This window comes from Colletes latitarsis, chromosome 5 (genome assembly GCF_051014445.1).
Source record: "Colletes latitarsis isolate SP2378_abdomen chromosome 5, iyColLati1, whole genome shotgun sequence".
Classification (NCBI taxonomy): Eukaryota; Metazoa; Arthropoda; class Insecta; order Hymenoptera; family Colletidae; genus Colletes; species Colletes latitarsis.
The window spans coordinates 27,222,923-28,299,853 of record NC_135138.1 but is presented as its reverse complement, the minus strand read 5'-3'; the positions used below and the strand labels follow the sequence as shown (position 1 = coordinate 28,299,853).

The 1,076,931-nt window shown below is 37.2% G+C and overlaps 23 protein-coding genes and 4 non-coding genes across 102 annotated transcripts; 18 read left to right on the top strand and 9 right to left on the bottom strand.

Annotated features, from left to right (window-relative positions):
• Positions 1 to 13,901: 13,901 nt before the first annotated feature.
• Positions 13,902 to 18,403, top strand: Nachralpha2 (nicotinic acetylcholine receptor alpha2). Of its 5 annotated transcripts, XM_076765580.1 has the most exons (10): positions 13,902 to 14,124; positions 14,682 to 14,908; positions 15,003 to 15,047; positions 15,114 to 15,223; positions 15,884 to 16,064; positions 16,360 to 17,053; positions 17,156 to 17,176; positions 17,314 to 17,522; positions 17,600 to 17,841; positions 17,911 to 18,403. In XM_076765580.1, the coding sequence occupies exons 2-9, from the start codon at positions 14,729 to 14,731 to the stop codon at positions 17,804 to 17,806; spliced, it is 1,647 nt and encodes a 548-aa protein (XP_076621695.1). In that variant the 5' UTR covers positions 13,902 to 14,124; positions 14,682 to 14,728; the 3' UTR covers positions 17,807 to 17,841; positions 17,911 to 18,403. The 5 variants fall into 5 exon arrangements, with proteins under 5 accessions (XP_076621695.1, XP_076621696.1, XP_076621694.1 ...); XM_076765581.1 differs by lacking the exon at positions 17,156 to 17,176; XM_076765579.1 differs by lacking the exon at positions 17,156 to 17,176 and having other exon boundaries at positions 15,003 to 15,223; positions 17,600 to 17,780.
• Positions 18,404 to 18,863: 460 nt separating this feature from the next.
• LOC143342094 (lipopolysaccharide-induced tumor necrosis factor-alpha factor) lies at positions 18,864 to 31,236 on the bottom strand. Its single transcript, XM_076765582.1, has 4 exons — positions 30,995 to 31,236; positions 28,907 to 29,074; positions 27,878 to 28,139; positions 18,864 to 25,480 (listed from the first exon to the last, which is right to left on the bottom strand). Exons 2-4 carry the CDS (start codon positions 29,067 to 29,069, stop codon positions 25,378 to 25,380), a joined length of 528 nt encoding a protein of 175 aa, XP_076621697.1. The 5' UTR covers positions 29,070 to 29,074; positions 30,995 to 31,236; the 3' UTR covers positions 18,864 to 25,377.
• A 1,167-nt stretch (positions 31,237 to 32,403) lies between these two features.
• Cos (kinesin-like protein costa) lies at positions 32,404 to 35,277 on the top strand. The gene has a single exon (XM_076765360.1). It carries the CDS (start codon positions 32,676 to 32,678, stop codon positions 34,845 to 34,847), a length of 2,172 nt encoding a protein of 723 aa, XP_076621475.1. The 5' UTR covers positions 32,404 to 32,675; the 3' UTR covers positions 34,848 to 35,277.
• A 640-nt stretch (positions 35,278 to 35,917) lies between these two features.
• Trnal-caa (transfer RNA leucine (anticodon CAA)) lies at positions 35,918 to 36,038 on the top strand. Its single transcript has 2 exons — positions 35,918 to 35,955; positions 35,994 to 36,038. It is a non-coding gene; the product is annotated as a tRNA-Leu (tRNA).
• Positions 36,039 to 36,724: 686 nt separating this feature from the next.
• On the top strand, positions 36,725 to 36,797 carry Trnav-cac (transfer RNA valine (anticodon CAC)). Its single transcript has one exon. It is a non-coding gene; the product is annotated as a tRNA-Val (tRNA).
• A 302-nt stretch (positions 36,798 to 37,099) lies between these two features.
• Trnal-caa (transfer RNA leucine (anticodon CAA)) lies at positions 37,100 to 37,222 on the top strand. Its single transcript has 2 exons — positions 37,100 to 37,137; positions 37,178 to 37,222. It is a non-coding gene; the product is annotated as a tRNA-Leu (tRNA).
• Positions 37,223 to 37,655: 433 nt separating this feature from the next.
• Positions 37,656 to 37,727, top strand: Trnae-cuc (transfer RNA glutamic acid (anticodon CUC)). Its single transcript has one exon. It is a non-coding gene; the product is annotated as a tRNA-Glu (tRNA).
• A 4,693-nt stretch (positions 37,728 to 42,420) lies between these two features.
• LOC143342032 (odorant receptor 82a-like) lies at positions 42,421 to 44,178 on the top strand. The gene is made up of 6 exons (XM_076765513.1): positions 42,421 to 42,622; positions 42,760 to 43,088; positions 43,211 to 43,429; positions 43,491 to 43,595; positions 43,671 to 43,829; positions 44,050 to 44,178. The coding sequence occupies exons 1-6, from the start codon at positions 42,421 to 42,423 to the stop codon at positions 44,110 to 44,112; spliced, it is 1,077 nt and encodes a 358-aa protein (XP_076621628.1). The 3' UTR covers positions 44,113 to 44,178.
• Positions 44,179 to 56,351: 12,173 nt separating this feature from the next.
• On the top strand, positions 56,352 to 265,126 carry LOC143341964 (uncharacterized). Its single transcript, XM_076765411.1, has 11 exons — positions 56,352 to 57,442; positions 106,059 to 106,185; positions 106,747 to 106,917; positions 122,048 to 122,161; positions 122,419 to 122,552; positions 123,077 to 123,227; positions 123,315 to 123,646; positions 123,713 to 123,931; positions 124,142 to 124,244; positions 124,381 to 127,642; positions 265,083 to 265,126. Exons 2-10 carry the CDS (start codon positions 106,074 to 106,076, stop codon positions 126,921 to 126,923), a joined length of 3,879 nt encoding a protein of 1,292 aa, XP_076621526.1. The 5' UTR covers positions 56,352 to 57,442; positions 106,059 to 106,073; the 3' UTR covers positions 126,924 to 127,642; positions 265,083 to 265,126.
• LOC143341836 (uncharacterized) lies at positions 134,223 to 144,697 on the top strand. 4 transcript variants are annotated; one of them, XM_076765119.1, is made up of 8 exons: positions 134,223 to 134,602; positions 135,784 to 135,998; positions 136,523 to 136,943; positions 136,980 to 139,995; positions 140,359 to 140,423; positions 140,763 to 141,468; positions 142,885 to 143,002; positions 143,324 to 144,697. In XM_076765119.1, the coding sequence occupies exons 1-8, from the start codon at positions 134,523 to 134,525 to the stop codon at positions 143,533 to 143,535; spliced, it is 4,833 nt and encodes a 1,610-aa protein (XP_076621234.1). In that variant the 5' UTR covers positions 134,223 to 134,522; the 3' UTR covers positions 143,536 to 144,697. The 4 variants fall into 4 exon arrangements, with proteins under 4 accessions (XP_076621234.1, XP_076621232.1, XP_076621233.1 ...); XM_076765117.1 differs by having other exon boundaries at positions 136,523 to 139,995; positions 140,766 to 141,468; XM_076765118.1 differs by having other exon boundaries at positions 136,523 to 139,995; positions 143,327 to 144,697.
• On the bottom strand, positions 145,675 to 446,101 carry Rho-5 (rhomboid-5). 4 transcript variants are annotated; one of them, XM_076765407.1, is made up of 16 exons: positions 444,210 to 446,101; positions 408,434 to 408,670; positions 307,378 to 310,221; positions 192,599 to 192,937; positions 191,115 to 191,301; positions 189,250 to 189,339; positions 165,620 to 165,933; positions 163,345 to 163,431; positions 162,867 to 163,058; positions 158,825 to 159,008; positions 158,432 to 158,668; positions 158,257 to 158,283; positions 157,470 to 157,660; positions 156,439 to 156,735; positions 156,189 to 156,342; positions 145,675 to 154,293 (listed from the first exon to the last, which is right to left on the bottom strand). In XM_076765407.1, the coding sequence occupies exons 3-16, from the start codon at positions 310,188 to 310,190 to the stop codon at positions 153,862 to 153,864; spliced, it is 5,544 nt and encodes a 1,847-aa protein (XP_076621522.1). In that variant the 5' UTR covers positions 310,191 to 310,221; positions 408,434 to 408,670; positions 444,210 to 446,101; the 3' UTR covers positions 145,675 to 153,861. The 4 variants fall into 4 exon arrangements, with proteins under 4 accessions (XP_076621522.1, XP_076621524.1, XP_076621525.1 ...); XM_076765409.1 differs by having other exon boundaries at positions 156,439 to 156,732; XM_076765410.1 differs by lacking the exon at positions 158,257 to 158,283.
• Positions 446,102 to 449,252: 3,151 nt separating this feature from the next.
• Positions 449,253 to 453,651, top strand: LOC143341606 (facilitated trehalose transporter Tret1). Of its 2 annotated transcripts, none has more exons than XM_076764553.1 (5): positions 449,253 to 449,473; positions 450,092 to 450,267; positions 451,742 to 451,938; positions 452,421 to 452,727; positions 452,850 to 453,651. In XM_076764553.1, the coding sequence occupies exons 1-5, from the start codon at positions 449,454 to 449,456 to the stop codon at positions 453,473 to 453,475; spliced, it is 1,326 nt and encodes a 441-aa protein (XP_076620668.1). In that variant the 5' UTR covers positions 449,253 to 449,453; the 3' UTR covers positions 453,476 to 453,651. The 2 variants fall into 2 exon arrangements, with proteins under 2 accessions (XP_076620668.1, XP_076620667.1); XM_076764552.1 differs by having other exon boundaries at positions 450,088 to 450,267.
• Positions 453,652 to 454,475: 824 nt separating this feature from the next.
• On the top strand, positions 454,476 to 458,252 carry LOC143342031 (odorant receptor Or2). The gene is made up of 5 exons (XM_076765512.1): positions 454,476 to 454,695; positions 456,928 to 457,237; positions 457,318 to 457,587; positions 457,774 to 458,137; positions 458,196 to 458,252. Exons 1-5 carry the CDS (start codon positions 454,476 to 454,478, stop codon positions 458,250 to 458,252), a joined length of 1,221 nt encoding a protein of 406 aa, XP_076621627.1.
• A 481-nt stretch (positions 458,253 to 458,733) lies between these two features.
• On the top strand, positions 458,734 to 461,433 carry LOC143341607 (putative 3-methyladenine DNA glycosylase). Of its 3 annotated transcripts, XM_076764555.1 has the most exons (6): positions 458,734 to 458,802; positions 458,864 to 458,978; positions 459,183 to 459,375; positions 459,447 to 459,656; positions 459,751 to 459,960; positions 460,725 to 461,433. In XM_076764555.1, the coding sequence occupies exons 2-6, from the start codon at positions 458,901 to 458,903 to the stop codon at positions 461,114 to 461,116; spliced, it is 1,083 nt and encodes a 360-aa protein (XP_076620670.1). In that variant the 5' UTR covers positions 458,734 to 458,802; positions 458,864 to 458,900; the 3' UTR covers positions 461,117 to 461,433. The 3 variants fall into 3 exon arrangements, with proteins under 3 accessions (XP_076620670.1, XP_076620669.1, XP_076620671.1); XM_076764554.1 differs by having other exon boundaries at positions 458,766 to 458,978; XM_076764556.1 differs by having other exon boundaries at positions 458,766 to 458,978; positions 460,718 to 460,859.
• Positions 461,295 to 467,282, bottom strand: Dor (vacuolar protein sorting-associated protein 18 dor). 3 transcript variants are annotated; one of them, XM_076764549.1, is made up of 19 exons: positions 466,911 to 467,282; positions 466,725 to 466,836; positions 466,216 to 466,399; positions 465,979 to 466,136; positions 465,732 to 465,908; positions 465,194 to 465,383; positions 465,000 to 465,121; positions 464,707 to 464,922; positions 464,502 to 464,618; positions 464,050 to 464,162; positions 463,863 to 463,974; positions 463,603 to 463,785; positions 463,207 to 463,524; positions 462,994 to 463,129; positions 462,693 to 462,914; positions 462,474 to 462,625; positions 462,292 to 462,389; positions 461,919 to 462,230; positions 461,295 to 461,494 (listed from the first exon to the last, which is right to left on the bottom strand). In XM_076764549.1, exons 2-19 carry the CDS (start codon positions 466,803 to 466,805, stop codon positions 461,431 to 461,433), a joined length of 2,955 nt encoding a protein of 984 aa, XP_076620664.1. In that variant the 5' UTR covers positions 466,806 to 466,836; positions 466,911 to 467,282; the 3' UTR covers positions 461,295 to 461,430. The 3 variants fall into 3 exon arrangements, with proteins under 3 accessions (XP_076620664.1, XP_076620665.1, XP_076620663.1); XM_076764548.1 differs by having other exon boundaries at positions 461,296 to 461,494; positions 466,917 to 467,282; XM_076764550.1 differs by lacking the exon at positions 466,911 to 467,282 and having other exon boundaries at positions 466,725 to 466,904.
• A 142-nt stretch (positions 467,283 to 467,424) lies between these two features.
• LOC143341609 (bolA-like protein DDB_G0274169) lies at positions 467,425 to 469,055 on the top strand. Its single transcript, XM_076764557.1, has 4 exons — positions 467,425 to 467,610; positions 468,084 to 468,331; positions 468,726 to 468,794; positions 468,873 to 469,055. The coding sequence occupies exons 1-4, from the start codon at positions 467,580 to 467,582 to the stop codon at positions 468,948 to 468,950; spliced, it is 426 nt and encodes a 141-aa protein (XP_076620672.1). The 5' UTR covers positions 467,425 to 467,579; the 3' UTR covers positions 468,951 to 469,055.
• Positions 469,011 to 473,075, bottom strand: Ash2 (set1/Ash2 histone methyltransferase complex subunit ASH2). Its single transcript, XM_076764551.1, has 11 exons — positions 472,814 to 473,075; positions 472,492 to 472,644; positions 472,231 to 472,409; positions 471,967 to 472,139; positions 471,466 to 471,640; positions 470,332 to 470,540; positions 470,052 to 470,229; positions 469,780 to 469,924; positions 469,561 to 469,696; positions 469,237 to 469,488; positions 469,011 to 469,147 (listed from the first exon to the last, which is right to left on the bottom strand). The coding sequence occupies exons 1-11, from the start codon at positions 472,834 to 472,836 to the stop codon at positions 469,043 to 469,045; spliced, it is 1,728 nt and encodes a 575-aa protein (XP_076620666.1). The 5' UTR covers positions 472,837 to 473,075; the 3' UTR covers positions 469,011 to 469,042.
• A 2,134-nt stretch (positions 473,076 to 475,209) lies between these two features.
• Positions 475,210 to 596,772, top strand: Slo (calcium-activated potassium channel slo). Of its 50 annotated transcripts, XM_076764772.1 has the most exons (29): positions 475,222 to 475,446; positions 475,765 to 476,920; positions 512,244 to 512,305; positions 512,838 to 512,934; positions 513,185 to 513,448; positions 514,063 to 514,230; positions 541,733 to 541,824; positions 547,483 to 547,593; positions 550,342 to 550,447; positions 552,749 to 552,901; positions 554,970 to 555,125; positions 561,942 to 562,054; positions 568,204 to 568,359; positions 569,672 to 569,748; positions 572,136 to 572,204; positions 575,268 to 575,318; positions 577,655 to 577,675; positions 579,885 to 579,953; positions 582,732 to 582,764; positions 583,568 to 583,700; positions 584,097 to 584,156; positions 585,856 to 586,252; positions 586,409 to 586,592; positions 586,721 to 586,816; positions 586,889 to 587,025; positions 589,272 to 589,384; positions 589,467 to 589,622; positions 590,060 to 590,153; positions 590,247 to 596,772. In XM_076764772.1, exons 2-29 carry the CDS (start codon positions 476,618 to 476,620, stop codon positions 590,325 to 590,327), a joined length of 3,552 nt encoding a protein of 1,183 aa, XP_076620887.1. In that variant the 5' UTR covers positions 475,222 to 475,446; positions 475,765 to 476,617; the 3' UTR covers positions 590,328 to 596,772. The 50 variants fall into 50 exon arrangements, with proteins under 50 accessions (XP_076620852.1, XP_076620894.1, XP_076620855.1 ...); XM_076764737.1 differs by lacking the exons at positions 561,942 to 562,054; positions 572,136 to 572,204 and adding an exon at positions 555,518 to 555,648 and having other exon boundaries at positions 475,210 to 475,329; positions 586,709 to 586,816; positions 589,467 to 589,628; XM_076764779.1 differs by lacking the exons at positions 541,733 to 541,824; positions 572,136 to 572,204 and adding an exon at positions 525,305 to 525,396 and having other exon boundaries at positions 475,212 to 475,446.
• A 648-nt stretch (positions 596,773 to 597,420) lies between these two features.
• Positions 597,421 to 601,844, bottom strand: LOC143341703 (uncharacterized). The gene is made up of 2 exons (XM_076764783.1): positions 600,757 to 601,844; positions 597,421 to 598,424 (listed from the first exon to the last, which is right to left on the bottom strand). Exons 1-2 carry the CDS (start codon positions 601,605 to 601,607, stop codon positions 598,016 to 598,018), a joined length of 1,260 nt encoding a protein of 419 aa, XP_076620898.1. The 5' UTR covers positions 601,608 to 601,844; the 3' UTR covers positions 597,421 to 598,015.
• A 185-nt stretch (positions 601,845 to 602,029) lies between these two features.
• LOC143341704 (lipid storage droplets surface-binding protein 1-like) lies at positions 602,030 to 615,148 on the top strand. Of its 4 annotated transcripts, none has more exons than XM_076764786.1 (11): positions 602,030 to 602,321; positions 605,251 to 605,428; positions 606,640 to 606,973; positions 609,814 to 609,956; positions 610,075 to 610,260; positions 610,472 to 610,664; positions 610,856 to 611,025; positions 611,712 to 611,969; positions 612,059 to 612,157; positions 612,682 to 612,799; positions 615,032 to 615,148. In XM_076764786.1, the coding sequence occupies exons 4-11, from the start codon at positions 609,828 to 609,830 to the stop codon at positions 615,046 to 615,048; spliced, it is 1,170 nt and encodes a 389-aa protein (XP_076620901.1). In that variant the 5' UTR covers positions 602,030 to 602,321; positions 605,251 to 605,428; positions 606,640 to 606,973; positions 609,814 to 609,827; the 3' UTR covers positions 615,049 to 615,148. The 4 variants fall into 4 exon arrangements, with proteins under 4 accessions (XP_076620901.1, XP_076620900.1, XP_076620903.1 ...); XM_076764785.1 differs by having other exon boundaries at positions 605,183 to 605,428; XM_076764788.1 differs by lacking the exon at positions 615,032 to 615,148 and adding an exon at positions 612,865 to 613,142 and having other exon boundaries at positions 605,183 to 605,428.
• A 9-nt stretch (positions 615,149 to 615,157) lies between these two features.
• LOC143341708 (lipid storage droplets surface-binding protein 2-like) lies at positions 615,158 to 617,789 on the top strand. 3 transcript variants are annotated; one of them, XM_076764796.1, is made up of 5 exons: positions 615,205 to 615,285; positions 615,391 to 615,417; positions 616,286 to 616,637; positions 616,827 to 617,073; positions 617,150 to 617,789. In XM_076764796.1, the coding sequence occupies exons 3-5, from the start codon at positions 616,326 to 616,328 to the stop codon at positions 617,401 to 617,403; spliced, it is 813 nt and encodes a 270-aa protein (XP_076620911.1). In that variant the 5' UTR covers positions 615,205 to 615,285; positions 615,391 to 615,417; positions 616,286 to 616,325; the 3' UTR covers positions 617,404 to 617,789. The 3 variants fall into 3 exon arrangements, with proteins under 3 accessions (XP_076620910.1, XP_076620911.1, XP_076620912.1); XM_076764795.1 differs by lacking the exon at positions 615,391 to 615,417 and having other exon boundaries at positions 615,158 to 615,285; XM_076764797.1 differs by lacking the exon at positions 615,205 to 615,285 and having other exon boundaries at positions 615,411 to 615,429.
• Positions 617,790 to 619,187: 1,398 nt separating this feature from the next.
• LOC143341707 (lipid storage droplets surface-binding protein 2-like) lies at positions 619,188 to 622,061 on the top strand. Its single transcript, XM_076764793.1, has 4 exons — positions 619,188 to 619,315; positions 620,459 to 620,805; positions 621,323 to 621,572; positions 621,645 to 622,061. Exons 2-4 carry the CDS (start codon positions 620,464 to 620,466, stop codon positions 621,890 to 621,892), a joined length of 840 nt encoding a protein of 279 aa, XP_076620908.1. The 5' UTR covers positions 619,188 to 619,315; positions 620,459 to 620,463; the 3' UTR covers positions 621,893 to 622,061.
• Positions 622,062 to 622,228: 167 nt separating this feature from the next.
• On the top strand, positions 622,229 to 624,664 carry LOC143341706 (lipid storage droplets surface-binding protein 2-like). 4 transcript variants are annotated; one of them, XM_076764792.1, is made up of 5 exons: positions 622,229 to 622,869; positions 622,951 to 623,119; positions 623,424 to 623,750; positions 623,848 to 624,136; positions 624,223 to 624,664. In XM_076764792.1, exons 3-5 carry the CDS (start codon positions 623,448 to 623,450, stop codon positions 624,501 to 624,503), a joined length of 873 nt encoding a protein of 290 aa, XP_076620907.1. In that variant the 5' UTR covers positions 622,229 to 622,869; positions 622,951 to 623,119; positions 623,424 to 623,447; the 3' UTR covers positions 624,504 to 624,664. The 4 variants fall into 4 exon arrangements, with proteins under 4 accessions (XP_076620907.1, XP_076620906.1, XP_076620904.1 ...); XM_076764791.1 differs by having other exon boundaries at positions 622,229 to 622,898; XM_076764789.1 differs by having other exon boundaries at positions 622,229 to 623,119; positions 623,383 to 623,750.
• A 2,074-nt stretch (positions 624,665 to 626,738) lies between these two features.
• On the bottom strand, positions 626,739 to 627,626 carry LOC143342030 (general transcription factor II-I repeat domain-containing protein 2-like). Its single transcript, XM_076765511.1, has one exon. The coding sequence runs from the start codon at positions 627,624 to 627,626 to the stop codon at positions 626,739 to 626,741; it is 888 nt and encodes a 295-aa protein (XP_076621626.1).
• A 216-nt stretch (positions 627,627 to 627,842) lies between these two features.
• Positions 627,843 to 628,148, bottom strand: LOC143342029 (general transcription factor II-I repeat domain-containing protein 2-like). The gene has a single exon (XM_076765510.1). The coding sequence runs from the start codon at positions 628,146 to 628,148 to the stop codon at positions 627,843 to 627,845; it is 306 nt and encodes a 101-aa protein (XP_076621625.1).
• An 11,159-nt stretch (positions 628,149 to 639,307) lies between these two features.
• On the bottom strand, positions 639,308 to 1,031,922 carry LOC143341766 (uncharacterized). Of its 4 annotated transcripts, XR_013079675.1 has the most exons (16): positions 1,029,852 to 1,031,922; positions 707,398 to 707,586; positions 705,914 to 706,074; positions 698,607 to 698,653; positions 679,383 to 679,522; positions 665,930 to 666,091; positions 665,382 to 665,438; positions 660,606 to 660,672; positions 657,379 to 657,544; positions 656,782 to 657,010; positions 651,471 to 651,569; positions 647,731 to 648,069; positions 647,128 to 647,343; positions 645,710 to 645,860; positions 642,087 to 642,998; positions 639,308 to 641,976 (listed from the first exon to the last, which is right to left on the bottom strand). XR_013079675.1 is itself a non-coding variant. In XM_076764924.1 (15 exons), exons 1-15 carry the CDS (start codon positions 1,030,347 to 1,030,349, stop codon positions 642,265 to 642,267), a joined length of 3,255 nt encoding a protein of 1,084 aa, XP_076621039.1. In that variant the 5' UTR covers positions 1,030,350 to 1,031,922; the 3' UTR covers positions 639,308 to 642,264. The 4 variants fall into 4 exon arrangements, 3 of the variants coding, with proteins under 3 accessions (XP_076621039.1, XP_076621040.1, XP_076621041.1); XM_076764924.1 differs by having other exon boundaries at positions 639,308 to 642,998; XM_076764925.1 differs by having other exon boundaries at positions 639,308 to 642,998; positions 679,401 to 679,522.
• Positions 1,031,923 to 1,040,490: 8,568 nt separating this feature from the next.
• LOC143342027 (uncharacterized) lies at positions 1,040,491 to 1,041,736 on the bottom strand. The gene is made up of 2 exons (XM_076765508.1): positions 1,041,722 to 1,041,736; positions 1,040,491 to 1,041,477 (listed from the first exon to the last, which is right to left on the bottom strand). Exons 1-2 carry the CDS (start codon positions 1,041,734 to 1,041,736, stop codon positions 1,040,491 to 1,040,493), a joined length of 1,002 nt encoding a protein of 333 aa, XP_076621623.1.
• Between the last annotated feature and the right edge of the window lie 35,195 nt (positions 1,041,737 to 1,076,931).

Here is a 1,076,931-nt window from a genome sequence, read left to right as displayed (position 1 = left end):
ATGATATAAACTGAATCCCGGATGAAATCTGAGGAACCTACAATTTTAAACATAACAGAAGAAATGTTATGGTTTATGAGTATACTCAAGTAATTAAAAAAAATTTAATGCGAAATGTAATTAATATAGGTATTCGAGGAACATTTAAATTCTATCACGATACGAAACTCGAAGCCTGGATTGTGCAGGAATACCTGCTTTATCATTGTCCAAAAGTATTACATCCGCTTCCACAATCTCCAGACTTAAATCCCGTCGAGAATTTATGGGATAATTTGAATCGCAGTATACGAATGACACCGATACATTTGAAAGAAGTACTTAAAACGAGATTAAAAGACGGATGGGTGCGAGTAAGTCCAGAATAACTAAAGAAATTACTTTCAATATGCTTAAACGATCGAAATGTGTAATAAAGAAGTTAAAAATTATGTTATTAAATATTACAAATACTCCTAGAAAAAAATGCACATTTTTCTTCCTCGTGGAATACCTCCAGAACAACGACAGATATTGAAAATAGTTTACACAAAGATCGTACCTTTTCTTTCGCTATAAAACTCTGCCAGAAACTTCATCGAAAGAAACAACTTGAAAGGTATGAATTCTTCGACAATTACATGGTTCAGTTGAAAATATAGAAGTAGATATAACTTTTATTTGAAGTTTTCCTTATTTCAGTATCTTATTTTCCTTATAGTATCTTTCGTCATTTCTAGAAGCGTTCCACGAGACAGAGAAACCTACATTTTTGTCAAGAAATACATTCACCTCAGAAAACATATTATGACATCCAGCGTCAAAATCAAACATGTCCTACGGTAAAAATATTTGTATGACAATTTGAAGTTTCGATTTTGTGACGTGACACAATATTACAGAGGGTAATGATCATCACGATTTTATTTTACGCTTCCGAGAATTTGACGAAAAAAATAATATGAATAAAAATGATTGAAACTTCAACATTCGTACGATGCATATAACGAGTCGATACGGGTAATCAAAAAATATTTTTAATTAACTTTTCCGTGCGGTGTGTGATTTCTTTTCAAAACGTAAAGTATTAATTTTAATAGTTTTGTAAATAAAAAAACTTCTTTTTAAATGAAACGAATGTTCGTAATTTATATTTAATAGATTTAATTTTTAACATCGCACACTGAAAACAAATTTTATTTTATTATTTGTACCACGCTAAATATAATTGTTTCCAACTAACATCAACGGCGAGAGGGCGCCAGAGATAAATAAATACTTAGAACTGGGCCAAGAGTCAAAAAGTTGATATTCGCTGTTCTACACAATATTTCATTCGTTGATTGTTCGGGACTTGCATTTTTTTAAATACGAGTGTGTCGTGTGCTCGATATATCCATCATCCAAGATATTAAGCGTTTAAAACAAAGTTTAAAATAAAAACAAAACATTGTCTACTGTTTGTTTAAATTCCAAAAACGAAGCAAACGAGCTGTTGAATGATAACAGAGTATTTCCCGCTTATACAATTTAAAGCGAATTTTTACAGACAACGGATTTTGTTTATTCAGCACTAGCGATCCATCGACTCGCATGGCCGCAGGCGAGAGCCATCCTCGTCGCGCGGGAGATTGAGTTTCATCCACCACGGAAGATAAAAAGTTTTATATTCATCATTAGATTTTATTGAGATTGAGATTGTTACCGTGGATTGACGAAGTTTATTAGATGATTTCATACACGACCACTGTTTGGAAGCAAAAAAAGCTGGAATCCACGCTTTTACCATTTCCATTGTGACGCCACCCTGTGCTCTTTGTTAATTTAAAATTTAATTACAATAGCAACCGACTGCCAATATTTTTATATTGACAATATACAGATCTTGCAAGCAGTCCTTTTAAGTTCATTAATACATAAAATCAATGATTGTTTTTTTCCCCAGACGTAATACGATATATTAATTTCTACGAAAGCAATGAAGGATTTATACGAAAGACCGTCAATGTTTAAAATATCGTTTCCAAAATGTTATGCTAACAAAGAATTCACAAAATAGGGAAACGATTTCCCCCAGCATTCCCAAAGGGGAGAACCCTCAAAATAACATTGACATTTTAGCAGCTTGTTTCGAAATGGGACACCCTGTGTGGCACCGTTCATCCAGTGGCCTACTTACACGAATAAATTCGTTTTGAATATTGATTCCACATTGCAGTGGTCGCGGGTCCCGTGCACCACTGTCGGATAATAGAACCGCGACTGTTTACGAATTCGCCCCTCAGCACACGGCAGACGTATTTGTGACCACTAACGAGCGCGCGAATACATCGCATCCTCTCTCATTTAATTTGCAACGTATAAGTTTGCAATACACCGTGCGCCAAGGCAATCGTATCCCAGTTGTCGCGTACGCATTAATTCGACCCCGACGTCGACTAATTCCCATTCGGATTAATTAAAAGGTCTTAGCGCACGAAGCATACGGCTTAAGGTAAGTTTGCAACGATCAGTATCTTCCGAGTTAGGCGCGCGAGTTAATCCACAGGGTGGGAACCGTTATTCGCGGCACCACCGTAAAGAGCTATAATCGATCCAACAAGACGAGTTTGTTAAGATAAACAAAACATTCGCGCGACATTCGCGCAATTAGAGCTCTTACAGCGGAATCCCATTTGTATGGACCCAACGGGGGACGAGTAGTTCATATAACCGGGCAGTTTCACATAATAAGAGTTCATCGATTATCCCTGCTATTTCTAACTTTTGAATCACTGATTCTAAAACTCTTGTTCGGACGTTAGTTTCCGTTTAATTGCACGTTATTGTGAAAATTACAAGTGCGACACTTTTCTATACTTTTTTTCGGCAATTTCATAATGCTCGACGCATGACAATATCATTTTCTCAGTATATTCTATAATATACTGAGATATTAATAAAATTGAATATTGAATACAGTCGTTCGTTCATAATTTTTTCACCAGTACAAATTATTCCATTTTCTCGAAAACAATAAATTCGCAATGCTGTATTTCATTAATATATTCAGAACGAGCAAAATGATGATTCGAACCCCCCAATTTTAACCAAAAGTGTTCGATTCGACGTGGATTGACCCCCCGAGACGAACAAGCCGCGGGACATATAATAAGAATTTGTTGCAATGATGAGTTGTTTTCAAAAGAAGTGTGAAAATGCGCGAGCGGTTGCACGTTACTACGAGTTGTCAACTTTATTTATCCCGTAAGGTATTGCCACGAATTACGCGGCATCTCACGTATTTACTCGCTGTTGGTTGTCTACATTCTGGAAGTGCAAACGAGAAAGAAGGTAACAGAATTATTCCGGGTGAAGGATAAATTTGTTATTCCGCGATATACATTCCAACACGGCGGTCGGATTTAAGAAGCAGCTGTGTCGCCCGTCCCGTTACTTCGTTCTTACCTAGTTATTCGATATTATTCCCAACGCGGATACGAACCTCTTACCGTTTCCTTCCTCTCTCTGTAATGATGTTTCCCCGAGCTTGAATTCTTTCCAGCCCTTGCCCCCTCCGATTGCCAACTTTGTTTTCCATCGAGCCTACCCGATCTCGTGGGACCGAACATCTTGCATCAACGTTGCTGAAAGATCAGAACTCGGTCGAGTGATGTCGTTCTGACTGACAGGCTGAGGCAACCCTCGCGGGAACCTCGAAAGACAGAGAGAAACCTTCAGCTGTTGTTAAAGGCACCTTTGAAGCGTAACGCCTTCGACTAACAAGCCGCAAAGTTAGTACAAACCGAGTTCGCCATGAAGAAACAGGCGAATGCTCCTAAAATGTACGTTATCGCTGCATATTATTATGGGTAGTTCGAGACAAGGTTCCAGATTGTTTGAATAGATAATCAACTTTTTTGGTAATTGCATTGTCTAAACCCTCAAGGAGTCATAAGTTGGACACTCGAAGAGAAGATTCCATTTAACTGTTCCAGAACTTATTCATAATTCCGGTATAAAAGGATTTTTTTTTAACTAATAATTCAACGAAAAGATTATAAAATCATGCAGTGACTTTACATATAAAAATAAATTAAAAATGCAAAATACTTCGTTTTCGGGAAAATCAATTTTGAAAATTCATCGGGAACGCCTGCAATAGACTGCCGCACAAGTGGAAATAGTGAGTAATGGATAAATGCGCCAGCCAAATCATATTCAATTGCACGCGTACCCGATAAATTTTCGAATTCGATTATCACCAAAACAAAATATTACACGAGCAAATTTTATTGTACATTTTTTTACGTATTTTCGCATGTAAAATCACCACGTGTCCGATTATATCACTTGGCCCACTCCACCCTGTATATCTTTACCCAAACATCCTTGAGTTATGTAAATTCAATAGTCCTTCCAAACCATTCAGATGTACATATAATTTATTTCACTTAAGCCACCATCAAACTACCTGCAATATGCAAACCTATATCGATCGCGTGCATAAATCGGGGAGTACCATTAATATATCCATTGCCTTTTTCCAGCCCTTTTCCGCTCTTCACCGATACGATCTCATTGCTTTGCGACGTAATTGTATCATAGTATTAACACACTTTTTATCTTATTGTAAATTATAGAGCATTATAGCTGAGATAGCATAATATAAATAATAGCACCTAAAATCTTGCGTGGAATAATAATCTTGCCAAAAGCATTGAGAGAAAGAGGATTAAGAGACGCGATATTTCTATCAAAGAAGCATGACACTGGCAATACATAAAACAGAAATAACTGCAGATAGGGTACATTAAGCATTTAATCTTCACGAAGCAGAAAACAAGAGGAAGAAAGAAACTAGCAGATATAAAATATTGACAAACTCGCTAGAAAAACCTCTGCATGGCAGACACTGTGACGATCTTAACCACCAACACACAGATAGAAATACATGGAACGAATGGTTTAAAAATACTCACTACGGAGTATTCGATAAAAAATCAGAAACAATCCAACGTGTAACAGGAGTATGCATGACAATAACTACAATAGAGTACAAATACAGGCATGACAGTTGCTGTACAATGACTAGTATTGTATGTCAACAGTTAGCAGTAGCGTGTAAATTAATTACAGAATAGAACCCGTATTAGAAATACAAACCAGAGAGAGTGGCACAGAATTGACAGCTGCATACTCTACTGCGACAGAACGATACTAACAGAGAGAACAATGACACATAATGGACCAGATATCTTATCGTGTGGCAAAGTAAATAAGACGGTACACATAATTGATATTGCAGTAACATCCATAATGTACTAACAGCAATATCAGAGGAACGTCGAAAGCATATAGATTTAACAAAGGAAATAAAAAAGAGCTAAAAGACAAGGGGCTAAAAAAATTAATTAAAGAGAATAAATCTAGATAGGACCCATGAATTTTAACGAGGCTGAAAAAATAAGTTCTATGACAAATTGTAGGCCTGTTAGTTTCCAATTGCCTAAAAACAAAGTTTTTAATCTTAAATTTAGGATTCTCCCTCCTATTAAAAAATATACAATCCCATAATGAACTAAGACTTTTGCAATTAAATATTACGTTATTAAAAGGTAATGCTTGTATGATATTCGTTAAATTTGAACACACTTTGGTCTGTCCTTGAAAGCTCAACGATAGCACGTGTATAGATTGTCTTCCAATCTATCTATAAATTCTATAAATTCGAAAGCGACGTACAGTTTACAACCAAGAGATGTTGGACTAGATTCGGTGATCTGAGACCGTGTGTAACTTCTGTGCACACGTGTAGAAAGAGCTGTAAGAGCAAACAGGGAGGAAACGCGAGCGGGGTAAAGCGGGCGATCGGTTCTCCGCGAAGTCGTATCTTCCGTTCCGCATGAGCCAGTGGATGGGAAAACGAATACCCTCGAAATTGGAAGGAAGTAACGTTTCTCGATCGACGATGCCGCCGGAAGCTACCCTCCTCTACGCTACCCTCGTTCGGTATTCGGTTACGCGGAGGCGCGTCGTCGTGCCGCATCAGTTCCTAAGATTGCGGTTAAAGGTGAGGCCTAGAGCGGGTCTGCTGGCGTCGTGAAACTGCAACGAGCACGATACGTACAATAAAGTTTGAAACGACTGGCTCACGTTATAGGGACGTCTTAGAAAATGGCAACAACAGTTGGCTCGCTTCGACCGCGTTGCACACTCTAGCTCGTACGAATACGAGTTCCTCGAGGATCCCAGAGCTCCGTTATCCGCCGCGATGGGAATAATACGCGGCTGGACGTTCATGGAAATTTATGTCGGTTTTTCTCCGCCGCAGAACCTGAAGGGAAAGAGACACGCGTATCGCGCAACGGATATAAGCATATTCGTCCCGAGTCGTTTAATCTTTATTCTCATATACACGGGTGTACCCGTACGAACGTTGTATTCTGACAATGCGTGTACGGAGAGGTCAAGTATTAGTTACTGGGAAAACATACTCAGTTACAAGCTTCTCATCAAGAGAATTTATTGCGTTGCAATGTTGAAACGGATGAGAGATTCATTTCCACTCGACACGATCATTCTCAAACCACAGTTAATCCTTTGCTTTACAATACCGCGACAGAATAGTGATCTATATTGTTAGGTAATGTCTTCACCCACCATTAGCCGCGATACTCGTGAAATCGTCGTTGTGTCAGATTGCCTTTTGCACACACGAGGTACAGAATAAACGTTGCTCGCAATGCTTTTTCCCCTCGTATCTCATTATGACTCTTACGATCCAATTAACTGTATTGTTATACCTGGAAACTGCTACAACGATTCTATACATTTTCAAGTAATGGAAAATAATATTTCCAGAATGATTTGAAACTTTTTAATTTTGTCGAAAAATTTCAGCACCTACTCCCCGTTGATATTTCTTAAAAATTCGTTTTTGATTTTTAGTAATTTTGTTTGACGCCCTATAGAAAAGTTGTCTAATACTTTTTTGTAGGTACCCATGAGCACTACTCCAGAAAAAAGTTTCATTAAAATATATTCACTATTGTAGGAGCTGTGGTTGTTTGAAAATTGGACCATATTTATGGAGTTTTTTTCATTTTACGGGGTCAAGGAACAACTTTTTTAATATTGTTAGAATTTCTACATATTCTCTATCAAAATACGCGTTGTTTGCCTTTTTAAACATTAAAATCGGTCAATCCGTTCAGGAGTTATGATGTTTTAAAGATACGGACAAAATTTCAGGGGAACATATCAATGTTTGCTCAGACATTATATTTTCGGTCAGGAATTTTTTTCTCAAAACTGAAGAGGATTTCGAGGGTATGTCTATTAACCAAAAATGCTTGTAATTGGTCCCTGCAACTAAAAATAATTTTTCCAGAGTGATTTGAAGCTTTTCAATTTCGCCGAAAAATGTAAGCACCTACCCCCTGTCGATTTTTCTTAAAAATTCGTTTTTGATTTCTAGTAATTTTGTTTGACGCCCTACAGAAAAGTTGTCTAATACTTTTTTGTAGGTACCCATGAGCTCTACTTCAGAAAAAAGTTTCATTGAAATATATTCACTATTATAGGAGTTATGGCTGTTTGAAAATTGGACGATTTTTATGGGGTTTTCCTCATTTTGCGGGGTCAAGGATCAACTTTTCCGATATTTTTGCGATTTGTACATATTCTCCATAAAAATACGCGTAGTTTGCTTTTTTAAACATTAAAATCGTCCAATCCGTTCAAAAGTTATGATGTTTTAAAGATTCGCATGAAAATTCGGGCAGAGATTTCTGGCCAGAAATTATGTTTTCGATAAGGAATTTTTTTCTCGAAACTGAGCAGGATTTCGAGGGTATATCTATTGACCAAAAATGATTGTAATTGACTCCTGCAACCAAAAATAATTTTTTTAGGACAATTTGGAATTTTTTAATTTTTCCGAAAAACTTCAGCACCTGCTCGAATTTTTTTCTAGAAAGTGCGTAGGATTTCAGGGGTACGTCTATTCACCAAAAATGCTTATAATTGACCCCCGCAACCAAAAATAATTTTTTCAAAATGATTTGAAATTGTGTAACTTAATTTTTTAATAAGTTTTTAACGAAGTCTCGATCAAGAAATTGATATTCTTAATTTTCGACTTATTTTGGCCTGTAGAATCTCACCTTAAAATTTTTCCCAAGGTTGGCCGAACACCCTGTATACAGACTATTCCGCACTTTAGCAGTGTGTTCTACAAGTAAAACTAAGACTAAAATGTTATATAACAAATAATCCATAAATGCTTTGTTAAGAAATTATAACAAAAATGTGAACTGTAAAACTCGAGTGAGATTCAGAAATGGACCTATAAGTTTTATTAAGGCCCCGGGGCTCTATCTACGACCCAACGCTATTCGAATACTCGAGGACTAAGATTTGCGACGAAACAGTCGAGTGGGTAGCGAACGGTATAAGTCCTTCGTTATCAAGTTCGCCAAGACGAACTTTTCGCTGAGGAGCGATCGTGTATTCTTTTCCGGCGGCCGCGTAGCAGAATTCCAAAGGGAATTAACCCAGCGAACGAACGTCGCAAATTGGAACGATGCTGAGAAGGTCCATGGCGGGCGGAGCGAGGCTGAAAATTACAAGAACGAACGTCGTTTCTTGAGCAATGCGGGCTAACAATTCCAGCGACGAAGCAGCAACTGGTTCAAACTAACTTTCCGCGCGAGGTAGGGACGGCGGGGGAATTAAAAGTGTTATCGTAACGTTAACGCGGACTACTGGGTGTAGAATGATCAGCCGTGCATGAGGCGTGACGACGGTGCACCTTCTGAGCGGTGCTCGAGTATGCATACTGGGTGTCCCGAACGGGGTCGCCATAATTTACAGAGCGCGCACAAACACTCGTTTAAACACGCCTTGACCATTATCTCGGGGTTTCAGCGCAACGACGAAAGCAGAAAGGTGGAGAAAGCGAAAGGGTGCAAGAAAGAGGAGAGAGAGAAGAGGAACCACGGGACGGCCGACTGTTCACAGTACGACGGGAGGATCCAACTAGAAACTATAATGGGATTTCAGCTTATCTCGCGGCCCTGGGAGTTCCCGTGCTCGAGCACGCGAGAACAAGCAGGGCGGAGGGCAAGAAACATAAGGGGTGTTCGATGCGTGAGACCACATTAATTACCGCTACGTCCCAAGAACCAACCACTTTCGAGGTATATCCCGATCCTAACCACCCTTCGACTACCCCTTGCTTTCCGGGAATATATTCACAATGCGCCTGTTACTCCTCCTCGTTGCTCTTCTTCCTCCACCATTCGCCATTCCTCCTACCTTCTGTTTCCTCCTTCTTCCGTGCACACCCCTAAAATTCGTCTTCGTTCCACCGGCAACGCGCTTTGCTCTTCCAGCAGAAATTTCAAACGCGCTTCCATGCTCAAGAAACACCGCTCGAAACGAAATTCCAGAAGCACTTTCCGATTAATAATTCAAGCGATGGCGTAGATATACGCGACGGCTCCCTTTGACCCGTTTTTATCTGTAATACCCCGGCCGGAACGCAGTCTTGAAACAAAACCGATCGTTCTCGTTGCAAACTTTGAATACGTTTTCACGACGCTCTTGCAATTAACAAAATCGACAGAGAGAATTCGAACGAGTTGTTAAAGAAACGTGACGGTATAGATGCGATTGCAACTTTAAATCAAGATAAAACGCAAACTATTTGAGATATTTCGCCATTGGAAGTTCTCGCCTGAGAAGCATCATCGCAGAATATTCTTATTCTATCCTACAACAGTTGTACGAAAATACGAGGCATAAAACGTAAAATATTTTGCAGCGCCTTCAGCTAAGGCCTCCCCCCCCCCCTTTCGGACGCGTGTACACAAATACAGCGAGCTTTTAACCAGATGCATATTTCACGGGAAAACGGTACCGCGGCGAACTGTTTTTCAAAGAATACTTATTAGTCTTGTCACGAGCTTTTCGTTACGACAAATATCTCGAACAATTCAAAAAATTTTAATAACCACCCTTGGCGCGACCAGCCACAAATTCTTTTAAACATTACTTTTAATTTATTTGATAAATTTAAACGTTGAAATCGAGGAAACGCGATAGAAATCCAAAAAGTTTAAGAAGTTTCTAACAAAGATGACCTCCCTCGACACGAACTCGTAGCAATTCCAAGTAAGACAGAAGATCAAAGCAGTTCTACGTGCAGTTATTAAATCAGTTCTAGTCAAGAGTCAAGGCAGAGGCAACTCATCAAGAACTTTACCCAAGACGACTCAGTGCGTTCTTTAAGTTGCAGCTCTACAAACTTTCCCAGCTGTTAGGAAACACTGTATTAATAACTGTTAAAATTCTTATTCTTCGACGTTACAACGCCAACTTTTCCCACCCTTTGACAGTCTTCGGGTGAAATCCCCATCGGGCGCGGGCCACTCCCTCGAGGATCTTTTTTAAGTCGCTCCGGCTATAGGTGCGCATAGAATGTTCGGTCGGTGGCCTTAAATCGTCCTCGGTTTTCTTCTCTTTTACTTGCGCCCGGGCGAATACCATGCCGCTGAACGAAAAATATAACGTCGTAAATTTCGCCATGGTTTACTGGCCCGGGATCTTGGCATTAACACTTCGAGTAGCTAAGCAAGGGCGGAGAACGAGGCAGAAAGAGCACCGGGGAGGCGCAGAGAGGAGACCTGCATTTCAATGCACCTTGGTGCAGAACATATTCCTCGACACAACCAGATGCACCCCTCCCGCCTACGCCCCTGCACATGCAGCGTGCCTCTGTGAGCTTGCACGATACGATCGTGAGGGCGAGTACACTGTCGTGCACACACACGTAAGCACGCGCGGCTTCCAGAGGGAAGCTACTCTTTCGCGCTGGAAAGTGGCACTGCGGCCTTCCTCCAGGGGCTTCGTGACGAAGAAACCCGGAAAAACAGACGCGTTTATCATCGAGCTCCGCGAGCGCATCGGGATGAGCCCAGCCGGGGAGATATAAGCCCAAGAAAACGGCTAGCATGTAAGGATAAAGTGCTCTAATGTACGGACGTGTAACGGCTCGTTTCCGTCGCCGAGAAAAATGGTATTGGTCCGTGGACGGTGCTGGCTGTGTTAACGAATTCCCGTAAACATGCGAACACGAACGCGTGCAAACGCTCGGTGCGTATAAAAGCTGTATCCTTCCGAGGAGGACCCACTACGGGGGATGAAAGTAGCATGGAAGTAGAATTGAAAATGTATAGTGCTTATTCGAATATTTAGAGCATAATAATTCGCAACACTTGAACGTATTTGAACGATTCCTCTCCGGGAACTTAGAATATATAGATTTTCTTTGAGTCACATGAGAAGAAAAATTCTAATTTTATTAAGAAGAATGTCTGATCATACGCTTCTAGTAGATACCCATGCATTCGTAGAATTTTTAGACTAACCTTCTCCGAATGTGGTGTAAAATTATCGTGGTCCAATAAATTTGTATATACATTAGTAAAATTTGTTAAAATATTTCCCTTTCGTTAATTGTTGATCACCTGACGCTGCAATCACAGTATGTTTTAACTACTCACTATCTATTCCATTTAGTAGATGTGTCTTTTATAATGTGTTAGCGTACGTATCGGAAAATGCAAGACAAATAGTATTTCAATCGTGTCCACCAATATTCCTGTTCGATCGAACTACAAATTAGTATATGAATACTTTATCGTACATAAAATTATTTATACTGCAGAATTAATTCTCGTTGAACGACCGCGATTCTCTCGCCCCATTTTCTAAATACCGATTAAAAAGCTTATGGTTCTCTGCGATGAAACATCGAATATTTTAGCGACACTATAATTTTCGTAGACGGGAGATCTCGTTAATATTTGAAAATAAAAAAAAGAAATACTTGATGGCAACTTATAACACGCCTCAACTATTAGTATACACGTACACCCCTATGAAGAGAAGAGGGCAGTTACCCCTATCCTCTGAGCACGAAAGTGGTTCCCCAACGCGTTTAGTAGTGCTTCGCAACGACGAAACCCGGAAAAATAATCCCGTTTATCATCACGCGCGGAGTCTAACGACCTACAGCACGGAATTACCCTAAAAATAAACATTTGGAACTAATTGGATAAGTGACGCTGAAATTGGATGGTGAGTGTTAATTGAATTTAAATCTAATTTCTGAATAAGGATCCAAGATACGAAATATATTACTCTGTTCAACCTTCTTCAACGTTAATTTCGATTAATTATCATTTGGTCGATATTAAGTGTCAGTAATTCTGAAAATTCGTCAATAAAAAGGACAAATGAATTATTTATGAAATAATTTTAAAATCAACAATTTTGAAACAAGTTTCAACAAAATCCTACGTGTTACTCCAAAAGGATCCTTATTCGGGAATTAGGTTTTATTCGATCAATGCTTACTCAGCAGCCAATTTTAATTTCAGTGAAAATTAAATTAAAATGTAATTACGCGAAAACATTTTCATGCCACTGCAGACCGCTTTTGTATTTGAAACCCTGTCTCCTTCGAATCGAACCATTTAATCCTTTGAAAGGATTGATAATATTCTAAATCTGAATTATTACGTCGTAAAAAATAATTATTACAATCTAATATACCCTTCCAATGATTTTATTATTGAACGTTTCAATTAATTTAATTTACAAGCAACAATATGTAGAGTTATTTTTCTTTCGAATCCTGATTTTCGAAATAACTGACGTTGAAAATTCAGCAGATATGCACACGATTGAAGTATGACTTATCTAACATGTCCGTACATTATTCGATACTTCAACTTGCATTGGGTATTTATATATTACCATGAAAGTGAACAAACAGTGAATATATACAATTATTGATGTCTGTCTACTTTGACTAACGTGATTAGTGAATGTGTATTTTGATGTTTTCAATTTACATTCACTAGTGAAAGTGTACGTTCATTGTTGATCGTTAATTAATGCTTAATTGGATTATTCATTCACGTATATATTCAGCGTAACAATTACCAATTATAATTTCAATATCACGACACGTATCAATTAAAATAGTGAATATTTATGGAGCCAATTCAGACCGTTAAGATAAAAAATTAATTCTGAATTGGTTTTTATTGAAAAGTGATACAGTGAGGTCCACGTGTAAAAACAATGATGCTTTGTGTTCACCGAAGGTGTAAAGAGAAATATTCCATAATATTGACAATCGAAAGTAAGCTAAACAGAACAATCACAATATCCTCTTCTACCCCTACAATATAGAATGATCCTAATAGAAAACACACACCAAAACTTCCAGCGATCAATTTCTAACGACTACTCATTAGAAGTAACTAAACGATTCTGACCGAAAATTATATCTTCCATACAAATTTCATGCAAATTATTTTTATATCCTAATTTATAATTCATCTAACATCAACTTTCTTTATATACAGTATTTGTAGTCCTCGTAGTTAAAAATATGTTCGTAAACTTTATTTCAAAACGTCAACGTGCAAATCAATGTAGAACTGTCTAAAGAATGAGAATCTCGGGCAGTTCTGTGAGAGTTTAACGAGAACATCGTCATTTTCTTTAATGGTTATTGGCACGAGAGGTAACGATTGATGATATTAATTTCTTATCCGATTTATTTGTCGATTCAGCCGGCTGAACAGGGTGAAAACAGTCGAAAAAGGTGCGCGAGGTTTAAAAAATTGAGCCTGGTCCAGGACTGAGGGCAGCCCGCTGAAAAGGGCGTAGGAACCACCGAAGAGGTGGAGAGTTCGCGAGGAATCATCCTCTTCCATCGTCGGTGTTCAACGAACAGAGACTGCGCCATAAAGGCCCGTTCACAACGCGCATACACCCACGGCTGGCTCGGTGCATGCGCAATAGTGTATTGATCCCGCAGAATCTGAGATGCACGTAACATCATCCAGTGGTCCATTGGCCGTACACAATGTCATTTCTGTTCTGCGCTCTCCCGGCGTTTCGCGAGCGAGACGAGACGCGCGAGTAATGCGAGTCGACGCATCGATTCCTCGTCGCGTTCACGATCGGTCGACGTGCCGCGGAGCCTCGAACGGATCGCGATAGATTATGCTATCCCTGGGAGAACACAGGATCAGATTCATTAGGAAGCGTGCTCCAAGCCCGAAGAGAACCAAATCGCAAGTACGTAATAATCCTTCCACTCGGTTGTAAACATTAGTGCGTAGCGAACCGTACATGCCTCGAACATCTCTAGCCTCGCGAGGGGGTGGAAAATTGAAAACAATTACGATTCCTCGGAGAGCATTACTAAAAATCACAATTCGCGCGGAACAAGACGTCCGAAATGCAAGCAATCGATTCGACGCTCAGTGGGAATACATTAAAATTTCATCGCGGGACGGAAACGATGCGATCGGTTGCACGACGCCGGGGCAGAACATTTACAGACAGCCGAACCGCGATCGGAGAATCTCGAGTACGCGTAGCCTCGACCGGGGACATCAGCCCTCCAAGCATATGTGGGAGAAACTAAATTTAATAACCACTCGTTTCGATCAAATATTAATATAGACTGGCGGCAGTTAACGCAACAGGTCCGTAATTCCGCGACTAGCAACAGCTTGCGGTGTTTAGTTAAAGCGTCGCAGCACAAACAGAAAATCTAGTTTATACCTCCGGCGAGCTACGCTCAAAGTATCGCGATCAATCGTAATCGTTCACTTTTTTGCAACGAACAGGATGCATCGAACGGACTCGTGAATAACTAGACTAAGTTCGCCCAGAAATGATACTGCAAGTGATCGTGTTGATCCTCTTGGCGGGGATATGCCACGGTAATCCCGACGCAAAAAGACTGTACGACGATCTGTTGTCGAATTACAATCGACTGATTCGTCCCGTTTCCAACAACACGGACACCGTCATTGTTAAACTAGGACTTCGTCTTTCTCAACTCATAGATCTAGTATGTTTTCTTTTTCTTTTACACGCTCTATGTAATCGAAAAATAAATTGTTTATTGGGATGCGACAGTAACGAAGCAACGTGATCGTTTTCAGAATTTGAAGGATCAAATCCTCACGACGAACGTTTGGTTGGAACACGTAAGTCTTGAGTATATTAGATATCCTCTCGAGAACGATGACTTAACGATTACGAACTTTGCACAGGAATGGCAGGATCATAAGTTTCAGTGGGACCCAGCTGAATACGGAGGTGTCACTGAACTGTATGTGCCTAGCGAGCACATATGGCTTCCCGACATTGTCCTTTACAACAAGTAAGTGACCCCGACGCGAACAGCGATTTCACACTTTGCGTTTCATCGATCGTTGTCCCCGAAATGTTTGCGACGGTGAATGGAAAGTATCGTGCAATTAAAATCTGAACTCGTCTTCTTTCATGCTCAGAAATTGATATCTATTAATAACTCGAGAATAGTACGGACTTCCATCTGGTTTTCAGAATAACATTTAACATTTTATTCGTGTCGACGTGCCAACCTAAGTGGAAGGCACTCTTCAGGATAAATTCGTATCGTATTTTAGAAATAATCTAAGATATATTGCAAAAATATACCTTTTGCAATTATGTATACAAATGTATACAATGTGTTTACTCACAAATGCACCAATATTTTAGGTGATTGTACATACCAAAATAAAACAAACATCAAGAATAATAGAATTACGTTTAAGGTTTTGTTAGAGAAAATAAAGAAAAAGTATATTTAACTTCAAGATTTATTTAAAATATTTTATAAGGAATATTTTTGTTATATTTATCCTGAAGAGAACCTTCAAGTTAGATCGAGATATCTTCGAATCGAATGTAACGTTAAATACTCCTCTGATAATTAAAAAATCTATACTATTTCCGAGTTATTTATAATTGTGAAATTAAAATTGTCAAACTACTGGCAATGTTATTCTATTTTCAGTGCCGACGGAGAATACGGAGTGACTACAATGACAAAAGCAATTCTGCATTACACCGGAAAAGTTCTTTGGACACCTCCTGCGATTTTCAAGTCGTCGTGCGAAATAGACGTTAGATACTTCCCCTTCGATCAACAAACCTGCTTCATGAAATTCGGCTCGTGGACCTACGACGGTTTTCAGGTAGAAACAATACATCTTTCCAAATATTTCCAGTCGTAAATCCATTATCCTATCAAAACTACTGTTTATACTATGTTTCTAAGCCGTAGAACTTCGATTATTGCAAGAAATCGAGACTGAAAGTTGAAGGGATGAAATCCACTCCCACTTTATTATTTGACCCTCCTCAAAAAAAATTTACGCAATCAAACGCTAGTTTACAAATGAATCTGATATTCTGATTCGACATTCGCGAATAAAATTTACCAAACTTGTTCTCTGGTCTAAACTGAAAATTTTTAATTATTGTGTTCAGATCGATTTGAAGCATATTAATCAAAACATGGGAGACAAAGTGGAGGTTGGCATCGATCTCCGCGAGTATTACCCCAGCGTAGAGTGGGACATTCTGGGTGTACCGGCGGAACAACACAAGAAATTCTACCCCTGTTGCGTGGAGCCCTATCCCGACATCTTCTTCAACATCACGTTACGCCGCAAAACGTTGTTCTACACGGTGAACCTGATTGTACCGTGCGTGAGCATCTCGTACTTATCGGTGCTGGCTTTTTACCTGCCCGCCGACTCCGGCGAGAAGATTGCTCTTTGCATTAACATTCTGCTGTCGCAGACGATGTTTTTCCTCCTAATATCCGAGATTATACCATCCACGTCGCTAGCGTTGCCATTACTGGGCATGTACTTGCTGTTTACGATGGCACTGGTCGGTGTGTCCGTAGTAGTAACGATTATCATACTAAACGTACACTATCGGAAACCGAGCACCCATAAAATGGCGCCGTGGGTCAGAAAGATCTTCATAAGAAAATTACCAAAGCTGCTGTTCATGAGGGTACCTGATGATCTTCTGAACGATCTCGCCGCGCACAAGATACACGGAAGAGGCAAATCCGGCAAAAAGAACAAATTCAATGCAGCCGTTACAGCCGCTATGCAATCTTTCCCGATAGTATCTTCGCCGGACTCTGCTCGGCATCAGCGGATCGGTGGTACGTATTTACGGCCGTCTTACAAGCATCATGCGATAGATTAATCGAGATCTTGTGGTGGGCTTTGCGTAGAGGACGATAGAAAAGATTGCTATTTTTCAGATCGTTATCCTTGTACTCCTGGTAAGTGTACGCTTTCGAAAACTTCGATATCAATGCACGATTAGTGTTCACAGATTAGATGGATGTTAGCACGTTAAGTGGATCCTGTCTTCCAAATAGAAGATTTGACATAAAATGTAAGAATTAATTGTTTCCAGGATGCAACGGCTTGCATACAACGACCGCGCATAACAGATTCTTGGGTGGCATAGGCGGTTACAACGGACTGCCTACAGTGTTGTCCGGTTTAGATGAATCCTTGAGCGACGTCACTCCGAAAAAGAAATATCCCTTCGAGCTCGAGAAAGCTTTGCACAACGTGATGTTCATTCAGCACCACATACAACGGCAAGACGAATTCAATGCCGTAAGTATCGTCGTCTTGAACGATAATAGTTTCCTGAACCATTTTGGGATTTCCAATTAATCGTCATTGTACTATAGGAGGATCAAGACTGGGGTTTCGTGGCGATGGTCCTGGACCGACTTTTCCTCTGGATCTTCTCAATAGCGTCCATTGTCGGCACTTTGACCATTCTTGGCGAGGCTCCGGCACTTTATGACGACACCAAACCCATCGACATGGAGTACTCTTCTGTCGCTCAACAACAATTTCTCCCTCATGGTGACTTGTTAGAAACTCTTGTGTAGAACAGTTAGTGAAAGTAAGGGACGAGGAAACCGAGGTACTGATTCGTCGTCTTCTTCTACTTAGCCGTTATTTTTGTTTCTGAACTTTATATTATTCTTTATAGAGAGAAATGCAGACCCTTGAAGTGTATCAACACCTCCGGCTTCTTCGTCTTTTTGTCACACAACGTATACAATGCTCGATAACGTCTCGTAATTAAAAAAAAAACAAAATACACATATATTTCATTTGTACTTATCACTATAGTATGTGCACACGACGAACAAAGTGCTCTTGAATAACGTTAAATCTGTTATCGTACCGTTAATGAGAACGTTGCAATATTAATTGTAGATGTTTTGTAACGTCGATTAACGTAGCAGACACGAACGGGATTTAATTGACCCGTCGTCGTCTAACCGTGTGTAGCGAAACTCGTCCTCTGCTCGAGTAAACATCTTCCCGAAGAGCAATCGAGAATATTGTTATGTAGTGTACGGAATTTTTCAACTATTAAAATATAAACCAAACTTTTTCAATACGAACGAAGTATATACTCGGATCTGTTCGATATCTTGTATGTCTATAAAAATAAAATAAACGACAATTACGAAGCACTTTATTGTTGATCCATGATTTTTCGACTTCTCTTCGATAATTTGTCAATACCGAAATAGCAATAACATTTTGTGCACCTGTATAAAAAGTAATCACCTATACTGCAATTTCGTCACACTTCCACCACGATGTAATACGATCAACTATGAAATATACCATTGTACATGTACCTCTCGTAAAATTCAGCCTCCATTTATACAGACCTGAACGCACTTTAAAACGAAGGTATAGTTTATTATGTCCAACACGTAGAAGAAAAATATTATACATCTAATGCACATACGAACGTATAATACCTACGTTATACGCGCAACGACAACACAAAATTAGTAAAAACCGATTTAAACAAATTTCATACTAAAATCTTATAATATAAACCTCGACTGAAAGTATATATATAATATATGTAAGGTACACAAATGCATGTCTTCGACGTGTGAATGATTGAACAACACATGATTCGTTACAACCAAAAATGTTTCGCCGAATATATTAATATTAATAAAGGTTTAAAACATATCCACAAAACCAATTTTCTTTGTTCAGATCCTCTTTACATAATTGACTTTTTACGAGTCTTTACTTTCTAATCAGTATAAATAAATTAAACGGAATATCGTTATCGTTCGAGACACGAAAACAAAAACATGCAAGGTCCATATATATTTCGCACAAAAATATCATCTTTTACGAGACAATTTACGGCATTACAATATGTAGGGATACGTTCCACCGAATGTCCACGGAAGCACCAATAAACGTGCGCGTCCTCGTGCACCAAGTCTCGTGGAAAGAAAACAGAATTCCTACGTTACGTAGACTCAAACAATTCAATCTTTGCGAGCGACTAATCGCTATTTCGTGTTACAAAAATAAAAATACGCGAACACTGTTGCAAACAGGAAGTGGTGCAGCTTTCATTCTGTACACGCTCTTTTGGTTCATCCTTCTTTTTATCGTTCTTCCTAAACGGAAATTTATCGGAAGAAGCACGGAAACGACTTCTGGGGCCCTTTAACGCGTTCAGTGTCCCTTGACCCGCGCCCGTGTCAAGCTAACTTTGACTCATAATAGATCTTTCTAGGGTTAATATACCGTAGATACTAAAGGGTACACTTAGTTCAAGCCGCATCTATGGTAACATGGACAAAATCATTTAAACCGAATGTACCCCTCACAGGCATTATTCTCAGCTGCCAATGATACATTGTCAGCGTCGAAATGTTCAGATAGAGCTACACAGTACCTGGTCACTATGCGTCGTCGCTAGTATCTCTTCTAATGACACTGACAGCAATGTCCGCCACTCTTTACATACGCAATTATAGCAGAGTCAACGAAAGAATAGATCCTTTCGTTCCCTATATTTGTGATACTGTATTCGAACATCAAACAATTCCACGGTCGTTAATTATAGTATCCAAATTCTCATTAATACTGCTACTATTATTACTACCGCTTGTAAATATTAATGAACTCAATACACACGGTTCATTTTGTCGAGATCAAGTCGATTCTTTCGTTGACTGCATTATAAATGCATACACTCACAAGTGACGCTAAAACCCAGAAACGATCATTCGATTATTCAACGCGTTGACTGTCACGTTAAATTTGCGCGAGAGAACCACCAGGTCACGGTTTTCTAACAGCAGCACACGTATTTACTTGAAACGATCGACTACATTCGGTCATACTACTCGCAACCGACGTCTTCGAGTCCAAAAGCATGCAAATGCAAAATGACAATGTCGGATTATGTTTCGAAAGTCTAGAATCTATTACATCTGTAATACTTTATTACTTTTATACAGTATTTGTATACATATTTAGTGGCTCCGCTTCTGATCGGGTAAGTAAAACCGTAACCCAGAAATGGGTGATGGGGCAGTCAACGTGTCAAAAGGTTCTCGATAATTCGTACTTATCATTTTTATTATTATTATTATATTAGCCCTCCCTCACACTCCGGCAAAAATAGGGACTAACGTCACGATACGATACGAGCATAACCCATATTCGGATGACGTTGCTCCCTGTGGAAGTCAAGCGTCACCCATATTCGAGTGACATGGCAGTCAACGTGTTAGGCCTGTTTTAGACGGCATCGTCAACATAAAATCTCTCCCACACTCGTATGAAAACAGTAAACTCGCGAATCTCGCGCAACTCTACTGCAATTAGTCGTACAATTCCATCTGAAACAGACCCTAAGGCTACACAAAATGGAGGGCTTATCTCCAACATCCGCGTCACACCACACCATAACCCAAACCTAATTGTCACGACGAAGTTCCATTTACAGTCGCTAGTAAAATATAGTACATCTTCCAACGGAAGACATTTACATGGAATGGCAAACTAAACGCTAGAACGAAAACGTGTGTCTACGTCGAAATCATACAACGGTAACTGTGGTCCAAACACCAATCCCTAGCTACCAAGCATAGTGGCTGAGAGCCCTTACTAAAGCTATGTTTCACGCGAATCAACCAAAAACGCAAACGATCACGTTTTTGTATCCTTCGTATTTCAGGAAAATCAATTGTTCCAAAGAGAGATGACAGATATAAACCTCGTCGCAACAGGTCTCTTTCCTTTCTTCCAGGATAAAATCTTCCTATGACTACGAAATACGATAAATGCATGTGAGAACACTGCTCTTCTTAAATTCAACGCTCGAAAGTATCCTTATGATACCATCTCATTCTATCTGTAAAACGTACGCACACACACCGAGAGACAAACAGACACACGAACACACCCGCACGCGATCATCTAATTCGAATCAAATATGGAATCAGTAAACATCGTAACCATCACTCATTATATAATATTGCCTCTTTTCTTACACTCGTATCGGCACTGTCAAATTTCATGACGATTGCTCGAGCTGAAGGAACATAAACAGTGTAATATCCCTAACGCAGGTTGGTGAAAGAAGCGAGGCAATACTGTATGTTGTATCATTAGTATCATCACGCAAGGAATAAGCGTCATATACAATCGTACCTCGTATTTGCGTCTAATTGGTTCCTGAGTAGCGGACGTAAGTAAAAACAACGATTTGACGTATGTCAAAGGTAAGTGTATATATAGATCTACTCGTATATAGCGTATGTATATTCATAAACGAAAACTTATATAGTATCTCACAAACTCTGCCCATTTAAATATGATTAAAACTGTTGATGATATCAAAAAATCTTCGAGACAAAAATTAAATGACTTTGAGGGGTAATCTATTATAATTATCTATTCTATTATAATTATTTATTTAGTAAATAATTCGTGATCCATGAATTGAATCACACTTGTGGTATTTGGAAATACCATCATTATTTTCACTCCTGTATCAATATCTAATAATAATATTTTAAATTGTACGTGTTGAGATTCAGATAATATTTAACTTGTAGTCGGACAGAAATTGAACACGTCGGATAGGAATGTACAAAATAAAACAAACGCCGATCGCGTTGTTATTAACAACTAGATTTATCGGGAAACCCCCGATGGCAAGGACGTAAATCGAGGTACGACTGTAACAATGTTTCTCATACAATTTACGACAACTTCATAAAGATGTCTTTTAACACCATGACGACCAATCTCATATCCGTGCGAGTCCACAACGTCGGATCATCATTTAGCGCAAGCCTAATAGTGTAATCCACTCTCGTATTTATTTCGGTTTGTAAAGCGCGGAATCGACCAGTCCTTAAATTCGCACTGAAATTTATGATAGGAAAAAGCCGGCTAAGCAAAGACGCGGCAAGGAGAGGTTTATGGCAGGGCAAAAATTCGCCGACATCGTGTACGGTCAGAATTTCCGCCCATTCGCAATTTAACACTAAACCTACCGGCACTTCATGTATACCCATTCCTACCATGACCGGTCAGATGACCAGTCTTTCTTTTTCTCTTTTACGAGGCAACGTACTTCTAATTTTTGCATTATATGTATAGAAAGTTGCGTTTTGATGTTTACTAGTAAGATATCCTTCTCTTTTATATTAAAAAATATTTCAATTTTCATCGAATAGAAGATAAAACACCCTTGAAAACGAATTTTGTTCCAAGTCGATACCGTAGTTAGTTCTAGAGAAAACAACTATTTAAGAAAAAGTGCTGGCTAGTAATTACGCAAACATCCTGTATTTAAATTCATTTTCAATTAAAGGAACAATTTATAATAAAGTTTTATCCCACATCAGTCGTATGATCAATAGGAATTTCTTAAACTTCTTTAAACATATAACGTCAAAGTAAATGTCAAAATAAACATGGAAGACAGCATAAATTATAGTAGGTGATACGGTCATCAGATAGAGGATAAAATGCCCTTTAAAATGAGCGTTTGTACGAGTCGATAGCTTTATTAGTTCCGGAGATATAGCGATTTTAGTTTCAAGTCGATGCGGTGGCTAGTTACGGAGATATAAGAGTTCAAAGTTTGTTTACATTTCGTTGCGCTCGCGCGAGTTCATTGATCAATGCGTAGTAAATTCTTGGAAATACTACGCCCCGAACTAGGTCACGACAGTCACGTACGCGGGGTAGGTCAGCACTACGCACGTGCGACAAGGAGGTCCGACTCCGCTAGACGAAGACAGAGATAGTCGAATTAAAAAAATTACCATTTACATAAATTGCGATATCTTCGAAACGGAAAGTCGGATCGACAAAAACCAAAAGCCATTTTAAAGGGGAGGCTTTGCCGCTTCTAACAATGCCTCAATAATTAATAAAATACTAATAATTTCGGAACTGCACGCGCCTAAAGTTTAACTATTTTTAATACGCGTTAATAGCGAGAGACAGCGGAATTTAAAAAATTACCTTTTACATAAATTACGATATCTCGAAAACGGAAAGTCGGATCGACAAAAACCAAAAACCATTTTAAAGGGGAGGCTTTGCCGCTTCTAGCAATGCCTCAATAATTAATAAAACATTAATAGTTTCGGAACTGTACGCGCCTAAAGTTTAACTATTTTTAATACGCGTTGATAGTCTATTCTAAGACAGTGGAAACTGATACATCGGAAGTTAACCAGAATTTGGTACCAAATTTTGTCCAGTTCAAATATAAATCAACCGGTCAGATGACCGGTCGTGATAGGCAAGACAGACTACATATTTTTCTCAGAAAACAAACAATAAGAATAGAAGTGAATATTATACAATTTTGAAACTGGTCATTTAACTGGTCGCGGTAGATTTAGTGTTAATGAAAGTTACGAAATTCCACTAATGACCAGGCAACCAGGGAAAACCTAACGTCTTCTTTAATACCAAACAACGAAGGAACGTCTACTTGATTCTAGTCCGCCACCAGCATCAATTCTCAAATCTCACATCACCGCGCTAGAACATTGTCACTTTCTCGTTGATCACACAGCATCGTGTATATATCTCTAGCATTACGTCCGTGTAAATAAATATCTAAAGGCAACTCAATCCCTCACAAAACCCTCTTATACTCCATCCGGAATATTAGTTTGTTTCCGGAAGACGCGAGCCCGACGTTGAATGACAATTATATTCATCAAAAACCGCAACGCGGTTCACACATTAACCCTTAGACGATCATTACAAACCCCATCCTCATTACTTCGCTAGTAATTCACTGATTTAATTGGAATTAATATTTGCCATTTTTGGTATTCCTCTATTCCTGGGATCCAAACTAAGATAATGTAAACTACCAAACACGTAACCCACTAGAGTAAAGATAATCAATCTTGAAACATTATGCTATATACTTTGTGAGATGCTTTAACTGCATTTTAAACCACAGTGAATAAGAATAATTAAATCTATTTGTAACAAAGTATTGAAAAGTACAATAAGCCAACAGTATTCCTGGTTCATCAGAACCAAAAGAAAAAATAATCAAATGAGCAACTTGTCATTGATGTCACTCTAAAATTTGTGCGAAATGTTTGTAAAGAACATTAAAAAATGATGTTCTCGAGTTGATTGTGTGTAATAAATAACACTTTACATAACTCGTAAATTTTAATCTCAGTACTCTTTTCATCTTTTCAATATTTTTATATTATTGTCTATGTTAATTGTTTTATGTTATAATCAACGCTTTAAGAGAACATTTATATACTAAATTTGATAAAGAAGTCATCTTACGTAGAAGTAGCAATTTTCTACGGAATTAAATACGAAGACCCGGATAAAAATGAAATAATTTAGGCCTTTAATAAACTAAGCAAATAATGTTTTCAATTACTAATTTCTGGAAACACGTTAAAAAATTTTTATCCCGAACTGTTTTTTAATATATATTGTCTAGTAAGTAATATTGATTAATCATCTGACCAATAAACATATTGATGTATTTACCAAAAAGACTCTTCTTTTTTTAATGCCTCCAACGCGTACTTTATAAATAAATTGCGTGATCGACTAAGGGTTAAATTGTAAATTTGTTCTATTTATTGCGTTGATTTATCCTTCTAGTTAGACTGCCCCGAGTTTGTCAGTCTTCGAAAGTGTTTTGACTCTTGCGAGTTCCATGCCAAATTTTGTGCAGGTACAGTTCTCAATTTCATGTAAATACAAAATTCCAAAGCGCATTCTAGCAAAACTATCTAACAATACTGAGGATTATACATATACGCTGATTCGGTTTCAAATACGAGTGGCGATACCGACTGAAAAACAAAATAACGACGACAAACGGATACGGATAGTGGTGACGATAACGTTCCGGAAAATTTATTATCCAGCAATGATATCTAAATAACCAACGAGCAGTTTGGAAATCTTGGCCAACGAAAGTGGACGGCGCCGGGCGTAGACCTTTGTCCTCCAAAAACGCATGACCATCAGTGTTAACTTAATACGCGACAAGCAAGGAAATATCGGATACTCTCAGTAACGTTACAACACTGTGCCTGATTACATAGAAGACCATAAACAATATACAAACAACCCGAGTGCCGGAATAGATTCAACCCTTCCACGTACCGATGTAACATTTACAATTCGGGCAAAAGTGGTTGACGCTCATGAAGCTGCTCATGCAATACGGTAGACACGAGCAAAGGCAACACCTGAAATTAAAACGCCATTGGTCAGAAAAATCTCTTCGTTGAAACTAATAACGTACCACGCACAAACACAGAGCGACATTCTTGGAAGCCAGGAAAACAACACAGAATCTTGTCAAAGCTGCTTGAATTATTTGTTATATTTGGATCAGAATCAACTGGTCGCTCAAGGCCACTGAACAGGTATTCTTACTATGCCAATGATTTTCAAATTTAATAGAAATGGCTCTCTTTGAAAAAGAGAAAGCTCTTGGGTCAGAATTTTATAGATAAAAATTATTTGTTACATTTTCTTCAATTAATTCAAAATTAATATGCATATAAATGATATCTACACCGTGTATTGTGTTACAAATATGCAAACATTGTCTTTCAGAGGGCCACATCGACGTGGAGTGATCGCAAAATGTGTCTCTGACCTGCCCCACAGTTGGGGAAGTGGCCTTGAATGGTCAATTGAGTTTCATCCGACTATAACGGACATAGGTATTATGATCAGCCATGCTTTGAGAGAAATTGGGTCAGAGCGGAACAAGGACTGGAAGAAATCAATAAACGCATAAAGAATAAACCAATATGCAACCCTAGGGAGGAATTAGGTGTTTGACCTCAGTGAAGCTCTATATTAACTAATTACGGGTCAAAAACATTTAAACTGCTTCACAGTTATCTAATGAACCATCATCAAGCCAAAATGCTAAACATATCACTAAACTACATTACGCAAGGTATGCGTCTACTAATTTCTATTCTGAAATAATTATACCTCTGTAGAAAAATAAATGATAAACTATTTCCATACCCTTCGTAAAATATAATTCATTATTTAATTCCACGCAAAGAATTAGTAGTTTTACGTCCTTTGTTTACGATGTGACGATAAAAAATTTATTACACGGAGAACGAAATTGTACTATGATTGTGAACATTTATTACTACGTGACAGTTAGTAAAATGAAGGAGAAATAATGAATAATGAAACCACAAACCTGATGTGCATTATCATTCAAACGCATGCTTCGATTTTTCTTCTTGTACCTACATTTGTTTCATTGAAAATGTTATTCTCGCATATTAAGAAGACATTATTTATATATAAAATAAAATTGCATATTGTAAATATTCTTGAGAGAAACACCGAAATTTTACAAATTGCTATTTCTTTAAGAAACACGACAGTTGTAGACATTATCATATTTTATAAATACATCTCACTTAACGAACTAATCTACTTGTTTTGACTTCGATACTGTTGCGTAGACAACTGACGTCAACTTTTTCTTTATCAAGATACAATTTACACCAATAAACATTCATTTCTCTGAAGAAATTTACGGTGAAATATAACAGATTTCTCTGGGATAAAATCTCTAAGTCCAAATGAAATTATAATTTTCATCTTACTCAGCTTTTAACTACTCTATTCACAAGTTAACTCTAATAACAAATTAAGTAATGTCTGCTTAATATGCAAGAGTAATGTTTTCAGCAAAACGTTCATGTATGTGCAAAAAAAATTTGACTTATTTTAAAGATCAATGAATAATTCAAATTTTTAAACATACACTGTAGATTAATATAGTAAACAAGCAATGTAAAATTTCAACAAAAATAAAAACAGAAATTCGACACATAAGTTCGTTAACTCCTTCGCCCATATTTCGCTTTTTAAGATCAATATTTTACTCTTATACACAAACACACCGAATTATTTCAAATTATTTAACATTGAATTCAAGTTCCTGCTGTTGCACGTTTGGCAGACACGTGTTGTGCTAAATTTAACAAATTGCGAGTAAACGATTGAAACTACTGCATAGAAATTTCGGAAATGCATTAACGTTTTCATAGAAATGATGAATGCTAATGTGGTGAACTATAGAAATTTATTAAAAGCAATAAAAACTAATTGCTACACTGATTGCGACGTGCGATGTATTGCTACATCGTACGATATAGGAAAAAACTATTCTTCTCTGAATATGCATAAATGCATTTTACACTCTATGCAAAAACTTGAGGTTTGTTTTTACAGTTTGTATATGCAATCCAGCCTCTGTTCTGACACAGATCTTCTTGTAACAGGTTTTACCTCATCTTTTTTCGAGTTTGCAAACGTACTTTCGAAGACAAACCATAATTTAATTTGAAATACTCTCTAAGAAAGTAGATGATAGTTTTAAAAAATTTGTCACGTAAAAAAAATACGAAATAATGTTGTTTTCTACTGTTTTCAAAGATATGAAATTTAATATGTTACATTTAACATGTCGTGAGCGAAAGAGTTAACAGAAAAGGACCCACTCCTGTGATAGTCCAGGTAAGCGGATGCGGATTAAAACGGAAATAAATCGAAAGCACAGGATTAAGCAAATATTAAAAGAATAAAATTGTATTCACCCAAGTAAGCAGAGAATGATGCAGCAGATGTGGGCGGTTGGCTGATGGTCCGATATCGTGGAAGTTTTAATGCTGGTGCGACACGTCGGACACGTCATTTTTATAGGGTTCGGGCTCAGCGCGTAAGTCATAGGCTGCTGGATAATCCGAACTTCTGTTGTCCGCGGGAAGTTTGGATTTGCATTATGCGGCGTCTGTTGTTGTGTCGGTGGCTCGCCGGGTCCTGAATAATTCGGCGGGAACGTCGCCGTGGGCACAGAATCTGAAATTTCAAGTAAACAGATTCACTCGAGCATACCTTAAAGAAACAGTATTTCTTTTTTCTCGGGTCAAAAATAGATTATATTTACGGTTTCTTTCTTAAGAAATTACGAGAAAATGTATTAATCTATAATTTTTACTCGTACACTTGTTTATCTTCAAGGAACGATTACATGAAAAATGAATTGATACTTAAAAAGTCATAATATATAATATAATAAATCATAATTAATTATGTAAAATGAAATTAAATACATTACTTATATGGCAAAGATAAAAAAAAGTAATTTGATTTTATTTTGGTCCTTGAGCAGTACAGATATCCATTTAATAGAAGAGATAAATTAATATGATATCTAACACACTTTTTATCTAAAGAAATCCAGAGTTGTGCAACTTGTTCGAACATTGCAATTAGTTTCTGCAAGGGTCAAATGGCACTTTGATACATCGATATCAGTAAACATTGCTTTGTATTTTCTATATATCAATATCAATGCATCGTTTGACCCAAGAGTTTAGCTGCAACGCTCGCAAAACTATGAAATTTCTAAAAGAACGGCACTCACACCCGGAGCCTCGAATCCTGAAAACCTCAAATATCTTGTACATATCATATTAATCTTATCTCCTAAGAGGATCTTCTAAATAGGCCGAAACATATAACATTAAAATAAACGAATGGTGCTCCAAACTTTTGAGCGTTACTGTTTACAAATAAGAACATGCCTAGTTAAGAATTAAAAACAATATAAAAACCATACTTACAGGGAAATGGCATTGCAGATGGTCCTACTGGATATGGTGGAATATTTGGTTGAGGTGGTGGGCTTGCTATGTTTCCTACAGCTTCTTCATACGATGGTGGAGCTGTGGGCGGGGGTATTGTAGGTTGCGAGCTCCCGCTCGCGAATCCTATATTTTTTTCCATGTTTCCTAACAGAACATTTGAAAAAAATATATATATAACTTTTAATAAACACTATATATATTACGTTTCATATAACAAGTAGGAAATTAGCAAGTATTGCAAAAAGATATTTCTATATGAAATATTTAAATCGGTCGAAAGGATATCTAACTTGAGTCCACAGCGTCAATTATTAGGTCGGCTCGATGTTCGCGGATGCACACGCGTTCGAACACAAAACGCCACGGGCAAATGGACGCGAAAGTGTTCGTGTGCGAATAGAAAGTTGTACGAATGTTAAGTAACAGAGGCGAATGATGTGCGTTAGTTAACAAACAGCTAGGAAGTTTGGAGAATGGAATGTATTCGTCTGTACATTGTTCCATCGTACTGTTACGGACCCAGTTCCTAATCACTTAAGAGCGACTCTTTTTTTAATGTGAAAATAAAAAAATTAACCAAACACAACAAAATTGTTTGATATTAAGTAAATCCGTAACTTTAATCGAGAACTTTACCATTGTTTTCTATTGAACAATCATATTCAAATAAACTGTAATATTAAAAAAAATTGTTTTTCCAAATACCCTGTGAATAGAACATTGATACTCAATGAGTTAAATTGTGACCCTGTTTCAAATACGGATTGCATTGCTCGAACGTGTCAATGGATCCCGATAAGCACAACGATATAAATAATGTTGATTTAATCTACACGTGCATGAACTGCACCAAGTCTCAACTTTTAACAATATCACGTCTTACGTAATGTTCGTTACAACGAATCGAGTGAACCGATAATAATACAGTCAGACCACCGACGTCGACTGCCGAATGAATTGTTTTTATGTACAGAGCTTCTATTTGAATGATGCTAACTCGAAAGTAAATAATAAATTAGGAAAAATTAATTACAACTGGTGAAACGAAATTTTTCGTACAAACGTTCGACCGTAATCAAAACTGAACGCTCCGAGGTAGTTAATGAATTCCCAACATGATTCACACATGAGAAAGCGGCTTTGAGCGATCGGTATACTAATTTTAATCCGACTATAACAACTGGTATCACCACATGACGCATACTTTTAAATTTCGAGAAGAAAATAAGTGTACTTTAAAATTTCGACTTCGATTTATTAAAAAATAAAATATTAATTGTCCTGAACGTTAATTTGGCAATCATTATTTTAGAATCTGAATATCACTGTTACAATGATATTGCGAATTTTATTAAATTCGAATTTACTTAAACGAATTTCATTAAATGAAAGACTCCTTAACATATAATAAATATAGAACACAAATCCGCATAATACAACGTAGACCAACTTTGACGATCGCAGTAGATTTTCTGAGAAGAAGTAACGTGTAACAAGAACAAGGAAAAAAGATCAACATAACGTCATACTAATGAAAAAAGGCAACAGATTACTCTTACTGTACGATATTCGTATATATCTTCTGAGAAAAATATTTCGCTTGTTATGCAAGATTTTTATAACCATTACGTATATTTATAAGGAATATTACATAGAAATTTGTAATATGTTAAACAAATATTAGAAACTATTTCAAAATAAAAAAATATATTGAGATCGATTGGCAACTATTGAACACTAATCAACCTACAAACGTATCTTTACAAGAAATATTTGTTTTCTTTTACGATTGAAGTGTTTGCCCAATAAACTATTTATATAATCATTCATTTTAAGAGCTAGACCACGGAGAAAAACCTATTTATTTGTTTTTTAAGTACGTCGTAAAAAATATGATATGACGTAAAAATTTGCGCATCAATGTAACTCGTTTTCAGAATTGCGACTAGGCTACTTTAATAAAAATTTCAAACGTACTCCAACCATATTATTATACTTATTAGAGATAACAAAACATATTTTTGAAAATAAAATTACAGAAACGCAATCCATCAAAACACTTACCTCAATTATGATACTGTGAATTCGGGACGAAGTAGACTTCTCCAGGAAAATAGAGGTTATAATTGAAAACCACAAGATGCTAACGAGTAATATCCGTCGTGAGAATATTGTTACACATAACTCATCGTACGATAGTCGATTACCTTATAACATCATGTTATGATTTCGATAACACGTATTTAAAGTAGAAACGAAGAAAAACACAAGACACCAATAACGTTCGTGTTATCACGGATAAAACTATTAACGCTCTTACAATGCTACCAACACAATATCACAGCAATCGCCATAGCATTCCGCAAGCAAACTGAACAAAATGGCGCCAAGTTTACAGATCAAGTGAGACCTCTATATTTTCGAAATAACTTTGTTTGAAATATCATTTCAAAGTATATTATTTTACACTAATTACTTTTAAGAAACAGTAAATATCAACTCTATTCGACTTTGAACTCTGAACGACTCGTTCTTAGTCTACAAATTCACAATTAAGTCTCTAGGTAGCTTCTAATAATGAAACCAGGGTTTCTTCCGAAGTTCATAGTAATGATCAAAATAGTGAAATCCTTTGACACAGAATTGTAGAGAAAGTAATTCTTCTACTTCCTTCCACATTTTATTTTTAAAACTACCTCTAATATCTGTATACAGTAAATACTTTACTCGTAATGATTACTAACGCCACCTGCCAACAATATTTTAACTAATGGCGACTTCTGTGCAATTCATCTATGCTTGTACCCCTTGGTTTATGCTAATTGGTAGTAACTTTCTCCTCGCGCGATACGAATTTAAGTCATCCAGTGAACGTCGTGTACAATATTAGCAATATAAATTTATTGTGCTCAGTGATGCCATGTGATTTCCAAATATGTGTAAATGTGTATAGCAAGAGAAATGAAGATACAATTATTTTCATGAGTAAGGTAATACATTCATTCTATATACCAATATCTACGTAGTAAAGATTATACTAATTCGTAACACCTTAGACCGTTAATGATGAATTAATTGATCATTAAAAAATCAGAACATGTTACATATACTATTTAAATCGATAAATAATAAGGAACACATCGATATTAGTATTGTTGGACTGTTTCATTGTTACTATTAATGGCGCGTTAACATTTTAAACTGCACGCCAATAGGAGTTAAGAACAACTTTCACACCCCTCCATACTTGTTACGTACAATAAATATGCATACCATAAGTTGACAATGATTTTTTATAAATATGTCTACCCCATTATTTGGCAAATACGAAACTTTTTTTAGTTTACCCAAAATTAGGACCCAAAATTTTAACAACCATAATACTGATTATGCACATAGCTATTTTCGGACGCGCATGCGTAAAAATTCTATCACATCTGGGTATACTAGTTACAAGTAAATTAGAACAGAGCTTGGGCTCTTCCACTAAAAAGTGTGGTTATTCTGTTTTTGAATTTTACTTTCTAAAGTGTTGTAACCTGGTATAAAAATATATATTTAATATATTTTTAACATTATACGTATACGTATACGTATACATAAACACTGCAAAACATACCTTTGTAGAAATTGTAGAAACTAATATATCTAGGACATGGGAAACAAAATTCAAGTTCTAACTTGATAGAAATGCATTGTGAGATCTGCTTATTACAGAATAGAGAAGGCAGTTTAAATTAATAAAATGCTAAGGCATAAATTTGCTCACAAAATGAAAAACAAAGTAGGTTTAATTAACTCATCAAGTTCAGAAAGCGAATTATCTGAGATTATTGACATAGAGGATGAACAAATGGAAGAAGAAGAAGAAGTCAATGAAGAAGATGAAGTAAATGAAGAATTTGATGAAGAAGAAGAGGAAGATGAGGAGGATGATGATAGTGACACAAGTTCAAAGAATGAAGAAACTTTAGAATTTTTAGAAAAATTAAATGATCATATGAATATATTTAAAATAGAAACAGATAAATTAATTCAATTTCAAGAAGATAAAGAAGAGCATTTTAGGAAAACAAATATCAATTGCATTATGTCAACAGTTGAATCAACAAATATTAATAATAGCGATGTCCTAGCTAAACCTGTACCACTTAGAAATCCAAACTCTAGAAGAAATTCAATGCTTCCTGGGTCAGAAATGTGTAATGAAATATTAGCATTTAATGATAGTCTTAAACCTAACTGTGATCAAATTTTGAGTAACGAAACCTCAAATTTTGTCACTACAAATACTCTAGATAATTGTGAACCTGAAACAATTATTACTAAAACTCTTACTACTCATAATGATAATTCACCAGATTTATTAATTGATGTTCTGGATACAGAGAAAGTACCAGAACCCATAAAGGAATTAAAAACTTTGATATTGAACAATGAAGCAAAGCAATCAGAAGTAAAGAAAATTCAGTTGGATTTAGATGGAGCTCGTAAAAATATAAAAGAGCTTGAAACAACTATGAAAATTAAAATGCGTATATCAACAGACATACCAAAGAATATTAATTTACTTGGAGTAGTGATAAATAAGTCTCGTCGCAAGCAAAGTGAATTAGTGAAAAAATGTACTTGTGTAAAAACTCAATTATCTCCAAGAAACTTACTTCCAAAACATGAGACTGTTCATGAGGAAAAGGAAGATGTGTACAAGGACAAGGTAATTCATTATCAGCAAAGGTTAAAAAATATTGAGATGATAAAGGGTATTGCTCATGATTCCTTGCAAAAACAACGCAGAATTACTCACTCTTTAATTGACACTAACAAGCAGATGAAGAATTTAAAAGAACAGTTGAAAAAAGAGGAGAAACGTAAAGAACAATTAGAAGAAGAACTTGCAGAAGATCAGAAGAAGATCCATGAACTTAAAAGAAAATATAATTTAACTGCTCCTAAATTAAAAGAATTGCAATCAGAAAACAAAAGTGGAAAAGGTAATAATAAATCAAAAACTGATCACCCTGACAAAGAAAAAAATTTATTAGATGTTAGTGCAAGAATATTACATCTTGACCATGTTTTAAAAGAAAAATCCATAGATTTGGAAAGAACAGCAGATATTGATGAAAAAGAAGCTTTGAGGCATGAAATTCAAAATTTAAGACGTATCAGAGATTGCTTGATAGATGAAAAATGTGATTTGGATGAGAAATTTCAGAAGGAAAAAACTTTGTCTACGGTAGAAGAACGAAAATTATTAGAATGTGGAGAAACTATTGAAGCTATTGATGCCATGATAGAACATAAAAATGAAATGATTTGTGGGAGAAAAGGTTTTGATGAAAATCAATCACAACGCGAGAAAGGAGAGAGAATGTTAATGGAGAGGTTAGCAAAATTATCAGAAGGTGAAATGAAAACATTATTCTATAAATATTTTCTAAAAGTAATAGATTTGAAAGAAAGTTCAAAAACCCTAGAAATTCAAACTGCAGAATTAGAGAGTGTTATAGAGACACAAAAACGGCAAATACAAGCTTTAACTAATGCATTGAAACAATCCAAGCTGGAAACTGAGAAAAAAGTTATTTTTGTGATAAGAGAATATGAACAGAAATTACAAGCCATGTATAGACACTTTGCAGAGGAAACAAGTAGCTCTGGACATGAAACAGCAGATACGGATTCTGAACTTGTCAAATACAAATGTGAGAATGAAATACTGAGAAAGCAATTAGCAGAAGTTAAAGCTTACACAAAAAGCTTAAAACCTCCATGCACAATTACTTCGGGCGGCATACAAAGAACAACACCATCGATGATACAAGGTCCTTTAAGTCCGACAACTAAAGTGACTAAGGAACGGAATAAACTGATAATACAAAAAACTACTGATCGTGATAAAAGAAAGAAGTGAAATTTTCCAAAATATATGTCCAGTTTTTCTCTTTAATTAACATTACGTCACTCTCTACAATGTTGTAATAGACTACTTTAATGTTGGTAGTTACATCTCATAATTCCTAGTGTAAAAACATGAACAACCTTAAACAATTTATATGAGCCAATAATATGTCGTAATATTGTATTAGTCTTTAATATATTGGGCCCTCGTTATATGTATATATGTATTTCATGTCGTAATTGATAGAATAATTTATGCAATTTTATAAAATGTAATATATGTTAATAGGTAACATATTTTTGGCACATTCCTGGCATCATTTTTTATTTCAATACATATATGCGAAAGTAATCAAAAGGGCCGATAGGAATAATATTCTTAATACGTAGTAATGACAAATAAATACTCAATTTTTTAAATAAAATATAGGTTATAATACTCATTAACCTCTATTATCCTTACCATTTTTTTAAGTATAGCACAGATTTCTCCATGTGTTTTAATTTATTTGGGGTTTGAGAAATATAATTTACTTATTTCTATTGTAAAAGTTCATCTAAATGTAAACTAATATGTTACAAATTATGACTTAATGTTTTACGTAAGAAAAGCTTTTAATTTTTCTGATAATGCACTATATTGCATTACTATCTTTTCATAGTTAGTTGTACAGAGTTATTAGAATTATCTTTTCATAGAGAGTTAATTATTCATAAAATTCCGAAAGATCGATCAAGCAGTAGTGTAGTGGTTATCTCAGTTCGATCCCGGACGAAAACATTTTTATTTTTCATTACACTTTTAAACCATATTAACACAATATATTTATTTTATTTAAATATCGTTTAATGAATATTCAAACTGTATCTTTTAAATTATCTTTTGAATATACCTATATTTAGTAACAGTATATTTTAATTTATGAAATTTTCAATTCATATATACATACATAATTTATTTACTATCTATTACGTGTTATAATAGAGTTTATGGAAAACATTGAATTATATGTACTGAAATTTATTATATCGCTAAATTATTATGTAATATGTCATGTACATTATGAGAAGTTGTCATCAAGTGTCAGGATGGCCGAGCGGTCTAAGGCGCCAGACTCAAGGTTTAACCTTCTTAGTTTTCGTACTAAGTTTCTGGGCTTTCTGGTCCTCTCTGAGGGCGTGGGTTCGAATCCCACTTCTGACAAATAATTTTTGTTATTTGTTAAAAAAATAATTTTGTGTAAATCTTTTTTATAAAAGTTAATTTATCGCTCAAAGCCTACTATAAACCGTTGTACATTGATAGAGTTAGCGTTCCAAGTTCGATTCCCAATACACAGTACTTTTTTTTGTTGTAAATCAGGTATGTATTAAATTATCTATTTTTAAAGATTATAAAAATATATTAATATTGTAGACTATTTTTATTAAGCTTTAATGATTGATTCATACGATATAATTCAATATTATAATGCTTATTTCATATTAGTTTCTGCTGTATTAATGTGTATATTCTAAATTTTATATCACATAATATAATGTAACAAACTAATATGTTTCAGATTATGACATAATGTTTCATGTGAGAAAAGCTTTTAATTTTTTTGATAATGTACTATATTACATTAGTACCTTTCCATAGTTGTTATTTAGTTGTGAGAAAGAATTTCTGAATTTATAGCATGTTGAGAGTTGATTATCCATAAAATTCCAAAAGCGGTCAAGCAAAGTCGAATACAATATTCTATTATATTTAGAATCCAAAGCAGTAAAATATTTCATAGTACACGTCTATTTTTTTATGTAGTGAGCAAGACCAATTCTACAAAAAAACACATGTATAATATTCTTAACTGTATCTATAGAACATTTATAAAAATTTATAATATAGTTTCCGTAGTGTAGTGGTTATCACGTGTGCTTCACACGCACAAGGTCCCCGGTTCGATCCCGGGCGGAAACATCTTTTTTTTTCATTGAACTTGTCAACCATATTAACACAGTATATTTATTTTATTCGAATATCGTTTAATGAATATTCAAACTGTTCCTTTAAATTTATCTTTTGAATATACCTGTATTTAATAACAGTATATTTTAATTTATGAAATTTTCAATCCATATATACATATATAATTTATTTACTATCTATTACGTGTTATAATAAAGTTTATGGAAAACATTGAATTATATGTAGTGAAATTTATTATATCGCTAAATTATTGTATACTATGTCATGTATATTATGAGAAGTTGTCATCAAATGTCAGGATGGCCGAGCGGTCTAAGGCGCCAGACTCAAGGTTTTTAACCTTCTTAGTTTTCATACTAAGTTTCTGGGCTTTCTGGTCCTCTCTGAGGGCGTGGGTTCGAATCCCACTTCTGACAAATAATTTTTGTTATTTGTTAAAAATATAATTTTGTGTAAATGTTTTTTATAAAAGTTAATTTTTCAATCAAAGTCTACTATAAACCGTTGTCCGTTGATAGAGTTAGCGTCCCAAGTTCGATTCCCAATACTGAGTATTTTTTTTTTGTTGTAAATCATGTATGTATTACATTATCTATATTTAAAGATTGTAAAAATATGTTAATATTGTAGATTATTTTTCATTTGCCATTTTATTTAGCTTTAATGATCGATTCATACGATATAATACAATATTATAATGTTTATTTCATATTAGTTTCTGTTATATTAATGTGTATATTGTGAATATTATATCACATAATATAATGTAAAATTATTATTATATTTTAGAATTTTGAGATGATATTACAAATATATGTACTCGGTATAATGCAAATGCATCATCGAAAATCCGGTATGGTCTAGTGGCTAGGATACTTGGCTCTCACCCAAGAGGCTCGGGTTCGATTCCCGGTACCGGAAATCTTTTTTTTATTATTTTATCGTATTTTCTTAAGGATGTATTAAGTTTTTTGCAAATTTCTCGACGGGTTTTCGTAACAATAAAACTGTTTTATTGTAAATATTTCGTCGTGCATCTGTAAAGGGATAAAAACTTAATTTAAAACATTTTGTTGAGTATACACGGTATTATAAGACAGGGTTTAAGACTATAACAACGTTATTATTCTGATACACCACATTTGAAAGACATTGAATATGACGTTTAGAACTAACAAAATATTTTATTGCATGAATCATCACAGACGAGGTATACGAGTAGACCTTTCACGAACCTACTGCCCTTCCTAACTCGATCTCTATAGGAGAACGGATTTAGTAACTAATTCTTAAATGCCCAAACATTAAAAGGGATAAAAAAGAGAAATTTCCCCCCTTAAGCAGTATAATTTTCTCTAGTATCTTAAAGAACAGTTTTAAATTCGCAGCCATTAGCTCGGTGTTATCCACGATGAAGAAGTTCTTCTTCGTGGGTAACACCGATTACCAGATCTCACCACGAGGAGGTTGCTGCGAGTGGAGACCCGAAGGGAGATAGATGGAATCCAAGTTCCATCGATCTCCCTTTTACATCCTTAGAAACTAGATTAGTCATGCCAAGTAATTATTTTGTTTAAAAAGGGATGAAGCTAAATTGTTGGAGACGCGACGCGACGCGATGCTGAACCGTGCAGCAGATCGAATCAACACTACCCTTGGTAGATTGATTTCTATTTCTAGAAATCGATTTATCATTGGCAGGCGACTAGATCTTTCGGACAAACTGGACGGCCGATCACATGTTTCGTTCGACGAAACAGTGGTGACCGAAGCAAGAAACAAGAGAACGAGTCGAGAGAAGCTACTTGTTAAATAATTACTTGGCAATATTGGGAGACGCATACAATAGGGACTTAAAATTAACGTCGAAGTTCAAGTCTAGTCAAGTTGAATCTAAAATTCGGACGATAGAAGGAAACAAAGTTCCTTGATTTAGTTGTACCAAGCAATTATGTGGTTAAAAAGAGGGATGAAGCTAAATCGTGGGATACGCGACGCGACGCGACGCTCAACCATGCAGCGGATCCGAGGATCGAACCTACTGCCCTTGCTAACTCGATCTCAACAAGAAAACAGATAACTGCAACCCCGAATCGAGGTCTCCATTTCTCCAACGCAACCCGCCGGGAGCCCGAAGGACCCGACTTAGGCTGTCTGACAAAGAGAGAGTACCTGAGACGAGGTCGACTTCCGCTGGAAGGTATGCGTTTCCGCAGAATACGGAAACTCCACACCTTCCAGCGAAGTGCCGGTTTCCCTCAATCAAGCTTACCAAGGGAAGGCGATTAGATCTTTCGGACCAGATACACGGCCGATCACATGTTTCAATCGATGAAACAGTGGTGACCGAAGCTAGGAACGAAGGAACGAGCGAGAGAGAATCTACTTGTTTAATAATTGCTTGGTAGGACGCGGAAATATGTACAATAAAGAAATCTTCGGCGTTAATTTTAAAGTTCGAAGCTTAAGTCTAATGTATTTGGAATTATATGTCCCTCGGCGGATGAATCCCTCGGCGGATGAGTGTCTTGGTGGATGAATCCCTCGGCGGTTGTGGTGTCTTCCCTTGAAACAAAAACTAATACTTGTATTAGTATCATATTAAGGAAAATTTAATAAACCCTAACTAATCCATCTGTGACTCGACAAATGGAGAAATAATTTGTTCAGCTGATGTATCGAACAAGCTAAGAAATTCTGAAATATTCCTACACAGAATAAATGTTACTCGATGGGTAGACCTACCTAAAGAAATGTACAAAATTTACACCTGATAAGGAAGTGAAAATATTAATAAATTAAACAATGCCAGTCAAAATATATTAAATACGCTCAGTCCAAACGACAGAACAATTTCACAAATAAGGTCAAAATAAAAATTCGGATTAATTGATAGACGATGCTTGTGAACTTAGCTGACCAGTAAAAATATTCTACGAAATTAGGAATATCTTACCAAGTCAGATTCAACTAATACCACAAGTAGTGAAATCGACAAAGCAATTTCGCAAACAAAATCGAGATAAAAATTCAGATTAATCGACAAAGACAGATACGAGTTCAGGAAAGAATTGGAAACAGAAACAGTAAACGATTGGAGGAAATACCTCATAGAGAATCATTTTCGTTCAGAGTCCTATATGGTCAACGTAACGCAACAATTGCCGAAATAATAGAAGAACCAGTTAATAGAATATCTCATTGTATGTTGAAATGGTGGAAATATTCACAGTAACGAAACGAAAACCGATAAATTCAACAAACCCAATTTTTCATCAAACGGTAGTCAAAAATGAACGAGCAAGCTTCAAATCAGAAAAATAAGAGAGAGAGAGGGGATATTTAAGCAAGACTCACCACTGGTCAACAACTGGTCACTATTGGTCATCGTATGCTCACCACAGGTCAGCTGGTCAGCACTGGTCAGCACTGGTCAGCACTGGTCAGCACTGGTCAGCACTGGTCAGCAGTGGTCAGCAGTGGTCAGTACTGGTCCCCCTGGTCAGCCTAGGATGATCCCGGGATACCCACCAAGCCAGCAGGTCCGCCACCCTCGGACTCCCCCGAGAGAGTGAGACATACAAGTCTCCACATGAGCCGCTAATGTAGTGATGGAGGAGTGGGGAGAGCACAGCATGTATCAGCCATCTTAACCCGTCCGGTGGACAAATTATTTCATGAAAAATTATTATTTACACATACTGATGAGTCCTTTCATTATTCATATACCACATATTGTTAAGAATTGTTTAAACTATTGCGTTGGAATGTTAAACAATGCTAAGTTTTATTTATAATTGTTTAATTCACACCATCGTCAAGTAGGTACTCTGTATGGAATTCACATGCAGCGATTGATATTCTCGTAAAAAATTATTTCAATATTCGTCAAGATTTCGTATCGCACAAATCAATGATTAATAGCATTACCATCGCGAAATCGCGTTTTACGGGCAAAAAGACAGATTTCTCTTGCATCGCGAACATCACTCAGGGGTCAATCTTTCTAGTTCCTCGCGGTACGTGGACCTCCGCAAGGCCGAGTCCAACATATTGGAAGGTAGCATCCTCTCGAACGAAAGTGCATATCGCTATCAACGTGTATTATGACGTGATACATGACGCGGGCCACGATAACAATCGTACCTAAGACTCCTTATCGATGCTGTTCATCTGTGAGATTACCCTAGGTGGAAATCGCAATTGTAAAAGAAATACAATAAATATTCCCAGCTACCGTTTTTCTTTTGATGCTATACGAAACACACACAAGGTATACGAATAGATCTTTCACCTTATGGACTTTGATGACCCAATCTAATTGCCATTCCGAGTTATTTTTTAAATAAATGATGTATTACAATTTAAAATAAAAAATAGAGGATTTGCGGTGTACTTATTAATGAGGTACATCCTTACGTATTTTAATAATCTTGAAATCTTTAAATAATCTTAATCGATTGGTTACTCCAATGAAATTAATCGATTGATGCTCAACTCTGAACCGTACAGCTTTCATTCCGTTAAAAAATACTAAAATTTCTGTAATTTCATTTTCCGTCTCACTTCCTATTGTGTTTATTTCTAAATCTGTTGGTAGCGTTGCGAGTGACACGGAAATGGTAATGGGGCTCTAGAGCCCCAGAAAAATACATTGGGTGAAAGGTCTACTTGTATACCTTGTCTGTGGTGGTGTCATCCAAATCGATAGCAGCAAATAGAATGACCAATCATCCGTATCGGAAATACAAACAGTGGCCATGCCATAAATCACTCAAACGTTGCATTTTCTATACGTCAATGTAACGGGTAATCATTTGCTACTACGAAGCAGCTGTTTCACTTACAACTCGAAACAATCGCTTTGGTACGTGTTCCTTTAGACAGTGCCTATTTTTCGCATAAATGTGTAATAAGCCCTACCTTCGTCGTCTATTGGTATGCAATTATTGTCACTTTTATCGACATTCGCGGAAGTGACCAAGGGACCAAACACGTGCAACATGGCTAGGTCTATAATTTTGAAAGACGATCGTGCCATCATATCCGTTTATCCGTAATTTTCTGGATAGGCACCGTCGAAGACTGAATGAAAATAACCCCTGATAACGCGACAAGATTGTGTTAAAGTATACACTATGACGCGAATCACACTCACACGATACCAGGAGACAGCATACTTTCGACAAAGGTCGTTTTATTCTTCAACTCCTAGGAAGACGCGTTACCAATGGCTTCAGTGTCAGACCACGAGTGCATAAAACCATTTCGAAAACTTATAAGTTATCAGATTAATTACTTAAAGTGAGAGTCGTGCAGCTATAAGTAATTGAATAATGTGTGATCGGTGTAAACTTGTTAATTAACATTAGAATAATAAATAAAAATCGTTTTCCTTTCGTTTGTATTGCAAAAATGATCAAAATTTTTTCCCAGATACAAATTTCCACTAACGCTTTTATTCTTAAAAACCTTTTTTTATTTCATTCTGGTGGTTATTAAATATTACCTAACTGTGTCGTACAGGTACAGTGGTCTCTGGAAAATTGATCCAAAATGTTCACTGTTTCTGCGATGCTCGTATTTCGGTTACAAAATGTCGATGCTGTTGACGATGTACGTCTTCACGATCACTCTCTTCGCAGACATCTACTTGAACATAGACAATATGTCGATCGCTACCGACGATGGTTGCGTTTTTGCAGGAATTGTTGTTGTGATTTTTAAAATTATGAATTACCAAATCTATCAAAAAAAAATAGCAGAATTGACTTCGAATGCGTTAAAATGTGCCAACGATATCAGCGAATTTTCTAGTGAGTAGAGCAAATCTATCTAAAATATAACTTTTAACTCTCTCGGTCCTGGAATTTACGTGTAGTTTTTTTCGGATTTCGTCGACTAATCGTTTCTTTTCTCTTAATTCAATTTAATATACTACCTTGCTTTCTAGACATTGAACACATCAGAGGCATTGCCAAAAAGTATTACATACGTAACAATGTGATTTTTCGAGGGTTCTCCGTATTAGGATTTTTTTTGGCAATCGCTCTTTTACTTTTCTCACCGATGGAAACTGGTTTACCAATCAGAGCGAAATATCCCGTCAACACAACAATATCACCCTGGCGCGAAATTGGTATCGCAGTAGATACAGTTACCATTTCTGTTGGTTTGTTGGCGATAGTTGCAATGGATGCTATGACCAGTTTAGTATGTAGTTTAATCATTATGCAATTCGACATTTTGTACGTGAATTTCGAGAACTGTAAAAGACGAACGGTGAGCAACGTAACTGGCGAAGACAGTCTGCTTACTCTCAAACGTTATAATTTTTACAATTTCGTACATTTTAAACATTTTATACGTCACAATATTGGGAATACATGTATTTTTCATCGCAGACCGACATAGTTAGCAACGAACGTAATTATGATGACGTCGGGTATGCTAAAAAGAAAGCGGACTATGATTTCGTACGTAGATACAAGACGTGCCTTCGGTTCCATCAGCGATTGGTCACTATGGCCAACGATTACAATAAGACCTACAGCTCGAGCATGTTCGTTCAGATGCTTTCGAGCACCTCGATTATTTGTCTGACTGGATTCCAAGCCGTCGTGGTAAGACATAATGGTCGAGTACGTTGATCAGTTCCTGATCGATTCGTATCGTTCGGAACAGGTCGGAGGGCAGAACTCAGACATTATAAAGTTTGGGATGTACCTAAGTGCCGCTTTATCTCAGCTCTTGTACATCTGCTGGATAGGAAATGAGCTGAGCTTTTCAGTAAGGCATTAAGTAACGATTCGACGATTGTTTTTCCGGAAAACGACGGATTCTAACTCGTAATTCATCGTTCAGAGTTCCATGCTGGATAGAAGTCAATGGCTCTCAGACTGGCATCACGAGCATTTGCCAGACATCATGCTATTGTTTTCGTTAGCCACGATGTTTACAAGACAGTCAATGCAACTGAAGGCTGGAGCATTTTATATATTATCTTTGGAAACGTTTATCGCGGTACGCGAACGTTAATGAAATATACACTATTGTTTTTACATTTTTAATTTTCTATTCTTTCTTGTCTCAAATCTGTGCTCGAAAGGCAAACTATGTTAAATCTAAATTTCAGAAATTTAATATCTTAAATAGCGATGAAAAGTATAATATTGGTTAAGTAATATAACTTTTTTATTCTAGTATCTACAGAATTGTACTGGGTTTGTTATATTTGTTGCAGATTATAAGAAGATCCTATTCAATCTTCACGTTGTTGAACAATATGCATTTAGAGGATCTTTGATGACGTGACAATATGTTCATCAGAGATGAGCAAAATTTTCTCCAATATCGTACAGACGAACACAAGGTACTACACGAACTTTCATTTTAAAAAGCGTAATTCAATGACAAGTGACTTGTTTTTTTTCGTTTGGTTCTGCGAAACGATGTTTTATGCGAATTTTACATTCCAGACAAACGAGATTTTGAACGATAAATATATTAATATCGCATCAATATTACATAATTATTAAAATAAACGTAGCAAATATATTTTAATAAAAATAAAATAAAAGTTTGACTTAAAGGAGGCTGTTCAATTCTTTTCTTCGATTTAACTCATGACGATATCTTAAGTTAGGAGATTCATTTTTAGTGATTTCTAATTCTATAATAGTATAACTGTACATATTCTCGTCAATATTATAGTGGAGGATTGTACCTTCCAATCATGAAAATAAGTAGAAATAGAGATATAACATGAAATTATTCTCAGTTAAGTATTGAATGACACAAGCAGTTTTTTATTTCACAGTCTATTAACAATCAAGGGATAAACACACTTTATGGGAATCATAAATAAATCGGTGACAAAAATGAGCAAAGAATGCAGTACCCTACTGTGAAAATTTGATACTTCGTCTAGGGATATTTGTGGATTCATCAGTAGGGCTAATCTAGCAAATCTTGCCTTAGACACGATTCGATATAGCGATTGATTAGCTACACTACACAGACTAGCTTATCCAAACCGTGAGAAACAATTTTAGTACATCGTCATCTAGTGGTCTTAGAGACTTTGTCAAAGATTAAAGTCAATGAAATATCATATATCAAAATAATTTAATTTTCAATTGAAAATTTTTAATCGAGACTCTGTAGGAGCCAACAATATCACTATTGCCAACAGGAGGATAAAATCACTGTTAATGGTAGAGTCGTTACTTTGATTTAATTTATCATTTTATAAAACACACGTCAATTACAATTATTTTATATTTGAAGTGTAAGATTTTAAGGGATAGTTGAAATACGTAAGAAAAATGGACTCGATATTTAATAGTGGGGGTGAAAGGGCGCAGACAGATTTAGCTAGAATTTGCAGATTAGAGAATTGGTATGCAAAGATAAATTGGAGAAGAGAGAATTAAGCAAGTAAATAGGAGATTTTGAAATACCTTCTGAACCAAGCAGCAAAGACGAAGGAATCCATCTTTGCCGCATATTTAGCTAGCCGGAACCTTGGGACAGATGAGTTATACGTTCGAACTTACGAGACCAGTAGCATACCAGAAGAGACAAATTTTGGATACGTTGAAGAAGAGAGGATAGTCGTGAAGAACGACAGGCGTCATAAACTACATCGCAATAGTCGGACAAGAAAACCATCAAAGATTGAGGAAGTAAGAGTTTAGAGTGGGTTGATAAAACGCTACAAGTTGGTATACCGCTGGTCTCGAGATACATTAATATCGTGAACAGTTAGTGTAGGTAAATGTGGTGTGACCATGTGATATAGAAGCGTTATTGTATGGAGGAGTCCTAAGGTGACTTAATGCGTTTGCAAAACATCAAGAATCTAAGTATTAGAGTACGGACCTCACTATGTAGCAAGTGGGTTACACGGAATATTACGCATCAGTTTGAATGAAACTACATAATCTGATTTTTTAACTTTTTAAGCAAAGCATACATACTCCTAGAATTATACAGTTCGTACAGAACTACAATTTTCTTCAAGAATTGGAAATCTTCAAATATTGGAGGATAATTTCTACGAGAAAAGGGAACGAAAATTAGTTGGATAGTCCTCTCAAACGTACGATGTAACGCCAATGTCAACGTTATCGTGGCGTCAGTTTATGTAAACACATACCTTTGAAGTTTTTATTTAAATAAGAATTTTGTCCATCTCTATATGGGCGTCTATAAGCGCCGAGTTTCCGCCGAGTTTCCGCACATGTCACGCGCCAAGACGAATCTTACCGCCAAGAGGGTTAATTTGCTTCGCGACAAGACCGGTTGAATATTTTGCGGCATTCGCAGAGAAATAATTGACTCACGCCTCTTTGACCGTAAGCAGGAATAGAAATAATATTTTCGAAAGATTCGTACTCGTTAACCCGGCCACGGCAACCTGTTCCTTCGTCATGCTTACGGTAACCCCCTCTAGCTTCAGGCTGACAACCTTGCAAATTATGGTCGGAATATTCTTCGCCATGCACACTAGACATTTACCGATTCGTTCAGTGTGTACGCGGTAATATGTGTCTAATAATAATTGAGAACCTGTAATTTTCACTTTATTAGACAGAATTGCAGGGACCGTTTCGAAAAGTCGCAGGAAAGATGTCGCTCAACGATCAGGGCAACAGCACAGTTTGTTAATCTTACATTTGTATCGTGTCTCAAGGAACTGGGTAAACTCGAACACGAGGTTCGTGAAAAAACATTTCCTCTGTGGAACTGAAACCTGCCCTGATCCACAAATGGGCCATTATTTCATAGATTTCTGTACATTCCCATTTATGAGAATTTTTAGCCTTTAGTTTTGTATAAAAATGTCAAGTATTATATATTACAAAATTAAAAAAACTCGAATATTCAGACATACTTTCCCAATTTATGTGTTTACTAGAAATAATGAAATCTTCGTCGGATTATTGAAAAACCGTTTATCATCTCATATGGATAAAACATGAACTAAAAGAATACCGTTATTCAATTTGTTAGTTTCTTCACTAAAATTCGTGTTGCAAAACTCTGTTGCCAATCAAGCAGATGCGCGAAAGACGTTGCGCGACGGATCAGCGCACACAAATTATTAATCAAGCTTCAGTTCGTATGTTGTGTCACGTCACAACATAGTGACGTGAATTACGAGATTCCATGTTCCATATGCTACGATCAAAAGCTTTATCTACCACGGTGGCAGTGGCGTACCCAAAACTTTAGCAACAAAGTGTCTTTTTAATTAAATTTATATCGTCTTAACCCGAAATTTGACTTCTCAGGAGAGACTGTTTCATTTTATTTAACCCAATAACGAAAGAGGTTGTGCACCACTGGTATACCGGTTGAATCGGTTAATTAATCGCGACTGAATACGCGCAAATTAAGAGCTGATCGTCGTATTGCTAATTTACGATTAGGTGTAAACGGTGCACCGTTTATTGGTTAAGTGCTTCGAAGATTGCAGCTGTTCGTTAACGTCCCGTGCAGATAATCGCGCAATGACGAGCGAATTTCGAGCGGTAGAATGATTAAAAAGCGATCTAGTTTTACAACCTACTGGCTGAAGTACGCAAGTATTCTTGTACAAAACACAGATTCTCGCGGTTCGTCCTTTCATGTTCAATCTTGTGCGTTCATCCAAGAGGTACGATGATTATCTCTGTCACGGTTTATGGCGTTGCGTTTGTTTTGATCAGAGTTCGAAGTTATTCGAATAATTCGAATAAATTTTTATTTAGATTATTATTTAAATACAACGTTTTTATTCGGATAATCGTTATTCGTTATGTGCATGGTTTATCTGTAATGAATAAAACTTGCCTAACTCTGTTCACAGCTATTTTTTTACGATGGCGAGGAACCCCGAGCAAAGCATTGGTTCGTTTCGAAAGGAAACAATTTCTCAATGACAATGTTTCTCGAGATTGCAACATTTCCCATAAGAGCAACCCAGATACTCGGAACGGTCGCGATAAAAGGGACATCATGTATGTATTATATTGGTCATCAGCCTCTTCGGTCAGTATCTAATTATCTTCCATTAACACGCTACCTAAAACGGTATTACGTGTTACGGTATGAATAGAAACCGGAACGAAATAGTTCCTGTATCTTGATTGGTCAATGCCTGAAAAAAAGTTATGATACTTATGTATCTTTAAATTGAAAGTCATAGACTATCGTTCAAAAGTTTGGGTATATCTACCATACCTCCATTTCACAAACGATTACTACCTATGAAACCAAATGTCTGGTTATTTTTTAGTGTATGTATTTCTATAAAGCAACTTGTTTATCACGAAGATGTTTTTTTGTTACCAGGTGTAAACAATAATATTTTTTAATTGTCACGAAAAATGCTCAAACTTATTTATGATGTAACTGTGTCGCGAATTACGTTCCTCACACAGTGATTTTTATTTATAAATTAACCCTTTGACTACGGTCAATTTTTACGCAAGCACAACAGGTTGAACGCTCATAGGCGTTTATACTCATAGGCTCATAGATCGAGCGCCTATAGATGCTTTTAGTACTCAAAGGGTTAAGATGTAGCATTTTTTAGACTCTGAAGATTTAATTTCAAGCCTGAAATCGAAAACGTTTCATCGCTCGTTAAGGCCATCAGAATCATGTATTATTATAATTATTATTATTATTATTAGCAGTAGTATAGGTTCATAATTCAACTCTATTCAACAATGTGAGACGATAAACCGAAGTGCCCATTCCTCAACCTTCTGGCTAATTAGAGTTACCTGCCTACCCATGGTACATCCTTGTCTCAAAACGAGCATCGTCTCCTACACTGCACATAGAGCATAAACTGGTCGTCGTCCTAAGGCAAATCCAAATCCGTGTCGTTGCGATATTAACGCACAGCAGCGACCGATGAGGCTTAACACGAACCAGTCACTCATAATTATCTACCTTGTTGCGCGTCGAGGGGGGCAGTTCCGTTTCGCGATAAAGAGAAAAGGAACGAAACCGACGTCTTTGTCCTGACACTTGCTTCCTAGACAGATGGTCGCTTTACCACATGTTACCTAACTGTAGACCTCCTTTAAGTACCACTTTTGTCCGTTGGTATCGTTCGTCGTTTCGCAAATCCTCGAGTTGAAACTTCGACGTCGGCGAGTCTTCTCGTTACCCGCGTCTTCTCCAGGCGAGACGCACTAATCATCCGAGCGCGCGTTTAAATCGAATTTCTCGATTCGCGATTAATCTTCACAGTCTACATTTTATCGTTTACTTCCATCCACCGACTATACAGGGTGTTCGGCCACCCCTGGGGAAAATTTTAATGGGGGATTCTAGAGGCCAAAATAAGACGAAAATCAAGAATACCAATTTGTTGATAAAGGCTTTGTTAAACAATTATTAACGTTTAAAGTTCCAATCGTACTGAATTTTTTTCTCGAAAATGCGCAAGATTTCGGGGGTAGGTCTATTTACCAAAAATGATTGTAATTGACCCCCGCAACCGAAAATAATTTTTTCAGAATTAATTAAAAATTTTTTTTTTCGTCGAAAAATTTAAGCACCTACCCCCTGTCGATTTTTCTTAAAAATTACTTTTTCATTTTTAGTAATGTTGTTTGACACCCTACAGAAAAGTTGTCTAATACTTTTTTGTAGGTACCCACGAGCTCTACTTTAGAAAAAAGTTTCATTGAAATATATTCACAATTGTAGGAGTTATGACTGTTTGAAAATTGGACCATTTTTATGGGGTTTTTCTCATTTTGCGAGGTCAGGGACCAACTTTTCGAATATTTTTGCGATTTGTACATATTCTCCACCAAAATACGCGTAGTTTGCTTTTTTAAACATTGAAATCGTTCAATCCGTTCAGAAGTTATGACGTTTTAAAGATTCGCATGAAAATTCGGGCAGACATTTCTGGCCAGAAATTATATTTTCGGTAAGGAATTTTTTTCTCGAAACTGAGTAGGATTTCGGGGGTATGTCTGTTGACCAAAAATGCTTACAATTGACCCCTGCAACTAAAAATAATTTTTCAAAGACGATTCGAAAGTCTTTTTTTTCACCCAAAACTTTCAGCACTTACTCGAATTTTTTTCTCGAAAGTGGGTAGGATTTCGGGGGTATGTCTATTCACCAAAAATGATTGTAATTATCTCCCGCAACCGAAAATAATTTTTCCAGAACGATTTGAAATTTTTTAATTTAATTGTTAATAACTTTTTAACGAAGCCTCCATCAACAAATTGGTATTCTTGATTTTTGTCTTATTTTGGCCTTTAGAATCCTCTATTAAAATTTTTCCCAGAGGTGGCCGAACACCCTGTATATCACCCTTCTGTTGACTTCTCCAATTTCATCGTTTGTTAATCCTGCAGTACTGTGTAGATTTTCAAGGCGCATTAGACAATTCAGAATTTGTACCGTATTATTTGGTTTTCTCTGTTTTTTAGACATTGGTATTAAGTTGAGGTGTTTAATTGAGTAAAACTGATCTCTCGAGAGAGGGGGCTACCATGTCCAGAGTCCCATAAATTTTACGAAACGATATTTACAAAAGCACAATTTGCACAGTCGATAAATAATTAGTAGAAAATGAGTTTTTCGCGTGTTTTGGGCGATCTTGCCTCGTCGAGTGACCTGCGCAAGGTCAAATACATCCTTCCCCGTCTTTCTGCTGATTACCGTCGGTCCTTGCGGGGAGCCGAAACCGGAAAAACTGGAGTGGCGATTCGTTATCGGAAATCTCGGTTGCGCGAACTCTGCTCCTCGTTTGTCAAAGTCTGCCTCGCGGTTGAATTCACGACGGGCCGTGCAGGCCCCTGGCGAAAATTTTTGTCCCCGCATACGGCGGGACAGATTCCCGGAAACGCGGTAAAAATTTAAATAACGAATTTATCAATATTTCGAGTATAACCGTAATCGAACGAGAGAAACAAAAAATGTATCTTTCGCAAAGCTTTTTGTTTATTTTTGTCGTTGCGCGTAAAATCGAGAAATTATTCACGAGCAAATAAATTAAATTAACAAATTATCATGAATATTATTAATTCTTAAGTTACTATTCGATAACTCATCCGGAAATCATTATTTGCTGAATCGTGATATAAATTAGAAATTAAGAAATTAATGCGACACTACTCTGGACCGAGGGACAGTCTTTTAGGGCGAGGTAGAAATTTAACAAGTTACGGAGAGAGTTGAGCGAGGAAAGGAGATTAATTGGCCCGATGAAATGAGTTTTTAGGCCGCTAAGACTGCTTCTGAGCGTCGTCTCGTCTTCGAAATTTTATTCCAAAAATTAATAAACCTGCCTCTGGCACGGTGGGTGTTCCGAGGTTGGTCACTCGTATTTCGACCGAAATTTCATTCATGATAAACGACGATGATGTTAACTGTTCGATAAACCGCGGATACACGCGATTTGAAAAAATTGGAGTGAATCAGTTGCATGCAAGTAATAAAAATATATGTCACGCCCTGCAGGGAAGAGGTTTATCAGGTAGTTTCTCGACAGACGTTCCCATTGACATTATTTCGTCGCATGCAACTACACGCGGGAAACACTTGCTACATGTAGTAATGTGAGGAAGTTTAAAAATTTAACAGGTAATTTAATTAAGATTTTTGCGAATTTCTGTACTTCATTTATTTTATGAATGTGGCAAGGAACCAAGGCGATATACCTATAAATTATCATTTTAGACTCCTTACTAATATTCCGGGTGGCCAGCCGAATATATGCATCGCAGCTGATTACACGTGTAAAAACGGCATCTTCAACTGCAAGGCTGATGCCTGCTCCAATCTGAGCGTGTAATCTGCCCGAGAATGTCCTAAAAGTTTCGCTCTTCGCGTAAAGTGCGCGCAAAAAATGATCGAGGGAAACGCAATTCTGGCTGTTGCGGTTTATTTTTGTAAGTAACATGATGCCCGATAATAATTATTTTCATAACTTACTGCCCCGATACATCGATTCGCGAAGGAATTATTCGCGCGGATCGTTTGCGAAATTATTGGCCAACCAGATCGACGGTCTTTAAATTTCGAAACTTGTAACCGACGAAAGAACCTAATTATATTATCCAATTTCTGTCCTTTTGCCATATTTTAATTTGCACACCAGAGTCCGCGAGTATTTTCTTTACGTCTTCGTTATTGCTATACGTATACATATGAAGTTGTACCAAGGCTGAGTATTACCGACATAAATTTTTATTCAAATAAAATTTGTATTTTATTCGGTATTTTCGATGCTCTTTTTCCGTAACTGATATTATTTTAGCAAAAATGTATTTGACAATTAGATTATTTCTGCAATTGTTATTTTATTTGGAATTTAAGTATTTATTATTTTGTTGCATCAGGAAAATCATGATGTTTTCTTATAAGGTACATACATAATGTTCATTCGTGAGAAGAAGGCTATTCACATTCTGATTCCCTTTCCATCGAACGCGTTCTTGCAATTGGTCGAAGAGTTCCGCGAATAGTAAACTAGGGTGGGGATGGAAACACTCGTAAGTCTTCTTCTCGCGGATGGACAGTAGATATTCCGGCATCTGGATCTATTTTTTTGCGCAATGTTGAGTTCATTCAGTTTGCACACGACGACCGTAACGTGATTACCATCATACATCTAACATTGTAGAAATGGTTAGTTGTCATTAATAATTATGATAAATTATCTAATGATGACAATGCAGACGACCCAAGTAGTGGGTTTAATACAAAAACTATTCATTCGTTATTTCGTAAAAATGTCGAAAGTTCTAAGGAAAAACAAAATTGCATATACTTACCCTCACAAATTTATTTATACGCAAGATTGAAACTTTGCAATGAACAAAGTTGCAAATATTACTGAATATTCGTTTAAGCGAATTACGGTCGAAGTAAATAAATTATTCCATTGAGCAAAGTGCTGTCTCGTCCAGAATCATGGAAGAACGTCCTAGTTGTCACCAACATGTTTTTTACCCCCAGGTTTCATATTTACAGCGGCACTTCAACACGCTCTATCATATCCGGGAACACGCATAAATCATCAGAGGGACGCCGTATATTTCAATCGGTTTAAATTCATTCGCAACGATCGACGAAGGACGCGCCTGCTATGTAACCTGCTATTAAAAAATTTATCGTCGACGATACTTTATTGGACTCTTCATTGGCCCTTACGAAATTATAGTAGTTACTCACGCACATTAAACGTTTTATGCGGTCCTCGGTGTCGCGTGAAAAACTTCTTGTTAAAATGTTTCGTTAGTCGATCGCCCCATAAAATTACCAATTAACAAGCTACCCTCGCCTTATCTCTACCATCCGTTCGAAATCTTATCTGTTCTCCGCCTTTGTTAACATTTCCTGCCGCGAGCGAAAATAACAAGCTGCACGAGATCATAATCGTTGATTTACGGACGGATCGGTCGATTCGTCGCCTCGATCCATACATTATACGGAGAGTTGCGAGGATCGGCTTAAAATATATAATGTTGCATTTATTATTTGACACTGACTCGTATGTACGCAAAATTACAATTACTTAACAATTTTTATTTGTTCGGTATATCATTCTATAATTGAAATTTTTATTTATCGCGTAACGGATGAACACCTGTTTATCCCCTATTCGTTATTCATCGCTTTTAACCAGATAAGAATTTTCTCGTTTCCGTCGCCAATAAACAGCTTTTCCGTAGGGAAAATAAAACACGTTTAACGATTACTACCCAACAAAGGTAACTCAACAAACCATTCGAATACGCCTCGAGCATTTCGCTATATTTCTTCCAGCGTTTATACAGAATTCTTCGTCACCGTTTGACCCGTACGGTTAAATGTTATTTACACTTTCTTCGCCATTTCGGTGAACACTACTCGCTTGCGGCGCTGTGCAATTGCCGAGCAACAGCGTTATCCGCGACTATTACGTCTCGTGAAAGAAAGAACCGCTCGTAGTTATCGAGTCGTTGCGTCGATAAAACGCTTAATAAAATTTCATTCTTTGGCCACTTTGGGACTCGACGCATAAAACTCAATGCGCCGTCGTGGCTCGTCGATAGTTTCGCGGAATTCGTCTCCACGGTGAACTGGCGAAATGTAAAACGATGTTCCGCGTAGTTTGTTCGCGGCTCGATCTCGATTATGATAGGCTTTGATAATCCGCGAACTAGAAACCGAGCCTGGCTGCGTGCTCGAGCGGGCATGTGGTCGCCCGTGAACGACGACCGTCGCCGATCGTGAAAAGCGTCACGACGCTACGCTCCCAACCGCGCGAGAGTTGGCCCCGTTTTCAGACTTCTCTTTATTAAGTTCGAATTACCGCATTGACAGAGTGCAATAGTAGGACTGATACGATACGTATAGACTATATCCAAACAATTCGATACCAAAGTATACTTAATTCGAAATTAAATTGCGTCTCTCTTGTGCATAGATAGACGGAGAAGCATAAAAGTATATCCAAATTGTGAAATACCATTTAACTTTTTCTCACGACGTTTTTATCTACCAGTTACATACCTTGTGTACCACAAGCTTTATATAGCGTTTTACATATTGCCTGTGTAGACGGACTAATATATTAAAGATTGTCCCATTAACAAGCATGAGACCACATCATTTTCATAAAACGACGTTTGCTTGAAGAAATTGCAGAAACGAGCAAAGTTCTCCGCGAACTATTCAAACGGTTAAAGCGATGTGCTAGGCAGTTTTATTTCGTTTGTAGGACGAATGCTCGTGGCCGCGAGGACAAGTCGCATCCGTTAGCCGCGCGCGAAGAAACGGAAGTAAGAATGCGAGAACAGTAGCGTCGCGGTTTAATAATTTCTGGTACATACGTACGCATGAAACTTATTAATGATCGAAAGCCTATATGGATACGGTAACGGGTATCTGATCAATGAACGCTGTCTCACGTGCTTAATGTTATGTGTTCAGTGGTTTGTGACAAGTGCTATGTATACAATTTTTGCGAAAAGTGGGTGTATCATGTATCTGATGCTTGTCTCTATTTGTCAATGACAGAATTGTCCGCGCTGTGCATCGATGGAGGCATTTAAGTATTCGGAAAATGTGGGTTCCGTTTTGTACAGTGAATATTAATATTCAAATACTATAGTATTTTAACCATTTATACATCTAATCAGAATTAATTTAATATAATTCTATATATTAAGTTTTTTGTTTAGCCATGTATAATGTCGAAAAGTCCACAAATTAGAAGAGGTTAATTACCTCGATCAGTAGAAAGATGAAAGGTGGAGAAACTAACTTTTCAAATCAAGAAGCTTGGGTCTCAGCGGTAAATAACGAGCAACCTTGACATTGCTAGTAGCATAAAAACGATCGATGCTTGATCTGTATTGAGAAGCTCTTCTCCTAAATCGATCAACGTAAAAACAATATCATCGTGCCGGCCGATGTTGTCTTTTGAAACAGGAATAGGATCGACAGTGGAGTTTCAATCACCGTCGACAGCACAACGGAGAACTATAGATCGATACGACGAATCGTGAGATTCTCGGATCGGTTGCAGTTCTTTTAGGGAAGAAAGTCGATAAAAATCGAGGACCGATTAGGAACGCGTACAGATCGGAAAACAATAGTGCAGTAGTCGAGACGGATACCGTTTCGACGAGTGATGATGAACGGCGGAAGAGCGAGGAGACGATGAACGGACAAGAGGATGATAGAACCGACGAAGAAGATGGGTATTGTGTCGGAGAACGTGCAGACGATGGAGAAGCTGTAGAAGAGAACTTGAGAAAGAGAGACGTTCCACTATTGACACGGTAACAGTAGCCGGAGATGGATACAATTTTTATTTTGATAAAATACATATATCAAATAACGCATAGCAGTTAAAAAACTTTTAATCCATCAATTGTTTGATGAAAATTATGCTACGCGTTACAAAATTAAATTATCTTTAAAAAGCAAGTGCTTTTAATTGGTTCGCATTAATTTGATCACGTATACAATGGTACGAAGGTGCTGATTAGATGACTCTTCGTAGAATGTATGAAATCGTTAGAGTTTCCCAAATGTCGTTGGAGATGACATTAACGTTCGACTATAAATTGTAAATCCTTCGAGATCTACCTCGATCGGTGGTCCTTAACTACCGTGCGTGTAACTGTCAACAATATGTTTTACAAGAGATTAAAAGCATAGTTTAGGGGAAGATTATCACATTATAATTAAAATTAATAAGACACTCAAGCTTGATATTCGTTTACGATTATGTTCAATATTGGGAAGTATGTGTTTTCTCTTTGTATACGTTATAGAGAATAATAATTTAATTTTTAAAGTTCTCAAAAATTTCTAAATAATTTATTAAATGCTTCTAATTCAGTAGAAGGGATTTAATAATATAATTACAAGTCTGAAAAACTTCTGACCTTAGGTGTATCAGTTGCATTTCCGTTGAAATAAGTAAACAAGGTTATGAGAAATAGAAGATGAAATAAGACTAATTTCCAAGACTTTCAAAGATTTTACGTTTCGAATCATGTACCAAGTAGTTCGAATTTTCGTATTCCTAAGAAACGTGGGATTCGAAGTTGAGACTCGAATGCCCATCGCTGGTCCCAGCCCTAGTTCGAACCGTGTTAGATTCCGTCACTGGTTGGCGCCATCTAGCACCACGAGCGATCGAAAGAGAAAGAGGTTCCCGTGGGGATCGCGACGCAGGATCTGAAGAGGGACGAGGAATCACGAGGGAAAGACCGGTACCGCGTGGAAAGGAGACGGAGCAAAGCTCGTCGTAGCTCGGCTTGCGCTCTCGGGCACAAACTACCCGACCACCAGCCAGCACGGATCCCGAAACCCTACCTGGCGTTGTGTCTTTCGTTTCGTGGAACGTGTACCACCTCGCGCCGCAGGATCTCCACGCGACCAGCCCCGGATCCCATCTTTGCTTGCTCTTTCTTCTCGCCACGAGAGAACGAGACTTCGGGCCTCCGACACGCGACCAGGCCATCCTTGGCCAGAATATTAATCAGCGATCTCTATAAACGGGCAACCGTCTTTATTTTGCTCGAATTTCCTCCTGCTGATTTATGCGCGATCATGAACATCGATGAACGAACCCCGACATCGAGGTCGAAGCTCCGCGAGAACGGTGCCCGCTCGACACAGTTTCGCCAGGACATTTAGAATACCTTGATTTGGTCGCCAATCCGGTTGTCGTACCCGGTTAGCAATTACTTAAATTCGTCGTCGACATGTGGAGTTGCATCCTGCCACACGAGCTCCCGTGAGATTGGGACGTCGAGAGGGAGAAACGGTCCTCCATGAAGAATCGTATCGATCGCGATCAAGGTTGAAAGGGAGTCGTGGGATCGACGAACCTTTTTTCGCGCGAAACGAACGCAGTTGTTGGGGTGAACAGTGGTGAATGGTGTGCCGAAATAGTCGGGATAAGAAAATCCTGAGTGACACGTGGCCCGAAGCCCGCGAAATGAAGAGGACACATTGAACGCCGGCAGACTAGCTCTTCCGAACGGCTGACAGACACGGTGCGCACGTGTCGCGAAGATCATCGATCGCCAGTCTCTGTAGATCTTTGTGACTGATGGGGGTTACCGCATGGCTCGTCCAATCCGGTTGAAATTTAACAGGTGAGTCCTTAAAACAATTTTAATCGTTTGTCAGAGATCAAAATATGGGAAATATTTCTTACTGAGTTCGTGTTTCTACGAGTAAAATACAACGTGCCCTAACGATCGTAGGAGAACCAGAAAACAGATGGTTCTTTATACAGAAATTAATTTTTTGTTATCGAGACTAGTAACTTTGAAAATCTGCTAGAGGATGAGTACGTTTTTAGCATAGTTTTGTATGCAGTCACATGGCAATTATTCTTGTTTTTCATTGAATTTATCGTTTATATAACAAATAAATATTTATTCAACCATCTACGTTGTTTGCATAAACTATTATCGAAATATGTGTTATTAGTTTTTTCTCGTGACTTTGCTAGTATTGATATCAATTAAAAATTCTGGTATAAAGTAGTTTAGAAGGTGTTCTAAATTTTATTGTTACATCTTGGGTTAGAAAAAATAAAATAAAAATTTGTAATAACTCTTCTGTTCATTTTCCTTTCGTCTGTTTTGAAATACACGACAGTTTTCTATGGGGGAAGACAAAAGGAAACTAAAGAACTATCTTCTAATTAATTTTGAGTTTACAACAGATTGAACGTATAAATAAAAAAAACTTAGTCGATCCTAGTTGGTTTGTACTACAAAACTCCAACATTTTAGGAAAAGATCTATAAGAAATGTCTTATAGTAGAATAAAAGACAAACTCAAATATTGTTCATCAAATATCCGAAGCTGTAGCCAATGAATCTCTTCGCGTCTCTTCGTCATCCATCTTTTTGAGACATTTTATATTTCCGATTGTAAAGAACGCAAAGGACGCGTAATAACATTTCTCAGTTTCGTCCGTGCGAAAGTTAACGAATTATTAGATCGTAGGCTTTTAGACGTTTTCTCACGTCAAACACCTGCGCGGTAGTAATTGAGTCTGTTCAAATCACACTTCCTCGCGACGTTAGTGCTTCTGCCAATTAACATTTGACAGCACCCATGCTACCAAAATCATACGAGCGATTATTGTTCCTTAATCGACAGGCAGTCATCGATCACTGTCCGAAAGATCGTCGAACTTTTGCACCGATTGAACGACAAGATTTCAATCTCACTTTCCATGTGGATAATAAAACTTTCTACAGCGGGTTTACAACATATTGTAGGAATATATGCTTGAAACATTACATTGGGGTTTCTTATAATTATTTGCTGTTTCATTTTCTTTTCAAATTAGTAAAGTTTACTATCTCTGACACTGATATATAATTAGTACATTTTTAAACAGCTTGAAGAGACTAGATAAGCAATGATACTTGTTGCTCCTAAAATGTGCAAAATCTTTAGGAATTTCTCTCAACGAAACGTGACGATTAATTTTTGGCAAATGCGTGAAATGGAATTTGCCAGACGATCGTAGACGTAGTGATGTATCATCATATAAATTCCAAGTTTCGGGTGAACCGAGAAAAAAGCAGAACTTTAAATGTTCCTTCCGCTCGGGAAGATAATTTTACATTAAACTCGTATCGGGCAGGACGATCGACAGTCGGAGGTAGCCTCGATCGAAATCATTTGCATCTGTTACGACTGTTTGACCAATAGGACGTCGCGGCGGCATCCGATCTAGCAAAGTGACTGCCTCCTATATCATATCTACACGTAATAAAATGAGCTACGAATTTCTAATCCTGTTATCTAATCCGAGAAGTACCTATAAAAGTTTACTGTTTCTTGGCACAAAACTAGCTTCTTATAAGCTCCGGATGCTTCGGAGGAATTAAAAGGGGCGTTGAAAGGTCCGACGAAATCCCTCGAAAATCTTTCAAGAACGATCGTCGTTCGTTTGCATCTAGGCGTGGAAAATCGAACTGCGATTAGAGATGGGTGCTTAAATCTGTATTTTACAAAGAAAATCTAATAAACGTTCACACCGTTAAAATTAGAATCAATTCGAATGTTATTCGGTATTACAGGGTATCGAAAAACTTAATGGATTTTGAAAGTCTTGATCGATTTCTATTTAAATCCTAATTCTACCGAAATCACATACCAAGCTTTGAATACCAGTAGGATCAGTAAGTAATTTTATATACTAATAACATTTTATGTATTATTTATTACGTAAATTTACTTACAGATTCTGCATATACTTAAACTTGATATGTGCCTCAAAATTACATTCCGATAGGATTAGGGTTAATGTCATTTAAAATAAATTGTCAATTAAAATAAGCAAGTTCATCAAATCAATCAAAAAGGTTAAATTTAAGTATCAATCAACTTTTCTTAGCGTGGTGTTATACGAGAAAGTTTCTTAAGAACTTACCAGCAGAATAAACATTCTATATGATTACAAAGAGTTACAAATCATATTTGATCTTAGTTGTACTCTTTTAGTGAATATTACTTAGATTAAAATTTAAAAATATATTACAAAAATTGAAGATATTTTGGTATGCTTAATACATATGTTAATTTTTACTAACAATTTATCATTAATAACGTTACAACGAAAACCGATCGAGATCTTAAATAAATTTCTAAAGAGCCCAAATCGTCGATCAAGATGAAATTTTGAGGGGCTGGAGGGGGAGGGGAGCAAAATTCAATGTGTTGTTTTAATTGATGTCTTGGAAACTATAAAAGAACCATTATTGAAATTTGGTATTTAAGTTTTACTACCTCCTTCTCTTTTCCCTAAAAATTTCACCTTAATCGGCAATTTAGGCTCGTTGGAACAACAACCGAGACTTTCGAGAGTCATGAAGATCTTCGGATATCGAGTAACGACCGAAGAAATTCGAATTTGACGTCACAGATTGGAAGCGATTCGGTTAGCTCAGTGGCTACCACTACTTCCGCGATACGATCTACACGGTGACTTACAGAAACGACCTTGCAAGGCCACCGTGGTAGCCGACTCGGCACACACACCCACTTTACACCCGTGAAATAAAACCAGAGAGACGTCGCGAGCGTGCTAGACGCCGCCTGCGGATCTCGCCTAGGTAGCTCTCCCCTTCATCCGCTAGACGGGTTCTGGAATACGCGTTCATTCAAGCTGCCACGCCTCTCCACGATGCTCCAGTTCCCATCCTCTCCTGTTCGTCTTTTTCTTTCGTTCAGATCCTCTGTAATTCGTCCATCAAATTAGATAAGAGGCTGCCAAAAAACTGAATTAGGGTAATTATTTTTTCTCTGAAAACTGCAATGTATTTTAACATATAAATTTTTTCACACATTTATTCACCTTTGAAGAAGATATACATACGTTTTAATTAACAAAAGAACGTAATATTGAAAAAATTTCCAAACCAGAACTTAAACCATGTCTACACTTCCATTAATCCCTCGCTACACCTGTTTTATTGCTCCGAAATAAATAATTCAAAAGTACGCTAAAAATGCTTATTACTATTAAGAGTAGCAAGTCGAAACATAAAAGACATACAATAAAATCATCTTCGATCAAAGTTTTATTATCCACGATGGCTAATGGTATATCTAATGAACACGTTTAGCTCTTGAAATTATTTAGTCATTTCGTAAGGTGTTGATTATGTTTGTAACTACAAGCTGGGAACAAGTAAATTCTTAAGAACTCATAAAGTCGATGAACATAACAATTTTTATGTTCCATCATCTCCTTCGATCTTTCTAGCTGTATCGAGTACCCTCGAGCACACTACGAACTAACGATTCGAGTTAGTGATGTAACCAATTCAACGATATGCTCATTAATATCGATACGTATCAATTCCCAAACATTTCGTACAGGTATCGAATTAAATAGACATTAAACGCGTATCGAAATGAGAGTTACTATTAACAAGACATAGTTGTTGACGTTCCTCGTAATATACAGGGCGTTCGGCCACCCCTGGAAAAAATTTCAACGAAAGATTTTAAAGGCTAAAATAAGACGAAAATCAGTAATATCAATTTCTTGATTGAGGCTTCGTTAACAAGTTATTAAAAAATTAAATTAAAAAATTTCAAATCGTTCTAAAAAAATCATTTTCGGTTGTAGGGATCAATTATAATCATTTTTGGTGAATACATATACCCCCGAATTCCTACGCGTTTTACATAAAAAAATTCATGGCCGAAAATATAATTTCTGACTAGAAATGTCTCTCGGAAATTTCGTCCGTATTTTTAAAACATCATAACTTCTGAACGGATTGAACGATTTTAATGTTTAAAAAAGCAAACAACGCGTATTTTAATGGAGAATATGTAGAAATTCTAAAAATATTGGAAAAGCTGTTCGTTAACCCTGTAAAATGAGAAAATCCCCATAAGAATGGTCCAATATTCAAACGGCCATAACTCCTACAATAGTGAATATATTTCAATGAAACTTTTTTCTGAAGTGGAGCTTATGGATACCTACAGAAAAGTATTAGACAAGTTTTCCGTAGGGCATCGAATAAAATTACTAAAAATGAAAAACGAATTTTTAAGAAAAATCGACAGGGGGTAGGTGCTTAAATTTTTCGACGAAAAAAAAAATTTCAAATCGTTCTATAAAAATTATTTTTGGTTGCGGGGGTCAATTACAAGCATTTTTGGTCAATAGACATACTTCCAAATTCCTACTCAATTTCGAGAAAAAATTCCTTATCGAAAATATAATTTTTGGCTAGAAATGTCTCCCGGAAATTTCGTCCAGATCTTTAAAACATCATAACTTCTGAACGGATTGGACGATTTTAATGTTTAAAAAAGCAAACAACGCATATTTTAATGGAGAATATGTAGAAATTCTAAAAATATTGGAAAAGTTGTTTCTTGACCCCGTAAAATGACAAAACCCCCATAAAAATGGTCCAATTTTCAAACGGCCATAACTCCTACAATAGTGAATATATTTCAATGAAACTTTTTTCTGAAGTAGTGCTCATGGGCATCTACAAAAAAGTATTAAACAAAATTTCCGTAGGATGTCAAACAAATTTATTGAAAATGGAAAACAAATTTTTAGGAAAAATCGACAGGGGGTAGGTGCCTAAATTTTTCGGCGAAAAAAAAAAATTTCAAATCGTTCTAAAAAAATTATTTTTGGTTGCGGGGGTCAATCACAATCATTTTTAGTGAATATACATACCCCCAAAATCCTACGTACTTTTGAGAAAAAAATTCTTTACCGAAAACACTGTGTGGCCGGAAATGTTTCTATAACTTTCTAACGAAGCCTCAATCAACAAATTAGTATCCTTGATTTTCGTCTTATTTTGGCCTCTAGAATCTCCCGTTAGAACACCCTGTAGATGGAAATCTCAGGTATCAGTAATTTCATAGTTGGCCATTGAAAACATAACTTTGAGGGAATTTTTATCCGGATAATAATTAGTTTTTGTCTTTCCATCGACCCTAGCTTTCATGTAATAGCCGAGGTGAAACAAAACATATAAGAGCCGTTGTATTATACGATCTGACAGCGGCGAAACGGTCGCGGTTACAGGAGTCGATTACGACGTTCGTTCTTACGCGCGCGATTACGGGGCCGTGCTGCAATCAGACGTCGTTTATGTCGCCCTAGGCTTCGCGGATAGTCATTTTAATTATCGCCGGGAACAGATGGTCGTTGCTGTAAAACGCGTTCGCGGCAACGAACGTTTCGGAGTCTCGTCAGCGTCGGGGCACAAAGCGCCAGCGACGTTTACAGCTTCCTCGCGCAATTTCTCGAGCTTCCATATGGTGAGACTCGAGCGACCAACGCGTCTCCTATAGCACGTGGTTGGCGGCTTTTCAATGTCTCGAGTTCCTCGTATTGTCGCTACTGAATATCACGCGGAAGTCCATCGTCGATTACCTCTTGTGCTCGTTGTCGAAACGAAACAGCGAATCGCATCTGACGAGCCTGATCTCTCATTCTAGCAGCAGTTTCAGTTCAAGCCTCTATCGCGCGCCATATGGTCACCCCGGGATTTAGAATCGATCCTTGACTAATTTACGTCTCGCCGTTGTGTAATAATGCATCTGGATGTAACGGATCCCGTTGACTCTGTACGTGGACGCAGCTGGTGGTCAGCTACCGCTTGGTATCTATGCATCTGCATGTATCTGCATGTATGTATCGTACCTGGTGCCACAAATGATACATCGGTGTACAGGGTAATAGGAAATTATATGTCACAATCGTTATAGAGAGATTATACACCTTGGAAAAAGGATTAAAGAAGGTTGTCACAAAATTGACCTTGACCAGTTTTCTTTCAAGGTCAAAATTTTGTACGACTGCATCCAATTCTACTGATTGAACGGAACAAAGTCGCAAAAGGCTTTTGCAAATTTATTCTAATATACTGTAATTGTTAACGAAGTGTTTACTTTTCCCTGACGTGAATTATTATTTAGATGGTATCTGTCCATCGGTTATTTCATGGTCAGTTTCTCATCCAACAATGTATAGTTCAAACTGAGAACTGGTTTCTTTTAAACGATACATCGCCTCATTAATCTTTCATCAGGAGTCACTGTTGGACGTTTACGAATACACAGCTAATAATAATAATTTGTCACGGAGAATATTTATTAATCGTGCCATTGAACCGAGGAAGTGCTAAAATATTTTGAATACCAGTTATTAGTCGCGTTCGAAGCTCGAAATTAGAATACGGGACCCACAAGAGCTCTCGTTGCCGTGGATCAATGAAACAAAATCGATCGCTGAAAGAAATAAAGTTTCTAATATCTTTCTTAATAACTTTTGTTACTAGCATACATGTTTATCAAATACAAAATTGCAAAAAGCTTTTACTCCGAGGCACGCCTCCACGTTTACAGCGAGCCAGTAGCTTACGAGACATTAAATCATTTCTTCTTCTGTATTCTCGTCGCGTATTATACAAATCTCATAAATCTAATTTTTTTCATTTTTAACGCATTCAGTATATTCATAACGCAGAAACATCTTAAAATTAATTGGAAAATATGACACTTCTACACTCTATAAATCGATGCTATTAATTGAAAAAAGTTAATTGGTTATTAGGAGGAAGAATTATTATATCTGTTCGATCGACCGCACGATGTGTGGTCCTCTATAGGAAGTCTCCTAACTAATCGATTGGAAAATTATTCAACATTCACCGAATAAAAATTGAAAGGAAATAGAAAGCAAAAATAATGTCCAAATTGTACTGGCCTAATTTGTGCAATCAAGTTCCGTTTTACGTAACTAGACCACCGCGAAGATTTTGCTATATATAATAATAATATTTTAATATTAAGCTTACAAGTTTCTTCTACGAGAGTGGTCTCGTAGGAAAACAAGAAACAGTTATAAATGCTGCTAAAAATTATACGCGAAGATTAACTGTGAATAGAAGGTAGGTTCAACGCTACAATCTTTTAAACATTTAATTAAAAAACATCAATTCCAGTTTTAATTTACTGACAGTATTTATGCAACAGCCCAATAATATGCATAATGTGCGTCGTCTAGACACCATTTCTGAGTCTAGACAAACTTCTTTAAGCGTTGATTTACGACAAGAGATCGAGTATCGTGATCGATGACACACGAAAATATCGTTTAGCCAATAATTCAATTAACCGATGCCCATAAACTGTACATTACGTTTATCATTTCTTCGCTTGTTTCTATTTCTTTTTTCATCGTGCTTCTCCATTTTGTCGACTATTTATTAACTATACTCGTTTAAAAGAGTCGAACTTAACGGTTCGACTTATTTTCGTTTCTTCCGGATACGCGTGGTTTTTGTCAATTTTTTTCAACGAAGAAAGGACCACTCACGGTTTGCTCCATTCATCGGTTATTTATTCGTCGTGCATGGCTTCTCGAAACGTCGACCACGCGGCAAGCTTCGACATTACATTATTTACGACACGGAGAGAAAAAATCTGACAGCTCAGTCTTAATTTACGAACGCGGTTCCGTCGTTTGTTCGAGTCGCGTGTAATTCGTTTGGCTGCACTTTGTTACGCGAGACCAAAACACGCCGCGACATTAGGCTAATTATGTCCAATGGTGGTATTCTACTTCGGTACAGATTGAAACGGTTCACTCTGTAGACAATTCCCCTTTATTACTACAATTTTTGTCACTAGAAAAAGATATGTCGAGCAGTTAACTTTAAAATCGTCAAAAGAAAACTTGAGATGAACAAAACGGGATCTCGATCAAGGATTAGATACGAATCAGACTCACGTTTTTTCTGTTTGCCATCGAACAGTAATTAGTGACCACCGTTGGAAGTATTGTTGTATGTAAGAGTTCAGTAACGTTTTCCTCCGTAAATCGAAGTCCCAACGTGACTGGAACCGATTACAGAGAAAAGAAAGCAGGCGCAGACTGCAGTTCGACTATAATAGAGGAAGCGTTAACCATCGCACGTAACTCGGCTATTATGTAAATCGAGCATAGCAATGATGATGTAACGCTTTCGTTAATTTTTTATTCTCGTCGACCATCCAAAACGCTTGTTTACGTCGATCGAGGCAACCTGTAGCAGTTCCAGGCAAACGAGGCGTTTCCGGTTCGAAGTGAAAAGTACGATAGAATGTTTAGCGATCTAATAGTTCCTTTCTACGTCGAGGCATAGCCGATGGCTAAGATATCGGGTACACTTTCACTCGAATAGAGAGTGTTATAATACGCTCGTTAAGAAAATACCGTAATTTCGCGCGTGTTCTAATTACAGCACGTTCGATGGTGACTTACCGCAATTTAATAACACCTTTCGAAAGTAAAAGCACGTCCAAGATATCGTTGCAACGTTCCCATCCGGCTTCTTAAAGCTTCTGTTTGCAATTATCTGTTGGATGACCAGTTTTCTTTTCTTCGTAAATACCATGCTTGTTCGACTCGTAAATTCGCCCAAATAGCTATCTTCGAAAAACGTTTTACGCGTTACTGTTCGGGTTTTTTTTCAAGTTTTAACGTTTCTCTAGAAACAGGAGTTTATTTTTCGACAAGAACGACGTTTGATTCATTCTTTGATCGTTGTTAAGATTCGATGGATATGTTGTTTGCACGTGTCTCGTTATGTTCTCCAATTTCATTGTGTCGTTCGCTTAAAACCAGCCACTCCGTTAGCAGCGAACAATAAAGTGTCCCACGATTTTCTCGTCAATGGTGGGAAAAGGATTCCACTAGGAAAGTTCACTGGACCGTCGACTACAGCCAACCTTGACGTCTCATTAATAATGCAATCGGAATTCACCTCGCGAGGGACGAGCGAATTTGCACCTTGTTTCTCATCGTAGTCGTTATTTCCTGAAATTTCACGGGAATCAAACAGGAGATCGGATCTTCTTAGATCACTGTTGCTAGGAAATGAAATCTCTCAGTTCAATTTTACAGGACTCTCGTCTTTGATTAGATTAGAAGTCTAATACACTCGACTACTTTGGAACTTCGAAAATAATAAATTAATTCACTTTATTTCGGTTGAAACGATTCATCTACTTTTGTTAAGAATTGCGGAAAAGATTATATTATATATAAAATTTATTAGGATTATAGATTAGGATTAAATTGTTTAAAACTTTGCTCGAAACGATTCATCTACTTTTGCTGAAATATGCAGAGATTATTCTGCTGTTTACAAAGTAACAGATTCGATTGCAAATATTGGATGGCGGCTGTCCGACTAATTAAATAGTCGTCAATAATGCATGAGATTTTCCATTAATCAGCCAGTCAATCAATTTTATGAATGACCATCGAGATTAAGTAAAATTAACGCGACGCCTCGGGTGGAACGTATGTCATTCACGCGTCCATTTACCCGTATCCCGCATCGCAGATCTCGATAATGCAATCGCGTTTCGTGAAGGAGAGCAGGCAAAATCACACCATTTGAGATATTTTAGTTTATATTCCCTACTTGATACTAATTTGTACGCAAATTAATACTGGAAATTGTAGCCAAATCTTTAAGGTGTCTGTTTTATATACTAAACCTTTTACCAAGAGCTAATTAATTCGGTATACGCCTTTTTATAAGATAGCGTAGAAGATACAATTTAAGCAACCGGTTCCTTATATTGCACTTCCTTTAGAAGCGACGAATTTATGTTTGCAAATAATACCAAATACAGTTAATAAGAGAAACTATTTTATTAAAGCATCGTATGTGTCACAAGATTAACATTTTCTTTGTTCCTTAAAGTCTTGATAAAGACGTAAACTAATGGTCGAAACGTTTATAAAAATAAACTGTGCTTGATTATACTACAATTAACTGTACTTAAAAAAAAAAATATCATTTGAATTTATCTTTTATTCATTATTCGAAATTTTTATCTAGATAAGAATTTTGTTCACCTCTGACGTCGTTTTATATTTTCTTCAACGGGTCGATGTTTAGTTTTCTAGAAATCGTTAACTTTGGAAATTAACTCGATCATAGATTTTCGCCGAAACGTTAGCTTTGTGATTAATGGTGCGCTCGATGGAAGATATCGATGATCCCCGAACGATTTATCACTCGAAAGAAAAGGAAATTGATTTATCTGATCGATTGCGGTGTGCGTCGGGGATTAGCTAACTATCTAACAATATCGCGTAATTAGTCGAAGGTTTCGAATCTCGAGCTCCGAGAGCATCTATCATCGTCGTCGAGTTCGCTTTGCACGCTCAAGACTGGTGCAAGCGTAACGTGAAATAATGTGTTGAACTCGCAACGTTTCCTTAACAGGAGTAACAGGTTCAGGTGTAGAAATATCCAACATGCTACACGTAACCCCCGGGGACAGGAAAGTTCAAGCGCGACGCACACGCTCTGTAATTCTTCTTCGCTCGCTGCATATTAATTTAGTAGCTTAATTGATACCGTTATCTCCTGCAGCGCGTCGTTAGAAATTGTTACGCTTCAATCCCACTGGATAGAATAACTGCAGCAACAGTTAGCTACTAACGAACTGTGTTCGATGAAATGCTTATATTTGACATTTCGAATTGTTCTTCGTCCGTCTAAATAGATAAAATTTCTTTTTATTCATTTGTTTTAAATTTCAACTAGCTGTTAGAATAACTACAGCACTGACTTTTCTCTCTTTTCACGAATTATATATCTCGGGTGCAGAAATTCTATTTCTTTTTAAGGGTTGGGCCACCTAAGAAGTCCCATAGTATTCGTGCATCAAGCGTTCTCGTATCGCGAAAAAATCAGAATGCTCGGATTTTCAGTCGTATGTTTCATGACGTGTGTAATATATTCCGCGAAGTATGCGCAAACGAGCTTCTTCCGCGTTACGAACACCACGATATGCTTTTGCTGGTGTTTTTTTTATTTATTTATTAGACGCTAGCCAACACTACTTTTTCTGGGATACAAGAAAATTTTGATGTTGAATCGTTTGAAACCGAAACAAATAAAACTATTTGCACGAATTTAATAGATAATTTAATTCTTTTTAATTTTACATGTGTCTATTGTGGAACGATCATCCCCTCTTCACTCTTTCCTTCAAGTATTGTAAATACTTAAAATGTACATTTATTATTCATTTTACGTAAAATGTTTTTGACTATGCATTCACACACACAAATAATTAATCCATTTAAGTATTTCAAATATTAGTAAACAAACTATAAATAAATTGTAATGCTAAACAAGCCTCCTGAAGCCTCCACTGTTTCCAAAGAAGCTCTTCCGATCCGCTATCGTTGTTCCGTGCAGATCCTTTCGTTTTCTAGTTAACGTACGCGAACGCTTATCCTGGCTATAATAACGCATAAATTTCCATGTAGAGCACCGACGGAAACGGAAAGTGCGCGCTCGTTCGCTCCGTTCATCAGTCCAGAGTATCATAAGCTACATTTCCTCCATCCGCCCCCGCGTATTTTAATTTGAATTTATGCGACTTTTCCAGATCAGTGTGGCAGAAAGAATGGAAATCAGTTTTAGTTTCATTAACATAGAATCCGTTTTCAGAAGGAAGAGAGGATCAACTTCCCACGTAACTCATAGAAAGAATCAGGAACGTTCTATTGTGTTTGTCGAGGTTTTGACAGGTTCCGAAGTTTCATTTCTACTTTCAGGAAGCACGATAGATCTCTGTTTCGGTCCCGTATTTGAGGAATATGATCTTGACAGAAATTGTACAAAATTATCGAAGAATTGGAACAAATAGTTTTACTTTGAACAAGAAAAGTAAACAAACTGTAACTCTACTGTAAATTCCAGTATGTGTACTCTCAGTTTCATTACAATTTCTATATCTTTCATTTTTATAGTAAAACTACTAATTCTTTGATAACTTAGTAGAATTTTTGTTAATATTTTTCTGCGTTTAATAGCGAAGATGACTGAAACTCTGAATCGAAATGCCTTTAATAACATTATGTTTTACTTGTACAAGGTTAGCAAGCTGTCTTGGTTATAAATTATTCTAGTGGCGTTGTTTATATTATTCTGTTTCACAGCTAGCGTTCTCAACGCTAATTTTGTGTAACTTCCAAACAGTAGTGCTATCGGTTCTTAGTTCACGCGATACGAAATAATGGCGTAACCTTCTTAAAAATTCTCATCGTTAAGTTTGAATTTCATTCAGAGGCATTCTCCTCGGCTTCCTAGGTGTACGTTTCGTTCACACGGTGAAGAAATGTACTCTCGAACGGAGCATGGAGCGAGGAATGGCATAAAATGACGTGGTCGTCACGCCGTGATGATCAATACGAACGTTTCTATCCGCGGCTTAAGCAGCTTCCTGGAGATTGTTCTGCCCATACATACACGCCAGGAACGCGTTGGCGTATGTACGGACGATCCACGTAATTGCCAGCCATAACTATACGCACGGTTGTGTTGTTATTTAGTGAGTGACAGCTCAAGCACACCGCAGTCTCATTATCGCGATCGTTTAAGTGATGGGTGCCTCGGTTAATTGGTCTGATCGACTGAATTCCGACGAAGAAATCGAATTTCAAGAGCTCTGTATCGCCTGCCAACTGCTTCTTCAGGCTATCAGATCTCGTATTTTTCTTTATTTATTATTAACTTCATTTATGCACTCAAATCGAAATTCTCAGTCTTATTTTTGCATGAGAAACGATACATTGAAATATTTTGAATACGCCCGCTGAGTCAAGGTTTCTCAAACTATGTATGTGCAAAATGTGAACAACTTTTCAATTAATTTTCTTGTTAATCGTCAAGGACGATTTGAATTTGATTAATATATGCTCTATCCAATATGAGTTTATTTTATTTTTGGACAAACATTTATTTCGTTACGCTATATGTATTGAATCTCGATATTATGTGAATAGTTAACGGAAGAATAAATTTTGATTTTGTAATTTACTTTATCGGAGACGAGACGAAACGAAAGGGAAACGGAGAGAGTATCAGAGCATCTCTATCGTTAAAAAGTAGACTGCTGTAAACATTCATTAAGTAAAATAACGCAAAATGGGGTCCGTTTTGCAGCGTAACAAAGTTTTAATCACGATTTTAATAAGCAGCATAAGAAGCGCGGTCGTTGCAAACGCGTATTCCGGTGAATGAAACGCGCGCGAAAAGGAAACGTCATGGTTCGTATAGGCAGAATATAAATATTAATTAATGAACCATTATTATAACAAGTAGGTAGCTCTCGTCGCGCCTCGATAACTTTCATGGAAAGAACTGTTCCTTGACGTTTGCCGAGTCTACTTGAACGCGACTATTTACAAACTTTTGTTATTAAGTAAAGTCATGCTTCTACGTATAATAAATAACGCTATTTTAATTAGGAAATTCTTCTCTTCGTGATGTTAATTTTACACTCTAGATTTTGATTCGTCTTCAAGATAACTGTCTTCTGTTCGAGTCTGTCTAGTTTTCGACATTTGTGTACGTTCGAACAATCAGTAGCTGCAACGAATATGTAGCTTACGTTAGAATTAGCGTTAGCCTTTCCACGAGCAACAATGCCGACGTAAAATGAATCAGCGCGTACAAAAGGCTGGTAATTGAAAACTGAAGGCAACGCGTGTTAAAATCGTTGCTTCTCGGAAAATTGTTTGTACGAGGAACAAAAGAGAAGCGGTGTATTCTCGACTGAAAAACTCGAGTGTCTGCGAATGCACACGCGATTCGTATGCTTGCTCATGTACAAGCGGAAGTGCTATCAACAATTAACTCAATCGCTTATTATCGTTCATCGACACAATGTTTTTATATCCAGTGTTCTTAATTAATTAGACGCTTTTTAATATCAATAACTAAAGAACAAAAAATGTGATTCATTTCGAATTATTAATTTGTGTTTGCGTACAAAAAGGAAATCAATTAATCGTATTTTAGAAAGGTTCGATGAGTATTATTTGAAAATATCACATTACGAATCTCGATATTGCAGAAATTATGACAGTTTTCGCTAAATCGTGTTACTATGTTTACGAAAAATGTACGGTTGGTTGGTTAAGTATTAAAGTCAGATTTACATTGGTTTCTAGTTTTTCACTTTCTTTTCTGGTAAACAGAGTCAGTCACGTGGATGCATGAAATATTAAAAGCATCATTCACAGGAAACGTGTTTCCTCTTGGTATAGTGGAAGTATGTGCACTCCAAGAACTATTAATTGCTCAAGCTTCTGCGTGGAGGTAATTCCATATCAGTGTGCATAACGTTCTACGGTAATAATACTAATCGTTCGAAGTAGCCTTATCTTTCCAGTGGTGCACATAGAATTAACGAAACATATTCTACCTGGATAGCGATTTCTATTATTAACTACAAGATCATTTATTCAATTTAATAATAAGAGTTTTCGACCTTTGTGCGGGCTCAATACAAATTTATAACTCATAAAACGTAGCCAGATGTTTGGAGACCCGCAAACTTGCACATAGAAATTTTTAATATTTATCTAAGTTTGTAATTCGTTCTAACAGAGTTCCACGTCGACGAATTTTGGCTTGTGTCCGATTAATTCCGCTCGCAGAAACGAGTTCCAGCGTCTTCTTCGAATTTTTGGGCCACTGAATAATGCATGTACGTCTAGCAGACGGGTAAATAACGACGTAACATTATCGTAAGTGTGTAAAGTCGATAAGGGCTTGAAATATTATAGATGCAAATGCGAGCGGTAGTAGATCGTACAAAATTGCCTGTCGACGGTCTTTGTTATATTTTTTTCCTCGTCAAGAGCCACTATAGTTATTGTTTCGATTGTGTGAACAGCCTAACGGTTCCGTTTGTTCTGTGAAACCTGTGTGTGGTACGTACATCTCTTGTTAATACGAAGGTGTTAACACTTCAACAATCGGAGACGTAAATCTTATCGTCTTTGGCTTTCGCCTCGTAAACAGTCGCGTATAATGTTGAAATCTGATATACCTGTACAGGAATACATGTATGTAAGCCCATTTTGTCGTAGCTCTTAGCTAAACTTGTTTGTTTTATCATGTCTCTTTACTTGATTTGTTCATACAACTTTTCCCCAAGGTTACATTCATCTTTTCTCATCGTTTCTGGTTTGTCGTGTCCATTAAATCGAAACATGGCTGACAAATCGCTTCTTGGTAGAGCATTATTTAAATAGCTGTGTACAATCTAATCTAAACAAAAACTTGGAATAGTTATTTGGGTCTTGTTTAGAAAGCTTAACATAACACAGTAATTCTGTCGTCTAAATTTTCTTGAGAATTTCAACTTTGAAATCACTTTGAATTCGTGTGAATGATATAACACTGGTATATAGTATATTTTAGATTATTAAGTATGAAATAACGTTCTCATAAAATAATTGTGAGCCTTTGAAAAAGCGAAATTCCTCTCCCACCAACCCAATACAAATGTATTAATACGTTCGGCAGATCCTCCTAATTAAGTATCGTGACTCGACGCTCGATATTCATGATCGGATAAAAAAAACATAAAATAAACAGTAAACTTTATCGAGGCATCGAGAATAGAAGGTTCTCGTAATCAACGAGATACAGCGCGAATCTTTTTGCAGTCTTTAAAATTAACATGCGTCAGAGGACAATCAATGTTCCGTTAAATTCCTAACAATAAGAGAATCTTGATAATAATGTGCTCGAAACCAACAACGTTTCTTACGATCCGAAACAACCGGTCCACCGGGTCCATCGAGTTGGTGCTCCGAAACCAGAGAACGATCGAAAGCTCGTAAAAAAAGTCGTCTCCGCCATTTAAAGACGCCATAGAAACTCGTGAGATTTCATTCGTGTGACTATTTGTTTCGAGCATAAAATACTAGAGCCCTTTTCTACATTTACTTTTCGTTTTTGAAACGATCTTATTCTTAAATCACACCTTTTCATATCTTGCTTCTATAAAATGCGATGTTTCTCGCATTTATATTCCCTTTTCGAGGAATGACACGTGCATATTTTCTTTTTTTGTTCTTTGGCGCGGCGAATAAAGTCGTTAAATTAAAAAAAAATTAAATTCCGGCGAGTGTGGAATGTTAATTAAAAATAAACAAAAAAATACAACGCCGCGAGGGTAGCGGGCGTGTCTTTGTCGCGATAACGCGAGTTCTTCCTTCAAATTGAAGCGTCAACGCTATCCGCGTGGCTGCTCGCAATAAAAATTAAGGCAGCCGTTAAACGACACCATGCTCTCTCAGGGGTCCGAATTTACGATTATTGGCGTCCACGGGCCCATTAATCGCCGATGGAGAGATTCGGTGCGCCCTTGCGTCTTCGTTTCGCTTCTCTTCGATCGCGAACGTTGATAAATTCGTCGACAACAGGGCTCCTGTAAATGTTTTAAATGATTTGCGACACACTGCACGGTGTTGCATAATTGGAGGTTAAGAAATTAATTTTTACATAATATAATTTGAAATAATTGAATGTAAACAGGTTGATTATTCTGGTATTCAAGCAACTCATATATTCCCCTATCTAACATGACGAACGAATAAACTTTTATTGAGGCATTTTCTTAAACAAATCAGGGCTTCTTATAATTTTATATATTTACTTTGTTATAATAGAAACAAAACTAAATTGTTCATGCTTCCCTTAGATTAAAAATTGTATCATTTGATAGAGAACCAGTCTGCTTTATAATTAATATTTTCCCTCCGTTGGAACATAACGATGAATTGGAAAACAATAATAGCAGTTATAGGGGAACCAGAAACTCATAGATTTTAAATTTTCTATTAAACTTATCGGTAAGAGAAAAGAACGAACACGTTTCGTGTACAAATAATTAAGTTGTACAACAAGAAAACCTAGCGTCGCCGTATTTTTGTTACTCGTAAATTACGAGAAGGTGACAGAACCAACAGCGACGAGCAATCACTCATTCGTTTACTTTCATTGTCGTGAAAAGAAGCTGTTGGAGGTGCATTTTTGCGCAAACCGTTCCCGTGACTCGAGGCGAAATGTTTTTACAAACGTCTGCGCGGACCTGTTCAGCCCCGGAGGGCCATCCCTCGTAAACGATCCAACAGCTTTTTATCGTCGTTCCCGTGTCGCGAGCCTCAACGGAATATCCTTTTACGCTCGGGGAAATTCGTCGAAGCTGTTAGGTATCCGTGGCTGAAATTACTTCCTTCGGGCCTTGTACAAATTTGCACGCGGTTCGCGGAATTGAAAACCCACGGGCAACCCTTGAAAAGAGAAAACCACCAACGATTTCATTCGAAACTCGATTATTGAACCAATACACGATTCTATTCTATTATAAAAATTTTAACCAACGGAAATACATCGATTTCGTTTTATTTTTTTATTGCCATCAAATGATTAAATTTGAATTCGAATAAAGGGACATCGAAATATTGGTTCGTACAAAGTATCATCACGTTCGACGAACCTGCATGTTAATAGCAAATAAATTACTAGGAGGAAGCTCATTCCTAGGTTGGGTTTTGGCACACGCGATAGAAACGTTCGTTTCTCACTTAGCCAGATCGATGAACCAGCGCGAAAAGATAGAAATGACAAGAATTATAGGCACGATTCGCGATTTCCTCGCGCTACTTTCCCACGACCACCTGCGACGGATAGATTACGAAAAAGTCCAGCGCCGGTTCTAACTCAACCGAGAGCTTTTCCTCGACCTCTGACTCGTGCGTTTCGAGAAGTAAATAGAACAAATTTAAATATTTCTCGAATTAAAGTCGTCACTGATAACGAAAGGGTCGATAACGATGCACTCAATTTAGCAAAGAAAACACCCCCATACATAATAAATAATGGGCATTGTTTTACAGCTGTGCAAATGACGAAAATGAAGATGTGTAATGCTTGATAATATAGAATAACGGGAAATGAGCATTGAACTTTGAAATGTGCGGTTCGGAAAGAACGACAAAACTTTCACAGGACCTGATACTTTAGCCGTTGGCCTCGGTGCCCTTTTCTAAGCGATACTGACGATAACCGGTCGCATCTGTTGCAAATTCGCCGTACGGTGCATACTAACCGTTCGAGTGGCCGATGCATCGTGAATAACCTAAGTTAGTGGTTCTCAAAGTGTAGTCATCGGACTCCTCGAAGCCCTCGAACGCATAAATAGGATTCCACGAGCTCCCAAAAACAGTAAACAATTACATATTACTTCTTATAGAATGACAAATAATCTTCCATTTGAATTCCACTATTTTGTCGCATTCGATAAACACTCACGAATAATTTGTTTCTAATTAGCCATATTGAATGAATACAAAAATACAAACATTGATGTCTGTTGCTCAAAATGTAGATACTTTATATTTAAAAACTTTTGTGGATACTTTATATTTAAAGAAACCACTAGACTATTTATTGCTATGAGAATCATATCGTCTCCTTGGACGTTCGAGTCGTATTTACGATTCTAGATACAGGCAAGCAACGCGTTATTAAAGTAATTTTGCTTCAGGCGGTGTGTCATAAGTGTTCCTTCAATTAGGTAGATAAAGTTTGAGAAACGCTGGCTTACGTGATAATACCCTGCAACCGCGAGTACGCGTTAACCTCGTCCTCGGGACATCCAGGTTGCCCGATCGAAGAATTCCTGGTCCCTCGGACCGAGGATAGGAGGAAAGTCTCCAGAGTCGTGGGCATGAATCAGCTAGGACGAAACTGTCCTCGTGTACGCGCGTGGATGAGGTCTGTAGGAATCAGAACAGGTGTGCAACGTCACCGAGGACGTTCTTTGACCGGTGATCGCACGAATTGCCTCCCTCGTTTCCCCCTGGTCTTTTTCTCCTGCTACACAGACCTGTTACGTTAGACGATTAAGTATGATTACGCATCCCAGATAATTGATCTGTCGGTTGTCGAACTATTTTTTGAGGAAGACACGATATACGAGGCGTTACCCAACAAGTGCCTATCAAGGTTTTTATCTGTCAAGTTAACGATTTATTGTTTTATTGTGTCTTGAATCAAGAAAACAACAAACAACTGTTTCTGAAAAAATTAATCTATATTGCACAATATATGTATCTAATTTTCATTCTGATTCAATTCACTGTTCATAGAAAAAAAGTCCTCAATTATCGAAATACTGCTTCCTGAACATTCTTTTTGTCACTTTAAAAATGTTCCTAGTTTTTTAGCGTTTATTCCAGCATTTCTTGCTTTCCAACTCGCAACAGGAGAAACCTCAACTTTACGCTACTTCACGGTGATATAAACTTTGAGAGAAGGTGGGATTCTATTTGCGCGATCATCGAGGCGAGATTTATTCGTTTACCGAGTTCGCGTTTCATTGGAAAATTTATGAGAGAAAATGCACGGAATATTTATCGAGCATGGTCGACGCAACATTGCGATCGCTTTTATAATTTTACCCTCGACCGTGACTTTCACGTCCTACAGTTTCCAGTTAGTGGTATCGCTCGAGAATAGTCGGACAGAATAGAAAGCGATTCGACTGCGTTAATCCTCGCGTGTGTACAACAAATGTGAAATGGTTACTTCATAACGACGACCTTTGGTACTTCCTGTCGATAATTTTCAGAGGTAATCTTCGTCATAGTGACCTCATTTATAGAAAATGCAATTCACCAAACAACCGTCGTCTGATTGAATCATTGAAATTGAATTATTTCATTTTGTTATTAATTTATTTTCCATTCCACTTTACTTTCTTCAGAATGAATAAAGTTATACATTAAATTACAATTTTTATTTAAGAAAACTTTTATAGGTAGGTTTTCAATGATATCAAAGATTTTTTTACTGGAATAACCATAACTTCGATGCTTTAAATTGTCAGTCAAACATATAATAAATCACAGTGAATTACGAAAAGCATAAAAATAATTTGCAATCCTCGCTAATTTTAACTCGAATGATTTATTTGCAAGGACATTTCTTCACAGTTAGAGGGTAGGAATACCATATAGAGTCTGGTTATGCAAAACGCGAACGGGTCATTTTGCAGTTACAAGTGCCAACTTGCATAACCAAGAATCTTGAACATCCACTATACGTAGTAACAGGTCTTCAGCGACGAATGCCATTGATCCTGAAAAATGACGAGCTTTATACTAAAACTTAAAGCAACATTTCAAACATATTCAAGTTTTGGCACAATATCTATTTGTTTCAAATTTGTATATACTGTTGATGCTGGTATGTTTAAAACTGAGTTTGTTTGTTTTCTACTGGATTACAAATGTTATCCTCGTCAATTTTAGAATATCGAAAGGCAGGAACTTATGGGATGACTTAGTATATGAGACTAAATTATTTTATCCAGAATTACCCTACGTAGCCTTTTAAAGGAGCAACGTTTCTCCGTCGTTGACTTGCGTCTCCTTCGATATCGGTTTCCCACGCGAAGTAACATCGGAAATGTTTCGATGCCGGTCCGTGAATAGTCGTGCAAATATTTCTCGGTTCGAGTATCGTGCAGAACTAGCAGCTATGGTTCCTGCTCGGGGCCCTTCTTCAATCCTGTCCTTTCGCATTGCCTCGTCAAGACGCACAGGAGCGTCGTTCTTCCTACTCGCTAGAACGACTTCGATTCTTCCGTCTCCTGGAGTGCTGAGATAAACGAGGGTATTCAGGATGAATCTATTCGCAGGATTATACTCGTAAATGCTCGAGTAAAATTCAGCGAAACTTCCGTTCGAGAATTACATTACACTTCTCGGTTCCATCGAATACACTTAAGGGGGTGAATGTATTTTTTCTTCCATCAGAATTTTTCAATGAGAAATTTTTAATTCTTGGATGACACATAAGAGGGCAGAATCATGAAGAAGAAATAAAATTACAATTTTTGGTTAGAGATTTCAGCCATTGAACGCATGAAAATTTGATGCGATAACGTTGTTTTCGCACCTCGCGTCGTTTCGCGACAAACAATCACCGCGAAACGAAACTTAATGTCCCTGACGCCTGTTCGCTAACAGGAAAGTCATCGACTTGGTTCGATAAAACGTTGGAACGTTACCAACGAAGAGGAAATAACAACCTCGTCGTCGGTCACGGGCATTAAAGGTAATTTTAATGGCCTTAATAATCTTCGGAAGATCTTCGAATTGAACGTTCGTTCCGGCTCTTGTGAAAATAGTCGATTGCTCGATCGACTGGATAGAATCGTAAAAAAAACACGTCGATGGCAGTCCATAAATCTTACGGCTCGTAAAAGTCCGCAGCGGTACGTCTCAATCGGTGATTCGATGGTAGTCGATCGCTGGCACGATGGAATTCGGCGAAAAAAGTGAAATCGAATGGAACGAGAAACGAACGATCGTAAGAAACTCGCGAGCCACCTGTCTGCGTGACGCAAGGAGAAAAATATTGTTCGTAGGAAGAGGAAACGTGTTTGCGAGCAGTCGAAAACGGGAAATAGGCGTAAAATCCTTCGTTTGATCGCACCGAATACGATTGCCATGGACGGTGATGAAAAATTATGACCACGAGGGGATTCTGACGAAATAAAGAAATAGGTAGCAGTCATTAACACGAAGGTAACTTTCGTCCGTCGATCGCTAATAATTGAGACGTTGAAACGTCTCCGTTAGGGCAATGTACCCTTCTTTGGCAACTTGTTTGCCATTAAATGGCCCATAATATTCGTCATTACATTTTGTGACACGAAAAGTTATCATTGAGTCGAGTGAAATATAGGTATACGTATTGGAAAGTTGTTTCGAAATGATTCACGCGAAAGTAAAATATTGTTTATCCTACGTGATATTTAAAAGGAGTAAAATCTGAAAATGAGAATGTAAAAGAACTGTATGTCTGTCGTTAATAAAGAAAGAGACTTTTTTGGAATTGACAAAATTATTGTCACAGAAAACGATCCACGTGATTTTTCCATTCATCGTGGCAACGTTTTCAAACACACAGTTTTTATTTTGCAGATTCATAACCGGTCCCGTTAATCGTTCCTTTTTATAGCCCGGGCGCGAGATGATTTCGCATAATGATATCTGACCATTCACACGTACCGTCGAATGGATTTCAACACTTTCGAGTATAAAAGGAACCACGTTCGTTCGAGGCGAAAACAAACTCTTCGGAAGAGTATGTAGAACAACGAACGCGTAGGAACCTCGAACTATCCATTTGCATGACGCAAGATCAATCGAGAAGTCGAATGAAATCCGTTTACCAGATGTCCGTGAATTTCACAGTCGATCTATAAATTAAAGTGATCCAACGTAGAAAGGGGCCGCGTGTTGTAATTACGAAGCTTTTAACCGATTAGACAAATATAGTAGAGTTCCTATTATTTGGAATGTCCAAATAACCGGCATATTTACCCCGACTATTCTTCGGTAAATGTTACGGATTATATTGCATAAACAAAGAAGTCATAGCCGCATGCATCGTAAAAGCATAAGAATGTTATATATTTTATTTTTTATTAAGAAATTGTATTATTTCATTAGCTATCGTTGTGTTTATTATGAATCAAAAACAAATTTTTAAGAAAAATTGACAGGGGGTAGGTGCCTCAATTTTTCAGTGAAAAAAAAAATTTCAAATCGTTCTAAAAAAATTATTTTTAGCTAAGGGGGTTAATCATAAACATTTTTGGTCATTAGACATACTCCCGAATTCCTACTCAGTTTCGAGAAAAAAATTCCTTACCGAAAATATAATTTCTAGCTAGAAATATCTCCCGGAAATTTCGTCCATATCTTTAAAACATCATAACTTCTGAACGGTTTGGACGATTTTAATGTTCAAATAAGCAAACAACGCGTATTTTAGTGGAGAATATGTAGAAATTCTAAAAATAATGGAGAAGCTGTTCGTTAATCCCGTAAAATGAGAAAAACCTTATAAAAATGGTCCAATATTCAAACGGCCATAACTCCTGCAATAGTGAATATATTTCAATGAAACTTTTTTCTGAAGTAGTGCTTACGGGCACCTACAAAAAAGTATTAGACAACTTTTCTGTAGGGCGGCGAAAAAAATTATTAAAAATGAAAAACGAATTTTTAAGAAAAATCGACAGGGGGTAGGTGCCTCAATTTTTCAGTGAAAAAAAAAAATTTTAAATCGTTTTAAAAAAATTATTTTTAGCTAAGGGGGTCAATTACAAGCATTTTTGGTGAATAGACATACCCCCGAAATCCTACCCACTTTCCCGAAAAAAATTGGAGTATGTGAAGAAATTTTTCAACGAAAAGGAATTTTTTCAAATTGTCCTGAAAAAATTATTTTCAGTTGCGGGGGCCAATTACAAATAGTTTTCGTGAATAGACATACCCCTGAAATCCGACGCACTTTCAAGAAAAAAATTCTTTACCGAACATATAATATGTAGCCAGAAATGTTTCTATAGTTTCAGTTTCTGTGTCACTTCCTTTTGTGTTCATTTCTGTAACCTGTTGGGTATGTTGCGAGTTACACGAAAATGATAATGGGGCTCTAAAGCCCCAGAAAAATGAGCTGAAAGAATACATTGACCCATATACCGCGTCTCTGATTATATTCCTAGGTATTGTTCAATTATCCGGCATTGCCCCAGTTCCGATTATGCTGGATAATCGAAATTTTACTGTAATAGTAATTTATTAATAGTTTAAAAGATTCTTTAGATACATAAGATATTAGGTTAACGCATATGAAATGTTGTTTTTTTTCTATTTGATGAACAAAGTCGTTAAATAAAAATTAAAAAAAATATATGATCAGCCTTAAATTTTAGTTTGGGGCGAGGATTTAAAGTGACCTTAGAAGTTAGATATTTAGAAATCGACCAGTACGTAGGATTTGGAAAGATTCGGTGAAAACAGTACATGTTGCACTAATGTGAAAGTATATTAAAGTAATCTGTAGAGTCAGAGAAGCGAAAAAACGTTATACACGGTCCAACCAGTCTTTGTTCGAAGTAAAAAGCGATTTAACGTGATCTTCGTTGTCCGACTTGATTCAATTAAGCCAACTAGACCGGGGGACTATAACTGGAACTCGCGACGATAGTTGTTGAACAATGTTTTTCCACGACTGCAGACACATTTTTCAGCCGCATCTAACAGGAAATATCACCTTCAACGGATCTCTAAGATCGCGTGTGCGAATGTCGCACGTGCTAGGCTCATTTGCTACAACTGGCTCGTTAACAGTCTCGTTCCTCTTGGAAGTTCCTTGGAAATCTCGGTGAACGCGTCGAGTTTCTTCCGTCATGTTAACACATTAACTTCCATTTCATTCTTCCATATCAGGAGGTGTCCATAACATTTTTTAAATTACAGTATGAGTGATAGATATTAGTTAGTTCGATGGTTGCTATTTTACGAAACAAATTGTCTTTAATTATTTTTTTTTATGTCGTAAAGGTGGTGTAGTAATTTAAGATCGATACTGTCCCGATAGAAGCATTTCCTGTATTAATCGATTTAATTAATTTAATTAAAGCCTACCTCTCGTCACCAGAAATTCTTCTTTGGTGTTCAAATGATTGACCGACCACTTTCTTGTCCACCACCGGCGACAAGAGACCTCCTCACTTTCCGATTCCATTTTATCGGTGAAACGTTCGATTCACATTTCTGGTAGCCTTAATGTACAACAGAAGGTCGGAGTATCTGAATTCGTTACGTTTCGACTGTGATCTTCCCGACATGAGACTAGATAAGGAAATGGGATCTTAAATGGCGGCCGTTTCTCTAAATCTGTCAGAGTAAGTGCGAGACTCGGCTTCTCTAAAACAGGGGAGAACACGGTGCATGAACCAAGACACGTTAAACCTTAATGGACTCGATCGATTTTGCTTGAATAACTTAGAAAGTCCCGTTTCGCGGATGTGGCACGTCCATCGTCCACTTTTCACGGTTATTTCGATCCTGTAGACATTTATTCGTCACGATCGCTGAATTTATGTAAAAATGATCGAAATGTACGCGTTTCTCAAATGTGTCCAGACCAGGTTTTGGTAAAATTCCAGAGGCGTTTAGCATTCTTTCGATTCGAAAGAAAAAAACGACCTAGGAGGAATCACTTGCGCCATCGAAATTTCGGTGTCTGGGCGTCGCTGCTTCAGATTTAATCTTCGAAACAGTGGTGCATCTAATGCAACGCAGGCAACAGATCGTCGATAAGTATAATAGGTGACTTTTTGTGCTCTCTATCGTCTACTCCGCCTTCCTCTCAGTGGAAAAAAATAGACCGTTTCAGATCTTGAACGGATAAAACGGTTCCTGTGCGGCGAAATAATGAGTTTCTCGCCTCCCAAAAGAGTTTAAAGAGACGGTTGTAAATTTCGAGCAGAAGAAACGGTTGCCGCTAGATTCCAAATTCTCAAATGGACAAGCGGTCGAAAAGATAACGTAATTGAAGCGATATTTAAATTTCGGAGAGGTCACTTTTAACTTCTAGAGCAAGGGTCGGCAACCTGTAGCTCTTTAACTATATCATTGTGGCTCTTGGCCTTTCGTGTTGATGTAATATCTGTAGTTCTTTGTTTTATTTTTGTTTATCTGTAATAGAAAATAAATTTCTTCTCAATCTTAGTAAAAGAGGAAGAATTAATTACTTCCAATGAGGCACATCATCGACGTATATGTATAAATTCGTTACCGCTTCTAAAGTAATTAATTATCGAAGGAAGCAACACGCTCTGCCAGAGGTTAGTTATTAAGACATAGGAATCAACGATTATCTTGTATCTGACGCGATGGAATTCTGGTGGATATTAAATGTGGCTGAAATTAACGAATCAATAGCGGACGAGGAGCAAAATAAGACGAAACGCGACGCGATTGCTTCGTAACTTAGTAAACAGTCTCATATCTCCGCGAAGTTGATCGTTCCTTAATTATGCAAAATACACAAGATACGACATGGAAACTGGTTTGTTGTGCGATGGTGTTGTGTTATCTCGGTTGCGATTGGGGAAATTTACGAACGAAGCAATTACAACTCGGACGTGCAAAAGCAATCTTCTTTTATTGACAGTAATAACGCTAATCCTATCGAACTTGCAATAAATGTGCTTAAGTTGGACACCTCAAACAAGTATAAAGTGCAAAAATACAGAATGACACCAACTAATGACACAACTTTTCTTGATAAAAATAAAGAACAACAGTGTTTCAGTTTGTAGGCATGTAGTATATTACTTCAAGCTAATGTTTATCTAGCATTCGTTGTATCTAGCGAATTCTGAACCTATTCTGTAGAACTTAATAGTGTGTACCATCTTCTTATCCCAGGAGTGCAGAATATAGTTGAGTAAATATTGGCAAATCTAACATTGTTTAGAGGAATCTGCTTCGTTTGCACGTGGATGTGAACCAGAATAGTCGCGAGATTAGCGTGCACTTGATTGAGACAGGTGACAGGTGTTCCGTTCTTGGCATTGAACTCCAATCGCTCGACTCAGTGAACGAAACCAGAGTCGATGACTCCTCGTAATAGAAAGGTAGGTAAGTACAGATGATAATCACCATGAATTTATGAAACACACGTTCCCGAGCGTGACTCGTGCGATTCTTGATTAAATAGAATGTGCCGCACACGAATCGCGGTGCGCTTCGTGTCGCGTGCACGTGGGATCCGCTGCCAAAGGAAAGTAGTTTCCTTACGCTAGATACAGTATCTTCCCCCAACACTGATTCACTCCGAAGTAAACAGCCAGCGTTACTGGAATTGCACCGTACGACGGTTGGTAAAAGTTAAAAATCCTTCTTTGAACAGTTGTAGACGCTTGTAAATCCTTTCCGAGGTGTGAAGTTGTCGAAGAAGTTTGTTTGGTGAGAGGGGGCGTGCAAAATAGCGTGCAAGATATCTATGTTCAATATTTATATGCGGATGTAAATGAGTCACTAGAGAAAGGATTGAAGGAAAGGATGGTGACAGGAGGCAAAAAGCTATGACAACGGTAATAAGATTTTAAGAAAAAAAAAAATAACGATTGCAAATAATTTTAAAAGACCAATAAAGACGATTTTACCAACTTATTATTTGATAGACAGAGCAAAGAGGAGATACAAATATTGGTTTCTTACTAGCAAGCGAGGAATAAAAAAGTGCAATAGCTGACAAATGAATGGTAACTTCGAAGGCACGCGATCCCTCGCGTCAGTTTTTGCTGTATCAGTCAAGATTTCTCGATACCTGTGATTCACTTCTTCTTCGTGACTCGCGTCATGTGCTGTCAGCGGCATCGTTCGCCGCCCTTTTGATGAATACAGATAGCTGATACCGTAAGAACATCGAATCCCGCGACTTCTTCCAGCCGTTATTTGCAATTCCTTTGCCGCTGCGTTCCACAAAAGCTGCTTAGTCAAAGTCGATACCTTGAGAGAAAGCTGACGAAAGGGGGAGTGAGAGGAACAGAAAGGAGGAAAAGATAGACAAACGCGACGGAGGGAAAAACGAACGATCCAACCAGACGAACTTTATCGTCGTCGCTGAAGAACACGTTTGGACTTCTACGTGCCTGTCAGCGAACAAACAAATGCATGAAACCATCTTGCGCAGCGTAAAATGTTCATACTCTTACCTTCTGTGCTCTAAGTTTAAACAAACATCCCCTAGTATTTCGATTCGATAACGTTTACTTATTCACGTTTGTACGTTTGTCTCTTGAGTTAAAAATGCTTTGCAAAATATCTGAAGAAAGTTACATTTTCACAATTTTTCTGCAAATTTTTATTCTTTCTTGAACAATCATAACGCTAGGTATTATGTTCGATTGACTATTTCAGTCGAGAATGCGTGAGGGTTTGCGGCTTTCAATGGGAGTAAGAGTGATTTCAATATACACGCGCTGAAGACACGAACGCCCAATGAGGTGATGAATTTCTACACCACACATGTTTCGATTGCACTTCAGAAAATCGAAATTACAGCAAAGAAAAAATGATTGTTATTTTAACACTGACGTGGACACATGTTTGTTTTCCTTAAATAGCGAATATAGATCGTACCAAATACTAATATAAACAGGTTTTCATCATAGCAAAACTCGAAGTACACATAGGAAATATGACTTTCTACAATTTTAATAATCAGTTTATCAATACTTTGTATTCAACGTTAGTAATGTTCTTTTTTTTTCTACGTAAGTTATAACGGCAGATCGATCTATGAAAGTACTTTACTTCCAACACTCGACAAGTTCCCACAAAAAAACAAGAGTTTATCTTTTATTCATTATTCGCAATTTTTCATTACTTTCGCGCATTATTTCTACGAGAATGGTTATGAAACGTTATAACAAGGAAGACTAAAATTGCGAACAAATATTCCTAATTAAATTTCCCTGTGATATAACGCGTTAAAATTATCGATACATATAATGTTACGAGTCACTATCGCTTTAAATTCTTCTTTGTTGCAAATAAAATAATTCGTCCCTGAAAAGGAAAAAGCAGGCGGGCGATTCGCTCGCTCAAAGACATAGATAGTCACGTAAAAGTCTATGAGCTTGGGGGAGATTCTAGGCGGTACCTAACCGGGACTATGGCATATCTGTGGGTGAGCTGAGTGACTGCAGGTGATAAATCTGTGTCTCCGCCTTTCCCTTCGTTTTTTCAACAATAGACACGGGATGCGCTTCGGAATTGCATAGCTTTACGCTATGGCGAGTCGGAATAGTGCACGGAGCTGTGAACTTAACAGGGGCGGTCTGTCGAAACAAAGACTTCGAGGAAGTCCCGAGGAATTATAAATCTCTTATAGAGACGCATTTGTAATTTCCGCGGGTGTGAACGTTCGCGAAGAGCTTCGTCGTAGGTGGACCCCGACGCTGGGAGACTAATTTATGGTCTCCGCAAACGCATTGTTCGCCGGTAGGTGGAACACGGAATTTTTCACGCAATCGCGGACAGAACCACGGTGGAAATTATGGGAACTGTTCGTTCGTAATCTCCATAATGTACAATTATTTCGTTTCTTTAATTATCGACTCTTGAAAATGAAAGACTTATTAACCTTGGTATCAGACGAATGATTTATGTTTAACTATCCTTGCTACGGGTATTATTTACTTATTTATTTAATGTCTTTATTGCGTAATTCAACAGCATTATGTCGGTTATATAAATGCTGTTACAAAATTAACCTGACAAAATTTCACTATGAAATTTGAACCGAATTGTATGTATTTGACATTTGTAACGATAAAATGATATATAAATACAAGTTTGTAAATACTTGGTAAATCACAGTTATTATGAGTTGATCATTAGTCTAATGACTGCAGCATACGAATTACCCGTCAAGGATAACGTTGAAGCGTCCAAGTTATTAATTGCTATTACTCAGAGGGGGTAGTGGAATGTAAACAGTCATAATTAGACACTGAATAATGTTAAGAATAGATAGCGTTAATTAATTTTAAGATCTTGATCAAAGACTTCATTTCGAACACTTTCTATAACAAATGATTTTCAAAGATTCTAATTCAGGAAGAGAATTTTGTCGGGCATATGTTTGCATAACATTTCGTATCGTTACAAGAAATAGACAATATTATTAATAATTATTTGACATTTTTGGGGAAATGTACCGAATTTAGTCAGTATAATCTTTGAAGTTTGCGGTAATGGAAGCATGACAATCTTGATAAGAAAACGGCCGTTGAAACGAACGTCGTTCCGTTGCAAATACATTCGTTTCCCTTAACAATTGAATCATATCACGTTTCATGAAGAGTTCCGTACCGCAACCACCGCACGGAATCGGCGTATCTCGTTTCCATCAAGGAAACGTTTTCAACACGCACGTACACGCAAACAGAATTAGCTGTTTAACAAATAAAGGTCGAATTTTTCTCGAGAATCGTGGCCAATGTCGCTTCGTACAAAGAATTCCAAATTCTCGACAGCTTTCTTTGCTCTTCGTACTTTCTACTTTAAGAATTTGACGAGCAAAAAGCAGAATGTCGGTTTAAAAAATCTCATAATGGATTCTAATTTACGAACGTAACTGGCAAGGAGAAGTTTGCATGTATAAAACATGACCAGAGATAACGTTGTTTAAGCACATAACTATCCCACGGGGTTTATTCGCGCCAGTAATGCAACCCCATAGACCTTGAGGGATCCCATGGTGCTCGTACGACGTGCTCGAGCAACTTGAGATGCGGTTGGTAACATCGAACGCAACCATCGAGCTACCGTGTTACAACGGAATGCGCTGATCCTGATCTACCTGGTTCATCATCGAACAGTATTACAGCACGCGTGTACGTAGGCAGCGTGTATGTTCTCTCAGCGCGTTTATGATACCATGGAATCTTTGTAAACGATGATTCAACCGCCAGGCGCTGCCTATTCGACCGAGATAATAGTCGGTTAAAGGCAATTCCTAATCTTTGGAGTGCCAACACGATTTACGTGCTTTCACATGATCAACCGTGAGAATTTACTAAGATTATTTCATTTCTATGTTTTGAAACGTACTTGAACGAATCTACCGTCATGAGTTTGATTTGTGAAGGTGGTTCGGGTGGTCCAGAATTAATTTAACCCTTAGATCAATGTTTTTCAACAAATAATGCTTTCAAACGTTTAAGAAATACTTCGTACGTAGTTAAAAGTTCGTTTAAACGAAGTCCATACATTTTCCGTAAAAAATTCATAAATACTCCGCTCGTTTTGGGCCACTAAAAGTGGCATAACCTCTTACTCCGCATGGTTTCCAGATTCAGGTATTTTATGATTTTACCCAACCAGTTTACAAGACCAGTTGCAGGGATAAACGGAACTACCGCGACACACAAAAGATCGATTTTTATCCGAGGATACCCGTTATTCGAGGGCGGTCATTTTATTCTTAACCAATCATGGCCAGTGACCATTTTCCTTCCCAGATCGAAAACGATTCAAACTAACCAATCCGCGTGTCCCGTGGCAGCAGCATGCCCATCCCCCAGTTGAAGTTGAAATAAGATACATTTTTTGTCGTCGATGAGCAATGGGAAATTAATTAATCTGCCTTACCCCTTTCCACTGACACAAAGAACAATTATGGTCGTTCCTTGAAATTTTCCATTTAGTAATTCTAAGAATGGACGACTTCATTCTCCCCAAACAGCGAAAATGGCAATGATTATTCAAAATGGAAGTTAAAAGCGTCTCCGCCAATTGCAACTCGATCGTAAAAGACCGTATCGCGACGACCAATAACGTGTTTCTTCGAGTTGTGCCAACGATACAGCGATGCTATAGCATTGAACTAATTTACGACTCTTCGCCATTAAGTCGTAACTCGTATGATGGAGTTTGATGAACCCCGGGAATTCTTATTTTCGTTATAATTCGGGAAATGCCCACTCTTACGGTTCGATCTTCGATTTAGGGAAAGCACCACCGAGAGTTTCAATTTTCTTTAAACGTGCTCGTTCATCATGTACCAGAGTACAAAGAAGCAGTTAAAAACTGGAGATTGAAGCGATATTTATTCAATGAAACAATGTTTCACCCATGTCGACGCAGCAACGATTTCCTCGAAGGCAACGTTTCCAACGAAAGCATTTCCTTATCGATGCTGTTTCATGGACAGGGCAATAATTATCATATAAATTCCAGCAGGTTCGATCACCCGAGAAACACGCGTAACTGTTCCGCCTTCACGTTGACATTTCGTCCATTATTAGTACCGTTCAATGTCGAACAGACGTTTCTTAAGATTAGCGTCGTAAAGAACTCCCCAAATCGTAATTATATACGGAGTTAGGTCCTGAGAACTACTTATGGGAGACAGTTGGCTAATCATACTTAGATTAAACCAGATTTTTCGATTTTGAAAACATTGTGAAACGGTTAAGTGTGTACTTTGTCGCTCGAAATGAGCTCTGGGATTTAATGATACAGTGTCTTTCGCGATCGCCCATCGATATTCGCGTCTACAATTATTCATCTCCTTTTCAATTTTCTCGCATGTTTATTACAAACAAATTTCGCGAGTGCGTCGCGCTGCATAAACGCCACTTAATTTTATTTATCGTCGTCCACGGTAACTCGAAGATCGTCTTATTTATTACATACTTTCCTCGTCCGTTATTTGTCTCACGCTATTTACTTTAATCGCATCCGTTCGTTCTACTAATTACACGGTTCGCTTATAGTTTCCACGTACGAATTAATTCGAAACTCGGCGAAGTCTGTGACGAAAACCAAAGGGACTCGATTAAAATTAATAACCGATAATCACACGACGTGCCCCCATCACGGACCGATTACCTGCAATTCGCTCGACCGAGCTGTTTGTTTCGCGCGCAATGGAGACTCAAGTACTCGTTCGTGGGTCCTTTAATCTCGATAATTACACATCTCGTTTGCCGTGATGAATTCGTTCTTTTTTCTATACCTTATTGCGCGTAATTCACTTTTGAATTTATACCGAATTCAACATAGTTTATACTGAATGAAACTTTAAAATAATTCTTGTCTATTTTTACATGCTGTAATTTGTCGTTTATTACGCATTTTTATGTGCATATCCAAACCATAAGATTTACATATGTAATAGAACCCATACTCTTCAAGGTTGATGACTGCTATTCCAGAGACAGTAATAAAAAAATCATATATTCAGTGGCAATTATAAAGCAATATTTCCGTCTTTAATTTTCGTCGCTTGTCGAAGGAATTTACGACAATGTTCGCGCCTGATCTTCCGTCTTTTAAAGACGAAACAAGTCACGTCATCGAGCCAAACGCCTGTTAGATTAAATTAAAGCAAATCCAAATGAAGTTATATCAGTCGATTTTATATCTTCTTCTTTCGTAAACGGTCATATGCTTTAAATAAACCTACAAATATAGACATTTCTACAGTCGAAATGTTCAAGGCTTTCTCAATGCTGGTTTTTACAGTTGATTCTACTATCGTAGCTTTGGATGATACCGATCTATTATATAAATATTGCCTCGAATTAAATAACAGAAAGTTCGAAGTAGTCTAAATTTACTTTATTTTGAGGCCAGTTTCATTAATTGCTCTTATCTTAAACACGTTTTGTAGGCGTGAATACCTCAGGTATCGATCAACCTATCACGATAATGTCGACAGCGAAACGCGTGGGACATTTGAGGTTTTCGTACGATTTCACGAGGAAACGAGTCCGATCTTCGTAATTATACACAGCTTGTTATCTGGCCACGTCGTCTTCTCTCGCGTCCCGTGACGTTATTACCGCGTACGAAAACGACGGCGAGCGCGTTCCTTGCATCGCGGGAGCACTTAATCCGAGATTTGCATAAAGAGCCCGTCGTCCAGTTTTCGTGGATCGCTTACGGGTCACTGGCATTTACCCTTTGAAATTCCCTAACCGCCAAAAGAATCTCGATGTCGTTTTTCGTCGGTTTTTACTGCGCTCCTCGCGAACGCGACCGCGATTTTAATGAAAGCCATTCGCGCAAAATTGCACCTCCCGCCGCGTGAACGTCGCTACTTGGGGAGTTTCGCTGTCAGTATCAATTTGCTTCTGTATACGGCGTTTCCTCGGGCATCCACGGTAGAATTGTTCGAATCGAAAAAACCTAGCAAAGAAACTCCGTGAATGATAGCAAATAGCTGGACGTGCGGTGCATCTAAACGCAATCCTTCTCTTCTTGAAAGATTTTCTGATTCTTCTGTCATTAACCATTATCGTACGGCGTAATTTGACATCGTATGTATCATAGTCAGTCGATGGATCGCGGCATGTGTCAACGTTTGTTATAAATTATGATGTTGGCGGTTGTGGTCATAAATGGAAAGAAAAAGAATGAAATGTCCAGCGATTTTAGCGAAGAAGACCGATGCTCGTAATTTGTATCGCGTGCAACATTGTACCGTGAATTTATTGCTTATATTTTTTAAATTGTCGCGATTCCATCATCCTACCGAAGCACGTTGAAATCGGAATGGAACAGATTAGGTCTTTCCCTTGTATGGTTTATAATTAAATCCCTTCGGATCTTCTGTGCTGGTAGTCGATTCTTCTTCCCTTCCACCTAATCTATCTTCCTTTATTATCTCGCTTGATTCAAGTTTTCTTGCGTTGCTACTTGGGAAGTTTAAGCATTTCACGGCGTTTCCTCGTTCATCTTCGGTGGAATAATTTGAATTGAATCGCGAGGCGATAAAACTTGATGGACGATAGCGGACAGTTAGATGGATGATGCCTTTAAGCGCAATTTGTCTATTTCTGAAATATTTGATGATACATCTGTAGTTAATGGTTATTTTATTGATTTTTCAGCACCTACTGCTGCTTCTTCCGAGCACATCGATACCTCTTGGTGATCTTCTCAATATCTGCAACGACGTGAAATTTGTTTATGACTCTGTACTGTCTTCTTTTTTCTCTTGACTAGTTACTTCGCAACATTAACTTCTTCTTCAAACTTTCCTTTGTGGTAGTTCTCGATCCTTCCTTTCTCCAACGTCGCCTAGTTTCCTTCAGTATCTCGATGCAACACACCTTACATCGTTACTTGAGAATCTACACGGTATACACCACAATTCAGTCGAGTTTCGTTAATAATAATGCAAGTCGAATTGACGAAACAAACGAACAAACACTAAACTAAATGTATTTATCAAATTTTTACAGGAGAAAGAACAGTTTTAATTTTTAGAGCGTCACCGTAAGATTGTCATCGTGTTGTCAGTCGCTCGTAACACGAAAAATTTTCAAAGAGCAAAGGGTTAAACGTTTCACGACCAGTATCCATTTGCTGCTATACACGACGTTTCCTCGTTCTTACTCGGTGAAATTATTTGAATTGAATCACGTGACAAAAAAAAAACAACTTGATGGACGATAGTGAACAGTTAGATGGATAATGGTTCTGAACACGGTTAATCGTGCGATCTCTTCCCAGTCGTAGCAAATTTCTGGCCGTTGGAATTCGAAAACGAAGGTAGGAAAGTGCATTGGTAATTCAGAAATAACACGACTATATAAATCGGTCCGCGTTGCCAACAAAGGAGAGATTTCGATGCCACGGCTACCGGATCGACAAGTTGCTTGTCGTTTATATTTACAACTCTTGCGAGGGACATTGACGTTCGCCATTGGTAATAGCAAGTCGACGAGTTTCCATCCGCAACGAAAGAATCAACAGTGGGATACGAACCCGACACGCTGCGTGTGTATGCAGTATATCCTGTGCAAATGAACGCGAAGGCGACGGTTATGCGGGATTGATGATCGGTTACACAACGCGCGGTACACGTGATTTCAGCGTAAGTCACGATTAATGTGATCGATGCTCGAGAGGTCGTACTTTTACGCGAATCGTTTACCCTTGGTTCATTGGCCCTTTCTTGCGCTATTGAACTTTCGCTGTTAATCTTGAGTTGCAATTGAAATCGATTTAGACCGTAACTCGGCGGCGTCGTTGTTATCATCCATCGGTGTAACTCATGGTGTCACCCTTATGGGCATTCTATCAAATTATGCAGAATCTCTAACAGTATTCTTTAATAATTTTTAATCATTTAGAATATTGAACTACGCGTTTTCGTTTACTAGCCATTTAACACTCGAAGGCAGACAGTCGGAATTTTACTGAGAATTGGATATATTTTAGTCTTCAACAATATAAAAACGTATCTCCAAAGATTTCTAAACATTTAAAAAATTGCTGGTTTCACAACTCTTCGTATTATAGTGTTAAAATATAGTATTTCCACTTCGCTTTAGCGAGAAACGGTCACCTTACTAGAAAAATCATCGACTTTCGCTCGGTCCAAATGAAACTACGGCCATTTTCCCTTCAGCAGCCTGCTAGTTTGCACAAGCATGTAAATCCTGGTAACTTCGCGAGAAAAAATGGTCGTTCAAACTTTACGATATTAGAACGAGGAAGCAGAAGGCAGGGTTTTACGATCGAGCACGTTGCTTGAAATCGGAAGTTCGAAAAACGAAACCAGCTTTGGTCAATATTCAATATTTGATAGCAAATACCTGCCGACAGTATTTTCTCTTTCAACGCTACAGAACTTTCTAGAAGTTGCATGGAGAGTGTTAGTTAAATTTCAAGAATGTTTTCTGTTCATGGATCTCAATCTTTGTAACGTAGTTATGCTCAATTTGAATTCTTCGAGAATCTTGTGTCGCGTAATATAAATATTGTGGAAGTCGTTTAACACAGTGGTGCGTTATATAGATGCAAAATAATGCACCAGGGCGCCATTGCAAGCAGAATGAATCGTTGTTGCATCCAAGTTCATTGCCTCCAATTCCTGTCCAGCGATTGGACCACCTTTACGACTGGTAAATATTATGTTTCGAGTCATTTACATAATTATTGATATTTATTGGCTAATAAAAACGCGAATGGCCGGTCAAAGCGTGTGTTTTTCGCCAGTATGTATACATATACTGTGCGGATCGAACCGCAACGAAATTCATGATTAATTTGAGATCTTATGAAATGTACGTGATCAAAGATAATACGATATCATGAAATATTAATTTTCATGGAAGTATCTGAATCGAGGAGCCTCTTCTTGTTCCGTACGATATTGTGAAATATTCTGTGATGAAAGTGTTCGGTCGAAAACGAAAATGTGCTCCTCGATAAAGGCTAATCAACCCAGAATCCAGAATCAAATGGAATAAGCGCAACTTGTTAGTTAACGGCCACTTTCTACGGACAAACACGGTGAAATCAGATCAGATAGACTGCGTTTCGTGTTCGTTGAAAAATAGTTCGTCCTAAATCTTCATAAACGAAGCGAACCCGCCGTGTCTAGGTAATTCGAGCATCATGTCAGGAAAGCTATAACAGTAAATACGTTGCTCATCCCGTGTCACGACCTTACCTAGTCGAAGCATTTCCGTTTGACTTTATTAGGTCAGATCCTTCTTCGTCTCATCAGACTCAATACGCTCCAAACTCGTTCAGCTAGACTTCAAATGAAGAGGTTACACGCTATGATTGTCACAGTTTGCACTATCGTTCACTTTTTAACCCCTCAAGTACGACGCAACTTTCAATCTGAAGCGATACGATAGAGTTTGACATTTCAATTTTAGTATTTTTTTAAGGAATTTCGTCGAAGATATCTCCTACATGGTATTTAGATGATAAAATTTAATTTTTAAACATAAAAATATATGGACAAATGTCGAAGGACGTCGTATTTGAAAGGTTGGGAACCAAGAACTGACATCTTATTAATTAATTTTCTAACGAGCTAACAAATTACTAGCTTGGATTATAGAACGACAATTATCAGAATAGATTCTCACGTTTAAATTAACCGAGATCCATCTAACACGGTGTTACGTGACTATTGGCTCGTGAGATTTGTTACGCCCCTCTTGCATGGTCATTCGAAATAACGAGACATAGATAACGGAACAATAATTCTACAAGAAATTCTTTCGTGTCCTTATTCTGGGCGTCCATAACTTATGTTATCTGGTTTTTTATACAAAAAATAAAAGAATAGTGGAATGTTGAGTGTCGAATTAGATATCGATCGGTAAGGTGTTTCATCAATATCATGTTTTTTGCTTGGGCTAATATTAGCCCAATTATAAAGAGGTATCTTTAATGTGTTCCTGGGACGTTCTAATTGTTTTTTGGCTAATATATTTCCGTTCCTGCGTTTCAAATCATTCTTTTTCTGGAAGTGTCAGGTATCGATAGATTTTTTATCGATATTTTATAAACTATAGCACATGATTTAATAAAATAACATTCCACTTTCTGAATTCAATCGATCGTAATTCACGGAATTGCGTTAAACGCCGTTAAATTCTCTCAATTAAGTTGAAAAAAATTAAGATTTTTATCGACGGACAAGACCGTCCATTGGAAGTTATTGGTACCTAACGAGAAAAAAAACTTGTTAATATTCGTCACTGCTATCATCAAGCGTATCCGATTTACAAATTTCTTCTTAATTTCGATGTAAATCACCGCTCGTTTTAGTAGAAACTCGAGAATTCTAAAAATAGAAATTCCTAACATAACGAACTTTATAGTATTTTCTGTAACGTTATACTTATATGCATAAGACGAGGTTGATAATACTAATAATAATAACAATAGCAGTGCTAGTAACAACGAGATTCCCTTGACCACATTTATGGTTAATTTTGACTCATTTTGGTCCATACGCTTAGTTACGAAATTCCTTAAAAAAATAAAATGTTTAACGGTACTTGCTTATTCCGCTATGAATATTCACCGTTATTACGCATACAAGAATTGTTTGGAAACAATGGTTTTAGGGGCAACACGAGTCACGTAATTTCATAGCATTACTTAACACGGCGATCGAGACGTAATTGCGATCAACGCGTTGGTTGCAAAGGTTAACGGTCTAAAGATTAAAGAATTCCTGCGAAACGATCCTTTAATAACGTTGTAATGCACGCTAGTTTGGAAGGACTATTAATACATGTCCATGAAGAAAATATTCACCAGAATGACCAGTCCTCGAACCGTACTTTGTGAAATAGAGACGCTGGCGTTGCATGCGGGTAGATGAATGAGGAAGATGTTTCACGATAGATTAAGTGTCCATGTATTCAAATTTTCATAATCGTTGGCAATCTTCGCGACACCAGAGTTATGATTGTTTCAAACTCGGAATGCAACTGTCATTGACAAAGCACAGTCTCGCGAGCAAATTTTATCGTACGCTATTCGGAAACGGTACACGCGCACAACGAATCCCGTTATTTGAATTTTAGAGAAAATATTAATATCCAATGGAATAGTAAAAGCGAGACGTCTTATAGAATTAATATTGTACCATTTTTAAATAGAGAATATAAAAGAAGTCATGTAATAGAAAGGACGATATCATCGACGAATTACGTTGCGTGTTACGATACGGTTCGATTTCGAAAACTTACACTCATGGATTTGTGACGGTTCGTCTCTTATTAAAGGGATCGACGCGGAATAGGGACACGTATCTTCTGTGACGAGAATCGATCGTTGGCTCTATCGAACGTGATCAATTTCCTATTGGTTCTGGACATCTAGCAATCTGAAGAACGTTTAGATCAGACATGCCTAATGGTGGATTTAGACAAAATTGCGTATTTGATGTAATGACAGATGTTGATTTATTTAACATTCTTTGCCTCCTTCATTCCTTATTATCAAGTCTTAATAGATCACTTACAATTTATTTACCTTTTTCGACAGTATCGCGTCATCCTTAACAATTCTATTATCTTTTATAGAACGCATAATCAAATCGAATGTTAGAATTCACGTGTAACGTGTCCTTAGTAAGGAATCCGCCATTACCGTGAAAGAGCTGCGGTGGATCGTTGACTAAGGTGGAAGCAGCTACCCAGGAACTATAAAATTATATGTAAAATGATAAATTAATCGTAATACGGTTGTTTCGGCCCTTCGATAGTCAAAAATGACAGTTTTATCGCCGTTAATTCTCTTGCTGCCAAATCGCCTCTCTTGTTTCTCGTAAATTCTGTTGCAACTATCTATCGTGTTGGATCGAAAATAAATTAAACTCTTCATGGGCGTCAGTCGCCCGAGTGTTCAACCGTGTGTGCTCATCTTGTGCCGTTAAATTCTCTTTACGATATCAGACTCGGTTGAAAAACGTCAGTAGGATGGAGATGGATCTCTTTCATGTACCACTATTGCGCAGTCTTGCACAGTAGCTTGCCAAATGGTCCTGCGATTCCATCCACCGGAAATGATCTCGTTTGCGATTCTATCTGCCACCGCAGTGGTCCTTAATCTTTCTTTTTCACGGACATCATTTTTTTACGCAGCCTACTGGAGTTCATGATCCCTCTCTATGTAACGTTTCTCAGAATAATGTTATTAAATATTAGTTAAATCAATATTGAATATCTTGTTTGGATGTAACTCACCAAACAGGATGAAAACTTGTATCACACTTTTCGAATTAAAAATTTATGAGTGCATTTGTTATCGCTTAATTCGTCATATTACACGCCTATGTTATATATCGATAATCTACAAACTTATATCGTCGTCCTAATAATTTAAACGAAGCTAACAAAGCACTTGAAATCGATGCAAATCGTAAAACCATAAGAAACGATCCTGATAGTTTGATGGAGAAAGATACCAATCGTTTAGAAAGCATCAACTTCGACGGGAAAATTACAGCAAACAGATATATTTCATGGAGAACCGGTACCAATTAATCAACTATGTCTTCGAGCGCGCCAAATCACGGTTGTTTGAAAATAATTAGAGCAATCGACAAGTCTACATGCAAAGATCCTTCACCTCAATCGAGAGCGATTCAATTTCGATAAGAAGATCGATGAATCATCCGAGTAAGTGAACTCTCGGTACACAGATAATTTGACGTAAATTGTTTTATCTGTTTTGTTTTTGCTGCAATCGCCGATGTAGAATGAATACGTTAATTAACTAATACGATTAGGAAGACTCCGCAAGATGAATATACATGTTGATTGAACTATATTGATGGTGAACATTAATAACAAGTTTCATAAATATATACTCTCGATCGGAAGATTAAAGTCTTTATGCAACACCATTTAGCGATTTCTCATTCTCGTACTACCTATAGCCGATTATATAAAGTGTAATCTTCCTAGATGATATATAGAACATAGGTTTTCTTAATGAAGCCTTTGCGTTGGGTCGATCGACAGGTGCTAGACGAAGGCATGAAACGTGCTATGAAGAATTCGTTAGTCCACTGTGTACTTTGTGCGTTCTCAGCCCCTGAATCGATTATTCATTTTGATCTTGATTTAAGACCGTGACGCGTAGAATCCTAATACCGTTTTTTCTCGAGATTTATTATACCTACAATCTTTCAGCTTTTACGGGGAACAGTTCCCAGTGTCAAATTCAAAGGTTATTGTAATATAACAAGTTCTTCTACGATTCAGTTAGGATGTTATTAAACCAGAGTGGCCCCAAACACGTGACGAATCGGAGATCGTACGAAACAGTGAGTCGGCTGATCCGAAAACGGAGACAAATCCCGTATTGCCAAGCGATTCGTGACGACGATGCAATCTTCCCGTGTTGTATCCACCTTGACACAGAACGCGACATTCCGCTTGGCAATCGGTCACGTACGATCTCGTGCTGTGATCTGCTCTTCATCCGCGCTCATCTGCGACCTGCTCGCTTTGCATAATCTCGAATTATAAGCCGGAAATGTTGCACGCTGCCAGCGAACATGGCCGATTATCATCGGGTGGACAAGTGTCCGCGAAAATGCAGGCTAATTGCACGGATTCCGGTTCCACCGTTGTCGGACCATGGACCATTAACATCGAGACCGCTCGATTGCGGTTCTCCGTTTAGCAATCAGACGGCGTAGCGATAATCTCGTAAGGAATTATTACTTACTATAATTCCTAGCTTCCTGACCAGTGTACAAAACGTCTCATTCTGCGTGGTGCTTTACGAGGCGTGTCCAGGAAGGAAGAAAGTTCTGATTGATTATTAAAAAAGGTCAGAAGTATATTACCAAAATATTTTGTGTCTATTACATTCTACAACTATCATTCGTTGTCTGTAATTTTCATTACTCGGTTATTTCATCTACTGAAATCTAAATTGCGGTTATTGTGTTATTCAAATTCAGTAATTACAAAGTTGTCGAAAAGGTACGATTTGGACAACTGTATTTAATCCCTTAATAAATAGCTAGATTTTTAATAAGTACGCGGTGTGTCTAAATTTGTGCAGGTTTTATAATGCATTGATTCCCGTTGTATAAATGCATAGTGGTTAATAACGTGTATTCGCAAACGGGACGGTTTCTCGCGAATACGTTCATCGCCTATGCGGCTACGCGAAGCATTGAAATCTCCACGTTGCTAGAGCATTATACGCATCGATTACGGAAACTGGGACAAGCTGTAAAAGATTGATAGAGGAAAAAGTTGAAGTCCGCTTGAATATTTCTTGCTTACATTACGATATGAAATTACCCCAACAAGCGTTCAAACGTTCTATTATAAACGTATAAACATTTTATTACTCTCTTCCTTACATTTTTAAATTGTGTTTTTATTTTTATATCAAAAGTCGAATCTGTTTTAATCGAACAAGGCGGTCAAGGCGTGAGATTTTGCGTGCTGAACTATTTTTCTCTATACATTTCCGTTATGCATTGCGCCACAATTTGAGTTTTACGACCTAGTATCTTATTCTCTGGGAAATATTTTAAACTGCATCGTAGCTGAAGCGGGACATCGTTCGATAGAGAGGGTAGCGTGAATTCCAAGGCATTCCGATATCGTTGACCATTCACGATGTTATCAGCGAAGAAATATGGACCAATAGTACATGTATCAAGGATTCCACACCACGCACCAACATTAAATTTTAGTCGACCGTATTTTTTTTAATGCGAAGATTTAAATCAATCTTTTATGATGTTCGAAGGAGTTTCAACTACTCTCGACGTTAAATACCGATTATATTGGTAGACCTTGTAATTAGTTTCAAAAAATGGAAACAAATGTCCTTTCACTGTCATAAACTGTTCGAACAAACTTGCAATTTTAATTGCGTTACCTTCAAAGTTGCGTTCGAATAATTTCGCGGAGTGGTCCGGAAATTTTTGTTAACAACCATCTTGTCTGAGTTGTACATACGCGATGAAGTTTGTGCATATAATTTATGGTCCGAAAAACGCCTCCAACGTTGCGCTACATTCATCATGCGTATCCGTGACTACGCTCGCCGCGAAGGATCGTATGGAATTTCAAGGAATCTGGCAAAACGGTCAGCAAGTCAGAATAACTCGAATTTAAACCACATAAATCATTATTAAGCGTTTCGTGTTCTCTTTTTAATATCTTAGCGCGTTATCGAGGACTTTGCACTGTTAACGAGCTAGCAAAAATCTCGATATCTCGTAGTCTTACGACCGTAAATGTTTTTTTACTCGTTGCGTCGTATCCATTTCTAGAAATTATAATATGGCTAAATAATAACCTACTGGATTGTGTGCTATTTAATCGCACAACCGGTTCGCCACTTCATCTCGTGAATCACACGTCTCGTTGAAACTGACGTACGCGCCCCACTCTGACGGAGGTGCAACGTGTCGTAAATAATCGTTTCGCCCGAAATCTTGAAAAGTATAATTTGTGTACAGAAGCAAACTACATGTAGAAGTCGACGGGGCATACATTAAAACGTCCACTTTTAATTTACTTTTCTTTCTAACAAGATTTTTTGTTCCAGTGAAAGATATCAACTTATTTTTTGATGTTAGAATTAATTCCACGAAGAACTGTCTTCTGATACATCAAATTTACACCGAGTAATCAATTTCGTCTTGTTGGTGTTGTCAAATGTTCAACGATAGTACAATACATAGGTATAATTCCAAAATTAGAAGTAAATTTGTGAGGGTATACATTTTTGTAATTTTATTTCACCGTCAGAATTTTTCTCAGTTTGTCTCCATCAGGATATTCTCGAAGTCGTATTCAGAACCGAGTCATCGATGCAAATAGCGAATTAAAATTGAATAAAGTAATTTTTGTACACTCACTGCTAATAGTCTTGTCTTTTACATCGGCCCGGGCATAAATTTTTATTAGATAGACGACTTTTCTCAACGACGGTGTAGTTTTAACGCGCGTCATTCGACACCAGGATTTGTCCAATGCCTATCAACGTATTATGCAAACTACTTTTTGATAAGCAGAACGCAATCCGTCGATCGTAAATTATTACACTGTCGCGCGAAATAATGCACTGGGAATCAGCTGGTGCAAATCCCGCTAAACGCGTGGCGTATATCATTATAATAGCTTTCTCGTTGACAATTCGTACTTCGAAGCACGCTGAACCTCGTACCTACTATAATCATAAAGTGGCAGCAACTTTTCCCTACTGGTATTCAATAAAATCTGAGAACGGGAATAAAATGTGACGGGTTACTTACCAGCTACCGAAGCTCGCGAGTTTGCCGTCGATTATGCGTTTCTTCGAAGCCAAAGGCGATCGTCGGATCGCGAACGTCAGAGGAGCCCGTAGAACAGACCTGAATGGAATCGTAAAGAACGTAGAATCGAGTTGTAAATTTCGACAGATACGCAACGAAGGGCCAGAAGGCAATGGTAGATACACGTACGGCGAGCCACGCAAAGGAAACTTCAATCCTGAGAGTAATTAAAAGAAGGAAAGCTGAGTAATCGATACAAGGAATGGCGCGCGTTTCTTCATGCGAACGCGAAGCATCCGGAAGTATCCCTTTCTCGAAGCGTGCCGCGAATTACTGGACATATTTGATAAGTGAAGAGGCAAAGCTGTTATTTGAATATGGTTTGTTCGAAGAATCTCACGATTTACCTACTTTTCGATAGAAAATAAAGTTTATTGATGTTTCAATTGATTCATCAATTTTGGAATTAGTATAGATTAGTGAAGGGATGCAATCGATGGATAGAGTAGCGTTCTATCATGACTGTTCTTAGGTAAATGTCATGGATTATGTTACATAAACAAAGAAGTCACAGCCACATGCATCCAGCAGTGACGTCGACATTAAACAATTGACAGATAAAGCGTAAGAATTTTATATATTTTATTTTTTACTAACAAATTGTATTAATATATTACCTATGGTTGTGTTTATTAAGAATCAAAAACGAATTTTTAAGAAAAATCGACAGGAAGTAGGTGTCTATATTTTTCGTTGAAAAAAAAATTTCAAATCGTTCTAAAAAAAATATTTTCGGTTGTGGGGGTCAATTACAATCATTTTTGGTGAATAGACATACTTCCGAATTCCTACTCAGTTTCGAGAAAAAAATTCCTTACCGAAAATATAATTTCTGGCCAGAAATGTCTGCCCGAATTTTCATCCGAATCTTTAAAACGTCATAACTTCTGAACGGATTGAACGATTTCAATGTTTAAAAAAGCAAACTACGCGTATTTTGGTGGAGAATATGTACAAATTGCAAAAATATTCGAAAAGTTGGTCCCTGACCTCGCAAAATGAGAAAAACCGCATAAAAATGGTCCAATTTTCAAACAGCCATAATTCCTACAATAGTGAATATATTTCAATGAAACTTTTTTCTGAAGTAGAGCTCATGTGTACCTACAAAAAAGTATTAGACAAAATTTCCGTAGGATGTCAAACAAATTTATTAAAAATGGAAAACGAATTTTTAAGAAAAATCGACAAGGGGTAGGTGCCTCAATTTTTCGACGAAAAAAAAAATTTCAAATCATACTAAAAAAATTATTTTTAACTAAGGGGGTCAATTACAAGTATTTTTGGTGACTAGACACACCCCCGAAATCCTACCCACTTTTCAGAAAAAAGTTCGTCATTGAAAATTCAATGTTTGTAATATAACGTAATGTTGCAAGTGACACGAAAATGGCAACGGGGCTTTAGATCCCCAGAAGAGTGGACATTAGATGTAAGGTCTACTCGTATATATATCTCGTCTGTGATGATATTCCTCGTGTTTATCACTTGATATCTAAGTATAGTCCAATTATCTATATTTGATATTCCGGCATTGACTCAATTCCAAGTATGCAGGGATAATCGGACCTTTACTATATTGCAACAGGTTTTGAAATATACCGCATCCCAGGTGCATTTTTACACATAACCTTTGTCAAGGAACTTCTCGCCGGACGAGAAATGCATTTTCCACAGTCACGAAGAAAATCATTGCAACGTTCTAAGCGCTGTCCCGTTGGACTACGAAGCAGCAAGAAAAGACGAGTTTCGGTAAATCTCGATGATGGCATTCTCGCCGCCTCTTCTTACGCTTCTTCATACTCCTCGATGGTCAGCTTATCTCACGCGTGCCATCGGCTCGATTGTGCATAACGCTGACGCGCGGCTCGCGACATACATCGAACGTTGTAATTTATGTCTGCAAGCAGTGGTGCCTCTTTGATTCTAATATTTTGTCGGTGATAGAAAAATTGTATATATTTTATTCTGTATCTTGTATGTAACTAGCTGTTACCCAGGTTGTTTGTGAAACCTATAGTTTAGAATTTATCGGGGTGGACAGTAGATTTTGAGTTATCCCCAAAACAATCAAAAAGACGAAGTTTTAAAAATGTGTATGTCTAAGTCGGAATAGCCTAAGAATTTTTAGAACTTTGTAGGTATATTTTGATGATATTACTTCTTATTAGTTGGCCCTTTTGAGAAAAAGTTTGACGACCCCTGGGTAACGCGCCACTGGTTGCTCGAAACGCGCCTCCACGCGTCCCTAGTTTGCAAAGAACACGCGGTCGCGGAGATATGATTCCACCTTGTAAAAGGAATCTTCGTGGTTGTTTTTTCGACTGCGGAAGTAACATGCATCGCAGGCCACGCTGCCGTGCACTGTAATTTTCGCGGCATACGTCCGTGAAGTCTCGATTACGCGTGAATTTTAGTTCCGAGCGCGCGATGACCTAATCGAATTACTCGGTTGCTATTTTATTTTATTTCTATTTAACGACTTTATTCGCATACTTAAAAAACGAAATAACATGGTGAATAATTTATAATTGAATAATAACAACACCGTTAACCGTACCTTCTTCGTGCAAGCATCAATTACCCGCGAATACATAAATCGGAACAAATAAAAATCTTAGTCGGTCAGTTAGAGATCTCAGATTGCTTCCATAAATTTAATTTTGTTTGCCAAGCATGACTTGTCCCCTCTTCAATCTTCGTCTGTTCCACCTTTGCTTGCCTTCGAACCAAAACTATCTTCACCATCAACGCAACCGACACTAAACGGGTTATAAATGATAGCAGGTAATTGTTTATCGTTCAGAATCGCTGACAGCAATGATTTTTAATGCTACAGAAATATTTCATGCGAGTTTTAGCAAGGTAAACGTGTTTCTAAAGAGACGGAGACAGTTATGTTTCGCGAAGTCGGTGCCCAATAGAACAAACTTAAAACTTTTAATACTGATTAATTACTGCTATTGGTTCTAGTGAGTGGAGTCGTCTACGCCCGATCTGCTTCCACCTTCTAATTACAACAATTTCACGGTTGTGCCTCCAAAGTCGTATAAAAATCGATAAGTTAACGTTGCCAAAGTAACTGAGTAATAGAAATCGTAGATAAACAAATTTAGAGACAATATTACGTTTTGTACGCAACATTTTAAATATTCAAATACAATTGATACAATTTTGTTAAATATAGCTTATAAAAATGTTACAACGCAGTTTTATTCTATGAATTTATTGCAGAATAATTTGAAGTGATTTTACGTAGACGTTACCATTATTATAATAGTTAATGTTTTTCTAAAAATTATCATGATTTCAAACTTGTACCACTACAATGTTTCCTACTACTTTAGGAAACCGGTTGGTTAAGTTTTACGTTTCCACTGTCTTATTTAAGAAACTTATAACGAATTAATTTGTTCTTACTAAAAGGTTTACCGTGTAATAATAAGTCTGTTGAGTGTCAAGGTAAAATTTTCAATATTAATTTGCGTACAAATTAGTACCAAATAGAGGATGTAAGATATATTATCTTAAGTGGGAACGATTTTGGCAACTGTCCCCTGATTATGCGAATTATACTGAATTAAACGATCTTTGCACTTTCGATTACATGTTAATCGCAATTTATGTGTTTTAAATTATTCAGACAAGCGAAGTAGAAGATAAGCGAAATCAAAGGCGTTTCAGAAGAATATATACAGTAAAACGATAAATAGAACATAAATTGAAACATGTATGTGTCTATAATATTACAAGTTCTACGCTAATACTGTTCACACTTTAAAACATATGTCCATCACACCTACAAAATTTACTAATCTCTAGATTGGGACACTTAAGAGAATATTGTACTTTAAAACACATATTTTTAAGCTCCTATTGATAATTTTTTGGTACGTAATAATACAACTTCTTTGCATTACATTTTACATAACATGTATTTGTATATCTCAAGAAACAAAAATTTATTATACAAAAAGTGCATCTCTATATCCAAATATAGTATACCTTTGAACTTAAAGTATCAAATCCTAAATCGAATATACAATTTCTTAATTTTTTAAGAATTAATATGCATAATAATTCTTTTACGAACACTTTGATTTTCATTTCTATTTGGTGAATAAATTCGTTAAAGAAAAGCAACAAGTAGAAGTGAATTATCGCAACGAATATGTTTCTCTATTAATTAACTTAATCGACGTTTCACCGAGGCACGGTAACACCATTGTGTTAAATAGGAGAGAAACGGTCGATTTATTCGCGACAGTACAGGACAACAGACCTCTTTGTCATTCTCGTTGGACGAGCGCCATGAAAAGTTACAGTAATTCCCTGCACTTTGTTTCAGAATGCTGTGGGGAAGATGCGTCTTCTAGTTCTCGTCCTGGCAGGCTGCTTGAACGTTCTCGAAATTACTCGTTGTCAAGAGCTTTCGGTCATCAGGCACTCCGATGGAGATATTTTCACCCTGGAAGGTAAGCGGTGGCGAGGAGGAACGATTATAAATCTCTCGAGAGCGTCGTTGTCGTCGTTTCTTGGCCGCTCTTTCAACGGTTAAATCATCGGTACGCGAACGGTCGAGCTTCGAGATTCGTAACTCGTTCAAAAAGTGCCTCTATTTCCTCTACCGGGGAACGAAACTGCGAATCGCGCGATCGTGACTCGCGATTTCGAGAGAAATCACGCACGGGACTCGACGCGGAAAAAGAAAAGTCGAGGATTTCGCGCGTGGCCGTCGAGCACAAAGGCCGACTAGAAAAACGCTCACGGCTGATTAACCATGAAATTGCGATGCAACGGTTTGACAGCTGTATTTCACCTGGCCAGATTATACGTGCCGTTTTCCTCAGTACGTGAATTCTCTCGTCTTTAAAGTTCACGTTCGGAACGTCTCTGTCTCGCATTCGCGTCTGTACAGTTACTCGCGCCATCCTGAGTCGATGGAAATAAGGGAGGCTTCTGAGATTGTAAAATAAATTGTATCGCCGTTTAATGGAGGGTTAATATTGAAAATTTTTCCGAAAATAAATCTTCAGGTTCCTGCATGGAAGCTTGTACGGTGCTTAGCAGCGGGACAGCCAGCCCTTACACGCGTAGTCCTTCGACGGCAGGGCTCGTTCATCCCAACACCACCTGTACTTGCCAGTGCAACTACGGCCTGCCTACCTTCCGAGAGGATCTTCATATCTGCGTGAATGATATTCACGGTAGGCCTTTTTAATATTCTCATCGTGCACAGTCGCTTTCTATTAAAGATAATCGAAACGAACGTCCAGGGACTTTTTTTCAATTTAAAGCAATCGAATCGAACACGTACACGCACGTTCGTACCTTTTCCTGTTACAAATGATTATATTGAAAATTCAGGATTTTCTCTGATCAAATCATAATCAAGTTATTTGCTCGCTCGTTGCGATGAAATTCTGTTACTTAATCGAGACTCCACTACCGAAGCAGGGTTTCTACGGTGTTCCAAGCCTCTCTTTGCAAATGATTTTTGAAGAAGACCTTGCAAGAACAATCGAAATTCAAGCGTATCGATGGTGTACATCGGTACAGTAAGTACATCGTCGATCCCCCATCCGCACGATTATATTTGAGAATCGAGTTTGTAACGGTACAGTGTACGTGTACGTTTTATGACTGTCCGCTTCTCTTGTGATCATCCGAATCGGATTTTAACAATCCTTCGATACTACTTCGATGACGAATCTTCTAATTTTTAACCTACCCAGCGATGCGTGACCTACTTTACTCTAGCAGAATCCGAAATGGAATACACTTCGATTCCTAATACTTTCGTTTCACTGACCATTAATATTTTGTAAATTATTCTTCGAATTAAATTCGAAAACCTTGCTTCTGGATTCACATAATACTTAACATGATACATTCTTGATATATTGAATAAATATTATTCCATTCATAAATTTGATTAGTTTTTGGCCACCGCCTAAGAGTGAACCAGATTATTGCAGTGTATGTGTACGAAATAAGGCACTGTTTTATCGAAAAAGTATTAGTTTTCTTGTGTTTCAACTTTTTTCTTAATTATAATTCAATTACTTTACATCATACCTTGCTGTTAACCAGTAGCACCTTCCAGCACGATGCACGAAATGCATGCATTATTCCACGTATATCATTAGCTTGAACCTTCACCTCGCCAGTAGCTAATGTTGCGATGTACAAGTAGAAACGCTGATGAGACTTCAACGCAATGGTCCACGGCGAATATTTTATCGACGAAATTACGCAGATAAATACGAAAGTTGCGTCTGGTGTCTGCATTTCTGCAAAGTTATCGCGGAAAATATAAACGTTAATATGCGACACATGGTTCTTAAATGTGCAAGTGGTAAATGCAAATCAAGAGGAACTTACGTAGTTCCTACTTGTGATTGTGTTATTCAGGAATCTTTTGTTTTTTAAGCTTCAAAGACTCCCGCGGTTTTGTTTTTTTAGTATAATATTCTCGGTGGAACACAAAAATTTCAAGAATCATGGCTTGAAATAGGGATTAAAACCGATCACGTCCGAAAGTCAGTTGGGAATAGTAGTAAAAGAAATATTAGAGTTGATCAATAAAATATTTGAAAGGTTTACAGTAGAATACCCCTTTTAGACTTTGTTGACACGAATCTGTCGAGGATCTGCTGTAACGAACCTTGTTTTCTTGCAAGATCCTCAACTTCGAATAGAAATTTCGAGCGAGACCCATCATCCGTCGTCGCAACTTTTCTTTCCGTTTCGAACTCTGCTCCTCATGCTGTCGCTGTGTTTTCCGTTCTTTCGCGAGTAAGCCAGCGGTTACGCGCACGTACCGTTTTCAATCGAACCGCGTCATCGGAAATGATTGCTCCAGCTGTTGAAGCAAATCGTCCTCGTGCCGCACGTTTCTAAGCGACTTCGCCACAGCGAGAGCATGGACGTTGCATGCTTTATAATCCGCGCAGACTTGATTTAGTACGCGCCAGGCGCTACACCTCGGGGTCTATTCATCACGACACGAAACAGTGAATCCGATTAGACAACCGTTCTGTCTCCTAAATTTGCCAATTAAACATCGTAATTGATTGGCAAACGTTTCGAAATGATTAATAACAGATGGAGACCGAGACGAGGACCAAGAAAACTGTACTGAAAAATGTTGGAACATTATTTCGATTAATCAACACGTACGAATTTAAGTAGTCTTATTACTGTGCATGAAGTAACTATTACTAATTTACGAGATAGAAAAGTTTCGATGTTTGCAACTAGTCAAGGTAGTCTTGTCCCTTAACTTGCAACAAAATATTATACCCATATTTTATAGAAAATCCCCTTTCGAAAATTTAGAATGAAAAGTGTTTGTAAGGTTGCAGCTTACAACCCGATAACATAGCTGTAAATTGCCGATTACTGGCGTTTCGCGCGGATTTGCATTGCTTGGTCTCCGAGTAACGAGTGATAAATAGGCGAAGGCATGAAATATATTCACTCTGCCACTGGGTGAGGATTCTGTGACCTTTCTTGACCGTTGCACCGACGCTCCTCATCGATCTCGAATTTCTAGGATCAAGAGAATCGCGAAAACACGTCGAGAAACCGCTGCGCTGGACGGTGCGTAGGCGATCGGAGACTTCGATGCACGAACAAGATACGAACGCGCGAGAAAAACAGCAATACGGCTCGGTGATACGCTGCATTCGATCGAATTCTTGATATCTTAGCTGGAAAGATCGATTGTAAAATTCACTCTAAATTATTAGGTTTTATAATAACATTCCTTAACTTTATTTTGTAAAAATTAAGTTCGTGCCTGACGATCTGATATTTTTTAATTTCTATCAGTCAAGAATTATTGCCAAGAGATCTGTAAGTAACAGTACAGGTAGTATAAAAATTCGAAACTCTTTCTGCGTTAATCACCGAGGGAAGGTTTTCATTATCTCGTCAGAAATCATAAAGGTTAGCGGCTTGGAGAAGTCTTTAACTTTCCATTTTAAAACTTCGATTCCTTTATCTCTCCGCCGTTTAAGGATTCTCTTCTCACTCGTACTGTCAGAATATTCCTCGCCTTGCACGATGATTCGTAAGGTTGCTTCGCAAAAGAGTTGCACAACCAGCCTCGCGTTCGTCAGACACATGCGTCGTCTGTTTTCCATTACTCATCGTTGCAGCCATGTTCGATCTCCAGATAAACGCGAATCGCATGGTGCCGATACTGAACCATTCAAACCCGGAGACGATCCCCATTCACCACATGTTCCTGCATCGCTCTGACCTCAACTGATGACCTTCAAGCCTCAGAAAATCATCTCGAGTCATTAGCATTCGCGTTCCCGCGTCTCCCACGTGGTTTGCTCCTTTCGTTACGACACACGAATCTCTCAATTCTGAACATCCTGCTCGTAACCGTAAACCTTGTCGCCTTTTAACGGCAATAAATATTCGCGTACGCGTTTAATCGCGCCATTGTGAGCCCCGAGCGAACGAGCATGTAATTTTCTTCGACGCTATCCGAAAGCAAAGCCATGTTACCAGGGCGCAGACGGACACCGGTAAAAATACAAATTAACAGTGGCCAACGGGTCACAGTATTTTAATATTATTGTAATACGTTAACACTTTTAGAACTGGAATTTAATTTTTTCTTCAACTAAATTACGAATTTTATCCTCGTCCTGTTTCCCACCATTTGCAACTCTGAGCGCAGCCTTGCGATCGCTCCTTACTCGTCGCATCTTCCTGACATTAATTGGCTCGTAGCTGTGTCTCTTCGACAACTCGACAGCCAGAAGAAGCGTTCTAGCTCGTGGAAAGCTTCGTTACCCATCCCAGATCTAGTTGAAGCATAATATAAATAATAGTAATCATTAATAGGAATTAAAGATATATATGGTTGGATGTATTGTTGCATCCAGTGAAAAAGCGAATATTCCGTTTCAAGTTTCGATTACTACGGAATGTACTTAATTAAGTAAACCGTTTAATATTTACGTTGCTAACGTACACTTTGAAGGGAATTGCTCGATGCTTGATAATCTGTAAATCGTGATTCAGCGATCGCAAGCTATGAATAATAATGGAATGCCTTCGTGATTTCTGACCGCCACGAGATCCGTGCATGCTTCGCGGCGTCTATTAAGGTTTGCCTTGTAATATCAGAATGATCGAGGATTACAACCCCTGCAATGATTAGTGATCGTTGCACGTTCATATCAGGATCTGAAATCAATGATTCTATCACGGAACTGACCGGAGTATAGTGACCGATAAATCGATTTGAAAATATTTAAGTCGAACGCGGTCGCGAGATTCAACAGTCCATCAGCTAAACTTGTAAGCGTGGGTCAGAAATAACCCGCCATTCGATTGTTAAAAATATAACATGTGCGTAATTTAATAGCAATACCACGGATGATGGTTATTTACAAAGTACAGTTTCGTTCGCATGAGAAAAGTATATACAGGAACATTATTACTAGTCGTGATATCCTACGATCTTACAGAACCCTTCGTGCATTCATATATCGCTTTATATTTGATGCACACCGTGGCGAAAGGATTAATATTCCATAACCAAGCGCTGTAATTTCCTTGCTGCACCATAGATACTGTTCTCCATCGTAATTTCTACCTTAATACGTTATTTTATTTATGCCTGGCAATGAGTTATTCCACAAACGAATTCTCTGTATGAAATTCACAGACAATTATACATACTAACGCCACTTCGAAGAGTCCTTTAGCTTTCTCAAATATCTTATGACAGACGAATGTTATATGTCGCTATAAATTCGTAAAATGTTCAACGCTTTAAAGTCATTCTTAGAAAATCAGACGGCATTAAAAATATAAAACGTGTTGCCATCGTCACTTTAATTCTGATTTATCGGTGAGCAAGAAAAAAAGATCATATCAATTATATTGAGTTTTAATATATTGTTGCAACAATTTGCTCACGATCAGAGTCATCGATTGTGCATTCCACTTCTTTGGTATGCAACTTTCATGGGCGCGAACTGTGTGCACGACACGGCATCGCTTAACAACGAGGGATTCTCACAATACCGATCGAAATCATGATTGCCTTCGACTTGCACCCGAGGATGCACTTAAACGTTCTATAATTTACAACCAACCATTCGATACGTACTACCACATTTGCATACATTATCAGCGCATGTATAAGCATAATAATAATAATTTTTGATGCAACTAAGGAAAGACTTTATTCCAAATTGGTTAAAATTTGTGATAATCAAGAGATACAAACTATTTGTCACATCTTCTTACTTTACGAATAGTAATAGCGAAGAGTCCCGTTGTAGATGGCTCGTTTAAACTCACTTACAATTCTTTTCTAGTATTCATTACCCTTCTAGTTATTAACTTTCCATAATTAGATACTGGTTCACTTTGCGGAGGATACGTCCGTTACAAGAATGGCATTCTTTTGGTTACCGCAACCACAGAACTTTGTAACTGGCTGTAAATAACAACGTAAAGTTTTCTTTGGGAATAATTGCATCGTTTACTCAGACAGAGTACCTGTGTTTATCCTTTATGCGGAATTATGGAAGTATAAACTTAAAACTTCATAACTGTCTCCGTATGCATGACCAGTAGTGTGCTCACGGTTCCCAGTCTACGAGTTCATCCTAAAAGGTCATAGAGATTCCACCTCGTAACTTCGTCTCGCCTTATTTCCAGACTCTTACGAACCACTGCAGTAATGATGCAATCGCGCAATCCTAAGCGTATACCTTACAATTTCGTGAATGTGTAATCTCGTTCCTAACAATTCTCTTGGAACACCTGGGAAGTAAGGCAGTTTTTTCAAAGCAATTTATCTTGTCAAAAATTTTTGAGAGGTCACATGCAGAGAAAAAATGGATAGAAGACATTTATAAATTCGATCACATTTTATTGGGTCAGCTAGAAAAATATATATCTAACTCAGAACAATATATACGTATTTACACCTATTTTAATAAGTATTTTTCCTACTTTGTGTACTTCTTGAATTGAGAAATTGCGAATCAGTTAATTCCAATCAAATCCGTTTTTCACATCATTCTCGATAAAAATGATCGACGAATTAAATTCCCTTGTCCTATTTCTAATATAATTGTTAACTCTTCTAAGCACGAACATCGACTAGGTAGCTTACGTTCAGTGTAACAAGGGGAAATCACATTTTTATAATAGTGTATTACTGAATTTTCTAAGCTTGAAGTGCAGCTGCTTGCGTGCACAAAGCTTCATTCCCAGTCGTTCCGTTACTGCTTCCATTGAGCAATTATCATTCAAACGATCCTTTTAACTCCAGCAAACCGCTGCCTTTTACTCGGCACCGGGATCAACGTATCTCCTTAATGAAAATTCAGATTCGAATTGTCAAGAATGTTAAGCAAGTCCCATTGTTCCCAGCGTTACAACCGTGACCTTAATCTTCTTGAGACCTATAAACCTTGCTTCGAACAGCCAGTATCATCCGATCATGCACGCAATTCCGATATTAATTACAACTTGCACGTGCGCGCATTAGTCATATCAATGGCGCCGCGGAAAAATTGTTTGTTCTATGCTCGGGCTGCAATCTTCGTTTGCTATTAATATGCACGTACAACCGGGATCTCTTCTATTTATTACTTCACTTGACACAGTTCCATTGCAACCGAAAGATGATCGAGAAAAATCTCGAAAGACAACATTTCAGAAAATCATTAATTATTTTAAAAAAATTACTTTTTTCCCGTCATAAAGTGTCACGAAGTAAGAATACAATCTATTAGCGGAACTGTTAGGTGCAGGAATTCGAACCCGGTGTCGAAGAATTTCAAATAATTCAGTGTGCCTGTGTAACAAAAATCAGATCGTTATCTGAAAACATGAAAAATTATGAGCGAAATCCGGGCATAAATTAGTAGAGGCTGAGACAGGAGATTAAAAAGGATCGAGCTAACGCGATCGTTTCTTGTAATTGGATAACTTCAGGCCGGGAGGCGACGTTTTCGCATGCCGCATAATTAAGAACTGTGCAAGACTCAACTGTACTTTTTATTTATATCGACCGACGCGTATGTAAATTAAAACGAAAGACGGAAACCACTCGATGATATTGTATGTCCTAAGAGACGACGTGAAATTCCTCTGCACATTTAGGTATCACAAAATTACTGACACGTTTCAGAGCGAAGTTTTCTTTTTTGTTATTTCCCGTTTCAGTACATATACACGACCAAATAGGGAGAGAGCTCGATCATAAAAAATACGAACTATCGTTTACAGTTTGGAACGATGGAGCTAGGACGATCGCGAAACTGTCTTCTCACTTTCGTCAGACAGTCACAGTGAAACGGAGCTTTCGGTTTAGCTCCTGTAGATCGACCGACTATCCCGCGGCTTTTTCTCATTAAAGGAGCCCACTGAACAACACGATTTACGGTAATCGACGGTGGAGGGCAATTAACGCCGGCAGCTCTCCTCGCGGTGTCCCCATTTACTCGTAGGAGTACGCTGCTACTTGTGCGCCTTCTACGATCGACCGTCGGATAACGACTCGTTGATTAACGATCGGCGAGTTCTCGACCTCTAGAAAACGAGTCAACGGGGACGATCCCCGCGCCGATGAACCCTGACCTTCGTCGAACAACGATGAATCCTCGAAACCGAGCGTGCCTCTCTGCTCCGTGATAGATAATGTCGCTACGAAACAGGAATCGTGAAATTATGGCCAACCGGGACTGATAAGCGCCGATACTCCGCGGCGGGAAACGCTTTGCCACGTACTAAGTCGCTGAACGGTTCATAGTTTATTCGCCGCGAACTCCTCGAACCTTTTAACGCGATCCGAAGGGTTGGCTAACAACCATAAGCATAAGGGAAGATTCGTCCAAACATTACGATGTAAAAATCGTGGGTTCGCTTGCTTGAAATTTCGATAAAAAAAGCAGAAAGAAATTTTTGTCCGTTTCAAACTTTTTGTAATAGTTTTCTTATTCGACTTTAAACGCGTTTATTTTCAAAATATTAACTCTTAGGTGGACCCTCAATCTCAACTGAATTATTTTACTTACTGTTGATTTTTATCAGGTAAATAGAAATCAACTTTAAAGCATTTTAAAAATAATGAACTAAGGGAGGATTACACAAATTTTCAAATAATTACATTGACATATATTAAACAATTATTAGTTAAACTTACAGACAATTCACTTAAATGTAAGAAAATGAGATAATTTGCTTATCGTGTAAACACCAGGTTCGACGACGTCGCCAATGGGATCCAACGAGCCGGGAAGATCATTTTGCAAAAATGGTAAATAAATTGCGGCTGTTAGTCCATTTGGCGTCCCGTGAGGATCGCTATCAGGCCCGTCGTGTTTGCTCTATTGAATTTGCGCGACCGCAAACCGTTTTAGTAACAGTTCCCACGGCGAAGCACACGGTTATCGCGCTGAAAAAGACCGCGAGATACGAAACGCGCTTGCTCGCGGAATCTTGACGCAATGAAGATCCGTTTGTCGTAAGAGGACAGAGGGACACGAGGATGGAATGAGATATTATTACTTGCGGTACTTTTGATCAGCGGAACCGCGTGTTTGGTTGGCCTACGGGTGTTCGGTGCAGCTGTATCCCGCGAATCGATTATTTATCGGTCGCAGGAGGGACACGACCGGCCTTGGAACCAGCAGGAGACAACGTCTGACACGACCGCTTGACCCTGGCCACTTCGTGCCGCACACCGGTCCTCCACCTCGGGTTCAGCGTTTTCTTTTCTTTTTTCCAATTGCTTACAAGCTCGCGAGCCGGGATGCTGAAAAAGGACACGTGCTTATTAATGCACCTGTTTAAAGCGTGTCTCTAGTTCCCTTTGAGCAACGATCGGCGTAAACACTGACGTTACCCTAACCGTAAATTAACCCGTCGATTGTGAAAAAGAGATTATATGCTCAACCGCGAACGAAGCTAGAGATCAAGGATTCAGCTGGATCGTTCGGAAGCACTCGTCGTCTAGCCTCTCGAGAGGCATCGTTGTCGATCAGAGATACGTTTCTCGTTGCGTGGAGATAAATCAGTCGCGTTCGAGTATCGAAGAATCTGTCGCTCCAAACTTGGCAAATGCGTACAATGCCGAGGAATCGAGAAACGTGCCTTGCAGTTCGAAGTTTCGATGTTACGCCGGCGATGGTGATCCTTTCGGGCACTTTATCTTCCTAGTTTCTGGACACACGAAGGAAATACAGAGTGTCGCAGCTGGGAAAACTGTTTGGCCGAGTCAGATGTAAGCGTTATTTTTTATTCTTCGTTATTACAATCTTCGTCCGTTTATTTGGTAGCTTCTCGATTACGAAAAAATGAGTTTCTTTCGATGAAAAGAACGTTTGAACGAACTCCATTGGTACTGATACATGGTCTATGAAAGATCAAAAATACCGACTTTTTTTTATTGCACTTTCTTACGGTTTAAAATTACAGAAATTGTATCTGTACAAATTTATAGTGGAGTTTAAAGAAGTTGAGGAAATTTTAAGAAAGTGTCTGATAGAATTGCGGTCGACGACAATGCGTGCTGTGCAATTGATTATGAAACACTGTGTCTAATGTATGCCTAACCTTAATGTGGTTTCAGTGTGACAATGAGTTTCGTTATTCGAGAAGATAGGGAAAAGATTACTCTCTTATCTGGATTTTAGTTTTAGTATTTTTCATGATTATATAAACGTTGTTTTTGTTGATTTTGTGTCCAAAAAATGGCTTCCACGTGTTATGATGCAGCCTGTATAAAGAACATCGCGGTGATGATAACTCGGGAGTAGAAAAAGACTCGCCCATGACGACGACGTGACTAATGTCTCGGGAAGGTTCAAAGTGACGGAGCCTGAGGATACTTTAACGCTATAATCCGACAGCTGAGGTGCAGTTAACGCGCTTGGACACATGTGCAAGCTGTCCGTTCACTCTGTGTGACGTTGCATAAAATCAACGGGGTTCCTCGGAACGATAAACTAAGCGAGAGTGTAAATAGGGCTATTCGTGTCGACTTTAGCCACTGTTTCTTGTCGCTACCGAAACGCGACTAAATTGGAGTCGCTAGAGTTCCTCGAACACTGTATTCTAGAATTTATTTATACGTATCACCCTTAGGTAGCATAAATGAATGTGTGAAAATTAAATACATTATCCTGGAAAGCTACATTGAATCAAAGTTAAGTGCTTCCCTTGCTGAGCGTTTTTCCGATTCCTTTTACGAGTTCCCCTGGTCGATTGTCAGTTTTCAAAAACGAGGAAAAAATATCTGGGAAGTCAGGAGTCTCGTGATGCTAAACCACACCGGAGTCCACACGATCGCAAATCGCGTCGGAAAGGGTACCGGTTCCTTAACGAGAGAGCGCAATAGGATAATACTTGCCCGTTTATCAAGATTTAAATGTTTGATGTTCCTACTAAACCTGCGTATGCTCACTGGAATGTCTGAAAATGGATAAAACGTGTTATAACGGAAAATGCCGTTCATCGATGAATTTTTAAAGGACCTTAATCACTGCCGCCATTTTCGAAAAATGCTCTAAGTATCCCCATTAAGCCTAGAATAATTGTAACGTATCGCAGCGCTTAATCGATATCGAAAATCTGCGCGTCGACGAAGCGCGCCGTTTTATTGCAAATTAAAAACGATGTAAATTTCCGGAGAAGTTCAGAGAAGAAGAAACGTGTAATCGAAGAAAAGAAAAGACGCGTCGTCGGTTCTAAATTTGAAACGGGATTCTTTAACGGCCTATAAAACTTCGGGAGTTCATCAGATGATTTTCGTTGCCCAATAAATCGATAAGTTTTCGAATATTTGCCGAAGAGAGGACTTGTCACGTGCGTCCATCTTAATGGGCATATATCACGTTTAATTGTGCAACGTCGAATATTAAGATTATCTAATATCGAATTTATGCAACGAGTTAAAGTCATCCGTTCGAATAAGATTAAAGCAATTGGCGAAGGAACGACCAGCGAGTTCCAAGGCAAATGTCTGAAGAAGCACGTGGAAATTTACTCGATAATCACGTTGATAAATAAAAATCTTAGATTTGTTCGTAAAACAGCTTTTGTCCGTGGTTTCAAATTAAATTGTTATTGACTCAATTGTGATATAATACAATGCTATCTAGACGGTTTTTTTATATTTGATATGCAATTTGATTTTCGAAAAGGTATACAGGGTGTTCGGCCACCCCTGGGAAAAATTTTAATGAGGGATTCTAGAGGCCAAAATAAGACAAAAATCAAGAATACCAATTTGTTAATGAAGGCTTCGTTAAACAGTTATTAACGTTTAAAGTTCCGCCCGTACTGAATTTTTTTCTCGAAAATGTGCAAGATTTCGGGGGTATGTCTATTGACCAAAAATGATTGTAATTGACCCCCGCAACCGAAAATAATTTTTCCAAAACGATTTGAAATTTTTTTTTTCCGTCGAAAAATTTCACACTTTCTCGAATTTTTTTCTAGAAAGTGGGTAGAATTTCGGGGGTATGTCTATTGACCAAAAATGATTGTAATTGACCCCCGCAACCGAAAATAATTTTTCCAAAACGATTTGAAATTTTTTTTTCCGTCGAAAAATTTCACACTTTCTCGAATTTTTTTCTAGAAAGTGGGTAGAATTTCGGGGGTATCTCTATTCACCAAAAATGATTGTAATTGACCCCCGCAACCGAAAATAATTTTTTAAGAACGATTTGAAACTTTTCATTTTCGCCGAAAAATTTAAGTACCTACCCCTTGTCGATTTTTCTTAAAAATTCCTTTTTCACTTTTAGTAATGTTGTTTGACACCCTACAGAAAAGTTGTCTAATACTTTTTTGTAGGTACCCATGAGCTCTACTTCAGAAAAAAGTTTCATTGGAATATATTCACAATTGTAGGAGTTATGGCTGTTTGAAAATTGAACCATTTTTATGGGATTTTTCTCATTTTGTGAGGTCAAGGACCAATTTTTCGAATATTTTTGCGATTTGAACATATTCTCCACCAAAATACGCGTAGTTTGCTTTTTTAAACATTAAAATCGTCCAATCCGTTCAGAAGTTATGACGTTTTAAAGATTCGCATGAAAATTCGGGCAGATATTTTTGGCTAGAAATTATATTTTCGGTAAGGAATTTTTTTCTCGAAACTGAGTAGGATTTCGGGGTTATGTCTGTTGACCAAAAATGCTTGCAATTGACCCCTACAACTAAAAATAATTTTTCCAAGACGATTCGAAAGTCTTTTTTTTCACCCAAAACTTTCAGCACTTACTCGAATTTTTTTCTCGAAAGTGGGTAGGATTTCGGAAGTATGTCTATTGACCAAAAATGATTGTAATTGACCCCCGCAATCGAAAATAATTTTTCCAGAACGATTTGGAATTTTTTAATTCTGTCGAAAAATTTGTCTATTTACTGGAATTTTTTTCTCGAAAGTGCGTAGGATTTCGGAGGTTTGTGTATTCACCAAAAATGATTGTAATTGATCCCCGCAACCAAAAATAATTTTTTCAGAACGATTTGGAATTTTTTAATTTTTGAATTTAATTGTTAATAACTTTTTAACGAAGCCTCCATCAATAAATTGGTATTCTTGATTTTCGTCTTATTTTGGCCTCTAGAATTCTCTATTAAAATTTTTCCCAGGGGTAGCCGAACACCCTGTATATGTCCATAAAACGATTAATTTGGTAAGACTGGTAGCTCTAAAGGAAAATATTCCATTTTATTCAGAATGCATTCCTTCAACGGCGATTCAACGATTTGCACGGTCAAATGGTTGTTCTATTGTGTATCCTTTTATGGAATGCCTTGGGGAATACTCGTCACAGCCTTTTGGATACCTGGAATGTTATTATAGCTCTTGCCTTTTATAGTTTATCCGCTTTGTTCCCGAGTTATACCAAAAACTATTGAAATACTTATGTATTTAGAGTTGTAACGCTTGTTTCGCTCTTTTATTAGAAAACATGAAATACAATCAAAGTCGCGAAGTACATAAGAAATGAGACATTAATATCGTAAAAAATAAGATTATAAATGAAAGAAATTGATACCTGGGCCTAAAAAGATTCATAGACCACATATTGTTAGACTTAAACGTTGGTGCAGCGAAAATTGAAATTCAGTTAACTGCAACGTGACATTTATCCCTTTCCCATGGTTCCGTCGGGTACACTGTCCAATGTACCGCAAATCATGTACGACTACCATATCCAGCGACTCCAGCAACAAGATACCATAGGAGGAGACACTCGACAAACAGAATCCTTACGAACTTAGCCAATTGGCCTGGTCACGTTTAGTAGGGCATCATTGTTCCTCGCGGAGAAAGCTCATGGGGAGAGTCTCGTACATCTTTCGACTTTCTTAAGATACGCGCCTTCGCACGAAACGACACACGGATACCAAAAGAGAAAATGCCATTGAATTGATTTGCACGTTTACCAATTCAAGGCGAAGACACCCTGATCGTACAGTTTCGCTTGACCCCGACGCTAATTACTTGATCCACCATGTCGTAAAAGCGTGTTGTATGCCACGAATAGAATTTGAATACGTCACGTTTGTTACTCTATGTTTTTTGCTTTTAAGCAATCAAATTGTGCATTGAGAAGCAGATATGATCGAGCAGCAGGCGAAACAAATCAAGCTTACTTTTTCTTAACTTTGACTGTTTGTCGGTAATTTTTACTTGTATTCGTCGCAAACGTTTATTGGATATTAAATAAACTGACATATTAATTTACCAACTGGACGTGCCTGTTAAAGTCACGCGATGAGTGAAACCATTAGGAACACGAGCCGCGATTTACCTTTTCTGATCGTGATTCCAACGCACGGACAAGCGGTATTCACTAAAGGAGTTTCTTGTTGGGATACCTAATCGACCGCAGACACCTCGTTAGGTCTAACCGAATGTACTTTCGCGTAAATTCTCTTTCGTCGCGAAGAATGTCTGGTATGAAACGAATGTGTTAAACTCGATGTAATTTTTAATGTATTATGATGTAGTTAAAATCAAAAATCGAGATAACCGTCTTTACGATTACTATCTTCGATTTAATTAACGAATAACTTTTTGTTAATGTAATGATTCTCTTTTGAAAAATTTTTTGGGTAACTGTTATTTTTCGTTCCTACGTATAAACAATAGTGGTACCATTTGTTAAAAGAGGCTGGTATTCTTGTCAATAAAGCCTTACAAAGACTTCCCAAATATGTAGGATTTACATTCTTGAAGATGTTATTTATGTAGAAATTTTTAACTTCGTTAAATCTTCGTGAACAAAATTAAGAACGGTTGGTAAGAAATTGCTACACACGCTCGTTTGTATTCCAATCATGCAATCTTTGCGCAGCAGCAGGGTATTCTGGAACCCATTGAGGTCGTACATATTTGCAAAGAACAGATTTATTATAACGACGCAAGAGATAAACACGTCATTTCTGATAATACGTCCGACATATGGTGTCCTACTTTCGCGAGGAGAAAAATTCAAATGTTGAATCTTATTGTCTGTCACCCTTATCCAACCCCCGAACATAGGATGCCTCGGCAATACTCGAAACGAATAAAAATATATTCACTATGAAGAGAAAAAAAAATGATCTTACTTATTTAGCCGTCGTCGACCGTACTATTAACATTTTTATGACCGACTTCTCCCTCCCTTCGATTGGTCAGTGACTGTTAATTAAGAATTAAACGACTCTGTTTTGCAATAATCTCTCGATATCACGCGGGGAATTCTCGAACGAGGAATTGACATTCCATAATTCCGGGATATCTTCATAATTGAGAAACAGAAGTGGTCCACAGTGGTTCACAGCAGGAGGAAACTCTAATTTTTTCAACGTTAAGAATATAATTTTTTTTATTATAATTTCACGATAATTTGAATACTAAAATCAGTAAAGAATTTTATATAAATTCCTTACTTACGAGACAAACATAACACAAAATTTATAATGATGATGGATATTTACTATTTTCTTGAATTCTAACTTCAGATTCTTAAATACAATCGTTATTCTTGAAATTGAAACATGGTACATTTTGTAACAAGAAAATGTATCGTTGGGTATACAATTGAAATTGTTTAATTGTTAAAATAATCGGCTTCCAAACTTTGTTATTATACTTCTGCAAGGTTTTGGACACTCACTAAAAAAAGCAATGCTTCAGGGAAGATCTTAAAACTTCATTTACAATTCACTTTGTTGAACCTGAATTTGTAATCGAGATTCAGTGTCTAATTAAGAACCAAAGGTTTTACTTCAGAGCGTAATAAATAATTTCTTTGTGTGCTTTTCTAGAGTGCAACGTCGCGGGTTTCGTCAGCAGCACTGGTCAAGTGGAGAGAGTGCCATACGTGTTTCTGCCCCAACGTGGCCAGATAATCTACCCCCACGCAGAGATTCAATTCGAAGGTGAGTTCGTTCGTAAATACCAAATATTAATTAGGTCTCAAACTTATAATAAGAGCCCTTACGGATTAAACGCACATAACTCGAGCAACAAATTCGAAAACATCAATTTCTCGACTAAACAATTCAGCGTAAACGATTCTTTATCTCTCCGTTCTATCATCGGCTCAATTTACGCGATCATCAACGTTAACGTCTTCCTTATGCCATGCAATATCTCCTATTATCGGCTGACCAATCTTTCTGTACGATGAACGAAGGTGTAACGACCCCGGTTTGCGGAATTGCTGGCGCTCAGCAATTAGGTCGAACGGGATGGTTGGAACTGAGGAATCTCTCGGACACCGAGCCACCCTTCAGGCTGTTTCGAGACGAGGGCAGAACATTCCTGCAGGTTGGTATAAAATAAATAGCTCGTTATAACGCTCGACGGTATAAAATAAGTCGTTACCCCGTCAGGACAGTTATGAAGTCATAATTAAACGCATTTGCTGCTGCAAAGCCGACCTCGAACAATAATCCGATTAACCCCTTGCGATTCGAGGCATTAAATGGTGTTTCGTCCCAGCAGGTCCATGCACAATTCGTCTAGTTGCACTTGTAACCTACGACTTGTGTCTATTTCTTGTATTACAATAACGAGATCACAATTTACAGTAATATGTTATACCATATTTGTTATTTAAAATTAGTCACTTTATGATATTTTTATTATCACTCACAAAAAATGTAAATGTACGACTAAAATGTAGCCAAATAAACTACAAAAAGGAATCACAACGTTAGACGTATAGCATTCGGTTTAAAAAAATTCATAAAAAATTTATAAAAATGACCCCTTACTTAAATTAATTCTATTAAATTCTAAACCCTTGTCGTCGCTGTTAATCATCGTTAACAAATTGTTTCTGGGTCCAGTGGATCGGTGAAGCGGGTCTGAAAGAAGCAGCCGAGGGTCGCGTGGTGACAGCCAAGCTAGTCTGCAGGGACGCGTCGTCGAAATCGAAGTTTCCCAGCGTGTTTACGCCGTGCGTGGCTTTCAGGGTGGCTGGCTCGCCCTCGAGAAGCAGTGAGTAATCAGCAGTGGCCCAAGAGGCTTATTATTCCTGTCGTTCCATCGTCCATAGATTCCTAAAGCTTCATTGTTTCTGCCCAGACGTTCGAGAAGTGACGTTTTCTTCAACGACGCAACTCTCTCAAGGGCTCTCCACCACGGAGTACACGGCCATCGGTCTATCATCTGTAATCCTGGCCCTGATATACGTTGCAAGTGTGTCCCTGTATCTTCACAGCAAGAAGGCCAGACGAAAAATTATCGAAGAGCCGGAATTGAACCTAACGCCTGGCCGTGAAGTCAGTGGATTAGTGAAAAACAATCCGTTGCTCGCTGCTTCGAGGCACTTCGAGAGCGACACCACCAGCGGCCTGACGGAAAGCGACCTTGGCGACGAACTTCCGGCCAGTGATGGCGAACAGGGCTTCGAGAACGTACGTTCCTTCTCTCGAATTTGAACGATTTTATTAAAACGTGCAATGACTATGCGTTCTCATCAGGTAACGTCGGCTGTCATCCACCCTCACTGTGTCTATTTGGAACAGTCCGAGCTCTGTTTCGGCTCTGGGTCGCTCTTAGGCGAAAGAATACCGGAGGAGGATGTACGTGTCGTGGAAACCGCTGAAAATCCCCATCAACAAGATATTCCTGTTCTACCCGGGGCCCAGAGAAGAAAATTATACTTCAATCCTGCTTATTTCGATAGGCAATTGTTGCTGGTAAGTTAACAACTCTCCATTTAAAAAAATAGAACTTTGAATTGAAATAAAATAGAAACTGCAGAAGGTAATCTAATGCTCGTTGTTTTGTTATTTAGTCTTACTGGAAAACTCTGTACTATAAACCTAAGCATGATAAATAAATTCACTTTGTACGACATAAATTTGGATAATTCCTAGATAATTAAGGACAGCCCGGTATTTTTCTAGGCTCCCCCTCCAGCAGCCATCGAGTTCCTTCTCAAGATACGGGAGGTTATCTCTATTGCCAAGCACAAAATGGCCGCGAAGAAATTCGTTCCTACCCTTATCGGTAAATAGAACAAAAAAACAGGCTGCTCAAGTCATGACTATATAAAATAAGAAAATTATCTAATCCAAAAAGTGGAAATGAAATTTATTTTAAAAGTGTTAAGAATAAAGTTTTATAAATTCTGTCAACGATCCAGGTATTCCGGAAGAGAACAACTCGGATCGATGCGATTCTGCAAGCAAGAATCAACAACGATCGTCGTCGGGTTCGGTTCAAGGTTCGATCGCAAAGTCACGGAAGTCTCAGCGATGCACAGGATGCCCCGGTTGCACCGATTCCTTCAAAAGCACATCCATGCTTTCGGAAACCGATCAACCGAGTCCAGGTGAAAGTAAGGTGAGAGCGTGGTTGGAGGACGTCAGAACGCCGGATCGTCGTTGGCGAGACACAGAAGAGACTCGGAAGAGGTTTCAAGAGAACACCAGTACCTTCGCCAAAAATCTAGAGTACCTGAAGGAGCTGGCTAAGCGAGACTTCGACCTGGAAATAAGGAGCTTGAAAGGAATGGGTCTGCATTCGTGGAAAGACAATCTATCGAGGACCTTTCAGCACGTCGCGAAGAGCGAAATCCTAGCAACCGACGATCGAAACAGCATCTCCAGACGTTCCACCAAGTCTATGTTCGAGGAAACGAATCACTACAGTGAACAAAATAACGACGCGACGACTGGTCCCAGCGGCGACGACGCCATAAACGCTAAGGTGAGAAAGGCTATAGAGAACTCGTTCATCGAGCAGATGGAGGAGAACGCTGCTGTAACGGAGACGTCAGAAACACTGAACGGCGAGAATATTGCATCGACTGAGATCGAAAACAACAAAGAAGTGGAAAAGACAGAGCCCGACGAGAACTCGTCGCGAAAATCAGCGAAGAAATCAAACGATGTTTTGACTTCGACGAAGAAGGAGCTGCCGGACATGATCAACGAGCTTCCCAACGCGAAGAATACGGCGAAACGTATCATGGACGCTGTGATCCGCGAGATGGTCGGCACGAAGGTACTGGAACAGCAGTCGAAATCAGGGAACATGACGGACTACGAGGTGGACAGTTTGGAGCGTGCGAAGTGTAGTCGAAAGTCGTCGATGTCACCGGAATCTACCGACCAGTCGAGCCCAGCTTTGTCCACCGCGTTGCCCATGGACGAGGAACTGACGATGCAGAACGCGGTAATCAACACCAGGACAGGTGAGATGACGATCTCGAAGCTGAACGAGGACGTGCTCGAAAGGAACTATTACAACAGTCTGCCCGAGCTGATCTCGTCGCAGAGGTCTGAAAGCTACTCGCTGGTGAGTGAGGTGTACGTGAACGACGGCTACGACAGTCCAGCCTGCAGCGACGACTCTGGTCCAGAGATCCAATACGAGCCAGAAAATCCTGGACACCTGACCATCAAGGTCCAGGATTCACCGGAGAACTATGTAAAACAAGACGAGTCCGAGTACGAACCGGACACGTTGGACAGAAAACCGATGAAGCTGAAGATCAACGACGACGTGAACTATGAGAAGGAGGTGCCCGACGAGATCTACGTGGATTCTCTCGAGAGGCCTGCTCAGATACTCCTGAAGAGCAAGGGCAGCTTTCGCGATCAGACCACCGCGAGGAACGAAGAAGCTTGTTTGCAGCGCGGTTACGGCAGCCTTCGCGAGATCTACGAGGCCAGATTGAAATCAGCTAAAGATTTCAACATGACAGACAGCACCAACTCGTTGAACGTGGAGGACACCATGTCTTGGAAGATGTGCAAATACCTGACGCCCGACACTAGGCAGGCCAAGAGACAACGACAGCCCAACAATCAGCCGGACGTGGTCCCGATGCCGCCCACGGAGGAGATCTATCAGCACCCGAAGCCCCCACGGCGCGTCAAGGACGCGAAACCGTCAACGAACGTGTCTCTGTCAAAAAACGGCTGGGACAGGAGTCCTGCCGAAGCGGGTGACCCTACGACCAGCAACGGTGCTCCTGTCCCCAGTGACTATTTCAACGTAGGGACCACTGATCCATGCCCCTGCATGTCGCAATTCTGCTGCGAACGGTCGACGACAACCTGCAGACACCAACTAGGAAAGTGGAAGGCGTGTCCCGGAGATTCTGGTAACTGCAAACAGCGATTGTCGACGTGTTGGAACGAGACTAGTCGGGAGGATAAGAGGAGGCTTCTGTGTCGATGTCGTCTTCGAGAAGTTCGTTCGGAGAATTCGGAGAGAAGAGACGACGGAAGGCGATCGACCAAGCTGTCGAAAAGCTGCGAGTCGACGAGCAATTGCGGCGACCATCAGCCTCAGGCAAAGGTGGAGGACAGCGGCTATCTGAGCAGCACGGACAGCAACGGGTCGCGCAAACGACTGCTAGGTCACGAAGTGAGCAGCGTCTCAGAAACGGACGAGACCGAGTCCGTATGTGACGGAGCCAGCGAGAGCGGCGCCGAGAGCGTGGGAACCGACAGCGTGTTCTTTGGCAACTTTCGCAGGCTGTCGGAATTCGCCAGCTTCCCGAAGAGCATAGATTCGGGGGTCGAGATCGCCGGGAGGAACGCGTACCTTCAGTCGTTTGTCGCCAGGAACGAGAACGGAGCCTCGGAGAGGATGAACTTCAGCACCAGCGACAGCGAGACCGAGAGTTTCATCACTGTTCTTCCGCCGCGTGGAACTATCAGGGAGCCAGTTTAATATTGTTACGTTATTCGAAATTCAGCGAGAGACACACTTTACTGAGTCGCTGAACGGTTCATAGTTTATTCGTCATGAACTCGTTCGAACGCGATTCGAAGGGTTGGTTAACGACCGTTAGCGGGGGAAGATTCGTGCAAGTGTTACGACGTAGAAGTCGTGGTACATTTGCTTGAAATTTCGACGAGAAAAGTAGAAACAAATTGCTCCTCGATTTTATGTTATAAAATAAGTTTAATCTTGAATCAATTACGTTGAAAGAACGGAAGTTCTTTCTGTATAAATTTGGGATGCAAAAATTGTCTTGTTTCTTTTTAACACTAAATCTACCGATACTTTTATACCCATTTTTATTATGACCGGCTGTCTAGTAATTATGCAAACATCATGTATACAAATTTAAATTCATTTTCAATTAAATAAACAATTTACAATCCAGTTTTATCGCACATCAGTCGTATGATCAATAGGAATTGCTGAAACTTCTTTGGGTGGACAGTGTCAAAGTAAATGTTAAAATAAATATAGAAGGCAGCATAATTTAGAATAGTTATTGCATTCATCGGATAGAGGATGAAATACCCTTTAAAATGAGCGTTTGTACGAGTCGATAGCTTTATTAGTTCCGGAGATATAGCGATTTTAGTTTCAAGTCGATGCGGTGGCTAGTTTCGTAGATATAAGGGTCCGAAGCGTTTGTTTACTACGGCCTTGTCAAGGTCGTTGACCACACGTGACTCGCACATTACGTCACTCGGTCACTCGGTTAGTAGACACGACGCGTTAGACGAAGACAGCGATAGTCAAATTAAGAAAAATTACCTTTTACATAAATTACGATATCTCGTAAATGAAAAGTCGGATCGACAAAAACAAAAAACCATTTTAAAGAAGAAGCTTTGCCGCTGCCAACGGTGGCTCAATAATTAATAAAACTCTGGTAGTTTCGGAACTGCACGCGTTTAAAGTTTTACTATTTTTAATACGCGTGAATAAGCTATTATACGCGAGCCGGACAGTGAGACAGTCGAATTAAGAAAAATACCTTTTTACATAAATTACGATATCTTGAAAACGGAAAGTCGGATCGACATAAACCAAAAGCCATTTTAAAAAGGAAGCTTTGCCGCTTCTACCAATGTCTCAATTATTTATAAAATACTAGTAGTTTCCAAACTGCACGCGCCTAAAGTTTTACTATTTTTAATATGCATTCTTAGACTATTCTAAGATAGTGGACACTGAAGATTCTCTCCTTTCATCTTTGCTACATATTTCCTATTTACATTGAAAGCTGGTCAGAATTTAATTCCAAATTTTGTCCTGTTTTCTACAAAATGATATAAATCGTTCAACCGGTCAAATGATCGGTCATGGTAGGTTTAGTGTTGAAGGAAATTTTCATATCAAAAAGTTTGAAAACCACTGGTTTAAATCGAGAGCATGCGATAATATTTGTTTCATTACGTCAGACATTTCAAATCCTGTCTAATCAAACGAATGCGGCCAGTAAATTAATGTAATCTAAATAATTTAGATTTAGTTTAGTCATTTAAATTTCAAACGCACACGCGTTTAGAAGTTCGTCAAGCGGGTAAATGTATAACTACAGTTGTTTAAACAATAATCTTGAGGCTACAACTAGCAATAGAATTAAAATTTTATTGTTTGAAGTAACCGATTGGCACAAGAATTTAGATATAATTACAGTAACATTCTTGTTATATTTATACTATTTATATTATTAATTTATATTATTAATTTCTGATAATAAATAAATATGTTAGCGTAGATTATTTTGAATCTTAATGTAACTAATGATTGCAAATTATCGAAATTTAATATATTTATAATAATATATAATACGAAAACATCTACGATCGTAAATGTAGAGCAGTATTTATTTAATAATTTCTAAACAATTTTATGTAAACATTTAGGTAATGAAAATTATGACCGACACTGCTTGAAAATTGCCATCGTAGGATTTACTCGTAGCTTAATTATAAAGTGGCCGGACGTGCAATATTATCTCGTAAAGTATATTATTTTGTTAATAAGAAAACCAGTATCCTATTTAATGTATTTTGCAAATACTACGACTGCGTCAATTATAATTTTATTTACTAGTCGATACGATAATAATTTCCTATCAAAACACCAGAGACATACTATATTAAATAACAACTGAGAAATATATCATATTAACGCGCATAAAGTATAATATAAATAAAGTTCTAATATACGTGTATTTTTATAAAAATTCCAATTCCAACGAGAACTTGAAAATTGAAAATGATTAACATACTTATTATTGTTGATTATTATGTTAATTATCTTACATAGTTTCTGCAAATATACATATAATAAAAAGTACTTTAATTTCGTATATATCTAAAACGTTGCATTAATTATCAATTTCTGACAAACGAAAAATACTTCATATTCCGTTGTAATTTATTTATTAAACCGTAAATTAATTTTTTCTCCGTTATCGATCTAATTCATTCTTGTTTTTGTTATTGCAAAAAATGATAAACTTTATTTAACGATAGCATGCATTATAAATGAATTAACTGCGCCTGTTACTAAAATTTATATGCATTTTTTATTTATACACTTTATGATAATTTATAGCGTAATATATCTTAATATATTATTTCGTTATTGTGTTAATTTATTATAGTTTTATATACAGTCACGCGAGAGCAAAGGATGAGAATTAAATTGTTGAAAATATTTGACAGAGGATAATAGCAATTGTTACTTTAAAATCTGAACGTTTTAATAATCTTCGCATATTTTGTAATAAAATAACGTCTTTTTATACCGGAAGCGCACGCTTCAACGTACCTGCCAAATGTACATACAAAATAGATTTTAATATATTGAATTTTTATAACGTATACTTAGGATGTAATATTACTGTTGTACTTTATACAGCATTCGCTACAGTGATGCACATGTATTTATAAATAAACGTTGGAAATAAAGGTTTACAAATGTACACGCAGTAGCCGCGTAGATATCAAATTGATTACTCTTCATCATTTCATTGACTAAAAACTTGCTTATATAGAATAGACTATGCATTTTATGGAAGCTGGTATCACAGACGAGGTATACGAGTAGACCTATCACCTAATGTATTTTTTCGGCCCGATTCCCTGAGGCTCTAGAGCCCCATTACCATTTCCGTGTCACTCGCAACGTTATCAACAGATTTAGAAATGAACACAAGAGGAAATGAGACAGAAAATGAAATTACAGAAATTCTATTATTTTTTAACAGAATGAAAGCTGTACGGTCCATAATTGTATCTGTAACAGAAATAAATTGTACATAATACAGTTAACTACAATTTATCCCTCTCTTCTGCAATATAGAAAAGATTTTATATTGTATATTTAATTTTTATTTTGATTTTAATTTCAAGCTTTAGCCTTTGGGTAACTATGTGGGACAAACAAAACACGCACGCTGTTGCTAGGGGTCGTGTCTCAGAGATGCCAAAAAAGCAACGAAGGTGCTCTCTCACACTATGTCAGATTACACGTACGTGAGCTCGTGGAGTATCGAAAACTCGACAAAGGCAAAATGACGCTTGCCCTCTTTCTCGATTCTCCGAAGTTGCCCAAAGTAAGTTCGGACCGTCTCGTGGGAGTCGAGAGAGAAAGGCTCACACTTCCCTTCTCGCTCTTGAACAACTAATATCCGACCTCCCGTCAACAGGTCTCCACTGGCCTCTGCTGACCGCTGCTGACCATTCCTGGAATTTCTGACAACGTATAACGATTACTACTGACGTCTGCCAACCTCCGCTGGCCTCTGCTGACCACTCCTGTTACTTCTGACAACGTATAACGATTACGACTGGCTACTGTTAGCCTCTCCCAGCCTCTGCTGGCCTCTGCTGACCACCGCTTATATTTCTGATAACGTATAACGATTACTACTGACTTTGCCTGCCTTCGTTGGACTCTGCTGACCGCTACTGACCACTCCTGTCACTTCTGACAACGTATAACGATTACAACTTGCTACTGTCTGCCCCTGCTGGACTCTGCTTGCCACTGCTTGCCACTGCTAGCCTCTGCTGACCACAGCTGACCACCCCTGATGCTTCCGACAACCTATAACGATTACTACTTGTTACTGCTTGCCTCTGCTGGACTCTACTTGCCTCTGTATGCCTCTGCTGGACACCGTTGGCCACCGTTGGCCTCTGCTGACCGCTGCTGACCACTGCTGACCACTGCTGACCACCGCTTATATTTCTGGCAACGTACAACGATTACTACTGGCTACTGCCACCCTCTGCTGACCACTGCCAACGTCTCCCGACGTCAGCTGACCATCGCTGACCACTGCTGACCGTTGCTGACAAATTGTGACATGATGTAATATAATATAATATCTTTATATGTATTAAAGTTTTGTATTATGTAAATCTATGGCAATAAATGATATAATTTTCAAGAATTCTATGTATTCTCATCATTTTTTACCCCTCTTCCCCTCTCCAAATTTCCCGCCGTCATTTCTAAGAATTTCTAAAAATTCTCGGATCCCTGAAACTTACTGGCGTCCCTGAAACTTCTCGGAATCCCTGAAATTTCCAAGAAGTTTCAGGCAGCGGCAAAATTTCTCGCGGCCGGAATTTTTCGGCAAAAATTACGTAATATTACGTAACATTATGTAATATTACATAATATTACGTAATAGCTCTTCAAAATTTCTCGCAGCCGGAATTTTTCGGCAAAAATTACATAATATTACGTAACATTATGTAATATTACGTAATATTGCGTAATAGCTCTTCAAAATTTCTCCGGCCGGAATTTCTCGGCAAAAATTATGTAATGTTACGTAATATTACGTAATTTGAAATCGCGGGAAATTTAAGATCTTTCCGAGGGACTTAGAAAATTTTAAAAGATTCGGAGTGTCTTATAACTAAGGGAATGATTTCGATAGGAAAAGAAAGGTAAAAATGATGAGAACACGTAGAATTCTTTGAAATTATATCATTTATTGCCATAGATTTACATTATACAACACTTTAATACATATAAACTTATTATATTATATTACATCGTGTCACAATTTGTCAGCAACGGTCAGTAGTGGTCAGCGATGGTCAGCTGATGTCGGGAAATGTTGACAGAGGTCAGCTGAGGGTGGCAGGGGGTGGCAGTAGCCAGTAGTAATCGTTATACGTTGCCAGAAATATAAACGGTGATCAGCAGTGGTCAGCAGTGGTCAGCAGAGGCCAGCTTAGGCCAGCTTAGGCCAGCTTAGGCCAGCTAAGGCCAGGGGACGCTGGTAGAGGTTAACAGAGGAAGGCAGGAGTCGTAGTAATCGTACGTTGCCAGAAATATAAGCGGTGGTCAGCAGTAGTAGCAAGCAGAGATCACCAGGGGCGAATAGTAGCAAGTAGTAATCGTTATATATTGTCAGAAGCATCAGAGGTGGTCAGCAGCGGTCAGCAGAGACGAGCAGAGACATGCAGAGGCAAGCAGAGATCAGCAGGGGCGAACAGTAGCATGTAGTAATTGTTATACAATGTCAGAAGCATCAGGGGTGGTCAGCAGTGTTCAGCAGAGGCCAGCAAAGGTATGCACAGGCAAGCAGAAACCTGCAAAGGCAAGCAGAGACTTGTAGGGGCATGCAGTAGTAAGTATTAATCGTTATACATTATCAGAAATACCTGCTGTGGTCAGTAGCGTTCGGCAGAGGCCAGGAAAGTTCAGCAGAGACAAGTACACGCTGACAGAGATCAGCAAAGACCAACGGCGGTTAGCAGAAGTCAGTAGTAATCGTTATAGGTTGTCAGAGATATAAACGATGGTCAGCAGAGTCCAGCAGAGGCAAGCAGTAATCAGGAGCAGTCAGTAACAGTCGCTGTATGGTGTAAAAAGTTGTCGGGATTTCTGTACTTTTGTCAGCACTGGTCATCAGAGGTCATCAGAGGCAAATAGAAACCAGGAGTAATTTGCAGAGTTCAGTAATGAACTCTAGGAAAGGCAAGTAAAAATACCTGGGCAGTCGAGATTCCGAATCGTATGCCGTAGACGGGAGGTCGGATTTCAGTTGTTGAGAGCGAGAAGGCAAATGTGAGCCTTTCTCTCTCGACTCCCACGAGGCGGTCCGAAATTACTTCGGGCAGCTTTGGGATAATCGAGAAAGAGGGCATGTGTCAAGGTGGTTGTGCATTGTGTGTGTAAGTGGAGGGGTAGTTTCCTTTGGCCATAGGCTTGTCGTCTGATAAAACTGCACTGCCAACTCACATGTATTTACGCACCCACTACAGCTTTCTGCCCATCAATACTAATTCAGTGAATTGTTTCTCAACTGACCGCTATTCATGAGAAGAGGCCGCTAAAATCAGCTCCGAATTTTCAGGTCGGTATGGCAGTCAGATTTGGCCGCAAAAGTCCATAAAGTGATTGGTCTACTCGTATACCTCGTCTGTGCTATCACACGAGCTGAAATACCAACCCGGTAAAAAAGTAGACCCTTATAGAGGTCCATTCATTATTCATATGTCACATATTGTTAGTAATCGTTCAAACTATCGCATTGTAATGTTAAACAATGCTAAGTTTTATTTATAATGGACTCTGCTGACCACTGCTGACCTTTGTTGGCAACTTCTGACATGATATATACATATGTATTAAAGCTTTGTATAATGTAAATCTATGGCAATAAATGATGTAATTTCAAAGAATTCTATGTGTTCTCATCATTTTTACCTTTCTTTTCCTCTCCCCCATTATTCCCTTAGCTGTAAGGTACATGCCACCTCTTCGCAAGGCCGTCAGCATTTTGAAATTGTTCCGGGCACTTTGGAAATCCGGATGGCAAAACGTCCAAGTTTGTCGTGGAATAGTTCGTTACCTTCAACGTTAGATGGCGCTTATTTACCGACCTCAAACCCTCTGGTGCTAAAACGCCCAAGTTTGTCGTGGAATAGTTCGTATCGTCCACACTAGATGGATTTCTCGACAAGCTTGGGCGTTTTAGCACCAGAGGGTTTGAGGTCGGTAAATAAGCGTCATCTAGCGTTGATGATAACGAACTATTTCACGACAAACTTGGGCGTTTTAGCACCAGAGGGTTTGAGGTCGAAAAATAAGCGCCATCTATCGTTGAAAATAATGAACTATTCCACAACTTGGGCGGCTGTCTCGACTCCCAATTGTAAACTGTGTACTTGCTCAAAGAAACGTGAAAACTAGGAATATGTGTTGGAGTGTCAAAGAGGGAGGTTGGCGGGTATTTTCTGACAGGAATAGGACTGTTTCTAGACAAGTTTGGGCCTTTGGTGTAAATAGTGAAGCATTTACAAGTGATTTAAATTATTGAGTACTCTATTGTTACATTAATAAATAAACTAAAATTAGGTATACGGCTGTTGAATCATTAATCGCCTCGAGTGCGCGCTAACAAGTGGGGTCAATTACGTAATGTAATAACAAAATATGGGCGTGACAAATTGTTGTTAGGGTGTAATTGTGATATATTAATAAAGCGAATATAATAAAATTACAATAAACATTTGTGATGTGACGTTCTGGAGATACAAAACGAAAATGGAACAAGTGTTCGCTACTGCTGACAAACTGTCAAAAGTAATACGAAATATGCAACAATGCTTACAATGTACAATTTGGTAAGTCCATGATCGATTTATAAATATTCATTCAATGAAATATAACACGCACATGATTTTTCTCACAAGTAGTGTAGAATAACTTGAAATAGGTTATGTTAGGTTATGTTTAGAATCATTTCAAATATTCTGTAATGAACATATCATAAAATAACTATATTAATTTAAGCAATTGGTTTCATTAAATACTTTCTTTTCTTCTATTTGCAAATTGTACATTGTTATGTATAACTTGCACAAATTATATGTTACTTTAAAATTAGTTATTATGTGTATTACTACAGATGCAGTTGTAATTACTTATACGAGAAGATTAATATATTACTTTGTATGGATAGTTGTGTATAATGAATTTAACCGTGTATTTAATTTACGTAAAACATTATTTCTTTTACATGTATATTACAAGTAACATCTTAGAGTATTTATTATTTATCTATCTTATGGTGCGGAATCTTGATGTTTTAGTATGAATGCTAAAGTAGTATGCACTACCTTAATGTTAGAATTTATTAAAAGTAAGATAGTTTAATAACTTTAGTAATATTTTACATTTGTATGGAAAGAAAACATGGTTGCTTGTCAGAGGAATAAAATCAAAGCGACTCCACAGGAAATCAATAAAATAAAACCCTCGCGGTCAAGTCCTGGAATCGCAATCTATACATGTTTTTCTATAAGTAGAATATGTATGCTGACTCATTGATTACCACTAAATTCAACACTTAAATTTTTTCTTTACCATATGTACACATACATGTTCTTTATACATATATGTGTAGCAATACGAATGAGAATTCATACCATAGCTAGGATTTTTATTTTGTAAAGATAATGTTACCACAGTATTATTGCAGTACTTTAGTAAAAAAGATTTAAATATTTGTGTGTTGATTATTTAATCGATGTAATAAACCTTGATCCCCATTTGCTTATTTATTATTCTTGTAGTAGTAATGTTAGCAGTATAAAAATGATAAGTATCATGTGAAATATTACTAATCTATTTAAAAGAACACTTAATACCGAAACTATTGAATTGTAAAGTTGTCAGACTTAATTTTCATTTAAAATAAACTGTATAAGTTTTCCTCCAGCTGTTGCTTGTAATCAAATAATTCTCTGCAAGTAAATACGAATGCACGTGAACTCGTATTGCGAAAATATGACTTCTGTTTCAGTCTCCATACTATATCCGAACCCATGAGAACTCGTTGTGGGCATCGATTTTGTCGTAAATGTATCCAAACGGTGTTGCAAAGCAAAAATGCGCTCTGTCCACTGTGCAACACCAATCTTCCGCGTCGTGGCATTTCAAAGGACGAGTGCGTGGAAATGTACGTCAACAAATTAGAAGAACTAATCGAAGCAGTTAAACTGGACTCTGGCATCGACAGTGAGTAATACCGATTCACCGATAGTTATTTTATCTTCTATCAATCGATTCGATCATTACATGGAAAAATACGTAGAATCACCAGTTAAAAATAGCTGACGCCTTATCGCTTTGTCTTTGTTGCTAAAAGAAACACGAAACTTAAAATACGATTCTCTGCTCGTCGCGATATCATGTTCTCTCAGGTCAGCTATCCGTTCTTCAGAGCGAAGCCAAGCCTTTAAAAAATTCAAGTCCCAACGTTGTTTGGGATCATGCTGCTTCCTACAGCTATATAAAACATCAGCGTTTTACGAGGTCTTAACTTTTGCATGCACCGTTTCCGTGGTCGAACTTCCGTGAAGGACATTTAACAGGTCCTCCTTTAAAAATTTTACTTATCTGTGATGTTTAAAAAATGGTTAGAATTCCACTGCATTTATCATTGCTCCCAATATCAGAAGCTTAAATCTGGAATCTTGAAAGAATCAAGTTCGACATGTTGTTATCAGCGTGCTCGTAGCAATGGACTATGCGTGTTACAGTATCCTTGCACACCGCAAGACCACAAAGCACGCGGGAAAGCAGCTCGTCGGACCCCATGGAACCCCATAAACTCGACGCAGAGGAACACTATGGGCCAAGTTGTTCGTACGTCGAGTCGTCGTTGAAAGCACCGCGTACTTCTCAATCGAAAAGTTGCGCGCGAACGCGTAAAATTGTACCCAGAAACAGCAAGGGTAAGAAGAACAGCACCGAGGGCAGCGATATAACGAAATTTCTGAACAAATATGCCTTGTCGGGCATCGCTGTTCTGCCTCCTGACGAATTCAACGGCAGCGAGGAGAACTCGATGGACGTCAAAGTACAAACTTGGCTGGAATCTTTGCCAAACGACGAACCGTTGGACGATCCTAACAAAACCCAATCGATGCACGACGAATGCAATCTCGACGACACCACGATGTCTTCCGTCTCCCAAATCGACAAGAAAGCCGAAAGCGACATTTCCAGATCGACGAAGGTTGCTGTTAAAACACATCGAACGTATTCTAAGGCGGAGAATCGAAGAGTACTTCCAAGTATATCGAGATCGAACGACGATACCAAAGATCAGGAGAGAACAATGGACGAACCAGTGCTGCTTCAACGAGGGCAGCATGTCGACAGGACGTCGCCGTGCGACATGCTGCCCTCGGTGAAGCAGAACTGGTCCAGCGTCGCGCGATTCGGCAAAGAATTGCGGAAAAAGAAGCGAGCGAGGAAGCTGAAGTCTTTGGACGTCAGCATCGAGAACAAGAGCAATAGATATTCGCGATCGCTCGACGAAATTGAAAAGGAAGCCATCAAATCGGGACCAATTAGAGATACAGAGAGGGACGAGGAAGGTAATCCTTCCGAAAGCATGGAGAAGCGTCTGTCAAACGAGCAAACACCTACGAAAGAGAAACACAACGAATCTATGAAAGAGACCCAAGCTGAAGGGACGTCGTTCATCGCGCTGAAAGAAGGCGAGCACGTGCATATAACGGACTTGAACAATAGTCAGATGAAGGACATAATCGGTGTCGCTGGTCCGAGCGTGGATCGCAGATACGAAAGCAGAACGATGCCTCCGAAGACGTCGATGGAGAAGGCTTTCGTCCGATCGAACAACCTCAGTCCGGATTTGTTGTGCGGGGACAGCTTCTTGGAGACGGAGGTGATCGAGCAAACGCCCACCTGCAGCAGATTGTCTCTGAAACGACGAAGCACCGACCCTAAATCGGAAGAGTCTCGGAAATCGAACGACGTAGCGCGGCTGGAGACCGTGAAACGCGATTTGTATCGAGAAATAGATGAGGACGAGAGCACCAGGACGAGATTAACGTCGGAGACGAAGGACAAATCCGAGGGAAGCAATAGACCGGATGCTGGTTACGCGTACTCCACGAGTTCCAACGAAAATAGGAGCAAGAAAGAGGACAGAGGACAGAACAAACGTTTCGTTACGTTTAAAAAGTTGGGCAAGGTTTACAAACACCGTAAGAAACGCGTCACTTTCTTGCATTTGGGCTCGATCCTGCCGAAGTCGATTCACCAAGAGTATTCGGAGCTAAGGTTGCAAAATCCGTGCAATTCGTCGACATTGCAGGGCCTGAGTACTCAGAAACTAGCGTCTGAGTGTCGTTTCGGGAATAATACGCGAATCTCGGTGAACGTTACGCCGCAGGATGAAATGGAGAGTATTTTGCCAACAGAGGAAGAAGCTTCTGCGTTCGTTCAACCTGGACCATCGAATATCGCGTCGAAACCGCCAGGTGTATTGGCTAACCTAGACGAGAGTCAGTATCGAGCGACCAACGACGTACTTTTCGTAACCATGCCCGACAACGAGGAGAAGAAGCCTGAGGTTGTTAGAAAGATAGCGCCCAAAACCGCCATCAGGATGTTATCGCCGAAGAAGGACTCCCAGCTGAAGTTTCTTTCTTTGGATTCGCCCACCACCGACGATCCACGAGTATCCAAGATGGCTGTTTCCAGCGCGAAGAGGAGCAACTTCTCCGATATAAAGGGTGTGCATTCGAGGGCTCTGATACTCAGATCTCAGCAAGTACGCGAAACTTCGCAGTCCGATTCGTCTTCCGCGTCGGATAAAAAGCGGAAAAGGGTGGACGGCGGCGATAAGCTCGAAGGAACAAAGAGGAAATCGATGGACGCGGAAGATCTGCAAGATGGCGGCTCCTGTCATTCCGGCGAAAGTTTCTTATCGAAGGCTACGTACGTGAAACGGCCGGAGATCATTGATACCGGAACCACCACGCCAAAGAACGTTACGGTGGCTAAAGAATTCCACTCCAACTCGACTATTCCGAGCACCAAGCCCTTGGAAACGGTGTTGCTGAGCTCTGATACGGACACTGACAGTAGGGAGAGCCAGGAGGACGAGAAGAAGGTGTTCAAGAGGATTTCGACGTTGCGTGGTTCAGGCACGGATTCTCTGGAACTTGCCTGCTTGGACAACGAAGTAAACAGTGATCAGGTCGCAGCGTCTCAGATGACCAAACGGAAACGGCCGTTGTCTTCGGACTCCGACTGCGATATGGAGCTGAATGCGATAGCGAGCAATTGGTACAAGGACTTGAATGCAACCGAGAGGCACGCGAAGAAAGGAAAAGTGGAGCAAACTTGTGCTTTCTCGGCTTTCATGCACGCGTCCAGAGAGACGAAGAAAGACTCGTTAACGTCCAAGATACCCAACAAAGTCTATACCCCGATTTACAGACAACCATCTACGATCGACATTGGTTCGAGCTCCGATGGACGAAGCTTTCACGTTAAAAGGCAAGAAACTTCTTCTCAGAACAGAGGAGCGTTCGATTCCGATTCTCCGGACTTTGGCTCGACAGTGGACAGGATAAGAGATATACAAAAGCTCGCGACCGAGTCCAGCGACGATAAAAAAGATTCTGACCAGAGACGAGAGGCTATGATGCACGACAACTTCGACGAAATTATGGCCAACGTCGACACGGAAGCAATACTCAACGAGTATTCTAAGAGCAAGCCGCGATCCCTGAACAAGGACGATCCTGAGCTCCATAAATCTTGCAGTTCCGATAAGGAGAACAAATACAAGGAATCGGAGCTATTGAACGAAAGTTTCAGCGACGATGAGAAAACCCTGACGCCGGGATACGCGAACGTCGTTGATAGGAAGAGGAACCCGATGCACGGTGATGAATTGCAGGGGAGAGTGAGCAAAGAATCGAGGAAGAATACTTGGGACAAGTCGGCGAGCGATCCGTTAGCCGACAATGACAAAGCGGCGGGGAATGCAAACATGGAAGCGACGAGTTACGAGCAAGATTCTCTTATGGACGTCACGCAACATTATTTGCAAATTAAGCAATTCGAGGAGGATCTGTTTGGCAAATCGACGAACCCCAAGATGCAGCCTGATAGGAAGAAAGAGACGAGGGAACAAAAGACTCCGACCAAGAATGCGGTAACTGGACCCTTCGATGCGAAACGAACGGTTTGTTATTTTTTTTTCATTAGTGATTGGTTCCTTTTTATTAAAAGTTACGAAATAATTATTGATATAAAAGTCTATGGGGTGTACAGGCCTAAAATTAGCATTAGAACAGAAAGTACTGCCATCTAAAATTCCTCCCCGGATTGAGATTCGATCGGGCTGCAACTTTCATTGATTTTTATTTAGATCTCAGCTCGCACGGGTTCAGTCGCTTTTGAAATAAACGTAATTGCCATTTATTTGCTGGTATTAGTCCGTAGTGGCATTTATTATTCGACGCGACTATCCATTTCGCCGCTCACGAGATAAATAAGACCCCTTGTTCGTCATTCTCAAAGACTTACTCCACTTTGAAATATCCAGGACGCCGAACACTCGGCCGAAGAAGACGACATTGTCGAGAACACTCCTGACGACAAGGCGAAGGCGTAAGTAACGCGAGACTTTTGTCACTGCTTTACTCTCTGCGTCATTCTCGAGCGCGAGTAATTATCCATTCGCGTATTTTCCCCTGTATTGTCAGCCACGTTCAAATTGTAATATGTGAAATACAGTAATTCCTCGTTAATTATCTTCTATCATAGTAGTCATCAGATTTTACTTGTCTTTACTGTCTAACACATTCACTCTAATCTCTCATTCTTCCCGATAAAAACCCTCTTCGTTACTCGATGCACGGAAAATCCAAAAAACTAAATAAAGAAAAGAATTTTTTTATATCGTCTCGCAATGAAATAACGCTTGTTCCCTCTAATAATAATCGAAAGCAGCGTCCAACCGACCAGCGCGACGACGAAAAGTAGTTCGAGCATATCGCCGATATCGAGGATCGGCGTGAAACAGTTCGCGAGGACTCCGTCGACGGTCGTTGGAATGAATTCGAGGAGGAGCACACCGCTTTGCAAGAGGAGGATCCATCCTCTTTGCGAGAGCACGCCGATAGCGCAGACGAGCAGGAAGAATAATTTCGAGGTCGGCACGAAGCGCACGGAAGATAAGGGATTCAAGCCAGCGACGAGTACGAACGATAAACGAACGACGAACGTGTCGGGAAACACTGTACAAAGCTTTGCCAGGCAAAAGTTGCGTTTCGTTTGCAGCGGTCTGGGACAGGCTCAAATTGAACACGTGAAGAGGCTGGCAAGTATCGTGAACGCGCGATACGTGACTCAATTCGATCCCGAAGTGACGCACGTTATCGTAAAAGCTGACAAGGAGAATAACGGGGCGAGTAAAACGCTCAAGTACTTGCAAGGAATCGCTCATAGAAAATGGATCGTCGTGGACCAGTGGGTCACCGATTGCTTGAAGGAGAAGAAATTAATAAGCGAGGAACCCTACGAGGCGGTGGACAGCAGGACTCTCGAGGCTGGTCCTCGAAAGTCGCGGTTAAGGCATAACAATAATTTATTCGAAGACTTCGTGTTCCTCTTCATCGGACCCTACGTGGACGTCACCGTCGAACAGTATCAGGTAAAAAATATTTCCTGGCTTTTGAAAAGATAAAACTCATCGTTTATGCACCTGTTATTTTGTAACATTCCCAATGACTGTTATTCGCGAGTATTAAGTATTATAAACTAAAGTTATTCGAGCATAAGATTGCAAAGATAAGTAGAAATCCTTTTCTTAATGGATTGTTTCCGCCTCGACCGGAGAACAAGAGCGCGTTTCATATGTTGCAAGCCAAAAGTCGTGCAGTTTGTAATGAAAATCTGTTCGCCGTATACAAGGTGTTCGGCCACCCCTGAGAAAAATTTTAATGGGAAATTCTAGAGGCCAAAATAAGACGAAAATCAAGAATACCAATTTGTTGATGGTGGCTTCGTCAAGAAGTTATTAACGTTTAAAGTTCTGTCAATACTGAATTTTTTTCTCGAAAGTGGATAAGATTTCGGGAGTATGTCTATTCATCAAAAATGATTATAATTGATCCCCGCAACCGAAAATAATTTTTCCAGAACGATTTGAAACTTTTCAATTTCGCCGAAAAATTTAGGCACCCCTACCCCCTATCGATTTTTCTTAAAAATTCCTTTTTCACTTTTAGTAATTTTGTTTGACACCCTACAGAAAAATTGTCTAATACTTTTTTGTAGGTACCCATGAGCTCTACTTCAGAAAAAAGTTTCATTGGAATATATTCACAATTGTAGGAGTTATGGCTGTTTGAAAATTGAACCATTTTGATGGGGTTTTTCTCATTTTACGAGGTCAAGGAGCAACTTTTTCAATATTTTTAGAATTTCTACATATTCTCTATCAAAATACGCGTAGTTTGCTTTTTTAAACATTAAAATCGTCCAATCCGTTCAGAAGTTATGACGTTTTAAAGATTCGCATGAAAATTCGGGCAGACATTTCTGGCCAGAAATTACATTTTCGGTAAGGAATTTTTTTCTCGAAAATGGTTAGGATTTCGAGGATATGTCTATTGACCAAAAATGATTACAATTGGTCCCTGCAATCAAAAATAATTTTTTTAGAACGATTTGAAATTTTTTAATTTTGTCGAAAAATTTCACACATTCTCGAATTTTTTTCTCGAAACTGGGTAGGATTTCGGGGGTATATCTATTCATCAAAAATAATTATAATCGACCCCCGCAACCGAAAATAATTTTTCCAGAACGATTTGAAATTTTTTAATACAATTGTTAATAACTTTTTAACGAAGCCTCCATCAACAAATTGGTATTCTTGATTTTCGTCTTATTTTGACCTCTAGAATTCTCTATTAAAATTTTTCCCAGGGGTGGCCGAACATCCTGTATATTATCAAGTCCAAGAAATGCATTTATTTACATTTTCCTGCTATCCAATCTTGCTATGCTATTTGCAGTTGAATCCCTGCCAAGTTCCTCGGCTTAAGAATACGTTCTTTTTTAGGAGTTGTTACGTGCTATTGGTGCCACTGTGGTCGAAACCGTGGATGCCCTAGCCGTTGAAAAGAGGAGGTTGAAAGTCATCGTGGTCCAAGCCAACTTTTACAACTACGAAATCATTGGTGAGCTTATTATTTCACATATAATTAACCGAGCGTATCGTACAAAGATTTATCAGCCCCTGTTTGAAACTGTGCTTGCAAAGGACAATTATATGCGTTAAAAGTAATATTTGGATGCAGCAGAAACTACTATTATAGCAAAAGTGCAATTTGCGTGATCGTTTGATGAATGTGTTGAGTGAATGAAGAACGAAAGTTTGAAAAATTGTTTGAACCAGTGTAACAATATCTCCAATTCCCATATAAAATGGCAATCTTATGCAAAATAAGATCTCGAAATAAACTCTTTACATTGTTGACGTCGATATGTTTGTACTTTAGCAGGCTGGTACAAGAAGGCTCGTGCTGTGCCAGTTGCCCACGATTGGGTAGTGGAGTGTATCAGTCAGTACAAACTGATATCCTTGTATCCATACCTGCAGGAGCTGGCGCGACAAGAAGTTCTAGCTTTAAATTTTCCAGAATTCCTCGTCGAACAAGAAGATTCTGACGAGGACTCGGACGATCCCACGAACAGCGACCACGCGATATAAACACAAATTACTTGAATCAAACAAGTTTACCAAATCTAGCTATAATTTGATACTGCAAATATGCATCGGGCCTGTGGATTATCGCCGTTCAAGGTTTGCCCAAGTTTGATAACAAAGAATATATTTGTTTCTGCAGAGAATATTATTTCTTTATACGTTCGAAGTTATTCGTTTCGATTGGATACATGTACATACATATGCTCATTGCTTTCTATTTAATACTGTTTATCTTCTTTTTCTGCGCTGATTCTTACAAAGCGATTCAAGGTTCGAGGCTTGAACGGAAACGATTATTTTTAGATTAATAATATATATTAAAATCAACTTTATGGTTTCTTCCTCGATGAAATGTTGATCAATTTTTCTACACGCCCAGATTTGGATCGCTTTGTCAGAATTGTACATTCCACGTAAACGAACGTAAGAGCATAACGAGCATCGCGAAATGTCCCTTACCTGGAACCTTGGCCAGGTACACGCGTGCGTCGTGCAAACGTTAACGCCGTTGCTTATTATTTATCACGTTCAATTTTCAATTAGCCCGTGAATAGGGAATCGCCCAGTTTTTGGTTGCGGCCGTGGGTACGGTGCTCTCGAATTATCGCGCAACGCGAAGCTTACGCGTTTGAGTATTTTGTTCTATCTCGTTTCGCGAATGCAGCCGGATTACCATTTGAATGTTCTAATTACAATAAACATGTGGAATTCAGCGAGGTGAACGGTACGTAAGACGAGTAAGGTGCCTACACCGTGCAATATCATCATCATGGGTGGGATCAGAGGCTGCATGTTGCGAGGTACATCGAGGCCGCTCACGTATTCACCGAGACACGCTAACTACATTGATTTGCCCGGGACCACCTGTAGCCAATTCTCGTTCCCTCTCTAGCGCCACACCAGCGGTTATGAATTTCTACCAATTGCTAGCAAGCGAGGAGAAATGATCACTGTCTAGCCGTCCGCGTATTCCAAGTGCCTTTACGTACCTGGCGGGTAACATTAAGTACAGATTAACCGGCCATATTTCACTTGTTAAAATTGCATCTTCCGACGACCCGCGTTCGTCTCCTAATTATTAAGACTCGTTACACACGGAGGACATTCGTTTAATCAAATAATCGACCATTTGTTTTGTAAATCTCCTGTGTATAAATATTCTTGTACAGCGAATTGAATAAATTTTCTATCCTTCGTACCATCTGTTTACTGTCATTCTCTCCCACCTGTTTCGCGATTTGGTAGTTTGGGCAGTTGGATTTCAGTTGTTCAAGAGCAAGAAGGCTAATGTGGGCCTTTCTCTATCGACTCCCACGAGACGATCAGCCTCTGCCAATAGAGACTGGCAGCAGTCAGCAGCAATCGTTATACGTTGTCAGAAATATCAGGAGTGGTCAGCAGTGACTAGCAGAGGCACGCAGAGACCAGTAAATTTTAATGAAATCGATTTGTCATTCATTGCGTTAATCGCGAAATACAAAATTTGATCGGCGAAGGTACTTACCATTGGCAACTAGTATACAGCATCTTTAAAAAATGCATGCGGATTATTAAGTGTTAAATTTAAATAAATATAACTAGATCTGTTCTTTGCAAGGGCACAAAAATGAAATGGAATTTGATTTTCTTAATTATAAACAGAATTTAGGTGATCACAATTAGGTAAATATTAATTAAAGAAAATAAATAAGAATTGTAATTATCGTACTAGCAATGGTTATTAATGCTACCATGATCACAGTAATATGAACATTTATTATTTATTTCCTTCGTTGCGAAGTCTGCACAAAACCTGTCCGAAAAAATACAAAACAATAGATTACCTAATATCATATAAAATATACGTACAAAATATTGAAATACATGCATCATATATTTAAAACGATCATTTATCAAATCCGTAGTTTATGGATTTACCGAAATCAAAAAGGCAAAAATTCCAAAACTAAGAAGCTATCGGAACGTTAAAAGAAGAATCAAATTCCCAATTTGTCGATAAATTTCCCCCGTAATAAAAAATTAAAAGAAAACAGTAAAAATCAATCTCCCAGAAAATCGCGCGGGAAACAATGATTCAAAAAGGAAAAAAAATTAACGGGCCTCCGAAGCAAATGCAAAACAGACAACAACACATCCAGGAGATGAGTTTCATGTTTTCTTTATTGTTATTAAATTAATATGTTGTTCAAGAGACTTATATACGCGTACGTATGTGCATCAGGAGCGCGCGCGCATGCGCGCGTCTGCACGCGTGCACATACCGTATGCCTATACGCACGTATGTATGTATTGTATATAACAGCGACAATTACAATGCATCGTTTATGATCAGTAATAATAATCGTAATCGAAAACCTTACCGATTACTAGATGGAAACAAAACTGGCGAAGTAATCATAATAATCGTTAATAGTACAGTCGTATTACTCGTAACCCTTAAGTCCATCGTTTAATGCTTATATCACTCGTTATAGATACAGGGATACAGAAAAATAATACCGCGCGGCTGTGGTGGAATCTTCTTAAAGTATGTATGTATATATATAAAAGGGGATCGAGGACTGTCATTAGAATAAATTGCTCTCGCATGGATTCGCTCTGTCTCCGGACTGGAGCACCGAGGACGATCCAGGATCCAGGGTGCAGCGATCGTCGCGAGAAAGAAGCCTCTGCCTCGAACAATATCTACTATTCTCTGTGAACACTGTTTTGGCTTTGATCAAATATTCATTTTTGGAGGATTTCGAATCCCTCGAGACGTCTCTTGCGAAGCTTGTCGAACATACTCTTCGTGGAAGGGAAGGCTTCTGTACATATTTGGCGTCGATTGTTAGCTTAATGTCTTTTTACAATGGACGACATGGACGACCTTCGCTTAACCCGACGCAAGTATGCTTCTAATCTTTCAACATTAGAAATTACGTCTTTCGTGAACCGAAGGAACAAATTTTTGGCAGTGAAGGTTTCTCTCTTAGATGATAATGCCGAATTTTTGTCTTTAATGTATTTTTACAATGGACGATATGGACGATCTTGATTCGACCCGATGAAATTCGTTTCTAATTTTTCAATATAAGAAACCTTTCGTGAACCAAATGAACAGATTTTTTAAGGTGAAGATTTCTCTGCTGCTTTTTCAGTGTCTTTTTACAATGGACGACATCTACGACCCTCGCTTGATCCGACGAAGTGCATTTGCAATAGTTTTATTATTAGAAATTACATCTTCTGTGGACCGAATGAACAGAATTTTGGATAAGGTCATTTTTCTGTTGATTGGCAGTGCATTTTTCATTAATGTCTTTTTACAATGAACAAGGGAGGTGGCCCTCACTTGGCCTAATGAAATGCGTCTAATTTTTCTTGAATATTTCGTTACACTATTGATCGCATATGAATTGTTCTCGAACCGGTTTCATAAAGAACGTTCAAAATGAAATTGTGAATTACTGTACGAAAAATTTGTATTCGTTAACGGTGAACGCTCGTTGAGTAGGTGCGCGGAGCTAGATTCAATTAAAAGCTGTCGATTGCAGTCGACATGAGGGCTTAAACAAGTTTTTGACGGCTGTCGACTCTAGCTTAGAGTTGTGTCGATATTGTTTAAGCGCTAGATTGGTGTTCGAAAATTCCAGTGCTTGATTAAAATCGACCGTCTAAATCGAATGCAATTGTCCAGAATGTGCATCGTTCGATGTTAAACTCTGTTTCGTGACTCTATGAAATAAAAAAATATTACCGTAGGGTTCCTTCAAAACACAAGAAAATAATTTCTGGATTCATTGATTTCAAAGAACAAAAGGACGATTCCACCTTCGTATAGAGCAATTAACCAAAAATTATAATTTTGTGAATCCTTTACGAACGAATGCAAAATGGTTACGTCGATGTATGTTGCCTGCCCAAAACGTTGCTTCGTTTCTAATTCGGATCAGCCAATCGTCTACGTATCGTCTCGAACGATAATTAATCTCTCGATGCTCTTCAAGGCAGTAAGTCGAAGCAATGGTCGATCTTCGCGACGATTCTTTGCACCGGGACTACCTGGCTGCGTCAAGGATGCATTTACGCCGCTTTGAACAACGTTAGGATAAATTGTAGCTTTACTTAACGATCCTACCAGCCGAGCTCGTCTACGTGATAGCGAGATCGGGATATCAATTTTACACGAGCTGCACTATTTAGGTCCTTGGTCCATTTTCGACGCATACGTTTATTTACAAGACATCGTTACGTTTGTATTTTTTTTTTTTTTTTTTATTATTTTCCCTTTGGTGCGCGCATTTACCACTTTATCGTCGTTAGTATTTATTATTCTCTCGTCACGTTTTCGTGTTTTGTATGCTCAGTTATCCTCATCGCGACGGATCGAGAGCGAATCGTCGAGAGGGCCTCCGTGTGTTACATGTAAATCGTTCCACGCGTCGATAATTAGATCGGGGAAACTCGCACGTGTTTTTTAGCGGCCTCTCGTCGAGGGACTAGTCGAGTAGCTCGAACGAGTACGTCAAACAAACACAATCTCTACGTCGGATGGTTCTCCTTCGAATTAAACGTCGTTAAGCACTTTTGGACGATGCCCTGCCGTAGGAGAGAGGATTCCGTGGCGAATCGGATTTCCGGAGATTTTCGTTTTAACAATCATGGTCGAGCTCCATTCGAGGATTTGCTTTTTTACGAAAGAAACACGTAAAAATTGATAAGATACCCGCATTCGAAGTTGATTCTTGAGAAGAGAATTCAGTGACCACTTGGTTGAAACTCTTTACAATTTAATGGATATATTCGATCGAATCAAATAATTCGCTAAAGTCGTCAGAAGTGCTCGAATTTAGTTAGATTTCATTGAACGCTTTTGAAATCAAATATAGAGCTCCAGAATTTTGTCGCGATACGATAAAAAACGACGGGCAAACAGAAGGAAAATCATTGTCCAAGCGAATGCAACTCGTCGGTATTATTTGATCCGTTCATTACTACAGACCCTCGTGGCCCTTTCCACCCTCTCTCTCCCAAGGGGTGGCAAACGTAAACGCAATCTCATCGTCTCCGCGGCGAAAGACGACATTCCACCTCGCCGTGATCGGTATGGAAATATCGAAGGTATTCTCGAATTTTACTCGTTCCCTCCGCTGGTTTCTTCGTATGGCATGCTATTACCTGTATATGACACATTTACAATAATAACAATATGTTGCTTGTCGACAATCGCCACGGTCCACCTCGGTCCTTAATCCGTACTTTATGTATACGTGTATATTTATATACTCATATTTATATATTTATATATTTATATAATCCGAAAAATTTTCAGTGTATTGGTGGTGGTGGTGTGTGTGTCTTCGAAGGTCTTGAACCCCCTTTTTCCTCCCTATTTGCAATCCCAGTGCCATTTCGTTCATACCCCCCCTCCCACTCATCGTTCTCGTTCGCTCAAATCAGCTTTTATCACAAAGTTTCGAACGCGTCGTTGAAAATTTGAGTTTCACGCTTCGCACGCCGCCAAGCAACGATAATGATTCGTCGCGATGATCGAAATAATCGGCGGGAAGTCAAAATTTTGTTCCTACGCGATTCGATTCCGTCCAATTGAAGCTGACTTTCGACCAAATCGCGAGTGAACCTTTCAACTTCCCGCCGGTGTAATGCTGGGAAATCAAGCGTCGCGTGTTTTCGAGTTTCGAGGCAAGATTTAGAAAACGAAGATTGCGTCCTCCCAGGGAAAATCAACGGCAGAGTAAAAAGAAATCATGAGAATACGTGATATTGATGATTCAATGAGTCGAGTACTACAGTTTACGTCACGATACAGTGTCTACGTACTTTTAATACGTTCGCGCGTAATCGAGGCAAATTACAAATACTGTGTGCGTGGTCAAATAATTGTCCCTATTTTTTCATTCTCGTCGAGAGCCTGTAATTTTTCACGTTTCGCAGGACGTCTCTCTCGCAGAAATTTTCCTAGACTTTTACACGATTAATTATTATGAAATTGTAAGCGATTTAAATCCAAAGTAGAGTAGGCTTTGATAGTTTTTTATTGCCAAATATTCCTGTATTTTGCTGAAATATCGTTCCTCTACGGTAAGAAGAGAAAATCTATAAGGTCATTCTCAATTATATGCTAATAACTCAGAGGCAAATCCAGAGTACAGTGTTATAATAAATTAAGGACGTTGAAAATACTATACATTGCCCTTAAATTGTCACAGCTATATCCAGTCATATATTTATTAATATTATCAGGAAATGTTAAACGTCAAAAACGCAAGAAATACAAAAACTTCGAACAGGTCAAACATATATTATGTTTTATTTCCTTTTCTCTAACACATAAAAAATATTAATTGCACGAATTATACCACATATTTTATAAAATTTCAAAGAAAATAGGCCAAAAGTTTAAGTTTTCATAATTTCGTGTAATAAGAAGTAATTGTACATCAGTTTGCTCTTTGATATCAATACACGATAATTAAGAGGGACGTTCTCTAATTTTTTGGCCGGTTATTTGTATGCTCTAACGAGCCAAAAAAGTCGAGAACATTCTCTAGACTTTCTGCAATTTTATTAATCGATATTGGATACAATGATTATCATATATTTTTTATGAACAATGTAACATTGCACTCTCGTTTAAAGCTGAAAGACGTAAACATACTGTACATACACGCTAATAAATTAGATATCAACTCAGAAATTAAAATTTTGACATTCTAGTTTATGTAGAATATTTATCTTGTTTTATGCTCTGGACTGTAGACTTATCGCTTGATGTTTTATCATGTAATTAAGAATCACCCTCAGTGTTGGTATTTACAACTGAACGTGTGCAATTAAGTGTGCTCTAATTCGCGGAATAATAGTAATTTTTGCGAAAGAGAATAATCGCCTACCTCAACGCGTCCCCGAGAACATGACCAGCCCTTTCATCAATTCTCGTTTAATCATTTTATAAACATTGATTCGATTAGGTTTCCACGTAGAAACACGTGTCGACTGGTCGTTGAGAACGTATGTGGTGGAAACTTGTGCGCAGCATGGCGAATGGTAAAAAAATATTCGATAAAAGGAAGCATGATAGTTCGCGTCCAAAATACAAAATACAAAGACGAATTAAGTCGAGGTACGACGAATTGGTTTTACCATCGAGAGCATGGTTTTCGATTATCGTAATTGTCGCGCCTGCCATGATCCAAGAAGCTATTAATCTACAGCAAAAAGGAAAATGATGAATACGAATGAAAAAACGATCGATACGGTTTTCTTAATTTTACATTGATAAAGTAAAAATTTCCATATCGAACCGGTCTTAATTTTCTTGTACCTTATACACGCATTTTTGGCGAAAAAAAGAAATATTTTAGTTTTTCTTTTCCTTTAATTTCGTAGTCTCAAGCAACAACAACGAATATTCAGAGAAATGTATAAAAATTGTTTACTAGTTATACGATTAGTAATCGTTAATTATTAAATCGTTAAGCGGTTATAATGTTTCAGAAACGTGCGTTTATATTCATGAAATAGCGTCCCCGTGGCTCCAATTAGTATTATATTTATGCAGAGGTAATTACCATGTTAATTTTAATTATATTAATAATGGTAATGTTAATTACCAATATTATGATAATTATTATAATTCCCATATCATAAATCATTACTCGTTTTTGTGGCATGCTCAACACGTACGAGGATAGAAAACCATGCCTTTACATTTATAAATATTAACATAGTGTAATCAACCCAGCAGGTTTCTGGTGTTCTTAAAAACTATTCGAATGTTCTTGAAAGAAGGAATCGATGCTTATAAATGAATTAAAAGTTAAGATAGATTTTTAATATTTTCTCTCAAATTCCTTACAATTTTTTAGTAGGTTTATATTTTTCGCTATAGTGTCATGATGTGTTTGTTAATTACACGTACGGTTTAAGGTCTTGCGACGATTGATCAAACATTTACACTTTTGAATATTCGTAACAGAAATAAATATATTACAGTGCAAATAAATAACTTGTGTACTATGAAATTAAGTAGATTTATTTCTATATATCACAGTTTTTAATAGGAATGCACAGTGAATTTTGTTTTGTCAATAATTACGAGATAAATTTTATTTAATTAGATGTGCCTGTTCCAATACGACTAATTTTGTTCAAACTTATTTTTGTGCATTATTTTAATGAACGATGTGGAAACTTTTAAATTGGAAACACAGATTCTTATATATTTAAAAAATTATAATTTAATTATATTTCAAGGGATTCGAATAACTCTTCCCGTATTTTCTTCAACGTTGTAAATTTATAGATTGCATGTTGACTTTTGTGACTGACTATACTAGTTAACTACATTACGGCTGATCAATAGTAGAAACAGTTTCTCTAGACTTTGGTTGCAAAACTCTTCTACCACATTCAGTTACGACCCCCCTCCCCTCCCCAATAAACCCACTTGACTTAGAAGTCATTATCTACATTTTTGAAGTCTGATTTAATTATTATTTTAAAGCAAAAGTGTGACCTACAAACAATTCGTTCACGACTATTTTACTATTTCTCCTTCTCGTCTTTCGATTCATATTCCGTTATTAAACACCTACGGTTCTAATTGTGGTGAAAAATAAAATACAGTCTGGGTCATAGAAGGCTTACTTACGGATAGAAAGGGTTCAATTTTCGTCTCGCGAAGGCATCGCAAGACCTCAAAGCCATACTCGATCCTTCTGTCCAAGACGCTCGACTCGACGCTGAGAAAATCAACGGGTCTGCAAAAGCACGAACGTATCCAAGGCAATCGCTTGAACGCAAACAGAGAAGCACGTTTTCCTCGTTCGTATCGCCGGCCATCGAACCGAAATAAATTCCTCCGCCGAGCATGCTACACTAAGAACAAGATCGCGAATGTCGACGACAGGAAAGGTTGCTCGAATCTCACTTTCACTCGCGACGATCCCTCCCATCACGTTGTGGCACATCATGCTCGCTATTGCTATTTTTTAAATATCAGTGTCGTTACGCGCGACAAAAAAATTGACGCGGACGAACAGATTCACTCTTCCTCGCTCCCTCTCCTTCTCGCGGCTCTCAGACAACGTTTTTTTCTTTTTTTTTCTTCTTCTTACATGTACATACCCGTTATAATAAAATACACATTCACGAATGTCACGAGTGCTTTTTGTTTGTTTCTTTGTTTCGTTTGCTCTCCCGTCTACCTTTAACGAAATGAACCGTTGCTCGCGCTTAAATCCGCGAACCGTCGTCCTCCCCCGCTAAATCGATACCCTCGCGTCTACGAGTTTATTTATATGTACAAGTTGGTGGAAATTGATTAAGTGTTCTGATATCTCTCCCGTCACTTGCTCTCTCTCTCTTTCTCTCTCTCTCTCTTTCGATCACTCTCACGCCGTTATAAAAAATTGATTCGTTTCACCGGAGACTTATCGTTTAACACTTTCCCATTCCCCCTCGTCACGGCCCTTACACCGACCTTAAAATTAAGCTCGTCCGATTCGCGTGACCGGTGGTGGCGTAATTTCACCTCTTAGATGTTGCACCTCTTTAGCGCGTGGCTTATGAAAAATATTCTTCGAAGACAACCGCGTGGCCCATCACAGATAGTTCCGGCGTCGGAGGTACGGGGGTGCTGCGTCGCGTAGAAGACGAAAGACGTGCAACACTTTCAACATTGTTCGCGTTCGTTTCCCTCTAAAATTAAACTTATTAAGGTCGTCCCTTACGTCGTACGTATGTATATGTATGTAACAAGAGTCCTTCGTTCGACTATGTACACGTGTTCTCCGTCCTTCTTCGTTCCATCTTCGAAACCACGGTCCGAACGGGCGGAGCTTCACCTCCCCCGGTGATCGATCATCGTCCTTTTGCCCGATGGTAAAACGTTCGCTCTCCCAGAGAGTCCATTCCGTTCGCGATCACCAGGGAACGATGGTCGCTTACGGTAAAGGCGCGTGTTTCTAATATTTACATGCCATCGAGGACCACGAAGTCCGCTCGGCTGCAAGTCCCCTCCCCCTCCACCCCCCATGGAGGGTCACGGGCTTCTTTTTTTTTTTTTTTTATTTAACTTTAAGGCAGTGTCGTTCGTCCGACGGACAAACACGAGTTTCATCCAGGTTTCTTTGGCGACAACGGAGGAGGCGTGCATCGAACCCTTCGAGGATTCCCTCCACGTGACTTTCAAATCCGCGCCAGCTTCCGTCCAGGATACCACAGCAAAGCCAGGACGAGCAGCCGCCTGCGCCAGGACCGACCACGATCCTGGCCGGTGCGGTACGATGTTTCGAATTCGACTTCGAAGCACGGCTCCGTGTGTCATACGGGCTCCTCCCGCTTGAAGTTGATGTTCTGCGAGGCGCAAAAGTCCCGCGTGAACGGGATGCAATTGAACAGCTTGCAGACCTCGCACTCGTACACCGGCACGTTGTAAAATAGGGTCAGAAGAAGGGTGAACAGTAGGACGATCAGGATCAAGCAGATCCAGATCAGCCAGACCTTTCGTCGGCGATCGTAGTGGCCGAACGAGATGAAAGGCATCAGGGCGTACGCGGCCAGGAAACCAAAGATGAAGCCGAACAGGTGGGCGTAGTTGTCCACCCACGGCAGGATGCCCAACACTAGCAGACCCAGCAGGATCACGATCAGCTTCGTCAGGGCTCTTCGCGGTTGCTTCAGCATCGGCCAACAGTGCAGGACTTCGACGATCAGCGTCGCGAGAAGGGCGAAGTGCGCGCCTGCTGGCCCCACCTGCAATCATTCCGTAAGGAATATCTGTTTTATTTTTAAAGACGATGGGATTTGTTGGGAGAATTTTAGTTATGACTCTGTTGGCGACTTTTGGTGTAGTTAGGAAGCGGTGAGATTGCAGGAGGAAATAAAAGAAAAGAGTTTCATCCTGGGCTGGATAGTGGGACTCATCTGTAAGACAATTCTAGAAGATCCTGTCTTATCAAATAGTTGGTCGAGGAGTGTATATGTAGGATTAGATGGTCGATCGAGTACTTGTGAGAGAGCTACAGATTGAGCGTAGCCCTCTGCTGGTGAGTATGGGAGGTGTCGCCACAACCAGGACTAAGAATAGTAAAAGTTCGATGGATTCTGACGTTTCCAATTTCGTTCAAATTTGGCATGTACCTTCAATACATGTGTCGCTATAGTCCGTACTAGAATTAAGTCAAAATCATTATTCTTTCTATTTTTTATTAGTCTGTTAAAGTTAAAAACAAGAAAACAATCGATATTTCAACTTTAAAATGCTGTCATTTTTTTAATTATCAATTTTTTTTCTGTCCCTTTAGTACCGAGTATAGAAATATGTATCCTAAATAAGAATCTTTTCCATTTTCTTGGCTTAAACAAACAGAACGGCTGGAATCATGGAATCTATTAGAACACTTTTTCGAGTCTCTGTACTGTCATTAATTTTGACTATTTCTCGTTGTAAAAATTTGTCAATATTACTAAAAGTGTAGTAAATATGATGTTGCAAGAACGTGCATAGTTTCTATATAAAAAAAATACCAAAGTGAACATAAAAAAACGTGTTTTACAGTAGAAGACTCCCTTAAGGTTTCTTGTATCCGAAGTTACAAAAGTTATTCGAATGCTTGGAGCCACTTCGTTCAGGCTCTCCTCTTATAGAAATCAGCGTTGAGTATCACGGAACGAGGCGCGAGGGAACAATAATTAACACTATATCACTTAAAGACATAGTTCTCCCGGATAGGGGGCACATTTAACCAAATTAATTGGAACAAATTGGACGGTACTAGTTCTCCGAGAACGGTGCTTTACGTCCGCTTTATTCTCGTACCGCCTATATAGTCTCGCCCCCGAAGCGCACAAGCCCGGTGGAAGGAAACAGTTGGAAATAGAGACGACGGGAATGGAATTGACGCGCAACTCCAAGTTCACCGAGGTGTTAAGGGTTAAACTATCGAGCGATAAGACGACGGGAGTGCGCGAACGACGCCGTAAAGCAAACGATTCTAATACCGTTTACCCTTTCTGTGGATATGAGTCGCGGGCGAAAGGTGGCCCCCAGGAGCAATTACTTCGCCTTGGCGGGTCAAAGACTCGATTAAATCGACGATACACAATGAAACGGTCCGTTAAACGCGCCGTAAGATTATTCAATTAAAACTTCGCGGCGCAGCTAATAAAACCGTTGCCTGGGGGGCGGGTAATCGCGGACAGATTTCGATTATAATTTCTGACGGGGCTGTCCGTAGTTTTCCTCCTCTCGTTATCGACGAACGACGATCCAGTCGATTCCTATTTAGTCGGAATAATACGGAGGATGGTTCGAACATTGATTTTTTGTTTTAATCTATTTTTACAGGACGACTTAAAAATCATTTGCTTGACTCATAGATTTGTTTCTTTTTGATATCTCTAAAGTTCTCCAGAGAAGTCAAAATTTTCCATTCGATTAAAAATAACGAAACACATAATATTGGTCGTACTATTTGATTTTTATCTTCACTGGAATTAACTAATGCTGTCTGGATTTATTTTCTTTCCACGTCTCACCTTATTGTTTACTTCGTGGCGAAGAATCGTATTTTAGTGGGTCGCTCTAGCATATTTTGTCAGAGTGTCACATTCGTGATTTTACTTAAAGAATTATGATCGAAACTTACCTCAGCTCTGTAAGGAACGAATATCGCGCTGGCCAGGTTTCCAGCCAGAGCCCCGATGAAGTAGATCAGCGCGATACGCACCGAGCCCGTCAGCTTCTCCAAGTCCCGCATCAAGAAGTACTGCACCATTATCGTGATCGACAAGTGAAGAATTCTGCAAGCAGACCGCGAGATCGTGTATTAGCAAAACTCCGTCCAAAGTTTTGTCCAATCAAAGATCGTTCGGAGAAGATTGCACGGTGGACCTTACCCGGCGTGAAGAAAAGTGGTGGTGAAGAGCCTGTAGAACTGATCTGGCCACTCGGGATGAAGAAAGGGAATCATGCCGCATACGTCGTGCAAACATTCGACCTGGGAACAGAGCGACGCCTCCTCGTGGAAATAACCGTGCACGAAGTCACAGTACTCTTTCGTGGTGATTCGACACATCCCGTGAATACCGATGCAACACGGATGACCAATCACTTCGCACACCATGTGCTCCGCCATCTTGTCCTTGTACCGGCCCACAGGGAAGTTTCCGTTGGCCCGTTGGCTTCCGTTTCTACTGTTGAACAACGGAAAGGATTTTTTTCGATATTAACCATTCCTCAGAAAAGTCGACAAAGTGTATTATCATTCCTTATGTGGATTAAACTAACAATTATTTAATATATGTCAATGTAACTATTTGAAAATTTTTGTAATCCTCCATTAATGCTTTGAGAAAAAGTTGATTTCCATTTACCAATTTGGTAAAAGTCAACATTAAGTAAAATAATTCAGTTGAGATTGAGAGTCCATTTGAGGGTTAGAGTTCTACGTGGACTCGTACAGCGATCCCTCGCGAGTTGCAATTTAGCTATGATCGGGTTGTTGCAGTTTACATAGAAAGTAAATTAAATTATCGTTATTGATGACAGCGTTGAATAATTTTTGTCTACAAGGGAACATCGCCCGAATAACAATCTCAGATTTGTATAAAATTTAACATCCAGATAGAGTACTAAAAAAATATATTTTTATATCCTAATCAAGAGATCGAAACGTCGAAAAAATCTCAGTTAGAATGTGAACAAATAAATATAAAATGAAATTGTGGGAACTGCATTTATTCGAATTCGTCGTGGAATACGACAGTTTGGATAATGTTTATTGGCCCGTGTATCTAATGGGAATTCAGGAACGTGCTCGGTAAAACCGTGGCGACATTAGATCGGAGAAACGAGGGTCGGATGAATGGAGTTCTACAATAGTGAGTTTCAGAAGTTGGCGAAATATTGGGGGTAACGTTCAATTTACCTGAAACGTTGGTTGAAGGGATTGGTCTTCCGGCAGATGGGCCATTTGGTGATGTCGTCTGGCCATTCGTACGGCGCTACACTTGCTGGCGCATCGCAAAACTTTGGATCCAATCCGCAAACAGATCCGCTTATACGTCCGCCGGGTCCGCTGTCCCCAGGTCCCCACTTTTTCCAGGTCGATATCGTGTTCTATAGTTTTCATAAGCGTCACTGACAATGCGCACTTCGTTGGATTCGTATCGCGGAACAATGCTCGCGAATTTCATCATGCAATAGCATAACTTCGTTCGTAACATTATAAAACACACAATGCCCTGAGTATGTTGCGTCAAAGTATTCATCGGAATAAACTATACATTGGAAATTCGCGAAACGTTTCGAAATATATTATTAAAATGACGTGGAAGGTAGTAATTCCCTTCTTATTGATATTTCAAAGTAATTAAGAACAAACAATAATTTATTTTGAGCTTCTTTTTATTTTTATGAGATTTTAGTATACTTGAAGAGGCCTCTACGAAGAGACTTACAATATTAATTCCTTTTTATTTCAAATTATCCACAAGATACAGGAATTGTTACCTAGCTCTACGTAATTTTGTCGAGCAAAAAGCAAATAACTATACGATTTCGAGGCATAAATATTACCAGCATCGATTCTGTCATGCAAATTTGAAACGCAGCTTCCGTCTAATAAATAAAATTGACTGATGCTGCGAACGCAGTGACTTAATAGCAACCAAAGAAACAATGACGAACAACGTATTAATGTCGCTGAAATTTACCGTAGCCGTCGATCTCAGTCCCCGGACCAGTTGGTTCGCAAAAAAGAAGATCATATTATAAACACGTACGACAATGCTCGAGTGTCTAGTTTCTACTCGTACGTTCCATACAAAAAATAATCTTCGTTGTTTTGTATCTTTTATTCTTCGAAGTAAAAACTTAATAAATACTCACAGAGCAATCCGCTTTACTAGACTGCACGCAGCCGGAGTCGTCGTTTCTGATGCAGCAGGCTGTGTCGCGTTCTCTTTCCCGCCAGACGTCGATCTCTTTCAGAATTTTAATATCGCGACGCATACACGGCGCGAACTTCGCGCCCAGGTGAATCAAATCCGCGGCCCGCGGACCAAACCAGAAATTCGCTGGTTCCTGGTAGTCCACTTGCTGCAACGACAGGCTCGTAACGAGAACCTGGAATCGGAATTTTCAACTTATCGCGTGAAAATTTATTTCGTGGGCTCGACAAATTTTAAAATATCGTTTCTGTATCTGGAGAACCGATCACGAACGATTGAAACGGGTATATAATAATATTAAGCGTCTAACAATTGCAAGACGTAAACTCACCAGTCCCGATCTGTGACTAAGATCCATGCCCAGGGGCCCGAAACCATAACACGCTAAAGATATTATCAAAATGAGCACTTGAACGATAGTGATCCAATACGTAAAGTATGGTCGATGGTCTTCAAAGTCGTCCAACTGCTTTCTGACGTCCGGCTTCTGGGACACGCTCTTTCTGAACGATCTTCTGCAATCACGAGAAAACGCGTTACTCAGTCTTCTGAACGAATTAAATTTACTTAAACTCCGGCTATAACGATTTACTTTGAGCTAGAAGAATCGAAATAACTTCGAAGTAATTGTTTAAATTGCTAATAAGCTCTTTCAATAGTAACTCCTAATGATTCTCAATAAAATTAGTATATTGCAAACTAAATGTTCTCGTATCTCCAACTGTGGCTTCGTTAAAGTAGAGTGTAAATAATTTCAGTTGTCGTTGCTTACCGCGACTTTTCTTTCTAATTAATTCTTTAGTATATAATTTTATTTTAAAACTAATTGAATTAATGACGTGATTAATACACGAGAGTGTAATGAAAATCGGAACATTAACTCGATCCACCAGTCTTTTGAACGGTGAAATGAACTACGGTGCAGGTTTCATTTGTCATTCAAGAGAAAAAGTAATTTATAAAAGTCATATTGAAATACGTTGGAAAAAATTACGACCATTTTCCCAGCGCTTGCATTGATACCGTTACTGCGGTTTCTATACAAACATTATCAATACACAATGACTTCCTGCAATAAGTGGAGAAACTCCTGCTAGTATACATTTGCGGACAAAAGTTACAAAATTTCAGATTTACGAGAGTTATCGTAAGCAGCTGGGTCGAAATAAAAATATTAATAAATAAACGAATTAAAAAAGTAAAATAAATGAATGTTCTATATTTATTATGAATATACTGGTAGAATACTAGTAATGAACTTTTGAATTAATTATACAACAATACTATGCGTACAATAAATTTAAAGAAATGTTTGTTCCACCAGTGGAAAAATTACATGTTTCGGGAGTATTATTATTCCTTAAAGTTGCATAATGGGATCGAGTTTTTGGGGGTAGACGATTAATAGCTTAAAAAATACTTAATATTAAAATTATTTCCCATTTATAAATGTCTCAAGCACAATTTCGTCGTTATTGATTTCCGTTTTATTTTAACCTGTAAAAATCTCTCTAAAATATTTACCGTCAGCAGAGAAACACTCTCCGTGGAAGTAATTTCGAACGCAAGAAAAATACACACTTTTCTGCCAGCAATTCGAGCCATTATTGACCCGTCGATGAGTTTAAGAATCACGTTTTGTGTAAGAATATACAAGCGTATGCGGTGTGCGGTAAATATCAACGAACCAGTTGACATTTTTTAAATATCACCGCGCTTTGTCAAGACGCCCCGAGTCACGGTTCCATTTTATTTCTGACATTTGCCGTTCGTCCGCGTTTGTTATTTGTGCGTTACGTGTATCTCCAACTGGGTCGTATCTACGCGATCGTTAAAGCGAAGCGTAGAGAAGCTCGGGAGAAAGTTATTTTAATAAAGCCACGTTATCATCGTCGCGGCCGTGGAACGTGGAAATTGCAGAATAAAATGAGCCTGGAAAAGACGAATTTCTGCGTTTCATTCTTCTCGTGTCGCTCGAACACTTTGCCATGTGGAACTCGAAGGTTCGGAAGCACGGAACACTGGATCAATTAAAGTGCTAAAAAAAAAGCATTTTTTTCACGTGGCAACTGAAATTTCTCCGTTCGAATCTCTAACGTTTCCATTTTGCGTTGCTAGCATATTTCCCTGTTGCTTTCAGCATTGATTGCTTCCGCGCGCGGAGGCTCGACAAATTGTAAACAAGCGAGCATTTTTGCAAAACACTATAAAAACTGATAGAATTACTCGTACGGAATTTCATTTATTTCCCATTCCAAAATCAATTTCTTCGTAAAAATCGATATATGACAAACTTATACGTCCGATGCTAAAACAAACTGATACGAAACGAAAGATATCTCGTTGTGTGCACGAATCTATTTGCAGTCGTGTCTTTTTGATACGATGCCCGCGTTGTAGATAAATATTACAACACAAATTCACAAGAAAATGTTTGACGACAAATATTACTAAAGTTACATATATCTGCACCAGCAGCCGTAGAATTTAATAAAATCTGCATAAAGTACAATATTTAACCTGGCTATTGACGAAAGCAAACTGCAAGCATATCCTCACAGTGTACTTCTGTTTCATTCTCGTATAAATTTGAATTCGGACGCATCCACCTTTCTGTGGCATCAAATACCCAGTTTGTATCAAATTTTTAAAAATTATTAACGAATTTTAGAATTAGAACTAAGAGATATAGACTTCAGTTTTCGGTATAATTTTTAAAATTTTTTATGGGGATTTTCTCACTTTACGGGGTTAAGGAACAATTTTTCGAATGTTTTTGGAATTTCTACATATTCTCCACCAAAATACGCGTTGTTTGCCTTTTTAAACATTAAAATCCTTCAATCCGTTCAGAAGTTATGACGTTTTAAAAATACGAACGAAATTTCAGGGAAACGTATCAACGGTATGGTCAGACATACATTCTCGGTAAGGAATTTTTTTCTCGAAAGTGTGTAGAGTTTTGGGAATATGTTTATTGACCAAAAATGTTTGTAATTGATCCCCGCAACCGAAAATAATTTTTTTATTAATAAATACCCAGTTTGTATCAAATTTTTAAAAATTATTAACGAATTTTAGAATTAGAACGAAGAGATATAGACTTCAGTTTTCGGTATAATTTAAAAAATTTTTTAAATTACCAGGTACGTTTATACCTAAATTTAAAATCTAAAACGTTGCTCTGGAATGTGTCAAACTTAGCATGGAAATAATCCTGCTACGTAAGTTCTACAAATATAATAATGACAAACACGAAACGTTTCACATTTAACATTTTAAAACGTTTAACATTAAACGAAGGTTAACAGGATGATTGTAAATAATATTCCGTACAACTGCATATATTTTTCATCAATATTTTCTCTGGTTAAACAAAGGTATTAAAATTGTTTTCGTATGCAAGTCTTGTATTTAAAGCGCTGTTCGTCGATCCGAATTTTCGTCGACGAGACATCGTCGTTTGAAGCGAATCATAATTTTCGCTGCATTAATATCTGCTGCCTCGCTCGCTCAATTGGATTTCTCACCTGCGCAGTCGGTTCTCTCGCTTCCACATCTTCGCTGACCTACCCCATACACGAAAGCCGAGCTTTCAGCGAAAGACGCTGTGTCAACGCTTTTTTTTTACTATTGCTATTTCGCCTTCCGTACGCATTTCCTGGAAAAAACTGGGTCACAATGCTTCCAGACATTTTAAACGCTACACTTTGAAGCGTTACATCTCGGGAACTAATTCAGATATCAGCTGGAAACCTTAAGATTTCGAGTCTCAGGCTAGTTTCCTTTCAAACTTTCGCACGCTTTCTTCAATCGTATCTTACGTCCAAATTTAGCATACACGCGTTGAAAAGACTTCTCGTCAATTTTAATTAATTGGAGAACACTGTGCGGTTAATTATGAAAATTTCTATGGATTACGTGCAACCGTGAAGAGTACTGTTCCTACTGGACAATGGGAATTTTTGTGCATTTCGTACGATTATACTTGAACGGTATTTTAACAAATTATTTGAATTTGATACTTTGGATTACGAATAGAAAAATGTGAATATTTTAGTCTTTGAAATAGATTTCTATTCACTTTTTCAATTTTATAGAGAAAACCACAGTTCAAGAATGAGGTGGATTTTATTTGTTCAAATATAAAAATTGTTCAAATATTTCTAATAAATGGATAGAGTGGTCCATCTAAAATCAGCAACGAGAATATCTATTTTATATTGTATGTTTGATAATAAAAATTGTGGTGTAATGTGATGTATTCCGATGATAAAGTTTATCAAAGTACTTTGTTGGCACATCAACTAATAAGTCCCAGCTACAAAGGTATCAAACGAATAAACTTGAAACTAGTGTATGTAGAAACTTACCCGAAGAATCTGCCAACAATTCCCATGCCGTACTGTCGCCTATTACTGTTGTCGAATATTCTATCGATGGTGTTGGGAGAAATTCTAGTAGCTCCTGTTAGATCTCTTCTAAGAGACACCCCTTCTTCCTGATGCGCCCTTGTACCCTCGCCCAAAGAAGTGTCGTACCTCGACCTGCTCCAACTCGTTTTTCTGTAATCTCTTTCTCGTTATAGTTCATGGCACTTTACACTCGACATTGGATTCTTTACATTCTATTCGACATCCTCTCGGTACGAATTTGGAAGTTTTAAGTTGACAATCAATTACGATTTTACAAAAAAAAATTTTATTTTGCAGTAAAAGTATTCGTATTTTCCCAATTTTGTACGTATCCCTTTCTTCATTTCAAAGCTTTTATTTAATATTGCATGGATTATGTTGGTAGAAAGACTATCAGGACTAAATTATTACGAGCAAAGTAGAGAGAGATTCTCACCTTGAAATATAATGGTCCCTCGAGATGTGACGAGGTCTTCTGACCTGTCCGTCAATCGTCGTCCTCTCATCTTTCTGCGGTGCAAACCTGTGAAATCGCGATACATTTTTCATATAGCTGCAACTGTGACGGGCATGTTTATTGATAACAATTTCGGGCGTTAGATTTGTTTGGCATCTAGGTTAGATCGATAACAGTATCTTCCATGTATATAGTGACTGTATATTTATCTCTACTTCCGCGTATCGTATTTTATTTCATTCTTCAGTTTATATCCTAACACAACTTCGATGAAACAAAGTCATATTAATATTCTCAATTTTGTGCAATGAATTTGTTTTAATTTGAAGTTTTCTATATTCTCTAAGAATATTAATTTAACTACTGTTAACGAAATTTTAGATGATGATGTAAAGGAAAATAATGGACAGTCGCCATTAGCCAATTCTTCATTATTTATTTTGAGAGTATTCTAGCTTTTTTTTTATTTTTTGGTGGTTGTTATCACCATTATTACAACATCTACTGTATTTATGTTATGCACTCACTTTGAAGTAAGAAGTCACCTTTGATATTTAAAAAACTGAATGTCGATCAATTGCAATGATCAAAGAAGACCTTTTACTCATGAAAAAGAAAAAAAAACAGTACGAATGTATGTAGTGGTGATATTTTGAATGACATCCTTTCCTCGAACCGATGCATTAACTGATTGGGTTTTACTAAGGTTACATAAAATTGTAGTTTGACTTTACTTTTTCTACTGTTGGAAAATATATGGTAGTGGGCATTTAAAATAATTAGCAGAATGGGTAAAATTGTGTTCTACTCTTTTTTTAAATATACAAAATTGAATGGAGAAAACAAATACATAATTGCAATCATAACATGACTCGATATTAAAGTGAAAATCGTCAGTGCAATAAATAAAAAAATTATATACGCTCTGAAACGAAATGAAAGCATCGCTTGAAAAACAGTGAATATCGAACTTTCGTAAATTCGTAAAAAGTAGTCGAAAACCCAAGTAAAAAAAAACATTTTCGAGTTCGAAATCGCAATTTTCAAATCCTCTTAAAGGATTTCCTCGACAATCCTTCTCCAAGCAACGCTTCCAAGCCGTCAAATTGTTTAAAAATCCTCTAGTAGCGAGGTCATGTGCAAAGTTGAAAAATTTCTTCTCAATTTTTATCATCGAAACATAAAATTTTAGAATTTAACGTTAAATTTCATCTTTTTTTCAACGGGGCTATGATTTCTTCTAATATTAAAATTGGATATTAGCTTCCTTAGAACCAAATTCGATCAATTCCACGAGCACTAAAGTTATTTGGAAACGTATATGTGAAATATAGGAAAAATCTGAATTATTTACGCAGAAAAAATATCGAATAAGTGTGGAATTTTCTGATGTCAAAGTGGATTAAAAAATTTACTGCATTGTTTTTGAACGTAATATGATTAAAATTATTGGAATTTATTTATATCTTGAAATACGAGAATTTTGAATTATTAAAACTAAAGCAGACCACTTTAAACTTGTTTTCAAAAAGGAGACAAAAATAATAACTTGTAAATATAACAAAAACATACTAGATAAACGTAGAGAGCGAGTTATTTGGTTCTTTCACCTTAATTTTTCTTGTAAACTACATGTTAGACAATGTTTATAAATATTGATACTGAGACAAGTGTTGTGTAAAATTCTCATAAACAAAAGTTTCACCACCCTTCACTGGAGAATATCTCGGTAACTATTCATTTCTTTATGCACTTTAATAATTTTTTATTTTATATTCAATAGACTTTCGAATGACATGATTAAATGTTGCACATTATAGTTAAAAAAACTCAAGGTGTCCTTTTGATAAAAAAGGAAAACAGCAAAAAATTAATTGTTGCCGTGTATGCCCCTCTTCATACCAAACAACATTCTTTCGAAACGTGTTTTTATACATGTAGTTTACAAAAAAAATTAAAGTGAAAGAGTTAAATAACTCACCCTGTATGCTATCAGTTGACTATTCAGGCTTGTGTGATTTTTGTACGTCTTTGAACACAATTATTAACTTCAATTTGTTATTTATGTTACAAAGTTCCGACGTTACGTATTAGAGGAGTGTTTCAATCCCATGAAATGAAATACAAAATTAAAACATTCGATCAAAAATTAAAACGGGCCGTGACACTGTGCGTTGTTTTGACGCGACTGTGGTACGAGAAAAAATTGAAAAAAATATTTCAAACGTGTTCTCGTTTTCTGTAAAAGCCTCACCTGACCAATTCCTCGGAAGTTCCCCTTTCGGTCGCGGAATCGAGCAGATCCGCCACTTTCGCGCTGTCTTGTTCGTCCTTGGCTAATCCGTCGATGCCCTGTTCGATCTGTGGTTGCGATTGCTGCGGCGGTGGGGGTGGAAGCGGCGGCGGGGGCGGCGGAGGCCTGTCGAAGAAGGACCTTTCCTCGTCCTGGCCGGTTTCCGGGGACGACGCAATTTCTACCCCCGACATACAGGCTATTACGCTCGGTGGGAAGCTTCGCGATTCCGGTCTGGTTTGCGATCTCTCTCTGGGCCGTTGTCTCGTCAAGGACTGCAACGATACAACGGTTTGCCAATAATGTATCTCCTCCCCCTTTGCCGCGGTATCTCCTAAACGACTTTCATAAATCCGATTTCTATATTAATTCTCCAACGGGGCAAAAAGGCCGCAGTTTTTTCCCGGAGGCGTACGTCGCTGGAAACAAATGGTTCGGTCGGAGGAAGGGCGGAAAAAAGCATGAAATCTCATTTCTATGTACTTTTGATCGTTATGGGAAGCCGATAGGAATCACGTTTATTGTACGTTAAGAAAGAAAATAGAGTTTTAATTAACCCCTTGACGTACTATTTAATTTCAAATAATTTGTCAAGTCTATATTATTTAATTTTGTTTAAATTCGTTCGTACAAGGAATGACTACGAAGAAAAATAGATTTGTTTTGTGAATACTTCGTGAATGCAAAAATGTGGTGATTTTAATATATAAGACTTGATGACGAGTGAGTAGCCTCATGATTGTGAAACTTGGCAAGGGGTTAATTTATATGTGAAACTGTACATATGGATACGAAAAAACGTAAACAAACACGGAATCGGATATCCGGAAAATGATCAGTTTGTCGATCAACGAATATTTGTGTTTTTCCATTTTCACGAGTTTCATTGGGCAGTGTTTTGCCTCCGTTCAGGTTACTTATTGCGCGTGGAAATGCGTTGCAAACGTATTAGCAATAATGTTTCGCCGGGTGTTATTGCTTTCATCGATGTTTATTAATCGGGCGCTAAACAGCCCCTCCAGTCTCTAATTGTAAACTAGAAACGCGTTTCCGAGCTCGTCTATTAGAACGACGTATCTATAACGCTATTATGGTGGCGGTTACTAATTTCGAGAAGCGTAACGTCATTCATTAATATTAAACTACGGGCTACCACGCGTCTGTTAACAATGCTACGCGGACCAATTGATCGGACCTTGCGTAATGCTATTTCACGACGGATGATAACGACCTGGGGAATTATTTTATGCAATTAAGCGTGCAATTATTCATATCAGAAAATACGTATGTGTTACTAATGTTACATTTCGACAGTTAATTCGCGCGGCTATGAGCCATAATGCCCCGCAATAGCCGCATACTAATCGTAGAGTAGGGAAACTCTCTTCCTTTTAGAATCTTTCGATTCAATATTCGACAGATCGATTACTACAGCAATTGATTTTTTAACGAATCGCTTTGATTCGATGATGATCTCTAGATTAGAGGTGGACAAACTTTTTACACAAAAAGACAAATTATAAAAATTGTAGACTTTACGAATAATTATCTACTTATTCATACATTTAAATATATACAGGGTGCTCGATCACCCCTGGGAAAAATTTTAATGGGAGATTCTAGAGGCCAAAATAAGACGAAAATCAAGGATACTAATTTATTGACTGAAGCTTCGTTAAAAAATTATAGAAACATTTCCGACCATACAGTATATTTTCGGTAAAGAATTTTTTTCTCGAAAGTACGTAAGATTTCGGGAGTATGCATATTCGCCAAAAATGATTGCAATTGATCCCCGCAACTAAAAATAATTTTTCCAGAATAATTTGAAAATTTTTAATTTCGCTCAAACATTTCAGCACATACTCGAATTTTTTTCTCGAAACCGCGTAGGATTTCGGGGGTGTGTCTATTCACCAAAAATGCTTATAATTGACCCCCGCAACTGAAAATAATTTTTTTAGAACGATTAGAAAATTTTTTTTGTCGTCGAAAAATTTAAGCACTCACCCCCTGTCGATTTTTCTTAAAAATTCGTTTTTCATTTTTAATCAATTTGTTTGACGCATTACAGAAATTTTGTCTAATACTTTTTTGTAGGTACCCATGAGCCCTACTTCAGAAAAAAGTTTCATTAAATTATATTCATTATTGTAGGAGTTATGGACGTTTGAAAATGAAACCACTTTTATGGGGTTTTTCGCATTTTACGAGGTCAAGGAGCAACTTTTCCAATATTTTTAGAATTTCTACATATTCTCCATTAAAATACGCGTTGTTTGCTTTTTTAAACATTAAAATCCTTCAATCCGTTCAGAAGTTATAATGTTTTAAAGATACGAACGAAATTTCAGGGAAACATATCAACGGTATGGTCAGACATACATTTTCGGTAAGGAATTTTTTTCTCGAAAGTGCGTAGGAATTCGGGGTTATGTCTAATGACCAAAAATGATTGTAATCGACCCCCGCAACTAAAAATAATTTTTTTAAAACGATTTGAAATTTTTTAATTTCGTCCAAAAATTTCAGCACTTGAATTTTTTTCTCGAAAGAGCGTAGAATTTCGGGTGTATATCTATTTACCAAAAATTATTGTAATTGACCATAGCAACCGAAAATAATTTTTCCAAAATGATTTGAAATTTTTTAATTTAATTTTTTAATACCATTTTAACGAAACCTCAGTCAACAAATTGATGTTCTTGATTTTCGTCTTATTTTGGCCACTAGAATCTCCCATTAAAATTTTTCCCAGGTGTGGCCGAATACCCTGTATATTTATTATTGATATGTACACGCTAAGAAATAATCCAAATTAAGTTGTGAACACTGGAATTTTCAACAATTTTTCAAGTTACGTTACATCCGAATGTATCAACATTCAACGTGTTAAACAATAATGCATCAAATTGCTATAATGTTTAGTTGCAATTATTCTTCCGTTGAATTAAATGTTAATGTATCTCGCCGTTAAAATCGATTACATACGCTTATTGGATAAGGTTAATTTCACGTATCCACCGACGAAAATGTGTTTTCATACAGATAGATGCTGGGGAAATAGAGAAATTAATCTACTAAATGTACCCATGATAATACGCAAATGAATAAGCAGGATTGTATTACGTGAACACCAATCTATGAAAATTGAAACAGCTATTTATTCCAGCGAGAAATTCACTTAAAAATCATTCTTCATCCCTGAAGGGTTACAAAATCACAGATGGCAGACTGGATTTGGTTCGTTGGGTATCTTTTCATAGCTTTTACAAACTCTGAATGTCCGATCCCATTCGTGACACATTTAATCTATCAATATTTCAGTGAAGTATACATGTAAACATGCCTGTGGTTTTCCAAATTTAAATAATTCTTCGTATCGAACGTAAAGTCTACGCATGTAAATATCTTCGATAATCAAAAAACGCGAGGATCAATTAACGTAATCGAGACTACGGTAACGATTCGAATATCGAACGAGCGTATCAATCGAATTCCAGTTTTTCTATTTCGGTTCCCCGGTTGGGTATGCAAGCTCCCCTCTGTAGCAATCGTTTCAATAGAATTATGTAGATCTGTGTTTAATTACGTGATCGCAAAACAATGAGTGCTCTTAGTGAATACCCATTAAACTCGTCGCGCAGAACGCACAGGTGATCGATATTAATGATGAAGCAATGGTGTAATCCAATATCATCAGCTCGCCAGGCTAGCCAACGGGCCTCTGGTTATTAAGGTCTCGGAATTAATATGAATTACTGCCGACCGAGTGGCGTTGTTCCAATTAAAATTCGGCGTCACGCAGCCTCAAAAATTAAATCCTGCGGCGCGACAACACTCGGTATAATTGATATTTTTTCTTGTTTATTTTTTGTCTTTTTTTTTTGGTCGCGTGCCCGCGGATAATCCGAACAGCAGGACGTGGCAGTTAAATCTCGGTGCTTCCGCCGACGTGCGTTTACAATGCGGAAAAGTCAACGGGATTATAGCGTTCGAACTCCATCGAACGCGGAAATAACAAGTTCTTTCGTCTTTTTTTTTTTATTTGGAGACGGCGAGGGGAGAGGGCAGGGAAGGACAGAAGATTGATCAGCCGTACAGTAAACTGCGATTAAATTGAATCTGGTTTCTTATTCCTCGAGCTAAACGAGAGAAGAAAATAGAAAGAACAAGAGGAATATTGGTATGGATTTTATCGAGCGATTAATCTCTTCGATTTGCTCCGCTGCGCTCCTTAGCTTGTTTTGTAGCCGTCTGGTAATCATTTATTTGTGTCACGGGATGCATTTTATCCCTCAATCTTCTATTTTATCGTAGCATTGTTGGAATTGCGATTAAATAAATATTTCGTTGTACGAAAAGCATACTCTTAATGCTACATGGTTATGTTTGAATTAACACAATGGCGTAACGTAGTATTAATTTCACCTGGAAATAATAATAACGTGTAAAAGTGTAGAAGGGCCAAATGTTTTACGTTTTCATTTCTTTATACTATATATTACACATACATTGTTTATTGCTTTTCATTTGCGTTCTACAGCACGAGAATCTCTCGTCCGTGTTTTCATTATAATTACACCTGAAATTCGAGTAGTTGCTTCATCTTTCAATACAAAAGAATTGTTTTTATAACGCCAAAATTAAAATAAAATGCAACCGTTTGCAACATTTTATGTATTGTTTTACGATTGCACGTGAAAAAGAAAATAAAAGGAATTTGTTTACTACTTTTTAATATAAATTTATTCATTCTTTTTAACGATTTAATAACAATCGAAACCTGACGTTCTTCCGTAATAAATTCAGCGAAATCTAACAAATTATCGTAAGAAAAGACTCTGAAATCACTGAATTCTATATATTATAAGACATAAATAGAAATACATTATTCGAATATTTTCCCATATCCATATATAAATTTATATAACTATAATCATTTTTCTTGATTCTATAAAATAACGTCATCTTCTATCATCATCAATGAATAAATAAATTGGCTGGAAGCGACCATGCGTATTTATATTTCTTCGAAAAGAAGCACGAGCGAACGTATAAATTTCTAATAACGTTCCCCTGGTTCGAAGCGGTGAATTTCTACGGAATAAAAAGTTCAACCTGACAATCAATCTCTCCAATAAAAAATCCTGAAGCACCATTTTTATAATGGAAACTGATGAAGCGTTAGCGCGACGATTTTTTTTTTTTTTTTTTTTTATCGCAGCTCTTCCGAATTCGTACCACCACGACAGCGTTGAATCTGGCGGAACCGGTTGTAAAATCAAATGGAATTTAATTTCGAGCCCCACACGTCGGAATTAACATTTCCCCTGTTTATCGCGTCGAGCCCATCCGTTGAGATTTTATGCGGTCGCGAACCTCCCCGTCCCCCGATCGTTAATTGCCCTATCGGTCCTTGCTCGTAATTAAGGCACGCCGTATTTCGATGGGTCACGCGACCTCGAAAAATGCGACTTCGTTCGTTAGCCTGTCGCTGTGGCGAGGATAAATATTTAGTCGAACGCGCGACGCGTCGATCGCGGTCGAGAATAAATTTCAGGAATCTCGAAATCACAACAAAAAAAGAGAAAGGAACCAAAGGCACGCAAACAACGAATACCGCTGCGAAATCTATTATTTGACGCAACAATATACAGAGACCGGTTCGAGGGGTCGCTCGATGAACTGCAGCCAACGGGCGCTGAAACGCGAATTTTTGAACTGTGGATTTCAACAAGCGGCTAGACAATAAATTGCATCCCGACGGAATAGGAACGAGAATTCGACCGTTCGCTGGAGAACGCAGCCAGCTTTTTAATAAATAAATATTAAACCAGTCTCGGTGGCCTGACGTCTACTTCTGCCGATTGGACGTCCATTCGGAGAGACTTTTTTTTTAAAATTGTCGCTCGAACGTGTTTTGATACTCCTGATTTGGGAAACGATATACAATGAGGAATGAATTTTAGCGTAAATAATGTTCTTTGACTCAGAAACGTAAAAAAAAACAGAATATTATTGTACTTTCTAACGGGAACCCTAGGAAATAATTTTTAATTCTTATCATTAAGAACTGTTTTCAAAAACAAAAATATCACAAAAGCAGTTGCTTCAAAACGTTCAATATAAATTAATTGTTGAAAGAAAACTGTGTTTTATTTTCATTCAAATACTCCTGATTTGGGAAACGATGTACAACAAGGAGCGAATTTTAGAGTAAATAATATTCTTTGATTCAGAAACGTAAAAAAAACAGAATGTTATTGTACTTTCTAACGGGAACCCTAGGAAATAATTTTTAATTCTTATCGTTAAAAACTGTTTTTAAAAACAAAAATACCATGAAAGCAGTTGCTTCAAAACTTTCAATATAAATCAATTGTTGAAAGAAAACAGACATAAAATAGATCCCCGAATATTGGAAATATACAACTCTGTTGATTAAGTATTTTGCTATCGGCGAATGAAACACACGTTTCTATTTTTTACACAGAACATTTGAATCAGAATCTACGTTTCTAGTTTCTAGAAATTCAATTCAAACCAAAACTTTTATTTTCATTTTCCAGGAGTTGTTATCCACAGATTTCGAAATATTTCAACACTTCAGGAATGAAAAATGACAATAAACTAGACAACTCATGCATTACACTCGTGCATATTTGATCCCCGCAATTCTTTCGAACAACAAACAGGTATTTTACATTTTAAGCGAGTTTCTCTACACCGTTCCGCTTTTCGTTTTTCCAAAGATTTAACAAAGAAACAAATTATTCTTTTGCGTCTCGAGTGCCTCCATAACTCAACCCGATTCATCGTACCTCCAACCAAAGTGTTGGAACGTTTGAAACTTTCCGTGTCCCGCGATTTTCATACTTTGCTCGTCGAATAAATTATAAAAATATGTTGAGGCGATTTGTTCCAAGCGTTTGAAAATTGCGACCGTAAGTGGAATATATTTGCCACGTTGTTTCATATATCATTCGACGAATCTGCCCCCGCGACGAAGCAGACTTTATTATAAATCTCGAAGCAACTCCACGGCTATGTGTAAACGGCTGTAATATAGAGCACACCTAATTATTCATTTCGGAGTTTAATTACTCTATTGATCGTTCGGCCGTGTTTGCTTTCAATTATACAATACCGGCTCGGCGTTCGTCGAGGCATAGCACAGTCCATTGTTGAACTATGTTTAACCTACGTTTTCCGCGTATCTACACTAGAAAACATTTGTTTTATAACAACGTTGCGGTATCGACGATATTTCCGAAATATTATAATCGATCTTCCTGTATTTTTCCGTAATCGTTTCAATCGTAACCGTAGCGTAAGCAAATCTCGTTCGTTATAAGAAAAATTGCATCGAACAAACACGGAGTAATTGTTCCACGAAATTACGGACTTTCTGTTTCCAATTACGTTTCGAGCAAAGACAATATTTTTCGTGGTAAACAGATTAATGTACCTTTGTTTATTTCACGGTTTAACAAACGATGAATGTCGATTTACTAAAAACATCGCTTCCTTAGTTTAAGACACGAACTATACGTGTCTCGATATTTTTCACGTACTTAGCGAACTATATACTTTCGAAACGTGTAGGTCGTTGTCTTTATTGCTTCGCAGATGATTTAGAAACGGGAAAAGTTTCGCTGGGAAACTCGACCACGCGTTTAGCGAACGATCGGAAGCCTAGAGAAACAATGGAGTTTGAGTTAAACTACCGCCAAGTGGCGCAATTACCAACATTTTAAAGTATCCTTCTGGGGATAGTTACCAAACCCAGTTTGCGTTATCTATCCTTCGATTTTTAAAAGATCTTCCAACTCGTCGCGACGTTGAACAGTGAAAACTAACGCAATAAAAAATTGTCACGTTGATATCTTTCTTCCATTATACAAAATCCTACCAAATAACTATCAAAAATAGTAAATTGTTCGAAAGAAGGTTAGAAAACCCACTGGTATGCTGTAAACAATTTGTACCATATTCTAGGTCGATCGGTTAAATCATTTAACGATGTACGCCGTTTTAAAAAGCAGAGTTACGAGAATATCGAGTTTTAAATTTCGTAATATAATAACCTACCACGTGTATCGCATGCTCCAACGGGCTGTAACTTCCAAAAAAATTAGAATTTCGACGTGGTATCACTTGCAAATTATTTTTAGGATCTCAATCTACAATTTTGTTAAACGAATTTTTCATGTTTAAAGTCCTATATCAACTAGCTCAATATATAAACGAATTTATTCTTTATATGCATAAGAAAAGAGAATACGTAATTTTTGCAAAAGAGTGATTAAACGTCGCACGATGTCGTCCAAACGAATGCGGAAAAGCGCAACGAGAATGCTCGCAATTAGCATCTGCGTATTCCGCAGTGACAAATTGAAGTCGCGTAAACTGGTCATTATAAAACAAACCAGCTGCGAGGTACAGTGGAAAAAATAGAGTGTTTCTCGAGAACTTTCGAGCGAGCTCTACGCCGTAGCCGAACCCAACCGGCGCGTCCTAGTGCACCCAATGGTGCTTTAAATTTATTTCTTAAGCCAGCATCTTTCACAACTTTCGCGGGAATAAATCTGCAGTGTTCGGGGAATAGGTCGAAAAATTAGCGCGACCCAGATATGGTTGCAATGCGAGGAGCTAGCGAAGAAATACAGCGTTCGGTGCTTGTTCATTTTCTTCGAAACACGTTTTCTGCATTTGGAAATTTGAAAACTGAAGGAACGTCTGCACGGTATGGCGTAGTTCAAAACTCATTCGTTAATCCGTTTCTTTCGGTGCAGTACGTATTTTCTTATTGAATTATTTCACTTTCTGCAAGGTTCGCAGTATTTTTTGTGCAAAGTTAATTAAACACAAAATGATATAATAGTTTAATGGAACGAAAGATCACGTTCGAACACAATATGCAATAAGTATTATTTTTCTGTTACATAAGGAAACATTGGATCGTTCCCAAATGGCCACATGGCGCATTTAAGGGTTAATTAAATCCAGAATATATAAATAACCAAGAAACAGTTTCTTTCTGTGAGTTTTAAAAACTAGAATAAAACTTATCCAATAAAGAGTTAATGGGTCTTGATATATAACGCTTTTAGTTTTACTTTCTGCGCTCGAATATACAGGGTGTCCCGTAAATAGTGTAGGAGCCGGAAATGTGGGGTAGCTGAGACGATTCTGAACAACAATTTCCTTTGCAAAAATGTCGGATGGAGCTTCGTTTTTGAATTATTAACGAAAAACACTGACGAATCACGGCGCGTGCCTGCCGCGCGCTCAGGGCCGTCCGAACTAAGAGAGCCACCGTGTCGGGTAGGTAGCAAGATGTGCATCGGAGATACGTCGAGGAACGAATACAAATAATTAAAAATACTACCACTGCAACTGTTACCTCTGCAGATTGGATAAATCAGTCAGATAAATCGAATTTATTAATTATTTGTATTCGCTGTTTCCAAGAAAGAAGAAATAAAATGTGGGAAGATGCTCTCGGAATTTTTAGGAAATTAATTCTTCGCACCTGAGTGACGCTTCTCGCCAGAGTGTGTTAAAATTAAAATAAGAATTATTTTCAGAAAATTAAAATAAATACTGTAAGAACCATTTGTAATCGTTTGTTATTAAAAACTGTACTGGAAAAGCAGACTGGATTTGTGCGAACCGAAACATTTTTCGCATGCAAGGGGTTAATAGAGAATTAATTGAAATTCGCCTTACCCATTTACTTGCAAGTTGCAATAGGGCCAGTTAGTGCACCCCTGTCGATCATGGAAAGGTCGAAGACCCCAATAAAAATCAGCTGATGGGACGGCCCGGTCACTGCACCCGCTTCTTACCCCGAAAATGTAAAAGTGAAAAGTGCTAGTGACCGTACTGTAAAGTGTTTTCGGGGTAAGAAGCGAGTGCAGTGACCGGGTCGTCCCATCAGCTGATTTTTATTGGGGTCTTCGACCTTTCCATGATCGACAGGGGTGCACTAACTGGCCCTATTGCAACTTGCAAGTAAATGGGTAAGGCGAATTTCAATTAATTCTCTATTAACCCCTTGCATGCGAAAAATGTTTCGGTACGCACAAATCCAGTCTGCTTTTCCAGTACAGTTTTTAATAACAAACGATTACAAATGGTTCTTACCGTATTTATTTTAATTTTCTGAAAATAATTCTTATTTTAATTTTAACACACTCTGGCGAGAAGCGTCACTCAGGTGCGAAGAATTAATTTCCTAAAAATTCCGAGAGCATCTTCCCACATTTTATTTCTTCTTTCTTGGAAACAGCGAATACAAATAATTAATAAATTCGATTTATCTGACTGATTTATCCAATCCGCAGAGGTAACAGTTGCAGTGGTAGTATTTTTAATTATTTGTATTCGTTCCTCGACGTATCTCCGATGCACATCTTGCTACCTACCCGACACGGTGGCTCTCTTAGTTCGGACGGCCCTGAGCGCGCGGCAGGCACGCGCCGTGATTCGTCAGTGTTTTTCGTTAATAATTCAAAAACGAAGCTCCATCCGACATTTTTGCAAAGGAAATTGTTGTTCAGAATCGTCTCAGCTACCCCACATTTCCGGCTCCTACACTATTTACGGGACACCCTGTATAGGACACTGCTGCTACTTATCTTTGTAGCATATTCGTCACAAAAGTGTCCGTATCTTGATTTTCGTCGACTTTACAGAAAATTTGTATACTAGACAAAACTTTCTATAGTTAATTTGCTACAACTTTGATTATATATACTTTTATCGTAAAAGCAACGGTAAACGAGATATCATTGATTGTCTGAATTGGCTGACATGTCTGACTATTTCTTTATATTTCTACTTAAATTAGTGTTAATCTTGATAATGCGATGGTATTGTTTGTTCTAACTGATCCTCACTGGTTATATGACAATGAAATCGACAAAAGATAAGCGAAAAAAATAAAAAATACTACAAATAATGTTTACTACTACCAAAACAAGTAGAAATATCGACAATTGATCAGACGTGTCAGGTAAAGGATCAACCTACGATTTAAAATAATGAAATTGATTAATTATTTGCTTTCCATTATCGCTATTGGAGTATAGAAATTGTCTCGGCACAAAATAGTGTTCCAATTTTTATACGGGTTGTCTGAAAAATGCAATACTAACGACCACGGGGCGAATATGCATGAAAAAGTAAATTGACACTGGAGGGAATAGAATTTTTTTGTGTAAGACTTCGTTTTCGAGGGAATCGATTTTAAAAATTCATCGAGTACGGTGGATCGAGTACAAATTGGCTAATTTGTCTGTCCATTACTTGCTATCGCTACTTACGATAGGGTTACGTAAACTTTGATCGTGCTATCGTATGATCTGATCCAACTGACTTTAACTAGTTAGAATAAAGCAATATTCGCCTATTCGCCCTTTTCTGTGCGCTTTTTTGAAGATTCAGTAATGACGATACACCGTGTACTGCGCATACGGCTCGCACAAACACGCTTACACGCACGACAAGCACACAGAAGCCAAACGAGCGAGTGGGGCGCGCTCGAGTTTTTATTAAAATTTATATGGCACGCAGGCACACGGCGATGTAATAAGGAAACCGCGGGACCATTTATTAGCGGAAACCTAATAAATTCGTTATTAACTAACATCGACGATACTTTAATCAGAACGCACCGTTACGAGAGAAATTTCACAGGTTTTTCCAGTTCTCCCTCAACTTCGTCCTAGTAAAAATTTCTCTCGGATATTTTCCAGACGAAACACAACGGGAGATTTAATTCTAGTAACGTTGATGTATCTATATTGTTAATTCGATCTTCGAGACTTCATTCTAACACTTATAAATTCCGAAGTAAATATTTTTTGAACATTTTCGACCACACTCCCAGAGAAAAATTAATTTCGTTTCGAATTTCTTTTACCATTCTGGATTATATAAAGCAGACCTTGAGAAAATTCAAGTTTATTGTTCGAACGAAGAATTTATTATTACTATTATTTACGGCAATTTGTCCACATGCTCGAATTTTTTTCTCGAAAGTGCGTAGGAATTCGGAGGTATGTCTAATGACCAAAAATGATTGTAACTGACCCTTGCTACTGAAAATATTTTTTCCAAAACGAATTGAAATTTCTTAATTTTGTCGAAAAATTTATCCACCTACTCGATTTTTTATTTCAAAAATGCGTAGGATTTCGGGGATATGTGTATACACTAAAAATGGTTGTATTTGACCCCAGAACCTAGAAATAATTTTTTTTAAACGATTTGAAACTTTTCATTTTCGCCGAAAAATTTAGGCACCTACCCCCTGCCGCTTTTTCTTAAAAATTCGTTTTTGATTTTTAATAAATTTGTTTGACGCCCTACAGAAAAGTTGTCTAATACTTTTTTGTAGGTACCCATGGGCTCTACTTCAGAAAAAAGTTTCATTGAAATATATTCACAATTGTAGGAGTTATGGCTGTTTGAAAATTGGACCATTTTTATGGGGGTTTTCTCATTTTGCGGGGTTAAGGACCAACTTTTCGAATATTTTTGCGATTTGTACATATTCTCCGCCAAAATACGCGTAGTTTGCTTTTTTAAACATTAAAATCGTCCAATCCGATCAAAAGTTATGACGTTTTAAATAGTCGCATGAAAATTCGGGCAGACGTTTCTGACCTGAAATTATATTTTCGGTAAGGAATTTTTTTCTCAAAAGTGCGTAGGAATTCGGGAGTATGTCTAATGACCAAAAATGATTGTAATCGACCTCCGCAACTAAAAATAATTTTTTCAGCACGATTTGAAAAAATTTTTTTTCGCCGAAAAATTTCAGGGAAATATGCCACGTATGGTCAGACATTATATTTTTGGTAAGGAATTTTTTTCTCGAAAGTGCGTAGGATTTCGAGAGTATGTCTATTCTCAAAAAATAATTGTAATTGACCACCCCAACCAAAAATAATCTTTTTAGAATGATTTGAAATTTTTAAATTTAATTTTGTAATAACTTTTTAACGAAACCTCAATCAAGAAATTGATATTCTTGAATATACATCCTGTATATTCTAAATAGAGAAGCCCAAATGTGAACCTTGCAGAACACCAGATGTAACATTAATTTCTCTCGAGATGTTATTATTCAATTTAACTATTTGAACTCTATCTGATTAAAAACTGGATAGTCAAGAAAGTATACAGTTTATTCCTAATGCCTTTAACCGTTGTTTTCGCCCCTTCGTGCATAATATTTAAATATTTTCGTTCGACGCAGCCTCCCGTAAGATCGCAACGATCCGTTCGTATTTCGCTGCCAGTCCGATACCATAATTTCGGCGATTTAAATGCATGTGCATGCGACTCGATAGACATGCCCGATATCTCGACTCGCGTCGTCTACGCATTACGTGCGTGGCATCAAGCGGCCCGGGATCAACGTGAGATATCGTAATGAATTGCATCGATTTGCCGTTTCGCTCCGCCCGTCTCTGAATATTTATACTTTCATTATTGCGGAACACAGGACCCGACCACGCGTGCCCGTAACGCGTGCACGCGTCGACGACGCCGAACAGGAAAATCGGACTGTCTAACAAGATCGATTTCATCGCAATTACCCTCTTGTTACGGGGCTGCTCCGACCTGAAATGCATTTTGCAACGCACGCGAAACGTCCACGCTCGGTTAATTGCACCGCAACAATTTTTTCCAGACAGTAAACAAACAGGGAATACCACCAGTTGTGGTTCATTTCTTCCATACAATTTTGTGAAATTTTAATTTCTTCAATTGCATCTAAAATGGGTCGAAAAATTGGAAATTTAAGAATCATAAAGAATCTCTCTTTATTTAAGAAAGATTATTCTCTGATGGAAACCTGTTTTGTCTTGAATGATTTGACAGCGTCATAAATTTCTGTGATAATTACCTTTGGTTTGTATGGAAGAGATGCTCTATACAATTAACAAAGGAAAGGTCAAAATTAAGGTATAAATTTTGAATTCTGCTGTTTTTCGGACGCGAAATTCGTTCCGGATGCAAATATTAGTGGCAGAACAACGCCCGGAGGACGTGGCTTTCTTCGTTACGAGCGAAGGAAATGCGACGTGCACACGAGCCCATTTTCCCGGCCGCGTAGAACGCTGTCCACCGGAAGTTTGGTCTACTAAAGTTATACAGAGAGACTACTACGTCGACCGTATTTCAAAACTTGCCACTTAGCTCGACTACTGGCTGAAACAATCTGGACAACGACCGGCTGTGTTTCGCTCGTCGTTCGAGCACGAAAAACTGGACCGTTTGTGGACACAAGGACCCATTAGAATATTTTACGCGTGACCTGGAAAAGAATAACCCTCGACAGTGTCCGTGTACACCTTAAAAATCACACAGTCGTTTGCACGGTCCACGAGGAAATCTGATTTCAGTTTTAAGATGGTCCGTTTCTTTAATTTTAGACTCAGGAGTTAACGATTCGAAGTGTATGCTACGATAGAGAATTAATAAAAAATAATTTAATGAAAGTTATACTACACTTATGTTGCACTGACATTTCAAATTAATTCTGTTCGAGAAGGTGAAATTCTTTTGGGAAGAGAATTCCAAGTACCTCTTTTTCTCCATTAATACAAGAGTAGTTTCTTCTTCTGCGGAAGTTTCTTTAATTAATTAAATTGATAAATCGTTAACTGATTCGGGTAATTTATTATAGTGAGACGTTTTCGAGCCATCTTTAGTAGAGTACTATTTATTGGAAACAAAAAGTATATAGAGAAAAATCTATTGGAAAGAGAAAAGTAGTAATATGAAAATTATTAATGGTAATTTTAGTTGTATCAACGATCCTTTTCATGTATTTTTAAATAATTCAGCAGTGATATTCCAAAAATGCAGTCGTACACGATATCCTACATTAATCAATTCATTTGAATAATTAATTCATTGTATTTTTTGGACTGATATAATATTTACCTCTGTCAATGCATATATAAATTTTCGAATTATTTATTTATTCACTGTGGTTACAGATCCGAAATTATAAAATAAATTATTACTACCATGTATATTTTCAAATCTGCGAAAATATGTCAGGTCTTGTTACTTTCGTATAAATAATGCTAACACGTATGTTCATGTATATTTAAAAAATAGTCAGCAAGAATAGAATTAATCACCATGTGTACAAATACTATCCCAGTTCGGCGAAAGTTATCATAAATAAAGTAAAAGTTTGCAGGGGCACTCCTAAAATAATCCAGTCAATATGAATTTTAAAATTATGAGAAAATAATGTCAGTGATTCGATAACGCTTGAAATAACTTGACGTCTTCCATATTTTATTTTCATAAATTCAAAAGGTCTTAAATATAAAATGACTCGATGTGGATCGAACACTGTTAAAAGTTGCAAATCGTTCCCAAATAAATTCAGTTGGTAACAAGGATATTTGTGAAATAATTGACGTGAATCTCGATGAAACTTTATTCAGGTTTAGCGAGCAACTAAAAATACAAGACTTTATTTTAAAAATGATTAGAGGTATTGGGAAATAAATTCTTTATTTTGTAAACCTGCAAAGTTTGGTAAATGTTATTGTTGAATTTCAGTTTACGAAAGTATCAAAGAACGTTTATAGCCATTTCGTTGAAATTTTCTACGCAAAGCATTCGTATTAAGGCTTCGTTACATACGTGTTATGAGAGAGTAAAGCAGCAGGAACAAAGAACAGTTAATAAAGGACCACGCGATGCTATGAGATCGAAGGGAATAGACAGAATGCCGCTACAATGGGGGCATTCGGATACAGGAACAATAGCTGGATCCTGTCGGGAATCAATTTCCTCCCTGGCTGTCGAAATTACAACGGCGAATCTACATTTATTTAGTTGCACAGCGGGACGACCGCGGACAAACAATAATCTCGCAATTATACGAGAATTCGATGTCACGTGGCTACAATCGCTATTGCGTCCCTTCTACGGTCCCGTCCACAATAAAAAAGCTCTCTATGAGCAATTTTAATTCCCTTTGTACCCCCATGTGCTCGTCAGAGCTTTTGCTCGTCGCGAGTGATCGACGAATTTCCATATTTTTATTCCAATCTGCGATTCCGTACTTTCCCAAGTTGTTTGGCAAAATTGGTTTTATTTCATTATACAAACCAGGGCTCGAAATGGTTGTTCAGAATTCTTATTATATCAATCTTGAAATAGTCTTATATCGGTCCCGAAAAGGCTCTATATCGAAATAGAAGATATGTAGAAGAAAGAAACGTTCGATTTTTTTTTTTAGAAAACCGTTTTCTTAGAATACCGACCCCAAATAAGTTTTTACCTACACCAAACTTATATAAGACACTCTTATTCGATCGATTAGCAACGGCGAACGAATTGTGCTTGTAAACAATCGAATTACAAAATAATTCTTGCCAGTACTTGCTTTTTTTGTTTAATAGTATGCTCAGATGACGTACGGATAATTGATAGTAACTAATGTAGAACAATTTTATCAATGTTTAATAGGAACTAGGACATGTTTGTGACTTTTTACGTTATTTGAATTCAATCGGTGAATTCGAATAATTTTGAAGTACCTTCGTGCTAAATGTGTAATTTTCTCCATCAATACGTTGTCATTAAATATTCAAGCGAAATTATAATACGTACAATGTGAATACATATCTCTGCGAGAGTATCAGATTAAATGATTTTAATTAATTTAAAATGAATATAAATGACCATCGTTGCGAAACTGTTCGAAGTAATTATAGATATTTCATGGAATTTGCATCAATGTTAACATATTATGCAATAGAAAATTGCGTAGGAATGGAAAAAAATGACAAGATGGAAAATATCAATATCATTTTTAAATTCCTTTTCCAACTAAACTGCGAGGTTAAAAATAAAGAAGAATACAGTAAAGAGAACAAAATTTTTAACTAGAATTACAAATACCAGGTCTGACAGAGAAATTAAATTACTCGATGTTAATTAAATCAGATTGTATGGATTATCTTTTCCATACTGTTTCAGATTATTACATGAAGCAGTGTACCAGTGAAACATTATTAGATATTAAAATATGTATTGAAACGATATAATGTACGCAATATAAACATATGAATATAATATTAACTTTACTGGCATATTAATAACAAATTAACTATCAGGATAATCGATTGTTTGAAAAAGTTGTAAGAATTAATTCTACTATATTAAATATGAAATTCTGTAGAGAATTTCTCCAACCTGACATATTTTAAATCCTACTTTTCTTAACAAAACATTTACAATTCCTATCAATCTCGCAATGAAAAACAAGCAGATCCCGATCGCGGAGCAGCCATTAACAAACTACAGTTCGTCGCTGAAACCTTATCAATTCCACGGGATTCACGTACCATCCGATTTTCGAATTATAATTGAAATAAAACAAATCTCCTAGCACGGTATTAATTTGCCCGCACATTTTGTACACCTATAATCAATTCTCGGATATACCCCTTTCGTATGTGTCCCGTCGAGCACAAGCATATCCGATTTATCTCAAAATCGAAACGAGAACGAGATAGGAGACGTCGACGAATGGGAACGAGGAATCGCGCGTCAACCGAATAAACGGCGTCCCAAGCTAACAATTATTGTTCCGCACGATCCAATTATAATTCCAATTTTCGCGCTGTTTGCGGTTAAACACGAAAGATCCGCGATGGAGACGCTTCGTCTCTGTCGTCTGCATCGGCCAAGCCCGTGATATTGGTAAACTTACGAAAAATCGACGAAAGTACCATCGAATCGAGCTATGAACACGATTCGTCGGTGAATGGAAAACGTATTTAACATAGAAAACTACCCAGACACTGTACAAGATATCTAGAGAAGAACAAGCTGCTCTAAATGAATATTTTAAAGAAGAAGGACTACTTTACGATGTTAGAATAGAAGATTAATTACGGGCAGCTGTAAGTCACCTCTTATTACTACTTGAAACTTTAAAGTCGTTTTTCTTCGAACCACATTTCTCAAACTGGTTGGCAAAGTATTTCAGGAATTACTTTCGTGCGCTCCTATAATCAATCTTAATCATTGACGTATAATATTGTAGCTTGACTAGGTAGCAATGTATCGAAGATATCGTTTGGAAGATGAACGGGAACTGTAAACAGTAGATTAAGATAAAGAATAGAAAGAACTTTATGCACCAATTTAATATCAACCCCGGTAATATTAACTTGTGGATATCGCGATGAATAGGTTCTTTGATATAGAAAAAGTAGACGGTTGGAAAATGCAGAAGAATTGCATTCGAAACGGTGCATTTATGCAGGGAGTGATACCCAAATAGAGTTTCTATTTGCACGTGTATGGCATATTTCAAAATGGAACACACTGCAGTCATACTAAATCTATCACGAACGGAGATAATGTCGTGTGGGTGTCGAGATACTGTGAAACTAATCCGTGGTACGTTTATTCAAAATAAAAATCGTGGATCGAATATGTCAGTTGAAAGCATAACAACCCAAGAAAGTACAGATATACATTAAAAATAATGCCTAGTTAAATTACAACCGAGATAAAGAATATTTTCAACGATTGGTAGCTTTAAAAATTTCATATCTTCGCGATGGAAAAGTAAAAATGTAAGAAAATTTCGGATTTGATGGACAAAGTGACGCGTAACTGGAACTCTCGGAAATAGGTCGTCGAAAGTAATTCCTGAATTTGTTGGAATCAGGACAAATCTCTTGTAAGGGAGGCGACTTATGAAATTCCAGCTTTTAATGAGTTTTTCCTCTAATGATATTCTCATTTGGTTCCTGAGAATGGCACGGGCACAATTATTAAGGGCGATTCGAGTTTCTTCTCGTTTAACAGGACCTCTTTTGTGTAGAAAAATGGTCGATGGGCTTTCCCGATATATTCGTTATTTTCATCGAATAAAACAAGTGTATTATAAATACGCTGCAGTTTTTGCGAATCCCATTGTGGCTACCAGATCGAGACACCCAGAATCAAAGTTTATCTTGCAACAATGACTAGCTGCCAGAAATATAAATAACGCGTTTCGACTTTTATGAATAAATATTCAGAATATACAGAAGAATATTCTGTATATTATAAGATGAATAAATATACAGAAATATTCCATTTAAAGAACTTTGAGTCCGGAATTAACTATTTTCGTGTATTTTCGCGGTTAGCGAATATTTATCTGCGCTTTAACGAAAACTATCATTCGATTTATTAATATATTTTTAGAAATATAGACTAAATAGTAAGTTTAGAGTAAAATGTATTCGTAAACAGTAAGAAATGTTACAATCATTTAATACTCTTCAGCGTAGAACGAGTCGAAGAATTGATCATATCAAAAAATATTCGGCGTCAATTAAAAAGAAAATAGTACACGTATTCGTTGCGACTATTGCATCTGAGAAAAAACTGAAGCCACAAGACGGTAAACCTTGTTATGCTATTCAATTTTCCTGTGTTTTTTCCCCGCCATCAACGGAAAAAGAAGCAACGAGGCGTCGCAATTGCGTCGTTCACCGTGTACAGTTAATGTCCGCGTGCATTTAACAGAATTCCCGAGATATCACGGGCCATTAAGCGTGGATTTCTGGTCGGTTGAAACCAAGATTCGATTGGGGATGTAACCTCCCAACCCCTCAGTCATGCTCCACGACTTTAGCTATTTCGATGACCAGGCGATTCAACTTATTTAAATGCATGCTACGCCGTTATGTAAATCCATAATGGATCTTTCTACGCGAGTATCACGGCGAATCCCAGCGCGAACGTGTGGGAGCGTTGCATACTTAACGCTTGCTGGGAAAACACGTTTTACAAAGCGTCAATGCACCGCGATCGTCGATGGGTAATCTGAGCGAAAAAATAAAAGACCCGCGTTCTTTCCTCTCATAAGGAAAGAGTTGAGTTCAGAATAATATATAAAACCATACTTTTTATCGACAATTCATGGTGATCGTTTGTGTATAAAATTGGACAAAAAATATTTTAACGTAGTGTAAATATCGGTAGTCTGGCGAAAAAAGAAAGGACCTGCGTTCTTTCCTCTCATACGTTGAGTTCTGAATAATATATAAAACCATACTTTTTATCGACAATTCATGATGATCATTTGTATATAAAATTGACTAAAAAATATATTAACGTAGTGTAAATATATAGTATAGCGAATATTGAAAAGAAATCATTGTTTTGCCTCGCATTGGAACCCTTATTGTGTTATGAATTAACCTTTCGAGCGAAAGAGATTTAATAGTGTGCTTTATCGGCCCTTTGAACTTTATATTTTCCCTTCTATTCAGTCTTTTCATGCGTCTCCAATCGTATTTCAAGCCATAACTTTCCGAACCTTGGTAACTCGCAGAGAAACGCAGCGAATAAAAGCGCGGAAGCTTCCGTCGAAGAAAAGTGTCGAAGAGTGTTTACATGTTGTCCTTGTCTCTAGTTTAAATCTACTTTCTTTGTCAGTTCGCTCTTAGCTTATGTTCACAGCTCGATGTAAAGCGTCAGAAGTGTCGTTCCTCCTTTGGAAGTCGGACGTGAGATTTGCTTGTTGAACACAGCTTTAAAAGTAGCAAGGAAGACTATTTCTACCCTGTGAGAATTTAACTTACCCTATGCTGTAAATTAAACAATTAATCGAAGCTCATAAATCTTTCCTACTTCTGTACAATCGGTTGTACCAAACCTGAGATTCTAATATTACAATAATATTTAACTTTCTAAATGCAGTCTGTCGTTTTTTAAATATCACTATGCATTTAATAAATAACTCTGTGTAATTTTAACTTCAACGTCGTCTTTGTAATTAACAATGAATTTTCAGGAACGAGTTTTGTTTATAAAATCATGCAGATACGTTAAATGGAATTACATATATCGATCCTGGTTACGATTTTATTTATGTTATGAAAATAAGATACTGTACAATACCATTAAATCGCATAGAATAATTTCAACAGTTTCTCCTTGATAACGAGAAAGGAGTTCCTTGTTTTCAGAGTTTCTATTAATTTTAAGCATTTCATTTATTGGACTTCTGGGAGCACGTCTGTTTATATCTCCGCGGGCGCATCTAAGATGGAGTTCGAAACAAAGTCAAAAAACTAATTAAGCAAGAAGATACGAGATAACTTCGAGGCAGTTCCAGAGACGAGAATTCACCAGAATTCTGCTAGATGGTATGGAGAACGAGATTGTTTTACTCGATGGAAACCTATTGTGGACTTTCGACGAAGCGGTAGGTAATAAAAATCAAGCATAATTAAACGGACTGTTACTCCGCGGATGTACAATTATTCGAGCAGTACTCGCGTTATTATTTGTAATTTTCCCGTTCGACGATATTATTAGCTCTACGCTCGTCGGACTAATTTGTATTAATGAAAAAACTTCGACCGTCGGAAAGTTTACGGTACGTTCAATTTTAAAATTTCACTCTCCAAAATGTTTATTGGAACATTGCAGAAACTTTGACGATTTAACATTTTAATTTAAAAACTTGCGGTCGAATTTCACGGTTAACGATTGAAAGTCTTTCCTTAAATTATATTTGATTTTCCTGAATTTTCTATATGAAATAGTTTTGATAGCTTACACCTGAAGAGAATGAGAAACAAACATTTTCACTTCCAATGAGGGTAAAAAAAAAAGTGAGCATTTCGAGCGTCGTCTTATCAGTATTTTTAAAGGCTCTAGGAGTTATCGAATCAATCAGAGCTTCGTTAGCCCGAAATCCCGACAAATTCCGAGTTAACGCGGATCGGTTATCGTAATTAACGCATGGTCGGAATTAGTAACTCACTGGGTGCGACTTCGCCAAATATCAAAGCTTTCCTGGCGCGGTACGATGCCCGAAAACCGGAAGAGGGTTACCGCAACCTCGTTAGCTTAACGATCGTACAGACTTCCGGGGAAACGTGCAACTTAACTCGAAGGAAACTTGGGTTCGTCTCGTTGCCGAACACTGCGTCGGTAAACGATAATGAAACGCTGATTAACTGGCTAGTCGTTCAATTTGATTTCCATCGGTAATAGCGGGAAATGAAACGCGCGGAGAGCTCAATATGTCGTTTCCTGCAGACGAGCGACGGAAACCTAACAGCTCCGAGTCTGGATCGAGTCCGTCTTTCCTCGATTATTGATTGATACTAAATTACTGCAGGGAACCAACATCTATCGCTTTAAAAATATCCGAGTTTCTATTATACAGAGTGTTCGACCACGCCTGGAAAAGATTCTAATGGGAGATTTTAGAGCCCAAAACAAGACGAAAATTAAATGTTATTAACGTTTAAAGTTCCGCCTGCAGAACGACAATCTGCAAACAGTTGCACGCGAGCGATAGTAGTTCTCACCACAGACGAGGTATACGTGTAGATCTTACATACAATGTATTTTTTCGGCTCATTTTTTTTAGGGCTCCATATGCATTGTTTGCATCTTGAAATATTAAAATCTTCCAATCCGTTCAGAAATTATGATTTTTTAAACATATGAATGAAATTTCAGGGAAACATATCAATGCATGGTCAGACAATATATTTTCGGTAAGAATTTTTTTCTCGAAACTGAGTAGGATTTCGGGGGTACGTCTATTGACCAAAAATGCTTGTAATTGACCCTTGTATCTGGAAATAATTTTTTTAGAACGATTAGAAATTTTTTTTTTCGCCGAAAAATTTAGGCACATATTGAATTTTTTTCTCAAAACAGCTTAGGATTTCGGGGGTATATCTATTGACCAAAAATGCTTATAATTGACCCTTGCAATCGAAAATAATTTTTTCAAAATGATTTGAAACTTTTTAATTTTGCCGAAAAATTTAGGCACCTATCCCCGGTCAATTTTTCTTAAAATATGTTTTTGATTTTTAATAAACTTGTTTGATGCTGTACAGAAATGTTGTCTAATACTTTGTTGTAGGTATCCATGAGCTCTACTTCAGAAAAAAGTTTCATTGAAATATATTCACTATTGTAGAAGTTATAGCCGTTTGAAAATTGGACCACTTTTATGGGGTTTTTCTAATTTTACTGGGTCAACGGACAACTTTTCCAATATTTTTGTGATCTGTACATATTCTCCATTAAAATACGCGTTGTTTGCTTTTTTAAACATTAAAATCCTTCAATCCGTTGAGAAATTATGACGTTTTAAAGATACGGACGAAATTTCAGGGAAACATATCAACGGTATGGTCAGACATACATTTTCAGTAAGGAATTTTTTTCTCGAAAGTGCGTAGGATTTCGGGGGTATGTCTATTCACCAAAAATGATTATAATTGACCCCCGCAACCGAAAATAATTTTTCCGTGAATGATTTGAAATTTTTCAATTTAATTTTTTAATAACTTTTTTACGAAGCCTCAATTAATAAATTGATATTCTTGATTATCGTCTAATTTTGGCCTCTAGAATCTCGTATTAAAATTTTTTCTCAGAGGTGGCCGAACACCCTGTATATTACATGAAGTTTCAAGTTTCGTCTGTTCTCGACGAAGATTATAACTATACTATTGCATGCACGATGTTAATTTTATTGAAGTACTCACCTCGATAACGTAATGGAGGCCCGAAAGCGTCATTCTTGCCACAGAATCTTTCCGTCTCACCGGTTGTTGCCATCTTCTCAGTGTAACGCCCTGGCAAAACAATTATTATTAATTTCGAGAACAGATTTTAACGAATGATGCATAGAAAATTAAGCGTACTATAAGTGCTGTTGAAGAAAGTACTATTCCTGGTCCATCAACAGAACTACAAGATAAGCGGATAAAACGCTCAAATTGTCATTTGTGTTCAATAAAGAGACGTGTCTTTCAGATTTGCCAAAAAGTATATTAAAAATATTTGCAAAAAACATTCAAAAATAATTTGTAGTGACTGTTTAAAATAAAGGAGCATTGTATACTCTGTGTTTGACATTATTTGTAAAATAATCTCACCTACTTCAGTTTCCAAATTTGTAATATCTTCATGTATTTCTATACTTATTACATTATGAAACAATTGGCATTTTAAAGAATCTGTGGCATGGTAAGTGAAAGAGAAAGATGACTTTATGAATTCACCATCTCCAACTAAAATTGAGAGTTCACTTAAGGGTTAATTTTGCTCTCGACCTATGGTTCTCTTTGTACTTCAACGACTGTTAATTACAAATATAATAATCGCGTAATTTAGGCCTTCTGTTTACCGCTGAAGTGGGTATCACGTGTTATGGAGCACTCTGTATATGGAAAAAGACTTTTTGCGTTATTAAAGTTTTTCAAAACAGTGTTGTAAATATTCGTCGACCGACGATGGACCGTAAAACAGTCATTTTGTGGCGCGCTTCTTCGCAAGGCCATTGCCAAACTTACAAACATTGTTGGTCGCAAAAAATGAGTGGAAGCGTACTTCGCTCTCGATTACGAAACTTCGCGAAGTGTGTCGCGTTTCCGTCCCGAGGAAGTTTTAATGGAAACTCTACCGAGAACTCAATATTTGAACGAAATACGTGTGCCCCAGGCGAATTAAGTGCTTTATTTCACGAAATGTCAAATATCCTGTGTATCGTTTGTCTTTTAAAGAATTTCGGAACAAATTACAGAGATACAATAAACGACTTTTGTTAATAAAAAGGTGGTAACCATCCCTTTGCGTCGATATTTCAGAGTAATGCAAATCACTGACAACGATTAACTTCAGTTTATTAGTCAAAACGTTTCAGATTTTACCATGAAACCGCAGAATGAGAATTGTGGGAATGAAAACATAGATAAAGAAGTGTATGTTCGGTTGAATCTAATATAAAAATTATTCTGGAAAATATTTACGATCTATGAACCGTAAAACTTCAATTACGCTTGCATTTGCAGAGAAAACTTTGTGCTAGCATGAGAATTATCTGAATATACTCTCGACAAGTTAATTCGTAACTCTGTGATATTTTAAAACATACTCCAGTTTTAACGAACTCTATAACATCCAACTCTGGGGAGGGTTGCCTAATGCATTCTGTTCGCCCGAATTGTACCTTCTTAATTCCTTCATTATTACCGAATATAAATACACGAAAGATCCGGGTTATTAAAAGTTTAGATAATAATGTACATATAAAATAAACTGCTTTCTATTTATGTACAGAAAATTTTGTTGATATCACAAAAGACACCAATCCAACGAATAAGTTAGTACTGAATATGGCACACAAGGCGAAATATCTTATGTTTCGTACAGTGTACGTTTATTCTCGCGACTCTCCCTTAATTATTTTTAATATAAGGCGCGGAAGATATTTCGCCTTCGCACGGAAGAAACGTCTGGAGAGCAATTAGCAGTGTTTGAAATTAAAGTTATTGGGAGAGAAATGCTCCCTCAAATTTGTCAAAGGTTTAGTTTCCAACTGCGAGAGGTTAATAACCGGTGAATTTACCTCCGGCACATCCGTGGTATCTGGCACGTCCCTTGTAATATCAGGATCCGGTGGTCTGTGTTCCGGAACAAGGGCGCCGTACTTCCTCGATGCCATTCTCCGTCTTCGATCCAACCATCTTTGTCTCTCCGTGGCCTCCGTCTCCTCGTCTACGCCGAAGAATTGTGCTGTTTCGCGTCTGATGTAGCTGGAACGGAAAATAAAGTACCATTCGTGTTGTTCGATCGACGAAATCCCTCCGCCACACATTCTCACTGTATTATTTCATCCTGAGATAAATAAAAGAGGCAAACTGGCCGTCTTTCAAATTAATTCTCTGATCGAACAAATACTTATAATACTTTCGCGTTTAAAAAAATACACAAAACTCACAATTTGTAAATAATACAATCGAGTCGTTAATGAGAAGAATATTTTACACATAAAAAATAAATAGAAGAGGCAATCTGGCCGTGTTTCAAATTAATTCCGTGATCGAACAAATATTTATATTTTCGCATTTAAAAAAATTTATAATTTGGAAATAGTATAATCGAGATGTTAATGAGAAGAATATTTTACAAGTAGAAAATAAATAGAAGAGGCAAACTGGCCGTGTTTCAAATTAATTCTCTGATCGAACAAATATTTATAATATTTTCGCGTTTAAAAAAATACACAAAACTCACAATTCGTAAATAATACAATCGAGTCATTAATGAGAAGAATATTTTACAAGTAAAAAATAAATAGAAGAGGCAATCTGGTCGTGTTTCAAATTAATTCTCTGATCGAACAAATATTTATAATATTTTCGCGTTTAAAAAAATACACAAAACTCACAATTCATAAATAATACAATCGAGTCATTAATGAGAAGAATATTTTACAAGTAAAAAATAAATAGAAGAGGCAATCTGGTCGTGTTTCAAATTAATTCCGTGATCGAACAAATATTTATAATATTTTCGCGTTAAAAAAAATTTATAATTTGGAAATAGTATAATCGAGTCGTTAATGAGAAGAATATTTTGCAAGTAAAAATAGCTATTAGCACTAATAGCAAAACTGAGTAAAATGTAGTGATGTCCAAATTTGCCACGATACGATTACATGTAATCGCAAGATAATTACTGTTCAATTACGGTGTAATCCTAATCGTAAATACCGAAAGCGTGTAATAACTGTCTAATTGTCATGTAATTATCGCGTGATTACGGAGCAATTATAGTGCGACTAAATGTAATCCTACCATGGCAAATGTAATCAAGTTACATATTGATCGAGTTTACTTAACAGTATATACACTAACGCTCAAAATGATCATATCATGTGGAACAGTAGCTTGAAATTATTATCTCCAGGTAGAAAAGAAATCCCCCATTCTTTATTTACAAAGTAATTTCTTCAAGTTTGATATTCCACAGTGCAATGATTCTTCGACGTCTCTGCTCTCGACAACTACATTCGTCAGAAGCAGGATACATTTTTAAAAACGAACATACTTCCTGATAGTTTCTGTGCGACTCATGGTCCTCCTCAACCTGGGCCTCTGGGAGCCTGGGGTGCTGGCAGAACTGGTAACCTGGACGAGTGGTCTCGGTGCAGTGGGCGCTGACGCGCTCCTGGTGATGTTGGATCCTATTCCTGTACCAGCAACGGTGCCAGCGGCCACCAAAGGCACCGTTGCTGTCGTCGTGATCGTCGTAGCTGTTGCTGCGTCCGTCGCAGCCGGACCAGCGCTGCCCACCGGATACAAACCGATGCTTTGGCCATTTTCTCCATCGGGGCCGTTCGTGGAAACCGTCGACGTTCCGGTTGTACCGGATCCTGGCGACTGTTGCCTGCAACAATCGTCGTAAATCGTCAGTTCACGAGGCAATACAATCATTGCTGTTGGCTAATATTAAGATATACACAAAATTATTGTTTGTTTGTCTCTTTCAAAAAGAGAAAGTTTTCTTTCATTTACAAAAACCATCGACGTGCGTGTTGCGTTTCATTTTTCGAGACACAAGTCAAGAGGGTGCAGCCTGTCCCTCCCTTGGTTTATTTAGACAATGAATTGGACCTATTGGATATAAGGGTACGTGACGAATTTTTCGTCACTGTCTTTTCTTCATTCTGACAGTTTTTTCCGAACTGAACAGACTTACCCTTCAGACAAGACAAAGTTTAGTTTAAAAAGTATTTGAACTGTATGTTTTACTTTTATTCCACCACCTATTATCAATAATTATTAAAGGAATGTTATTAGATCGAAGTTATGGAATTGGGTTTCGTGCATTTTGAATTTATACATGTACAGGATGTGGCACATAACTGTTTAGGAGGCAATACAATCGTTACTATTGGCTACTATTAAGATATACACAAGATTATTAAAGGAATGTTGTTAGATCGAAGTTATCGAACTGGGTTTTGTGCACTTCCAATAGTCTGACGAAAAAATATTTCAGGTAAAAGTTAATCACTTTCTGGTCACCTACAAGTTTAGATATAAAAAATGTGAGAAAATTTTTGTATTATAAAAAGCCAAGATCATTTTCATTTTTTAAAATAGCATTGCATATTTTTTGTTTTATATTATTGTAACTCGTGTCAAGACGAATTCAACGATCTGGTACACCATTGCACGACGGGGTAAAAACATCCACCTCGACTAATTACAAAAATTTAACAATAAATTAGTCACAAGTGAAGAAACTAACTACATTATTTCCTAGTCATTTTTTATGTTTTCTCAAAATCGGAACTTCTAGCCCCAGTCTCCTCTACTTGAACAATTATAGCGGCAGTTACGCTGTATTGCTGTAACATGCCCCGTCGTTTCTAAACCCTGTACAGATAAAATCGACGAAATCGAGCACTCGTGGATCGTTTATTTTGGCATCCGTTATCGCGAGAGAATCGCAGGAGAACCGGGCCGCGACACCGAATTTTAACGCAACGAGATTGCACCATCGTCTATTATCTCGGTTCTTTCAGCAAGGATCTCGAGTGGAGAGCGATGAAAAAAAATCTGTCGACACGGGGTCACGTACCCCTCAGCGGGGGATGGCGAAGCGCGCTAAAGAAGCTCTTTCTACCGCGGTCAGATCGGAAAATCGCGGCGACGGTGAAACGTTTCCGCGGCTGAATGTCCGCCGGTTATAAGCTCGGCGACGTAATCCCGCCTGGGCAAAGGAGAAGAGAGGAACTATAAGCCCTGTCCGCGCTACCGAGAGCTCCGGGAGTAGCCGAAAGTGGCGACTTAGAGGCACCGTGTGTACAGGATCCCTATGGAACGCGGCAAACTTTTCAATTTTATCTGCCTCTCATCTATTCATGACTCGCCGGTTTCGTGTCCCGGCATTCTTTTACGGGATTCCCCTGGAAAACGGGGGTGGCTCGGACCCCACCGAGCCTCGACAACAATCGAGGACGCCGGAAGTCCAATAATTGTTACCGCGGAGAGGAAGCTACCGAAATGGAGGGCGACCTCTTCCGTAAGAAACTTTTGGTCGATTTGAAGTTACGCGGCGAGTGTAACTTTTTTCCCTCCCCCGCGGAAATTGCATTACTCAGGGGAGGGGGTGAGAAGTGTAATGTTTCGTTTGGCGAACCGTATTGAATCTTCCATTTTCCAAAGGTGAATTTCTGACGTCATCGACGTATATTCGCGAGGGGTTGGAATCGAATCAATTCTCGGGGACTTTCAAGAAACAAATTGGGGCTGCGAAAGCAAAAGCGAAAATGATTGAAACCGTAAAGAATCGTATTCGGAATCGATGGGATCCCCGATTGGAATGAATTCGCTTTAAACTTTCCACATTCGTGGATGTAAGTCAATAGGAGGAGTAAGGAGAAGCGAAAGTGAGGTAGAATTAAAATAATGGTAATTCAAAAGTTGTATAAAAGTTCTTTCCATTGTTTTCAATGTTTAACTATGATATTTAACTCAAAACTCGAATCATTAACTTCTCGGAAAGACAAGTAATGGAAATTTTTATTAAGAGGGGAAATCACTGTGACGACTGAAAATAAAGGCAATTTTCAAGAATTTTATAGGCGTAACTATGAAACTTTTTCTGATGAATGTTTAATGTTTTCGAGGGTACGTTTCTTGAACTACTTTTTGTAAAAATTTCGTATAAAAATATTGTTTATTACAGCCATAATAGGAACCAGGACGTGTAATTTTTCACTACTAATTACTACTTATTACTAAATCTTCTGTCACTTTGCAATTTTTGCGAATTTTACTTTAATATTTTAGTGGTTCATTCTTAAAAACCCAAGCATTGAAAAGAGATAAACAAAATTTCGATTTTTTCAATCCTTCACAGTGGTTTTTCCCCTTTAACTGTTACTTTTGAACTGATTTACGTAGAAAAACTATGTCAGAAATTTTTCTCGATTAGAATGTTTTCTTTCTTTGCGGTTTGGAAAGTAAAAACTCGGCTTTGGAATCAGGGACGTCTAAAAATAAGTAGGGCGCAGAATCAGTGATTTGCGCAATCGTAAAAGATGGATTTCAGACAGAAACAATGAGACGACGACAAACATCGACATAATTGTGTCTCGCGACAATAAAACTCTAATATCCGGCCGCGGGGACGACGTGGCGCGATGCACGGTTCAGTTTTCCGAGCGAGAATGTGGAACGTACGAATAGAGAGCAGAAAGCGGAAGGAAATTGGCGGTCGGTCGTCGAGTTTCCCAGCAAATTCTCTTTTCTGTCGCTGGAAAACTCGCCGCGCCGTCCTTCTGTATTTAGATTTTTTTTCCATCGGTCCTGGTAATTTTCTCTTTGCAGAAAAGGATTGCTATGCTGGAATTCTCAACCGGCGAGTGACACAGCGAACAATTTATCTCTGTCTGTCACAGAAGACCATATAGAAAGGAGAGTATAAAAAAGAATAGTAATCGAAACGTACTGGTTTGAGTGCATGTTACAAATAAAGTTAACGAAAACTATGTTTTGGTACAATACGAACACACAGTTTTATTTAGAATGAAATGTTTTTCTTTCTATACTTTCAGGATAAAAGAAACACAAAAATCACACACGACCAGTTTTAGACGTTGCTTTGTACATTATTAATATTTCTGTTTTATTTAATAATTTCAAACTATAATAGAACAGACGAAGAACTCGACATATTTGTACTTATTGGGACTATTTAATTGTCCTAAATGATATTCTTTTCTACCGTTTTAACACCACAGTTCGTCAGTTGCGTAGAAAACTCTGTATAATCGATTTATACGTTCTATTTTCTTTCGTCACTCGACTGTAACGATCGGTGTTGAGGATAACTTGACAATTATGACTTTTTGGACGCCTTCTATGCACGTAAAAAAATTGTGCAACCTTTGTTGAAGCTTTTTTCGATACATCTCATCGTTCTGAAACTATTCTATGAAAAAGGAAAATTTGCATTTTTGCAAGGGATGGTCAAACGACCCCAACGTATTATTTTATTTGTACGATGGTACCTCGATGTACACAGTACCTTTTTGGAATAAAATTATCGAATTATTGAGTTTCCTAATTTAGCGATCGATCGTGTCGTCGGAGAAAATAGATATTTTCAGGATCAATGGAGTCTATACGAAGGGTAACAAAGTGGTTTTCTATTTGGTTTTCATATTCGAAAGGGCTATAAATGGGTTACCATCAATATGTAGCATCAGTTCCATCACCAGTGGTAGTAAACTAAATTATAGGTAGAAATGGAGCACCCATCTAAAATGCTGGAAAAGTCGGTTACTTCGTGTTACATCCTGTTCACGCTCGAGCAGAATACAAATTACCCCGACAGAATTCCAATATTTTTGGACGCTAGAATTTATTTTTCATGGAGGTAAAATTAACACTAAATCACCGTCTGCCAATAGAAAATTTGTTGCAACGAACGAAAAAGGTCCGCATTAATTTTAGCGCACGTTTCATACGTCGAAGCATCGTATTTATTTTCCGATCTATAAAGAAGAGAAATATTAAATTAAATACTCTTCAATTAAAATAGTATTAAAGTAACGTGCCCCTTAAATTCACAACTCGTGTATCAAGTACCAATAATTCCACGGTATTAATATTCGATCGTTGATTATATGTACGAAAGCATGAATTTATAGAAAAAAAAGTAAAATGGTGGCACGTTGGCAATATTTCACAGCTTCCTAGTCGGGAAAGGCTGCGTATCGACCGCAAAAACGTTCGGTCGATACTTTCGCGTTGGATGCAATAAATACGCCGTTAGAACCAGGCAAAAACCGAAGTTTCTTCGCTGGTACGGCTAGTTTGAAAAGGGACCGCGAAAAATAACGACAACGACACCGTTGTATTTTACCAATATCGCAAAACTGAAGGGATTAAAATAGGCTTTTGTCTTCGTTCCTGTCAATTACGACGCACGGGGCTTTTCAAGTTTAAAAATCCGTCTCGATGCAGCCCTCCGGGAATTTTGAGACGTAAATTGTCTCGTTCCGTGCCTTTCCCGTCGAATTTTCTATTAAAACAATCCGCGGTGTGGTTTTCTTTTGAATTTCCATACATAGTCACGTAAAAATTCGCACGACAAAGAATTTATCGCGAACAAGTAAAATAATCTATAATAGTTTGATGGACGTTTTCGACGCGATACCTTTTGTAACATCCTCGAAAGCAAAGTTAAATCTTTTTATTTCTTTATTAATAATCCGCGTGGAAAGGCGAACCGATGTTCTTTGTCGTTTAATTCTACGACCTTTCTGTGTTTGCGAAAATCAAACTTCTAAATACCTACGGCTCTATCAAACTTTCGGTAATAACGGAGTTCGGTATTAAATTTTGCAAACACATCAGAGGACTAAAACTAATTAACACCAGTATACTTTTTCCCGTTATTTTGCTCGTTTAATATCACGCGAAAGGTGGAAATTAGTTTATCGAACGAAAAGAGTTACCGTAATCGGTAAATTTCAAGTTCGTGCATCGTATTTTGTACTTCTGTTCCCTATCGAAATTCCAGCTCTGTATCGATATCGATATCGATTCTATTTCATACGTATCCAGTTACTCTATTGAAGTAAACCTGTTGGTATTATTCGTGTGAACTACGGCGGTATAAAGACGATAGGAATCAATTTTGGGGATAATTGGATAGCATTCGTGATACTAATGAAAGTCTAGTGCCAAAGATAGAATATAGCATAATTAGTCGTCTCCAATTGCTGTAAAATAGTAATTTCTGACAACGTTGTAACGTTCCAGGCACGAATTTGTACTCGAATTCCTAACTAATAAACAATTCATTTCTATAAATAGGAAGATCAGAATTGCTTTCAAGACAAAATACTAAAACAATCCACAAAATTACGCAGAAATTCAGAAAACAATTAATAAAATCGTCAGAGTGTTTCAGAGCACTGAAACAAGAGGAAATTTTATTCGTGACAAAAGAAATTAAATTAACTAATAGCTAATAGATATTGCTTTCAAAATAAAATACTAAAACAATCCACAAAATTACGCAGAAATTCAGAAAACAATTAATAAAATCGTCAGAGTGTTTCAGAGCACTGAAACAAGAGGAAATTTTATTCGTGACAAAAGAAATTAAATTAACTAATAGCTAATAGCTAATAGATATTGCTTTCGAAACAAAATACTAAAACAATCCACAAAATTACGTAGAAATTCAGAAAACAATTAATAACATGGTCAGAGTGTTTCAGAATACTAAAACAAGAGGAAATTTTATTCGTGACAAAAGAAATTAAATTAACTAATAGCTAATAGCTAATAGATAATTATTTCCTACCCAGCTAGAAGATAACAAGATCGATGTGGAACAGATATCGGCAAAACCACGATCGATGTTTCCCCCAACATCGTCGCAAGTAGAAATAACGAGTTTTGGTCAGACTCGTCGGTCCAAGCGAGTATCTACTCCACTTGTTTTCAGATTCGACTTTCTCGAAAAGAGAATCGCGTAATAAAACTAATTCCAACGCAGACTTTCGATTCAGTTTCGTTAACACCTGCTGTATGTTATGGTACACGCCTGCACACAACGCGTAATAATCACCGCTATCGAATAATTCGATGTTTCAAATAGTTTCGCCAGTCGCAACGGAGGCGCGTTGATAAACTAGCTGTTAACTGCGAAAGCTGGAAATGAGCATCGAGATATCTGCATTTAATTTCCGGCCCGCACGACCGTAACGAAACGAGACACACTGGTTCCTGTTTGCATCGAGCTGCGTCGACGTATTTATGTCGAAACTTAAGCAGATAGTCGCGGTTCAAGTCCGAGCATTCGACTTCTTAACGTTCACGATCGAATCTCTGCACACCTGTCCCGTAACACACAGTTTCTTACTATATTTCGTCCAACAACTCGACCAATATTAGAATTTTTCATCTATTCAGATTTATATAGAATTTATTATTTTATTCATTAGCCCTTTGCAATTCGTTTTCATAATGTTAAAATATTTTATTACATTTTTAAATTACGTAGCAGCGTTATACGTACTATTGGTTTTAATTCTAGCTTTCTTCTCGCCGACTGAAACGATGGAAAGCGCATCTTGCAATCAATGATCAAGATACGAAATTATAAACCTTTCAAGAAACAGTGGAAGATGAATAAATTAAAAACGATCCAAAGTGGTTACGATAGAGCTTTAAACGTTGGTATAACGCTCGAATATTGATTGTAAAATCAGGAATAGATAATTTCCCATATTTTTCTCTAGACAGAGGTTCGTTGAGTCCCGCAAAAAGCGCGACGGCGCGAATCAGCCGTGAAAAACTGCGGGAACTTTGATATTTTTGTCTTCCAGCGTTGAAGGCAGTGTTTTATCGGTCGGAGTTTTGCGTAGCTCGACCCTGGGTTTCTTTGCGCGCTGGCTTTTGGCGGAGAGCGCCGTTCTAACGGCTTAAACCAAAGATTTTTCACCGGCCCGCGCGACAGAAACGAATGGACGAGCAAAGGTTTTGCCCCCGGGCAGAGATATTAAGCTTTCGGATTGTTGCGCGTTGTTCGTTAGATTAGCAACACGAGGGACAATTTATAAACAACACGAAGAAGAAGAATTCGAATGGTTCGGCGAACGACGAATACGTTAAAAACAGGAGTTCTTTTACGAAGACGAGTAATCAGGATGAGCACGACATTGAAGTCGCAGCATCCGAATTTTAAAGGATTTATGAGAAGATAATTATTCTTTTCAGAAGCCGGAATGCTTTTATGAGAGCCGGAAGTTGCAAACAGTGTTAATCATCGCAGGTCGCGACGGACTGAATAGCGAGAGTAAGGAAATTGGACGTACAAAGACTTTACAATGAAGTAAAATGACTAAACTTTTTTCCTTTGAGTCGTTTATGCTGGACTTTTGCAGAGAATTTAATTGTTCGGATTTCTTGCGTCGATTTTACGTTTCTGTCTCCTATAAAACTGATGTTGGACAATTTAAATCAAGAATTACTCATAATATGCAATAAATTAAGAGTTAGGAAATATTATTAAATTAATGATACATAGTACTTCGAAAATATTTCAACTATTTTACTTGAATATCTTTTTGTCTACGAGAGGGAAGCGTAGGTTAAGAGAAAAATATATGAAAACGAACATTGACCTCAGCTATGTTTAATTTTCTCCGAATTTACAGGATCCTGTAGATAGTTTTAATTAAATATTTAATTCGTATTTCTGTATTTTCTTTTTCCTCATTAGTATTCTACGAAATTTTCTTTCCTCTCTTCCTATACAAATACATGTATTATCCAAAGAGAATTTCACTATTAATAAAAGTTACAGAATATTTTTTTTCATGATATACAACTCATGACTTTTTCATTTTCATGTGATAAAACCCTTTTATCTCTTATCAATAAAAAGATATGATTTTTTGAAGAAAATTAAATTTCTACAATGTTTCATTTTATCTTTCACTTTTTGATAAATATCTTTACTCTATAAATTCATCCGACAATTAAACCTGCACATTATTATTCTTAAATCTTTGGCATATTGATTAAAAAAAAGACACTTGAATCCATGCAGTACAGTTCGAGTTGTGTCTCTACGTAATAAATATTCGAGCGTGTATACTTGAGGATTAAATCGATGTCAGTTCCACACTAGATTTCAAATACAATTTATCGTCAAATAAAATTAATTACGAATTACAACGGAACATTCTTGTACCATTGACCGTCGCTTGACAATCTTTCGAATTTATTATCCGAACCCACAAGTTAAAAAACAGCTGTACCAAGGTAAAAACACTCTCCAAGAATTTCGTTCCCTCTAAATCAGCTCGCGAGTGCCCCTGCTCGCGTAATAGCGTCACTTACGGTCGAAACCCGCATCTATTTTGCACTAATTATTCAAAGAGGGCCACGCACCGTGAAAGAATATTCTCATAGGCTATTTGCCCGATACACCCACCCTTATTACCGACCCCCAGTCGGTGGTCTGGCCGTAATTGCGTCTCGCTTGGCGGCTGAAAAAAATAAAATCATCGAGCGTGCACAGGGGGAGAAGGGTGGGAGGCGGGTCGTTAGTGTATCGCGGCTGAATAAAACGGCGCTCGACGAAATTTCCGCGTTGGAAAGGCCGTGGCGTGTGTCTTCTTCCCCGCGGCCTGTGTGTCAATCGCGGCGCATGTCACCCGCGCAAGTTAAAAAGTAAATAGGAAGAAAAGAGCGGCATGTGGGTCAAGTTGCCGCGCGGGCCTAGCGCGCAAAGTGCAGTCATTGTTACACGAAGAGGCGGGCAAAGCTCACGAAATAAGTGTCTTTAGAATTCCTGCCAGCCGGAACCGTAGAAAAAAATGTAACTGGAACGCGGCAACGAGGGGACCTTCAGCAATTACACGCCCCCGTCTTTCTATTTCGGACGCGATCATTAAAGCCAATTAACACGCTCGCTTTCGAGCCAAGTTTCCTGCGTCTCGTTACGCTACTCGTTCCTGGCGAGTAATTGCTGATCGACTCTGATCGCTCGAGGAAACATCGCTGGGAGGGAGCGAGCTAAAGTCCCGATCGCTGGGGATACGCGTTGGAAGTCAAATACCGTACCTCTGCTCGATAGAATTTGCTCCAAGTTCGTAGAACGCCTTCGAACCTCTGCATTCCGGAGACTTTCATGGCGAAATAGCGGAGAAACGAATTGGAAATGGTGTAACGTCGGGATCGATTATTTTATTTTATGATCTCCCCTCAAAGGGGACAGTACAAAGGGTTAAATACTGCGGTTTCTTATACGCGGGTCGTTCGATAAGTAAGCTTGGTAACTTCCGGTTTGAAAGGGATATGTAGTTCCTGCTAGGCGGGTATATAAATAGCATAGTGTTATCGACGTGTAGTGTCAACGCAATAGCACCATTCGGTAGCATATTACAGGACAAAAGAAAAACAATCGATGCTTCCGTTTACTACAGTACATTAAAACGATTACGAATGGCTACCAAAAATAGACTATTGAAAATGACCTCTCCACTGACTTAAAATAATTTAACAATGCGTATTAAAAATAGTCAAATTTCACAGTTTCAAACTGATAGTGTTTTTTCTATAACTGGGCCACTGTTAGAAGTGGCAAGACCTCCCCTTTAGAATGATTTTTCTTTTATGTCAATTCGACTTTCCGTTTAAGAGATATTGTAATTTTAATGAAAGGTTATTTTTCAATTTCGCGTATTAAAAATAATAAAACTTTAGACGCGTGCTATTGCGAAGCCACTAATGCTTTCTGTATAACTAAGCCATCGTTACAAGCAGCAAAACTTCCTCTTTGAAATGGTTTCTGGTTTATGTTAATCCAACTTTTCATTTTTGAGATATCGTAATTTATGTGACGGAGTAATTTTTTAATTCGACTATCTTTGACAATCGTAACCGAGTGACGTAATGTTTACTATTTACTACGAGCACGTGAGGTCAATAACCTCGAATCGATGTCAATAATGAAAAGTAAACAAATTTCGAACCCTTATATCTTCGGAACTAATTACGCTATCGACTTGAATGAACACTCATTTTAAAGGGCATTTCATCCCCTACCCAATGAATATACCAACTATGACAATTTATGCTATCTTCCACGTTTATTTTGAAATTTACTTTGACTCTATACACCCAAAGATGTTTCAGCAATTCTTACTGATCGAAAATGAATTTAAATTCGTATACATTTAAATCATTAAACAAATATAGTACTTCATGCCTCCTATACTGTTTTATAAAATCCATCGCACTATATATACAAAATACAAAAGTACTTAAAAAAGTACTTATCAAAAGATATAATAATACCATTCATGCGTTTTTTCATTACAAAAATTGGGAGGTATAGTAGTTTATAATTTGCACGATACACTAGCTTCTAATTAGAAGCAACAATCAACTAATTTTTCTAATTATGTACGCGCGATTAGAACGTGGCGAAACTTGATCATTGTTTATTCTATTCTTATTATTGTTCATGCAAAATAAACTTGACTTGAAATGTAGGTTTAATGTTAATGTATCTGTCTGCATAACAAAGTATATTAACACGAGATATTCCCCAAACGTACCAACCCCTGTATAGGGTTCTTCCACATTAAAATCAGCATCCCTCGAGCCAGAAAGAAATACCCATAAAATTTGCATAAGTCGTAAGTAAGAACCAAGAGGTTCGCTGCTGAATCATTCTATCCACGCGAATTTCGCCCCTCTATGTAAATACCGCGAACTCCCCGAGCTTCGAAATAATACTGCTACAGTTTTCCACGGCGCTAAAGCGAAAATGCGAAATATTAACCGCCATTCCGCCACGCAGAATCGTGCAACGATAGGGTATGGCGCTAGGGCATTATTACCCCACTTTTTCACCGAGCATTCGCCGACGGAACAGGCATTTTTCAACGGATGACTCTTCAAACTCACCCTCCGCGGCGTTATCGAGGGTGAGTGGTAAATCTCGCGCGCAGCCACTCTCGAAAATCCTTCTAATTATTGTAACCGACTCCGTGAACTCGCCGTCATATTTAGGAAGCACTCGGTTCGTGATTATAAATTTTATGCTTACACTTTCACCCACCTCCTTCCTGGGGTATGAAAGCTGGCCCATGTAGTCGTCGCTCCCCCGGAGTAATAAACTGGAAACACGATGAAGCGACGCTCTCGCGTGGCCTCACGAAACTTCACCCTCCGAGAGACTTCGGTATTAGATCGAAATAGAAGTTTCCTCGAATTTCACATCACGAGTGTATGATTCATAATTCACGATGAATAGTGTTATTTATTTATTTTAAGAGAAGACTCTTTAAGGGATTGAAAACATTTTTTCTTATTGATTAAAACACCTGAACCCTTCGAGGATACTGTGAATCCTTAAAAGCACTGTTGATTTTAAATAGAATTACATTTTCATGATAAATGTTGCAATTCTTTTGATTTTCCAAATTGATCAAGTGCACAACTCTATACGACCAATGATCGTACGCAATGAAAATACGGATAAACTCATACGTCACCCAACATTTCGTCGCGTTACGATTCCGCACTGAATCGAACTCCAGTAAATAAAATTTTGCATCGAGCATCGAACGAGAGCGTTATGAAACTGTAGCTTTCGAATTGTCGAATTTCCTTTTTTATTGCGCCATTATTGACACGGAGCAGCGGTCCAAAATACAGCTGCAACCCGTCAATTTCTCACATGTTTATCCCCCAGTTCTCGCGTACAGTTTTACGGTTCCTGAACACGAGGTACAGTTAAAAAGATGCGTTAAGCCCGCAATGTGTTCGTCCATTTTTAACGAAGACACGCTCGCGGCTATTTTTATTGCGTAACAGTTTGAGAGTCGGGATTTCCGCGTCGCGGAAATGTACTTTTTCGTTTGCACGGGAGAGTTAAGAGAGAAGTAAAAATGCATTTTTACGCGGCCATTGTTCGTCAGTATCGACAAAAATGGAACAATTTTCGCGTAAAGCAACGAGACGAGCGTAGAGAGTTACAAACATATATCGCTGGCAGGTTACTGTCAGTAAAACGGATATTAATAGCTTGACCAACGCGAAATGTCTCAAGTTTTTTTAGCGTCACAGTAATTACATTTTATTTTTGTCTCATGGGAATTTTTTCGTGACCATATTTTAGTAATAGAACACCAATTTACAGTAACATATTTAATGTAAACGAAGCAATCGTTTATGGGAATATGTTTTACAATTTATTTGGAACGTTTAATTGGTCGAACTGAAAAGAACACGACTAAAGGTTTGTCTACAAACGTGTATGGACTTTTAGTATTATGAGAAATTAGTCTCGTAAGCCTCTGTGACCTTTACACGTTGCCATGAATTTTTTTGTCTAGACTGTCTCGACGTGGGACCAGGTGGAACGAAATACTACGTCTAGACAGTATAGACATAGGACCGCGAAGGGTTAATTTGCTTAAACTAGCGCTTCTCAACCTTTTCATAACGCGAAATTGCGTGGCGAGAACATCTTCGTGTCCCGAGTGTGAAATTAATAAAAATGTTCATAAACGTTGTATTTCTAAAATTAAAAAGTGGAACACAATTGATATTTGAAGTATTTTTTTTACGAAAATATAACTGCGATAAATTTAGACTCAATTTAAATTTAATTATACATTTTGCAGAATATAAAGAATATTACTGAAAAAGTGTTGAAATATAATTATAGTTGCCCTACTCACTATATTTACGATTCCTCTGACTGAATTTACAGCGTCAATTTCGAAGTTTAATAACTTCATCTGCGCTTTAGTTAAAACATTATTACCGAAACTTCTGCAATACTTGATAGATGTACTATTGCAGAAAATTAGAATTTTAATGTGAAATATGCAAACTCGATGACAATTGCCAGTGTCAGAGTTAAGTGTACTTATCTTAAACAATTTTACTTTCTTCGAAATGGAACTTTCGTTAAACTAGTTCAAGTAGTATTATTTTAATCCAACTATTAATTTTTCGGCTTAACAGGTCATTAAACAAGTGATTTAATTTGACAACATTATTTGTTTCAGCTGTACTGTTTGTTACGCATGAAATGAAAAGAAAATTTACGATTGTTCATGTACAATGCAATTAACGCGTTCCTAGAATGTGACGAATTAACAAGTGTCACGTTTGTGTCATAATTTACACCACATGATATTGTTAAATCGTTTTCATTTCGTATTTAGTAAGCCTCTAGTGACTTATGAACGGGAGTATACGTCACTGGATAATAACTCTTCCACGTTGATTGCAGGTATTAACATTCCACGCGTTATAGTAAATTAACGCGTAAGGTGTTTTACCCCTTGTTAAATCTAAAACTGTATTTACATCATGCGATTGCAGTAACGTTCTACGCAATGCGGCTATTATTGCAGATACTTGCAGTACTCTTTCAATTTCAACGATCTTTTCCACTAACTCAAGAAACGTGCAAACGCTCGTAATAAAACAATCCTTTCTTTCAGTATTATTCGATCTTTGTCACAGATCCATCTCAAGGAAACATCTCGACGAAAAGAATGCACTTACTTTTGATATTATTATTGGGCTGTCCAATAAAGTGCTGTTTCTGCAATCGAAGTAAAACCCGTGGGTCAGGAGGTTAGTAGGTTATTTTTTTGCATTTAAATGTTTTTTATCTGTGTTTCCATTTTCTTTTTCTTTAAACTATGAACCATGGAACACCAAGTGATAGACACGAACATTTCCAATAGCTTCTGTTATATGGGTTCGATCGAGGTTCTACAGTGTTCCAAGTGGCTCGAAATATTTCTGTCATTTACGAAGAAGATTCTGTTCCTTGGAGAACAGCTGGAATATATTTTGCGCGTTTTCAGACCGGCAATTTTGATGTCCCCGCTCAGAACGACCATTAGGAAGCCTCGATTCTAAATTATCCTCGTCGAATAACTGATATACGTTGGTGAGAGGTTGTGATCAACAATGGTGGAGCATTTTCTTTGTAAATAAAAACAAAATCACTGCTGAAACCGATGCATACACATTACGTGCATTGTGCTTTCATTAATCAGACATTTTCATGGGTTCTTAGGATTCAGCCGGATCAGCAATGTGTTAGCAAAGTGGTGCTGATTAAGTGGCACCGTTAATGGCTGGTACTTGAATAACGAACATAATCATTAGTAACAGAAGCAGTTTCCGGTACTCGTGCTAATAACCAGCTCGCACGCGATCGTAATTATTATTTGCGGGGTTCCGGACGCTCGTGTTAAGGTACGCCGCAGGCAACCACACTATCAATCGCGTCGGTGATAACGAGGAAACGATAGGAAACGAAACCGAAATGTAACTCGTCTGTAAAAATTCCATAATGACCGCCAGAGCAACGCTGCTCCCTCGACAACCGTGAAATTACTGCCAGCTTGATTTTACCGCGTCGATTTGTTCCTTTGGTCTGGGTTACAGGGCTGATCCAATAAACATACTTTTCAATAGCGATACACATACATTGTGATAAAGTATTACACGGGTATTGAAACGAATTGTCGTTGGTTTTCAATATTTCCCTCGAACGAACTTAAAAAACTTGAAACATCAAAACATTAGAGATAATAGCAGAGAATATAACAGATAAGGATTTATCTGATAAATACTTCTAACCCTAAGAAGCACTAGACCTTAAGAATCAGGAAAATGTTATTTCCTAAACGTCATGGGCGTGTAATAATCGTCTTCTAAAAGGGAGATTGATAAAACTGAAAGACAAAGGACGCCACTATCGATTCAAGGAGACTTAAAAAGAGTGAAGAATGTTGTCACAAACTGTTTGAAGGAAATGTAACTCGTCTGTAAAAATTCCATAATGACCGCCAGAAAAACGGTGCTCCCTCAACAACCGTAAAAAACATACTTTTCAATATCGATACATACAGGGTGTTCGGCCACCCCTGGGAAAAATTTTAGTGGGGGATTTTAGAGGCCAAAATAAGACGAAAATCAAGAATACCAATTTGTTGATGAAGGCTTTGTTAAACAGATATTAACGTTTAAAGTTCCGACTGTACTGAATTTTTTTCTTGAAAATGCGCAAGATTTCGGGGGTATGTCAATTCACCAAAAATGATTGCAATTGACCCCCGTAACCGAAAATAATTTTTTTAGAATTAATTACAAATTTTTTTTTTTCGTCGAAAAATTTAAGCACCTACCCCCTGTCGATTTTTCTTAAAAATTCCTTTTTCATTTTTAGTAATTTTGTTTGACGCCCTACAGAAAAGTTGTCTAATACTTTTCTGTAGGTACCTGTGAGCTATACTTCACAAAAAAGTTTTATTGAAATATATTCACAATTGTAGGAGTTATGGCTGTTTGAAAATTGGATCATTTTTATGGAGTTTTTATCATTTTGCGGGGTCAAGGACCAACTTTTCCAATATTTTTGTGATTTGTATATATTCTCCATCAAAATACGCGTAGTTTGCTTTTTTAAACATTAAAATCGTCCAATCCGTTCAGAAGTTATGACGTTTTAAAGATACGGACGAAATTTCAGGGAAACATATCAACGGTATGGTCAGACATACATTTTCGGTAAGTAATTTTTTTCTCGAAACTGAGTAGGATTTCGGGGGTATGTCTGTTGACCAAAAATGCTTGCAATTGACCCCTACAACTAAAAATAATTTTTCCAGAACGATTTGAAATTTTTGAATTTAATTGTTAATAACTTTTTAACGAAGCATCCATCAACAAATTGGCATTCTTGATTTTCGTCTTATTTTGGCCTCTAGAATCCTCTATTAAAATTTTTCCCAGGGGTGACCGAACACCCTGTATACATTGTGGTAAAGTATTACACGGGTATTGAAACGAATTGTCGTTGGTTTTCAATATTTCCTTCGAACGAATTCAAAAAACTTGAAACATCAAAACAATAGAGATAATAGTAGAGAATATGTTTATTATTGAAAATGAGCATTGTTGTTGAAACATACGAATGTAAGGATTTATCTGATAAATACTTCTAACCCTAAGGAGCACTAGACCTTAAGAATCAGGTTAATGATTTTCATTAATGAGTTATTATTTTGATTTAAGTTTGTGCATGAAAATGTTATTTCCTAAACGTCATGAGCGTGTAATAATCGTCTTCTAAAAGGGAGATTGATAAAACTGAAAGACAAAGGATGCCACTATCGACTCAAGGAGACTTAAGAAGAGTGAAGAATGTTGTCACAGACAGTTTGAAGGAAAGGCTGACTAAAATTGTACTGAATAGCAATGTTCAACCTCTATCGTTGGGATTCTCAGATATTGAACATCAGAGAAGAGCAGATAGAATGCCGATTAAACGCGATAACACTGTCAAAGTGCTTGACGATGAGAAATTCAGTTAAGCCTGTCCCAAACTGTACAACCTCCACGACGATGAACCTCGTTTCCCGAAAATATCGGATACCCGATAAATGTTGCAGAGAGAACAAAGGATGATACCTTAAAGCGGATATCGGATATGATACAATATTGCTGATATCTTCGAAATAGAAGATACGTCAGGACCGAATTCTATTTTGGTTTACTTATCTTGGTATATTTATTTAGCAAGCCCTCGTCGAAAGTTAGTTTATTTATTGCGAACAGGAGAAGTTTTCAATTGTCAATTTTATAGATTTGATGGAATAAAAAATATGGGATAACCAGGTTGGTCCTCAAACTTTTCTCAGTCGTAAAATAGAAATAGTCGAAGTATTGCCAAGTGTATAAATTTGATAACGACGACTTTATTGTCGTAACAAATCTTTTCTTGATTTTTAAAACTACCAAGAAACATAAAAGATACTTAGAAAGATTCTTAAGTACTATCTGCTGAAATATTTATCGTTTTGTTTTGTTTTGAAATTGAGGGTTCGAAATTTTTCCACCTCATTTATATCGTCGTCGTCTGTTTAAAATTTTTACTTAAATCTGTCAGCAAAAACGAAACCCTGAGGGCAAAAAACTGTAACGGCCCGCAAAAAATATACAAGAACCGGATATGTACAAGAGTGACCGCTAGACGTCGCAAACCGGATCATTTTTCACTATCATGATCATTAATATTCGGGATGACAAGGTTCATTAATATTCCACAACGAGGCCTTTCATTTTCTTGAAAAAAGACAACGTTTTTTAGTCGCCCGTTGTACGTGCCCAAGTTTATTTGGCGAACAATGAACTTCAACGGAAATAAACGATAAGTATTAATCGATACTCCAAAAACCGTATCTCATAAATGCGCTAACCAATGATCGAGTTAATGAAATCACGATTCTATAAAATTTTCACGCGCGAATGATCAACGAATGCCGCTCGTACATGAACTTCATTAAACGAATTAAAATTATATTGAAAACTGTTACGAACGACACGAGGAATTTTTAATAAATTTTCGATTTGTTGTAACTCTAAATTCTTCCTGTCATTTTTAAATTACTATTGACAGTATGATTTATATTGTATGAAAAATAAAAATAAAATACTTTGAAGAACATTGTTACTTTATTTTTTCTCGAGTTGTGTAGTTTTCATCGGGGATATCTTGAACTGATAATGGTTATCAAAATGATAAAAATCCTTAGAAATTCATTTGTGTATAGTTTTCGACTTGTTCGAGTTGAAAGAATTATTTTCTATTTAATGTAAATCGACTTACATTAATATTTTCCTAGAATCTATCTACGATTGGATGAAAACGGTAAAAGCGAATAATAAATGGCTTATTGGCACTACATAAAATGTATATAGAATTCTTGAGAAAACTCCAGGGATTGGGGATCGTAATGCTGAATTTAATTCGGATAATGTCAACGACCAATACCTTCGCCGCAGCGGCGACCGTTAAGTAAAATGACAATGTTACGCGAAGAGGGGGCGTGATGCGGCGGCAGACGCGAAAGAAATGCAATTCCGGATGAATTACAGCCGCCACTTTGTCATCGGCCTGAGAGGGGCAAGAAAGCAACATAATGCATTGGTCTGGCTCGAAAATTGAAACCGAAAATTAACGGTGCCCGGCGAGCCGACGAGAAGCAAAAGTTCCTCAGTCGTCTTCTGATCTAATCTGGTTTAATCTGCCTCCTTGGTCGCGGAAAAGATATTCAGCAAGAAGGAATTTCTGCTGATTCGGAAACTTCTGCCAACGAAATTAATAGGATTGGGAAGAAGAGACAGGGGGAGAGATGTAATGTCAAGGTACTACGCTTGAAAAGAACGCGAAACGTAGAAAGAAATTTGTTGGAGATAAAAATAAGTTATGTCTGAGATGACGAGGGTTTGATAAGCGGGGGCGGAAACGCGAAGTGGATTCACGGTATGTGAAATCTAATCCTTCTGTGGGCAATTCTCATCGTGAAAAATCAAAAGCTTCGAATATGCGAAGAAAGAAAATTACTAATTTTAAAATATCATATATCGTGTTATTTAAATATCGCGTATGCGGACTGGGGAGGAAAAAATAATCTAAAAGAACGAAGACTCGACGAGCATTTTGTATTTGGAACATGATTATGCCTCGGAAGCTCTTATTAAAAATTCCGAGAGCACAACCATGCTTCAAATGTATTCAATGAGTTCCGTATCTCGGAGCCGCGGAGAAAAGGTTCTAAAAATAAAAATTGCCGTTTCAACCAAGGCTAATGGACTCGTCGATAAGATTGACCCAGCAAATATTCCCTGAAAGATCCATGTTTTATGTATAAAAAGGAATATCGTTCGACGAGTCTAGGCGCGAGCGTCTGAAATAAAATTAAAGCATAAATAAAAGCAATCGCCTCGGTTTAACTGTGCTTCGTTTAATTTTTCAACCTCGGAATGAACGACAGAAGGTGAAAAATGTTCGAAATTCGAGCAAATCGTTATCTATGTCAACGACATACAGAAACAAAATAAAAATAGCAGCGCGACCGTTCCAATAATCTCCATCGTTAAAATTCAGATACAAAAAGAATTATTCATATGTGGGTTGAAATATGAATTGTCGATGATTATAATCACAACTTCAACGAAAATAGACGCGGAGAATGCGTCCATTCGATCAAATTAATCCTTTGACCCAATTTCTTATTTTCTCGTCCAATTATTTTTGCGACCTCCGTTAGAAATGGTTTCGTTATTTCAGGCATATCATCCTGAATACGTATCGCAAGAATCTGCAGGAATTCCCTCTTTTCGATATTTAAGGATCCTCCTTTAGAATTCGTGGACGGTACAAGTTACAACGCAAAGAGAGAGAGAGAGAGAGACACGTGCGAGTATCAAGAGGAATTTAGAATGCACCGACGAAGAGGAGCTTGTCAGACGACGTTAGAAATTTCCGTCACGCGTGAGTCCTTTTCGTGCCCCGCGATCTGTCTTTATTATCGGACCAATGGAAAGTCAGGACAGGATCCTTCGCAGGACCAAGCCGAGAAGGATTCGACACGCTCGCTGGAGTGCGATACGTGTGTCGTGATTCGATTCGCGCGTTCTCACTCCCACCTTCTACCACTTCCAATGCATTGCTAGAAAACTACACTGACTGCTACCAGGGAAACTGTACGAGCCATCCGGTGAAAATTTCAGGACTGATTCGAGGAACACTGGCGTTCGTTCTTTAGAATTATCGAATCTGTGTTTACCTTGTAATTTAATCTCTTCGGTCTCTATGTTCAAATTTGTGCGTAAAAATTATATTACGGAACATTCTAGTTTAACTAAACTGAGAACAGTTAGAAACGTTTTTTATCCAATGAAACTATAAATTAAAAATTTCATCAATTTAATATAGATACAAGCGAATATTTCGATTTCATTCCTCTCGTATTCCTTTGTATATTTACTATTTTTTTAAATTAACGTCGCTTTGATCATTCTTTTTTTTAACGTACAAATATTTTGTTAGAAATATGTAAATCTTACTCGTAGCTTTGTTACTTTCTCCGATAAGAATGTTTTGTGTATTAAATAATTAAAGCGTAACTCTTAAGAGAAATTAAGAGACAAAGAGTCGTGTTAATTAAATAATTATGACAATTAATTTGAAATTAATCCTCGAGAGTAGGATGAGGCTTGTTTCCTATCAGGGGAATAGCTTAACCCTTTATACTCTATGCCTATCTGTACGTAACGTCCAATCGCTCTCGTGGAAGCGTGTTTACACCGATGGTACTCTGACAAAGTGGCACCAGATGGAAGAGATCACGCAGGATGGAGCTTAGTGTCTCATAAATCATTGACGACATCATTCGAGAAAGTGGATCAGCTCATAAGACATTGTCAAGGAAACGAGCGGTTCCATTCTACCGCGATAGTTCATTTCCACTGCGATATTAATCGCGATACCTACTCTTGGATGAAATTTCGATTCCTCCGATGGTTATCTTAACGAAGGTTCGCCGTGAAAAGTGTCAGATCGTTACTATTCACGAAATCCAAATAAACCTTCTGAAGTTCAGTTTTACGAACTTCTGGATCTTTATTTTACAACACTAATCAAATATTGGGGAAAAATCTACACCAACAGGAACACACTTGTATATTCCTATTTTCTAAGGATCGTTTATGACCGAAACATCGAAAATATAATAATTTATGTCGGATAAAGGACAGTTTATCTGGTTCTTGTTACTAGCAATTTTTTACCTTCGACTGAATGACATAAATTGTCAGAAGAAAATTATTCAATACCGGCAAGAAATAAGGACTATTGTTTCAGTAATCAGCACTCTAATCACCTTGCTCCAATTTTTCTTCGATAGTCTAAATACCGTAGCAAAAAAAAATTAAAAAATATCGTCCATCGTTCGACGATATCTCAAATTTAAATAACAAATAAATCCCGAGGCGACTATTCACGATGGAAATAATTTACTAATCGACTCAAGTTTAATCGATCGAGCATTTTCGTTGCACTTGGTAGCGGCGGCGCAATTCCGTTAACATGTTATCCAATATTTGCCCGATAATGTTGAACCGGTCAACGGATGTGGCAGATTTTCGAAATGACCGAGAACTAATAAAATTAAAGGCTGGCTGGCGAGGAATTGAAATGTTCGTGAACTTTAATACCCAACCGCCAGCGAGCCAACGATCCGGAAGTATCACAGTCGACTGATTAATAACGCAACAGTTTATAACACCATTGCATCAGTTTCAGATTCGACCCGATCCTATCTGCATCGTAATTTAAAAAAAAAAATTCGAACGCGTGAATCCCGTTCAAACTTAAAATTGATTTCCAGCGTCTGATCGTACTTTGTCGTCGTGCAAAATTATTCTTTACATTACTTCCTTGTCGAACATAACAATTTATTTATCTGTGCTTATTGAATTTCCTCTTAATAAAGCGAATTCAAGCTGTATGAAAAATAAATTTGAAAGACGACGAGGCAAACGCGAGACAGACGTTCGTGCATTTTATTAATCCAAGATCTGGTTTTTTACGTAACACTGATTGACCCCGGGCTAAGATTAAAATTAAAATCGAGTATTTCTCCGCAGTTTAATAACTTCGAACGTGAGAAATAATTTTGCGTTGTTTGGTCTGGGTTCTAGTTAGATAATCCGTGAGTTGGGGATGCAGCCTGCGTGACCGCGGAGTCACGCTCGTTCTGCGCGAGTTAAAGTGGTCTGAAAACAGTTCCGTTCGTCTGTTACACCATTACATGTTTCCTGCGATGGCATCTAATGAAAAATACACGATACACCGTGGCCCACGATACTATTAATATTTAATTCTTTCTCTGTGGCGTTTCGTATTTATGCTCGTTTCAACGGCGACGTATTACCGATGGGGAGAAAATTCCGGATACGTCGTCTGTGAAAAGTCAATTGCGGGGAGTGAAACAAATCGTCGTCTCCTCATATCTCCGACAGCCATGACAAATGTATCTCGGTAAACGATATTAAATAACGCTGGGTAGGTATATTATAACGTAAATCTCAACGAACAGTTACAATATTTTTCGACGCGTCGCATTAATACTACTTCAACTGAAAATAATAAAATTTCATTTAATTCATTCTTTAATAGAGGAGATAAAGAAAACGTTTATTTAATTTCTTTTAAATAGAATTTTAAGAAAATACACAAGCGCACTTATCCCAATGCACCTTATCTAAAAAGAAAATTTATGTATCGAGATATCTGTTTAACATTTCCTTTGCGGAGAATAGATTGTGTCTGAAGACGTTGAGCTACCAGATTTATGATTCTGAACGTCCTCGTAAGGCGCAGGAGGTTAACGTTTTGACACCCTGTTGCCTTCTTTTTCAGGGCGTGTCTGCGAAGACCTCCAGAAGCAGTGAGCCAATCGAAGTAACGGAATCGAAGAGAAAATTCCAATATTTGTGTAATGATTCCTATCAGAGCTTATGTGTATAATAAGCAAGATTCTCAGATTTAATATTTCTATGAATCGCAAGATCTTTATAGTTTCTTTATTAATTTATACAACGCGTGTAACAGCTTGAAACGGAATGGAATGTTCCATGCGTTCCTTAAGCGACATCACATGCTCATAAATGTTATGCATTAGTAGGCGACAGCAATTTCGGATATGGAGCGTAGGCAGAGGAAATTCCTCGAGAACCTGGACAATTTAATTGATTAAACCAGTCTTCCAATTCTTTGTCTTCACATACACGCGAGCCAAGTTCGTTCCAGAATATCACAAATTAATAACGCTGGCTTTGGTATAAATCTGCACGAGACTGTAAATCTTAACCCACTCGATTAATTTTTAATTACAATGTTTAAATGTAGAATAAGTGGTGTTCTTACGAGACCATTGCTATAATGAATATCGTCGATTACGATTTTATCTATTGAATGGAGCTCGAAGTGAAACTACAATATTATAAATTTGATCATTTGTGTCATAATGGCTCACTCTTAGGAGTTCTGATTACAAAAAATTGCTTAGTAATTGAGAATATGAAATACTGGATTCTTTGGTAAAGAAATATGAACGTCTAATAAAATAAAATAAAACTTTAAGAGAAAGTAACAAAAATACTCCACAAAATACAAATATTTAACAAATGAAGTCACGTATAATTATCTACTTAGACTCCAACAGTTGTGCATATATTTATATTTCATAAATTTAAAATCGATTGATATTGGTATATTAATTATTTAATTATAAAATTTGTGTTTAATATTTTAAATGCAACCGAATTATAATTATTACTATTTAGTTTCGAGTAAAAGTTTCTTAAAGACACGAGAATGCCCTCTTCAAGACGAAGCGTGGAAAATATCATGCTGAAAGTTGGTCGATTCTAAGAATTGCTGGTTATCGTCTCTGCCTTTCAAGAGTCAGGAACATATAGTTCCACGAGTCTGTGAGTAGATAACGGTGTATCGAAATTACTGTATATTCCCTATAGACGCTCGCTTAGATCACGACGGATAAATGTGTGGAGTCCTACGAGACTATGAAGAAGATCATGGCGTACAATTTTCAACCATAAATTGGCCAGAAAGTATCTAAAAAATATAAAACTCGATTTCGTACTATAGATACGGTTATTGAATAGCACAGAATTAATTTCAGACTCTTTTAAAATTAAAACACAATGTTTATAATACCACGAACACCGAATCTGATTGATAAATATACTACAGAAATCTGGATAAAATGCCAATTAATTTGTGAGATCTTACATGGTTTACAACTTCATAATTTTTAATTTATGAAAAGCTTGATTTTTGAGGGATTAATATTTACTGTTAAATAACATATTTTTTAGCTACAAGAAGAAATATTACCGCGTTCCATCACGAATCGATTAATCGTAATCTTCAACGAGGTTTCCCTAACAGATCCTGCCTTAGACGTGATTAATCGCTTGAAAAGTCTTCTATTTGTGGAAAAGTATAGAATAAACTTCACATCGAAGGGAAGATCTTAGAATTAGAAGTTCTGTTACTACCTACCATCGAGAATTTCAAATAAACAAAAATTAGAACTGACGGTATTTCTGTGTTATATTATTTAGAAATTTAATTTGAATGTTGAACAACAATTTGAGTATATGACTTCGTGTCGCAGAATTTAAAACAATTTGACATCGTAGACGTAAGTTCCTAGCATCCTTGAAGATGTTATTTCCTCCCTCAACACTAAATTTGTTCTGAATTCCTGATAAATAGGAGTCTGTTAAAACTATTAATCGCGTCCCAGGCAGGATCTGCTGGAAAAAAGCCCTTATAACGGATCCGACGTGAAACTTAAATTATGTTTTCTCAAGACTGTTTTAAACTTTGAAAAAATAGTTAAGAATAAGTTTGATAGAGGGTACCGGTTAAACAGAGCGTGAAATCTTGAATTTAATTGGCTATACGGATGGTTCGAAGTAATATAAGAATAGGAGTCTCCATTTTATATGAAATTTGAAATATAAAAACTATTAAAGAAAAATTCTGATATAATTGGCTCAGTAGAAATTAGTTAAACCAATCAAAACGAATGATTGAAAATCAAACGATAAATTGTTTTAAGCAATTAGTTTCTCGTTTTGATACAAACGAGTAAACTATTTATATTTGCTCATAAAACATAGCATAATTTAATTCCTGATATCCTTAGAGATACTAAAATCTGATTACCTGTGTATAAATATATTTACTGTTTTTATATATTTACTTTAGTACTCAAATAGCATTTTAAAAGGTTTACCGAGTCTGGAAACGAAAAACTAGGAAAAATAATCTTTTGATAAATTTGGACGACCAGAAGCGACGCGATAAACTGTTGCCATGCAGAGACGACTTCCCAGCACGGCAAGATTCAACTCGCTATATTATTAATAACAGTTCAGAAAAAGAACTTCGAAAATTAATGTTTACGCAATGCAAGGTAAAGCAGAGATAACTGTCTCAAAGTTTAACTTCGTATACTTCATAATCTTTCTTAAAAGAAATCCTAAAGAAGTATAAATCACGAACTCTAAAATTAGAAAAAATACTACCCCTCAAAAACTCCAAACAATAATACTTTTTTAAAAAAACTGTCATTTGTAGATGCTCGTCAGAGCACAAACGAATTGTTTAATTTTTAAAAGAATGTAATGATAAGTTGGATGATCTTTTAAATACTTATTCTATATATTACTCCTATACTTTACAGCAATCTATTAATAAATAAAATTTTACGAAACTGTAAAACGATAATCAAGTAACGCGCGGTTCCTCGAGTTAGAAAATTTAGGATACAGTGTCGAGTTTACAAGGTGACGCCATTCGATCCTCAGTTTCAGAGCCTGGAAGAACAATAGTAGGATGCACAATAAGAATTCAGCCGGAACAGGGAGTGACGGCGTCTTTTCAAGATCGTGATTATAATTGCTATTCTTATGTTCGACGAAACAGAGTTTGATTCACTGTCTCCGACGCCCGGGTTGCGGCAGCTCGTTCCTCGCGCAACAACGACATCCAAAGCGCAGGGATTCAAGGGGCCAAGTCATCGAGGTCTCTCGCGACACGAACAGCCGGGGCGATTGACCTGGCTGACCTGACCCAGAGTTGCCTCGGTCAGAGTTGGCTGAGATCGGGCGAAATCGTCGGAGTTCGAGCATGTTCGCCTCAACCCACGACCAAGGGAAGTGGAGCCGCTCGATATTTGCGCGGACGCGCCAGTAGTGCCTATTCCACTGTTGACGAACGCAGATCTCGATCTACTGAATGTTTCGATGGGGTGTTTGCCCAATGACGGAGCACGAGAGATCAAAGGGACGACACTTGTGCTTATTTAATAATTATTTTTTTCCGTTACGCCAGAATCGTTTTACTTCAAACCCCGAAGCAACGCGAGGGTAGTATTATTCGAATGCTTCGAACTGATTTTCAATTCCTTTTAAAAAGTTCTTCCTGAAATGTACTTCGAATTCAACAGGCATTTAACGGTAGAACAGAAATTGAAATTTATTAAAATTACTAAACTCGTAAGTGCTGTTAAGTTTAGTTTCTGTTTTATTATCAAATACTTCGCGTTATTAATTATAAAGTAATTATAGATATATTCTTGAGGAGGGGCTGAAATTACGAAGGGCGAAGTAAAACGATTATGACATAACACCGTTGTCAAGCGATAAATCGTATCACATTATACTAAAATTTTGATTTTCATTCCCGATGCAATGCTCGAGCAAAATTGTTCAATTAAATATTCTTTCGCGACTAAAATTAGAACCTCGTGTGCAATTATTCATTACGTTAGTTAAAGGAACGTTCGATCCCCTTATATTGGCGTTGAATATAGTCAACTGTCGTATAAAAGTCGAATTTCTTACAAAAATTTCGCGACACGAATTAGTTAATCTACACTTAAAATAGAATTACTTCTCTTCTATGCAAGCTGTATATTTTTCTTCTCGTTTTCACTTAGGTAAATGATTTTATCGCGCGAACTGCGACATGCAATTTTCTCGGTTACACAATAGCGAATACGTACACCCGTAATATTTTATTGCGACGGCATTTTGTAGAATAGTGTAGACAACAATCGCCATGCGTTTGCAGAAAGATTCTCGCATGGAAGCGCTCGCATTCGTTTGATCGACGATAAAGGTGAACATCGCATAGAAACTGATTACAATGACAACTGACATGGTCAGATACAGCGTGTAATTGTAATTAAATACAGCGATGTCAACTTTCAAACAATATCTAGTATCGATCTCAACGAAAAACACGTCGAAACTGCTACACCGCTCACGTTCGAATTGTTTTCTACGATTAAACGTTACTATGAAATTTAAAAAAATGTATGAAAAATTACACGTATAGGTAATCCGTTGAGTACCAAATTAATTTTTCTTCAAATTCTAAATTGTTCTAGAACGCAATATTTGTTTAATTAATAATATATTTGAAAAAGCTTACAAAAACATATAGTACAGTTTACTCGGGGTTTCAATTAAATCAATTTTAATATCGATAAAAAAATATTGTTCCAAATGTCCTCTAAATAGGACACGCGATGTGATAAATTTTTATCGAACAGATAAATGCAAAATAAATTCATTTTAACGATATTTGAACAGTATATGGATTGGAACAAATCTTAAGTGTTAAATTGGGATAAGGTAATAAAGGTTACCATGGGAAAGTAACTGCAGACTGTTCGAATAATTGAGATTGACAGTGTCAGACCGGAGATCAATATCAGATATTATCGCTGAATATTGAAATATAGCCCGTGACAAATTTGTAATATCGGATTACAGCTGTAAACGACTACTGCAGGCGTTGAATTCCGTTCACAATGATCTGTAGACCAATAAACGATATCAAGGATCACCGGAAACGTCTCTACTGCTGGTCTACCATTCGCAAAATCCACGAGACGCTACATCAGCACGTGGGAAAAACGATAACCATGCAGCACTTCGACCAATATGACTATTGTCTTTTTATAGCCAAGGCGTTATGGCTGTAATAAAGGAAGGCGATATTCGTGCAGCCAGATAAATTAAAAACAGAACATCCTGCATCGGACCGAACTATTTCATTTTGACAATATTCTGATTCGTCAGAACGTTCTTTTCAGATCAACGTAGACACTTATTGTTCATTTTACGTTATATTCTATAAACATTTTTGTGATAGAGTCATCAATGAGTTTAAATATTTAATATAAATCATAAAGGAATTTCAAACTGTGCGAAAGAAGGTTCAAAAATATACTTGCACGTATTTCAGTTACCAAACGGTAACTGAATTTTGGATCCGATTTTGGAATCTTTCATCCTTCGAGCAAGTGGAACTAGGAAAGATTTAGAACTAGGAAACTAATTCGTAAGAGTCTCTGTTTTACGTTATCATCGAAAGCGATGTACCATTAACGTGGCGTTAAAGCTGAATTCCCGTGAGTTCAGAAATTTCATATTCCATGCACATACAAAAGTTAAGCGCGCCGAGGGATTAACTTCGCTTAGAACCCAATTTTGCCAACTTTGTATATTTCATACCGCGTTAGTATTTCAGCGTTTCATGGCTCCGTCACTGCGTCACATTTTCACGAGTTTTTCCAACTATTATTACCGACGTTTTCTCTTTCCATACCCGTTTTGCCCCGCGATTTATTATTCCTTCTAACCCCCCACACCCGCGACGCGACGCGGAGGAGTCCAGCAGGACGAAATGGAAACAGCTTGCCCAAGAATTTCGTTTCCAGACGAATAAAAGATTTCTCATTCGATCCCCGAGTAATTTCACCGCGACCGAAACTTAAGCGGAATAAATGCGAATTGATTTTAATATATTAAGCAGCCCTGCTCGCTCGAGCAACGTATTAATAAGGCGTTACACATCGTACCACGACTGGGTCATAAATTATCGCTACTCTCCCAAACGCTTCAACTTTAATAATTAACACGATTATTATTGATTAGTAACGGTTCATGCGTTTTGAAGTCTTGGGAGCTGGTTAGATATTCGTAAAACAAATTACATCATAGTTTTCGTGAACAGTTGATAGCGTAACCTCTCAGAATAAATCAAAATTTTCGTTAAAAAATTTAGTTCTCTTTTGTTTTTCTCGTTTGCAAGCATTTTACTTTAATTTGTATATTTCTCTGAAAAATAAAATTGCTGCAAACGTGAATTGTGTTTATTATTAACTATTTCTTTTACTTTATTTTAAGTCAACAGCTAAGGTCATGAGCCATCTTACGTAGTCTTATTTTAATTTTGTGTTCTCTTTCACTATGACGAAAATCATTGAATTAAAATATAATATGTTTCGTACTGAAATTTACGTTACAGTTTGGGCTTAACTTGTCGTTTCGATCCAATTAAAAAATGGCATATAATTACAGTATAACCGAGCGATAATACGATAAAATTCTCACTGAGAATCCCTGTTCTGATCGATCGTCGTCGCGATGGGGGACCAACAGCGACCGGAAGCCGCGTGTAAGTATAAAAAGCGAGTGTAAATCACGCGAAACAGAGACGTCATTGGCAGATGCGACGCGGTTAACAGAAGGGGGGAACCGGATTGCGTGGAAAATGCGCACATATTCCGCCCTATGGAAATCCGCGGGAAGAAAAATAGAACTCGAAGTTTCTTCGAGAGGAAGAATAACGAGTCATCGTTAGGATCGGTGACGGTGAACGCTGGAAACTTGCGCGCAGCAACCGGTTGCAAAACTGTGAGAGAAATATCTCCGGGTCGTTTCTTATCGGGACAGAAAGTTTCTATTTGCCGATAAAACTGCACTTAGTGGCGTTATCTGAATCCGCATTATCAATTTTCTTCGCCCCCTCTGGCACACAGTGTACATAACGCACATTTATTACGAGCGAACTCGCGCGTCGACGCTGAAGAGCCGGTTTCCACGGGATACGGCTATGTCGTAAAAGGTACCTTTCAGTTTCTCGTGAAAAGACAGATTTCATTTGATAATTTCCACGCGATACGAGACAGACGAGAGTGGCAATGCACCGAGTTTCCGTTCGCTGTTCATTTTTATCGCGAGATACCACCACGGCGGACAATATCGCGAGAAATTCTGAGCTCTGTTGTCAGGTTAGATACTGAAATCCCGGTTGCCTTAAATAGCCACGGAGGAAAATTTGAATTAATATGCATCGTGTCCGTTGGGGCAGAATACGAGGGCTCGCGAACTGTCCGCCAGCAGCCTTTCAACAGAAAGCAAAGAACAACGTCCTTCTATTTTTCGAAACTTCACCACGACCATCGTTCGTACGTTTAATCCCGCGAACACGAACATCGTCGAATATTAAGATCCATAACATATTCCTGGATGTGTATTATACAGGATGTTCGGGCAACCCTGGGAAAAATTTTAATGGGAGATTCTAGAGCGCGAAATAAGATGAAAATCAAGAATATTAATTTCATGACTGAGGTTTCATTAAAAAGTTGTTAAAAAATTTCAAATCATTGTAAAAAAATTGTTTAGTTGCGGAAATCAATTAGAATAATTTTTGGTGAATACTCATATTCCTGAAATTCTACCCACTTTTGAGAAAAAAATTTGGATATATGCTGAAATTTTTCGACGAAAAAAAATTTTTTAAATCGTTCTAAAAAAATTATTGTCGGTTGCAAGGGTCGATTACAATCATTTTTGGTTATTAGACATACCCCCAAAATTCTACGCATTTTCGAGAAAAAAAATTCCTTACCGAAAATCTAATGTGAGGCCAGAAATGTTTGCCCAAAATTTCATGCGAATCTTTAAAACATCATAACTTCTGAACGGATTGGAGGATTTTAATGTTTAAAAAAGCAAACTACGCGTATTTTGATGGAGAATATATACAAATCACAAAAATATTGGAAAAGTTGGTCCTTGACCCCGCAAAATGAGAAAAACCCCATAAAAATGGTCCAATTTTCAAACAGCCATAACTCCTACAATTGTGAATATATTTCAATGAAACTTTTTTCTGAAGTAGAGCCCATGGGTACCTACAAAAAAGTATTAGACAACTTTTCTGTAGGGCGTCAAATAAAATTACTAAAAATGAAAAACGAATTTTTAAAAAAAATCGACAGGGGGTAGGTAGGTGCTTAAATTTTTCGACGAAAATGAAAAGTTTCAAATCGTTCTAAAAAAATTATTTCTAGGTTCTGGGGTCAAGTACAACCATTTTTAATGAATACACATATCCCCGAAATCCTGCGCGCTTTCGAGATAAAAATTCAAGTTGGTGGACAAATTTTTCGACTAAATTAAAAAATTTCAAATCATTCTAGAAAAATTATTTTTGGTTGCGAGGGTCAATTACAATCATTTTTGGTGAATACACATACCCCAGAAATTCTACGTACTTTCGAGAAAAAAATTCTTTACCGAAAATACACTGTGTGGCCGAAAATATTTCTATAACTTTTTAACAAAGCCTCCATCAACAAATTGGTATCCTTGATTTTCGTCTTATTTTGACCTGTAGACTGTTTGAACACCTTGTATACATGTGATTCTTTCAACAAGCTATTTTTAGCAACGTTTCTACGCACGTACTATAATTACATAATTGTGTAATCTAGAAAATACACTTTTCCTGTCACAAACAATGAATTAATATTGAGTAAATAAAGTCTGAAACATTCGGAACAATTCTGTCACGTCAAATTTTCGCGAGAATCCGAGGAAGGATTATTATTTTCTCTCCAACTATTGTTTCTTCCAATCTCGCTTTAAATCCGGCGAAAGGCTGAAAGAGTAAACTAATATATTTATGCTCGCAAAACGAACATACAGTCTCCTGGAAACTACGGGGGAAAACAACGACGTGAAACATGAAAATTCTTCTGTAGGATATCCGGAAGAACTTTTCATGGAAAGAGAGATTTGTTCAGCGAGATCATTTTCCCCTCTTTCTCGTTCTGATTTTTCCCCACGGTAGCCAAAATTCTTGTACTTTCCCTTAATGTCCGCGAGGGAATACTGTCGGATAAAACAAGTCCGCAAACCCTCGACGAGGAAGTTTTCAGAATGCGAAAAGACGTGGCGCGCCAAGCCACGGGTAACTTATCCGCGTTAATTATTCAACTGGCAGATACAAACCTCGACCAGATCTCAAAATCGTAGACAAGCCGTGCACTGCCCTGAATAATGCAGTGTTTGTATCAGAAGTTGCTACTGGAAAGGAAGACGCTCAGGTATTCTGCGAGAAAACAAAAACATGCAACGGCGTTCTCCGATTTTTCCAACCCTTCATTTTACTTTTTCCAAACGATTATAAATTGATTCGATCGGTGTACTCGAGCTTCGAAAAGTTTCCCATGATATGAAAAAATGTTGAAACACGATTGAAATCGCAACTAACGCGACGGAAAACTATAGGGTTACGTAAATTTAGAATTACGAGGAACACGCGATCGGGTCGTTTGATATTAGCCACGAGAAATAAATTAGCAACAACGTGCTTTACCATAGAAAAGAATAACGAATGTCGAAGGAATATTCTACGTTGCATTTCAAGGTCCCTTTTCTTTTTTATTCTGATGCGTAATTTCTTAATTTATATTAATTAATCCCATCGGATTTAACGAGGTCTCTCCTTGGAAGTTTACTCTTCAGCAAACTGTGGACGTAATTATCTCATAAACGTTGATCTTCTACATTCCGTGGTTTGCAATTAATATCTATCGCTACATCGGGATATTACAAGTTCGCAAAATATTTTCTAAATAATTAAAGTCCAAAGCTGTGAGGAGCACAAGTAACCAGAGAAGTAGTAAAGGGGAGTTCACGGTAAACAACGTTAATTCTACAACAAATACTTGCAGAGCAAAGGTTCCTTTCCTATCAGGACGTTATTTTATCTCTTTTCTGCTAAAGCGAATACGTCGAATCTCTTAACAAAGCACGAGAATAAGATTATTATAACAGATTCTGTTCGGTATCAATTTCCTTGAAGTTAATTACGAGTCGCAAAAAAATTTAAGTACTTAAAGAAGAGAGTCATAGTACGCTATAATTCTCTGTTGAATTCGGTACTTACATATTATAAATATAAAAACAAAAAGCTTTCAAAGAAAACTATGCACATTGTCGCAAACCCTTCAAGAGGAACAACAGCCTCGAGTATGAAATTTTTCTGCAAAGTATATTAAAGAATTTATTCAGTTAGGATTTATTTTCTTGCTAGGATTATATTTTTGTTCAACGCAAATTGAACAAGTCTAATTAATGCCTCCACTTTCAGATTTTTTGACTGTCAGTGGAGGACAGTTAAAATAAATATAGTAACACGTTGATCGATGGAAACGTCGATAGTAATTTATTATCGAAAGCCTATATATTATTATTTATTACGATAATCAACGGATCGAAACGAAATTTAGTACAAAACTAAATAATAACACGATTATTCGTACAAAGCTCCCAACGTAAACAACAGCCCCAAAGCTGCCACTGGCCACATTCTTTCTACGAAGTTTTATCGTTTGTTTTTACGATGGCTCGGAGTTTCGATTTTTGTGGATCGAATTGCATTATACCAAGTGCTGCGCTTTATTGCTGCATTCTACTGCAGAGTTTCTCGTCGGCTGCGCTGGTTATTCATGCTGTTTTGCATAAATCACATGCTATCGAGGGGTATAGGGCCAGCATAACGAGACGCGGCTCCCTTATTTCGTAATTTATACCTGCTACGTAATGGCGAATATTAAAGATCCGTAGAATGCGCGTTCGGGATTAAAATCTTCGCCGGGTTGGCTTTTTATAAAGCTTTGAAATAATCGTCTTATCGAAGCACCACTCGATTTTCCGCGAAATCAAGAATTACGTATAGTTGCATTCGTTTTCACTGAGAATGAAACGCTCGGGTTATACAGGGTGTTCAGCCAACCCTGGGAAAAATTTTAATGGGAGATGCTAGAGGCCAAAATAATTGACTGAGGCTTCGTTAAAAAGTTATTGAAAAATTAAATTAAAAAATTTCAAATCCTTCACGGAAAAATTATTTTCGATTGCGGGGGTCAATTATAAACATTTTTGGTCAATAGACATACCCCCAAAATCCTACGCACTTTCGAGAAAAAAATTCCTTATCGAAAATGTATGTCTGACCATACCGTTGATATGTTCCCCTGAAATTTCGTCCGAATCTTTAAAACATCATAACTTCTGAACGGATTGGAGGATTTCAATGTTTCAAGAGGCAAACAACGCGTATCTTAGTGAAGAATATGTAGAAATTCTAACAATACCGAAAAAGTTGTTCCTTGACCCCATAAAGTGTGAAAAACCCCATAAAAGTGGTCCAATTTTCAAACAGCCATAACTCCTACAATAGTGAATATATTTCAATGAAACTTTTTCCCGAAGTAGGGCTTATTGATACCTACAAAAAAGTACTAAACACAATTTCCGTAGGATGTCAAACAAATTTATTAAAAATCAAAAGCTAATTTTTAAGAAAAATCGACAAGAAGTAGGTTCCTAAATTTTTTGGCAAAAAGAAAAATTCTAATCATTTTGGAAAAATTATTTTCAGGTGTGGGGGTTAGTTACAATCATTTTTACTGAATACACATACCCCCAAAATCCTACGTACTTTGGAGAAAAAAATTCTTTACCGAAAATATACTGTATGACCGGAAATGTTTTTATAACTTTTTAACGAAGCCTCAATCAACAAATTATTATCGTTGATTATCGTTTTATTTTAGCCTCTACAATCTCCCATTAAAATTTTTCCCCGGGGGTGGCTGAATACCCTGTATATTTATTATGATCGACAGAAGGTAAATGTAATCTGGCTTTTCATAACATAAGCACATATATTCTAAAATTTGTGATATTTTAAATATAATGTTAATAATGTTCTAAAAGTCACTGAGACTTTAGAACTTCTCCTAGGGTTAATCTATCGAATAAAAAGTATATATAAGATAAAAAATCGCAGATCAACAATTTATCACAAAATATAAAAGATCGTTATAAATTTACAATATATGGCAGAGAAATTAAGCACACACAAGACTTATTAACAAAAAATTAACAAAATTTTCAACGAATACTTCTAGGTGGAATATATCTGCCGAGGATGTTAAAGTGCTCGAAGTTGTCGCCTGTTGGTTAAACACGCGCTATTAACACGTCCTAATTTGATTCAACATTTACAAACAGTCCCGCTATCCACGAAGCAAACTCTCAAGTAGCCTGCAGCTCAAATCTAACAGCGTTCCTAAATTAGTGAGGTGGCTATGTACACCTATGCTGAAACGACAATGAACATGCCTTCCAGCGTGGAAACGTTGGTATCTCTTCAAAAATTCGAAACATCGGGCCAGAGAATGGTCCGCGATTTTGCAGAAAAATTCAATTGCAGTTAGTTGGCGAACGAACGGTGGCAAATTCTACGTAACAATGCTATTTGCGGTTGCGTGTTAGCGCAATTCGCACATGCTATTTGTGGTTGCGGTTTATACTTGCACAGATTTACGCTCTGTATAGAAAATAAGCAAACGCAGATATAAATATTCTGCATTCATCGTTACGTAACGATGAACACTGCTGCAAAAAGTTATCATGTTTCGTGCAGAGAATTAAAACGATGCGGCAGGAAAATATAAAACTACCACATTTTGACGAAGTTTCGAATAAATAACAATTCCCTGATCTACCATCGGGACGAAAGATTTCTATTGAACTCGCGTCATGAATTATATTCACCGTAAAACCGAAGTTGGTAGCAGAAACGCGCAAACATAGCAAAGATTTATTCGCCCGTTCTTATCGCACCGTATCAATTTTATGGCGGACCGTCGACGTTGCTTCGCGAATGCTGACGCTGTAATTCGAATTCGGAAGACTTCAAAAGACAAATTGCATTTACACAGCCGTGGAGTATAATGGGTCGAGACTTTCGCGGAGGAAGTTCCCTGGCACAGAACGTGTTAAGTTACACGCGAAGGCTAACTGAAGATAACTGAATACAGAAACTTCCGAGAGTCTCTTGTTTACGGACTAAAAATTTCACACTCCCTTAAAAGCAACGTCGATGGGAACGAAACTCGACGGAGCGAGAACAGCGTTGAGAAATTCCCGCGTCGATGGAGGCCTGGCCAATCGCCTCATATTATACGCCAGAGACCATAACAGAAACCACAACAACGCGTTTCGCGAAAATTATTCTTCATTTTTATACCGTTCGAAACACGTCCATTCGTTCACGATAAAATTCGCTAAATAAAATCTCGCGATTTATCATCGTTGTAGACTATCTTCCAAGCACACTGCGTTCACTTTGAATTTTTTCGGAACCGTTTATATGCAAAAGATTTAAATACACGAAGTTGTTATTTATCTATAGAATCTTATACGTAACTTAACAATCGCTAAGTCGAACACGTTAACATTTAGGAAATGATTTTTCGCGTTTCTGAATGTCCGATTTGGCGAGGAATCTCGCCAATTAAACGCTGCACTCGACCCTCTGAACGTAATTCGACGAGATGGAGGGAGGTTTATTGACTTGGAAGTTAACGCAATTTCCAGGGGTACACGTTCGACGAAGCCTCGATTCCACAGAATTTTTCTTCTACCTTTTGTTTCGCCTCGTTCCGAGTGGACGGCAGGAGCTCCGTCGTCTTGGGAATTACGCTTGATTTAAAGCCGCCGTTCGTTGTCTTCCGGTACGATGTTTACTGAAAAACCGAGCTCGCGGTGCTAGAAAATAATGTGGTTCCCGTGAAATGAAATCAACGACTTTAAAGTGTTCTTTGTTGCGTCGATTTGATTTCTCACGAACGACTTCGAATCGTCTGATGTTCAACAAAACGGATCTCGCGTGTGAGAAATGTTTATACACCTCTATATTTGATCAATGAATGGTTAAAATTTCTACATTTTTGAATTTTATTTAAAATATTAAAAATTTATACTGCCAGGTTTCTCTATATCCATCTTTTATTAAAACTAGTTAAGATGATCCACCATTGAGTTATCTGTTGAATTTCCTAACCGTCTCATGATGTTACAGAAATCATCTCCAGTTATGACATACAGGGTGTTCGGCCACCTCCGGGGAAAAATTTTAATGGGAGATTGTAGAGGCTAAAATAAAACGAAAATCAACGATAATAATTTGTTGATTGAGGTTTCGTTAAAAAGTTATAAAAACATTTCCGGTCATACAGTATATTTTCGGTAACGAATTTTTTTCTCGAAAGTACGTAGGATTTCGGGAATATGTGTATTCACTAAAAATGGTTGTACTTGACCCCAGAACCTAGAAATAATTTTTTTAGAACGATTTGAAACTTTTCATTTTCGCCGAAAAATTTAGGCACCTACACCTGTCGATTTTTCTTAAAAATTCGTTTTTTATTTTTAATAAATTTGTTTGACATCCTACGGAAATTGTGTTTAGTACTTTTTTGTAGGTATCAATAAGCCCTACTTCGGGAAAAAGTTTCATTGAAATATATTCACTATTGTAGGAGTTATGGCTGTTTGAAAATTGGACCACTTTTATGGGGTTTTTCACACTTTACGGGGTCAAGGAACCACTTTTTCAGTATTGTTAGAATTTCTACATATTCTTCACTAAAATACGCGTTGTTTGCTTTTTTAAACATTAAAATCGTCCAATCCCTTCAGAAGTTATGACGTTTTAAAGATACGGACGAAATTTCAGGGGAACATATCAACGGTATGGTCAGACATACATTTTCGGTAAGGAATTTTTTTCTCGAAAGTGCGTAGGATTTCGGGGGTATGTGTAATGACCAAAAATGATTGTAATTGACCCCCTCAACCGGAAATAATTTTTTTAGAACGATTTGAAACTTTTGAATTTAATTGTTAATAACTATTTAACGAAGCCTCCATCAACAAATTGGTATTCTTGATTTTCGTCTTATTTTGGCTTCTAGAATCTCCCATTAAAATTTTTCCCAGAGGTGGCCGAATACCCTGTATATGTCTAAAGCTTCTTTCCTGTTTTGGCCATGGGTTCTACAAAAATAAGACTTCGTCGTTAGGGCGAACCGCTTTTCTTCACGATTTCAGGCTGAATGGATCTCTAAGATATATCTTCGCGTTACGAATAAAGACTAAATATTCTGCAGTTAAATATTATTGTTTAATTCAATCATACAACCCATAGCACTACAATTCCAATATTATCTTTAATTTAAAAATCTAGGCGTTTAAGTACTAGTTTGCTCGAGGATGCTCGGTAGTTTTGGTTGTCATGAGAAGATATATCATTTAGGCAATCAACCGTATCCCGGAAGAAAGCGGTGCGACTAAAACAACAAGCCTAGATAACGACGCACGCGAGTGCCTATCCCGTGGTTGAACGATTGTAAGCGGAACTTGAAGGCTTGCTTCCTCGTGACTCTGCCTATCAACCTGTGCACCTGAATTTACGACTCGAGAATACCTTCACTCTATAAATCCAGCACGACACCGTCGGCCCTGAAAGCCTGCTTATCTGGACATCCGACTATCCGGTTTATCGAGACCCCTGCTCCTTCTCTAATTGGCTGGTAAACGTAATCCGACTCACCGCCCCACTTCAGATCGAAGATTTTGGCAACACGTTTGCGCAACCTTCGCACCACAAAAAATAGCGTAACGAAATCTAAGCTGCATTGAAAATAAATTCCTCTCTAAGGATGTATAATGTGATATATTTTAATTTAATTGCTCAAAGTAAATTTATATCAACGCGAATGAGTCGATTTTCGGGGCAAATGTATCTGCACGGACACGAAAAACGATTACTCAATGTCCAATAATGTAATAAAGTTCCGAGGATCTACGAGAATCTTTTCAGAGTTAATTAAAGTATAATTTATGTGGCCGTACGCAGACTCGCTAAAAACTATTGGAGAATTTTTTCTCATCTGCTTTTATTAATCGAATTAAATTAACACGTAGCAATTTTCTAAAAATTGACGATGCATGAAGTAATTAAATAAATTATTTCCAATTATGGTAAAACATAAAATGTTAGTAGTAAAAATGACGACACGTGCTCGCTCGTGTTAAAATATTAGGCGCGTCCGCTGGAAGGTTAATTTTGTAAAATCTATCACAGGTCGTAGCCACTTTGAAGCCCTCATACAGGGGGAAGGAAGCAGTCGTGGTTATATAGGCCATTAATTTCCCATAAAATTCTATTACCTTCTACTAAAACTGTGACGGTAACATCTCCACGACCAAGTGAATATCTGTCGCAAACAATAGAAGTAACAATTGACAAAACAATCCTTTCATCGAATATACCAAGTATGTAAAGAAAATAATTCAAGGAGGTAATGAGCATTGATTAAAAAAAAGAACTTTACTATTATGAAATATAAAAAGGACACAGATAATCACGTTCGTTCGAGCGAAAGAGCACTTACGATGTTCTATTTCGGTACATATTTCGGTCGATCACTCTTCAATAGTCTGAACAACCCTTGACTGTTCCCCGGGAACAATTTCTGTTGTAAATCTAAGGTATGCAATTCCTTGCAAACATGTTTCCAGTTTACTCCGAGTATCGACACAGAATCTTGTCACACACGCGCCAAGGAGCACAAACTTTAAGGGATAAATATTTGCTTTGGAACAATGGTAAACCATCGTTGATGTTCGCCAAGACAAGTTCGTAGCAGAAATTCCTCGATCTTAACCAAGTATCACGGCATTAATATCCTTCGTAGCCGTTAATCCAGATTCAATCTCGTTCCGAACAATAATCCACCTTCGATCGTTTGCGGATCAGGGAGGAAAGTCACTGTTTACCGCGACTGAAAGAGAAGGGTCCCCGATAAAGGGGAATGCACTTGGAGGCTCTTTGTGTATTGCGCGGGAAGACGTGTCAGAAACTGATTATCGCGTTTCCAGAAGGCTGGTTAACCATCAAGAGGGAGGGATAAATCGATCGTCGGATGATCGAACTCCCGGTAGGGCGGACGAGGTTTAGGACACCGACGTTTCATCTTTCGGGTAAGGGATGAAAGAACGTGGCAAGGGCATCTGGGGGAAGGGGAAAGGAGGGATTGAAAGCCCGTGGCGGCGTCGATAGTCGAGATAGATAGCCGGTAGGATAAGCTCTTTATACCCGGGGATAAATTTAGCGACACAACTGTTGGATTAAGGATGCTTTTGACTTTGAATGGAATATTTATGTCCCCGGGAAAATCGAAGCACTGCCGGAGTTCAGTGACGAATCGTTGAGGAGAGAGCCAATGCCGTAGACACGGTACAACTACTGTACACCGGCGATAGGAACGATACCGAATCAATACTATCCGCGATAGCTCATAAATTGCGATCTATCCAGTTCCGCGCCCAAGTTATGACTACTTCAAACGAAATAAACAACATTATCGGTTTTAATATATAGACGATAATTCATCGTTCGAATCAATAATGCATTATCGCCGTGTAAATACCATGAGAACGCGTAAAGAGTACACTGGCGTGAACAATTTAGGAAACAATAGATTTTCATTGAAAAATTGCTGACATTTAAAGTGTGATAACTTCATAACAAAGCATCACACAACAATCATTCTGAAGTCGTTTTGAAGCCTGGAGCCTCTATTTTTAGAATTCTTTAACAGTTTTCTAGCTTTGAAACGACTTCAGAATGATTGTTGTACGATGTTTTGTTACGAAATTATCACACTTTAAATGTCAGCAATTTTTCGATGAAAATTTAGTGTTCCCTAAATTTTTCACGCCAGTGTATACGAGACTTCCGTAACAATAAATCTTTCTCCTTTTTTTTCCAAGTTATACTTGTTATTATTATTTTACGAAAGTTTATTTAAACCCATATGCAAATCAGCAGACCTGTAGGAGTATTTTATATTGGAAACGTGATTACGTCTTGGACATTCTTATTAAAAATTCCCTGGGAGCATAACCGAGCCTGTAATATATTCAATGAGTACCATATTTCAGAATCTCGTAGGAAAGGTTACAAAAATAAAAGTTCAATCCTGATAATGCTAGTGCATTTAATAGTAAAAATTGACTCTCTTTTTTTTCCTAGAATCTTAAAATTTGTAATTCTGACTGTTGCTAGTCAACAAATTTGGTATGTTCTGAACTAAAATTGGGATGATTCTGCAACAACGGTGTCTAGCTATTTTTTATTCATTTCGACGCGTATACGAACTCCCTGAGGTATTCCTATGCATCAATCACTCTGAATACCCGTGGTTTCCAAACTTTTTCCGCGGTGTCCACCGAGAAAAAAGATAATTTCATCCCCCGAGATAAGCGGTGGGTTCGAATTAATACAAGAAAAATATTCTCCTACAGTTGTTAAGCTTCGAGCCATTATTGTAATGGAAACGAAAGCTTTAATGATCTTAAATTTTCTTCCTCGAAGAAAGGTCGAAATTGACCAACTAAATAATATTTTCTGTGATTTAACACTTTGACTGCCACGTCACCCATATATGAGTGACAGAACTTTTAACAGTGGAACTAAAACAATTAATTTTAAAGTTGAAATGTTAAAGAAAATACATTTTAATGGGCTTCATAAATTTCAATGAGGTTACTAAAGTAACTACTAGGACAATTTTAGAATTTTAGACTGACAGTCAACGTGTTAAAGCAAAAACACTGGAATTCGAGACCCGTATTATTATTTTACGAAATTTCAAAGCGATCCAAAGGCTGTTTCGTTCGAACTCACACTCAAATCCTAAAAAGGATATTCATTCTTGGCTTCTCTTACGTTTGACAATTTTACGCAAAATAAAATTAGACTGGTGTACCACAGGACCAAGTTTAATTATCGACGATCGTCTGGTTTGGTTTCAATGCGAGTCCGCTGGAAGATCACAGAGCCGAGAATCCAATTCGCGAGATATCACTCAAACCAACGATAACGGGAACGTAATACCGGCTTTACGATGCCATAACGATTAACAACAATCGACGAGAAGCAGTTCGCGCAACTGGTACACCGACGATGCCTGAACCGTAAAGAGGGCCTTAGTCTGGCCAACCAAGCCCAGGATTTATCGACGTTGGTTTGCATAATATCGATTTCGTATTCGAGCCGAGATTAAGATTTCCTGGAGATTAACGAGCCACGCTTTTGCAGGTCCGGGTTTAACCTTCGGGCATTCCCCTAACAGGCTTTCCGTCGATTCGATGGAAGACGCGTATCCGTCGGGATGACAGATTTGTGTGGGCGCCCGGATAATATTCAATGCGATCTGATAAAGGGCAGTGTAATTAATCGGTATCTTGTATGCCCGGAAGCTGAATTCTGATCAATCTGGGGGAGAGGATCTCTATAGAAGATTTCAATTTGAAAGCGTATCTGACGTCGGTGCCATTGATCAAACTGTCACTGACGTTTCTGTGATTCAAATTTGACCAATCTTTATCGCATAGATGTCGGAATTCGATATCGAAATCTCGAAAAATAGCGGGGATAGGAGAAAGTTGCCCAGTTCCGGCCATTTCGGAATGATAAAAAACGGTAATCGCGATTACACGCAACACTGGAAACACTTTTATAGATTAGAAAAGCACAATTGATTCGATAAAAGGAAATGGTTGCTTGAGAAGTGGAAATATTTTGATTCTCGGACTATTACTTGATGTTTCTACTTGCATTGCAATACTTTGTGGTTCAACAGATCCTAACTAGTTAGAAGACAGTAAGATCGATGAGAAACATACATATGCAAAGTACTGGATCACTGAATATTTAGAAACGACAACGCAAGTAGTAATAACGAGATATGGTCAAACGCACTAATCGAGTCGCATTCAATCGCATACGGTTCCGATAAACATTCAAAGTTAATTTTTTTTGCAGAATATTTTACACGAGGAAGGTCTATTTTAGCTACTGGGTGGTTTTTTAATCCTGTATAAACATCAAGCCTTCGCGTATCGAATGAATTTATTATAATTTGCGTTGAATTTCTTTGATTAATATTCTGCTTCCATGAAGAGTGGACTAAATAATTAATTTAAGGGAATCTATCATGTTTCAGTAAACAATGCCTTGATAGTATGCTACCAAAATTATTTACTAAAATTGGCCATATGAATGGGTCACCGAAATCACCTGTTTCGAACGCAAGAATTGCTAACAGTTCGATTTTTCGACGCCTCCCTTAATTCCTCGGGCGGCAGTGACATCCCAGCTGTTCCAAACATTATTCGAAGCAGGGCAAAGTGAAAAGTCGTCGGTGACATCAGCTTCTCAGTCGTATCGGAACTCCCCGACGTCAAAACGTGTAAAGAGTTGCCAAGAACTTTGAGACTCCCGGAAGTCCGACGTCGTCGTAAGCTTTTGGGGGATTTTAAATCAGTACGAGCCTTAAGATCATTGAAGGTGCAAAGTCTCGCGAGTCCTCGTGTTCTCGAGAAAAAAAAAAAAAAAAAAAAAAAAAAAAATGAAGGATTAGAAACCTCCTTTTATGCTCGTCGTTCGTAGCGTTACATTTTCGCCGCGCACGATGGTCGAAATCGTCGAGATTTTCAAACCGAAAGAGGGCGTCCTTGGTCGAATAAAAACCAATTCCGCGATTTTTCCGTGATATTTTAACGTGCACTTCGTGCGTCCCTTTGATTAAAATTCTTTTTCGCCACGGACGAAATCCCCGACGGAAAACCGCTGGACAAAAGGACCCGCGAGTGGTCCGTGCTTTTTGCAATTAAAACTGTTTATTGTTACGGCAAGCTTTTACTTTATCTTCGGCGAAACAAAGGTTCCGTCCCGTGTTCCTCGATTTTTCAGCGTTGAACGAGCCCGTGCGTAACCGCGCTAATGAATTAAACTGATTCGGACGTCGTAAGCGCGTTCGAAACAAATGTTTGCCGCTTAATTAATGCGACGCCGTCAGTTAGCGTCGAATAATCAGAATCGGAGAGGGTGATTAATTCGGATGCGTACGGTATTCCGTGTAATGAGTTTAATGGCGGGGAGAATCGGAAAAATTAACTGTTACCGGCGTTCTTTGTAATTGCAACGATACCATTCGACTTTTGAATTTTCACTGTGAATTTTCGATGTTCGATACGTTGCATGAGAAGGAATTAAATATTCCTTAGTAAGTGTAATAGAAAATATATATATTATGAATTAAAGTCCGAGATCATACATTGAAAGTACGAATGAACAGTATGTACTGTAATATTGTCGAATAGAAAGCTAATTTTGTTCAGCGCGAATTGAATTCGAACAAAAATATAAATTTAAGTGCTTTGCACAAGATTCTGCATTTAACGGATTTAATATTTTGCTACAAGCGCATGCATAATGCAACATACACTAATTTGTACTTTGTTTTGCCTGAAACTAAATCAACTATGTATTATTCATAAATACTGTTGTAATTATTAATCGTAAATTAGTTGGCTAACTTTGATTTCCACGTTAACGGTTCGATATTGCCTTTGAAATTCTACTCCTTTTACCTCATTCAAAGCATTGTGTATCAAACAATATATTAGATTTAATAATAATCAACCCCCAATTCCTCACAACAAAACATTCTATATTAATTTCCAAACAGCATTGTTCCAAGCTTATGGTATCCAAATATTTCTTGTTCTACTACTGAAATAACTAGACTTACGTTATACGTTGTGTATAAAACCACTGGCCGTACAAAAGTAATTTGCAGTGATAAATAAATTTCTTCGTCTCAGTCTATACAGGGTGATCGGCCACCCCTGGAAGAAATTTATTGGGAGATTCTAGAGGCCAAAATAAGACGAAAATCAAGGATACTAATTTGTTGATCGAGGCTTCGTTAAAAAGTTATAGAAACATTTCTGGCTACAAAGCATATTTTCGGTATGGAATTTTTTCCTCGAAAATGGTTAGGAATTCGAAGGTATGTTTATTAACCAAAAATGATTGTAATTGATTCTTGCAACCGAAAATATTTTTTTTAGAACATTTTGAAATTTTTTTTTTAAATAGAATATTCCTGGTCAGACATTATATTTGCAGTAATGAATTTTTTTCTCAAAAATGCGTAGGATTTTGGGGGTATGTCTATTCATCAAAAATGATTGTAATTGACTCCTGCAACCGAAAATATTTTTTTAGAACGATTTGAAATTTTTTAATTCAATTTTTCAATAACTTTTTAATGAAGCTTCTACAATCTTCCATTATAGAAACAGAAAAATATTGCCCATCACTAATGGATTAGTATCTGAATGTAGGTAGGTAATCATCCATATTTAAAATTAGTAAAGCTATATTTCCTATTCATGCTCCTTTTTTCTTTCGCAAGAGACATTAAAATAGAGTGGCGAAAAATGATTGTCTTCGAAAATGCGTTTCGGTCCACAATAGTTAAATCCTGACTTACGGGACGACCAAACAATATGATCTATCCTCCCCATCGATATCCCATCGACGAATAAAACTCGTATCAAAATCCATTCCAGGGCCGAATCGGCGAGTCGTAAATAAACGCGTCGACCCCTTCGCAGTTTGGTACACAAATACATCGCGAAATCGGTCTGCGTGCCCCTGTCTCGCCATTTTGCTCGAACCGGTGACTGCAGAAAAAAATTGTCCCCAACTTCGGTTGATACCATTCGGAATGGATCTCCTGTTCGGTTCACAAAGGTTCGAGCCGGTTCAGCGCGAGGGTCGCGCCCGCCCCCGGTATCGAATTTTTCCCTGCAGGCGGAAACTTTTAACGAGCTAGGAGAAACTCTGAAACACGGGATCCATCAGTCCCGGGCTGTAATTTCCATGCTGCTCGCGATCGTACGAAACGCAGGAAAACAGAATCTGTCGACCGAGGGAGGCCCTGGACGACGGCCAACAGATTATACACGTTCTATCGAACGAAAATCGGTTTTCGGGATTGTCCGGCGGGCTCACGGTCGTTAAACCGAACCGTCGAAGCTCCGACAAGTCGCATATAATTATTTTCGAAACGTTCTTCGTCTACGATCTACGGAAACAACCTCTTCGATCCAGAGATGCGTAAAGCTCGAGTCTTGGAAGTTTGCGTATAAAAATGGATTTAACCCTTAAATTTAATCCCTTTAACGTGTGCTGTGTGCTAACTCTGAAATTTCATTGCACAATACGTTGATTGTAACTGAAGTAATTTGAGCAGTGACGGCAAAAAGCAGTGAATGGTTGCGTGAGAACACAGCAGTGGGTATGAAAAGTATTCGTACAGTGACTAATTTTGACTAAGATTCTGAATAATAATGTTTTTAAATGTGTTGGCGTATTATGTGCAATTCACATTCTTGTATTGTAAGCGGTATGCTCAGGATTATACTGCTTGAGATATTTGAAACTAATTATGTTGCGTTTACGAAACAAAATTTAAATCATAGATGAAATAAATTGTAACTGTACATTTTGTTCATTTTTCTTGTTATTTATATAAACAATATAAATATTTTTTTTATTTATTTGATATTGTTGTTCTACAAACATTCGAGAATACATGTAACATGTTTGTTCAAAGAATATTGTTTAATAACCATTATTATTCAGCAGTTTAGTCGTAATTAGTCATTGTACGAATACTTTTTATATCCACTGTATGCGTTCATAGCCCACATTGAATGATTATGTGAATTCCATATACGCGTTCATAGCGCTCAAAGAGTTAAGGTTCGTGGTTAAGGATTGTAGCATTCGTGACTCTTCGATTTTTCAATTACCTATGAAATTTTATTAAAATCTTTACGAACGTTAACGGTGTACGGCTTGAAAAATTCCAAATTCTATCGAATTCCTGATGAACGACGAATTAAAAAGAAAGCCTGGCGATAAGAGGAGATAACGAACAGAGCCGTCAGTTTTTCTGCGTCGAACTTGCGATTTTCACTTGCATTAAGTGCCTTAATTGATGGATCGATTAATCACTGTCAAAACACGAGAGGCCCGAGAAAATCACAGAATAGAACACTTACGGCGACGCGACCGTAGCACGTCGTTCCATAAACAATTGGTCCAATTAGCACCGGAAGAGTCCTCGATCAATCTTACGACTCTGGATCGAATCTGTTAGGTACAATCGCCCGAGACTCTACTGGAATAATTACGTATTACACGTAACACTGGAAACATTTTTATAGGTTAGAAACATGTAATTGATTCGATAAAAGGAAATGGTTGCTTGAGAACTGGAATAAACTTGAAATAAACTGACATCTCGGACTACTACTTGATGTTTCTACTTGCGTTGGGTAAATTAATAGTGTTTGCGATACTTTGTGGTTCAACAGACCCCAATTAGTTAGAAGACAGTAAGATCGATGAGAAACATACATATGCAAAGTACTGGACCACCATGAATACTTAGAAACGACAATGCAAGTAGTAATAACAAAGATATGGTCAGACGGACCAATCGAGTCGCCTTCAATCGCACGCGTTTTCAATTAATTTTCAAAGTTAATTCTTTTTAACAGAATATCTTACACGAGAGAGGTCTATTTCAGCTATTGGGTGTTTCTTCATCCTCTATGAATATCAAACCTTCGCGTATCGAATGAATTAATTAGAACATATATTATATTTGCATTGAATTCAATATTCTGCTTGCATGAAGGACGGACTAAATAATTAATTTAAGGGAATCTATCGTGCTTCTGTAAATAATACCTCGATAGTATGCTACCAAAACTATTTACTAAAATTGGCCATATAGATTCGCCACTGAAATTACCTATTTCGAACGCAAGAATTGCAAACACGCGTATGGAACGAGCCCAACGAAACTGGTATTCGATTTTTCGACGCATCCCTTAATTCCTCGGACGGCAGTGACACCCGAGACTCTTTCGGAATAATCACGTATTTCGATGAAGCGATCAACGTTAAATAATCAACGAGTTCGCGGCGCAATTAACGCGAGACACGATGCATTTTGTCAATTTTCGGTGGCTGGCGGCGATACGCAGTTTCTCGACTATCGATAAATAACCGTTTACCGTTCCCAAACGTGGGATATAGTCTGCTGCAACGGATACAGGTTTGGCTAGTGTTCGCCGCCGAAACGGCACTAGCAGTCGCATAATTATGGGGAAAACATCGTCTTGGCCGTCGTTGTCACCCTTCTCGTGTTTCGCCGCCCCTAATGATAATCCCGAAGTTCAGTTTTCGGGAACTTTGGGAACGGATGGTCGCATTACCGGAAAACTTTCACCGTTTCCACGCCGGTCATAATAAGTACGCATTAGCGAGAGGGACGACAAGGGTAGAGGCTACAGCCTCGACCAGGAACGATCCTTGGAAACCAAATGGGCGAGGACCCAGCGATCGCTTTGAATTTACCAAGGATTTCCAACGGGGACCCGGGATCGATCGAGGATTTTGTAAACCGCGGGGATTGAGACCTATCGCCGTTGATCCGCCCAGGAGGAATTCGAACTTGGAATATTTGGATGCAGCACATTCTCGGAGGAAGTCACTCCGAAACTTCACGACCGATTAAATTAGTCCGTTAAATACCAAATTACTGTTTTTCAAAAAATTAATGTTTAATTTTTGTAGGTTGGATAAAAGCAATTGTTTTCTAAATAACGTTCTATAACTAGTTGAAAGCATGTAACAATTTCGAGGTACTTGTGCAGCGTACGGAATTATTTCATGGAAAGTTTTTCTCGATTACGATGTGCTAATTAGTAGACTGGTACTTGAAAGTATTTAATAATAACACTTGTTCAACGTATAGTGAGAAATGAAAAAATAATACTGTGAGCTTCTGTAAATATTTTTTTTTCAGAGTACAATTATATTGTAACTTTGATATTCTCTTAACAAGAGTTCCATTATTAAGCGATACAATATCTAACTCCAAATAGGATTATAATTTCATGCGATGAGCGTTTGATATTTAAGGGCAATATTTTCAGTAAAATGATTACGGCTGTAAGAGGAGATTTTGAACGACAGTGAATAAGGGATAGCTTTGAATTCACAAAGAATTTTGGCGGGAGATCCTCGGTACATAGATCGTGGATTTTGTACACCACAGAAATCGAGATCTCGCTTGCATCGCTGTGAATTTACGGGGGTTGGAATTCGAACTCCGAATATTCGGGCGCTGAACATTCTTCTGGGAAGTTTCTTGAAACTTCCTGACCATTCTTGATTCTTAAATAATAACATTAGACTATCTACCTTTCCTAAGTTAATATTCGACCAGACAATAGATGCTCTGGCAAATGTAATATTCCTGAAGCATCCATAAATATTAGAATGCTTAGTGCACATCCTTGGAACGATATAAAATATATTTCGAGTACGTGTCATTGCTTGTAATTTCATTATTTTAAATTTAAGATCGACTGACCTAAAAAAACTGACTCTGACAAATGTAATATTCCTGAAGTATCTATAAATATTAGAATGCTTAGTGCACATCCTTGGAACGATATAAAATATATTTCGAGTACGTGTCATTGCTTGTAATTTCATTATTTAAAATTTAAGATCGACTGATCTAAAAAAACTGACTCTGACAAATGTAATATTCCTGAAGTATCTATAAATATTAGAATGCTCAGTGCACATCCTTGGAACGATATAAAATATATTTCGAGTACGTGTCATTGCATGTAATTCCATTATTTAAAATTTAAAATCGACTAATCTAAAAAAAACTGACTCTGACAAATGTAATATTCCGGAAGTATCTATAAATATTAGAATGCTTATTGCACATCCTTAGAACGATATAAAATATATTTCGAGTACGTGTCATTGCTTGTAATTTCATTATTTAAAATTTAAGATCGACTGATCTAAAAAAACTGATCAACCTATTTTGAAGGACCAGTGGATAGAATTTTGTGAGTCCAAGAAGAAGTTCCTGCAGGAATTGTTAAGAATAACTACGAGATGGATATTCTGTTCTGTTTTCTGATAAGTAACTGTCTCGAGGGTCAAACCTCCGGCAGACATAATGCCTTGAAAATATCTTTCAAAGACGTAGAGGTGCTCTTATATTTCAATACACCTCTTCAGACTTCCTTGCTTTCCCTCGGGCCAATTTAGACTCGACCAGCGACCAATTATTTTCAAGAATATTTCGTTTCGGATTCACCTTCCAGCATATCGCAACATACGAATTTTCGTAACCGAAATTGAAATAAAAAAAAAATTTCTCCGTTACCCTCGTTACCAGGAAAACTGCTTCAATTATTGAGCAATAGAAATTTAAAAAAAATCAGAGATAAAAATATAATAAAAAATGAAATGACAATTCAGTGGAAGATCAAAATTGTTTGGATAACGTAAACAGATGAAAATCACGAAGCTTAACATCCTGTATATCTTAGAGAATTTTTAAACTAGGAAAACGATTCCCTCCCCAAGTTGATGTCGACGTCATATTTCAATTTTAACAAAACCCCTGATATCCGTCGAAAAAAGTGATCGATTTGTGGAATGACCCGTAAGTAACGTCGGAGCAAAAATAACTGACTCGACTGACGGAATATTATCTTAAATGCGGGCTCATTTCGATACGACTAGACAATAACGATCATGTTCGCCGCAGTATTAAATATTTTCTCGAGTTCCCTCGTCCGTTAAATTCACCCATTCTACCATTACGGTGAAAATAAAAAAAAAAACCTTTAAAGCTTTGCTTCCCGCGAGAGGAACGCGGAGACTATTTCGCAACGGAAGGACATTAAGAAGACATTAAGCTAGACCCCTAATTTACCCTCGCTTTAAGGAACAAAGCAGCCGGAAAAGTTGCGGTGACTTCCGATGAATGCTGCCGCGAGACCGCGATGTTTTATCCCGAAAATATGCGCATACTTGCCGCAAAGTAGGCGTTTTGCGTTCGAGCGTTGCTCTTCTGAAATAAGGAGAAGAGAAAGAGAAAGATTATGGATGGCCTCGCGCCGTGCTTCCGGTATCCATGGAGGAATCCCACCGAAAGGAGAGGATTATTCTTTCCCTCGAGAGGGGAGGTTTCGAACAAAGAGCGTAAAAAGACGTGTGAAAAATATTGCTGTTTTCCGTGGAACTTACAGTGGAACAAAGACGGGGCTTGGAAACTCATTTGGCGATTTCCCGCGAGTTCAGTCTTCGCCCTGGGCGTCGTTAATAAACTGTCAATTGGAAGTTTCCTCGTCAATCGCTTCTAATTTTCGAGGATCTTCGACGTAACGTAACATTAATCTTCGTCCTGCGTGGCTGCTAATCGATTGTAATTTATTATTTTCGTATTCTTTACCCAAAAATATATAATTAATATTGTGTTCTTTGGTTTACTTGGAATCGATCGTGAACGTATCGTTCGCATTTATCATCATCTATTATTGCAACAGATATTGAAATTCGATTTTAAAGTCAGGCCGATTAATACACACGTAATTATTACGTAATTCGTTTAATAGCCTCTCGACGAATAATGGATTTCACCGATGAAACCGTATGAAAAAATTAGAAACATTTCCCGAGCTTCATTTCCTGCTACTTAATTTAATTAATTAGACTGAGTTTTTTCCTGCACTTGTTCGCGTGCTTATACATGATAAATCGTATATGGGAATTGTATGTTAATTGATTCTATCAAGCAAACACTAATGAATTCATTCACTTTGATATATTTGAATTAATTTTACGGTGTTCGCTCGATAAAACTAAATAATGCACGATTCTCCTATTAATTTAATTAATTTATCGAATCTGCCTCCTTTGAAAGATGGCTAATCATTAAATCCAATTATAATAATATTACAATACAAGAATTAATAGCTCAAAACGGAAATGCTTATGTTTAATCTTACGTATTTTTAATTATTAGACTCGAATTACTAAAAAGTAACTAAATTCTGCTTTCCTCGATGCAGACATTTTATTAAGGTTACTTTTCTAAGCGATAAACCTTTTTCTTCCGAAATAACTATAATATTTTACGAGTCTTGTTGCCCAAACATGGATAAGCATCGAAAGTGTTAAATAATATGGTTAAAAAATAGAAAGATAATAAATGGAGGATCGAGACTGTTTAATAATTTTATTCCCCGGAAACTCTTGGAGGGAATCGATTGTCAATGAATAAATTCGTGCACGTTTAACGTGCTTGGTCAATGCGAATATGCATACGTACGCACGTGCACGAAACAACTAAGCACGGCAGACCCCTCAGAAATGCATAATTTGACTATACAGTGTAATGCACTCTTGGCGCTCCATTATCTGATCATGCTGTCTAACCTAAACCGTCTGTTCCATTGTTATGGGACCGAACATGTGTTTCCTCTCTAGGGAGACATACGATCACTTTAGAACTTCACCGCGTCTACGGGGCCACAATATCTTCAGCAATCCCCCATAATGATGTTTGGTTATAAAATACTTCGAGACAACGTATGATTTTTATCGAAGCTTTAGCTTTCGAGAGAAGCTACATTTTTCTCGAGACGAACTTTGCCAAACGAGTCTTCTTTTACCCCAAAAGAGGGAAAAAAATATTTTCTGGAACTAAACGCGACGCCCATTCATTTACGTTACTTGACTTATTCGATTTAAACAATAAATTTAAACTTATAGTTTAAATCGAAACGGAATGTGCATTAACGCAGTTCTAATTATAAAATTTATAATGAAACGCAGAATATTCCCTCTACTTTCGAGTACTGTAATTAAGAATTGCAAAAAAGTATTCTAACTGAAAGTAATTAAGGGAGTAGAGGAACTTGTAAATTCCAGTACATGTATAGTTTTAATTGCATTATAGTTTTTAACGAAACAGACGTACAACAACGGTGGTTGTTATTTCTAGGCAGTACACTTTGTAAGCATTGCTCGCGTAAATCTCATATCATTTAATTCGATCCGAGCGTTATTTGCGTTGTAAAATTTTCACGATATACTCGTAACTCGACACATTAGCGTAAAACTCGCGACGATTATGTACCATTTATTCTATTTTACCGTCGTCGATGAAAATTTATCTGTACTCACTCTCATGGTCGCTCAATTACGGGACGGAGTTCCTTAAAGTCGATACTCACCTGAAACAAACACAAATACATTAGCATATTTGTGTATAGAATATTAGTATTACGAATAATCATTCATTTTATACATCACGCTATTGGAAGCAGATAATAAATTAATCTAATTACAGATTAATTTCACAGATTGTACTAAACAAGAGTTATTTGTCAAGTAGCAAAATTTCGAATTGTTCGAGACTTGATAAATTGGAAATGATCGTTACGAGCTATTGCGATCCCGTTCGTAATAAATTACTCGTTAAGCGAAGAGAAATAGTTGTTGTTTTTTACACGAGAAATAAGCGGGAGTTTTAGTTATAAAAATTTATATTCCTACGCTCGTAAACAGAATACATAAAATTCCCAGAGGGACTAAATTCATATATAATTTCTGTTAAGAAATTATTCGAGTTAATCATTTCAATTAAATGTTATGGAATATTTTTAACTTTTCACGCAACACGTACATCTCGGTTATCCCGGATAATCGACGGTTTACTGTGTAACGAACGTGTTTGCAGAGAATAGAACAAAAAGGTCAGTTTCTCGCCCCCTCGAGGAAACATAATCAGTGTCGACTCGTCCTCGTTTAAGCTTATTTTCATTTCGGCTGCGAGTGACGTGCAGCAAAGAATATCAGGTGGACTGCAACAAATTCGAGAATACTTGTTCTGGCGTAGACGCGCGTGAAAATTTAACCCGACGCATTTTCCGCGAACGTACTGCAACCGTCAGTTTCACGTGCAACGTCAATCAGTCCTACTTTCCGCGCTGTTTTTTTTTCTCCTCTTCCATTGTTCTCATTCAAGGAAACTAAACATCCTTGCCTTTGCTCCGGTCAAGTCCCAGTTCCCTACTTTAACGGAAAGCGTGTCGAGAGACTTAACGACGAAATTCTATCCCGCGTATTCCAACCGACATAAACTGACATCGTAAAATAAAACACTTCGATAATAACCGAATATTAATTACGAATATTAGAAGTATTTAAAAATCAATTTTTGCGAAGGTTCCTCCGACACCCAAAGCCAAAATTAAAATTTTTGTTTGATAAAAATCATTCATAATTTATAATCTTCGTTAACTTCTATATTTTGTAGAATGTATAGGAATTATTCAGAGACAAGTGTGTGTGTGTGTTTCACATTAAATCTTTATCTGATTAGTCTACAAACAACGCAATGTCGCGGGTAATTAAACAGTAAATAAATCGGTCGAGATTAATTGGTAAAATTTCATGCGTCAAGTGTATTAAAACATTAATCGCCAGAGAATTTACTATTACACATTAATTTTTAAATCGCATATACTGACCTGACTCAAACCACTAAATGGTAATTAAACAAAGAATATCGACGTTGCAAATAATTCAGAGCGGTTCTGTTGTTTCATCTGTCTAATTAAACTGTAAAAAAGATGGCGTCGTTTATTTAAACTTTCTCTCTAAACTGCTTGGTTCTCTTTTAATACTGTTCACCTTCAGACATTATATTTTCTATTAAATTTGATTTCAATGTTTTATTTTCAGTGACACGTGAATGTGAGTAAACACATTAATAAATTCATGAAACTAATAATAAATCATTTTTATTGAATTTATCCATGAATACTGAGGAATCTAAAATTAGAAATAAATGATTAAGTTATGGAATATTTTCGTTTTAAAGCTAGATTTATTATGATAGAATGAGAAATTTATTTTATGCGACTTGATGATAGACGTTGATACAATAGTCCAGATAGACCAGATTTCAAAGTTTTACTTTTAGTGACACTTGAATGTAAGTAAACACATTACTTTAATCAATTTACGAAACGAATAATAAATCACTCTTATTTATTTTATCCATGAATACTGAAGAATCTAAAACTGGAAATATTCTCGTTTTAAAGCTAGATTTATTGTAACAGAATGAGAAATTTATTTTATGAAACGATAGAAGTTGATACGATAGCCGCAAACCTCAATTAATCTAAGTTGTTTGAGGGTATTTCTTCAAAAAACGCGATGCAAGAGAATAAATTTCAAAGGTGAACGCGTAGATGGTATAGAAAGCTATCTCATTCTCATTACCACTCACATCAATGAGATTGCAGCTATTTTTCCCCCGCCAGAGTTATCTGGCTTTCAAACTGAAACGACACACGCCAACCGACATCGTAAAACTGCAACTGACGGCTGGGCGTGCGAACAATTTGACGAGCATGGGATGCATTTTATTGCAACTTCATCTTGGGCTGTTTTTAACACCTCGTGAAACAGTACCGTTTCCGCTCGAATCGAATTTCAAGCTGCGTTTCTCGGGAATAAAGCAGCGCGGGCAACGGGGTCTCGTTGGCAAGAGGAAAATATTTTAACCGGAGTTGCATAAAATTTGAGCAAGAAAACGCCGAAAACGTCGCTCCAGTTGGTACAAATACAACGTCCGACAGAGTTCCGTCTTAATTTCGTACGAACAAAAGTTCCAATGAAAGGTTGTCTTTAAAAAAGAACTATTTTTTTTTACCATTGTTTCCGAAGTAACCGCGATACGAATTGTGCCAAACTCCCAAGATTTTTTGAAGAACATTGTTCCGACAATCTCGAAATCTACGCAACGCGGGCAATGGCAACTGTCCAAAAAGCGTACGGAAGAGATTCTACAAAGTAAGTCGAGACAAATTCACGCGATCGTTTAAGGATGAGATTTCTAGCAGAAAATTAGCCCCGTAGTGTTTCTACTTCTTCGAGTTTGCCGCGCGAAAACGCGTGACGGGAATGGCAAGGAAATTATTGCGCACTGGACGGGAAAATTGTTGAAAGCCGGTCTTAAAATAACTGCCAAGTTGAACGCGCGAAAGATCGTTTGTTTTCGATTTTAATTTAATTATACTATTCTTTGCGAGTAGTTTTCATCGCGAAACTCGTCGGGATCAAGTACTTCAATTATTCATGCAAGAACGCACCGGCAATCGCGTTCGCGAATTTGTTTCTGGTTGACGCGATAAATGTATATTTTCGCGTTTTTTAAAGCTCTCTGAACATTCATCGAACAGCAAACGCACAATGGAATAATAAATGTTAGACTTGTTTTGGAAAATCAAACGATAAGATGGATTAAAATAATGAGGGACAGTTACATTTGTGCTGTTTTGTACGAAAGATCGGGTATTTGGAGCATTCGAGTACGAGAATCACGACGCTTTATGAAAGCTCTTTGAACGTTTATCGAACAACCAACGCACAATGGAATAATAAATGTTAGACTTGTTTTGGAAAATCAAACGATAAGATGGAATAAAATAACGAGGGACAGTTACATTTGTGCTGTTTTGTACGAAAGATCGGGTATTTGGAGCATTCGAGTACGAGAATCTCGTCGCTTTTTTGAAAGCTCTCTGAACATTCATCGAACAGCCAATACACAATGGAATTATAAATGTTAGACTTGTTTTGAAAAATCACGCGATAATAATGAAAATAATAAGGGACAGTTACATTTGTGCTGTTTTGGACGAAAGATCGGGTTTTTGGAGCATTCGAGTACGAGAATCACGACGCTCCGATGGCAATAGGGTAATTACTAAATACCATCGTTCGAAACTATGCCAACCGTTCATGGAATTCTGGTATAGAGCCGCAGTCCCACCACCAAAACCGTATTCTCGCGAGATTGCGGCTTGGATTAGAGATTAGAACCTATCGATTTGGTTTCCGTGCTTATTATTTGAATATCGCCGAGCTCGAGTTAAATGCTATAAACTGCTCGAACTGAACGGTGCAAAGTACGTTAAGTAATCGATACAACTGCGCGATCAGATACCTTCGAACGGTTTCGTTAATTCCGCCGTGATGTTCTTTGGAAAATATCAGACTACTTTCTAATCTAATCGTATTCAGATTACAAAATGTATTCTCGTTGATAGGAATAAAAATAAAACGATACTCGAAAGAAAGCTGTCGAATGATTAAATTCTAAATAGCTTCGAGAAAAAGGATAAAAAGAGGCGCCGAATGGAAACATAGGGGGCAGAAAGGATGTTAAAAATTGTATAGGAGGGAGAAGTAATCAGAATTCAGCAGTAAAAGCGAACATAAAAATCGCAACGTTTACCTGACTCTGCACTTACCAAGGAGTCTGTAGATTAAAAAATTTACTGGGTATCTCTAATTCACCGAGTTTCTGCTCGATCCCAGATCACGTCTGCTGAGTGTTAGGAACAAGCGCTGAAGAACGTACCGTAGAACAGTCGAGCGACACGGAAATTCGATAAAAACTGTCGCGATTCTACAGGGGTAAAAGGAAAAATTTGAAAAGTTTTCAAAATTACATGGCTGTCGTCATGTAGATATCATTATTAACTGTAGTTTATTACTTCTACCCTTGTAACATTTTCTTGTCGTTCTTAAATCAGAATATTCACTTGAGAATCTTTAAAACTTCTTTTTGGTTTCGCTACAAATGTTTAACTATTTAATGTATTCGATTATTGTGGTATTATTTTTATTGTGAATAATTAATATCGCTTTTTAAATTATCGTCGGATCGTGATTCGCGTAAGGCAAGTATAATGCTACGAGAAATCTCTAATTCGCGATATCAGTGACCGACTCCTATTCGTTGTAGCGCGTTAGTTTAGAGCTCTTTAACAAAACGGAACGAACAGAAATGGCCCCACATTTTCCCAGCTGAGATAAACCCGGTGAAACAAGAGAAACGCCGTCTCGTCCTTAAAATGGATATTCCTGAATAAATAGCGCAGATAACAAGAATATTTTGTGCTTTGTTTATCGTGGACTTTTCTAACATTCTTTCCGACAGATAACGGCCCATTCTTTCTCGCGAAAAAAGCACTCGCGACGAGGAGAAATATGCCAGTGTAATTTTATACGAATAGCAATAACTCGATATCGGAAACACCAGATGTTTCCCCAAGCTTTGAACGCCTCGAATGTCTATGTTTATTGAAAAGAACACTCCACGTGTACGTGGAAAAGAAATTCAAAAAGAGAAATATAACAACTTCGTTGCTTCCTAACGTCAAACGTCAATATTGTGAATATTTAGAATTTCAAAAATTCCTGAGCATTTTGAAAGCGTGATCATACCTTTTAAACAATATTCGGTAGATTTAGAGTAAAATTCATCGTGACATTTATTTTGACATTTTCTGTTTTCTAACTGAATTTGAAAAATAATGGTATATTCTATTTTCATATATTTTTACGTTAAACAGGGATTCTAGGTGAATTATGGTTATCAGATTAAACTGACCATCACAGTAATTTGAATCGTGAAGGATTTTTAGTGAATCGCAGAAAATGTAAAAAACTTTTCTTCGTAAAATCCAGTGAAATATTTCCAGCGGTACGTTTCTGCTTAAATAAACTTTCTCGTATAATGTTATTAGCAGTAACGTTAATTTTGAGCTGGATAAAATGGTTTCATTTGCCATTATTAATTCCGTTGGTTACGTGAATATCAATGTCTGCCATTTATAATACGCAGTGCTCTGATAATTAGCGTAAAGCCACAATTTCATGAATTAAAAAAGAGTAAAACACAATCAGGAAAGCCATTGAAAGTATTCAAATTACGTTCCTTTACAATCCTTTTCATAGAATGAATTTCATTATCTTTGTCAATCATAATTTTTCAATGAATAGTTCAGCATAGTATGAAATTTACTTGTAATCTAAATTGTACATATTTAATGGGTTTTTGGATTTGTTTAATTATATTCAAAGAACGCGAAGAACAGTCATTATCTTGCACGATTTTTCCCTACTATCAAATGAATTAATCGATGCCCCTGTTCGTGCAAATCGACTAGTTTATTCTCAAAAATACGTGAAACGATACTTTCAATATATTCAAGTAACTGACGTTACTGTTCCTCAAATATTTGTTTCAGCTCCGAAATAAATACATAGAGTCTGTTGATATTTGCAATTGCCTGCGTATCGCGTCCTCCTTTATTGAATTCGACGAACAGATCGTCTATAATATGAATCATTTTACGTTCGCGATCAACCAAAAAATATTAATTATCTTGTTTAAATTCATTTCGACGAACGCATTGGACGTTTCAATATATAAGATGTACGACCAACCCTGGGAAAAATTTTAATGGGAGATTCTAGACGCCAAAATAAGACGAAAATCAAGGATACCAATTTGTTGATGGAGGCTTTGTTAAAAAGTTATAGAAATATTTCCGGCCACACAGTGTATTTTTGATAAAGAATTTTTTTCTCGGAAGTACGTAGGATTTCGGGGGTATGTGTATTTACCAAAAATGATTGTAATTGACCCCCCCCCCCCAACTAAAAATATTTTTTCCAGAATGATTTGAAATTTTTCAATTTCGTCGAAAAATTTAGGCACCTACACCTGTCGATTTTTCTTAAAAATTGGTTTTTGATTTTTAATAAATTTGTTTGACATCCTACGGAAATTTTGTTTAGTACTTTTATCTAGGTATCAATGAGCCCTACTTCAGAAAAAAGTTTCATTGAAATATATTCACTATTGCAGGAGTTATGGCTGTTTCAAAATTGGGCCACTTTTATGGGGGTTTTCACACTTTACGGGGTCAAGGAATAACTTTTTCAGTATTGTTAGACTACCTACGTATTTTTCACTAAAATACGCGTTGTTTGCCTTTTGGAACATTGAAATCCTCCAATCCGTTCAGAAGTTATGATGTTTTAAAGATACGGACGAAATTTCAGGGAAACATATCAACGGTATGGTCAGACATACATTTTCAGTAAGGAATTTTTTTCTGGAAAGTGCGTAGGATTTCGGGGGTATGTCTATTCACCAAAAATGCTTGTAATTGACCGCCGCAACCGAAAATAATTTTTCCGTGAATGATTTGAAATTTTTCAATTTAATTTTTTAATAACTTTCTTACTAAGCCTCAATCAACAAATTGATATTCTTGATTTTCGTCTTATTTTGGTTTCCAGAATCTCCCATTAAAATTTTTCCCAGGTGTGGCCAAACACCCTGTATAAAACTACGCACTAATGGAAGTATTTATTTTTCGATATACCTGGTCAGTTTCCCCGAAACCTGAAGGTCCTAAAAATTTTCCATTTCGATCGAGACGTGTCTGCGACCCTTACAAACAAGGGGATAATTCTCCCAACTAATTTGTCAGACGCGTGTCTATCTATTCCCCGATTTCGTCGCGTAATTACACCGTGTCACGCCAGCTACTTCTTGTCCGGTCGTGTTCTTCGTTCCAGCAGGCTGTTCCGCCTCCCTTGTCCACGTTTAAACACTGCCAGGGTGTTTCCACATTCTCCGCGTGGTCTTTCATCCTGTGCAGACCTTTTGCTCCAGTCTAGCGCCGCCTTTGGCCGATTTCTCTTTTCCTCATTTGTCACGAGTGTCTTATCGTGTTCCGAGTACATTATCGAGCGACGTCGTCTCGGAATTTTTCCTCTGCGCCCTAGACATCTTTCTGTCTCTTATTTTCCCCGATCACGCGACCACGAACTCTTTGCCCACCACAAATTTCGAGCTCTGCTGGGAAACGCCGCAGGTGCCCCGACTCGGGATGGAAACGAGATTAACGTACGTAATATTCGATCAGTTTCTTTTCTTCCCAGTCGAATAACCGTTCTCGAGTCTTTGAAAAAATATACCTACTATAAGTTCTGTTACAAACAGTGTTGTTAGTAAAAAATATAATGATAGGTAATGACGATTTCAATTCACAAATATATATAACGCTAAAAATTCACTCTATCTCACACACACCCACTTTTCTAATTGCACGACTCTTCTCTATTGTAATAACCTTTTCTCTTTAAAGAAAAACACACTACAAACAATAACATCTCGAACATGCCAACCGTTACATTTCTCCTATCAAGAGTAAAATGCACTTTAATTTCTTCCAATAAAATAATATTGTTAATCTTTAAGTTATGAATTACTTGTGAAACTTCCAATCAGATATTTATAACCCTTGAAACAGCATGCAAGACCAGTAACGAACTTCCAAAGTTAATTTTACACAGTCAACGTTCAACAGACGTGGGTATTTTATTAGTTGAACTCGTTCGGGGATATAAAAAGCTTTGTTTAATCCGAGGTGTATAGAGTTCGTTAAAAGTCTTGCTCTTCGATCGATCAGTTACATCCTCTTCGCGAGAGACAATTTGCAAACAGTTCATTAATATGGAGGTTCGTTTGCTTACGTAACGCGAATCAATCGGAGTGTCACGGATTTTAAAAATAACAATTATTTCCGAACGTTCGATGGATCGATCTCTTAACATTCAACCCCGTAAACGTCATTACACAAGCATCTCGTGTACAACATTACTGATACACCTTTTGATGAACTTCAATGGGCTCCACAGAGCCGAGTAAATGACTAGAGCGTTAATATTCATTGCGTCATCGTGGCGATCCAATTAGCGCGAGACGCCAAGAACTCTGTTCAGCGGCGGAAGCCGAGAATTAACTGGGTTACCCGTGTTTCAACCCTTTCCTTAATGGTTTACGAAAGAGACTCAAGTCCGCAGACGTGATAAAAATAATGCAAACATTTTTTACAAAAATTTCTATCAACGATAACCTATCGCCGCGATTGTTTAAAAAGGATAAAGGCCCGTGGACAAAGGACTTCTTCGAACGCAAAATTGCCAGAAGGATGAATAATCTTTGCAGAAATACATTAAAATCGGTAGAGAACGGGACATTTACCTAGTCAGCAAGAAATTAAATAAAAAGTAGAAGCTATTCGTTTAAGATGAAGCTGATTACTGGTAAAAAAAGAAACTAATTACACGAGAGGTTATGCATGAGCCAACGGGTAATGGAGGTAGATTGTGTAAGTGGAGTTCTTTCTTAATGGATTGGTTAGCTGAATAAGAACACGAATCTCATTACCTGCAAGAATTTGCAAAATGTTGAAAAATAATAACGAGACGTTATATAATATTTTATTTTTAACGAACAAATCGTTTCTGAATTATCCGAACACAGACTTCTCTCTTAATTTCTTCATTATGTAATTTATGTCCTTTCCCCGCATAATTCAGATTATCCTCCCTTCGTAATTACGAAGATAACCACAAGCAGTTGTGCAAAAACGTTAAACAGAAATAATAAATGGCTAGCGACATATATCCCCAAATAGGAAAACGTATATCGTCGCACCGTGTAAGTATAATACGGATCTGTGCATAAATAATACAGAACCATTTACATATAGAAGAAGGCGTGGGTGAGAAGATTTAATCAAGGGACCGGTAAAGCAACGGCTTAAAATTTTCATCCAAACGAAGGCACGCGGAAAAATACGATTCTCGAACTTCCACCAAATTTTCGATAAAAAGTTTTCGCTGGACACCGCGAATGTCGTACGAGGTACTCGTTTACTTCCGAGCCACCTAAACATTACGAATGAGTTCCGCGGAGAATAAAAAGTATACACGAAACTATAAAAACCAGAAACATGAAAATTCACATTTCATAATTACACGACAAAGTTCTCTGAAAATGTTTCGAACTTTTTTGGCAAAAAGTAGCGTCCTAAAAATTAGCGTCACGTACGAGTTTCGAAAATGCAAAGAAACATGTTCTGGCAGACGCGGAGATACAGTCGCTTACAAATTAGTTCGCGTGATTTAGAGTAACCCCTACAATACTAATGCATAAATTATTCCTGTCGGGCACCAAAAATTCAGGTCAATCCCCGATGTTCGCTCGCGTCGTACATTAAACGTATTTTTAAATTAAACGAATCACGGATGATTGAAGATTTCAACAAATATTTTTCCGATTCCATAACAGTTGTTTCAAACGCAGAAAACTCGAACTAAATTAAAGGAGCCTAGCGAAACTATAGTCGACTCTATTCCGGTGTGTATTTTCTAGCAAGGCAAGTTTGTTCTGTCTACGCGAATCGAATTTATCTTCCAACAGAGTTCGGACTTTCACTTTAAAACTCTTTGGAAAACCTGGTTGGCAGGTCGAAGCAGAAATTTAACAGTGACGATACTTTAGGGCGCCTTGTCACTTTGTGCAACGCCTAAGAGAATAATACGTTTGTTCTACGTGAAGGCTCTGCAAATGCTGAACAAATATCCCTCAATTTCGAGAACACTGACTCCATTAAATGGCGTTTGATACAGTAGATCAAACAAGTATTGGCACACCCAAATTTTTGTAAATATCTCTAATTGTTGAAGTATATTATTAACACCATGTATAACATTTTATATCTTTCAACGTACACTACTTGTATACCAAAACACATTACTCAATATCAATAACAACGGAAATTATAAAGAAATAACCGTATTGTCCAACCGTAGCCTTTGAAAAAGACTTTTACCTTGAGATATCGTTTGCTATTCTTAACGAAGGTCTAATTCGATATAAAAGACGACGTATTGCGGTCAAAATAAATACGTCAGCCTCGTTTAAGAAAATCTCTGACTCGTAGCCGTCTTATCGCGCAAAGTCGACTCGAAGCTCGTGTTGAGCCAAAAATTCCACGGCTAGATTTACGATCGGTAGATGAAGTCTATCTTAGCGGCGTGCGCCGCGTATCTCCGTGCAAAAAGCAAAAGTGGTTTCTACGTTGTTGATGCACGATATGGTAAGTAAAATATAGGTGTGCTTCGAGCGTAGGAATGGGGACGCGGGCGTACGAGCCGGGATCTATGTATGTACATCGTAAATGTTCTCTCTAAAAGCGCGCTGTCTGGTTATTACCGACCGCGACCACTTCCGGTTATAAACTACGACCGCCGTACATAGGTCGGTTTTTCCAGAACGTTGCGCCCATAACAGCGAATTCCTTCTACTTTCGCGTAATTTCCAGGTGTCTCGAGGCGAACGGAACCCGAAAGGGCATCGATTCCACGGGTCAACCGGCGAATTATTGCGTAACACGCCACGCGCCTCGATCGCCAGTCCCCGAAAGTTATTTCTGAGGTCTGAAAGTGACCGGAAGAAAACTCGGATAGCGAGTTACGATTATCGTCGATCTACGAGAACGTGAAAAACGTGAGACGAGACTGAGTTTATAAATGGTAGGCGTCAACGCGCGGTAAACATACCAGGCTGATGGTAAACTTACTTCGTAACAGAGGTTATAAGAATTGTGACCGACTCTTGTGGCGTACTGATAGGAACTGAAACTCAATCACGATCGTAATTTGCTGTCCGCGAGCCTGGCTCGCGATGTTTACGTTTGGGCCGACCTTCTGTTCGCGAGTCTGGCTCGTGATATTCGTGTTTGGGCCAAAATCTTCATCGCGAATCAGACTCGTTAAAGTACGGGAAAATGGGGAATAAAATATTTCAGATAGGATAGTAACGACATTGTCGTTATTACGTCGTGAAAGAGGGAAACAGTACACGTACAGAGTAGAAGTCGAGATTTTCTTATTAGGTCACAACATTTTTTAACCCTTTAATTCCCGAATTATTATTATAAATCAGTATTTATGCCATCAATTTGTATTTATTTATTCACGGGATTAAATACCCATTAATAAAGAGATACAAGTACAGAAGATAGTTACATAATAAAGATAAACCGAAATACAAAATTGAAAGATACGAAGTATGAGACTGACTGTGAATAATTACAAGGAGATGCAAAGTAAAGAACGTTTAAATGATGAAATAGAATAGTTAAGAACATCGATCAAACCATATGCAGTATTCGCGTGAATGAACAAACGATTATAAGAGTTATAGAAGCCATAAAGTGTTCGATGGTGCTCTATGTGAAATAATTCAGAACGACGTAATATTCTGGGAGGAACATTAAATCTGAACTTTTCAATTATATTCGGACTCGAGATCAAACTATTAAGTACCCTGTCAACAAAGAGTAAGTCAGCTAGTTTTCTACGGTGTTCAGGTGTGGTCAAATTTAATTTGGTTAGAACGTAATCGTAATTATCAGAATATCTAGGCATAGGATCACCACTATGATAAGCAGCCAAGAGTAAAAATTTGTGTTGTGGTCCTTCAAGAGCGTGAATGTAGGAATGTAGTAAAGGGACCAGATTAGCGAGCCCAATATTCCAAAATTGGTCTAACCAGTATGCAGTAAAGTAATCTTAGTGTGTTCGTATATTGAAAAATCTAGCTATGAATAAGTCCTAAAGACCTAAAGGCACGAGAGATGATATGTTTGAGATCGAATCCAGTCAGAATTATGAAGAATAGTGCCTCCAAAAGAGTAATTGAAAATGTTCAAATTAGCACTGCGACTGAATCTGATAACTGCTGCTATAATTTATTAGATTTGCACCATCCCTCTAATCTAGATCCATAATTAAATTTATTTTCAAATTCACCGAGCCAATTCGAAAAAGACTTGTTGACCATATTATAAACCATACTGTTTACAATTCTTATTCATCTATTTTTCTGTAGTATATTGTATGTACTCTAATGGGGTTACCTGTACAATAAATTAGTATTACAGTCGTAGTAATTGTTTATCGCAAGAATTGAATGAAATCTCAACGTTCTCAAAGAAAAAGGCAGAACGTATTTAATTCGCAAGCATAAATCAAATTTCCTTAGCGTGTCAGTGCCGATACGATACGATTCGACGAGCAGAGAACTAATGTTCGATTCGGAGATGTTTCCAGGGCCGCGGGTTCCGGTACCGAGAAATGACAAGCCAAGAAATAATTACCGAAGAGCGTGTCTTTGCGCGCAGCGTCCGCGAAATGGCGGCGCTCATTCCGTTTGGCATTTTTGAGAAATGAACTACCGCGGTCCTTTATCTTTTTCTTCGTCTGCCTATGCATATATCCGTACACGGTCGACCGAGCATTTGCTCGCGCCGCTGAAAGCATAGCATGGTTAATATTCCCTTGAAAATGGATGACAGTTGCCACGGTCCCATGTGCATCCGTTCCATTTATTTGCTTCTTTTCAACCCCGATGAACGGAGCACTAGTTTCGTCTACGCGTCATTCGCGAGTTGCTTATCGATTACGATCTAACGGATCAATTGTGTCGATCGTTCTACGGGACTACGGTACACGAAACGTCAGCTTTTATTCTGGCAACGGTGAGAGAGCTCTACAAAAATTTCACTTATCTGATCGTTACTGGCTTTTAGACACTTGCGTTTCATAAAATTAATTTTGAATAATATAAAGTTCGAGTATAATGAGGTATAATATAGTAGAGCGAGCTATAAACCAGGAGTATATGTATTGTAATTTAATTTACAAATTTCTTCTTTGCAACAAAACTGTATCGATCGAAGACGTCGCTGTCCAAAGTAAGAATTCCAGGACAATAGTCGACGAAAGAATTGAGAAACTTCCATCTTTTATGACCACTCCGCGAGCCACATCCACGGGAACGAAGACTTCAACAGTCGTGTCTTATAAATTTATCAACCTGCCTCGTGTAAAACGCACCAGTAGCAAAATCTCGGTTTTAGTGCCGTGAACGCGGCTTACATTGCACGAGGGGGAATACAGATGCCAAACACATCGAAAGCACACTCGAGAATCACGTTTACATCGTTGTACTTCAACGCGTGATGCGTTGAAGTGCAACTCCGGTTTTACAGCTGTTTGATAAATGTCCTTCCCTGCAATTGATGACTAGACACTTGATCCTCCAGAGTTGACATCCAGTAGCTGACAAAAGATTCCTGATACAGTGGTTCTAGACCTAGAAATCATAAATTCTCTAACGCCTCCATTAATTCCATCGTTGGACCACGTACAAAACTTCGATCAATAGTACAGTTCCAAACCATTTCTATTTAGTAGACTGCTGCAACCAAAATGGCCAAATTCTTAGAAGTCTACAAGTAAATCTGAGATGAAACCCCATAATTTTTATTCATGTTTATCCATCACTTCTTTAGATCATGGATTTAAAATTTATTTAAATAACTGGGGAATTTTTTCCACATTAACTGTATTAATATAACGAACAACCATCGCTGCGTTGAAATCCAATTAAAATTCACACTAAAAGCATACATCCTCAATTTTGACTTTGATCCATCGTTTGCTTGTTCCACAGTCCGTTATTTTACATTAAAATAAATAACGAAATATATGTACCGTGTTGGTTGCAGCTAACTTTGAACTTTAAATTAGTCCTTCGTTAAAATTGGGTAAATTTTATTCGGCTATAACCAACGTAAATTTTAGTTCGTAAACTTTCCATTTAGATTTCGTTCGTAAATTAAAATCGATGGACTTTTTTCAAATTTCTAACTGAAGCAAAACGTATGGGATTTTAAATGACCGTGCATGTGAAAATCAAGAGAAATCATTTTGAGATAAAAATCGCCGAGACTGTCCATCAGTCACTTCAGCCAGAGTAATTCTTCCTTAAAATCTTGAGTGCAGTTCTCCACTTTCCGCGGAAAGGAACCACCTACAGTTAACACGTTTCATCCCGCTTCTTTTTTCTCGACCGACCATGTTTTCTCCCTCGACGGTGGAAACGCCCAGGAACAGGCTACTTTTGGCCGGAAATACACGCGCGCGAAAACACGCCAGTCAACACAAACGAACCACGAAGCTGCACGACCCGGAAGCACCTGCGTTTTTCGCTCTCCTGTTTCTGTTTATAGTTCCTTTTGGCTGCTACCCCCGATGTCGGCCTTAAAAATGTCCGTGGCTCGGTCACGTAACCGTCGAATGTAAAATTCCGTGGAAACTGCACGAAGTAGCATCATGGAGAAAAATTCTCGAAGCTCCAGCTGCGCCTGACGACATTCGGACGAGTCGTATATTCGACCTGATCAAATTGCAGGCGTACGTTCCTCGCCGCTGATATGAATGCGAATTAACACTTTGCACTCGATACGTGACCGGTGTTCGATAGTTTTCGCGACCTTTCGTCGTCTGATAAAAATTGTAGACCACGGTTATCCTGTGATTTGTTACGCTACGTCGTCGACAAACAATCGGAAATTAATCTACCCAGAACCTACAGCGAAGCAACTTTTATTTAAAACAAGAACGCGTCAGTATTAATTCCGAAATTATTTGCAGATGAAATAAATGCAGTATTTCGATTGTGATAGAACTGGGAAATAAAATGTGTTTGAAATGTTATAGACTGCGGATGTTTATGTTAATAAAATATGTCCAAACATGTAAGTGACATATTTATGTATCGATAACATGCCAAAATATATTCAAATAATTTTATTACTTAAACATAATAGTATATTATATTATCAAGAGTTAGTTAATGACGTTTATCGCTTAAAGTCAATTTATAAGCTGAGAATTTGCTGAAGTAGCATGCTTTAATTGTTTTAGGTTCTTTAATAATCTGACCTCATAAAATTCGTTTCCGTAGAACCTATCTGAATACTTCAGAATTACTGATTAATACTATTCGTAGCATCAACGAACTTTAATGATTCACTGTAGATAAACACGTGATGTATAAATAGCTGTTGTCATTTCTGCCTTGACTATCGTGTTCAAACGTTGAATTAGTATTTGTAGTAATTTTATGAAAATAAATGCAATAAACATATATGGACATATATTTAAGGACCGCTAATGATGAAACAAACTTCTATTTAGGTTTCACTATTTTATCTATTTCCTACAAACATATGAATTTGCATAAACATCCACAGTCTAGTTATAGTACTTCGAATGTAAGTACCCAGTCCTAGAACAATGTTTCTTCATTTTTCACAGTGCTAATCGAATAAAAAAAAACTGAATTTGACTGAAAAGAAATCGTTGAAAGACCACTCTCCAACAAACAATAAGTGACCCCATGGCATTCCAATTGACTAATTATTTATAGTAAAATTATACCGTATACCGATGGTATCTAGACTAGTACGAGTCAAATATTAACCAATATTAAGCGGATTTGAGGGCGTATGAAGCAAATACATCCAGCAGTATAATAGAGGTACCTATCGTGAAATTCTAGTTCGTACCTTGCAGGCTAGTTTAAGCGTTCATCAGAAATGTGAGCCGAGAGACGCGTTTGGTTCCATCGAGGGACGCGAAAAGCTGAAAGCGACTTTGTCGCGAAGCTCTGGGCCTCCCAGCCGAAATCTGGGAACCGATTTCAATAATAAGGAAGTGGAGTGTACAGAGGGTCCTGTGGCGAGGAGTATCCGAGCGAAGCAGACTGTTCTTAAAGATTCATCGTTCCTGCTATATTTAAGCTTTATCCAAGCCGGAGAAGACCCTCGAGACAGCCTTACAGGGCGAACCGTCTTAGCAAATCCCTCTCTGGGACCCCATAGGACACCGCACAAAGCTCTCCCTTTGTCCGTCGTTGGAGTTCTGAACTTCATAATTCACACTCACCAGCGTCCTTCCTCCCTTCTTCCGTACCTGGCTCGAAACGAAGCTTCTGCCGGGATGAAAGAGTTTGAATAACGCGCCGACGACTTCCCGCGCGTGCACCATAAACGTAAATGCAGTTTCAGTAGCGAACCAGACGGCCCAGCCAACGTTCTCTGCCCTTTAGAAGAGCGGGAGCCCGCGTTTCCCATTGGTCGAGTGTCGTCGTTAAGAAGATTCAAAGGGACAGAAGCTGGGGAATATTAGCAGTTAGAGTATTAGCCTCGGTGGCTCATCTTTCGTGCTTCTTCTTCCTTCTTTTCTTACGCGAACAGACGCAACCGTCCATTGGGATATAAGTAACTGCACCGTCGATCGTAAATTTTTTATTCGAAACGATATTCTTCGCTCTAAGAGTCGTTTAAATAGTTGGGCAAATTCGTCAGCGGATTTTTTCAATTGTTGTTTCAATCGTTCGTCGATCGTAGTCCGTTAAAGCCGCCATACATCGGAGAATTACACATAAATCGACTACTGTGCTCCGAATTAATCATTGTCCATCCAATTTGCAGATCTCTTCACGCGAGGATCCAACACAATAGTCTGATTCGAACGATTGCATAAGTCAGGCCTGATTGCTCGCCGAACTGATTGACGCTTGATCGAGTCATGGTAATTCATAAATGCCACAGGTCAGTCAATGTAATTTAGAAGTCAACGTCGATCATCGGAAGTAATACGGAGGCAAAACATTTTCGATGTATGGCTCTATTGACGAGTAAATTAACACATCGTGAAAGTGGTTTATAAAATTGATAAAAAACGTTTAAAAATAAAGAAACAGTAACCGCGGTATTGAAAGGAACAACAGTCGAATAATCAAGTTATCTCTCTTTACTTCTGATGATTCTTACTTTCCCAGTACATCGAACTAATTAACAACAACCAATTAACCGATAAACGACCAACCAAAGTTTTTCAGGAGCATCGCGAGCTCTTGGTGCGGTTTTCCAGACGTACAGAGATATTCGACCTACGTTTGGCGGTGAATGAAACTTTGCCAACGACATAAACTTTCCTCCAGCTTCTGAATCTTCCGCTCAGGCGTATCAGTCCTCACGAATCGTTAAACTAATTTCTATCTTTCCCTACGGAAACTCCTGGATTTATGAGACGACTGTTTGCTATCGAGCTTGAGGAAAGGAAAAATATCCAACTTTTAGTGGTACCGTCTAATTTCTCCCATCAGAATGTTCCCCAACTCGTGGAACGTATGTTGATCATCAAAAATAGCTGTGCAGAGTGAACTAACTGCCATATTACAAAATTAACAATAAAGAGGTTGACATACGCGAGCTTTAAAAATTGATTTTGGAATATTCAAGACGTTTCTTTAGGAGATACAGTTACCTTTAATTTCATTAAAGCATTTTTCTACGCACATATTGATAATTTATAAGGTTCGTGAAAAAAAAACTGGTCTAGCTATGTTAAAATCTATGGTGTTTTGAGAAAGTTAAAAACATTGGTTGTGTATCACGTTGAAGTTAATTTAACTGTATATCGGTGTTCTAAATGTTCAAAGTACAGTATCCTAAGTTAGAAATCTCAGATTCGTATTACAAGAACGCGTACATATGTGTTACGTTACGTGACAAGGAACTCTGATAAAGTTGTTGACAAACTTCTCTAACACACGTTCTGCTTCCTCAATCTGGAAGCTCTGCGTATAATGACTCATACAGCCACGATTACAATTTAATATTGACTTAACATAAAAATCCTCTAAGAAGAAATTATTATCCGACATTACGCTCTTATTTGCAGTAATAAATGACTTGATTAAATACGCATGCCTTCCAGAATGAATTAAAATACTCGTTCCGTGTAAACAGTCGAGGAAGATACCAATGTTTTATCATGCAAAGCCTTTATCTCATTACGGCTCTTGCGATCTAAATTAATCCTTCAAACCGCTCGTAAGTGAAATGAAACACTATTCTACCGGCATACGTAGACAAAATATGATATGTATTATCAAAATATTATTCGTCGTAATGTCGCAGAATCAAGCTTAAGCATGCGAACACGTACCAATTATAATGGCTGGAAGGATTAACCCTGAAACTCATATAATAAATTTGTAGATTATAGTCTGGATTATTAACATGACAACTCTAAACTAAATGATTAACTAAGTATATTTAAAGTACTACGACAAGACCTTTTTAAAAAAAATTCTACATTTAATGGTAGTTCAAGTTCATACTTGTGCAATTAGTTAATTAATTTCGATCCTCGTGAATTGCAAGCTTGCATTTTTACGCGTACACGCGATTGTTACCGTTCCACTTATAGCTTCGTTAATTTCCGCCAATTAGTACTCATGGATTGCGCGGGCAACTCTGCAAGAAGCACGCGCTTAAGGAAATTCCAAGATAAAATACGAGCGCAATAAACAGACGAAAATTGCACTCGAAATGGCATCGTTACACGTTGCAGCGTGCTTTAACTACAGACATAGCTTAACAGTGCCCACTGTATGTAAAGGAACTTGCTCTCGGTTGAAATTTCGAATTACTGCACTGCAATGTTCCGATACGGATTCACCGAAATCTGTAACGTCATATCCACTTCCAAACTTGTATATCTATGTACGATCGACTACAATTTAAGATCGTGGCTTAAACGAACAAAACTGTCTCCAAACGAAAAGGCACACAATGGCTATAGTTTATTCGTAAGATATCCTCCTCTTTTACTCGAAACGTGCATTAATACTTTAACTTCGTACAGAAAGTTTACAAACTACGTTGAAATTTTGTAATTTTCATCGGATAGAAGAATAAAACGCCCTTGAAAACAAATTTTGTTTCAAGTGGACACCGTACTTAATTCCGAAGAAAACAATTATTTACGAAAAAATGGCATAGTAATTATGTAAACACCCTGTATACAAATTTAAATTCATTTTCAATTAAATAAACAATTTATAATCCAGTTTTATCGTACACTAGTCGTACAATCTACAGGAAGTGCTGAAACTACTTTGGGTATGTAATGTCAAAGTAAATTTCAAAATAAACATAGAAGACAGCATAAATTATACTAGGTGATATGATCATTAGATAGAGGATGAAAAGCCCTTTAAAATGAGCGTTTGAACAAGTCGATAGCTCTCTTAGTTCCGGAGATATAGCAATTTTAGTTTCAAGTCGATGCGATGGCTAGTTTCGGAGATATAAAGGTCCGAAGCTTTGTTTACTGCAGCCTTGTCAAGGTCGTTGACCGGCACGTGACTCGGAGAAACTAGGTCAGTCGGCCACTCGGTCACGAGTCACGTACGAGAAAAAGAGGTCCGACGCGACACGTTAGACGAAGACAGCGATAGTCGAATTAAGAAAAGTTACCCCTTTACATAAATTACGATATTTCCAAAACGAAAAGTCGGATCGTCAAAAACCGAAAGCCATTTTAAAGGGGAAGGTTTACCGCTTCCAATAATGTCTCATTTATGGATAAAGCACTAGTAGTTTCGAAACTGCACGCGTCTAAAGTTTTAGTATTTTTAATACGCGTTAATAGCGAGAGACAGTGGAATTTAAAAAATTACCTTTTACATAAATTACGATATCTCGAAAACGGAAAGTCGGATCGACAAAAACCAAAAGCCATTTTAAAGGGGAAGGTTTACCGCTTCCAACGATGGCTCAATTATGCAGAAAACATGAGTTGTTTCGAAACTTCACCCGTCTAAAGTTTAACTATTTATAATACACATTGTTAGAAGACGGTTATAAGTCAGTGGAAACTGAAGATTCCCTCCTTTCGTCTTTGCTATACATATATTTCCTATTTACATCAAAAGCTAACCAGAATTTGCTACCAAATTTTGTCCAGTTCAAATATAAATCAACCGATCAGATGACCGGTCGTGGTAGGCAAGACAGACTACATATTTTTCTCAGAAAACAAACAATAAGAATAGAAATGAATATTGTAAAATTCATTGTACGTATACTATAAGACAAGTAGTTAAGTTAAATGGCGCTAAAATAATATTGTGCATTAGAAATTCTAAACGAAATTTTAAAAGTTTAGTGTTAAGATTGTTTGTTATTATCGATACCCGATCAAAACTACCTAGAAAATTTTCGATTGACCGACTGTTAGAGAAAATTCTATAAATGTCTAACTTTGCTTTACTAAGAATAATGGCACCTAGTATAGACTTGTTCAGATTTTTATATACAGTGTGTTCGGCCACCAAATTCGAGTAAGTGCTGAAAGATTTGGATGAAAAAAAAGACTTTCGAATCGTCTTGGAAAAATTATTTTTAGTTACAGGGGTCAATTGCAAGCATTTTTGGTCAATAGGCATACCCCCGAAATCCTACTCAGTTTCGAGAAAAAAATTCCTTACCGAAAATGTATGTCTGACCATACCGTTGATATGTTTCCCTGAAATTTCGTCCGTATCTTTAAAACGTCATAACTTCTGAACGGATTGGACGATTTTAATGTTTAAAAAAGCAAATTACGCGTATTTTGGTGGAGAATATGTACAAATCGCAAAAATATTCGAAAAGTTGGTCCTTGACCCTGCAAAATGAGAAAAACCCCATAAAAATGGTCCAATTTTCAAACAGCCATAACTCCTACAATTGTGAATATATTTTAATGAAACTTTTTTCTGAAGTAGAGCTCATGGGTACCTACAAAAAAGTATTAGACAACTTTTCTGTAGGGTGTCAAACAAAATTACTAAAAATCAAGAACGAATTTTTAAGAAAAATCGACAGGGGGTAGGTGCCTAAATTTTTCGACGAAAAAAAAATTTTTTAATTAATTCTGAAAAAATTATTTTCGGTTGCGGGGGTCAATTACAATCATTTTTGGTGAATAGACATACCCCCGAAATCTTGCATATTTTCGAGAAAAAAATTCTGAACGGTCGGAACTTTAAACGTTAATAACTGTTTAACGAAGCCTTCATTAACAAATTGGTATTCTTGATTTTCGTCTTATTTTGGCCTCTAGAATCCCCCATTAAAATTTTTCCCAGGGGTGGCCGAACACCTTGTATAAGGATTAAATCAGGTAAGCAATCTTAATATCATTTTTTATTATCGATACCCGATCGAAACTACCTAGAAAATTTTCGATTGGCTGAACTTTACAGAAAATTCAGCGCTATAAATGTCTAACTTTGACGTTTAAATCGGAATATGTTGGAACACGATGGAAATGATGGAAAAGCGCGCGTGTCCTCGCAAGTGCACGTGGAACAGGCCCGATTCAATGGAAGTTCGGATCAGCAGGAATCGGGTTTTCAGAGCGAACGTCCGGTTGGGATTGTATCGGAGGACGGTCGAGGACAGGCTGTCGATACCATCGATCCTCTCGACTTCGCGGTTCCTTCCGCGCCAAAATGGCTGTACGGACTCTGTCGCGGAAATCCGGCTCGAGGATCCATTTTCTTCCGGGATAAACGTCACTGGTCACTGTTGCTGACGCTGGGAATTCCAGCCCGTTACCTCGCGAAACGTTTGTTTATTTTAAACCGTAGATTACGTGACCACGCGAGAGCGAACGGTTCGTTTGTGCTTCGGATCTATCGAATATATTGGCCGAAGCGGACGCAACCATAAAGCTGCAGAACGCTGGGGGATTTCGCTACGGTTCGATCATTTAAACGGTATTATACAAATACATTAATAGAAAAGTAAATATTCGAAAAACCATTCAACAACGAGTACGTCAATCTTGGTCACAATCTCTATAAAATATTACAAAGAGGTTTCGTACGGAATATTCAGTAGGGTAACTCGAAATAATTGTCAGAAACGAACACACCGTACATTTGACGAGGTATCTTCAGTCTAAACAAAGTCTATCGAGTATTGTAATTATTATTCTCGAGATTAATGAATTTTAGTTACGTTAAATTCTACGGATAGACGACGAGATCTTTGCAAATACCTACGGTTTTGTTGAAAATCGGTTTCGGTTTCCGAATATCCAGCTTACCTACGTTATACCTCTCAGTGTTGGTTGAATAAACACTCGACTCGCTGGTGGTTCCCGTCTCGAAATTTCGCCTTACATCGAACGTCTTCCCAACAATCGTCCAAGTCTCATCATCGAGGTAGTTCACGGTGCATTTCGCCAATTCGAAGGAACAGGAGAATGGAACCCGCAGACAAACGAAACTCCCGAATTTGTGGTTTGTGCGCGAGAAAAGGAAACGTACAAGGCCCGGGAGAAGAGGAAACTCGGCGGAAAACAACCCCTTTGGTACAACGTAAAACCAGTCGTGCCGATCCATTAGGGTCTAGAAGATAGGGCAAGATACAAAAGATTGCTCGTAGGAAGGGATTAACCTTCTCCCATGGGGATTCTTGCGCTCCACGAGCTTATCTTTCGTTTCTTTCCCGAACCTCTTTTCCTCCCTTAAAGCGTCCGCGAAAAAAACGACGTTGAAAAAAAGAACCTCCCCCGTATTGTGTCGTTTCTATGAAGCATACTCGTTTCGAGCTTGAATGTTTCCATTCTTAGATAGAACCGATGGAAACGTTTCACTTGTACTTTAAAAGCTTCGAACTCGTATGTTTTGTTTAATGTTTTTATTTTTAAACTTATATGATTGAACGTATCAAATTCAAGCATTCCCTAAATTTGAAATATTGCGAAATACATGTACATATCATCCTCGTACTAGCGCGAGTTGGATATTTTTTTTTATAAACTATCATCGATATCAACTTTCTTTTTGTTATAAAATAGAAACGTTCACGATTTTTGCTTGTTTTGCAGTTTTGCTTTAACCGTAGCGTACAGGGAACGAATAGTAAAGTTTGATTTTATTTTGATTGGAAAAATGTCAATTTTTTATCACGTTCAATTCGAAAATTGTTTGTTTTCGAAACAATCTATTTTTAAGAAATAGTTGTGATTATTTTCCATTATAAAAATATGTTTCTGCAATTTTGTCGCCGACGTTGTTGAAAAAAAGAATATATAAATTAAATAAAAAATACAATGGAATAAATAAACCAATTGTATGGTTGATATTTCCTACGTTTATTTCTAACTTGATTTCCTTTACCAAAACTGAAAAAAAGAATGTAATTCTTATGCTCCTGCTATTTATCGCATAATATTTAGCGAAACTTTGTATTTTCCACGATGTAAATAAGAGGGGAAAAATTGAAAGAATGTGTCTCCACACGCTATTAAAACATAAAAAGCTGAACTTTTTTTGTTTGTGTTGAAGCAGTCCCCGGGGACGACGCCATTTTTCAAAAATGAACCATCTCTTGAACCTTTTGACGCTCGCAAATGCACGTTTTCATTCATAACTTTGAATATTCAGCTCATAAAAGCTCCATTTCACATATGTAACAGACAGACATTGAAACGTCAGATGGATTTTGTGCCTAAGGCTTGATACAAATTACCCGTACTGCTCGTAACAGACACACGAAACACTCTACGTCTTAACAAAAAGATCAAATAATCTCTCGGTAAAAGATAATTAATTAATATTATTTCCAAAACAATAGATATCTACAAAATATTAGATTGAAAGATATGATATCTTACTTGTATCAAATTTAAATTTTGTGATACGGTTAAATAAATTAAATTAAGACTCTTAAGCAGCATATTTATTTATTTATTAACATTTCGGAATTTTATGTTCTGAGCCTCATCGAGAAAAAAAATTATTAATCTAATGCAAATATTAGATTTTAACAAGATTAATTTTCAATAATTTTTTTCTTTCTATTTTTCCTTTTTATAAATATATATATAAATTAATAGTATTAATTTCTTATAAGGACCACAATATAAAAGTTCGACCGTTAATAATAACAAAATAATACACTGCAGAAACAGATTAAGAAATACAATTTGCGGATTTTATTCAATTAGCAGAAAATTATCCGAACGATTGTTTAAATTAAACGATATTCGTTTATTGCACCGTACTAATGAGGATGGATCTTCTTGCAACGTTTGATTTCCAAATGAATTTCTATGAGCTATGGTCTTTCATTGCACAAATAATCAGGTTTTCAAGTTTCACCTCTGTACAAATTTAATACGCGTAGTAATACAACAAATATATCGAAAAGGATGAGTTTAACATCCGAAAAATGTTTCACATTAACGTGGATAATGTTCAATCTTAATTTCGAGGATTTACAACTGTGGGTATATTGTAAAAAGATTCAATAAAAAATTAAATCCCAGATATTTTAAATGCTTCTAACAACTGGAATTTTTATACACGTAAACGATTTCTATAATAATAGTAAACTTTAAATGAGTTTTCCCTCGTGGAAACGTCTGATGTAATTTGCAACACAAAATACCACAGATGGTTTTCCGTCATGTAACAAGAGACATTTCCGAAACTCTGTTTTCATACAGTACTATCATCTTCCACGGAGGGTTTTCGAAACTTTCTTTCCCGATAGCTTTTCGTCCCGAGACTGGATTAAAGTAACAGAATTTGCAAACAAAGTCGAAAAGTTTCCGAAATATTTCCTATACACGCGCAAAAAAAGAATTTAAGCATTCCGGAAAATCTCTTTCTCGATACTTTCCCGCGCACGGAATGGAATTAATTGTGCGTAAAATCGAGTAGTTTTTATCTAGGAGGGCTGGTGCGATTCCAAATCGAAAGTTCCACGAACTGAAATTACCGAGAACCAAGCGAATTTAAAGTCGTTTGTTTTCCCTCTCAAAGGGCGTGGAGGCATTAATTTTCACGCGTACCGTTAATGAGTGGCATGTATTAATTAGTTCCCTATATAAATCGCTCCCTCGAGGGAGTGTTCCGTTAATTAATCCACGGGGAAAGTTCCAGATGTATTCGCGATGCAAAGATCGCGCTGCTCAGCCTAATTGATCGGATTGTTCAATTAAGGCTCGGTCACTGAGCAAACAAGAAGTGGGCGGCCCGTCGCTTATGCAAATTCAGGAAAATCCGCGAAAAAATACGAAAGTCGCAGAAAAAGAATTCATTAACCACTTAGGCATCCTCGGGAAATTCCGATGAGCGAACTAAACGGAAATTTCTAAAAAAAACACCATCTCGAGACGCATTACAATTACAAGGTTGAAAAAATTGAAATGTACTTTATTGTCTGAAAAAACAACGACTCTTGAAACAACACTAAACGTAATATTTTTAAAATATCACAATTGTTTTTACAGATCTTATAAATACTCAGGGGAACCTACTATCAAAAACTTCTATTTATAAATATTGTTAGAATGTTCGAATACCGCGCAATTCGAGAAAATTCGTGGCCCTTTTTGTTCTGTTTCTTTGTTTTTGCGAACATCGTTTGTTTCGAGCGAGCGTTTCCTCCGAGCGTGTTTTCTACGTTGTGCGCGTATCTCTGTATAAATATATATATTTAATAAATTTATTGCTCAAAAACCATCAGGTTATGGGCCCAGAACGCCCAGAGAATTAAACACGCGAATAGTAAATGAATATTGGAAAGGTAGATCGAATTTAGAAATTAGAGTAGTTCGTTACAATGGATTATGGAAGTAGGTAGATGCAAGCGTTTCCAGACTTTGAGAGAGCTACTAGGAATGGACTACGAACGATGAGAAAGCTCTGGATTCAATTATTACATTTATTACAATTATTACAACCCGACCAATACAACTATGTTAAAAGGGTAAAAACTTCTGCAGATGCATGGCAAGTACTGAAAGAAAAATATGAATCTAAAAGCCCAATGAGACAATGTTTTTTGTTCAAGCAGTTGTACCATCTAAAGAAAGCGTCAAATCAAAGCATAACAGAGTTCATAAATGAATTTATGAACATAGTGGAGCAGCTCGAGGAGTGTGAACTAAAATTGCCAGAAAATCTATTGTCTCTTTGATTGTTAAATTCATTGCCTCATGAATTTGAAACTTTGTGTATAGCAATTGAATGAAGAGAGCAAATGCCATCTTTAGAAGAATTGAAAAACAAAATACTTGAAGAGGAGTCAAGACGAGCTGAAAATACAAAGGAACAAGAATGAGGCGCAGAAGAAGCACTACTGTCTAATACAGGTAAACCATATAAGAAAGGAACGCAGAGAAATACTACACAAAATGAACAAGGAAAGAGGTTTGAAATTAAGTGTTTTACATGTGGTAAAGTAGGACACATTGTTAGAAATTGCAGATCAAAAGCAAAATTAGTAAATAAAAGAATGACACAGGATGCTTTTACAGCCACTGCTTTCAGCACAACCACACAAAGGGCACGAGTTTGGTGCTTGGACAGTGGAGCAAGCACACATATGTGCTACGATAAGAAGAAGTTCAACAATCTGGACAACAATGAGAAAACCATCAAATATAAAACTTTCATTCGCTTGATCTTGAAGGAACATATTTATAATATAAAATTAAAGGAATACCATTGATTGAAAATAAATATATATGGACTCGTATCGTACAATTAAAAAAAGACTAGAATATACGTATGTAGTTTAAAATTTGATTAAATAAATCTTTTCACTGCATATCACCGTCCCAATCGTGGATCGCCGTTCTAGACAATTTGTCGAACCAGTTGGGACAAAGAAAATTGCAGACACGAAAGAAGAGAAGGAAAAAACGGAAATAAAGAACATTCCCGCCCAAGATTCTGCTGATCGGTGTAGCCTAGCGAGTAAAGTACCGAGGATTTTCTAAGAAATTGAGAGTAATGGCTTGTAATACTGTTCGACTGTCTATACATTACCGAATACGGAATTGGAATCGTCCATTTCTCTTTTGCGTCGCTGGAAAAGTTGATTTCAGCTGCGCCCAGCATGTTAGAAACGCGTTGATAACAAACTTCACACATGGTACTGCTCTCGTTCGTTCTTATTATGAGAGAATAACTTTTTAAACGGTTAATTATTTCACAAGTTGCAATCACTTTTCTTCGATAACTGACATTCTAGTTCACAGACGTAAATATACTTTAATTTGCAGTCAAATTACGGCACGACGCGTGCACATTGCACGTGTATTTCGAGGCGTAAATGGTTGGTTTGCGCATGCCCAATAAAAGCACGGCGCGAGTTTCAAACTCTGGAATGTTTGAATTGGAATTGACAGAAAAGCAAGTATTACCCAATAGAATACGTAGTTTAAATGTTATAACTTTTTATGTGTGGGAAGAAGGATATTACTAAGTATCGACTATGTATAAATGATTTAATCGTAAAGCTACTGAGTTAATTTCGATGTCACGCAAGCTAATTTCCCACACGCGTAAGTTTTCCTGAGATTTCCGATCCCAGTGTAGTTTCACCGTCGAACCGAATAACTTCTTCGTACAAATTCTACGGCTACTTTGGAAATCAGATATTCGTTGGGGCGCCAGTAATATTTTTATACCGGTCTCGGGACACTTCGCGAAAGTTTCTCGGCACTGAGCGATAAGAAGAAAGTAACACGAAGGGGTTCGAGTGAAAGTTGGAGAAAAAAGTAAAAGTAGAAACCAAGGAGGGGGCCGTAGCCCGGACTGCTTCAATTCTCGATCGGAAATGAACTACCTACCGGTGAAGCAAGGGGGCACGTGGCGACGACTGAAATCATCATAATAAAAACTCGATTGAGAATCTAAGGGTTGCACGAGGGAACTTCGTAAAAGAAAGGAGTATCATTTTTACGAGGAATGGGCGCCCATGTGTCTTTTGGTCGAAAAAGTATTCGTCGGGGAGGAAAACCGATGAAAACGTTATGGTGCTCGACGCTCGAGTCGTATTATGCTCGTAAAACGCGACTAAAACACAGTCGTTACTGGTCGCAGCGAGAACGTGCGTAAAGTTGCTCGAAGCGTCTTTAAAGAGGCCTATACAGTGGCTAGAAACGTGCCATGCCTGATAAAAGTGCACGGTGATCCGTACAAAAGCTGGTTACGTGGTCCGGATGCATTTTCAGGACCATAATAAATGTTCTAGAATGACGTTTCCCCGGAATTCTAATGCCTCGAGATGTTTTAAGGGACAGTTTCTGACTATTCAGGGTGCTTGTTTTTAAAACCAGCTACAAATTACACTATACAAATGCTCAAACTAACGTTCGTAAAACAAACAATATATGCAGACGTTAAATCGAAATGGTAGCCCTTTTATAGTAAACTGTATAAACTGTATTTTTTAAATTACTACAGTAGGATTTGTATAATATTGTTTTAACCACGAATGATTGCGTGGGTTTTGCAGTATTTAGAATCAGAAGTATATTGTAACCGCAACTTTTAGTCCATAATAGGAACATTAAAAAAAAAATTGAAACGTCTCAGATATCGACAGTATGTCGATAATCAATTTCATACGTTCCGTACAGCTTGGATTTCATTTGAACGGTACAAAATAAATTGATTTACAGTGTCATCGGTTATCGACATAGCAATTATTAGCTAGATGTGTTACAAACGGTGTCGGTTGGTAGAGATAACCACTCATAAGACGATTAAATTTTTTAACACAATATTTAAGAAAAACAGCGTTACTACGCTATTGAAAAAAATAAAATAGATAAATTCATTTCGACTCTAATTCGTTTAAGAAGTATTATTTTCATTAGAAAGAGATGGACAAAGAAAGAGTAGGCTGAGGTTTAAAATAAAATCGAAAGAAATTAGAAAAAATGAAAGAAGGTTAAAACTATCGAGAAGAAAAGAAAGACGATAATACAAATTAATTTTTAAAACGAAACAAATACAAAAAAATTCAAAGCAATCCAAGTTTGGCCTCTATTAATAGTGTTTTCTGTTTAGGCGTTAATGAATCGCGCGTCAACGAAAAGACACTCGTCTCCGAACCCTTTGAAGCGATTCCTCTCGAGCTCGCCATGTGCTTCACAAATTCGTTCGACGTTTACGCGTTCACTTTCGTTTTAAACGAACCCTCGACGCGAGGAAAGCATTTTCACGGATGTTCGAGTACAGCCTCATTACGTTACGCGGTCGATCGAGCGCCAGGAAAGAAAGGACCTAAACAGATTACCCAATTCAGCGAAAAATTGACGGCTGGTTCGGCATCGTGGCTGCGCGAGCCCGCCCGTGGCCATTATGCGCTTTCAGATCCGCAAAATCTCAACAGAACCGCCGACCTCGCGTGACATAGTTCTCGAACATCCGTCGGGCTATTATTTCGCAAACCGACGCGAAAGTCGGGGCTAAACTGGCGCTGTGAAAGTTCGGAGAGGGAGCGAGCAAAACTGCACGAGTATCCCCGTCGATGAAATTTTAATCCAATTAGTGCTCATCGTCGTTTCCGCTCTCGTTCCTTTTTCCAGGTATCGTCTGTTTCCCTCCGACGCGAAGACACGCACACCCCCGCGGTCCACGTTTCTCGCGTGCTTGCTTTTTAAAAGTTAAATCAATAAGCGTCGACTATGAAAACGAGCGCTTAAGATAGCTCCAAGATAATGACGCACCGTCGCATGAATAACAGCAATGGCGATTCTCTCGAACGACTATAAAAAAATTTGCGAGGCAAAACCGCGTCGCAGATGGTCGACAAGCGAACTGGTTTCGTTTTGTTTCCTTTTCTACGATTCCGTGCTTACTGGTGGGATGGAGAGCAACGAATGTCTCAAATATATATATTTACATTTTATCGACAACTTTCGACTGCGATCGGAAAAGAATTTCTTGTATATTACGTTTACGAATAAATATTGGGGATCTTGTTTAACACGTTCACTGCCAGATGTATAACTGTATAATATTCTGCAAGATTAAAATTTTGATTTTACACCATTGTAAGCTACGTAACCCAAAATTTGTTTCAATACTTATTTTCGTAACCTTGTTAAAATTCACAAATTCCATTCAAATTTATTTCCCTCGACGTCTCAACTCGAAAATTAATTTTTCTAGTATCATAGTGGTAAATCCTGACGTGGCAGTCAAAGTATTAAATCGTAGTCGATCAAATCTGCTAACCGATTTAAGGGTAGGTTTTGAAACACTGACGTGACTGCAACTTTCTACCTTTGTGCGGTTTACACAAACGACAAAGAAATGTTTGTGTAAAGGGTATTATTGTTATTCGGCGTACTAACATTCTACGAATTCAAATATGAATTTCATGAAAGTTTTAATGTAGCATATAAAAGCAGGCCGTAAAACAACTCGACTTCCCCAATTAAAAGCTAACGATGGCGAGTTAGCCCATTGGGACTAACGATCCACATTTATGGTGCATATCACCGTGTATATAGGTACGAAAACCACTATTTATCCTGATTATAAATAACCATGTATTACGAAAAAATCAGACAGTTGTTTCTAATGTCTAAATAAAGGACTTTTTCTACGCATTCATTTTTTATCTGTCTACAACGAAAGAAACACAATTTATATTAATAAAACAGCACTTTAACTTTTCTATCTTATTGTAACGAAATAAGACATTAATTAGGTAACCAAAAGTACCAGAGAAAGATTGAAAAATAAATCGTCACGAGTTACAAATTGACTCGTTACATTCGAAGCTAACGACCAAAGTTCTGTCGGTTTCTAACAGAATTTAAGAAGAGAGAAATTTCTGGAAATGTCTGACATTTACGAAATAACGAAAACTATTTCAACACTTTTCCAACTTCCTTAATCCTTTGTTGCCAATTATACAGGTTGATTCAATGACAGTTGTCATCTAAAATAACATGTTATTTGCTGAATTTTTGGGAAAATATGCTTCTGCGACAAAAATCGATAAGAAGAACTAAGAATCGTCCACGTCTTTACATTCGCCAGGACGTACCAGAACTCCTGACGTTCTCGAAGAAAGTATCAGAGAAGCCTCGAGGGAATTCGTCGTGAAACTTGCGCCAGAAACGTTCGCGGTAAATAATTCCCAGTCGCCAGACAACGCAGGGTGTATCGATCGGACCGCAATCAGGATGTCTTCGTTGGACGAGCGACGATACCGCTAAGGTCCTGCTGTCCCATCGAAATAAGATCCTTAATGGAGATGGAATAGATGGAAGGTACGTAAGGAATTAACGAAAAGGAAATAGGTCGAGCCAAGCGGAAAATGGCCAATTTCAGAAATTGGAGATTGCACTCCCGGCAATCTCTCCGTCTACGTCCCTGACTCTCGACGAATCCTTTGAGATGCAGTCGAGAGAAGTCAAAGAAGCCTATGAAAAGGTTGCGCGCCTTGTTCGCCGTCTGCTTCCCTCCCCTTCCGTTTTAATACTTCAACAACCATTCTCAACGAAGACTGTCTCCAACTTCTATGGAATCCGGGGATACAGTGCACGAGGCTGCCTTTCGAGAAGACGGACCAGCAGGAACGAGGAAGGTGACTGAGGAGCTGGTAGAATGGATGCAGGTATGCGAAAGCCAGGCACACACGTCGACGGTGCATTATCGATTTACCAGATCCCGGCGTGACATATCCTATGCGATAAAACCACCCCAGACCGATGTATCGTCGGTTTACTTTAGGTTGATACCTCAGAGGTAGACCGTTGGATTGTTATTAATAAGCTAATAAAGTTACATATAGAAAATGACGACGTTTTTTTATCATATATCAAGAAGTAATTAAAAAAAAATCGATACATCAACTGATAGAGAATGTCATTCAGAATAAGTGTGGCTTATAATAGTAATGGAATTTTCTTTTTGCAGCCCCTTATTAATTTCAAAAATTGAGTAACAGACGGCCATCACATACATCAGCCTACGAAAGACGAAAATCAAGAATATCAATTTGTTGATTGAGGCTTCGTTAAAAAGTTATTGAAAAATTAAATTAAAAAATTTCAAATCATTCTGGAAAAATTATTTTTGGTTGCAGGGGTCAATTACAATCATTTTTGGTCAATAGACATACCTTCGAAATCCTAACCATTTTCGAGAAAAAAATTCTATACCGAAAATATACTACGTGGCCGGAAATGTTTCTATAACTTTTTAACGAAGCCTCAATTAACAAATTAGTATCCTTGATTTTCGTTTTATTTTGGCTTCTAGAATCTCCCATTAAAATTTTCTCCCACAAGTGGTCGAACACCCTGTATATGTAGAATCTCGTGTATCAAATGAATCTCATAATTCACTACAAGTTTGCTTCAAGTACTAGGCATTTCTGAATCTTTGTTATTTGAATTAGTTTCTTTTGAATTTTCTTTTTATCGAGTAATTTTTGTTTAGTTATAGGCTTTCAATGACTGACTAAAATATCTGACCTAGTGCGATTCGCAATTCCTTCCAGAAATCAACTTCCCGACTTTGCATAGTACCAGATAGGCGTTCGATTTAACTGTTCCTATTCATCATGCGCCCAAGTTTCGTTGCTCCCCTTCCATTCTGCTACCCATTACTATAGCTCGTTACCTGCCACCATTGTACCTACATATATCCTGTTATCGAACCTTTAAAAATGTTTCTGTGATCCTTAATAGAACTCTTGAGTTTAATACCAGTCTATTTATATCTCTGAATATTATCTGTTATATTACTGAGAATCTGATATGTTTCTTTTTCTTTCCTATACAAGCGTATTACCGACGTTAATATTATTATTATTAGCCTATGAACGAGGTCTTACGAGTTGAAATAAGAATTGTAAATGAATCTGAAAGAAAATTTGCAATTCTACGCACAATCTGCAGACCCATATATCAGATCACGTCATAAAACATTTGCATTTAATTACTTTTTTAATTAAAAATAAATTTGTTTAATCTAATGGAAGTTTATGCCCATACTCGCGAGGGCTTTAGTTTTCATTCGGGTAAAAATTAGTTGACTGTTTGCCATTGTTCAGAATTTTGATTATACCCATGACATTACGACACAAACGTATGACGTTAACTTTATAAAAATATTCACTGCTCTACTTTCCCGTCAGTTATAAAATAGGTATAACAAAGTTTTTTTACACTCATCAATGTTATATTACATACACAGGGTCGTAATGGTCGCCACAGTTTTTCCAGCATTTACGCTAATCTAACGAAAAAGTTTCCAACAAAAGTTATTCGATACGTCCATGGCAATAAATTGCAATAGTAAAAATGTTCAAAAAAGTTTTTATTTAATTTACTCATTATTAAAATTAAAAAAATACGAACGATACCTAAAAAATTTTTATTCTTTATATATTCTTAATTATTTTTATATTTACAAGTTTCATACTAAAGAGAGCTAAAAACGCTCATTTTGATTACTAACGATCCACTAAAATATTCCTTCGATCTCTCTGAATTTACTATTTCTCCATTTTGTGGAGGGTCCAGAACTTGTGAACACATTTCACTGAAAATCAATGCAAAGGAGAAAACAATCCCACTTCCCAACGATGGTCGTGAGTATTTCAGCGCGAGTTACCACCTTCCTTATCGTAATTCCCAGTTCAGCATACGTTTCAGCGAACGCCGCAAAACGTTCAGACTCGTCCTCTGTACTTGGATCGCGATGCAAGTAATTACCATGCGTCAGCTGGAACGCGCACAGGCGCACACAACACGGCATAGAATTTTTTCCCTATCGCGAAGAAGTCCCTGGACTCATTTCCTCCGAGATTACCGTCAGAAACGTTCATTGTCTCGTGTCAGACCACACTTATTCGCTAGGGTCACTGCCTTCTGACATTTATCCCGCTACTCTGCTCGCGCGTCGTTTACGAGCTTTTTCCCGTTTATCCACGCTCGAGGCAAGACCACATTTTTCAGCGAGTAACGATGCGACTACGCAGTTAGGGTCAACGTGAACTGACAATAACTAATTAACGCTACGTTCCCTTCGAAAAAGCTGTTTCTACGCCGATTAAATGCAACTTCTTCTCTTCTACGATTAAAGGGATACGACTGTCTTATGATTTATGAGAGGAAAACACTTCACAAATTGTAAACCTGAAAATCTACTTCTATTTCTATGCCTTTCAAATAAAAAGTAGAAAAGGGAATGTTTTTTCTTTTATAACGACGATAAATATCTTTTCAATAAATGTCTACTACCTTGACAAATCCTCTGTATCCTCCGATATTTCCAGTGTGTGCTACTCGAGTATTAAAATGATATTCGACTTTGGTAGGTGGTCCTAGGGACCGTGTATCAAGCGTGTTTACTTAAGAAATGTTTGTACACGACCTGAACACGCAAACACGTCTTAATTACCATGCATGGAAGCTCCACTGCGTGTAATATCAATGTTTTCGTAGCTTTTAAGACCATGTTTTAGTATTAACACAATTTTCACACGGAAACTTGTACAACTTATGCAATATGATAAATTCGTATTGATTTCTTCCATTTTTATATGCAGAGTAGAATAACGTTAAATATATTAATACTTTCCGTAGAATCTCCATTAATTTTTCCTTTCCACAGAAGATGAAGAAAAAGTTTGAGCAATTCAGCCTTTTATTCGCGATCGTATTAAACTATATAGTATATGAAATGGGAAACTTTTCGTTGTTTTTTTCGATTATAATACTTTCCTTCCCCATAGATTGGAAAGAAAAGACGTAAACAGGGGTCAGAGCTCGTTAATGCGGCACTCTCCGTTGAATGGTTGACAGTTACGTACGTTTCGTACTCTGACGACTAAAACGTTCAAAACTATGGAACTTCGGAACTGTTTGAATTTTCAAATGTTAAACTTAGGAAGCTATCAGAACTTCCGGGGACTTTAAACCTTTTAACTCATTTGAACTCAGCGAAGATGCTGAACTGCAAAACTCTGAACTCGTCGAACGACTTCCTTTGTATCCTCGAAACGAAAATGAAACGAATTTCTGAACTCATTTAAATCTTCACCGATGAGTTCGTTCTTCGATCGTGCCTAAACGATGCACGATCTATTCAATATAACAGTGTAAAAGTATCGAAACAAGTACGCGCAACGAAGCTTTGTTTCCTCGACGATCGACGGGTGATCAATATTTTGACAGCGTGTAACCTGATAATTATTGCATCTAATACAAACCTCGCGAAAATTTGAAATGTTTGCCGAACTGGTGCCAAAATCACACGCGAATCGACCATTCGGTGACGGTATCGAACAACACCGGTTCCTCTCGTCGCGATTTTATTTCCATCAGCGTATTTGCGTGACTTATTTGCAAACCACCGCGAGCTTCCGGTTTTCAAAACTTTATCTGAAACTGAATTTCGAACGCGGCGCATTGAGCCCGATTTGCATCCCCCTCGAAAACAAGATTGTCTATAGGAGAACGCGGCGGCGTCCACCCCTTCAAACGTCGAGTCGCGCGATTCACTGTAACGAAAGGGGTGACTCGCACAATCTTATGAATATTTCATACGTATCTCGCGGTGTATCGAGAACGCCGTCGGATGCTTTTCTCCCTCTTTCCCTAGTTTCCTCCCCACGCCCCTCCCATCCACCGCTTTGTGCAGCCTCTTACGAATGAAAAAGCTCGCTGCGTGTTCGTCGCATAATTTCGCGATTTATCCTGCATCGCTACCGGTCCTCGCGATATTCCTTGCGCGGGTTGAAGGTGGTGTAATTGAACGCAGAGTAATTCAGCAAAAATAAATTTGATCTTCTCGAAAATTCATTTGGATAAAATTTCTGGTCTACTTCCGTTTATATACGGTTCACCATGTATACAGGGTGTTCGACCACCCCTGAGAAAAATTTTAATGGGAGATTCTAAAAGCCAAAATAAGACGAAAATCAAGAATATCAATTTGTTGATTGAGGCTTCGTTAAAAAGTTATTAAAAAATTAAATTAAAAAATTTCAAATCATTCACGGAAAAATTATTTTCGATTGCGGGGGTTAATTACAATCATTTTTGGTGAATAGACATACCCCCGAAATCCTACGCACTTTCGAGAAAAAAATTCCTTACCGAAAATGTATGTCTAACCACCGTTGATATGTTCCCCTGAAATTTCATCCATATCTTTAAAATATCATAACTCCTGAACGGATTGAAGGATTTTAATGTTTAAAAAGGCAAATAACGCGTATTTTGGTGAAGAATATGCAGAAATTCTAAACATATTAAAAAAGTTGTTCGTTGACCCCATAAAGTGAGAAAAACCCCATAAAAATGGCTCAATCTTCAAACGTCTCTAACTTCTATAATAGTGAACGTATCTCAATGAAATTTAGTATGGAACTAGAGCTCATGGATACCTACAAAAAAGTACTACATCAAATTTTCGTAGGACGTTAAACAAATTTATTAAAAATGAAAAACGAATTTTTAATAAAAATCGACAGGGGGTAGGTGCTTAAATTTTTCGACGAAAAACAATTTTTTCAAACCGTTCTAAAAAAATTATTTTCGGTTGCGGGGATCAATTACAATCATTTTTGGTGAATAGACATACCCCCGAAATCGTACCCACTTTCTAGAAAAAAATTCGAGAAGGTGTGAAATTTTTCGACGGAAAAAAAAAATTTCAAATCGTTTTGGAAAAATTATTTTCGGTTGCGGGGGTCAATTACAATCATTTTTGGTGAATACATATACCCACGAAATTCTATGAACTTTCAAGAAAAAATATTCTTCACCGAATATATACTGTGTGGCCAGAAATGTTTCTGTAACTTTTTAACGAAGCCTCAGTCAACAAATTAGTATCCTTGATTTTCGTCTTATTTTGGTCTCTAGAAGCTCGCAGTAAAATTTTTCACAGGGGTAGCAGAACACCCTGTATACGATTCACCCTGTATATTCACCTTAGAAAGCAGAACTTCTCTGTTCGCGGATATATTTTTTCCCCATCGTAATGACCGACAAAACCACTGCTTTAGCGTCCCCAGAGCACTCGCCACCCCCTTTTCCTTCTTACGACGGGAATTAACGGAGTACAATATAAATCCTCTCTCAACCTGGCGTTTCTTTTACACGGTGTAACGTGAATCTTGTCCCCGTACTGCGTAATTAGCGTAGTAAATATGTGTAAAACGAGGCCTCTGCTCTTCTCAACGATATAAAAAGCAGAGGGATGTATTTTCTTTTATTAATCCTGTTCGAAAGGCATCGCGTTCGTTAGTTGAAAGCACGCAGTGAACTTTCAACTCGTAACTCTTAACTTTAGTTTCTTAGTAACTGTCTCTATAAAAAACCGAAATTACAGATTTGTGAAACGACGCTGGTACACTCTTTCTAACAATTTAAAACAATTTTTTTAAATGTCTATACCTCTTAACTAATTTAAAAAAAATACTTTCTATCGTATAAGATACAGATTTTTTAAAGAAATATAATATATTGTAGAAGTTATAGCATTTGAAAAACTAAAAGCCGTACTATGTCATGTAAAAGTAATTTTTCGCTTTCCCATGTTTCGAAATAATCGAAGCAATGTAATCCCTTAATTATATGTGGAAGATGTTGACGAAGCAATTTATTAGAAAAACATCGACAACCATTTTCCTGGTTTAAAACCGGAATGGGAGCGAATCTCCCATGAATATAACAGGCTTTAATTAGGGATTCGAGCTGCAACGTCTAACGGCTGCGCGCAACTCGACGCATAAATGAAGCGAGGAATCGACAACGAGAAAGTTTCAAATTCTACTTTGAGGATTACGGGAAGGTATGTCCTATAGGTCGGCGAAGAGCAACCACGGCATTATACACACAGTGGTGAAGTTGGCAAGTGTTTGGTAGCGCGGAGTGAAAATTGGACAAGGGACGAAGACATTTCCGGTAGCTTTATTCAAATCGCGGGAATAAATAATGAGAGGCAACCGCGCCAATACGGCAGCCATCGATCGTCCGTTTGAAACTTGCCTCGTTAGAGAATCATCAAGACGAATAAGAAACGAGATCCATACGTCCGCTATTTATGCATCACCGTGACAGAAAAACACTTTGAACGCAAGCAAAACAAGAAAGAGTATGAAAAATCGAGGCTGCAATTTCTACTAATATCGACCTTTAATACGTATAAAAACGAGTAATAGTTTTTTGTTATTTAAGCGTTTGAATAATAGACGGTGATCTGGATTATGTTCTCTTTCGATATAAATTATGTAGCCTGGAAGTAAAGTATGACGTAAAGTATGACGACCGGTATAAAATTAGAAAGGATCTTATGAAAGTCTTCGAAATCTTCTTATTGGCCTCGAGAGAGAATATAACGAGAATTAAAAAACTTAATCGGATCTATGATCGTCAGACTCTAGAATGAGCAAGTGGAAGGTGTAGATTAAGTAAGGGGAAAAGAAAAGAATGTAAAAAAATAAGATAGAAATGAAATGCTATGTAAATTTTAAGGTTTCATACTTTGTATTTCTTTCTTGAAAAGTTCTTTAAACTACTAACAAATCTAGTTCTATTCCGAAATGAGCATGAGTGTACATAAATGCGAATTGTTTTACAGAAATTAATATTTAAAATCAGAGGCAATGAATTAATTCTCTATTTATCTCAAAAAAATGCATCGAGTGTGAAAGCTCGCTGGTGCTTTTTTAAATAAAAACAAACTAAATATTATCCATTGGCTGAATTTTTAACAACATGTACCGTTTAAAAATCTCACTGCAAATATAATATATTCAACTGTGAGTTTAAATGGAATCATCGTTCGTTAATAATTAAATAAAAATTGCCATGCGGAGTGCCCTGTTGTTAAAGCGTTAAGTATATATCCAACATTTCTGATCGTCTCAAGTTGCACACTTAAAAGTTTTCATCGAAAGTTATCCGACGTTCGTCGCTTGCTCTACAATTTCCCGGAAATCGTTGAATTTTCTAGTAAGCAAGAAATCGTCGAGGAATAGAGCCGCCTTCCTATGCGCCGAACATTAAAAGACACAGAAAGCTTCAACTTCCCTGTTGCGGTAACTACAAATACCTTTTCCCCAGGTTAACAACAGACACGTTCAATGAAGGCACCTGAAGCTATACCGCCTAATTCCCAGGCGAGTCATTCACACCGCGGTCGCTTTTCCGCTTTCGCGAAACGCGACTTCGAGACCTGCATCCCCCCCTCCCCCCGTCGGGCGTTTAATTTCGAAATCAGTTTCTCGTCTTGCAGTCGACGCAACTTATTCGGAATTCGCCGTCGGTGAATATGAGCCAGGTTTCCAGGTTCAACTGCCGTGAACTGTCGCGAGTGACGAAACGGGAGGGAAAGCTACCCGGAGAGGAAGAGATAAAATCTGGCGGTAGGGTGGGACGCGCTTAAAATTGTAGAACATACCATATACCCGAATATACGCGTACATATTTATAAATATATAACTGGATTAAGTGCAGACCGCGACGAACAGAGTACCCCTTCTTATTATACAGAGTTACGTTGGCTCTTTCACTCGCAGAATCTGCTTGTGATATTCGCGAACCGGATGCTTCAGCTTCAGCCGCGATTCGCTCCGGTAACAGTCGTTAAAATTTTCTCGATGCCTGAGTTTCCCAGGTATTAATAAGTAGTTGTAGCTGTTAAACGGATGCGCACGGATTTGTAAATTACGGGGGAGCTTTCAGAGGATTTATTAACGGGGACGAAAAGCTTATTTGAGGCAGTTTTATGTACCCGCTGAAACAGTCTTAAAAGACTCGAATTAATTCTGAAATATCGGTGATGAAGTAATATGTGCTTGTCTTTTAAATTTGGCGTACAGTAATGACCACGTGTGTGTATTTAGATACTTTTTAATTTAGAAAAGTCTGATATGTAATTAGTGAAAAGTTAATAAGAAAATGTGGAAAATCTGGTTCGAGATCGAAACTGCAACCTTTGGATTAGAAATCCAACGCGTCATCTTCTGCGCCGAAGGGACTACAAGAAAAGCTAGTTGACCCAGTAATCATCATTTACAAAAATGATTGGTCCCAATTGTCGACAAAATAAAGCTACATTTTTATTTTTTGTTATTTCGAAACATTAAATTGCTCACTCGAAAAAATGTGCTCCAATTTAACACGAAAATGTTTAAAATACCAAATACCACGTCAGCTACAAATATATTACATAAAATATTTACTATCGAGTGTTTGCGGCGAAGAGTTCGATAGACTGATTTTCATCTATTTTTGAAAATCAGTGAAATGACAAATTTTCAATTAAAACGTTCGATTCCATGAAAGTTTCCGTGAACAACGAAGCCTTAAAAAATTCATCCCTGTCGCTATCTAAAATTGTAACCGTCTATAGAGTCATCAGAGACCATCGAAAGTAAGTGAAACGACAAAGTTTGAATTAGAACGTTCGATTCCACGATAGTTTCCGTGAACAACGAAGCCCTCTAAAATTCGTCCCTGCCCCTATCTAAAATTGTGACCGTCCATAGACTCATCGGAGACCATCGAAAATCGGTGAACCCGTTCAAGATTCTAGGAATCGAATCCGCTCGAGGACAAACGCGTCATCAGCAGTATTGTTTAATAGAACACGCGTGATCAGAGTTCGGTATATCGAGTAATTCGCTCGATGTATGGTAAATAACGCGATTAGCTGCGCCGTGACACGCAACGGACCGTGCAACAGCATGGGCGCGGCTATTAACGAGGGCCAGGTGATGCAAGGAAGCATACTACCTGACATGATTTAACAGAATTCTCCGGAACGTCTGCGAAGTCGCGAGGGAGAGCGAGAGACAGAGCTCGCGCGAGTAAATCAAACGCACGTGACTCACGGCGGCGTTAACCGCTCCCACGGCCGGAAATGGGATCAACACCTGCATGTATCACCGTCGACGACGGGGTGCAATACCGTTGGATGTACTGGACGATCGTAGATACAATAATAACCGCTTCGGACGACAGTCGTCGTTGTTTAACCGTTAAGGACCCCCTCAACTGATTTATTAAAGCGCCCGTTGTTACGCCATTTCATGCCACTGGCATCCTCTTTGGGGATTCAATGTAGCCTCGGGACCGGACTGTGACAACCTGAAAGACCGGAAGGCGAAATCTCGTCCAGAGATCACCGGAATTACTGTCCAAGTAACAGCTTCGGATAACCAATACCAAATCGACAATTGAGACGTTACACGTTTGACACATACGATGAAATGCCTGTTCGAGAACATCAATTTCGATGTGTTTATTAAGGCATTGTTTAATGAAAAGTAATGTAGTAATAGAGACTGAATTTATCAACACGTCATCCATGTATAAATGACGGGAGTTTTCGTTATGGAATTGAAACAATTTATTTTTAAATTGAGTAAATTTGATTCTTCCAAGGAAATTACTGTTACATTAGTAGAATTGTTACATTTACTGTTACACTTCCAAGGAAATTACTGTTACACTGTAGATATTACTGTTACTGTTGAAATTACTGTTACACTATTAGAATTGTATGAAACTGTCAGGACTTTGTGTTCATAGTACTCTACTGTTCTATAATACACTGTATATTTAAAAAAGAAATCAGAATGTAAGAATGCAATTAATTAAATAAATTTTTTTGGTTTATACAAGTCAGAGTGGTCTTTTTGAAACATTATTGAACTGAATCCACCGTCGTATCCACGTACTTTCCAGTCGTTTTCTGTTAACTTTTGCATTCTTTACGTAAAATTACTTTCCTCTAAAACGCAATGAGTTGGAAAAATTACCGCACTGTGCGCCGTATTTACACCGTAGAATGTCGCGATGCGAAATTGCGTAAAACCACGAACAAAAAAAGCAACACAGTCATGATTTTAAAATGCAACAACTTTTTGTCACGTGACTCGCATCTACAGTTGGAGACAACTATGAGAATACGTCAAGATAAGTATAAATAATTTTTATAAATCTTAGTAATGTTTCAAAGTAAATCTGAGACAGATATGGGAAAAATTCCTATCCAGTTGTTCGTTAAATAGAAATTAAAATTTAAAGTACAAAATGAAATAATTCGCGGCAAATAGATGCAAATTTAATCGTTCTACTGAATGAACGTAACGAATAGATTGATATGCGTCGATCTTATCGGGTTTTCATTATTCAAATATAATTCTGTTCATCTCTGTTCAAAGTGAACGTAATGTAGGATTCCCGAAAGGTAGTATCGTCTTTCTAATTTGTTATATTAATAACGTTATATCTACTGAAACAATGCGCGATATTTCCAGCAGTTACACGGCATAAAAAGAACGCAGCAGGAAAAACCATAACAGTCCGAGGGACGACGTTATCTTGTTTCTTTTACTCACATCTTACTGCTGGAGGAAGCGAGAAAGCGTTCTAAGAACACATCATCCTCTGCAGGAAAGGTAATCGCCGAGAAGAACTCGTTTCGCAGAACACTCGACACAATTTCTCTTCTACTTCGTTTCCCGCTTATAATAGATTATATTTCTTCGTAGTAACTTTTACTTTAACTTCGATTTTCTATGAGAAAAGTAGCACGTATCGCGACCTCGATAGAAATCCATAAAGCTATGAAAACTTGTATGGAAACTGTACGATCGAAGACGACGAATCGGTAAACACTGTTTTTATTGCACAATTAAACGATGATCACAATTCACTTGGAAACAAATTTTTGAAGGGAATGGTTCTTTCCAGACCGGTACAATGAACGTCTGAATTTTTAATTCTCTATTAGGAGTGTTTGCATTCTTACACAGAAAATAAACGTTCTTAGTAACCTCGTCTTAGCCAAAAATAAACAGAAGAAAAATACACGCGCTCAGTGCCGGATGCAGAAGCGGACTAAAGATCGGCAAACGCCGTGTGTTTTGAACAGTCGCCTCGTGCTAACAATCCCCTCTCTTCCTCTCACCTTGTCGACGTGCGTAAATTCTGCTAGGTAATCCAGCAAAAGGTGCTATTCACAACAATTTTATATCTAAGTTTCATGTTCTCGTCTCAAAACATAATTAGATTTAAAACAGAAAAATACATTTTAAAGACAATTAAATTTTACACGCGAAGTAAATTTGTTGTTACTTCAAAATACCTGTGCCTGTGTGTTAGTTCATTGTTCTTAACTTTTGTCTTATTCTGGTATTTAAAATCATTCTCTAAAAGTTTGTCCACACCTGTAGTGACACAGAATGTTCGTAGAAATCGAGGAAAGAGTGAAAGGAGGAAGTATGGGAATTCGAACCCACGATCTTCAGATGTTCTACCAACCTCGTCATCGCCGTATCCCTGTGTCGGTGATTCCTTTGTTCGTGGGTCTAGGGATCTTTATACATAGATCTAAACGTTCGCGAATATTATGCTGGGTGTGTCGAATACGTGAACTTACTTCTTGGGCTATCTTATCTCCAGCGCGAAAAAAGATTACGTTCTACTTGCGTGTCAAACAGACTTTATCACAGCAAGATTATAGAACTACAAATAACCAGATAATTCTTTCTCTCTCTTATGAATGTAATCATCAGATATTTAATTCCTAATATGCTTTAATATACACAGTCTCTAATAAAAACAGAATGTATCTATTGTTTGCTAGATAAATTTAAATAACGTGGAATGTAAATTAGTAAAATATATTATAAAATATATAAGAGAAATATATTACGTATATTTTCAAAATGGAAATAAACATTTTATTATGCAATTGAAAGCTACGAACAGTGGAGTTTCAAATTTTTTTATTAGCTGTACGAGAATTATTTTTATCAACGAAAGTATAGTAATAGCATTCCGTGCGGCACAGGTATTTTAAGGCCTAAAAATGAAAGTCAGCGCTATGGTATGGCATTGACAGCGCGAGAGAGATAGCGGAGAAGAGAATGGGTATCGAGGGCAAATAGTCGTCGTGATTCCCAGTGCAACAAAGACAGTCTGCACCTGGATATTGCGGTTAAAACGAACAAGGAAGATAAACGTCGATCGGTCAACACAAGCGAATCTTACGCAATGAATTTCCAGGTAAATAATATTATAGGTACGCGCGAGAACGTGTTCGTATCTAAACTTTTAACTGTTAGAAAGCATTGAAGAGAAAAAGAACTCAATCTCTAGAATTTCTAATTTATTTTTTAATGAAATGAATGTTTTCTAAATCAGTTGTGCTACGTTTGTAGAAAGAAAAAATGTAAAAATTTAATAGAAGACATTTTCTTAGTTTGAAAAAGAGTTCCATAATTATTTAAACTCCTGAAGAAATTTAATCCTCGTTCAAACAGTGAAATGGAATGTATTTCGGAATGCGAAGAGGTCCGAGAAGATACGTAATCGCTGAATGTATTAACACCGAATTTCGGAAGCGACGCGTGCAACCTAATTTAATTGCTCCCCGCCGATCGAAACTGCGGACAATTAATTAGCGATGTGCCAGACATTTCGTGAGGAAATCCGACAGGTGGACATTGCTAGCTTCTGGATACTGATTAGAGCCAAACGCGACAGGTGGTCGAAATTTGACCCTTGGAACCTTTTTTAATTAGATGTTCAATCGATAATTTATTATAATGTTGTCAAATGCTCGGAACAAACATACCATATATAGTCTAAATAAGTATAGTGTACCCCAAGCAAACGTTTCTATCCTTCATTTGGGTCTATCTCGACATACTAATTCACTACCAATTATAAGTACCCTCATTCTCATAATTAAATTTTCTTTCTCTTGTACGAATGTATATTTCTGAGTATTAACAATCGATATGTATATATCAAAGAACAATTAATATTGAATTTTAGATTAACATTGTTTCAATATTTATTTTCATTGTTTCATTGTTTCATTGTTTCAAACGATTCTAAATCTAATAGAACACGGTAAAAGGACAAGGGGGGTTCGTGTTATTGAGTAAGTCGAAGAAATCGAGCACGCGATTTTCCTATGAATTTAAATTTTAAAAGCGTCTTTGGCTTCTTGTTGCTTGAATATTTCCCTCTCGTACATTCAAAATAGCACACACTCCGGAAATTCACGCAGCAAGCCTCGAAACGTCGTGTATGCATAAAACATGGCGCTCCGGCTCCTTCAAGAATTCCACCTACATACCGCGGGATGATACACGTACATACATTTTGTTATATGAATACACCCTCTAAGTATTATTATGAAATCCACCGGCGGGTACAAAGGAGAAATGCGTCGAAGACACGCAGGAATGAATTTTCGAAACGTTTGACGTTGTTCTGCAATGTTATTGTTCCCAGAAGAGGAACGTATTATTCCGTTAAAATAACGATATTAAAAAGCAGTGATACGATCGTTTCGAATATTAAAATAAAAATGTAAACTTCACTTCAATCCAAAACAAATTAAATTTTATATAATAAATTCTAATCCCCTAAAAGATTCTGATATCAGAGACGTTGCATTAAAAGTTGATCAGAAAACAATTTTTGAATTTGTAATTTAAAACGAATCGAACGAAAGTATTTTGTTTATTAGATTGTTTTCTACAGTTGACGCTACCCTCGACAAAGGAAGTTTCAAGTACGAAACGTGCAATACTGTTCTCAAATCGTATTGCACAATACATAAACCGTGCATGATAAACGTGAACCGTGCGTACAGTTGTTTCGTTGACAATATTATTGTTCAGGGATATTCTGTGACTGTTATCGGACGGCTGATTTGCATGTTACATTGCAATGGTAAATTCGAACCATCCATACGGGCACATTTAGCAGAGAACGTCCATACGCGCGACTTATTTATACTGAATGCAAATTGATATGTGTACATTCAGCATCGGGGGTATGTATATATGCCTGACGTCGGTGATTGGCATTCGATGCGTTCTCCAGTGAATACTCGGTTCAATCGACCGCTGAAAATCCTAAACGATTATGAGCGTATCGTGCAAATACCTTAACAATCGACGGAACATGGTCAACCATCGCGACTGCCAAATCGATAAATACTGGAATTTACGATCGACGAAAATTCTAAGATTTGAAAATAAAAAGTATATATTAGATAAAATTTAAAGACGGTCTATTAAACCGTTGAAGAATTTCGAGTAAAAATATATGCAGGTAATAGATGTTAACTCACTGTCTGAGAAACATTTGACATCGAAAATTTTAAAGTCTGACTATTTAATGTAGTGCACAGGAAGGAGTGATTTGGTTATGAATAATTTATAGCGGGATCCTTACAAATGTCCTGGCAACTGTTTGAACGCGGAGACACTTCCTTCGCTGTACCACATATAGCGAAGAATGATTTATCTATGGTTCATCGTGATGGATGGATGGCTTGTCATGCATTATTGCGACTGAATATATGTACGGAGACACGGTTTTGGATTATCAACGTAAATTAGAAAAGATGAACCATTTATCTTGAATCTTGAGGAACTGTGCGTTAAGCTGATCGATGTAACTACTATTCTGTTAAGGTATACAACATTAATACGTTCTAAAAAAGTCAATTCGTTTAATTTTTACCAGCACGATTCAAGAGGATTGGTATTTATTTTACGTCTAAAAATCTAAATTTTTGTAACATAATGCCAAGGAAGGAAATATCGATTCAAATTCACAATTTCCTATTTCTGAAGCAGAGAGTTATGCCCGACGAAATTTGTCTATGAAACATCTTCTACAGTTTTCAAAGTAGTATGTAAATTTCCCTAGGTAACCAGAAGTTTCAGAACATTCAATTTCCGTTATTTGAATAGTAGCTCAAACTCTTATCATTCTGAGTAGAATGTATTAGACGTAGAGATTTATAGATTGCGAAAATCCCAAGAGCAAATCCGACCTCTGACCGCACATAAAGCGAGCACGAAGTTTCAAAAGAATGTTGGAAAACCAATCAAGCAAAGAAAGGCGGGAAGAAAAAAGACGAACTTCTGGTCGAAATCTGAAAGAAAATGCTCCAAAGTTTTCAAGCGACATAAGAACATAAAAACATAGAAAAGGAGGGCAATTTATAGGGTTCTATAAATCTCCCGAGTTACTTTTCTAGAGAAGTAAACACAGTTTTAAATTATTTTCAACTTTTATGGAGTGTTTCTGTAACAATGTATGATACTATATTTCAACAGAATGGTCTGAAATTTGTATTTCCAATTCAAGGATAGCTGGCTACTTGGAAGCGATGGAAATTCAAGTAAATTTATACGAACAAGATTTAAAACTTGCAAACGCGTACGTAACTTGATAAATGTGATAAAGTAATCTTTATTACTGAAATTTCAACATTGAACTACACTGGTGAAATTAGTGGAATTTTACATAAAATTTAATTCTCTCTGAGACCTTTACGTAAAACAATTTTTACATTTTTACAAAGAATCGTATCAGAGAACCAGAAATCTACAAGAGGAAACCATCGTTATTCGAGGATCGATTTTATTAAAAATCTAATCAGATCTATAGATGAAAATATAGTATTTGAAGTTGTATTGACATTTATTTCTCCATTACGATATTTTCTTTTTGTGTAAATATTTTTTGAAGAATGATCAGATTCATCTTTGGTCGAATTTTAGACTATGAAGCCACTGTCGTTTTGCAACATGCATCACGCCGATATGCAGCTTCGCTAGCACAGCGTGTGCAATGATCCCGGAACGATGGCTCCATCCTTGCACGTAGAAGTGAATTGGGAGTAACACGAGGATCCCAGTTCCCGGATCCTGCGGGTTTCCTCATAGTTATAATAGAATATTCGCGTCCACCCGACGCAACCCTATTCCATGGCATTTCCCCTCCGACGATCTTGCCATTATCCTGTCCATAAACGTGTCCAGGATGGCCGTTACGGGTCAGAATTCAGAGGGAAATGGTGATATAGTTACTTCCGCTCGCCTAAACTTCGATGCTCACGTTTCCACTTTGTCACCTTGCCATAATGACGAGGATTAATAAACGTTTCGCCCCTGGCTCGCTAACAATTGTTGTTACTTTTACGATCGGATATTTTTACTGGCGAAACTTCGAAAATAAACGACGATTTTACCACGTTCTATTGCACTCGTAAAGGATTTACTTTGGCTCGAGTAATTGATAAATATGAAATATCAAAGCAATCGTTTCTACGCCTTTGTGCGAATATGTTTTACGCAGAAGAGGATTCACGCGTTCCATTCTGCATAAAGAATTTACGATAATTCAGTTATATGTTAAAGCAATCATTTTCTAAATGCGCTGTCGTCAAAGTCCTTGCGTCCCGTTGATCTTTCGAGCGGATTAACCTGAAGAACGAGCTGCATAATCGCTAACGACGCACTTCCCTTCTGTTCGTCTAAAAGTAGGATCGAGGGTTCGAAACTGAACCATTCGACTCGAACGAGAAGCGGAATTGAACCCAGACGATCGAGTTCTCGAAAAAAATTAAAACTTCTGCGAAGAAAATTAGAAAATAATAAAGGTGAAGAACCGAAGCTTTACTTAAAAATTACAATACTAGTATTTTACTTTATTTCTTAAACTTCTTTAAGTTAATATTTATTTCTGGGCTCTTTTCTTCATTTTCTACGCAATATCTTAGAATTTACGTCAGAGTTGAGAAGTATTTTACGGAGTCTGCAAGCATTTAAATAAAACGTTATCCGACCTACGATCGGTCAAGGTATAAAGTTGATTGGCGACTATAATTCTCCGTAGGAATTCTTTTTTTCCCGTCGTTAAGCTTCTGGCGTTAAACCCGAAAGTATGTTAAACTCGGGCGTGGAGCAATTTCAATTTATTCCTGTCATGCTTTGCATCCTGCAGGAAGGAATTATTTAGTCCCAAGGATCACTAACTAATTAAAAGTTTCACCTCTTCCGAGCGCCGGGCTCAATCAACAAGACACTGCCGAGGGATGACAGTCTCCTTTATCTAGACTTGGTGCACTGCAAGGGACGTATTAGTATTCATTATACGACCCGATGGTACACACTAAACTGCGGCAGGACACCCGAATCCTCGGGAAATGTCTTGAATCTCTAAACAATCCCGTCGCATTGTTACTCGATAAACAGCGATTCAAAGAACGCAAACGTCCCAAATGTCGATTAAGGATTTCGTCTGAAACACGGAAAGCTCTCGAGCTCTAAGGTAGTTACGTGAAATCAGATCGAAAACAGTTTCGAATTCGTTTGTAACCAACCTCGTACTACGATAAGATATTCTCAATAATAGATCATTAGCGAATTACACTAGAAACGGGAAATTAATGTTACCCTGATGACTAATTCTGTGGTACATGTAAAAAGACAATTTCAACTTTTAAAATACTCTTTGCACGAAATAATTTTTTTATCGACGAACCTGATCGAAATCAGAACGCAAAAAAGTTTCGAATTCCTTTGTAACCAACCTCGTACTACGATAAGATATTTTCGATAATAGATCATTAGCGAATTACACTAGAAAACATGAATTAATTTTACCCTGATGACTAATTCTGTGGTACATTGTAAAAAGACAATTTCAACTTTTAAAATACTCTTTGCACGAAATAATTTTTTTTATCGAGCAATCTGATCGTCGAAGTTTTTTGCTCGCGACAGTTTTTATTTCCTGAAGTTACAATAGTATTCGTGTAATAAATTTTTCGAGATTTCTTTTAGATCGTTTTACCGTGTATTGCATCTTTATAGATCGTTCGATAGAATTTTTTTTTATCGGAAATTTGCACACCAGGGTAACAAATTGTTTCGAGGGCAGTAAATATCTGCTCGCAATCTGACTTCGGCAATATCGTTACTTCCCATCACAAACACGGTCGCCCTGATGTCTTACAATTTATGGAGTAGTTGAGCTACTCACTGGCCGTTGTTGGCACCTCTAGAATCCTCCTGGTTCAGTTTATGTAGTAGCCACAGAGAAACCAACACTGTTCCTATGACAATGGTTTTACGTCAGGCGTGATTTCTGACGTTGCATTATGGCCAACACGTAACGCATTCGGTGCTAAAAATAGCTGCAAGCTAAATTTATAACAACCGTGGACTAACGTTGCAGAGAGCTGTCCATTTCCTAATTCAAGGAATTCCGTGTTCAAGGAACTCACGAATTTATGGGGACGAATTAAAGAGCTTCTTTCAAATTTTTAATCTCCTTGCAGCTCGTTAAAAGATACTTCCGCTTTCATAAAATGTTATGACTAATGAAATTTAAGCAAATTATTCCTTGAAGCTCCAATCACTTTACCAATTCTCATTTCTTTTCTTCTACGGAAATTCTCATTGCAGTCTCAGATTTTATACAAACATTTTTGTATTTCATTCGTCTTCTTATAATTTCTCTTCTTGTTTGTATTTTCTTGATGTGATTTTGTTTACTATTTAATGTTTCTCTAATATTCCGTTGGTTACTCAGTACATATCATTTTTCTTACGTCGTGTAGCTTTTATTATGTATACGTTTCTTATTTATAGTGTTTACTCCCGGAGAGGGTCATAAATTGACCGAAACGTCGAGCTCAATAAATTTATTTCTTCCTGAAAGTGAGTACTCTCTCTATAACCGCAGGAAATTCACGTTACTATTTGGGTTTCATTAACTCTGGTTTTGTGTACTTTCGTAACTTCTTCGTCCAGATCTATTTTCTTATTTATATTTTATGTTTACGTTTACTAATGTAATTTTCGTTTATGTCTTTCTGAACACGCGCAATTTATTTTATCACTGACTAAAGAAAATGGACAAAAAACGTCGAATTATGGTCTTCGTTTAATATTTGCAACTATATTTATAGATTCTAGTATCGAACTTTCAGAAACTACGAGTCTTTATAATTTCTTAAAATCAAGCAATTACTCTGTTATTTTAAAAAATGTGAAAAGCATTCGTGATAAGAAAGAAAGGATTATGCATGCATGAATTTAACATTGCAGATAGTGTTAAGAGAAATCTATTATTCATAAATGATGGAATCGATTTCTATCCGGTCCGATGAAAGCTTCGCGCCATTCAAATTCGAGTCAAAGTGCGAACAAGCAACTCCTCGACGCCAGGGGATGTCTCTCATTTATATTCCCTGATTTCCGGCTCAATGTCGGCGTAGCACCTGAAGTCAGTGCAATCTGTTCCGGAGGTCCTTTGAGAAGGATGCAACGAAGGATCGACTCGATTATCAGGAGTAATTAAACTCGCCGGCTGGATTGCCATCTAGAACGCATAATCAGGACGTCGGAATTCGAGCAACGATTAACTCGATTGCTCCTTTAGAAAAGCAGAATCTGACGGGAACGAAGAGAAGAAAGGCAAACGTGATTTAAACTTCAACCCAGCATTCGGCTATCGATTTTTTACGCTGCAAGACCTTTTCGAAACTTCGCGATCCTATTTAAAACGTGTCTTGAATTTCATCTAATTGCTTCTAGCACACTCTTTTTTTACTATTTTCCGTCATTCTGAAGTCATTATTAATATAACGTTCGAAAATCTGTGATTAAAACTCCTACTATTTTTGTCTAATCTAAATTTTGTTTACTTCTTTTTTACGTTTCGACAGACAGTTCTGTATTCATTCTGTCAAATTAATATTATTATATCATAGCGACTAAATACGATAAAAACAATAAAAGACTATAGCACGTGCCTGCGTGTACTGTTAAAAGTTATTAACAAACTAGTCTGAATCCGTAAATAAAATTAAATCTAGACGAATAAAATTATTGTGAAAATTTAATTGAACTAGCATGGAACCAAACGATGAGACGATTTAAATATCCATAATTAAATTTCTCAATTATATAACTTAGTGAACTTATTACAATATTGATAGATGTCATGGATCAACGTCTCGAAACTCGATAATTTAACGTCCGTGCAGAAATTTGCCAAAAGACGAAACTGTTTTTAAACTCTTTCGAATCAGTTTAAAAAATAAATCATATTTCCAGTGTGTATCGACGAAAGGAAGCCACCCGATCGAAGCTAGATAATACGGGCGCTTCGAATACACTGCTGTTTAACGAAATACCTCGTTGCCTCCCACGCGTGCAAACCGTCCACGCAATCATGCAAACACAAACGTTCGGAACACAGAACGCAGAACACAACAGGGGTTTCGATTCCGTGCAACGGGGCCAAGGTTTCGCGAAATTATTCGCGAAAATCGCTCGACCCGCACGCAATGGTGCGGCACAACGTTTGATAACATGCAGTACAGTGATAGGACTGAAACGTATTTGGATACCGTTGATACATTTACGTTTGTAATTGATACTCCTGAATCGGTCCACTTTGGTACACGTTTACCAATGATTTCAAGTTGCAACTTCTTCGATTCAATCATTATCGAGATAATTAAACGACCAAAAATTAGTACATTCTGTCTCGTTGTGTAAAATATTAATACATCCGAATTATATAAGATTTGATAGCTAATTAACGTATCACAACTAATCGTATCATCAATAGCTACGAGATAACTTCATGTTTATTTTCTAGTTTTTAAAATAATCATTGAAGTTACTAATGCATACTAATTTCTGTCCTCTGTTCAAACGCTCCTTACTCATTATTTGCTCGTATATAAGGACTGATGACAGGTCGTCAGTTACGAGTTAACCCTTATACAACATTGAACGTGTTGAATCGATATTTCGTGACACATACTAATTTGTGGGAATGCACACCTGAAAATAATAAACGAGGAGGTTTGGTTTTCGCCTGTCGCAGTTCACAAATGTGTATAGCGTGACGTGTTAAATATGATTCTTAGGGTGAGAACATCTGACCTCTTCTCCCACCAGATGTCTGTATAGATTTCACTCTATTTCAATTCGAATCATACGACTTCGATCTTTTTCAATTTATAAAATCCGTTCGTAACACTACGAAACCGAATACTGTGAACTATGAGTCTCCTAGCACGATCAATTTTGACGATCTATTAAACGTAAAATACTTATTATGACATCCACTCATGTCATCTTTACATCTAACACCTTCGAAAACATTTATTTTTCTTTATAAACATATAAAATTGGTATTTTTTACCCCTTAAATTGTACCGTTATCGAAACCAATAAATGGCATACTCGTTTACACTTTTTTTGTTTAAACTTTGTTGTACAAATTAATACAGCTAATTGTAACACGTTCTATTTGAATGATGTATTATGTATAATTATTTAATGGCTTTTATAGCTTATGTACATCAATGAGACTTAAATCCGTTTACAATAAATAAATAAATAATGCAGGAGATTTGTATTAAATATTTGTGCCGCGCTGTAGTTTTGTTGAATGTTAATTTATCTGCAAAAGTAACTAGGAGCAGCCAGACAACAGGGAGAACAAAACGAGTCGTGAAGAACAGACGTGATTCTTATACAGGGTGTTCGGCCACCCCTGGGAAAATGTTTAATAGGAGATTCTAAAAGCCAAAATAAGACGAAAATCAAGAATATCAATTTGTTGATTGAGACTTCGTTAAAAAGTTATTAAAAAATATACATTAAAAAATTTCAAATCGTTCACGGAAAAATTATTTTCAGTTGCGGGGGTTAATTATAATCATTTTTGGTGATTAGACATATCCTCAAAATCCTACGCATTTACGAGGAAAAAATTCATTACCGAAAATGTAATGTCTGACCATAGCATTGATATATTTCCCTGAAATTTCATCCATATCTTTAAAATATCATAACTCCTGAACGGATTGAAGGATTCTAATGTTTAAAAAGGCAAATAACGCGTATTTTGGTGAAGAATATGTAGAAATCCTAAAAATATTAAAAAAGTTGTTCGTTGACCCCATAAAGTGACAAAAACCCCATAACAATGGCTCAATCTTCAAACGTCTATAACTTCTACAATAGTGAATGTATCTCAATGAAATTTAGTATGGAAGTAGAGCTCATGGATACCTACAAAAAAGTACTACACCAAATTTTCGTAGGACGTCAAACAAATTTATTGAAAATGAAAAACGAATTTTTAATGAAAATCGACAGGTGGTAGCTGCCTAAATTTTTCGGCGAAAAAAAAATTTTTAATTAATTCTGAAAAAATTATTTTCGGTTGTGGGGGTCAATTACAATCATTTTTGGTGAATAGACATACCCCCGAAATCCTACCCACTTTCCAGAAAAAAATTCGAGTAGGTGCGAAATTTTTCAACAAAATTAAAAATTTTCAAATCGTTTTAAAAAAATTATTATTGGTTGCGGGGGTCAATTACTATCATTTTTGGTGAATAAGCATGCCCCCCAATTCCTATGCACTTTTGAGAAAAAAATTCTTTATCGAAAATATACTGCGTGGCCGGAAATGTTTCTATAACTTTTTAACGAAGCCTCAATCAACAAATTAGTATCCTTGATTTACGTCTTATTTTGGCTTCTAGAATCTTCCATTAAAATTTTACTCAGTGTGTTTTAAATTCGTTTGTATAATTACATCGTTTGTACATTTGTTCCAAATACAATTCTCTTTATTAAACCCTTCAATAATTAATATTATTCGATTCCTAGCGAATTTAAATAATTCTTAAAATTACGAAGATTTAAACAGTTTGGCAACTGCTCTTTTCTCTGGTTGCCACGTTCCTAGTATGCCGACCTTGAACTTTGAGACTCTGAGTTTCAACACAAAGCTCGTTAAAATATTCGTAGGGGCTAATCTGTATTCTTCCCTTATTAGTTAGAAAGACAATGGATCCTATGGTCTAAAATTCGAATCTCTCGATAATATCGACACGAGTATCGACAGCAAAAGTTTCTAGCGACTATCAGGCATTAGGATGCTGCGTTCAGCAATGAAGCTAGCAGAGGCAGCTCACGAGAGCAGGTACGGGATCGAAGAAGGCATTAGAGCCCAGAACCCTCGTGGCTGAATCGACACGGAAGTCATAAGGGAGGCATGCTGACGTTGTCTTCCAGGGACAACGACGTTCCATGTGCTGTTGGCAACTTCGCTAATTATGTCGTGTTCGGGGTTCCAACTGACCCTGTCAGACGAAATTGCAACCTGACACCGCTCGTTCCCACGTGAGTCCGTACCCATCCCATTCAATTAAGCCTTTTATTCCGCGCCCGTGAAAATTGCCGGCCCGTGAGCCGCCTACGAATAGCACGGTGTTTTGAAAACATCACGATTATGGTTATTAAACGGCCACCCGCGCCGTCGCCTGGCTCGGGAACGTTATTAAAATCTTGTCCCGCCGAATCGTACGAACGAGACTTTCCTGCGTGAAATGGAACTCGATTAACCCGAGATTGGATGACGCCGCCGCAGGTGCCGCTAATGACGAGTCACGGTGATCGTTGGATCGAGGAATATTGCGATTTTCATGCTCGAGTTTCACTAAGAGAAATTGCGTACCTGTTCATTATACACGAAACGCGTCGAAGGTCCCTGAATATTTTTATAACGTTGAATTTTAAAACAATTAGAAAAGTTCGTATAAGAATCTACCCTGCTTAATTTCGTTCCCCAGCAAGCTCATTTGATTTACGAGCAGATTTTACTTCATTAAACGGAGAACATTCAACCCCGTCGCAAGATCGATATCCTGTTAATTCTCAAACCGCCGATTCGCGTTTGCACTTTACCCAGCAATTACGCACACGGCGGTGCCTAAATGCTCAGCACGTTAGACGTTGATAAATTGTCCACGCCTCGTAATGCTCGCAGGATTCGACGCGCGACGTACGCATGGCATTGTGCAACCACCGTCTGCGTGTAAATAATTTTCAGTTTGTTCGATCGAAAGTTCATCCGAGTTGCGAGTGTTTCATTAATTTTGCGGATGCTGCGCTGACGTTGAATTTACGCGCTAATGGAACGCGTTTCCTGCGAGCCGGAAAGTAACTTGCCATGAAAAAATGTCCATCGAGTTTCGTTTCAACAAAGAAACAGACGACGATCTTAAATTAGTTAGTAAATGGAAACGATATATTTCTCTTTCTGCTTTATGAGACGTTTGATGTTCAAGAGAATATTTTATTCTGAGAGACAAATGTAACAGTTTAGGAATTTACAACTTTATCTATTTTCAACGTAATACCATCACTCCAGTTTACCGCTTAACTACTTCGTAGCATGTGAATAATACCCTATTAGGGATTTTGCAAGAAGAAAGACAACAAAACTTGCACAATAAGTGCGCATTTTCCCGACTATGCATCGTAGCAGGTACGATTACGCAACCGTAATCCCGCCTACTCTAATTTCGAAAATAGCTACATCGGTCTAATCGTCTCGTTAGCCCGTATCGCAGCCGTGGATTAAACTTTCACGCGTTGATCTTTTCTTACTGTTCAGAGAACCGAACTTCGTCGAAACTAGGCGGACGAGGAAGACGAAAATTCTCATGCATGAAAGATGAAGTCTCGTCGAACTTGCTGAAATGTATTCTATGATCGATCGTGTGCTTAAAATATTCGCTGTATTTGTTGTTTTAGCTTTCTGACCTACGAAGAAGGATGTATTCTGGTCGAGAGAAATTTCGAACAATGTTTTTTTTACTAGAAAAACACGTTTCAGGGAACCAGAGAGTCAAGGAATCCATTTTCAAGAAAACGTTTATCAGTTAATAATGCAAGTTTTCGTTTCGAAATACGCGTACAATTGCCTTTGTAGACTTAACATCGAAACGTAATAATATAACCGCAGCTTTGTTCGACGTTTTTACCTGAGTTTGTTGCAAAATACTGTTCCCGTTTCGATTCTACCGCGAACTACGTACCATTTTCTACAACAATGAACGATTTAAAGCTCATTGCGTTCCAAATGCGCTTGCACATTCATTAGTTTGCTAATTTCATGTTTACCGGAGCAATCGGCTGATCGAGTGATTAAATGAGAATCTGCTGTAACGCAGTTATGTTTGCTGCTGGCTGGATTGGAAATTTTAAATTCGCGAAAGCGGAAACTGCCGGAAACCACGAAGAAACAGAAGGTTCCGTTCCGGGGAGCGTCTCGACTCGAGGAAACGTAAGCAGATGCCGAAGTAAACAAGAAATAACTCACGGAAACGTATCTGGAATATGTTAACGTGTTTTTCGCGCAAGTAGCATAAAAAGAAAGTAGCGTGACCACGGGGGAATTTTGCTTTAATATAAAACTCGCTGCATGGCGTAGCCTGAAAGCTTTAATATTTTTTAATTTCTGAGATCATTCGTGTCACTGTAAAATTTAAATGCTTGGCTTACGATGTTCACTAAACTACTAAACTATGTATGATTTCAAAATTGATGATAAAAGTAACTCTTTTCTACCATAAAATGTATGACATTTCGTTTACCACTGATTTTAAAGCTGAAATATTTTTCTTATTAACAACAGCGTATTTCTTATTTTGTGTTTCAAAAAATAAACCAAAAAAAATTGTATACCATGGTGTAGTAAAGTATCTTTTACATTCAAACAATATTTTGTATTTTGCACAATAAAGGCGGTATGGAGTACAGAACAAAGTGGAAACTGTAGTTCAATAAAAAAACGAACAATTCTTCGTAAAAAAATAACATGAATATTTGAAGAAAAAACATGTTTTTGTTGCATGAAACTGGGATTTCAAAAAAAATAGGTTTTGAAAAGTGATGAAGTACGTTTGTGTTTGAGTATGATTGAATGATTCTATTAAAAAGAGTTATTAGAGTTGGCTACTATGTAAATTTCAAGTAGAAATAATGACTAATGGTCAGACACGTTTGGCTATTCTATTTAAATCTTATACATGTTATTTTCTCAAGAAAAAAGCTCGTACAAAAAAATGTCATTCTAGATATCTAATTCATTTTTGTATCAAGTTTATTAAGAGCTGGATAGACTATACCTTTCTTATTGTTACTTTAGAATATTAACGTTCCAAATATATTCTATAAATACAATGGAAACATTTTTACCTCCAATTACAAAATACATATAATTTCGTTAAACTATATTCCACTACTTTTTTAATATAAACATTCAAATTGTTGATAGAACCTGCGGCAGTAGCATGTACAAATAGGTTTCTAGCTAACTGAATTGTTGATTGAATCCCCTTGGGGTTGTAATGTCCAAGATTGACCGTCTTGGACGCAATTAGTCGGACTATTGCCAGCCAATTTAATATCGTGTGACTAATTCAATTACCTGTACCAAACGCGTGTCTGATACACGTGCAATCGATGCTACACCATCCTAAATATTCAACGTGTCTAATGGAGGATTGGAAGGAACAAGTTTCGATACTTCTTGAAAGCAGTTGTTTCAAACGAGAAACATCGTTGCAAATCGAGTCTCGTTAGCGACGATTCCCAGTTAGTCGACGAGTGTTTGACCAAAACGTAGACGTTTAGTCAGCAAATTTTCACGCCGGAAAACAGGGGGTATCGAAAGCGGAAAACGCGATGGCACCGACAGCCGAAAACTAAGACACGGAAGGGCGACGATACCTTTCGGGTTTGAAAGGGTCGAAGAGATTACGTCGGCAAGGTATTTCCGCTGAGTGTTCAGTTTGCTTTGGGATATCGACTCCACCCCTTCGCGAGCTTTCCGTACGAGTTTGTCGAAAGCTTTGTGCTGGTCAAGCCGATTGTGACGTTCTCCCAACCTTCAAAAGGGTTAGTTTGGGAGTAAATAAAAAAGCGTGTAATTTTTCTGGCAAAATTCTGTCACACTGCTCTTTATCCTCCCCGACAGCTTCACGCGTATACATAATTCTTTGACGACGACCATAATATAAGTCGCTTAATATACAGAATTCTTATATTATAATTTACATCAGCTTTTAATGTTACAAATTTGTACAGTTTTGTACCGAGAAGTCAGTAAGATTTCTTCCTGAAACCAAGATACACGAACAAAAAGATATTAAATTTGAAATTAATTTTGTTTCGAATTCGATCACATGCAAATCGAAACGTCTCGCGTGCCGCGGGTTCGAAGACCCCCGTTGCGTTAGACGTATTAAATAGAAAATCGTAATACGGATCAAAGTGGAACCATAGCGCGAGTTAAAGAGGGAAGGGCTAAATTTTTTCCAGGTCGAAGTAAATTTCGCACGCATACCAGAGACAATATTTCTAAAAAAAATCTCCAAAGTTCTGAAGCGCACAGGCAAGCGAAAGCTTTGGGTGGTAGTAATGCATCATTGACTTTGAAACGCGGGAAAGGGACACTGTGAAGTTACGGAGATACGCGAGACTCGATGAAGATGAAAAAATAAAGTGGGCCACGATACTCCATTAACCTGATTACTGCGACGAAAGTAACGGCCCTTTCTGCACTCGCAGCTTCCGCGCGACTGCTAAATGTGGACACGGCCTACATTCCAGTTCATTTTTATGTAACGCTTTAAATAGTGATCATCAACCGTGAAACAAAGCGTCATCAAACAGTTCACGAATTCCAGCTACCGTTACGAACTATAGAACACTAATCCGTGTCCCAATTATATTGACCCGTCTCGCCTGGAAAACAAGACTCGACTTCTTCGTTTCTTCGTAGCGAGTAAATTATTAATTTCGAAAATTTTATGCGGTACTGACTCATATTCGAGTGATTAATTTTCTCGAATGAGCCGACGGTTTCAACGCGTACGAATTATGTACGTCGAACGCGCGAGTCAACTACTTTAATTTATTAAATTTAGCAGCCGCCAGTATCAAACGAGCACCGAATAAAAACTTTCCGGGATGAAATTTTCACCGGGAGGCTGATAAATCTCAATTTAACGTCGAATTCCAAATTTAATCAATTTCAACGGAACACCAATATGGCGCGCTCTTCCACGTTAACGATCAAACATATTTTGCGCGTGGTCAGTATCGGAATATTAAGGGCGCCATAAATTCACGCATAACATACTTCGGTGTACCGAGTGGAAAGTTAAACCGTACGCTGCGCGAATGTAATCTCACTCGACGAGATTTAATGTCGAAGAAAACTGAAATCGAGTCGCGACCGTGCGAACGTTTCGGACGTTACTCCCCCTCAAACCCCTCGTGGAAAGTCCCTTCTGTTCGGCTGTAAATAATACTCATCCTGCAATTAAGACTCTGCCATTCTAATTTGTGAGCTTTATTATAAAGGCGTATAATTGCGGGGACGCGTAATCCGGATCCCCTGTATTACTTAATCCCTAGCTACACGGCTGAGCTCTCGGCGCATGCAACTCCTTTTATCTGCACGCTAACTTCCAGTTCTGCGGCGACTAATTTCTTCTGCTCTGGAATCGTTCCCTATCTTCCCCGAATTTACCCTGACACGCGTTCCAGGTTTATAATTTTCGATTGGGGAAAATATTTTTGAATCATTCAAAGCTCAAACGTTTTTAGAAATGCAGGGCAAATGTAAACACGCTTAGTCTTCAATGATTGAACAATCAGTATTATTGCAGTTAACGATTAATGCTGTGACAGCCATGTTATTCATACATGGATGACAGAACTAAAATAATTCTCAAATGGAAACGTTAAAGTAAATAAATTTGAATAGGATTTATGAATTTTAGCGAGGTTATAAGTACTGAAACTTTTAAATTATATAGTTTATAATTGATTAAAATCAAAGTTTTGGTTTCATAAACAATTCTAAAGGTTTTGGTCTGGCAGTCAGCGTGTTAAGAATGCTTAATACGATCAACGTTTGTAGTTTCTACTTGATTATAAGCATAATATATAAAAGGTAAATGATGTCCTAAGACTAAAATGCTACCAACTACTATTATTAAATACAGTAGAGTTCCGATTATCCGGCATATTTACCCCTACTATTTTTCGGTACATGTTACGGGATATATTTCACACAAACAAAGAAGTCACAACCGCATGCATCCAGCAATGACGTTCATACTAAACAGTTGACGAATGGAGCGTAGGAATTTTATATATTTTACTTTTTATTAATAAATTATATTACTACATTATCCATGGCTTTATTTATTAAAAATCACAAACAAATTTAAAACAAAAATCGACAGGGGATATGTGCATAAATTTTTCAGTAAAAAAAAATATTTCGAATCGTTATGAAAAAATTATTTTTGGTTGTGGGGGCCCAATACAAACATTTTTGGTGAATACACATACCCCCGAAATTTTACGCACTTTCGAGAAAAAAATTCCTTACTGAGAATGTCTGAAATTTCATCTGTATCTTTAAAATATCATAACTTCTGAACGGATTGAAGGATTTTAATGTTTAAAAAGGCAAACAAAGCGTATTTTAATGGAGAATATGTAGAAATTCTAAAAATATTGGGAAAGTCGTTCTTTAACCCCATAAAGTGTGAAAAACCCCATAAAAGTGGTCCAATTTTCAAACAACCATAACTCCTACAATAGTCAATATATTTCAATGAAACTTTTTCCTGAAGTAGAACTCATGAGTAGCTACAAAAAAGTATTAAACAACTTTTCTATAGAGCATCAAACAAAATTACTAAAAATCGAAAACGAATTTTTAAGAAAAATTGACAGGGGGTAGGTACCTAATTTTTCGGCGAAATTGAAAAATTTCAAATCAGTATAGGAAAATTATTTTCGATTGCAGGGGTTAATTACAATCATTTTTGGTTAATAGACATACTCCCGAAATCCTATGCACTTTCGAGAAAAAAATTCCTTCCCGGAAATGTAATGTCTGACCATAAATAGTCTACTGAAATTTCATTTTCTCTCTTGCTTCTTCTTGTGTTAATTTCTATGATCTGTTAATAATGTCACGATTGACGCGAAAATGGTAATAGAGCTCTAGAGCCCCAGAAAAATTGTCTGCGATTATATTTCTCGTTTTTAACACTTCATATTTTGGATAATCGAAATTTTACTGTAATAAACTTTGCTTTAAGAAAGACTCACCATGAAGTCTGCGTAGGTATGGAGGGCAGCGCCCCCGGCGGCAAGGACCTCCTGATGGCTTGACAACACGCCCGGCCGCTCCCGGAAACCTCGTTACAGCAAGATGGCGGATTAGTGCACACGTGGCGAACGACGCTGGTGGACGTCGTCGGGAACTCGACCGCAGAAGCACGCACCTTCGGTCTGAGCAACGGCGACATCGAGAAGCCGTCCCTCTGATTAGACGCGGAACTGCTCGAGCTACTGGAACCAGGACTGCCGCCCAAACGACCGGGGGACGCGTACGCGAAACCACGAAGTCGGAAGTGCGACTGATGGTACGGGTAGCCAGCAGGTGGTGGTAGCCGATAATGATGATGGAATCCGAGGTCTCGCCTCATGTACGGGTCACCGGGATCGTTTGTGGGCACGTAACGATCCGTGGGCGTGTGCGCCGAAGGTGGTACGTACCTGTCGACGTATCTGTCCGGATAGAGGACCTCTGGCGGTGGTTGAGGCACGTAACGTTCGACAGGTGTGTGCGCGGTCGGCGGAACGTAGCTTCCGGTCGCACTGGACGAGTTGTAGGTTCGATCGGAGGACGTGACGGCTACGGAAGTCCCGCACGAGGAGATCGGCGTTATACGACCGGTGTATCGATCTTTCGGCTTAGGTAGAGACAGGTACTTGTCCGCGGTACGCGCTGGAGAGTATCGATCAGGAGTGGAATGAAAACGATCAGAAGAGACGGTAGATGGAGCGAATCGGTCGGTGGTACCGGTGACCGAGGTCGAGAATCTGTCGTAACGGTCCTGACTGAGTCTGTCGAACTGATCGTTGGGATTACCCACGGTATAGCGGTCGGTGCCGTAGCTTTGCACGGACTTGGACACCTGGAGGTACTTGTCCACGGCGGTTTTTTTCGTACTTTGATAACTGGAGCCGCCCATTCCTCCCGCGGCTCCTGATCCCGATCTGAGGCTGTTGCTCGCCGTCTCGGGGGTCGGCGAGATGGAGGTGAAACGGTCGTTGGATGTCGACGACTGCGTGGCCGTTGTGTTCGCGTAGGACGAGTGGTACCGAGCGACGGTGTCGGTGGAGGAGGAGGACGAGGAGGATGTCGTAGAGAGCAGCCGTTCGGTGGAGGATCCTGATACGGCGTACCTGGTCGCGTCGGTGGTCGCGAGCTTCCCGTCGTGTCCTGGCGACGAGGTGGCCAGGTAGCGATCGTTGGACACGCAGAATCTGTCGTTGGATCGCGTCTGGCCGCACCGTTGTATCGCGGAGTCGTTGAAACGGTCGCTGGTGGCGACGTATCTGGACTGACCGTTCCCAACTTCCTGGAAGCTGGAGTATCTGTTGAAATCCGCGGGCGCCGGCGATCCGCTGGATCTGTCCGTATACTTTTGGCAAACCGTCTCGACGCCGCGATCGGTGTACAAGCGTCTCTGTTCGTTGATGTTGGACGATACTTGCAGAGACCTCTCCGTCGACGAGTATCGTTGATGAGAGGTCTCGGGATTCGGTGAGTTCGAGAGGAATCTCTCGGTGCTCGATGATATCGTCGAGTAACGATCGTGATGTACGATCGGTGTCGTTTCCTGCCGATGGTATCGTTCGTAGACCGACGATTCTCCGAGATACCTGTCCGTCGATTTGCTCGCGAACCTCTCTGGCACCGGGGCGTGTATAGGCGATGAAGAGAGCAATCTGTCCGTGGAAATGGCGCCGTATCGCGAGCCAGTGGAATCCTTGCCAGTGGTGTATACGCTGCTCCTGTCGCCTTGTAAACTGACCTGAAGGCTTCCCAGCACTGGCGACGAGCCGGACAACAGCCGGTCGCTGGCCCCAGTGTATCGTTGCTGATCCTTGGACTCGTGTATGACGTTCGACGACTGCTGATTGGCCAGTAATCGTTCCGCCGAGGTGAATCGTTCCTTAGCTGGCATCGGTGAGGCTGGCGCGGTACTCCCGCCGTATCTGGTGCTTGGAGAACCTGGGGGCAGAATCCTATCAGCAGCAGGATAACCAGCCAGACTCTGGGTCGAGGCATACTTCTCGCTTGGGCTGGGCGACAGAGGCGGTGGTGGCACGAAGCGATCGTTCGCTGGCGCCGGCGATGGTGGAGAGGGGAACGTCTCTGACGAGAAAGGACTCGTCGCGCAGCCTGACACCAGGATGTTGGTGTTCGCGTACTCGTTTCCTGCGGACACCAGCTCGTTGACGGTGTTCGCGGCCTGCTGAAAGCGCTCGCTGGGGGCCAGAGACAATCTCTGATCGCCATGGAGGCCGCCGAGCTCGTTGAACCGCGGAAAACACTCGACCAGAACGTTTTGCGACAACGTTTGTCCAGACGCGGTCGATCTACCTGCCGCGTACTGATGGTGCACCTGCAGGGAGGACTGACCGAATCTCTCCTGGTTCTGGTAGTGGCCGAATCGCTCGCAGCTCGACTGTATCGAACGCGTTTCCGCGCAGGACTTGGGGAAATCGTCGATCGACGGTTTGTCCGTCGACTTGTCGTAACGATCGATGCCCGACATTCGTTCCCGGCCTCCATAATCGACGTGCTCGTTTCCTTCGCTTTGTTGGTCAGATTGGTAACGATCTTGGCTAGAAGCGTTCGAGACATTCGAGCTGACTCGTAGATCCGTTTGTTGCTGTTGCTGCTTATAACAGTCCGACGAATTGTTGGAACCGATTTGGGAGCCAACGCTTCCGGATGTGCCGGCGTTTGTTCCTGGAACCGGAGATGACGAGGACCCGTACTGAGTGATCGGGTGTTGGTGCAGTAGGAGACGTTCTCTTCGGCCATAGTCGTCGTCTGTCGGCATCCTGGTGGCCCGGGGCCCGCTGTCAGGACATCTGAAACACCATGAGTTACGTTCGTTAGCCTCGATTCTAAATATCAGTAAAATTTACTTTTGTTACTTAGAAAATAATTGACAAGAGTAAGCATATTCTTGATCGTTATTTACGTGTTTCCAGGAGTATATTAAATTATGCATGTAAGCATGAAAGAGAATCTCCGACTTTTAAAACGTTATATACCTTAGGCACTTGTTATAGTACGTCTTATAGCTGATTGTCTTTGGCAAGGCAATAAACAAAAAGTTATCATATGTGTTGCAATTTCAATCACGATTTACAGAAGACCTACACCTGCATACTCAGAAGATGACGCTGAGCATGCCCCAAAACGAATAGAGAATTTTTCTTGTGATAAGTAGTACGTATCGTTTATTGTGCAATTGAATATTTCATTATGCCTTTTTTCCAGTTTAATAAATAAGTTTACTTCGTGTGTTTAAATCATTCAATTTCGTTACCTTGACCCAACAATGTGTTATATAATTTAATAAAAAAAAATTTGTACATCACTCGATAAAACATATCCCTATCGAAGGAATTGACAACTGATATTTTATCACGTAGTTTGACACTAAGGAAAATGTAATATGTCCGTGTCAAAAAAATAATGAGTCACTATTTGCGATGCTATTCACGATGGATAGAAATATATCGTTTCTAGGTTGAAAATGAAGCCAGAATATATTCAATTTAATAACAGAGTCAAATCTGGGATAAAATGGATCAAATATTAGAACAGAACAATATAGGATGACGAGATATTAAGTGGAGATTAGACTCTTTTTAAATATTATACTCGATATTGCTAAACGGCCTATTATTTTCTTTTTCATTGGTATTCACTAATATAATTTCCATAACTGAGAAATGATTCAACGTTTAAATGCCACTAAATACAATATATTTCAATTTCAGCAAAATTCGACGTATTATTTCGAACAATGCTCGATTTAATATGGAATGATCGAATTTCATCGTATATTTTTATTTTACAAACGCGGATCGACGTAGAGTTGTCCAACGAATGGGTATCCCGAACGATTTGACGATATATCGACAATTTGTAAATGCAGTATAGAAATATAATGGTTATTGATATAAAGATTGAACTTTTACACACGAATAACGCCACGAAAAAATCCAATAGCGTTGTACGCATAGCTTATGCAAAACCTTTTAGCCAGCTTGGGTAAAAATCAACGCACTAGATTAAAAATATAAATATGGAAATATGAAAACGATTCTTACGAAAAAATTCATGAAATCGATTCGACAGATAACGCGTTAAAAGAGATAGAATAATATAACAAGTTACAGTAGAGAACAGTAGTAGAATAATATAATATTATTAACAACACATTTACGTATTGTTTTCAGTCAACAATATACATGAAGTAATAACCTATAAACGAAAATCAATATTTGGAGGGGAGTGTTGAAGGTAGCTGAACACGAATGTAAAATTTAAGATACCACGTTTAAAATGGTGGACGTAATATTATATTTTCTGAACGATTTCAGATAGGGAGTTGAAAATAAGGGATGGGTGTACAATTTTCACGCGTTATAATTAATTTGCGTTTCGCTAGGACCTACGTAATTTTCTTGAATATTTTGACGATGAAGTATAATGCGGAAATATGACCAGCGGCTGATACGAATTGCTTGTTACGTGACGTTAAAACGCAGCCCGTATAATCGATTGCAAATTAATTGGGGCCACGCTTGCTCGCGTTTCGCTATGGTCGAACGTGTCCGAACGAGTGACGCGTGTGGTCGTTCGTAACCACTGGCGAGGCTGCAGCGAATTGCTGCGAAATGCAACGATTTCATCGATCACTGCTTAAATCCCCTAAAGAGTGTTGGATGGCACGAGTCCCCGGCCCATGAAACTTTTACAATGCTTTTGCGTGAATGTGAAAACGAAATTGACGGTCCCGCCTCATTGTTAATACCTTGAATCCTGCTTTATTTTTATCTCCTTTTATTTTATAGTCACCGTTAAAAATACACCGTACTGCACCATTACCAACAGTTAATACTGTTGTTTGAAATGTTTAACCCTCTACGCTCCGCTTTATCGTCGACTATTTAAACAAATTATATAATCGGGTTTTGATCACCGTCGAAAACGAAACGCGAATTAAAAGGCAGGAATTTAACGGAGAGATATTTTAATCACGTCCATTTTGCTGCGAGACATTTTAATTAATACTTGTTTCGAGGGAATTTCTTTATGGTCACAATTTCTGCTTCGAAACAACAGAAATCAGACGTGGAAAATATAAATGCCTGTGTAACAAAGTTTATATAACTCCGAAAAATTAATGCAAAATGTTTATTTCAAATTGTTGGCCAACAATGTTGCATAACTATTACAATTAGAAACTATGGAATAATTGCAAACTTCAAGTTTAACTTGTACATAATGCATAGAAATTTTGAAAATTTCGTAACTCCCTGCGAATTCGTACATTTACGATCAACCGTAGCACAAACAATGTATTGCATTCAAAATCATCTTTAAATATCGTTCAATTGTCACAGCGTTTGACCAAACTTCGGTACGAAATTCAATTAACGGGCAATTAAACGGTAAAAATTAACCGGTTCAGCTCTCTCGTATTCATCTTACTCCCGGTATAATTTTCTGATAAAGTGATACGAAATTCCTTGCCAAGAAATTAGAGTGTAACACTACACAGTTCGTAGTTCAATCATATTGCGGTAACAAAAGGTGCAAGCGGAGAGAGCGAGAGAGAGTGTAATTGGTCATATATTAGAGGCAAGGGTAGAACCTGCAATCACTCGCAAGTAGAATGAACCGTGTAATTGATCAGACGTTTCCCCGAGGAAGATGACGGCCTGGCTGAAATATCGACCACCTTATGCCTGTTATTTGCAAACGTGTCATTTAATCGCAGAATATATTTCACGCTCGTGTTTCCTACTTACACATCCGTGATTACTTCTTTTGCTTTCGGAGCCTGTTTTTATGAGAAAACACAACTTGTCGCCGCTCCAAGGTATAATTATTTCCTCCCAACATTACTTTCGGTACACAGAGTGGTCCGATTACTGTGTTCACTTCGAATATTCGTGCTTTTTAATGACAAAAAGAAAACCAGAATCAAAGAAGACAGACACACTTGTTTGGTTGAAAGAATAATATCGAATTTACTACTTGAAACAAGATTTTGCATTTGTTAGTCTCTGCAAGGTTTGGATGTAAAACTACCAACTACCAATATTACTTTCGGTACACAGGGTGGAATATTCATGCTTTTTAATGATAAAAAGAAAACGAAAACTTCAGAAGACAGACACATTTGTTGTTTGGTTGAAAGGATAATATCGAATTTACTACTTGAAACAAGATTCTGCATTTGTTAGTCTCTGCAAGGATTGGATGTAAAACTACGGTAAAACAATCATCCATAAACAATTAATTAAAAAAGGATTAATAAAGTGTCCGAAACTAAAGATTTCCAAGATTCGTTCCCAGCATTCAATTCGTTTGGAAACGTGTAAAACTTTCGACTGGAAACTGGAATTGCAATCGCGAGGAAATAACTCTAAAGAAGCGATAAACGACTGCAAACGACACCGACAATATAAAAAAGAAAGAGTTTGGAAATGGCTTTTGTGGCGAACGATTGAAAGACTTCATTGGCAGTTCGCGGCGTTCGAAACGGTCGTAACGAAGCGCGTATCCAGCGTTCGCTCGACTCCGAAAAAAAAGGGGAAAACCGCTCTGCGAAGCGTTAATAAAACGTTTTACATGTTCGCGAATCAACTCGCCGCGATTTCTGTGTCTAACGGTGGAATATTCTTTCCTGGATCGCGAGGAGGTAGCAACATTTATCGCTGCACGCTGGTATCGCTGATACGCGAAAGAGAGTCGTTCGAGCAATGCGTCTATTGCGTTGGAGAGGAAAAACTTGGCGAAAGGTGGAAAACGACACGCATAGACCGCGTCGTAAAGATAAAGCGCAGCTGGTGTTCCGCGAAAGAGCGAACTATTCGTCGAGACACGTATATATACGCCATTTTTTTTTACGTTCTCCGCAGATCGTATAACGACGGAACGGGTTAGAAATTTTTCAATTTCCCCCTGCCCGCTGAAATCTCCGATGAAAATCCGACGAACGTCCCAGGAAAACGTAACACCGTGATTTTCTAACGAGTTTATCGGAATTCTCAAACCCGAGTCGATAAAGTATGCCCACCGTCGTTTTCCCGTAGTTCTTTTCGACTTGCTTCGCGTTAACTTCGTAAATAGTTCATTTTTCCGGTATTTTTATGACGTAAATATATATTTCGATCAGTTTTCGTAATTGTGTTGGGACTAAAAATATTTCCGTTACCTTCGGTGACCCGAAAAGTGTCGATTATTCTTAGAAAAGAAATTAAATTTCGAACTAATAATTAAACGCTTCTACCCTAAATGAAATATCAAACGATATTTGTATAAGCAGGGAAGAATATATTCATTATCTTGGAATTAAAATTCTGTAATCGAAACAATTTTATTTTTTTTTTGTTTAATTATTTATAGTTTGTTGTTCTCAACACAGATATTTCTAGCGTGGACTGTTTCATCCTGCACATAGAAACTCATTTTAGTATGCAATGCGTTCAAGTATAATTAGATTGCTGGGACAGCAATGACACTTAAGAATATGAGAGCTGTTTGCATATTTGTTCTCTAAGAAGGATTCAACCAACGGAATTTTAGCTTGCGTTGCTTTATCAAAATAATTTATTTACTTATCGAAGAAGAACGCCAGTTATAAAAGATAATGTATTAGCTTTAACTAGGCCAGTGAATATTAAATACGTACACTTCACCAATATGATCTATACACTTTTTACGTTTATAAACGTGAACTCACGTTACATATTTATTTAAAGATTTTATTTATATTTATACAGTATAATGCAGTACTTTAATCTATTAATGAATTCTATTTGGTAGATTTATAATACTGTGAATTTTCTTCAATAGTATTAATATTTAATAAATCTCCTTTCCACTGTATAAGAAAGCTAATGTAGTAATTCTTAATTTTACGATTAAATTGTAAGATAACAATTTACCGAAACTCGTCCTTTTGCCTTGCTTCTACCAGAACTAACTAAGTTATCTGACAACTAATAATTCCATTCAAATGTTCCAAAGTCAGATCCTGTTGAATCATAATTTGCTTCTAAGGCGAAGTTTGCTGAGTCTTACCGACAAGTTCACCAGCAACATCTAAACGCAACACCAATAAAATTACATAAACTGTACAACCTTTTATATTTTTCGAGTTCCCTTTAGAAACTCATCATTAAATTCGTCAGAGTCGTGGTTCCAGAACGAGAACTTTACAATTCAGAGTTTTTCCTTCACCTTAACCCAGTAATTCCCGGTGCATACGTATTTAAAATAATTCGAAGGACACGAAGTTCTCTATTTGCATGGAAGCAGCAGTTGCCAGCCGATCGAAAAACCTGTACAGCAAATTTTGGCGAGAGGGCACCTCGTTCGAGGACGGGCGAGAGGCAAAAATTAATTAAACGAGAAGTTTCCACTGGCACGTAAACGAAGAATGTGGAAAGTTTCCAGCAAGCTGACCGAATACCGTGTTTCACGTGCCTTTCCGTTTCTTTCTTCCGCGAAGGACGAGCCGTAGGACAGCGGCGGACGATGCTGCAGGCAGTTTTTGCAATTAGCGCGTTCAGCATGTTCCCATCCTCGTTCTGTCCTGCGCCCCGTTCCCGATCGCTTTCCAGCCTGATTCTTCCCCTTCAACAACGCCGCTGGAAACACTCGTGTTCTCGAACCGAACATTATGACCAGATGGTTCTCGCGGCTGGTTGCCACGTAGTCGCGCGAAAGCGTCGCCTGATCTGCATAGTCGAGCGATTTTCGCTCCGATCGTCTAGCTTTTACGTCTCCACTGCAGCTGACGAACAACGTTTAACTATTCGAGTATCGAGTGCTGGGTAAAAAATTATTAGACACGAAGGGGTGAGAAACCAATCGTTACAAAGCTCTCTGTAACGATGAATTTAATCACCGACTTCTGGGTTACAATGGTAACGTAAAAGAACTTCATACGGAAGTTAAAAAGAAATTCATGCGAGGGTCGTTCGAAAAGTCCTTAGAAAATTCAAGAGCTGGCACTCGGAGCATCGAAAATGATTCGTTTTTAGTAAGCATCATGACTCACTAGACAGCTGTCAAAGTCTCAGTTATATCCACCACATGGGTTTCATTTTTATTGTCGATCGAAGCAAGAAACTTCCTCTTGCGTCAAAACAATGCACGGGTGCACATCTGCGCAGTTTCGATGGCCAAAATCATGGAATTCAAGTTCGAATTATTACAACATCCACCGTATTCACCGGATTTGGCCCTCAGTAGCTTTTTTTTGTTTCCAAACTTAAAAAGTCATCGCCCAAACAGATGCCTATTTTGAGGACCTTCCGAAATCTTACTTTTTAGATGGCTTAAAAAAGTTGGAGAAACGCTTGGAAAAGTGTATAGAGCTAAAAGGAGATTATAAAAAATCTACATAAAATAATTTGTTTTTCTATCTTTTTCCACGGACTTATTGAACCACCCTCGTACGTAACTAATTTTGGTAGAATTTACGAGAGAAATGAATTGAGATTTCGCGATACCTCCAGATCGTTAGTCACAGTGAAACGACCTTGACGGAAAGTCGAGATCATTAAATTTGAATTTGGTTCCGCGTCAATCGCCCCCCAGCCTTTCGGTGTACGGGGTCGTCGGGAGAAACTGACTTTAAATTGAATCGAAATCGATGTTCATTCAATCCGTAATACGGTTGTCGGCACATTATTTTGCCAGCGCGAATCTCACGGAGGACTGTCAAGCCAGCAACGCGATCGCCCACCTCGTCGCCGTCCAAAATTTCAGCATCGAGGGTGCGTCAAGCCACACCATCCATTTCACGAACGTCGAGGAATGACATATTCTCAGGTTCCCATTGGGACCGAGGTCACACGAGGCGACACACGCGACACATGTCACGTGCACGTACACGCGTCAACCGACGCGTCAACTGCCGGATAAAACCATTTGTCAAATCTCCTTCCAGGGAGTGCACGTAGATATTCGACGGGAATCCCAAGAATTCCTTCGTAAATCTTCGACATTATCCGCCGGGGAAAGAAAATATCATCGACGGGGGAGCGTTCCTCGAAACCACCCCTGGGGCATGCAAACTGCTGATAGGATTGTATAGAGACCGTAGAGGTCTGCATCGAAGAGTCAACTATTATCGATTGTTGTAATTCGTCGTATGGAGAATAATCAGTATCGTCAATATTAAGTTGAGTCGATATTAATAGATGAACAATGCAATCGTTTCTATTACTCTTTCATTATTTCATACGTTGAAACAAAATAGCCATTTTTGACTGATTGAGTAAATCATTAAAGTCGCTATTAATATATACAATATTTGCCATCAAATATGTACGATTCCTTAAACATTGTACAATACATTTTGACGTAGAATATTCCAAGGTGGGGAAAGAAAATATCATCGACGAGGAAGGGTTCCCCGAAACCACCCCTGGGGCATGCAAACTGCTGATAGGATTGTATAGAAACCGTAGAGGTCTGCATCGAAGAGTCAACTATCGTCGATTGTTGTAATTCGTCGAATGGACAATAATCAGTATCGTCAATATTAAGTTGAGTCGATATTAATAGATGAACAATGAAATCATTTCTGTTACTCTTTCATTATTTCATACGTTAAACCAAAATACCCATTTTTGACTGATTGAGTAAATCATTAAAGTCTCTATTAATATATGCAACATTTTCCATCAAATATGTACGATTACTCAAACATTGTACAGTACATTTTGATGCAGAATATTTCGAGACGTATGAAAAATAAAAAAAAAATACTATTTAAATTTTATTATATTCAAATTATGGATTCACGGAATGCTCGAACACCGGGAGTATATTTGTGATGCGTTAAAAATATTCCAAAAATAAATTACTTCATACGCTAAAACAAAATATGCAGCCATGTTCGATTGATGAAGTAAATCATTAAAGTTTCTATTAATATTCAAGCTGTTCGGCCAATCCTGGGAAAAATTTTAATGGGAGAATGTAGAGGCCAAAATAAGACGAAAATCAAGAGTACTAATTTGTTGATGGAGGCTTCGTTACAAAATGTTATTAACGTTTAAAGTTCCGCCCGTACAGAATTTTTTTCTAGAAAGTGGGTAGGATTTTGTGGATATATCCATTGACAAAACATGTTTGCAATTGACCTCCACAACTGAAAATAATTTTTCCAGAACGATTTGAAACTTTTTTTGTTCGCCGAAAAATTTAGACACCTTTCCCCTGTCGATTTTTCTTAAAAATTCGTTTTTCATTTTTAATAAATTTGTTTGACGCTCTACAGAAAAGTTGTCTAATGCTTTTTTGTAGGAACCCATGGGCTCTGCTTCAGAAAAAAATTCCAATGAGATACCTTTATTAATGTAGGAGTTATGGCCGTTTAAAAATTGGACCAGTTTTAGGGGGTTTTTTTCACTTTACGGTGTCAAGGAACAACTTTTTCAATATTGTTAGAATTTCTACATATTCTCCATTAAAATACGCGTTGTATGCCTTTTTAAACATTAAAATCCTTCAATCCGTTCAGAAGTTATGATATTTTAAAGATACAGATGAAATTTCAGGGAAACATATCAACGTATGGTCAGACATTACATTTTCGGTAAAGAATTTTTTTCTCGAAAGTGTGTAGGATTTCGGGGGTATGTCTATTCACCAAAAATGATTGTAATTGACCCCCGCAATCGAAAATAATTTTTCCGTGAATGATTTGAAATTTTTTAATTTAATTTTTTAATAACTTTTTAAAGATGCCTCTGTCAACAAATTGATATTCATGATTTTTGTTTTATTTTGGCCTCTAGAATCTTCCATTAAAATTTTTCCCAGGGCTGGCCGAATACCCTGTATACAATATCTTTCATCAAATATGTACGCTTTCTCAAACATTTTGATGCAGAATATTCCGAGACGTAACAAAACTAAAAAAAGCACTATTTAAATTTTATTATATTCAAATTATGAATTCGCGGAATGCTCGAACACCGAGAGTATATTTGTAATGCGCGAAAAATATTCCAAAAATAAATTACTCGACTAGTTTGCTCTTGATCGTCCATAAACCGTACCGCTGACGCTAAAATTAATTGATTAAACAAAAGAAGTATGGCTCCCGGGAAGTTTAACAAGATTGCTATTAATGGCTTGAACTTGCCTCGAAGGAACTGCAATTCGTGCTACAGCAATTACGCGAGGATATCCGACGACGTCGAGAATTTTCCCGCATCGCGGGGACACGAGTAGCTGCAACTGCGCCCGAAAAACTGAGGCGAGCTACGAAAACCGTTTGTCTCCGCTCAAAGGTAAGGGAGCGAGTTAAAGGTACGTCCTGGCGAAAGAAAACGACGCCCTCTTCGTCTCGTCCTCGACAAACGACGAACGAACGTACCCTCTCTGCTCGCGATAAGAATCGCCAGGAAATTTGCCACAGCACTGTCTCGTCTCCGCCCCCACCTTGACTCTTCGCCCTCGGCCAAGTCGGTTCCTCGACGATGAAAAGAACCGTGGCTCGCGGAAGGACGAGCAGAAAAAGATGCAAATTATCCGGGTAACTGCGTCCATGAAAATAACGGCCAAACGACCTCCTCGGTTTCATTTTGCGTCTTACGCCTGGACACACGCATTGCTATCTGATGACCATTAATATTTTAGTATTAATAAAATGCATCTTTCTCAAATCGATAATAACGTAAATACACTTCTTAGAAACTAAAACTTTCTTTATTGCGAAAACGAGAGGTGAAGAATTACTAAAATTGAAAATTTAAGGCTTACCGAAACAAAAAAATGCAATCTTCGATAGTTGCAACTAGATGTTATTCACGATGGATACAAATATGTCGTTCCTAGGTGGAAAACTAAGCTAAAATATATTCAATTTGATTACAGATTCAAATCTGGGATAAAATGGATCAAATATTAGAACAGAACAATATAGGCTGACGAGGTATTAGGTGGAGATTAGATTCTTTTTAAATATTAGACTAATTATTGCTAAACGGCCTATTATTTTCTTTTTCGTTGGTATTCACTGGTATAATTTCCATAACTGAGAAATCATTCAATGTTTAAATACCGCTAAATACAATATATTTCAATTTTATATTTAATATTATATTTCAATTACGATAATAATAATTCTATTTTTTAAAGATCAAAGTATCAAATCTTCCTTTTTATCGCGAAAACGAGTGGTAGAGAATTACTAAAATTGAAAATTGAAGGCTCGCCGAAGCAAGAAAATGCAATCTTCCGATAGCTGCAACTTCAGCAACGTTGAAATCGTGCACGAGTTCTAATGACAGTAATCGACAGTCCCCCGTTCACTTATCTTGCAGTGCTCGGCGAAACGATCGTTTCGATGCACTCACGCTCGATTGCGAATTAATTAACCCGCGCGCGTAAAACAGACGCGAAATGCATCAAAACACGTGTAACTCAAGTATTATCCAATAACGGAAGCTGATGTTACCCATAAAACGTGTCCCGGCAAATCTCTCGTGAATTGCCACTGGAACAATCGAACACGAATTTCCGCGCTATCCTTCGACCGTCGTTTAAGCGTTTAATGGCATTACGTGGCAAATCCTTCGCGCTAGAAAAAACAGTCGTAATCGTCCGGTATTACACCTACGATTTGTGAATTTAGAATGGCAGGCGGCTTACATTGATCCTGGTTCGTTTAAATGGCGTCACGGCGGAACTCGAATCGATTGTAAAATAATTTTCGCAAATCAAATATTCCTACGTGTATCAAAAATTAAAAATAAAGCTTCAATGCCGGTTTGAAGTACGAATTTTATCCACATATTATATCTGCAACTTGTAATTAATAGTAATGAAATACTATAAAGGTCTTTACTGAAAGCAGAATAATAATAGAACAGTCCATCTATTCGCTAAATTAATTCGTGATATACATTTTCCGAATAAGTATTTTATGTTTTTGTTAACGTTTCATTACCTTATTCACAAGTTTATAATTAATTATGAATAAATTATCAATCATACCCGGTAATTACGTTTCCGTTGATTATTTCTGGTGTTCGTTAGTCATAATTATTGGTTATTCAGTAAATGTAATTATTAATCACAGTGCATTTTCCTCAACAAATCTTCCGCAGTTTCAAAATAATTTCTTTGAAACGAACAAATCCTCCAACGCAATAAAAACTGTATTTCATCGATCCAACGCTCGACAAACACGAAAGTTTAATCTTTCAAAGTTCAGGACGAGAGAAGTAATACACAACAAGCTATTCCCTAAACCCTTGATCCTCGAAGGAATAAGAAAAGTGAAAGAAAATCGAGTACCCTTCTTTTTTCTCGGGTTTCCGTCGTGAGGCAGGAATACCAAACTCGAGACTCGGAACATATCGCTCCCTGCGTCACGCAGAAACGAAGGAGATCCTACTCGTTGACGTGACGAAAGTAAATGGCTCCTGCCGTCAACGGACGGGAACTGAAATAGGGAAAAACGAGATGGAGGAGACACCGGAGGCGACCTTCCCCGCCATAACTTCCGGATTAAGAAAATGCCGAGAAGTTTTGACGTTACGTTATTGAGAATTCTCGGTATATCGAACTGTCGAATATAAATATTAGATCGTCGAATATGTTCTTTCTAAGTTCCACGTACGAAGTTTGACTTCTCATACTGTGGAACAATGCGTGCCCTTCGTTCTTACACGATATCTCGTTCCAAAGGTTAAACACCGGTCAAGTTCGCTGTGAACGCATGGGAACGTTTCCGTTTTTATCACTGTTTATACGTTTTAAATTATTTCAAAAATTTTTTATTCTTTGTATATTTTTCACGGTTTTTCTACTGCTTGACTTTTAATCACTTTTCCATCCACTTGTAAATTCTGTTTTCATTAAAGGGTTCCTTCCGTCCAAATAAATCAGAATCAAATTTGCAATTCAAATCTTCCTGGGCTGCAATTAAGTCGTAAACGTAATACGTTTCACCCGGCGTACGGTGTATTTCATATATTACTGTTACAGTTTTTCATGGAGACGTGACACGCAATCTGCAATTGGTGTCGCGAAACACTAATTAATGTCAGTGGGGAGAATACTTTTTAATAGGATAGAATACTGCTGCAATTTATTACAACGGTATACTTCACTACAGATTTCGAACCAAATTATCTCTATAAACTACATGCAAAGTTCCAATTTTATTTATACAGATTCCCATATGTAAGGCACAAATTCGTTAGAATAAACTTCTCTGTAACTATTAATTTAACTCATAATTATTTCAAATAAATACGTACAGAATCCAAACGTACTTTTGTTGTAAATTCAAGGTTACAGAACAACTCGTTTCACGTGACACACGGATATAGAAATGTTGTGAAAAAACTGTAACCGGTCGAGCATCGTCAATGGCTTCCTCGTAGTAGATAATTCGTAAAAAGTCGACACTTGCGAAAAGTGCCATCAAATTATCTCTTTAAACAACACGCAAAGTTCCAATTTTATTCATACAGATTCCAATATGTAAGACACAAATTCGTTAGAATATACTTCTCTGTAACTATTAATTTACAAAATTAAACTCGTACATTTAAGGTCACGTGACACACTGATACACGAACGTTGTGAAGAAACTGTAACCGATCGAGCATCGTCAATGACTTCCTCTGAGCAGATAATTCGTAAAAAGTCGACACTTGCGAAAAGCGCCGTCGCGACACATTCGAATCTCGTTACAGCGGAGTTGTGTTCCTTGGCTGTAAAGGTACGTCTACTTTTTATTTCCCCATCGAGCTCGTTACCCACAGTGTGGGAACCCCGTGAACCTTGCAACAAAACCGTGAAAAGGAAGCGACTTCGGACGTATCGGCCGCACAATCGATACGTGCCAATAGCCGCCCCGACGACGACAACCTCTCGTAATTTGCCGTCTCTTATTTCCGGCCTCATTAACCGTCTCGATGGCTACAGACACATTGTCGGGCGAGAGGTTTTCTGAAAATTGGACCGGTGTTTTCTCGCGCTGCTCCGCGCTGGATACGTTTCAATGGGGACTGAAGTAGTAAAACGCGATGAATAGGCCGACGCGGTACACATATACCGCACAATGGCGTTTCTCCTGATCCTCCGCGTTCAAGGCACTTGGGAGCAATGTTTGCGTACGAAATTAGTTTTCAAACGGTTGGTTAATTTTTGCTGATTGAAATTAGTCCCCCTGCAAAAGTAACTTGAGTTGGTTCGCGGGAATTAACCCCGGCGGCTGGAAAAATCGATGGTGTTGGTGATGGTGCTAAGATGGGCGAAACGGTGTTCGAATAACAGATAACCGATAAGAGCGATGCATAGAAGAATTCGAAATTAAATTTATATTTTTGTACAGTGTACTTTTCATTTGAATTGGAATTAAATCAGAATTTTGTCCTATCTTTATTGAGAATAATAATATGTAACCTACGACATGGTGCAGACAGAACAATTTTCTGTAACGTCTTAAACGCGACGTGCAATTACCTGAGGTTGCAGCATTGTAGTATAGTCAGCAGAATATTTTAACGCAGACGGTATTTTTAACTTTAATCTTAAGTGATCTTCAGGGAGAGCTCAAAGTCATATAATCCTGCAATTTAAATTTAATTAAATTTAAAACTTCCACTGACAGCACAGGAAGCGGACTTTGAATACAAAAATTCTATCTACGGTAATAGGTAGGGTAACTATTAAATTATACGTATTTTCTCAATTAATAAAATCATTTTGAACATGAACAACTCTTTGCAATTCGAAACTATCTTGTTCCAATACGCATCGTAACCTTCAGCGGGGTTCTAATGTTTTCTATTAACCAGATTTTCAAGGATTTCCCAGCGTTATACAGTGCAACAGAAGCTGATAATGGTAATAGTGACGATAATAAGCTCTCGCAATGGCTGTCTATAAATGCCCATTCAGTGAAACTTTCGAATGGAATCGAGGCGCAGGAGAATCGCCGAGAATTCAAGGAACGTCGTAGAAATCAGGCACTCGCGATCATTCAAGGAAATTGTATTCGAACATACTAATAGCAGACCGGTTCCTCGGGATTGCTATTAATTTGTTCAACGAACCGAGTTGCAACCTTTACGAGCGTCTATCCTTCGTCGGTTGGCACTGACGCACAGAGTCAGACTTGGCATCATTCCAAATTGAATCCATTTAAATGCTTGGCCTTCTTGCCCTCTGGCACCTTTTAATTCCCAATTTTATGAGATCCTTCGATCGTTAAAAGCCCTTGGTGAAAACCTATTAATGCACGGCGTGTGTACTCGCGAGAAATTGCGCCTTTCGTCGTTGAACATGTCCATTGAGTCCACCATTTTCTATTTCTGTATTTAGTTCTTTCATCGAAAGAAATAAATTAACGTAATAAAGTTATATTTTTTCAAGACCCAGAAAATTAAAGTCATTTCTCATACGATAAGAAATTATGTTTAGAATATAAAATTCAAGTTTCGTGCCCTTTTGTAACTCTAAATTTGTTCTAAAATTTGATCCTCGATTCTGTTCCCTGTATTCAATAGAAGGATTAATATTAATATTCTGTTGAAATCTGTTTCGAAGTTTCAGTTTGGGATCCCAATTCCTCCATACAGCAAGCCGCCATACATTGTTTTATTGAACTTTCTATATTACGATTTGTTGGTCAGTCTAGTTGATAATATTTATAAGCATGTGAAACGTGATTAAAACGTTAAATAAAAATTAGAATTTGAATATAATTACTTTTGAAATTAAATGAAATCTAACTGAAAATTATTTAATAACTAAATTTCAAGACAAACATAGAAGACAGCGTAAATAATAATAGTTAATATATTCGTCGGATAGAGGATGAAATGCACTTTAAAACGAGTGTTCGTACAAGTCAATAGCGTAATTATTTCTGGAGATATAAGGGTTCAAATAGTTTGTTTACTTTCTATTGTTGACATTTGCGCGAGGTCAATGACCGCGCGTGTAAATTACCATTTCATTTAAATTACGATATGTCCAAAACGAAAAGTCGAATCGACACAAATCAATAATCATTTTAAAGGGGAAGCTTTGCCGCTTCTAACGATGGTTCAGTTATGCAAAAAACATGAGTAGCTTCGGAACTACACGCGTGTAAAATTTGTGTACTTTTAATACCGTTACTAGACTATTCATTAAAATATTATAAGAAGAATTATTTAAGCAATTCTATTGAGTATTTTATAGAACATTTAATGCTTTAAGTAGCATCAAACTACTATAAGAGTTTGATACTGTAGTAGCAGTGCACCACAAATATCAAACGAAAATCTTTCGAAAGGAACTCGATGCAAGTTTTCGCCTGTAACTTTCAACGTGCCTATTCCATTGAAACAAAATCTCTGTGCCTGGTTTAGTGACTCTAACACGTCGCGAAAACTCGTTGAAAATTTGTAGGCACAAATGTTTTTCTCAGGCTTTCAATTAAAAACACGAAACACGATGATGGATCGTGTTACGTTGGAGCGGCGGTTAGCTGCCGTTGTTCCATTCGTGGAAGTTTACGAGAATTTCCCGGTTACCGTAGGTTTGCAACGGCAGAAAGTTGAAGTGTCCTCGTAATCCTTCTGGAAAGATTATCCTTGGGCCATACAGCGTTCCTTTGTTATGCATGGAACGAGGACGCTCGGTGGACGACGCTAAAACGGCCCTATTTCTTGACAATCGCCTCCCCTTCCTGTATCTCGTCTTTAAGGTTTGCCTTCTTCTTACCTCCGAGGAAATCTTTTCCCTTCGCCCTATATTCCAGAGCCGCCATTTCCGCATTCCACCAGTCTTCCACGGGAAAATGGCGATAAGAGGGACGTGTACATTTGGGTGTGATGAGTACGTTGTGCTCCTTTAAGCTCGGATTTTCATTCGAACAGGACCGAGTCCTTTTTTCTGGCGGATATGTCCTCTCGGGAGAAAGTGGTTCAGGTCATAAAATTCGAAACGAGCCTCGGGGTTCTTTCGATATGCTCACGCTTTACGATCGTCTTTATTAACATAATTATACGCTACCGTTTCGATTTCTTTTATGAATTTAGAAAAAGTAATGTTGATATGTTTAGTACTTTTATAATATACTTTGAATCCACCGCAAGATTTAAATATATTGTTGAGAATAAGCATTGCATGCATGTATTTTTAATGAAAATTTGTATCCATTGATGCAGTCCCCTCCCTTGCAAAAGTAAGTACTACCTGAGGAGGACACTCGTTTATTGCACCCCCTGAGCGTCTTGTTCTTTTTACGAGCCTCAAGCTCAGTTAGCAGAAAACCGTCAAGCTAAGAAACTCTGTCCTATTTATTTAGCAAATAAATATTCAACACATATATTAAGCAAGGGAAAACCCATTTTACATTCACAAAAAGTTTTAATAAAATTGGACGCGACGAAGGTCGCACACAGCCCTAGTTGAATATTCGCGAGACATCCATTGGGATCGATACAAGAAGTTCCATTGAATAAGCTAGTTCTTCCTATGTTAATCAATTTTTCAATTCGATCGATCACAGTCGAGAGAAAAAGGAAGTAAAGTGAATGATTCGAGGGTCATCGATGGTTCCCGCGGCACGTCAAACGTAAACGCAGCGGCGTCGAAACGGGGGATAAAACGACAAATTTTCAGCGTCGATGGGGGATCGTTTCCCAGGCCGTAGCGATCTAGGGAAGGAAGTGTTTCCGCGCGTCGCGATCGGAAACTCGTTCAGCGGATTTATTGCCGGAAAGTCACGTCAAACGGATTTTCTCGACGTGGCCTTGACGCTGCGCCAGATCCCGTGGGACCACGGAACGACGCCGATACGAACAATACCAGCGAGGGGAATGAACTTTGTATTGCGAACAGCGTATATTGAAAGCACGCTGAAAGCTTCTCATAGAGGGGAAGTCTATTCTGCGACCAAGTGTCGTCTCGAATCGACATTCCGTGCAGCCTGGAATTGAAAAATCTCGCTCAGGCCGCGTGCATGCGAATTTCATCCAACGAAAATTCCCACCCAGATTTGCTTCGAAATTTCCACGAGTCGCGCAGGCGATTCCGATAAGCGTAAGTTACTTTATGGGTCGCCTATCATTGATTTATTATTTATTACTATCTAGGGGCGAAGGAATCCTCTGGTAAAGAAGAAGAAAATAAATTGTTTAGAATTATGTAGGAGATTTATGTTGAATATTTATGCTGGGCTGTAGTTTTGTTGAATGTTAATTTATGTGCAAAAGTACTGAAAGTGTTTTGTGTATTACGATGGTTTCTAATATTACTCGGTTACAATCGCTGCACACCGCTATGACACCTACCCTCTGTCGATTTTCCTTAAAAACTAGTTTTTCATTTTTAATAAATTTGTTTGACGCTCTACAGAAAAGTTGTCTAATACTTTTTTGTAGGTATTCATGGGCTCTGTTTCAATAAAAAGTTTCATTGAAATATATTCACTATTGTAGGAGTTATGGCTGTTTGAAAATTGGACTATTTTTATGGGGGTTTTCACACTTTATGGGGTTAAAGAACAAGTTTTCCAATATTTTTAGAATTTCTACATATTCTCCATTAAAATACCCGTTATATGCCTTTTTAAACATTGAAATCCTTCAATCCGTTCAGGAGTTATGATATTTTAAAGATATGGATGAAATTTCAGGGAAACATATCAATATATGGTCAGGCATTATATTTTCGGTAAGGAATTTTTTTCTTGAAATTGCGTAGGATTTCGGGGGTATGTCTATTCACCAAAAATGATTGTAATTGACCCCCGCAATCGAAAATAATTTTTCTGTGAATGATTTGAAATTTTTTAATTTATTTTTTTAATAACTTTTTAATGAAGCCTCAGTCAAGAAATTGATATTCTTGATTTTCGTCTTATTTTTGCCGCTAGAATCTCCCATTAAAATTGTTTGGGAGGGCTGGCCGAACACCCTATATATTTACTCTACTTATTTATATCGATTACAATACAATTGACATAATTCAAACGACCATATACCATGTCATCGAAAACAATGATAATTTAAGAAAGCTTGCTCCTCCAACAGTTTTTAAGATAGTAAACATCAAAGGGTCGTTTCATTTCATGAACCAGAAGCTACGTGGACGCACGAGTAGTAATAAAGCATGTTTCCTAGACGTTTTCAGACAGTATGATCGAGAAAAAGGTATTGAAACGTTTGAACAGGAGAGTCGGGTTCGAATAAATCGTAAAGTGGACTGAAATCAAGCTTCCAATCGTCGGGCGCGGAGTGCGTCTGCCTACCGGAATATGAAATTCATGTTCGGCTTTACGGGAGCACGGCGATAAAAAAGAATATTGTTCGGATCGATGGATACGTTACCACGTGGATATTCGATCGGCAGATACGCCCCAGAATTTATAGCGTGTTGACATTTGTTCTTGTAAAAACTGTCCGCGCACTCTTTTACCTGTCGTTTCTGTACCCGGGATTCGTCGTTACTTGGGCACCGCCCTCGTTGCGGGGCCGCTCTTCCGCAATTTTACGAGGGAATTTACGCAATTTCCAATACAAAGCTCGTTCCCGTTTTATCGTTCCGCCGTTTCAACGGTCTGTGGTCGCGACGAGCGTCCGCGATGCGAAGAAAATCTGCTCGATCGGAGCTTTTCCTGACCCTCGTGCCCGTCCGTGTAAATCAGTTGTCCTGATCCTCCGTCGGTGTAAAATTGCACGTACGCCCGGCGATACCGGAGGTTACGTCCTGACTTCTCGCGAATGGAAACGAGATTGACCTTATATCACCCGCACCTCGGAGATCGGAAATCACAATATCTATGAAAGCGAATCCTCTCGACGGAATCTGCTTCGTTTGAAACTATTACGGTTTCGAACTTACCGGGGAACCGTCTTTTATCGTCGACTTTTTGTGAAACTCTTCGCTAACGTTTTATTTCGGTTATTTAACTTTTAACATATCCACCCAAAAGAGTTACCAACTGATCGTAATTTCTAATCTTTGTAAAATTAATACTCGATTGGATGTTTGAAAATTTACCGTAGCTTTCTGTAAGAGAATGAATAAATATTTATTTCCATTGCATTATACGTTTCGTCGAGAAGCTGCCATTTTGATTTTTATGGTACAAATTAATGCATTATAATTGTCGATAGTTCTAGTGCTAAAACTCATGGTCTTGGCGCAAAAGAACATGGCTACGGTTTGCAAAAAATTATTTAAATTGAAACGTAGAAGTCTGTAATACAATATTAAGATTTTTAATATAATTGATATTGTAACAGAACGTTACAGGGAAAATGCATTGTTAACTTTGCATTTGAATTTTTGTAGAGATACCAATCATAAATAAAACTGCTGATGAAGTGTTATAAAAGGAGTTTTAAAACTGCCGGTGACTACGCGACACGTACAACAAATATTGCAACAAGTAATACGGTTAAAATGGCCAAAAAAGTTAATGAAGTCAGCTCTTACACAGAGTCACAAAACTGCAACCTAGAAATTTGCATAAAATCGCGTGATCTGACGCGAAGAGTGAGACTATGTTATATTTTCACGCGGAGAAGAATTTAATTTGGACTAATACTTTTTGTTACTTGTTAATGTTTCTTGTAGAAACCGTTGTGTAATCTTGCGACTATCAAAGTCTACGCAACGACTATCGACCTGGTCTTTCTGTTTCACAGAAACGAAATCGGCGAACCGCGATGACGAAGTTATCATCGCGTTACCCGAAGTTCCATGGACGAAGAAACTTCGTAGCAGCTGGAGCGTATGCAATCGCGAATCGTTCTGAAGTTTACAATTACGAACGCGCGTGCCAAAGACGGTTCTATAAAACGTAGAATGTGTCTGTCTTCAGGGTATAGTTCGTGGAGACTGTCGCCATTAACTTGATCTCCAAGTAGAATCAACACATGCACTGTTCATCTCCCGTTGATTATTAAAAATCACAACTTGTCTCTTTTTTTATTAAAACCCAAAATATACAAGGAGTTCGACCACAAAGGGAGATTCTAGAGACAAAAATAAAACGAAAATCAAGACTATCAATTTATTGACTTCGTTAAAAAGTTATTAAAAAATTAAATTAAAAAATTTCAAATCATTCTGAAAAAATTATTTTCAGTTGCAGGGGTCGATTACAATCGCTTTTGGTCATTACACATACCCCCGAATTCCTACGCAGTTTCGAGAAAAAAATTCCTTACCGAAAATATAATTTCGGGCCAGAACTGTCTGCCCGAATTTTCATGCGAATCTTTAAAATGTCATAACTTCTGAACGGATTGGACGATTTTAATGTTTAAAAATGCAAACTACGCGTATTTTGGTGGAGAATATGTAGAAATACAAAAAATATTCGGAAAGTTGTTCCTTCACCCCGTAAAATGAGAGAAACCCAATAAAAATAGTCCAATTTTTAAACAGCCATAACTCCTACAATAGTGAATATATTTCAATGAAACTTTTTTCTGGAGTAGAGCTCATGGGTACCTACAAAAAAGTATTAGACAACTTTTCTGTAGGGCGTCAAATAAAATTACTAAAAATCAAAAACGGATTTTTAAGAAAAATTGACAGGGGGTAGGTGCCTAAATTTTTCGACGAAAAAAAAAAATTCTAAATCGTTCTAAAAAAATTATTTCCAGTTGCAGGGGTCAATTACAATCATTTTTGGTGAATAGACATACCCCCGAAATCCTGCGCATTTTTGGAGAAAAAAATTCAGTACAGGCGGAACTTTAAACGTTAATAACTTTTTAACGAAGCCTCCATCAACAAATTGGTATTCTTGACTTTTGTCCTATTTTAGCCTCTAGAATCTTCATTTACAATTTTTCCCAGCGGGGGCCGATCACCCTGTATTGGATTTAAGGAAATAATACATTCGCTAAGCATTTCACCTCGTTCTTTCGTAATTCTCTTCGAAACATAACTTATTCTATTTTACTTACGTTTATCCTTCTTTGATTTTGACTTTACGATCGTACAATGTGGAACACAGTACATAAAAGTTTCACGAGATACGAAAGTGCTGCCACAAAGTTGGCAAGTTTTCCGAAACGGAATTACAAAGAAACGCTCGACTCCTCCTTTCCTGTTTAAATTCCGAAACTCGATGACACAACTATCGTACTCGCGAAAGTAATTACCGTCAATTTAAACTACGAACGACAAACAACTCTTTCGTACACAATCGTTCCTCCGTAATATCGAATTTACTATTTCGTTTAACCTTGCGCTCGAAACAACAGATTACAACGCCCACGTACTTCTATAAAAATCGTTTTTCACGTTCCAACGTCTAATTGAGCTTTCTTCGTGCCTTCGAATCCAACGTAAAGTCAGTTATTTCGTTTAATCTTACTAGCAACGGGAACAGAAAGCAATCTATTTACGCTGGAGTCGTATCTCTGACATTTTAATGCCCCGCGGAGCTTTTTCACCGCACAATTATTAAAGACCACCTTCGAATATGACGCAAAACGTCACGCGTACCGCCATATTTCATCGCGGTGAAAATAACAGCGAATTCAGATTCGACCGAGGATAATTCCCGCCGATAGATTTACTCCTCGCTTCCTCCTCGGCCTGCGAACATAATAGCCAGGGCCGTATTAAATCAATGTTGAAGGCACCATTTATTCCAGCTTCGCGGAATGACCTAAGTTTCAGAATAACCGTGGGACGCGGCGGGAAACGGGCATCGTAAACTAAATGGCCATCATTAATGATGTATGAAGCTTCAAAAAGAATCGCCGTTCAATTCCAACGGGGCCGATTGAATCTTGAAAAACAAATTGCAAAGACCCCGGGAACAACCGCGCGTAGCATCGATCTCTCGAATGCGCCTGTTTCCATTCCCGGCGACGGTGAATAGATCCTGATGAAAAGTTCGAGTAAACGAGCTCTTTAATTTCAATGTTGAAAACAGCGAAATATGAGAACGATTGCCCTATTGATAATCCGAGGATTCATTGTGCAAAACGAATAACATTTTTTAATCTATGCTCGCTTCAATTTTTCGATCCGGACGTATCGACAAAGTGGTCTTGAAAGAATATTACCCGGTGGATTTAAATAGCGGTGAAGTTAAAATGTGAAAGACTCGAATGATGAAACTTTGCGGATTAGTCTTCGAACGTAGACGTGACTGCCTCTTTAAAACAAAGGTATTTCTGAGGTTACTAATATGATTAACTCAAAATTATCGAATTTGAAATTGCGTTATTATGTCAAGGTTAAATTGATCGAAGCTTTCCCTGCACTGTAAATGGTGTTAGGCCACCCCTGAGAAAAATTTTAATGGGAGATTCTAGAGGTCAAAATAAGACGAAAATCAAGAACACTAATTTGTAGGAGTTATGGATGTTTGAAAATTGGACCATTTTTATAGGGTTTTTTTCACTTTACGGAGTTAAGCAACAACATTCCGAATATTTTTAGAATTGCTACATATTCTTCAGCAAAATACGCGTTGTTTTCATTTTGAAACATTAAAATTCTCCAATCTGTTCAGAAGTTATGATGTTTTAAACATACGCATGAAATTTCAGGGAAACATATCAACGTATGGTCAGACATGATATTTTCGGTAATGAATTTTTTTCTCGAAACTGCGTAGGAATTCGGGGATATATCTGTTGACCAAAAATGATTGAAATTGACCCCCGCAACTAAAAATAATTTTTCCAGAACGATTTGAAAAAATTTTTTTACGCCAAAATTTCACTACATTCTCGAATTTTTTTCTCGAAAGTGCGTAAGATTTCGGGGGTATATCTAATGACCAAAAATGATTGTAATTGACCCCCACAACCGAAAATAATTTTTTCAGAACCATTTGAAACATTTCAATTTCGCCGAAAAATTTAGGCACCTACCCCCTGTCGATTTTTCTTAAAAATCCATTTTTGATTTTTAATAATTTTGTTTGACGCCCTACAAAAAAGTTGTCTAATACTTTTTTGTAGGCACCCATAAGCTCTACTGTAGAAAAAAGTTTCATTGAAATATATTCACTATTGTAAGAGTTATGGCTCTTTGAAAATTGGACCATTTTTATTGGGTTTCTCTCATTTTACGGGGTGAAGGAACAACTTTCCAAATATTTTTTGTATTTCTACATATTCTCCACCAAAATACGCGTAGTTTGCGTTTTTAAACATTAAAATCGTCCAATCCGTTCAGAAGTTATGACATTTTAAAGATTCGCATGAAAATTCGGGCAGACAGTTCTGGCCAGAAATTATATTTTCGGTAAGGAATTTTTTTCTCGAAACTGAGTAGGATTTCGGGGGTATATGTAATGAGCAACAATGATTGTAATCGACCCTTGCAACCGAAAATAATTTTTTTGCAACGATTTGAAATTTTTCAATTTTGGTCAGTATGGTAGTGGAATTGGGTCACAAAAGTGCATAAGGTGTAAGGTCTACTCGTACACCTCGTCTGTGGTGACAACTACTATCTCTACTCTTTGCAGATTGTTGTTCTATGGGAAATTTTAATTCTCAAAAAACGAAAGAATATTAATATAAGAAATACTTAAAGTAAGACAGGAATTATTATATTTAGGGGTTGAGACAACTCTCTACAAAGCTCCCATTTCATTAATTCTATTAATAAACTATGAATTTGCATAAAGATCCACAGTCTATTGATAATAAACGAATAAATCGTTCTCTGAATAGACGAATATAGCGAAAAGATCAGGGAATAAATGTCGCAATCGTGTCAGCGACCCGTCGCAGGAAAGGCAAAGCCTCTTCCAAACAACACCACCATAATCCCAGCCGGTCGGGATAGTTATCGCGCTCGAGAGCATCCCATAAAGCCGCGGGTGATCATCTGGCCGGCATCCTTTCGCGTTACTTCAACGTTTTAGCCGGCTGTACGAGGAGAATCGAATTCAGGGAGGCGATCGGTGCTAATGGATTCTCTCGGCTCCGCTTCCCTCGAGAGGATGAGCCGCGAGGGAGTAGCGACAGTGTAAGTGCATCCGGATTAATATGCCTGTGAAAAATACCACCGTGGATGACACTAATTCGAGACCCCCGTAAATCTCCGCCGTGGCTCGCAGCCTCCATCGGCCCCGTTATTTATGGGGGTCGATAAATAATAAGAAAGTATAATAAGCGACACACCGACACGCCCCACGGCCACCCTTCGTTCGACTTCCGTCGCCGATTGCTTTCCTGATTCACGGTCCCCCCGCCCCCACGGCCGGCGTGCAATAAATTCACGTCCTTTTTCGACGGGGGACATTCGACGATTCGACCCGTTTCCTGCGCCTCCATACATTTCCGCAAACCCCCGCCCCTTTTGCCTCCTTTCGTGCGCGCTTCCGATCACCGTGGCCCCATCGTGCCCGGAGATATGCGCGAGAACGTATTACAGACTGAATAAAAATGTCGATGGGAATTCCAGCGCGCCCCTGGACCCAGCTTTGTTCTTTATGAAAGAGACCGGTGAGATTGTTTGCGCGCTCACGAGAATTCTCCGTCGTCCGGCAGGGTACAGTGGCCATTCTCGGGTAACAAGCGGGTAATGGCCGAGGGGTCATTTCATGCGAAATCGATCAGCCTTTGCGGACTATGTCGCGGGTTTTGTGGACACTCGAACACGACATAGTCCGCGTAATGTTACCCCTGCGATATGTACACCGGAAAAAACTACCCCTTACAAGATAATATGAGATATAGCCTTTAAGTTTGACCGCCATTTTCAAACGGTTATGCTAGTCCATTCAAGTAGCTATTAAAAATATCTGAAAAATGATTATTTCGATAATAAAAGTCAAATCACCTTGACTTATGATCGCCTGATGTATTTATGATCTCTTTCAATGATCTACTTGCAAATCTCCCTGCGTTTAAAGAATTGAAGAGAACTCGATGATCAACTTTCATATGCTGGGCGAATCTATTTTACAGTATGTGACGATTAAAGAAAGTATAACACAATTTATATTTAACGTAGTTATTGTTTGGGTCTATTTAATGCATTGCTAGTTATAAATTATAATTCTAAAAATATAAAAGTAAAGCTTCAATTACTTAATATTATAATTTAATTATCAGTATACAATATGACATTGAGACGATATTAAATGTAGAAATCTAGGTTCGGCGATAGAGACGTTAATATTGAAAATAATTAAATTATAGTATTGAGTAAATAGTCCCAAATATGTTAAATATAAACTTTGTTATATTTTCTTTAATCGTCACATACTGTAAAATAGAATTCCTCAAGCATATGAAAGTTGATCATCAAGTTCTCGGTCAATACTTTAAACGCAGGGAAATCTGCAAGTAGTTCGTGTCAGTCATAAGTCAGACACTAATGTGTTACAATACTTACAATAATTTAAAAACCTACATTCGGCAATAGAAACGTTAATATTGAAAATAATCAAATTACATTATTGAGTAATCGAAGCTTTACTTCCATTTTCTCAGAATTATAATTTAAAAATAGCAATGCATTAAATAGTCCCAAATACGTGAAATATAAATTTTGTTATATTTTCTTTAATCGTCACTGTAAAATAGAATTCCTCAAGCATATGAAAGTTGATCATCAAGTTCTCGGTTAATACTTTAAACGCAGGGAACTCTGCAAGTAGTTCGTGTCAGCCATAAGTCAGACACTAATGTGTTACAATACGTAACGCAGCAGGCAACCTTCGCGTAAATAAAAATAAGTCGTGGTTTTAATCGAAATTACAAGATAAGGCATTTACCATCCACGTAATGAATAGATTAAAATTTTAATATCATGAAATATGCATGAGAGGCAACCGAATCAAATTCAGGAAATAACTCAAGTGCAAAAGAGCGATAACAAAAGTGGAGCGCCGTGAAACGTAAAGGAAAACAGTTTAAGGTTTGTGGTTGCTCCCAATTCTCTTAAACAGAAAGAAAATTGAACCCCCGAAGCGAAACAATGCTAGTCTCAAAGAACAAAATCTCGTTTCCTGTAAAATTATTCTTGGAACGTTTTCTCTTTACACTTTGACCCCATGCACGCCATACGAAATCCTACAAGCATTATCGAGCTATATATAAATAATAATAATAAAACCGAACAAAGAACAATCGAAGAGACGGCGAAACTTTATTCTGGAAGCAGTTCTTGGTCGGAAGTTTCGCGTGAATAGGGGTCGTTGCTAACACGACGCTCTCTTAAACTTAATTGATCGAGATTCCATGAAAAGGCAGAGGTCAGTCGGAGGAACTAACGGAGGGGGGAAAAGAGGAGCGAAAGAATTAACGAACGCGATAAATAATATCGAACAATACCGGTCGACCCACTTTCTGATGGCGGAGAATAACGAGTCCAGCTGGAGAATACACGACGCTGGACAGACGTCTTAGTATAGACGTTACACGACCAACAAATAAAACGTTGCGGCCTTCTCGCGCCCCTAAACGACCCACTTTTCAGTCTGACAGTTATTACTCCTCGAATGGCCGTTCAGGGCTCGCGTTCTCAAAAACACACGTCTCGTTTCTCGTTTGCATGAAACGGAAACGAACGCCCCGTATCTCATAAATATATCGTTTGTCTTCCATCGTGAGCGTGGAATGCTTTCGTACCACCCTTTTCCCTTCGATCTAGCCTTTCCTGTACCCCGTTAACGCACGTATTAATAATTGCGCGGAAAAACGTTTTCTAAAAGAGTTTTCTACCTAATGCATAATAATCTCTGCTCACGACGTAATCGAGAAACGGGAATCAGACTTTTTTCTGCTCGAAAATTATCTATTATCGAGTGAAAAATATTTTTTGTTTACAAGGAAACTTGCAGGGTATCTAAAATAATTCTCCTGGTGTAATTACAGCACGTTGGTCACTGGCAGTGTATTAGAAAAGTGGTATGACTATGCACCGAGTGTGAAAGATTGAGTACAGGTACACTTAACTGACTTGCATAATAATATAGTAGACATAATGACCTGAAATTACTCTGACGTAAAGCGTTTCATAAAAAAAACATCATTTTTTTACTTACTCTCGTACGAATATGTTGATGATCAAGATGTAGTGTTTCATTATTTCGTACGATGAAAACAGGTTAAGAAATTTTATTTCCGTGTCTCGATTACCAAACTAAAACTTATATCGAAGTCCATAAAGTAGAAATTGTAGCGTTGGGGATAATTCTTAATTTTTCTCGCGAATAAAAACATTCTATACGGTTGAAGGTTTGTTTCCTTTATTTGAGGATAAAAAGCTCTAAAATAATGCAGCTTCTCGCTACGATGGATCGCCACTTTGGTGAAAACAAAGTGCCATCGAATAGAAACCGAGGAGAGCTTTACTCACGCGATAAGTCTGCGGATTATATAGTCTATAAAAATTCCACGGTGCTATTTTCCCCGTTTTAATTCCTATTATATGGAGATACCGGCACTAAGATTATGGTTGGGAAAAAGTGCAGCGATAAAGTGTCGTCCCTCCGTCGGAATTATCGAGTGAAGGCTATCGAACCGATAATCCAGCAAGGTTTTATTCTCGCGCTTGAGTCTCGAAATCTCGCGGAACGGAGCTGTTAATTCCTCGATAAACGCTCTTCGGTATTTAGAACGACTATTAATATCGTTTCTGCGCGTTGCCTCGAGACTAAACGTGGCATTGATAGATCGACCACGATCCCTATCGTCGAAAGAAAAACGGTTAAACGTGCAACCGCGCGCGAACTACGTATGACCTAGTATTTATGCGCCCGCCCCCGCGATTCTCATTCTTCTCCGCTGTTTATCTCTCCTTTTGTTTTTTTAATATTCGGAGGAACGAAGGAAGATTACGCCAAGGGAGTGAAAATCGTCCAGTTTTTGCCTCCTTGCAATCACCGGAACCCAGGACTTCTCTGCAAGTATAATCGCAGACAATCTTCTTACGTGTCATTCTTCTTGTCTTGTTTTCCCGCGCGATGGAGATCGGTTAATGTTCCGCAAGTTCAAGCCAATTTCGAAACTTTTCATTAAGTTTATCGTATGGTGGGAGAGCCAAAAATCTATTTGATAGGAAGAGTTAGATTATATCGGAGGATTGCAGCATTGATCGGATGATCTTGTTAACGCAAATTACTCGAAATAATTAGCAGATCACTGTCATGGCGCAAATTAGGCACGCGAGAGACAATAGAGGATTCTGTTGACGACAGGAATAGAACTTCTCAATTAGTATTGATTCCTAACAGAGATTGACGTGTGTCGAAGATTACTAAATGATGGCAACGGGGGAGATATCAATGCTAATGCGAATACAGTCGAATGTTTTAAACAATTCATGAGTAAATAACTACGTACGAGTGGACTCTCACGGAAAAAGAGTTCGTCAAAGATTTAAGAATCGATAGCCAACATCAATGAATGATAACAGTGAATGAATAAATTCTAGTAACATTGAAACAATCATTTAATAATTGAAACATTGTTATTTTTACAGCGAAGTGTTGCTTTTGTCGATTGAGCCATTGTCTTATGGTTAGGGAGTTGTATAAGACGTAAGAAACATGATCCAAGAGGAGACTTCCTCGCGACAACTAAATAGAATCTGACTCCTGGCCTCGATCCTTTATGACTCGGATCGCAGCGAGAGGGCGAGTTATTCCTAATCCAAACCCCCGTGTTAGTGGTTTGCCAAGGAAGTTATGGGCCTCTGGACTGGACACACCTAAGCTTTAGAGGGCAGAATGACGTACGCTATGGTTGGAAAGGATCGCGCCCCTGGGGGAGCTGTATTAGGCTTCAGCAACAAAAATGACCCAAGAGAAAGCTTCTTTACGTCAACTAGAATCTGGCGGATCTCCCGTACCCGTTCCTTTATGACTCGGATAACAATGAGACAGCTACTTATTCAGAACCTAAAACCCCCCAGAACCATCGTAGCGACGTGGTGTCGGGTCTCTTTCCTAATAAAAAATAAATTCCATTCGGAAAGATAGCCAAAAAAAGTCATTAAAGTAAGTGGCTGTCTTCTGTGCTTCAGGAAAGCTGATGATTCTGAGTCTTAACCGTCTAATGTAGTTGTTATGGGCCAAAAGACATATCATTTAAAATTAAATTCAGATACAAGCCCACAGTAACTTCTTTTCAAAGTTTCTTCTCGAAAGACAACATATTTTAAAGTATCCCTTTTTCACCACTATTTTTCTCAATAATGATTCCAGAAAGCTGGTGATTCTATGTCTGAACCTCCTGATGTGATTGTCACGGGGTAAAAGACATACAATTTGAAATTAAATTGAGCTACAATTCCAAAGTAACTTCTTTTCTGAGTTTCTTCTTAAAAGACAACATATTTCAAAGTATCCTTTTTTGGCCAAATTGAACACGATATATAGTCTTAGAGAATGAGAAATAATTTCTCTGATGTCAGTGTATCGCGACAGCTTCCGATTCTTCAAAGCTTCCCTTTTTCAAAGTCTCCTTTTTCCACCACTATTTTTCTCAATAATTTTGACAAAATTGAACACGAAATATAGTCTTACAAAATGAGAAATAATTTCCCTGATCCCAGTACATCGCGGCAGCTTCCGATTCTCTGAAGCTTCCTTTTTTCAAAGTCTCCTTTTTCCATCACTATTTTTCTCAATAATTTTGGCAAAATTGAACACGAAATATAGTCTTGTAGAATGAGAAATAATTTCCCTGATCCCACTGTATCACGACAGCTTTCGATTCTCCAAAGCTTCCCTTTTCCGTGGAGAGGGTGGTAGTGTAGAGAGGATGCAGAAGAGTACGTTAGAAAAAGGCCCCCCCAAAGAGTGGCTGGCCATCCTAAATTTCTAGAACGACCGTGGAACAGCTTCGAACGGCGGCCCCGCGAAAGTAAAAAGAACGTAAAATTTATACAGCCGCCATAAGCATGGGTCGCAGCGCGTAGAGGGAGGAAGCACGTTTCGCGGCAGCGGCGTCGGCTGTACCAGGGTCCACCGTAAATCAAACGGGCGATAAAAGCAAGAGGAGAAAAAAAAAAAATATAACGCGTAAGTCGCTTCAGTTTTAATTATCTTCGGAATTAATAGGCGTGCACGCTCGCGGTACATGCCTCGACCGAAGGCACACGCGAACATATCTCTCGGAATACGTCGTGCCGCCTCTAATTACAAAACGGAAGCTGCATTCTGTCGGTAAGATCGTGCTTCCTGTAGCCGCAGTAGCCTCGTTAGCCGTTTGCCACATGATATTGTTTCTCATACCTCGTGTATACGCGCGGGAAATGCTCGAGCACACCTGACGCGAGCTATGTACTACCACCCACGTACGTACAACCCCGTCCATAAGTACGAGGACACTTATCGACGGTGAAATTAATCTAACGAAACGTGGTACGCGTCCGTGTGCGTAAATCTGTTCGCGTTAGGGGCGACAACGAACGTAGAAAAGCGAATATTTCAGTGATACTTTTTACGTTTGTTGTAAATACTTTTGAGGGAATTTATACAAAAATGGTAATTATTTGTAGTCAAATAGAATTCTGGTTTCTTCCAACTTCTTTTATTTTTATTAAAAAGGGATGAAAAGAGTTTTCTTTTTAGACTGTTGGAAAATTAATTTGATACTCGAAAACATTTATGTTTATGAATTAATATTGCTGTATTTATCGTAATATAATACGTATAATATGCAGTAATGATTATATTTATGTGACCTGAATCTCCACAATTTTAGACAACATTGAATCGTTTCAAAGTTTGAAACTTCGAATTGTGTTCGAAATGATTCGAATTTTCAGCCTCGAAAAACTTCAATTCGTTGGGAGATTGAAATTCGAACTGCCATAACTGGATACACCCTTCTTGCACCCCTTATACCTCGCGAACAGGAGGGTTGTATCAACCCAAATCCCTTTCACTGTGATCCATGAAGCATAAGCTTCCGAACGAGATCGACACGCCCCGCTGGTTATCGTAATGACTATAGTCGTGCCTATGTTTGCAATTATAATATAACTGCAAAACAGAAAGCAATGTACTGAATGCAAAAAGTAATTATTTTATTACTCGTTAAAATTACATTATCATCCCTGAAAAAAAGCTTGTGACCTTTTAATTATTTCTATTTATTTTGTTGAAGATACAGTATCGAAGAATACTCCTCCTCTTTGTCTCCCACCCCCATACTTTCTACCCTAGTCACGATACACCCCTTGCACATTCTCTCGCATTTCACGTATAAAAAAAGAACAAATTTTGAACCACGCCAGGAGATATAATAATTCCATTTTTTTTCACGGTGAAGAGATTTATGTCCCTTCGTACACGAACCACCCACGCACATAATCCTCGTCGAGCATCGCATTTTCCTCAAAGATATCGGGTGTCCTGATACTTATGAACGTGGATGTACACGTGTACGAGTTGCTGGGTAATCAGCGGGCATATAGCACGGAGCCAACTATGCTGAAAGTTACACCTCGCCTGTTACGAGCACGTTATCACGAAAGTTCCGACGTAACACGCCCCCGCGTCTCCGTCCCGCGTGCGTATCAATGCAACCGACGATCCACACAGAGCTGCGCTCTGGAAATCGTTCGTCGAAGTATCGCGTGCATCCGAGGATGAAAGAGGAATTTTAGTGGGTCGTACGGATTTTGTTCTCGAAAGAAAAGGTCTCGCTGGAACAGCGAAAGAGTTTATTAACGGTTCATTGGTCGACGTTGCACAGGTATTTATCGGCTGGAAGTTTGTTACTTTCGTCGAACGGTTTTCGATTGGATTCGCGTCGCTAAGACCTGTGCGCCGTTAAGGAATGCGAGATTCTGGTCCTTGGCTGCGAGCAATTTAACGGAATCGTAAGGAATCGAGAAATTATAAATAACACGCGCGACGTTTGATCGTTAATCTACTTTCTCACGGATAAATAATTTTCTATCGGGAAGATCGCGACAGTGCTATGCATTCTCCTACTTTTTAGTTCCTTTGTTTCACTGGATGTAACAGATCGCGAGTAACGAAAAATATGAATAAAAATTGGTGGATAGTTCATTTTCTGCGTATTACGAACATTCCAAGTAATTAACGATGGTATTTTATTATACATGTTCGTGTCTTTATAAATTTTCATTGTAAGAATATTTCATATTTATTTGAAATAATGAACGAAAAGTATGAATAAAAATTTATGAGTATTTTCTGCGTATTATGAGCATTTTAGATAATTAACGGTCCTGTTTTATTATACACGTTCATGTTTTTATAAATTTTCATTGCAGAATATATAAAAATTTAATTTATATTTCTCTTTTTATGAGGATTTATTACATAGTATCAGAGAGTCCAATTTATTTTAAACAACTTTAAATCAAAATAAAAACGAACCTAAGCATTCTTAGAAGGTGCTATTTTATTATACATGTTCATATTTTTATAAATTTTCATTGCAGAATATATAAAAATTTAATAATGAATTTAATAATGAACGAAAAGTATGAATAAAAATTGATGAGTATTTTCTGCGTATTATGAGCATTTTAGCTAATTAACGGTTCTGTTTTATTATACATGTTCATGTTTTTATAAATTTTCATTGCAGAATATATAAAAATTTAATTTATATTTCTCTTTTTATGAGGATTTATTACATCGTATCAGAGAGTCCAATTTATTTTAAACAACTTTAAATCAAAATAAGAACGAATCTAAGCATTCTTGGAAGGTGCAAAGTTTGATGAACGACGCTGTCTTTTGCGCAAGACATTTTACGCGAAGCGATGCAATTAATTAGTGTCGCTCGCAAATAGAGAGGCACGACGCCAATAAATAACATTCCGATAGCTGTGGTTTAGGATTACTTTCCAATGATATATCATCCGATTGGTAATTAACTGGACGTTCGAAGTGATTGCGTTTACGTTTCTAGGTCGAAACCTCGTTTCCGGTGGTTTTGAACAGAGACAGTGAGAGAATGGGAAATTTAGCGAAACACAAGCAAGCGTTGACTATATTCCATACCCGCTATGGCATATGTCGATTCGAAAGTTTCTCGATCCTAAACGAATTGAATTATCAAAATTATTTTATTATCATAAAACTAACCTTTAATCCTTTTTAACGCGACTACTCCTCGAATCATAACTTACACAATTTTTCGAACTCGCAGAAAAATCAAATAACACCATATTTTATAGATTTCAAATTATTGAGTTATAAACAGAAAAATTTTTCTATTTTTTTTACTACACTTTTAGAAAACTTTTATTAGGAAACAGCCACGAAAAATAAAATTGAAGAAGATGCATATTAATTGTAGCAAGTTTTTCGAAACTCTTCTGTAAATCCTGGAAGTTCGAAAGTACTTCATAAAATTTACACGTGATGATTAAGGAGCATGATTATAACTAGCGAACGTAATACATATCGATTCGCTAACGGGAGAATATGCCCGGCTTCACGAAGACTCGGTAAAACGGCAGGATTATGGAAACAGAATAAAGCAGCCTACGCCAAGTAGCTTTTAACGTAATCTTCTTAAGCGTCAGGTTTTGAAGTTCTGTTCGATGTACAAGGTGACATCGGAATAAGTGATCACACTTTGGTAACACACTTTGCTTCAAAATGAAAATAAATTATGTGAACGTAGGTCTAACAACTTTTGGTCTAGCAAAAATTGCCACGAACATATCGCAATAATAGAGGAAACCAGGAAAAATAATATATATATTTTATTAAACTATATTACACAAATTATTTGTGTACCAATTTTCGTTCTTATTCAATTACCAAATACATTTCAATATAGATTTCAATCAAATACGTTTCAAATATAATTCAATTAAAAAATATAAATTTTTGAAATATATATACTTTCAGTGACACACGTTTGAATTAGTTTCGCATGAAAATTTTATCAAACAATTCCAGTGGTAAAAATATTTCGTCGCAGAGAATCAACTTTTTCTATATAAATGTTACGTATTTCGCTGTGAAAGTATATTAAAAATTCCTTTGTGAGTTCGTCGCGTATTGAAAAAAAAAAAAATCAATTACGACAGAGCAGATGACGCCTTTCAGAATCTTGCAACCTTTTGTTCCGCCCCTTGCATAGAACCGATGAAATCGTCGGGGTATGAAAAAATATGTGAAATGTGGATGCTGACGCGCATCACGATCCCTGACAGTGATCACCATCGAATTGATGTGTCGAATGCACGCGACCAATATCATTTTACCAAAATCGACCCGGGAATCAATTCCCTAGAAATTAATCCGCCCGCCCTCGTTCGATACTTTTCACTCTACGGATGCAAAAAAAAAAAAAAAATACAGACACACGGTTTATGTTGCCGCGTTACGTATTCCAGCAATCGAATAAACTTTGAAAGAAGATAAAAACATGTTGGCGTTTTCTTTTTAAACCCAACAGACAAAATAAATAAAAATACGCAGTAATTGGATTCATTGGATCCGTAATTTCGATAACACGTGTAATGCAGCGCGGAAAACGAATTTCATTATTTGGTTAATAAAATTTGAGTAAATATGAAAAGGAAAATCGATTATTCACGAATGCTACACCAGAATAATCTGTATTCGTATATTCAGACGTATTTTACAGGTAGTATTATTGTATCATTCGAACATTCACTATTCAAAAGTACCATTACGAATATTAACGAAATTTCGTGTGTCTCTTCATACAGTGTCCCTAAAATTATTTAATTTCTAATTAAAAAGGTTTTCAACCATGAATTCTCGTAAATATATCAAATATTTAATTTTCCGCTAAAGAATATTTCACAAATGAGACGCGATATATCGTTTCCTTCGGTTTTCAATTAACGCAAAACCACAAATATTCTTTCATTAAACGCAGGAATGAAATTTTAATTTGCCGAGTAACGCGTTAGAGAGTAAAATATCAGAAAAAAATAAAAACGGAAATTGAAAACGTATGAAAACCCTCTACACGGAATAGAGAATTATCGTTCTATTGAAATTCAATATTATTTCTTAACGGGTCAATGTTATTAACTACGTTGATTAAAATTTTTAGCACCACTGTCCGCGATAGCATTGATTCTACGTTTCGTAATACGCGTCATTGAATTTTACCAGCGAACGATATAAAATTGCGCATAATTCGATTGTCTGACAAGCTTTTAAAACGTGTTCTTTTTGTACAGATAGTAAAAATACGTAAAGTTTGGAAGATCAATTTTTGGACGACTAAATGTATTTCAAAAGTTTTTCGGAAACGTGAAAATGAAAAATTAATGAAACTCGTGTTAATAAATTTGTACATTACTATATCGCAAGAGAATATTAATAAAAAATTATTGAGAACAGTACAACCTAATATAAATGAATGCAATTAAATCAGTATTAATACATGTTGCAGTTTCATAACGCAAATTAATATTAAAATATAAATTTTAACGAAATTCATATGCATGTACAAGTATACAAAGTGTCGGAAGAAGAGTTCAAAGAAAATACTTGGAACGACATTTTCACATATTAAGATTGAATACGTTGTTAAGCAAAACGACCTATAGGGGTTGGTTTTTGAGAGAAAAATTAATATGGTACATTCCATAATGCATACTCAACATTGCACGACGCTGGGAAAGTAATATTTATAGCAATCTATCTTCGTACGAATCTAACAATGCTAGCATTAATCGTTTTGGATTTCTGAAAATATCGCATACCGTGCGCATAGACGCTATTTACAACCTCAACGAAGGCACAAATGATTTATGAGAACAGCGTGAAATCGTCGAGTTTCGCAGGGACTGTCAGCAAGTGCATACATCACCTGATCGTTAAAAGCGATGATAAAGAGTGACACTAGCTTCCTGGCTGACAGAACCACCCCTTACTGTCGGAGGGTGGAGGCTGGGGGTGAGGACACCAGTCACGCATACGGGGACAACAAATTTCTCAGTAACCATTTCCATGGTATCTGGTTTTATCAATCGCCCAGGTACACGTTCCGTGCAAACGAAGCTTTCATTTCCACTAACGGAATCATTAATCTTGATGACTCGTAGGCGTTCGGTAATTTACTTAGGAATTTACAACCGAGATACGAACTATACTCGCAACGCTGTTCAGAAAACTTCATCTTGTCGAGTACGGTCGATCGTTACGATATTCAAATGCTGTAAAAGTTATAAGTAACGTAAACATGAGACGTGATGTTTTCTTGTGCATGTTCTTCCTAACCCAAACCGTTTCAAGACTGTGAGAAGAAATATAGGGGTGGATGACAGACGTCGTCCACACGACTAAAGAAGAGTTAAAGGGTGTATATTGCTCCAGTGTGTGCGAAGATACTCGAGAAAAAGAGGATACGCCAATGCTTGTTTCACCCGTTGAAAATCTATCGTAGAGTTCGACCACCGATAATCATTTAAGCGTTAATTGCTCGCGCGTGCGCGTTTCAACGGCGGCGACGATTTAAAAAGACATTAATACGAAGATTCTACGTGCTGCCGGCGTCGCGATATCGCCTTCTCTTTTTGCCATCGCGAAATTTACGGGCCCGTGCTTTTTGCGTATACCTCACGGCTGTACTATAAATCGCGAAAAGTCGCGATAATAACTCTCGCACGAGTCCATCCTCTCTCTTCCATTCTCATTCACCCATACCCCGGTACACCAAAACCCCCTCGCCCACTATCAACTGTTACTAATGCGACGATTTTATCGAAATAATGTATGGCCCACGACTGTACGTGACGATATTGTTATAGCTAATAACGTCATGTTTGGAGAAATTTGTAATCGGTGGGTTCCAACTGTAGGGCGTTAACCCCCCCCCCCCCCCCCCCCACCCACCGATGCTCTGAAATTGATCTTACGAATGATCTACGCTCGCACAGTGATTGTAAATCATGCTCCCTGCTACCGTAGGAGCATCACGCGACGCGAATAACGGGTTCGTTGAGTTTTAAATCGACGATACGTCAAATCGTTGCGCGATATTCCGAACTGAACGTGAATTAATTTATAACGCAGAGTCCTCAAATAATTAAAAGTTTGTTAAGGAGTCTCGACAACTTTTAAGCGGGAATTTTCGTCGGGTTTTCGTAACGCTGAAGCATTTTCGAGAAAATCGTTTAAACTCGCCCCCCCCCCCCGTAGTGGCAAAGGGTTAACGACATAAAATGCACTTCGTCGAACTGTGTTACAATATAACGCGAACGGTCGCTGCATTATCTAAGCTTCATTAATGAAGGCGTAAAATGATTAGCGGCACTTACCCTTCATCCTCGAGATTCGTTTATCTTGCTCGTTCCCCAAGAAATCGGTGTAATTGAGGTCTGAACGCCGTGGCTACCGTGGATGCCGTTGGAAAATTCGTAATGGGTGAGATTTAATGCGCCCGATTAGGGGCTGATATCTCAGGCGCGCAGCTTGTACGCAGACAGAACGTGGATAAGACGCGGGAGCGAGAGAGAACGAAGGAAGAAAAATGGACGAAATTGGGGGTTGGCCTGGCCGGTCACGCGAATTGCCTTTTAGCTCGTGAGAAGACAAAACTGCGCCCAGGCTTAACGAACACCTAGCACCCTGGGCATTTCCCTCTCGCGAGTGTCATGGGGGTTCCCTCGAGTCGAAACGCTAGGCACGCCGAACGCCCCAAGATTAACGAGCCCTGAGATAAAATGAACGAGAAGAGTCTAATGTTTCCAACTAACATGCAGCGTAGAAAACACAAAAGAATCAGTGTTGCGTCGCAACAATGGATTCATGACGCCAACGGAAACGGCTATACACGCTTTACAAATTCGAATTTTAGTTTACAGCTCGGTGGCACGAACGCCATTAATTAAACAGCCATTGCCTCGCTTTGCTCGCGATATTTTTCGAATATATGTATTTTTTTTTATCGAGGAACGTGTGGATTATCTAAAAAAGTTCTGTCGTTCGTTCGAGTATTATTCGTATTGTTTTGCATTGTATTTACTTCAATCTATATATATATCAGCCTGATTAATAGTTTCTTCTTCCAAACAAGAACGATTTTTAATATAAATTTATTTAAATAAATCTGTATTATATCTAGACTTGTTTACAATACCACTATTTTATTAAATTAAATTTGTTTCGTTCGAACATGATACTCCTCTTTCAACAAATTTGTTTCGCGTTTTAAATGAATCGCTTTTGAAGATTTTTAACTAGTGAAATAGACTAGTCAAAACATAGAAACAGAATTCTATGAACCGACCATGTTTTTATCAGTAACTAGATCGCCACAACTGATAACAGATGCAAATGTATCCCACGGTGTATACATTTTTGAATCAGAATGACCTGTATGTTGGAAAAGTTTGTCAGTTACACCGTGAGATATTTCGTACACCGTTCCATTCCTACGTGCATACGTTCCGTGAAAACTGCAAATATTTCTAGTCAAACTCAAAAGTAGTCTGGAAAGATGAATAAATTATTATTACCCTACTTGGAATATGCATCATTTATTTGGTCTCCCTCTGTATCGAAATATATTGTACTCTTGGGAAGAGTGCAGCATAAGTTTCCGAGGGTAGTTGTTCACAGAGTAGGTCAACCTATGTTTATCTTTGACCATTATTTCGAACCACTAAATTGCTTTATTTCCATGGTCGGAGAACTATTAATCGACGCTTAGCTTTTTTCCTACTTCCGCTTCACGAATATCGATGTCGATGAGAAATTAATACGTTCAGTCGCGGAAAAAAAGAGTATTAAACTTGATATCCACCTCCGTCGTTTCAAGCTCGTTAACCCAATTAAATGTTTGCCGATAAATGATGAATAATTCGAGCCAGAATCACAAATAGTACCGTCTGCAACGTTTCCGTTGCCCATGCATTTGTATGCTAAAAACATTAAAACTTATTACCGCTTAGCACGTTTCAACGAACTCGCGACAGTAGAATTTCTACGGAAACGTAATCGGAAATGACACAAATCGAGGAACGTCCCATCGCATTTGCATACCGAGCCCCCATTTTCAACGGCATGCTGAACACACCTCTGTGCTCGTCCGTCGACACCTGCGCATTCGAAATCGCTTCTAGCGAAGGCAACAACTTTCGAAAGGACGACGAGCAAAACCGACACGACGAAAAACTTCGCTCGACGCCGTTGCACGAGCGTCCAAACTCTTCCGTGCGTGATAATAGCGAGAATAAATTTTTTTTCGCGACAGTCCAATGTCCAATACGTTTCGTGTGTTTCACTGTCTACGACATGTGAAATTTTCATTTATAATGACTATAACGGATCTAGAAGAGTTCGAAATGAGAAGGAAAGAGTAAACAAAAATTATATAGGGTCAGTTGCTCTAATATAGAATACTTCTTTTTGTACACATGCTTCACTTGCTTGCAAAACTTTTATAGAAACTTAAATATTATGAATTTATAGGAAATTTTATGCTCTTTTGACTGGTAAAAATTTAAAATATAATAATGGTTTAGGAAATGTTTACTTTTTTTATTGAGGTTTGCATTTTCCATATCAAGCTCATAGTGCATATGGAATACTTTATATTTATATTTATATTGATATTTGAATTACATTTACCTTATTATGTATAATATTAGATCAAAGATCATCTTGAAGAACTCAAACTGAATTATTGATTTTATTCTGAAGAAAGTGTGAAGATATTTAGCAGAAAATAAAAACAATTGGAGAGAAAACAGATCGATTACAAAGAAAAATGATGAACGTATTTTAGTGACGAAGAAATGTGTGTTTAACAAAACCAGTCGTTATTATATTAAATATATATTGGTTATATTAAAACGTATTATATTGACGTATTCCATATTGGGGCAACTGACTCTGTATAAAAATATAAATATTAAAATTTTGACACTTGAAGCAATTGAAATTCGGGTAATAAATTGTTTGTTAATCCTGTGCTCCCTTTTGCATCCGTTACGGTATAATGGTGCGATATTTTGTAAAATAATCAAACTATTACAAATTAGGATTTTCCTGGGAATCTGCTATGAAAACTCAATTCTAAGCTGAAGTTTTCATACGAGATTCGCTAGTCGAGTGGCCAAATTCATCCACGTGACTCTTTAATTAAAAGATCCGCTCTATCTCGTCAGATGGTTGTTAGCTCCGAGTTAATTTCGCAGAGGAGATGCAATTCCACGGCGAATGCATCTTTTCAAGAAAATTAAAGGGCTTCGCCATTTGTCTCGGACCCATTCGCCTTGCTGAACATTGAACCCGTCTCGAGATTCTTACGTCGAGCAAGAATTCCACATCCGAGCTGTCGTCGCAGCAACAGTTATTCGTCGAAACGCGTTCGTTGTCAAAATTCTTGGCCGACGTCGTAAACGCGACGACGAAAGACAAGAGACAAATACGAGTGTATTTTATGGACGAGGAACGTGTGCGATAAAAGCACAGGTTTTACGTCATCGCCGCCTCAACGTCGATCGTTTTCTCGAGGCGCGGAATTAATTTTGAAATAGACGAAAATTTTAATTAAACGAACTTGGATATCATCTGGATATTATTTCGCTCGCAAGATGACTGTTCCAGATTATTCCCTCAAGAGAGAAGACAATCCGGAATTGGAAGACACGTTCTAATCCTACTAAACTCTCGCGATAGAAGGAATCAGTGGGGAAATTGAATTCCCAAGCACTCTATTCCCAATTTCATATAAAAAATATAATTGTGAGCTCTTCTTTGTCAAAGATGTTTTAATTTTTAATTGATTACGCGTGTCTCTAATTTCTTAGGTTGTGATTGTGATAGAATTGCTGGGGAAGAAATCGGTGGGGAAATTGAATTCTCAAGCAGTGTATTCCCAATTTTACATGAAAAATATAATTGTGAGCTCTTCTTTGTCAAAGATGTTTTAATTTTTTATTGCCTATAAATTCTAATTGATTATGCGTATTTCTCATTTCTTAGTATGTGATTGTGATAGAATACAATACTTGGAGTACAATTAAGTTAGCAGAACATCTAAAGTTTCAAATATTGTTAAATTAATAAAAGTAATCCTTCTTCGACAAAATGCTTTCGTTTGCAGTAATAATTTATTAGACGTTTGATCTTATCTTTTCACGTAGATTCACCATTTCCCAGATTACATCATCATTTCAAAAACACCCAAAACGATTACATATCCCGCGTTTCTTCCGTCTGCCATTTTGAACTTTCTCACCAACCGCAAATTCACTGATAAATTAAAACACCGCGCCAATGTTTCCCCTTTCGCGACTCCCGCGTCCCCAGCTAGTTTAACTTTGAACAACGAAAGAAAGCTCGTTGCTCGCAACATCCTTCGCGTCTGCCGGGTAAAATGCAAAGTTATTTTCAAAGTGTACGTCCCCGATGCTTCAGGACCTCCGGAAACTTCAGAAACGATTTAGTGGTTATGCAAGGACGTTGTAATCCCGTTGGCGGTTATACATCGCGAGAGGAAGTGCCTGCAGTCGGACACCGAGGCTCCTTAATTAATTAACGTTAATTAACAAACGTGCTCGAGTGCTGCGAAGCTGCGCCGTGGTTTCTCGTCCACCTGCCTCTCCCGCCCCCCTTTCCTGTTTCTCTCACTCCCCTTCCGTGCTGTTTAGAATTCTCAAGGGACAACAGTGCGCAGTTTCCCTGAATCCACGTCCAGTCCCGCTTGTCACGAACATCTTTCTCGAGTTCGTGTGCGTCCCCGTGTCCATACGTGCTCGTCCATGTTTATGCCAACGAACCGCCAGTTCGTGGGGATGTTTGTGCGCGTAAACGGGTTACTTCCGCGTGCTTCCAATTGGCACACGGCGCCGTTTCCCTCTCGGTATTCGCCGTTCAATCGCCGCGACGGGATTAGGACAGGTACTTGTTTTAAGCCCGACCGCTGTCGAGCTCCGACCAAACGAACTTTAAAGTATTATATCGCCGCCGTTGGTCGTTCCCGGGAACCATTTTACTTCGCCTCCATTTCCTTCCCCGAGATCGAGTCGAGAACGTTAGGACACTTCTTGGCGAAACCGTTGCTGTTTCTAATTTAACGGGACACTCGACCGTCTTGTTTGCTACGAATGATAGAAAGTTAGGAAATCGTTGGGGCGCCTAAAACGAGATCGAGATAATATCACTGCGTTGGAGAAAAATCTTTATTGTTGTTAGAACGATGATCGAAATCAGGTGGGAAGTTTTGACATGGGATTGAGAGTTATAAAAATAAATTTTTTTTCGTATAATTATTCAAATAAAATTGTCGTCTTTGTATCGTGGATATTATTTGATGAAAGGAGGTAAGAGTTCCATCAAAAAAAGATTTTTACATATTCTTCCAAAATGGGGTCAGTATGTCTAAAGCTAGAGGTATATATAACGACAGTTTAAACAAAAGAAAGACCTCGCTGATCGTCCAGGAGCATTTAAGAAAATTATACCGAGAATAATGAGACATGTAATTTGCCCATTCAGGATTTCATACAAAAAAAATTAGGTCAGATGATAATCTTTTATTAGCTGGTGTACGAATCTTAAACTCGTCACTTATTGCAACACTGTTCAGTGGATAATAAATTTGAAAATATCAATATATCAAAAACAGTAAATGAAGTTTCATAGCGATTATATGCTTGCTTTGTCGTCGATGTAATGCTTGAAATTCTCAGTACAAAATTCGTCATGATGCGATGACCTAATTTATACATAAATGGAATAATAAGATAAGGAGCTGAGCAGTAAAATATGAACTTCAGAAACAAAAGCGTCAGGAAAAATAGAGAGCAAGCAAAACCAGAAGGAGAATAATAGAGAGTTATCATTAGTAGTGTTTAGCAATGAATGCGGTTACTGCACGCTTGGAGTAGTAGGTTGATAAGAAACGAATTATGAGGGAGCATGAATTACAGTAATGTGCGGAACAGTAGGAGAATGAACCATGGTACTTGAATGCATGACAAATAAGAAAGAATAAGTCATTGTCACGTCTGGGGGAAAAGGAATTCATCGCCCAGACGAAGTATACTGCCAGAAGAGTTTGCTTGGACAAGCGCGCGTAAATATTATCCGTGCATACATTAATCGTTGGAACCCATACACATTTCGAACAAATTAAGCAATTACTCTTCTTCATTTTTTTTATTTTTCCAAGACGTCTCGACGCGTGATTTCACGAAAGTGGGAACGGTTTCATCCGTGAGGTAACTAAGCTATCGTTTTCAAGTTCCCGGCAATCTTTTTGCCCTCGACCGGTGTAAGGAACGTCGAACTTCCGCAGATTCTTCGAAGCAACGAAAGAACACCGAATTCCAACGCTGAAAATCACGTCTGGAATTTTCCCGGGATTCGTAGACCCGGGGCTCGCGAAATACCCAAGCAAATGAACGAAAAGTTAATCGAAACGTTCGCAGTTATTCCTGACTGCTTTTTTTCTACGAAATCTACTTCGTTCCGTTCGACTATGTTTCCTGATAATTTCAATTCGAACGAAACAGAAGGCGATACGTGGAGGAAATTCTTGATAATACGTAGAACACAGATGCTTTTTTTCTATAGGACCCATTCTCTTCAATTTTATGTAAAATTTTTACGAATAATATTCACAACGAAAACAGATTTTGTGAGAACATTGTTTTAATAACTTCAATTCCTTGTATGATATTCCACCGTTTCCGGTTAAACGGGTCAAAGCTTTAGAACAAATTAATTCCCGTACGTCGAGGATTCGTTGAATTAAATATCTTGGTCGGTGAAGACTAAGTTATATTTTATCTTTCACGAAATATTCCCAAAGCAAGCTGTGAGTACAATGAATACTTTTGTAACCCCTGCTAAGAGAAAATATCTTCAAAGAACTCGGTACTCTTTCTTCCATAAGAGAAAAACTTCCCTTCCGATTGATAGTTAAGATATGAACAATATCTTAAACAGAGACAAATCGAAAACAAACATTCGATACTCCGATTATACTATATTTAAGATTTCGCTTACGTAACTAGTATATTTTGAAACGTTCAAATGCCGGTATACATTTTGCGAATTCACGATGTCAGTTATCGGCTAAACAGGTATGTTCGAGGATACAACAGAATGCGTCCAATGCGCGCTAACGCTGACAATACAATTTCCTCCGGTTCGTTCGCCCCCTTTCACAATTTCTCCCGACCACTCTAACGGCGACTCTAAACTTCCACCGAGCAACGTCGAAACTCGAAGGAGCCCGGAGTCACATAAATTTCCCTCCAATCATCCAATATGTTCGCAGCAACAGAATCGAATTACTCTCGCCCTCCGTTCCCAATCATTCCCCGCCCTTGCATTTCAACCAAAGAACCCGATAACCGGTCCCTTCATTTCTGATCCCGACGGGATCGAATCTCGATTACTTCCATTCCGACGGAAACGAAGGGGGTTCGTCGAGCGACGGCCGTCGAAATTTTCCTTCGAGAGAGAGAGAGAGAAGCCGCAGAGACTCTACCTGCCGCCGGTGCACGGAAAATTAATTTTCTTTGGCGACGTCGTCGTCGTCGGACGGGACGTCGTCGTGCCGTGGCGAACAAAGGCGTCGCAAAATTAAGCACGCTAACGGACCAGCCGTGCACGCCAACAGCGACCGTGCCTGCGAACCGTGTTGCCTCTCGAGAAACCTCCGCGAATCGGTTTTAGGGAAAATTCGGACCACGGCCGGCCAGATACAATGCCGTTCGTTTCAACGGCAGAAAATAAGTCCCTTCCGCCCTACGACTCTGACAACAATACGTCCCGCGTGTGTCCGGTAACGTACGTTGCACGAGTTAGCTCGCGGGACCGAGTTGGACTGTCGTCGAAACGATTCGAGAATTTCGAAATACGAACGAAACGGAAAAATCCAGTTGTAGCTTTATTCTTTAGAACCTGACCGGTCGAACGATTTATATTTTTTTATAAAAAAAAACCTGGACAAAATTTGGTATCTTTTGGTTAGGTGTAAATAGGAAATGTACGCCTTAGAAGAGTTTAACAATGTGTATTAAAGATAGGTAAACTTTACACGCGTGTAGTTCCTAAAGTACTAGAGTTTTCTTCATAATAGAGCCACTGTTAGAAGTGGCAAGGCCTCTCCTTTAAAATGATTTTTTATTTATGTCAATCCGACTTTCCGTTTTCGAGATATCGTAGTTTATGTGAAGGGATAACTTTTAAAATTCCACTCTCCCTCTTACGAAAGCCTATAAACGCGTATTGAAAATACTAAAAACTTTAGATGCGTGCAGTTCTGAAACTACTTATGTTTCATTAATAAACGAGACATCGTTAGAAGCGGTAAACCTTCCCCTTTAAAATGGCTTTTGGTTTTTGTCGATCCGACTTTTCGTTTTCGAGATATCGTAATTTATGTAAAGAGGCAATTTTTCTTAATTCGACTATCGCTGTCTTCGTCTAACGCGTCGCGTCGGACCTCTCTTTCTCGTACGTGACTCGTGACCGAGTGGCCGACTGACCTAGTTTCTCCGAGTCACGTGCCGGTCAACGACCTTGGCAAGGCCGTAGTAAACAAAGCTTCGGACCCTTATATCTCCGAAACTAGCCACCGCATCGACTTGAAACTAAAATTGCTATATCTCCGAAACTAATAGAGATATCGACTTGTTCGAACGCTCATTTTAAAGGGCTTTTCATCCCCTACCCAATGACTATACCAGACACTATAATTTTTGTTATTTTCTATGTTTATTTTGAAATTTACTTTGACGCTATATACCTAAAAAAGCTTCAACAATTCCTATTGATTATACGACTGGTGTGCGATAAAACTGGATTATAACTACTTATTTAATTGAAAATGAATTTAAATTTGTATACAGGGTGTTTGCATAATTACTATGCCATTTTTTCGTAAATAATTGTTTTCTCTGGAATTAACTACGGTATCGATTTGAAATAAAATTTGTTTTCAATTGCATAAGACTATCTCTGCGGATGAAGTAGAGGAATTATTTGCAACAAATATTGTAGAAAAATGGAACCAAAAATTTACAGATGTTCCAAATTTGCCAATCTGAAATATTTACTTTGATAATCCAACTTTATCGTTACTGAAAAAAGCCCAAGATTTATTAACGGGACTAATGGCTTGTGAGCTGATGCGAGTTTAAACGAATAAATAAAAGTAAAGGAATAATTCCATGGGGAAACGCGTAAATTATAAATAATCGTTATAGCATTGTTATTCGTTACACCCGTGGTGCTATTATATTCGTACTCGTTATAACCAATTTCGACGGTATTTATTTAACGTCCCATCAGCGTAAAAGCCATTAGCAACCATTGTGATTTATATTAATAACATTGAACATAAATCTTACATTAAATTTAATAAACATGCAGTCGTGCATAATTATTCACTTACATATTAAGTTTTGTACAATCATATTAATTGTTTACATTTGTTGAAACGAATTAATTTTTATACATTAATATTTCTTTGATGTTACGTTTTGATGAGTAATTTCGCCCTCTCTAAATAAGCTACTTCTCGTTTAAATTTTAAACAGTTTTCAATGCAATCGATGAAATTTCTTCTTTGCAAATATTTTTATCTGATGTAGCAAAATTTATAAAATTTCATAAAAGAGTTCAAGTTAATCGGAGGCGATTGTTGGTTCGAAACGAGGGATAAAATAGTCATCGTAGAAAGAAATATGGAGAGATACGCCGATTTTCTCAGATGTAAGGGCTACAAAGCTGGAGATAAATTACAAGGGAAACATAGTGGCGCGCTTGCGCGTCCGTTATGGGCCGTGGTTGCTGCGTCCTACGACGGAATATGGAAGCAATGTTTCTGGTTTATCTCCGGTAACATGCTAATGCCGGCATAATAATTGCCGGTATTAATAATTATTAATGTCGCAGAAACAACGAACGCTAGCTGGGCGAGATCCCGTTAATCTGCAACTGCCGTGGATAAGCGACCCAGTTTTCCAGGCTGCGCGACTTGGAAACTGCGAAAGTATGGATTCGGATTTTGACGCGCACTCGCAATGCGCTTTTGATGCATTGCTGCTACGGACGCAACGTTAATTGACGAGGACTTCCCTTGTTTCGGGTTCGCGAGGCTCCATCTGCCATCGCAAGAACCGTTCGAGACAAATTTGAAAAGCAATCGATCGTTCCTCAAAATATCAACCAACTTTCACGAAAGTAGAAAATTCAATTCTCGAAGAAAACCCATTCGACGCTGATACAGGCTACAGACTGGTACGAACCCTATGTAGTTTACCTTTCCATAGTTTAAAACCTTAATTACATTGTTAACGAATGTTTAACAAGAGTGTCGGATCAAATCCATGAAATTCTCTACTAGAATTATATTTTCAAGCAATTGAAAATTACATGCATAAAGGTAGTATTTATTTTTGGAATATTGAAATACGTACTATTTAGTTTGTGTTTTACCTTTTCATAGTTTAAAATCTTAATTGTTAACGAATGGTCAACGAGATCGTCGGATCAAATTCATGAAATTCCTTACTAGAATTTTATTTTGTAAACAATTGAAAATTACGTGCATGAAAGTAGTACTTATTTTTGTAATATTGAAATACATGAGTCCTATTTAGTTTGTGCTTCACCTTTTCACAATTTAAAACCTTAATTGTTAACGAATGGTTAACAAGATCGTCGGATGAAATTCATGAAATTCTCCACTAGAATTTTATTTTAAAGCAATTGAAAATTACGTGCATGAAAGTAGTATTTATTTTTGTAATATTGAAATACGTGAGTCCTATTTAGTTTGCGTTTTATCTTTTCATAGTTTAAAATTTTAATTGTTAACGAATGGTTAACAAGATCGTCGCATGAAATTCATGAAATTCTCCACTAGAATTTTATTTTAAAGCAATTGAAAATTACGTGCATAAAAGTAGTATTTATTTTTGTAATATTGAAATACGTGAGTCCTATTTAATTTGTGTTTTTGTTAGTTAACGTCCTTCGTGGAGTACATCTGGAAAATTTATACTCGAGAGTGGAAGAAACGGTTCATTAAGCATTGCCTGGCAAACAGTCCAGTCAACAAGATGTTTCAACCTTGTCCTCCTCCTCGTCATGGACTCGTATCCGTTTCTTTTCGGAAGCCCCCAGGGAAGTTTTCCAGAAACTTTGTATTTGTCAAGCGTATGTACATGTATCCAAGATATATGATCGGGTGGAAACGCGGGCGAGCGTAGCTGAAACGCTTAAATTGAAAGCGCAGATGCGCGCCGGACGTCTTGAAACGCCTGAGGGCCGGAAGAGAAGTTCATTTACTTATGTCAATTACTTTAATTGACCCTTCCGGGCCATCGTCTCGAATTAATCATAGTCCCCCCCGAAGACGTTTATAAAGCTCAAGTGGGTTTCTTTAAAAACGTTTCCAGTAGCGAGAGAAATAGTAAATAAAGTTGTTCAAACGTAGCCGTTGGGAATGGTGTTCCGGACGCATTCTTTCAACGGTAGAAATTAAAATATTCCATAAAGATCGCTCGAGATTGGAACTCTCTGCTATTACTACGCGACGCGTAAATTTATACGTTCGTAATCTGTGTAATCCCAGAGGCATAACTAGAACGTCGCGGTACGCGACACAAGCTGCCGTCACTAGCGAATAGAGAAAAGGTAAATGGGATACTTTCTTCTGCGTACACTGAAAAATTCCATGCATCCGTGAGTGCATTTCGCGTTCGCGATGCTCCGCGGGGCACAGGAAGGGGAAAGTAACGCGAAATAAAATTGTTGTTCTAGTCCCTTACAGATAAAAGAGCAGTCATCATAAAATTCTCTCGGATAGAAAGGGAAATTTCGTCTTCCTTTTATTTGCTTGCTTTTATGCATTGCGCGGGGCTCGGCACGAAGACCATCCATTTACGTGGCGCATAAAGAATTGATGAAAATGCAGAAAACGTTTCAGACGGATTCGGGGGGAAGAAAATATCAAACTGTTATGCGGGTCCCTTGGAAACAATCCTTCCAATCGGCTAGGAAATAGTGGCTGAGTTACGGAACACGTATCTCTCATCTCCCAGAGAGGAAAGTTCCCCTTCTGTGCTCCGCCGGAAAAGACTCTGTCCTCCCCATACGAATCGATCGATATCCTCGATCCTCGAAATTCAATTTCATTAAATCGTTGATAAAGATATCCGTTGTTAAACCTGGCTTTCAATCTGGTTTAATAAGAACTCGCGATAGAACTCTATTTAAACCTTGGAATTACTTCTAGGTTTGACTTACGAAGCTATTCGTGACTCTTAAACTCTAATTTTAACAGATTTGAATTAGACGACTTTGTAGTGTTCGTGGCGTAATATAATTCAAAGGATTTGAACGTAACAAATATGTTTCGTCTATCTTTGCGAGTCTTCCTATCGAAAAGGTCCGCGATAAAGCGTTTGGCAATCAAAAAGAAATAGTCGCATGAAAAATGTATGAACCGTCGGGAAGGAAATCAGCGTGTCTGATCAAAAATTTCGCCACTTTAACAGGATGTAATTTCTCATCCGCCACACGCTGGGCAATCGACCAACGAACGGACGGGTCCCGGAAATCGTGGAATTTTTGCTGAGCCGTTCGAAAATTTCCACGCGTGTACATGGTCGATTTCGACGATACGCGTTGCTGGGCGCATGATACACATCGGAAACGAACAGTAGCTGGTAAAATCAGCAACACGGGATACATTCGTGAAAGTTAACGAAGCAACTTCTCCGCAAAATGTGTTTCGAGCGAGCAGATTATTACGGCGGATCGGTTGCCGTCTCGCGAGACGGCGAAACGAAGTCTCCTTGCGACGGGATAAACGACCGTGAATTCGGCACAGGTTTGAAATTCGTCGGAGCTACGCGGGAATAAATTTCCCGGGAGCCATAATTTCGCAATAAACGTTTCTCGAAAAATGTGGTTCAACGAGCCGCGAAATCAGTCTCGTACGAATGCAGATGGGGATCTTTCTCTATGGAATTTCCACGGGAACTACGTGATACTTTTTAGCGACGGAACTTAAATAATGTCGCCCGCTGGTTAAAAGAACGTCTTTATAGAAAAAGTGATCCAGAAAAGGCTGAATTCGGGGGCGTACAGGATTCCTTCGAATTAAAATACATTTATAACAGCGTTTAAATTCAAATAAAGGTGCCAATTTTCCTCCTTTTTTAGCACTATTGCATTTTTATACAGAGTGTTCAGCCATCCCTGGGAGAAATTTTAATGAGAAATTCTAGATGCCAAAATAAGACGAAAATCAAGAATACCAATTTGTTGATTGAGGCCTCGTTAAAAAGTTATTAACGTTTAAGTTTAAAAATTGGATCATTTTTATGGAGTGTTTCTCATTTTACGGGTTTAAGGAACAACTTTACGAAGAGTCTTCGATTTTCTAAATATTCTTCGCCAAAATACGCGTTGTTTGCCTTTTGAAACATTAAAATCCTTCAATCCGTTCAGGAGTTATGATTTTTTAAACATACGCATGAAATTTCAGTGAAACATATCAACATATGGTCAGACATTACATTTTCGGTAAGGAATTTTTTTCTCGAAAGTGCGTAGGAATTCGGGGGTATATCTATTGACCAAAAATGGTTGTAATTAACCCTCGCAAACGAAAACAATTTTTCCAAAACGATTTGAAATTTCTTTTTTTCGCCGAAAAATTTAGGCACCACGAAATGGTTCGTCCACTTTCAATATTTCTAAAAAAAAACAGATTTAAAGACTCGATGCTCTGAGATTGAATAAATAATTTAAATCCTTTAATTAATTAATTAAATGCGCTACTAGAAGACGCCCCAATTGGCGTTGTTCGACGCGTGTGGTTTATGCATGACGGTGCACCGCCACATTTTAGTCGAGTAGCCAGATAGTTTTCGAACGAACGATTGCCTAACAAATGGATAGGTCGTGCAGGAACTACTGCCTTGTCTGCTCGTTCCCCCGAAACATAAATCCGCGGGATTTTTATTTCTCCAGCCACTTGAAAACAATTGTTCGTTCGACACCTACTGCTGGGTTAAAATACTTCGTTAACGTATACAAGGCTTCTAACGAATTTGACGTGTATCTGAAAGTTTTGATAAATTGAGGAACTCTATTGTACGACAATTGTAAACTTCTATTTAGAGCCGAAACTGTTAATTTGAGCATTTGTTCACTAAAGCAAATAACTGCATACATAGTAAGAAACAGTGATTGTAATATTAAATAATCATATAGTATACCCAGGCTAGTCGTTATTTCCAAATAAAGTTGCACGATACTTTCGTATTAACTCGTATCCTCGCCAGAGCAAAACAACGTTACAATTTTTATATTTTATTTTACTTTGTTTCACTCACCAGGGAACAAAGTTGCGCCTCCAGTCTAAACCAGAGTTCGCTGGGTCAGCCTTTCTAGCGAGTCCGCCAGCAAAATCTGAACGAAACGCCAATTTAACTTTTGTATCCTTTTCATTTGATGTTTCGAGCCCGGAACGAATCAATTAATTTACTGAAAGTATGTGTTTGCTTCCAGAATTCACGAATAGAGTTTCGAAGGCGCGGTATTATTATCCAACAAGATACTTTGACCGATCACTTGAGCGTAATACACTGATTTTTGTGAAACTTACAGACGAGTTAGTCCTTACGTGGTGCACGGACGATCTACGGAAAATTTCCTGAAAATCGATATAGTGAATCGCGGTGAAATCCGGCGTTGATTAGCGCGAGACGAAGTTTCCGCGGCTCGGTCGTGAATTCTAAGTAATTCGGAAATTGCAGGTACGCGCGGAACGATACGTCAATTCTCGGCAGGGCAATCTCTCTGTTCGTTACGCAAGCCGCGACACGCTCCGTTGCCAATTAATTTGCCGCCGATCGAATTGATTTCGATACTCGACACACCGAGTTACTCCGATATACGTATCGGAATCACCAGCCTCGAAAGCTCCTTCTGACGTGCACGGGACAGTTGTCAATTAATCGGCGTGCCAGCCATTAGTTTCCCTCTACGCTATAATGTCCGTGTATACCTGGGAGAATGCATATTCCTACGAGAATCCATCGAATCGCTATTACGATACTGTGCACTATGCACACTTGCTTCGAGACAATCGTGGAAAGTATCTATATTACGCAGCAACACGACAGATTCTCTAGATTTTAAGACGTCAGACATACTTGCATATCTTGAGAAACGATACCTACGTTTCATACACCCTATAAATTCAAAGTCTTCGGGGAAAAATACTTACACGATATGAAACACGAGAAAATTAGAAATACAAATGTTTACATTATTTTGAGTGCATAAAGACATATTTTCAATTCTTATGAAATTGCACCGAAGAAAAATATAGTCAAAAATAAAGTTTACAGTCTCTACGATATAATATTTCTACGTCGTTTCTTGAAAATACTTGCACGCTATGAAATACAAGAAAATTAAAAATACAAATCTTTACCATATTTTGGGTGCACAAATACATGTTTTCGATTCTTACGAAATTTCGTTGCACAAGAAAAAAATCGAGACAATCGAGAAAAGTATCTATATTATGCGACAACACGACAAATTCTCTAAATTTTAAGACGTCTGACATACTTGCATATCTTGAGAAACGATACTTACGTTTCACACATCCTATACATTCAAAGTCTTCGGGGGAAAAATACTTGCACGATATAAAACACGAGAAAATTAGAAATACAAATGTTTACATTATTTTGAGTGCATAAAGACATATTTTTAATTCTTATGAAATTGCACCGAAGAAAAATATAGTCAAAAATAAAGTTTACAGTCTCTACGATATGATATTTCTACGTCGTTTCTTGACCTGTCGTCCAGACACACTCCCATTTGAAAAATGGTTCCGTCTGCAAAAGGTTAAAACATGCGATGGTACGTTTCGTAAAAATAAAATGTTACATAAATTTTTATCTCTGCAAAGATGTTGCATTCTTGATTTTCGCGTTACAGTCAAAATGGAAACGAAAAGTAACTACATATTCATAGGACAAATGTGCTTTCCACTTTACGTCTTTTCACATTTCGTCCAAAGAATGCGGGAAACACGAAAACTCGGGACGCGGAAACGTTTCAACATTAAAACAACTTTACTTTGTAGTACCCACTCCTATCCCATTTCGGGCGAACATATTTTTCGTGGCAATTATGAATTTCATTCTCTGAAACTACGATATTTATAACAAAACCGCAACAATTCCTACTGTTTTATTATTAACATTCTAGTTTCGTCTCTTGGCGTTCGTGCGAAACGAACGTGCTTCAAACATGTACGAAACAGTGACATTGGAAAGTTAAGCATAATTCATAATACGCGTTGCGTAACTCATAACGTATTCACTAAATTGCGTGATACGGAATGGTTAATGTTGCAAACAATTTCGTTGGTATAATTGATTAGTCAATAATTTGTCAGCACCTCATTGTGAGTCCTATCGTTAGCACACATTGCGTGTTTACAGAACGACAGAACGTGTTGCGTGTGCGCTTACGCGCGTAACTCATAACTAAATTCCTACATACCTCAGAATGAAAATCTAATCGCGATTTTCGTATTTGTTATTACACTGCGGTAATTCGTCTAAGTCGGGTTCATATACGCCCCGTATGTTATTTTTCTTCAAATATTTATAATCGTGATCTATATTTCATTTTATGGATTATGTAATTATGTTTACTCTAAAAATGATACAAAAGTATTGAATTTAAACGTAAATGAAATTGGCTTTCTGAGACTAATAATTAAATTATTGATATCAAGTATTTTTGACGAGTAGATAAAACTGTGTAACTCACTCTAAATACTGACTATAAGATTGCAACATTTCGTTACTCTGTCGTCCAGTCGGGTGTCATTAGTCTTTCATGGGGTGTTACTAAGCAGCCTAAAGGGTAATCTTAAATATGTACTGCCATTTCTTCCAGTAACCCCCGGGGGAAGAATACAATGACTGTGTTAGCTTTGTACCGCGAAGATAAAGTGATTTAAAATTTATCGAGCTGAACGGTACTTCTATCCGTTCTGCGAGAAGGAAACACTTGAATATTTTCCATTGCTCTCGTAGAACCTCGCCCCTGAGAGAAATATTTCTACAGGCGAAACACAAACGTGAATGTCCTGCAAAGTGTTCTACGCTGTTTCGAAACAATTTTGTAAAAGACACGGTAACAGTTTGAAAAAAAACAGAAGAATAATGAACTGCATTGTACATTTAATCGAGTTTATAAACATCGCTAGAAATAATTGACTTAAACTATTTGCGTTAATTATATTCTTTATTTTTATGGATGAAACTATACGTGGTTGTTGCTCGTTATCTCTAAAGAATTTTACACCGCATTAATTATGCAGAGTATCTTGAATGCTTGGGCGAGCAAAATAACTACGCAAGCAAATTTTAATCCATCTCCACGCAGACACATTGTCGAGAAATTATACGCATCCTGCAACAACAACAACCTAAGCGATGGTTCTATACAGGGTGTTCGACCATTCCTGGGAGAAATTATAATGGGAGATTCTAGAGGCCAAAATAAGACGAAAATCAAGAATACTTATTTGTTCATTCAAACCTCGTTAAAAAGTTATTATCGTTTAAGTTTAAAAATTGGATCACTTTTATGGAGTCTTTCTCATTTTACGAGCTTAAGGAACAATTTTACGAATAGTTTTGGAATTTCTAGTTATTCTTCATCAAAATACGCGTCGTTTGCATTTTGAAAAATTAAAATCCTTCAATCCGTTCAGGAGTTATGATTTTTTAAACATACGCATGAAATATCAGTGAAACATATCAACGTATGATCAGACATTACATTTTCGGTAAGGAATTTTTTTCTCGAAAGTGCGTAGGAATTCGGGGGTATGTATATTCACCAAAAATTATTGTAATTGACTCCTGCAACCAAAAATAATTTTTTTAGAACGATATGAAATTTTTTAATTTTGTCGACAAATTTGTCCACCTACTTGAATTTTTATCTCGAAAGTGCGTAGGATTTCGGGGCTATGTGTATTCACTAAAAATGGTTGTATTTGACCCTAAAACCTAGAAATAATTTTTTTAGAACGATTTGAAACTTTTCATTTTCGTCGAAAAATTTAGGCACCTATCTCCTGTCGATTTTTCTTGAAATTTTGTTTTTCATTTTTAATAATTTTGTTTGACGCCCTACAGAAAAGTTGTCTAATACTTTTTTGTAGGTACCCATAAGCTCTACTTCAGAAAAAAGTTTCATTGAAAAATATTCATTATTGTAGGAGTTATGACTGTTTGAAAATTGGACCATTTTTATGGGGTTTTTCTCATTTTAAGGGGTCAAGGATCAACTTTTCAGATATTTTTGCGATTTATACATATTCTCCATCAAAATACGCGTCGTTTGCTTTTTTAAACATTAAAATGCTTCAATTCGTTCAGAAGTTATGATGTTTTAAAGATTCGCATGAAAATTTGGACCGACATTTCTGGCCCGAAATTATATTTTCGGTAAGGAATTTTTTTCTCGAAACTGCGTAGGATTTCGGGAGTATGTATAATGACCAAAAGCGATTGTAATCGACCCCTGCAACCGAAAATAGTTTTTTCAGAATAATTTGAAATTTTTTAATTTAATTTTTTAATAACTTTTTAACGAAGCCTCAGTCAAGAAATTGATATTCTTGATTTTCATCTTATTTTGGCCTCTAGAATCTCCCATTAAAATTTTTCTCAGGTGTGCTCGAACACCCTGTATATGCGCCAATATACGCATTTATTTCAGTTGTTCAAGAAAGTAAATAAAAAGTTTCTCCTATATTTTTGCTATTCTAAGAAGTAAACTTTATCGAGTACTTCAAATCCCAACAACGGCGTTGACCTCCATTTAACAGTAGATTGGAGAAATAAAACGGGAGAACGACTTCTCTTTAATTGACTCGAATCGTTAAACCCGCGCCGCGAACTTCGTGATAATGATAGTATGGAACCAATTAAGCAATACATCCGCGAACATTAAGGTTATATGCAAAACGAAATCGAATAACTGGGACGAAAGATTGGCAATTGGTTTTGTCGAGTGTTTCTAAGGGTTCTCGGAACTCTGCCGGCGCATCGTTATTAATATGATCTACAAACAAGCGAACAGGTTCTTCGAAATTGCTGTTCTTCCTGTGACCAGGAAGTTCCGACTCCGTCGAATTGATTCTGTCTTTCGATTCCGTCTCTCTTCTCGAGTTCGTGCCAGTGAATCGTTTCGGGGTGAACGGTTGTGTGCGTCTCGCAACAACGCGTGCATGCAGAGAACGCGAGAGTAAACTTTCGAGAGCGAGGAAAGTTAAATTCAATTGAATACACAGCCGCTCCGTTCCGACGGCGTTTTTTATCCGTCGATACGGTGAAAATGAATTCACTATAAATGTCAATTGCAGAAAAATAATTCACGCTGTTGGTCTTATTTAGTTTTTCCAGTTCAACGTAAAGATAGTAATAACTCTTTTCTTTAGATCCATTTCAGTTATCTCTAACTAAAATGCTTTTTGAGTATTAATAAGTGAACGATTAAAATAGACCACGAGTCAAATTCATGAACTAACCTTGAATGGAGCCTATGATTAGTGCAATCTCATCCACTGGAAGGCAAATTCTAAACTAACATAATCCAAGTCTGGGATAGCCTATATCCGGTGAAGTCTGAACTGAACGTAGGCAAAACTGACACAGTCTGAACTCTGCCATGGTGTACCTCTAATGTAATCTAAATCTTACAACCTGCAAACTTTGCACGGTACGAGCGTGATGTAACTCGCAGCTAACGTGTCATCAACTCAAAGTACGCTACATTTGACACGGTCCAAGACCAATACGGTCTACAGTAATTACATCTTAATACGTCTCGTTCGTAATTTACGAGTTTAGATTTTATTCGCGATGGATACTTGAATATTTTGTCTATTTTAATGTTCGGAATGGGTAATAATTCCGTGGTACTAAAACTGAGGGATATGTTCGACAATCGCTGGACACGGCTCGCAGGGAGATAGAATATTCCATATTGGCCATTACTATCCCCCCAAATCGACATATCGAACGGTCGTAAATACGAAATGACGTTCGCGACGAATTTCACCCACGACGACAAAGTTCCTTCGTGTTTTCGAATTTGATTTCAAATTATACGACCCACCACCGTCGGTTTTACGTACGCGAAACTCTACCCGGGACCGATTTCCTTGCATCGCTTGGCCTCCATCGAGGATCATAATGTACGTGCGATTTATTTTCCGACTGCGTTTTCTTCGGTTCCACGGCTTTTAGCTTGTCCTTAATGTCTCGCGAAAAATCGGCGCACACCGTCGGAATATCCTGAAACGCGGCTCCCGTCGAACGAAGAGACCGTTTAACGACCATTTTTTTCTCGGTCCATTAAATACATTGTTCGCGTCGCGTTGCCGCGCAACCAGTCGTTGAAAAGCTTTTAAAGCATGTTTACAACATCAAATCAATTAAGGCGCGGTTATTATTTCATGCACAAGGGAACGTATTCGCCGACCAACCATTACGCTCGGCTTATTTTTATGGAAGTCGAAGTGAAAGCGTGCACGTTTAATAAAATCGATTTTTAAAAAATACCTTCTCAATGTTCTACCCGTAGAAATCTTTTCAGAATTCTTAAAATTGGTCTAACATCATCGATAAGGTACATTTTATATGTCTTCGAGTAATATGTTAAATTTTGATGTCTCAGATATTTCAAAATATCGATCAACGTTTCTCAACTTGTATTCTTATTAAAAAGAAGCCTTCCAACTTACTGTTAATCATTTCGTTTTCAAAATTTGCATAGTTTTCTACGTTTACTTTAAAAACATCTTTCATCGAGGCAAACGTTACGTGAAAGTCGAGTCTAGAAAAAGAACAAAGATCAACGTGACGTTTTGCAATACCATGGATATACTCAGCGATAAATCAAGTACTGTTCAGAGCTGAAAAGATAATGAACGGAAGGAATGCGGGTAGTATTGCAGTTGATTAGTTGCACCTCTACGCCCACACATTGTTGTCCGTCGTTTATTTTTGGTCCAAGCGATCGTATCTACTAAATTCAGACCTACTTTGTCAGAGTGTGTCACCAAGGGTTAAATGATGGAGGTTAGAAGGGTGTCAAACCCTTTTTGTCCCTCTGCCGTCCCACTAATCATCATTTCAGCGCTGCACAGTACAGTGTCACGCGTTCAGGAACTACGCAGCGACAACATGGCCGCCAAGAACTAAAATGGCGTCGCCCAGCAACAGCTACGTTCGTTCATATCTGGTTCAATACATTATTTTTTATGATTGGCACACAATAAAACTATAGATTCCTCGTGAAAACACCGTGTTTTATGAATTTTGCTTTAAACCAGAATCGGTTTTCACGACTTAAGATCGTCAGGATTAAATTCCAGGAACTGAAACGTCTGTGTTGAGTTTCAAGACTCGGAGGATCATAATTCTATAATTCGGAACCATCAGTCTTTCATTATTCATGATAAAGCTACAATAACTTGTCGATATTTTCGGATTATTATTAAACGGATCGTGTCAACCACAATGTTGAGATCGTAGACATTTGTCCTAGTAGAGTTAGGCACCTAAACGTCACACTGGGAAAGATATGAAGACAAGAAAATAGACTGAAGCCTAATAGACTTCAGTGTGGCATTCTAGGATTAAATTTATGGAGATTCCGTGACTCTGTTCAACGATTCCTAAATAGACTCCAGGGTCGTCGATAACTAAGAATTATCGTGGATTCTTGATATTAAAATGACGAATTTTCCGACGATTCGAACGATTATTTAAAAAAATCAGAGGTTGTCGATAACGAAGGGTTATTATCGGCTTTCGTCGTCAAAATAGCAAATTTTCTGAATAATTTCTTCGCTTATTTTACCGGCGAGTAAAACTTCGGAAAGTACGTTAACATTCTTGGCGTGAGAAACGAAACTTTGTACTCGAGGTTGGGAAACTTGAAATTAGGGTGAAATAGGGGTGAAAGACTCTTGATCCAGTTCTTTATGCATCATCGCCCGAGGACATTCATCGACCGAATAATGGAATTAAAGCCACGGTACACAGAATGTTCGCGAATTCAGGGTACAAAGTTTGCAGAAACGTAGCGCTCACTAAAGAACAACAATGAGGTAGGTGAGTTGATGGATTACTAATAGAGAAACGAATTGATCCTGGAATTTATGTTTATCAACATTCTCCTATTTATTTTTGCAAATGCTACGTACGTAAAATTTCAGGCACAAAAATTATCCTGGGTTAATTATTACTTTAAACTACAGAGTTTCGCAGCCAGGAGTTGTCTTTTCGATAGACAATGAATCTTTTTCGCAAAATGGGAACTGAAATACATAGGAAAACGGCTGTTTGTAACAATGTGATTGCACGGAGAGGAAAGACGGCTCGTCGTAATCGCTCAAAAAAGGCAACGCGATGTGGTATATCGATGAAGTAAAGCTTGAAATCGTAAAAATTCCATTCCCGTTGGAAATCTACTTTTAAGGGGCGGTTATTGCAGTCGCGAACAACGCTGCGCATGTACAGGTCATTCCTTCCTGATGCATCGAACGAGGAAAAAGAGCCACGTTGTTTTTCGAAACGACTATTTCACCGACTGTTATTCGAACGTCCGTCAAAAGGGCTGAAAAATGACACCTTTTACGTCGACCGTGTGAATACGAGAGACACTGCGAGCACTTCGTATTTCACGTGACATGCTTCACGGATAATAAAGATCACGCGTAAATGAATGATCGGTACCTTCACTAATCAACGGACACCATCAATTCCCTTCAAAATTGAAACGAGCGAAGCACGAAATCGATTCAGACTGAATACTGTCTGCCTTAAATCAACGGTTACGTACACCATGATTTGAAAATGATAATTAAAACGAGCCAGCGCACGAAGTAATCGTAAATTAACACTTTAAAAATATACAGGAATATAATCAAGCAAAATTTGATTTCTCGTAGCATTTTACTTTCGCAGTTTCAATCATGTTTAAACCGATAATGGAAATTACGAACAAACACAAATATTCCTGAAAAAATTCCTCTGTGAACATGTTTTTAATATAAATAATTCGTTTGAAATGCAATTGACTTAAGTAATTGCTTGTTCGTTGGATAAAATTAAATTTTTCATTAGTCTGAACAAGCACGTTTCTACTTCCAATGCTATCGACCACAGTCGAATACATATCAATTTATTGGAACATGTATCGATGTAACTTCGTTTTTATAATTATTTATTAATATTTGAAAACCGTGTTTTCATATAATTTCATTTGAAGTATGTAGAATATGTTGTACATTTTTTATTTTAAAGGCGCATTCGTTCAAATTAACGAAAAGTTTAATTGAATTTAATTGTATATAATTGAAGCTGGTAATTCGTGTTCCTTGGGCATTTCGAAGTTAGAACGAGGTAATCCAATCGTATCATACGAACGAATAGTTTGAAATGGCTCGTTGCAAAGCGATTTTTGACTTCGTTCGATCCTATTTTAATATTGTATTACCGTAAACGTTTAATCTATTCGACGAGTAGTTTAGTTGGCCGTTAGCTCGGTAAAGCGAAATTAGTTTAATCGCATTAAAATGCCCTTCCCGCGTACCAGATTAATCGACTATACCAGATGCAATTGCAATACGAAATATCTGACAATACGAAATTATAAGAATCGTACTTGACGAAGCACAAGGAAAACGTTTCGATCCTAATGACACACCAATCGACGCAACAGATTTCTTTACATGCCTCGGACTAATAACCAGAATTACTCGGGTATTCCCATTTTTTTCGTAAATTCTGTTCGAGCCAAGGTATTCATTTCCAGGACGATTTTATTTACCTGATCTCGTTAAAACTTATAACGCGAGGGCTTAAAAAATAATAGCGAAGTATAACGTAATAATATAGTATTATTAAAAAAGTTCCATAATTGTTTCGTGGCCTGTATCCAAAGGAATCCCGGGGAAAAATTCGTACGGGAAGTGGCAACGTAAACTTCGTTAACTTTAACCGGATGTAACAAGGATACGTATCGCCTGAATTACATTAAAAATTCCATTTCTAAACGCGAGCGTAAGCCGTTTCCGATATTCCGTGTACGCCGCAGAAAAATAAGCTGCTCGCGGCGTCGGCGGCGTTATCTTCGTTTCCGTCGATGCCAGTGCAACATATTACGAAATATGCAAATGCCCCCCACCCCCCGTGTATCCCGAGGGGAACACAATATCCGTCCGAGAAACATCGGTGACGTTAAATTATTACATCGACTTTTTCGCGCGAATCCGATAGAGACGAGCGTATAAGTCGCGCCACGCGGAAGAAAATTGAAGCGAGATTCGTGCTATCTGTCGAATAAAGGCGGCCTTCGCGAGTTCATGAATAAAGGGAAAAAGGGTGGACTGACGGGGGCGGAGGGGGAGGGGGGACAAAAGCACGCGGACATCCATGAAAAAGTCCCCGGCGACGGCGTGTCATAAAACTGGTACCGAGCGAATGCTATATAAGCGAGATAAGAAACCAAGTTTTAGCTCGAGTGAGTCCGAACGGGAGGAGATGAAAACCGACAGTTGACGTATTTGCACGGACGAACCGTCGATCTACGAATTATCGTCGCGATCCAAGCTAAACGAGCGGATTCGACGGCCGACGACCGACCCTTCCGCCATTTACAAAACTCGATAAATTGCGGATCTTTTTTCTGTCTTCGCGCATGAGTGGTCGGGTAATCGGGATAGATACGAATAGTGCCTTTCTACCTGTTGAAAGTCCATATTATAGGAAATACCAGTATATCCACGATCTTGCGTTGCATTATTTATATCCTTGAAATTCATGTACCGACATTCTTATCGATGAGTTTATAACGTCAACTTAAGCATCTGTACGCCCACGTGGCCCTCGTTCCGTTTGATTCGATTCCATTATCGATGTATATTAATATTTGAAGACTCTAGGACAATACGAAGTACTGTGCGTTCATGAGAAGTTGGCTAGCGAGAGGAATGCGGGTCTGATTGGTACCCCACTCTAGCTCAGAGTTTGGCGATTGGTCGAAACGACGTCGAGAGTGGGGGATAGGCGGAGCAAACCCCTCTGCCACTCCTTTAGCCAACTTCTTACGGACACGCAATATGTCCTACAAACAATTTGTTTACTATTTCACAATTTCTTACACCAGCGTTTGATGCAGAAGTTTGTTATTATTGAAATCTTTTTAAATAGTCGAGACGCGATCACGGCATGTTGAATCACATTTTTCGTTCGTCGAAGGTCAGAATGTAGTAGAAACGAACGCGATTGGAAGGATTTAGGACCGACGTAAATGGAGGAGCCTGTAGACAACCAGGCGAGTGGAAAGGAGAAAGAGCGAGGAAGTATGGAATAGGGTGGAGGCGGAATTGGAGGGAGAAGGTCGATCAATATCAAGCTAAGCGTTCTCCACCTACAGACCTCCCACCCTGTAGCGTCTCGGGCAGAACGACATACCGCGCTCATCGCGATCCTGGACGAATGGATTTCACGAGCTTCCGCGGTAAGAGGTTTCCTCTAATTTCGTGTAATCAAGAAAAGTTCCGGACGTAACGTTCAGGAGACCAAAAGTTGGAAAAGTTTGATGAAACTTGTCGCCCCCCCCCCCCCCCCCTTCAGTCGCTTTTATCTTTGTGCGTCAGCCGCGAGGCTCTGGGAAATTTCACCGGCGTCGCGAGCTACCTGGACGCGACGATGTGGCATTTACGAACTGCACAGGACGATGTGGTTTTTGTGTCCCGCGAGAATTACTTTTCCGGACGACGACCGTTCCTCGTAGAGAAACACTTCACGCGAAAGAACAATGTTCGAAGATAATAATTTCTGGTGATCCTCGGAAGAAATTGTCACAAATAATTAGGACGAACGAAGCCAGAAACCCTCGTAACAACATACCGACCTCTGATAAGATTAAAAATAGATTATGGTGAAATACTATACAGAATAATTTTGATCTGTACGTTATCTTAGTAAGGGAATCGAAATTATTATATAATTAACATCGTGGTACGCGCTGATAAAAAAGTGGTGAAAGAGGATTCACTATCGTTTATGACAATAATTATATATGGAAGAATTGTTCTATGAACACAAATATAGAGGTTAGAGAAATTAACAAAGAAATTAGACGATTTCACCCAATGACGTGGACGCGCGTAACTGTTTCGTAAAAGTAACAATTGAACGTTCAATTATAGCATCCTTTGACATCAATATGTACTTCCTGAACAAAAGCCACGGGAAGCGGGTTTAATTCGTAAACGCACAAGAACAACGTGATGAAAATTTTTTAATAAAAGCGAGAAGCTTAGATTCGTACTAGCCGGTAAACGTCAAATTCAGCAAAATTAAGCTTTCGAGCGGAATTGAATTCAAAATGAATTTATCGTTTGTAAACTGTCGACATTATTAAACAAGTAGCATTTGATAATTTCGTTTCGTAATAACACTTCAAAAATTCTGTTGCTATGACTGCGTCGGTCGGTAGTTCATTATTTATCAAGCTGGAGTGGAAATATTGAACCTGATCAGTTCGATATAATCAATGCCTATGACATGAAGCACACCGAAAGCCCGGTCGTATCGGAGTGTGCTAACTCGACAGAGAGTGCTTTCGATCGTGCTCCTGGACTGGACAAGAGGGAGTTAATTTCCATCTCTTACCGGAATTAGGATAATTGGCTCCACGATGATTTTCGTCGAATAAATCATGCGAATCGAACTAGCGAGTATCGAAAGACGTTCGCAGAAACTGATGAATACAAATATCTTAACAAGCACTGCACACGTAAAATACAATCATGCCTCGACGTAGAATACAGGATTTTTTGAGTAGAGATTTACTAAAGACCAAATTTTAATTTACAAGTGTTTTATATTCTTGTAGAACAAGTGGAATAAACTCTGTATACGATTAAATAAGTTGAGTAAGGGGCGTGTATGATCGGTCGAGTATAACAGCTGCAGAGTATGTTCGTGGAAGTGGAATAGGGGCAGAATATGATCGGGCAAACGGTATAAGGGCGGTACGTCCACGCAAATTAGATAGGGGCTGTGCATTATCGCACGCGTGGAATAGGGACTGCATAGAAAGTCGAACACTTAACACAAATTACCTATAATATCAATTTATTTTTTAAGGTGGAAGGGAATGTTTGTAACCTAGAGGATAATCGTAAAGAAAAATATTTAATTTTCTAGGATACAGACATATTGATTCAAGGATTTGCATCTTATGCATATTGAAATTTAAGGGTTCGAAATATTGACCTTCCAAACTCAAACATTCTCTTCTATCTTTATAAATAAACAAATTATACGGTTGACCTGTTTTAAGTGCCACGCCCTATGTAATTGGACAAGTGAAACGGGAGCTGTGTACCATTCACTAAAATACGATCTACGTTGTAAAAAGAAAGATCTAAAAAGAAATATGAGTCATGCTGCGTTAGATGGTTTAATCGGCCTTTGTATGGTTTGTAATTAAACAAAAAGTAATTAAAACTGTCCACGTTCTATTTATTCGTTACACGACATTCTCCTTAACCGATAATTGTCTTTCTGCTCGCAGTATTTAATAATATAAACTTTGCAAGTAGAACAGATACGATATAAGTGAAACACGAGTACTCTATGATTAAGCAAGCGGAATTATGGCTGTATACGAACCAAGTAGAGTATATTTCTTTCGCGATTAACAAATAAACACACAAAAAACTAACTCCCGTTTATGCTTTATTCGTAAATACATGATTATGGTTTCCTAAGTAGAATAGCAATGCGTGTGATCAGACGAACGAAACTATTGGCTAAGTGGAATAGGAACAGTATGTGATCAGGCAATAGGTGCATCGTATGATCGAGCAAGTGAAATACGTGTAGTATATAATCGAGTAAGTGGAATAAGAGTTGTACAAACAAGTGTAATAGTGGAATTATACGGAGAAGCGAGTGGAACAGGGATTGTATAAGTACGACAAGGGAAATATATATTGTCTGTAAACTGCAGAGCAACGAAATATACTTAGTATATGAGGGAACAATTAGAATAGAAGCCATACCTAATCGGATAATTACAATAAGGACTATATATGATCAGGCAACTAGAATAAGCCATTCCAATTGTCAATGCTATATACGCGGAATAATTAAAGAATGCTTGCACAAAAATCGAAGGATCGTCTGGTAAATGATCATAAATAAATAAATTTGGATCGTATGTAATCGGAAAAATAAAAATACTACAAATTAAGGAACACTCTAAGCTATGCAAATAATAATAGAAATAACGATGAACGAAGTCGAAGGACTATTGTAAAGCAAAGTTCTCTCGAAGATGTTGAATAAAATGGTCGATACTTGAAATTTTCAGGCAACGAATGAATCGTACAATTTCCATCGGGCCGGAAATCAAATTAGCCGAACGCTGTGACTGCATTATTAATCAGCTCGCAGTCATGCATCATGGGGATTTCGCGCGATATAAAATCAATTAGCAACGAAATCGTACGTTACGCATAAATTCGCCGATAAAAAGAAACGTAGCTTGCTGCCAGCCAGAACACGAACCCGGGGGAACAATTGATCCTGCAACCGTCAGGATATCTATTCTAATTAATTGCGCGTATTCATCGTGCGACGTTATTTAATTCGTAAAAACTGCTCTTGCATTCAACCACTTCGACGACGACGAGATGTTATTAATTAAAATAAAGTACTTAGGGATAACAAGAAGCAGGTGGCGAGAAGGCTCGGCCATTGAACCGAAATTCCTGCGCAATTAGGGATAAACGAATCGGGAGCGTCAATTGAAAGCATAATGATGACGGGAAATAAAAGCGAGGGACAAATAGTCTGCGCTCAGACGCTGTTCGAATGTCAATGTTGGCTACGGGGGAGCCTTCCGTCCTGTTATTATAAAATGAATGGCGTTGAAACTTGCTTTTAAGTTGCTACGAATGATCCATTACACGTTATGCTTACAAACACATACAATTTTAATTGCTGTTAACGTAATGGTAATTGAAACATTGAATGTCGTGACTTGTCCAGTATATGAATAATTAGCTAACGTTAAATTAACTATATAAGGAACTCATCTATTAATTTCCATACTCTATGATCATTGCTTACAGAGTCGTAATAAGAATTTATTTTCTATTTGTTTGATCTTTGAAATCAGTAGATGAGTACAATTAAATATAATTAATAAATATTGACAAGTCATTGATCAAACTATGTGATTTTTTATTTTCTTGAGATTTTTATAAATTTGGTCGGCTAGCAACAAAATTTCTTAAATGAAAAGTAAAGAATTGCGTGTAATAAGAAAACTTGAAATGAATTAAGACGATAGTAAAGTATGTAAAAACCGAAAATGAAAATTGTGAAATGTCAAGAAAAATACTGGAAAGCAACTTTTCAAAGAAAGAAGATTCTGTTTGCCACAAAGATATGGTTATTTACTTACGGTCGAAGGATATTCCGACGTGTGATATTCTTGTTTCGAAAATGCCACGTACCTGCAACAAATGTAAAATAAGATATTAGATTGAAACGTACCTCTCTTCGAAAATGCTTAATTGTACGTGTTACGCGTCACTTCGCGCGAAAAAGTAAGTATAGCCAGAAGAAACTACGGCGTTAAACTTCTATCGTGGCCGTAGAAAGTGTCTTAATAGAAACTTTCGCTAAGTGTATTGGTGTTGTGAATACGAGCAGACGTCGTGTCAAGTATAATAGAATGTAAACACCGTGACAGTGCAAAAATGGCATGCGAGCGACGTATGCAAACCAACAGCCATGCACAATCTACTTCGAGTATGTACGAACGACATGAAGAGAAAACTGAGAGCAAAGAGACGGCAAGATGGCTTTCCAATAGCAGAGCGCTCTGTATTGATCTGGGAGAAACGCTTGCCAAAGACCATGGAGTTTGTTTAAAATCACGGAGTTTGTATATGCTTCAACAAAATGACGAGCACCGAGGTTAATACTTATTTTCAACCAAAGAGAGGATACAAATGACGTTTCGATTGTTCCTCGACAAATAAAAATAACAATTTGTATTTTATAATAAAATATTGCATACTGAATAGATATACATAGGACATAATATAACTATAATTTTCATTTCTGACTTATTTACGTATTCTGAGTATACGCAACCAATTTTCTTTATGTTTTAGTTATCCAGGGTGTTCGACCACCCCTGGGAAAAATTTTAATGAGAGATTCTAGATGCCAAAATAAGACGAAAGACAAGAATACCAATTTGCTGATTGAGGCTTCGTTGAAAAGTTATTAAAAAAATTATTAATAAAATTTTTCCACCTAAACGAATTTTTTCTTCGAAAGTGCGTAGAATTTTGGGGGTATGTCTATTAACCCAAAATGATTGTAATTGACTCCCGCAACTGAAAATAATTTTTCCAGAATGATTTGAAACTTTTCAATTTCGCCGAAAAAATTAGGCAGCTACTCCCTGTCGATTTTTCTTAAAAATTCGATTTTCATTTTTAATAAATTTGTTTGTTGCTGGACAGAAAAGTTGTTTAATACTTTTTTGTAGATATACATGAGCTCTACTTCCATACTAAATTTCAATGAGATCCATTGACTATTGTAAGAGTTATGGACGTTTGAAAATTGGACCATTTTTATGGGGATTTTCTCATTTTACGGGGTTAACGAACAACTTCTCCAATATTTTTAAGATTTCTACATATTCTTCACTAAAATACGCGTTGTTTGCTTTTTTAAACATTAAAATCGCCCAATCCGTTCAGAAGTTATGATGTTTTAAACATACGCATTAAATTTCAGTGAAACATATCAACGTATGGTCAGACATCACATTTTCGGGAAGTAATTTTTTTCTGAAAATTGAGTAAGAATTCGGGGGTATGTCTGTTGACCAAAAATGATTGTAATTGACCCCCACAGTCAAAAATATTTTTTCCAGAGAAATTTGAAATTTTTTTTCGCCGAAAAATTTTCCGATCGGTATGGAACTTTAAAGGTTAATAACTTTTTAACGAAGCCTCAATCAACAAATTGGTATTCTTGATTTTGGTCTTATTTTGGCTTCTAGAATCTCCCATTCAAATTTTTCCCAGGGGTGACCGAACACCCACTATAACTTTTTTATCAATTTAAAAGGCGTGCTGTAAAACGATTCGCTTCTACGTTCTTCCGATAAATTCTTAATTTTCTTTTTTCTGCGACATACATTTTTCGTAGAACGTAAAACTGTCACTATTGAAGCTCAAGTGCCGCATTCTAGACCATACATTCTATTTTTTATCGTGCGATAAAGTTCTTAATAGCATCCATTGGACGAAATTCATTCTTTTTTGATTTTGCAGAGAGAGAATAAACTTGTGAAATAGGAACGTCACGACGTAAAAATTTTCTTACATACGTAAAACAAAATTATTATACTTTAGAACAATTTCTTAAAGTTTGTCTATCGATATAAAATCACAAAAGTCAGTTCAAACAATTTTACTTATTTTTAAGAAATAGTTCGATAACCCATAGATCTTCCGTTTTACTTTCAAAGTATTAACCAACCTTAGCGGTAGGATAGATACCAAAGTAGTTCAAATTGCTCCTATATCATCGAATATGGATTTACATATCCTATTACGCAGATACTCAAACTGCAACTATCAAGTCCGAAAACAAACACCACCTATTAACAGGACCCGCCTGAACACGATATCCCGTTCGCTACGAAATTCACAAGATAACGAATAATTAGGGAAGAAAATATAGAGACCTGGAGTAATCATAATCGATAAATTACCATTTTTACTCTTTTAATAGATGAGAATATATTTACTGCAACTTTGTAAAAACATTCATTCATATTATGACAAAACTCCCTGTGATTTTAATATCTCCAATTGCAAATGTCAGATAATCAGATTTATAAAAATTAAATTTTATGTAAGTTAATAATAAATAATATAGTATTTAAGCAACGGGTTAAATTGTCGAGAAAAGATACCGAGAACAAAGATTCACGATCGAAAGAATGAGGCATCTTTTTCGCGTGGACGTATAGTTGGCATCGCGCATAGTCTCCCGTACGATTTCGTGAAAAAGCCCCGGGCTTTCCTGCTGAGAGGGTAGTTTTCGAAGGGTCGAACAGGTCGCGGATATTTACGGGTCACCGTGTATGTATTTTGTCGGTGATTGGCGAAATGCGTTTCCGTAGACCGGCGAGGATCGAGGAGAGGATTGAAGTACTCGTCGATGCCAGGTCTTTGTCCGAGCATCCCTTCAAAACCCACCCTCGTTCTTCTTTCAAACGGCGCATCCTTTTGTTCGTTTGCAGTCTACAATCGTGTCTTCCTCTCCGTTTATTACTATTTATTGCGACTACCGTCTACGAGGAACTTCGACGCAAACAAGTTCGCGGCAAGAAATTTCACATTCCTAAAAAAATTAAACATTTTTACGAAGTATCAAAATTTTACTTGCATTCTTAACCATTTCATGTACACCTGATGTATTTTTCGATACACGCCAGTTTGAACTTTTATTGTTATCGAAATGTCAACCGAGTGTTTTAATCTCATAGATTATTCATTAGAGGTGATGCAATATTTCTGACTATTTTCAGTACAGTATTTTTATAATATATATCTTAATAAACGTCTTTTTAATGAAAGAACGTCTACTGTTTCAGGTATATTGGTATCTGAACAATTATTCGATGTGTCAAAGTCATTTGCATTCAAGAACCACTTCCTCGGGGACGATGGATCCTGAGAATGGACAACAAGATGACAGATATATGTCTATGGTACTTGTCTGTCATGAGCTACTACACGGAACTTGCATCCTAAGGGAAACACCTGGTCCATAAACCTAGGAAGTCAACTGTTTCGACGTATCGGGTCAGTCCGTAATTTCGTGCTCGCTTATGTTGCCAATTGCATTACTATTCCGTACTACTTGCATCACGAGTCACTTACTTCCGTTGATCTGTCTGTTTAATAAAACCAGTTTGGTAAAGATACCAGTAATTAGTAGAAACGTTACGTTCTCTAATTTGTTTCTTGACTGTTGATGTTTACCGACTCCAACCGATGCAGCCACGTTTCAGCTTTTTTACTTCCGCGTAATTACCCCGAGTAATCAGTACCTTTTCTGGAGTTTGCAGAATGTTTTAAAAAGGCAAGAATTTCGAAAGAAAAATCAAATTTAAAATGCACTTTCTCGATATTATTCTTCAAAGCCAACGTGATTTCAAGAGAACAGAATAAACAAAATTTTATCACCAAAAAGCAAAACGTTGCGAATAGTAATAAAAAATAAATGTTACGAATTTATGGGCTAGCCTGATATTATCTAAAAATAGTATGTCCTGTTCGAGCATGCAGATACTTTAATTTATTATTTTATGAAAAGTTCTTCAAGTACAGAGTCATTTTCATACGTAATCGACGAATATGATAATGCTCGTACAAGCTCTCCCCCGTTAAATGCTTTCAAGTATACGCTACCCTTCATAAATATTTGATTTCACTCGTCGTGCATACGTATTATAACGAATAGAATGCAACGATTATTATTGTTAAAGAATCGATAATGCATGTAATTCTACTGTTTTCATGGAAGCAAACATTTCCAAAGCAATAATGCTCATATAATAACAAATAACAATTGAAAACGATCCGTAATCAGATTTTCGCGTCGATACGAGAAATTCTTCCTGAAAAGTCGCAACTTTTAGTTTCTCGTTTCCGTGGTCCTCGTACATTTAGTAACGCGAAGCTGTACGTGGACCAGAATCATTTTATCTCGAAAAGCATATTTCGTACAACGGTGATTTGTGTTGGAAAATGGTGCAAAGTATGTCGCTTTCAGCGCGCCGAAGAAAGAATCAGGTAACGCGCCAGAGGAACGAGCAACATAAAAGCGTCCAATTTCCAGCGTCGCTGCACAACTTGCACGGCAACGATTGAACGATCCGCAATCATGGTTGCGTTTCTAAAAGTACAAAGCGTGACGACCAAAGGGTGCGTGCACCTTATTACTGGGAATTGAAACATAACATGTTTCAATGTTCGAGTCGTTGAAAATTTGTTGGATCGAAGCAAGTCAAGCGTTCGCTCACCCATTGTACAACCTCACTTTCGAAAATAATAGAGACGATTTAGATCGTGAATACCCAAAGCGTGGGTTAAATAGTAATTTAAAACTAATCGAGTAATATATAAAGCTATCATTTTGCACAACGTTTTTCTTTTATTTACAAAGTCTCGTAACGGAATTAACCAGCTACTCAGGCCGGGTGTTCTATTTTATACAAAAGGTGAAATTTTCGTCCAGGAAACGTAATGACGTCTTACATCTGGTACAAGAAGCTCGCCCGTAAAAGCTTTGCTTTTAACGCGGCCGTAAGCGAAACGCAGCCAGCACACGTGTGAAAGCAATTAACGGTATCTAGTTCGCGCTTGAACTGAATTTCTCTTTCGTGTGTGTCCAGTGTCCTTCTTTCTACGTGCGAACTAAAATTATTACGTCGTTTCTTTCTTGTATTTCGAACACCTCGACATTTTCCATTCCATTATTCTGAGATTTCTAGACGTCAGCTTGCTACCACGGATGACTTAAATAATTAAATATGAATATAGTTAAAATGTTCCTTCCTTGGATGTCTGGAGAGTGAAAATCTATCGTTCGAAAGCTACTAAAAACCGAACGAGACGATGCAATCACCGATAGGCGTGTTTGACGTTCTAATCGATAAGAGTAATCGACGCCAAATCGTCCGTGCGCCTCGAATCCCAAACCGTTCGTGTATCTGGTGCGACAAACCGCTATTAAAACGCGTTTCGATGGGACGCCCTGCCGCAAACGTAAACCACGCCCTGCCAGGCCAACAAAGAACACTCGACCAGCAATCCAGTTGGCGATCGGTGCACCATAGTTACATGTCAGAGCGACGCAGAAAAAGAGGAATGCTTTTAGCGCAGGATCGAAACGAGACTCGAATATAAACAGCCCTAATCGAATCTATACGAACGATCACTGTAACGTGGTAAACCAGATTGTAGCGCTTGCCAAAGTTCAACGCTCTCAAACCGATCGATTCAACGCACGACAAAAAGTCAATGCTACCGGGTATAATAAAAACACACACACGCGTATACACACGTTGATGAAAAGAGCTATTCGAGTCCAACAATATTGTCTGCGTCTCGCGCTACTGTGACGTTTGAATCGAATTAAAATCCAATAATTGAACGCTTATACCGAACGCGACTCGACCGAACTATTCTCGTTTTAGACTGTTTAGTCAACGTCAAACCTAGCTCGTGGCAAACAAATAATTTGTTCGTCGCCTTCAACGTTCGTGGGGACGAATTTCGCTGACTTTTTAGTCGATGAAAATTGAAGGTTCAATTATGAAAACGTTTTGCGTCGATCGGGATTTTGCAGTTGAGTCGTATGGCAGCTTTTATAGTCTCGAGTTAACACGTTTTTATTCAAAGATATTTCTCCATTCGGGGAATTTAAATGTTTCTATACCAAGATTTGGATCATCCCACCAACGCGTGCTCTAAGGTAGAGAAATTCCATTTAGAGCTATCAATCACAATGTCTTGGCTTGAAGTTGTTCCACTTCCGGGGCTCCAGACCTAACCCATTTCCAGCACGGAAGTTACTAATCATTCCCCGATAGAACTATATTTGCACAAATTACACTTTTTTAAATGTGTCTACTACGACTTAATTCATTAAATGTTATCAGGCAACAACTTGAAGAATCTGGCAATAAATGTTTTTAATGTACGATTTCAAGTTAAAGAATAATGTATTCAATCTCATTTCGTTTGAATCCTTTATGGTAACAAATAGAAGGAAAATTATTTCGTACCAGAAACAGAAACTACATACGTAAAAAGAAAACTAGACGACGTTTTTATAGAAATATAATTTCGAGAGGAGAACATAGGAGTTTAGATTAAATGCTAGTTAAATTTAAACACAACCTACTTTCTGTTCGAAATTAGAAAGATAAAAATTCTTTTACTGCTGTTAGTGTTAAGCACTTTTATGCATGAATATACTTGCAAATTCTATCCTTTTTGTAAAATGAAACTATATAATTCTTCTTACATAAAACAATTCTTTGGATTATTCTGCGTATAAAAGTATTATAGTAACATGAATTTAAAATATAGAATTCGCTAGTTATTTCAACTTTCTTAGTAGTACGTATGCTATGATACTAAGCGTGAATAAGGTCATAGAGATAAAGAAACGAATAAAAGCACGTATGACTAAGAAAGTTGAAATATCTCGTAAACAGTTTAGTTTATGATGACATTACCATAACACTTTCAGATGCAGAGTGACTCGAAGAATCGATTTGTGGAAGAAAAACATATCTAATTACGTTCTATTTAAAAAAAAGTGCAATTAAGTACAAGTACATATAATACCATTTAATTTCATCCTCTGATATTTCTTTTTTACTTACAGGGAGGATAAAGAGATGTTTAGTTGAACGAGCAAATATTGATTTGAGATATAATAAGCAATTTTTATTTAAATTTCACTAGTATTTAATTTGAAGTCGCATTCATTTATTTTCTACAAGCTTTAGACTCTTCTCTCGTCTTGCGTAGTGTGTGTTTCGTACCTTTTATTTTCTTCTTTTTATTTGTAGAATGAAACTATATTCTTTTTACCTGCTACTAAAAAGGATCCAAATAAAATTGAAATATTTAATATACACACGTTTAAAAATGTAATTAATGAGGCTCCTATCTAAAGAAATAATAGCAATTTCGTTTCACTTAGACAACAAATTAAATGAAATTACAAAATAACAATCTATTTATATAACATTCTGCGACATCAAGATATATTTTACTCGTTTGTTACTATGGTAAGTAACATGAAAAAATTCATACAATATCCTCATAAGTATATCAATTAGCATAAAAGGTTTCAATTTAACACACCGTGACTATTCTCGAGAAAAATATTCAAAAATTGCCAATTGTTCGACTCAAGGTACCATTGATGGCGCCATTAACTTGAACCAACAATTTTTTCGAGGAAGAATTGACGAATGTTGACAATGAATATTCCCCAGGAAAATTTCTCCACGGTCGTTATAAAGGAATGAATAACGGATCCGCGGGGCTATTATGTTATCAAAACGAGAAATTCCTGTTCGTTGTCGAGGCGAAGACCTGGCCTGTAATAGCGTCGTAAAATAAGGGTCCTCATAGGCGACATACCTGACGAGAGAATGCAATTAAATGCAACGTCCAAACCAGGAAATGCAAAAGGCACTTCCTGCTGCCGCGGTTGGATATAAAGGGTGACTCCCGCGAAATATAACGCGGTCGTCGCGTTGCTGGTAATAAATAATATCGCGGAAAGGAGCGAACGAGGGGGAGAGGGTGAATGGTGACAGCAATGTTTCTCCCTCCTGCGCCGAACGCGAATGCGTGACGGCTGTCGCTCGCATTAATTTTCCGGGATTAATTGCGCTCATTAATACACGACATTACGACTACAGACAGCATAATATAACGATTGGGATAATCAGTTCGAGAGTTCCTGGCTCGGTCGACGAGTAATCGATCGATACGTTGATTTTCTCTTGCACAAATACAAAAGGTGTTCAGGAGCCCCAGAGTTTACGTATCGTTCTTTTAGACCTCTGCTTCTCCGTCAGAACTCCTTTTTCTACGCTTTGATCCTCGAGAGAACCCTCTTCATAATCTCGATTTTATCGAGTGTACTATGAGAATGAATTGCACAAACAGTAACGCGATTTATCGAGTGCACGATGAGAACGAATTGTACAAATAATGACATTAAAAAAGATATAAGTCCTTGTTAGATGGCTGATGTTTTCAAGCGTAAATTACTTACTAAATATAAAGATCACAATTCAAAACAAAACTTCATCTATTACATTATTTAATCAAAAATAGACAAATCTGAAATTTCTAAAATAAGAGAATCTAAAAGGCGTGAACAAAATGAGTCTGAAACACTCGAAATAGGAGTACAAAATCCCGAAATACGACTAACTCTAAACGTTGTTCAAAATAGAAAAAGAGAGAAACCCTTCGAATAAGAAAAATTAAAATTTCAAACCGCGAGCTTACTATTTGCTATACTTTGTGCACACGTTTTGAAAGCTCCGAAAACAAGTAAAATTAAGTTGCGTACGTTCTGAACGCATTAAGCAAACATTTTATGAAACGATATTCGCAAATGGTTAATACGTGATTTTAGTGGATATTAAAACGTTATTCCTGACGATACAATACGTTGATCAAATTTTTTAACGAGTGAATATCACGCGACGATAGCACAACCGTAATGCTCTTTCCTCATTGGTGCATATTTTCTACGTTAATTACGCTCGTTGCAATCGTCCGCGTCATCGTACCAAAAATATGAAATTGCAAACTGAATCCAGAGGAAAACGTCGAACGCATTAGCATAACGTACTAAAGCGTACTAACATATCCTTCGCAGGTTTCGTACTGAATTTTGCACTCGACTACGTTCCAATTTCGAGTACGACGGAACTAATTTCGTAAATTTCATGCGCTGATTTAACGTCTAATTTGGAGCAGTAATTAGCATTCACATACAGTAATCCACGTTTTTATTTCGCCTCGCATGCTTCGCGATCCTCTCTGCATAATATTCATTAAACTTTCAGGTTTCCCGACAAAAGATCTGTATTCGGTATCGTATTACTCTATGTGGAATTATATTGAATAAAATATGACTTAAACAAGTTTTAGAAATAATATAAAAGGAGTGCCAACATCTTTTCGACTGTGTACAGTACTTATTTATCAGTAACATCATAAATTAACTCAAATCCTAAATTTCATCTGAAGAAGTTCTAAAATTTATTGGACATATTGGACATTCAACAATTGTTATTAAAATTCGTTCGAATATCATAGAATTTTTAGACAAAATAAAAATCAACCTTGAAATAACAATTGGTACTTTGTGGATTGAGATAACATAACATTTCTTAAAATTCGTATCGCCTCGAATTATTATTTTTTGACGCTTTCAGTGCAGGGAGGCGAGTAACTTTCGACAAATATTTGGTATATAAATGATCGTCCCCTACCGATACTTGAAGAATAAAATAGGAAAATAAAATGTGTACGCGCTGGTACCGTGACCTATAAAAACTTTCTTCGAAACTAATGGAACAACCGACTGCGGGGAAACTTTGGAAAAAAAATGGCTACACGTCACACAGCCTGTGACGTATCGATCCGCCGATATCTAGATATTCCGAGTTTACGACGCCCGATTAGTCTCGCCGATCGTTACAACGTTCGCAACGATTCTGCGTCACGACCCGCTTATCGAGAACGATGAATTTTTCACTTCGAAAATGATGTCTCGCTCACAATGCGAAAAAAAAAACGAGGGCAAAGGAGCTTCGAAAATTTCAACGCTACGTAGAAATCGAACCTTCGATCCTAATGGACCCATGAAAGCTTTAGAAGGTCCAGAGGGGCGAACTGTTTTTCCAATATCAATAATTCAATGCTACGGCGCGAACAAAATTCTTTGCAAAATTTATAATACTTCGGAGAAGAAGTGTCCACGTTATGTGTGTTTTAGTTCTTCTATGCTTTGTTATGTTTTCATCCCTTAGACATAAATATTTTTCAATATTTTGCATAGCAATTGATTGGTACAGTTAACTTTTATCCCTTCATTGTGAAATATTTCACTCAATAAAAGGGGCTCCACTTAACTAACTATACCTTCTACGATTATAAATATTTTTACACGAAAAAAATTGTGCACACTCCTTAAATGTAGGCCAAAACCATGCATCAAAATTCAATACAATATTCACAATTTTGTTTTCTAATTTAATTCCAAAGAACCCATAAAAGATTAACGTTAGACTAAACTACCCCTCTAAATGGAGTTTCACTGCAGTCGACGTGTTAAGTATTTCATACACAATTCAGTGATTATTAAATACCCTGAAAATCGAAGAACATATTTTGTTAACACTCTGCACGATAAAAAGATCGTATTTACAGAAAATAAAACTTAACTCTTCCCTGAACAGCATCCCTCTCAATCTATAGAATTCCAATCCAGTCACGTACACTTTCTTCCAACTCGTACGGTTTATATTGTGCCCTTGCTCGATTACCCTGGCCTACTAATATAATACACGCGACCTCTGGGCCCGCATAGCAGCCGCGTCATCGTCAAACCCCTTGAATTTAGCGTCGAGCAGGCGGGGAGAAGCAAACAATTATCGCATTGTTCGTGAAAATGCATCGATCGGTCCCCGTTCTTGTATCAGATCCGGCGGGCACGAGAGAACACGCAATACAATCGTATCCGTCCGAGGAAGCTCGTTAATTACAGAAAATAATTGGCTGGCATGGCGGCGCAGACGGCGAGGGTTGTCTGGTCGCGAGATAAGGATTCGAGACGGCTCGAGAGAAGCGGAAGAAGCTTTCCATCGCGGAAGCGAAGCTTCGCTGGAGGACGAGGGGTTGTCCAGGAAAGAAGTTTTTCCACGAGTCCGCGAGGAGAACGATCGGAAGAGACGGGGGTGAAATTCATTTCCCTAATGGAGGAAGGAATATCGCGTCTAACGACGCCCGGCAACTAAACAACCCTCATCCACTCCTGCGGACTCGCCCTTCCTGCTCTTCTCCCTCTTTTATGCTGTGAGCCCGACGCAACGTCGAGACTCCCTGGACGGCCAGTTTTCAGGATGTTCCGGAATTCGCGGCGGATTGCGAAAAGTACGGGTAACGCGGTATAGAACTTTCGCTATTCGAGCTAATAGCTGGATACAAGTGTTCGAATAAGCAAATTTCCCCACAATGGAACGTACGCCTGGGTCGAACGTTTCTGGCTCCGCGAACGGAAATGCACGGACGAATGTGCATTACCACTGGCCACGGTCCTCGACTTGCGTACAGACATAATCGTTGAGAGTGTAATTTTCATTACGAATGGAGAATTAATTTTATAGTCTTTCTATGATTTTTAAGAAAAGTCACTCTTCTCTTCTGTATTGCTGATATTAAGAGTTGCTAATAATGGGAGGAACAAGTACAGAATTGGGAAAAAATAATGTGTAAGTTACGTGATAGTTAAGAAAGATGAAGAAGATAAAAGGATAGAAATAGAATACACCATGTGGTCTACATAAATTTACAGCTTGCATTATAACACTTCACTCAGACCACATGATATACTTCATGTTAATTCAGTTTCAGTAATTGTTTGAAGAATACAAAAGATCTGAGCGATTTCCAGGTCAAACAAGGAATTAATTTGGCCCAGCTGCAACCCAATTTCGATCATCGTTTTATTTTACCCACCACTTCGAATCGAAGAATATTTGTTATGAATATTCGTTAGGAGTTCAAGAGCGGGCTCGACACAACTTGAATTCTTCCGGTGAACGTCGAAAAAAGGAACCCTTTTAGTAGGGATATCGATAGAATTGCAAATATTTCCCGAAGCTGTCGATCCAATCCCTAAATCAAACTATTTTAATGCCTCGAACGTTTGCAACCAATCGGTTCCTTTTTATTTTACATACAAATATACCATATTAAACTGAAAATACATTTCATGGGAAACCTCTGCTCGGAGAGAAAAAGCTGCTTTTCGAGGAAGATTAAAAACCAACAATTCGACGAATATTTTATCTCGCAAAAGCACCCGTCGGTTTTCGTGTAAAATATTTCAGAATTTTATAAATTTAAGCCCCTTATTTTGAATTAGTTCTATAGCCCGTTTTGCGAAAATAAGGTCTTGGAATTCGGACAGACGTTCCCTGACGTTTAAATAATGTTGCAGAAATAGGGGAAGCATTCTTGGGATAAGGGAAACTAAGGAAAGATTATTTTCCTGCAACGAAGGGAGATACACCGAGAAAGGCAGTCGATTTCGTTGCTCCTAGCAAAATATTCGCAAACAAAGCAGCTCGAAGACCCGGTCGCAAGAAAATTCAATCCAGAACGATGCACCAAAGGGTATTACTTTGGATGTATGGGTAACCACCCTCCATTTTCTGTAGGATGAAACTGAACGGCCGAGTCGTATCATCGTAAGGATGGAAAATGGGAGAGGGTGAAAAGCAGTTATCTCCGAGGAAGAAATTGCTTTCGGTTTTATCACGCGGTTGCGATTGATATAGATTGATCGTTCGAACTCCTGTACAACAGATGAATCATTCTTCTGCAACGTAGACTAGAACGATGTGGGTTGCTCGATCGTCCACGAAAGGCGGAATAGTTGCCAGAGGAACCTGGGAATTTACTCTTATACCACGATACCACGAATTTCGTGGAATAGGGACGAACGATAACGACTTCTGACATTTTCTTTGTGCTGCAAATCCTAGCTTTTTGGTAGCGTCAGCTGTGCTTCGAAATTGACTACAGAAATCGATAGAAATATAGCCAATCGTTTCTATCGACGACTGACGTCAATTTAATAAACTTCTCTGACTTCAATTTAATAAAACCATTTGTATAACCGTTAGAAACAAATTTTTTAATCGATGCTACGAGTAGAAAATGTTCCTCAAAATGAATCTTGTTGATACATAAAGTGTTACAGAGAAATTAGTCGCCAACACCGTCGAATACGATCTGTATAACCCGTGACCCATACGAAACGGTGGTCGGGAATAGCGTCTTCATCGACCTCGACACTTCAGCGAGTTTTTCAAGCCGCTCGCGAACAACCAACTGATCCAGTTTCGAAACTTTTCTATTCCCCTTCTCGCGGTTGAGTTCTTACGGAGTAACAAAAATGTTTCGATGCGTCTAATCGGTTTAAAGCGCCCGAAAGATAAAAAAAAAGACTCCCGCCAAGTTTAATTCGGTGTTACTCACTTCGGCAGAAACTTCGAGCGTCGCAATTTTTCAAGCAATTGTAATTCTCGAGCTCACTGCACTTCTATTTTCCAGCCCCGGAAAAATCAATCGATCAGCGAACCGAGGAATTTTCGAAATCAAAGTACCCTCAGTTTATCTCGCTGAAGTTGCATCCAACTTTGACTGAGAAAACAAATTAAAAACCTTGGAGCCCTCGTTGCGAGCTTCGTTAGTAGAAAATTCTTTATGATTTTAATTAAAATTAATTTGTAACAATTCATATTTGATATAAGATGTTTCCTCCACCTCTAATATCTAGTAAATGTTATTACTAATCAACCTTTTTCATCGTAAGTAGCGAGTATTGGGAAAAAAATGTTTTACAGCATTCTATGATTTTCCAAAGGTTAAGGCCTGAAGGCCAAGTAAACTTTCATGAATATATCGAATCACAGATTCCTCTGTTACGCGTCACGATGGCCCAACAGAGGGGAAAACTAAGGAAACTTTCGTTTTGTTCATTTAAAAGAGCGAGAGCGGGGTCGATAAGAATTGCTGGTAAATCGAGCGAGTCCAAATAACCGAGAGCTTAGCACGTACCTACCAAGGAATCGCATTTACTTCGACCTGCCGTGCGGGGGATGGTTCGAGGGATAATAAACAAGGACGAAGGTTAAATTCGGAGGCAGTCTTCCGCGAAATAGCCTGTATTCTGGCAGATAAAAAGACTACGGAAGTTTTCGGGGAAATCCTCATGGTTCTACAGTTCATTTATCATGTGCCCCGCCAGAGAAGGAATAATATCGAGCGTAAAGTAAACGATCCGGCAAAAGCATCTGCAGCCATTGATAATGCTCTCGAAATCGTTCACCGACCGAACCTTGGCGTTTTTCATCGTCGACCGTTAAATCCACGTTTAACGCTTGCAGCCATTTTCTCACGATCTCGTGTGTTCGCGCACACTATCGAATACTGAATTTCTCTTTTCATTTCTACCGTTCTGGAATTCTGAATTTCCGACCGAGCTACGATAAACTACTGATAACAATGTTATACATTATACTCCGATGAAGTAACAGATAGTAATATAGTATTGAAAAATACGTCAAAATTGTGAGTAAGACGAACAGTTCAATTTCAGAATAATAACACTGTAATTTGTATAATGTATTTATACTTAATTCTTCGTCAATTTGAGCATATATTTATTTTAAATTCTTTGATTTTTGTTACAATGCCTTGAAGATCTTCAACATAGGTCGAAATAAAAAATTGTTCTTACTATCAAAAACGGTATATTTATTTTTCTCCTCATTTTCGCGACTTTAATTTATGTTAACGAGCTATTGCTTCGTATTAATTTAACTTGAAACTGATTTAAATTTTTAATCATATTTGAAAAACAAAATATAGTACCTATGCTGAGAAAAGTTACAAACAAATTTAGAGAGAAAACTTGATCTTACTTTACTTTATTTCTGAAAATGAAGTTAAAGTTAAATTAAATTGTTGGATGCTCTTCCTTGATAGTATTAGTTAATAAATAGCGTGTCCAGTGAGGGTTGCTTTCGATAAATCAATATAACCTCTAAAGTGTGCGGTAGATTTCACGGCCTAGGATATTCAATCAGTGTGTGCTATGGTTAGTTGCATTTTTTATTTTCTCCCAGGATTATTTCAGTCGCCGTAATCGTGCCTGACAAAGTCGAGTTTATTGGAAACTATTCGTGCAACAGCAATCAATACTATAACTTCGTTTATTAATTTGACATTATCTTCTTGCACAGTGTATAAATACCTAAATATAATTTTGTAAATAGAAACTTGTCAGGACGATGGATCGATGGCTCTTATTTTATTTGACTCAAATTATTAAATTGATATTACCTTCTTGCACGATGCATAAATACCTAAATATAATTTTGTAAATAGAAACTTGTCAAAGTGATGGATCGATGGTTCTCATTTTATTTGACTCACAAAATATGTTCACAATTCGTGTACCTCTTTATCGTAATTCTTCTAGGTTTATAATTATGAATATGTTTCGTTTGAAAAGAGCCCAAAACAAAGATTTGAGAATATTTCAATAAATAAAAAAATAAATACTCAGAAGACTGTATTTACATGGTTATTTTTGCCACGAAAACGTTTCGTTGAATATCTTTGAAGTCTATGACATTCTTCTTGGAACTTCAACGCCAATAAACATCAAACAAAATTATAGCAATACTTCGCAAGTGTATACCCAGCCTAAAAGCATATATCTCGCGAAACGAGGTCAATTTTTCTGGAACAAACGCCCAAATGATCGCCCACGATAAATCCTAACGCAATCTGTCAGAGTCATGAAAGTTTCTCGAAGCTTTCAGCCTTGGGACCAGCAAAGGTCTCCCTCGTTACATGCCCTTGACCACCAACCATTCCCTTTTCGCGTAATATTCCTAAGCTAAGAAGGGTCCCCACATGTCTCAGATAAAAAAACATCAACGTTCTTCTGTTTTATTCACCCTTTGACCCGTGGTATGTTGGCGACGAATACAAATTATTAAACTTGACAACTTTTCTCTGATATCAAGAACAAAGTTTTTAGAGTATGGAATATATTTGCAGAAATTTAATCAAGGGACTTCCCTAATGCATCAATTTATTAGTCTACGACGTCTGAAAAATGTAAACATAATTCGATGAGCTGGAATTGAAAAATATGAGGATTAATCAATGTTTCGATGGTAATTTCTCCACTTCGTCGGTGCAGATAAAGGCTAGACCAATTTTGTACGTGGTTTTCGAATTAACATATTCATAATTAAGTTCATTGGAGCGTATTCCATATTCCAAACTACAAAACCGTGCCCTGAAATTCTAATCTTGCGAATGGAAAATTGAGAAACAAGAAGGTCGTACTTCTATAAAAGATAAACAATCGGAATAAAAGAAGAAGGGATTAAATAGTAAAATGGAAAATTTGTGGAACGTCCAATTTATAAAATGCGTTAAATGCACGGTTCGATGGACGTCCAAGCATCGACGACGCGGAAATTTATTGGACAGCTCAAAGCAGCAACAATGGTCGTGTGCGCGTTAAGCCTCCTTCACACATCGCGACCCGACAATAGACACGTTTTGGGGAGAGCATTGTGCCGCATCTTACGCCGAGCATTGTTCGAGAGGTTCATGCAGCGAACTTTGTTGACGCGAGGAGCAAAGGGGTGGAGGGGTGGCATGTTAGAAGGATGGTTAGGATAGCACCTAGTAGCCACCAGCTGACAAATGGCTCTGTTTACAATGGCTCTAACCGAGCTGCGAGCATCAGCGATTGTGCGGCTCACGGTTAGAAACGTATAATAGAGAAAATCCCCCTCTCCGGCGGAGATAAGGCTCACCGGGTTCGGTCGCCCCCGGCGTCTTCGATACTCGAAAACGACGTCCCGTTTCCGCTCTATTCCAGACGCAAACATCCGGCGCCCCTCGACTCGATCGGCCCCTCGTGAAAGCCTCTCAAGGCTATCCACCACGGTCGAGAAACTTCTCTCGCGTATCTACGTCGTTCCGTACACGTGGAGAGCAATGTTTGCCGGGTTATAACCCTCGATACGTTTTACGAATCTAAAAGCTAAAAGGGTAGAGTGCTTTCCATTTCTAGGACGGGGGAGGAGTCGCCGGCGAAACGACCGTGTTGTCGGAACAACGGTTGCGCGTTGGATTTACGCGATAATAAAAGCTGTTTGCCGTGATGTAAGAGGGTTGGTCAATAAGTAAAGACAGCAGGGTAGAAAGGAGAACCTAAGGTTTGATTCTCACCGGCGCTCGTGGGACGATCACGCGCGACAGAAAGCGCTACATTGTTCCAAACGGTTGCATTTACACCAGAGGAGACGATTTTTTCGATCCAGGAACCGTTCTCCTTTGGTATTTTGTTGTATCGTGAATTGGTCGGGGATGGTAAAGTGACAAATTATTATTTAATAAATAGTAATATCAACGTTAATAAACAGAGGTGCAAAATTTCAAATTGACGAGGGCAACAGCTTTCTCGAAAAAAATCTCGAGCACCGTTCAATTCTCGCGTCCCGAGAACTAGGCAGACCCCTTAAGACAATAGGGCAATAGAAGAGCGAGTTGTCTGTTCGTTAGTCGATTGAGAGTTGTTGAGAAAGTCAGAGAGTTACTGGAAGAGTTTGTTAGGGAACTGCCACGAACAGAGTCGTAAAGTAAAGAGTAGATTGCACAAGAGCTGTAGTTCGCCATGATTCGATAAATACACATTTATTTTATTGTTGGAACGAAACTTTTTTTATTCGACCCATTTTGCCTAACATTCCTGGGGAACTTTTTTACGTGAAAAGGTGGAAACGTTATGTTTGAACGGCTTTGGAACTTGGAGAACTTCGAACGGATCAGGAACAACAGCTTTGCCGATGGATTCCTTTCTCCCTCCGTAACATCAAAATTGTTGATCGAAAAATTCGGAGCTTTAAAGCGGTCCGTACGTTCGGAATTCGATGGATCGAGTCGTATTCCCCGAACGGAAGAGCATTACATGTCGATACCGCCAAGACTTATATTCCCGGTAAATTGCATCCTAAAGGTGAAGTCGGCGATTCACGATAGTAATTTACCAGGGAAAGTAGGTCCCCGCGTCCCGACCCACCCATAATGTTCTTTCATCCGCAGAAGACAATTTAAATTGTCTGAAATCCGTAGTAGAATTACGCCGCGCGGTAAATTGCACGAACATTCTGCATGGTTCATTCAATCTGCCCGAACCGGCAATTCGTGACATTTTCGTGTTTTCGGGGGGATGCATCGTCGAATATGAGTCGAAATAAGACCGCATACGAGATACTAACACGCGTTTTGAATAACGAACTTGGGGAAACGCGCGCTTCGACTACGGAGGAAAACTTTAATCTCCCGCCGAGTAAAATATTTTATTAGCCGAACGTGTCCATTGTTCTCGTTCCATTTTAATCGTCGCCTTAAAAATATAATACTCCGTTGGCTACTTCGCGTTCTTCGTTTATTTATCCAGCTTTATTGCGCCTGGTCGAATCGCGAAACATGCTGACTTCAATTAATCGAGCCATTTTCTTGTTTAATGGTACAACTACCACGATCGGATAATAAAATTTTATTTTCAGCATTTCTAAACATACGTATATGTGAATTGATTGGAATTAAGATATATGTATACTTTTTATCGTTAAACTATCTCCATTTCCGCTGCATCACTCTTAATACCAATTATACAAATGTGGATATTTGTTTGCAAAGTAATCAAAGAGTAAATAAGAAAATTCCTTGTGATTCATTCTACGAAATTTTTATATGAAAAATAGTAAGAAATATGCAATTTTCAATGAAATAAAGTTTCGGAGTATCCTAAATTTATGGAAATATTTGCATCACGTGAAAAATACTTTGTTCGATACTTTGTTATCGAACTATCCTTCGATTGATAACGAAATTCTTTAATTCTGAAATATCATGCTGAATAATCTAGGGCATAAACTTTCCGGGGAAAATAATAGGAAATGTGTCATTCTTATATAAATAAATTTGCTTTCGAGCACCCGTAGCTTAAGATGTCCGTAGCCTCGAACGGTTTTAAGAGAATCTGCTTAAATTTATGGAAACGTTTGCATGCGAGAGCAAAAATTTGTTTTTAAAAAAGAGTCACGTAAGACTGATACATTCTATTTATCATACAGTCAGAGATAGGACACCTTCTTCGTGCAATTTATCGGTACCAAAAAGACTGTCATATCGAAAATCGATATAATGCTCCTGAACGTTCCTAATGCTCTTCTACGGAATAAAAACATCTGGATAACTTCCACGTCCTGCGGCATTACTAAAGCCAGTTATTTCTAACAGTCGCGTTAGTACTGCTGCAAAGGTGAATACGTAAACGTTATCGAGTTGCTCAACGTCGAAATATTCATCAGCTTTACCTTTCAGCTTTTTTAACTCGCAAAAACTTCTACCTCCTTCTTTACTTTCCTATTATTAAATGAACCGAAAAATATCACTAGTTAATTTCATATATTGGCCCTGCTACTAGATACACATCTCATTAAAGGCATAGTCGTGTATCAGCAATTACAGAGTGGAAATTTATATATCAGTAATGGCCAAACCTTGTCACGATAAGAGCCATGTATTAGAAAAAGTATCTAAAGAGCCACGCCCACGATAGGAACGGTGTTTTATGTACAAAATGTTCGCAAACTGATAGTACAAACTGCAATGTGATCATTCTACAGACGAAAGTGAATCGAAAGTATAAAATAAATTGATTTTGTAAATTCGTTTCGACCACTATTGTTATGTATTTTAATAATTGCTTCGAGGCACGCACAAATTCGTCGAATGTCAAAAGAAGTCTGCATAATTGACCAGAAATTCCAACAATTAAAATGAACTAACCCGTCACGGTGGCATCCCCTTTCATCCCTGAACAGAAAGGAATCATCGAAAGTTTGCCTCTCGAAAGTATTCCAACTTTCTCGGGCATTCATCCTATCTCAAACCTTCCATTCGACCCTTCTTCACCGAAGGTAAACCTCACGAGTATTCAGCAATATGCTTTGTTCCCCCAGACAGTGCTTGAAAGAATTTCAAGGCTAACTTTTCGAGTATTTCCGACTGCAGACGCGAATATCTTCGGCTCGAATTCGTATTTATTTAACCTCTTACATTTCAACTGTTAATTTATCTCTCAAATTTGGTTATTACTTCGAAAATTAATTACTCTGCACACTTTTTAAATTGTACTATACGTCACAATAAATAGGAAGTTTGTATTCGTTAATTTATAAAGAGAAGAACGTTGATAAGAAAAAAGTGAAAATAAACTAGACTGTTTCAGTTAATGCTCTTATTACCAAAATAAAAAAAATTTGATGAAAAATGTATCATGTTTTTCCTACGATTCTCGGCGTGTAAACTGACGAATGAGAGTTTGAGCGTAAGTGTGCACTTAGCAGGTAATAAAACCTTCGTTTTGGCTGCCCCCATTTGTATACTCCAAGTCCCTCTTTCATATTTTCTGCCGAGGGTTGATCCCTTTACAAATTATGTAAAATCTCTTGGCTCCGGGAGAGTTTAAACGCACACGATAGTCAACGTTTAACTTCGTTCAAACTTCACATATATTAAGTTTTCTTGCTTTTCACTTATTAATAGTATTAAAATGTTCTTCTGGTGAACGTAAAAGTTCAAATTCTTGTTCGATTCAGTAAATTAAAATGTAACTAACGTCTATTTTTACTAAATCAAAAATTAAATTGAATTGTTTGCGATCAACAAATTATTATAAACGCTTCGTTGATGTTACCTTGCAGCAAAAACAAGATATTAAGGTAGTCAAATTAGGTGGAACACCCTATATAACAGCAGGCGGTAAAACAGGGTGCTGTGCTGGTAAATGGAACTAGAACCTACAGTCGAAATGCATCGTCGTATAGATTGTTACTACAATTAAATAACTGCATCGATGTATTTATCATACAATTGTACATAGCAAAGTCTATCGAGTTTTTGTGAAAAAAATAAAAATTGACAGAAAATCAAAGAAACGTCTACAAACATTGTCGTCCAGGTTACCAAAACTTACTTGAAACTTCGCGAATCGGATCATTACCAGTTCGAAATTCTTTTGCCACTCCTGTCGAGAATCTTTGAAGTGACTATGTACTTCAGCTACTTACGTATGGGTTCTACAGTTATGGCCATAAACTTTCTTGCAGATCTCAAGCGTTTGGCCGTATTCTCAAGTTTAAAACAAAATTTAGTAGTTGCACTTTGCTTCATCGTATTTTCGTGACAAAGTCTTTCAAAGTATTACCATTAAAACGTCAGCAACTTTTGAACGTGTTGCTCGTTTTCGTTGAAATTTTAAGGGTTAATATCTCAGATGATATAAGAGTATCGAAGAAAAATAATACTGAATATCTTACTAATATATGAGGTGTCAAATTTCTATGTAATACACTATCCTTTATTTTTGTATGTCTGTTTCCCCCTTGTTAACGTGTAATACGGGTAAATTATTAATTTTTACGCGAAACACGTATTTAATCATGATTCGTTGTTGTCACAGACGAACCAAACTGCAGCGATTAATAAAAACAAGTCCTCCAAAATCAATCATCTTAATTGTGAGGAAAAGTAAAAAATGGAGAAAACTCGAGGCTACATCGACGTTGGTTACAACGAAAGTCGTTCATCTATTCGCGTTTATACCGTCCTGTGACGAACCGAGTAACGCGACGTTCCATTCTATCCCCGTGTAAAAACTCTTCCCCACAAAACGATGCAAAAGGAAAATGCAGAGAAAGAAAGGGGGATGCGAGTCCTCGAAAGCTCGCGCGGTACGTTTTTGACGATACGTGGAACGAAGAGAAAGAATCAATTTTCCACCGCGAACTGGAAAGTCTGTGCAATTAACCATCGAATGCGAATTTTACGGCTCGCTCGCGGATAGCAGCCAGCAGAAATCGAGATTTTTCACCGTGTTCCGAGAGCTACAATACCGGACGGCGGGGGAAAAAGACGGGACGAGCATAAAAGGGGGAAAAGCGAGAGGTTGAAATGCGCTACGCGGAGCGCAGTTCATTTTAAGCGCACCGATTGATGAACGAACCTGCAACCAATGGCTTCCGCCCCTGGACATGTCCGACAAAGCTCGTTCCTCTAAGTTACTCGGTTACCAAAATGATTGCTACGAAAGCTGCGCTGCTTTTGTTTCATTTCCCTTCAATCAGCCACCGGAATTGGGTTCATTTTCAACCACTCTACATCTTTCGCGCTGCGAATTATAAATCAGAAATTATACTATATTATAATTCAATTGAGAACTGCATAATTCCGCAAGGAGGAAAGCCAGACACACTGATAGTTTACAACATTAGCTTTGGGTGACTATAAACTGTTAAAAAAGAGAGATAAAAATTTGGGATGTTTGGTTTACAGTAGAGTTCCGATTATCCGACACTCGATTATCTGGAATGTCCGAATAACATGCATATTTACCCCGACTATTCTTTGGTAAACGTTACGGATTATATTTCACACAAACAAACAAATTACAGCCGCATGCATCCAACTCATCAATCGAATCAGTTTCGAGAGTCATTGCTGAAATAATGTCTGACCAGGAATATTCTTCAAATCGCTCTAAACAAAATATTTTCGGTTGCGGGAGTCATTTACAATCATTTTTGATGAATACACAAACTTCCGAAATCCTACCCACTTTCGAGAAAAAAATTCAAGTGCTGAAAGTTTTGGGTGAAAAAAAAGACTTTCAAATCGTCTTGAAAAAATTATTTTTAGTTGCAGGGGTCCATTGCAAGCATTTTTGGTCAACAGACATACCCCCGAATTCCTACTCAGTTTCGAGAAAAAAATTGCTCACCGAAAATATAATTTCTGGCCAGAAATGTCAGCCCAAAATTTCATGCGAATCTTTAAAACGTCATAACTCCTGAACGGATTGGACGATTTTAATGTTTAAAAAAGCAAACTACGCGTATTTTGGTGGAGAATATGTAGAAATACAAAAAATATTCGGAAAGTTGTTCCTTCACCCCTTAAAATGAGAGCAACCCAATAAAAATAGTCCAATTTTCAAACAGCCATAACTCCTACAATAGTGAATATATTTCAATGAAACTTTTTTCTGAAGTAGAGCTCATGGATACCTACAAAAAAGTATTGGACAACTTTTCTGTAGAACGTCAAATGAAATTACTAAAAATCAAAAACGAATTTTTAAGAAAAATCGACAGGGAGTAACTGCTGAATTTTTTCGACGAAAAAAAAAAATTTCAAATCGTTGTAAAAAAATTATTTTCGATTGTGGGGGTCAACTACAATTATTTTTGGTGAATACATATACCCCCGAAATCCTACGCACTTCCGAGAAAAAAATTCATTACCGAAAATGTAATGTCTGACCATACCATTGATATGTTTCCCTGAAATTTCATCCATAGCTTTAAAATATCATAACTCCTGAACGGATTGAAGGATTTTAATGTTTAAAAAGGCAAACGACGCATATTTTAGTCAAGAATATGTAGAAATTCTAAGAATATTGAAAAAGTTGTTCCTTGACCCCATAAAGTTAGAAAACCCCCATAAAAATGGTCCAATTTTCAAACAACCATAACTCCTGCAATAATGAATATATTGTATTGAAATTTATTTTGGAAGTAGAGTTCATGGAAACCTACAAAAAAGTATTAGACAACATTTCCGTACAGCGTCAAACAAATTTATTAAAAATCAAAAATGAATTTTTAAGAAAAATCGATAGGGAGTAGGTGCTGTTTGTCGGTGAAAAAAAATTTTGTCAAATCGTTCTAAAAAAATTATTTTCGGTTGAGGGAGTCAAATACAATTATTTTTTATGAATACACTTACCCCCGAAATCCTACGCACTTTCAAGAAAAAAATTCTTTTCCGAAAATATAATGTGTGGCCAGAAATGTTTCGGTAACTTTATTTTCTGTATCACTTCCTTTTGTGTTAATTTCTGTAACCTGTTGTTCGGCATATTTAATTTTTCGGCACTGTCCCAGTATGCTGAATAATCGGAATTTTACTGTACTTTATTAACACTGCATCCTTAATTAAATAATATTCCCAAAATTTTCACTTATAAATTATGTATAATAATAATTCAAGGTAACATCCAGATTCGATATAAAACAACTGTTTACTAAAACAATCCTGTCATTGTGTTTCCACTTTAAAGAGACAAATGCTTTCAAAAAAGAATGTGTTTGAAATTTTTTAACGAACTGTGATAAGAATACTGTATAAATTTGATAGAACAAAGAGCTCGAGTTAGTTCTGCAATACGAAACAAGACATTTTTCCAGAGAACATTTTCTGAGTAAACAGCTGTAACAATTTCTATGGACCATCCTGTGCACTAAAAATAGAACGGCTAACACATTTTTTGCTATTGTTCTATTTTGAGGCATTTCTTTGTGAAGGGATTCGTGAAATTATGCGCTTCCTCTGCGACGCATTTTCCAGCCACAAAACCAAGTAATGGATGTTTCCGCAATTAGTCATTACATTCAACCTCTCTGACTCATTGTTACTCGTTCGTGATGCGTTTTCGCTTCACGCCCCTGCCTCCGACGCTCGTATTCTTCGAGTATCCACAGAAAACCAAAGGACATTAACGTGTCGTGGCATGCAATCACCAGAGATTAATTCCTTCATCCCAGTTTGCTATTTGTTTTAGCGCGACGAAGAGACCCGAGGTAAGTGGATTCAACCCTTTGCGGTCCTACGTCAAATCTAACTGGACAATGTACTTCGATCCAATCAGTCGTTGAGTCTACTTTGTCATAGAACAACCGTTATCAACGTTTGCAGCCCATTAAACCATTTTACTATTTCTGTACACTCGCGTACTATCTATGTTTAGAGTACATATGTGTGGAAAATTAGAAAACAATTATTTCTAAGGTGGTAAGAAAAGAGGCAAAGTATTTGGATACGTGTTATTGTAGATTAAAATAAAACTCGGAGGTGTAAAGCACCGATCTAGAAGTCGATAAAATTGCAACTAAAATTCATGCACTGCTAAATGTCAAACTAAAATTAAACATTGAGAATATTCAAGAATAAAATTACATTTTACATGCTAATATACGCATGTTTACAAGAATTTACATTTATGTAACTGGTGTTATACACGGCTTTAAACCTCTGAATTTTATTTTAATCATTTTTATTATTAATTATTTTTAGAATTATCGTTTGAAAGAAAGTTTGACCTCTTCGTTGAAGCAAGACTGTTTGGACCCGTTCAAAAGTCGATACGCCAGCGAAGAAATTGGAAACGACGAGCTCAGACATTTTTTAATCGAAGTTTTTAATTCGGTGTAAAAGTTTCTTCGCGGCGAACGCCGATAATCCAAGAAGCGTGAGCTAAACATTACGGTCGGATAAATTATTGATGAAATTTAGCTAAGACCGAAGACTGAAATCCGTTTATTTTCGGTATTTTATGTTGTTAAATAATCGATCGAATAATCTCTCAGTGCTCGACTCAACTGTTACAACTAAAACATCTCCGATAGTGTTTTATAAATTAAGGTAATTGGTGCTTATCGTTAAAGCGAGCCATAACTAGGACAAGACATTTTCTTTCCAATTTCTTCCACTGGAATTAAAAGAAGAACATAAAATAATTTTTAAAATTAAAAGGGAATCTTCTTAGAAGTCGAAAATACATTTCTAGATTAGTTCTCAGTTTTATTATTTTCCTTTGTAATTCTGACGAGAAAATGGAATGAAATTCGCGTTTCATTAATTATTTAAATCCGAAAAGTAAACAAATATTATCACATGATCTCTTGAAATTATTTCTATATTACTTTCAGTCTTAATTACCAGAATTAGCAGCTTCGACTGCTATTAAAAATTTCCCTCTAAAATAAGTTTTAATATTAAAACTTAATTTTGAAATGAGTTCACAGAATATTAAACTTTTTTTAAATATCAAGATTCTAAATGTTTTTTCGACATTTTCATGTATCCTATATTTAACATTTTCTAACGATCGTCTGCGATCGGGTGTAATTTCAATATTCTCCAATACTGTATCTACGTTGAACGTATTATGATAATAGAAAAACCTTTTACGATATTACTCGTAACGCAGTCTTTATCGACGAACGTATAATATAACTGATTATATCCTCGAGCAGTAAAATATCAGTGATGTCGCGCGATTGATTAAGAATTTTAAAAACAGAGAATATAGAAAATATAGAAAAGATTCTTACAGCGAAGAAAATAATTCCTCTCAATTCTCGACTTCGAATAGTTGTACATTTAAAGTTTTTACTAACAGCCGCCAATTTCGTATCTGCAGACCAAATTACTCATATATAACGACCAATTACGACTACCCATTATGGTGTTCTATTTATTATGTAATGTTTATCGCTCTCTAGAGCGCAATCCGGACCGTACGCATTATAAATGCAAATGAATCGCCCGCGCTGTTCTCCGAATATACATATAATACGAGGCAGAAACGATTAAATTGAATTTCAGTGCATCAGATTAAAGAAATAATCGTAGAAGAATCGAGTTCCTTCGAATTTACGTCGTTAATAAAATTTATGAAGTATTTTGAAGAAATAATTTCAACTTGCAATCTCCAAAAAGTATATTCCAGAATGAAATTCTTTGAAAGAAGATATTCGTTAATTAAAATCCATGACTATGTGTTCACATGTGCACCATTGAGGATTTTGCGATGGACCACGATCCATTCAAAGTTTGATATATTTTTAACACAAAAGAATTATTCTTCAAATCGACAAGCTTTCATGTTTGATATGAGGAATTTTGTTAAAATAGAAATACAATTGGAGGTTTCAGATATCGTTTCGTTGGTTTCAAATCTGTTTAAAAATTACATAAAAATGCACGAATGAATTTTTATCTTCGAAATCATCGATCCTATTTTATTGAAACAAAGAAATTGTGTTTGTACAACCGTTTTCGCTTAAATAGGTAAAATTAGGGGTTTCGAAATTTGAATTTTGTATTCTCTACAGCACTCCTTCGTTTTGCGAGCAGAATTAGGAGCAAAAATGTATACAACCCTCGCGCTGAAGGATTCTTCAGCAAAGGCAGGGTGATTCGAGGATTGACCCTCGGATTTCAGGCAAGAAGTGGTTTTCGGGGTCGTAATACGCGGATCCCGAGAGGCATTACATTTTAAACGAACCGCTTAATGAAATCTGCACTCGAGAATTAGTAACTTCGTAACGATCTCCGCGAACTATGCCCCACGGTTTTCTTTCTCTCTTACGAGCCTTTTTCTTCGTTCGAACCTCCCTCTCGTTTGCATATTTCTTCAATTACCATATTAATGTCCCCATTACCGAAAATTTAATATTGTCTGCATGAAATTTGCAACTACATCTCAACAACTCGGTAGCAAAATCATATCTTTATCGATTTTCCTATTCTTTAATATCAAAGTCAACTTAAATTCCTACCCAACAAATTTAGATTCTTTGTAAACGATGGATTATTCAAGTAATTTAATATTAGAATATTTCTCATTTTATTTCATACAGTCGAGTATATATAATAATATCCCAATAGTCGAGGGTCAAATATTACTCAAATTATATTTACCTCTAATTTAAATAACCTCTCGTTTTCCTGAAGCTTTCATTATTCTATGAGTCGGTCGAAATCAGATTACAAGATTCATAATAATTTTTTCTCGATAAACAACTTGCAACCAATATGTGCTCAACACAGAAACAATGATATATAAATACAGGTACGCCCGAAGAGAGTATTTTCTCTTCGCTTTTGTATATCTACCGTCCATGACACTTTTATATTAATTTACGTCTTCGCCTAGTCCCTGTGTTTCCTGACTCCTCGGTATCTCTCTTCATTTTCTAAAAGCTCGCTGGATCCCGCCCATGTTTTTCCCACTTGACATTAGTTTCCTTATTACCGCATAGATAACATGGCTTCTGCTGAAGGTGTTAGGACGACCCCGCCGCAATTGCGGTCTCCGCGTCGCCAAACGTTCTATGGCGGTATGTCAGGTCGGTATGCTAAACCACAAAATTCACTCTCTAAACCGCGGTACCTGTACTTGAGGGCATACCAGTACTATAGAGGGGGCAGGGAGGATCGAAACGTTCAAATTCTTCAAATCCTTAGGAAATACGTGTGCGTGTGTACTGTAGAATTCCAGGAGCCATCACCAGAAACGAAATGGAGTAACGCCTTAATAAAACGCCGCCTACCAACCTCGATAAAACGCGAACGATTATCCCCGCCACTATTTTATATCTCCAGCACGAGATACATTATGCAATAAAGACGTTAAGGGAAATAAAAAATAAATAAATGAGAATGTACGCGTTCCTATTTCTTATATACAGGGTGTTCGGCCTCCTCTTGGAAAAAATGGGAGATTCTAAAGGCCAAAATAAGACGAAAATCAAGAATATCAATTTGTTGATTGAGGCTTCGTTAAAAAGTTATTAACGTTTAAAGTTCTATACCGATTAGAAAATTTTTCGGCGAAAAAAAAATTTCAAATTTTTCTGGAAAAAAAATTTTTGGCTGCGGGGGTCAATTACAATCATTTTTGGTCAATAGACATACCCCCGAAATCCTACTCAATTTTGAGAAAATAATTACTTTCCGAAAATGTAATGTCTGACCATACATTGACATGTTTCACTGAAATTTAATGCGTATCTTTAAAACATCATAACTTCTGAACGGATTGGACGATTTTAATGTTTCAAAAAGCAAACTACGCGTATTTTGGTGGAGAATATGTAGAAATCGCAAAAATATTCGGAAAGTAGTTCCTTCACCCCGTAAAATGAGAGAGACCCCATAAAAATGGTCCAATTTTCAAAGAGCCATTACTCTTACAATAGTGAATATATTAATGAAACTTTTTTCTACAGTAGAGCTCATGGGTACCTACGAAAAAGTATTAGACAACTTTTCTGTAGGGCGTCAAACAAAATTATTAAAAATCAAAAACGAATTTTTAAGAAAAAATCGACAGGGGGTAGCTGCTGAATTTTTTCGGCAAAAAAAAAGATTTCAAATCGTTCTGGAAAAATTATTTTCGGTTACGAGGGTCAATTACAATCATTTTTGGTGAATACATATACCTCCGAATTCCTTCGCACTTTCGAGAAAAAAATTCTTTAACGAAAATATACTGTGTATAACTTTTTAACGAAGTCTCAATCAACAAATTAGTATCCTTGATTTTCGTCTTATTTGGGCCTCTAGAATCTCCCATTAAAATTTTTTCCAAGGATGGCCGAACAACCTGTATAAAGTAAAGATTTCAGAAAAAAATGGCAACACTGTTTACAACCTAAACTTCATAAATTTTGTTTCTGACGAAAAAATAAATAACTGGGAAATGAATATCGAACGGCAGGGAGTAAAATTTAATAAAGAAAAGGTCTATTTATCGCCTCCACAACCCATACAAATCACGTTTCGTTGAAAATATATTGCGTACGGATTTTCGCGGATGCATTGGATTAAATCTGCGCAATATAAGCCACATTTATTACTGTATAAAAGCAGTGAAGTTACACGAGCATCGAATATCGATCGTTTCGAATAAACATGATCATCCAACGATTTAACAAATATGTACAATTTGTCTGATTAGAAGTCGTTTACGTTCGATAAAATGTTCAAATGATCAGCAGAGTTCATGATTAAAGTTTTAATCAATCTTTATTAATTAACAATTGGCGCAATGTTTTGATGTTTGAATTCGTGGAAAGCATTCCTGAAATTCGTTACTATAATTGTGAATTTTGACATGAGAACTTTGATTATTGCGACTTCCAATATTACTGAAAAATGTCGCTTAAAATACTCAGTAAATTGCCTGATTATTGAGAAGTGAATCGAGTTTACAGTATTCATTTTATTAAACAACGTTTAGAAAAATTCAAATCGGTAGAATAAATAATGTGCTCTAAAATACTGATTACAATGCATTAAAAATCGATTTATATAGTTTTAAACGGTGGTTGAGGGAAAGTTTAGTGAAAAGAAGAAAGATCCACTTTAGTATACAGTATTACCTCGCCAATTGGCCGAATTCTTCCCTCGATTATTGAAGCACAGTCATCTTCACTACTGTTACTATATCTTGTTCACTCTCAATGTATCCTGCTCTCTTTGTTGGACGGTACATGCGTGAGTCGGACTTAATCCAAGGTAGTAAAAGTCAATATAGTAGAACCTTGATTACTGCAGGAAAATGGAGCTGAAAATCCCTGCAGTAAGGTAATCAATCCAATGAAAGAACCCCACTTTCACAATATATCTCCACTACCTATGGTGTACTAGTTACTTTCCCCCCTAATTTCACTCGTAGCTAACTGACCATCCCTTCTACTGACAATACAGTTTAACCAACGAATCCTTTGTGCAATAATCGAGACTTTACCATGAAAAAGAAATAATAATAAGTGTGTTAGGTAACAATCAGAACCTTTTGTATCTTTGTATTTTTCTATATTCCTATCTTAATGTTTTTTTTACTAACTTTTCATATCATACCTAAAGAGGCAACACAATAGAACACCATGTAATAAAGACAATATTTCCATTTATATGTTTCATCTGAAAAGTCTACTGCTCGAAGATATCAACAAAGAAAAATCTGATGCCGTATTGAACCTTAAAAAAAAAGTGTTCTACTTGAAAGGCTAGGATTACTTTTCTTCCGTAATTGAAAGGAAATGGTCTCGACTCGTAAGTTACCAAGGCAGTGCTGTACTTTACATCCAGCCCCTCGGAAAGTCCTGGATTTATAGCACGTTTATACCTCGGAAAGGGAGAGTTTCCACACCTATGTTTATATGACCTCTTTTCATTCTTAGTAGAATACACTACCAAAGTGGGATCACCTGTTTCGGTGCCACCTTGTACACACACGCGTACATGTATTCAAACTCTTAACTATATTTAACGTCGAACAATACTATGAGCGAGCTGCAACCAAATTTTCTACTTGCAGAAAGTTTCCACAGTTGTTTAATATCGAATACAGCATTGATATGGTCTTTAGATGTTCGAAAATTCCAGATTACAATACCCACGTATCTTCGAAGCCATTCCACCAATTACGTCAGTTGCAGCAAATTCTAAATACGCCAATTACACCGGGATTCCAGGACGATAAAAGTAAATTCAAGTAACGAAGGTCCTCGAGTCGCGAGCCCTTACAATTAACTAGCTGTTTCGTTCTACACGGTAGAAATACAAATTTCAATCTTCATTCTCGACAGAATGCTCTCAGTTTACCTTAAACGCGTGCTAATTGTATACTAAAATCCTTGAACCGAAAGGTAGCAGAAGGCTCGGGAGCGTGTTGTGAACCCCGGGAGTCGGCAGGCGCTAACAAGCTCAGTTATCCTTACACTCGTACGAACCCCTGTTTCCTGGTTTCGTGTATCCATAAAGGGCTAATGCAACGAGCGAGGAGAAATTCTTTTGAAGGAATAGAAAGCTGCATCCCTACCTGTTCTGTTGTTCGTCGACGGTGACAGACGGGAGGGTTGTTAGACGTTGGCCGAGGCAACGGGGTTGCTCGCCCCGTCGCGATGCTCACCGGCCCTCGAATCGCTCGAGAGCGGCCAGACCCTCTTTCGCGTCCTTTGATCTGCCAGCAACCCCCGAAACGAGCACTACGCCATGCTCCTCGGTCCTGTTCAGTTCTCCCCCCGCTTCCTCCTTCGGCCTACGCATGCCAAGTATTCTGAAACCACCAGAGACACTCGTTACGCCAAACCGTCCGACTCCAAACTCTATTTATTAAGCAAACTTATCGATTGTATTTTTTCCACGTTCATGTTTTGCTCGAAAAGGGTCTTTGTACCTTTTAGTTATCCGCTAAAAAGGTTTCAAAATTTAGTTAGCGTTAAAAGAGACAGTTTTTGGTGTAACGTTAGTATAAATTGTTAATTTAGATCGAACCTGTTTGTCTTCTTGGAAATTCTGGATTTCATATAAACAATAATACGAACTGTAACTGCTGGTTCACGTTATTACAGATTCCATTACCATTACGAGAGAGCAGCTGGTTGTTAATATTAATTATGCTAATAATACAAATTGTATATTTATGTTAACGTTTTCTGCTAATGATACCTTATGGAGGTGGATGTAATTATTTGTAATCAAGTGTGCAACGAGCTAACAACAAACAAAATAATTACTCGTGCTTGGACAGCAATTCAAATAACAGTATCTGTCAACGAAATAGAATACAGGCAACAAACGTTACGTGTAATAAAATTAACGCAGGGATTGTAATTAAATATTGCATTTATGTGATTCTTGTTAGCTTGTATAATAATAAATAATACGAAATGTACGAGCACCAATTAAATAAATTAACTCGCACCAGGCATTTCAGATTTTCTTGTTATAACTTTATAAAAAAGGCTTAATTATATCTCGACGATGAAGAAATTTATTACTTCAGTTTTGAAGCTTCGATATCTCTTTCACGACGCGTTAATTATTCCTTTCGTCCTTGTTACATCCCGCGAACCGGAAACTCGTCAAGCAATAATAATTATTAACCTCTGTTTTGTGCTTCATTTCATCATCCTGTTAATATCCTCCTCGTTAATAGTCGTGAATGCCACATGGGTCTACCGCACAAGGCATCGGGACAGGATCGTAATAACTGTCAGGTGTTGAGACGTAATTACCAGGGCCCTGCGAAACCAACACCCGTCGCTGGTTTCGAGATGAAGATTTGTTTTGTTGCGCGCTACGAATCGTGACGGCTGAAGTGACGGGGATCGCGTGCGTTGGAATATCATCCGGGACTCCGAAACCCCGCGTGATGCCGTCAGAATTCTAAATATCGAAGCGTTATAAGCAGAAACTACTCCTTAATTATGCCGCCCCTATCGCGTCGTGATTCCCGATTTTCGAAAAATCCCATCCGTCGAGTTCAGGCGCGAGTCGCTTGGGAAATTATCAATCCAGATATTTGGAGCGTCGCTCTTTCCATAATGACGAAAGTACTTTAAAATATTCAGCGTGGACTCTGCAATATCTATTATTTAAACATGCCTCGAATAAGGTTATAATATAAAAGTTACAATCTAAGTAACATACGATCAGTTATGACAAATCACGTGCGTATGAAAAATTAATGAAAGGATCTACAGTGGGTGTAAAAACTATTCATACAAGTATAGTGGGTTATAAACATGCTAATTACGTTATGTACACGCAACAAAATTTGAACCATACATGTAATAAATTGTAGCTGTACAAATACTTATTAAGCGTTCATTTTTCTTGATATTTATATAAACAATATGAATATTTCTTTTATTTATTTGATATTGTTGTTCTACAGACTAACATTATTATTCAGCATTTCAGTCGTAATCAGTCACTGTACGAATTCCTTTTACACTGTAATTTATCCGATAGAACGCCTAAATGCAAACCATAGTCGTCGATTACGCTTTGAACGAACGGATATTGTATTCGTTTGGATTTAAAAATGAAATTTTAGCGTACCAGCAAGCGTATCCAACGATTACATATTTAATAGATTCGTATAAATCGCAGGAATTAAATTTCTCGTATTAACGCGATTTGCTTCGCTGTTGTCCCCGAAAGTTTCGCTGGGGTAGCGGCGATATCAGTTTTTAAGGGCTTAACATACATTGGCAACGCGCGCGTCCAGACTTTCCCTCTGAAATTTGCCCGAATCGCCCCGATATTGAAATATCCAACGAAATTCGATTGAATCGCATACTGTAACCCCTGGCCATGCAGATTCGTTGATTACACTGAGATGGCTCTGGAGCTCTCGCGTCACCGACAGTCCGCAATTGCACGCACAAATATTGCGGTTCGTATTTTTTACGTCCGCTAGAAGAGAACGGATGACAGTAACAAATTGCATATTAATAACTATGCGAGCCGCGACGCGCAAAGCTGATTGAGAAGCATCCATTCAAGTCAAAATACGCTGTTAGGGAATACATATGGCAGCTCGTCAAAGTCTGCTATACAATATTTTTTAATAATTTTAACTGGAAGGTGAATAGTAACAATTTCAAAATAAAAATCTGCCATGCACTTTCCTCCATAAATATTCGAACACCATCGATAAATAGTGTATACCAAAATAATGTAACTATTTTTTGATTAAAATAATATTCATTGTATATTTTGTTGTCGTAGGGAAAGTAGAACGATATATACAATTTATAGGATGGATATACGTTCTCGTGACTGATGACAGTTCAATTTTTACGATAGTTGGAAGTAGCCCCATATGTCGGATGATCCGTCGCGATATTCGAATAATATTTGCAGCATTATATATCGTTCCCACGGCTGAATGCAAACAAATAGCCAATTCGGCGCACGACGAATCAGCGTTCCGCATCGAACGTGTCCGTGGGAAATAAAACTGTTTACGTAATTTCCGGGGAACCGTAAAACGCGAGCTCGACTCGGGTCGTATGCTTTATCGTTATAATTGTGATTTTGCAATGAAAACAATTGAAACGCCGCGCCCATACGCAGACAGATTCTGTAGATAAACGCGTGATTCATTGTGGATTCAAAATGTATTGCGGTTTCCTGTTATTGAATACGCACCCAAAATGTTTGACGTTGGATCAAAGTCGAGACGATGCATATCTTAGAAGTTTACAAAAAATCGAATAATAGAAATATAATGAATCGATTTTCTTCTATTCTAAAAATAAGATGAGGATCGTTTTACAAAGTTTAGCGACAATAACACGAACTACACTGTGTCTAATCGACTTTTAGACGCAACGTAGCAAAAGGTGCGCAAATTTCGTGTTCGAGCAATGAACATCACAATCGAGACGATACAAATCTTAGAAGTTTTCAGGAAATCGAATAATAGAAATATAATGAATCGAGTTTCTTCTATTCTAAAAATAAGATGAGGATCGTTTTATAAAGTTTAGCGACAATAACACGAACTACGCTATGTCTAATCGACTTTTAGACGCAACGTAGCGAAAGGTGCGCAAGTATCGTGTTCGAGCAATGAACATAACTGGCACATAGTTAAATCCCCTGCTCCAACCTGTTATTCTTACCAGCGACTATGCTCGGGGCAATTTGAAGGAAGAGGTGCCGAGCGTCAAACCCTCATAGAAGTTTAAACGACTTCGAGCCTCCCTCGACCGTCTGGCCATCGGGCGACGCCGTCTTCCTCGTAACAACTCAGTTTGCAAAGTCGAGATGCTCGCCGATAAAAGTTACGTCGTTTAGCAACGTTCCCGGGCTGAAAGAAGACGCGACGTAGAACGAGGGGGCTGCTGGAGCCGCCAGACAGCCAGCTTTTCGTCCTGGCGATGCTGGCATCGGGGAAGAGAAATTGAGACAGATAAGTCTTCCGTTCTCCTCACATAACGGACCGTGGAATCGAGATAAATTTTTATATGTTGTTACTGCCTATCTCTCGCGAATGTAGCGCCGGGGGCTTAGAAAAATAGTCCCACGGTGTGCCACGAGGCAAGGAGCTCGATACACCAGTGGTTCGTGTTTTTATTGGAAACAAATCGGGACCACCAGATTTCAGGTTGAAACGAGAGAATTATTTGACTATTGGACATCGTTTACAAAGAGTCCTAACTATTTATGAGCATCGAAGTTTGTATTGCACGTTGTTAAGATATGATACAGCGATTCTCAAATGTGTCGATATCTATGTTATTCGATTCAAGCAGAGTGTATTTCCATATTATTCCCATTTATATACAAGCTGACCGACCACCTTTGGGAAAAGTTTGAATGAGAGATTCTGGAGGCCAAAATAAGACGAAAAACAAGAATACTAATTTGTTAATTGAAGCTTCGTTCAAAAGTTATTAACGTTTAAAATTCCATACTAACCGGAACATTTTTCGGCGAAATTAAAAAATTTCAAATCATTCTGAAAAAATTATTTTTGGTTGCGGGGGTCAATTGCAATCATTTTTGGTCAATAGACATATCACCGAAATCCTACGCGTTTTCGAGAAAAAAAATCCTTACCAAAAATATAATGTCTGACCATATATTGATATGTTTCCCTGAAATTTCAAGCGTATCTTTAAATCATCATAACTTTTGAACGGATTGAAGGATTTTAATGTTTAAAAAAGCAAACAACGCGTATTTTAATGGAGAATATGTAGAAATTCTAAAAATATTGGAAAAGTTGTTCCTTGACCCCGTAAAGTAAGAAAAACACCATGAAAGTGGTCCAATTTTCAAACGACCATAACTCCTACAATAATGAATATATTGGATTGAAAATTATTTTAGAAGTAGAGCTCATGGATACCTACAAAAAAAGTATTAGACAACATTTTCGTATAACGCCACACAAATTTATTACAAATGAAAAACGAATTTTTAAGAAAAATCGACAAGGCGTAGGTGTCTAAATTTTTCAACGAAAAAAAAAATTTCAAATCTTTCTAAAAAAATTATTTTCAGTTGCAGGGGTCAATTACAACCATTTTTGGTGAATAAGCATATCCCTGAAATTCTACACACTTTCGAGAAAAAAATTCGAGTAGGTGGACAAGTTTTATTAATAACTTTTATTAAATAAAATTTAAATGAAACTCTCATTAAAATTTCTGCCAGGGGTGGCCAAACACCCTGTATATGTGACTAGTACATTCAATATACTGTCCGACTGCTTTCTCCGCGAATAGTTGATCGTAAATATAGAAGATTTTCTTGACAGTGTATTTAATGTTATCGAAAAGTTTTCTGTTGCAAGAAAGGAGTCAACATTCCAAGGAATTCTAAGACTATACTTCTCGGGTCTCAATAGTACACTCGACTCTACATATTCGTGGCATTCTGGGGTACAGTAACTCCCGCTTTCAAGTGATAAAATCGAGACCGCCAATTCACTTGAAAGCGGAGTAGCGATTTTTATCTTGAGCTAAGGTCGATAAAGATCGCTTGCATGCGGCTATCGTTGGAGTCGATGGGTCGTTCGCATTACATAAACTTTTTTCAGACATATATTCTGTAAAATGATTATGTAATGTTATGTAATATACGCAAACTAAATAATAAAGTATGGAATCAAACCCACGACTTTATATTTTCCTAAATCTATTTAAGCAACGATGACAAACTAATTTTTATACAATCTGAGTCCTACAGCTGAAACAATTTTCGAGATATTAAACGTTGAAGTTCATTAAACCGAGATAAGTGGCTAAAATTTTGCAGAAATTAGTTTTACATCTTGAACTTCAGATTCTATAAAGATTAAAAAATATAAAGAAAATGTAAGGTCGCGTGACTACGTAATAATTTGTATTATAAAATCTTGTAGAAATATATGAAGATATAATAAAAATTATTGTTGTCCAGCAACTTTTATGTTAATCTGTTATATACATAAATTGGACATTCCTGCCGAAATTATTCAAGGTGTCATAATTGCAGTTTAAGAACAGTAATAATATAGTCATTAATTATTTCGTAGATTAGATTACACGTATTTAGTAGCTCAAATAACTGTCGCGTGGAATTTTTGTAAAGAACAGAGAAGAAACTAAGTACCAAAAGCGGTCGCGTGATACTTGAAGCATGCGAGGCCACGTTGTTGCGTGAATTTATGCTAATTCCAACCTCTCCCGTTCCTGGGTACGTTGGTCGATGGTGAACAACGATTTTACCGAAATATTAATCCGCCTATGTTCCTAAAATGTACCTTCGATAGAGCTGCGGTTAAACAAACATGGCTGCGGGACTGATGAGGCAGCTTACAGGGCGACGAAATCGATTAAACATTCAGCTTCTCCGAGCAAACTTTTAGGCGAAGATATGGGAGAAGAGCGTGCATACAAGTGTTTAGTATCAGGGGATGTCATAAGTATTACGCTGGTATAGGATGTGAATCAATATCCTGCACCACTGCTCTTGCAACTATGCGTTCGCTATAATTAAAATTTCACATCGACAAAGCATTGAAAATAGAAACAGTATAACTTATTAAAATAACAAAATTCTCATTGCTATATAAATATATCATTTATATGATATATAAAAATAAGGGTCGTTTAAAAAATAAAGTCTTTAAATACTTTAAAATTCGAAATACATATACAATTAAGATAGTAGGGAATATAAATTCAATTTTTACGTTTAAAGAATTATAGGCTCGACGATCGATCAACGCCAAATGCTAACCAAATTATCTAAATGTAGATACTGTTGTTATCAGAATCTATGAGAAGAGAAGCGGAGGCAATTGAAACGAAACGAGCGACATTTTACTAACAATAAGTGTTTCACAAAAGAAGTATCTGCATTCGTGAACGTGCGTGCTTGTGTGTGTGTGTGTTATCTCGAATACTAGTAGGGCTATTCCAAGAAGAAAGGATAAGGAACAGAGCGTTGCGGTAATCCCATGAGAATGCAAGATACCTTATCTCCGGATCCTGAAGTGGCGTAAGGAGGAATTTTGGGGGAAACAGTGTCGCTGTTACAATAGATTTATCCTCTCGCCGACGAAGATGTCAGAGAATAACAAAACGAATATTGCAATTTTCGCGACAATACAAATAAGCATTATGGAGACTCTGTTCTATAAAAAAAGAAAGGATTAATAACACTTCGAAGAGTTCTAAAGTCATGTTTCAAAGAAATTTTCAACGCGATCCTGCGAAATTACACACGAAAAATAACATTATATAAGTTTCGTACGCCGCACGATCTTCGATGCGTGACCTGACGATAAAAATATTTCTTGGGCTTAATTCCACTCTGCCGCGTGCACGCGCGTTGAAATTTCTAACGGCATTAAGGTCTTACAAGCACGTCCTAGACCTGTCTGAAGATATTTCACGTGACCCGAGATAATTCACGACCACATCCTGTAGAACCGGTAATATTCCTGGTTTTCCCGTGACACCTTCCGCGATGTAAATCACCTCCTCGTAGGGTGGCAGGGGTCAAATAAAGTGGATGAGAAACTCGGAATATCGTTTTTCGAAAAATAGTTCCCGCGACTCGACGACGAGAAGTCCTTTCCATTAAAAAGTTTGATTCGTGGATTCGCGGGGACCCGTGATCCATCGACATAACGGAAGTTTGCCATTCTCTCAGGAAGACGAACGAAGAGATTCCTGGAATGTCAGATGAGCACGGATATTCTGGCAACTGGCAGCCAACGAAGCCTGTAATCTATCATCCCTTTTCGAGCTGCTTTTATTCGGATTACGGTACGCCGCGACAGGTATTCACCCGGTCGTTCGTATGTACGTGCTAATTGCTAGAACGCTATGCGAGCCTTCCAACGTTCGGTAACGTGGCTGAAGATAGGGAAATATCGATGCTTTTGTAATTAACGTTGATTCATCGCTGGAGGAGGCTACTGTTTTATTGCTGGTGGGAACTATAGGAAATGCAGTAGGTCAGTGAACGCTGATACGTCGAACGTGTTGAGGAAAGGAAGTTCAAAAATTTACAAGCTTATAAATTGGGAGAATACTGTTTAGCGAGCATCAATCGTCGAAATTGAGTTGCAGCAAAGTTTTGTTTTACAAATGTCTGAATTCTGATTTTTTATATTAATAGATTACTGGTTCTAGAGTGCATTGCAATTCAAACTATTAGATAAAGAGAAAGATATTTGAAAACAAATACTATTAGATTTTCAACTCTCTTTGGTTAAAACGAAAGCAACAACAAAACTGAATTCCTATTCAAATGGCCGGATGAAACTGAATTTTCTCCCGTCTACGAAAGAACGATCAACGACCCTGCCGTTTTCACGAACATAAAAGTTAACTGGATTATCCACCTGCTCCCTTTGGTGTCTGCCTGGAATCCTTGATTAAAAACAACATTTCCCTTGTACTAAGGAGATTATGTGCAAAGCACTGTTCACCTTATTACGTCACTTCCCTTTACTAAAATATATACAAATTATGTAAGTTGGTGGAATCTATTCATTGAATCTTACAGCTAATTTGAAACGGGGTTGTTAAAAGGGCGTCGTTAATTACTAAAATAATTGACCTTGTATTCAAGAACATAGAGAAGTATCGTTTCAAAGAAACAGAATGAAATGCTGATACTGTAATTCGAGAAGCTGATCAGCCTTAATTTTAAATCTTTTTATAAGAGAGAAAATACCATGAAAAACGACATCCCAATTCGTTGTATATTACAAATTATTACAATGTTTTCTGATAAAAATTGTGATTTGAACAGGAATATTAAAAACCGAGAATAACAAATTCTGACTTCAAAGTCCTAAAGGGAACGTTTTACTCGTATAAACAATATGCACCTCTGGAATAAGGATTTTGATACAGATGAAAGGACAAACCCCGATTTATGGAAGCAAACGATAGAAGGCAAAGCAAAATGGCGTGCCATTGTTGAAAAGGTAAAGCAACCTAGCGTCTAGCTACGTGAATACACGTCCCCCATAGAGCACCTGTGTAAAATACACGTGTGCCACGATACGTGTATCGATTTCACGAAAAGAGGGCAGTGACGCACACATCGAATCCATTCTCATTTTCGAATATCCTTATGCTTACGTAATATTGATGAAATGTGTATACGTGCGACGATAGCATTCTACAGAAATATAATCTTCACCAGAAATTGAAAAATGAATTAACATGTTGATTGCCACTCTATGCATATGCATCGAACACCTACTGGATATGCATATAGCATTATTCATATTTGAATATCAGATAACAGTATTGTTCAAATATGTTTGTCTCGAGGCACTCTTTTAAATTTATTTTGTAAGTCTATACTTAGTAAATTATAATAAACGTTATGTGTATAATAAATTGAATTTCGTGATGCAGACAAATGTTATGGCGCCCCGTTTTTCTAAATTTTTCACCCGTGACCCCCAAGATATACAACGTGGCCTACTAGGGGGTTACATGACTCCCGCTGAGAATCCCTGCCATAAAAAATGAGGCCGTTGTAATTGAAACATATTAATGTCACATATATTACACCCTCGCGCAAGAAAAATGACGTAAAAAGACTCGTAACTAAAAAATATTCAATTATCGGATTACGTAGCCATTGTAAACGAAATATGTTGGATTTCCAACAGAAAAAGCACCACGAATATTGTTTAAATATTACCAGCTATTATTTCGAAAATTATCGAACCGTCAGACATTTTCTACGAAAATATTTTTCGCTCATTCGATGAAAATGTAAAACGTTCGAGATACCGTCTGCATAATTGATCACGTTTATGCCGGTCGACGTAAAAGTGATTTCATAACTACGAAGCATAACAGCTTCCTTGAAAACGTCCGTGTCAAGAGCAACATAAATTTCCGTAAAATTTTAATTAAATCTACTTCGGTTACTGCGCAGGAAGCATAAAATTTGAAAATTTAAACCTCCAAAACGCACAACGTATTAAGAGAATTTACCATTGGATTTCTGTTTAGATTAGTGCACGGTGAATGTGACGTATAATTGCGCGTAAAAATTGTTTACGGGAATGCCACGAGGAAATTCATTAAGAACGTACCACTGAGCATTTTATAAAAACCGTAATTTCCGTTGGAATATTCAATTAAGTTCCCTGGAGGACCGCACACGTGACAAACAATAGGAACGTTGTTGTCAGGGAAACGCGTGGTTGCATTGTTGCGACCAGCTCGCCACAAATTGCTCCGTCATTGTGAAAATCTTTTCTTTCTATTAATTAACCAATCGCGAGAGAAAAAAATACGAAAAACCTGTGACACGAAAGTGAACAGTTCGAGCGAGTCCAGAAACCTTTTCGATGTAATTTAATGTTGATCGAACGAATGTAACGTTTCGATTCAGCTCTTTAATTACTGAACGTTAATTAAAAACAAAAATTCTTGATGTGCAATAATTTAAATTGCAATACGTTCCTATTTTCAGCCTTAAAAGAGAGCGTTTTTATCGTTGTAAAACTTTGCAAGTTTTATGTTTTCGAACAAACATTCTGTATAATTATTAATTATGGTGTGTATCCTATCGCTCTCAATTTTTTGTGGATTCACGTCTACGAGATTTCTATTTCATTCCCTTGCCTATTGATTTTTACCGAGAGGAAGGTAACGGCGAGGAAAAACGTAATACTTCTATTCCGCTGGCCCAGAAACCAGAGAAACCTTTCCGTGTCTTGAAAAATGGAGCATTGAAAAGTTTCGCTTTGCCGTGCAATTTCTTATTTTCAGATTTATTCGCGCCAACCAGTGAGAGAAAAAGTACTCTCATAAGGAAATAGCATAAATTCGCGGCCAGCACTAAATCAGATGAAATAAGTACCGTCTGTTTGTCCAGCATTCAACATCTGCGAAAAAGTTCCCTGGTAACCATTAAAACGGTCGACCATATTGGCCGACAAATATCCAACCATCTACTGTGCATTTTATGGAAATTTACGGTGCTATCAAAAATTCAGTCATTTTATTTTTGAACTCTTAACAATATAAAAAATAAAAAAAAACGTAAAAAAATTAAATCGTAAATTAAAAATTGATGGTAAATTATTAATGATAAAATTTTAAAGGTTTCGTTCGATCCAACCACTTCGAGATCGATCAGCGTCCGTGTCCAAGATTCATTGACATCGGTAATTCTATTCGAGGTAGCGTTGCTCGGTTTGATCTAACCATATTCGCAACATACAAGCATTATACGCCCCCGCTATGAATTATAGGAACGAATGCTATGAGGAAGGTCGCGTAATGCAACGGATGGGGTTCGATTTACCGTTGATTAACGGTGTGCAGCTCATTCGTTTGTAATATCCCTAATGTCCTATCGAGTTCTCGGTCCTGGATAAAACCTGACTAGCAGGATCCATGAATTGCGTGAATACTAACTCCGGCGTTCTCGCCATAACTATGCGTCCTACATCCGTTTGCTGCTCGTTGAATGCCTATGAATGACGCCATTTGCAGACACGATATCGGCTAATTCCGGCAGCAACGAAGCGAAAAATGATCAAAGATCTTTGACCCTCGTCGTTACTACAAGTTCTATCTAATTTTCATTTAAAGTGGATTATCTCATTAGCGTCAGGTATCATTGGTCCTGTTTGAGAATATTCTTTTACGGTGATCTCGTTTATGAGATAATCTACGGAGCAACGAAAAAGAGATGATCGTTCTTACAAATTCTTTACGAGAAACGGATTATCTCGTTAATGTCAAATAGTTTTGGCTCTGTTTGAGAATAAATTTTAATGACGATCTCGTTTATGGGACAGTTTACAGAGAAAAGGAATAAGAATTAGACTTTGTAGAATCATCGGGTGTGCGTGTAATTGGACTTCAGTGTAAGTAGAAAAAGTGATTAGTGGTCAGACGCGATGTCTTGAAATTTTAATGCCAAGCTTGAAATAATAACACAGACATATCGTGTTCCGTGTCTGCAATCAGATTCTGTAGATCTACTTTCACTTTTATTTTCGAATTCAGAATGTTTACCATTGTACAACCGCTTGTTAACGTACTAATTTTAATTTACGATATTTGCAACAAAGAAAAATATGGGCATTGATTAAGCAGTTCTCAGAAAACAGCGATGCTTTCGTTGTAGAAATCATGACATATCTTGATACTTAAATATTTAATAACAGAGGAAAGGTCTGTGTTACTCGTTATGCGTACAATAAATATTAATGAAATACTGCGAGAATAAAATTTCGAATATTCGAAATATATGTCCAACATTCTCTTCCTAATCATCCAATATTGTAAACAAGAATTCTCATATATTATACACTGTAATTACGACAAAAGAACCAAATAAGTACCAGTATTAGCTCAGTTTCAATTTTCTTTCTACAGAGAACTACGCTAAGAAACAAGATAACAGAGATTATCTAGTATAAAATCAGTCACGTCATTAAGATGTTAAATCGTGCTCCATAAATACTACGAAAAAATTAAATAAATATTGATACTACCACATTTTTTCGTTTCTCATATTCATGATGACATAACAAATTTGTTTAAGACAAGAGCGAAGAAACAACATTGCTCTCGTAATCTGTACTAATTGCCTCATGATAACGAAGATCAGAGTTTGTTAATTTCCAGCTTTCCGGCATTGAGCAATTCTGAAATATAAATGTCTTGGGGAACTGTTACGAGTTCGTGATCGAAATGCATTGGTTTCGTAAACACCGAACTTCGTGATTTTTCGACGTCGAGAATTTGAAGGAAAAGATTGAGGGACGCGAAGAAATTGGTAATAAACAAGAGAAACATTCTGTTGCTAGAAAGTTTTCTAATTACAGCTGAATCTTACTGTAAGTTGGAATCGGTTTAGTTCACAACGAGACTTTCGGCGAGTTATAACCAAATTTTCAACTTGGCCACGAACAAAACTTCGGTCCACAAGCAGCCGCGGTATCTGTCGCGATTTGCATGGATATTTGCAGATGCAGTTAAGATAGCGTTTGAAATTGCACCGAACAATAAATAGTTCAAGGAGCGTATTTCGTATAACAATATTCGCAGTTATGAAACGTTATTTGCAATACTATTTCACACGAGTTGCCCTAAATTATTGCATACCGTGGTCTGCGAACAACGCTTTCCAGAAATTCCAACTTCCATTAATGGAGACGTGTTTGAATAATTCTGGAAACTATACAGCATCCAGTAAGTTATATTTCGTTATCTTAAATATTTAACACAAATTACGCATCGAGCCGAACTTTAAAATATCGATCGATCTCAGCTGCGTTAACGCGAAATATCGAATAATTTGAATGCTGTAGATTCTTTACGATTTCGAATTTCATTGCTGTAAAATTTTCATGAAATGAAATTATTAATTATTCAATATTACACTAATTTAAAATAGCAAATCTAATCGTTTGGTGAAAATAAGAGCACCTAGATCATGGAAATACTATTAAGAAAAGCAAATTAAAAAAAACTGTTACCAAAATGTAATACTAAAATGTATTCACAAGAAGAGTTGAAAAAGAGTAATAGAATGCTTCGTATAGGAAAGAAATATTAAAATATTTTCACAATTATAGGGAAGAAAGGAACGCATTACTTTTATAACGTTTTGGTTTCCATTTCCTTGCGTATGCGTTTCCGCCGGGGCAAACGTGAACTTCTGACCTGAATCGTTGTAACTTCTGCTTCATTCAAAAGTATATTTGTGAAAGTAAATCAAGCGTACTTGAGGAATGATTTATCGAAATATACTTAAATCTCTATACTGAGACTTTAACGATGTTAATATTTGTCAAATATATTAAACGTGGAATCGGAGGAATGTTTATTTGAAAGATGCTTACACACGAAATCCATTAATATTTAAAACGCCAATTCTAGTGATTACTATATGAAATAAAAAAGAGCTTCGCTAATTTAAATTCGATGAACGTTTAATCTCAGTTTTAACTCTCTATATAAATTCCAACAATTCTTACAATTCTGACTATCTATTTAACATGTTAGAGGGATTGACTAAAGGGTCTAAGAGATGATTTCAACAGTGTCCATCTCACATAACTCCTTTTAAATACGACAGAGTTCCAGAAATCAACTTAAAAGTAAATGTTCAAAGAGATCACGGAACAACTTGCAGCTTAATAAATATCACAGTTCCATTATAATTTTATCTCTTATCTGATACGCGAACCGAACTTCAAACAACTTTAGGGTAATGCTCCGTACAATATAATTAAAGGATTATCTACCAAAAGGACTTTATCACCGAATAAAATACTTTAATCCCACTGTCCTATTCGGGTCAATTTGCTTCGAAATTTATTTACATTTAAATACAGATATTTTAAAAAGACATATTAAAAAGAAATTATGTGTTTGAAACAATTGAAAATAATTCTAAACTTAATATACTGGAGAAAAACATCAAAATTGTTAAAAATATTACTACCATCCACGATACGGTGTTTATTTCGTATCTGATAATTGGTCCAGTCTGTTGAACAGCCCAGCAAATTTATGATGCTATTATCATTACATAATAAAAGACGATTATGTGTATGTACATGTCTAGAGAGTATATAAGTCGAGGTGCTAACGGAGATAAACCCGTTATTAATTTACTCTGCACGGGGGGAAGAAATCGTTTACTATGAAATTTTATTTCTGCACCTTGATGATCCAATCCCATTGTCGAATTATCAATTATTTGCGATAATGAAGCGTAGGTACACTAATGCTCGAACGACTGTCGGTTGCAATCTGGCTACAATCCGACGAACGTGATTACATAAAGCTAACGAGACCGAGACATGCTCGGGGGAGGAACAACACTCGTTGCAGAATATCATCGATGCATCGATGCATTAGATTCGGATGATAATAGTCTGCGAACCGTAGAATATTCCGTACGCGACATGTGTCAATCAATTCATGGTTCAAGCACAGGCAAATGTTTGAGTTGGAGATTGTCCAAGTGGACAATGTCGCTGAGATCAGTACCCCTTGGAAAACAGGCTCGATGAAATTTTGTACAATAATAAAATGGGAGATTCTTAAAGGGTTGCGTTCGATAGTTTAATTTGCAACTCGAAAAATGTGGTGATATCCGAGGATTCTTTTTTTTTAATTTAAATATACAATTACGTTATTTTTGCATATTCATTCTTTAATTACATTACCATAATTATATAGACTCAATACTTTAATAAAATACGTCGCTAATTAGCGTGCTGTAAGCATACGTAGTTAATGAAGTACTGTTTGATTCATGAATACTACATGGAAAACCTGAAATTACGCAGGTAATTTCGAGATTTTTTCGGTCAGCAACGCAAGCGTGGCTTTTTGTTCGAAACGAACGAGAAGTTTCAGACTCGAAACGGCATAATCCAATTCCGCTCTCGCATACAAATTGGAAAATACAGATTCCCTAATGCGTTTCAATTAATTTACGGCCCGGGGGTCATTTCTTCCAACTAGATTTTCGCTCTATTTTTTTCTGAATACGTCGAGTAATGTTGACTAATACAGAATGTTCTTTCAAACTTTCTTCGTTTTAATAAATAAAGAGATATAAAACCAGATTCATTATAGTTAAATATAAAGTAGAAAAAAATGTTTCTTTTCAATTTACAGTCTACCGATAATACCATAGCCTGTATTTAGAAACTCAATTTACATTTTCATTTGGAACTCCGCATTTGTATTTACAGTCACGTGTGGTATAGTTCGTGGAACGAATTTGTAACTTCATCCAAATATCTGCAAACGTACACGATATATGCACGTATGAACATTTAGGACACCTTCGTCTCTTCTGAAGATACGAAACAAAAGTTTAAGGATAAGCACTACGAGCGAATTCGAAGACGAAAATTGATACGAAACTCGAAATGCTTGCTCCACGATGTTCGAGAAACCATACTAGCCCACAATAACTGTTCAAAATAGTTTCGTGCAGCTAGCTGTACCCTTAGCAACATTCTTCGTTGCGCTGTTAAACTGGAAACGCGAACAAGTCGAACAAACACTTCGAGAATGCAACGACGGTAAATGGAAAAATAACTCTGAGGTATTCTGTTTCTTAATGACTCTGTAAACTATCCGCTCGTTTCCCCGTTACGATGCAAGACTTCGATTTTGCGCAGCAACCGTAGAAACCAATAATTGAGTTATTGGAAAATACAAAGGGAGCTTTTTATTCTCATTGAATATTACCGATGATTAAGTATCTTAAACATTGAAAGGTGAATCTAAATTTTGCATCTCGAGAGGGGAGGAAAGACGTTCCTTTGTATAAGCCACATAATTTCGCGAGTACACGGAGAAGTAGCTGAAAAGTCTCAACAAAAAGTCATTATCTCCCGAGGGGTGTCGCAAAACGGTCCCTTGAAACGACGAAAGATAAAATATCCCCCAAAGGAACATTGGAGAATCTGCCTTCAAACGACCGTAACCGCGATCGGAATATCTCAAGAGTAAGTCGAGGAAAGCCGACGAGAGCAGGGATAAAGATTTAGCTGGGCGTAGCTGGTCGTGAAGGAATATTAAAAAACAAAAAAAAAAAAGAAATGACGAAGAAAAAGGGACGAGAACAAACTGTTGTTCGGGACACAGGAGACAAGGAAGAAGCCCGTCGTCTGTACACGTTCGCAATAAAGTAAAATATGGCCTCCACTCTTCTGGCATCGCTTTCTCGAGCTCCGCTCGCGGGACTTCCAGTATAATTTGAGAGCATCTACGTACCCTCGAGAGACTTTCTTTCGGCCGTACTTTATTTCTCACTGAAATTTCCCAACTTGTTCATTAAAATCCGCGTGTTTTATGACGACATCTAACTTCCTTGGCCAGCTACCGACGAACTTGTTTCATTACTCCTTTTTACGACGGAAGATTATTTTCAAAATTGGATAACGCGCTCCAACACCCTGAATTTGCCGCTGTTCCGAATCACGTGAGAACTGCAAACTGACGTAGACACGTGATCGACATCTCCGAATTTCTAAATATTTAATCCCTAAAGGTAGGCTTTTTGTAATATGTTAATAAAAAGCATCGCGTAACTCGAAGTTCCAGATCTAAATGAAACAAATCATGTAATTAACTGACGTATAAAATATTTGGATTTGGATTTTCTCATTTTTAAATCGTTTGGCGAAATTGGAGAGTAAAATGTTTTCAATTAACGCATTTCAATACGACTTCTGACTCAAAGTTCTTATCAAGCAAGATATCTATTTATATCTTAAATAGAAAATACTACCCTTAGACTTGCACTTTAAATATTTTATGCTCAAGACTGCTCGAAGCCTTAAATTACGGGAAACCCAATTTCTGGAAACTTGGCAATCTGAACTTTCGAATTTTCCAAGTACTGTTTTCTTGAAATTTGAAATTTCTGCACGCCCAAGTTCTTAAAGTTATGTTTGCAAAAATTCTAACTGTGCAGCAATCTTGGTATTCGAATCTCATAGTTGTAAGAAAGTTCTGAATCTTCGGAATTTCTATTTTTGGCGATAATTTTGATATTCAATTGATATTTTTATGTGTTTTAACTGTATGATAGATCGATGACTTTGAAAATGTTTTATTGTTTCCAATAGAAACGGAAAGAATTACATGAACAATATGATGTATTTATTTCACGTAAGTCAAGGACAATCGTGCAGTAGGGTCGGAGTTGATCCATTTCATCCGCTATGGATCGGTGTATTTACGGTTGGTAAACGTTTAAATGCAACTCCAACGAAGACTCTCCGAGGACACGGGGATTATTAATCTCTAGACAAACAATGCTAACGAAGGCCGACCCGGGATATGTACATAAATGTATAGACCACGCAAAGTCGGGTTTGTCTCAGCAAGTAATCAATCTCCGTGAAACGTCGCGTGTCGTCCCCTATCTTCGACGTAATAAACAATTTTAGACAGTAGATCGATACAAACTACGCTTGATACAATTAAATGTCCATAGATTCTGATTAAATCCTAATTATAAAAATTTTGCTCGTACAAGTCGCTTCAAGGTTCAATAATGACATGATTGCAAATTACTTTCAATAAACATTTCAATCAGTCGCATCCTTCTTGTTATAGCAAAATTATATCAGTTCATATCGATAATATATCAACCATAATTTTGTACAAGAACTAAGAGAGTAGATATTGATCTTCAATATAAACACAGGAAATGTTTCAGAAACGAACGCTCGTATCATAAAATTTTCATATACACGTTCAATTTATTTTTACACAAAAAATCACCCCAAGCCTGGTTGTACCACCACCCGTCATCTTGGCAGTATACCCGCGTAATAAAGTCGCGACTGGTTGGCTGTTCGAGTTCGGAAATTGAGTTAAAGGAAAAGGCGAAGTGGTTATACGGAAAATGAAGAGAACGCGGCAGGAAACCCTTCTTAGCGGGAAAACGAGAATTCCATTTACTACGAAACTAACTCACGACGCTCGAAAATAATACCACTCCGGTCTATATTAAAATTGAACATAATGCACGAGACGCTCAAAAGTGCCTTTAAGGCAGCCCCACAATGAAACCGTCAAAAGTTGCTATGAAAAAGTTATTTAAATACGCTTTAACTCTAAACCTATCGGTTAAACGACTTATATTGTTATGTAAAAAACCGGACAAAATTTGGTATCAAATTCTGGTTTGCTTTCGATATCAATAGGAAATATATAACAAAGATGAAAGAAAAGAATCTTCAATTTCCACTGTCTGAGAACTGACCAGTAACGCGTAGTAAAAGTAGTTAAACTTTACACACGTGCAGTTCTAAAACTACTAATATTTGATTAATAAATGACACATCGTTAGCAGCGGCAAAGCTTCCTCTTTAAAGTGGTTTTTGGTTTTTGTCGATCCGACTTTCCGTTTTCGAGATATCGTAATTTATGTAAAAGGGTATTTTTCTTAATTCGACTGTCTCACTGTCCGGCTCGCGTATAATAGCCTATTCACGCGTATTAAAAATACTAAAACTTTAGACGCGTGCAGTTACGAAACTATTAGTGTTTTATTAATTATTAAGGCATTGTTAGCAGCGGCAAAGCTTCCTCTTTAAAATGGTTTTTTGTTTTTGTCGATCCGACTTTCCGTTTTCAAGATATCGTAATTTATGTAAAAGGGTATTTTTCTTAATTCGACTATCGCTGTCTCCGTCTGACGCGTCGCGTTGTACCTCCTTGTCGCGCGTGAGTCGAGACAGTCACGTAACGAGGAAGCGTAGTATTTCCAAGAATTTACTACGCACTGTCTACTATCTACGCGCGCGATATCAATGAACTCGCGCGAGCGCAACGAAATGTAAACAAAGCTTCGGACGCTTATATCTCCGTAACTAGCCACCGCATCGACTTGAAACTAAAATCGCTATATCTCCGGAACTAATTAAGCTATCGAGTCGCACAAACGCTCATTTTAAAGGGGTTTTCATCCTCTATCCTATGAACGTAACAACTACTCTAATTGAAGCTGTCTTCTATGTTTATTTTTACATTTACTTTGACGTTACATACCCAAAGAAGTTTCAGCAATGAATTATAAATTGTTTATCTTCCTAAATGTATACAGTTGGTCTTTACAAAGTGAAACACATTCTGAAAGGATCAATTAACTGCACTTTAGAAAACAATCTTACCAATTGATATTTGATGCGGCAAACAATATACTTTTTGTTTATCACGAAACAAATAAGCTCAAACACGCGGGCACATCCTTTCGGTAAATAGAAATAAAGAATTGCTCGGAGCGTATAATCAAATACTTTACAGCGGTATTGTTTGTACCTTAGCAATCGACTCCTTTGAACGATGTAAAAAAAAGAGGTTGTAAACGTATTTAAACAGAAAAGAAATTACTGTTTGAACCCGCGAGGCACGACCAGCTGTTCAGATTTACAGGCTCAATTAAAAGAAAGGGCCAGCCCCGTAAAAAATGAAAGAACGTGAAGCACTTGCGTTGGGAAAGCCCAAGAAGAGTCGGAGGGAAATGAAAAACGGCGTGGGAGGGAAAGGAAGAGGGCATTCAATTTGCTGCAATCGCAATTCGTGCTTCTGCGCGAGTGTGCAAAAGCGTAGGACGCGGAGAAAGACGTGAAAAGCACTGGCTGACTATTTGTTAATTAAATTCGCGGGGAACATGCGAAAATTGGAGCTGCACTATTTTCTTCCGCGGTTAAATAGTATTTTGTGTATCGACTCCCTGACAACGTGCATGACTGATTTTAGAGTTGACATGAAACGTGCACGCTACGTAAATGAATTGACAATTAATTTCAGTATGTTTTCTTTGCAACACACATTAATTTCGAATTTAATTTAGTTCTTATTTCTTCTATGATATATCAATTAAAAATAATATGAATATCAATTCTAAAAGCAGTAGACAGTTAATTGCAATCTATTATCTTCGCAAACACATTGACTTCGTATCTGATTCAATTCCTGTTTCTCCAATGATACATTATTCAAGGATAATATTAATACAAACTCTAGAAACAACAGTATGTATAATTAATTTAATTAAATATTTTCCTGGACCGTTGACTGAGACTCAAGTTCCTGTTATATACTGCGTCACATTAAATAATCAATACACAATTTTCATTGGCATACTAGGGTTTTTAATCCTAGGTTTCAGTAAAGTAGTATCAGGGCCGTCACAAGACAGGGGCAGAAAGGTCGCCGTGTTAAGAGGATACGAACAGACCGCCATTGATGGTAATAAAAATTAAATTAACTACTATAACACCTTAGCTTTTTATTTGTAAAATGCTGAATTCTAAGCCTAGAATGTCAAAGATGGAGGATCTTGGTGGCCCTCGAACCACTCACCGAAGGTTTCTGTGAGCTCGTTTCGACCCTTCTTTTAGTACTGCCGCCCCTATTCTCTCGAACATCCTCGAACAGGAAGCGTCACTTAACCTCTTCACACTCATGGACGATATATATACTGCGATCTGATGTCGTTCCTTCAATGCTTAGGACAAAATATCTCGCGACATGGTATTGTACATTTTACACTTACGATAAAATACTTCACAATTTTACGTCATTTGTTCAATGCTTTAAAGAAAATAACTCAAAATTCTGCGTCTTGAATGAAACATTTTAACAGAATTTCTTTCTCATAACATCAATATAAAAGGGCGTCAAACAAATTTTTACATAAATTTATACAAAATATTAATAGTTTTGCATCGCGTGAAATGTTTCAAAGCATGATAATTCCAGCAGACTCTACTAAACATTGGATCAGAATCTAAGTATTATCTGAAATAAACATTGTAAAACATGTGCTTGAAAATATTTAAATAAATGCGTCCAGAATATCAAAGGGACAATGTCAAATCATAGAATTCATCATCCCAAGAGTTAAATAAACGACAGCGGATCACGCGATATCTGATTTATAAACGCAAAAGGTTTAAAGTCTCAAAATTTTGAAACTCCATTAACCTAATTTCTGTACATTCAAAACGCAATTATTGAATAACTAATGAGAAAAAAATATCAAACCCGCCACTGCAAATTAAATTTTGTTCACAACTGTGCTACGCTGGCTTGTCAAGTTACAACCATTTCTATATTTTGATAATTTTTAATTGGGAATCGAGATAGTGCGATTTATTCTATTAAACTGCTTGTAAGAGACGAAGAGATCAAGTTAATGCTAATTTCTTTAGAAATTTAGTGCATGAGGAAAGTTTCACTGGATTTTGTACATTCAGTAATAAAGATTTACATTTACGAGTGATTTACAAGTTATTAAGAAACCAAATATAAAAAATATACCATTTAAAAAAGTAAGGATAACTCTGATTTTTTGTTGAAAGTAGCGCTATGTTGCTGACGAAGTACCGACCAACTTTTGTTTATAATATTTTTTGTCACGAAACATGGTGATTGGCCGATGTGTCGCGATACAAATCGAAGGAATACGATTGCTTGGAGTGTTCGGAGCCGTTATTTGACAATATTCGAAGCTCTCTGAGAACTGAAGGTTCTAAATTCCGAGATTTAATATCAAAGATGAAAGATCCTGGGCGGCCCTCGAGCCACTTTCGACCCTTCTTTCAGCACCCCTACCCCAGTTCTGGCGAGCGTTCTCGGACAGGAAGCGACACTTTATTCCGCAGGAGTCGCGGTGTCGTTGATAACCGACGAAGACGAAAGAAGGTCGCAAGCCTGGCTGATGCTAGCTCCCCTCTCGACGGGCACTTCACCGCGGTATACAGGGTGTCACCTAATATTTGCACCTCAAATATCTTTGTTATTTTTAAAAATACGTCAAATGTGTCGAAGGCAAAATTGAATGGTACAATGGAGCTCACACGATGCCAAAAATATTTTTATTTCTATGTCATTTTTTTTAAAGAAATCAAGGTCACCTTCACTTTTTTAAATAAAATCGCCCTTTTTGAAACACATACAATGATAGTCCCTTTCATTACGAATTCAGTGACTATAATTATTCAAGGTCACGGTCGGAGAAAATGGTATAAAATGTAAAATGTGAAAGCAGAATACGTTTATGACAAGTGAGACTTGTAGTAAACATACTAAGGTCCTGTGTGATGTGGTATTTTAAACGATAAAGTAATCGGACCATACTTCATTACCGGAACGATGACAGGGCAAAAATATTCTCAATTTTTGCAAGAAGATCTGCCAATTTTGTTGGAAGATGTCCCTCTACAAAACCGTTACGATATGTGGTACCAACATGATGGCTGTCCAGCCTATTATGCACGAGTAGCAAGAGAAACATTGGATTCTAGGTTTCCAAACCGATGGATTGGAGGAAGTGGTACTGTTTCATGGCCAACACGTTCGCCTGATTTAATCCACTGGATTTCTTTTTGTGGGGTCTGCTAAGAGAGACCGCATACGCGAATGCTCCAACAATAGTTGATGTACTTGTCAGAGTTCAACATTCCTTCAGAGCCCGTTTACAGCAACGTATCGACGTAAATGGCCATCATTTTGAACATTTGTGAAATGCAGGTATTCTGCTTTCACATTTTACATCTTATAACATTTTCTCCGACCGTGACCTTGAATAACCTTGATTAATTATAGTCACTGAATTCCTAATGAAAGGGACTATCATTGTAGGTGTTTCAAAAAGGGTGATCCCGTTTAAAAAAATGAAAGTGACCTTGATTTCTTTAAAAAAAATGACATAGAAATAAAAATAATTTTGGCATCGTGTGAGCCTCATTGTACCATTTAATTTTGTCCTCAAGACATTTGACGTATCTTTAAAAATGACAAAGATATTTCAGGTGCAAACTTTAAGTGACTCACCCTGTATAATGCTTTACAGCACGTAGCTGGAAGCACGAAAGCGCTAACCTACATACCCATCCGCATGGCAAATCATATTCAGTTGGCAAAATGAAAACGGTCCGTGATACAGCCCCATTCGCGTTCGCGTTCGCCTACATTTCCACGTACATCTATCCGGATGAATGCCACGCTAACTGTGTTCGTACTCTCGCGCTGGTATTGATAAAACGGCACTCCGAGCGCGGCTTCCGAGGAATAGGTCTATGAGGATCACCGCGAGAAAGAATAATCGCTTCACGGTCCGCGCTTACGTCAGAGGAAATTCGTGAGCGTTTGTTCTTCGAAAGGCACTCTTTTCCATCGCTATCTCATTCTCGTGTCCTTCCTTGATAAATCGTAGCAGGCCACGATATTCTAGAAGGAGGGCGAACGCGAGAGAGTGGTTCGTTGCAGTTGATCGGAGAACAGTATCGATGACAAATGTGTAACGAGGAGACAAATTGCTTTGTTCCTTCGATGCGAAATTGTGGAGGGACGAAGGAACGGGAAAGGAGGACGACGGAGAACTTGGTTTTAAACTGCGTGTCGAAGCTCGATTCGACGCGGGTCCTGTGTGTCTCTGATAAATAGTTTTCGAAACATTTGCTGGTCAAACGACTGGGTCCTTCGAAGGATCAGTTGCCTCGAAAATGCGATAATAAAACATTTTTAAAAAGTATATCCATAGTAAAAAATTTATGTACATATATTTAACTGAACATATGGATCATGATTTGGCATGATTTTTTTTACGATTTGTTACTTTTAGAAACGACTAGACGGTTTTAAATTCGTCATTTATAATTTTGTTGTTTTTCGAGATTAAATGATGAGTGATGAAATCAATTTGACCTACTATGCACTTGAATTATACCAAATTACATCTTTATATCTATGATACTTTTTGAATTATATCTAATTGGATGTTTTGAATTTTCATTCCATTTTTTAATTATGCCTGCAGTGAGCTACAGGATTCGTTTTGGTCGAATTTTGAAGACTTTACTCCTAAAAAAAATTAACTGCTACTGCGAAAATAACAGAAATAAACGTTTGCTCCGGTACGTGCGAGCGTAAACTAATTCTCACCCACATAAAATGAATATATTGTAAATACAATGTATTCGCCACGAATGTTACAAAAACATGAAACAAACACTCGGAGCATTTCGTTTTCGAAAAATCAGTGTCATTTTCATGTCTTTTATACTTGCAAAGTGGTATATGCTTAGTGCAAATATGATGAAATTATCAAATGGATCAGGTAAGTACATACTCAAATTTATCCACTTTTCTTTACTTTCTTTGGAGATTTATTTATAATGCTTTTTTAGCAGTAGATATTGTAATAAAATAATTGCTTTTAATCATAATGTTTATTAGGAGTTCGAAATTTTACTATGATAGAATTATATAACATCATCTGTCTCATCAGAATAAATTTTTTACTTGAATATATTGCTATATGCAGCTGTAATTAAAATGTGTATTCTTTGTTCCCACCTTAAAATCCCTACATTACAAAAAATGTCAGTGTCATTGTTTGAGAAAGCCACCAAATTTTTATATAATACTACATTACCACCTACAATATGCGTATGTATAAAATCTTGAAAAACTAAGTGAATTAGAAGTGTCGAAGAAATGGATTGTAAGATTTGCTATTTGCAACGAGCAAAGTTAAATGACAGAATGTAGTAAGAGACTAAAAAGTGACTCAAATATACATACAGGGTGTTCGGCCACCCCTCGGAAAAATTTTAATGGGAGATTCTAGAGGCCAAAATAAAATGAAAATCAAGAATATCAATTTGTTGATTGAGGCTTCGTTAAAAAGTTATTAAAAAATTAAATTAAAAAATTAAATTAAAAGTTTCAAATCATTCACGGAAAAATTATTTTCGATTGCGGGGGTCAATTACAATCAGTTTTGGTGAATAGACATACCCCCGAAATCCTACGCACTTTCGAGAAAAAAATTCATTACCAAAAATATAATGTCTGGCCCTACGTTCATATGTTTCACTGACATTTCATGCGTATGTTTAAAACACCATAACTCCTAAACGGATTGGACGATTTTCATGTTTAAAAAAGCAAATAACGCGTATTTTAATAGAGAATATGTAGAAATCGCAAAAATATTCAAAAAGATGATGCTTGACACCGCAAAATGAGAAAAATCCCCTAAAAATGGTTCAATTTTCAAACAGCCATAACTCCTACAACAGTGAATATATTTCAATAAAACTTTTTTCTGAAGTAGAGCTCATGGGTACCTACAAAAAAGTATTGGACAACTTTTCTGTAGAACGTCAAATGAAATTACTAAAAATCAAAAACGAATTTTTAAGAAAAATCGACAGGGGGTAGGTGCCTAATTTGTTTGACGAAAAAAAATATTTTTAATTAATTCTGAAAAAATTATTTTCGGTTGCGGAGGTCAATTACAATCATTTTTGGTCAACAGACGTACCCCCGAAATCCTACTCAGTTTCGAGAAAAAAATTCCTCACCGAAAATATAATTTCTGGCCAGAAATGTTTGCCCGAAATTTCATGCAAATCTTTAAAACATCATAACTCCTGAACGGATTGGACGATTTTAATGTTTAAAAAAGCAAACTACGCGTATTTTGATGGAGAATATGTAGAAATTATAATAATAATGAAAAAGTTGTTCTCCAACCCCGTGAAATGAAAAAAACCCCATAAAACTGGTCCAATTTTCAAACTACCATAACTCCTATGATAGTGAATATATTTTAATGAAACTTTTTTCTGGAGTAGAGCTCATGGGTACCTACAAAAAAGTATTAGGTAACTTTTCTGTGGGGCGTCAAACAAAATTACTACAAGTGAAAGACGAATTTTTAAGAAAAATCGACAAGGGGTAGGTGTCCAAATTTTTCGACGAAAACAAAAAAATTCAAATCTTTCTAAAAAAATTATTTTCGGTTGCGGGGGTCAATTACAACCATTTTTGGTTAATAGACATGCCCCCGGAATTCTACACACTTTCGAGAAAAAAATTCGAGTAGGTGGGCAAAGTTGACAAAACTAAAAAATTTCAAATCGTTCTGGAAAAATTAGTTTCAGCTGTAGGGGTCAATTACAATAATTTTTGGTCACTAGACATACCCCCGAAATCCTACGCAGTTTCGAGAAAAAAATTCGTGTAGGTGGACAAATTTTATTAATAATTTTTATCTTTTTAACGAAGCCTCAATCAACAAATTAGTATCCTTGATTTTCGTCTTATTTTGTCTTGTAGAATCTCTCATTAAAATTTTTCCCAACGGTGGCCGAACACCCTGTATATCTAAAGTGTATAAAATAAAAAATAAAGATGTGTATAGGTAATTTCAGTTAGAAAATGTTTTTTACAGCGTTTTAACCTTGAAACGAATTTTTTGCAATTTTTGTTATATATTATTATCCGTTAAGAATTGTTTGAAGCGTTTGAAAGTCTAAATTTAACCCCGGGCCCATTTTGACGAGACTAGTTACTTTGGAATCGTAAAATTTCAGTTTTTAGTAACAACAATAAATAAAGATTTTACAAATACAATAATGCAGAAATTCAATCAGAAATTTTACGCAGGAAATAATAAAATTTATGTCTTTTTTGGACCCTGGAACTCCTTCCCCAAAACACAACAACTGAACCAAAAATAACTGAACCAAATATAAGATACAGTCTACGAGAGCTCTTACCTCGCGTGACCTCTTGGGACAATTCTCTTCAACTCCAGCAGTACAATAGATTTCACCAGAAGGAACCGCGAAATTGACCAATTCTAACTCAACTAACAATAAGTTTACTAATCAGCATAAGAGTTTCGTCTCCCTAAGTAAGAAACGTATATAAGCTTGCAAAAGTGACCTTGATTTTCTCCTGTTTGATCATAATTTTTTAATTGTTTACTCGCGTGCACTGACTCGTTAATGCATTCCGGAAATAAACATAAATATGTAGAATTGAATGTACTAGTAGCATTAGAATATAAAATAATATTAAGCTATTCAGTATGGAAACGTTCATTAATCACGGCTGGAATACATTGTTGTGGTTTATCGATTTTTAAATTGCTATTGTATACAATAGTGAATTAACAAGCATTAATTTAGCTGTCGTTGCAGAATGCAACGTTAAATCGCATCAGCAATTAAAGCGTTCAATAGGTAGAAAACCTTGAAGATAAATGAAAAATGAGATGCGCTGTTTCTCGTTTGACATAAAATAATTTAACGCCAATTAAAAGTTCATGCATAAAGAAGAATGTTCAACGTTTCACTACGCTAAATGCCCTATAAAACAAGTAAATGTTAAATACTGTGAAATAATTTGTACAAAATTCATACTGAAATTCGGAATCGAAGCAACATACAAACGTGTCGCTTTGTTTCCAAACCTTTGCAAAGTGTAAGACAAATAAAATCCTTGAATACATTCTAACAATTTAAAAAAATAGGAAATTTAAGTAAAAAGAAGAGTTACAGTTTCATACGCGTAAACTTCAAATTTTTAGCTTTTTATTTTGTATGTATACTCGGTAATAAAAAAGTAAACTACTATTAATTCAAAATTCTTGTTCCTTGCGAGAGTCAGTTTTAAAGGAGCAAGCCGGAGGACAAATTTTGAATGAAACTAATATCCACGCCGCCTTAAAATTCTCTTTAGCAACGGAAGTAACACGACAGTTTGAGCATGAAACGGGAACTTGGATCTCTTGAAACGAAAAGGGAACAAGAAACGAGGCAAACAGAAATGAAACTATAAAAGTGAGGATGAAACAGAGAACAGAAAGAAAGACAAGCGAAAGCCACGAAGAAGCGGGCCAGTATTGCGACAAAAATACATTTTCCCCTCAAAAGCATTGAGAGCAGTTGCTTTTAATACTCCCTACGGAAATATAAACATACTATTTCCTGGGGAAAGTAACCTATCGAACAGTAACATGCATTATTAATTCAAATCGAAATGCGAATTATCCTTTATAAATAAAGATATTTCACTGATATGAAATATTCATCTTCGTTGCAAGATTGGTTAACTATACACAATCCCCGCATGCATTAATATATTCAATAATTCACTATTCATGCAGTATTAAAATTTACAACGAATTTCCAATATCGCGACAATAGAACAGTAATCAGTTGATTGCGTACATTTTACTTGCAACCGTTATAAAATAACTAATTAATATCCTTGAAGCGTTTTCCAAATTTGCCTACCGTGTCCGGTGTTATCGATCATACTAACTACAAATATAGATATACTACACGATACACCTGAATCGAAATACTGCATTTTACATTAGAATTCCATTTTACTTAATTTCGTCAGCGTAATTATACAACCTGTAAATATGAAATATTTGAGAGAAATGGAAGCAATAACAATGATATTAAATTATGAAAGAAATTCAAAAATACGTAGGAAATTAGAAAGCCTAATCGAATTGTATTTATAGTCATTTTTAAATATTTATTTAATTTACCCGTAATATTTAAGTTATTGGAACTGAAAATCGAGACTCCCGATTGAAATGCAAAAATTTTATTCGTGTCGAAATCCCAAATGATATTTATTAACACTCGGGTTCATTAATTACAGTGTTTTCAATTTTGTTTCATTCGATCAAGTCAATTATCGAGTACTCTGCATTCATGTTATCGTATTTGTTCCAATTATCTCTATTCGAGCACATCACTTATTTTCAAACTGAACGTTATTTACACCTGATAAAATTTCTGTAGTTTTTTAAAAAGTATTTTTTATAAATAAATAGACAGACGAAAATTGAAATAGATGTGTCCAATAATTTTTGCTATAAAGAAATCTAAAAAATCATTTAATTTTTTAAAATTAATAACTAAGTAGACTCGTTAAGGAAACGACAATATCAGATGAAGAATGTGGAACAATTGTTAATATTTTTCAGTAGTAATTTTTAATTTACCCGAACTATACGAGCTTATCAAGATTCATTGCACCGTCCTATTTCATTTAAAATCTGACAAGTCACAGGTGCAAACTACTTGATTATTTATCACTTCACAAAATCTGGTGAAATGCTCGTTATATCTCGAACAGATTAATTTCTTTATACCGAGTGTATTAATATCTCTTCGACTGGAAAGGAAATAATTTAAACATTCGAGCTTTGTACCATTAAACAATTCAAATTTTCCCGAACTGATAACAAAATCACGAAAAATGCAACAAGGAAAGTGCACAGCCAGAATCGTAATCATTTCCAAATGAAACACGTGCAACGAATGTCGGCGGTAATACTGATACAAATTTATCGACATCAGTACTAGTTCTGAATACACTCGGTCCATAGTCAACAACAATTGAATTGAGAATCCACCAACAATGACGAACGAGCGGTCCGATAAATCATGAAGTAGTTAGCGCTGAAATAGGTCGGCCAATCGGGTTAAAGGATTTTTCCGGCAGTAGATGCTGCACAAACAAGGTCAGACAACATCATCAAACATAATTAAGTCCGTAAGTAGACAGAGATTACCTCTTTGCTATAAAATCGGCGTTATTGCGATGTCGTGCAAGTGGAATAGTTCTACTGCACATAAAAAATATAAATATAAAAGAACATTTGGGTAATTTAGGACTTCAATTAGAACCTATTGTTTTATTACAGTTTTAAGTCTATTCTTAACCGGAGAAACGTTCTGAAAGAATATTTAACTGAAAGGGTGGAATCCAAGACAATGTTAAAAATCGCTTTATTACAAATCATTTGCTCCAAACGAGCATAATTGTTATACGGGTCACAGACTCCGTTTATATTTCAATTTCGTTCTTTACTGTTCATTCAGATAGCACTAATATGTACGAACTGAAACTGCCTGGTTCCGCGAACGCAAAATCAATATCCTTTGATCAAATTGTATTCTTCATTTTCCACCAATTTTTAAAAATTTGTTTTCCGATACTAATAAGATTTCATGCTTGTTTGTACGTATGTATAAACGATGTTTGAATAGCCTCTATCAAATAAATTTAATACTTTAACGCTTTTGAATCTTTTTCATTGAGTCATCTTTGGAAATAAATAACTAAACATCTAAAATTATAAAAATATATATTTTCCAATGTTATTTCTTCCTCAATAAGCAAATTTATAATGCTTCGTTAACTTGTAGTTGAATCTACTTGTATCTCAAACATGAATTATTCCTAACACGTGTCTTGGAAAAATAAAAAAAATTCTGAACAAATTTACACAAGTTAATTCAATACATTTGTATCCAAAGCTTCTATTGTATTTCCCTTCAAAGCTTCTGTCTCTAAAACGAACAAAACTTTAGAATAAAGTTCTTACAAAGCTCCCTGCGCCTAATACTCTCTGAATAACAATCTTAAAATAATCTTAAATGAGTTTTACGAAGAAATTTACTTTATCGAAGTTTTTATCATAATTATGATAACTTTCTATATATTTCTTATACTAATTATTCTGTGAATTTAATGATCTTATGTTTTCAATTGTACGAAACTTAGATAACGAAGCAGTATTTAACTTTACTTAATTAATCTCTGCCAGGGAATATAAGATACCCTTCTCATTCTTTTATTTCTCTAATAAACTGTTGAAAATGTTGATTGCATCAATCAGAAATACACTTCATATCCATACCTCTCGTGTGACTGATAAGTTATATAATTTTACTATAAAATCTAAAATAGTACCTAAAACTCGAATTGGTCATATTATTACATTTTATACCGCGTATGGACGCTTTCACGGAGGTCCACATTTTACGCGTATTAAAATTTGTAGCCAGATAAAACGCTATAATTTTATACTCCACTTTTAAAAACCAGGTAACGGGACATTCGAGATTGATCGGCTGTTGCAAGTTACTTTATGAGTTCGAAGAATCGACAAGTGTCGTCTATTGTTGGACTGATCGATTTAAAGGTGGCAGAACGAGCCTCCAAGACAAGCGGTTATCTATTGGATACAATCGGTTGCTGATAAAAACACTTACAGAGGAGATAATGGGAACAGTAATTAAACACTGCATATACAGTACTAAAGAAAGAGCTCTGTTAAGTCTAACAAAAATAGAACATATCTGTTTTGTTAAAAATAATATAACCAATTTTTTTCTAAAAATCTCAACATGAAAATGTTCATCTTTTTCCAAAACACTGATTGTGAACTGAAAACCCTTATGTAAATAAAAAGTTCACATATTTAATACAAAGTAAACCCCTTTTAACAGTCACCCGTTGACTAAAAATAAAACTGTCAATTGTAAAACAAAATATTTCACAATGAAGGAATTAAAATTTAACTTTTCGATCAAATGAACGTTAGGAATAAATTACTACACGTTGATTTTATTGATTATCTCTCATTTGAATAAAATTTCATCCGTTTCTAGCACACGGTACGCGAAAGAAATGAATATTTTAACATGCAAAATTTCTCTATTATTCATTAGAATTTAAGGATAGATACCTATAATAGATGTGTTGATCGTTCATTGGCAGAAAAATAAAAGGAGATAAGAATTCCAGCAAAACAATCGCTTCAGACTTAAACGAAGTTACACACAAACGTTATTTACTGATGAAAGAGTCTGTGCGATAGAAGAAATATTTAACAAACAAACCGATAAAGTCCGCAGCTCGTAGCTCTTGCGAAGCCTGTGGAAAGGGCGCGTGCGATACCTTGTTGAATGAAAAACGATGGTTCTTCCAACAAAATACCGCACTCGTTCACAAAGCGAAAACAACATTTGTTAAAGCTAAAGATTGAAATTCTGGCAGCCTCATATCTAAACCTATTGAAATATAAGCTTTGATATATTCTCGAACAAAGAAGTGTGTAAACAAATTGTAATTTCAAGTCCTAAAAGAAATCATCGTCCAAGTATCAGAAAAAATTTTATTAAATAAAACTTTGCACCTATGTTACAAAAACAGAGGTAGGCAAATGTAGATTCGTATTGACTAGAAACTGAAAACAAATACATTCGCGATGCATAAATATCAAAAAATTAAAATCGTATCTTAAACAGGAAACTCTGAGTTTTAAGGTATCTAAAATATTCGTAAATACAAAAATGTTTATAGAAAATTGGTAGTCAAAATCGAGTATTTCGAGAATAAATGAATGAAGAAGAGACTAGATCGCTATGACAAACTTAATTTTCTAAGGCAGTGTATTGAAATGAAGTGTTGTGACGAATCTGCTAACATGTGTGATGTGTCTTGTCTGAGGTGTCTAGCGACACTGCTCACGCGATTGGGGATCCTCTATTTATACGGACGCGCCCTTTGCCCCCCCCCCCGCCCCCACCGGGTGCACACGTGCCATCTTCGCTACTACAAAGCAGTTCGGCGCTTTAAGACGCGTCGACACAACGAACGCGACTATAAAGGATTGGAGAGTGAATTGATAGGACCAGGTCCAGGTCTCTTTTTTTTTTCCTCGCGACGCGACAGTGTGCCACCTAATACATCCAACGAAGCATCGAAAAAATCGACTTCGTTAACATTTCCCCGTCAAGCGCGACCACCCTCGTCGCGAGTCTCTAAGCAACGTTGACTTTCAATTTACATTTCCAATAATTCAGTACCGAGCACGGTTATGCAGGTACCTTTGCCCGCAACGTATGTCACGTACACAGTTGAACATGTGTTACGGGAACTAGTACTGTATAAAGGCTTGTAGGAGAACGGATTTGAGAGACGGTCGTGGGAGAAACTGGAAACCAGCCAGCTCTCCGTGTTCGATGATTTCGCATTAAACTTTCAATGTACGGTCGAGCGGTGGATGTCGCGAAAACGACAAACGAAGGTTCCGCAAAGTGGCGATAAAGGGGTATTTTATTAAAGAGTCATTTCGCGAGAACGTTCGCGCCGTTTCGTTATGAGGTTCCGCGTAGAAACGTTCGCGTTCCATAAAGCAACCAACAAACGCGTCAACTTTCGCGACGAAGAAAGAACCGCGTGCAGAGGAAGCATCGATTCTCGATCAACCGTGAATATTTTATTACGGGTCGCTTGAAAACTCGACGATTAAACGCCCGAGGCGACGTCGAAGAAAACAGGTCTTTTTCCTCGTAATGAAAAAATTTCAATAGCACTTTCAGCGAAAATAATAAAGCAGTGCGTGTAGAACAACTTGATTGGATGTTTCTTTTCATCGAAGAAACCATTGCATTTAGGTATTCGATGTATAGAAAAATAATATTACTATAAAATACATTGAAATTGTACAAATGAAGATGAAGAAGATATTATAAAGGAAATTATTACACTTTGTACTTGCAATAGCAGGACATCCTGTATATCACAGAACCTTCCATATCTTAATATTAGTTTCAGGATATAGCTTCATGAAGACTTAGTTTACCGTAGTAAAATCTTAAAGGAATTTCTGTACCAGAAAATTGCTAATTAACATCCTCTGACACCGTATCTTTATTCGCTAATATTCCTAATTAATTAGCGTTGAAGTCTATCAAAAACGGTTATATCTACTAAGAGAATACCTAAAGACCCCTCTCGGCGAATTTATTAAAATTAGACTTCGTTCTAAATTACATCGACATAGTGATACAGAACATTTTCTTGGAATTATAATATCACAATTTTATTAATAAAAAGGATAAAAATATGGCAACAAACTAGACACGAACGTGAAAATGTAACTTCAGGGAGTTACGAATTACGTTTACCGAGTCACGAATGTAAACAACTAGTTTTCAAACATTATGTAACTGATATGTATCATATAATAGTCGCGTGACTCGATAAGTCTCGTAACAGTAAACACATCCTTTACAATAAAATAAACACAGATCAATATTTTGCTTATAAATTTCTATAAATCACAGTACAATGTAGTCTAGCAAACCAGAAGTTTAAATATTTATATAGTAAAGATGATCAGAATGAAGAAAAAGCATTCGTACGAGTTATCAAAGAAGATATGGTCGACCACATTCTATTGTGATTTTTTAGTATAGTTTGATACAAAAGTATCAATTTCAAAAGTAAATGTATAGACAGTAACGATGGGACTAATCTTGTAAGACATTCGTTAATACTTTGTACAAATTTCTAATTATACTCTTATATCTCAATTATAGTTGATATCATTTAGCACCTTTGTAATAAATAATGAAACAATTATTATTTTGAATAATTTCTATAAACTGATCCATTAAATTTAATATATATGGAAACGTACCATATTAATTTATTTTCAACAGCATCAAATAATTCTCCTTTACAAATTGTGACTTCAAAATAATTATTGTTGTTTTCGTTATATTTGATACATTTGCTTCTTTCATTCGAGTTAATACCTTACAAAATTACCAATTATATATATAAGTATAATTGTTGGTATCGTTGCAGTTTTAATTACCCATGATTTATGAATGTAATCAAATATCGAACTTGATATAAATAATAGGCATCGATACAATTTGAATGCAATAATTGAGCAATAAATTAATTTCAGCCAAAAATGTATTAAGTACATCAAAACACGTGACATTATAAATACAGATAGCTCTCCTACAACACGGCATCCTATAACACGGTTTTGCTTTAACGCGATAAGAAAATTGCGAAAACTTTTGTACAACACTGTACTCCTACAGCACTGGATAACATGATTTTTGTTTAACATATTTAAAAACTAAATTACCTTAAAATAATGACGCGAAGGAATAATGAACTATAGTTTAAATTAAAATAATATTTTTTGTTTTTTTTTTGTTTTGTGTTATACATACATTTATATTTTTCAGAAAAATTAAGTTGGGTATGTAGAATTAAAAAAAAATATTTGTTTTTAATAAGTTTTCGGAACGTAACTCCCCTTTTTATACTGGCTCTGGGTCTCATATAACACTGTTTCACACAACACGGCATTTTCTAGGAACCTATCTACCGTGTTATAGAAGGGTTACCTGTACCATTTTATTACGTATAGTAAGCAACATTAATCATGCGTTCGTTATTTTCTTTCGCAATACTTCAGAACAACAGGTCATTAATTTTGAAAAGTTACCAATTATGTACGTATCTCAAAGTAATTATCAAATAGTACCGCAACTTCTTTTACTTGTAACAATTAAACAGATATCAAACTCGACGTTAATCGATAGAATCGATTCAAAAACATAAATAACAAACGTAACACGTGTCGCTCCGAGTACCATTTTCTTTAGAACAAAGAACATTAGTCGTTTACTATTGATTTTATTTCGTAAATTTCATACTTTACCAAATCGGGTCACTGACCTCGAAAGGTTACGATTCGAACGCATTCCTCGAGATAACCGACCACAAAAGTATCAACCTCGAACGTAAACAAATCCTAGTTATCAAAACAAGTCTCGTTCCCATCGCTACCGATCACAGAGAAACTCGTGCAAAGTTACTTACATCCGGACGTGGGCAGAGCAAGGTGCGCAGCACGCGTAATCCTCGTCAAACCGTCGACAAAAACGGCACACACTCAGAGCACTGATCGAGCACACCGAACCAGTTCACTTGGTCGACGAATCGCACGAAACATCTAGAACTACTCTAGAGGATCCCCATCCGGGGGCGAAACGGGGTCGGGCGATGTTGTTGAAAAAAAAAGTCACTCGGTCTCCATCGCGTCCTGTCCGCGCGAATGCCTCGATCCCCGCGATCCCTCGACAGTTACTCGTTCCTTCGAAAACAAGTGTTCACCGCGCTTAACGCGTACCGTGCGGAGTCGCGCCTATCCATCGAACGTGATCACCGATCGTCCGAGCGAACGTTCCCGACCCGTCATTCCGTCCATCGACTCACACTAGCACCGCGGCTCGATTGTCCCCGACTGTCTTCATCGTTTCCCGCGTTTCATCGCGCGTTTCCTGGGCTGGACCGGTCGTCGGTCCGATCCCCGATCGCTTAGCCCATCTCACATACCCGCGAACACGTAGGTTCGCGATGAGATCGCGACGGAAAGAGTCCCCCGCCGCGAGGTGGCCACGCAAAACGGGGTTAACGGCACTCGAGGTGTTAACCCCGACTCCTCCTCGGCTTGGTGGCACGTTGCTAGCGATCAGCTGCGCTGGATGCACGATTGTCCCCGAATATGGTGTAAAGGCCCCGAACACGAACACGGTCACAGTGATCGAACGTCGTCGGTTCTCGGCCAGCAGGGACGACACTCACGGTAACCCACTTTCCGACCACGTCGTTTATTCTGATTCGGCTGGATCGGTAGATCGTCGATGCGCGGTGTCTCGATTTACGTTGTACGCGAATCCCGTGGCTCATTAGGGTGGCCGAACGATCTCTGGGTCAATTTGCAGAGGTACCGCACGACCAGCTGACAGCTTCGAGGTTGCGACGAGGAAAACAGCCCTCGCCTTGCTCCATTTAAACGTCGGTTATCACGGGACCATTTTTACCTAGCCACCAGTTTCCATGCACCGTCCACTGTAGTCTCTCGGACCGTACGTAAACGCGACGCGCATCGTCAACGATTCTCCGCGAGGCCAGGGGCGAAAATAACGAACGTGCGGAGAGAACGGTGCACGCATCGAGTAACCTCGCGCAGCCAAAATGGTGGACGACACTCCCGTGTTCCGCCTCGACTCGGTCGCCCCAGCACCACCGTCTTCCTTTCACGGGATTAATCGTAACGGTTGCAACGCGACAGCACTATGCGCCCCGTTGGCCACTGATCCTCGTCGATATCGCACCGTCGAACGAGAAAACGGTTGGTTAGGATCGAGCGGGCTGCCACTGGAACCGCCTTCTAGTGCACAACACAACACACCACCTCCGTATGTGTAAAGTGGACCACCCGCCTGGCGCATCCGTTCTAACATCCGTTTCCGGGGTCGCGCGTCCGTTCAAGGGTGATCGTTAACGGTCGAGGGATCGGTTCGCAGGTTGCGGAAACGGTCACGAGCCGGTCACCTGATCGTGGCGTGGAAAAAAGATCCAACGAAAGACGACAGCGTCGACAGGCTCCTCGCCGAGGGCATTCCAGCGCAGGCAGGGTGAACCGAGACGTACGCCACGCCATCTGGCGATCAAACCTCTGACCCGACCACTGGCATGGCCGCGCGACCAACCCTCGCGTCAATAACAATCGAATCGCGCACAAAGCGTGCCTTGTTACACCGTTCGCTGACGCGTACTGCCACGCCAGCGTCATTCTTCTATGCGTTCCTCGATCATACCTGAAAAATAAGACGGGACACGGGATCGAGACGTAGTATTTGTCGATTAACGCGCGCCCGTGATCGCGACTATTCGTTCGTATTTCGATCAACCGCGCAACGAACTACTGGGGCGGCTGCGCGATTCGGACTGAGTGCAGCTTCGCATGGGAACCGTGGACCCGACGACGGAAAAGCCCGAGCTTCCACGAACGGACGGTCACGTCGAAAGTGACATCTGGCGACGCTTAGAGGAAGTGTCGACGTAGTTTTTGTGGATTTAAAGGATGAATGGTATCTTATGGTCAAATAGCGGCCTGTTTGCGCGGAATCGAGAACGGTAAACCCGGGATGAAATAAACATTTCAATTTGTTAATGTTTAACTGTTGTTCTACAAATTTTAGCGCGCAAACACGATCGTTTTGTCTTGTGAAAAAATCTGACAAAAGGACTGAGATGGATTAAATACTTCAACAATCGTTAAAAAATATGTTCAGTTTGTATTACTAAGCAATAGTGAGTATTATACTGAACAATTATGCGCGTCAAACGAATGTCTAAAGCGATCATTATCTGCGAACTAACAATAAAATTTTTAAGCGTAATCAAATGTTCACGAACTTCTATTGCTTGAATTTCCGGTCTATTTACAAATCCATTCTACAAAAGACATATTAAACATATCGAGAATATATGCACCTGTGGAAAACGAAATATTACATTTTATCATATTAATTAATGGATTATATTCTGTATAGGGTGATCCTAAAAACTAGGGCAAACTGTAGCTCTTTTATAAGCGAAGAGACAAAAAATTCACAGAGGAAAAAGTTAAATCCCCTATGCAGGATAATTTTTTGATGACATAAGTTTTATACATTGGTGCTAGTGCAATATACGAGTATGCGCTTTCACTTGTTTTTTAAATTTAACTATACATTTTTTTTACATAAATCTTCATTTCAGAGATAATGGTATTTGAAAATTTATCATATACATATGTGTACGATTGAATACGATTTGTTATTCCTTTCTGAATTTATTTCGTGGATCATTTCTTTTTTTTTCTCTTTTGTACATAATAATTTTTACGTATTTTACCATCAACTGTATTTCACGCCGCCTCAATTGAGTATAAGTTTGGTAATTGAGAAGAAGCAGAAATGGGCAACATTTTATTTGAATAATTAATAACCAATAAAACCAGCGTATAACAATTTATTCGTGACGTTTATTCAATTGAAAAATTAAATTTGTATCTGTTCAGACGTAAACGTTTAACTTTGATTGATGCTTTTTATAGTTTTATTTCAATTATTTATACGATAGTGAAAATAATTGTAACTTTAAAACTATAAATATAGTCAATAATTGCTTTATTGATCATTCAAACTGTACTATGCATAGAATCATAATATTTAAAATTCCAGTCTCGTACTATTTCTTCTTCTTCTCCTTTATCTATTGAAATCTGTTCTTCTACTTCAAGTACCTATAATACATTATTTTTAAACACCGACTCTTTCGTACAAAAGCTTAAACTTTGTAAGTAACACTTTCGATACGAATTTACTAATAGTACGTACTGGTTCTGGAATCAAAGATCGATAATAATGAAGCTCATGATCAGCCTCTAATTGCCATTGTTTGTTTTCCTGACATTTTCTATAATTTAATAACCAAAATCCAAGATAATTGACTGGATCATAAGGTTTCTTTGCTACAATTTCTTTGATTGCCATTTTTAGTGGCACTTCAAAATAACTTTTTAACCATTTCCCATCAAATGATAATGTTATATCATTCATTAGACAATTTAAACATTTTACTGCTTCTGTATCCTCCACTGTCGCTTTTTAAATTAAATTAAAAATAATTTTTTCTTTATATTTTAAAATCGATGTAGTGTGTTGGCATGGAATGTAACAATCATACACATATATTTGAGCAACCACTATTTAACCTACTAAAATTTTTGTCCAATATTTCTCCAATTTGTTTATGTCCATCACTATCACTGTAACTTGCAGAAACTTTATTCACCTTGACACGTGATTCATTAGATTCTCCTAATTTCGTAATTAAGGGCACGAAATCTGCTTGACACTGAGGGGGTGGCAGTTGTGACATTAATAACTCTTTCAAACTTGTTTGGCTGGCGACAATGTTTTGTAGTACAGTATTATGAATATCACAAGTCTGCTTAATGTAGGTTAAACAATTCTTTTTATAAATGTATATGTATAAGATAAAATAAAAACGAAACATATATTTATAGATTTAATTGAGTTTGTTTTACCTTTTTCCACCATGAAGACGATTTCTTCTTACAAAAGCACTCAAAAGATCTGGAACTTTGGTATTACTCGGAGGTGCTCGCTGTTTTTTCATTTTAAATAATTTTTACTCTGAAATGAAAAAAATACATAAAAATAATTGAGTATGAAAAACTCTGATACCGTTAATCAACTTTCAATTCAATTTACACGGAAAGCGATAATATAGTCACAAAATGTAATACTCGTTTAATCGATTTAAAAACAATCTACACTAAAGAAATATACAGAGTGAACCACACAAAGCATTACGTGCTTTAAAATTCTAAATATATTTCGAAGAAATATTTGTTTTTTAAACAACAGTTACCGATAAATGCAAGGATTTCCATACCAATCTACTTTAAAAAATGAATAAGTGGTTCGATTAATCTAAAATATTATGTCAAATGAAGATTCTAATGAATTCTAAAGTCACAATAAGATTTGCTGCCACAGTTCTTGAGAACTTCCAAGAAAATACCTTGCACGACATTGCATGTACTATCCTAGGTATAATAAAAGAAAACAAATGTAAAGGCAAGCCTGATAAATATAAATATAACAAAATTGTCGAACTAAACGCTAATGTCTCTGTATTTGCTACAGCGGTTTTTAATCGTATAATCTATTCACGATAATTTTATCGTTAATCTTCCATACAGGTCTAATAAATTTCGCAGCGAAACAATTAGTCCTGACATTGTCATTAGCTATTTCTGACATGATTTTGCGATAACACGGCGGAAATGTCAATCATGACTAGCCGATGTTTACGTGTCTTGATGTTTTCCAAAAATCAGTAACGTTTCTCGTCTAATAAGCAGAGATAAGTAAAATATTCCCGTAAGAATCCCGCGATAACAGATTTTAAACCACTCCCAAGAGCAAGCACACGCAGCATAGCCAAATAATCAAACTCTGGCATATAGACAGCATAAATACATCAGACGTCTTATCGGAATGCAAATGCAAATTTTCCGATCTCAACCGGTGCCTTCCTGGTATAAGTTTCACGAACTACATGAATCAGTTGGGGAAACAGCATCCGTGCGACCAAGAGGCACATCGTATCCTTGCACGTTCCTTACATCCTATAGAAATACAGGATGCCCATCGAGCATCCAAAGAAGGATGAAGCTAAAAACATCACGATCTGGCCTCAATGGACGGCTGCGGTTTCGCGTAAGTGTGATTAAAGACTACAGAATTTTTCCTTGGCCTTGAATCACTCGATTTCCTACTGAAAATTATTATATGGTTGCCAAGAACACCCTTACGAAATCCATTTGCTTTATCAACGTAATTTCTGACGTAATATTTGTTTATATTTACTGAAATTACTTAAAACAGTGTTATCTAAGTCTCTTTCCGAACCTGAAACTACTATCTGCAGTTAAGACATTCTTTATTTTGATAGCAGATACTTTAATTTTAAGGATAAAAGGCTGAATGATAACGTAAGTAACTGGGTATCTTGATACAAAATAACAACGTACAAATGTATTAAGATACTACCAAGAACTGGCAGTCTAAGTAATTTCTTTTATAATATTTGTTTTGTTCCCAAGCATTCCCAATAGTGTCCAAGCTTGATATTATCAATTTAAAAATGCAGTTTTAACGCGTGTAGTTAAGAGTTTGATCACCCGTTGCAGACTGCTAATGCAAGTACCTTAATGCACCGAGTTGTCCCGTTCCCTCTACATAGAGATTTCGATAGGCCTATGTCTATGAATAAGCTAATGAAATTACTCTCGCATCTGTTGACACAACTGTTTCATGGCCGTTTGTGACAGTCAGCTTAGCTGTTATGGTAAGTGGTCTCGCGAATGGCTGGGCATCGCCGTACTTGGCTCAACTGACATCGACGGAAGCGAACGTGCCTTTGAGACTGACAGCTACCGAAGCGTCCTGGGTGGCCTCCCTTTTAAATCTTGGCCGGCTCGTCGGCTGTTTGCTCAGTGCAGTGTGTCAAGGTAAGGTAGTTTCTTCACTGTCAAAAAGAAAATTCGTCTAGTCAACTCCATTAACCCACCCTTTCCGGATACGTCGCAGTGAATCGCGTGAACTTGAAAAACTTTCCAGACATGTCCGTTGAAACGTAAATCTTCAGTTTTAATCGAAGACTGAATAGTCTTTAAAAAAGTTGATTTTCTTAAAAACAGAGAAGAGTTGCCATGAGTAGACCGCTATCGACATTTTCTTGAATCCTGATATTTTCAACAAACACATTTACGAATAAAATATTAAGTTTCATATTTAAATAGTGGACTCCTTTGAGCCCTTATTTTCCATGAAAAATATTACTACATTCCCTTTGCTTCTTGTGAGGTTGCTGTAAATCGCTACACTGGACAGATCATATAAAAATGCAATAAGAAATATTATCTACATTCTGAACCTAAATATTTGGTCAGTAATTATACTTTTGTTTTAGTAGGCACCTGTAGAAAGCGAAGAAAGTAGATATCATTGTATGTTTAGTAGTACATCTTAACTCTTTGTCTTCTATACAAGAACAAAAGGTTAACTAATAACAGAAGTCACTGAATATTTTGATGCAAAATGCCAATGTTTTTCATCATGCACTTTTCGTTAGCAACATCGAAGAAAATTCTCTTGAAATGTCTTACTTTTGTAGTTTCCAATGCCTTTAGAATTGCCCACAATTCAGCAGTAAATATGTTATCTTCATGAGAGACACTATGTTTGTTCTGTTCGTCATTGCAGATAACGACTAGTCTTTGTCTATGGTTTCTGGAGCGTCAATGCAAATATGAATGTATACATTTGTTTGTTCTCAAATATATAGTTCATTTTACAGTGCAGTCCATTGATTCGATTTCTTTTTAACTGTACTAATTTCGATTCAGGCAGCGGTCCACATAAGGCAACCTTTCCCTGCATAGTCATAATTCGCAACAGTGCCTATAGTACAGGACAGAAAATCAATTCAAAATAAACACTATTGACAAAATAAATTCCTTTTAACTGTTTTAAACGTGCACACATCTCTAGTTGATTCGATCGATCCTATCTTGCAGAATGCAATCAGGTGACCAAACAAGGCAAACAATGGCGAAGAACATTGTTAATCGAGAATTCAGTAAGAACAAGGCAGCCACGACTCAGCACTCGTAGAAAAGCGTGATATGAAAGTGTGGTACGTAGAAAAGTAATACTAACAGTGATTGTAATTCTCGCACAAATCGTTCGGTTCTATATAAATATTTTCCACAAATTAATTTAATTTTGAACGTTCGAGTTCCATAAATGGTACCACTGTTGAGAAAATGAGCTTAAATTCCACTGTAGCTCTTTGTGATAAATACGAAAAATTAAGATAAATCACAAATTATAATAATCTAATCATGCGATTATTAGTTCTGAGTTGTGGTGATCTTGTTCTCAGGAAAATCTAACTTTAACATGTCACACCATCATCTTCAGAGTACATTGGACGAAAAAAGATACTCCTGCTTGGTGCTTTACCATTAGCCTCAAGTTGGGTATTCAGTATTTGTGCCACATCGGTCATATGGCTCTACGCGTCCAGGTTCTGCTCAGGAATCGGGTCAGGAATTTTATGGTCTGCACTCGCGATGTATCTGAGCGAGATCGCCGATCCCAGAATTCGTGGATCACTGGTAAATTCTTATTAACTTAATTACGTATTATAAGAAACGACGAAAAATTATCTGATATCGAAGATCAGATAGAATACTTTAACATAGTAAACAATTTAACACTTTTTCCTGTAATTTTTGTTAAAAAGACTGCCAAGCATAATTTCATAAAACTTTCCTTGGGTATCGTTCTTAATTTTTGTCTTGATATGTCTGATTAGAATTTTAGAAGAAGAGACGCCTGATAGCTTCCGATATGCTTCTAAATAGCTATTTCAATTTTTAGTCTGTTCTTCGATTCTTTGTTTGCATAATTTTGAAACATTAGCATCAGTGGTGTAATAGTCAACGCGTTAAGGGTCGAACTAAATGGATGTGCAGTTTGCATTGACTTAACTAGTTACCTAAAGCGATGCCATAGAGTGTGGTTTCTTTTTATCGATACAAGTATCACCAATCGTATTACTCGTCCGATGAAGTTGTATCTATGGTCACGTCTTCAGATATCCATGAACGTGAATGCAGCTGCCGTTGGTATGTTCCTGGGCAATGCAATGGGCCCTTATCTGTCCATGGAGATGTTCGGGTACGTGAGTCTCGTTCCGAATATCCTCTTCATGATCCTCTTCAGTATGATACCCGAATCACCCTACCATTACCTCCTGCATGGGGATATCGACAAGGCCGAGGCATCCTTGAGGTGGTTTAGGCGAAAAGCTGACGTCAAAGCCGAAATGCGAGATCTCCAGGAATTCGTCGACGGGGCTGGAACTAATGTTTTACAAAACTTGAAGCAGTTCCTTTTACCAAGTATTAACAAATTTCTTTATTCAAACGTTCGCCAAAATCTGTATATCGCTTCTTTAGATCCTTTCATTGACAAATAGCTAAGTTTTTAAGTTTTTAACCAATTTTGTCGTCATTCGTTTCAGGTAACTTGAAGAATGCTTTCATCATGTTTGGTCTCTATGCTTTCTCTTATGCGAGCGGATACAATGTCATGTCCACCTACGCAGAGATAATCGTAACAAGGACCCAGGTCAGCATAACGCCTAGTCTAGTGGTGACGATCCTTGGTTTGGCGACCATCGTGGCTGGTTCAACAGCCACGTTGCTGATCGATAGACTCGGCAGAAAGACTCTTCTAATCATCTCTAGCTTAGGGACATCGATAGCCTTGACGGTGTTGGGCCTGCATTTTCATCTTCTTTCTCTGGAATACGATGCCAACAAGCTAACGTGGTTGCCTATAATTTCTCTGTTGTCGTTCAATCTCTCGGTGGCTATCGGACTCCACCCGATTCCGAGCACCCTTTTGGGCGAAATGTTCCCGGCGCATTTGAAAACTGTGGCTTCGCTGTGGGTGGGTTCCAGCAACGCTTTAATGTCTTTCGCCAGCACGAGAACTTATCAACCATATCTGGACTTAGTTGGTGAAAAATTTGTGTTCTGGACTTACGCTATTTGCATGCTGATCTCGGCGCCGTACTTCTATTTTCTGATTCCTGAGACGAAGGGTAAGAGTCTCTTAGAAATTCAGCACTCGACTAAGAAATAACAATACATCCAAGCGTTAAAAGTTTCCTTCGCGGAAAGAGAATAATTTATTAAACTTGTATATAGATTTAGGTGGACGTTAGTTCTCGATCATCAATTTTATTCACGCGACCCCCTAGATATGTTTCATTTTATAAACAAATAATTGCTGCGAAAGCAAAGACCGATAGGTCAACAAGCGACTATTCTAACATTTTCATTGAAAAAGTTATTACTATTTAATAAATGTATTATTTATTGCTTTTAATAATATTTACTTATAAATTTAAACAGTTTATTTGAAACCTTTTAGATATATTTATAGTCTTCAGAAACTACACAGAGTGGGGCACACGAAGCATTATAATTGAATATTTTTAAGAATATTGGTGATATCGTGAATTGAAAATTTGTAAGTCAACTTAATTTTGCCCAAACTTATTAAATACAAAAGAACGTGCGTCCCGTTGGAGCGTTTTCTACAGACTGACTAGAGTTTCGTATTCTCGGATCGAACGGAGGCGTGGCAACGTACAGATGTTTGTTTCGCAATTTTTTTTCGAACGAAGGATATTTCGATAAGTATTAGGTTGAGTCGACGTTATAACTCGCGATAGATAGATACACAAAGAAAAATCAAAATAAAAGCTGACGCTTTCGTGCTGTTCCCTCTGCATAGCATGTTACATTGACTCTTACCGTCGTTAAAATTTCATCATCGTTGTTCAAAGTATTCTTATCCGGGGCTACAATTTATTACTGCTACATGTTTACAACATTATCTATTCGTCAGACTGCAAATTGGAAACAGATAAGGTATGCAAAATGCAGAGCGACGGTATTAATATTGCAAACGCTTGTAGCGAAAGGGGGACGCAAATAAAGCTATCATTTGGTGTCTGCCCTGTAATACTCTGTCGATGTTGTAAAGTATTCTCTGTCATGAGGCTTTATCCAGACTCACGCGAGAAAAGTTCACAGATATTCTAATATACACGCATCCACGCGTTTGAAGAGAAAATATGAAAGAATCGTCCAATACGTCGATCGATTATTATATACTACCGAATAAGATTACTTGCAGTATAGCCGGGATGTGGCCTATCGACGAGAATAGTTCGACGAGTAGAAAACTATTCGCTTATTTTCGCTTGTCGTTCGCGTTAATTGCGGTCAGTAACGTTTTTGTACCGGAAATTCTGGCCATAGTAGTGAATTGGGGTGACATACAGGTGCTAGCAGGTAATAAATCGATGCAGAGATATTTTATAACAACTATCAATGCGTTCAAGTGTTAATTCTTAAGGGAATATTCTGGTCCGAACCATATACTGCTTCGACAATTCTTGAACAGAAATTGGGCTACTAAACCTGGTCCTATTAAATTGTTTACGTACAATGTTCAATAACTTCTTGTTTTCCTTAGTGGGAGATTGATAAATTGATTTTATGTCAATTTTTTGAGTAATACATTGCATTAATTATTGGAGGAAGTGCCACTAGATGTACTTACGTCGCACGTGGTTTATACAGAGTGTTCGGCCACCCCTGGAAAAAATTTTAATGGGAGATTCTAGAGGCCAAAATAAAATGAAAATCAAGAATATCAATTTGTTGATTGAGGCTTCGTTAAAAAGTTATTAAAAAATTAAATTAAAAAATTTCAAAACATTCTGAAAAAATTATTTTCGGTTGCGGGGGTTAATTACAAGCATTTTTGGTTAATAGATATATCCTCGAAATCCTACCTACTTTCGAGAAAAAAATTCGTGTAGGTGTGAAATTTTTCGGCGAAAAAAAAAATTTCAAATCATTCTGGAAAAATTATTTTCAATTGCAGGGGTCAGTTACGATCTTTTTTGGTTATTAGACATACTCCCGAAATCCTACGCATTTTCGAGAAAAAAATTCTTTACCGAAATTCTAATGTGAGGCCAAAAATGCGTCCCTGAAATTTCATGCGAATCTTTAAAATGTCATAACTCCTGAACGGATTGGACGATTTTAACGTTTAAAAAGGCAAATAACGCGTATTTTAGTGAAGAATATGTAGAAATTCTAACAATAATGAAAAAGTTGTTCCTTGACCCCGTAAATTGAGAAAAACCCCATAAAAATTGTCCAATTTTTAAACAGCCATAACTCTTACAATAGTGAAGGTATCTCATTGAAATTTTTTTCTGAAGCAGAGCTCATGGGCACCTACAAAAAACTATTAGACAACTTTTCTGTAGGGCGTCAAACAAAATTACTAAAAATCAAAAACGAATTTTGAAGAAAAATCGACAGGGGGTAGGTGCCTAAATTTTTCGGTGAAAAAAAAATTTTTCAAATCGTTCTAAAAAAATTATTTTCAGTTGCGGGGGTCAATTACAATAATTTTTGGTGAATAGACATACCCTCGAAATCCTACTCATTTTCGAGAAAAAAATTCCTTACCGAAAATACAATTTCTGGCCAGAAATGTTTACCCGAATTTTCATGCGAATCTTTAAAACGTCATAACTTCTGAACGGATTGGACGATTTTCATGTTTAAAAAAGCAAACTACGCGTATTTTAATAGAGAATATGTAGAAATTCTAACAATAATGAAAAAGTTGATGCTTGACACCGCAAAATGCGAAAAACCCCCTAAAAATGGTTCAATTTTCAAACAGCCATAATTCCTACAACAGTGAATATATTTCAATGAAACTTTTTTCTGAAGTAGAGCTCATGGGTACCTGCAAAAAAGTATTAGACAACTTTTCTGTAGAACGTCAAATGAAATTACTAAAAATCAAAAACGAATTTTTAAGAAAAATCGACAGGGGGTAGGTGCCTAAATTTTTCGGCGAAAAAGAAAAATTTCAAATCGTTCTGGAAAAATTATTTTCGGTTGTGGGGGTCAATTACAATCATTTTTGGTCATTAGATATACTCTCGAAATCCTACCCACTTTCGAGAAAAAAATTCGAGAAGGTGTGAAATTTTTCGACAAAATTAAAAAATTTCAAATCGTTCTGGAAAAATTATTTTCGGTTGCGAGAGTCAATTACAATAATTTTTAGTGAATAGACCTACCCCCGAAATCCTACCCACTTTCTAGAAAAAAATTCAGTACGGGCGGAAATTTAAACGTTAATAACTTTTTAACGAAGCCTCCATCAGCAAATTAGTATTCTTGATTTTCGTCTTATTTTGGCCTCTAGAATCTCCTATTAACATTTTTCCCAGGGGTGGCCGAACACCCTGTATATGATGATACGTCGCCATACTTCAACCGAGTAGCTAAACAGTTCTTAATCTCTCTTTGAAAGTAATAAATAACAGAAATCGGAAGAAAGTTAAAAATAAATATCTATACAATGAATTAATAAATCAATTTTTGGGATCTTCTAAACCAGAATATTCCCTTATCTGTTAATATGTTCGAGTATTAATTTGTGAAGTACACATTGCTAAAAATACGTTTTTCGTCTTTTTAAATTAGGAGTTGGATGTGTCTTAACCACTGTCGGACAATTATTGTACAAAATGATTTACTTAGTGGCAAGAAGAGAAAAAGTATACTGGTTTTATAACGAATTAAGGGATCTATGGGACAGTTCCAACGATCTCAAAGAAAGACAATCCTATCAAAAGTTAGCTTATCAGGCACGAACTATTACTATAGTATTTTATTTGTCTTGTCTATGCAACGTGTTCACTTTTACGATTGCGGCTGCAGTCGATTACATTAAAATCGATTACAATATCAACAACGGCACCTATAAAAGTCGTCATTTACCTTTTGAAGTCTGGTAAAATTCATTTCTTATTTATTATATACTCCTTTAAACACCCCAAATATTTCTTTCATGATATCTGATACTACAATCAGGTACGGAACTGACGTTACGGACTCTCCTCAATTCGAGATCGCTTTTATTTGCCAAGTTATATCGTCCATGATTTGTTGTGCAGGGATCTCGGGTTTGGACGCCACGTTTGTGACTATAATTTTGCACGTATGCGGTCAGTTTAAGTTAATTAACACATGGATCGATAAAATCGGAATTGAAATAAATTGCGAGTCTATGGACGCCAATTATTTAAGTAACTTGAAAGAAAATTTGACCAGGTGCATTTGTCATCACCAACGAATGATAAAGTAAACATGTTTCTAATTTCTATCACCTCGTTTACGTTAAAAATATTTTCTAATCTAGAACACTAGAAAAAAGAGTTTTTGATGAATTTTTGCACTATTTAGATTTTTAGATTTAATAATTTAATTTAGATTTTTGTTATGGTCATAAATTAATACGTTTAACGGGGCATTGTTACTTTTGCATAGCGTGGTGAAAAATGCCAATAATTTGTTGACCCCCATCATATTTATGCAACTTCTTACAAGCGGAGTGGAAATTTGTTTGAGTGGATTCGCGGTTACTGATAACAATGGAACAAGAGCCGATCAACTAAAATGTATATCTTATTTAATATCGATGTGGATACAACTTGTATTATGGTGTTGGGCTGGCGAAATTCTCATTAGCGAGAGTCAGCGAATAGGTCACACGATTTATCTTAACGTATCGTGGTACAGTTTACCGCCAATTTATCAAAAACAGCTTTACTTTATAATCGTTAGAACACAACAATACTGCAGTATCAAAGCATTAACCTTTCAAACTTTATCTATTAATACGTTAACGAACGTAAGTATTAACGAGCGTGAGTATCTTGGAACAATTAAAACATGAACGTCTTTTTCAGGTGTTCAACACAGCTGCCTCTTATTTTACTCTATTACGACAAGTACAAGACAAGTAAACTTCAAAGGATTTTATAAACGTAATCTATGATTCCGCTCGCGTTGAAAACAATTTTTATCGAAATAGTTGAAAATACATATTCGATAACGTAACATTCGCGCGTATTAAGTCGAAAAGTAATCTGTACGTAATTAAAGAAGTCAAATTCAACTTTTTTTAGTAACTGATATTTCTTCTGAACTGCAAGTATATGTTGCCTGTTAAATCTAGTCTAAAGAACCTGGCCCATTACGGAATATCGAAAAATCGTATGTATTAACATGTTTGTTATGACTGACGTGTATTTGTGTACAAAGACACAGAAATATATTTTAATAGTTTGTAAAATGCAAAAATTTAGAATACTTTTCTTGAATGGAAACACATTCAAATTACACAACCATCAGAGATGCATGAATAAAAATTATCATCATATCTAGTCATCTTAATTACACCTGTGTGGTGGTAGTACTGATTTTTGACATTTGTTTCACGAGAAACTTCATTGTAGTTGGTATTTAAATGTAGCATTCTTTGCAACCCGCGTAACCTGATCCGACGTTATTAACGTAAACTATCATAGTTTGTATTGTTTTTTGTAGAAAACATTATTCGGCAAACGTTTAACAGTTTTGTAGCGTTTCGTCACGAATCTTCAATTTCATCAATGAAGAGAACGCGGGCTGTTTCAAAGACAAAATCAGCCAAAGATGGGATCAAGGATGAAACAGAAACAGAGTCAAAGGTTCGTTAAAATCTTACTTTAAATTTCGTAAACAATCTAACAACGACATTACTTTTATTCTATACGAACCTCATGTTTCTTTCTCATTGCGTATTTTAATTTGTAATACGATTATTTTATCACTAATAACTATGCATTCAGTCGAATGAATAGAAACAATAACATGACTATTTATCATAAATAAGACACGTATATTTTTATCAGGACAATGAACATCGTTTAATGGTACAAACTAAGAATTTACAAAACCAGAAATTAAACAACACATCAGAAATGTTAAAACCTCAAAGTGAACTTATTGATACTGTGAAGTCTTCTAATAAACCCTCTTTAGAAGATGTTAAAAATTCTAACCATAAAGAAAAAAGTAAACTTAATTTTAAAAGCCTGAGAGACAGTGAGTCAGTTTAATATTAAAGTTTAAATATCCTACCCGATATGTACTTTTCAAATAATTTATTCGTACAGGAAATAAAAAAATCAGTATAGAATTAAAACCAAATATGCATAGTACAAAAAATAAACCTAGAGCTGTAGTAGATCTTAAAATGATGGAAGAAGAATTGAAACAGTTAGAAGATCCACCTTTAACTAGTTGGGAAAAAGAGATATGTTCTAATAGATTGCCATTATCATTCTTTGATTCTCCTTGTGAAGAATTAGCTCAAAATCTATTAGGTAACTCCATTAACTATGATTTCTTATTTGACCTTTAATATAATTCAGATTTAATGTCTTTTGATCAAAATGAGTAAATTGTTTTCCTATTTAGGGAAAGTACTAGTTCGTCATCTTGAAAATGGAACTATTTTAAAGGGTAGAATTGTTGAAACTGAAGGTTATTTAGGTGTAATTGATAAGGCATCACATACATATCAAAATAAAATTACTCCTCGTAATATACCTATGTATATGTCACCAGGTACCATTTATGTCTATATGACATATGGCATGTATCATTGTTTCAATATATCTAGTCAAGGTGAGTGCAGAATTACTAAGAATTGTAAAATAAAATTACAATTGATGTTTGCAAGTTAGGAAACCAAATTAAATGCACAGATAATCAATACATACATTATTTTTTTAAAATTGTATGTAATAACATATATAAAATATAACAAGTCAGTAGTTCTTTAGAATAATATAATATTATTTCAAATAATAATATTTGTATTAATTATTTGTATATTTGATTTAAGAAGTATAGAACCATCTAGCCACAAAACTCACAATTTTAAATATACTATCACAAAGCATATCAAGTATTATAGTAAGAAATATTTAGAATCAGGAGCATATATACAAATTAAAGCAGTGGAACCAATACTTGGTCTTGATTATATGGAATTACTAAGAAATATGCAATTAGAAAAAGACAAAAAAGAAAATAGAATTATGGAAAATGTTCAACATATTAAACAACATGAACTTTGTAACAGTCCATCCAAAATTTGTACAACTTTTGTTATTGATGAAGATAGTTTCAACGAAAAAAAAATTTACGAATGTAATGATTTATGGGTAGAATATGATCCTTACATAAAATCCACTACAATTGTAGCAGTAAATCTTAATAACGATATGGAAAATAATGAACAAAAAGTGTGGCGATACTATGTGTTAGGAAGTTCTAGTGTTACTCAAAGAAATATTGAATCTGAAGAACATGCCTATGATATCTAATAATTTGTAACTTCCATGTGTTACATTCTTCCACATAGCAATATTCTGGTAAGATTTTAGGTGAGGGGTGTGCTGTTTTGATAAGAGCTCTTGAACCCTTAGAAGGTATTGAATGCATGGCCAATCAACGAACTTCAAAGGGAAAATCAGGTGTACCAAAAAAACCTTTGAAAGATTTAAAAACACACGAATTGTGCAATGGTCCATCAAAGTTATGTATGGCGTTGCAACTTCATAAAAAGCATAGTAAATACTCCATGTGTTCTTGGAAAGGTTTGTGGATCGAAAATGACAACATAAATGAAAAGATCAAAATTGTGAAATGCCCTAGAATAGGTATAGACAGTTATGGAGCAGAGTGGTCAAATAAACCGTTACGGTATTATATTCATGGTAATAAAGCCGTGAGTAAACGAAATAAGCAAGCTGAATCGTTGTTACAACTAAATTAAGTTACTAATCAGTACAATATATTTAAAATTAATTGAAATAAAATATTTCTTATTAAAATTTAGTACATTACGTATGTTTATATTATCACTTGTATGTAAAAAATTATATCTATTTTATATTGTTTTATAGCTTCCTTGGCTTTTTATTTTTGCATTTACAAATTAATATATACAAAATAAATAGCTTTCATGTCGAAAACTGTATAATACATATTTTGTTTATTACAAGCAATAATTTTTATAAATATGTATACCATACAAAGTAGATGAGTATCTGTTGGAATATTTTACAAATAAATGACACGTCTTACTATTTATGCCCATTCCTTCATTACTCGCTCATAATCATCCTCTTCAATAAATGGTTTATCTATAGACCTATAATGTAATTTTCACTTCTATATTAAACCGAATATCAGAATAGTTATTTAATTTTTATACAAAATTTAATGCACTAACAAGGGAACCACACGAAATGTTCGTTTGCACTTGCCCTAACAACGTGCGGTTTCCATGGCAACGGAGCAAAGTCAGTAGTCGTAAGTAAATCGATTTCAGTAATCGATCGAGGTTAACCAATTAATTCTGACGATCACATTTTTAAGTGCATTTCGTAAACGATTAATTAGTCGAAAAATGTGGATTAATTAGTTAAAAAATGTAATCTTCATTGCCGAATATTTTGTGAACTAGCGAGTGTTAAAATAACAAAACACGGATCAAATATTTTCCGGTTTTCAATCTACTTCTAAAATTTGAATTAAACGGTACGTAATACTTGATATGATCTAAAATAACTTACTCTATCATAAGTTCTCCACAATATAAACATTCAGAGGCTACTACTTCATCAATGTCAGCCTTGATTTGATCTTTTGTGGATAAAGATACTGATCCAACTGAAGTAGTATCTTCTGGATTATTTGAAAGGGCAGTAAGTTGTCTCTGGAGGTCAGTTAGTTTTGTTCTCTGATCCATTGACAACATAGGTATCAATGCAGCTACAAGACAATCTCTATGAAATCTATGTCCACATGGAAATACATAAAAAGGTCGTAATAGCAATTGAACATCACACATATTGCATGTGTCCTTTGTATATACAAATGTACATCTGAAAGAAAGTTTAGTTATATCATGGTATTGATCAATCTACCATTGTATTTTCTAGTTACCTTGTTCTAAACTCTTGTATATCTTTTCTAATAATTTCAGCTGCTTTTGTTGCTTCTTGCATTTCTTCTTTGAGATCTTGAATATGTTGATTATATTCCTGTCAATTGTGATTGGAAGGTATAATAGTAATTGCATAGATATTTAATAAAGTAATAACATATTACATGTAAAATTATTTTACCTGTAATGAATTGCAAATAGCATCCTTAAAGTGATCTATGGTAACAAAGTCTGAGAAAAATGGTAGTATATCTTCTATTCTAATTATATCGCAATCTTCTAAAAATTTCATTGCTAGTTGTATATCATCTTTTTCTCGTACAACATGTTCAGCTAAAATTAGATTCAATAAGAATTAAGATCATCATCAAAACTTCAAATTTATATTTTGATGAATTACCTATTTTTAACCATAACTTTTTTCGTAATTCATCATCATTATCGGAAGGCATAGCAGCTATTTGTTTAGCAAGGTCAACACTACTTGTCAAAGCTAAATCAACTGCTGTTGTCCAGAGTCCAAGCAAAGCAGATAACTGTACACATGCTTCAGTCAAGCCAACTTCTTGACATAATCGTAATGCATAGTGCACATCATAATGTACCATATTTATATCTTGTCCTGAAAAAATATCAAGAGTTTCGATAAAATATAATTTTTTTTAAATATTTCACATTAAAATGTGTATTCTAAAAATCACCTTGTGAACTGATGTAACGCATTACTTCGTTTTGTTTGTAACGAGCATATAATGACAATAGAAAATTATGAATTGCCTGTTCCTGACAGCTTTGTTTATACACACAAAACTCTAGATATCTGATTATTTCCTTTGCCTACATTGCCAAATACTTTTTATTTATCAGAAACCTTATGAAAATAATAATAATAAAATGTAAAGTATAGATCTTACATGTTTTTCGTCGCTGTTACAAGATACTAAAGCTGGAAGAAGTTTTGATGGTTTTAGTAAAGAACCTTGCGATTTCAAGGCAGTCACTGTAGGACGTGGTAATTCTTGCAATAGAATACCAGAAAACTGATAAAAAAGATCTTTATTATTTTGACATTTTAATACTTCAAGAGCTTCTAAATAATTGTTTTTATATAAATGCTGACGTATCACTTCTTCATAATTGCAATGCATTATAGTTAAACGTATAAGATTATCTTTATCGCCATGACGCGCTATTAAATCATATATAGTATTACGATTTTTTTTGATACATTCCTAAAATTAAAATAATTTTTTTACACACCTAGAAAGATCACTATTTCATAAAACAATGCAATATTTTTTAAGTATTACCTCAACTTTTGGTATTGCAAGAAAATTTTCAAATCGTTTCTGCAGTTCTAAGTATTGGGAATCATTTAAATATGAAGTATTAGTACTCCTTATTATACCCATTTGACTCATAAATAACTCAATTATCCATACAACAATCATAGTTCTTTGGGCTTCATCTTGTGGTTTCAAGCCTTCAAGTTTCTATGTATAAATATATATATATTTGTATTATTTTAAATAATCAAACTTTGAATAATTAAAAAAAAAATATGTAGTACCTTCTTAAGGAATGTTTTTAAAGCCTCTATTTGCGATTCTTGAAGAAATTTTGAAGAAATTTCTTCAAATGATGAATGAATATCTGCATAAATGAAAGCACTCTTTTCATATCTGTAAATAAGTGTTTAAATAAGTTTATAACCATATATAAAATAATTAAGTGTTAATATATTAAATTCAACATACTCTCCATTTTTAAAAAGCATTTCTGCTTGCTTTACAAGTACTTGATCTATATGTGCTGGATTATCTTTACAATATTGTTTAGCAAGTTCAAATTCGCCTTTATCAATGTAAACCTGTATAAGAATAGAATAATATACATAATTATTAATATATATATATATGTATATATATACAGGTATCTCTCGAGTTACGCCGTTAATTGGTTCCGCGTAAGTCGAGACTCAGAATTAGTCTGAAATATTCTGAAATATATACAAACTATTGTGAAATACCTATTATCTTTTTTATTTAAAAACATTCATCTATAATTACATATATATTTTCTTTTTAAATAAAATTGCTCGAAAACCGCGTAATTCGAGCAATGCCGCAATTTTTTTCCGTGTAACTCAAGTACCACGTAACTCGAGGGATACCTGTAAAAATCATTCCAAATACATATATTAATTTACCTGCCACACATTTCTGTCTTCTTTATTAATTTTGTATTTAAATACTGCCCGTTCACTATAAGCCCATACAGAACGAGTTACATGGTCTGTAGTAATATTAAGTAAACTTCCATAAGCCTATGAAAATTAAAATTATTTAGATTATATGACCTAAATTCAAGATATATATAGTCATGTTACCATATTTAATATTAATTATACATACATCATTATAGATATCTTCAAATATCAATTCTTGATTTAAAAGAAATATGCCTTTTACATGATCTGGGTAAAGTAACAATGCATGAAATTCTGTTAAAATAAAAGACAGTGGGGCAGTTGTTACTCTTGAGATGTTGTTTCCCATAAAACTTGCTTCTGGGGAGTTTAACATTTGTCGATTTATTAATACATTTTTTGGATCTGCTTTTGGATCCACCTAAATAAAGTCAGATTGCTTTAAAATTAAACTTTTATATCAAATTTCCACACATAAAGAATTTGAATAACTTTTACCTGTGCATATAGTATACCAGTTTCAGTTAGCCAACCAAATGACTTTGGTAATGCACCAGGTGCAGGATAATAAAATTGCATTTTAGAATAAGGCAAAGAATTTATTACATCGGTAAAACTTTCTAGAAATATTATATTATAGGTAATTATAATAAATACAGTTATTGATGTAAATGTATGTAACAAAAATTTACCTTCCATATTCAAATACTTATTGAAAACTTGTTGCAATAATGGTTTTTCATCTGCATTTTGTACTGATCCAATATATTGATAAATACGTATAAGAGTAGTAACAATAATTATATATTTATCTGTATTTGGTACTCTATGAAATTCTAAACCAGTAATTGGTGGTTTACTATTTTCTCCTATATCAAACACCTAAAATATATAATGATCAACAATTGGACATATAATAATATTGAGTACTATTTACATTATGATAGATTATGATTTTATGATTTAAAAGCAATATAGTGTTGATAAGCCAATATTATGAAGATGGAAAATCAGGATTTCTAACAAAAAATACAGGTGTTTTGCACATGCAGAAAGTTTAACTTCTAACTCACCAATCCTTCTACCTCTTTAGCACCATAAAGAGGTAAATAGTTAGGAAGCTTTAGAAATAATGAATAATGATATAAGGGAAATACTTCTAGTATCATGGACTGAGAATGTATACAGATAATGATATAATTGAAATTTAAATTTATATTTTATTTATACCTGACGCCAATATTGTTCCAAACATGTATTAAATATTTTATCCCCATCTAAACCAATTTCTGTCTCAAAAATAAGACCTTTTGAAGTTCCTAAGAGAATTGGACCTGTAGTAGTTTCAGAGGTATTTGAAAAGTTCCACCCAACAGCAGTAATTTCATGCCCTTTGAATTTCCCTGCCTAAATGAAAACATCTTGAGGAATATATATTTATTTTAAAGTAGTTGTTCTGCTTAATCATCTCATTTACCTGTTTTAATTTTGTTGTTTTTCTATGTAAATAAAATAACTCTGATGGGTTGTTGTTTTGTGATGTTGCAACCAAAGTAATTAATAGATGATTACCCAAAGGATCAAGAAACATTCCTGATATTTTCATGTTTACTACATATTTAGATATGTCAATCTCTGAAACCAATGTTCCATGAAATGTTCCATATCATAAATTTATGTTTTTCATATACCACTAAAACATTGAAATCTCTACCTTCTGGTGTGTCTGGATGTTTTATATCAATACGCAGAAGAATGTTATTAGCCATAGCAATAACAATGATATTATTATTAACAACAAGATGTAAAATGTTGTCAGGTGATAAGAAATTAACTTGTTTTTTTATAAAAATAGGCTCATCATTTTGTAATTTCACTTGGATAAATCCAGCAGTACTCTAAAAATGTATGTTTTTTAATATACTTTTCCTTAATAGTAAAAAGATGACAATAATAAATACAAAAGCACAAAATGGTGTTTGACATTCTTTATTAATATTGTATAACTTCATATTTCAAACAATTAAAGAATATAATGAAATAATATAACTAAAAATCAAAGATTGAGTATTGTACATATATTGCTACATAATTTCCTTTTATATACAACTTAGTAGAAAATAATACACATAAAATACATATAAGATACATATGGGATAAGTAACTTTGTTCATATTACAAACAGAACTCAAAAATACTTTAACTATATTTAAAGAAACTTACAATATCAGGACGAATTGGTGGTGCATGTATTTGTTTTGATCGCTGGGAGGCTTGTGCGTATTGATAAAACATTGATGTCATGTTCTTGATTTACTTAAAACTGTTCACTTTTCTACAATGAGGAATAAATAAATCCCATTTATACCTATTAATTCAAATATAAAATGGAAATGCTATTGCACTTACACTTACATATTATTTGTACAATAATTTTAAATAGATTTAACTTTTCATTTCATATTAAACATGAATCACCAATATGCTTTTACGATAATTTAATGTAATTTTAGATTATAAATCACGTCTATAAATCATTATTAATTCACAAAATATTGTAATTATGATACTACGTAAATTTGTAATACGCCTTGATATTGTTATAAGAATACTTAATAGGGCTGTAACAGGAAAGATTAAAATTGTGTATTAGCACAGACGAGATATAGAAGAACGTTGCAACTTGATAAATAATGCTTCTTTATGACACACGGACTCGGGGTCGCGAGTATTCAGCCTTACCAAATAGTATACCAATACCTCCAATGGCCTAGAGGAAACTGCCCCACCACTTACGCACACTAATAACAGTTACATGATGCGAGCTTCTGCGCTTCAGACAGTTTCGGGAATTAGAGAGAGAAGGAGAATGTGATCATCTCTTTCTCGCTCTCGAAAAGTGAAGGAGCAGTGAGAGTGACGCAGTGAGCAGTTGTCTCTGGGTAGTACTGGGTACTGGTAGTCGTATGGTAACACTAGTTCTTGTTAGGAGATAATCAAAAATTAGATTTATTTGATATCTTTACATATTTTTTCTTAGTAACGTAACGTGTATATAGTAGTGATACAGTTTAATAAATGTTGAAAACGACAGTATTAATAGGAAAAAGTGAGTGGCTTTTTGTATATTTTTATTATTATACATACATTTTGTTTTGGTATTGTTTTATATGACCGTCAAAGATACAGGTTACATTTTGTCGAATACACCGAAATTTTATTATTACTACGTTATTTGTTACGTAGTGTAGTGTATAAAGAAGAATATTGTATTTAATTATGTTCGCACATAATATATACATTTTCTTTGCACATCGATGTATAAATATTATAGTAACAATAAAATGAATTGTTATGGTACTATGTATTATAATACTCTAATCATATAGAAATATGAAGTCACGATACAATAAAATAGTGTAGCCAAATAATTTTAAATACAATGTAAAAAATATTTAATTGAACATGTATACTTTGTTCCCAAATAATTTGATAAAATTTTTTTGAAATAAGTCACTTTTCTCTTATTATCTGAATATATTATTATATTATTTTAGTATTACATAGTATTTAACTTTACAGACCTAATATCTATGCAAGTATCTGATGCTAAATATCCAAAAGCTTTTATTTCTCTACAAAATATGAGTACTATAATACAAGATAATCCAATAGAACTTTCAATAAGGAGGAAATTAATCGATTATTTAAATCCATCTCATATTGAAATAATAAATGAATCTTATATGCATAATGTTCCTAAAGGATCTGAAACACATTTTAAAGTAATTGTTGTGTCTGATGTGTTTAAAGATAAACCACTTCTTAAGGTAAGAATCTGAATGTTCATTCAAAAAGAATATAATTCTATATTATTTAAATTGTGTACAGAACTATCTATAGGTTTGGACAAGTATGTTCTTGTCTTAAGTTCTGTGTTATAGCAAATATACCCACACATGCATATACAACATACCTTACTAAAGCACAGTCCCTCCAGAATGTAGTTCTTCTTATGAATATAACATCATTTAAATATTTGAAAAAAAAGACAAAAAAAATTACACAAAATATTGACAGATTTTTTAATTAACATAACCTAAATATGTCTTGTACTAGTATTTTAAATAGACGAATTTAATAGAATACTATTTACCATATATTAGTATTTTCCCCAATAAAACAGGAAAATTTATGAGAAAAATATAAATTTTATTTATTTAGCGTCATTATATAATAAATCAATTATTGCAAGCAGAATTAGAAGGTGGAGTGCATGCATTATCAATAGTAGTAAGTAGAGTTCAATAGAGCCAAATTATAGCAAAATATAATCTGAGAATAAATTGGTTTTAATGTTTTTTTATAAAGGCAAAAACAGCTGATCAATGGAAAGACAACAGTAAAATAACTCCAAGTCCAGCTTGTAAGGGTGGTTTTGGAAGATGATTGCTTAAATTATATTATGTTCATGCTTATTGTTAAAAATATTTAATAAAAATAGAATTAAGAATAAAATGAAATAAAAAAATACATTAATGTCATAAAGCAAAAGTATCCAGTCTTAACTTTCCCTCATTTTCAGTGAAATAAAGTATATCAGCCATAGATTGTTCTGCAATTGCTTCTTCTGCTCTATCATGCATCTGTAAAATATATATTCATAAAAATACTTATGCTTTAAAAGTTTGTTATATTCCTTACATTTTTTTATTGCATCTAATATTTTACATACCCCTCTAAAAGCGATGTCAGTTGGAGGACATTTAAAATTTGGTCCAAAGTTTACAGAAACTGTAGCACTTTTATGGATGGATATTGTAGGATAATAAGCTCCTTTGTTAATATCAATAAAAGCTTCGCCTAGATTTATACCATTTTTATAAAATGTAATTTTACTACCATCTAGAGGTTTTAGAGCCTTAAGTGCTTCAGGTACTTGATCCTTTTCTTCATAGTAAAGATGACTTTTAAATTTTACTAAAGGCTAATTTGCAAATATTTGTTAATTTGTAAATAATATATGAAAGTATAGTAAACATATATATCTTTTACTCACTCGATCTTTATATGTGTTTGGTAAGTGTGAAGCATCATGTGTATCAGGTAAAGTTATTAGGAACCCTAAAGTGTCACCTTCTCCATAACTGTTACTATAATGTTTACCTCTACTTTCATGGAACCGTGTACCTTTTCTATTAAGAAGTACATGAGCAATGGTTTTTCTTATATAAATAATTTAATGTACTTAAGTTCGTATTAATGTATTTAATTATACCTAGATCTCCATGAGTATCCAAATTTATCATAACCAAGTGGAGCTTGTAAATTAGCATATTCTTGACCCCATCCTAATCTAGTAGCAGAACCTTCTGGCATTTCTTCAATAGTTGCTTCCCAGTACCATGTTCCTTTACTTACATCTAAAAATGTTCATATCAGTCATGTAGTACATAGTATACAAAGTGTCAAACTTTGTTATGATTTATTTTATATTTATTAAAAAGATAAAAAAAAAGATCGTATAGCTAGATCATATTTCTGACATACTATGTGTGGCTCTGACCATGCAATAGCCCTTTTCACCAGTGACTGCAAGTCTATCTTCAGAAACTCTGAGCTGGGGAGCTCGATCATGTAATGCAAGTAAAACTGTACTAGGACTCAAACCTCTATACAGCCATCCAGGAATAGGTTTCCCAGCCCAATCACTACTCTCATCGAATTCCTATAAAATAATCTTCCCTCTTTACAATATATTTACATGATATTGTATATTGGAATTACTGTACTTTACAAATTATAATAAAAATAAATTATTATAACATACCTGTCTAAATGGTGCGTGAGGATCAGGTTCAGCAAGAATATATCTGTATCCATCTTTATTAAAAGGGTGTTCAAGAGGATATCCATGGGCAGGTAACTTGGGAGCTGCCATATCTGAACCTCTCCCTTTTTTACCTGGTCCCGTACCTGCCCCTTCTCCAGGAAATTTACGTTTTGCATTGCGACCACGAAGTCCTCCACTAAGTGGCACTAAATTTTCCATAATAGTACTTATTAAGCTATTCGCGTAACTAATTTTAATATGTTATTGTTGAAAGTATATGTTAACACAAGAAAATAATGAAATAAAATTGCATCCAATTTAAATTGTAAAGTTTTCTACATACTATAATGATAATTACTTATAGCAGGTATTGTTCTATATAATATATTAATGCTGATTTTCACTATAGAATTTATTAAAAAGTACAACTTATTTGTGTTATAGACACTATGATTAAGCAGAATGACATATGATATCATGGCACTGATTAATTGCTGGATAAGATAAGAACTAACTAAAATAAAAGTACAGAAAGTGAGAATCTAATGATAAAAGTAGATATACACAAGATGGGACATAATTCATGATGTGATTAAAATGGATATGATTCTGACAAAATATGTTTTAAAGATGGAATATTATTATTCTTTTATGCTAGATTTTATCTGGTCAGATCTATCTATAACTTATTTCCATTTGCACTTTTAAAAATTGATAATGGCACAATTGTAAACAATACACCAATTTATATATTTAAGATTCTATTAATTGGTAGTAATTGAGAATTCATTAAGAGAGTAGTTGATTAGAAGCAAATTATGCTGCTGTTGCTATTTTTAAATGTGATTACAAATAGGAATAATGACTTATAGAGATGCATTATTCATGATATAGTTGAGTACATGCATACTTCATAGGCGCGACATAAATATTTTTATAAACATTTAAAGCAGTAGCAAAAGTGTGGGACCACCTTACACTACATTATATATGTATACGCAATTCGACTTACGCGAAAATCTCGAAAAATATCGATATTATCGAAATAAATTGACTTATTTTATATATATTTTGAAATCATTTGCACATTCTAATGGTATTATAGTATACTTGATTCTGAATTGTACTTACCAACATGTTGAACGCCCATTTCAGTTACTTTTAAATGACCACCCTTAATCATGGCTTCATAATTTGGTTTAATCATTAGAAGATCAGAACTTATGAGTCCAAACAATTGACCATCTGGACCAGTTTCTTCAATAGCAAATAATGTTCCAACATCTTTTAACAGTGCTCTATGTATCTGAATTAAAATATATGTTTTACCTCTTTTAAAATAATATTTTAATGGTTCTAGAGCAAGAAATATGCAATATAAATATTAATAAACTAGCGTATATATGATGTATAAATAAATAATTTTTTTATATCATAGTATATAATTATTTTCAAATATAATAACTTTACTAAATATAAACTGATGAAATGATTTTTTATGTGATATACTGTGCCTATTGTTTAAATTTAATCATGAATCCATGAGTAAAGTACGTAGATATTGATATGTTCATTTTTTTGTACTTACACATATAATTAATGTATGTTACTAATAATGAAAATATTACTTACAGTGGCATGCCAAGATTGAGTGACTCTACGTGGCATTGTAGTCATACTGTCCCAATGACATTCAATGAAAGGAATAATATCTTTATCTTTATGAAAAAGTGTTCTTTGTTCATTGTCTTTCTGAGACATTTGCAACAGATTTGCTAATGCAGTTACACACATTTGTGGAAATGCTAAAACATAAAAGTACGTAATACAACAAATTTGCAATCAACAAGGAAATGAAAGCATTAGTGAAATATTATGGATAGAACAGATTCTTACGTGCTTGATTCTTTTTAAAACTTTCTAAACCAGTGGGAGAACAATTTTTGCACATGAATATGTAGTTCATCATAAAAGGTACTAATTTACCCAATTGATATCCAATACAAGATTCATGAAACCATCTTGAGCAGCTAGCACATAACAATTCTACAATATTCAGATTTCTTTCTTTCCCACTAAAAAAAATAATTAAAGTTCATAAGTCTGTCATACACTTTTCCATATTATTTATTTATATATGAACTTTAAATAAATTACCAATAACAATTTCCATTTTCATTGTTATTGCGACCATTAGATTTTTCATTGAGTTCTTCCTGTTTATGTTTCTGTTTACTTTTATCATCGGATTTTATTTTTATCTTATCTTCAATAGATTCAGTTTGCGCTTCGTCTACTTTATCGATTGGACTATAAAAAATATGTTTATTGCAGAGTGTATTAATTGTACAGTTTAGGAGGAAAAATAATAATACATAACCTCAAAAATGTTACATATGTCACTAAGAGACATTTAATTATTAAGTAGACTAAAGATTTTGTTTATAAATACATAAACTTATATAGATTGTGAAAGTACCTTTCAAACTTCTCTTCGGACATGTTTAATTCAATAAATGTGTATTGTTTTTAAATGATTTATTCTTTCTTCCCTCGTTTTTGGTTTAGCTTAGATTTTGTGTTTACGGTTGTACAATAATATATGTACGTACATATGTATATTTGTATACAATTTTACGTACATTATCTAATTCACAATGTAAATTAATGTTTAACACTCGATTCATTACCCTGTATCAATAATACGCTACCATTGATTCAAAAATAGGAAGATAAGACGACTTACAGTACTACGTACAAAAGTTAGGTTAATAATCTGTATTTAATTACAGTTAAATGGTATAATAATAGTAATTATTATTTAATAATAGTAATAAAAATATATGGATATCGTTACAGGATAACCTGTACCTGTACGTAATATTATTACACTCAATATAAATGTCAATTGAGATGTTACGTACTAAATTTCATTATTCATTTTATATCGTAATAAAATTTATAAAATTCATTTTAATATTTTAAAGTAAAAAACATTTTTATATATATTATATATTACTAGAAATATCTATAGGGTCTAAATACGAACAGGAGAAATAATAGGTACAATATCTTTCATGTAAAAAAATAAATTTTTTATATTTACAATAGTATGAAGTAAGATTATATAAATAAATAGCTTTTTTACAATTTGTACTACATTGATACTCTATACTTTCATATATATATATGTTTTGGTAAATAGTAACTATTATTTTATAATTTCGTACATATAATTATTATAAGTTGATTCAATTATTTTTTAGGATCATTGGAATTAAAGCTTATTTTTCATTCCAATTTATTTAAAGTAATACATTTCAATACTCTTTTTTATGTGAACCATTTTCACATATGTAAATCATAATAACGTCAAACGTTAAACACAGTTAAACATAGTGAAAGTATCTTATTTCAACAGAAAATAATTTAAAAATTAAAATGAAATAAATAATTTTTGATTTATAGGGAAAAAGAGCGGAGAATATACAAATTTCATGCATAAAGTACGTATTTAATGAAAATTGCAAAAAGAAAATAATATCTACAAAATCATACAGTAAAAGGTTGCGAGTAAAAATCAACCTCATTACATTTAATATCGATTGAGGGTATAATACATAAACAAACATATGTATGTATGTATTGTCGTTCTGTCATATTTGCTGAAACAATGTATCGAGACAGATGACCGATAAACTCAGAAAATTTTTTGTTCACTTTGCTCTCATTTATTATTCTTGTGTACATTAATTTAACTTTATCGTATTAATTCTAATGTTTCTTGTATTTATTATAAATACTTAACTTCAATTTTGTATTTTATAGAATTGAAATTATTATGCTGAGAATAGTTTCCATTATAGTTGGCGTTTCAATAATTTAAAAGCGGAACGCGTACGTTGCAATAAAAGCAAGGAATGATCGACATGTTCGAACGATTCCGTATTTGAAATACATCTAAAATACTAAAAATATATATTCAATGCTTAGAACAAGTGACGAATAAGTTGACATATTGTATTCTATGATAATTAAATATCGACGTTTGCTTGTATTTTGTCTTTGTTCATATTCTTGCATACTAAATACTCTCGTAACTTTTATTTAATGCATCGTCAAATACTGAAAACAGTATTTTCAATTTAATCGGTAAATAAAAAATAAGTCATTTTTTCAACACGTATTTATATGATATTAATGCAGTATTATAAAATCGATATATTTTATAGGATTAAATAAAAATATTCTATTTATACATTGACAAAAAATTTATATTATGAAAATAATGAAGTGTCAACAGCACATTAATATCGTATGCACACGACTGCAACACATATTTAATTGTACCGATACAAATTTATTCGTGTCCCACCGTATTCGTTATACATCTGGATTAAAATGTTCTGAATACCAAAAACGAATTAACTATTTTACACTTAGCTATCGAATATAAAAATGTTAATGTATTTGGTATTCACTGGCTAGACGATAAAAAGATATTTGTATATTCTGTATTCGACATCGAAACCGAACGGAAGTATTCGGTGGCTGCAGAGCAACATGCGGATACCGTTAAGCAATTCGACTACAAACACAATAAAAATTGTGTTCCAATACTTTTAAAAATAGAGTTTGACCATCTCTGGGTGAAACTAATCACGCAGTGGAATAGGGAGACTTATGCACGGCCATTTGTAACAGTTTCAGTCGGTTGTCGAGCCAGTAGATGCAGCAACAGGGGTTAGATGTGCTTTGGCGTAACCACGTCCGACGTGGCGGTCTCTGGCGGGAAGGTTCGTCACTAGTTCGCCGGAAGTGGTGGGAGATAGACCGTAGCGAGAGAGCGTGCGTCTACGTCAGGGAAAGCTCCGAGCTTATTGGTCCCGGTCCATTGTTGCGTATTGATTGCTGCGGAGCAGTGGTATGGTCGTCCGGACACTCGGTCGTTCTCATCGCCGTTGTCGTCGTCGCCGTCGTCGGTGGTACAGTCGAGTAGGTTAAGAAAGCGGGACACGCGTATAGATAGAGCAAAGTTCTCCGTGTTGTCGTGATCGAAAGCGCGTTTCGTCGCGTACGGTCCATGATTCGCGTTTAATACAATATACACATGTAAATACAAGTATATATACATAAATATATACATATAATGTGATATATGCGTGTGCGTGTATGTGTGCGTAAGTGAGTGCGTGCGAGTGCGTGTACGTGTGATGCGTGCGCGTGCATGTATTTATTTATTTATTTATATATATATATATATGTATAATATATAATGTGTATATATATACATATGTATGTATGGACGTATGTATGATGCACGTATATATGTATGTATGTATGTGTATATACGTGGATACACGCGTATGTATATGACGTAGTGGTGTTAGTGGGTTGTTTTCTTGTTGTTTTCTATTTCCTCCTTTCGAGATTGGAACTACCTGCAGCATTAGCGGCGGCGGCGGCACAAGCTGCCGCAGAGTGTGACGACACCGACCCGTGGTGATCCTCGGCCACCGAACACCACCGCGGTGACAGGAGGACCCGCGAGAATCCGTGGGCTCTACGGATCCTTAAAGAGACGAACGGGAATCGACGGACGCAGTATGCCCGGAGAATCATCGAGCGCGGCGCCGTGCGAGCAGTGCCAGTCGATCGACGAACAAAGATCAAGATCCCTGTGAATCTGTGAAGTGTGGCGCGCGAGGGACGAGAAAAATCAGTGAACTCCGTGTACGGAGACCAGGTGCGATCGGTCCGTGTTCGAGGGGAGGCCAAAGGACCCACGGACAAACGAAGGAGAGAAAGTAAGGGAAGCGCGAAAGGGAAAGAGTGAGTGAGTGATTGAGCGAGCGAAAGCGAGAGACCGAAAAGGCAACCCGAAGGAAAAGTGGAGCGATAGAGATTGAACGACGGACGAGGGGGGCCGAGGGGGGACGATAAAAGGTGTTTGCTAGAAGAAGCAGTGGACACCGTCGGGGAGAATTCGGGTAAGGAGGCCGAGAGGGTGGTGATCAGTGAGTGCGTACGAGACGGTGAAACGGAGGAAACGTCGGAAAGATTAGGGGCGGAGAGAGATCGGCCGGTGGTTAGTGCGCGCGGACCGCGAAGAAAGCTCGTGGTCGCGTAGCTGCAACGAGCCGCGGAAGCTTGCGGAGTTGCAGCGCGGCGTGCGCCCCGTGGCAGCACGAAATTATGAAGCGCATAAAGTGTGCCCCGCTGGCCACCGTTTTTGATAGCCGCCGGTGAATGTGTGACCCGGGGGCAGCAGAGATCCGCCGTGATGACGACCGAAGAGACGACCGAGCAGCCCCCGGTAGACGACTGCCTAAAGGAGCGGAAATGGTGGTGCTTCCTGCTGTCGAGCATCTTCACCTTCCTCGCCGGGCTGCTGATCGTGCTCCTTTGGCGTGCGTTCGCCTTCCTCTGCTGTCGCAAGGAACCCGAGTTCGCTCCAAATGACCCGAAGCAGAAAGAGCAGAAGACGAGTCGCCAGGGCAAAGAGTTCGAGGGGACTTTTATGACCGAAGCCAAGGACTGGGCCGGTGAACTAATTTCCGGACAAACCACCACTGGACGTATCTTGGTAAGTGCTTCTACCCACGTTTAAATCTTTCGCCGATCTTACACCGAGACTTGGCAAAAAGAGATTACCTTGCAAACAGATCGTACATTCAATTTATCTTAACGGCAACAATCTCGATTAGAATAGCAATTTCTACCCAGATTAAGGAAATTGTCTTGCAAATAGATCACGATTTATTATAAATTATATTATCATAATGTTTTTGCTCGAATGTAAGTCCAGTGTCCAAAAATTATTTGCAAGTTTTGTGAAATTTCCTCAGTGAACGTGGTTGTCGAATGTTCGAATTAAGGAGATTGTTCTACAAATTGATCACGATTTATTACAGATTTTATTATCTTAATGTTTTTGCTCGAATGTAAGACCAATGTCCAAAAATTATTTGCAACCCTTGTCAAATTTTTTCAGTGAATTTAGTGATTTATTTATTACAGAGAATTACAGAGAATTTCAGTGATTTATTACAGATTTTATTATCTTAATGTTTTTGGTCGAATGTAAGACCAATGTTCAAATCAAGGAGATTGCCTTGCCAGTAGATTACGATTTATTACAGATTGTATCATCTTAACATTTTTGCTCGAATGTAAGACCAATGCTCAAAAATCATTTGCAAGCCTTGTGAAATTTTCTCAGTGAACGTTACGCGAATTTGAAATACCCGAAACCTAGGCGGACAATGTACTTCCCGATTAGAGTATATGTAACTTTATCGTGGTGTTTGTTTGAGCTTACAGTAGTAATTATTTGGGTGTAAGCCCAAATGTTCAAAACCGCCTGGCGCTTTAGGAGATTTAGCAGGAAGAGATTATCTTGAAAACAGAGTACGGTTTGTTGTACAATTTATCTTAATAACAACAGCAACGTGAACTTAAAATGAAATGGATAACACGTTTCTTAGCAAAAAGAATTGTTTCGCAAACAAATAACGATTTATTCTACTATTTAACTTAACTTCTGTTGGAAGCTAGGTGGGGAATAATTGTTTCCTCGTTATTTATACGTTCATTAATTAGTAAATGTTTAAAGTAAATAACGATGTAACGAATCTGCAGAGATGTTAAATGTCCCCATGAGGAAACATTGTAAAATTTATTCGGCGCACTTAACACGGATTGTTTTTATCGATTTCCTAAACGAATATATTATGGAACAAAGGGTTAATAACAACGTCCATTTAGAACAGGCCAAGCGTGTCAGTAATTGACCATTTAAAAGAACATAAACATAAAAGCTATCACGTGTAAGTTTAGAAAACTAGATAACAATTTTTCCTTTATTACCTTACGACGCTATAATTTATCAAATTTGCATTACGCAATTATGCCAAATTTCCTGCAAAAACCCTAAAATGTTTCTTGTCGAGGAACTAGTGCTTGACTTCTTTTAGATTCAGTAATTGATCTCTTTCACTGTTAGAGAAAGTATGTAAAGAAAATTTAGCAATATTGAAAGCATTGCGAAACAAATTATTTATTTCTGTTTAGTTTACTAAATAATACAAATATTTTTCTGCATATTTAACTCTGTAGAATTACACGCTCTTCTTATATCTGACTATCTGATTCCTTGTTGTAATGCTAAGAATGCTTCAAAGGTTGTTCAATAACCTTTAAATGACTCGTATTTTTCTACGGAAACGTTTACGTTGGAAGATGCTTATAGTTGTATTTGTCGTAGCGGCACGTAATTTGGGAGAGATGGGTTTCAAGGCATGATTTCGAGAATTCATGGTTCGCGGAAACCGCTCATAAATGTAAACAGAGATAAGAGAGGCTACGTGTAACTATTCGTGTTCATGCAAGTACATAACAATGAATTTCTGTAGCTGAAATGGGGACTTTACCGGAGATAGATCCAGTTGAGCCATTTATTCTGAGCTTAGTATTGTATGGGGGCTTTAAATTTATATAAATGAGTTCTTTTAATGGGCTGGCTGCGTCGATAATATGAGTTTGAATAAAATTTTGCCCATCATTGGTAACTCTAGCTTCCACAATCTTACTTTTCATTTATGAATTATTTTTTGCGGTTGAACAAATACGTTTCAATAGGAATAAGAAATATTCTAGGGTGCTTTGTTCAGGTAATAAAACGTTCAAAAAGGAGAATAGTCGGATAGGTAATAAAACATTAAGATAACGAAGGTGCGAATGATGGAGGTTCTATTGTACTGCCCTTTATATCTTCATTGCACAGCACGTAATAATAATTCAGATTTTAATCTTTACTGTTGATCTTCCTCTTCTTTTCCAGTTCTTTGGATTCTATTGTTCTTCTCTTGGGCATAGGAATTTTTCTACTAGTGTTTTCTGTTTGTAAATTTAGTGTTACTATCTTTTTGTTAATATATTTTTATTATCCTGTCGATTCTTTTTTAATCATTTACATACGGAGCAGTCGTTAAATTTGTGACGATACGGCTGCTTTCGAGAATTTATTTTGTACAACTTGAATTTGGTGAGTAGGAAATAATTCTTGAGGGTGAGCACTAATAAATAACGAACCTTTGTTCGTGGAAGGTGTTTTTAAAAATATAGTGGTTTCTTTTGAAGTTGACTGTTTTAGTAAGTAGTAAATGTCGACATATGTAAAATATAAAATGTAAACGTAGAAATGTCCGGAACCTTGGCGAATAAACGTATTTTTCGACCAAAACAGAGGTTCTTAATAATGGATCGTAGTTCATTGGTAGGCTGCAGCACGTTTTCCATGTGGGTCACAAATACTGCCCAATTCTTGACTTGTTTTTACTACTTTCGAGTCGTGCCTGACAAATTTAGGGGAGTACGGTACAACTCGTGCAACTTTTAGCGAAGTCTGTCAAGTTGCAACGATTTTGGCCTCTTGTGCTGTAAAACTTTTTCACTTGCTCTCGTAGCTTCCTATACAATTTATTACAAAATCTCGGAATCGCCTTACATGTAAAGTACATTTTAGATTTGCAGCTTCTATACTGGAGCTTACGATCAGAAAATAGGTGTAGAAAATTCAGTAGATCATCTTTCGTTAAAATAGCTCGAGTTTAAATTCGTTTTAATTTCTTTTTCATTATGCAGATGACTGCAATTGGTTCAAAGATGGGCATAATTTTTATTTAGATGAGAATTTTTCCTATCTCTGATTTGTTTTTAAGAAATTGCTCATCTATGCTTGTTACCAAGCTGTGTCGTTTCAGGTCAAAAATTAAACTGGACCAGAGCTTTAAACAGATCGTTTCGACTTTATGTCATGGTATTTCTTAAATTCCTCCAGAATGAGAATTGGCTCGGCTTTAATTCTTCGTACTCGAGTGTCGCCATAGTGGCGGCTATGAAGATTTCTCTTCAGATACGAATACCGTCGTTATTAAATTCTGTTTAATAATCCAGAACCAATTAAGTTCAATTAAAATTGTATTTGGTAACTCCTCTTTCTATATTAATTTCTACATGCCATACGCGAATGTGTTTCTCATAGTAAAATTCCTTCGAGTCGATGTAACTGTTCAAAAATGAAAGATCGAGTGCAGAGGATTGAATTCAAGTTTTCGTAGTAGCATCTAGCCAATTCGAATATTATTTGAAAACAACTAGAGCGTTCACCTTTTTAATAGTTTAATTTTTATATTTTCTATATTTCCATTAAACGTGTAAATTTGTTAGTTTGGAACAAACAGATTGTTTTAGTCTATTCAACAAATATTAAAATCACAATAATTCCTAGGTGAGTATCTTACGAATTTCTGTAGCAGATTTTGGAAATGTATAATCGAAGAGATGGAAGGTTGAGAACTCCTGTTACAGTATAGATTGTACATGGAGAGTACCCTTCAGAGCAAGGCATGCTGACCCAATAAACTGTTGACGGTTCGTGTTGTCGCATTTTTTTCTATCCAATTATTGCATCTGCTTTGCCAAGTATTAATCGTTGAATTCATTCATATCGATTTCGTAATTACTTTTACTTTTCGTGTAATATCTTTTATTTGCTCGTTGTTATAAGAACTCAACCGATATTTCTAAATCTCTTCTTTTACTGTATCGATGTTGCTAACATTTTAACTAATAATATATTCGCGAATTTACATATTTTTAGATTCTAGAGAGCTTATAAAATTGTTAATCGAAACGTTTGTAATGCCAGTAACCATAGCTTACTCGATATTATACAATCATGATTATTTTATCTGAGTTTCAAGTTTGTAAATTTTTATTTTAGGTGTCTATAGGAGAAAGGATAGTATGGAAAGAATATATAATAGCAGTGTTTTCTAACACTGTGTAACGTAGTGCTATCCATTAAAAGTTTCGAATAATAATACTAGATTGTTTGAAGTAGTAATAAAATGCTTTCGATTATCGTACTAGATCATCTGTATGAAAATAAACGTGAATTGCACGGTGACGTATGAATTTATGATCTAACGTCTTTCCCGGTATTTATCTGGAAACATTATTAGAAATATCTTGAGACCAGGTCATCGGAACGGTATTGATGGAAGAAAGAAAGATCTGCCGTGGAAGGAGTTGCGAATGATATTGGGTCAGACGTTTTAGCCAGCCTTCTTGAGACCTGCGACTAAGCAAAAATTAATCGACATTATCCACATTTTCCTTACTCGTGGCGATACATTCCTCTTAACCCGGAACTGATCTTTCTTTCTTCCTATAGTACATCGTTATAGATCGTTGAATTTGTCGTTTTATTGTATATAACTACTTAAAAAAAGTATATGTTTCCATCAGGAAAAATATCGGTTATATTTTATCCAACAGTAGCGTAATCTTTTTAAAGAGCTTTTTAATATACTCCAAACTTTTATTGCGTCTTAAAAGGCAACAGAATTATGTGAAATTCCAGCCTTAGGTGAGTCGAGTTACGTACAAAAGTCATTAATCTGTTTTAGATTAGACTTCACTGATAACGTTTGCATGCTTCTTACTTAATTCTCCATACATTCCTTCATAGTCTTTAATGTACATTCTTGGTACAACAATTTATTGCACAGAATTTCCATCGTGTGCTACATACATACATACGCTTGTCCTATACGTCTTCTGCCACCTCACGTTCGCAACTTCCAGGTTACATTATCTTGAGCTATTTTGTCACACCACGCAATTTATTACTACATTTTTGCTGTCACTTAGCATTTCCCAAATCTTGTTTAGGTTTAAGTTGTATCAAGACATTCGTTGTTTCCGTTCAAAGCTTTCCACGAACGAAACTATCAAAAATAGATCGCCTAAATTACAAAACAAATTCAGATTATCTTTTTTAGTAGTTTCGAAGAGGGCACATAAAAATTTCCATAAGTTGTGAAATTTTTAGAGTACTTATGCGCATGTAGCTAGATTCCATGAATGGAGAGCAATCCTCTACACGAGTTGGTACGAGTATTGTATAGTTAGTGAAACAAATACATATAGTGAGGAACTTGAGGCACGCTCGAGAGGTTTGTTAAGCGATACCCTTGCTAGGAACAAGCGGCCAAATGTGTTTTTTCTCGCTGAAAAGTTGTCTGTTAACTACAAAGCTGTACTTAATGGATTTGGATTAGGATCATTCTCAATTCTTGTTATAAAATTTCACTTTTCTCGTACTTATACGACAACGCGTTTCCTTAGAAAATTATTATTCAGAGATATCGTGGGATGTTTTTGAAAATTTGAAACCAGCTCTTTCCAGAAAATTTTTATTAACACACACTTGCAATTGTATCCATTCATATTATTGCCTTTAAAGCCACGGAATGCAGATAACTGATATGTAATTTTAGAGCCACGCGGGGTTGTAGAGGATTAAAGTGCTAATGTCCAACAGGGATCAATTCTGATACGTCCCTGAATTGTTGATATCCCACACTCAAGGACACTATCGTCTTCGTTTCCTACAGTTTTTTAAACCTCACTATATTTTCTTTGCCAAGTATTACATAGCTAGTGACCCAGTTTTCGTTCGTGGAACCAGACACGTCGTCGATTGAAGTAGGGTGCAGTTTCTACGCAGTGCGTGTTCTTGTGGGGGTGTGTTTAGCCTCTCTCAGTCTTGAAGGCCATCATAAATGCAAAAATAAAAAAAGAAATTACATTAAAGACGAAGCGTACAATGTACGAACGGGCAAAGAGGTTTGAAAAAGAAACAACGTCGAATATTTCGTTCAAGGGAATGTGGGACGCGTTCAACAGTTAGTTCTGATCTTGGAATAGTTGTTCGAATGATTGTTAACCACTGGATCTTGCATCTTTAAGGCTTGCAAATATTTTTGTGTCTATTGAAATATAAAAGCGTATCTCGAAGCAAAGATAAATGAATATACATCGCATTCATAATGAATGGTTCATGCAGTAATGTCATTCGTCCAATTAACGGTGACTATAATAGTTTCATTCGACATACGCACAATCGAGGTTAATAACTCCATTTATGGTTGCTTTTCAATTCAGTTAAACACGAGTCAGATATATAGCAATTGTGTTTATTGATCGGAAGTTTTAACGTTGCAGGATTTAGCACTGATCTACTTTTAAAATACCATTGCAGTTACCGTTCACATGACGTGTGCACTTGTTTGGAAGCACTGCGTCATTTTTATGCCCGTAGTTAATTTCTATAGTTTGTCCTAATTCGATAGAGCATATATGTGTATTGTGGTAAGAAGTGTGTTTCTAGGTTGAACGACGACGCGCAATTCAAATAAATTTGGCGTTAGGAACCATTACGTTTTCAATTAGCAATTTGAACGCATATCGTTAAAACTTCTCCCGACGATCCTACCTGGAATTGTTTTTATCGGAACTGGGAGAAGCATCGAAGTTGTTGCATGCTTTTCTCCTAATAAGCGTCGTATCGATTGGTAGTAATCGTTTTTTATGAAATTCAGCATATAAACAAAGCATTGAGAAATATTAGACATCTTTCTATCGGTTGATATTCACGTTCAAGAAGTATTGATTCAAATTTCCGTATAAAATATTTACTGAAACGTCTCAACCGTTAATGAAAGTAAAAGAAAGTGTCGAATATGTCCACAACTTTGACAGTAGTTTTTACTCCTAAAACACGAACATCAGCTCATGAAAAAAATAGGTTTTGTCTATTCTATTCTTTTTAATTTTTATTATCACGACTTGGACTCATGTAACGACTGTCACAAACGGACTCATCATTTTTGTTCTAAGTATCCCAGAAACTCGTAAACCTAGAAGTGTTTAAATTCAAAAATAAATGTTTACTCGAATGTTCTGGTGTACCTGGAAAGTTGTTCGTGTGATTTATGGGAGTTAAATCCAATAGACCAATCTGGTAGTCTGAAGGCCTTGAAGTTGCTGGAATGGTGTCCTTCTGTTTAACGCCAAAACAAGCAAGAAAAGTTCCAGACCCTCTTGGGTCTAGAACCAGACCTTGGCAACTTAGTTAACCGTGGGCAACTAACTTTTTCCGTAAAATGGTCTTTTTTATAGTACTCTTGGTGGCTCGTGGGTTTCACGATCCTCGATATCCGGCAACTTTAGTACAGTTTTATGTTAAAATTTAATTAATGTAATTTAAAATTTATCTTGTTTCATAAATCTGCGTATTTTTATTTGTCTAAATTGTACACGAAAAAAATTTGTTTTTGGCTAAATAATATTATCCGCCTCGCTCATTTTTATTTTAACTATTCACAGAAGACTGAACAATAAAATAAAACAGTTATGGATCGGTAAGACTATGCTTTGCTATACTTACGTTGGATCGAAATTTCGCATTGTTAATTGCATAAAAACATATGAAATGATCCAATATGTAAGCATTTATGTTAAAATTAACATGTCTAAATTGTGCACATTTGTCTTAGTTGACCTGGTTTCTGACAAATAAGTATTCCTGTATTTCAATAATTCTTGTTATACACTGAGCTAGCCTAGAGACTTCGTAGAAGCCTTTCCCCGAAGAAAATGCTCCAAGTGATCCCCTTGGGCTTCAATACAAGCTTCTAAACGTCTTCTCATTGACCTTCCGATATGTTCAAAAATTCCACGCAGTAGTCCAGGTCTTCTTCAAGACATTGTCAGAATAGTTTAACGTAATCTAGTCGTACCGTAGAATGTAAACTTTAGGTAAGCTCTCGGCTAAAAATCTATCGGATTTAAATCTGGGAATCAAGGTGGTCAGTTGATAGGTCTCTCGCGTCCAATCCATTTATTTAGAAATCGTTCATTTAAGAATTAGCTCGCCAAACGACTAAAACGAGACGAGCCACTGTCGTACATAAACCGCATATGACGCACAATTTCGAGTGGGAAATGTTCCAACAATTCATTGAACTCGTTTCATAAAAAGTTGGCATAATATTCGCCAGTTAATCTTCCGCTTGTAAAAAATGCTTTGACTAAATGATCGTCGATTATTTCTGCCCATACGTTAACGTTAAACTGATGTTGATGTCTTGTTTTTGTGATGGCGTGCAACCATTAATCGTGCAGTATTCTCTAAATAATCGCGAGTACCATGTTTTCCATTTTTGCAATAATTTGAGTGCACCCACTATTATTTAGATCATGTGAATCTACCACAGATAGAAGCATGTTTTCAGAACGAGCCATTATTCTACGAGCACGTAGTCTTTCGATTGTTTTCCTATTTTTGGCAAACGTCTATTAGGAAAAGATTTCGTGTGCACGTGCTTGCCAAAACAGCGTTGCAATCAACAAGACCATATATTAAGCGCATATCTGCCATTTTTGCATTCGTGCACTCTAGTTCACTTTAATACAGTATCGTTGTACTCGAAAACTTTCACAGAGACGTATTAAAAGTAACTGATAAGTACAGAATTTATTCAGAAAGTAAACTGACGTGATTTGTAGAATATTAAGAGCGTATAAACGGTTGACACGTTTATAAATAACAGTTTTGACTGAGAACAAATGTTTATACGAATTTTTTTCGTTATTTTTGTACACTGAATTCAGAAATGAATTAATTCCCGCGTGTTTCAATACGTGTATAGTTGTATAGTACTCGTTACTACTTTTTATTTTGAATTTTATTTTGTTTTATCAGCACGAATAATATTATTTAATGACAGCTACCACGCGTTCTTAGATAATTTTCTATTGTTATTTAAACTTACTTTCTGTGTTCTGCAAATACTTGCTAAGTAGGTAACATTTATGTAATGGCAACGTGTCTTACAAAGAACGGCGTAGGTTTCCCTCTAATCTAATCCAACTGCGATTTCCCGGTAGCTGCTACTGCTTGAACGAACAGCTGTATCGCACTCTAAAGCAAGCGACGTATGTCTTACTTCTTGCAATAAGTTTTATCGAATTATAGAAAACTTCATTTGGTTTATAATTCTCGATGTTGTTTCTGAGATCTTTTTGCTTACGTGAATTGTAAGCTATTAAATACTTTAAAGAAACATGCGCATTAAATTTGCGTTAGTTTCAAAGAAATTTGGCGACGTTACAAGTGTTCACAGTCAAGAAATGTGAATGAATGTACAATTTGAAGTAGATTCAAAAGAGGGATTAAAGATAACTGTCCCTCGTAAACGTAGATTAGTCCAACAATTTGAAATACGTTAGAAAGATAAATGTAGAACGTATTTGTCTTTAAGTAGCAATTAGGTATTGTAGAATTATTGCTAACAAACGTGCTAGTGATAAAATAGCAAGAATAGTTAGGTGGAAACTGAAAATGTATCGAGTTATCATTTTCGGGTTAAACGCGTCTGACCATTATTCACTATTTCCACTTGCGTTGTAGTTTTTATTCATTAACTATGGTATTATCTGTTATAATTGATTCTACCTGATTAGGAAATAGTACTATTTACGAAATTCGGATAATTAAATACCGTTATCAACATTTATAGACTATAGACACTTATTTAAGTAGAAATAACAGATAATGGTCAGACACGATCGTCGATTTGTATTGTTTCGAATCTGACGCTAATATATGTGTACAGGATACTTTAAAATTAATAATTTTATAATGTACACTGTATTTTTTATACTTGCGAATTGCGCAGTGGCATTTGTCAGTATATTTAAACTATTAATTTACAAATTGTTCAGAACTGCGAAAAATGAATGCTCAGTTAGTGAAATTGAACTAAAAATCACGCCTAAAATTTAGATCCAAAGGGATCAATTTTGAAAATTAATCTTTTCGAAAACGGAGGCTCGTTTAAACAAATTTTTCTTTCCATTTTCGGTGTATTTTCGCAGCTAGACCCATTTGTACTAACCATCTCGTATACCTGTCGTGGCCATATAACTAATAATACTGGCCTCACACAGGAATACTTTTAACAATAGCAACAATGGCGCCGCCTTTATTCTTGTATTTTACATGAAGACATACGAATGTATACAGATCGTAACAAGAATGAATAATGCAGACAGAGTAGATGAGGTTGCGCGAACCGCTGTTTTGAAATCTAACCCAGTTATTTTGTTTCTTTGCATAATAATAATAATGCTGTTTTTACGATATACCGTTTCATAGCACATTAAAATATAGGGTACGAACGATCGAAAACTGAAATTAAACTGGAAAATTATAATGCACGATTAGTGGAACGGCGAAGAAAGCGAACTTGGCTTTTTCATTCATCGATTTATTTCTCGTTTAAGTAGTCAGTGGCGATGTGATAAGAGCATCACGTAATGTCGTTAATTCAATGCCATATTGCCTTGAGCATGCATTGTCGCACGAATGTATTTTTACGCTGTTGCATTGACGAAGGACTTTATCGATTCTCGACTACATCGCACACGCGTTCCCTGCGCGCAGTTCTCAAATTACGCGATGACTGTTGTTCGTTTGTCGTGTTATTGCAAAAAATTCTTGACACAGTTAAATAATTACGTCAGTGTTAGTGTTTATATCGCAGTGTTTTAAAAAATAATGCTCGAAGCGATAATCTCAAATGCTAATTTTCCACCTAGCAACGATCCAGAAATATATTTTTCACGTCTTTGTAATTTCCGTACGAATATCGGGAACACATTTTTAGAGATCGAGAGTCGATCGATTTCGCTCGATTCGTTCGACCGTCCGAAATGTTGGGTAATTCAACGAGTCGCAGGGTTTCGGTACCGCGCTAAGCCATAAATCACTCAATCAGGGGTGTGACACTGATCCCACTCGAAGAACAAAGGAAATTTTGATCAAAACGCGAGCCATTAGGCGCGAAGCTCCTGCCAAATCAGGAGATCCTCTCGAGGCCATAAATTCCAGGGAAATCCCGAAAGATCGATTATTATCGATGAATTATTAATTATTATTGCTCATTATTAGTCCAGTATCAGTTAGTAATCAAAGGGGAAGGGGAACCAGTCAGATTTAGATATTGCAAATTCATAGCTTTATTCCACGTACTAAACGTTGACCATAGATTCTCAATGTTCTGAATTATTGTTGTTTAATGTAGATAGGATCAAACTCCGGAAAGCAGCGATAGATTATCGCATAGCCGTTGGAGTTGTATGTCCAGCGTTTCTTTAGAAATTTATAGTTCACACCTTATAATTTAATTTAAATTCAGTTTATAATTGACATTTGTTATGATTTGGTTCGTTGGATGGTACTTGTCAAAAATTGAAGCGTGTTCGTAAACTTTGGTTTCGATTTTAGGAAACGATAGCATATCACAACTTGATTCAACATCCCCCACAAAACAATAACTGACCCATTGGTAGAACAGGTTCGAATCCAGTTATGAACGATTATAAACTGTGGTCAGAGTTAGAAAATATGGCTTTGCGTAGTTTCTCGTGGAAATTTGGATAGTTTGGGGAACACCCAGCCAGAAGCAACTTCTAAAATAACCGTGGAGACCGTGCATGCTGCTATGGCCAATTAGTGGTGTCGTTTGTAAGTCTGCATCATTTGCAAGAGACGACCTTTTCGAACATTATCGCTAACTTTAACCACAAATTTTAGTTAAAGACGATGATCAAACATTTTTTTAACCTTCTGGCTTACACAGGATAAACTCAACGGGAGTATTATATTATTAGTCGATTCTATCGAGCAAACGTAAAGTGATAATTGTCCAAATTTTGTTACAATAGACTCGCGCTTGCGATGGAACAACAGCCAAACATTTGGAACAGAGTTTACAACGGGGGTACATTCATCGAATTTGTGAATCTATAACTACCGTTACAACGCAACAGTTGATTAGTAGGAAAATTCGCGAGAAGTCAATCAGTTTGCTGAAGGAAGAGGTGAGAGGGATGGGAAATCCGGTGACTCGGTGCACGTAAAGTCGTCGCGTACCGTTACAAAGGACGTCAGCTAGCAACTAACGTTTCGACCGTGCTTATGACCTAATTGCAGGCGCAGCAGAAGACGGGTTCGATTGTTGCACTAAACCAAATTAGCGGCGGAGACGGAACACGAAGCGACAATACGATTTCGGACAATTTGTGCATCGGAACAGGAGGAATATCATAAAGGGGCATTCGAGATGTTACAATCTGATTTCACCGTACACGTAAAAGTGACGAATGGATTTGTGGAAGATTCGAAACGAACGGTTCGTTACTCGGGTCCGATCATATTGATTTATTTTCAAGTATCTGCGGACTGATATTTGAGATATTTGCGTATATAGTCGAATGCCGGTTCTTTTCATCTTAAGTGGTTCGAGTGTTTCACCACTCGACGGGAGTCACTTTGAGTAGAATGAATGCGAAAACGTGCGCTTTGTAAGAAGATCGCCAATTGTTGAGGCAATTTAAACGAATCATTACACGTATCAAAACACGCCTTTACGTAACTCACTAAATTATGTTACGAAAACAATAAATCATCCGTTCTTGAAAGCTTAAAATATTTTTACGCGGGCGAATTTTAGAATTTTTTTTACGGTAAAATTAATCTTTAAAAATAATTTCCTTTTACACGATTTTATATTAATTTCTGATGATGACCCAGATTACGGTTCGAACGTTTTTAATAAAACGGTTGAATGATTTGAGGGGCAATTAAGCTCTCCGAACTTCCATAGAAATTCCTCGAGTGAATTTGAGTTTGATTTTTCTTTCGTTTTGTCTCAAGATGGCGGACGAAATCGTTTGTTTAAAACGCGAGGCGAAGCGCAGATTGCATCGCGGCATTTCGGCCAGCGAAGCTTTTTCGAAATTGGGTTTAACGCGGAGTGCCAGGGTAGACACAGTTGGGCCGTTTCATAGGAAAGTCATAAATGGGAACGGCGTCATAATGGTATTGCAGAGACAAAACCGGTGTGTATATAATACATGCCTATTTGTGCAGGATTATATACGCGTTTCATTTGCTGCGAGAGAGGGTTCTGCATTGAATGCAATTCAAGGCAGTGGGCGTGCCTTCGCGACTGTAGTTTATTAGCATTCACGTTAATCGTTCACTGTGGGTGATACAAACGTGTTTATACGAACGATGAAAGACCGTAGAATTCTGGAGAAGTTGCGTTCGAATAAACTTTCAATTTTAAGTAAATTGTGTTTCAAACTGAAAAGGTATTGTCTTTCATAATTAAACGCAGGTTGAAATATTTTCTTCGCCGGGAAACATTCATTTATATTTTTTAATGTCGCGAAGAAGGCAGGATAGACAAAAGGGTTTTGTCTTGTGATGTGAGTTTTTTATAGTTGGTTATACCGTAAGTTGTACAACTATGTTTGATACATCAACTTGACAGATAATTATAAGGTGCGTCGGGTTGTTCTACAACTCGTCGTACAACGCGATCATGTTGGATATCAGAACGACGCTGTCATAAAACCTGACTTACTAGAACTTTGATGAATGGTAGGTTGGAACGTGTGTGGTCATTCAACGTCCGTGTGGGTGGATTCTCTGCACGATGCAAACTTCGGAAAAGAAGTGTTGAAATGCAGCAGAATACGATACAGAAAGTCTGCGACTTTTGAAAAGAAGTCTTTAATGTCATACATAGCCTGCAGATATAGGCCTCTTCAGAAGGCCACTCTCTTCCCTATTTCTTCTTGTTTCTTCGCAAACTCTACTTCGCTATATCCTCACCGTTTTCTTGAGCATTGCTGTTGCCACAGCAACGCGCCATTTTCTTCTTTCGATAAACTACTTCTCACGAAATATGACTCTTATTAAACGTAATTACAGCATGAATAATCAAACACTTCGTTATCAGTTCTCATAGATTCGATTATTTCTGTTCAAACCTTTATCGATTAGCATTCTTTCGACTTTGTTAGCGGATACTAATTCGAAGAATGCATATGAATTATATTTTTTTTCTGCATATTACTATCCTCTGACAAGGAAATAAATTCACAGCAGAGAAATTAATAATATTTATTTTCGTGTTATTCGTTACATACAATTTTATCGGATGAAACTTTATAATCAGAATCGTCGTGGTTGTCTAAATTTCTGAAGATTTATTTTTCGTAAAAAATTCGCCTTCTGTATTCGATACCTAAAAGACTGACACCTGCGAGAAATGGCCGTCGAAACCTGATCGATGTCTGGCAGAAATAGTTTGAAGTATCGAGTATTGACCCAGGTTCGCCATCCGGGGATTGAAAATGTTCTATTTTTTCTCTGTTCGCTCGAACGGCGATAAAAATACGGAAAATATGTTTTCGGAGCAAATGTCAATGCATCGAATGCATACATGTAATGCGAGTCCACGGCAGTATAACCACCTCCCGGGGACATAGAGTACAAGCAGCATAAATAAATGAAGAAGCATGGCTAGTGTACTTTAACTATCGATCGATTTCGGTGGTTGGCACTATTCCAGAGAGCGGCACTTTAAATTTCGAATATTACCGCTACACGTTGTGTAAAACGGTCCGCCTGATTATATCGGTAGCTTCGAAATAAGCACGTGGGCTACCCATTAATGAACGTTCATTAACTTTTCGAATAATGGCCCGAATAAATTTTCGTTCGTAGCTGGCGCAAGAATTATTGTACCCGAATAAGGTTTTTATCTACTAATTACAGTATGGGCGGAGCAAATATTTTTGTTATTGTATAGAAACGGGTTTTATAATTGATAAAACGTTTCAATGTACAAATGATAGAATTAAAGCAATGCTTTACAAAACCGTTACGATTCGTCGAAAATACGACCGTGAATTCAGAATGTTTATTTCGAAAGCACAATTCGATAAAGTTTAATTATAATGAGTTTCCAGTTCGGAACATCTAACGCTGTGCTTGTGCTTTCGAAGTTCTGGAAACGCAATCATGTTTTCGATGAATTATTATACTCCTGTATAACCATTGCTTTAACTTCTTGATTTATTCGTCGAAGGAACAACGATCTCTGATTCTTTACATGCAATAATTATTATTATCTTTGTATATACGTGGGAATATAGGAATGTATATAAAAGCGAAATAAAACTAGAATGTGTGCGCGAGAAAAGGTGCACTTAAAAATGCTGTTATAAAACCTAACCTCAAACCTACTGTGAAGTAGTTAAAAATGTACACCAGATGTGTAGTCATAAAGTTTCTGAAATAGGGACCACGGTAAGCCTTATGCAGCATTTTGGACTTGAAAGTGTGAAGCAATTTCCACACACGCATGTAAAGCACTTGCTTTACCATTTGGGTATCGCTTTGCCATTTGAGTGTGTCTCAAGTACCTCGCAGTATACCTTCCACAGAGTATCGGAGTTTCCACAGTTACTTTGCCTACAAGTATCGAAATTACGTAATTCAGATCCCTTTTTAAGGCGTTCCCACCTGGTTATTAAGCTATATATAGAACCATTTGATTTCTTTCTGTAAAAGCTTTCTATTCACAGGACCGATAAATACAAGTACATCGGGCATAGAATGAGTTCCTGTGCAAAAATAAACTAAAATTGTAAAATAAAATGTTAGCGTACGAAGAACTGACTAACGTTATCTTTATATATTGGAAAACATTCCTGATATAATAGTATTCGTTTTAAGCGTGTGTCTGTGAAACTGGGTCACTTTTGACCCGTACTATTTCACGTCAGAATTAGGTTAAATACGTTCGTTGATGAAACTGCGTCTTAAGTTTGTTTAACTCTTCTTTCTTTCATTGTATCGTTTAACGATAACTCGTATTTCCCATTAATAGTTCAACGATCATAATTTTTTTCATGATTTCCCTTTATTCGGTCAGAGCTTTAGCCAATATTTAAACTTCGTGAGTATGTACTCTTTTCGTTTCGATCGTTAATTGCTTTGCTACTTTTTTATAGAAAGACTATTGGAAAATCTAGTTTAATATATTAAAATAAAAATTTGATGAAAGCGATTCAGCTCTGTCTCATAATATACTGTCGAGCTTTCTATCATTTGACGATTAATTTCGTGTAGCGAGAAGATATAAATATCAACAGAAAACAGATTAGTTTAGAAGTAAAAAGAGTGAAATTTTTAAAAGTTGTTTGTTTTAAAATTACAAAATTACGTAGGAATAAATCGCGAATAAATTTTCTATTGTCATTTCCAATCCATTTGGAAAAATGATCCGCGCAAATAGGTGTCTAATTTAAAAAAATTTTTGACTATTCTGTCCGTCGCTGATTTCAAGTAACCTCAACAATAATAAGTCTGTCCTTTTCTGGTAAATGGGCTACTTCTATCGCCAGATTCACCTCTGACGCTAGCAGCATCCAAAGACTCCAGCCTGGAGCATGGCAACAAAGATGTAGGTTACTGGGTTATCACCACCATTCGTGGCTCATCCTTCTTCATTGCCGGAAGCTTTTCCAACCAATTGCTCCTTCGAAAGGACAACGGCAGGGGGGTGGGGGGAGAATGCCGTGGATCCTGAAGTCATTCGTGCACATAATTCTTCTATGAAGAAACGTTTTCGGTACGGATCGGCAGAATTTACGTTCCACTAACTAAGTGAATATGAAATTCTTTAAAAAGGTCACATGCATTGCAAAACAAGACGCTGATAGAAAAAGGAAAGACAGGCAGGAAATAGCAGACATAGAGTAATACAAATTTCTTTTTCAAAAACATTTAACATTCATAATTACAGCATAAGACAGTATTATTTATTTATTTTCTATATTATTATTTTTTCTTTCAAAGTAGATACTTATTTTAATTAATATAAAACATTGGATTTCCATAGTATTATCACTTATTTAATTTTATTTGGTTTAATTTAACAATTTATTTTAAGGTGAAACAAAATAACAATAATTTTGAATAATGTTACTAAATTTTTAACGAGAATATAACTCTTCAAAGAGTTTTCAGTGCCTATAATAACGACCAAGTCATATATAATGAGTTATTATTACTGGCATTAAAAGGCCTGCTTGACAGTTTCATTACGTTAATAGTATTATACTACCAGTAGAAATATACTTATCCTCCTCTTCAAAGTAATGAAAAGTATATATTTTTACTTTGGACGAAAGCTTTGCAAGAAAACAACCTAACGCTTATTTGTTATCGTAATACCAGCAGTTGTGAGCCATAACTTACAACATGCAAGTAAACTGATATAAAAAAAAATCCCATTCATCGCATCAAAGCTTTTGACGAATATTACCCATATTATTTTGAATTCTCTAATCCGTTTGCTTGACTTACAGCAGCACAGAGGGTATTTTCTTTTAGTACGTATAAGCTGAACAGTAATAGTCTCCTTCAAAGCAGCCCCCTACTGAGAATAATATACACTCGTTCCAACGTTCATGCCGCTTCTGAAAACAACGCTGGAAGTCTTCTAGTGAGAGGCTATTGAGCTCCTCTGCCACGTTCGCTTTAATTGTGTCAGCGTCATCAAATCTTCTCCCTTTTTGCTCCATTTTGATTCCGGGTAACAGGGAAAAATAACAAGGGGTCAGTGTCTGGGGAATACGATGGACAGAGTTCCATAGGAATCTCTTTTTTTTTTTAATAAAAAATTGTTGAATCGAAAGGGCATCATGCCAAAATCCTCGGTTAGAATTGTTAGGCACGAACCGAGAGAGACGTTTACCTCGTCAGCAACCTCTCGAATGATTAAACGGCGATCAGCAAGGATTTTTTTCGCAAACACGGACAACTTTTCCTCATTACGTGCTGTTCGAGGCTGACCTGAGCATGGATCATCTTCCAAAGATTCTAAGCCCCCTTCAAATCTTCTAACGCGTCGGTGTATCGCTGTTCGACTTAGGCTGTCATTGTCGAAAGTGTCCGCGACACTTCGAAGCTGGTTTTCAGATGGAAATTGAATTTTTAATAATTTTTTCGTACATCTTGACGAGTATTGATCGTCGAGTATCGCAGATAGTTAAATTTTAGATCGAATATCCGAAAGATTAAAATTGTTTTAAAAAAAGTAACGTTATCGAATGCTCGTGCAGAAGTTTAAGTATTTTCGAATACCTTAACCAGTGTGAAATCTCGCCGCTCACGCATCGATCGGCGTTAAATCGCGCGTAACGGCGCGTAATTGTATTAGATCGTAGAGTCGAGCGCGATAAGCGTGGCCACAGATGCAAGAATAAATGCTCGAGCATGCTCAGAAATAACTCATTTGCGAATGCAAAAACGGAGGTGACGCTCGCTTTAATTACAGATGAAACGCCGTGATTTCATCGTTTATCGTTTCGTCGAATGTATAATAGTTTTCGGTGCATCGAGGCGTTGTACCATTTGCCCCAAAACCGACAATCTGACCTATCGTAACTCACTATAAATAAAGATTGCTGTTCTTATTTTAGCGTGCGAATTAGCGTTGGTCTCGAGGAGACTCATCACGAGTTGCCCTCGCTATTTTCGTATCGTCAGATACATATATACATACGTGCAGTCGAAGTGTCTAGGCGACGCTATCAAACATTTCCGATCGATGTCCACGATGAAATATTAAAAACCTTATATTTCGATAACACTGACATATTTTTCGCTGTTCTGCAAATTAACCGTCTCTGTGCACTTTTCAATGTAACATTCTCGACTTCGACGCGTATTGTGGCCAACAAATTTATTCAAATATAATCCCTTTTGTATTATGAAATTTTATGTTTCTTTTAAAACGACAACTTTGAATCGTTCTTAAAGTGGTAAGATATATTATATACTTTATTTCTTTTATTTTTATTTTTCTTTGATGATATATTCTTAAATCTAAGTTTTGTATTGTAGTATTGTTTCGACTGTAGTTTAACAAATATCCCCAGCGATTTGTTATTTACATATTTTATATTTAAAGCATTGTTACTTATCTCTATTTTAATCAAACTTTATTCTACCTTCTTAAACCAGAAATTGGAGTTCTAATTTTTCAATTTTCGGGTTGCATAAAAATCGCAAATTCATTTGAATTTTACCAATATCTATCGCATTGTGCATGCTAATAATCGTGTACCAACTACAGCGTGAGTTACGGATAATAATCTAGGCCAAAGTGAGAAGAAACGATCCCAAAGAATCTCTAATCGTGTATGTACATCGTTATAAAAACGGTGCTGACTAATTTGCAAATAAATGAATATGTATCAGGTACGTGCCTAGCGGTAACGAGGTGAATAGTCTTTATCTCGCCGTGGCTCCAAAGTACACTGAATCGGCCAATATAAGGGCACTCCGAATTAAAACATACTAACAATATTTTAAGTGGCAAAAAGTAGAAGGACGACTCGTTGCCAGGCAAGAAGTTTTACATCCCGTGATGGCATACTCCCAAGTTTTCGTCGTTTCACGCCGACGCCAGATTCGACCGAGTTTTTCTTACTTAACTATTAATAGGAATAAACGCGAAAATAAGCCCTGAAAATCTATCGGCAATGAAACGACAGTGTCACGCTAACGTAGATGCAGCATCCTCCCTTCTGTCATTCTGTGTTCAACATCCTAAATAAATTTCAAGCAGCAATTGTTGCGCCTGGTTTCGAGTAAAATTACTACTTGCACTTTTGTTTTATAGAAACAAGATTAATATTCAAATCAATGCGTGTTCGTTATTAGAGAAAAATAATAATTTTAGACGTGCAATCGTGGTTAATGTGTTTGTAAAATATATAGGTTGTTCGGACACCCCTGGAAAAAATTTTAATGGGAGATTCTGGAGGCCAAAACAAGATGAAAATCAAGATTATTAATTTGTTGATTGAGGCTTCGTTAAAAAGTTATAGAAACATTTCCGGCCACACAGTATATTTTTGGCAAAGAATTTTTTTCTCGAAAGTACGTAGGATTTCGAGGGTATGTCTATTCACCAAAAATGATTGTAATTGACCCCCGCAACCAAAAATAATTTTTTTAGAAAGATTTGAAATTTTTTTTTTTCGTCGAAAAAATTAGGCACCTACCCCCTGTCGATTTTTCTTAAAAATTTGTTTTTCATTTTTAACAAATTTGTTTAACGCTCTACAGAAAAGTTGTCTAATACTTTTTTGTAGGTACTCGTGAGCTCTACTTCAGAAAAAAGTTTCATTGAAATATATTCACTATTGTAAAAGTTATGGCTCTTTAAAAATTGGACCATTTTTATGGGGTTTTTCTCATTTTACGTAGTCAAGGCACAACTTTTTCAATATTTTTAGAATTTCTACATATTCTTTGTTAAAATACGCGTTATTTGTTTTTTTAAACATCAAAATCCTTCAATCCGTTCAGAAGTTATGACGTTTTGAAGATTTGCATGAAATTTCGGGCAAACATTTCTGGCCTGAAGTTATATTATCGGTAAGGAATTTTTTTCTTGAAAGTGGTTAGGATTTCAAGGATATGTCTATTGACTAAAAACGATTTTAATGGATCCCCGTAACTAAAAATAATTTTTTTAGAACGATTTGAAGTTTTTTAATTTTGTCGGAAAATTTCACACCTACTCGAATTTTTTTCTCGAAAAGGGGTAGGATTTCGGGGGTATGTCTAATGACCAGAAATGATTGCAATCGACCCCCGCAACCGAAAATAATTTTTCCGTGAATGATTTGAAATTTTTTAATTTAATTTTTTTATAACTTTTTAACTTAGCCTCAATCAACAAATTAGTATTCTTGATTTTCCTCTTATTTTGGCCTCTAGAATCTCCCATTCAAATTTTTCTCAGGGTTGGTCGAACACCCTGTATACCTACAGGGACACGCAGATTCATTTGCGTTGTCTGCTTTTTTTTCACTTACTTTTCCCTTATTTTGAGTTATTAATCTTTATCTAGTTCTTTCAATTCCATTATGAAAAATAAAATTGTTGTGCTCACACTCATCGATGCTACAGGATTGTCGCCAAAAATTGCATGCGATCAACTAGGCGTAAAATTTCGGTTGTGAATGATCGTGTTCAAAATAATGTTAGAATTTTTTCCTAAAACAAGAGATACCTATAGAAAATAATAAAAGAACATAAGGCGTGAGAAATTCTGCACGATGTTTTAGAAATGTAATGGACTTTTCAAAACGAAAAAGTTTGAGAACCGTTGCCATAAGGAATCAATGCTGGAACCGATATAGAACAACTACAGAATCGATACACAACAGACACAAGACCGATACTAGAAACCGATATAAACTAGAACTAGAGATAATGCCTTTGGATGGAGTTCAGGTTCGGTAATCAGAGTTTTTGTAAAAGATTATTTCACCGTCACATTTTGTGTCACACAAAGTAATGAAAAGAACAGGGTCACTTTTTACTTTTTAAACGATTTACTAAGCATCGTGTAGCTTTCAATTTATTTATCGTTATTAGTAAAGTAGCCAGTCAAAATTAGTTTGAAATCGTTTCAGAGGTTTGGAAGAAAATTTTATTAATAACGGTCGATTCCTTTAACATTGCAGATACATTCGGTAATTTCGGTTCTTTTTAACAGTCATCTCGAGTACCGGTCCCTCAGATCTGTTTCAAGCACGAAATCGATATTATAACTGTTTTCAATCTCTGGCAGAGATTAGGTACTTTCAATATCACCTTCGCTATTGGTTACGTCCCAACTGGATCGCGTGATTCATCCTGAGTGACTAGAGCGACTCTGTGGGATATTTGCTCCTACCAAAGTGCTAACGCACACCGTGTCTAAACTTATATCTAAGAAGAAGAAAATAAGAGCAGAAAATAGATGTACAGGGTGCGACTGAAATATATGGCCAAACTTTAGAAGAGCATTCTGCTCGTCTTAAGGTTGGCAGAGATCGTATAAACATGGCACTGGAAACAAACTCTTCCTTTCCAACACGCAAACAACTTTTGTTTACTTATTGCGAACTTGTTCAAAAATTTTCGGATCGTTTCGAAATTTGTCGCGAGAGGCGAAAATACGATTTCGAAGTACCTGTGTGATAAAAGCAAGCATACGTATATATTTATTAATTAATTTCAGCGTCCTGGCCAAGAAATAGATCTGGTTTGCATTAGTTTACGCTCGTTGCAACGTCTTAATTTGTTTTGGTCTTTACAGTCGTTGTTTTCATTCATTGCAGTAACTATGAATTTTCTTTGTTTTCATGTTATTCTTATCACAGTTAATTCTAAGATTTTCTCTACGTTACAGTCTAAAAACAGGAATATTGCAAAGGTGATTCTTGAGATGACTCCATAAATAAAATTTCAGAGAATTTGGGAACGCGAAGGCCACACGATTTCCTCTGCCAATCGGTGGTAATTATTAGTGAGTAATTCTCGAGCAATGCGAATAAAAGGTGTTGAAGCTCCATCGTGCAAGAATCATAGTTTATTGCGTATCTCTAATGGAATGTCTTCGAATAATTCATCCATTTCTGGTCCAAAAATCTATCTAAATTATTCCATTAATCTTATTATAAAATTTTAATTTATTAAAAATTATTTGTAGTAGGTACGCCACAAAAAATCACACGAGTCGATTTCGAATCCATATTTAAAGTATATTTAAATAGATAGATTTTTCTATGCTTTTTATTAATAAATTCTATGAAATTCCTTAGCTGGAAACACTCAGGAGGCATTTATAGTTTATTTTTACTATCGTGAATTTTTGTGAATCCCAACATTTTCGTAGCAATTTTTACACTGGTGGCCAGCTGTCCATTGTTATGTTTCTGACAGTTCCGTGTAGCGATTTAATCATTCGTTCCACAACAGAATTTGTTGAATAATATTCGCAGCGCGCGACGCGCACGTGTAGTCGGATCAGTTGCCAAGTATTGTGTGCGTTCGACGGGAAAAACGTGACGGAAATTGAAAATGAATATTTATTGCAGAAACCCTGAAAGATACATGTAATCTGGGTTGCTCTCTATATAAATACGTAAAACAAATAAAACGATTAATTGCATTGAGTCTGTTAAACCCAGGACATTCACAAACGAAACAACAAAATTATCAATTATAAATAAACACAATATAGATAAAAGTACAAGGTGACAGAAATTTTTATAGGTTTTGAAGTTAAATTTCTAAATTTATATAAATAGATCTGAGAGTCGTTCTATGGCGAAACAAAAAAAATAATTGAACGGAACTTTTTATACAATTCTTTACGTTTTCGATGCAATTTGTCTTGAATTTTCCTTGACAAGGGCAATCACTTCCTCTTCGATTGCAAGTGTTCGAATGTGTCTGTCCTGTCTCTGGTTAATTGTACTGGGTAAGAGTGACTCATCTTCTCTAAGCCGATGATGGACGGAACTAAATGTATTTTTGGCAGGACATCATACATCAGGAAAGGTTTCTCTATACACTCTGGGATTCCCTGCTGTTTCCATTAGGTCACCCATACGCGTATGAATATCTGCCCACTCAGTGGTACAATAAACTGCTGCCTTGGTAAATGCTACCCCGGCTATAAAACGCTTAGATTGAGATTGATAATTCTCACACTTGCTACGACGTATACTGATTCCAATCTCGAGTCGATCATAAATGCTAATATCGTCTTTTTCTAACGGAAGAAAGTGTCGATAGTACTTCGAACTCTAAACGCGATGAATGTTCTTCCCAAGTTCTGCCGTAAACAACAAGTATTTATATCTTTATCTATGTTTATATTACCATTATTAAGACGAATAGTTCTTAATGAAAAAAAGAATCTCCTTCGAGTCGATATAATAAACAATTATAATTGTTTGCCTGTTCTTTTCGAAAAATTACAAAGATGTAAGGAAGCGAACAGAAATGTAATTAGTTGCATGGAAATTAAAAATAATCGTAGAAAATTCCTAAGTAAGCATTCCTTGTAAAAAGACCTTTTATCCCAGGTTTGTCTCAGACGTAATTTATGCATGAAAATGGCTCTTGTAAAGGAGCAGCTACTTAATGAACCTGTAGAAACAGGTTTTAAGCAAATAACCCACTAGTGGTGTTATTTAAAGACTCGTGATTATTCATCAGGATCGTTAAAACTAAACTGAAACACGCTAATCGCCTGCAATGCAATTAATAAGAATATAAATCGTAATTTAACGGTGGGTGAATTTCTTCTTTTAAAAAGTTTTAAGAAAATGAGTCGACCAGCAACCTGGAACGAAACGCCATTTTACAGGGAACCATCTGTTTCCATAAGAAACTTCTTTTCAAGTTCTTTAAAGAACTTTTTCCTGTAAGGTTCGCTGGGTCAGCCTCGCCGACGATTCCATCGGTAAAATTCGAACGAAACGTCAGTTATTTTTGTAACCTTTTAATTTGAAGTTTGGAAACTAGAACGAACAATTAATAGATTGGAAAGATGTGTGTGCTGTCTGAATTCCTAACAAGACTGTCGGGGGCACAATCGAGTTACCAATATAGAAAATGTATCGTAATACGTATGTGGAACACACTTCAGTACACGATTTTAACGACTTTATTCGCTAACTAAAATCTAAAAGGCAAAGTTTACATAGAAGGACTGTAAACCGATTTAATCTTAACTTACAGTTTAACACGAACGAAAGGATTCGAATAAGAGTAAGAAGAAAGAGATTATGTAGTATTATAGGAAATGGGAATGAAACTACAAATTGCATATTTAATGGAGGTGTAGAAATCTATAAATCTTCAGTACATTAACTGGAAGAGAGTTGTAATAGTAGATAGACACGTAAGAAAAGGAGGTTTGTAATTTAGTAACGCAGGTACGGACAAATTTAGACAGAACTTGATGATTGAACTGTGTCATGCAAGGTGTGCATTACTGCTACGCGAGGATAGATTGAGTAAAGATTGGTAAATGAAATGTGTAAATTTCAACGCTGGCGATAGCTGTTGAATGAATAAACGTTTCCGAGCGATCCTAAAAATGAAAATCTAGCGGATTTAAATCTGGGGACCGGATCAGCTTTGGTAATAGGTCCCACAGGACCTATCTATCCGTTAGAAAGTCGTTCCTTCAAGAACTGTCCGGTTACTCGGCTGAAATAGGATGGTGCATGGCCATGCATAAATCACATGTGACGTATAACATCTAATGGAACTTCTTCCAATAATTTATGCAACTGACAATGATTACTCAAGACATTGACATATCAGTGGCTCGTTAATCTTCCATCGAGGGAAATAAGGATTTATCGAATATTGCGTGCAAACGATTTGGTAAAATTAATCGTGGCGTGGTTCGAATACAAATTATTTGTTTATTATTATCTTAAATACTGCTGAAAATGAACATCATCGTTGCACTGTGAATAAGAGCAACATGGACGATCGTCGATGTATTCTAATTTTTAATTTTTCGGATTCATGAATAATTTTTTCATTTTTTGATAAGGATTTTTGACTTCTTCTTTCTGTAGAGTTTTGCATGTACGATTATAATTAGAATGATTCTGAGGACATTGTCGTGAGACAGGTTGCAGTTCTCGTTGGTTCCTGGTCCGATTTGGCGAGGATCCTCTACATATCGGATTTTGACGTAGACACTCAGGCACGGAGCACTCGGAGCTGTGAGGTGTAATCTGCTCGATGATTTGTGACAGTGCGAACGAACTCACGCGTGCAATATCGGCTGTCTGCCCTCGAACGCGAGCAGACAAACTACGAAATAACAATTCGCTATGTCTGTAGAAACTCAGCACGAGACCTTACCGCAACGCTAAAAAGAGAACGAAAACAAACAAGCGTGCCCGTGGCTCTTGACCACGGTTTTATCGACGATGGATGCTTGCGAAATTGAGCTCCGCGACGGAATAAAAATTATGTAATCACCGAACAGTATCTTCAACGGAAATTATTAGTCAGAAGAAACAGCAATTAATTATTTAAACACCGTTCATTTTAATTACTTAATCCAAATGCTTGGCGAGAAATGTAAATCGAGAATATTTGCATGAAACGATGGAAATTTATTTAATAGAATTTTCATCGATACTACGAGTAAACTGAAATTAGAAGCGATTATACAGAGTAATGGAACTCAAGATTTCCTGTGGAAAAATAAAAATTTCTCGTTAAATAGAATCAGTCGACACAAGTATAGTAGAAATATCGAGTATGAACGCGTCAGTCATGTTGATTTTTTTCGAAAACAAAGTTTCGAATAAAAAAAAAATTGTATTCGTCACATTCGATATATTTTCATACAATGAATCACTCTGTACCCAAAAATACCACCGTCTCACCCATTGTACGTGCCTTTCAGTTTCTTTTATTCGAGATTCGTGAATTCAACGCTCCTTAGACTCATACACAGGTTATAACTAAATATGAATATCTATAAACAAGTCGCGTAGGCGTTTGTATTTTATTATTTTCAAATATTATTTCCCTTCATGCTAGTTCGCCATTATAAAGTAACGCGGCTGCATCAGCCAAGCAAGGAAGTTAATTTCAGGAGCCGAACGTCACAACAATCCTCACGACGGAAGTGGTTTCTACTATAAATACAACGTCGACAATCGCTTTCTGTGTAATTCCGCCTCTTCCTGCCCGGTCTCTCGTTCTGTTTTATTTTCCCCGCTGCCTTTGTCTTTATCTCTATCTTTCTATCCTCGTGGTTACAAACGATTTGGGTCAAGCGCCCTGACTCTTAAAAAAAAAGAAAATAAAAAAAAATAGAAATTTCATGTGACCAACCGTTCACTCGACGAAGCACTTTATATTCTGAAGAATCTCAGCTTGTGTCGCGGGGTTATGTAAAATATAGAGAATGTAAGTATATGGAGAGTGATTCGCTTCTTTTGGTTAACTCAGATATCTCCATTGTTGTTTCATTACAGTTTTGAAAAGAAAATCTACGTCTTCTAGACAGACTAAAGAAACGAGTTTAATCACATTGCGTGTTCCACGATTTTATGGGAAAAGTAGGAACAACCTATGTAAATTTACATTTAAAAGGCACAAAGCGTTACGTTAAAACAGTGTAAATTTTCTGCAGGTCAGAGAAAGAGTTCTAGCCTTTGATCAATTATAGCGAAACACTATAGCACCAGTCCATGGTTCTTCGATTTGTAGAGTATGAATTTGTATGCACCAACAAGGACGTCCCTTTGAACAATTCATTCAGTAATGTAAATGCAAATCAATAGTATCGTGAATAAATACATTATCAGTACTTATCATGACATTAGCATCGCTTATTAGTACGGACTTGAGGCTTGAAGATAGACAAGTGCACTGGTAATGAATGGATCTTTAAATTCATTTTAAAACAATTTCATTCTGTATTTTGAATTTATTTTCGTACGTAAAATCACCATTTACGTTCATAACTTCCATATAATTATTAAAAATAACGGAGCAAAATTTGTAACGTTTGATTGAATTAGGATTTTTAAAAAAGTTAAATGTCGATTTGCGAAGGATATTTATAAATACCGTTTACAAGCTTGCCAGTTTTCGATTGTGTAAAATTTCCAATGTTTCTACAAGTTTAAAAAAGGATACAGCAGGTAGTATGACGAAATAAATTTTTAGCCAAATGGAAAAAAAGGCAAATTCGCATTTAAATGGAGGTAGAGGCAACGCCGAAGTGGAGTTTAGAAGAGAGGTTGAATTTGGAAGGTAGATCATATCTGGAAGAAAAGTCGTTAGCGGCAGATTGGCAACCAGCCAGTATAAGTTTCCAAGAATATAACAAATTTGTCATGACGCTGGAAGTAGAGGAAATAATCGTCTGTACGTTGGCCCATTCGAAGTAAAACGTTCGATCTGACACTAACCCTCACCCGTCTTCGTTCGACTGACACAGTTTCAAGGTGCCAAGGCCTATTACAGATAATCTACTTTCCTAGTTAAGAATGAAATGCATGTACGTAGTTGTTCTTTCGTCTTCCCTTGCTGTTAATTTTCTCTACGGATTCCAACGTGTTCTATTGTTTTCGAACGAATTAATATTATTTACGTAATTCAAAAAAGTGTGAAAAGGGGTGAAATTTGTTCTTGCTTTCCTAAATGCACATTTCCTATACGATAATTTTGTTTACACTTACGAACGCCACCATTTAACATTCGATTTGGCTTTTGGCGAATCGTGTGGCAGTTAAGAAGAAGTAAAATATTGAGTTAGTTAAGTTTAGTGGAACAATTACCCTGCTGTCTTATCCACGTACCAAATAAATTCTAAATTTTGAATGACCCGCAAATTTACTCTACGAGCAACTGTAAACATTCCATGTAGTGGTACTACTGACCGACAGGGGATTCGTTCCGTCGAAAGGGTAAGTGGCTACCCTTCCTCCTTCTCGACACGCTTCTCGGTCTCGCGTGCTAATCATTATGCAGCCGACTCTACGAACTAGTGGTTCGGACCTTCCTGAACATTTAACGTAGATGCGATTAACCTTTATGCGATAAATCGTCCGAATCTCTATGAAATAACAATCCCATAGTTTCTAGAAGCAACCAGGTGCGAACGAAAGAACCGTCCACAGAAATATTTACGATTCCACATTTAACAAATCTGACATTAATAACTTAGCAACTACTGAATATAAAATTTCTTCGTTAACTGTTATTAAAAGGATTCAAACTCACTTTGGAATGTTCCCAAATGATAAAAATCATGTATTTACACAAACAGAAGTTAAGACGTTGAGAATTAAAAATATATTATCGATATAGAGAGGAAAACAATATTTATTATATTTCGCTGCGTTCTAAGAACGACTTCCACTGCATGCACATTATATTTAGCATATTTTATTTTAATCCTACGATAAATATATTACACGTACGTTATGTATATCGGAATATGCAGAAAACTTCAAACGTGCGGATTGCATCAGATTATACAGTATACGTCAAACACGCGTAGTATATCGGAATATGAAGAATATGCATTTTATTATTTACCATTTGGCTTTCTCTTACATTTCCTTTTTTTTTTTTATTTTCACTCGAGATTCTTGCACCACGTGGTGTGTTCGACAGCCAAGCGAGGCGAGTGATAAACGTGCGATCGAGTTTCATCTTCTAATAAAAATCTAAATTCGCAGGGAAAATTGTTTGTAGTCGTAACCGGCGGTTTATTGTTCGACGTTCTCGACCGACAGTTTGCGGTCGTCGTTAAAACATCCATGTAAAATCTAAAGTCGCGAAAGAAATGTGATAAAGTATTCGAATAGGAACAACTACGAATGAAAAAATTTAATCTGTTGTACAATTTATAAAAACGTGTTTATATAAATCGTTCGAACGACTAATGGAAAGAATTCATTTCGCCCTACGTTTTTTACTAATGGATTTCTGTTTATATGGGACTTTCAGAATTATTTTCTTTATTTCTTTCGTGCTTTCAGATTTTCCAAACGGTCGATCGATGACTGTAAACAATAAACTGCTTGCTAGTGTAAACATTTTTATTGGTTTCACCGTTGCGAGCTCTATTCTTGCTAATTTCAATTTTTTATATTATTCGTCTTTATGAAACTATTACCAACGGAAAGATGAGACCAAGCGTGACCTCGTTCGGACTATTTTTAATTATGCGTAACGCGAATCATTTCTGTTGTGGTTTTATGATACGTCAATCGCTATTGAGGACAAGGCAGTAAGACGTTAGAAGTGCACGTGTTCGACAGAAACGTAGAATTTTCGTGACAATGAAACGCAAGTTTCATGCCCTTAATCTCTTGCTTGCTTACCAATGGCATGAATTTTTCCGGAAAATTTCTCTGAAAAACGAAAAAAAGTAAACTTTTTCGGAAACTTCGACGCACCATATAAACTACTGACATACAAAATAATTATAACACTTGAGTTTACTTCACTTATAAATTTCTGTATATTTCAATAATATCCTCACCAGTTTTATATTTCTCGCTAGAGTAGATAAAATGAAAAAACAGTCTGCTAGGACTTCAAGACGCGATAAACGATATCAATTCATATGTTTGCGATGGTGTCCGTATACTTGAAAATATACATTACGTTCTTTATTGATGGGATGTCAAACATGTGCTCTAACATCGTTTGATGTTGGGTGACCTCATCGGAAAATTCAGAAATAAAATACGTATAGGCAGACAGAAAGACGGGCCATATATAAACATGTTTTACTGCAATCGGTGGAAGCGATATAGTGAACTCCTCCGGATATACTCAAGTGGTATGAAACTTGAAACCACTCTTTCGGCTACTGAATCCAGTAGCACTTCTCTGTCGAAGGAAAACTTCAGGTCAACAGCCAGTTTCGTTCCTTTCAGAATTGTACAGTGTAGTTTGCTAAAAAGAAATGCTCAAAGTTACAGGAAAGTAGCGGCATTCGTGACATCTACTTGAGGTCAGGTACACAAGGACCCGGTCGTTTATTTGAAGGAAACGAACGGACCACGGAAAGAAAGGAGTAGCGATAAAGTAGATAGTACAGTAAATATGTACACGCGAGTAGCTTACAAAAGGAAGTCAATTTGAACTGTGTGAAAATTAGCTGCTTTATTAGAAATTAATTGAAAGTTATCGTAAGCTCTAGATTGTTGGTGAATAAAGTTTAGTTATTGTTATCTCTTTGGATCGTCCAGCATTTTACACAGTGTCCAAGAGGTGATTCTACATAAAAAAAGAAGTCGAAAATGTAAAATAAAATTTGTTCGTAGAATGTTTCGTTTTCAAGATAATTGAATTTGAATATTTGTGGGTCACGTCTGTTCATTACAGTAGAGTTCAACAACGCGTATGTTGGTGAAGAATATTTAGAAATACTAAGAAGGTTGGAAAATTTGTTCCCCTGCCCCGTAAAGTGAGAAACCCCCATAAAAATGGTCCAATTTTCAAACGACCATAACACCTACAGTAGTGAGTGTATTTCATTGAAATTTATTTATGCAGTAGAGCTCATGGATATCTAAAGAAAAGTGTTAAACAACATTTCCGTAGAGCGTCCAAAAAATTTATTAAAAACGAAAAACGAATTTTTAAGAAAAATCGACAGAAAGTAGGTGTCTAAATTTTTCGGCAAAAAAAAAAATTTCAAATCGTTTTAGAAAAATTATTTTTGACTGTAGGGGTCAATTACAATCATTCTTGGTCAATGGATCTACCCTCGAAATCTTAACCATTTTCGAGAAAAAAATTCCTTACTGAAAATATAATTTCAGGCCAGAAATGTCACTCCAAAATTTTGTGCCTATCTTTAAAACGTCATAACTTCTAAACGAATTGAAGGATTTTAATGTTTAAAAAAGCAAATAACGCGTATTTTAGCAAAGAATATGTAGAAATTCTAAAAATATTGAAAAAATTGTTCCTTGCTCCCATAAAATGAGAAAAACCACATAAAAATGATCCAATTTTCAAACAACCATAATTCCTACAATAGTGAACATATTTCAATGAAACTTTTTTCTGAAGTAGAGCTCACGAGTACCTACAAAAAAGTGTTAGACAACTTTTCTATAGGACGTCAAATAAAATTACTAAAAATGAAAAACGAATTTTTAAGAAAAACCGACAGGGGGGTAGCTGCTGAAGTTTTTCGGCAAAAAAAAAAAATTTCAAATTGTTCTAAAAAAATTATATTTAGCTAGGGGGGCTAATGACAATCATTTTTGGTGAATACACATACCCCCGAAATCCTACGCACTTTCGAGAAAAAAATTCGTTACCAAAAATATAATGTCTGACTAAAAATGTTTCCCTGAAATTTTATGCGTACGTTTAAAACATCATTACTTCTGAACGGATTGGAGGATTTTAAAGTTTCAAAATGCAACCAAAGTGTATTTTGGTGGAGAATATTTAAAAATTCTAAGAATGATCGAAAAGTTGTTTCTTAAACCCTTAAAGTGAGAAAACCCCCATAAAAATTACCCAATTCCTCATTTTTATCACTTCATATGTAGGTATCTAATTATCCAGTATTGTTCCAGATCTGAGTATGTCGGTCAATCGGAATTTTACTGTACTTATTCTACTTACATCGATGTCCAATCCGTGGACTCTATTGCAGGCGTACCCAATCAATTTTCAAATTATTATTCCTTTCTACAGAATGATAGTTTGAATCTTCAAAAATAATATACAAAAGGTCTCGTAAAAGATCGTAATAATAACAAAAATACGACGCTCGAGGCGTCTGTGTTCAAGTGTTGATGGCCAAACATTAAACGCGTCTTTTGTACTGGCGCCAGTAACAACTCGAATTACCATTAAACCGATTTTGATGATATTTGGCACTGATATTTATAATTACGTTGCCTATCGTACGATGTAATTTCCGAAGTATAATAAAACTGAAATTAAAATTAAAAAAATTGCTTCTTGAATTCTCAAACACTACTGGAGTCGAAACCAGTGACATTAGGGCATCGTGACTAAAATCAACGCCATTTTGATTACACGCGTCTAATACAGTCGTAAGAAATTCGATCTTATAGCTTATCATATGTTTTATTCGTAGTAAAAAATTAATTTTAATCGAGATTATAGTATTGTTATAAAAAATTCATAAAGATACAATCCCCTAAACCTGTTAAGATGGTGTAGATTATCCCGAGAATTAGCGAGGATGAGTTTATGATTAATTCTTAGGAAAAAATTCGCGTGTATGGTTTGACAGTTTGTCAGTCTTGTTCGTGCACGTCACCATATAAAAATCGACCCTTTTCTAGACCTTGAAGTGTGTTCTGCAATGCGCATTGCACATGCATCGGTCTAAGACCAGGTTTCGATGACGAAATGTTAGCATTGAGCCAGATTTCTGTAAACACAGTTACATCATATGCTTCAGCACAAGCAATTGAGTTCGCAAGCATACTCAATTTAGACCGTAAGCCACATGCATTCTGATAATAAACTATGTATCTAAACGATCATTGTACTTTTCATCGCTCTGAACTTAGCAATTCTGAGTCTAATATCCATGTATCTTATAGAACAGTTTGTGTGCTAATTTCCTAATTCCGTCGTTGCAACTGTAAATAATATCTTCTTAAGCGAATTAATCGTCGAGATAACTGTTTGCTTTAAAAAATATATAAAAATTCATTTACTGAAATTTTTAAACAAATGGACGAGTGCTACAGCTTGTTCCACTTTTTAAAATTAGCATCTGTGATAAAAGTAAGGGGAAAAAAAAGAAAAATCAGAAGCAAATGTTAATTTTTCATGGGTTGATCGAAGACTACAGATGGTTTCTTCTCGTTAGTGACCTTCAGCGACTGGTTGATTTTTTTAAACTACGGTTGTTGCTGCCTTATGTGTAAGCGCTTGATATAAATATAATATAAACACAATACTCTGAGGGAGAGAAAACTGAGTAAGGGGTTCCAGCCATAGCAACGGTGTATGCGAAGGACAAGCACGGCTATCAGGTCTAAAAGCTCTGCTGTCGTCAGCGCAAAGATAGAGACGGGGACGAATTAAATAACGAATAAGACCGATATGATCGAACCCGATACAAACCGTTTGGAGAAAAATAGGCGGCAAACAGCAAAAAAGGGGGTGATTTCGATATGTAGGTCGGCTGGGTCACTTGCTTGGACGTCGACTAAAGGTTAAATTCCAATTATAGCGCGCAGATAAATAGACGACTATTTTTCCATGTGAAATGATCTCTTTAACTGGGAGAAAACGGATGTCCCTTGTCGAGTGATTGCGATTCTTCTTTTGAACACGTATCGGAAATGCATCTACCTTTATAAGAGATCTGACAAGGGGATACAGGAAGCGTGGCTTCTGACGTATCAATAGGAATGAAATTAGGAAATACGTCTTACAATACGTTTTTGCATAGTCGAAAGCTGGCAGTTTACATCGACAAACGATTCATGCTTCTCCTTTCCATCATAAACGACAGGGTAGTTTCTTGTGCAAGAGTGAAGCCACTTTAAAATTAATTTTAACATAATTCGAATAAATAATTTTTATTCGAGCTTTCCACAATTCGTAGTTAAAATCGTCGTGTTTCTCAATGCAATCTAAAAATGTTGAATCTATTTTTACTCTTTTGAAAATCATGTATTGCCACAGATTAGGTAGCATAAATGTAAAATAAAAGCGACAGATAGTTAGGTTAAATTGAATAAGTAGGTAAATTGGGGTATGTTATATAAATAGGGAGAGTAGGGATGTGGGGCGTCCTCACTAGTGGTCAAGGGTGGTCAATGGGTCAGTTGGCAGCTAAGAATGGCCAACGGGTGAGATCGATAAGAATTTTCAATTTTCGAAATTGAAAAGTTTCGACTTCGCCGTCACTATTTTGCGCTTTCCAGCCAAAACTAGAAACGCCATTTCACGAGATTGACAGTTAATTCGGTCGTATTTTCAAACGTCAACGTTGAATCGTTTATTTAAATGTTAATATGCACGAGATTTATCCATTAGAACTGATCAGTTATTGAATATCGAATTGTAAATTTCGAAGTAGCAAATTTATGCTTAATTGGTCTTTATTTAAATGAAGTTTTAAAACATCAAAAATAATAAATATTTATAAACGTATTAACGTAAGATTTATTTAATTTACATATTTTGTACAGTGTGTATAATAGATACATTTTTGTTTTATTCGAAAGAACATCATTTTTTTTTTCTAAAGGGATAATTAAATACGAAAGTTTATAGCAAGCGAATATCGAACGAAACTGTTGATTCACTGAAACGACTATTATATAGGCGATAGATTCAATTAGAACTTAGATCGACGACGTAGAAATTCATTAGCTCGCAGAGGAGTGACAATGCTCTTATTACGATTTTCAGCACATGGTAACCCTGAACTTTAGAGTCCATTTGCTCAAGCTAACACGGAAACGACTGGGCTAGCCTATTCCAACGAGGTCTGAGCGCGAACAGCCGGTTAAAAATAATTTGAACGCGAAAAGGAGCATCGAGCTCGTAACACTAGGTGTAATGCACTCGACTCTCTTGAAGATAAATTTCTGATCATCGTTACATCGTTTTTCTTTTATCTTTGTCCTCAATTTTGTTTATAGTCTACAACTACTTCACTTCATATTTTATTTTTTATTTCTAACAATTGCTCATTTCATTTTAAATAGATGTTTTAATTGGTTTTCCTTTTTTTGTGTTTCAGGTGGTGTTAGTTTTCATTCTCAGTATAGCGTCGCTTATAATATACTTCATCGATGCCTCCAGGTAAGAAAATTAATTGCGGTATTCTCGGTAAAGTTGTCAATTGTATTTCACTCGGTATCAATTCCAATACATATACATAAGCGAGAACATCAGAAAGATAATATAGTATCTTTTGAAAAAATGAAAAAAATAATTTTTCAATTGAACATAATTTGGTCAATGTGTTTGTCAATTACTCACCATTTTTTCCAACGTCAATGTTTACAAACACCAGCATAAATAAATATTTGCCAAGCTGTCTTTTCAATCGAACGTGCATTTAACCAATTTTCAAAATTGATTTTCTCGTTAAACAAAATCTCGTATAAGATTGTACGGTTGTGTCACATTAGAATTTAAATGGAATATTTGAGTAATTTGAACAGATTTTTAATATACTTAATGTTAGTGTTTAAAAAGTATGTACATTTCTAGCCGAGAAAAGTAAACAAACACGTAAGAATTTATTATATTTTCATTTTTCTCTAAACTTGAAATAAGTTCTTAAAGAATTTTAAATTAATATGCATTATGTGGCAATTTTTTGTTACAGCGAAGAGGTGGAACGTTGCCAAAAATGGAGCAACAACATTACTCAGCAGATAGACTTAGCTTTCAATATATTTTTTATGGTCTACTTTTTTATACGCGTAAGTGCAAACCACCATTTCTAACATCTTCGTATTTTTCTCAACTTAAAAATTGAGTTCTTATTGAGTGTTTATTTCTGTTCGTAATCGACATACATATTAAACCAGAAAAGTTAAACAATTTTACAAATAATAGAAACGAGACAATATATATAAACTAAGTAGTAAAGTACTCGATGCAAAATTTTGATTTCCATGATATTCTCACTCAACGAAGGAGATGTTGCAATAGTTTCTTTCTTTGCAATAGTTTATCGCTGCCAGTGACAAGCTGTGGTTCATGCTGGAGATGTATTCGTTCGTGGACTACTTTACGATAGCACCGTCCTTCGTGTCGATATATCTCGATCGGACGTGGATCGGACTGAGGTTCCTCCGAGCCCTACGACTGATGACGGTCCCTGACATCCTCCAGTACCTAAACATTCTAAAGACATCGAGCTCCATTCGTCTCGCCCAACTCGTATCAATCTTCATCTCCGTCTGGTTGACAGCTGCTGGCATCATTCATTTGGTGAGACATTGTTTTCTGTTTACAAGCTAATTCTTCGACAAACAGGTAGAACATACTTGGAAAATTCATTCCAATTGTTTTCTGGTGACTCAAAACTTTGTATGTCAATTTGAGGTACAAACGAATTTTTAAGTGTATTAGTACAGTATATAAAAACAAAGTCCATATACACTACAAATATATAATTTACACATTATGAATTTCGTATGTTTGGAGAAAATAAATTCACAAACTAAACAAAAATATTACATAATACGATTATGACTGACATTATTGATTCTATTATAGTAAGAAAAATAAGTAGAAATAACGAGTATTGGTCAGACATGTTAGTCAAGTCGTATTCTATGGCACACACGTCCAATTTTCAAGATTCATTTTCTCAAAAACGACTTTCCAGTACGAAAAACATTTCAATCCGTATTTTTAGTTTACTTTTACCCAAAGAGTCACCACATTTTTTATTATACCACGAATTCCTCCCCATCTTATTTTTATGTTTGCTCAAATTGAGTGAATCAATTTCTTCAAAATATTTTTCTGAAAGCAATGTTTTCGCTCAAAATGCATTAATTCCATTGGATATTGGATTACGTGTGTTCGTTTGTTTGCAGCTTGAAAACTCAGGGGACCCGTTCGAGTTCAAGAACCCGCAACAGCTTTCGTATTGGACTTGCGTTTACTTTCTGATCGTGACGATGTCCACGGTAGGATATGGCGACGTTTACTGCCACACGATCCTCGGCCGAACATTCCTAGTATTTTTTCTACTCGTCGGTTTGGTAAGCTTTCTTTTTCTCTGTTTTACATAGCCAAAAGTATCGAAGTTCAATATGTATACCAAATAAACAGCCCTTTGTAGTTCACTATAGGAAATCTCGCGCGAAAGACTGAATAGCCTGAGTAAAAAGATATTTTTATTTTTGTTCCAAGTCACGTCTTATGTTACTGATTTTCAACAGGCAATTTCGTTTTCGACGAGAAGTATTTAGACGAACTCTGCTAACCATCTAACTGTCGTACGTAGAAAATGACCCGATACGAAAATTCATAAAACAATTATCTTTGAAGCTGTTGCTTCTTCGAAAGTAACTTTTATCTGAAACAGTTTTGTGAAAAATTAAAACGGGACTCGCAATATCTTTATTGCATAAATAAAACGTTAATATTTATTTTGACTGGTTGTGCAGTGGTTGGAAATCTCACAAATCTTTTTCAAATTAGAGAAAATGCTACTTTTGTGTGGCTTTATTAGAAAACTTGCCCAATTGGTAATAATGCGACAGAAATAATCTCGGTACCGTGGGGAAGTATTTCGTGCACGGAAGATGGCATTTTATATCGGTTAAACAATGAAGCAAATAATCAATATTTCATTCATGCCAGTTATAGATACATTGAATGCAGAAGTTTTTAAAACTCGTGCAGTATTGCTGTCGTTTGTTATAATATCAAGAATCAAACCAATTTTGCTCTGAGTCTTTGTTTAATCTCGTTCTGTCGTTTGTCTATTTGTTTCTTATTTTTCAAACTTGCTAATCTAACAGTAAAATGTATGAAATTGCAAACTTTGATGTTTTATAATTTCGTATGGATTTGAACGTATTTCAGTATCATCAAAATTCCTGACCTCGAGGTACAAAAGTGATCGATTTGGCGCGGAATGGCCCACTTATATCTATTTATATGCATGTCAGCATTTGGATATAGTCTTTATATATACGGTTCTTTATGATTGCAAGGAAATATCAGTCGATCTACAAATGTTATCGATATAACCAATTTAAGAATATACTATAAGTAATGTTTGACTTTTTAAAGATCAACCTTAAAAGACGATATAAATAACAAGCATCAAAGTTTAAAGGCGTACCCATTTTAGGTTCCATATTTAATTATTGGATTTTTAAGTTCACAAAATGTCAGTTTGGCCAGGATTTTAAGATTTTCTGACCACCGTGCACCACGTCGTTAACAAATCTTACGACGATCGTAGCAATTGTTTAGCTTAGTGTGTTTGAACAGTTCGCAGAGTTCGTCTCGTTAGAATAGAACCGTCACGTTCGTTGTCTCGCCAATGACCGTATTAGTGGTGGAAGATACACAAGAAACACTTCGAGGCATACTCAAGTGATACGTAAAATGAACTCTCGTGAATACAAGACGCTAAATGTGTTTTTCGTTGTGTTTGTTACTTTTATTCAAACCATCGCAGCTTTTACGAGTTCGCTCTGTTTTCCACCAATAGTACATCAGTAGATTAAATTGGCGAGACAAACGATGGCCGCAAGATTTACTTCCCCCCCCCCCCCCCCCCCAAACACACAAGACGGTGAACATTTCGAATGCACAGTGTTCTCCGGTTGGTCCTTCGGCGACCATCAATATTTCCACGACCTGCACTCGTGATCTCAACTGGGAACTCTCGCGAGGATATTGCTTTGTCCACTTAACGACCAGAAATATTAAGTCATCCCATAAACAATGCAAATTTTTCTCTTCGTCCATTTAAATTGTATTTTCTCGTAATAATTTACTTATTTTCTTTAATATTTTATCGCCTTTTTAGTATCGTTTCAGGTTTCAGGTTCCATACTTTTCCATAGAAATAATTGTAAATTTCTGATCGAAACGTTGCGCTAATTTTATTATTCCGTTCGATCCAAATTTATTTTTCCGTCGAGCGAAGAATTCCTATTCCGCTTGTATTGCTGACTTCAGTCGGTTCAATTGCTCGCGATACACTTCCGCAGTTATTGTTCGGTCGAGTAGCTTAAAGCGCAGCTTCAGCATATTGCTGTTTGCATATACTACCAAACAATCAATGCAATCATTTCTCGATACAAACCTAACGTTACCTTGCTACTTAAAGAGTTCATTAAAATTTAACTGCTATTATCTATAGTTAACAAAAAGAAATGCATAAATCTCCTCGATTTTCGCTCAATGATCCAAATATTAACTAACTCTCAGCTAGTGTGATAGAAATAAACCAAATAATTAATTTACTGATGGAAAATTTTTGCTTCACTAATTTTGTTACTCTAACATATCAACGAGGAAGAAAAAAGAAACTTGGCTTCCAAAATTACTCGCTTTTGTTAATTTTATTTTAAGATAAAGTAAAGAGTAAAGAGACAAACAGCTGTCGTTTTAATATGGTTCAATCAATGAATTTCGTGATCTATCGTTCTACTAGTATTTTTAATCAACTTTAACTTTGTCTTTTAGCTGGAGCCAGTTTCAAATTTTGACCTAACATTCTACATTTTAGCTGTTGAATTCAACGAATAGCGGTATGGAAGTTGCTCGAATGCCTGTTTAAACTGCACTGGCTTACCTGATCCTATCTATTAAATTTGTCAGCATTACATTCGACAGGTTGTTCAGAACGCGTTACATTTATCGCCCAACCGTCCTATTTCAGGGAAATGTTGCACGACCCGTGGGATGATTTAATACATTTTTCCGTATAACCGAGCGAGTACCAGAGGACAGTGTCATTCGACGTGAAATCGATTGCTTTGTTTGAACGACGATGCGCAGTGTCTGCGACAAGCATGCTGTGCGCCGCGAGTGTACGTGCATACGCGAGCATGTGTGGCTTATCGATCGTACTTGTGTATTAACATCGGTATTCGAAAGAGCCCGATTCGATTTTACTCTGGGAAACTCATTGCTGCATCGATGTAAAAAATGTCTGAGCATCGCCGTTTAAACGTGGGCACGTCTAGCGTAACGTTTGTCTACGAATGTCGTTAGAACATCATAGCTTACACTGTTTACGATCGGAATACGTAGAAATACCGTTCATTTGAAATGTGGCACATTCGACAAACCTTACGTGGCATACAATAGCCTGAAAGTTTCTCGATAATATGAAGATTCGACTCATTTTTGTCAGATACTGGAGTAATTCATCAGACGTGGAATGGTAATTTTTAATATCACGAACGACAAAGTCTATTTAGTATTTGCTAGTTTATGTATTTCAATTATTTCGTTTAGACGTTAATCAAGTAAATTTGGCATTGTATTGTATACCTTCCAAAATAATATAAAGAATTTTAGAATTTTTCTCAGAAAAGATACACAACAAAATTCATATTAATGAAAATAATATTTCAATACACATTGCACGATTTTTTCATTGCTCAAATTGACTATTCGTGTTCTCTTTGTAAAATGTTTCATTTCCATCGATCGTAGATCAGGGAATATGTAATTTATTTGTATTATTTTACGAACTTCGTATAACAACAAAAAGCGAATAAAGACAAAATAAATAAAAAAAACTGTGCCAAGCATGAGTCGAATCTTCGTTAAACGTCGAAGATGAACGTAAAAGGACCAGCTGAGGTCACCGAGCAGCTTTACACCTTCTCTTTCTTACATTTATCGAATCGTACCTGTTTAAATTGTGCCCCATCCCTACAAGTCGCATATATAAAACAGCTTTATATATGCCACGAAAAAGAGAAACTTCTCATCGGTTTACAAAAGCAGCTCGCGCTAGGTCGGTCCACCTGCACGCCAGCTTGGACCGTCTCGTCTTGCTACAAACGAGAAAAAAGAAACTTTAAATAAAAGGAAAACGAAAAATAAAAAAAAAAAAAAGAAATAATACGTGAAAGGAAAACCGAATGGATAAGTAAAGAACGAGTACCGAGTAAGAGCTCGAGAGTTCTCTATAGCGATACTGGCTACCTGTGCCTTATGCCTATACCTCTATGTGTGGCCGTAGTCGGGATCGTCCTGATGTTTCGCGTAAACTACACCACCCTCGTTCTCGTGCGGAAGAAAATGTAGGAACGTATTAAAATGTATAAGGAAAATTTAGTCCAACGACGACGCTCGCCTCGAAATGACTCGCTTATCGCGTTGGCCCCGGTTCAAGCACGAACCTGAGACACGAAAACTAAAAAAAAAACAAAAAAAAACGGGATAAAGGGCGGTGTAGAATATTTAGACGAAGAAAAACGAAACACTCATGGCGGTCTCCGACGGCGAGCTTCTATCGTCCTCGTACCTACACGCCTCACTCTGTCGTATGAAAAGAAGAGTCTGTACTGCGGATCGCGACGGCACCTTGCGCTTCAAAGTCTCTCGGGGCAAGGTGATTAGAAGAAGAGACTCCTCTATACGTAGTTGCTGAAAACTCTTTTTCTCTGTACGCTGTCTCTTGACTGCCCAGGCTTCCGGAGAGTTTACTTTCGTTCAACGCTCACACGTGTGGGTTTCGAGCATACTAGGCCATTGTTAACGATGGTGGAGAATTGCACAAGATGTCCCATTTTAACTCTTTGCGATCGGATGTCAAGCGACGTGGATTTCAGCTAGGGTTGGGCATAGAGTAAAATATTATTGAACTTGGCTCTGTTGTTAACGAGTCTCTATTTAGATAATTATTCGAAAAAAACAATTTTATTTGAATAATTTATTTGGAGGATGATTATTCGTTATTCTCAATATTCACCTTTAACGAATAAAAATCTGGATAAAACTTTATTCGAATAATTGTTTATTTAAATGATGTAGACGAGCGAATTCTACTATCTTGTACTTACACGTGAATACGTATTTGCAGTGTGAATACGTATGACATTCATGTGGAAGTATGTGATAGTATGTATACGATATAAGTTTGTATTAGTATTTACTTCTACAAAGTAATTGCCCTGTAATGCCATTGTAATTACACGGTAATAATTGTATAACAACCATGTAATCATAATTGTGAACAGTTAAAGCGTACAGTTACCGTGTAATTACAGTACAGTTGCAATGTAGTTACACTGTAGAAGCAATCGTGGCAAGTATAATCAGACTACATTTTATCCAACATTGATTCGTACCACAAATTTACATAAATTTGTTTCCTGTGTACAAGTTCACTTTATGAAGTAAAGTTTTTTCGAATTGGTTAACAATCCCGTAACAACTCCGACCGCAAAAGGGTTAATTTGTAGTGGGCGTCCACAAAAGTATGTTCAATTGAAAATATTGGATAGGTGTAGTGATATTACGAATATAATTTCTCTTAATTCAGGTCGAATGAACATAAATGACAGATTCTTTTGAAAATTTGAAAATAATTCTTTCGAAGATGCAACATTCCATTAATGACATAAGTATATCACTCGTTATGATCGCGATCTCCTCTCGTTAAATACCATACCATCTATAACAGATCTTACGTCAGACTTTAAACAAATTGGATTATTTTATTCTCAGATTTTTACAAAATTTTACAATTTTTTTCAAAAGGTCATATGATATATTTAAACGAAAATTATTATGTTCATCCGGCCTGCGTTAGAAGAAACGTGGTTGATATTTAAGTAACAGAGACTTTACGTTAAAGAAAATACAAAGACAATAATATGGAGTTATCTTATCATGTACAGTAGATTCAATATTTTTCACCGTGATGTACTTTTGGAGATACTTCCATTTACAGAATGGCATAGAACACCCTGTGCAATTATAGTAGAGGTTCGTTTGTTAAGCGACATCGAGAAGTTTTGAGACTGTAGAACTGATTGCTTTTTTCGTGCACACAGTTACCTTGTGACGGAAAAACTAAAATCGTCGCGAGGCACGGTACTTTATCGCGGAATAATGTGAATCCGATTTGTTGCAGCAGCAACAATTAACTTTCGCTGAATTAATACCAAAAGAAAATGGCTGGGTATGATGCTCATTGTATCTTAACAACATGTCTGAACTCCTTATAACATACTTTACTCTCCTTTCTACGTTTCAATTTGTTCTACGAATCTCGTCACGCTCATTGTCTGCCTTTAATTTTCCAACAAGTGTATCGATCATCGTCAACGATGTGGTAAATCGAATCAACGCGTTGATTTGATTTGTCGCTGGTTATTCATTTTGCTAACTAACTTGTGCTAGCAGGGTCCCTACCTACGAACGAGCCTCGAGTCTTTTCATGTTCACGAGTTACGCGATCTGCTAAAAAAGATTTTCCAACGCGTAGGAAGATTTCTCTGTGTATTATGGCGATTCGAGGCACGTCTTTCCAGAAGGCACGAAGTCTGACGGTTTTAGTATAATGTTGGTGTCTGTGCGAGCTTGATCTATGACTGTTCATTCTGTCTGTATGTCTGTCTGTTTTCTGCGAACGCTAACATGCTGCTAACGTTACTCTCATAAACACACGTTTGGCCGCTTTGTCTTTGGTTTCCAAACTGCCGTTGCGAAACGTTCGACGTTCTTTTCCTTTTCTGTTGATCGCGAACACCCTGGACAATCGATTCGCGATTACCGAGGGGGAAAATCTTACAAGCTTCGTGTTTCTTTAACAAAAAATAACAAATAATCGTACCGAAGTAGGAGGAATTTAGAAATCAAAATTCACTTTCTCACTCCAGGACACTTTTCTCGATCACTCATCCAGAATATTTTACAAAATTGCCGTTATTCGGACGATAAGAAATTATTATTGATATTCATATATTTTTCGGTAAAGCCGTTTAGTTCCTTTGTTTATTGATAATTAATGGAAACAATGTCCTCGTACCGTTTAAAGATGAGTTTGTTTTGGAACCTTCTCAAGCTGTTTGGCACTTGGTTGGAAGTATGATGTCACAGAGACCCGATGTGTTATATGCGATTTGAGCATCAAAGAACCGCTTCAAACCGAATTCAATATACTCTGTACGTAAGAGATGTTGAATCAAACTGGATTGTAGACCGAAAGAAAAATTTATGAATGAATTAATCCGTTTTTGAAATCGTCTGCAAGGAAAATTATGAAACTTTGACAACACGTAGAGGATAATTTAGTGATATATTATATATTTCTTCCGTTGGTTAAATGAAAGCTGAGTTACTTTTTGTTTTCAGTTTATAAATGCAAACGAAAATTAACGTCATAGAATTCTACAGAGAAATATTTATTTTAATTCGGTGCTTTAAACAAAAGTAAATACACGTCTTTTGACATTTTTTTGAATTATATGAGTATGTTACTGTAAATAATTAGCCGTAAATAATACAAAGAAGATTTAGTATGTTTAATACGATTTCATTATTATGAACTTCTAATTAATGGCATAACATACTTTTTTGAAAAATTTCGTAATTATGAAGAATACTTCGTAATACAAGGATTAAATTAATAGAGTTCCGTAAGATGTTCATTAAAATTATTATAATCAATTTGTATGAGAAAGTTTAAAGAATTATTTTCGACAAAACAATAAAGTAACGTATTAGTAAAATATTCTTTACGTGCTTCTAAAGCTTCATAATGTTTTAATTACCGGCTTGGGAATCTTTCCTTATTAATAAAGTCCTGGAGTCTTAGTATATTAACAAGATTTTTAAAAATTATAGTTACAGTTTAAAAATTTATTTCCGAGCTTCGTTGTTTCGTTGCTTTGTTATAGTATTCTGCGTGGGGTGTCCATGTACGAAAGAACACTAATTTAGAATGAGAAAAATTTAATTTTATATACAAGAATTGGAACATTATTCAAAGAATATAACGTACAAAGCTTTATAGAAACTAGTTTTTATAAAATTATAATTTTTATTTAGTGTCCTCTCGTTTAGGAAAATTTTCGAAAAATCAACATCTATCACGATTATTTTACTTTCTTCTAAATTCGACGCAATAAAATTCGATATACAAACACCTCCTCCTACTATACATTATTTTATTGTGAACTTTTGTTTAATCGCAGTGTCTTTAGTTGCCTGAAATGTCTAACAATAGAAAGAGAGTGCATATTTGTGGATTACTTGTAACATGATTCAAAATTGAAGGGAGCACTATGAGATCCAAACGTTTGAGCAGAAATTGTGCCACTTTGAAATTTATTAATGAAATTACACTAACAGTTCACAGTGGGTCGTTGATTCTTGTAGTATTACAGTATTAAAAAACATTAGATTTAGTAAAATTGCAAGAACGTAGTAGCGCTTCCCTCGTTGCAATCCTGTATATTAAAACAAACTGATAAATACCATGATAAAATGGTAAAATGGAATGCACGTATCCAAACGTTGAATGCAAAATTTGGTACCTGATTTTGAACAACAAAGGTAGGGGTCTGCCTAACTCTAAACATGCACGAAGACATATATATTTAACCTTCTAGATGTTTCAGTATGCTTCGTTTGCTACCATTAGTCGAAACGCAGTGCTCAAGCTTCCCTGATTTCTGTTTTCTGCTTTATATCCAAGAATGTGACTTGTCCCTTTGTTTCCTTTCTGTAATTCTCTGCCTACGTACATTTTCACTCACGCATTTTCACTGAAACTTTTGCCTTCGTTATCACTTCCTCTTCAACTTCACTACATTTTCTGCGCTGATGAACATCATTTACTAACTATTCGTACTACGCATCTGCAGGAAGATGTATTCATGGAGAATTTAACATTTTTGGTTGTAAATCGTACTGCCAAAATGTGTACTTAAAATATTATACAGGGTATTAGAATAAAATTTTATTACACTACCTCGGTAAAGTAAATAAGAAATGTTATATAAACGTTAGCGCGAGTATAAGGTTTGTTTAAATGAAATGCGATTTTCTGTTTCAGCGGTGCAAGTGACTTATTTGTTTTATGTTAAATAAATGATGGTTATAACATTGCAGAAGGCGGTTAAAAGAAATATGGAAACTAATCCATTTTACTTGGATAACTTAGATAACGAATTACTTGAACAGATAATATAAATTAACGATAAGTACATGGAAGTGTATATTGCATGGACTGCGTTAACAAATATCCCCACCAGCGAGAAATAATGATCAAACAAATAGTTTATACTCGAAAAGACTCAATGACTTAAAAATCAAAGTCCAACGAACTCTAGAATTGAATCTGAAAGGAAACGCAGATTCAAGGGGCACGAAAGAAGAGAAGAAAACACTGCCATAATGAAAAGTGTGAAAGCAATAACGAAATCGTCGAGTTCAACTGAATTTTTCGTGGTGAATTTAGAGTGGAAATGAACCGATGATATGGTCTGAAACGTTAGTCGTAATTCGCATCATTCGCAAAGATATTTGACATTAATGTCTCGGTAAATTGAAAGCAAGCCTTCATTATCTGACGTAAGAGGTGATATACCCTTATTCCGGAGCGAGCAGAGCGCGCAGCGTAGTGTTCTCGACGCCAAATTAACTGGTTGCTCAAGGCCACTTCCTCGGCTGCAAGCGACGTCACACACTGTCTCCTCTCTTTCTCAACTGCTTCTATCTTCCCCTTTTCTCGTCTCTTTATGTCTGCTCCCTTTCTCGATTGCTTTTATTCCCTCAGTTTCTTTATCTACCGTCTTTCCCCTTTCTTTGAATACTCGAGCAGGTATGTTTTGGATTTATAAGATGACGATATAATCTTTTCGACTCTAAACTGCCGTTGAAACCTAGTAGTCTTTTACCCTGACTTTTTTATTCCTCATTATCTTGATATTTCTGGTTTTAACATAAAGAATGAGATGGATCGTATGGTGGGGTTTACTTCTCAATGGCCTTGAACAGCTAATTAATTTGGCTTGAAGAATAGTTTCAAAATTCGAGGTGCTTGCGTTCCAATCACTCCTATGACAATTCTGAATGACAGTGGAAAGCTATGAGAAATAAAATTGATCTAAACGGTAGGAAGTGGTGGGGATAAGTACGTGACAACTTGAAGTACAGAGTGACAGCACTGTTAACACAAAATCTCTCGACCGTTCAACATGAAAATAATCATGCTTTAATAAGAATAATACGTTTCTTAATATTTGACATATTACAATAAAAATACAAGAGAAGACCACGTTATTAACAGTAACAAAAATAGATAAGTCATTTGCAGTTTTGGATCAGAGAATCGTCTTTGGTTTGGACAAGTTTAATATCCAGACCCATGTTTATACGTTATTATCTTACAACTTGTACTAAAATATACTCGAACATGTTTATAATACTCTGTCAAGAAAACTAAAAAAAAAATGTTATCACTGTGAATTTCACCTTTTGCAATCTTTTCTCGGTGTTATATCTACTGGAAAATACATTCATTTCATAGCATCGATGCTGTGCCTATAATAGCGATGCCAGTTACAAAATTAAGCAAAGTTACATGAAAAATTGCTCGCTGCAATGATGCGAACGTTGCATTTTCAAGTACTGCCAAAGCAAACTGCGGGAACTGTTCTATTTCACTTGTACGTTTCTCTGTAAGTTTAATATTCTTCTAAACATTACTACTACTGCTTGTTTACTTGACGAGAAATAGCTGTAAGAGCAAGTGTAGCCATTGTAACACTTCATACGGCGCCCTCTCTCTCTGTGAACTTTAAAGCCCTCTAAAATTCTGATGCATGGATCAAAATTTTTCTACTCTCTTTTTCGGTCTTTTGTAAGAGTCTTAGATGATTACAACGGCGTTTCATCGATGCTTTTGTTATCGAGCGCGTGGTAAAGACTCGCGACGAAGTCGTGGCGAAAGTTACCGCAGGATTTACAGTATTTTCGCGATTCTAGTCTCACTGTCGTCGGATCTCCCCTGACATTAGGCGTCGCGTCACTTTCGTTGCTCGATACGAGCGCGAGTATGACAGTGATTGGCACTTTTTTCATGAATACAACGACACATGCGTAACGGATAGGGAAACGCAGTCGTTGCCCCAAAGAAACCGCCATTTCTCTGCCCCCCTTCCTCGTTTCCTCTCCTTTTTTCGTTCTGCTGCAACGTATATCCGAGGATCCAGCGGATACGTGTTATATCTGAAGAAAAGTCCCGCTCTAAAATTTGCAACTACACATAGATGACCCAGTTTGTTTTTAACGGTTCGTAGTGGCATAGTGTTTTCCAGTTATGATTTCTATTTGCAGGCAATTTTTGCTAGTAGCATACCCGAGATAATAGAGCTCGTAGGCAGTAGGTCCAAGTACAGCGGCGAATACAAGCGGGAACACGGAAAGAGGTATTATTATAAAATTACATCCTTCAATCCTGTCTCTTTGGTGTATTAACTTTTTACTTTCATTGTGTATATGTATATATTTACATACTTCCGTATGTATTTACACCTGTAACGTATATACTCGTTTTCCGTATCAGTCGCACGCGGTTTCCGCGGAATCGTGTTATTCTTACGTTACACACACAACACACAAGTGTATGGTCGTATAGACGCGTACGCATTAGTGATCTTGATTTAACCGGTTTTATCAGATACCCGAGTACCGGATTAACCGGTTAGTACTCGGGTATACGGGTAATACGGTTACAGTGAACCAAATACACGCACATTACCATTAACCGAGTAGTGCTGATTAACCGGTTGAAATAGTTTATTTTTCGTAGAATGAAACCTCGGAATGCAGTAATATAGAATGACAGAAAAACATTAACAAGTAATGTCATCGTTAGTAATTTAATACATCATCGTAACGAAGTATCGAGCGCATCAATATAGATTAGTTTAGCAATGAATTAAGTGCAACTTTCTACGATAGAATATAACAAAGTTAGTTTGATGACAATAACATAATAATTATTAACAATAATAATATTATACTCAGCGATTGTGATAACTATTCACGAAACAGTACACGAAATATTACTTTTGAAATATAAAATTTGTAATAATTTATATAATTTCGTCAATTGATTCGTAAATAGTTACAGAAATCATTAAGTATGATAATCAAGTGGGAATCAAAATATATAGTTAACATTTTTTTTTTAATTGTGTTTAAAAGAATGTCTGAACTTGTATTTTTTTATGGGAAAGATTCTTTCACTTAGGGCATTTTTTTAAACTGTTTCTATGGGACGGGTATCTTGTATAATAAAACAGATATAAAGAATCTTTTTGGTATCAATGAACAAAGTATCTGTTCCTGTTACATAAGCATATTTATTTCTATTTTTTATAAATGTTATTCAAACCAAATTTTCCACTTGTGAAAATATTTATTTGTTTATTCTCGTCGAAATATTTCGATCATATTTGTTATAAAATATTAATAGTTCTGTTATATTTTAATTATGAAAATTGCTTTCATTACGATGTCGTCAATCGCACAAATTGCAGGTACCGACTTAATTGCTTTGGAGAACTATGGTTCGTATGTCGTAAAACTTGTCGAACGACCGAAGAAGACAGTACATTCCGATAGTAGTTCAATTAAAAGTCTTAACACTAAACCTACCGACAATTCATGTATACTCATTCTTACCATGACTGTTCAAATGACCAGTCGTTCTTTTTCTCTTTTAACATCATATAGAAAATTTACAAACTACGTTGAAATCTTTTAATTTTCATCGGATAGAAGATGAAGCACCCTTGAAAGCGAATTTTGTTTCACGTCCGTACCATAGTTAGTTCCGGAGAAAACACCTATAATTATGCAAACACCCTGTATACAAATTTAAATTCATTTCCAATTAAATAAACAATTTATAATCCAATCTTATCGTACAGTGATAAAGAAGAAAGGAAGAAACTTCTTTGGGTCAAAGTAAATGTAAAAATAAACATGGAAGGCAGCATAAATTATAGTAGATGATAGATCATTAGATAGAGGATAAAACACCCTTTAAAATGAGCGTTCGAACAAGCCGATAGCGTAATTAGTTCCGGAGATATGGCGATTTTAGTTTCAAGTCGATAAGATGGCTAGTTCCGGAGATATAAAGGTTCGAAGCGTTTGTTTACGTCACGAGGTCAAAGAACTGTTTTACTACGGCCTTGCCAAGGTCGTTGACTGCACGTGCACGTCACTCACGCACGAGAGAAAGAGGTCCGACGCGGCACGTTAGACGGAGACAGAAACAATCGAATTAGAAAAATTACCTTTTACATAAATTACGATATCTCGGAAATGGAAAGTCGGATCGACAAAAACCAAAAATCATTTCAAAGAGGAAGCTTTGCCGCTTCTAACAATGGCTCAGTTAGGCAGAAAACATGAGTGACTTCGGAACTACACGCGTCTAAAGTTTTAGTATTTTTAATACGCGTTGTTAGACTATTCTAAAACAGTAGAAACTGAAAATTCCCTCTTTTCATCTTTCATTCATTGCTATATATTTCCTATTTACATTGGTAGTTGACCAGAATTTGATACCATATCTTGTCTGGTATTTTACAAAAAAATATAAATTGTTTAACCGGTCAGATAATCGGTCGTTGTAGGTTTAGTGTTAAGTAAGATCAATAGCATATATCAGTAACGTTTAAGAAGTACCAATTGTCTTCAACGTCTTTATTTTATACGTTATTCCTTTTTTTAAATAAAGTGAGCTTCGTTTGTTGTTGTCAACAAACAATACCACGCAGGGAGACTCAAAATGATGAAACAAATCATAAAATAAGATACTCGCGTGCGAAAGGAACACGAAAATTGCTCTAGCATTTTGCAATCTGGGGCTCCGTTTTCGAGATATAAATAAATAAAATTACAGTATTAATGCAAAAGAATTACACTCACTCCTTTGTGAGTTTATTGACTGTTTTTAAGGGCTGTTAAAGTTGCTTGATTCACATTTTGATAACTTACGACAGTTTGAATAATTTTTCTTAGTATTATAGCACTGGGGATGATTGAAATTATGACTTGTAAAGTTTGAATTATTGTTGCTTGCGTAAGAGTGCAAATCTAGTTGATTTTAATTATGAAAAATGCTCGCAGTCACGTGCTGGTCAAGGTAACTATCTTGATAAACCGACATTGAGATCAGGATTGCCTATTATTTGGAAACTCGACACTTATTGTCTCGATTGTACGTTCGTGCGAAAGTCACCGCCAAATAAATTGGCCGGTCAAGGCAATTAACCCTTTGTGGACGGAACTGTTTGGCGAGAAAACGTCGGCCTTCATAAGAGGTTTAGATAACATACGATACAGAGATAATACGTGGTTAACAGTTAGGTTAACGAGCCTACAAATTTTTATTTTAAACGAACGAACTACTGTATTATATTACAGGGTAAAAGAGGCATTATCTAACTCCAAAATAAATGTTTTATTTAGTGCATTTAATACAAAGAAACATTACCATTATTTAATTATAACTATTCGTCGACGTTCATCCGCAAAGGGTTAAGATTTAAATCACTGTTTTCCATAGTGTCGAAGTATATTTTGTACTTGAAAGATAGCAAAATGCAATTATATTCGAATGTGGAGAACATCTGACCATTCTTACCAGACAGTATGTATTATCCAGAGGTAGTGAACGATAAGAGTAAATAAAATATATCGTACGAAAGCGAGACAGAGCAACAGAGAGTAAGCCTCGGGCAGGTATTATCCGATAACTTTAATAAGATCCCCGAGGGAGTGGCTTGATCGAAGAGGTGGGTTTGAGAGTCTAGGCCTATAGCCTAGCTATCGGGTGCCATCTAATACTATTTGAAAGAAGTAAGGCTATGGGAGGATGACAAGGATCGTCGACGAACCGAGTCCACGAGGGCACCTAATAGGTGAAGGGGCTGGACCAGCGTTTCCGACCTCAGGGATCTTATTTAAGTTATCGGATAATAGTTCCCTGCGGGCTTTAAACGTCTTCGCGGGAAGCAGTCCCGTGGTGGTGGTATACTCCATGAATTTATTCTTCGTTCATAGTAAAGATAAGGTGAATATCAAAGATAGATAAAATCGTTAACGAATTAAAAATTTTGAATAACGAATAAAAGATAAACTAGCGTTCATCCAGTACTGATTGCATGAAAATTCCAATTATAGAATGGAAAATTTTACTTAAAAAATACTGCACAATTTCTAGAATCTAGAGTTTCAACCACGTAACAACTAGAAGCTTCTCGAAACGTTGCATTTGACATGTAACCTTCGTTGAAAACGACAATTATAGAATGGAAAATTTTACTGAAAAAATACTGCACAATTTCTAGAATCTAGAGTTTCAACTGCGTAACAACTAGAAGTTTCTCGAAACGTTGCATTTGACATGTAACCTTCTTTGAAAACGACACAAATTAATTCCCTTAGTGTGGATATGTACTTGCAGTCACGTGTTAAGTCACCTGACATTTAACCCACGAGAATGAAAGACATGAGTCACGTTTATACTCACGCAACCAAATAAAACTTGCGTGATCTGACAAATTCGTAGTAATAAACTAGTGATAAAAGTAGGCGGATAACCTGTGTTTAATAATTTATAGTACACCTCGATACGTTTATCGGTATTAATAATTATTTATACGATAGAACGCGAGTTTTATATTTCAAAAATGGAGACTTAGATTGCAAAATGTTACAGGTCTTTCTAATTTCTGTTGGCACGAAAAAATATCATATTTGAACTTGTTCCATCGTTTTGGAATATCTTGTATATTAGAAAACTGTAAATTACATATTCTAAAAAATTCACTAGTGACACTATAGTATCTCAAAACTAGAGATTGGCAAAATAATAAATATTTAATTCCAAAATTCAAGTTCAAATTTCTATTTAACGAATAATGGATAAACTGTTGTTTGTCTTTTATTCGTCATTCGAAATTTTTATTTGGAGAATAATTTTCCAGCAGCAGTAGTTACTAGTCTTATAATCAATTCTTCCAGTACATAGTTCCTGTACAATGGGATTTATTCGTTTCGAAGTAACATGGTACATCAAGAAGTTAAATAGAATTGGCGTCTTACATAAAATTTTTATTTCATCCGATAAATCGAAAAAACATTAAAGTCTACAATTTTACAAGTTCTGCTGCAAGAAATTTGGAGAAACATACGTTTCAGAGTAGATCGACGCAATCTCGTCCAACGAACTTATAATACCATTGGGAATTAATTATTCTATCTTCGCTCCGCTACGAATTTTCTCCAAATTCTTCAGGATCCATTCAACTACGACAAAAGCACACTTTTCACCAAGGTTGCACGGTTTGCCACTTTAGTCTGCTACCTCTAGCGTATGATTACATACACGTACACGGACATTGCTTTTTTAGTGTTGGAAAGAGATATATACGGTTCGCTCGAAACACGAAATACCAAGCTGCAGGAAAATACTCAGAGTATTTCTATCGTGTTCGTAAAAGAATTAGCTTAAAATTGCGTTAAAAAGCGAACGACTATGTTTCCTACAGCTGGGTTACTACGAGTTTCTGTGCCAGATACCGAAAGTACACCACGCGAAACTTCTATACACTATCATATGCGATCAAAGTACAAATAATACGCGACATGCAACGTCCGCCCTAGTTTTTGTTTACTTTCCACCTTGTATTCCTTTATGTTGGACAACACAGTTACGTTTTGATTCACGTACGAGCACTCTTGACGGCGAATGATGCCATCGCAGAAATGTTGTTAACGACGCGTTTGTGCACCACTCAGATTGCAAGTTGTCCGCATCACACGCTACAATAGAGCCTGCATGCCAGTTACTTGAAGACTGAAATTTTTACGAGGCTTTACACAACACTTGTTTCTTTCGCGAACGCGAAATACGCGTCGCGGTCGCCTAGAGACTAATAAAAACTAGACTATTAATCGAAGGATCATCGCACTCTAACGTAAGACAATATGTCCATAGAAGAACTAACGGCACTGTATTTTCGTAGTTCAACAAACCCGTGTTTATCTATTATTTTCTGAAGCATATGGTTACTTATTATTTTACGATCGAGGAACTGGAGGCACATGCGGTACAATTTTATTTGTTTTACCTTTCCAGGTTAGCCTGATTCTTGCGTGATCGATATCATCGTTCTGACGAAAGCGTTACGTGCAATTACTTTAATCAACGTATCACAGAATCGAACGTACACGAGACGTGCAAACTTGCGCTTCTAAATGCGCAAATAAGAGTGACTGAAGATAAGTGAGAACTGGTTTGTATGCTCGGAATGTACGGTAATGAATGTTTGGAGATAGGGCTGATCGTGAAGTGAAAACAGGTTCCTAACAAGAGATCACGATTTAATAGCAAAATATTTGTTTTTATTTAACTTCGGATTTTAGTGTACCATAATTATCGTCATAGATTGCGTTCAGTCAATTTTGAAAAATGTATAAAAGTTTATTTGTTCACCTTGATCGAGCAACTGTTAACATCTCCAGAAATAAATGGCCATACTTGATTTTTAAAAATGAATTGTAGAAAATATTTTGAGATCGTAATCTCTCGTTACAATGTCGGAAATAGTTTGTCACATCATTTTCTCTTTCATCGATGGCTACTTCTCGTCGGTAGGGGGTACTTCCGCTTTGATCAGACGCGCGACTTTAACTCATTCACGGCCGCCTTACTTCCGGGATCCAATTCCAATTATCTTTGCGTCTCAAATGATCTCGTAGAGTGATGGCCACTGTCCCCGAAAAGCGGGACGTCTTTTTTCAGCTTCAAGGTAGGTAAAACTTATTCAGTTAAGGGTTTTACCATCAATCCAAGACCATTTGGGAATCAGAAGAATTAAAAAGCTTTTGTATTCTAATCCTACGGCCTTCAATGGGTTAAAGTAGCTTCCGTGCTAGAATAGTTATCGTAACTAGCTTCGTCGATAACCCGAATATCGTTGTCTTTCTTCGAACGTTGCACGACGATCATTTTCGCCAAATTGTCATGAACGATTGAGCAGAGAGTGAAGCGTTGCGAGCGTGCATCGTTTTAGGCGTTGTAAAGAGGCGTTCGGGAAACAAAAAAAAAAAAATGCAATAACGGTGTGACAGTAAACGAAACGAAAACGAATGTAACAAAATACACATACACTGAAAAAAAACAAATATAAAAAAAAAACAAAAAAAACTCAAGTTAGGGCACTGTTCTGACGGCAACGGATGATTGTGGGTGTGTAGGCGGTGTTTGCCAGCTGGATCCCAGAGATCACGGAGCTCGCCGCGAACCGCTGCAAGTACGGTGGCCAGTACAAGCGTGAGCGTGGACGCAGGTACCCCAGAAATCCACCTACGTGGAAGCCAGCCAAAGATACCCCTTGAAACTAGCCCCCAAACTATTGTCCTAGTAGTCGCATAGATGCGAGGAGGAGCGAAGTCAACCTGGATAGCGAAGTGAACTGTTTACACTCTTTTTTTTTTACAATTTTTCCTTCAATTTAGACGTTTCAACACTGAAATTCAAAGTGTTCGATACTTCAGTTAGGCCGGATATTTATGTATTTTTTTTCCACTTCGAATTGCACTTTTTGTTATCTTTGTTTATATCGAAATTAAGAAAGAAAGAAAGGTACTTGTGTAATATTTTTATAGCTATACTGAGGATTTTTTGGAAGACAAGACTGCAAAAATTTTGAAATTTTCGAGCTTTCTAGCATTGTACATGGAAATTTGAATTTTTTACACTGTGTTAGTTTTTGTATAGTGATAGAGAAGCGATCCCACTGCGTGAGTTTAATGTTTTCCTTCGATAACGTATTTTCTCGATTTTTTGTGAATATTTTTCTAAAGGAGAAACAGGTTTATGGCTGCTATCCAGACTTTCTCTCTGACTGGCGTAAATGTTCCTTACCCTTACACCTTGATCCGTAACTGTTAGAAAAATGGCATCCCCAAATTCTGGAATTCACTGCCCCTATTTACCATTTCGCTCACCGTTTATTTAACATACCTTGTGCTGACTCTCACTGCTTTTCTTACCCACTTTTTACCAGTTAGTAAATATCTTGGTAACACGTGCTGGTATGCTTGGACTTTTGTGAAAAGAGGAATACACACACGTGTTTTATTCTTATATACACATATGTTAATATACACACTATAGTAGATGAGATCAATATATTACTGTTGCATATTTCTTTCTTTCACTCTACTTCTTCATCTATCTGTCTATATATCTATCTTTCTATCTATCTTTCTATTTATCTATATATCTGTTTATCTATCTATTTATTTATATATTTATCTATCTATTTATCTACGTACCTCTCTATCCATCTACCTACCTACCAACTCACCTATTCTATCTATCGATCTATCGATCTTCCTACCTATCTATAGAACTCTCTCTCTTACTCTCTTTCTCTCTTTCTCTCTAGTTATCTATATAGCATAACTGTCTACCTACCTACTTAACCATCTACTTACCTACGTACCTACTTACCTAATTACTTACCTACATTTCTGTTCATCTACCTATCTATCAGTCTACTTATGCACCCTTTTGTCTACCCTGCTTCATATCCATCTATCTACCTACCCCAATATTTATCCATGGACTTATGGATTTAACTACACATATATTTGTCCATCCATTTACCAGTCTACCTTTGCCAGAATCATCCATCTTTCTATCCAACTATTTATCCAACTATCAGTTCATCAATTTATCTATCTATCCATCTATTTAGTCTATTTATTAATCTATCTACCCATCCATCTATCCACCTATCTATCTATCTATCTATCTATCTATCTATCTATCTATCTATCTATCTATATCTATTTATCTGTTTATCTGTCTATTTATTTTTAGCAAACTTTATACATACATTTGTTATATACACATATACATCGTAATATGTATATGACTGCCTCACCGCACGGTTTCGAAAAGTAGTTCGTATTCCTCATGTATTTCTATGATTCGTCAGAGGCTTCTTGTTTTGTCCAATTCACCGAGACAATACGCGAGAGTCGTGAATTATATTTTTGTCGCTTTTCACTACGTACTGTTTACATCTTCTTTCTTCTGCGATTTATACAAGTATGGTTCTGTTTTGATGCGGTCGAGCAACCCTTCTGCTCTTTATTATTCGACAATACAAGATATCGGTTATTTTTGGCACGAGGCAGCGATCTGCGCATACAAGCACATTTGTCTATGACTTAGCTTTCGTTTAGTATAGAAAATGGACGCTTTGGTCGTCCGATCACGCAAATTTTGCTTTGTCTTACGTCTGCCACACGCACAATGAGCCAAAAATGTCTCTGAACGTCTTACTGGGAGTTTCTTTTGCGACGTATGATTTCGTATGAAGAATAGCTACGTAAGCAGTTTTTCTATTATTTTATTTGGAACTTAGTATTTATTCTTATATCAGATCTTATATGAATTTACTCGTTCATAAAATTAATATTTAAGAAACATAACAAGAACCAAGTCGAAAAACTCTGCATAGATCAAATACAATACGATGGCATCGTCGTTTGTTTAAATTTATAGTTACATTTTATTTTATCGGATCATAACACTTTCTAGAACCACTACTTTTTTACTGTCTTCGTTTAAACTTGTTGAAATGATTTATATAATTTCCTATTTCGTTGTTTTGCATTAAAATAATTTAAAAACTGTTCATTTAGCTACCAATTTGAATCACAACACATAGTCAAAGGTTAAAGAATATGGAGTTTAATTTGAATTGCCATCTATGCACAAGGTGATTCTAAAAATCGGGTTGGACTGTAGCTCTTTCTTAGGCAATGATAGAGAATATGTATGTGAAGAGTGTTGAATGATTCAACGAAGACTATCTTACTATAATATGTACTATCCTCAAGAATATAGAAATAAGCGTTATTAATATGCAATTATCGATACATTTTATAATATTATGCCTTCCTTCCTGAATCCTTTACTTCATATATTGGATCTATAGCTTTCTTCTGGAATCTTTCAATTCCTAAAGAAACTTTATTGTTCATCCATTGATCCTATACATCCTTAAATCTAATTCTAAACGACATAATTGCCTCTAATTTCTGTGCTTCCCTTCCTATAAATAATTTTCGAAAATCTCTATTATACTTAACTCTACAAATTTCTGAACAGCTCTGCTGAAGGTCCTCGACGAATTTTCGTCGTACGTTTAATATTACAACCTTTGTTCTTACATACTATATTGCGTGCGTCTGATTCGTGTCGTCTGTTTTGCATAACGTCGTTGAATTTTACCAAAACATTCGATAATCTCGATCACAATCTATTGTTAGCAACAGGTTACGATTAATAACCTGTATTCGTCTGTTCTCAAAATAAGCATTTTGAGTTATATGCTAAAAGCATATCGCTAAAAATTACGAAACATACGTGGATGACAAGTACTAGAAATCTCTTATTATACTGTTTCCACAACATGTGAGATCGAGTTGGATCTTTCAAAGATTCACAAACGATCTTTATCTCGTCGTTTACATTTCATTACTTCCTAAATATCATTTCATTTTATTGGTTCATCAAACCGAACCATATCCATACCTCTTGATTCGTCCTATTCGTAGGATTTGAAGTTTGGATTCCTCTTGGAATTAATTCCATGTTACAACGAAACTCCTTACTGTCCATACTTTTTCACGTACATTAAAAAATATTCTCCCCCGCTATCGAAAACTGCGTATTTCCCAGTTACTTATTATGCCGATGTTTAATGTGTCCGCTTTGTCAAATGTGTTTCGCCTCGCATTATACATTATGTTTCATAATCTGCAGAATCTGCATCAGCGACGGAGAAGGGAAATAAAAACAGCGAAAAGGTTCACGTAAATATAATAGATGCTTTGTTTGAACTTGTTCCCGAGTTATATTCAGTTTTGTATTCCAGTAATGTGCAGCTATTGTTCGGAACTGTTTACCAATTTTGCAAAAATACGTATTCGATTCGTTGGCAGTTTTGTTCTACGCGTCGACGAAGTAATTCAATTCTGGCAACGAGCGCTGAATAAACAATTGTCTTCAAGTGGCCTCAGAAATAAAAACTTACAGGATTTAAGTCCGAGAAACGAGGAAGTCGGGCAATAAGTCTTGCACGACCCAGCCATTCGTTAGAAACTCGTTCCTTCAAGAAGTCTCTGGGTACTATGTTGAAATATGGCAGCACACTGTCGTGCATAAACTACATTCGACGTGCAACATCACGTAGTACCTTTTTCAACAGTTTGCTCGATCGATTACTCAAGAAATTAACATAAAATTGATCTACGAATCGAGGAAAACAGGTCTGAACATTTTTCATCTTAACGACAATGGTTCCAATAAGTAGCTGGACATTACTGGAATATAAAAATGGCTGTTAACTTGGAAACAAAGTCAAATAGGACTTTTATATGAACCCTCTTCGTTGCTTTCGTTTTCGATTATACCTCTGAAGCGAGTTTCATGAGATTTGAAACACCTTGTACGTTTACAAAGCTCTTGTTGTCGTTTTTTATTTTTCTGCTCGAAAGTACGATCACGTCATTCTACCTCTCGATGAATTTTGCTAACTAAATATGAAACGGTGAACTCTGATTTACTTTCAGAGCACACCTTTCATACACTTTAATTCCAAATTTTATACCAGTGACATCTATTACACAGCCTGTCCTTGTTTTTCCTTCTTTTTTTCATACACTGCTCTTCTTCCATCTTTTACTTGGTGCCATTCTCTCATTTCTCGCTGCTTCTTCCATTAAGCTTTCAAAATCTTTTTCTTAAATTGTCTGTCCAATTCAATGTGATCGATTCGTAACTTTTGAGACTTTTGTTTATATTTTTACCCGTTTCCGTGCTTATTGTATCAGTATTTTTAATATTATAATTTTTTCATTAACAAAGAGTGGAGCCTTTACGTCGCTTCACCATTATAATTTTGTACGATCGAACAAAGACTTAAAGTAGAAGTAAACAGTACGTGATTGTACTTTCTTTAGAAGTGTTGTACATATTGTATTTTTTTAAACGATCATTTGCAACGTATCTTGCGTTATTTGTTAGAAGTCTATTTTGTGGCAGTAACTGTTTAAATGTTTTAGTATTACGTACTAAATATGTTACGCGTTTCACAATGTGTTGCGCTAATATAGACGTTCTTGATCTTCTCAACAAGACAAAAAAATATAAATTATCAAAACTGAGATAAGCAAGCACGTTAAACTATTTGAAAAAACGTAATGGTAAATAATTGAGAACACATTTGAAACGATCGCTCTGTTCAATGACTCAACGTTAATGTGCTTACGCGTATTTGTCGCATTATCGTGCATATTTTCATAAAACATACGCAAACGCATCGTATACTCGGTCTGTTGCGTTTGAAAGGAAGGATCATGTCACGGAAAAATGATATTCGTTCGGTCGATCAATTTTTGCCCTTCACCAATGTTTCCTGTCGTCGCTTCGAAAAGAGCTATAGCCTCTCCCAGTTATTAAAATCACTCTCTGGTGCACCGGAGACCGTACATCGCCATTGTTCGAATCATCCTCTCCTGTTTCGCGCAACTGTTTCGATTACGTGGATGCAACAATGAGAAATCGATGCGTACAGCAAGACGATCGTTCGATCGTTTCAGGAACGTTTCTTCCTCGTGAAAACGCAGTGATCGCTGTTTATGCGTTTCCGTCGATGAATTTAGTCCTCGTAGAACTTGGTCCTCGATTTGTCGATGATTTTTAAACGTCGTGTAGGGATTCGATTCACCACGTTCCCGTATTCTTAAGACTCTATGAAACAGTAACGCGACTGGGTTTTTGCGCAAGTTCACTTAGCGAATCGTGATCAATTTTCTGGAGAAGAAAGTAGAAAGAAATCTATGAAAATAAAACGTCTTCTCTTCGCTTGGAATCACATTTTAAATCATTCTCCGGAGCAGTACACATCCGCCGTCTTACAGCGGTCAAGCACATTTGTTACTCGAGTAGCGTAGATCGTTCGGCAATCTTGGACGATCGTTGGATCGTAGATGTGGCCAGTAGAAACGCGCGAAAAGAGGAGTCGTGAAGCGGCAGGTTACGGTTGTCGCTGATACTTGTACAAAATGTCTGGTGCTTTATCGATCGTCGCGATAAATACGAAAAGCTTATCACGAATCGCGAAAGTTCCAAGAAAGTATCGGCGACCCGTGAACAATTTTTGTTTTCTCTCTTTCTCTCTCTATCTCTGTCCCCTCTCTCTTCACGAATTGAGTTTCTTGGTGGCATGCGATAGTGCTCTGGCTAGCCTGTAGAATTTCCAAAAGCGATCGAGAACCCATCGCGTGAATGGCCTTTTTCTTTAGAGAAGAGCGACTTCTCTTGTTCGACGCACGAATGAAAGGAGAAGGAGCCTTTATCATCGTCGATCGAGACGTGATTTTCTCTTGCTTGATATAATAACAATACTTGGCACTTGAACTAGAGCACAGCAGTAGAGGGGGTGCAGGCGTAGGCACATGCGGCTGCTCTTTAGGGATTTTATTAGTAGAAATTGCACGTATAATAATTGCGAGACACAATGCTGCATTTACCTACAGCGTCGAACGGGCCGAACGCGGAGAAGGCGAACGCGCGAAGTCAGGCACGAGAATACCAAACGTTTTCGCATGATGAAACAAATAGAAACAAACAGTTGATAGCATGATTATGTCCATTATCACGTTGAACGTTCGACGGTTTGGTGAGATCGTTCAACTTCTGTCGGACGTTTCTTTTTTTTCTCTTTTTTTTCTCCATTCGTTGTGAACAGTTGTTTTTATTTTCTATCCTTTTGTTGAATTGATGTAGACACGTGATCATAGACATTGGCATTTACGTGTCCGTTTGATCGGTAATATCGAAATAAAGCAAAACGTCCTGTGACACGAAACGTCGAAGGTACGTCGTTTCGTAATTGCGTTTCGTTATTCAGACGATGCGTAAATTTTGCATGCACTTTAGAGACACCTCGATGGTCCTACAGTTTTCGAGGTTCGACGATTATCGAACACGGTAACGTTTTCGCCGCGCAGAAGTGTCTATCGATTCAGTTTTCCTCGGATATCAAACACCGTGGCACGGATGAAAATGTAATGTGTGCTATTGATCACTGCAACAGCCTTCTCGGCGTTTCCCGTGAAACGCTCGTTCATCATCCCATTCTTCGTTCAGACATATAGATAGTCTAGTTTCAGTCACATCGAGAAAACAAGTCTCTCTCTCTGCCCCTCTCTTTGACATTTACATACACATACATAAACATGTGTATACGAGATATGTACGTACAAATTGGAAATGATACACGAATATTTCAGTCACAGCCACTCGATGAACTCTTTTCTGAGATGGGAAGTGTCAGGGAAATGACCAAACGTCACCATTTCCGCCGCGATCGTCGCGTCGACACGTTAGATGTAGGCGTGCGTACGTACACGTTCCAATACATATATTATAAAATATATAATACATGTACACGATGTGTATGCACGCACGCGTACGTGCACACATACTGTATGTCCATATGTATATATCACTCGTATATGTTTACGTGTGTGTGGAAAACGTATATACGTATGTATATAAGTATTCGAATTGGCAAACATCACCGAGCGAAAGGAAAGCGGAAAGGAAACAATATACATGCGTAGATCGACACTAGCCCATGTCCCAAGAAACACTTTCCTTCGATTCTCTCGCAAAACGAAAATTATAACTTTGCAAATGTATTATATAACGCGATTACACTCACAGACTTCGTTGCCGCAGACGCACCGCTTTTTTCGTGGATAATTTAGTCGTTCGAGATCGATCGTCTATTGGCCTGGTTTATTAGTGGACGTGCATGGTCTAGATCAGCGGTTCTCAACCGTTCTCGAGCCACGGCACAGTTTCGATCACATAACAAATGTCTCGCGTAACGCTATTCGGATTTACGTACCAGTCGAAAAAGACACTCTCAAATCTTTGTAAATTCCTCTGACGTATTTATAGTGCTATCGGTTGAAAGCCACTGGCCTAGATAACCGGGACGAAGATGGATATTTGCGATACTCAGGGTATTTCGTGAAAATGTCGTCCATTAATGATATTTCTATGCCACGAATAAGATAATTTTTCGAAATCGATCTTTTACTCGAAAGAAATTACGAGTTCACCGATACAAGTCGCGTTAGTTTTGCATCGTTACAGTAATTTTTCATTCCGATATGTTGAGGTCTTTATAATATGACATTTCTAAACTCGATATCTGTCGTTTCATTCAAATGTTAAATGATATTATCTTATTTCTGACGAACAAATCATTCGTGTGTCGACCATCGAGCACACCCGATGTGTGAGAGTTTTGTGGGCCGATCGGCGATTCCGTCCGAAAAAAGCATTGTAGCGTTTTAGAACGTGCACTTGCTTCAGAATTGTCATCCGGGACGTCAGTTTACCATATTTGGTGTGCACACACGTGAATAGAGAGCATCGTGCATTCTCTTGGAGAGGAGGAAGAAAGAGATCAAACGTCGTAACGCGGTAAAAGGAAATAATCGAAGCGAATACCACGATCAGGCAACAATATCTTTTTGTTTCTACTGTTCTACACACTTTGCATACGTTACATCGATTGTGTCAAACGCTAGTGTAGACGAGTGATTAACATCGAACAGACGCTAACATCGCTCGCTAACTGCTCTCTTATGATGAGTTAGCGCGTTATTCGTCCGGTAATAAGACATAGTGCATCGACGTACGTATTATGAACGCATGAGGCAGTGACTGTAATTACAATATTACCACATCGGAAGCTTGTCTCGTGAAATTGTAACCTATTCCAACTGGGAACATCTTTTCTTTCGCTCTTTGCAAGTTCCGTGAGACAATACAGCGTATTCATGGTAACCCCTGCATTACTGGTAACTTCTGTCCTCTTTCGTACGTATCATACAAAGGGATTCGGAACCGCGTGAACATGTTAATTGAAAACATTTTTGTTCAATCGTAATTGACGTCCGCACGTATCCACCGAGAGGCAGAAGCGGTGCACGACATGTTCAGAATTAGAAGATCCAACCAGCCTCGTTGTAAAAAGCCAGATGAATGAAAGAATTGTTAAGAACCAAACTGTTGTACCAAAGAGTACGCGTAAAAGATCAATGAATATATGACCTACCTGCCAATGGACTAGGTAGACGTGTCGGCACGTGTAGTTATCGTTAGGCCTAGGTGTAGGAGTGTAGGACCTAGGTGTAGGTAGCCTACCTACCCCGCCCTTTATTTGGAACGTGTTCGTTTCTATATATATATGCGTAATATGTATACGTTTATACATATTAACTATTTGGGCCGTGGCGCGCATAGTGGTACAGCACTATTAATCGTGTCTCTATGGGTGGCCACGCAGCCCGGTAGCTGAACCATAAAACTTACTTCCGTTCATAAATGCAAAGTTCCTCCCACCCCCTCGCCACCCGCCCCCCCAAGAAAAATGAGCAAATAAGGTACGACCAGCATTCGACGCGTTAGCGATTACCTTGACACGACGGGACGATACCGATTCACATAGCACGACCAAGACTTATGCAAAAAAAAAAAAAAAAAAAAAAATATAAAGCAAAAAATTGCAAACCGTTATCACACAAGTGTATTGATGCGAATGTTGTGTTTTGTTCTATCACGTGGTGTAGGCCATATTCGCCAGTTGTATCCCCGAGATAATTGACCTGATCGGGACGCGAAACAAGTATGGCGGCACTTTGAAGAACGAGCGAGGTCGCAGGTGAGAGACACAACCAACCAACTAGCTTTCCCGAGTTGAGCCACCTTTCACAACCCTGATTACTATCAACTACCCGATACTTTCTCGTATGATAACAACTTGTATATTATGTAAGTCTGACTCCTCCTCTGCCCTTCCTACCTCTAGCACGACACCAAACGAACTCTGTGCCACATTTTTCTGATCGTATGCACCTGAACACCGACACACGATCACACTTTGCCTTGATGTCAGATCCCTCCACCACCCCGATTACAATTCTATTTTCTCACGGTCACACAGAATACACGCCACGTTCTTACCGACAAGCCTGAGATACTCCTTGAACTGCCCGTTATTTCTTGTTATACACACTTATATTTAGAGAACAGTGTTAGAATCGACGAGTTTCAGTTCCACACCTGTTCCTGGTATTAGTTGTCAGTCGACGGTCGCCATTCCAGAGACAGTCCTTGAACAGTACGTCCTTCACTCCGTCCAGCAACACCTTCAACCGGTCAAACCAGCTAGTCCTATTGTTACCACAGATCTACCGTACCCAGCAACTGGTGTTAGCTTGTTCGTTCACACTAACTGCACTTGGGACAAATACGGCTTTACTGCGCTAGTTTCATCCAATCTTACAACGAGGAATTACGACGTTGAACCGTACGATGTTTCATAAATAAATATTTCATCTTCTCGACACGTGCAAAAATAATTGGATTGATTCGTTGTTTTCGTTGACTGTAAAACGTTATTTGCTCACAGTTGAATCGAGCAACTTTAACCGTAGCAACGTTCCACCATGCGCCAAATCCAATTCCTCGTTGTTGCGTTGTTCTTCGCCGACACAGTCGCTGAGTTGACCGTAATTATCTTAGAAGCGAATCGGGTAATTCGCTTTCGCAGCTTTGACGTAGATCTCGCGCTACTTTGGCCTAGCTACTTCGACATAGCATAAATTAGAGAATTGTCCGTAACTGTAAAGCGCGTATCGCGTAATATCGTTCGAGCAATTTGCGTAATTCAAACAATTTGCGCTGGTACGCGTTACTTCTTAACATCTCGTTCGGAGTTTAATACTCGCGAGGACGTATTTTATGGACGCGGACTAGACAGCACGTGCTAAGTAAATATTTAAGCTGTATTTCTCTCCGAGTGCAAAGGGTCAACGCCCAGCATGTACCCTGCATATCCTACATTGAATGCATACATTATACACATATATGTGTGTGTGTGTGTTTGTTAAGTCACATTTTAAATATATATATTTATATACATATTACCCGTATGTATACATTATACGTAGGCGGTCAAATTGGAAAAATGATGATTCTACGCGAAGAAATATGTAGTAAACATGAAATAATTTTCTAGTGGAGGCACTCGACGATTATTTCCCTCAACGGATCTCGCTTCTAAACATTGCCAATATCGGTTCTGCTAAGTTACTTTTACCCTGCGACAGGAACTCTCGGTTTCCATCAGTCTATCGATATGTCTAGATACAGCACTCGAGAGAATACGGATATAACTCATGCGTTAGGTGCATGTGACGGTTATGCTTCTGCCGTGGCTAATTACCAGAGAGACCGATATCCCAATCATCGACATCCCGACGGGCGTGTGATTCAAAGAGCAGAACGAACACGATTCGTTCGGACTGACTCTCTGCGATATCGCGGGACGAATTGGAATGTAAAAGAAAGGATTCTGCAGGGATAAAATCGAAGGCTTTAAACAGTAGAGGTCTTGTCTTATTGTGTCCTAGATTACCGAATAGAGGAAATACCGACGGAAATAGAGTGGTCGACAGCGAGATCCGTCGAGTGCACATGCACCAAACGTGTATTAAAAATTAATTTCCTCGAATACGAAGTCGAATAAAAAAATTTCACCATATTCAAGTATATTCTATGCTTATTTTTTTCGCGTGGAATCGCTGCTATTCCTGTTTCAGCCGCTTATTACGAGATACATACGTGTGTACGTATATGCATATGTGACCTAATATAACACTTGAGTGTAATAACCTTGGTGTTTTAGACAGCATTAATTATCGTTTTTACGTGTAATTCTTGAAGAAAGGAAAGTGGAAAAGTGAACTTCTGCCTTGGGTTGTATTATGCAGGGTGGGCCACTGTTACAAATTATTGTCCCGAAAGCTGTTATATGTATAGGTATAGGTTGTAACACAATATGTACACTCGGTATCACAAAGCAAAAATGTACCGATTGCGAGCTGTAATCTTCTTTATGCTTCAGAAAATGTTTCCTTAATTTGTTAAGAAAGAGTTCGATACGATAATCTTTAGCTTGATAACAAGCCTGAATGTGCGTCAACTGCCTAATGCGTTGAAGAAATTCGACTAATTTTTTTTGATTTTTCGACACCCCTGTTTTGTACACTAATAAAACGATTCGATGTTCTCGATCGAGCAATCACTGACCATATGATCCATGCTTGCAGAAATAATTGTCAAAGGACAAGAAATGTTAAAACGATTATAAGTTTTCGCTATACGTGATTTTACGAACCTCCCTTGTTATCGTTAGGTCTTAAATCCGGACTTGTTCTGTTTTCTGCTTTTTTAAGAACAACTTTCAATTTGCTTCACTATGATCCTTCACATGACAGGGCAACATTGTTGAATCCGTTAGGGAACAACAGGGAAATTACCTTCGTATTTCTTAACATATAAAATTTCACATATTTATGCTACTTATTTTATTCTGTATAGTTGAAGAAACCATATTAAATGTTCGATAATTAGAATTTGTTGCACTTGCAAGATATTTGAAAACAATACAAAAACTTCATTCGACTAAATATTTCTTTAAAGGTAGGGTCTTTAAATATCTAGAAAATCATTATAAAAATTATTCTTTTCGAAAAAAAATACAGTAAAATTTATAAGTAGTTCCCCTTTGTTCCCTATAAGATCCAAACAATAACCTTTATTGTAACAATAGTTCCTGTCACTCGTCACATACTAACGAAAAGTTAGGTATCCCACTATTCTTCGAGTTTTGCCGAAAACTCTTTGTAACAGTTTACATGACCCACCCTGTATACGCTTTATATATGTATGTATTAATACACATATATGAAGCTGTATGTATACGCATATGTATATTGCTAACCATAACATGTCATGCGTAGTTTATGTTTGATTTAAGGGATTATCAGTGAGCCAGAAAACAAGTTGTTAGATTAGGGAAGAGTGATACAATTGTTTGTACGTTCTTTTCAAATTGATCATTATTCATGATTTGTGTCATTGCGAATGTAATTTTCTGTAAAACGACAAGGAAACCAACAACACCGGTAACGCGGCTGTTAGTCCCATCAAATATGTAAGTGTAGCGCTTACTCATACACGATCACGCGTACGAATGTGCAGAACGAGTCGTCGCGAACGGAACACCCGGTATCTTCTTCGGTTTTTAAGATAAACAAAAAAAAAATCTACATAATTCTTTTCTCTCGATAGCATTTGTTCCAAGTTACGAATATATTCGCGTCCCTCGTACATTTCAGCTAATGCTAAAATCAATTTAACATTTTCAAACGAATCATAATAATCGCGTAATACATTCGATCCGATCGGGAACATTTTTTCACCAACTATTTGCGTTAGAAGTAGTACAAGCGTTCTTTCAACCAGCACTTACCTTGGAACATCGTGTATATCTCAAGGCATTGAAGGCTTCTTTGTTCTATATTTTCGACGTTAAGCGCATTTCAAGGTTACGTTATGAGACGTGCTCGATAATAATTTATAGATCGAAGGAAAAAGCGACGTTCACAACTCGTATAAATGCTCTCGAGAGCGAAGAATTTCGTTACGATTGTTAAATGTGTTTTTCTTTGCTTCGAAAACCGAGGGAAGCGTTTCGGTTTCCTGTTCTCGACGACTCAGCTTGTACGATTCGTAGCCATCTTGATATTCTACACACAATCGTCTCTGACGTTACTGTTGGTCATAGCACCTGAGGCACACAAGGCGTCGCTCGTCGAATGTATTCATGTTACTCCTAACAGATTGTCATTCACACGTGCTATCGTCGACGATGAGATTTTTGTTAGCAAAAGTTTTCGTCAGGCGTGGTTTGCGTGCATTTTTTACGATGCGTTCCGCCGTGTCGAGAAACAGAGAAACCGCGAGACGTCCACGAGTGTTTTGGAAGCTGACTGTATGTTTCGATCGACGGATATCGGCGACGAGTAACGTTCGATTTGCAATACTCGACGTGCGAGCATTTTGAACTGCCGGGTACTTTCTCTACATGGGCAATAGGACTCGAACGACACGCACCTCTTTAGAACGGTTAGATATCTGATATCTACGTAACTTCGATCATTGTACACACGACACTCACGTTTTGACATTTATACAAACAAAACGTCGGTCCCGTATGATAGATTTTAAAAGTAACCTTGTCTAGTAGGGCTTAATGTCAATCATGTGTTTGGGCCCATGTTGGATTCAGTGGCACGTAACATTTACGTTCCCTCGTATTGCCGAGAAGGGGCCGATTTGTTCGCGTGATATATAAAAAGAAAAATTCAAATAAACAATAATGACAAGTCGATCGTGCAAACAGCGGGTGTCTGCTGAGTTCATGATGAGCCTCGCATTAACTATTTACAGAGTAGAAAAAAGTGGAGCATGGAATGGTCATGGTGAAGTTTTGTACTTGACGCAATAACACTTATCACTTTAGGCACCATTTATCTGATTCGCTTGTAAAACAGCAAGAAGTATATATATCATTATTAATGTACATCGCACGTAGAATTAACACGAATAGAAACGAGTTTTGTGCTTGTATTTGATTGCAAGGATCGAGACACGAACGAGCCTGCACTCTTACGTATTTTATCTAACTCTTGTCACGTTTATCATTTATTTATTTTTTTTCCTGTATATTGTATATCTAGTACAAATTACTTACTGTGTGTGCGTCTGTGTGCGTGAGTGTGTGCGTATGCGTGTGCGCGCGCGCTTGTGTGTAGTTGTTCGATCACGTTAGTTGGTTAAAACGACTCACACCAATTCCTATCGCAGTTCCGGTAAGTTTAGTCCATTAATTAACTACGTTAATATAATACGGATAGATAAAGCGCGAATTACGCGATCACGTAGTAAATGTTTCAATTGATTGTCAGAGAAATTGTACTTTTCTCGATGTACGATTTACGTTTTATATCGTTCTAAATTATAAATGGTTCTATTCCCTTCGAACAACTGACACAGAACTTTGACTCGAGTATTGTTTTATTTTTACTTTTTTTGTTATTGTGGCAGCAGACTAAATTGGCACAAGAAAGAGCTAAAAATTTTAGATTTCTCAACGATATTCACGTTTCTCTCTCTCCGTTCTGCTAACCCGTTCGTTTCGCGCGTATTCATTTGACCGTATTTACACTCTCGAGCAGTATGACGACAAGTGCCCTCGAGGGGCATGTTCAAAGGAAGAAAAGCAAGTGGAAAACACAGTAAAAGCAGTCGGTCAGCACACGTAGAGAGAAAAACGTAACGAGATCCTTAATTGGTTGAGACGTATGTAATTACATAGAACGTGTACATGGTAGTTGCTTGTAAGTTTCTCTTCTTTAAACTTCTCGAACTTCAGCGGGAGTGGAATCTAATTCGTTCGTTGTGTTGGCAGACATATTGTCGTGTGTGGCCACATCACCTACGAATCAGTCTCGCACTTTCTCAAGGACTTCTTGCACGAGGACCGCGAAGACGTTGACGTGGAAGTTGTCTTCTTGCATAGGTATGACCATCGATATTACTTTTGCTTCCCAATCAGTCTCCATGCACTGTACTTTCCTAGGCTCATTTAGTCCACGAAAGCCTGTATAATCGATCTCTATTGGCACCAATTTTTTTTTCTCTATAATTTACGTAACGTGTCATAGTCTGAGACATTCTCGCATAGACAAATGATCTCGTTGTTGCTTACACCGCATAGATCGTTTACCAGATGATTATACAGGATGTCTACAAACATCCTTCTATCTCCCTATCTCACTTAACGCATAAATTTGAACACGATATCGATCTTGTACAATGTATTCAAATTTTGACCATCGCCAAAAACTATCCTCATTTTTTCCAACCGAACATATCATCGTTCTCACCTGTCATTTACGTTAAGTATAATGTTACACGTGCTATAAATCGTTGATCAATATGAAATTAAGTAAGTCTGCTACTGTAATCGTTACCGATAAGCACACGTTTATTAAATTGCAATGCGATATCGATGAACACTATTAGGAAAAAAAATATACACGACTGATGTCGTTATTTACGGGTAACAGGGTAAGTGTTGGTTGCGTCCTGCATAGGTTTCCCACTTATACAAGTTGTTCTGCGGTTAAACGGCCAAGGGCGATCAGGCACCGTCGATCCAGCGTTTCACCGTTCGTTCTGAATTTTTTAGCGCGAACAGCTCGTGTTTGATTATTCGATCGGAAGACGGTTTGAGACCAATCGACAGGAAGCGTTGACATAAAGGATAAACCCAAAGGAGACACACGGTGTCGGTGGACGGTTACGATCGTACGAATACGAGGTCTGATCGTCATTGTCGTAAGGAGTGGTCTGTGTTTTCAGGAAAGAGCCAGATCTCGAATTGGAGGGTCTCCTGAAGAGGCATTACACGACCGTGGAGTTTTTTCAGGGCACCATGATGAATGCCGTGGATCTGGAACGCGTCAAGGTACCCTGAACCCTAGAACAACCATCATACAAAACCTCCACCAACCATACAAACCCCACCAACCAATTTGACCCTCGCGTGGCCCCTCGCGCTTCTCATTTCTTTGCAGTTCTTTAGGTTATCGCGCGGTTATCCACCTGGACGTAATTCGACGTGATGATCTGTCAAACGATTCTAGATCTCTACACATTATGACGTATGTTGACGCGTACACTGCGAGCAATGTGAAAATACACACACCGTATAGCGTGTATATTCATGGTTACGACGCGTCCTGTAAGCTCATAGAAACAATCGGCATCGTTTGTCACGGTGTTACTAGCATCGAGATAATCGATATCTCGTTGGCGACACGACCGGTTACACTTATGCCGGAGTTAGGTGCATATGAACACGTACTGTTACTACTTGAACGCCAGGATTTTTCTATTTCCACTTGTTTTCTTCATTTATTCTCTATTTTTACTCATACTTCTCTCTTTCGTGATTACTCTTTCTTACTTTCTTGTTCTCTTCCTCTATTTCGTTCTTTTTATAAATTATATGAAGTCACTCGGTGCCACGTATCGCGATCGATGCTCGAATACGGAATATATTCTACCGGAAGGTGTCAACTGTTATCTTTAGGGGAATGCAAAATTTTGTGGCACCGTGTAGCATTACATATAAATGTACACGTACGTACAAGTCGATTCTTGCAAAGCGATCTATACGATTGTGTGGTAATTGCGACGACGTACTAAATATATTCAATAATATTGAATATTATAATCTTTAACTCGTAAGATAATCATTCGTTAGAGAATTCCAACGAGTAATGTTTCAAGAATATCCATGACTGTATAAAGTCAGGGACACATAGTGACGTGATTTAGAAAGTACGCCATTGTACGTCTGATATTGTTACTTTCCCATTACGACAGTGAATTACGCGAGTAGCTGAAAATAATTTACGATAAATGTTTTCGATAAAATGATTTTGAGGTACAGTTAAAATAGTTTTAAAAACTATGTTCTTTATAAAGATCTTTTTTTCGAAACGAATAAAAATTACTCGAGCTTGCAACCTTTTTTGCAAACATTTATCACGCACTAATACTTTAAAATGTTTAACTAATGTTAGTAGCTTTAAGAGTACTACAAAATGGCATGGATCCATAATGATATAGAAGAAGTTTTATCGTACGTCTTCAAATGTTGCAGATGATCGTAGAAATCACTTTGAAAGAATAATATTGTACGGTACCGGGGTATGTATATAGTACAAGGCATACATGTACATATTTATATACATTCATACGTATATACGTGGATAGCATATGTACATATACATACATACATATATGTACGAACTATATAATTATAACATAGTATAATTATAACGTAGAAAGCAACCGCCTGCGACTGCATGGTATGCTGTAATGAGCTATGGAGCCGAATCAGCGTGCAGTAGAGACTTACTTAGATCTATTATCACATTACATCTCGTGTATCCATGGCCCACGAGGGAGGCTACGTATTCCTGACTGACTAGAGAATAGATGAATAACAGTATAAACGTGCATAGATATATCTATATACCTATAAATCTGGGTAATATCTTAAGGAGCCTTTTTGCTGTCCCTCGAGAGCTTGGCGCAGACAGCAATTCGAACCATTTAGTTACATTATAAGTCAGATGTCCGTCGACCTACGTCGGCCTGTTCGGCGATATCTCGCGAATGGCGCAGTCCGATACCAGAGGTGAATGTTTTTATAAAGAAAAACATGTCGTTTTGTCGGGCCGGTGCCGTTTAGGAAACCACCAGATCTCGAGCTAGAGGGACTGTTCAAGCGGCATTTCACCACCGTGGAGTTCTTTCAGGGGACTATCATGAATCCCATTGATCTACAGCGCGTCAAGGTGAGTCTCACATCAACCGTCCAGAAAAAGAATCTCCAAAATCCCCTTTCTCCTTCCCCCCCCAAAACCACGAAGTAAGTGTATGATAATCTCGCTGACTAATTTGCAACAACCTGTGTATCGTGCGAGTTCACCCGCAACACCACCACCCTTCTCCTCCATCTGTCGATACACCCCCGAATCATTGAATTGTCGTTGCCCTCTCGTTTCTAAGGCAGCGGTCGCCATGACACTTTGATTCGATCTGAAATCTCTTGGATAGCACATTGACCCCGAAACTGTGCGTGGACCAGTCTAAATTAGCGTTGTCGAAATTTACGAAAAATATTTTGAGCGTATTATTGCATTATATTTGTATAATCATTCCTTTTCAAGTATTTTCAACGTTTGAGGCACATACAATTCTGTCGATAAATTTTTCTTTAATTTTCGATTTTCTCAATGCAATATTTTGCACTAACTTTGTGCTTGAGATTTTAGTCTAAATACAGCCACTGATTCATCTGTTACGATTGCTAAATCTGAATGGTAATTATAGAAAATTGTGTTTTTTCAGAAGCGAGTAGAAGTTTTGTGGTTGTTGAAACGATTCTTCTAACCAGTCTGTATATTTTGATGTTAGCGTCAGCCACTGTGTCCCGTAATTAGCACGCATTATTATTATCATTACACACAAACGTTCAATGTTCTGTTTAATACAAATGCAATATATCGATAACTTTAACGATGAGTAGAACAGTGTCATGGTTGCCGCTCCAAACGATCAGTAGTCGTTCGAGAACCGACGTTTCTGCAACAGGACAAAATGCTGTTACTCCAGGATGGTTGTTGCTTGTGTGTTTCCTTCTGTGCACATTGACGGTGTTTCATGAAACCCCTTTGACGCATTTCCTATGCTGTCATTTGCTTTCGTGTTTCGTCAGTCTGTAATAGCTCGTTCGAATCGAGTCGGTGAAACACGCGATGCGTGTCCCATGGACTATCCGCGATTGAACGCGTTACGCTCTTAGTGTCCATGCTGTACGTTTAGATGAATAAATTTGTCCTCCCGACGAGAAATCTCCTAATTTTGCTATCTCTCACCGAGGGCGAGAGACGTCGAGAGACGTCACAGCGGAAAGTAAAATATCATTAGCTTCTTCCAACGTGTGCGTGCACACGTACATTTTGACATGGCAACTTGTATTAGAAAAAGTTCCTTGAAGGTTGTTTGCACCTACTGGATAGATCCATGCCTGCTGTCGATCCAGGTGGGTATGTGTTTGTGGAAAGATTAGTTTAAACGAATCGTTGTTTCCAGGAGTTATACATTTCTTTTCTTTTATTATTAGAGATTTAGATTACTCTACGTCAGTGAGTAATAACTCTTTGTTAGATGTAATACACCCCGCAGTAAAGGAACACAATACGTTGTTTGGCTGTCTGCATAGTATCGTATTATTTTGATCGGTTAATAGGTCTATATCGACGAACGATGGGCATGCTAAGAAAGCTTTGATCCCGCGAACATTAGCAGTTCGGCTTTTAGTTAATCGTTTACGTATTTAAGGAATGTCGTTTGAGATTTGCTTTCATATTAATGTTCGAAAAATGTGTCGAGAGTACATGTTATAAAATATGACGGAAGAAAGGACAGAAATATGAGAAAACGCATGAAAGAGACTTGAAGTATTAACTTTTATATTTGATGTTGTGTTTTAAGTTTTAAAGAAATCTTAGATTTACCTTATAACCTGGCTAGATACCCGCCTTTTGACATGTTACTTAACATTTGTTTCTGCATACCTGCGGCACATAATAGAAATTGGCTTTAAATTAATGCTTGCAAGGAATCTCAGCACGTAGCTGCATTCCCCAGTATGTTCGATACGTCGATGACGAATCCCTCCATTTGTTATTTTACCGATTATGCACCACTTTTGATAAAGATCACACGTTTCACTTACTTCGAACGCCACCTCTTTGCGATTATTTATACAGATTTTAACAGACCTAGAGTACATATAGAATAAAATATTATTAGTTACCGATACGATACAACACTTAAAGTATCATATACTCGATACGTTTTAAAGTTATATGTTAGATGCCTGTACAGAATAAAAATCGGTCAGCTGAAATAACTTTCGCGGTACTCTTTTTTTTCTTTCGCGTCGATTCCTTTGTTTACAATCTATTCAAGAACAATTTCTACTTTGCTGCTGCTTTCTGACTCCTGGCCCACCCAAATTACATTTACTTTCATTAATAATCATACGTCGAAGCCGATATGTGGAATATAGACCTCTCGATCGTTTTTAGGTCCACGAGGCAGACGCGTGTTTGGTACTGGCGAACAAGTACTGCCAAGATCCGGACGCAGAAGACGCGGCAAACATCATGCGCGTAATCTCTATCAAGAATTATTCGGATGACATTCGCGTTATCATTCAATTAATGCAATATCACAACAAGGTATTATTGTTAAAAAGTACTTCACGCAGAAACTTAGATCTAGTGTCATTTTTTTATATCTTGAGAACAATTTTACGTTGCAACGTAGCACTTATTTTGTAGCTTTTGACAGACATCTAGTAATAGTTTTTCATAATTCGAATATTAGCTCTGAAAAATAATATCAGAATTCCATCCACCAAATACTGATACATTTGATGAAACTTGTATTGTAGTGTGCAATATGGATTCGATTATTTGTTTAAATATCATTTCTAGCGATTCTTTAAGCGAAACGTATTTTCGTAACTATTAGAAAAATTAGATAGATAAAAAAATACAATACCTTTGGAATATGTCTATTATAATATACAGGATAAGCTTAATTAATTATATCAAGGTCAGTTTTATTTTTTTTTATCTACAACTCTATAATTTTCTGCTTTGAAAAGCAGTAATTTCCAAAGTGTATTCAATATGTGATAATACTCAAGATCGTTTGAAAATCGTGTTGATGTTGTTAAATTACTTTTAACATCAATTGCAATATTGTATATAAAAAATGTATGATACGATATAATACATTCTGATAACATAAAACGCCGTTAAATTTATCTCAGAGTCAGATACAAAAATATCTGAAAAATAAATAATATACAATTTAATAGCATATTCTTTCGTATAAATTTTCATATTTGAAACCATTCGATATAGGGAGTTCGGTCATCTGGGAAAAATTTTAATGGGAGGTTCTAGAGGCCAAAATAAGACGAAAATCAAGAATGCTAATTTGTTGATTAAGGCTTCATTAAAAAGTTATAGAAACATTTCCAGCCACACAGTATATTTTTGGTAAAGAATTTTTTTCTCGAAAGTACGTAGGATTTCGGGGGTGTGTTTATTCACCAAAAATGATTGTCATTGACCCCGGCAGCCGAAAATAATTTTTCCAGAACGATTTGAAATTTTTTATTTTCGCCGAAAAATTTAGGTACCCTGTCGATTTTTCTTCAAAATTCGTTTTTGATTTTTAGTAATTTTGTTTGACGTCCTACAGAAAAGTTGTTTAATACTTTTTTGTAGGTACCCATAAGCTCTACCTCAGAAAAAAGTTTCATTGAAATATATTTACTATTGTAAGAGTTATGGCTGTTTGAAAATTGGACCATTTTTATGGGGTTTTTCCCATTTTGCGGGGTCAAGGAACAACTTTTTCAATATTTTTAGAATTTATACATATTCTCCATCAAAATACGCGTCGTTTGCTTTTTTAAACATCAAAATCCTTCAATCCGTTCAGAAGTTATGACGTTTTGAAGATTTGCATGAAATTTCGGGCAAACATTTCTGGCCTGAAATTATATTTTCGGTAAGGAATTTTTTTTCAAAAGTGCGTAGGAATTCGAGGGTATGTCTAATGACCAAACATGATTGTAATTGACTCCTGTAACTAAAAACAATTTTTTAGAACGATTTGAAATTTTTTAATTTTGTCGAAAAATTTCACATCTATTCGAATTTTTTTCTCGTAAGTGGTTAGGATTTCGAGGGTATGCCTATTCACCAAAAATGATTGTAATTGACCCCCGCAACCGAAAATAATTTTTCCGTGAATGATTTGAAATTTTTTAATTTAATTTTTTAATAACTTTATAACGAAGCCTCAATCAAGAAATTGATATTCTTGATTTTCGTTTTATTTTGGCCTCTAGAATCTCCCATTAAAATTTTTCCTAGGGGTATCCGAACACCCTGTATTGCCCTAGCACGATTTTTCCTGCATACGTATAAAATAATAGAGGAACAAATTGTAAAAGTAAACAATTATGAAAGTAAAACTGACTTTGAATACTTATCAAATAAAAATTACTGAATTATCGAACTTTGAAAAATGGAAATAACATGGATGGAAAACTATGTGGTTCACTCTGCATAAATATACAGAATATTCGATAATTGGTGGCTCGAATGGGCAATAGGGATCATTCTAGAGGAGACAATAAATCGGACTACCGCGTGTATCATTGTTTTGAAAAGAATAATTTCTATGGATAGGCAGTTTGATTACAGAAATTGAAATTTGTTCCAGGCCTACTTATTAAACATTCCATCATGGGACTGGAAACAGGGCGACGACGTAATTTGCCTAGCCGAATTGAAGCTGGGTTTCATCGCACAGTCTTGTCTGGCCCCGGGTTTCAGCACAATGATGGCCAATCTCTTCGCTATGCGTTCTTTCAAGACGGTCAGTAGAATGTCGTTCACCGGCAGACGAATAATCTGCTGATTATCTTTATCTATGCATGTGTGAAAAATGTTCCTTAGGTTTTTTCATGGTCGAGCTGTTCACAGTGATCGCGTGCGAAACCATTTTTTCCTCGTCGGTGATGTTTTCAGAAACTGATGTCGCAGGTCGAGCATTTCTTTTTTTCCCCCCTTCATCACTGTTTCGAATTTTGTCGATAGCTTTGTCGGGCGCGTTCGGTGCATCGGGACCGCGGGTTCTTTCGTTATTTGTCGCCGGATCGAAACGTTGAACAAAGAGAGCCGACGTGCGAGAACGATACACGGTCGTTTCACTGTGGACAAACGCGAGAAATCCGTACATGCATAGGAGCGTGTGTGATTTAGAAATAGTTGGTTGATTGGTACCAGTCGCCCGATATGCAGGCTTGGCAGAATGACTACCTACGTGGAACCGGAATGGAGATGTACACCGAAACACTGAGCCCTACCTTCATTGGAATGCCTTTTGCCAAAGCCACTGAGTAAGTCGGTTCATGACCAATCCAACATCCACCAGATAACTGCATATCTGATTCAAGAGACGAGATCTGTGGTTCTGCGCGTCTGTTTTGTGCCGTTGCACAGGGTGTCGCATTTTCATCTATAAATTAACTAGACAGGAGCACCGTTAATTTGAGCAAATTGATTGTGCCAAGGTTGCAGAATATCGAGCTGCTCGTTGGAATTACGCGAAGGAAAATCTTTTGGTGGAACCGTTCTGGATATGTCAAACTCATTCGTGGTTCTTTAAATGGTATGAAAATTTATTTAGAATAGACTATGTTATGTGACCAAATTATTCAAAGGATATAATGATTAGAGATAGATAGCATATGCCACTACTTTCTTGTTTAATATCATATACTTCTTCAAAATTATTCATGATTTAATTTTATAATGTTCTGTCTACTTGTAAATGATCATAAAATATCCATAACGTTTTCCACTTAAAAAATTTCTTCGTAAAATGTCAACGATTTGTTCGATTTCCTTCAAATTCACCATACTCAATTTATTCAGTTCAATGTATTTTCTGAGATCATATCCATTTATAGATTAAAATTAAACACGCTGCAAGTACCTGTCCATGCATTCTTAACATTCAACGAAATTTAATATCAGTTTTACTTGACCGAAAATTAATTGTTTTCTACTGGAACTAAATTTCGCAAGGAAAGACCGCCGACTCGAGAATTCAGCAAGTTATAAATCCCAAGAAATGTGTGCAATTTGACGAATTTTGCCTCGAGACTCTAAATACAATAATTCAGAAATCAATTTTTTTGATTCTAAAGCTTTATAATTTTACGAATTTTTGGGCCAGTAAAGTCTTCGTCCTGCAACAGTTATTTTGCGTTTTATTGAGCATTCGATTAACAGTTATGGGTAACTTTTGTTTCGTCTACGTTTGATTAAAACGATTAACAAATTAATAAAGCCTGAGTCTTCGAACTTTGAATTAAAGCACGGACCATTTGACCCATAACGCAATGGCTATTCCAATGTTCGGAGAAGCCGACGAATTTTTTCGTTGGAAAAGTTTCTTCGTCTCGCAAATGCTTACCCTTGTACGTCTACGGATAATGATCATACAGTCTCGAGCACCAAAGCTAAAATGTTCGTTTCAGAAAAACACATATATACAGTTTATTCGAGAATTCTTATCGCGAGAATCCGTGTCTCAGAGATACATGGACTCGGTCAACCATTTCTTTTCGTGCCCGCGTTAACGACGGTGGAATCACTTGAGAAGGGTCGGTAGTCTCTTGAATCAGAAAAAAAAAAAAAAAGGATGAAGCTTTGCCTCGCCTATGTCTTTCACTACGCTCCACTGTGCTATATATACATTATATGGATTATATCTCTGGGGTGTTCCAAAAATCCCTACATGTTTTGGCGAAATGGGCCGGATTTCGAACAGACTTCATAACAACAAGCTCACATGTATATTTTTATACAAAATACAATAACTATAACCTATTAAAATTGATTTTATAATTTGGTAACGATGTATTTTAATATCAACGTATCAGAGGACTTAATTAAGTGCAATAAGCAAACTAATGATCGTTGTTTTGTTTTCATTTGATGCTTGCATCTTGTATAAAAATATACCTGTAAACGTGTCGGTAGGAAGTCGTTTGAAATTTGCTTCTTTTCACGAAAGCTCGCAGGGATTTTCGGGACACTCTGTATATACAAGCTAGACCATTTAAATGAGAACACCTAAGGTCGAGTCAACCAAAGAATCGACTTGGAAGACCTCCCACCACTTGCTCGGTTGTGGGGAAATCTTCCACGTTTTACTGCCTTGGCTGGCGACACGGATGCTCAGAGTTCGTCAGCATTCAACGAAAGTAGTGATGGGATCGAGCATATCGTAGTGAATCTTTATTTTTACGAGTTACTTCATCCCAAAAGTTCAAATTCTCGTCTCGATAAAAATTTCGAGATCTCCACCATCTATATTCGTATAACGAAAATGAAAGTTTTAGATTTTTCGTTGTATCAATATGAAATTATTGACACGTTACTCGCCATAATGAATAGATTTGTTTGATCAATAAGAGGGCAGCATTTGCCACTGGAGAACATGTCTAGAAACAGAAAACAGGAAAACGTGTTAACAATTGTTGATATTATCCTAGCAAAAATGAATCGAAACTCGACCCTATTGTTTTTAATTTTATTTAATTGAAATATTTTTAAAAATGGTTCATGTATATTTAAAAATAAAATGAATTTTGGAATCATTTTCATCAAAAAAGCTTAGGGGCTTATTCACTCACTGAAAAAGAATTATTTGTTACTCTTCGATTGGAGAACATTATTTGCTAGAGTTCTTGTATATTTACTATTTTAAATACTGATTATATTGTTTGACAATCACGAAATCGTGACGTGTTTGGAATACTTCGCTACAAGCGGCCAAGACAGTAGGAGTTATGTAGAGAGTTGAGGCTCTCGTTCCTGGAACGTCTCCCATCAGCCAAGTCTATTCTTTGGCTGACTCGACCTTAAATATCTCCGTTGCTTGTAGATATATGAAAAGGCTGCTCAGGACAAAGTTATACTGTTAGAAGTGGCAAATATAGTGACAGAGAAAAACATTTCCCTAAAGTTATTCTTTTCAAGATTTCAAAATCATTTTCGTTTCTATGTTTCATTCACCTGAACACAAGAATATCAAAAGTAGATTTCAAATTAAAGGGTGTTCAAACATTCCATTGTGTACAACTTTTGAAAGTATTCTTGTCTTTTATGCAGCAGAATGATCCAAGGGAATATATCTAAAAAAAATATATGATTTTGAAAATACGAAAAAAATAATGGACGATAGTTCTTTTTCTTTCATGATTTCTGCATCTTTCCTTGGTTCAACGTTCTCCTAAAAAGATTTTACATACGGCCTCGAGCAACGGAGACATTTAGGTATTTCCATTCAAACGGTCCACCCTGTATATACATATACTATATGAACGTGTCAACTATACTATACAGTATCGTATCTGTGCTCTACACCTAATCGATGTAAGCCACCCCTTCATCGCTTTAGTAACGTTACAGTAATTTCACCCGTTTTTCGCAACTTCCATGTACGGTTCAAACTCGATCGGATACCGCGGATTGCACGGACATGGATAATCAAAGATTTCCTAGACACGTCGAGGACAATCAATGGCGTGTAAGCTTGCTGGTTTACCCCGTTACAGAGAAACGTTTACGAACGTAATCACCAGATTTGATTTGCAACAATTTTGATTGATCGCATTCGTCTATGATATTGCACGCAAATATACGAACTCGTAGAATAGAATTTTCATGGATATTCTTAAACACAGGGTGGGTCATTCGATCGTGGACATCACTTTATCATCGTTGTTTATGAATCACATTAATTAAACTGTCCAGAATAAGATTGAACTGTTCAGAGAAACGTAAATAAAATTTGTCGAAGATTTTAAAGTGATCGATTTTTGAGGGGATGACAAGAAGAATTCATCGATCTCAGCAATGTACTATACTAATCATATAGTCTGTATACACTTACTGTTGCGAATTTAAGATAACTATAAGAAACGAAAAAGTAAGAGCCATGAACTGTCAACGTTTCGTAAGAAATTGTATCATCAAGGATCGTCTAACCATGTTTTATTCAAGAAATTTTACCGGAACGTTTAGACGACTGAATTGTATAACATGAACGTGCCTTCAGCGCGATGGGTGGTCGATGCATTACTATAGAATTGCAAGAGCGTTGAATATAAACTTCATCCAATGTTGGATCGAACTAAAGGAATCTATAAAGTAGCAACCTAGTTTCTAGATCTTATTTCAGTAGAATTTTATCTAAGAGGTAAACTTAAAAATATTGTTTACCGTAACAGAATCTTTAACATCTACAATGTACAGATCTCTTATTAAAAGTTCTACATTGATGTCAATGACCATCATTTTGAGTACCTGTTGTGGCTTCGAGATATGTTAATGAAATGTAAATATCTTGAAATTTGATGAGTAGAATGTACAATGTTACAGATCGATGAAAATGTCTTATCTTTTACAAAGAATAGGGGAAAAAATTATTTTCTTATTATTATGTGTGTCTAATCGAGCAGTTTAATCTTATTCCAAATGGTTTTTTCCATGTGTTCGTGTGCAACAGATATATCTAGGTACTCCCATCTTGATGTTCCACTCTGTATACATGCGATTTCGGTATAATGTACATAATAATTTAACAAAGTAATATAACACATTTTCGTGTGCTAAGAATCCCCTTGCTTGATTAACTGACAAAATTATTAAAAATTCCTTCTCACGACGCATACACGATCGAACGTATAGAATTGAATGTACAGCTGAAATTGAAAATGATCGATATTGTTAATTGTTTCTATAAACAGGGACCTTGTCGAGAAATTTTTTAAGTAAATGAAATTGTTAAATACAGTAGATTACTTACTGTTACTTCCAATTTGCATTAGTACTTGTTGCTAGTATATGTAGGTCATTTCCCATAAATTATCAATGGAAATTTAACTCTAGTACGTGAAAATGTGTTAAACGTTCCATAAAGCCGTATCATGCGGATGCTTCGAGTAGAAACATAGTAGTGGGAAAAACCACTGGGACTTTTCTACCAACAGCATGCACACTTGGCCGATTTTTAAGTTTACTTGTCGCAGAGATTCTATCAGGAAAATCAATTTTTGTTTCCCATTAAAAATTGTTCTCTTCTTGACGTATTGCCCTGTATATCTCCAGTTGGACGAACTTATTTCGTTTCGCCAATCCGCGGGCGTTCGTTGTCAATTATTCATATCCATCGATCCGACACTCCGCGGTACTGATTGACTCGAATGTTGTTCGTATGTAACGAGAAATCACAATAACATGCATTAACAACAAGTGGATAATAAGTGAGCATTAGGGTCCGTGTACAGTAGGTTTCATCTCGATCTCGTTAACAGCTCGTTTCGCCAATGAATGGCGACTTCAGCCTTGCGGATGGAACGAGTATCGAGCTCGCTACATGTCGTGTCGATGAAAGAACGCTGTTCAGGTCTACAGAGCTTTAAAACTCAAGCCAGACCGTGCATGAAAACATGCTTATATTTATATATATTTATATATACGCGAATACGAAGAACTCGAGCGCGAATGTTATAACGATCGTGACAATGACCGATGACAAGAGAAGATCTTTCGATTGACGATCGTACTTAGGCAGAGTCAACGGGAACCTGGCCAAAAGCAGTTTGCCGAAGATCATATATACAGCCGAAGTGTTCAATACTAGCATTCTATTTTCGTCAGAAGCTGTTCGTATAGAGGATAGCAAAGGGTTACCTAGTGTGCGCTTTCCGATCAAAGTCAATTTGATTCCCAGCCACGCGATCCTTGTACCACGACTGACGACCGACGTGTACACTCTGAAAGGAACTTCTGTTCTCCTTTTTTCGACTCAGACAAAAATGGGAAAGGGCCGTAGGATTATCCGAATTGGCACACAGGGCGATGCACCATTCGAATCTCTTTTTTAGTTTCAGGGACGAAATATTTCTGGCAGAAATCGTTTCGACATTTACCTGACCGTAGATGGACTTACATAAAACATTTTACAATCACCTTAAACGATATTTAAATATATAGATCAACGAACAGAGAGTTTATGTACACTATCATACAAAAGTATTCACTTGTACGGTTTTCGCGAAATAATAATTCGAAAATATAATTTTATTGTACCAGATAAATCATCACACTTAAATATTACTTCCAGTATAAATTCAAGCGACGTGTAACAGGATAAACTCATTCCTATCGTTTCATTCGAAAGACAAGTGAAATATAAAGCAATAGGGTAAAATATTCATTTTTCACAAAGTCTGCCTAAAATATTTTTATTTCCAAGCATAAAAGAGTAATTCGGAGGTCCAGTTTCAAATCGCCCTGGAAATGGTAGAGTCAACGAAAAGTAAACGGTGGATTTTGCGTTTCGTTTGGGAACTTTAACCACGAATTTTTTACAGAAACTGTTTTTTAAGACGTATGTGATTATACGTCGGCGTTGTTTTCGATAAACGTTTCGACTCGAGAAATGTTTCCCTTTATCTCAGTGTGGTCCTGCGGAAGAGCGTATTCTGCCTTGTTTGCCTGCACGAGGAGAAGCAGACCGGGAGTCGGCATCCCTCCTCGTGCTAAGTTCATCCAATCCGTCGTGGATCTTGAAAGGTTTGCTGACGTGGGGCCTGATTGGTTGGTGTTTCAGTCGCCGGATACTCAGGCGTGGCAGAATGATTACCTGCAGGGCACGGGCTGCGAGATGTACACGGAAACACTCTCCCCGTCCTTTACCGGGATGACATTTCCCCAAGCCAGCGAGTAAGTCCTCGCTGCCATTGGCTGCCACACACGCAAACATTTTTGAATACCAAGGACAATATCATGCATACAAAAAACACACACACACACGCACAGAAACACACATAGAATCGAGTAATGATACATCAAAGGTCTAAACAGGTCACATAACACGAGAACACTCGACCGGACACTCGAGTGCGAGATTATTCTTTCTCTGTCTAAAATCCTGGATCTCGCACACCTTTTGTGTATTTCTGACATCGTTGTGAGACATGTACATACACTCGTACGTGGATTACGAATGTCACCTCGGTTTTTTTGCTCCTTGAAAGACTCCTTTTCTTCTACCAGAATATTGTTAGTCAGCGTAGTTTGTTATTTTTTTTTTTCGTTTTTTCTTTTTTTTTTTTGGTTTTGGTACTTTGGTATTTTGGATGTATTTTTTACATTTTATACGCATACGATCGTACATTTTACCAGTAACATCTGTTGTATTTTTTAACGAATACTTTGCTTTTTTTTATTCGACTTTTCTACCAATATTTTTACGCTACATAGAAGTAGTTAATAGTGGGACGAATGCAGATTTCACAGCAACTTAGGCGTACCGTCGTAAGCACTGTTAGCGTGTCCTTGTAAGCACTATTTTAGAAGTGAATGGAGGTCACAAAAGTAAAAAGAAATTATTGTTAACGCGAACCTCGTTTTTGGGAGTAACCGTCCATTTAAAAAACAGTTAAGGAAATAGTCACTTTAAATCTGCACATGGATCGACCTATCTTTACCATCTGAAATCTTTTCTCTGTTTTTAGAATTTTTATAACAATATACTATATAGAGTTACGTAATTGCATGTGAGATATCGCACGATGAAAATATTTTAATTAAAAGCATCCAAGTTTTTGAAATTAAATTTTTTGTTCGTTTATGGGTATTTTGGAATTTAATGATGAAAGTAATAATAATACGCAGGAAATGATACACCAAGCCATGTAATTAACACACATAATCTCACTGCGGTTAGTGCAACACTTTGAAGTAAAACAATTATGTTTAACCAGACCAAACAAAATAAAATATTGAAAAATATACACAGTCAGCCATAAAAGCAGAAAAAATTTGAATAGAAAAAATGTGTCCATATCATACACTTTACTGTTTAAGTACCTATTGTTAATACTTGACATAAATTGTTTACGAAAGCTATCATGCGACACAAAAATGGTTATTTCTTTAGTCACACTCAAGCAAAATATATAACACGATACAACATTCTTAACCAATTGCGGGCGACTTATTTCATTCGTTTTAATTATTTCTTAAGTTTCATTACGTTTATCAATTTTCAGGTGCAAGCGTTTGCGTTCTTTTAATTAGTGTCTATAACAATATTTAGTACAAGCGTTTAATAGGACCAATATTTTGTGTGCTCGCTTTCTGCAAATGCAACGGCGGTGATGTGACTTTTCTGTACATTCATTTTTCTTAAATCTCTTAAATAAATTTCTTGTCATGCTGTTTGAGAAATTGTAAGTTGTCTATCTTTCTTCATTCTCTTTTCTTCTCTTTGCACGGAACAAATAACACTGAGCGAGTTGCATAATATTTACTGCTGGGAGAATTTGCTTTTCTGTTCACTAAATTTGTAAAAAAATTACGGAATAGTATTATGTGTTATATAATTGGGCTGTAGACGCGTAGAATGCAAGACGATTTTGTGTTCTAACAAAATGGTCAAATTCTTTCACCTCCATATTTGTATGAAGCATATTTTATTGCTTTGTATTCTCTATTCATCGATAAAATTTGTTACACACGTACACGCATAAATTACGATACATGTATGCAATTTTGATAGGTTGATTAAAAACAAGGAAGTCAAAAAAAAACTTGGTATACGAAATTTGTTTACGGATCGAATAATTTTCGAAACGTTCCTAGTATTGTACCCGATCTTACCAATTTTATCGGATGTTCAAGTATCCCGATTATCCGGTTAGTAATCGATTATCTGGTTGATACGTGGGTGTACCGATAATACGGTCACGGTTAACCAAATACACGCACGTTCCTATTAACCAACTAGTGGCGATTAACCGATTAAAACAATTTCCGATACAGTGGTGTTTAGGAATGGTTCAATTCATTAAGTACCAAATTATTTCTTTTTAAAATTTATGCTTATGGCTTACAAGAATCACGTGCTATCCAAATAAATTGTACACGATATGTTGGGATATATGGTGAAATTAGGTATACAGCGATACCTTTTGTAAAAAATAAGTCGAAAATGAAGAGAAAATTTTTTTGATACAAGCATTTATTTTCGAGAAAATCGATATCAGAAAGTCGTAGATTGTGCGTGGGATTATGTACAATTTCGGTAAATTGTTTGTCCATTATTCATTATTCCTACTTGTAATGTTTATAAACATTTGTGGTGGTACGATATTATCTGTTTTTATTACGATCTTATATTTAGATTAGATAAATTGAAACAGCTAATAACATATCACCGTCACTATCTGCAAACGTAAGTAGAAAGTGCGTATAATGGTCAGTCACGATTACCAAGCGGTGCTAAATCGAACGCGTAATCGATGAATTCTAATTCCATTTTCTAAATAACGAAGCCTCGTATCGGAAAATTTTATTCTACATTTTCGATTCATTTTTGCTATTTATTTAAGTAAACATTTTAATTAGCGTGGTAATTTCTCAAATTAAGGAAATTAAGACGACTGGTTCTAAACGTATATTTTAAGCAATTATCTCGCGTTTAAGACATTTTGTAACAAAGATTCCAATAAATCGACGGTAGACCGTATGTCACTGTTTAACGACCCGTTATATAGGTCAATTAACGTTTGGAAATTGTCTAGATCGATGAAATCTGCATGCCTCCCATAAGAACGTATCATGTATTTTTATACTGACGTCTTTACGGCATCATACGATACACAATAACGACAAAATTTTATCGACACGCATAAAGCGTAAATATTTTTGATAAATTTGTTAAGGATACTTGGGAAATGAATTTTCTTTCCGTTTTGTCCTTGCCATAGCGAGTGTTCTTTGGTGTAGCGTTTTAATCTTCCCCACGACAACAAAAAAAAAAGTGTTCGTTGTACACGCATGCCTGCTGCTCTTTATTATATAAAATATATTGAATTTTAATTCTACCATATATTCATCAATTATGGGAAATTTCATAGGTGAGTCCGTGAACGTACGTCACAAGTACGACACGAGTATGTCACTACTATATCATTTTAATAAAACAATTTTTTAAATTTATAGATATAATTTGCTAGGTACTTGATAAGTACTAGAATGTGACTAACGGTAAACGATATTCGTACTTAAATATAATTTTCATCTCTTTTCTGCCTTTTCACCCTATTTTACGTGATATTAGGTAATTTTTCTGGTTAATTCGTGAAATTATTGGGTTAAGTCGCGAAAAATCTATAGTAATAAATTAAACAATGTTAAAACTGCAATATCAATGATTTCAAACTAAATGGCAAAAAGTTTAACATTGAACGTTTGATCAAATTGAATCAATCATATACAGTGTTCCAAAAATTCTAATACTTTTTTGTTTTAATTGAAAACGTTGTCCTATTTCTATCTGCGGAGTTTTTATTTGAATCATGACTCTGTTGGGACTCATGTCGCCTGAGTTTTTATTTTTCTAGAGATTCAATGCAAAATTAAAATAAACCAATTCTACCATATTCTGTTTGAGAATAAAGCTTGTTGTGAGAACAATATACCGTTGTTAATATTACAATATATTGAATACTCATTTCTGAAGGAATAATAAAATATCATACAGAAGTACACTGTATTTATGCTAATGTAATTAATATTATATAAAACAATAACTTTTCGAAACTTAACCCAATACCTCGACAGCTGAGTATGCACAAGCATGCCGTTTTTATTAGTATTTATCCGGGTATTATTTATTTTTTCTAATTAAATAGTTTATGGCATATATATGTACATGAAAAAAAAAATTAAAATATTCGATATTCCAATATTTACGACAATTTTAAACACAGATTAAAATCACATGGTATTTTTTGAGTCCTTAGAGACGTCTACCTTGCTATTTTATTACTGTTGCCCTATTTGACCCAGTTTTTTGCACCGTATTTATTGCATGTATTATTTACTTGTCAATGCTGGGCATTACCGAACTATTTCTATCGTCAATAATTATTTACGACGGTATTTTAAATAGTGATCGCCGTATGCAATAAATTAGAATGATCACTGAAAATATTACCTAAAAATAATTCTTACTAAACAGGTATATAAAAATTAATTAAAATGATACTTATTTCTAATATTTATATTAGACAAGTATCTGATTTGTTTACGGCCATTGAAACAGTAATTTTTGCAGAGTAATACTTCAGAGGATTATTTGATTTTACAGTTTCAACGTAAAATAAAGTTTCTTGCAATGTTCGTTGATGGTGTGCCCGGAGTATTGGTACAAAACAGTTTCTTATCTTAAACCATATATAAACGCACTACGTTTATACGTTCCAAATGTTACTTTACCCAGCACTGCTATTTTACATGTGTATAGGAATATTGTTTCGTCCATTTTATCTGTTGATTTTGTACACGTCTGATTCGTCGTCACAATTTTGATTTGTGTGTGCGGAAGTATACAATCCATCAAGTACGAGCCCTTTTGCTATATTAGATACTAGACATCTGTATTATTATTATGTCACACGGTGCCTGTATACGCGTTCCGATTGAACACAACAGGAGGACTAGTTTGTTGGCCTGTTTCTCGAATTTTGGAGTAGCATAGGATATTAGAGCGTTAGTCTAGACCGCACTAGAATTTCGTCTATCTTCGCATGACTCGAGCTACTATACATTTACGGTTCTATTATACGAACATTCCCGCCTTATACCACCTGCTGTTACACCTGCTTTGCATACCTGTTTAATATTTCGTTTTCTGCCGAAATGGCGCAACAGAACCTCACGGTTCCGTTCGTTCCAGCCAATATTATATCGACGATACAAATGCAACGATAAAATTTTTTGAAAAATTCATGCGTTCATGAATAAAGATGAAGGACAACGAACGAACTGTGAGAGCTTTGTAATGCTATGGGCGCGTGCACCTGCTACGATATAATATCTCGTATGATTCATGCAAAATTTGAAATGAAATGCTTGACATTTACACGACCCGCCATGAGCTTATGAATGTTAAAAAATATGAGATATAAGCATTATAAAATTTTAATTCTTTCTCGACGAAAATATAAATACACGTATCAGTGTTTGCATTTCAAAATATACGTGTAACGTGTGACGTACATGAAAAATATTTTAAGGATTCAGGATATGAAAGCAGCGAAAAAATTCATGCTGACATGTCCATTAAAACTTTGCTTGCAATATTTTGTATTGTTTCCTGTGACATAATGTAGATTGCAAATTGTATTCGACTAGCCAGGTAAAAATTGAATTATCTAAAGGTGATCATCCTTTGAAAAGTTCCTTTGAAAATAAAATAAAAATTAGTAAATATCGTAATGGACTAACATTTAAATAAATTATTTTCTGTTGTGTTCATATCTTGAATCCATTACATCTAAAGGAATACTTTAGTCCGTAATAATTTTCATTTTAAGTATTAACGAATCATACAGATGCGCATGCTGGTGAACCATTATTTGTTTAATAGACCACACGTATGCTTTACCGTTTGTGTAAGTTCACGCGATAGAAATTAATGATTCTTTGTGTACTTTGTTCAAGATGTACGGCATAACGCGTATTATCGCTTTTAATTAATGTGGACAGTGTCATTCGCATAGCTTACGATTACGAAATTCAAACGACACTGTTTACACACGTGACACTGAGTTTCGAATTACTTTACAATATTTATTAAATTGTTTTGTAATACTTGTACTCAACGCGCTTAAAGTTCAGACACGAATGTCACGAGATTTAATTTACAAACGATAACTGTTCTGTCAGATTTATTCAGCACTTGCTTGAACACATACTATTACATAAATAAATGTTTCGTATTCGTGAATGTAAGTAATAATGCTTTCTTTTCTCGCGACGCTGTTTATAAGCATCGAATATTATGCAAAACTTCGTCCTAGGTTATGCTTCACAAAGTTGAAGCTGTTGCTGCTGGCGATCGAGATAAAGGGCGAAGGAGGCGGCGACAGTAAGATCTCGATCAATCCACGTGGTGCCAAGATCGTTGCAAATACTCAGGGATTCTTCATTGCTCAATCTGCTGATGAAGTGAAGCGGTGAGGATGAAATTTCATTAATAAACAATATACTAAAAGGAAACGATTATAACAGATTTCAACTGCAAATCAAAGTCTCTTTTTGTTTTACTAAAAACCAAGAAAGTTAGATAAATATTATTTACATTATTTTTAACGGAAGTATTATACAGGGTGTTCGGCCAACCCTGGGAAAAATTTTAATGGGAGATTCCAGAGGCCAAAATATGACGAAAATTAAGATTACTAATTTGTTGATTGAGGCTTTGTTAAAAAGTTATAGAAACATTTCCAGCTACACAGTACATTTTCGGTAAAGAATTTTTTTCTCGAAAGTACGTAGGATTTCGGGGGTGTGTCTATTCACCAAAAATGATCGTAATTGTTCCCCGCAGCCGAAAATAATTTTTCCAGAACGATTTGAAATTTTTTAGTTTTGTCGACAAATTTCACATCTACTCGAATTTTTTTCTCGTAAGTGGTTAGGATTTCGAGGGTATGCCTATTCACCAAAAATGATTGTAATTGACTCCCGCAACCGAAAATAATTTTTTCAGAATGATTTGAAATTTTTTAATTTAATTTTTTAATAACTTTTTAACGAAGGCTCAATCAACAAATTAGTATCCTTGATTTTCGTCTTATTTTGGCGTCTAGAATCTCCCATTATAATTTTCCCCTGAAATGTCGAACACCCTGTATGTTATATTGAATACTTTAAATAGTTCTGTTGAATAATAGTTAATGTTTATATATCAGTGTTAAAGAAAATGTAATATTAAGTGGTGTGTAAAGTGAATCGAAAATGTAGAATGAACTGTCTTTTTCCGAGGTTTCATTCCCGAGAAAATCGATTTCGAAAATTCGTTGCGTACGCACGCGAATGGGTACGTGACTAACGCGTCTGGCCATTATTCACTAATTCTACTTGCATTGGAGTTCGTGAGCGATGGTGGCAGTATAGTATCGTCTATTATCCATCAATCTGACTATGTGCTAAATAGATAGAACTAGATGATAACACGCAACCAGTAACGCTTATAAACACCGACGCAAGTAGAAATAACAAGTAATGAGCAGACGCGTTAGCTGAAAAGAAAAGTTCCCCAGTTGCTATACTCTGAAAAATCTGAATTTTTGCGAAAATAAAGTACACGTGAACGTAATCACATTGGTATTTTTCACTGCAAAAAAGAGAATTGTATGAAAACACTCATTCAAAAAATTTTCTATATTTTCGCCAACATCTCTGGAATCATACAGAATATTGGCAAATTTGTATGTTTAATTTGTACAAAAATTTCGAAAATAATTGATGATTGTATGTTTGCAGGGCGTGGTTCTATTGCAAAGCATGCCACGAGGATATTAAAGATGAAACTCTGATCAAGAAATGCAAGTGCAAAAATTGTAAGTTTTTCTAGTCTAGTGACACTCCTTAACAGTTTCTCTTTTTTTGTTTTTAGTTCTTGTTGAGTTCTCTGCTATCGAATCTCTTACTAATCGACCTCCAATTTTACCGGAGATACTTTTATATATGACAATTTAACGATATATCTGTGTACGTAGAGCTGTACGGCCAGATATATCGAAAATGTTGCGAATCACACGTCAGTCGATTATTTTAATCCCTATCGAAGATCAATTATGGCTATTTGCATCGTACCCGAAGAATTTGTGTGACTCGCAAACAGTTAACGACTTAATATAGACTTACGTGTAAGACCAGGCGAATCACACAGGAAGCTCTTTTTATCCATGTTTCCTTCGACCCTTGACCACTTTCTTTTCTCCTGCGTCCCTATGCTACGAAAAAAGCCGTAGCAGTAATTACTGCGACAATTAACGAAGTGACATGGTTATGACCATCCTCTTGTGATATATTGTGATCTAGTGGGGCAGCAGCAGCGCTCCTGGGGCCGGGACTTAGGTAACGTCTCATACTCGTTCGCTAAGCCTTTACTATCGTCTATAACTATTGCCTTTACGTCTTTGTTCTTTCTTTTATATCTTCTTAATCCCTTTTCTATTATCAGTTTATCGCATAAACTGTATCCATAAAACATTAACAATTTCTCTCACCCCACTTGCTCATCACCATTGATTTTATTCTCTACGTTTCTGCCTCTAAAACGTTTCTCTCACATTCTACTGACCCTCTTTGATCCCAGCCCCCTCGTCCCTGTCTTTCTATCATCTTTTATCTGCCTATATCTTTGTCTCTTTGCATATCTCTATCTCTCTGTGTCTTACTTATGTGTACATATGCCTCGAGTTTCTAACCATTATCTTGCATATATACGCTAAGACAGTGGTGACGATCATTATGATGATAATAATGGCGATGAGATTATGGCACCATTAATCTTCATTGACACTGTTCAAGGCGATTGCAATGCCACCGATTCGGTATTATTCGTTTTTCACGCTCCTTCTATTGGCCATCGTACGAACCAACAATTTTAATCCGAAATTTCTCAAATAAACTCTCTACCTACGCCTAAAACTATCGATTAAAGAATACAGTTCGTATAAGTCTGCGTATCGTTCGAATAAAGTTCGATCCTGACCGAACTGTCAGCGTTTTTCTATCTTTGGTACTTAAATCACGCGGCGTGAAAAATGAAATACCATTCGTACATGACACGTGAAATGTAATCCTTTTATAGTTCAGTCAGTTGGCGCATGTCCACCTGGCCAATCAACCAAATTAGCCTGCACTCTAGTGTGTGCTCTTCTCGCTCGTCTTGCATGCATGATTAGATCCCAAATTCCGGATATTTTTATGCCTAAACGGCATGACAGCTTCGTACGAATCTCTCTATCTCTCACTTTCTCCCTTATTCTATTTCTCTTGCCAGTATGGCTGTTTAACATATTTTTTCTCCGCTCGTGTGAGAACTCTCAGCGTGCCAGCTGTCATTGATGAGACCTTCGCCGGCCCATAGGGCCGACTGATTGCGAACTAGTCGCGCGTCTTCTGCGCTAAACGCTCTAATTCCGACACACGGTGTACGTTGTTTTCCGTGATATCGAACAGTTCCGAGATACTTCTATGGTAAGGGTAATTTTCGAAGACTCTGCGAGGACGATCGAAGGCATTGCGACGGACCTTCGTGCAAATGGCCTTCGTTCAGATTTAATCTAAAAGACCCTAACTTGTTGTTTACGATTGTTACACGACATTAACATACACATCCATGTACACGGTTCACCTGGGCTCATCTAGATCAATGTTCTATACAGAATTCAGTGTCCATCATGATTGAATTTTAAACCCTGGGCAGTCAAGTTTCTCACGAAATCTATTTTCGTTGCCAGATTTACCGAGAACTTTTCGCTTATTTTGATCGGCGACGATTCAGTCGTTTCAGGCTGCGAGAGTATTCGAAGATGGCTAGGAACACGTCGAAGGTATCCGAAATGTATGGCGAGTTTCTGTGTTTTACTTTTCAGCATCTTGTGCCCCCCCGCCAGAAGATAACTCAAATTGTAAATAATAACTGCTTTACTCTCGGATTCGCGCGCGAACGCGACTAAATTTACTCACCGTAGAAACCGTTTGCTAAATTATATTCATTCTTGGTGACTCTTAGTTGTCAAATTATATTAATCCGTATTACGAACGCACGAATCTGAGGAAAGTGGCCATGACTGTATTTAGTTTCCCCGTTTGCGACATTTCTTAGCTGTGCAAATAAACCTCCCCACTCCCAAACTTTGAGTTACTTGGACAGTATTGACCCTATCTGTTTATTCACAAACGTGTATCCGGGCCGATCGCTCGATTTTTGCAGATGTGGGGATGATGATGATGCAGACTGGCATGGTGAAGGGAAACACTGCCTACAGCAGTTACCTCGACGGTACGCGTCTTTGCACCTTCCTCTCTGTCCTGTTGATCCCAATGCATAATCCCGTCGAGTTACTTTCGAAACTTTGTCAGAATAATCGTAAAGAGCGTTTTCGAGGCGCCAAAACTTGTTCGCGGGGCAGTAGACGGCGTGAAACTCGATCGTTATTCTGACAAATTTTCTCTGTTTGAGTCAAAAATGGAAAACATAGGTAAACATATCTGTTGCATATTGTGTATGTGTTTGTATTCGCCAATAACGTATTCGGAGAGTACGATTGACTCAAGCAGAGCTTCGTTGGTTTTACATTGAACGAGGTAAGATGATACAAGTGATGCAAATAAACCGCAAAATCAAAGTTCAATATTTAATATTCCACGTTTACATGCACTTACTCCACAATACCTTTGAACTTTATGCTCTTTGACATTGTTCGGTTCGTATTGTTCTCGCTGGGCTTTTGCTAGAGCTGAAATTTGGCGAGCATCGTTCTCTAATTGAAGCAGGAACGTCGAGTTCGAACCGGACGAAGACCATTAGTAACGGTAGCGCCTTTATGCCCATCTTTTCATTTTGTGATTTACGAATTATTCGAAATCACAAGTTGACGCGATACAAATACTTCTCTCACTTATCGTGAATGTACAGTATGTAAAAAATTGTTTATCACGGATTTCACCGATAAATTCACACGCCTGGATTGGTGGGAATTTGTTAAAGGATCAAACTGTAAGCTTCGTTTTGATCTTTAAATTTGAGGTCAAATTGATTTTTTATTTCTACGTATCCTAGTCTATACGAGAATAAGTTCTGAGAAAACTGCTTTTTTACAAAAAGTTATTGAAATTTTGAAGTTATTTAAAGTCTCATTTCTATGTACACAAATTTCACTAACATTTCTACTAACATTTGAGATATACTTTTTGGACGAAACAGGTTGAAAAATGTGAGGGGTGATGTGCATAAATAAATACTGAAACAGTAAAGGAACAAATAGAAACCAAGAAAAAAAGTTTGACCTCGAATTTAAAAATCAAGGTAAATTTTTGCAGCATACCAAACAAGTGTCTGCCAATTAAAGTGATTTTGTACGTGGAAAACGCGATAAACACGTTTCGTGCAACCTGTACACAGTTGCGTTTAATACGCGTTTGGCTTCAGTTCTCACGTGAAATCGTTGTTTCTGCAGATACGCATTTACGCTAAGCACGTTCTATCGAATCGTATATTCTGTGTCTACACGTTCATGGCTGTTACGTTTCACTAATTAACAAAGTTGCTCGTTTCAGGCTTGGCAATAATTATCCGTTGTTTCAGTGTGCTCACGCGAAGCATCGTTAAAGTACTTTCCTCACGTTTATGGTTAGAAAGTATTCGTTTCCTCTACTAAGCGATTTTGTCAATTTTGAAAATGATGTTGAACGAATTGTTTGGATGTTTTTCAATTCGCAAACCGTGTTGACTCGTAGGTTGGTTTAGAACCACGAATCTTTAGGCGTAAGCGCAATAATTACCCAAATTATTTATTCGTAAGATTTTTTACAGAATGATTAATCTGGGCCGTTTTGCACACGCATACAATGTGAAATTATGTATTATTACTGAAAATGCTTGAAATGTTTCGCGAATAAAAAAAATTTTATTCTCGTGAGATAAGACTCTAGTTTAATATTAATCGAACGAAGTAGTGTATGGTATAATACAATAATTTCATATGACACTTTTCTTTTCATGAGTGCATAAGTTCTACCAGTTTTTTCTTGTGAAATTAAAATGCGACTACTTTTCGTAGCAAATGCTTTTATTCTGTTGTACTCGCCATTGTTGCAGATTACTCTTTGCATGTTTTCATCGATTATAAAACTATGGTTATTTCGTGTTAAATAGTGTTTCTGTATTGAACTTTATCCCTTTTAAGGCGTTCAATGTTTTCCCAAAAAATAATTATACACTATAAAAAGAAAATACCTTTAAAAATAATTAGAATATTTGAGGAACGTTTGGTCCTATAGAACCAATAGTAAAATTTCTCTCTCTAAAGTTTTCGTATTACTTTCTGCATGCGGAATTGTTAACTACATTTTCTATATGTACGTATATTAAAAATAAGTAGAACTTGTGTACTCATTTAATACGCAGATCAATTAAATAAAATTTGAAGAAGCGTTCAAGCAAGAAAGGATCGACTGCCGTTTCGGTCCAAAGAGGAAACTTAAGAAATTGCTAACTAAAACTAATTTCAAATGCTGAATTTTTTCTTATTACTTACGAATTGAATTAAACAGACTTACAGCGATCTTCGAAGGTTCCGTTCGAATACCCGTGAGCCCGTTCACGAAGAAGAGAGATCGATGGTGTACGGTGTGAAAGTCCCGAAAGCGTTTGCAGCTTTCGATACGTCGAATTTTAATATGGCTTACAAGCGAATGCCTTCGGTATAAACTCCTTAAGTTCTAAGTTTACATGGATGATGGTGATCAATGCCCAGGGTTTATCGAACATAACGGCTCAAAATACTCCATTCTCCCTTCACACGTTACGCACATTTAACATCATTCACCAATATCACAACAATAACGTTTAGCACTGTAATTATTATTAATTTGTAAGAGAAAATGGTTCCCAATAGGAGTTCTAGTGACCACTGCGTAATGAGGTGGACAGTGTACCTTTGTGTGTTTTTTAACCCCCTCACAATAGACCAAAGTCATTTAACCAATAATCAGCAGTTTATTGACAAACTTCTCTGTCGATTGTCACGTTGCAGTAAACTTTCTAAAACGATTGCAATAAAAATTCGAATACGTTTGGAGGCCCGTTTCTCGAACCTTTACATGATCTTTCCATTATGATAGATGACACGCGCGCGTGTATCATCGTTCTCGATCGGTTGTCGCGCCAGACATTTAAAAATTAGTATCAAATTCACTGCTATAGAACGACTGCAATACGTGACCCATCGATCGAGACTGGATCTACACATAGACCCTCTCCACCTGTTGCCACCTCCTGCATCTAGGTTGACATTATTTTGGTATGACAACTAACAGCTCTGGTTCTCCTCCCTTCGGGCAGTGGCCACATTCCGGAAAGGCGTGCGAGCTGTTCAAATGGTTGGAAGAGCAAGTATGTATCCCCCGCGTGTAGATTCTATTCCACATATTATTTCCTTATATCATACTTTTTGTTTTGTCATTCCAACGTCTGAAAACTAGCCAGAGAACCAAATGCAATGCAAAGCAGATCATCGATTCTATCAGACCTTTAATTCGAAATGACCGAGAAATTTGAACGATTAGAATTTCATGCTTGTGGCAATAATAGTAATTCAAAAGCGATATTTAATAAAATGAGTCTATTCGACTTAAAGGTCACGCATACTAGAGTTCTCCTTTCATCGTTCATTCGACACATTAATTATTTACGTTTTAGCGTGCAAAAATGTACGAATTGGAATCATTACCTCACGCAATTGTTTGCTTACACCGGCCGTAGTGCTGTAAAAAATTTAACAAAATTTCCAACAGTCGATTAATGATTTATTCGTATATGTTTGAAGCATAAATTAGGAGAGGTAAATTCGTTAAGACTTAATTTAATGAAATTCAGTTCAACGGAACGTCTAACGAAAGACGAATCGATGCAGTTTTAATCATCGACAAACGTTTCACCGATAGTGTTCTCATCAACGTTGTTTCACCAATTTCAACTTTGATTTTGTACGTTCACTGATCTTCTGTATTTTGAGAAAGACTAAATGTCATAATAATATTTGCTCGTATTTGCATGTATTTTCTTTCAAATATTTATACACAAAGTATTAAGGAACTATTGTTAAAAAATATCTGCACTTGATAAAATAAGTATTATTTAATATTTTGAATTTACACTTGTAAAGAATAAGATAACAGAATTTTTTATATACTTCTATTTTCATTTAAAACAGAACTATAATATTTGGGTTATAATCCTCTATATATTGATGAAACAACGTCGTTAAAAAAGCATTAACCGCGAAACGATCGTCGGTGATTGGAAGTACATAAAAATTGAATAGATTCGTATTGAATACTACAATAATAGCACAATATTTAATCGATCATTTTTACAGTTATTTCTATAACATAAGTATTTTCTCGATTTCGTACTGACAATTAGAACACATAGATATAATTGTTGTGCTAGTCAGTGTAACTTCGTCCGAACTAATTAACAATTGATTTCAGAGTAGAATACTATTAGTGTTTTGAAATCCTATTGATGTGATGTTTTCCATTTCTTTTTTTTTTTTCAATTGAAATTACATATTTCTATCAATGTCGTCTTGAATGTAGTTTTCTGGAGGTTTGTGTCTTTTCGATGGTTATTGCTGTGAGTGAATTATTAAAACTAATCGACTATAAACTCGCGCGATGTGATTGCCTTGAGTCTTGAACTACTTTTGACTATAATCTTGCATCGATGTTCGATATCTGATCATTCGACGTGTTTTTAGAGTATCTTAGAGCTAGTTCTTTATTGCGTTGTTTTTTACTCGTCTTGTCGCTGAATTAACGACAATATCGGGGACGTTGCTCCGCGATAATTCGATAACTTGCTTCGATCCTTCAAATTTTTTCAACATCATTGCAAATGTGTGGACAATCGTACATGTTACACTACCTATGAACCATTAGTGTGCTTTGATTCATTACGGAATACGTTTCGAAGAACCAGACGTTTTCATTACATTAAAAACTCATTTCTGTTACGGGCACTAATCTTTAATTTCTATTAAGATAAATAACTCTATTTTTGCAAAGTATCGTTTGAAATATTTCATTCCCTACGTGGTCGATAATATCATTGTACAAAGAAAAATCTCATAAATTTGAATCTATGATTATTGTTACGTAAAAAACTGCTCCAATTGAGTTAATAGTGAATTTGATATTTCTTCTTCAACGCGTATTCCGTAATTCCTAATTCGACTCAATCTAAACGATGTGTCATCAATAATCCAACGCACATGATTGTTAACACTTGTTGCCTGGGAACAAAATAAGTCTGTGCAACGAGACTTCAATGTTCACGTTAATGTGTAGTGAATCAGTTGTGTCTGCAATGTGCGTATAAAATATGTAATAGAAAAATACGAAGAATCAACATTTTCACTCGCATCGCTCATCAGAGCCTTACACAAGTTATTTTCTCATCTGTAATTCACCTGTGATCCATGCGTGTATATATCTCAATGTATATCGCCATACACAGGCATCTATGACACACATGCATACCTAGTCTCAACAATACACCGCACAGACACGCGTGCACGTACACGTACATACCCACACAAACACGTATACACGTAAAACATTCATACAGTCTATCTACACCTAAAGTCAAGAAAGGAACCCTTTAACTAACTTTCTATGTGTCTATCTGTTCGAACTTTCTTCTCTTCGTCCTCTACTACTACGTAGGTGAAGACTTCTCGTATGCAAGTAAGTCTACCACGGAGCGGGTGTATAATAATAACGCATATATGTAATATATATTATATGGACAATATAATATATAATACATTTCACTGCCGCTAGATTCGTGATAATAAGAAGACGCATAAAATAAATAGATCACAAGAAGTAGGCTATACGTAGCCATCATCAATTACAGAGCAACGCTGTATTATTTTGATCGATACCGCTGAAAGAAGAGTTCCACCTATTGCACATCTGTTTTTATTTTATTCTTCCTACTTTTTCTGCTGGAATATCACTGAGCTTTTAAGGGACAATCCCTGACCTCAAGATTCAAAAAATTAACGAATCATTGATGGCGCGCGAGGGACGTCGCGATAAGTAAAATTGCGTCCTGTTTTATATTCTCTCCCATGGTTTAAATTATTCTTTGACGATAGATAATATTTAAAAATGTATGAAAAATATTACCGAGGGTCCTCAGTTGCTTAATCAATTTTAGTACAATTCGAAATGAATATTTGAATATTTAGATTAATAACTTTCACTGTTTGTCGATCAAAGTAAAATATGAATTATTTAAATTTAGATAAAAAAACTTTTCAAGACGTTCACTGTGCGTTCTTCAGTGGTTCCGCATATTTTTCGAATTTGTGGTTTCGGTATTTTCCCTTATTAATATGCTAAAAGTGTATTATATACTCTTGCATGTCCTACGACATTAAGCATCGTAGAATCCAATGTGAAAATTAATCACGTACTAGAATGCTAACTATACGGGATTAGGTATTCAAAACAGATCACCTGAACAACTCTTTTCGTCTCACGGTAGAAAAATATTTCACAAACAGAAGTTTGGCTCCGAGTTATCGTAAAAATGTGCAAAAAATACTTGTAGATGTTCTAACGAATCACTTTGATTTCAGTTACTCGATCAATTGAATTTAAAACATTATGTCTGGATTAAAGACCAAAAATAATTATACAATGCTTTACGATTGCAATCAAAATGGTCCAACTCGTAGCCAAACGACTTCTCGATTATTTTCCATCGCGAGGACGAAGGATTTATCGAGGTGGCCTGTTTTTGTCTCATCCTGCATAGGACGTCGATCTGTACAAATGTGCAAAGTGGCCTTTCACAGACGCTACGTTACGTCTAGCTTGATGCTATGAGCCTAACCCAGACCTAATGAGAAATGAAACTAGTTAGTCAAGAAAAAATAACGATCTGCGTTCGCAAATATATTTTTGCAAACGACGAATTTCACACCGGTCCTTTCCTAACAAGGATCACCTTTAGTAACTCTGCTTAAACACGGTAGAATTCTACAATTTATCGAGCACTCTTTCGAATCCTCCAGTATGTCGCACAAGTTTTATACCGATTAAAACGTGCACTGGCAATGTCGAGTAAATATCCACGTCGTAAGAAGTTATCACTGCATGCTTTAAGTACGATTAAGTAGCACTTGACAGAGACAAAGATACCCGCCTACGATATTGGAACGTTCTTGTTTCTTCGTGGATCCGTCCAACGCGGCCGCCATCTTGGTTTTACTCAAGGCATCACTTTTCTTTGGCACGATCTTACCGAGACACGGCCGATCATCGTTCTTTGGCTCTGTGAATTTTGGCATGAACTAAGTATTTGCCTGCGTACAGCGCTTAACATGGTATAATGAACATGTGTACTTTAGCATTACGTTAGATTCACGTTTGTACAACGCGGAGGAGATTCGCGGTTGCTCGAAGTCTGTTCCTCTAGCATGCACATAGTGCATCGTCCATTTTAATTATTCGCTCGTCCGCGTTGCCACGAGCAGCATTGGGAACGGTAGATTTCAAATACATGTATGATTAGGCAGTAATACTTAGATAGTTTTATTAGTACTAAGGTCTGTTGCAGCGTGAGATTACTCTGTACAATAGCTGAGGACTCCCAGGTGATTGATCTTCCATAGTTCGATCGCTTGGCACGGTAGAGATATCGTGCAAAGCGTGGTTCTTGCTATGGAACTATTAATTTACTTTGGAGGCAATTGTACTCGCATAAATACCCATGCAAAACAAAGTAAAATAATGTACAATGAAAAATCGGACTTTGAATTAAAATTTGTTCGTTCTTCGACGCTGGAACGAAGCTTTACTCTAGTCAGTGATAGAGATAGAGTAGTTATTAGGCCTTAGATTATTAGTTAGGGTAGCTAACATGTGTAGTGGTTTGTTACAGACGACCACCATCCTCCCCCTACATTCACTCCGCCAGAACTGCCCAAGATGGTTCACGTAAGAGGTACAGGTACACCTCAATCAAAACCATGCTACAATCTCGCAAGCTGATCTTCCTTATTTCAATAAATCACATGATATATTGGTACACTGTAACCAATTGCTTTCAATGAATCTCACGTACGAGACAATTCGAAAAGCCGCTTCACGAGAAGTACTGCGCTCTCGATCTTTAACTGTTCACACTGTCGGTTTCCGATTTTCTTTTTTTGGTTCTGTATCACTACTAGACCGCGGATGTTTATGCAAATGTATACTCTTATAAAGTAATGCCTTCCACGGCCTGTGATATATTTTCTTATTTGCAAATGTTATCATATATTTGTATATACTACACATGTTTTGTACGTGTATTATATTTTTATTTATTTATATATTGTACATTTCTAAATAAATAGAATATGCAGGATATATTGGAATAGACGGAATTAACATTATCTGCATATTTCAAATAATCCAATATATTCTATCGTATATTTTGCATATTTATCTATGACATACGTGTGTAAACATTCGCGATATAATCACGATTACGTTTCACTGGCCAATTCCGATATTTCTCAGTAATTCAGAGAAACTTTGTTTGACATTAAACAGTACTGGGTTTGAGCAATTTTTAAGGAAAATCGCAAGCTGGAAATATTTTCATGAGAGTATCTGTAATAGTAGAAAGTATTTTCTATTAAATAAACACAAGTGATATTCATATTATTATATATTGATAGAATTTATTCTGAATGAATTAATTGTAAAAGTTTCGCGTATTATTTCAACAGAATTTTTGTTTGATCTAACTATTTTGGTCAATAAGTTAAGTACTATATTTGATATAATTATCTTGAATATTTGAATACTAAGTTTGTTTAAGCAAAATCCAATACTGTTTCATGTTTGATAAACATATATCGGAAAATGCCTACTCTGTTCTTATAACGATTTTGGAGAAAGTAGGAAAGAACTATAGTTATCACTATAGAGTTATTCGAATAAATTATTCGTTTATAATCGAAATGAAATATAAATTATCATTGTTGTCTACTACTTTCTCCGGTTTTGATGAGTGCATGTAGCTACAGTAGTTACATTATAGTTCGTATATTAAGTTAATTTGTTTAATTAGTTGATTTCGTTTCTTTGTAGTTTCCCTTTAATTTCTACCACAGATCACAGATATTAATTTTCAATTTTATAGAGTCATTAATCAATGCACCATTATTCGTTTTTCTTTTTCTTCGTTTATTGTCTGTTTCTCGTAGTATTCATTAGAATTTATTATTTACATAGCGCTTAGTGAACGTACTAGTATCATCAAATTTCGTAGCTTTTATATCACATTTAGCGTCACTCACGTTTTGTTGTAGCCTTCATTCGGTTAAAGTTATAGTCTCGGAAAAACAGGAATGAATAAGACACAGTAATTAATTTATTCGAAATAATAATACAGTATTGGTTACCAAAAGAGTAAAAATATTTTGAGGAAATAATTACCGATTACCATTCAAATAAAAGCAGATATTTTATTAGAAACACGCGATGATTGAATCTTTCCACATAATTAAATAAATGCAGTAAATTTATTGTGGTGTTCGTCTGCGTAAGTAGTATAGCAGGAATTTAACAACATCAGCGTTTCTCACTCTTTACGTTGAGGAATAGTTACGTAATATAGAAATTTAATATTCGACTGGGCCATAAATTTATTTTTATTTATTTTCTGAATCTGATCTTTGTATTAGTCTAAACGTCATAGATAGTTTGAGAAATGCTGTTCAAATTCAAATGTTTTGAGCGATTCAGTATTTTCTGTCTATTTTATATGTCTGAAATATATGAACATTTTGGTTTAGGATGTTTAGAGTAATCTTTTTCGTTATATGTGTCACTTGTATCTGTTTTCAATATATTAACAGTTTATTCTTACTTAAATATGTGCATTCTATTTGTGTCACATTAACGATTGCAAAACAATGAATTGATAGTTGTAGAAAGCACGGTAGATTGGTCATATTTGTTATTAAAATTTCTTTCCATAGTAACGTTAGACAGGGCACATTTCCATGATCTATTTAATTTTCTCGATCTATTACGTACAGGTGGTGTTTCATCTGATTATCGTGACGAGCGCCTAACCGCTTTTTTATTATCCTTCGCAGGCTATTATTATACTTAGCACGCGTTATAATGGCTAGAAATTGCTTGTGTCGCGAACGTTTCTTGGTTTTCATTAATACTTTAAATTGCTTCTTTCGAGATTTATCGCCTCCAAGATTATTCAGAAATTTTGTCCAAAGGGATATTAAAGTTTCCTCAGAAATTAAATACATCGCTGCACTACGTTATTATAACTGACAGGAGATTATTTTATGCTTACATAAAGTACATACGTTTTAAAATTGAACACAAGTAATTTCCATTCACCAAACAAACAGCAAATAATTATGTGATTTTTGTATTTAATTAGTAAGCAGTAAGACGAAAGTAGGACATTTATAATTTACATAGTGAATAATATTTGATGTATTTTTGAAAACTATATCGTTTGCTAGTCATCTGCAATTCTGGCCATTTAATATTGACGAGGTGGCACGTGCAAGAGATAAGTATGCGTGCCTGTAAGCATGGGACTGTAGGCTCTTGCTGATAAAAAGTATAATGCGCTATAATGGGGGGGGTGTTAGGTCACGATCAGTGTGACACACTGTAATTGTCTTAACCATTGTTGCTTTGTCTATTAGCTACGCTAGACGAGAAGTCTAGATACGAATTAATGCTAATGTATTAATTGTAGGTGAGGTCAGTCGCGAACGAGACGACCTAAACGGTGAGTTTCGAACGAACCCCTAATGCTCGTTAATTTTCTTGTGTTACCCCCACGAAAGTTTCCCAATGCTTCTTGACATCGCAGCACAAGGACCACGAAAATATTACCCCCGCACTGTTTTAATCGTAAACACTTGTTAAAAGAATACGAATGTGCATTGTTACGAATCGCCACGGTCTAAATGGATTTCTATCGTTTACTAGACGTGCATTTTATTTTGTCTACATGTATGTCGACGTTTATCTTCTCCAATAGAACTGTACACTAACAATGGATAAACTGTACACTGGAGTCATTTGTTTCTGAACTTATTTTCTATATTCGTAAACCCGTTCAGAAATCTGAAAGAGTTCTCGTACTCGTAGTTTCAAAAGTAGTCATAGTTGATCTAGTAATTGAACGCCTTGAGACGTAACTAGCTTCCACTGCCCTAAGAATTAGAAGATAAAGGGAACTTAACTTAGAGCAGTGTACAGTTTTAAAGTTAATTATGTAATTAATTTCACCGATGGATATTGTTATTTTGTATTATAAATGTAATCGATGTTTCGAAACGCTTAAACGAGTCTTCTGGTTTCGAAGGTACGAAGAAACATTCTGCGCGTGATTTGAATCTCTTTAAGCGACATATACATTGCATAGTAACTTTTGTGAAACTTTTTATTATTCATTAGTACGTCTATTAAGATAGTTCAAATTATAAGTAGAATTGTTCGTACCTGGAAAACCGAAAGTGTTATTTAAGCATTATGTTTCTAATCGATCGTCCTATTAATACGAGGACGTTCTTCCTTCTTTTTCAGCCATGAGAAATCATCGAAATTCCGTTGGGATGACCATGATGAATTCGACGAAGCAGGTAAACAAGGTGAAACCGAACGTAAATCGAGCGACGAACGACAGTTTATCAAGTCCAAATCAACCGTACAATCAAAGGTACGTGGTTTCAAATTTAATTATTTCTATTACAGATTCTCTCTTCGATAGGCAAGATCTCGAGCATGCGGATCGAACTGTGAAAACTTAATTACGCAGAGACGCTGACGAGCGGAAAGTCGGCGTTGCTAAAGTTTCTTGAGATTGGATTTCACTGAAGAAGTTTCGAATAAATTTTAGTGATCTTCGTCTGTCAATTCTAGATGAAATTAAAATTCTTGTATTCGCTTTACATATTTGTTGATATATGTCTTCACCTAGTACGAAGAATATCGTATTAAATAATTAAAATTCCCTAACCACGATATCTTTAAGAATATAAATCGTCCTGAATGAATTGGAACGGTTGTTCTATGCGAAAGTAAATCCAAAGTTGCAAAATCCTTCTGATTCTAGATCGCAAGAGGAGTCTGCATACCCTGGCTACCATCTCGCCTACGAAGTGAAAAAACTCATGTACGCTTTATTCGTTAACACTCTCGTTTGTTGCGCGATGTTTGCTGTGATTATATTTAGTCATGTAATTTCTATACGCGAAAGCTTGCTAGCGAATTGCATGCGAATGTATACTTTTACAGGTTTCCAACGTTCATCAATCTCAATTTTAACCATACCGACTCACACTGTGGTTTATAGTTTTAGATACTTTATTGTTTTCTTCGTATAGAGAGCATCGAAGGCGAAGGAGATATAAAGTGTGAAAATAATTTTATGATCCATCACTTAACAAATAAGAAAAATTGTTGCAGGCTTTCTTTTTATTCGTATCCATGGATAACTAGTATGTATACATTGTACCTATTACTTCTAAAAAAATAATGATTCTGGTATTTATATTATATTTAGTTAGTTCTTGTCGGCAATCAAATAGAATTCTTGTCTCATAGCAATCGATACGACCCTCAGGTTACCAGATAATAATTTGTGTAGGCTAGACAATCTGTGGAAGCTTTCGTAAAATTATTTTTAATGTTGCATAAAGTCTTAGTCTTGAGTTTTCTTTAAAATTTAAAAGAAATTAGTCTTTAGTCATCAGTATAAAATCTGTCATCATTTATAGAATTTACACAAGTTAACAAATGAACATGAAACACTCAACTATTTCAGGTGTAAAATATCTGCATGACTTTACATCCATAATGATTGGCACTTTTAAGCATGTCCAAGCATATCTATTATCTCAATTTTAATTGCTTAAAACTCTTTTATCGAAATTTCGAATTTTCTATTAGCCCCCCTCTTCTCGAGCTCTTCTAAACCCGTCACTGAGCATGATTTTGCAAATAGTTAACGATACATTTAAAAAACATAATTAAAACAAAAGTTTGTTAATTCATTACATTTTGTTGCTTTTGCATGTGATGCTATACAGGGTGTTCTATTATTCATACTACAGACGATGAGCAGATAATTCCTCATGGTAAAATATACAAAGGATGAGCTGCGTTAGTTTAAGTCATTCAAAATCATTTTGCTAATTAATGTAATGCATGTGAAATGTTTCTTAAATTTGAAAGGACCAAGTTGAATAGTTTCTTGCCTCAGAAATGATCTCAATACTATCAAGAATGGTAGATTCTTTCAGTAATCCCAGGAAACAGATCTAAGAGTGGCAGATCGAGTGATCTCGGTCGAAACTCAATACGGCTACCTGAACTAAGCCAACCAGTAGGAAACGTATCATTTAATGCGGTTCGAATTGCACGATGATAATTAACAACGCATCGTCGCGTCGAAACCGCATTATGTGCTTGGTGGTAATCAAGTTTGTTCCGGATAAAGTTCCTTATGTACTTCTTATATTTATAAATATACAGTTTTTAGTACCCCTTCTTCTTCAAAAACATTAATCGAATGATTTTGAATGTTCATCGCTAATACAAATATATTTTATAAAACTTGTACTTCCAGACATGGCTGCTGATTAAGCTTAAAGCATTAGATTCGTTTTGTTTAAAACGGAAAACTTTAACTAAGACGATGCTAGTTGTAGACATATTATTGATCCATTACTAGTAAGCTACTTTTCTGTAAATTTTGTAACTCGACTCAAAAGATTATGTGCCGCCTATTGATACGCTCCAAATATACGTTTCGAATTTATTCATATCGAAACATCAACATCGTTAAGACCGCGCGTTAAAACTAATTTCAGGCCAACAAGCAGAGCCTCGGGCGGCACGAACGTGAATAACAACGGCGGTCTGCAAGTCGGAATCGCCGACGATCAGGCGAAGGACTTCGATTTTGAGAAGACCGAGATGAAGTACGATTCGACGGGCATGTTCCATTGGAGTCCATCCCGTAACCTCGAAGACTGCATACTGGATCGTAATCAGGCAGCCATGACGGTCCTCAACGGGCACGTCGTCGTCTGCCTGTTCGCCGATCCCGACTCGCCCCTCATCGGACTGAGAAACCTCGTCATGCCATTACGAGCTTCCAATTTCCATTACCACGAGCTTAAACATGTAGTGATAGTTGGGTCTGTGGACTACATCCGCCGCGAGTGGAAAATGTTGCAGAATCTACCAAAGATATCGGTGCTAAACGTAAAGAATATTTCCTGGTTGTTTAAACGTCGTTGACATCGCTGAAATTTAACTGAGCGTTTCTTTCTCATTAGCGTTGCTAATTTCTCACGGGAACGAAATCATAATGCGACAACTTTTAGATCGTATGTATAAAATCGCGCTCGATTTTTGCAGGGTTCACCACTAAGCAGAGCAGATTTGCGCGCCGTAAACGTAAATCTGTGCGACATGTGTTGCATCCTGTCGGCTAAAGTGCCTAGCAATGATGACCCCACCCTCGCCGACAAGGAGGCTATCCTCGCGTCCCTTAATATCAAGGCTATGACCTTCGACGACACGATTGGAGTGCTCAGCCAAGGTATGCATCGTCGCGACGATCTCTGAATTACAACAACGTCTGATTCACCTATTCATATTTTTTACTATTTATTTTACTTTCCATGTATTGTTGCGTACGCACAATTAAATCTTAAGTGGCAATTCCAGCGAATAATGAGCAAGGTAATTTGACCGCAGTTGGCAGCCCGATCGTTTTACAGCGACGAGGATCCGTTTATGGAGCAAACGTGCCAATGATAACAGGTATCGAAAACACGACTTGGTTCGTTTGCCTGTGCGAGCGTCGATGTCTCTAAATCCCTATTTCGTTCTCAGAACTCGTAAACGATAGCAACGTGCAGTTCCTTGACCAGGACGACGACGATGATCCGGACACGGAACTCTACCTCACCCAACCCTTCGCTTGCGGTACTGCCTTTGCCGTCAGCGTGTTAGATTCGTTAATGTCGACGGTTAGTGGTGTTACAAAATCGATATAAATTAAATAGACAAGGAATACTCCACTGAATACTAAGCAAACGATTCCTCAGAATTCGCGTCAGTTTTTAATAATGTAGGAACACAGGTGAATGGACAGGTAAATATGATGATAGACAAGCTCCCTACTATATATACAGTAGTGTACTTAAAGCTGAAATTAATTATGCAACGCGACAAGACGTTCCATAATGCTACAATTTATTCTACTGACTATACGACAACGTTGACAACTCAGTTAGACTTTCGACGGTTAATACACAGCTAGCCTTAAAGTAGGTTACGATCGCCTTTTTAGCTTATCAAAATGCGTCTACACTTGAGATGAGCACCGAGATGAACCATCTGAAACTACCCTGTTTATTTGCAGTAACAACAAGAAGAGTACTATAAATTATAACAATAATCGGATACAGTTATCAATTGTATAGATAATGAATATCAATTTCTATTAAAAGAATTTAGAAGCATCGTGACTGGAAAACAGAACAGACCAAATATAATTTCCAATTTTCTTAATACAGTAAAATTCCGATTATCCGCCATACTCACGACTAGGGTAATGCCAAAAAATCATATGTGCCGGATAATTGGACTATACATACAGAAATGAACACAAGGGAAAGTGAGACAGAAAATGAAATTACAGAAACATTTCTGGCCTCCCATTATATTTTTAGTAAAAAATTTTTTTTCTCGAAAGTGGGCAGGAATTCGAAGGTATGTCTAATGACGAAGAATGATTGTAATTGATCTCCACAGCCGAAAATAATTTTTTCAGAACGATTTGAAAATTTTTAATTTTGTCGAAAAATTTCACATCTACTCGAATTTTTTTCTCGTAAGTGGTTAGGATTTCGAGGGTATGCCTATTCACCAAAAATGATTGCAATTGATCCCCTGAACCGAAAATAATTTTTCCAGAACGATTTGAAAATTTTTTTTTTCATCGAAAAATTTAGGCACCTACCCCCCCTGTCGATTTTTCTTAAAAATTCGTTTTTGATTTTTAATAATTTTATTTGACTCCCTATCCAAAAGTTGTCTAATACTTTTTTGTAGGTACCCATGAGCTCTACTTCAGAAAAAAGTTTCATTGAAATATATTCACTATTGTAGGAGTTATGGCCGTTTGAAAATTGGACCATTTTTATGGGGTTTTTCTCATTTTGCGGGGTCAAGGATCAACTTTTTCAATATTTTTAGAATTTATGCATATTCACCATCAAAATACGCGTAGTTTGCTTTTTTAAACATCAAAATCGGCCAATCCGTTTAGAAGTTATGACGTTTTAAAGATTCGCAAGAAATTTTAGGGTAGCATTTTTGGCCTCATATTAGATTTTCGGTAAGGAATTTTTTTCTCGAAAATGCGTAGGAATTCGGGGGTATGTCTAATGACTAAAAATGATTGTAATTGATCCCTGCAACTAAAAATAATTTTTTTAGAACGATTTGAAATTTTTTAATTTTGTCGAAAAATTTCTGCACTTAGGCCCTGTCGATTTTTCTTAAAAATTCAATTTTTATTTTTAATAAACACAACGATAATCCGTAATATTTATCGGAGAATATTCCGTGTGCCGGATAATCGGAACTCTTTTGCATATTAAATATCATTCCGGAATTGTGATTGTACGAGATTCGAATTACGTAGGACTAAAAATAGACTATGGTGTACTTGATTCTCTTTCGAGCCACTGTTTTATTTGTTTTGACATTTTCCAACTGTAATAACAAGGGTCGTGGGAGCCAACGTTGAAATGAGTGACAGAGGTACACCACTACAGTGAATGTCTGCGTGTGTGCCAGTCGTTTAACGCGACAGACAGAAACCAACATCTGTCATTTTAACTGCTGTGAATCCATCAGTGTCATATTACAATCGAAACCTTTGACTATCTCGAAACTGTCGCAAGACTTAAAACCCGTTTACAATGGCGACAAAGGCTTCGATTCTACGTTTGAAAAGTAGATGGTTCATATCGGCTTTCCTCCAAAGTGTAGACATACTTTTGCCTGCATACGACACGCTCCTGTCATGTTTATTCCAGTCCCCATAAATCCTCGTCGTTCAAACCCAATGCACGAAAAATCCATTCGATGAGACGACTCCTTTCACACTTCCCGAACACCACCACAACGATACACGCTGTTTTATAATAAAATATGGTCGATGCTCGTATTAATTTCGTACATGGATATTATTTATCAATTACAGACTTATTTTAACCAAAATGCGCTGACTTTGATCCGGTCGCTAATTACTGGTGGAGCAACGCCCGAGTTAGAATTAATCCTGGCTGAAGGAGCAGGTTTAAGAGGTGGTTACAGGTAAATTTCACTTAGAATCGTATATCAATCGATCGTCCAAGTGCCATAGCTCCGACACGTAATTTGTATACGTTGTTTCCAGTACGGCGGATAGCTTGGCCAACAGAGATCGATGTCGAGTTGGTCAAATCGCGTTGTATGACGGGCCATTGGCCCAATACGGCGAAGGAGGCAAGTACGGTGACCTCTTTGTCGCGGCATTAAAGTCGTATGGAATGCTGTGCATTGGTCTGTACAGGTACAGGTACCGGACTTTTTTCCTTCTCTCGATGGTATTTATTGGATTACTGTACATGAACATTGTACACGTACCTTGTCTCAAAGATTTCTCATATGGCTGCCGCAATTGTTACACTGCCGTTAATTATCTTTTTACCGTACCATTCTCGTACTTACTATGTGACTTTTGATTTTTTGCCGCATACTTTTACATTTTGCGTTTTTGCATCATGAAAAAGAAACGTCGATCGTAAGTTGCCTTCATCCAACAAATACCTATCATTTTTTACGATTGTCTTTGTGTCATCTATTTGTTTAGTGCTTAGTTACTGTTGCCAGCATTTAATTTAGTTTAGTTCCGTTCGATCGTACATGGTGTATGTAGTCATAGCGTGTATCCGTGTCTTCCATCGACCACTGTCGGCTCAACCATTAATATTCGATTGTGTTTTTTAGGTTTCGGGACACGAGCTCGTCGTGCGATGCTTCGTCTAAGCGATACGTCATCACGAATCCACCGGATGATTTTACGTTATTACCTACAGATCAGGTACGTCGAAGCAGCGAATTAAACGATGTTTAAACCAGTATTTCTTTTCCAACAAATCAGTAACGTATCGTTGTTTTCTCCGATGATCGACAGGTTTTCGTGCTAATGCAGTTCGATCCAGGTCTCGAATACAAGCCAAGCAGAGGAGCTAGAGGAAAGGACGACGCCTCCTGACTGTTGCTGTGTAGCGCCCTCACCGACGGACCTTATTCCTATATATAATCGTACAAAGGAAGCCATCATGCCGTCCGTCAACCCTACGGATCCATCTAATCTTCGTTGGCTGGCATCTTGGTACGACATCGCGTGTCCTCAACGAATTATCGCAAACCCCGTCCATAGAGCAAGTCATCAGCACGTCCGTTTTTTCCGCTGGTCACGTGTTGCCAGCGATGTTTTTCTCGATACTCGCAGCTGGATCAGTTTCCCTTCATAGTGTCCGCAGTATTCTTCGTTCCTTGTTACTCATCGCTGCGTGATTCATTTTTACATCGTGACCGAACATTTTTACGTTGAGACGTGGTCGTAGCAAAGAGGAGACAAAACATCGTGACGCATGGGTAAAAAAAGAAAAAAAAAATAAATAATTATCAATGAAGATCTGCGACGAGACAGAAGAAATAATCGAAGGGAAACGGGAAGCGGCATGGTGAAACGTGGTCCGAGGGTAGCTACACGTTACGCTCTCTAAATCTTCGTAAGATATAAAATATATCGCCTTCCGTGGAAGGCAATATACGGACTGAACGGCTTACCGTGAAGAGTAAAACTGTGTGATTCAATCCCCCTCCCCATCCCTTCAGAATAAAGTACAGAGGAGAAGAGAAAATATATACCTAAAACAATGCGAAGCAAGCAGCTTAATCTTAAACGCTTGAGAACATCTTCAAGGCTGATCGCTAAGGAATTGTAATCGCCTTTGCGACTTAACGTATACCATCGCTGTAGCTCATTCAAGATAATGTAAATAGGTACAGAAGAGATGAATATATTGTCGTTCTACAGTAAACTGTAAAAAGAAGATGATGAAGAAGAAGAAGAAGAAGGAGAAACCGCGGAAGATACGGAAGAGATATGAAAAAAATTTATTCAGATCAATTTCATCAAGACATTTTTGTCCTTAAACGTAAAAGCATTGTTCACTTCGCAGGGCAGAGTCGTGTGTTCGTCTCTCATATCGTGATTTTGTACCTTGCCTTGTCTGCAAAAGAAAAATACGTATGCATATATGTACATGTATGTGTATACATGCATATGCAGGGTGGTCCCTGCAACTGTAACAGACTGCAACTCTTAGCTACAAGACAAAAAAACTGGTAAAGGAAAATATCGTATGATTTAGTGAAGTCTAACTTGCGGCTGTTTCGTGTGCTGATGCATCCCTTCTTTCGAAAACACGAAATGCTTTTTAGATCAACCTGTTTTTCGAGCTCCCAAGAAAGGTACTAAAGGAAGGCGACTGACAAGGTATTTGAATTTTTTTTTATATCAGGACATTGCTTTCTAACATACTTTCACAGCATTCTTAAAACATGTGATATTAATCAACAATTGCATCGAGTCGAACGGGTCTGAATCGTGCGGATAAAGCATCTAGACTTATGAAATTGTGTGTTCTCGTAGACGTGTAAGATGTTGCTGCTTCTCTTTGCTTCGGTAATTTTACACGCGATAGAATGCAAAAAACCGATTAACGTGAAAAAAATAGACAAATTCAAGGCGTTTAATGAAACGAGTAAAAGTGCTTGGAAAAGGATTAAATTTTCGAGAAGTAGATTTTACTAAATTATACAATATATTTCTCTGGTTTTCTTCGAAAGAAAAAATATGAACTATGATTTGTTTTGGTTGCAAGAATCACCTTGTATAGATAGTTTTAGATCGTATCACTTGCAAACGATGTGCCGAGATATAATAGAGTGCGTGTGAACGGGAGTGCGGGGCAACGTGTAACCTTTACCTCGTGTCTTGTGTTGTGGCTAAGGACGAAAATTTCAATCAAGTACTTTGTACAGGTTCTATACATAAACGTATATATATGTATTTATACAAGCACATGTATATATATATTTATAATACATTTATACATATATATATACATGATAAAAGACCCTTTTCCACACGATTTTGAGTATAAATCGACTATATATTGATATATATATAAATTATAGGTATATATGCACGTATGTGTGTATACATAGACACTCTCTCTTTTATATATTTTTGTGAAACTCACGTATGTGTATATACGAATGTACATATATACATACATTCATACACGTATACAGATATGTATGTATGCATGTATATTCATATGTATATGTATACATACATGTATGTATATATACATATAAGGATGAATGGAAGTATACATACGTAAGGAAAATACACGGATACACCTATACACGAATACTTCTTCACTCTCGCTCTCTCTCTCTCTCTCTTTCTCTCTCTGTCTGTCTCTGTCTCTATCTCTCTCTCTAACTCTATCTCTCTATCTCCCTCTCACTCTGAAGCACTCGCGCACTTTTTATATGGGCGTGTGCGTGCTAACACGAATCGGAAATACGCACACGTAACGACACACACGTACGAGTAACATACGAGAAGTATGTACGCGCACGGTTCTACACAAACAATACTCATACACGCGAGAAAACAACACGATCACAACGATACAAATTCACAGGCACACGCGCCTAAACGACACGACACCCAAAGGAAAAATGCATGAAGAGACGAGGACGGAAAAAGGGAACTAGGGGAAGCGATTCGCATGCGGCCGAACGACAATACACGGAACTGTGGGAAGTGCAAACGCAAAAAAAAAAAAGAGGATGAAAATAAACAAACCGAATAAAAAAAAAAGTAGAAAAAAAAACAACAAAAAGAAGAAAAAAAAAAAGAAGAGATGTGTGACAACGACCAGCACGATACAACACATCGAAATACGTCGATCCAGCGCTCGATCGTCGTGGCATTCGGCTAGATTGAATCGATAAAATGGTGCAAAACGGAACGGAGCGAATTTACAAACATGAACAAGAAAGAATACAAAGTACGTAGCTGTGGTAGACGCTGCCGTGTATCGCGAATTAACGAGACGCCGCCGCCACCGCCGTTGCTGCTGATTGCAATATTCATGTGCACTATTCACTGCCACTGCAGTTCGTGTTTTATCGTTGTATATAACTTTCTATGTACGGGCTCGAATTAAGGCGAGAAGGGCTCTTGTCGAATGCAAAGAGTAGGCGCAGCGTCAGCCGCACAAAATGTCGTCCGTACTCCTGTTCTCTGACTCTTTTTTTTTTTTCTTTTCTTTAAATTCGTATCGGTTAGTTTCTCTCGACCTACGAAGATCTTTTTAGTCGTTCGATCTTTCGTTGGCAATTATAAGATTAATAAGAATGCGTTCCTGTTACCAATTGCGGATCCAAGTACGAAGGTATCGACGGAAACAAAAGACACCGACGCGCTTTCGAGCTCGGTTCATTTTTTCCTTTTTGTTGGGTTAAACGAATACGTTTGTAATTTGGTTCCATGTGAGTGTAAATGCTTGAAAGTTTTATACAGATTGATTCTGATCGCGATAGATTTTTGATTATAAGAATATCACTCGACGCGCAAGATGATCGAGTCGCTAGAAACTTAACGAGTACCTTTCATACATTCGCGGCGTGCAAGGAATCGTTTGATCACGCACTTTATAATAGGAGATATTCCCTTTGTTTGATACGTCCGTTTTGATTACTAGTACACGTGCAACATCCATCGATCAATACAAATTAGTTGATGTGTATTCTTATGATGTTTGTAGTATTGCTGGGTTCATTTCAAATGGAAACTATTGGAAAGGCAACCATTGAAGTAGTTTTGGTTAAATAAAATAGTAACGAGATTGATTTTACGTGAGATAGATTAGTGTACTAGAAATATTTATTTGAAATGCTGTAATTGAAACGATAACTTCGAAGGAAACGATCGTTCGCTGTAACGTTTGAAATCTGTTCACATGCATTGACCGTTTCAAATATTATTTCTTTGGAATATTATTTAATAAGGAAAACAATCGAAAGAGTACGCGACAAAACAAACTATGCATTTATATCTAAAGCAACCGTTTGATTTACGTTGACTAATAAAAAAAAAAAGAAAAACTGACATTTTCGAAAGAAACATTATTTAACGAAAACAGCTTTGTGTATTTGTGCACATTCGCTTATGCAATGTATATGTATAGATTTATTTACATATAACTAAATATTGAATTAATTATATTAAATAGGTTGTGTGCAAATTTATGAATATTCAAAAACTTTCTTTGCACCGTACAATTAGGGGATCATTCTGTTCGTTTGCTAAAAGCTTTGAATGGACGATACAACATGCTTAAAATATTTATTTTAGATTTGCAGAATCAAATAAATATTTCAAACTAGTTTTTATTTGCTGTACATTTACAGAAATTCTCATTTTACATTGATCATGGTGATTCGGTCGAAGATGTATATGCATCATACATAAAACAATTTCTGTTCTTTGTTTCGAGTACTAATTTGTCCAGCACTGCTACTATGACAGCGTTCGTAACTGTGAAAGCCAAATTGCATTAAAATTCAAAGGATAGAAGGCCCATTGGTTGACGCGATAAACCGAAAGCAAGCCAGTAGTGGTTATGGAAATCGAGAATCGAGTATTTCACGCGTATGGTATTTAGTTGCAGCGATCAGATTCTCTTTTTCCTATTTTCTGTTAGCTGACGTCTCTTCGCGTCGACCGTCGAGAAATCTTTTAGCGATGAAGAAAGGAAGAGTTTCGCGTAGTAGATTTGTACGAAGAACACTATGGTACAGTCAACGAAAGACCTGATTTGGAAAACCTATCAGTTATCCGGTTGAAAAATCTTTCATCCTTTACTGTCTTGGCTGATGATTCGGACGTTAACAGTTCGACAACATTCAATGAAAGTAGTGATGGAATCGAGCTTATCGCATGAATCTGTGTTCTTACGTCTACTATTTTGACGAAGTGAATGTTAGATAAAGAATTCATTGATATTCGTAAGCGGTAGTAATAGTGATAATAAATATCATTGACGTAAAGTCGGATAAAATCAATTACAACGTTGTCTGGCAACCATAAGTCGTAATACGTTCGGGATATTTCGCTATAAGTGCCAAGGCAGTCGAGGTAAAGACGATACAGTAATTCCTCGACAAAAGTTACAAGACGATTTTATTTCAGGAATCGACCTTTTCGTTCGAAAAGGAGAGTAAGTGAGATAAAGTGTGTTAATGTGGTAATCACTAACGCAAAATGAAGTTTCTTTATATCTTCGTTATATCTTCGCGAGAATATTGCCAATAATATTGGATTGGTGAGGTTTTTCAAATTAATAATAATCTTTATTTTGATTTCCTTTGGATTTGCGACTGAAATGAATCGCAAGTGTTTTTAGCTATACATTGTATTAATAATTTCTGAAAAATTAATCCAATTTAGGTCGTGTTTGTATTCATTTTCATTGGAAAAACTTTACCAATCCATTGACATCACTCTCACGAAGATATAGTTACAAATTTTTATTTTCGTTACCAGGTAAAATTGAATTATGATTTCGAAACTTTTATCGAAGTGAAGATCTAGACTTTTAACGAGGAATTACTGTTGTAGTTCTCTTCTTTCACCAAACGAGTCGAGACTTTCGTTGACACCGCCGTAATCAACGTTGCTGCCGATAGATAGAAAGATGAACAAACGAAAATTCATGGAAGAAAGCATGATCGAGAATTTTAAACAGAATTTTGTTTCCTTTTATGAAATTCGATTTCTCGAGGAGCGGGCGGAGGTGCCGAAAAAAAGAAGGATTCACAAAACGTACACGGAAAAAACGAAACCACGATTCGCGATCGTGATGTTTTGTCTTCAAAGAAAAAAAAAAAAGGTCTGTTTGTAAGAGTTAATTTTGTATTCGTCGAATTCTTTGGCAAGCGTAGCTAACAATTAGAATTGTGTACACCCGGGATAGAAGACCCTCGATAGCCCTGCCTCGCCTTTGCTGCGATTATATACGAAACAAAAATTCGTGCGTTAAATTTTGTGGAAGTGGTGCATTAAGTGACAAAACGAAAAAAAAAAAAATGAAATTTGTCGGAGCCTTGTGTAGAATTTTAGATGATCGATCGAGATTTGCGTCGCGTGGGACGAGCCAGGCGATAGAATTTTACTTCGTGAAAGCGTGAATGTTCCTAAACTTCGATATGTCTCCCCATTATTGTCGTTTTTCTTTTCTATTTTCTTTTTTCTTTTTTGTTCTCTTAACCGTACGAGATCGTAGATGCGTTAATATGCCTGTTTACGTACGATACACGCGGAGAGGATCAACGATCGTTCTTTACACATGATTTCTTTCACTCTCTGGACGGGAACCTCGTGCCTAGCTGCTCGCAAGATACAAATTATTCATGCACTCTCTTTAATAATTAAATCATGCACCGATTCAATCGATATCATCCCCCGTAATCGTATTCTCATGCGTCGCACGAATACACGCGGCGCATTTGTGTGTATGTGGAACGTGTGTATCTAAACGAAGTATAATATAATTAACGATAAAGAAACCCACAAAAATGAAATGAAGAACAAAACAAATCGAACGAAATACCAAAATAATTTGAAATATATATGAGAATTATAAAATGTATAAAGAGAAAAAATTAAGGCACGCTGAGCGTACGCCACCTTCGATGCCTCATTGACCTCATCTAATGCTTTTTTATCTGTACATTTACAATTTGTGTACCAATGAGGAACGTTGTTTAATCATGTTGTTGATGTTATTGTTAAAGAATGAGATTCAATATTGTACATAACTATATATTCATTATAATTGATGATATAAATAATTATATACATAAAAGTAAACTCCAGAGCCCCCTTATGCCTCACATTTCAACGAGCGGATTCACGTCATTTTTTAATAAAAAAACAGGTACTTTACAAGCATGGCTTGAGGAGGATGAGACCGGCAGCGTGGAAATGCGCAATTCTGACTTTCAATACGTAATTTTCTGAAGCATAAGCCTATTCCTCTATCGCGTCTATTGTTCATCTCACGCTGACGGAGTAATCCATGCCCTCATGATTTTGAATTCGTTATATTTATAGTATTTATAGCGATTATTATTAATCGACTCTCTACATTCCCTTTCTTTTATCGTAATCTGTAACTACAGGTAAGTATAATCAATATTATACAATATCTACGTAATTTTAAGGTATTTTATTAACAATATAAAGTACAGTGGTTTTCAGAACAGTAATAAAATAATTCTGTATATTAATTAATCTACCGTAAGCACCTTCACTTAATAAGTTTTCTGTAATTGTAAAACTTTGTCATCAGTCAGTGCTGGTTTTAGCGACATCTGCTAAAACTCATTCTGTTAATTATCTTCGACAGCAACCACTGTCATCGACAGATAACAGCTGCATCGTTATTGCATAAATTCGACGAACATCAGCGACTGGATACTCAAAAATCTACGATGCATGTTTCTACCTATGGACATCTAGTTGTGCAACAAGGTAAATTTTTGAACGAATCGTTAGCAAAGATATGATATTAATGGAAATATTTGTAATTCCAATCGTTATTGAAACGAACTAGTATTAAACTTAATATTTTCCAACGAAAATGGTGTAAATCGTTTGACTAATATTACTCGTTTTATTGTTTTTGTTTGCCTGGGGCTATCGAGACTCTCGCTGTGCTCATCGCTCACGTTCCAAGTTAGCGATTTCGATCGACATCGCGTTTCTGGCATCTACATTGAAAAGAAGTCCTAATAATCGTCGTGTCTTTATCCAGCCACGTGATCGTATAACTCTAAAAGAGCGTCCAACATTCTGGTCCGATATTCGGGCACATTATTCAACTGTTCGCAAATAAGGGGCGTTCTGTCCACGTAAAGAATATTTTCCAGAAGGTGTGGCTCGTCTGCAAAATACTTGCTGGCCGCAATGGGTTCCAACAGCATGATCGGTATGTTCAGGACACCGTGAACGATGCACATAATTCGCAAATCCTCGATAGACTCGATGAATTCGTTCCAAGGGAAAATCGTGGCAATGTCTAGGTTCGCTTCTTTCAAAGCATCCGCCATTGAGTTGTGATAAACTTCGAATAACTCTTGACTGTGTTCCTCGCGAAGCTTTCGAATCGTTGTGAATTGGAGAAAACAGAGAATATCGTGTACAGGTGGATTGTACCTGGAAGGAAGAATTTATTTAGTATTTAATGTGCTATTGCACTTTCGACCCCTTTTTCAAAACTTCAATTTCGGTTTTATTTTAAATCAACTGGTTCGTACGTAAAGAAACCTTTTACTGAAAATATTATCCTCGAATATTGATTGTTTATTATTTAAGTAGTATTCGAGTCGAAAATTATAGTTGTATTTAGATTTGAACATGTTGTTTGAATTCTTACTAATATCTGTCCGTGAACGTCTTCAAAAAAGTGAAAATTTCTTGATATAAGCTGGTACTTAATAACAGAATGCTGCTATCACTTGTCTACAAAACAGCATCGTAGTCTAAACAACTAGATAATTGCCAGAGAGACGTAATTAGCAAAACGATCAAATTCAATACTTCCTGTTTTCCTAAGAAAGAGCAGTTTTGCAGATCTGTTCTCATTTTTCGAAAGATTATTTACGATTTAGAATTTTTGTCTTGTTCGTACTTAAGTAATTCTTTTAGTAATACGAGAGTATACAATTTTCAATGAAATAATTAAATTTATACATAAAGCTTCGCGTCTATAAAAATCGACAGTTAACAACGCATGTTCGGGACTAAAACACGACAGTTAAAGAGTTGAGCAATCGTGTATCACACAAATAATAGGAACTCTCTCCGTTTGAACAATTCTACGAAGTGGTGGGGATAACTACGTGAATTAGAGAAGTAGAAAGTGTGTCAGTTAGAGAGGTGACACTGTTAAGTGTCTTTTTGAACGGCGTGGAATCACAGCGACGTAAATAACATAATTAACAGTTTAAGTAAACAAATATTGAAACCTCTTGCCTATAATTACTGTATTGAATATAACTTTTGATGTAATAACGTAATTAATGACCTGCTTAAATAACAGAATTCTATAGATTATAATAATTTAAGAAATATCAGTTTATACTCTGGAATGATTTAAGACATAAATTTAGGAAAAAAGATTTTAAGTATTGATACTGTCTTGTGTCAAATATGATTCTTTTAAAAGTTTTTTAGCTTAAAACATCTGCAGATTTAATCAGTTTTAGTGGCACATTTAAAACAATTGACCTATATACGTGACTACAATAATTTTTAAATATAGGTTGGATCGTTCAACTGGGAATACCTATATATATTTGCGACTGATAGATATAAGAGCTGGAGGGGTCGCTATTTGAGTTACAGATACGAGAAGGCGTGTGTAACATGTGATTGGAAAGTTTGTACGCAGTTTTATGTAGGGAAACAGAAAACCAGCGAGTGGAGACAGAACGAAACCAGAAATCTCAGACGACGGATAATAAGAAGAATTAAAAGGTAAAGGGGAACAAGGAAGAACGAGACATAGATAACTGAAGTGTAAGTTTAGGTTAACGCGATCGTGAAAAAAACATGGCAGATAGGAATGGAAACTTGTGTATGACACATCGTAATTAACAGACGACATCTGGTAGTTATTGTAAAAGGCAAGATAGTGGTTGATACGACGGCGACCACGCTAAATGAATAAAACAGATAAAGGACAATAAATTGAGGAAGAGACAGAAACAAAAGATACGAAAACAGGAGGGATGCACGAGTGCAGATAGGAAGAGAAAGAATAGGTAGCAAACGATCATTGGACCCACTGTATGGACAAAAGACAAAAGATGATAAATTAAAAACAGAAATGGAATTTTTGTAAAACTTCCACCTTGACAATAGATTATTTTTTTCATAATTATTAAAGAAGTAAACATGTGTACTCTCAACTGCTGTTTATATCAATGAGACTTGCTGTCTACATCATCATAAACTACTGCTTGGAAATGAGATACTGGGTTGCAAGCGTCATGCATCCGCGCTGACCAGTGAGAAGCCTTACCAAACCTTCGCAGAGTCTACAGAACTGTGACTAAGTTGATTAACTGTAACTAGCATGCAAGACGAACCTCTATCCCGCAATATAGGGCTACCACAGAAAAACAAAACCTTAAAAAAAACATGACACGTCACACTAGGCTTTCCAGCGTCTGTGATTAAGCGAGACTTACAGAAAACGCGCCATTTTGTCTCGCAAACACTTGCAAGCTCTTCTTAAAACCTAATAATGCCAAGTTTATGTCTAATCTCGTTCGTCTGTACATCTTTCAACTTCATCACCCTCTCCACGTTTTGCACTATAGTATTATTTAAGCTACGAGTCTAGAACATCGATACTCCAGAGTTAATGACCGTTGGAAAATGTATTGACCCTTTGCATTTCAAGATTTCTCTTTTATTAGGAGCAACTAGCAACGCGTGATATCGCTTTTGACAATTAGATTTCAGATCCTTTGACTCTTACCTAGCCAGTTGGAAATCGATGAGACAGCATTCCACAGGCTTATCTTCGTTATCGTACTTGAACAGAATGTTGTTCGCCCACAAGTCCCCGTGGCAAAGTACATTTTTGTGTTTCGAAGATGGCAAGAGTTTGCCAGCATGACCGGTGGACAAATCGATCATCTTCGTCCTGAATTCTTTCTTCTGATCCTCGTCCAGCTCGGGTACCGTGTCTATCATCGAGACTATGCCTTTCACAGCGGCGTCGAACATTGCTTTCGCGCGGCCATCTTTAAGGGGCCACAGCGTCTCCTGCATACAGTGAGAGAATTCGTCGTGCAAATTCTTCTGGTACACTTCCTCGAAGATGAAAGACTTGGCGTGAAATTTAGCTAACGTTTTCATCAAAATCTTGCAGTGCTCGAAATCGAAGGGTTTAAATTTGTCCGTCATTTCGTAGCCGCTGTTGGCCATGTCTTCCAAAACTATCACGTCGTTCTCCAGCCCCAGGAAGCACTCCGGAATGAATTTCAACTCTGGACCGTGCAGTACCTCTGGAAATACCGTCGTGTAAAGGGCGACTTCTTTCCTGAAGGAGCCATACTCTTGGAGAAAATCGTATTGTGGACTAGTCAACGGCGGCGGTATTTTCGTGAAGAAATTGATGTTCTTCGTTTCTGACGGCGACTGAGGACAGGCCACGGTGGCCTTCAAGGTAAAATATTGACCCATGTAACCGTTCACCTTATCTATGGGTACCACTTCGTAGGTGATCAACGAGAAATCCTCCATCGAGTCTTTGTGCAGCTTCTTGCGGATTATCTCGAAGCATTCCTCGTCTTTGAGGATTTGTTGCGAGCTGAGGGTACGCATCCTGTTAAGTTCCTTCGTTCTTCGACCAGTAGAGATTCGATGAGCGTCAAAGTTTCCTAAATCCTCGTTTGGATCTACCGATTGCTGATAATAAATTTTACAGCTTTTGTGCGGTAAAAATCACACGATAAACAATCGATGGGCGTCGGAGATTGTAACGTGCGAGATCTCTCGCGTAGCCTCGCGCTGCGGAGGATGCCTGGTCGGAATATAGGTCCGTTCAAGATCAAGATACCTTTATATATTCATGAAGAATCGCATCACGTGTACGCTACGGACGATAAATAATAGCGCGAACACGTGTGACGCTATTTTCTCCTTTATTGGCTCTGATTGAGGCTAATATTAGACGCGTTACACCGAGACATGTCCTGCATAAACGAATCTGATGGCTCCTTATTGACACTATTCGTATGGATCGATAGGGGGCACACGCACTTGGATAGAGGCAGGGAACCAGTGTTGATACCGCTGGAACGATGGGACGGTGTGCTCGGAAGTTCGTTCCGATTGATAAATAGATATAATTGGGCACGGTTGTCGCGAGATTCGACATCGTAACGAGTCAGTCACGTTTAGCACGTGACGACGATCTAGTCAATCTCTTCTCACGATGTGCTCCTTAAAGTGGTCACGCGAGGTTCGAAAACTTCGTTCAGCGACGATGTCGAGCGTATTTTTGATCGATCGAGGTAATCGATACGTTTGCAATGGGTGAGTAATTTTGTGTAGATTAATTTAATGAAAGAATTGGTGGTCAGGAGATGAAAAATTACCTTTTGGAAATCTCGAGTCACGTTTAGTGGAATCGTTCAGATTTAATTTATTTAACAATTAATAAATGCTTTGATGGGTTAGTCTTACCGACGAGTCCACCAGTCTCATTAACGAATATCTTCAGAAAATATAAACAAATATTACGCGTCAAAAATTGTGCGAAAGTGAGTAAATTTTCATATGCACTTTCTTTCCAACTTTATATCATTCGTCATGAAACTGTCGCTGCAAACGGTTATGTCAACAACTTGACCAGTTAAGAAGGAAATGACTCTTAAGAAGATTAACTCTTATGAATCGAAAAGATGAAACTTTATAGCATGTAACGCGAAGCGTGTGACAGGTGACATAACAAAGAATTTAGGAAAATTTCTGATTTAGACCTCCCTTCCACTTCTTGTCGTATTGCTACGTTTGGAAAAAAAATTAATTCTTTAAATGTTACTGACTGACATGTTCGTTTCTAAATGCTGCTTTCTAATTGACAAAGAAATTAGTAATTAAAAATTACTATAATATACTATAAATTAATAATTAAAATTAATAATTTGGTCACTAACTGTATTGTTCGAATAAAATTTTGTCGATCGCTTACTTAATACGTAATAAACCTTCACGAGGTTCCAACCCTGGCATTGTAATCGTTTCAAGCGATTCATTTCCTTTCTATCAACTTCGTTTTCTTCTTGGATTCCCGTACAATAATCACTTTCCAACCTCGGTTACTATGCGTTTTAAAAATAACTCGCTAAGTTGTGATTAAGGAGCGCGATGCATGCTACCATACGTCCCAGGCGATTGCGTTCTATTACCACGCGCCGTATTCACATGCCCAGTTTCAATGCAGTCTCAAATATTTATAATTTTCATATTTTAATTTTTTATTTTTTTGTCAGGTTGAAAGAATTTTTATTAGTGTCCATCAACGAATAAATAAAACCGAGTGTATATTTCGCACAAAGCAACTTCTCGTTAGTGATCATAACATGGAAGATTTCTTTTTAAAAATAGATATTTCTTTTATTCGTCTCACACTTTTCTACTCATACTTCTTATAAGATAATATTAAAGGAAGAAAAAAGAAAAACGTTCAGTGAACACTCAAGCATTGGAAATATTATTATGGGTAAATGGTACTTGCAGCTTTTTAAAAGCTTCGATCGTCGTTTCGAATAGATATTATTAATGCCAAAATAAACGTTCGATTTCCGATAGTTTTCATCTGGAATATAACCAGAAATGGATACACACAATCTTATCGCGTTGTTACTTAATGACTCTTTTTAAAGACGTAATGGCGGATACGTATGTACGTGAAGACACGAACAATTAGCTAAAGTTTTCCAAAGCTGTCGCTTATCATCAATGCACATAAAGAAAACTGCAATGGTGCTATTCCTGTTAATTGAAATGTCACACGAGTGATTTCTCAAGATGAATGCCAGCAATTTTCCGCTTGACATTGCTAGTTACTTTATTGAATCCGGTGGCAAACCTTTATTCCATTAACCATCGAAACGAATGTCTATTAATCCGACCTTTCCATATCTGACGAAAGGACGACTACTTTACTCTGAGTTCAGTTAACAACTTAATTATACCTATTATTGAAAAAAAGCTGCAAATGAAACCCGAGAATAGAATGCATTGACAAACAGCCTATTCTATTCCCTGATATATACACACAAATAACAAACGGATAAAAATTCGAAAATATGTGTAATTTCGTCCACACATCGATGAAATCAAATTTTACAATTGCAGATAAAATTACAATTTTCTTTATATAGATTTTTGGATTTTATTATGTTTCTTGTACGTTACTTTATTTCATTTTTTAACGAACATATTGAAATTAATAATGGAAAAATCTACAAGATTTTACTGCTAATAATAAAGCTTGATGTGACGTGTATTACGTCTTTTCAACCTAATTTTCAACCCTTGGAACGCGTCGAAATAAAAATAAAATAAAAATTGTATTAACCATATCTCTCTCTTGCCGTTGAAATGGAAGATAACAAATCATTTCGCCCAGTCTATTTTCTCGAGAAAGCGTCTTGTAATGGCGATAAATAAAAAAAATAAATTAACGATAACGTGCTCGGCGACTATCCTTTTAAACAATTAATTGAATCACACGCGGAGTCGCGATATGTCAAACTAAATATAGGTATCATCGTTTTATTGCAATCTGCTGCAGCGTCTCGAACACATCATGTTTTTATGACATTACTTTAAATACATACATTAGCGCCGATGATATTCAACTTATTAATTTGCAGTAGGATTTCAACTGTTTTTCGTTGCTTCAATGATCTTAAAATTACTAATGTTTCTCTAGAAACGGAAAATAACATTTAATAATAAATCTATAAGGATTTTAGTATTATCACGCTAAATACTTTAAGAAAAAAAATAAAATATTCGCTGATAGAAAAATAAAAAAGCAACAAATTTAATTGAAGTCATTATACATATTTCTTAGTATTTATATTAAATAAGAGTATCAATTAGCTATGTATAAAATTGTATACTTTGAATGATTATAGTTTAGTAAGTTACAGCTTTTTATAACCATGCATTACAAATGTAACATATATTTAATAGACATTTTATTAAAATATTAAACCATTCTAAGTAACGTATAACAGCTCGTTTACCTCCATTAATGAAGTAAAAACACAGTTTAGAATAGATTAATTTAGTCCTGTAACTTCCCACTGTGAAATTTTAAAGCACATTGTCACAAGATCTTGAACAAACATTACAATCATTAAACCTTTTTTGGTTTCCAGGTTTGAAATTATCTTCAAAATTTCATAAAAAGAGCAATCTATAAGTGTCTCGTTATACATTTTCTTAGGACTACAAAGTGATAACTCGCGCAATAATTCGCGATCATAGTCCATACGATGCACCCTACATATCATACGTCATGCGTGATGAATTCAGCAAATACTCTGGTTGTACGTGTCATTCTTTGACAAATTTGACGCTGATGACCTGTCGTGTATTTCAAATAATTCTGATCGTCGTAGCACGTAAGTACGAGATTTTATTGATTTATAGAATTCCATTTCGGGTGATTCTTTACGTGTCGCATTCGAAAGTACAAAGAATTCAACAGTGCATTAAATAGTTAATCTCTCGATAACTGATTATCTGATAAAAACATGTTTTAACATCACATAATCACGTTCCAACTATAAAGAAAAAAAATTTTTACGTGTATGTATGGTAACATAATTGTTAACGACTAAATAGAGTTCAATGAAATTTGGTATTTAAGTACTCCATTCTCATTTAAAAATCAGATTAGATTTAAAGATAATTCGATTCGATTTCTGCAATTACACACTATTATTGTATATAGATAATTCATAACGTGTGTTACATATTTCATTATTCGAATTTTGTAGTTATCCTAAAGAGAACATTCGTTGATGTAAATAAAACTTTCCTGTATTTGCAATAAATAAATTCGTGTACATGAATCCCATTTAAAATTAATATGCATACACGATGGCATCGAAATGGCACCAGTTGTGATCGGACTACCGTATATATATTTATTCATACCATAAGATAATTCTTATCGTGAGCGTATCTGCGTTACGCGACAGAATCGCGATGTCTTCTTTCAGAATACGAAGTGTGCTGTGAAAAAATAAGATGTATTTCTGTTCACACGTATCCAGCTGATTACCATGCCATCCCATATATGCAAATGGGTGCTCGCTGTGGTGGACTTTGTATAGCAATTAAGAACGTCTACTGGCGATAATTTCGAGTTTTTCCGCGTAGTTTTCTTTTCCATTATAAATTTTCCGAGACTATTATTACCTATGAACGCCTACCGTGATTTCTTAATGAAACTTTCTAGCTTCCACGCTCCATTTCAAGAGTACTGTCATACGAATATCATAGAATATACATTCTAAATGTAAACTATTAAAAATAATATACAACCGTGAACTTGCTTCCTACATTTGTTTAATTTGATAAAAGTTTCAATTGTTTCATATTGTAATTTCAAAATCTGTCAGTTTATATAGAACTTTATGTTTATGGATAACTGTTATTTTTAAAATCAACGTTATTATAAAATACTACGCGCTTTTTTACGAACACCTATATCGATCTATACCACCATCGCAATTTATCAAACACATGCAACTATAATTTAAATTTGGTCTTTCTGTTGCTTGCAGCATTTTTTCGATTTGTTTTATAACATCACCGATCGTTGCAGGTATTTAGTAGTAGTCAACGACTGACCCTAGTATTGGACAATTCTTATGGACGTTGCTATCGATCCTATTGGACCAGAAGACGTAGCAGAAACTGTGAAAAGTTTCATTTGTAAAGCAACATGGTTGCCGCGCCTGTATCAGCATGTCATAGGTCAAACCGATGAGATACTGTTTCGCACTCTGCGACGTGCAGTTAGTGGCGTGTTCTTCGACGAAACACCAACTTTTCTGCCATTCCATCTGACTTTGCATCCTACTACGTTCCGTTATATAATTTCTTCGTGATCAGATCCTCCCTCCGCTGCCGGTCCACTCAACGATCTAAGTCCTGAGGTGAGTATTCATCAATCAATAGAGTTAGCTATCCGTCGAGTTAGTTTTTCGCTCACTTTTTGATACAATATTGATTCCAAAGCGAATGTATCGCCTTGCACGTTTCGTCTGCGCGTTCTTGAGATCGTTCCAATGAATTAACACGGGCATAATACGTTAAAAAAAAAAGAAATAAAAAGCTTCGAACCATGCATTTGTTGCGTTACCTAGATACGATTATCCTTGAAATTTGCGAGCACTTCTTCCCACCCAGCTATTTCGTGTTCACGCCATGAAGATATTGAATATTGGTGCTTCGATAAGAGTGATAGCAATAGGGGTATCGACCTGCATTTAAAATGAACTTATCGTAGCAAGTTTGAAATGCGTGACGTCAGTTTGTCAACATGCAACGGAGATAATTGCTCCGGAACCGGTAAAAAATCATAAATTGTTTTCATTTCTAATTAACCGGGGACTGGCTCGTCTACGCCAATGGTTTTCAAATATTTTCCATCTATCGTTTGTTTGGTTTTAATGGTCTTCGATCTTCAAAAATAAAATTACAATTGTACAATGTTGTAGAAATATTTCGTAAATGTATTAACAAATTTTGTTTGTCCAAATCGCATTTATTCGAATTTTCCAGAGTGCGTAATACAATATAGACTTTAAGACCTTTTTAAAAATTGGGTGAATCGATTTGAATTGCGACTAAACTTAGTATAATTGAAAATAAGAATTATTTACATACGCTAGAATATTTGTCAATGGAAAAGATTGTTTGTTTCGAAGGGGCAAATATTCTGATAAGCGTACAATTTTTTAATCGACTTATTTTTTAAATGGAACGATATGTTTTCATTAACGTAAAGATGTAGCTCATGGAAAAAAAACAAATTCAACCGCATGCGATACGTTGACCTCCAAATGACATTGAATAATAATAAATACGTTTTTATACATTGTAATAGGACAAATATATACCTGTTATACTTCAGAAGATATTCAAAATGGTTTCTTTTTTCGAATTAATTTTCTCCCGATGAAGCACTCAAAATATCAAGTTTATCATGGTATCCCCACTGTACCAGAAGAAATGCCAGAAAAGAATCATCAATCATGTACATACCGTCGTTTATCGAAAGTGTGAAACAATCACTTGTTTATCATATTCGAAAATGTATCGAAGCTAATTTGCATTTGTTATTGAGTAAGAGGCCGATTGAATGATTGAAGTTGTTCAAATTCTTAAAAGAGGAATCGAGAAGAGTGTTGTAGCATGACCCCCCGTGTCAAGCTTTTGCTACTATTCGTTTCATTGAACTAACATCTAACTGTAATTGTAGACAGTATTTTAGAATTTTCTGGTAAAATTGTTATAAAGATTTTCTCTATTGACACCGTATATTCTGTTAATCATTGATCTAATAATCCATTCATCAATATTATCTTGGTAAAAGAAAAGAAAAATTGATAACCATTATCGTGTAGTTAGTCATCGAATGGAACGAATAAAGTCAGACTTTTCTAAGTTTACAGTATATGACTGATATAAATTATCAATCATTTAAAATAGTAATAACATTCACTTTATCGTGTTAAAATAGTCAGTGTACAATGTATAGATCAGTAAGGTGAAATCTATAATTGGAATTATTGCAACGAAGGATGTATATACAATGTTGATTTTATTATTCGTCTCTCTAATTTTTATTCTATTCTTTAGTAAAGTTTCAATAAGATTTTTCGCGTATTATGATACACCCTGTATATAATCGTCAAGAAAGAAAGTCCGTCACATTTGATAATATCGTGTGATTTCTTGTATCTAGGATGAACTGGAAAGAAATTTATATTTACCGCTTACTACGCTTCTGGCCATCCTAATCATATTTATTTACTATCCATGAATGAATCTAGCTAAGGAAGGCGCCAAGTTTCTTCTTAAACGAGATATTCAAATGTTATCTAACATTCTGATATATTGTTTAGGTCACTACATCAGAGAAGATACAGCAGTAGAATCATAAGTTGATGCGAACCATGAATTTTATGTATTAATTTTATGATTTAACTCTACACGACTTGGAACTGTATACATTTAGTTACAAACCTAACTGTTTCCTTCGAAGTAACTGTTACTTCGCGTTATCTTTCAAATTTTATTTTAATTATATTTATCGAAAAGAAAATGATGCCAGAAATACTGGAAAAATAAGATTCTTATATGTACAATTAAGCAGTTACGTAACATGTCTAAGAAATTAGTGAAAACTGAACAAATATGAATCACTGGCGCTCGTTGCTTAAGTTAATATAAATATGCATCGTTTCGTAGTGTAGGGTTAATTTATTAACATCTATTTGAATAATTTCGTGTTGTATTCCAATTTAAACATACAACGCTGTATATTCCATAGTTTTAATCTCAAATGTCTTACGAACCGATTATATAATTCTAACTTGCGACATAACGGTTGCTCAATATTTTATTTATGCTCTAATAAGTCAATGTACCTACGAGTACTCGGCTAAGTTGACTATACTACCATTGTAGATCTGAGGCTACTTTGCATATTAATGTACTAGTACAATTAAAATGCTAAACATAAATACAATGGTAGAGGAATGTTCAATCGACGTAACAGACCCTGTGATCTATCTTTTGTAATATGTTTTAAATGTTAGTTTTGAATTATTCTTGGCTCCTAAGTCTTTCTTAACACACTTCCCTGTCATACTAAATAGCTCCAACTAAATTAGACGTTACACCTAATTTCTTACAAATATTTTACGGAATTTTGTTCAACAAAACTCGTGTTTCTAAAAGTTATAAAACGATTTTTAATTAATTACAGCAACGATCTTGCAAATGGCGCGAGTGAATGCGAAGAGGCGGCACTCTGATCTGCCACATTTCGAATCCGTTGTCAGAATCTCGAGTCTGCCAATCGTGGAGAACGGCATACATATTGCTGGTAATGTGTACGATAGAATAAAGGTAAGCACTGGCTGCGTACTTGCAAGAAATTATTAAGTAATAGCTTTCCAAACAGTGTTTCACTGACACAAAATCATCTTAAATATCAAGTAACGAAACGATCACTCTTAATGTTTAGCGGTCAAATTCTTTAATGAGCTGGAGTTTATACACAGCTGAACAATCATTCGCGATCGCAACGGCATCAGCAAAACCAGCAATTTACGCGCTAAACGGAGCCATCACGACGATCGATCAATTGCTCTGTAAAGGTATCGACATCGTTGAAGAAAGAGTACCGGCTGTGCACCTACCTCCCCATCTTGTAAGTTTACACACGTGCACGGAATGCAAAAAAAGAAAGTCTTTGTTTCTTCAAACAAATATCAATTCAGATACGAAGACGTATAAAATATTTCCTTTACACCGTCTATCGTATGTTTAATTACAGGCGAGCAATCTTTATTGCCCGCTTGTAATTAAACACGTTCTGCTGTGTTCCTTTTTGTATATTTCCATGCATTTTAATCGCTTAGATATACTGCAACGCACGGGAATACGTGAGCAACAAAATTGTTAGGCCTGTATTGATGCGGGCCGGAAGTGTAAAGCAGATAGGAAGTCAAGCTGCAAACGTTGCGGTAGACACGTTAGACGGTGCTTTAACTGTTGCGGACAAATACGTTGATCGTTACTTGCCTGCTGATCCTACAGATAAAGTCATAGATGGTAAGTATTCCGTTAAAAATTATTAATGCACATTGTTATCCTCCATGCCAATACTGACAACACTTTGAAGACTTTAAAAGATAAAATGATAAGACTGTGAAACGATAAAATGAGAATCTTATAAAGACGTGGTAAAAATATTTCGTTAGAACTACCGTAAGATAATTATTTAATAAGAACAATTTGTTTAGAGAATGCTCCAATCGAATCTGTGAGTAAAACTACGCGGACTATCAAGCATGGCGCTAGATTCTCTAGAAAACTACAAAAGAGATTGACGCGTCGCACATTAGCAGAAGCTCGAGCCCTTAAAGAGCAAGGAACAGAATGCATTCACGTACTTTTATACGTTGTAGAACTGGTAAGTAGGTATTGTCCAAAGAACGTGAAATAAAAAATTAACAAAAAGTCATAAAGGATGTTCGAGGCTCGTTTAAATATTGTTCTTTGATTTCATAGATATAGATACATCGCATCTAAACTAAACAAACACAGTTATTTACTTATATTACTTCTTTACAAATTATGCTTAATTATTTCATCATTTTAAATGGTTTGTTATTTTACCTCAAATAAGAAACAATTAATTTGAGATTTAAATCGGAAAATGGAGCTTCTACTGTACCCGTATCATATATCACATATGTATGTATATTGGCCTTTATTTTGCTTTATATCTCTAGAATACTTTGTCAGAAAATCATGGAATATAATATGGTGACTTCTATACAATTTTTGAACAAATTTGTAAAGGGGTGTGGAAATATCAATATAACAGTATCTGTTTAGAATAGAAAATACACTCATATCTACAGAAATTTCAAAAGCAAAAAATGAACTCTCATCCTTTCTCCTCTGTGGTCTTAATTAGGTAATCTATTAGATTTCCTTCGAGGCACTAAAGAAAATTTTACGATATGCTGCGATATATTGCAAACTAACTGGGTTGAATATCAAGTTTGGTACACTCTGAACTAATAATGGGAAAATTTTTCAACCACATTGTCAACTATTTCGTGCAAAGATACAGAATTGTACGTTTTGCAGCTAGCGACAGATCCAAAATTAGCATATCAAAAAGCCAAAGAGTTGTGGGCAACGTTAAGTTTGCCCGAACCAGAGAATCAAGCTCGACCAGCCACTTTGGAACAATTGTTAGTTTTACTAACTCGTGAATCTGCACGTCGAATTGTCCATCTTGTAAATGGCACGTCAACATTAGCAAGAAGATCTCCGCGCGATCTTGGCAGAATTCTTGTTAACGTTTCTCACCAGCTAATCACAGTTGCAGAGGCTACGCTTAAGGTCGGTATCGTCAATGTTATGAACTAAATTCGAAATTGAAACATTGTTAGACTGTTACAAATATACTTATTCTTCACAATCTTTTTAAGATGGTACCAGTCATCGGTAGAAAAGACGCAACGAAAACGCAATTATCAGTTTTACATTCGGCCATACAAAGGCTCAATGCTACTACAAACCATTTATTGGTACGTGAAAACTAATCAATTTGTTCTTATAATCGTCGTTATCGCAATTAAGCAACTTGTAAACGGGCAAAAAAATTTACATAACTCTGAATTTAATAACAGATTTCCCTGTCATGACGTTTTATGATAAAATTTAATAATTGGAACTTGAAGTTGTAAAGTAGATATTAACATTTTATCGGAGTTACATTAAACCTTGTTGTGCCATGTTAAATGGTTAATCTTTCAGAAAAAGCTTTACTCTTCAAAGTTAATTGAGCGTTACTGAATTTAAAGTAATTATACTTCTACAGAGAGTCTTTTAATTGCATATTACAGCGAAGGACAAATCTTATCTCGATAGGAGCCATATAATATCACCTATTAGAAACACTTCCGTGGCCCCACTAAAAAAATGCAAATATAGGATAATTTGGATTTAATAAATTTAATAAGCCATTGGCCACCGTTAAAAATGTTGAATCTATTTATAATTTCAGTAATTATTATTTATTCAACGCTGCATCTTGGCATTGCTTTCACAGGAGCAGTTCGCAGCTTTCCTAGCTGGTCGTCCGACTGTTTCTAAAGTAACACAAGTCCAGAGCCATCAACAAAACCACAATAACCACATGTCGATGTCTTCCAATCCGCCAGTAAATGGTATCGAGTAACAAAGTCGCGTTTAATAGTTGCTTCACAAGAGTGTCTTTTGTTTTTATTTCAAGGTCAATGACAACAAGAAAGATCTCAGATCGAAATTTCACGAGCTAATAGCGTCCAATCTGCCGCAATGACACGACTCCAAAACTTTGTATTCCTCATGTTCGGATAAATAAGCAATTGATTTCTTTTATTTTTATCGATGGCACAGTATATCGGTGTCGCATTAGCCTTCAGTTCTTACGTTTAGCACCTAATTAACAATGTCTATTTCTGATGCACAAATGTAATGTTTAGAGGTAAGAAAGTGTAGAAATAAAGATTTATTTTTCCTCCGTTGTAATACCGCAGAGAAGATTTATTTCTCATCTTTCCACCACGATTTGTCGAACGAACGAATAGAGGACTGTTTGAAGTTTTCAGCATGGTATGTATCTTCGACAAAGAATCAAATAACATACTGATATTGGCTCTTGCAGTTCTCGTCTGCTTAAAATGCAAATGTTCACGTTACAGATCGTTGGTTACCAACCACAGATCTTTTAATTGGTCAGCCAAAGTAAAAAAAAAATACCGGGAAGAGTTTGATCCGGATGGAGTTAATAATTTGTGTCCCTATCGATGATGCTTAATAATTTTCGAATATTATGTCAAATGATTAAGCCCTCCCAATATGTAACATTAAATTTGATCTATATTGAAACTGCATTTTCATTAGAAACTCAAATAATTAATTAAAACGAACGTTTCTGTCATTATTTAATATTTAAATATCATATTTACGAAACCACGAACTACTGCATTCTGCTAAATGAATATTTGGTTATATGTGAGTGACATTGAAGATAATGTTTCGTGAAATCAGACATGGCCCACAATAAACCACACAATTTACCAGACTGTATCATTTATTTCCGTTATGACGCATGGAAGTAAAATAAATACGCCTTGCCAAGATAATATTTTAAATACTGTTTCAAATTATCTAAGTAATTTAGATTACTACACCTTAGATAACAATTTCTAATACAATTGCATCTATCGTTTTCATATTAAATAAAAAATCAACGTCATTGAGTCAGATACTGTAGAGGAAGCAAGGTAAAATAGTGAAGTTCAGCGAACTACTGTTTAACAACCTAACCTTACATGATTTCAATGTATAAAAAAGGAGATTAGATAGAAAAGACGAGATACAAAACGAAGAAATAATGTTAGTGCAAAATTCTGGCAAAACCGATACAGTATAAAATCTTAATTTCTATTTTAAAACTTTATATAAATAAAAACTTATGAGATCCCTGCATGGCATTTAACTATTTAATTATTGTGAATTGTATTCGCGTGTACTTTCTTGCCAGTTTCTTGAAACAATTCTACAATTAAATTAGAAATACTTAATTTTGAATTAATTTTCACTTATCACGACTATCGAAAAGACGCGAACGTCCTTTTCGATTAAATTGTGGCATGCACTTGATGTTTACAAATAATTATAACGAATTTACAAACGGTCCTTCCAAAGTAAATAAGCAGTGACATGTATTAGGTGTCCGAATATTTTTTCGACATAAATATTGAAACTAATTTCGTTTACAATTTATTATGTAGAAAACAATAAAAAATAAAGTAAGTAATTTTACACGTTAGACAGAAAACAAAACTGGTACAGTACCGAAAGAAATAAAGCTGTTGCAAAACAAAAACAAATATGTTTGCAGAATACTAATATTTACAGACAAGGACTAAATGTTAAAATATAGACGAAAAGGATATAAGATAATGTAGCCTGTGCAAGTGAAATTATGTATACTAAATGAATACTGAAGCATTTCGCTGAGAAATGTGATGATTCAGACAGACTAAATTGTAGTACGGAGGCAATTTTAGAAGGCAGCAATTGCGAAATGATAATTAAATGGCTAAGAGTAAAAAATTAGAAAAGAAAATTTATAATTGATGCAGTAAGAGTAAGCGTTAGAATTGTTGGAACTGTGTAGACGTGAATAATTAAAAACTAAGTGGAAAATACATGATAAAATAATAGAAATATACTTCGTGTTTCGTATTTATTATATTTAAAGCGTGTTGAAAATAAGTACTTAAAAATATTCTAAGCATTACTTTAAATTTTTAAGCATTCGTGTACAATTTCATGAAAACATTGGTTCGTACAAAGTCCTCGCTGTTGTCGCGACTAATCCGTGATTTTCATTCGCATTTACGTGACAGACCAGAAACGCCGATAACGTGAAAAACTCTGTCGCCTCAGCGGACTTTGAAACCTCATGGCACATGTTTAAACACCGCGACGGTTGTCACCGGTTGATTCTCATTGGCTAATTCAGAGAGACCTTAACGCGCAGGCGGCAGACAGGTTATAAGTATTGGAGCAGCGTTCAACGAGATGCATTTGCCATACGCGACAGTTCACGGACGAATCTGCACGCACACCGTAAGGACATCAAGGCAATAAAAACGCAATTGTAAGTGAATTTTACTGAACTACCTCGGTAAAGAACCTTGCGCAATAATCGTGACAAGCAATTTAATCTTGGACAACTTATAAACAATATTCCTTTTACTTCCAGAACTTTCTGAAGGTCGGAATTTACCGCGTGCGTAGACATGTATCTATTATTAATTGTTTTGAACGTTTAAAACCAACACGCGTTCGAGTTAATTTGAGACGTTATTCTGTAATTTAGAAATATGTCATTAATGTGTATTATAAATTTAATTTCGTCCAAATATATTCTATTCGTATATATCTTCTCCAAACGACCATGAAGTGACATTGATCGATACGTTAATATGAAAATGATAATAGCGTCAATAAACATAGCAATAATATAATATAAACAATAAGTATCTATTATTAGAATAGTATACATGACAGTAAAAATTACCTTTTCTTGAAATAATTGCTAATAATTTTTGGTTTCAGCATATAAATAAACACTTTAGCATGAAAAGTCTTGTGTAAAATCATGCTTTAAGCAAAAATCGAGAAAATATTGTACATAGAGCTATATTTGCCGGATATATGCACATGTGCAGACATTATTTCCGTCAAGTTCATTGACCCCCACGATATCACAGAATATTACTTGCTTTCTAAATTCATCCCTGATATACTTCAGAATTTCACGGAGAATAAATGAAATACTATTTTTGCCATTTACATGTTTTTAATTAATTAATAGTTTAATAGATCAAGTGAACTGGCCACATAAAGCATTTTTGTTATTTATTTTCCTTTAAGTCATTTCTGCATAAGCTGTGAGATCTACATATGATTTGCTTTGGCATAAGCTATAGCTCCAGATGTAAAATACGTTCAGCTTTATTTTGTATTTTATAGGATATTCTTTTTGAAACATGATTCAATCTAAAACAATCGTTCCAACAATTATTATTTACAAAGATAATTATATAAGTTCGAAATGGAGTAATCCGGTTTTCATAATTAATATATTGTTTTAGATTTTGGAGTCACCTACGAATTCTATAAAGAGTTACAACAATGACAACTGAAGCTGTGTCATTACCTCATGTCGAGGTTTTTTATCGCGTTTTGGGACTTCCAGTAGTCGAAAGTGTGATGTCTAAATCTGCTGAGACATATTTGCGTGTGAAAGATTCTCATCAGTTAGTACATTGGGTGTTAACTACCGCAGAAACATCTTTGAGTAATGCTACAAAACAAGCAGTACCTATTGCTGTACCCATTGCCAAAAAATTTGAGAGTCCTATAAACTTTGTTGACCACACATTATGTCTTGGTCTTGATAAAATTGAGGAAAAAGTTCCAATGGTTAAGGAAAAACCTGAGCAGGTTGGAAATTAAACATTTTTTTTTTCTATAAACATAAAAAAGTGTAAAACTAAATACTTCGAAATATTTTGCAAAGAAATCGCAAGAAGTTTTGCAAGAAGAACAAGTTAGATTTTTGTGGATAAAAAATACTGAAATTATTTTTGCAAAAAGTGTACATTAATACTTATATATTTTGCATTATTTTAGATTTTGGAGAACGCGTACTCGTTAGCACGACTGACTGTTCAGTCAGCATCCATGCACATTACATTAGCTAATTATTTAATACTATCACAAGCTTCCAACTTGCGGGATATGAGCTGGAGCAAAGCAAATCAAATTTTAGAAACACATTATGGTAGTGTGGCTGTTAAAGGATTGGATAACACAGCTGTTATCATTGATAAACTTATAGATAAATATTTTCCCGCGACAGGAGATGAAGAGTCAATAGGTAGGTTGTGTGTACTTATTATTATATTTAATCGATATAATCTACGTTATTTATCGTTTGTTTCTGTTCATTTCAGACATAAAAACAGATGAAGAAGACAAACTCCTTCATACTATACAAACTGTCGGACGTTTATCTAATAAAGCTGCATATCGACTGTACTCGAATATAATACATCACTTGAGGACTATTAACACAGATAATTTCAAATTTTGCATTAGCTCTTTGGTACAATTTCTGCAGCTTACGCAATATTTGCATGCCATAAATGAAAAAGTACAGGTTCACACATCCACTTCAAAGGACATTGCAAGAACAGTGTCGAAATAGTAAACTAACGTTTCATTACTATTAATTCAAAGAAAAGAACTTTTTTTCGATATCATTATTTTCGTATTTATTCTCTGTTTGCATTTTGTTATTCTTTATATTTTTATAACTTCTTTTCAATTTCATTATATATACATATACATATACATGCGTTTTATTTAAGATATTGAACTCATTTTATATTAGTATCTGTAGGAAAACAACAATACGAAATTGTAAATTAATCGATCATCGTTTCGTATAGCCTTATTTTATCAGTAAGGAATATACATTTCTATTTATTATCGTTTATACATTCAGCATATGTATATAATCTAAAACTATAAATTCTGTATATGCCATGCATACACAAATAAAATTAACATAAGTTCATTGATAAAATAAAATTTCGTCTTCTGTTACTATTTGTTTAATTCATTCTGCATAAAGAGGGCCTGTTGCTTCATGAATGAGACATACATATTCAAATATTATACAGTTGCAATTATGTCTATAGAATGTTTATAACATACATTTTGATTTTTTGGTTTGATTTATTACTCCAATAGATGCTATAGCTCAACTAACGGTACGCTTTTGCTCAAATTAATGTTTCAGCTCCTAATGTCGTTAGTAATATTGATTTGATACTTTTTGACGTGAAACAAGAGAAATGCTATCGTATCGCGTGATACTAGTCAACACAGTTTTCGAAATTACCCCTGAGACTTAAACAGTTCAAACGTCTTAGTAACGTCTTGTAAACGTCAATTACGGCAGAGATACGACGCAAAAAAGACATCTTAAAGACGTTTTCGTTTGTAACAATCAACGTTTAAAAGATGTGTTTAAAACGTTTATACTAAGTTACTAGAAGCCTTTGTGTTATTATGAGGCTGTTTAAAAAGTTTCAATAAAAAAAAGCAGCCAATATCCAGATTTCGAAAACGAAAGAAGGATTAATAGAATATTGCAAGCTTGCATCATGTTTCGTAGAAGACATAATGACTAGAATAACGGTTCATAGAGCACAGATGACAGTTTACGAAAATGAACGACGTAGTTATTTATAGACAGAAAGTCATGTGTAGATCAGAGCGAATGTATTGCAATATAAAATACTGTGTCAGATCGATTGAAAAAAAAAAATTTCTAATTACGGGTCCTCGAATGATTATAGTGTTATACAAATTAATGTAACGTTCATGAATGATTATAGATGAGAATAAATATCACCGTAACGCCACGTCATAGCATACGCGAGCACGTAGATGTGTATCTGCGCAGAAGCACATCAATAAAACTCACAGCTGTATATACGGAACAAAGAACCCTCGATAGATTCCATTTTTACGTAAAAATATATTTTTGTCGTAGAAACATAACCATTACGTATTCGGTAAATTTGTCTTCATAATTAATTTCAATCAATTTAATATTTTTTAAAAGTAAATCCACCGTTACACTCTTAATATTTACTTAGATACATACTTAAGGAGTATAGTACTTACTCCATTTTTATAATTTTAGTCATAATTTATTTAATTTAGATTTTTAACCTATTAAGACAATTAATGAAGCATGCAATTGGTAAACTACTCACATTCAGACAAATATATATAATTGCAATAATTATTATGATATAAAGTTTCTTAATGATTCGCTATTTCAAATCTGATATTGCAACTATTATAAACTCACGTAATTGAAATATTTTTACCTCACTAACATTTGTAAATCTTAAATCGTTAAAACTACATCATTTTTACGGCCCTGGAAAGTATTTACTCCCTCCTTTGAACGTTTCCCCCTACTTAAAGCATACTGATTCAGAAGCATACATACATCAGTGCCAGTAGATCTATTGCGCATACCGGTGAATGAGACACTGTGTTCCCGTTACTACATTTTACAAACTGTTGCGTCAAATACTGTGAGTATATACAACAATACGATTAGTTAACAAATATGTCCAGTAATTGAACAAGTATCTCTTTAATATATTTGAATGTAATATCAATAACTTTTGTATCCTTTCACATGAATCTATTTGAATAAGTATTACAGTTCATGATAAATGGTGTCAGTGCTCGAAGTATTTCTATGTATATTTATATGTTTAATAATTTAGATGTAGTATTTAGCAAATGAGAGCTTTTTAAACAGAGTCATTGCTATTTTACCAATTATAATAATCTTTGTTCTTTTATCCATCTAACGCTAATCGATAATAAATCTGTGACTTTAAGGCAAATAATTAATTGTTTGATTACTTGCACAATAAAATATTAGTTCTTGTTATAAGCAATATTTCTTACGAATATAATTGTTATTGATTGCATACGATATATTTGAAAAGAAGCTTGAATGTTTTATGATAAAGATCAATATCTTGCCAGTACAAGAAGGCAGTACATATGCCTTTCGTACTATTATTTTAATTCTATATTTATATAAAATTCTCCCAAATTTCATGACGATCGGCCGCAGATGCCATTCGGAAGAATATTCGAAAATATTATATTTTACATAATGAAAAACTTTGTGGAAATTTCAAAATTACATACATAAAACCTATCAGTAGTTTTTATTTTCTTTACGAGAAATTTGTAAACTTTCTAAAACCCGAATTATTACATTATTATTATTTAATATGTATACATAATTACTTGTTCATTACTTAAACAACCTCTAGCCATATAGTTAATTTTAATAGATTCTTCTTTATAGTGGATGAATCATGAATTATGCTCATAATCTTGTAACAAGTTGAGTACTATACTGTGGTTTAACATTGTATGACTCATTTTTATTTTTTTGTTATTGACACACCAGTTGTTTACAATTAGTATTTTTATATGTTGCACATGTTGCAGTTATGTAAATGTATGTGTAAACAAAATAGTATGCAATTAAATTTTATTTCAAAATAGCACATTCAAATGTTGATTTAATTTTGCATGTTTTTGATTCTTTGTTACATATGTATTTATAATTGTCACAAAAAATACATTAATATTGAGCACTATTCATATAATTTACTATACAATTATTAATGGTCTGTTATATTTTTCAGAAAAAATGGCGGAAGCTAAAGATAAAGATGTTAAAGACAGTGTCGCGTCAGAAAGCACGCCTCATCTCGAAGTAATTGATCGCGTGAAAAACATTCCTGTTGTACACTCAGCAATTGAAAAAACGGAATCCACATATTCTTATTTGAAGGGTTCAAACGATTTAATCAATTGGGTATTCACTAGTGCAGAAACTGGACTTAATTATGCAACTGCTACAGCTGCACCTTATACAGCACCTTTGGCTAAAAAATTTGAAGAACAAATCTCAGCTGTAGATCACAAATTGTGCGAGGGTTTGAACATTGTGGAACAAAAAGTACCAATGATGAAGAAGCCTCCTGAACAAGTGAATATACATATAATTTAATCAAGATTTCTTAATAATATTTTTTCTGACAATATTAAATCAATCATAATGTTGTATTTCTCTCAATGTACCCTAGTACATTCAGTTAATTTTAATTTATTATATCTTATCGATTTCTTATCATTCAATACCAGATATACTTTAAAAATTATCTTATTAATAATAATTACAAATTTTATTTGAAAACAATGGTAAAGTAACCCAAATGATGTATAATTAAAATGTTGAACTTATCCTTATCGACCTCATATTTTATTTAATTCTTAATAATGATATAGAAAATATTTATGTTATACCAGAAACATGTACGCAAATCCGAAATTTACGTAACTCGAGTCAACGTAAATTAAGGATGAAGTGTACATTTTAATTGATATTCAATAAGCAGCGTTCAATCGTCTTCGATGGAAAATTATTCTACAACCATACCTCTTAAACATAGGATATTAAAGGAAGAGTGGGAATATTATTGAGAAATATTTTTTGCCCATTACAGATATACGAAGCAGCTAAGGCAGTAATGAGCAGTTCTTTGCACCCAACTATGGAAAAACTTCAAGCTGCAAAAGAATCAGCGACTCAACAAGCGGCCACACTCAAAAATATCAGTATGGTAAAGGCTAATGAGTTATTAAATACACAATATGGTAGTATGGCTGTACAAGGGGTGGACAATACAAGCGTCCTTATTAATGGTTTATTGGATCGCTACTTCCCTCCAGCCGCGGGAGAAGAAGATCCACCAGGTATATTTTCTAAGTAACTAACAAGAGATCTATCAAATTCTACAAATATACATCGTAAAATACGTGTTGCAGCTCCTGTGTCGGCTGACGAGAACAAAGTTCTCCATGCTGTACAAACAATCGGTCAATTATCGACGAAAACTGCAAATCGTGTTTTCCATTCAGTGGCAGCGCAATTAAAGACCATAAAGAAAGAGGATGTGTCGGCATACATAACAAATGTTATATCAATTCTTCACTTAACACATTACTTGAGTTTAAACGACAAACCGGTCGATAATAAAGAAGCACAAAGTGTAGTTGGTGAGAAGAAAGGGTAGCATTGGAACGATAAAATCTATTATCGGTAGTTGTATAATTATAACGCATTAATATTTTTGTACGTATTTCATACAACTCGGGCATCCTGTTATTAAATGTATCAATGTGTATTTTTATATGATAGATATTGTGTAAACAGTGAAGAAATACATTTTTAATAAAACTGTAGCGATTTACAAATCGATCAAATTTCAAAAATATTTCTTATTCAATTTTTATAAGAATAATTATGAATGTGTGTCATATTTGAAATCACACTTTATTGGAAGGTTACGTGTATAAATGAATAATTAACGTGAACATGATTATTGAGACTATTATCGGATAAAAATATTAATAAATTAATTCTAAACAAATTAAAAATCATGTGAAAGGTTCAAAAATATACTTTTACATATTTCGTCTCTCTCTAAGCAAAACTTCTAAATTCGCCTTTGGGCCTTGCCAAGAATTTGGTTCAAAAATTCCTCCATACAAGATATTTTGGGGATTCGATTTTTTGCTTTCAAACGAAGGATTAATGTATTATGAAAATAGGTTGCAAATTTCAATAGCAATATTTCAAGTGCATACTTATTCTGCAAATTGTTATCTACTTGTATGTATAGTATTGTACCAACACATTTGCATACATTGCCCTTTTCACCTTTCTTTCGCAAACCAGATACATTATCAACGACATATACAAGTTAATGAATGTGTGTATTAGCAATCATACAAGATCGTTCAAAGTAAATGTCAGTAAAATATTGTTAATGGAAACATTATCGGTAGTTTCTCGATTCTCGACATTATAATTTCAATATAATTTATACATTATTGTTTCTACCAAGGAAATTCAATATTAATACGAAAGTAACAACTGCTAAATATTTAACGCATAAATTCAAGAGAAACGACGAAACTTGATCCTCGGATGCACGATTACGAAACTCTGACCTCACCAACAAAATCGATAATTATGATTTTAAATCTTGTGGGCGCACAACTGATTTAAAGTTTAAAGTAATTCAGTTTAAAAAGATGTAATACTGGCGTACTAAAACTGTTTTTTAAGGAATGACGATATCGTGTTATAAAAAATGTGAAAGACTAATAATACTTCATAGAAGAAGAATAAATAATTTAAATCGCGATCGTTGACTGTCGAGTAAATAAATTCCAGAGTGAAATGACTCAGAGATCAAGGTGCACAGTTTGTTACTGAGTGAAGCAACATAGAAAGAGTAAGTACCTTTCTTTAAATAGTAATAATTATATCAGATGACAAGTAATTGCTTTTCTTTGTTGTGTAGTGGTTGCTTTGATATTGTAAATACTTTGTATTTTTTTCCATATGTTTAGTAAGAATGTTTGACAAGGGTTGCCATGTTAGTACGCTTTTTCATTATTTTAAGAAACTTCTAGTTCAATTTTATAATTTTAAGTACTATTTAAATCACAATTTCAATTCATTTTCGAAAGTATAGCATTCTAATATGTATTGTAGGTTTTCTGTTTATAGTCAGAATTTTTTTTTACCTAAAATAGAGGATCTTTCTGTTAACTATCAATATGGAAGTAGAATTATTGAATTATGATTATAAAATGCAAGCTATTCAGCGAGCTCTTAAAATACCAAGTGTAAACTATTTATGGGGCAAATCTACAAAAGTATATGATCGCATGAAGGGAACAAATATGTTTACTCATTGGGCATTTGATGTAGTGGAAAATGTTGTAAATACTGTACTTGAAAAATCATTATTACTAGCTAAATTAATGGAAAAGCCAATTTATACTCTTGATAAAAAACTTTGTCAAGGACTTGATTACGTAGAAGTAAACCTACCAATAATCAAGGAAGAACCAAATCAGGTATATAAATTCTAACACTTATATTTAATACTGTGGTTATTTGTATAGTTCAAACATTTCTTCATTAAAAGAAAATTATTTATATACATTGTTTCAGATTTTAAATCATACCAAGTCAATTGTTTTTAAACATCTTCGACCTGCTGTTAAAACATTTACTGATTTAAAACAAGAAACTAAACATAAAGTAAGAGCTATGACATTACTTACTTATTACAAGGTTCATTACTTTAGGGTGTATAGTTGGCAACAGGCAGATAAAGTCATGTCAACTGAAACAGGAATTAGTATTTTAGAGACAGTGGATAGTAGTACTGATCTTGCTGAATTAATGTTGGATAAATATCTACCTGCAACATATGAAGAATTGTATACCAATGAGACAGGTAAGATGGTATTTTTGGTACATTGAACAAGATAAATTATAAAAAAGTCATTTTGTAACTAAAACATATTCTCTTTATTTATACAGAAAAACTATGCTGTGAACATGCCAAACTTCATCATACTGTAGAAAAACTGAGTGAATTTAGCTCTCGTGCTTCTCGACGTATTTACTTCGCATTAATGGACAGATGGCGACATATGTACAGAATAGGAATTCTTATTCTGATTTTACGTACAATTATTATTCTCCAAGCAATTCAATTTTTTGGATTAATATTGTCCTTTATTTTTAAATTGTTTAATGAGTACTTTGGTTTTTGTTTGATTGAGTTCAAAAATGATATGATGCACTTTAAAAATGAATAAGTACGCATTATTCATACATGTATGTTACAGGCATCTTCGTGTGCACTTTGAAACAAATACGTACACGATAATACGAACAATTTCAGATAAATGGTAAATAAAAGTTTTATGTTATTGTATTTAATGGCAATATAGTTATAAAATAGAATTTTCTTTGTAAACTATAATGAATTTTTTTGTACCCTTTCCGTCTGTAAAGGGTTAACATGCTAAGTCGCGTCGCGTCGTTACTCAGGTCGCAATAGCCATCAAACGATCTTCTTATTTCGTAAACAAAAGGCAACACGCGAATGACATAAGTAAGTCCGTTTGGGAAACATAGGTAAGAAACGAGAAATTACAGTGTGACGCCGTCCTATTCCCTGAAGCTACGCTGTGCACAGCTTCTGGGTCGTTGGTTATCACGACTCCTTCTCAAAAGCTATTCGTTGCCTAAGGTTCATAGTGTTTGGATACACCGGTGTCGTGCGAACGCGATTTAAACCCATGAAAATGCTGCTTAGAGCTCGGGGCAGTTCCAATTAATCCGCCACGTTGTACGCGATATTAGTTGGATGTTGACAGTGGGCTCGATAAAATCTCTCGACAGCTTGTAGCTAGCTCCCTTATTATTCATTAGACTTTCAGGTACAGTCAGCTTCACCTGAAAGATAGAGAGAAAAAGAAAGAGAGAAAAAGAGAGAAAGAGAAAGAGTGGAAAGAGTAAGACAACCGTCTGAATATCTTACACGTCCTTCTATTCAATAGAGGATGTTTGAACTAGAGAACTCGTTCAGTAACGTACGCGTCTAATTTGTATACTTACGTACATTTTTTTACACTTTTTCGACTATTGAACACTGGGTAAAGAATATAAATATAAAGTAGATAACCGATTGAGGTAGGCGAGAGTTGTTTGAAAAATTTTATAAACTTCTTTGAGACAGGGCTACAATTCATTAAGTTGCATCATTCTTCGGACGATCTTAGACGAAGTTTTAGCTAGTTGCAACGACTACACGGTCGTTTTGTACGCTACGTGAACTTAGGATTTCGAAATAAAATATTCGTTGAGTTATTGAAAGCAAAAAATGTATTTTTAACAAACTAAGTTTTACTATTTGATGAGGTACAGCAGATATTTTTGTAAAATTAAATTTTGTCATTATTTGGGTTTATCATATAATGAACTATATGCAGTAAATAAATCAAATTTACATTTCTACTAACTATAATGTATACTTCATTATATTGCAAGGCAATAAATTCAATAACACTTGCAATCAATGAAAACTAGCAATAATTTCTGATGTAGCATGGTATCTGAATAATAATAAAAGTTACTGTATATAAAATGTATACTATATATACTTTTATACTATAATATACGTATAATTTAACAACTGTGAACATAGTTCTTGTAACCCTCTTCTCTTTCTCTTTTTCGTAGTTTATTTACAATTATGTACAAAAAACACATAACAAATATTAATATTAAACACAATACAAAATATAATAGATAAGAAGATGTCAGTTGAGACGGCCCTGGGATCAAGAGGTACCTATACGTGGATCGTCGTTTCGAGACATCGTGAAGCATAGCCAATCGGACCTGCATTCCTTCAAACTAACATGATCTCAGCAACGCATAGTACTTGGCTGGCAGGAAACCAGTTTCAAGAACTGGTGGGGATAGCAACCGGCCAATTTTTAAGGTATCACTATACATATACAGGGTGTTCGGCCACTCCTGGGAAAAATTTTAATGGCAGATTCTAGAGGCCAAAATAAGACGAAAATCAAGAATATCAATTTCTTCACTGAGACTTCGTTAAAAAGTTATTAAAAAATTAAATTAAAAAATTTCAAATCATTCTGAAAAAATTATTTTTGGTTACAGGGGCCAATGACAAACATTTTTGGTTAATAGACATACCCTTGAAATCCTAATCATTTTCTAGAAAAAAATTCGAGAAGGTGTGAAATCGACGAAATTAAAAAATTTCAAATTGTTCTAAAAAAATTACTGTTAGTTGCAGGATTCAATTATAATCATTTTTGGTCAATAGGCATACACGCGAAATCCTGCGCATTTTCGAGAAAAAATTCAGTACAGGTGGAATTTTAAACGTTAATAACTTTTTAATGGAGCCTCCATCAACAAATTGGTATTCTTGATTTATGTTTCCGAGGGGTGGCCAAACACCCTATAGTCCGCTATTTCACATTTTGCATATCTGAATACTTCACACAAGATTAATTCGACATTCTGGATTCTTTTTCGCGATCTACTAGCTCTGTAATATTAGGGATAATTGATTGGGCCATATTTAGTATCAGTATTGATTTAAAGGATTTATGATTCGAGATTCCAGCTTTGTTTATAGATTTTGTTTGAATTAAAACCGAATTCAATTGCTTGCAAATATACGTGGAGCTAAACATCGTTATGATCCTTGCAGCACACTTGTGTAGCTGGGGAAATTTACATTGATTAAGGTTATTGTAAAAGTCCAACAAATTGCGCTTTTGTTGAAATTTGTCTTTTAATGCCCTGTCACATTTCAAGTCTAATAATTCCAGTTGTAGTTGAGGATGAGGTATGAACATACCAACGTTAAATGGCGACTCTATTTTATGTAACTCATCCTTCAATTTAACTGTATCTTCACATTTAGTTTCGAATTCATTCAGAAGATTTTGTAAAATAGTTTTGTACCGTTCGAGATTTAAGGATGTTATTGTATTTAACTTGGTAAAGTCTGGAACACGCCCAAAATACAGAAGCTCTATCCAAAAGTCTAGCTGCATTCGAAACATCAATACATCCTGAGCAAATTTCATAATTGAGTTCCCTTTTTCTTGCCAGGATGCATTCAGAATGTTCAAATGATCAACCACGTCGGACAGAAATGCCAAATCCATCACCCACGATTCGTCGTGAAGTTCCGGAACTGGTTGCTCTATCATGTCCATAAATAATTGAATCTCTTCGCGGAGTTCGAAACATCTGTTTAGGATTCTTCCACGACTAAACCAATGCACTTCTGTATGGTATGGCAATTCGCCGTATTCGGCATCAAGCTCTTCCAAAAACATTATAAGTTCCCTGTGCGTTGCACCGTGATGGCGTATATAATTCATTGTCCGAACAATAATCGACATTACATCATCCAAATGAACGCGTTTCGAGCATAAATTTTGGGGATCGATACTGTGACGTATTGTAATCACTTCGTGAGGAATTGCTAAATTTTGCAATTTTACTCGAAGACGGGCTACAAATCTGTTGTGTCTCTTCGCCATTGCAGGAGCTCCGCCAGTTGCTACAGAAACTAGTTTATCCCATTGTAAATTATTCTATTCCACTACCTCCTCCACACATAAAAATACATCTTCCCCTGACGTGTTCTTCTTTACAGAAAATATATCTAATAATTCTTCGGTGACCGTCAGATTTTTACCTACACCGCGAATAAAGATTGCAAGTAATGGTCCACCGGACACATTGGTACTTTCGTCCACAGCTATCGAATATGCAATGAATGTTTGAATAATGTTGCTTAGTTGTTCGGTAACGTTGTTAGCCATTTCGTGAATACGACGTGTGATCGTGTCGCCCGACATATCGATGCATTCAAATTTGTACACTAGTTCCGGACACATTTCCCCTGCCGCTGAGAGCAAACAATGTTTCACAAAATCATCGTTCAGGAAACAGCACGAGGATTTTGCAATTTCTAATGCGATACGATAACTTGCCCGAATTGTGGCTTCATCAGTCGGCCTATTATCCACCTAGAAGCAAGATGTATTATGCTCCTAGATATTTGAATATTTAATGATGAAGCAAAATCTTTATTATTTATTGTGTTAGCATTGAACATATAAATTGTAAATACTACTGACTTGTACCAGCCTTTCCCAGCCTCTGCTGACCACTGCTTATATTTCTGACAACGTATAACGATTACTACTGACTTCTGCCAGCCTCCGCTGGCCTCTGCTGACCACTTCTGGTTCTACATGCCTCTACTGGTGGCCAACTTGAGCTAGCAAGGTAATGCCATAAAACTGTTTTACTCAGTTATACCCCTTTTTACCTGAAGTATAAGGTAAAACGTACGAGGTACAAGATACGACTACATGTACTTTTGAATTTTCCTACAGACCGCCGCTGGGCTCTGCTGACCGCTGCTGACCACTCCTGATACTTCTGACAATGTACAACGATTACTCCTGGCTACTGCCAGCCTCCGCTGGCCCCTGCTGACCACTGCTGATTACTCCTGATACTTCTGACAACGTGAAACGATTACTACTGACTTCTGCCAGCCTCTACTGGTACCTGCTGACCGCTGCTGACCACTGCTGACCACCGTTTATATTTCTGGCAACGTACAACAATTACTACTGGCTACTGCCACCCTCTGCTGACCTCTGCCAGCATCTCCCGACCTAAGCTGGCCTCTACCAACATCTCCCGACGTCAGCTGACCATCGCTGACCACTGCTGACCGTTGCTGACAACTTGTGACACGATGTAATATAATATAATATGTTTATATGTATTAAAGTGTTGTATAATGTAAATCTATGGCAATAAATGATATAATTTCAAAGAATTCTATGTGTTCTCATCATTTTTACCCTTCCTTTTCTATCGAAATCATTCCCTTACTTATAAGACACTCCGAATTTTTTAAAATTTTCTAAGTTCCCCGGAAAGATTTCAAATTTCCCGCCGCCAGGAATTTTTGCGAATTCCTGGAAATGACGTCATTTCCAAGAATTCCTGAAATTACGTAATATTACGTAACATTACATAATTTTTGCCGAAAAATTCCGGCCGGAGAAATTTTAAAGAGCTATTACGTAATATTACGTAATATTACATAATGTTACGTAATATTGCGTAATTTTTGCCGAGAAATTCCGGTCGCGAAAAATTTTAAAGAGCTATTACGTAATGTTACGTAATATTACATAATGTTACGTAATATTACATAATGTTACGTAATATTACGTAATTTTTGCCGAAAAATTCCGGCCGCGAAACATTTTGAAGAGCTATTACGTAATGTTACGTAATATTACGTAATATTGAAACTTCTTGGAAATTTCAGGGATTTCGAGAAGTTTCAGGAACGCCGGTAAGTTTCAGGGATTCGAGAATTTCCAGGAAGTCTTAGAAATGACGGCGGGAAATTTGGAGAGGGGAAGAGGGGTAAAAAATGATGAGAATACATAGAATTCTTTGAAATTATATCATTTATTGCCATAGATTTACATTATACAAAACTTTAATACATATAAAAAACATTATATTATATTACATCATGTCACAAGTTGTCAGCAACGGTCAGCAGTGGTCAGCGATGGTCAGCTGACGTCGGGAGATGTTGGCAGAGGCCAGCTTAGGTCGGGAGATGCTGGCAGAGGTCAGCAGAGGCTGGCAGTAGCCAGTAGTAATCGTTGTACGTTGCCAGAAATATAAACGGTGGTCAGCAGTGGTCAGCAGCGGTCAGCAGAGGCCAACGGAGGCCAGCAGAGGCATGCAGAGTCAAGTAGAGTCCAGCAGGGGCAAGCAGTAACAAATAGTAATCGTTATACGTTGTCGGAAGCATCAGGGTTGATCAGCTGTGGTCAGCAGAGGCTAGCAGTGGCAAGCAGTGGCAAGCAGAGTCCAGCAGGGGCAGGCAGTAGCAAGTTATAATCGTTATACGTTGTCAGAAGTATCAGGAGTGTTCAGTAGCAGTCAGCAGAGTCCAGCGGAGACAGGCAGAAGTCAGTAGTAATCGTTATACGTTGTCAGAAATATAAACGGTGGTCAGTAGAGGCCAGAAGAAGCTGGAGGAGGCTGGCAGTAGTAAGTAGCGATCTTTATACGTTGTCAGAAGTATCAGGAGTGGTCAGCAGCGGTCAGCAAAGGCCAGCGAAGATCTGTAGGGAAATTCAAAAGTACATGTAGTCGTATCTTGTACTTCGTAAAAGGTGGTGTATCTTGGTAAAACAATTTTATGACATTACCTGATAATTCAAGTTAGCAAACAGTAGAGGCATGTAGAGACCAGCAGAAGCCAGCAGAGACTGGGATACGCTGGCAGTAGTCAGTCGTAATCGTTATACGTTGTCAAAAGTATCAGGAGTGGTCTGCGGCAGTCAGAAGAGGCCAGCGGCGGTCTGTAGGAAAATGCAAAAGTACATGTAGTCGTATCTTGTACCTCGTACGTTTTACCTTATACTTCAGGTAAAAAGGGGCATAACTGGGTAAAACAATTTTATGACTTTACCTGCTAACTCAAGTTGGCCACCAGTAGAGGCATGTAGAACCAGAAGTAGTCAGCGGAGGCCAGCGGAGGCTGGCAGAAGTCAGTAGTAATCTTTACACGTTGCCAGAAGTGATATCTTCTTTTTTTTCAATAATTAAAATCTGATCAGGGAGTCTTAAAATTTCACAAAATTTTTTTTCATTACGGTACTTTGTTATATAATATTATCGTAATTAAAATAAAATGTATCTGTTTGCAACGTTATATAATATATTGGTTTACACTTTTACGTGGAAAAGCAGGCGTAAGCGAATTATTCTGATGATTTATATCCGTATCTATATTGACACGCTGCATCGTATTACACATGATTAAAAATAACATTAGCGATACAAATATGAATGGTTTGCTTGCAATGTAATTATATTTATTGACGTTTATCAATGGTACAATTATTAATTTAGAATATTACAGATACACATAAAAATAATGAATAGATATTTGATAAAACAGAAATCAGAACTTAAGTTATATATTTCAGATTGTAATGACTAATCTAATTCGCAATTTATTCTATAATAATATCTTATGATGCATAAAATATTGCAATATGCATACTGTTTTCTTGATATCGAAGAAAAATATTGCCAAGTGTCCGGTCACTGGGGCACGTTCGATTGCTGAGACAGCTGCCCCAGTTTGTGTTATATATGTAATTGTAATTTTTCTTATCTATGTTGTTTGGACATTATTCCTTGATTGATTCTCGCCAGCTGTAAAATTGAGAGAAATTTTCGCATCCGTGATTTTTGGAAGCTAACTGATGCAGTAAGTCCGTTCAGCAAAAATGGGATATAGGTCACCTATCAAGGTAAACATCGATTGAAAAGTTAGTCGTGATAGAAATTGGGTTCTCTGGGTCCATAAAAGTTGCCAGCCGGCAAACAAATCCCTTTTCGTGGTCTCTGATATCGACTGACAACGGAAAGATTTCGGCTTGTTTCAAAGTGGGTCAATCTAGAGAAAAGAACATGACTTCCTTCTGTTCATCCCATCCTTCACGACCATCCTATATACAAGGTTATTTTCATTGATTTCTGTTAAATTCCACTAATTGATACAGAATAAGTAGCCCACGGTTATTCATGAAAATGCATATTCGTATAGAAAGCAAATAGAAAAGTGAGACTCAGAATGAATATTTGTTTCAGCATTGAACGGGTTGAGTAATGTATTTTCTATTTTAAATAATTTGCATAATACATATGGCGTTCATATTTTATTTTGCAAATGTCTTTCGCAAATAAACATTTCCTGTCCACTCTCCAATCCAGGAGAAACATAATACAGATTATATTATGTCCAATTATCCCTGCCCATACATTTGTATCAAAGCATGTGAATTTTTTCAGGCTAATGAGTATTATTATAATATTATAATAGTAGTACATTTGGCTTTAAGGTAGCCATTTTGAATACATACGTTATTAGCGTACAAAAATAATTATAACTTGAGAAATAGGTCAAATAGAATACATGTTCGTAATAAGTTTTAACATTGTAACATTTTCTGTTAATTAACTGTAATTTCAAGCTTACGTCGAGTGATCTTTTTGTTGATTTTGCTTGAGAGTTCCAACGTTACGTTAGCATTGCAGGAGGTTAAATGACACAAAAAGAAGGCAGTCGGTCCTTGTCGACTGAGAAGATCGATCCAACGGAGTCGATTTCGATTTCTATTACGATAGCGGCTAGAATCATTCGCAAAGAAGTTAACTTATAATTTGAATTGTAAATAAGTCTTCGGAACTACTAAATTGTCGGTCTACAGTTTAAAGGATGTTTGACTGCGCCGGAAAACGTAACGTTTCGCTTTTGACGCCGTCGTCTTTTCACAATAAAATGTGTGGAATAATTGTACCGATAAAAATTGATTCTCTCTTTACTTCTCCTACAAAAATAACCGTGTTAGTTTGAGCCACGTTAACATCAACGTTGCCTAGATTTTTAATCAAGGAGGATTTAAAGGCAATAAAACTCGATCAAAGACACTGGAACTCATCGTACAAACACCGGAATATGGCGGCTGCCGTTCACTTCATTGTCTCCTCTTAAACAATGAATTGTAGTGGTTATTCGCGTAGAGTGAGATAGGGTGGTGGGGAGCAACGCTGACACAAGCACCACAGCGCTCAAACAAGAAGGGCCCTTCGTCTCGCCGCTTCCTACCACTTGTACGCTTACCGACGCCATTCACCAACAATACCGGACTATCAACACTCTTTACGAACTTCTCTATACGCATACACACCGATGTATCTCTTTTTATACCTGTATGCAATACGGCACCGCAAGCCTGGCTCAGCCACTTCGAGACACATCGGAATTAACACCGTGATTTCGAGTGTCCTAGGAATTTGCTCGGCGCTTGCTACGCCTCCATCTTAAAAGGAATACCGTCAAAGTGTCGAACGACAATTACACAAACTTTATACACATTTATAGATTGGTACATGTAGAACAATAAGGAATTCACTGGAATCGTGATATCTCAATATCGCGCGTAAAAGAGATAAATTCGTCAAAACATTAAATGGTTACATTTTGTTACATTCACGGCCAGCTTCCTTTCTGTTCTATTCAAGTAAGCACGTGGACCTTACCTATCAGCCGTGAAAACAGAAATAGACGATTCTGGTTGAAAGGGAGCAGTTATATCGAGAGGCCCAAACGAAAAAGGGAATGCTTTCGCCATCGGACGTTGGAGTTCAGTAAGAGTGGCTTAGGATCAAATATCGCCCAGGACTGTCTACTTCACCTTCCTCTCCTTGTTCTCTTGCGTCTTAAAGTTTCCGTCGAAAGGAAGGATGCTTTTCACTGTAACCACGTTTTCATTGCCCGGGAAAGTAGGAAGAAAAGATCGAGGAAGCGAGGGCGAAGGAAAACGAAGAGATATCTATTCAGACGGCCTCTAGGTTGCGGATCCTGCAGCAATTGCTTTTTATTCCTTCAGCTAATACGAAGAATCTGAATGCTCGTGGACCTTTACCTCTATTTACAGTCAAGCAAAGATGAAGATAGTCCTTTCATCGGTTGAAAAGAACCTACATGATCTTCAAGAAAACCAGGTTAATTTTTTTTTTATGCCGTTCGACGCGTCTATAAATTTTCACGCCGCTTCGAGGTGCTTCCACCAAAACAGTCAGCGAATCGAAGCAAACTCAGAGTATTTTTATTCAGTATTTACTCAGAGGTTCACTTTTCGTAATACATTGCTATAACGAATTATTTTCCTTAGATTCGCGAGAAAACGTGTAGCTGAAAATGGTTATTTTCATAAATATTCTGCGCTATTCAATGTATTAGCTACGTTGAATGTCTTCGAATTTTTGTCGTCGCTAGTGTTTCTTCGTTCCTCGCTCTGTACACGCATAAGCAAGTATCCACGTTCTTCCATCGTAATTCCGGAAAGTGGGATGCGCTAAATGGATTGCGATGTCTTGCGGTCTTTTACGCCATTTAAAACGAATGAACGTGCCACGTAGATTTATGCGGAGTTTTAAAACCGGCTCCTAACAAAGATACAGCTAAATCCAACGACATTAGCTATTCGCTACAGAAATAATCCTGTAAATATTGCTACATCGTTCCTTGTTACGTCAATGCTGGTTTTCTGCTCAGCATTTGCACTCGAGATAAATACACTTAGGAAAACCGATATAAGGCCATTGAAAATACATCTGAAAACTTTGCTAAACCGAAAGTGTTACTGGAGCTTACTCGATAAGCTAGTAAAAAGAGCAATTGTATTGATAGAATTGTGTCTGAAAGAAGCGAAAGAATAAAATAAAATGAAAAAGTAAGTAATAATTTTCTGCTGAATTGTACATACATCAATTGTAATCGTCAGTTTCGACTCGCTGCAATTGTGTCTCGCATTTTGCGCAAAGTGCGAAAGCCGAGCAATAACGAATGGTTTCTGTGCACAAAGAACACGGTAACTTCTCTTCGTCAGTGTTAATTTCCGTCAAATTAGGAGCTGTAATGCATCCTGTGAAATGATGGGAAAGCAGGAAGCGCAATCAACGATTTTCTCGTCCACTTGGCGAAGGTTTCTCTCCTGCGCGTTCGCAACTTGTTTTCTCTTGATCAACACGTGCCTTTACCCCTAATGCCTGTTTCCTTCCTTCATTGAAGCGATATAAGAGCGTAGCGGTTATATAAAAAGAAACGTATAAGAATCAGAAACACGAAAAATATTAATAAAATGTTTTGTATCTTGCCTAGCGTCTGCGTTGTACTTTCCGTAGAAAATACTCGTGATACGCGTTACCTTTGACGTAACACAACGAATTAATTCCAATAAGGTTTTGATTGATCTCCAAATAGACAAACTCGGGCATTAATTCGATTCCCCGATCGAAATTATTCGTATCAATTTACCTCGAATCAAACGTTTATGCCGGTTTCCTAATTAAAGTCAGGAATTACCTAGCACCCACAAAGCACACTGTCGGATGTGTTACATGCTGGCACACGGCCGAGAATTAAAACAGACGCTGCACTAATTAACGGGGATCGGATGTAATTACCGATGCCAGAGCCAAGTATCATTCTCGAGTATTTCATGGAAACATCCAGATATCTTGTGGGTTGCAAGCAAAGCAGGGGTCTAGCATACAGGACGATTCACCAGAAAAAAACACACCTAATTATCCCCTGTTTCAATGACTATACGAAATAATTCGAATGGTTCTGAAGGGAACAAAAACCGGTGCAATTAAAAATTATTTACAAGCGATATCTTCTTACACGACACAATTTGTTTTCTTTTATTTTCGTTCCGATCGTGTACAGATCTTTCGAATTAAATTTCTGAATCTTTTCTAACTGTACCGCTGACGAGTTCCTATAGATGCTTACCACAATCGTAACGTGCAATTCCGTCACGCCAGTACGCTGTTGTTTGCACGATCATAGGGGTAAGTTGCTACTTAGAACGGTCCTTGCCTCGAAAAATCGCTAGCTTTAGGGTCACTGCACCAATGGGTCGATGCTCCCAGCCAGCGGATGAGATTCTGCTGAATCGTCACTGGGTTGCTAAGTCAGAGTGCCGCGGATTGGAATGCAACCTGAGCAATTCCTGCTGAATTGCTGCCCTGTGAGATGAGCGATCGACGAAAACAGACAATGCACTAGCTCGGGGAGATAACAAATATAAAATAATTCTCGGAGGACAATAACGTACGTGGCTGGCGAATCGTGCGATGCTATTTGTCAGGCTGTTTTGTTTGTATTTCAGCACCCGTCCAACATGCAGCAGCTGACCCGCAGGTTTGCTATGCGGGAACGTTGCAAAAACCTGAACACAAGGACTGCAACTTGGTCAGGACTATTGACTCTACGTATTCTTGTTACGATACGTTGGTTACCCTCGACGATAAATTGCTTTTAGCTTCTGGACAAAATTCTATAACGAGCTATATTTATTTAATTAATTTATTCAACGTATTTACTGTTCTAACGAATCGATGGAACGTCTTAATTAAATGTTATGGACAACTGAACGCAGTTTAAAAGCGAACGTGTGTTTGAATTATGCGGACTAACGCGGCGAAGGTCATCAAACTGGACGAAGTTTGCAATCTCACGAGGCAGCGCCGAATCACCGGCACTCTTTGTAATTTCGTGCGGCGACTTTAAAAGTTAAATTAGATTTCGAGCCAAACGGGCAACGAATTTACTCACGTGGTCGACACCGTTAACGGGGAAAGAAATTCGTCGAGTTATTACCGTCATAATCCGCTGTACTAAAAGTAACTTCGGTTCTCTTAGGAGTCGAAATAAAAGTTACGAATGGACACGTACACGCCGTTACGTTCGAAATGATTCTCAGAGGGTGCATTTACATACATTACTAAATGCTTTTTATCGCACTTTCCTTGGAAGTTCATCCGACTGACGAGCATCCCTTTTATGACACACTTTTTGGTGAACGAGCTCCTATTCAAAAGGCCAGCCGTGTTCTCTGACAGCGTATTTACTGCATTTTTCACCTCCGAAAGCGTGCAAGTATAATCTGGGAAACATTTTTACGTAACAGGATAAATAGTGAATGGGAACAGTGGGAGCAACTTGCTTCAGATTCAATCCAACTTCATGCAACCTTCGTTTTCTTCTCGCAACCTACTTCTGAATGTTTACCATTTAAAAAATTTCATTAAAATTCTTTATTTAAACTGTATTTACGTACGATCAAACGATTACTCTCATAAAAATATTAAAAATGTTTATCGATTATTGTTATGGGTTATCGAAACGTTGAAATAGCGATGGACGATAATTAATGTTCTGTAGCTTCGCGTTTGCCGTCAATGTATCAAAATCAAAGGAAATATTAATAATATGGCAATTGACAGGGCAATTGTCCAAATAATCGAACGATTAAGACAAAATAAAATTGTTCCGCTCTCCAGAAATTAATTATAACGATCACTGTTGTTTTCGAATCGAAACGAGTTCGGAGAAAGTAGTTTCGAGAAAAAAGGTATTAAAGTTGGACACTGCGACACACGACAGTTCTATCCAATTATGTTTACTGTGGCCAAGTTCATTATTGAACTTCAGTGGTTAGTTTAATTACATTGCGTTCTTCGTTAACACATTGACGACCACGTCCTTCGAGAAATTTTTCACTAGGAAGTACTGTGACAAACTTTAAACACGAATAAGGATAAAAGTTTTTGTTAAATCTTCTGGCACTTTCCAGCAAGTGCCTTGCGTCCACTTACAATCTAATTTCAGAATATGTTTCTAAGACCTGAAACTACAAGAAAAAAAGAATCGATATTTTTAGTTTTAAACTAGAAGATCCCTTTAAGGGAACGGGTGTAAGGATTAAACTTCTTTAAACTTTTCACGCGTATATATCGATGGTCATCTAGTTATACCAAACTTTACAATGTCAATTTTGTACTGATAATCTCATAATCTAAAGTTACCATCACAGCGTCCTGAAGCTTGTTCCCATCGAAAGTGAATGTATCGTCCTCGGTCTGAAAATAGAGAAATTAGGATTGCAGGAATTTCCGGAAAGGTACAAAAAGAAACCGATCTTCCGTCGTTTATTTTTATTCACCGTCAATAAATTAGCACTTATCGTTGAAAATCATACGAGAACCAAGAGACAATAAGAATTACGAATTCGTGACCTCTGTAAACCCCGCAATTAATGAATAAATACAAAATTAGCATATAAAAATGTTCAGCAACGTGCGCTGACACGGTCGCCATTTCCTAATTCTGTTTCATTATTTTTATGTACATCATATATCGCGTCGAATTGTAAACTTCGCAAGAATAGATAGACTAGACCGCTAAGTAGATGCTTAATCATGTTTCACTAGCGATTTTAACGACCTTCTAGACACAATGCTTTGACGTTTCCCTGACGGTGGCCATTCCCCCCCCCCCCCCTCCTCCCCAACACGCTTCGTCGTTGGACAAAACAAACCGTCTCCATTTTTGCGCACCAACTCAGAACACAGACGCACTTAGCTCTTTCAACTTTTCTTTCGAAGCTCTTCTCTCGAATTACTTATCTAGATTACGGCTTATTGTGTCTACTATTAGAATGAATCTTCTTTTGTACATCGAATGCTGCATACTCCCCGAGCTAATAAAATCACTATCGTGCCTATTCGTACTCTCATAAAGTAGTCGTCAATTAACATCTTTCACGCATTCTTTCTTCCAGCTTTTACTCTCTCTCTCTCTCTTTCTCTCTCATTGTTTTCCTGACTCGTTCTCTACAAATAATGTTACTCTCAATGGAACGGATAAGCTACAGCGTTATCGTAATTCGTGTATATTATAATAAAGATTTCATTTCGCTAATTTATTTTGCTAAAACTGTCAAACTTTTCAATAGAGTCACTGCTGAAATATCGGTGCCCGTTGACAAGAGCACCATACTTTTAATCAACATAACCGGAGTTCGTCTTATCATCTACGCGTGTTTCAATTCACGTGAATCGAACACAGAATTACACGACGCGACGTATCCACGAAAGAGACACAGCAAATCAGTCGTAGTTGTGGAAGCAGCACGAGTTAACAAAATCGAGTCGCGTGCCATCCACTGGATAAGCCGCGGACGACAACATTTTACGCGCAATGTTTTCATTCGTTTAATGGTCGTACGAAATAGGGAAACAGATTCGTTCGAAAAAATGGTGAATTTCCCGAAACTACTCGTAAATCGATAATAATGAAGAAGGTGAACATGCATCTTAAATTCTATAAGATCTCTAACATTTGCTCATCAGTCTCTGTCGTTTTCGACAATGATCGAGTTGCTCTTTCGAAATGAGTACATGCTCTATTTACAGTAATGCAATATATCCGGAGCGTTTAAATCGAGTTTCGACAATTGTATCCCGTCAACCCATTTTTCACGAACCTCCGTGTTTCATTTCTGATTTCGTTTCGTGACGCCTTCGATTCTACTACCATTTTACACTATACAAAAGATGTACATAAGATCCAACGGTGTGATATATAACGTACGTATATTTATAGATTTGTATAGTCTAATGTTTTGGCAAAGATTGGGTCAATATAAAACATCGTTAGGTTTCTATGCGTATTGTATGTACATACAAAAACTTTGTAACTTTCAACGTTTCTCGTGGCATGGTAAATATACACATGTACAGGTTTACCATCTTGTCGAAGAACTAAGTTGCATCGATGATGGGGATTGTCGATCGTGTACTAGTAGTGTAATACTCTGGAGCGAGACATTTACACTAGAGAAATGAATTAAACTGCTTAGAACGAACTAGTTGTCTTATAGAATCGTACAAAGTAATGCTACTAGCAGCATTTCGATCGTAAGCAGATTGCAAATATGTATGTTTTAGATAATCGCGTATTATAATAGCAACGTAGAATTTTTTAACATCGAAAACAGACCCAATTACAATATTTTACTATTGGTTCCTATTCGATACATATCAAAATATCCTTAGATACGTACACGTGTTTCTATACTCCAAACGTCATTCTAATAATTCAAATCGAAGTCTGTAATTAGGTCTATCTGTAGACTCTGCAATTTTGCAACATAAATATTAGCAATGTTTTCAACAACTTGAATCGTATTATTATACAGAATGGGACACCCAAGATTCTCCGTTGCTTTTGATAATTGTTTGGACAGAAGCAGTATAATTTTCGAACTTTGAAGATCGTTGATGCATTTTTACAATTTAATAATTTAGAACGACATAATCTTCAAATGATCGTAGTTAGTGTCTGATGAACGTAATACTCTAAAACTTTTGGTATCTGTTCGAAACATGACACAAACGTTACGACAATATTGCTCTTGCGCTCAAACAATTTTTTCCTTATATCGTTTTTGTTATCATCAAAAGTAATGATACTGTTCGATATCCCACCCTGTCACAAGTTGAGAACTTTTATGTAAAATTTTATACAGATAATCAAGAGCAACAAATTAGATAATTAGTACAAGAGGTAATTTTCTTGGGGAGAAAAGAAGTTATTTAAATTTTGCACAGTTTGCTCGATTCGTTATTTTACCCAATCCCATTGCTTTTGATCTTCATGCATACTTGAATTTCGAGAGAAAAGGGGAAACATTTAACCCTCTACGACCCTAATTATTTTTGGTAACCGTAGAAAATTATACAATTGGACGTTGCTAAAAATAATCAAATATAATCTTCCTAAATAGATTGGCTATAATATTGCTTTTACGCCACGATTATACATAGTGATAAAAAAATCAAATTAAACTTTGAAAATATAAATATATAGCTACTTTAGAATTCTACAGGGCTGTAAAGGGTTAACTGAAAACTGAAAGTGTTCATACTTCGCGTCATTGCATCAATCGTACTATTGCACGGTTCACTCTTCGTACGTGCCATCTGTTCATTATCAGTGTAAATCGACAACACGCAGCAACAGCTTAGAAACCAAAGGATGAACGACGTTTCTTCTCGTAGAAAAACTTGGCAGTCTTTAATCTAAGAGTCACTAATCTAAAAATCAGTCGTTTCATCGAGAAAAAATGAAATAAAACTGTCAAATCATCGCGTTAACTTGCCGTCAATTTCTCGCTTAACGTTTCATCAACGGTCCTTTTATTGCAGGCATTTTACTTTACCTATCTACACATTAGGGGGACGTATATTGCTATTGTATCACATAATATTCGCTTATTATTATTAATTACACGAGCGTTGAAAACAACAGACGAGATCGTGAAGTGATCGGCAGTGACGTTATTTCATTCCTCGTCCTTTTCATTCAAACTTCATCGTCAAATTTGTTCCATTCGCGCACGGCACGAACTTCGCAGAAACTTTGCCGCGGCTCTCCTCGTTAAAACTGCTTAAATTCTGTTTCTTACACCTTTCCCCATCGGTCGTGTCTCCTTTGCAGAGATTTTAAAAAAATTCAAGATGGGAATAACGAGTACGTCCTTTGTTTGATGTTAAAATTTAGGTAGGGACAAATGAAGTTGGAATACTTGCTAAAAAAAAAAAATAAAAAAGAAACGGTAGCAGCATACCTTTGATTATAGAGTAACGAGGAGAAAGGATCATTAAGGCAACAAAGGGTACCAAGGCACCTCGTTATTTCTTTCGATCCGATGTATTTTGGGATACAATTCTGTATTATATGAGGCGAAATTAAAGCGAACGAACTTTTATACGTATTATTTACAGGGTGGATCGAATGTCTTTAGCCGCGATTAGACTCGCGATATAAAATAGATAGAAAGATTCGTGTGAATCTACTGAAACTTGTCAATCAGAGAGTCTTTTCTTCGTTTCTGTTCCGATGCTGTCGATGCTCAATTTTATCATTCTTTTCTTTTAAAACAGACGAATATTTCATATACGATGATTAATAGAATTCGAGAAATTTTATTCGTGAATGACAAGTGAATATTTTAGTTCCTAAAAGGACTTTTTAAAGCGATATCCAAGTGAGTGATTCTAAAATTTTTACTCGTTATTTGTAAATAAAATTTGCCCAAAATAAATGTATATCTACGAGAACCTTCCTATTATTTTTGTATCGCGAGCTCAGATAATACAGGACAGTCTGTGTCGCAGAGATCTCTATTGCTGACTACTGGAGACTTTAAAACCCTACTTTGGTATCGTCGGATTCATCCCATGCTGCAACGAATTCAAACCAACGTCCAGTTAAGGAAAACGTTTTCCAAGGATCAATTTATCGTCGGACTTGGGTCAAACTAAGCATACCCTGCTAAATATAGAGTACTTACGATATAGCAGAACAGTCCAGGCGACGTCGCACACCGACAACTTGCAAAATCATTGAACTCTATCGCGAACGAATCAACGGACGAGTCTTTTAACGACCAAATTTCTGGACATACGGTATCGAAGCAAGGTAAATCGAAACGTTTCCAATTTTCGTTAAACATTGTCGCTCGTTACTCTTCACGGGTAACTGGCGTCGCCGTTTTGCGTCTTGTTGGCTGGCTGAGAGGTGGGCGACGCCCTGGTGAAGTTCCCAAAGTTCTTTGTAGGCGAATCTGAAGCAACGCTGGCAAGTGCCTTGTCCCTGGGTGGCGGCGCTGAGCTGATGCTGGATGAACTGACGCCCGAGTCGCTGGATTTTTCGCTGACGCAGCCCCTTTGACCAAGACCAGGCACGGTGCCTGCACCCTCGAGGCCAATGTCGCTGCTTCCCACCACGTATTTCACCAAACTTCCAAGCTTCTGTCCACTGTCGCATGCGTCCTCGATCACCACGGTTTCCCCAAAGTTTCCCTTTTTCGAGATGAAACGAATGTTCCCGCCGCGCAACAACGGCGACTTGTCGAAGTGGCCCTCCTTCTGGCCAGCGATGTTGCCAACGATGGGTATGTTCGGATGGAAGTCGTCCTTGCTGTCGGACGCGGGGTTTCCTTCTGTGCTGACGCTACCGACGCTCTTCGCCGACGCTGTGGCGTCGAGATTGTTCTCTCTGGACAGCTTGGTGGACGTAGCCGACTCTGGGCTTACGGTTCGTCGACTGGTGGGATTCTTGTGAGCGTCGTAGCAGCCTGAATCCCGCGGGAACTGGCGACGATTGAACGGCGAACAGTGGCCGGATGTCTGGTCGGAAGTTAAGACCAATCGACTGACCTCATCGCCCTCCGAACTCGAAGCTAAATCTCCTTCGCTTCCAGCTATTGGGATGTAACAAAAATCGACGTATGATTCCGTGCTCTAACCTCGAGAGACTTTGTTTAGAATAAAGTTGAAACATCCGGAGACTGCAATTAACGGAGTAGATGTTCCAACTGCCGCTAGTTAATTTTTTTAAAATGCTGTTTAACTGATTGTCTGAATTTGAACCATCTTTTGTATGACAGAAATATTTGTACGCGTTGAATACGTGGAATTCAATAGTTATTAATTAAGGCTACGATAAATCCCAATGTCCCTGTGACTGTCGCTTCAAAATTGTCCTGTCTGTGTAATTGCTAATACCTGTCAGCCTTATCGATTGCGTTGAGACGAATAACAGTTTTTATTATTGACGATGAAATTTGAATAATTGTTGCAAATTTAAAAGTGAATTGAATTAAAGTAAGCAATTTTAATGCCTGATCAATTTTAGATCACGAGAATTAATAAACAACACGGATTTAAAAAAAATTATTACTGACGTATTACAGACAGGAAAATATAAAACATAACATAGAAGCATCACCGTAGAAACAAATCAGTTATCTACGAATTTCGTACAACTACTTTACTGCAATTATATCTATTCCTTTCCTATAAAGTAAAATAAATAAAATCACAGTTTAAGGGACACTGACATTTATTGAGATATCCGCCATGTCTGTTCGTCAGATTTGTATTAATTTTACTAAATCCAGAGTGAAAATGCCAAATTATAATTTTAAATGTGGAAAGACAACATTTTTTTTAACACTGAACCTACCGACACATCATACATACCCATTTTCAATTAAATAAACAATTTATAGTCCAGTTTTATCGCACATTAGTCGTGTGATCTACAGGAATTTCTTAAACTTTTTTGGGCATATAATATCAAAGAAAATGTTAAAATAAACATAGAAGATAACAAAAATAATAATAGTTGAATAATTTTGCCACGTTAGAACGTGGCAGTATTCGTGAAACGACGATAATCACGGGAAAAGTACAATTTACTCAAAATTTATTAGCCACTTTGGCACGTCAAACTTTCCAGGTGGTGGTTTTATCCATTTTCAATTAAATAAACAATTTATAATAAAGTTTTATCGTACATCAATCGTATGATCAATAGGAATTTCTTAAACTTCTTTAAACATATAACGTCAAAGTAAATGTCAAAATAAACATGGAAGACAGCATAAATTATAGTAGGTGATATGGTCATTAGATAGAGGATGAAATGCCCTTTAAAATGAGCGTTTGTACGAGTCGATAGCTTTATTAGTTCCGGAGATATAGCGATTTTAGTTTCAAGTCGATGCGGTGGCTAGTTTCGGAGATATAAGGGTTTAAAGTTTGTTTACGTTTCACTGTTGCGCTCGCGAGTTCATTGATCAGTGCGTAGTAAATTCTTGGAAATACTACGCCGGAACTAGGTCACGACAGTCACGTACGCGGGGTAGGTCAGCACCACGCACGTGCGACAAGGAGGTCCGACTCCGCTAGACGAAGACAGAGATAGTCGAATTAAAAAAATTACCATTTACATAACTTGCGATATCTCCGAAACGGAAAGTCGGATCGACAAAAACCAAAAACCACTTTAAAGGGGAGGCTTTGCCGCTTCTAACAATGCCTCAATAATTAATAAATCACTAATAGTTTCGGAACTGCATGCGTCTAAACTTTTACTATTTTTAATACGTGTTAATAGCCTTTTCTGAGACGGGAAGCGAGAGACAGCGGAATTTAAAAAATTACCTTTTACATAAATTACCATATCTCGAAAACGGAAAGTCGGATCGACAAAAACCAAAAACCACTTTAAAGGGGAAGCCTTACCGCTTCTAACAGTGGCTCAATAATTAATAAAACACTAGTAGTTTCGGAACTGCACGTGTCTAAAGTTTCAGTATTTTTAATACGCATTAATAGCCTTTTCTAAGACGCAGAGTGGAATTTTAAAAATTACCTCTTCATTTAAATTACGATATTTCGAAAACGGAAAGTCGAATCGACAAAAACCAAAAACCACTTTAAAGGGGAAGCCTTGCTGCTTCTAACAGTGGCTCAATAATTAATAAAATACTAGTAGTTTCGGAACTGCACGCGTGTAAAGTTTCAGTATTTTTAATACGCATTAATAGCCTTTTCTAAGACGCAGAGTGGAATTTTAAAAATTACCTCTTCATTTAAATTACGATATTTCGAAAACGGAAAGTCGAATCGACAAAAACCAAAAACCACTTTAAAGGGGAAGCCTTGCTGCTTCTAACAGTGGCTCAATAATTAATAAAATACTAGTAGTTTCGGAACTGCACGCGTGTAAAGTTTGACTATTTTTAATACCCCTTCTTAGACTGTTCTAAGACAGTGGAAACTGAAGATTTTCTCGTTTCATGTTTACTATAATTTCTATTTACATCTAACCAGAATTTGATACCTTTCGTCCAGCTTTTTACAAAAGAATATATATTGTTCAATCGGTCACATGACCGTGGTAGGTTTAGTGTTAAGTTGTTATTACGAAAAAGTGTTTAACAAACGAACAATGCCCTTTTCTAAAATTTCTGGCAATAGTATGTAGCATCTAAATATAAATATAATTCCAATTAGTCTAATTATGGCAATTCCACGCTATAAAAGTCACGTAATATTTAAAATCAAGATCATGTTTTAAAGAATAAAAGAACTATAATATGAACATAAACATGCTATAACTCACATTGAAGATCATGCAGTAATTGTACCGCTGTAAGAATCTTGGCGCGATGTTCTGGCTGATGTATACGCAGATAATCGAGATCCGCGGGCTCTATTTCTCTGAAGAGTTCCAGGTCCTCGTATCCGTTCAACACGAAAACAGGAATGTGTTCCTGCGAAGATACACCGTTCGATTTCTCATTACTATCGTCCCCCCTCTATTCCAAACTCTTGTCTCGAACAAAAAATCGCATTTACATTTTTTCTTACGATGCGTTAACATGCAAACGCAATTAGAAATGTTCCCGTTACCGTGAGGATGAGTTTTTACACAGGATGAGGTGCTTCAAACGACCTGGTACTTCATTTACTCTACGGAATAAGGTTGTACCACGCATTTTTTCGTAGTTTGTGAAATTAACTGCAGAAAATGTACAGTTCATGATATAATATATAAACTGATTATTTTGGACTAAATTTTCTTTTATATTATTTTATAGTATCTTTTTAAAATATCCTGCAGCTGTAACAGGTCTTCAAAATTGGAACCATTGTATCTTCCGGTGTTGCAGGTCTTCATGATAAACTATAATATATATTTTAGTACACCTCGTAGATAAAGTTCTAGCGGAGGGAGACGCAAAGAATAGTTTGACCACTCCACTCTGTCGATCAGTTCAATCTCGGGTAAAATTGAAATCCAATATTGCTATTGCAATTCCATAGTAACGTACTCAGCACACGTCACGTTGAAGCTACATGTATATATTTTTTAATATTCAGTGGAATATACTTCAAAAGTTACGGGTACATATTCACGGAGAAACGCAGCAGATTTCTATCCTGTGAGTGTTCCTCGAATAGAGTAGGACACTATTTGAAATACTATTATACATTTTTGATAATTTTGCAAGATATTAATATAACTATCTTGAGATCGTATGACTGAAATATAATAATATAATAGGGAGCAATAATCTACATATCCTCAGCTAAATTAATACGGTCCTCGACCGAAGTAAAATATTTCGATCACATATCTATTTAATTCTACTAAATATAAATGCACATTTTGGCTAACGGAAATACACAATCGACGTTTTACTATTTCATAACCATTCCGTAGGTTTTCGAACATTTCTATGCGATTTAACGCCCTCAAAAATATTAATCCGATTCGCGAACAGCTTGCTTCACCGAAGAAGAAAAGTAAAAGTGAGAAAGTGTCGCTGAAAAAGGAACTTGTCGCGATCTACGGTGCAACCGTGAGCTGTACGCGATATAAAAGGTATGTGGTGGAGAGGACGGTGGGGGGTACGCATGAAAAGAAAGAGCACCAACGAATAAAGAAATGTATAAAAGCTGGATCCCTGCTTTGTATTCGAAGCAATGCAAATGCGAATCAGTTTGTTCGAGCCGTAGCAAGACATTGCTCTCTACCTGAAGATTCATTCTCTGCAAGAGCTCTTGAACGGAACCGGGCTTCTGCCTGTACCTCTGGCCCCACTTCCCCCGCCCCTCGGGTTCCCCGCGCCTTGGAACCCTGTCGTTCAGTATCTCAACGTTTATGAACTTGAAGTGGCCTATCCTGTTGTGCATGATACCCTTCCACAGACCGCTCTTGTTCATTTGTACCACGTCGATAATGTCTCCCTTCTGCAACAAAAGCGCCGTAGCAATTTGCTTGATACTTTATTCGCGTGCAAAAACCTCGAAAACTCCTCGACTTTCGGATTCTCGCGAATGGAACACGATATTCAACGTTCGAGTTCGGTTTCGTATTCACTGGTCCTCCCACGAAAAGTTTCGAAAAAAGGGAAGCAACTTCAGACAATATCAAGTCTTTCTTCAGAGATGGAACCTTTAATTTTAGATATTTTATCGAATTACGGTTCTACTGGCGAGCCCAAAAGGCTTGGTACTAAAATACTGTGTAAAAATCTACGTCGTACTGATTTTGATCTAGCTTTTAATGACAATTCTTGCGACTAGAGGGCGATTACTGAATGATCGACAAAATTGTCGAATGTTTAAATAACAAACCTTGAATTTGAGCGCATCTTTGTCGTAAGGGCTAGGCGTGTAGTCCACGAGCGCTCTAGCCCTGCAGAGCACGGGTCCCATGGAGGTCGGACTGATGGCGTCTCTGTCCTCGCAGGATATCGAGCTGTGATTGCTTCCTGCACGCACGAGGGCCTGTGTACTGGAACCACTGCCGCTTGGAAGACTCTCGACGCTGCTGGCGCTGCACGGAAAAGCCTCCGAGGAGGCGCGATCCTGTCGAAGCCTCGAGATCTTGCGTTGCACGTCGTGTCGCAGGTTCCGCGCTCGACCTGCGATCCGCGCCCTAGCGTCGCCCTCCAGCAGAACGCTAGCTTCCGACTGGAAATTTTAATAGAGAATTGGAGAACGCCGGGCACTCGGGAGCGTTCCTTTCGTTGGTCGATGAAAATGAAAAGAGGAGTTTCGTAACGGCTGTTTGTTCGTTCGATCGAGGAGTCACGCGAAACGGTGCTTTAAACTTCGTGAGATTCTACTTTGAAACGTCGTAGAAAATATCGACGACACGTTACCTAAAAAGGAAACCTGTTAACGAATTATAATATACAGGGTGTTCGGCCACGCTGGGAAAAATTTTAATGGGAGATTCCAGAGACCAAAATAAGACGAAAATACTTTATTGATTGAAGCTTCGTTTAAAAGTTATAGAAACATTTTTGGCCAGAAATTATATTTTTGGTAAGGAATTCTTTTTTCGAAACTGACTAGGATTTCAGGGGTGTGTCTACTCACCAGAAATGATTGTAATTGACCCCCTCAATCAAAAATAATTTTCCCAGAACGATTTGAAATTTTTTAATTTTGTCGATAAATTTGTCAACCTACTCGAATTTTTTTCTCGAAAGCGCGTAGAATTTATGACGTATGTCTATTCACCAAAAATGATTGTAATTAACCCCCGGAACTAAAAATAATTTTTTTAGAACGATTCGAAATTTTTTTTCTCTACTAAAAAATTTAGGCACCTACCTACCCCCTATCGATTTTTCTTAAAAATTCGTTTTTCATTTTTAGTAATTTTGTTTGTCGTCCTACAGAAAAGTTGTCTAATACTTGTTTGTAGGTATCCATGAGCTCTACTTCAGAAAAAAGTTTCATTGAAATATATTTGCAATTGTAGGAGTTATGACTGTTTGAAAATTGAACCATTTTTATGGGGTTTTTCTCATTTTGCGGGGTCAAGGACCAACTTTTCGGATATTTTTGCGGTTTGTACATATTCTCCACTAAAATACGCGTAGTTTGCTTTTTTAAACATTAAAATCCTCCAATCCGTTCAGAAGTTATGACGTTTTAAAGATTTGCATGAAAATTCGGGCAGAGATTTCTGGTCAGAAATTATATTTTCGATAAGGAATTTTTTTCTCGAAACTGAATAGAATTTTGTGGGTATGTCTATTGACAAAAAATGTTGGTAATTGACCTCCGTAGCCGAAAATAATTTTTTTAGAATGATTTGAAATTTTTTAATTTTGCCGAAAAATTTCAGCGCATATTCGAATTTTTTTCTCAAAAGTGGGTAGGATTTCGAGGGTGTGTCTATTGACCAAAAATAACTGCACTTGACCCCTGCAATCGAAAATATTTTTTTTAGAGTGATTTGAAACTTTTCAATTTCGTCGAAAACTTTTGGCACCTACCCCCGTCGATTTTTTTCAATAACTCGTTTTTGATTTTCAATAAATTTGTTTGACGTTTTACAGAAAAGTTGTCTAAAACTTTTTGGTAGGTATCCATGAGCTCTACTTCCATACTAAATTTTAATGAGATCCATTGACTATTGTAGGAGTTATGGACGTTTGAAAATTGGAGTATTTTTATGGGGGTTTTTCCACTTTACTGGGTCAAGGAACAACTTTTCCAATATTTTTTCAATTTCTACATATTCTCCGCCAAAATACGCGTCGTTTGCCTTTTTGAACATGAAAATCCTTCAATCCGTTCAGAAGTTATGATGTTTTAAACATCCGCATGAAATTTCAGGGAAACATATCAATGGTATGGTCAGACGTTACATTTTCGGTAAGGAATTTTTTTCTTGTAAATGGTTAGGATTTTGGGGCTATGTCTATCGACCAAAACTGTTTATAATTGACCTCCGCAGCTAAAAATAATTTTTTTAAAACGATTTGAAATTTTTTAATTTCGCCGAAAAATTCAAGCACCTACTCGAATTTATTTCTCGAAAGTGCGTAGGTTTTTGGGGGTATATCTATTCACAAAAAATGATTGTAATTGGCCCCTACAACCAAAAGTAATTTTTTTAGAACAATTTAAAATTTTTTAATTTCGTCGAAAAATTTCACGCCTCCTCGAATTTTTTTCTAGAAAGTGGGTAGGATTTCGGGGGTGTGTCTATTGACCAAAAATGTTTGTTATTGGCCCCTGCAACCAAAAATAATTTTTTCAGAATGATTTGAAATTTTTTAATTTAATTTTCTAACTTTTTAACGAAGCCTCAGTCAACAAATTTGATATTCTTGATTTTTGTCTTATTTTGGCCTCTAGAATGTTCCATTGAAATTTTTCTCAGGCATGGTCGAACACCCTGTATATTTTTATTACGTATTAGATGTCCGTTTCGCGTGGCTCCTCGTTCGAAGGAAGATCGATCGGTGAAGTCTTTTTACAAAAGATATAGGATTAATCGGACACTTTTGAAAATTAGAACGACTGTTCTGTAAAGTTTTGAGAACATGCAACGATTATATATATATGTATATATATATACGGCACGATCGTGGAAGATTCACAAAGAACGTTGAACCTTGGCTTCGAGCCTGCACGACGTCGTTGTCGACTTGTCGGTGGAGTAGACGCACGTGTTGTGATTGTATAACTCGTGAAAATGTTTATATAAACGTCTACTTTTGCGTTTTGCGTGTATATTTTTTAACGAAACGCCACTACGCAGTAGAATGCATCCGACTACGATTCAGCGAAGCGGCACAAGAGTAGGTAGTAAACTTGAATAATCAAAACTTGCGTGCATTCGGCTGTAAACACACTTTTGACTATGTTCATCGGTCTGGTGTTAAGCTTGACAGGGATTGCTTCATGGTTGATCAGTTGTTTCTTTTATTAGAAATTAACCAGACGAGTGAAGATAATCGTCGATACAAAAAAATTAACTTACCCCACCGGACAGACCAAATGTAAACAAAATTAACGAACAAAAGCATTCTACGTTTAAGTGGACGATAACCATGGGTATGCTTATGTTGGGTTCGTGAGAAAGTAACGTCGAATGTTTTCTAGGTGAAATTAAGGGAGATGCTTAATTTAACTCAGCCAATATTTTTTTTTTTAACAAACGTGATAATAGATTCAATTTGGAAAGGATGCATTCGTTTCAGAGAAAGCAAATAGTAATTCCATCAACCGATATAGATGGTTAATCATTATATTTTTACTGACAACACATTTCAGATTTCCACAGAATAAATCTGAGTAAGACGATAGTAAAATGATATTATCGTAGAGAAATTGAAACAGCTTATTAGAAACGGTTGATCCCCGTTAAAACAGACATCGCTTTCCCACGAGCCCAGCAGCGTTTCACCGCGCGTACTACTTAGTAATTTCTACTGCACACATATAGAGGAGTTTTCGTTCTACGTAGCCACGATCATGCGACACTTTACCAGTGCAGCAATAGAAAGGACAGAAGATACAGAGAAAGGAGACATTCGTGACAGGAGGACTTTGTATATGTCACGTACTGCGTGTACGGTGGCGGAGTGCTGATTCTCAAGTTCTTCTTGATCCTCGTAGTCGCTGCTCTGGCTCGGCGACAGTCCTTCTTCGCCGCTACTCCGGCTCTAAAACGTTGATACTCACAGAGACAGTTTCTAATCACGCATATGTAAAGGAGAAGCGGGCTTTAGTTTGGTTCTAGTTGCGCGCGGATGGTGTTAGAAGGAGGTCGGTCGTTACGAAAGATGGAGGCTAGATTAAAATCAAACGTGAAGGCACCATCGGTATCGTGGACCGAGAGAACGCCAGAACGAGGATACAGTATGAGTTGGATATAAAAATAGTTACCATACGTGCACGTACGAGGATCAGCCCAGAATATGTGCATGCTATGAGCTTCCAGGGAAGATAAAACTGGGGGTAACATTTAAGTGATTGTTTCTTTCTTGATTCGTCTGATTACTTCGATCGGTTCCAATACATTAGTACTCAAGGACTTGCAGCTGACTTATTCCAATCATATTTTTATTCGATATAAATTTATTAAATTTTTTACTATTAACTTCTTATTTACCCGAATAAACTAAAGTATAAATTTAGATCGTTACTGAGTCGTTAAGCTTGGAAAGCTACAAGTAAAGGAAATTATAATTTTATTTTTTTAATCGTTACAGGTTTTTTGCTCATAAAAACATGTAACCTGAAAAAGCTTCTCTTAAAGAGAGAATAGCTTCTCTTCTCTAAGGGGAAGAAAAATGTTGCAAGTTCTTCAGTAAGTCTCCTATCGTAAGTATTTTCTAAATATTTTTGTCGAGGCTTCGCTCTCGTTAACACGCATCGGAACCTCGTTTTGAAATGATTATTGCGCACGGATAAGTGAGAATGAAGTATATGGACATTGCACAGAGCGAAAAGAACCCAATCACGTGAAAGTAGTAAGAAGAAATAGTCAGATGTATGAAGTTTCTATCTAAACATGCCTCGAAGAAAATTTCAGGTAAAGCATTCCCTTGTGAATTGAAAGTATGCCCTCGTGTACATATTTTTAATATATTGTTCGTGACGTAAAGCGCTCGACTTGCAATAGGATATCCTAATACGTAGCAGAGATTGAGAGCAGTGTACTACGCGTTCTAATACTTTGAATTAAATTTCTGAAATATTGCATTCTCAGCCATTCGTTGTTCGTGATATTGGGTTGGTCGTTGTACGAAGAAATTTTTCTTTGCTGGTTCACGTTCAAAGTACTGTTTCGTTCAGTGGAGAATAACCTCGATGGCAAATAATTTTATACGAACACGTTGAATCGTCGGAGTAATTAATTACATTCTTTTAAATTTTCGGGGCCCAGGAGCTGCCTAGTTACAGTCCTGCGTAAGCACTTTATACGCGCATGCATAGTTTTCTTCTCATAGAAAGATGCGAGGCAAGTGTTGTGCTATCCCTTGCAATCTTCTTATCGGAAGCCATCAGTCATTCCCACCCTATGGAGCTTTGTTAATACCTTTTCTTCGAACAAAGGATCCACTCTTTAAGCAAGGTCTATATACTCTGCGACTACCCTAACATTTCATGGACCGGTTTCGTGCTAACATAGGATTTATCATACGCAGGAAGGTCAGGTTCCGCGCTGGGTTAGAGATTAGGCCGCGTAAGTAGATACCTGGCGGCACCTTTGTGACTTTTATATCACGAGTGTACGAAAAGAACAGATTATCTTAATGTTTGATCAAAATTATTTATTGTTTCCAAATAATCGGGAGGAATGGTTATGAATGTAGGTTATAAATTTAATTAACGATGAAACTTTTCGTATTGTCTGGCTGCGCTTGACGGATAATAACAAATTTAATTACAGACTGTCAAGAGCATGCTGATTAGTGGAATATTGCCTCAATAATCATATTTATGTAATATACAAAATATCAAGGGACAAAGTATTGCTTTATTGAACACTATTCTCAACAAAACGAATAAGATAAATTTATTAGAGGTCAATAATTACCAAGGTAAATAGATGAAAAATATGTACGATCGACGTTAGAATTTTATAAGCACGTAAATTTACTAAATAAATTTTCTTTTTAGTGTAAATTTAATGTAAAGAGCTTAAATGGGTTAAAAGGCAAAGGGGATTGAATATAACGTTCAAAGTCTACTTTGACACCCTCTCTTCTGCCATAATGACTGAGAAAGAGAGATTAATTAAAATCGACGACCCCATTTTGTGACCTTTCCTTGTAAGTTGAAAATACCTCAGAGGAAAGAGTTCACTTTCTTCTCGATCGCAGAGTTAATCACGATAGACTGTTGGATCCGTCGTACGAATAGTATTCTATCCCAGACGTCGATCATTTGTACCTCGAATTTATAAATAATTTTAACCCCGTTAAAAATGGTTGTTCTATCGATTTTAAATTTAACTAATAATTTGGCCACTCATTGTATCGTTTAAAACATACGCTGACGTGTTGTTTAAATAAATCGTTACGGATTAAAAGGTTATACACGAGTACTCGTTTTGATTATGCGAATCACGAGACTGCCCGATAAGATACAATCGTGTTATTTAATGCAGTAAAACCACATCGACCACTCGGTAGACTAATGAAAAGATGTTGCACGTTGAAAAATAAATAAATTGGAGCTGCAGGGCACAGGAGATAGTGGTAAACATAATGTCGGCTTGTCAGAGCATACGCGCAGAGACGTAGGAGGAGATATATGTATAGACACTGTCAGAGCTGGTCGAGTACCAAAGGAAGGAAGAAGGGGACATACTCCACTGCCACGATCAGGTTATGCGCTTCAAAACTTCTACTTAACGTCAATCCCGATTACCGTAATACCATTTATAGGCAACCTACGACGGAGTCGTAATTCATTAAAATCAGTAGGGAGAGGATAATTATTCCGCGCTGCCAATAGCATAATAATAACGACGCGTAACGACTCTAAAGCCAATAAACTGGCGGTCTTCTGAGAAAGTACTTTCTAAGACGGTGAAACTTTCGAGTCTAGTTTCGCCATTTAACTTCAAGTTAAAGAAACGTGTACATGATTTATTTCCTGCCGACTCTAAGTGGAATTCAGGTTCAGCGATCGGAGTTCCCAGGAAAATATTGTATCATTATCGATCGGGGCTCCGTATCGCATAAACTAGCGGCTAACAGTATTGCTATCGTGAAACCGAAATTTATGCGAACATTACTTAGAGACATATCTTTATAGCTCCTTGCAGCAGATAGGGGTCGAACTTGATTCCTTTCGAGCAATCTGTCGTCCGTGGAGTTTAACGATCGGCCCACGAACGGAACGAAAGGACTGTGCGGGATTCTGTTCGTTAAGCTAATAGAACGAAAAATCGCGTTACAAGGACGGGACTTATCGTTTGGCTCGGCTCGATACGCGCGCGACTGTACGTTAGTTTGCAGAGATATCGGGTCTATCTGCGGAATTCGGAGAGAGATTTGTTAAAAGGTGGTACGGGCGAGACCACGCTGCGAACGAAAGCTTTGATAGTACACAGCTAACCGGCACGAAAAATCAATATTCATGAATACCACGCCCGTGTACTTGGCTATGCATTTAATCTGGAGAAATTTCGTACTTCCCGGATCGAAGATGTTGATGTTTGTTCCTCCGACGTGAACGAGGCCGGGCGCGTAAAAGTGTAATAGTCGATGCATATACCTATACGCAAATTTCCACGTCGAGGTTGCGTACCCGCAAGGAACTAAATGGATTAGTATGCGGCTCTGGTTCTGTTCCATTAGGTAAATAGGAAGGTGTTTCCAGGAATATAATCGCAATTCGACGTTAGAAGATAGCGAATTACTTGGAATAGTTTGGACAAAGTGGATTGTTTAAACTCTCGTGTTCGCATCGAAGCTACGCCTGGAACGTATTTCGAGAAGGTTAAACGTTGCGTTTCCGTATTTTTTTTAATTTTCTGTTCCCTTCCGTTTCAGTCGGTTTACATTTATTTCGTATTTAATTAATTTTTCGCTCCCTGAATTTTTAAATATTCGACACGAACGCTAATTATGCTTTGAAATTCGTATATATCCGGGCTCGCGCGTAATTACAGCCACGTACTCCCAATATGTAGGCAAGTACAAACATTTCTATGGATATAACGCGCATTGGATAGCAGCAGGGATATAATATTGGCAGTGTAAGTGGTGGTAGTGACGGTCATGGCAGGCGTTAATTGGGTTAAATGTTGGCTTGTTCGCAATGATAGTGATGTCGATAGTGGTACTGTTCGTAGTGGGCGTGACGACTGTTGCGATGGTGATGGTCAGGGTGAAGATCATCCACTGAATGTTGGTCAATCCTACTCGTGTTCACCGACACAGTCGACAGTCTCGAACTCACGCTATACACCGTCGAAAATTAAATCAATCACGCCCTGACGTGTACCCACGAAAACGTAGGCGTTATGTTGGCACCTTTTCGCGATAGAAAAGGAGAGACAGATAGTAATGAACGGAGGAGGAACGAAGACGGACAGCGTATGCCACTCTACGCGTCGCTTCTCCCCATACAGAAACTAATGTAATTTGAACATGGATTAACAGCTACCTTCTAATAGGTTTTCATGGATTTACGACAAAAACAACAATTCGACGCGGAGTGAATCCGAATACCGATACAGGGGCTTACAGAGAAACGGACAAGGTCTCTCGTTTGGCGATATAGTTGGACGTTTAAAAAGCCTGTTGAATTTTAAATTTAATTTGACTAATTTTTGAATCCATTTTGTGACATATGCAGTTTAATTTTAATCAACAGAGTTAAAATTAAAATTCAACAGAGAAATGGACAACGTTTCTCGTTTGGCGATAAAGTTAGACGTTTGAAAAGCCTATTGAATTTAAAATTTAATTTGACTAATTTTTGTATCCATTGTATGATATATGCAGTTTAATTTTAATTAATAGAGTTTAAAGTTAAATTGCATATGTCACAAAATAGATTTAATCACTTAAGTTTAAAATTAAACTGCATCGCACAAAATGGATTCTAAAATTAGTAGAATTAAATTTAAAATTGAACAGGTTTTTTCAACAGTAACTCTATTGATACATAAATGTGTCATATAATTTTATTATAAAAATTTTACCAAAGTTTACTAGGATTCACTCCGCAAATACAAACTGATAAGAACAAGTTACGATCTAAATGATCGTACCCAGTATCGTATTTCACGTTAAGCATCTCGTGTGCTCAAAATTTTGAAAGGAACCGACTGTCGACGAGACTTCACACTATTTTTGCCCCTGACGAACGCGTCGTATGTCTTTCTGAGGCATATTTCTCGTGCGAACTTACCTGGACGTCGCTACTCGCGTAATCTCCGCTTTCTCGAGATGCCCTTGAGTGCGTCAGTGGTATTATAGTCGGTGGATTATTGTGACCTTGCGGCACAATAAGCCCCCGCATCATCGAAGTTGCTCCCTTTCTGGAACGATCTCGAGGTAAACTAATGTCTCCAGCGGTCCGAAGCGATATGATTCCCTCGCTTCTGTTTTCCGGCCTTAAATTCAGTGTGAAGCACACTCTGAAACGAATCAGCAGCCGATTTATAAATAATCGAAGCGTTAACGCGTGGAAGAAAATTAATAATTCGATGATAATTAACGATGCGTTTTAAATCAGGGCAGTGGGTTAAATTCAACCACTGTGCAGTGAATATTTAGCAACAAACCTGTTGAATTCTTATACGATATATCCTTACGAAATAGAAGTAGCATGTGTACTAGTGTTCTATATTAAATGTTGTTCCTAAAAAATTACTAAAAAATGTTTCCTACGAATAAACATTTTTCAGAAATATATCATCGTATTAATATCTCTGTATGTTCAAACATTGAAACGAACTAGTGGCACAATTATTAAATTTGTTAGAGATAATTTTGTTAGTTTCACCTTCCATTTTGGATAGTTGCAGTCGGTACAGCGCCACCACTTGCTCCCATAAGAAAATCTTCGGGATCGGATTCGTAAGGGGGCTCATCGTACCAGTGTTGGCCTCCAGGACCTGGACCTAATCCTCCTCCGCAACGTGCATCTTCGTCGTACATGTAAGTGTCGTCTGTAAATAAAAAAAATACGATTCATATTAATTCAACGAAAACTATAAAACACTGCTTGATACTTTCGTTACCAGAATTCTTCGTACGGCCTAAACACATTTTTTCCCCCATTACCGTTGTATTCAGTACATTTATTTTTATTAAACAGAACGCTGGACGACGAAGAAACGTGAAAATTACTAATCAGTACATTTTTTATGATATTTAAAACGAACGAATCCAACCTGTTCAACAGCTTTTGGTAAAAATTCTTTAGAAAAAGATTTCGTAATATTTTTTTCTTCCAAGATGGCGGTAATACGAGGTAATCTGAGACCCGAGAAGACCTTGAACGCGGGTTGGTGGAAAGACTAACAAGTGAGCGAAATCAATTGTCTGAGGAACACGCACGTGCGTGTGGACGCGAGAAAAAAGAGGAGATCGGAAAAGGGAGGCGTAGAGAAAGCAGTCGACGGGTGTTGACGATAACGGGATTAGCCAGTATACAGTAGAGGCTTCGTACAGTGGTTCCAACCTACCCTGACGACGCGATAGCAAATAAAACCGCCGAGTCAGTGATAAATCGGCAATACGAAATTCAAAGGGTGCCAAGAAGATTATTCTTGACACTATTTGCTTCTCTTTACGACGTCTTATATATTTTCTCTCCCTCCTTGGAATCCTTAGAAGCGTTCAGCGAATTCTTATCTACAGCGTCTGATCAAATTATTACGATCGGATAAAACAATTACATATTTTCATACATAAATATACTACATTTTAACATTCTGGTAATTTCTTATTATTTCATTGATATACATTACACATTATAGTATTATTTTAACATTGTCGTTATGCATTTCACTGGCTACTTAAATTTAATTTAACGAATGAATTTTTTTATGATTATGCAGTCAAATTACAGTAAAAGTTTGAATAATTCTTATTACATGTTATTTACAACATAACAATATCGTTTGTAATAAAAAAGGCACCGTTTTGAGAGTATTATGAATTTTATTCTTATTCAGTCTGACCATTATCGACTATTACTACTTACGCCGTTGTCCAAATTGCACTCTACTGCATGTATGGTCGATTAATTTTTATTTTCTCCAAGCAGAATCATCCTCTTACTAGTTGTTCTTTGGTCACTGTGACAACGTATCAGTTTTTTGCTCTAATTAAATTGTATTGATTGTTTTAATTAAATTGTCTTTCTCTTTAAGAGATGATTTCTCATATAAAAATAAGTTACAATGTTTTCACGCGTGGCTCTGTTTCTGGGATAATCGAATTTGAATATTCGTCGGGGACGCGTGCGATTACAACTCGGCTAATGTGTCTGACCATTACGCATTATTTCTACTTCCGGTGGTATTTGTAAACATTAACAGTGGTATTATTAGTTTTAACTGGTTCTACCTAGTTAGAAAATAGTAATATCGACGGAAAGCAGATAATACCGTACCGCCATTAGTGTGTACAAAATCAACGCAAGTGGAAGTAACGAGCAATGGTCAGACATGTTGGTCAAGGCGTGCTCATTTCCACTCGAAATCCAAGAACTTTCCACATCGACTTTCTCGGGAATGAGACCCGAAACGGAGCAATTTTATTCCTCATTTCTGATTTATTTATGCAGCAATAATTATCTTTTTTACCGGGAATTTCTACGTAGTTCGTATTGACATATAATAATCGGAATAATTTTCGCTGAAGTATTTATTCGGTATGAGATTCTGAAACGACAGACGTGCTTTTTAAGGGTGGGCTAATATTTATGAACGGTAATATATCTTTTTGTGTATTTTGTCGACGTTAGTTTTATGAAAGGGATTCTGTAATAACGTTATCTAATAATTTAGTCTTCATTAATCCGTTATGGTTCGCGTCAGAACTCTAAAATAAAGAGGACTTATTCCCAGGTTGTAGTTCTGCAGCATTTAAACTCCTTTCCTTGTCTTGCCTGAAATATCTCGAAAATTCAACGACTGCCCAGTTAACTCCATTGAGCTTCTATCTACATATAGTGAATATTGTTTCCTTTTTTTTTATTCCATATAAATTTGTTTTGTTGTATGTTCAAACTAACAGCGTATCTTACAAAATACAATCATATATATTTTCTGAAAATTGTCTATTTGTAATATATCGTTGAGTTTTGATAAATAGATTATATGTCAGCATTTGCAGAATCATTATTGCTACACCCAAGAACGATTAATATGCTATTAAATAAACAATAGTATTATAATGCTTCGAGGACCATAACAGGAAAGTTTAAAATATATCGACGAACATTCTCCATAAAGGCGATCACATTTCCTCTCAACGATTCAGTATAATACCATCCAAAAGCGAAACTTTTCCGTGGAAACTTTTCCCTGTTAAGAAATTCTTGTCCACAAGGCAATTCTATCCCGAAGTGGCAAGGTTTCCTGGAAAAAGCTGGGAGGAGAGGAATCGGAAAAATATACTCGAAATAAATCTGTCGAGGGCGTGATAAAGCGTACTTTTTTGCATTAGGGGTAACCAATCTATGTAGAGCAGTCACGGGACTGATAGGATTAGGCATTGATTCCATAGAAAGTATAGAAAGCTATCGAAGTCTCAAGTATTATATTTAACATTCACTTTTAGTAATATTTCATATGTTTAAAATACCAACGTGTCGTTATCACTTTGAACAATCATATTCTTGCTTATTTCGTCCTGTCATTTGACATCTGATGGCGTTAATTTTTAATTTAGAGTTCGCTCGACTTTGGCGTTAACGTTCCAGCGTTAATTTAAAATTAAATTCAATTATATTTAAAATTCCCTAACTGTCAGATTATCTAGGGTTAATTAACCCAAACGTGTCTCAGAATTAAACGGGCGCGTCTTCGCTAAGCCCCGTGCAGTGGGTCGATTCTCAGGTCGATTGTCGCGTGTAGGTTTTGTCGAAAGTAAACACATCCACGTATTGCAACAGAAGTACGTACACAAAGATAGGACCAAGGACATGGCACAACGGGTTGGAGGAGACGGAGAGACAAGGTGACAACTAGCTTAGAGGTTGCTTCTCGATGTACTCACCTCCAGGGAGCTGACCCCGTCCGTCTCGTCCAAGCTGCATTAAGCCTTGCCGGATGTCCCTCAGTATCTGAAAGAGAACAATAATGGGGGCGTAAATGAACGTTCACTCGTAAACGCGATTACGCTATTAAATAATCTGTAACGACGAATATGCTATTATTATTATCATCGAAGATCTCGTGAAGTACACGAAGAGAAAACATTTATTAATCTTAGTCTTGGTCAGTCTTCTCTTCACTGATTAATTTGGAAAGGTTAGAGGGAATGGAAATTAAAGCTAAAAAAATAATATTAGAGCAAATGGAATAAAAATATTTCTGATTATATACAAATTCCAAAATTCGGAAAGTGTGAAAGCATTCTTGCTGGAAAAATTAGTAATAACACTGGTAGGCAAGGTAACCAAGACATATAATAATATAAATAACGATTTTAGCAGATAGGAACCGGTGTATTTCTTCTTTAAACAAGTTTTTCGTCGAAGCAGGCGATCTTGAAGGAAAAGGGGTGTCGTCTTAGGGTCCTAGCAGGTTTAACCGTAAGGCAGATTCAGCAAATCTTACCCCAGACGCGATCAGATGTTACAATTGATTCCCATATAACGGAGACATTTGCTTAATGGATCTGTGGGAACAGATTTAAGCAAACAGCCCTCTAGAGGTATTACCTACAGGCACCAGATTAAAGCCGAAATCTCGCATAACAATGGAATAAATTAGGGCATTTAACCATCGTGTATTAAATACAACATAAATAGGAATTGAATATCCCTACGAAACATTGTTTTCTTAAAAAGGAATACCAGCCACTGAGAGTGTTAAACGTTATTATGTAATGGCTAAAAATATCTGAGTTTAATATAGATATACAGGGTGTTCGGCCAACTCTGAACAATTTTAATGGAATATACTAGAGACCAAAATAAGACGAAAATCAAGAATATCAATTTTTTGATTGAGACTTCGTTAAAAAGTTATTAGCAATTAAATTTAAAAATTTCAAATCGTTCTGGAAAAATTATTTTCGGTTGCGAGGGTTAATTGCAATAATTTTTGGTAAATAGACATACCCCCGAAATCCTGCGCAGTTTCGAGAAAAAAATTCAGTACGGGCGGAAGTTTAAACCTTAATAACTTTTTAACAAAGACTCCATCAACAAATTGGTATTCTTAATTTTCGTTTTATTTTGACCTCTAGAATCTCCCATTGAAATTTTTCCCAGGGGTGGCCGAACACCCTGTATACGTACATTGATTGCACGATTCTTGAGAATTCTTGGAATCGATGAAGCAGCCTCGGCTATTAATTTCTGACAGTAATTATGTTGACAGGAAATAAAAGAATCGCAGGTTCATTTCCCATTCATTTCAATGCCTTGGAAGGAAAGGACGATGCCGTGGGTGGATGGTGAAGTGGTCGCCCGCGGGATGATTCTGCAGTTTCTTGCGCAAAAGAGAAGTCAACCGGCTAGTGGCGAAAATAGAAGGTAAAGAATAGAGAGGAAAGAAAGGTGGCTCCCTCCGGGGAGTAGTAAACCCGAGGAGGAGGAAGTGACACTAAAACTTTTACACGGATACCGACCTTTATTTACATATTGCTCGCAGCCTCAAAGGGAACTCTTCGCTTTATTTCTTTCGCCCTTTTTCTGCCTCGCTGACTAGCCTCCGGCCGGAATAGCCAGTTTTGACCAATTTTTTTGAAACCCCTTCTGCTCCCTTAAATTTTTTCAAAGGACAAACTTTCCCCGCATCGCGCGCGCCGGATCGGTAGTTTCGCATAATTAACACTCGAAACTCGTTCGTAATTACCGCGAAACGAACAATCCTTTGTTCGTTCTTTGCTCCGTTTCCTAGTTTTCGAACAACGAAGTCACATTGTACGCGATGGGTGGACAAAACGTAGCGAATACATTTTAAGTTACAACATTGGGATCGCCAATTTCCTTCAAAACGAGCTGACTTTGGTTCACATACTAAGCTGAAGGCGCGGTCTGTCAGTATTTTTGTATATTTCAAATGTGACAACTTGTGACATAGAAAGAAGAGGGCTGGATCTCAAGTGTGACGTAATATTGTGATGTTAATTGTCACATAAAACGAGCTAGATGGAGATGTGACTTTGGCAAGAGGGGTGGATCTCAAGTGAGACGTAACATTGTGATGTTAATTGTTACATAAAACAAGCTAGGTGGAGGTGTGACTTTGGCTAACATACTAGCTTTATGTTAGGTGTATAAGTATTTTTGTATGTTTCAAATGTGACAACTTGTGACACGGAAGGAGGAGGGGTGGATCTCAAGTGTGACGTAATATTGTGATGTTAATTATCACATACAACAAGCTAGGTGGAGATGTGACTTTGGTAAGAGGAGTGGATCTCAAGTGAGACGTAACATTGTGATGTTAATTGTCACATAAAACGAGCTAGATGGAGATGTGACTTTGGTAAGAGGGGTGGATCTTAAATGTGACGTAATATTGTGATGTTAATTGTCATATAAAATAAGCTAGTTGGAGGTGTGACTTTGCCTCACATACTAAGTTTAAGGCGAGGTGTATAAGTATTTTTGTATGTTTCAAATGTGACAAGTTGTGACATAGGAGGAAGATGGGTGGATCTCAAGTATGACGCAACATTGTGATATTAATTGTCACATAAAACGAGCTAGGTAATGATGTGACTTTGGCTAATATACTAGCTTTATGCGAGGTGTATAAGTGTTTTTGTAGGTTTAAAATGTGATAACTTGTGACACAAGAGGAAGAGGGGTGGATCTCAAGTGTGACATAACATTGTGATGTTAATTGTCACATAAAACGAGTTAGAGAGAAATGTAACTTTGGCTGACATACTAAGGCGATGTCTATAAGTATTTTTGAGTATTTCAAATGTGACAACTTGTGACATAGGAGGAAGAGGAGTAGATCTCAAGTGTGACGTAACATTCTGATGTTAATTGTCACATAAGACAAGCTAGGTGGAGATGTGACTTTGGCTCACATGCTAAGTTTAAATGGATCACAAGCGTGACATAACATTGTGAATTCTGTAATTTGCAATGTATCGTATTTTAAGTACGATTAAAATTAAATTCCACGAAAGATATTGAAGTTGAAAATAAAATAATTGTGCGTTTCGTGCAGAAATTACACGCACCGGCGACGAAAAGAAAGAGATCGGGGGAAACGAGGAAATAGCCTTCCATAGCAAATAAGAAGAGCGCAGAAACGCTTCCGGCAACACTGCGATTGTGCATAAGAAATTCACGACGTAACGTCGCAGTACACATTGACGATTATGATGATATCGTCCCGATCCGACTACTTTGCATAATAAGAGGTATCGAGATAGTGGAAGACAGACAGTCAATGGACAGAGAACGAAAGAGAGAGAGAGGGAGCTAAGCAACTGTCGAAAAGCACTGAAGAAGAAAGTATAAGAGAGTAGGAGAACGGGAGCGAAGTGATAGCGCTCACATGCAAATTTCATCCTGTGAGAATTTTGTCGAGTAGCGGATTGGAGGGTTGTGGAGCAAGGGGGATCTTTGTATCGGATAAAACCATTCGTTCACAGAGCCAATATTGGTCGAACGACGAGAAGGGGCTTGTCGATGATCCAGGGAATGCACAAGAGAATTGAAGGAGGGAAATAAACGAGCCGAGGCACAGATTGGTTTAATCGAAATAGGTTCTTTCTTATCGCGATGACCGTGTACGAAAGGAAACTGTCAATTTTACGACACGCGCGAATTCTTGACAATGACATAAACTGAAGGAGAACGCGTAACGCGAGGACCACCCGATAAACTGAAAAATCTTTGTCCCGGTGTAATATGTTCGTAAATAACACTCGCTGGTTATAAACTGTGAAAGACAGAGAATGGGAAGCGACGAGAGTGGGTTCGGACGAAGCAACAGTGGGGAAATAGCTTCAGTTGATCGGAATAAAATTGGAGAATTTATCCTGGAATTATTACAAGCACTGCAAGTATTTAACAAATTCAAAAATCGAAAGATTTGGTAAATGAATAACAAAAACAATATTATTTTATAGCAATTGTACATCGGACACTGTTTTTCGTAACTACGCCATTAATACAGGAACAGCGCGTTCTACATATATCTTGCAGTTTCACGAGAAATTACCTTCTTGACAGTCACATGATTTACTGGACACACGTCATGCACGTTATCAGGTGTATTAAATATCCAATGTACACGTTCCACGTATAATGTAGGTGCAATGAATATTCTAAGGGTAATATATTTGCTTCCGTATTCATATGTGCGTGATTGCAGATATGTCAGTTATATCATTATTTATTATTACATAAGTACATATTAAAAGGTCGTTGTAATTCGGTCTCGTGCCATAATTTGACGGAACTGTGCTTTTTATCGTCCCGGAACCTTGCGTGCAAATATGATTCTTCTCTACGAGTCGCTGAGTCATGTTTCTTTTCCATCAGAAGTAATGTATTCGAAATATTAAAAATAAAAATGTACAGAATGCGTTGGGCAATATTATTTTCCTAACTTTCTAGAATTGTTTTAGAAACACATTGTATTCTTCTTTAAATACACGTTCTGTTTCTGATAAATAATGTTCTGATAAACAATTAGGATCGGTAATTAAATTGGCTTCGTTCATTGCACTGTAACCGTAAAATTTGTTTATAAATATGTCCCATGCTCTTCCCTTTATCGTTCGTATAAATAAAATTTAATTAGTTAATTACAATAAAGGAGGGTGAACTTTAATTTGAGTTGCACTCACCTCTTCGTGTTCTTTGTGAAATCTCTCTTTCTTCCTCAGTGCCTCTTGAACTTTCAGCTGCAAAATACGAAGAACAGTGAACCCACTCAATTGCATTGATCAACGGTTTAAAAATGAGAACAAATAGTATGTTCGGATTTTCAAAACATCGTGCACCAAATAAATATAAATAAAGGAACCTTGCAATACGGAAGAAACTGCTAACAGTTTTCTTATTTAGGCAAACAGTCCACTACTTTTTGTCTTTCATAGATAACAAAAAATAAATTAAAATTTTTGGCAGGTGAAGTAAAACACGAAGAAAGAAAAGAAGTTTCAAATATAAAGAAGTCAATTTGATATTTTTATTGACTTCAAATAAAAATGATTAAAAAGAGCAGAGAAATTTGATTAATAATACAGGACAGGTTTACTTTCTAAACAACATACTATATCGTACACCTCAAATTAATTGTATCCTCCAGTTTTGTTCAGACACGCTGCTTTCTCTATGCAATGTCTAATAACAATGTCTCCCACTCTATTTTCATTTATTATCGTAATCATACCCTGTGTATAGTTTCTTCGAAGCTGTTTGGTTGTCCACCGTTCATCTGCAGGTATCTTAATCGGTCGTAATCCCTTGGATCTACCATGGAACGTAGAATCGTGTTTCCCATGTCTGGTCCTAGACCCAATCCACTCTGCAATACGCTATCTGGTGTATCCACCTACCAACAAACAGAAAAGCACAATATTAATTAACGCTCATATACCCTTACCTTGTCTCTTCATTTTCTGTAAAAATCAATACGTAACACGGTAATACTGTAATAATAATAAATATAGCAGTAAATTGAATTCTGAGTTCGAACTACGAACGAATCGAAGCATGGCTCAAAAGTTAGTATAGCCAGTCTTCAAAGCTCAAGTGAACGTGACAACAGAACTTCATCCACTTTTTAGTTACGGCAGAGTGTTGTTTTTTGAGACAGCTTAATCAGTTGCTCATTTTTTTTAGCAAGGCGGCTGAATCTGGCCCTCAGACAGCTTAATTAGCTCTTGAGGTAGCATAATTAGCTCCTTAGGTAGCTCAATTTGCACCTGAGGCAGCTTAATCAACTCCTCGTCCCATCCTCTGAGGCAGCTGAATCCGTTCGTCGTCGCCAGACAGGTTTTCGTTAATCTATGGTAACGAAAGAAACAAAATCTCAACGAATTTTATTTATAAAACGCGAGTATTTACATAGCTGGCCACCGACTGTAAAGATTGCTTTTGATTGAATAATTTGCCATGCACAGTCACATAGCCAAAAAGGGAGAATATATTTAGTAATTTCCAATCCTGACGTTTCGACTATTGATTTTAGACTCCCTATAAAATAAAAATTAATATAATACTATTGTTACAAAAGTATCACAATTCTGATACACGTTGGGCTCATCAAATCCTGTATTTTGTTAAGCTCAAAGTAATTAATTTTTCCTTTCAAGAGGGTCGAAACCAACGATCGAAGCGTCAAGATTAATAATCACATTCTTTCATTTTGTTTCTGTGTCTAATCAGAGTTGCATTATATTTATTTCAATCAGAGCTCCTTTTTCACAACAAATCGTGGTGTTCGGAGCAATACTCTTGAATTTCCTTTTCCTCCGGTCATAATTATTCAACGACGTACGATGTCGTCGACAGCAGGGGAAACAAGAACGATATAGAAAACTAAGTTAGTTATGCTACAGACTTTACGGCTCATTTTACGACGATGACACCCGCGCTGGTACCAGAAGACACGAACACACACTCTGCGCACACCGAGTGGGAATTTACCGTGGAAGTTGGAAAATATACATGTACATGGTACATAGTACATTGTCTGTAACACGCACAAGCGTGATGGAAGTGTTAGGAACTCGAGCGAAGATACATTTGAATCTTGCCCTCCCTACTTTCCATGCTCGAACGGATGTTACTATTCGGTTTGGTAAAACATTTTCCACGTGGTTATTCTCTAATGCACTCTATTATGGCCAGTGCACGGGTGAGACGAATACACAAGCAGAGCTTTTTATTCCATTCGATCGAATTCCCAATAAAGTTATCTGGCAAATCAGTGCTTTACGTGTCAGGATATTTGTTCTCCTCTCTATGTCGATCGTTTACCTACAGATAGGCAATTTTTAAGAGAAAGACTCGAAACTATAATCGAAATTTTAATATTAATACAAGCTTCTATCTTAAGAACGTGATCTGAATTATTTAAATTTTAAAAAAGGTCGTTTAATGCAAGTTCGAAGCAAATCTTTCGGAAAGCAACACGACTAAAAACTATCGATTTCTAAGCTTTTGGTTACACGATGATCATTATTTATGACCGAAATTTGTTTTCGTTGCCGATAACCATTATTAATGAATGAAATTTATTACTGTATGTTGCTCACAACCGTTATCGATGACGGAAATATTTTTTCGGTTACATTCGACCAACCGAAAATTTTTTGTGGTTGTTTTATCATTGCCAATAGCTCTTGGTGCAAATTGCTGATGATCAGTATCAATTACGTAATATGTGATAGGACAAAGTAGATTAAATCGTTTACAATAATAGGTGTTTAAAAGAGTTTCCTTCTCAATAAACGAGTAGAATTTATTTTGATCGATCGAAACTATCGGAGTTCGATCTTAAGCGCATGTGGTGGCGAAATTCTCTTGGACTGATTGCCCTAACGCCAAAGATTTCCAACGACTGGCACTAAAGCTTACCAAGTATTGGCACGCTCATCAGGATGCTACCACCCGCTACCTAACAAGCGCTTCCAAGTTCACGAGGTTCCGGTACACTTGGCATGCAAATTAGACTCCCGATCGTCGTGGTCATCCCTGTTTTCTCAACAAATCCGCTACTCAACCGTCGAGGTAAGAATTTACAAATTATATTTCCAAGGATTTAACTTAACTTTGGCACAAACACTTCAAATATTCTAACTGATAACTTTAAAATAACACTTAATATAGGAGATAGTCTTCTTAAAATATTTCTTATTTTTTTACCCACTATTTACTATGCATCTCCTGGTATTAGTTTCGAATATCCTATTGCATTGAATATTTTCTATATCCTCTATTTTCAAGGATTTAACTTAACTTTGGTACAAACACTTCAAATATTCTAACTGATAACTGAGCCCTTTAAAATAACACTTAACATGGGAGATAGTCTTTTTAAAATATTTGTTATTTTTTTACCCACTATTTACTATGCATCTTCTGGTATTAGTTTTGAATATCCTATTGCATTGAATATTTTCTATATCCTCTATTTTCAAGGATTTAACTTAACTTTGGTACAAACACTTCAAATATTCTAACTGATAACTGTCTTTTTAAAATATTTGTTATTTTTTTACCTACTATTTACTATGCATCTCCTGATATTAGTTTTAAATATTCAAGTGCATTGAATATTTTATACATCCTCTAGTATTTATACGCCCAAATGTTAAATATGGACGCACACTTTTGAGAGTCGAATCAAATTTTTCTAACACCACCAAACCATTATTTTGCGTGGCGTAATCTGATCGCATAAATGCATATACGCGTAGGTGTCCTTCTTAAGCGATAGGGAACAGTTCAGGACGCATCATTCGATGCAAATGGACGGTGTTGCGAAAAGAGCTACGACTCTCGTCAAAATGTTTTATGCAGCGGGGAAGGTGTACGTCATAGGTGTATGATCATATTTCATGCAAATTTAGCAACTCGCCTTGTGGTAACTAGCTTACAACGTCAGCTTCAGCGCGTGAAGTCACGCGGCTTGATAATATTAAATATACAGAGTGGGCGACGATTGAAGGCACAATCAGGCGTAATGCGATTCCTTGTTTAAAAGTAAATCGAAACTGTGCGAAACAATTTTTTAAAATGTCGACGAATAATAAAATAATAAATTTACAAGCTACTACATAATTGACAGAAAAAATATATAATGTTTTTAAGCAAGTATTGGAACCGGAAGGATAGAGTTACTTTACGCGTTGATTCACTCTTTGACGAGCGTTTTCCTGTATTTCGAAAATCGGCTGTCAGTTTGTTTGTTTCCTTACTTTTTCAAAAAAAAAAAAAAAAAAAAAATGTCGAAAAATTCATGTCCCAGAATATTCTTTTCACGTGGACGCTTCGATTACGAATTTGTGCACGTGCATTGTTGGCAGTTTGCGGAAATCGATTCTCGACCTAGCTACCACGCACATACGTATGCACGCGTGATCGGCGCGGAGCATTTAAATCGCACGTAATTCGGTAATAAATTAAGGCGATTCGTATAATGTATGCGCGACAGTCCATTTTCGTTTTGTATCTTTACAGCCAGACAACGATTGCGTGCCACGCGCAACTTAAATTTCTAAGTTTGGCGTCGAGACGAAACTCGAAGCTCCTTTCATTGATATAACTTTCTTGGTATTAACGTTCAATGCTTTCACTAGTAAAGGAAAAAATATTTGTCTGTACTTTCAGGCATATAACGATTTATGAAAATAATTTTACACTTTCAAAACGTTTAAAAATTTCTCTTGTTATATTTTCATTGCAGATTGTAGAACAAAATTGATACAGGTTACAAAATATGAATAACATATAGCTGAGAAAATTTTTTACTCAGTGTATTTATTTACCAATACCTTTTAGACAATTAGAACCATATCTTGGGGAAACAACTTCTAATGCTCAGAAAAGAAATCAATCAGATGACATTGTCAGAAAGGTAAAATTTATATTTGTAAATGTAACAGTAATATTTTACTCAATGATTCTAGATATAGCTAAATATTCCAGTAATTTGCATAGTAGTTATATGCAAAATCTCACAGTCTACAAAATCCGTAGTCGCTGATCTACCCCTATTTTTAGTCAGTGTTGTGTGTAACTTACCCAAATCCTAATCTACGTGTGACATCTCACCTGCAAACACTGCGTCACCCACTCCCTGACACTTATCCGTAGCCTATGAACCCTGCGTCATCCTAGCCTTCGTGTCCTCTACGAAACTTCCTAAACCTTGCCCTATCCTATCACTCTCTCCCTTATTTCCGAAATCCTCGAAAGTTACTGCATTTCCTCGACGGTGGAGTATCAATTTATTTTGGAGAAAATACACAGGTTATTTAACTAAATTATCAATAATAAATCAGTGCAAATAAGTAAGAATAATTCACGATAATGTAATTCAAGCTATATTCCCAGGTGGATGTTTTACAGGTCGATTTTGTTTCTATTTCTTCGGTAATCAATTGCATGATTTATTGGAAGAAGTTCTATTAGACGTTGTACGTCACGCGTGGTTTATGGATGACGATACACCGCCACGTTTCAACCGGGTAGCTCGACAGTTTCTGAACGAACGATTTTTTAACAGATGGATAGGTCCTACTGTTTGTTCCCTAGGTCACAATGCGCAGAATTTTTCATTTTTCAAATAACAGAAGGACAGGTAAAAACACTTTTATTTATTTCCTCGCCTTTCGGATCTATGTTAATAAAGTATGCAGTAAATGGTACGAACGTAACATAGCGTTAGCAGAATCGAATTAAGTCGGGTTTCTCGTTCAAGAAACCGTCAAGTTACTGTTAGCGGCACGACGTTCCCGGTTCCAGGGCTGCTCGAATTTCTAAAATATGATAACCGCGAGACTAGGCGGCTTTAAGGTTCAGAATGGTCTCCAGGCAATGCATTTCAATGTACTAACAACTTCCACACTTGCTTTTCTGTTTACTGTCTGCTGCACGTACCTAAGTGATTCCGGATTGGTGCGCTAATGACTGTTTCATATTCATTGGGCGCGCAGTGCGGCCACCCCGCGTCGCTTGGGTTACACACGTCTCACTTTATCGCTTCTGGTTCGCTTCCATGGCGGCATCTTTCACGCCGTCGCGACGATCTTACCATGTGCAGACAGTTAACCGTGTTTTTGATCGGTTGCCTCTCGCATACGAAGGGTTGTTTCGCGATAATTAATGTCTGCGGCTCGGGTTCCTGTTGCTTCGTAAATACAGACCGTTCTAAATATAGTCGAACCTTTAACCTTTCACGTGAGTCCATAGTCGTCGAATTGGAAATTATTGACATCGATTTTCTTCTTTCAGGTTACAGAGAATGTGTATTGGTAAACATATTGTTAAAATTAAAACACATAATACGATTAGCATCTTTCTTTGTCCCTGCTATACATTATACCCTATTATACGTTTAATATCGAGTATTTGTTATAAATATTAAGAGAAGTCGTTGAAATTGAAATTATTTCATTGGTGACATCGATTTTCTTCTTTCAGGTATAGAGAAAATTGGTAAACATATTGTTGAAACTAAAACACTCGATACGATTAGCATGTTTCATCTCTGCTGTACATTATACCTTACTATACATTTAATATCGAGTATTTGCTATACATATTAATTACAGAGAAGAACATTTTATTTCATATGTAAATATATACACTCCTGTAAAATATGGAAGCTTTTAGGAGGTTAGAAATTTCACAATTTTGAAACTGAAACATCATCGAACAACGTCTTTTCTTCGATGCAATAATGTGTAATTCGAGAATGAACAATCATAGATGTTTGAAAACATTTATGCAAATGCTAGAAGTATTTACATACACGTGTACAGAATTTGAAATCGATAAGTTAAAACCTCCCTTTTAAACTGATACGCAAAGAAGGTTTAAATCTGCGCTGTGTAGACCAGACTACCCCCTTAAGGGGGATGTGACACGGCGTGCATGCGAACAGTGTCGAGTAATTTTGTCTTACAAGAGGACATTGCGATATCAGACACCGATTTTAACGAAACTGTCTACAAATATTTAGTGATTCAAGTTAACTATATTTCATTGTTGCTAATTTTGACTTCCAGGGAGAAACCATCCCTTTACAGAGTCACGTATTTTATTTTGCTATGCGTAATACAAATTTTCAAATGCAAAGCTTGAAATCACGCTGCTTTTATTTGAATTCAGAATGATCTCGAAGTCAGTTGACAGTGTGACGTTCCTATATCAAGACTTGAAACGTCTGACCCAGTACGATTCTTTCGAGCGTCGTTCTGTCTTCCTCCCCGCAATAAAAAAGTGTATTCTGCACTCTCAATGTATTCGTAGTGGAAGAATCATCGCATTGGGTTGTACGAGTCATCGAGGCAAGACTTTTAGCGTGCGTATAACCGATGCTAAGAGGATCACAGACAGTTTCGCGCGATTCCCTCGGCGGCGCGGGTTTGCAAGAAAAAAAATGAAGGGTGGAGAGAAAGTAGACGATAAGCAAAGAAACGTTCGCGACAAATCCGCGACAGTAGGAGAGGGGGTGTTTTCAGGTGCGATCGATGTAGTGTGTCACCCTCGTCGTTCCTTGAGCTCTTTCCTTTTCTCTACCTGGCCTCCCCCTCCTCTGTCTCTTTCCCCCGTCGTTGTCGCCCCCTTCGAGCTAACATAATGTTCGTCGCTCTTTTTCCCCATTCAGCTTTCACCGGACGTGTCCTCGGTTCCCGCGTCCCGATGGAAGTCTCAATGTCACCGGCGGTTCTGTAATTTTCTTGTCCAGGCGGCGGCGAGAAATGGCGAAAACGGAGCGGCGAACCACCGCGAGCTCCTCGAGCGGCGCATTTTAATTAGTAAATGTATCCGGTCGGATAAAACACCCGATGAAGAATAGTTCGGGGCTGCGTCGACGGCAGCCCCCGAGCGCTGGTGTTTTCGAGGCGTCGAGTTGTGCGCACAATTTCGCACGCACACGTCACGCGGTTCACGCGACGTCGTTTTCACGGTGAGATTTCTCTGAAGTGGGGTTGATCGATTGCGGACTGTCTAGACGGTTCGTTTGAACGCGTTCGTGCTCACTTTTAACGTGTCGCCGCCGAAATATACCGATGGGAACAAATTAATTATCGAGTTAGAAACAAACTTTACCACATCGATTAATTCACGTTCACGCGCGCGGTTCGGGGGCGACGTTTTTCGTGAACGCCTCGTCGAACCCTCTTATCTATTTACTAGTCAACATCGTGAACAGTCGGATTATAAAAAACAACTAGGAATCCATGGCCCACATAAGTAGGATTTTATTTACGACCTTATATTTTTAAAATTGGAAGGTTTTAAATCACAAAGTATTGCAAAAATATCTACGCGAAATATTGCGTGTACTATATAAATTCAACCTAAAAAATATATTGTATTTCGATGCTGTTACTTATGGACTTCAAAAATATTCAGAGACATCCATTTTATTTATAATCACAATTTATCAGTTTTGTTCATTATGAAAGGCATTTCTAATTTATCCCTTATTTTTTCCAATATGACTATGTTTCACCCCATTTTCGAACAGAATTCCGATAGAATCGATGTAAGAAAAGAACTTCAAGAAACTAACTTTTATATTCAGAGCCACCCATTTTATTTATAATTATAATTGACCTGGTTTGTTCATTACGAAAAGCATTTCTAATTTACCCTTTATTTTTTTCAATATGACTATGTTTCACCCCATTTTCGAACAGAATTCCGGTAGGATCGATGTAAGAAAAGAACTTCAAGAAACTACCCCTTATATTCAGAGCCACCCATTTTATTTATAATTATAATTGACCTGGTTTGTTCATTACGAAAAGCATTTCTAATTTACCCTTTATTTTTTCCAATATGTTTCACCCCATTTTCGAACAAACTTCCGGTAGGATCGATGTAAGAAAAGAAAATGGGAACGTAGCGAAGAGACAATTGTTATTTCATAAAATCAAAAATTCCGGTACACGCTTCCTTTCACGTTCCATTTCCACCGGATCGAAGCTTCGAAATACGTTCATTAAAAACATCCCATGAGCCTTCCCAGAAAAGTGTCCGGAAACGCCAAGAATTGGAAGCTGAACCTTCACGGAAATTGCTTATCCGCGCGGCACTTTCTGGCCGTCCGTTTTCTCCGCAGAAAAATCGTTTGTTCCGCCCTTTTCCCAATACGCTCGTGCTGCACCTCCGCCACGTAATCAAGGATCGACGTTTATTCCTGCACACGATGCGGTGGATCGGCCGCTTCGTTAGTCGTTTGAACCAGGGAATTATACGGAAATACAGAAGGGAAGTATAAGCTGATGAAATTCATAAAAACAGCATGGTAACGCGAAGTTTACAATCATTAAAAGTAAATAGAAAGTAACATATCCACTGTGTTCATATTTTATTTAATTATCGTGCTATTTTCGTTACGTTGTTCTTGCAAATAATTAATAACGTAAAAAGAAAATTACAACACTACCGTATTTTTCGTTTGAATCGCGCATTTTCCGCTAAAAACTGATTAAAACTGATCCAAACAGTACTCGAAAATAAACAGTTATTTTGCGCAATGATATTCGATTTCAAGTAACAAATATCCACGAAGCACGCTAATATTAATTAAACACGAATGTAACTGAAAAACGAGTATACGAACAACATTGTTAGCCAATTGCTCCCAGGAAATGTTTAATTAGTTTCAACAATTCTACTTTCCCTTGTGCGTTTCAATTTGTGGAACACTTAACGAGCAAAAAACGCTGAAATACAGATTATTCTTTCCGTGGCGAGGCAGCGGTCTGAACAATACCTCGTAAATTTTGAAGTATTCATACGAGGATTCGCGGTTGCGCAGAATTTTACGAATTCACAATGGAGCCGCATCGTCGAGTTTCGGAGATGCTTTGCAGAAACGTGAAATATTAAGCGTGTTCTTCTTAATGCCAGACCTGTGTTTCCAGCTTCGCGAAACTATTTGTCGACACAAACTGCTTGAGCGTAGAATTTATACAATAGTCTATGAAAACTTCTAGATCTTCGCTTCGATGTATCAACGTTACAAAATTTGTACAATGTTACGCCAACACTTTTATTTATGTACGATTATAATCCTTTTGATAGCTCAGAAATTCTGGTTTCTGCTAGTGTAACTTCTATAGAGGAAAAGTCACAAGAAAAATTCTAAATGCACATAAAAATGTATATTCGACTCCGCAGTTCTGCAAAATTATTTCCAATGTATCTGCCAGCGGTGTTCCGTCGAAATTGAATAAGAAAGTACCGAAATGTCTTCCATCGTTAGATTTTCACACGTGTTCCAGAGTTACTGACATCGGTCAGGCCAAAACGAGACGAATGGCAATGTGCGGTGAATGGTGTCGACAAGAGACAGACGTACCGCTGTTGACAGTTTGCGATATTCCGTTCTGTTGGAATCATGGTCCGGTTCCTATCCTCCGAGAACTCGTCGGTTGCCTTCCATTACAGATACAGGATGTCCTGCCATGCAGCGAAACGTAGCTCTGACTGTGGTCACAGAGCGAATTCATACAATGGTTGGGGCAGCCCTGGCGACAGTATTCATGATAGTAATACAGATACCACGTACGTGTAGTATACGTTGGCGGTTAGACTGTGTATCTGCACGTGAGAAATTTATTTCTTCTTGCATCTGAATAGGATCAACGGAAGAAAGGGTGCACCAAGATTCTTTGACTCGGTGCAAATTGTTAGCACTAACGAACCTCGCGGGACAGATTATTTAACAAATAAAAAGTGTCAATTGCAAAAGGTAACAACGTTTATTGCATGATCTTGAATTCTCGATGCAGCTCAGATTTAAATTAAAATTCATAAAATATAAAGTAGAGTAATATTCTGATTATCCGGCATATTCGGAACTGGGGCAATGCCGTAAAATCAAATATGTCGGATAATTGGGATTAAAGAACAACTTTTTGAATATTCTTACAATTTCTAAATATTCTTCACCAAAGTACGCGTTGCTTGCATTTTGAGACGTTAAAATCCTCCAATCCGTTCAGAAGTTATGATGTTTTAAAGATACACATGAAATTTCAGTAGATTTTGAAATTCCTGGTCAGGCATTATATTATATCTTTGATAAGGAATTTTCTTTCTCGAAACTGAGTAGGATTTCGATGGTATGTCTATTCACCAAAAATGGTTCTATTTGACCCTTGCAACCGAAAGTAATTTTCCCAGAACGATTTGAAATTTTTTAATTTTGTCGACAAATTTGTCCACCTTCCAGAATTTTTTTCTCGAAAGTGTAAAGGAATTCGAAGGTATATGTATTCACCAAAAATGATTGTAATTGACCCCCGCAACCGAAAATAATTTTTCCAGAATGATTTGGAACTTTTTAATGTTGTCGAAAAATTTAGGCACCTACCCCCTGTCGATTTTTCTCAAAAATTCGTTTTTGATTTTCAATAAATTTGTTTGACGCTCTACAGAAAAGTTGTCTAATACTTTTTGGTAGGTATCCACGAGCTCTACTTGCATACTAAATTTTAATGAGATCCATTGACTATTGTAGGAGTTATGGACGTTTGAAAATTGGAGTATTTTTATGGGGTTTTTTCCATTTTACTGGGTCAAAGAACAACTTTTCGAATATTTTTTCAATGTCTACATATTCTCCACCAAAATACGCGTCGTTTGCCTTTTTAAACATGAAAATCCTTCCATCCGTTCAGGAGTTATGATGTTTTAAACATCCGCATGAAATTTCAGGGAAACATATCAATGGTATGGTCAGACGTTACATTTTCGGTAAGGAATTTTTTTCTTGTAAATGGTTAGGATTTTGGGGGTATGTCTATTGACCAAAAATGTTTATAATTGACCTCCACAACCGAAAATAATTTTTCCAGAACAATTTGAAATTTTTCAATTTCGCCAAAAAATTTAGATACCTATTCCCTGTCGATTTTTCCTAAAAATTCATTTTCCATTTTTAATAATTTTATTTGACGCCCTACAGAAAAGTTGTCTAATACTTTTTTGTAGGTATCCATCAACTCTACTTCAGAAAAAAGTTTCATTGAAATATATTCAGTATTGTAAGAGTTATGGCAGTTTGAAAATTGGACCATTTTTAGGGGGTTTTTCTCATTTTGCGGGGTCAAGGATCAACTTTCCTAATATTTTTGGAATTTCTATATATTCTACACCAAAATACGCGGCGTTTGGCTTTTTGGACATTAAAATCGTCCAATCCGTTCAGAAGTTATGATGTTTTAAAGATTCACATGAAATTTCGAGGAGACATTTCTGGCCTGAAATTATATTTTTAGTAAGGAATTTTTTTCTTGAAAATGCGTAGAATTTCGAGGTTATGTCTATTCACCAAAAATGATTGTAATTGACCCCCGCAGCCAAAAATAATTTTTTTAGTACAGTTTGAAAAAATTTGTTTTTCATCTTTAATAAACACAACTATGGGTAACGTAATGATGCAATTTATTAATAAAAAGTAAAATATATAAAATTCCTACGCTTTATTCGTCAACTGTTTAGTAACGACGTCACTGCTTTGTTTGTGTAAAATATAATCCGTAACATTTATCATAGAATAGTCGGTGTAAATATTCCGCTTATTCGGATATTCCCGATAATCGGAACTCTACTGTGTAAGATAAATTAGTACAATCTATTCTCCTCACTATCTTAGATTAAAATACATGATAGTACCAAAAATAGTCAGGTTGGAAAGTTCAACAGTGCAAGAGTTCGATGGTTTTTCGTTTCAGAGTTCATTCTTATTCTTGGTTCAAAGTTTAATGAGTTTTGATTTCAGAACTTCAGAACGGAAGATTGTAACTTCTCTTTTGAAGTTGATCTTAGGTGAGTGTAGGTAGAAGCGGAGGTATAAGAATATTAATGAGAATAGAATATGGTTAGTTGAAAAGAGTGGGTTATAATGTTTTAGCGAAGATCAACAGAACAGACGGGGGGACTTTTTATATTTTATTTGCATCAAAGAAAAATAGCGATCAGTGATTCGGTTTTTGTGGTTTGAAGATGCACAAGGGATCGAATTTCATCGAAGGCAATCAGCAGAGTATGGGGAAAAAGTTCTGCCACAACATGAATGGACTGAGCAAAAAAACACTCACGCAAGTGTCACGTATGAAGATGAAATTGGATGTTTTTACATGCCCATTGTCGATGAAAACATTGAACGAATTAGAATTGGAAGCAGTGCTTATACGTAGTTTTAATGGACTCGCGAATCAAGGACAAAAGTATTTGTTTCCAGATAAGTAAAATTTAGAAAATAATTTAAAGATAGACCGTACACATTGTAAACTAAGGAGACGTATTGAATAATTGTATAAACGAATGGTATTACCGCACCCTCGTACCGTGTGTATTTGCATATGAATTAGGTTACACTCACTGTCGGTTCGAATTACTTCAGAGGAATTAGTGTCACCGTCGACAGCGTTAGGTCTTGTTAAAAAAAGTTTAAAGGCATCGGTTCACGACCTCGATGTCAAACGAAAGACGCAGTACTGTAAAGTTAATATTGATTCTCACTGCAGATTCATGCAATGAGTGACTTAGAGTGGGCTACTGATTCTGGCATAGTCAGAGGTTTCGAGTGCTTTATCGAGGGCTTTCGAGGAAATTTCATTTCAAGTACTATCGGCCGCGTGCTACTTTGTACCAAGGTCAAAGCAAGAGGAATGTCTTTGAGTATCTGCTGGGGAATATGTGACTGATCTCTGTATGTACATCGCGCGATGTACCTGTTGTACCGTGGCCCCGAAATAAAAAGAATTTGTATACGAGGAATCACCAAAGGAAAGTCCTCTGTTTTCGAGTTTCTATTACTTAATTGTCGAAATTATACGAAGCATATATCGATACAAACTTGTTCCATCGTCGTTGGACGATTAATCCATTTATAATACACTCCACATGTTTGGAAGTAACCTGTACTAATGGCAAAAGACAAAAATACACAGAGAATTCGAGCGGACAATTTTTATTTTTAAAAAACAAAAGAGTTATAGATCTTGCAAGCATCTATGTATTCATTATTGATATAAAATCTAAACGTTATTTGTTCCTTAAGGAATGTAAGGCTCCTTTTGTTTTTTAATAATAAATCGCTTCTATGGAACCGGTTCCATAGATTTCTACAAAGATACACTTACTCTTTGTGGCACACCCACCCTGGTACGAGTATGTCTCGGAGAACCTTGAACCTGGCCTTGCTTTTCTTTCCTGTGCGTTTTCAGCCCACGGAGTAGTCTCGAAAATGTCGTTTTCTTCTTGCCTGTATTTTGTCCTTGCTCTGAAACAATAAAATACACGACAAATATAGTATAAAGAGAAACTCATATTCCACAGAATAACAGAAAATATCTAGGAAAAGTTTGCTAAAATAATTTCTTTTCTTACTGTATCGTTTAATAAATATAAGATGGTAATAGTTCTTCTGCGTGTATCTTATTTTTTAATTTACCAGGGTTAACTTAATTCCTTGCATTAATTAACGAGAGCTGGATGAGATGTTTCCTAAGTTCGTAGTTTCAATGGCGATGCCTCAGCTATTACTCCTCGTCTCACAAATAATCGAATGAATCGGGATTAGCCGCAGCATCACTATCCATTAATGCATAATTCAGGTATGTCGTTAGTTATCCTACCTGCCCAATCCTCTAACCCTTTGGCTACGACAGTATATTGTATTAGTGTCAACGCATCCGTTTATTAACACCGACAACAACGCCACCTAATTAACTATCTTTGCGCGGCGAATGTTGGAAAGCTGGAACGTATTATGAGCTTTCGAGGTCCTGACTCGCCGCTCATTGTTAGGCTAACTCATAAACCAACTTGCTACGCATCGCTCAATGTCCGTCGCCGCGTAACTGTGATTGCTTCGACTAATTACTTAATCGACATAATTGTCTGCTACCGTCAAATGGAATATGTTGGTAGTGCTAATTGGCACGTGGCATCAAGTAGCGATTAGCGACGTACAGATTGGAAATGTTCCAAGCTATCACTCGAAATCATCGATTATTTGTATCTATCGAGTTAACTTCGATCAACCAAGATGCAACATCAGATACAGCACAAGCAAATCTAATGAAAGGAAGTACTTATAAATTTACTCTAAATCTTTTATTTGTATCTGCATATTTAGCAAATTAGCGACGTATCGATACGAAATGTTCCACGCTAACGCTCGAAATCATCGATTATTCGTATCTATCGTGTTAACTTCGATCAACCAAGATGCAATATCAGATACAGCACAAGCAAATCTAATAAAAGGAAGTACTTATAAATTTACTCTAAATCTTTTATTTGTATCTGCATATTTAGCAAATTAGCGACGTATCGATACGAAATGTTCCACGCTAACGCTCGAAATCATCGATTATTCGTATCTATCGAGTTAACTTCGATCAACCAAGATGCAATATCAGATACAGCACAAGCAAACCTAATGAAAGGAAGTACTTAGATATTTACTGTGAATCATTTATTTGTATATTTCAGTATTTCACTAACGAATATTTTCTTTTCTTCTCAATAATGATATCGATAACGAGGATTCCGGACACTCCAGGACAGACACTCGAATATCTTATTAGAATATGGACGATTTTAAATTATGTACACTTTATAGATACTTTAAAGAATGAATGTAGATATAAAAAATAAGAAAGGAGTGCAATTGGAATATAGGTCGTTTGGGTTTCTCTTTCGAGTTGCAATATACAGTAACTTCCACTAGTACGCTACCAATTTTCCCTAGAATGCTACTGCCTTTGTTTATTCAGCGCACGCAACTCGTCGACTCGTACAGTCGCTGGCGAGAGCGATCCTTATCGCACGCGGCATCGAATTTCATGCATTATTTAAAATTAAAGTTTTTATAGGTGTTACTATATTTCATACGAGCACCGCCAATATGTGTCCAACGTTTTCCCCGGTGAAATTGAGTACGAACACGACTCCACTTAAACTATTTTTAATTATACTCCCAATATTGCTAAAACCCTTCAATGAGCGAAAATTTCCGATAGATGTCGATCAACTCCGTAAAATTAAATTAATATTTCCGAAACGCGTTTTAAAAATCTATTTACCTTTCCAAAAAGTTCTGAAATAGTTAGGTCCCGGCGGCGACGCTTTTAGGGAGAAGAATCGCGATACTTGGAAAGTATTCGCTGAATCCCAAAGAGAATCGTTCGTATTTTACTAAAGCGAGTAGCGAGCAGGCGAACGGAAACCATAGAAGCAAAGAATACAAAAGACTCACGGGCGCTGTGGTCGGGAATGTCGACTCGCAATATTGAAAATATATTGTCCGACCCATAACCACAAGTCGTGTTCAATGAAACAAATCGTATGGAATAAAAATAAACCTGACCGTAGGATACGAAAGGTCCGATACCGTTTTCTTCGTCGCGGGCGGCGACTAGCATCGGCGAGCGGGGAAAACCGGGAACGGAAAGATGTCAAAGAGAACGGTGGATGGAGAGGCGGTGGTTAAAAGAAAAGGTAAAAAACTTTGGAGGGTATCGAACAAATGTTCCGGGCGACACATACATCAAATCCTGAAGTTGCGTGAGAGATGAAATCCCTGCTTGTTCAGCGGCGAGCCGCGATAAAACCAGTAGACTTTGTCTTCTCCGGTGACGCCATCACCTATTTGTTCTCTCGTGTTTCGCTTGTATTTCTGTGTATGCTTGCAATAACCTGCATCGCTTTTCTACTATTCATAAACTGCATATATTTCATTAATTATCATAGTGGGATTTAATTAACACTAGATTCACGGAAGTCATCAATATGACGGATGTCAGATTTCAGATTTAAAATTGCAGAACGCGTAAATATTATTTTTTAACAACTTATGTTGAATTCGATTGATGCAATGGCTTGAATACATATTCGTATTAAAAGAAAAATCGTATTTTAAGGTAATCGCCAACACGAAAGGTATCAATAAATATATGTGCGATCAATGCCCGTAAATCTAGTGTTAAGGGGCCTCTCTACTTTGTGGGATTAAAAAAATCGAATTTTTCTGTATGTAATCTCGAAAATATATTTACTAAATATTAAATTGAAATTCGGAAAACTAACCAAGTTATAATCTGTTGAAATGTACCACACGCAGGTATGACAACTGGGCGTAAAACTATAAAGCTGTTTTTCTCGAAACTACGTAGACAATATGAAAACTATTCAAGATATCAACATCAAATTTATGCAGTACCTTTAGAAAACTAAGATATCTGCGATATATGTAATACTTGTGCTTTTATTAACAAAATACACCCGAATATATGAAAATAATCAGTACCTTTTCGTAAAATAACTACTATTGTGTCATTTTTCGTTTTTTTAAAAAGATCTTAGTTCATGATATAACCAAACTTATGTGTATTAAGAATATCTTTGGTTTTTGGATTTCGAATAACTTGTTCGCAAAAACTGCATAATCGATAGATATTATGCGTTGCAAAAATTCGTAAATACAGGGTGTTCGGTCATCCCTGGGAAAAATTTTAATAGGGGATTCTAGAGGCTAAAATAAGACGAAAATCAAGGATACCAATTTCTTGACTGAGGCTTTGTTAAAAAGTTATTACCGTTTAATGTTCCGCCAATACTGAATTTTTTTCTAGAAAGTGGGTAGGATTTCGGGGGTAGGTCTATTCATCAAAAATTATTGTAATTGCACCCTGCAACCGAAAATAATTTTTTCCAGAATTAATTAAAAATTTTTTTTTTCGTCGAAAAATTTCAGCACCTACCCCCTGTCGATTTTTCTTAAAAATTCGTTTTTGATTTTTAGTAATTTTATTTGACGCCCTACAGAAAAGTTGTCTAATACTTTTTTGTAGGTACCCATGAGCTCTACTTCAGAAAAAAGTTTCATTGAAATATATTCACAATTGTGGGAATTATGGCTGTTTGAAAATTGGACCATTTTTATGGGGTTTTTCTCATTTTGCGGGGTCAAGGACCAACTTTTCGAATATTTTTGCGATTTGTACATATTCTCCATCGAAATACGCGTAGTTTGCTTTTTTAAACATTAAAATCGTCCAATCCGTTCAGAAGTTATGACGTTTTAAAGATTTGCATGAAAATTCGGGCAGACATTTCAGGCCTCAGATTATATTTTCGGTAAGGAATTTTTTTCTCGAAACTGAGTAGGATTTCGGGGGTATGTCTGTTGACCAAAAATGCTTGCAATTGACCCCTGCAACTAAAAATAATTTTTCCAAGACGATTCGAAAGTATTTTTTTTCACCCAAAACTTTCAGCACTTCCTCGAATTTTTTTCTCGAAAATGGATAGGATTTCGGAGGTATGTGTATTCACCAAAAATGATTGTAATTGACCCCCGCAACCGAAAATAATTTTTCCAGAACGATTTGAAATTTTTGAATTTAATTGTTAATAACTTTTTAACGAAGCTTCCACCAACAAATTGGTATTCTTGATTTTCGTCTTATTTTGGCCTCTAGAATCCCCCATTAAAATTTTTCCCATGGGTGGCCGAGCAACCTGTATAGTTAAATATATAATAAATATATCCATAATATCTTTTTGGCTACAAGGTAGAATGGGCCCTTAAGCGCAGAGAAAACTTTTATCCAGAAATTTCATTCCCTGTGATTAATTCCCCTCGCTCAATCGTGCAAACTTATGCTAAATATGGGCCTGATAAACTGATAGAATAAATATAAAAGCATTCAAACGTGTAATATTTTAACCATCGTTCAGTATTAAAGATTTAATCGAAAAAGAGGTTGAAAATCTCTCGATCTAGCAAAAATGCATATCTTTTATTTTGTTAATACGAGAAGAACCAGGAAAGCCCGTATTTACGAATATAGTGCGGCGTAAAAGCTGTAACTCTTCCAACTTAAATATCCACGAGCCGATCTGGGGAACAAATAACCGTGAATTACCACGCTTCGGTCCAATGGAACGGGAAAGAATTTGTTAAATTTGTACGCGTGTTTCATTACAATCTCGGCGCATATGTGCTAATAATGTCTACGTGGTTCGCGGGGTGGTAGAAGAAATTTGTTGTTATGGAAATCCTTGAGCGGCGAAAGCGTAGCTATAAGCATGAATAAATTAGCGTTATTAGACTTTCCTCCTCCTTCCTTTCCACTCTTCTTACTTCGCATAGGCATCGAGTTATACCTTCGCGGACGGTGTAATGGCATTCCTCTTCTCCTTTTCTCTTCTACCTCAACAATTCACTGCATTTAAGGATGCTCCTCTACGAAACCCTTCGACTATTCTCCATCCTCGCTTATTTTCCGATAGACGCTGCCCGTAAATAGGAACGGAAACGTACCGGGGGCTTTTCAACAACAAAGTGTACACGCAATCTGGCAGTAACAATTGGTAAAACTCGTGGAATGAACGATGTGTATTTATCAGTCCATGTTACGTGAGCTTCGGCAGTAACGGGGCAATGATTTAAGGATGCTGATAAATAGTCACTGATCATCTTGCGCAAAGAAGAAGCACAAATATCGCTTTCCAGCGGAAAATACAAAGTATCGAAACCGGTTATTCGCGAACTGAAATTCGTTATCGCGACGTTACCCGGTTCGATCGACTTCCATGCACGGCGGTACGCTTCGTTGAATTTTGTTCCTGACGGGAGAAAATTATTCGAGGATTTTTCTTGCTTTATAAGGTCAAATTCGAAGGTTGTTTTATGATAATGGGCCTGGGTGCATGAATATTGAAAGTAGTTCATGGTGGCGCCTTTTTAAAGCCAGCGTTGAGCTTTCACGTCGAGAGTCAGATTAATACCGGCTTAAAGTCGCCCACCTTTAACGACATCGAATAAATGAACAGGAAGATAAATGACGAGAGTATGCCGATGTTATCGGACTATCCATTTTTCACTTTCTCGATATCGCGCGAGTACTACGGTAACGGAGTGGAAATCACGCTATTAATTATAACGCGATAATCGGTAGAAATATATGATGATCGCCGATAGATGCCACGGGGAAGCTATTTAAGCTTCAACGCGACGGAAAAGTGCAGAACGAATTAGCACGACCGTACAATAAATTCCACCGGTAATGAATACTTCGTTTATAAAATACCGATATACGTGTCATGTACGAAAATCTCCAATGGAAAAATTCAATTTATATTTTAACACTTCCCGAACACTTAACGAATTAAAATTAATAGCGAGATAAGTTTCTCGAATTAACTTCGATCTCTTTATCTAAAAAAATTATTTCTTTGATTTTATTCTACCAACGAAGGTTTCCATCAGGATATTTTCACAATGGAGAAAAGATAAAAGATTCTTGTTTGGGTATAACAAGACAAAATTTATGTTGGATATCAACGTTTTTTATACCTCTCTACCATTCCAGCGCTATCGATAAGCACTGCAGAATCGTTACGGTTCCCAGGTTTGTAGTCAGGTCGATGCAAATGGTGAACCTTTATTCGCTGACCCCGGCTTGACAGTGCTTTCAAAGCCAAACGTGAAAATTAGTTTACAGGTCTTGTACGCCAGATGTGGCGAGGGTGCCGCCAGCATTCGGGATTTTTAGACACAATGGCCGTGCCTTGGACCCTCCGGCAGTTGACATAAGGATGCTTCCTGTCGCATACTAGGGGTCAGTTCCGAGAATAGCCCCAAATACCCCCAGCGTAAATCTCGATGCATCCCTCTAACAAATAATACCTTCGCGACAATTCACAGTGAAGTAAAAGTAACCTAATAGCTGCAGGATAGGCTATTTGAAGAACATTAATCAAATACGTATATTTTTAATTTAGACGTCAAAAAATGTATGAAAGAATTGATGTTGAGTATTTAGATAGCAGCAATTTTGTAAAATTATATTTTCTATGTATTTTCGTGGATTGATAAATTGAATGACTCTAATCGTAATAATAATGGAGTAAAATTTTTTAAACACACTCTAGGAAATAGTAAATAACTTTACAATCGAATTCTACGAAAATTCGTGTATACTTTTTTCGAAACTATTTCAAAGAGCATACACGATTTTCTATTCCCGTTTCTTTGTTTCTGAAAATGAGATTAAGGGGTGGTATTAAAAATTTTAAGTTAAAAAAACTAGCGTCAACCTAATAGTTGCAGGATAAGTAAAATGAATCAAATACGTATATTTTTAATTTAGAACTTAAAAAATGTATGAAAGAATTGATGTTGAGTATTTAGATAGCAGCAATTTTGTAAAATTGTATTTTCTATGTATTTTCGTGGATTGATAAATTGAACGACTCTAATCGTAGTAATAATGGAGTAACATTTTTTAAACACACTCTAGGAAATAGTAAATAACTTTACAATCGAATTCTACGAAAACTCGTGTATACTTTTTTTGAAACTATTTCAAAGAGCATACACGATTTTCTATTCCCGTTTCTTTGTTTCCGAAAATGAGATTAGTTGCTTGCACGAGCAAATACACTTAACGAAACGAGTGATTCCAGTTGCAATCTATTTAACATTAGAGCACTATCGGTAGGATAGTTTGGATTGTAAGTTACGCAGGTTACGTCCTGAAGTTGGAGCAAGAGTGGCTGCATGTGATGCTCGTAGCACACGAGTTTGCAGAAACTGAGGGAAAAGGACAGAGAAGAGATGGAGGGCGTGAAAGTTGGACGAGAGCCAAGCCATGCAGGGGAATGGACCTAACGAATAAACACAGCGAGTTTCCTATTCCAGATCAAAAATCCTTTGTAAATAACCAATCTGCGTTTCTATTTTCGCAGCGCGAGTATTGATGAAATGTAATTTCGACAAGAAAAACCGAATGGTCGACGGAAGAATAATTTAAATTACGATACTATATATTTAAACATTTCTCAACTTATTCTCCTTCTAGTAAAAGATTTTTGTTCAGTCACAGGCCTCACTTTTCTTTCTTCGTATAATATTTTTATAAAAACAAAAACTGGAGAAAAAAGAATCGAAGTAACCAATTTAAGAAGCAGTAGTCTATTCCCAATAGTGCCACAAACCTTGTTTCTTAACGACCATTCTCTCCACGTGTCGACACTATAAGGAACGAGGTTCTTGAGCAATAATCGAGGTACTACTGTATAAGGATACACGCGTAACTAGCACTACACTAAAGTTGTAAGATCGGGCAAAAATGTAAGACAGTTTGGTTTGTCGAGAATGTTGAAATAAAATTTTTGTTCCCTTTTTAGAAAGCTGATCGCGGTAAATGAATTTGTATTACGCGAAGGATTCTGGATGGTAATTTCGTTCTTTCACGAAATTATTGTTGAACTAAAAATCGAACGGAAGAACCGAGAAGAGACGAAAATTGAAACTGCATGTGAAAACGCAGATTAGGACGCGTGTCGTGTGTAAACATGTTGGCGGGCAATCCGGGTGGTGCGTGAGTGCGTGCATGTGTACACTCAGCTTCACGGATTTGTCGGCCTGAGGGGAATATGGCTTCCGCAACCGGCGCGCTTCTCATTCTCACGCGGCAATGACATTTGATAGTGTGCAAAATCGCTATACTACTTACAAAGACTGGCAAAATTCTTATCCGGATAAAAGTAGAGTGAAATATTTCACAACGAACAGATAAAAATTTAAATACGTTGATTTCATTGGCTATGTATTGCTCGAATTAACCCCTTAACGTACGATTTACTGTAATTTTTCAAACGTATAGTATTTAATTTTGTTTAAATTTGTTCGTACAAGGAATGGCCACGAAAAAGAATAGATTTACGAATATCGCGTGAATGTTAAAGTGTGTCGATTTTAGTATACAGGGTTTCGGTCACCCATGGGAAAAATTTTAACGGGGGATTCTAGAGGCCAAAATAAGACGATAATCAAGAATACCAATTTGTTGATGGAAGCTTCGTTAAAAAGTTATTAAAAATTAAATTAAAAAATTTGAAATCGTTCGGGAAAAATTATTTTCGGTTGAAGGGGTCAATTACAATCATTTTTGGTGAATAGACAAACCCCCGAAATCCCATCGACTTTCTAGAAAAAAATTCGAGAAGGAGTGAAATTTTTCGACGAAATTAAAATGTTTCAAATCGTTTTGAAAAAAATATTGTTAGCTGTGGGGGTCAATTACAATCATTTTTGGTGAATAGACATACCCCCGAAATTTTGCGCATTTTTGAGAAAAAAATTCAGTACGGGCGGAACTTTAAACATTAATAACTTTTTAACGAAGCCTCCATCAACAAATTGGTATTCTTGATTTTCGTCTTATTTTGGCCTCTAGAATCCTCCATTAAAATTTTTCCCAGGGGTGGCCGAACACCCTGTGTAAGACTTAATGACGAATGAGTAGTCTCATGATTGTAAAATTTGTCACAAGTCAGACTCGTTATTGTACGGTAAGGGGTTAAGTATTCATTTCTGAAAAATATGGATAAAATTGACTACGAACCGAAAAGGTTGAAGAATATTGATTTACGCAATAGTTTGACACTGAATGAGCATTACAAAGCCGAATTTTCACCCAAGGAATGTTATGGTGACCGCATAGCGGTTTGTAGTTGGTATCGTTCGTTATTCCTTTATAATATCTGATGAAACCATAAATGCGGACAAATATTGCCATGAAATTCAAATTATGCGTCAAACAGGCTGCGTTGGCCAATCGATATGGCGTAGTGCCGTAATGCCTGGGCGCATGTTGCGTATCTATAGGTCCAAAAAGTAAACTAGCTACGGGTACGAAACTCTTCCTCATCCATCTTATTCGCCCGGACCTGTCACCGACTGATAACTAGTTTTTTAAACATCTGGATCACGTTTCGACGAAGAAAAAATTCGAGAACGAAATTTCGACGAAATTATTTCAAGGGATTCATTGCGAAACAACACTTTCATCTCTTATTTTCTATTTCGTCCAATTTGAATATTAGCTTGCAATTAATTACAGTAAAAAATGAATTATATACGATGATCCTAAAAGCAGACGTCCATGGCTAGACCCGCGCGTCCGGTGGGACATAAATGGTCTGCTGTTTTACGAGTTCCTTTATCCAGGTGAAACGGTTACTGCTGAACACTATGGTCGTCAACCGAATCATTTGGCTGACGAAATCGAACTGAAAACACCATTTACCGGTCGACGTACGCGAAAAGTAATTTTGCTGCACGGCATCGCTGGACCACATGTTGCTCTTACCACTCAGCCAACCACCTTTACGTTCACTGTTCGACCTCTCAGCGGCGTATCTAATAGCGCGACGCTATGACCCATATAGAGATCATGGACAGTAAATGTGTTAGCTTGGGCTGAGACGTTCTTTCAAATAATCGTTTGATTCGATCGATGCAAAGCTTTTATGCTAATACTTTACACGATTCATAAAAATAAATTGATAACAAAAATAGCTTTTGCATATTTCTAATAATATCACCATCGATTAACGAACACTATCACGTTCTGACAGTATATCAATTCAAAGGTAAATAGAAGATAGGATGGGCGAAGACGGATAAAAAGTACAGCGTGTAAAGTATGAATAAGACCCAAGGTACTGTGAAGAACGTCGGTTATAGATAGTCTACTGCATAATGAAGGCAAGTTTCCTTCCGCTTTTCTACTTGCAAAAACAATTTGAACAAATTGAAGAGAATTTGCATAGTTGTAAAGTACGCGGATCGATCGCTGCTATCGTCTACGTTCTTAAAATTATTAACAGCGACATCAGTGTCCCTTCTATCCTAACATTATTCGGGAAGGCGAAAAGAACCGCGAGGCTGAATTTATCGCTTGGCTTCCGACTTATTTTGTGTGTGTCTCCGTTCAAGATTAACGATCAAATCGTAAGATGGTACCGTGCTGGTCGAATCGTAAAGAAATAAAATTGGTTTTACTCTGTTTAAGAAGAAGGTGGCGGGCAGTGGTCTTGATTGCTGGAGAAGAGGCCACGTAGCTGGATTTGGAGCTGTCTGTGCCGGAAGATCCTCGGTGTGTCGAAGCCTTGTGACGAGTCCTTTCCTTTCCTTAGACGGCGTTGTTGACACGATCACGGATCCGTAACGAAAGAGAGCAGCTCAATGCGAGGTTTAGCGAGGCCGGTCGCTCCCCACCACCAAACCATCGCGTATTAGCCAAAGCACGACATATTACAGGACCGATTAATTTACAAGCGTCTTTTTGATGCAGAAGTATACAAAAGAATGTTAAACTCGAAATTCGTAAAAATTAATATCCCCTATATTTCCGTGGAAAATACTGTGTACGAATATACTGTTTCATTTATAGAATTATTACGTTGAATTGAAATGAAATTATGACGTGCTCGTCTTTGTTAATTTTTAATAAGCCACAGACTCGATCGTTTTTCTCTCGAGTATCGTTAGTATGAAACCTAGGACGACTACTTGACAGATCCTAGTATTTAATTCTTCGACGGTTGTGTAACCAAGCTTCCAGTGACCAAAAGACACCTGACGTTTGACATTGTACGAGGCCGAGAGTGACGCGAAGGTAAGGAAAAAGCGATGCGTGACAAAGGATATATGAAACCTGAATGAACAACATATGAGGGTGGATGGTGTTACAGGTACAAACGATCTCGGTTCGAGGTAGCTAGGGTTAAGAGTCCTGTCGAGAGGTTGGCACGTCGTCATTCTCTATTCTTCTCCCTATTTTTCACGCCTTTACTTTTGTGGCTAGCGGCACGCGCGAACCAGTGTTGTTACCATGACGACACCACGTTGACTGATGGTGCATACGCATAGAGTGGATCACAAAAGGTACTGCAACTTGTTTTTTAGTGATTTATAACTGAGTATAGAATCTGTTCGAATAAAGTGCCTCGAGAATAAAAATAATCATCACAGACCTTGAGATTTTTCAACAATATGCATAGACTTCAGCGAAAATTTTTAAATGAACCATATTTTCTGGGACATCCTAGTAGCAAAGGGACGATTATATTTACTTACGTTCACGAACGTGAATTTGATCGAATTACTGAGAGTTAGACATTCCGAAATTCAAAAATTATATATTCTTCTGGAACTAATTTACTTTATCTGACTTCGATTAGAATATATTTAAAAATTTCACTTCAGTAGCGAATACTTTCAACAAATGTAAATAAATGAGAAATTACGATAAACGAGGGGAATTAATTCCGCTTAGGACATTTTTTGCAATCTCGACTTGCTTTCAAAATAAAAATTGAATCGAAAATGCTTGTTTGCTCCTCGAAAACGAGGAAAGTTAGGTAAATGTTCCGTTTCTGGTGGACCACCCTTTATACAGAGTCATGAACGCCGCTTTTTTCATCCCCTATCTTCGTGGAGTAGAGGGGAAAGCCGGCTTGGGGAGGAAGAAGCACTTGTGCGCTATGCGGAAGTGTAACGTCACGTGTCTGCACGAATTGAAAAGCGTCTAGTTCACACTCTCTCTGCCTCTTTCTCGATTTTGTTCCATCACTTGTTCTCTTTTCCTGGTCTTTTATGTTCCTCCGTGTCTGATAGTCACTTTGAGTCTCGACGCGGCTCATCAAAAAAACTGTTACGTAGTTAGTGGCGGATAAACATTTCAGGCTCTGGAGTTTGAATAGCTAAAAGCATCGGGGACCGAGCAGCTGAACCCATCGAATTTATTTTCGACTTTAGGGGATTGGATGATGCAGTTTACAAGGTATATATCTTGTAAATTCTATACTCCAATCAACGCTAAAATACAGCAGAACGTAAATAATCACTGTTTAAATTTCGAAACCAAAAAGGAACAGATTAAAGTTCGATTATTTGACGTTCTACTGTAACGTCTAGATCTGAAATTTTTTTTGATCCATACATATGTTTTATACGAAAGTGGCTCTTCTAAGCGAATCATGCGAAAACGTTCTTTACTCGGAAAGTAAAATTTAGCGGGCATCAAAAAGTTCCGAGTTTTCTCATTTGCGGTGCTTTGTTTTACGATACTTACGTGAGATACGATCGATATAAGCTGTAAAGTGGCGAAGAATGACGTTAAAAGCATATACTCGTATCTTTTTATTACTTCCATCTTCGATTGATGTGCCACTAAGAAAGATAAGCTTATACCGCTTTATCGTCTCCATCGCATTAAGGGCAACGTTTCTACTTTAATATAGAAAGCTTAATTTTTTAGTCTCTTAAAAGTACTCGTACGCGTCGTTCGTATTTCGCGATAAGTTTTCATACGGAACGTCGACTACTAAAGCGAACTTCTATTCGCTATTAAAATTTTTATCGGTTAATTTATCGCGTGTAAAGATTCATAATATTTCTCGGGGTCGAGCAAATTCTTTGTTACACGCGATCTTTAACAGAGAAACAGTATTATCTACGGTCAGAATCAGGGACGAATTCATGGTATTCGAAAGATTATTCGAACAATAAATATTTATTCGTCGCGTGGACGATAAAATTGTCTTTCTATATGCGTTTAAGGCGTGCGATATGTACGTGACATTTTTATTGGACTTTCTACGATGCTATTCGGTCTCATTCCTAGTAAAACTATATCAACAGTACGATCATTACACTTCGACTGTGTCTAACAGTTACCCGGATATATCGGTTGCGATAGAAGCTCGATGTAAATGCAGTATACCGTAAATGTATTCTTCCTATAGCACTGCTACAGACAACCATCGCGTGGGTTTCAGTTAGAACAAACATGCTTGCTCTGTCACAGTTGGCGCCAAGCAAGCAAGCCGAGCGAGTGTGTTTGCGAATTCTGGTAAGCCTCTCGAATTTTAGGTTAGGTCTGCGCCGGGATTCGGTAACTAGTTGTACCCTGTGACAAATGCTAAAGGCTGTAACAGTCCGACATCGACGCCTCTTACATGGAATTACCGTTAAACGCATACCACTTAGGGCACGTTCTGTGTCTAGTCACATTAGGATTCCGTAAGGAGTCCACTGAAGACAGGAACTTAACGCAAAGAAATTACTAACAATGTTTGCAACCCTTCCTTTCAATTTATTTAACTGTTGAAAAGATATTAATCGAAGGTTCGTCATTTGAATTAAAATATTTACGATAATTTTTGTTAGTTTCTCGAGTATCTAATACATTTTACGCAAAATAAAGTTTCCCCTCTCCTTTTGGCCCCCCTGGGTCATCATCTTCCTTTCAAGAGTGTTTCGTGTACTTTTTTTTCATGTTTCTGGGTTGGTAACTCTAATGGTATATTTGAATTGATAATACGTTATTAATAATGCATGGAATTTAGTTGACAGTGGCGCAGAGAATGCATACTTATTTACTTGGTTGACATTACACTTGTAAATATTGAAAAGAGTTTACATACGCATACATATTTCCCGGGAAGTTTTAGCTCTTATATATAATTTTCTGAGTACATCTCGAGTGTCTATAGTAGCAAAGAAAAATTCAGAAAGAAACTTCAGATACATCTATAAACAAGAAATGTGTTACTTTACAATAAATCTTTTACAATTTCTATCACTTTTTAGGAAATACTTTCATTGTATCTGATTTGTCTTCTTTCTACTACGCTAGTGTATCGTTAATGTTAGGATTCAACAAAAGCAGGTACAGATATTCAAATATAAAATGGAGGAATAGAATGGCGGAGAGCACGTCTGCGAAGAAAGGACTGTCGTTAAAGATGCATATGTCTACAGGGAGTACGAGAAGAAGTTGGCCTCAATTATATATTCATATCGTTGGAAAGAGTGAACTCGACGGGGCGAGGATAGCGGGTGTAGTCAATAGAAATGAAATATAAAAGCTAACCCCTTTGGCCCGGGTGCCAACCGCCTCTCCAATATGGGATCTAAAGTGTTTTTCGATATCTTGAAAAATTCCAATGGCACGACGTGGCCCTCCCTCTTGATTTTATTTGCAGTCCTCGATGTCTATCTTCAGCATAACTACGTTCCAGGGCGACCCTATTTTATCACTGCACCCATGGAAATCTGGCGTGGATTCATGTGCTTTTCTAAAATTATTCTTATACTAAACTAAACTCTAATTCGATGCCGATACGGTCTTTTGATTTTATTTTGTTTCATTTTGCCAAGATTATTTCTACAAAGCGTAGAAATTACATATTTCTGTAAACAAAGGAACATTCAGTATCCAGTGTCTTAAAACAGTCTAATAATGCGTATTAAAAATAGTCAAAATTTACATGAGCGCAGTTCTGAAAGTATTAGTGTTTTATCAGAAATTGAGCCACTGTTAGAAGCGGCAAAGCTTCCTCTTTAAAATGGCTTCTGGTTTTTGTCGATCCGACTTTCCGTTTTCGAGATATCGTCGTGTAAAGAAAAGTGTATTTTTTTAAGTTCCACTATCTCTGTCTTCGTCTGACGCGTCGCGTCGTGCTTCCTTGTCGCGCGTGAGTCGAGACAGTCACGTGACCAGGAAGTTGTAGTATTTCCAAGAATTTACTACGCACTGTTTACTATCGACGCGCGCGCGAGATCAATGAACTCGCGAGCGCCACAACGAAACGTAAACAAACTTCGAACACTTATATCTCTGTAACTAGCTACCGTATCGATTTGAAACTAAAATCGCTATATCTCCGGAACTAATAACGCTATCGACTTAAACGAACGCTCGTTTTAAAGGGCATTTCACCCTCTATCCAATGACTATACCAGCTACTATAAATTTTGCTGCCTTCTATGTTTATTTTCACATTTACTTTGACGCTACATACTCAAAATAGTTTCAGCAATTCCTGTTGATCATACGACTAGTGTACGATAAAACTGGACTATAAATTCTTTATTTATATGAAAATCAATTTAAATTTGTATATATCATATTTACACAATTACGAGCTACCATTTTTTAAATACGGTATCGTCTTAAAATAAAATTCTTTTTCAAAGACGTTTTATCTCCTGTAATAGGAGGATAAATATATTCTTTCATAATAATGGCATTTGCCTTTAATGAAATATTTCAGAAAAGGGGTTTTAAATGTAATTAATTTCAGATCCCGGTAAGTCTGAAACCGCCATTGACTAGGATAACGGAAAATGAACACTAAACTTTTAAATGCTCTGTTAAATAAATGACAGAACTTTCTGCAGGAGCCGATAGTAACAAACGCGTGGATTAAAAGCGTGTAATTGCAATTAATCACAATGTGGAATTGAGTTACGCGATGAAAGGTTCTGTTAATTTCATTCCTATCACGCTCGACGAACTTTTGTTCATTAATGATGCCTTTATTCAAAATGGAACTTCACCGCGTACAAATTAAAACATGCGCTTACGAATTAAGCTGAAAGTTTTAATTGATAGCAATAGTCAATTAAAATGTGAAACGTAAATACTTGTTTTCGCGCGACACGTATGAAAGCTTCTGTCGTAGTGAGATACGAAATAGTGAATATTACAGTTCCACTGATCAGCGATAAGAATAGAATTTCCGATTAATTATAAGCGTGTCTAATTTAACTGCATAAATAAAGGTAACAAAATACAGTGAAAGTGACGATTCTCCAAAAATGTGTCGCTAATTGGTACATTTACGTATTTAATACGCAATTCCAAGGCATTATTCAGGACAGCGTTATTTGAACTGTCTTGTGCTTAAATAAGTTATTTATATTTGGTAAATTCCACCTGGGAACGTAAACATAGAACGCAAAGATAGCTTAAAGAGATATTTGTTTCGTAATATCTACACGGATTTCTGTGTTTGCAGTATGCAATAATTTCTAGTAGTAAGATCGTGCGATAAATACACATGAACGAATCCTTAAGTTTATCTCCGAGTAATTGCTGTTTACGAGAATACATACTGCCCACTATGCACCATACAGGCACAGAGAAATTAATCTCGAAGAAATATTTTAACGCGAATTCAAATTATATGTATATTTAATTTGTTTAAATTCCTCTCGCGTGTTTACCGAAATATCATTGATATATTATCGCTAAATTCATCTCAAAAAACAAAGATGGCGCCTTTTCTCGATACAGTGGAATCTGTCGTTCGAATTAGCGTGTACTTGTCTATCTCCAACGTCCAATCCACGTTGAGGATTATAAACACATATTCTATGGGTGACTTTATCCGCGAGTCGCACGGACAGATAAGGGTACAGGGTGTCATTGTTGTCCAGAATACAGGACTGCACACATAGGTAAAAGCAGCTGCACGCATTAACTGCACTGGTCCAGCAGTGGCGAATCTCAAAGACGCGTGGCAAGCTCTGCATAACGATGCAGCCTCCGTGAATGGTAGCAAGAACGAAGATGGCGCTCGCGCTGTTCTATTGTTGGGCCATTTATATATATTTCACCAGGAGCGACGTATACAAACGAGCGATGTTCCCTTTTGGAATAAGCGTCTATACCAGCTTCAGCGAATATATGCATCGTGCAGAGCCTTAGTCGGCGCGTTAAATAATCCGAGCTGCATTCACGGCCGGCCAGATCTCTGGTTTCTTTGTCTGTTCCCCTGTTTCGCGGCCACTTAATGTACCGCGCGGATGTCCATAGCAGTTCGGCGTACAATGGCGTGGCATTGATAATGTGACACGAATTACGCTGTTACGGAGGAGAATACCGCGATGCAAATTGGAAAGCTGAATAGAACCAGAAAACTTTTCGGAATGATTGATTTCGTTCTAGCAACAACCGCGAGCATGGTCGCGCCCATTATATTGCCGAATAATATTTCGAAAATAACGTTGAAATCAAGGTTTATACGCTTTCGACAATCCCTTTCAGCCCTTCGGACGCGAGAAACTGTTTTGAGAAAAAATAAAATTAATTCAATATAAGGAACTGATCCATAGATTTGCGAATCAAGATGACAGTAAATATTCTGTTACAGTGGAAATAAAATAATCGCAATAATTACGTCAAAACTGTTTTGAGAAAAAATCAAATTTATTCAACATAAGGAATTGATCCATAGATTTGAGACTCTAGATGAGAGTAAATATTTTGTTATAGTGGAAATAAAATAATCTCAATAATTACGTCAAAACTGTTTTGAGAAAAAATAAAATTTGTTCGATATAAGGAACTGATCCATAAATTTGAAACTCTAGATGAGAGTAAATATTTTATTACAGTGGAAATAAAATAATCTTGATGATTACGTCAAAACTGTTTTGAGAAAAAATAAAATTTATTCGATATAAAGAACTGATCCAAAGATTTCAGAATCTAGATGAAAATAAATATTTTGTTACAATGGAAATAAAATAATCTTGATAATTAGGACAAAACTATTTTGATAAAAAATAAAATTTATTCAATATAAGGAACTGATTCACAAATTTGAGAATCTAAATGACAGTAAATATTTCGTTACAGTGGAAATAAAATAATCTTCTCGATAAATTTACCATCAACTATTTCGTTGTTTATGAGCAGATAAAGGACATTATACCAGTAAAATATGCATTTAACATGCGTGAAACAAGCAATTATAATATGTCAATAAACGCAGGAATATATTAATGTATGCAATATATATTGGAAATATGCTGACATAAGATAATTATTTAAACGTTAAAATTGACAATGATAATTTCGAGTAAATTACGAGCATTTTCTCCATAATATTCAGCGTTAATTGATGACGCTTATCGTGAGATTAATCTATGAACAGACAATGGGCTTTCGACATTACGCGACGCGATCATATTTAAATTTGTGGCATACTTCAACTTCCTGTTGGTCCTTCGATAATTTCAGCTAGCGAGATTCCACCGTTTCCGCGAGATAGTTTAGAAAACGGGATTTCTTCCTAAAACTGCATTCCATTTCCACATAGTTTTCTCTTCGTAATTCTCCAGGAATGCTCTTCAGATATTTTACAATACTACTCACTAATTGCTTAAATCCAGTTAGCGGCATTCCAACCATCTTTAGTTTCTTCACACTGACCAGGCAGAATTCCGAAATGAGACAATCCATATAGGTTAAAATATTTGTTTTTAATTTTTCCTCATAATCCTTTAACTGTGCAAAATAACAAAGAGTCTTCGTAATTCTTTCTCAAAAGGATCGCAACGTTACGTATTAATTTTCCACCAAGCAACAATCTAAATGATTAAACTCCCCAAAGTTTTCGATTACAATTTTCATAATACCTGGTGTACAACACACTTCGTATAACTAACAACGTTGAGGTGTTTCCGGATCCACTTGCATATTCACAAGTTCCTAGCTCTCTGCAATATCCTGAATCAGTGAATTACTAACAGTAGTCAAACCTAGGATTGTGTTAAATTTATACCAGACAAACACAAACATTACGAATATTGTTTTCCTCTTTCGACAACTTGTCTTCCACAGTTAACATAATGCATCCCCTTGTCACTTTTTACATTTAAAGTAACGAAAAATTGAGTGTGTGAAATTTATATAGCATCTTACCGTTTGGTGGGAACTCGTAAAAGAAGGCAGATCTCGGGCTCAGGCAACTGAAACACAAAAAAATTATGATTATGCTTAAACTGTGTTTACAATTAAGCATATTTGACTGGTAATCGATTGGTTATAATAATTTGACCTGTACTTTTTATTTACTTTAAAAGATAAAAGCAAGCAATATTACTACTGATTTAAATTTAATTTACGTTTGAAGAGTATAATCGATCAGTTTGTCGTCGATTGCCGCACCACATTCTAACAAACACGTAACGAAATAAATTAAACTTTAATATCTGGTATTATATGGAAAATAGGTAACGTAGACTTTTCAATTACCTTCTATAAATTTCGATAACAATAAAATAATTATGGAGATATCGTGCGATATCCTCTTAGCACGGAACGAAGGATCAATGAAATATGGCGCGCATGGAATGAAATACTACGATACGGGGCATACACGTCGCGATACCGCGGCGAACGTGTAATATAGTAATTTATCGTTTCGATTTCGAAAATATGTAGTTAAACCTCCTAACACTATTTTATAAACAGCTTGTACGTTATCGGTAGATTGCGGATTTTATGTATTTATCGCGTACGGGTATATAAAAAACATGTGTTCCTCGTATCCAAAATATACGTGTTTGTACAACATGAAATATTAATATTATTATTAATGTTAATTTATCGTGTACAGTAGCCACGTTATTTAAGACAATTTTACCGGTTGAACATAAAAATGTTTCGAACAAACAATTCATGAGGCGAAGAATATTTTATTTAAACGTTTATATGGATAAATTCTCAGTCTAATCGTAGCGTATTACCATGAAACATCGTTACAACGTAGAATTTCGATCGTTCGAATTAATACTCGCGCTGAAGGAACAACAAACTTGAAGTGAGCGTTAGTACAGCGTTCGATATCGTCGAAAGTAGCCAAAGCCAACTGTCACGTTCTCTTTACACGCGGTATTTGTCCAACTATTTCAAGTATTCCCCAGGGGAAGAGGTGACATTTTTTCTATTTAATCGTTTATATGGATAATATCGTAGTCTAATCGTAGCGTATTAACACAAAACATCGTTACAACGTGGAATTTCGATCGATCGAATTAATACTCGCGCTGGAGGAACAACAAACTTGAAGTGAGCGTTAGTACAGCGTTCGATATCGTCAAAAGTAGCCAAAGCCAACTGTCACGTTCTCTTTACACGCGGTATTTGTCCAACTATTTCAAGTATTCCCCAGGGGAAGAGGAGACATTTTTTCTATTTAATCGTTTATATGGATAATATCGTAGTCTAATCGTAGCGTATTAACACAAAACATCGTTACAACGTGGAATTTCGATCGTTCGAATTAATATTCGCGCTGAAGGAACAACAAACTTGAAGTGAGCGTTAGTACAGCGTTCGATATCGTCGAAAGTAGCCAAAGCCAACTGTCACGTTCTCTTTACACGCGGTATTTGTCCAACTATTTCAAGTATTCCCCACGGGAAGAGGAGACTCGCTGATCTCGTATAGTCGATTACGGTGGAATGCGCGCAAAATGATTTCCGCCTAAGGGTCGTGTTCAGTAAGACTAATCGCCTCATTGGTCCGATCCAGCGGTCCCCATTCTATTGATCGTCCCACAAAGCAATCGGCAGTTCACATGCCACAGACTCGATAATGGATGGCGATGTATCACCCGCTCGTATCCGGATACATCGTTCTGTAATACTAACTGCGTACTAATAGCGGTCTTTGACGAAAAGCTAACATCTTAACGGACAAACTACGATGCAATTCTGCTTTGGCTCTGACACTACGTCCACAGGACTTCTCGATGTTTCCTCTAACCTGTTCTCCCCTATCTTTGGCGCATCGGGTAACAGACGATTGCCCAGAGAGCTCTCTCTTGCCTGAACAGATTCGTAATTGTTCTACCGATTACAGTCAAATGAGCAATGTCCGTTGCTATGAACCGATTGTATTATAATTTGACGTGAATCGTTAGGCGTGTTACTAGAATATTGCACAGCCTGAACGATTGAGATTTCCTTGACAAACTTTACAACCCTCCAATAGAGCCTTCTTTATTTTCATAGAATGTTCTGTGCTTCCAGACTCGTGAAGTTCTGGTTTTGTTCCAAGTCTGTTAAATTAGCGATGGTAGCGAACAAAGAATTTACAAATATAATAACGCAAAAATTAAAACTTGCACTGGAACGCGAAATAATAAAATGTAGATTCGCGTGAAAATGGACCCGGAGTTTAATATTTATATGTAAGATAAAAATGCAGAAAAGTTTCTTATGACCAAATAATGAGAAACATTATGTTAAAGAGAGTAAGTAGCGTTGATTAAATTTTTCCTACTTTTAAGGGCGTCTGTCCGCGCCTTCGTAATACGGCGCTAAGGGGCACACACTCCTTTTGGATACTCTGTCCACCCCCGCGACTTTAAAACAACGTCGAATTGTCTGCTCGAGTTGAAGTGTCCGTTTTGACAAAGCACCTCATTATTCTACAATTTATGCAAGATACAGAAGGTATAAATGCAGACGACGTCAAGGAACAGTATGTCTCGAACGAACGGAAAATCGTCACAATTATTCCAGTGAAATAATTTCTTACTGCTTCGATATTTATTGAACGGTATACAAATTCTACTAGAAATTGTTTCAAATTAGTATTTAATGGAATTATCGTTATTTAGAAAAAAATTTGTTTCATATTGATAAAAGAATCTATGTTTTGGGAAGAAGACCAACAGATTTTACGTTTAGATCCTGTTATGGGTTGTCTGCAGAACATTTTACATAAATTGTTAAGTCTGTTTCTATATTTTTCGTAATGCTTGATGGGCGATGCTCATGGTTGCATTGTGCGATCTCTTTCCAAGAAATATGGAAGGCAAATAGGGATTTCCTGTTGCATGTGCATAGGAATGTTGCCTTCAATGAGCAGATTTGTTTTGGACTTCAACATGTTTTGCTATTCAATAGCTACTTCTACTTATTTTTTCAACTAAATAACGTGAAACATACAATATTACATTTTTCAACGTCACTTCCAATTCTTTATTTCTTTCTATTTTCTACACTTTATCCCGGTGGATTTGTGACTTCATATTCATTATTATCTACGTTCGTACTACACATATTGTAAAATATATCCTGATAAATCATATTTATTACTTTTTTTAATATCACGACAGTAAAATATTGATTTTAATACAAAATATACTGTTATTGTCGAAACCATCACCAATATCATAATTTATAGGTGCACATAAAGAGGCAAGAGATAAAAAAAAAAATGATTTGCCAGATTTTCAATTTGTATTTTTTTCAGGTAAACAGATAAAGAACTGAAAAAAAATGTTAGAAGAAACGACGTAGAATAACTGCGTCTCTTCCTGCTAACAGATAAGAAGCTATCAACTCCATTTCTGAGGATGGACCATTTTCATGAAAGTATTGCCCAATGTGACTGGATACAGTATCACAGTCCACAAAAGGAAATGAAATAAATTGGTCAATAAGCTCGAGTTTTCTTTCTGCTACTTTAAGATAACACGAGTGGTTGAAATCATTGTTACGAGTTACGAGTCGGCGACTATTGTGCTGGATCATATAGTGCCAGACACTCGAAAAGATAATAGACGTAAGAACTCGAGATCGTCGACATTCGCGATGCGTTCCACTTCGTCGCAGACGTTTCAGCCATCGTCGTAAGACGCGTTGATTAATATGAAAATTCATTAGCGAACGGTTTCGGGAGAAGTTGCACGAATAAACGTTTCCCCGAGAAAGAGACACATTCACGGTTAACGGCGGCGCAGGCATTTGGGCAGCGGAATAGAAATGGCACGTATCCAGTAGGTTGCATTAACATGATTCCAGTATAATCACGCGCGACACATTTGTCACAACGGCTGGATTTACGCGCGAATCGCAGCGTCCATCATTACTCTGTCAAAAGTGTACAGTCATCCACGAAATTTTCAAACTTCCAACAGTTCGAATCAGCTGTTCGACGGTTCGAACAGTTCTAAATACTCGGTACACGCAAATTTTATAAAGAAAATTAAGTCTTTTCTAGCAAGAAATTTAAAATTCGTTCGATATTACACTGTTATATAGTAAAATTCCAATTATCAGACGTACTCAGGACTGGGGCAATGCCGGAAAATCAAATATACCGGATAACTGGACTGTACCTACACGTGAAGTGACAAAAACGAGGAATTTTTAAAAAAATTAGTTTTTGATTTTTAATAAATTTGTTTGACGCGCTACGGATATGTTGAGTAATACTTTTTTATAGGTACTCATGAGCTCCGCTATACAAATAAATTTCAATGAGATAAATTCACTATTATAGGAGTTATGGCCGTTTGAAAATTGGACCATTTTCATGAGGTTAAGGAACGACTTTCCCAATACTCTTCGAATTTCTACAGATTCTCCATTAAAATACGCGTTGTTTGCATTTTGAAACATTAAAATCCTCCAATCAGTTCAGAAGTTATGATGTTTTAAAGATACGCATGAAATTTCAGTAGATTCTGAAATTCTTGGTCAGACATTATATCTTTGATAAGGAATTTTTTTCCCCGAAACTGAGTAGGATTTCGAGGGTATGTCTATTCACCAAAAATGATTCTAATTGACCCCCGCAACCGAAAATAATTTTTTTAGAACGATTTGAAAAAATTTATTTTCACCGAAAAATTTAGGCACCTACCCCCCGTTGATTTTTCTTAAAAATTTGTTTTTGATTTTTAGTAATTTTGATTGACATCCTACAGAAAAGTTGTCTAATATTTTTTTGTAGGTATACATGAGCACTACTTCAGAAAAAAGTTTCATTGAAATATATTCACTATTGCAGGAGTTATAGCTGTTTGAAAATTGGACCATTTTTATGGGGTTTTCGTAACTTTACGGGGTCAACGAACAACTTTTCGAATATTTTTCGAATTTCCACCTATTCTTCATCAAAATACGCGTAGTTTGCATTTTTGAAAATGAAAATCGTTCAATCCGTTCAGGAGTTATGATGTTTTAAAGATACGCATGAAATTTCAGGGCATCATTTCTGGCCTGAAATTATATTTTCGGTATTGAATTTTTTTCTCGATAGTGCGTAGGATTTCGGGGATATGTGTATTCACCAAAAATGATTGTAATTGACCTCTGCAACAAAAAATAATTTTTCTAGAACGATTTGAAATTTTTTAATTTTGTCGAAAAATTTCACATCTTGAATTTTGTTGTCGAAACTACGTAGGATTTCAGGGGTATGTCTGTTGACCAAAAATGATTGTAATTGACCCCCTCAACCGAAAATAATTTTTTCAAAATGATTTGAAATTTTTTAATTTCGCCATAAAATTTCTGCACCTACCCTCTATCGATTTTTCTTAAAAATTTGTTTTTGGTTCTTAGTAAACTCAACTATAGATAATGTAGTAATACAATTTATTAATAAAAAAGTTTAGTATTGACGTCACTGTTGAATGCATGCGCCTGTGACTTTGTTTTTGTGAAATATAATTCGTAACATTTATCGAAAAATAGTCGGAGTAAATATGCTGGTTAATTGGATAATGGGAGCTCTAATGTAATAATATTTTTTGTTATAATACAAATTAAATAACATTGATTTTTAATATTTAATATTTGTCTCGTTATTTGTAAAAACAAGGAAGTGCAATATCACCTAGTCATATTATGAGATAATTGTGTTTGCTTGGACGCGTGAACGTTCAATTAAAAAAGATCTGTCAGGCTCGGTTGCAGGTGATGTGCAATCGTAGAATGCATCATTAACCGTGTAACAAACGGGCATCACGCACTCGTGAGTATAACCGTGAATAATTAACACACGCGACCCATTCGTCACTCGAACACGTCTATCCCGTTGCTAATGAATTCTACGACGATCGTCTAATCTATTCTAAACGCGATAATGAACAGAAAACGTTACGCTTCGACTTTACGAAGACCCTGTAAAACGATTCTTTCATAAAAACTTTAATTACTAGAAGTTTTTATCGAAGGATATCATAAATAGACCTTGATCGTTCTGGTTTCTCGTTAGGAATATCATTAAACTTATTACACGAGAATTTAAATAGTGCTTTTGCTACTAAGGTAAATATTCTGAGCGAAATTAACAGTATGCAATATATGTTCCAAACACGGCAAAGTTACATCATTTTAACGTTCTGTAATTATTTTCAGAGCCTTGAATACGAAGTTCATTATTTCGTTTTAATTATTAATTGAAATTTACGGTCGCAATAAAATCTGCATTCGACGAAATTTCTCTGCTTCGGTTTAAAGACATTTCTGAAGTAGCTTTTCTGTTAATGGAAGTAATAATTTCTGTATAAAATGTAATAAAGAAAAATAAATTTGACATTCGTGAGAAGCAATGATATTTTGTACACCTTCTCTTTAAGGCTCAAAATGTTTTATAACATTTGACGTTGTTCTTTCGAGATGGATCAACGTATTAAATTTGGTCATAAAAATTTATTACGTAGAAACGAGTAATCTTATACTTTTGGAACTTTCTCTTCAAGGTGGATGAAGCTGGAGTTTTTATAAAAACTTGATGAATTTCACGATGGATCATCAGGACGATCAATGCGCACCGAGTTACTGTATAATATTTACTCATCGTGCACCATCCATGGAATTAATGTACACAGGCGTATAATTAACTCAGTCAAGCGCTCGTCAATCGATTGTTACCCCAAAATAATTTTGTGCTGCTTGCACACGGGAATTGGATAAACTCCGATATCCACTTATATACATTTATTCTACGAGTAACGGCCTCAATTAGTTTATATTTCATTAACATGATGAACTAAAAACATGTTTACCAGATACGATGAAAAATATCCCGCGAGTCCACTTGACCACACGATTACTCTTGCAAGCGAAATATTGGACTTGACAATTCTGTTGCGTGCAAACAGTAACATTTCAGTCGTGAAAAAAGAATCTTCGATTCACGAAATCCATATTACTTCGAACTTGGATGAGTTCTGTTCTACTAAATCGGAAAATGGGAGGAGAAAATTTATAAATTGCACGCTTATATTTTTTGACACTTTTCGAATTTTAATTTAAGTTTATTTTGCGATTCAGACTTTATGGAGCCCCGTTCGTAAATATTTTATCGAGTTCAATTAACATCGGGGCCGATAGTTTGGGAATCTCGAGAGGATATTTATGTTTCCAATAAGTGGTCCGTAAAAACGGTATCGATCGAGTAAAATAAGGGGTAATTCTTACCTCTGATAAGGTTGTTGATGTCCAGCCGGTGTCATCGCGGTAGTATTTTGCGCGGCGAGAGCGAGCTTCTGTTGTCGATGCTGAAGCATCTGCCTGCTGAAGACTCCGTATCCGAACCCATAGATTTCGTCCTCCTCCTTGTCGCTGAGACAGCTCGAGGGCTGCACAAAAATCGAGAACATTCTCCCGTTTTTCTGCTTTTACTTCTTTCCGCGGCTAGAGCCACGAGTTTTGCTTGCGTGGCATTAGGGGCTATCATTTGACGGAACTGAAAGGAAGCGTTCGATAACGTCTTTGCCACGATGTCTCGACCCTCGATTAAGGTCAAACTACTTTTATTATTGGATATCATATCCGCAAGACGGCTAGAAAGTGCGCTAGGCATCCATTTGCACCATGAAATTCCATTTTAATTCAATTTCTATAAAATGAAATTGAATATTTGACGAATGTATTTAAACGAGCACTGCATTGGTGATTTTTATCAGCTATTTATCATTATGCACGAGTTGTAATAAAATTTTTTAAGTATTCATTGCTATAAAATGTTTACAAGCATTTTTTAATAACATGAGACTCCTTTTTAACAAAACATATAAATTCTAACGAGATAAAAAAAGGGATTACTGTATCGAGGAGACAAGTAATTTATAAATAACGAATTTCGTTCTGATAAATATAAATAAAAAAAGAGAAATATTATTTTCACACGGTTACGAACTTTCTCGATTATATCTCATCTCTTTTTCGCTTTCTCTCCTTTTTCTAGTTTGTCAGTGTCAAATATTGAAGGAGCTGTCTTGCCCCTGAAATTCGCGTTCAGGCGTGAATGATAAAATGAGAATTTCATTCATATGTAACACTTCACGGAAACGTAAATCAGTTTTCGACACTTCGGTTGCATTAAATAATGTGCTGTTACTATGTCGTCGCGCGTTACGAGAAGCACACGTTTCATTTGTTTACGGAGATCGGCACGCTTCCGTTTGCTCCAAGCAAAGGAGCACATTTCTGTTATGAAAAATATTACGTTCCAAAGCACGATCGATTTGATTATTTCTGATAAGTCAAAAACATACAGTGAAAAATGTTCACAGACGAATAAAATTATTACTAGTCAGAGAAAAAGATTGAACGAATCAACTTATACGTCTGCAAACACGGAATGTTCATCGGGGAACATTGTCATCGTTAAAGAATCGTCGAGCATAAAGGAAATTCAAAATAAAAATTGTTCCTCCTGACAATGAATTAATTGCTACGAACTGGCCGTGTCATGTAACACGAATATTTTCTTTTTTCGATCGTTTCGCGACAAAACGTCGACGGTGGAAAACATGAAATAGGTGTAATTACGTAACGCACGTACCGGAGAATTTCAGCGAAGTTAAAGAACAAAGGGGAAAAATAAAAGAGACTCATAAAGATAACTAGAAGGACAGAACAGAAATCAAGGAGAGAGAAAAAGAGATGGATTTACTCACCGAGTATTTTCCAGGCACGTAAATGGGCTGTGAATGACTGGTGGTGAGTTGAGTGTTGGGCATTCGGGGGGAAGCATTTGTTTCACGGCGGCGTAGCTCCTCGAGTGGCTCCAGGACGTCTCCGTAATGTGTTCTGAAGAGGTCTGCATATCTTGAAGCGAGCCCCTCCAAGTAACCCCTCTCACCTTCCTGAAACAGGCATTCGAAAAAAAAACGAACGTCAGGGGGTGCCTTTTCACGTATAGGTACAATGTGGTCTACTGACTCTGACTACAAAATGTCTCCAAAGATAATCGAGTCACAGACAAACTGACTCTCTGGAGATGAAGCTAATTAGATTATGACACCATTTCGAAAAATATTAACATTTGATCCAGTAGTTTTTATTTTCAGAATAATCGAAATCGATTTACTACAAAAGACCAAAATTTAATTTTCAATTACGAGATAGTTAGATTTATCGAGCTATCGAATTTCAGTTATTTCAACAGTTAACATTTCCAGTTAAAATTTCCTCTTTTCCGTCACTAGTCTCTAAATGTAACTTTTGGCCAACGTGTATCGTTCATCTTCTTCGTTTCGTAGGATGGTGCGTCTGTGTAGTATTCAGGAAGACGGTCCAAGAAAAGATGAGAAGACGTTAAAAAAATGAGAAGAAAGAGGAGAAACAAGAAAAACGAGAAGAGCAAAGAATCGGCTTACGCTGCTGGGCGGAAGTTACATTAATATTTCAGAATTCCACTTTTGCTGGTGCTCGATTCGGCTTGGTACTGTCCATGGAGAAGCTAAGTCCTTTTCTTTCATGGCCTTAAGAACGGGAGACGAGGAGTTGAAAAAGTGGAGGAAAGGGCGAAGAAGAATACTTTCACCAACGTGAGTTGGCCTTTATTTACACTATGAGCGTCGTCATCCATGCCTACCATCGTCATCTGGTTGGCTATTGTATATTTCATGGATTTAGAGTATACTTCTATGGATTTCGACCGTCTTTGAAATGCGATTCTAGTTTCTGCTTTGTACAAAAAGAATTCCATACCATAATATTGTATTATTCATATCAAATATAAAATTTGTATATTTGTGATTTCCCTATAACTTAATAACCTAAATGAAATTTTGTCTACTTGTACTTCGTTCTAACTAATGTAATTCAAGATAAAATTCTCTAAACGATAATATAAATAAGTAGAAATACAACAATATTTCTTTAAACTTCAACCAACTGCTGTGTTTCACGAAGGAATAAACTAGTATTTCGTAAAATATATGATCTTCATTCACGCATAGCACGACAGGATGGCATACTTGTTTCAATTCTAGTATGTTAGCAGCTATGAATTTTTATGGTTTTTCAAGGTAGATAACCGAACGCCATTTTCCTTCTGGGGAAATTTATAGCAGAGTCGAGAATGAATGTTTTCCTTAAGGAAATTCGCCAGGTTCAAATAATAAATACAACTAACAAAGCTGTTTTATTTTTCTTAGCTTTTTCACGAAACTGATATTTAACTTAATTATTCCGTTCATTTCGTATTATAACTCTTCCGCATTTAAAATTATTCTCGATCGTGATTATCTCCAAGCAAAATTATAATACTCGGGTAAACGCGCTTCAATGCCAACTGGTTTCACTTTAAAAGCAGTCTGCAGCTATGGTTGGCGTTCGCGCGAGTATGCAATTACTTTGATACGACGCGTACGCATTCTTTTAATTCGTGTAATAAAGACGTTATAATAATTATGATAATTGCAGAGTGCCAGGTCGGATATATACGCAGCTCTCAAAGTAGCGATCGAAGCCATTAAAGTAACATGGAAACGAAGGAATATAATCTTGATGTTTACCTTACACGAAACGCGCTGTATTCGTTACTTTGACGTTACGAAATCGTACACTGATGAATTCCGTTTTACGGTGTTCATGAATTTTATATTCGAATTTCATTTTTCGAACGCGCACGACGCGTCCCACGAACATAAACTGGGATTGACGTATAACGAAATTTACAGTTCAAGTGCATTGCAAAATTCACGTGCACGCCAGCGTACATTTTTCCTGCGATTTCGGCGCGGTGCAGAAATGACCCAGTCATATGCAGAGATACACAGTCCGTCCAGGAACCACTCATAAGTTTTCGGACGAATAATTCTTTCCTGGGACGCGATCGTTGATGCCGCGCAATACCGGGCTAAATTTGAGAAATTTACGTGGCAGTAATTCAGAAATGTCTTATCGAACTCTATTTTTTCGAACTACTCGTAATTCATAAATGCACATCGAATTATTTTTACGTGTTTCGTACGCCGAACAGACTTGGTCGGCAAAAATTAAAACGGCTGTGAAAAATGCGCTGCAATAATTCAAGTTACGTCATTTAAAATTGTGTCAGAAATAAAACTCTTTTCCTGAATGTACAAATGTTTGTTCGATCGAAACTAGAGATCAAAATAACAGAAACGACACGTCCTGGTATTTATGCTTGATACTGTACTGCCAAATAGACGCAGATGTCAATAAAGCGGACAATGGAAATCACGAGAGCGTGAATTCGTACAATGCAATACGTATTGGCTCATAGGACGTTCCGCAAATCAAGTGGTCTCATCTAACGCAAAGGTGTCAAACGTCAATATTTCATTACGATATAATCTATTTCGACGCGCCTGAAACTACGATTTTCAGATCACTTTTACGATCGTTTCTATATCTGGGAAATTTTGGAACGCGTAATAAGAAATCAAAACGAAACACAGTTGTGATTGTAACGTTTAACACGTTGACTGCCAGACCAAACCCCTCAAATTGCCAACGAAAACAAACCTTTGTTTTTCGACAACTGAAAACCAGTCCTATCTAGATTTATTTTCTTTAACATCTAATCTTTAGAATTAATTGTTTTAGTTCCAAAAATTGTGGCAGTCAATGTGTTAAAGTATCACACGTTTCAGTGTATAGTTTTGCAAAAATAATTATTAAACATATAGAACTCGTGAGATTGGCTTCGACAGATAGGATCGATGCGATCGAAAAGTGTTTGCGAAGTCTCGTCTGGAAGCGTAAATATCCGCAGAGATTAAGAAGTTTGAGAACCACTGATCCACTTGAAAATCGATGGGAAGGTTAAGAAGGTATTAAAGGAACAACAAAGAAGCGTGAAAGATGAAACGAACAGAACGAATTATAGTTGTACCATCCCCCTTCTCTCCTTCGTTCCCATTCTTCCCCTTTCGCGGCTTTATCGATAATTCGCTAGTATTAATTAACATTCCAATCCGTCGGTTTAATATGACAGACCCTCATTGCCTCGTATTTCGCCTGCAGTTCTTGCTCCCTCGCCCTTCATCCCCCTTACATCCCCCGTTTTTCTCTGTCTTCCGTTTAGCTACCATCGTTTTCCTTCGGAGGGGGCTTAACGATCAAACTGGAAACTTTCGAGGCGACAGCACATAAAGCGAACAAATTTCCCACAGCAGCGTAACTCTTTTAAACTTTACTGGCTCGTAAATTAAAATTTTGTCCATGAACGGATAATCGAGTGGTGATTAAAGCTCGTTTTATCAAAACGACCGATCATCCGTGGACACAACCGATTCAACTCTGTTTACCGTCGACCCGTTGTACGAGCAAATTCTCATAAATCTTCTAACAATAAGATACACCTTTGGAGATACGTTTGGTAAATATGGTCGGTTAATATTATGAAACGTACGACCGATCGAAACATAATTGACGTAGGTGGAACATTTGCAACGCACTTTTAGAATCTTTGACTACGCTGTCGGGATGGTGCACGGTAATTTGTTAATTTTAAAAGCTTATCGGTCCGGAATGGGTACCAACTGCAATTGGTTCAAGCAATTTGATCGGTTTTAGCAAAGTGACTCCGCTTTAGCCGTGTTCTTTGCAGATGGTCGCGCGAGTTATAAACTCATAAAGTGCATCGATCCGAAGACCGTGCAGGCGAATCCAGCAAATTGCAGTCTAATTAGTAACATTTATGACATCTGGTTATAACCGAAAATTTCGAAATCCTCAAACCGTGAATATCATCCGTGCGCTCGCTTCGGGTATTTACCGTTAGGGTGCAACAATATGGAAATAAAACTTTTAAGTATAGAATCGGTGTCTGCAAACCTGCTCGTCAAGCTGCATCGCATGCAGACCAAACGTTACCGTATAGAAAGCGTTGTACGATTCACGGTTGGACCTTTTTACCTTTTGCTCAGACTGCAGTCGCTCCTGCTTGGGAGGCAAACCCGATTTGCGCTCTTCGCCATTGAACGCCAGCTTTATGCATGTTCTATTTGCAACATTCGTATCTAAGCTGGACAGTGTTTGGTCTGCTTAAATCTTTTAAATTTTATATCAACTTTTTCGTATGCTCATTCTCAATGAACGTGAATGTTTTGAGTACAAAGTGCTTTAATCGCTTGACATACGATTTAATTCTAAATAATTTCTCAAACGTATATAGGGAATAACCACGAAAATGAATATATTTCTTTTATGAATACCACGTGAATGTAAACACGTGTCGATTTCTAAAGGATGTTCAGCCACCCCTGGGAAAAATTTTAATGAAAGATTTTAGACGCCAAAATAAGACGAAAATCAAGAATTTCAATTTCCTCATTGAGGATTCATTAAAAACTTATTAAAAAATTTCAAATTATTCTGGAAAAATTATTTTCGATTGCAGGGGTCAATTACAATCATTTTTGGTGAATAGATATACACACGAATTCCTACGCATTTTTGAGAAAAAAATTCGAGTAGGTGCTGAAAGTTTTGGGTGAAAAAAAAAATTTCAAATCGTCCTGAAAAAATTATTTTTAGTTGCAGGGGTCAATTACAAGCATTTATGGTCAAGAGATATACCCTCGAATTCCTACACACGTTCGAGAAAAACATTCCTTACTGAAAATATAATTTCAGGCCAGAAATGTCTGCCGAAAATGTCATGCGAATCTTTAAAACATCATAACTTCTGAACGGATTGAAGGATTTTCATGTTTAAAAAGGCAAACGACGCGTATTTTGGTGGAGAATATGTAGACATTGAAAAAATATTCGAAAAGTTGTTCGTTGACCCCGTAAAGTTACAAGAACCCCATAAAAATGGTCCAATTTTCAAACAGCCATAACTCGTGCAAAAGTGAATATATTTTAATGAAACTTTTTTCTGAAATAGAGCTCATGGGTACCTACAAAAAAGTATTAGACAACTTTTTTGTAAAGCGTCAAATAAAATTATTGAAAATGGAAAATGAATTTTTAGGAAAAATCGACAGGGAATAGGTGTCTAAATTTTTTGGCGAAATTGAAAAATTTCAAATCGTTCTGGAAAAATTATTTTCGATTGTGGAGGTCAATTATAAACATTTTTGGTCAATAGACATACCCCCAAAATCCTACGCACTTTCGAGAAAAAAATTCCTTACCGAAAATACATGTCTGACCATACCATTGATATGTTTCCCTGAAATTTCATGCGGATGTTTAAAACATCATAACTCCTGAACGGATTAAAGGATTTTCATGTTTAAAAAGGCAAACGACGCGTATTTTGGTGGAGAATATGTACAAATTGAAAAAATATTCGAAAAGTTGTTCTTTGACCCAGTAAAGTGGAAAACACCCCATAAAAATACTCCAATTTTCAAACGTCCATAACTCCTACAATAGTCAATGGATCTCATTAAAATTTAGTATGCAAGTAGAGCTCGTGGATACCTACCAAAACGTATTAGACAACTTTTCTGTAGAGCGTCAAACAAATTTATTGAAAATCAAAAACGAATTTTTGAGAAAAATCGACAGGGGGTAGGTGCCTAAATTTTTCGACAAAATTAAAAAGTTCCAAATCATTCTGGAAAAATTATTTTCGGTTGCGGGGGTCAATTACAATCATTTTTGGTGAATACATATACCTTCGAATTCCTTCACACTTTCGAGAAAAAAATTCTGGAAGATGGACGTCGACAAAATTAAAAAATTTCAAATCGTTCTGAGAAAATTATTTTCGTTTGCAAGGGTTAAATAGAATCATTTTTGGTGAATACACATACCTCCGAAATCCAAGTAGTTTCAAGAAAAAAATTCTTTACCGAAAATATACTGTGTGGCCTGAAACGTCACTCGAAAATTTCATTCCTATTTTTAAAACGTCATAACTTCTGAACGGACTGAAAGATTTTAATGATTCAAAATTCAAACAATACGTGTTAATGGAGCTCTAGAGCCCCAGAAAAATGGGTCGAAAAAATACATTGGATGTGAAGTCTACTCGTATAACTCGTCTATGGTGAGAACGAAGCCTCAATCACCAAATATTCTTGATTTTCGTTTTATTTTGGCCTGTAGAATCTCCCATTAAAATTTTTCTCAGGGTTGGCCGAACACCCTGTATAAGACTTGATGACAAGTAGCCTCATGACCGCGAAACTTGGCACTGCACCAATGTAAATGGAGCGACAAGTTTCGAAAGGAACCTAAAATATCGAAAATAAAAATACGTAACTACCGTCGAGGAAGATCCAGATGGCTCAGATTGAAACTGGGACGTGGGTCTCGCGAGTGGTTACGATCTCCCTAAAAATAATTTTCCACGAGCCGGTGAGGCAATTCCTATTGACTCGTCGTAATCGTTTGGACAGACCGGCTGCTAAGGAGGCGGGGAATCGACCAGCAGAACACAGAAGAGAGGTAGGAAATTGAAAAGTTAAGAAGCTACCCCCTCCCCTCCGCGTTCGCCATTCCCTAGCTCGTGGAGTTTAACCGCGTATCGCGAGGCGACTTTGCCCACCTTCTCCTTTCATCGTTTCACCCTTCCTCTTTGCTATGCTTAACCCCCCGGTTCCTATCTTTACATCTTCTCCTCGGGACCCCCGGCTCGATCGTCACGCACGCTTCTCGGCTCGATTCGCTTCAAAAAGTTTCGTCGCGTTTATATATGCAGCCGTGATTGCAAACGAAGTGCGACGGAATAGTGTCGTCGATAAACTTTCGCCGATTGAATCCCCGGGACTTCTCAACTCCCGTCTTCCTGTTCCGTGTTACTAGTTTGCGTGGCTGGCGAAAATCGGTGTTGCGAGAAGAAACGAAACGAATGCATAACAGAGTAATTCGCTGGCATTAGTTGAAATTATTTTTTGTACGTTGCCCAGGAAGGAAAGTTCAGAACGTGTCTGATTAGCAAACGTATACATTGAGTTAACGTGTCTACTAATCGATTCCCGTTGCGATCGGTGCGAGCAGCATCGGCATAAACCATCGAATTAACGCAGGAATTTCATACAATACTGCCAACTCATGTTGATTGATGGCTCCATGTACGCACCCCTTATTTACACAAAGAGCCACTTGCGTCTCGTGTGATTATCACTTCATGTACTATCGCGTTCAATACAAAGCTGAATATACGATTAAGTCAAACGGAAGAATGGGTGGAATGGATATCAGATACGAGAAGCTAACGAGTCTGATTGATTATAGTGTAACCTTCTTCCTGTACGCCTAGGAAAGTAAGGTCTGATTAGTCGTAGTATAATTTCCTAGAGACCTAACCCAGAAAGGCGGGCCCGTAGGAAGGGGATCATTTTATAACCGATCAAACTAGTCAGCTTCTCATTTTTGCACGGTTGCGTGTAAGGTGTCTTGTTCTTGTGATGAATTATTCTTGCGATCCTTATCGAATGACAATATACGTCTGGTTTGTCGTTGTCTCACGTCCGAGTAATGAGTATAGTACAACTCAATAAGTCAAATAAAATCGTGGATAGATAATGAACGCGAGACAGTGAATGGCGGGAATGTGGTCTCATGTGACTTTTATAGGCTATCACCGGGGCCATGTAATTTTTAACAAAGTTCAATACTGTTGGGGCGATATAGCTCTATCACACTGTAGTTTCATGTTGTATCAATCAATATTGAAAAAGAAGCAAGACTAAAACTGAGTGCTGTTAAGATAAGATAAGAATAAAATCTCTTGTTTACTTCGTCTTCGAGGCTCTCTTCGAGAACAGCGGCGTTCCAGGAGTCTGTAGAATAAAACCAATCGAGGGACAAGTATATTTACAATAAAACTGAAGGGGTACCGAGACCCATGGGAGTCAACGGAGATCTCAGAAACGTTCGCGCGACCGAGCATCGATTTTTCACAACCAAGATTTATCGGTGGTTGTATTGTCCGCGGACAAGCGTCACTCTTCATTTACTTAAGCTCGAAGCGCGAAGTAGTAGGTAGGCATTTCACGATAATTGGGTGGCCCGAGGGGGATTCTCCTGGCGAGACGGAATTATTTTCGGATAGCCCTTCAACGACCGTTGCACCCGCCATTAGTGCAGCCACAGCTCCCAACGTATTCATTCCCACCCTCATTATTTACATATACTTCATGCACTCGCCTCTGCTACCTTCTCCTTCTCTCTCCCTTTCGTCGATTACGAAATGTAATTCGTGAAAAGCGAGGTGAGCTGAAAATCGGGTTCCTCTGTCGCCAGACATCATTCAAATTCATCGTTAATCGAGTACCGGGTCAGGGGGGGAACAACGAGTTTAATCGAAACCGCGCATCTATTATTTTTCGTTCCTGATTTTATCGCACCAAAAGCGTGGGAAGTATTCTAATAGGCCGAGAAATCGAACCAACCCGATACGCAACCGACTTTACGAATAAACTCGTTTCAAAGTTTCCCGCCCAGGGTTATTTCCCTTTTATGAGCCGTAAAACACCTATCGCGCTTTAAAAACCTGCGGATTCGCTTTCGAACGTTGCGTGGGTTGGAAATTTCGGTACTTTGTTCGCTGTTAATATTGGCAAGGGAGATCTTCGAGGGTAATTTAAAACATTAAAAAACTTTTCGAACGTGCAAGGAATATCTTGATCAATTACGAGGGTGAAAGCTGAAAAAGTTGACCCTTTATAATTCCGGCGGTCTTCGTGTTTTATCTCGGTGAGAGATACGAAACAATTTATAGAGGATAATTAGACCTTTAAAGCGGACTTATCGTTTCATCGAGAAATATCACTTATTTTTGATATGAAAAATATAACAGTGGAAATACATTCTCATCGTATCTTCTTGTAAAATAATTTATCTGACAAAATGACATATTTATTTCCAAGAAAATGATTTTTCCCAAAAGAACCTTCTTAGGAAGCGTTCCGTTTCAGTTGTCCGGGAAAGAGTTGTGCCACTTATCCGGGGAGTGTTGTAAGCTGTGTCTCAGTCTGCCCGAAAAACAAATTTCGTCTCAGATACGACGTCGTTAGTTCAAACAACAAATGTTGCCGACCGTAAATGTAAGTTTCGCGGAAAGATGGCGCAAAGTAAAGGCAAAGTATGACGAGACGGAGGTCAACGAGTAATGTGCAGCAGACTGGTCTAGGAAGGGCAAGCTGTAGTGGGTAGCAGGTGGTAGGTATTTCATTCCTTTTCAGCTCGACGAAGGTCTCGCCGTCAGAATTTCGGCGTCAGGCTTAAGAGTCGACACCTTAATCTCTACTTGCCCGACCGATCCTTCATTCTCCGCCATCTGTCTGCCTTCCTTTCCTTCCAGCCTCTTCTCTTTGGTCTCTTATACTTGTGCTCGCGTCTTCTGTCTACATTATCCGAATCGTTTTTTTTTCCGTGTTTCGACCCTTCACAAAGCATCGAGGCTTCTCTCCGCCCTTTTTCAAGTTTTCTGCCCATAGAACCGCAGAATTTTTACGCAACCCTGGCGGTTAAGGACGTCCAAGAGGAAATCGTGAAAGAAGGAGGGAAGAAGGAGCTCTCCTGATGCTACAGACTACTAAAGCTTCTTGTTTGAAAGACTGGAGAAATTGACGAGGATTTTGACCAGAAATTCTTTGATGTTAAAATACGATGGTGTACCCGGATTCCCAAATTTTCGTGTTATTTATATCTCATGCTATAGAGATCTTATAAATTTATTGACTGATTTTATTCTCACGAGAGTATCAAAATATTCTATTTAATCTATGTGGTATAAGTACAATCTTATACAGGGTGTTCGACCACCCCTGGGAGAATTTTAATAGGAGATTCTAAAGGCCAAAATAAGACGAAAATTAAATGTATCAATTTGTTGATGGAGGCTTCGGTAAAAAGTTATTAACAATTAAATTCGAAAATTTCAAATCGTTCTGAAAAAATTATTTTCGGTTGCGGGGGTCAATTGCAATAATTTTTGGTGAATAGACCTACTTCCGAAATCCTATTCACTTTCGAGAAAAAAATTCAGTACGGGCAGAACTTTAAACGTTAATAACTTTTTAACGAAACCTCCATCAACAAATTGGTATTCTTGATTTTCGTTTTATTTTGGCCTCTAGAATCCCCCATTAAAATTTTTCCCAGGGGTGGCCGAACACCCTGTATAAAGATTATTCATTTTTAAAGATACTCTGTAATGTAATCAATTTTATTAGTTGACACTGATTGTAATGAACATAGAAATTGGCTTCAACGACAGCACATTTTGATGTTTTTTTATGTAGGGCTTTAGACTATAAGTGGGAGATAATTATACGTGTAAAAATAAACCGAAATGTAAAATAAAATTTATGCATATAATGCTTCGTTTACGAGAAATAAATATTGTAAATTTATCGGGCATGCGTGCGATAGATTACGACCAGGGTATCAGCATAAGTAGAAACAGGGAGTAATGGACAGACACGCAGGACAAATCGTATTCAATCGCACGCGCCCCCGACGAATTTTCACATTCAATTATCCCCGAAAATAAAGCATTATACGAATAAAATATTTTACTTCACATTTTCTATTTATTACACAAAAATAATGAATTAAATTTTCGTATTTTCTACTCATTTACATTAATTCGCTGTATATGGAGCCGTGAAAATTTGGAAACAATTTGATAAGTAAGTGGGAAGATATTGACATAAGGGATGTTATACTTTATTTCGTAATGTTATAGTTATTTTAGTAGATAAACTGACGATGAGTTCTACGTCGAGGAAGTACACGAATAGAGGTTGGTTAAAAGTTTTGACTATTGAAAGCAAGGAAATTTGGTACGTTCTAAATTAATACGGGGAAAATTTTGTAACAATGCTGCCAACTTTCCGTGTTTATGTAAAATAAACTGTGCTTGTTCGGGATACATTTATTATCACATTTGCTTCGAATAGGATTATACATCCATATTTATATGATACACACATTTGTACTTCCAAAGCTAGACAGGCTTTTGGTCGTATAGAAATCAATTACAAAATTTATCTAACATTTAAATTTTTCCTCTTATTTTGTAAGTAGAAATATTCTTTTTTCCCCCTGTATCGGAGCTTTTCAGAAAGTTTAGAAACAACCGATGTAAAGTGCAAAATTCTGAGCAAGCACAGAAAATATATGTTTATACATTTGCAAAATTCATATAATATAACTGAACAATGGAATTCCGGACGAATATGCATTTTTCATTTTGTTAATTTTCGTGCCTCCTTTGTTAGTTAGCCATTGTTCACTCCTACAACACGACGATGGAAAGGAGAAATATTAAAATTGGGCTTTGTAAACATGGAATATCGGAAAGTTCACGAAGTAACAAAAATAATGCTTCAAAAATATGTAAGCTTCTCTTTAGAAGGTCGACTGAACTAAACGAAGAAATATATTCTGAGACGCGTAAAAGAATTGTGTTCTAATAGGAAATACAAACTACTTAATTTTTCTTTTGTTCCCACAATAGTTAATAGACCTTTTAAGCAAAACATTTAGACCAGTTTAAATTCCAAATCATACTTCAAATATATATTTTAAAATATTTGTTGCCCACTCTACCTTTGCAATATTTTGGTAATATTCTTCGTGACCCATTGAGAAGTATTGCAATTCCATTTTCTATATCTTTCATTCGCAGCCCCGTAAGAAATAAAGTCCCAGTGAGACCGCATGGCCCCGTTAGGAATACGTTTACCGAATACTCGCGGAAAATTTGTCTCCAATCTCGTATTGAAAGGTCGCTAGAGTGCATCGAACGTACGTCGCGGCGACGCAGATGCGCCTGAAAGTGCAGCAGCTGGTCGTTGACTAAATTTTAATCAGAAAAATGCATTGCTCATTGTTTCGACAGTCGCGTTTCGTAGATAGACCCGGCGCCTGAGAAGCTGTCAGGGGCTTCTCTCGCCGGTGGATGGATGCGCTGTGCTGGTGAAAAATAATGCCTGGAGTGCGAGCGAGTACGCACAGAGAAGACGGGATACGAAAGGATGATTTGGACGAGCGTTTGAGTATACACGGGAAAGAACGGTTAAAGATAGAAAGAACGGGAGAGAGAGACAGATAGACAGCTGTGAACACAACGTGTGCAGGAATGGATTGTAGCATTGTTAAGTGTAGCAAGCACAGCCTTGAAAAAAAGCGCTATTGTCAGTTTAGCGTTCGTTCCCCTAGTCTAAACGGGCTTTAAAGTCTTCGCACAACCGGAAAAGTTCCTTCTTTTTTCCCCTCTTTGCCTAATAGCTTCATCCAACGCGTCTCTCTTCCGTGTGTTGTCTCTTTCGCCAATTTCTACGACCATTCTTTCGCTTCTGAGGCTCGCGCGAGATTTCCGGCATTGTAAGTTCTTCGACGGAGAACGTCCTGTCGCGTCGCGATAGTTTCGGTGTCCGGTGAGTTCAATTACCGGCGACACCGAACTGTCCGCGTTGAAACGTTGTTTTCGAATGCTACGACGCGATAACATAAACATCACGACGTTTGATTGTCACGCGTGCGTCGCCGCGATTCGGGACACCTAATGGAAGCACCCGTACGCGTTCGGAAGACCGTCAAATTTCTGCTCCGTGCGTTTCACTTTTTGCTCTTGGCTCGGGGCTTCGCCCTTTTTACGCCACGTTGCACGTTTTTCGTACATCGCGCACGGTTGTTTCTGTCTGATCAAAACGCCCGTCGCGTCTCTATAATTCCTGAGAAAAGAGCCTCTTCAATTTCCAGAAGTGGAACGTCCGACGAGAAAATGGATGAAAATTTGGAGACGTTTTAGTTGCCAGTCCGCGTTCATTTTTGGCGGCTTGATGAAAGTGTTCGCGTTTTTTTTGCCCAAGTTGACGCCATCCTATCTAAATAACGTTCAAATTTCCCAATTTCAATCACAAATATTCCGTTTAAAAATACTTAGGATTAATTTAACACGAATATATTAAAAGTTGCGAACAGAGGAAAAACTCTCTATATTCTTCTGTTTTTAAATTAAATTCATCTCTCATTTTCATTGCCCGGTGCAATTTTATAATGTAAATATCTACGCATGAACGTCTGGAATGGAAAGCAAACACTAATAAGTCGAATAATCTCGGGGAACAATAGAAGGAATTTTAAGATTAACCGAGTAACACGGAGCATAAAATTAAAGGAGAAGGAAACTGATATTTTCCACGTTTGGTGTTCGCGATTCAACGACTTTAAAATTCTTTTTCTTAAATCGTCCAACAATAAATTTCATCGCGTCGGAAGGCGAGCTTCTCGATTCTGATAATAGGAATTCGCGCTGTTAGCGTGTACAGATCTTTTTTTTGTGATTAAAGATAGGATCCAAGGGGAAAATGTAATTCCGCGGAACAGAAATGAAAATTGGATCGTCGTAGTTTCGTTCGCGATTAAGTTCTGTCCTCCCTTTTCGTTCTTTCCCCTTTTCTCGGCCGGAATATGAAATTAGTCACAACCCTGTTTAGCGTTCGAGAATTGATTGCGTTCATTATGCGAGCAGTTTTTTAAAGCGGCAGCATATTTTTCTGGCCAAAGTGTCGTTAAACCTATGCGCAAATTTATATTAGCTCGAGGGAGGCGTGCCATTTGCATAATTTCTCGGCACTTCGAACGGCCGATACGAGTTCGAGACTCGCTACCGCGGTACACGTGAATCCAAATAGCTTCCTTCGTGTATTATGTTATACGCGGAGCTTTATGAAACTAGCGGTTTCGCGGAAAGTTTCCGTGTTCTCCGAATGTTGCATTAACCTGCTCTGTCCTAAATTTGTTCCCGCGTGGAAAGAAAATATCCCTAGCATGCCTCGAATTATTCGTGGCTCGATGCAGTTGAATTCAAGAATCAAAATTTATTACGTTTGTTAATCTTCGATTCATTTTTAAAATAAAGATTCATCTTTGTGAGTTAATGTAACATAAACGTAAATTGATTTTCACTTAAGTTGCAACGAAAGCTATCGAAACATAAAAATGCCAGATGAAATCAAAATCTATCACATTTATTACAGTATTTCTAACCTAATCTTCGAATCATTTTTAAAATAAAGATTCATCTCTAGGAATTAATGTAACATAAACATATATTGTTTTTACCAAAGTTGCAAGGAAAGCTATCGAAACGTAAAAATGCCAGATGAAATCAAAATCTATAACATTTATTACTGCATTTCCAATCTAAACTTCGATTCATTTTTAAAATGAAGATTCATCTCTATGATTTAATGTAACATAAACAAAAATTGATTTTTCTGAAAATTGCAACGAAAGCTATCGAAACATAAAATCGTCAGATGAAAACCAGACAAATTTTTCTTATTACTTCAGCGTGTCGAAATGGCGTCTGAAATTTTCGTAATTTGATACACTCTGTACGATTTGTCGTATCGATTTTTCATATTGAAATTAACCTTCAAAAGGCGATATCACTCGCGTAGGAAGGAAGGTTATCTTTCGAAAACTATGTATTCGGATTTGGTGTACGCGAGCACAGAAGGTACGAAGTTATAACTTTGAAGGAAAAACCGATCAGATCCGCTAGTAATTGAAAGGTTCGAAGCTTTCGAGGGGGGGTTGGGCACTCGTTCCCGGGTACAAGCGAGAGAAAAAGCACAGGAACGAGAAAGCCGTGGGACGAGGGCGTGAGCTAGACGTGACGTGGAATTGGATTGGTTTTTTACTAATTAAAATTTCAAACTTGACACCTGAATGTGCCGTCTTTAATGAGAAGCCGTCTGGCCGTGGGTTTCTCTCATTATTCTCGCGGGTGCCGGTTACACACTGCCGCCTGAGAGAAAAGGGGATCGAGGAAAAGTGGTGTTCGAGAGACAAAGGACGAAAAGAGACGAAGACGGAGATGGTGTTAGCCACACAAAGTAACTTTATGCGCGCGCCTTCTGTTAGAATTTACTTGTTGACACTTTCGGCACGAACCGACGAAAAACATGCGAATCGAGCTGCCGCGAGTTTTGTTAATCGCGGCGCCACGCTATTGTTGCAGAAACTCGTTGGATGTTTCGTTTCTCACACATACGTACTCTGTACAGCTCGTGTGCACGTTTATATCGCATAAAATTGCCGCATAAAAATTACAAAAGTTATAATTATCCGTATCGTTTTCTCTTTCAACCTACTCTTTCGTCATATCGTGTCGAGACGAATAAATTGCTCGAAATTTAAAATTTAAAAATGGTCGACCGTCGAGTTTCGTAATTCGTTTCCACGTGTCGTAGACTGCAATTTTCACCTGATCTTCGCGAAGCACACGCGTTCCCTCGCGAGCATAGTTACGCGAATCAATGTCTAGATTACGCAGACGTACGTATGTATATCGCGTGGAGCCAGTCGAAGAAGAAAGACGGAGCAGAACAACATCAAATCACGACGAGATGCAAAACACAGAGGTAAGGAAGTGTGTACACACTAAGACGCGGATTTAGCCAGAGACGCGATACATATCAGTAAACACTGCAGCAGCATTACTCGATTTGCAGGTCGGCCTTGTTGATTGTGCACGTAATACCATTACCACCGACCGCCACCTTCGTCCTGGAATCCCTGTTCCCGTTGATGCCGCATCGGGACTGTGTATTTCCCTCTTGCGACACCGCCAGGCTTTCAGTAACGGGTGAACATGATGCACGAGAAGGAAGAACCAGTCTACGTATTACTAAATAAACGAACCAGATACCTACGTCTTCCCTTTGTTTCGTTCTTTTACGTAAAACACGAGTCGGGGGAGCCAAATGTTCTTTTGATGTATTCGAACAATTCAATTCCAAACCTGAAATATATATCAGCTTCGCGTTTCGATCGACTTCTGATCCTCTTCGGGAGTATAAATTCGCGCTGAAAAAGTCCTTTTATTTAATTCGGGTACAGTGAAACCTTTATTAGAACCTTTGTTCACTGGATGTTCAACCATACAGTCATTCTACAATCGTTTTTCCTGTATTTGAATAGAGAGTTGGAACGTATAATTTGAATATCTTTAAATTGAAAATGCGTCAAAATTACGGTTAAATTTTTTATGTAGAAAAGAAAGAGACACCGGGTCGTGTATTTTAATAAGTTGCAACGTATCAAAATGTGTTTACCTTTGGAAGTTGTGGAACTTCTACAGAGTCTCGAAGTAAAAAGTGAAGTAATATCTGGTGAACACGGTGGTCAACCAACGTCTTCTTTCAATTTATTTTTCTGGAAATGCATAATTCAGCGCAGCTCCCGAAGAAAATGGATAATGGCCGTAATCCATCTTCTTGGGACATGAATGGGTACATTTTCTAGCAATTCTAGTATCTTGGTTGTTATGAAATCCGTTTATATTCTACCGCTAAGTGGATCATTGGAAAAGTGTACTGGAATAACCAGTCTTTAACGACGTGAAGCATAATCTTTAAATGATTCAGGGACTGTTACATGAAATAGTTGCTATTCGTTTTCTCAAAAATTCAAAATCTGTATAGTAAAATATTTGGAGTGATTTTCGTTGGCAGAGAAGTCCGTAAAAAATATTTGGAGAGTCGATTCAGGCATGAAACACGCAATGTCGTCTTTCTAACTACTGCTTCTTCGTTTCTAGTGATATCACGATGGCTGGCAGTGTCTGTCTTAGACACAGAGCGACTCGAGCGAAGGATGTAGAAGCCAGAACTTGCGGGAATAGGATCAAATAGACAGCTCTTTGGCGGAGCACGAACTGATTCCGAAATTTCGCAATTAACAATCAACTACTAAATCCAGAAACTAACTAGCAAATGTTCTACGGGTTCTTCGTGCTCGGATATTTTATTTCCCAAGCTACATAGATTCAATTTCCGCCTTTGCTGTATACCGAAAAATATTATTACGAACGCTGAAAAAACTGTCTGCTCGTTCCATTTTGATTCTGATAATTACGAAGAGTTGAAAATAAGATGAAAATAAAATTGTTCGAATACTAGAAAAGGTTTTTTCGCGTTAGAAAAGGCTCTGTTTCACAGTCGAAACAGTTAAGAATCGTAAATTGCACGCCTGAAGGTTTTTACTGCTATGGAGTTTCATTTAACGACGGGAATTCTAAACTCCTGTCGTTAATTATGATAAATGATTGTTCGGTTGCACGTAACGTACTCGAAACATGTAATTCGCAGCCGTTCGATCGATAACACTATAAACATTTTTCTCCATCCTTTACAACGCTACATCATCAGTTGCGAGCGCTCAAAGCCCTAATCCAACACGTCGATAGAACGTTCCGGGTAGAAACGGAAAAAGAAAGAGGGAAAAGGCAAAGGCCAATACGACTAGTGGAACAGGCATTTCTCCGTATTTTTCCAGAAGAAACGAGTGTGCCTGGGGGTTCATTCGTTACACGGCGGGACGTTTAAAATGGTTAATTTCTACCAGCCGCGATTTTTGCTCCGTTCTGGTGTTCGTTCTTCCCGTTTGGTCCTTGGCCGCCGCTTTAATGCGAATTTATTCTTCAGAGTTAATTACGCGACACTAATTTTTGCTCAACTTCGTTCTCTCGTATAAGCCCGGTCCAGTCATCCAACTTCTGCCCCTAACTTTCACACAGACTCGCCTTAAACTTCTTTTCATTCCCTTTCCTACGGTTCTTCCACAAAGAAAGACTCTTCGCGGCACTTCCGGCGAAATTTCAAGATTCGCCAAAGATTTACTGAATTGGCCAATTAGTGGACCGGCTAGTATTTTTTTTTCTCCCTCTACCGTCTTTTGGTGTAGCCTGGGCGCTTTCGAGGTCTCGTTTTACGAACTTTTCTGCTGGATTAATCCGCGAGTACGAATTATAAAATTATTGCTTCCCAGAAGTTTGCCCCGAGGAAGGTCTAAATTGCTTCGAAGATCCCTGGCCCAGGAAATTTCTGAAGAATTGAGACCGTAACTATCGATTTTGTTGATCTTTAGTTTCGATGGAAACTGTACCAATTGCTGCAAGAGATGGCCACTCGGCTAATGGATAGGATGATCCGAGATCTAATAATGGATTCGTTAATGAGATTATTCACTGAACACGCGACGCATGACGATTAATCGATATATTTAATTCGTTCTCGTTACCATTACCTTTCGAAGATACATATTTAATCTTAAATATACTTCATGGCACACTTGCAACAAAAATAAATACTATTTTACTCTATTTTACCGATTTAAAAACTTGATCTTAGATGCAGGTATAATTAAAAAATTACTAATAAATTTTTTAAAAGTAAGCAAACAATTGTAAATATTTTTTTCGTTTAAAGACTCCTTCGGGAATCCTATAATTCATTAAAAAACATTCGAGGTAAGGTTAAAGTGAGTGTCTAAAAGGGAACTTCCTTACCGAAGTGTGAGAAAGAAGGATTCCTTCCGAAACGGTGCGACTGTTACAAATGTTCACGTTTTCCGACGTAGGAACGATTTAAAGTACCCGTGCGTTTTTTTTTTTGGAAAACGAACCTTCACAATTTAGCACACACCTAATTTCTACGAGTCCGTCGCTATTAAAAAAACAGTAACTTTATTAAGAAGTCTCGTTAAGCGTAGCAGATTTCAATTATTTCCTCGACTACAAAGAATTATATTATGTTTATTAATTAAAATTAAACTAGAACGTTTAACATTTAGAAACTGTTTAATTACCAGAGATGCTGGACGTTCACAACTGCTGCTTCAGTGACGATTAAAAACAGGACAGAGAACATATGACTAAAAAATAAATACTTCATGACACTGATTAAACACTTCTGTACAATTAATTATATTAAATGCAACACGAATCAAGCGTAATATGAAACAATGTAAAATTCTACACACGTGTGTAACCTAATTTTAACTGTTTTTTAAAGAATCGTAAGACTCTCGAAGTTGTCCCTATACAGAATAAATATAGAATATCCCATCGTATCGTGAATTCCAAAAACTCAGATTTAGCGGGGAGTGCCTCGAATTATGGTTTTACATATCCGCAGAAAAAACTTCGCGACAGTGGGAACAAGTTTTTCTCGTAAATCTGAGACGCGGTTCGAGCATCGAATCGCAATTTACTCGAGGTAATTCTATTTCCCTGAAAATCCAAGGAAACTTGCTTGGCAAACAGAGCCCTTGGACTACGTCTTCCCCCTTTTTCCACGCTCGCGTCAGCGGTATCTTTTCCATAAAGAAATTTCCGTCGCTCGCGAGTGCTACACGTGCAAGGCCAGTAAGCACAATCCGTGGCATTGTGTACGCTGTTATCGATTCGTCTGAACTTGCCCCGGCGCTTCATCAGCGAAATATCGTGCGTTTTCAAGGTCTGGAATACTTTCCTTGAACCCCCGAGAACGTGCGTTCATCCGCGCGTGCCGCTCGATGGAAAAATTCTAGCGGCCGTGGAAAGTCTAGAGGGGGATCGAAAATGGCGGTGACCTTGAGTGTAGGGGGTGTCAAAGTTCAGGGACGGGACGAGCGTTGACCCTTGTTAGGTGCTGGCGCTTCAGGGATTTGGGAACTATAAAATGGAAAGACAAATAGAGGAAAGTACAGCGAGTTGCAGACGCGTTCGTGTAAATTTACAAGCGTAATTGCGCACGTTTCTGTTACTGTTTCTCCATTTTTAACGACTGTCGCTTGGTTCGTTTCTTAAGTTTTGTCGACTGGTAGCTCACTTCTGAATTTTGTTTATCTTCGTAATATAACGTGATAAATATTTTGTAATTTTAATGAAATTATTCTTGCAACATGTTGTTACACATTTAGTATCATATTTGATATTTGTCGTAGTCCACTCATTAGTTCTTCTCTGTGGCTTCCTATATTTGCATCTTCAACTCGTGGCCCCCAAGAAATAGGCTCCAGCTCATAGGGGAGACCATATGGCTCCCGTTGAGAGTCACTGGTCCGGAAGGATGGATATGGTAGTGTCATATGAACAAAGTGAGTCACTGTATCTAGTCTGATTTCGAGAATACGTTCAATACTTTCTTGTTTGTTTGAAAAAGACAAGGAGATTCTACGACATCCCCTATCGTTGAAGTAAAAATTATGCATGCAAGAGATTCCCCATTCACCTTGCATGCAATCAGTTTCAAAAATGCAGTTTATCTTTTCGAAATTTTTAAGTATAATAAAACGATCGATAAGGTAAGTTTAATTTTTAATTCTCAAGCCTTTAAACGAATTCGTTCCCCAAACCACATTTCCAATAAAGCAATTCACTACCCTCGTTTCAGATTCGACTGTTCTTAATGATTCTCACATGCGCCCAATCCCTAGTTCGTTACGAATCTTCCATTAAATCAACCTGACCTGTTTCACCGCGTTTAATTTCAACGAGCAACTCGGGCATTAATTTATCAAAAATAGAGTGGAGCGAGCGAAGAGTTCGGTATTCGGAAGAAAAACGTTCCCTGAAAATGGTGAAAGAACAAAGTTTTACGCCAAAAAATAAAGCCCAAGATCCATTAAGTACAGCTCAGGGGTAAACAGACAGCTCCTCGGTAAGGAAAAACACATTTGGTGGCTTGTACTCCGCAAGGGTATCGCTTAACAAACTTCTCGAGTGTGCCTCGAGTACGTCACTATATTTGTTCCGCCAACTATACACACGAAGCAACGCGTGCATCTTTTAGAAAGCCTCGAAACGTTTCGAGCCCGCGCCGACCAGCCGTTTTCATGTCTGAGACGTGATAGCGCGACGAGGAAGATCAGACGTGATGCTGGAAGAAAGACGAGGATGAACGCGTATGTGAAGGCTAAGGAAAGCACATTCCATCTCTTTCGGCTGCTTCTTCGAAGGAGTTGAGAGACAGGGGTGAACAGGGTTGAAGAGGGTCGAAAGAGGCTGCAGGTGGGAGCGATGATACGTGCGTGGAATAGCCTTGGTGTTTTGAACTCCTCGGAGATTTAGTTTGCGAAGTAAAGGCCTTCCCTCTTTTTTTCCTCTCCTGCCTTTCCTCTATCCTGTTCTTTCGTCAATTGCTTTGGTTTCTTCTAGCTTACGTAGCATGGCGGAACCTCGTGTTTGTTAAGAATACACGGCCAGATTTACGTTACGCGTTTCGCTTTTAACCCCAACTACTGCACCCCGAATAAAGAACACGATCATAAGCGACGCGAATTGTTTTTTCGTCACTTTTTGGCACCCGAAAACGTCTAATGCGGTTCGACTTTTCTTCTTGCAATTAAATCCGAACCGCCAGAGTTCGCGCGAAGTTTGAACGAGACTTTGTTCGCAGAATCAAACGAGATTTTAATTACACAGCTGGCGTCTACTCCAGTCAAATATCCGTAACGCGGATTGGTGCAACGAAGCACTATTGTAACACCGACAAATATTCTTTTTTTTGGCGAAAATAAATAGCAACGTACGACAGAATTAATTCTATTTATTTAAAAAGAATCAAGCAAGCGTTTCCTGAATAGAATATTTTTTAATTTTAAATATATTTTAAAAGTTTGTGTTTTTACTTGAAAATCAAACCAGAAGTCAAAACGTCGGATGCACTAATTACGTCTAGCAGGATGGAGTGATATTTTAAGCCGTAGGATAAAATTGACGTTAACGTCGGGCGTTTAAATTAGCCAGAAATCCGAGTTGGACGTTTGAAATGATTAAAACACATTAAATTTATACAAGTTCGTAAGATATTCTTGGGCTCGGCACCGTTGAATATTTAACTATTTGGGACTTGTTGAAACAATATAAACTTGTCGGAATTATAGACCTTAGTACTTGTCGGGCAATTAAACTTGAGAATCGCCAAGAACTCTGAACTTATAACCCTGGAAACAATTGAATTTTCGCAACTTTTGTATTTATAACTCGTTCTGCGAACTTTCTTTAAACTTCGTCGCGAAAGTAGATACTGTCATTTGTTAAGATCGGTGACGGTTAGCGAGGCTAGCTTTGAAAAATATTTTTTTTTTTGTCAAATAATCGACTTTACGAACTTTCTTGGAAACATGTTTGCTTTCTGTTTCCAGCGTTTGTCTGTACTTTTTAGGGAAGCGGCAACAGTTTGAAAATATAACCCCGTGGCATGAGTTATCGTGGTATTTAATCATCCCCGATACCCTGCGCGCACCCTGAGCGGTTTGAGCATTCTTTTCGTTCCGCTGCTAATGCTTTTTTTTCCTTTTGCTTTTCTCGTAAAGGATTCTGACTTCACTCAGGGCACATTTTCGTTTGGTCTTTTAAGGACGGAGTTCAAGGCACGGCGCTTAACGACCCTTCACCACGTTTTTCCTACCAAATAATTAAGAACGATCGAGAAAACACCGTTCCACGGAACGCAGAGTCAAATTTATATGCACTGTTAGCGGCTCGCGATACGTGAAGTTTAAAGTAGGTTATCAAAACAACGAGCGAACCATTATTTATTAAATACGTTTCGTTGCGTTCCGAGAGTAATTCATCGAGTCACCGAGCATCTTCGACAATTAATCTTTTCAGAAATAAAAGCACATTGTTAATAAATACACAATTAAATTTACTAACGATGACGAAATTGTCATTCAATATACTTTCTACTTTAAAAATTTCTTCGATTCTGTGCTAGTTTAATCGTAAAAAAGATATATTTTACGTTTACAACGTTACATATTTTTGTTTTGTATTATTATGTGTTAAATGTATTGTATATATTCAATAATGGTTAAGTTATTGGTGGAATATGTTTATGTTCAGAAATAGTAGTTAGCTATTAATCAATATTCGTTTGAATATCAAACTTGTATGTTTATTGACAAATATAACCGCAGAAATATTACTTGTCATGCAAATGTTTCAAATTTCAATTCAGAGATTTAAAAACATATTAAACAGCCACTACAATTATATTAATTTGTCAATTCCTAATATTACAAGCAGTAAATTGTTTTGGTTAGCTTCAAATTTAATAAAATGTGTATGATATAATATGTGCACGATACAGAGTGCGGCCACACCAGGGAAAAATTTTAATGGGAGATTCTAGAGGTCAAAATAAAACGAAAATCAAGAAGACCAATTTGTTGATGGAGGCTTCGTTAAAAAGTTATTAACGTTTAAAGTTCCGCCCGTACTGAATTTTTTTCTCGAAAATACGCAGGATTTCGGGAGTATCTCTGTTCACAAAAAATGATTGTAATCAACCCCTACAACTAAAAAAAATTTTTCCAGAACGATTTGAAATTTTTTAATTTTGTCGAAAAATTTCACACCTACTCGAATTTTTTTCTCGAAAAGGGGTAGAATTTCGGGGGTATGTCTAATGACCAAAAATGATTGCAATTGACTTCCGCAACCGAAAATAATTTTTCCAGAACGATTTGAAATTTTCGAATATAATTGTTAATAACTTCTTAACGAAGCCTCCATCAACAAATTGATACATTTAATTTTCGTCTTATTTTGGCCTCTAGAATCTCCTATTAAAATTTTTCCCAGGGGTGGCCGAACACCCATCATACATGGCATCCTTTTTCGTCTGAAATTTCTTTTTCTCGAGAAACACTTTGCACTAAATTACCTGAAGGAAATCCTCGCTTCACACGATTCAGCATCGTATATCGAACACAAGGAAATCGCAAGGAAACGAGAGTAAATTTTGCGAGTACGTTGCTTCATGACAGGACTTCTGAGAAAATCGATGTGCCAATTGCCGTCCAGGGACTTTGGCTTGAGTAAACACAGTCTTAAGATATACGCTCGAAGACCATGCTTGAAGTTCCACGGTGTGCAAGTCACGAACATCTCGAATACTTTCGAAAATCGAAAACCACGACGTTGCGTAAATTCTGTTCGATGCTTCAATCTATCCTTCCGTGATAAAGCGTGGGATTCTAACAAAAAATTTATCGAAAACCAGCAGTCGAAGTAAAGAAATTTTTATAGATAATAACGTGAATTACTTGAAGAAATTAATTGTAACTTGTAAACGCTACAAATATATGTTTTACACAACGATTATTTTTCTCTTTAAACGAGTGGTAGTGTTCTGTTTGCTCGGTTAATTGCTGTTTCCATTCCTGGCTCTGAGAATAAGTTGAATTTCCTTAATCCTTGCATGGCAACATCATCTACTCTGAAATGTCCTACAAAGTCCATATAAGGCGGTGAATACTTTAAGTCTCAGAGGTTAATTCTTCGACTGTGAGTGACATTACAAACTACTTCCTCTCTCACGGTATCGTTATGGGTCTCGTACATGGACAGACGCGTCTGGACTTATAAGAGTGTGTTATTACGGCGAAACCTTCGCCTGTTTTTCAATCGAGGAGCTCCTTGGATTACTGGCCTCGATGTTGTACTGCAATAATCCATTTAGACGCAAAGAGCTTAAAAGGAAAACCATTTTAAACTTAGAATTCAATTTTATACACGAATAAATACAGAGAATTGATTAAATGTTTCTCGTATAAAATAAAAATACATTGACTATAGAATTCTCGTTGGAAGAAGCGCTATAATTAAGAACATTAAACGCTTCCTTTGACTAAACAATACCAGAACCAGTAAATATAAATATTCTTTTAACGATTTTACTTTTACTTCCTCCAACCAGAAATGACTTGCATAAAAACGTCCAGCAATTATTGGAAAAATAATGTGTTTTCGAACTAAAAACATGAGAATATTTTTCGTCGTGAGTCTATCACCGTGTCAATTTTACGCACAAAATAACGATGAGAACGATTTCGGTTCGTGATATTAAAAAAATTGCTTACTTAACGTATTTCGATACGTAATCTTCGTTGACATCCGTCGCTTGTTTTCGTCACGGTGTGCACGCGTTCAGGCTCATTGGACGCTGCCTCGTAATCATTTGCCCCGTACGATAGACTTCGTGTTCCGTGACGAACTGTGTCAAAAATTTACACACCGTTGTCCGCGTTTCGCGACGTAAATTATTTCGGCGAATAGAGCCGCGCCGCTGGCAAATCATATTTGCCGATTGTAAATCCCGTGTTCCGCTGATTTTGCAATCCCCACCGTTCCTCTGATAGGTATTTCGTTCGCCCCGTCGAGTCCCATAGGGTCACCCAGCGCGCTGGCTCCTCTTTCCTTCCGACCAATCGACAGATGGAAGATCCTTCGCAAAAGTTTACGCACCGTCGGAATAGACGGCTGAATTTCCCCAGCGAATTGCGCGGATGTACGTATACGTTACTGGGTCGATCCTCCGGAGACGACGCGAAAATGTCAGAGTCAGTGATTCAAGTGGAATCAAATTCGGTACCGAACGAAGAATAACGAAAATCTCGCGTTTAGAATCATTCGATGATCGACGTACCAAAGCGTACTGTTTCAATTGCACAGACCAAGATTTCGAATTTTTATTTCAGAATATACAGGGTGTTCGGCCATCCGTGGGGAAAATTTTAATGGGAGATTCTAGAAGATAAAATAAGACGACAAACAAAAATATCAATTTCTTGATTGAGGCTTCGTTAAAATTAAATTAAAAAATTTCAAATCATTCTGGAAAAATTATTTTTAGTTGTAGGGGTCGATTAAAATCGTTTTTGGTGAATAGACATACCCTCGAAATTCTACTCATTTTCGAGAAAAAAATTCAGTAAATGGACAAATTCGATGAAATAAAAAATTTCAAATCATTCTAAAAAAATTATTTTTAGTTGCAGGGAGCAATTACAATCATTCTTGGTCATTACACATACCCCCAAAATCCTACTCAGTTTCGAGAAAAAAATTCCTTACCGAAAACATAATTTCTGGCCAGAAATGTCTGCCCGAATTTTCATGCGAATCTTTAAAACGTCATAACTTCTGAACGGATTGGACGATTTTAATGTTCAAAAAGCCAAACGACGCGTATTTTGCTAGAGAAAATGTACAAATCGTAAAAATATTCGAAAAGTCGGTCCTTGACCCCGCAAAATGAGAAAAACCCCATATAAATGGTCTAATTTTCAAACAGCCGTAACTCCTACAATAGTGAATATATTTCAATGAAACTTTTGTCTGAAGTAGAGCTCATGGGTACCTACAAAAAAGTATTAGATAACTTTTCTGTACAACGTCAAACAAAATTACTAAAAATGGAAAACGAATTTTTAAGAAAAATCGACAGGGGGGTATAGGTGCCTAAATTTTTCGATGAAAAGAAAAAATTTCAAATCGTTTTAAAAAAAATATTTTCGGTTGCGGGGGTCAATTACAATCATTTTTGGTCAATAGATATACCCCCGAAATCCTATGGATTTTCGAGAAAAAAATTCGAGTAGGTGCATAATTTTTTCAGCGAAAATGAAAAGTTTCAAATCATCCTGGAAAAATTATTTTCGGATGCGTGGGTCAATTACGATCGTTTTTGGTGAATACATATATCCTCGAAAACCTACGCACTGTTGAGAAAAAAATTCTTTCCCATTAAAATTTTTCACAGGGGTCGCTGAACACCCTGTATATGGAAACTACAGCTTTGGACAATTAAATTTTCCAATTTGCAGGAAAGACTATTTCCTCAGGAAATTTTATATCAACCTGTGATTATTTCGACTGGCAATCTAATGCAATCTTGGCTTCGAAATTCATGTTATTTAAAAAATTAATATCATGACTAGAACCGGTTAAAATTGCACGAATCGAAGAAGCTAGTGATCCACGCTTTTAGTGAAATACAAAGTATTATCTGTTGGTTGCCCACGATCGCACCCACGCTCGAACTTCAAGATAAATTCACGTTTTCCCCAGCGTCGTTAAGTTGACTGTCGTTCGTGTGCATCTGTATTTAAATGGACGAATGTTTCGACTTAATTAGTGGCCCCCAGTGAATATTCGGCTAGTTTCATGTAACATTTGGCGGAGCACCGCACGCATTTACATCGACCCGTCGTACGCAGCTCGAAATATGCAAAACAGATTATGTAGGCGACTCGGTTAGGATGGACAGGGCGTACGTACGTGCTTACGACGAAGTCGTTAGATTATTCATTAAAGCATCCTCTATATATGTATATTCGACGGCAGTCGTCCGACTGTAATATAAGAACAGTCTTTAATAAAGCCCTGGATTAGCAATTCGCACGCAAAAAGAAGCCTGGCGCTTAGGGATTAAAAGCGTTTCCGATTGTAGCTGCTCTTAACGCAACTCTCGTAAAAAAAAACCGTGGAATCTTTTATCGACGTTACTGGAAAGTACCATTTCAATCGATATCTTGCAATTGTGTACTGCGCCAAGAACACGCTGTATAATACTCGAAATAACGGTAATAATAAAAAAAAATTAAACTCGAATACAAAGAAATTACAAATATAGACTATGCTATCATGAATTCAATCCGAGCCTTTTTAGTTAGGTAGACATTTTTTCAAAAGTCTAATTTCAGATAAGCAGACGACTTCAAACCAGATAACAAGAAAAATTTTAATAAATATTGCAAACACGTATACCGATCAGTAATGAAATATTATATGAAATGATCCATCCGCTTCAAACTAATTCTCGATATTTGTGCAACCTACAATGTGTGTATCCACTATGTTAAGGTAATCACTTGCAAATGCAGATCTGATTGTTTCCTAGGTAACCGAAGACTGATTGAATAATGAATTGATCCTGATTGTGTTATAGACGATATTACAGACGTAACTGCAAACCGCGTATCGCCTTAAAACTTCGTTTGTGGCTTTGGAAGGAATGCAGCCAGGATATTATTACTAGAAATACGTTTGTTTAATATTTAGAACTGTCAGACTCTTCCCTTAATTTGAAATAGAACCATAGTTTCGATTACACTAGTCAATTCTCCAATTTTGCAATTTGGAAGGTATCTTAACATATTCGATATTAAAAACGTCAACAATAAAATGTATAATACCTTGTTTATTACTTGCTTTCACAGAAACCCCGTTTACGATTGTTTCTCAATTTTCTCCTCCATCCCTAATATAAACTACATTTAATTTTACCTCAATAACTTCTCACTGTAGGACGTCATACAATTGCAAACACCACGACGTAATTGAATATGGTTCGACGCGAAAGAAAGATGAAAGACAAAGTCATCGAACAATACCGGTCCGTTTGACGAACGAGTTTGAAAGTGTAGGACGATGGAAAATGATAATGTGGACGAACGGTGACCCGGAATCGAGAAGTTATTAGCCTGGATGGGATTCTGTGTACGGTAGATACAGTGAGCACCGTATGCGATGCGGTAGAGTACGCTATGTATGATAAGTACAGTGAGCATCGGCTAAAGGGGTGCAGCGAGCATCGTATTAAGAGGATGCAGCGAGCATCGTGGACTATGCTAAACGGTAACTGCACCAGGGCACCGTGAACGCGAAGCTTTGTGCTAGAGAGCCGAGCCATGAATGGACGAGTGGTCCACTTAATTTTAGGTATGATTCTTTCATAGAGGCACGCATCCCAAAAAACGCGAAAACCTATCGACTTGACCGAGTTAATGTCAACGCGTTTTCAAAGACGTCTCGAAGGAAGACAACCGGACGTTTCGCCTTTGGAGAATTTATGGTTGGGTCAACGGCTGAATGGAGCCTCGACATAAACCATGCACCCTCGTGGGTGGCCGCTAGACGATGGCTGGTGACTTTATGTCGTGCAGCGTACATTCATCGTACCGTTTCCTAAAGAATAGGAATATTGTTCTGGAGGATCTAGCTGAGACATTAATGTTTCGAGGTAAGGAGTCTCTGGGACCTCATCCAAGAATTATCCAAGAAACGAGTTACTGCCTGCTTTCAGATAATAGAAATTAAATGTCAATTAAAATTTCAAATGTTTTAAGACTAATAATTAGACTGCGGATGTTTGAGCCAATAAAATATGTCAAAACATGTAAGTGATATGTGTCAAATACGTATCAATAATATGCAAAATATATTTAAAATGTGTTCAAATAATTTTATTACTTAAACATAATAATAATTAATTATAATTTAAATTATAATATGTTACGAGTATTTGGCAATATTGTCAAGAGTTAGTTGACGTTTATTATAATGTCAATGTCAATTTACAAGCTGAAAACAAATGCTCAACATTACAAGATGTTCTTTAACAATCTGACCTCATAAAATTCGTTTCTGTAGAACCGATCTATCAAGAATATTTCAGAATTACTGATTAATACTATTTGTAGTATCTATGAACTGTTACCATTAATGATTCACTATAGGTAAACACAAGATGTATAAATAGCTGATGTCATTTGTACCATGACTATTGTATACAAACGTTGAATTAGTAGACTAAAATAAATGTTCAAAAGCTCATATAAGCATTAATATAAGCATGTTTTGACATATTTTATTTGCTGAAAAATATGCAAAACATATGGCATATGCAAAGTATACAAAATAAAAACTATATTTTTAAGGACCTTTAGTGATGAAACAAACTTCTATTTACGTTTCACCCATTTATCTATTTCCTAGAAACATATGCATTTGCAAAACATCCGTAGTCTACTAATAATAAAGAATCAAATTTCAAAATTGAAAGACGATGTTCGTGCACCTGATTTTCTCCAATGCAAGATCACAAGTGCTAAATCAAAATTTGATAATTCATTTCGTGCAAATTACGTGCGGTGCATTATTATAACGATTAACCGGAGCAAAATCCCGGTTCCCGTCTTCTGTTTTCGACTCCTAACTGTTGCTCTATGCCACGAAACTTCTCTGTCTCTATTTGCATAACCACCGCAGAAATTGCACGAGGCGTTTATAAACTGTTTGACCAAATTTCACCGCTCTATAACGTCGTGTGGATTTTGGAAGCGCATCAGCGATTTCTTTTTAAACGCAGCAACACGCGCGTATTAACGAAAGTTTCAATTAACCCCGTGATGTACGATTTAATGTCATTTTTCAAACATATACTATTTAATTTTGATTAAATTTGTGCGTACAATGGTCACGAAAAAGAATAGATTTGTTATGCGAATATAAAAATGTGGTGATTTCAATTCATAAGACTCGATGATGTGTGAGAAGCTCAAACATATACTATTTAAGTTTGTTTAAATTTGTGCGTACAATGGTCACGAAAAAAAACAGATTTCTTTTACGAATACCTCGTGAATGTAAAAATGTGTTGATTTCAATTCATAAGATTCGATGATGTATGAGTAGCTCAAACATATACTATTTAATTTTGTTTAAATTTATTTGTACTAGGAATGGCCACAAATGAGAATAGATTTGTTTTACGAATATAAAAATCGTGAATATAAAAATGTGGTAATTTCAATTCATAAGACTCGATGATGTGTGAGTAGCTCAAACATATACTATTTAAGTTTGTTTAAAATGGTTTGTACAAGGAATGGCCACGAAAAAGAACAGATTTGTTTTACGAATACCTCGTGAATGTAAAAATGTGTTGATTTCAATTCATAAGATTCGATGATGTATGAGTAGCTCAAACATATACTATTTAATTTTGTTTAAATTTATTTGTACTAGGAATGACCACAAATGAGAATAGATTTGTTTTACGAATATAAAAATCGTGAATATAAAAATGTGGTAATTTCAATTCATAAGACTCGATGATGTGTGAGTAGCTCAAACATATACTATTTAAGTTTGTTTAAAATGGTTTGTACAAGGAATGGCCACGAAAAAGAACAGATTTGTTTTACGAATACCTCGTGAATGTAAAAACGTGTTGATTTCAATTTATAAGACTCGATGACGAGTGAGTAGTTTCATAATTGTGAAACTTGACATCAAGATCTTGTCACGAGAGACTCGTCATTGTATGGCAAGGAGTTAAGACGCTCACGAAATCGTTTAAAGTATTTTCTGCTATCTTCTTAATTCGAAATCGCATTAGAATGCGCAAACATTAACGGAGTAATAAATGAAATAAAAGTAATCTACGGGTTTTACGGCGGTGGATCGTCTCGGAAAGTGCCCCAGTCACGACGCTAATTCTTCACAAGAGCACACAGCGATGAAAGCTATTGATCTATGCAAATATTCCCCTTTCCTCGGTTCACGGCGTCGTTCGTGCTCTCAGGAAACGCCAGGCCTTTTATCCAGCATGGTGGCTGGTATATTGCCAGCGGTCTGCCGATGGATTTGGATTATGGTGGAATAATAGCCCAATAAAAATGCGTGAGGAGCCGGCTTCTTGCTCGACGTCTGCACGGATACGTGGATTAAGAGGTCGCCGGGTGGTGGAGCAAACGATTCGCGGAAGACAGTAAAACCGCAGTAAAGTCGATACTTGGTAAATCGATCCCTGCTTTGGTGTCGAGATGACAACAGACGGGACAGCGATAACCCCATTACCAGTAGCCTCGACAATCCCGTGGGACACGGCGGGCTTGTTTAAATGCAAATCGCTCCGTCACCGGCAAAAATAACTCTAGTAATTCGGCAACGACCTCGCTTCCGGTGATTCCTCTTCCACTTCACGGGATTATACGGGGTGTATGTATTATCGCCGCTTAACATTTCTCTTTGCCAACGAACAGTGCAAGGACACGGAGGGGGCGAAAAAATGTTTTACGATTCTTCGTAAGGAAACAATGGGCTGAATTAATTCGAAAAATTTGCGATAAATTTCTCGATATACATCAATTTTTATGTCGCGCGAACGTGGACGTCGAGATGAGTTCAGTGACACGTAACGATGTAACGTTGAAGAATAGAAACGGCGTGGGTAATAATTTAGAGGACGATTTTATTATACTATTATCGCGCTCTGAGCTACTTTCCGAGTGTCAGAAATATTTTTAACCAGTTTCCTAAATATGTCGCGTTCGGATAAGGGCCGATCAGTCGATCGCGATTCCCCCGGCTATGGAATCAAAAGAAACAGCAAGTCATTCGTGGCTGAATTACAGCGTGAAGTTCCTCGGCATCATCAAAGTGTATGAAAAGTGCTTGTCTGAAATTATGACGGTGAAATCATGCTCGCCCGTTGTACACCCCATCCTTCACAACAATGGGGGCCACTAACGGCGTAACGACGAAAGAGAAAGAAAGCAAAATCACTGAAAAGATGGGACAAAAAAGAAAAACTGTTCCATAAAATAATTACGAAACCATTTGAAGATAGAGACTTAAAAAATGTCGGCCACTTCCCTTTTAATTATTCCGCAATTTTCGTGCCATTACAATTCCATTATTCGCGTACGCCGCGGAGAGCTCGTAAAAAGCGAGATCGTCACGGATTACAATGTTCCGCTTTAACTGTGGACTCGCAATCAACTTTGTCCACGCATCGGAATAGTAGTCCATGTGGAATCGTTCATTTCCTCTCGAAACATCGTTTTGCGACGAACGTATGTGCGTAACGCGAACTTTTCGGTCTGTCCGGTTCATCGTAAACGGAGTTTAGTGCCTTCGAACCAAAACACGTTGCTCATAACGCCTAGAATTTCAATTCTACATAATGCAAAACAAGTACACTCGTTCTGATTCTAAAATTGGGTTTAATAACCGTGATATCTCCTTTCGATCTATTTCTCTTGCTTAAGAATTCGTGCAAAACAAGTACACCCGTTCTAATTTTAAAATTCGGTTTAATAACCGTGATATGTCCTTTCAATTTATTTCTCTTGCTTAAGAATTCATGTTAGTCGACGTTTACTTTGAATGAACTGTCCAATGAAGACGAAAGTGAATAATAGTTCTTTTATTAACTTTTTATGAGATCTCAACCACGTAGAGAAATAAAGAAGTATCACCAATGCATAAAATTATATTCAGATCGTGCACCGTTTAGCCTGTGTATTTAATAAATTAATACGATCGAACGGTTTCTCTTTCTGGTCTCGATATCCTAGCAACGAGTGCAGGATTCTAATGTCACCAGGTTCGATTGGGATTTTTTCTTTTTCTGCCAACTTCGCCGCCAGATGGGGTTTAATAGCGTTGTCCCTTCCTTGGAATCCCCTTGGTAGGGTGATCGCGCTGACACGTGATACGTCCCATCGGGAATGGTGGGTGTATCCACGCTGGCAATCTTGCAGGCGGTGGCTCCAAATCCTTCAGGTGCACCGTGAGGTCCATAGTACCAATTTCATTGCAAAACAATCGCTGTGTGCGGGATTTTTTATCCACGCATCTCCGAAGTAATCCTCCGCACTCTGTGGCGAATCCCTTATATCTCTGTAGCTTATCCCTTTTAATCTCCCGAGAGTGTAAAGTGCATTTTCTAACTTCTCACACTTTGCTTTTAAATTGAACTCTACGTATTTTTGCATATTTTGAGTTTAGTATTAGCGTAAAGCGCAATATTTTACGTGATGTTTCATATTTTATATTAGAATTAATCGCACTGATGGTACATCTCACTTTGAATAATTTTTTTTTTTTTAACGAACCGTTTAAAATAAATGGATTGGACGTGTGGGATCTATCACCTGGTTACCCCGATTTCTAGATTTCAATTTAATGGATTTTTACATACGGATTAGTCAGTTAAAATTTACGGTTTACAGTACCACGGTAGACGTTGAATTACTCAGATGTACGACTTATTTCGAATAATATTTTAATTAAAAATATTAGATAAACAGGATAGATAAATATAGAAAATTTAATATACCTTTGATTATACATATCACGGTAGTGAGTATCCTTCATTTAATAAAATGACTGAATATACTATTGAAAATAATCTAACTTCATAAGAAATAGATCGAGTAAGGGCAAGAGATTTATATCCTGACGTACGCACGTAGCTATTGCAGCTTTATCACGGCAAATGAGTTCATTGTTGCCTCTACTACGTAACACGGCATAAATTAAATACACTTCGCATATACATCATTCTAGCTATTTATACACCCATAAATCTACGTAGCACCAGTCCAAGAAAATTGTTTTCTCGTTGATAAATATTACTGATAATATTTACCGATTTTATTATGCAACCTTCGTCTCGAAATAGTTTGTAGAAATATTATTTTGAATAAAAGTAAAATCCTATTTACTATTAAGAAGCAAATTTCACGAGAGATATGCTTGAAATTGTAGACAACCCGCACACAAAATGGCAAATTGCAACACATTTTCAAGTGGGACCCAAAATATTAATATGTAACTTACTAAACAGCCATGCAAAGGGTGGCCGAAAGATACGAGGTCGCAACTCCTAATTCGTTTAATTACCTTAATGCGGATTTATGAACGTGACACGTGGAGCACCCTCTGCACTTAACTCCTATAGTTATCTTTGCTCACGTGATTTTGTATTAGTCCTCGTGATTCATTCGCCAATCCTTTTAACATTTACCCGCAAATGCGCTGGTCATAGTTTCCAGCAGCTTTTTTTCAACTTTCTCGTAAAGGAAGAGTTAAATTGTCGCGTACAGACCAAGAAAAGGTAGATTCAAGAAACGTAGTACGAAAACATTGCAGATTTATGTACTTAGGAAATTTAATTTTGTAGACGAGAATTCCTTTCGCGAGTTCTCTCTCCGTTTCTACGTTCTTGGAATACGTGCGAGCAGTTTCAGGAAATGGTGGGAATGACTAAACGACAACTCGAAGAACAGTACTGTATTAGGAATTATGCTCGCTAAAGTACGAGTACTTACTTACTGCTGATCATAGTCCAACAAACGAGGAATACTGCAACTTACCTGTAACATAAATAGTAAAATTATATGAGTACTTAGAAAGTTATTAAGGCTGGAAATATATTTATATTTCTGGTTTAACTATGTTTCAAGTAAACAATATTTAATTTTAAATATTTTAATATAAAATCATAATAGTAATTCGAGTATGTAAAGTGTTTTAACAATTTTCGTATAAGAAGTTTTTCAGCAGATGAATTTTGTTGATTTGTGTAATATATTTATATAAAATAATTTTGAAAACAGTGTACGTGAAATAAAATTATGTGAGAATATAGTAAGATGTATATAATGTGATTGAAAGAATTAGAATGGAGAAAAACAGAGCGTATATTGATCTGTCAATAGTCAGACATAACGTGCATCCAACGCGATGTTTCGTGACTTTTGATGTGTTGTGTGAAATAGATATTTTAAAATTTCTATAGTACAGTTATTTTATAAAGAGTACTGAGTATTTCTTATAACGTAATAATATACAGATCGAGAACTCGTTTGGTGTCGATGAACGAAAAATGTTTATCTCTCTAACGCAAGAAAATTTACTACTTTCTTCGTTTTACTTTAATTCTGTTCGAACCGAAACTTTTACTTTCAAGAACTTTTTGTTCGTCCATTCTCGTTCGAACTTATAACGTGGAAACTATTTTCAAAAAAACGTCCACTTGAACTGTTTAAATGGAAGCTATTAAAAAACTTTCGCAACTATTCGGACGAGTGGAATACCATATTAACAATTTCCTATCGCGAATTAAACGAAGTATCACGTACATTCTGTAGTTAGGTAACATTTACGAATAAATCGTGCATTATCAAAAATCTATATATTTATGTACCGTATAATTTCGTTCGTTCGAAATACGTAACAGATACCAATCATCGTAAACCCTTCGCTCGAAAATAATGCGCGTTTGATGCTCGTTTAATGAAAATTTAATTTCGTGTACGTAGAATATAAAAAGAATACACGATCTCAAATATTTGATCGTGTAACGAGAAACAATTATTTTGCGTTCCCTCTATCGATCGCAATTTACGATGTTTCTCGAGTACAGTCTGTTCCAATGAATCGACGCGGGGGTGTATGGAAACGGTCGACGACCATTAATGGCTCTGATCCGAACCGAAGTGCTAATAAAATGTTCCACTGCGTGTTAACGATCTTTTCACCGCGCGATAAGTTTTATTATGCTTTACGGCAACGAGTTTACCGATCGTGATCGATCTCATTTTTTCCTGACTCCTATGGAATTTTCGTTGCCATAGCAATCTAATAAGGATCTTTATTAGTATTCTTAACATTCTCGTTGGACAAATATACCTTTCAAATTAATTTCTCAATGTTTGCTGAATGAAACTCGAGTGAAAGTTGCGTCCATTCATATTATATTACATTATTATATCAGTATAAAATGTTCCGCAAATTGCCTACTATTATTTATGCTCGATTTTTTATTTTTTCCTGACTCCTACGGAATTTTCGTTGCCACAGCAATCTAATAAGGATCATTATTAGTCTTCTTACCATTCTCGCTGCACAAATATACCTTTCAAATTAATTTCTCAATGTTTGCTGAATAAAACTCAAGTGAAAGTTGCGTCCATTCTTATTATATCACATTATTACACCACTGTAAAAGGTAGAATAAATTCTGAATTAACTCGTGTACATATTTTCTTCCTTCAATTATTACAGGAACGTAGTGTTCCACAAATTGACTACTGTTATTTATCTCTTGGAAACAAAAGTGAAAACTCTGGGAACCAGTGGCAAACAATGATTGCGATGTCTGGGTCGCTGCGATTCTCGCGAGCGTTTTCAGCATCTTGGACGACTCTGGCTAACAAGTGCGACAGTTCTGTCATTTTCAAAGACTCATAATGCTTTAAATTTTATGCGCGTTGAATTTGAAACGAGATCCACAGGCCGCTGGCAAATATGTTCCAGGCACTTGATAGCCAGACGCTTGATCCTCAAAGCGACATCCGGTGAAAACACGTAACAATAATCCCAGTTCAGGTTCCACTCCAGGCAGTTTACAGGCTTTGAAGTCATAAATTTTCTCCCACCTCTGGCACTCGTTAGCTCTGAAACAGCCACTGTATTTCCACCGACAGAGCCGCGGATTCGAGTCGACATTCTTAACCGATCGCGTTTACCAGAAACGCTATAACGTTTCGATGCGCTGGGCGACGTAAACGGAGCCCGATAACGGCGAATTAAATATTAACAATGGCAGTGAGGTAATTGGAAACCGAGATAATAAAATAAAACGCCCATTGCTAGCTTGAGAAATATTAGTGGGATGTTTTACAATCTTTTACTAAAATAAAAATGATAATAACAAAATGCAATTGGTAAATTGATCGGGAGATATAAGCATCGACCATTGTCTTGGGTGCTAATTGAATTCCAGACACCCATTGTTTACGTCCATTATATTGACAAGTACAAAAGAATTGCACGCCAGACAGGACGAGTAGTTTTTGCGTGGGCTTTACAATACATTAACTTATGCGCATATTTATGTTCTTGGTGGCTCCAACATCGTCGCGCAAAATCAAATATAGTTGTTTGGTATTATTTCATTAATATGTTACGATAGAACATTGGCAAACAATTCGGAATAATAAATAAATTTATTCAAATATCAAATATCATTCGATTCAAGAAACTTAATTTTAAGAAGGTAAAAATAAAGGTCTCCCCCGTTTCTAAGGATCCTTGTTTATCAGAAGAATAACAATACGTTGCAGAATGAATTGTCTAAAGTTTGTTTGCAAGCTTGTGCCACCGCAGACAATTTTTTAACGACATTCGCGTCGATCAATTAAAATGGAACACCCTGTGTATAGTCATGCCTTAATCTCGTATGTGGTATTCTCGTTACACAGCTCCCTCGATTCATCCCTGTATTCCCTTTGAACTCGACGTTCATTAATGTCATACGTACCGCAGCCACCGAAATTCGCACCTCCTCTCTAACCCAATTTCGAATCTGAAACTTTTCATCTCTTTCCGTTGTCCACTTTCACTCAGCAACAAACTGAAAAAACTCGAATATGCAACAATCCTCGCGGGTTAAACTCGCGAGAATTCATCTCCTTAATTTGAGAACGAACACGTGTACACGAATTTTAAAAATATTGTAATGCAAGAGATTCTGGTACTTGAAAATTACTTTTAATAAATTATAAAAAGTATAATTAATAGAAGGATTGTCGAAAAATTAACTACTGCGTTGCATCGATGTTAATCAATGGGTTTTCATCAATCTCGAAACTCTGCAGATTGAGTAATGGGTAATACCGAACCGTGATACATGCACGAAAGTTGACCCTTCGGTTGAACCATAATCGATCCTTAATATCTCCCGATGTTTTGACTACATCGGTTAATCCACTTTGCGAGACGATGTTTAACACACAGGTTCACAGAAATTTATGAGGCTGCGAATTTCCATGCGAAGATCGAGTTTTTTTTAGCACAAACGTAAAATACGATTGCATTTAAAAAACTCGAGAAGTCCCAATTTCTAGAATTACTCTGCATATTAGCGTTCGATATTAGCCACTGCGCGAATTATGAAATACGTTCGAATCAAAGGCAGCTTAAATTTTGATGTGCCTATAAACCGAAAGCGTGATGGACTTTATAATTATAAATACACAGAAATGATTTTGACGAATAGCATGGAAATTCGAAAGGAAAAAGAGGTCATTTTTTAAGTTGTGAAATAATTACGTTAATATAGAGGGCTTAAGAAACGGACGTCGATACAAAAATGATTTATCGGTCTTTACGGAGCGCCTAATTTTGACACACGATCGCGATTACGCGCGTGTACGTGCAACCACGATTGTTTCCCTCGATCCACGGGGCAACTTCCATTGTTCGCAGGGGCTAAGGTAGCGTTGCGTGTCGTGCAAACCCGCGCTCGCGGTAAATAACAAATGGACCACGTCTGCTGTGCAACCATGATCCATGGAAGTAGCCACGTTTGAGAGAGAGAGACAGGGGGAGGGGGCGAGGACGATAGTACCACGTGCAAAGCGTATTGATGCGGTGACATTTGGAACGCGACGAGGAATATGTGCGCGCTAGCAACGGAATTGCATTTCGTTTTGAGATACGATGCAAATTTCATACAACTCTCCAGAAAAGTTACTTTTTATAAGTGGATATAATGGAATTCCGCTGGATCGAACTCCCCAGCCGTTGCAATAGTTCGCAAAAATATGCGACAACGCTGTCAGATCGAAGGTAGAAAAGTTTCCCTCGACGAGAGAAGTTCTACGAACGACGCGTGTCCGATTTTGATGGAACTTCGATCAAATTAGAAACATTCCCGTAATTGGCTGAAGTTACTCTTGCACTCGAATCCCCTCTATTTACAATTTTATTTGCGATCATGTTAGAATTGATCACTGAATTATTCGTGGAATCGAAACGAACGTCTAACTCGCGATTGTAAATTGAGAAACCATCCCTTTGATTCCATTTGTGTGTTTGTGAATTACAAACGATATCGGGAAAAGATTTGTAGGGCTAATAGATATTACCATTTGCAGAACTATGTTACTGTAAAGCCGGCTAAAACGCTATCGGACAATTACACACGGCGATTTACATAGCAATGGCAGAAATTTCACCAAGTAGTTTGAAATGATGAATGCAACAGCAGCGAAAGAAATTTTAAAGAGTAAAATGCTTTCATCAGAAAATATTTGAGAGGTTCAAACAATATTTAAACGTATATTATTGCTATAATTATCAAGATTAAAAAGTTTGCAGTTTCTGACAGTATGTTAACACTTGTTATGGTGTTTATGTTCGTCTATGTATGTTATACCTTTACCCCCTTTCTCCAAAGAATAAACACTTCCATTTAATTTCTCCATTCAATTATTGCAATGCAGTTGCAGCGTTCGGAGTGCCCAAAATTGCTGTCATCGTTTTACTACTGTGTTCATAAATATGATCATTTATCCCCTGTCTTCATAAAATCGTCCTGGCTGTACACGAAGCAGAGATGGGTTCCACAACTTTGCTGTCTAGTCTCCAAAACGTTATTCACCCGTTTAGTACCGTATCTCTACAACCTCGTAGTACCACTTTGCTAATGCCCATTGCACTCGTCCTCGCTCGCGTATACACGTCTATTCTAGTTCACCATAAGTTCAAGTTTCGAACTTTCTATTCCTACACGTCTGTACTCTGCTATAACAGTTCATCCTGATAAATGCAACAGTTTTATATAATAATCGTGATGCTCGATTTATTCTTCTACTAAGCTCTTCCTGCGATTTCCATTTAATTTCTTCAGAATTTCTTTGTATTTATTGTAAAATATTTTAACGCTTAAAGATTTAAATATATATTTTAAAAAAGAGAAACCAGTCGTCGTTGATTATTCCCAGCGTCACATTTATTTTCAAGTATCAAACACCCTCATAAATATTTCATTTTTGTTAATTTGTATATTTCGAGGATATATGTTTAATACACTTTTCCACTTCCCGTTTTATATCACGTTTATATTCTCGTTTCGTTACGTTTGCACAATACAAATGTTAAACAATGAAATAAAAAAGGAATACAGAGGAGGGACTTCCCTTATCAGTTTCTCGTCGCAGCGAGGAACTTGATTACGGTTAACTGGTTCGAACACAGTGCTCGTGAACGTTTCCACAGCGTCAAAGACAATCGTAAAATCGTTCCCGATGAATTTCATATTGTCCCTCGTTGCAGATGCCGGGCGAAGAGCTTTTTGTTGCAGAAAAAAGTCGCGGACTTAAGGGCTTGATTCAATAAACGATACCCCTTGGCAACCAAGCAGTATGTATACATATGTACGCATTAAGAAGGCTTCGGTAGCGGGCAAAAAAGCAGTTGGTATACCGTGGACTCCTGGCGCAGGAAGTACATAATAGAAGAACAAAGGAAAGCTAACCACAATGAATAATGGGTAGACGAAATATGCTGAATCTCTAATGATATATAAAGCATCCTCCTCCGTCCAGGTTCTTCCCATCCGCGCGCACAACTTTCAAACGAACAACAAGAATGGAAGACGAAACGGAAGTTACATCCTTTGGCTTTTTGGTAATAGGAAAGGAGACATTCGTGAACTTCTTTAGTCAGATGCAGTCTGTATGGCTTGCGCGAACTTCAAATCACAAGGGAACAAAAGAAGAGAAATTCCCTTCTTGGAAGAAAACCGGAAATATAGCGAAATTATTTCTCAACTTGCAAACATTTAAACAGTATTTTATTGCTCATTTGGGTTGTTCAAACGAAAATGCATTATCATTGAAATGTTGTCTGATCTATTTATGCAGTTGGTTGTTTTTTAAGTTCGAGTCACGATGATTGTGACAATTTTTATTTAAACTGTATTAATAAATAATTAAGCATTTGGACTTTTCAGAAGGAAAATTATAATTTTTATACGATAAAGCTTATTTAAGACCGTCGTATTACTATTTATTTTTTCCACTTATCAGCAGGAATATTTTATTGTAAAATTTAATTAGCCGAATTTTTAAATGTATTTATATTTCAACTATTTACACATACGTAACATAGTGACAATTTTTATTTAAACTGTATTAATAAATAATTCAACATTTCGACTCTTCAGAAGGAAATAATATGCAATTTCCTGGCTTATAAAGAGACAAGAAGGATTATAATTTTTATACGATAAAGTTTATTTAAGACCGTCGTATCAGTATTTATATTTTCGATTTATCAGCAAGCATATTTTATTATAAAATTTAATTAGTCGAATTTTTAAATGTATTTATATTTCAAGTATTTACACATGCAAAAAAGTTGTAATAGCTGTTAGAGTTTGCGTAATTATCGTTTCAGTGCAATCAGCTGTTCGCCACGATCCCATTCGCCCGTACACACGTACGTTAATGAATCAGATTCACATCATTGATGACCACGCGTCAGCGCGCAAAGATGAATCCATTAGTTTCTTACACCGTGGTAAGGCCACTAGGATCTGTCGACAGGCCGCTAATTAAGTCGCCCAGCATTTAGCCCAGCGTCGGATTCGCGACGGTGCTTTTGCCAAGCGTATGAGAGTAATTAGATAATAAAATAGCCTTCACGACTGGGAACAATATCGGAGAGGAAGAAGAACAGAGGCCGGAATAGAAAGCAGAAGAGGGAGTTGACCAGAGGAAGTGATGGAAGCTGGTGACAAAAAACTAAGAGCAGAGGCGGAACGAAACGGAGAATAAAAGGATTTGCGCTTTATAATCGTGAGACTGTCTGGCCGCGATGAATGAGCGGGGCGTTTAAAAAAGATTGGGCCTCCTGGATGGCTGGTTGGCTGGCAGTGTGCCTGCCACTTCTGCTCTTTATTCTTCCGTTCTCTGTCTTTTCTTGCTCGTTTTCCCTTTCTTGTCTCTCTCTTTATCACCCTGGTCGCAGTGGTAATCGTTGCACCCAAGGCTTTTCCATTTCTTAATGGATTCAGCGCCGGGGCCGACGAAAGGCTAACTCGCTAAGAATACAATTAATTCTATCAATTATTCCGAACGGGACGACCGGATGTCGCGGGTGTTGGCTGCGACCAAGCTTGGCTCGTCCTTTTTAGCGCTGACATGGCTCATCCTCGTTCGTTCGTCATCGAACTTACTTAGCAGCTCCTTCCATGGTAAGAAACCTTTTCATACGTCGTCAAACTGCCACGTATCTGTTAAATTTGGCTTTATTTTTCCTAATTGGGTTAAACTATTCCAGTCTGGTTTCAACTCATTCCATTTGACAACCTTAAATAGTGGCTACGTGACTTCTAAATCGCTCATAGTGTGAACATAATTTCACAAAATGGTGTTTCAAAGCTCCTGCTACGACACACTCAAATAATAACGATATTATGCAAAACAATATTCGAAAAATGAAGGGATGTTGACGACTCGATTGTAAATTCGGAATAAGAACAGGTACCCCTCAGGAATGTTTAGAGTCATCAAACTGCCACGTATCTCTCTGTTAAATGTGGCTTTATTTTTCCTAATTGGGTTAAACTATTCCAGTCTGGTTTCAACTCATTCCATTTGACAACCTTAAATAGTGGCTACGTGACTTCTAAATCACTCAAATGTGGTGTGAACATAATTTCACAAAATGGTGTTTCAAAGCTCCTGCTACGACACACTCAAATAATAACGATATTATGCAAAACAATATTTGAAAAATGAAGGGACGTTGTTGACTCGATTGTAGCTTCGGAATAAGAACAGGTACCCTTCAGGAATGTTTGGAGTTGTCATAACAGAGGCTCTTAAAAGCAGAAATGTCATGGAAGCCAGATGAAGTTAGTTGGATTGGTTGTGTTCAAGGGCTGTAAGAATATTATTGAGTGTCACGGGTACAAATTTAAAATGAGGAAGTTCAGAAGTACTTCTCCACCGGAGCCCTGGCACTCCAGAGGATGATGTGGAGTTGATAAAGTGGTTATTAATGATTATGGGACGTTAAAATGCGGGGAGCGAGAGACGGGAACGCCGAGTGTTAGAGGGCCCCAAGACTCGGATCGATAATTCCAAAAACTTCTGACGGAAGACTATCCAGAAAGAAGTCAGAGTAAAGTTTCTTCTTTGACTTTTAAAAGTAGTAGTATGAATTCTGATTTGTAACACGAGGCTAGACAAGTAGTTTCAAACTTGGACAGCTTAATTCCAACAACCCATGAATTTTTCAGTATTAGGTGTAATGCGAGGAACGGTTGGATTAGCAAAGCGTCTGTTACCAGCGAAAGCTCCACGATGGAAAGAAATTTTACTTTTCAGTTATGTCTGCTATAATATAAGTTTCCGGTCTGCAATTTCAAGAATTCGTTCTACGGAACGTGCCATCTTCGAACGTCTACGAAAATTACAGAAGCTACTTTTGAAAATTCTTATTTTCTATTAGTGTCTACCGTGATAGAATTTTTTATCAAAGTATGCATTATTATTATTATTTATTTATTTATTAACTAATGAGAATAAACCCCTTAGTACAAAAGGTGTAATATGTAAGGAATTTTACACAAACATTATCGCTTATAAGATTTTAACAAAATAATTTACAATACCACTAATTCTAATGCAACTGTATATCAAAGGGTATATAAACTCGTAAGTAAAGAAATAAATAAAATACTTTGCCAAAACATGTATCACAAAAACGAAATATCATTCTACGTTTTCAACTTCTATTTCCACGAGGTAACCCAGTAAAAAGAAGACAAGAATCTAAGAACACCTAATCGCGAAACTTAGCTAAACGCTCGAAATAGGGGAAACGAGAGTACGCGTGTAGAGATAGGCTCGCCAACGTAGGAAATAACTCAAGACCCAGGGGTTGAAAAATTCACCGACGAAGCGCAAGATTAAATTCGGTAGGAAGCCCGAAGCCGACGCACCAATAGACGGCGAATCAAACTTTAAAGCGTTCACCGCAACGCTTCCACGTGCAAAGGTCCCTCGACTCCTGGTAGGCCACTGCGTTTCCGACGTCTCATGTATGATAGATGATCGTCCAGCCTTGATCACCGTCACCCTCGCAGCCTCGATGCATATTTAATCCCGATGTGACCCCGTCCAGGCTGTTTTCTGCTCAGCGGTGCACCTTCGCCACGCATCGTCGTCCTACGACTCGCCAGCATTTGTCCGCGGTTCGCGCGTACGCAGAGCTTACCCCGTATAATACACGTGTAGACGAGCGCGACACCCGCCGCGACGTCTTTGTGCTTTCGAAAGCTTGCCCCGAGGCTTTTTCCAAAAGAGGGGCGCTCTATGAAATATCGTATTCATCGTTACACCGACCTTTGCTTCCTCTCCGGTCCCTCATCCTGCTTTCCGGCCGAACCGCCCACTGCTTCTCCGTTTCACCCCTGAGACACAGAAGGGCGGGGGGAACGTGTAAAGGTAAAGTACAACAGACGCGACAGGGTACACGACGACTAGCGAGGAATGAAAATCGATCGCGAGTGCTACTCGGATAGAGGCCCTGTATCATCCGATGCTACCGTGTAGTTTGTCCAGGCTGAGGGAGAATCAGCAGTTATGCGAGTGTTGAGACGACGTTGGGTGCACAAATAACACGTCTACGCAATCGTGATTACTTCAAAAACAAAATTAAACACGGTTCTGACATTTTTCAATTTTCGAAAATGACTCGAGCCACGACTAACACAGTGGTAAACAATTTCATCCAGAACTAATCGAATTATTCTGTGCAACGCATTAAGCCTGTGTCGTGTTTATCTTGCAACATAGTCACGATGAAAACGCAGAATTTTACATTTTTGTATATTTAAAAGCAGATGATTGATCTTGCAGTTATTGAGATTTGTAACGTCTTGCTGCAATCTGACTGCATCATCAGAGAACTTAGTATTGAGAAACATTTTGTTAACGTTAAGAAAACAGAGTGTGTTTGTGCAATATCCGTGAGCCTAACGAGATGACACAATATTGTTAAATCTTGATAAAATTGAGATTACGAGTGTAATCAGTGGAATGTTGCTCTATCTGGGTAGTTAATCGTAACATTTCTTCGCAAATTCGCTTCAACGATACAAAGACACTGACCAGAGTCGTTTTCGGACGCGTTTATTTGATGCTGAATCGTCAAATGACGGCATTAACGTTAAAATCGAGCTGCGAGGACAGTTCTCAGAGTTTCCTACAGTCGAAACGATACTAATTGGCCGCTCAAGAGCACTTTCCCCAACTACTTGTCACACCAAGCGCAATTCGTACTTTCGCGTGCTGCCCAGCGTGCTTCTATTTGAGAAATGGTAAGCTCGTATCAGGCCATTTCACACGTTTTTGTACGTTTAAGGGGGCCAATCAGAAAATCGATGTTTTTAATTTTTTGTTTTGAAAGTAATACTATTCGAAAACTAAATGCCAAAGTTCATGACGTGGTGAAAAATAAGTGGCAGACAAAGCAAAGACTCAAAATAATTTGGATAGCTATAAATATAAACCAGCTCTTCCCGATGATGTTTTTATAGTAATTTTACCCATTTATGAAGACTTGAGCAACGAAAAGCTACTTGTTATATTACAGTATATATTATAACAGCAAAATAAAAGTATTTTGCTGTTTGGTATATTCGATTCGCTTCACCTGGTGAAGAGAAACCACTGCAAAATTGAGCAAAAAAGGCTCAATCTGACTGCCTGGTCCTCTTAATAGAGTAGTATGTAAATGATGTCAGTTATTTCAACATGGTTCAATCATTTTTTATTTTCACGTGTTCATGTATGAAGAATTAAGTCAGATATTTTTCGTGTAAGTATTCAAAGCCATTATAATATGTTTTCGGAGTGTTCAGAGTAAGTCTTCAGATGGAAACATTTGGGACAGATTGATCACTGCAAACAAGATTTGAACAATTTTGTTCCTAATGCACGACGCTGACAGACGAATTCGGGTCAGGTCGGTCATTCGATTCTGACGACAGTGCTTGCAGAGGCTTAGAGGAGAATAACACGGTCCCAGCGATTAGGGATTTTCTGGAGGAACTTGACTCCTTTGTAAATCAAATTTTCCTACGCTCTCGAGAAGAAATCCCCACATTTAATTACGTTCTCCACCTCTGTTAATTTTCAATCGAATATGTGACTCATCCACAACTTCAAGGGTAATTTTACATCCCTCGAACATAAACATCAGTTAATAAAAATCAGAGATTATCGATCGAATTGCACATGGGTGATTCTTATGTTTCTTTTTTATCGAATGAAATATAGTAAAAGAAAAATATTGGCTCCTACAAAGTTCGTGAAGCCAATTATTTAGCAAATAGAAAAGAAAACAACACTTATTTGCCAACACAATAATTTATTATTGTGTGCATCGCGTAAATGGCTTTAGTATACATCAGTTTCCTATTGTCGAGGGAGGCAGTAAGATGGTAAAGTTACAAATTTCTTAAATTTAAGTAAGTTCGTTAAATTCTGTGCTATTAAGTAATTTGGAGGGTCCTAAACCCACGTACTATTAATATTTGAGAGGAATAAAGAACGCGTCCTAAGCTACTCGACAATAACAATGTTTGGAAGTCCAAACAAAAAATATGTAAAGATCTATGAAACGACCAGATAGGTGTGAGCGCGGGTGAAAAATGAGGTGATATACGATGGATTAGCCGAAGGGTATGGTGGGAATATGCCATCAATGGCCTTGGGCGGCCTAGTTGATTCTCGTACGACTATAGCGTCGTTACGAGAGTACCTGCGTGTGAGCGTCTCTGGAAGCAGGAGCTCCTGGCCTAGTTGTTTGCCAACTCGCTGGTAATTACTGATACCGCTTTAACGCCTGCACCGTGTCCAGGGCTACACCGGAGTCTGCACCTCGAGTGAGACACCGCAGCCTATTTATACGGAAAACGGAAACTTTATCGTGCCCAGGATCACCCATACAAGCCTGGATACTACCATCGTACATGTCACCGCTTCCTCCGAACAAACGGATACGAGTAGGCTCGAATAAATTACGGGTCATGGTCCCTGGCTTACACGAAACCCAACGCCGAACATCCGATCAACATATCGTTTTGGAGATACGTTTCCACTCGGAATGCGGCAAACGTATCGTGTACCAGGAAAAATAAACAGAATTTTAATTTAGAAAAATGTATCACATATCATCTTCGTATAAAACTACAAAATATCCCAAATTCCTTTCCTTGGTGATTTCATCGTTTATCTTGACTCACAACCGAACCTTGACTGCTGACTCATTTTTGGAAGCACTCTCTGTCTAGCCCCCCCCCCCATCTTTCCTACTTTTGCATATAATTTCTAAATTCTATTCTAAATTCTAGAGGCCAAAATAAGGCGAAAATCAAGGATACTAATTTTTTGATTGAGGCATCGTTAAAAAGTTACAGAAACACTTCCGACAACAAGGTATATTTTCGGTAAAGAATTTTTTTTCTTGAAAGTACGTAGGATTTCGGGGGTATGTGTATTCACCAAAAATGATAGTAATTGACCCTCGCAGCCGAAAATAATTTTTCTAGACTGATTTGAAATTTTTTAATTATGTCGAAAAATTTGTCCACCTTCCTCAATTTTTTTCTCGAAAGTGGGTAGGATTTCGGAAGTATGTGTATTCACCAAAAAGGATTGCAATTGACCCCCGGAACCGAAAATAATTTTTTTAGAATTAATTAAAAATTTTTTTTTTCGTCGAAAAATTTAGACACCTACCCCCTGTCGATTTTTCTTCAAAATTCGTTTTTGATTTTTAGTAATTTTGTTTGACGCCCTACAGAAAAATTGTCTAGTACTTTTTTGTAGGTACCCATGAGCTCTACTCCAAAAAAAAGTTTCATTGAAATATATTCACTATTGTAAGAGTTATGGCTGTTTGAAAATCAGACCATTTATATGGGGTTCTTCTCATTTTGCGGGGTCAAGGACCGACTTTTCGAATATTTTTACAATTTGTACATATTCTTCACCAAAATACGCGTCGTTTGGCTTTTTGAACATTAAAATCGTCCAATCCGTTCAGAAGTTATGACGTTTTAAAGATTCGCATGAAAATTCGGGCAGACATTTCTGGCCAGAAATGATATTTTCGGTGAGGAATTTTTTTCTCGGAAATGGTTAGGATTTGCAGGGTATGTCTATTGACCAAAAATGATTGTACTTGACTCCTACAACTGAAAATAATTTTTTCAGGGCGATTTGAAGATATTTTTTTTCGCCGAAAAATTTCAGGGAAACATATCAGTAATATGGTCAGACATTACATTTTCGTAAGGAATTTTTTTCTCGAAAGTGCGTAGGATTTCGGGGGTATGTCTACTCACAAAAAAAGATTGTAATTGACCCCCGTAACCGAAAATAATTTTCCCAGAACGATTTGAAATTTTTTAATGTAATTTTGTAGTAACTGTTTAACGAAGCCTCAATCAACAAATTGATATTCTTGGTTTTCGTCTTATTTTGGCCTCTAGAATCTCCCATTAAAATTTTTCCCAGGGGTGGCCGGGACACCCTGTATATCCCGCAGATAAAAGCAGATTCTCTTTTTTGGCAGTTTTACAAACACGTAAAGTTTAGTCTAAGTCTACGATTAGCCAACTGTTTTTGTACGCAACCTAGTATTCCGACGGTAATAAAGAGTAATCAAGAGGGATACAACGTAAAGCTTTCGAGTAACAAATAAAAGATCGTTTCCACTCATTGCAAAAAATCGGATATTTATTATTCGAATAAAAATGTTGTTCTTCACTGAGTGAATTTAGTAAAAAATGTCACTCTACGGGTGTTTACATAGCAAACGATGGAGGAATTAAACATCACTCGTCTTGGGGCATCCTGCGTTTTGCTTGGGATTCCTCGACCTTTCCCCAGGGGATGCAAGAAGAAATTGTCGTTTCGAGGTACAAATAAATATCCGAGAATTGAACCTTCACGCTCGACACACTTCGCGTATTTCCGATCGCGTTGCAGACGGAATTTCTGCGAGGCAGATTGAATCGCCAATGTTGCGGTAGTCCTGTTATTGTCACACATCGTGTTCCGATTGTACGCCCGGCTACGATCAACGTCGAAATCGAGGTACACGGATGAATGGCTGAATAGCAGCGTATCTTACTCCGACAGAAGTACCCGCGAAGAGACAAATGTGCACCGTAACCACAACCGTATGCATATGAACGATAACAATACCGTGGAACGCGTATGGTACATCGATAGGATTTACGTAAAAGGAAAATCACGACGATAACGTACCCTCTTGTGCGGGATTATTGGTGCATTAGACAGAGGAAAGCCTCACAACCCATTTCGGTATATCACGATACTCTTTACAATACAATATAAATTATTTATTTTTGTTGATAAGATCACAATTGTATATTCACAACACTGTATATATAAGGAAAAACGTGTGGGCTTTAACTGCCGATACAAGACTGTACAGGGAGGTCGACAACGAGCACAGCACTTGTACAAAGCCTAGATGACACCAATACAATGTCTATTGTATGATAACTGTTGGTTGGTGAAATAATAATTGAAGAAATCACAGTTATTCACAAGAATTTATGTATAAAGAAAGACGTGTTCGCTTCAACTGCCGATACAAGATTGTACAGGGAGGTCCACAACGGGCACAGCACGTGTACAAAGCCTAGATGGCACCAATACAATGTCTGTTGTATGATAACAGACGTCGCGATTAGCCCCATGCTCGAATTTCCATATTTCAACAATTTTTAATAAGATCCCTGAAGAAATCCTAAAATACAGAAATACAAATTTTCTTCTAAGGAAAGTCCAATAATAATTTTCTGACAAGAACAAATTGCTAAAATGTAAAACAGTGGCTACAATCTCTACCAGAATAAAATGATAATATTGAATGATGACATTGAACTCGAGGAGGCCTAAACAAATTGAAGAGGGAGAGGTTTATTACACACGTCGAGTCAGAAGTCCGTAGAATTTTCGATATCAAAAATAGCGACGAAGTCGTTCAGAACGAAATAACAAAGTCCTAGAGACGCCTTTGTCACGAACGGGAAAGTTTTCTGACAACAAAATGACTTCGACAACTTCCACTTGCAAGCAAATGGTCTTATCCTTTTGACTACAATAGCGACGTCGATCCTCGGCGAAGTAATTGCGAAAACAATTGGCTGCTGCTTCTTTTATCCGGTTTTAAAAGGAACTAGTACTCGAACCACTGTACACCGAAACAGTTGTAGAAAATCCGGCTCGTTTAAAGTTGAAGATGTGTCAGCTAAAGTTGAGCAAGAGAAACGAAATTTTAGGACATCTTAACTAAAGCTTGGTCTGCTGCAAGCTTTTTAATTGTTTTAATATTCGCTAGAAAGATATTTGTTTGTCTCTGTACGAAAGCATGCTTCCCGGACCTTCGATTTCGTTCGCTCTTACATTGTTTGGACCCAGGACACTTATCTCGTTTTCCTAGTCTCGAATAGTGTGAATGAAATGGGGTCTCTCGATCGACGAAAGGAGGAGGTGTGTTCACGGTTAAGAAGAAAGCGGATAAGGTTAGAGGAAGAAGGAGGAATCGAACGACAGGGACCCTTCTGAATCATCAGCGGTGTTGCTTTTAATTTGCAGCCCTCGGCCCGTAAACAGGGGAGGCTAAATAAACATTTACTGAATCGCCAGATTCGAAAGAGGAGATAGAAGAATCGAGAGAGGGAGGAAACGCAATCATCGCGACTGGATGTAGTCCGAAGTAGGAAACCATTTCTGGAAAGTTGTTCCAGCTACTACAGACATCTTCGGGCCAATCGTTTAGCAAATAATGACGTTATTTGCGAGTATCCAGCGATTCTTTTTATCTTTTTCTTCGACGATTTTATTCGCTAAGTAAAAACGAAAAGCAGACCAAACGTTCTCTCTTTTCTAAACCAAGTGCTATTGACCGAAATGCATATCGCGTTTGGAGTTACTTTATTCGCGTGCACGATGCGTTTGTCGGCCAATTTTATATCGATCAAATACGCTTACCGCTCCGCCCACGCGAAATCGTGCCGGACGTTTGATCGGGATGTCTATTTTAGATCGTGTTTCAAGTCCGGAAGTACGAATCTTTATGCTTGTTTCGCACACCGCTTGGAACTCTATGTTTTATCCGATATCGTTTTCACGCCCTCGAAACGAGCCTGCTGTATTAAAAACAGGTACACAAAAATTTGCGTATATATTGCTATCGAAAAACGTGCGAGTCGCTTCGATTTCTTAGAAGCTGCGTTTAATTCTTTCATTTTACTGTACTTATCATTGCAAAAGAGACTGTGAATCGAGTAATAAAAATCAACGTAACGTTAACGATGTTAACGATATCTGCAAAAGAAAATCTAACTGGAAATTATTTAATAATTAAGCTCCAAAACAAACATACAAGACAGCAAAAATTATAATAGTTGTTAGGTTAATTAGATAGAGGATGAAATATTTTTTAAAACGAGCGTTCGAACAAGCCGATAGCGTTATTAGTTCCGAAGAAAACTATTATTTACGAAAAAATGCTGGCTAGTAATTACACAAACATTCTATGTACAAATTTAAATTCATTTTTAATTAAATAAACAATTTATAATTCAGTTTTATCGCACACAAGTTGTATAGTCAATAGGAAATGCTAAAACTACTTTGGGTATGTAGCGTCAAAGTAAATGTGAAAATAAACATAGAAGACAGCAAAAATTATAGTAGCTGGTAAAGTCATTGGATAGAGGATGAAATGCCTTTAAAACGAGCATTCGTTTAAGTCGATAGCGTTATTAGTTCCGGAGATATAAGGGTCCAAAGCGTTTGTTTACGTTTCATTGATGACGTCGGCGCGAGGTCAGTGACCGTACGTGATCGTAGTACACAGTGCGTAGTAAATTCTTGGAAATATTACGGAACTGGGTCACTACAGTCACGTCTCACGTGCGAGAAGGAGGTCCGATGCGTTAGACGGAGACAGAGATAGTCGAATTAAAAAAATTACCTTTTACATAAATTACGATATCTCCGAAACGGAAAGTCGGATCGACAAAAACCAAAAACCATTTCAAAGGGGAAGCTTCGCCGCTTCTAACGATGGCTCAATTATGAAAAGCACGTGAATAGTTTCGAGAACTGCACGCCCGTAAAATTTGTGTACTTTTAATAGTTGCTAGACTATTGTAATGCGGACAGAGAGATAGTAGAAATTGATTCCATTATTTCCAAATAAAATGGAGGCTATAGACATAGATAAATCTGTCAAGGAAGCCATCAGCCGAGGATTGAGCGCGACATTGCTCGAAAGTAGAATATTCTTCAAGAAATACAAGAGGGAATTCACTTGAAACGACACGAAAGAGGAAACGAGTTACGATGATCAAGAGTTCTTCGGGATATCTCTCAATATGGAAGCCCTCTTCATCTTGAACGTTATTACGTTAACATCCCCAGCGATGAGCAGGAGCAACGATGGTACCCGCGGCCTCATTCGGGACACAAAACACGCTCGCTGACCCGGACCAGCTCGAAAGTAAAATTATTCAATTAGCTTAAAATTGCAGTCGCCAGTGGCCTCATTAAGATCGGGCTAAGAGGATTTCCCGACGAAACGGTTACCCAGGAACAGTTCATGCAGGAAAGTGGGCTGCGCGGTCGCAAAAGGTAATCCAAGCTTCCTGTATCCTGGCCAGAAGTTAAGATTCAGACACCAGGAAACCAACGACTTTGTTCTCTGCGCGGGATACCTTTCTCTGTCTGCTCGCCTCTACTCTGTGTTAGGTTATATCGTCTGCGGTAACTGGCTTCCGTAATTCCGGGATTCCTTATGTAAATGGTTATCACAATAGCTGCGAAACGAGAAGGTGGGCGGAGGGAGAGGGGGGAGGACGAAAAGAGAGAAGCGAGCTGAAACGGGTGGACAGATAAGAACTCTGCGAGCTTTTCCAAGTCGTCCGCGCGCTGCGAGGACTTACGGAGCTGCCGCTATCACGAACTTCGTGTAAAGGGGTGCAGTCAGAGTTTATTGGTTACGACAGTCGTAGGGAAGCAGGACACGATCTAGAGAAAAGATTTTCTCGCTCGATCCACTTATGCTGCCACTAAAAACCGTTCTGTTGAAATATCCTTCGACTCAGCTGAATGCATCCGACGAAGATACGCGGCGATTTGAGCGTTCTGTATTGCTGCATTAGTGTCAAGTACCCATTACTAACTGTATACAATGTATAGAAACAAAGTTTGTTATAATAGTAATCCGCCCCTAACGATAAACTGCACATTGGAATACCATGATGTATTAAAAGGACTACAAAAGATGACCGATTATTTACATCCGAACGAACATCATTTTGTGGAGAAGCATCACCGTAAACAGAGCTATTATTTTGCCTAAACATCATTGTTTTAAAGCATGGCGTCTACAAAGAACTTTTCCGCATCGTTGGAGAACACCATTATTTCAGAGAAACTTTGTTTTGAATCAGATTAGAAGGGCTTGAAACTGCTAACGTGTCAGGAGATAGAAGGAAGCATTATCCTTCGCAGTCCTTTAACAAGCTCTTACCACTTGTTATTAGATAATATTATTTTATAACGACGCTATGTTATAGTCCACTGTCACTGTGTCACTCGATATGTTCAAACAATATCAATAAATATTAAATAAAAATTCTGAAGTAACGAGTAATTCTAAAATTCCCAAAACCTCGAGAAACAAGAAAATTACTTTTTAATTATTCTTTGTATGCTTGAAACGAATTATTGATTTACTGTTTGGAAAAGTCCAAACTGCGAGCAGAGTTTATATTAATAATCATGCTAGGATTTAACTACCGTGGCTCGGTCATAATTTCATATTCAAAATCGAGGGGGAAGATGTACAAGGACAACCATAATGGATCAGAGGATTCGTAACGTGGTTTTTCCTTAATTGGGTACCTTTGATACGATGCTGCGTTCCATACCTGACCACTTCAGTAAGTAACTTCTCAAAGGGGTGAAGATAGCACATCAAAGGCCATCTAGAAATCCGAATGTAAACCTATTGAATTGTTCATATCACAATACCCACAACTGCAACCCCCAGAGGACATTGCTGGTAGAGTAATGATAGTTGACTCCAAGGTAGAATTAGGTTTGGGAAGTTCGAATATTATAAGTCTAGTTAGCGAGCTTTAATACATCTCTAATCATTATACAGAGTTTAAGCACATCCAATGCGTTGCATCTAATTTTTTAACGAGCCAAATTATTTCTACTTTCACTCATATTTATACTATCGATTTATTTTCAATTTTTCATCAACACGATGGACTCATGATCGGAAGACTGTTTTACAGTTTCCGACGAATCGTATCGTAAACAGGAAATGCATAAAAATGCATAAAACTCGATGGGAGATTATATCGGGAAAGTACAAAGAAAAGAATCGAAAAAATAATTATTTTCTAGGCGAGCAGCGAATTTTTAAACGGTTTGTCGAAAAACGCGAACGATTTTAAGGAACGCTCAATTCCGAATATAATGCGTTTTCAGAACTGGAACCACAGTTTTACGTACAGCGGACAGAACTTTTACAACAACCGAATATTTCCGGCGGAGATTAATTTCACCGAAGCGTATAAAGAGAAGAGATCGATGAATAATTCCGCGGTTTGCACGCATGAATTTTCCATAAACATTATTTTGACAGCGGAATACAATTTCGATGGATGTATTCAGATGAGTGGAGCGTTTATATCGTAAACAAATTACCGACGTGGCCACGATTAAACACTGTGCGTCATCGTGGTTACGGTCAATAACATGTTCCGTTGCGGTTCCCACACAGCAAGTATATTTTCTCCGAATTCTTCCGCGCAATTTCACGGGAATGTAATTTCACGCGTCCGCGTAAACCTTCGACATTCTGTGAGAATATCGGTCACCGTGAAGAGAAACTATTCCTAGTTCGCTTGGACAAGTAACCGTTTCAATTAACATTATTTACGCGTTTTCTGCATTCCAAGAACGTCGTCGCGCTACGCAAAATTGAGAAACTTCGGATGAAATGTCCTGTCGCGGACCGGACTCGCAGTTTGATAAAACAATGCATGTTAACATAATACGGTTTAAGTTTCTCGTGGAATGTTTTGTGTGCTTGCACGATGGAATTTCTGACGAATGTTTGAATCGACTGCAACCCCGCTTTCGAATAGGAGAAACTCACGGCATAACAATAATTTTATATACAGAGTGTTCGGTTTCTTGATTGAGGTTTCGTTAAAAAGTTATTAAAAAATTAAATTAAAAAATTTGAAATCAATCTTAAAAAATTATTTTTGGTTGCGGGGGTTAATTACAATCATTTTTGGTCAATAGACATACCCCCGAAATCCTACGCATTTTAGAAAAAAAAATTCCTCACCGAAAATATAATATGTCTGACCATACATTGATATGTTTCCCTGAAATTTCATGCGTATGTTCAAAAAATCATAACTCCTGAACGGATTGGACGATTTTCATTTTAAAAAATGCAAACTACGCGTATTTTAATAGAGAATACGTAAAAATTCTAAGAATATTCGAAAAGTCGTTCCTTAACCCCGTAAAGTTAGAAAAACCCCATAAAAGTGATCCAATTTTCAAACGGCCATAACTCCTACAATAGGCAATGGATTTCATTGAAATTTAGTTTGGAAGTAGAGCTCATATATACCTACAAAAAAGAATTAAACAACATTTCCGTACAGCGTCAAACAGATTTATTAAAAATCGAAAACGAATTTTTAAGAAAAATCGACAGGGTGTGGGTACTGAAATTTTTCGACGAAATTGAAAAGTTTCAAATCATTCTGAAAAAATTATTTTCGGTTGCGGGGGTCAATTACAATGATTTTTAGTGAATACATGTACCCCCGAAATCCCATACAATTTTGAGAAAAAAATTCTTCATCGCAAATATAATGTGTGGCCAGAGATCTGTGATTATATTCTTCGTTTTTATCATTTCATTTCATAAAATTTTAATGGGAGATTTTAGAGGCCAAAATAAGACGAAAATCAAGAACACCAATTTATTGATTGAGGCTTCGTTAAAAAGTTATTAACGTTTAAAGTTCCGCCTGTAATAGTGGTTCTAACTTAGCATGAGAAACTCTACTTTCTGACGTATCGATAGCCTTACAGTTTTGTGAGTGAGAACCACTATCACGCGTACGCAGCCGTGCGCAAATTGCTGTTCTGCAGGCGGAACTTTAAACGTTAATAACTTTTTAACGAAGCCTCGAACACCCTGTATAACATTTCAAAGATGAAGAATTATGTACAAATTTGTAAAGTTATAAATAATATAAAATGATTCGCCATAAAGGACAGTCCAGGTGTTGTATGCTCGTTAAAGTTCTGAGAGTTCCATTTCCCCACGTATAAAGAACACGTGGCGAGAGGTTATAAAGCGTACGAATTATTAAACCCGAGAAGGAAATAGATCAAATCTAAAATTAAATTAAGCGTAGCGCGGGGAAGGTGTCTAAGAGGAATTATAATCGAATTAAAACGCTACAAATGTATACAAGTTATCCTACTTAACTGGAGCACATTAAATATCACATTGTTTTTTAAGACAGGACTTTTACAAAAACTGTCATCAACTCTTCTAAATAAACGCTTTGGACAAAATTAATTATTCGTACAGCGACTCATACATCTGTTGTTATTTAAATGAAAAGAATAAAGTCTAATATTTATGGTGACGCAAAACGAGGCTAATTTGCCTTGTAAATGAGAGTTCTTGTTTCCTATAAGAACGTTGTACACACTTGAGGTTGTAACAGGATTTAAGTTAAGTTGATATTGCATATAACATTTAACATATTTTCAAGAAGAAAGTACACTTTATAATCTGTATTCACCGAATTATTGTTGAAATATCGTCTGCATCTTACTAGTCGCGAAGGATGTATATCTCAATTATGAAACTAGTATTGAGTGGTTGATGTTCGACCAAGCTAATTGCAATAGAGATCTTCCGTTTCGCACGGCTAAAGGATATGATAAATGAATAAGAGAAAAGACAGCGAAGGTCGAAGATATTCATCGATGTCACAGATATTCATCGCTCTTAACGATGTTTGTTTTAATTATGACACTGAATATTGTTAGCACGAAAATTGCGATGCTGAGAATCGGAGGCGTGTCGTGTTTCCTTGTCACGACAGCGCATCCCTCAGGGGTGGAAAAAACAATTTACCACGAAAGGTTTAAAGCTTGCCGTCTCACGGTCTTTAACTTGTCTCGTTAATTATTCGTTCTCCGAGAATTGTGTTTGTAATTAACGCAGAAATATTGCCTGCTACAGCGAAAGCAGTGATCCGCGGATGATACCTAAGCTAACCCGCTGATACAACTAGTAAAGCAAAGGATAATTTGTTTAACGGATATCTCCATTACGTGAACAAGGCCGTTTCTAAAATTAAAGGGCGTAGAACTTTTTTTATAGGAAGTTTATTGTTACCTAAAACCCCACCAGTTAGACTTGCAAAGGTCAATTTAAATTCACCATTAGCAACCAAAAAGTTCCCCGACCATTCATTTTTTTTTACATTAAAACATTTTGAAATTCGTTTTTTGTGTTGGATCTGTTTTCTCATTTGTAGCAGATTCGTTATCGGTGACCCAAAAACCCATGGATACAAAGTTTCAACGATCAAAAAATTATTTTACTCCACTTTCGTGGACCGTCATCGCTATTATTATGGTCCTGAATATGCACGATAAATCTGTATAAATTTTACGTTATTTATAAACATGAAGTCTACAGTACATCACTACGATGTTGCAATTTTTTGTGTACATAAATGAAGTGAGGCCAAAAAAATATAAAAAATTCTAACATCGTAATGTACGATGTGAGGCAAAATATTACTAATATTTTAAATCCTCCAATATCTGTAATAACTAACACAGTATTAATTTAAAATCTTTCTATTCTACGTTGGTTTTGAAAGTCATTAAAAATCTGCAATTGTTATATTATTTTTTATTCTCTATCGATAGCATAGCCTGGTAGCTGTATTAACAAATTAAAATTTCGTTATTTTATATTCCAGTATACAGTTTCTGATTGAATTTTTGCATTACTGTATTTGTAGACTCTTTATTTGTCAGTTTATTTCGACAAGATCGTTCATCTGTTCTCAAGTAAGCAGTTTGCACGGGTCAAAATGGACCCAGGACGAGGATAATAATTTCTGGCAGGCACGGAAGCCATTTTTATACACCGAGCAGAAATGTATTAGACGTCGACCGCGCAGAAGTGCTCCCGTATCGAGAATACGCACACTCAAAGGTATTTCATTTCCCAGTATGTATGCATAAAAATTTACAAAGCGCGCGACTCTACATTATTCAGAGTGACTTGGATACCCCGGGGGTGAAATAGAAAAGAACGAGGAATCGTTATAATTTTGGTGGCTGTGACATTGGTATGCCACTGGAATACCTTCTTTACCCAGTACGTGACTCGTCGTGTTTCTTCCTCTCGTTCCGTCTTATTTTTGTGCTTACGCGTTATGACTTTCATCTTCATGTACGTCTCGCGCAAATAACCTTTCAAAGTATTCGTCTTCATGAATGAAATAATTACCTGCGGTTCCCTTCGGTGCATAAATTTCTTTCTGTCTTAGGTGCTTCTCTAATCCAATATCAGAAGTCACAAACAATTCACAAGTTTCAGACCTCCATTTTGGTTGCAATTAAATTTGATATATTATCTAGTATCCAATATATAAAGTAAATATTACATTTAAATTCGAAATAAATATTTGGTATTTAAAACGAGCGTATAAATATACTTGAAATAATTTTAAGCAATGGAATACGTTATTATTAATCAAGGTGTGATATTTGTGAAGGGCAGGAGGCAAAAATGATGAGAATTTCGCGTTGACTAATCCAATATTAAGAGTCATAAACAATTCAGACCTCTATTTTGGTTGTAATTAAATTTGATATATTATCTAGTATCCAACATATAAAGGAAATATTACATTTAAATTCGAAATAAATATTTGATATCTAAAACGAGCGTATAAATATACTTGAAATAATTTTAAGTTATCGAATACGTTATTATTAATCAATGTGTGATATTTGCGAGGGTCAGAAGGCGAAAATGATGAGAATTTCGCGTTGACAAGAACAAATCAACGCCCGCTATTAGGATAGGCAGCAACGAACGAGCGATAGTCACGTCTGCTTGTCAAATCTCGTCACTGAACCGAGCCACGAAGAGTATCGAGGGCAGGCGAAAACTGCGAACGAGGAGAAAATCCGAAGAAGAAGAACGAGGGGCACGGATCGCGAGGAAGGCATCGCCGCCATTTGGAATTCTAGACGAGGGTGACCGAGCGAGTGAGTGAGCGTGTCGGAATTACATTTTGACGGCATCGTTTGTCAGAAGTGACCAGGATTATTAGGTTTACGAGTGACCGCCTTGGTACGTCCATCAAGATAACGATGTGGGTCCAGGCAGTGGGATAGAAGTGGCAGAGAGGGCGAGAAAAAAGCACGGGAAAGGAAAGAAACTGGAAGAAAGAGAAAGAGGAAGACGGGCAGCTGACTGGTCGTGCGAATAAGCTATTGAAGGATTCCCCTTTTGCTTCCCTTGCTCTATGCTGTTGACGTCCATTCGATGCTCTCTGGCCAGCAAAGCTTCTAGCATTTTGATGCTTCTTACGTTCGGTCTTCCTTGTCTAATAACCGCTCAATATTTCCTCAAAAATATCGTGCTCCCTCTTGAACACCGACCGGAGGTACCAAAGGAGTTTTGTCGAACTTAGATTTCAGATGTTTCCAGTAATCTTAGAAAACGAGACTGTGACTAAATATCAAATATTTAACAGTTTTTGGTTCCTCTACTCTGAAATTATTAACTCGTTACGGTATTTAATGACCTAGAGTTGGACAAATTTCATTCGTAACTAATAAATATAAATTTTTAAATCATGGGATTTTAATCTTGCGAAGGAAAGGCAAATTGAAAGTAGAATTTGCCCAAATCTAATTTCAAATTCTCTAAAAAAACTCTAATTCAAAGAGGTTAAATTGCAAATTTGCTTTATCCTAGTATCTATTTATTACAAATAGCCCTAAATGTTTAATTCTGACACTTGTTAGACTTTCTATCAACAGTTTAGTTCGATTTAGAAATATCAAACATTTAAACCTTGAAAAATGTGATATGTATACAAGATAAATGTGATATGGAAATTGTATATTATTTGATTTTATCGCGTACTTCCAATGACACGTACTTCACATTATAGATGACTGTGTTCATCCTAAGCCATACGCCATTCGTCAACGTTCGAGATACAGAATCATTACAGCGTCTCATCCTTATAATTTAAAAGAGTATGAATAATTGACTTTAGTTTTGATTTGGTGTACTTTTCTTTTCAATTTTTACTATTTATATACATTTCTTGATACAGAAATTTGAGACGTTCTTTTAAGGTCGAGGAAACACTATATTTTTATTTGATTAGGGATATAAAATCGTCGCGTAACACTTTCTGCGCATCATGTCTAGAATTTACACAGAATTCAACGTATTTTATAAACGATTTAAATATAATTCAACGCTGGTATTTGGAGGGAATTGGAGTACAAATAAACAGGACACGAAGGATGGAAGACTATTTGCTGCCTGCATTCGCGCTGTCGTCGTTCCGTGGTCCGCATTATCTCCTCAGTTACACATCACGATTTCCTGATACAGCTCAGCCGCCAGAATGTTTCGCCAGTTTGCGTTCAGCGCAAAAAAAAAAAACAAAAATAAAAGAGGACCGACGACCGTTGTCACCGCAGGATCTGCGATTTCAGTTCCAACAGCGAACGTCCCCCCTCCCCCCTTGGAAATTCCCGTCCTTTTCCTTCTCGTGAATTTTCTGAAAACCACGCTGTTATTCCGCGGTTATAATTCATGGCATTTGGGCCGCAAGCCGACCAAGGGACGGACGTCCGCGTGAAACACGGCTTCCGGTCCCTGCTAGCACAGCCGAAAGCGGAAATAGGAAAGGACGGACGTAGGAAGTCGAATACGACGTTGAAGAAACGAGCCTGTGCAATCTTGCAGACTGTATAATTTACCCGGAGGAATGTGAAATTTCCCGTTGCCTGCTTTTTTCCGCGTTTCTCGCCGAAACTCGTTGTTACGTCGCGATGGTGATCTTTCATACTCCGAGATAACGTCACCGTCCTCGTTAAAAACGCACGACCACCGTTGAAATTTAGGTTACGAGTCGAGGGCATCGCTTTCCAAACATTTTTCAAGACGATTTGTCAAAAGTTTGCTACGAGGTGGATCTAGGCACATCAAACCTTTTTTGTTAACATTAAATTCTACGTTAATTCCAAAATCTTCAAAACGAAAACTGAGATTCACAGTGCACTGTATTTGCTACGATCGAGTTGAGGGCAGTGCTCTCCAAACTTTTTTAAACACGATTTGCCAAACTAAACCAAACCAAAAGTTTGCTACGAAGTGGGTCTAGGCACATCAAACCTTTTTTGTTAACATTAAATTCTACGTTAATTCCAAAATCTTCAAAACGAAAACTGAGATTCACAGTGCATTGTATTTGTTACGATCGAGTCGAGGGCAGTGCTTTCCAAACTTTTTTAAAGACGATTTGCCAAAAGTTTGCTACGAGGTGGATCTAGACATATCAAATCTTTTTTGTTAACATTAAATTCTAAGTTAATCCTAAAATCTTCAAAATGAAAACTGAGATTCACAATGTATTTGTTTGTATATGTATTGCAAGACACTTGACACCTGTTTATTATGTCTTTGAATTTCGTATCGAATAAGAAAGCAATTTTTTGCAAAATCTTCGACGATATTTGACATAAGTGATACGATTTTTCGCGATGAAACCATGGACTGGCAATTTCAGCAGGTTTTCCGGTTCATCAAAAAATTCCCTTGCTGAGTACCCTACAGATTCTATCTGTCAGATTGGATCTGTCAGTATTTGTCCACTGACAACACGAGACAGGCATGATTGAATGCTTTGTATATATACCTTGCAATTTTCTACGTACGGGTTCGCAACCTGGATTCCGTTTCAAGTATTCGATCATACGCGATAACATCTTTTTGGCAAAAAAAAAAAGCATTTCTGGGAATCGGAGGAACCAATATTTTCAATTTCACGTTTACAAATTGTTCCTACAAACTTCGCTTTCTTTGAACACGGTTCGAGTTTGATAGAATGTACACTTTTAATTCGACTCAGAATCGAATTAGTAATTGGAATAGAGCGATTGTCGCGTGGATGTGGTAGAATCTAATAATGAAGATAAGAGGAAACTACTTTGTCTTCGCATAAACCGAAGTACGTATCGTCTACGCCTATCGCTAAGAGAGAAGCAAAGAAAATGTTCGTGTTCGGTAATCTCGGACTGTATTTTAGCCTCGGTATATATTAGATTGGGCTCTACTTAACGACAGCATACAATAACGAAGTTTATAGCGTTAAAGGTAAAGTTCTGATACACCAGTTTGCTTTAATCTACTCCGGTACGACGACGCTGATCAGGTTGTTGGTCGCAACAGACCCGGAGCCCTATCGTGCGAGGAACCTTCACACGTGCGATAAAGACAGTGGCAGACTTTCGTACAAACTTTCGCGGCGGAGACACTATCTACCTGGTAATTCACAAGCAATGCAAAGACACTCGCTTTTGCACTACCAGATGTACTTCTCGACCGAGAACAAACTGTTACACGAAAAGATACAACCGTGTATCCGAAGGACTTGAAAATGTACAGACTCGACGCAAAATTTGGCGAATCGTCCAAAACATTTCACTCAAATCCTTTATTACATAATTAATGTTTTAGAAAATGTAATAAAAATAAAGAGAACTTATCAATTTCATGTCTTCATAATTTCAAACGATTTCTAATCGTAAAGAGTAAACTGTGAGTAATTGAGAAATAAATCTAAACTACAGAACCTTTTAAGATCGTTGAAACTTCGTATATTTATTACTTCATAGACGTTTCTAGCGATGTTTTCTTCCCACGATACAATACTGTGTTCCACGATACAATTACCGATTCGTTCCTTACTTTTGATTTCCAATATAAATTGATTTTCAAACGATTTCTAATCGAAGAGAATTAACTGTGAGTAATTGAGAAATAAATCTAAACTACAGATCCCTTTAAGATCGTCGAAACTTTATATTTTTATTACTTCGTCCCACGATTCAATATTGTGTTCCACGATATAATTACCAGTTCATTCCTTGCCTTTGATTTTCAATATTTATCGTTCAGTAAGTTTCAACCCAGCCAAAGCATCTTTCCGTCCCTCTCGGCTCCGTTGGACCGTGCAAGAAAAACCATTCAATTACTTTCGAAAGTTGATACATCGCGGATGAAAAGTGCAATGGTGGAGGGAAGAATCAACGCAAGATGAGATAACGAGGAAGGGGAGAGAAACGAAACGATTATATCAACGAAGAGGCGCGTATGTCCGTTGGACTGAAGAATTTCCCCTTCTGTTTACTGCTGTTCGCTTTTCCCATACAACGATAAGACAGCGCAATAAATATTCTGTACCTCTTCTCTTGATTTTGCATGCGAGATACACGACGAGTTTCTATCCGCAGCGCCTAGGAATGGAGCTATAACTGTGCTGCAAAGCAGAGATGACCTGGATTGATTTCGTATCGCAGTATGCTTTACGGGGCGCTTCCAGGCTGCTTTGAATTGAGGGAACAGATTGCGTAATCCGTGGGTATGTTTAATTAAAGGAAAAAGCGAACGAAATCATATCTCTATAAATCCCAACGCGTTTGCCCATAACTGTTCGATCTTTAATGCTTTGGGTCTTTTTACGTCTAACAATCAGGTTCTTTTCATTCGCGTTGTCTCTGAAATTTTCTGTTAAAATTATTCTTTTTTCACGAGAATGACAAATCTTTAATCTTCATACAAAAATAAGTTATTAATGTATACCAAAAATAAAAGGTGTGTTGATTCCTGTTGGAAAAATTTTACTGGCTAATGAAACGCTGACCCGGTTCCGCGTTTGTAATAAATCTCATGATGCAGCCTCATTACAACTCTATAAAGTGCAAATTATAACAAAGTTCTCGCTACTTGTTGCACAGATACGTAACTTCGTCGTCGTCGAGTATATTGCATTGTGAGACGTTTTGTATTTTTAATCGCAGTTTAAGATAATTATTATCAAACCGCTTGCAAAGTTTAGTTAACCTTTTATTTCATTTGAAAATTGTTTATATTCTAGTAAAAATATCGATGAGGAAAATGACAATAGCCAACGTACGTATATAAATAAAAAATTGAAATCAAAACGTCTGAAATTGAAATTGTTTTAAATATGCATTAACGAATTAAATGTATCGATGAGTGTTTAATACGATAAGTAACTTCTATTTAAATAATCCTGTAAGCATACGATAATCTTAGTTCGAAAAATAATTAATGTACACGCGAGAACGACCGTTTCCTCTTTAAAACGATTAGAGTTTCTTGCTGAGTCAGATGGCGTACTTCAATATGGCTTTTACAGGAAATCCCTGACACTCGAAAGGTTTCTTATGCACCTACAGGATGTTTACAGTTCACAGTGCATTTTTTTCATAAATGCAGCGAAACAAACATGCAAGCGGAAGAATTTGTTTATAAACGATACGATCGTCCCAGCAATTTTCAAAATTATAATTCAAACGTGTTGTGTTCTACAGACGGGCAACTGTCGAGTGACTCATGAAATAAACAATTATTTATCCGTTACTCGTAAAATAAAAATAGAAATTTCAACTATCGAATGAAATATTACGCAACGAACCAATTTAAATTTAACCGTTCGACGCAATAAATGTCGCGACTAAATTGCTATACGGTGGTTTCGCTGGCCATCTGTTATAAAATTTTGTCAAATTCTGTTACCTGGAAAATAGTTTAGATAATGGAGTCACTTTTCGTTTATCCTGACCAGCAGCTCGCGATTCAGAGTTTTACCATTCTCCCTTTAAAACAGCCGGTATTCGAAGCATATAAAATCATTAGTTAATTATAAACTAGGATAAACAATATCGGGTATTATGGTCAGCCACAATCCCATTAGTCCGAACTGGCTGGATACGAAATGAATGCATGACTACGCAGCCACATGGCGTCGTATCGCTTCGAGCCGAGGACGCGGACAAATTTTCATCCCATAATGACACAATTAAAGTTTCATACGGCAGTGTGCATACCATATCACACGTGGAACGAGGGTGACTCGTAGGCAACGGAGACTAAGTGCAAACTCAGTACACACGAGCCGGCCAAAGGGGCGTAGAGCACAGTCATTAAAGCGGAGAGGCACGTTCGTCGAAAATTAACTATAAACTCAATTAATCCGCCAAAGGACATCGCACTCTTGCGCATTAACGCACACGTTATTAAAAAAACCGCAATTTTAAATCACTGTCAGCCGCCGGGCGCGCGAACCAAAGTGGCGTTTTAAGCCGGCGGATAACATTTACTCTTCAGGAAAATCTCTTTAGACGACCGTAATTGAGAAAAATTATCGTCTCCTTTGTGCCCTTTCGCTCTGGATTTTTCCTCCCTTTGCCCGCCGATGGGCCCACCCACGCACATCCACGAACCCCGAATACGACGTGAGAAAACGTCCTACGTTTAACAACTTACAAAAGTACTGGTTTTATCACGCATTTCTCTACCTTATCGAAACACTTTGCACGTATATACGTGTTGTATTTGTATTACCGGCAAGGTATAATGGTGAAAACGATACCGATGTATATCGATTTCTGTACGTTTATTTTCTCTGCTACTTATCGCTCACACTCGTTGTATAGTTCGGGCCACGATATAGCGAGGTCGTAAACTCAAGTAGGTGTCGAAGTTTACACGTTTCAGCTCCCGAAACAAGTGAATTAACAGAAATACGAGCAGCTAAGGGCCTTAGACCATAGTCAGGGCCGTACGAAGAAATGTTTTATCCAATGTCGCTAGTTTTAGAGGTATCGTAACAGGTAAAGGTCTTACTCAAGTCTTTAATATCTTAATTTACCTGTTTATAATATGTGCATGTAGAAAATGAGAAAAGATAGTGCAGTTACGGATATAGAAAGACATTCAGAAAGGCACACTCAAGCAAGATGCCATGTACGACCCTAAATGCCGCAGCAGTAGTCGGTCCCAACCTTCAAGAGTTTAATTTACGATCTCGCTATATCGTGGCCCGGACTATACATACGTTTCTTGCTCCGCATTCGTACTCACGCGCACATACAATAAACATGTTTCACCTAGGTCCGCTCCAATTGTTCATATATGTGTCGCTGCCGTTGGCTTACTATTCGTGGGCCTAATTTGAACGTACAATACCACACTACGCTCTGTATATTTCCTATTAGAACATTTTATGAAAAGTAAAAAAAAAATCTATTTCTACTTTTTAGATACGATTTATAAACTCTCTCTAAATAAGATATTAAAAATTTCACGAGATCAATATTCGCTCGACGAAATTCGGGCCCAAACGGTAGGCGTCAACGCGCAGTAAACTTACCAGACTGATGTTAAATTGCTTTGTAACAGTGACTATAAGAATTGTGACCGACTCTTGTGGCGTACTGATAGGAACTAAAACTCAAAACACGATCGTCATTTGCTGTCCGCGAGCCTAGCTCGTGATGTTTACGTTTGGGTCGACTATGTTCGCGAGTCTGGCTCGTGACATTCATGTTTGGGCCAAATCTTCATCACAAGGCAGACTCGTTGAAATACGGGGTTAATATTATTTAGATAACGTTGATCTACGATTTAATTCCAAATAATTTTTCAAACGTATATAGGGAATAGCCACGAAAAAGTATATTTATTTTATGAATACCATGTGAATGTAAACATGTGTCGATTAATGCAGAATGTTCGGCCACCCCTGAGAAAAATTTTAATAAAAGATTTTAGACGCCAAAATAAGACGAAAATCAAGAATATCAATTGCTTGATTGAGGCTTCGTTAAAAAGATATTAAAAAATTAAATTACAAAATTTCAACTCATTCTGAAAAAATTATTTTCGGCTGCAGGGGTCAATTACAATTATTTTTGGTGAATAGACATACACACGAATTCCTACGCATTTTCAAAAAAAAAATTCGAGAAGATGTGAAATTTTTCGACAAAATTAAAAAATTTCAAATCGTTCTGGAAAAATTATTTTCGGTTGCAGGAGTCAATTACAATCATTTTTGGTCATTACACATATCCCCAAAATACTACTCAGTTTCAAGAAAAAAATTCATTACCGAGAATATAGTTTGTGGCCAGAAATGTTTGCCCGAATGTGAATCTTTAAAATGCCATAACTTCTGAACGGATTGGACGATTTTCAGTTTCAAAAATGCAAACTACGCGTATTTTGATGGAGAATAGGTGGAAATTCGAAAAATATTCAAAAAGTTATTCCTTGACCCCGTAAAGTAAGAAAAACCCCATAAAAATGGTCCAATTTTCAAACAGCCATAACTCTTACAATGGTGAATATATTTCAATGAAATTTTTTTCTGAAGTATTGCTCATGGGTACCTACAAAAAAGTATTAGACAACTTTCCTATACAACGTCAAACAAATTTATGAAAAATGAGAAACTAAGTTCCTGAATTTAATTGTTCCGATTGAACCGAACCCAGAACGTTGAATGCGCGATTCTCGAGTTCGCGAAAGGAAAGAAACGAGCACGAAGGATTCGATACGGAGCCGAAACACGCGCGCGAATGAATAATTTAACAGATATTGAAAAGTTCCGAGGCAGTACGTAACCGTGGCGTAGTGGTAACTACCGCAGTCTCGGAATATTTGCGTACCGCGTATTTTATTGAAAAGTTCTGCACCGCTCTCTTTACGTTCCGCTACATTTTTAACCGGTATCGTTTTGTTGATACGCCAGCCAGGCGTTCTTTGGCCGCTCGAACGGCGTTACCGCAGGGGCATTTCGTCGACACCAGCTATCGCGGAGGCAATATTTAAATGATAAGAGGCCGAGAGGGTGAGATGAGGGGGAGAAGGGGAACGACAGTGCGCAATAATGATCAGGAAATACGACGTCTGTGCGCGCTAAACATGCATACGCTCCAGGCTAACGCATGCTCCGCGACGCCTAGACTACCGATCATCCTACGAGAGAATCACCGTTCGAGGATCAGCCGTCGTTAAATTCTGCCCAACGAGTCGGTGGGGCTTGCCTCTGGCTTTAATTGAAACAATGGTGCACCGCGTTAATTTGCAAATTGTTTAACGGCTTCCACTTTGCGTGATCGGAGCGTTTTGCTTCGAGTGTCGAGCGTTTCAAGGGTAATTTAACCAAAAATAACGTAAAAACGAAGATCGATCATCCCTGCACCGGGGTACTGATCGCTACAAACATGCGAAAACCCCAAGATTTCAATTAAGTTTTTCTTTATTAGAAAGTATTCCAACCCAAGTGTCGAACATATTCGAGGGTCGTCTGAAAAGTTTTGAACCTAACATTGAAATATTTATTTTTCAACATAGTCTTCTCTTAAGTCAATACACTTTTCTCAGCGATACTGTAACCCTTTTAACCCTTCCAAATAGTAGTTGGTGTCTTGCTCTGCAAAGTAGGCATTTACTCCTCGTTCGATGGAAATCTTTGTCCTCCAAGCGATATTTTAAGCTTAGGAAAGAGGAAAAAAATCGCTGGGGGCCAGATCTGGTGAACACGGTGGGTGGTCAACCAATTCGAAACGTAATTCGAGAATGTTGGTCATGGCAATCGCCGAAGTGTGAGCTGGTCTATCTTTACAAAAATACTGACATCGACTGACACAAACGACTGCCCTACAACAACCGAGCGTCCAAAAATGTTGAAATTTTCACATGTATTTGTCAAAGCATATGCCATTGTAGTACCAAAATGGTTTCGACGAGAAACCTTCAAGTCGAGGCTCAAAACTATTCAGACGACTCTCGTATTTTTCCTAACAGTAAGAATTTAATCAAGCGTTTTTAAAAATATTTTCCCGCAAAAATAATCTTTTCTAAATTTTGTATTACCTATAGATCGGAAAGCAAACAAGCCTCGAACACGTAGAATCGCCTCTTCATGTTTCCAACATCCCGTATATGGCTCGAACGTCTTATAAATAAGTTTCGCATCTTCCCCATAGAACAGGGGTCGGCAAATTTATTCCGTGAAGGGCCGAATAATAGAAACGTCGGGCGTTGCAGGTCAAAAAGTAATATCGAGGATATCGCGTACATATTTATTTATAGAACGGAAAATAAGATTCACACGAATTTTGTAAAACTCTTTTCGTAATTACTTTCCCATCGAAGTTCGAAGTTAATGCTAATGTACGTTCCGATAACCTTTATTATTTGCATCTGTGCTGTGAAAGCAGGTTCGCGATATATCGTACGCGTTATAGCATTTACCACAATCCCCTCGCGCGACAAGAAATTTGCGATAGCGCGTACCTTAGATTTTAAATCGGCCAACAAATACGGCTCCGGGAGCTCCATCGCGATCGTTGCAGCCATTTTCCAGCCCCGAGGTAGCGAACAGACAGATACAACAGTGTTTTATCCATATGGATAGCGCCCGCCGTTTCTATGTAAATATAGCGTTAAAGGAAAATAAACAAAAGGTACGTACCAAAGTGTATAACTTATTGGATCCGCGAATTTACGCGAATGTGAAAATGGTCGGGTGAAACGTTCAACTGCTCGTATCTTGATAACCACTGATTATCAAAGCTGTTGGGGATACGTGAAACGCGTCGAAGCAACAGCTTTTCGAACGCACAAAAGTTACCAAATAAAATATCAACAAATAAATTAGAGACAAAAAACAAACGTCAGTATTTCTTTCTTTTCTAAAAATAGCTAAAATTACACCTTCGTACTTTATTAAATTCAATTCGTAGATACTCGTTGATCCCTTCCATAGGTATTTAACTTTTCGTAGACAAGTACTTCTACCTTTTCATCAGCGAGGAGGAAATTTCTATCGATGAAATTCAATAGATCAGGTTCGGTATTAACCAATTATCAAATCTGTTTATCAAAAACATGTCTTTTTGTTTATAATTTAAAGCCAGTTCTGCTCAATGAATTAAATTTTAAATAGCTGCAGCATTTTGACTGTACAAAGTTCGCATAATCAATAGGTTTTTAATTGAAATCTGGAATGAAAGAATTAATTAAATATAAAAACGATAAGACTATAGAATTTTGTTGGGGATGAAAACGAATGTCAGCATTTCTTTCTTCTCTAAAATTAGCTAAGATTACACGTTCATACTTTATAGAATTCAATTTGTAGACACTCGTAGAGCCTTTCCATAAGCATTTAACTTCTCATAGATAAATAATTATACCTTTTCATCAACGAGGAGGAAATTTCCATCGCATTCAATAGATCAGATTCGGTATTTACCGTTGCATGTCGAGGCGTGGACACGGTACTTACGCGACAATTAAATTTCCAAATTGGAAAAGTAAAATCATCCTTCGGTGCAATCGTTGCACCGGTGATGGAACTCGATTTTACGCGTGATTTGTTTTCGAATTTTTCGTCGCGATGAGAGAACGGGTGTAGGTGGATGCACCTGTGCACCGACACTTCTTTGACATTCGACTGGCTCTGAATGCAGGCAACGAAGTGGGCACGACTGGTAATCTAAATTTCTCATGCCGCGGACGAGCAGCTCGACGGCAAACGCAGGGTCATCACGAGCCTCGCAAAGAGGCGCCAACAGAAGCCGGAAGTGAAGGCACGTGAAAGAGCGACGGACCAGAGAAATGTTTGGATTTTGCTACGGTCGAGCTTACGACGCGAGTTCACCGTACTAACGTGGATCGGATTTACGATAAGGACGTGACGTATGACCGCCCTTCGAAATTAATAACTTTTATGAATTCTGATTCTCGCTGCTGGGGGAGTTCGTTTGACCCGATCTCAAAACTCCGAGCACGATGTTAGGAAATTAGATAACTGGTACAGTTGTCAGGAAGAAACGACTATTCGTGACAATTATGAGTTTTATTATAATTTTTAATTATACGCAGGGTGTACCGCGTTTTTCCGTACACGATTCAACAGCGTGTTCTGCAAGTCAAAATAAGACTAAAATATTGTATAACAAAAAATTTATGAATGCTTTGTTAAGAAGTTATGACGAAAATATGAAATGTGACGTTTTTTTATTTACTAAAATTTTATTTAAAGAGAACACCTGAATTATGTAGGATTATGTAGATAACTTAAATATTTCTTTATCAGAGTTTAGTTTTTATCATTTACTAAACAAACAAATTTATAATATTTTAATCTTAGTTTTACTTGTAGAACACAACATCCTGTATATTTTGTTTGAGATAGACAAAGATTTCCAATTTTAGCGGTCACTTCCACGTTACGATATTTAAAATGACCAAAGAACTGCAAGTACACGCTTGTATTCCAACAAAGGTTGAACTTGCAACAACTTCTCGACTCCGAATTAGTCAAATACTTGGACATATTGGAATTTCTGGGCACAGAACTAGACCTACGCTTGAATTTGCCGGAACTGTTGGGTTCAAAGCCTGTCAAGCATTCGAACTAGCGTTAGAATCTACCGCACTTTGAACTACTACCGGGCCATCTGAGAATCTGAACTTATAGAACCTCCAGGAGCTGTCTATCGTATCAAACTCTACTGCTATAGAGAAACTATTAACAATCTCATTCGTAGATGTAGGGTTAAATAAAAATAGGAATAAAATTATGTATCAAACTGAAGGAACACAAGAGTAAATTCCCATTAACCCCTTGACGCACGATTTAATTTCAAATAATTTGTCAAACGTATATACTGTTTAATTTCGTTTAAATTTGTTCATACAAGGAACAGAATGAATATAAAAATGTGTTAATTTTAATATATTAGACTTGACAATGAGTGAGTCGCCTCATGATTGTGAAACTTGACATCAAGAACTTGAAACGAGTCAGACTCGTCGTCGTATGGTAAAGGGTTAAGATTGAGGCAACACAGTCTGGACTCTGAAAATAATTTAGGTAAATGTAAAAAATTTGTAACTTTCGAGTCACGTGCGAACTTTTGCCCTGTAAATTTTATTTCTATGTACAGAGGAAGGGTAGCTGAGACATGTTTCGTGCAATGATGGGACTCGAACGCTTCTGTACCAAAGTAGAATCGCAGGTAGCTCGATACGCAAGTCGAGAAGGAACCACGCGTTCTCAAGGGGTCTTACACGCTCGCGACTGTAATAAAAATTTAGTCGGGTCGGCCATCACGCGACCGACACGCACCGCGTATCTTTATGGTGGCCCATAAAGCCGCGTAATTGTGAAATATTGCCGGGCATGGCGATGCTTTTGCGATAAAAAAAAAAAGAGAAGCAAGAGAGCGAACGAAAAGGAGTACGAAGCGAACGAAGGCACACGCGTCGTCTTTCTTTCTTCCAGCGTGGAAAAAAATTTCACTATCCGAAGCAGCGCGAAGAGCCCGAATAAATCAAACTGCATTACGCGACGGATAATGGAAGAAACTCGAGGAGTACAGGCAGCCAATGAACGTGAACCCGACGAAAGGAGCGAATATGCAAAGATGGAGGTGAAAAGGGAGCGCAAGATGTAACAGTCGTGGCAGGGAAAGCGCTGAGTTCCCCCTTTAACGACCTACTCGGTCGTATTATAACCTGGTCAATTACAATCGGATTTAAAACACCACGTGGCTTGTACTTGAGAATTTTGGAATTCTACGGAAAGTACTCGACGAACCTCCAAACTTTTTCTTTTCGATTCTACTTCGAATATATTGGTTGATATTAAATGTTTATCCTATGGTAGGAGATGGTTCAACGAAAATAAATGTAAATTCAACGTTGTTATTTTTTCGAAAACTGTACAGTTCCCAATACCTTCCACGATGTAAGATAAATAGCGAAAATTAAATATGCATGTCTGACGCCCAAAGCATTAAGCAACTTGCCAGAAACAACTCCTGCCAGCGGAATAACTAATTCAGCCGATCGATTAGAAGCGATTCGGCTCGAAAAACACTTTCTCGAACTCGGTCGTTCAACGACAACTCGTAAATCCTTAGCATTTCCATGATTAAACGCCGAATTTCGGAACAGTATCTTTGAAATCCCGAGGATGGGGAGGGGGGGTTGTAAGCTCGCGCTCACGGTCGTGTGATTCATAGAGCAGATAGGATTCGATCGTAAAAACAGCTCGGAATAAGAATTCCCGTGAATTTTTACCCGGGGTGAGAGACAGAAAGGTGAAAAGAGACATTATTGGATGGAGAAAAGACGATCGAGGAGGGAGTTGTAGAAGGAATGCTCAATGAGGATGCTCCGGGGTCTGGAACGTGCCGCCATTATGTATACGGATTTCTCAGGGCTAGTCTGGATTAGAAACTTTAGCCTTAGAAAAGGCCATGGCCGTGAGGAAAACCCCAGCTGAGAAAACAGATTTACGAGCTTGGCTCTTGATTTCGTGCATCGACTGAATTCGAAGTTGACGCGGAACGTCGTGGGGGGAATTAAGAATTACGTTTTCTTTGCCGTTTGCGTCTGCCCCTAATGGTTCATGATTAATGCAAATTCTGGGGGGAAATCGAATAACAGTTAAATTTCTTTCTGAAAAGAAAAGAGAAAACAAAGAATTAGTAATAATATAATTGTTTCGAATTTCTGGGTTCGGATCTTCCTCGGTGCTTTATAATTATCTACAAAAAATACGGAATTCAATTAAGACGGGCAAGAAAGAAAAGGTAGGATTAAGTTAATTATATATAAGAACAGACAATTAAAGGCCAACTTATGTATATTCAAATTAAAGGGTCCAAGAAAGAATTGTTGAATTCCCGTCGAAGGTAAAATGCGGAACTAAAATTAGCAATACGAGGGAGCGTATAAAACGTTGAGTATGTTCTAAATAAAAATAATAAACGAAGAATATTTTAAGATAATAGGAATGAGTGAATAAGAATTGCATGTAAATACGAGTATTCCCAGCATCTAATTAGGGTAGATTTAAATGGTAAAATAATTCTAAACTATGCTTTGAATAACAAGAAACTGGTCAATTTTTGAATGGTAATTCTGATAAAACCCGATATAGGCACTCGTAGAGCAGGCAAAATTAAACGAAACGCATTTTTCTTGGTCGTGGTGCGTCGAGCGTAAGGGATGAAACTCATCTCCATTATTCCGATGCTATCTTTAAAAGAGCTGTTGAATAAAGTGTGAATTTAAACACAACGTATTGCCATAATTATTCACTGGAAAACCCGGTGAGGAATATCGCCGAATTTATCTAACACCGTTATCAAGTCAGTAGTAGTTCTCCATCAGGGGTGATTGTAGGTTGAATAGTGCAATCTACGTATGTGTTATACGTGCGTTATAGATAAGACCGATTAAGCTGTTCGTTTTATCATCTTTGTTCCGTCTACCGGTTGAAGTTCTTCTAGAATGCATTTCGAGATAGAAATCACGGTATGGATTATACACATTCATGGAACCGTTTCGTTCAACGTATGTTTAATTTCTGCGTCAAATGAATTGTTTGACAAATTTACGTTGCTCTTATGAAATATTATTAAATTGTACAAAATAGTAGTTTCAGTACAATCTACAATAATAACCATTTTTTCACAGTCAATCATTGAAAATAAATGTTACAGGGAAAAAGGAAAGAAACAATAAGAAGAAAAATAGATTTTGTTTAAAATAAACGAGAATTGAATATTGTCCCGTATTTACCAATTTGCGTAATAATACTTAAATTAACAACGAGAACCAAATGTACACGAACGTACGTGTCAGTGTTCCTGAAGTGGTTAAATCTGATTGTCTGTTTAGTAATCCAACCACCGATCGATACGCGAAGACGAATGTTGATAATGGTTCGTTTGCGTGGCCGTCACTAGGGCTTCCACGAATCCATATGCTAGTTTGCAGTCGTGGTCACAGTTATAGGAATCACAGGTGCAAGCTTGTAGAATTCTGCAGAGCGTGACGTAGACATTTCTGCGGTTAACCGAGTTAAGCTGCTCTTACGTCGGTCTAGAATCATTGAACAACAATCTACGGCTTACTGATCGAATTGCACGATATTTACGCGTCTTTCATTTCACGCCATTTTGCCTATAAATTGTAAATTGTTAAATTACTGGGAATTTTCCAACGGTCGTTTGACTTCTTAGATACAAAAATTAAGTGAAATTTTCTCTGATATATTTAAACAAATTATTTTCAAAACTCCTGCTCCTTTTTTTACTATTATAAATTATAGTAAAAAACAATAAACACTGAGAGGTAAGTTTATATATGTCTAAAAAGCAAGATAAAAAAGAGTTTTCTGAGGTACATATTTTTAAAGAAGAACAAAGAATAAACCAGTGGTGACTGTTTTTAGCGATTAGTAAAATTTACGAACCATTTATAACGTGTAAATTGTAAACTTAAAAGTTAAAAATGACCCGTTACTCGGACACGCCAGCAATGTCTTTTTCGTATAAAGTTCAGGTCGTGAACTCGATATAGGTTTATTGCCCCGCGTTCGCGTTATCCGCAGTCATTTGCGGTTAGGATTATTGTATGGAACCCATTTTTCATCACCGGTAACAATCCAGTAAAGAAATAGGTGCTTCGTCGGTTTCGCTATGAAGCAGAAACGTTCATGCGTTGGATACAGTTCATGCGGAACTCATATCCCCAGCACTCGATGCTTTTCCAATCTTTGCTAAGTGTTGGTGCACATTGCTGCTGGTACAGTTCAGTATTTTTCGATATTTCCTCTGTGGTTAACCTCCTTGAGGATGTATTATTCTTTTTAAAAATAAGATCGAACTCACGCTTTGGCAATTCAATAATTATGCGTCTTTCTTGGACCAAGATTCTACAAAATTTCAGTTAATTTATTAACAGAATTTCAGAAGCGTAATTACCTGTTAAGATGCCTATAATGTACCTGTTCTTTCATTCATTTAAACCTTATTGTGAATCAGTGAATGTGTCTTGTTATCCCTGAAGAGATTAACCGTGATTTCACAATAATTCCTGCATTATCTATCTGACAATATCAATATCATTATTTATCGAGGTTATCAAATGTATTCATAAACTAATAACTACCTTTAGTTGATGGTAATAATCTTCATAATTATTATCCAGTTTTAATTGCGAAACATACGTAACCCAGATCTGTCTGTCATAATGTAGTCGAATATAATTTTAAATTACCCGACTATAACTCAATATGTAATTACTTAAACTCTATTAAACGCACGAAGTGTATTCGATTATCGCGTTTGCTTTCACATATTCATGTTACATTTATTGTTTACGAACATACTAATATAATTACTTGCCACTGAAATGCACGGACTCGTATTCTCAAAATAATATTATTACAGCTATCCCTATTAGTGATCTATTACAAGCGCAAGACTCGGAAATAGTATCGAATTTGCAAATGTTTTCCGACGTCGCAGAGTTATAAAAGTTCCCGGAGTTGCTGCTATTTTACGATCAAGTTACAAAACAAATTTGTGTGAACGTTCGATGAGAATTGGTCTTCTGAACCGTTTCTTCTAAACATAAATACCTTGCAAATAACTTCTGCGTTTCGCGAGTTGCCTCCGGGCACGATTAGTTATTTGTTGCTTCCTATTTGCGCAACTCCATGATCCAGCTTATTACTGCGAAATATCGTAGATCTTATCCATAGCCATTTACAAGCGAATATTTAAACCACTTCTCAATTATAGCAAGCGTGCGAGATACAGGGAATATTTAGTTCACTGCAAATGATGTGCAATATTTACAAACGTGTAATCTTAATGTATTCAGTCTTCAAATTCATTTTTGTTTTCTTTGATAACAGATGCAATATTAAAATTTGTCATGCCAATGATCCTTCTACTGGTATTTCCTATTTCTGTTTTCTTTGATGGCTATAAATTCGTTCAGTTTTAGTAAGGCCACTGAATCCTTAAAGATGCAATATTAAAATTTTTCATACCAATGACTCTGAATTTTCACAAATTCAAAAATCCATATCTACGGTCTACGCATCCAAGAGTTGACTACGGTCCATCCAGAACGAAACGCAGACGTACCACGTTTCGAAGCGTTTATTCCGGGAATTGCAAATATCTTAAGCATCGATGGAGCCACCCTGAAGAACCTAACATCGAACTGGTTCATTGTAAAATTTCCAAAGGAAATTAAAAAATCCATATCTACGGTCTATGCATCCAAGAGTTGACTACGATTCATCCAGGACGAAACGCAGATGTACCACGTTTCGAAGCGTTTATTCCGGGAATTGCAAATATCTTAAGCATCGATGGAGCCACCCTGAAGAATCTAGCATCGAACTGGTTCATTGTGAAATTTCTACAGGATTCGTCGACGATCTCTGCTCGCACCGAATTTCGCTAAGAGACCTGGACATTGGCTAGGATGAAAAATAAAGGAAAAAGGCCAGAGAAAAAGGGCATTGATGTTGCAGCGCACTGTTGGTAGGTACGCCGTAAGAGAAAGTGAAGGGCGTGGATGAAGCCAAAGGGTAGGTACTGTTGGAAAAAGGGAATAAAAGGCAACTGCCATAAAGCCATTGATAGAGGTCGTTCGAGTTGGTCGTTAATGGCATGGAAAAATAGCGAAAGCCGGCTAACTTTTCGCTATGGTTTTACCCGGCAGTCGTGGCAGCTGCGACGCGAATGCTACGCGCGTTTGCGAATAGGCAATACACGTTCGCGGAGTTTTGTTTCTCCGTGCAATTCTATCTTTCTTTCTCCTTCTTTGCTTTCTCGGCGCCGGACACCTTTCCACCCGGCGAACTTGGCTAAACGCTCGAGCCAGTGATGGCATCAATTGCAGAGACAGTAAGAGTCCCGTTGCCTCCCGATAGCGCCCGAGAAACAACTGTGGTAGTAACGATCGCGCTAGAACTGTTTAGAACGAACCAGTTGAAACTGAGATAGGTTGGAGAACTCGTGGCCCCGGCACGGAACGAACGCAAGAAACGTTGGAAAGCAACGACCACGTCGCGGGTGTATGTACACTCTTAACTTTCCTGCCGAGGTTTCGAATGAGACCCATTTCAGTCCATCACCTGGACAAAGTGTACATAGAAAGCTCCAAGAACAGAACGGGGAGAGTGAGGAAAGGGGAATCAGTCGCGTCGACATCACGTCGGGGACTAACGTGCCATGGGAACGCCAAGAGCTTAGGGTAGCGTATTTCGAGGTAGCCGGTGGAAACCTACTGTGTGTCGGATACGTCTATGACGATGCACTTCGTCGATTAATGGCGCGTGATCCGTAAAGAAGTCACTCCTCGAACTTAATTACTCGTGCAATCTTCCACACCCGCGCGTCGAGGTTCCCGCATTTTTAATAAAAATTACCGTCTCTTTGTTTAACTTTGGCGGTGGCTGCTGGGGTTATTTAATTCCAGACTTCTGAGATTATTCGAGATCCCTCTGGAAATTAAAGCCTGCACCAGCAGCCAAATATTAACGCTTTCGATCCCCAGGTCTGCGTATATTCCACAACTGATACTCTTATAATAAAATAAGATTTCTTATATAAGAATTTGAACGAATGCAACGCGTAGTATGATTAAATTTATCTTGGTTGCTATTTCTGACTGAATGCTTGAAACAACTACCCGCGAGACGCGTAATTTTTCTATTTTAACAGGGAACACTGTTCGGTTCGAAAGTTAACCGAAGCGTAAAATTTCATTCCCTTTCTGTGGAGTAGCAGAAACAGTCGGCGTCGGACCTATCAGAGTTTACCCGTGAATAGAGTCAAATGAGGTTATTATTAAATTTCATGACTTCGCGAAACAAGTTTTCAGGCGTCGCTATTAATTTTGTTTCGTTGAAACGTCGAAAAATAAAAATGTTACATTCTAGCGAGGCGAACTCACGGCGGTACAGAGCTTTCTAGCTTTCCAACGTTCCTGGAAATTATTGCAGACACTGACTGTAAATAGTTCAGAACATAAGACATTTCATGTTTGCATTACAAACGCTTGCTGTTGAAATAGTATCAGCAAGATGATGCACCGGCATATAATACGTAACAATAAATTAGGCGAAACAAGCTCGCGGCGAAATATATTGCAGTATCAAACGATCCCACAATTTTTCCGTGTCGTTTGAGCAAACTGAATTCGAGGAAACTATATGCAATTACATAAATTGACGAGGATACTTTAAGAAGTACTTTGAAAATTATTTTAGAATAATTTTATCGATTCTTAATAAATTTCCAGTGACGTGTAATTGTTTCACCTATTAAGTAACAAATTTTATAACGATTGAAAATTATTTTAGAATAATATTATTGATTCTTAATAAAATTCCAATGATGTGTAATTGTTTCGACTATTAAGTAACAAATTTTATAAATTAATTTCACACTTTTAGTGACTGTTTTCCATTAAAGAGTGTATATAAGAAAGAAGGTTCATTTATTTTAACGATCGACTTTTGTTTTAAGCTTTCCAGGGATAGCGCGCGTTTAAGTTGAGAAGGAGTATTAAAAAGCAATATCATCCGATAAACATTCATAGTACAACGAACGTTCAGTCTCCGAAGTCCATGAAAACATTATAAGATACTGCATTAGGCATGCTTAACGCGAGCGTCGACGGGGCAAATCTGCGCTCGTAATTTCCGCTAATAATAATTTATAAAGCCCAGTCCCCGATGAAACGAAAGGTCGACGTATCCCCGAGATAATAAAGTCTCACTTGGTTCCACCATTTTTGTCGATTTTCGCGTGCAGCAATATAATCGTCTATCCATAACTAATTGTTCTAATTTGCACGCCCCGGGCGTAGTCGAAAAACACCGTCCTGTTTATATTACGGCTCTCAATAAATTAATATCGGACGAGCTAGTTGAAATTAGGTTCTGATGGATGGGTGATGATATTATACCGTAGAACGGACGTTGTCGACGTTGGTACACGGTAGATTATAACAAAACTGATTTATATTTCGCAACAGCAACGAAGTATAATATTAGTAGTGACAAGTAGCTGGCATGAAGTTACCAGTGGCGTTAGCTGCGCAACAAATTTAATAATCGTATCGACTAATAACGATTAACGGTTCGACCCTGATGGGACGTTCGTTTCACAATTTTAATTTATCGAGCACACTAAAATGAAAGAGTACAGATTAGATTAAGGTAAATATAAATATAAAATGGCTTATATTAGCAAGTAATTGCCTGCTCCTATTTTTGCATATTACGCGTATGATTTATCTTGGGCTTTTACATATTGTAAAAATGCAAAACAGATTTAATAATCGTATCGACTAATGAAGGTCTACTTTGCTGATGAAAGTTCGCTGCAGAATTTTCATTTATTCAGCACTTAGCAGGTACTTATTGTTACGAATGAATCGTATGTGCATCTGACGATATATAGTTACATAAATTTAGATACGAGCGTATGTAAGCAAGCATTGCACGTAAATAGGTTTCAAATTGCATATTCCTCGCGCAATTTCGTAATTAGAAATTATTACGGAAAAATTTTGTTACCAGATACGTTTGCATGTTACACTATCTACTTGCACGTGACTGAATGCCTTTTCGCGTGTCTTGTTATGTTCTCTGTGTTAACATTCAGGTTTTCTTGTTGGTACGTTTTACACGCCGGTGATGGATGTGTTTGTATATGATTGGAATATATGACTTCGTGGGCGTGACGTGTTGGAGTAGCATGTACCTTAACCCTTTAACACGAATCGATAAATCGTTAGTCGAACGAGATAATTTATCGTGGCGAAACGTTTTCGATTCTACTTCTTCAACCATCTTCGATACAATATCATTCAGTAACAAAAAATAAAATTTAATTTGTTTAGGTTTCTAATAATGCGATTCGAAAAATAGACACGAAAATATTTTAATACAATTTTAAACTATTAAAAGGACAAGCTTTCTGACGTTTACTTATTAACACTAAACCTAGGGCGACAGGGTAAATGTATTTAAAATTTCGTTTAGAATTTCTAACACAATATTATTTTAACGCCATTTAACTTCACGACTTTTCTTATAGTACACGTACAATTAATTTTACAATATCTATTTCTATTCTTATTGTTCGTTTTCTGAGAAAAATATGTAGTCTGTCTGACCGGTTGATTGATTTATACCTTTTTGTAAAACAATTGGACAAAATTTGGTACCAAATTTTGATTACCTTCTGATGTAAATAGAAAATATATGTATATCAAAGACGAAAGAAGAGAATCTTCAGTTTCCACCGCCTTAAAACAGTCTAACTACGCGTATTAAAAATAGTTAAACTTTAGACGAATGCAGTTCCGAAACTACTAGAGTTTTATTAATTATTAAGGCATTGTTAGCAGCGGCAAAGCCTCCCCTTTAAAGTGGTTTTTGAATTTTGTCGATCCGACTTTCCGTTTTCGAGATATCGTAATTTATGTAAAAAGGTAATTTTTTTAATTCGACAGTTTCACTGTCCGGGCTCGCGTATAATAGCCTATTCACGCGTATTAAAAATACTAAAACTTTAGACGCGTGCAGTTCCGAAACTATTAGTGTTTTATTAATTATTAAAGCATTGTTAGCGGCGGCAAAGCTTCCTCTTTAAAATGGTTTTTTGTTTTTGTCGATCCGACTTTCCGTTTTCGAGATATCGTAATTTATGTAAAAGGTAATTTTTTTGATTCGACTATCTCTGTCTTCGTCTAGCGGAGTCGGACCTCCTTGTCGCACGTGCGTGGTGCTGACCTACCCCGCGTACGTGACTATCGTGACCTAGTTTCGGCGTAGTATTTCCAAGAAATTACTACGCACTGTTTACTAGTGATGCGCGCGCGAGATGAATGAACTCGCGCGCGGAACCATCTCCGAAACTAGCCACCGCATCGACTTGAAACTAAAATCGCTATATCTCCGGAACTAATTAAGCTATCGACTCGTACGAACGCTCGTTTTAAAGGGCATTTTATCCTCTATCTAATGACTATACCAACTACTATAATTTTTGTTGTCTTCTATGTTTATTTTCACATTTACATTGACGCCACATACCCAAATAAGTTTCAGCAATTCCTATTGACTATACAACTTGTGTACGATAAAACTGGATCATAAATTTTTTATTTAATTGAAAATGAATTTAAATTTGTATACAGGGTGTTTGTATAATTAGTACGCCATTTTTTCATAAATAATTGTTTTCTCCGGAATTAACTACGGTATTAAATTGAAACAAAATTCGTTTTCAAGGGCATTTTATCATCTATCCGATGAAAATTACGAAATTTCGACGTAGTTTGTAAATTTTTTGTATGAAGTTAAAGTATATACTAATGCTAGCTGCGTTTAAAGTAAAAGTATTGAATATTTTTGTTCTTAGAATTCATGCTTTAAGAAAAACTATGCGACATAAAAGAGGAGGATATCTTACGAATAAACTTCGAAACACAACTTTTTATACATGTTATGCAAAAATTAGAAGTACGCTACCTCGTAAAAGAGAAAAAGGAAGTTATACATGAAGGTATACATGAAGTGCCGGTAGGTTTAGTGTTAATAAGCCTACTTATATTTCAAGAAATCAATTTGCAAAGCATTCGACTTTTGGTACACGACTTCGAGGTGTATCGATTTATGTAAAATTATAAACACTTCTGCGAAAATTTGTCTCATCGTATTGGAAAAAGTATCGATAAACTACCTTTTACCTTTCGCATGCACAAACCCTTTGAAAGTGGAGCGGTGATCAATCAGAGAATTAATTTCCACGATCGACCAATTCAAATCGCGTCCAATTTTCTCCTTTGAAACGGTCCCGGCGTAACTTGTAACAAATTGCGGGGAAAACGACTCCAGCCTTTAAAAAAAAATGCAAAGAATGATCAATTTGACGCAACTAAGTTAACGTCCTAACCTTTGTTCGATACTAACACAGAATGGAGCTTGCTTAGAGGTTATTGGGATACACGCGCCACCGCGAGCACTCTCACTTAATTAGCAAATTAATTATGGCTGTATCGTCAAACAAGACTGTAACCCAGAACCCGAGCGCAATTATTTTCCACGTTTTCTTGTTCGACATTTTGCTGTAGCGTTTCCAACGGTCTTACAATTAGTCGGAAGAGATTGCACAGAGAAGTCAGTTTTTAATTGTACCATTGTGCAGCTTTACCGTGCAAAGAGCCTCGAAAAGAGTATGGCACAAAGCATCGAGTCGTACCAACAAGTCCAACGAAAACGAAAATATTATGCTTTATCAGTGAATACTGCGGAATGAAAGAATCAGATTTTAAATGTTATTTTTCCGAAAAAAGATCGAAGAAGAATTCGTGAATTTTTAAGGCAATGAAACTCGTTTCTCGATCGGAATATTGTTCTTGAGGACATTACAAAAATGAATAATAAATAGGAACGTCAAATACCCGAGAGACCAAAAGAAATCACTGATTGAGCGCATTATTTGAAACGAGTCTGTTGATTGCGCTTTCACGTCATTTGAATTCATCTAAAGCCGCGAATAAAATTGATCTTTACATAATTTTCACGCAGCATTATTTTAAAATTGCTGGGATACTAAACATCTATTAATTCTGCCGTGCATTTAATTGCATTACAACTGCAAGGAATTTGAAATCACAAAATAAAGTGTAATATCTCTTAATTATGAGGCTCCAGTATTCTTTACAATTATGTACGATTTGTATTGACTTTCTTGAAAGCTAAGAAATTTATTCAGGAGTCCATGAACCACGCTGAATAGCGACAGGAAACAATTGGAAATCTAATAATTTCGCTTTCTGTTCGTTTCATTGTGCCTCGTCGCCATTGATAGGTCGATAGCAACGCAACGAGTACGAGGAATCCGTGTATGTAATTTCCTTAATCAAGAACTCACACGTTTAAAACAAAGGGAAAACTGTGCCACGTCCCGTTCGCGATAATCATTCACTTCGTTCACTTCGATCCGATTTGCGTATCTGTAGTGTTACAGATCACCTCGATATACATTTTTGAATCATAACACAAGTTTGGTACCGATATCAAAATTTACTAAACTGACTTGATTAACAACAATTTTAGTTTAAACGGGTACAACGAAAGGTTGCAGTAGTCTATCGAGAAATCAAGCTGTGAGAAAAAGGACCGACATTCTGTATGGCACGGTTTGCTTTCTCTAAGGAACGTCGTAGAAGTGTATGGGAACAGAAAACGAAGGTATCGACTTCTTCGAAGGATTCGTATTCTGTGAAAAGAGGATAGGAAGAGTTTGATCTCCAACTTCTTGCTAAGCTCGGTCATGCAAAGTGAGTTTTCGAGTCAGTAGAAAGCACTGACTTTCTCAAGAGCTGAAAACCATGTTTGCTGATGTTTGACGAACTGTCAGAGAACTTAAACCAAAAGGATTCACGTTTATACTGATTCAAGTATTTGGGACACGTGAATGAGAACGCAAAAAAAAATTTTTTAAATAAATTGTCCAATGAGACGAGACAGTAAACAGAAGCAAACACCCAAGATATAAAGGTTCAAATGTTACTTTTATTTTTAATTCGTTAAAATAGCTGTATTTGCAAAAGTTATTAAATTAGAGACATTGTTTCTTGTTTAATCCTGGTATCTGTTTGCTCTACCCATCTCTGACCATAAATAATATTAAACAAGGCAAGAAGTCAAAATCACGGAGATTTGGGTAGCCATTTGCCAGTGTTCCAGACCTTAATTCAAAGTAAATACGGTGGACGTCATGGATTTGTCCCGTCCAAAGAGCATGTGGCTTAGTTCAAGCTACCCCTTCATCTTCTCTGTCCGTTTCTTGGTCCCACGCGCTAAGGTACGCGGAATCCTAGTGACTTTTCGAAACATCTACCCTAAACGCGACTAATCCACACGTGGCTGGTCCTATAAATCCCTATGAAATAATTCCATCGGGACATCCTCTAAATTCGTGCTGCTCGTCCTTCTTGCGCCGACGAAGGTGAAATTTGTTCATTAGTAAATTAAAATTGGAATTAAAATTGCACTGATATAGTAATTATATCTACATAAACTTTCGTACGAAAGGATTAATCTCCACAGCAGTACCACGTTCTTGGATCACAGTATCATTAGCATCGAAATATACGTAGGGACTTGTTGAGTGCAGTGTGAATGCGCTTGCGTGAATGTGTTTACGCGCGATCATTCGAATACAAGAAACAAAGTCGATTACTAAGACTGTCATAATCAAGTTTTCTTTTACACTATTAGTTTTAGAAGGTATCTAAATATTCATTAATTCTCGTGACTTCGTTCGTATAGGTTAATATTTTCTAGAAAATATATTATACGATTTTGAGTCTTGTTACTATCATCGTTCGTTTCGGTATAGAGCCTCCCATACGCGTACGTGCTAAAACTATACAAGCTCTAGAAGATCAAAACTGAGTATCCAACAGACGAGGCTGTCAATTTGTTCTGCGCGACAAATCCCCTTTTCTATATTGGCGATGGAGCCATTATTTCACGGGGGGAGGAGAGGGGGAGGAGAAAAACGTGAAAGGCGAATAGTACGCTAATTCTCGTTATCGTCGATTCGGTAGCATCTGGGCGTAGTCGGCTCACCGGCGGACACGACATTTCAATCCGCAAGCAGCGAAAGCGGTTTACCGCTTTTTTTCGCCGACGCGTATACGCGAGTTCCGCGCGGATACGCTCGTAAAACGGTTATTCCCGAGTGAGCAGGTGGCAATGATGGCGATAGCGGCCGGGAGGGAGCTTTTGAAATGGTTGCAAGGGGATCGAGTAGCGGGACCAACGATGTTCGCGCGTGTTTCGACAAAATCGGCCAGCAAGAAGCTTTCTGCCTCGTATCGATGGATCACGCCCGTATACCGTGGCGTCTATTAAGGGGTTGCGCCAGGTTCGAAGCTCCAAAACATCGACAAAAATTTATTCTCGCGAAACGAACGATCCTAGTTTTCAAAATAACAGCAATCGCTTCTACAGCGACGCCCGGCGTTTCAACGGTTGGGTATTGTAAAAGCGCGCGACGGTTATTATAGCGTCCACACTTGAAACCATAAACGGGAATCAAACGACCAGAGTGACGAAAAAATTTTTCGCTGCGATAGTCTGCTATATTTTTCAAGCATTCTATAGTTTACCATTTTCTTTGCGATTTAAATATGTATTTTGAAAACATTTTTCAAACTATCTATTCTGACGACATTTGTATATGGAATAGTCTTAAATCGAAACCGTCTTATTAACGTGAGTTTGATAAAATTTAATTTTTAGCTTCTTTAACACTGGCTGCCACGTCACCTATACAGGGTGTTCGGCCATCTCTGGGAAAAATTTGAATGTAAGATTCTAGAGGCCAAAATAAGATGAAAATCAAGAATACCAATTTGTTGATTGAGGCTTCGTTCATAAGTTATTAACGTTTAAAGTTCCATGTTGACCGGAAATTTTTTGACGAAATTGAAAAATTTCAAATCATTCTGAAAAAATTATTTTCAGTTGCAGGGATCAATTACAATCATTTTTGGTGAATACACATACCCTCGAAATCTTAACCATTTTCGAGAAAAAAATTCCTTACCGGAAATTTAATGTGAAGCCAGAAATGCTTCCCTGAAATTTCATGCGAATCTTTAAAACGTCATAACTTCTGAACGGATTGGACGATTTTAATGTTTAAAAAAGCAATCGACGAGTATTTTAGTGTAGATTATGCAGAAATTCTAAAAATATTCGAAAAGTTGTTCCTTGACCCCTTAAAATGAGAAAAACCCCATAAAAATGGTCCAATTTTCAAACAGCCATAACTTCTACAATAATGAATATATTTCAATGAAACTTTTTTCTGAAGTAGAGCTCATGGGTACCTACAAAAAAGTATTAGACAACTTTTCTGTAGGGCGTCAAACAAAATTATTAAAAATGAAAAACAAAATTTCAAGAAAAATCGACAGGGGGTAGGTGCCTAAATTTTTCGACGAAAAAAAAAATTTTAAATCGTTCTAAAAAAATTATTTTTAGTTGCAAGGGTCAATGACAATCATTTTTGGTGAATACACAAACCTCCGAAATCCTACGCACTTTCGAGAAAAAAATTCCAGTAAGTAGACAAATTTTTCGACAGAATTAAAAAATTCCAAATCGTTCTGAAAAAATTATTTTTGGTTGCGGGGATCAATTACAATCATTTTTGGTGAATACACAAACCTCCGAAATCCTACGCACTTTCGAGAAAAAAATTCCAGTAAATAGACAAATTTTTCGACAGAATTAAAAAATTCCAAATCGTTCTGAAAAAATTATTTTTGGTTGCAGGGGTCAAGTACAATCATTTTTGGTGAATAGACATACCCCCGAAATCCTACGCACTTTCGAGAAAAAAATTCGTGTAGGTGGACAAATCTTATTAATAATTTTTAACAATAATTTTGTTAATAATTTTTTAACAAAACCTCAATCAACAAATTGGTATTTTTTATTTTCGTTATATTTTGACCTCCAGAATCTCTCATTCAAATTTTTCTCGGGGGTGGTCGTACACCCTGTATATGGGTGACAAGACATTCCTACTATGGAACTAAAACAATTCATTCTGAGATTGAAATTTAAATATTAAATAAATTTAAATAGGACGAAGTTTAGCGAGGTTATGAAAATAAGAGCCGAAGATAAATGTTAAGTTATTACAATTGCCAAAAATCGAAGTTTTGGTCTCGTAGAAAATTGTACGGTTTTGATGTGGCTGTTAACGTGTTAATTGAATACTAGTAACCTGTGGAACCTATTTCACTAACTTGGAAGGGGGTACAACAACAAGGAAGAAAATTCTTATAAACACGTCCTCCGTTTAACCTCTCTTTCGAGTTACAGCCATCTTTGTGCCGCAATAATGCGTAGCTGCTTACCTTTATAGGAATCGTTCGGAATGGCCATCGCCTCGAATGCAAGCTTGCAGTCGTTGAATCGTAAAAAAGAAGTCCGATAAAAAATGTTGGTCAGCGACAGATATCCGCAGCAACAAAGTACGAAGGTTAACTCTCGGAAGAAAATCATCTTCCTTGAACGGCTATACTCTCTGAACACGGGAAGGATAAAGCAGTTGGTCTCGTAAAACCCTCGAGATTGCCACGTGTCCGACATTCTCCTATCCCGCTACTCTTTGGTTACTGATGCCATCGTTTCCTTCAACGTGCTCCACGATTCTCTCTTCGAGATTAACAGTTCTGATACTGATTGGTCTACTGGACTAACTACGGAACTAACTATACCGACTCTTGGAACGGAAGAGCCAACAAGATCGAAAGGCAGCGAAGAGTTATCGAGCGTTCTCGTACATAACACCGTGTGAATATGGAACTCTCAGTGATTGCGTACAATCACTAGTAATTATACACCTTCGTCGTACTAAGCGATCGAATGTTGTTTTTAACTCTCGTTTGCCTTTAAAGTATGCACATTTACTTTGCTATTGTATACAATCTTACGTACTTTGACTGAATCTCTCTGTAATTTATTGTATATAAATTGTGAAGTCTAAATATGGCGATTCTACGTCAAAAAGTGAATCGAAAATGTAGAATGAAGTTTTTCCATTCGAGGCTTCGTTTCCAAGGAAAACAACGTTGAAAATTTGTGGGGCACGTGTCATCGAGACATCCTTGTGCACCATACCCAATCTTCGAAGTCGTTTCTCTTTGAATCAAAGCCTCGCATGAAAAAATTTCATTCCACATCTTCGATTCGTTATTTCACATAGAATCGCCACGTATAAATCTTATTTTAGATTTCGCAGATTACAAGGCGGGCAGTTCGACTCTAAATCGGATTAAGAATTACCAGAGCAGACGAGCGACTATAATTTCCGAACTAGGTTAGATAGGGCACGTGTTTATAAGAACTTCCTTCATTGTTGTCACATACCCTGCCCATCACTTTGTTTCTATATTTAAACTTTCGGTCCACTTTTCAAGAAGAAAACGACCGAGTTCTCGGTTCCTTCGTCGCCGAAATCTCGCGTTTCTTTTCGCCCTTTGTTCGCCCACGGAAAATCTTGTGATCGTTTTAATACGACTCCCCTGTAATTCGAATCAATCCGTTTACCTAGGATTATCGAGACTCCGCTGTATCGCGATCAATATTCTCCGGTTCCACTTCGTCTATCCCCCTGCGTCGCGTCTATCCTTTCAGCGATCGGCCGCCCCTGTTATAACCCGTACCGAAAATAACAACTGGCAATAAGCCGTTGCTATATCCGGTCTAGCTTTTCCACATATTAAACCTGGCTTTGCCAAAATATTTTCCGGCTACTGTAAAAAAAAAAGAAAAAAAAAATTGAACGAAGTCTGATCGAAGGGACGAAGAGTGGGGGAGGGAGGGTATTGTAGGAGCACGAGACACGAAACGAGGGAGAAGGAGAAGAAACAGCATCGAGAGCACCGTTTAGTAGATCCTGGGGTATATGCAATGCGATATTGAGGCGCGCTCGGCGTCATTAAGCTATGGCGTTATCGGAAGGGTGGCTGGAGGGGCAAGTGGGGGGTGGTTGGGGGGGGGGGGGGAAGGGGTGACGATGGAGTCGGTGGAGAGTGGAAAACCGAAGAGGGGATCGAGACGGGGTAAATTGTCGAGAGTGGCAGTCAGGGAAAGAAGCCTAGGCGCGGGGGTGGATAAGGAGTGTCTGCTACGCGGTCGGAATAAAACAATGCCCTTCCTCGAGAGATGCTGCCGACGCCGACGTCGTCTCTGGTCTGTGTTGCTGCTGGTGCCAAAGCAACTTCTCAGGAAAGAGAAAAAGGCGGAGTGGCTGCTCGAGACAGTCTATTTATACGTACACTGATATGTATATATATATATATTTATATAAAACCGCGCGTGTGTGTGTGTGGGTTGGTATATATGTATCGGTATATAGAGGATGAAAAGATTTTTTGGGCATGGACCAGCCGAGTGTCTTTGGGATAATGATAAGACGACAATTACTCTCGTGGCGGGGAACGTGAAGCCTGGAGTCCGGTGGTGAAGAATTCATCGTCTCGGGAAAGAAATAGGTGGTTTCTCCAGAAATAATCGATACACTGTCTCCATAGCATACACGCGCACATGTGAATAGGCAGGTGTCGTTAATGGACATATCAAAAAGTAATCATTGGATAGTCATACTGAGAAATTATGGTTCAGGGAAGGCAGCGTATCCTTTGCTACTAACCCTTTGGTTGCTTAACAAAATTACGAAATATGGCTTGAAAGAAGGTTACGTTCTTAATCATTGAAATTAATTAAAACCATAGTCTTCGATTATGAAATTTTTGTTGAACGCGATTATTAAAAATGAGAACACTCTATTTTGATATACTGAATATACAAAACGAAATTAAACACGTTTCAGTAGTAAGAATTATAACAATCGACTGTTACGATTCACGAAACAAATCTATAAAATACTGATAACGTTTTGTGAAAGTTTCTCTCCCGAACGCGATCCCGAGTCTAGTGTCTTAATGGTATCCTCTAAAACTGTAAGTACCTATTTCGGGCATAACATATTTTCTGCTTTTGCCGTTAGCAGCGAGCCAATTTCAGGAATTCCACTATAAAATGTGAATGATTGCGCGTGCTATACATGCAGAAGCACACGTATCGAATGTCTGCAAATAGAGCATCGTCCATAGAACGGTCGCAGACGATAACAGCGGCAGAATTATTTCTGTGCTTAAAAGCAGCCGGTGCGACGTTGATACCGCTGCAATTGGATTAATAGTTTCTTATTAGCCGAGGGAACCCAAAGGACATTCTCCTTGTTCTTACCAGAATATCCTATGGTTTCAAGATTTACGGAATTTCTCTCAAAGTTCGGGCTTACTCCTTTCCCTCGGGAAAGATACATTCACGCTACCGGGATACGAGAGGAAACGTCGATAACTACCAGCAGAAATATAATTATTTCTCTTCAGACGTCAGATATCGACGCCGTGACAAACATTTTTCTTATCTTGTCGGACGAACCGAGGACAGATCGAACGATATTTGCGAGATTCGATCCGGGAATGTTTGCTGATCCGATTATAAACGAGAAACGATGATTCGGCGCGTTGAATTTGAAAGGTATCACGGATGATAGGATTGAAAATATTGAAAATAGTGTAATATAACACTGCTGTCGATTGTTATTTACCAGCGATATCATTTCCCCGCCGAGTGGTTTCTCGCCAGTCGATCAAATTCACTTTTTAAATATTCAGAGATTGCAAAATGCATTTGAGACTATTTACTCCCTTTTCTTTCACAAGTTTTGCGCGTATGTTCGTTAATATTAGACGTCGAATAAAAAAATATTGCTTACTTACTGGCATTTGCTTTGTACGAAATCAGGAATGCAGTAACTTACCTGCAAAATAAGAAAAACAGTTTTAGTATCGATCCTAAATACGTAAACGCAACAGTAAATGGGAGTTAATTTATTCATTCGCTCGAGGAAACAAACAAACAGAAATTCGAATGTTATGTACTCCACGTGCTATAAAGTAGGACGTATTTACACGCGTATCTCTACTATTAAAGTACGTGGGTTCATTCAAAACGCGAAATCATGTAAACTACCTAACGCAATTCATCGGATCGATTAAGCAACATCAGTATTCTCTTCTGAACTCGTTAAGTAACCAGTTTTTCTTCAAAATTCATTTATTACGTACTTTAATATTAAAAATAACTGTTTTTTATGAATTCAATACAAATTTACAATAGATTACGTGTCCTTGCTCGAGAGAAAAGCTGTTAAATATTTTTCAACGTCATCGACAGTTTCGAACACGTTCGAGCGGGTCGATTTAAAGGGAACAAACAGGAGCGAGAAAATTAATACCAAATCGGTACGATTCAATATGCTTCGCGCAAACAGACTCGTTCGTACCCAGAGCGAAGTTACAACGACGTTTAAACGCGAATAACAAAACTGGGTTCTACAACAACAAAGTTCTTTCCCTTAGTTCGCCCTCGTAACTATTAGTCTACCGTTCCGGTCTAGCGGAAGATTTACACCGATTCGTGCAGTAAGTTTTCGCTCCCAAAAGCGGCACTAATTACTTTCTTGCCACCAGTAGCTGCAGTTCTGCTCGCTGGAAAGAAGGAGGGCAGGATCGAACTTAAAGACGTTTGGCTTAACCGTGACCAGGAATGGGAAAAGCCAGCCTTAGGTTGCTTTTGTGTATTCGACCAAGCGGTTTCGAGCAGACTGCTGAGAGACGGGACGGCACAGACAGTCTGACGGAGATCGATTACCTAGCCTAGGCTTAGTCATTATCTCTACAAAAAGGGACTCGACTTGCCCGTGGAGGAGTATCCGTGAAATTGCTTCAATTACACACTCGCGATCGAGACAACCGCCATGAAAATACTTTTCACGCGTACCAGGAGACCCGGCGTCCGATCGCCGACGAAGTTTGCTTTATAGATCACTGCTTTTTATCACGGAGCTCTTTAACCCTATTCTACTGGCACGTGACGATAGATCACTTATCACTTTGAATAGCTGTGACGTCTGTAAGTAAATTTATACACTGGGGGAACAGTCATTAGATACAAACGTGATATGTAAAAGAGATAAAATGCATCTGTTGTTTTAAAGAAATTGTAATGATAGTAACTTTATTTAAAATGTTAGGAGTATTAGCGTTCCTTCGTATACATTGTATGTTTGATTCATCTACTCTTTTAATATTTGTATTTGTCACTTTTACGAAACTGTTCTTCGAGTAAAACAAATAACAGTAATGACAACTTTACAGTTAAATAGTTTCACTGCTCCGAATGTTATATTTGAATGCGAGAAATGCATTTGGTCTGACAGTCATTAGATGCAAACGTGATATGTAAGATAAAATGCATCTGTTATTTTAAAGAAATTGTAATGATAGTAACTTTATTTAAAGTGATAGAAGTATTAGCGTTCTTTCGTATACATTGTATGTTTGATTCATCTACACTTTTAATATTTGTATTTGTCACTTTTGCGAAACTGTTCTTTGAATAAAATAAATAATAGTAATGAAGACTTTGCAGTTAAATAGTTTTACTGCTCCAAATGCTATATTTGAATGCGAGAAATGCATTTGGTCTACCCTAAGTAAGTTCTACAGCCAGTCTGAAAAATGCCCTGTTCTTCTTGATTTTATTGGGATATAAGAATCCCCAGATAAGATATACGTGGTTATTCTTCTTGGGATTCGGAAATTTATCGAGCAAATATCCGTAAAATTGGTACGATTACGAGCTTAGGTTTCAATCTAGGGACGCAACAAAGCTGCGTTCAGTTTCCCCTCGCTAGATGTACTTCTTCCTCGGGTTTCGAAGAGATATTTCAATCATTCGCTGTAACTCGAATGCATCTTTTATTTCGATCCAAACTGCTCGGTCAAAGTGTAACTCAATGTTCTATTAAGTAGTTTGCGAATATAGTAAACATCGTTTTCCTAGTCGTAAGAAACGAAGAAAATGCTAGCGTAAAATTTAATCCAAATCCAATCTAGATATTTCTATCGCAAAAATTAAGCTTTAGAAAATTTAAAAAATTGACCAATTACAATTTAAAATAGTTCAATTTAAAGTATTTCGAAGAGAATTTTTACAACACACAGGAAAACGTATATCCGGTTTTGGACTTCTCCTGGCCAGTCAAAAGCACGTACAGTTTAATGAATTTTTGAACTAGTTTCACTAGAAAATTGTTTTGTGAAAATTTCACTCCACGTTTTCAGTTTATTTTTCTATGGAGAGTTACTATTTTCGTATACGGCTTAACATCGAATATAATACAATATAATATAATACAGTATAATACAATAATATGATTTATCAAAATTTTTACAAAAAAAATGTGATACTCGCTTTCGTCTCGAAAATCGTAATTTAAGGAAATAAATATTTGTAAGGTTTCTTGATTTCTCGCGTTGAGAAATCTCTACTAGACAGCCATTGTGGATTACAAGAATTATTATTATGAGAAAAGGATTCGTGGATGGACTGGTTAGCTTAATTGGCTAAAGCAGTCGCTCGATAAGCAGAAGATCCAAACTCGAATCCTGGGTCTAACAATTTAATCAAACGATTTCTTTCATCCTTCGAGTCGACAAACTTTATATATGTATAATAGCTCATTCCTATATTGATAAACATTAATCACGAGTTTATTTCTATATCATCGTTAAAACTGCAGTAGACTAACAGTTTGTGTTTCTGCCCAAACTGAAATAAGATTAGAGTCCATCTCTACTTTGAAATTCAACCATTGTTCCAGTTTGCAAATACACAGAATAAAAATTTCGTTAACATCCTATTTCTCATTTCGATATCGATAACCACATCTCTTATCAATTAAAATAGTAACCTTGAATTCCTTGTACCATTTATCTGTTCATGTATCATTTTCCTCGATCGCAGTCTAGCTCATATAGTCTATTGCGCGGAATTTAAGCTCCCTCTGAAAGACCCTGTTACGGTGTGCGTTCGCAGAACTAGCCCAGTCGATAGAATCCGCAGACATACCCAGCTCTAATCGGTCGTTAACACTTCCTACTTCGTCGCTCATTGTTTTCAACAATTGGGGAATGAGCGTCGATTATAACTAACACATTGGTCGTACGAGAACTGGACGCCAAGCACGTTACGTCGCCGCGATTCGATTCAACGTGGATTTTGCGTTTGTCGTTCCCGATACGTCGCGAAAGAATCCAACCGTAAAATCTGTAAAAGCGTTCGTAAGACACAAGGATCGTCTCGCGTGAGGTCGATATCATATGCCGCAGGGAACGTAGCTAGAATTTCGTGGTTTAACTTAATACCGCAGTTCATCAGTTTGCAGAGACGCATCATGTTGGATTTCGTTCATTAAGGAAAATATAATTAGCGCGGTACTGCAGTTCCCGTAGGCGAACGAGAATATACACAGGATGAGGAATCCAAGACGGATCACCAGAACAATGTTTTTTTTTTATGAAATAGATTGTAATTTGAACAAGTTCACATTCAATATATGTTTTGTTATTTATTGAGAAAGAAGAGAATCACGTTTGGTCGATTCTATTAATTTTGATTATTCTTTATGGCATTTTCTTGTTTTATGAGATGTTTAGGTGACCTGTTTTATATGTTCCACCCTGTATATGCAATGCTTGCACGTCGAGATTTTGTAGTGACGCACCACATATTATGCATTTATCAATATTCACGCATACGCTGTTAATACAATGCGTATGATGCAAATGCGCGAATTAACGAGCTGAAATCAGGTTTATCAATTTCGACGTTCAATACTTTATAACCTACATTTTGAAAATGACCCACTAGAAACGCGCGATGAAAATGGACGCGCTTTGAAAAATATCTCGTTTTTATGCAAACCATATTAATAATGGAAATTTTATATTTCCGAAATCCAGACAGCGTCAATTTTAATATAGATTCATTTTTTATTCGTTACTTTATTCATTGCTTGTTTCATATATGTATATGATTTCAGAATTTTTATTGTTATAAAAATCAGTATTTGGAACGTCTGCTTTTTTTAAATTCCATCTAGATTATTGTGAAATTACTTTCTGGTGTCTATAATGAAACATCGAAAACTACCGGGATAGATTGGAACCAATTTTGTAAATAAAAACGTTCATAGAGTGATTCAGTTGCATATGATACTAGAAAAGTGTTTGTTTACTGGTGCTGAATACGTGTAAAAATTGTAACGCAGTTACATGCTACGTGCCAACTGGATTTATTGGGATTGAATTTCTGAAATTGATGGGCTATTTTATTATGTACAATATCGTGCATTGCAATTTAATATAAAATTCAAAGAGAAACAATTCACAATACGTTTTCATTTATGTAAGCAAAATATATGAACATGAATTATTGACTGCGACAATTAATATTTTCGGAAGAATTTAATAACTGTTAAACGTCCAAAGGTACAATTACAATCAATCTAGTGTCATTTCGGAGAATATATAATGAATAGTTCCCATTAATTTTTCAAAAGTGTCGTACTCGAGAAATAAAGCTGATAAGAGAACAACAGAAGTACAATTAACATGGATTCCACTACATGACGATGAATTTTATTTAAATTAAAGCGAGTCTACGGTAGCGTTAAAAAAAAAGAAATAAGAAAAAAAATTCTTTTCATTATTAAGACCTTCGTTTTAATTCTTATTTTGCACGATATACTAGCTGGAACAAGCATTCTGTACGACAATTTTATTAAAACTTGACTACAGGAATGGACTAAATATAAAACGTAAAGTTTTGTCCAAAATATAGTATTATACAGATATTATACATATATAACCTTTTCAAATCTATCGAACAGCAAACAGATAATTATCGAAAAATCCATGTTTTTCAAATTATTGTTTTTTGAGTATTACAGCCAGTATTCACTGTGCAGAAAAAAGAGATTCGATTTTTATATACATATTTTTTCAACGTTTTTCACCATTTTAAAAATACGTCACGGGAAAGGAAAATCTGCATTTTTGACAAGAGCTGAACTTCCATGAACTATAGAATTCCGCACGAACGAAAAATGATTTTGTGTCATGAATAACCTATATTACTAGCGCACAATTTTTCAAAATTTTCTGGTTTACCGTGTTCCTTGTTAACCTTGTTTCAGTGCAGTTTTAAGAAATAGTCGCAAAAAATTTCACGTTAAGATCTATACATACATTTGCTTATTATAACTGGGTCAATAAAACTGTTTTACTATTCCTGAAAATTACTCTTCCGCGCATTAAAATAACTGAAACGAATTAGAAGAAAAATAGTTACGTAACAATTAATAAAAATCCGTGAAGACTCACCTGTGTGCTCGAACTCCTGTTGGAGAAATAAACGATTGAATCCAGTTATCTGGGCACGAACTCCGGTTATTTGAACTAAAAATCGATAGATGGTGGGGAAAATTAGCGAACTCCTATTACATCACCTATTTGTTCTCCGACCGGTTTAACTAAACGGAGTCCTAATTAATAATTCGATCGAAATATTCGTTGGAAACGTAACAGACAACCTAACTTCGACAAGCACATTAATTGACGCGCGAGCGGCTCGGTTACAGAAATCCTTCTAAAATTCCAGCCAAGTGCTAAAATAACCACTAAAACGCGATGCGGCTTCGTTGTGTTACTAGGTACGGAGCTTAAGCGAAGTCATTTCGCAAAATTACACTCGCAACGCGATACGAAATTTAATACGTTCGCGAAACAGAAGTCGTAAATTCGCGCGACGCTCGCGTTGGAGGCTTGGCGCGGGCATTTTCGCAGGGAATCGTTAAAAATTTCTGGCGCTTTCGCTCTCCAATTAATTTGAAAAATACGTCACTGCTACGGTAATCGACGGGCAACAGCTGTCTAGGCGGCGACAATTTCGTTTCGCGGATTAATAAGAGCGAGCGTGAAAACTTTACGATATCGTTGCGTTTCGGGACAACACCCGGAGCCTTCTTTCATTTACTTAGGATTGCGCGCCGTTTACCGTGTTTTATGATCATGCCAACAGAGTTGTTAGCCCCGAGGTGTAACACATACTCGCGATACCGCACGCTCGGGCAGAGGTTATATGAAACGAGCAAGAAGTAAGACGTGAGCTTTCGCGCGGCGAACGTGCCAGGGTTATTACTCCGCGGAATCAAATCCCCGGATGAAACGTGCGCCATGTTAATACAGAAGCGGTAACTCGTTACGGATTCATTTTACGGCGGATTGAAACTTCCATGACAGCGTTTCTCCAAAGCCTTCGTCGTTATCACGAGATCGCTGTTTCGCCGCAAAAATCGATCGATTCGATCGACTTTCCCGATGCCTTCTACGTCTGAGATATAAAGTCTTTTAGATACGCTCGATACAGTTTGCAAGGGCGACTTAATCTGTATGCAGCGTACATGGTCCAGGATTCGATCGCAAACTCGATCCTCCGCAGCGGATACGTGTTAAAAATATATGTTGTAATCCATTAGAAAGTCTTTAATATCGAAATTCATGTTACTTTACGTTGAATAAATAAAATTATGTTGGCCCTAATCGATACCTAAATTTAATCTGCGTCTGGTTTGCGTCGATGTTTGGATGTGACCTTTGAAGATAATCCAGTTGGTTGTCTGAATACCAGAACGTTTAAAAAAAAGAAATGTACGAAAAGAAAAGAATAGAATGAAAAGGGTTTTCGAACGATAAAGACGTGTGATATAAAAGTTAAAAGAATTCCTGCAAAGGACTTATCCGCTTTCGTTGAGTATTCTTGCTTGTTAGTAAAGTGTATGTTCCAGTTATTAGTTGATCGTTTATTTAGTTAAAAGTTTCACACAAAATGAAAGGAGTGACAAGACAAAGACTTGGTCGCCCGAGAGGACCTAATATTGTCAGAAATTATTGGTATACTCAGTGTATAAATTATTTATTGCCGTTTTGGTTTAACAAGAATATTGATTAATACAGCAAGTAATAAACGACAGGGCACAGTGGTCACGTGCACATATAATATGTGAGATAAATAAACTTGTTACTTTTTCCGTAATTGTACTGATTCTTAAAATGAACGCGTGATTCGTAAGTTGAACGTTTCTATCCCTCCCAACTAGGGGAATTCCCCTTGGAGCTAGCGAAGCGTGAAAGACGACGTTTGAAATACGATACGAGCTATCGAATTTCGTCTCCGCTGCACGAAAGATGAACGTGCCAACCAAGAAGCGATATTCATCTTAAGAATCATTACTGTGCAATTTTTAGAATTTCTATCTCCCAATGATTCTAAAAGTTTCTGGTTTCCCGTTTCATTATTACCGAGAGTTTCAAATATAAAATATCAGTATTCCTATTATGAAGTTCTATTCGATCTCATCCTGTTCCCTAATTTTTTATTCGTTTCAATCCGTGACCCGAAATACGCAGCACTTCCTCCGACAGGATGCCCCTAATCAAATTTTCAACCGTTGCAACGAACTTTCTTGGAGTATTTTAGCAGCCATATTCGAACGGTATATAGGTCGCGAAACGATTTCTTTGCACGCTGAAAACTCTTCATTTTTAACGTTTTAAAAATACTTTGAATCGTTTCTTTGTGAAACACCACGTTCTCTTTCACGCAGCGAAAGTAATGGCCCGAAGGATTGAAGCACCACGCAAAATGAACATCCTAATAGACTGACGACCGCACATTCGTTTGGAATAATTCAGAGATGCAAAGAGACCATTCATGAATCCCATCCTTCTCGTTTCTTCGTCGTTTCGCGTATGTCAGTAATTACTTTTACCGCAAAGCGTTCGAAGTGCGTTCGTGTGTATAATATATCTGGGGCAGCGGGCATTAATCTTCTTTATGTTTTTCATCGTCAGTGCACGGGTAACAGTAATTAACACCCGCTTGCGATGGTATCTGACTGGCTGGTCAACTACTTTATTAATCTTAATTACAACACTGCAACAAGTCATTCCTTTGGTAGATTATTTTTTACAAGGGTACTTTGATGACAGGGAAATTCTGATGTTTCTGAAATTCACATATTTTATGCACAGGCTTCGTACGAACGATATAACATTTTTAGTTTTAAAACATTTCGTTTCAAAGTTTAAAAATAGATGATATCTATTTCAGTTTTTAAATATCTTAAAATATATATTTGTATCTAAATCTTTTTCTGATTAGAAAGTAGTTTTTATTGTATAAATTTTGAAGTTTCGTTTTTACGAAATTTATTTAAAAAATGCATACCATGCATTAACGAAAGTTTAACGCGCATTTGACTAACGTAGATTAATGTTTATACCAACTACGCTACGAGCTTATCTATGAGCATTACGTATATTACTGAAGATAAAGAGCTTCGTAAAACTTTAATATTAAATATCTTCTAAACTATTCGTTGTTTACGTCTGATACCATATATCATTAAGTTTAGTATTTCAAACATCGTTCCTGTACAAGAGTAGAGTAGTCCATTAAAAAGTAAACATCACACTTAAGGGGCCTCTCTTTTACTAAATCGAGGTGTTCTATCCTTTGAAAATTTTTTTTTTAATTTATAGAGAGTCCATCAATCAATGTTATATGTAATATAAACATTTTCAAACACTGTTACATATTTATAAAGGTAACACAATTATTCAGGATCGTTAAATATCTTACTGTACCAATAGAAAGTATAATATACAAGATATTTATGTATTCTCCATAAAAATTGATGGAAATCTTTAAGAAATTACAATTTCTGCAAGACGAAGATTCCACTGTCGCGATTTGTAAGTGCCTGTACGTGTGTTTCACTATGTAGAAGAGTACATAGCACCGCTAGTGACTTAATCATGACTTCATGTATGTACATAAAAGCAGGCCAATCTAGGAAAGCACGGCTGACACTATCAATTTTGGATAATAAATATCGGGTGCCTAGATGCAACGCAAATGAGCCTCACGCGATAGCTTTGAAGGCATGCAAGCTGCACCGTTGCTTGTACCTATTATCAGTAAGGCTTCCCTTATCTTTTTGGCGTAATAACTTCGCCACTAAAATACTCAATTTAACGCGTATACTGGAAGAAGCGAAAATAAACTGTCACAGGGAACAGTTTGCAAAACGTTACGAACGCCTTTTTGGAATAAAGCTATCCGATTGGAGCAGCGATTCTCAAACTTGTCGTTCACCTTTCCCTACAGATATTTTCGACAAACGACTTCTCGATTACAAATAATTTAATTTTCAGATTTACAAATTAAACATTTGATCGGTGTCAATTTACAGCAATCTATCAGTTCGTAAAAGATATAATTTCGCCAGATTTATTTCTGCGTTTCAAAGGAAATAGAGTTTGATATAATTTTCATTCCATTCTGTACTAATAATTTTAAATATTATAAATTTATCGATCCTGCTAAAATGGAATACGATACGGATATCGTTGAATTTTTGAAACGAGAGTTCACGGAATACGGTTAACGGCGAACTTTTCGTGTAATTAGATTAAGAGTTATTATTAAGCGAAGAGTTATATTTCCCCCGCAGTAATGCTGATTACTTTAAGGTGGGCACGGGGCTGAGAGAGGCGGAGGCCAATGTCTTAAGTGTAAGAAACTTGGTTAAAGTGAAATTAGTTGCTCGGTTTTTCTCCTTTGCTGTCGGATGGTGCGCCAGGGGCGACATGGGTATAGTGTTTACATTATGCGCGCGATGAAGTAGCTACGAGTTGGCTAGTATAGACGATCTTCTAAGAGCTCCGAGGCTCGAGATTAAAAATTTAGCTAGCCTGATTTAGAATAGAGTAGCAGTTTGTCTGTACGATCTTTCGACTGCAACTGTTCTATAAGACCTAGAATAGTAAAAAATCTTTCCTTTTTATCCAACAAATAACAAACGAAAAATTGTAAAACATAGACAAAGCAAATAAAAAGATCTTAAATAATGCCAGTACGAGCATCGAACGAAAATTAATGCTGATGCTAAGATCGTTCGACAGTATGGGAATTTGCATACGTATGCACGTGGTCGTTACGAAAATTTACTATCTTGTCTCGCGTAAATTGTACCTCGTTTGTGAAACGTATCGATATTGGAAAATTCAAATTTACAATGCACCGTTCCAAGTGCCAGTGATAAACGATGACACACGAAAGAAAGTTTGCTTGTAAGAGAATTTCGATTTGTTACGTGTAGTCGGCGTACACGAGATTGTCTGCGGAATACTCCGTGTAGTTCACCGTGGAACATGTTACACTCTGTCACGAGCAAGGTTCTTGAATTTTCTTCGACGCGTGTAATTACTTTCTCCTCGATTGCAGATGTTCGAATTTGTCTGTCGCGGCCACGATTAATTCTACTGACAATTAAGTTTCCCCGAGTTTAGGATGGATGGAAGCGAATGCACTTATGGCAGGATGTCGTTCGTTTGGCATATGGCGAATATCTGTTTACTGGATGGTGGAATGAACAGAGTGAATATCGCTTTCGGAAGGTACAGTTCCCGCAAAAACACTTAATCGATTCGATTTAAATATTTTGACAAGTATTACTGATGCATTTAAATATATTTTCAACATCGACGGACATCAAAGGAAAGTAAATAAATTAAATAAATAAATTTGAAATAAAAATATAACTGTCATATATTGACTGTTTCGAAGATGATCACAAACGGTTTTTAAAAAATATCAAATGGTTCGTTGCTCGACATTGGCCTGAATAAAAATATTATTGGGTTAAAAGTATAAATTCTGAATGAGTTCAGAGTGTTAGGAAAAGATAACTAGGTATTCTCGTGTCACGAAATAATAAAAGAGAATTCTAATTCTTAAAACGTAAGCAGCTAGATGTATCAAATGACATGAATTTACTGTTTGCACCGTACATGCTTTGATTATTTCCGTGTGTAACACATACTCTTTTATATACTTGTTATGTTTTCGCAGCAAATTACCGGCGATGAAGAGTATCCCATTTCCTGGCGGTGAGACCATTTAAATGCTGCGTGTATCCTGGCTGGGCCCTTTAAACCGAACGAGTTTAAAACGCGGTTAATTTAATTTATTTTCTTGCGCCACGTCGTTAAAAACGGCAATTTATGCGAAGCGTTTTATAGCCATTGCTTAAAATGTGTTTTTCTGCGATTTTATCCACTTCTCGTGGGATTTTTAGAAGAATACGGAACAAAATTCCATTTTTTCCTTTCGATCTACGTTTTAAGAATGAAATCTTTGAAAGCAGTTTTTTATTCATGGTACATTTTTCAGCGTAAGAATATTATTCGAAATTATAATAAAAGTTAGATAAACGTTCTGTTTCACGATCTTAGTTTCTCTCTTGAATATAAATAAAATAGAGTTTCTCGATATTATCAAAGAAGAGTAAAAAGAAAACCTAATTTATTTCAAATTTCGTAACAGAGCTTGCACGCGAAAATTGATCATCATAATAAATCATTGAAAATGCCTTAAACTATACACCAACTAAAGTTGCTAACCATTGTACGCCGCGCAGAGAATTTCCACTGCAAACCAGAAGAAAATTTTCGGTTCAAACGGTTACGCGTCCCGATCTATATATTTTTACCACGTCTTTCATTCTTCATTTTTAGCCAGAGAACACGTACGCGGCACGCGAAATTCCATCAATTTTTAGCCTATCGCAATTGCCCGAGTTTGCAGCCGGTTTACATAAATCGTTTTGTAGTCGACGTGTTCGCAACGAGCGTCGCGCGAACAGAAACAAAAAGTGTCCCGCTCGATACCTCTCCAATTTTCTCGTAACGCTATGAATATTCCATACAATTTAACAGGTTGTTAAACAAATCCCGACGCGTGCTCGCAAATTAATAATAAATTCTGCGCAGCCTTGGCCCCTGCGCTCTCCCGTCTGCGTCGATCATTCACGAACAACTCTTGTACGAAATAAATCTAAATCGATGTTAGAAAAAAAAAATTACGAACTTACTCGACCAGATATAGAGAAATATGTGGATGAAACTTCGGGGGGTGAATGCGGCACTAATGAAAAAAGTTCATGCGAACGGTTATCCTATCTGACCTCGTTTTCGAGTTATGGCCTTTTTGCACTCGAACAATATCCCTGTCTTATTGTTAATGACAGGGAGATCAATTCTACGGTTAGTATACAATTTTCTCCAAAAAAAATTCTTTAAAATTTAATTTTTCTTAGTTATAACATAATGAAATAAAAAATAACCTTCGCCATTTGTTTGTTCTAAGACACGGAATTCCTTTTGTTACATGACAACATTATAAATTCAATGGAAACGGAAATGAGGGCAATAAATTCCTCCGAAAGATTCCATCATTTCTGCATTTAAATAAGATGTTCTCGAGGGATGCTAGTGTCCTCTTTTGTTCAAGGGTGTGTAACTACCCAGAACATCTCAAGTCCACTTTTGCAATATTCTCAAAACTTGAAGTTTAAACAATTATTTAGCCCTCGTATTTGAATTCGAAAAACTGACGATGATGATAATTTGAAACCGTAGTTCGACCGTAGCTGTTTTCGCTGATGTAAGAATTTTAATATTTAAGGGTTAGTGGTTTCGTTTGTACTCGATCTAGACCCGTTTCTTTCGTATGGTCGGTTCAGTCCTTTGGTGTTCGGATTCAAGGTGCTTCGATCGCGAAGGGAATGCGTGGCAACGCGCATCTGTCTGTCCCCCTGGCGAATATCCTCTCTCATGGTCAGACATCCGGAGTCATGTTCACGCTCGAGTGGTCTCATGACAGAATGCAAGGGGACTTCGTTCCGGAGGGCGTCGATCATCTTTCTCTTCAATCGGACCAACCCGTGGGGGTACGAACCACCCCTGGGGCCACTGGACAGCAAGCAGCGCGTCTTCCTCGTTTTTACCCAATTTTCCTTGATCAAGTAAACGCTTGGCAGTTCGGATTAAGCGGGAAGATCGATGGTACGCGATTCCATCGTTTAGTAGTTTAAATCCCCAATTGAAAGAGTCACGGAATAAAGTAAGATCGATGAAACTTCGATTGCTCGTGGCAACCTGCTCGCGGCGAGGCCCTCTAATTGCTATTAATCGCGTCGAAAGATTGTTCGTTGCAAGAAACTCGAGTGTAAACTTCGAGCAGCCTCTTTGAGCTCCCGATGAATGTAACTTCGTCAAGTTGAACGACGTTTAAGATTTACATAGAGACCATTTTAGTAAATTCTTAGGGTCTATTCAAATTTGTAACGCGAAATCAATTTGTTCTTTTTTATGTTATTTGAAATACATTGATTATTTCTCCTTTGAAACACAGACCTGGTAGTAAAGTAGAATTTTAGGATTTTCTGGTGAGCTCGTGGAATATAAACAAGGGTCGACACACGTACATACAAAATATGTTAATATTTTGCCACCCTTTTATGAAATATTTTGTGATGCTACAAAACATCGAGAAACGAAGGATTATAATATAGGGCTAATAATAATATCCAATATTATTATCCTGTAATGCAGGGTGTTCGGCCACCACGGGAAAAAATTTTAATAGGAGATTCTAGAGGCCAAAATAAGATAAAAATCAAGGATACTAATTTGTTGATTGAGGCTTCGTTAAACGGTTATAGAAACATTTACGGCCACGCAGTATATTTTCAGTAAAGAATTCTTTTCTCGAAAGTACGTAGGATTTCGGGTGTGTGTCTATTCACCAAAAATGATTTTAATTAATCCCCAGAGCTAAAAATAATTTTTCCAGAACGATTTGAAATTTTTCAATTCTGTCGAAAAATTGTTCCACTTACTCGAATTTTTTTCTCGAAAGTGCGTAGGATTTCGGGGATATGTGTATTCACTAAAAATGGTTGTATTTGACCCCAGAACCTAGAAATAATTTTTTTAGAACGATTTGAAACTTTTCATTTTCGTCGAAAAATTTAGGCACCTACCCCCTTGTCGATTTTTCTTGAAATTTTGTTTTTCATTTTTAATAATTTTGTTTGACGCCCTACAGAAAAGTTGTCTAATACTTTTTTGTAGGTACCCATGAGCTCTACTTCAGAAAAAAGTTTCATTGAAATATATTCATTATTGTAGAAGTTATGGCTGTTTGAAAATTGGACCATTTTTATGGGGTTTTTCTCATTTTAAGGGGTCAAGGAACAACTTTTCGAATATTTTTAGAATTTCTACATATTCTACACTAAAATACTCGTCGATTGCTTTTTTAAACATTAAAATCGTCCAATACGTTCAGAAGTTATGACGTTTTAAAGATTCGCATGAAATTTCAGGGAAGCATTTCTGGCTTCACATTAAATTTTCGGTAAGGAATTTTTTTCTCGAAAATGGTTAGGATTTCGAGGGTATGTCTATTGACCAAAAATGACTGTAATTGTCCCCCGCAATTGAAAATATTTTTTCCAGAACGATTTTAAATGTTTTAATTTTGTCGAAAAATTTGTCCACCTTCCTGAATTTTTTTCTCGAAACTGGTTAAGATTTCGAGGGTATGTCTATTCACCAAAAATGATTGTAATTGACCCCCGCAACCAAAAATAATTTTTTTAGAAAGATCTGAAATTGTTTAATGTAATTTTTTAGTAACTTTTTAACGAAGCCTCAATCAACAAATTGATATTCTTGGTTTTCGTCTTATTTTGGCCACTAGAATCTCCCATTAAAATTTTTCCCAGGGGTGGCCGAACACCCTGTATAGTTACAAAGAGGCTCAAACTGCAAACCTCGAGGTACCTCAAAAGTAACACGTAGAGAAAAAGTTTTGTAATTTAATTAGTATTAAATTATATTTTTGTACGCGATTGAATTTCATAAATTGTATAAAATGGTGGAGGTTGGTTAATAATTTCGTTGTATTAAAAAGACACAAGAGACAAACAGGAAAAATTGGGAATGAAAAACGAAATTTGAATCAAAATGGCGGTATCGAGTTACCTCTTGGAGGCTAATTCGTACGATAAATATAGCAAGACAGCCTCGGAAGCGAGGCGCTCCGTCTCAAAAGACCTTTCACATGCCTTCTAATTCCGCATCGAAGCACTCGCTAAAGGGTAATCGGAGCGCACATGGAAAAGAGAGTAAAACAGTGAAATCGACGGGGAGCGAGAGCGTGGAATATACATATATCGGGGCGAAGAGCGAAAGAGGAAAACGGAGAGAAGTGCGAACGGGTTAAACTGGAATTTCGGGTCAGTCGTCTATGCGACAAACGGAGAGCGTGCAAACACGCTTTGATTTATAGGTCAGACCCAGCGTCGAGTGGCCTAGAGAGAACGAGAGGGAGAGAAAGAAGTAAAAAGTGAGCACGTGAAAACGCTGGTCGGAAGAGAAAGGACCAATTAATAGCCATAGTAATGTTGAAAAAAAGGGACAGGTGTAGTTTCTCTCTTTCTCTCTCTTTCTGCGTCGATGTCGTTGTGCTGGCAGCCGGTTTCGCTGTCTGTACCAGAGACCGTACGCGCTCGATAACAAATACGGAAATCCTCGATCGATCAAGCTACAAATGCTCCGTATACGTTGATTTCGAGCCACTCGATCGAGCAAATTCTAACAATGCCTTCTGAGAAACAATTGACTGGATTATGCCCCCAAAAGAGGCATCGATTGTTCCGCTTTTTAGGGCAGTTGTCCATTCAGGGAGAATTAAATGTGTTAAATGGAAACGGAAATTGTTTTTACTTTCGGTTCTGTGCTCGCGAGACCACACAATACGCGTACGTTTCCCGCAATCGCAAAGTTTTGTCGTTAACTTCGGTCAGCATGGTTTTCAGAAATGTCTGGATTTTGGTATTTCGAAACTTGTCGGAATACCGTAAGTCAATTTATCGAGCACGGATATATTTAACGAACAAATATAATAAATTATAGTTCACGAATAACGGTTTTAAATACTTAATTTTATTCGAGAATAACCGAACCGTTCGATCGAATTAATTATGATTGATGTTCGATAAATTGAATTGCATTTATCGGGACCAATTATTTTAAATTCCGCTTGATACGTCGAACAAAGAGTTATACCAATGATCTTTATCGATGCTTTTATTCCCTTTTTTTTTTATTTATCCGTTACTCGTATCATTGTTTACCCATTTAAATTTTCCAGATTTGTTTACCTCAAATATTTTCGTACCTGTTACCAGTATTTTTTGTTATTCTTGCAACGTTACGCGACTGTCGCGTACCAATTTTACAGCAATCCAAAGGGACCCGTTTTTATTTCAAATTTTAAAAATTAAGAAATTTAAATATTTATTATAGAATTGTTCTCAGTTGATAACTCGATTCAGGTATTATATTTCATTTATTAAAGACGGAGTATTAATTGTAACTTCGTGGCTGTGCACGAGACTCGTCAAACAATAACACCCGTTTAATTGTCACCCGCTTAAAAGTAAGTCCGTAAACTCTCCCTTGCAGGACAAAGTTAGTAACGTCCACGAGCATCTAAGACCAAAAGGATTCAGAACACGTGATCCAGACTAAGTACACAGGAGTTTCGAAGTACAGTGGAAACTTCCGGTAGGACCCGTCGACTCCATCCTTGGGCAATTAGTAACCCTGTTATATTAATTTCTATCGTTTAAGAGTAAAAAATACTTTTACAATTTTCTTGTTTAATCAACGAACGAGACACGGAAATGCGAATGGTGCGATTAAATATTGAATAAGGACTTCTGAACGCTTCTGACCTCCTACGCGCAGTGTCTTTTGGGATTCGTGTCGCGGCAAGAATTATCTATGAGATCGTGGCGGAGTTACTTGTAACTTTCGAGTGGTCATCTATTACTTAGGAATGGCACAATCATCAGAGATGCAAACAGGATTCAAGCACTCTAGAGATGAAACATTCCTCGAGTATCTCGATCTCCCGAGGCGAATAAGTATGGCAAATTTTGTAATATCGTTTCGTTCCACTAATGTCTGCGTAATTATGTCAGCATCCTAATCGAACTACGTTTTCCTGGATAAATATAATAACGCTCTAGTTAGCATGAGTTTCGTCTGCAATAAAGGAATAATAACGAACATTACTAATGATTCTAAAGATCTGTAAAATCTGAAATGTGGAGTTCTCTTTCCTGAAATTATTGCACGTTGCTTGGGAAGCATTTCAGCGTAGATTCCACAATTAGGCTTCGGTAGTTCAGAGTTTATTCAGAATCAGATCGACAACTGCTAAAGCAATCAGGCTTCGATGGCGCAAGTTTGCTTAGAGATTAGTCAGTTAATTCAAAGTGGATTCGCAACCGTTTAAGTTCTGATTCTGTGCAATCAATTTCGGAGAGATTCGAAGATCAGGAACCTGATCTTCTCATCTAGGATCAAATATCTCAACGTACGAAGAAACAGGCTCCAATTACTAGAAAGTCGATCGAAACGTTGATTTTTAGAAAAGATTATTGTAAGAAAAATTAATTCTCAGACTACTCAGATTTATTTCTATCAACATCTCGTCTTCAAAATTAATTTAATCCCTCAAAATTGTGGTGAATTTTATTTTACGCAAATTTTATCGCGGTATATATTAAATTTCCAATGCGTACCGAATTTGGAGGCATCGAGGGATCTCTCAAATACGACAAATTTAGTACGCATAACGTGGAAACAAACCAAGATTCTGTTGGCGACGTTTCCAGCCGCGGGGCAAACTACGGAAGACATCTCTGGCAGCTCTCGACCTCTCGACCTTTCGAGAGGCTTTTCAACATCGCCAGCACGACTGTTGTTCGTTGCCGGGGTGAAAGTATTTCCATACTCCGCGAAATGTATATTCACCCTGAAGAGATATCAGCAAACTTTTTGATTTCGTCCCGGCGCTGTGGCCTGGGATTAACTCTCGTAAAAGTGCAATTTGTATTCCTACGGGAACATCTTACCACCGCATTCTCCGTTACTTTTTTCCACCCCCCCCCCCACCCACCCACTTCACGGAGCAAGTCGTTTTCGAACTCGTGTCGGTTTGCTCGATAAAGTTTCTTTCGAGATAACAATTCGGATTTTTGAGAGAAAACATTTCGCTGGGTAAATATTGAAACGCAATCGATCCAAGTCTTCGCTGATTTACTACTGGAATTAAAACATCCTGAATAAACGACAGAATGTAAGGGTAATAAAATAAATCTCTGTAAACCGCGGAAATTATGTGCGATGTAAGCGTAATATTTTCATACGAGAACATTTAATATCTCTGCACGGTTGATTATTAACAAAAACGGTATTGCAACTTTTGTAGTTGTAAAATGCATTCGTTTCGATCTAAAATTAAATTGATTGTTTGCCCCTAAAGAGGGTCGTAACGAAAATGTTGTATTTGGTAAATTTAATTTCGGATGTAAATGGTTTTTCCAATCAAAAAAGCATAAACAAGGACCAATTTGAAAATTGAGTAATTCTTGAATGTAGTAAACGAATAATCAAATGTGAATTTGGTCTTCGGGGAAGTTAAATATTTTAATTTAAATTGTATTACAATAATTGGGAAAAATATCTACGTCACAGAATAAAATACAAATTTTTTATTTTTGATTAGCTATAAAACAAATTAATCACATCCAGGGTCGAGATATAATATTCGAAACAAAGTGTATATTGGAAAGAGTAAATTGCTGAGAGGAGAATAGAGACTAGTGAAAAAGAACGTTAAAGTAGAAGTTCATAAATAATAACAACGGGAAAAGGAAGGGTCGGTAGAAGAGGATAAAGGCCCGGTATTTTCAAGTGCGAAAGCATTAACATGTCAAATAACTTTTTTATGAGCTTTCTCGAACTTATACGGGAGAGGGTGATTTTTTATTATAATTAGTGTTTCTGCTGTATGCACGAAGATAACCTATATTTCTTTACGCGCGTTTTGTACATGCGACACGGGTACTTTCAGAGTTATTATGTTTTAAACTAGTGTGTTTTTGGTAACAGCACGAGTACAAAGTAAACATTTGTAGGATTGTGTATTTAAGAGAGAACAATTGAGGTAGCCCCAGGAAAGGGAATTATGAAAATGAGAGATGTTTCAACTTGCCTTTTAGAATTTAATTTTCATTGTTGTCCCCACTTCTGTTTGGGTTTAAACATGCTTTAAAGTATTAGTCGGTGGCGTGTTTAAATATTTAGATACTTACAGTTACGAGAAACGAAGAAGGAAAAGTATTAGTACGAAAGTTGAAAATTAATCGTAGAATTGTTGCAATAATAGTATCTATGAATGATAAATACCTGTGATGACATATTTCTTTTGACAATTAGTTGTGTATTCGACTGTATTGAATTTTCGTGACTTACCTGAAACAAAAAGGAAAAATTGAGTTAGTTACAAAGAACAACAATTTTGGCCTCGGTTTAATTAAAGAGGTATTTTGTCATTAGAAGATTGCAAGTCAATGATTAGTAATTTCTTTTTAAACAGAACAGAAAAATTGCTTGCATGTTCACTTCATCGGATAGTGGTACATCGAGTTCATTACTATTCATTGGGTTTAATGTTAGTTCAGTTAATTCGGTTAGCAGTTCTTTCAGTTTCGACCTATGCGATCTAACTCTTTCCCCGTTCCAAAGTCGACGATTGTTAAAATCAATTTGCGCCGTGCTCGAGAACAGCCTTTCAGCAAAAAGAGTCGACAGTATCGCTTCTAACGGTCTCTGTTATCGAATTTCTCTTAATGCCCCGCTGGTTAATTCTATTTCTATCGACATTATACAGAATATATATTTGCATTAAAAAATACTATATTTTTACAATACATTTCTCGAGATTGAAGGAAATTATCAAATCTTTTTGCGTCGTGTTTCACTGTCGAAATTCAAACGATTCTACAGAGCTTAATAAATTTTTTACGCAATTCACTTTGCAACGAGTTTAAAAGAAGAAACCTTTACAACGGCTCGTTAAAATTCTTTTTGCCCAGTTATGGTATTTTGAATGAAAAGTACCTTTAAAAATTTTTGTCACAATTTTACAGCAGTTCGACGATCGACAATTTTTCGTTAGAAAATTAGTAAAATTAAAATTTTCCTCTGACGAAATTCAAACGACTCTACAGAGCTTAATAAATTTTTTACGCGATTCACTTTGCAACGAATTTAAAAGGAGAAGCCTCCTCTTTACAGCCACCCCTTAAAATTTGCTATACGACTTTTTTTTGCCCAGTTATGGTATTTTGAATGAAAAATTCCTGTAAAAATTTTTGTCACAATTTTACAGCAGTTCGACGATCGACAATTTTCCGGACGAAAATTAGCGAAATTAAAATTTCTCTATCGAAAAGCTCAAGTTAACCCCAATCGCGTCGAACAGTGTTCGTAATAGTGACCGCGATAATTATTTGTACACAGAAACACGATTTCTTAACCGAGAAAGTGCTATTAATTACTGTGCTAATTGCGTAATTAATTACGCAGGAATGTGTCGTTCGTATTGATAAAAACGTGCTAAGCCACTGATCAGTCATGAAAACTGAAGTAGCTCTTCCGAAGATAGCGTTCCCAGTAAAAAGCGGTCGTCCGCGTGAGCACCGCAGCCGGAGACTCCGACAAGGAACGAGATGAGGGTCATGCTAGGTAAGCGAGGAAAGAACCAAGACTACAGACTTCCGCGTTAATTAATCCAGTTCTTTTCACGGCAAACTTGACTGCACCTTCTTTAGCTACACTTTTTCCATCGCGTGAATTACTTCCAAATTGGCGGATAGATTTCGCCCGTAATTTTTTATTTAATCCTCGCGTCAGAAGACCTATTTATCCTCGGCCATCCAAACTCCGCAATTTAGATACCGTATCTAAACTCTATCTAGCATTTAGCATTTAGCAATTTTTGTAAATTTTTTAAGTATGTTTAAGTAAGTTTTTTCTGATGTTACCTAATGGTCTCAAGAACTTTTACCAGAAATTAAGACCTATTTGCCCACTCGTGTTTTCTTAGACCCTTCTCAATCCTAATTAATCGTATAGAAAGTATTGGTTGTGGAGAGCAAACAGTGACGAAGGTAACTTGATCTATCTCAACGTTTCGAGTAGTGGGTTTCTGCCCTATTCAGGAAAATTTTAAAAGAACACAAAGAAACTATTTTATATAAACTTTGAGAGAAAGGATTGTATAGCTCGTAGACCAAGCTAAAATATTATATTACATGGCTTACGTTACACAACGAGAGATTCTTAAACCGACATAATTTTAAATTAAAATCGTTTCTCTTTACCTCCACCAAAATTTTTACCAAAACTTCGACGTGGCACAGATGGCATGTCTGAAAGTAAAAAAAAAAACGAGGACACGTGCATATTGCAGGTAGTATAAATAAAACTCAAGGCTGCTAGAGACAGCTGCAGTGCGGTGTTCACCTGTATCAGCGCATACCAAAAGTAGACGACGAACAGCTTTTTCTGCCAATTCACTTTTAGACCTGAATGAACGTCGCCTATTCCGCCTCACCTCCGAGTAATGACCGTTTAAGATCGTAACTTCAACTGAAAACTAGCTTTTATTCATCGAAAACTCGTACTCGATACTTGTTTGTCTCCGATACTCGATTTACTTCGCTTTCCCCTTTTCATTCGTGTTCCTCCGACGCTGTTTACCGATGTGTGCTCAACCAGGTCAAAGAAACGAGTTCTTTTTAGGAGATGTGCCGCAATATTCGAGCCCGTGGCGTATACGCTCAAAAGGGAAAAGGTACCAGACATTTGTCTTTCCCTGCACGGTATATTGGAAAAACAATTGCATCACCGTTGCATATTTGACTTTCTGTTTTCCATTTGAATCCATTTTCTCCGCGACCACCTACGAAAAACTGCAATTTATGGTATTACGCGATGCTCTTACATCATTCTGACGTCGCGAAAGCGTCAACATTACACAGGAATGTTTATCTACAGGTGGGTAATCTTTTAAGGGGACGATTCACACGTGACAAGATATGGCAAAACTCCCTTCGAGTCTTTTCTTATTTCCAAACGAAAAAGACTCTCTAATCAATTTGTATTTTTAATATAACGTATTATATTTAAGCTCTGTATTTTCAATTTAAGACCTGACTAGATGTTGAAAAAATCGATCCAAGAGTAATTATAAAAATGTTTTAAATAAGTCTTGGAAAATCATAATTTTTTATATGTAATTTTAATTAAAATCCTGCTTGAAAGCATGATTACGAAGCTTTGGTCTAAGAGGTTCACCGAGTTTAAAAGCTTCCGGGACATCAGAACACGCAACACGATGATTCATAATTGAAAGTCTCAGATGGAAACGTCGTTCTGCATTAAATGCGCTTCTACGTTAAGCATTCTACGGATGTTTACGATATAGTGTCTTCAATACGATCTGATTACACAGTACCCGGTACCCTTTGTAATTTTAGGAAACTCGATACCACTGAAGTCCTGTTGCTTAATTTCCACAGAGCCTAAACTACATTCATAAAGGGCTAACCCATTCCTTGTACTGGGTTTCTAACGAGGTCGTATGCATCGTGAAATTTAGATGATGTTTCTGTAAGTGTAGTGTAACAGGGTCGATGGCCACCAATTTACTGAATAATTAGTACTGTTTACAGGATAGTCAACAACACCGCGATAACATTGTTTGCAAACAGTCGAACAGAACCAATTACACTGGCTCGGATTGTACAATAGATGCGCAAATAAAACATTCTAATAGAATACACGCTACGATTATGTAATTTAATAACTTCTCTCGATGTTTACTACCTGATTCCAATTTTTTAAAATTATGCTTCACTCGATCACTAAATCGAGAGGATTTAAGTAAACTTAAAACTAAATCTCAAAGAATGATAAACTTCCCATAATATAGCAAAGAAAATAAATAAAATAAATGCTTTCGGTACTCGCTCGCTTCGATTGCGAAGCATGCTATGCATACAACAATTTACTTGCTACTCTCCAACGAAGAATAAACTTCATATTGATGAATTTTTTTTAAACCGTTGTCCACGCGTCCAAAGCCGCGGGCGAGAGCTGATGGTAAATACAATTGTTTCGTTGAAATCTGTATGACTGTCAATTCATCTATACGAATAAAACGTAATTGCCTTTGTTTGCTACTGCAACGCGAAAAAATCTATTAATCTCCACGAAATCCTAGAAAGTATCCATAATATAAGATATAGAAAATAATATTTGAAATATTCGAGTCTGATTAAAAAGTATCTGATAGTTGAATTTCAATCGCTCCTGGCGATTCATTCACTGACTTTCAAATAATTATCGAACCACTGTCAGGACTTTCCTGAAGCCACAAATTAATTCATAAATACTGAATATTTCAAAACAAGATTCAGAAATTAATTCTTTTAGAAAATACAAAACAGTAACCAAGTAATAATATTGAATGCGTGTAATTTTATATTATAAATTTCTTAAATTATTGAACCACTGTCAGGACTTTCCTTAAGCCATCTTCATCCACCCTTTGCCTTATTTAATTCATAAATACTGAATATTTCAAGACAAGTAAGATTTAAAAATTAATTCTTTTAGAAAACACAAAACAGTATCAAAATAATAATATAGAATGCGAGTAATTTTATATTATATATTTCTTAAATTATTGAACCACTGTCAGGACTTTCCTTAAGCCATCTTCATCCACCCTTTGCCTTATTTAAATCATAAATACTGAATTTTTCAAAACAAGTAAGATTCAAAAATTAATTCTTTTAAAAAACACAAAACAGTAACCAAGTAATATAGAATGCAAATAATTTTAGTACGAGTGTGAGATTATATTTCTCAAATTTGGTGGAAAAGAAGAAGGTGGCGTAGAAAAAAATGTTAAAATAAAACATTTTCGCGTGTTCAAAAATGTTAGTTTGGGCGTTTAGCTAAAGGAGGATAGTGTTGTCTATCGGTGTAGTGCCTCACGCTATTTCTGGCTCGTTCCACGCGCCATATTGCATCGGTATCGCGGTTAAACGGTGCACGACGAAGCATAAGGCTGTCCCGACTGCATCGTTCGTGTACTATGACGACGGAGACAGAGCGGGAATGGCTGTTTCGCTCCCAGGTGCAGCTCTGGACAGAACGCAGACGGATGGACCAAAAAAGAGACTGACAGGTATTGAAGGAGACGGGGAAAGTGAAGGGAAAGAGAAAAAGGGGGAGCAGAACGCGAGGAGAAGTTAATGAGGAAACCGTTTGCGGCGGACGATACAGTTCGGGGATTGGCGAGATCAACGACGGCTGGGCTCCTCTCTGATCGCCAGCGACCGAACCGGAAGAGAGTGGGGCTGTCGCCAATTAACCGGCTAGGTAGGTTTATTGCCTAATGAGATAATACCCGGCCTAATGAGCCGCGATTATCTACAACGGCGTAAGGCAAGCGATGTATCATGGTTCAACCCGAGACCCGTTTTCGATTGCACGTCTATGGGCTCCACGGTGGATACGATGGTTCTCTGATTCGCAAGGATGATCAAATCGAAGCCAGAACGAGGAAAAGTACGATAAAATAATGCAAGTCTTTTTTACCAATAAATAAGATCACACTTTTCTTATATCACCTGCGTTTTGCTTGGTTATCGAAACTATAAATTGCAGACACGCACAGATTGGTTTTAGTAAATAATTAATTTTTTAATCATTTTTGTTTCGAGTATAATATGCTGTTGGATATATTTTGTGTTGGGAAACTACTTTCCTTCAATATAAACTCTTCAACTGTTCTATCGAACGTTTCAATTCATTGTATGCTCACATTCTACAACAGAAATATTCTAACAATTAGTTTTAGTTCCACTCTATCTGTCATCAAAAACCTGTGAATATTTTCAAGCAATTTTTATTGTTGCTGTCAATTGTATTTACACGTTACTTGAAATCAAATTCAGCACGATATTTTCAATAAAGCAATAAAATAACTGTGAAACCAATCCGCCATGTATATTCTTCTTCTCTTTGATTAAGCTTAACGCTACTCAATGAAATATTGATACAGCATCTTACCGCAAATTACTTTTGGAAAACCAATTTACGGAACGAATGATTTCTATCGGCAATGTAAACGTTAATCTAAACTTTCCAAACTATGTCCGCGTTACGTAAACGGAAAATTACATAAATCGAAAAATAAATAAACCACATAGTTTGCGTTAGGTAAACTTTTAACGACTGATAAATCAAAATTCAACTTTTCCAATCAAGAGTAAGCAATTATTACTCGTAACGCGATACGTGTTTGATAATTTGAAAGATAATTTCGATTAAACTAATACGATCTTTCCAATCTCCCGACTACAGACACCGACATTAATCACGGGTAAAATTTACTTTATTGAGGCTACTTCAGCCTCTCCAAACAATTCCGAAGAATAAGTCAACAAAGGGACTGGGAATGAGAGCAATAATGAAAGTAGAACAATAAGCTGTATCGCGACAATGAAAATTGAGAAAAAAAAAGTTATCAGATTCTTCTCTACGGGACAAGTATCGACACTTCTCTCGTTCAGATGAAAGTTTTACGCTTCGTTCTCCTCCCCCGCAGCTACGCCGACTTTTTTTATCTGCTTTCTTTCGTAATTAAGGAAGTCAGCGAGGCAAGCGCCAGGTCCAAAGTGATTTTTTCCTCGCAATTACGCTTTCTGTGCTCTAATACAGGAGCAATCACACCGCGTTTCCCTTTTCTTCTTCACTGAAGCCTCGAGACCCAAAATTAATACAAAGAGCGAGTAAATCAATGGACCATTTACTAAATTTTGTATGCTCTGTAAATCTTTGAGTCTTTGATAGCTAATTATGGCATTTATGCAAAATTATGTTACACGTTGCGTTACAAAATTGACAGATGTTATAGAATATGATGTAAAAATTGAATTTTTTCAATTTGTCTTTTCTCTTTGACCTTTTCGCTTTCGACGACCAGAACGAGTCATGCCAACCGTGAAGACAAATTTTATTTTCGCATACCGGTGCGTGACCACTTACAACTTCGATAAAAATTAATCATTTACATTTGAAAAGACTCGTGTGGCTTGTCAAAGTATAAAGAAACATCTAAAAAGTAGTTCTGAAAAGAAGATCGTCCAATTTTTAAAAAACCCAGGCCGAACTGCCATTTGGAATATAAAATGTATAATTAAAAGAATTCGCGTAGCTCGTCAAAATCTTAAAAAAATTAATTATCCCCTGACAAAAGCCTCGAAAGCAAAGTATTACAAATGAACAAATCAAAACGCACAAAGGAAAATTTAAATTCAATTCGACTGCACAGTTCTAAACCTCTTTTTCTGCTATTTCGAATGTGAAATATCTTCGCGCGTTTTTTAATTATACTGAAATATACGAATCCCATCGTAGCGAAAGAGATTCAGTTTCAGTTGCAAATGTATGTTTTTCCTGTTGAAAGCAGGACGAGACAGAGTGGATACACTATTGCAAACTGGCTTACTCAGGAGATCGACCGTTGGTCTCTATACCTATATAGGGTTTCCCGATTAAATTGACTTTGGGCAACCACCACCTGGATCGAGAAAATATAGCCTAATATCGGAGCAACGTCGGGGGATGTTGGTATATATTCTCCCATAGACGTATCGCATTGACGATTTGTAGGTCTGCCTCCAGAAGCGTTTCGTAATTCATAAGTGCGCACGCGCGTTCGCATGTTGTATCCACCTTACGTAGAATTGTAGAACGTCTGATCATAACTAGCAACTATACACACATTACCTAGAACGAACTATCAAATAAACTGTTCTCATTCGATATTTTTAGCCCATACTCGAAAAGAAATTTTTCAAAATAAAAGTTTCGTACGATGAAAATTTATGAAACACACTATGGAAACGTAGACATAACTTCTACATATTTTTTTTGATACTCGTTATTTACATTTGTAAAAACTATCCACAGCAATCTTAAAAAATATTCATCCAAAGCTTATTTTTATTAATATTAAAATAAGAATCAATCTTGGAAAGACGTATTATTTACAACATTATTCGAGCAATTATTTTAACTTAATTTCGTTATTGTCTGCAAACAAATACCGTACAAGTTGCTGTTCCAGCTAATGTAATTGTTTGCGAGAACGTGCTTTCTGGTGGCTCTGTATTCATAAATATGTAACGAAAGAAAATCTATGCAAACGAGTATTCAAAGACTGCTAATCGGTACAATAGTGCTAATCCTTAATTGCCAGATACGAGGTTCTATTGTCCTGGGCACTTACAAAGAGAATGAGCTTACTCGTTAAATTTTACAGTTAGACCGTTGCGTTTTGTATTTTATATTTCCTTCCAAGCGTGTTTATTCAATGTTACTGTTTGGAATTGAAAATATACGTAGTTTAATTCTGTAATATGTTAAATCACAATTTAGAACGCACTATTGTGTTAATATTTTTCATATTGTAACACCCAAATATTTTTCTCGAATACGTTTATGAATACAGCTTGAAATTCCAACTTGCTCGATCCAATTTAATCGTATAAACGGAGAAATTTCTTTCATCAAAACCCTATGAATCTTTTTCCTAGGAAAAGTACACACGCTCACACGGGAAACTGAGCTAGAAGAATGACTGCTCTGGATTCCCAACGCGGGGAAGGCGATTCCATAGTACTAGAGTAAAATAGGTTAGAATTGCAGGGAACACAGGGCCTTCGTTGGACAGTGAATTGCATTCGATATCACAATGTCGAGTTCCGAGCACGTTTTTCGTATAGAACGCTATTTCGTACGTGGAAAGTGTGGACTATAAAACTGTCAGGATATCTCAGAATGGGAAGCAGCTCTTTTCCTGTTGTATAGGAAGTTGTCGAATCCGCGCCCGTTTCCTACGAATAACTTGCGACAGGTCTATAGGTATTGAAGATTTATCGATATCTTTCCAAAGGAATTTCGATCCTCTGCTTTTACTTGCTTTTAACTCCAGCACGCGTTGTGTCATATCATATCGAACGAGCAACATGTTATTGTACACATATCGAGAGTATGTCTCTTAAAATATTTAAAAGAAATTGAATAAAAAGTTCTATATCCCGATCCAACCTTTTTCCTTTCTTCGAATCGTTTCGTATCTGTATACTTCCTATGGGTCAATAGCGACCCATTATAGATGGTTGCATGAATCCTCCGAGGGTTAAATATTTCCCAAATTTCTCAAAAATAGAAACTAATATTGATCGCTATGAGCACACGTATTTTGATAATTAGTTAATTTAGCAGATAGACGAGTCCGTCGAGGCAGAAACTCGAGCAAAATATAGACGATATAATTTCAACGTCTCGCATGATGATCCGCCATTGGGGCAAATTGAATAAAAAGTTTTATATCCCGATCCCACTTTTTCCTTTCTTCGAATCGTTTCGTATCTGTATACTTCCTATGGGTCAATAGCGACCCATTATAGATGGTTGCATGAATCCTCCGAGGGTTAAATATTTCCTAAATTTCTCAAAAATAGAAATTAATATTGATCGCTATGAGCACACGTATTTTGATAATTAGCTAATTTAGTAGATACGCAGACCGTCGAGGCAGAAACTCGAGCAAAACATAGATATAATTTCAACGTCTCGCATGATGCTCCGCCATTGGGGCACGATATCACATTCCTTCCTCGACACGAATTGCGCAACAAAATCACCACTCGAAATTGGAATTATCCTAGAATTACCACCGCTGGCGGCCGATCGTAGACTGTGTGTATATCGATGTACGAAAGACGGAGTGAAAGAGGAGTGGTAGAATTAATGGCCGCGGAACATGCATGGGTTTCCTCTACGCGTTCAACCAACGCTGGTGGTGTCAAATACTTCGTACGATTGTTTCGTTCCGATGGTCCAATCAGCAAAAATATTCGTTTGAAGATTTTTCGCCGCGCCGCTCGTCGAATCGAAACGCCGACCAGTAATTATTCCGAGGTTCATTTGCACAATTATGCGGAACTATCCTGGGCACGAGGCTTTTCCCGAGGATTCGAAACGAAATTGACTAGTACACGGCGAGGGTTTTCATTTACATTCGCGGATTGCGAATTCGTAACGAGCACGAGTCGTTGTCGTGTTTTTTATTGCGTACCTTGACCCCGATCTGGAAGTCACGCGACCGCCCTTCGACGATATTCGTTCGGGAAAAATTTGAATAAGGAACAGGCATATCGTGACCGCGGAGGGAATTTGCTTTCGGTTTAAAAACTAGAAGAAATACTCCGTTTCGATTGCATATTAATGAACGTCATAATACGTCGCGTTATGTTGAGTCTAGTTCTGCTTAGCGACCTGATCCATAGATCGCGAACGTTATTCTACCAGGAGGTTATTGGATTTAGAATATCTGGTTTTCTTCGAGTATTAAAAGGGGATTTTAAAAGATCCGCTTGACCCCAAGCGTTATGTTTGTAGAAATATTTTCTGTTGGGTCTTTCTTACTAGTAGAGTCTATCGATCAACTTCACCAGTGACGAGACCCTTTCAAGTCACGGTAGAACCCCAATTATTGAGGCAAATAGGGGCTGAACATTTTTTTATTTCCTGCTTAGCAACTTTAACAATAATCCGGGTTCTATTGTACCGTGACCACGTGGAGACACGGATATATCACAAAATTATATTTGAATACTTATTATAATTATTCATAATATTCCAAATATTTTCGTTATTCATGGTGGTATAAAGAACTCCTTAGGATGAAATTAATAGACAACTAGAAGTATTTCGTTGCTAATGTAACTAATTTTGATTGTTGGATTCCATTTCGTAGTTATTATTATTTCTTAGTACACGAATACCTCAGAAACAGTGTTATTAAGTGATCATTTTTATGCTAGATAACAGTAACGCAATCATCCACCTCCCCTACTGTTTATGCAGTGTGAACGACGTGTCAGCTTAGATAACAATCGCTGCCTACTTTGCTTCCAAGTAAATTGGCGATCCCAATCTTGTCACGTGAGAATAAAAATTACTGAAACCCAAGCTCGCATTAACAACAAGAAAGAGGAAATAATAAAAGCAAAAAGGGAGAAGTAAAATTCCGAAAATGTGTTCGCAGAATCAATTGACTGATTAGTATGCAAAATAATCACTAGGAGAAGCGAAAATATGTTAAATCATACGTAAAAACATTGTATTGTTATGTGACTTTTTCGTACTTTCTTCCAATATATACAGCGTAAAACTGCAGAAACAGCATCGAAAATGTCGTGTGAAACTTTTTCATACGAGCTTTAATTTCCGTGAAAATCGATCTAGAAACTTCGTCGAACAAGCATGCGATTAAGTAGTACTTGGTTGACGTGTCTGTCCATTACTAGTCATTTCTACTTGTGTCAGGCTCAGCAAACATCGGTGGCACTGTTTGTTTCGTCCATTTTACCACGTTCGAACTGGGTGCAGCCATTTAAAACAGATAGTATCATGCCAACGTCACTGTTAACAAACACCAACACAAGTAGAAACAGTGATTAATGGACAGACAAGTCAGGCACACGTACTTGACGAATCTTCAAAATCGATTTTCTCGAAAACTAATTTTCGTATTATCTGTTTCTACATGAAGAATCGTTTTTCAATCACAATTAAAACAGTTACACAACAATTACTTAAAAAAAGATACAAGAAAAAACTGAACTACCAGTTAGTTATTAACAGTTAGTCAACTTGAATGAAAGGTACGAGGTGGACTATCAATTATGTAATTGAATTCGAACTCAAACTAAACTATTCGAATTCGAAATTGATGTTCGACTATTGAGATTGGATTCAGACTGAAAGAGGACTGAACTGGGACAGAACTTGCATTTAGAACTGAAACTACTAACAATATACGGATCGAATGACAATTTAGAAACATACTAAAGACATAAGAAACTTCCGTTCAACGTTATATATAAACAAAAAATTCACCCAAGCGTATTTTCTTCTTAAATACATAAATAAAAACTGAAAACTCTACTTTCTTTCTAGGCTAGTTCCCAGTTTCTAGTTGCAAGTTTTTTATAAATTTTTTTACTGACGTTAGTTCCCGCCAAAAGCAAACAGGATTTGTTTAAAAACTCCCGTGTACCTCCGATAGTTTCCAAGATAGAGTTAAGGTATGAAAGTTTGAAGGGTAGTTTCGTCGCTTAAACTTGAGTTACCGACGCTAAGGAAATACCTGTACTTTATTTTCGGACGTTCTAAAAACCTGCAGCGCTTTATAAAAATTCTAAAGACGCTGCAGACGTTTCCTGTTAGCCCCTCTGACACTTTCGCTTTAGATTAAGTTAGTAGACGAGATTAATAAGTATTCGAGACTGCGGCTGATACGTATTCAATCGACTGGGGCCGGCGGATAATTAAAAATTTTATCGATAAACGTGACGTTCCGCAGTTAGAATAAGAACGAATACTCTGGGAACCGTGAGTTCGATGAGCCATGCGTCGAAGATACGTTGCTATCGATTAACCGGTAATATTAATAGCCAGCTATATACTACTGTTAACTGCTAATTATTCAGCCTGGCAATGACGACCGTTCACAGTAATGATGCTGAAAAAACTGTTAAGTAAATTTTCCAATAACTGCAACGATAACTCTGGCTTGTACAGGACGCTCCATAACGTGTGGTACATCGACCGCAAGGAACACGAAAGCAATGAAAATAATTCAAACTTGCATTTTTAATTAAATAAACCTCATACATATTGTTATATCATACTGTAACTCTTATTCTTTTAAATTTAGAAAAACCCATTCTTACATTTTTCTGAAAATTGGCTGACCATCTAATTCTGGTTACGCTTATCGTGTGTATGGATCTATTACTCTGTCAAATTTTATTAAAATCAGTGAGGGTCTTTTAATACGAAGTTCTGAAATTTTTAATAAAACGAGTATATCAAAGTGTCGTTCTCAGAAACAAGTTTGTGGAAGATACACGCTTGTACGAATTTTCTTCGTTATTTTCGTGTCCCCGGAGCACCATTGTAGCTGCCAGATGTTGTGAAACGCCCTGTATAATATATCTGCGTTAGATATTCATGCGCGATTACACGGCTACGCGCGATTCTAGTTTCGCCCGGTATCGATCTAAAGGCGGCGTTCAATTCCATTTCAGCCGGAAGACAGCAATATTGTTCGAAGAACGAACGTGTGTCTGCACGTGGGAACAATGAAATAAAAAGCGGAAAACGTGTGTGAGAGCATTAATCGACAGTTTCGAGCCTGTGTACGCGGGCACTGGTGCAAATTCGAAAAACGTGACAAGGATTGTCGACTGATGCGACGCGTCAACGTTGAGGACAGCCAGTGAAGAATTAATCTCGGTGACGGAAGACTTTCTATGGCTGGAAAATACACAACAGAGGAAAAAATGGAGGCGCGACAGACGGACGGCTGGATATACATATAGATAGATAGATAGACGCGTAGATAGTTAGTAAAATGAATAAATGGGATGACACTCGACGCTAGAGCTCGATGGCTTTTGAAAATGATCCCCTGAATGATAATACGAGACGTTTGGATTTTGTAATGCTTCACCGATGGTAATAAAATATTATTCATTGGTCTGATTTACTTTGACAAATTTTATGCAATGTCCAGTTGTACTTTATAGAAGTCATTAATTAAATACATTCTAAATTAATAAATTTATTTACTTTTTTCTTCCCAAAAGAATTTCATAAAGCATGGTATTTTATTGCTCCTTTCAGATGGCCAGAAAATTATCTAATATATGTTAAAAGCGAACAGTCGCCATCGACTTATTTAATTTCTGTTCGATAACATGTTATACTAAACATCCATAACGAAACTTTTCTGAATTTAATTTCCACTTTCAGAATAACAGTTTTCCGATTGACTGCACTTTTGCCGCGTCTGTTGGGAAATCAGATAGAACCGGCGTATCGGGAAACCCATCAAAGAGAATCTATATTGTTTTGTCGAACCAAAGACATCGATGTTTAACGGAGATCCATTAAACACTGAAAGCTGAGACTACGGTTAAGTGCGACGGGAGTTGCCCGTGTGAATATTACGCTTCAATAATTACAGCTGAAAGTTCAGGATATCTTATTGAAAGAATGGCGGAACTAGAACGTATGAAAAAGAAAACGAATGTGAAAAGTACGGGGCACGATAGGCTTTTATGACACGAATGTAATTTCTTTCCTGACTTTTCCGAGCATCGCGTATTCTATATACTTTCGCGTCGTCGTTTTTAGTTTTCTCGTTTGTACGAAAACATTAGATCTACTGGAAAACGTTTTGGTCGTCCTTTAAATAAAAAAAAAAGCAATGCGTCGTTATCCTGTTTATTAAAATTTATTAAATATATTTACTTCGCATATTGCACCACCTTGTTATTTTAAAGTAATTTTCTTTCGACTAGCTTCATTTTCCAAACTTTTATTGTACACCGGGCATTAATTTAAATTTGTATATTATAAGTGGAGAAGGATCGCTAAAGAAGCACGAGTCTTGTTTACTTTTACATCAACGTTACTTTTTATTGAAATATTCGAGTGTGAAACTCTGAAACCCTAACAATAGATGAGCCATGGAAAAAGAAAAATCTCGCGAGCTAACGATGCATTATTACTACGTGTTATTCGCAACAGGCGTCTCGCTATTTCATTACACGTACACTCACGTGAAATTATGTAAAATGTAGACCATGGGGTACATCGACCATCTCATACAATCACTCTCTCCTTTTCTCTCTTCCATACACTGTTATATACGCGTATGTGTACAGACACGCGGTCATTTTACTCACTCATTTGGCCTTTCACCCTGTCTCTCTCTCTTTCGTTACATACGCGATGCAGAGGTACACGAAAGAGGAACAGAGACCGAGAGAACCGAACGTTGAAACGCGAAGGAAGGAGAGGGAGAAAACGAAGCAGCCAGCTGTATAATTTCCTGCGTTTCAGGTAAAATAAGCCGCGCTGCATCGAGCGTGAGGCGCATATTATAAACGCATTCATAACTGATCGCAATCGACGTTAATTGATGTCCGCGACAAATGAGGTCGGGGCCCTTGTTTTGTACACCTATTGGTTTCCCTCCTTACATTACGCTATTTCTGTCAGCAAACTTTGCAAAGCCCATTATTCACCCAACAAAAACGTTACTTGCCGATGCAAAATTAATTAACGGCCACAAACCAACAAGAATTCGCGCGAATAGAATAGAATAGAATAAAAATCGAAAATTTTTATCTAAAAACTCTAATAAGACGAATTAAAAGAAAAGGTAGTGCTTCGCTATGACTCATATGGTAAATCTAGATATCATAAACGAATGAAACGCGTGACTGCAGACTCTAATTACCGAACTATCAGCAACTAAAGTGCTAAAAAAAGGAGACCTTCATTGAGAGATAATTTAGTTTTCCTTCAGCTATCTATACGATACGATGGAAGAGAGACTGAAGGGATAGTTTCGATGATCCGTAATGGCAATTAAAAAAGATAAGACTATTAAGCTCGGAAACGCCCCTTACATTGGCTATTCCCTGAATGGTACAAGAGTGACTTTGAAGGTAGCAAGTATCGTTTCGACAGAAAACGTTGGACTTTCATTTAATGGCGCGCTTGGAAACCCAGCGAGTGGGACGTCTTTAATGCAATCGCCATCGACCGGAATTACTTTATTGGTGGTCCAGGGTATGGGACTCTAAAACGAACGACGAGAAGGTTAATCGAGACGCCATCGAACTAGCTCGTGGAGTTAAATCATCCATTTTTCGCCAAAGTTCAATTAAAATTGGTCGTTCGCCGATTGTCAAACTTATTTCAGATAAGGGAGGCGGAATGCACTGTTGACTGGTAATAAACTATGATCAAAGTTCGTCCACTATTGATCGCTAAATTAATTTATTCCTACTTTCTGTTCCTACTTTATTTTCTACGAAGTAATTTTCGTCTCGTTAAATCATGCGTTGTTACACGAAGAATCACGCGTTTGCGGCTCGCGAATGCAGTCTTTTTTTTAGAATTACAACACGTAACCGTCCTAATTGCTGGTAATTAATCTTTGCAGTAATTGTATCTCTAGGTTGCAACAATTCACAGTGAATGGTTTTTCGTTGGCCCAAAGCCATTGGATCATTTAAGATCGTCCTGGGTTTGTTTTTCGTCTGTAATAATTCTGTCACGAAACAGATCACCACGCAGTCCTATCAGCAACGAAGTGCAAATTGTGCGCCCCTAATCTCTGTTTGAATTTGACAATCCGTATGTCTTGCTTGGACACCATTCCAATTTCATGCAGCTTCTGTGGACCATGTAGATCCGAGTCTGCTAATTCCTGTATACTTAATCTTGGATCAAATTTCACCAGTGATATTATAGCGTCATTGTCAAATTCAACCAGGTGTCTAAGGCTATCAAACACGTGAACATCGCCTTAAGTAAATTATTGAAACCAACTATAACACTTGTTGAGGTTCCTGACGTTCTCATAAAATTATATTATATTAGCTATTTAAAACTCTCTAGTTAAACCAGACCTGATCTAGGCTTATGGAATATAATAGTTAACAACTTATGGATATTCTTAGTGAGCAAAATATTCAGAAAATTGGTTTTTTAATTGTTCTATACTGTATTGAACTTCTGTAACAAAGCTTATTTGTTAAAGAAATAAGGAATTAGATTTCATCGAGCTGGAGTAACATACACTTGGGTTTTCGGTATAACCACAAGTTGTTAGACACTTCGGTCTTCGTGGCGACCACGATCATTATACACTTTGGCCTTTGTGATGGTCTTCAGGGGGCTTTGAATTTGTACTCACCGATTGCCCTCGACAGGACTTTGTGATGGCCTTTAGATTAATTACAGTTTAATTAGAGTTTCCTGAATGATACCAAGTTTAAAAATTCAAGTTTTGTTAACCAGTACCAAAACCACTACGCTTAATCACTGCTACGCTTATTGCATAAAGTTTATTCTTAATATTCGTTTATCTTCGTTTCGAAAAATATAAAGCCTTCGTACACGTTGATAGCGTGAGACAATTATTTCTTTTATTTTTCAAAATGGAAGTTTCCTCTAGTATTAAATGGAATACATAAGAAAATTAACACACATTTTCAGCACGATGTGTGAGCTATTTAATAAAAAGAAAATATTTCAGAGCTTTCCCTGGACCTGACGCAGAAGATGGTGGAAACTTGGAAATTTTTCAAAACCTCACAGACGTCTGGACACTCTCAGCGAAAGAAAAAATAGATTGTTAGCTAACTTTGGGAAAAAGGTCGAGATGAAAACGTTGTAAAAACTTTGACGTCGCGGGACGAAAATTGCGTAGAGATGGGAGACCAGGAAGAGGCGAAAGCTAGAAGCTGGAAACTCCCGTCGAGGTTAATCATCCCATTTCACGTTTCCGCTCGTTCGACTGTCCTTAACCATACTTTTCGCTTCGTTGAACTTGCCACGCATTTTTGAACTTGAGAATGAGCTCAAAAACTCTTCAATCCGATATTTCGTCGCGTTACGCGTTTAACAGACAACTTTTTGTTTCTCGTTGAAAAATCCACTTTGATTTTTACTTGTACCGTTAAGGCATCGATCTTTTAAACAAAGAATTATTGTACGATTATACACCAGGGATTTTAACATTTTTCTTATATGTAATATTTCAAAATAACATGAAAATTGTACTGTTATTTTAAGAAATAATTAAACATGTAAGGAATATTTTCAAACCCTTAATTTATAATTATATAATAATTCCTTAGTTAAAAAATCGACGCTTCCAGGAGGGTATACCCGTTTAATCGCTTTCAGAATTTCTGGTTCGAGGATGTGCATGGTTTCCTGGATTAAATTCCTTTGTTCAGTAAGAACTTTAAATCGGTAATAACTTTGTATTGTACTTAATGCTTTGAACTAGGATACTGTGCTTGAAATGTGTTGTCAGTTTAGTTTGGATGCATTAGTTGCAATTATTTAAACTACTTCACTAGTACTTTGCCGCATATCAATAAAAATCAGTGATATTTAATTGCAAATGCTACTACAAGGTGAATTCTGTGCGGGTAGAATGATACATGAATATTTTCAACTATCTGAGTATTTCCTAGATTGCATAATTTCTGAAATTAAGTGATCAAGTATTCAGATTACCTTACAATATTGTCCGTAGCCTAAGGTTCGTTAACCATTCAGTAATTTATACAGTTGTTTCTGTCAATTCATTCAAACTTTTCGTTTACTCTTTAAAAGCGTCAATTTACACTTTATATTCGATAAAAATCATTTGTACTTCAGTTTCAGATATTATTATTTTCACTACAGTGGCAACAATGTTTAACTGAACCTTAGAAACAGGAAAATGTTTATCCACTTAATTCTTTAGCCTACTTTTCTACAAAAAATTTCAAAATCCAATACGAACTTATTTCTACAAAACAGTAAAATTGAAATTCCTTTCTTTCACTTAAGAATTGAAGTATACAATATCTGAAACAATATACTTTAGAATTATGGAATATAGCCACTCTAATGTAAGGATCATTTCTAACCTGCAAACTTACTGTGTTATCTTAATCCCTGAATGCATTACGAGAATTTCCTAAACTCTATGACTAATCCTATCACTGCTCTGCAATTTTCAAAACTATTAAGAATCATTAAAAACTGTTAAACTCTAGTAAAATACCATTTTATATTCTTATATCGTTTTGTAGACTCTATCAGAGTACCAGTTCAGTTTTATTTTGCTCTTCAAACTACAGTAGAGTACAAGTTGAAGTTCTAGCAGAGCACCAATTCAATTCTATAAAGCAGTTCGTTCAACGGAGCACCGTATCCTTTCTACCAGCAGAGTACAACCCCTAAATCGTTGTTTATTTGCAACTTAAATTCTCACGAGTCGCCCATCGTGTCCCCCCCAGACCTAACCATTGCAATTCTTTAAAACATTTCGACGAAAATCTACCTCGACCGTTTAATTTCGCGCAACTCCGCCCCGCTACAATTACAGAATCTCGGTGACCGTTCCGTACGGTCCAGGCTGGAACGGTTCAAGCTCAAAAATTCGAGGCACAAACGCGTCTCGTTTATTTAAGAAAAGTGCAAGCCCGACGAATCCACAATTTACGAGGGAATCTAATCGTCGGTGCTTGTCCGCCGCGATGCAAAACGTCCCGCGAGAAACGGAGAAAAGCGAACGAAGAAGAACGAAGACAGTGGGCGTTATCTCGCCGGAAATGTTTTTCCAAGCGTGATACCGCGTCGAGCGCGGGAGGGGGGTGTCCCCGCGAGCGAGATAAATGAGCCAATTTTCCGAGGCTTAAGTCACTAGCAATATTGCAGGCTGCGCACGAGCCCCTAGACCGATCTTCCATCTTCTTAGATTGGTGGTAGCGTTTAATGTGACGCACGATGCACTATGGATCCTCCCTTTTCGCGGTGCACACACGACGTAACGCGCGCCGCAGGACGAACGAGGGCTCCCACGTAAAGCTACGCTTCGCCTCGAGCGCGAAGATGAAGAGCGTGGGATAATATTATAGTTTCATTGGTGCACCTGAGTCGCGATACGCCGCTACCGACGGCTTACACGACTGCTTTGTTCCACCATTTGTCCGTATTGCATTCCCGTGGATCTTTATTTCAGATTTACTCGCTACACGATCCCTCGTGTTATCCACATAAACGACGCTACGCGTGCAATCCACGATCTATCTTTGATTTTAGTAATATTATTAACCAATTACTGTCGATCCTCCTGACAATTTTTATTTCCAATTAATTTCCAAGCATTTTCTGTTTTTTAAATGCATTCTGATTTACTTATATTTTTTACTTTTTCTCAGAAGCTGTGTTTTCCACGAATGCTATCTGACGAATTTCAAACTTCGTTAGCCAGTCAAGAAGTAAAATTCGTTGCTCTTGATAATCGAATTAAAATGACTTGGAAAAGATCGGTGCAGCAGAGAGCAAAGTGGTGACGAGGGTAACTGATTTAATCCGTTTAATCGTGCCCCGGGACAACCCTTCCCAGACATTCTGAAACTTGTCTTTCTAAGTATAATTCTATAGACCTTTCCTTCTACTTTCATCTATCCACTTAGTGTGTACTTTGTTTCGATTCGTTACGAGTCTACGTTCATTTTTTAAATATTATTTCGATTGCTTGTTTGCGTAATTATTTAGGCTCGAGGCAATGACAGTTGATATTGCTGAAAATTGCGAAGCGTACCGCAGAGATAGAAGAATTCTGCAATGTTTTAAATTCCGCTTACGCCAAATTGCGATGATATACGACCCCTCACAAACGCTGAGATTGCTGAAGATGAGCCAGCAACTTTTTATATTATAAAATAGGCGGTACAGCGGCACGCGTGTCAGTTAGTTTTTTTCACGTACCAGTCCTCTGGAATAATTAACTTTCTGTCTTCTTTCTTTGTAATCTCCGTTGGTAACGTTCAGTATTAACGATGCTTTTAACGATGGTCAAAGGTTCGATCTTTGAATTGAAAATCTTGATTCTTTACTAGAGATATACAGGGTGTTCAACCACCCATCGGAAAATTTTTAATGGGAGATTCTCGAGGCCAAAATAAGACGAAAATTAAGGATACTAATTTATTGATTGAAACTTCGTTAAAATGTTATAGAAACATTTTCGGCCACACAGTATATTTTCGGTAAAGAATTCTCTTCTCGAAAGTACGTAGGATTTCGGGGATATGTGTATTTACCAAAAATTATTGTAATTGACCCCCTCAACCGAAAATGATTTTTCCAGAACAATTTGAAATTTTTTAATTTTGTCGAAAAATTTACATACCTACTCGAATTTTTTTCTCGAAAGTGCGTAGGATTTCGGAAGTATGTCTATTTACCAAAAATGCTTGTAATTGATTTCCGCAACCAAACATAATTTTTTTAGAATGATTAGAAATTTTTTTTTTTTGCCGAAAAATTTAGGCACCTACCCCCTGTCGATTTTTCTTAAAAATTCGTTTTTGATTTTTATTAATTTTATTTGACGACCTACAGAAAAATTGTCTAGTACTTTTTTGTAGGTACTCATGAGCTCTACTTCAGAAAAAAGTTTCATTGAAATATATTCACTATTGTAGGAGTTATGGCTGTTTGAAAATTGGACCATTTTTATGGGGTTTTTCTCATTTTGCGGTGTCAAGGACCAACTTTTCGAATATTTTTGCGATTTCTACATATTCTACACTAAAATACTCGTCGATTGCTTTTTTAAACATTAAAATCGTCCAATCCGTTCAGAAGTTATGACGTTTTAAAGATTCGCATGAAAATTCGGGCAGACATTTCTGGCCTCACATTAGATTTTCGGTGAGGAATTTTTTTCTCGAAACTAAGTAGAAATTCGGGCGTATGTCTAATGACCAAAAATGATTGTAATTGACCCCTGCAACTAAAAATAATTTTTTTTAGAATGATTTGAAATTTTTTATTTCATCGAAAAATTTGTCCATTTACTGAATTTTTTTCTTGAAAGTACGTAGGATTTCGAGGGTATGTCTATTCACCAAAAATGATTGTAATTAACCCCCGCAACCGAAAATAATTTTTCCGTGAATGAGTTGAAATTTTTTAATTTAATTTTTGAATAACTTTTTAACGAAGCCTCAATCAACAAATTAGTATCCTTGATTTTCGTCTTATTTTGGCCTCTAGAATCTCCCATTAAAATTTTTCCCAGTGGTGGCCGAACACCCTGTATGTAAAGCATTTGTAATTATTTTTAAGTTATTGTATCTGCATTTTGTATCTCCGTTTTATGTTTGATATAAACGAATCTGAAATTGTCATGATCCTGATAAATATACAATCACTCCTGGATTTTACACATTTTGCCAAAAGATTTATTATGTTCTTGTATCGTTTGTTTCCCAACGTGCTAACCCATCGTTTACTTTTAAAATACTTGTATTTAAAGATCGTTTTCGAATAAACAGGTGGATCATTCAGTGAAAAGTAGTGGTAAGCTGCACCAATTAGTCTGCTCGGAAGAATAAACGGCCCTATTAGCCGGTCGCCTAAAATGCTCGCTCACAGGCGTACAGAGAAAATCGTTGCTTAATTTAAAAGAATCGATCCCTGGACTAGGGTAGACTAAGTATTTCTTATTCAATTTAAAAGCCTGCCCTTGATTTTACTAAATAATGTAAACAGTTTTCTACTTTACGGTCCATCGGGTAGCGGACGTGAAAGATAAATAACGAAAGGCAGCTTGGAGGAATAGCTAAAACAAAAATAAGCGAACGCCAGTGCCCCCGCTGCAGCATTCCACGGTTGAATTTATATACATGTATATATCGTCGAGTAAATCAGCGCCAGATTTATATTCCGGGTAGGTGGTTTCGCCGAAAAATAATTTTCCATAACGACGAACGCGACGATTGGTGCCCGAACACTCTCGTACTAGTAATATAAATAAAAGCTAAGTATTCGTCACCAGGCGAGGACCCACTTAACATTCCCCCAAGGCCGCTTCAGACTCGCGGTTAGAGTAGGAATACTCCAGAATCGTCAAGTCGCTTCACGTAGAACTCAATTTATTTCTCTCATATAATCGGGCCACGGTTGCTGGCATGTAAACGCGAAGCGAGCGCAGAACGACGGAGGGAAACAGGATAAATGCACAGGTAGAAGGGAAACAGATTGGGAATAGAGAAAGCAAGGAAGATGGAGATTGGACCCGGAGAATGCGTCTCTGTGCGTACGTGTTGGTTGTTCTTTATGAAAGGCGAGTAGCTAAACCGCTTTCGATTTGTAATCCGGACGGAGACGCATTCGCTCCTAGATTTACAGACGAGGGCGGAAGAAAGAGAGGCGGAACGACGAGCGCACTGAGAGGGGAAAAAAGTCAAAAATAATAGGAGACGCGGTTAAGGAAGCGCAGCCAGCAACAGAGAGAACAATCACCGTGGTATTTCGATTCAAAGGGGCAATAACGGCCAAATCCGATCTCCTTGCAGTTTCCCACAATCGACCATCCTTTTTACCGCCATCAGCTAACTAGCTATTCCCTTATCCGATCAAATATACGCTTGTACGCGTGGATAGTACACAACCTGTATCCTCGCCAACGCTTTTCTATAACCGCAACTCGAAAAAAAATATTTATCATCCTCTCCAAAATCGTTACTCTTCCATTTCTTCGCTATTACTAGACTCTAGCACTGACTATATGAATTCTTTTTTAAATGATTTTGTTCTATTACGTTTTCCACGAAAATCTGTTTACCTGTACCTGTTTTATGTCACGAATATTTCTTTTTTTTCATTGAAAGCTTGACGTCGCATCGACAACGAGGTCATTAGTGACATAGATTATTACTTGTCTATGATTAAATAGATTTGTAGACTGATGTATATTCTTTTAATATTTCTATTTCTGGGTCTGTTGCACCGATTACATTTCCTAAAAAACTTTTAATTTGAAGGTTTAGTATATGGTTGTGGTCGAGACTCCTCATGTCACGAATATTATAAAAATAAAATTGATATTGTGAGTCACGAAAGTTATGAAGTATCATAAAAAATTTTTTAAATAGAATAAAAAATCACCGTCAATTTTAAAAAAAAGAATACGATGCACACACTTATCGTTTGATGGAAATCGATCGCGATTAGACGTTCAGGTATCGAAGGTTTCGCGCGCGTGAGTGCGATCGTATATTTTTTACGCGACGCCGAAAGGAAAAATAAAAAGAATAGTTGCGCGGTATTGAATCTTGATGCGACGATAGTGCACGCCAGCAACATCAAAGGTTTCAGGAACGTACCACTGTAATGTTTACGCTGGTCCTTGCGCGAATTAAAATCTCAGACGTGAGTGTGCTTTCACGTTGCATAGTGTGTGCACTCCACGCGCGAGAGATGCGCATCGTGCCTAGACCAAGTGCCATCAACGCGTCGTGTTATGCGTCTGGTGCATTCAGGTGGAAATACACCGCCATGTTGGTTTTTTTTCTAACGCCAACGAATCGTTGGCTTTTTCGTTCAATTTCCAACAATTATTTTTCATACATCCGAACAGAGCGTTAGCAGTAATATTTATAGTCGAGACCAAACGAAAATTACAGTTCGCTAATGTTTCTTATAAAAATTGAACTTTTCTTGTTTAACACGTTCACTGCCAGACCAAAACCATATAATATTCTGCAAAAGTAAAATTTTTGATTTTATACCATTGTAAGCTACGTAATCTAAACTTTGTTTCAGTATTTATTTTTATAACCTTGTTAACATTCATAAATTCTATTCAAATTTATTTTTCTCAACGTCTTAATTTGAGAATTTATTTTTCTAGTATCATTATGGTAAATCCTGTCACCCATATGTGGGTGACGTGGCAGTCAAAGTGTTAAACCACATCTGTTTCAGTAAAGTGGAATGAATACACACGTTGCAAATTAAATATGTTAGTTCAACGTCAGATTATGGTATCGTTTCACGAAATTTTTGTAACAAGTATTTATTCAATTTTTACATATTGTGAAGACGAAGTTTCGAAATCTAGTACGAAAGTTGCTGAGGTTCCGTTCACTATGTAATACAAGAGAGATACTATTGAAATCCATATCTAAGAGGGGGAGGTGATACCGTAATAGAGACGATCAGTAGCTCGCTAATTTTGCGTCTATTATCAGACATTAGTCAGAATCATTGGAATCGATCAATCTTCCAGATCTCAATCTAGAACCGAAACCAATCAAATTTCCATCAGTCAATCCAGCTAATGAATATTCGAAGCACTTGGGTTTCGATTACTGAACAATAATACACACTGCAATAAGTAATCGACTTATTTAATTCTGGTTGCATGAACCGAGAATTAATACTACGTTTCTCTCCTTTTGTATCTGAAAAACGCGATATTCCGAAAAGAAGCGTCTCTTTTGTATCCAAGTATCGTATAATACGATTTGTGGGCGATAAAAAAATTGATAAAAGGATGTCGAGAAGGGTTCGCGTTCCGAGTGACTTCTCAATTTGGAAGAGGAATGGTTGGCCAACGATTTGTTTCACGGTACGCGATTGTCTCCTCTACTTAGGCGGCGCATCACGATCTTTCGTTCCGTAACGTATCGCCGCTAACGCGCGTATGTGCCAACTCGTCGAACAAAGGCAAGACGATGGAAACGGAAAAGCACCGCGAAAAACAGGGACAATGATCAGACAGCGAGAAGAAAGGAGAATATGTCGAGTAAAAATGGGCGGGCATTGTGGGATGGAATAAAGCGACAGACGCGAGATGAACACCGAACTGAAAAAGGAGATAATGAAGTCGCATACATTCGCAGGTGTAACTAAACTTTTCATTTGCCGATTCCCTGCCCTTTTCTTTTTCCTCTCTCTCTCTGCTATAAGCATCCCTGGTGTCGCAACAATTGGCGTATGCACCTCATTTAGTAATATTTGAAATGAAAAATAGAATCCACGTATAAAGACGTTTTCTAACGCGACTCGATTAGTAGAACTAAGAAAAGTACGTGGTATTGTACAAATTTGTTTCTTTCCTTTTCCTGAAAAATTGAAATAAATATGTATAGCGAATATTCATTACATACGACACTGTGTACCGCAGTACTGAAACTATTTTCGCCATGGAATACTTTTCTTTTCACAATATATTTACTGAACACTGTTCTTTGTGGCTGTTTTATTCAATGTGAATATTTTATCTTTGAAAACAAAATAAGAACAAAAATAATATTCTACAGGATAATATTTCATTTTACAATATTTCCTTTCATCTTGTTTCAAATATTCGTTTCATCCGCGAAGAACATTTTTCTAAAAATGTATAAATGATTGTTTCGTTTTACCAAACGAGTTCAGAAGTAGCTTTTACGGGACTAAGAGTTAACATCCATTTAGGTAAACTCTTGTAAACGAACGTTTCTTAAAATTAAAGAGATTGTAAGATTCCTTTGGTCTTAAAGTAGAGATTCAAAGGAGCTTTCAGACTAAACGTACAACTCCAAAACTTAGTTCAAACTGAAAGAAGTAAATAAAAAGTATCCTGTTTGGCCATATAGCAAAAAGTTCCTCGAAGTCTTCACTGACTTAAAAAGTTACAATAGCAGCGCCATTATAATCTATATAATAAGATCACTGAGTTGTTCGTTTTGTCAGAGGCTTTTTCCGTATTTCCCGACACACTAGACTGTTGAAATTTGGGAGAGACGAAAATGTTACTAGATTTAAAAAGCAATAAACGTAGCTATTCGTGTTTCAAGAATCTTCGTTTGTAACTCACATCGCGAAGGCTATCAATTAGATTATTTCTTTGCTAAAAGGATGCCAATTAACCTAGAATATCACGAACAGAAAAACTCGTGTATTTGACCCTTTATTTGAATGAATCTTAACCAACTCCTTTGAAGTGAATTGATATTCAGTAGTATTGATATACTTCGGTGAACTTGTTTGATGTTCACGTTTCAAAGAGATGCATTATATTAAGTTGGCGTACGACAGGGAAGAAACCTGTTTCCTTCCAATGTACAGCTGAATTATAACGAACTTCTCTATGGCTTACAGAGCTACTTTGTAACAAATAGACTGAAAGCTGCGCGATGCAGATGTGAGAGGCACTCACTCTTCTCGAGAAACCTTAGAAGCCAAAATCTGGTGACATAATGAAGGTCTTGCGACTAAGAATGTCTCAGACTGTTCAAAAATCCTGGTTTTAAAGTGAAATTCAGAACAAAGCGCATACGTTAAGAAACATTTGTCTTTTAGTTGAATTTTCTATTCTATTTAAAATTCACAAAATGACGAAAATTACATCGATTACTGAGTACTCAATTTTTAGGGAATATAACCTTAATGTTCTGTTGCTTCAAAATTCTAATGTCGATCAGTAGCTTTACTAATTGCGACGCTATCATTGGACAGTAGTTGCAATCATTGGTATCGATCAATCTTCCAGATCTCAACCTAGAATCGGAAACAATCCGTCAATTAGCTCAGTCCGTCAATCGATATTCGAGGCACACAGGTTTCAATCAGTTGGTAAGCAACGAGGCTTAAGACACACTATGAGGTTGAACGATTACCATATTTGTCATCGACGGCTTGTTAAATTATTACATACGATATTAATACGAATTAACACGTAACGTTATAATTAATGCAACGACCATTCTCGAATTGTCCAAATATATCGAGTGGTTCTACGAACCGGTTCAAACCTTTCACTCGATCGAAATAGAATTCAAAATTATTGAATCAAATTAAATATGATAATATGAAATTATCCATTTCACTCAGCTAAATTTAAATGGTGACGTCTAATATTAACTATTAATTCAGTTTGAAATTTATAGAATAAGGCTTTTTAAAGTTTTCTTGAAATATGATGAGTAATAATAATAGAAATGGAGTGAAATGTTAGAATAAAACAAAAATCACAAAGCAATAAATAACACTAAGAATCTTACGCACATTTCCATAACTATCAGTTCCTTTAGTTTCTCAAATTTGTTAATTTCATCCCCGATTTCGCGTACACGAGTTTTGCAGAAAATACTTGTTCGTAGTCCCCAAAAAAGAGGAAATATTTTAGGCGACAAAATTAACTCGGACCAGCCGCGTGCAATCTTTTGCAACAAAATGCTATCAGTAACACGTAATAATCAGACGGAGGGCGGCAACTTTAAAATTAAGCGCCGTAAATTTAAATGAACTCGCTTTGGCCCGGTTGCTTACGCACGTGACTTCTCGCGTTTACGCCATTAACTCGAAAAGGTTGCTTCGCGAGACAGGGAACTGAGAATCGCAGACGTGCCACGGCGAATCTGCCATTTCTCTTTTCGTTGCAAAGGTTTCGTGAATTTCGTCGAATCTTTATTATCGCTTCTGCAATATTCAGAATTCGTATTACGTACGACGAACAAAATTATGTATAATATCTTCGACGTTTGGTATATTATTACTAGAAATATTTGAGTTTACGGAACCGATAAAATTACATACATTACCAACGTTTAAAAAATAATAGATTATTTTTCTAATTTAACAAATAAAATTGTCTTGTTCAACGAACGCGTCGTTAATCAATTTCGCGTCACATTAAATCGTACGCAAATAATGCCTACACAGCTTTGAACATTTTACCCCTTATCGTAAAACCTTTTTCCGTTCGCTCGGCTTTATTACGGAAATTCGATTCAATATGAAAAATGAAGGAATCGTGCACGCCAAAATGTTCCACGATGAATCTACCACTCGCCACGAAAAATCTCCGTGCCGTTTCGATCGATAGATTATCAGTAGGTGTGTATGTACAAACACGCCTCAAATACTCTGCTGATTTATGAGTCGTGGTCATGCGAGGATCCGCAATCGAACGATGGCAAACTTCCATGAACATATCTCGCGAACGCTTCGTTTTACAATGAAGTTTATCGCGAGTCGAGCTAGTCTTTCGTTTTTAATTCGTCGAGACGATATTTTGTTTACCGAGACACGCGCGTTTGCAGCAAACTGTATCAAACGTGTCAATTTTATAAAATGGATTAATATTAGTTTTCAACCGATATATATTTAGAACATTATTTTCAGAATATACGACTGGGTTTATACAAGTGCTCGCGAATATAGCGGATTATTTATTAACAAGCATAATTTAAACACCAGACAAGTTTTTTTCATAAACGTGTGTATTTAGAAAAATAATATAAATGTTTATGATCGATTGAATACGTTTAGACTCAAAAATGGTTTACAGAATCTAACGTAAAACGAATAATAAATTTTTTAAAGATTTCATGACTCTTGTACCCCTTACCAACTTTGTACTTCGCAGGTGTCGCCTCAGAGTGTATAAAAATTAATTTTTAACATTTATCCTCATTGTCCATCTCAAACGTATGCGACGCTTGAACGACTAAAAATTTCGCGTTTCTCAACGTTCCCCGGAACGATGAAAATGTATACACAAACATACGCTAATAGCTAGTGCCGTATGCATGCTCTTTTGAAACGACCACTCTTAAAATTATCCGTGAACAAAGGTCCGTGAAAAAAGGGAAAGAAGATGCGCGTTTGCATTCCCCGTTCGCTGAGCCCAGGTTCTCTGGACTTCGTGTTTGAATGCATCGTTGACCCGTTACAAACGACACTCGTGGAGACCGCACAATAAACAAAACTGCAAATGAGACTCGCGATTCGGCCTTTTCCTCTTCTCGTGATGATCTCTCGTTCCCTCTTGCCAAACGAATGACAAGAAGGTCGGGCAAAGGCAAACAAAAGGCCTCGAGGATACGTGTACCATTTCAGACAACACATTTCTCCTCCTTCGTCAGCATAGTTTGCGCGCATTAAGTTCGCAAGGTGCAACAATGACCACTAATTACGAGACTATTTTGCTGTTACGAAATAGGATTCTCAAATACCTATGCAAAGTAAGCCCATAATTTCTATTTCAAGTTGAGTGAAAGTTGTGAGAACCTACGTCACCCAAATGTTCCACCAATCTGGCTTCTACTTTTTATAAAATATTTCGATCCGCCATCTTTCACCCATGGGAATGGTAACCTAAAACTTTCGACTGTGTTTCATCCCTGAGATACAATGGTGCAGCCTTATTTTCGCCGTTGATTCATTTTATAATTCTGTGCATTAATATTTCTTCGAGTTTCCTTCACTTTTCCTTTCCTTTGTGTTTCCTTCGTCCCGTGCTTCCTTTCCGCCTTACTTTTTGTCTTTTAACCGAAAACAAGAAATGTATGCTAAATTTATACGGGCCCGCCGATGAATTTGCATACGAGATACTGGGTACTCTTAGCCGTGGAATACAGCAAGCTGTACGGCTACGATAACACGAGACTGCTGGCGAAGATACCTACTACGACGTCTACATATGTAAACGAATGGAAACGTACTCGTGGCTCGATCGACATCGGGTATATACACACTTCTGTTTTGGCACCGTCGTTTTCTATCGCTCCGCCAAATTCGATTCAGCAGACGTTTAACGTTTGCCTCGAACTTTGCTTATCTGCGCGAACGTTCCAAGAGAAATATCGCCATTCTCTTAGGCGATTCGCGGAGGAACGTTTGTAAGGAAAATAACAAAGAGAAACGTTACGTGTAAATGGAAAATCTGGAACGATTTACAAGTGTATTCACACGCGTTTCTTTATAAGGTAACTTGCCTCGCTGATCGTAGGGTCGAGAACAAAAATAAAATGTTCTTTTCTTCGGAAACTAATTAAAATAATTGTTTTTATCATTGTTATTTTATTTCTTTTATACAGAATGTAAAATACGAATAATTATGATAAAAGAAAGGTTCGGGGTACGCGTTTAAAAATTGAATATGACATTAGAAACTTCCAAAAAAACTTGTAAAAATTGCATTACGAAGAATTTGACGGTTCCTCAGAACTAAATTATCACGGACGGAAACGTTCGAATCGCTCCAGTAATATCGGAAGTAATCAAGGTGTTTTCACAATGCGGTTCACCCTGTGTACATTCTTCGATCGACCATTGAATTTGCCCGCGTCTAAAGCTCTCCTCCCTTCCACCTCGATGCACATCACCCAACCATTATAGTCATTATTATCTAAAGAACCGATTATCGGGGACGAATAATTCCTTAAAAAAATATTATTAATGTTTTCTGGTCCAATTAAATTGCTTTTATTCGAAGCAAGTTACCCCTTATTTAGTTAGTGTTTATTTTGTTGTAAAAAGCCGGGCAAAATAGGAAATATACATATAGCAAAAATGAAAGGAGAGAACCTTCAGTTTCCACTGTCTTAAAACAATCTAACAATGCGTATTAAAATTACTAAAACTTTAGACGCGTACAGTTCCGAAACTACTAGAGTTTTATTAATTATTGAACCACCGTTGGCAGCGGTAAACCTTCCTCTTTAAAGTGGCTTTTGGTTTTTGTCAATCCGACTTTCCGTTTTCGAGATATCGTAATTTATGTAAAAGGTAATTTTTTTTAATTCGACTGTCTCACTGTCCGGCTCGCGTATAATAGCCTATTCACGCGTATTAAAAATGCTAAAACTTTAGACGCGTGCAGTTCCGAAACTACTAGTGTTTTATTAATTATTAAGGCATTGTTAGCGGCGGCAAAGCCTCCCCTTTAAAATGGTTTTTGAATTTTGTCGATCCGACGTTCCGTTTTCGAGATATCGTAATTTATGTAAAAGGTAATTTTTTTTAATTCGACTGTCTCACTGCCCAGCTCGGGTATAATAGCCTATTCACGCGTATTAAAAATGCTAAAACTTTAGACGCGTGCAGTTCCGAAACTACTAGTGTTTTATTAATTATTAAGGCATTGTTAGCGGCGGCAAAGCCTCCCCTTTAAAATGGTTTTTGAATTTTATCGATCCAACGTTCCGTTTTCGAGATATTGTAATTTATGTAGAAGGGTATTTTTCTTAATTTGACTATCTCTGTCTCCGTCTGACGCGTCGCGTCGCACTTCCTTGTCGCGCGTGAGTCGAGACAGTCACGTGACTAGGAAGTCGTAGTATTTCCAAGAATTTACTACGCATTGTCTACCGTTTTCACGCGCGAGATGAATAAACTCGCGCGACCGCAACGAGACGTAAACAAAGCTTCGGACCCTTATATCTCCGAGACTAGCCACCGCATCGACTTGAAACTAAAATCGCTATATCTCCGGAACTAATTAAGCTATCGACTCGTACGAACGCTCGTTTTAAAGGACATTTCATCCTCTATCCAACGACTATATCAGCTACTATAATTTTTGCTGTCTTCTATGTTTATTTTCGCAGTTACTTTGACGCTACATACCCAAAGTAGTTTCAGCAATTCCTATTGATTATTCGACTAGTGTGCGGTAAAACTAGATTATAAATTATTTATTTAATTGAAATAGAATTTAAATATGTATAGAGAATGTTTGCGTAATTACTAGACATCATTTTTTCGTAGATAATGGTTTTCTCCGGAAACTTTCTATACATATAATGCACAAATTAGAAGTACGTTGCCTTGTAAAAGAGAAAAAGAAAAACTAGTCGTTTGACTTGCCATGGTAGGAATGGGTATGCATGGAGTGTCGGTAGGTTTAGTGTTAATAATGGGCTCTTGTGGATGACATGGATGAAGAAAATCTAATTAGGAATTTCAACCCATCCAGTTTCTTCTTAGTAGACATTGTGAGCCAAATCGCCGGCAATAACATTCCATTAGCACCCTTATGCATATAATAGAGCATCAATCCTACTCGCATTCATGTCAGCAAAAGCACTTAGGCTTCTTCCTACGCCATACGTGGACATCTATTTGCCATTAAGATTCATAGCAATCACAAAAACTGATTAACTATGCTTAATTTGTTAGTCAGTAAAATCTAATGGAATCATTAAAGTACGATTATGACATTTCTATTTTACTCTACGCTATATTCCATAGTACAATCTCAAACAGGGAAATTTGAAATTAGATTTCCGCATTTTCAAAAATAAAATAGAAATTCCACACCAAAATTCAAATAAGGTTTAGAGGAGATAGTTAACGGTACATGCTGGAGTATAAATCAAGATCAAAATTTTGAGCTCGTACATGTTAATCCCAAATGTTGGCACTGTTCCCAAATATTGTTATACGTTCATCCATCAGCGGGATCATAAGTGTAATTAACCTTACGCGTCAATATTTGTTCCTATCTACGAGTCGCGTGTAGAATTCTACGACTATCCAACTTCGGCTTCGTTTCACCGCGAAAATCGTCAGAGGGAATTTTTTGGAGCGTAAAATGTGACGCGTACAGCGCAACATGGAAAGATGCAATCTGAACCAGGAAGTACCAGTGGAATCGATGATACTCTCGATGCATCTACAAAAATAACCTGCATGCATGTCACGATAAAATTCCAAACTGATTTACTGGTACGACATCGATAGAAATTGTCCATTAGTGAAATAGAATTTCCAATCGAATATAGAAATAGTTCCACTGATTTTACGTACACTTGTCTGGTTTTTCTATACCTTTTTTCCGTCAATGTAACCATAATTATGGCAAACGTGTCATAAGCCAAAAGATTCAATTCCATTTTTTCAAACATTAGCCTTCTCTATTTTTTATTTCATCCAGTTAAGCTTTTCAGCTTACGACACATGCATATGCATGTCTGTTATAAAAAACGTGTTATAATTATTTAAAGCTGCAATGTTTTAAAAATCGAGATACACGATCCTTTTCAGGTATAAGCAAATTTTTAATGCTTGAAGTATTTCGGTATTATTAACAAATTCTATGTTAAAATAAATGTTAATAAATTCCTCCTTCTCCGAAAGAACAAGAAAAGAAGAAAAACAAACGTGTTAAAATTCAGACACGTAACTGCAAAATGTCGAACGTTTATATCTCACATAAAATTTCCAATCAAGCTCGGGTCGACACCTACCGAGAACTACTATTCCATGTGTGGCATAACTTCTTTTCATTGTGCAGGTAATGGTCCAATGAATTCATACTACGTTCTATAGAGGACGTTCGTGAATTTTTTATTACCCTTCAGACCAATTGCGCTCGCATACATATTTCCGTCGTTAAAGGACATCGCCACGGAATGAAGATTTCACGGTGATAGTGACGTTGGTGTCTAGATATCGTGCTCTGGATAAGAGTGACATTGCTCCGGATATGTGATAACGATACGCAGAACAAGCAAGGCAGTCATATTGGTTAAATTACGTAAAATACATTAGTATTTATATTCGTATGAAAATTTGTATTTATACGAGAATCCGAATTATCGTAAAAACGAGTATCGACAGCTCTTTAAAGCATCAAACCGGTTTACAGTTTGCCTGCGAATGGCGGTGATCCGAGAAAAATAATATTTGTGGCTCAGAATTCTATTACATCGTGACTGGTTGTAAACGTAAAAATACAATGTGTGAGTAGCAGGTGGCGAAAGAGATTCGACGAGATTCAGTTTGCCTTGCTATTTCTGACGTAACAAACCCCGAGGAATAATAAGCCATTCAGAGAATTTCTCAACAATTTTTCACACGCATTACACCTATCGCTGTAGGGTATTTCTTGTCAGAAAAGAGAAGTAATTACATCTAGGAGATATCTTTGGAAGAATTTGTTGCACATAACAAGATTAGATTCCATGAATCATTTAATTTTAAAAAAATGACTTTTTATATCTTCATTTGAACCATTTGCTATACGTTATCTACCATTCATTCTGACAATGAAAAATGTGTTACGACATCGAAAAGATTCAGAACCATTACCGTGAATACATCTGGAGAAGAACGGCGAAGATGGAGAACAGAATTTGATGGGAAAAACAAGATGTGGGAATTTTGAAGAAGACAAATACCGATGGAGTGAGATTCGGAGAGTGTGTGAATATGGTACTCTGAAATATTAAATGGAAAAGTGTAATAGAAGAAATAATAGTAAGATATAATTGAAAACAATCAAGGATTAAGATAGATACCAAGAAAAGTAGGATAAATCAAGAATATTCCAATAAAACAAATTTTTGCTCAATTGTTCCACAAATTTTTTTACCTAAAATAACTTTATACGCGCATCGATTCATTTTGGAATCACTATCGAATTTAACTCTTTGTTTAACGATGACGCAGCAAAAGTGATTTGCCTTTTCTTTTCCAATACCACGAATGTCCATCCGACGAAAACCGATTAGTTTTACTTCCGTATAATCAAATTATATTTTCCATCGATACCTCTAGCTTTTATATTTTCCTGCAGGATCCACGCGAGCCTCGATATTCTTATTTAAAAAAGCATCTTCTTTTTTACATTTACTATTTCTTTTCCAGCAATTTTTCTTGCCACGTCGACATTGTGCATAAAAGTAATATTATTTCTCAGACTTCATAATAAATGTTTCACGACGGATATGAGATATAATGCTAAGAGTATTTCACTGTGGGAACTACTACAAGCTATCTATTGGCTCAGTTCCAATCATGAACGTCAACAGTACTTATTGACAAAGTTTGTGGTTGCAACTGTTGATTCCAGGAATTCTCGTGCGGTGTAAAACGGATCCCGCGATGAAAATTTGTATCGAGCCAAATAATAATAGTAATACGAATTTAATATTTGTCATAGTGAGGAAATGAATCATACATAACACTACATATTTTATTTTTCTACATTCTACGTTCTAATACCGAATAAAATCCACTACGTTAATTCTCTTCTGCTTCGTTTAAAAATTCGATTATTTTTCTCAATTATCTTTCTAGATACAAATACAATTTACTTCCTATTTCCGTTTATTTTGTTTTGTTTTTATAATTTAATATTTTTCACAGTGAGCAAATTAATTATACATAACACTACGTATTTTGGTTTTCTATGTTCTACACTCTAATACTGAATAAAATCCACTACGTTAATTCTCTTTTGTTTCGTTTAAAAATTCGATTATTTTTCTCAGTTATCTTTCTAGATACAAATACAATTTATTTCCTATTTCCGTTTTTATAAATACATATCCGTCAGTCTATTTTATACATTACTAACTGACTCGCGGTGTTGACCTAACGAAGAATAAAATAGTCCAAGCACCAAATACAGTCCAAACAAGAAACATAAACAGTCGCTGGGATAAATTCAGTTTCGCCCATTGCTGGAAAAATTGTTCGTATAAACGGGGACTATTTTATGTACTTTTTACATCGCCTCTCCCCCGTGCTCGCATCGGAAACGCTGCAGCAACAGTCGATCAATGAAAAGAGAATTTTTTCCCCCAACACGAACTATCGGCTTCATTTCAATTTCGAATAGAGCCATCAAAGGACAATCGGTGACATAATTACAAGTGGACGCGACGTAACTCATTTTCCAAAAACTGGGCTACCATTTGTCAATGCGAACGGGTCCAATTTCTCTTGTTCGTGCCAGGTGTGGGACGACGAGGATTGACAAGCTGCGATTTCGGAACGATTTCCATCGGACGTTACAACGAATAGGCCAATCGAAAAGAATCCAACAGTCGATCCCGATCATGGGGTCACCGGGCTGGCTCGTGGAAACGGTTAACTAGGTTCGAACTTCGCGGAATCGGTCAAAACTAATACAATCACCGATGAACCGTGACAGCTGCTCAAACACAATTCATAATAATGACTCTCCGAGTCAGTGATTTTCAAATCTTTTGAGAAGTGCTCCGAAATAAGTGGTAGATTTATTATAGGTTAAAATAAATCACATCAACGAGAGGTTTCATAATTTTGAAATAATACATATCAAAGATTCGAAAAGAAAGTTTTCACTTTGGGAACACAATTGCGTTTCTAATTAATTTGGACGAAAATTCAAAGAGAAATTTTATTTCTTCGTTTAATTAAATCGTATGAAAGATTCCAAATATCCAAATTTAGAGTTAACGGTTCGTTGAATTTGCGTAAATACTCGTGAAAAGAAACGCGGTGTGTGACAGTTCCGTTTACATTCGTCGATGACTTTAATGACGTCTTCCATTACGAAATAAAAGCAGAATGCAGCTCGAATAAGGAAACGGGAAGGAGCGGAAGGGAAGCTGGTAAGTAACTTTCCCGGCAATCGTCGAGCTACATTAGTCGAAGCGCACTGGAGAGTGAAACAGTTCTTCAGTGTCACTCGACTAATCTCTCCAGAGATCAAACAGGAACGGGAGATGGATCGAGGCGAAACGTGATATCTCTGTCGTCAGCGAAGCTAAGATTATTCGCAGTTATCATTGGCAACATCCTAACGCTGATACGAGGCGTCTTGGCGGACAAAGAGGATGACTTCTAAAAACAGTTTACGACATACGAGATGCTCGATTATGAGCGATCGTCGATCGCGCTTTGCATTATTCTCAGAACTCGGTTGGATAAACGAGGTCTAATCTCGAGATTAGTAACATGGAATGATAGAACCTAACGGGAAGCGATTGTATATTCAAAAACAAATCTTTGAATTAATAATAAGCAATTTACCCGAGCTACGAGCAATTCTGTACGCTAAAAACGAAAAAGAAGATTCTCCTGGCGAGCAAAGGGGTACCAGGAAGAGTAAAAAAAAAAGAGCAGAGGGTGGACGAGTTCATCGACTTGATTTCCACAGTCGCGTTCTAGCTCTTTTCCCTTTTGCCCGATGATCAGCCAGGTTATACCAAAATCGTCGATGAGAGTATTGGTGCCAGGAACCGAAGTCACTGATTCGCCTCACCAACGCTGACCGACACAGTTAGGGACGCGTTTGATTACCGTGGATTTAACGGCTGCACTCGAATACCCGGGTTAAATTACTTTTAGATGGCTCAGGACGCAATACCCTACCCACGGGCCGGCCGATTGCGTGGCAGAATATATCGGCGGGCTACCAATTTAGCTCTCGAATCTGGATTAGCGTACGGCGCAAGTGGTTTCGTATTCTAACTGTTAATTTTTCCGAAGTCCCTTTCCGTACGGTCGGTCAAATCGATCGACGAAATTAACAACTTACGTATGGATCTTTGCGTCGATGGCCAAGCCGGATCATAATGGGATCTCGAGCATTCTGTTTCAGTCTTTAATCCTTCCGCGGAACAGGGAATCCTTGAGCAGCGCGGAATTAAATCGAACGTGTCGTAGAATCGAACGAAAAGATACTTAGCGTCGTAAGCTTCTTTCTGATGGCGTCGCGAGAGGATTTCAACGAGATTCACGTGCTGTGAAAATTAATAGCAATTGTTAAAAACGACGGAGAAACATCACGTTGTAAGCCAGAAACAGATCTATATAGGTTTTTGTTGAATATTTATTTGCTAAATAAATACGACAGAGTTTTGACCTAAGTATGCATTTAATTAATGTAGTTTTACGAAAACGAGAATGCTGTTCTTAGCTTGACAGTTTTCTGCTAACTGAGCTTGAGGTTCGGGGGAAAAAACGAGTGTCCTCCTCAGATAGAACTGACCTTTGCAAGGGAGGGGACTGCACCAATGGATACAAATTTTCATCAAAAATACTTGCATGCAATGCTTATTCTCAACAATTTTAAGAAACTTAGAAATCCTTTTTTAACAAATTTAAAGTAGAATTTTGCCTATATTTGGTTACCAATGGGAAGGATAACGATACAAGCTTGTTTAAAGGAAAACGTGAAATAGAACTTGTTAATATTCGACAGCTTTTCTTTGCTTCGTCGATCAGCAATTTTTTTTCACGCTTCGGTTAGTTTCCTTTCAAATCAACGCGCCTTATGAGCCCGACGGAGCTTTCAGGCCATTTCTACGCAACACTCGGCATTTCCGTGCACGTCACTCGAAGAATTCCATTAACCAGAAGGGTCACTTCGTGCCACCGTCCGTGGTCGGGTTGAAACTCTTTCGGGACTCGGTAAATTTGCACGTGGTGTGCCAGCTAATACTCGAAGAACTGCTCTTTGGCCAAAAGAAAGAACCGACAAATTGATTTTCCAGGTTTATTAAAAACCCGAACACGCGAACCGGGAACCGCAGGATAGGTTTTCCTTTAATTTAACCGGATGACTACTTTTTGTTCGAATTTTTTCAAAAGTGACGGGAATTATGGTAAATTCGATTGCAAATTTACCGATTAAACGCACAATTTAAAATTGAAATTTAAAAATGACTCTCCCTCGTGTGCCCGTAAACGTTTGCTTTGGTAATTAAACTGGTGCCCTCCCTTAATTCGTGGCTGGTTAGGAGGCTCGTGAACTCCGGAATTCTTCCACCAATCTCATATAAATGCAATTGACTGGTTGTCGTTGTTCTTTCCGCGCGTTCAATCTCCCCAGTCGAGAGGGTACGGAGTTTGCGGTGAACTTACACGCGACAACAGAGCCGCAAAGCTATGAGCACGAGGATCAAAAAAGAATCGAAACCTGAGAACCTGGGAGAAGATATTGATATTGAGGGAAAGAGGCGGAGGGCACAAAAGAGCAGAGCGAGAAATCGCGGGCATATTGCCGCGAGATCAAGAGAAAGAGAGAACCACCCCTTTTTTCATCGTGTTCTCCGCGTCTCCCGCTCAAGCGTTTCCTATTTGCTCTCGTAAAATATGGATCGGTCGGCAATCCTGTCCCTTTTCTACCCTTTCACGCAAACTCCATTTCAGCTTTTTGCGCTTGGAAATCGCGCCGATATAGGAACGCGAGAGACAAGTCCCCACTTCCTCTCGCTTTTAACCATTTCCTTTGTGCCCACGTGTCTACCTTTCTTTACTAGGTAACAGGATCTCACGGCGATAAAACGAATACGTTCCTGACGCGTCGGAGGAAACGGTTTAAGACTCGCCAAGACCGAGGAAATAAATTTTATCGCTTAATTTCGACCGAACGTTCCGTTAGAGAGACGATTGACGTTTCGTTGCTGGTCGACCGGACCACGCTAGTAGAATATTAGGACGCTCAAAGATCGTGTACCTTTTCGAAGAAACCGTAAAATTTACCAATATTCGTTCGGTGAGTGTTATTGCGTTCCAAGAGTGCCATCCAGCCGAAAAAAGGGGTAACGTCGAGCAATATTCAAGCAGCAAACATTCGTGAAGCGTACATAATACGATATCAACGTAAACATAATAACAACAGAAAATGTAAGGAAAACATTTCGTTTTCAACAAAATTGATCTTGAAGCTGAGATGAATTTCGTAGTATTTTTAACTAATTTTTATACCATTATTATTAAACGCCTTCTATTGTAAAAACTGGTTTCAAAACGTCGACTCGTTTATGAAAACGAATATCTCGTTACAATTCTCGTATTTCCAACATTCACGCGTCTCTAACAGGATGGATGGTTTCAAATTTAGTTAAATATATTAAGTAATGTTACACAATCAGAGAATCGTTCAAGTTGCGTGTTTACCATGTCACAATGGCTTAAATTGACGAAGCTTTTAGAGATTTAATTCCGATTGATCCTGCCCCATACCAGCGCGTAACAACGTAAGCTGAAAACAGTCAACACGTCCAGTTACGCATACCCAACAAATTCTTCCTGGACTGTTTTGATCACAGAATCGTATTTGTCGATTGAATCGCAAACAAAGCTCGTCGCTCGAATTTCAGCGGTCGAGGCAACACGTAAAACTAATACAGCCACGTCGATCAATTAAGGATAATTAGCATTAATGCGTACAACTACTAGGAAATGGATTCGTCGTTAATAATAAATCGACAATTAATAACTCACTATCCCGGGCGGAGTGAAAACAATAAATGTTTCATCGACAGGTACAATCGCGTCGGTCCTCGTTACGATCTACATGATTAATGTAAACAATTTTCACGAGAGATTTCTCTTTGAAAAATTAATATTCTAACCTGCCTCTTCTATTTTTAAGAAACAACGATCATTCAGGGATCGAACCTGTAAAAATGTTCAATCTCTTCAATAATTTCCACACTGTTGGCGAATAACTTTTATTCAGAAAGATTTGGCAGCTTTATTCGATCGAGCAAACAATGGAGGCTCTAGAAATTGCTTCATTGGTATGAAATGTTCGCGTTTCCGGCGTCAGACGTACTTCTGACGTCTTATTGGCTCGTTCTGAATGGTGATTGACGTATCGAAAACTCGCGGCGTGGTTGTAATCAGTGGCTTCGCCGTGTTCGACCCTTCAGAGTCGAATTTTCTTTCCACCCTCTGTGTCACGGTTCGATACTCGGCACGTGGCTAAGTGGGCAGCAATTGGAATTTGGGAAGACCCACGATAGGTATTTTGGCCACTGATTCGTTAGTCATGTTTCAAAGCGAATTTATATTTACGGCGGGGACGAGCCGTAACAAATTATGTTCCATCCAGTTACGGAAGGAACACGAAACCGTAATTGTATCAATAGATTTTTATAGAGTGTACTTTCATGAAACGATACAAACTATATTAATTTTGTTGTATAGAGAGCTTTACAACGAATATAGAAAACTGTGTGAACAATTTAGAAAATTTAAAATAAATTGGAACTTTATGGACTATATTTAAGGCACTGACAAGTGAATTGAGGGGTAAATTAACAAGTAAATTAAATTTTTCTTTTCACGTTATGCATATACAATTGCATCAGTATTTTGTAAACACATAGTACCCGAAAATAGTTGAAACGACGTCGCATATAAATTTCTAAAATCGACGTAGGACGGATATCTTTTCTGTACGCAATTTCAATTATTTAGAATTCGGGATAGAATTCCGACGAATTGAAAATTCGACGTAATTGAGAGTAGGTATGACCGACGGATAATTGGATAGTGGGGGTATTGACAGAAAAGAATATTGTTAACATTTCGACTGACGATATATCTGAAGGACACGAGGGGATCATCAGGGGAAGAAACCAGACCAGGGGAGAGACAGACGCGACTGTATGGTTATTACCATCAATAATGGCAATTTGGTTTGCAAATGGCTCGAAACGCCGGGCAGAGCCGTTCCTACCTACAATTTCCCTCCATTTTGTGGCAGAAGAGCACTCGTCCTCACTCATGCAGTTAGCCACATTGAAATGCCTTGAGTCAACATTTGCCTACGCTTGCGCAAATTGATTTTATTTAAATGCCAAGTACGAGAGCAGAAAAGCACCTTCGGCGGGCTACTTAATTGCGTTATTGCGATTCTTTCGTGATAACGATCGATTTCCAACGGGGGACCATTGTACGAAAGGCAGAGACACTGGTTTGGGCCAGGAGTGAAAGGAAACTATGAAATATGTCCTTTGTGATACACCCAGGATAGAATGTCTTTGTTAAATTAATATAGAACGTTCTCGTTTCACGTTCGTCGCACGGATATTCGTGATAAATGCAAACGGTGTAATGTCAAAGTAGCGTACTCGCGGCTCTTCAAAATATTTGTACATCTTCGAGCGGAAGAGTTATATCTCTTGATTCTTAGTAAATTAGTTTTTGGATTACATTTTAGTAAGGCTTTATCCAAGCACACATGAAATTAATTTGAGCACTCTGTTCTTTTTGTTCTTGAAAATGAAGGAGTTATATATTATTAAAATAAACGATTTAGTCGTTGTTTACCGTTATTTGAATTTAAATTTTACTTGGATAAAATTTGTAGTGAGGTTTATTCGACTTTATGATATTTCTATCGCGACACTAAACGCGGGTTAAGAGATGATGTCAAGTGCTGACAGCGTGGCGACGCGTGCCAAGAAATGGTAATGAGACAAGGGGGAATATTTAGCCTACAGTGCACTGTACTCTCCACTACAGCTAGCGCGTTACATAGTTTCCTATTCATAAATTTTAGAACGTGTAAATATCTGCGATCCCTATCCTTGATCACGTCGAACTTCATTTTTTTTCTCGATCAAAGAATTGCAAAAATTTTATTTTTCGTAAATAAATAGTCTAGAATCTATAGAATAAGTGGCTATTTGATTTTCAGCGAATTCGGAAAAATTGTGAAAGTTAAGTTTCGAAAAGTGCAACGCGTAAAGGAAATATGTGTACAGAGTGGACGGCAGTCAGACATAAATGCACTTTTCGAAATAGCGAAAGGAATAACTCGAATGCAATCGTTCGATTGATTTCTTTAGAAAGAACCTCTCTCTATAGTGTGTCGATAGGTTACGCTGGAATAAAACTTTAACCTCCACGAATTTTTCTTTTTATGCTGGGGCGAATATTTTTTTAAAGCATCACCGATTTGCCTACTTTGAAAATTTCCAATTATCTCATCAATAAAGGGCTATTCTACGGTTATAAAAACTTTGATTTCTAGACGCAGTCATTATTTATTCTATCAAAATGAAGGAAGTATTTTTTGTATTATAAGAATATTCTAAATAAATTGGACGTATCAAAGTGTTTCTAATTTTTAAGAACTGATACAATCAATATACCATTATTTACCATTTTTGAACACTTCCAGGATATAAAAACGTTGATTTCTAAACATAGCCATTATTTTAATAAAATCAAAGAAGTATTTTTTTGTATTATAAGAATATTTTAAATAAACTGGACGTATCAAAGTGTTTCTAATTTTTAAGAAATGGTACAATTAATATATCTTTATTCACCATTGTTGAACACTTCCTCGTCAAGTTGAAAAGTGCTATCTTTCCATCGTACGTTCAAGATTTCTTTGCCCGCATGTAACGGTCATGGATACCGAGTGGAAGTCATTTTATAAATTCTTGACATGTTTAACCTCAGCGTAGGGTACTCGAGAACCTAAGTCAACCGAGCCTATTCTCCAGTCGCGTATTCCCATCTCAATATTCACACCGTTCCCTCAAATAAGAATTCCGCCTCGATCTTCGGCTATGTTTAAACCGTTCATTAACCATAGGGAAATTTCCATTTTACATAGCGATTCAGTTCCTGTTCCCTCCGCGTACCGGGACGATTCTCTTGATCGATCCGCGGGAAAACTAGGCTCCGCTGTTTGCTTTCCAGCTGAAAAGGTCGTCGTCGTCGTCGTCGTGTTCGGTCCAAATATTTTTCAGTCGAGGGAGCCGGGGACGTACAAGAAGACCGCGCGCGCGCGCGGAGGAGGGGAGAGAAAAAAAAGGAAGATTCGATCGAGATGGAACGGAAAAACGAGCGAAGAAAGGACGAAGAATTCGAAGAAGGGAAGAAGATTATTGCTCACTGGCGGTTGTAGGCGGTTTCGCAGTGGTTTCAGCTTAACGAACCCACGGAAGCGGACTCACCACCGTCCCAATTTCTCGAACGGTCTCGAAAGGATACTAGCTCGGCTTCAGGCTTAATAAGGTTAAGGGGTTGGCTAGAAGGGGAAAGGGATGGTGTAAGTTCAAAGCACGGGCTCTGGAGTCGAGTTAATCTCACGTGTTGGGAATAAAGTTAGCGGCCAGGAGCCGTTTACTCGCTGCACAGCCTCGACCGAGTCATTTTCACCAGCTATCCGATCTCAGGATCCTTATAGGAGACTAGGGCCACCAGCCGGCACTTAAAGCGTCGCGATTGCGACGGTTATTTGTCGCTTAACTGTTCGAAGAAACCGCTGAAATCTCGGATAAGAAACGCTACGGTGGTTACCAGGATTCTTGGCAATTGATGTTTTCGGATCTACCCGATGCATAAGCTTGCACCTCCACGAGTCTATCCTCGACCACTATATTGGAATTTTCCTACACATCGCTCCAGAGATCGGTCAGATAACCGTGAACGACCTGGACCAGGATCTTCGCCTAACCGTTTCCATTCTTCGTCGATGACACGTACCGATAGTCACTCTTTGTAACGGGGAAAGATTTAAAAATTAATTATATTTTTTACACGTCAAGTTAGTTAATTCAGATTTGACTAAGAAACGTTTCGTGATTCCATGTTTATTAAATAACGTTCATTATTATTATAACCATTTTTGAGTATCAGTGAATTCAATATCAAAAGTTTACTTTGCAAGCATACTCATATAAATGAAGACACATGAGACACGCTCCGTCCTATCGTTTCTTTTATCGAATGCTGTCAAAATCTCAGCATCCAAGCCAGCGGCCAACGCAATAAGAGGAAAAAGACTTCCCACGAACAGGACAGCTGGCAGGAGGTCACCCAAGTCGATATTTACGTTCGCTTTACTATAGCTATACTCTAACATTTACAACAAACTGTATCCTAATTTTAAACGAAAGACATTTCAAACCAATAAATTACAAATCATATTAAATACCAAATTAAACACGAAAGTAAGAATTTTATTTCCCGAATAACAATGGAGAAAGAGCAAAAATAATTCATATCCTCATTTAATAGGATTTCTATTTCCGCCGAGTATAATTTTTATTTAATTTCAATCAACTAACAAACGTTACAAAGACTCCAAATTATTTCGTTCGCTTCCGACTGTTTCGTCGCCTTGAAATATTTTCGTTCGACGTGTTCGAAAAGAAAATAAATTCGCATTTACCAAAGTAAAGTAATTCAGCTCCGTATTTCAAACTCCGTTACGAACTTTAAAAACGAAGTTGAAAACTTTCCATTCTCGCGCTTTTTTCATACCCGCTCATCAGACAAAAAGAATCAACCAAGTATTCCGGATAACCGAAGTGTATTATAACGAAAAAGGGGATATAATTGGGAATCATAATTAGCACGCATCGTGCAGAAACTCGTGAAAATTTTTCTTTTGTACTTGTCTGTTGTTCCATTGCGTTCGCGAGAATAACTTTTGCCGAAAATTTCGAAATTACTGTCACGAGCAGCAGGCATAAGCATTAAACGTTTTTCAGAATTTTCTGGAGCATATGGGACCACCCAACGGACTTCGTTGATGCAGCTTCAGTTGTATTGGTTAAAAGCTTTTCGCCAAGCAAAGCGCGGAATATTTTCTCCGGAAACGATTGATATATCCGTGTTACGCATTTGCAAGTCTTCAGCTTCGGGGAGCAAAAATACTCGAACTGCGGGGAATTATTTTTTTAAATTCGTCAAGCACGTTAAAAAAATTTCTATTAGTATCTCTGTTATACTTACGTTACGATTGCGACAATATTTGACAACATTTATTATGAATAAAAATAAGAACGTATTATTTAAATAAATATAGTATGTATAATATACAGGTTGTTCGGCAACCCCTGAGAAAAATTTTAATGGGAAATTCTAGAGGCCAAAATGAACGAAAATTAAAACTTATTAAAAAAATTTCAAACCGTTCTGGAAAAATTATTTTCGGTTGCAGAGGTCAATTACAATCATTCTTGGTGAATAGATATACCCCCGAAATCCTACGCACTTTCGAGAAAACAATTCGAGTAGGTGGACCAATTTTTCGGTGAAAACAACAAATTTCAAACAGTTCTGGAAAAATTATTTTTAGTTGCAGGGGTCAATTGCAAGCATTTTTGGTCAACAGACATACCCCCGAAATCCTACTCAGTTTCGAGAAAAAAATTCCTTACCGAAAATATAATTTCTGGCCAGAAATGTCTGCCCGAATTTTCATGTGGATTTTTAAAACGTCATAACTTCTGAACGGATTGGACGATTTTAATGTTTAAAAAAGCAAACTACGCGTATTTTGGTGGAGAATATGTACAAATCGCAAAAATATTCGAAAAGTTGGTCCTTGATCCCGCAAAATGAGAAAAACCCCATAAAAATGGTCCAATTTTCAAACAGTCATAACTCCTACAATTGTGAATATATTTCAATGAAACTTTTTTGTGAAGTAGAGCCCGTAGGTACCTACAAAAAAGTATTAGACAACTTTTCTGTAGGACGTCAAACAAAATTACTAAAAATCAAAAACGAATTTTTAAGAAAAATCGACAGGGGGTAGGTGCCTAAATTTTTCGGCAAAAAAAAAAAATTTCTAATCATTCTAAAAAAATTATGTTTGGTTGCGGAAATCAATTACAAGCATTTTTGGTAAATAGACATACTTCCGAAATCCTATTCAGTTTCGAGAAAAAAATTCGAGTAGGTATGAAATTTTTCGACAAAATTAAAAATTGTAAAATGTTATTTTTTCGGAACATTCCTAACAAACGGACCGTTTGCTGATCGGGGCGAGTTGTGCGTCATTCGATTCGTCTAATTCAGTACATTATTAATAAAGTAAAGTTGCAGTAAAAACGTAAGGTTTAGTATATTTTGATAGGTACACAGGTAGAAACAAATGACTGTCGTTACTGTGTTCATGGTGTAAATTATAGATGCCAGGTAGACAAATGCTAATTTGTTAAACATATATGCATAAAAGTCATTTTTTTATGCACGTACTATGCAGGAGTAGATCAAGTAGACAGTATGTGCAGCAAGAGTACAAAATATTGCCCCCCCCCCCTGGCTCCTAACTTAACTTAGACCTAATTCAGCTACAGATGTCCTAAAATTAACTGTACATGTTAACATACAATTATGAGCAATGCCATATTATTATATAACTAAAATTAAATAAAAATACTGTTTTGCAATGGTCTTATTTTATAGGACATATAATGGTCGATTGGCTGTATAATTTCTGCACAGCAATTGGAGGGGTAGAGAAAATTGTCAAGATTAATGAATCAACATTTTGTCATAGAAAATATCATAGAGGCCATTTGAAAATTAATCACAGCATCAATTTTAAAGATCCCATTACTGATGCTTACACAAATTAAATTGAAACCACTTGGTAGCATGCCACACATTCTTTAATCTTTTTTATAACATATAATACTATCGATATTTTATATTTTCAAGAAGGGTAACTTCATTGGATACCTGAGCAATTATGTATTTAGTAAACGTATCTGACAGGAAAATGATGATTTATTCAATGAAATATTAGCAAAAATAGCAGAAATTTCATTCGATACATTTTTAACAAATTAGCATTTGACTTCCTGGCATTTATAATTCATAACATGAACACAGTAACGACAGTCACTTGTTTCTACCTGTGAACTTGTCAAAATATACTTAACCTTACTTTTTTATTGCACCTTTTCGACAAGTTTAGACAAAAATAACAAATTTCCGCAAATAATGAAATGCATATTAATAATATACTGAATTAGACGAATCGAATGACATATAATTCACTCCGATCGGCGAACGGTCAGTTTGCTAGGAATATACTAGAAAATACATGTATAATAACTATTTCTGCGTAACGGTTACATCTCCCACGTATAACATAATTTTCTTTATTTAATTTTTCAAATTTGGTCGTAGTACTTGCCATTTTCGACGTACCAAAATCTTCAAGGTTCCAACGGTACGTGAAACGTGGCGTATTGAGGTTATGTTAATCTATTCTTGCTAATGAGGCAGCTGGGCCCATAACCTGTTGTGTTTTCCACCAAATGAACTCACTCACGAAACGTATTTTATATCCAAAGAATAATTAGTACTTTATTATATAAAGAAAATACATGTATAATAGTTCTTTCCACGTAATTGTTACATCTCCCTCGTGTACACTTAATCAAGAACCCGCGCGCAAGACAAGAGAGAAGCAGATGGCGTCGTTGTCGGCAATGGCGGTCCTATTCAATTTGGGCCTGGAGTTCGTTCGTTATTGACCGATTTTCGACATCAAATCGTTTTAAAAAAATTATGTTTAGTTGCGAGGATCAATTACAGTCATTTTTGGTGAATATACATATCCCCGAAATCCTACGTACTTTTGAGAAAAAAATTCATTACAGAAAATAGACTGTGTGGCTAGAAATGTTTCCCCCAAAATGCGTATGTTTAAAAAACTATGACGTCTGGACCGATTGAAGGATTTTAATAATTTAAAATACAAATAATGCGTATTAACGGAGCTCGAGAGCCCCAGAAAAATGGATCGAAAAAATAACTTTTAAAAACTTTATAACGAATCAACAAATTGGTATTCTTGATTCTTGTCTTATTTTGACCTCTAGAATCTCCCATTAAAATTATTCCCAGGGGTGGCCGAACACCCTGTATTTCGAAAATACTTACGAAATAATGAGAAATTGCTCTGGAAGTTACTTTTGAATTCGCGTAAGTTAACTGTTCGTGACTCACCTGAAACAGAAAGAAAAAATCGAGTTAACGATAAAGAAGAATTTTGGCTTCAAATAGAAAAATGTTTCTAATGGATTGAACAAATTATCCAGAATGTTTTTCTGGACGACTACAAAATGATCACAAAAGTTACGATTGCATCGTACGTCGCTGAGTTTCTTTTTGAAATGGAAAGAATTGGGTCGAAGATGATCATCCTGAACGGAATATTCCCCTAAAGAGACGATTTACTTTGAAATTTCTTCGGAGTACGGTAAAGTCATAAAGCAGAAAGTGGCATATTCGCGTTAAATTCGCGCTCGGAATACGCAATTGTAGTCAATCGAGTTTCCCGTGAATCCTTGGCGCAAGGTAACCACGGTTGCTCCACGTGCCATCCCGTGCCACAACATTATCATAGAAAAAGAATTCTTCACATAAGAGAAGCGTAATAAAGTCCTATGGGAGAACGCGGTTCCCATATTAGAATGGTCGAGGGATGATTTTCCCGCGCCATTGAATTATTGCGTCTCTGCATAGTCGACGCTATTACATCTCTCTTTTCTGCGCGTATATCTCCATTAAAAATAAATGTTACAGGTATTTTCAGTCATTCTGTTATCGCTTTATCCTATGCGCGAAATATAATAATTTCTCCTGTAACGAATCAATTCTCTACGACTTACTTTTAAATTTCACTCTCGCTTCATACATCTATCATGTTTTGTTTGTACCACTTTTCCAATTCAATTTGATCAAAGTTAGTAATAGTTCCTACTGTTTATTAAGCATTCAAATTTCATCGTACAGACAAGCGAATATTCATGAATATCATTGTTTGCAGAACGCTTTCGTGGAACATTTAACAGCCGAAAACATGTACGCCTATAAATAATATTAATTTATCAATTAATACACAATTGTTTGCACGACCAAATTTGAATGGTTACTACATTCTCATTTTAAAAACACTTTTTCCACTGGACTAAATATCCTAAAACTACTCTGAAACATAATCCTTGCTTTAGACGCATTTCTCAACCTTTTCTGGATCAGGTTTCACAATAAAACTTCGGATTGCAATATTAAATTGAATTAGATAATTCCATAATTTTTAGATATTGTCAACGATACGAACAAAATTTTTATTAATAGATAAAAATCCATCCCTTTTGACAAAATTTCGAAACGCAGAATATATTCTGGGGCATCGAAGATATTTCAAGGGCATCGTGCGACACCTTGATGGCGAAGATAGCGGAAGCCACATCCATTCGCGAAGGTTGAAATGCGCGGCGTCATAGGCTCGACGTGGGTCTTGGCGGCAGTTTTGAACGAGTTTAAATTAGTTTAGTTGGCAACAAGTTTCGCGAACACTACCGTGCCGCGATTAATCCGCCGTACGTGGATTTATGGTTTTGGCCTAGTCGGTCATTTCTCTTCGTCAAGCACGTACCAACACAGGCCACGCGCCCCGCATCCGGCAGCGCGCTGGTTGCGTGAATTCGCATTATCAAGTCCACCGACTGGACGATCGGCACGATAACTTTCTTGATTCTTTGCTTAGGGAACAGCATCGTTATTGGATATCGTTGCTACAACGTAATTTGTTGAAAACCTCCTGTCGCGTCTGAATAATTGAATCGTTAGAGGCAAGGACAAGTCCGGCAATGAAAACATCCAGCGAAGATAGATCGAAGTACCTACGAGCGGATGATCTAATTAATTATCAGTAATTTATTGTGCGGTAGAATCTGGATTATTGACAACTTATCGTATGAATTCGTCGATATATCGACGAAACGTCGGAAATTTAATACTTGGATATACAGGCTTCCGTTTAATTGAAATATTTTATTTGAACAGTTGAAATATTTTATTTGAACGTTAGAAAAATATGTCAGAGAAAAACATTACTGTTTTGGAAGAATTAAATATTAAATATTATAAGCAAACAATTTTTGCAACCATATCTTTCGAGATTTTAAAGTCATTGAAATGAGCAAGGAAAATATTTTCTTAGATTTTGCGTTCTTTTTTGTTTATAGATCGAAGTACCTACGAGCGGATGATCTAATTAATTATCAGTAATTTATTGCGCGGTAGAATCTGGATTATTGACAACTTATCGTATAAATTCGTCGATATATCGACGAAACGTCGAAGATTTAATACTTGGATATACAGCCTTCCGTTTAATTTGTGCAGTTGAAATATTTTATTTGAACGATTGAACATTATAAGCAAACAATTTTTGTGACCATATCTTTCGAGATTTTAAAGTCATTGAAATGTGCAAGGAAAATATTTTCCTAGATTCTGTGTTTTTTTTTTATTCTGCCGGCGACATTTTCATCGACTCTTAATTACCCTCCATACGTATACATACATGTTGATTGTTAATCAATACTACCATCAATTTTCCTTCCCCAAGTTTTGTATTGTTTCGTTGCCACGTTTTGAGTTCGTGGTCATTAATCTTTGTTTTACTACTGGAAAGACCCAACGCAAGAAGTCGAGAACGATGTGTCAGTAATAACAAAAGCGAAGCTCGAAAAATCTTTTCATTCAAACACTTATTCTTCCCATTCAAGCTGTACTCCAAACATTATTGAAACAAAATTATGCAAATTCTATTCGTACGAAATAATACATGAAAAGTGGCGAGACGGTAATCGAAATAAAACTCGGATATGCAAATCGACGTATGGATTGTGAAATAAAATATTTAAAGAAATTATTAAATTATAAATGTATTGTTTCGATTAATTAAAGTAGTATAATGTAATAAGTTATCTTTTTCGCGTTAAATCGTGATCGATTATTATCGGAACGTGTCCTCCAATTAAATGGGATAAACGAGATTGCACTATATGTATATTAAATTGATGCAAAGTAATTAAATTTTTCAATCTAGAGCAAATTGGAAACGATTTAAACGGTTAATATTTAGTTCTTATACTGTTTGAAATAGGAAATAAATTGTATATCGGTATTCGTTTCTTTGAGTAATTATAATTCGTGCATCGTTTACATATTTATATCAGAATAACACTAATGAAAATTTACTGACTGCTACTAATGAAATGTAAGGCAATTCCTTCCCTTTTAGAAAAGTTCCGACGCAGTTCGGATTTTTGAAATTTCAAATTTCAGAGGTGAAATATCAACGATATCACGACGGGTTACGGAACATCTATCGACGGGTTGATTTCACAAAGAATTCGAAATTCAATTTACAGATATAATAGTTTGCACGACTATATGGAAGTTATTTGAACCTAAATATTTAGAAAAATTCTGTCATTCTAGTAACTGATACTATGTACTGATAATTTTTAAAGAATTGAGAGAATATCTAATCTGAGAAAATTACCTAAAAATTGAGGTGGAAAATATCCTGAATAAGAAAAATATAGAATGTAGAGATTGCTTGAATCGACTGAAATATAAATAAATTATTGTATATTATGGATAAATAGGCATTTATACCCGTGCATGTTCAATTATTTAATTCTCAATGAGAATGCTGATACTTTACAGTTGCATTGAATCATAAAAGTAATCGATAAATTCGCAATCAATTGTACGCTTACATTTTACTGCTGTTTTCGACTGGAAGCGTAATTAATAAATTCATATCCAATTTGTAATGAAGAGAATCCTTTTATGATATAGAATTTGCATTTCATTTAATCATCTTCATTAACATTAAGCTTGTATCTACTGATTCGTCACTGAAACGGGTTATTAAAGCGATCTACTTATTACAATTACTTCACGTCCAGTGGCGTAATCAACAATTTTTGGCCTGAGTCTTAAAATTTAAAAAAATGCATTTAAAAGATACATTTTCAGAAAATTAAAACAATTATCTACCTTCGAAATTGTTTGTTATAAATATGGACCCTTTGATTTTGAAACACACAAATAGGGGATATTCTATAATCCAAAGGCGATTATATTTTTCTTATATATTGTTTAGAATCTACCACTAAACTCGGGCGCAGAAATTTTCTGTTATTTTGTTAAAATGATTGGAAACTGCTGGTACACGTCATAAAAATTTCAAAACCAGCACACGAACGCGACTTCATGAAATTACAATTTCACGAAACGAATTCCCTTTATGAAATGGAGGTTTATTCGGTCAATTTGAACTGCGAAACGTAAACTGAAAAACTCAAAAACTCTCCCATAGCGTCCATCGCGCAACGAGCCAACCAAGATAATTCGATTTGTCGTTCTACTCCAGCTGTGCTGCAAATTGACTTCGTTACTGGAAAGAAGGCGGTGTCGGCTTCGCGAGGGTGCAATTAGCGAAACATTTTCCTGCGAAGCTCCGATAAGTAACAAGACGTTGAAACCGCGGACAATTTTATCTTGCCTTCAGTGTCGAATGGTAAACAACTGCATAATTATTTCCCGCCTTGGGACGCTTCTACTCCGGTGAAATACAAGAAAATCACCGAGATGGGATTCTTGAAGGAAGAAATTGCTTCACCAGTACCGACGACGCGGGAGGACAAGACTGGCTTGCAAAGTACGAGCAAAGGGGATTCTAACTGCAAATATGCTAAGAAGAAAAACACGGGTAAATGAAAATAATCAAAATAGGCAGTTTCCACGGGGAAAAAGATGAAAAAGGCAAAGGTGCAAACAGCAATCGTCTGAAATATCAGTTAATCTCTTCAGAGACAAATGAAGAAATGTTCAACGTAACATTGATCCGTAATATCTGTCGATCTTAAATGAAAATAATCAAAATAGGCAGCTTCCACGGGGAAAAAGATGAAAAAGGCAAAGTTGCAAACAGCAATCGTCTGGAATATAGGTTAATCTCTTCAGGGACGAATGAAGAAACGTTCGAACTAATATTTACTCGTATCTGTCAATCTTGTGGCCATGTTGCTTTGTTTTCTATTATTAGCAAATTTATTTATAAATATTTAGTAAACTTGGAAACGTTATAACTTTTCGATACTATAAATATGTCAAATAGATTTTCGAAAAACGCTCTTTCACTATTGCTCAGGATTTTCTAACACATAAACCAATAACTAATACGTATCGCTGCTGTCGTAAAAACGTAATTCGCGGGTGAAAATACGAATTTCTCTCACATCGTAAACATCGCTCAGGGGCATTCTTTATAGCTCCTCGCAGCGTGTGCCAAAGTCCTTCAAAAATTTAAAAAGGAAGAATATTTCCCCGGATTTTACTAAACTAATAAAACTAGACTACACTCGATAATTAAGGAATTGAGGATATTATTAAATATAAATTAATAATATTATAGACGTTCACGGATCCCAGGTTACGAACCGCTGCTATACAACATTCGTGAAAGTTCCCCTCTAATCCTAACAGAGCTTCGCCTCTCGCTCGAAATACTTCACTAACGTATAAACACAACAGAATCACCCCTTACATTAATGATGCATCAAGGACTTAAGACCTAAATTTCATTCACCGACTCCGTCTCAGGAAGTCTCTCCTGTCGAATGTCTTTAATGATCTCTTGGTCGTCCCGCGTTAAAATCAACCAACCCTTTCTTACACGTTCCCCTTCGTTCTGGTTCTATCTACGTTTCTCATTAAGAAAATACCCGTCGCCCGCATCCCTGGTTTTGTCAATTCGGCTAATGTCAGATAGGAAGGAGGAATACGGAAAGAAAGCCAGCAGGACACGAGTCTCAAACTAGGGACAATTTATTTCCATTATGTTCTCTGTGCAGGAATACAACCACCAAAGCGGAGGAAACAAAGGCTCCGCGTCGCTTTGCTTTCCTCGCGCGTGAAACGTTCCAATTGATCAGAGGGTACGTTAGAAAAGGGTGAGCCTGATATGGTTCGACAAATTGAAACTGGAGGAGAGCATCAGAGAAACGAGGGATCCAGACGTTTTATGGATCCATCGCGAGCGATGACGGTGACGCGATTTCGACGGTAGAAATTGTTCGCGAGGGACATTTTCAATTTTCGCATTACCAAAACCGTGAAACGGCATATTTCGCGTAATGGATTGTTTAAGACGAATACGATTATCACTTTTTCTGGATTCAGTATTATTTGCTACGTTAGGCAACAATTTACGGAAAAAAAACTCGTCGTCATCGAATGCTTAAATTTGCGATCCACGTTTCGCCTTTCATTTTATGCTAACACTCGGCCGTAAAGTAAATTTATAAGTGAGGCGGCCATTAATAATTCAACGAAGGTGCGTATCGCTGCTATGAATTGCGGTTTCGGCTAGACCAGCACGCCGCGTCGATGGAAATTGATCACGTTCGTGGAAATGTTAGACGAGCGCGAGCGTGTACGCTGATGTAAGCGGATAATTAATCGATGTATTATTAATGCGGTTTTGACAGAGAATTGGACGCAGCCGCGTGTAAGTACTCGTTCGTGTATCTTCGGGGGCCAGCTTTCCCGTATACGCGACGATTTGTGAATATTTTATGAGTTACATGTCATTACAGTCTGTTACGGGACAACGCGTTAAGCTCGGACCGCTAAATCTATGAAATTGTTGGCTGGCTCGCGATCTAAACAGCTCTCGAAGACTAACACGCAACGAATAGGTCAGGAACACGCCACGGACTATTTAAATAATTTGATACTCGGGCATTATTATTTCACTTTAGTACCGCATTATACTATGAGCGATAAAGGCACTTGACGAACTACACAGTTAACATTAAAGCAACTCATTGTATCTAATGATTCAAATTCATATTCATAATCGATTTTACAACTCCAAAATAAGGATTCAAATTTTCAATAAGCTGTATCTTCGTTGATATTGTCAGAAGCAACAAGACAAAATATAATCGTAAATCTCACTGGATCACACAATTTGTAATATAATATAACACGTGTCGTACCACTAATTGTTTTTCTCAATACTTGTTATAAATAAAACATATATAATTAAAATAATACACTATGCAGTAAAAACCTCGACAGAAATCATTGTTAATATATATATATTGTGTGCTTGTAATCCGATGGAAATAATCAAATTTAAAAGAATTGTTTATTTCGGTGAGTACAACAAAGCAGAATTGAAATTGATAATGTTTAGAAGACGATCAACACGTGTAAATAAACGGATACAAGTACGACAGCTAGTTTGTAGCTTGTAACATATTAGTATGCGTAGTTAACAATATTGCATCTGATAGTTTCAGGCTGTTGAACAGATATCGGATTTGCCTGCCTAATGCGCATTATTGAGTTTGATGTTCCGCGTACCTGGGAGTCGAGAAACGCGAGGTGGTAGAAAATTTATAGCAGACTATAAAATATTGAAATCGTTTTACCGTCGAAGCTAAAAAATTTTTGAATAATAATTTTACTGTTTTCCATTTTTTTACTCGCTCGAGAGCGCAATCAATTTTCTGCAACGCGGCGTTTCTTCACCTTCGGGATGGGAAACATCAAATTTAATAGTGCGTATTGGCCATATAAATCCGATTTTGGACCAACTAAAGCCGCTGCGTACTGTTTCATATTCGGAATTTTACGTTTTTCAATATATTTGTACAGTTTTTAAATAAATGAAAGCATTTTTCGTAGTTCTCTTACCTGGAAAGTGACAAACACTGTTATTGTAATATTGATATTGGAATAGTATTCGAACTATACTCGAAATATGCGATTGCAGATACGTTCGAGAGAATTCCCAGGGCCAGTTTCAAACGAGTAATCGTTGGTGTTCGGAAACGTGGAATCGTTGTAATAAAATTTTGTTCATATATCGGGACTAGATTAAATATAACTAGATTAAACGCGGAGATACGGTCAGGTTCGGTACTTTTCGCGATGAAAATATGCCCCATATTGGGATTTTAACGTTTATCGATTGACGTGTTTGTGCGCGATATTACGAGGAACGTTGGCGACCAATGTTTACATGAAAAGTAATATTTTTCAGCCGCGTAACATGGATGAATGTTTTGCAAAGTTTACCATCCCAACACGCGTATTTCACCGTACGATGAAATCCGCTTATGAACATTCATTTCATACCGGAGAATTCTCGTGCATCTGTTAAAGGTACTCGGTTGACCGTGCCTTGGAACGTGACAAACTCCACTGGCTGCTAATACTGTCAAAAGTTACTTTGATCGGCGTTCCAGATGTGAATATCTCGACTAATTCGAATATCGGACGAAAGTGAATGTATAATTTTACGGAAACGTATTCTACCATTAAAACTAGATGTAATATTTTATCTAAATTTCTGGAGAGCTTATCTGAGTATGGAAAATAACGATGTCGCGGCGCGATAGTAAATTCGCGAAGCCAACGAGAGCACGCCAGCCACTCCTGTTTTAGAGAATTAGAATATTCGTTTATAGCCACGGTTTCATAAAGGCGCCTCGTTTGATAGGAATTTTCTGAATTAATCTGCACACTTTTCGGATCCGTACAATTTAATGAGTTTAGTTTTATAACAGCATTTTTCGTCGTACTTCGCCTCTTGTGCACGCACGTATTCCAAATAAATTTTATTTCACATCCGTGCGTATACTTTTGCGTGTACGTAACAGGGACGCTTGATAATAATAATAGGAATTATATGTACTTCTAAATGAAGCCCGTGGTAATGTAATCAAACAGTGAATCTTTTAGAAGCAAAATACTGACAATAAATTTGATTGTATTTTATAATAAATAATTTTTTGGAGAGCAGTTTCATAGTATATACATTTCCCAGTGATGTGAAATACTGTTTATGTCAGTATTCTACTTATTTAAACTTATCCTATTTAATAAAATATTGTTAAATACAACACGCAGAAATCGAACGTGAATTTTAGGAAAAGATTAATTTGTTATATGAAAAGTCAATGGTTACCAGGTTTCATAAATTCCAATAATGACCTTACTTTTTATGATTTGAACAAACATTAACTCACAAAAAGCTTACAGTAAATGGTGACCGTAGAATTTTGTTCGATGAAGACTCCAATGGCCAAAAACTGTATTCTTCCTTGCTCTAGGTTGAGGATGATGCAATTTTCACCGAGAGTCACAACAGTTCCACTAGCAACCAACCGATATTCCCATCATCGTGTGCTCCACTAGTTAAGGACCCAAAATTTTGTTCGACGAAGACTCCAATGACCAAAAATTGTATTTTCCTTGGCACCAGGTCAAGGATGACGCAACTTCCACCGAGAGTCACAACAACAGTTCCACTAGCAACCAACCGATTCTCCCGCCATCTTGTTTCTCACTAGTTAAGGACCCAGCGATCCTTCGTCCCAACTCTGCAGAGTAACCATAGTGGGGACAGCTCTTCTACGCTTGAGCGGAACGAAAAAGTAGGGGAGAGGATCTTGCTCGATTCGCGGGTCCCTAAATCGTCACCTCTACTCTACTTTGTCCTACGTGACGAAACAAAAACACAAACACCCAAGCGACGAAACGGATCGTGAATATCAACAATCGATAAATAAAAACAGAATTGTCCGTCTCCTGTCTTGTCTCGCTGGACAATGTTCTGACTTCCAAGCCTGTAAAAAGTCCACAGCGAATCTGGACAAAAACTATCGTATCACGTTTTTAACGGATGTTCGCATCTATCCATAAATCGTTGGGAAAATATTTGGCATGAGCTAGCAGCTCAACAATCGAACGATTACGCGATGCAAAGCAACTCCTCGGGAGCGTTGTTTAGTTTTCTTGCCGGCGGAACCTTTGTAACTTAATCTTTGATCAACACTGTAATCACAACGTGCTCGTACCAGTTTGTTTATGGAAACGCACCGATGCATTTTATCATGTTTTATAAGTTACAAAGGCTTCGCCGACAGTCTGCTGGCGTGGGCCAATCCCACGCTAGCTCGAGACCGGTTCGCAAGGTGTTAAATGAACAGTCGCTCTGCGGATGAATAATTATTCATTGCATACATTGCAATAATCTACGCGTCCTGTAGCAACTTAATCTCGCGATTCCCGTGTAACCGGCGTATTTTATTTGGAAAGTCCTTCGCGAGTTAAGACTTAATTGGTATCGATGTTGCTTGTACGAGGAGATGTGTTGCACCACTGACGTTCGGTTTTTCCACGGAACCCGTTTTTCTGGAATTTACTACGGATGTATCGCGATCTTGTATAAGATGGAGTAGGCAGGCAGAATGTCTTGTCGCAACTGGTACTGGTCGATTCTGAAAAGAAGTTTCGGAGTTTTAGCGTCTTTATTTTCGACGCGGATCAATTTCATTCGAGCCTTGAAGGATTCAGACTTCGAGAACTCTGAAAAACTTCTTCATGGATATCGATTGCTGGTCTTACTTTTGGTGAAAAATGAGACACTGTCAATGTAGATTTTGAACGAAATACAGAATTTTCTGTTTCTCAGACTCTGTTACAGTTTCCAATTCGCTGCTGTTAACTGTATCTCGTGCTTTCTTTTTGAGAGATAATATTGTGTTCGATTTCCTGAGACATTTGACGAAGCTTCATTCTTTGAAACGAAACAATATATGCATAATATTTGATAGCATTTGTGATGCAACATTTTGCGTTCTTTATTTATGATAATTTGAATCGAGCTTATATAAATATTATGTATATACTTATAAAAAAAACTGAAGTACAAATAAAACTCGTTCTGTTCAGCGTTGAGTAAAGTGCAATCTGAGTTACATCCATAAAATAATTGCATTATAAATTGTAATTACACGGTTTAATGATTTAGGATTATGATTACACAGCAATTACGTGATAATTGCTGTATAATTAGAGCGTAATTACAGTGCAATTACTTTGTAAAAGTAATCGTGGCGAATGGGATGAAATTACATTTTACCCAACACTGGCTATGTATCTGTTCAATGATTATTAGTTGCAAAAATTCGGGAGATGTATGTTTTTTATTTTTTCGTATAATACCAGCTATGTCAATTTGTGCGAGCTTGATACAGTAGCAATCACTACGAATCAATTGTTCATTGTTATGTGTCTGTCAATTTCAACGTATCGAAACAATCATTCAGCTCTGTAACAGACCTTGTTAAACAACATTTGATATAGATAGTTGCAAACTAAATATCCATATCAGCGGTGTAGTAATAACTTTTAAACTATTAAATATTGCATTCGACGCAAAAATTTATTTTCAATTTTACAAGAAACCTGATGAAATATCTGTAATGTCACACCTAAATAAATAAAACTATGTTAAAATAAAAATACGACAAAAAATACTTTACAAATAATAAGTAAAGTGTTCAAAGACTGTAATTGATTTATTTTATATTTAAGGGTAGCTCGTCTACGACCACATAAAATAGCGCCCCCAACGTTACGCGTCTTCCCCTTATCAAGTTCCATTTATTATTCAGCGATTTTATCGAATGAACCGTTCGCGGGGAACTATTTCGAGGTAAATGACATTCGCCAACGAACGAAAAGAATAAGTTCTAATACCAATAATCCATTCAAGGGACATATTTTTCCCTGGGGCGGTTCGCAATTCTAGAAGCCGTGGCGTGCATCGGCTCGCGGAGTTTCGCTCGGCGATTCAGAAACAAGCGATTTCTGATCTGCGGTCGTAAAAGCCTAGGGGGAGAAAGGAAAGGCGGAAAGGAAAGGTAGAAAGGAGGAGATCGAACGAGAGAAATCGCCGCGACGAGATACGAGGTCTGAAACTTGATTTGTGGCATCTAAAGCGCGCCGCTCTTGCGAGGATTACTCCCGGCCTCCTCTTCTCCCACCTATCGACTTGACATTTGTTAATGCGTTTCAGTTGCCGGATTACACCGCATGTCGCCGTCCGATAAGAGTGCACGCTAATTTATGCGCATAATCAGCTGACCCCGCCGCTGTTATTCTGGGATGTTCGTTGGACTACATGTGCTATCTTTTTCATAGACGCATATGCTGAGGTCCAGAAAAATACGTCCCTTCGGCCCATGAATTGGGGGGAGAACCCGCGACTTTTCGCATATTTCGTCAATTACGGTCGACGACAAAATTAAGTGGACTACGGTTATTATTCAAATTTAGTTAAAACGTACGCTACATGTAAATTTACACTTTACTACCGCGCGTCCGTGAGAAGTTGGCCAACGGTCGCTTGCTCCGCCCATCCCCCCTCTCGTCGTTGTTTCGACCAATCGCCAATAGGTAGCCAACATCTCGAGGACGCACAGTAATTTATACTGTTGAGAACAAGCATTGCATGCATGTATTTTTAATGAAAATTTGTATCCATTGGTGCAGTCCCCTCCCTCGCAATGGTCAGTACTACCTGAGGACACTTGTTTATTGCATCCCTCGTTTTTCTTCTTTCCGAGTTTCAAGTTCAGTTAGCAGAAAACCACCAAGTTAACAACAGCATTTTCGTTTTGTAAAACTACATTAATTAAATACATACTTAGGTCGAGACTCTGTCGTACCTATTTAGCAAATAAATGTTCAACATATACGTGAATAAAACGTGTATTGTGCGTCGAATATTTGTATACAACACGAAATTAGTCCACTTTGGTGTTTTATAAATGACTGGTACATGTGTGTTGAGATGCCGCTTTGGAAATATCGCGAAGAAAATAGGATCTTTAGAAATTACGAGAGTCAATTACTAGATCGTATGGAACATTCTTAGAAAATGCTATAATGATCCTATTATCGCCATTAACGGGCCTGTAAAAGCGTTCGAGTTACTCGCGTGTACGAAGGCAAACATGTCCCTTGCAGCGCTATTAAATCTCGCAACTACATCGCTCGAAGGGTTCTTGATCCGGTAATTCTCGAAACATGTCTAATTTGTACTGTAATTTCCAAATTGGACGCGCAGAAGCATTTATACACGCAACGATGCTTTTCAGAAAATGTACAATTCCAGGTTACGTAAACCAATTCTCAGAGAATATTCTAACAACTTGTATATACCGTATACTTAAGATTGTTAGTTTCATATCAACAAAATTTCATTCGGATTGCACAAACGTAGAAGTCACAGAAAAATTACAAATAATTGTATAATATTTCCCACGGATTGGACAAGACATGTCGTGGATCAATATCGGTTTGAATTGTCGTGTATTTCGAACGAAATAATTCCTCTTTGAAGAGGTTAACAATAGCCTATGCTCTGAGCGATAGAAAGCAGCGGAGGAAACTCTAAAAAATAGTAAGTCCCAGCATCGAATCAGCATATAAATCAAACCTGCATACCTGCACGGAACGTCAGTAGCTCGGCTGGGGGGTTTTTTTATCAACCGCCGTTACTCATATATCAGATTGCAGCGGACGCTTTCAACCGTGTCGAGTTCTACTACACTCTGCGCCGCGGTCCAAACTTTTTAAGAGAATGCAATGTATCTATCTAGGTCTAATAAAACTTAAGACTGACACATCGGTCTGCGCCGTATGGAAAGTCTATATCCACTGCGATGTTTCTATCAAGATGCCCAGGTGCTCCTCTCTGAATGATTGATAAATAGTACAAAAGGCATCTAATTTAACCCCTTAAAGTTCATGCCAGAGTCTGGTTGCTTTAAAAAACAATATTTGTTTAATCCAACGGTTTAAGGGATGATAATAATTGTTTTCCTTCAAATTATACGTTAGATACAACATTGTAATTAACAAAAACTGCATTTTTAGAAACAAATCCAATAAAGAAAACTGATCATTCTTGGTTAATCCAAAAAATATGAGCGTTAAGGGGTTAAGAACGTAAAAAATGGAGGTAAGGAAATTGTAAATTGTAATATGTAGCGAAGACCATACATATAAACATGAAAGTCTAATAAGGTTTACTGTCGTTTTAGAATAAATAAAATTTACATTTTGTAGGGTTGAAAGGTTTTACGAGCATTTGGTATTCTATCTGTTGTATTTCTATCGATAAATACGCTGATAACATGTGGACAATTTATATTATCAGAATTAACAATAAAAAGAAAACGTTCTTTCTAGAATCTTTTGAGTCACAAGTCCAAAATTAACGAAACTTCCCAAGATTTTTTGCGACAGGTTCTTCTAAAAAATATTTTAAGAAGAATAATTTTCATGGAAAATATTTCTACACTAAGCAGATATTTTTCGTACACCTGAAAAATTTTCTAAACGATAATTAAAAGATTGTTTTACACCAGAAATGTTTCCACAGAGAAGACGAACGTTCCCATCGTAAAGTAAGATTTTTGCCAAAGACAAGGCAATCGAACCACGAACAAAGTTGCAGCTACTTAAATTTGAATTACCAAAATTTCTGTGATTTTCCACTCGAAGAATTCGGACTTATGTAACGTTTTATGTTACCAGAATCATTCGAACTCCACAACTGCAGTAACTTTTGAATACTTAAATTATATTCGGAAGCATCGAACTTCTCCAAGTTTTAACCCTTTTATTCTTATTTTACATTCTAAAAATCATAAAACGAGGAAGCTTCCAGAAAAATTGATCGACAACAGTCGTGCTGGAGTAAAAGTTGCGTTATTAACGTTTACGAACTAATCAGAAATGCAGGTCAGAGAATTATACGTATACGGCGCTTGAAAAACCATACGCGTTGGAATATTCTGTGTAACACTCGCAAACGTCATTGCGTAAATGACGTTTATAAAATGGCTCGAAATATAAAAGTCGAGGGGCACGCTTCAAGCTCTTTAATTTCAAAACTGCGCTGCTGTAAGCAAATAAGTCAGAGAGATGCATAAATAAACGAGAAAACGCAGGCAGTTTCAACAGAGATTCCAAACAGTTTCTTCCCGAGTTTTCTTGCATTGTTTTAAGTACCACGTGAGCGGCGCTGCGCATCGAAGGAAAAAAAAACACATATATCTCGTAAAAATTTGCTCGGAAGTTCATGCGAGGTCTTATCGACGTATAGACAAGGAAAGAGGTTTAACGCTCTCGGTGTATATACTCCGCGTTTACGAGCTTTACGTCGATTCCGTGCGCTAAGGTTTATGGAAAATAAAAGCTTATTTTTGGCATAAACGTGCGGAAGGAGAATTCGTCGTAAAGGAAAGAGCCCTCGTAAAATTAGAATATTATAATTCTCATAAAAAACGTCTTTCACCTTCACCGACGGTACAACGACGCGAATTCTTTCGCCTTGCTCGCGCTCTGTCGTAAATTTTCAATCGAGTATAGGGCGAATTCATCGTGCCGGAGGAATCGTTTATCGTGCGTTTCAGACTCGGAGAGCTTGAGATTTGTTTCGATCGACCTTTATCGCGCGCATAAGCCCCGTTGTATCGACGCGATAAATATAAAAGGAACCTCCGGAACTCGAAACGCGTTGGAAAATCGGAAAATACAATCTTTTATTTAAATTACCGTTCTTCTCTCGGTGGAAGTCAAAGAATTGATCACATTGCGAACTAGAAAAGAAATTTCTATAATTTTTTATACGATACTAGCACGTAACAATGTGAGCTGAATATATTTTGGAAAAGAAGCTTCACATTGCAATATCGTAATGAACTTTGAAACACCCTTATAGCAGAAAACGATAACTGTGTTTATGTCCAAAATAACTGAAACGATATTATCTCCACGTTTAGGACAAGATATCGAAACTCATCCATTAATGGAATTAAAGAATTGTTATATTTGTCTTTCACTTATAGCCCCCACTCAGAAAACACTTCTTCGATGTTGGAGGAAGTATCCAACGATTTAATAAGAAAATATTTTGGAACCGTTACGTGTTAAATATTCCTGTTCTGGGGTTATCGCGTTGGAGAATGGAAAATATTGTTGAGAAACGTGGCTCCTATTAAACGTCCAAAGAAAATCAAGTAACATACTAACCTTTACGCGAGCTCGGACCGCTGAAGGTACGATTAATGACGCGGGGTTAGGTGTTAACGCAAGCCAAAGTGTTTTATACCCTCAAAGAGGTATGTGGCTTGTCCTGTTGCAAACTCCAGCTCATTTATTCCCCGTTCGAGAGCCGATGGCGAGAAGTAGGAAACAGGAAGACGGGAACGTACACTTTGCGCGAAAACAGCGGCGTCGCACCGCTTAAGTGGCCAGACTGCGTCCTGTAAACGAGATGGCAACCAGCGATTTATCACTAATAATGGCGAATCGTGTATCGTCTGTAATTTAACGTCGCGTCGACGTTAATCAATTTTATCGGACAAGATAAACCGAACTGATGCTTCCTTCCGTCCACACGACCTGCATTCACGAGTTTTCCAGATAAATCACGTTCGGGTTCCCACCTCGAGGGATAGTTATTGCCAACAACGATTTTATTCAATTTCAGTTAGTAGATTCGCTATTGCTAGTAAATATTGGAAAAATAGTATCGATCCCGACAATCGTTCAGTTTTACGCGTTCGTATCTATGATACTCGTTGAGTACAATTCAATTTCTTAATAGCATCGTTATACTAAATTAACGAGTAAACAGTACGTATCTATTTTAATTCATCTTTGTTTCTATGTCGAAAGCTTTTTCCTGCAGCTAAAAGAGTAGTACGGGTCGTGAATGACCCAGGGTCGCGCATGTCGCTGCAATCAATCGGCGCTAACGAACGAGAAAATAAGGGTTGAGATACCGTAAAATAACTTGCCACTTTATCGACGCCCCATAGAATTAGAAGAGTTTCCAGATCGTCAGCACGACAAATCACGACTAATAATTCGACGATTAGACGCCGGTCGAGCGGATAACAAGTTCGACCAATGCCCGAAGGGGACGTTGAAGCGAGATGGTCTGTACGATCGAAAGCGAACAGCGGAGAATTATCAAGCTAGTATCACGAACCCAGCAGAGTCGATAGTTTCGATTGGGTCGAAGCGATAAAACGATCGTGACGTTCTCTTGGCTCTTCTTTTGGCTCGTCAATTCTTCCTTCAACGTGGCGTCAAAGTATCCGTCTTTTCTTGCCCCGTTACGAGCTATAGAAATCTCTATGAGAAAACTCTCTCCTATTTTTAGTCACTTTCGTATCATTGAATTTTTCATTCAGGCAAATTTTATAAATATATTTACATCCTTATTATGAATTTAATTAAAACATTCTTAATTCAAAAGGAATTAATATGGAGTTTCTTCGTACGATGCTTTGCTTTCGAGATAATTAAATTTGAAAATTTCTCTGCCCTTTACTGGCCGTTTGCGCGGAAATTCCATTCAAGATTTTTTATTCGTTCTATCACGTAAAATCGTCGCCTTTCCGGTTGTATAACGATGACTGGGACATAGAGTCTGACAATCGAACACTAATGATGTATAACTCTTTTTGTGGGTATGCGATATGTTTAATATTTTACAGTATTATTTAGAAATATGACACGGTCGTTTCTGAAGCTTTTTCATGTTGCAACGCCTGGAACCTTGTTTTTCCATTTGACGGATATAATAGAGCCCACACAATTGCACTCTTTGTTTCAAATTTGTATAAAATATTGCACGGTTAAACTCGTGCCTTTGTTCGCCTCTCGTCCGCGTGAAAATAAAAATAAAAAATTGTTGAAAACCATTATTATGTACGATGCAAATTTTGAGAAAAATATTTCGTGAGAATTAAAATTTAAAATTAAAATTAATCGCCAACGATGCTATGAAATCTTAAAAACGTGTCACAAATAGCGATTATGGTCAAAAGTCCATGTTAAAGATTGAGAATCGTCAATTATATTCCTCGACTTCTGATAGCAGCTAATCATGGAAAAATCTTAATAAAAAAAATTGCTCAGCCACACTTTCATTCTACTTCGAAGTCGAAAATTCTAATTTCGATTCCCTGGGAGGCTTCATTTTATTATGCAAAAAATTAAAATTAATCGCTAACGATGCTATGAAATCTTAAAAACGTGTCACAAATAGCGATTATAGTCAAAAATCCATGTTAAAAATTGAGAATCGTCAATTATATTCTTCGACTTCTGATAGCAGCTAATCATGGAAGAATCTCAATAAAAAAAATTGTTCAGCCACACTTTCATTCTACTTCGAAGTCGAAAATTCTAATTTCGATTGTCTGGGAGGCATTATTTTATTATACAAAAATCACTGCACTCCGTTTGTCTTTGTTTGGAGCTTCCCTGTCTGCCGTCTATTAGTTCCCTCGCACGATCCTGTTTATCTTTATTACTTGAACTGCCAGCAGTTCCGTCTTCGGCGGAGACAGCAACCCGCGCACCTTCGGCACAATTATCAACTCCCTTTCTTGCGAGTCCGCGCTACACGTTCACACAACAACGCCCGTTACATCGTGGAACAATGTTTACAGTGCAAACACGAGCCGCTCGAGAATTTGAATTCAATTCCAGGCTCCGTCCTAAGGTACACCGAGGCTGAAACGAGCGCGCCCACACGTTTTAACCTCCGTCTTGTCACGTAGAATCTCGGAAGGCCTTCATTATCGTTCCACAAAGGGAAAGAATACAGCTGTCTGGATGTCTGTCGAGCGAGGAATTCTTTATTACGCGGGCTAAAATAATTTTCAAAGGAGGAGTCCTGATAATGATTAGGCATTTCCATCGAAAAACGATGCTTAAATAGCTCGGATACCAAGTTATTTCCATAATAAATTGAAACCAAAGGTGCACAATCGAATTAGAAATTTGTAAAACGTATGGTGCACATGTATGTAAATATTCAAAACAGAAAAATAATTTTATTTTCATTAATCATTCATCGCATGATTCTGATCTTTAAATCATTCATTATTGTTTTATAAAATAATTTGTAAAATCGCATATTTTATACAGGGTGCTCGCCACCTCTGGAAAAAATTTGAATGAGAGATTCTAGACGCCAAAATAAGACGAAAATTAAGAATGCCAATTTGTTGATTGAGGCTTCGTTAAAAAATTATTAACGTTTAAAGTTCCATACTGACTGGAAAATTTTTCGGCGAAGTTAAAAAATTTCAAATCATTCTGGAAATATTTTCAGTTGCAGGGGTCAATTACAATCACTTTTGGTCAATAAACATATCCTCGAAATCCTAACCATTTTCGAGAAAAAAATTCATTACTGATAATATAATTTCAGGCCACAAATGATTCCTCAAAATTTCATTCATATCTTTAAAACATCATAACTCCTGAACGGATTGGACGATTTTCATTTTCAAAAATGCAAACTACGCGTATTTTGATGGAGAATATGTAGAAATTCCAAAAATATTCGAAAAGTTGTTCCTTAACCCCGTAAAGTTAGAAAAACCCCATAAAAATGGTCCAATTTTCAAACAGCCATAACTCCTACAATTGTGAATATATTTCAATGAAACTTTTTTCTGAAGTAGAGCTTGTGGGTACCTACAAAAAAGTATTAGACAACTTTTCTGTAGCGCGTCAAACGAATTTACTAAAAATCAAAAACGAATTTTTAAGAAAAATCAACAGGGGGTAGGTGTAGAAATTTTTCGGAAGAAAAAAAAAATTTCGAATCGTTCTAAAAAAATTATTTTTAGCTACGGGGGTCAATTACAATCAATTTTGGTGAATACACATACCCCTGAAATTCTACGCACTTTCGAGATAAAAATTCGAGTAGGTGGACAAATTTTTCGACAAAATTAAAAAATTTTAAATCGTTCTGGAAAAAATATTTTCAGTTGCAGGGGTCAATTACAATCATTTTTGGTCATTAGACATACCCCCGAAATCCTACGTACTTTCGAGAAAAAAATTCGTGTAGGTGGACAAATTTTATTAATAATTTTTATCTTTTCAACGAAGCCTCAATCAATAAATTAGTATCCTTGATTTTCAAATTTTTTCCCAGCGATGGCCGAACACCCTGCATAACACACGTAAACGTAAATGTGTATTATCTGCACATTGGTTTTAACCAATTATACCTTTTTCGTTTCGACAGCATTGCACAGTTGGATCCTTCAGGAATTAAACGACACACCGATAATGGCGTGCGTTGTGTAGTTTAGATCTGTGTAAGGTATCTGTGCTCACGTCATGGATCATTGGTCACCAGTCACCGAGTTCGTGTCATGGGTCGCTGGTCATCGATCAGAGCTGTTTTAATTGCTTAGCTGAGCAGCAATTGTCGAAACCTGATCGTTAATTGACTACTGTTCCTCGATAGTCGTATTTTCATCGTCGTGACCCGTAAAAGGACAAACTTTCCACCATAGAAAGTAAATGAAATATTCAAGATACTCGAGGCAGGACACGCTGTACACCGACTAAAACTAAATCGGATCGTAGAATTGACAAAAAAAGTCGTCCAAAGGTAACGATACGCAAAATACCAGCGCGCTCCGATTGAACGTACGACAAAGCTGCAGTCGCGTTATCGAATTTCACGAAACGAGGATTTTCAATTAGCAAGAAACTAGGCAGACTACACGGATCGAGTAACAAAGCGGTCGTTGTTTTCGTCGCGAAAGGCGCAATTACGCTAACACATTTTCAAAGCTAGACACCGGTCTATTGCTTCTGTTTTTATCAAGGAGTCTAACCAGGGACGACGCTAGTCCGAGTTACCTGTTGATACCGAATGATTCTCTCGTTGCAACGGCTAATTGCGAAAGTGAGACAATAAAGGTGAAACTGCGGACGCGGTTCGCAGCTGCAGCCTCCGTCACATCTGCGAAATGCGACGTACGCGAAACGGCGTTTACGATTATAGCCAATAGTCTTTGATAGCTATCTTCGTGGGATCCCTTCTAGAACGCTAAGTGCTACTTCGCGTTGCTTCGTTCGCTGTTTAAAGAAACGAGTCCAATAATCTTGCTCCCTATCGTGACTTGTGAATTTTAGAATCCGTTCATCGATCTTAATGATGCCAGATTACATTAACCCTTTATCGTACAATGACGAGTCTGAGTCGTGACAAGTTCTTTATATCAAGTTTTACAATCACGAGGCTACTCACTCGTCATCGAGTCTTATATATTAAAATCAACACATGTTTACATTCACGAGATATTCATCAAACAAATCTGTTCTTTTTAAATAGTACACGTTTGAAAAATTACATTAAATCGTACGTCAAGGGGTTAATGTGTCTAATAACTATTATTTTCAGCGTTTCAAAACTTCGTTATTTTTAAATACTTCAGTAATTATCTCTTGCTTCGAATCTCGATGTACTCGTATAGATTAATAAATCATGCATAATTCGTAAGTAACGTGCTCATTGCAACGTTAAAATTTATAAACTGCATTAATATTTTCCACTCCGCGAAGCTTCCAGTTCGTGTAACCGTCGAGTCGAACTCTCGATATCGGTTCTATGTTCTGCTCATCCTTGAATATTTTCTGCCTGACCATCCAGAGCACCCATCGACCCATGCTTACCGCTCCTGACAATCGGTGACCATTGATGAGCACTAGCGAGAACCGGTGGCCATTCTCTAATTGCGGTATACAGGGTGTCCCACACCACGGAGACAAAACGTTTGTAACGCGTTGACTGCCAGAAATTGTCTCAAATTGTTCACGAAAACGGAGCTTTGATTTTTGGACAATTGGAGCTTCGTTAAAATTCAAGAGATCTGGATGTATAGATTTAACATCTAATCTTGAGAATTAATTTGTTTAGCTCCTCAAAAGTCATATTTTTACATACTTCTCCCCTCCCTTGCAAGCTTTTTGGATCCATTTTCCTAGATATTTGCTTAAAAGAAACGTTTTAAGAGGCGACTCCAGGTACCAAAATAAACCACAGAATCAAGAATGATGAAACTGCGTTAAAGCTTTGTGTCCGAGTTATTAATGGCTGAAACTAATGACTTATATATACTGCAGGCACATAGACGTCAGCCGACCCGAATAAGGTAACCGTGTTGCGTGTAAGACCGCGTGGGTGATAGTTATAGGCGAATTTGTATAAAAGGACATTCATCCTCTCCGCTTGGCAATCCCAGCGGCTTTTGATAGGCTCTTGTGAACTTTAGCAAGCAGACAGGTTTAATGTCATACAGCGATTCATCTTAAGTCTTTTATAAAAGTTTGGAAGGAACTCTAGCAGTATCGCGTGATGCCGTTAATTTATTACGTCGACCGCGAGGTAAGTGGGTCCTTCTAGATGGCTACGGCCCATGAGTCAGCTGACGCATGTCCACGCAACCAGCAATAAGACCATAACTTCTGAGACGGGAAAAAACCTCAAACGCAATTTTATTATTGACAACAGAAAATTCAAAATCTAAGAATTTCTTATAAGCGTTGCAATTTTTGTCTAAACTTTGTTTTAAGGCGTTTGCAAAATCTCGAAGTTTCACTAGCATCGCAAACCAGCTTTATCGAAGAGTCAGATTACTGTTGTGTGTCTTGTGGTTATTGTCTATTTAAGGCGATAATGTTCATGTCACGGATCGCTGGCTGCCAACCGCAAGTCTCCAATCGATCAATGAAACAGTTAGATTGATTTAGAAAAAATAAGTTATTGTACGATCAACGAGTAATGTAGTTTATCATGATCATCTGGATTTTCTAGAAGTCTTTGCTTCCAACAAAAAGACGCAAAAGAGTCCGATAAATCAACAATATTTTTCCACGATATTGCAACGTACAAATTGGCAATCCCAGCACGCTTTATTACACCCGTAGAAACAATGCATTTAAGAGTTAAAACGAATTTTTTCGAAATTGTTCCCGTCCAGAATCCCTCGTTTATCGGTCCGTAAGTAAAACTAGTTGCGACCTGGAAACCTCCTAAAACCGTCCGGGCAACAAAAAAATTATTACTGGCGCGTTATCGTTTCCCCGATATCGGGCAACTTTCGTCAATAAAGTTTTTCTCGCGACTCTACAAATAATGGAGTTAATTACGGGCGATGAAAGTTATCGGACCCGATCCTGTTTAATAAAAGTTATTTGCCCGATCTTTTCCTCCTGTACGCTGTTCGGGCGCATCAAATTCGTAAATCGAGGAGGAGAGGATTTTCAATTTGACATCGTCCCGCGCTTTGATGAATAGAGTTCGAGGTCCCGAGTCCCGAAATAGTCGCAGCTGAAATTTCGTGTTCGACGAATCTCGCGCAATTGAGAAACAATGTGAATTCCCGTTATTCCCGTCCGCAGTAACTTTCGTCCCGCGGAAGCGGAGAAAATTTCCAAACCCCTACCCTCCCACCCCCACGAACCCCTGCTTTATACAAGTTTCTCCGTTTCGTTCGTTGTCTACCGTTTACCCTTCTGCCCATAGTTAGTATTTCGTAAAATCAAAGGTACGATGAAGTTCGAATGAGCGAAACTCGGCACATTCGTCGAAAGGGAAAGTGCAACAAACGGGGATAAGGGATGAGCAAGGGAAAGGAGGGGGAGTTGGGAAGGGGAGTAGAGGCAGGGGGATCCTTTGATAATTTAGGGCACGTTGCAAGAAGGAATAGTAAGGGGCGGACGGTATTATTACGGTAATGTTATTAAAACTTCGCTTCTTCGGCTCCATCCCGGCCAGGTCTCTGCACCGCCATGCTTTTGTCCTTAATTAACGAGTTAAGGAGGAAAAGTTAGGACCTGTAAACCTGAAGGAACAACGTGCTGGGGCCCGCGGGATGCGACGAATGACGAAATTAACGACTCGTCCTTTCCACTCGAAGTCGCCTCGCACGTGAGCTAGAAACTTTCGGTCAACTTCTTCGCCGTGGCTGTCCGCTGGCCTTTGGAATAGAAAAAGTTTTGTTAAATTCGAAACGGCTCGTCTAACTTTTTTACGACGAATTCAAGCAACTCCATCTGGCTCCGTCGTGACTCCAACCAACAGACACCGCGACCGTTTCACCGAAATGACGTAAATCGGTTCTTAATCCACGAATCGTCCAGTGAGATTTCATCCAATTGACAAATAATCCAGTAGTAAATTAAACGTATTCCGTATACTCTAAACTTTTTAGGGGACGATCTCTAAACAAAAATGAGAGAAAGGGTGATTGTATCGTCAGAAATAAATATTCCAGAAAGTGTTAAATTAAATGTATAATCTAGTATTAAATTAAATGTATTTCGTAAACTTTTTAGGGGACGATCTCTTAACAAAAATGAGAGAAAGGGTGATTGTATCGTCAGAAATAAATGAAAAATAAATATTCCAGAAAGTGTTAAATTAAATGCATTTCGTATACTCTAAACTATTCAAGGGACGATCCCTTAAAAAAAATGAGAAGAGGGGTGTTGCAGCCTCAGAAATAAACATAGAATGAATATTTCAGAAAGTGTGCTTCGATTTGAACGCCCTATAAACTATAAACGCGAGTCAAGTTATCGTTGCACGCAAAGTAACAATTTTTTAATTTCATAGCAGATTTAAAAAACTAAGTTGGTCGTTTATAGGTAATGGTAGAGGCGCGCGCTGGCGTTTACAAAGCAGCTCATTAAGTGATTAAATCATTCGTAGTAGCGTGCTCAAACTCAAGCTAATTTGCCTACGAGTAGAAGAATCTTGCTTCTGAAATTAGCCGAGCGGCATAATGGAGATTTTTATTGAAACGGAGGCATCTGATTAGGTGATTCAAGCTGAAAAGGATAACTCTCTCTCTGCCGTTCTTTCTCTCGAGGCAAGAATAAATATTAGGTCGAGGAAAAAGACCTCTGTATTACAGTCGGCGGTAGAGGAGCTGCTTTACAGAGCAACTTCGTTGATTAATTTCGAGGATTTTAATCAATTTATGAAAGATACGGACGGAGTTACGGGAGTTGCCGGAAACTCTTGTTGAATTCGGGTACATACGAAAAGACGTAAAATGTTGCTCTTTGAATTCGTGTATACTATACAAAACAGAGAAATTCTAACATCATTCGAATTCGAAACTTAATTGCTCGAAAATCTAAGTCTTTTAATTCTGTACGGGTTTTAAAACTGTTAATAAATCGTGAATGTCTTGCATAAATAAATAAATGCATCGATAGATTCATATGGTGAAACATTTAGTGAAGAAATGTGCCCATGAATTAGCATATAATCCAAAATTCTTTTCGCAAAACGCATTGTTTATGCATGGGATTCATTTTATTCTTGCAGGAATGCTCTTGCGTAACTGGTATGCGTGTTCATACGTCTTGGGCCCTCGACGATGAATTAATGAGGACTAAGAATAACGCATTGCACGAGAAATTATTGGACTTCCTGTTGGTTCCTATCTCTATGTTTACAAGAAATTTCATTAGCATCTGTACCTCCGAATAATCTGTACGATGGAATTCGCGAGATTAAAGGCTTGTAATTTATTAAAGGACTGTTCCTAGTTAGCGAAAACTGGCTGTAAATCTTTCCTGTCGCGAATTCAAACTGTAATTTATAAATTCTGACTTATAAACCAATTGAGCTTTCGCCCATAGATTTCATGCTTTTGTATACTATATACGTTTCTTAGTCACTATTTTAAATATAAATATTTTTCCTGAAAGCTGATGCTCAAGTTAAAGAAAATATAGAATTAAAATTACAGTAGCTAAGAAAGAACAATAGTAAAATGGATACAATATTCGTACTTCTAAGTTTGTCAGGTTTATAAACCTATACAACTAACTCTTTGAATAAAAAATAATTTGCAGGAGAAAGTGTCTGGAACTGACAGTCGGATTCCCCTAGAATTTTCTTTCCAGACGTTTATAAATTATTCTGTCCAAGGATGGAATATTCGCCAATCTCATAAAATAGAATTCTCTACAAGAATTTTTGGCAACATACAAGTCACCGTGCTTCAACTTGCTCCATATTCATCTAACCTGGTTTCTTCGGATTTTTCTACTCTCAAAATGTAAAACAACCGGTACAAGGAACTATTTTTTGCTATGTAAATGACATCTACACTTCCTGAACACGTGAATTTATCAATGTTTCTAAGAAAAATATGCAAAACTCGGTCGAAATATCCTATTACCTTTGTATTTTATATCGCTATAAATCGTTGATTACGTGTAACTCTAATATTTTTTATACCATCCATTTAATGACCGTTTTTAATCGTGTTTGATTTTTGCATCATTGCATTCTGAGTGAATTTTTATTCGTATAATAAACATTTTGCATTGGAGCCTAGTCAGAGCCTTTTTAATTTTTTTATTTCATTGGATGCATTTTTTTTAAATGTATATTAATATGAAAAATTAAAATATAAAACGATAATAACTGATTTCGAAGTCACAACACCGACGAATCAAAATGTCCTACGATTGAACGCCATACATATAAATATATGTATTAAACAGATGTGATACGGCAGAATATTTAGAATAATATATACAAAATATACATCAAAATGTGCATAATATGCAAAATTCTGTATATTGAAATGTATTTTACATATTCTGCATATTCTTATGTATTTTATAAATATAAATTAATACAATATACAATTATTTATTACATTTTCATGTGTTCTTCGTGCCAAGTTTGGTTTGCATAGAAAGTTCATTTCGTAAAGGGTACAAATTTAAACGATTTACGCTGTATTTAGATTGATAGTTAAAAATATTTTTAGATAGAGTGTTTACTTTTTAATTCTTTTTGTAGTATTCGATCACTCACTCGATTGATCACTCTCAAATTCCCAGTTTAATTTGAGTTCATGGAAAATGAAGTGTATGTGTAATCGAAAATATTTGGGTTAGAGCCTTAATTGGTCATAAAGGCAACATAACATTATTGCTATAAAATTAGTTAAATACACATATTCAACACACCCAACGTTACGTAACGTTTACACGAGCAAACAGGAAAATACAGACGTCACTAGATAATACACTTTGACTATATTACATCGGATTAGTTTTATCTCTAAATAATCATTTGCGTAATTTTGAAAGATCAACACAATTTCAAAGATACAGAACGAAATTCTTAGAAAGATGAAAACGAGTTACTTTTCATGACAACTATCAGCTATGCGGTAAATGATACAATGTTCAAAAGTTATCACGAAATGAATTGCGCATCAAATAAATTATCCCTCGTCTCTGCACAACCTCTATTCAAAACCGATTATAATTTGTTTCGAATTTCCCTCTATTTCGGTATTCGGGGGGTCATAATGCACAATAAACGTCAACAACGAAAATGCAGGAACGATGTATCTCATAAAACGCACTCAAAAATAAAATAAACCCTCAAAGAGGAATTCCGCCCGGTGAAAATTGGATAAAACCAATAGCAGGTAGTGCATACAGTATAGAATACATGTGAATTTATGCAGCCCGTGTTCGCTTAAAAATTTAATAAGTTCAGGAAACGGGACAGTAATTTAAATGCCATTTAAACACCTTGAACGTCACGAAACAAATTTTAGAATAGTTTTTATGAAAACGAAGCACTTCGAATAAGTATACTGACCGTTTCAAATATTTCTGACGACGTTCAGGTGCTGTAATTTGAATTCGAACGAACGAAGCTACAATTTGATTAGACTGAAAAAATACGTTTTTCATCTTTATAAATTGCAAACTTGGATACAACATGAATTTAACTTTATTTGGCTCGAAATAAAATTGCGTAAAATGCTCTGATTTAGTTTCGTTTGCAAAGATACTGAGTTTCAATATTTGTTGCGCATGCCTGCGTTCAATTAAACTGTTTGTCGATCTATGTACACGTCATATTACGTATGCTTTTACGTTCACATTCACCAAGTAGTTTATTTCAATGCTGATAAATAAATTATCTGGTGAAATTTCTGGAAATCCAAAAAACAAAAACGTTTGCTCCAGTGAGGATTTGCACTCGAATGAAAAAGTTAGTACGCGCTCATGTGTACCGCAATGCAACGACCGCTTTTGGTGAAACGATACATTAGTACTAAACTACCAAACGGCCTTTTCAAAACTTTGACGCCTCCTTTTTTGAAAGCTTGGTTGCCTTGCACACCTGAAAACGCCCTCGTAATCCCCATAGACAGAGTTCTACTACCGTACACAATTTTATTCAAATCATCGTGGAACATTTCTGTGCTTGCCAGGCTAAATAGTTCTAAAACGTGCAAGGATTGAAATTTCTCTGGTTCTTAAAATTCTGTTACTCTGCCACGATTAGGTTAAATTCATTTTAAAATGTGAGCAGTGATAGGATTAAAATCAAATTCCTCAAAATTCCTAGTACAAATTTTTTGGATACACCTTTTCCTAGGTAAAATAGTAAAATAATTTTAAAGTTGTTAGAGGAGATATATTTAAATTGTTGAGGTAGGGTGAGACCAAAAAAATTGGTTCAGATATAAAAATAAAGTAACTGTTTATCCGCCGTTCGCTAAATAAATATTATATTTTAATTATAGAACGAAACGTTACACAAGGAACAAGTATAAATTTAACTGTTCGATCGGACGAAAATCACAAATAAATTGCTTTGCTTTGGGGCGCGTTTTCCCATTATACGATCGAGTTCAAATTTGACAAGGATTACGTTTATAAATTGCAATCAATCTCTGGAGTGGAAACAAATTCGCAAAGAAAATTTCGATCGTGAACAACTAAAGGCCACTCTAATGCACCACCAGAAATATGCTTGAAATATGAGTATAATTTCGTCAATTTTTGCAATTTATTCATCATTTCCAATAAATTCGATACGGAGTATTTTGGAGGAAGTATTGAAAACTCAGATAGTTAGTATCAATTTTCGATACTCATACTGTTGTAATGAATACTTGATCGATACACTATATGATAATGAGAAAATATTAATACTATTGCGAATGTATGTGATTTGTATGGTTTTCAAATCGGATATAGAATCCTTTTTGAGCGACGTTTCAGATTTGATTAAAAGAATATATTGTTACATATTGGAGCAATATTTCAATGTACGAGGAAGAATATTTTTACAATTTTGAAAATTGTTGATCCGACAGCTATTTAATATTTAAAAAATTAAAATATAGTTCTATTCTAAAACGCACGTAAAAAATTTTATTACATCGAAGAAGTCCAAGTTGAAATTTGAAACATTGAATTTCAAGTTCGTTACAGCGAACGAAATTTCTATAAGAACACTATGATTTTCTACAAAATATTCCTTTATTTTATAAATATCTGGTCTTATATCGTCATTATTTCTGTGTGTTAAACTATAATATCTTGTTTACGATAAAAATAATCTATTTCCTCCAGATCTATATATTACTTTTCTAGCTTTTATTACGCCTTAATTATTTCCTAACATTCCTCTCATTCTCATCAAAATTATTTAAATTGTTATTAAAAATCACAGTGTTCTTATATGTAGAAATTTTGTCCACTGTATTTCAGGAAAATTACTTTAAACCTAAGGAGGACTGTGAACCGCTATTCTATCGAATAAAATTGTTTTAACCGTTATACAAAATTGGTTTTCAATCATTAAATGCGTATCGTCTATTTCAATTCAAATGGGTAACAATTCTACTCGATGCCTCCGCGCTTCATGTTACGCGAAGCCAGATTATATTCTATGATTTCCAATCGATAGTATTGTTTCGGTATCGTTCCCGTCACTAGTAATACCGTAATAGAGCTCTATCGTCGAAACCAATATCGCTTGTCGGATTGTTACTTCCGTTCCATTATCAGATAGTCGTATCACCGAGTACGACCAAAAGGTGCAACAAAATTAACGTCAGCGCGAGCAGAGGTTAACATCCAAACGGATTATTAATGAAGTGTAATGACGTATCTTTAATGAGCTCGCGTAGCCAGCAGCCTGCAATTTGAATGGGCAAAAGAAGCCGCCCTGGCTCCGGGCGATGCCTCGGTTTGCCTGTAATATTACGGATTAATGTAACCGCGGCGAAGTTACAATAGCAGGACAGATACAAGAGACGAGGACGAAAGAGAAGCGGTAAGTGTTGGTTAGAGACGCGAAATAGAGAAAGGGTGGGTGGTTGCGCATTTCGTGCCCCGTTCGATCAGTCATGAGAGCTGCAGCGTCTAATTAAGCTCGCGTTAAAATCCCAACAGTAATCAGGTCGACGAGTCATTTGTCAGCGTCGATCCGGATGGGAATTGGGCAATGCGATTATATCCTCGTAGTCGGCGCTTATTCGATCGCCCTGCGAACATGGGCTGGTATTAACTTCGTGCTTCGAGTCGAGCAGCTTCAAACGCGTCCAATGTTCCAAAAAACTCTAAGCACCACCATTGCAATGACGTTTTTAATAATAATTACGACCAATATGTTCCACCAGTCGAATTATCAGTTTGATATATTATCCCCACTCGTCCATGAGACGACAGGAATAATGCTTATAATTTCGTTTGTTTGAAAGGAAATATAAAACGCGTCAAAATGCTGCAAAAGCTCTAAGCACCACCATTGCAATGACGTTTTTAATAATAATTACGACCAATATGTTCCACCAGTCGAATTATCAGTTTGATATATTATGCCCACTCGTCCATGAGATGACAGGAATAATGCTTATAATTTCGTTTGTTCGAAAGAAAATATAAAACGTTTGAATTTTAGAAACCGGAACAGTGAAATTTTCTTTGTTTTAGTAAGTATTTTAGGATTTTTTCTTTTTATATCTAGTTTAATCTCTCTCGTATAGCAATGGAAATAGAAATAACTGCTCGAAACAAACTGCGCTATGTCAAGGCACAGCATGCGACAAAATCGTAAGCTATAACGCGAAAATGTCGACGCGTATTTTACATCCTGACGTGTTTGCGTTATGCGTCAAAACGTTTCGCATGAAACGTGATTGAGTGGTAATTGATCTCGCTGCCGAATGTTTGCGAATTTTTCACGTGACCCAGATAACAAGAAAAAGAACGAATGGAATAGATCGCACGGTGTACGCGTATTTCTGCGCACCTAAACCAGTAGACTCGGCATTTCGAAATTTTCCGTACTATGTCCTCTCGAATTTCCGTTTTATCGATTTTCATAATAAATTAACCGGATTTATTTTCACGAAAATTTGATACCGTTGTTCCAATTTCGAATAGGTTTGAAAACTATAAAACCTTGCCGAGGAGAAAATCGTTTCTCTCTTGTATTTCGTAGCGTTTCGATATTTCCGTTTCGAAGCTGAGTCTTTTTAACTGGACGCTAAACGACCACACACGTTCCAATCTGACGTTCATCAAATCTGCAGTATGCCAAGTTTTATGACAGCGAATGCTTCCATTGAACACGATGCCGCCGTATAACAAGTTGTTCAACCCCACGCAGTTTACAGTTATAGAGTGGAACTATTAAAATGGTTACGTGCCATGTAAGAGATCCTTAATTCCGAAAAGGAAACAAATATGTTACGAGAGGAACAAAAGATATTTAACTCTTGCAGTCAATTTGATACGTACAAGAAATACAGTTAAGTTTTGTTCTTATTCCTTTTATTTTAAATTCTCTGTGAATGTAATCTCCCCATTCGAATTTAAATTCTCTTGAAATGAACAAAAATACAATATAAGCATCGAGTAATGATTACGTGCCATGTAAGAGATCCTTAATTTCGAAAAGGAAACAAAGATGTTACGAGAGGAACAAAGGGTATTTAACTCTTGCACCCTATTTGATACGTACAAGAAAGACAGTTAAGTTTTGATATTATCCCTTTTATTCTAAATTCTCTGTGAATTTAATCTCCCCATTTGTATTTGAATTCTCTTGAAATGAACAAAAATACAATATTAGCTTCGAGTATTGTTCTTCCTTTCAGCAGTACGAAAGCATATACAGGGTGTTCGGCCACCCCTGGGAAAAATTTTAATGGGAGATTCTAGAGACCAAAATAGGACGAAAATCAAGAATACTAATTTGTTGATGGAGGCTTCGTTAAAAAGTTATTAACGTTTAAAGTTCCGTCCGTACTGAATTTTTTTCTAGAAAGTGAGTAGGATTTCGGGGGTAGATCTATTCACCAAAAATGATTGTAATTGACCCCTGCAACCGAAAATAATTTTTTCAGAACGATTTGAAATTTTTTAATTTTGTCGAAAAATTTTATAGCTTCTTGAATTTTTTTCTCGAAAGTGGGTAGAATTTCGGGGGTAGGTCTAATGACCAAAAATGATTGTAATTGACCCCCACAATCGAAAATAATTTTTCCAGAATGATTTGAGATTTTTCAATTTAATTTTTTAATAACTTTTTAATGAAGCCTCAATCAACAAATTGGTGTTCTTGATTTTCGTCTTATTTTAGCCTCTAGAATTTCCTATTAAAATTTTTCCCAGGGGTGGCCGAACAGCCTGTATATATTTAATCTACTCTTAATTTTTGTTATTATTTTTTTGTATCGAAACTATTGTTTTAGACATAGAGCAGGTATTTTGCTCACAGTGGATTTGAAAATGGAAGTGAAAATATTGTTCAGGTTCTACTCTAGATTTCTCGTTCGGGTAGTCGTCATTAACCATGTTGTCTCACTTGTACGATAAACGTTCATAGCCCCTAATGAACCTCCATCTCCTAAAACGGTATTCGGCGTCAGCACCAGAGCTCGGGGACCTTCCCCCACTGTCTTTAACGCAGAAGCAGGGCCATGTCCTGTACCACAGGAACGCATGATGTTTCTGCGTTACCCGTGCAAACAGAGCACGGCATGTGGAACAGGGTAAAGTCGCGTAAGGAGCCCCATCCGAACTGAGGATGAGTCAAAGGACAGTTGCGGTCGGTTACCGGAATTTATCGCCAACGATTTCAGGTATTCGCGAATCCTCCCCTTTCAACTTGCACGCTGATCGTGATATGCTCAAGTGAAACCGATTAGCCCCTACTAACAACCTTTAACGACGATTTCACGTTTACTCGCGACCAAACATCGAATGTTTTGCACAGACCTAAAAATACTGGAGTAAAATTTTAAACCGAAATTTGAACGAGATCAATTTTTTAAATCGTTAAGAAAAGAAGAAACAAATTTTTTTTAGGTATGGAAAGATTAATCGCGTCTTTTTGTAATATATTTACATCGCACGAAACATGATTCGACAGAACGTAGTTTGGGAAACGCTATCCTACGGTCACGTTCGAACACTCGCTAAGCAGATACCTCTTGTAATTCCGTTCACATTCCATATCAGTTTTCCATAGTCTTCGGTAAACCAGTCCAGCAAGGTTCGGTTTTATTTTCTCCGAATCGGCGCAATTCAATCCTAACGTGGCTTTGCTGCATCAAGTTGTAGCAGGGAAATAGTATACCTATTCGTGTCATCGGACGATATATTGCAGTATTGAATGTACTCACAACTAGTCGCGTAATGATAATGGTGGGATTTCAATGCTCTTGCGTGCAAATTTTACATCAAGTTAACCACACAGACCTTCCAATCACTTCCAAGCTGCTCATAAACTAATTTTTCTTTTTGTCTGCCAGGTACTAGAAAATAACACATAAGTGGTTCAACACCTTATAAACTAATCTAAGCTTGGAAATGTTTAATTCTACGATGTCAAGTTTCCAAGATTAACAGAGATTGACCAAGAGAACAATTTTTAATATAAATATTTCTCTAAAAGCCTCTATTATTCTACAGTTTATCTGTACTCATTTTGCAATCGAGTCCTGCATTAATTAAAAGCTTATCAGAATCGTAGAGTCCCTCTGCGTGACGTTAAATTATTCCACGAGTTAATGCAACAGTTCCAACGAAAAATACAAAACAGAAAGCAGAGAATCGATCATTAATTTAACCTGTCCTTTTGTGTTTTCAAGTTTCTAACTGGTTTTCCACGTACAGATCCAACGAGGAGGTCTTGTTATGTGCGAAATTAACCCAGTTTACCCTCCGTGAAAAGGGGGAGTGGAAATTCCCTTTCAACCCTCTCGACTGTAATACCCACACTCCCTGTTGAAATGGCGGTCGGAATGATAGAGAAAGAGGCAAAGATTACATGCATACGTAGACAGGGATAAGCGTTGCGCGCACAATGTATCGCATAATTATTATCGATCAGGAATTACATCGCCCGCGGGAATTTGACAGTCTCTGTGGTCCTCAGAGTGCCAATCTGCTGGAATATTCATTACATCGAAGCTAATCTCCGTGATAATTATCGTCAATGAACGCAGTCTTTGCGTCCTTCGAGATAATTGCTTCGTGCGTGAACATTCCGAAACGTATGTACTTTTCACTAAATTATTAGTACTCTGATAATATCGCATTTACGAAGAAAGTACTTCAAAATATTTATCGAAAAAAGAAGATTAAACGATACGAATGTACGAATTCTTATTACAGAAACTTTTTTATTTCTTTAGATAAATTTACTTGACTTTATCTTCTTTTCTCTTCGAATTGTTATTTTGTTTATTCTAAATATATTAAGCAGGATGAAAGGGTGAGATTCAACGAATAATTTTGCAATCCAATCAAGTATTGTGGGTTTCTGATTAAATAAACGATTATTTTTTGTTACTGTATTTTGAAATTACATCCCTATTAAGATATTGACCAAAAGGTGGGTTGAAAATATATTCTCACGTGTATGGAATTTAGTTGTTTGAGTGTACCAAAGGAAGTTCTACTCCGTTGACTTTCTGTACATACGTGTAAATAATGTTCACAGTTGGTGGATGATTAATTGGCCTCTGAAGGTCATTTCCTCAATTACGAGTAACGTCAGACATAGCTACTTCTTCGAAATGATAGCTTGTTCGAACATAACTGTGACTTAAAAGGAAGACACGAGGGATGCAAAAGTGGGGTAACCTAACGGTACGATGAGGATAGCTGCTCAGTGACCTTGAAAGGTCAATTGATTCTACACAGACTGTAACACTTAAACTTCATTTTATGATGTATTATGGCAGGTTACCCCTCTATTAGATAATATAACCAATTAGGAACCCAATCAAAACAGTCTACAGCCTGATGAGATTTCTACATCATGTTTTATTATGCAGACGTCTAACAACCCTGCAAAGTTTTAACCAAAATGTATGATTAATGTTGAAAATTAAATTTGTTTCATACTAACTTTTCTACTAAATTCTTAACGCCTTGGGGTAACATTGATCCAAGATTCAAGGTAGCTCAATCATAATTTCTGACTTTCTTAACTTCCCTATTATTACAAAAAAAAGTAATATAACAAAATGATGAAAAAAGCTCCAAAAAATAGATTGTATTCCATACGATTGGGTAGATATTCTTTTATAAAAAAAAATGCTTCCAACTATGATTTCAAAATGGAATCAATTTTTTGTTTCCCAGATTGACAATCAAAAATCGTTTCTGTATACGTCAACTTTGATAAAGATTAATTTTGAAATAATACTATACATGTAACGACCCTGTATATTTGAAAAGTGATATTTACGAGTAAAACTATTACTCTTTCTAATAATGTAAAACAGTAGAACTACAAGAAAGAGGACGAGTATATAAAAATTACCCGCGACTGAAATATTTTATTAGTTCGTGAAAATGAAAAAAAAAATCCAAGAAAAATAACATTCAAAAACGCTAAACTTAATGTTCGTGCATACTCCGTGCTCTCTGGGTGACCTGTATTCCAACTTAGAAATTGAATGCTTTGTTCGCATAAGTGGTTTCAAGCCTTAATAAAAACTCTATCACGCTGATGAATACCTCACATGCGCTTGAGAAGACTCGTTCCTGCGCACGAACTGTGAACAATCTGCTCCAGGATTTCAACAAAGAAATCCATCGTTGATATAACTCGGTTGCCTTGAGAACGCGTGAATGAGACGTCGAGCAATATGCTGATTCAAAGCTACCAACTTTTAAATCCCGTATTCGCCAATGGTAATTAAAATCTGATAGTTTCTCACGCGAATGACAAAAATTAGGTTCCGCAGTCCCACGGGTGGCTCGCTGGAGAACAGTTCCACTTACCTGAAACAAAGAAAATGCAAATCAGTATAATTCGATCGTTAATGGGACACAATTATTTACCGTAATTATGCAAAGCAAGGTATTCGGTTCGTAGTCCACTACGCGTACATATAGTCGGTATTGAGGGCTCAGATAGTGATTAAATTCAAAATGATCAGTGCATATAAACAAGTCATTAACATATGGTAGCATGCAAAAATAGTTTGAAAGTAAAATTAAAAACGAGCTAAACAGTGTATAATAATTCATTTGTCATTTTTACTTATTAAAATTAAAATTTTTATTTTATGTGTTGGATATTTTTAGTTTCCATTTTATATACAACGAACAATTCTCAAATTGAATTCGTTCGTAAATCGAGAATTTGTTTGAGAATTTGATCTGTTTCACGAACGAATTTGTACGTCTACTGTACGTACGCAGTACGAATTCATTATATTTCAGATCTCTTTCCAAACAATTTCAGGACCGTTGGTCTGGAACAATTTGGTCCGGTGATCGTTTCCGACAAATCTGGCGTCTAAGTGTTTCTTCCGAAGAAGGAAAGTTTGTGGAGCTCGGAGGCAGCAGCGCAGAGGCAATGAGTCTTTAATAGTTCTATGGCTCATGGCTGCTTGCAGTGTTATTCTCAGCCAGTTTCTCTTCATTCACCGCGTCTTCCAGATCTTCCGGCCGTTTTCTCAGCGAGGATTTTGCTCCTTGTTCGCTTCATTCGTCTTGAGCTATCTCTTTGCCTTTCAGCGACAAGAACAACCGGACGGAGGAACGAAAACGCGGAGAAAAGGTGAAAGATGGGCAGTAATGGAGAGAAGGGAAGAGAAAACGTGTGTTACTCCGTTGCACAAATCTGCGATAACGAAACCCGCCACTACTATCTCCGAGCAACTTCCCTTTCTCGTAATAAACTCGCCTAATTTCTGCCGCAGCATCAACTCGAGTGCCTCCGGTACGGTCATTTCTTACTTCGTTGATTCACACTCCGTTTCCTCGCGAAATCTCTCGCCTGGATGCAATTTCAATGTTATCAAGAAACCCAATTATGGAAAATATTTTGCCCCGAAATATACCTGGGCTTTACACACGTATATACTTTAAATGTTACGAAACTGTGGCGGTTGGATCCGTTTAGAAAATATACTGTAAAACGAAATTTTAATCTAAGAAAAGAAAATATTGTAAATTAAATATTTTATTTTTTGCTTTTTATTCATTCTTGTTTTAGATTGAATTTTTGTTCATTAAAGTATTCTGCTAAAGCATACTTCAGAGCTTTAAATAAATGTTTAATATTTAGTAAATGAGAGTTTCATTTTCAAATTGATAACCTGTTTTAAAAAGTCGTAGGCCTGTTGACAGGATATTGCTAGTTTATATTCATGCGATTCATTGCATGCGGTACAATCGCGTCTGGGATTGTATGTTTCGGAATGTTAATCCGCTTTGTCGTGCGATCGGTGGTATTGTGATACTGCGCATATATGGCGCGCAGCTGCACTAACCTCATCTGGTGTCTCAAAAGCGTTATTATATTCTTTTGGAAGAATCCTTCGTTGCTTTTCTGCATTATCTATCATTTTATAATTGTCTTTCTTCTTTTCTAAAAATATTCTCATACGTATAGAGTTCCCAAGTGAGAATGACAGAACTTTCAGTTGCCACGGCGGCCATGTTTGTCTGTGTCACGTGACATTCGTATGCAGTAGTGTTTCCAATGTTCCAAAAGCGTGATTATATTCTTCTGGACGAATCCTTCACTGCTTTTCTGCATTATCTATCATTTTATAATACTCTTTCTTCTTTCCTAAATATATTCTCATATGTATAGAGTTCCCAAGTGAGAGCGACAGAACTTTAAGTTGCCACGGCGGCCATGTTTGTTCGTTGTCACGTGACATTCGTATGCAGTAGTGTTTCCAATGTTTCAAAAGCGTGATTATATTTGTCTGGAACAATCCTTCACTGCTCTTCTGCATTATCTATCATTTTATAATTCTCTTTCTTCTTTCCTAAAAATATTCTCATACGTATAGAATTCCCAAGTGAGAGCGACAGAACTTTCAGTTGCCACGGCGGCCATGTTTGTCTGTGTCACGTGATATTCGTATATCAAGAAGGAATGCACAGAGTTGGCGAACGCGTTGAAATTATTAAAATTTATTAACAAAATTCCTGTTAAAATCTGGACATTTTTCATTTTATAACATAAACTTTTCAACAGAGAGCACGACATCATTCGATCTTTCTTCTTCGTGTTCCGTTCGCCTAAAGTTACTCGTTTCTTCGATACTTTCATCGAGAATGAAACAGTAATCGAAAAAGTTTCCACTCGTTCTTTGAACAACCAGGTTTCAGACTTTCAATTAGCAGGCGCGCTTTAGGAAAGTCGTTTTTTGTCGGATATTTCATTTAAACTTAAACCTTAAAGGACTTAAGCTTAATTACCCTCAATTTATCTGTCAGGGCTTTCCCTAATCGTCTACGGATGGTCTGCTTGATCGAGCAACCGTGTCGAATTTTCCGCTCGGGGAGACCAGTTCCGTAACTTCGCAGAAATCTCGAAAGATTTCGCAGCCGTGATCCACACCGAAAATTCTCGCGGAAAATAGGAGAGACACGAACTTTCGATCTGATATCCAGCCGAGCGTGCTTGACGTGGCTTTAGGGCACGCGTAACTCTCCAGTGAAAAGGCTACTCTCGCGCTCGAGTTTCATTTAAACACGTCGAGAACTTTCGTCGGTTTCTACGTAACAGCCGACCTTTTTAGTACATCTGTAGAATCATTCGTAACCCACATCCATACATTTAATGGCGAAATAGTTTTCACTGGGACATTATTATAATCCAGTAATATGTCAGAAACTAAAGTAAACGTGACACATTCGCCATCAGAGTTTAGTCAATTAAATACAAACATTTTCGCGTTACGTTTGGATCCTCTCCAGTATAATTTTATACACAACACGTGTATTTAAATTATTCATCGAGAAGATAAAAGAATAACGAAATAACGAAAATTATTTGCACGAACATTTCTGCAGATTTCCGAGTACAAAGTTCCCGGAACATTCGCGATCTGGCCGACTACCGCTGCAAACTCTACACATCCTAAGTAGCGACCGACACGATATGTCCATTTCTCTTAACAAGTGGACAAACAAGTATCGGTGTTGGAACGAAGTTGGAATTCTAAAAGACAGGTCGATCCTTCAAGTCACGGCGATGCAGGATCGGGAGGAAAAGCAACAGAACACAGGAAGAAGAAAATAGAGACACGTCGAAAAGAGAATAAGAGCCGTGGAAGAGAATCGGCGAGCACTCGTATAAATTCATCCGACTTCATCCCGACAAGGGTGAGCTTGCGAATGTTGCGAAAATTCCTCAACCTGAGAATGAATGCCCCGCTACTTCCAAGGGTTGATCAACGATAGACGGTAGCCGTGCATGAGTCTGATATTGCAAATGAAGGGATAACATTCCGATGAACATGACCCCGGAAGGAATTCGTTTTCCCACCAGGCATTTGCAGTTTTATGGTTCAAAATATCTTCCCTCTAGAATGCTGTTGTTTTCGAGAAAGCTGAAAAGTTTACCGGGCAAACCACGAAAATAAATACAAGCAATCTGGCTTTCCTGGATAAATCTGATATTGCGTACCAAGGGCTCTGAATTACTTTACAACGTGCATTTAGAATTTTATGGTTTAAAATATATAATTCTTTGAGACGCGGAATCTTGTTGCTTTTAAGCAAGCTGAGAAGTTTTTCTTCACGGATTATTAAACTCTTTTTTTGAGAGTTTCGGTATCATGAACTGGTTCTTTGAATCAGTATACAGGGTATTTGGCCACTCCTGGAGGAAAAATTTTAATGGGAGATTCTAGAGGCCAAAATAAGACGAAAATCAAGAATACCAATTTGTTGATTGAGGCTTCGTTAAAAAGTTATTAAAAGTTATTTTTTCGATCCATTTCTCTGGGGCTCTAGAGCTCCGTTAATATGCATTATTTGCATTTTGAATTATTAAAATCCTTCAATCCATCCAGAAGTTATGGTTTTTTAAACATTTGCATAAAATTTCGGGGAAACATTTCTGGCCAGAAATTATATTTTCAGTAAAGAATTTTTTTCTCGAAAATGCGTAGGATTTAGAGGATGTGTCTCTTGACCAAAAATGATTGCAATTGACCCCCGGAACAAAAAATAATTTTTTTAGAAGGATTCGAAATTTTTTTTTTCGCCGAAAAATTAAGGCACCTACCTCCTGTCGATTTTTCTTAAAAATTCGTTTTTGACTTTTAGTAATTTTGTTTGACGCCCTACAGAAAAGTTGTCTAGTACTTTTTTGTAGGTACCCATGAGCTCTACTCCAGAAAAAAGTTTCATTGAAATATATTCACTACTGTAGGAGTTATGGCTGTTTGAAAATTGGACCATTTTTATGCGGTTTTTCTCATTTTGCGGGTTCGAGGACCAACTTTTCGAATATTTTTGCAATTTCTACATATTCTCCATCAAAAGACACGTAGTTTGCTTTTTTAAACATTAAAATCGGCCAATCCGTTCAGAAGTTATGACATTTTAAAGATTCGCATGAAATTTCAGGGAAGCATTTCTGGCTTCACATTAAATTTTCGGTAAGGAATTTTTTTCTCGAAAATGGTTAGGATTTCGAGGGTATGTCTATTGACCAAAAATGATTGTAATTGGCCTCCGCAATTGAAAATATTTTTTCCAGAACGATTTTAAATGTTTTAATTTTGTCGAAAACTTTGTCCACCTTCCTGAATTTTTTTCTCGAAATTGGTTAAGATTTGGAGGGTATATCTATTCACCAAAAATGATTGTAATTGACCCCCGCAATCGAAAATAATTTTTTCGTAAATGATTTAAAATTTTTTAATTTAATTTTTTAATAACTTTTTAATGAAGCCTTAATCAATAAATTGATATTCTTGATTTTCATCTTATTTTGGCCTCTAGAATCTTCGATTAAAATTTTTCCTAGAGATGACCGAACACCCTGTATAAGAGGTTGGGTTTGAGATCAACGATAGACGATAGCTATGAAAATAAGGTTATTAAACTCTGTTCTCTACAAGTTCATGATTATGACCTGGCTTTTCGAATGAGTATAATTGGATTTATAGCAACATTTTTAGTTGCATCTTGCCTTTTACATGCTTACGTATATTGACTATTTATCTTTATGTATAATAGGTAATAGAGACGTTCGATGATAATAGTAGACATTTGACTATCCAATTTTACTCGTTCTTGTATTCATAATAAAATTACCAATCATTTCCTAATTGTAACCAGTTTTTCTTCTAAGTGCTGCCTACCTGTTCACCAAAAACACGAATGGAGAACTGGTTTGGGATGGAACACATTCATAGTTCGGTCGAAACATAGTCGTCTTTAATCGAAGTATCTTCTGTATCGATTGTTTCTTTTAGTTTCCATTATTTTACTATCAAAGGTACTTTTCAAATAACTAGATATTATTTAACGACTCGTTCTGTTATTTTATTTTGGTTTAGAAACTACTGAGAAATAGTTGAACCAGAAAACAGAAATGTGCCTCGAGCAGTGAATGTTCACGAACAGTATTAAGGACTTACAGTATGAAGTACTTATGTGAGATTAATTAAATAATTATAATACGTTTAATACATTTAAATCCTTAGAATCAGTTATTAATTATTAAAATTATCAGCGATGCTCTACTTTCAATTCATTTAACATTCCTGATTACTTGTTCCATAATTAATTATTTTAGATGAATTATTATTTGTGCTGCTAAAATATAATATTAAATGAGACTGTTTACTTCAAACAATCAGTTATTCCATGCAGTATTTATCAATCGTTATACAAATAAAAGTCACTATCAGAAAGTGTCTGGCGTCTAATTTCTATGCTCGATCAAAGAATGTAAAAGTCACATAACCGAGTTTTCACATTTTTCCCGTAGCCTATTATAGAAGAGCTTACTACGCGACAGTTCCATCAAATATAAAAGTGTCACGTGCACGTTTCAATTGCGATCCAATTTCATCGTTCACCTAGTTTAATTCGCGATGTGTAATTATGACAGACATTGAATCTAAAGCTGCAAAAACGCTGTTCGCTTTTCACCTACAATTCGACGTCCGAACGAGATAAGCAAATTTCTGTTACCAAGTTCCAACGCAAACATATCCATTAAAATTTAATCTGATTTTCAGTGCCCCCGTTCATTGTGATTATCAACGGTGTAATACACGCCCGTGACTTATCTAGATTACATTTCGCCAAAACCCATTCTCTATCGCGATTAGTACGCGGAAGGGCTAAATTCGAAGCAAAGTAGGAAAGATGATGTGGCAATTAACTTTTTTATTAATCAGCCCCGTAATGAAGTTCTTCCTCATTGTGCCGGTCATAAATCACAAAACTATTAGAAAATATACTTTACTATCTGATCTCATTAAGGAACGGAAATAACAAAGTTTGATGTACACGATCTCATTAATTTTTTACTGGAATGTTCAGCTTAAAGGGCCGTGTGGTTGATTTCAACGATCACGGGTCTTAAAGCAGCGCTTTTTAACGTTCTCGAGGTTAAATCCTCGACGATCAATAGCTTCGACCCAATAATAATACGAATTTAAATTCATTCGAGAAGAATAAAAATCACGATCATAGATAAATCTCTGCACATTCAAAAATGTTTATAGAATGTTGTGCAAAGTGAATAATAGATATATTTTTGTAAGATATCAGTCTTCACGTTGGAGAGTGAGAAGATACCATTATAATTATGAAGTATAAATAGCAAAATATATTTATGTAAGTTACTGCATCATTTATATTACATATGTATGGTTTAACAAAGAGTATTTGGAACAAATGTATAAATGATATAATTATATAAACGAATTTGAAACACACCAAGCACACAATCTCTCTACACAAATTAATATCATACAAGAATCACGTCTGTCTTTCACAACCCCTCGTTTCGTTCTCCCTGTTATCTCGCTTCCTGGTTACCCATTCCTTCACGAACAAAATCAACCCTTTTGCACATAAATTAACATTCAACAAAACTACAGCGAGGCATAGATATTCAATACCAATCTCCTACGCGTATATTACTCTCAAATGAGTTTTCATTATTGTAATGAGGAAAAATATCTTGGACCACAAAGGGTTAATGGAAAAGTAGCGTCGCGGTAAATAGGAATATATCGCGGAAAGTGGGGCAAGAGTATTCAGATAATAATTGCATATCGGTCTGCTTTAAAGGATAGTTAAACACCCCGAAGTGTGGCAATTGTCAGGGTAAAAATCGTGATGGAACTGCGGTCCACGCGGTAGACCGCAAATCTAGCTACCGTACGCACCTCAGCGGCCTTCGTGGAATCGATAAAGAGCAAATTTACAGGGAAATGGTAGCCATCGACTATGCAAGCGCAAATCAAGTCAAATACAGCTGTATTAAAGTCGATAAAAGCGAAGTCGTGTTTCAATCTATCACGACCCAGCGACGATTTCTAAAGAAACTCTATCCGACGATCGACAAAGCAGCGCGAAAAGTACACGACGAAGTAGAGAAATCAACGACCACAGATGACAACGATGGATTTTGCGATTAACAAACGGGTATTTTAATTTATAAATAGCAGGTGTTAATTTAAGAATCAATCTAAAATTCTACGGGCGTCGAACGGAAGCAAATCGCGGGACGCTAATTCGACGCGCCTATCAGAGGAATCCACCGGAAGGCGATCTCTATTCGAATGGGATTGTGCCATTTGTACTCGAGACACCGAAAACAACTTTCCTCGGAACCGTGTCTCGCGCGGATCGAAGAAAGAACGAGTTGAATACTGATGCACAGCGTCGCACGAAGCGGAATCAAGTGGAGTCAAGTCGAGTGGAGGAGTCTGAGCCAGCCGGAGGCTTGGGTAATGCATCATATTAATGACGGCACTGAGTTCACCGTTAATTCGACGGTGTTGAGTGCTGCGCCAATTAAGTCCTATATCATTAGTAAGAAAAAGGAGAGGCGCGACGCGGGTGTCGGTGTCGCCACCGTGGGCTTTCAACTTTCGCGACGAGGACAGAGAACCGTGCACGGCTCGCGCGGACCAACGTTTTCCCTGCACACAAATTTCCCCGGGATAGTTTGTTCTCCGAGAGTGAGAAATTCTCGGTGTTCCCCGATGGTGGCTCGAAGCGACGGAAGAAACTCCTGTTTTATCGCGTTAATGCTCTTCAAACGGGGCCATGCAACTGTAAACATCGCGTATATGCAGAACGGTTAGGAATCGCGCGTAGGCGTAACAGCGAAAAGGAACTAATTAATATTTGTTCAACGACGAGCAGAAACTCGCGCGTAGAAGTAACTTTAATCGCTCGAAAATTCGGTTACTCTCCAATCCCCGCCAAATGGATGGCAAAACTTTCTTCCGGGAGAAGTTCGAGTCCGGCGATAGATTCTTCTTTTCGCTGGATCGGGATCGTTTGCGTTCCACGTAATCGTAGACAATCCAATTTTCATCCCTAGCGACCGACTTCTTGGAAAAGGGATCTATTTCGTTACGCTGGAAAAGTAAATCGCGAGTGGAAACTCGATTCGGAATGTTGCTCTCACGAGGAAACCCTGGTGATTGATTTTATTGGAACTATGTACAAATATTCGTTAAATCGATCTAAGAATTTTACTTTTCTACTCTGAGAGAGAAATTAACCCTTTGATTCCATCACGGTTTTTGGGGATGAATCTACAATTTTGTCAGCGTGCAATTTTTATATTATTTGTACTATTCTACTCTAGAAAAGAGCACGCGTTGCAAATGTTTGATTTTCTCATAAAAGATTGTTAATGTTTCAGCTAATGGGGTTATTCAACTTTGAAAAAAATACGACACAACGCCTAGAGGGGGAATTAAGTCAGCTAAGGGCCCCTGGGTAGCGAAAGGAGCACACAGTCACGCCTGCGAGCATCTCTGTGCACTCTAATTGATTAAAGCTTTTAACACTCTTTTGCAAAAAATTAAACCCCTATGGCGCATGGTTCCCATCTCAACATTTTATTTTCTGGTCGGGTGAAACGTGTAGAGACAATAACAAAATTTGGCTATGTATGTTCAGCTAAAACTTTGATTACAAATTGGAGTGCAGTTGGCTAATTTCGATTCGTTCGGAGTTAAATCGTATTTTTAGAGGGACGCGACTCATTTCTCGCTAGAATCACGATCGAACGGTCCCAAAGCGTTCGTTCGACTCGTCGACAGGTTTAATGCGAAGAAGAAAGAGACACGAAAGAGAAAACAAAAGCGGGGACAATCGAGCGGCGAAAGGGAGAGCTTTCGGTAGCCCCGACGACCACATCCACCTGTTCAAGAAAGCGATTAATCGTGGCGGCCATTCGTGCGTTGGGAGCGATTCGAATTAGACAGCGTTCTCGTGGAGCCACGTTCGACGGATGAGAATCCAATAAATCGTCCGTGCGCGAGAAATGAGCTCCGGCTGGAGCAGGTGATTCAAGAGAAAACGGCGGATCGAGGAATGGGGTTAGAGAAGAAGCCAGGTAACGATAAATTTCCCGTAGAATGCATTCGTATTCTCTTTGCACGGTGGACCAGCAACGGACTGAGGTATTAAAGAATTCAGCGAATTCGAATGACGTACGCGCGCCCATAATGTCCGTGGAATGGATCATTTAGCAAGTAACGATCTCATTAATTAAGGTTATAAAGATTACTGACGAGTGAAGCGCATGGCTGAATTTTATTCTCTATGTTCAAAGAAAAAAGGAAAATGTGGAATAAAATTTGCTCGTACGAGGCTTCGTCTTCGATGTAAATGGTTTTAAAATCCCGTCGAGTAAATGCTCGGTTGAACACAAGTTGTTTAACGCGTTCATTATTCATTATCTATACCTGTCTCGGTATTTGCAAATATTGATGGTGGCTTCTATTATCTCTTTTCCATCAATCTTTCTATTCTCTGACTGGTTAGAACCAGTTAATACAGCATCGCCGTCAATGTTTGCAAAGACCAACACAAGTGGAATTGATGAGTACTAGACACGTTACCCAACTGCACATGCTCGATCGCACTGGATTTCAAAATACACATGGAAGGCAACAGAAATTGTAGTTGATATATTCGTCGGGTAGGGGGTGAAATGCCCTCTAAAATGAGCGTTCGTACAAATGGATAGCGTAATTAGTTCCGAAGATATGACAATTTTTGTTTCAAGTCGAGCGCCAAAGTAAAATGTCAAAATAAACATGGAAGATAGCCTAAATTATAGTAGTTGTTACGTTCATAGGATAGAGGATGAAACGCACTTTAAAATGAGCGTTTGTGCGACTCGATAGCTTTACTAGTTTTGGAGATATAGCGATTTTAGTTTCAGGTCGATGCGGTGGCTAGTTTCGAAGATATAAGGGCCGAAGCTTTGTTTACATTTCGTTGCGGTCAGGCGAGTTCATTCATCTCGCGCGTGAAAACCGTAGACAATGCGTAGTAAATTCTTGGAAATACTACGACTTCCTAGTCACGTGACTGTCTCGACTCACGCGCGACAAGGAGGTACGACGCGACGCGTCAGACGGAGACAGAGATAGTCAAATTAAGAAAAATACCCTTTTACATAAATTACGATATCTCGAAAACGGAAAGTCGGATTGTCAAAAACCAAAAGCCATTTTAAAGAGGAAGCTTTGCCGCCGCTAACGATACCTCAATAATTAATAAAACACTAATAGTTTCGGAACTGCACGTGTCTAAAGTTTTAATATTTTTAATACGCGTTACTAGGCTGTTCTAAGACGGAGAGGGAGAGGGTAGAATTGTAAAAATTACCTTTTATTTAAATTATGATATTTCCAAAATGGAAAGTCAAATTGCCGAAAACCATGAACCATTTTTAAAGAGGAAGCTTCGCTGCTTTCAACGATGGCTCGTTTATGCAAAAAACATGATTACGCTGTCGGATAATTGGTGTTCGGATACAAGGAGCTTTATTATGCAAGTATTCGAACAGTGAATGCATCCGGTGTTTCACAAGCGTTCTTGTCTCGACGTTACAAGCAATTTAAGTAACGCCTGGCACCGATTCTTGCCATTCAACGCATTTAACGCACCCTTAAGGGAAGCTAGATCACGAAACTTTGTAAGAACGTGGAAGGGCGGTAGAGACCAGCGAGTCGCGTGTAGCTGTTTAACGACTTAAATATCTGCCGCGCATGAACGAGTAAGAGAAGGCAAAACGGTGAACATAGACACAGCCGCGTGGCACTAATGCGATTGGTTCGCAGCATAGAAATTAGAGTCTACTGCAGCAGTCAAGCACCGTACGGCGCATTACCAGATTTACTGCTAATTACATAATGCTCAACGACTTACACCGCTACATAAATCACGACTGGGCCGTGACACCGCTTAACCATCTGCAGGCCAATGCCTTTGGCGCGCCTTTTCTACGGTTAAGTTTCTTGGTCCCCGCGATTTGCTCCACCGAGTCCGCGGAACTTTCTATCGTGATTAATTATTTTTCGACACGCGGCGACGCGCTGTATTGATCTTGGTATTAGTAGGCTGGAACCGATGGAACACGGCCAATCTAAAAGACTTTAATTGTACTTATTGGGTACAGCGACGTTGAAAGTTTCAATTTCACTTTCGAACGCGATTTTGCAAGTAATCGTTACGGGTATAATACAAATTAATAACCTCAGATAACATATTTATCACACATTTTAGAAATATTCTAGCCTTGCATAGACATGCATTATATTTTTAATAAATAATTCGAGAACTATTTACCTTATCCCCTAACTATCCATCTGGATTACTCTCTCTATGTTTCGTGGAAAACTGTCGGTTTCTTTTCAATGCAATTTTTTTTTCTTCTTATTTTCGAAGTATCGTTTCAACAAAAGTTACCATAAGTTTTGTCGATACTCGGAGCAACGTAGTGTGCCCTACGTTATCAGAAAAGAAAAACGGAGTTGCCCGGTATGAACTTCAAACACGTTGCTTGCGGTGACTTCAACGACTGGTAGAAGATTAAACATGAAATATTGACGAACGTTTTGTGGTTTACAGTCGTAAAGCTACATTCATTCATATTGAAAGTCCTTAACGACTATTCTTCGTTAGACAGACCTATCTTTCGCTAGCAAGGAACGTAAAAAAAAATGAAACTGTTGACACTTTGCACCTCTCTCAAAAATATAAAATAAAATGCTTTCTTTTCAAGAAAATCAACTTTGAAATTGTGTTCGGCGGAAGCAGAAACAGTGGGCTGTCGACAAATTTTCAAATTCAATTATCTCGAAAACGAAGCAGCCAACAAAAACATTTTATTCTTTCATTTTATTATTTTCGATTTGTTTCTTTTTTCACGTAAAACTCTTCGCCTCCAAACCCGCACATTTCTACCGTATATAAAAATTGGTTAAACATTGAAAAGAGATTGTAAATTCTGAGGGAAAATAAATTATTTTAGGAAGGTTAGAAAGAGCGTTACAGGTTTTTTTCACGAACTGATAATCGAGTGGTATTCGAACGAATCGATACGACGTCGCGTTCGTTCTATAAGCGAAAATGAAAAGATCGCAGCTGAATCCATATTACAACGGTGTAATAAAGTGGTTCGTAGGCGTTGTTCTATATACATATATTCGTGTAAAAATTCTTGCGGGATCTTCGGGAAGAGCTGCGTCAGCAGAGCGAAGCGCGTCGGGCGCAATAATGTCAGCTTGCCGTGTGGACGCCCCCATACGCCGGAAGAACATTAAAATCTCTTCATACATATGTATAAATGGAGCCAGAGAAGGGCAATATTAAAAACGAGTTCAATGAAAATAGCGAAAAAAGAAAAGGGACGAGGGTGGAGGAGCCAGCTGGAAGTTCAGACACGACAAATTGAATTCTCCGGGGCTGCGAGCGGAACTATTTTCTACTTCCTTTGCATGACCGCGTCATTAAAATTGAGCAGCGAACAGGGGGGAGGAGTTCCGGCGGCGCAAAATTGAAATTTTTTAACACTTAGTTCTCCCGACTCGCTAGTTACGAACTTATTTTTACGGTATCATCTTAGACCTTTCGTTTTTCCGTCGTACGGTCCATGCATTCAAAACTACTCGCGATTTTATCCGTGATTTTACGTTCCTTTATTTTGTATTAACAGAATTTTTAATTTAATTTCCAACATATTGTGTCACAAATGATTCTGTTTTGATATACGGCTCTCAAAGTTTATAATTCTCTGATTTGTTTTGAACAATCGATTAAATCTAGATCCTCAATATGGAGAAAACGGTGCATATACTACAAATTATTTTACGTAAAAATAAAAATACAAACTAATTTCCAGCAAGGTTGACTACACGCGTACAATTTCTAAAGTAAATTTTCTTAGAAAAGAAGCCTCGTAAAAATAAATTCTATTTCACAATGTTTGCTCTTTACGTATAGCATCGTACCAGGACAGGGGCTTCACGAAATAGGACAATACACTAAATATGTTGGGTCCTCTGGCGGTGTGCTTCACAGGGTACAAATATAGGCCAAGCCATGTTTCTTCCGTGTTTTTGTTCTTGCAATGTTGACTGTATTTATGGGGAAGGCCGATTCCAAGAAGACACGGTTGTTCTCCAGCAATGGGTATTTTAGAGAACAGTAATGACGCTTTATGGCTGCCGTGTTTCAACCTACGAGGAGCACGAATGAAACGTTTTTATTTGGGAGAATAAATAGTTGAGCTGGGTGAAATGGAGGCAAAGTGATATGTTTCCAACCAGAAAAGTGTAAATGATTTGTTAAGTATTTCTATTGCAAAAATAAAGAGGAGAAAAGAAAAACAAATCCTATACAATGACAATGTTCCTAATATATTTAATATTTATTTACTTCATCGTATTATTATGACGTTTCATTTATAAATAACTTAACATATTCTAACTTGTACATTACTTCACATGGTTCAATATTATTTTAAATACTTTATTACGACAAACTTTTGAAAAAGTTAATATGTCGATGTCCCCAAGTTCGATCGAAAATTTCAGTTCACGTGTGAATGTTTATTCCAATAACGAGTGAAAATTGTTAAAGCGAGTCTTAAATCTATTATTAAAAATCGCAAATTTTCGAACCGTGCGTCGTAAGTATCGTATCATGCGCTTCCATTGTTATTTTACGCATGCCCGAGACATCCTTTCAATGAATCATTCGTCAATAAATCTTCCTATATGTACCTCTTGTACCTTATCATTATGAAGAGGTTCGTGAGAGAACTCGTAAAGACTTCCTTCGACCTCGGTGCGACGCCACTTATATCAGCTATCCTTTCCGGTAGGACAATAGACGTGCTGCCGCAGTCTCGCGGGGCATTTACGATAAAAACCTGTCAAAATGACTTTGTGCATACTTTACAACACAGGGTAGAATCCTCTATCAATGCATAGATTAACGTCCAGCGGCCTTCTTATCTCCCTTGGCAGCTTCGAGTCACCATAATTTTTTTGTTAACGCGTCGTATTCCTTCCAAGTTCTTCGTAAAAGGATTATGGATTTCTCCAAAGATTATTAAAAGTTTTCTCCGTCGCGCGCGTAATTTCTACGTTTTGCTTCGCTGACTTTCCCCCGATCGTGCAAACGTTTCTTCCGCGACGTCTTTCTCCATCCCCCTCCCCCCTCCCCCCAGCACTTCTGGCATGATTTGCAGCGCACTCGTCCACGTGTGTTTCTTTTCCATGGCTGGTATTCTGAGCTACCAGTTCTATTTTTCTAGTACACGCAAAACTTACAATAACATGACTTGATAACGACCACCATCTCCGGGAAACAGTCAGCGATAAAGGCGGCTTTTTCGCTTCTGCATTTTTATTCTTCCCATTTTCCACGGCGTTCCACGGTGCAACCAGTTCAAAAATAGCTTCCGCGGAGCAGCGTAGATTCTCGACAACGAAATAATACGTCTCGCTGTCTCACGACGAGATCGAAACACTGCGAAACAAAATGATTCCGGCTAACGTAAAAGTAATTGGACGCTGCAACCGCCAACGATCTGCAAGAAAATGCATTACAAGGTGACTTAACCGTCTTTTTAATGAAAAATTACTTTTCGATACTCCCTTATACGTACATTTTATTCACGGAACCTCACATTTAGCGGACCTGCAGCACTTTACGACGATCTCGAGGCCCGAATCGGCGTTATACTTTCGATCGAACTTCACGTCGCCTTTACACGATCTACAGACAACGAGCTTACTGAGCATTGTAAATACAGAGTCGAAATGTAACGTGCAACACTCGTTGGTAAGAGCGCTGACAATTTCTTCAGGTTGAATGCTGACTGGATCGCTGACAATTCCTTCAGGTTGAATGCTGACTGGATCACTAACAACTTCTTCGGTTTTAATGTTTAACGGTATTTCCGGTGACATGCTCGCGGGGGATGACTCCTTCAGCGTGTATCGATTCCCGTAAAACCGTCGTTTCTTGGGCCTATTACCAGGCTTGAGCCTGGTTCCTTTTCTATCCGAAAACCTTGGCATTTTTGCTCGTTTCGGTACACACGTTCGCAGTTCGGAGGCGCAGAACGTACTGACGCTGTTCAAACTGGTTTCTGACTTCGAATTCACACGCACGTCCACGTTAGAGCAAGTTTTCTGAACGACCCGAACTTCTAAACCTATACATAGAAAAAAGGGCTCATTGTACGTCCCCCCAGTTGTCGAGAGGTCTTACCTGCGTGTCTACCTACAGGCCCCGAACGGAGGTACCCTCTCGACAGTAAACTGTTATATGGGGGAACCCTGCGGCTATCCCATAGCTAATTTTGATTATATTTTTAGGCATTCTAGATTCGTATTCTTTAAATCTTTCGTTGCAGCGAGCAGTTTTTCACAAACGATTAAAATTTAGAATATAGAAATCTGACAATTGTAATATTTTATGAGCAAGCGTGTTGAATCAAATTTTTGTAAAAACTCGAATCAAATCTTTCGTTGCAGCGAGCAGTTTTTCACGAACGATTAAAACTTAGAATATAGAAATCTGACAATTGTAATATTTTATGAGCAAGCGTGTTGAATCAAATTTTTGTAAAAACTCGAATCAAATCTTTCGTTGCAGCGAGCAGTTTTTCACGAACGATTAAAACTTAGAATATAGAAATCTACCAATTGTAATATTTTATGAGCAAACGTGTTGAATCAAATATTATTGTAAAAACTCAAATTGAAATCAAATCTTTCATTGCAGCCAGTAGTTGTCACGAACGATTGAAATTTAAAATATAGAAATCTGACAATTGTAATATTTCATAGGCAAGCGTGTTGAATCAAATTTTTGTAAAAATTCCAAACAAATCTTTCGTTGCAGCGAGCAGTTTTTCACGAACGATTAAAATTTAGAATATAGAAATCTGACAATTGTAATATTTTATGAGCAAGCGTGTTGAATCAAATTTTTGTAAAAACTCAAATCAAATCTTTCGTTGCAGCAAGCAGTTTTTCACGAATGATTAAAATTTAGAATATAGAAATCTACCAATTGTAATATTTTATGAGCAAGCGTGTTGAATCAAATATTATTGTAAAACTTCAAATCAAAATCAAATCTTTCGTTGCAGCGAGCAGTTTTCACGAATGATTAAAATTTAGAATATAGAAATCTACCAATTGTAATATTTTATGAGCAAACGTGTTGAATCAAATATTATTGTAAAGACTCAAATCGAAATCAAATCTTTCATTGCAGCCAGTAGTTGTCACGAACGATTGAAATTTAAAATATAGAAATCTGACAATTGTAATATTTCATAGGCAAGCGTGTTGAATCAAATTTTTGTAAAAATTCCAAACAAATCTTTCGTTGCAGCGAGCAGTTTTTCACGAACGATTAAAATTTAGAATATAGAAATCTGACAATTGTAATATTTTATGAGCAAGCGTGTTGAATCAAATTTTTGTAAAAACTCAAATCAAATCTTTCGTTGCAGCAAGCAGTTTTTCACGAATGATTAAAATTTAGAATATAGAAATCTACCAATTGTAATATTTTATGAGCAAGCGTGTTGAATCAAATATTATTGTAAAACTTCAAATCAAAATCAAATCTTTCGTTGCAGCGAGCAGTTTTCACGAATGATTAAAATTTAGAATATAGAAATCTACCAATTGTAATATTTTATGAGCAAACGTGTTGAATCAAATATTATTGTAAAGACTCAAATCGAAATCAAATCTTTCATTGCAGCCAGTAGTTGTCACGAACGATTGAAATTTAAAATATAGAAATCTGACAATTGTAATATTTCATAGGCAAGCGTGTTGAATCAAATTTTTGTAAAAATTCCAAACAAATCTTTCGTTGCAGCGAGCAGTTTTTCACGAACGATTAAAATTTAGAATATAGAAATCTGACAATTGTAATATTTTATGAGCAAGCGTGTTGAATCAAATTTTTGTTAAATATTTGACAAGTAATACACTGGAACTTCTACGTTTGAATACCAAATGAAGTGTAATTTTACAAGTATATGTACAATATAGTATTTTTTATAGATAAAAGAATAATGTTATCACCTATGTATCGTCGCGAATCCTCCTCAAAATGCTTCCACTTGGTGTTTCGTGTGTGCCAGCACTCCGACTTAACTTTGTATTTTAGATGATACGTGCTCACTGAATTTGAATGTGTGTACTACAAGTTTCAAATGACGAATGTTTTCGATCGCTTCTTTCTCGCACCAGCAAGGCTCTAACGCCCTCCCTCGTGTACCCCTTCTATAAGGGTGAATAAGTCTAAGATTTTACTAATCGATGATTGGTTGGACATTAACCAACGAGTACCTTGCTAATTTCTCCGAAAATGGTAAACGCCCACAAACCACTGCCATACCTCAGGATTGTCGTAGCGGTGCATACGTCACCTGCGTTCGAAAAACCCAGGTAAAGGTGCACTGCTGGCAACCTTGCAGGTTTATGACACGTCGTTAGTATTGGAGCACAAGAGGACATTGTTAAATTTCAGCGATGGTCCTTCAAATTAAGGATTAGACTGCTCATTAGCAAAACCATAAATAGCTAGATTCCCAAAAGTGGCGTGTCATAAACCTTGCTTTCAACGCTCTAACAACCCATGTAATTTAGTTTCGGTAACGTATACAGTATACGACAAAAGGATTGCACACCATATAATTTAAGTAAAAATTGTATATGTAGTTGAGGATTATTATTCCTGATGTTGCGTACTAGCTGCAAATCTTTGCTGAAACTGTTCGACTGAATCGATTAAAATGATTTGTTATACCCATTAAACACTCTAAACATCTAAAGCATAGTAAAATAATCTTTTGAAATTAAGGAAATAGTATACTTTCAGGGTGTGCCATCATTTTGTCGCATACTGTATGTTTAAAATCGATACTTAAAGAGAATCTGAATCTTGAAATTGGAATATTATATGATTCTATTCAAAGTATGCTAATAATCACCGCGTCTAGAAATAAGTTTCCATCGCGAGTAGCCTCCCAACGTATAGCACGAGACGACCAGCTTCAGAATGTTGAAGCGTTTAACCGAAATTCGGGCTGCAAGTATTCTCAACACAGATTGAAGTACCCAACTACGAACGATCAAACACTGCTGAAGAGTATTGGGAACTGAGAGTACTGTTTCACTTTAGGAGCTTTAGAGGCTAAGGTGGTGTTAACCTAATGCTAACTAATCAACCAAACAATGAACAGTTTACCTAGACCTGTAGCACCGCTCCAAAGCTGAGAAGAACTAAAAGCATTTTCATTAAATATTCCATTATACGTTTATGATTTATTAAATAAATTAACTTCTTTCGCAGGCAAATAAATATTGCTCTTATTCAAGTTCATTTCTATGTTCACACCAGGAAGCTAATTTCTAAGGATTTCTTATGCTAGGTACGGTAAGATGTGATTTTGGAAATTATAAAATACACAGGGTCACGAAAGTATTTGAACGATGACACATTCCTAATTGAAATTTACACAAACCTGTTGGAATCCCGGGTACCGAGAGTTGAAGAGATCACTTGTATTTAAGACAACTGATTTATTAATAATTTTCTTCGTAACACTGTTTACTCTCGCTGTTGTTCAAACTCTGGCACACTTCTTCCAATCGCTCACCGTTCCTCTCATCCTCTATCTCTCTCACACTCGTTCTGCCATGCTCTCTGTCCTCATCCTCGCCAATCATACAATCGTTTACAAACATTCCCTGTTACGCACTTTTCGATTCGCGTAAACATACACACACTCATACACACCTAGTCGCGTGCGTTTCGCGGCTGGCGCGCGATTCGATACCACAAACCGTACAGTATAGTAAATACATATTGTTGAAGTAACAAAAGAAAATCTGTATTCTCCGTATTGGATGTTGTGTGACCGCCACGAGAGCGCGGAGAGTGAGGCGAGAGGACGATCGTCTTATGTCCACGATCGGTCGTTGTTTGACTAACTGGCGAGGAGACCGACCACGTTTACTGTAAACCACGTTTTTGATATGTATAACTTTAACACATATTTTGAAATTTTCGTATATATCGCGTTTGAGGAATATGTGAAAGTAACATGTAATAATTTAATTCAACTTTATTAGATTCAATAGCATATCGTAGGTCACATAAGTATTCGAACTGTAAGGGCAACCGTCATATTTCTAGCCAGAGGCGAATGTAAATAAACACTGCTCAATTCATACACAGTTGGTCCAGCAGAAACGCTATTCAGAACTCGCGGCGCAATTTATTTGAAATCGAACTTTTGCAAAATGAATAGGAAAAAGCCAGAAAGAGAACTCATAGTAAAATGGTATAAAGAAGGAAAATCTATGAATGAAATTGTAAAATTTATAGACAGGAGTAAATCCACGGTTTGTTATATTCTTAAAAAATTTAATAACGAAGAAACTCTCAAATTTAATTTTAATTCGGGAAATTAAAAAAGGTCCCTTTACTTGTGGATCAAAATTCGCGGCAATAGTGGCAACGCAGTTTAAACAAAATGTTCATCCAGAATTTACATATAAAAAAATAAAACATTACGTCTCAAATATGTCAAGGAATATATTAATAAGGATTATTTTTTTTTGAGTACAGTAGTATTCTTTGGCGAAAGCGAATATAATATTTTTGGCCGCAAAATTTATGGAGGACGAAGGTCACCGAACAATCAAAGAATTTACAGCCAACTGTAAAACATACTGGTGGTTCGGTAATGGTGAGGGGCTGCATGGCAGCAAATAGGGTTGAATCGATGGGATTGTAGGATAAAATGAAATATTTGAAAATTTTGAAAGAAAATTTAAAAGATAGTCTAAGTAATTATTAATTCCAGTAGGACAATGACCCGAATTATTCGGCAAAATTCAATCAAAATTCTGATCTCAATTCCATTGAACACGTATGGGATGAGATGAAAAGAAAAGTAAGAAATACAATGATTACATCGAAAAAAGAATTGAAGTAGAAGATTGTTGAAGTATGGTAATCTATAAGCATAAATATTATATATGTCAAAGTTCTTTTCTATGGAAAACCGTCTTGAATCTGTAATAACAGCAAAAGGAGGGTCAATTTCATACTGAACGTTTGATCAGTCCAATTAATGTTGCTATTAACATTAACATTAATTTTGTGCCCTAAAATATGCTATTAAATCTAATAATTTAGTTTTATACGACGATACGTACGACAGTTTCAAAATATTTGCTATACTGTACGGTTTGTATCAATTTCAATTAAGAATATGTCATCGTTCGAATACTGAACCTCTAGAAATAGTAGATACAACAAGAACGGAATGAATTTGGTATTCAAATTTCACGTGAAACCTTGGGAAAACCAAGTATAATAAAAGCATAAATTTTACGTTAGGATGACCGAGGGATTTTATATTATACTTCTGATTGCCCATCGAGCAATATTCAATTACGGGGCGGTTTTTCACTCGGAGAGAGACCGATAGAATTTCTTCTGCAACTTGTGTAATGACCTAGTGTTGCGAATGTGTGTATATTGTTATCACGATAATCAACACGCAACGCGTCAACCTAATCTTGCGTGACTAGTGTGTTTTATTTGTAAAATGCTTTACAAGGCGAGATTTAGCATACAATGATAAATGGGTTACAAAACGCAGTTTTTATTAATGTAATAAATAGGAAGGGATGTTTTAAACTACTGATTCCGTATCATTTTTCGCGCAGCAGTTTTCTAGACTTTTTTTGTAGACGTTATTGAGTACTGATTTGTTTTATTCCGCAAAATTACGTTAAATTCAGTACAAAATTCCGGGCTTCTTTCATCCAAAACTCGTCATGGAATTACATTATATCATATTTATACGATTCTATTTGAATGGAACGAATTAAACACGTGGGTGGGGGACTGATATCGATAAATATATATATTCAAAAGTCATAACCGAGTGTCATATATTATAATGACTGAATGATCGTTTCTGTAACGCTATCATTAACGGATATTAAAAGTTATCAGATAGTAGATCGACCGCGTGTTTAATGGCGGAAAGAAGAGCGGGTCGTTGCTCTTACACGTGCCTTCCCTTTAATGGGTCTGCGTGGTATTGCTCGTAGGGTAGAAATTTCGCACATGACAGAGCACCGTGTAATTCGCGAAGAAGGTTTACGACCTTATGGAATTCAGCGAGAGTGTGTGTGTTTGAAAGTAATAATTGTTAGGGTAATCGTCCCCAATAATTGGCCAATTAAAGGAAAATAAAATGTTCCGTCCGCCAAACAGAATTAATTGAAACAATTTTCATCAACGAACTTTTTATATTTCTTGTTTGCAAAATCTCCTCTACGTTCAATTTGTTAAAATAAGTTGATCTAATATCTTCCTATTCGAACAAAATTATTTTAATTAGAAAATACCTGAGTATCCCGATAATGGGACTCCTGGAATTCACGCTGCAGTAATGATCGGATGCAAGCTGGCCTAGTTACGGGATACGATAAAATTTTTACGTTACTGGCCTAACAAATTAATTAAAAATCGTATCGCTTACGATAACGCGATTTGAACCGAAGTATTTATGAAAGAGCGTATATCCCCTAAAATAATTTCTATTCGTGAAGCGATACTTTCGAAATCAAAAGCTGAATAAAACATTTATTCGTCCACGATGTAAATCGAGGTAGAAAGGCAAAGAAAATCGAAGCAAAAAGAAACCAAAGAAAAACCACGGAGCTAATGTTCCGAAAAGGGCGCGGGAATACAAGAAAACTTACCGAAACCGATAGATCTTCATACTTTGAAACGCTTCTCTGAGTTTTCCAATAAAATTTTCTTGGGCCGTCGAACATTAACTCTCCCCATGTCCATTCTGGTATAGCAAAGCAGCAAGGGTAACGTATAACGCGCTCGAAATCAGAATATACATCCGGTTCCACCCCAGTCATATTATAAAATTTATACTGGGCAAACTGTATAACTTAACCCAGATAATTTCCACTGTTAGTCGAACAAAATACTTCATATTAAAATAAAAATACAGAAATTTTACAATAATGCATGTGACTCAAAATAAAATTGACCAAATAAATCACTGTAAGAATAATACAAATATTACCTTCATATTGAAATAAAAATACCGAAATTGTACAATAGTGCATGTGACTCAAAATAAAATTGATCGAATAAATCATTGTTTCCAAGAACAATACAGAGAATGCAAGAATAAAAACTTTCGATAATCAGAGTTCAACAACTATAGACACACCTGTGTTCTTGCATCGAACTCACCGCTCGTCGTGGCTGTAAAAATTGTTTTTCAAAAAGTTTCGAAACAAGATTCCAACAGGGCAAGCGAGAAATTGGAATGGATTGAGATATCTCTCGAGCGATCGTAGATTGTCCGTGGCATGAGCGTTAGAAGGAACAATCGATAATGAGAAACGATCGGATAGATCGAGTTACACGGTTCGCCCTTATAAAATAAAGTTGTTATTGCACGCGAGTTCCGCGACACACGAATTCGTTTCTAAATACATGCCGTGCGTGTATCTATAGATCTAGTTGGCCGAGTAATAACCGTTCGTTCCGCTTATAAAGGCATGCATCAAGAAGGCAATAAAACCGGCACACGCGGGGAAAGTACTTGTTTTCATTTACATGGGCGCGCTGCCAAAATGGGACGCGGGGAAACGTACGTGCGGAAGGAGACTAAGTCGACGGAGGTTTTAGGGAAGACCTCGAAATCCCGCGAGCTATTTATGGAATGGTTATTGAAATCTTACGGACGGGCCCACATTCGCGAAACACGTTTCCACGCATGACTTGTTCGCGTGGCAGCCGTGCGGCATTCTGCAGCCACTCCCCAACACGTTCCCTGTTATTTGTTTTGATTTGATGGAATCTACGAAAAACATCACGTGGACGAGCTTTTATCCAACGTGTCCCCTCGCCAAGCCGCTATGTTCGCGACTATCCAAGAAATTTAATAAATTTCATACGAAAACTCGCGATTTCAGAAGAAAATAGATAGCGGATCTGGGGAAATTTAAAATTTAGTTTGAACGTTTCTTTTTGAATTCCACCGTGAATGGCGCCGCTTTAAGCATCAAACTCTAATGAGACTGCAACGTAGATAACTGTCGAGACTTGACAATGCTCTTGGGCATAACTCTCATCGTTTCCCATGTTGCAGGCCACCCATACGAACGTCGCATTATACCGCTCTATCTCGGATCATGAACCTTTTGTCAGGAACAAGAGAGAAAAATCTTGCCTCGTCGTCTCGGCTTGCACAATACGTGGGTGTCTATACGCTTCCCAAGAAGTAGAAATGCGTATTGTGCAAGAATGTCCACGAGCGGGCGAACACTAGTTTTACGGATAAGAAGCTGTTCAAACCGTAAATTAATATTATAATGTTCATCCTCGAATTATTGCGTAATTTTCGATTACATAGCTGCTTTGTCTCCTCTCTGATTCACGAAAGTGGCTTAATTAAATTCAATCTTTTATTTTACCATAAAGGAATTTTTAATAATAATACTAATATTACGGAAATGCAATTTCTAAAATATTTAACCTATTTCCAATGTTTTAAATTACTTTTCCAGTTTACCTAACGTTACGAATTCTGTACAACTTCGAGGCATACATCGCGAAAAATATATAGAAAATGTGAACTGGAGCTTTTGTATAAAACAAAATTCTCTCAATGCGTGTAATGCATCGATCACCGATTTCATTTTAAATCCATTTAATTGTATTGTAAATGGAGTTACAATTTCATTATCAATCACAGAGATTATCAATATCCATTGTAATTTATCGCGCTTTCGTTTACACATATATTTTTAATTACGATACACGGAACGGTCCTTTCGCGACTGAAATATTTAAAGAGAAAGCGTATTGAAGTCGAAGTCGAAGAACGAAAGATACCTGTGAGTATCGAGGCAACGATAAATTTTAAAGACAGAAGTGACGCAGGAGAAGTAACTTTTCCAAGAAAGTACGAAAAATATAAACGAACCAACGAAGGAGGGAAAGGGGGGCTCGAGGAGCGAAGTGTCCTTCTTGGATGACAATTATTTCTCGAGTGTATACTAAAATACGACCGAGACGGTATAGTGGACGGAAAAATCGAGAGAGCGTGGGTGCTGTGTCTACCTGCCTTTTAATTTATGGTGAAAAATTTATGGGCCGTCGACATTGTATTCAAATGACTGAGAATCTCTGATGTTTAACGTCCTCCGTTTCTCGTGGTCGGCACGGTAAAAGCAGAAGAAAATGCAGACAACGAGATCTTTGCAGATACGTGAACGCATCTTACGACTTCAGTCGTAATTATACGTTCTGAACGTTTCGATAACGTGAGAATAAGAAATCTAAATCGAACAAATTTCGAATGAAAATTACTTCGATTGGAATGCAAATTAATTTTGTTCAGTGTTAATATGATAAATTTACCCGTTTTGCGTATTGAAATTGTTACTAAAAAAAAGCATTCAGACTCGTATACGAGTAAGAACACTCTTATTAATTTACCACTTAACGAAATAAATATGTGATTTAAATATGAAAACGTGGTTCATTACTCAGGTAAACATGCTGCGATTCCACAGAAATACCAATTAACATGCAGAATTATTGAAATGTTTTCATGGAGTGTGAATGCATATAACGCGTGTAAAGTATATTCAGCAGATATTCGAATTAATTTTACCATCAAAAAGAAAGTCTGTCATGAACCAATTTGTCCTTTAGCGTCAATTTATTTTTAAACGAAGTATTGTTTCTACTTGATCGTATTACGAATTACACCATATTTATTATTATTTATTAATTTTTTCACATTTATAGAATCGTTTCAAATTTGAAGCGCTGATCACCAGTGACCAACATGACAGTAACACGTTAAAAAATTATAATTTCACGACAAATCTGTTCCTCGAAATCGTACGATTTCCCTCGTCCACTTTCTCAGCGTAACATACAAGCAGAATGGATATTCCACATAGTAATATTTGGACTTGGTTCTGCACTTAAAGGTCCCACTTGAATCTTAATTAAGAAAGGGTGCCTTCAATGAACACGAGATTTAAAGCGTCGTGTTCAACTGCAATTAATTCTTGACATTTAAATATCGAACACACTGGGGCGAACTGGTTTTTCTGAAACGAGTATAATACATCTTCGCTCCCCCTTTTTGGCCTACAACGTCAAGCGAAACGAAGATTCGTGTAAATTATTCGTTCGAACGAGGTCATCCGCGACACTTAAGCGTTGTTAAGGTTATCGACAGAACAGACGGCGATCCTTTTGCAAATTTGTCTCGACGTTTAATTACCTAACCAAGTTTTTACGCGCTATCACATTTTAATTCAAGGTATTCCGTCTTCCAAGGAAGTTTAATTAAACTTCTCCGGGCATTTTCTCTACCGTAAAATTCCGACGGCAGTTAGAAAAGTTTAAACATCATTAATTGTACCATCTTAAAGAAGATCGAAACGGAGACGCGGGACTGCGCTAATCTCTTAACGAAGTATAATCTCTTTCAAAGTTAGAGACGATGGACATTGGGGGCTCTTTGCCTGATCCAATGTTGATTCCAACTGTCACCCCTAACGTGAAATCGTTCAATCTTCGTTCCATCGAAGAGATGAAAATGATCAAATTATAATTACGTACAAGACTATATTCAAATAATTAGTGAATCAAGACCTTCCCCCTTTAGAATCAAATATTTAGAAATTACTAATCAGTAAAGAAACTCTAGCGGTTCCTGTGTCAGACGTCGAGACATTCGATGGTGAATCAAGGAGAGTATAAATAGGAACAGGTGGATGATCGAGTGCTTGCGAGAAAGGTACAGGTTGAGCTCGCCCTCTGTTAACGAGTATGAATAGTGTCGTCACTACTATACAAGGTAAACTACGTACACCTCGTCCACCTAGCATAAGACAACCATAATTCTACACATATAAGGTGAGAAATAAATATACGTGATTTTTCTTTTAACACTTCGACGTCATCCATATATGGGTGACAAGACTTTTTACTTTGAAACTAAAACAATTAAATCTCAAACTGTAATGTTAAAGAAAATAAATAAGAGAAATTTTAATTTCTATAATTTACGATTGTCTAAAATCACAGTTTCGATCTCAGAAAAAGTTTTACAGTTTTGGTCTGGCAGTCAACGTGTTAATTAAGACGAAGGTTCGTATCATTGCATGAATAAAATTCAACATAATTTCCTATAATTTCAAGTATGCGATCTAAAACCAGTCGAATTGATGTTAATAATTGGGAGACACTTTTGAAACATTAGTACCGCGTAAGGGTACCTTACGTTCGATCGCGATTAACGTACAATTTGGATCGCGAAAGAAACGGAAAGTGCCTGATGATTTGGGTCTTTTAACGGCTCGCGATTGTTCGGGCAACTTTTCTGCTTTATTTGACAGAGCAAAGGGAGCGTACCCCTGGTGGGCTCGTCCTTCGCGTAACTATTGATTTCCGGAAGGTCGGTCGGGGTTCCTCTGCTGGTGCGAAACATTCTATTTCGAGGGGGTGGCGAGAGGAGGGGGATGGCAGGAGAGTTTGGGGAATCGTCAGAGGGTAGAAAGAAACTACCACCAACGCGGCAGGGCGTCATGAGACTGTGCATTGCGATGCTACACGGCTGGAATTCGAGGGTAAAATCGAGTCGGACGAATCAGCTATTTTGGACAAAGAAGCGTCGAACGCCCGACTCTAATCGACTTGATAGCCGTGACGCGATGAACGCAATACGCGCCAAGAGGTACCGATGCATCTTTTACGAGTTCCATAGTTACGTAGCGGATTGCGACCAAAGGTAATCCAGCGGAAATTGCTGCTCGATTCGAATAGATAATCCAGTTTCCGACTTTTCTCTGGAGCTTGAGCAGTCGTACCGCGTTTAGATCGCCCGGCTATGATTGTAATTCTACGTTATTGGTAATTTCGCGCACGTTCCAGACATTTGTGTTCGAACGTGACGCGGGGGAAGCTTAAAACTTGTTGCAATTATTGACACATTCCGTGGATCGCGAAATGTTTTTATACCCCGGAAAGAATGGCACGTCTAATATTGTTTCCTTTTCCTCATATAAATAATTCATATTTCTTCTTATTGCCTCAGTACAAATTCTATAAATAACCTTAGGGATTAGAAAATTAAAATTAAATGTCATTCAGGGTATCAGTATCCAGAATTGATATAAAAACATTTTTTTAAGTGCTTTATCGCGATGTTCCAGCGTATAAATTGGCAATTTTATTAGATCCGTAGATATCAGACATTTGTATTTCTTCTTATTGTCTCTGTATAAATTCTATAAATAACCTTAGGGATTAGAAAATTAAAATTAAATGCTATTCAGGGTTTCAGTATCCAGAGTTCGTATAAAAACATTTTTTTAAGTGCTTTATCGCGATGTTCGAGCGCATAAATTGGCAATTTTATTAGATCCGGAGAGATCAGGCGTTTAAAAGCTGTGCATTTATCAGATTAAAAGCAATGAAATATGTTCTTTATCGGCCCGAAAAAGGATGGGTAGACTATCAAGAAGAGATTCGATGATACGTGAACTTGATAGAAGAAAACAGAAAACGGAAGTCCAGCGCGATAGGTCACAGGATAATCTTGATCAGGTTCTGATGGATGACGCAAGACCCCTATCGCCGATGCTTTACGTCCCTCCACTTGCATGCGAAACGCAAACAGTGTTCGCAATAAAACGTGGCCCTCGTACAACGCGGGTGAAAGTGTGTATCCCAGGTAGGCTAGTGTCGTACGAATGCGCGTAAGGTCGAGTCAACCGAAGAATCGACTTCGGAGACCTCCCACCAGTTCTCCTTTCGAGGGGAACTCTTCCTGCTTTGGTCGCCGACTCGGATACTCGGATGCTCAAGAGTTCGGCAGCATTCGATGCCTGCAGCGATGGAATCGAACACACCACGATCAATTCTTACTCTAACAAATCTTTCATTCACATATTCACTGACAAATAAAAACCATATAATTTTCTGCAACACTAAAATTTTGATTTTACACAATTGCAAACTACAAATCCTAAAATTTGTTTGAGTACTTATTTTTACAACTTTACTAAAATTCACAAATCCTATTCAAATTTATTTCTCTCAACACCTCAACTTAAGAATTAATTTTTCTAGCCCCACAGTGGAAAATCCTGTCATCCTGACATGGCAGTCGAAGTGTTAATATTTTTTAATCCCCGCTAAACCTGATTCTAATACAAAATAAATATCGTTATCTGAGCATTTACTCAAATAAAATATAGCTAGAGTAATTTTTAAGACTAACCAAATACCAGATTCATTCATATGTTCACTGGCAAATGAAAACTGTATAATTTTCTGCAAGACTAAAATTTTGATTTTAGACAATTGCAAAGTGTTAATATTTTTTAATTCCCGCTAAACCTGATTCTGATACAAAATAAATATCGTTATCTAAGCATTTACTCAAATAAAATATAGCTAGAGTAATTTTTGCAGCATTCTGTTGCCCCCAATGTATGCAAGACATCTAATAAATAGTTCTAGAACGTCAAAACAGTGGATGAAATCTATATTCTTGTTCCAGCGTTTCAAATCTCCAGCGCTTAAAGAGTAAGCGATTTGTCGATAACAGATGGTTGCAGTAGTTGCAGACTGGAAGTTCGGATTTCTTTGGAAGGTATCCTATTTTTCCCGTTTGCGTTGTGCGAGGGCGCTCGTTGGTAGATTATTTGTCAGTCTTCGTTCGTATTTATTGTCCGTTACAATCGACAACGTTGTTTCGCGACTCGTGAAATCCAAAATGTCTTCGAACACTTCGCTACGAGGCAATTCTTTCGTTGATTTGACCTTAAATGGCGGCGTTCCCGTATGTCGAAACAGGCAGATAGGTAGACGGCAAACAACGTCTGAGGGAGAAGCTGAAGTATCCCCATTATACATAATAGAGTGCCAAATTCCGTCGAAACGACGCTTGGCTCTGCGAGCAGGTGGTCCGACGATGTATTTCGTTTTGTGTGCTTACGCTCATGTGATCTCTCGTACGTGATTCTACGCTCCTAGCAATTTATTTAGGCGCGAGTACCTCGTTAAATTTTTGAGAACATGTTTCGAATTTAAACCAATCTGTCATAAACAAATACCAGAGTACTTTGACGCGCATTTTTCGACGCGATTCGTTCGTCGAAAAATTGTTTAGTAATTTTCTATAGTGGGCCATTCAATATTTCGGTCATCGACTTTGAAATTGAACCACATACTTTCTTGGACAGGTTGATTCTCGTCATCCTGCGCTCAAAAGTATTCAGGGAAGGTCTTCGTAGAATGTATACTTTACGAGATACTTCAAATTCCAAACGTTCAAAGAAACGTTCGAGATGTTTAGTTCCACCGTCGCATAACAAGAATTTTCCGAAAGTATTTCTTGAATTCCTACCCCCTAATATGTTCTTTTATTTACGTTTCAAATATATATATGAACTCGTTTAAAAAATGTATTTTATTTGCTCGTTTTATTTATTTAATCAATTTTATCCAGACAAGTCTCTTTCTATGGTAGAAGTAGTCTGTAGCACCTCTAATCATTAACATTCGTATCTATGGCTATTTTACCTGTCTAAGCACACACGTGCGCGCAAACATTTGGGCTGCAGGGCAATGTATACTTACACGGGTTTCTGTATAGAGATAGCCATTTACAGACGAAGACCACTTACCTGGAAGGCACTAGTTGGACTTGGCAGACGCTCTTCACCTACGTGTTTCATCTCGGCTCGATCCACGTGACCCTAACCCAGCGGTCATTTAGGATGGCCATTCCTCGAATGCACAAGAAAACGCTCGTCACTCGACTTTCAACTAAAGCTGGACGATCTTTTTCGTTTCACGCGCTTACCGCGAGTGCTTCGCGACTTTCAAGAATTTACGAGATTATCCACTCGAGCATTTAAAGAACATTTAAATTGTAATTTATTAGTAAATTTTTTTAAATCTCATTCCGTTTCAAAAGATGAAACGAGGCATGTGTAATTTAAATTCAAATTTTGAAAGATCCTTCGAATAGTTTACTCACATTTTTATTTAACTTTTATCTTTTACAGAGCTTGCATACTCACATACTGTGGAATAAATCACAAAATAACTTCGAGACACTAAAAATAAAAAATCTACAAAATAAGATTTGACAGGATTGCTTTTACAGGTTCTTCACCCCATTTGCACAGAATAAAAATACCATGAAACGGAATAAATCACAAAATAAACAGAACTTCCAAACACTAAAAATTAAAAATCTACAAAATAAGATTTGACAGGATTGCTTTTGTTTTAATAAAAATACCTGAAATGGTTGGGAGGAAAGAAACCGATTTCATGGAAAATTCTGCAGGATTCCCGGATCTGGGGATTTGCAAATTTAGAAATCCCAAATCGCGTGTTTTGGATCGTCGATACGATCCCACCAGAATTCAGCCAACGTTGTCGGCGTACTGCTTATTTTCTTTTGTGGAAAAAATGCGAACTTCCCTTGTGTGGCGGGAAGACCGACCCAGAGAGAGAAGATCCGCTTGTTTCTTAATGAAAGTGTCTCCGGCCAAGACTCAGCCTTTTGCGACGGCACCATTGTGATTACAAGAATGTTCGTTCTATCGGCTTGCCGGGCCAATTATAGGAGCGTAAAGGCAATTACGCGTGTAAAAGAAAAAGTGGCAGGAACGAGACGTGGGGGAGTATGCACGAATTACACACTGCCGCGACGTAATTACGGTTCGCTATAACTACATTCGCGTGTACGTGCATACACGTATCCGTACACTTGGACAGGCTACATTGAATAGGTCGCTTAAACTGCTTGCGGTCTGTGATTCTCGTTGGTAGGCATATTCGTTGCGAAATATTGATTCCCGAGGATTCGTTGACTAATAATTTTTATTATCAGGTCAGTTGGTTAACCAACCTCTTCTCGTAATCGTTACATTTGCTTATAATTTCACCCCCCAGCAGTACATATTTGAAAAACATTTTCTATTTTTTGTTTCATAGTTTACAACATACAATAATCGAGGGTTAATTAAACGTTTCTAATAAAATGCTTTGTATACCGAAAGTTTAGTAAATCGATGGTATTGTTACAAATAAAATAGGCGAAGAAAGAGAAAATAGAATAAGTATGTAAATCAAAATTCAAAAGCTTTAGTACATTTTCTATTTTTCGTTTCACAGTTTACAGCATACGATAATCGAGAGGTAATTAAACGTTTCTAATAAAATGCTTTGTATACCGAAAGTTTAGTAAATCGATGGTATTGTTACAAATAAAATAGGTGAAGAGAAAATAGAATAAGTATGTAAATCAAAATTCAAAAGCTTTAATTTGGTAAGTCAATAACTTAATTCTAAATGAAGTAGGACAACAAAAATATAGCAATTGAAGATTTTCAGACCAAATTAGAAGGAGAGAAAAGTAAATATGGTGATTATGATAATAGTAAGGATCATTTAATCTCGAATATCTCTGTTGTTGAATATCTGGAGTTGTTGGAAGCACTTAGCATCAATTACTACCAACTTGTACACTTTGTTGTAATCCTGTGTTCTGCAACTGCGACTACATTATATTGCTACGTTATAATTCAATTTACTTTCCTTTTGCCCAGATTCCAACAGGTCATCCCGTAAACAATGTCGTTTCTTGTCCTGCACGAAATGAACACAGATATCCGAATTTGTGCTTTGCACGTAAACCTTGGTATCGCAGTATTTAGATAGTATTTTGCCTCAAGAATAATAGTGGTTATTCCGCTGGTTACAAATTGACATTAGAGACGACGGTATTACTCAGTCTAGTTGTAATACGAAAGATAACGAACCTAATATTATTTTAACAATTACTTATTCCACATTGAGTTCATTAATTTCAACGTAGAAACTGAGAACAGATTTACTGACAGCAATTATATTTATGAGATTATAGTTATGTGTACAAAGTTCACGATATGTCTTTACAAAATTAATATACAGATACACAGGCAATTAAAAATATTTGTGAGCTGTAGTGATGAACATTTTTGACCCTTTTGACGAATCGAGGTCCAGTTGATCGTTGGCGTTCGACAATAAAACCTTAAAAGTTCTAATCGAAGTAGAAGTACGAGTAATCACAGAGAAAGTAGCGGAAAAGCTGAATTCTACGAGTAATGCATCAACTCTTAGCAATGATTGGAATAGTATCGAGAGTTGGGAAATTGGTTCCGTATGAACTGTCAGGGGGCGAACTGTATACAACGCACGAACATTTTGTGCCTCATAGCGAGACCAGCAAAGCACCCATTTCTTGATTGGATTGTTACCGATGATGAAAAGTGAGTTCTATACAACAATTCTAAATACAAAAGACAGTGGATAACGCGACGTGGCAAACATACGACGCGTGTAAGATCGGAACTCTATTCGAAAATGATGTCACTGCGCAGCATAGTCGAATGTGATTAATGTTCAACTTTTACAATGGAATTGGATTCTGGCAGAGATTGATCACGCGAAGTTTTGAGCGGAGAAACTACAATTTTTAATTTTTTAGCGAGCATTAGAGAAATTACATTATAAGAATACACACGTCATAATCTCAAATATGAAAGAAATTTGTAGAAAAATGGCAACAAAAATTACATAACAGAAGAAACTTACAGAAATATGTCAAGAAGATTAGGAATAAATAAATCTATTATTCTTCATCCCCAAACCTGTTAAAATATTTTAAACTAACTGTCAATTTTTTCGATACCTAAATTTAATTTAAAAAACTATAAGTTTTAGCGCGTCGTGTCTTTTCGGAGATTTTGATTAATTAGGAAATAATTTGTCCGATCCCCTCGTGTCAAAAATTTTACTAAAATCGTTGTACAAAGCAGCATAAACGAGAAGTACGATTTTTCGTTTCGAAATAAATTGGAAATTCAGAATGAACTTTTTCATTTTAGATTTCGTGCTGATAGAATACGGTCGAAAATCCAACGAGTACGGATGCAATTGAATGAGCGGGCATTTTCAGGTTATTTTATTTCATTCTTCTTTTTCCAAAAAAGAGCCAAGCGCAGAAAAGTCCATTACACGTTTTCGAGACACTTTCAGCGAAAAATATTATTCCCCGATGTTTACAGCGTGTTATACGACGGAACGGTAACAACAATTTTTATTAACTGAAAGATAGAATAAAGAAAGCGAAACGTTCAATCGATTCTTTTTCAGTCGCGTAATAAATATATTCCATTTTATTCAGTGTAACCAGTATGAATAGAAATGAATATTGATAATTAGTAGAAACTGTATGTTCGTTGATTTGTTTCTTAAATGGAGAAACTTTTACTTACTTCGTCGAGAAAACCATGTCTCGTCTTTTTTACTCCTGTCATTGCTCTGAGCGATTTCTACCTTCTCCCGAGTCTCCAGAATGTTTTAAGAGGGAAAGAATTTTTCAATATTTTTCTTCAAAGTCAATATGACTTTATGAAGACGAAATTAAAAAATTGTTAGAAAATAATAATCAAGAACGCGCCAAGTATTCAAGGTAAATAATGTTTTAGACGATGATTTTATTTCCCGATTAAACTAAGGAAACTCTAATCAATAATCGTCGTTATGATTCAATTTTCCAACTAATATAGACAGTACACCACATAACTGCATGTAACCAATATGGTTCATAATCCGATTAACTGATCGAAATTAATCGTAATTGCAGGCAACGCAAAATAACCAAAGGCTAGGCACTAAAGCGATTAAACGTTTCATCGCTGTGGTCTCTTCATTGAGGATTGCTTCGTCGAGCAAACTGTTACACTAGGTAGAAAACATGGCCAATCAACCTTATACACGCGTGATATTGTATATTCATACTCCATTTTAGATTTTCTACACGCTTCTCAGATTGATCTTTCATCGATTTTAAATTGCAGTTGCTCGTTTCATGTTCAACCATAAATGGAAAATTTAATGTTAGTTTCTTTTTGTGCAATGTAATTTAATTTTAAACGAACACACGTAACACTGGAAAAAATTAATTCAATTTTCTATATAGATTCTATATAAATAGAGAATAAATAAACATTAGGAACATAGAATAATTTTTTTCCCAAAACACTACACAATATTTCTAGGCACGAAGTAAAGAATTCGATTTATATTTGTTAAATCATGGAATCACTGAAATATTAAAATCTAAAAATTTCAAAATTCTAACTCTAATGGAGTCTTGCATCAGCACCATCACTATACGAATAACTAGTATGAATAAGGAAGCTGTTATAGATGTTAATTTTTGCTCGAGTGCAATGACTCGAGCAGTCAATGAAAACAAACTTAAGAATTGCAGTTACCCGATTTATTTTCAACCATAAATGGAAAATTTAATGTTAGTTTCTTTTTATGAAATGTAATTTCATTTTAAACAAACACACGTAACACTGAAAAAAATTAATTCAATTTTCTATATCAATAAAAGAGAATAAAACAAACATTGGGAACATAGAATAAAATATAAATTATAAAACATTTCTAGGCACGAAGTAAAGAATTCGATTTATATTTGTTAAATCATGGAATCACTGAAATATTAAAATCCAAAAATTTTTAAATTCTAACTCTAATGGAGTCTTGTATCAGCACCATCACTATAACTAGTATGAATAAGGAAGCTGTTATGAATGTTAATTTATGGTCAAAGATTCGAGCAGTCAATGAAAACAAACTCAAGAAGGCTCTTCATGCACTAACTCTGATATTCATTTGAAATCAATGAGTTATAAAGAATAATATTAGCATTGCTTGTTGGCTGCAGAAACAAAGAACAGAATAACTTCTTGACCCTGTCGGAGGCTAATCAACGAACAACAACGTGTTTGAACGCCCGCACTGTGTTTAGGAATTATTTGCATTGGATTCAACATGCACTGTTACGCGTATCAAAACTCGCGGGGATAATCGCTGGTTAGGAGATGAAGCGCATATCGCTACTCGCAGTGTGATTTGACTGTTGATTAATGATCCAGCCTACGGATGTAACGCTAGCCGACAACAGCCGTTAGAACCCAACTGGGACTGTTACAGAATGAACAACACTGCGAAAGCAAGCGTGAAGTGATTAATCAGTATTCTAACTGCAGCCAGTTAATTAATTTACTTCAGTACTTGCTGCGGGACCATCTCTTCGCGAACCATTCTTCCTGCTCAAACAAACGCAGCAAAAGTTGATAAAGTCGAAACTCACTATTCCACAAATTCAGATTTTAGAAATTGTAATACTAGAACGCAGCAGAGATGAATATAAATAGAAGATGAGAATATATATTATAAAGCTACGTGTATTGATTTTCGCAGAGCAGAAAAGTGTTTCACTAAAATACTCGGTAATAGAATTGACATTAGTAATTGATAAAATATTTTCAACAATTGCAGAGCAAACGTACCAAAGTTAGCACTGATATCTAATATTTTATAAGACTCAACCTTCGGTGCTTCCACTGTAAAATTAAATGGGAATGGAACGTGTCTGGCTTGAAACACTTTCTAGATATCGAAAAATGGAGAAGATATTGTAAGTGCTATTCTACTTTCAATCATAATCAGAATACAATTAGAATGAATTCCCCTTTTCCATTTCCCACGAGGTTCGTGCAGAAAGAAACGTCCAGACAATACGTACCGTAATAACAATCCACCACCAACGAAAAGTTCATCGTTATGTGACACGAACAAGCGAGCCCTGAGTGAATCGAGGGGCAAAGTCGAACCGACCGTCCATTATGATGTTACAATCACGCGGAAGAAAATGTTCGTGTATCGAGACGGAAGGAATGGAAAAGAAATGGCCCCAGATTGGAACAGAGGGGAGATTAAGCAGGCGATGAGAGCGTCAGAGGCACCGAAATGGACCCGGTGGAAAATTCAGGAAACGATAGGACGCGCCAGTCCACGAATAGCCAGTCGTTTAGGTTCGCATTTCACGCAGCAACGGACCGCTAGATGGCTTGCCATTGTGAGGCGGATATTTTATACTGTACAAAGATGAAAGGCAATAAAGATTGCGGCCCATTGTGTTGGCTCAGTTAAATTCAAACGCCTGATCGTTGTTTTATTTTTGGACAGCAGCTTCGACGCTGATGCCTTCGCTTTGAGTAGCTGACGCTAGCACCTCATTTTGAACGTTTGTTAAACTCGTTATAAACAAACAAAAGATGCAAGAATATTTTGTATAAAGTTCATTTTCAGATCGATTAAAACGGCTACTGAACTTTTTAGAAATTATTGCGCACGATATCTGGTTAATAAATTATCATTGCCCGTATCGTACGATAAATCATAATAAATAAGACGCGTTTTGTAGGAGAAAACATTCGGTAACGCAACGATTTCGTTTCTTGTCAGCGAAATTAATAACGAGCACCGACAGCATCCGCCGCCACGTGTACCTCTTCATTTTCAGCTAATCGATCTTTCGAAAGGATATCAAGAATTCCCATCGCGAGTTCCGAGAATATAGTCGCGTGGAATGGAAAGTGGACGTTGGTTCGGTTCGCTTGCGGTTCTGCTATCATGAAAACCACAGTGCCACCCGCGTCGACGGTCAGTAAATAGCCGGCTTCTTGGGAGAACTAACGAAAATGAGAGATAGAGAATAGAGGAGACGTTCGGTGCCAAGAAAGACAGACTCACGAGGTCGTGGAAGAAAGGGAAGAGTCGAGGGATTGGACGAGAGAAAGCCTGCTCGAGCTGTGCACAGAATTCTGCGTTTCAGCCCACATTGACGTTTCATTCCCCATTATTTAACCGAGTTAACAAAAACCAGTCGCGATATCATTAAATTACTCTCAACGTCTTCCAACCACATCACTCTGATCCGTTTTTTCATCGCTGATCTTCTCGTCGTTCCTCGACAAGGCTGTCTTTCTGTTAAAATTAAAAAATATAACTCGATCGTCTTTGTAAAATATTCTTTCTGTTATTAAAACAACGTTTAAATCGATATTTATAAGATTCCTGAACCTATTCGAAATGTATCGATCTGTTTATCTGATAAAACGTAAACAGAACTTCGTACTTTCACAAGTACAGCATACGAACTAGTGCTGTTTTTAATAATAATTGCAGTCTTCCGTCCTCAAATAGGAGAGTTGAAGCCATCTGCAAAATTTATGACTCGTGTCGTCTGTTTCTCAGACCAGGACACTTTTTCCAGCGAACAGCAATTGCTTTAAACAATGGCAAATCAGATTTATGGAACCACCACCGCCCTGTTGCGTTGTGGGAGTGAACGTCCGCTGGAAAGGTGACCCAGGGATTCATCCAATCACCCGTAAAAGAAGGAAACTTGTTAAATTAGTTATAGGAGCGCGAAGCACCAGCGCGATCTCTGATTTAACTTTCCCGCGTTTTAATTTATGAAGACACGTCGAGAGCCTTGTTTATGATACGTTTATGACACGCGTTTCCCTCGACCGGGGCGCAAAAACTTTAGAACCGTATGGTTGCCTTGCGTTATAAAATTCGAGAGACTTTTAAAAGTTTTCGAACAACTTCGACAGACCGCGAGACGTCCTCATTGGATATGCATTACTACCGAAGAAACAGTTTCCAGCAATTTCTTTGCGTAAACGCGAATGTCTGTTTTAATGTCGGATTCCCGCGGCACGAGAAACCGGCATAGCACGTGTTTGTTAATGAAAAAATGTGAAAGTTGCAAATAGTTTCGATCGGACGACCTCTAAAAAAGTTTAACAGCCCTGAATTAACTCTGGAATATCATAATGTTATATGGACTATAAAGTAGAAAACTATTTGTCTTATTTAATAAAATAACTTTTGTCGATCATTCAAACTCTACTTCTATTTATTTCCCAAGAATTTCTTTTGAAACTTGAAACCGACGCAATTTTACTATGAAAATTTTACGGTGAATTGAATCCTTGCTGATAATTCGTAAAATTCTACTTAATTCGAGAATCTCGGGGAAGCATCTTGAAGGAGGAACCGCAGTTTACGTCGTTAGGTAGATTGATATTAATGGCCAGGATTAAAAGTAGTTAAGTGCCTAAATTCTTCGCGTTACTGTACATTCGAGATGCCACGGGGCAGAAAATATTGACCGTTCTATGTCACTGTACAGCTATCCCCACCATCCCGTTTGGCCACCCCATCACTCTACTTTAGTCTCTTCGCTTTGTTCCACAGTTGTGTTTGAGAGACTGCAACACTCTGTCGTTCAAGCAGAGAGGCCAGCTGGTATAACATGAGAGTGGGGCTCATGTCTGGTGTGGGTGCACAATATTTTCTGTACAGATTATAGAATTCACTGGATCCACCGAATTATTGCATATTTTAACGTCTAAGAATTCTATACATCTTAAAATAATTGCTATTGCCACATTTTACCTCCATTTTTTCACCATTCTTGTTTTGGAGTCTTGTTATTAATAAGGAATAGCATAGAAGTTAATTTTCGATTGTTCCATGTGTCTGTCTAACTTTCTGTTAAGACAATACAAAAGTAAATAAAAAAAGTGGTCTAGAATATAAAATAAAGTTTCATATACAAATATAATAGTAGGAGACACCAAAGGTTGTAAATCATACTAGTATACATGCATCTGTAATTTATAAGTGCCTTTTCCAGTCCATTAAATTTCCATTGTAGTTACACCATTTATCCCATTGTAATAATTCATTAAATAATCGACCCTAATATTCTTCCGCTGTTCTCGAACACCCTAATATTGTATGCATATAGTGACGTGACTCGACGCGTAGCCTCGATTAGGCAAGGTAGTAATTATTCGCCAGGCATTAAGCTTCATTGTATCGTCAATTAAGTAATTTTCATACGTCCCTTTAGTAAATGTCAGATCCTAATTAAGGATACATAATAATTAATGTTCCGAGTTTCCGAATGAACGAAGATTACGAAAAGAATTTCAGCAAGTTTCTAATAGAAATAAAAAAATGTAGACTAAAATTCTACACGTTTACAATTTAAAACTATGTTTCAACGCTTTGTGTTTTACGTTTTCTACGTTTTAAATTTAATGTACAACCCATCACGTACAAGAACGTTCTTCATAATTATTACGTAAATGAATACGTCACGTTGTAACTTTGTTCGAATCACTTTTTTAAATTAATATGAATCTCATATCAAAGTATCAGAGGCAATTATCCTCGACCGCGGTTGAAATCAAGTTTTAATTTCTCTTTAATTGAAATTCATCTCACATCAACGTGTTCAAGTTTAATTCTGAGTAATATTTCTCTCGCGTGACACATTTACGGAACAAAATTACATTTTCGAACGATAAACCTCGAAGATCCAAGACTTTTTCTAATCGTCGACGTTGGTTAAAGATTAGTGAAAATCGTGAAGAAAGTTCTATCGTGTAGTCTATTAAAATAAGACTGCCTATCCCCGAAGCTCTTTGAGATAAGATACCGATGGCAATCGTTTGAAAGATCCGTAAGAGCATGGCCTTAAAGGAGAATGCAACAGCCATTGATGGATCGAGAAACGCGTCCTTAGCCCTGGTGGATCCCGTTATTAGGATGGCATGCAGACAAACTGGCTGGTCCACCCAGACTGGCAAGAGTCTGACGAAGTGTTCACAGGCGCAAAAGCAGCAGCTGGAACGAATAGCCGAGAACCTGACATTGATGCATGGTGCACAAATTAAAAGTGGACCGCCAAGTGTGCGTGCAACACGTGTTGTCGACAATAAAGCGAGAACTGATTTTGTTCACGAGATGTGCCCCCGACGAATATTCCTTTGAAACGTACCAATCACGATTTTTCGACAGCTCATCGCTTTCCGAGAAGTCTGAAATCCCTAACGCGATTTGCTTTCCTCGTTACAGCTTACCACTCCCTCTCGTTTTCCTTATCGATCCGGGGGGGCTTACTGTCTTCTCATTTGCTACCTCCTTATGAAATTTTGACAGAATACTTATAAGGGAACCGCACAGGGCGTTGAGCATCGATTTCAACGAAACCTCTCAGGTGGCCAGAAAACCCAGAAACGTCAGATTTGCGGCGAAAAGAGTTGGGCAAATTCGTGAACCACAGATTGAAACAACGGACTCGTGCGTTAATTTTCGCGTTCCCCAATTTACGAATAAAATTCTTATTATTTGGAAATTTTATTTATTTAAAGACTCAATTTTATCGAGAAAACTTGCTCGCAATACTATCGCGAAGATATTATAAATTTAAATTCACAGTCTCTCGATCAGTCACTAATCGGAGCCACGCATCTGGTCATCATCCGAGGTATTACTGTGCGACGCATAGAATATGAAATCCTCCGAGTGATGTAACGCAAGTAACCAATTAATCTTCCATACTGCATGCAAAATTAGTACACACATCGCGAGGATACGATCAATTTCTATTTAACGTTACTCCGTAATGGCGCGGTGAAAGTACACGAACGATGGGGCAATAATCGTTGTATATAATGGTACAGCCGTCTATGCTACACCTTCGTTCCATCGTGGAACGTTTGAAATCGAGCGTATCGAATAACGGCTGGTAAGCAATTTCGCTCAGCTGCTTGCTATGCCTCCTAGAGAGTGGTCGCGCCTCGTAAACGCTCCAAGAAATTAAAAGGATAGGATAGTAATCCGCCCAATATTACCAAGATATTAGAAACCATAACTCGTGCAATGGTAGCCGTATTCGAGATAATAGTCGCGTAAGACGAGTCACGGTTCTCTGACAATTTTCTAGATCCGAGCGTAGCGAATTTTCCTTTCGCACAGGACGATTATGTCGTCGGTTGGTGATATCTTTATTCCGTAACGTGTCAGGAATTGTTATAAATACGGAACAAACTGCGCTACGCCGTGGCTATTCTAAGTTTCTTCGCGCGTGCGACGCTTAGGGGCCAATTTTAACCTACTCGTAACGATACCAGTCACGCTTGTGTTGGGCCTAAATGCTGAGCATGAACAACGTGACGAGTTTAAAAGTAAACAGTCGAAGACCCTCCGTGGACATTGCGAGCAAAAGATACGAGAACAGCCTACTATATTTGCGCTCGGGTGCCAGTAAGTTACTCGTGTAAGTCAACGTTCCTCAATCTTTTTTACTCGATCTTTGTGGCTTCCACGCTTCGTTATGTTTGTACACCGTCACGAAATACACAATAAAATATAACGACGTAATACGTTAGAGTTACAAAGAGTCACAGCTGCACCGCGTCTCTTTGTGCAATTTATTTCAACGGACCACACCTCTTGCAGCAAACGAATGTTTAATCGACTTAATTATCCAATAGATTTGGCGGGAAACTCTACCCCTTCAAATATAGGTGGAATTTTAAATATTATGTATGAGAAACTTAGTCTCGTTTAAAACTTTAGATTGTAATTATTAATGTTTTCTTTCTGTGTCAAATAATAATCACCAGGATACTTTCATCGAACCATAAAAGTTTCGTTTGCCAGAAGGTACAATCTTAAATAATACAACAAAAAATTGAGGTAATAACATATAAAATTCCATACGTACTCTGTTCGAGAAACACAAAAATAAACAACCCTGTACGCGATGGAAAATTGTAATAATTTGTCTCGTATTGAGAGACGAAGTAAATCTCGATGAAAATGAATAATTTCATTCACGGTGGAAAATAAAATGTAAATCTCCTTTATAAAATTTACCACAATACCTATAAATTACGTACGCGTGCCACGAAAAAATAAAAAGACCGTAGAACGAAATTACAACGCTTCGCAGCGCATTATCTTTCCATTCGTATTCAAAAGTTTCATTTGGATAAGAAAATTGCCCGTGTCTATTCCCCTCACGTCGCCGTACAAATAAACATTCGAAGTATAAATAAAGATTTCGCTTTTTGCGCGGTGGAACGTCGAATGGAACGCGATTTCATACCAGTGTTTGCTTTCACAGAAAACACACGACCTTCGCCGGAACTCGATACGATTTTTTGAAACGTGCATTATAAATGGCACATTGCGATTACAGTTCCGCATACTAATAGGAGGCTCATTGCGATGCAATGGTAATTGCGTCGACCAGATTCCAATCGATACTTTCGAATATACAATAAAGCATTTCAACGAAAGTGCACGCGATATGCATAAATGAAACGCGAGGATAAATCTTGAACGGGATCGACGAATCTTCGACGTTGCTCGAGCAAAACCTTGACTGATCCTCCGGAGCTGCTTTCCAATTAAATATACATTAACCGTAGTGTCTTTTGCGAGTAAGTCATGAATATTAATTAGACCTTGCCCGGGTTGATCAATGCCCGATAAAGTTTCGATCGTTAAGGTAGCAGAACCGCGCGACCGTAGTTTCGCGCTTACGTAAACCGACGAACGATAAAATATGAAACTTCTGTCGCGGTTGACTCTCGATTTCACGTTCACGGTTGTTTCCTTGAAAAACGGCCGCGTTCTAAACCCGGTCTTCGTGCATCGAGAGAGAGAGAGAGGTAGCTGACGATTAGAATGAAGCTCGATAACGTACACGCGAATCTCTCGTAAGCGCCAGAAACACTGAATCCGACGAACAAGTTCGTGAACTTCGCCGGCAATATCTTACTTTGAAAAATGATCATATCTTTACTCACCGCGGTTTTCGAAGATTGGATAGGAGAACAGACAGCCGGGGCTATTAGAACTTACCTGAAATAAATGAGAATTTTTATCAGCGTTTGTAAGTCATGAAACTTTCCGATGAACGATAGAACCAGCTCTCCAAAAAGTATGATCAAGAACCGCGAAAAGATACATTAATCGTCTATATTCTCGCGTAAATAATTGTTTTGGATATTTCCAGCGTTACTCGTTGCAGAGTGGTCTAACAGCAGCTCGAGCAACAGTGTAAAGAAGATTGATTATCGCGAAGTTTATTGCGCTCTTTATATCGCGTTTTCGTCAGACGCTAGGATTCTTATATATACAAAACGAAATCATCCTCTTCGACGAGTTCTATCGTCCGATTTGGCCGCAAAGAATCTTTTAAGCATAGAAACTGGATTAATAAATTTGCATTCGTGGCGATGAATTATTAATTGGAACCCATTACTTATAAATTAATAATCCATTAGTACATGTCATATGCATCGATGATCATGCATAAATCGCTAGGTCTAACTCGTATTATAATATTACGGTATTTGCCCAAATTATAGCCAACCAATGATATATTCTCGTCTGTGCTTGGGTTTTATTAACGAGTGATAGATACGTCGATAAAATAGAAGCATGAAAACTGGTAATTTTAACCGGTAGACTGCTAATAGGTATAAAAGAGATATATCTAATCTCCGCTTAGAACAGCCCATAAATAACATCGAGCAGATTTTCGTTAAAGTGAAATCTGATACTGTTTCCTGCATTATTCAAACGATTTATGCAATCTTCTTTGCTTGCCATAACCTGGGGTAATTATTATCACGCAATCGATGAATTTATGACTTCCAATCCGTATTCTGATTCCTTTTCCTTTGATCTTTGGAACTAGCTTCCCCGCAACGTTATTCCAAGGTGTAATTAACGGCATTAATCGGAAACCGATGCAGTGTACAAAACCATACGATAATATGTTTACAATCGCTTATCCACGCTTTCTACTTTAATCCGTTTGATTTCACTTTATAAGAAAGTGTTACAAGGCTTTCACGTTGTGTCGCGTAATTTAATTTTATAAAACACACACACAGTGAACGCAAAATACATCAAAATACATGGAAGGCCAAATTATACTCATTTGAAATTATAACGCTTTCGATCCTTGTATGGATTCTCCATGGTACAAAAATTTTTTGAAGCACCTCAAATAAAATATTAAATAATATCTAAGCAGTGTTTTTTACCGAGGAAACTCCATATAAAACACAATGCAGTTAATAAATATTATCCTCAATAGAAATTATTTCTATTGATAATTTAAATACAGATACTGTACAAAATACTGTATGGTTTTATTTCCAATCGTTTCCAAGCAAATAAATAATGCAATTAAAATGCTGTAAAAATTATTTCTAATAATTTAAATACAGATACCGTACAAAATACTTTATGGGTTTATTTCCAATCGTTTCCAAGCAAATAAATAATGCAGTCGCGTGCACGAAACTGCAGGTGTTCGTGTACTACGACGAAATAATTGGTTTTTAAAGTTACTTACTGTTGTTTTCGATTCGAGTGAAATTCGTTTTAAACTTGTAACGCGAGTCGTTCCAATAAAAATTGCAGGGTAATCAGCTCCCCTGAAGGATAAAAGAGCCGCAGTGTGAATTGAACGAGTTCTGAAGTGCAGTTAGTCGAGTGATAATGGCCGATCCTTTTTCCACGGTGGTGAAAACGGAGGACAACGAAGGAGACACGAGTTTATTGTCCTTAATTGAATCGTCGAATGACCGTGCCACGGACTAAATTAAAATACCTGTTGTCTAGCTGTCTGCCGTGTGCATGTAATCGACGCGAGGAAAATTTCTCGGCCCGATCACGGCTCTATCTCCATCGGTATGCGCGGTCCTCTGTCTGGATTATCGACGTCGATTTTAATGAAGGAATCATTACCTATAATGGACGCTGGAACCCATCGTGGATTAAAGACAGCCTCGCGGCCTGGATCTGAGGACGCTAATATTTTCCAAGAGGTCGTTTTTGCACCTTTGGCTAACATAACCCACTAAATACAATTCTTGGGCGTGCATCGACTATAAATATACTCCTAGTCGTCACGACTATTCAAATAATTACAAAGAAGGCAAATTGCAACTTCTCCATTTCAACGTTGATGCGTGTGAAATTAATATTTCTTTAACCTTTAAACCTCCATTTCATACGCTCTTTTTTATTGGTGGTATTATTTAAATTGTTTGAATAAAATTTCTTTCGAAAATAATTCTTTTTGCATGAATACACTTGTGGAAGATCCTTGAATTCATTTTCTAATAAATTGCTGAACTATGCAGTAATATGCGGTCTAAAATAAATACATACAGAGTTTTGCATTCCAAATGTACATCGGAAACTCAGAAAATCATAAACTCAAGAATCTCCAATTCTGTACAAGTAAATTCGTATATTTTACGTTTCGACCGAACGATTCCTTTCGATGTAAATATTGCAAATAAAGTAAAATCATTTGCATTGTTGAGTTCTCGGAGTATTGAAAACTGCAAGGGGTGGTTGAAGTTCAATAATAGGAACGCAATAAAAAGGAGCGAACATTCAGAAAATTGCTCCAATCTTTCATTGGTATGAATTTTCGTGCGAATTGCAGTTGAAATTTGTGGAAGAATGAAGACTGCTTTTGACAGACCGGAGTACACCTTTTATTGCAAATGTGCAATTTGTCACGAACAGAGGGAAACTTGCTGAAAATTTCTTCCTGGTATTAGTCACGCACACAAACACGCACATAACCCCGCCTCTCTCCTCTATCTCTATCTCTCTCTCTCTCCCTTCGAGAATTTCGTAATTTCGCGAGACATACTACAGAAACGCTGCAAATTCATTCCGCGCGCGCGTTGCAAATAAATGAACAGGTAACAATTAATTCGCAGATTTCTGTAACGCGTTACGTCCGGAACTACGGCGGTATTTACGACTGCATACGGTCTAGTTACAGGTTATTCGCATTCCTCTCGAACGCGTAATTATACGCACGATTACTGCCAGAGGAACTAGAATGCGGCTGTAGCGTGTAAGTATGTAACATGTGTCGCTACACGCATGCCACGTAACATGTAAAGTGACCGATCGTTTCTCAACGTGCCGCATTCGATTGGACAGTACAATTCATGGCTTAATCCAGAATTTCTCTCAGAAGCCATATCAGCAAACGATATTGTACACTTTAAATCTAGCGTGAAAAACGTGGGTAATTAAAATAAATTTATGTATCGTCCATTTTTCGATATAATTATTATAATTTTAATAATACAAATTTTTATTTTTCATTTTTAAAATTTCTAAATACCATTGTCGAAACGTGGATATATTACTAAAACTCAGAAAGTCGTTTTTAACGATCGAATAGAGAATTCTTCCCATAATCTATAATTTATTTTTCCTATAAATTGCTATCATGAAATCTTTCTTTCCGATCGTACGAAAACATGTTACATGGAAGAAATATGTTCCGCTCGATAGACCGCAACGAATACTTGAAGACAATTTATTATAAGTCCCACATTCCGTGCAATTATGGTCACTTCTTTGTATAATAATATGCAGGCTACGAAAAAAATTTATCGCCGTACGTTAGTGGCATACGGTAGACATTAAAGCGACCAAAAGGGGTTTAACAAATACGAGCAACATTTGCGTTCGAATTGTTAGAGGCAATAAGTTATACTTGGCACGTTTTCTCGGACGATTTTATACCTCGTTCAAAGACGAACATCTTTTTCATACGTTTCGAAAATAGTATGGAATTTGTTGCTTTAACTCTCCTGGCGTACCAAGTGATTCATTATACACCACGTTCTTTAATTGGTCTCATAAATAAAAATTCAACATCTTATAATTTGCGAACGAATTATTCCACGGTCCATATTTATTCAGACTTGTTCGTTTTCTTTTTCACGATCATTATGATTTTTTCGTACACCTTAACAAGAATGTCGTCGCATTTATCTTGTTTATACATAGCATTCGGTAGAATATACGACATATTCATTGCGAATTTTAGGTATTAGAAAATACATATGTGACTTATAAATTGAAAAATAACAGTTACAAATGTTATTAAGACTGTAAACTATGTTCGCTTGTTAACTACGGTTTTACAGATATCAAATTTTACACGAGTAGGAATAATACTTTCGATAGGTATCGTCATTTGGCATGGGAGTATTCAGAAAATTTTCTACATCATGTTCGTCTGTATTTACAGCCAGCAGGACCGGTTTAAGTACATTTATGAGGTGCTAGGCGAATAGATCTGCTTTTACAACACTCCATCTAACCCAGCCTCGACGTGTTTCGCGTAGTGACAGAGATATTTATTATAGTCTTTCGAATGTTTGCATTGCTTTCCAGGTGGAAGGACCGTCCTGGAATTCGTCGTAAATTCACAAATTCTATGAGTGTCTGACAAATGTACAAAATAACTGTAAGAATGTACAAGGTATTAATTGTAATGTTCAAACACAATAATAATTTTTCCGACTAGGTTACGAATGGTAATCTAAGACAATTTCTATTTTTTTACTATACTCTATTCAACTCTGGGGCTGCTTCAATAGTAATTTAATTTCAATGTCCATTCATTCGCTATTGACTTTCGTGTATATTAATTATACAGAGCTGTGGTGGTAGATCACCTATTCCTATACAGGGTCTTCAGCCATCTATGGGGAAAATTTTAACGAGAGATTCTAGAAGCAAAAATAAGACGAAAATTAAGAATACCAATTTGTTGATTGAGGTTCTGTTAAAAAGTTATTAACGTTTAAAGTTTCATGCCGACTGGAAAATATTTCGACGAAATTAAAAAATTTCAAATCGCTCTGAAAAAATTATTTTTAGTTGCAGGGATCAATTACAATCATTTCCGGTCATTAGACATACCCTTGAAATCCTAACCATTTTCGAGAAAAAAATTCCTCACCTAAAATATAATTTCACACCAGAATGTCACTCCAAAATTTCGTGCGTAATTTTAAAACGTCATAACTTCTGAACGGATTGAAGGATTTTAATGTTTAAAAAAGCAAACTACGCGTATTTTGATGGAGAATATGTGAAAATACAAAAAATATTCGAAAAGTTGGTCCTTGGCCCCGCAAAACGAGAAAAACCCCATAAAAATGGTCCAGTCTTCAAACAGCCATAACTCCTACAATAGTGAATATATTTCAATGAAACTTTTTTCTGAAGTAGAGCACATGGGTACCTATAAAAAAGTATTAGACAACTTTTCTGTAGGGCGTCAAACAAAATTACTAAAAATCAAAAACGTATTTTTAAGAAAAATAGACGGGGGGCAGGTGCCTAAATTTTTCGGCGAAAAAAAAATTTTTCAAATCGTTCTAAAAAAATTATTTTCGATTGCCGGGAACGATTACAATCATTTTTGGTCATTATACATACCCCCAAATTCCTACCCATTTACGAGAAAAAAATTCGGTTAGGTGCTGAAATTTTTCGGCGAGATTGAAACGTTTCAAATCACTTTGGAAAAATTATTTTCGATTGCAGGGGTCAATTACAAGCATTTTTGGTCAACAGATATATTCTCGAAATCCTACGTAGTTTCGAGAAAAAAATTCAAGTAGGTACTAGAATTTTTCGGTGAAATTAAAATATTTCAAATCGTTCTGGAAAAAATATTTTCAGTTACAGGTGTCAATTACAAGCATTTTTGGTCAATAGACATACCCTCGAATTCCTACTCAGTTTCGAGAAAAAAAATTCTGTACCGAAAATATAATATCTGACCAGAAGTGATTCCCTTGTAATTTCACGCCTCTGTTTAAGAAATCATAACTCCTGAACGGATTGGAAAATTTTAATGTTTCAAAATGCAAACAATGCGTATTAATGGGGCTCTAGAGCTCCAGAAAAATGAGTCAAAAAAATACGTTGGATGTGAGGTCCATTCGCAGCTGTTTGCAGATTGTCGTTCTACAGGCGGAATTTTAAACGTTAATAACTATTTAACGAAGCCTCGATCAACAAATTGGTATTCTTGATTTTCGTCTTATTTTGGCCTCTAAAATCTTCCATTAAAATTTTTCCCAGAGGTGGCCAAACACTCTGGGAAAAGCACTCCTCGACTGCTTATTGAACGTCCTAGCGCCTCTGAAACGCTTGAATAGCAAACAAGGCCCCGAACATTTCAGATTTCCCATTCAATCACACATTTAATTAACGGTGTGAAAAGAGCAAGGAAATTTCAGCAGATAATTTCTTATTAGAATCGTGTTTTACAGTTCCAAAAACAATCTTCCAACTTCTTTAACGCGCCTCGTTCGAGCTTCCAATATTAATCGGGCGTCGAAACGCGCTCGCGTTTAATCGTTTCGCCGCAATTAGATTCGGCCGTAAATTATGAGAACGACGAAAATTGCGTCTGGCGTCTAGCGCCATAGCTGCGTGTGGTTATAGGTGCGAATTATTCGGCGAAATTAGGATCGTCGTTGCGTCAGTGCGGTCAGTCGGCCGATTTTCGACGCAACGATAGCAAACGCACGAGATCTGCGTGCAGGTAATCCGGCCGCAACGAGAACAGTGGCCGAGCAATCGTGCCGTTCTCTCACATTCTTGTCGAATGCGTAATTATTCGCGGAGCGATGCTCTGGCCGCAAACAATGCCTGCCCGCGGATCGTGAGTAGGCCGATTCAGGAACCGGAACTGAGCTGGAATGCTCGAAACTCGTAATCGCAACAAAATCCTTCAGTGGGCATTGTTCGAGCAGTGTTCATATCGCGGACACATCGGTGAATGGGGAAAGTGAGACACCAAACGCGGAGGACGCGTCCAGGATGAGAATAACAATGCATTCTATTAGCCTTTGCATTTATTTTAGGGGGTCATACACACCGCGACACCCGTTTCCGCTTCAAATTATTCGCTAACCAGAGTGGAGCAAACTTTATTCGCGATTAACGAACTGAAGATCTTAGATTTGTTCGATCAGATGAACTAACTTGCATTTATTTTCATTTCCAAAGACATCCGTAAATTATTGTTTTGAAAACAAAGCTTGAATCTAGTTTTAGAATTCTATTGTATATCTAAGAAACGTTTTTCAAAAGATTAGGAAATTAATTGCAAATGGGCGAGGACTAATCTTCATAATGAACAGATTAATGTTTGTATATACGTCTGCTGCAGATTCAACGGAAGAATAAAATTCTACGTATTTTATCGATACCCAAAAAATGAATTTAACGCCCCAGTAATTTCTTAGGTACGCCTGTACGAATATACATGTCAAGTGCGATCGATCAGGTGAAATAAACCGAACCAACGAATGTTTCGGCGAAAGAGAAATTTACATAAAGACTGTTTAAATATAAATTCACATTAGGATGTTAAGCGTGGCGTCGTAGCTGCGGTTTAAGAAGCATTTGTACCACCTGCTCTTAAGCGGCTTACTTAGTTGAAGCGCGGCTGCTAATTAAGAGGTTTAACAAAGATGGCCGTGAGCGCAAATAATATTTTGTATTCTTTCGGTACGCCGAAATATTAGTTTCTTAATAACGTTCGGAATTAAATGTGTAACGCGTAAGCATAATCGTTTCCCTCTGTTGTAGTAATGTGACAGCACACCTGGTGTTATTAACATTTTAAAAATGTGTCGTTCGAATAATGTCGTACGACGACTATGCAAACGAATATTTGTGCAATATTTAATAACAATCGAAGTGTATTAGTCACAGGGGATTCCCTCGTAAGTTAAAATGGACGAGTCATACCATGATGAAAGGTGATAGACTGTATTATGGGGTGTTGATTTATGGAAGACCGTAAATATAACTATGACACGAGTTTGAAACGAATTTGAAGCTGGTTGAATCATGACTGACGAAATCTGCTGCGAGTCTATGAATTTATCGTTGAAGCGTTTATTGCGTACGCAGTGGAATACAATTGCTCCAAATACATATATTTCATAGGGCATTGCTGGTACGCGTTAAAAATGATCGATGGAGGATTCGTCGTTGCCTAAAGTTAATGGTACGCAGCAGTGGCTCGAAACTCCAAGGTAATATTAAATATTTATTCTTTTTAAATTTTAATCTTAAACGGTTTAAAACGAGACGAGAAAATTCTGCAACGAGTTTCCAGCTTTTTAATCAGCGCTTTCTCGGTATCTGGTCTGACTCGCGAAGAGGGGAGATTATTTGTACATCTTATTGCGCTATTATTCTATCTCGTTATTCTCGTTCGTGATGATCCATAAGTAACGTACTACAATCGGAGTGTACAGCAGAGCAGGGTATATCACAAATGAAGCAAAACGTACACCGTGGCGAAAATTTAACGGAATTACGCCAATGGTCATTCTCTGCGTGTGAAACGGCAAAGTTAATTAATATGCTTGTGTGATAATTAAACTAAATTTCTAACGAACTGGCATGAATCATACCCGTTTGCGTTTGAAACTCAAACAATTGAATTCGCTTTACATCAATGAAACACTCCTAATAGAATTCTAATCTTCTTCCTGTTTATTGCCAAAACTGTATGGCTGAACGGGTTAGTTTCCATTATTACATATTGTTGCGGCACAGGGTCGGGATTAATTACATTGGTCGACCCTTTATCACGAAGTGTCGCCGTTGGTCCGATAAATTAATACCCTAAAGGCTAGTTCGAGTAACATACGTTCCAGTAACGGAAGAAGTTTTCCAAAATTTTCTTGTAAACTAGTACGATTCTAAATAATGGTATAACAAAAAAAACTAAAATATATAACAATTTCAGTAAAAAATACTAAGTTTTTTAATATTATTACGCCTCAATCCTTCTAGTACACCCCTGAATAAAAATGTAATACTAAATAATTAAGTTTGCTAGAATAAAATATATTTGAAAGTGAAGGGAAATATTTCTCCTCAAAATTATTAATATAATAAATAGAAATCCAGGGAAAGTAGTTAGCCTGTTTCTTTGTTGGTGTGTTTTACGTTTTGTAAAATTGCAATAATTTAGTATATTTTTATAACAACGAATAAATGTAAATATCACGCTACGAGTGTTATGGTTGCTTCCGATGTTTCTGCCGAGTACCAGGCCCAGGTGCATCTGGTGCACAGCCATCCAAAAATTCCAGTTTACGATATAGCTGGCAATAAAGCGATTTTCCAGGTGCTGAGATCTTTATGGAACCCGTATGCTTAATTTACGTCACGACGCATATAAAACATTTTGTATATACGCGTTCTTCGAAATATGTTATTACGTATAAAAATTTATGACTTTCGAAAAGTGGAGAATCAAAGATTACTAACTGTTGAAATACCATCTTAATCGTTTCGAATATTAAAATATTCTTCTACAAAATTTTAGACAATAAAAACACATTCGATAAAACATTGGTATTTAAAATTCAACGCTAGTATGCAACATTAAATTGAGCGAAGGAGAAAAAAACTGATGGAAGTTGCAAAGATTGAAATTTTAAAAGGGATCGTTAAACAATTAATTCAGATCAAATTGCACGGGAAATATTCTCGCAGGTGAACGTTAGTCACTTCACTTGGTCGCTCGTCACTTAGTGAAGATTATCAAAGTAAAAAATCGGGTAAGTGAACTCTGCGTGAGTCGAGTGACGCTCAAAAGCTTAAACGAACGAAGATAAGCACTTTGTTACTTCAAAGAATCAAATAAAATCCACTTTTGAGGAAAATGGTTACATCGCATGAAAAGTGCATTTTATACGATAATCGGACACGATGAGCACGATGCCTGGGATGGAAAAAAACGTGCAAAACCGCCGCTTCGTTCGAAAAGTCCAATAATTTCTTGGTCATGTCACGCCAATTTATTAATTAATGTTAAAAGAATTGGTATATTGTTCCCATTGCGTGGAATTGAAAATGAAATGAAAAACGAGGTAAACAAGTTAACGTACAGAATAATTATTACATGTGTGTTCAAAATTCTGGAAATTCTGGAACTAGCTTTAATATTTTGAAAATATTTTACAATGATAATATTGGTCAAATTGTTTATTATTTTCTCTGTGTGTGGGAAATAAACGTCTAGGGAAAATTCCCCTAAAACTGGACAGTAGCGATATCTTTAAAGTGTGCGATCGTTATTTCTCATAAACAATAGTAGGAATAAAATAAACAATGAAATCAGTTGATTGTTGCGTCTAATAAGAAGCTAGCGTATCGTACAAATTATAAACTATTATACCTTTCAATTTTTCTAATGAAATTCCAAAGTTTAATCAAAGTTTCCGTTAACTATTATAATAATATTATCTGTTTTGTTGTTTTATATTGATTTCTAATATAGAAAGCATAAAATATTATATTTTTTTAATGATTTAAAAAAAACCTTAACGTGCCCGATACTAGGTACCCCCCTATACATTTTTTTTTTTACTTTGTATGCAATAGAGAACAATTTTCAAATATAAATAATTCTAAAACCGTTGAGTATCCCCCCAATGTGAGAATTCGTCAAAAGAAAGACGTCTCTACAGTGTTCGCCAAAATGGCGGGCCAAAAGTCGGCGGTTTCTTTCGACACAAATGTTCACGTTACTAAAAAATTATACTGCGCTCGTTAACGTCGAAGCAGCTCAATCTCGGCGCAGGAAGGAGGCGCGTATAGCGCCGGAAGCGGTCGCGAATGCGAAACATCCGAGGGTGTAACAGCACGAAAACTATCGGCGCGGAATCGTCGGTTGTGTATCGGTCGGCCGTTGCCGCGTTTGTGAGCTATGGTGATCAATAGAGTTCAGTAAAATCGTGACGCCGAGAAATTCCAGGCTGTCGTCAAGGGTTTATGGCCGGTTTATAGAGTCAAGACGCGACGAAAAAGGAGAAAGCGGAAAGAAAGAGGCAAGAGGGACAGAAGGAAAGAAGCCAAAGGGGGAGAGACGTCGGTACCAGAGAAGAAAACGAACTCGACCGAGTGTATAGACGCTTAAGAGGCAGATATTACGATGTGCAGGCGCATGCACGATGTTCCTTTTTACGGGCGCACCCACACGAGGTTCTTCTCTCTTTTTCGCCCGACGCCCCGTCCTCCTCCTTTCAGCCCCGGCGAGCCGTCTTCCGCGCGGACGATGCGTCGTCCAGGTTACTTAAACATTATGTGAAGTTGCTTCTATAAAACCACATTTTTACAGCGGCGCACTTCATTCGTTACGGCCCGTGCGTTTGCCACCCACATTTTACGGCCCGCTGTTCATAAGAGGGTGCATATTGTAGGACTTTTTTTTTTTGGCGACGAGTAACCGCTGGAAAAACTTCGAGTACCATTTGCGTCACGGCCAGGAGAAGTTCGTAGTTCGATGCAAATATGTTATAATACCGTGTGGTCGTAGCGCGCGGTCGCGAATCAAATGAAAATAAACTTTTTACCCTCCGTGACGCGAAAACTTAACACGTTCGCTGGAATCCGTTTCTGGATACTTTTCGTGCGACCCTCGGAATTCTAGAAAATATTTCTTGAAACATTGCCCGGTCGGGTAATCATTTTCCGTGTTAACGACGTTCGTTTTAGCGGGCTTCGAGTATGTTGAATGGGGGAATGTTTCCGAGTATTCTCAACCCATACGGACTTATGCACCTGGCTACTTATCGCATTCGCGGCGGATGACACCATATGGCGGTTTCACTTGTTTAAATATATGCAGACGATGCCAATTGGCGGCCATTCGAGAAGGGTAATATCGCATTTCGTTGGTCGGAGACTTCTATTGCCATCAGAAATATACAAATAGTGTGTTTAGTTCTTTTTGACTGATATAAAATGAATTAAGAAAAGAAAGATGGCATAATAAATCACAGTTATACGTCTTATTTTTCTCAGTATTTATATTCCAGAGGTTTTCAGTAATTCTTTATCTACCAATAATCGAGCCAAAGAATTAAATATTTCTCAAGCTAGCGTAAAGATTCTTTCGGATGTCGTTTGGGGAAGTTTCCTATGTATTTACAGCTGGTCTTGCAGGTTGTAAATTGATAAAGGAAGATCTGGGAAACGTACAGACGAAGCGAACAAATTGCTGTCCAATTACTGCGCCTTTATAGCACCGGGCTATAAACGGAAAATTCGAATTTCTGAAGAATGAACAGCTACATCCGCTGGCTTTACGAGTGCACTGTTACGACGCGACAACACCATCATTATTGCACCGTTCAAAGACGCGTGGATCGTTAAAAAAAAAGGATTTATCTGAAACCTATGCGCTCGAGTAGATCGTGATTTGCGAAACAACCTATTGTAAAAACTCATTTTGATCTTGGAACTCGAGATTAAATTTTATTGTACTGTTTCTACTCTTTGTTTATGTTACTTTGGTCTAAAGATGGCCAAATTGACTGGAATGAATACATTCGCCGACAGAATACCTCTTCGAATAACCGAAGATGGACGTTCTGACCGAGACACGGAAGACAATGCAAACTTTGCTCGACAGATCAGCGCCATGTGTCAGTTTTCAGTTTGGTTAGACCAAGTTTAGATACAGTGCTAAAAGTTCTATAAAAAGTTTTGTTGGGAACCAGAAACTAGTAGGAGTCGACACGGTTGAAGGCGTCCATTGCAATCTGATATACGAGTAACGGCGGTTAATAAAAGAACTTTCAGCAAGCTACTGACATTCCATAGAGCTATGTTGTCATGATTTATGCGTTGATACGAAGCCGAGACGTCATATTTCTTACGATTTTCTTTATTGTATTCAACAGCTCTATGCCTATTGTTAATCGATTTCACTGGACGTTTATATATTTATGTCTACTTCGTAAATAATGCATTTCTTGCTCTTTATTTACAATCGTAGATCACGAGACTAATAATTTTGATTTCAATTATTTACAATTTCATTTTGCAAACGTATACTAACATTTTTCTTCCTGCGGATGAAGCATCAAAAATCTCTCCTATTATAGTTTCTTTTTGTCTTCGATACATTTGATATATTTTTAATGATAATTAAATAACGACGAGTGACTTTTCATGGAGCTTGATTCGAAGTTGAAAAGTCTAATATTTCGTAGTATTTTAACTTCAATTTTCAAGAATATTTTAGCCGTTCGAAATGTTTAACTTGTTTCATGTTTCGTTGTTTATGTTTTAATAAGAAGAAAATGCTACGGGAAACTTTGGCAAAAATTTTCAGTTCCGCTATACGGTACGATTTTTTTAATAGAAACTCCGTAAAACGAAGTTAATTCTCTACATAAATTTTGTACTAACGTTCTTTCACGATTTTAATTATTCCGAAATTTCTCATGGATGACGAGTTTGAAATTTCGTGATTACCTACTTTGTTACAATAATAATACATTTCTACAGCATTCGTCATATGCAAAGAGAAATTAAATATTGATTAAAGAGAAAAAATATACGATACAAAGGCGGTACACAACCATAAGCTGTTATTAACTCGATCTTGAAACTGTGGATCCGCAGTTCTGATAAAACACGCGCCTTCGAAGGAAAACAAGAATCACTGTGAAAGTGTCTTGCGAGAAGATATTGCCGTGAAGTGATCTTTTGAAAAGAACCGTTCAATGATCGAGCTCGTCGAAGCGGCCAATTCCTACAATTGGCTACTTATAACACAAAACCCCCGCCTTGGAACCACAGAGTTCCCACTCGACGATAAATTTTACAGTTTAAAGCTTATCAGGCAACGCGATCACATACGACCATCCTAAAATACAAACCACCCTACAAATGTTCCGTGAACGTCGAATGCGTTCGACGACCATAATCTCGCCAAAAGAATGATCCCCGCACGTGACATCGATAAATCGGCCAGCCTGGGTCACGTACCGCTACGTACTATACTTTTCTACTGCTTCAGTATATTTGGCAGAGCTAACCGCGCAGGCACCTTGGAAATCTTTTCAACCTACGTCTCGATCTCGATGGAATATTTTAGAACAGTCTCCAGCACGTGACACTGAAACATTTTAAACAATCCGTTCCGGTCGCTAAGAGTGTATCGACACCTTCGTCTCTATACATTGTTCGGTCAACGATTTATATTCATCGATCGTTGCACCGTGCGCGTCGTTACGATTTCTTCTATCGTCGAATAACTTGCAACGGTTGGGTTCGTCACGTTTCTTTCTTTCTCGATTTTTCATATGCTTTATTTATTTATTTTGTTTCAACCCTCAGGTTACAAAAAAAAAAAAAAAAAAAATAAGAAATTCATTCCGGAGGAAGTAGCTAATGTCAAACAATTTATGTTCTCGCAAAAATCGATGATTATATAAATTTTTACACAAGTACGATGAAAGTTCGCTTCTTCGAGGTACCTTTAAGCTACACCCACGCTTGGAATAGCCACTAGTCCCAATTTAGGAGTCACTGACGACTAAAGAGCGATGAAAAACCGAGGACAAGGGATCAAGGTATCGTCATCGAGTTTTCATAAACGTCACTTTTCCTTTCCGCGGTTCGATTATGCATATGCAGGGTACATCGATGCAACGTTTACTGTTGTGCACTGACAGAAAATCCGACGGTCTGCCTCGCGGAGACAGAAATAGGGAGGGCTAGAAGGGTCCGTGCGAGCGAGAGGGTGAGATCGGGGGTGGTTTGATATTAAATCCCGGTGACTGGCGCGGCCTAGACGCGACGAGAGGCGACGAGAAGCATCGCAACACCAGATGGTACTGACGTGCTGAGTGACGTCAAATTAAAACACATAGCAGTGACGCGACGATTCGACATCCCATACAAATTCGTTGCTGCAGCTTTGGGATCGTGTGTGTTTGATTCCTCTTTTTTTTTCGCCTACGAGCGCCGTTTCTGTCTTTATCCGTTTGTCGTCTAGTTCCATGACCACGTGACCCTTTACGTACGTTATTTCTATTCCAATCGATTAACCGCGGGGGCTTATTTTAATTATTCCTTCCTCGAACAAACCTACTTTCGAATGTCTGCGAAAAAAACGTATGTCTGGGACATTCAGGCCTGGACACAGCTTCCATCGTAGACAATAGATCGTGTTTGTAGGCGTTTAGACTCCGGTTTTATGGCTGGTGGTCGTGACGCGCAGGGCGTTAGCATTTCGACACCCTATTGTCGTCTACTTCAAGGCGCGCCTGATACATGGAGCTTGTATCTAGGCCACTCCAAGTACATTCTGAAGCAGAGGATTGCAAGGCGTCGAAGGACTTCCGGAGGAAACGAAGTAAAATAACATGGAATCGAAAAAGTACAAGTTTTCTAACTTCGATCTACCTACGTTACTGTGCGCTTCTAACACTGTCTTAGAATAGAATTTCAGTCGAAGAAGAACAATGGAAGCGTGGACAGACGCATTGGCTAAGTTGTAAATTTTATTGCATCGCTAGCCCCTTAGCCAGTCGTGAAATGTCAGGGATGAACGAGGAAAGGAAAGTAATAAGGCGAGTACAAAAAACAACCCTCAAAGATCTCTTTCTTTTTGCAAAAGGTACGAAACAACTCCTCGCGCTAGCAGAAAAGGTCTGGAAACTACGCAGTAAAGGTTAAATGAGGCATTATGTGAAGGTTTTCAATGTTCTACCGAGCGTTGAGTTTTTTCTTCGCCGGTTACAGTGCACGTTACACTGCAGTAAGGGTTTTGGCGTCAAGCTTTTTTTAAAAAATCTGTCGTATTTTACCATTTAAAACTTACTCTACATTAAGGAACTGCCTTTCGTATTTAACCGTGAAAATTAAATCCTGATGTTTTGTTCATTTATGTTCACTGATTTGAGAATATAGATGAGAGTTTGGTAAATAATTTTAAATGTGTAGCTTTAAGGATTAAATGCAGGACAAATAGGAGAATTGGCCTTCTGAAATGGAGTGTAGAGGAGTTTACTATCGAAAAATTCTTATGAAATGACTGTTCATCGAGTCGATTATACGAGCAGCCTTCCTCCTATATTATATTTCTTTTAAAGTCTCCTAACCCTGGTGCAGCATCCACAGGTAGTGAACGCATAAAGTGCTGCAGAAATACACTGATAACGACGTGACCGTCTAATTCACCACTGCCACACGGCCATTGTCCATGAAATACAGTGCAATCCCTTACAAATATCGACCGCGGTGCACCACAGTGCGAATGTATCTCGAGCACGATAAAACTGAAACGCGACACACAATCGCCTCGATTAATCGACACGCTTGTACACTGAAGTCCCAATGATGCAACGTTCTTTCGAGCCACATAATAAACCTTTGCATTTATTTTCATATGCTGTTTTTTTCATCGAACAAATTCTAACGGTTTACGCGGCTATAAAGTTATATCCGATCAACACGATAATCGACCAGACAAATTTATCTATCGGCACGAACACGCCGATCCGATTAGATAAATTGATCTATTGGCTCGATGGAATGTCCCTTAAGAACATAAAGTAACAATATATAATAACAATCGAACAATAATGAGACTAAGACAATGACTGAGATAATAACACGATCCAAATAATAATATAGCAGAATAAGGATAAGAATGATCGAAATGAACAAGAAAACCTTTTATTTGAGGTTTAAAATTCTAATGTAAATACAAATTTATCTCTACAATACACCTGTTGGAAAGTATCGAAGAACAATTTATTGATACCTTTATCTCGATAAATATAAAAATATATCGTTGATTTGATATTGAGAAATAAAGGATGAAACTCTGAACAAATATTAATGCATATTTGCACGAAACTCGAGCGGAATTAGTTTATCGTGTATCGCGAGGATTAGGTGTATTTTCAACAGCACGATGCCCCCGATTGAAGAGCACTATGTTTAAATAAAAATTCCAATGATCAAGGGTTTGTCAGTCGATAATTCGAGAAATTAGCGTAGAGAACAGGTCGATGGCAACGATCGCTTAAAACGCGACTCGCGTTTGTAACTAAACGAGAGCTTAATTAGTTTTCGCCTGGCAACTGTGGCGGCAGCCGCCGCCAGCTTAAAAAACGCCACGACGACACGGATCCGCGGTTATTACACTTCGCTACGTCGAAATGAAATTTTAATTAGAATTCGTATAAATTTGTGCGAACGTTGTCAAAACGTAATTAGTGTCGAACGCGTTCGACTGCCTACGCACGTGTGCTCTTCTATCTGCCATTTCAACGGATCCCCATTCATCTGATACGCGGTGAGCGTTTTCACGCAAGCCTCAAAAAATGTTACGTACAAAGACAATAGAACAATACCATCGAACAAGTAATCGGAGAATTAATTGAATAAAATAGCAAATTCCATCTGATGGTGAAAAGTTTCGAGAGCTGATTTAACACTAAATCTACCACGATATGATCGGTCCAACAATTTATAATTTTTTGTAAAAAAACCGGACAAAGTTTGGTATCGAATTCTGGTTAGCTTCCGGTGTGAATAGAAAATATATGTATAGCAGAGATAAAAGGAGAGAATTTTCAGTCTCCACTGTCTTAGAATAATCTAACACGTATTAAAAATAGTTAAACTTTAGATGCGTGCAGCTCCGAAACTACTAGTGTTTTCCTCATAATTGAGCCACTGTTAGAAGCAGTAAAGCCTCCCCTTTAAAATGGTTTTTGATTTTTGACGATCCGACTTTCCGTTTTCGAGATATCGTAATTTTAGTGAAGGTGTAATTTTTTTTAAGATTCTACTATGGCACTTCCCGTGTTAAAACGGACTACTAGTGCGTATTGAAATTACTAAAAATTTAATTACGCTCAGTTTCGAAATTATTAATATTTTCTCCATTATTAAGCCATTGTTAGCAGCGGTAAACCTTCCTCTTTGAAATGATTTTTGGTTTTTGTCGATCCGACTTTCGGTTTTGGAGATACAGTCGTGTAAAGAAAAGTGTATTTTTTTAATTTGGACTATCTCTGTCTTCGTCTGACGCGTCGCGTCGTACCTCTTTGTCGCGCGTGAGTCGAGACAGTCACGTGACCAGGAAATCGTAGTATTTCCAAGAATTTACTACGCACAGTTTACTATTGACGCGCGCGCGAGTTCATTGATCTGAATGAAACGTAAACAAACGCTTCGAACCCTTATAACTCCGGAACTAGCCACCGCATCGACTCGAAACTAAAATCGCTATATCTCCGGAACTAATAACGCTATCGGCTTGTACGAACGCTCGTTTTAAAGGGCATTTCATGCTCTATCCTATGAGCGTATCAACTACTATAATTTATGCTATCTTCCATGTTTATTTTGACATGTTACTTTCACGCTCGACTTGAAACAAAAATTGTTATATCTCCGGAACTAATAAAGCTATCGACTTGTTCGAACGCTCGTTTTAAAGGGCATTTCACCCTCTATTCGATGACTATAATAATTACTATAATTTATTCTATCTTCTATGTTTATTTTGAAATTTACTTTGACGCTCTGCACCCAAAGAAGTATCAGCAATTTCTATTGATTAAACTATATCATCATACATTGATTTACGACTGATCTGTGACAAAACTGAATTATACGTACAAATGTTACGAAATGAAGGTTTCACAGTAAATCTGAAATTGGTCTTCCTGTTTGTTAAATCTGTTCCTTTTGTCAGTACATTATTTCTCCTTTACAATTTCAGATTTGCTTTGAAGTACACCATAATATCGTCTTTATCCATTTTAATTATTTTCATCGTGTTACGGGACATCATAAACCTCTGTAATATCAATTTTTCCTATCGGTTAAAATAACAGAGACGCGGTCAGGTTAACAAAGTTATTGCTTTACCTTGTATAATCTTGAGCCAGATGTGGCCGTGCAACATGAAATTGCTACTTTTAAATTCAGTACTAAATTCTAACCGACATCCTTTATGATTCTCTGGTAAAAGAGGGTTCGTAACAAATTTTTTAAATTCTTTTTACCTTCTTCATATTACTCGTTTTTTGCTATCTCAATGGATGCATTTAAAGCACATTATATTGTAATTTATTTCAAAGAGCGTTACAATTTCAAACACGTTCTTCAAATTTATCGCTTTTCTATTCATAAAAGTGGCGATAATAGTCCTAAAGACTTTTTGCTTCGTGTACAAAATTACATGTATGCATTCCTTTCTCTGCAAAAAAGCAAGAGTAGATAATTCCACATGACTGAGCTATAATAACAGAATGAAATATTCGCTCTTCCAAAGCCTTCTTTATAAGTTTATTAAAATACAATTAGACACACTAAAAAGTATAATAATTGAATTAAATAAAAAACGACTAATATAATGACTCGCACAGTTTGGTTTTAAATTCATACAAAAATTCTCCTCTTCTATCTTTGATTTTTAAAAATTCGAGCGACAGAAGAAACGTTAATTATTGTTTATTTTTTCTGTTCTTTGCAACGCATGTCAAATCTTTCCCGTTGGATCGCTGACTTGTGTTTGCTCTACAGCACTAACAGATTCAATAGATAACATCACTCTCGTTTCAGTATTGGTTCAGGCATAACTCACAATCAATCACGCGCTCATTGTTAGTCCATATCATACTTGCTGTCGAGTTGCTAGAAGTCAGTTCTCAGCTACTTGGTATTCAGCACTTAGCGTCAATTACTGTCAGCCTTAGAACTCTTGTCGTAACCCGCTTTGTATTTGGAAACTACCGTTGAAATATATTATATTGGATCTATGGACGGTTGTATACGAACGTATAAACGATCTAGAAGTTTCTCGTCACGATTCTTACATTTTCATCCAGTTTTAACTAAAGAAAATTCTATTACTTCTCATATTTAAAATTTCTCTCGTTCCATATTTTTATTTATACGCTAATTTGTATTAATAAAATTACTAAACACAATAACTAAAAATTATGTTTGACTTATTCCCTTTCGAAATATGTGAAAATTTGATGACGTATTACTATTTTATATAATACTGAGCACAAAGATGGAATTTGGGAGGAAACGTTAATCAATCTCAGTCAATCTCCGAGTAAATTACAGTTCGTCACGAGATAACAGGTGCAGCCAAACCTACAAGTTCTCAGCATCCATATGAGTCAAATTATTCGCGGCTATGTCTATATATTCTTGTAAATATAGCAGCACGAGAAATCAGGATGTCTTACTACTCCGTCTCCCATCCAATCCTAATACGTACTCCATCGTTGTTAATTTGTTGGTGAGGACTTAACAAGCACGCGCAGGAGTACGAGTTAGAAATGTAGTTTACAGAACTATCTAAACTTCGTACATCGAAACAACCAATCAATGGGATATCGAATACAAACGCTATTCGACGACGATTGATTAGTCTATTTCCGATATAAACGATAGAGAAAACAGTAAACATAATATGTATCGTAGTTACAGCATAGTAATTGATATCTTTTTAACATTGCTCTCAGGTATAGAACAACGTTTTACATAATTTGAAAATTGAGTGTATTTGTTTTAACGAGCAAACACGAATTGAATTATAATTAAAAGTTATAATGCTTCCACCTTAATGAGTAAGAGCGAACAGTTACGATACTTGTTAATGAGATAGAGGTTTACGAACAGCAACCATAATGGTATATGTGCACTGCGTTTATGATGCGTGACTTCATCATTAAGTCTAACACTAAAAATTTGCATGTTATTTCACTATGCATTAGCATTCCCAATGTATTGCAAACAGCTTCAATTTTCTTGCAGTAACCGATCTGAAGAAGCTTAATTAATTTCGTTCATACAAAACGAATGATTCTACCCATTTTAAGAAATTGATTGTAAAATTGAGATGTTGCAGAAATGAACGTAAAAGGTTAAAGATAAAAGCGATTACTTTAATTAATTTCTGTGCTCGAAACATTTTCTTAACCGTCTGATTACGAAGATAGATAATCTAAATTATAAACGAAGTCAAACCGTATCAAAAGCACGGTTTCTCGTCTCTGAGAAATTCTCGTTTCGGAAAATCAAACAGAAGAAATAATGAGAGAAACGATTCTTAACGTAAACAATACAGACTCGCAATGCAAACAGTAACATAATTGCGCACGAGCTTATAAAATGACCTGATAGTGGAAGAAACAAGCAGAAAGAGAAGTTCAGGAGAACCAAAGGAAACTGTAGGTTTGATTAATCGATCACGGAAGTTGTTGTTCGTTTCCATTTTAAACTAAAGTTGCATATTTAACAATCAGTAATTATAATAAATACCTGCGATTAGGAACTCCTTAGAAAGCAGAAGGTGTCGTGACTTACCTGAAACAAAAAGGAAAACTCGAGTTAGTGACAAAGAACGATAACATTAAATTCACTTTTCTTTATAATTAGTTCACTTGATATATTTTTTATGTCTTCGATTTTGAAGAGACTAGAGACAAAATTTCTGGTTCTTTCGTGTTTAATTCGAATCTGTGAATTTCGATTGGAAAATTATTTGGATTTACGTTCGTAAATACGTAATTATTAGTCGTCTGACGTATTTAACATATGAAGATTCATATGGCGTGTTTGGAGGACTTAAATATTTTCTTTTCACTATAGAATATTAATATCAATCTTGCTATGCAGGATTTCTGCCAAGAAAAGTTCGAGGAAAAGTCTTTTTCTCGTCGATCACCTCTATTCAAGAGATCACCTGTTTCCACGAATAGTGTTACGTTAAGTGATTTCCAAGCAACTTTGACGCAACATCCAGAGAGTATGAAGACCAAACGAAATAGATTTGAAGATTGGCCTATTGTTGGGAGGAGTAACGACGAACGAACTTTATATCGTCAAGTAAGCCCGGTCTCGGAGTCGCGTTATCCGCGGAGTTTCGGAGAGATTATCGCAAACGCAACGATAACGAATGTGAAGTTAGAAAACTCCGCATGAAGTCTGAGTGAGAAAGTCCAACGGGATCCTTTTATGAACCGCACAATGGCCGGCCGGTACGAAACGCAGCGCGTGACAGGTTTTAAATGATTTCATTTTAAGTTTCCCTCGGAAGGATTCACCGTCGTCGCGGCCGCTGGTTGATAACTTTACGATTCGACGTCGCTCGGCTGGACTCGTTATACTCGCGGAAAAACGATTTCTCAATTTCGTAATTTTCATCCTCCGTTCGACGGTGCTCATTTATAACTAACGAGAAATTATCGCGGGGAAAAGGTGTTACGCCCTTTATGCCGGCTTGTTACGAATAATTAATCCCCCAACGTATCCGCTCGCTGAAAATTTACATTTTGTTGGGATAAACGTTCCGCTGGAACGTCTAACGCGCGCGTTAAAAGCACATAATCGCATTATGTTTGCTGAAATACAAAAGTAATGGCATTGCCAATTATGGTGTCCTATACAGGGCCGGGATACGGTACGTCGATCAATAGCGGATAGTGGACCCAACGTGAAACCCACCTACGAATTCGCTAGTAAATCTCTCGCAGTTCCCCAAGGTTTTGCGCCCGATGGTGGAATCAACGTGCTTAGACGGAGTCGCTAGAGCAAGCAAATAAATTTCGGAGAAGTTGACAAGCCGTTAGCCGTCGGAGTCGAGGCGAGGGAAAAGCATCGCGACGAGAAACCGGTACTCGATTATTCGAATATGCAAAATAACCAGATACGCGGGACTCGAGTTATTGTTATTGATGCATCGATGCAACGACGAGTCCTTTAACTTTGCTCATCGCCTCTCGTTAATGACTCCAACGGATACTGTAACGCCGACTATCCAATACCAAATCGCGTATTTTGATAACAGTTGCTCAACCGACCGATTACCCTGATGAAATTTAATGCACCAGTACGCGTTTCCTTCCCACGTAGATCGAAAACCCGTATTATTTAGCAATTAAAATATTCGTTGCAACGCGATTTACTCAACAAGCAAAAATCTTGCAGAGAATCCGTATGGCGAAACAATTATAAGTTGCTTCTCGCGTTGGATAATTATCGAACGAAAATAAAATGCTCTTTAGCGTAATGGTATTAGTCGTTAGCGGACGAAATCCTGACCAACGGCGAAACAACCTTCTTCAAACATTCCGAATAGTAAATCTGAATACCATCCAGGGTCATTCTCTCTAACTTTTCAGTATACATACTTCGGAAGTGGTGTACGAAAAAGTTTTTAACACTGAGCCAGCGGTTTGCGAGTTTGCGACGTGAAAAACTATCCGACGGAGAACATTTCGGGCACTAATTATAGCTAGCCGTGTTACCGTCCACTAAAGGTTGGGCTTTTAGACTCGGTGGACATAAAAATGTGGTAGAAAAGTGTTGTGCTGTAGCGGTGGATTCGTGAAGACAACCGATGGAAGGTTACTGGGAACTTTGCAAACTAGAATTTATAATTAACTGTTGAGAAAGCTAATAATTAGACAAGTATTGCAATTCGTAATCATTGTAATCCTAGATTTATTGAAACGTTTTCTACCCCAGGTGTTTGGTCACCGAGTTGCGTATCTATGTCTATTTAATCCTTTTTTTAATCAGATTTGAAACGATCGAAGTTGCAGGCATAGTTATTTATTATAGAATAATTTGGTTTAAAAGTATGAGTACACATTGTGGATGTGGAAAGACAACCGATGTACCTGGAAGGTTACTGGAAACTTTGCAAACTAGAATATACAGGGTGTTCGGCCACCCTTGGGAAAAATTTTAATGGGGGATTCTAGAGGTCAAAATAAGACGAAAATCAAGAATACCAATTTGTTGATGAAGGCTTCGTTAAACAGTTATTAACGTTTAAAGTTCCAACCATACTGAATTTCTTTCTCGAAAATGCGCAAGATTTCGGGGGTATGTCTATCCACCAAAAATGATTGTAATTGACCCCCACAGCTAACAGTATTTTTTTTAGAACGATTTGAAATATTTTAATTTCGTCGAAAAATTTCACCTTCTCGAATTTTTTTCTAGAAAGTGAGTAGGATTTCGGGGGTATATTTATTCACCAAAAATGATTGTAATTGACCCCCGCAACCGAAAATAATTTTTTCAGAATTAATTAAAAATTTTTTTTTTCGTCGAAAAATTTAGGCACCTACCCCTGTCGATTTTTCTTAAAAATTCGTTTTTCATTTTTAGTAATTTTGTTTGACGCTCTACAGAAAAGTTGTCTAATACTTTTTTGTAGGTACCTATGAGTACTACTTCAGAAAAAAGTTTCATTGAAATATATTCACAATTGTAGGAGTTATGGCTGTTTGAAAATTGGACCATTTTTATGGGGTTTTTCTCATTTTGCGGGGTCAAGAACCAACTTTTCGAATATTTTTGCGATTTGTACATATTCTCCACCAAAATACGCATCGTTTGCCTTTTTAAACATTAAAATCGGCCAATCCGTTCAGAAGTTATGACGTTTTAAAGATTCGCATGAAAATTCGGGCAGACATTTCTGGCCAGAAATTATATTTTCGGCAAGGAATTTTTTTCTCGAAAATGGTTAGGATTTCGGGGGTATGTCTATTTACCAAAAATGCTTGCAATTGACCCCCGGAACCGAAAATAATTTTTTTAAAACGATTTGAAATTTTTTAATTTTGTCGAAAAATTTGTCCACCTTCTCGATTTTTTTATTCGAAAGTGTGTAGGATTTCGGGGGTATGTCTATTCACCAAAAATGATTGTAATTGACCCCCACAACCGAAAATAATTTTTCCAGAACGATTTGAAATTTTTGAATTTAATTGTTAATAACTTCTTAACGAAGCCACCATCAACAAATTGGTATTCTTGATTTTCGTCTTATTTTGGCCTCTAGAATCCTCTATTAAAATTTTTCCCAGGGGTGGCCGAGCACCCTGTATAATTAACTGTTGAGAAAGCTAATAATTAGACAAGTATTGTAATTCGTAATCTTTGTACTCCTAGATTTATTAAAACGTTTTTTACCCCAGGCTTTTGGTCACCGAGTTGTATATGTATGTCTATTTAATTCTTTTTTTAATCAAATATGAAGCAAACGAAGCTGCAGGCACAGCTATTTATTATAGAATAAATTGGAACAAAAGTATGAATACAGATTGTGGATTGTGTCAGACAACGCAGAGTAATTCTAGCTAACAACGAAAAAAGTCTCTTTAAAAAAATTCCATAGCAAGACCAGAACTGTGGAGAATCGTCTAATCAGCGAAGAAGATATTTATACGTTTGGCCAGTGTCAACATTATTATTTTTTCTATAATTCTTAATATTTTATTAAAATCCGATTACATTTGCCACGAAACGATTACTCGTAATCGCACCGTTAATCGCCATGCAATTACACGAGAATTGGACAGTTATTACATGCTTTACAGATTTACGATCACGGTTACACCGCAATTAGACGGCAATTACCATAATTGTATCGCGACAAATGCAATCGGTCAGCTCGCTTACAGATCAGCCAATGGCCTCTCGTATTACCGTGGCACCCTGCATCAAAGTTGGCCCGCGACAAGAAATTTATTTTCCCCGGATGTGCACGACAAGCAAAACGCGAGAGTGCACATTCGGCATAAGCGCCATACTCGATTGCATCCCGTGTATCCAACACTTACGCGGCACACCAAATAAGGGTGGCACGAGATCGGTATAAATAAGCTGTATAAACCCGATTCGACGTGAGTTGGCACTATCGCGCGACACCCCTGTGCCAACCTGACGTTCTTCCGCGATCAGGAATCGCGAGCGTGTGCAAACGCCCGGCTGTAAGTTTCGCGAAGGAGGACAAGAAGCACGGTCGAATTCACAACCCCGTCTGGGGGGACCGTAAATTTTGAATTTTCCTGTAACCGTTTTTCGAGCACGCCGCGAATCTCGACCGCACCATTGCCGCTCCGAGGCGAAAGAAATAATTCTCTCAAGGGCGAGAAAAACACGACGTTCGCGCGGGGATATGCAAAACGTACGAGCTTGCGAGGGGTGAAATCGATAGCGCGGGAGTAAGGCGAGCGCGGCTGAGTCGCCAGTGATATTTTTCCAACGTCGGCATCCCCTCTCATCTTTCACTCGCGGCTGCCTTCCGCGTGACTTCGCGCTTCCTCCTCAAAAGAAACTTTAATCTATCGGATTAAAGGGTCTTTGCGCCGCCCGACGTATAAACGCTTCGCCCCGCGCGCCGTACACCTTGCCGAGTTTACGCAACGCGAACACGTCCCGCGATATTTACGCAATTGTTTGCGGAAACTTTCGAGGGTGGGGTCCCGGGGACGCGGAAAAGAAGATCGCTGGAAGTGCTCGTCGCGTTGTCGCTGTCGTTTCCCATTTACGGCACGAAACTCTTCGTTTTGCGCCACACGAGGACGATTCGATGGGAACCATGTTACTTTTTCATTTTGGGAAGAATAGAAATTATTGTAATCGCGAAAAATGTAAGTGACAGAGAAAATAAATAATTGTTACGAACATTTTGACTGACGAGTTAGGTATATAGGGTGTTCGGCCACCTCTGAGAAAAATTTTAATGGGAGATTCTAGAAGCCAGGGTAAGATGAAAATTCGGAATGCCAATTTCTTGATCAAGTTAATATGCATTTTTGCATTTTGAAACATTAAAATCCTTCCATTCGTTACGAAGAAGTTACGATTTAAACATACGCATGACATTTCAGGGCAACATTCCTAGCAACACATTATATTATTATATTATAAATAATATAATTATTATATAATTATTATATAATATATAATAATATAATGTTATATAAATAATAAAATATTATAAAATTATATTATATTTTCGGTAAAGAATTTTTGTCTCCAAACTGAGTAGAATTTCGGGGGTATATCTCATCACCTAAAATGATTACAATTGGCCCCTGCTACCAAAAATAATTTTTTTAGAACGATTTAAAATTTTTGAAAAATTTGTCTGCCTTCCTGAATTTTATTCTCGAAAATGCGTAGGATTTCGAGTGTATATCTTTTGACTAAAAATGCTTGTAATTGACTCCTGCAACTGAAAATATTTTTTCCAGAACGATTTGAAATTTTACAATTTTACCGAAAAATTTCAACACCTATTCGAATTTTTTTCTCGTAAGTGGTTAGGATTTCGAGGGTGTGTCTGTTCATCAAAAATAATTTTAATTGACCCCTGCAACCAAAAATAATTTTTTTAGAACGATTTGGAAAAATTTTTTTCGCCGAAAAATTTAGACACCTACCCCCTGTCGATTTTTCTTAAAAATTCGTTTTTCATTTTTAGTAATTTTGTTTGACACCCTACAGAAAAGTTGTCTAATACTTTTCTGTAGGTACCCATGAGCTCTACTTCAGAAAAAAGTTTCATTGAAATACATTCACAATTGTCAGGAGTTATGGCTGTTTGAAAATTGGACCATTTTTATGGGGTTTTTCTCATTTTGCGGAGTCAAGAACCAACTTTCCGAATATTTTTACGATTTGTACATATTCTGCACTAAAATACGCGTCGTTTGCCTTTTTAAACATTAAAATCGGCCAATCCGTTTAGAAGTTATGACGTTTTAAAGATTTGCATAAAATTTCGGGTAAACATTTCTGGTCTGAAATTATATTTTCGGTGAGGAATTTTTTTCTCGAAAGTGCGTAAGAATTCGGGGGTATGTCTAATGACCAAAAATGATTGTAATTGACCCCTGTAACTAAAAATAATTTTTTTTAGAACGATTTGAAATTTTTAAATTTTGTCGAAAAATTTCACACCTCGAATTTTTTTCTCGAAAGTGGTTAGAATTTCGAGGGTATGTGTATTCACCAAAAATGATTGTAATTGACCTTTGCAACCAAAAATAATTTTTTCAGAATGACTTGAAATTTTTTAATTTAATTTTTTAATCAGTTTTTAACGAAGCCTCAATCAAGAAATTGGCAGTCTTGATTTTGATTTTATTTTGGCCTCTAGAATCTCCCATTAATATTTTTCCCCGGGGGAGACCGAATTCCCTGTATATGAGTGACAGGATTTACCACTATGTAATTAGAAAAATTCTCAAGTTGAGAGAAATTTTGCAATTGATTTTCGTTTCGATCCGACAGTGAACGCATTAAAGTGAATTGGCTGCTTGTAGTATTTTTGAAGATGACCACGAGTGGTTGACGTAAACATTTAACCTAAACAACTGGCCTGAATGGCTCGTTACCGCGTCCTATATCGTCGAATTGAAAAGAAGGTTAAAATTGAAAGGAACTATATTTAAAATTTCTCTACGGGATTGTACACATCCAAGCAAACACGTAGGGGGCGTGACGTCTTCCGGTGCTCTTTTCAGAGACAGCTCTGTACATCCATCCACAGGACGGCTGACTTTATCCAATTTTCATACATTTCCGTTTTTATTTGCCTTAGACCGAGGGGCACGGAATCGCGGAAAAAGTTTCGAAATTCAGCCACGCCAGTCTTAAGGAAGCGACGGGGTTATCCGATGAGAAAGGTTGGAAGGCAAGAAAGCTGTAAAGCGAGAAAAGAGAATCGAGACCAGACGAGGCGACGCGCAAAAAACCCCCAGAAAACGATTCATCTTTCACCGAGGTGGAATCGCGACGTGACTCTGTATCGCGGACCAACTTTCTTTGCTTTTCCCTCCAACGCGTGAATTTCGTGGCGGTGCAAAGTTCGCGGCTGCTTGAAAGACGAAAATTCCTGGGTCCAATCGGCGCCAGCGCGTATCTGGACCGGCTGGATAACTGAAATACGTCGGTTGCATAGCGAATGAAACTACCGCGCGGGGCGAGAAACGGGTGCAGCTTTCGCGGCACCATGGAATGAGAAAAGTTCCTAAGCTGGTTAGAATTAAAAGTCATCTGGTCGGATTGTAATCCCTCGGTAATGCGAGTCGTTCGAGGGTGACCCGATTGTCTTCGCTCTTCGACCGGCCACAGGTACTTTCTCGCATCAATTATGCTCCCGATTAGTTAATATTCTATATGGGGCAACCCAGTTAAAACTGTTGCCACTTTTGCGTGCTCGAAACTGCGGCCAACGGGCGAAAATATGTACAGGAAAAGTTGCCCGCCGCAGAGGGTACGCCATTGCCGCGGAACTTGTCGCAAAGTTAAACCCACAATTTTCTGCAACTGCTCGCGCCGTGTTAATTACATCTCACTTGTTATCGCTGTTTCTCGTTCGCTCGCGGTATTCATCACTCTCGCCCCTGATATACACCTCCAGTCGATAACAACATAAATTAATTTACTTGCGACAAAGTAACGATATCGAAGAGAAAATAGAAGCCTTCGATTTTAACGTTTTAACGTTCGACGCTTTGATTCGTGTCGAGGAACGTCTTCAGGAACTTTATTCATTCAAAAAGTATAGACTAAATTCTATTCCAATGATCTCCAATAAAATTAATGGTAGAATTAAAAAATGAAAGTAATTGCTTCGTTTAATATGTTTATGTCACTACGTTAAAAAGATAACTTAAACGAAAATTTTTTATATTACTGGAAAGTAAATAGAAAAGTTTGTATGGTGCTTCTTGTCTTTTAGCAACTATTACGCTCTTGAAGAACCTTAAATTGATGGTTCCTTGCACTCGACTGAAAGTCTCTACATCACACAGAAAAGAACATATTATTTCAAGCATGCTTCTGTACGCCAAGTACAGTACTCCAGCATTTCTCTGCTGTACTTGTAGAGCTTTCCGTAACGTGCCAGTTTGTTAAAAAACTTGTCCTCTGACTGCCAGCATTTTAGAAACATCAAAAATACTTAGGTACGCTTCTGCACTGGTACCAGTAGGCACGTTTAACAAACGCGTTTCATTTAATTTGAAAAGATACGTTCGCCCGATCCAGACTTATCGTTCAATAAATTGTAAACGTTTGTGGAATGCAAAATTTATTATTAGCGAAACGGAAAAACTCGTTTGCGTATACGGGTCGATCACGCGATTCGAAATCGTCTGTTTCCGTTGAAAATAGAAATAAAATGGCAGAGGGAAAAGTTTAATTGCACAAAAAGGTCCAATGACCTCGTATTTCAAGTGTAACAACGCTTTTGCACATAGTAATCGTACAGGATTTTTTTTTAAATCGAACCGTGTACGTGTATGTGGGTTAAATAAAGGACCGAATTTGAATTACCATTTAAAATGTTTGAGTTTTATTGAATAGATTTAGAGCTTACTATTTTCCCTGACGGTAATATCCACAGTTTGTAGTATTATAAGTCTCTAGTTAGTTTAGTCGAATTTATTTGAAGTCATTGTGTATTTATTGAACATTTATGCTAGTGCATGTGCTCTGGAAAACTTATCGAGTCTTTATTTTCTATAAATTATAGCTACGTGTTAAACTTTACGTGCAGTATAGCCTCGATTATTGCATAGAACCCTCGTTCATTATATGGAATCGACAAGTAGAGTAAAGAACGGTTAGATGCATTAGTTAGAATATGTTCTATGTAACTAATTAGGTAAGTTACCTCGATTATTGCAGTTTGTATAATTCCAGTGTGTATGCACACACCAGGTGCCACATTGTCGGTTCCCTTTTTGATTTTTAAAGCTCGAGTCAACGTGAAATTGTTAAAGGAACGAAGGTTTAGAGCACATTTTCAATGACAGTTTTTAGCCTCGATTATTGCATGGGATCCTTGTTTATTATATGAAATCAGCAAATAGAGTAAAGAAAGGTTAGATGCATTAGTGGGAGTATGTTGTGTATAACTAATTAGATAAGTTACCTCGATTATTGCAATTCGTATAATTCCAGTGTGTATGCACGCCAGGTGCCACATTGTCGATTCCTTGTTTTATTTTTAAAGCTCGAGTGAACGTGAAATCGTTAAAAGAACGAAGGTTTAGAGCACGTTTTCAACGACAATTTTGAGAGAAAATATGGAAAGAGTAATCGTGTGGTTCGGTTATCGTGGCAGGAGTAAAGTCAACAAGGAGAGCCAAGATTTTTGCGCAGAATTGTATATATCGAGGGTGGAGCAGGAGACAGAAGGTGGAGTTTTAGTGGAAGCGAGAGCGGGGAGTTAGCCTTGAAGGCACAAAGCCTTCCCGTGGTCGTTCTAACGAGCCCACCAGCCGGTATCGTATTTCACGGGCTGGTGCATGCATAGTAAAGCTTATTAATTCCATTTAACGGGCTTAAGTCCGGCTCTCCCCTTTCGCTGGCCAAGTAGATCGGGAATACGAGTAGGTATACTGGAAGAAAGGGGCCGAATTAGCCCATGTAGCGATTGGCCTGCCCATGGCGAGCATGAGAAACGAGTCGAGCAGAAGACTCTAAAACGAGTGAAAAACGACGGTCTGCCCCGGCGAAGAAAAAGGACAATGGCGACCGGGACCGCCGCGTATATACGCGCGCAAAACCAGATATCGTCGTCGACTCGTCCCCCCACTCGATCCTCGGTTCCCCATTTACGGAAGCGAAGAAACGCTTACGTTCGCGACGTAACTCGGTCCAATCTACAACTTCCTTTCAGCTGGCGTCCACTGTACGACACGATTTCCGATTAATCCAACGACCGGCAAAAATTCCAAACTTATTCCAATTTTTAACGATCTCTCTTCTTACTACGATCTTTTTCATAATTTCTCCTGAGGCAAATCGAGAACCAAATTGTGACATCTTTCATTTTTTACGAAGAGAATCGTTAAGAAAAAGGGGTTTTTTTACTAAAAATATGCACAGTTATTTAGCCTTGCCCCCTGAATTTATTCAAAAAGGTTCTATTTTGAATGGAAGAAAGAAAGCTTGTTGCATAGACGTATAATGTAATAAATAGTTACTTGACGTTTAGTTTTTCGATTAAAATATGGTCACATAAATTCAAATAAATAAAGTCTGAATTACGCTAACGTTTGACACGAAAGCTAAGTCTTTGATAAACATAAACAGTTACCAGCAGGTGATTTGTAACTGTTTATTTTCGCCAGTCACTTTTCCACCATCCAAGTAATAAAGAGACCGCTAGAACTGCAGCCAGTGTAACCCAATTGTCATGTAAATGTGAACATTCAGTCTGTTTAATTCGAATACTAATTAACTAACCGTGTCAAAATTGATTGCCACAGCTGTATTGTCTCGACGTACCAAGCAACTGAATGTTTAATAATAGCTTAACGATGAGCAATTGTTTCAGTAAATGCTAGCTAAATCGTTGTTAACGTAACGCTGCGCTTTTATTCATTGTTTCAAAAATAAACACAACTTTTTGACTAGTATACATCAGTCGATGCTTATTTTTATAAAGACTAAACACGAGTAGAGATTCCTACCTTCAATCAATTTTCAAAGATTGCATCCTTGTCTCGCGAAAACGATTCTCATAGTAATATAATCTCTAATTGATTTGTATCCGTTTAACGACCGCGTAGCACGCCAAGGGAATACGACGAATATAGTTCATAAAAGGAAAAGAAGCGTATCATTGGCCCACGGGCTACAATGAAAGAGCGAGATCCAGCAACCGCTGCTTTACAATCTAACCCGACACTTCAACTAATTTCCAAAGAAATTCTCAACAAAGACTCATACAATTATCGCTTCGAAACACGGTTCTAAAGATAGAGGATTCGTGTTGCTCTCCAAGTCCCAACGGTCCGTAACATTAACACCTTATCTTTTCACCTCAGCCAACCGGCGAAATACAATCTGGAGCGAAAGGGAAAAGATAAAGGGACGAGCACCGCGGAAGGAGCAAGGCGAGCAATTCTTTGCATCGGAGCGAGATCGTAAGTGAGATTTTTTAGACTGCCGGTGATTTATTCGACCCCCAAGCGGGGAGTGCCATCGAGAACCGGAGGGTTCTCCGTGGTTGCAGGGAAACTAGGTTGAACGCGAACGAGGGGGAATCATGGTAACGACTCATCCGTGGCAGAAAGGAACGAGACCATAGTTCAAAGCAAAACGTGGCGTGACACCTCGCCACGATGCGTGACTATTGCCGCAATGAATCGAGCGTGCACCCCTCGCGCGGCGTCGTCTATCACGGAATATTGTCGCTGTATTTTCGTCAACTGATTCATAGGAAATGGTAACCTTAACCGATAACGTCCCGCGGAGCCACGTACGCGGGATATTTTCGATGAAAATGCAAATATTTTTACCCAGTCCAAACCCTAGAACGACTTCGGTAGGGTCGTCCGAGTTCCTGTTCTAATTTAAACTTCGCCAGCCTCGAATCCCACTCGTAAATCCGACCGAGTTGATAATCAACCGAAACGATAGCGATCGGTTCGCACCGCGTGTAAATAATAGGTAATTTATAGTATTACTAGGGGCTCCAACCCTTGCGGAGAGTTTCGTATTACGCCTACCCTGCGGAGACGCGACGCTAACAAATAACGAGTAACCTATACAGAGGTGGCTACAAAAGGGGAAATGTGCAAACTAATTGTTCCTATTTCGTGGATCTACGAGTATGCAAAAATTGATCCACCTGGAAGAAGATGCAACTTGATTAATGTTTGCAACTGGTTACTCTTCAAATTTTAGTTGTGATGTCAAATATGCCACTTTATCCTTGGAGGCTGATTGATCTCTTTCTGAAATAACACTCCTGCTCTGTGTGATTAGTTCTTTTACAGATTTGACATCGTTTATTACTAACAATTTTGCTTGGAAACAAGCAAATACAAAGTTGTTTTACAGAGAAACATAATAAAACGCAGCTGAACATCAAATACTATCGCGTCTAGCGGATTAGCAGCATCTGAATGCATTTGTTTTCCTCTCGTAACAGTTAAAATAACGATTAAATCCCCGTTATATATAAGCGCATTAGAGCAATGAGAGTTATTCGTATCCATTATTGAGGTGAAGATACGTTGAAATACGCCAGTAATTACGTTTAGATGCTTGAAAAAAAAACAAATACAAAGCTGTTTTGAAGCACTTTGTTTTATTTTCATCGTTCATTTTGTTTCTCAGCCTCAAGCCACGTGCCCTACCTTGTTACATCTGTAACATTTTCTTTCACTTGCTTTGTAAGCTTTGTAATGAACATATCATCGTCTAGAACTTCGTTTAGATTCTTAAGTCTCTGGGTTAAATTTATAGTTCATAAATATATAATATATTTATAGTTCACTAATTTAATAGTTCAATGATATATTCAATGCTTTATCATAGGAATAGCTAAAAAATTCTTGTAGAACCCTTTCGAACATCAGGCACAGTTTTCCCAGATCTCTTTCCCTGTTGCACATGTCATTAAATATCCCTTTATCCATAGTTAATATTTTTTGCACGTTTGCGTGTTTATTTGTCAGTTGCTTGGAGAGTTTTTCAATTTGTTCAATTTCTTCCATGCTAGCTTTGAGCATTTTTTTCTTTTTTATCTCATTTTACAGTTCCCACTGACAGAATTTGGCCACGTGTGTGAGTCAATTAAGTAAGAAGAAGAGGGAATTATTAGCTCGAGGGGACAGTTAAAGATCACATCACTTTTGTTGTTTTTCTTTGACTGGGAGCAAGTTATTTTGCCTTGTATTTTTGTATAAGAATACTGTACACTATATTTTTGGATTAGTAAAACAGTGAACGTAATGTTTAACACATTAAATAATAATGAGTATTGTAATTGCGAGCAGCTAAGTGCGTTCTGAGAGAGCTGGAACGCATAAATATCCGTTGAAACTTTTATCGGGAACGATCTGCGTCGGTTCGCTAGTACGCGTAGCGGCACTTTTGCGAACAAGCCAGCCAGAAAAATACAACAAAAAGCCAGGAAGAAAAACCGCGATATTGGAAGGGAGGAAGGGACGAGATAAAAGAGAAGAGAAAAGAACAAAAGGAGCGATCGCGCCGAAACGAGCTCCGACTGCCCGGAGGAAGCGTTCCAAGGCACAACGAGAACCCGGTGACCAATTAAACCACGAATCACCGCCGATGCACTTGATCCGCGTGTTCCGGGGGGCAAGAACGGCTGCAGGTGGAATTCAAGGCGCGAGGTAGCCCCGGATACCGCGTCTGTTACGGACGTTTTCGTCACTGAGCGACAAAGGTAAATCGTCGCCGGCGAATTCCCTTCTTAAATCGACCGTCGCCATCGGGGAGACAATTAAACGAAGAAACAATATTGCTTCTTGAAATACCGTGGGCGCATTCCATTGTGAACGAGCAGAAGCGGGAAGGGTCTGCCAGCGGATTGGTCAGATGGAATCTAATTCGTATTGATTCGGCTAAAACAACGAAACTCCAATGTCCTTCGAGTATTATTATTTCCCTCGAATTTTATATCTGTTTTTTCGCCTCCCTCGAATCCTTTCTGCTATTGAACCTTGTAAACGGTATAATGTGGAGTTTGTAAATTTATAATTGCATTGTAGGGAATGTCGATGAAAGATAAATCAGTCGTTTGCGAACGCTTGACGAGAAGCACTCGAGGAAAAAAAGAATTTCTCTTTCATCTCGTTAAAAAGTCATCGTAAATTATAATGTCACTTTAGACAAGTTTGCAATAACTTTATACCTTCCTAAATGTGTTTGGAAATTTATCTCATTGAAGTTTGATGTCTAACTGTTGTTTTTCTTGTATTTGCTCTCGATTACGTCGAATCGTTAGTGGAACGAACTCAAGTCAAGAAGCATTTAAATAATGCTTATATCGACCATCTTCGTAACACTGTTCCTTTCTCGGGAGCGTTGACCAGTATATGCCTTGAGAAAGGGCAAACAGGAGTCTGGCAAACGGCCTAGAACCTGCGCGTTGTGGGGATAATAAAACCTAGGTCGTAAACCTAGGTAGCCTAATGTTTCGACATATAAATTACATCGTAGTTTCTAATAAAAAGTGACTGGGTCTGGTAAACACATGTTTCAAGGTGCAACCTTTTTCTTGCAGATGCCTGAGATTATTCTCCCCTTAGACGGAATAATTCTCTAGAAAAAGTACATTTGATGCGAACATCAAGCCAACGGTACCATAAAACTAATAAATAATATTAATGTGCTCGTTCCTAGATGGAAAATCCAAAATCAAAACCAAAGCCAAGCAAGTACCATCAAATAATTTACCTGCACGGTCAATCGTGGCTACCAATTAGTTCTGATAATGGAGACTCTACTGCAGTATGTTCATTATATTTTTATAATGAATATATGACCAATTTCCAATCGTAATGCACAATTTAGACTGATGTTGTTTTAGCCGTGCATATTCGAGCAATATTATAACTGAGCATTATTCATTCTGTTATTCGAGCTATGTACTAATATATTATTTTAACAAATTCATGTAGATACTCTTAATTTTATTTTGTCGACTGCAATGTACATCAAGAATATTTTTTACCCATATTAGAATAATTTTAAAAATACATCAAAATGTGACTCTCCTGTACATATTTATTATCTATTATTTTATCGAATAAATTTTTTTTTATAAATTATTGTTTGATTTTGGTGATCAGATCTTGGTGTAGGAGGGAAATATAAAATACTTTGTGGAAATTTTCAATAATAATACATAATTTAGACTGATGTTGTTTCAACCGTGCATATGCGAGCAATATTATACCTGAACATTATTCATTCTGTTATTCAAGCTACGTACTATTATATTAATATTAATAATCTGCTATTTTAATAGATTTATGTAGATAACGTCCTTAATTTTCTTTTGTCAATTGCAAAATATGTCAAGAATATTCTTTACCAATATAAGAATACCTTTAAAAATACATCAAACTATGACACTCCTGTATATATTTCTCAAATAAAACATTTTTATAAATTATTGTTTGATTTTGATGATGAGATCTTGGTGTAGGAGGGAGATATAAAATACTTTGTGGACATTTCGCTGACATGGCGTCCTTCGAAGAAGAAAAAAAATTTAAGAAAGGTATGCAGAAATACTTTGTGCAGCGAACGCGTCTTCCTTTCCCGATCATTATTCAAGATGGCTTTCTCTTTTCAGCCAGAGCCTTTCTCTTTGCTACAGATTCCGTATGCACATCGCTGACAGCTGACGTTTACCCAAGCCACCGAATCCGAAGCGTGCACCCTGGCATCTCGGTATTCCTGTCTGCGCGTACGTGGGGCACGTGCACACCGATATAATGCGACAGATTCGAGCATAGACGACGCGGTATTTTTGGATTCGACACAAAATTCGTATCTCCCTATTTTTAACGAATCACCGTTGCGGGGACGGAATAAGAATGCCGTCGAAACAGGAAAAAACAACGTGAAAGTGAAATTCCAGCGACGGGGTATGACGAGACATTAAAATTGACAAATTTTGAATTCTGCTTGTGCACGCCTCTTCGACGAGTATATTCGACCGTTTCGAAACGCAATACACACTTTTTTTCCGCGTATCGTGAAGTTAATTAGAAAAATAAAGGTTCAGTAGTAAATCCTAAATATACAAACTCTGGCGGAGACTCGAATGAGAAAAACCAACTTTGGTCCGTTAGCAAGAACGTATTGTGAAAATAGAGCCTCTTGGATAAAAGAACGACGAAACCTGTTGTGACACTTATGGGACGTACGGAATAATTTCAGAACCACGTGAGAAAAACGGAAATATTTTCGGGGTAAAAGCAGTGAAACAGTCTGTAGCGAATTGCTACTTTAAACCATATAATCTACGAGAAGAAATTTGAATAAGTCTACTTGGATCTTGTTTCTAGCAACTTTTAAAAATATAAATATACAATTTATATATTCTATTCTATTATAGTTCGAGATATTTATTTTAAAACGGGTGCAATTTTATAACCATATCGAGGAAATAAAATCTTGGAAAATCAGTTGCGTTTCGATAAGGTGCTCGTAAATATACATCGAAGGAAAGTATGGCGGCTGTTTTATGTATCGAAGCATCTGTACATGCATATTTGACCATTCAAATACTGCAGCACATACGTTGGAACGGAGTAAAGGAAAACTCGAAACAACGTGGTAACAAGGAATATGCAAATACTGTGTAAACGAAACATTATCGAGCCAACTCTTATTATCGAATTACGTATTTGGAGGGTTTCAAAGCTAGAAAATTCTTGCTATCGAATTCATAAATTCGTGACCAGTTTTCAAATTATACGAAACTGGATACGAAATCGACTTTGCATGTTTCTAGTTACTGATGCAATCTTCAATATTATCTATAATGTTCTCGATTTTAAGGTTTTTTATTTCGTTTCCGTAAAATTATACTGGCTTTCAGACGGAGTACTGCGAAACTGCATTTGGAAGTCCATTTATATTTTAAAACTTCCTTTCACTTCAAAAATTCTACATACTCTGGAAGAGACGGGGATCTTCTGAAACAATGTGAGGGGAGAAGTAAAGAGGGTGAGACTTAACTTCCAGGATGATGTGAGCACTTCGTCCAAAAATAACTAGACAATATTCATTTCTATAAAAAATTGTATAAAATAGTTGCATCTTTTTTTAGTGGGGAAAAAATAGAACGCGTACATTAATCAGATGTTTGAAAAGAGGTTTAGGAAATTCTAAAATCATGCTTTCCTCTAGACATATTTACACCTGGGAAAAATTTTAATGGGCGATTCTAGAGGCCAAAATAATAGTATAATATAGAAACATTTCTAGTCACACACTATATTTTCGGTAAAGAATTTTTTTCTCGAAAGTACGTAGGATTTCGGAGGTATGTGTATTCACCAAAAATGATTGTAATTGACCCCCGCAACCGAAAATAATTTTTTCAAAATGATTTGAAATTTTTTAATTTAATTTTTTAATAACTTTTTAACGGAGCCTCAATCAAGAAATTGCTATTCTTGATATTTATCTCATTTTGGCCTCTAGAATCTCCCATTAAAATTTTTCCCATGGGTGGCCGAACACCCTGTATATAATATACGAAAAGAGGTTATAGAAATTATGGAAAAAACAGCGTACGAAGAATTATCAAAAAATCCATACTATTCAAGTTATTCCTACCATCAACCCTTACGATTCACTAAATAGAAAATAGAATATAGCAACAAGAAAAATATAAACTCAATTGTTGGCGGTGGTTACGACACGAAAAATGGTTTGCAAATATTTAGGAAAAGCAATTATTCTTTCAACTTCTGCACCTATTCCGCAATCAAGTAACCAATTTCCCTTTTCCAAAGAGTGATTTCACCCCCTCGTGGCGTATTATGGCATTCGCGAAAAATGTTCAGTAGTACGAACCAGCTATCCGGGCGGCGATGTTTCAAAATTTTCTGAATTTCCCGGGTTTCCCTAACTTCCCTTGTTAGTCAAGGAGCATCCCCCGGAGTTCTCAGTATCCATCGTTCACACGAAGCCACTTAACAATTAATTATACCAAATTCAGCGCCGCCCGAGAGATGATCTTGGAAACGGCTTTGAATTCAATTCGGAAGTGTAGAGCGAAACAGAGCAAATGGGGTATCGGTGGGAGCGAAACGCATCGAGAGACGCGGACGCAGAGCGCAAGGGAGAAGAAATGTTCTTTTGGCAGTACGAATTGGCGCGTGCAATTGCGCCCCGTAATTGGAGCTCGGACATTGAATGGAAATACGAGCGCGGAGTGTGTTCGGCACGCTTCGTTGCCCGCGTAATTTTCGCGCGGTACACCGCGCCAGAATTTTCAAGAGATTATTTTTTTCGGTGGCTATACGCCGTACTCGGTGACTCGTGTTCCATTAGAGACTCGCGTCAACCCTGCGTCACCGTGTACTTTAGAAACCGGAAGCACCGAGGGACGGAGAAGCCTGGCAAAATGAATACTCAATCAACAGAAAAATGTACAGTTTCATGGCTGATTCTCCGCGTTTAAATATGATGAAAACGTACGATTTCGTTACGATCCACGAATTATTACAAGTCGTTAATTTTTATCTCTGATTTTTCTATTACTTTTCTGGATATTTAAACACCAAACTGACCTGAATTTATTTCATTTTTTTCTTTAGGAAGACCTGAAGTTATATTTTATAATTTGCCACTGTGAAAATTCTATTGATTTTGCTCTTCGTCTTGTATGTACGTAAATGTGTAGATAATTTCAAAAAAATTTAGGTTATATAAATAAGAAATATATTTTTATCCAGAAATAAATTTAAAAAATCTGTCTGAGTACTCGATTGGAACATCATGCATAAACAACACGCGACGTACAATATTCGATGAGACTTCTTCCAATAATTCATACAATCGATTACACAAGAAATTGACATAAAATCGACCAGCTACTCTCCCAGTCAAGAAAAGCAAATTCCATCACATTATCCCTACCCATAAATTTACACTCAATTGTTGTGATTCGAGGATGTTCTTCGACCCTCTAACAAGTATCATGAAACTGACCATCACCGAGTTCGATAACGGAAACAACGAGCAGAAAATCTTGATCGATGACAGACATTTGCAGGAGCCAAGTATAAAAGTTGAGTCTGACAGGCAGATCGTCTTCGTTAAGTGCCTGTACTTGTTGAACATGTCGCGGATAAAGCAGTTAGGCTTGCAAAGTCCGGTATTCAACATCCTCTAGTGCTGCTATTCTTCGAATACTGTTGTTATCATTTACTTCAAATGACTCAGGATCCACTCTTCGAGATTAACAGTTCTGATATTGACTGGTTTACCACCGTCTGGAGAATCTTTTTTTTTAACAAACCTGTATCTCAAAGACGTTCGTGTAATCTCTGAAATGGTTTCTTACTCGGCAGACGTCTACTGGGGAAACGATCTGCATACAGACTTCCTTGCTTTGGCTAAATTACATTCGGCGAGTCCACGCATTAAACGCATATCTGCCATATCCTGGCTCGAATTCATTACCATTTCTACTTTGCTTGAAATAGTTTCATATTTTTTCGTTGAATCGATGCACAGAAGTAAATCCAAACGATATTAATACATTTTTGTTATACATATGTATATTTACAGAAAATCTTTTAAAATTTTTTCCCTTAAAAACAAATTCTTTTTATGTAAATATTTAAATTAAATATTGACAAAAAGGGAACCACGCGCGTTATTAAAAATATAACACTTGATGAATATTGATTTACTAGACGTTTGAACATACTGTATGGAAAATCGTTTGTCGTCCATGCTACACAAATTTTTGTTTTTCACCTTGCAATTTCAATAAGACAAAGTAATTATAAAATCGTTTAAAAGTTCTACTCCATAATCGAGGGATAATAACGACATCGCGACTGCAACGGAGTTAAATCGACGACGCCAATCGTTTAACAGGACTAAGAAGATTTCATGGTTGTTTCGCCTAAAATATAAGCGTTTGATAGGCTTATTACGTGCCAATTAGCAGTAATGTCAGCGTACACAACTCTCGCGTGTACTCTGGAAGCCGGGAACGTAGACGCGGAGGGATAGAAAAACATGAATAGTCAATCAACAGAAAAATGTAGTAGTTTCCATGGATGGCCACGTTTAGTTACACAAACCGGGGAAGAGGGAAACGTATCATTTGAATGCGATTCATGAATTATTAAAACTAATTAATTTGGGTTAGTTGATTCAGGCAGAATCTCGGCCAGAAGGGAGAGCGCGCGAGGTACATAAGAGCCCCCGCTGCTCGGCTTATTTAACCGCTAGCGATGTTTTAATTGAAAAAGTCATGAGAACGAATACACGCGGTCCCGCAGACGCTATTCGTCAATGAAGATTTTAATTTCCGTGTTTCGCGCGATTGTTTACACTGTCTGCGACTTTGTATTTGCCGCGAGCAGCTTTCGTCATCTCTTTCAAGCGCCATATTAAAAGTAAATGTTATGAACGCCCACGGATATTCGAGGGGAAAAAATGAAAAATATTTGACTAATTCATGCTGTAAATACTGTCAGTGTAAAGTATGATTTTTGTTCGTTTTCAAGCAAGTTATTTAAGAGTTGTTAAAATGATTACCTCCCTCGATAACGTACGCGTCGCGCGAACATTAACGAGGGATCGCAGTATCTCTTTGGGCCTCCGTAGCACGAACTAAATTTTTTTTCAGCGAAATAGAAGGGTCAGTGGCACGAAGTACATGGAATACCACCTATGCGAACAGATGGCTCGTTATACAAGCGAGGAACAGAATTTAAAATAAAGCAAGAAGAAGTAACAAAAGGACGAGGCGGTGTAAACGGCAAAAGATAAAACCATAGGAAGGCAGCTCATACGCTGTGTAGAAGCCTACCAGTACGATAGCACTGAGTATGATTTAATTAGTGTGATCCGGCCTGGTCTCCGAGTCACACGAGAGGTCTCCTGCATGTCTGCATGCTCCTTGTACACGTATCTTCGCTCTTCTCTCGCTCGCCCTCATTTTCTAGCTTCATGAGCAAAACCACTTTGCCCTCTAACTATCCTTGTAGCACGCAATCCTCCTTTGCATCAGGGGATAGCGCAAAAGAACGGAGCGAAAAAAATTCTACGCCCACTTGACAAATAATACAAGCCAACACGGCAGATAAACGCAAGTCGTACGCTTCCTTAGGAAGAATTCTCGTTAACGTATTTAGGTGCTGGCTACACGGACTACGAGCCACGACGAGTTATACTGAGCGAGTAACGAACTGCAGTGACGGACAAAACAGAACGCACGTCGAATTTGTAATATTTTCGAATGCACGTTAAATTTTATTTTGTTTAAACGAGAACTGTTTCCGAAATAGGATATTTATACTACGATTTTCTCCACGTGCAGCGACGTTTTTCCAAGTCCTCGAGTAAAAATGAACGATACTAATTCGATCATTATACCTTGATAACAAGTCGAAAAGAAAGAATAAGATTTTTTCATACGAAGTTTGTGCTCGATTTGGACATCAGTAGAAACAGCGAGTAATGAACAGACGCGCCAGCCAAGTTGTATTTAATCACACACGTACGCGATAAATTTAATTATTTAATTAAATATTATTATCCCGAAGGGAACCAACCAAAATATCGAATGAAATATTTATTTGCTGAATTTGTACCGAGAAATTAAGAAGCAATTCAATAATCCCCGATCGCTTACTTATTTTCATAATTCGTGCAAAATAAACCTACGTTAAGTTCGATTGGATAAACACGTTCGTTCGTAATTAAAAATTATTGAAATTCATAGGAATACCCGATGTTTATTCCGTACTCAATTTTCTTCGAAATACAGCCCTTAGTAAACCGAGGAATTTTCTTCGTATTTGCATCATTAACGAGCGGCTTTATTTTAGCTACTCGTCAACCGTGGTCCTCTCGTCGCAGTACGTTTCGCAAGTTTTTTGGTTGCACTGCGATCCCACGTTCTTCATTTAGCTCTGCAGCTAATGTCGGCCCATTTATCCGAGCATCCATCTTGATTTTCCCTCCGATAACAGGGTCTATTACGAACATGACGACTTGGACGACCAGTTTGAAGACTGGACGCCGTACGAACCATGCTATCTTCTAATAATGTCCCATGCTAAACTCGTACTTATCTTTCCTATTATACAGTATAATTCTGCATCTGCCTCCGTATCTAATCATCTGTTCTCGCAAAAAGTACGGTAGAAAATTGCTCGCTGAATATAAATCCAATTAAAGGAGAAGAGTAGCCACGAACAACTTCAAGTTTAAATATAATTATATTTTCTCCTCTTCAGTAAATTCGTTTGAAATGTCTATGATTACAAAATTCTTTGTATGTTTTCGAACTAGCGAAACCTGCAAGAAAATTAATGGCGAATATCAAGAATAACGTTGTATTTATGTCTTCCATGTATGATTAATTTTGTATATTATCGAAGGACTTGCGTGTCTCTCTGGACAACAAATGTACTAAGTTTGGACGTGCACAGGCAGCTGAGTTGATCCTAATAAATTGTCATGTAATTTGTAGTAGAAATTGCGCGGCAGTTGCTCGATAGTCCACAGCACGCGTGCACCGTACACTGTCGTAAACTTTATTTCCATTCCTATCTTTCTCGACAGCGTTTCGTGCTTTTTGTAACAAATGCTTTTCGGAATAAAGTTCCGAAAATCTAGAATTTCGTTCGAACCAGAGAACGAGACAAGGGATCGAAGATACAAAGCTCGACTTGGAATATTATTTCGTGTTCGGTAATGATATTTGTTTCAAACGTTCGATATGGTAAAAATGGAATCACGAAGTGTTATCTAGAATTGGAGCACAGATATCGAGAACAAGTTCGATTCATTTTGCTCGATTTGTTAAAACTCCAACGATTCGTACCTTGTAAACCGAGTGCTCGAAATTTCATACAAATTAGTTTGTCGGGACTGGCAATGAATGCTGCGAATTTGAATAGAAACGTTGACCGTTCTTTTACACCATTTTTCCGATACTTCGACCCTGCCTCTGTGTAAGTTTGATTTCTCGTGCCATTCATACATTTTCCAATAACAAACTTAATTTCTACTTCGGTTCTGTGTCACCGTGAATTCCTTTTACACATTTTGTAACCTACATACGCGAACAAGAGGAACACTTCACTCACCTACTGTCTCATTGTCTCGTTCCTCATTCATCACGCTCGCCGGTAAGAACTTCTTTTCCGGTTTTTTTCTCTTTCTTTCCTTTTTAACAACTTCCTAATTAAAATTCATATCAATATTTTCGCTCCTTTAAAACCGGAAAAATGTATCGCTCGTACGACTTCTTTTCATCGTCCGACGCGGAGCTTAAAGAAGAGTTATAATTTTACATCAGGTGTACAAATGCACAATCCAATTTTTTCAGCTACATTCAATGTTAATTTTAAAAGAAAGTAAATTGAATTGTTCTGTCAAAGTATTCGCCTTCCATAACTTTAAGCCATCTTTCAGGCAGCTGATGAGTTCCATCCTGGAAAAATTGTACCTCTTTAGACACGATAAAGACTTATCTGTTGCCATTTTCGACTCTACTGAACTGAATACTTTTGTTATTTTGAACATCAAACTATATGTCATTTTGAATAGCTATATGTCAACACTACACAGGTTGTTTGGCCACTTCTGGGAAAAATTTTAATGGAAGATTCTAAAGGCCAAAATAATAGTATAATATAGAAACATTTCTAGTCGCACAGTATATTTTTGGTAAAGAATTTTTTTCTCGAAAGTACGTAGGATTTCGAGGGTATGTGTATTCAACAAAAATGATTGTAATTGACTCCCTCAACTAAAACTAATTTTTTTAGAACAATTAAAAATTTTTTTTTCGTCGCAAAATATGGGCACCTACCCCCTGATAATTTTTCTTACAAATTCGTTTTTCATTTTTCATAAATTTGTATAACATCTTACAGAAATTTTGTCTAATACTTTTCTGTAGGTACTCATGAGCTCTACTTCAGAAAAAAGTTTCATTGAAATATATTCACTATTGTAAGAGTTATGGCTGTTTGAATATTGGACCATTTTTATGGGGTTTTTCTCATTTTGTAGAGTCAAGGATCAACTTTTCGAATATTGTTTGAATTTCTACATATTCTCCATCAAAATACGCGTTGTTTGCCGTTTGAAACGTTAAAATCGGCCAATCCGTTCAGGAGTTATGGCATTTTAAAGATTCACATGAAATTTCAGGGAAGCATTTCTGGCCTCACATTAGATTTTCGGTAAAGAATTTTTTTCTCGAAAATGCGTAGGAATTGGGGGGTATGTGTAATGACCAAAAATGATTGTAATCGACCCTTGCAACCGAAAATAATTTTTTTAGAATGATTTGAAAAATTTTTCCCAGGAACTGAACACACTATAACTGGAACAGAGCGTGAAAATCAATTGATTTTAAAATTGATTTCATAACTGCTTAAAATAATTTGGATTATACATTTGTACACCTAATATATATAAAATTTTGAATAAAAAAATCTGAAAATAATTTTTTGAACGGAAGATAATTCGAACGAAATCAATAACGACAGTGTTGTTTAAGTGCATGGCTCGAACCGTATGAAGTCATCACGCATCGGAGCAATTCTATCGTCACTGGTCAACGACATTGATTACGTCTCTTTACTAAGAACAAAGAGCGCCCCGAGACAAAGGAAGATCACAGATTACTTGGTTGCAACGGAGGCTACGGCGCGGCGTTCCTTTTAAGCGTGACTAATGCCCCCGGTCGCTGAGCTCACGGCTCAGGTGTTTTCGAGGACCAGGATGAGATGCGGCTTGTTCTGGCTATTTACGCACGTGCGGCCCCCGAAACAGTCTTCCACCTGCCAGCTGGTTACTGCAGTTGCTAATCGCGACGATGCAATTTCAAGAAAATACGAAGGATGTTGCCTACGAAGCCTCGACTCGATATTATTAAACGAGAAAAAAAAATAAAAATTCTCCTTTTCTTTTCTCAAACACTGCCATCGATGAGTACACAACAAGTTGTTTATCTTTTTTTTTTTAAATGTGAGTTTGTATGCACGAATGTCACGCGTTGCAGTCTCGTAATGAGCGAGCAATAACTCGTACACCTGTCGTTGCTCGCCTAGTAGCAAACGATCCAATCTAACATATAAAAATATGACAAACCAAACACAGTATTGATCGTTAAAACTGAGTTTCATGAATAACACAGTTCCGTCGCCTCTGGTTATACGAAACGGGAATGTCAAGTAGAAAAATCAAAAGTACAGTCACGCGAAACGTATAGGACAATCTGAAATGGGATCGAAACCACGAACTTCTTAGGTGTTCCGATTTATTTTCGCATTAAAATTCCTCGATTCCAAAACAAACCTTAAAATTCAATTATTGCATTCCTCTTATTCATTATGAAACGATTCATTTTATAGCGTGTACAATGGATCTTTTAGCGATTGAAAATTATTATCGGGAAATTATGTCAAGGTAATCGCTCGTAAAAACGTGTCTGTATTGTGTGAAGGTCTTCAATTGTCGAATACATAGACAGGAAGGAGGAAATCAATTACCTAGCGAATGGCCGTGTCTATCCTATCACTCGGACAGAAAACCATATAAAACTCTCGTAAGGATGCCTCGCCATGATGGTCATAGATGGAAGACGACTGTTATGGCGTTCATCGCGAAAGGTAGACGGGAGGAACAATATATCATATGATTGCGTGATGTATGGGATCCCGTGACATTATGGTACAGCGCGTGGGACAACGCGCAAAATTGCACTGGAATTAAATTACAAGAAGAAACACACGAATTTAATTAAACAAGAAACAGAGAAATTAAATTAAGGAAAAAGGAAACAATATTTTACGAAAAGACTCTTAGCGAACTGTGGAAGGTAAAAAATTTTTCTTACACATTTTACTCGGCACTGAAAATATTCGCGGTTCAAAATTTACGTGAAAGTAGTTTATCGCAGAAATTGCGAGCCGACAAAAGTCGCGAAAGTTGCCAAGTTCTGCATTTTAGGTACCTTTTCTAATTTCAAAGAGACAAATTGCTAAAGTGAACGGAGTTAGAAAGCTACTTTATTGCGTTTCGCAGCAAAGGAAGCATGTTCAAAGGCAAAAATTCACTCGCGAAATATGTGGAAAGAGTTTGAGATGCGTCTAATGCTTGGAATTAAATGATACGTATTAATATTTCCATCAGTCGTTAAATGAAATGTTTCGCTACGAACGTATAAAAATTTCATTGCTCGATTATTATGTCGAATCGCAACAAGAATAAAATTACGAACACGAAACGCAAAGCCCTCAGCATTCCTAACTTTGAAGGGTACGTCCGAATGAAAACGTCCTTACAGAGAATTGAAAACACGATGCGTGCTTGAAACAGACAACGATCAAATATAACGAGTCGTAAGAATGTTCATACAGCGAGACAGTAGTGGATGAATATACAGCTTTGTAACAAACATGTGCCTACGTAGATGCTTGTTGCAATGTACAATGCTCTTCCACTCAAGCTGCTCTTCGTATGCCCTACATTTCTCTGCTTCGTAGCAATGACTACACAGAGCAGAAAAAGTACAATTTTACTTAAAATTGGTCGTGAAGTCCGTTGATGATTTGTACAATATTTAAACTGCAATTTCCTACAGGACGTAACCGAAACGAACCTTGACGATTGACTTCCTGCCTTCGAGCAATTAAGATGAAGATAAAGTCTACGGAAGTAAAGTGGCAAAAACTTGAAAATGAATGTTTTGCTTTTTGCCTCTACTCTTTTGTCGTGCCTCTATGTGTTTGTGTAATTTTTTTTTTATTTTGTTTCGAACTCTTTCCATCTCCGTTGCGAAGCTTTAGATAGCAATGCACATAAAAGACTTTGATGAGCCGGCTGCATAGCCGTACCATCTGTCTGGTGCACCAACAAATCGGGCAAGCTGCTCTTCCGCACCTGTGCTGCTCATTGTGCTACCCCTAAGCTCTTGATCGTCCAATGGAACAACTTTGTTTTCTTTAAGTCCAGTTTCAAAGATCGTTTGCGTGATCGTGAATCGACGCAATTTTGCTTGGAGCCAGCCTAGAGCCGTGACTCGACAACTTCTACCGACTGTTTCGCTTGTTTCAACGCGAGCAAATTGAAATATAGCAACATCGATCGAGGCAACGCGACGAGATAGCAAGCATGAGAATTTTAAAATATTCTTATAATAAATTTATGCTACATAAACATTCTGATAACAAATTTTCGTTTTTCTTTTTTGAGTTTACAATATCAGACGATAATAACTCAAGGATTTCTTTTGTGAGTGGTCTAAAAATTTTGATTGGTATTTTTATTCGTTTATCGAGTCTTTTTGCATTATTAAATGAGAGTTATCGACTAAAGCTGGCCACAAGATAATATTATTAACTTTCCACAACGTTTTCTCTATTTTAAGTACTATTGAGCGATTATACACAGATTTTCAAAATGGCGATTTTAATTTAGAGAGCGATCCACACTTTGGCCAGGCCAACGGAAGTGGTTACACTGGAAAACGTTCCTGCCGTTCAAAATTTAATTGTACAAACTCTCCATATTACACGAGGCAACTCGAGGATGCATTAAAGAATTAATCCACCAGACTGGTGCTTAATTTTACATAAAAAACTGTATTTAACAAATTTCGTATGCTCGACGCGGATCAAAAAGGCTGATAAGTTATTTGGGAGAGATATGGCGTTAAAATGGCATGATAAAATCTCAACGGGAAACGTCGAAATTGAGAAATTTTATTATAACCGGTGACAAAAGTAAATTGTATCGTTATGATGCTCCAACGAAGACGAGACGCTTTTACAATAGTGATGCGAATACGGTGTAAAGAATTCAGTATCCGTTATACAGTCCAGACCTCGCTTCTCTGACTTTGAATTATTTCCATGCATCAAGAATCAAGCAAAAAATGCTGGTTCGCAGTCGTAAATTAGTTGATTGCTACAGAGAATCGCGCGTGTACTGAAGCGGCCAAGAAAAAGTGCAAAAGCCGCGACGGAGAATACTTTGAAAAATTATAATAAACATAATTGTACGACGAGACTTTGAAAAAATTTCTGTGTATTCTTCTAACGTCTGGAAAATGATGTGCACGCACAATTTAACAAAGAGCAAGCTGTTTTCGTGTAACGATTTTAGTCAGAGGTATGAAACGATGCGCGACCCCAAACTTTTCAGACGTAATTGCATATCCAGCTGCGTGCAATACGAGCACGTTTATAACGCGAACGCGTGCAAGCATTATTATCGGAAATAACACCAGGCAGAAATGCAATCGATTTTTTGCAACGGTGCTTAACTTTTGGCTCTTCATCGATTATACTTTTGGAGTTGTACGTTTCTTATTACAATCTAGAAAATGTTGATAGAGAATAATTTTACTAGATAATTTTAATCCGATCGCGGAGGCCTGTTTTCTATATTTTGAAACGTGCTTTCGACGCGTACAACTAATAATCTGACCGCTCGCTGTAAAACTAATCAGACAAGCGTATACGTGGATTAAGAATCGCTCGAATAGACGACTTCTTCAACTCGTTAAAACGGGTGAGCTGCGGTTATGGCATCATAATGCGAGGGGAATGGTCGTAACGAAATCAAGGGAGCGAATGGTAAAACTTCAGAACGTCGTGGAAGACAGAGATGCGGTAAGTAGTGGTTGGAGAAGTCACTGACATTTTCGTTGAGGCGTCACCGTTAATGAGAGGGCGAAAATGCGGTCGAGACGAGAAACGATATTAACGACCCCATCCTATGGGAAATTATATTCATATTTCATTCTAATTCTCGATTTCACTACTTTATCGGGTGCTGAGTTGGACATTCTTCGAATAGCCTCGAACAAACCTTTACGTAGATAATTATTTAGATAAAACTGTGTCATCCAGCTATCGGAACACGATTATTTTTTACCAATTATTTTTCGACCTAGAATAATTATTATTTGCATTCGAAGCGTTTGATGTATATTTATTATCGCTTAAACAGTCTTTTAGAATTTACGAAAATATAAATGTACAATAAAACCTCGATTATCGATTGCCACGTTTGTTACACTAAATTAGTACGTAGATGGATTGATTAGCAGCGATTAAAATAATTGGTTCGTAAATATATATTGTGTTAGAGAAGGCTATTTCGATTGGATTGATTACTTTAATTATTGCACGAACCTCGATTATCGTAGGAATTTTCAACTCTGTTTTCCAGCAATTATTTAGATTCTACTGTACCAGAGCGTTGCTTTGCTTGGTTGACTTCACTACAACAATGTAACTTTAAAGCTGCAGGCTACGTCGTGACAAAATAATTTTCAGACACTTTAACCCTTTCACAATGGAATAAAATAATGAGGAACGGTTTAAAAATGGCGTATTCTATTATGTTCCAAATTGTTTCCGTTTGTATTAAAGGATTAAGAAAAATTCATTTTACCCGAACATTTTAATTTTTATGATAATAAGTACATTACGCATGGCAAATCTTAAAACAGAGAACATATTCACCGTTCGAACAGTACAATTATGTTTCTCTCGTATTTGGCCTAGTTTAACCATGCCGTACAAACACCAACTCAAGTCTTTTATTTCATATTCTCTCTATAATATATTATACGCGCTGAGAAGTTTAAACAAATTTGGAAAACTTTATCAACCGATATTCAACAGAGCAAAAGATATTCCATTTTGCATGAAACGAAATACGTATTTAAATACCATTGTAAATATTCCTAAAAATGTTGTAGGATATACTAAATAATTTAACGATTTTAAGTGTCTCTAGGATAAAAAAAGGAGCACTTGGCTTTCTGAAGGGACGTTTAGAAGAAGAACTTTAAAAGTTGCTCGAAAAAATAAATTCTCGAAATATGTAATGCCACATAATTTTGTATAGTATTTTACATTGTACATTATGCATTTATTTGATCCCTTATGGTACATTTCTGCCACCGTTTCGGCAGCGGTAGCATAAAATCCATATATTAGAACACGGCAAATTGCTCCGTAGTCCGGTATTGGACAACGGCGGTGGCGTGCTTCAAATTTTTCATGCACATAAATTTCGCCCGTAATGTATGCCGCTTCATCAGGAGTTACACGGAACAGACTTTGAAAAACGCATACGACTTTGGCATAGATTTTTAACTCAGATCCGCGGCAATATCACCGCGAAACCCCATCGTTCAACGACGACGAATCCTTTGCAAAACCACGGACAAATTAACGCGTTCACTGGCAGACATCCCTCAAATTGTACGCGAAAACGAAACTTTGTTTTTAGACAATTGGAAACCTGCACACCCACAATTTGTCGAACTTATTTTCACAGCCTCGTTAAATTTCAAGGGTCCTATCTAGATTTATTTTCTTAAACATTTAATCTTGAATTTTCATGTTTTTGGCTCCCTAACGAAAAATGTGTTAATTTGAAAAGCATGCACTAGACAATTTGAGGAATTGAACGTCAATGGCGATGGGACCAACGATGCACGGAATCGGTGTACATACTCGGTAATCGAATAATTGTATCGCATTTTACTGATGGACATTCGACAGGTTGAAAGTACTCAATTTTCCTGACAGAGGACATCGACGATTCTACCGTAGAATTCCCCGCCAAATACCCGTGTAGCGACGCGGTATGAACGCCGATATAGTGCGTGGCAATCAAGAGAAGCAGTTCTATAAACCGATGGATGGGAAGCGGCAGAGAATTTCTATCGTCATCGCATTCAACAAACTTGACACCACTGGATTATGTTCTACGGGCTGCGTACAATTTATTGCCAGTGACGGTGATCGACGTAAAAAAACAAATTCTTATAACACTTCGGCGCGCTCGGCTCTAAAACAATCGAGAGTGCTATTTTCTAGATCAAGACTGAACCGTCCGTGAAGCCTTTTACAGTTATTACGTTCACAAATAATCTTGTTCGTTATTATCTAAAAGTTAAATAAGTTTTAAAAGTTGCAAATTAAATCCTATGATAAAGCGAGTATAATACGTGGACTCCAATTTACTTAGTTTTAGAGTAACGTGGCGATACTTCCCGCGCTCGCCAACAGAGGGCTACGCTCAACTCGTCTCTCTCGCAAGTACTCGACTGTTCTGCTAGTGTTTTTTTACCGATGAGTCCCCTAGCAGACCTGAGGACATCACAGTAACAAAGTAAATTTCAAATCACAATGTGATTGGTGATTTCAAAGCAATCTCCGCATAGTTCCCATAATGCAATCCTAAATTCCAAACAGTGTTGCTATCTTCGAACTCCGGCTCACGAAATGGATTTCGCAATAAAATCATTGCGAGACAGGTGGTCTCGAGGTTTCGAGGGGGCAACAATGTATGCAACTATTACCTGGTGACGCGTGGCATTTAATTTTTCAACATTGCCCGAGTGGTGAGGATCGAAAGGGAGCCTGGCCAGTTATTCGTGTCGAGTCACGACGTGCCATCTTGCACAATAACTTCGGCCTGTTTCGTTGCTCCACCCCCGGGTTAGCGTGGCGATCAGGAAACATAAAAGTCGTCACGTTCGAATGCTCCGGTTAATCGGCTCCGATGATGTAGCACGGGCACCGGTAACGACATGGGAACGAGATCGACAGGTAGCACAAAGGCTCTCTCGCAGCAACGTAGCGTGCGAAAGCATTGACGGGGCCAGCTACGGTGTATTGATATTAACCCGGCTGTGCTCGGTTACATGCAACCAAGGGAGGCCGGAAGAAGCTGTCTAGTTAGTACTAAATCTTCGTAGTAGCAATGAGTCCCAACAGACCTGTAATTTTCGGCAAGCTACACGCGGAACTCTCGCAATTACAAATTAATAAACGGTCTGCGGGACCTTACTGCCCTTTTCCTCTATAATTTATATCTACCGTGCACCTTAATTAGCCCCGCGGTCTGCTGCATCCCATGCATGCCGTGCAAAGTTCAGTGGACAGCTTGTATTGAAACCGCGATGCAATATCGTTCTAATAAGCGTCGTCTTCATGCATCCGACCGTGCACGCGAAAGTAGGAAATTTGTTTTAACGAGTAACGTATCTATTACGAAATAGAAACCAACAAACAATCGTTTGTCCGTGTAACTTCATTCCGGACAACTCTGGCTCGAGTAATTTCCGGAGACTGGTCGTGCAAACGGTACGCGAGAAAATGAATCGAAAATATGGAACAAAGTTTCGTAATGCGAAGCTTTGTTTTTCGGAGACGTCGAGTTTTAGTATTTTTGAAGCTATGGTTTATGCTATAATGTCTTAAAATAGGTAAATCGTCAACCTGTCCCTAAGCATTATGTTTAAAATGTTGTTCAAAGAACAGTAACTATTAATTTCTACATTCGAAGGTTTTCTATTTTCATAACAATCAAAAATAAAGTAACCCTTGAGAAGGAAATTGAAGAACAAAAAGAAAAATTTTAAAAAGTATTTTAAGTAGAATAGTATGTTAAAATAAATAGAAATTTCTTTTCTGTCCAGACAGAGAAAATACGTACAGATCGATGAAATGCATATAAGAAGAGTTTCAATAATAGTTACACTTTTTTTCTGATATCCGCGAAACTGCGAACGAATGATTATCGAGAAATCCATGCTTTTTAAATTACGGCTTTCGATAATCGTTTGCTCGCGGGTTCGTACATGCAAAAAGAAGATGAAACCTTTGTTGAAACATTTTTTCGATATCTCTCGCCGTACTGGAGATATTCGACGAGAATGAAAAATTTGCATTCTTTTCAAGGGGCGATTTCACCCTATTAAACCGTATTATGGCATCAAGGAGAAATGGTTTTGCGTTACAAATGAACTACTCCTCGTGTACACAATATTTTCCAATTTTTCGAATATCGAGTTCGTGCGCGTGCCTTGCAAGACATTTTATAGAAAACTGAAAATATGTTGACAAGTATCTTGCACTATGCGAACGTTAAATTGACGACGAGACACGACTAGTTTGTTTAGAATAAAATTTTTCATCACATTTTCTCGACTATGCAAACCATAAAAACCTTTTTATGCGGAAATTATTTGTCGTTAAAGGAGCTGCCCAGAATAATAAAAATTTATATACCGTCCTACTTAAAAAACCCGAGAAAGACAAGCCTCTTATTCGCTGAGAGTGGTGCTTCATACATTACATAAAAGATTCTACCGACCCATAAAATGCTGAAAAATAATTTTGTTTTTATCTCTAAAAGTTCCCAAGAAAATAAGTAACGCTTTAGCTGACCTACTCTGCCTATAGAGCGGGTATTTCTTCGTGCAGAAATAAGTTTAAAACTATGGAGTAAATTTTGTTCTCGCGTAAACCTACGTTTTCGAAAAAATGAAATTTGACAGCTTGTTTCATATATTCGTAGTTACTGTAGCGTACTATCGCAGTACTTTCGGTGAAACTGATAGGTATTGTTAGTTCGGACAGGCAGGAAGTAATACAACAAAAATGATGGAAAATAAGACACTAAAAATGTTTAAAAATATAAAAATAAGCTGAATCGATGGTATATGGAAAGTGTTAAAATAACACAATAGAATAAATACATTTCTGCGCTCAGATGTTCCTATTTTTATAACTATTTCTACGAGTCTTTCAATACTATTTATATTGCAATGAAAATTTTTTGAGTGTATTCCTTTGCTCTTTTTAATCCCTCTATTCTATATTTCGATCTCTTTATTAATACTTTGTTGTTTGTTACTGAAAAACTGTGCAACTTGAAAATCCTAAACTCTGAAATAAATAATTGGCGATCATGTCGTACGTCTAGCCAACTGCACGCCAGCAGATACGTCGACAAGTTCAAAGAATATTATCCCCGTTTACGATTTCGAGATTGCGACGGACCACTTTCAGACACCCTCTACCCGACGAATTTTTCATTTGTTATCGCATGACAAGGGAAACGACGAGACCTTCCCCTTTACATAACCGTCTAAGACTCACCCCTTGATACATGCCATTGGGGAACTCCGCTTCCAGGGGCGGCGCGCGATCTACGTGCCGCGTATCAAACGTGATGTCATATTCTGCCCGGTTTTTCGCGAAGGTTCAGAATCATACAAAAGGTATTGACGTGAAAAGCGTTCGAAAAACCCAAGCTAAGATACACGATTTATGGTTTAGAATTCTGTTTTTCTTTTACACTAGATACCGGTTCACGGAACGAATCACAATGTATATAAGCAAACTTATATTTCATCTTAATAAAATCACCCTTTTTTTGTTATTACTTCTCAACATTTAGAGTAAACGAATTTATGCATATTAATAATACTTTGTTTATATCAATTATAACTCTAGAAATATGTCTGTCAAATATATTAAAAACATACATAAAAGGATTAATATGTAAGGATATGTTCAGTGAAATGATTATCGAAAATAGAAATTTATTTGTTCGAAAGATCGAAGAATGCTTCAAACTTTTGAGCAGCACTGTACACGAGAAAAGCTTCCAACGCTTCGCGTAGCCCACTGTACAAAAATACAGATTTATCTGGCTATAAGAGTATGTGCATCAGATAAGATTCCGTCACTGCGATCAGATGGAGAAACAATTGCTGGAGCAGCGATTGAACCGAAGTGCAAAGATAGTGAGTTATACAATGCTTGTATAATCGCGTGCATAACAGCAAAGTGAGATAGAAATATAAATCCTGCGTGTTTACACAAACGGCTGAACAGTTGCTTCGCGCCACAAGAGCCATTAGGATAAACGCAACAAACTGTTTAACATTTTTCACGCATTGATAGACCGTTTCGAACGACCGTGACGTACACAGTAGTTGTAAAACGCGATTTATTACGGTACATACGCGATACACCGATATCGGACTTGCTTAGTAGCCTCCGGAAACGAAGAAAAGTGTTTACGCAAACGTAGCCAATATATTAGGCCATTGTTCTTAAAATACGCTATGTGGCCGTGCTATTTACGAACCATCGAGTTAGAAGTTATCGCCTGCAGAACGCTTTACCGCGATAATATCATTTCCATCCGCATACCGTTCGCGCGATTCATCGGTCAAAGAGTAAGAAGTGAACCGAGGCATCCGGACGTTCGATGGAACGTATAAAGTGACTTGGATAGGTAAACGAAATTGAAAAAAGTAGTGGAAATAAAGATTAATATTTATTTTAAGCGACCACTCTATTCTATTTTTATTATTATTCGAACTTGAATCCTTCAATTCTATTTTTAAACGATATTCGACGGACTATAATTCTAAACATATGTATTTCTGATTTATCAATTCCAAGCATAAAGAAAAATTAATACTAAACCTACCGGCACTTCATGTACTTCTAATTTTTGCATTATATGTATAGAAACTTGTGTTTCTATGTGTATTCGTAAGATATCCTACTCTTTGATGTTAAAACATTTTTTAATTTTCATCGGATAGAAGATAAAACACCCTTGAAAACGAATTTTGTTCCAAGTCGATACCGTAGTTAGTTCTAGAGAAAACAACTATTTAAGAAAAAGTGTTTGCTAGTAATTACGCAAACATCCTGTATTTAAATTCATTTTCATTTAAATAAAGAATTTATAGTCCAGTTTTATCGTACATTAGTCATATGATCAATAGGAATTGTTGAAACTTCATTGGGTATATAGCGTCAAAGTAAATGTGAAAATAAACATAGAAGATGACATAAATAATAATAGTTGATATGTTCATCGGATAGGGGATGAAATGCCCTTTAAAACGAGCGTTTGTACGAGTCGATAGCTTTATTCGTTCCAAAGATATAGCGATTTTAGTTTCGAGTCGATGCGGTGGCTAGTTACGGAGATACGAGAGTCCGAAGCGTTTGTTACGTTCATTCAGATCAATGAACTTGTGCGCGTGAAAATAGTAAACAGTGCGTAGTAAATTCTTGGAAATACTACGCCGAAACTAGGTTACGACAGTCACGTACGCGGGGTAGGTCAGCACCACGCACGTAAGACAAAGAGGTCCGACTCCGATAGACGAAGACACAGATAGTCAAATTAAAAAAATTACGATTTACATAAATTACGATATCTCCGAAACGGAAAGTCGGATCGACAAAATTCAAAAACCATTTTAAAGGGGAGGCTTTGCCGCTGCTAACGACGGCTCAATAATTAATAAAACACTAGTAGTTTCGGAACTGCACGCGTCTAAAGTTTTAGTATTTTTATTACGCGTGAATAGGCTATTATACGCGAGCCGGACAGTGAGACAGTCGAATTAAAAAAAAATTACCTTTTACATAAATTACGATATCTCGAAAACGGAAAGTCGGATCGACAAAAACCAAAAGCCATTTTAAAGAGGAAGGTTTACCGCTACCAACAGTGGCTCAATAATTAATAAAACTCCAGTAGTTTCGTAACTGCATGCGTCTAAAGTTTTAATATTTTTAATACGCGTTAATAGGCTATTATACATGAGACGAACCTAGAGATAGTGGAAATTGAATAATTACCATTTTACATAAATTACGATATCTCGAAAACGGAAAGTCGGATCGACAAAAATCAAAAACCATTTTAAAGGGGAGGCTTCGCAGCTTCTAACAATGGCTCAATAATTAATAAAACACTAATAATTTCGGAACTGCACGCATGTAAAGTTTAATTATTTTTAATACGCGTTGTTAGTCTGTTCTAAGACAGTGGAAACTGAAGATCCTCTCCTTTCGTCTTTGCTATACATATATTTCCTATTTACATCGGAAAATCATTCAACCAGTCAGATGACCGGTCGTAGTAGGCAAGACAGACTACATATTTTTCTCAGAAAACAAACAATAAGAATAGAAGTGAATATTGTAAAATTCATTGTACGTGTACTATAAGAAAAGTCGTGAAGTTAAATGGCGTTAAAATAATATTGTGTGTTAGAAATTCTAAACGAAATTTTAAAAACATACGCTGTTCTCCAAAAAGTTCCATACAGCCAATATTCGCTACTAGAAATTTTCATATTAAATCAAATATGCTTTGCGTAAGTGCACAGTACATGATTCAAATAGTAGCCGTAGATTAGAGGTTCAACTAGGGATCTAAATCTCCCTAAGTACCTGGCTAGATACCTACGAATCTTAGATCAACTAGAGGTCTAGCTACTTTATGGAGCGCCACTCCTGACACTTTAATGATCCAGCTATCCAAAACTAAGTTACAGTTTCAATGACCAACTTGGATGTGTACGACAGAAGATCGGTGGTTTAACTAGAAACTCTAGACCTCTTAAAAGTCCAACTATTTCGGTTGATACTTGCTCAAGATACTCTACCAGTCTAACTAGAGACTTTGAATCGACTAAGGATCCGACGATCAAGTTGAGAGCTATCTATGACACCCTGGTATTTTAATTAGGAACTAAGTGTTCTAAGTACCTTATCTAACTACCTAATTGGGTATCCCAGCAATCCAACTAGAGATCCAATTGCCAAGTGGAGCACCTAACCATTAGGATTTACTGCTTTAACTAGAGACTAGTCACGCTGGAGAGCGCTCAGTGCACCTAGACACTTTAGTGATTCGACTGAAGACTACAGACCCACTAAGGAAGGAACTAGGAATCCATGATACTCTACTAAAGTCCTCAAACCCACTACTTAAGTATCTACCAGAGGCTTTAGATCAACTACGGATTTAATTATCTATCGAGATAATATGTATAAGGACCAAGGAGTTTCTACGATTCAGCAAATATGAATTTCACTGGAAAGTAAAGTGGCCCCTGAATCTAGTTTCAATCGCCTTTATCAGTCATGCGGGTACACATAAATATATCCAGTGTGCGAAATGCCCGAAGCAGAAGTTCAAATAGGTTACTCCCTCGAGAATTTTCAGGCAAGATACGAACCTTCAAAACAGATAAAACATTCAGATAACGCTTGAACCGTGCCGGAAGCGACTCGGTAAACGATTAGAGCCGTAACGAATGCGTGGCAAAGGTTTGCCAATGGTAACAACGAGGGTTGATCCGAGGATGAGAAACCGGCACTTCTTTCGCACAAATTATTGTAATTTACATCGGTTAAGTCCGTAATCATTTCGGGGTTACAGGTTAAAGGGCCATTACCGTCTCCTCGCGGGTACAATACCGCCCGAAATCGGCCTCCGTGTTCCTCCGCCGTGAGCGCAATCAACACCTGCCGCCATACGGTCATGCAGCACTTATGCAAAGTGTGTTTAATGCACCGCACTTCAACCGTTCCACATTTTTTAAAGAATACTAATGCAATTAGCAAATGCAGTTAAAGCCTACTACTGGAAAATTAAATCTGGATTATTTGTATCTGTTTTCAAAGACCTCCCTGACAAACCTAGTTAGCCTTACGAAAAAAACAATAAAAGGAATGTATTGACAAAATGGACGAACTTAAAAATGCAGAGAAAAATCACGAAATTATTAAAACACTCGACATTTTATTAAGCGAAAGCCAATCGAGGAATTGACCTGGAACTTGTACAAAAATGTTTATCTACAAGTTCTTCAGTCAAGCTGATGTCTTGAATAGTTTTTCTTCTACAAAATTCCGAATATGCTCTTTCTTTTCTGCTTTATTTGTATCTGTTTTCAAAGAACTTCCATCCCTGATAAACCTAATTAGCCTTACGAAAAATCAATGCAAGAAGTGTATTGACAAAATGGACGAACTTAAAAATGCAAAGAAAAATCACGAAATTATTAAAACACTCGACATTTTATTATGCGAGAATCAATCGAGGAATCGACTTGAAATTTGTATAATACAAAAATGTTTATCATTGGAATTTTAAAAATTCTTCAGACAAACTGATATCTTGAGTTTTTCTTTCAGTCTGCTTCTTAAAATAATAACCAATCATGCAACGATGCCGATGCTAGCAATGTTCGTACCCCGAAAGAAACTGTTCGAATTCCGTGCTGTGTATTCGCGTCGTGTGACACATAAATACGAAAAGGGCAGGGTTCGATAACGTCGCGTATTTTTCCCCAGCGTGTCCCTTGTTTCCCGCGGAATGACCTGTGAAGCATTTCTCGTTAATTGGTTATTCGGTGTGCCGTCATATCGTTGAAATTAAGCGCGCCGTACACGGACAATGTCAATTCGAGCCACGAATTGTGGCAGCTGTTCGCCAGAATTAATTGTACCTTTGAGTATACAGGCACGTTTATAAGAATGAGCCGCGCGAAACGAAGTCTCTACGTGTGCGGCATGGCAAAAGTTCCGCAACTGGAATTCCGTGTCTGCGTCGTTATGGGTTCCTTTCCTACGAACCGACTCGCAAACTTTGATATAAGTGTCAAACCGCAAGAAGTTTTCCGCGAGTATCTGTATTTGTTGGACAGGAAAATCGAGGCACAAATATTTTATATAAAGCCCCGGTCAGCATTCAATCGCTCATGAGAAAGTTATACGTTCAAGGGTACCGAGAAAACTGAAAGTAGCAAAATATATTCTAAGAAATTCTAACCGTCCCCTGCACTTAAAAATTTCATTACTTTAATCATTGAAATTGTTTTTAGACGGAACAAAACATAGACGACAAATAAGAACTGTAGTCGTTTGAAGGCAAATCTGTTAGAAATCGATTTCATTTTAATGCTCGTTAAATGAAAGAAAACATAGAGTTATTCGCGAAAGTATCGAAAGTGACCAAAACTAAAATAATAATTACATCTATGTACAAATATTTGTGTATATTTATAAACGTTGTAATGAAATTCTCAAACGATTGACAAGTGAACGATCTATGAAACAAATAATTGTGAAAATGAATTTTCATCAGAGAAAATATTATATTAATGACAGAACACTCCATAAAATCAGTGAATGTAACTAAGATGTATACAGGGTGTGAAAATCAAAATATATGAATTTGTTGATTGAAGCTTTATCAAAAAGTCAATAACGTTTAAAGTTTCACATGTAAAACGGCAATCTGTGAACAGCTAATTTTTCATTGTTTGAATTCTGAATCATTAAAATCCTTCAATCCGTTCAGAAGTTACGATTTTTTAAACATACGAATGACATTTCAAGGGAATCGTTTACGGCCAGAAATTAAATTTTCGGTAAGGAATTTTTTTTTCGAAAGTGGATAGGATTTCGGGGGTATGTGTATTCAGCAAAAATGATTGTAATTGACCCCTGCAACTAAAAATAATTTTTTTAGAACGATATAAAATTTTTTTTTTTCACCGAAAAATTTAGGCACCTACTCCCTGTCGATTTGTCTTAAAAATTCGTTTTCGATTTTTAGTAATTTTGTTTGACGCCCTACAGAAAAGTTGTTTAATACTTTTTTGTAGGTACTCATGAGCTCTACTTCAGGAAAAAGTTTCATTGAAATATATTCACTATTGTAAGACTTATGGCTGTTTGAAAATTAAACCATTTTTATGGGGTTTTTCTCATTTTACAGGGTTAAGGATCAACTTTTCGAATATTGTTTGAATTTCTACATATTCTCCATCAAAATACGCGTTGTTTGCCGATTGAAACGTTAAAATCGGCCAATTCGTTCAGGAGTTATGGCATTTTAAAGATTCACATGAAATTTCAAGCAAGCATTCCTGGCTCACGTTATATTTTCGGTGAAGAATTTTTTTCTCGTAAGTGGTTAGGATTTCGAGGGTATGTCTATTCACCAAAAATGATTGTAATTGAGCCCTGCAACCAAAGATAATTTTTTCAGAACGATTTGAAATTTTTTAATTTTGTCGCAAAATTTGTCCACCTTCTCGATTTTTTTATTCGAAAGTGTGTAGGATTTCGGGGGTATGTCTATTCACCAAAAATGATTGTAATTGACCCCCGCAACAGAAAATAATTTTTTCAGAATAATTTAAAATTTTTTAATCTAGTTTTCTAATAACATTTTAACGAAGCCTCAATCAAGAAATTGATATTCTCGATTTTTGTCTTATTTTGGCCTCTAGAATCTCCCGTTAAAATTTTTCCCAGGGGTGGCCGAACACCCTCTAGAAGATCCCACACGTGTTCCTATAGTGTTCCTTATTAACAGCGAAGGAGATTATTAAGGGAAGATCGATAGCGGGCAATAGATGTAATCGAACCACGTTCGGGTAATAGTGAAATTGCACGTATTAGTTACTCTGAGCGTTCTCTTCTCCGAAAATTTCCAATTGCTCAACTTTTCTGAACATTCGATAATCCGCGTTTAAACAGATTCGTTTTAAATTCGTCCGTGAAACGTTATGGGACGTTTCGCTCTTCTATTATGGATAAAATGGATTCCAAAAAAGAATAAGAAAAGTCACGGATGTAATCAGAAACTTGAGAGATCTCGGTCACTGGAAGCCGAGTAATGTCGTTTCTACGTCTTCCTCTCGTCGTCCTGAAGGATGAAGGTTGCATATACGAACGGTGCAGTTTCAACGATTTTCGCAGCGCCGTTTTTCTGGCCGCTAGGCAGAAATAAATCTGCCTCGTTCGCAAATCGGAGGGAATCTTCCCTCGGTAAGAGAGATATCCAGCAGCAGCTGAGTCTTTGCTCGAAGCTTCGCTGCGAAACGAAGTTAAAGAGGCGTGATATATTGTGCAGCCCGTACGAAACTACGCGGAAACAGTAATAATTCATGACCGGTTAACGGAATGGCATTAAAGATTCCCGACTTACTGTTATTCTCACGCTCGATCCACGGAAAATCCAATCGTCGCACCATCTTCGCGCTCGACGACTTTCCAAAGTGGCCATTTTTAGTACTTAATAACATTTAATTCAATAATAATAGTCACGAAATAGAAAAGAACTGTTCTTTCAATACGATATATCATGATGTGATTCAAGTTTCAATCTTTATCAAATAAAGTCACGATTAAAAATGTAGGGGATGATTGTTAAGTAACAAGTATGAATATAACGTTGTTGCACGGAATTTTCAATATCTTGTAATAATTGAGGCTCCATTGTACTCGTTTCACGATGTCTATAGGAATTGCCCGATACATTCTATATAATAATGGTTCAAACAGCTCGAATAATACAGGAAGTCAGAGTTTGTTCCTGTAAGGCAGCGTTCTCACGGTAGCAATGGAGAGAACAGAACATACTTGAAATGTTTAAATGAGGTCGCTTTTGACGTGCAAGCTCACAGAAAGCCGTTAACATAGTATCTCTGCGTACAAACGAATGTTTACTGCGCCTCGTCGAAAGCACCGGAAAGAATATGCGTTGATCGTGTATAGGATGAACAAAATGTGTTTGTCCCAGTTTTCGCAAATGATTACAGCGAACGTACTAAAAATTCATCTCAACTTCGAAATTTACTTTCAAATTTAAAGCTGTGTTTGTCTTCGTCCTTACATTTGTTTCTCGGCTCAAACACCAAAATCACAAAGTTCATGTACAGGTTCCTTACGAAAACTAGAACAAACTATTCCGTTGAGAAGCTGTTTTCCAAGTCAAGAGACAAACAATCGAACTAAAACTGTATTTTAATTATAGACTTCAAACATTTTTTGACATTTTCCACCCAGTTTCCAACCAACATAATTATAAACTAGGACAAACTTCGAACAAGTATACTTTCTCCACCGTGTGTTAACAGCAGGTCGCAAGTTTTTCGTGCTGGGTTCACCACTTTGTTTACGACAACGAAAGGCGTTAAATTTATTTTCGTCCGCGAATATGACATCATTTCACCACTTTTATTCTTCGCGAATAAAACGCGGAGTTCAGTTACCCCGACGAAATATCCTTCGACTTGGAAAGTTAGCTTTGCTATATTTAATATTGAAATTAATGTGTAATAAAGATTTCTAAAGTTCCCAAGCACACCAAATGTAGTCGTACATACTAATTTTTTTCTCACAGTCGTTCATTAACCGGCGCGTGATCAAAAACAGGCAGCTGTTAGACCCTTTGTTAAGCCTATTTTCGACTACCGATCGTACCCCCCTAGTCCAGGAATCCCTGTTTAAAAGAAATCTATCCTAGCACGCTCCCCCTTTCTCTCCGCCGTCACCCTCTTTGGGTATTAGTTCACGAAGCTTTTTACCTTCGTCGGTCTTGCTTAATCCTCGGTAACGAGACTATGCTTTTGTTTCACGGCGGGTCCGAGCTTTGGAGTGGGCTACCCTCTCGGCTGATCGATCGGTTACAGCTGATAAGGGTGACTTGCCGACGATTTTATCGGCATTCAGCGCGTGACGCTACCGATATACTCGGTTTGATAACAGTCGACCACTGCGAGGCGAAATCACTTATGGTTGTCGTTCTTTCGAGCCGCCTCGCAGAGCTGCACGCCGCGCGTCGCGATTTAATTATTTACCAGCTACAGCATTTTTAATGTGGTATCAAAGGTAGAACGGGAGAGAGACGGAGAGGAATTCTTAGGCCAAAGTACCTAAGTCTTGGGATTCGAGTATCTTTGCTCCTTCGTTCCAGAGACAGATGTTCCCGGAAACGTTCGTGAAATGCGTACTCGACCGAGATTTGGTCCTGCATAAATTATTACTTCTATTTGTTCATTCGTAAACACTGACGTACGAGTATCTACGACTATTTCAAATTTTAATTGAATCTTGAAAGGAATTATAATTTAATTTAGTCTCTAGCGACCTTTAAACCAACGAACTAGTGTCTCGAATTGTGTAGATATCGAAAAGAGGACTGCACAAAATTTTCTTTATTTTTATTAGAGCATAAAATATAAGTTCGTTCAAAAGTTTTCTAAATCAATATGTAACAAAACTGACATAAAAATGACCGATACGATCGAACTAAATTTAATTTAAATCATGTTGAAAATGCATCTAGAGCGTCGTTACTGAAGGTGCACACCCTCCGTGTTTTTGAAGTTTTCTACCTTTGGAAAAGTTTTTAATTTCATCCAAGCAACATGTCGTTAAAAGTTGAATAAAGGTGAATCCATGTCAAGTAGTGTTCGCCAGATTTTTGAAGTTAACTTTCGTCTAGAAGAACTTGCGTGAAAATTTCGTGCAAAGCTGAGTTACATATTTTACCTTTGTCTGAAAGATTCAGAAGAGTCGACGCGTTCTAAAGAAGAGGATAATAATAACACGAAAGTAAATCTACACGAGTGTAATAATCGGAGAATTTGCTCTACACACGTGTCCGGTCCAAAATCTGCATTTCTATGACTATTCATGCATGTATGCTCTAAATTGGAAAAGCGCTTAAACTTACTGAGGAATAGGAATCGTATCATTTATTACAAGTTAATATTTGTAATGTTACAGCTGTAGATATTCAATAATTACAATAATAAAAAACGAAACTTTATCCGACGTCGTTTAATTTTTCTGATTTTTTATCAATTAAAATAATTTGTTCAAACAGAAGGATTCTATTTATTTTTACCGATTAAACGCAGAAAACGAATGTTGTAGGAGAGAATTAAAAAAGATCAATAACGAACACGATCGTTTTAATTAATTTCGAGGGAACGCCACGTTTTATTTTTCTTTGACCATCCGATTACTAGGACATTTACCCTAGTGCGGATAATGTACCGCCTTTATTGCTTTTTTGCACGAAATACCGTTGCAGTCCAACGATAAATTTTTCGGAAAGGAGTGGGAGAAGCGAATACCAAAAACCAATGTTTCTAGCTCTCGCAATTGCGTATACCTCGCAGGGTTAATGTCAAGTGCTGCAATCTCCTGTTCTAATTAAGCGGAATAGCGTTCTAAATAGGCGTGGAAAATCTTAGCTATTTTCCGGAATAGATTTTCAATATTCATCGAGAAATCGACACGATTAGTTCGAATGAAAAAAGTAAACTCTATTTTGGCTATTTTTAATATTGCTCTCAATACCTATCGAGTGCTAATATTTCAAACTATCAAAAATATCTAAAAAAATTGCGCATGAACACTGCACAATCCCGTACGATGAATCGTTTACGCGAGGCGAGAAGAGCGAATCCACACAATGTCGATAATGTATCGCAGACAACGGTTGATTATAAACGGCTCTTATTGTCGCCAGACCGCGGAATTGATCGCAGCTTCTCCCCGGAACAATTATAACCATAGTCACAGGAAACTTCTGGTGTCGGTAACGTTACATGAATGCAGACACTCGACGGGCCAATAAACCCTGATCACGGACGAAATATCGCGGCGATAAAGCTTTTAGAAGACGAACGCGCCAGCGGGGGGATCGATCTGATCGTATTTTCCATCACGATCGATTGTCAATGTCCCTCCTCCTTTCCTTTCAACGGTAACGATGGCATTCTGGCGGTAAGCAAAGCCGACGCAATGGGTTTAGACTGTTGCAGGGACAAGAGACACGCTGCACCCCCGCCTTAACCATTAGCGTTGCAATTAAACATGTTTATTACCAGGCAACCGTAATACAACCCGGCGAGTCCTTAATGTTGCCTAGATAGCGCTGCATGCGTTGCGTGCCAACCCGCCGACCCGACAGGGGAATACTGTGCACGTTAATGCTTCTACTTAACTGCAGCTGCATGTATGAGCTGGGGAGGGAAAAATATCTCTGTACACCTTGATTCAATTTCTTCGATGCTCAACCGATTCGTTCGCTTACGCAAACAGTGACCAACTATTTTTCTGCTTTCAACAACCGTGATTTGCTACTGATCATTTTCAAATAGCCACGACTTAGCAAGAAGGGACTTTATTTTATTTAATACTATCGAGGGGGTGCATATTAGAGAGGTGAGATTCTTTTCTATTTTCTAAAGGAATACTTTCTTTACTCTAAAGGCGAATAGTTTTCTGTTTTTAACAAAGGTGAGTTGCTACTGATCATTTTCAAGTAGCCAAGACTTAGCAAGAAGGGACTTTATTTTATTTAATACTATCGAGGGGGTGCATATTAGAGAGGTGAGATTCTTTTCTATTTTCTAAAGGAATACTTTCTTTACTCTACAGGCGAATAGTTTTCTGTTTTTAACAAAGGTGAGTTGCTACTGATCATTTTCAAGTAGCCAAGACTTAGCAAGAAGGGACTTTATTTTATTTAATACTATCGAGGGGGTGCATATTAGAGAGGTGAGATTCTTTTCTATTTTCTAAAGGAATCTTTCTTTACCCTACAAGCCACTAGTTTGCTATTTTTAACAAAGGTGATTTGCTACTGATCATTTTCAAATAGCCATGACTTAGCAAAAAGACTCAAATTTATTTTATTTAATACTATCAAGGGGGTGGATATTAGAGAGGTGAGATTCTCTTCCATTTTCTAAAGGAATACTTTCATTACTCTACAGGCGACTAGTTTTCTGTTTTCAACAAAAGTGATTTGCTACTGATCATTTTCAAACAACCACAACATAGAAAGAAGACTCTTTAATTTATTTAATCCTATGCTTACATATAAAAGAGGTAAATAGAACAAAAATTATTCATCAAAACAAAACGATTTTCTTTTCTTAAAGGGACACTTTCGTCCATGTAAAAGATTAAAGAAAACCCTATCAAAGAACGATTGTAGTTCCATTACTTTAAACAAACGTATGAAATTGACCATTCCGTAACTATTGTCGACGCGAATAAAAATTCTATTTCCCAATCCCAACGAGTGTAACGTTCGTTCCAGGACCTGAATTCATTGGATTTTTTTTGTGTGGTCATCTGAAACTGGAATCGGGCAAATTTTATTCGGAAATGGCGTTCGTTCGGTTTTAAAGTATCCGGGAATGGATTTCAATTTATGAACGTAACGCAAATGGAAGTTTACGAACGAGTCTGAAATTTTTCTTCGTTGTTTGCGAATACAATTCGCGCAACTCTGGAAGTGTCCATTAACAATGTTGAAATGCTCCGCCAGGAAAATGAACGAGGTTGCCAGTTGGCCACGGTAACACCTGGATAAGTCGAAAGGATAAGATCAATGATAAAACGTTTGCAGGCCTGCATGGAGGAGCAATGTGGTAATTTTGAACGCCCCTTGTAAAGATAAACAGATAGTCTGCCAGAGCACAAAACTCGGTGTAATATGAAAAATAGGTCAAATAAAATATTACCAATAAATTGGCCAAGTCGAAAGAAGATGCTTTAAAACTGACGCTAAGTAGTTTTCAGACAAGACTGTACCTAGATAAGAAACCGACGAAAATGGAGTCACAGGCGCTGTTCTCCCATTGCTCTGCCCCTAACCCTAATCTACTTTATTGCTCAAACCGGCTCGTGTTTAGCGCGTCCACAATTAACTCATAAACACACTCGAAACACGTGTCCCTAGCTAAGATCGTTTCTAACAGTGATTACTTAATCTGTACCGAGTCACTGAATTTCAACGAACTTTCCTCGAGTTAGCGTTTGCAGAATCCGTCATCCCGATCAACAAACCGACCGATAGAAATATTCATCACCCGCTCGAACTATCAACATTTCCCATTAAAACTCGGTTCCGGAGCAACTAAGAACACTCGAGAATAGAACAACTCTCATCAAGGAACAGTGATACTCGTAATGTTTGGCAAACTCGCGCTTCTACACTCGGAACTCTCTCTCTCGACTGAAACAAACAACACAGATTGACCCACACACACGGAGACGTAACCCAAACCATCGCGAGTTATCGAACTCTAACACAACAATATACCTATTGCAGGAGACAAAAGAAACGGCCAATCGGATTACTGGATTGGGATTCGAATCCGTATTTTTCGCTTGCCGGGCAACTGTTTCGACCAATTAAGCTATCCGTGCCATCAAGCCAATTTCTTCTTCTGTCCATTATTTTCTTTTGGCAACCGCGGAACACTTATTCTCTGCCTTGGAAATGTTAGACGTTAAATAAAACAGTGGTAGAATCGGATCAATTACAAGAATCTATAATTAAAGCTCCTAAAAGAGGTTCGAACTAATCGAAATTTGTTGATGAATATGTTATGCGTTCCAGTTTTTAACTGACACGTGGAATACGAAGGAGTTGAACGTTAATTTCTAATCGGGTAAAATTCGTTTTGAATCGAGTTTTGAGCATCCGAGCAATTCCGGCATCCTGAACCGATAAAAATAACCGACCCTTGCGTACGCTTATAGTTACCCGTAATCGAGCCCTCGAAACCTTGTCTTCGAGAAGTTTCGAGCCAGTAGTTGAATAGTCTGCCTTCGATTTCCACGAGCAGATTCGTATAAACCGAGAAACGAGAGACAGACAGATGGAGGATTGGATAAACAGACGAAGAAGGATATATCGTGAAATCCTCCTGCGGGAACATCCTCTCTACGCATTTCCGTTCCTAATCTAAGTAGACCATTACACGACTGCAAGATTTCGCTGCTATTCCCTGAAAATGCCAACTTGGACCGCCAGGAACGACTAATGGCATTTTCGAACGAAGCATTACTAATTCTACCAGGCTGCGTACACATTAATTAACACGCAACGATCGACCTTGCTGCGCTCTGAACTCGAACGATAGCAGAACATAAATTTTTATTTCGAGGAACGTTCCAACCGTGTGTCGCACGATCCGATAAATACGTAGTCAATGAAATACTCGTTTGTCAATCTTAGCGTAAGAACCTTTGTTCCTATTGATTAACTTATTATCTAGAGGCGACACCAGGTCGACACGCTATAAATGGATTTTTATTATCTTCGCTGGCCAGGAAGTGTACGTGACGAAATAGTTTCCAATAATTTCGATAAAAGGTATCACCAGCGTCTTTTCTTTGTTCGTGCACAATGTAGACGCGTGCAATGGAATTGGAAAATTGAAAGGGTTTATATAATGTATCGAAACCGAGAGAACGGATGCTCGAAAGCGTCGGTCGAATCTACGTTTGATTCGCCGTGATTCGTGCAAATACTTGCTTGTTTGTTTAAGTCGGACGATCAAGTGGTCCAAACGACACTCGGACGGAAACAAGGCTGTGTTGGAAATAAAATCGTCAAGATGGACATTGACCGCCGGTACGCTGAAGGGAAAAACAAACGGAGGGTAAAAGAGAGATTGGAAAAGGAGAGAAGGAACAAAGAGGGGTTCTTTCCTTCAGACTTTTACTCTCATCATGGATATTCAGATGGATTCTGTATCTCTGGCAAACGTATGCTCGATTTACACTTACGTGTATGTGTACGCACACCGTCGACCTGGCGTAATCCTATCCTCGTCTCCGTTCCCCCTGTGTCTCGCATCGGCCCACAGAATCCTTGTATGTGCACTACTTCACGGCTGGATTACCATAGGAACGCGCCAGAATGACAGCACAGATGTTAAACATTTTTCAGGGGCTCGCGCGAACCTTGTCTCGTTCTCATGAACCGGAATGAAAATGAGAGAATAACAATGAAAAGCACACGGAGAGCGGTTGCAAATGATAAGACAGAGGGAAAAGTATTTTCAGTAACCCAGTTTTAGCGACTTGACTCGACCCTTCGTGCAAAAACGCCCTTAAATTACGGTGGATGCAAAGACTGAGTTTTGTTCCAATACATTTTTGTATCAATTTTTACTCGTATTCGCGCAAGAGCAAGTCGAAAATATAAAATAAAGTGTTTTTGTAAAGCATTTCCTTATTATTAAGAACGATTTTAAAAATTTAAAAGATTATTTAGATCCAAATTTATTGCGGAATAAAAGTTTACCTAGACAAAAAATTTTCCGTTATATAAATGAAAATCACAGCGTTTGACCACGTCTTTATCTCGATAGCTAATAATAAATGACGTTTCGTTCGCGAGATAAGAATAAATTCTTACCGTATAAAAGTTGCCAATGTTTTATTGTAACGATTCGCAGCGATGCAACTTAATTAACGTTTGTTTGATCGTATCCTTTCACAGATATCGGAAAACGCTACGGTTCTTTTCGTTCGTGGAAAGAAAGGGAAAATGAGGAAAGGATGAGGGGAGTTGTGTACATATCAGCATCGCGAGGAGGAATCTTATCGTTGAAATGCTAAAAGAAACAGCCACTGAAGCAAGAAAGTGGAAGCAGAGAAAATAAGGAAGGATTATTAATGTCTCTTATTGTGAAAACCAAGAATCTTTTATTTGTGCAACGAATGGTTCTATCAAATATCCAAGATTTTTCTGATTACCTTCTTAAACCACATGTTGGATATAGAGGATGTCTAAAAAGAAACTACCGAAATATCTATATCAATCGTTCCGATGCAGAAAACATCTCATATAAAATTTTGACGGTATTGGATAACGTTATTGATTTTGATGGAAATGAATTTCTGATTTAACCTTAATTTTAGAAATCACAGGCTATTTCAGCATTAAGATTCGGTTCATATTCTGTAATTGCACTCTATATTAATTCCATTAGGCGTTGATTTATTGATTGCAAACGATACTTGAATTTGATAAATTGGATAAGCATACAAGACCCACAGTAATTGTCTGGAAGAGCTGCATGCGGCTAGCGAGCCGTGGTTTGGCCACCGTTGTTATATAGGATATACCAGATTATCTGATATCGGATTATTTCGAAATTATTTCTCACGGTTTCAGAAATTTAACAAAATGCTTCTTAAAACGGTCGAATAACTTTGTGGAGCACAGTACGAGATAAAAGTATTTTCATTTTAGGAGATATTAAAGAGATATACATATTTAAACGTAATCCTCTTTATATTAAACCCTCATACACTGTAAACGATGAAAGAGGCAAATGAATGTCCTATTTCCTTAAATTTTGGTCATCCGTGCCATTTTTTTTACATGATTTTGTAGAATGTTATCTTGAATTAAACTGCCTTTATAAGCCAATAGTTACGTAATCAAAGAGGTTTGAATTTAAGCTAAAATCACGTATTCGAAAAAGCGTTCGTATTCCGGGCAAATTCAATTCCGTTTACCGAAATATGTACTTGTAGTAAAGATTGGAGCTCATTGTCGAACGCAGACAAACCGTCTACGAAACGACAGCTTAACAGCGTCGATAAACACAACTATCTTCGATCAATTACGCAGTATTGTCGTCGAATAAAGTATAATGTTTGCCGTTCCACGCTTCCTCCGGCGTCCCGTACTCCTTCCGGAATAAGAGAATCTCATTCGCCGCGTTTGATATTTCACTGAAACGTGCTCGACCAGCCGACTGCAAGGTAGAACGAGTCGGAAAGGAAAGAAGAAGAGAACGAACGGTTCGGAAAGAGCTGTGACGGGGTAGGCTAAGGGATATCGATTGAACATTCGTTCAAATATTTAAACGCTATTACCACCAGTCTGCGTACAGTTGTACCATACGAAGAACTTGGCCGCTGTACTACTCTCTCCTGAAATATCAGAAACCCACTTCATCAATCATTTGGTAATCATGATTGCAGGCGATAATTCAGCTGCACAATCATCCAATGTTCCTGCCATGAATACAAATTAAACAAAACACAACCCACGCGAAAGCATCGATAGCCAACCGAAGAATGGACGATCTCTCGTCCTAAAAATACTAACTTCAAAATAAAGTTTTTCAGTTTTTCAGATTTGAGACGAAAAAGAAATAAAGCGATTCCTCGTAGTAAAAGAAGTTAAAAATCTAGAATAAAATTTATTCCTATAATAGAATACTATTTGGCTGGCGCGTTTATTAGTTACAAATATTTCCAAACTCAAAGAATAATTTTAAATCTAAATCGAAACCGTCTAAAAATTGTATAATTACAAGGGTTCAATTCTATTTATGTAGACAGCAAATACATATTTTAGATTCGCTTCTGAAATAACATTTGCTCGCCTGGATGTCTGTCTAAAAGAATCTATTAAATAATTCCAACTTATGAACGATTTTACGTTTACGAAACGAAACGTAAACGAAAGCTGGTTTTCGAACGAATACAAAAGTTCTGCTCGCCGTTCGAAAGCAAAATTTGCCCAACCGTGGCTCGTGAGCATTCACCTGGATTTTTGCACTGATCGACTCAACGCGCATTACACGCGTCTGCAACAGCCAGAAGGTTAACCCCGAAACTGGTACACCTGTGTCCTGGGGACCCAAGAGAAATTATTTTTCTGTACTGCAGAGAAATGGGTTATTGTACCGAGCTGACCCATTTGGTATTCTCCTAACTCCTAGTCGCATGTCAGCCCGTGTTGCTATTGTTTGCATAGTTCGTTTTATTTTTTTACAATAAAAGTGTACCAGTTTCGTGAACCCAGGTGTACCGTTAGTACGACTCTTCTCTAATATCGTTACTTAGTTTCTTCATTCTGATTTATTATTTTATCCTGCTGTTCTTTCGACAGCTAGACACTGTTACATAAGTCCCTGCAGTTTAATCCCATAGCCATTTGTTTTCTTTCGGTACATTCCTGGTCGAATAGAATGCTTTTTCAAATTTCGAAAGATTTATTTCGAGACTTTATATCAGTAGTTCAAAAAATTAGGAATAATTTTCTCATAAAAAAAAGAGGTGAAAGAAAATAATTCATACTGCCGATAGATTAAAATTAAATTTATTATATCGTAGAGCTTAATGCATTATATTTATAATTAATGCTTTTAATGCGCGTTAAAATGAACTACGCGCAAAAATTAAAGTATTACTGTGTAATCATGTTAAATGTCGTGAATTTCGAAATTTTATAATCTCGTAAAATGTATTTTATGTACATAAATAATTTTCAAACTTTAAAACTCAATTTTAAAATAATGTTGAGGGATTTTCGCGTTAATGCTTTTCCCAGCAGTAGAGTCACCTGGAAGTCGATTATTAAAAATATTACGTACTTTTAACTATCATTATTCTTCCCTATTTTCATCGTGCATGGGCAAAATTTATTTATCCACCAACTTAACATTATTCGGGACATGCACAGGATGTATCAAAGGAAAGCAAATATTTTTGCCAGAGCAATATGAACAGAAGGATAACTCAGAAAAGCATTTTTAAAACTAAAAGGAACGAGTCCAAATGCCACGTTCAAAGAGTATGGAATATCAAAAAAGACTCCGTTAAGAAGATCCAGATCAGGTGATACAGTAAAGCATGGTTTAATGCTTGGTTTTGGAAAGCGAAATATAAGCAAAAGAAAGTTATCGACGTGAAAGAGTAGACAACAAAAAGTTATAGAAGACTGCGAAAGAAACGACTGCAACCAGCAAAGAATAGAAGCGTAAAAAGCGAGACGAAAAAAGGTGAATCTATGAGAAGAATAAAAGATCAAACCAAAAGGAACGTCGATCGAGAGTGATGAAAATTCTGATGGTTATTGTACCGAGTAGTATAGTATAATTCAACCAGGTCTAGAGTGGATTGAATTTCTAGACGGGATTGCCTCAAATGGCTCCATAAAACATGTACCATCCTCCGTCGTGTAAACAATAGAAGGCAGAAGAGAGTATAAATGAAAGAAGCAAGTCTGTGCACAATTCGAAAGCCTTACAAGTTCTCCATTTTTTCAAACTTCTTTAACACGAATAATCATACTTATCTACACTCTCATTTTATTAAAAACTTTCAGAATGACCAAATATTTAATAGAACGTGTGACACGATCGGAGGGAACCCCCCTGTGGGATCTTTCAGGGGTTAAGTGTAACGATCACGGGTTAACAACGTTGATCTTCGCGTCGGTAAGAATTGAAACTCATCGCGGAGCGGTATCGAGGCGTTGAAACCATATTATACGTCCAAGGTCAACCTGCTCCTCAAGAGGAAGACTCGATTACGTCTCCCCGTAGCCTAGTGTGCGGCTGCTCGAGTTCTCCGAAGCGAAATTTTCTTTAAATGTTTCGCGTACCCGATGCAATATTCACGACGTGTTTACTGGTTGCACCATAAACGAGCAACTGAACAAATAAATAGGCGCATAGTGGTGCTGATTGTATCGCGGGTACCGTAATTGGCTACGTGGTCCCTATGCTTGGAATGTTGATTGGTCAGATACGCGACCGAGGCGCCCTACAAATCGGACCTTCCGGATTGAACCAATAAATACGAAAGTATGCGTCCAAGCCGGAGGTGGTAAGTATCATTTTGACGAAGGTCGATGCATTCGCGAGCTTGGGATCTACCACGCACGCGCACACACGCCCGAAAACGCGTGTATCGCGCGCGGAGGGGTAAAAAGGAGCAAGTGACGACCGGACCACCATGCTCTGAGAGAGAACGGCTACTTTTATTACCTTTTTCTTGCGCCGCGGTCATTTGCGTGCAAGTATGCGTGAGCACCAAGAACGAGACTAATACACGCGGGCTTTCTTAATACCTTGAAAAATACACGCAGCCCACGATGATCGGTCGTTATTAAATTCAACCGAATCACTTGTATCGTAGATTAACTAATCAACATCAAATTGTACAACTATTTATTTTAATTTTCAATCCCTCTCATTTGCCACTCTGAATACCGATTACTTTGAATTTTTTTTAATTTGTTGGTACTATTTATGAATAAATTTAATAAACTGTGTTATAACCTGATTATATTTGGAATGTTATTATAGTAAAGTATTTTAGAAATTGAATTGCACACTGAGAAGGTACTTTATTATAATCATTTATCATTATTTTTCCCCATTTGGCTGTGAACCATTTTTTCGAATCGTACAACTATTTATTTTAATTTCCAATCCATCTCGTCTGCCACTTTGATTATCGATTACTTTGAATTTTTAAATATTTCTTGGTACCATTTATGAATATATTTAATCAACTATGTCATAATCTGATTATATTTGGAGTGTTATTATAGTAAAGTATTTTAGAAATTGTATTGCACAGTTTTCCCCATTTGGCTGCAAGCCATTTTTTCGAATAAAAAGTATGAAAATATTGATCGAACCTTTTAAATTATTTTTTGCACGATATCGAATACATATTTGCAATTTAAACGTGTTTTATTAAATTTTGGGAAATGCACTTAAGGATTAATATTCGATTATAGTAAATCCTCTGGGCACATTACATCTGAAATTGACAATTTATTCTAGTCCCAGATGATACATAAACAAGCACTTTCAGTGACTTGACAGAAGAATTGTACCATTGAGTAATATAATATTTAAAGTATAAACTGCTAACTGGAACGTATTCGTCATTTTAAAACGTAACATTTTACGAACAACGTACAGACAATTTTATTTAAGAAAGTTTGTAATTTGTCGACGATATCGAAGCTGGCATTTCACCTGTGATATTGAAACGGTAGCTGAATCCGGCAAAATTACACAGTATATCAATTTATATGGTAATATGAAGTTAATGAAAGATAGATATAATATATTTAATCGTATCTTCTACACTCGAAATTTTAATTCAAATAAACGAAATACGTTTCCACGTACAAATTAATTTGTGCAAAAAAAAGATCAGGAAAATTGATTTAGTGCCTAAAATCAACGGAAAGTATTTGTACGTTTGCGTGTCCAAAATTGGATTATGCGATATATAGTTATAATATTTATCACGATCCAATAATTATTTGATAGATTTTAAAAGGATTACTTGAAGCCAGCGTTTGTAACATGAATGGGGTGCCTTGCGAATATACCTATCGGCGTATTAAATAATTCCCGGAATATGTTAAAAATATAATAACGTAACAATACATCAACTTAAAGAAGGAAATAACAGAAAATAATTAATTCTATGGGATGCATAAATTCCATGACTGTCCTTTAAAAGGAATATATGCTAAAAAATAATGTCATATTCATATTTTGACAAATACTGCAAATTTAAAGAATCCACTTTTCAACAAGGAAACGTCTAGATTATAATAATATTAATACAATGTACATTTATCTGATTTATCAAATATCAATGAACTATGTGTGAATATTCTTTAGCCATTTCAAACGTCTGAATTTAATTCATCGGTCGTGACTGGTAAATTAAAGCCAAGACATTTATGAGAAATGAGGATAATGGCTTTTCTTGTGGACGGTGACATATACGATAAAAAGATTCTTTATTTTTACAAGGTTCCGACCTTATTTGCAGCCCAAAAACAATATTCACAAAAGCTCCAAAATAACACGCTCCACCAAAGTTATACTTCTCTCTCTACTCTAACGTCGGTTTTAAAATTAATTACTCTAGACAATCTCAAAAATTAAAACACGAATCGCTAATAACTCTCACATTACTTACTTTATTTCCCCAAATATTTCCGCTCACAATTCAATTTTAAACTCTTCTCGATTGTTTGGATTATATTTAAATAGAAAAAATTTAATCACATTTATCAGATCAATTATTTTAAACCTTATTCAATTTACGAAAGCTTTTTCTCCCTTCAATTCTTTTTCGTACGCCCACACCCCCACCTCCCATTGCGTATTAAAACAGCTCCGTCTGAAGATAACGCGAATCTGCAGATAATCGCCCTTAACCGGCTAATTCCTAGATTTTCCCGCGTTTTAATTTGCACTTTCGCCAACTGGTTTATCGATCAGCAACGTACTGGAGCTTCGCGAGTTATACGAGTTGGCAATTTCAATAATAGCCCGGCGTTAAATACTGTTTTTCATAGACGCAAAGCGTTCGAATTCTTCGAGGCAGCTTCGCTAAGTTCGACGTTAATCATCGCGCGACGGTGTTTAATTCGTCGCGACGCGATCGAATTAAAATTTCGAGACTAATAACGAAACGTAACGCGCGTGTTCGTAAATTTCTCGATCCCTGGAACCAATCGTAATTCCCGCGTAATTTACAGTCCCCGCTAGAGCTGGCCTTTTATCATTCAAATTCGACGCCCGTCGCGATTTGTATAAGCGCCACCTTCGCCAATAAGCTAAGCACCCGCGACTATAAACCGGTGAAATAAGAGCCTCGACGTAAACGCAGGGTCGGAATGTCGCGACGCGAATGTAAATAACAGCTTGACTTATCCCCCGTGATAAAACTACCGAAAGGCTCCTCGATATAAGTCGTCTATCTATCCATCTGCATTCGGCTCGACGCTCGCTAATTAACGCACGCTGGATATGGAGAAAGGCGTCGCCACGTTCTGTGAATCACTAGCGACGACACTGAACTTTGCAGTTGTTTCCAAGTCGATGAAACAACCGACCAGGCTTACAATCGCGACAACGACACGACAACGTAAACCTAGTCCAGTGTTTCTCAAACTTTGCCCTCCCTGCTCCTAGGAAACTTTTTAGCGAACGCCGGGGAATAGAAATTTATTAAACAAAAATATTTCTGTATCGTTATCGTACATAAATGTACGCGATAATGGGAAATTCAAAGTAAATAATTAGAACGACGAAGTTTCAAAAATGTTTTAAATAACATTTCTGCTCCAATTTTAGTAACGAGAAACACGATCTTCGAAGATTAATAATTTTTATCTGTGTCTATTAATTTTCTTAATGATTAGAAGTCGAAAACGAGTACGTTGCTCGAATGACGCTGCTTTTAACGGAAAATGCAGAAAGTAGAGGACACGGCTGTTTTTGCAGGTTTTTGTAAGGATGCAGCGTAAAGTAAATTAAGAGTTAATTATGCAAAGTTACGTGAGCGAATAAACTGTGCAAAAAAACAATTTTAACGGATCTCTATGCACGTAGTGAAACTACCGGGCGTAGTCAAATCCTAGATTTCTCATACGTTAACTATTCAGTGGAAAATGCGGAGTGAATATGTTGAGTATGAGATTGTGTTTTTAGAGAAAGGCAATATCAAAAATTCTGAAAATACACGGCCACTTAAATATGGTCACGTTTGGCATACCTAAAATTTTCAATACTTTCCTCGATATCGAAGCCACGTACGAAAGAAATTCATTTAACGTTTCTTTCGATTAAATTTAGAGTGTTCGGTACGATTAATTTATAATTTAAAAACGAAATTGTGTACAGAGTTGTTGGAAATTAAACTTTATCTCAGTTAAGAAAAGTCGTGACCGAATCGTGGAAGAAAACGAATACTTTGCAGCACTGGTATATATTTTCCACGTCCGAAAACGTAGCTCCTTAACGAAATTCTCGTTAATTATATCATAGCGTTTGATAAGATATACATAAAATATGCGATTTCACAGCACGGTTAGTCTTATCTTGAGCGTTGGTTAATGTAACGAAATAATGAATCACAGGATTACCAGCGTTCTCGGGGCGTGTCTCGCGACGCTTACAAGTTTTCTGCATTATCTTCAGTTCTGAAGTACCTCTAACTCGAATAGTTGTTCCGAAATCTAATAATTCGGTTCGTAGCCCAATTTTAATATTTGCAGGTGCATATAAACGATGCTAGTTACACAAATATTCCATCGAAAAATAATCCATTTGATAAACTAATTTTTTCTAAAGGACTTCTAATATTTATGTACCTCATTCTAGCTCGAAATATACATCATCGATTGAATTTTGTACGTAACACTCATGAAAATAAATATTTCCATTGTATTGTATTCGATAATAACGACTGGACGAACATAGGGCGAAAATAGATATTTAATAAACTGACTTCCGCGTGAAATTTCATAATACTTCAACCATGGTCGTTCTCCTTGAAGATGTTTCTCACAAGATTGCCCTACATTTTGAAACTAAAGTAGAGCAATTTAAAATTTCCCTTGCTGAAAGAGCTTTAAACTTTAATAAATCAAATAAGCTTTGATATAGTTGAACATGATAAATAACACTAAACATTTCAGAATTTTTAACTCTTTATCTGAATATTTTCTGTTTTACGTTGAATAAAAAATATTTAATACGTTTAAATAAGTTAAATTTCAACGAAGCTTATTTTGCAACTAAACTGTGACGCTATAACGAATTCCTTGAATAGAATTTTGTTATATCGCTATCAGCCGGGATTTCACATCGTATAATCTAATATTTAATAATATTGCTATCATAAAGATGCAATTTACGACCGTATGGACAGATTTCTCTCACATCGTAAACATCACTCAGGGACATTCTTTATAGCTCCTTCCAGTACATAAAAATGATCTAGTTTTCTACAAGATGTAATTTTCACCTTATGAACTCCTATACCTGTCGTTTAAAATATGAAGAATAATCCACTAAAAAGTTTATACTTTCATATATAACTTGATCTGCTTTCGATCTCACAAATATTCATTAACACATCCAAAAATATTAAAAATATTATTCCTGCAATCTCGTATACTTTACACGTTCTGAATGCAAAAATTATTGGAATTAAGAAACTAAGAATTATATTATATATTATATTTATCACTTTGCAATATACTGTTGTTTACGAGAGAAATATAGATTAATTTTAAAATTGATATTTAGGATAAATACGTTGCCTATTTTTTAAATAACTAACGAACGAAATTAAATAAAGAAAAATCGTTCGTGAACTGTTGTAGAATGTTATAAGGAATATTGGTATTAATTGCAAAAGTAATCAGTTTAAACTGTTTCACAGTTATCGTGTACACAGTTTCATGAAAACAGTGTTTCGAGAAAACGCGTTTAAAATTCCATAATGTAATATCCGACCGTGTGTACCGCTGGCGCTAACAGGCTATAACTTGTTTAAAATATGAATTTCGATATGGGACCACTTTCATGCTATTTTCAAACTACAAACTAATGGAAAAAAATATTTGAACTTTTAAATTTGCATGTTTCAATATCATCAGAAAAGAGTGTCTAACATGGAATTAAATTTGTTTAACTTTCTCATTGCGAACATTCTAATGAAGTAATTTACAAAAAATAACCATAAATAAAATAAGCAACGATAGTCGAAAGTTCCATGGTTACTAACGGTGCACCTACTATTTTTATTTAAAAAAAAAAAATATTTTGATTAAATCCATTGAAGAGTTTTATACAAATTTCGAAAACAAAAGTTTTCAGTCGATGAAAAAAAATTTAATATTTTCGTTGCACTATCGATTTTAGAACAAAGACATGAAATTCTTTCATGCCTTTGATCGAAACCTACAATTTGGAGCGAAAACAAAGTTAATCTATCTACCAAACGTTCCCATACAAAGCCATTTCGAAACAGCTAATCATAGGCTAATAATGTAGGATTTGTTTCGATTCATCATGCCCTACATTTGACTCCAATTTCATTCAAAAAGACCTCGTCTCGTTCGTATCCACCCCTTGTAATCTAGATTTCCAATATTTTGTTGTACCCACGCTTGGGAACCAGACTTGTCCCAGTTTCTACAAATCTCCCCGCAAATGAAAACGACGAAAGCATACCGGTAGACATAATCCAACAAATCGCTTTTCTGTACCAACGGAAACACCGAATTAACAAGATGTCGTACGAATTAACAAGATACGCGAGTTATTTCGACGAATAATAAACGTCCGTCGGAATTTCGCATCGTTCATCTTGCGTCGTTACTCTCGCGCAATCTTCTCCTTATAAAATGTTTTTTTTTTATTCCTGAAATTCCTTAGGAAGATACACTCCGGGACAAAAACATAGCACATCTTACATTTTTTATAGTTTTCGATTAAAAACTGGTTGAAATACACATTTTATGTTATTACTAGTCTTGAGCATGCCTGTACGTACAGCATGCTGAATATCATCAACAAAACGTAAATATTGTGGTACGCAAGCGGAACAAAATGATAGCACAAGTATAAAATCTACGTTTCTCGGTTGTATATGAGCTACGGAATAACAAACGTCGAACGTGAATCAAAATTATTAAAGTGTGTAGTAACACTCTGTAATTAATTATTGTTAAAAGAGGCAATATATTAATAAAAATGGGCCGAGGAAAGAAACTCAGTGCTAGTGAAATATAGACCATACTGAAATTAAAGGATGAGCAGTATTCAGTGGCCCAAATATCAAAAGTTACAAAGAGAAGTCGCAAAGTGGTTATGAATTTATTAAAAGATCCAGAAAATTATGAGAAAAAAAATGTTTCGAGCGTCCGTCTGCGATTTACACAGAAACATATACATATGAGGAAAAAATGGTGAAAGGTCATATTTACGGACAAAAAGAGATTCAATTTGGATGGTCCTGATGGCCTGAATTATTATTATCATGATTTAAGGAAGGAGCAACAAATTCTGAACCGTCGACAAATGGGAGGTGGCGGCGTAATGATTTGGTCCGGTATTGGCTATTATGGGAAATGGACATAAACTTTATTAGTGGAAAATTGAATAGACAAAGTATTTGGAGATGATTGACAAGCAAATAAACGCATACGCCACAAGAATTCCTGGGGATAAATTCATTTTCCAGCATGATAACGCTGCAGTTCATACCGCAAAAGTAGCGAAGGCATACTTTTCCTCAAAAAAGATTCAAATTCTAGACTGGCCAGCAAGATCTCCCGACCTCAACATTATTGAAAATTCTTGGGAGAATCTTTCCAGGGCAGTATAAAGGGCGTTCAGCCATTTCTGAGAAAAATTTTAATGGAAGATTCTAGAGACCAAAATAAGACGAAAATCAAGAATACCAATTTGTTGATGGAGGCTTCGTTAAGAAGTTATTAACGTTTAAAGTTCTGCTCGTATGGAATTTTTTTCTCGAAAATGCACAGGATTTCGGGGGTATGTCTATTTACCAAAAATGATTGTAATTGACCCCTGCAACCGAAAATAATTTTTTTAGAACGATTTGAAATTTTTTAATTTTGTCGAAAAATTTGTCCACCTTCTCGATTTTTTTATTCGAAAGTGTGTCGGATTTCGGGGGTATGTCTATTCATCAAAAATGATTGTAATTGACCCCTGCAATTGAAAATAATTTTTTTTGAATGATTTGGAAAAATTTTTTTTCACCGAAAAATTTAGGCACTACCCCCTGTCGATTTTTCTTAAAAATTCCTTTTTCATCTTTAGTATTTTTGTTTGACGCCCTACAGAAAAGTTGTCTAATACTTTTTTGTAGGTACCCATGAGCTCTGCTTCAGATAAAAGTTTCATTGAAATATATTCACTATTGTAGGAGTTATGGCTGTTTGAAAATTGGACCATTTTTATGTGGTTTTTCTCATTTTGCGGGGTCAAGGATCAACTTTTCGAACATTTTTGCGATTTGTACATATTCTCCACCAAAATACGCGTAGTTTGCTTTTTTAAACACTAAAATCGTCCAATCCGTTCAGAAGTTATAACGTTTTAAAGATTCGCATGAAAATTCGGGCAGACATTTCTGGCCAGAAATTAGATTTTCGGTAAGGAATTTTTTTCTCGAAACTGAGTAGGATTTCGGGGGTATGTGTAATGATAAAAAATGATTGTAATTGATCTCCGCAATCGAAAATAATTTTTTTAGAACGATTTGAAATTTGTTAATTTTGTCGAAAAATTTGTCCACCTTCCTGAATTTTTTCTCGAAAGTGCCAAGGATTTCGAAGGTATATGTATTGACAAAAAATAATTCTAATCAGCCCCTGCAACTAAAAATAATTTTTTCAGAACGATTTAAAATTTTTTTTTCGCTGAAAAATTTGTCCACCTTCTCGAATTGTTTTTTCGAAAGTGTGTAGGATTTCGGGGGCATATCTATTCACCAAAAATGATTGTAATTGACCCCCGCAATTGAAAATAATTTTTTCAGTATGATTTAAAATTTTTTAATTTAATTTTTAAAATCTTTTCATGGAAGCCTCAGTCAAAAAATTCATATTCTTGATTTTTGTCTTATTTTGGCCTTTAGAATCTCCCATTAAAATTCCTCCCAGGGGTGGCCGAACACCCTGTATAAGAATGGTAGACAATTTAAAACTGTTATGGATTTAAAACAGTGTATTCAGGAGAAGTGGGAAAACTTAACACAGAAAAGTATAAAAAAACTGTATAAATCCTTACCCAATAGAATGCTTGCCGTCATTAAGTCTAAAGAAGGTGCAACAAAATACTAAATACAAAATATCGTTCATAAATTTGTTAATATTTTAAATTTTTATGTGCTATCATTTTGTCCCACTAAATTTTAGCAAAAGTACAATTTCCTTTAAATAAAATTAGATGGATAGTTCAATTTGATTTTACTTATATCTATTAATAAGCCTATTCTGAAATCATGTGCAGGGACAAATTTCGGTTGCAATGTAAAAATAAAATTATGGAAATCTTAATTTGTGCTATCTTTTTGTCCCGGAGTGTAAATGACCGGTTCCTCTTAAACGTACCGCGCAGGTACGAGCAAAATTACGAATAAACAAAGACAGGCCTGGACTCACCGGTGTTGTGTACGGTTGACAGGCCAGCCTGATGCCGTCGTGTCTCAGCCTCTCCTGCAGCAACATCCTGAGCTGCATCCTCGGGATTCTGACGAGCTCCGCCTTTCCCTCCTCGTACTCGTCCGCGAACTTTGTTAATTCCTGACCACCGCTGGAGGAGCTGGCGGTCGGCGAGGCCCTCTGCGCCTCTTTATCACTGGGTGGTCTCTCGGAGGACGTCCTCGAGGACTTGGAGCTGACGTTGTCGCACAGACAGTCGTTGCTCTCCTCCAGCGTAAAGTAAACGCTAGCTGCGCCTTCCTCGCGCAGTGTCTTGACCGATTGCAACAACCGGGCGCGATGGGTCTGATTGAACACCCCGATCGCGTCGAGATCGGGATCCCCGATCTGTTTGCAGATCTCAAGGTCGTCGTAGCCATTGTCGATGAACGACTCGGAGTACTGGCCGAGGTGAAGCGAACGCAGCCACTCGACCACGATGTTGCTGGCCATCGTCATGTCTGTCGGTGTTCGGGGACCGCGAGGGCCTCGAGGTACGCACCCTTTCCTTACGTTCAGCGTGTTCGCCTCCGTTTTTTATTTTTTTAGATCGCCCCCCACTGTCGTGCTATTTAACCCCTTACGCGCTACGTCCCGATGCTGCGCGCCGCGACATCCTCGAATCGACGTCCGTTCGCGATTACGACGATCGCATCACATACATACGATATGCGGTATAGAATCGATCGAGGGTTTTTTTATTTTTCTTGTAACGGGCGGCACCTCGATTAACGGCTCCTCCGAGAATACCGATAGACGATTGGAGGGTCGCTAGTCACGTTCGATCTTCGACTCTAGCTCATTACGAGGCGAGGACGGTCGAACTGGCCCAATGTGTCGATACGATCTTCCGGGGGCGCTTCCGTGCCCAGGCCACTCCGGTTCACTGGAACTCGACGCGCAGGTAGGAATTAAACGAAGAACGCGGTTAATCGTACTCCGTGTCCCTGTCTCGATCTATTTCACGAAGCACCGCGAGGGTCGAACGAGCAGAGACCGACGCGGGGGAGGAGGCCAATCATTCGAAACGCGATCGAAACTACTGCTCGTACACGTGTCTCGATAAACGTACGCGAATCGTCGGTCCGGGCCAGAGGGGTCGCGAATTAGAAACACCGACGGGGGCTTTTAAAACACGGCAACGTGCTCGTTCGCCCGCACGCGCGACGAGAAATCAATCTTTTTTTCTCGTTTTTTTTTGTTTCGTATCCCCGAACACTCGTCGCTTCGTTGTCCTTGCTTTTTACGCGTAGAAACTTTTCAAGGGTCGACGCACCGGCCCGAGACAAAGAGACGCGAAGAGGTTATGCGCGCGATTTTCGTTTCGAGTCTTGTTTAATGATCCCACGTAAATACGAAACGGTTCGCGAAGTTAGGTTATATCCTCTGTCGTTATTATGATTCTGATGTCTTGTCGTGTTTTTTCCTCCGTGACCTTGGGGATTCCTGTCGCACGACTACGATCAGCTCCGTTTCGACACCGTTACCATCGACGTTGAATCTCATCTGCTCCGTTCGGCAATACTGCCGGCGATCAATTTTCACTGTTCCCGGCACACCGGAACGAACAACCTGTAAACCGACGACGCACAAAACTCACCGAAATTCCCCCGTGCCCCGTGTCACACGCGATAGGCCAATGTCAGAATCCGTCTTCCACGAGTTTTTCGATCGCACGGAGGACCGTTGCGCGCGCGAATGACAGAAAAAAACGAGCAGAACCGCAGACAGAAGCAACGGCCCGGATCGTTCGTGCCGGCAATGAAAGCGTAACCTTGAAAACCCCCCAAAAGAGCAAAGACCAACACGGTAGGGAGAGCACGCGGTCCGACCGAAAACGACGAGCCTGGTTTTGCGTACTTCGATCGCGCGTGGACGTTTCTTTCACTGCTCAATGACCATGCCCGCGACGACAATCTCTTTAATAACGGCTTCACTGAACTCACATCGCCCGTAATCACAGCAAACAAAGCGTCATTCGTGCTCGATGCGATTACGCGAAACACAGCACTTCGACACAACACGACCGCGACGCGGCACACGGCTCGACTGACACGAGATCTTCGCCAGAGGGAGCTCCACTCGTCTTCTCTTCGTTCCGTTCCCCCACCACCGGGCCGATCGGCATTCCCCACCACCGACTCGTTTCTCCCCACCACTGCGGGAGCTACTTGGTCCAGCGAGATCCTGTTGATGCACTCCTACGCCAGGATGCAACAGCCGTGTCCTTCGTCCTCTCTTTCTTTGCTTCTCTCTCGTTTATGTGTCTCCCTCCCTCTCTCTCTCTCTTGCTCTCGTCTTTACTTTATCTCTCGTGTCTTTTTTCACGAGTTCGACAGCGAGTAGATTACGCTGTTTGCGAAACGGTAGAGCTGTTTTCGTGCAAGCAAGACGTTCCTCCCAGTATGTATTACCGAAATTAGGTACTCGGATTTAGGAAAATAATCTAACGCGATTAAATCAAACGTCGCGTTACAGATTGTTGTAAAATATGGAAAATTATAAATTAGAATGGATATGTAGGTGACTTTTGTTTAGTAGCAAGGTAAATGGTCCAATTACGAACTCAAAAATTTTGAAGTATTCACGATATGAAATTGTAGAAAACAGAACAACTCCACAATTTCATCTTTAAATTGTTATTCGAATAATATCATAAGAAATTTCAAAAGAAATAATTTTAAGTGAAACTGTTACGGTATAATTTTCAAACTGTATTTGTTTAGACACTCCAGTCTCTGTATGTACTTCCATATTGTTGTAAAATATGGAAACTAATGCTGGAATTAGAATGGAAACGTATGTAACTTCTGTTTAGTACCAAGGTAAATAGTCCAATTGCAAACCCCAAAATTATTGAGTATATTCACAATATGAAATTGTAGAAAACAGAACAACTCGACAATTACATCTTTAAATTGTTATTCGAATAATATCATAAGAAATTTCAAAAGAAATAATTTTAAGTGAAATTGTTACAGTATAATTTTCAAGCTGTATTTGTTTAGACACTCCAGTCTCTGTGTGTACTTCCATATTGTTGTAAAATATGGAAACTAATGCTGGAATTAGAATGGAAACGTATGTAACTTCTGTTTAGTAGCAAGGTAAATAGTCCAATTGCAAACCCCAAAATTATTGAGTATATTCACGATATGAAATTGTAGAAAACAGAACAACTCAACAATTTCATCTTCAAATTGTTTTTCGAATAATATCATAAGAAATTTCAAAAACTAATTTTAAGTGAAACTGTTACAGTAAAATTTTCAAGCTGTATTTATGTAGGCACTCCCGTCTCTATGTGTACTTCCACGGAGAATACTACAAATTGAAACCTATTGAATCTTCCACGATCTCATTTACACTACGATACTATAACGCGTGAAATATTTACACTCGCCCTTGAGTTTCTCGAAAAAACAAGAATATTGCAATATTAATTTCCAATTTCGCCACGGCTGGTCATATACGTGTGTACGATAAAAGGAAGTTAATACATAATCAAGAGGGCACGCCACCAGAACTAATAAACCGTCGAATAAAAGCGGGAGTTATTTTCTCGTTTGTATAACTCCCTATACGGGTAAAAGAAACGCGATTGTTTGAATTTAACGAGCCTGGTGAACAGATAGAGCGGTAAGTTGATTTCAAGTAGCGATGTTCGTGACGTGCACACACCCAGAACGCATTACGCTAGGTTGAAGGAGAGTTAGTATCGATGACTATCTACGAGCATCGCAATCGGGGTCTTTGGTAGAGTCGTGGCATTTATAAATGAACGCCCAACACAACTAGTCTAAGGCTTACGACTCACTAGAGCAATAATCTCTAACACCCGGCCGCTCAAATGGCTCGCACAATGATTGCACACTATTATATTACGTTTAAACGAAATTAAATTGCGTCGAGCAGTGAATGTGTCAGAAGAAATCCATTGTTCATTTTTAAGGTTTTACATCCGGATGCCCTGCAGCACTGATACTGTTGATGGAATAGTGTATTCTCCAAAACTGTCTCACCCATGAATTACCTGCAATCAAGATTGTACTATTGGAAATGCAAGATGGAACCAAACAGTACTGATATTCTACACTTCCGAGACATTATGGATATCAATCTTCTCTCTGCTTAATTAATCAGTAGCAACGAGTTATAATACCCAATGGTGATAAAAATGTCACTGTTTAAAAATATAATGATGTTGAAACACGCTAAATTTAAACCAAATTGACGTAAATTGACGTTAAACGTAAAATTTCATTTTCTTTCCGAGATTATTTTCGTGTAATTCGAGGGAGACATTAAAGAAGATAGTAAGATACTAAATTATTAGGGATTTTTTTATATAGAATTCCTTTTGACATTTGATGGAACATTATTAGCGAACAAGGGAATTACCAAAATAGATATTAAAATAAAGCACTCCACCTAGAAGTTGATACGAAAACATAATTGATTTTAGCTATTTCTGATGCACGAGGTTATCATAATAGAATATGTAGAATAATTTGTTAATATAACGGAAGTTATTATTAAGAAAGAAATTCCTTTATTCGTTCCAATAAATTTTTATCCGCGTTTGAGTAAAGATTTCATTCTAATAAATTATCTTCGAGATTGTCAATGAAGCTGGTTTAAAAATCTCTCAGAAAATAATAGATCACTGTTTTCTGAACAACCGAGATAATTGGCTGTTCGCTTTAAAATGCCCTACCCAGCATATTCATAAGATCACGATCATGCGACAACTGGCAATGCGAGACACGCAGAACTTTTCTACCATTATCGTCGGTATTTATGTGAGTAAAGGTGGAATTAATTGAATGATCCACACGGACGTCCTGTGACGCCAAAGCAGGGAATGACAAGTAGCTCTCAATAACGTGATATGACATCGCGTGCCATGGACACGAAGGACCCCTCAACGCAACCCTCGCTATTTCCTCGCTTTGGTCGAGTAATTTGCTTTTGGGCCGGAGATGAGATCGAAAGACGAGTCACCTGCCAATATATTAACTCGTTTCCGCAATACGGGAAATTATTACGAGGCAGACAATGGATTTCCTCCGTGTGACACCTTTGATATGCATGCTTACTCAATCATATTGTCAACTAATCTGTCAGATTTTAATCTCGATTTGAGAATAGTATGCGTGTGAAATTTGCACACGGTTAGTTTCGTGCTCCGAATATATTTCGCGTATTAAATAGTCAAAGGTTAAACGATTCTTAAAAATATCATTAATATCGAATGCACTTTCCTCCAAAAAATTTGAATAATCAGTGTCGACCCTGTAATTATTGATTAAAATTGGAAATATAAAGGGGCTAGTAATTATGGGCAATTTTAATCCAAATACGTTTCGTTTAATTACACGAATGAATTGATAGAGAGAAAATTTGATAATTCGAACGCTTTACGAAAAATTCTAAAGCTGAATAGCACACGTCTATTTAAAGCAAATAAATTTAATATGTATTAAATATCTTTCTTCCCTGGTGAATAATTTTAACCGGTTTTAGAACGATTTTAAGCGAAACGAAGCTATTATGAAGTCGGATAAAATTTTGAAATATACGAGAAACAAATTTTGTGGTTCCTCCCATCAAGATCTACAAACCAGTATCGATATTTTATCGATATAAAAACATCAAAATTTTAACTAGCAACGAGTCGAAAAAGTTTGAGATACGACTAATTAAAAAAGCACGTTTTCTCCTCGTGTCTTTCTCAAAAATTCCAACGTGTTGTGCGTAACGCGCGTTGAAATATATAAAAGCATTGTTTTACGAATAAAAGAAGAAACCTTCGGAAGCTTTTGACATACCTAATATTAACAACAGGAACTGTTTTCAAATGTATTTTTAAATAACTTTCGTTCGTTACATTGTCGGTGTACAGTCAACGATGAATACTTCACGTAGGCCTTTTCTGTCGGCCATTTTTACTGGACGTTCGACTACCGAGTAACCGAATGAATAGAACATCTTACAGATGGGAATTAACTGCCGAGTTATACGAAAGCGAGTAGAGAATGTTGCGTTTAGCGACGCTGCGATATGACGATCGTAAATCACGAGTTCGTGGGTCAACATAAAACTTACCCGAATAGCTAACAGCTGAAGCATAAGCCAGTGGTCGCTTACAAAAAGCTGATGGCCGCCGCTGGACAAGCGTTATGCGCGTATATCATCCGCGTTAACTGCCGATATAAAGTCCAAGCAAAAATTTAGATGCACCCGTCCACCGTCCCGGCTGTTTCGCCTCGCCATATTCCCGACAATGTAACTTAATGACGAGGCGGTCAGTGTATTTCAACGGTGCGATTATTAATCTCAGATGGAACGTTTTCATTTCGTGTCATTAACACGTCGCACAGTCTGTTGTCCCGGAGTGTGTCTACTGTCGTGACGATTATTCATTTTCGTTACGCTACATTACGTACTACAACGAAGATCACCACGGATTTCTACGAAATACAGACTACGAAAAAGTTCTTTTTATATTAATTACTTAAAATTCACGATCGATTTTTATTCGGCCGACTAGCAATTTTTATGGACGATAGTAGGAAATAATTGATTTGGTTTGTTACGAGAGAGGATCAGGAATATATTTTTGAACACTCTTTTGAACGATTTGAAATGTATAATTATTTATTTATAGAAGTGTACTGTAAATATGCTTCTTTGATATTTCATATATTGTCAGGGGTTAATAAATATTCATTTATTTTAATATGGATCTTGACGCACCACGATATGTCAGATTGGTCTAATTCTGTCATGCAAAAGATTCTTGATCTGCTATCATTGGCCCGAAGCATTCGACTCGCAAATCGAATCGGGAATTTTTATGCAGTCAGAAAATCAATATTCCGAAGAGGCCAGCCCAGTCCACAGACGTAAATCTCATAGAACATTTATGGTATTACATAAAACTATCGTTGGTTTTACGATCGTTCGCTAACAAAAATAAATTACAATTCAAGAAATCACGAAACTTTGGCTTCGAGTATTAATAGACTACTGTCACTTAAATTCCGCGCTTTTATTAAAAATGAACCGGCAAACCGACAAAAGCCGCATCGATTCTGTTTCGCAAAAAGAGCGGGCGAAAGTACTTAATTCTCGAGACAAACGCGTGATCCTGAGGAAAATGAAAACTGATCCTCAAGTTGGGGCTTCAAGTTTGACCAGTGAGTTGTTTGAAGAACCGGGGAAAGAAGTACATCCTCAGACAATTCGGCGTGCAATCAAGGATAATGGATACTGTGGACGAGTTGCTCGCAAAAAGCTCTACATTAACGAGACAAACAGAAAGAAGCGTCTGAACTTTGCCAAAGACTATACTCGCAAAAACAAAACCCGGCTGATCGATGCTATATTTGCTAATAGGAGCAAGCATATTACTTTCGAGTCTAACCAAATTACGTGACGAATGATAAATAATGAACTAAACACGACGAATACTGGACTAATTTTAAAAAATTCAGATACGAATCGCAAAACAACCAAATGTGTTTGTTTCTTTGTGTACTATTACCGAAATAAAAATGTGCCAATTTAAGAATAACAAGATTACAAAACTCGGTTCTTTGAGTTTTATTAATAGATCCTGTTCTATATCATTTTTAAACGTCCAAACCATCAGTGTACACACGCGAAAAAATAACTTTTGATTTCTTTTCGCCGTAAAGGTGACGCAATCCATTGTGTCCACCCATGTGTCGCAACAGAAACACAATGAACTCATGTGACACAACGAGAACAAATTTCACATATTTTCTCAAGATTGTCAGAGATTAAGTTTTCTACTTTATTAAAGCGTCGCATCGGATCACGTCAGATCTGCGTATTTACACGCAGAAAAGTGCCCCGTAATTAATTTCAGCTACACCCGGCGTACTTCGCGCGATAATCTACACGCACGAATTCGTACAATTCAGACCACCGCGGAAACTTTCGCTTTCGCCGGTGTTGCTTAAATACTGAGGGTGCTAATGATGCTTTGGAATCTGCGTAATTAAGCAAGGGCCTCGCGAATACGTCTGCACTGTCCATAAATCCTTCACGTTAGATAAATGTTTACAATTAGCTTTTACGCTTCGAGCGTTTTAAGTTGCCAATGCCTCTTCCGTTTCGGTAATAAAATAACGCCCGGCTGAAACTACCCCCGTAATCAACGTTCATCTATTGTTAGCAACGTGTTTACTCAGCCGCGTTAATAATCATCTTTAATCTACTCACGTCTGGTTGCACGAGATGAACATGACAGAATGCCGGTTCACTCGGGTCGCGGCGTAACGCGTGTATTAAAGTTCATTCTATTGTGCAATAAGTTGATAAATTACATCTGCAGTCTTCTTTTTTGTTTACGCGATGTATCGTGCGTTCCAACGGCTGCGTGAAACCGGAAAGTGGAAAAGTTAACAACTTTCAATTACTGTTATAAAGTAATTACCAGTGACACTTGACTGAGATGCATTAACTCGGGGAAACTTCTCGAGAAATCCATTGGCGTACATTGTTGCAATAACGCGGCAGGAAGATTGAAAAGTTTAGGAAGAAACGTAAATTGAGCTTAGACGTTATTAAATTATCGAGGTACTGACACGTTTACTCGGAGATCATTATTTTTCTTTACTAGGGTGGACCATTGGTATTTTCATGTTTTACAATATTAGTTTTGCAGGATTTTTTAATTTATTAAAACAGTATTCCTTTGCGGAGGAAATGCTTGTTTAAATTAACACAGAAAAAGAATATAAACGTACCTGGCAAACCATGACACTCAGACCAGATTGCAGCTTCTTGTGCTGTTCGGAAAAGGATGAACCATTAGCATTTTCATGTTTCATAGTATTAGTTTTGCAACGATTTTTTAATTCATTAAACCAGTGTTTCTTTATGGTGGAAATGCCTGTTTAAATTAATACAGAGAAAGAATATGAACGTACCTGTCAAATCGTGACAAATTAGATTACAGCTTTTTGTGCTGGTCGAAAAAAGATGGACCATAAGTATTTTGAGGTTTCATAGTATTAGCTTTGCAACGATTTTTTAATTTATTAAAAAAATATTTCAAACAGGAAATGCGTGATTAAATTAACACAGACAAAGAATACGAACGTACCTGTCAAACCGCGACATTTAGGAGATTAGATAGCAGCTTTTTGCATGGTTCGAAGGAAAAGAGAGGCTGTCGCAGAGGTATCGGAGCAGAGCAGATAATTTTTCATTCTCTCGTTTCCGTCGTCGTGCGAGCAAACTTCCTGTTGCTTCGTCTAATCTTGCAGTTTCTTCGTTTGAAACTCACGGAAAGCTCTTTTCGCTGGGGTACGAAGTGATATCAAGGACGGCAGCTTAACGACACCGTAACCCCAGGGCTACGAACAAGGAACGTACTTCATTTCTGGGAGGAGTGCATAAAGGGTCGTCCTCGTAGCCGGAAAAGCTTGGATTAATTCAGAGGCCCGGCGAAAGTCGTAAAATAGTGCGTGACTGCCAGTTTTCCGGCAAAAAGCAGACAGAAGTGCACACGGACGAGCGTATTTGCGCGCGTGTAGCTTTTGACTGGGGGTTTCGTGAGCGCAGAAACGACGTAGCTGTGTGCGTGCACGCGTAAGGATGGTAGAGGGTAACCTCACTGCGGATCATGAAGCGCGAGCGTGCCACGTACGTTTTCTACGACTGCAGATACCATTACGAAGATGGCGGCAGCTAACGGAAAAAAGTACACAACCCTCGGATTTCTAGGTGGAAACGAAGCCCGGCTACGAGCAATACACACGGACAACTTTAGGCGACTTGAAATAAAGTATAACGTCGTATCTTAAGTACCTTGTAAGCTGCTTACGAGGACGTTGGCCAATTATCAATCTTTGATTTTATGAAACTCGGCACGCTGATAGAGCAGAAATTCAAACAACGAAAACTGCTCTCCGTGTTGCAGATAAAATACCTGCAAAAAAGCAACGAAGAGAAAAAGAATATGCGTTAATAAAAACACAAATATTACAGAGTGTATTTACTCCATTTAATAATTCGAACTTACAGTAAGACATAGTAGAGTTAAAGGTCCGAAGAAAGGATAATCACGATGATTAAAACTTTGGCAATTTTTTAATTCCAACATGAAGGTGACATTTCAGAGTGTATAAGATCCAGTGATACGTATAGATCGCTATAAAATATCTGCAAAAAAGTAACAAAGAGAAAAAGAATATGCATTGATAAAAGCACAAATATTACAGAGTGAATTTACTCCATTTAATAATTCGAACTTACAGTAAGACATAGTAGAGTTAAAGGTCCGAAGAAAGGATAATCATGATGATTAAAACTTTGGTAATTTTTTAATTCCAACATAAAGGTGATATTTCAGAGTGTATAAGATCCAGTGATACATATAGATCGCTATTTCGTGCAATAATGTCAGACCAAGAATTTTTTCAACTCTTTCACATACGTCGTTTCGAAACGAGGACGAGGTAGATGTCACAACTTTGGGACGAAATATGCAAAGACTTCGGAGGAGGACGGTATAATTTTTATATTCATGACTCTTCCTCGCGTTCCGTTAATAGATTCGAAATTAAATGACCAATTTCTTCGACGGGACTGGATACGAGTATCCATCGTCTTGTTCCACTGGGACGTTGGAACTCGGGAGGCCATAGGATGCAGATGGCAGAGATGCTGATCCCACCGAGTAACCGGTAGCGTATCTGGCACCTTGGCTGTACGCGGCAGGAGCTCCGTAAGATCCGCTGGACAAACTCTGACCGCTCAGGGAAAGTCCAACAGAGAGTCCATTGTTGTTGACGAGGCTCGAAGGAACTCCATAAGCCCCGCTTGAGTAGCTGGAAAGACCAACGGATGGAACAGTTTCAACGACGGAGCTTGGCACGCCATAACCGCTCTGTACGCCTGCGGACCCCAGGGAAACACCGCTAGCGTAACCAACAGAAACTGGTTGTGCTACGCTTTGGGACACCGTCTGAACTCCGGAAGAGACTGCACCAAGAACAGGCGCTGAGTACTGTTGAGGAACTCCGTAGGTCGATGCTACCAACGGTTGGCTGTAAGCACCCGCGTAGCTCGAAACGGGAGCACCATAAGACGAACTCAACACCGGGCTGCTGTAAGACGCCACTGGCGCTGAGAGCGGAGCGCTATAAGATGGAACAGCAACAGGGGCGCTGTAAGTGTTGACGGGTACAGGGGCGCTGTAGGTTGAGACGGGAACAGCGGCGGTGTAGGAAGGAGCTGCTGCTGGGAGAGCATAAGTGGGTGCTGGGACACCATAAGATGGAGTTGGGACGCTATAGGATTGTGCTGGGAGGCTGTAAGATGCAGCTGGGACGCCGTATGTTGCTGCTGGTACGCCGTACGTTGATGCTGGGACACCGTAACTTGCAGCTGGAGAAACTGAGACCTGTCTCGAGGCGTACGAAGTCGTAGGTGGAAGATAGCTTGCAGCAGACCCGACGCCTTGACTTCCGAGAAGTCCACGCTTCTCGAGTTTCTTTACCGATGCGGTCGCATCGGCGGCGATCATCGAGACCAAAAATAAAGAAACCTGCAAAGGAAACACACGATTAATAGTAATGGATGAACGCGATTTAGTTAGAATACTTGACTGAAGCAGTCTATTGTAATTTCAATCGATTATTCATGAATTCTAAACAATTGTAAAAATTATTAACGCACGTACGATGTTGAGTAACAGTATTTAAATAAAGTTGAATAATAACTCTTGCTACGGAGTTTACGAATACTTGTCTCTGTGAATTATTTCAAATTCAAATTATAGTCCTACTTACTACGAAGGCCTTCATGGTGCACGAGCTGTGAGATGTTGGAGCGGAATGTGTCTTTAACGAAAGATTCGACGGTTTTTATACAGCGGCGCCCCACGGCGTCACCTTTCACTAGAAAGATACAAAGTTCCCCAAACTTTTCGACTGACGCAAGGGACCACGTTGCGAAGATGCTGGAAGGATTTTCTAAAATTCCCCGTGTTTAAAAAATAGTGGAATTTCTGTTCAACGCGAAGAAGATCTATGGCTATCGTTACTTAACTTCTTCGAATCTGCTATAACGTACACCCATTTATAATTTTGTAATTCGATTGCATTTTATGAGCTTCATGCAACTTAAACCGCATGAAGAATATTTTATTTATTTAAAAAAAAAAAATTCGAAAACAAGGAATTCAAAGAACTTCGACAAATGAAAAGAATGATAAATGTTCTATTTGTTATTCGCGATCGATCATTTATTCTTACAAATTTTTGTACTTGATTGTCGTTTTGTATATATACAAAACTAAATATACAAAATTGTGTATAAAGTATAAACTTATATAAAAATATTCAAAATCGGGAATATACAAAACTAAATATTTGTCCCGTATACGAGACAAATATTATTGGCATCATAACCAATTTAAAGTAAAAGATATATTTCCGTTTTCTTCCCGCAGACGGTAATTGAATGGCACGCCCTATAAATTGAACAACTGTGTGTAAAGCGATCAATATCACCAATAATAACGTACTCACCCCGATATCTGGAAATGTCATTTACATGTGTTATGATTGCACTAGCAATTCAAACACTTTGTCGACGTAGGTACAACGCGAATGAAAACGTTTATTCCCGCGATCTGAACCCGCGAACATTCTTATTTTACTAATCGTGTACTTAACGATCGAAGAAATTACGTTTTGATATGTTTGTTAAATTATATTTTGTATAAAATAGTACAATTTCTTAGGAATAAATAAATTTATTTAGAATTAAATTTAAATTGCCATGTCGTAATTAAACAATATAAGACAATTGGTAATAAGAAGAAATAAAATACTTATTAATATTATTAACGTCTGTTTTAGTTACAACAATTGGGATCCCAAGTATAAAATAGTGAATTTTTTGAATCAATCGAACAATGTATTTCTATAGAATTGCGTTAATGTATTCTAAGTCGAATATGATACCCAAGATACACAAATTTTCGTATTAGGAAATTATGCAAATCGACCACCTACAGAAAGTTCCATGCTCTCTACGTAACAGGTATAATTAGGTATTCATACCATAGTATCACTGTATGTGGTTTTGTTACATAAACGCGAAAGACATAAAAATACGAGAGATTTCGCTCTCGCCTTCTCCCTCTAAAATTTATGCTGACTCAAAGCAGCGCGAACTAAAAATTTTTCGGCAGTATAGACCGTTCTCGCACACACGCCGATTCAGAGTGAAAGGCACTCACAGTGGCTGTTGTTCAATGTCAAAAACATTACTTAGATCCGTATTTCGTCAATGTCGCCTGCTAAGTGGCTAATTGTAACCAGAACTGGGCTAATGTAGAAGTAACACTGTCTAAAGCACTATATTTTATCTCACAGGTCTCGGGATAATTAATAAATGCAAAAATAGAAGGAAGTATCATTATGAAATAATACAAATTATAAAAGAAAAGGAAGGAAGAAGGATATTATCAATTCTCCACATTACAGTGAAAATATGATCTGTATTTTAATGTCAATGATTTGATCAAAAAATTATTGAACAGCAAACGTTTCAAAGTAGTTTATTTTCTATCTTGAAACACTTTTAAAATTTAAACTTACTAAAGTGTTAAAAATAAAATCGGAAAAGTATAAAGGAAAGTAGCGAATTTGAAATTAAAATTGTGCTTATGTAATCGAATAGTTTTTGTTGATGTCACACAGTCTATTGCCCGAAGTGTAATAAACGGTTTTTGCCCCAGGCCTTTGACACGCCTATATGAAATAGAAAACAATTTTTTTATTTCGTTGATGGACTACGACGTATGTCTCTCTCAAATTCTAATCAATTTTCGTTCACTCTTTATTCGAGTCTCGTTTTTCCCAGCACGAAGTGTTCGAAATATTTCAAAATTGAAAATATAATCAAATTTTTGTCATCCTTGAAAGTGCATACTAAAATAAAATATTTCTATTTTACTTCTGTTGCACTTAAAAAAGACTATTTTATTCTCCGAATTTTTATATCACATTTCAAATACATATTATTTCATTCCAGTATAGGTGATCAAAGTTTAGCTTTCGTAACTGACTAAACTGTCAAATTAGTTCGAGGCAACCCAACATCCTTTCCATCGTGCCCTTCACGAACCATTTCTAAAGGGAATATACCACCTGTCTGATGTTGGGGATGGGCGGACTTTCAGTAATGACAAATCATTTCTTACATGTTAAAAATCCCCTATCCCAGTGGCTTTTAAATTTTTACAAAGGCTTTCACCTCTTCAACCTAGAGAGAATTTTTGCACCTGAGACTTAAACAAAAAATATCTGTTATGCTTATATTAATTAATTCATTGCAAAGCTATTTTTACCTATTTTTATTCGTCAAGGCTTTTTTACTCGTTGAATATAATGAATTATTTAACGATAGCCCGTGGCCAACTAAAATGCTTGCCAAATTCTCGACTAATAAATAAATAATATTGAAATACATGACAAATATACTGCTACGGTTGTTAAGATTCTATTAAGATATTAAAGGAAAGAGGTATTTATAATCTGTTATTTACATTTTTCTAGATTAAAAATTTTCTGGCATAATGTCAAAGGGGCAATCAGTATGTGGGTCAAGAAAAAAAAAGTGGTCAATCCTTTGGCAGCACACCACTATACGGAGCCAATCATAATCGTCGAAAATATAAATTTCTTACAACAAACAACGGTGAAAATGATCGTTGTGTCGGCGTAAACACGGCCAGACGGAAATGGGGACGATGGCAAATGGCCAACTAGCTGTTAGTTTTAAGAAATTTATATTTTCGATGATTGTGAGAGATTGTTTCGATGATTCCAATAATCTTTTCTTTCATTCATCTTGAAATACCTAGGAAATTAATGCCTACAATATACACCGGATATATTTAAGTTCTAGAATAGTTGAAGATACGTCTTCGAAGAGTTGGAAACGTTAATTTAATTCAAGCGTAAGAAAAAAATTGTCACGAGAAGCTTCGTGTTTATCATGCACTGTATCCACTTGCCTCCCGCTACTTGAGCTTTCGTCACATTTTCCTACAATAAACAGTTTACACTTCTCCATTTAATGCTGGGCTATGTATCTTCTACCGTTCTCGTGCACAAGACTCGCGTGCATCAACCTCTTCCGACACCTACATGCTTCGAAACTTTGGTTAATGCTTCAGAATGCAACAGGGTCTTAAGAAAGTTGACATTCGTCAAGCCAATTTTCAGCGGATTATTAAAGTTGTTAGCCGAAATAGTGGAGATTTAACAGTTGCTTTATCGTTAATTCCCTCGTTTATTTTTGGCGTGTACTTGGGAGCAACAATTTATTAACTGTAGAAAAATTGTCGTATTTTAACAAAATATTCAATTATTAATTTTATACAATATATTGCTATAACGATTGGTAATTGTCAATTAAAAGTTGTTGGCCGAAACAGTGGAGATTTAACAGTTGTTCTATCGTTAATTCCCTCGTTTATTTTTGCCGTGTACTTGGGAGCAACAATTTATTAACTGTAGAAAAATTATCGTATTTTAACAAAATATTCAATTATTAATTTTATACAATATATTGTTATAACGTTGAATATTATATTCTGAATTTTTAAGCCAATGTAGGGTCACGTATATTAAGGAGAGGCAGTCACGCTGTTAGAATTTTTGTACCCTACGGTGTTTGTGAAGGAAAAACCATAAATTCCGTCAAGATAACTATTCAAGTGCGAGAACTGCAGTCGACGAGAACGTTACGCGTTTTCGGCCCGTGTACAACTAAACTCTACTGTCGATTACACGAGCACATGGGATTTCGAGTTGGTAATCGATGCTTATCGTCGCGATACGGGGCCAACCGGTAGTATCTACGTTTCACAATGAATTGTTCAGAGTGTCACTTGTCTCTACACGAGACCATACATTCTCGACGAAATCCGTGTCATTCGATTTTAACCAATCGCGAGCGATTCTAACAAAAAATATACAACATCCATCCGCATTGTCTTTTCAAAAAATACCAGATTTTATCCACAACAATCTATCATTGTTATAAGAAAATTCAGTAACATAGAAAAAACTCAATTTTATTTTTGCACTTCATATCTCCTTTAAATATTTTACGAAAAATACAACATTCATCTACATCGCCCTTTCAAAAAATACTAGCCTTTATCCACAACCATCTATCATTGTTATAAGAAAATTCAGTAACATAGAAAAAACTCAATTTTATTTTTGCACTTCATATCTCCTTTAAATATTTTATGAAAAATGCAAGGTTTTATTTACTAGTAATTTAATTTCTCTCCAGTTGTCTCGTTTCGTTTTAAGTCCCTTTTACGTAAAAATTGATGAATGCGTTAGCATGTCGATTTACTGGAATCGTTGTCGATCGATTCGTTAACTAAATTAGAACATTATTCACCGTGAAACGGCGAGAAATCAACGAAAATTGCAACCCTTATCTTAATACGATTTTCCAATTAGCAACTTTCAAAGAATTTCCGTCTACAGGTGCTGCCAAGATTTATCTCGGCCATTCTTTATATTCCGGTATTCACGGGGCGAGCGTCCGCAAAAAAAAGAATGGAAAGTAAATTGAGATATATGTCCATAGAAATGGGCAAAGCACGGTGGATGCAAAGGGTGAGCTAATGTCAGAGATTAGAAGTAATCCGTTCTAGCTGGCAATCGTCGAGAAGGATCCCCGTTCGTAGTTTCGATTCGAATACTGCAGCCGCTGTCGTAGAGACCCGACCATTTTTTACCTTTTCGCCTCATCCCCACCCCCAACCCCTTGTTCGCTGCCGTTTTCTTAGCAGGATATATTAGAAGGCATTATGGAGAGCGTTTCGAGTGTCACAGGCATTAAGGCTACGCAAGCTGTTAAGTTCCCGTTCCCGGCGGTAACTACACTAATTACAGAGTCGTTAAGATTCTTTGTAAATACCGTACTTTTGTTTCCTTTTCCGCGCGGTCTTTAAGAAAAGCTTGAAGAAACAACTTCGCGGAGAGAACCTTCACCGTGAATTCCTCCGCAGTTCTGTCCTGCTTTGCTCCTTTTTAACGTGATCCTGGATTTAATTCTCGACGTATGTAAGCAGACTTGGAACGATCACGATGTCGCGGTTCCTCGATTTATTATGTAACGACGATTACATTTTGTAATTAAACCACGCTGGGTGAACCTTTTGCGTGAGAGGGCTGGATCGATTTGATAAGGGTTGCATTGAATCGTTGGATGTATTTTAAAGGTATAAGGTTCGTTGAAAGGCACGATAATTTTATTAAACGCGTTGTGATCGACGATGATTTACGATGAATGTAGAAAGTATAATCGGTATTTTCATTTCTTTTCGCTGAAGGTATGTTTTAATATCCTTTTTATTTGTAATTGAACGTTTAACGGGGTAAGCGTCTCTTGGAGGGAATGCACATATCCGTGACTGTTGTAAATACACTTGATTTCCTCGTAAAGGTTGATAGAAATGGAATAAATGGTTAAATTTACAATGCATTTACTTCACAAAGTGGTTGATTATTAAAAACGTTTTCAACGAGGTTTCATAAATTTTCCTGTCTTGAGACCCTGTAACGAGTTTCTTTTAATCGATTTACATTATTTATGGCTTCGAGATCAATATAAACGTTGTTTCAGGATTTAAATCAGCTTATTCAGGAACAAAAATAATATACAATTATAACGAAAGTGAACTAATTAATTTTACTCTGAAAACGAAAGAAATGTAAACAAGATTGTAACAGAATTGATTACATAAACATTGATTGTGGATATTAATAAATTGATTAATTGAGAGATGGAAGTTAATTAAATTGAAATTAATTTACAATATTTTCACGTAAATATTTAAGTACGGTGCATTACGATAATACATAGCTATTCTTTGTTACAGTTTCTGATGCGTAAAATAAACAGAAACACAACTTATTTCGAGTCGTAGAATTACTCTGTGTTCGTGGCGATTGATCCCTAGATTGCGAGTACATAGTTAATTCATGTGTTCTACATAAGAGAAGCCGGCTTATTTTAAAACAGCGTGTCGACCAGTTTAGTGAAAGTAGGTAGAGACGTGAGATACGAAAGCCTAATAGGCGAATTTTGCATTCCAAGCAGATTGTAAACCTTACTGACTGTCACTATAAATTTAAAAAATTTCGGTGCTTAATATTTACGCATAAAATCGTCTCCTTATACGTAATTAATCCTCGTAGTTTCTAAGTAGCCGTGTAAACCGAAAGATAGATATCTTCGTTGATCTTTTAGCCAAAAATATGTATTATGCAAGTATCGTTCGCATTCGTAATCTCGGTTCCAGTGAAGTGGAAGAAAATTTCGAAGATACTCATTTTTGCATATTTTGTACCACGGGTGGCCAAGGTGACAAGCTTCGAGAGTCGCATTTAGAAACTACATTTCGCAAAGATTTGAATATTCATATAGATAAAATTCGATGTACTGTTAATGTATTGATAATAATATAAATAGGTTTTAATATTATTAATAAATTCTCTCAAAGTTAATTGGTAATACTATAAATCAAGTGCTGTTTTGCAATTGTACCTTAACTCAAACTGAATATAGAAAAAAAATGAAAAACAGTATAAAACTTACACATGATTAAATCTAACAACAAATAGACTATACGAAAAGAAATTTTCTTTAATCGAAGTGAAACTAATATCTTTATAATAATTTCAAAATATAGTCTTTGCTAAACATTTCTATTTATTTTAACGAAGAAAACATTTTGAAGAATTGTACATGTATTATGTTCCATTTTATGGGTACGTACAAAACTTCTGCAATATTATTTCTCATTCCGCAAAGGTTTAAAATTTGTATCGTTCGATCCACTTACACTCCGGGACAAAAAGATAACACACTTCCAAATTATTGTAATTTCTGTTTATTAAACATTAGAAATTCAGCTTTTTGTATGCATATATTTTCAGACTGCCTTTGTTGATACATATGAAAAGAAATGAACCTTCTTTAATCTATCTACATTTATTTAAAGAAATACAATTATTGACAAGATATATAGGGGGGGGGCAAAATGATAGCACACTTAACGAAAAACTTTAAACATAAAACAATTAATGAATAAAAATTAATGCTTAATATTTTGTAGAACCTCCTTTACATCTAATAATTTCAATCAATCTGTTTGGTAAAGATTTATACAATTATTTAATACTTTTCATATATATTCATTTTTTTCAGTTTATAATACCAAACGGGAGAAATTATAAGATGTGCTATCTTTTTGTCCTGAAGTGTAGCACACCGGTGCCGTATATTTATCGAAAACGGTGAAATTGCGCGAGTCGTCGAGATTTCGGAAAATTCTGTCGGTCGAGTTCGCCCCCCCCCCCCCCCCAACATTGTTTTACGGTATTCAGAGCAACGAAAGGAGCTAACCTGTCGTGGAAACGTTGCGTCCCGAAAGAACGCGGAAAGTCGATTTTCTCTGGGCGGAATAAAAAGTTTCTCCGCGAACTTGTCCGCATCGGGATGCATTTTCGCGCCAGTGCTTCTGCCCGTGACGTAGTACGCAAATTACGACCCACCGACAATCAAACTTATCTACGACGAAGTCGCGAAGTCGTGAGACTTCCTAGAAAATGGCACGGAATATGTGAGCCTCTCACGGATATGGGCACGCGTTGAAATACAACGCTAGATGGACGGAAGTGCTGGCAGTTCTGAAAAATTTCTTCCCTAGATGGGTTCGAACAAAAACTTTCCGCCCGACAAACAAACGCTCGTGGAATTTCTGATCGCCTCCTGGCGCGTAACGATACGTAGTTGGGGGAAAATTTTATCAAACATACGAGTGAATAAAATACTCCAAAGTGAATCCGAGATTTTATCAAATTATCTCGAATCAGTGGACTTTAAAAATGTATTTTATACATTTTTCAACAGTGATTAGCACAGACTTTTAATCATCACTGAAACTGCACCTTTTAAAAATTGATCAATCATCTAATATTTGTTCGATTCAAATATTACCACTTCAACTCCTCCTTGCTACCACGTATTTTTCCTATCCGTACACGTCTGTGTCTTGACTTTATATTTACTTGTTCCACATTTCCAATATTCTACTGCTCGCTTTTCATAATCCAATTCGGTATCAGCTTCTTCTTCCGGGACGCAGGCGTCTTCTTCTTTTACAAATTCAATATTGGAAATATTTTCCGGTCATGTGTCTGTGAACTCTGTCTCCGGAGGTTTTAAATCTTCGAATTCCGAGGCGTCATCTTTCACAAACGCAACTGATTATTCTTCGATGCTTCTTTTAAATGTTTCGCGCGATGGCACGTCTTTATAATTGCCTGGTGTTGAGCCAAATTCGAGTAGCGCGATGCAGCGAGTAGAAAATTGAACCTCGGATACAGAAAGGTGTATGAAGAAAGGACCAACGGAGGATAACGAGTCCCTACTCTGGAGTTCGCGTTGAGAGTCCTCGGAAGAAATTTCATCGGAGCGAAACCATCGTAGTTGGCGGAGCGTTAATCCTCGAAATGAGTCGCTAAAAACACTTTGTCTTCTTGGCTCCTCGAAAATTTTCTTCTTCCAGTAGATAAGGATAGTTGATGAACACCGAACAGACCGCTCACGAGTATCTCTTTGACAATTTAGACGGATTTTCCTTCCTTTGGACGTAAAAAGAAGAAGCGAATTTTCCGTGGAACGAGCGCTTCAAAGTGACGGGGGAACTGAATATTTTTAAAATCTTGTACACTGAATTTCAAGAAGCAACTGCATTCGCGTGAAAATACGAGGAATCGGCTTTGTTTTCCACGCGCGTACAAATAACTTTCCTTTCGCGCAGTTTTCTCTTGTTGTTGATATTCGCTACCTTTTTAACTTCCATCAGCAAAAAATAAAGTAAATCGGAAAGTAATCGTTAATAAATAAAACAGTCTTTTGCTTACAAACGTTAAATCAAATTATAAACGATTGGAACACTAAGTTTCGTCCCTTAATTGGAGGTGGTAAATTTATTTAGAGTTTCATGAATAATACCATCGTTATAGAAAATATTAGTTACGTTTGTACTAAATACAGTATAGCCTCGTTAATTGCGACAAGCAACTAACGAATACTTGGCGCCGTTCTCTTCCCAGGAATTGCTCGAGCTGACAATCAGTTCACAATCCATCCGAACGACGACGAATGAGAATGGAAATGCATGGAAAATTAAGTTTTCACAATGATATGAATTACAAAATTCTTTGAACGACAATCTGTCGCTGAAAAACTGATTCCAACTTATTTAAAAAACTTCGGCGTTATTTCCTTTCGGAATAAAATTTAATTCTCTCTGTAATTAATTTAAATAAATAACGAATACGTGTTAGAATAATCGTAAAGCGACAACTTTCTGGAAGAAAAAGTATATTTAACGCGTGAAACGCTGGGGAAGCCAACGATTCGGACCATCGTTTCTTCGTAATTATCCGAGCGGATAAAATTACCTCCTTTACAGTTATATTTTATTGCGTTCGGGGCAAAGGGAGGTTCTTATTCGTGCCGGCGTATCGATTTTTACTTTCGATTTACACTTTCCTTGCTCGCTCACGGTTAACAGAGTAATTAGCCGTGTTTGCAAAAGACATCCGTTAATTTCTCGTCGGACGTAAGAAGATCAAAGACGAATTCATGGGAAAACGAGGAAAATGTTAGAAGAACCCGCATACGGTATTCGGCATTATAACGTTACAACTCGTTACAGTGTCTGGCATCACGAGGGCTTCATTGTCAAGCTCGGTCCTCTAGACATTGTAGACTGATGCCTCAGCTTAATTGGAGTGTTATATACTCCGTTTTCCCTCGGCCTCCCACTTCTCCGTTAGTGTTATGAGCACGAGGGCATCTGGTGCTCACCGCTGAACTTGTCACCGATGCGATGATACGTTACCATTCGGAAACCTCAATGATTGCACCGGTTCAATGAACCCTGCTGACACTTCGATTTGTTTATTTTCGGGCCGATTCGCTTTTACGGTAATTAATCTCGTCGTTGATTAAACATTTCAATGCTCGCGATCGATAGAAACGTTTGATTGCCGGAGGGCGTCGTTGTTTAAAAAATGCACGATCAAATGGCGAGATCTAATAATATTTTAACGAGTATCTGAATACAAACGTTAACGAGGAACATTGCGCGATACAAAGTCACAGCGAGAAAAGTCGATATATTCCGTATTTTGAAATAAAAAATAAATCGTACTTCTGCCTGCAAAAAAAATGTTTTTTTTCTTTTTAATTTATTAAAATTCTTGTTACTTATCGCTTTGGTTTTATGGATGATCATATTTACACAATGTGTGACACCGATCGCTTTTTGTTCGAAACGTTTAGTCCGGGAACAAAGAGAAGGCTCAACGCAAGCTTAACAACATGAATAACATTCGTAATTATCATAATACTCTATTATGCTGGTGTTTGCATGTTTGTATCTCGGTCGCTAAATGACGATTTACTGTGACTTTGAACATTAACGCGGCTAAAGAGCTCCAATAAATTTCTCGACTTTGCTTTGGAAAAATTAAACGGCAGATGTTTATTCCCTTCGCGTGTTGGCATTATCAGTGAATAGCAATTAAATGTTGCAGAAATGTTTTATGTTATCGCCCGTTGCATCGTTTCGATTAAAGGGAGAGAATGCTATATAAATAACCTTATCAAAATAATTTTCAAATATTACAAATAAATTAATATTTAACAAATAGTGCATATTTAAACACACGCGTGTACAGAATTAGTTAAAAGCGTTGTCTACTTTTTAAGAATTATGTACGGCATTAATTGCTACATTCAATTATATTTATCTTCTTTCAAATATATCGTTTATAGAAACAGTATTTTCTGATATTAGATTTTATGAACGTTGTCAAATAATTCTGTAGAAATTGTTTGGCATTCTGCTTAAGAGAGTTCAATTAACGTTTAAGTGACTTCATTCTTTTTCTTGTCCAATTACTTCTAGACTATTGACTACAGTGCATCTGGGTGCTCGATTTAAAAATTAACGCGAGACTCGTGTTAACGATTGAAATGCGATCGATGGATTTGATATCTAAAGTACCATTTGTTCTAAAGTGTTTGGAGATCGACATACTGATTTAGCTCAACATCCACATTAATTGATTCGTAAAGGTTTTCCGTTTGCAAAGACTAACATTACATTATGTTTATTGTAAATTTTCTGTTCGATTAGTAGGTCCTTCCACGACTAGGTATTGTACTTGTACTATGTTTCGTTTTCAGAAACCAAAGAATATAGACATTTCTGCAATTTTATCGTCGGATGAAAAGTGATTCGCGATTAAAATTGTTTGGGAAACACTGCTGTAGGACAAAACTTTTCCCGTTTCGATGCGATAATTAACCACTTTCGGTTCAGTAGAATAAGACGCCATCTTCAGACAAGTGTATTGCGCATGTACGAACCAATAAACGCGTTTTAAGAGTCGAAGCGGCTGAACTTCTTTTAAATGCTAGCTCGGGCAATTATAAGCAAGAGGAGATTCCCCTCGACGCTCGACTCACAATCAATGGACGCGACAACGCGAATTTTTGTAAATCTGTAGTTTCCAAACTTTTTTAGTATAATTAATATTTCGGTACACAAGAGATACAAAGACAAGATACACAGTGAATAATGTGAGAATATTCAATCATTATAAATTTAAAATACCTACGAATCGTACTTATCGCGTTTGATACTAAATTATTAACGTAATTCAATCTAGGACAATCGTATCCATAATGTATTGTTACTGATTTGGTATTCATTCGTCACATAATCGCATCGCAAAATGTCGTTGTTCGTCCTACGTTTCATCAATATTGTGCGATATTACTAAAACATTATCGACATTGTATATAATTAATGGCTTGTTTGCACAAATCCACTACAAAAGAATTCTCTATCTTCGAATTTTCTTCTTAAAGCTAGGTCCAGACGTTGATCGAAAGTCGAGCGAAATCACCTAATGCCAGATTCCCGCCTATTCGTATTACTTTCTTAACAAAAATAAAGTACTAGCGAGTGAACGAAGGAGATAAAGAGACGCTTATGTTCCGCGGGCGAGACGTTGCTAAATGGCGTCTTTTATCTAGGTGACAGCGTTCTTGTAAGGACGATTCTCTTCTTCCTTAAAACCGATACTTTGGCGCATGTGCCAATTTGTGGGAGTACCCCTGTTTGTCACGCGACGATTTCACAACCAGGTGTATAGTCAACATATTTATACGGTCGCTACATACTTTTGCAATGATTCTTACGTTTTCTGAACGTCTGCAGACATTTGCTAAATATTTTCTATTTTGTATATCAATTATTTAATGTCTTGTACGCTTTACGTTGTCCCTCAATGTGTCTTTTAGGTTGTATCGTTATCTCTGTGGTTTTCCGTGTCCCATTTTGATTCTGAATAATAATACTTGGTCACGTCTCAGCAAGCAGTTGATAGCAATCGAAAGTTTTCATTCCTCGTTTCAGAATTTTTTCATTTTCGAGTCGAAAGATAAATCGGTAGTATGACATGGATACGTAAAGTTGACTACTTGATCCTATGATAGAAGTTTATGTCAACAACGTCCTTCTTACAGCATCTTTTCGTCATCTCGTGACAGTGGTCCAAGGGAATTATCCGAATGTTGACACATCGTTTCGACAACCCGTTGACGATTCTCCTTTGATCGGACGGAAGCGATCGGTAGACGTCCATGACGGCTCGTTTCAATGTCAGCTTAGTCCCAGTTCTACGATTCGATCGTCCTTTGACCAGAGCAGCCACCCTCGGGTCAGAACAGACGAACGGTACACAACCAAGTGCCTTCGAATCGTTCGTGGATCACTATACAGATCCCGATACTGGACTCAAGTATTCGTGTTACGAGTGTCTCCTCAAAATACAGATCACAGTAATGATTCTTAAGATGAACATCGGTTCGGAATTGATACGTTCGTCTTTCGTATAGCGGAGGCGGAATTCGATACCAAGAGAAAAAAACCACTGTCGGCTAGTATCGTGTTTCAAACGTCTTTTACGCTTCGCTGGCTCCAAGGGGGACCTCCACAGAGATAGAAATGTTCAACTTGCGAATCACCTTTGAGGAAAATCATTATTCTAGTCAAGAATCCATGGAATTCTGAGTGTTATTTGCACGATCTAAACACGTAAACTCGATAGGAACGATTCAGAGGACGATTCTCGTAGTCTGTACCTAGATCAAAGTTTTCGACATGTATCTCATACGTGATATCGGAAACAAGTATCGTTGTGTGGAGGGACTCTAAGCCTATAACCAACAGCAGATTGCGTCTGCTAAACCTAATCCCGATAGCGTCCCAGACAGGTGAGGTTGCTACCAAATCCCATCAGAGGCAGGTTTAATCGGATCCCATGCTTACAGAGGCCTCAAATTTAAACAAAAAATTTTACGAAATTTGTATACTCCTACAATCAATTCATAATTAGTCACTACAGCCAAACGTCTTTAATTCGAAAGGATTAAAGGATCTTTCCGGATCTAAACGGAAACAATATATGATTTTGAAATCTTGAACAAGTTGTAGTTTGTAAATAATTTCCATCTTCAAAGACGAGACAAAATTTACGTGGTAGAGGATCAAGGGACTTGTTATTTTCAGTTTGCATCAATGGAAAAAGGAGTCAAAGTTCAGCGGTAACAAGATACGCATTTGGTGAAATTTCGGTATAATTAAAGAACAAAGTTGCGGTGGCCTTTTGAAGAAATCGCTTCAATTTATTCGCGAGCCCGTCAATTAACACCTTTTTAATTATTTACGTCCGTCTGATTACGGGCGACAGTTATTAAAGTTTCTCTTTCCGCGCGACGAGGAGGGCAACACAGCCGCGCGGGATTCGTTTCAAGCGGAACGTATTCGCGCGATTTTCGGAGTGAATTCGGACTGAAGTGCAGGGCGTCGCATTACTCGTTTCGCCCCAGCTTCGGTACACCTGAGGAACAAAAAAAAAAGGAAAAGGACAGAAAGAAGGAAAACAAAGGAAGAACCGCAGACGTATAATTAAAGACCTGGCACGAACGTCGTGTCTCAAGATATCGTTTACCAAAAAAATGTTGAAATTTCGGTAGTGGACTCCAAGGGTGCGACCTCCGTCGACTGCGATTCGGAGGGATGAACGGGAGGGGAAGGGAGAACGGCGACGACTTACTTTAATTAAATGCCCGTAATTGCTTTTCCCGCTAATTACCACGGCTCCCTCGAGGAGCGTTATACTACGAAGTCAAAAAAAAAAAAAAAAAAAATTCGGGACCCGCTGAACTTCGTCGAGTATTCTTTTTCCTCGTCTGAAGGTGTTCGAGGAGCTAGGTGCTTATAAGCACCAAGCCCCCTATGGGTTTGCAAATAAATCGACGTCACTCGCGTACCTTAAATTGCGAACTTCCGCGGTCCAAATTTCTTCATATTACTACGGGTGCCATCTTGGTATTTCCTGGGAGGCTCCGAGCATAGATTAAAGAAATGGATCTGCAAACACGAGATACCATAGAACTGTGTGACAAGATTTATACTTGGATAGAGAAGTCACGAGAGCCGACGAAGAAATCTGAATAAATATTAAGCTGGAAACTACTTGGTTCTGAGATATTTGGGCTTTTATTTCGCAGGCTAAGTTCTTTGTACAGTTATGCAAGATACTATAGCGCATCCAGAGTGTGCACAATTGCATCCCTCTTTGTTCTAAAAGTTATCATTTTTATTTTACAAGATAAGAACAAACGCCTAACAACAACACTTCATCCAGCAGATACAGAAACTTTGATAGAGAATTGTACGAAATCTCTCTAGTGTATCATTTCTGGTAGTTAATATTAAGAATATAGTGAAATACTTTCACAGAGAAAATAATCAACTCGTGTATTTAAAAATTTATCAATATCTCCGAGAAACTGGGTCGTTTTCAATAAACTTGTCAAGCGTTGAAGGGCTTCGACAACTCAGATTTTACCTACTTTAATCGACATCCATTAATAATCTGGAGCAGCGAGCGAAATTTTAGAAATTTCTAGTCAATCACCGGATCTAAAGTTAGCATTTGATACTATCTATCATCGGTAATTATGAACCATAATTGGAAACGTCGAAGTTAGTAATGTGCACCTCTTCCATTCCATAACTTTGAACGTTCGTATGATGATTTGTATAAATTTTCCAATGAATTGCCTGGAAATGTCTCGCCAGCCCTTTTCAGCCATAGCTTTCTGCTCGTTTATTCAGAGAAACTGTCTGCCACCTTGATAAAGTTTTCGTCCTAATTGCCTCCAAACGTTCTGTATTATATTTAGATCCGAGGATCTTTTTGACCATTGACGTTGCACTTTGGAATACTTTTTTCAATGAGATCCTTTGAAGCTTCAGCAATATAAACAGACGTATTATCGTATTTGAAAACGAGCTCCTTCGCGCTAATAATTTCTACCTGCGTGTCCGACAGCTTGGCTAATAAATTCTGCACGCTTAACACGTATTTAACTTTTGATCTCTCAAACTAAACATTTAGTTTTCTTTTTTGCACGATTTCTGCGGATACCACGACTACTTCAATTTCTCGAACATTGATTCTTGCCTGATGCCGTTGAAATAACACGACCAACCGTCGTATCCGTCCAAAGTAAATCTTTCTTCATCAGCGAAAAGTACACTTCTATTTCACATTTCTTCTCCCACCGTATATATTCCCGAGTAAACGCGATTCTATCCTTCATATATATCTTCGTTCATTGTGGTTTTCTTTGAAGCTTCTCTCGATGGGTTCCGATCTTTCCAGAATTCGTGGCAGTCTTCGCGCGCGTGTTTATTCTCGTTTGATTTATCTTGTTTGCGACGACTTCGAAGTTGTTCCGATTATCGAACGCATTACAAATACACTCCGTGATTTTAAAACGAATCGCAGTGTTGCAAAGAGATTTATTCAACGTGAAACGTAAAGAGAAAGAAATTATTTATCGGAAGGTTGATCTTTGAAACAATCGTCTCGTAAACAATTTCTTTATTTGTTGTTACTAGCGCTATTAAATTATGTTTCTAAAGTACCTTAGCGCAGCGAGATATTCGGTGGAACGACGATGGTCTCGTTACCGTCAGTTAGTAAATATGTAAATCCGATTTTTAATAAGCGCTACTGGAATTCGCGTTAGTCGCAACAGAATTACTCTCCGCGATAATTGATTCGACTTGCAGCATGTATGTCTTCTCGACTGACAAGCAACAGAATGGCTGCTGATGACGTTTAATTATATTGATATTACGTAAGACGTTGAGAGCAATTAATATGGATCATTCTCGAGCGACCCGGTTGATGCTATTTCTGCTCTCCTACCAGTCTTCTTAGATCTATTGAATGCGCCCTAACGAGGGATGAGTTCGAATAGAAGTTCTGCGTTCGCACGAATTTGCCTGATTTATGATAAACTGTGTCACTTGGACCGGCTTTGAAAAAGGAAATGAAGCGTAAGCAGATTTTACTGAGAGTTTTACAAATAATTTATCACACCGTGGCACCTTGGCGAAAGTAAGAACAAAGTAGTTAATAAATATTTGACGAGTATTCAAAAATTCTTTAAGCCAACATCCACCGAAAACTTCGTAAACTCGGAATAATAGACGAAAGCGACATTGCTTGGACATTAATCGATGATGATGATATTTACTATGGAGTAACGCGACTATTCACTAAGCAAACATCAATTAGCGATATTAGGATTGATTGTCCCGTATTAATCAGAAGTACTGTTGAAGTTACGAGTTGTTACCAGCATAAATTCGAAGAGTCGTTAGTCAATCTCACGAATTATTTGACGCCAAAATATGATAAAGCTTCTATTTACGAGCAAGATCATTGTCTCCTAATTCAAAAGGGGTATCTTCCCTGCTCACGAGGGAAATTTTCAGTCAATTATTAAAAAAGAACAAAGTTTGAAGGTATATTCGGATAGTACAGCGTTCAACCAACAAATACTGTGGCATAGTAATTAACGTAGGAGACTGTTAATATTTTAAAACGCTTCCGTGATCTTGCAAACTTTCAAAGAAATCAAGAATGTAAAGTTTTGAGCCACTTGGAGACTGCCTAGAGACTGGAAAAGGTTTGAAAGTCTCGAACAATTTGAGAACGTTTAATATTCGAGAAAACTTGAGTGTTTTGTAAAGCGTTGAATTTATTAGAATTCTTGACAGTCTTGAAACCTTGTCGGTTACGATATTAAAGAATATTCTTCGATTTAATTTGCACGTCCAGATTAATGGGCGCTATTGTTAATCTTTTAATCGAGGAGAGCAGGTATTTGTTCTAGTTAATAATAAATACGGTCTCTGTTAATCAGTGCTTTGGTAGCTCGTGCGAATATATCCACTGTTAATCGTTCATTCGGTGGTTCGAGCGTATATCCACACTCTTTAATCGTTCAGTCGATGGCCCGAGAGTATATGTAATGTATCTGCCGCAGAGGACCGATTTATCGTCGTTCGAGGAAATCTGTGGAATCAATCAATCTCCAACAAAAGCGGTTAAAAAAAAAATTGTCATCAAATATTTGGTCATTCAGGTCCTGTGTTTGTAAAAAAACAAGTAAACACGACACTTTAAAAAAATATGACCTATTCAGGAAGCTCACGAACAATACCAAAACTGTTGAGATTTCTAAAGATTTTCAAGACTCTGGCAAGGGGTTTGGCAATAGTATCGAAACAATGTGAATCTCGTGTCCAATTTCGTCTCAAACGGTAGCACTCACCCTCGTTTCGCGAGTAGTTCGAAAAGGTAGCCGCACCGTAGACGCAAAGGCGTGCTAGGAGAATCCATTTCCGGGGGTGTGAAATCTTCGAGGCGTATATAGACGAAGTCCACAGGGGTAGTGTCCGAAAATACACCACGCGTCGGGTTGTCTGAAAGTGGCGAGGAAGGCAACTTGGTTATATATAAGATAATGGTCGCGCTCAAGATCTTAGGGGGGAGGGGTGGGGAAGCGAGGCTTCTCAGCGACACCCCAGGGACAAATATATTATTACTAAAGTGTAGGAAATTTAGGAGCCGTGAGGCCCCAATGAAGTGCGAGAGGCCAAGGCGAACAGAAAGATCCGCGAGGGGGATGAAAGCAGGCAACCAGACAACCAACCTGCCAAGAGGAAGGGGACAATCGAGGGGTCTGCATTAGCACTGCAGGGTAGCCACATTGCTCCTTTGAGACTAGGCGTTCGCGGTTCCCCGTTAATGCGTTCGTTCCGAGAAAATCGATAGGAACGTTAAACCATTGGCGCAAAGTAACGCCACCCATAAGATGTACGATGTTTGAAACCCTTTCAGCTTCCTGAGCCTGACAATTGCAGATTCTGATTCCAGGCACGTTGTCGCGAGCGACGACTGCCTAGCCAGACCGAACCGTCGAGGCACACCTAAGTGTCATTACTTAAATAAGTTATTCTATTAGGGGAAGATGTTACTAGAATTGCTTAATCGTAGAGTGGGAAATTATTTTCAAGGCGGTCCTGTCTTTAGACAACAATTGAAATATACATTCGATGGTCCGGACGAAGTATTTTAGAACTGGGAAGCCAGGAAGAATCATTACTAATTACATTATCTTTTGTCTGATCACTGCAAATTCATTTAATTGTCATGATATCAGTAGCTATTTAACTCCTAATAATAAGTGATCGATTTACGAGTTTTCTTTTTGCAAAGAACTATGCAAGAAAATGTCAAAAATATCTGTCGCGTCATAAATAAAAATTTAAGCATAAGTGGGAAATTATTTCCAGTCCTGTTTTTAGACTACCACTGAAATATACATTATACGTATGTAGCAAGTAGTTTTAGAACTGGGAAGCCAGGAAGAATCATTACTAATTACATTGTCTTTTGTCTGATCACTGCAAATTCATTTAATTGCAATGATATCAGTAGCTATTTAACTCCTAATAATAAGTGATTAATTTACGAATTTTCTTTTTGCAAACAACGAACTATGCAGGAAAATATCAAAAATATTTTTCGCGTAATAAATAAAAATTTAAGCATAAGTGCACAATTCGTCACTCGCTGCAATATATTGGGAATATTGATCGCGCGGCATGTCGTCTTGCTTGTTCCCAGGGGTCACATTTTGGAATGCATTTCATCAGCCTGGCAAGTTTATGACTTACTGCCATGTCTGGCCAGACTAAAAGAAAATACGAATAAACTTGTAATGTGTAAGACGGATAGCAGCGTACATATTTCTCGTATTTTTTAATCCTAAAAATTCTATGCATATATTCACGAGAACGTTCAACTCGTAATATTCAAAAATTTGAATCAAAAGGAGCATCCGAACTAAATTAATAGTGAAAGCCCCTCGTTGCAGAATTCGATCGAAAACGGTTGCGGCGAAAAAATGAACACACAATCATTCATTAGATAAAAAGGCATCTACCAGCAGGCTGTTTGTACGTCCGCTTAATTAGAACCAATTAAGAGTCGTGGCGTCGAGTTAACGACGACGGTTGAGTGTACCGAGCCCAGACCTTGCGAAATTTGTTTGCTGGAGGCATTGGGACGAGGTAATCCTTGATTCGCGCAACGAAAACCAGGCTGAAGCGAAAGAATAACGCAGTGCTGTAATATTTAAGTGTATTAATCGCCACATAAATAATTTGTGCGACTGTGTATCAACAGGATGGCGTATAAAGAAAGACAGTGAAAGCCAGGAACGATGGATCAACTGCAGGACGGCCATAAAAGCTTGATTAATTAGCCATGCCGTGTTGATGGAGCTTTCGTGACACAACCCAGTTCCAAAGCTTACGGCCTAATACCGGCGTTCCACACTCGCTCGTAACAGTATAATAGTCGTTTTGAAATAAACAGAAACGTAAATAAAGAATTGGAATTCTGAACATTTGATTTCAATAATTTTTGCAGCGTGTTTTGTGTTACGAGAACAGAACGAGGAAGTTTCTCATGTTTTAAATTTTCACTTGGGAAAGAACGCGGACCAACTTTCACGATCCCTTTGCATTTGTAGACCAAATAATTTCCTGTTGTTCCAGAAATACATGTACGAAAACTTTTGACTCTGGTTAAAAAATGGATACGAAGATATTGGACACGAAGATACGTAAACTTTCCATTTTTTAAAGTTAGTCTAATTCGCTACAGTCGAACTTCGAAGTTATCCTTTTTTATGTAGCATACTTTCGTTCGATATCTCCGCGCAACGAAGCGTGGACATTCCGTGTTTACTCTGTTTGCCGCAAATGGCTACGGGGCGAATTATATTCTTCTAATTTAATTTTGTTTCATTTACGCCATTTAGTCTGTTATGAAAACAAATCAAATATTATACAGATATGTAGCTGCTCGGTGCCTTATGTAAATGCCGTTGAACTCGTATAGGGGTAGCGTGTCCGTAGAGACAAACAAACAAATTGAGATTCACGCGTCTACCGACTTCACTAGCGAACTCGATCGATGTTTCTTCTCACGAACGTTGATTTGAATTCACAAACGTATGAATTTTCGACCCGAGGTAGTGATAAATTGCGTTAAACCCCGTATGCGACAGACTCTATTACGAAACAGTGATAAATGTTTAAGCAAGTTAACGAATAATAATCTAATATCGGAAGGGAAGTCGACAACCTATTTTTTTCAACGAAAAAAAGGGAGCTGAATTTCCCAAATCTTAAATGCAATTTAACATGCATATAATCAATTTTAACATCGTGCCAATGCAATATTGCATCTGAAGCTGTTAGGAACTGAAATTGTTCGTCAAGATTTTAACGATTGAGTTTGAAATTTAACAGTTAACTGTGTGATTCAATTAATAAAACATTCAGCTACCCTCACATTCGAGATAATTAAGACGAATATCGAATAAACTATTGTTTATTCGTCCAAACAGATGAAGCAAATTGAATTGCATAGCGTTATGTTCGCGATTATTTCGTTCATAAAGCGAAGATAAAATTCCAATCCGCGATCGCGTGTAACTTGCTACACCGTACACGAAGAGCTAGCTTACGAGTTTGTGCCGCGTGATCAAAGTAAATAAAGGTTTGATTAAATTCAATTTGTTATAACAACCAACGAACGGGCGCGCTGTCATATAAATTAAATAAAAGCGGTGGAAATGTTCTGTAGTCAAACAGTTCGCGTTTATCTTCGCGTCGTGCCGTTTCAGTTTTCCAAATTCCAAAACGGTAACAACCTTTCGGGTATATATTTAACAAAATTAAGAGAGATCAGGAATAAATTATTATCCTTTCTTAATGACCTGATGCAATTTCGGTCAAACGAATTGTTTACACAATGATTCGGCCACGGTTGCAGGCCTTCTTCCGTGACGACATTTATAACGGAAATAATTAATTTTCACCGAAATGTAAATAATAATCGAATACATTTTAAATGAAACAAATTATTAACAGTGTTTTTTCTGCCTGAATACCATCATTGGTCATAATATAAATAAAACTTTTCACGCTATGTAATTTAAATAGAATTTTAGTTCTATAAAAAAATACGAATATAATTTTTAAAAAAGATTTCACTTATTCTAAATATTTAGGAGCAGCAATGAATTCCAAAATCACAAAATTGTTGAGAGTAATGTTTTTATTACGACGTTTAAGTCTTCTTCAGGCATCAACCCTGAGGCGACGCTCTTGTGTTTCACTAACGCCATGGACACTCTGCACTCTTTAAGTCCAGTTAAGGTTTCCAACGCGTTGGAGTGTTTTAAAAATTCTACAAAAATTCAAGCATCGTCCCTGACGTAGTTTAAACATTTCTTTTTCGAAACTAATGAAAGACATTTATTTTAGAAGTGCCAAGTACCTTAAATATATTTATTTTTATACGTTTGCAGAATTTATCTAGTAATTCTGTTAACATCCCCCATTTTCATGATTGCTTTATTTCAATTGGCCAAACGGAACGACGAATTCGCAAATGATTTTCGTCGCGCCAGCAGAATCCGGACACAGCCACCCCCTCCTGCCCCACCCCACACTTACAGTACGAGAAAATTAATTGTCCGAGAAGTCACGCCTTTCTCGGTAAGTAAGAGAAAATTTAGTTAGGTCGTTAGGTGTCACGTAGAGGGAAAAGCAAACAGTTATTTAGCCGATGCTGGTGGCAAGTCTTTCCGAAAAGTTTATAACTTTATCACAGATATTCCGGGCGAACCCAGAAAGAATTCCCTGATGCAAAAGTTTGAACGAGCCCCTCACACCATTCGCGGCCACTTCGTATTTCAAGTTTCTCCTTCGTCCTCTTTCCCAGCGAAGAAAACACAGTGTCCACGGTTCTCTTCCTCTCTATTCCAACCCTTCCCGGTTTTCTTCGTTCCTGGCTACCGGTTTTTGACCATTCTTCCTACTACCTTGAACGTATAAAAGTCAGAACTCTCGGTAACAGCAAACGAGAAGTGAAAGAGAATCGTTTGCGTGGATCTTGATATCTCGGGCCGTAGTCGAAAATTACTCAGGTCCCGCCGGTGTTTGGATTGCAACTGTAAATTGCGCGAAAACGAAGTTCCGCGCGAACAGTTCCTGATTGTTTGTTACCGAGTAACTCGGACGACGAGAAGCTTATCCAACGTTCAACCGGATAATACGCATTATGCAAGCGTACAGGCTAAAATCAATTTTTCACCCAAACTTTTCGGAATTCCTGATCGCAACTTTAATCCATAATTACTCGTGGTACATTTACCGTGGCGTACGAAAAAGAAAACTTTACATTTTGCAAATAAATTCTTTCTACCCGAAAAATATATTCTCATTTATTTTAAATGTAATTATTGAATATTTGCTAAATAAATACGACAGAGTTTTGACCTAAGTATGTAGTTTTATAAAATGAAAATACTGCTCTTAGCTTGGTAGTTTTCTGCTAACTGAGCTTGAGGAACGGAAAAAGAACGAGACATTCAGGGGGTGCAATAAACGAGTGTCCTCCTCAGGTAGTACTGACATCTGCAAGGGAAAGGATTGCACCAATGGATACAAATTTTTATCAAAAATACATGCATGCAATGCTTATTCTCAACAGTAATATAATTTAAGCTACGCTTGCGTCGATCGTTTGAAATGTCTTTGGAACCAATTAAAACAGAAACGTGTTTCTCTTGAAAATCGACGGAAGAGTGACTTTTCGCGATAAATTTGACGAAGATTTAATGAATCCTAGAGACGGTCCCAAATATTGAATAGCATTTTTCCGCGACAATGGTAGGAAATGGGTGACGATATCACGTTGGCCCAATGAGGAAACTTAGTCGCAAAGAGGGCGAGCTGTCCTTCCACCCAAGAATATTACGGTATTATTGAGAATAATAAATCCCCTGAGGATGAGCCGGAATTAATTGCAGGGGCGATTGCAAGCAATTTACGACACTGATTGCAGCTAAGATGAGAACCATCTTGGGAATACCTTTCGGACGGCTGAAGAAAAGGAACGTCCCTCTCTAGTTCTTTCTTCGTTTCTTTCTTTCTGTTCTTCTGCCAAGCTGCTCCCTCCCCCCCTTTGTTCCTTCGCTCCTTCCTACTCCTTTGAAGCACAGATTTGAATCTACGTTTTACGGCGCAATTAATTCCCTAAGGAGAGTTGCATTTCTTGCTCCGCCGAGGCACGGAAAGGGATTTGCGAACGGGAAGGTTCGCGAACTTCCCATAGGGACCCGGGAACGTTGAACAGAAACGGAGGATCGGGAGAAAGAAATAGCGACCGGGGTGGAAACGACGGAAAAGGCCGGCAAAGAGATGGCAAATCGTTTTTACAAGCTAAGGGATATGCGAAGACTCTACTGGCATTATCGACGACCGCGAACCGTTCTGGTTCGTTTCTATTTGTCCTGCAAAGCACTTGATTCGAGACACCATCCCAACGAATTACGTTTATTTCTCACCAAATAAAATATACCGTTTGCACGCAGATAAAAATAAACCGACGCAATTGGTCCGGTAACGATGGGACACGATCTCAAGACATCTCGTGTCAAGGAGCGAGACTCAAAGTACCTCTAAACGTTTTACAAGCGTCGTTACTGAGACTCTCAAAACTCTCGAAACTCTCGAAACGTCTTGGAAGTCATCGTCATCCCGAATATTTTGAAATTGACAAACAAAAATATGGATGTATTTAGTAAATTATAGTAACAAGAGCTAACCTTGCAAAATAGTAGATTTCTTGTGTCTTTTGTATATCGTAGCCACCTCCTTTCTTTCCATTACATCCAAACACATTCTGTTTATGCGCCGATAGGGACAAACACGCAAAAACCTTTGATGTCAACGCGTTTAAATTATTGAATCACACATATTTGAAGTAGCGTCGTCCTCGTCGAGGAAAACATCATTCACGAGGGGATTCGCGTTTCTCGCGAGCGACGATGCCAGCGCAATTTGAATTTCAAGAGATTTTTATATCCGTGTGAATTCGAAGACACGCTGGAGACCTGTATCACGTAGCGCGGATCATTCCTACCTCTCTGGCTGCCTTTTGCCGACCGTAGTTTTGCAGAGCACACGTTTGGGTCGAACAAACGTAGGTGCACCTGTAAGACACGTCTGCAAAGGGGCTTCTTATTCGCCTGATGCGAACCTCCATCGCTGGTACCGCTTCTGCTGTCCGCTAGGGAAATTCGATACGAAGACTACTCATGTATATTTGAGGATCTCTCTTGGATACTGCCAGATAAAGTAAGCTGAGCTCCTTAACCTTTTCGCGCGGATCCACTAGGTAGTCAAAAATCTTTCTCAAATTATTTTCGTTTCCTCCCACAAGTCATCCTATCTACTTATTTTAACCCATTATTTATAATGTAAATATTTAACTCCCGGTGGACAATCTTTTAAGACGCTAGAATTAGTAAAAGTCAACTACAAGTAAAATACCTTTTCCTAAACAACAAAGATGAATTTTTAAGTACCTGTAGGAACTAGGCACGTTTGTAGATATTGAATTCCAGTAGTTAAGCGTGGCAGAGGAACGTTAAGGTATGTGGTGCATTCTCTGCTCGAGGGTCCTTAATCATCTTAACGAGTCAATGCTTCGAGGTTGTAGAACAGTGATGCATGACCTTTACCATAATCCTGACTATGAAAAATCCAAAAACTTGACTCCAGATGTTAACAAAATGATCAATGTATAATTACTTGAACTTCGATTAATATTAGTAAATTCTTATCCAATCGTTCAATAATTCCAACTAAATATGTACCATCAAGATATTTAAGAAATTTCTATTTTATTCTGAAAATTACCGCACAAACGTTTGGATCTCTGAGTTGTGTAAATAGAATGATTAGTCATGCAAATTTTGTACACATTAAAACTGATTTAATTGAACAATCATTAGAAGTCTAAAATTATCCTTGCAACGTATTGTAAATTAATTTATTTTGTTAAATTTAATAAACGATAATGTTTGACTATGTAAAATCCACATCTGTAGTCCCCTACATATTACATCTTTGTACTAAAGGGTTTATTCCCGTTAATGAATGAATAATAATAAAGTAAAACTCGTTTTATTTCACATCGAAGTATCATAACCCAAACCTAATCCTGAATATGAAAAATCCAAAAACTTGATTCCAGATGTTAATAAAATGATCAACGTATAATTATTTGAACCTCGATTAATATTAGTAAATACTCATCCAATCGTTCAACAATTCCAACTAAAGTAAAACTCGTTTCCCTTCACGTCAAAGTATCTTTCGCAAACAGACAAAAACGTAACCTATTTCTCGAGCCTTATCGCCCCGACCTTTTGCCCCTTTAGTTATCTCGTTAACATCGTTCTACGAGGCTTATTCACCGCGCAGAACTTCAGCTAATTAAAAACGTCGCCCGATATGATTGCGTAGAGAGAATGTATAATTCCCGCGCTGAGTCTCCTGCATCGATCACCGAATCTTTGAGCCCGTTCTTTCGCGAGAGTTACCCAATGAATCTAATTAAGCAGATAACGTCGGTGGCGTCGTTCTTTGTTGCGCCGCGGAGCTTTCGATCTCGCGTTCAAGAATCGACGAGAAAAATCAATCCCGCCACCAGCCGAATATACGAGCCCGAATCTTTCCGTGAAAACTTTCTAATTAATTTCCTAATTAGGCAAACACATGAACTGCCGTTTGCACGGGTACGCGTTAAGCGAAAATCTTAATTAGATGTACCCAGAAGACGAAGTTCGGCCACAAATTTATCGAAGTCAGGCATATCTCTGACCCGAAACTTCCACCTCTGGATACGTTCGCTCCCTCTTTCTCAACCGCGTGCTTACCAGCGTCAAACTTTCCCTCGCACGGGCTGCTTGTTTACACGAATCCGATTTAATCGAATTCGCCTGATTCACCGATGCGCCCCCGAAATTCCAAGTCGATCCCGACGCGATCCTTGCCCGTCTGCGTCGCTCTGTGTCCTGCGCCGCTGGCGCAGTTTGTCGAACAACGAAGATTGGTTAGATCGAGCAAATTCGTCCTGAATTTGCATGCTGTGGACTTAGATCCGATCGGCAGGGAGGAGGTTGGATCCGGCGAACCAGTGGAAAGGGCGCGTTTAACTAACCTACAGCGGTAACGATGGAATAGTTTGGGCTCATAGTTCACCATAGACGCCGCGGCACTTTGGGAAAGGAGTTGGAAAACAGGGATGTGCGAAAGACTAACAGAGACGGTGGCCCTTGGTGGCCGCGTTTACTGAACAGAGATAATGAATTACGGTTTGGTGCTAGCCAGAGGGACGAGGATGCACGAGAATGGAGGAAGGAGCCAGCGTGGAACTAGCGCCAGTTAAGGTAGACTATAATGGGAAACTTCCAAGGCCTGTGCCACGGTAACAGCCAAGTCTCGTCGTTTCGCACGCGCTAGCTGCCTTTTCACCTAGCAGACTCGAGTTACAAGTTGCGTGTCGTTGAGTGGTCTTGTTACATGGTTGAGTGTGTACACGTTGTCTTGTATGCGCCACAGAGAGCAGACTATCCGATAGGACAACAAACTGAAGGTCTCGTTAATTCATTACCAAGTTTTGTCCTCTATTTTATTTTTTTTTTGTTCACCTCGTACGAAACAGGCGTCGAAGAAACATCGGGAAAACGCGAACGAAACTCGTGGCTCTGACGAACAACCCTGAGATTTTATACAATTTTAAACGTTCTGGTTCTTTTAAAAAACATTTGAAGGTTTTTAATGGGAGAGGATGTTTCCCCAGTGTAAAAAGGCGTTTCGTCCTAAACTGTTTGTAGACTTATCATTACGGCTGAACCAACAGCTAATTGCCTTAAAGGGGAGGGTACGAATGGGACGAGCGCTTTTCAGATGAAACCGGGCTTAAAATGTGGGGCACGGTAGATTGAAACTGATCCTAGCGTATAAAAGATTTGTGATTGTTTTAGGCATAGAAAAAATATTTTACACGGTGTATTTATGTTCAATAATGGATAGTTTGCCCAAAATGTTGAATTCTTTATTGTGAATTGATTCTTTAACACTAGATTTACAAACACTGACTGCTTATATTTTTTTAAAAACCTACCATGTTGACAGTAAAATTGAAACGCAGTTTTTCTTCTAATTAGGATATACAGGGTGTTCGACCACCTCTGGGAGAAATTTCAATGGGATATTCTGGAGGTCAAAATAAAACGAAAATCAAGGATACTAATTTGTTGATTGAGGCTTCGTTAAAAAATTGGAGAAACATTTCTGGCCTGAAATTATATTTTCAGTGAAGAATTTTTTTTCTCGAAAGTACGTAGGATTTCGAAGGTATGTGCATTCATCAAAAATGATTATAATTGACTCCCTCAACCGAAAATAATTTTGCTAGAACGATTTGAAATTCCATAATTTTGGCGAAAAATTTGTGCACATTCCTGAATTTTTTTCACGGAAATGCGTAGGATTCCGGGAATATGTGCATTCACCAAAAATGATTATAATTGATCCCCGCAACCGAAAATAATTTTTCCAAAACAATTTGAAATTTTTTTTTTTCGCCGAAAAATTTAGGCACCTACCCCCCTTGTCGATTTTTCTTAAAAATTTGTTTTTGATTTTTAGTAATTTTATTTGACGCTCTATAGAAAAGTTGTCTAATACTTTTCTGTAGGTACCCATGAGCTCTACTTCAGAAAAAAGTTTCATTGAAATATATTCACAATTGTAGGAGTTATGGCTGTTTGAAAATTGGACCATTTTTATGAGGTTTTTCTCATTTTGCGGGGTCAAGGACCAACTTATCGAATATTTTTGTGATTTGTACATATTCTTCATCAAAATACGCGTAGTTTGCTTTTTTGAACATTACAATCGTCCAATCCGTTCAGAAGTTATGACGTTTTAAAGATACGCATGAAAATTCGGGCAGACATTCCTGGCCAGAAATTAGATTTTCGGTAAGGAATTTTTTTCTTGAAAGTGCGTAGGATTTCGAGGATATGTCTATTCACCAAAAATAATTGTAATTGACCCTCGCAACCGAAAATAATTTTTTCAGAACGATTTGAAATTTTTTTTTACCGAAAAATTTCAGCACCTATTCGAATTTTTTTCTCCAAAGTGCGAAGGATTTCGGAGGTATGTTTATTCACCAAAAATGATTATTATTGACCCCTGCAATCGAAAATACTTTTTCGGTGAATGATTTGAAATTTCTTAATTTAATTTTTTAATAACTTTTTAACGCAGCCTCAATCAACAAATTGATATTCTTGTTTTTCGTCTTATTTTGCCCTCTAGAATGTCCCATTAAAATTTTTCCAAGGGGTGGCCAAACATCCTGTATATTCGTATCGCTATATTATCAAATTAACGAATTTCGTAAATCTAGTGTTAACTACTCTAGAATTGGCATTAAATTTTATATCTGTAAACTATAGACTGAAGAACATAAAATATTTTATTATCTCGTAAGACCGGAACATCCTATCCTTACATACAAAAATATACTTCCGAAGTAATTATTAGTACGAATTAGATTAGTTTCCTCGTTAAGAATGATGGTTCATAAAGTCGTCGTTGCTCTGAATACTACGGTTGAATTCATATTGCCCATAAATTTTAGAAAACTGGGGGTAATAATTTCATCTCACGAAAAGGGGTGGCGAACAGTTGCGCGTTCAGAAATTTAGCAAGCGGGGTGCAATTAAAAATTGATAGAGACGAACACAGCAGAGTACTTTAGAACAATTCACAAAACTTGATTAGAAACGGCAAAGAAAATGTTAATTCAAACTATTAAATAAATTTTAATTTCGATATTTATTAAATATCGTTTATTAAATATTTTCAGGGGAAAAACAGCTGTTGTTTAATTTTGCAAAGACGAGGCACGGCCTAATGTTTTCAGATCTAACCTCGAACCATCGATGGTCGTGCATGGTTTATTTCGTGATAAATTCTTCTATTCCGTTGAGATATACGATCTCGCTTGATATCAATCAAAAAAATTCCCTCTCATTTTCATATGCTGTTCGTGAAAGTTCGCCCCAAAACAATTCTTTATCATATTTAAATTCGGAGAATGCACATGCTATTTCAGAAGGGGGACTTTTTTGCAATAGAAATACGTTTTTACAGCTATCACGGTACGAATAGCAACGTTGCTTATTGGAAAATGGATTTTATGCCGACAGTTTGTTACCCTGGTTTTTTAATTTGTTCCGTTATTGAATTCAAGTAACTGGCGCTGCTCATTCTACCTTAAACAACGTTAATGTTCGTTGTCGTTGGATTACTATTTTTTGTTCCTTTCGCACATCGCGATGCTAACGCTCGAAACCATCAGATTCGGTTAGATTATAAATTTATATAATTCATGAACTCTTTTTGTTCCGTAAATATCATCTTGTTTTGCGTTCCCTTTCATTATACTCGTTCTTTTGCAAACCAGAACATTGTATGCAAATGGAGGGAATTTGAAAATTTGCATGGATTAAAGTAGCGCATCACAATAGAATGGAATAATTTGCAATAAAATAAAATTGTTGAATTCTATACATCGCGATCACAAAGAACAAATTTCGTAATAGTATTTTTAAAGACATTATTTAGAAGCGATATACTAACAATCGACAATTCAACGTCAGTTCCATTAGTAAGCCGCGGAATAAGGTCGTGTCAACTAAGATTTAACAAAGTTTTCAAAGTACGAGGGCGTTGCTGCCGGAGGGATGTACGGCTTTTAAGATCGAAGTGATCCTTTGGTATGCAAAATATTGGTGATCCCCACCTCCAACCGATAATGTCGTATTTCAAACTTTCTCGAGCACTTAAAAACAATCTCATTATAACGGAGTACGATATGTAAATCGAGTGCTTTTTGAGTAGCTATTTACTTATCGTTCCGCATCTCTACCCCCCTTAAATTGCTATCAGCGTACATATATATATACCCTTTCAACCATCTCAAGATTATAAAACATAAATTGTGATTCATTATTTTGAAAAGTTATCTGAAAATATCATGTATGCTAAACAATTTTGTGTATCAATATCTGAAGTGGGTCTCGTCCAAGAGAACCAAAATATTACTCATAAATATTAAGAAGGAAGAAGTAAAATCTTCCATCGTAATAATATTTATATTTTTCCTTTGGTAATTATGAATATTTTAATTTAATAAATTGATTTAGAACCTAAATTGCTTTCCATTGCACAATTTTTGTATCCTGGGATGCTTTGAGAATAGATTTACAGCGATCCATGTAGATTAATTAATGAATCCAGGAAACGAATCCATCGTAATTGATAAATAGAAACGTCACCTAATCGTGGTCGTAATCTCTGCTTTCGTACGACGAAGCATGATGAAATACTGGATCCCAGAAGGGTGCAACCCGATATTCCCAACGTCTATAACTATAAACCGCCGGAACCCGTGGTACTTTCTAGACAGATCAATTTGTACGTCTCCTAGATCCCGGATCGTAGATGAGCGTGTAATTGGGTAGCCCAGATCCGTTATGGCATATATGTAGTGGGAGTAAGAGACCAGTGGAGCGGGCTGGAAGAGGCACCGGTTCATCGATATCTATGATGTTAACCGATCCGTGCTTGCCTCTCGATAGGCTGCTGCATAATTACTCGAGGTGTGCGTTTAGCTTAATTGTCGCATCATCATTCGATAAACATGTTATTACGGGACGAGCGAAGGTGCGTCGCAAAAGCGTAGCAAATTATTAACCGCCCGTGGATATGACGTTTCAAAAAACAGGTACGAAAAAGAGAGCAAGAATTTCGAAACGATTAACTTTGGAAAGGAAAGGAGCAATAGTAAAGTATTTCAGACCTCACATGTAATTTACTATTAATATTTCCAATTGTACTTTCGTTTGATCTTTAATCTTGCGCAAACAAAGTCTTCCAGAAGGAGGAAGAGATTCTAATGCCTTGGGAGTTGAATCACGTTGAAGAAAGCAGAATATGGAAGATATTATAGGGGAATGAAGGCAATCTTTCACTCGATCACGATACCAGGAAAACCGAGGCCGTATAAAAGTGCTCCTAAACGTTCATTTTCTTCTTGGCTTATAGCGTTTACCAAAGTAACTATAGGAACGTGACGATGTCAGGGCGTAGCAAATAACGCGATAACGAGAGGATAATCTCGCACGCTGGGCTGACTAAACAGCGATTACACTTTCAACTCCTTTCCTTTCTCGTACTTAAGAATATAGCGCGGCTTACTCGAAATTTTATGACGGCAAACCACACGGCTACCGAATTTCCTCTTTCCGCAGAACCCTTTTAGATCGACTTTAATTAAATATTGCTGTTTCAGACCAAAAGAGGAAGTAATTCCTATAAAAATAAAGAATTAACCGAGTCGAATACATCAAAATAATTTTCGTTGTATCCGTTAAAAATTCTTTTTTTTACAAAGCACGCTTATTAAAACATCGAAACAGCAGATATGCTCTTCGCGTATTATCGAATACGCGAGAAAAATAGAGAAGCTCGAAATCTGTATCGACGAACTTTTCTTTATCGGCGTTGTCAGACGCAGCTATATTTACAGCAATTTATAGACGTCTTGCAAAGAATGGATCCTCTTTGCTCGCTGTCGTTCATGCAAATGGAGTTTGTGCCGAAACCGAATGTAGTACAAGCACTTCGCATGATATGAAAAGAATCAAGAACGTCCATAAAACAAATCGCTATAGCAACTGTTTTCACATCGGAGCGTATTGGAAGTTTTTCATTGAAGAACTTTTTCGTTTGTGCCAAGTGCAACATTTTCAGGACCACTTCAACTTTATTGTTCTCATTCGTGTTTTCTGAATGGTAACTCGACCAAGACATCAACAAGGAAAACAAGGCTAACGATTTTAATGGATTTCTTCCTGCATTGTAAATGTGCAGCCAAAGCTTCCGGCAAGATTTCTCTTTCGTTCTACTCGAGACAAGATTATTTTCTTTCACAGTAAATATTCAACGACGCTGATAGCACGATAATTATCCGTAGTCGAGTTTTCACCAGAATTTTTAATTGGGAAAACTCGACTTATCGCGCGATTCGTTAAAATTTGCGTACGGACCTTCTGGTTGTTTGCCGCAGTAAACTTTTTACAACGTCTGCCGATAGAACTGTTTAACCGATTAATTAGGATTAGCTGATAGGGGGAGTCTTGTCCTAGGAATAGGAGTAGAAGATAAGCCGACTGACGATTTCGGGAAAAAGGAAATTGTAAAAAACCGACTCCGAATGCGAACGTAATCTGCACAGACGGAAGCGAAATAAAATATTCACAGACTTTGAATGCTGTTTACTGGCATCGAAATTCAGGTATTTTAACAAAAAATTCTCAAACTGTTTGAACAACAATCCAGAATATAATACGTAAAATTCTGGTCGAATTGCTAAATTTACAATTTTGTAAAAAAATCTGACACCAGAATCTACAGAAGGGTATAATAATCAAATAAACTTCCACGATTCGCGTAATTTTGACATATTATTTGACTTTACAGGTGTAATGCACTCGAATCGTTCACTTTTATTTGCAAATTTTTTCACCAAAGTTAACGCAAGCAATTATTCGTTCGATTCTGATCGTATTTTTAGGTTGATACAACAAAAATCCAAGAATTTCATTTAACGATTAATGCAATGCAATAATTACAAAAATCAGGAATATATTTATATTTCTTCGAGTATTTTATTTCTTTAATGACGTGCGCGTTGTGTTACTTCTCGAAGAAATTTATTTAATTTAATGCTGTTTACTAGCATCGAAATTCAGGTAGGTTTAAAAAAACTTCTCAAACTGTTTGAACAAGAATCCAGAATATAATACGTAAAATTGTGGTTGAATTACTAAATTTACAATTTTGTAAAGAAATCTACATAAGCGTAGAATAACCAAATAAACAGTAATTATTGCAATCGTACGCTACGAAAACCACATGTTGTTCGAGGCAATAAATTGTAAAAGGATCCGTAAAAGCGAACCGGTTCGGTCAGAAAAATGAAATTTTTTAAAATCGACACCGTCGTAAAGTTTACGCGGACCTTAACCCGCACCAGTAAAACCGACAGCTATTGACAAACGCGCGAAAACGTATCGACCAAAACCGCGCAACATTGCAGCAGAATCGCCGTTGGGATTTATTCCAGACGCATAAGTTTTTAACAACCTGTGCTATAAGTTCGCCACTGTATGGACGTAAGAAACCGATACTGAACGCAATGGCGTCATCTTCGGCGGAGGCCAGGATTTCCCCGGTGCCAAATCAGTAAAAGAAACTGCGGTCGCAATAGAGGCACGAAGGAGTTAAAGTTTCCTGTACGCGATTAAGCTGCGCCTATATCTCTTGGTGGTTTTTCTCCGCTGGCATCGCGCCCGCAGAAACAGCGAGACGGAAGAATACTCGGAAGCAGAGAGGACGAGAACGGGAACGTTGCGGACGAAGAAGGAGGAAGAGCAAGAAATTGCTTCTCGCATGACCAGAAGGAAACGTCGCGTGTCATATCATTACGCATATTTATAGGCGGCTTGCGAAACTGCCGCTATACCCGACGTAGCCGCTGGGCCTCGGTAAATAACAGCTTTTGAGCCTGAACCTACGCGCCCAGTCGTCCCAGTTACCCACGATGCAGGAATAACAAATAAATATGTCGGCAAAAAGTAGTTGTAGCTAAGTTACGTGGCCCACCTAGCCATAAATAAACAAAGTTGTGGCGTTTATGGGCGCATACTTGTACGAACAACGTAGACCTATGCCTCACCTAATGCGTTCCCGGTGCTGCTGGAAGGTGTGCAAGCGGAACGCTTCCCTGAATCGTTCCCTCCCTTCTTCCACCGGAGATTCTGCGGCCATTCGGGGAATGCCAATGGCTTTCCGGAATATTTTGCACGGTTTCCAGCGCGATTTACCAACGACATGGTCTTCCACGATGACAAGGAGAGGACGTTGCTGACCCCACGCGGATTTTAACGAGCTTCCGTGCGATGAATCTGCATTGATAATAAATCAACAAGTGTCCCGGCGTTTTAGCAACTCTTAGTATTCCAGGCACGAGTATTTCGAATTCCGAACATACCGGGACGCTTCGACGATTTTTCTGATACGCTTTAATTATTTTAATATTTAAATGTACCTGTTGAGAATGAGCATTGCATGCATGTATTTTTAATGAAAATTTGTATCCATTGGTGCAGTCCCTTGCAAAAGTCAGTACTACCTGAGGAGAACACTCGTTTATTGCACCCCGTCTCGTTCTTTTTTCTGAGACTCAAGCTCAGTTAGCAGAAAACTACCAAACTAAGAACAGCATTTTCATTTTATAAAACTACATACATAGGTCGAAACTCTGTCGTATTTATTTAGTAAATAAATATTCAATAGTACTGTATCACGACAAACTGATCTATTGTACGAACGAAATATACGAAATTAAAAAATAAA

Coding starts and splice junctions, on each gene's coding strand:
- Nachralpha2 (XM_076765577.1), top strand. CDS start 14,729: ATGATACTGCAAGTGATCGTGTTGATCCTCTTGGCGGGGATATGCCAC. Junction 15,224..15,883: donor GACATTGTCCTTTACAACAA/GTAAGTGACCCC, acceptor TTCTATTTTCAG/TGCCGACGGAGAATACGGAG. Junction 16,065..16,359: donor GGACCTACGACGGTTTTCAG/GTAGAAACAATA, acceptor TATTGTGTTCAG/ATCGATTTGAAGCATATTAA.
- LOC143342094 (XM_076765582.1), bottom strand. CDS start 29,069: ATGGAAAAAAATATAGGATTCGCGAGCGGGAGCTCGCAACCTACAATA. Junction 28,140..28,906: donor ATCTGCAATGCCATTTCCCT/GTAAGTATGGTT, acceptor TTGAAATTTCAG/ATTCTGTGCCCACGGCGACG. Junction 25,481..27,877: donor ATCATTCTCTGCTTACTTGG/GTGAATACAATT, acceptor TTTTAATTTCAG/GTGTTGCCTTTGCTCGTGTC.
- Cos (XM_076765360.1), top strand. CDS start 32,676: ATGCTAAGGCATAAATTTGCTCACAAAATGAAAAACAAAGTAGGTTTA.
- LOC143342032 (XM_076765513.1), top strand. CDS start 42,421: ATGTACGTCTTCACGATCACTCTCTTCGCAGACATCTACTTGAACATA. Junction 43,596..43,670: donor GAAATGAGCTGAGCTTTTCA/GTAAGGCATTAA, acceptor TTCATCGTTCAG/AGTTCCATGCTGGATAGAAG. Junction 43,830..44,049: donor CTTTGGAAACGTTTATCGCG/GTACGCGAACGT, acceptor TATTTGTTGCAG/ATTATAAGAAGATCCTATTC.
- LOC143341964 (XM_076765411.1), top strand. CDS start 106,074: ATGCGTCTTCTAGTTCTCGTCCTGGCAGGCTGCTTGAACGTTCTCGAA. Junction 122,553..123,076: donor AGGGCAGAACATTCCTGCAG/GTTGGTATAAAA, acceptor TTCTGGGTCCAG/TGGATCGGTGAAGCGGGTCT. Junction 123,647..123,712: donor GCGAACAGGGCTTCGAGAAC/GTACGTTCCTTC, acceptor CGTTCTCATCAG/GTAACGTCGGCTGTCATCCA.
- LOC143341836 (XM_076765116.1), top strand. CDS start 134,523: ATGGAACAAGTGTTCGCTACTGCTGACAAACTGTCAAAAGTAATACGA. Junction 135,999..136,522: donor ACTGGACTCTGGCATCGACA/GTGAGTAATACC, acceptor TGCGTGTTACAG/TATCCTTGCACACCGCAAGA. Junction 143,003..143,323: donor TTACAACTACGAAATCATTG/GTGAGCTTATTA, acceptor TTTGTACTTTAG/CAGGCTGGTACAAGAAGGCT.
- Rho-5 (XM_076765407.1), bottom strand. CDS start 310,190: ATGCCGACAGACGACGACTATGGCCGAAGAGAACGTCTCCTACTGCAC. Junction 158,669..158,824: donor TTAGTCACAGATCGGGACTG/GTGAGTTTACGT, acceptor TTCCGATTCCAG/GTTCTCGTTACGAGCCTGTC. Junction 156,343..156,438: donor ACCACTTTTCTTCACGCCGG/GTAAGGTCCACC, acceptor GTCTGCTTGCAG/AATTCTTCACTTGTCGATCA.
- LOC143341606 (XM_076764552.1), top strand. CDS start 449,398: ATGCCCATCGAGCATCCAAAGAAGGATGAAGCTAAAAACATCACGATC. Junction 449,474..450,087: donor ATGGACGGCTGCGGTTTCGC/GTAAGTGTGATT, acceptor CGTTTGTGACAG/TCAGCTTAGCTGTTATGGTA. Junction 450,268..451,741: donor GCTCAGTGCAGTGTGTCAAG/GTAAGGTAGTTT, acceptor CATCATCTTCAG/AGTACATTGGACGAAAAAAG.
- LOC143342031 (XM_076765512.1), top strand. CDS start 454,476: ATGAAAGAATCGTCCAATACGTCGATCGATTATTATATACTACCGAAT. Junction 457,238..457,317: donor CATTTACCTTTTGAAGTCTG/GTAAAATTCATT, acceptor TACTACAATCAG/GTACGGAACTGACGTTACGG. Junction 457,588..457,773: donor CATCACCAACGAATGATAAA/GTAAACATGTTT, acceptor ACTTTTGCATAG/CGTGGTGAAAAATGCCAATA.
- LOC143341607 (XM_076764555.1), top strand. CDS start 458,901: ATGAAGAGAACGCGGGCTGTTTCAAAGACAAAATCAGCCAAAGATGGG. Junction 458,979..459,182: donor AAACAGAAACAGAGTCAAAG/GTTCGTTAAAAT, acceptor TATTTTTATCAG/GACAATGAACATCGTTTAAT. Junction 459,961..460,724: donor TTTCAATATATCTAGTCAAG/GTGAGTGCAGAA, acceptor GTAAGATTTTAG/GTGAGGGGTGTGCTGTTTTG.
- Dor (XM_076764549.1), bottom strand. CDS start 466,805: ATGACATCAATGTTTTATCAATACGCACAAGCCTCCCAGCGATCAAAA. Junction 463,975..464,049: donor ATGCTTTTTAAAAATGGAGA/GTATGTTGAATT, acceptor ACTTATTTACAG/ATATGAAAAGAGTGCTTTCA. Junction 462,915..462,993: donor GCGTTACATCAGTTCACAAG/GTGATTTTTAGA, acceptor ATATTTTTTCAG/GACAAGATATAAATATGGTA.
- LOC143341609 (XM_076764557.1), top strand. CDS start 467,580: ATGTTGAAAACGACAGTATTAATAGGAAAAA. Junction 467,611..468,083: donor GACAGTATTAATAGGAAAAA/GTGAGTGGCTTT, acceptor TTAACTTTACAG/ACCTAATATCTATGCAAGTA. Junction 468,332..468,725: donor AAGATAAACCACTTCTTAAG/GTAAGAATCTGA, acceptor TTATTTATTTAG/CGTCATTATATAATAAATCA.
- Ash2 (XM_076764551.1), bottom strand. CDS start 472,836: ATGTCCGAAGAGAAGTTTGAAAG. Junction 472,645..472,813: donor TCCGAAGAGAAGTTTGAAAG/GTACTTTCACAA, acceptor TATTTTTTATAG/TCCAATCGATAAAGTAGACG. Junction 469,697..469,779: donor GGATACTCATGGAGATCTAG/GTATAATTAAAT, acceptor ACTTCTTAATAG/AAAAGGTACACGGTTCCATG.
- Slo (XM_076764772.1), top strand. CDS start 476,618: ATGACGACCGAAGAGACGACCGAGCAGCCCCCGGTAGACGACTGCCTA. Junction 586,593..586,720: donor GATTGGAGTGCTCAGCCAAG/GTATGCATCGTC, acceptor TGGCAATTCCAG/CGAATAATGAGCAAGGTAAT. Junction 586,817..586,888: donor AAACGTGCCAATGATAACAG/GTATCGAAAACA, acceptor TTTCGTTCTCAG/AACTCGTAAACGATAGCAAC.
- LOC143341703 (XM_076764783.1), bottom strand. CDS start 601,607: ATGCGTACCCTCAGCTCGCAACAAATCCTCAAAGACGAGGAATGCTTC. Junction 598,425..600,756: donor ATCGATTTCCAACTGGCTAG/GTAAGAGTCAAA, acceptor TCTTCCTTCCAG/GTACAATCCACCTGTACACG.
- LOC143341704 (XM_076764786.1), top strand. CDS start 609,828: ATGGCGCGAGTGAATGCGAAGAGGCGGCACTCTGATCTGCCACATTTC. Junction 611,970..612,058: donor TTGCAGAGGCTACGCTTAAG/GTCGGTATCGTC, acceptor AATCTTTTTAAG/ATGGTACCAGTCATCGGTAG. Junction 612,158..612,681: donor CTACTACAAACCATTTATTG/GTACGTGAAAAC, acceptor TTGCTTTCACAG/GAGCAGTTCGCAGCTTTCCT.
- LOC143341708 (XM_076764795.1), top strand. CDS start 616,326: ATGACAACTGAAGCTGTGTCATTACCTCATGTCGAGGTTTTTTATCGC. Junction 616,638..616,826: donor TTAAGGAAAAACCTGAGCAG/GTTGGAAATTAA, acceptor GCATTATTTTAG/ATTTTGGAGAACGCGTACTC. Junction 617,074..617,149: donor AGGAGATGAAGAGTCAATAG/GTAGGTTGTGTG, acceptor TGTTCATTTCAG/ACATAAAAACAGATGAAGAA.
- LOC143341707 (XM_076764793.1), top strand. CDS start 620,464: ATGGCGGAAGCTAAAGATAAAGATGTTAAAGACAGTGTCGCGTCAGAA. Junction 620,806..621,322: donor TGAAGAAGCCTCCTGAACAA/GTGAATATACAT, acceptor TGCCCATTACAG/ATATACGAAGCAGCTAAGGC. Junction 621,573..621,644: donor GGGAGAAGAAGATCCACCAG/GTATATTTTCTA, acceptor TACGTGTTGCAG/CTCCTGTGTCGGCTGACGAG.
- LOC143341706 (XM_076764792.1), top strand. CDS start 623,448: ATGGAAGTAGAATTATTGAATTATGATTATAAAATGCAAGCTATTCAG. Junction 623,751..623,847: donor TCAAGGAAGAACCAAATCAG/GTATATAAATTC, acceptor ACATTGTTTCAG/ATTTTAAATCATACCAAGTC. Junction 624,137..624,222: donor ATTGTATACCAATGAGACAG/GTAAGATGGTAT, acceptor TTATTTATACAG/AAAAACTATGCTGTGAACAT.
- LOC143342030 (XM_076765511.1), bottom strand. CDS start 627,626: ATGAATTATATACGCCATCACGGTGCAACGCACAGGGAACTTATAATG.
- LOC143342029 (XM_076765510.1), bottom strand. CDS start 628,148: ATGTGTCCGGAACTAGTGTACAAATTTGAATGCATCGATATGTCGGGC.
- LOC143341766 (XM_076764924.1), bottom strand. CDS start 1,030,349: ATGACGATGGCCAGCAACATCGTGGTCGAGTGGCTGCGTTCGCTTCAC. Junction 657,545..660,605: donor ACGGGGTCAGCTCCCTGGAG/GTGAGTACATCG, acceptor TTTTATTTACAG/ACGACACTTACATGTACGAC. Junction 648,070..651,470: donor ACTCCGCCACCGTACACGCA/GTACGTGACATA, acceptor TAAAATTTCCAG/TCGGAAGCTAGCGTTCTGCT.